The 1,145,442-nt window shown below is 40.2% G+C and overlaps 10 protein-coding genes, 2 long non-coding RNA genes, 2 other non-coding genes and 6 pseudogenes across 72 annotated transcripts; 14 read left to right on the top strand and 6 right to left on the bottom strand.

Annotated features, from left to right (window-relative positions):
• The first annotated feature begins 64,093 nt into the window (after positions 1-64,093).
• MKX (mohawk homeobox) lies at positions 64,094-137,470 on the top strand. 6 transcript variants are annotated; one of them, XM_009245206.3, is made up of 7 exons: positions 64,094-65,038; positions 66,938-67,207; positions 68,927-69,086; positions 75,067-75,220; positions 75,636-75,971; positions 134,790-134,823; positions 134,929-137,470. In XM_009245206.3, exons 2-7 carry the CDS (start codon positions 67,020-67,022, stop codon positions 135,113-135,115), a joined length of 1,059 nt encoding a protein of 352 aa, XP_009243481.1. In that variant the 5' UTR covers positions 64,094-65,038; positions 66,938-67,019; the 3' UTR covers positions 135,116-137,470.
• Positions 137,471-216,181: 78,711 nt separating this feature from the next.
• LOC129048423 (uncharacterized) lies at positions 216,182-284,999 on the bottom strand. Of its 4 annotated transcripts, none has more exons than XR_010141393.1 (7): positions 270,372-281,057; positions 258,720-258,866; positions 252,576-252,691; positions 243,141-243,280; positions 231,671-232,013; positions 226,409-226,512; positions 216,182-216,423 (listed from the first exon to the last, which is right to left on the bottom strand). It is a non-coding gene; the product is annotated as an uncharacterized LOC129048423 (long non-coding RNA). The 4 variants fall into 4 exon arrangements; XR_010141392.1 differs by lacking the exon at positions 216,182-216,423 and adding an exon at positions 284,857-284,999 and having other exon boundaries at positions 226,002-226,512; positions 270,372-270,529; XR_010141394.1 differs by lacking the exon at positions 216,182-216,423 and adding an exon at positions 261,706-261,812 and having other exon boundaries at positions 226,002-226,512.
• Positions 285,000-287,556: 2,557 nt separating this feature from the next.
• RAB18 (RAB18, member RAS oncogene family) lies at positions 287,557-323,543 on the bottom strand (the record flags this gene model as incomplete). The annotated part of the gene is given in 7 exon segments (NM_001134144.1): positions 287,557-289,842; positions 293,715-293,781; positions 293,856-293,974; positions 295,121-295,193; positions 300,808-300,869; positions 317,911-317,966; positions 323,420-323,543. Coding segments are annotated over 7 exon segments (621 nt in total). The 3' UTR covers positions 287,557-289,666.
• Positions 323,544-413,537: 89,994 nt separating this feature from the next.
• On the top strand, positions 413,538-431,868 carry LOC100444629 (patched domain-containing protein 3). Its single transcript, XM_002820618.3, has 4 exons — positions 413,538-414,745; positions 415,983-416,104; positions 425,570-425,715; positions 429,619-431,868. The coding sequence occupies exons 1-4, from the start codon at positions 413,654-413,656 to the stop codon at positions 431,124-431,126; spliced, it is 2,868 nt and encodes a 955-aa protein (XP_002820664.3). The 5' UTR covers positions 413,538-413,653; the 3' UTR covers positions 431,127-431,868.
• On the bottom strand, positions 425,091-581,619 carry LOC112135123 (putative ankyrin repeat domain-containing protein 30B-like; annotated as a pseudogene).
• On the top strand, positions 482,072-482,698 carry LOC100452230 (protein FAM210B, mitochondrial-like; annotated as a pseudogene).
• Positions 496,696-496,796, top strand: LOC112135273 (U6 spliceosomal RNA; annotated as a pseudogene).
• Positions 571,932-572,032, bottom strand: LOC112135272 (U6 spliceosomal RNA; annotated as a pseudogene).
• An 8,095-nt stretch (positions 581,620-589,714) lies between the features above and the next one.
• LOC112135122 (outer dynein arm-docking complex subunit 2) lies at positions 589,715-654,414 on the bottom strand. Its single transcript, XM_054523175.1, has 6 exons — positions 654,013-654,414; positions 640,952-641,212; positions 624,716-624,921; positions 622,593-622,688; positions 615,140-615,287; positions 589,715-589,982 (listed from the first exon to the last, which is right to left on the bottom strand). Exons 3-6 carry the CDS (start codon positions 624,769-624,771, stop codon positions 589,908-589,910), a joined length of 375 nt encoding a protein of 124 aa, XP_054379150.1. The 5' UTR covers positions 624,772-624,921; positions 640,952-641,212; positions 654,013-654,414; the 3' UTR covers positions 589,715-589,907.
• A 198-nt stretch (positions 654,415-654,612) lies between these two features.
• On the top strand, positions 654,613-663,698 carry LOC100442436 (leucine-rich repeat-containing protein 37A3-like; annotated as a pseudogene).
• Positions 663,699-665,322: 1,624 nt separating this feature from the next.
• On the top strand, positions 665,323-725,743 carry ACBD5 (acyl-CoA binding domain containing 5). 28 transcript variants are annotated; one of them, XM_054521743.2, is made up of 14 exons: positions 665,323-665,838; positions 667,438-667,593; positions 672,684-672,804; positions 675,944-676,016; positions 684,269-684,383; positions 684,482-684,514; positions 687,855-687,989; positions 689,543-689,746; positions 692,084-692,190; positions 696,650-696,917; positions 699,279-699,478; positions 702,448-702,498; positions 703,147-703,256; positions 725,357-725,739. In XM_054521743.2, the coding sequence occupies exons 1-14, from the start codon at positions 665,622-665,624 to the stop codon at positions 725,427-725,429; spliced, it is 1,863 nt and encodes a 620-aa protein (XP_054377718.2). In that variant the 5' UTR covers positions 665,323-665,621; the 3' UTR covers positions 725,430-725,739.
• Positions 675,548-675,610, top strand: LOC112135316 (U7 small nuclear RNA). Its single transcript, XR_002916616.1, has one exon. It is a non-coding gene; the product is annotated as a U7 small nuclear RNA (small nuclear RNA).
• LOC112135367 (U2 spliceosomal RNA) lies at positions 714,121-714,260 on the top strand (annotated as a pseudogene).
• MASTL (microtubule associated serine/threonine kinase like) lies at positions 720,771-753,028 on the bottom strand. 6 transcript variants are annotated; one of them, XM_002820615.6, is made up of 12 exons: positions 752,692-753,028; positions 749,625-749,762; positions 748,557-748,696; positions 747,138-747,226; positions 743,148-743,254; positions 742,781-742,931; positions 741,044-741,216; positions 737,325-738,464; positions 735,174-735,315; positions 727,001-727,114; positions 726,486-726,587; positions 720,771-721,227 (listed from the first exon to the last, which is right to left on the bottom strand). In XM_002820615.6, exons 1-12 carry the CDS (start codon positions 752,875-752,877, stop codon positions 721,070-721,072), a joined length of 2,640 nt encoding a protein of 879 aa, XP_002820661.3. In that variant the 5' UTR covers positions 752,878-753,028; the 3' UTR covers positions 720,771-721,069. The 6 variants fall into 6 exon arrangements, with proteins under 6 accessions (XP_002820661.3, XP_009243475.3, XP_009243476.3 ...); XM_009245200.4 differs by having other exon boundaries at positions 735,174-735,312; XM_009245201.4 differs by lacking the exon at positions 727,001-727,114.
• Positions 721,224-724,487, top strand: LOC129048421 (uncharacterized). The gene is made up of 3 exons (XR_008510757.2): positions 721,224-721,638; positions 723,580-723,654; positions 723,756-724,487. It is a non-coding gene; the product is annotated as an uncharacterized LOC129048421 (long non-coding RNA).
• An 895-nt stretch (positions 753,029-753,923) lies between the features above and the next one.
• On the top strand, positions 753,924-798,437 carry YME1L1 (YME1 like 1 ATPase). Of its 2 annotated transcripts, NM_001132958.1 has the most exon segments (19): positions 753,924-754,120; positions 759,240-759,374; positions 762,667-762,829; positions 765,767-765,865; positions 772,136-772,245; positions 773,558-773,708; positions 774,427-774,510; positions 776,600-776,682; positions 781,772-781,862; positions 785,137-785,289; positions 785,859-785,991; positions 787,380-787,442; positions 788,264-788,376; positions 789,417-789,572; positions 791,148-791,299; positions 792,533-792,659; positions 792,745-792,818; positions 794,280-794,366; positions 796,768-798,437. In NM_001132958.1, coding segments are annotated over 19 exon segments (2,151 nt in total). In that variant the 5' UTR covers positions 753,924-754,087; the 3' UTR covers positions 796,912-798,437.
• Positions 798,438-808,139: 9,702 nt separating this feature from the next.
• Positions 808,140-919,104, top strand: ANKRD26 (ankyrin repeat domain containing 26). 14 transcript variants are annotated; one of them, XR_010141390.1, is made up of 37 exons: positions 808,140-808,563; positions 814,842-814,956; positions 815,119-815,292; positions 816,128-816,234; positions 822,013-822,083; positions 825,766-825,796; positions 829,424-829,496; positions 830,887-830,947; positions 831,040-831,239; positions 841,309-841,438; positions 842,077-842,138; positions 844,537-844,630; positions 847,338-847,436; positions 848,040-848,068; positions 848,163-848,235; positions 856,901-856,971; positions 858,135-859,226; positions 861,310-861,497; positions 863,736-863,906; positions 866,089-866,122; positions 866,713-866,854; positions 870,094-870,307; positions 872,215-872,398; positions 872,947-873,084; positions 874,488-875,444; positions 876,855-877,007; positions 880,693-880,763; positions 881,104-881,197; positions 885,448-885,560; positions 887,313-887,442; positions 892,208-892,498; positions 895,286-895,503; positions 896,892-897,120; positions 903,053-903,098; positions 914,836-914,942; positions 917,571-917,840; positions 917,963-919,104. XR_010141390.1 is itself a non-coding variant. In XM_054523163.2 (35 exons), the coding sequence occupies exons 1-35, from the start codon at positions 808,322-808,324 to the stop codon at positions 914,844-914,846; spliced, it is 6,108 nt and encodes a 2,035-aa protein (XP_054379138.1). In that variant the 5' UTR covers positions 808,140-808,321; the 3' UTR covers positions 914,847-919,104. The 14 variants fall into 14 exon arrangements, 11 of the variants coding, with proteins under 11 accessions (XP_054379138.1, XP_054379137.1, XP_054379136.1 ...); XR_010141389.1 differs by having other exon boundaries at positions 917,571-919,104; XR_010141391.1 differs by lacking the exon at positions 858,135-859,226 and having other exon boundaries at positions 863,739-863,906; positions 917,571-919,104.
• On the top strand, positions 820,206-820,312 carry LOC112135389 (U6 spliceosomal RNA). The gene has a single exon (XR_002916670.1). It is a non-coding gene; the product is annotated as a U6 spliceosomal RNA (small nuclear RNA).
• A 93,802-nt stretch (positions 919,105-1,012,906) lies between the features above and the next one.
• LOC103891601 (amyloid beta A4 precursor protein-binding family B member 1-interacting protein-like) lies at positions 1,012,907-1,019,537 on the top strand. 2 transcript variants are annotated; one of them, XM_054523173.2, is made up of 5 exons: positions 1,012,907-1,014,037; positions 1,015,146-1,015,348; positions 1,016,269-1,016,372; positions 1,018,112-1,018,243; positions 1,019,178-1,019,537. In XM_054523173.2, the coding sequence occupies exons 3-5, from the start codon at positions 1,016,296-1,016,298 to the stop codon at positions 1,019,506-1,019,508; spliced, it is 540 nt and encodes a 179-aa protein (XP_054379148.1). In that variant the 5' UTR covers positions 1,012,907-1,014,037; positions 1,015,146-1,015,348; positions 1,016,269-1,016,295; the 3' UTR covers positions 1,019,509-1,019,537. The 2 variants fall into 2 exon arrangements, with proteins under 2 accessions (XP_054379148.1, XP_009243470.2); XM_009245195.3 differs by lacking the exon at positions 1,018,112-1,018,243 and having other exon boundaries at positions 1,013,426-1,014,037.
• A 52,415-nt stretch (positions 1,019,538-1,071,952) lies between these two features.
• Positions 1,071,953-1,078,124, top strand: LOC129048416 (amyloid beta A4 precursor protein-binding family B member 1-interacting protein-like). 4 transcript variants are annotated; one of them, XM_054523156.2, is made up of 4 exons: positions 1,071,953-1,072,865; positions 1,073,534-1,074,170; positions 1,075,132-1,075,235; positions 1,077,735-1,078,124. In XM_054523156.2, the coding sequence occupies exons 2-4, from the start codon at positions 1,074,134-1,074,136 to the stop codon at positions 1,078,098-1,078,100; spliced, it is 507 nt and encodes a 168-aa protein (XP_054379131.1). In that variant the 5' UTR covers positions 1,071,953-1,072,865; positions 1,073,534-1,074,133; the 3' UTR covers positions 1,078,101-1,078,124. The 4 variants fall into 4 exon arrangements, with proteins under 4 accessions (XP_054379131.1, XP_063583330.1, XP_054379130.2 ...); XM_063727260.1 differs by having other exon boundaries at positions 1,071,955-1,072,865; positions 1,073,968-1,074,170; XM_054523155.2 differs by lacking the exon at positions 1,071,953-1,072,865 and having other exon boundaries at positions 1,072,877-1,073,637.
• The last annotated feature ends 67,318 nt before the right edge of the window (positions 1,078,125-1,145,442 follow it).

Genomic DNA, 1,145,442 nt, shown 5'->3' with positions numbered 1-1,145,442 from the left:
TATATTTATTTTGTGCTATTTATGGCTGACAGTCTTAATTCTTTGTAAGTTTTTGGTGACAAGGTTCTTTTTTAGACTTTAGTCTCCCCCAGGACATCGAGGGAATACAGTATGCTCTCTTAGTAACTGATGGCTGTTACAGTTTGAGAGGGGTTTAAGGTGGAAAGAATTTTAAACAGATATTCTTTGATATTCCAGTCTCTCTAGTTTGTAAGGTTTCCTCCTAGAAATCCTTGCTTTGATCCTTCTGCTTTTTGCAGTCAACGTTCTTTTGCTAATATCAAGATGACTTGTACTGAAAATGACTTGTTTCTTACAAAAACTTCTCTAGCTTCTGAAAGTGAATGCGAGGATAGTTTTCATAGGGCCTGGCATTGAGAATCCTTTTATTTTTTACAGAGTTTGATGTTACCATTATACATCCCTAAAGCATTTGCATGGAACTGAGAGACTATAATTAAAAATATTTAGAGAATTTATTGCTACTCAGGAGAATAAGAATCTCAGTTGTTGATAAACAGATGAGACCTAGAGCTGTAAGTAAATCCATCTTTCTTCCTTTACCTAGTGGGACTGGATTAGCAAAAATAAAGAAATTTCTCCAGTCCAGATAATTTAAAGCATTTAATCTTATTCCATGAAGATTTGGGAATGGAATAGTCTATGTCCATTCCTGTAACTCAGTGAAAACAATAAAGACACCCACTTATTTAAGAGCCTCACTGCTTCACATTCATTAAATGGCCCCCAGAAACCAATGGTCCCCATGAACTTAAGCGTAAACAGTGAAACTCTCTCTCTAAATAAGAATGAAGTAGGAAGGAAACCAACTTTTATAAGATGCTACTCTATGCAAGCATTGTGTTAGGTATTTTGTACTCATGATATCATTTAAAATACAAGAAAACTGATAAAACAGACACTCTCATATCTGACTAGGGCCTACCTAAATGGGCACAATCATTTTGCAAGGTGAATTTGGCAATGCATACCTAAAGTGTTATAATTTTGTATGCCTTTGTGCTATGTCCAAAGATTTATCTACAATGATGCTCAACACACCATTGCTTTATTTCAATTATGGTTCAATCGCACAATGAAAACATTATAGAATAATAAAAAAAAATATCGCTTCTCGGCCTTTTGGCTAAGATCAAGTGTAGAATAATAAAATAGCTAATGACATAAAACACTTTTCAGAATATATCGTTAAGTTGAAAATCAGGTTCTGACATAGTATATACAGTGTGAGCACATTTAAAAAATTATATACATAGCTAAACAGTTACAATGAAAGGAAGAGCTGAGTTATCCACACATATTCCTGAATACTGAAATAAGAATGATTTTTGTTTCCTTTTTTGCTCATCTGTGTGTTTTCTGATCTATTTCACAGTGAACACGAATTTCTGTTTTTTAAGGGAAACCATTATCAATTAATTTTACTTTTTTATCATTTGGAAACTTCTAAGCCAGACATTGTTCCTACTTTCTAGCACTAACTTTAAAAGAGAAGTTCTCAGTTTACAAATGGAATACACAACATGCTTTTTGGAAATATAAGAAAAGTAGCTTCAACATCTGAAACACCATAAAAATATTCTTCATCTACAAAATACACATTTGCAATAGCCTTAACCTAAAAATAATAATGCTGCCATATAATTGAAACATGCTGAAGTGGCCCATATGTAAATTCTGACTGTTTCCTTATTTGGTTTTTGTCCATTACAAGCAGCTGAATTCTACCCCAGGAGTACAGAAAACACACAAGTGAAATAACAGTTCCAAAGATCATTAACAGATTGCTTCATACAATGTTGTTTTGAGAAGGAAAGAATGATTTGGGCCCATTGACTTGTTTACTCCATCGTAGATGCCTAAGATGAATAATACTGTGATTTACTAAGTCTCTTTATATATTTTGCCTGAATAAATCTAATAGAAGTACACTCTCAACCAAACTGTGCCAAGCAATAAGTAAATATAGGACAGTTTCCTCGACTTCTGTTCTCCCTTAAAGCATTATATTTTTCTCCTTTGTGCTATTTCTTTATGCTCTGATTGTTACATTAATTTCCCCTCATTCCAACATTTGTTTCCCTTCTTTTTTTCCCTCCACTCTAATCTCCATGTTTCCAGCTTCTACTTCCATTTTCTCTGACAAATGGTTATTACATTTTCTGGCTCTTAAAATATTTTATGCTTCAATTTCTATAAATGCAAGATGTAAAGTTGATATTTCAATATGTTTCTGATGTATAATTGTCATGGCTGACTTGAAATCGTGTAACAGATGGAATCCTTATACTCTCAACCCATTATTTTCAAATTTTCAAGTAAAAGTGACTTATTCTTTATTTGCATCTGTCAAGACAAAAGGAAGTTTTTCTTTTGCCAATTCATGCCACCCTGATTTATTAGTTGATAAAAGACATCTTTTATAAATTACATAATTTCCCCATGATGTTCAGAGTTAAAGATTTGTAGTTACAATTTAGAATTATGTCCTAATTTATTTTCATGATTGAAAGATACATTCGTGCATATCAGTATGGTTCTTATAGACTTGAAGAATCTATAGCGGTTGGCTTTCCCATTGAGGAAGACTATACATATGTCAAAAAGGAAGTTCAGACAAAGGAGTATGGATAGCGCAGTGCAACTCCTTTCTCGCTATTGGGGAGAAAAAAAAAGCTGTTGTTTGTCATTAGATTAGTTACACGAGCAACTTCATACCTGAATGTCCATAAGTACCAGGCAAGTAATCTAAATGAGAGAAAATAGCTAGATTAAAAAACTGATACAATTGCCAATTGACTTTTAGCCTCCATATCTGGGAGACAAAAGGGATGGGTGGAGACCATGGTGAACTGGAGAATACAGACAATTACTACTCACTACTGGACAACCATTGCCAGATCTTACACCTATTCAGTAGAAATACATATTTTTTATAGCCAATCTCCCACATTTTAAATATGGCAGCTGTATTTGTCTGCTAGAGCTGTTGTAAAAGTAAACCAAAGACCGGGTGGCTTCAACCATAGAAATGTATTTTCTCACAGTTCTGGAGGCTGGAAGTCCAAGATCATGGGCCCAGTAGGTTGGTTTCTCGGGAGGCCTCTTTGCTGGCTTGCAGACAGTCATCTCTTCGCTGTGTAAGAACTAGGCATTTGAGGAGGTATAGCCATGAATTTGAAATGCCAGTAAGGTGTTGTAACTGTACCACTTATGAGTGCCAAGATGACCTAAAAAAATGACACTAACTCTCTTAAGTTCTACTGTGTGATGTTTAGATGTTTAGATTGTGCTAAAAGGCAAATGTCAGTTTTCTGCAACTCCTGTGTGCAATGAAGCCCTTTTAGAGAGAAAAAGAGGCAGAAGGCCTCTGAAAAGTTTGTGCTTGAGCTGTGAGAAAGAGTTCTTGGGTGCGATGCTGCCATGAGAATCTGCTCAATTTGCATTGTGGATGTAATTCATACTCACAAACAGGCCCGTGAAGATGGCGAGACTGGTTCTTTGACTGCTTGGAAATGCCGCTGTCTGCTTCTGCACAATCTCCCCCTCTCTGTCTATAACCCCTCCCTTCATTTGCAGAGAAACTGTAGCTCCAACCAAATGTCATCTTGCTTTAAATGTTGCGCACACATGGGGAGAATCTCACGGTTAGCACCAGGTTTTGCTTTGAAGGAGATGTGTTGCTTTCTGAAGCTTTGATGGTCATTCCTAATCTTCAACTGCAAGGCGTAAAACATTAAGGGATCACCTTGATTATTTTGTCCTGCTTGAAGCAATAAACAGCTGCCGATACTGATTTAAAACAGAAGACAAGCTAATGCGTTTTAATCTGTGAGGTCAATTTATTTAGATATTCTCTTAAACTGAACTAATTATGAGCTAAAACAACAAACTTGAAGGTGTAAAGGAAAGGAGTGTCTTTGCTTTTCTGCCTATGAGTGTCATGAATGTGCAAGACAGATGTTGGAGACAGATGTGCTCTAGCCAAGATGTGTGGCTGGTCCGCTTGGAGTTCTAATGCAGAATCTGCTCATGGGCCTATAGGAGCCCGACTTTTCTTGCACTGTGGCTATACGAGGTTTCCCTTTCTTTTCTTTTCTTTTTTTTTCACCAAGGCTGGAGTGTAGTGGTGTGATCATGGCTCACTGCAGCCCTGACCTCCCAGGCTCAAGCAATCCTCCCACCTCAGCCTCTTGAGTAGCTGGGATCACAGGTGCACACCATCATATCCATGTAAATTTGTTTATTTTTATTAGAGATGAGGTCTCGCTATGTTGCCCAGGCTGGTCTCGAACTCCTGGGCTCAAACAATCCACCCTCCTTGGCCTCTCAGTTTTCTGTCTTTTTGGATAATACCGTTAATAATTTCCTCAGAAAAGAGATTATTTTTATTTATATCCTTTCAGCAGAGAACTGAGGCTTCGGAGAAGGAATGAGGAATGCCTTATAAGCACTAGAAAACCTTCAATTTATTCTTAGTTCTTCAGATGTAGTCCTGGCCAATCTATTCAGAGGCAATCAAAGGAAATTGATATGAATGTCTTAGATTTCCCTTTCCTCAATTCAATTCATTCTAATTTCAATCTACCTCCCCGTTCTTACCTCCCACTATTCTCCTTCAAATATATTCTACATGTAGTCTGGTCCAAAAAAAAAAAAAAAAAAAATCACATATGTTGACTCAGATGTGAAAAAATTTACGTAACTTCCTTTAATTTTTACATGTCTTTCCACTGATGGGTGAAAAGCTTGACTTTGCCAATTAGCCTCTTTTGATTAAAAATAGCTCCTCTTGGTTCACTGCTACATCTTTCAAAGTTGTTCCCCCTTCTCAAGTGTTCTCCCCTTCCTTCCCTTCTGCCCTCCTGGGTGCCTGTGAGCTCAGTTCTGGGAAGAAGTGTAGGAATCTCCAGGAAAGTTACATGCCCCTTTTCGTTCCTTTATCCCTAGCCTGCCTCCTTCTTGTCTTGCTATGGGTAGCTTTGAGTGTCCCGGTCACAGGCAGGCTGGCACCTGTGCTGATGCACGGAGTGTCTCATGGATCCTAGTGAAGAAGCCTCCACCTCTGGCACCTCTCTTTAGAACCCCTGGCCCTGTCTGGTGTCTGGGTCGTCTCAGCTCTGCTGGGCTCTCCCAGGAGGCTGGGAGCTGCTGGCTGCTTTCCCTGCACCACAAAATCATGCATGGGCTCTTTCAAGGCTGCCCTAAGCTCACTGGCTTAGAAATCTCCCTTAGCCAGGCCAGACATGGTGCCTTGCAGAAACTGGACCTTCCCTGAGGGGCTTAAACCCCTCCAGGCTGACTTTAATAACTTTTATTTCCTTCAAAGTAAGCCAAGCTCTCCAAGCAACCTCCTTCCCTTCTCTTCTTGCACTTCCAAGCTGTCCTCCCAAAACAGGCGAGTTTTACTCTCCTCTGTGTAGCAGGAGCTTTTTTGGAATCGAATTCTCCATTTTTTTCTAATCCCAATCCTCCAATCCTCCTTTCTTTATATAAAACCTGCTCTAAGAGGTCTGAGAAACCGCCGACTACTGCTTGAAAGCCTAATTTTGGAGATTATTATTTATTTGCAGACTTTATTTTGAAAATCTAGTTCGAAACTCAAAGCTGAGCAAGGACTTTTTTGTTCTGGGTGGCATTTTGTCTCTCTTTCCCTGCAAAAAATTATCTTCAGCATCTTGGCTTAAGTAGAGGGAAGGCTGCAAAGCTTTAAAAACAACCAACTAACCAAACTAACAAACAAAAAAACCCGACCCTGGAAATACTAAAGAGAAAAAAAAATACATCATATGGTATTTCAAAATATTGCCTATTTCAATCAGCCAAACTAAACTGCTTCTCTTCCGTGAATATGCTGGACTCTCCTGGTTCCACATCTTGTCTGTGTTGATCCCGTCACTTCGAATAAGTCCTGGGGTTTAGTTTTAACTTCATACTTGCTTGTCTATTGCGTGGCTTTTTGCCTTAGTTGTTGTGAATGATTTCTCCTTTCATTCCTGATTTATTAAAAGGAAAATTAGCAATGAAAATGGCTTGTTACTGATGTCAGAGCCAAACCAGTGGGCCACACATTTTCTTTGGCATCCACTGAGAAACAGACGAAAAGACAAAACATTATGCATGAAGGTTAGAAGTTCTGGATAACCTGATGTCAGCTCCTTGTCAACGAGCATTCTCTGCATGGTGGGGGTGATCTTGCCCACTAAGATTTCGATAAAATCAGCTTGAACACAGAGAGGGGAAAAACTCAGCTTTCTTCCAGTATTTCCAGGAATTATTGAGTGGGACCTATTTTTCCATGTTACCTCATGATCCTGATCATTGGCTGATCATCTAGATGTTCAGGTCTTTCTAGTCTCACTTCTTGCAAGTATTCCCGTTTCCTTCTTTCTTTCATGCCCTTGTAATCTCAGACATGTAACACAACCCTTTTTCTTTGATTTCTGAAAAATACCACTGGCCTCAGGCAAATAGAAGTAGGAGATGTGGAGTGATGATCCATGGATGAGGGCTGGGACTGAAGAAAGCTTTACTCTTTAAACCCACACCTAGGTTCTGTCTCCCAGCTGTTCTCACAACCGAGAACCTCTCACTGGCATCACTGGCCTTGGGCTCCTTCTTTCTCACCACCTATTTTCCTCTCCCACGACTTGCCCCCATTTCCAGAACTGCCACCCCACCCCCAGATGCTATCCTCAGAAATTTAAATACTTCTGTATCTATTCGCTTTTGCTGCTTAACAAACCATTGCCAACAGCCATTTGTTGAGCATGTGATTCCGCTGGTCAGCAATTTGGACTGGGCTCAGGTGGGCGCCTGCATGCATCTGCTGTCACCTGTAGGTTCTTTGCTGTTTCGGCCTGGCATTCACTTGTCTGGGGCCTCAGCTGGGACAACTGGGCTGACTTGAATGTGCTCTACGCAGTCTCTTGTCTTCCAGGAGGCAAACCCGGGCTTATGGAGGTTGCACTCAGTTTCAAGAGAACACCCAAAAGCGTGTAAGGATCCTTGAAGCCTAGGGACAATTGGTACATCATTTCTTCTGCTGCATTCCATCGGTCAAAGCAAGTCACAAGGTCTCTCCTTTATAGGGGGCTACAAAGTCATCTTGTAAAGAGATGTGTATATGGGGGAGGGATGGGTGGGGGGAAATATATAGGACAAATCCAAGGGCTTGTGTTTCCACAATCAAAATAGTCCTTAAGTTGTTTTTACTTAAAATACATTTTTTTCCTCTTGGAAGAACTTTGCAGCCACCTCTTAAACTTCTAGGGTTTTTCTTCCCAAGATCACAAGAAAATAACATCGGTATGTGAGTGTGTTTTGGGAACAGGGAGAGTTGTAAGAAACGAAAGTAATTGTTTTTGCTCCTGGGTTTTGCTCCTGGGTAATAATTTAATTTTTTATCTTCAAAACTTTTATTATAGGGACTTTAAGATAAGCAAACAATATAAATGTATATTTACTCCTGCTTTATTTTAATATATCCCACCCAAAATTACACGAGGACAAGTATCCTAACACCCCAATGTGGTATGTTTAGACAGGTTTCTAGCTACCCTGAAATTTGCTGAAGAAAATGGGTCAGCCACCAACTGTGAAACTGATTTTTAAGTACACTGGAGATAATTACTTGTTACAAAATACATCATAAGACAAAGATCCTTTCTAACTCCATTTTCAATAACGGCAGAATTAATAGAGAACTAAAAGAGGATTGAACCTTCTGTGAAAGTAATATATTAAGGGAAAAATAAAGGCACAGCATTCCTTTCCTAAGGAAAAGGAAAGAAACTGATGAGGAAAAAATAATTTGTTTGGGGAAAGCAAATTTCAATAAGTTTAGAGCACTGGTAAAATAAATAAATAAATACTTATTTTGGAAAACCTAATGGGAAGAAAGCCATCCAGAAGAGATGGATACTCTTTAAACAAACAATGTTGGCAGGTGAACAAACTGTATGGGAAGTGCAGGACAGGGAAGAGGGTGCCAAACTGGCAAGACAGAACTGTGCAAAGTTCTGAAAGGGAAATTAGAGAACCGTGAAATGATATTCAGCCAGATCACCAAAGAAGAACAAAAAGAAGGGACCAGGAGGTGCAGGGACCACATCAAAAGTGAGAAAGACACTGCAGTGTGGGTAGGCATAAAAGACATCAGGAAGCTGTTAATCAACTGCGTTAATAAAATCCAAGTTATTCCTGACCATGTTACTATTTGGCTAAACAGCGAGCCCTGGATTTCACATACAGTATTTCTCTGCTGGCCTGTTGCCTGGCTCCCTAATCAGCATCGACTAAAATGTTTTTGATTACAAATAGCAAAACCTTAATTCAAATGGCTACTTCTTTTTTTTTTTTTTTTTTTTTTTTTGAGACAGAGTCTTGCTCTGTCGCCTAGGCTGGAGTGCAGTGGCATGATCTCGGCTCACTGCAACCTCTGCCTCCCAAGTTTCAAGTGATTCTCCTGCCACAGCCTCCCGAGTAGCTAGGATTATGGGCATGCACCACCACGCCTGGCTAATTTTGGTATTTTTAGTAGAGACAGCATTTCACCACATTGGCCAGGCTGGTCTAGAACTCCTGACCTCAGGTGATCCACTGGCCTTGGCCTCCCAAAGTGCTGGGATTACAGGTGTGAGCCACCGTGCCCAGCCAAAATGGCTTTTTAAATAATGAGAATTTGTTGGTTCATGTAAACAAAAAGTCTAAAGATAGAGTGATCTTTAGGTAAAGTTTGATCGAGGTTTGAATTCTATTTGTCTGAAATTATCTTGGCTCTGCCCTTTTCTGTACCTTGGCTTCATTCTCAGCTGGCTTCCCTCATGGTTGCAAAATGGCTGCAGCAACACCAAATGTCATATCCTCTCATAGCCCTGTTCAGAGGAGTTTCTTTTCCTCCAACCACAAAGCAAACTGTCTGGGCTTCACACAGATTGAACTGACTCAGGTCATTACCATGTGGACTGGCTGAGTCCTAGATGTGTTCATCCCTGGAGAACCAGGCACTGGTAAGGAGATGGATTCATGCTGACTTGCTTGGGTCATGTGTAGGCTGGAACATGGCGGGCTCCATGTCATCCAACCCACAGGGCTGATACTTAATGGGGTGCCTGTGCAGGAAGCCAGTAAAATGCCTCAGGTAGTCTGAGCAGAAATGGACTCTCTGTTACATTCTCTTCTGGTTTGGGTGACTATATAGGCAAGTAATCAGAAACAAGATTAACATGTAGCAAACCATGGCAGGTTAGACAACATTCCCAGGGCATGAATGTCAGCCTGGCTGTATCCCACATCTGCCCGAAAGAAAAGCACCAGCTCTGTGTATTAAAAGCATGAATAGCTGCTCTGCGGCCATCTTCTCTCTAACTTATTGTAATCTCTAAATTTGTAGGAATGTGAATACCCTTCTCTCACATTGGATCTTTGAAAGGTCAAACATTCTTGTGATTACACCTCATTTCATGATAAAGCTGAAAACATTTCAAAGTAAATTAAATTCTCCCATGTGTAATTATCATCTGCATAAATTTAATTTTAATTTCAATGAAATTTAATTGGTTAGAATAAATGTCCAGACACATTTTTATGCTCTTAAACGAACAAAAAAGATTTTTGCTCTATAAAGGATAATTTCCATTTTTTTATCTATAATTACTACCATTGATGTCTTTGAAATTTCTAGAAAAACATTTTTATCTCTTAGAAGAAATGTCTAGAGTGAACCTCAAAACCTCATCTGCAAAATAAGAATAATTACACCTACTTCATAGGGTGTCATGAGGATAAAAGAAGTTAACATATGAAAAGTAAGAACAACAGTGTCTGATACATCTAATATATCAATATTATATATGTAATATGCAAGATTATTATATAACAACATCATTATTACCTCATTTTACTAGTTTTCACTCAATGCTCAGGCTAGACCTAGGAGGTTAGTATTTATTACCACATTTTACAGAGGAGACACAAAGAGATGATAGATAAGGCATTGGGTTTCCAAGGTATTGAAGTGGTATAACTTTTTCTTCATAAGTTACTAAGATTCACATTAAAAATAATTTCAGACTTGCTAATCTCTTTTACACTTTCCTTGAACTTTCTTCTGGTTACTGAACCGATTCAGTTGAAACTCAGCAAATGCATGCATGAGAGACTATCTCTGCTATTCATTCATGGTCAAAGCTACCCTACTGGGTGTTTATTTTCTAGATACTTCTATCTTCCAGTCTTTTCCTTTTGTTATTTTTAGTTTACAGATTACATAATGTGTAGGCTTAAACATCTATCCTTACAGTTAGATTTAAATATCTGGCACTTAGTAGGTAGTCATTAACATTTATTGAAGGAAGGAAGGAATGAATCACAACGTTGATTTATAAAGAAAAACAAAGGCTTACAGGAAAGATAGAAACTCTAATTCTCATGCCACCACTCAGGCCAATGATATGACAAAGGAATATAAAAATTAGAGAAAGCCTGAACTAGCTGTGGAAAATAGTAAAAGTGGCATTTACATATCAGAAACATAACAGAATTTCTGCTAAATACAATGGGAATGGAAACAGACTAAAGGAAGTCATGAAGGGTCAACTGTAAATACAGTTTTACAAACTGCTTTTATCATCTAGCAGCATGACTTGAAAGTTTTTCCAGGTGAATATCAATATTACCACTTCAATTGCTTATAAATATTTCATTATTTGTATGCATAATAATTTAATTCTTGCCAATATTTAGATTGCATCAATTTTCATTTTTACAAAAATGTCATTGAACATCAAAAATCTTATTTTTAAAGGCAACTGTTGCAGAATGAAGATTATAATTTTCAAAAATTATAAGGAAAAAAGCAAATAAAACCAAATATGTATAACAAAAGGTTGAAAGCAAAAGAAACTGCAAGGAAGTTGAAAATAACAAAATACCAGAATGGAAGAGCAAACATATTATTAAATGAATGCAAATGAATGAATGCACCTCTTAAGAGGTCAAAAAAACAACCCTCTGTATTTAGGTCCAAAGCAACTCAATTTTATTCAGTTTAAGCAAGGCACTAAAAGAAAAGCTACACATAAAAATAAAAAGACTATGCAAAAATCAATTAGGTAGTGGTTGCATGAAAGACTTGAGTTCTTTCCTTCTCTCTCCTCTGACATCCTCTATGTTGGTTTCATTTTTTTGGCTTGTAGCAAGACAGCTGCAGTAATTTCGAGTGTCATAGAAGAAATAGCAATATTCAGGTGGAGATAAGAGACCCTGGCTCTTGCTCAGAAAAAGGAAACTTTCCCAGAGGCTACCTAGCTACCAGCACATTTCCTTTTGGCCAGGATTGAACCTCATGCCCAATAAACACTCAACTGGAAAGCAGAGTGGAGTCATCCTTTGACCAATCAAACCTTCGCCTGAGACACTTAGCTATTTGGGAAAAAAGTGGCTACTGAAACAAATCTGAGGTTTAGAAAGGAAGGGGAATAAATGGATTCTAGCCAGGCAAGCGGTGATGATCACAACACCAGATCAATATTGACAAAAGGAAAGCTGATGTATACTAAACTGACTTAAGGACATAAAAGCATTATTAAGGATCAAGGGCTGCTTTACTTAATGATAGATTCACCAGGAAGACAAATTCTGATGCTGTATTCATCTAAAAATATAGTTTCAAAATACATGAAACAAAAAGCAAGCAGAAATGTAAGGTAATATAAATATAAATATATATATATATATATATATTTTTTTTTTTTGAGACAGAGTCTCTTTCTGTCTCCCAGACTGTGCTCTGGTGTGATCTTGGCTCACTGCAACTTCTGTCTCCCAGGTTCAAGCAATTCTCGTGCCTCAGCCTCCCAAATAGTGCACCACCACACCTAGCTAATTTTTGTATTTTTGGTAGAAATGGGGTTTCACCATATTAGCCAGGCTGGTCTTGAACTCCTGACCTCAGGTGATCCGCCCACCTCAGCTTCCCAAAGTGCTGGAATTACAGGCGTGAGCCACCACACCCAATTGGCAACATAAATAATTTTATATAATTTTAGGTCATAGTGGAATATTTTTAACATACTTTTTCCAAGGACATTGAGCAGAAGAAAACTTAGTAAGAATTTAGAAATTATGAACGGCAGAATAGAATTATTAAGCTTGATGTAATTGATACGTGTGTGTGTATATATACTGTGTATGTATACAGTGCTACAAACAAAAAAATTAAATACATATTTTCAAGCACATGTTGAAAATCTATAAAAGTTGATCACATACTTGACCACAAAGTGCAACTCAATAAAAAAATCACAGCAGTAAAACTAAAAACGAAATCAATAGCTAAAGATAGCCATGAAACGAATACATTTAGAAATTTAAAAACCCACTTCTAAATAATTCATGGATCAAAAAAGAAACCATATTGAAAATTGTAAAACAGAACTGATTGGCAATATAAACCCTACATATTAAAAACGAATGCAGGATTATTTGCAGGGAAAATTCTTTCTGAGACAACTGGGGCTAGTCTTTTTTCTAATAACTTATTTCCATCCAAAACTTTGACATTGACAGAAAATTTAGGAAAACATTATACTTCTTCCATGTATTTTGGGAAGACTGCCCTCTGTTCTTTCTTTCCTTGAGTGTTTTCATGAAGTCTCAGTTAGAGTCCATATGCCATTTATTTTCTCTTTATTAAGCATTTTTGTGGCAATTTTATTCAAATAGCGAGACCAGTAATGGTCAGCCTTTCTACACTACCACTCCACAGGGGAACATTTTCCTTATGCTAGTAAGGTGGCTATCAGAGGAGTTTCTTATTGCCCTCTCCGGCCACTCCACAAAGAAATCTAAATTGCTCCAAATACGGCTAACCTTGCCATCTCCTTGTGGACTCTACCACTAGCTTCACAACTCTGCATATTAGTAACCTCTTATTGCTAAAACATCCGCTTCTGTGAATTTCAAAATCCAAAGCTATGCAAAATTTCTCTTTTACCATTTACTCTAATGAATTGCATGCTCAACTTGATTCAAAGGAGGGAGGAAGAAATGAACATTTCACTGCCTGCCCTGTGTAGAGAGAGTTTGTAGAGAGCTTTTCATTTGATTTGTCTAATAGGGATGATAGTAAATCCAAATAAGAAAGATGAATAGAATGATTTCTGCTTCCAGGTTTATTATACAAATAATACATTATTATTTTATTTCAAGTTGATTTCTTGTCATGAGTAGTTAAAATGCACAAATATTTTTACAGATCATCTGTTACAGTAAAGAATGATTTTGCACATGGTTGCATTAAGGAAAACCCGTTTTAGTTCCTTTTGACTTCATCCTAAGATCACAAATGTTGGCATTCTTAACTGAACAAAGGATAGACTTCCTTAAGCATGTTTCATGATAATAGCTTTCGTTTTATTTTGGTTGGCTAGATGTATATTGCCTCTCCAAGACCTCAATTATATAACCTGGGATTTCCACATTGTTTTTGACAGAAAAGTAGAACAAAAATAAGTTATGCAGACAAAATTTGAAACACATGATATGGAATTGAAAGGACTTAGTAATGAAAAAGTTGTCTGACTTCGCGGTAATCAAATCTTGAAATAGATTTCTCCTTAAACAAGCAAACAGTTCAAAGTATTTAGCCATGCATCACTGTTTTTTCAAGCTCAAACAGATTATAGTGCTCCATCTCTCAACTATAGTATATTTACAGCCGGACTTGGAAACTGATGCAGTAAACATCAAACTCTTACTGCAGTCTTGAATTATACTCTCCGTTAGGCAGCCTTTGCAAGACTCTGGCTTCACAATCACAGAGGGCAGGCAAGACTGTAGAACTGAGGAAAAAATAACAAGGTTTCGAAAACCATGGACTGTTACAACAGATGTTCTCTTTTGGCCTTTCCAATTGGAGTAAGCTGCTTTAATCTTCCAATGCTATATTAACTTCCAATAATAGATACTCTTATTTAGTATCTATTATTCAGTACCTTATAGATGCTTAACCTATTTTGGGGTTATAGATCCTTATGTGCATTTGATGAAAAGTATGGATCTGTACCCAAAAATACAAAACAAAGCATATAACCCTCAAAATTTTGACTATAATTTCAGTTGACTCATGGACCCATAAATTCACTCATGGACCCCAGTTGAGTACCCTGACCCTAAGGAATCTGAGAATGCAAACCCTGGAGAAAAGGTAACTTAAAGAGTATTTTTTCTTTAACTTTTGGAATATAAAATCCTTTTATTGAAACTTCACTATACACAGGGACCACCCATTGTAAGCACATTTTTTTCAAAAAAGGATTTATGAGAATTAGGCCAGCTGCAGTGGCTCATGCCTGTAATCCCAGCACTTTGGGAGGCCAAGGTGGGAGGATCACTTGAGGCCAGGAGTTCGAGATCAGCCTGGGCAACATAGTGAGACTCCATCTCTGTAGTTTAAAGAATGAAAGAAAGAAAGAAAAGGAAGAAAGAAGAAGAGAATAAAAAGGGATCTAGGAAGATTTTTAAAGAAAAAACCAAGTAATTTTTAGAGGAATTTTGACCTTCGCAATCTTTTTACCAAAAATCTACATGCATCTCAAAAATGGATAGCTAAAGCATTAGATCAGTTTCCATATCCAAATGCTTTTATTTTTTCTTCTTTATTCTACTAGATAAGAAAATTCTAACTCACGTTATAAATCATCAGAGCTGGAAGAAAATGTTTTACGGCTCTGACAAATGGTTCTGGGTATTTGGATTGAAGCTAGGAAGAAATTTCCAATTGAAGACTGCTATACACTCTAAAGCTGAATTCTTGTACGCTTTGAGTTGGAAGGTGGGGTAAATGTTTTCCGTTCTTTGGTTGCATTTGACTCCAGAGAGCGTTCTATAATTTCTGTTAACACCATATGCATGTGGTTTTATAATATGCTCAATATGATGTTATTATTATTTTTTCTCTAAAGAAGGAAGAAATTTGAGATTTGGTGTTAAAAAGAGATGACTCTTTTTATACACACAGTGATAGAGCTGTTTCCACACAGTTTGACTGTCTTAAAAAGTCCTCTCCAATGTTGAAATCAAGGGGGTTTTTTTGCTGTTTTTTGTTTTGTTTTGTTTTGCTCTAATGCATTAGAATCAAGCAAGTAACAAAACCAAATATACTTCCAATACATGCTATTTTAGCAAGTCACTTGGAATCTTGGAGATGTTCTTTGCTGGCACTTTTTTAGTGAAACTGAAATATATGATATAACATTTCTCATTAAATTGAGGCCTTTTCTCTCACTTTAAACGTGTGATAGAGCCGATTATTATACATATTGTTCATTTGTTCACTGAGCACACAGAATACAGCTTAGGACCACTGGGTATTACCTGATTATATTCCCATTTTCCAGCATGATTGCAAGTTTAATCAAGAGCAGGAAGTATGTTAATGGTTACTATATCAATTAAGCCATAAGTACTGCTGCAGGTCAAACCAGAATACAGAGCCTGGAACAAGAGAGAAGCTTATCTCTCTCCATTGCATAAACTTCCAAGCTGTTCCATAAAATTATCAGGTGTCCATGCTCCTTCTCTTTTGGTCTAGTGCCATTCTAGCATGTTGCTTGTCTGAAATATTCCACAACAGCTCACAAGACCCGTGATTATGTGGCAAGGAAGAAAACAGAAAGGGAGGGTTTTACATATCTCCTACCCATTAGGGCACATTCATAGGCCGCACTTACCTACAAGAGATGCTGGGAAATGTCGCCTTTATTCTGAGTGGCCATGCACCCAGCTAAAATAGTCTAATACCATAAAAGAAAGGAAGAATGGCTCTTGAGTGCAATCAGCAGTCTCTGCCAGAGCCAGCAACTATTTCCTGTGAATTAAGTATAATGAGTTTGACTTTCAGTTGTCACCTTTTATTCCCAAGTAGCACCTGTCTTATATACAGTGCTTGTGTTCCACCACAACTGTTTCCAATTCAACTTTTTTTCTGATCTTTATCATGGATCACAATAGTTAACAAAAAAAATCCTTTGTCTCTAATAAGGGCAAAGTCCATTCTCGCACTGTTTATAAAGACATAGCCAAGACTGAATAATTTATAAAGGAAAGGAGTTTAATTGACTCACAGTTCCATGGGGCTGGGTAGGCCTCAGGAAACTTACAATCATGGTGGAAGGCGAAGCAAACATGTCCTTCTCCACATGGCAGCAGCAAGGAGAAGTGTAGGGAACAGCCCTTTATAAAACCATCAACTCTCATGAGATTTGTTCACTATCACTAGAACAGCACAGGAAAAACCTACTCCCACGATTTAATTCCCTCCCACCGAGTCTCTCCCACAACACATGGGGATTATGGGAGCTACAATTCAAGATGAGATTTGGGTGGGGACACAGCCAAACAATATCAAAAGGTTATCAGTAACAAACAGAACAAGAAAAAAATCAAAATGATGGAATACTTTCTCCTAATACTTTCACAGTACATATTCCTTGAACAGATTAATAGTAAACATATAATTTAATGCAATTGTAAAGCAGAATATCTGCTAGCATGCATGCATATACAATTAGAGTTTTCTTTAGGTCTAACCAAATGGGAACCTGCCAGTTCTTATACCAAGGACATCTAAGGGGTACTCCTGGCTTCCAGCACCAGTTGTCTAAGAGCCCACATTTGGAAACACAATTAAGGCTATGCATCAGAGTTTTTGTTTATTGCAAACAATAGAAATGGACTCTGGCTAGCTCAAAGGGAAAAAGAAGGGAATTCATCACAATGATATGGGGGTTGCTCATAGAAAAAGTAAGCAAAAGGACCAGGTGTCAGGAAGGACAGAAGCCATGGCAAGGTAGCCCTGGGAAAAGACCCTTAGAACAGCCCTGCCATTGTGACTCAGCCCTTGACATGTTCCGTCCTCATCACTGTGCTCTAAGATCTTCAGCCTCCTAGGAGGAGACTCTGAAGGTTGATGTTATGGGCTAAATTGTGCCCTCCCAAATTTCTCCTTTAATGTCCTAACACCCAGAACCTGAGAATGTGACTATATGTAGAGACTGGGTCTTTAAAGGAGTAATTAAGTTAAAATGAGGTCATTTAGGTGGTCACTAATCCTACTGGCATTCTTATGAGAAGAGAAAATTTGGTCACAGACACACATAGCAGGAGAAGGACAAGTGAACATGAATTCAAATGGCCATCTGCAAGCCAAGGAGAGAGGCCGCAGAAGAAACCAACCTTGCTGACACCTTAATCTCAGACTTCCAGACTCCAGAACTGTGAGAAGACAGATTCCGATTGTTTAAACCACCCAGTCTATGGTACTTTGCTACCCTAGCAAACAAATAAGCTTGGCTTGTCTTTTTACTTAAGACCGCATGCAATGAAGCAGAGGTAATGTACTAAAAGAAAGCAGAAAGAAGGAGAAAATGTGTCCAAAATAAAAAACATGATACATCTCTTGGAATAGTTGAAGCGTCTGCATTTAGAAGAGAGATTACGTTTATTCCATATTATTCCAAAAAAAGAAAATTAGTGACATTGGAAGTTCTGAGAAAATACATAATGGTCTAAATAGAATAAAACGCTGCCCCATAACTAGAATGGAATGAATTACCTTATAATTGTCTTAAAGCAACTACTATCCTTATTACAGCTAGCATTTACTGAGTGCTACTATGTGCCGTGAACTGTGTAGGGTACTTTTCTGCATTATGTTATTTAATATGCCAATGGCCTCATGAATAAGTGAGCATTATTATCCCCATGTAAAAATAATGAAACTAAAATTAGTAAATAGTAAAAGTAATTTCAAAAGCCGCGGTTACTTTTGCACCAACCTATAACAAAAGCCAGATTCTGAACCCAGGACTATTTGAATTTGCAGCTAGAATTCTTATCCTAGTAGCACTCTTCGTTTCAACTGTTGAATTCTAGAGGTATTATACTCTTCTTTGTTTAAGCCCTGGTTGGTAGATTCTTAGGGGAAGCAGAGGCTGGGATTTCTAGAGAGCAGTTGTCAAGAGAAGATTTGGAAGGTTAAGAGATTGTCAAACTATGTGCTGCACCGTATAAGATAATGCTGAGAATGGTCACAAGATATTTAGCTTGAATATATTTCTACCCATGTTGGAAGAAAAGGCCTTGTACCATAGAAGTGACTCAGTGCTATTTTTTTGGTAACAAGCCTGCTTTTTGAGGTCAGATTGAAATGTTTAGAACTATCTCCTATATAATGGAATCGTTCATCTTATAATAGCATCTGCCAGCCCAGACTGTGCATTAGAACACCTGGGAAAGCTGTTAAACAATATATAAGTCTGGGCCTCCTTCCCAGAGGTGGTAATTCAGTTGGTCTGTGATGGGGCGTAGGCATGAATATTTTTAGAACAATCCCCCAGTGCTTCTAATATGCAACTAGGGATAAGAAGCACTTTAAGAACTATACAATCTAACTGCACTTCAAACTAATAATGAGACCCATTTTTCTATAAGAAACCTACCTGATTTGTTTTTCAGCTAGAAAAGCATCAAACTCTCCCTCTGGTTTTTATCCTTCCAGGTCTGATAGTATCAATAAGTCCACCTTGTCAAACAACATGGGCTTGAAACATTTTCCCATTTGGTATCAATGGTGCAGCAGATTCCTGGTATCATTGCAAAGCTTGATGAAATGATGGCTATGTCTTTTTGTTCTAACTGCTGTATGTTCATATTCTGTTTAATTAAAAAAATTATGTACATGAAGGGAAGTTGTCTAGAAATGGGACTTTAGTTAATGTATGCTTATCTATTGCCATAATAATGCTGTGTAACAAACCACAAACCCTCACCGGCAGTGTTTATTGCTCATGTGCCTGGAGTATGTTGAGGATTGGCTTGGTGGCTCTGCTAATCTTGGCTGGACTAGTTTGCTCAATTGGGAGTCAGCTAGCCATTGTCTGATCCAGGTAATGACTGGCAGGACTAAGCATGACTGGGGTGATTTGGCTCTGTCTACATTTCTCACATCCTCCAGCAGGCAAGCCCAGAGATGTTCTCATGTAATGGTGGAGGTGCCAGAGAGCAAGTCACATGCATAAGCCCTTTTCAAGACTTTGCTTATGACGGGTCAGCGAGAATCCCCTTAGCCAAAGCAAATCACCTGGCTGAGCCCAGTGTTAATGAATGGGCAGTCACTCCACCCACTTGCAGTGGGAGGGCAAAAGATGTGAACACTGGGAGGGGGAAAGAACTGGAGCCATCATTTAAATTCAAGAACTGTTGGGAAAACACTATAACATCAAACCCTGAAATAGAGTAGAAGGACTAAAGAAAGATGATAATATGGTGAAATAAAAAGCCGGAAAAACAAAATTTTTAAACAGAAATGCGAGACCAATGGTGAGGCATTGTCAACTTTCAATTGGCTAGATGCCAGAGAATATGAGGGAAGGAACTGGCCTCCTACTTTTTACTATTGCTCTTCTACCTAAAAGGTAACTGTTAAAGCCTATGGAGTGTGGACAAATTATAAGCTGTTCAAAGAAATGGGAATAAAAACATGTGAGTAGATTTCAAACCAAGTCGTTTTGTATCATAATACATCAATGTCACTGAGATTTTTAGGGATTAAATGTGTGTTTGAGTCAACTACTTAGAAATACATTAATTAGGTACAGTTAGCTATATTTTTAAATCTCTTAATGATTTGAAAACAACTTTAAGATACTATTCTATGAATTTCTTATTAATTGTTTACCTGACTTTGCATAATAAAATAGATGTTTGGGCCAACATTATTAAAATAAGAACCCTGGCATCTTCCTGGTAAATCTATACCACCGTTTCCTTGGTCTTCTCGATTTCAGCTAGGTGTTCCTTGAAGTCAATTTTATTTATAGGCAAATCCAAATAAAAGTGATTCTTATACCTTTTCTTATCCCCAAATTTGACCAAGCTCTCGATCTGAGTAACAAGATGTAGTTTTTTAACTTGCAGAAATACTTTGAACCAGCTGCAGGATATTTAGTGAAATGATTGCCTTATTTTGAGGTTTGGGAATACAGAAGATGGGTTTCTGTGTAAATATTAAAATTATTTTTTCTTTGGATCAGATTAATTACAGAAATGAAAGATTTATTACTAACCATTTCCACATATAAGACACAGAAAAATAGAAATCCGTGGTAGAAGTCTAAAATTTGGAGTAGCTGAGATAATAAGAACTTACAAAGTGCATTTTTTTAATGTTTAGATCTCATTTTTTTCCACATTAAAGAGTACTTTTCCATAAATGTGTTTATATATATATATGCACATGTACATACATACCTGTATATACATGTGCACATATATATACATCTGTGTGTATATATATATATGTGGTATTGGAACATCAGCATATTTTTTAGACAAGAACATTTTTGTACTTCAAGGAAACTTAGAGGTTACCTTATTTAGCCCTCAATTTATAGAACTGAGGAAAGAATCCTCAAATAAGTTGAAATGATTTTCCCAAAATCATGCAGCAATTCAACCACCATCATGATAATATCTAGTACTTACATAGTTTACAAAGCATTTTTATATCCATAACGTCCATTAATTTTAACAACTATGTTCAAGTATGTAGTACAGTCTTCACTATTTTTTAGATGAGTAAACCAAGGTATACAGATATTGAGTAACGTATCCACAGGCACTAAGCTGTAAGACACATAACAGTGTCTTACTCTACTTCTACAATGTCAAAGTATCCCAGCTGGAAACTGGCATTAAAACTACAATGAGATGCCACTATGCACCCATCAGAATCAGAATATCTAAACTCAAAAAGACTGACCCTGCCAAGTGTTGGTGAGGATGTGGAGGAGATGGAACTCTTGTACCCTGCTGATAGGGTGGGACGTGGCATAGCTGCTTTGGAAAACAGTCTGGCTGTTTCTTTAAATATCAAGCATACACCACCCCCCACCCCGCCCCATATGACCCAGCCATGTCACTCCTAGGAATTTATCAAAGAGAACAGAAAGTTTATATTCATGAAAAGACTTGTACACAAATGTTCCTAGCGACTTTTTTGCAATGGCCCTAACCTGGAAATGCAGCAATATAGATGACTCTCAATACGGTTACAGTGATTGAGAGAATCCAGATGAAGAAGAGTACATAATTTGTGATTTCATTTATTTAAAATTCTAGAAAATGAAAACTAATCTTTAGTGATAAAAAGCAGATGGAGTTGTGGGAAGGCAGCAAGGGTCTCCAAGGATTACAAAGGACCAAGAAGAAACTTGGGACTGATGAAAATATTCATTATTTTGATTGTAGTGATGTTTTCACATCACACATATTATACATATGTCAAAATTTATCAAAGTGTGCACTTTAAATCATCCAGCATATTATATATTTCAATATGTTTGTGTACCTTAATAAAGCTGTTGAAAACAAAAAGTGGCCCAGCTAAAGTCAAGATTCTGAAAAATCTGCTTAATTATACACAAACTTACTAAGATCACACGAATATAAGTGTCTTTCCGCTTTTTTGATTGAAATAAACCCTAGCAATCAAAATTTACATAAAGTCTCTTAAAAATGGGAATAACATTGTGACACCTCCGGGCCTTGTAAGGCAATTGCAGTGATTTTATGCTTTCTAACCCACCATGCTATTAATTCTAACAATAAGAAGTTATTAATGGTCATATGTTTTGTTAATTTAACAAAAGAAAGTTTCAATCAGAGAGTGACATTTACTCCATGCTGCTGGGTATGCAAATGAATCTTTTGGGGACACAATTTGGCATAGATGTTTCAAGGACTTTAAAAATCATCCTTTTCTTCAGTCCTGTTCTTCAGTCGGGTAATTACACATCTGGCAGTTTAACCTAAGAAAATGATCTCAAAGCAAAAAAAAAAAAAAAAAAAAAAAACCTTTTCGCAAAAATTGTTCCTCCCAGCATTATTTATAATAGCCAAAAATGGAAATAAATTTAATGTCTAAAAATAGGGAAGAGTTCTTAAATAAATCATGTTACATTCTCTTAATGGACTGTTTATAGCAATTAAATAAATAATTTGTAATAGGTTTTAGAGAATCACTGAAGATGCTCCCAGAAAGAGTGAAACCAAATTGTAAAATATCCCTCCCCTTAAGGAGAAAATCACACACCGGGGCCTGTTGTGGGGAGGGATAGCATTAGGAGATATACCTAATGTAAATGATGAGTTAATGAGTGCAGCACACCAACATGGCGCATGTATACATATGTAACAAACATGCACGTTGTGCACATGTACCCTAGAACTTAGAGTATAATAATAAAAAAAAAATCCCTCCCCTTAACAATAAAGAAATGAACAAAAATAGGTAAAAACAGAAGAAACAAAACCCCAGCACCCAGAGAGAAGACCAACTTCTTATAATAGTGTTTGAAAAGAAGCGTCAGGGTGAGAGAAAAACCAAAAAGTCATTTGGATTAGCTCCTAACTCTTCATCCCCAGGCAGTGGAGATGAGATGGAGAAAGGTGAGCAAATGAAATCCTAAGCAGTTTTTTGTTGTTTTGAGATAGTCTCACTCTGTCGCTCAGGCTGGAGTACAGTGGCATGCTCGTAGCTCACTGCAGCCTTGATCTCCCAGGCTCAAATCATCCTTCTGCTTCAGCCTCTGGAGGACTAGCTGGGACTACAATTGCGGTCTACTGCACCCAGCTAATTTTCTTTTCTTTTTTTTTTCTTTTTAATTTTTGTAGAGACAGAATCTCACTATGTTGCCCAGGCTCCTAAGCAGTTTCGATAATCCTGCTCGGTTTGGGGAGAGGCAAATTGGAATAGAGAAGGAGAGATGGAGAAAGAAAAGCAGCAAACTCCTGCAGAAAGAAAGTCTCTTGCACTCAGGTTGGTGCTCACTAGTGAAGAAAGAGCATTGCTGTGGCTCGCCACTCTGGACTAGAAGAAGACATGGAGGGGACTGTGAGCAGTCAATAGTGAGGCACAGAAAACTAGCTCAGCCATAAATAAGACATTGCCAGGACAGAAAGAAAAGAAGAGAGAAAAAGAGGGCAAGACCATTTGCAGGAGTAGAAGGATAGAACGGTGGGGCCAAGAGAAATCTCTGCCACTCTTTGCCCTCCCGCCCCACTCTATTCCCATAAAAGACCACCTGGACCAAAACCTATGGATTTTTTCCCTTTTAAACCCCCGAGTTGAGGCTGGGTGCAGTGGCTCATGCCTGTAATCCCAACAGGCAGAAGGCGGAGGAGAGAGGATGGCTCGAGGTCAAGAATTTGAGACCACTCCACACACAAAATTTTTTTTAAATTTAGCCTGGCATGATGGCATATTCCTGTAGTCCCAGCTACTCAGGAGGCTGAGGCAGGAGGATTGCTTGAGCCTAGGAGTTGGAGGCTGCATTGAGCTATGAACATGCCACTGCATTCCAGCCTGGACAACAGAGTGAGAACTTATATCTAAAAAAAATAAATAAATAAACCCTGAGATATTACAGCATTATTCATAATAGCCAAAATGTGTATGAACAACCCAAATGCCCATTAACTGGTGGGTGAATAAGTAAAATGTGATGTATTCATACAATGGAATATTATTTGGAAATTAAGAGGTGAAATGCTGATACATGCTACACATGGGTGAAACTTGAAAACATCACGCTAAGTGAAAAAAAAAGCCCTTCATAAAAGGTCACATCTTATATGATTCCATTTATATGAAATATCCTGAAGAGACAAATCCTTAGAAAGTAGATTAGTGATTCTTGGGACCTGGAGGAGAGAGGACAATAGGAGGGACTGCTAACGGGGAGAGTTTCTTTTGAGGGTGATGAAAATATTCTAAAATTAGGTAGTGGTGGCCGGGCGCAGTGGCTCATGCTGGTAACCCCAGCACTTTGGGAGGCCAAGGTGGGTGATCACTTGAGGTCAGGAGTTCGAGACTAGCCTGGCCAACATGGTGAAACCCCATCTCTATTAAAAATACAAAAATTAGCTGGGTGTGGTGATGGGTACCTGTAATCCCAGCTCTTAGGCTGGGGCACGAGAATCACCTGAACTCGGGAGGTGGAGGTTGCAGTGAGCCAAGATCACATCACTGTACTCCAGCCTGGGAGACAGAGTGAGACTCCATCTCAAATAATAATAATAATAATAATAATAGGTAGTGGTAATGCTTGCACAATACTGTGAATATAGGGAAAAAAACCCACTGAATTATACACTTTAAAAAGATGACCTAGGTCATATATAAATTATATCTCAATAAAACTATTATTTAAAAAAAAGAAGAGGGAGAAGCATGTGAAGGATTGCTGGGATTGCTGGCACGAGTGACAGGAGTGACTCTTAGCTGATGTGCTATATCCTGAATTGAGGAAAGGATCTGAAGCTTGAGGAAACTACCTAAGGGAATAAGAAAGGCCACTGCTTAGATGGAAGTAACCCCACCACAGGGCTTTACATTAAATTATAGAAGAAAGGTCAGAACTCATTCACCAAATCCGACTAACCTGGTACTTCCTGAGCACTCTCTTGCCGTCCAGAGCCTCAGGCTTCCAAATAGAGCCAGAACGGCAGCCCCAGCCCTCCACATTCTGAGGTCTCGGGTAAGTAAGAAGCGAACCAAGAAGGCACACCAACATTGAGATGAAACAGAAAGCCTTATTAGATCTGCCTGTGGTAAAGAAATAACATAGCAACCATAGAAATACCCTACAGCAAAGAAAATAATAGAAAGGATTATAGAAAGATAACATGTGAGCAATCCTTGGTCATAAAATACACAATAGCAATACAGAAGAAAACTCTGTATAAAATAGGACTATGTGCTATACAGAACATGCAAAGGACATAATCAGGAAAGATACCAATATTTTAGAACCATGGAAATTGTGATTTCAAAAATGACAGTACATGATAAATATGCAACAACACTAAAAAAGGCTCCTAGTGTAGTGCTAACTGGAAAGATATGCAAGCATATATACTATAGGGTTACAGATATATATTTAATAGAATTATAAGGAAATTCCTGAGCCTGATAAAATTGTTTTAGCCATGTGTAGTGGAGTTCACCTGTAATCCCAGCTACTCAGGAAGCTGAGGCTGGGGCATTCCTTGAGCCCAGGAGTTCGGGATCAGCCTGGGTGACATAACAAGACCTCATCTATAAAATAAAATAAAATAAAATAAAATAAAATAAAATAAAATAAAACAAATCAAATTGTAGTGAGGTGATTGGTCAGTGCATCTTTTTTTTCCTTCTTTTTATGTTTGTACATTTTACAAGTTTTCTATAAAATGCATGTATTACTTTTGTAATGAAAACCATAATAAAACATATATTTTTAAAAATAATGGTTTCTAAGTGCCACTGTTGTGGGACATGCTTGTGCATAGGTCAAGTTCTATGTGGTCAGTGTGTAGCAGCAAGCAATTTTCAGTCTAAATGGCAGATTGAATAAAACTACGTGTGGATTTATTACCCTTTCTCCCCAAATCTCATTGAAATTCCAAAACAGATAAACAGTAGAAGGAATGAATACATAACAGTGCTGCAAACCAACAAAGAATAGCATCAACAAACCAAATACTGTGAAGAATTTCTGTAGGACACAAAGCAAACACGACTGGATTTACGGGGAAACTAGAGCCCAGCCTTCCTAACTCCAATCACATATAGCAGAGGGCTACCAGAGAAGCAAGTTACCATCTTCCCATCAAGAACTGTAGGCTAGAGTCAGCAGGGCCATGGATCCAACATAAGCCACACACTATTGAACGGATACCTGATTAAAATGTTGCAGAAGAACTAGGCTAGTATCATACAGAAATGGTGGCATTTTTCACCAGGATAAAGCCTAAAAAACAGTTCTCTAAATAAAGCAGAGGGATGAAAACTGTGAGTTCCTTGTGGAGCCAAAGGCTAAAAATGGTTATTGGGGGAAAAAAAGTAGTGGAAGAAAATTCCATACTTAAGAAAGACAAATTTTTCAGATAAAAAGATACCCACTAGCCAAAAAAAGCTGAGCAAAAATAACAAAAACATAGAGCAAGAGAGACAGTTAGGCATAGCCCGAAAAAGACGAAGAGCTACCCAAAATATCTCGCAAGGCTAATATAGCCTTGAAACCAAAACTGGACAAGTACAATAGAAGACTAAAGAAGAAACTAGTCCCACCCTGGAACATAGATGCAAAATCTAATCAGCAATGTATAAAATACTCATACAGAATGACATTAAAAAGTATGTCCCATTAATAATAAGGTGTTTCAATGTTAGAAAAAAAAAACCTAATTATGTGATCAAACACCTTAAAATATTAAAGTAGAAAAACACTTATTTCTATCATTGAGAAAATTTTGGGGAAAATTCAAATGTGCATAATTAATAATAAATAAACCTAGAAAATTAGGAATGGAAGGTAGAAAAAACAATAAGTGTCTCCTCATCAGTCAGCTTCACTTCTTCCTAAAAGAACCTCACCTTTATTCATTCTCCTCTGATGGCAATTGTGGTGGCTCTGAAATATGTCCACAGATTCTTTACCACTCCTCTATTCAAGAGGTGGATTGCATGCTTGGTCAAAGAGGACGACCTTCCCTGATAGAGGAGGTCCCTTCTTTGGTCAAGGGTGTATGAGTAGCTGCACTCCCCTGCTAGAATCTCCAGACAAGCTCTCAAGAAGCAGAGCCTAACTAGTGACTCAATTCTGATGAATCAAGTGGAAGTGACAGTCATGAAGGGCAGTGCAGCCCCCTCCTGGATTTCTTGTGTAGTTCTTTTTTTAGGGGAAGTTAGTTGCTATGTCATGAGCAGCCCTTTGGAGAGGCTCACATGGCAAGGAACTGAAGACCCCAGCCAACAGTCATCAAGGAACTGTGGCCCCCAGCCAAAAGCCAGCAAAGAACTGAAGACCCCAGCCAACAGCCAGCAAAGAACTGAGGCCCCCCAACCAACAGGCAGCAAAGAACTGAGGCCCCCCAACCAACAGGCAGCAAAGAACTGAGGCCCCCGGCCAATAGGCAGCAAGGAACTGAGGCCCCCAGCCAACAGACAGCAAGGAACTGAGGCCCGTAGCCAACTGTCAGCAAAGAACTGAAGACCCCAGCCAACAGTCAGCAAAGAACTGAGGCACTCAACCAACAGGCAGCAAAGAACTGAGGCAACACTCAATAGACAGCAAGGAACTGAGGCTCCCAGCCAACAGCCAGGAAAGAACTGAGGCCCCCAGCCAATAGGCAGCAAGGAACTGAGGCCCCCAACAAATAGCAAAGAACTGAAGACCCCAACCAACAGTTATCAAGGAACTTAGGCAACCAACCAATAGGCAGCAAAGAACTGAGGCCCCCAGCCAATAGACAGCAAGGAACTGAGGCCCCCAGCCAATAGCCAGCAAAGAATTAAGACCCCAGCCAACAGCAAAGAACTGAAGACCCCAGCCAATGGTCAGCAAAGAGCTGAATCCCCCAGCCAATAAGTAGCAAGAAACTGTGGCTCCCAACCAATAGGCAGCAAAGAACTAAGATACCCAACAAATAGGCAGCAAAGAACTGTGGCCCTCAACCAACAGGCAACAAAGAACTGAGCCCTTTAGCCAATAGCCAGCAATGAACTGAGGTCCCTGGCCAACAGCCATGTTGGTGAACCATTTTGGAAAAAGATCCTCCAGCCCCAGTCGAGCCTTCAGATGACAGCCACCCCATCTGACACCTTTACTGCAACCTCATCAAAGATCCGGAACAACAACTACGCAAATAATCAATTCCCAGATTCCAACTGTCACAAACTGAGTGAAGTAATAAATGTTTGTTGTTCTAAGCTGCTAAATTTGGAGATATGTGAGTAATTTGTTGTGTCACAATAGATAACTAAAACAGTCTTCTGGGAAAGGCTAGACTTCTCAGCCCTGAGGATAAATCCATTATTTATTTAAGTTGAAAAGTAAAAATTGTACATATATATTGGGTACAGCTGTATTTTATTTTATTTTTGGGGGACACAGTTACACTCTGTTTTCCAGACTGGAGTGCAGTGGTGCAGTCTTTGCTCACTGCAACCTCTGCCTTCCTGGTTCAAGCCATTCTTGTGCCTCAGCCTCCCGAGTAGCTGGGAATACAGGCACATGACACCACACTTGGCTAATTTTTTTAATTATTAGTAGAGATTGGGTTTCGCCATGTTGGCCAGACTGGTCTTGAACTACTGTCTCAAGTGATCCACCCAGCTTGGCCTCCCAAAGTGCTGGGATTACAGATGTGAGCCACTCCACCCGACCAACATGTTGTTTTAAAATATGTATTCATTATGGAACAGTTAAATTGAGTTAATTAGCATATGTGTTACCTCATATACTTATCTTTTTTGTGGTGAGAGCACTTAAAATCTACTCTCTTAGCAATTTTCCAGAATACAATACATTGTCATTAACTATAGTCACCAGCACTTTGGTCCCAGCACTTTGGGAGGCCAAGCTAGGTGGATCCCTTGAGGCAGTAGTTCAAGACCAGTCTGGCCAACATGGCAAAACCCCGTCTCTACTAATAATAAAAAAATTAGCTGAGTGTGGCATCATACGCCTGTATTCCCAGCTACTCGGGAGGCTGAGGCACAAGAATGGCTTGAACCTGGAAGGCAGAGGTTCCAGTGAGCCAAGATTGCACATCTGCACTCCAGTCTGGAAAACAGAGTGTAATGTTGTATAATAGATCTCTTGAATTTACTCTTCCTATCTACCCAAGGGAAAATCCTCACTGAAGCATGTTAATTATGGCAATCTCATTGCTTAGACAATTTTGGACAGTGAAACATTAGTGTAAATATGCTTCTGAGGGTTGGAAAGATTTCCTCATTTCGAAAAAGTCACGAATATTCTCATTTCTGCCTCAAAAAGCTGTTGTCTGAACGAGACACTGGCAATGGTGACAGCAATTTCAAAATCATGACAAATGGCAGAAATATCTAAATGGAACTGGAGAGCGAAAAGATGAAGACATCTAAGCCCTTGATGAATCTGCGAGGCACTGAGTTACCTCGCTCTGGAATTCCCTGAAACTCTGACATTCTCAAAAAAGGTTTTTAAAAATGGCTTTAATGTTTACGCTCCTTTTAATTGGGCTTTCTGCAGCTTGCAGGTGAAGGCATTCTCAGGGATTCAAAAAGAAAACTCTTGTATTTGTCTCCTCATGCCGCCATCATAAAATCCCATACACTGGGTGGTTTTGTATTTACCTCTGTGTAGTTTGAAATTTCTCAGAGAGAAAGTTTTACTTTATAATAAAATAAATTTGTTAAAATGATGGATAAAGAACAATTTTCCTGATTTTAAAATAGAAAGATTCTAATATATCTACCCAAAATGAATGACTAACAATAAGGATATGTGCAGTGGTCTATATAAGACATACCTATATCTAATTTTCATGTTAATTTCAGATGGATGTATCAGTAATAGGTCACATTTTGTCAGATATACATAAGTCATTCTAATCACTTCACATCTAAGTTTAGAGAAAACAAAATGTCAAATTCAATGCAAAAGATGTGAGACATGTGCTTTGAAGCTTTTGAGAGTATTTTGACATTTTATTTAATTAATAAACTCAGATATTTCACAACATTGGCAAAATAAGTGTTTATATCCATTCTGTTCATGTCAGTTTGTTTCAGACATCTTAGACACTAAACATGGCTTTTAAAGAAAGTCTGCTGCAAGAACTTCACCAAGACTGATACCCCAACTCCTTCCAAAAATTGTGGCTATTTCCCTTTTCTCTGTCTCTGTCCCATGATGTGGAGGATCAGATTAGTACTCCCAGAAAAGGAGTAGGAGGAATGTAAAACTAGGAAAAGACAAAAATGAACTGGCCTCACCTAGGGTTGTAAAAAGAGTAACCAGTTAATCAATAGCAATAATATTCATATGCATTTCAATTTTGATGAAAAATCTGTGACTTTTATTGATGCTAATTTGATTTAAGTGCTGTTTTCCTCATAATGTTCCAGAACAAAACATGCTCTTGCTAAACAGCTGATCTCTTTGCACACCCCCCCACCCAAGGCCATCAATGACAGAGAAGCCTGGACAAAGGCTCACTCTATTGAGAGAACCTCAAAAACTACAGTGACCCTCCCAGGCGACTGAGACTCAGTCTACAAGGCCCATCCCGGTGGCCTGAACCATCTTGCTTTTATTCTTTAAAGGACCCATGTCTGTGGGGTAACTGTCCTTTTCTGACTCAAAACTTCTTCCACAGCAATGTGTTTAAGTGTGTCCTACAAAAGAGGGGAGTACTTTTACCCACAAAATGGGTCAGTCAATTTAACAAGTGGGCATCTTTTGAGATATTTCAGAAATCAAGCTGGAGTTTTCCAAAGCAAGGAAATTTGGTATCGGTGGCCAAGGGAGAGGATTTAACTTCTTTTTCTTACTAGTTTTTCCTTCTCTTCTTTTTATCGCTATACTTCTTCCACAACATTCCTTGAGGAAGTCGTGCTCATAAAAGACACATTTTGGTTACCTACTGGCCTCTGTGAAAGCAAACTGTGTAGTCACGACAGATCCACCTAGACAGACAGGAAAGGGTCGAAGCTCTGCAACATTTAAGGACCCTGATCACCAAAAGGAGGCAAGGATTTAAGCAATGGAAAGGCTTCATCCTGCCGGGATGGATGACAGGGTTCCGAATGGCAGGCCTTATAGACGGTTTGTGAAAACTATCCCAGGGAGCTTGAGAGTTTCTTCCAGGTTTAAAGGGCCTGTTAACACTGAGCCACATGAAAAAATAATACTCCGGAGGGTTTTTCCCTCCTCTCCATGATGTGATTAACATCTGAAACTACTCAAATTATGCTCCAATGAGGAAAACTGAAACAAGAAAAAGTTCCCTTGAACATTAAAAGAATCCACTTGTTTTGTAATCTGCACTTTTATTCCCAGAAGCCCTTTCATTCCAGGTCTAATTCTGCTGGATCTTCAAGTCCTGCATACTTTGATGTTAGTATCAATCTTATTGGTGGACAGTCACAAGTTTTTGAAGTATTTTGAAAGCAGTTTCCTGCTAATAGCACAGACACATGAGCTTTGCATGTCAATCCTTTGATGGGGAAAATATCTGACTGGATTTGGACACTCAGTTTTGCTTATAGTTACTCTGCCAGGTTTCATCATCGGAATTTGGCAGTTTATCTTCTTTCTATCTTTCCTTTTTTTTTCTTTTATTTTTTAAATTTTTTTCTCTATCTTTTGATCTCTGCATGCTTATATAGAATTTTAATTTAGTAATCACCTAGACAAAAGAGATGCTACTTAAAATTAATTTTCAAAGACAGCCAGGCATATAGTAGAAAAATCTTCATGTTGAAGTCAGGCAAGTCAAGTCAGATCCTATGGCTTAAAGAAGCCACCAACCTCTCAGAGTTGCTTCAGTTTACTCATCCCTAAAATGGGGTTAACCGGGACTATTTAAAGCAGAATTTCTGAAGCTTTATTCTATATGGAAACTTTAAGGAAAAAAAGATGCCTAGAGGGTTGATTCAAAGTGTTTTCTGATTTAATGTTGCTGAGCTATGCATAAACATAAATCTAGGTATAAGTTCTTTATGCTTATTTTAACTTCTTATACCAATTATATTAGTTGACTACTATGGAAATAATGCTACATAACTGACAACCCCATAAATCTTGGTAAATTACAAATACAAATATTTGTGTTTTCTATTCACAGTGGGGTTTGGCTGATCTCAGATGGGCCAGGTGAGGATTAGCACCAGGTTGCAAGTAGATTCAATTCTGCTTCCTCTGTCTTCATTGCAGGATCAGAGGCTATGTGAGGTATGGTTGTTTTGTTTTGTTTTTAATGATGTATCACAAGACCGCAGAGGCCACGTCAAATTATGAATACACATTCAGAGTCTCTTCCTGTGTCATATTTGCTGATATTCCAGCCAAGTCCAGCCTTAATGGGTCAGGGAAGTATACTCTGCTTACTCTGGGAGAGGTACTGCAAAGACCCATGGCAAAGATCACGGAGGTATAAATCCACAACAAGGAGGAAGGGAAGGACTGGCAGCAATAGTTCAATCCACAATTTTTCTTAGATTATCATTATTCATGGCCGGGCATGGTGGCTCATGCCTGTAATCCCAGCACTTTGGGAGGCCAAGCGGGGGTGGATCACCCGAGGTCAGGAGTTTGAGACCAGACTGACCAACAAGGCAAAACCCCGTTTCTACTAAAAATACAAAAATTAGCCAGGCATGGTAGTGTACACCTGTAATCCCAGCTGCTCGAGAGGCTGAGGCAGGAGAATCGCTTGAACCTGGGAGGCGGAGGTTGCAGTGAGCCAAGACTGGGTCACTGCACTCCAGCCTGGGTGACTCTGCCTCAAAAAAAGAAGAAAAAAAGATTATAATTATTCACTTTGCTCCCATATGTGATGTACTTCCCCTGCCCCTCAAGACACACCACAAGCCTTAACCAATCATGGCATGGGGCTCAAAGTTCAGAATATTGTGCTCCTCACTGAGATGTGGCTCTTCTTGATTCAGATATTCATAAACTAAAAAGACAAGGAATCTGTCAGCCTATATTCCCAACATATGATGGTGAAACAGGGTTGAGGAATAGCAGTAAATGCCCTTCTTTTAAAAGGGGAAGACTGAGAAGATATATAGTGATTACCGGGCCATAGGAATGCTGAAATCCTGCTATGAGAGTGTTGACCAGTTTCCCCACTGGGGCAGGGATTGTTCTTTGGAGCAATGCCCCAATCCACTGTTCCCCATGTCCTAGCTCTGTCTCTGGCACAGCCTTCCTTTTCCATTATTTTTCCTGGCCACATCTGAAGAGTACAATCATCCCTCGGTATCCATAGGGGATTGGTTCCAGGACCCCCTCTCTTTGGATGCCAAAATCTGTGGATGCTCAAGCCCCTGATAGAAATGCCCTAGGATTTGCATATAACCTGCACACATCTTCTTACATACTTTAAATCATCTCTAGGTTATGTATAATACCTAACACAATGTAAATGCTGTGTAATAGATGTTACTATGTATAATACCTAATACATAGTAGATGCTATGGAAACAATACTGTGTTTTTTTACTCATTTTTTTATTGTTGCATTATTTTTATTGTTTTCTTTTTCAAATAATTTTGATCCATAGTTGGTTGAATCCACCCATGCAGAACCCGTGGATACAGAGGGCCAACTGTATTGGAGGACGTGAGAGCAGCTCTCTCACCCACTTCCTACCTATAGAAAGTTGGGAGCCTAGAGCTCTTTTTATCATTTCAAAGTCAGTCTCATAATCTAGCAACACTTTTGCAAATACAGCTCTCTCAAAAACCTGTTGGGTTTTGATGCAGTTAATTCCAGATATTTCCATATACCAAAAACCACACTTGTAATTCTTTGTGAGGCACATCTCTTTCTCTCTAAACTTAATTACAAATACTTTGGGTGCATCAGGCATCAGTGATCCCACTTACTGGTCCACTTAAAAGTTGTTACGTCCAGGGAAAAGTACCTACTGTTAGTTTTGTCGTGATGAGTTTGCGCCTGGATTGTGTCATTTTTCTGAGGCTATTTTCGTAAGTCTTTCAAATGCAAGATATTTTTCAATTTTATATTTTACTGATTGAAAATGAGAAACAGCTTTATTCATCAACTCGACAGCTTCTGAAATTTCTAGGCTTGCTACATTCCCTATCAATTTTGCTTGAAAACTGGCCAATTCTTTTCTGAGCTTATCTCTTGTGGCACTCTTTCAACTGCTGAGAATTGCAGCCTGTTCACGTTATCAACATTCTGATTCAGAATCTCCTTGCCCAGTGCCACAAGTTCATTAGATAACACCTTTTGCCTTCTCGGTTATCAAAAATGATTGTCTTGCCCAAATATTTCACTGCCCCATGGTGTTACAGTAGGTAGTCAGGCAGACATAAGTAGGGCAGGAGAGGGCCCCCCACCAGGAATGTCGGGTGACCATCAGGTGATGGTCAGGCCATTGTTAACCATCTCTCTAAAATAATGATTGGTTGCAGATGGTGCCAGGAAAAGGCAGTCTCTCATTAGATAGAAACACCTGAAATACGATCAGCAGCTTCCTGATAAGATCTCAGGAGTCAGGTGAGCGGGCTCAAGCATGCACACTAAGAGGCAAAATGGCAGAGTTTACCAGGTAAATGACTTTCTTGGCTGGTAAGGAAAGAACACCTCAAGTGAGCATGCATACAACTCCAGTATACACACTGCATGCTCACCTCCCAAGTGTTGGCAGGCCACTGTGCATGCAGACATCCCACCCCAAAGGAAGAATCAGGAAAGAAGGGATGCAAGACCCCAGAAGTATGCCAATGTATAAGACCCCAAGTCAAAGGTCCAACCATGTCCTTGAACTCTCAAGTCACCTGCTTGGCCCTCTTCCAAGTATACTTTTCTTCCTTTTGTTCCTATTCTAAAGCTTTTTAATAAACTTTCACTTCTGCTCTGAAACCTGTCTTGGTCTCTCCCTCTGCCTTATGCCCCTCAGTCGCATTCTCCCTTTTGAGGAGGCAAGAATTGAGGTGGCTGAAGATCCGCACCGATTCACCACTGCTAACAATGGTACAGGTTGTCTTGTTTTCCAGCCTCCTGTAACATTCTGCTTTCTCTAAGGTGAAGTATTGCAAAGTCTAGACAAACGGCTTGGTTGTAGAATCCTATAATGGAGACGGAGTAAAAAATGGAGGAGAATAATTTACCACACTGATATAAATCAAAGCAAAAAAATGAAACTCAAAGAAACAGTATTAACTTAATGCGACACTGTTGTCTTATATCAAATCACAACTCAAAATATGAATATGACGCATGTTCTTTGGGATATGACTTTACTACCATGTGCCAGATAATAACTAAAATATCTTAGCACTATTCTGTATTTGAACTCCTGCAAAGCCATCATTGATTTCATACACAATGAGGTTGTCTTGACCAAAATACCTCATACTATATGAAATGAATGTATATGCATGTCATTTACATATTAAGTCTGCCTTTGTGCCTTTCTCATTAGCATACTTCAGTTAAAGTAGCACAATGTACTACTTTGTGTGACACTCCATTATAAGTGTTGATTATAAGGTAATCTTTCTGATGATTCAGAATATGTTCATGTTAATCAGGTTCATATTATTTCTGACATGAAACACAAGCATTTTTCAATCTTACCACTCATGTACTACTGAGAATATGGTCTGTAGATCCCTAAGCTGAGAACATTGATCTGTAAGGTTATTGGGTGTTTTAAATGACATGACATTGTTTAAAGAGCTTAGCACAATACTTGAGTAAGTGCTCAATAACTTTTAGTTTCCTTCCCTTCCCTTTTTACTTTATAGATTAGAGTTTCGTAGTCCACTGTGAGCATTAATTTGTCCAGCTCTGCCTTCAGGTGGAACATCTGTATAAATCCAGCTTTGTGAGTATTTTTAAACTGAGAGATTTTCCATCTGTTTTGGAGTTATAGCAGCCCACATTAGCCTCACTTGAGCTCTTAATGATATATGTGTGATGGAAACAAGACATTTTAATATGTAAGTATTCATAGCCTCCTTCATTCCTGTCTGTGCAGATTCTATCCCTCCCCCTACAGTCTTAGGAATTCTTTCTTTGCCAGTCTAGTTCTTGGTATTTTTGTAATGCAAAATTAGGAGGCAGGGAGAGCAACTGGGCCAGAGATGCATGAAGAAAAGGGAAAGGATTTTTGCTTTCTGGGTCGGCCCTGGGTTCTCTATTGTGCAGAATCCAGGTAATGAGCAAAGCAGAAATGAAACTATAAAAAGAAGCCTAATTCCAAATTGATACAAATAAGAAAGATTTTGAGGTGGAGGCAGGAGGAAGAAGACAGAAAACCCATGCTAGATTGATGTTGGGAGAATTTGGAAAGTTTGGGGAGAGTCTGCAACAAATATGGAGCTTGTGGAAGAGAGATGATATTTCCGAAAGTATTTTTGTGGGTTATAACATAGATCTCCTTTAAAACTGAGAAATACACATAAAATATTAAAATTCCTTCTAAGTTACTGCTATGGTTTGAGTGTTTGCACCCTCCCAAACTCATGTCAAAATTTATTTCCCATTGTAACAGTAAAGGGTTGAGACCTTTAAGAGGTGATTAGGCCATGAGAGCTCTGCCCTCATGAATGGATGGATTAATGGCATTTTCTTAGAAGTGGGCTTTTATAAAAGGATGAATTTGCCTCTTCTGGTTCTAATGCTCTTTAGTTCTCTCTCTGTGTGTCTCTCTCTCCCGTATGATGCCTTCTACCATGGTATGACACAGCAAAAAAGCCCTTGCCAGATGCCACTCCATCTTGGACTTCCCAACCTCTAAAACCATGAGCCAATAAATTTCTGTTCACCATAAATTACCCAGTCTGTGCTATTCGACTTTAGCAGCACAAAACTGACTAAGTTACTTTTGGCTGTTGGAGTCTAGATTTCCTCAGATGGGACACTATACTAAGACCTATTCATATGAACAACCCCTCTACATGCACACACACACACACACACACACTCACTCCACACACACATACTCTTTGTATTTGGATTATATACAGTCCTTCCTAACTAAACAGCATCAGGATTACATATTTATTACTATATAAAGTTTGACAAAATTACCAGGTTCATTTTCTGGAGTGTGTTCTGTGTATTTGGTTTAAGATTTTCATATAAACATTCTTTCCAAGAATGGAAAGTTAATAATATTTATATCATTTGTGTTTCACTGTTTGTCCAACTTCAAAATGCATTTTGAAACTTTTAGGCAAGTTTACACACACACACAGAGTCACATAGTGTGGAAGACAGCTAATTGATCTTCAGTTCCTCCTCCCTCTGGCTCACATAGCTAGAGACTGCATTCTCAGCCTCCCTTGCAGGTCATTGGCCATTGGACTAGGTTTGTGCCAGTGGAAAGTGAGCAGAAGTGACTGTGCAAGTTCCGCCGCAGGTGCTTAAGAGAAAATTGCTTGCTCTCTAGATTCATTTATTATCCCTTTCTGGTAGGCTAAATTATGGATGATAACCTGAGCCAGTTTCAACCATCTGGATGAGAACAATATCATAGGAGCAATAACATAGAAGGAACCCGGGTCCTGACTCAATCTTTTGCCCACCCGAGCTGGTTAACCACTTCTTTCCAGACTGTGTGAGAGAGAAGTACACTTCTATTATGTTTGAACCAGTGATGTACAGAAGTATTTGCTATTGCAGTTTAGCCTACACCATAATCAATACACCTAGAAAATGTTGCTTTCAATGCAACAAAACCAAAAATACTCAAGTGGGACTTAACTAAACTAAAAATGCTTCTGCAAAGCCAAATAAATAATCCACAGAGTAAAGAGAAAACCTGTACAATGGGAGAAAATATTTGCAAATTATGCCTCTGCAAAAAAAGTACTAATATCCAGAATCTACAAGACACTCAAACCACTCAACAACAATAACAAATAACCTCATTAAAAAGGGGGCAAAAAACCATCAACAGACATTTCTCAAAAGAAGATATACAAGCAGCCAACAAACAATTGAAAACTTGATCAACATCCACTAATCATCAGAGAAATGCAAATTAAAACCACAAGATACTATCTTATACCAGTCAGAATGGCTATTATTAAAAAGTCAAAAAACAACAGATGTTGGTGTAGATGCAGAGAAATTGCATTCATAATTTGCAATTAGGAGAAATGTAAACTAGTACAGCCTCTATATAAAATGGCATGGAGATTTCTCAAAGAACTAAAAATAGAACTACCACTCAACCCTGCAATCCCACTACTGGATATCTACCCAAAGGAAAAGAGACGATTATATAAAAAAGACACCTACACTCATGCTTATTACAGCACCATTTGCAATAGCAAAGGCATGAAATCAACCTAAGTGTTCATCAATGGATGACTAGATAAAGAAAATGTATATATACACCATGGAATAGTATACAGCCATAAAAAGAGAATAAAATCATGTCTTTTGCTACAACATGGATGAAGCAGGAGGTCATTATCCTAAATGAAATAACTCAGAAACAGAAAATCAAATAATGCATGTTTTCACTTATAAGTGGGAGCTCAATGATGTGTACACATGTACATAAAAAATGGAAACAATAGACACTAACAATAGTGAGATTTGGGCTCAAACTTCACCATTACTCAATATACACAGGTAACAAACCTGCATGTGTGCCTCCCGAATCTAAAATAATTTTTTTAAAAAAGAAAATGTTGCTTTCAATTTAAGGAGTCTAATGGACAATATAACATATATACTATTCTCTGTGTTGTGCAAAAATAAAATCTTTTACAGTAAAAAAAAATCATTGGAGGTCATGTTTGGAAATTACTGTTCACTGATATGAAAATTAATCTCTTTCTGTACAATTATGTTGTGATTAAAGTTCAGATGTTGAAAACTACTGCAAACAAGAGTTGCTAGAGCAACTAGAGCAAACAAACTGGTAGATGCACTATGTTATAGCAGTCATTCACTTACTTATAAAAAACACTGAAAAATTTCAACTTCTAGTCCAGCATATTCAGAGCTTGGATGTCATCTCTCTTGGGAAAATAAGCTCCACAAACTGAAAACCACAACTCTTCTTGGATCCATCATAGAACTGAGATCACAGGACAAAAACACTGCCCCCAGAATTGGAGAGATAGACAGGTGGATACAGAGAATTCCATCACACAAGGGAGGAAATTCAAGCAGAAACCTCCGTGGGCACCAGAACCAGGGTAGGAAAGCCTAAGTATAATTGACAAATTGCTGGAGGCTCAGTCTGGACAAGTTTGAGAATTAAAAACTCCTGGGGACCTGGTCTTAGAAGGAATGGGGAGCACTTTCAGGAATTTTACCTCTAAGAGCACTCAAGGTCCTCACAGTTAACATCTCAGAAAAAACTCCTCCTGTTTCCAGCAGGGTGTGAGGAAAGTAGCCGTTGTGAAATAACACACAGCAAAGACAACCGCAAAGAGAAACTACTTTGTGAGAGCCTAACCTACTAAGGTTTTTCTAAACCCCAAATGATGTAGAGGAAGGGAAATCTCCAACTCCAACCCCATCTAACCTTCCTGTCTAACCACAGCGTGGTGGTGGTGGGAGACCTGAGAAGCACTTGTGAAGGTCGCAGCCCAGGGGCACAGGCTCATTTCAAGACTGAGACCTCCCCCACAGGACTAGAGGAAGCCTCCCCTCTCGACTCCTTATCTTCACACCAGTTGGGCTCCTGTATCACACAGGGGAATACAACTAAAAGAAGTGAGAGTCTCGGATGATATTTCAAGTAAAAGTCTCAAAGGGAAACCTGGAAAATACTGGGTGCCTACTATATACCAGCCAATAGCTTATCTGCCAAAGATACAGTGGTGTTAAACAAAAGCTGTCCTTTCGTTGAGCTTATGTGGTAGTAGAGAAAAAAAGACCATAAACAACATAATTTCAATTAGAGGTAAGCGGTATGCAGAGACTAAGAGAAGGGAAGGCCTGGCCAGTCACAGTGGTTCACGCCTGTAATTCCAGTGCTTTGGGAGGCTGAGGTGGGAAGATTGCTTGAGGCCTGGAGTTCAAAACCAGCCTGGGCTGCATAGAGAGACTCCATTTCTATAAAAAAAATAAAAATTTTGGGGCATAGTGGTGCATGTCTGTAGTCCCAGCTATTGGGAATGGGGGCTGAGGTGGTAGGATCACTTGAGCCCAGGTTTTGGAAGCTGCAGTGATCTATGATCACACCACTGAATTCCAGCTTGGGCAACAGAGCAAGGTCCTGTAGAAAGAAAGAAAAAGGAAAGAAGGAAAGAAGGAGGGAAGGAAGGAGGGAAGGAACGAAGGAAGGAGGGAAGGAACAAAGGAAGGAAAAAAGGAAGGAAGGAAAAAGGAGAGAGAAAGAAAGAGAGAGAGAGAAAGAGGGAGAAAGAAAGAAGAAAGGAAGAAAGAAAAAAGAAAGAAAGAAGAAAGAAAAAGAAAGAAAGAAGAAAAGGAAGTAGGGGAGGAAGGAAGGAAGGAAGGAAGGAAGGAAGGAAGAAAGAAAGAAAAAAGAAAGAAGAAGGGAGGGAAAGAGGGAGGGAGGGAAGGAAGGAGAAAGGAAGAAGTGAAGGAGGGAAGGAAGGAGAGAGGGAGGGAGGGAAGGAAAGGAGAGACAGAAAGAGAAAGAAAGGAAGGAGGGAGAGAAGAAGGGAGGGAGGGAAGGAGGGAAGAGAGTAAGAGAGAAAGAGAAAATGGAAGGAAGGAAGGAAGGCCGGCCTGGAAAGCAATGGGGGAAGAGGGCACAGCTATTTTAGGTAAGATGGTCAGGGACTATCTCCCTGAGAAGGTGGCCTCTGCCCTGAGGCCTGAATGAATTAGAAGCTCAATTTGCAAAAACAGAATATACATTCAGTTCAGTCATCTGTTTGCTCCTGATCCTTGAGGCATGCATCAACAAGCACAGACCCCAGAGAAATTGACAGAAACATTGTCCAACGCTCAATGTATCAGGAAGATCAAGCCCTTGATATCAGATATCTACAATTATTACAGTGTTCATGTTGGATGAGCCAAAAAAGTCATCAAATCTTGGGGGACCTGTGTCAAAAGTCTGTGGCCAAAATTTCCCCCCGAAAAAGGCTGTTAATCTTTTCTCAAAGAAGTCCTTCTGAACTTCGTGACCTTTGTTGAGATTGCCTTTCATGGACTGATGGGTTTATTACACTGTGTGATGATCATGTTTTTTATAAAATAAAATGTTCTGTGACTAGTTAATACATCTTCCTATTTATTTGAATAATGCGACTTTATTTTATTTATCAAGTAAATAAATAATTTATCAAAATAAATTTTGATATGCTAATCACATATTCTATTTCTAGCTGATTAAGTATAGTGTCTGTAGTCATTTTTATTTCAGAAGTTGGGCTTTTAGTCAACACCCTTAGTCCCTAGATTAACATTTTTTCTTTGGAAAAGTCAGATTCAAATTCTATCAAATTATATCACTTTAGCAAACACTGCTCATTCCAGCAAATTAAACTGGATTCTATATATAATAATTTAAAATTCTGAAAACAATGGTTTTCATGCTTTATCTGAGCAGTGGAGGTTCTCTCTGTGAAACATAAATTCAGTAGTGTTCTCCATGAAGTGTGATGGATGATCAGCACGTTCCTTCACCATCCCAATGACAGAATTAATTTCTGTGCTTCCTGGATGTATTAGTCTGTTCTCACACTGCAAATAAAGACATACCTGAGACTGGATAACTTATAAAGAAAAAGAAGTTGAATTGACTCACAGTTCCACATGGCTGGGGAGACCTCACAATCGTGGTGGAAGGTGAAAGGCACGTCTTACATGGCAGCAGGCAGGAGAGAGAATGAGAGACTTATCCACAACCATGAGAACAGTATGGAGGAAACCACCCCCATGATTCAATTATCTCCCACCAGGTCCCTCCCACAACACGTGGGAATTATGGGAGCTACAATTCAAGATGAGATGTGGGTGGGAAACAGAGCCAAACCATATCACTGGATTTACATGTAACTGGAATATTCATTTTTTATACAGTCTTCTACATTCCAAAACCAGAAGAGAGGGTATTTTAGAAGCCTAACACAATGGTTTACAAACTGTTCCCTAGAAATAGTTGTCCAGAGTTGCCTTAGGAGGTGTGTAGAAAGTAGGGGGAGAAAATCAAAGCAGAGAGGCTGGAGTTTGTGATATGGGAGATGGTGACTGGGCAGGACCTCTAGGCTCATATTAGCAAGAGAAATAGGCTATGTGGGGATCACATATGATCTCAGTGGCTTCACACCACAAATGCTATTTCTTGCTCCACAAACACCAGTGCAGACCAAAAAGCCTTCTCTTTCATCTGGTAAACCCATCTGCCACCACTGTGTGATGCCACTACATATTAAAGACTGCTATTGCTGCAATAAGAAAGGAGAAATGGAGGGTCCATGGAGGATTTTAGGGCCAGCTTGGAGGTGGCAGTCTCCACTGGCCAGAATGCAGTCACATGGCCCCTGTCTAACTTCCAGGGATCCCAGGAAACCTCAGGAAGCACCTGGGATCCACAGCAAGTACAAATTTCTGCCACAAGACCTGACCCCCACTCCAACAAGAGCAGTGATTTGTGTATTTCTTTACTTGTATGTAATATTTCCAAGGGGGATTTTATTTGAAAAGTTTCCTGACTCAAAAGAAAAACATGTGTTAAGGCACCAATCTAATAATAAAAATGACTCTTTCAAATCTAAGATGGCACAATTTAGGTATACTTCGGAGAATATAAAATTGGTGCTTTCATGGTTTGATCAAGTTGAGGGAGATTGGTGGTAACAGAGTGATGTACTGACTTGTCAGAATCAAGAAAAAAGAGGTTGGGCATGGTGGTTCATGCCTGTAGTCCTAGTGCTTTGGGAGGCCGAGGCAGGAGGATTGCTTGAACCCAGGAGTTCAAGACCAGCCTTGGCAACATAGGAAGACCCCATCTCCACCAAAAAAAAAAAAATTGGCTGGACATGGTGGTGTGTGCCTGTAATTCTAGCTACTCAAGAGGCTGAGAGGAGAAAACTGCCTGGGTCCAGGTGTTTGGGGCTACAGTGAGCCATGATCCCACCACTGTGGTACAGCCTGGACAACAAAGCAAGACCTTGTCTCTACAAGAAAATAAAATAAATCTTAAAAAAGAAAGAAGACATCATCACATATATAGAAGTTGAATTTATGTGAATATGAATGCCCATCATCCATTCCAATCTTTTTTAGCCTTCTTGTCTGACAGAGGCTGGAAAACTCAGGTCTGTGTTTCCAAAACTCCTTTGCAGCTTGGATTCTGAATGTGACTGATCTGACAAATCAAATGCATTCCATGTGTGATACAGCATTTGGAAGTACGGTGGAGGCCTCACCTCTGTGGTTTTCTATTTCTTTCAGCAGTCCATCTCATGGAGACATTTCAGGTTTTTTGTTCCAGAATTAGCAGACTTTCTGGTGTCCACATACAAGAGTCCCATGGGTGTCAGAGGTGAGGTGCAGGCCATCAGTGCTGTTGATGGGAATCAGAGTCCTGGCACCAGTAGCAGTGGTGGTTTCTTGATCACAGCACTTCCTGACTGAGGCACAGTGGGGTGGTGCTCTGGAGCTCTGAAAGAGACAGGAGTTCTTTCAGTACTTCTGCTCTGCAATGTACTTAGGAAGTCATTTCTGAAAACCTGGAACTGAGGGGTTAACCTGCTCAGGTCTGCCAGATGTAGCCACCCTCTTGCTTTTGGTCATTTTTATTTCCATGAATCTGAAGGCCGTGAGCTGAATGCTGCAATGTCACCTTCACTGGCCACCTTATCAACAGCACTTATAAGTCACCATGGTAATGGTCACTTCAGTTGTTTTTCAGGAACTTGGGACAGCTCCTATCCAGTTCAAACTGGTCGAGACCACCCTTCAATGTGGCCTGTGCAAATGCCCAAGAGCTGACCTTTTGACATGAGAGGACCCAAAACTCTACCCATAGATCATGCTAATAATGCCATTTTCTGAACATATGTCCCATGAAATGCCAGGCACCCTGACTACGCTTGTGCAGATCACTGATTACTTCACTTTTCCCTACTGCCAATCACCTTTTGCCACGCTTTAGACCACCCTGCTTCTCTAACCCATAAATATCCCTAAGCCTCATCTTCAAGGAGGTGGATTTGAGACCTGCTCTCCCACATCCTCGTTTGGCTGCCTTGTGAATAAACTCTCTTTTGCAAAACGTGTCACAGTGATTGATTTACTGTGTGTGGGCAGAAGGGACCTGGACCAGGTTGATACCAAATCTACTCAGAGTTTACTAATTTAGCACTTCCCTTCTGCCTGCTCTTATGCTCTTAATGATTTTCCACGTCATTTAATGTCCTGTAATCAATCTTTTCCTCATTGAACTAGCTAGAATGGATTCCGTTTGCACCAATTAAGCCCTAACTGCTACAAGACCCACATGTGGGACAATTATAAATCTTACCTTGATAAAAAGAAAAAGAAAATGATAGTAATATGTGGGAACATCTTGGTAACTTGCTTAAATGATCTCCCTCATCCTGTACCAGGCTAAATGCCACTCTTGTGCAGGCCCTGCTTCTTAGCATTTTGTAGAAGCTGCTGGATTTCATAAATTAGCTGAACTTGGCCAAAGATGAGAGATGAGAAGAAAATGGCCCCCAAAATGTGACACAGGTGGCTCTCACCTGTAATCCCAGCACTTTTGGGAGGCCGAGGCGGGTAGGTCACCTGAGGTCAGGCATTCAAGACCAGCTTGGCCAACATGGCGAAACCCCGTCTCTACTAAAAATACAAAAATTAGCGGGATGTGGTGGTGCATGCCTGTAGTCCTGGCTACTCAGGAGGCTGAGGCAGGAGAATCGCTTAAACCCAGGAGGCAGAGGTTGCAGTGAGCCTAGATTGTGCCATTGCACTCCAGCCTCGGTGACAAAAACAAAACTCTGCCTCAAAAAAAAAAAAAAAAAAAAGAAAAAAGAAATATGACAGAGACTTTCCCTCCTTTTTTTCCATTGCAGAGATCAGCAAACACTTTCTGTAAAAAGGCCAGACAGAAAATATTTTAGACTTCATGGGCTGTGTGATCTCTTTAGGGACTACTTAGCTCTACAATTGTAGTATGACAGCAGCCATAGATATTCTATACACAGGTATGGCTATGTCATCCTAATAAAACTTTATTTACAAAAATAGGCAGTAAGCCAGATTGGGCTTGCAGATCATAGTTTGCTGATCCCTCTTCTATAGTAGTGTCCTTTATTTGCAGATAGGAATATGGCCACCTGGAATAAAGACTGCATTTCCCAGCCTTCCTTGCAGCTGGGTGTGGCCAAGTGGTTAACTGTGATCTATAAGATGAGAACAGTATTGTGAGCAACTCCTAGGAAAGGCCATTAAAAAGTGGTGGGAACGCGGAAGCATGCACTTCTATTTCCGGTTCGTTCTCTTTTTCTCCTGGTTGGAATGTGGTCATAATGGCTGAAACCCTGGCAGCCATTTTAGACTAGATAATGATCTCAAGACAGAAAGCCTTGCATTGGGGAAGCAACAAAATAGAAAGCGACTAGATCTTTGACATGTAGGAATGTCAGGTGGATTTCTTGAACGTGAGGAGAAAGTGTGCAACCATCTTGTTTAAACTATTTTGATTTGAAGTTTTTCTGTTGTGGCCAAACAATCTTAACAGATCAGGCAAAAATTCAAAAAGCATAGTAAATGAATGAGGACTGCTAAGTACATAATTTTTGCTGGATTAATAAATGACTGTGAATTGAAGTATGCACTACATGAAATAAGGCTATTGGGACTTGTCTCAAAGATCTAAATGTCAACTTGAAGTACAAAACGCAAAAAGGTATTTGGTTTATATATTTGCAATACCAAATTTCAGCATATGAAGTATCTTTGTAGAAAGTTATTTGGTATTTTCATGATACAAAATAGAGAAAACTAAACTTCATTAAAGAGGATTAAAATAAGTCTAAATCTAGTTATAAAATGTGGATTAAAAATTTATAACCAGGGGCTTGGCACAGTGGCTCATGTTTGTAATTCCTGCCAGGGCCAGAGGATTTCTTGAGGCCAGGACTTGGACACCAGCCTGGGCAACACAGACAGACCCTGTCTCTACAGAGAAAAAATTTAAAATTTGCTGGGGATGATGGGTGCACCTGTACTCCTAGTTACCCAGAAGGCTGAGGCAGGAGGATCCCTTGAGCCCAGGAGTTCAAGGCTGCAGTGAGCTGTGATGGCACCACTGCATTCCAGCCTGGGAGAGAGTGAGACTCTGTCTCTAAAAATAAACAATTAAAAAATTGTAATTAAAACACTCAGCAATTGTACACTAAACTACCAACATAGTGTTCAGATTTATATCCATGGTCTAGTCACTGTGCTACAGAAATAGCTTCCTAACTAGTCATACAAATATTTCTCTATACCAAATAAATCATCCCATAGAGGTAGTTTTTCTAATCCCTGTCCATGCCCTTACCCCTCTCTATAATGAGTGTATCTCTTTGGGTTCTATTTGTTTTTCTAAGTTAAGAAGAGAAAGAGGGAACTAAGCTATAGCTGAGGGTTTTCTAAAGAAACAAATTATGTTGTGTTTATTTAAGGTATACAATATGATGTTATGGGATACATATACAGAGTAAAAAGGTTAATATAGTGAAACAAATTAACAAACGTGTCTATCAACTCACACAGTTATTCACCTTTTTATTTGTTTTTGTGGCAGGAGCAGCTAAAATCTACTCATTTAGCATAAATCTTAAATACAGTAGAATTGTATTACCTATAATCTTCATCTTGTACATTAGATCTCTAGACTTGTTTATGCTACATATCTGCTACTTTATATTCTCCGACCCACATGTCCCCATTTCTTCTCCCCTCCCCAACCCCTGCTAACCATTGCTGTGTGCTCCATCTCTGTATATTTGAAATTTTTTTAGATTCCACATATAAGTAAGATTACGCAATATTTTTCTTTCTGTACCTGGAGAATTTCACTTAACATAATATCCTCCAGGCCCATCCATGTTGTGGCAAATGGCAAGATCTGGTTCTTTTTTAGGGCTGAATAATACTCCATTCTGTATATAAACCATCGTACACCCTTGCTATTCAAAGTGTGGTCCTTGGGCCATCAGCCCTACCTAGGAGTTTGTTAGGAATTCAGAATCTCTGGCCACAAAGTATCAGAATCTGGTTTTAATAAGATCCCAAGGTTAATTGCATGCAAGTTAAAGTTTGAGAATATTTGAGAAAACTGCTTTTCAATTCTTCTGTACTGACATCATGTAACAAATACCCTTTAACTTCTCTCAGCTCTTTCAATCTCAAAAATACTAGTCACCTAAATAAAATATTTCTGTACTTCTAAACTACCCACCAAGCACCAAAACAAAAAAAAGGACTAAAATTAAAACATAGGTCTCATAGCATCACCTATTTTCCCATTGGGGGAAAATGGAATATGTTTTCATTTCTAAGCACTTCTTTTTCCTAGGAAGCATCTAGGATTAGGCTCATCTCTGATCCTCAGCTGAAGATGAAGAAAGAGATTCTATTGATAAATTCTGACACTCAGATGCCATACCCGTAGAATCTCTTAGGGATCCTACAGAGTCTGTTAAATTCTGATAAATAAAACTAATAGTTTTATTTATTGAGATATCAATTTTATTACAGGTCTGCAACAATAGGTTATTATTTAATACTATTTCCACTACATATATGTCAGTTTCATATCATTTCAAGAATATAAAAACTTGTATTACAAAGTAGAAATTGTATTTTTCCCCCAAAGAAAATCTCTACTTGCAGTCCTGCTTTGTTAATATATCCAAATCTATGCTTCAGGTATTTGGAGGAGAGCCGCAAATGTAACTACAAGTTTAAAATGTAAACTTTGAAGAAAAGTTTACAGCTTCTAGAATTAAAATACTGAAAAGAAAAGTAAAAACAATTTCTAACCTTTGTCAAAGAATGATGTCCCCCTTTTGGGGATATTTTTAAATATATTGGGTAGAATTCCATGATGGCTTAACTATGGCCTTGACTAAATGTGGAGAGAGAGATTCTATTGGCTTTTCAAGGTCTCTTTTCAATTAATAGTCTCTGTACAAATAGCATTTGCTATGAATAAAATTTCACAGTGAAAATCAACCCAAGCACATTGTACCTTATACCATTTTATTTTCTAAACTTTGGCTGAAATATTCAGAAATATTGACAACTATATTACTTCTTTGGAAGAAAAACTAGGTAGTGAGGTTCTTGGGCCCTTTTATGCTGGGAGTTTTAAAGAATTTTAGTACATTCCTGATAACTCTTAGAACTCACATCCTATGTATTTAAAAAGTTATTTTCCTGGCATTTTGACATATCAGCTCATATCTGAATTAAAGGCCTGTTTAAATGTCTAGGTCAAGAACAGGAAGATTCATTAGAGATCTGTTGGTTGAATCCTGTATGGTTTTCTATCTGGCAATTTTAGGGACCTAGGGACCATCCATCCCATGTTGCCAAACACTGGAAGGTTTACTGGGACACATGATTTTCAGTGCTAACACTGAGACAGTTGGTCACGCTACAATTTAGCAATATACTTTTCAGAGTGTGTGTGTATCTGCGTGTGTGTTAGTGAGTGGTTATGGGGTGTGTGTGCTTCTGTGTGTGTGTCTGTGTGGAGGTGCATGGTGTGTGTGTGTATGTGTTTATGTCTGTGGATGTGTATGTGTGTATAAGCATGTGTGTTCAGATACATTTATTGATATTATTTTTTTCCATGTGTTTAACATCCTTTTAGAGGATAATGACCAAATATAATACTTTTTCCAATCTATGTGCTATGTGTGCAAGTAAGCCAGTAGTTAGGTATTTATCAACTCATCTTTAAGAAAAGTAAAACCTAAAATTCAGTGTTTGCATTTTAAATAAAAAGAAAAATTCTCAAAATAGAGACATCTTGTCTTGACAATGGTATAGGTAACAGTTTTTGAAATGGTGTTTCCTTTCCAGCCTTAATAAACCCGTATTTCAGGAGTGAATTCATCTTTAATTATGCAAGGCTGATAGACAGAGCCTTATATGCTGCCATTAGATGAGGACATTCTCTGGGCTGAGTGGCTTATCATGTGTAACAAAAGATACTCTCTTGTCAATTCATTTTTTTAAAATGTTCATAAAATTGTGAAGTTGACTGTATCTGCTTCTTTTAAATAACACTTCAGTGTAAAAACAACTGATGCTGAGTTCTTCAACTTATAACTTCTTAGATCCAAAATGTTGTCAGGATGAAGTGGCAGTTTTTACAAAGCCAATAAACTCTGTGATTTTCTTAGATGGTTATGAAAATTCATAACCGAATAATGATATTCAAAAAGGAGAAAGCCCCCTCCCCTACATACATATTTGAGGCAGTTATTAATTAAGCTCCTTATTCTAAAAACGTGTCTAATGGGAAAATTTTAACACTTAGCCTGCCTTTTCAGTAAGACTATATTTCAGGACAACCAAAAAACAACACTTCATCTAGTGGGGTTTTGTAAGAGAATACCATCTATGAAGAGAGATAAAAAACTGAATGCCATGATAATCATTGTCAATCCCTAAAGAAATTATTGACCCAGGCAAGAATTATCAACTAGTGTTGGAAGCAACTGATCTTAAAAAGATGAATGGGCAATCAGACGTTTGCAGAGTACCAAAGTAACGCCAAAGCTTTCTTGCTAGTCACAGGTGAGAAATGTAAGTGTACAATAGAGGGACCAGGTTTTCATCACCGGAATCCAGTGGTCAAGTTTAACCTTACTTATGGTGCAACCATTAAATATCATGTCTCCTGCTGTGACACACAATAAAATGCAAACTACCACCTGTGACATATTCTACAAAAATTCTCAGTGTGAATCCAGCAAACTTTCAAATCTAACTTCTGTTTATGGAAAGCAGAGGGCATGAGGGAAAGTCAAATAACAGCACCAGAAAGCACGCAGACAAATGAAGAAGGTGGAGAATTCTGTGGGGTCATTTGTCCAGCCCATCCAACAAGTCAGTGTGTAATGAAAAAACATTAGGGATGGTGATTGATTAGAAAAAAACTTGGAGGCAATACAACTAGATTCAAGATGTGGGCCTAGATTTGACTCTAGTTTGGACAGACTGGTTCTGAAGGGTGCTTTGCAGACAATGAAGATTTCAAATATGGATAGGTTATAACATAAAAATGTATTGAACTTTAAAGCTAAAGCTCATTAATGTAAAAAACCAGGTTACAAAATAAGTTGCAAAGTATTATCTTGTTTATATTAAAATATAAATATATGTAAATTATCTAAATGAATCATTCTAATAGTTTTAACAGAAATAATCCCTGGGTGGTAGGAATATGGTGCTTTTATTTTCTTAATTTTGCTTATCTTATTTTCTAGCTTTCTTATTGCACAGATATAGCTTTTGTAACAAAAAGTTGTATTTATTCGTTAAGAAACTAAAAGAATTGTGTGCTGAGGGTGAGAGTGCCACAGTTCAATGACATTAGGGTTTTAGATCTTTCTGAGACCTAGTGCTGATCACTGCTATCATTTTTGATGACTTTAAGTAGAGAATTTGGATTAGGAGACCAGAGTTGAGTTATAATCAGCTGGTCCAGAGCCAGGTCAGCACTTTAACTCTTCGTGTCCACAACTGAAGTTGTCAACATAGCACAGATTTGCTGGACTCTTGGCTTTCATATGACCTCGAGCTCAGAATTTCATCTGGAAAGGATTGATAATGAGACTGTGTGCTTACGGTGTTGCATTACATGAAAAGACACACACGAGAGCCCTAGAACAATGCCTAGCATCTAAGAGCTCCATAAATATCAGCTCTTGTTCCTGTGATTGTTCTGTCTCACAGTGAAGGATTCCATTGTCCCCTGAGTCACTTAGGGCTGCAGGCCATCCTGGAGGCTCCCTCACTCCTCCCACAATGACCCAGTGGCATCTGTGGCTGCTCCATTCTTATAGGAAGAAAACCAAAATAATGGACATAAGATACAGGACTTCCATCAACTAGCATTTGCCCATTTATTGTCAGTCTTCTCATTTCACTTTCCGTTATGCATCCTAAGCTTCAGCCTTAAGCCACAATAATTTGTTCACCTTCTTGAGGATGTGACTATCATCCTCAAGGATATCTACTTTATAGTTATATAAAAGCAAAACACATATAAAACACTCTTCATCTGCCCCCTTCAGGTAAAGATGACATTTAACAGTAATTGAGAAAATAACTGCCTTCCAAAAGACACCTAGGATTTAGAAATGTACCTGTCATTGTATGATTTTGTTTCTGAAAATAACTTGTATTATCTATTGAAAAACTCTGATTCTACTTAAAAACTTGGAAAAGGAATTTTAAAATCTACTTTAAAATATCTTTAAAAGTTGCAGGGAATATGATAGTCATTTTTTAAAATAAAAGTGCCACACTTTCTGACTAATTTATAAGAAGAACTGATTGACATCAAGGAAGACTTAAAAGCATAATCTCAAGCAAACCCCTTTGTACAATTTGTGGATGGAGCAGTAAATATAGTCAGAAATCCACTTCTTCTGTATGAATCTATGTCTTGTCCTGAGATATCTGGGATTTTAGGGATGGCAGCAGTATGAAAAATGAAAAAAAAAAGGATGCTAATGAGCAACATGAAAGTTTAGCACTTACTGGTAAAAGTAAGTACATAGTCAAATTCAGAATACTCTAATACTGTAACGGTGGTATGTAAATTACGTATATCTTTAGTATGCAAGTTAAAAGACAAAATTATTAAAAACGACAATAGCTACAACAATTTGTGAAGGGATACATAACATAAAAATATGTAAATTGTGACATCACAAACGTAAAATGGGGGGAGTAAAAGTGTAGAGCTTTTATGAAATCAAAGTTAAGTTGTTTAAAACCAAAAACTGACAAACGGGATCTTATTAAACTAGAGCTTCTGCACAGCAAAAGAAACCATCAACAGAGTAAACAGGCAACCTACAGAATGGGAGAAAACTTTGGCAAACTATGCATCTGACAAAGGTCTAATATCCAGCATCTATAAGGAACTTAAACCAATTTACAAGAAAAAAACAAATAACCTTATTAAAAAGTGGGCAAAAAGCATGAACACTTTTCAAAAGAAGACATATATGCAGCCAAGAAGCATATGAAGAAAGCTCAGCATCACTAATCATTAGAGAAATGCCAATCAAAACCACAATGAGATACCATCTCACACCAGTCAGAATGGCTATTACTAAAAAGTCAAAAAATAACAGAAACTTGTGAGGTCGTGGAGAAAAAGGAACACTTCTACACTGTTGGTGGGAGTGTAAATTAGTTCAACCATTGTGGAAAACAGTGTGACTATTTTTTAAGTATGAAGCAATTCAAATTACATTGCTTTCACTAAAAATAGCCTTGCTGATAATATTAATAATTATTTCTTGACATAACATTTTGGTGGGAACAAAAATATATTTGTAGCATTAATAGAAAAAATTATTTTAAAATATTGTTTATTTCATTATTGCCTCTTTAAAAACCTTTCCATTTTTGCATGTTTTACAATTTACAAAATACATTAGCCCAATTGTACATCTATACCATCCATTACTAGTAAATGACTATATATGTATTAGAGCAGGCTGCCCTAAATATTTTTTACTGATAAGAGTGTACAATCAAAAAAGTTTAAGTGCCATTGCTCCAGACCAATTTTCCTCAATGTATGGTTTGAGAAACATCTGTATCAGCACCATTATAGAGCCTGAAGCCCAGAAAACCTGACTTTGAGCATCTATAGTTGGGATGTGGAACCTGCATTTCTAACAAGTACCCCATGCTTAAGGTGGTTCAACAGCTTGAAAAGCCTAGCATTGAGGGAAATAAAAAGCATTCCATGGAGATCATGAGTGCCTAGGAATAAGGCATTCCACTGACAGCCATAGGCTATATACAGTGTCCATAGTCAGCAGTCTCTTTATTAGTCTTACTGAATTTGCAAGATCAACCTTAAGTGTATTAACTTCTTAGCCTCAGCAAAGAAATTATTTCCTAAAGGAAGATTCTGCAATAATTGCCCCTGTAAAAAATGTATGTTACCCACATGGGGCTTTATAGGGACTGCTGCGGGCTGAATGGGTCCTCTCAAATTCATATATTGAAACTTATTCTCCAATGTGATGAGCTAAATGAGTCCTCTCAAATTCATATATTGAAACTTAATTGCCAGTGTGATAACATTAAGATAAGTGGAGCACTTAGGAGGTGATTAAGTCATGAGGGTGGGGCACTCATGGATGGAATTAGGACATTATTTCCTAATTAAGGCCTTGAGTGAGTGGGTTCATTCCCTTGCCATTCTTCCGCCATGTGAGATGCAGCAAGAAGGCCCTCACTAGACGCCAGATGCTAGCACCCTGATCTTGGACTTTCCAGCCTCCAGAACTGTAAGAAAGAAATTTCTATTCTTTATAAATTATCCAGCCTCAGGTATTTTGTTATAACAGTACAAAAAAACTAAGACAGTGGCCCTGCCATTGCAATTCCAGGGGCTGAATTTTGTGTTAATCATTGTGGGATCATCAGAGGATAAACTCATGAAAGGCTTCAGTTAGTGCAATTTCTTTTTCATTAATCAGAGGGCCAAGTTTAATAATTTTTAAAAAAATGAGTAGATAAATAAACACTTCAAATAACCGTGCCACCCTTAAACCCAGGCAAACGGCTACTGCCCTGAATCCTTCTTTTAAAAGGCCTGCATCACACACACACACACACACACACACACACACAGTCATTTGGGATTGCGTGCTGAACAGGGCATAGTGCAACTCTAAACCTAAATTTCTGCTCTTGTGACAACATCATTCAGGCCCACGGAAATTCTTCTACACATTGTTTGCTTTATGTCCTCAAAGTAAAAGGTGATCGCATCCAAATGTTGTAAAGGTTTGGGTTGCACTGCTGAGAACACTGGAGGTGAACACTGCAGGTGAACACTGCTTCTGAGAGCTGGGAGAAAAGACCAATTAATCAACTCAACAGACCCTTCTTTTCAGAGAGCATGAAAGCAATATATCTTTGCCTTATGCAGTATTGTTTCCCAGTAGTGCCTGGTATCATTTTTTTTGCTCACCCAACACCTGGTTCTGGAGGTATTCAATATTTAGTAAAGCTTTGCAATAGTTGCAACTGGTAGCAAAAGAACGTTTTGCAATATTAAACAATTCATATCACACTTAAATCAGTAATTGTATAAATTTTGACAAATCACTCATGAAATCTGATATCAATACCTTGCATTGAAACCAGCCATGTATTGAACACTAGCAATGCAAATAATTTGTATAAAGATATTTTAAATTAATTTTCCAAAGATTAAATAAAATTTTAGATTTATTTGAAATTTTATATTCATTGTTTCTCTTTTAATTTTATACATAATTATTTTAGAATAAAAATAGCATTTCATAAATGATATATGAAAATGAGTTTAATTTAAAAATCTGCCCTTTTTTTATATACATTCTTTATAAAAACATAATCAGATTTCAAACACTTAATAGAATTGCATTTACTTGTAATCCTTCAGAACACAAATTATGAGAAAATATTGATAATAATATCAGTGATTTTTGCTGAAATAAAGACAAGAAAATTAAATTTAATATAATAAGTATATTTTATATTTATTATATTTTATTACTCATCTAAACACTGCAAGCGTTTTAACAGCAAGATATCCAGACATGTACAATAACAATTAAATCTAATTGTCTTTAACATTTTTCTCACTAAAGTCCTAACTTTCTATGCAGTTTTTGATTTTCCAGCGAGATGGTATGTTTGTCAAGGTAGAAGGACGGGGCATATGTTACTTAAGTGTTTTAGCTTGATTTATAGGGTTTAAATATTTAGACATATGGTACGTGGGCGTCATTCGTACTCTTGCCTTAGGCTCCACAAATGTTAGGGGTAAGCCTGACGACTGTAACAATGAAAACAAGACAAAACAAAACAAAACAGAGACAAAATAACCAAAGAGGATAATGAAGTTGTAGGGCCATTGTCACCTTCTTCCTCAAAGCTACTGGTTTTCACCCCTCTTAGAATAAGCCACTTATAATCATGTCTACTCCCAAAAGAAAACAACACTTCAGGGTCGCTGAGGCTATTCCAAAGCATGTTATTTTTCATTGTCCGGTGGAAAAGATGTTCTCCAGATTTCGAGAACCCTCAGAATATTCAGCAGTAATTGGCTTCTGGGTGTGAGCCCGCACATGAAGATGAGCATGAAGTGGAGCCTTTCTACCATGACAGTAACGCTGTTAAAATCATCCTATTACAGGTGACACTGACCCTCCACTGCTCCCCACCTAGAAAAAATGTCACATACAGAATGAAAAGTGAACATATTGGCATTGAGTTTCTACCTGTGAAGTGAGGAGTCGGAAGGTGTGTAGCTGCATGTTTAGCTGTGCCTACAGTTATGGAGACAAGGGTTTAGAGTTCTTTCTCTCTACCCTTCCTATATACCTTCAAAGAAGGGGCAGAGTTAAGTGATATAGCACACGAGCTCTAGGGTCTGCTTGACTTGGTTCAAATCCCAGCTCCGCTAGTCACCAACTTTGTGACTTATGGTAATCCTATGCCTAGATGTCCTCTTCTACAAAATGGGTACTAAAGGGTGGCTGTGAGAATTACATGAGTTAATTGCTTAGAATAGTGTGTGGATTCATAGGAAGTGCTTTGTATGTATTATGTATTTTTAAAATATCCTTTATTATGCCACCATTTATGAGTCTGGAAGAGTGTATCAGGACATATGTCTTGGGCTGCCTGCTACTGCAGGTCTAAGAAAAAGTTGTGACATTTGGATATTGCAAGACTTCCCCTATCCTAGACTTCGGGCTCTTTAAATTATACAATTTAGGCCTGGCATGGTGGTTCGTGCTTGCAATCCCAGCAACTTGGGAAGCTGAGGCCAGGAGTTTGAGACCAGTCCGGACAACATAGCAAGATCCCACCTCTACAAAAAAGAATTAAAAATTATCTGAGGGTGGTGGTATGTATCTGTAATCCCAGCTACTCGAGAGGCTGAGATGAGAAGATCTCTTGAGTTCAGGAGTTCAAGGATACAGTGAGCTATGATCATGTTACTGTACTACAGCCTGGGCAACAGAGCAAGATCCTATTTCTAACAATTTACATTAATAAATAAGTAGTATATAATTAATTGGCCTAATGCCTTTTTCCTTTTCCCTTTCTACTAGCCCAAACTCCTTTCTCAGCAGGATTTATGGTAGCCTACTCCATCAAAGCACTTTTAACAAAGATCAGTGAAAAGCAGAACAAAAAGATGCTCACACCTGCTGCCTGGCCTGAGGTTCCCTGGCCCAGATACTTGGGCAAGAATTAATCTTTCTTGTGCAGAGAGTGAGTGGAGCCCCAGGAATGACTTCACTGCCACCCATAACAAGTTTATTCACAGAACACCTCTGTTCCAATCCCTCTCTCCCTTTAGCACTTTTCCAAAACAGGGGTTTTATAAAAGTGGGTTGCAGGGAGGTAGGTTAGATAAAGGCATGCACAGGGAAGAAAAGTCACAAGCTAACCTCTGTGTGTCTACCATTACCGCATTTTTTTTTCTCAACGGAAGTCCTAAAAATCTTTCTTGAAACCCAGAAGTTTTTGGCATAACATTCAAAACAGCCTGATGTAAGAGGTGAAAATACTGTTTTTCAATCAGGCTCAAATTTCTGAAATAATGCTCTCTTTTTGCATGTTTTCGGGAAGGATGTTGGTAATATGGTTACAAAATTTTTAGCAGACACATAAAATGGTCATTCTGTCATATTTAAGCTCCCTCATGCATTGCTACAGATGACTTACAGATTTACTGGATTCAAGCAATCTTTATATCAGATACCCTAAAGCTTTTTAGATGAGGTATATTTATTTTCCGGTGCTTTCTTAACAGGTTTGTAAGCTAGGCAAGGATCATGTCTTTTAAATCAGATACGATGCAGTTCTTGGCACAGAACTTTGCATGCAGGTGCTCCATAAATACTTATTGTTGATTATTAAAAAGAAAACAATAAAAAATAGCTCAAATTTTGTGAGGTTTTGGGGTGGTGGTGGTGGGGTGTCAGAAAACAGTAAGCCTTGAAAATTAATCAGCATTTTCCGTGATTACATAAAACATAAGCATCAAAACCCAAGTACCAATACTGTGCCTAAAGGCAGATCATATCAATAACTAAGGCATATCATATCAATCACTAAGGCATATCATATCAATAACTAAGGCATATCATATCATATCATATCATATCATATCAATAACTAAGAAGAGGAAGAAAGAAAGGAAGGGAAGAAGGGAAGGAGGGGGTGAGGGGAAGGATGTAAGCAAGAAGGGAGGGAAAGAGGAAGAAAGAAATGAAGGAAGGGAGGAAGGAAGAGAGGAAGAAAAGATGGAAAGAAGGGAGAGAGAGAGGAAGAAAGGAAGGGAGGGAGGGAAAAGAGAGGGAGAAAGAAAGGAAGGAAAGAAGGAAGGGAGGAGGAGAGAGGAAGGAAGGAGGAAAACGAGGGAGAGAAGGAGAAAGGGAGAAAGAGTAAAGAAAAGAAAGAAAGGAAAGGAAAGGAGAAATGAAAGGAAATGAAAAAGGAAAGGAAATGAAGGAAAAGGAAGGGAAGGGAAGGGAAAGGAAGGAAAGGCAAGGGAGGGGAGGGGAGGGGGTAGGGGAGGGGAGGGGTAGGGAAGGGAAGGGAAGGGAAAGGGGAAAGGAAAGGGGAAAGGAAAGGAAAAATTAAGATTTTAAAAAAGCATAGCGCCAAATAGATGTAAAAATAATTAGGCTGATTCTCTAAACACATGCAACACAGTCTCAGGAGGCAAGGGGAGGAAGCACTTTTTCTTTCCATCTCCTTTCCAGATTGCCCTGGTGTAGCAGCCTCTAGGCATCTAGAAAGCACTTTTCTTAAGCCCACCTGTGGCCACTGGGATCATTTTTTTTACAAGTGTCTATTACTTAGGGTAAAGACTAAGTTCCTTTAGCAAGGAAGCCCCCAAATACAGTGACTTAAATAAGGGGCATTTGTCTCCTCTGCAATGAGAGCTGAGTAGTCCAAGTCATAGGTCAGCAAACACAACCCCTCACCGGCAAAATGCAGCTCATGGCCTTTTCCAATTTCTCAGGTAAGAATAGCTTTTACATCTTTAACTGGTTGGAAATAAAAAATAAAAGGAACAACACTATTGTGTGTGTAAGTCTCTTCTCACCATGCTAATAAAGACATATCTGAGACTGAGTAATTTATAAAGGAAAGAGGTTTAATGAACTCACAGTTCCACATGAATGGGGAGGCCTCACAATTATGGCAGAAGGAGAATGAGGAGCAAAAGGACGTCTTACATGGTGGCAGCCAAGAAAGCTTGTGCAGGGGAGCTCCCCTTTATAAAACCATCAGATCTCATGAGACTTATTCACTATCACCACTATCACAGGAACAGCATGGGAAAGACCTGCCCCCATGATTCAATTACCTCCCACCGGGTCCCTCCCATGACACGTGGGAATTGTGGGAGCTACAATTCCAGATGAGATTTGGGTGAGGACACAGCCAAACCATATCAGTGAGAATGAGAATGACATAAATTCAATCTTCAGTGCCATTCAATCAAGTCTTATCGGAACACATCAACACTCATTCCTTAACTCATTCATAGTCAAGTCTTGTCTACAGTTGCTTCTGCACCACAGTGATGGAGTTCAATCATCATGGGGGAGATCACAGAGCCCAGAAAGCCTTTGCTATCTGGTCCTTTACAGAAAAAGTTTTTGGACCCAGGTTAGGTTAGCCTGATAGCTCTCACTGGAGTGGTTCATTCAAAGCCACAGGTTCCCTTTATCTTGAGATTCTGCTGTTTCTTAGGTTATTATCTGCTCAGCTGACATGGGTCACCGCCTGTTACGGACTGACCTGTGTCCCCTCAAAATTCATATGTGATACCCTAACCCCCAAGGGGACTGAACTTGGAGACAAGTCCTTTAATGAGGTGATTAAAGTTAAATGAGGTCAGCCAGGCACGTTGGCTCACTTTGGGAGGCCGAGGTGTGTGGCTCACTTGAGGTCAGGAGTTCGAGACCAGCCTGGCCAACATGGCAAAACCCCATCTCTACTAAAAATACAAAAATTAGGTGGGTGAGGTGGCAGCCACCTGGAATCCCAGCTGTTCAGGAGGCTGAGGCAGGAGAATTGCTTGATCCTGGGAGGCAGAGGTTGCAGTGAGCCAAGATAGCTCCACTGCACTCCAGCCTGGGTGACAGAATTAGACTCTGTCTCAGGAAAAAAAAAAAAAAGTTAAATGAAGTTACAACAGTGGGATCCTAATTTGCTACAACTGGTATCCTTTTTAAAAAGAGGGAGAGGTAGCAGACCTCTCTCTCTCTCTGTCTCTCTTTCTCTTTCTCCCCCTCTCTCCCTCACCCCAGCATGAGCTCAGAGAAAAGGTCATGTGAGGACGCAGTAAGAAGGTGCTGTCTGGGGTAGAGAATTCACCAGAAACCAACCTGCCATCACCTTGATATTGGACTTTGAGTCTCCAAAACTGTGAGAAAATGCATTTCTGTCGTTTAAGCCACCCAGTCTGTGATATTCTGTGATGGCAGCTGGAGGGAATTAATACCCTGCCACATCCATGCTCCAACCCTTGGACACAGGAAGAGTTAAAGGGGAGAGAAGGGCAGCAATTTCCTTCTAAGCTTGTTGAGCAGAAGTTGCACACATCACTCCTGCTCACAGTCAGTCCTTTGGTGAATTTATTCAGTTATCCTACACATAGATCGAAAATGAAAGCAGAGAAGATGGATTTGGGGAGGGTCAACCAAAAGCATGACACATTTTGGAGCACATATCATGATTAAATATTTAAAATCTACTGATTTCCTGAAGTCCATTAGGTTTCATATGTAGAGCCCTACTGGCCTAGGGACAAAAGTCTTCACTATTTTTATTTAAAGGGACACTTTTTGACATAAAGGCAAATTGATTCTCAAGCTAGAAGAGTCTTCTGAAAGTAATTCTAGTATTTAAGAGTAAATGCATATTTTAAGGATGAAATATTCTGCCAGTTCCCGTCAATACCCCAATGTATAGTATATTTTCTTGTGTGTAATATAGTGGACTCTAATTTGAGGTCACTGAAGATACTTTGATATCAAGAGAAAAGACGAGTTGTTAGGTGTCAGTATCACATCAGGTCCTGTCTCAAGCAAGACCTGGAGTAGAACAGGACGTTAACCCACTTGGATCTCAGTTCTATTGAGATTATTATGTATATTTTCTTATACATATGTATAAGAAATAAAATATACATTATGTATATTTTCTTATAATACACATAATAAGCATATGTATTATGCTTATTATGTATATTTTCTGCACTTGCACATAGTTAATGGTTTTTTAAATTGCGGTGATAAAGTACTTGCATTTCTGGCCAGAATGAATTTGACTCATATATAATCATTATCAAAGGTTGCTATCTTGACTAGCTGCTTTGTGAAGAAAAAAAATTAATTCCCATTCCATGAAAAGTTGAGCAAGGAGAGAAACACATTTTACTTTTTCAAACAATGGGTGCTTTTTCATCACTTTTACAAATAACCTTATATTGTTTGTGATAGGGTATCCCTTCTTTGTTACGTGATGTGTTTGAAAACCTATGTGCAGTCACACTGTACTGTGGAAAATACAGCTGCTGGAAACTGATCTCCTGCTTCTAAGCTGATAAATGACTTCATCTTAGAACACCATTGAATCAACCATCTCAATCTGAACCATAACTTATTAAGAAGCCAAGTGGAAACAATTTTTAAAGTATTAGATGAAAATACAAAAAGAAAAAAAAACCTTCTTAAGCAAGACACAAAAACCAGAATTCAAAAAAGAAGACTGACATACTGATCTATTTACATTTAATCATTCTGTAAGACAAAGACAAAATAGAAAAAAGTCAAGTCACAGACCAGGTAACATATCTACAACATGTAAAAATAAATATCTTGAAAAAATGATTTATAAATAAGAATTATAATCAATAAGGCATCTCGTAAGGATATAAGCAAAGGCAATTCAATTAAGAAATGCAAATAGCTTATAAAGGAAAATGTTTTCAAACAATGAGGCATTATTTTACTCATCATTTAGGCAAGTGTTATGAAGACCGAACATATGCAATGCTATGTAGCTTGTGAGGAAATTGGAGCATGCGTGTGTCAGCGGTGGTGTAGGTTGGAGAAAAATTTGGAAGTATCTATCAAAATTTAAAAACCGTGTTTCCTTCAACCTAGAAATTCTACGTCTGGGTAACTATTCCTAGAGAAACACGTATGCATATACAGAAATAATCATATGCAAGGATGTTTGATGTTTATATAGTGAAAATTGGAAAGACAGACATATTCGTAGAAGAATGGTTAAGTAGATTATGGAGTCTTATGTAACAGTTTAAAAGAAGGAGTTACATGTATGCCTACTAATACATAAGTTCTTTAGGACATCACTGAATGAAAAAGCAATAATTAGTTTAATACTCAGTATGTATATGTACATTTATATATAGCCTCATTTATTTTAAAAATTCATAAAGCAAAACTATAATTCATTAATTTTATTCATGTATGTAAATGCATAGAAAAAACTTGAGCAGATGCATATCCAACCTGCAATTGCCAGCTTTGGGTGGTTCCTCTGCAGAATGTGATTGGGTGGAAGTGGCTGAGAGGGACTTTCGCTTGTATTCTTCTTTGTTTGAGAGTGGATTTATGCAAAAGACCCTCCCTGTAAGAAGGCGTTATTCATTCTATATTATTTATGGAACTAAAATTAACTTATAAGCAAAGCAGAAACACCTTGTGAGACCCTTCGTGGCCACCCATTCTACTGCTTAGCTCACAGTGTTTCTGCAGCCGTATCTCTCACCACTTGTTCTGTTGTTCCCCTTACACACTCCAGTATGTATCTCTGCCATCAAACTGGCCACGTGTGAGCTGAACCTGCTATTTGTTCATTAACTTACTATTTTATACCATTTGAGCAGGAAGTTGTAGTCATTCTCTGGCTTTGTAGTTTGCTTTATTGCTCATAAGTAATAACTGGAAGAAGGAGTTTTAAAACACTCATTATTTTCAAACACTTTGACTAATATTTATTCTGAAATGTCAGGGTAATTTGGTAAAATATCAAAATGCTAAAACTGAAGACTTATTTTTTCTTTACCAGAAAGTAATAATTACATATATTTATAACTGCAGAGTCCAATAAAATGAATTAATATTTCTTCCAAGTGTTCTTACTTAACATCTTTCTAGCTTTAGCAAAGCAGTATCTTACTTTCACATTAAAAAAAAAGAAACCCTTCATAATAGTGTAAGGCAATTTGTGGAAAACTTATTATCGTCATTTTACACTTTAATAAATTCAGGCTAAACCATCATCAAATTAACCAGAATTAAGATTAGGGCTCAAGTCTTCTGACTTCTGGTCTAAGTTGTTGGGTGTTTTGGGGGTTTTTTTCCCCCTGCATAAGGCCATCTTCCACAAACTACATATGCTTTCTTAAATCTTCTAAAACTTTCTGAAACTGGAGGCTTTACTTCCGAGGATTATATATAGCATTTCATATACTGACATTGGATATAGCACAAGAAGCTGAGTAACATTTATTTTAGAAATAGGTGTAATTTAATAATGAATGTATTTGAACTGTGGATTAAAATGAAGACAACACTTCCCTTTTGCATAGAGGATAAAACTTGCAAAAATAAAATAAATGCCCATTTGTATATTACAGAGGGATATTTCACACCATTTCACTTCTAGAATGGATCCTTCACTCTTCTTTCATTTTTAAATGGATTTTAATTATTAAATCATAGTCTAAGGGAATTACCATATGTTAATTTTTCAGTGAGTTGAGGCTTATTCGAATGTATTTTATTCCTATATCAAATGAAAAGTATTTTTGCATTAAGATTTTTGCTGTATATTTCATTTCAGACTTTAAGAAAACAAATATTACGTGTAAGTATATCTTAAATAAAAGCTTTCTAAATGCATTTTTAAATTGAGTAAATATAGTTAAGTACTAAAACAACAAAATTCATTTGTCCTATACTAACATGTACTATAGCATATAGCTCAAAAATTTAGTAGAATACTGGGAAATTGCAAGTAACTGTATGATGCCTATTGCTTTACCTGGGACAGCTGACCAAAAAATGTTTCAGGGGTGTGTTAGAGCTGATTTCATTACAATTCCTGGTGACTAACAACACTGATAGAGACCGTAAAAGAGAAGATGGCTCTTTCGTCCTATGAATTATCAATTAGATCTGTTTCTGTGGTGAAATTTGTTAGCTGAAAATTGATGGCTGAAACCTTAGGATTTACCCCTGTCTTTAAGTTCCTACAGCGAGGTCTGTAGACCAGAAGCCTGTACTGAACTCACACCACAAGGGCAGCGCCAAAGATAAGATGCAAGCGCTGCAACAGTAAGTTATATAACAAAAGAGAACCGAGGACATCAGAACGTGCTCCAATGATACTTTGTATCTTCCTGGTGCGCAAAAATGTAAACCGGCCTTCCTTTATGGTTTACATTGTAACACTGCACAACGGTTTGCTATCGCATAATTTGGGAGGTGACACATATGAAATTTGAGGGTCTGATTAGTCTTTAAAATAATAGCTTTGGTATATATTTTAACCACTTCCAGCGCCCCCCGCAACACACACACAGATACACACACACACGCGCACACACACACACACAAAAGAAGAAGATGCTAAGGTGGGCCACTGCCCCGGCTCTGGCCAGCCGCATTCAGAGGGGAAAAGGACAAATGGTGCTATTTCTTTAAGCTTGGTGGGGGGAAGTCTAAGTTTGTTCTTTAAAAAGGGCGAAAGTTCGCTAGGACCACAGGCCTTCGGCGAGAGCGCAGGCAGCTTCGTGTTGGCACCTTGGGGATCTTCTGGGCTGCCAGAAGCTCTGAGATTGCAGTTGCACCTAAACCGCCGCTTTCGCTACTTATATTTGCGGTAATGCTAGGAAGCAAAGTATCATCAATCAGAGAATCTGGTAGCCATTCTCTCTCTTTGCCCTGTGTCCCAGCTTGTGATTCTTCTAAGTTCCATCTCCTTTGCTGCGTGCAGATCCTTGGCTCTGGGCGCGCCTCCTCTTCTGCACTTGGGTCACCGCGGGTTGGCCACCTGGGCTCAACTCATCCCGTCCTTGCTTTCTCCCATCCCTGTACCCAGCGGCGAGGGCAGCCTCACCAACCCTTGCCCCGGAGGTGAACGTGTGCTTGGCTTTAACTGAGACAACTAGGACTCCAGAAGCCCAGTGACATCAGAAAAGAGGCTCCTGGGTGCTAGCACTTCCCGCAATACCTCCAGGGCTGTAGGTGCAAAACCGAGCTCTGACTTCCCTCCAGCTAATGGAGAGGAAAATACAGGGAGCGTCACAGTGGCCTCTGCCGCCTAGCCACGGGCGGTGAAATTTCCGGCAATCGGGCCAGCTAAGACACGGGATTTGCACCGCAGCCTCTCAGCTTCTGGAGCCGGAGCCGAGCGCTCCCGGCAGCTTCTCCAATTTCTCTCCTAAAGTGCGAAGGGAAAAGCCCCGTCTGCTCCACGACTGCAAGGCCGGCGGATCTGGGAGCCTCGCTCGGCTCCGGAGGACTCGGCGGGCCCGGGGCTCCCCGGCAGCGGCTCCTCTGCTAGGGGTTAACAGCAGCCCCCGCGGCCGGGCGGGCGCGGACGCTTCCTCTCCACCCGCCCGGGAACGTGGATACCGCGCCCGCAGGATGTTCGCCGGCTGGGCCCGGCAGTCAGGAAACATGAGAAGGCCTCGCTATTCCTGTTCCCGGGCGGCGCGCGCCGGGCTGGGTAAATAAAGCCGAGACGACGGCGGTGGCGGTGGTGAGCGCGCTGGAGCCCGCGTGGAGAACATGCGGCGGGGATGGGAGTGCGCCTAGTCTCGAGGCGGGATAGCCAGCCGCCCTGCAGCCGGCCGCCGGCCCCGCAGCCACAAGTACAGCCCCCGCGTGGCCGAGTCCCAGCAGGCTGCCGCGGAACGCCAGGCTCGCTCTGGCCCCTGAGCCCTGGGCGCCGGTGCTCTCCCCGCCCTTCCCCCAACTTCCCTCCAAGGTCTGGTGGAGAGGCGCTCGGGTGTCGGCCAAGGCTGGCCCAAGGGTCTGCGCGGAGCCTGGGAGCCCACCTAGCCGCGCCTCCTTTGCTTTAAAATTATTCGCCGGCGTTGGGGGAGGGGGACACTTCTGCAGGGAGTGACCTCCCCGGCCACAGTCTGGAGTGAATCGGGGTAAGTAATTTGAGAAGAGGTGCGGGTGGCCGCGCGCGGGAGTCCTGGGAGGGTCAGCAAGTGTGGTTCACACGCCCCGGACCCCTTGCGACAGGACAGCGCTCGGACCTTTGTCATCGCTTGCCTCTGAGCCTGCTGCCTGCAGACCTAGAGCGCGCCGGGTGTCTGTGTCTGCTATCTCTGCGTGGGCTTGGGGCTGCCGGGGAAGGGTCCGAGGTGGCTAACCTCGTGGTGACTTCGCTAGGAAAAACACGTCGTCTCATCTAGGAGGACGCGCTGGGGTGGCGCGGAGAAGGCCGGGCCAGGGAAGGGTGTCTTGTACAAATAAAGCAGCATGAACACACATCCCTAAGGGCACTGATTTTAAAAGGAAACACCAACGCGAGTCTTGACTGTAGAACAGGGGCTGCGAGCACGAAAATTCTCTTTGACACTTATCGCCGAGGCTATGTGCACACCCCAGGCACGTACCTGTCTGTGCGGGAGGACGCAGTCCTAGGGAACACGCGACATCCAGCAGAGGTCTGACTTCACTTCCCACGAACACAGACCGTAGCCGTCGTTTGATCGCGGTGGCCACCGTCCTAAATGTCACGCGTGGCCTCTGCTGCGGTGGCCGGAGGGCGGGGCGGGGGCGTTGGCGAGTGTGAGCACTTGGCGAGGCAGAGGGTGTGTGTGTGTGTACGCGCGCGCGCGTGTGTTAGTGGAGTAGCAGCCCATGCCGCGGCTGGACCGGCAAAGGGGGCGCTGGCAGCGAATCTGAGGCCGCTCGAAGGAAACGGGAGCTGTCCCGAGGCGCAAGGCGGGGAGATGGGGAGGGCGACGGCGGCCGCGCGCCTTGGGGCTGTAACTCTGCGGCTCCGCGGCCGCGCGGACTTGCTCCTGACGCCCGTGCGCCGCAGGCAGAGGCTCAGGGCCTCCGCGACCCCAGAGGTGAGCTGCTGGCTCTCCCCGACAGTGGCAGCAGTGGCGCGGGAGGTGCGCCGACCAAGCTGCCTCCTGCCTTGGGCTTCTGACACCTTTACAGCCTCTGAAAGGGTCCCCGGAGACCCCAGAGAGGGGCGGGTGTCGAGGGGCTCCGAGCTCGCGGCTGACACCCGCGCTGCGGAAGAGAATGGCACTGATCGAGGGCTCTGGGGACCTAGGTCCTGGCGCCTTGGACCTTAGGACCATGCACGTCCCGGGGCGCGTTGGGGGATGATAGGAAGATTCGGGGAGAGAAGGGGCAGAAGTGGTGCTTTCGTCCTGACGCCACTTAACTTTTCCCTGTCCTTGAACGCAACCTCACCCCGGGGGACCTTAGCGGACAGAAGATGCGGGGGTTTCAACCAAACCATCCACGATCTGGAAAACACGAAAATCCCCCAAATTCCTGTATGGCCTGGGACTTATGAGCTGGGGGGTCTTGCGGATGCGGTTGGCACATTACCCCAAATCTTCCCTTCCATCCAACCCCTCCTGACGCCCCGAGTTGGGGCTCCCAGAGGCTTTAGTCTTCTGCTGTGATTGAAGAACCACGCGCGGCCTCACGCCGGTCGCGCTCCGCAGTACGGAGTATGCCTCTCCCAGATTCAAATTGAAACCCAGAGGCTCGTTTGGGAATTCGTTTCCTTTGCCTCTGCGGGTGAATGATTCCCGGTTGTAGTTCTGGGGAGTGAAGGGATGGGGGGGATCGATAGCCCAGGTAAGGAAGAGGGCAGGTACCTGTCCGGGGAGCCTGCAGGGGCGGGGGCGTGTAGCCTACTGGGGAGAGCCGCAGGGTCCCTGCCAGTTGCGGCGGCGCCGCTCCTCCCCTCGGCTCCGCAGCCCGGCGACCCCGCCAAGTTCAAGGCCCTGGACCTGCAGGGGGGTCTGAGCACTCTCAGCCAGTAAGTAACGAGATGCACCTTCCTCTCCTAGAAGCCGAGCCCCGCTGCGGAGCTCCCGGCGGCCCAGCCCCGAGGCTCTGCGGCCGCGCCGCGCGTCCCTGCCAACCGACACCATGAACACCATCGTCTTCAACAAGCTCAGCGGTGCGGTGCTGTTTGAGGACGGAGGCGCCTCGGAGCGGGAGCGGGGTGGCCGGCCCTACAGCGGTGTCCTGGACAGTCCTCACGCCCGCCCCGAGGTGGGCATTGCCGACGGTCCGCCCCTCAAGGACAACCTCGGCCTGAGACACCGGAGGACCGGGTATGCGCACTCCCCTGGGGGCCCTGCCCGCCTGCGGCCCGGAGGGGTGGGGGCGGTGAGCTGTGCCGGGATCCCGTGGCAACGCGGGCGAGTGGACTGGAAAGGGCCCGGAGTTCCCTGGGAGTGCAGGTCTGCCCCCTCCAGGGCTCGCGCGTTCTCATGTTAAGGGGCTCCTATCTTAAAACATGAGGGATCAATTCTTCGGGGCAGCTCCAAAGAGCTTGGTGGAGACTAACTAAGGGCGCCAGGAGCTGCCCCTCGGCCCTCCGCTGCCTGGACCTCGGAGTTGGGGGTTATTTGCCCCTCTCGGGACTGCGGGTGCCGGTGCGCGGCTGAGGAAAAAGGACTGAACTTGGTGCAGAGAAACAGGCGAAGCCGAGCAGTCGAGGAATCCAGGCTCAGGCTCCGCGGACTTCTCTTCGGTCACCCCAGCCACTCGCCAGAGCCCCGCGGCTCGCCTGGCCCAAGGAGTCGGGAAGGTAGACTCCCGGCAGGGAGTCCCGGGCGTGCGCGCGGCTCGGCGGGGCCCGCGGCGAACCCGGAGGGGGAGGCCCCAGGCCTGCGGGGCCGGGTTTGAGTTTAGCGGGGTGAGGGGTATGCTGGGGGGCGGTAGCTTGCGGGTGGGCCAGCTGCTCAGACTGCCGGTGAGTGGAGGGCAGGCTCTGCCTGGCCCGATCCCGGCGGCTCCCCGGGTGCCCCGCCGGGGAGGGGCGGCCGTCCTGGCCGCCTCCACCTGAACGATTGCATCAGCTGCTTGTTCTGCGGCGTCGCTGCTTAGTAAAACAGAGATTCGGTTTCGTCAAAATGTTACTACCAGTCGCTTCGGGTGGAATTGCATTTCAAAGTGTTTAAAGAGGCAGAAACCCAGGAGGCTCCGGCGCAGGCGCGCAAGCCTCTGGGAGCGGCTGGGCTCGCTGGCGGCCGCGCGCGACACCTCCCGGACCCGTGAGGGAGCGCAGCGCCCCAGGCCACGCTCCAGGCTCCTGGCTGCCTCTGCCTCCTCCCCCTTTGAATCTGCTTTTCCTGAGGTCCTTTTACCTTACCTGATGGGACAGAGCTTGCCGTACTTTTAACCCTCCCTTAGTCGGGAAACGGCCCGACGGTGTTTTTGGGTTCTGCAGCTTTCCTCCACAAACCACCACCTCCTTTGAAAAGTTTCCCCCTTTTCCTAAAAGATCAAAGGAAATAGCTTAAAGAGAGCCGGAGCGGCAATGCTCCTTTGCTTTATTCCCTATGTCCAGTCGGCGACCTTTCCCTTGACCACAAGCGACGGAAAGCCTCTGGGAGCAGACAAGAGATCCCCGAGGGAAGTTTCGAGAGCCAGCCGCATACCCTGCTAGGCCTGCCAGGCCAGGGCCGCTCGAGGGTGCGGCGCCAGCGGGCGAGGGAAGGGTAGCAGTTAACCCCGCTGCCCAGATCCGCGACTGGAATAGCAGTTTTCTTCAAATCACTTGACCTTCGTCTCCTAAACCTCTAACCTTGGGGTATTGGGTTCAAGGTATCCCCCTATTCAAGATAAACCTATCGAAATGATCTCCCCATCCAGAAACTGTGTGGCTTCCACTTCCTGCCTCTCCCAAACTCTGGGCGCGCGCAGTGCAGGGGCGCAAGGCAGGAATGCGCAGCTTGGATGCGTGGCCCGGGCTTTCCCGGGGCGTGGAGGGGCCGGGCGGGCAAACGCGTCGCTCACAAGGGCCGCCTCCTCTCCCCATGTCCCAGCGCCCGGCAGAATGGCGGGAAGGTGAGGCACAAGCGGCAGGCCCTGCAAGACATGGCGCGGCCCCTCAAGCAGTGGCTTTACAAGCACCGTGACAACCCGTACCCCACCAAGACCGAGAAGATACTCTTGGCCCTCGGCTCGCAGATGACGCTAGTGCAGGTAATCAGGACCCATTAACACCCTGATCCGTTTTCCGGCGAGGGGCTGAAGAGCGGGAACGCTTAGGGTTCGTGTGGCTCTCCACGTGGCGCTTCTACCTGGAGAGGGATGGAGCCGAGCTGTGGGAGTTTCTGAATTACCTCTCACCCTCATCCCTCAGTTCAGTGCAGATGCTCCGTGCAGGAGAGAATGCAGGATGCGCTGTCAGGGAGGGAAGTGAAAAGTAACCTACAGACTTATGAGAAGGTTCAACATTAGTGAGCATCAGAATCGCCTGGAGAGCTTAAAACACAAATCGCTAGGCCCCACCTCCGAGTTTCGGATTCAGCAGGTCTGGGGTGAGACCATCATTTGCATCTCTTACAAGGCCCCAGGTGTTACTGAAGCAGAGGCTAGGGAGGAACCCCACTTTGAGAACCACGCAGTGTGACGCTCCATATTAAGGCCCAGTATTAAAGCTCAGGTACAGAGTAACTTTCAAAATTACCATTACTGACAGCTGGGAGTAGGGGATAGAAAGACAAGAAATGATGTTTGGATCAACAACCCCCCCACACACACACTTTATTATTATTATTTTTTAATAGGAAGCATCCTAAACATTAGCTGCAGTCCACAGCATTTTGCTCCTGATGCTTTTCTGCTGGGCTTAAGGAGAGGAGGCAGATTTCAGATGGTTGGGTTACTTTGCCAAGTGTAGAGAAATGGTGCAAAGTTTGTGTGTTCTCTGGTGAACAGCATTACTTTACATTTGACTAGCTTTTCAAAACTGAATCTTACTGTTCACAAAACCACGATGTTGTAGGCAGTTACTATCAGAATTTTACACTTGACATAATCAAGACTTGGGGCAGTTGTGTCAGTAAAAGACAGAGAGGCCTGGAAATAAATAATTCCAGATCAAATGCTCTTCCCATCATGTCACAATTTTTTAAAATAAATACGGTGGCTTGAACTTTTTTACATGCAAATAGGCAAATTTATTCAGAAAGAAGAGGAGGAGGAGCTACATCAGGTGAGAAGTTTTGCACATTGCAGTAGCATTTACCTGATTGTGAAAATTTGGCCATTCCACTAAATTTACAGTAAGCAGGAACTCCAAAAAGAAAAAAGGAACTAGTGGATAAAATAAAAATTGCTTTCCAGAGTATCTAAAATTTCCCTTTAGGAATTACTGGAAAGTTTGACAAGGCATGAAAGTTGACTTATTGTCAGGCTATCAATACTAGAATACGTAATTTCTGCTTATTTTCAGAATATAATTATATACAAAAACATCTGTTTTCTTTCATATTATCAGGCAATGGTATTAATAGTGATTTGCTGCAGCAGTGGAGGGGAAAATTAATTTAGTGTTCTTGGCTTAATATCTGTTTAACATAAAACTATGAATCTTTTAGCAATTTACCAAAGTAGTTTCGAAATGAATTATTCCAGTCAGAAGAACCTGACTTATGAAAATAAATAACCTATGTTAAAATTTCAGTTTAAATAAATATGCTATTTATTTTTAAAATACACTGATTTATAGAGTTATCTGAATATTTCACAGTGATGTCAGCAATGAAACACTAGGTTATTTTGGCCGATTATAGAGCTTCATATTTAATAGAGGCTATTCCTGCATACAGAAAGCAAAAGAACATTTATGACATATTTTAGGACATTTTAAAATTATGAAGTAGCATTTGTCATTAGGAGAGCCATTTAAACTTTCTTATGTAGTAGTTTTGTTGAGCTGCAATACAAGTAGATATAATTTTAAATTATTTGCCACCTGTAATGATAGTTCAAATACAAATAAAAATGCTTTTTACATTTAGATCTTGGTAAGGCTATTACATTTTTAAAATATGCTTTACATGAAATTTTCATTCAAAACATTTTTTTCTCTTACACTAGTGCTCAGAAAATAAAAATGCACAAAAATATGTAATTTTAAGTGGGGTAAAATAATTTTTATAATAATAAATGACAACTGTATAATGATTTCAAATTTTATTATTAATGAAGCTGGTTTCTGAAACTTTAAAGTGATAAATGGAAAAAATAAAAATGTATAGAATTACCAATGGATCTTATGGCTGATCTTATGGCTGATCATTGTTCAAATGCTATAGAAATACACTCTGTACTCTCAAAATATAAACAGCTTTATTGTGGAATAGTATAAAATTGTATGTGATTGGGGTTTGTATTATGGCAGGATATGGAACTTACCAAGGAATAATGAGTAGATGTTAACGCTTCCTACTCTAATAATGAAAGTCTCATATTCCTGTGATATGTCCACATACGATTTGTTAAAACTGCTATGTTCCAAGATTCTGTCTCCTCTGTTGACATAACTCTGTTTTTGCTTGGTATTGAGTATGCCCGCTGACATATATATGCCATTATCAGCTACAAGGCTTGTAATAACTGTTAAATATTCAACAAAATCTCAAATCAGTCCTTATTCATTATTCCACACCATTATATTACATGGTGTGGAAATGAAGTGCTCAATATTTCAGTTGAATAGCTCAGAGGTTCGTTAATTCAGTGTGTTCAAACATGGACAGATGCCAGTTTATTCCTTTGGGTGTACTATAACAATTGCTCTGTCAACATGATGAATGTAAACACCTTTGTTAAAGTAGGATGAATATTATTTAGTTTTCCCTCCCAGCTTCTAGATGTTTGGCCTTCTAATCTTTCACTATAAAATATGGGAGATAGATAGAGAGATAGATACTGATATAAATTATAATTATACAAATTAGTCATATCTAACTATCTCCCATATTTTATAGTGAAAGCTTACAGGCCCAAACGTCTATACATATATACACATATAGCATTCAGTTTGACATTAAAATTCTGTTCCAGAACCTATCCTTGGTTAAGGAGACCTGTTTCATGTAAAATACAATTTGAAGAGAATATGAACGACAACCCGAAGGAATCCATAGTAGATTAAAAGTGGAAAATTTGAACCGATATTTTTATCTTCAGTGAAACAGATGGAATTTGCATTAATTCATCAAGAAAGAAATGCAAAACAAGTATATGCAAATTTGTTAACTAACTATTTGCTGTTTGCAGGACCTACTGCAAATACACATTAAAGACCTTGGAGTGTATCTAGCTGTTAGGTTGTACTGAAAAAACAAAAAAACAAAAAACCCCAGCAGAATATATATATTACCAGATTTTGGGGTGGTCAATTTATGAAATCAGTTTTGAAACAGTCTATATTAGACATCAGCAAACCTTTCTGGAAAATCACCTAATGTGTAACTATTATAATATGGTTAAAAAAAAGACTATGAGTATATAAAACTTAAAAGAGATATGACTCCTATACACGAAAAGTTAGTTAATCTCCTATGACATTTAAATCATTTAAATGTTCCCCCATTTTTGTCTGTTAGAAGGGTAGTGTATTACTTTTTTTTTAAATTAGAAGGCCATTGCATTTTCATTATAAGAAGAGTTTCATAAGAATTGGATTTTACACTGTACTATGTGTGGTTGCTGTGTGAAGATTTAAGTTTAGTTAAGATTTAAGGTTAGTCTGAATTATATCCTGTTTAGTAAAGAAAGTTACAAAAATGTTTTGGAGTTGGATTCTAGTAAATATGAATGATCTAGGGGAAGTTGCAGGCTGTATTCTGTGTGTGAAAGGAGCAAAGAAGGACAAAAACACTCTTGCTGGAGACAGTACTGGTCAACAGAGGGAGGTTGGTACCTAGTATAAAGGAAATTAACATTGCTGTAGGGGAACTTGGGCTGTATTCACCCATCTTAATTTTTAGAGCTAGCAAGGATATTAGGAACCATCAAATCCATTTTAGAGATGAAGGATTCAAAGTTCAGAAAAGTTGAATAATTTATCCAAATTCACACAGCATGTTTTTGGCAAATTCAGAACAGGAAGCCAGGCCCTCTTCCACTATGTGGTGATTATGGGATAACAGGACATTTATGAGGATTTGAAGAAGTGAAGTGATTAAATCAAAATGGAGCATCAATTCTTGAATTTGATGATACTTGCTAAGATCCATTTAAGAGAACAGAATGGAAGACAGGGAAGTTAGAAAGAGAAATGTTTTCAAATTCCCAGTTAGTAATATGGCTGGATAAAGTAGTTGGATAAAGATTTTGGCAGTGAGTTGAAGAATCCAAGGGAGTTTGAGAAATTTCATGAAGAAAGGGATCAGGCTCCTTGTGCTTCCGCAGCTAATGTTCACCAGTGTATCCCAGTTAATTATGTGTAGTACTTTTCCTGCTAGTCCTTCCGGGAGTGCAGAAGACAAAGCTTATTCATTCCTAGGACTTAACACCATGGCTAAAGTACAATAGTCACTCAATAATTCTGTTGTCTGTCTGTAGAAAATGGGAAGGACTGAGAGTTTGAAGTCAGACTGAATCCTAGTAATAGTAACATAGCTTAGCAGGAAGAAGTATTGGTGAAGACTGACTTCTGAAATGCCACAGTGAGATAATATGTCATTGCATATAAATTTGAAAGGATAACTATCATTGCTTTAAGTACGAAGAAGATAATATTGACTATATTGAATATTAAATACATATGGGAAACCCACCATGTGTTTACCCATGAGGATAGGGAGAAAAAGTATAATTAGAGGTTTTTTTTTAAGTAGAATAATAAGGACTTGAGTAATGCACAAAAAATGTGTATTTATAGTACAAATCTAGAAAAAAAGTAGAAATTTCCAGTGCAAACATTGCCACACAAACCATTATAGTAATCTGGCCTTTCTTCAAAGCCTAGCTTAAATTCCTCAGTTTGGTCATGTTCTGGACCAAACTGGCAGAAAGACTTAATTCTCTTCCCATGTTTCATTCTTTTGAAGGCAAGTATTGCCCTTTTGAGTTTCTAAAAATCTATGCACTGATGATAACTTGGTATTTTATAAGAAATTTCAAGTATCAAATCCAGTAGCATCTAAAAAAAAAAAAAGAATGGAAGTAGCTTTTCTTTGTCTTGAAATATTTCTTTCTTTGCCTTCACCTATTTGTCTAAGAAGCGTTTGACTTTTGGCTTAAAGTGAGGAGTTCTTTGGTTTATTTTCCCCCTCTTCACCCATGGCTCTACCTCTGTTTTGCTAACTCCTCTTTTGGAAGCGAACAGGTCCCACTTTTTTCATCTCTAATGGTTTCCAAAGCTTGGCCCTTGACCCAGCTTTCATTCTCTCTACTCTTGCAACTTTGACTATTACCTCTGTGCCTTTTCCTCTTGAATTTGCTCATCCCCTCCCTTCAATCTCAGATACCACTTTTATTTTCTTACCAGACATGTCACCAGTATTAGCACCTCAAACTAGACATTGCCCAAGCCAAACACATCATTTTATCCTCAGAAAGTTTTATCTCCTTCCCCAAATGCACTACCCTTGTCTTGGTTCCACAGGTTTGATGACTCAAGGTCATCTTTAACTCTTCCCTCTTCCTCAACCCCTACAATTTCTCTGGAATTTCACTTCTATTTGTTCCTGTGTCCTCTTAATTGGGAATGCACTTCCCTTCCCTCTCGACCTGACCTATTCTGGACTTTCTTCAAAGGCTCACTTAAATTCCTCAAAAAGGCTGGAGTCATATATGAAAGTAACCCCTCTTTCCTTTGGACTCCTGTATCATTTTAATGTCTTGTATGCCATTCATCACATTCTTTCTTATACTAGTTATTTGTATACCCTCCTACTTCTCTTACTGGACTTTTGTCTTACTAAAATTTTTTGATGTCAAGGCCTTTTCACTTTTCCTTATTCCACAAATACACTAAATGCTCAGTGTCTGTAGTAAGCAACGTTTGTCAAATGAATGAATGGATGTGAATGTCCAGTATTCTTATGTCCTGAGAATATTTAATGATCAGAGGTGCTGAGAGGCTTAGCTCCTTTATGAGAAAATAATTGCACCATGGATAATGTTTTTAAGTTTTGTTAATTGAAAAATAATACCGTTTTAGGTGTCAAATTGGTTTGCTAATGCAAGACGTCGGCTTAAGAATACCGTTCGACAGCCAGATTTAAGCTGGGCTTTGAGGATAAAGTTATACAACAAGTATGTTCAAGGCAATGCTGAACGGCTTAGCGTAAGCAGTGATGACTCATGTTCTGAAGGTTTGTTAATATTTTTGTTTTGCCTCTATAAGCAAGTTCACCATAATTGCTATTTTTAAGGTTGCTCTCACAAAATAAGATGGTGCCATAACGGTTCTTTTTTATTGCATGAAGTAACTTCATTTTTATAATATTATAAATGACCAAAGGAATGATGGCCATTTCCTCTTGTTTATAGATATACCATGTGTCAGAATAACATATTCAGTGAAATTCATTAAAATTAAAATACCATAAGTGAGAGATGACGTAAATATTTGCTTTCATTGCCTAAAAATTGATCTTGAATATCAAAGATAATTTTATATACTTTAAATATATTTCCTTTATATATTTTTAAGGATTAAGTATAAGAGTTGGGTGGCTGGGGGAAAGTATGCATACCATCCTACTTAGTGATACTGTTCCACTTTAGATGGAGAAAATCCTCCAAGAACCCACATGAACGAAGGGGGCTATAATACCCCAGTTCACCATCCCGTGATTAAAAGTGAGAATTCGGTCATCAAAGCAGGAGTGAGGCCAGAGTCACGGGCCAGTGAGGACTACGTGGCACCCCCCAAATACAAGAGCAGCTTGTTGAACCGTTACCTTAATGACTCTTTGAGACATGTCATGGCCACGAACACTACCATGATGGGAAAAACAAGGCAAAGAAACCACTCGGGATCTTTTAGCTCCAATGAATTTGAGGAAGAATTAGTGTCTCCATCGTCATCAGAAACCGAAGGCAACTTTGTCTATCGCACAGGTAAGCCCGTGCTTTCTGTAGTAATTCCTGTGATACCAGTTTAAAGCATAATTAAAACTGCATCAGAGGGATTTATTTTAACAGGTATAAAGGCATCAGATTATTCACATATTGCTCATAATTCAGTTTTAAAGCTTTTGTTTTGTTTAGAATTGCCAATGGATACATTTGTTAGTAGATTATGGTCTTATTGAGAAATTTTCAATTTTCATATTAAAGACAGGAAGTTTTATTCTTTTTATATTTTTTATTTTAATTTTTAAATATTTTCATTTTGTTTTTATACAAAAATTAACTCAAGATGGAAGAATTTTCATTCTTAATAATAATTTTAATCTTCATAATAACAATGTTTGGGGGGTATATACTGGCTTTTACGAATAATTTATAATAGAGGATAGTGCCGGATTGTGGCCAGTCCTGCGAATACTTTGTATTTCATCTTTTCTGTTAAATGCTTTGATGGCTAAATAGTGATGGTAAATGAAAACTAATTAATAGGGTGTCAAGCTTTTGTGAAAGAAAGGTATAGGTCTGGCTTCCATTGCTCTGGAAATTTTACTCTCGTTCCTGAAAAGCATAAGCAGGGCTGAAAAATAGCTTTTAAAATTTTACTTTCCTTCCAGAAATAAAGGATCGATTCCTACCTGTCCAAAACTTTCAGATGGAGCAGTAGGTTTGGTAAAAATTTCTATCTTGACTTCAGTTCCCAGAGAGGTTTGCTGTTAAGAAGTGTATGAGGTGACTTTGGAACAAGGAATATGCATGACCAACATCTGGTGTAGACAGAGTCTGGGTCCTGAAAATGGCAGCAAATGAGATTTAGAATATTAGAGCTGCAAATAACCTCAGAAAACATCTAGACCAGGCACATTACATCACAGATAAGAAAACCCAGACCAAGAACACATAGTAGGTACTCTCCTCCAGATCTCTGAGTCTGCACAAGAGATAGGAAGAACATCACTACTATAATTACTATTATTATCCCTACTAGTACCAATCATGTATCGAGTAGTTAGGGTATACTAGGCCCTATGATACAAACTATACACATTTTATTACATCTTTTCTTCATAATATCAAGAAGCTTGGTCCATGAACAGTAGGGCTTTATTAAGAAATCTAAAGTTGCTCTGTTAATGTACCCTTCAGATCATTTCACCAGCAATCTGATTTTCAAACGTCTACGAATATGTATGAGACAAATGATCTACAAAGACTCAGAGAAAATAGCAATACATTTCTAAAGACTTGAATCAACCTCATTTTCTCTTTGCATCACCAACTCCAACAATAAAAACAAACTCCAAACACTCAAAAATACAGAAATCGTCTTGTAAATAATAATTGGGTCTAGGAAGAAGAAAAAATAAAAGGAAATTTAGCCAATAATGAAAATGAAGCTGGGCAAGGTGGCTCACACCTGTAATCCCAACACTTTGGGAGGCAGAGGCAAGAGGATTCCTTGAACCCAGGAGTTTGAGACAAGCCTGGGCAACATGGTGAGACCCCCATTGCTACAAATTTTTTTTTTAATTACTCATGCATGGTGGGGCATACCTGCAGTCCCAGCTACTTGGGAGGCTGAGGTGGGAGGACTGCTTGAGCCCAGGAGATCAAGGCTGCAGTGAGCCGTGATCATGCAACTGCACACCAGCCTGAGGAACAGAGGGAGACCCTGTTGCAAAAGAAAATGAAGACACTACATATTAACATCTGACTATTGTGACCAGAGAAGAGCTTGAAAGTAATTCAGAGTTTTATGAATGTTTATTTTTAGAGACAGGAAAAGCAATCACATTGTTCAAACAGATAATTGAAAAATAAAATAAAATAAAAAAAGGTCAAATGGGAAGCTGAAAAATAAATAAGAGTTGACTCTTTTAAAACAATAATAAATTAAACAAGCAAAAATTGACACAAATTAAAATTGGAAATTACAAAGGAAGGAAACAACAATCAATAAACAGTTATTAAACAAAAAGGTTTTAAAAAATTATGATGAAGTACTATGCACAGTTGTTTGGCAATATACTATATGTAAATGCGTATTTAAATAAATTGGCATTCTCCACACAAATTGAAAGTTCATAAACAAGAAAAGTTTTAAATGGCCAATAACTTAGGAAAAATTAAGATTTTTAGTCAATCCAATTCCCAAAACACATGACTTAATACATCCATTTCTTTTCAAACTTTGAAGAAGTAATTAATGCTCGTGTTTTATACATTTTTCTGGAACATACAAAAAATATGAATTTAAAAAAAAAGTAAATGTTATCCTACTCCCAAACCAGATTAAGACTGCATAAAAGTCAAGATCTTTATTTATAATACTGATACTATGAAAATACTTGATATATTTATAATGTAATATTAATTGAAAAACAATTAAAAATTGTGGAAACACTATAATACAGTTATGACAGTACAAATGTGCATAGGCAAATACAAAAAAATGACAAATACATTAATTTTAATGAGACAGAGTAATTGGTAGTTGGTAATCTTTTATTTAAAAATATTTTTCTTATAAAATTTTTAACATTGCCTGGTAAAAATATAGGTTAGATGCCTACGCAATTTTCCTGGTGTGGTGAGTCTTCTGAAAATGCATGCTCTTTTTAAAAGTGACAAAATATAAAGCCAGAATGAATAGCATGCCTGTGTAGTTGATTCTTTTCAAAGTTAAATATCTCGGTGGCTTATTTTTATTAAAGCATTCCAAAGGCACTTGGTCCATAGTATGGACTATTCACTTGCCAAATTCTATTTTTAAATAAAAGCCTATTTTTTTTTTTAGTTATGCAAACAATGAGAAAACAACCTAGACACATAAAGTTCTGGTTTTACATGTGTATGCATCAACTTAAAAAGGGCAGACTAAATGATTTGTTTCTATGGTTGGAGAATTAAGAAAGACTGGTGGCCTAAGACTGATCTGCTAGGTTTCAGGTCAAAACAATCAATGGCTGTCTTCGGTGGGAATTGAGTGACAGTGTTGCTGCAATTGTAGCTGGGTTACCAGGCATGTATAAATAGTAAAACAGGGGACTTCAAGAAATACTTTCTGAGCAACTGCTATGGTTTTCTCTGGCATACAACCTTCTTCTGAATTCTTTCAATTCCATCTGGTTATATCTTTCTTTCCTCACCTAAATAGAAATTTTCTAAGTCTGTATTAACACCCCCTGCCCCAGTGCTACAGTAGTACAAAGATTTTGAACTTTCAAATTTTTTAAAAGAACACTTTACAATTTATTTGTTTTTGTTACAATTTATTGCGAAGGAACTTTTTTTTTTCTTTTTTTTGAGATGGAGTCTTGCTCTGTCGCCCAGGCTGGATGGAGTGCAGTGGCACGATCTCGGTTCACTGCAACCTCCACCTCCCAAATTCAAGCAATTCTCCTGCCTCAGCCTCCTGAGTAGTTGGGATTACAGGCGTGAGCCACCGTGCCCAACAGCTAAGGAACTTTATCCATTTATTCATCCATTTTTGTTAGAGTAGCTGTCTTGTGATGAGTTTTATTAAATATATAGAATTAAATAGCCAACTGAGGCCGGGCACGGTGACTCACACCTGTAATCTCTGCACTTTGGGAGGCCGAGGCAGGCAGATCACCTGAGATCAGGAGTTCGAGACCAGCCTGGCCAATATGGTGAGACATCGTCTCCACTAATAATACAAAAATTAGCTGAGCATGGTGGGAGGCGCCTCTAATCCCAGCTACTCGGGAGGCTGAGGTATGAGAATCGCTCGAACCCAGGAGGCAGAGGTTGCAGTGAGCTGAGATTGTACCACTGCACTCCAGCCTGGGTGACAGAGTGAAATTGTGTCTCAAAAAAAAAAAAAAAAGCCAGTTGAAAGTTGGTGTGAGAAAGGATAATGTATCACTGAATTTTATTTCACTTATTTTTATTAAATTCTAGGGGGCAGAATCTTGTAGATTATAAAGTAGTAATCCTAATTGAAGATATTGCTAGAAACATCAAAGCAAATGCAAACATATTTTTATTGATTTTACATAGACATTATTTCTCTGTAATCCACAGTCTTTGGCTTCATGCCAGGACCATAGCAGGCTCTCACTACAAATGGGTTGAAACATTTTTGACAGCAGTAATTTTACCATTGCAATTGAGCAGAGTTATTAAGGTCATTGCATCTAAATGTAATTAATACTCAAAGGAAATTTAGCCACTCAGTGTCATCCGTTGAATTAAGTCATCTAAATTAAAATTATAATTTGTTTTTATCATGTGAGCTTAGCGAATGGTAATTTTCAGATGTTTGAGTGAATTTCCTTACAAGCTGATGTCCAAGCCTCTAGCCCCCAGGTGGTCTGCTCTCTCTGCTCTCTGAGGTGCCAGGATAAGGACTCCTGGTGTAATATCCACCTCCATTCCTATTGAACCAGGGCTCAGATTCTCCAGATGGAACCGTTTTTGCCGCCTTACAGAGTGGGTTCTCACTGGAACCTTTTCTAACTTGAATTAGACTTTGACTTTACCCTCAGAACCAAGCCTATGAAATTTCTTTCTCTACTGAAGGAGGAAAGAGGTTTCTAAGAAGGAGTAAATCAGGCAAGTCTTGAAATAAAACCTGTGGAGTTCCCCTTTTGTTTTGCTCTACTTGAGGACAAGCCCTTGTTGCATTTTTCCCTTTCACAGATCACAGATGATCAGTTTATAAAGGCCTAGTGCAGGCCAGGAGCGGTGGCTCACGCCTGTAATCCCAGCACTTTGGGAGGCCGAGGCCAGTGGATCATCGGAGGTCAGGAGTTCGAGACCAGTCTGGCCAATATGGCGAAACCCCATCTCTACTAAAAAAAAAAAATAGCTAGGCATTGTGGAGCGTGCCTGTGATCCCAGCTACTAGGGGGAGAGAGGCAAGGGGATCACTTGAACCTGGGAGGTGGAGGTTGCACTGAGCCGAGATCACGAGATCATGCCACTGCACTCCAGCCTGGGCAATAAAATGAGACTCTGTCTCAAAAAAAAAAAAAAAAAAAAAAAAAGGCCTATGAGCCCCATGGCTCTGTCAGTATATACTTTATAAATTTATCCTGCTCCCAAGAGGTTGAATGTTTAAACTTCATCTTGTTAAACTCTCTAAAATCCCTCTTAATTAGACACATCTGGTATAAACCAAAGCATCTAGGCAGATAGGAGTGTTTTCTATGTTAGTATAAATTAATCGGGCTAACTTCCCATCTGCTTGATGGAGGTGAATATCCCTGGGAAGAAATGAAGATTTTGATTGAGAGAAAAAAGAAGTCGTTTATTGGTGCATGGGACACTTTGGGAGGTAGTATCCATTTGGATGTCCTGCTGCGGTTGGAGACATGGAACAAAACGAGAGAACAAGGCATTTTGGTTACTGGGGAAAGAGGAACAAGGACGTAGAAAGTTTGGGAGGATAACAAGTCCAACCGCCATCTCCAAACCTTTTTTCTTGGCTCATAATGACCCTCAGGGGAGAAAATGTTCTTTTTTCTTTTTCTCTCTCTTCCTGCACACTGTGTACCTTAAAATTTAAGCTGGTATCAGTAGTAAAATCTAGATATGCTCATGAGTTCAATAAACCATTGGATCTGCCTGGGCTTCAAGCTTAATTTATGGCATAGTTTCTTTGGAGAAATGTACTCTCTGTTCTAAACAACCAATGTAACAAGGACCCTTCTGGGACACAATCCATTGGTATATGAGCTGCTGCTCCTATGTGCATTCATTCCACATGCAAAAATGATAATTAAGAGCCACTCCATGAAAGCTCTGGCTTAGACTCACTGTAGCCCTGTGTTTGGTGCTGGTCACTCTATCCATGTAACCATATTTAAATGAACAAGAAGAAAGGTTTAAAAAGATGCCTTGGCAGATCTTTTTGAGCAGTGAATATTCCCCCTGACACTATCTGTTTCCTTCATTTCAGCTTTTGTTTTGGGGGGTAACTTAAAAAAATTCTTACGGCAGCATCAAGAGCCATCTGTGTTAAGGGCCCTGCGTGAATGCCTCGGTGCACACGCACGGTATCTCTTTCGGGCTTTTGTTGACCAGTAAGTCTACCTCGGATACTTATTTTCTTATTTTATTTCCCTTTCTGTGCTGTCACTTTCTTGGTTTTAGTGAAAGAATTAAGCTTTGCCTTTTTTGGATTATTCCAGACATTCTTTTCCTGGCATGCAAATGACTGTTGATGTACTCCAGCAGAGAATAATAAAAGCCTCTATCACCAGTCCAGCGAGTGACATTTAAAGGATATTTGAAAGGTTGTCCAATTCCTTGTCTTGTACCTTACCTAACAAAGGCCATCTGGGAATGAGGTATTTCACATAAGTCCAATTTCCAGATAGCAGAAATTTAAGGACCAATTTAAAAAATAGAGAATTTTCTTCTCTTCTAAACTTACACTATTCAGCACAGCTTTGGAGATGTACTTTAATAATTTTTCTATTCTCTAAATGTCCTCTTCCTTGTATTTCTTATATACAAGGAATATATTCAAATATTCAAATCAGTAACCTTATATTCAAATCAGTACTTATATCAGTACTTATATTCAAATCAGTAACCTCAGGGTTAATCACAATCGGAAACTTGCCCCTCACTCCTTTGGATAAAGAGCCTTGTCTTCCTGACAGCCTTTTTAAAAGGGAACTTTTGTAATTACTTATTTCTAAGCAGAATCTTTTAAAATGAGATTTATACAAATACTGACCCTTTGAATATGCATGGGATTGCTATAGAATTATAAAAACTTAAGCACTATTCGGAATACCATAGATTCATAGTAAACATTTATGAGTGATGATTGTAGCAAAACACATTGACATGGATTCTTTCTGAAGTTCAAATTAATTTGATGTTTGAAAATTACATTTCTTTCTGGCTTCACTTGCAAAAATTCAAATGCAATTGTACCAGGGTTTCACCCATTGTGAAGAACTGAGAGATTAATGGCAGACAAGAAAATAAAAAAAGAAATATTGGCAACATGAGCTGTGTGCTGGCTCCTTCAGGGGTGGCTTTCCATTCACTTTTCTTTGTTATTTGGTATCACGTGAGAGCCCGAAAAATCCTACGTGTAGATAGATGCTGAGACTCGCACTATCATACTATATAGCTTATAAACAAATCGAAAGTATGAGACAGTTTAGCCTAGAAACTGTACAGATATTTTAGGGTTGTGTTTGCTTCTGACATTTTTGTCCTTTTACATTGTGGTACCTAAAAAATGTAGCAACACTGATTTCATATTTGGCTGAATGTGGGCAAATTGTTTTCCGAAATGCAGTCGCATCCTATCTCTTTCCTTTGGTACTGGCTCTCACTGCCTTGTATGTATTAAAAGCTCCTGGAGGCCCTGAAATGGTGTTGTATTAATTTTTATAATTCCCCTAGTGCTTACTACTGTGTCTTTCATGTATTTACTCTATAAATGTTTCTTCAGTGAATGAATTCGTGTTTTGATGATTTAGTGTGTCTGTTCCTTAAATCATAAAAAACATTTACATTTACTTAAGTATATGTTGATCTGTGTCTGTGAACAGAACAAGAGGAAGGGTCCTGAATAAGTTTGAATTGGTTTAAAAAAAAGTTTTAAAAAGAAGAAAAATGTAAAGTAAAAAAAAGAAAATTAAACAATGAAGCTGAAAACAATGAAATGTTTAAGAGAGTCAAAAGAAAAACATAGAGAGAGTAAAATGAAACTAAGTCGATTTTCATGTAAAAGAGTGACTTCCAGAGAGATGCAAGGATGAAAAATGGAAAAATTTAGAGAGTTTAAAAAAAATCCACCAAAGAATAAAAAGCACAGCCGACAGACAACTAAAAACAAATGGAGATTTTACAAATTTGACTTCACTAAGTAATGGGATTTATTGTTTACTTAGTAGCATACATAGCCTTGGAGGTGAGACTTAAGAAATAAAGCACAGATCTAAACCCACTCATTTAAACCCTGCGGCGTGCCACCTTTACTGTCAGGGTTGACAAGAACCCTAAGTCAAAGTTGTGACTTTTTAAGAATGACTATTTTTAGTTGCATATGAGAATAGGAGAAAGTCCATACAGAAATTTTACACTTTCTCTCTCCTCCATGTGCAAGAGCAAAGATCCCATACATTTTTGATATTTTCCTGTTAAGAACAAGTTTACCAACGTGAAATTTTGATCTTACAAAGGCATTCTCTGTATTTTGGCATTACCGTTCTACTGGTATTTATCAGCAAATTGATCAAAATTGACTTTCTGATACTCAATGCATTTCAGACTTGCTTCAGTGGTCAGTCACATCCTGGGGCAGCTTCATAGAAGTGCTTGTTCATGTCACTATATTTAAGACCGTGTCAGTATTTCCATTAAGAGACTTTCTCATTCCCTAGGGCTTCTAAATAAGTCGTAAAAAATCAAGCCAAACTCGAAACTGGCATAAAGGGGTCCTTTTTTTTCTTCTCCTATGTATAAGGAATATAAGTGCATAACTCCCATTAATTCTATATTTAGTTAGGTTTGTAAATGCTTTATACACTGACGAGACCAAATATGATCCATTGATGCTTCTGTGGCCTAAGATTAAAAAGAATTTCAAAAAGTTTTTACTGTCTATGAAAATAACAAGACATTCTAATTAATGAATATAGAAGTGGTTTCTTTTCTCCCTTCTTCTTTTTTTTTTTGTTAGTTGCAGTTAGTTTCTTCCTTTCTGCCTCCCTACTTTGTTTCTAAAATTAAGAAGGTATTTTTCTGTGTTAAAATTTGTCTTGTTGATGTAACAGAATTTTTACACAGGGTAAATATGTGCTTTCTTCCAGTCCAGAGTTTTGGTACTTTTAATTTTGGAAGCCTGGTTTCTTGTTTTCCATTATAAATGATATCATTTATAATTGTGAGTTTTGAGGAAGTGAAAAAATATAATAATAAACGTGTTCACTTTGCCCAATTCCCTTCACAAAATTTGAATATTTTTCTCAGTTTTCTGTTTAAATGAGAGGTGGTGTGTTTAAATAACAGCTGCGTAATGAACTTTTTCTCTCTTTCCTCTTTGACAGCTTCCGTTACCCAACTTCTCTGTTTCATTGTACTAAAGAAGTAAATAGTCAGGGATTTTTGTAAATCCAGCAACCAGCTTTTAAAGGATCTTCCAGATCAATCCTTATTTTTCAGGTTAGGAAATTGCTTTAGCCTCTATACAAGGCCCTGAAAATGTTCACTTTTGGCTATGAGTTGCTCTGTTGCTTGGAGATGTGATCCTGATCCTTTGTACAGTAAGTCTAACGGTTTTTGGCAGCTTCAGGTACTTAAATGACTTTTACTTAAAAAATACTTAAATCATTAGTGTTGAACTTTTGAGAACTTGGAGTAGGTGTGTGTGCATTTCTAAAAGTTTCTCTGTTTTAATAGCTAGAGTGGAAAGGTTTTTACACAAGTTGATATTATAAATTGTGGGTTGTAATAGCCATACAGTACCTAGGGATCATCTTTGCTTATTATGGGAAATAGAAATGGTTTGCAGAAGATCCCACACCGTTAATACTGGTGGCCAAAGGTTTCTGCGGTGTGTGTGTGTGTGTGTGTGTGTGTAGTAGTAGTAGTAGTAGCAGTAATAGAAATCGAACATAGTTGGAAAAACAAGGTCGCTTTTGAAGACGATCGGTGGCATCTCCCCTCTGCCTTGTACAAAACACTGGAGACATTAAAGTTATTACCAGGAAGTGGCCAGAAACAATTTGAGGGATAACAACCCAGTTTGAAAGTGGTTTTGAGGAGATAAATTAGTCTCAGTTTGAAGCAGCAACATCACTCTAATTTCAACAGTTTGGAGTCTTTCCCAAAGTGAGTCAGTAACTGTTTTTCCAAGCCCAGTAGGAGGTGCTACAGGGTGAAATTCACTTTTAGCATTTGCTCAGGTCACACAACCAAAAAAAGCAAAATTGAAGTTCAGACTTCACAGACTCATGGTTTTGGGCAGCACCTTAGCAATGGCCATGATTCTTTTAAGCACTTTTTTCATGTCTTCCAGAATTGCTGGACTGCAGATAGGGGTAAAAACTGCCTCTTGCCCACTGACTTCAGTACTTTTGAGTATCTTTGACACAGTGATGAAGATGTACATCTTTTACACACTGTGTTCACTTTTTGGTCCTATTACACACGCATACACAAAATTTTGTTTTTGTGTGTGTGTGTGTTGTTTTTGTTTTAAATGAAAATTTTGATCGGTTTTCATTTAAATAAAGAGAACATTTTTTATAATGTGATTTAGAGAGGAGTATTTTAGTAATACAAAATTAAAATGGAAAAACAGAACTCAAATGAAAATGAAACCTTTTAAAATGCTGAAAGGTGGTCAGAGACAACCATTCATAAAGTGATATTTCCAAGAAACAGCTTGCTCCTTAAGTTTTCACATAGTTGCCTGTGTATTAAGAACTGATAGTCCCTTCAGCCAAGCCAGTCTCAGGTGATGGTGAACAAATCTCCCAGTATGGCAGAGACATTTCAAGTAAGAATGCCCTGTTCTGCCAAGACTGTCATGATACTAAAATGTACCCTTTTGCTAAGGGCCAAAATTCAGAGTCTCTCCTCCCAGTTTCTACACTGATGTAGACAACAGATGCACAAAAAGGCAAAGTGATATGTCACATGGCTTCAGAGCAAGAGGATGGCTATCTGGCAAGGGAGAGAATTCCTTAAATGTTACTGGGGCTTACATTTCTAAACATAAAATTCCTAGCCAGAAGCTATTTGGTGCCAAGTGTCTTTGCTGTGATGCCTGAGCCTAGCAGGAAGCTGGATGGTTGCAATACTGTGGCTGGCTGTTGGAATCCACACAGCCTTTGCTAATTTGCAACCAAGATTGAGTGATATGATTGTTTTCCATTTTTTTCTTATTGTTGTTTTGGTTGCATCTAATCTTGCTATATTTTCTTCTCCTAGAATTCTCTTCTGAGCTGCTAAATCTATCCAGATGGGTCAAGGAGTTTCTCCATAACCTTGTCACTAGTGCAACTGGTCTTGTTTTAGTTTTGATGGTGTCTCCTGGGTTCACTTATTTTAGACCTTTTTAGAAATATGGCACTAATTCGTATTTATGCAGCAACCCATGGGGACTCTAGCTTATCTAACTGTGCACTTTTTTTCTTTCAACTGTGTACTTTTTTCTTTCAGAAGATTTTGTATGTATTTTTTTTCTTAAAATGTGCTTGGAAAAGTATAAGCATAAATCATCTGGAATAGTAATTCTCAACTATCTTGAAAGGTGTGCGAGGACTATTTCATGGTTACTATGATTGAAGTAGTAAAATTTAGTTTATAGTTACAATAACTTTCCTCTCATTAGGAAAATATAAAAAAGCTCAACTTTATGATTTCACGACATATTACCAACCCTTAAATTCCATTCTAATCCCCACCCCCTAACACACACAGACTCGGTGAAATGCTCATAGGAAGCTCAGAGAAGAACTGTAGAGGCATATGACCTGTCTGTGCTATGTTTGACTTCACCTTGTCTCTCAGATGCTTTCATTAAAATGACAGCATAAAGGTCTGGGTAGAGGCTGGGTTGAAGGAATACACATCAAATGTATATTTTGATTATAGTAAAGTTCCCACTGCTTCAACTGTGATTTGGAAAATGACTTTGTAGGGCCCGAGTTTTCTCTCCAACCAGCCTCCTTACCTACATGAAATTATCCACTTGTAGATGAGACCACAGGAAGCTATAATGTGGACAGAGCAGAGAGCAATGCCTTAGAAATCAGCAGCTCTGTGTGTTGGCCAGATCTGTTAGCAACTGGGTATGTGTTTTAAGGCAAGTCCCTTTATTAATCATGGCTTTCATTTCTTTAGCTGTAAAATGAAGATGTATGACAAGATAATCCATAAGTACCTTACACCTCTGACAGCATGCAATTCTGTGCAATGCATAGGGAGACAAGGAAGCCCACAGTTATAGAAAGTCATAGCTAAATGCATATCGCAATGTCTCTATTAGAACAGAACTTGGGCTCTGAGCCACAAGACAGGGACATTGCAAAGGAGCATTGGGGAGCATGGCACCAGTAAACCTCCCTGGTTGCAGGTAAAGGACTCTGCCCAGTGGGGGTGTTGGGCTGTGAGCATGGGGTAGGAGGCCAAGAGGGTAGATGTCACGTGTTTAAATCTGGCAATGCTTGCCTTATGTCATGTGTCATTTTTAGGAGATCTCTCCCAAGATTATAGAAATACGCTATATTTTAATTTTTCTGATAATTTTTATCAGAAGTATATTTTCTGACATTTTTATTATTTTAAGTACATATTGTATACTTATAATCTACCTACAATTTATTTTTGTAAATTATATGAGATCATGATCAGACTACTTTTTTCTCCACCAAATGAACAGCCAATTGTCCCAACACATTTTACTGAATACTTCTACCTTTCCTTATTGATTTGAAATGCTACCCCCATTATATACTGACTTCCTTTATATGTATGCCTATTTCTGGACTCTATTGTATTCTATCAAACTTAATCATATATTAATAGCATAACATTTGATTTCCTTTTTATTTTATTTTAAGTTCTGGGATACATGTGCAGGATGTGAAGATTTGTTACATAGGTAAATGTGTGCCGTGGTGATTTGCTGCACCTGTCAACCCCTCACCTACGTATTAAGCCCAACATGCTTTAGCTATTTTTCCTGATGCTCTCCCTCCCCCTGAACCCCCCATGACAGGCCCTAGTGTGTGTTGTTACCCTCCCTATGTCCACATGTTCTCATTATTCAGCTCCCATTTATAAGAGAGAACATTCTGTGTTTGGTTTTCTGTTCCTGCATTAGTTTGCCAAGGCTAATGGCTTCCAGCTCCATGCATGTCCCTGCAAAGGACATGATCGCATTCCTTTTTATGGGTGCGTAGTATTCCATGGTGTATATGTACCACATTTCCTTTATCCAGTCTATCATTGATGGGCATTTGGGTTGGTTCCATGTGTTTGCTATTGTGAATAGAATAGCATGCCATTTTCATGACTGTAGTTTTATTGTCCATTTTGATGTATGACAAGGTATGTCTACTTCCATTTTTTTTTCAAAATATTCTCATCTAGGTCCTTGAATGTATTTTTCTAGTAGAACTTTAAGTTTGATAATTCTATTTTAAAAACTCTTGTTAGAAGTTAATTTGGGATTTCACTGACTTTAAATGTTAGTTTGGGGAATATTTTTGTCCATGATACTTATATCAAGTCTTCCCACTGAGGGCATGGTAGATCTCTCCATTTATTCTGGTCATCTTTTTAGTTTTTATAGTTTTCTTTATATAGGGTTGGGATATTTCTCATTAGGTTAATTTCTGGATTTTTATTTGTTGTTCTTATTGTTTCTATTGCAGATGAGTTCTTTTCAATAATAGCTATAATGGATATACGGGAAAGCTGTTGCATTTTATATATTTTTCTTATATCTAGTTCCATTGTTCAAGTACACAAGTATCTCATCTTCAGATAGTAAGTTTTGTGTATTTACTCTCCTTCTCTTTCCCTTCCTTCCACCCTCCATTTATTACTCATGTTGGCCAGGTCCTACAAAACATCATTGACTCACAGCAGTAATAACACACATTAATGAGAATTTGTCTCATATTTTACCATTGAGTATAATGTTTGCAGAAGGTTTCTGGCGTAATCACTTTATTGAGTTAAGGCATTCTCTTTCCATTCCTAGATTATTTAATAAGATATCTCCCCAACCACACACTTAACTGAATAGGTCATTGCATTTACAACAAACTGCTGTATCTATAGTTTTTAAGATTGTCATCCAGTTGTCCTCTTTTAATCTATTTAAGTTATTTACAGTAGTACATTTCCTAATGCTTAATCATCCTTGAATTCTTGGGAAAATTTTTATTCCATATCAATATAATATTCTTTTAATGTATTTCTGGATTCAATTTATTAACATTATTTAATAATTTTGCATCGAAATTCTTAAGTGAGATTTGTCTTTAACTTTCTTTTTTTTTTTTTTTTCTAATGGTCTCCTTGCACAGTTTTAGTATTAGAGTTATGTTAGGCTTATGGAATGAGCTGGAATGTATTTTATCTTTTTCTATGCTAGGAAATTTTAAATAAAGTAAGCATTAGCTCTTCCTGATGCCTTGAAAGTTTAAAAGAATTCACTTGTGAAAGGATCTTAGCCCGAGATTCCTTGGTTCTCTACTTTTCCTCTTACATTTTTCATCTTTCTCCTCCATTTTCTGAACAGTTTCAGCTTTATCTTCTAGATTATTATTAATAATTTGGTCTTTAACTTTTCCCCCATTCATACTTTAATCAACTTTCTCTCTCTCTCTCTCTTTTTTTTTTTTTTTTTTTTTTTTTGAGACAGGATCTCCCTCTGTTGCCCAGGCTGGAGTGCAGTGGCACAATCACAGCTCATATCAGCCTCAAACTCCTGGGCTCAAACAACCCTCCTACCTTGGGCTTTGAGAGTAGCTGGGATTACAGGCATGTGCCACCATACCCAGCTAATTTTTAAATTTTTTTGTTGAGATGGGAGTCTTACTATGTTGCCCAGGCTGCTCTCAAACTCATGGCCTCAAGCAGTGCTGCTACCTTGGCCTTCCAAAGTTCTGAGATTGACAGATGGGAGCCAGTATGCCTGGCCCTATAAATCAATTTTTCTACTGCAGTTTTTCTTTTAAGTTTGGTATCTTATTTTTATCCTCCAAGAACATCTTTTTTTTTCATATCACTCCTTTGTCATAGCAGCTATGATCCCTGTAGAGATCAGAAGTTACTAGAATCTCTACTCTGTACCTCTTAATGGCCTTAAAGCCTTTTCTAGGACCCCCCTTAGACAGGTCCCTTAACCTATTTAAAGAGCATTTGTAGCAGCTTTATCCTGGGGTTAGATGACCCGGAAAGCTCTCTGTGGACACAGAGAGGAAGAAGAGGTATGCCCTAGCTCTTCTGACAGCTGTCTCGTAACTGATAACCTTCTTGATTCCCCTGGTAGGCCACTTATTCTTTGTGAACTGTGCACTTGGAACATCTGTGCCCTGTTGGGAGAAGCAGCTCACACTCTCCACGGTCTTGCCTTCCACCTGTTTTGAGTTGTGGTTCCCTGTTTGGATTTCCCCACCAACTTGATGCCATATGTATTTTCCTTTCCATGAATTTCCCAACTTTTCTGACTTGGCAATGGTACCTTTTATTGTTTTTGAGCCCCATTAAGCATGTATTTGTTTTCAAATTTACATTTTGCAATTTAATGAGATTTCGAGAGAGAAATTAATAAAGCTTATTCCGTACCCCCTCTTAAAGGGTAATTCTATAACATAGACTTTTAGCAAATGATTTTATGGTAAAAGATGTTTTCCTTACTTCTGAGAGTTTTTATGGAGAATTTGCACAAATTCAAAGTTAAGCATAGATTCTGAATATCAATGAATAATAAATACAGAGTAACTGTGCACACAGTGGAGCAGTGGGAATTGTTGCAACATTCCTGGTAGGTTTCATGTAAAAAACATGATGCATTGTGATAGGTAAGACTTCCTCAACTACGGTGCTTGAATAAAGAGATAAATATAATTTAGTTAAATAAAAAAGGCCATAATTATAATAATATGATATATTATTACTTGGCAGTTGTGCACCTAATCTGTACTGTACTTTTGAAACGTGACTGGAGTCCAAGTGGATACTGTTTTACTGTGTCGTTAAGCGTGTAGCACGCTAGACCTAACTTTTCTTTTTGTTTTTCCAGTGGAAAACTTAGGTTCTTTGAGTGAGGACTGCTGGGATTTTTAAAAGTAAAAACAAGGAGCTAAGAATTCCACTCCTTCTTGCCAATATTTCCTTCAAGCAAAATTATCGATTAATGGAGCATTAAATATCGTATGCTTCATATTGCTTTTTTACCCTTTTGTACTTGGGTTATTTTAATAATTTTCAGCTAGTGCTACAAATGTAATTGACTAAAATTATACATCAAAATAAAACAAAACCATGGGAGGGAAAAGATTATCATACTTTGAAAACATATCAATAAAGTACATATTTAAATTTGCATATTTGGCTTATTGTGAAAATGTCAAAATAGTTTTGCTTTCCCCTAATACCTTCATTATTATTTCTTCTTTTTCTTCTTCTTCTTAATAATAATACAGTGTATTGTCTTTGCTCAGCGCTTTAGATTCTTCGTTGGTTTGTTTGACTGTGAATGAGCTGACTATTTCACCATACTTCTATGTCCCTGAGCAGTGGTGAACTGACCACAGAATATTTTTCTATGAGTTTTCTTTCTTCCTTCAGGAATAAGTTTGATTGTTCATTTGTCAGCAGGAGGAAACTATGATGCTTACACAGTAGCTAATTTAAAATAAGCCACTGTTCCCAAGATCTTTCCAAGAGCAGCAAGCTTTCAGTGGAGTAACTAACATTTCTAGAGTCCTTTGCTTGCAGGGCACTTATCGTCATTGTGTTAGGCAGTCCCTGTTATGCTGCATGGGTCTTTCCCTGAATTATAGAGCTAGTTCTCTGGTTCATCCTTTAAGGTGCTAAAATCACTCTCATGAGGTCGAGTTTTACATGTTATCACTAGTTGATCTCGCCACTGGGCAAAAATCATAAACAGCAAATATCCAGACCTAATTTCTAGCTAACAATTGCAGCATACTCCTCCACCAGGCTTTCCCTGGGAATATGGGAATTTGAAGGGTTTTCTTTTCCAATGTTTCTGTATATCCTGTTGGAGATGCTGATGGGCAGCGTCATCTCCACACACATATTCTACGAACATATTAAGTGAAACCTCTGCAACTAAAAAGGGCAAGAGAAATGCCAGACGTCCAGCCTGAGATCATGGTTCCTACATGGCCAGGAACAGACAGCTTGCATGCAGCAGTCAGGAATGTAGTATGTGGTTTCTGAACTCATTAACAATGTCAGGTTGAAAACTGATGACTACAGTTATAAATCAGAGAACAGTTTTTATGCATATGTATTAGTTTTCTCTTGCTGCATAACAAATCATCACAAATTTTGTAGCTTTAAACAGCACCCATTTATGAGCCCAAAGTTCTGGAAGTCGGAAGTCTGGCATGGCATAGCTGGGTTCTTTGCTCAGGGTCTCACCAGGATGACATCAAGATGTCATTCTGGGCTCTAAGAGAGAACCCATGTACAAGCGTATCCAGGCCAATGGCATAGCTCATTTCCTTGTGGCTATAGGACTGAGATCCACATTTCCTTGCCTCTCAATTTCTAGAGGCTGCCCAACTCCCTTCCCTGTGGCCTCCTGGCACTTTCAAACCAACACCCGCATGTTGAGTCTTTCTCAGGCTTGAACCTCTCTGACTTCTCCCCCTGCCTTCCCCCAGGAAAAAGCTCTGCATTTAAGGGTTCATATAATTGCATCAAGCCCATCCAGATAATCTTCCTATTCAAGGTCAACTGATTGATCATCTTAATTACATCTGTATAGTTCCTTTTTACATGGAACGTAACATATTCACAGATATAATACCAGGTTGAAAAGTCATGAGGGCAAAATTCTTCCTACCCCGGCATAGATCATGTGGCAGCGGGATTTGGGTAAAGTTTTGCCTGTACAACCACAAATGTTTAGACAATTAACATTATGATGAGTGTGAGCTTATAATTATAAAGTATAAAAAATGTACCGCTTTAAATGCTTTTGGTATGGCTAATCTATAAATGGAGTAATCAAATCCTGTCTGTCTGAATCAGTTAGTTGAAATTTACATAATTATTTACATATGAGCACAGAAAACACGTGTTCTCTTTATCCATTCAGTCAATCTTGCTTTCCTTAAGGTTACTTGTATTTTATCTCATAACATAAAGTAGGCATTTTCACATGCAGGCCAGCATCAGGCAATTGACAACGTGCTTTTTTTTTTTTTTTTTTTTTTTTTGAGACAGAGTCTCACTCTGTCACCCAGGCTGAAGTGCAGTGGCACAATCATGACTGACTGCAGCCTCAACCTCCCGGGCTTAGGTCATCCTCCCACCTCAGCCTCCCTAGCAGCCTGACAATGTGCTTCTAAGGTAGCTTGCTAGATTATTCCCCATGGCATGATGAATGTTTATCACACATAATAATGGCTGCTATTTATCAAGCACTTCCTATGTGCCTGGCATTGTGCTATGTGCTACACTTGCAGGTATTATTTTAGTTAGTCCTTACAATAACTCTGTGATGTACATATTACTATCCTTATTTTAAGGATGAGGGAACAGACTTAAATAGCAGAATGTGCCCATATAAGCTGAGATGTTGCAGAACCGTGATTCGAATTCATATCTGTTAGACTCTAAAACCTTCTTCAGCACTATCTTTTACTTTATCCCAATCCTGGGAAAAGATGGCAGTTTATTTTTGAGAGATCCTTAGACCTGCTTTTATAAGTTTTCCTCTACCTTTTTTTCCCACTATGCCCAGAGCAACCTATGTCTTTACGCTATGCCCAGCCCCCAACCCATCCCATAGGTCCTCTGTCTGCCCTTCAGTCTTCTGGAGTAAGTGGTTTTCCATCTGTCAATCGAGAACGGCAGGCCCTCATCTCAGGCAGCTGACGTCAGTGAAGTATGAAAGCAGCACCATCAAAATAGCTTATACCAGGGCATAATAATGACAAAAATAGCTAGGGATCCCTGTGCCAGGCACTGCACTAAGTGCCCTACATGTATTTTCTTACTCAATCCTCATAATACCCCATGAAGTAGGTACCTTATTATCCTCATTTCCCACAGGGTATTTTGAAGGCAGAATTTCTAAATCTCTGAGTGAATTAATCATGTGAGAGAGTTTGCAGAGAGAGTCCTTGGCTTCTCCAGGCCACCCTAATCCTTTCCTCATTCTAGAAGATTAGGATTAGCCACGTAGTACTCTCATCTTCAGTAACAACCTTCAGTCTAGAATTTATTTCATCCCTCTTTCGTCTTACTTCAGTTCCTTTCTCCCGGAGTGCCACTGTGAGCATTTGAGGCTGGAGAGAATGCCATTAGGACCGAGCCTTCTCTGTAGCACAGGCCAGTGGCATTTTGGTCTTAGAATCCCAGGAGAGAACACTGAACATCTCTGTAGAGAAGAGAGGGACTCCAGCAACATAACAGAGTGTCCAGGGCAAAGCAAGCGTCTGCCTATAGCAATTCTCCTGAGAGCCATAGAGGCCAAAACTGTGATAAAGGAAAGTATAGCAATTGCATGGAACAAGGGTTACAGGCTCCTTATTAGTGGGGAGAGCTGCTCCTTTGAAAGGGACAGCAAGTCTGTTAAGAAAACAAGACTGCAGTCAAGTTCCTTCCTATGGCCTAAAGATCTAAGTGGCCTCAGAATGCCAAAGGCAAGAAAGCAAGAGAGACCCTGCCTGGGGTCTGGGGTCCAGGTCCTCAGTCACTGCCCCTGCCTGTAGATTTGACTTACACCCTTTACTTCACATCACTCTGTAAATCCACAGAAAATAAAGTTGCACCTTGATTTTCAGAATAGATACATTCCAAAAACAAAAGGTTTACATCTAATCAAGGTTTAAGGACAGCACAGACACTTGGTGTTTTAAACTAATCTTGCCATAAATCGTTTTGTTATATGTACAGCGTAAGTCAACTTCTGTTTCATAAGTTTAGGTTCTAAGATACTGAGTTTTTCTTACATTTCATGTTAACCAGCAATATCAACTTCCTTTGGTTGAGTCTGTCATTGTGTCGGCAGTAACGGCTATTAAATTATTGCATCCTGGTTGTAAAATATAACTGAAATCACTGGAAAATATAATACTAAGTGGGCAAACTATGACTACCATAGTTTGAAAACCACAAAAATGTTGTCTTGATGAGGGAGTACATACTCTGTTTTTGATCATCCTATATTAATGAAGATTGTTACTTTAAGAGAATAATTAATTTAAAAAAATGTCAAGCGCTTTCTCCAACAGTGGGACTCAATGACATTCCTTTAAAACAACTTTCACTTTTAATCTATCATTAAAGCCAAAGGTTTTTTTAAATTTTAAAAGCTTGTCCTTGAACTAAAATAACATGGAACATTTTAAAACATGGCTCCAAGCTGCTCTACATACATTTTATTTAAACCACAGAGACTGCAGTTAGACTTCTCAGTGCCAGACAGACTACAAATTATAACTGTAGCAGAAGCGACTGTGAATTTCTGGATGTTGTAGTACCAGCAAGCCTGGTTGTTTTTTTGGAGCTGTTCCTCCCTTTGGGCTCTACTCATGAATGACTTAATCCCTGTGTCAGATCAAATGTCATGCCTGTTGCCATGCAGAGAAAAAGCAAGCAAAGCCTCTTTTTTTTTTTTTTTTTTTTTTTTTGTCTTTGCACAAATTTGCTGTACTCGCCTACAGAGGAGCAGGCGAGAAGTAAGAAAAGTCACAAAATAGAAGTTGTAAAGTGAGGCTAGAACACAGTGAAACTCCAAATGTTGGATGTATGATGAAAATATCATCTAAAGCAGAACGCCATTGTTTATCGTGGCAAGAAGAGGGGAATAATATTCACGGTATCCACGGTTGAATTGTAAAAATATTTTTACTAAGGTCATTTTTGTACTTACTATTCTGGTATTAGATTAGCAAATCTAATGCCAGATTAGATCTAATAATATCTTATATTGTGTTGCACTGTGTACTGTAGAAAGTACCTGAACATCTGTTATTTTATTTGATCCTTATAACTCTGAGGTAAAAATAAGGATAATTATTCCTGCTTTCATGCAGGGTGGGAAGGAGTGATCAACTCTTGCACAGCTACTTAATGGCAGAGCCAGAAAGAAAATTTAAGTCTCTAAGCTCCTGGTTCAGGCTCTTTCCACTCGATTTTACTGTGTTTTCCATCCTGGTTAAGTCAACTCAAAATAAAAAAATCATTTACAGAATAGAACTCTCTAAAGCAGTCACTCTTAACTTCCTTTTGTACACGGACTGCTTTAAAAATTGGGTAAAAAGCCTTGCATCCTTCTTCAGAAAAATGCACATCCACCCCCTTAAACCCACACAAACACATAGACCCTGTTGTGTAGCCCAGATGGCAACAAGGGTATCTCTGATCCTTTCGATCTAAATAGCAATCCCTTAAATACTTGATTGCACACTATGGAAGGTCAGACACTTCTGAAGATTTCTAGAGATGCCCAAGGGCTCCATCTTCTAAGCATATGGTACATTTGGTGCTTGGGTCGTGTTGCCATTCCACTTATGTGCTCCCTGTTCCGCATCACGTGGATTCAGATTTGAAACGTACTCCCTTCCTCAAACGCCAGAAGATCCCCACTCTCGGAAAGCCTGTGCATATGGTACACTTGAAGGAAGATTCAGAGGGAGTGAAGGAGGACCTTCCATCACAGCAATTCATATGACTTTATTATTGCTGTTTTTTTTTAGAGACAGGGCCTTGCTCTGTCACCCAGGCTGCAGTGCAATGGCATGATCACGGCTCACTGCCACCTCGAGCTCTTGGGCTCAAGCCATCCTCCCACCTCAGCTTCTCTAGTAGCTAGGACCACAGGCACTCACCACTGCGCCTTGCTAACATTTTATTTGTAGAGACGGGGTCGTGCTGTGTTTTGTCTCAAACTCCTGGCCTCAAGCAATTCTCCCACCTCAGCATCCCAAAGCGTTGGGATGACAGGCCTGAGCCACTGTGCCTGGGCACAGCAGTTTATATGATTTCCTACACAGCACTACTTGTCTTCATTCTTTAGTGCCCTTTGGCCACCCCCACATGGGACTCTTCCTTGCCTGCTTCACCTCCCAGGGTCTCCAGCCTCACAGCACCTCATTGGTTCTACTCTTCCCCCTCCCACCCTTTCCTTTTACCTTCTAATCCCCAGTTGCCTCAAAATCCCATGCTCTTTACCTGTAGTGTAACCCAGGTCTCTCCAGCTTCAACTCCCAAACTCCGTTCCATGCTCAGACCACTTACTGAGATGCTAAGTGAACTTAAGGGGCTTTCTAGGTCCCCTTCACCTTCCTTATAAGGTGTTTGGGACATTAAATGGTAGTGTATTTTCTTCATGCACACCTGTTTATAATTGTAGGAGTTTCAAGGATTCCCTAAAACATCAACCCCCTGGCTTTAGAATCCCATTCGAAGGCAGCAATGGGACTGTCTGGTCTTCTTGGATCTGTGACTTTAGAGCTTTATTCAGGTTCCTTTTTGGAGCAGAGTTGATGATTAGGGACAGAGGGCTCTTTTGACCACTCTAGAGCTGTATCCAAGCCAGGACAGCTGGTGTGGGGCACCACGGGATCCGATGCTTATGGCCCTGCCCGTCTCCTTCACCTGGACAATCTAGAAGCAGGGGTTGGTATGGAAACTTCTAGGAAAAAAGAAAACAGGTCAGTTGATCCAACAAAAATCTACCTTGGTTCATGCTTATCAGTCTACATGCTTCTTGTCCTTTATGGGAAATGATACCTGTTTTATAAGAAAAAGTGAACGATGAGCACATTTGTTCATGCCTGTAATCCCAGCACCCAAGAGCAGGAGGACTGCTTGAGGCTAGGAGTTCAAGACCAGTCTGGGCAACATACTGAGACCCCATCTCTATAAAAAAAAAAGTTTTAAAAATTAGCTGAGCACGGTGGTGGGCGCCTGTAGTTTTGGCTGCTGGGGAGGGATTGAGGCAGCAGGGTCATTGAGAACAGGAGTTCGAGGCTGCAGTGAGCTATGACTGTGCCACTGCGCTGCACCCTGGACAATAAAGCAAGACCCAGGAAAAAAAAAGAAAAAAAGAAAGAAAGAAAAGAGAAGAAAAGAAAGAAAGAAAGAAAGACAAGGAAAGAAGAAAAGGAAGAAAGAAAATAAAAAAGAAAAAAGTGACAATTATGAAATAAGAATAGATAATGACATAAAATAGCATTTTAAAAGTAGATAGTGCTTTTAGGAAAGAAGTGTTTTAAAATATTAATATATTTTTAATTTGATTCAAATATGAAGCATGTTATTCTGCGAGATGCATTCTTTTCCCAGTGATGAAGCTTCTCTTCTTGTTGATGGTCTGTGACTTTAAAGCACGGTTGCCTGGGATTTATCTCTGTTTCCAGGGTATTCTAGCACATCTAGTTTTGTTCATACCTGTGATTGGATAGTACAAAAAAATTATTATCATCTTACTTGAAAAGTAATGATATGATTGGGCTAAGATTGAACACATTTCTAAAGGAAACTCTTGCCAGTCCAATAATATGACTTATAAATATAATTGGTAAGCATAAATGTTTACAAACAAAAACTGGCTGAGCATAGTGGCTTACGGCTGTAACCCCAGCACTTTGGGAGGCCGAGGCAGGCAGATCACTTGAGGTCAGGAGTTTGAGACCAGCCTGGCCAACATGGTGAAACCCCATCTCTACTAAAAATACAAAAATTAGCCATATGTAGTGACTCATGCCTCTAATCCCAGCTACTTGGAGGCTGAGGCACAAGAACCACTTCAACCTAGGAGGTGGAAGTTGCAGTGAGCCAAGATCGTACCACTGCACTCCAGATTGGGTGACACAGCAAGACTTTATCTCAATCAATCAATCAGTCAATAAAAATAAAAAATAAAAAACTAGCCAAAATATGGAGTTAGAGATAGACCAGAAATGGAATTAGACCCATTGCCAATTCTGCAGTTGTGTGGAAAAGGTAGAAATTCTCAAACTGGGAATTGGCCCTGCCCATGCTGCCCCCAGAGGAGGAGTCCCTTCTGTGGGCCTTAGGCTTTAGCTTACTCTCTGATTGATCTATTGGAGGACATTGGGGAGTGTGTCCTTCTCATGCTAATGCAGAAACTAAAGATGAGCTGGTGAGAGGGGGAATCCAGTCCTTGTGACCAGTCAGTAGTGAATCCAGAATAAGAAGTTCCTTTAAACCAGGGATCAAGAATAGGAAGCAAAGTACATGGCCACAAATCAAGCCCTAGCTCATCCTCAACTTTTTCATCGCAGGACAGTTCTAGGAATCTCTGCTTCCACAGGAATGCTATAGGAAACTATTGTATCTCTGAACTACTGAGGCATCCTCAGAATTCACTATGTCACTATGAGATTTAAGGAACAGCTCACAGAGTGGTTCACTTGTTCATTCTGCCTAGAGAGCCCTTAGAATTGTGCTGTCTGATATGGTAGCCAATAGCCACATGAGGCAACCCAGCACGTGAAATATGACTAGTCCAAATTGAGATATGTTTAAATATATGAGAAAAGAAAGCATGGAAAATATCTCATTGATAATTCTTATACTAATTACACGTTAAAATGATACTATTTTGTATATATTGGGTTAAATAAAATATTTTATCAAAAATACTTTCACTTTTTCTTTCTACTGTAAGTGCATCTACTAGAACATGTTAAATTATTTACGTGGTTTGCATGTAGCTCACATTATAATTCTATTGACAGCACTGCCTTAGAGTCATGGGGCTTCCCAAATGGTGGTGGTGGTGGGAGGAAATTTATGGAAAGGGCTTTTATTATAACTCATATTAAAGAAGAGGCATCGAGAGGGAAGTCAGAGTTTAATTTGGCTTAAAACTGGCTGGTATCCCTTTAATCCCACTCCAGAGGGACACAGAATCTTCATCTTCAGGAAGCCCTGCTCTCTTCATGGCCACTCACACATGTAGAACAGAGTCACATCCTCAGATGAGCTCACCCTTGTGTTGCTATTGTTACCAGTCCTACCAGAAATCAGCGCGAAGAACTGGTGTGTTCCCCTCATTAAATGTTGACTACCCTACAGTACAGTCGTCCCTCCGTATCTTGGGAGGCTTGGTTCCAGGAACTTACCCTGCTTCTGCCACCAATACCAAAATCCACAGATACTCAAGTCTCTTATGTAAAATGGCATAGTATTTGCATGTGACCTGCACGCATCCCCCTGTATCCTTTAAATCATCTCTAGATCACTTATAGTACCTAATACAATGTAAACGCTACATAAATAGTTGCTATTTTTCATTTGTTTTTCTGTATTATAAACTGTATTTTTTATCTGTATTTTTTGTTGTATTGTTGTTTATTTATTTACTTACTTTTTTCTTTTGAGACAGAGTCTCGCTTTGTCACCTAGGCTGGAGTGCAGTGGCACGATCTCGGCTCACTGCAACCTCTGCCTCCTGGGTTCAAGTGATTCTCCTGACTCAGCCTCCCAGGTAGCTGGGATTACAGGCACCCACCACCATGCCTGGCTAATTTTTTTTTATCTTTAGTAGACATGGGGTTTCACCATGCTGGCCAGGCTGGTCTCGAACTCCTGACCTCAGGTGATTCACCTGCCTCAGCCTCCCAAAGTGCTAGGATTACAGGCATGAGCCACTGCACCCAACCGGTATTGTTTTTTTTATTGTTTATTTTTTTCCAAATATTTTTTGATTCACTGTTGGTTGGATCTGCAGATGCAGACATGGAGTTCCAACTGTATAGATTTGTCTCATTCATCCCTGGTACCCAACATATTATCTGGCATATAGTCAATTTTTTTTTTTTAATTTTTCGAGAAGAAGTCTCGCTGTCACCCAGGCTGGAGTGCAGTGGCGTCATCCTGGCTCACTGCAACCTCTGCCTCCCGAGCTCAAGTGATTCTCTTGCCTCAGCCTCCTAAGTAGCTGGGACTAGAGGTGCACGCCACCACGCCCAGCTAATTTTTTTTATTTTAAAAGAGATGGGGTTTCACCATGTTGGTCAGAATGGTCTCGATCTCCTGACCTCGTGATCTGCCCACCTCGGCCTCCCAAAGTGCTGGGATTACAGCTGTGAGCAACCGTGCCCGGCCTATAGTCAATTTTTTGATGCATTAAAGAAATAGAAAATGTATAGATGAATACATGAACAAATAAATTAATGGTGCACAATAAACCATTATTAATTTCTGTGGGCTTAGGTATACGGGAGAAGGCCTTGTGATGGCCAGTGAGCTAAACCAGGGAAAAAAAAGTGTGAAGTGAGAAGTAAAGCACTTTTTACAAGGGGTGAGATACTTGCCAGGATGCACCAGTGGTCGCTCTGAGTTCTCTACAGCCAGCATCTCTTGTGATTGTTTGGTGCGAATGCCATACTGGCTGTTAAGTATTTCAATATTCTCTGGTTGGAAGGATTTCTTAGTTTTTTTTTTTTTTTAATTAAATCAACTAAGAGAAGTAACAGTTTCCTTCTTTAAGAACAAAATGTAGAAGAACGTTATTTAGGAAACATATAAAGGTTACCATCTCCCACTCTCCCACTATTTAAGGATACAAAGTTGGCTTTGGTTTAACCTGTTCACTTCTGATAGAATAATGCAGATACCTGTTTAATTTCATCTACACTTGTATGACATAAGTCACTGTACTTTCAAACAGAAGCATTTTTATTTAGAGGATATAAGCTTCCATTTAGAAAAATATGCTTTTTAAAAAATAAAATTCCCTTAAAAACACAAATGGATTAGCTAGAGGAACATTCCAGTTTGGGTGGAAGGAAAGTTCTCTTTTATTTTCATTTTTCTTTGAAATTCAAAACTTATTAAGTTAGCTTTGCAGAATTAACCCATACTTAGTGCCAATAGATGCTAAGTGTTGCTGCCAGTAACTCAGAGAGGATGCAGCAGTGTGGACGCAGGGCAGCAAGCCTGGAAGCGGCTGAATTTTTATGTTGCTTTTATTAATACCTCTCTTTTCCACAGCAATGCTGGGTTCCCTCATCCTCATGTTGCCTCCTAATTACCCAGGACCACGACCTTGGGCATTACAGACCTGATGTCTTTAAGAGATACCCACATCCATTTTTTTCCTGGGTTACCTTATCCGAGGCCAACTTCCCAAGTTAGGCACAGTAGCATGGTGCCTAGGACCCATGAAAATATTTCAATTTCATTTTTTTAATCAAAAGAAAAATGAATACAATAATAATGAATACATCATAAGCCTGGATTATATGCACCTATAGACCAATGCATTTGTAAAATATCATTTTTAATTTTTTTATGTAGGAAAGGGCGCACCAAAGCACAAGTACCTAGAGCTGATGAAAGTCATAATGCAGTCCTGATCCCACTTTTTTAATCCCTTGGGGCACATCTTTTTGCTTTCCAAAGGGACTGCTATTTTGTCATCTGATAGTTTAGCATCCTAATAACATGCTGTATGCTAAAGTATTAAATTAATCTCTCCCCATCAGTTTGTCAATCTGTTAACAAATAATCATTGAGAATCCTTTCTGCTGTGAGTAGGGGCTGACGCAGTGACCATGACAAACAGTACTTTGCGGTAGATGAGCATAGAACAAGGAAGTGTGCAAAATGCTACACAGAAATACAGGGTGCATACAGCGCGGGACAGACAGATCTCGTCTAAATACATCTTTAAAATATTTTAACTTTCATTGTATTCTTACAGAGATTCTTTATGGATTTAAAAGCAAGTATAAATATAGATTCTTCTTTTCCCCTCTCTTATATCAAAGGTAGGCTATTCAACTCAACAACAAAAAAACCAAACACCTCAATTAAAACGAGCAAAGGGCTTGAATAGACATTTTTCCAAAGAAGATATACAAATAGTTAATAAGCACATGAAAAGATGCTCAGCATTACCAGTCATTAGAGAAATGCAAATGAAAACTACAATGATATACCACCTCACACCCACTAGGATGGCTATTATTAAACACACACACACACACACACATAAAGACAGAGAAATTAACAAGGGTTGGCAAGGATGGGGAAAAATCAGGACCCTTGAGCACTGCTGGGATTGTAAACGGTACAGCTATGGAAAACAGTATTGTGTTTCTTCAAAAAATTAAAAATAGAGTTGTGATATGATCCAGCAATGCACCTTCTGGGTACACACCAGCAAGAGTTAAAGGCAGGGACTGAAACAAATGTTTATATACCCATGTTTGTAGCAGCATTATTTATAACAATCAAAACGTGGAAGCAGCCCAGTTGTCCATTGACAGAAGAATGGACAAACAAAATATTATTCAGCCTTAAAGAGGAAGGAAATTCTGACACATGCTACAACATAGATATACTTTCAAGACATTGTGCTAAGTGAAATAAGTCAGTCACAGAATGACAAATATTGTATGGTTCCACTTTTATGAGGTACCTAGAATAGTCAAATTCATAGAGACAGAAAAAAAATGGTGGTCACCCAGGGCTGGGGGAGGGAGGAATGAGGAGTGATAGTTTAATGAATATCAAGTTTCAGTCTGGAAGGTGAAAACATTTCTGGAGATGGATAGTGGTAATGATTGCACAACCATGTGAATGTACTTAATGCCACAGAGCTGCACGGTTAAAAATGGTTAAAATGATACATTTTATGTTATGTATATTTTACCACCATTTTTTAAAGAAAGTCTTCATCAAAACGATTTCAGATCATACAGGCTGCTAATAGGCTAGAATTATTTGTCTTTGATTTGGTCTATGATGACTAGTGTATTTATCTCATAGCCAGAAAAAACAATAGTGATAGCCACAGTTGGTACTGTGTCCAGATACTAAAAATAAAAAAAATTACTTTGTTTTACATTTTTTAAATAGGTAGCATATGGCTGGACATGGTGGCTTACACTTGTATTCTCAGCACTCTGGGAGGCCGAAGTGATAGGATTGCTTGGGGCCATGAGTTCAAGACCAGCCTGGGCACCATAGTGAGACTTTGTCTCTACAAAAAATTTAAAAATAAGCCAGGCATGGTGGTGCACACCTGTAGTCCCAGCTACTCAGGAGGCTGAGGCAGTAGGATCACTTGAGCCCAGAAGTTTGAGTCTGCAATGAGGTATGACCGTGCCACTGCACTCCAGGTTGGGTGACAGAGTAAGACTCACTCTGTACAAAACAAACAAACAAACAAAAAAACAGGTATATATCCCTTTACTTTGAGATTTTAAATTTAATAATGTATGTTAGAGATGTTTCCATAATAGCACATGGAGAGTATTCACATTCTTTTTTTTTACAGCTGCGTAGCATTCAATCCCAATTCCAAATAGCTCTCTGTAGGCTCGGAATCAGTTTGCACTCACTAAGGATGAGAATCCTTGTTTCCTTACAGCCTCTAGATGCAGTGTCATTAAACTCATTAATTATTTTACCCATCTGATTGGTGAAGAATGAGTCTGAGCACTCTATATGTTTAAGGGCCATTCATAATTCCATTTTCCTATGTGCACATATTCATATTTCTTTTGATACGGACTCTCATGGATAATGTTTTGTTAATTTGAACAGCTCTTTATGGAGGGAGATGAGCCTGTAATATTCATTAACAAATATTTGGCCCAAATTAGTTATATATCATTGTATATACTTATTTTAATAAAGATTTTTTCCTTATGTAGCCATTTTGAAATGTAATTACACAGATTATTTTTTATAGCTTCTAGAATTTAAGTGATAGCGAGAACTTCCTCATTTTAAAACTTTAAAGGGAGTATTGTAAGTTTTCTTCAAGGATTTCTATGGTCTCAATTTTCACTTCACATCTTTCATCAATTTGGAATATCTTAGTTTGAGGTATAGTATAATATGGTATAATATGGACAAAAACGTCCAACTTTATTTTTTTCCACAGTTACCCAGTTATTCTAACACCATTTATTGTCCAGTCTTTCTTGTCCTCCCTAATTGGAAATATCATATTTTAAATTGAGTTGGTCTTGTCTTTCTATTCTCTTCTATTAATTTTTCTTTGGTCTTGTCTTTCTATTCTCTTCTATTAATTTTTCTTTTTACTCATGTTTCTGTCCTATGCTGTTTTAATTATGGAGGTTTTAGAATATGTTTAATGTCTGGTTGTGCTTATTCTTCCTCATTGTTCTTTTTTCATAGTTTTTCTAGCCAGTCTTGCTTATTTTTGCATATTAACTTTAGGGACAACTTGTCCTTTTAAAAAATCCTTTTGTTATTTTTAATGAAATTGTGTTACATTTACAAAGTAATTATAGAAAAATCAATATTTCTAGGATGTAGAATCCTCTTATCCAAACACTTGGTATGTCTGTTCATGTCTTCTTATGTCACTTTTAATGGTGTTTTAAGATGTTCTAAATTGGCCTTGAACACTTCTTATAAAATTATCCCTATGCATTTTATCTGTTTGTTTTATTGTTATAAGCAGGTCCTTTCTTCCATCGCATTTTCTAACTTCTTTTTATATAAGAAAGCCATACATTCCTATATATTAATATTGTGTTCTGCTACCATCGTAAATTTGCTTATCATTTTGGTAGTCTTTTAGTTTATTTTTCTGTGTTTTCTTGTATTTTGCTACCATCATAAATTTGCTTATCATTTTGGTAGTCTTTTTTTGGATACAGAGTCTCGTTCTGTCGCCCAGGCTGGAGTGCAATGGTGCAATCTCGGCTCACTGAAACCTCCATCTCCTGGGTTCAAGTGATTCTCCTGCCTCAGCCTCCCGAGTAGTTGGGATTATAGGTGCACGCCGCCGTGCCTGGATAATTTTTGTATTTTTTAGTAGAGATGGGGTTTCACCATGTTGGCCAGGCTGGTCATGAACTCCTGACCTCGAGTGATCCGCCCGCTATGGCCTCCCAAAGTGTTGGGCTTACAGGTATGAGCCACCAAGCCCTGCCAACTTGGAAGTCTTTTAGTTGATTTTTCTGTGTTTTCTAGCAATACAATCATATTTGCAAAGAGTGATGATTTTACTGCCTTTCTGATTTTTTTTTTTTTTTTTTTTTTTGCCATAGATGTCTTTCTCTAGTTTGTTGCATTGAATTATACTTCCATTGACCTTAGTGGTGTTATGTAAGTGACTGGCCTTCGGGTTTCAATCAATGCCTGCTCATATTATGGTTTTAGACTTTGAGGACCTGGGTTCCAATTTTTCTCTCTGCCAATCACTGAAAAACATTAGGCGAAACATTTAATTTCTCTGATTTACATTCATCTCTATAAAATGAAGGCAATACAAATACCTACCTCCCAGGGCTGTTTCAAGGTTCCAATATGATAACGATGGAGAAAGCACTTGGTAAACTGTGCTATATAAGAGTTCCTTGTTATTCCTATTTCCTCCTATAGAGAATGCTCTTCTATGGCAGTCTTTTAGGAATTATAAAACTGGACTTCCCTTTGTAGTCCTGTGCCTTTTTGTAATTCCATTTTCTACATATACTCCAAGGCTGGAAAGAAAAAGTGTTTTTTGAACGATGAGCAAATTCCTTTGCTGACATTTAACCAAAATGTATTCCAAACCTGAAGCTTTTTGGAAGCCTAAGAAAATGTTGGTCACCTTCTTGTAAAAAAGTGAAATAAAAAATGTTTATGTACCTCAGCACTTCCTGACTGAGCTGGAAGTGAGTGCACTGGCATGTTGTTATTTTGTGGTGTTTCAGTTCTGGGAAAAATGAAACCAGAAAATATAGGAGATTTTTCAAGATTTTTGGTCGTGAAAATCTTTCCTTTCCCTCTCCCACCCTCCACTTTGGTTAACATTGAGAAAGCCATATAAGTTTGATTCAGCTTTAAGTCTTCTGCAGACTAACTCTGATCTGCGATCCCGCATTAAATTTCCTTCTCTTTCCTTCTCTTGCGTTAAATTTAGTAGATAATGAACTGCATGTCTAGAGATAGGACAGTGGTTCTTCTTTCACCCGTAGACACAACACTGCCGCCTGATAGCCTTGACTGAATGTATAATAACTTCGGTATGTAGGATGTTTGTATTCCTTTTGAAAAATGAGCTTCCATAACTAGTTTCTGTGCAGAGTTTTGTGTCCTGGTCCAATCTGATAAAATTGGCAAATTTGCTTTTCCTTTGTAAGAAACCACCCAGCAAGTGGCTTCACTCCTTCAAGGGTTTTAGTTACATATCAACTGCCCCTGCCCTGCACCTCCCATGCAGGCATCTAGCTTGAAAAGTAATATGTGTGGTCATTGGTACGTCCCTGTGTTTCCTAATACCACTAACCTTCCTATTTAGACAGCTCTCTCTCTTAGAACCTCGTATCCAGCTGGGAAATTTGTTTTTCCAGCAGCAGCCTTTTCCCTTGGCTTCCTGGCCTATCAGTGGCTTTGGGAGATGCTTTTGGCTTTGTCCGTGCCTGGCTTCAGAAGAGAGTTTCGTACTCCCTCATTTTCCTGGATTCAGTTCTACAGCTAACTTTGAATAGGAGGAATTTGCCCTTTGTGGAAGGACTGGAGATCAGTTTTGCATTGAAAGCTAATGAGGTCTTAATGTATTCTCTCCTGGAGATTGGTAGGAGGAGGACATTCTAGTCTCCAGACAGGCTGTGGATTAGCTTACTGACCTTAAAGGAAAGCATATTTGAAAACATATTCCTTCTTTTTGTGTGTGTGTGTTTGTGTGTGTATATATATATATATATACATGTACATTTGAAAACATATTCCTTCTTTGTGTGTGTGTATGTGTGTGTATATATATATACATGTACATTCAAAAACATTCCTTTTTTGTGTATATATATATACACACACAAAATAACTCTGTAAACTTCTTTTTATATTATGTATATTTATATTATAATTTATATATAATATATAATTCTCTATATAATATAATATAAATATGTTACATATAATATAATATAAATATAAATTAATATAATATTTATGTAATATAAAATAAAATGTTAATATATTAGTATATAATATATAAATATATTATTTTAATGTTAATTACTTTTAATATTAAAAACTATAATTTTATATTATCTTATATACATTTATACATTATTTTATATCTGTATATCTAAATAAACATACAAAGGTATTAAATATAATATATCTTTCATATATTATATATTATATATTTATACATCTTTTATATATAATAATTTTAATCTTTTATATACTTATGTATTTTATATATATTATCTATAGTAAAATCTGTTATATTTTATAATCTTTTACATATATATATATAAAATCATCTTTTGTGACTCTCAAAGCTCAAACATAATGAGATAAAATCACGTGAGAATGCACTGTGTGCCGTGATGTGCACCGCTTCAGTTCTTTAGAGGGAAAGTCCTTTGAAAACCCTCGTTTATTAAAATGTTAAGTAGCAATTGTTCCAACAGTAGCAGTGTCATCACTTATGTTAGCTAACTTCACAGAGTGATTATCAAAGCAGATTTAGTAAATTAGAATAAAAGTCAAAATAGAAACAATTAAGTGAATCCATTAAAAACTTAACCCCTTTGTAGACACAGCCTGAACTGCTAGAGGCATCCAGCCTAGGAAATTATTTGTAGCTACTTTAACAGACCACCACTCCAAATGAAGGGCTTCATCCCTAAGTTTATTCAATAGTAAAATAGGTATATACACCTACTATGTACCCACAAAAATTAAAATTTTTTTAAAAAAATTACAGAACAGGAGTCAGGGAAGACAACATGTTAATTCTGGTAGGGGAAAACATTTTATTATTGTATAAATTAAAATGAACAACCTAGAAAATGAGAGTATGTGTTTAATGGATGATTTTTCTCGCTAAGTAAACTTCAGAGGACACAAACCACCTTCCTCTTGTTCACTACTGTATTACTAGCTGTTAACAAAATGCAGTGAAAATCTGTTGATTGATCAGTTTATTGATTGATCACTAGGGAATATAATAAGTACTTCCACCTTCGAAACACTCTTAGTTTAAAGAGGAAAGTATGTCTATCTTTTGTTATGTAGATATAACAGCAAGCAAAGAAAGCATGAAGGGCCAGAATCGATTCTTGGGTAATGAGGAACAGGCTCTATTCAGTGGAAATGGTTTACATTATTCCAAAAGCACAATTTTGCATTTAGTGTAAGATACAGTGGTAAAACATTGAGCTTTTGCTTTTTACCGATAGTGTAAACATTACTCCAAGATGTAGTCTCTGGAAATAATTTAGTTAACTCTTATTTTTATAGGCATGTTCTGTTCTGGAGACTTGTTGCAAAAATTGATGGAAAGTTATTTTCTTTAAGTGACAGTTTGTTTACAGAAATTCCTTGAAATCTTGATGGTTATTGAAAAGACTGAAATAAATGTTGCCTGAAACTGCCTGTTTTAGGGCCACTCCACACCTTCCAAAGTAATACCATACTTTGTTAGTAAATCATCTAAAATCCAGAAAGGTCATGGAGACTGCTCCCTTTGTAAAATGAAATATTTATGTTTCAACCCCAAAAACATATTGTGAATCATTTTGTTGTTTTAAGTTGAGGGTACATAGTAAATTATTCCAGAATTATGGAGGCCAAATGTCATTCCCTCCAAAAGTTTGTGTAATATCTATTTATCTGCAGGCAGATGACTGCTCTGTCTAATCAGAGGCAGACTTTGTCAAGTTAAGTCTAAGTAAACACAGCTGAACATAAGCAAGTTGGACTACAAGGTTTTTCTGAGCTTTGCCAATAGCATATGACCTTGGAGAATGCTGAATTCTTACTACAATCTGCTTTCAATGGAAAGAAGAATTTTTTTGTTTCAAATTAACAAGTGATGATTAGAAGCTTGTTACGTTCTAATTTTTAGATGCAAGACAAATGAACATCACGCATGCACCCCAAAGACCATCTTTCTGAGGGAGTTATTCCCATGTTAGGGAGCTGAATTGAAACTGGGAAGGCGCATGTGGAAGCCAATTAAATGGAGTCTTTATCTATAAGAAAGCCTTTTTTGTTGTTGTTTATTTGTATTTTGTGGGTTTTTCAAAAAAATTTTTTGTCTTTGTGCCATTTCAACAGATTACAACTGTGGTTCCATATGCCAATAGCAAGTGAACTTCATCGACGTATTCATTCTTCATGAAGCATCTGTCCTCAATAGGAAAGGAGCTCTGTGTTGTCATTAAGTTTTGGTTTTCAATAGAAATTCTCATTAACTTCTTTGCACTTTCTACAAGTCCCTTTCTTCTTCTCCTTTTCTTTTTAACATACATGTTTCTTTTCAGGCACTGAATAACTCCTTCTTTTAGTCTAGTATGAAGTCCAATATTAAATTTTTAAGGGCACTTTGTGGCTAAAATAAAACTCCTATTAAATATTTCATGTCAAAAGGTGGGACTTTAAGTGAGAGCTTTGGTAAAAGATGGATTAGTAGAGATTTGCCTTGAGACTTCTAGCTTTTCAATATTCTCTGACTGGCCGCTCGCCAGACAGATCCTCTGTTCTTTCTGTTTCTTCACTTAAGGAAACTATTACTTTCTGCTTCACCCTTTGGGTACACATTTCTTTCTGAGGGTAAATAGAGTATGGATTAAGGATGTGTGACTAATAAATATTTTTAAATAATTCATCTTTCAAGACTTTGGTATTTTACACTTTTTTAAAATCACATGTTGAATAATATTAGCTGAGCATATGGAAAAATATTTAGATCTATGTGGTAAGATATTATACTGTGGTTAGATTTATATAAAACTCTTATTGATTGATTGATTTACATACCTCTTTTTTTTCTATATGCAACTGACTTTCCACATTAAAAGGAATGCATTGAGGAGAAAATATCAAAACACCCTGTCTTTCCAAATATGTTGCTAAGTAATTTCGCATCGTGGTTTTCTTTTTGCAAAGAGCTGCATCAGACATCTCTGAGTACATCAACAGCTACACAGGAAGGTCCTGAAAACACCAAATACTCTCAACACGTCCAAATCAAACACTTTATGTCCTGCATCCTTCAAAGTGAAGCTTGGCCTTCTTCCTTGCTTCCCTTCCTCAGACAATGCCATTGCCAACCACCCAGTCACCCAAGGCAGAAATCTGAGAAACATTTCAGACTCCCAGCTCCCACTCCCCCAGCTCCATGTGGTCATTCCACAAGTCTCTCCTGTAAATATCTCTCGAATTTTGCCTTTCCATCCCCCCTGCTACTCCCTTAATCCCCAGGACTCCTCGCGTCTCCCTTGGGCTCCTGCCATGATCCCGCCTGGCTCCTTCAATCTGGTCTTCCACCAGGGCAAGAGGAATCTTTCCAACATCCAAATCTGATCCTATTATTTAAATATTAGTGAGTGACTCCCCATGCCTGTCAGGATAGAGTTCACTTTCCTTATCTTGGCACACAGAACCACAAACCCCTCAATGCCTGGTCTCTGCTGATCTCTCTCGGTTCATTTTCCAGCTGCCCTTTCATATTCTCCATTCATTTCAGCTCAAACAAAAACTCAAACACTTTCCCAGAGGAGTCAAGACATTGCACTTTCATACAGCTCGTCCCTCTCCTTGGGCTGCTTCTCTCCATCTGTTCATCTCAGTTACTCCTGTTCACCTTGACTTCAGGCTGAGGCATTCCCATCTTTTCCGTGTCTGGCACTCAGATAATGATAACCTTGGTTGGGCACACTGGCAAGACCAGGACAGGCTGCCTGCTGCTGGAAGCAATTGCGTGGGGTCTCTTCCCTGTTGCCCCACTGGTATCATCTTCTTTAAAGCAATTTTCATGACCACTGCCTCCTTATCCCTGCCATTGCTCCAACCCCCCTCTGTTCCCACTATATTTACTACAATGAGCTATTACCATTCATTCACCACAAAGTGAGCTTCTTTGTAATGAGATCCATTTGCAATTTGTATTTTGAGGGCCTGTCACAGTGCCTGGTGTACAGCACACATTCAGTAAATGTTTGCTGAATAAACCAATGAAACTGTGAATAAGTAAACAAAGACAACATGGAGAAGAGCAAATTCTGTTACACTTGAAATGAGAAGATCTGACTTCTAGTGCTAGCCCTATTGTTGACTAACATTATGGCCTTGGACCTGTCAGTGGGCTTTTCTGAGGCTCAATTTCCACATTATAAATTGGGGATTGTTTTGAAAATAATGGAAGTGTGCACAAAAAAGAAATGAGGCAAATTGCAGGTTTATGACTTGCAAAATGCTCACTAAACACTGTTATTATCATCACGGGTTGTATTAAGGTGTCCTGGCCCTTTATTATATCAAAAAGGGGGAGAAAGAGGCAACATTCTGCATGCAAAGTATAGTTTTCCATACAACACTCACAAAAAGATAATTTTGTTTTCATTTGAATAACTTCAGATACATTGCACTGTGATTACACGTTCCCTATCTAAGTGCCAGGCATCCAAGGATGGCAACAATAATTCCAAGGAAAATTGAATATTCTTCCCATTCAGCAAGGCACGGGGAAGAAGTTTTGGGATTGTCAGCCTATTTGTAAAATACCAGGATTATTTGAAAACATATATACATTCTTGCACCAGTAAATCTGAGAATTTGAGAATACCAAGTATACTGGTTAAGAATGAAGCAGTGATACAATTTAAGTCTTTTAGGTAACACGTGGTTACTTTGTGAAAAGTTGTGAAAAGGATGGGTATAACAGTTAGATCCTCACAGAAAATTCTTACCAACAGATTAGAGAAGTAGCTTTTAAAAATTGGGAATTTCCAAAGGTGTCACCTACATTCAAATGCCATACTCTTCTTGAGTAAGAACCTTTACATTTAAAACTTGTCTCCAAGCCATTAAGAGTAAAACACTGTCATATACCTATACGACTGACTGGGTGATATACGTAGGATGCTAGTTCATGCACCAGCTCTAAAAGAGAACAGCAGAAGACTAGCTGCTGACATAATTTTGGAATTAGCCTTGGTGTGCACGTTCTCACTCTCGGTGAAGATTCCATCCTAATGTTTTTCATATTATGGCTACTAACCAATTTAAGTGACCTTCTCCAAGGAGTCTCTAAAACTGGAAACTTTATAATATGCAGCTTGTGCTCTTTTGAGAATTTTCCACACTCGCGCATCAATCATAGACATAACATAACTGCCCTTGACTCAGCTTAGGCAATTCAAATACAAAAACTATTCTGGATTGTTGCGTTACTTGTTTTCTGATCCATTTCAAGGTGAATCTTAAAAGTTTGCTTTCACTACAAAAACAATATTTGCAATTGTGGAGTAATTATTGCTGCAGCTCATTGAATGTTATTGGGTCCCCATGTCTGACAGTGACTATTTCTAATTTTCACAAGAGTACCAATTGTTTGCTACTCTTGTATCTATTTTACAGATGAGCAGAAAAAATAAGACTCAGAGAGATTAAGTAACTTGCCCCAAACCTTTTCGAATAAAATCCCAGCAGAACTGGGATTCAAACCTTAGTCTCTGAGGTCCCAAATCTATTATCTTTCCAGTGTAACTTACCGTTCAAGGAATAGAGTGTGGTTAAGTTTGTACTGATTAGCAGTAAACAAGTGTGTTTAATTCAAGATAAGCAACAACAACAAAAAAGGCATGAATCCTGCGAGAAAGCCGCTTTAGGAATTCAAATAGCTAACAGGTTATTCTTTTTCTCTGTGCCTTTATAACCACTAAAGTTAGCATGGAATTTCCATTTGAATACTTCTCCAATTAATCATAAACTCCCAGTTCTAAAGTAACCTTTTGATACATGCTTCCAGTCCTTGTCCCACACAGCTCTCATTACCCTTTTCTTCTTCAGTATAAAAATAATCATCTTTTTCCAACTCTGGCCCACTTTCTGCTTTTTCTATTTTCTTTATTATCATTATGATTAGTCATGTGAATAATTAATTAGATGCATTTTTACCTTTAGTAGGGCCCTTCCTCATCCCTCATCTCTCCTGTCTTTATTCTTCTCCATGAGCTCCTAAAAGTCAACACAAATACAGATTCCTTGCTCCTTTCACATTGGAAGTATTTTTCATTTTATGTGCATCTTCCTGTCCAAATAAGAGTCTATATATTAAGTTGCCTAACAAACCATCTATCCTGTAAGATGATTTTTATAAACCTCCTCAATTAAGCTGAAAATTGGCTGGATAATAGAACTAGTTACTGAGTGCATGGAAAATATGAGATTTTTTTTTTTTCTGTTAAGCCTTACTGAGCATCTCTCCTTTCCTGTCTTCTATTCTTGTCTTATGCTGTGGGCGGTGTAATTAACATTGCCCAGAGGCCTGCGACAGTGGCTCACTTCTTCGTGTGTGTTGTGTCATGCCTTGTTTTCAGCTCCTACTGTGGGTGGCCTGGGAAGGAGTGTTTCTCCTTCTACGTTCAGTAGATGTCTTCAGCCCCCTTGGGTTCGGACTCATGTACAAACCACATGCAATGCAGACAGTGGCACGCTACTGCTGGCCATTAACTGGGAGGGGTCTAACTGGGTAGACATTGAAAATAATAGAGGATGTCAGGAGCAATGGTGCTGGGACACATTTTGAGGCTCAGAGGTCCTCACAGTTCCTGGTTTCTTGTGAGAAACCATTCTGTCCTTGAATGCAAGGCTGGGCTGTAACAACCCCTCTTGCTTCCACCTTCTGAGTGGTGGAAAAGTAACTAGAACTACCACACACCTGCAGGATCTTGGGACTCTTGCAAGGAGTGGAGGGTTTTCCTGGCTGCTGTTAAAAAAGAAAAAAATGTGTTTGTGCTTCTATGATGAAAATATGTAGTCTGTTTACTCTTGTGTACGAGTGCCAGGCATTTTTGTATGATACTTTGATTCAAGGCAGTAACTACTATCTGTTTCTCATTGCTCATTCACCATCTAGCTCTGGATGCCTGGAGAGAATTTAGAATTGGGAGATTAAATTTTTTTTTTTTTTTTTTTTGAGACAGAGTCTCGCTCTGTCGCCCAGGCTGGAGTGCAGTGGCATGATCTCGGCTCACTGCAAGCTCCGCCTCCCGGGTTCACGCCATTCTCCTGCCTCAGCCTCCTGAGTAGCTGGGACTACAGGCGCCTGCCACACACTCGGCTAATTTATATATATATATATACATATATATATATATTTTTTTTTAGGAGAGACGGGGTTTCACTGTGTTAGCCAGGATGGTCTCGATCTCCTGACCTCATGATCTGCCTGCCTCGGCCTCCCAAAGTGCTGGGATTACAAGTGTGAGCCACTGTACCCGGCCTGGGGATTTAATTTTTAAAGCACTTTGGAGTATGTGTAGTATATTCCAAAACCAAACCCAAAAAGTATAGATAAATGGATCTGGTTTGTTCTGGAAATGTTGTGTTTGCTTCCTTTTCTCTTTTGCACAGTTTTCTGCCTTTCCCTCTATTTCCGTTGTTTATTTTAAAATTGGTAAGAGTGTGTTAGTGGTTGTTAAAATATTACATTTCTCTCTATAATCATTGTATTAGTTCATTTTTATGCTGCTGATAAAGACATACCCAAGACTGGGTGATTTATCAAGAAAAAGAGGTTTAATGGACTCCCAGTTCCACGTGGCTGGAGAGGCCTCACAATCATGGCAAAAGGCAAAAGGCACATTTTCATGGCAGCAGGCAAAAGAAGACGAGAGCCAAGCAAAAGGGGAAACCCCTTGTGAAATCATCAGATCTCCTGAGACTTATTCACTACCATGAGAACAGTATGGAAAAGACGGGCCCCCATGATTCAATCACTTCCCACCAAGGTCCCTCTCACTGCACATGGGAATTGTGGGAGCTATAATTCAAGATGAGATTTGGGTGGGGACACAGCCAAACCATAACAGTCATGAAAAGATATAACAAAGAGTAGAAAAGATAAGAAAAAGCAGAAAATTGCTTTTAATCCCCCAGAAGTATTAGAGTCATTGGCCATTTCTCTAAATCAGTAAATTTAGTGACTAAAACACATATGTTTTCTTTTTTATTTATAGGTGTCTTATTTACTTATAACCATATGTGACATCTGTAACACAGTATGTACGGTTGTTTGGCATTTAAATACATTTAAATCATATGAATATGCCATTCTTTTGTACTTAAATTTCCATGAAATGGCCTCGCAAAAACTTTTCTGTGTATTATACTTGTTCTTGCCTTTTCCTGGTAGTCATTCAGTTCTTGTTTGGGGGTATTTTTAAACCTAAGATCATCATGGTGTTTGTTCTCTCTCTCTTTCCCTTTCTTTCTTTATAATTTATTTGATTCATGCTTAAGCACTGTAGTTTGAATGTCTGGTGATGCCTACAGAAATACCTCTCCTGCATATTACACTTCTTAACTCTGTAGTATAGATCCTTATTGTTTTAGACCTGCTATGTTTAATTTTTGACCATTGGGAGGAGTGGTCTCAGCACAGAATGACCCCACAGGCTCTGGGAGAGGCACAAGCCCAGCTCATCTCTCAGCACACACACAGCCAAGAGTTGTTCTCAGATCTCAAGCTCTGTCCCTAGACATATAGGTGGCTTTCAGATGGCCGCCGTTAGCAGTTTAGTGCTCTTCAGCCCTATGGTTCCAGAAGCTGATGCTATGACATGTTGTGGCTGTTCAAAAGCAAAGCCATCAGAAGGCCTAGATAGGACCCTCTCTATCCTCCATCACAATTCAATCCAGGATCCTAACCTCTGTGCTCTGCCTCAGTCATTTTGGTTGAGCAGTTGCCAAGCCGTTTGCCTGGTGGATCTCTACCCCAGTCCCTGTTCCTCTTTAGAGACCATGTAGCTCCAGCTTCCTCGCAGGGCTGCCCTAGAAATAACAGACTAAAAATAACCAAATACTCTGTTTGTAAAACCTCATCACTATGTCAGTGTATAATAAAACAATGCTTTGTTCTTTTTGAAGCAGGCCTGAATAAAATATTCCAAGAGCAGCAGAAACTAAGTTCACTTTAGTTTATAAAAGTTTATTATCCTACCCTAGAAAGAAATTCTATGTTAGGTTGAATAATTAGTTTTTGATGACCCCATGTGGAATACTATTTGTCACCTTATTTTCCCAAAGGAAAGATTAAGAAAAAAGTCAAAGACTTATAAAAATAAAAGGCCCTACCAGCACAGCAATTTTGCACTGGGCCAACATGTTTATTTTCAAAACAGAAAACACAGATCTCATGACAGTATATCATTACCATGGCTATTTCAGTTAGAAGAAGGAGGGTGATTTGCATATTCTGAAGTATCTTGTAATATATTACAGTGAAAATCTTGGATTCCTTTGTTCTCAAGTGTGTATTAGTAATAATTCTCCCAGATTTATATGTCATAGCATAGTAAAAATTGTAAGAACCGGGCAAAAAAAATGCAGGTAAAGTGAGATGTTTTACCACCTTACCTGACAAAAAGAATTTTTAGAGGTATTATATGCATATTTAAGCAAAGATAGACAATAAATAGTATTTTTGAAGTTGGAGTTACCAATTTCTGGGCGACATTTTCTTATAAAAGTGTTATAGCTGCTATTCATATTTAATGAGAATCAAGAACTTGGTTTATTAAAACAGAATTACCATTCAACCCAGCAATCCCATTAGTGGGTATATAGCCAAAGGAAAATAAATCATTCGACCGAAAAGACACATGCATTTGTATATTCATCGCAGCACTATTCACAATAGCAAACACATTAAATCAACCAAGATGTCCATCAGGAGTGGATTGGATAAAGAAAGTGAGGTACATATACACCATGGAACACTACACAGTCATAAAAAAGAATTAAGTTATAACCTTTGCAGCCACTTGGATGCAGCTGGAGGCCATCATCCTAAGCAAATTAACACAGGAACAAAAAATCAAATACCACATGTTCTCATTTATAAATGAGAGCTAAGCATTGAGTACACATAGACACAAAGAAGGAAACCAGAAGCACTGGAGACTCCAAAAGGGTGGAGAGAGGGAGAGCAAAGGCTAAAAAGCTGCCTATTGGGTACTGTGCTCACTACTGAATGATGGGATCCTTCATACCCCAAACCTCAGCATCACACAATATACCTGTGTAAAAAACCTGCATATGTACCTCCTGAATTTAAAATAGTAGTTGAAATTATTACAAAAAAAATCTTGGTTCATTGGACACAGGATTAAGATGGCTAGTTGACCCTTACTGGAATATTAGAAATCCAATTATATATATATATATATATATATATTTTTTTTTTTACTATGACAAGGTAATAGTGCCTTGTGCTGCTATACTTGAGTGAACACCAGGAATTCCAGCATGGTTCTTTACTAAAACAGTCCATTTTGAATGGCCCACACCATAGTTCTCATAGGGTAGCCCCTTCACCGTCAACATCAGAACACCTGAGGAGCTTGTTCAAGTGCCATAGCTATGACCAACCTGAACACAATCGCAGAGATGGGATCCAGGAACCTTCCCCTTTGAAGATTTCCCCAGAGAATTTCATTCTCTTCTCTAGAGCATCCCAAGAAAATGAGTAAGAGGCCTATATTAGTCCATTCTCACACTGCTATAAAGATACGACCTGAGACTGGGTCATTTATAAACAGAGGTTTGATTGACTCACAGTTCTGTGTAGCTGGGGAGGCCTCAGGAAATGTACAATCATGGCGGAAGGAGAAGCAGGCACCTTCTTCACAAGGCAGCAGGAGAAAGAAGAATGAGCAAGAGCAGGGAAAATTGCCTTATAAAACCATCAGATCTCATGACAGTTTCCTCACATGATGAGAACAGCGTGGGGGAAACCACCTCCATGATCTGATCACCTCTCACTGGGTCCCTCTCTCGACATGTGGGGATTACAATTCAAGATGAGATTTGAGGACACAGGCAAACCATATCAAGGCCTAAGGTATGATAGGAGAGACCCAGTAGGGGGCTTAGTACCTTTATGGAGCTTGGAGTGGCCCCTTGGCTAACAGAGGATGATTTACACCCTGACTTCTTCAAGTCAGGAAGCAGAGTGCCACAGCCCTTCTTATGTGCTGGGCACTGTTTCAAGAGCTTTCCATTTAATACCTCATTTTATCCCCACAGCAACTGTGCGAAGTAGGTGTTACAATGATCCCCATTTTTTAGGTGAAGAAACCTAGATACAGTGTGTATAAATAACTTGCCCAAGGTCACGTACTTAGTGAGTCCACTATGTTCCCACGGCCCTAGGACAAATCCAGTGCCTCAGACAAATACTGTATAAGCAGGTGGTTTTGGATCTATGAAATGTTTTTTATTTTCCTCCCAAAAGATGAACTTGTTAGGTTTTTGTTTTGTTTTGTTTTGTTTTGTTTTTTGCGATGGAGTCTCACTCTGTTGCCCAGGCTGGAGTGCAGTGGTGTGATCTCGGCTCACTGCAACCTCTGCCTCCCGGGTTCAAACGAATCTCTGGCCTCAGCCTCCTGAGTAGCTGGGATTTACAGGTGCATGCCACCATGCCCAGCTAATTTTTGTATTTTTAGTAGAGACAGGGTTTCACCATGTCGGTGAGTCTGATCTTGAACTCCTGACCTTGTGATCTGCTGGCCTCGGCCTCCCAAAGTGCTGGGATTACAAGTGTGAGCGACCACACCCAGCTGACTTCTTAGGTTTAAGCAATTTATCCCTTAATTTTTCTAGCAATATCTTGTATTCTAAGTTTAGGTGGTAATCATGGAAAAAGGATCCGTATGCCACTGGAACTTAATAAGTGTATATTTAATAGATTAATAGGAAAGGAACACAATCAGATGCTTCCAGTTAGCAAGAGCTGTCCCCACTCACCCACGTGTGGCTTCCTTCAGCCAGAACCGGTTCTCCTAGGCAGGGAATCTTTCTCTAGGAGCAGAGTGGTTCTCATTTAAAAGTAGAGGTGACTGATCTCTTCCTTTTTTTGGAGGCTACATTTCTTCTTGGTTTGGGATGTACATCCCTGGGCAAAATTTAGAGTAGAACTCTTGGCAAGATTTAAAGTGGAGACGAGTTATTTAGTGTTCTTTTGGTCAAAAGGGGTCATGGGAGGACCGCTAGACTAGGAGTGCTCTGTGACCTCTAGCTCCAGCCACCTTCCCACGGGCAAGGAGTTTTACCCCGCCTTTATGCATAGTTCTTTTTTAATTTATACCCTTCGGTACCATTAGCAGAAATCTTCCCAATTTTCATTTCAAAGTATACCTTCACCCCAGTTTAGGCTTTAAATACTGTTCCTAAATTAAAAGCAGAAAATTGCAGAACCTTTAAACATAGAAATGTGTGAACCCAGAACACCGACATGCCAAGTAGAGTTTTAAGGTTTAAGTTTATTAAGAACATTGCAGCATATTTAAAATGTAGAAGAAAGACTTGGTAGTGGTATTCATCTTATGTCTAAAATGTGGGGCTTTTTTTCTAGTAGTAAATACAGCAGATGAACAGTGAGTAGAGAAACTGCCATTTGCCGCTCTTGTGAAAGAGCCAAGAAATTTGTGAGCGTCACCTCTCTCGTTGTGTCATTTCTGGTGTTAATCAGTCAGACAGGTTTAACACGGAGATCTCCTAGTCTTAAGTGTCATTTCTGGAGATGGTAATTTGAGGAATTTGAAAAGCATGGTAATAATGTGAGCCAATTCAAAGATACACTACAGTTCATGTATCAAAGGAAAAATACTTTTTGATGGTTTTTCAAAGATACTGAGGAGTTTGAAAATAGATGGAGGAGACAGACTTTCCAGCCAACTTCTACATCATGAATGCACATTTTTTTCCATTTAAAAAGTCTTTTTTTGCTGAAGTTATATTAGTCTTTTGTAGCCTAACACCATTCAGCTGTATATTTATTAAACAAGTCAACCCTTCTAAAACTGTAGTGTGGTAACTATAAAATGAATCTTGGGAGAAATAACCCTTGGGCTATATAGAACTGAAAGGATGAATATCAATATTAAGATGTGGGGACAAAATTAAGGTTTAGCTAAGATGCACTATAAATGCATTTAGGTTTCAGAACTAGTAGCCCAATCTGCATGTAAAAAGGAGTGCTTTTATAAACAATTAATGCTCTTTGCAACATACAAGCACACACAGAAGTTATTCGTGCATAGTTAGGAAGTCATTTTCTGAGACTTTGGCTGGAAATCTAGGTTTCATGGATGAAACACTTTGGGTAACATCTCCAATATTTCCCTTGAGAAAATGAAGTAACAAAATCCATTAGACACTTAAAACTAATAGATATTCTTTAATGTGGCTCCAGGTCTCTTTGTCTTGGCATGTTGTGGTGTTTTGGCACAAAGGACCATCAGAAAAACCATTTTTGTCTTTGAAGATGATAGATTCTGCACACTTAATCCATTAATCTGAGCTGATGGGCTTTTGCCCAGAGTTAAAATATTTTCTCCTTACATAATGGTTTTCATATTAAATCATCGAATAACACTAATTTTTCTGATGACTGCATTTAATTCCATTTTCTAGATGTAGAAAATTAAAGTGAGAGAGGAGGTTAACTTTTTCTATTTTTTTTTTTTTTTTTTTTAACGAGGACTTCCATAGTGCTTGGTATATGTGTTCAAGCTCTCTTCTAAGTGTTTTATAAAATATGAACTCGTGTGGTCCACATAACTACCCTATGACTCCGATACTATTATCTTCATTTAATAGGTGATAAAGATGAAACGCAGAGAAGTCAAGCAGCTGGCCAGCTTGGCACGCGGATGCTAAGTGAGAGAGCAGAGGTGCAGCTCATGCTGTCTAGGTCTAGAGTCTGGGCTCTGACCATTACACTACACGGCCTCTAAGGCTCCCTCCAGACCACCCTCGTGGTGAATACCAAGAGCCAAGAATAGAAACGAGAATACTTAACATTTCCAGACCCCCTTTCTCATCCCCCGCTGACACTAGCCTCCCCATAGACTGCATTCAAATCTTCAAAGTGAAATTTCAGGCTGAACGTTTTAAACTTGGGGAAGATGGAGCCTTTGAGATCACAGAGGAGCAATCTTGGAAGGTGGGACTATGCTGAATGACTTAGCATCAAGAATATTTAATGTGCTTAGTGAAAACGATCACTGGGTGGTGGTCTGTTTATTCGGAAAAGCTACTTTTAAGTTGCAGGTCCCGCTTCCTGCACCTCCACTGGCCCAGACTGATGAGGCCAGAAGAGCTGTACATTTTACTAGAAAAAAAGAAACATCAGGAAATGACTAAAGAGCCACCAGCCAGGGCTGTACCTCCCTCACATAAGGAGCCAAGCAGCACTTTCCCAGGTTGACCCGAGGCATTGGTACTCTTGTAGAAAGAAAGATGTCCTATCATTGTTATTAATGGAATTATAACCTAGCCTGAGAGCTTCGAGATATGAAAATATCCCCATCTTAACCAGGGAGCTCTTCACTGTTGGTTCAAAATAGAGAGGTGTGGGCCGGGCACAATGGCTCACGCCTGTAATCCCAGCATTTTGGGAGGCTGAGGCGGGTGGATCATGAGGTCACGTGTTCCAGGCCAGCCTGACCAACATAGTGAAACCCGTCTCTACTAAAAATACAAAAATTAGCCGGGCGTTGTGGTGCGTGCCTGTAATCCCAGCTACTCAGGAGGCTGAGGCAGGAGAATCACTTGAACCCAGGAGGCGGAGGTTGCAGTGAACCGAGATCGTGCCACTGCACTCCAGCCTGGACGACAGAGCGAGACTCCGTTTCAAAAAAAAAAAAAGACAGAGGTGTGGCTTTTAATTTTTATTCTCTAGCAGGAGCTAATTGGGGGGACTATGCATTGACAGAAAGGCAGTTGAAGGTGAGGACCCTGTGGAGCCAGGACATCTGGGTGTCATTAGCCATCATGAGGGGCCAGCACACATGAGGGGTGGCAGAAAGGAAAAGAATCTCTGGCCAGAATATGGAAGTCATGGCTGGAAGCAACACTGGCTTTATTTTTGGAAAAGAGTTGGCCGGGCACGGTGGCTCATGCTGGTAATCCCAACACTTTGGGAGGCGAAGGCGGGCGGATCACCTGAGGATGAGAGTTTGAGACCAGCCTGGCCAACATGATGAAACCCCACCTCTACTAAAAATACAAAAATTAGCTGGGCATGGTGGCGGGCACCTGTAATCCCAGCTACTCAGGAAGTTGAGGCAGGAGAATCTCTTGAACCCAGGAGGTGGAGGTTGCAGTGAGCCGAGATCACACCACTGCACTCCAGCCTGGGTGACAGAACAAGCCTGTCTCAAAAGAAAGGAAAGACTTTTCTCTTCTCTTCTCTTCTCTTCCCCTTCCTTTCCTTTCCTTTCCTTTTTTCTTTTTTCTTTTCTTTTCTTTTCTTTTTTTTCTTTCCTTCCTTCCTTCCTTCCTTCCTTCCTTCCTTCCTTCTTCAAATTCTGAAATAATTCTGGATGCCTCTCATTCTTTATACCCCCAGGATAAATAATTTAGCTAGTCTATTGCAAGAAGAAAAAAAATACTAGGTCCATCCATGAAGATGGGGTGGGTTTCATTTTATTCATTTATTATTTATTATTCATTTCTCACCATTTAGAAAGCTTCCAAAGCTCTCCCATCATCAGATCCACAAAATCCAGGCTTCTAATAACTCTTTTTATCTTCAGTAGCCTTGATCTTCACCAGGCTTTAGTTGCAGTCTCTTCCTGTCATGCCAAAGTTTTAAAGTAAAACTCACTTTGGTCAGTGGGACTGGTAGAAGCAGTTTGGTCATCAACAAATAACTGTTATGGGTTGTTGGGTGGTTTTTCTTTTCTTCCTATTTTTTGGCAAATATCACTTAGAATGATTTATGTTTACTCATTCAAAAGCTCTAACTGTCCCAAAGAGAAGATAACCACAAAAATTTCCTCTGAAAGTGATGCAGCAGCAGCTGCCTAGGAACTGTTTAGCAGTCATTCACTCAGGGCTATGGAGGAGCGGTTATAGGGATATCACACATCGATTAGAAATCACTCTACTGGGCCGGGCACGGTGGCTCACGCCTGTAATCCCAGCACTTTGAGAGGCCGAGGTGGGTGGATTACGAGGGCAGGAGATCAAGACCATCCCGGCTAACACAGTGAAACCCCGTCTCTACTAAAAATACAAAAAAAATTAGCTGGGCGTGGTGGCGGGTGCCTGTAGTCAGTCCCAGCTACTCAGGAGGCTGAGGCAGGAGAATGGCGTGAATCCGGGAGGCAGAGCTTGCAGTGAGCCGAGATCATGCCACTGCACTCCAGCCTGGGCGACAGAGCGAGACTCCGTCTCAAAAAAAAAAAAAAAAAAACAAAAAAACCACTCTACTGAAAGTATAAAGAAGATTTCAAGACAACTTACTTGAATTCCCTATTCTACAATTTGAACAGATTCCTTGATATTGCATATTAAATCATAAGGAGAAAAAAATCTGATTTTGGTCTCTTTGTGGTCTAAAATCCTAGCAAAAAGTACAGAGAAAAGTTTAATCCATTTTAAATAGGTTCTGTTGCCATAGGCTTTCTATATACACAATGCATTAAGCCTTGCCATGGTCTTTGCAGGTGGCTTTATTGACAGAGGTTACTTGGATAATGCCATGCAGGGGTTAAAAACATGACCTTCAGGGCCAGGGGACCTGGCACTGAGTCTCACAGCTTGCAAAGGTGCAAGTTCCTGGACCCCTCTAAGCTACAGTGTCATTTGTAAATAAGGGTGCTGGTGCTGTCACACAGGGTCATTGCAGGCATTTAACCAAATAACATTTGTATAGTTTCTCGCATAGTGTCTGGCATAGAATAAGCATTCAATAAATATTAACAGCAGCATTAGATTCTCATAGGAGCATGAACCCTATTGTGAACTGTGCATACAAGAGATCTAGGTTGCGTACTTCTTATAAAAATCTAACTAATATCTGATGATTTGAGGTGGAATCGTTTCATCTCAAACCCCCGCTCCCTGGTCTGTGGAAAAATTGTCTTCCACAAAACCAGTCCCTGGTTATTTTAAAGACAACTCCTTCTTGCAACATTTGCACTGCTTAATATTCAAGTTTAAGTTGGATGGAGCTGGATTTTGAATTCTTTCAGGCTGTTTCTATTTCACAGGCAAAATTCACTGCCACACTTGGAAAGGCCAAGGGGTAAGTTGTTGTCTTATTCATTAACAAAAGGTAAGGTGAACACAGAAGTTCAGTAGAAAATGCAGGTTATAACACATGTCCAGAATGATGCCATTTTTAAAAATGTGTATAGTACTTGTTTGGAAGCCCATATATCCAAATGTTAATATTAGTTATCCCTGATTGCCCCTTATTTTCTATTTTACACTTTTTCTTAGATTTTCTGCAGGGAAGCTGTATTACTTTCTTATTAAAGAAAAACAACAAATGCTATATTTATATATGTGTGTGTGTGTATATATATATACAATTTTTTTTCTTTTTTGAGACAGGGTCTCACTCTGTCACCTAGGCCCGAGTGCTGTGGCATGATCTCAGCTCACTGCAGCCTTGACCTCCTAGGCTCAAGTGATCCTCCCACCTCGGCCTTCTGAGTAGCTGGGACTACAGGCACACACCACCATGCCTGGCTAATTTCAAAATTTTTAACAGACATGAAGTCTCAATATGTTGCCCAGGCTGGTCTCAAACTCATGGGCTCAAGCAATCCTCCCGCCTCGGTCTCCCAAAGTGCTAGGATTACAGGCATAAGCTGCTGTATCCAGCCAACAAATGCTATTTATAAAAAGAAAGAACTGTATAGTCACTGTAGAACCAATTTGTAGATGGGTATGGAAGCCCAGCTTCAGTCTCCAGGTATGGAGAAGTAGAGATGGAGACTGTAGCAATGTGAGCAGGGAGCCCTGGGGATTGCTTGTGAGCCCTGAGGGTCATTTGGTAAGGCACTGCAACTTCATAGCAATTGGTATTTCAGAATCTTCAGTGAGGTTTTATACCTGCCCTACTCACCAGAGTCTTGTTCTTATCCTCAGTTGTTCCAAGTATGTGAATAACTCTAGAAACTGATCTGGTATCCCCAAAGGCTCTCTGGACTTCTGAGATCAGTAACACACTAGATACAGGCTCTGCGCACCTGCTATCAAAGTAATGGCCCCCAAACTTAACAAGTGTGCAGAAGCACAGTTTTCAAGCGTCTGGAGCTCTGACTTGCTTTGGATCATTATCATAGGCCCTGGATTTTTAATTGCTCTGCAAGGGCACTAGGCCAGGCCTCATGAGCAAGGTGAATATAGTCACGTGTTGCTTAACAACAGGGATGTGCTCTAAGAAATGTAAATGTATCATCAGGCAGTTTCATCATGTGCGAATCTTGTAGTGTGTACTAACACAAACCTAGACGGCATAGCCTTCTGCATACCGAGGCTGCATGGTGCAGCCTATTGCTCCTAGGCTACAAACCTGTACAGTAGATTGCTGTACTGACTACTGTAGGCAATTGGAACCAATGGTAAGCATTAAAAGTATGTATCTAAACATACCTTCACATAGAAAAGACACAGTAAAATATGGTATAAAACAGGGGCCCCCCACCCCCGGGCCACGGACCGGTAGTGATCCAGGCTGCATAGCAGGAGATAAGCAGCTTCATCTGTATTTACAGCTGCTCCCCCATTGCTCACATTATCGTCTGAGCTCCACCTCCTGGAGGATCAGCGGTGGCATTAGATTCTCCCAGGAGCGCAAACCCTATTGTGAACTGCGCATGTAGTTGTGCGCTTCTTTTCCTTTTCTTTTCTTTTTTTTTTTTTTTTGAGACCGAGTCTAGCTCCATTGCCCAGGCTGGAGTGCAGTGGCACGATGAGATCTCAGCTCACTGCCACCTCCGCCTCCCGGGTTCAAGCGATTCTCTTGCCTCAGCCTCCCAAGTAGTTGGGATTACAGGTGCCTGCCACCGTGCCTGGCTAATTTTTGTATTTTTAGTAGAGATGGGGTTTCACTGTATTGGCCAGGCTGATCTCGAACTCCTGACCTTGTGATTCACCCGCCTCGGCCTCCCAAAGTGCTGTGATTACAAGCACGAGCCACTGCGCCCTGTCAGTTGTGCGCTTCTTATGAGAATCTAACTAATGCCTGATGATCCAAGGTAGAACAGTTTTATCCTGAAACGCCCCCCAATCCCTGGTCCGTGGGAAAATGGTCTTCCACAAAACCAGGCCCTGGTGCCAAAAAGGTTGAGGACCGCTGGTAAAAAATAAAAAATGATACATTTGTATAAGGCACTTACCATGAACAGAGCTTACGAGGCTGGAAGTTGCTTTGGGTGGGTGAGTGAGTAAGTGAGTGGTGAGTGAATGTGAAGGCCGAGGACATTACTCTACATTACTGTAGACTTTATAAACACTGGACACTTAGGCCACCCTACATTTATTTTAAAATTTTTTTATTCTATAATAAATTAATCTTAGCTTACTGTTACTTTTGTACTTTATACGCTTTTTAAAAAAGCGTTTTGACTCTTTTGTAATAACACTTAGCTTAAAACACTAACACATTGGACAGCTGTATGAAAATATTTTCTTTACATCCTATTCTATAAACTTTTTCCTGTTATTAAAATTTTTCATTTTTTATTTTTACTTTCTAAACATTTTTGTTAAAAACTAAGCCACAGACACACACATTAGCCTGCACAGGGTAAGGCTCATCAATATCACTGTCTTCCACCTCCATGTCTTGTCCCACTGGAAGGTCTTCAGGGGTAATAACACGCATGGAGCTGTCATCTCTGATAATAGCAATGCCTTCTTCTGGAATTCCTCCTGAAGGGCCTGTCTGAGGCTGTTTTACAGTTAACTTTTTTTTTTTTTTTTTGAGACGTAGTCTTGCTCTGTCGTCCAGGCTGGAGTGCAATGGCATGATCTCGGCTCACTGCAACCTCTGCCTCTCAGGTTCAAGCAATTCTCCTGCCTCAACCTCCCAAGTAGCTGGAATTACAGGTCCAGCCAATTTTTTTGTATTTTAGTAGAGACAGGGTTTCACCATGTTGGCCAGATTGGTTTCGAACTCCTGGCCTCAAGTGATTTGCCTACCTCGGCCTCCCAAAGTGCTAGGATTACAGGCGTGAGCCACCATGCCCGGCTACAGTTAACTTTTTAAATCTAAGTTGAAGGAGCACACTCTCAAATAACAATAAAAAATATAGTAAATACATAAACCCAGTAACGTAGTCATTTATTATTATCAAGTATTATGTACTGTACATAATTTATGTGCTATACTTCATACATTTAGCAGCTCAGTAGGCGTGTTTGTTTGTTTGTTTGTTTTGTGATGGAATCCTGCTCTGTCACCAGGCTGGAGTGCAATGGCGAGATCTTGGCTCACTGCAACCTCCACCTGCCGGGTTCCAGCGATTCTCCCACCTCAGCCTCCTGAGTAGCTGGGATTACAGGCATGTACCACCACGCCTGGCTAATTTTTTGTATTTTTTAGTAGAGACGGGATTTCACCATTTTGGCCAGGCTGGTCTCGAACTCCTGAACTCAAGTGATTCGCCCGCCTTGGCCTCCCAAAGTGCTGAGATTACAGTCGTGAGCCACAGCGCCCAGCCTCAGTAGGTTTCTTTACACCAACATCACCACAAACACATGAGCAATGTGTGGCACGACCACATTATGATGTCACTAGGTGATAGGAATTTTTCAGCTCCATTATAATCTTATGGGCCACTTGTTGTATGTATGGTTTGCCACTGACTGAATTATCATTAGGTGGTGCACAACTGTACCTTCTTTTACTGTTTTAAAATATGAGTGGCTTCCTCTTCCCACTCAAATAATCCTAGTGGTCTGTCTTTGTTTTCCCCCTTGGCCGAGCTATTTCAGTAATGATTTCTCTTTGACTCATTTACTTCCGTTTCCATGATCTCAAAAGTTTTTTTTCTTCTACTCCCTCCATTTTAATTTAGGGAAACATATATAATTTTTAGATTATTTGATTTAAAAACCTGAATTCTAAATCTCACCTCATTTTATTTACGTTTCAGTGGCATATGTGAAACAAAAACATTTTTCCCTTTAGGGCTTATTTATTAAATTTTTTAAAAACCTCAGAGAAAAAGATTTGGCCACGTTTTTGTCTCTTTTTATGGCTACAAATATAACATCAGGAATATATATCAGAATTAATGTGCTTCGGAGTTGCATTTTTCACAGTTGGCCACAAGAGCTTTTTGCTTAGCTATCTCGAGTTGCATTGGAACTGAGTTTTCTGTATAATTTTTTTCTCTACTTAACTGTAGAAGGAAACACATGTCCAAACTGAGGATAGCCCCACTTTAAGTTTCAACATGGTTTGGGTTTTGCAGCATCCAAGATTTTCCTAACTACACACCTCTTTTTTTTTTTCTTTTCTTTTCTTTTTTGGTCTTAAAACACACTCTTTTGGCTGATTCAATAAGCAGTTCCTGCCAACCAGTTGCTTTTATGGTAATTGACAGCGTAGCTGATTTTTGGAACCTTGGAATCTAAAAAGGCATTTTAGCTCAGACTTTGGAGAGGCTGAGCCAAGCTACTTGCAGAGTAAGAGATACAGCCGAGCCAAATGTGGGGCAGTCAGACCCTGAGTCTGTGCATGCTAATGAACTACTCTCAAGAGTCTACATACCAGCAGCTAGCTCCAACTTGCATTTTCCCTCTTTCACAACATGCACAATCCTTCCCTCTCCTGTCTGATTGTTTCTGGAGCTACTAGGTGCCACTTCTCGAGTGGAGCCGGTGAGACCACCTGTCAGCAGTGGACAGACATGTCAGGACCCCTGTGACCACCAGTGGTTGGTACACAGACCCACTGCTCCTCAAATACTGACCATGAGCTGAAAAGACACAACACACAGCACACTTGAGCCAGAGAAGAGCTGATAAGTTTTTACTTCAAAGGGAAAGAGCATAAGAAAAAAAAATTACAACACTTAATACAACCAGTTAGTATAATGAGAAGATTGTAAATTTTCTGAATTCCCGTCAAATGATATCAGTTCTCTAAAAGCTGCGACATTTCTGCAGATTTCATCTTAGCACAACAAATAGAAAAAAAAACAAAAAACAAACTCCCCAGACTCCCAGATCTTTAGAGTCCTTGCTTTCCTAAAAAAGCACAAATGTTTCAGAGTCAAAGGGCTCTGTTTGCTATCTTCCTTTTGCCGGTTTGGCTCTTCTGGGAACCAAAACACGTTACTCCACAGGAGGTGGCTCTTGGACTCAAAATACCCAAGTGACACTGGGCAGCCCACCAGTAACAGCCTCAGGAAAAGTGTGCCCTTCTAACATCAATTCATTTTTTTGAACTAAAATCACTTTGAACACAGAGACTGCCCACCCCCCGCACTTCCCAAGTGGTAGTAAGCAGCTTTTCCTTGTTGATTTCAGTCTTTGAGACTGAGCTTTGTTGTATGCAGTTTTCACACTGACTATTGATAGAGAAGCAACATGTCTCTATTCTTCATTACTTTTTTTAACAGAAATTCTTTTTTTCATTGTATTATTCTTTATGTTCTAGGGTACATGTGCACAACGTGCAGGTTTGTTACATAGGTATACATGTGCCATGTTGGTTTGCTACACTCATCAACTTGTCATTTACATTAGGTATTTCTCCTAATGCTTTCCCTCCCCCAGCCCCCCACCTCCCGACAGGCCCCGATGTGTGATGTAAGACGATTTTCTTCTGTTATTGGAGAGGAACCCAATCTATACCTAGTGACATTGAATGTGCCCATCTGCCTGAAGAATAAAATACAGAATTCAGTCTATTGAATCCTGTGTAGTACATTGCTGAGATTTGTAAAACCCAATTAAGAATATCTGAATGGGGATTTGAGTCTACGTTTTTGCACTTCAAAGGTATTTTCATAGGCACCAAAGTGTCAAATACATACACCCGAAGAGTAAGCAGAATTTTATAATTTCACAGTTGGCTGCAGTAAACGTGTTTCTCAGTGGAACAAGTTCAAGGAGTCAGCCACAGGGAGTGCTAGCTACAGCCAGGAGCTCATGAGGCTGCAAGACATACAAGTTGACTCCTCATCTTAAATAGAAGCTCTCCGTGGACCTGAGCCGTGAATTACATCTTCTCCTTCCACGTGCAGGCTCCATGCATTGATGGTATTGATGCATTGACGGGTTCTGCAACCCATAACATATTTGATAGCCACAGGCTTTCTTCTTGTCTGTGCAGTAACCACTCTGAGATTGACAGTTCAGGTAGGGAACCGGGTTCTGGTCTCCTTCGCCTATGTGAGATGGCTTCATCTGGGAGCCAGAGTGTCAGTTACATAGTCTTCTCTAAATTATGTTTTGTTATTTCCCTAACGTTATTTAAGCCTCATGGAACTTATTCTGCTTTTGCCAAGTCTTTCCATTGAATAAATATCTCCATAACCTATTGCTTCACTTTGGCAACAGAATTGTTGCAATTTGTGGGCAAAATGGAGCAAAGGCCTAACTCATTTTTTTTTCCTCTGTAAAATGTCCAATTTGCTGGCTTTCCTTCTCCCAAACGAAAGCCTTGACTTGTTCTCTGTTCTGGTAGCACCTTGCCTCTGTCCTTACTGAGTGAAGATTTACAGATAGGAGAATAGAACTCAATAAAAAATGACTTCGCAGATACCATGGAGACATGCTATCCATACACATAGTCAGTAGTAGTAAATAAATTAGGACATAAGGTGCTCAGAATTGTGCCTGGCACGTAGTAAATGATCTGTAAATCAGTGTATCAGAGTTCTGTAAATTACAAATGATCATTCTTTTCCTGCATTTACATGAGTTACTTTATATTGCAAAATTGTGGAAAGTAGCAGAGGTATAGCTAAGCATCCAGGCTGACCCTGTAAGAGCCAGAAGCTGGCAGAGCTGCAGAAGGTAACGATCTAACTGTTCACAGATCCAATTATTTCCCCCAAAGGATCCCTAAAACCTTATAAAATGCTGCCTGAGTAGTCAGTGAAAGGAGACCAAAGGAACTAACACTTGTTGTTCCATTCTGGGCCAGACACACATGATCTCTTGTGTTCTTCACAACAACCTTGCCATTTGTTCACTAAATGCTTTTGTTTTGTTTGTTCGCCTTGTTTATTTAAGTTCCTTAGGTGAAGGGTTGTGAAAAGAGCTCAGAGTGACCCATGGTTGTCTCATGGTCTACACCTTAAGGCTTAACTCAGGATATGTCAGCAGGCTTTCCCCATTCTTTTCCTCCAGAGAGGGCATCGAAGCTTGGCTGCCTCATGGGCATATAATTTATTTTCTCTTGACTATCTCTTCCTGGGAAATTTTGCCCTGGTTAGACTATATGACGATCATGTTGACGTTATTCTTCTCAAAACTCTTCTAGTTCTGTGACTCTCTTAGAGCTCAGAATGGAAATTAGGTTGCATTTCCTAACTAGCCTTGAGCAGTGCAGAGAAAAAGAAATTGTGAGAAATATTGGGTTGGCAGGGGCGGGGGGGGTAAAAGGAAGGGAGAGGACTAAGGGCAGGAAAAGACAGTTTTGCAAAGGCCGTAGAACTAGCAGAGGGCCTTGCATTTTCCAGATTTCCTATGTGCAGCACAGTGCCAAGTGCAGTAGCTCCCCAGTAATATTGATTATTGTTGTGGATGATGATGACGATGATGATGAAGAGGGGCTTACCCACTGTCTGGTTTTGGAGTCTCAACCCCACTCCTTTGCTCGGATGCCATGCCAGTAGCCTCTCTACTACCACCCTACAACTTTCCCTTCAGTAGGTAAATTTTTGTGTTACTCATACCAGATTATTTTAGCCTAAGGAGCTTGAGAACCCACTTTCGTGGGTTCTTTATATTTATGTGGTGTTGGGAGACATTTGTGTTCTGAGTGAAGCAGCAAATCTAAACCAAAGATGTGAGTGCAGAAGCAAAAGCTAGCATCCTAACTTTCATTTCCTGCAGCAGCAGGAGGAGGCGTTGTTTTGGAAATTGCGTTGTTTGGAAGTGCCTGCTTCTTCTAATAAATATGCCAGGAAATCCTGTATTGCTATCACCACTGGGTCTGTTACTCATTTGCTAACTAGCAGAGGGAACTATTTGCCCATCCTTTGTCTGAAATAAATGTTTGATAACTGGCCAGGCACGGTGGCTCACGCCTGTAATCCCAGCACTTTAGGAGGCCGAGGCAGGCGGATCACGAGGTCAGGAGTTCGAGATCAGCCTGATCAACATGGTGAAACCCTGTCTCTACTAAAAATACAAAAATTAGCCAGGTGTGGTGGCGGGTGCCTGTAATCCCAGCTACTTAGGAGCCTGAGGCAGAAGAATTGCTTGAACCTGGGAGGTGGAGGTTGCAGTGAGCCGAGATCGTACCACTGCACTCCAGCCTGGGCAACAGAGCAAGCCTTCATCTCAAAAAAAAAAAAACAAAAAAGAAAAAAGAAAATTTGATAACCATGAAATTATAGAATCATTGAGCCAGAAGCACTCCCAAGGTTTTCTAGAACCCCCCCTTTTTTATTTTAACTTTCTTAGAGACAGGGTCTTGCTCTGTTGCCCAGGCTGCAATGCAGTGGCACAATCACTGCTTACTGCACCGTCACCCCCCTGGGCTCAAGCAATCCTCCCACCTCAGCCTCCTGAGTAACTGGGAATACAGGTGAACACCCACTACACCCAGCTATTTTTATTTTTATTTTTAGTGGAGATGAGGTCTCACTATGTAGCGCAGGCTGGTCTTGAATTCCTAGGCTCAAGCAATCCCCCTGCCTTGGCCCTCCCAAAGTGCTGGGATTACAGATATGAGCCACTGTGCCCAGCCAAAACTCCCTGATTTTATAGTTAGAGAACTGAATCCCTGACATTGTGGGAGGTCATAATCTGCCCCCAGGTTACACCACAGGTGGGTAGTAGGGCAAGGCCGGAACCTGGCCCCAGGTACAGTCAGCACTCTTTTCCTTATGCTGTTTGTCTTCTGATCCAAAAGGCCCAATTTCTCAGAGTAAATAACTTCAGATTTTTGTATATCTATGAGAGCTACCTTTTATTCTTTACTACCCACTGTCATCTTATTTCTGCCCCTTTGCAATTTTTTTTGCATCTTAATATAAACTGCTTTATCGTTACTAAAAGCAAACTAATTTTCAACCATATTTCCTGAAGAACTTTTACTTCTGGTCATTAGTGATGAAACTCCTGAGATGAGAAAAGCAAGGAAAAAAATAAAAATAATTGAATTTTTGCTTTTCTTTACAGACACTCTGGAAAACGGATTCAATAAGGGTGACAGGTGAGCAAAATGTTCCCATTGGCCGTTCCTGCTTTTCAGCGATGGCATTTTCAATGCAAACTGCAGTGAGTTTGATCGTTTACTTTCTGTTTTGCTTAACTCCAGCGCAGCTAACAGAAAAGGACCAAGCAAGGATGACACGTATTGGAAGGAGATCAACGCAGCTATGGCCTTAACAAACCTTGCACAGGGAAAGGACAAACTGCAGGGAACTACCAGCTGCATCATCCAGAAGTCATCCCATATAGCAGAAGTAAAGACTGTCAAAGTGCCACTGGTGCAGCACTTTTAAGAGCTTGTTGCTTTTCAGATCCAATGGATGTTCTTTCCGGTGTTTTCATCAACCCTCATCCTAAGAGCCAAAGCAGGGATGAAAATGACTCTCTCCCAAAGCTCTTCTTATTTTTAATTATCCCAAATATATCACTTAGTTGCTTCTATAAAAGACATATAAATTATAAAAAACTCATTTTAATCAAAAATATTAACTTATTTTATGTTACTCAAACTATGCATAAAACGTCTGCATTACCATTACAGTAAGTGCCTTGCTTCCCGAAAATAAGCTCCAACGTGGGCATAGTTGAACAGCTATGCCTCAAAATGCCAACGCCATATGCTTATTAGCCTGTGTGCATCATTCCAGACGGGCCTAATCATTCCAGGACTGAAACCAGAATCGCTGAAAGCCCTTGAAATACATTCAATAATTCATATGTTAAAACTTGGATATCTGTTCAGCCCATATGAAATCTTCCTTTTAAAAAAAGTCTACAGTATTGAAAATTGTTCAATGTGCTTTTCAGAGTGATGGTGAGAATTTTATGCATGTATCTTGCCTGCATATTTGATATGTTACAAACTTCCAAAATTCAAGGTGCAGCGATCCACATAACGTTGTACATTTAAGAAGTGATTCCTTCAAGCTAATTTAAAATTTCATTGAACACATGGTGACCAGGAAAACTTTTTTTCAAGCACTGTTGGAAAGCACCACAAAGCCCTTTAGAATTAATCTGGATTTGTTTCTCAAGTTCTGCTGAAGTTTAAAAAAAAGAACTTTATTATACAAATAACTCAAAATTTTCCTGTGTAAAACTAAACCTGTAGTTTTAAGACATAATCCTGTTTGCATTAGAGCTCACTGTCTTTTTGTGATGGAAACTGTGTTCATATGGAATAACTAAAAATCTTTTATTTGGTTCGTTTCAAATTACAATTGCTGATGGACAATTTGTATTGCAGCGAGAACAACAGAATGAAAGAAATGTATCTCTGTGCGGCTATACATATACATACATAAAATTGATTTTTAAATTTAAAACATATGGAAAACAAAACCTTGAACAGTTTGAATTTTGCCAAGTTGGACATTAAAGTAAAAATGAAGTGAAATCATGCGTTGAAAGAAAACATTTTGTTTCTAAATTAGACTACCATTGAGTGAGAACAATCAATATCAAGAAAGAAGACTGTCTTTCTCATCTAAACAATAATATTCTAATCAGCTTGGGAAGACCTGAAACTTGAATAAACAGTGGAAATGCCAAATATAACAGAGGGTATGTGCTACAGAGAAGTGAAAAGGGTTCGACTCTTTTATGATGGGATTTTTTTTTCTGGGTATGTAATCTATTTTTTTTTTAAACTGGAAAGCATTTTTGTCAGTGTGAATGAGGGTCAATAGTGCAGCCAAGTGATGACATTTTTCTTTATTTTGCAAAATGCTTTTAAAACCGAAGGCTGCTCTAGTTGACGGACAGTATCAGTCTTGATCTAAATTGTAGGACACTTTTTCATGTAACATAACATTTGGGGATTGGGTTTATTTAGTGTAATGAAGATAATTTGATATAAAAATATTTTGTGTATATATATATTTTTACTTTGTTTTCTAAATTGCTGTTTGCAGTAACAGTAAGCGCAAAGCAAAATATATAAGTTATGACTGTATGATCAGATGAAGTATGAGTTCTTTTGGTTTGCATCCTTAAATAGTTAGAGATCTCTGATAAAAACTTTGGAATCTTTGCAAAACAATACAAAAATGCCAAAATGTGAGCATGTCAATGAAAACTAAAGACAAATACTTCACTCTTTTTCATACTATTATAAGTTATTCTGGTATTAAATATGTTAATAAAAGTGTTTTTGTTTTGACATATTTCAGTTAAATGAATGAATGCTGGTTGTATTTTATTTGAATGAGTCATGATTCATGTTTGCCATCTTTTTAAAAAAAATCAGCAAATTTCTTCTATGTTATAAATTATAGATGACAAGGCAATATAGGACAACTATTCACATGATTTTTTTAATACCAAAGGTTGGAAGATTTTATAATTAACATGTCAAGAAGACTTTATAATAAGCACATCCTTGGCAATATCTCCAATTGCAATGACTTTTTAATTTATTTTTTTCTTTTGCTGCTTTAGTATTTTCTGGATATTAAAATCCCCCAGTCCTTTCAAAGAATCTTGAACAATGCTGAGCCGGCAGCTGAAAATCTAACTCATAATTTATGTTGTAGAGAAATAGAATTACCTCTATTCTTTGTTTTGCCATATGTAATCACTTTAATAAAATTAATAACTGCCAGGAGTTCTTGACAGATTTAAAATAAAAGTTAATTTCTAGACCTCGATGATCGTATGGATTTTGTTTTCCTTTGAGAGCTGACCAGGTAGATGAAGCAGTAGAACAGACGGGCCCATTATATTCAGCAATTCTCCTTAGACTGTTAAGGGATATGATACGGGAGTGCTGCATTTGTATTAGGTTTGAATTTCATCACCTTAGGCCACCAATCCAGCTTTTAAAGACTGAGGAAAAGGGAGTGTGATGCTGACTATTAAAATACGTAACTTTAAAATGAACATTTTCACGTAATACCTTCTTTCCCTCACTAATACAATTAGCATTATTTGTTGTGTGCTCTGCACTGGAGAGAAAACCTTGGCTTTGAAGCTAGACAGAACTACCTTTGAATCTCAGCTCTGTCCCTTACTACTTAGTCATTCTTATCTAGTTTCTTCATCTGCAAAGTGGGAGTAAGGAGCTATACCTTGTAGGTACTTGTTTGCACTAAGATTGAGATAAAATGCAATACATAAAGTGCCTACCTCAGTGTCTATCAGATAACTGACAGCTGGTAACTGGAACATATTATTGCATAGTTACAATTCCTCTATCCAGGCTTTATGCACAAGAAAGTAGAAATATTTAAAATAAATGGAACATAAGACATGGGTAGTTTAATGGACAGCTATAGAGAGGGAGAGATGCCTGACGAGAAAAGCTGTTGTGCAATGGTGAAAGTTGGTATCAGAGTTAGGAAGGCCTTCAAGGAAGATCATTTTAGCATCATCACTTTGAACTTCCAGGCAAAAAGCATAAAGTGTTGCAAAGCCAAGGCAGAACAGACATTCCAACATAAAACACGATATGTGCTGTCGCTTCCTTCTTTGGGATAAACAAGAATTGCTTTCCCTCTATTTGTCCTGCTTGATACTGTTCAAGATGGCTAAGAAAAACTCAAGCTGCTGCCTGTGTTCTCCGTCTGCTCCAAGTAGCAATGTTTAACACACAGTGGCAACAGCCATAGCCTGCTTTTAAACTTATCCAGCTCAATGGTGTCACAGCATGCAAATAAACACACAGAAGAAGAGCAAGCCCCCCATGCTGTCCTGGCAGGGATGGCATAGGCAAGTCATGCCTTGGAAGGCAGTGTGTTGTGGTGGTAAGAACCTGGGCTGGCATGCTCTGGCTTTGCTACTTCACTTCTTAGTACCTTTGGGGAATAAGCATAAGCCTTCTTTCTATACCCATTGTTTGCACCTATAAAATTAGACCTGTGAAATTTACCTACTCCAACAATCTGTTGTGGGGAGTCAATGAGGCAGTCGATATAAAAGCACTTTGCAAACTGCATGGCACTGTACAAATGTTAGCTATTATGACCGTATTCCACACAGCCCTAAAAGGCCTCATGTCTCACACTTTTTGGCACTATAAACTGTAGTTTCCATGAGGCTTATAGGACCCCTAGATTCTATCAGATATGTGTTAGGGTCACCATCATTGGGTCCTTGTGAGCACTAAGAACTTCTTGATCCTGTTCTTTTTTTTTTTTCTTCTTGAGATGGAGTCTTACTCTGTCGCCCAGGCTGGAGTGCAGTGGTGCGACCTCGGCTCACTGCAACCTCTGCCCACCCCGGGTTCAAGCGATTCTCCTGCCTCAGCCTCCCGAGTAGCTGGGACTACAGGCATGTGCCACCATACCTGGCTAATTTTTTAGTTTTAGTAGAGACAGGGTTTCACCATGTTGGCCAGGCTGGTCTCGAACTCCTGACCTCAGGTGATCCACCTGCCTCGGCCTCTCAAAGTGCTGAGATTACAGGTGTAAGCCACCGTGCCCAGTGAGTCCTGTTCTTCTTTGTAACCATTATGATTAGAATTAGAAGATAGATTGCCACACTGCAGGAATAGAATCCTGACTTCACCACTCCGAGCTTTGAGACCCATCTTAGAGATGGACTAAAACTTTGGTTTGGGAGAAGGGCGAATTGGCCACAATAAACTTTTTCTCTCAAGGCAAGGAAAAACAGATTTCTGAGTTTGGAAACAAAAAAAAAGCTGAGGTGTTTTTACATTTTGCACAAATGACTCCATGCGAATTCACCCCATGTAAGATGGTCTCACTAGGTCTTCTACAACAAATTTTAGCCCAAAGCCAGTTTCTGGAAATTTGACCTACAATGAGTCTAATCTGACAGATATTTTTGACTTTTAAACAAAATGTAAATTTTTAATTACAAGTGTTTTAAAAAATTATAGATGTAATTTATGCTAATTGTAGAAAATTGTAAACAGTATAGAAGGGTACAAGATAAAAAGCACCTACGTGGGGATCTATTATTTTTGGATCTATTATAATTTATTTAGCAGATATCCCACTGATGAACTTTTGGGTTATTTCCAATTTTTAATTATTATAAACTAGTGCTACTCAAAGTGCTATTTCACATTGGGATAAGGAGCTTGCAACAAAATGGACTTCTTTCTTCATTCAAGAAACTCTTTTTATAAGAAAAAAAAGTCAGCTGAATGTACAATGCTCTTAGCAATGTAGTTGATTTACATTAAGCAGCACTGATAAACAATGACTCACGTCGGGCACAGTGGCTCACACCTGTAATCCCAGCATTTTGGGAGGCCAAGGTGGGTGGATCATTTAAGGTCAGGCGTTCAAGACCAGCCTGGCAAACATAGTGAAACCCCATCTCTACGAAAAATACAAAAAAAAAAAATACCCAGGTGTGGTGGTGCATGCCTGTAGTCTCAGCTACTCGGGAGGCTGAGACAGGAGAATCGCCTGAACCTGGAGGTGGAGGTTGCAGTGAGCTGAGATCACGCCACTGCACTCCAGCCTGGGCGATAGAGTGAGACTCTGTCTCAAAAAACAAAACAAAACAAAACAAAACAAACAAACAAAAAACAATGATTCAATGAACATTCTTATGCCTATGTGTCTTCAGACACTTATACATCTACGGAATAGATAGCTAGAAGTGGAATTAACGGGTCAAATGATAAGCACATTAAGTTTTTTGATGAATGTTACCAAATTAGTATTTTAAAATTCTACCAATTTACACTTCCAACGATAAGCCTGTTTTCCCTCAACCTGGTCAAAACATTGAGTAGTAGTAAACTTTTCAATAGTTGACAATGTGGTTGATAAAAATTGTGTCTCAACATGGTTTTCACTTGTGCTTGTTTAAGATGAGTGGCACTGCGCATAAGCTTATTAGTATTTCTTTTCGGTAAACTGCTTGTTCATGTTTTTCTTTTTCTTTCTTTTTTCCCTTTACTTGTCCATTTGTAAGTGATTTGTATGAGTTCTTCCTATATTAAAGAAAATTTAGTACCTTGTCCATAATATATGCTATGTTTTCCCACTTTGTTAGGGTTTTTTTAACTTCACTTATGATATTTTGAAATTCAGAAGGCTAAGCTTCATCTGTGTGTATATTTAGGGTACATAGAATGCTACTGCATCTATCTGGTCATCATAGGAGCAGTGTCACGTGGTAGTTCAGAACATACACTCTGGAACCAGACTGCTTAGGTTCAAGTCACTTCTCTTGTGCTTACTGGCTCTATTAACTTGCACAATACACTTAACCAATCTATGTCTCAGTTTCCTCACCTGTAAAAGATGGTTGATAATAATATCTACTTCTTAGTGCTGTGAGGATTAAATTAGTTATTATATATAAAGTACTTACAATGCTACCTGGCATATAGTTATTACCAAGATTGTAAAAAGATTCATCCATGTTTTCTACTATCAGTTTTATGATTTATTTTTGTATATTTAAATCTTGTATCCATTGGTGATTTATTTTGGCTAAGAAGTAAGCTAGGTATCTGGCTCTCTCCCTGATCCTCCCAGCAAAAGAAAATCTAGCTGGCTGTCTCAAAACTGGTTACTAGATAATCCACTGATCTCAGTATTTGCTTCTGAGCTCTCTTCAGGCCCTTACTATAGTAGTGAATATAAATTCTTCAATATCATTCTTCCTCAGAATTTTCCTGGCTCTGTTTACATCTTAACTTTTAAGGATATACATGATACATTACATTATCAAATCTCTACTGCCCCCAAAATAACATTGGCATTTGTGGAGTTCATGAATATATAGATCAGTTTATACTTTGTAATACTGAGTTCTATTATTCAGTTTTCTTCTTTCATTTGATCTCAGTAGAGTTTTAGTTTTGTTTCCTATTTCTCATTAATTTCATTCATTGGTGTTTATTTTTGTCTTGCATCTGTCAGTGTAATTTTTCCATTTTTGTGTAATCTTAATTATCATTTGTTTGCAGACAAACTATTGGGTTTTCAATATTACTTTTGTTAGCCAGACACTTAATTAGGACTCTTTTTTAAAAATTAATATTCCAAATATTTCACTTAGACTTTGAGGTATACCATCATGTTATTTCCAAATAATGAAAATTTACTGATCCTTTTCTAATATTTATACCATATTCCTTTCCTTTCCTTGTGGTATTGACTGATATTTCCAGAACAATTTTTAATGACAGAGATGGTAAGCTCTCTTGTGTTTTTCCCTACTTTAATGGAATCACTTCTAGTGTTTAAATATTTAAGCTGTAATGGATATTGATTTGAGAATTATTCTTTTTCATATTTTAAGACAATATTGTTTCATTCTGGATTGACTAAAATATTTTATTATAAATGGATGTTGAATATCTTCCTAAACATTTTTTATTAAATTATAATGTAAAAAATTTGCAAGCCATAAATGTACAGCTCAACAAATTTTAACCTAGAGAATATAATTGTGAAAGCAAAACCAAGATCAAGATTAGGACCATTATAAGTATTCCCGAAGCTCCTACCCCAGATGTAACTATTTTTCTGACTTTTACCTAGTTGTGAAATTTAAGTAAATTGAATCACAGAGTTACATTCATATTTCTATCTCTTTATTATTATTATTATTATACTTTAAGCTTTAGGATACATGGGCACAACGTGCAGGTTTGTTACATATATATACATGTGCCATGTTGGTGTGCTGCACCCATTAACTCATCATTTAGCATTAGGTATATCTCCTAATGCTATCCTTCCCCACCCCCCAACCCCACAACAGTCCCCGGTGTGTGATGTTGCCCTTCCTGTGTCCATGTGTTCTCATTGTTCAATTCTGACCTATGAGTCAGAACATGCGGTGTTTGGTTTTTTGTCCTTGAGATAGTTTGCTGAGAATGATGGTTTCCAGCTTCATCTATGTCCCTACAAAGGACATGAACTCATCATTTTTTATGGCTGCATAGTATTCCATGGTGTATATGTGCCACATTTTCTTAATCCAGTCTATCATTGTTGGGCATTTGGGTTGGTTCCAAGTCTTTGCTATTGTGAATAGTGCCGCAATAAACATACGTGTGCATGTGTCTTTATAGCAGCATGATTTATAATCCTTTGGGTATATACCCAGTAATGAGATGGCTGGGTCAAATGGTATTTCTAGTTCTAGATCCCTGAGGAATCGCCACACTGACTTCCACAATGGTTGAACTAGTTTACAGTCCCACTGACAGTGTAAAAGTGTGTTTACAGCCCCACCAACAGTGTAAAAGTGTTCCTATTTCTCCACATCCTCTCCAGCACCTGTTGTTTCCTGACTTTTTAACGATCACCATTCTAACTGGTGTGAGATGGTATTTCATTGTGGTTTTGATTTGCATTTCTTTGATGGCCAATGATGATGAGCATTTTTTCATGTGTTTTTGGCTGCATAAATGTCTTCTTTTGAGAAGTGTCTGTTCATATCCTTTGCCCACTTTTTGATGGGGTTGCTTGTTTTTTTCTTGTAAATTTGTTGGAGTTCATTGTAGATTCTGGATATTAGCCCTTTGTCAGATGAGTAGGTCTTTTTGATCAATATTATATTTGTGAAATTCCACCATCTCGTTGCATGAATTCATTCTTGTAGCATCCATTCATTCTTCTTTATTGCTATATATAATTGTATCATTAATTGAATATAAAACAGATTATTTATACATCCTCCTGTTGATGGACATGTGAGTTTTCCATTTTGGGGGCTATGATGAATAACACTTCTGTAAACATTGTCGTATGTTTCTTTTGGTAAATTTATGTACGCATTTCTGGTAGACAGGAGCTAGACTTTTTGAGTTATGTTCAGCTGTAGTGGATATTATCAAACACTTTTCCATGCTGGTAACACCAGTTTACATCTCCAAAGCAGTTTACATGAGAGACCTAGTTGCTCCATAGACTTGCTAATTTTGGTATTTTCAGATGTTAATGTTTTAGCTTTTATAGTAGATTTGTAGAGGCATCTTATGATTTAACATTAAGAACAAACTGATATTGTTTAATATCAACAGGTAATTGATATTTAATTGGTGATTTTAATATGTCGTATTTGGCTATTGTGGCAGTACCTGTTCAAGTTTTTTTTTCTTTGAGACAGGGTCTTACTGTGTCACCCATGCTGGAGTGCAGTGGCACAGTCACAGCTCACTGACTCAACCTCCCTAGCTCAGGTGATCCTCCCCAATCACCCTCTTAAATAGCTGTGGCTACATTTTTTTTATTTTTTGTAGAGACAGGTTTTTGCCATGTTACCCAGGCTGGTCTTGAACTTGTAGTCTCAAGCAATCCACCTGCCTTGGCCTCTCAAAGTGACTGGATTATAGGTGTGAGCCACTGTGTCCAGCCTCAAGTATTTTTTTTTAAATTGAGACATTATAATTGTACATATTTATAGGGTACAACTTGATGTTTCAATGTATATATATTGTAGAATGACCTAATCAGGGTAGTGTATCCATCACTTCATGCATTTATCATTTCTCTGTGGTGAGAACATTCAAAAGCCTCTCTTCTAGCTATTTTGTAACATACAATACCTTACTGTTAAGCAGGTTACCCTCCTGTGCAATCAAATACCAGAACTTATTCCTCCTAATTGTCACTTTGTACCCAGTGACCAACCTCTGCCCAGCCTCTTCTTTCCCCCTTCCCTCTCCAGTCTCTGGTAACTACTGTTCCACTCTCTGCTTCTATGATACCAACATTTTTTTAAACAGACTTCATATATCAGTGAAATCATGTCTTTCTGTGCCTGCCTTATTTCACTTAATATGGTGTCTTCCAGGTTCATCTATGTTGCAGCAAATGGCAGGATTTCATTCTTTTTTATGGCTGAATTGTATATACATATATTACATTTTCTTTCTCCATCCACTCATTGTTGGACACAGTTTGATTCCATATCTTGGCTATTATAACTAGTGTTCAATAAACATGGAAGTGCAGCTATCTTTTTGATATACTGATTTTATTTCCCTTGGGTATATACTCAGTAGTGGGATTGCTGGATCACACGGTAGTTCTGTTTTTAATTTTCTGAGGAAGCTTCATCCTGTTTTCCATAATGGCTGTACTAGTTTATAATTTCACCAACAATGCGTAAGTGTCCCTTGTCTCTACATCCTCACCAACACTTGTTTTCTTTTGTGTTTTTGACAATAGCCATTCTAACTGGAGTTAAGTGGCATCTCATTGTGGTTTTGATTTGCATTTCCTTGATAATTAGTGATGTTGGGCATTTTTCTATATACCTGTTGGCCATGTTTAGGTTTTCTTTTGAAAAATGTCTTTTAAAGTATTTTGTCCCCTTTGAAATCAGGCTATTTTATTTTATTTCATTTTTTTTTGGCTGTTGAGTTGCTTGAGTTACTTATATATTCTGGATAACTATCTTTTCCCCAATGTGTGTTCTTTGATAAGTACTGACTATTTGGATGTTATAGCAGTGACTGTTCAAGATTTTTGTTTGTTCTTTACTTACTAATTTTTAAGTGTTCTTTAATATATTCTGGATATGAATCCTTTGTCAGATGTGTGTGTGTGTGTGTGTGTGTGTGTGTGTGTGTGTGTGAGAGAGAGAGAGAGAGAGAGGGAGATAGCAAATGTCTTCCAGAAAAATATCTTGCTACAACTGATTCTCCTTAAATGCATTTGTTTGATTAATTATTTATTGTCAGGTTGTAATAGAACCTCCAAAGTTTCCATTTCAGTAGAAACTGCCTATCTGGGATATTGCGTTTCATTTCTCTCTTTGGCTGCTCAATCACCATTTTTCATTGCATGCACAAGACTTTCTTCAATTTGAAACCCAAGTCCACCTTAAGCAGTGGAAATCCTATGAGTTAAGGGATGGGCAGACACTTTCAGCCCTTGTGATCAGGAAATAGACCAGCTGACAAGCTGTACTCCCTTGTTAAGGCACCAAGACGTATCCCTTCTGCTCTCTAGGCTGCATAACTGCAAGTAGAGGAAGAACTCAGCCAGTTGCTCAGCAATCCCACAGCACCTTGAGGGTCAAGACTTCACACGGTCTAGTGCTGCCTTCTTCTCAGAGGCCTCTGTATTTTCACAAGCCATGCTTTTTCTAAGAACTTACAACTTGATGCCCATTTGGGGATTCTCCTCTATAGCAATCCAGGTTCTAGTCTTGATAGAGGGAAACTAACAAATGATCTCTGTCCCTCCCTCCCTCTTCTCCTCTTCTCCTCTCTCCTACATCTTTATTTGCAGAGCCAAGTCCTTAGTTCAACTCTGCAGGCTCTGCCTAACAACTTCAAGAGCAGCTTCCCTGAGGTAGTTGAATTGGAGTTTGGTTGGAGAGGCAAGGCAGTCGAGGCACACAAAGGTGGCCATTTTTCCAATCTCAATTTCTTAAGCTACAAACCTTGAATTCTCAATATGAAAGGTGAAGTAACTAGAACTTTGATACTTCCTCTCATTCTCACATGTCATTTTTAACACTTTCTTGTTAATTTTACATTGTCATTGTTTATGCTACTTAAATTATTCTCTGAAACTATAACTCTTACAGTTACTGAAATAGGTTTGATGCTTACTAGGAATACTTCCATATGCTACTTCCCCTTCTTGAGATCTCTATTTTGATTTTTCTTTTGATTAGATGGATGTTATCATTAATTTTGTTTTTAAAGTTTATCATGAGGATGTTGTATTCCCTCAGGTTGAAGCTGTCTTCTTTTCCCTTATATACTCCTGATAAGTTAACTAGGTATAGAAGTCTGAGCTCTTATTTTTGCTTTCAGAACTCTTGTCATTGCTCCACAACTAATTGAATATTGCTGTGGCAAATTCTGACGTCAGCCTGATACATTTTCTACTGGATTGTTTTGGCTTTGGTTTTGTTTTTGTCTTTGCTTTGCCTGAGGGCACATACAATTCCTTATTTATACCTAAAGTTCACTCACTTAACCAGGATATGTAGTGGATTTACAGACTGAAATCTGGAAAAAGAAATTGTTATATCTAAATTTCAGGAAAAAATTGTTAGATCTAAATTATTTCCTAAGTTCCTTTTTTCTGTTATTTTTCTCAAAATTGCTGATTTGCTGTATTCGTTTATTCAACTGTTACTTATTGCATACCTACATTTGCCAGGCACTTTGCTAAAAGTGCTGGGTATTCAGTAATGTGAATAAAAAAGTGCAGTACAATTCTCGATCAATCTCCTGCCTCGGTCTCTCATACTTACTTTTAGCAGTATCAAGTTTTCATGGTATTATTTTCATGTCTCTTGATTTTGCTTTGGCTTTCTTTATTATCTTCCATTTCTTCCTTGTCCTCAGGAAACTCACTGTTGTTATTCTCCCCTCCGTGCTTGTTTTCTCTTTCATCCCCTCTTTGAGCTTGCTTTTCAAAATCTCTTTCCTCTTTAACTTTTTGGAGTATATAGAGTAATATTTGTCAGAAATTTTCTTCTTTCCTTGGAGAATTGCTCTTCATGCAGGTTCTTCATTTGCTTTTTCCTTGTTATGTTTGCTTTTCTCCTCTTTGAGAATAACATTCAAGTCTCACTTTTCATCCTTTATACTTACTAACACTCTTTGCTTAAAAATAGTTGCGGGGGTGGGGAGGGCACAGTGTCCATGGCAGGTCTTAGAACAACACCATGCTCATATTTCTTAGCAAATCTTCTCTGTCTCTACATGAGGATAGACCTCCTCTCTCCAGGGTGGGCAGATCTCCCAGGCAGGAATTAAAGTGGCTTACAGTGAAGTGTGGTAGTTCTCATAGATTATTTCTTTGTTCATGTGACTCAGTTCAGCAATTGCAAATCCGATTATTGTTTTTTCTGTTGTTTCAAACCTGCCTCGCTTCTAGGCAATTTTGGGGATAGAAAAAAATAAGCCTTTCCGCCCCAATTTTCCTTCCAATTCTATGTTATGAAACTAAACTCCCACTAGGATTTATCCCTTTTCCTATGGTCTAACCATGACTCAAGTCCTTGTCTTTCTAAGTCACGGATTATTAGTTGAATATTTTAGGATTTTGTTTAACTTACTTTTAGAGCAACCTATACTCTTCTTGAGATGTAGAAAGGCATGTGTCAGCTCTTACGTTCTCTCTCAAGTTAGTCAAAGTTTCACCACATGGTGCAGATACTCTTCATATGCTGTAGTTGGGTCTAAACCAAGTTTCATCAAAGATGGAAGTTTGCCCTCTGTTTTTCTTCTTCTTGTGCTTGTGGAAGGCTCTAGCAAAGGGCATAAGGTAAGTATAACTTCACGCTATCATCTTCTACCAGAAGTCTTGGGGCAAATTATATTCTTACTATTTTTCTTTATTGTGGTCTTAAAAATGCCTGTTCTGATTTTTTTTTTACTTTGTTTGCTAGATTTGTACAATTCTTAACACCTTTTTTTTTTTTTTTTTTTTTTTTGCCTGAAACTATCATGTTACCTACAAATGATTTCTTTCTTCAAACAGCCTCAGTCTTGACTTTCCTAGTATGTCACAATACCCGCCGAGGTCAATAATGAATGGAGTAGCTATGAAGAAGTGATAACCTCTATTTCCGGTTCACTTTCTCACAGGTGTTCAGCTTAAATGTGTGCTATAAAATCTCTTCAACCAACAAGCCCAACCATTTATCACTATAGTCTTAACTACCTCTGCTTTTTGGATATCTTAATTCCCCAAAGGACTGTCAATTTAACCATAACTACCTAACAACTGCCAAGCCTCACTTTATGAGCTGCTGTTGAGAGTTTAGCTATTTAAGGATGATTTTTAAAAAATTTTTATTGGCACTTCATGGCATTTGCTTGATTTACACTGCTGTAAATAACCACAATTAGGAAAATTTGTTTTCCTTTAAGGTATGATAGGCAAGGATGAAAATGGATCCTGAGTCATCTTTCTCCATATAGTTAACTCCCTGCCAGCGCATTCTTCCAAGTTTGCCCAAGCCCAAAAGGTCAAATGTGGTCAGTTGTTGAGTGGGCAGAGACCTCCTTGGAAACCAAGAATGGATCTATTAAGGCAGCAGCTTTTTTCTACCCCAGCCTGAGCTGCTGAGGGAGCTGCTCCTTCACCAACCCTTTGGTCTTAAAACAAATGCTTCAATTACATTCATAGTTTCATGCATCTTATCAGGTATTCTGAGTTTTTGCAAAGGTATCCAAAGTAGGGGTAATCCAGTGGTTTAAAAAAAGATGTCGGCTGGGTGCAGTGGCTCACACCTATAAACCCAGCACTTTGGGAGGCGGAGGCGGGAGAATCACTTGAGGTCAGAAGTTCAAGACCACCCTAGGCAACATGGCGAAACCCCATCTCTACTAAAAATACAAAACTTAGCTGGGCATGGTGACACATGCCTGTAGTCCCAGCTTCTTGGGAGGCTGAGGCAGGAGGATTTCTTGAATCCGGGAGGTGGAGGTTGCAGTGAGCCGAGATCATGCCACTGCACTCCAGCCTGGGTGACAGAGCAAGACTCTGTCTCAAAAAAATAGAATAAAATAAAAGTAAAGTCAAGTCAACTATTACTCAGATATAAAAAGGAATGGAATTCTGATACATGTTACCACATGGATGAACCTTGAAGATATTGTGCTAAGTGACATAAGCCAAACAAAATGACAGACGTCTTATAATTCCACTTAGACAAAGTAGCTAGAATAGGCAAATTCACAGAGACAGGAAGTAGATTCGAGTATACCAGGGGCTGGGGGAGGAGGAATGGGGAGTGATTGCTTCATGGTTGCTGAGTTTCTGTTTGGGATAATAAAAAGTTTTAGAAATAGATAGTGCTGATGGCTGCACAACATTATGAATGCAATTAATGCCAGTAAATTGCACACTTAAAATTAGTTTAAATGGCTTATTTTAGAAAAGTAATGTATTACTTTGAAAAAAATTGTTAAGAAGTAACTTTAGGACTTTTGATTCCCCCAGACTTACCTTCTGGGATACAGTGAGTAAATGCACATCCTGGGGCCCTGCCGTGGGATCCCATTCGTTCAGAATGCTGAGGCCCTTGACTCTCCCTCAGGGGATCACAGTCCAGCTCATTATCTTCTTCACCCTCTTAAGTTGCTCCATTCCTCTCTCCTCCCTCTCTCCCTCCTTGAACAGTCTCACCCCAAGTTCCTCTGACTTGTTCCTCCATTGTTCTCAGATCCTCCTCCCCTGTCTCGCTGCTTTTTTTTTTTTTTTTTCTTTAGAGACAGAGTCTCACTCTGTCGCCCCAGCTGGAGTGCGGTGGTGCCGTCACAGCTCGCTGCAGCCTCGACCTCTCAGGCTCAAGTGATCCTCTCATGTCAGCTTCCCAAGTAGCTAGGACTACATTCATGCACCACCATCCTTGGCTAACTTTTCGATATTTTTTTGTAGAGATAGAGTCTTGTTGTGTTGCCCAGGCTGGTCTCGAACTCCTGGGATCAAGTGATCCTCCTGTCTCAGCTTCCCAAAGTGCCAGGATTACAGGTGTGAGCCACTGCGCCTGGCTCCTGTCTCACTTCTGAGTCTGAATGGTGCCAAGCAGAGTGTGGCAATTCCAACTAACACCTGCTGAGATTTAACAAAGCACACTCACCACTTCTGTGCTGCCACAAAGTCCTTCTGGACAGAGCCCACAGCTCCTCCCACTCTGCAGCCCTTCCTGAGAAACAAAACAGCACTTGGACTACGTGGTCAGCCACAGCCTGGGCCCTACTGCCTGTGCGGGAAACAGGCCAAATCTCTGGAACCAGCATGCCAAACCACCAGTTGGGCTGGTGACCACTTTGACCCCTGGCCCAGCCCTAAAGCCCTCAAACCAGGTAGAACGGTTTGCTTTAGCTTCACCACCAGAAGTAGGGGGCAGGTATAGGACCCTGGTGAAGGCAGGGACAGGCAGGAGTAGCTCATGGCACCAATCTGCAAAAATGGAGAAGTCTTAAGTAGTGTTTAAAGGATTACTGGCACGCCCATGCCTGTAATCCCAGCACTTTGGGAGGCCGAGGCGGGCGGATCACTTGAGATCAGGAGTTTGAGACCAGGCTGGCCAACATGGTGAAACCCCATCTCTACCAAAAATACAAAAATTTGCTGGAGGTTGTGGCAGGCGCCTGCAGTCCCAGCTACTCAGGAGGCTGAGGCAGGAGAATAGTTTGAACCTGGGAGGCGGAAGTTGCAGTGAGCCAAGATCGCACCATTGCACTCCAGTCTGGGCGACAGAATGAGACTCTGTCTCAAAAAATAAAAAATAAATAAATAAAGGAAAGGTTAGTACTTTCCCTAAATGCTGCAGAGGTGGGGCAAAGCAAACGCCCGGGTGAAAGCAAACACTGGGGCAAGGGCAACAGCCAGAGTAGAAAAGACATTAGGCTGTGTTGTGCAGTTAAAGCAAAGTCACCCATTTGTATACTAAATGGCAGTCCAGGATAGAGGTGGGCAGAGTTCAAGACAACATCAAAAACTTTGGGGGAATTCCACATTAATTCTGGAATTTGGTCATTAAGCAAATTGATTTTTAGTGAATTTGCTTTCAGGAAATTGATTTTCAGCAACAGCGTCTGTTACACTAGTATAGCAAGAGAAAACTCCCATGCCAATATAGTTACTAAATATGAGTGATATTACCTAGTCATGACGAACCATTCCAGGCTCCAGTGCTGAGCTCCAGGAACTCTGGAGAAGTGGAATGTAATTGCATGCATCTGCTCAAATTCGCTAAGAATTATCAGAGGAGGCCGGGCGTGGTGGCTCACACCTGTAATCCCAACACTATGGGAGGCCAAAGTGGCTGGATCACCTGATGTCAGGAGTTCAAGACCAGCCTAGCCAACATGGTAAAACCCCATCTCTACTAAAAATACAAAAAATTAACGGAGCATGGTGGTGAACGCATATAATCCCAGCTACTCAGGAGGCTGAGGCAGGAGAATCACCTGAACCTGGAAGGCAGAGGTTGCAGTGAGCTGAAATCGCACTGCTGCACTCCAGCCTGGGCGACAGAGCGAAACTCCTTCTCAAACAAACACACAAAAAAAGAATTATCAGAGGAACTTTCGCACGAGCAGGTAGGTGAAGGTGAGAGAAACAAAGTAGCCGAGCTTAGGAAGCAGAGTGGGCTGAGCAGCCAGGGCCAGGCAGGAGCATAGAGGGGTACTGCTTATTAGCCTAAGAAAAACATCATTAGGAAGGAAATTTGCTACCGAAAATCCGGCCATCGTATATCATGCAATCCAAAGCCGAATACATTGGGAGGTTTTTGTTTATCCACTGTCTGGAATTTTCCATACTTTTGCCATTGACCAATGGAGAAACAACCTCGGCTTTAAGCTGGCTCATTAAGGCCTTTCAGAAAAGAGCCAGTGGATTTAGCATCTCCTGATCACATTAAAACCAGAAAGGAGCTGGCTGGCTGTTTCCTGCACTGCGCTGTTAGATGAAAGTGTCCAGCACTAAAGTCTCTGGAATTACATTTCACTTTCTTTTCTGCCATTGTTATTCCCAGAAATAAGCTACACAGGCACATTTCATCTCCACCCCGGCCCCCATGCCTGTTTTACTTTCTTACTACCTTTTAAATCTTTTCTCCCCACCCTGTATTTTCCCTTTCCTCTCTTTCCCTTTTCCTCTTTATGTAGCTTCTTGATCATTTGTCTCCAAGTTGAAGTCACAGCTCTTGTACTAAAAACAAACAAAAAGCTCAAAAAAGCAAAACCAGGAGCCCAGGTATAAAAACGTTCTTATGGAAACTCCTCTCTACTGTATTTGGGTAACCTGCAGAATGAAAACAGCATTGTGTCGTGTTTCAATATGGTTTCACTGTTGAAGCTACAAGGGTCAGATTGCATCTCCCAATGGTAGGCAGTCTCTCTGCAAAGACCGTGATTGATTCCTGGACCAACTTCTTCAGGAGAGAAGTTCAAAGCTCAAAAAGGAGATTGGAACCCAGAGTGGAGACCCAGGTAGGCATGAAGGAGTTCTCTGCTTTTCTTGGTCAGACATCACAGAGTCTAATACCTGGGGGATCACCCTTGAACAGCGGATGTGAAATATGGCATTTTCAAACCGACACCTAGAAAACGAAGTTGCAAAACAAGGCCGGATTTGCTACCTGAGTCCCACCTGGAGCTGTGACCTTTGTACTGCAAGCTTTACCTTGCAAGACAGACCACCTATATTTTCAATATTTTCAGAATTTATTCCCCTCTGGTTACGTCCATCCATGATTAAATAATTTTCTTCACCGAGTCAACAAAATTTCTTTGCCGGGGTTTAGGTCTGAATGTCTTAGGATGAATGTGTCCTTGAGGCCACCAGCATGACCCCACAGAGGAGACACTGTGGTAAGAACAGACTTGGAGTTTCTCTCAAAAAGAAGAATCCCCCTCCCCTCATTTTTAACTTTTTATTTCCATAGGTTATTGAGGAACAGGTGGTGTTTGGTGACATGATTAAGTTCTTCCGTGGTGATTTGTGCAGTGACCTGGATGAGATTGGAGACTATTATTCTAAGTGAAGTAACTCAGGAATGAAAAAGGAGAATCTCCTTCTAATGCTAACTTTAGTGTCTTGGTCTTATTTCGTGATGGAAGTTGGTATTTCTTTGGCCTTTTCCTGCTCAATTCACTTAATGGTCTCCATCTTCCTTTCCAAAACATTTGCAGTCAGTTATTAATTTTTGCTCAAGAGAATTAACTCAGTTAAAAGAAATCATGTACTGTTGTAGCCAGTAAACCCACCCGTCTCTCTCTCCTCTCTCTCTCTCTCTCTCTCTCTCTCACACACACACACACACACAGACACGCACGCACACACCCCCACACAATCTGCAAGTCGGGTATGCTGCCACCAGGTGGCGTAGTACTTTAACTTTGCTGTTAAAAACCAGAAGTTCTAAAACCCTGGTCTCGATCACCTTTGTCAAAATGAACTGAGATAATTGTTTAAAACATAAATTCTCATTTCCTGTCCCAGACCTACTCAATAAAATCTCTGAGGATAAGACTGAGGAAGTGTTTTCTTTGTTTGTTTGTTTGTTGAACACCTCTCAGGTGAATCTGAGTCACAACGGGTTTTCAGAATTTCTGATACAAACTATGAGACATATTTATACTTTTTTGCTTAAAATTCAACTGATTTTTCCTTAAAGTTCCCTCGGCTTCATAATAAAATCTTCCATATTTCATTTATCAAAATATAGAACTGTTTTCTAAGTTTACAAAGATGACCTCCAAAATGATCTTCCCTTAGACTATTTTTTCCCTTTTCTCTTCATTCTGGAAAATCTTCTTAAGCTGTGTCTTCCATATTACTAATGTAGTTTTCTTTCTTTTTCTTTCTTTCTTTCTTTTTTTTTTGAGATGGAGTCTCACTCCCAGGCTGGAGTGCTGTAGTGCAATCCCAGCTCACTGCAACCTCTGCCTCCCAGGTTCAAGCGATTCTCCTACCTCAGGTTCCTGAGTAGCTGGGATTACAGTCACACACCACCATGCCCAGCTAATTTTTGTTTTTTTTTTTTTGTTTTTTTTTGAGATGGAGTCTTGCTCTGTCACCCAGGCTAGAGTGCAGTGGCACGATCTCGGCTCACTGCAACTTCTGACTTCTGGGTTCACGCCATTCTCCTGCCTCAGCCTCCCGAGTAGCTGGGACTACAGGTGCCCTCCACCATGCCCAGCTAATTTTTTATGTTTTTGGTAGAGACGGGGTTTCATCGTGTTAGCCAGGATGGTCTTGATCTCCTGACCTCGTGATCTGCCCGCCTCGGCCTCCCAAAGTGCTGGGATTACAGGCGTGAGCCACTGCACCAGGCCCCATATTACTAACGTGGTTTTCTGAGATATTAATTGAAATATTTTATTTCATCTTGTATTTTGTAGTATTCCTTCCTTGTCCCATTTAATATATTTTTTGAAATCTCAGTTTGGTGACTTATTTCAATCCTATTTCATAGAGCACATGTTTTCTTAAATGTTAGTAAGAGTCCATAGCAGATGCTGTCTAAAATTGACTTCTTTTTTATGCAACAAATCTTTTACAAAAGTGTGTTCTCATTGCCTTTTGAATATTATATTTTCCTTCTTACATTAGGGAGTTTATTCCTAGGCCCCGTATGAGTCAGAGTACAATCAGGAAAACAAAACACCCTAGATAGTTGAAACTGGGAAGCTACATACAGAGAATTGGTCACAGAAGTGATGGAGGAGATGAGAGGTCAAACATGGATGCTGAGGACTAGAGAGGTGAGAGGAGCCTAGGAGCCAGGACACCGGAAAGAAGCTGGGACCTCCATGGCCGGCCTGGGGGAAATGAGACCACAGAAGGAGAGACAACACTCAGGGGGCTGGAGCCAAGAAGGAGAAAAGGCCACTGCCCGGGGGGCCTTCTGATGCAGAGGGAATGTCCTGGCTTCTCCCTCCCTCCCACCCTCAGCCTCCAATGGGCCAGGGAGCCTGGGACACAGAGAAGGGAAAGAGCAGAGGAGGGGAAGCAGACAGAAGCCACCTCCATCGTGCTGGCTTGCTGGACTCACTTCCTCTCCACTCTTCTGTGAACAGTTTTCTCTACTGGCCTAGTATTTGGGCTGAAAGTGAAACAGCCCAATTTTCCAACAAGCTGAATGCCTATAGAACGGAAGCTTGAGAAACTTATGTTTGTACAATGAGATGCAACTGCTGCTGCTTATTGGCCATTCCTCTTCCTTACCGGTCTGACATGGTTTGGCTGTGTCCCCACCCAAATCTCATCTTGAATTCCCATGTGTTATGGGAGGGACCCAGTAGGAGGTAATTGAATCATGGGGGCAGGTCTTTCCCATGCTGTTCTCATGAGAGTGAATAAGTCTCACAAGATCTGATGGTTTTATAAGCACGAGTTTCCCTGCACAAGCTCTCTCTCTTTGCCTGCCACTATCCATGTGAGACATGACTTGCTCCTCCTTGCCTTCCAGCGTGATTGTGAGGCCTCCTCAGCCACGTGGAACTGAGTCCATTAAACCTCTTTTTCTGTATAAATTACCCAGTCTCGGATATGTCTTTATCAGCAGCGTGAGAACAGACACCATCCCTAATGCCTGTTTTCCCGCATGTGGTTATGATGAGACCCCTCACTTGACCACCTGCTGCCTGATGAACACCTCCTCTTCCTAACCCTTCTTGTTGTCCTTCCCAGCTATATAAACCCTTAACGTCTATCTGCAGGGAGGGAGGGATTTGAGGTTTGGCTCCCGTCTCTCTGGCTGTTGTCACCCGAAAAAGCCTTCATCCGTGGCAGTACTCATTGTCTCCACGATTGGTTTTCTGTGCAGCAAGCAATGGGACCTAGACTGAACCCCTGGTATTAGTAACAACCGAATGCCTCTCCGATACCCGTAAGAAGGTGCCTGCCATTCTTAAGCAGGTGCAGTCCATTAACTAGAGGAATGAGGTGGGAAGTTGGGGGTTCCCTGGCAGCACATCTCCTCTCTGCTTTAGGGGAAGCTGCCCTTCCAGTGCCAGCTGCTCTCACTGATCCTCTTCCTGGGCCTGTGGCTGCATCATCGTGGCCCCCCTGCCTCTGTCTCTCCAGGGGCAGCTCCCCCCACATTCAGCTTCCCTCTGAACCTCCCTACCCAGCCTCCCTCAACATAACCTCCCCCCCAGCCTCTCCATCCAGCCTGCCCCCAGCCAGTCTTTCTTTGCTTGGCCTCCTTCCTGATGCTGCTGCCGAGAAACTTCCAAAAGCCCAGCACTGACCACTGCCTGGTAGGGCTCCTGGAGCCCCGCACTTCACCCTGACTTATCCTCCTAAAAGATGATGTGTTGAAAGAAGTTCCTTACTCCTGCTGAAGAGGCCTCACCCCCCAGCACTGCTAGGGAGTGTCTTCGTCTGGACCTGTGGGTTGAGCCTCCCTTACAATGGCTGAAAGTCCTCTAAGAAGGTGTCCCCTCTCTGTCTCATAATCTGTCCTCACACTAGGACCCAGCAGACATTCATGGAGTTTGAGACCCTCTCTATTTCTTTCCTGCAAGGCCACCACAACCAGGGACTCTGCAAGGCTCTAAAGACACAAATGAACAGGACAAAGCTCCTGCCCCAAGGAGCTCATGGCCCCACTAAGACAACAGGCAAATAAAGAGGCACTCCCAGGACAGAGGAAGGGCCAGACAGGGTGGGCAGAGCATGCAGGGTGTGCAGGGAGGAGGGGCACCTCGTCCCACCTAGGGGTGACGGTGGTCTGAGGAGGTTTCCTGTGTGGGTACATCTAAGAGGGGACCTGAGCTCAGGAGGTGACAAGAGTGAGTAGGGCTAATGTCAGACAAGGGAGGTGCAGGGAAGGGCCTCTAAGGTAGAGGAAAGAGCACGACCAGAGGTCTGGAAGTGGAAGAAAGCCAGGTGCCTGCACAGCCTCCATGGCAGGGAGTGGTTGGAGAGTTGAGAACAAGGTTGGGCGTGTTTTGAGAGATCTGGGAGCTGTGGCACCAGATTACAGAGGGCCTTGCATGCCAACTCAATCATACTCTAGTCTGAGGAAAGGGGCACCCAGCGAACACATGTCAAAACATCCCATTTGTCTTTTAGCAAGAAATTACCCTGGCTACAGTAAGTAAAAGGATCTAGAGGGAAGCAAGTCCAAATACTGGAAAGCTATGGCAATAGTTAAGGCTAGAGATGAAGACATCTCAGACCAGGGGATGGCAGAGGGGATGGAGAGAAGAGGATGAATGGCTTAGGAGAAATAACAGCACTTGGTGGCTGACTGGGTATGGGTGTCAGGGAGAGAAAGAGGGTAACACTAAGGCCTTTCTGACTTGGGTGATTGGAAGAATGAGAGGAGAACTGAAGTAATGAACACTGATTCCAAACCAGTAGGGTAAGGGTGATTTCCTTTTTGAACTTGATGAGTTTGAGACATCTGTGAAAAATCTGCTTGATCTACCTGGCTCTGGAGTGCAGCAGCTACCTACGAAATGTAAGGATGCTGGCTGAGCTAGACATGCCAATGTTCAAACTAGCAATCTTTCATTACTTTATAAACTCTGCAGTATATAATACAAGTGGCAAAGAATACTGAAAACACTCTGCAGTTGACTGTTGAACACCACAGGCTTGAACCGTGAAGGTCCACTTCCAGTTGGATTTTCTTCAGCCTCTGCCGCACCATGAGCAAGCAAGACCAGCTCCTCCTCTTCCTCCTCCTACTCAGCCTACTTAACACGAAGACGATGAGGATGAAGACCTTCATGATGGTCCACTTCCACTTAGTGAATATTTTCTCTTCCTTTATAATTTTCTTAAGGACATTTTCTTTTCTGCAGCTTACTTTATTGTAAGAACACAATGTGTAATGCATGCAACCTAGCTACAAAATATATACGGTTTTCTTTCTTTCTTTCTTTCTTTTTTTTTTGAGACAGAGTCTCACTCTGTCACCCAGGCTGGAGTGCAGTGGGACGATCTTGGCTCACTGCAACCTCTGGCTCCCGGGTTCAAGCGATTCTCCTGCCTCAGCCTCCCAAGTAGCTGGGATTACAGGCATGTGCCACAATGCCTGGCTAATTTTTTGTGTTTTTAGTAGAGACGGGATTTCCCATGTTGGTCAGGCTGGTCTCAGACTCCTGACCTACAGTGATCTGCCTGCCTCAGCCTCAAAAGTGCGGAGATTACAGGCGTGAGCCACAGCATGTGGCCAGCCTACAAAATATGTGTTAATCGACTTTATGCTATTGGTAAGGCTGCTAGTCAATAGTACACTATTAGTTAAACTCGGGGGGAGTCAAAAGTTGTATGCATGTGCGTTGGCGTCCCAATCCCCACATTGTTCAAGGATCAGCTATATTTGGAAATGCCCCGCAATGTTGTTTCCAAGATCGTGACAGAGACACAGGTTACTTTTAAAGACAAGGACTTTGAGTAGAGTGTCTTGTAGGAACACGGGTCAGCAGGTCACCTGGAGCCAGAAGACAGATTCAAAACACATTGTGAGGGTAGCAGACATGGCAGCCTACACATAAACCCTTCGTGGACCTGGCTGGTGTCTCAGGAAGCTCTGCCTCACAATTACTGCGCAGGACAAACAAGACAGTCTCCCCAAGCAAATGTGGCCAAGTCAGGAACTGTGACATTTGGTCTCTATCAAAAAAGTCTCCAGACAGCCCAAAACTCATTTTGAGCTGTTTCATAGAGAACCCATTCGAGGACCATGACTGGCCTCATACAGCACCTTTAAAATAATAGCTTTTCATTAAGCTGTAAACACTAAGGAAAACAGTGCTCACAAATATTTTTTAACCAGCTTCCAACAGAGCACGGCCTTATGCAGGTACCTGAGCTGAAACACTGCTCTCTCCTTCTGTGAGGAGCTATGGGGCCTCCTGCAGACATGAACGTGTGCTCAGGGCATGGTTCTTTGAAGGTTTTTCCAGGAGCAAAACAGAACAGGAATACTCCACAACACTGTTCATGTGAAATATTCTTTGGCTCTGTGTATCAGTCCGTTCTCACCTTGCTATAAAGAAATACCGAAGACTGGGTAGTTTATAAAGAAGAGGTTTAATTGGCCCATGGTTCTGCAGGCTGTACAGGAGGCATGATGCTGACATCTGCTCAGCTTCTGGGGAGGCCTCAGGAAACTTACAGTCGTGGTGGAAGGTGAATGGGAAGCTGGCAAGTCTTACATGGCTGGAGCAGGAGGAAGAGAGCAAGGGAAGAGGTGCCACAAACCTTTAAACAACCAAATCTTGAGAGCACTCACTCACTATCACAAGAGCAGCACTGAGGGGGAAATCCACCCCCTTGATCCAATCACCTCCCACCAGGCCCCACCTCCAACATTGGGAATTACAATTTGACATGAGATTTGAACAGGGACACAGACCCAAGCCACATCACTCTGTTTCATGGAAACATACTAGAATGAAAGTCATGGTAAGGTGAATATGGATTGACCACTGAAATACCATTCTTTCTTTTAAAAAGTAATTATTGACAATTTACTAGATCCCAGGTACTATGACAGATACTGGAGAAAAGAAGCTAAATGATAAGATTTCTGTTCTTCTGAGGCTCACTTTCTAATGCACAGAAAAAGAGAGTAAACAAAGAAACAAATGAACAAAACCATTCCAACTGGTGCTGAATGGTATAAAGTACTATAAACGGGGCCAGGCACAGCAGCTCACGTCTGTAATCCCAGCACTTTGGGAGGCCAACACAGAAGAATCACTTAAGCCCAGGAGTTCGAGACCAGCCTGGGCAATAAAATGAGACCCCAGCTCTATTCTTTTTTAAAGTAAAAAATTTAGCTGGGTGTGGTGGCATGCACCTGTAGTCCCAGCTACTACAGAGGCTGAGGTAGGAGGACCGCTGGAGCTTGGGAGATCAAGGCTGCAGTGAGCTATGCTCACACCACTCTACTCCAGCCTGGGTGGCAGAGTGAAACTGTCTCAAAAACCAGACTACAAACGAGGGGCAGGGGGCATAGGGAAGAATGTAATATGAGCTGGGGTGGGGTGTGCAATTATAATAGTCAGGAATATTTAGTCCAAACATTTCACTGAGGAAATGTTTGAATTAAACCCAAATGACGCTGGACACAGTGGTTCATGCCTATAATCCTTTCAGAGGCTGAGGCAGGAGGATTGCTTAAGGCCAGGAGTTCAAGACCAGCCCAGGCAACATAGGAAGACCCCCATCTCTACCAAAAAAAAAAAAAAAAAGATTAGCCGGGCATGGTAGAGTGTGCCTGTAGTCCTGACAACTCAGGAGGCTGAGGTGAGAGGATGGCTTGAGTCCAAGAGTTTGAGGCACTCCACTGTAATCCAGCCTGGGTGACAGAGGGAGATCCTGTCTTAAAACAAAACAAAGAAAAAAACCAACCCAAATGACACATAGGAGCCAGGGGAAGAGTGGGGTTTGAGTATCACAGGCAGGAAGACCTGGAAGTGCTCAAGCTCAGTGTGTGTGCATTCTAGAAACCAAAAGAAAATCCAGTTAAGAGGAGCTCAGTGAGCAAGAGGAGACTGGTAAGACAGGAAGTCACAGAGGTGGGCAAGACCAGATCCTGTATATCTTTATAGCCACAGTGGTGAAAATTGGATACAGAACTAGGAGATTTTATTTGGTGATGACTACTGGACCAGCCAGAGCCCCACAGGAAACGAGAGGCCCCTTAGATGAGCTTCTGAAAAGAATGCAATGAAGGGATTATTTTAAAAGCAAGGTTAAGGGAATTAACAGGGGTTGTTGAGGATTCAGAGCCTGGGAAGGACAAGAACACCTTTAGAAAGTGTCGGGTGCCGTGGCTCATGCCTGTAATCCTAGCACTTTGGGAGGCTGAGGTGGGCAGATCACTTGAGGTCAGGAGTTCGAGACCAGCTTGGCCAACATATTGAAACCCTGTCTCTATAAAAATACAAAAATTAGCCAGATAATCCAGCTCCTCAGGAGGCTGAGGCACAAGGATCACTTGAACCCAGATGGCGGAGGTTGCAGTGAGCCAAGATGGTGCCATTGCACTCCAGCCTGAGCAAAAGAGCGAGACTCGGTCTCAAAAAAAAAAAAAAAAAAAAGCGACGGGTGGTGGTGTTGGTGGTAGTGCAGAGGTAGTGTAGTAGGAGCAAAGCCATAGAGGAAGGCTCACTCAGCAGAAGATGTCATCATAGAAGGGTGCAGCCATGGTTGCAGGGGGTTGCAAAACAGTGAGGGAGGAGGTGATGGGGAGAGAATATCCCACCTCTCTCTGTTCCCACCCTCCCATCTCCTGCTAGTGCCTTCCATTGGCTGAACCCAACCAAAGCCAGAGCAAAAGGGTGGCCAGATTATGGAATCCCCATGGTCATTATCCCAGGGCCAGGATTTGGCAGAAAGGGGGGGGGTTTGAGGTTGGGGAAAAAGGGAAAATGACCTGGCCCAATGTTAGCTATTTATAACAGCTTTTTGAAAAATAGATTTAGGGGATACAAGTGCAGTTTTGTTACATGGATGTATTGCAGAGTGGTGAAGTCTGAGCTTTTAGTGCATCCATCACCCAAATAGTGTATCTCGTACCCATTAAGTAATTTCTCATCCTCATCCCGCCTCCCATCTTCCCATCCTTCCTAGTCTCCAATATCTATTATTCCACAATGTATGCCCATGTGTACATATTATTTAGCTCCCGCTTATCAGTGAGAACATGCAGTTTGACTTTGTGTTTCTGAGTTATTTCACTTAAGATAATGGCTGCAAGTTCTGTTTTTGTTATGTTTTGTTTGTCGTGTTGTGTTTTTTGTTTTGTTTTTGAGATAGAGTCTCGCTCTGTCGCTGGGCTGGAGTGCAGTGGCACGATCTCGGCTCACTGCAACCTCCACCTCCTGGATTCAAGCAATTCTCCTGCCTGAGCCTCCCAAGTAGCTAGGACTACAGGCTCCCACCACCAAGCCCAGCTAATTTTTGTATTTTTAGTAGAGACGGGATTTCACCATGTTGGCTAGAATGGTTTCAATCTCTTGACCTCATGATCTGCCTGCCTCAGCCTCCAAAGTGCTGGGATTACAGGCGTGAGCCATTGCACCCGGCCAGTGGCTTCAAGTTCTATTCATGTTGCTGCAAAAGACATGATTCTATTCTTTTTATGGCCAAGTAGTATTCCATGGTCTATATGAAATTTTTTATTATTCAGTCATCCATTGGTGGACACTTAGATTGATTCCATAGCTTTGCAATTGTGAATAGTGCCACAACAAACAGGCAAGTACAGGAAACTTGATATAATAATTTCTTATCCTTTGGGTAGATACCCAGTAGTGGGATTGCTGGATTGAATGGTGGTTCTGTTTGTAGTTCTTGGAGAACACTCCATACTCTTTTCCACAGAGATTGTACTCATTTACATTCCCATCAACACTGTATAAATGGCCCGGTGCAGTGGTTCATGCCTGTAATCTCAGCACTTTGGGAGGCCGAGGCAGACAGATCACCTGAGGTCAGGAGTTCGAGACCAGCCTGGCCAACATGGCGAAACCCTGTTTCTACTAAAAATACAAAAATTAGCCAGGTGTGGTGGCACATGCCTGTAATCCCAGCTACACTGGAGGCTGAGGCAGGAGAATCACTTGAACCTGGGAGGTGGAGGTTGCAGTGAGCTAAGATCATGCCATTGCACCCCAACCTGGCAACAGAGCAAGACTCCATCTCAAAAAAAAAAAAGTGTATAAGCATTCCCTTTTTCTCCACATCCTCGCCAATATCTGCTATTTTTTTGACTTTGTAACAGCTTTTCCAAAACAACAATATAAACACAGCAAGAAAACATCTGCCAATATTCTAACTTAGTCTACTTCTCAGTAGAATAAAGAACTAAACTCACTATGCAAGGAAACCCACCTAAAATGGAAGTGCAGTCCACAACCTCCTGTTTGTATTACAAAGAGAATGAGGTTTTCTCTTTGAAAAACACTTTTAGTCTTCTAAGACATTTAATGATCTCTAAAATCAATCTGCAGGTATTTATTACATCCAAAGAATGTCATAAAAATAGGTCAGAAAAAAATGTTCTAATTTAGTAGGATTTTTCCAATGCAGCCCTGCCATAGTGTTGGGGGCGATCCTTTCATGACTTAAGAGAGGTCCTTCTTTGTTCAACTTTCCCTATAAATTCTTTCCAGATGACTCCAGGTTTTGTCAGTCTTCACACACCCCAATTCATCTGTATGATATTCTTTGCCTATTCCCTGTAGCAGGGTGAGTAAGAGTGAGAATTCCCACTGCCACCAAACTGCCTGGCACACACAAGCAAACACAGAGAAACAACACAGCACAATGTTAAAGTGTGTGTGCTTGGCTGTCAGCCTGCCCGTGTCCCTGGCTGGGCCACCTGCTTAACCAAGTAACCCTGGGCAAGTTGCATAACCTCTTTGTACCCTAGTATCATCATCTATAAAATGAGCGATAATAATAGTACATGTTGCATACTATCGTTATGAGGATTGAATAAATGACAATTTCTAGAGGTTTCAAGCAGCATCTGGCCTGGAGTGTGCACTAAAATGCTTTCCCCTGTGCACAGAAGGCTTCCTGTAGGACACACTCTAGTATACCTCCTACCTCGCTGCTGTACGTATGTCTGGAAGTCCATTTCCCCCATATGGGATGGAGGACTCCCCCACAGGGTACAAACTGAGTTCTGGTCATTTCTGAATCCTCAGCACTCACCTCACTGCCCCATCTCTTCATTCCACAAATAATTACAGAAGGCTTACTATGTGCATGACATTTCTGGAATCTGCTTCTAGTTTGGTGAATAGATGAATTGCATCATTGCATTTTTCTGTAATTGTCTCATGGGTATAACATGTCTTGTCTCTCCAAATAGATGTATAATGTTCTGGAGAAAAGAGGTAATATCTTAAATTTATTTCAATTATATTTAAAGATATCTGTAACTTTTAGTTTTTCTATGAATCACCCTATTTTGCCAAAGCCAGTGAAAGGAGTGCCAAAGTTAACAATATTGTATTTATACGTCGATAACTTTTTCTACCTTTTTCTCTTCAATAGAGGAGATAAAACGTACATATAAACAACTGTCATACAATATAGAAAAGACTGAGTGCTGGGTAAAATGCAGAGGGGATTCAGAAAACAGTAGAATTACTTTTGGTTCTTAACTCATTAACTCATTAAAGTTAAGTACAAGTAATAGAAAGCATTATGTTAGCTTAAACATAAAAAAAAGGATATGCGTTCAAAAATATACTCATAGAATTCAAGGACAATTGGGCATTACAGGACACCTGAAGCAGGAACTGGTAAACTGAAGAAGTCCTTCCATTTTGGTACAACTGAAAACCGTCATTCTTCACGTGCATCTCTTTCATTCCTTTCTTTTTCTTCAGGTTACCTTTCTTGTCTCTCTGCCCTAATGGCACTGGGGTTTATGTCGTATCATTCTAACCACAGCTGACAATAACTGGCCATCTCTTAGTTTGAATTCCAAATCGTGTAGAATTTAATAGACCTGATTTAGGGCCAGAGAAGGGATGCCAGTGAGCTGATCAGAGCTCAGAAACATGTCTCTTCAAGGGCTCAGGGATTTGATAAGGTTCTGGAGCCTCAGGGAGGATGACTGTGCCCTAGAAATAAGAGCATCCATGTGCAAGACTCTCCTCTACTAGCTGAGGTCATTTGAGAGTCCCCAGAATAAGAGTCTGCTAGGGGTGGCTTCATACGGGCTTCCAAGAACCAATTGTTAAATTTTCAGGAATTTTCTCATCCAGTTGTTAAACATAGCCCTGTTAAAAATTAAACTATATAAGTTCATAATTAGAAACAATATTAAAAATGAAAGTAAAGCAAGGCACCCATCCAGTAATCCCAGCACTTTGGAAGGCTGAGACAGGAAGATCACTTGAAGCCAGGAGTTCGAGACCAGCTTGGACAACAAAGTGAGACCCTGTCTCTAAAAAACATTAAAAAAAATTACCTGGGGGATATAGTGGTAATGTTCCTGTAGTCCCAGTTACTCAGGAAGCCAAAGTGGGAGAATCGCTTGAGCCCAGCAGTTCAAGGCTGTAGTGAGCTATGATTACGTCACTGTACTCCAGCCTGGGCAACAGACCAAGACTCAATTTAAAAATGAAAAAGAAAAAGAAAAAAAAAAAGACAATACATACTCAAAACTCATTACTTTCTAATTATTTTTAATACGTTACTATTAGTTATGTCTTAAGTTTCTTTTTTCTCTGTTGTATCTGCATGGTGGAAAAACTCAATGGCTGTATAATGCTACTGGGTGCAACTTCACATTCTGTGACGTTACATTAGTAGCTTGAAATGAGCCAGGTAGGAGTACTTAGAACATGGAATTGACAAATACTGTAAATCAGACCTTGATTTGTTTTTTTGTTTTGTTTTGTTTTTACTATTGCTATTTCTTAATTGTCTAAATGAGAGATTAGCAAACTATGGTCTAACAGAGCTTGCCACTTATTTTTGTAGAATCCACAAGCTAACATTAATTTTTAGTTTTTAATGGTTAGGGGAGAAAAAGAATGATATTTAATGACATATGAAAGTTATGTTAATGGTAAATTTTAGTATTTATAGATGAGGTTTTATTGGTACACAGCCATGTTTACTACTGTCTATTGCTAATCTGTGCTATAACGGCAAAGTTAAGTAATTGCAACAGAGACTACGTGGCCTGCAAAGATAAAATATAGTATGGTTCTTTACAAAAATTGTTTTTCTGATCTGGCCTAAACTGAAGAAAATCAGAAGAAAATGTGAAGAATGCAGATTCTTAAATATTAAAATTAACAGTGTTGTGTCTCTTAGTGTTACATTATGATTAGCACAAAAAAATTAAGAAAATATCCTTTTGGAATTTAAAAACTATTATACAACTCCACAAAGATATCCCTCCAATCACTGATAAACAAGTGAAGTTCTCACATATTTCTTGATTGCTTCACTTTCTTTTAAATGAAAATATTAACCAACATTCATGAAGTGAGTGATTTCTTTGCTGAATCAGACAATAATCAAACATTTATTCATAACTTGATATTGTGATATGATTGCTGGCAATAGTATTAAAAAAACTAGTAGTGAAGAAATGACATTAGGGAAGATGGCAGAGTAGGCAGTGGCAGGAGTTCATCTCTTCACCGAAACAACAATTGTGTTGGCAGGATTTCTCTGATGTAAGTATTTCAAAAAACTGTAGTCTGTTTGAAGGCTTGCAGCTTCCAAGGGAAGTCTTTTCCTATAAATCATGGTTAATTTCAGCCAATTTCAGCAGTTAGCATGGTAGCAGCTACCCAGCCACAGCTGCCAACCCTGAGCCCTGCGCCAGTCAGCTGTTCCAACATTCCTAGAGCAACTTATAGCAACTAGGATAGCTAGAAAAGACATTGTCTTTTGAAAAACCCTGGGATCAGTTTTAACCACTGGTGGCTGCTTCTGATTTTGGAGGTATAGACACAGAGTAAGCTGCCATTGTTGCAAGTCCCATCCAGCAGCTGAAGTGGCTTCCAGGGAATGTAAAGAAACAAAGTTTGTTTTCACCCTTCATTTCCGCTCCCCCCCCCAACTTTTTTTTCTTTTGCGGTGCTAGATATTTAAGGATTAGGACATTGTAAAGCAACTGCACATGTGGAGGAATTTAGAAAGTCACTGCCCATGCCCAGGGAAAGACACCAGCTCAGAATACTACCCTAAGTTTACACCTCAAGCTGATCCTAGCACAGAGACACCCTGTAACAGTTAAAAAAACAAACCAAACAAAAACAGAAAAACAGCAAACCCCGGGGAAGGGGTTGAATCTGATTTCCATAGTTGCCACACTATAAGATTCAAATGTCCAGTTTTAAACAACCACCAAAAGAATTACAAGTCATATAAAGAAATAGGAAAGTATGGTTTACTCAAAGGAAAAAAATAAATCAGAAGAAAATATCTATAAGAAAGATTAGATGGTGTCTTTACTAGACAAAGACATGAAAACAACTGTCTTAAAGACTCTCAAAGGACTAAAGTAAGACATGGATAAACTCAAGAAAATAAGATATGAACAAAATATAAATATCATTAAAGAGATAACATAAAAAACGAAACATAAAATTCTGGAGTTTGGAATTACAATAACTGAAATTTTAAAAATTCACCAGAAAAATTCAAAAGCAGATTTGAGCAGGCAGAAGAATCAATCAACTTAAAGATAGATAACTGAAATTTTGAGTCTAAGAAACACACACACACACACAAATTGAAGAAAAGTAAACAGAGCCCAAGGACAGTGGAACATCATCAAGTATACCAACATATTCGTTGTGGGAATCTTAAAAAATATATAAAGGATTGGGGTAGAGAGATTATTTGAAGAAATGATGTGCAAAAACTTTCCAAACAAGATGAGAGTTATGAATCTAGAAGCCCAAGAAGCTCAACAAATTCCAGATATAATAAAGAGACCACACCAAGACACATTATAATAAACTTATCAAAAGACAAAGAGAGAATCTTGAAAGCAGGAAGAGATAAGAGACTTATCACACGCACAGGACCTTTAACAATATTATTAGCAGATTTCTCATCAGAAACCTTGAAGATTTCAAAGTGCAGAAAGTGTGGAAAGTTATTCACAAGTATATTCAAATTGCTGAAAGAAAAAAACTGTCAACTGGGAATTCTATATCTAGAAAAACTATCCTACAAAAATAAGGGAGAAATTGAAACATTCCTAGATAAACAAAAACTGAGGGCGTTTATTACTACTAGATCTCAAAAGATCTTCAGATTGAAATAAAGGGACATTAAATAGTAAATCAAGGTCATAATGAAGAATAAAGATCTCCAGTAAAGGTAAATACACGGACAATTACAAAAACTAGTTTTATTGTAACTTTGATTTGTAACATGATGTAAAAAACAAATGTGTTTTAAAAACCAATCATTAGTCTATGTTTTGAGGCTCACAATATATAAAGATATAATTTATTATATTAATAACTGAAAGGGGATGGGGACAGAGCTCTATTGAGGCAGAGTTTTTGTATGCTATTGAAGTTAAGCTACTGTAAATTCAAATTAGTGTTATAACTTTAGGATGTTCAGTGTAATACCCATATTAGCAATAAAGAAAATAACTACAGAATGTACACTAAGGAAAATGAGAAAGGAATTAAAACATTTTCCTACAAAAATCAATAAAACACAAAAAAAGAGAAATGCAGGAAATAAGGAACAAAAAAACTATAAGGAATATAGAAAATAAATACAAAATGAAGAAGTAAACACTTCTTATTAGCAATTACTTTAAATATAAGTGAATTAAAATCTCCAGTCAAAAGACAGAGATTAGAAGAATGAATTTAAAAAAAAAAAGTGATCCAACCATTTGCTGTCTACAAGATACTCACTTTAGCTCCAACACCACAGATAGGTTGAAAGTGAAAGGATGAGAAAAGATATTCCACACAAATAGTAACCAAAAGAACTCTGGGGTGGCAATGCTAACATCAGACAAAATACACTTTAAATTTAAGAAGGTTGCAAAAGACAAAGAAGACATTAAGTTTACAAAAGGTGAAGAAGACTTTACAAGAGACATTAATATGTAATGTTTGCTTTGTCTCTTGTAACCTTTTTAAATTTAAAGTGTATTAATTTTACTATTACTTATTAATAAAAATTTCAATATAGCAAAAAGACGGAAATACTCTTACACCTAATAACAGACTCCCAAAATATATGAAGGAAAAATTGACAAAATTGCTCTTCTTTGGCTTCAGAATACTCTCATGATAAAAATCTTGACCCTAGTTAAATCTAACTCTGTATCTATTTGGCAACTTCACTGGTACAGTTATCTAGGGGCGGATTTTTAAAAAGCATAACTATGTTCATTGGTTTTGTTTTAATTCATTATCACGAACTGTGGGAACTTAATGCTCTCGGTTGGTTATACTACATTTTTTTTCAGTCTGATCACTTTTCCATGCTTCTGGAAAACCATTTCATATTTTCTTCCCCATTCTTTCTCTCCTTCCCTCCCAGCTTGTGACCTTGCTTCTTATTTCACCAAGAAAATGAAAGCAACCAGAAATGTCTTCCACTAGTTCCAACCACCACATCCATCTATAAACTGTCTTTTGTTCCCATATTCTCTGCTTTCTCTCCTGTTGTAATAATACACCTACCCTTTTTACTAGAGTGTTAGATATCACCTTCTCTTGCCTATTAAAAGATATTGCTCCAGCAATTCTTTCCCCTTTGTATTAATTTTCCTCTCTGTTGAATCATTTCTATGTAGCACTTCAATAAGTTTTTCACCCTTATACCACTTCACTGAAATTGTTTTTGTCCACACCACTGATGAACTCCACTTTGCTAAATCCAATGGTCAACTTCGTCTTCATTTTACTTGGTTCATTGGCAAGATTTAACATCAATCATATCATCCTTCCTGAAGCACCTTCTTCACTGTGCTTCCAGGACAACCTCTCTCTGTCCACATTTTTCAGTCTGCTTTTCTGGTTCTTTCTCATCTCCCTTACTTCTAAACATTGATGTACCCCAGTTCCTTGAGTCTCTTATCCTATCTATAAACACTCCTTTGGTGATCATAAACTGTCTAATGACTTTAAATATTATCCATGTAATGGTAACTCACTGATCTACTTTGATGGCTCAAACTACTGCCTGAGTTCATTTATACAAGTGCCTACCCAATATCTCCATTTAGAAGTCTTATTAAACTTAATATGTCCAAAACTGAGTTTCTGATATTTCCATCCAAGCCTGCTCCAACCACAGTCTTCCCTTTCTTAGTTGATAGCAACTTTATCCTACCAAAAACCTAGAACCATCCTTGATTCCTCTATTTCTTTCACATCCTCTATCCAGCTGGTTAGCAAATCACATCAGCTCTTCCTTAAAAATAAGCTAGAATCTATTTTCTCACCACAACCACAGCTACTGCCCAGGTGCAAGCTTCCATCCTCCCTCATCTAGATTACTATAAAGCTTCATAACTTGTCTCCTTGTGTCTCTCCTTGCTTTCAGTCTATTCTCAAAACAGAAGTCAAAGTGATCCTATTAAAATTTAAGTCACATTATGTACCTTCTCTGTGCAAATCCTTCCAATGGCTTCCCATCTCACATAAAGTATCATAAAAACCCAAGTGCTCATCTTAACTTACAAGGCTCTGCATGATCTTCCCCATTCTGCCCACAACCTCTCTGAAATCATCTCACTAACTCAGTCTTCTCCAATCACTCTGGAAGACATCTTCCTGCTCACCACCTTCCTTAGCTCTTCCCATTATTAAAAACTATATGTATATAACTCCACTAGATTGTAAACACAATGACAGCAGGATTTTTTTTGGTCTGTTTTGCTATATCCACAGCACTGGAATAGTTTTGGAGGCAAGGGAAGGATATATGAGATAGCTAGGACCTGGTATTGAACATTTTCACTGTAGATATGGTGATATGGTTTGGCTATGTCCCCACCCACATTTTATCTTGAATTGTAGCTCCCATAATTCCCACACGTTGTGGGAGGAACCTGGTGGGAGATAATTGAATCGTGGGGGCGGTTTCCCCCATACTGTTCTCATGGTAGTGAGTAAGTCTCACGAAGTTTGATGGTTTTATAAGAGGAAACCCCTTTCACTTGGTTCTCATTCTCTTTTTTCCTGCTGCCATGTAAGATGTGCCTTTTGCCTTTTGCCATGATTGTGAGGCCTCCCCAGCTACAGCCACGTGGAACTGAGTCCATTACACCTCTTTTTCTTTATAAATTATCCAGTCTCGGGTATGTCTTTATTAGCTGCATGAGAATCAACTAATACATATGGATTTTGTCATTCAAAGGGATATCATTATGGCTGTAAATAGCCAATTGATAGGGGGATCCTGCAGTCATTTTGAAAGGAATAATCATTTCCAAACTCATGATTTTTTCCAGAGACTACAAATGAGGACAAAGATGAGGTGACTTTGGTGGTATTTTAAATTGATATTTTAAAAGATGCACCTGTACCTTATTAGCATTTGAGGAATCAGTGACAGGCAATGTGCTGCAGAGAGACAGCCAGTGGACAAGAAATAAGAGATCCTTCCTGTGAGGCAAAAAATGGGGCAAGGCCAGGAGCAAAGTGAGAGGAAAAGGCCAAGAGTGATACAAGCTTTGGCTCTTATGATGTAACCAAAATACAACTAGGACCCCCTGCCCCCACTCCTGGCCTAGCCTCAGCACATACATTTTAATTCAAAGAACTGCTCTCTAAAGAAAAATATGCATTAAATCAGTTCCAACTTTTACTTAGGGAGAAAATCGCCAAGAAATGATGAGGGAACTACACTTTTAGTGCACAGCAAATCATGCCACATCCTCTCTATTGGTCTCCTCCACTCTCAAAACTCACCACAGAAATTGCTACTGACCCCAGAAACCTCTTTTTCCCTCCTCTCCTCTCCTAATCTAAACCTCTCCATGGCCAAGTCCTGCTACTTCCCATTATCCCTCCATTCATCCTCCCTTTCCTCTCCAGCTTGCTTTCTCATGAATAATCTCGTTCTTTCCAATGTAATCCCTATGTCCCATTTGTCCAGTTGTGTCTCTGGCTCACCATTAACTCAATTCTGCATTATAAAACCCTGAGCTCTGAGCTGACAAAGCTATAATTATCTCTAGAGAGGCAGAGGGAGGTACAGGAAAGGCTGAGACCACAAAACATTAATAATTTTCTTCCCCATCACAGTAGAATAAAGTCTCTTTTCCCTCCCTGGATTTCAAGTGTCTGAAAATATCTAATTTCAAAAGGAGGAGGAAGAACCCCTTGGAAAGACAGAAATACTGGTGAAAAGAGAAATCCCTCTCTTTGACTAGGGATTTCAGCCAAGTGAGCTAAAAGGCCAGGATTCTTTCTAACCGTCCACGCCACAAGATGTAAACGAATCTATTTACTCAGCAAAATATTTCCTTATTACATTTTGAGTAATTTCCCATTGAAAACAAACAGTGCATGTCAAAAAGCTCCAGGAGTCCCTCAGGCCTTCAGGGCTTAGAATGGGCCCATCTTAGTCATCTTTCCTCTGCTTTCAAGAGAGGAAGCCAGACAAGTTTATTTTTACTTTTGTCTTGCTATTTTGATTTACCAAATGCCACTGCTTAATTGAGTTTTGAAAAAGACAAACAAAAGCAGCAACCATCTCAGTTTAGACTGACTACAGAACATTCGAGCTGATCTTATCAGACAACGAATTCAACCATATTTTATTTACCAGTAGAGATACTGGGAATAGTCAAGATTACCAACCTTGATGTAGGATGCCCAGCTGTCATTAACTCTTCATCAGTTAACCATTGACAAAGAAAAAAAATCATTTCACTTTCTTTTTTTTTTTTTTTTTTTTTTGCTGATTGTCAACACAATTCATTGGCCAATCTACTCTTTCCCTACTGACATGAAAAGCCACTTTTGTCATTTACTGAAGTATATTTAGTTCTATGCTGTTATAACTGTTATAATAACTTCTATGTTCTGGCAGTAAAGCCCCAGATTTTTAATTTCTGTGACTGTATGATTAATTTTAACATCTTATATGATATTAGATTGGTGCGAAAGTAATTGCAGTTTTTGCCATTAAAAGTAATGAAAGTAACACATCTACTTTCATATCTACCAGAATGGCTAAAAATAAAGAATAAACATTACCAAGTGGTGGTATGGATTTGGAGCAACTAGAGCTCTCAAATACTGCTGGTGGGAATGTAAATTAGAACAGATGTTTCTAAACTGTTTGTCAGTGTCTATTAAAGCTAAACATATGTACTGTATACTCTATGACCCAATATTAACCCTCCTGGCTTTCCCTCTAGTAACAATGAGTATTTACTTTCACCAAAAGACATGTGCATGAATATGATAGCTAAAAATCAGAAAACAACCCGAATGTTTATCACTAGTGAAGAATTTATTTTTTAAAATATTGGTATATTCATGAAATGGAGCACTATACAGCAATGAAAATAATAAACTACTGCTACATGCTGAAATATCAATGAATCTTAGAGGCATAATGTTGAATAAAAGCCACACACAAAAGATTAAAAGATTAATCTTATTAATTTTATTAATTGTATTAATTGATTACATTAATAAGAAATTCAAAATAAACAAAACTAATCTATGGTAATAGAGGTCAGGAGATAGTTGCCTTTTGTTGGATTTACTGACTGAGAGGGGTGCAAGGAAGCCTTCTGGAATATTGGAAATGTTCTATAACTGGATCTGGATTGTGGTTGTATAGGTGTATACATATAAAAATACTTAACTGAGCCGTACACCCAAGATTTGTGCATTTCACTACATTAAGTTATACCTCAATAATTTCTTTAAATATTGCCTTTTCTTTTATTTTTATTATTTGGGGTAAAATTTATGACCATTTGACTGATTTTGATAAAAAAAATCTCTATTAGGATTTACATATAAAATCAGAGTGCATTTAACATCATTGTAATTTTATTTATTTTCAAAATATTCCTCTTTTAAAATGTTGCTGTTTTCTTCATGTAAGTATAACCCAGATGTCAATTGCACTCAGCAAATATTTTGACATTCTAATTAAATTGTCTTGAACACTCTCCCAAATGCAGTGAGAAACCCAGAGGAGGTGAACCCACGAGGAGAGGTTGAGGTATTGTTTATAAGCTCCCCAGGCAATGTGCAGAATGTCAAGAACCAATAGCCTGGTTGACTTGACTCACTTGGGTCCTGCTGAAAGCCAATAGCTTGAGTGCGAAAAACACAGCACTATGTTGCAGTCAGAAGGAAAGAATGAGACCTTTTAATGTGGGATGCTCAGTTTCCTTAAAAAGAAATCAATGAATCTTCTGCTAGAGAATAATGCTGACTGTTAGTATTCTGAGACCCAAGTGAAGGGACAGGACCAGAGGTCTCACTATTGAAGATGTCAGCTTTCATTTGATCTGCCTATTTTCAATATGGCACTATATTAGGCTATTTTTTTTCATTACTATAAATAAATACCTGAGACTGGGTAACTTGTAAGAAAACAGGTTTAATTGGCTTGCAGTTGGGCAGGCTATACAGGAAAAATTGTGCCAGCCTCTGCTCATCTTCTGGAGAGGCTTCAAGAAGCTTACAAGGAAGGACAAAGGTGAAGCAGGAGAAGACAGGTCACATGGCAAATGCAGGAGCAAGGGATGGGGGAGGTGCCACACTTGATAACAACCAGACCTCATGAGAACTTACTCACTATTGCAAGGACAGCACCAAGCCATGAGGGATCTGTCCTATGACCCAAACAGCTTCTATCAGGCACCCCCCCCCCCCCAAAATCTCATATCCTTCTTATATTGCAAAATGCAATCATACCTTCCCGGTAGTCTCCCAAAGTCTTAACTCGTTCTAGCATTAACTCAAAAGTCCAAAGTCTCATCTGAGATAAGGCAAGTTCCTTCTATCTATGAGCATGTAAAATAAAAAACAAGTTACTTACTTCCAAGATACAATGTGGGTATAGCCTTTGGGTAAACATTCCTGTTCCAAAAGGGAGAAATCGGCCAAAAGAAAGGGGCTGTAGGCCCCACTCAAGTCCAAAACCCAGCAGGGCAGTCATTAAATCTTAAAACTCCAAAATAGTCTCCTTTGACCCCATGTCCCACATCCAGGGCATACTGGTGTAAGAGATCGGTTCCCAAGGGCTTGGGCAGGCACCTCACACTCACTTTTCTGCTTCTGCTGTGGCCAAGTTCAGGCTGCTAAAAATGGGGAGAAGTGGTGACACAGCAGTATGGGGTCAAGGAAGGATCCAGGAGACTAACTGCTTGGTGTAAGGCCTTTCAGCCAACCTTTCCAACTCCCACCACATTCTACACTCTTGTCTTCATAACCTGACATCTAGGATCTTGAGCTATTCTGGGGCTGTGTGTAGAAACTGTCTTACTTCTTATTGGTTTCTTTGCTCATAGGCTTAGATTTCAACTTTCTCTCTAAAGTTAGTCACCATTTACCTGCTTGCAAAATGTTGGTAATATATCTTGTTTGCTAAGTCTTCTAGGTGTGTCTTTTTTAAAAAGACCATATAGCCTATTTGAAATCTCAATTTGAGTCTTTGCCATTTTTTTCTTTTTTCTTTAGTACAATTCACATAAGGTGAACAAATCTTAAATGTATAATTAAATGAAGTTTTACATATTCATACACTGTGTATCCAACTCTCAAGTCAAATTATAGAACATTTCCAGCACCCTAGCAGGCTCCCATCTAACACCATATTGTAGATCGGGTTCTCTTGGAAGCAGATTCTGAGACTGTTTTGTGTCCAGGATATTTATTATTGAGTAATCATGATCAATACCTATTGATCATGAGGGAAGGAAGCAGGCCTGGGTAGAAGATGTCAAGGTGTCATGCAGGACCCTCAGCCTCAGCCAAACCCACAGAAAGCTCTGGAGCTGAAAGCGTCCTCTGAATTGTCCTGTCCAATGGTCAGGTGACTGTCCAAAACAGCCAGTCCTTTGTCTTTATACTCCCACCTGGATCCATTATTAGCTGTAAACTGCTTCTGGAAGAGTGTGTGACCCTTGTCGAGGCACCTCTCTGTTGCTGATGTAATCCCTAAATCAATGACAGCTGATGGCTGTTGGCTGACAACACTCCTTGCAGCTGAAGGAGGAACCTGGCCTCTTCATGTGTACCACAGCTCCTTGTCAAAAACCCTCTAAGAAAAACATCATTATAACTCCTGTTACCTTAGATTAGTTTTGATTACTTTAAATGTCTTTTAAATGGAATGACACAGTATGGAATAATTTCATTCTAGTTTATTTTGTTCAGCATTACATATGTGAATTTCATCATGTTGTTGCATGTAGCAGAAATCATTCTTTTTCATTGCTATATAATATTTCATGATAAGAACAAACCACAGTTTATATATCCTTTCTTCCATTGATCAACCTTTGAATTGTTTCCATTTGGGGCTACTAGGAATAATCTTTGCTTTCTCTTTCATTGGTTTCTGCCTTAGCTTTATTTTTCCTTCCTCCTATTTGGATTTAATTTGCTCTTCACTTTCTAGTTTCTCAGAAAGGAGGCTGAAATCATTGATTTTCGACTTTTCTTTTTCTACCCTATTCACTCAAAAGTATAAATTTCCCTTTGGTCAGAAACTGCATTCCATAAGTTTTGAAAATATTTCATAACTACTGTTATGACTTCTTTTCTGATACATGTATTATTGAAGTTGGGGATTTTCTACTTATTTTTCTATTATTGATTTCCAGTTTAATTCTACTGTAGTCAAATAACATTTTCTGTATGTTCTGAGTCTTTGAAATGTTGGGAGACTTACCCTCTGATCTAGTATAGGCTCTATTTTGGTAAACGTTCCATGTAGGCCAGGCGCGGTGGCTCACGCCTGTAATCCCAGCACTTTGGGAAGCTGAAGTGGGTGGATCACAAGGTCAGGAGATGGAGACCATCCTGGCTAACACAGTGAAACCCCATCTCTACTAAAAACACAAAAAATTAGCCGGGCATGGTGGTGGGCACTTGTATTCCCAGTTACTTGGGAGGTTGAGGCAGGAGAATGGCATGAACCCAGGAGGCGGAGCTTGCAGTGAGCTGAGACCACGCCACTGCACTCCAGCCTGGGTGACAGAGCAAGACTCTGTCTCAAAAACAAAAAAAAAGTTCTGTGTAAACTTGAAAATAATGTGTGTTCTGCAGTTATTGAGTGTGATGTTCTATACTTGTGAATCAGGTTCAGATCTTCCATGTTTTTATTAATATTTTTTCTTTATTTATGATTATCAATTGCTGAGAATGGTGTATTAAAATCTCTGACTATAATTGTGGATGACCAATTTCTACTTCTGGATCTATGAACTTTTGCTGTACATATTTTAACTACGTTAGGTGTATACAAATTTAAAATTATCATGTTTCCTTGATGAACTGGCTCTCTTATTATGAAAACTCTGTCTCTATTAACATTTCTTTCCATAAGTCCCATCATGTGATATTAATATAGCTATATCAGCTAGCTTTTGTTTAGTGTTTGCATGACATATCTTTTCTCATTCATTTTTCCATTTTCCTGTGTCCTTATCAATAAGTCTCTTATAAACAGTGTTGTATTTAACGTACGTCTCTTGCAAACAGCATATAGTAGTTTCTTGTTTTAACCAAATTGGCCCATTGATCCAGCAAAGGAAAGAGCTGGTAATTGCAAGTTCGCTTCACAATTAGAATTTCAACTCATCTAGTCTCTTTGTTACCAAAATTCTCCTTGTCTTTAAATATATAATTTTGGAAAATCTTGGTATTCTTCTTTAGTTATTGCAGCCAGAGCATTGGGCTATTATGACCTATTACATCCTTCCATGAAGCGCAAGTCTCTGTCTTGTCATTTAATAGCAAGGGTTTTTGTTTGTTTTGTTTGTTGTTGTTGGTTTTTGTTTTTAGCTACAGGGTCTCATTCTATCATTCAGGCTGGAGTACAGTGGAGCAATTATAGCTCAGTGTAACCTCAAGCTCCTGGCCAGAAGCAATCCTCTGCCTCAGCCCCCAAGTAGCTAGGATTATAGGAACATGCCACCATGCCCAGATTTTTATTTATTTATTTTAGAGACAGGGTCTTGCAATTTTGCCCAGGCTGGTCTGGAACTCCTGGCCTCAAGTAACCCTCCTTCTTTGGCCTCCCAAAGCACTGAGATTATAGATGTGAGCCATTTTGCCCGACCTAATAGCAAGTTTAACTGTACACATTCAATGTGATAACTGTTTTATTTGATCTAAATTCTATTATCTTATTTAATGGTTTGTGGCTATTTTTCATTTTACTTTTTGATAGATTTATCTTTTTAACTCTAATAATACAGATATTCTATTCTATACCCCCAGAAGTCACATGGCCCCGTGATACCCAAACACAAAACAAACAAAACTGTTGACTCTCTCAACTGCATTCAAAAAGAAATCAAACGCCCTCTCTGAGATTATAGTGGCTTACATTTTCATGGAGAATTTTGCTTCTGAATTTTTGTGCCTTCTATTCTCAACATCTCTAGCAGTGATTCCCATAGCTGCATGACCCTTGCAGCTTCATTCTGGCCCAGATGTGTTCCCTATTCCCTTTTCTCTTACCCCCCTCAAGCTCCTAATCACTCTAAACCTGCTTTTTTATTAGCTTATTCTTTTTTTTTAAGACAGAGTCTCACTCTGTCTCCCAGGAGTGCAGTGGCACCATCATAGCTCACTGCAACCTCTAACTCCTGGGCTCAACTGATCCTCCCACCTCAGCCTCCCTAGTAGCTTGAAATACAGACACACACCACCAGGCCTGGCTAATCTTTTTTTTTTTTTTTTTTCAATTTTTTTTGTAGAGATGGGATCTTGCTATATTGCCCAGGCCAGTCTTGAACTCCTGGCTTCAAGCAATCTTCCTGCCTCAGCTTCCCAAAGCACTAGGATTATAGGCATGAGCTACCATGCCTAACCTCAAACCTTATACTAAGCTTTTCTTACCTCCAAACCTTTTGTAAAGTCTTGTCTGAAGATTTGAGGTAATGAAGGGAGTGTGAATTATAGCCAAGCAATCAATGTATTATCAAATGAGGTGAATCTCCTCCTAAAAGTTCCTTGATCATCCTGGCCTTACAGATCACTCAGAAGTCACCTTTTTCCACAGGGAACTGTTCTCTGAACTTGCTAAGTTGACCTCTTTCTCTCAGCAGACCTCAAATTTTGTGTAGGCAGCCTTTTAGCTCTTCACTTCCATTCAATTCTACCTACCTCTGTAGATGCAAAAACTGATTGGCACATTAAGTGCTAGAAAAGGGACATGTGTCTCTGTGTTGTATGCTTACCAGCATCAAAGTATTTGCTTGTGATTTTCAGTTTCAGTCTTTCCTCCCAAATTATCTCTGATAGTTAATAGAAACAATCAATAGAAAGACTGCTTTTTCCCACTGACTTGATTTATGCTATAATTCTTTTCTCTCTATTCCTTTGTTTGTTCTATAAGAAGTTGCCTTTCAATAAGTCAAGCCTAAATTCTTGATCATAATTAAGCAAGAAATTATATCTATTCACTGTTCTCCCCTCCCATTATGTAAAACAAGACATTTAACAGTCTTTTATCTCGTATCTCCCAACTCCCAATTACTGTTAACATAATCTAAGCTTTTAGATCCAAATTACAAGTATTAATTATTTTACTTTATTTATGTTATCTTTCAAGTACACTTGTCAGTCTTCTCAGGAGTACCAGCCTGAAGCCATCAGGGTCAACTCTCTCTCCACTCTTTGCTCTTTTCTAATTGACATACTTGCTTTTGTAGAAACCAGGTAAATATTGATGCAGACTTCTGTGTGGCATATTCATTTGTTTGTTTCAGTGGGAATTAGGAAGGAGAAAGGAAATTACCTGCCAGCTTAAATGCAAGGAACATTAACAGCATCTTGACCTAGAAATCTTTTTTTTTTTTCTTTTGAGACAGAGTCTTGCTCTGTTACCTAGGCTGGAATGCAATGGTGTGATCTCAGCTCACTGCAACCTCCGCCTCCCAGGTTCAAGTGATTCTCCTGCCCCAGCCTCCTGAATAGCTGGGATTACAGACACCCACCACCTTGCCTGGTTAATTTTTGATATTTTTGTATTTTTGATAGAGATAGGGTTTCATCATGTTTGCCAGGCTGGTCTTGAACACCTGACCTCAGGTGATCTGCCCGCCTCAGCCTCCCAAAGCGCTGGGAGTATAGGCGTGAACCACCACACCTGGCCTAGAAATCTTTAAACTTACTTTTACTGAAGCAAGGTTTCTTATTAAAATTCATTCCTTAGATTATATTATATCCAATTTTTAAGTATAAGTTGGTGCCCTTACCCCAGTCCTGCCTAATTTACTCCTTCAAGTTTCTCCCCTTACACTGAACCTCCCATCACAGTTTTAGGCCCCCATCCTTGCACTTGCCTAAGAAAATCTATTAACAAAATGCAAATTTACTTGAATATTCACCTCAGTCTGTTTTTATTTTTAAATGCCTGCAATCTTTCCACTGCTTAAGACAGACTTTATTCCTAAAACTCTGTTTAAAATTGATTTCTTTGGTAAATTAAATGCACCAGCAGAGCTATTATTTAAGGGAAGCTTTCAGTGAATCATTTTGCAAAGTAAAAGATTTTTTTGCAATATGTATTAACTCCTATCCCAACAATTTCCACCTCCTCTTCCCACTAACAGCAATAACAAAAACAATCTGTTTTATAAATTTGGATTTTTGAATAGTAAATGGAGCTTACCATATTTCATTTTAAAACCAAATATAAACATTTACAGACTCTGCACTGTGACTCTCTCATATCCATATAAATAATTATGCCTTCTCTGTACTTGAGAACTATTTCTTTTCACGGATTTCACTTTCTTTTTTCTTTTCTTTTTTTCCAGATTGTGTAGATGCTTAAAGGGAGCTGAAACAAGAGATGAGAAAGATTAAGATAAATAATTGTTTCTCTTTGTAAATGCTACAAATCTTTTAATTTTTCCTCCCAGGCTCAAAGCTCCTTTAACTTTGTTCTGTCATTATTATTGGCCTCTCAGAGATAAAGCACATATGCTAAATAGTATGTCCACACTGGCAGATTTTTATACTTGGTGCACTTACAGGCAATGAAATCAGCAGCCTGGAAAACTCAATTCATTGCTAGGGTTCAATTTCTGGCAAAAACCGCTACTCCAACGTGGATGTCCATTCCCATTTCAGGTATTTCTTGGCATGGTACTTTTTCCAGCACTGAACCCTTGATGTAGTTAGTAATGATGACTATTACGGGGACAAAGGATCCAAAAATGAGAAAAACTTTCAGTGAAAGATAAGCTTTTGCAGTTGTCCAAGAAACACAATGAAGTGGTGTTATCGAGCCATGGTGCTCACTAATAGGACCTCTTCTGATGATTAAGGGAGAGTGTTCAGTAGGCTTCATGCTGAAGTAATTAGCGGAACTTTTTATTATATTCTGACAAGTTCAATACAGAGTTGTTTGGTTACTCTCTACAGTCGGAACGCACATGGAAAACACATGTGGCATTGACTGGAGTTTGTTCCACTCTAGAAGTGTTGATAAAATATTTTTTAAAATGTAACTCACAAGCCTGAACATTCCTCGGCACTACAGGATGTAAACCCACCTCCTAGTCAAAGGATGAGATCTTTGCGGAGAACGCCATTGCTACCATGCTGCCTCTAACACTCCAAACCAGTACTGCCCCGCCCCAGCCATGACCTTCGCCTCAGCCGGAACCATTTTCTGGACGTCTACTCAGCACAGGAAAGCTCTATGTTCCAGACAGGGAAGATACCACACTGGAGCTTGCTCTCATTCCCTTCTTCTTCCAGCTCTTGCAAGGGTTCTGTGTTCCTAGAACCCAAGCACCAGGCTACCAGCAAAATCTAGATCTAAATCTTAGAAGGCAGTAACATATATAAACAGCTAATGAACACAGAGTAAGTAAAATCACCAAGTCTTTGTGATTCCTCTCTCTCAATAGTTATCATCTGTCTTGAATCTATCCATTATCACTGTCAGTATTTTAATCCTGACTACCTTCATCTCTACCTTGGATGAATACAATAATCTCCTAAAACATCTCTTGCCTCCAGCATTATTTTCTTCTACTGTGGCCAAAATAATCTTCCTAAAATGCAAATGTTGATCATGTTTCTTTCCTTCTGGAAACATTTCACTGGCTCCTTGGACCTATCTTCAGGATTAAGTTTAAATTCCCTGGCATGGATTAACTGGGGTGACAGATCATTAGTTGTCTAAACCAATCACTGTTTTTTTAAGAGATGGGTCTTGTTCTGTCACTCAGGTTGGAGTGCAGTGGTGTGATCATAGCTCACTGCAGCCTCAAATTCCTGAGCTCAATCAATCCTCCTGCCTCAGCCTCCTAAAATGCTGGGATTACAGGCGTGAGCCACTGCACCCAGCCAAACCAATCTTTACTGAATGTGAAGGAGGGAAGATGATAATAGTTATGCTGAGACCACAGGTGTAAATAGAGTCTCTTCTAGGGCAAACTGATATGTATAGTCACCCAGAGCATAAACGGACATATCTTCATGATCTAATCCCAGCTAATCTCTCCAACTTCACCTCCCAGTCTTTTCCTCTTCTTGCATATGTTATTCACACTGCCTTGAATTCTGTTCTCCTTATCACTGACCCCTTCACCTGGACAGCTCTCAGTTAGTGCCTCACAACCTGCTGAGGCTCCTCTTGTTTTCAGAAGCAGCCCTAATGTCTTTTTCTTTCTTTTCTTTTTTCTTTTTTTTTTTTTTTTGAGACAGAATCTCACTCTATTGCCCAGGCTGGAGTGCAGTGGCATGATCTCGGCTCACTGCAACCTCCACCTCCTGGGTTCAAGCGATTTTTGTGCCTCAGCCTCCTGAGTAGCTGGGATTACAGGGGCCCGCCACCAGGCCGGCTAATGTTTGTATTTTTAGTAGGGATGGGGTTTCACCATGTTGGCCAGACTGATCTCAAGCCCTAACCTCTTGAGACCAAGAGAAGTGCTCCCCTTTGGATGCCCTCTCACTTTCTGTACTTTCCAGCCCCGGCAGTGACGATAGCATGTTATTTGTCTTTTTCCCCAGTGCATCATCACCATTTGTGTATCTCCCCCTAGATGGTGCTAAATTCTTTGAGAGTAAACATCCTGGAATTGGTTGATTCTCAATACATATGAGTGAATTAATGAACTCCAAGTGCCACTGCAATTGGGAGGTGAGAGATCTGGAGAGCTTGCAGGGAGATGCTATTTGAGCTTGTCCCTGAAGACTGGGTAACATCAGGGAGCCTTGGGAGGCTGGAGGCACAGCCAGGGAAGTGAAGCCGTCACTGCTGCTGAGGATGGCATGGGCCTGGCACATCACGGCACTGGAGTTGGCTTTGCCCTGAAGTTCTGGCACAAGATAAATCACCCTATTTTTAGTAGCTAACCTAGAAAAACTACATACCCACCAAAACTAAAAATAAATAAATAAATAAATAATAAAATGTAATGAATAAGAAGGAGAAGGTGACACCTGCAAGAGAAATTGAGTGAGATTTCTGGGCGCTACTAACGTTCCTTTCCATGGCCCAGAAGTTGGTCACACTGATGTGTTCAACTTGAGAAACAAAAAGTTTAAAATTAAAATGAGTCAATTCTCTCTAAATCGCTTTTCCAAACTGGATAACTGGAGACTCATGGGGTGTTAAATATAAAAGGTTGGGCCCAGCATCCTTTGCCGTACTCGTAGGTAGCGTGACTCTGGAAAGCCTGCCTTAGGGCTAAAGGTGTCCCAAAGCCTTTTCAACTTGCACGGCCACCACCACATCAAGAGGGTGCTGTAATGCTCCCCGACAGAGCAAATTGAAATAAGCCAGCTTTCCCAGTGCTTAGGTGCAGGTTTAATTTTTCTAAGATATGCCTTCATTTTTGTTAATTGCACATATGTTTCCAATGAAAATTCCAAATGTGTGTTTGAGCTCCCCCACCCTTTCTGGGATAGTCATAAACATGCTACAATATACCCTGTGTATGAGCGTTAGAATTCAATTTGCAATGCGCATCGCCAGATATGCATATTTATGACTGTACATCTCTGTTCAGTGGACTCCTGCCCCTCTCCTCCCCAGCCCCGTGCCCCTCATTTCCATTTTTTGTTTTCCTGGAAGCCAACTTGCCCCCGGAGGCCTGGGATTTTCCCTGGCCCATCCCCATGGTTTTAAAATGACACCAGCTGCTGACATGCAGTGGCAGCTCGGCTTCATTACAGATGTAGATTCTGTCTAGTGATGCTGGCCCCTGTCCCTGTTTGAAGGGAGCCCTGCCCAGCCAGAGCTGCATAAGAACAGACAGGGGACAACTGCTGTTCCTTTGTTGAACGTAGATTCTGCAGTGCCTTGATTGTCCCACGCTGTCAGACAAGGTGATCCCAGCTCAGTCAGGAAGGGCTCAACGCAAGCCAGCCTGGCTCCAGGGCAGAGGACAGAGCACAGCGTGTAAAGGGGGCCTTCTCTGCCCCTCCATCCCCCTCCCTGTCCTCTCCTCCTCACCACCCCTTCCTCCGCCTTGAAGGCCTAATGGGGAATCATTTCCCAACAGAAAAGTCAACTGGAATTGTGAAACAGAAGCCATTTTAAAAGAACCCGGCTCCGCATTTTATTATTTTTCCAGGGAAAACAGGTTTTGCCTTGGCCAGGCCTCGGTGCCACGGTAGGATATGGCTTGTGACAGCTCTGAAAAGCATTCAGAACAGTAAACACGGGCCTGGCCGCAGCACCCTAATTTAAACCGAGGGCATTCTAGGCAGGCGGTGTTTACCACTGCACTCCCAGCACAAGCGGCTTTATTTCAGAGGAAATCATTTCTTTCCAATCAGAGACAGAGAGAGACAGAGAGACCATATAAGAAGGAAAAAGTTTGGTTTCAATCTGTGAAATTGGTTCCCTTGGGGGAAACTTTAATTCTTGTCAAATGTTTAGGGAGAGTGCAAAAGAAATTTTCCACGTTTGCAGACGCGTTCTGTGACTGCAGCTCCGGGTTTCTGTGCAAAGCTTCTCACTCCTGTTTTGGGTGTTTCTGGAGGGAACGGGCCCTGGGATGGTCTGAGAAAGAGGAATTCAAGGATGTCTGGTGAGACGATAGAGTGGCCATCCAGCCACAGTCGGCCCAAGTAACCTTGTCTGGTTAAGGGGAGGGGTCTGGGGCAGGGACGAGACCCAGGGGAGTGGAAGACTGTGCTTAGGATCCGAGCAGCCCCTGACCAAGCAGATCAAGAGCAAAGACAGACAAATCTGAGAAAAGTCCTCAGTAAAATTCCTTTTTGCCTTTCTTTTTCTGCCCTGGGCATCTGCTTGCCAGCCCAGGAGACCTTGATGCCCCCAGCGAAGGGGTTAGAAGCACAGTGCACTCCATTGAGGCTGCCAGGCCATATAAATGGAGCCTTGGTTATGGCCGTCAAAAACACATTTCCCAGCCCTCGTTTCTTAAATCCACTGCCCTGGGGATAGAAGTCAGAAAGTCTAATTATAAAAGGTGACTTCAGGGCACTTCTGGGCATCACTGGTGTTTTGAAGAGGAAGGGGAGTCTAGGTGGGGAGATCTGGCAACGGCAGCAAGGAAATGGAAGAGCTACAGACGCTTTCCTCCAAAAACTAAATAAGCCCACAGTTAGGTAAATATTCTGTAGATAAACAAAGGCTGTGAAGCCCCGGAGTTTAAATTGAGGTGGGCTATGAAATGAGAGCGTATTAGATTCCCTCTAAGATGCAGACAAACCTTCAATCCTGGGAGCATTCAGAAGAGTTTGGGGGGGACATCATTCTGGGCATGGTCCCAGGGGCAGTTGGCTTCACTTAGGCTCTGAAGCACACTCAGGTGACCACCTTCCTGGGTTACCTTCTGCTTACTGCCCCAACCTCTCAGCTGAACCATGCCCCCCCATCTTTCCCATCACCTCCATCCCACACTGTTGTTTTTAATGTGTGTAACTTCTGTCTTCCTAGCTGGACTGGTAACACCCTGAGGGCAGGGGTTGTCTGCATTGCTCACCTCTGCATCTTGTGTGCCTATTGGGGACTGGCATATAGTAGGTATGTCATGACTCTGCTGAATGAATGAATGAACGAATGAGCCTTCCTGCTTGCTGCTCATGAAGAAGGCTCTTGGAAAAGGCAATGAGAAAAAGAAGAGGTAGAGGTTTTGAAAAATCACAACTGCTGGGCATGGGGTGTGTCTGTAGACCCAGCTACTCAAGAGGCTAAGGTGGAAGGATCACTTAAGCCCAGGAGTTGGAGGCTGCAGTGAGCTGATTGCACCAGTATACTCCAGCCTTGGCAACAGAGTGAGATCCTGTCTCTTAAAACAAAACAAACAAGCAAATAAAAACACCTTAACTTGTCTAACTTAGGTTAGTATCATCTAGAAACTATCTTTGAAGGCAAAAAATCCTTTGAGACCATTTCAATTCTAGCTAAAAGAAGCCTGGCCTGGGGAACACTGATGATTCCCAATCGTGCCACAGGCGTGCCCATGTTGCCCATGTTAGAGTGTAGGGTTTAGGGAGGTAGTTGTGGGAGGAGAGTACAGAGGCACAAACAATGTTTAATGTGAAGAGAAGAGTCAACTCCACAAAATAGGAGCCTCCCAGGCAATGTGATGACACCAAGAACCGGAGTTACCACAAATTCCCTTTACTCATTCTTTTGGGGTAAGGCACAGAGAGCTACCATTAAATGGAGGTGTCATACTGGAAAGGAATTAGGTAAATTCTTTGATGGTCAGTAAAAGGCATCATTGGTACTCTGAAGTTTAGACGGAGTTCCAGGCTGGGCACAGTGGTTCACACCTCTAATCTCAGTGCTTTGGGAGGCCAAGGCAGGAGGATTGCTTGAGTACAGGAGTTCAAGATCAGCCTGGGCAACATAGTGAGACCCTATCTCTACAAAAAACTTAAAAATTAGCCAGGCGTGGTGGTGCAGACCTGTAGTCCTAGCTCCTCAGGAGGCTGAGTGGGAGGATGGCTTGAGCCAAGGAGTTTGAGGCTCCAGTGAGCTATGGTCACGCCTCCGCACTCCAACCTGGGTGACAAAGCAAGACCTAGCCTGGAAAAAAAAGCAAGGTGTGGGGGCCAAAGGGAAGCCAAGGAAGATGCCAGCAACAAAGGCAGCTAACTAAATGGGTTCACTTCTACTGGCACAGCCACCATAGCTTCCTATAGGGAAGTCTCTCTATGCTAGATTTAGTCCCATTTTTGATAGCATCTCCAAGTTGATGAGAAAATTGTGGTGCACATGCTCGGCAATGATTTCAGCAAAACCTGTGATTAAATATTTAACAATCTTTTTATAGAAAGTATGGTGAAATAGGGGCTGGATTTGAAATTGATGAACAATTGAATCTGAAGACTGATTCGTGGCCTGATACCATCCAGGGAATAGTTTCTAAAACTTCAACTTTTTCATCAGTGACTTTTATGAAGACACAAAATACATTTTATAAAGACAACAAATAACCACAAGGGACTGGTTCCAGGACCCCTCCATACCCAAATCTGAGGATGCTCAAGTCCCTGATAAAAAATGACATAGTATTTGCACATAACCTATGCACACCCTTCCGTATACTTTAAACCATCTGTAGATTACTTATGAAACCTAATACAATGGAAACGCTATGTAAATAGTTATCATGCTGTATTTTTTTTTGTTTGTATTATTTTTATTGTTGAATGGTTATTTTTTACTGCTTTTTTTTCAAATATTTTCCATCCACGGTTGGTTGAATATAAGGATGTAAAATCTGCAGAGGGGAGGGCCAACTGTATCAACAATGCAAGTAAAAAAATTCAAGACAGATAGCCAGGACTATAGAATACAGAGTCAGGATTCAAAATGCTGTCAACATTCTCACACACCGGCTAAAACTGATGGAATGAATCTCAACAGAGAAGAGATGTAAAGTCTTACATTTGCTCTCCAAAAATAAATCACAGAAAAACAGAATGGAGGATACTCAGGTTGGTATAGATTCCTATGAAAAAGATAGGAGGATTCAGAATAACTAGAATGAATGCACAGGAACAGGACTGAACAGGATATATTCTGAAAAATATGAGAAATTACTGAAAAAATGGATGAGCAGCTTGGGATAATTGTTTGACGATATGGGAGTGTTCTCTACAAATATTTAAAGGGCTGTCTTATCAAGGGGAAGACGTTGTTGCAGAAGAATTCTTCCTTCTTCAGGAGATGCAGGGAGACAGACTCGTTCAACGAGAGAATGGCCTTCCTTGCAGTTACAGCTGTCTAGCAATAAATGATATGGGCTGCCTTGCAAAGCGTGAGCTCTCTGTGGTGGCAAAATCAAAGTCATCTGCAGACAGATACATTGCAGACAGAAATTATAGCACTTAATTATCTATAGAACAGAAAGCTACAACAGACAAGCTTGATGAGAATGCACATTCCTGGGAAATAATGACTAGTGAATAAAACACGAAAACAAAGTCCAAGCAGACAAGATGTTTTGTGCATGGAATGTTGAGGTGGGTGTTTCACTCTGGACAAGGAAAACTGAGTAATGGGTTTGAAGTAGTGGGCAGCGGTTGAGGAAGGTCCACTGCTGGGAGTTCTCAAGGGGCAAGGTGGCCTGGCATCTTAAGTGACTTCCAAAGTTCGTCTCAGCCTTTTGATTCTGGGTAATTTTTTTTAAATCCCTTTCCCTCCCTTGGCTTTGGCAAGAACATACATCATTAGGTCGCTGAGTTTTCTTTGTGAATCACTCATAGAACAAGAAATTGCTCTGCCATGTCATAAAATATTTTTCCACTTAAAGACACAAAAGAATTTGTTATGAACACAGAGAAACCTGACATGCCCTCCTCTCGTCAGCAGTCCCAGAAATTGTCTGAAAGAAAAAGAGTGGGAGGAGGGAGGAGAGAAAGGGGTGTTTCCATGCTCTTAAGGCACAGCGCTGTTCTGGGCAGGTCTGATTCAATCCGTCTGGCTGGTCTCATGAAACATTCTATTTTGTACCTTCTGGGGCTGTTGAAGAAGGCAGGAGCGGAGATTTATAACAACAGTTGTTCATTCCAGCCCAACTGGTTTGGCACGGGGAGCAGCTATATTTTTCAGAACAGCTTTTCAACATTCCTGCATGAGTTGAAATGCATGAAAATTTCAGTTTTGAAACAACCAGATGTTTTTGTCAGGGAAGAAAGAGATGACCCAAAGGAGACTGGGACGACAAACTTGGGACTTGGGGGAGGAAAACAGTTCTGCCCAGAGCTCATGTCTTTCTCAGAGCTCCAACCAGTCATTTGCCGTGATTAGCCTACTTGTACCGAAGCCAGACTCCACTTAGCATTTTCCTTCCCAAGGATCCCACTTGGGCTGCAATGCTACTGATGGTTTGGGAGTAAAAGAAGCAGCCTACTGTCTTCCACTGGAAACTCAAGGAGAGGGAAGGGTTGATGGCCAGTAACCCCTCATGGCAGAATTGGTCCAGGTGAAGCAGATAGACAACAGGCTGCAGAATGTAGTGGAACTAACACTGTACTTGGCAGTGGGGCCCTGGGTTTCCCAGCTGCAGATTTTGTCATTTCTTTGAGGCCATTATTTTCTCTGACAACGGGCTGGGAACAGATGAACTTTAGCACTGTTTCTAGCCTCCTGCTTCAGTAAGCACCACTCCCTAACTCCTATCTTCCTTACAAATAGATAATACATTGAAATTGAACATGAGGAAATCACTTTTTTAATGATCAGTTAGCAGATAAAAAATATAATTTTTTCAATAAAGGTGGCATTTCCTAACTTGAAAATTATAATTACTTCAGTAGATTCAGTGAATTAAACCTATATTATTACAGTGACTATAGTCACAGGGGATTTTTCAAAATAGTCCTGATTTTGAATATTCTGACTGGCTCTCAAATGGTGAGTTCTAACTTTCAGTTAAGAAAATATGGCCAATTACTTATAAATGCTGGTTGGAAATGGAGAGAGGTAGGAGAGTATAGAGTTTTCACTTCCCATGACTGTTTTTGTCTTGAGTATAAGGTATTTTTGTCAGTTTTTTTGGGGGGGTGACATGATTTGCATTTGTGTCCCCACCCAAATTTCAGGTTGAATTGTAATCCCCAGTGTTGGAGGAGGGGCCAGGTGAGAGGTGATTGGATCATGGGGGCAGACTTCCTCCTTGCAGTTCTCGTGATAATGAGTGAGTTCTCACCAGATCTGTTTGTTTAAACATGTGTAGCATGCCCACCCACCCCGTCTCTCTCTCCTGCTCCAGCCATGTAGGACGTGTGGGCTTCCCCTTAGCCTCCAGCCATGATTGTAAGTTTCCTGAGGCCTCCCCACCTATGCTTCCTGTGTAGCCCATGGAACTGTGAACCCATTAAACCTCTTCTCTTTATAAATTGCCCAGTATCAGATAGTTCTTTATAGCAATGTGACAATGGACTCATATGGGAGGTTCTTGAGCAAGAAAAGCCCAGGAGTCATGCATCTCCTCTCTCCTGGTCTCCAGGCTTCCTGAGTCCTGGTCGGCATGTCCAAGACATTGGGCTACACTAGGTATCTATCTGCTGCAACAGCCGAGAGCCAAGAACGTCAGGCATCCTGACTGATGCTTCTTGGTGGTCTGGCACCTGCCACCATTTCCGTGCTTGCTACTTCTTTCTTCTGTTTTCAAAATCCTGCTTTGTTATAAGATGAAAAAGGACTGGAAAGCAGATGCAACTGAGAATATTTTGGATGGGAGAGCTTTGAAGCTGCCTGTCTTCATTTGTTCCAGCCATAGGCCACACGGGTTTGACTTCTAGAGCCACACATCAGACTCTGGTGCTGCGTTTTGCCTGACAATCCATGGTTTCCCAGGCCGCTCCCCCATTGCTTTTCAAGGGCGACCGGCACTGGGTGATTCGTTTAACATTACTCTTGTAAAGTTGCTGCCTCTCCGAGAGCCGCGTCAGCATGCCTCCCTCTTCTTCAGAGGGAGCCAAGAGAAACTATTAAAAATGTGTTTGAAATTACGCATTCCCCACTCTCCTTGACAGAGGAACTTTGCAAAGCTCGTTAAGAGAGCTGGAGAACATTCCACAGCACATTTCTGGGTTCATGGTTATTGTTTTGCATGTGCTGCTGAGCTAATAGAATATGACTTTGGACATCCATGATCCAAGGGAAAATGGCCGCCTAAGTCTAGCGGCTTTAAAACCAGAACAGCAGAGATGGCTACCATTTTGGCCATTCACCCCCTCTTGCTCTACTTGCAGACTTAGTGAAAGAGATGAGAGCCAAGGGAACAAAGACAAAGAGGAAAGGAATAAATTAAGCAGATTTTGGAACCACTCCTCCTTCTCCCGCCTCCCCTTTTCTCCCTGCCTGCCACCTTTTCTTTTTTGCCCTTTCAAATTCTGGATGGGCTGATTTAAGCTTGTTTTACAGCTTTTCTCCAACTCCGTAAAACTGAGCTCAACCAGAACTGGACTCTGAGACTTGTAAATCATCTCCTAGAGGAGCCTCGCTAAGTGGAAGCAGCCTGTTCAGTTCCATTTTCTCCTCTGGTTACCATCAATGACCCCTAGACATCCCAATTTCTTACATAATCCTCAAGCAAGCAACGCCACTGCTCCATTGCCTCTTTTGGAAAGAATGCTACTCCTGACCTTCTTCTCCCTTGCTGGTGTGCTAGCATGACAGTGTGAGAACCAGCCCGGCTCTGATCAGGAACCACCACATCGAACCCCCAGACTACAGAGCTCATGGTTTTATAGTTTCTCCAGGAGATTTGCATGTCTGGTGAATGTATTGCTGAACAGACACATTAGAAGTGAAGTTCTCTACCACCTCATTGAAACTGATCCTTTCCTATAAAAACAAAGGAGTCTCGTGACATTTCCGTTAAGCAAAATGTGAAACAATACCATTTGACCTTAAGCCATGTAAATAACTTTAACAAGCAAAAGCTAAAACATACTGGGTACATCTAACAAGAAACATATATTGAGAAATCTAGTATGTGGGAGAACTTCAGTGGAATTTTTTAAATCCATTAGAAATGGAAACTGAACAGCTAAAAAATACCTGATTTCTAGGGTGTTATAGATTTCTGAAACAAAGGGTGGAGGATTTATCCCTGGTCCTATGACTATAACTTCATCTTGATTTGAGATACCATTGCTAAACAAGCTGGCTGCCCCCTTGAAGGATGAACATCATAGTTTGCTTTTCATATTGAATTCAGATTCTCTCAGTTCGAAGAAACATAAAAAGAAAATTAATGTTTTTATTCTATTAGATCAACTATTATATCTCTTGATAAGACAAATGCTGAATTCTTAACAGGACGCTATGCAGCCGACACCAAAAAGATTCTTTATTCTGCAAAATTTTAAGCACAAGTTCAGATCAAAGAGTTAAAAGACAATTTCCAAAAAACAATTCCAAAACTGCGTTAGTCTAAAAAGACCTTTTTCCAAAACTCTGTTGTAAGCTTTTTGTCTCCCTGAATACGTTTTTCTTTCCATTTCAATTTTTACGTAAAGCAAGGACCAATCTTTACTTGCAAGAATATCTCAGAAAACATTTTCATCCAGAATGTGTTTTCTTCTTAGCTTCTAAGCACACTTACACACAAAAAGTGGGATCTTTGTTATAAATGCTTCCTCTCGGATCTGATCCTTTGACCTGAAACTTTGTGTTTTTCAAATCCGCATCAACATTTTATTTAGGTAATCGTTCAAGATTCACAAGCTGTACACATCTCTGTCTTGGCAGAGTTAGCACTTAGCATGCATCCCCACGGTTCCAAAGAGGGATATACGAGGGACGTTTGCTCTTTTTAAGAATCCCTGCCAGGCGTGGTGGTTCACGCCTGTAATCTCAACACTTTGGGAGGCCGAGGTGGGCAGATCATGAGGTTAGGAGATCGAGACCATCCTGCCTAACACGGTGAAACTCCATCTCTACTAAAAATAACAAAAAATTAGCTGGGCGTGGTGGCCGGCGCCTGTAGTCCCAGCTACTCGGGAGGCTGAGACAGGAGAATGGCATGAACCCAGGAGGCAGAGCTTGCAGTGAGCTGAGATCACACCACTGCACTCCAGCCTGGGCAACAGAGCAAGACTCCGTCTCAAAAAAAAAAAAAAAAAGAAGAAGCCCATGGGACACTCGATGACCTGAGAGCTTGGGACGCCTGGCCTATGGCACACAGAGGTTGCCTCATATGCAGCGCTCCAGTGCTCACACCTCTGCCCAACTATAGGGTGGCAATTGGTAAATCAGAGCTGTGAGAAACAAATGAACAACTTATGTATCCAGTGTGGCAGCTGGACCTTGAGCTATTTTGGTCCACAGAACTGGCATCTTCTAACTGGCCATATGGAAGTCTGTCTATGATTCCAGACAAGAAATCCTTTCCTTGAAATGTACAGGTAATCCAGGCATGGAGGGAAGGAATAGTCACCTGGGTGCTTCATTCACTTTGATGTAAAGACAGCTGAAAAGAACCTCTTCCCCTGCAATCACCGAGACCTACGAGGGAGGTAACAATGGATTTTCCCAGGTGGGAGCATGGGAAACCTGAAGCAGCTCTTAAATCTCCAGGCTCCACTTAATGTTACTGGTTTCCACCAACTCCGCTTCGAGAAAGGTAAAAAGGTACCTAGGAACTTGCGAAGCTTCAAATGGCTCTTGCAGCCACCTTTCTCAGGGGCTGATTTAAATAAAGAGATTTCCTTTGTAGTGCACCCAGAATTTAAGGAAAAACAAAAATGTACCTGGCAGAGCCTGGCTTGGCTCTGATTATCGCCGTTTGACAAATAGAAAAGATTAATACATGTAGGAAAAGATAATGTTTAAAGTATCAGTGTTGGAAACAAACCAATTCAGGAGGAAAAAAAAGCAAATGTAGGTTAAAAGAAAACTGTTTGGTGAGGAGAATTCCTTAATGCTTTGCAGAAAAACAAAAAGGAGAGAAACAAGGAAATAAAAGGGGGAAAGTAGAAAGTCAGTGAATTTTTTTTTCTTTTTTTTTTTTTTTTTTTGAGACAGAATCTCACTCTGTCTCCCAGGCTGGAGTGCAGTGGCACAATCTTGGCTCACTGCAGCCTCCAACTCATGGGTTCAAGCGATTCTCATGCCTCAGCCTCCTGAGTAGCTGGGGTTACAGGCGCGTGCTGCCACACCTGGCTAATTTTTGTGTATTTAGTACAAACGGAGTTTTACCATGTTGGCCAGGCTGGTCTCGAACTCCCGACCTCATGTGATCTGCCCGCTTCAGCCTCCGAAAGTGCTGGGATTACAGGCGTGAGCCACTGCGCCCGGCAAGTCAGTGAATTTAAGTGTAAAAAGACGTGAAACTGAAGTCTACTGCGCTGGGAGAGACTCAGCAGGTTTTCTAAGGTGTAACTAACTCCCGTTTTATTTCCTTCTCTCAGTATGATATCTTCTTCAAGCTGAGCTAATAACCAAGTTAATACCAAATTACCATTTGGAAAAATTATCTCTCGTATGCCTCAGATATCTGCAAACTTCACTTCCCCAGGGAGCAGCCTGGATACTTCCAACTAGACCAGAGTCTCCTGTTAAAAGCTCTCTTGCTCGCCCTGAGATTTTCCTTCGCAGCAGTCACTGTAGAGCGTGAACATTAGATCTTCTGCTTCCTCCACTGGCTTGCAAGTCACAGCAAGGTGGGTGTGTGACAGTTTCTGTTCACTGTTGCTTCTCAGTCACCAGCTCAGTGTCTGGCTCATGCATTCATTTGTTCATTTGTTCATTCAGCAAGTGTTCACTATGCTCCTGTGTAACAGGAGTTATCCCAGGCATTACAGAGATTGTACAGGACGAGGCAGAAATGGCTTTCTTTGCTCTCACGGTGTTTAAATTCTGGAGTTAGAAAAGGAGAAGAGGAGGGGCAATATATATAAGTACATACTAAATGAACAAAACTTCAGATACTGTTAAGTTCCATGAAGAAAGTAAAAGACAGTGATCCATTTCTGAATGCAGCCCTGGGGGATGGCGGGGGGATAAGTGGGAGCCCCTCACCCCATGGAGTTGTCAGAGAAGCATAATTGAGAGGAGGCATTTGCATAGAGACAGAGGTGACAGGAAGTGCCCAGCTATGCAGAGATGGAGGCCACAGAACATTCCACACAGTGCACATTCCTTAAGCTAAAAGTGAGCACATTTAGGTGACAGAAAGAACAACTGTGGTTGTCATTTAGTGGGATATGGGAGAGAGACAGGAGATGGGATTGGAAGGAAGAGTGGAGCAGGTCATGTCGGTTATGCAGGCCATGGCAAGGAATCTGGGTTTTGTTTCCAGCTCATGGGACATCATCAGAGAGGTGCAAGCGAGCAGGACAGTGGCGTGATTTAATTGGCATTTGAAAGACTTATGGGGACAGGGACTTATGGGACCATGTAATGAAAACTAGGGATATTCTAGTTCATGGTTTGAAAAGTCACAACAGCAAGCTTTCTGGTATGGTTAGCGGGGGTCTTCAAAAGGGCTCTTCATGGCAACTATTTCATTTGGGGGATTTTTGGAACAAGTTATGCAAAATTCTTGGTTAGAGAAATCCTTCAGGAACCTGGAGACCAGGCTTAGGGGCCCTGGCCCAGGCATTTGAGGGTATCCCCACTGCAACTTGAGCATCACTTAGGACAGCAAATGTTGGGGGTGAAGGAGGAAGAAGGTGACTTCTTTAGTTGGAGTTGTTTGACTTGCTGTCTTCTCACAAGGATGAATTTACCAAAGAAATTGTGTCATTTTCTCCAGCAAGGAAATTTATTTCAACCCTGTTCAGCTAGCAGGTGGGGGTTGGGGGGACAGCCATAGAAAGTGCTACAGACCATTGCTTCTCAAAGTTATCCACCAAAGTATTCTAACACCTGGAGGTGAGTGACAGTGACCTCTGGGAAGGTAGCCTGTTCACTGCAGGCTTAGACTCTATGATAAATGTTATTTGTTTTTTGTTGTTTTGTTTTATTTTTTAGAGACAGGGTCTTGCTCTGTTGCCTAGGCTAGAGTGCGTGACACAATCATAGCTCACTGCAGCCTCGAACTCCTGGGGTCAAGGGATCCTCCCACCTCAGCCTCCTGAGTAGCTGGAACTACAGGCACACATCACTATGACCAACTAACTTTTTCATTTTTTGTAGAGATGGGGTCTTGCCATGTTGCACAGGCTCGTCTTGAACTCCTGATCCAAGTAATTCTCCTGCCTTGGCCTCCCAAAGTGCTGGAATTACAGGCATGAGCCACCATACCTTGCCCTTAAATGTTATGTCTATTAAACCTCCTATTCCATAATATACATAGGTTTGGTTTAAAATTTAGAATTCTGTTTAATTCTTAATTTTATAATTCAATTTATAATTATGTTTAATTCTAAATTTTATAATTAAATTTACATTTAAATTATTTATTTTCTCTTTCAATTTTTCTGGCAAAAAAATATTAAAAATATTCCACCTGCTCTCCAGCGAAAAAGGCCAGGTTCTAGGTCCATCACTACCACCACCATCCTGAGCCCCAAGAATCTGGTCCATGCACCAAAAACGCAGTAAATGGAGACTGGCCTGAGAAAGGGAGGCAGAAATGGAGGAGTCAAGAATCCTGCCCATGTTCCAGTATATGCCTGGATTTCTAGATGATGCTCAAGTTCCTCATGTCACCACTCTCTTCAGGGTGAACTCCTATGCTACCTGCAGGACACTCAGGGCCTAGGCCAATGCCAAGTTCTACCACTACTGTTCCCATCAGACTGACTTATCTTCTTGCTTAATTATGAAGACACTATCAAGTGAGGGGCCTATCTCATCATAACCGCATGTGGGAAAATAGGCCTTAGGGACAGTATGTTAGTCTTTTCTCATGCTGCTGATAAAGACATACCCAAGACTGGGTAATTTATACAGAAAAAGAGATTTATTGGACTCACAGTTCCACATGGTGGGGGAGGCCTTACAATCATGGTGGAAGGCAAGGAGGAGCAAGTCACGTCTTACATGATTGGCAGCAGGCAAAGAGAGAGAGCTTGTGCAGAGCAACTCCCACTTGTAAAACCATCAGATCCTGTGAGACTTATTCACTATCATGACAACAGCACAGGAAAGACCTGCCACCATGATTCAATTACCTCCTACTGGGTCCCTCCCATAACACATGGGAATTCAAGATGAGATTTGGGTGGGGACACAGCCAAACCAAATCAGACGGGTAAGGAAGAGGAGTGGCCAAGAAGCAGCAGCAGTGTGTTAGCGGAAGAATACACAAGGGTCTCATATGTTCCCATGTCTGTTTGGATGAGTTGTTTGTGAAAGTCACGTCAGTTTTTCTGTTTTGCAAAATCAATGCAATTTCACACTTGCTGAGCCAATACCACGATCCCAGCCAGATCAGCCATCAACTGTTATCTTTTTAAACTCCAAATAATGAAGTGCTCTTGTTTTCCTGAAATGTCTTGAAAAGGTTATTTCCAGGCTGACACTCTGCTTGCCAGCTTTTATTTAGAAACACATTTTTATATATTCACTTGAATTCTCTGGACAGGACCAAGAAGGAGTAAATAAAGCCGTGGCCAAGGTTACTATCCATCCATCAATCCCCAGGCCCTGATGAAGCCTGAGCCTTGCAAACACAGCCTTTGTAGGCGGTGGCTCTGGCCAGACCCTCTGTAAAAAGGGACCCTTGTTGCCCTTGAGGGTTTCAAGTTGAAAAGGAAAGCTTTTCAAAGCCATCAGAAAGTGAAAAACCAATCTAAGCGCATCCATGTAGCACAAGAGTGTCAGAATTCATAATTAAGGGTCATAAATCTTTTTGCAATGGACCAAAAATAAATAAGTTCGTTCGAGTACAAACATAAAGGCAGCAGGCATACACACACTCCAAGTGTCAGCTTTAATTTATTTCTTCACTTGGAAAGGGGAGACTGAAAGCTGGCTGCCAGGCTGGAGGGAGCCTCCTCAACTCTTCTTCTGGCCTAGACAAAGGTTTGAATGTTATAGGGAGAAATCCAAAGAATAACACAGGAAGCTTGTTGACTTCTTACATTGAAAAGAGTTATCTGGAAGAGAAGGGGAAACAGCAGAGAGAACAAACCCCTTCTATAGTAATCTCCTTTGTATAATCCAAAATGCTTGGCACGTTAAAACCAAATACCAGCAGACCAAAGGAAAAAGAAAAAAATGAAAAGTCTGATTTACAGTATGCTATTTGACACATCTGGAGGGGATTTAGAAAAGACATTCACAAACCATTTCAAGTGCATTGAGAACTCCACTAGGACAACAAAGATATGTATATAAATATGTACACAATTATTCACACAATTCAAAGTATAGCAGTCACAGCACATAATCATTTCCCTTGTGTGTGGGAACAACATCATTATAGCATTAAAATTGGAGGGGATCAATAGCAATGGAATTTTCTGAGAGCTCCATACGGAAAAAGGTCAATAAATACAGTACCTGTGGAACCAATTACTTGTCATTAAATTCAGCAGCATTAAAATAAACTTTTCCCCTCTCTTCTCTTGTCACTTACTCTAAGGCATCCAAACAAAAATCCTCAAATTAGCAAAGTAAAAGAACCGCTCTAGGAAAATTCCGGTGCTCTGAGAAAATGTGTTCTGCAGCAATCTTTCAACATTAAAGCAATGTTATGATGTTTATGAGCTGAGTCAACATTACACATGCAATGTTGGTCTTTGGGTCACACAATCCTCAGGCTACGGGTTAGTCACCAGGCTCTTGCAGTCACCTTTGAGCTTTTGTATGTCCGTTGCCATTGTTGATAAAATAACCTTTCAAATCATTTTTATATTTAAGATAAGATATTGAAAGCACTTTTAGGACAGGCATGGTGGCTCATGCCTATAATTCCAACACTTTGGGAGGCTGAGACAGGAGGACTGTTTGAACCCAAGAGTTTGAAACCGGCCTGGGCAACACAGCAAGACCCCCAAAAATATATTTTTTAAATCAGCCAGACAGGGTGGCATGTGCCTGTGGTCCCACCTACTTAACTGGCTGAGGTGGGAGGATTGCTTGAGTCTGGGAGGTCGAAGCTGCAGTGAGCTATGAACACACCACTGCACTCCAGCCTGGGTGACAGACTGAGACCCTTATCTCTTTTTATTTATATATTTATTTTTTGAAACAGAGTCTTACTCTGTCGCCCAGGCTGGAGTGCAATGGCATGATCTTGGCTCACTGCAACCTCTGTTGCCCAGGTTCAAGCGATTCTCTTGCCTCAACCTCCCGAGTAGCTGGGACTACAGATGTCCACCACTACCCCTGGCTAATTTTTATATGTTTAGTGGAGATGGGTTCTCACCATGTTGACCAGGCTTGAGACCCTTATCTCTTCAAACAGAAGAAGGAGAAGAAGAAGAGGAGGAGGAAGGAGGAGGAGGAGAAGGGGAAGAAGGAGAAGAAAGAAGGAGGAGGAAGAGGAAGAAAGAGGAGGAGGAAGAAAAAAAAGAAAAGATAAAATAAGAAAAGAACAGAAAGCACCTTTGAAGCATGAAGTGCCTTAAATTATAAGGAATGTGTTGCCAAATTACTCTAGGCAACCCATGCAGAGAGTAGAGGACACAGAGCAGTAATTAACCTGAAGTAAGATATAGCAGCTTTTCTAGTGTCTCTTGAAGGCCAGTATGGGATGGAAGGTGGTATGTGGAGAAAGGAATAGGGGACTCTGTTCTGGATTTGCATGCAGCCAGCTGAACTGGAAGGACTGGAGCTCGGAGGCATCTGCAGCCTTGCCTGATAGTTCCCTGCCATGTAGTTTTCCATGTGGGAAATTCAGAGGAAGCCTGACTTGTGAGAATTGCAACCGTTTCAGACCTATCTGTCTTCCACTGCTGAGAAGAGCTAGAGAAGTTGACTGGCTTTTGGAATTATTCTTCATGGAGGAAACTAGATGAACCATTTAGTAGACTTCCCCTCATTTCAGAAGACAAATTCTTCAACTTATCCAAGGCCTACCTAGAATGCCAGCGCCTTTAAAGAATCAAGCACTCATCACACACCCTGACCATGCTGAGTTGTGGCCTCCATGAAACAGTCTCCCAAGAGCCAAGAAGAGTCAGTTGAAAGAACTCTTTTGAACTCTGTGAACACATCTCGAGGTGGAACAGGGCATCTATAATACATGAAACAACTATCTGCCCCAGCAGACCAGCAGATACATGATCCAGAATAAAAGTTTATTTTTTTATGCCACTGAGTTTTGGGGTGGCATGTTTTGCAGCATTTTGTGGCAATAGTTGACAGATACAAATCTCTGGAAAATAGAACAGGTTGTAAATTACAAGTGGAACCTGATGTTTGGTGTGTCACACAGGATTTTTTTTACAGCCTCAAAATTTGGAAATTACGTCTTTTCCATGTGACTTGATTGGCCCTCTTTGATATTCAAAGATTTGGCATAGGTTCAGTAGGTTTTAGCCAATCTGCCCTGTGGTTCCACCACATCTCCACATTCAGTCTGCCCCTCCATTCAGCACTTTAGCACCCGGAGGAAGGAGAAGAAAAAACTCTTAAACCCATCAGTTTAAGAGTTTAATTTCATCTAAAAATCCAGATACATTATAATATTTGTAAAATACTGTGGCACAAATGATCTGCTATTACAACAACATATCATTATTAACCATCCAGGGCACCTTAAAATTAGCTAATTTGTTTTCTTTGTATTGATGTCCTCCCCCTTAAGCTGGTCCCCACTGTCATTTAATCCCACCAGGAAGATGAGATCATTCTGTCTGTTCAGCAGGTTCATTTTGTTATTGAGTTCCCTTACTCCTCCCATGTTCCTTGTTTATTAGCACAAAATTTCAGTAGCATAGAACAATAAATCTTTATTTTTGCTCACTCACAAGTTCTATAGGTCAACTGGACAGTTGTGCTGATCTGGGCAGGCCTGGCTTATTTCAGCTAGGCTCACGTGGTCAGCTGGGGCCTGGCTGGGACAAACTGTCTCTGCTCCACGTGGTCCCTCATCCTCCAGCAGATTGACCTGGGCTTGATTGCATGGCTGCGGGGCAGGGTTCTAAACAAGAGTAGAAGTGCGCAAAGCCTATTCAAATTTAGACTTAGAACATTCTTTTAGAGCATTCATTCTGTTGGACCAAACAAGTCACAAAGTTGGCCCAGATTCAAGAAATGGGGAAACAGACTCTATCTCTTGGTGGGAGGAAGTTGCCTCCAAGTCACACTGCAAAGGGTGAGGATCCCGGAAGAGGTAGAGAAGTGGGGCCATTTTTATAATCCAGCCACCAAACCTTTTCCCTAAATGGATGGCACAAATAAGCCTTGTGCTTCCTCATTAGAATAAAACAGTAACTATTTCTATACTTTACCCAAATGTTTGTCCTATATACACTCAAAGGTAATACATTTTCAGCGATGGAAGCCTGTAACAGCAAGTCCCAAAAGGAAAATTGTTATATGTATTTTTCTAAAGGGGATTTGGCATATGCCTCCTAGTGACCACAAAAAAATATATATATACACATATATACATATATATGTGTATACATATGTGTGTGTATATATGTGTATACATATGTGTGTGTATATATGTGTATACATATATGTGTATATATTTGTGTATACATATATGTGTATATATATGTGTATATATATGTGTATATATGTGTACACACACGTGTATATGTATGTGTACACACACGTGTGTATGTATGTGTACACACACGTGTGTATGTATGTGTACACACACGTGTGTATGTATGTGTACACACACGTGTGTATGTATGTGTACACACACGTGTGTATGTATGTGTACACACACGTGTGTATGTATGTGTACACACACGTGTGTATGTATGTGTACACACACGTGTGTATGTATGTGTACACACACGTGTGTATGTATGTGTACACACATGTGTGTATGTATGTGTGTGTACACATGTGTGTATGTATGTGTGTGTACACATGTGTGTATGTATGTGTGTGTACACATGTGTGTATGTATGTGTGTGTACACATGTGTGTGTATATGTGTGTATACACATGTGTGTGTATATGTGTGTATACATATGTGTGTATACATATGTGTGTATACATATATACACACATATATATATATATATTCTCATTAATCAGGGCAGGTTGTTGAAGAAAAAGAAAAGATACTAACCTTTCACCTGAATTTCAGGTTTAAAGAGTTGGGTGTTTTCCTATCTGGCCTTAAAGAAAAGCAGCTTTATCAGGGGAAAGAATGGACCTGCCACAATCTGCATTCACAACAGGAAGTAAGCTTGCCAACTTTCGGTGGTGTAAGCTGGTACATTCAGACTTCTTACAGCTTCCTGAAATCACAGACCGGTGGGTTTTAATATCTATTATACACTCATCCTATTTGTGTGCCTATTTATCTCTTACATGTCTGCATCCAATTTGACAGCCTTTTGGATTTTATATGTTATAACCACCTAATCACTGACATAATAATTTTAGGAGATTTGAGAACCAGGATTGGAAATGATCCTGCCAAACCCCAAAGGAACCAAAGGGAGGAGAAATCTAGATTGGGGAAAGAGGTCCATCATGGGTTCCTCTACCTGAAACTGAGGCCTGGATAGCTTCCAATACCCATGGGAGGTCACTATGTTTTATTGGAAATGAAAAACAAATGCACTAGCCCTATAGTTAATAGATTACTGGTTATTTTGTATCCAGTCTCTTTGCCACGTGACTTTATACTTCTTCCTTCTAGAGGTCGAATGTTCTTCTCCTCCCCTTGACTTTGGGCTTTGTCATGTGACTTGCTTTGTTCGACAGCATGTTGGCAACATAATGCAAGCAGACGCTTGCTCTCTGGAGCCTCTGTCATGAGAAGACCTGCCGTGGGTAGCTCAACAACTCCAAGAAAATGAGAAATGTCTGGAACACACTTGACCTGCTGAAATCATCACAGCTGTCCCAATTTGCCTGAAGTTTGAAGCCAACCTATCCCAGCTGACCAGCAGATACATGATCCCGAATACAAGTTTATTTTTGTATGCCACTGAGTTTGGGGATGGCATAGTAAGCAGAATTTTGTGGCAACAGTTGACTGATATAAATCCCTGGAAAATAGAACAGGTTGTAAATTACAAGTGGAATCTGATGTTTGGTGTGCAATGCAGGATTTTTTTACAGCTGCAAAATTTGGAAATTGCATCTTATCCACGTGACTTGATCAGTCTTCTTTGACATTCATTTGGCATCCCAGATTCCCTCAACAACTAAGACACAAAATGTAAATTTGGTAGAAGATTTTTTTAAAAATATTTGTTACTTTTCTACTTCCATACCCCAAAGAAAGTAGATTAATGATCCCTCATACAAACATCACCCAGCTTCAACGTTTATCAATATTTTACATTTGTTGCTGTCTACCCCACCCACTGTTTTCTCAAAAACTAGGTAATTTTAATTCCAGCTCCATTAGAATATACCTTCCATGAGCACCAAAGTTAAAAAAAAAAAGAAGTCATTTCTCTAGCAAGGGACCTTAAACTTGAGTTCAGGAAGGTCTATGAATCTTCAGAAATTTATGCAAAAGTTTGTGTATGGAAATGTGTCTGTGGAAGAGGCCCACGGTTTCCATCAGATTCAGAAGATAAAATCCTCCTCTCTGCAAAAACATCAGCCATTCTTGCCTGTTCTCGCCCAGCCTTGCCAGATGCCAGCATCTTGCACCCTCTGCAGGTGGAAGAAAGTCCATGAGTACAAAGAACCAACCCTCCTCAGCCAAACGAGAACCCGTGACTCCAGACGGCCAGAATCACCAATTTGCTTATGTAGACACTGAAATAAGACAAAGTGTCGACTTTAATTTTAGCCATACGGGAAGTCGCAGTCCTTCAAACAATCAGGAAGAACAGCTTTGCCTTTCAGTGAAAATGTCTTGGATGGCTTAGAAGCTCAAGGTCCAAATCTCAGCTGTCTAACAATTTTGGATGTGCCTGCCTGCTTGCCTGTCTCATTGGCACTGAGAAGACGTTTCTGGGGTAGATTGAGTCTAGTGGTTCCTACGTTTAAGAGAATGTACACATCACCTGGAAGCCTTTAAAACCCAGATTTCTGGATCCCATTCCAGACCTACTGAATTGGAGCCTTTGCAAAGTCTGCATTTTTAACATCTTCTGATTGCAACGTGGTGCAACTCATCCACAGACCACACTCTGAGAAGCACTGGCTGATGGGCAGCCAGTCCTATAGCAACTGTCAGAAGCTTAAAGTAAGTCTTTCTTGAATTCATATTTCCTTTCAGTCTATGGGTTGGGGGGGGTGGAACTTTTTCAAAAGGAAAAAAATAAAATGGAAAAAAAAAATCTCCTCTAAAGTCTTAACCAGCCTAGAAATCTGCTATTTCTAAGATTTCTGATTTCCTCTGGGCTCTGTGCACCTCCACCCATTTATAGGACTGCTGTTCCATTGGGCTGGTTTTAACAGTTCAGGCTCAGCGGGAAATTCTCACCAACCCAAACCAGGGAGAGCGAAGCCAGAGCCAGGGTCACCCTAAGTTATTCGGGCTACCCAGGTGGCAGTGGCAGGCATGGGACATACAGTCAAACATTCTTTGAATTTCTCATCCAGTTCTTCCCAAGATAAATGTCCCATAAGCAATGGGGGCTTCAGAAGGTATCTTCAAATACAAAAAGGAACAAGCACTTCATGAGGAGCGCAGAGGCAAGGGACAGTAAATACAGCTGCCCCTGCCCCTACACCTCCCCTTCCCTGCCCTGCACACTCAACATCAAGGCCACTGGTGCAATGTGGGTTTCATTACTGGCTCAAAGACAGTATTTCACTGAGTTATAATTTCAAGATGTTATTGAAAAACCCATACTGTGTTTGTTTTTATCTCTACCTACCCCACTCCAAGTGTTTTCTTAAATCATTAAAAAAAAAAAAAAAAAAAAACTCTTTAATGTGGCTCCACCCAAGTAGTCATATTTCTAAGGGTCTGGAGCAATGCACACAGGGGCTGGTGAAACCCAAAACGGTTTGGGGAAGGATGATGCTATTTCCTCTGCCTCTCAGGGGAAGAGGAGAAAAAGCTGTGAATCCATTAAGTACATAAGCAGGATCATGTGGGTGGCCCCAGAGAGGGACACCTGTTTTGCTACTAAATGCAAGATCACAAACACAGTTTTTTCCATCATAACTATCCTATCTGAAGCTCAGCCAGCAGAAATTCAGAGCAAGCTCTCACAAGGTCTTAAGGGCATAATCTTGGAAAATAGCCACTGCACTAAAAGATAAAGTCTACAGACATTCTTTTTCATAGATGCGGACTATTCTGTGGTATGGCTGTACTATATATTGGTGGACCTTCGGGTTGTTTCCATCTTTTCCTATTGCAAACAGTGCAGTAACATAAATAAATTTAAACACATATGTATATATGTATACGTGTATATCTGGAGGATAGATTCCTACAATTGTTGATGGGTTAAGAGTACGAATATGCATATTTTAAATTTTAATAAATATTCTCATATTATTTTAAAAATATATTCACAAAGTTTATTTCCACCAGCAGCAGATGCAAGTGCCTGTTTTCCTATGCTTGTTTCTTTTTTTTTTGAGACAGAGTCTCACTCTGTCTTCCAGGCTGGAGTGCAGTGGTGCAATCTTGGCTCACTGCAACCTCCAACTCCTGGGTTCCAGCAATTCTCTGCCTCAACCTCTGGAGTAGCTGGGATTACAGGTGCATGCCACCACACCAGGCTAATTTTTGTATCTTTAGTAGAGGCAGAGTTTCACTATTTTGGCCAGGCTGGTCTTGAACTCCTGACCTCATGAGTCACCTGCCTAAGCCTCCCAAAGTGCTGGGATTACAGGCCTCCCACGCTTCTAAAAGCACTGGTTGCTGCTGCTTCTTTCCTTTCCTTCTTTCTTTTTTTATTGTTGTTTTACTACTCAGGTGTGCATAAAGTGATCTTACTGTCATTTTTATTTGCATTTCTGTGTTTAGGTTGAGCATACTTGTATAATTATTGGTCATTTCATACGCATTTTCTCTTCTGTGAATTCCTATTCACATCCTTTGTCATAGCAGGGTGTCTTCTTATGAATTTGTAGAAGCTGAATAACATTAGCACTTGTTCTTTCACACATGTTAAAAAGTATTTTTTCCCAGACTTGTCTTTTGACATTTTCCATTATTTCATCCTTTGACGTACAGATGTTTTTAACTTTTAGATAATCAACTCTTTGTGGATTCTGGGTTTCCTAAGGGCTTATACCACCTCAGGTCACAAAATATATCTCAAATTTTCTTTTAAAATATTTACAGGGAAAAATATCAAGAACTTTAACCCATTTATCTTAAATTCACTTTCATGTATGTTGTGTGAGGTTCGGGACAATGTCATATATAAAACAGATACCCCATCCTCTGGTGAATTGAAATGCCATTGTGATAGTATGTCTCCATGGATCTGTTTCTAAACTCTCTATTTTTTAATTCCTGTACCTGTGCCACACTGTTTTATTTAAAATACTTTAATAATAAGTTTTAATATTCTCTTTTTCTTTTCTAAAAATCTTGAGCAATTATAGCATATCTATTTTTATATAAGAACTTTAAAATAATTTGTCTATTAAAAAATTACCCATTGAAATTTTTATTGACATTGCATCTTATGTGGTCTTCTTGTTTCAGAAACATAGTAGGTTTCTGCTTATTCACATCTTGTTTAAATGCCTTTAAAAAATATCTTATAAGTGCCTTCATTTGGGTTCTTACCCCACAATTAGGGTTATGTGGATAATATAAACAAATTGTGCCAGACAGTCAATCCTTATTACTCAAAGATTCTGTATTTGCAAATTCACCTGCTTGCTAAAATATATCTGTAACCTCAAATCAATACTCACTGCATTTTGCAGTCAATCAAGGACACGTGTAGAGTGGCAAAACATGTGAATCACCTGTTGGGCACATTCTCAGATGAGGCTGAACAAAGTGATGCTCTACCTTCTTGTTTCAGCTTTCATAACGTAAGCAAGTGTCCTTCTTGTGGTAGATTTAGTGCCATGTTTTTTGTACCTTTGTGCTTTTTGTTACTGATTTTGCTGTTAGATCAGCTTTGATCAGGCATAAGTTATAGGTATGAGTTAGCATGAATTCAATGTTAATGAATCAAAAATACGTATTAAATAAGGCGTCTCCAAACAGAAACCCACAGGAAATAAGGTTAGATATTTATCAGTTGACAAAAATATCCTTACAAGAAGCTTGCAGGGACCCCCTGGGAGCAATTGTTCAATAATTGCTAATTCAGCATTTGTAATGACTTATTAAAAAAGAGCTACTGCAAATAATGATAACCAGCTATATCTCCTTATCTGTTATCTTTATATCCGATTTTGATATTAAGAGTATGCTAGCTTCATAAAACTAATTAGTAAGCTTTGTGTCCTTTACTATGGTCTGGAATAGTTTAAATACATCAGTTTCTTTCTTTGGGCCAATCTATACTCATGGCTGAAAATTTCATTCCCTGTTCTATTTCCTACTCAATTATATTGAGCCATATTATCAGAGCTTCTTCAACAATAGTAAGATACTCCCATAACATGATTATATCAAATCTTTTATTATTTAAATTCAATAGAAAAAATTCCAATAATATAAAGTTGCTTCAAATTTGAACAAAGGCCAGGCGCAGTGGCTCATGCTTGTAATCCCAATACTTCGGGAGGCCATGGCGGGTGGATCACCTGAGGTCAGGAGTTCAAGACCTGCCTGGCCAACATGGTGAAACCCCATCTCTACTAAAAATACAAAAATTAGCCGGGCATGGTGGCGCACGCCTGTAATCCCAGCTACTCAGGAGACTGAGGCACTCAGTTGCCTGAACCCAGGAGTTGGATGCTGCAGTGAGCCGAGATTGTGCCACTGCACTCCAGCCTGGGTGACAAAGTGGGAGACCATTTCAAAAAACAAAATTGAACATAAAACCCTTCCTATTATACATTTCCTCCTGAGAAATTAAAATTTGAAGATTAAATCCCAGGGATTAGAATCCAAAATTCTTAAGTCCAAAAGCTTTTGCCCGTGTGAGTTAAAATCCAAAGAAATTAAAGTTTGATATTTATCCCCATCCCTAATATCTGACTGTTCAGTATCACTAGAAGGTCCTCAGTGCTTGGGTAACGTGAGGGTTGCTCAGCAGCTGTGGACGAGGCTGTCCTCTGGAAGGCTGTAGTCCATTCTGGGCCATAGGAATTGAATTAGTTTCTCATATGCCCTGCCTTTAAAAAGTCCGATATGTTCCTAGAAAAGCAAGAATATCAAAACATTGGCTCTCCCCGCTCTGCCTTTGGTAAGTAAGCCAATTTGCAGACCCTAAGTGCAATTATCCCAGATAAAATTATGTTCCCAGAACCCAGTGTTTACTGTTGCCAAAGTCCAAAGCAAAAACTCACTGGGGTCTGAAGGAAGGACAGAATGGTAGGACAGTTCACCAGGACACTGATTAGTCTATGTCAGCTGTCCTGAATCCACTTCCTGGGAATTTAAACTCCCTTGGAAGAAATCATCCATCAGGAAGTTAACTTTGGCCCATACGTGAACTTACCTAGGGGATAAAGCTACATATACATACTGTACTTCCTATCAGAAAGTAGCATTTTGAAAATGCTATGTTCTTACTAATATTTCTGCAATGGTGCAGCCTCAGGCACTGAGTCTTATTTGAGGAATCTTCATTTCCCATCCAGAATAGGAAATCATTTTAATTTCTCATTTTCCTTTCGGGCCTTGTGTTTCTGGCAACCAATGTTTCACTGAATGTGGCTCCATCCAGAACCCACTTAGCATTCTCGTGTGAACAAACACTCTGGTGCTGTGCTACAGTGGCCGTCCTATGGAAGCCTGTGAGACTTGCCAAGGGTGATTTCTCTTTCAATCCCCATGTTTATTTCAGCTGGAAGATCAAAGCTCCTCTTAATGATTATGAAGTTTGGGCTCCTAGAGCCATTGCAAAGGCCAATTCTTCTACCATGGACTGCTCCTCAATCCAATATGCTATGCAATTTGTGTCCTGGGTATCTAAAGCTATGTTACAATGATTGTGTGTGTAAAATGATCAGTCTAGTATAGAGCAGCCAGAAAAGACTCAGCCCACTCAGTTAAATCTAAGTTTCAGGTAAACAACCAATACTTTTTAGCATATTCCAAATATTGCATGAGATAGACTTGCCCTAAAAACTTGTTTTGTTTATCTGAAATTCAAATTTAATTGGACAGCTTGTATTTTTATTTGCTCAGTATGCCAACCCTAATCTAGAGCTAACTGGAAACTACATGGTGGGAATGACTCTTCAGCCTGAGAGCAAGCACTTCAGTTCAAAGCTGAGCCCTCTACACTTCCCTCCTTGGCCCTGGAAAGAGACATTTAGAGCAGCTGCTCTGGTCCTGCCTATCAGGGCCTGGCAGCCACATTAACCTAGAAACTCCCTAGTGCTCTGTAGAGTAGGCAGAGCTCAGATTCCTTGCAGCTTAAGAACCGTCAATATTGTTACACCTACCAGTGCCTGAGAAGGTCTAATCCCACCATTAAGTCTTTCCTGCTGGCTCCTGTTGTAGTGAGAATCAAAGTCATGCTCCAACAGCCTTTATTGTTGCCCTTCTTCTCACTGCAGCCTGTACACTTGCTGTACAGCTCAGGCACATCTGACCCACACACCCCATTTTACTAGGTAATCTCAGCCCTGAAAGACATTGTGCAGCTGCTTGTCTGGGTAAAAGTTGTTCCATCTGCGGATAAAACCAGTTTAAGCACAGTAACCTGCCACAGGGTAATGTTGGCTCTTGAAAACCGGAGCTTTAAACATCCCACCCTGTCTGTATTAACATTGACCTAACGGGACTTCCAGAGACGGCACTGAAAGGTGGGAGAGGAAAAAGTATCAATTCACAATAAAGGAAATAAAAGTGAAATAAGTTCAATACACATATGTAAAAGCGCTCAATTTCACTTATGTATTTTTTTCAAACTAAAAGGAGATGCAGTTTGGGGCCTGTATATTTGGTAAAAATTAAAAAGATTTCTAGCATCTGGTATTATCAAGGGCATAAAAAATTGGGTATTGTCATATAGTCTTGGTGAGTGTAAATTGGCCTGGCCTTGTTGAACAGTACAAAATTGCACAAAAGCGTTATGCTTATGATAAAGGAAAATGGAAACAACCTAGATGTCAATTAATAGAGATAAATAGGCAGAGCATGGTGGCTCACACCTGTAATCCCAGTCGAGACCAGGAGGATCACCTGAGGTCAAGAGTTCAAAACCAACCTAGCCAATGTGATGAAACCCCGTCTCTACTAAAAATACAAAAATTAGCTGGGCATGGTGGTGGGTGTCTGTAATCCCAGCTACTCGGGAGGCTGAGGCACGAGAATTGCTTGAACCTGGAAGGCAGAGATTTCAGTGAGCCAAGATCATGCCACTGCACTCTAACCTGGGCGATAGAGTGAGACTCTGTCTCAAAAAAAAAAAAAGACAAATAGAGGAGTGATGGCAGCAAGCAAGATGGCAGGATAGTTGGGCCCGCCATTGGGAACCCCCGACAGTAACAATATTTTGGCTGCTATCCATGGACAAAAGTGCCCTTGTGGGGGTTTTTGGATCCAGGTAGGAGGTTACAAAAGCTCAGTGAAGCCTGAGACTGAGGAGAGCCATTTTGAGAAGGCAGGCCAGCACCCAGGTGGCAGGATCACTGACCGTGGTCCTAGCATCTCTGTCCTCCTGTAGACTCAGGTACACCTCCAATTGGTCCTGCCACTGGCACCATCTGCCAAAGGACCCAGGACGGGCCATGCCTGCTCATGCCTGGAGTAATAGGCCCACTGACCTCAGTCCTGATTATAAGCCTTGAAGAGGCCCAAGACCAGGCTCCAGACCCTTTCAGCCACAGTTTGGAAGTTTCCCAATGCCTGCCTATTGGGAAACACACCTGTCCATACCCTAGGAGGTGGGCCCACACACCTTGGTCCAACTATAGATCCTAGAATAGTCTTGTAACTTGGCTTCAGCCTCTCTCAGCTATAGTCCAGGAACAGAATTCAGCCCCTCTCAGCCATAGTCCAGGAATACTCCTACCCACCAAAAGACCCAGTGGGAGATCCACACATCTGTGCCCCTAGAGGCAGGCCTGAAGAGCTCAGTCTCAGCTGTGACCCTGAAGCAGCCCTGTGACTTGGTCCCTCCAAGCTGTGGTCCAAGGTCAGTTCTGCCCACCCAGAGACCTACACAATGATCTAGGAGGAGCCACACTCACCTATGTACTTAGTAACAAGCCTACTATCAACCAACTACAGATCCTGAGGCAGACCCTTGTCCCAGTGCCAGCCCTACTGACCAAGGTCTTGGAAGTAGATCTATTCACCCAGATACCAGGCAGGATCCACATCTGCTTGAGCCACTGGTAACAAGCCTGACAACTGCAGAGCCCAGTAGTAGCTACATGACCTGGCTACAACCCCACTTGACTTCTTTTGTCAGATCCCAGGGGTGATGGCATCACTTGACTGTGCTCCTAGAGGAAATGCCATCAGCCCTGGGAGCCAACAAAAGAAGATCTTTACCTGTCAAAACCAGTCTATAAAGACTGAAAAATGTACTTGCTTCTTAAATGCACAGACACTAATGCAGAGCTACACAGATCATGAAGAATCAGGCTACCAAACCTGTTACTACCATAACACCACCAAAGGAAATTAATAAAGCTCCAATATCTCACACCAAAGAAAGGAGATCTACAAATTATCTGACAAAGAATTCAAAATAATCATCTTAGAGAAGCCCAATAATGCAAGAGAACACAGACAGACAACTAAACAAAATCAGAAAAACAAGGTATAAACAAAATGAGAAGTTCTCTAGAGAAATAGAAACCATTAAAAAATGAACCAAATAGATATCCTGGAGCTGAAGAATTCAATGACAGGACTGAAAATTTCAATAGCCTCAACAGGAAGCTTGATCATGCAGAAGAGAGAATCTAAGAACTCAAACACACGTCAGTTGAAATTAGAAAGCTGAGGGAACAAAAGAAAAGAAAAGACAAGAAAAAGAAAAATAGTGAGAAAAGCATATGAGACCTATGAGACACTATCAAATTGGTGAATATGCACATAATTAGAGTCCAAGAAGAGAGAGACAGAAATGGGCAGAAAGTTTATTTAAAGAAATAATGTCTGAAAATTTCCCAAATCTTGAGAGGGATATAGACATCCAGATTCCTGAAGTGCAAAAGTCCCAAAGCAAGATCAACTTGAATAAGATTATATTCAACACATTGTAAACAAATTGTCAAAAGTCAAAGATGAAGAAAAAATGTTTAAAGCGGCAAGAGAAAAGTGATTTGTCACATAGAAGGGAATGTCTATCAGGCTATAAGAAGGTTTCTTAGTAGAAACCTTGTAAGCCAGGGTGATATATTCAAAGTGCTGAAAGCACTTTGCGTTCATTATTATTCCAACCAAAAATAATATACCTGGCAAAGCTATTCTTCAGAAATGGAGAGATAAAGTCATTCCCAGACAAACAGAAGCTGAGAGAGTTCGTTGTCCAAGAACTGCCTTACAAGAAGTGCTAAAAAGAGCTCTTTAAGTTGAAAGAAAAGGACACTAAGTAACAATATGAAAACATATGAAAATGTAAAACTAACTGACAAAAGTAAATATATAGTCAAATTCAGAATACTCTAAAACTGTAATGGTGGCACATAAATCAGATTTAATTCTTGCATAAAAGTTAAAAGACAAAAGTACTAAAAATAGCTACAATGATTTGTTAATGGATACACAATACTTAAAAATGAAAAGTTTGACATCGATAGCCTATAATGTAGGAAGAGAGAGATATAAAAATGTAAAGCTTTTGTATGTGATTGAAGTTGTTTCATGCTTAAAATAGAATTTTATAACTATAAGATTTTATGTATGCCTTATAGTAACCACAAAGAAAAAAAACCTCTAGTAGATAAAAGAAAAAGAGAAAGGAAAGTATACCACTATAAAAAAATCAATAAATCACAAAGAAAGATAGCAAAAAAGTAAGAAAGAAACAAGAAAACTACAAAACAGTTAAAAAAAAACTAGCAAAATAGTAACAGTGTCTTTAGTTATTAATAATTAATTTAAATGTAAATGTATGAAATTCTCCAATCAAACAAAGAATAGCTAAATAAATTGTTTTCAATCCAACAATATGCCATCTGCAAGATATTCACTTTAGCTTTAAAGACATACATAGCCTGAAAGTGAAGGTATGAAAAAGAATATTCCATGCACATGCTAACCAAAAGAAAGCAAAATGACTATACTTACATCAGACAAAATAGAATTTCAGTCAAAATTTGTCACAGAAGTCCAAGAAGGCAACTATGTAATCACAAAGGGATCAATTCATCAAGAGGATATAACAATTATAAATATATACGGACCCAACATTAGAGCACCTAAATATAAAAAGCCAATATTTATAGAACTGAAGGGAGAAATAGACAGCAATACAAGGGGACTTTGACACATCACTTTCAAAGGGGAATTTGATATATCACTTTCAACAATGGATAGATCATCCAGACAGGAAATCAATAAGTGGGCTTGAATAACACTGTAGACCAAATGGACCAAACAGAAAAGTCTATCCAATAGCACCATAATACACACTCTCCTTGAGAACATTCTCAGGGCAGATTATATGTTAGGCTACAAAACCAGTCCTAATAAATTTAAGAAGATTGAAATCATATGAAATATCTTTTCCAACCACAGTGGTATGAAACAGAAGGAAAATTGGAAAATTAACAAGTATGTGGAAATTAAACAACATACTGCTGAACAAAGAATGGATCAAAGAAGAAATTCACAGAGATATCAAAAAAGTATCTTGAGACCAATGAAAATGGAAGCACAACATGCCAAAACTTATGGGATGCAGCAAAAACAGCTCTAAAAGGGAATTTTATTGTGATAAATGTCTGTATTAAGAAAAATGAAAGATCTCAAATAAAACTAACCAAAGAAAAAAGAGAGAGGAAACTTAAAATTAGAAATGAAAGGGGAGTCATGAAATACAGAAATACGATCATAAGAGATTATGATGAACAATCATATACCAACGAACTGAATAACGTAAATGAAATAGATGAATTCCTAGAAACATACAACCCACCAAGACTGAATGACAAAGAATAGAAAATTTAAACTGACTGATAATGAGAGAGGAGATTGAAGCAATAATCCAAAGCCTCCCAAAAAGTAAAGCCCTGAACCTGATAGCTTCACAGCTGAATTCCACCAAACATTTAAAGTAAAATCAATGTCAGTGCTTCTCAAATTTTTCCAAAAAATTGAAAAGGAGAGAATATTTCCAAATTTATTTTACAAAGCCAGCATTACCCTCATACCAAATCTAAATAAAGACACAACAAGAAAGCAAAATCACAGGCCAATATCCCCGATGAAGATAGATGCAAAAATCCTCAACAAAATACAGGTTGAGTATTCCTAATCCAAAATCTGAAATGCTCCAAAATCTGAAACATTTGGAGCACTGATGTCATGCTCAAAGGAAATGCTCATTGGAGAATTTCAAATTTGGAATATTTGGGTTAGGGATGCTCAACTGGTAATATAATGTAAATGTTCCAAAATCCTAAATCCAAAACACTTCTGGTCACAAGCATTTTGAATAAGGGGTAATCACCTTATACTAGCAAACCAAATACAACAGTACATTAATAGAATCATTCACCATAATCAAGTAGAATTTATCCCTGGTATGCAAGGATGGCTCAACATAGAGAAATCAATAAACATGATACATCAAATTAACATACATCAGACTTACATCAGACAAAATAGATCTTATGATCATCAATATAGATGCAGATAAAGTATTTGACAAAATTCAACTTTTCATAATAAAAATTCTCAATAAATTAGCTATAAGAAGGAATGTACCTGAACATAATGTAAGCTATATAGGACAAGCCTATAGCTAACACCATACGGTTCAACAGTGAAACTTTGAAAGCTTTTTTTCTACAATCAGGAGAAAGACTTCTAGACAGAAATCACTTCTGTTAACATAGTGTTGGAAGTCCTAGCCAGAGGAATTAGGCAAGAAAAAGAAATAAAAGGCATCCAAATTGGAAAGGAAAAAATTAAATTGTCTCTATTTGCAAATAACATAATCTTATATGTTAAAAGCTCTTTAAATCTTTAAGTGATTAAGATGCTTAAAGTCTTTAAGATTCCACCAGAGAACTGTTAGAACCAATAAATTCTATAAAGTTGCAGGGTACAAAATCAACATTAAAAAAATCAGTTGTTTTCCTATATGCTAATAATGAGCTATCCTAAAAAAGAAATTAAGTAAAGAATCCCACATATAAAAGCATCAAAAAATAAAATACTTAGGAATAAATTTAACCAATTTATTGTGTTAGAAAGATCTGTAACTGAACACTATAAAACATTAATGAGGGAAATTGAAGAAGACACAAATAAATAGAAAGATGTCCTATTTTACGGATTGAAATAGTTAATATTGCTGAAATACCCATACAGCCTAAAGAAATCAATGAAATCCCTATGAAAATTCCACTATCATTTTTCATAGAAATAGAAAAAACAATCCTAAAATGCTTATGGGACAACAAAAGGCCCAAACTCAACTTCCATGCTCCTCTATAGGGAGAGGTTGCTCCCCAACCCCAAGTCAGGTGAGGGTAGCTCTATGATGAAACACTGAAAGAGATCGGGCTGGCTGCTTCCCAGCTAAAAATTCTGAAGGCAGAAGGTGCCCTGGAGCTGTGTCCGTGGCATGTTGGGAACAGAGGCTGCAAGGTAGCAGTAGTCTAGTAGACTGCATTTATAGTCTGGGAAAGAAAGTATGAGTTCCATGAGCCAATGGATGCTACAGCAGGCAACTGAGCATTACACTAATTTTTTTATTTGTTTGTTTGTTTTTGTTTTTGTTTTTAGACAGGGTCTTGCTCTGTCTCCCAGGCTGGAGTTGAGTGACACAGTCAAGGCTCACTGCTGCCTCAACTTCCCAGAACCAAGCAATCCTCCCATCTCAGCCTCTCAAGTAGCTTGAGACTACAAGTGCACACCACTGTGCCCCGCTAATTTTTTGTTTGTTTGTTTGTTTGTAAGTGACAAGGTCTCACTGTGTTTCCCAGGCAGGTCTTGCACTCTTGGCCTCAAGTGATCATTCCACCTCAGCCTCCCAAAAAGCTAGGATAACAGGTGTAAGCCACCATGCCCAGACTGCTATGTTGAAAGGACTCCACCAAAGGGGCTTCCAATCTGGGTGAGGAGTATGCCCCCACCAAATGCCTCCAAGAGAGCTCACACTTGGAGGTCTACGGGACAGAGTAATTTGACACTGTGGCAAGAACTATCAACAGTACCCTGTAGGTGAAGAAATCTTTCCTGTTGTCCTTCCTCCCACCTCCTTGCCTCATCTCCACTTGGTAGAACATTGTGTGAGGTCAAAGTGGAGCATTAGTTAAAGCAGAGACCGTACCTCATTGATCCCGCTGCAGATTCCAGAACTGTGTCTTAGGCACTGAAAAGGAAGGAGGACAGAAGCCGTGAATTGGAGATGAGGCTGAAGTTTGCCTTATACTGAACTGGACTTTTATAACTTAATATTACTTCAGTCTGAAGATATAATTTTATATTGTTTTGTTTATTTTATTTTGTAATAATTTCAACTTTTATTTTAAATTCAGGGAGTGCATGTGCAGGTTTGTTATAGGGAGATATGGTGTGATGCTGAGGTTTGGGGTACTAATGTTCCCATCACCCAAGTAGTAAGCTTATAGGTAATTTTTCAACCTTTGACCCCATTTCTTCCTCCTCAATTTGGAGTTCCCAGTGTCTATTGTTGCCCTCTTTACATCCATTAGTACCCAATGTTCAGCTCCCATTTATAAGTGAGAATGTGCAGTATTTGGTTTTCTGTTCCTGCATTAATTCGCTTAGGATAATGACCTCCAACTGCATACATGTTGCTGCAAAGAACATGATTTTATTCTTTTTTATGGTTGCATAGTATTCCATAGTGTATATGTACCACATTTTCATTTTTTATATATATACTTTAAGTTCTGGGATACATGTGCAAAACGTGCAGGTTTGTTACATAGGTATACACATGCCATGGTAGTTTGCTGCACCCATCAACCTGTCATCTACCTTAGGTATTTCTCCTAATGCTATCCCTCCCCTAGTCTCCCACCCCCCAACCGCCCCTGGTGTGTGATATTCCCCTCCCTGTGTCCATGTGTTCTCATTGTTCAACTCCGACTTGTAAGTGAGAACGTACAGTGTTTGGTTTTCTATTCCTGTGTTAGTTTGCTGAGAATGATGGTTTCCAGCTTCATCCATCTCCCTGCAAAGGACATGAACTCATCCTTTCTTATGGCTGCGTAGTATTCCATGGTATATATGTGTCACATTTTCTTTATTCAGTCTATCATTGATGGGCATTTGTGTTGTTTCCAAGTCTTTGCTATTGTGAATAGTGCCGCAGTAAACATACGTGTGCACGTCTCTTTAAAGTAGAATGATTTATAATACTTTGGGTATATACCCAGTAATGGGATTGCTGGATCAAATGGTATTTCTGGTTCTAGATCCCTGAGGAATCGACACATTGTCTTCCACAATGGTTGAATTAATTTACACTCCCACCAACAGGGTAAAAGCATTCCTATTTCTCCACATCCTCTCCAGCATCTGTTGTTCCCTGACTTTTTAATGATCACCATTCTAACTGGTGTGAGATGGTATCTCATTGTGGTTTTGATTTGCATGTCTCTAATGACCAGTGATGATGAGCTTTTTTTCATGTTTGTTGGCCACGTAAATGTCTTCTTTTGAGAAGTGTCTGTTCATATCCTTGGCCCACTTTTTGATGGGGTTGTTTTTTCATGTAAATTTGTTTAAGTTCCTTGTAGATTCTGGATATTAGCCCTTTGTCAGATGGACAGATTGCAAAAATTTTCTCCCATTCTGTAGGCTGCCTGTTCACTCTGATGATAGTTCTTGTGCTGTGCAGAAGCTCTTTAGTTTAATTAGATCTCATTGGTCAATTTTGGCTTTTGTTGCCATTGCTTTTGGTGTTTTAGTTATGAAGTCTTTGCCCATGCCTATGTCCTGAATGGTATTGCCTAGGTTTTCTTCTGGGGTTTTTATGGTTTTAGGTCTTACATTTAAGTCTTTAATCAATCTTGAGTTAATTTTTGTATAAGGTGTAATGAAGGGATCCAGTTTCAGTTTTCTGCATATGACTAGCCAGTTTTCCCAACACCATTTATTAAATAGGGAATCGTTTCCCCATTTCTTGTTTTTGTCAGGTTAGTCAAAGATCAGATGATTGTAGATGTGTGGCATTATTTCTGAGGCCTCTGATCTGTTCCGTTGGTCTATATATCTGTTTTGATACCAGTACCGTGCTGTTTTGGTTACTGTAGCCTTGTCGTATTGTTTGAAGTCAGGTAGTGTGATGCCTCCAGCTTTGTTCTTTTTGCTTAAGATTGTCTTGGCTATACAGGCTCTTTTTTGGTTCCATATGAAATTTAAAGTAGTTTTTTCTAATTCTGTGAAGAAAATCAATGGTAGCTTGATTGGGATAGCATTGAATCTATAAATTACTTTGAGCAGTATGGCCATTTTTATGATATTGATTCTTCCTATCCATGAGTGTGGAATGTTTTTCCATTTGTGTGTGTCCTCTCTTGTTTCCTTGAACAGTGGTTCATAGATCTCCTTGAAGAGGCCCTTTACATCCATTTTAAGTTGTATTCCTAGGTATTTTATTCTCTTCATAGCAATTGTGCATGGGAGTTGACTCATGATTTGGCTCTCTGTTTATCTGTTTTTGGTGTATATGAATGCTTGTGATTTTTGCACATTAATTTTATATCCTGAGACTTTGCTGAAGTTGCTTATCAGCTTAAGGAGATTTTGGGCTGAGATGATGGGGTTTTCTAAATATACAATCATGTCATCTGCAAACAGAGACAATTTAACTTCCCGTCTTCCTGTTTGAATACGCTTTATTTCTTTCTCTTGCCTGATTTCCCTGGCCAGAACTTCCAATGGTCTGTTGAATAGGAGTGGTGAGAGAGGACATTCTTGTCTTGTGCTGGTTTTCAAAGGGAACGCTTTCAGCTTTTGCCCATACAGTATGATATTGGCTGTGGGTTTGTCATAAATAGCTCTTATTATTTTAAGATACATTCCATCAATACCTAGTTTATGGAGAGTTTTTAGCATGAAGGGGTGTTGCATTTTATCAAAGACTTTTTCTGCATCTATTGAGATAATCATGTGGTTTTTGTCATTGGTTCTGTTTATGTGATGGATTACGTTTATAGATTTGTGTATGTTGAACCAGACTTGCATCCCAGGTATGAAGCCAACTTGATCGTGGTGGATAAGCTTTTTGATGTGTTGCAGGATTTGATTTGCCAGTATTTTATTGAGGATTTTCACATCAATGTTCATCAGGGATATTGGCCTGAAATTTTTTTTTATTGTGTCTCTGCCAGGTTTTAGTATCAGGATGATGCTGGCCTCATAAAATGAGTTAGGAAGGATTCCCTCTTTTTCTATTGTTTGGAATAGTTTCAGAAGGAATGGTACCAGCTCCTCCTCTTACCTCTGGTAAAATCAGTCTGGTCCTGGGCTTTTTTTGGTTGGTAGGCTATTAATTACTGCTTCAATTTCAGAACTTGTTATGCATCTATTCATGGATGCAACTTCTTCCTGGTTTAGTCTTGGGAGGGTGTATGTGTCCAGGAATTTATCCATTTCTTCTAGATTTTCTAGTTTATTTGCATAGAGGTGTTTACAGTATTCTCTGATGGTAGCTTGTATTTCTGTGGGATCAGTAGTGATATCCCCTTATCATTTTTTATTACGTCTATTTGATTCTTCTCTCTTTTCTTCTTTATTAGTCTGGCAGTCTATCTATTTTGTTAATCTTTTCAAAAAAACCAGCTCCTGGATTCATTGATTTTTTTGAAGGGTTTTTCGTGTCTCTATCTCCTTCAGTTCTGCTCTGATCTTAGCTATTTCTTGTTTTCTGCTAGCTTTTGAATTTGTTTGCTCTTGCTTCTCTAGTTCTTTTAATTGTGATGTTAAGGTGTCAATTTTAGATCTCTCCTGCTTTCACCTGTGGGCATTTAGTGCTATAAATTTCCCTCTAAACACTGCTTTAGCTGTGTCCCAGAGATTCTGGTACATTGTGTCTGTTCTCATTGGTTTCAAAGAACTTATTTATTTATGCCTAAATTTTGTTACTTAACCAGTAGTCATTCAGGAGCAGGTTGTTCAGTTTCCATGTAGTTGTGCGGTTTTGAGTGAGTTTCTTAATCCTGAGTTCTAATTTGATTGCACTATGGTCTGAGAGACTGTTTGTTATGATTTCCATTATTTTACATTTGCTGAGGAGTGTTTTACTTCCAATTATGTGGTAAATTTTAGAATAATTTGTGATGTGGTGCTGAGAACAATGTATATTCTGTTGATCTGGGGTGGAGAGTTCTGTAGATATCTATTAGGTCCACTTGGTCCAGAGCTGAGTTCAAGTCCTGAATATCTTTATTAATTTTCTGTCTCATTGATCTGTCTAATACTGACAGTGGGGTGTTAAAGTCTCCAGCTATTATTGTGTGGGAGTCTAAGTCTCTTTGTAGGTCTCTCAGGACTTGCTTTATGAATCTGGCTGCTCCTGTCTTGGGTGCATATATATTTAGGAGAGTTAGTTCTTCTTGTTGCATTGATCCCTTTACCATTATGTAATGCCCTTCTTGGTCTCTTTTGTCTTTGTTCGTTTAAAGTCTGTTTTATCAGAGACTAGGATTGCAAACCCTGCTTTTTTTTCCATTTGTTTGGTAAATATTCCTCCATCACTTTATTTTGAGCCTATGTGTGTCTTTGCACATGAGAAGGGTCTCCTGAATACAGCACACTGATGGGGTTTTGACTCTTTATCCAATTTGCCAGTCTGTGTCTTTTAATTGGGGCATTTAGCCCATTTACATTTAAGGTTAGTATTGTTATGTGTGAATTTGATCCTGTCATTGTGATGCTAGCTGGTTATTTTGCCTGTTAGGTGATGTAGTTTCTTCACAGTGTTGATGGTCTTTACAATTTGTTATGTTTTTACAGTGGCTGGTACTGGTTTTTCCTTTCCATGTTTAGTGCTTCCTTCAGGAGCTCTTTTAGGGCAGGCCTTTTGGTGACAAAATCTCTCAGAATTTGCTTGTCTGTAAAGGATTTTATTTCTCCTTCACTTATGAAGCTTAGTTTGGCTGGATATGAAATTCTGGGTTGAAAGTTCTTTTCTTTAAGAATGTTGAATATTGACCCCCCACTCTCTTCTGGCTTGTAGGATTTCTGCAGAGAGATGTGCTGTTAGTCTGATGGTCTTCACTTTGTGGGTAACCCGACCTTTCTCTCTGGCTCCCCTTAACAATTTTTCCTTAATTTCAACCTTGGTGAATCTGGCAATTATGTGTCTTGGGATTGCTCTTCTCGATGAGTACCTTTGTGGTGTTCTCTGTATTTCCTGAATTTGAATGTTGGCCTGTCTTGCTAGGTTGGGGAAGTTCTCCTGGATAATATCCTGAAGAGTGTTTTCCAACTTGGTTCCATTCTCCCCATCGCTTTCAGGTACACCAATAAAATATAGGTTTGGTCTTTTCACATAGTCCCATATTTCTTGGAGGTTTTGTTCATTCCTTTTCATTTTTTTATCTAATCTTGTCTTCCCACTTTATTTCATTAAGTTGATCTTCAATCTCTGATCTCCTTTCTTCTGCTTGATTGATTTGGCTATTGATACTTGTGTATGCTTCACGAAGTTCTCGTGCTGTATTTTTCAGCTCCATCAGGTCATTTGTGCTCTTCTCTAAACTGGTTATTCTAGTTAGCAATTCCTCTAACCTTTTTTCAAGGTTCTTAGCTTCCTTGCATTGGGTTAGAACATGCTCCTTTAGCTCAGAGGAGTTTGTTATTACCCACCTTCTGAAGCAGTTTGTCAAACTCATTCTCCATCCAGTTTTGTTCCCTTGCTAGTGAGGAGATGTGATCCTTTGGAGGAGAAGAGACATTCTAGTTTTTGGAATTTTCATCCTTTTTGTGCTGGTTTTTCCTCATCATCTTGGATTTATCTACCTTTGTTCTTTCATGTTGGTGATCTTCAGATGGGGTTTTTGTGTGGACGTCCTTTTTGTTGATGTTGATGCTACTCCTTTCTGTTTGTTAGTTTTCCTAACAGTCAGGGACCTCTGCTGTAGGTCTGCTGGAATTTGCTGGAGGTCCACTCCAGACACTGTTTGCCTGGGTATCACCAGCCGAGGCTTCAGAACAGCAAAGACTGCTGCCTGTTCCTCCCTCTGGAAGCTTTGTCCCAGAGGGGCACGTGCCAGAAGCCAGCTCTCCTGTATGAGGTGTCTGTTGACCCCTGCTGGAGGGTGTCTCCCAGTCAGGAGGCATGGAGGTCAGGGCCTCACTTAAGGAGGCAGTCTGTCCCTTAGCAGAGCTTAAGCACTGTGCTAGGAGATCCACTGCTCTCATCAGAGCTGGAAGGCAGGAATGTTTAAGTCTGCTGAAGCTGCACCCACAGCCCCTCCCTCCCCCAGGTGCTCTGCCCCAGGGAGATGAAAGTTTTATCTATAAGGCCCTGACAAGGGCTGCTGCCTTTCTTTCAGAGATGCCCTGCCCAGAGAGGAGGAATCTAGAGAGGCAGTCTTGCTACAGTGACTTTGCTGACCTGCAGTGGGCTCTGCCCATTTCAAACTTCCTGGTGCCTTTGTTTATACTGTGAGGTGAAAAACCACCTACTCAAGCCTCAGTAATGGTGGATGCTCTTACCCCATCAAGCTCAAGCATCCCAGGTCAACTTCAGACTGCTGTGCTGGCAGTGAGAATTTCAAGCCAGTGGACCTTAGCTTGCTGGGCTCCATGGGGGTGAGATCCACTAAGCTAGACCACTTGGCTCCCTGGCTTCAGCCCTCTTTCCAGGGGAGTGAACAGTTCTGTCTCACTGGCATTCCGGCATCACTGGGGTATAAAAAAAAAAACTCCTGCAGCTAGCTCGGTGTCTGCCCAAACAGCCGCCCAGTTTTGTGCTTTAAACCCAGGGCCCTGGTGGTATAGGCACCCAAGGGAATCTCCTGGTCTGTGGGTTGCAAAGACCATGGGAAAAGTGTAGTATCTGGGCTGGAATGCATTGTTCCTCACAGCACAGTCCCTCACGGCTTCCCTTGGCTAGGAGAGGGAGTTCCCCAACGCCTTGTGCTTTCCAGATGAAGTGATGCCCCACCCTCCTTTGGCTCACCCTCCATGGACTGCCCCCACTGTCTAACCAGTCCCAATGAGATGAGCTGGGTACCTCAGTTGGAAATGCAGACATCACCTTCTGCATTGATCTTGCTGGTAGCTGCAGACTGGAGCTGTTCCTATTCGGCCATCTTTGTACCACATTTTCTTTATCCAATCCACCACTGAAGGGCACCTAGGTTGATTGTGACTAGTGCTGCAATGAACATTTGAGTGCCAGTGTCTTTTTGGTAGATTTCTTTTCCTTTGGGTGTGTATCCAGTAACGGCATTGTAAGAGCAAATGGTAGTTCTGTTTTGAGTTCTTTGAGAAATCTCCAAACTGCTCTTCACAGTGGCTGGACTAATTTACATTTATTAATTTACATTTCTGCCCACAGGGACTGGACTTTTAAAATCTGAAAATGTGACCCTTCTCATGGCCAAAAGCGAGCCAAAGATTGTGGAATCTGCCAGGGATGTCATCAATGAGCAGGGAGAGAGGGACTAGAAAGAGCTTGCTTAAAGGCACTGGTCAACAAAAAAAAATTATGCTGTTTCCTGATTTACCCAACTCTGTTTAACCCATTAAATAAGTCAGTTACACGGGATATATTTCTCATTAGTTTTTTGTTTTGTTTTGTTTTACTTTGTAAGACTGCTTACAATAGAGAACCCAACTATTTATCATAGTAACACTATGAACTAAGATGTGGTGATTTGCAATAAAACTTGCAGCTCACAAACATGACACATGATACCCTTGCCTCACATTCATAGCCCCAACAACCATTAATACATGTTAAAAGTTTGCTTTCATTCTATTCCTTAATTTCTATACCTTTCGTTTTCCTGATAGAGGCATCCAGAATTTGTAACCACAATTGACACTGATTTATTTATGGCTTGCTTTGAGCTGGATGATTTGGGGAGGCCTGAAGATCTTTAGGGCAACAGAAATGCATGATTGCAAACTTCAGTGCTAGCCAAAGCTTTAAGAGTCTCAAAATTTTTTATCAACATATATCATTGTCAAAAATATATAAAAACAGTATTTAAAACTCATGAATAGATTATCCCCTCTGAGTTTACATTAACTTCCCCTTCTAGTATAGAGTTATACCTTAGCTCTCTTAAAAATTTTCTTCAAGTTTACTTTTTATGTTCAATACATGATATTACTTCACCATTCACCCAAGTAGATGCCATTTGCTCAAGGTGACATATTTGTCCTCTTTGGTGCCACACTCAGATCATCTAAAAGCATCACTGCTTCCCCAGAGAGATGCTTTTATTCACCAAGTAATTCTTTGCAGTTATTAAGAGCAAGTCTGAACATTGGGAATAAATAGCAGACAAGACAGTCTCTACCTTTATGGAACATTCATTATAGTGGGGATAGTTAGTCAGTATAAAACTTGACAAATAAATTGGGACATTTATTAGTAAAGGTTCTCCAGAGGAAAGAGAACCAATTGTGTGGGGCAGGGCAGCAGGGCAGGTAAAGATATTTATTATAAGGAATTGGCTCATGCAATTATGGAGGCTGACAAAATCCAAAATCTGCAGAATTGACATCCCAGTTTGAGTGCAAAGGCCAGCAGGCTGTTGCAGAACCAGTCAGAAGGCCACCAGGCAGAAGAATTATCTCTTGCCCAGGGAGGTTAGCTTTTTGTTGTATTCAGGCCTTCAACTGATTGAATAAGGCCCACTCACATTATGGAGGGCCATCTGCTTTACTCAGTCTACCAATTTAAGTGTTCATCTCAGCCAGGCACCATGGCTCATGCCTGTAATCCCGGCACTTTGGGAGGCCAAGGCAGGTGGATCACTTGAGGCCAGGATGTTGAGACCAGCCTGGCCAACATGGCGAAACCCTGTCTCTACTAAAAATGCAAAAAATTAGCTGACGCATGGTGGCATATGTCTGTAGTCACAGCTACTCGGGAGGCTGAAGCAGGAGAATTGCTTGAACCCAGGAGGCGGGGATTGCAGTGACCCGAGATCATGCTACTGCACTCCAGCCCGGGTGACAGAGCAAGATCCTGTCTTGAAAATAATAAAAATAAAAATAAATGTTAATCTCATCTAAAAACACTCTCACAGCAACAGCCAAAATAGTGTTTGACCAAATATCTGGTCACCCCATGGCCCAGTCAAGTTAAAACACAAGATTAACCATCACAGGAGATCAAAAACAAGCAAGTTGAAAATAAAGAAGATGTTTTATGACTGTTAGGCTCAGAGGAAATAAACTCAACGATTTTAATCTCATGGTGGTATGAGAGAAAATGAATGGGAAGGGAAGTGGCCAATTTTAGGCATGTATTTAAGTTACAGTAGTGTCCCAAACTTTAAATACCTCAGTATTCAAATGTCATATTGTGGCTGATTACTTACATCAGGTCTTATTTATTTGGTGCCATGCATATAACATCTGTTAAAATGTTTTTTTGGAGTCAGTGGAGTTGCCTTCTTAAGGCCCCAGGGTTTTATGTCCTTATTTCACTCATATTACTCGTAGCAATTCCGTGCCTGATGGATTCAGGATGCTAGCGGCCATGCCAGCCTCACTCCAGGTTCAGATGCCTTCTTTGATTGTAATGGATTTAATTCAAGCCCACCATAAAATAAAATGTTCACGGTCAGTGTACATAAGGATGCCATAAGAGAAATATTTACACATTTAAACTAACATACAGAATCACTTTACAACCCTCATGTTTAATACAAAAATAACATCATTACATAGAATAAACAGGACTGAATCATTTTCCAAATTCTGGGCCTCCATAAATAGTAGTATGCATTCTTGGCTCAATGTTATAATCTTTGTTGGTAACTTTATGCCATCTAATAAAAGGCGTATTATTAAAAGGCTTTGGGCATGACCCATAACTCATGATATGTCTTGAATACATATCATCATTATTGAGCATGGCAAATCTTTACATTCTTTTCACACTCCCTCCCTTCCCCCTTTTTACACCTGCACTGTTCAGAAGGCCCACTGAAGTCAAGAGACTTATTTTCTGGCTTTCTCTTTTTTTAAGAAAAAGTTTATTAGATAATAAAATCACACTAAAGAATATTTACAGCGTATGTAAAAGATATAGCTACAATAATATAAATGACCATGTATGTTAGTTTTCTATTGCTGTGTAACACATTACCACAAACTTAGCTACTTAAAACAACATCCATTTATTAGCTCACAGTTTTGTAGATCAAAATTTCAGCATGGTGGGGCAGGGATCCTTCTCCAGGTATCACAAGGTGGACATCAAGGTGTCAGCTGGGCTGAATTCCCATCAGAGGCTCTGGGGAAGAATCAGCTTTCAGATTCACTTTTGTTGACAGAATTCAGTTCTTTGCAGTTTAGGAGTTAAGTCCTCATTTCCTTGATGTGTGGTCCCCTCCAACTTCAAGCTAGCAACCGTACATCAAGTCCATCTTATGCTTTACATCTCTGACTTCCTAGTCTGCAACTAGTTGGAGAAAATGCTCTGCTTTTAAAGACTTCAGATAATCAGGTTTGGCCCACCCAGATAACCTCATTTTTTATTAACTCACAATCAACTGATTAGTAGCCTTAATTACATTTGCAAAATCCCTTCAGCAATATTCCATGATATAATCACAGACATAGCGCCAGGGAGCAGAAATCATTGGGGCCATCTTAGAATTCTTCTTACCACACTTTGAATCCAACATCCAAGGAAAAAGATGGAAACATAATTAAAACTATAAAACCTTTAGAAGAAAGCATAGGGGAAAATGTATGTGGCCTTAAGTTAGACAAAGTTGTCTTCAATAAGATACCAAAAAGCACAATCCATATTAGTATAAATTGATAAATTGGGCTTTATCAAAATTTAAAACTTCTGCTCTTCAAAATACACTATTGAGAGCATAAAGATGGGTGTTAACATGTGACATGAAATAAGAAAAAAGAGTATAAAAAGGCTACAGACTTGCAAATCATATCTGATAAAGGACTTGTACCTAAAATACACAAAGACCTGTCAAACTTCAAAAATAAAATATCTCCATGGAAAAAAACTCATAAAATTTCAACAGACATTTCACCAAAGAAGATAAGCTGATGGCAAATAGCCACGTGAAAAGATGCTTACTGTCATTGGTTATTAGGGAAACGCAAATTAAAACTACAATGGGATACCATTACTCATCTACTAAAATGGCTAAATTAAAAGGGTGAATGGGTAAAGAAACTTTGCTATGTTCACACAATGGAATACCACCCACCAATAAAAAGGAATGGCCTATTGATACATGCAAAAATAATTATTTTGTTAAATCTCAAAATAACTATTCTGAGTTAAAGAAGCCAGACCAAAAAAAGTATGTATTATTTCATTTATATAAAATTCTAGACAATGCAAACTAATCTATGTGAACAAGAAACATGGCAGTGGTTGCCTGGGGTGATAGGGAGGATCAGAAGGGAGGGATTAGAATGGAGCAGGAAAAACCTTTTGGGGATTATGGCTATGTTCTTTATCTTGATGGTAATTATGGTTTCATGAGTGTATAAATATGTTAAAACTGATGAAATTGTTCACTTTACATATGTGCACAATTATACCTGAATAAATCCATTGAAAATACAATAAAAAACAATATACTCTGAATTTTATGAATTAAAAAATAAATGGAACAAATTATTCACCACTTCTCTGAGCACATGCAAATAGATAACATGTCACAGAGGACATCTGTGTTTGTTTTTCTAATGAATCTCAGGTGAACACAACTGAATAAATTAAAACCTTTGGTTTATGGTACACTGTCTTCATTGGTTCATGCATAATTCTTTTCAATTTATGTTATTTGCTTGCATATATATGTATTATAATATTATAAATAGTCATGAGTGCCTGGCCAATTGGAGAGCCATAACTCTGATCATCACATCTCTTCATTTCATTCCCCAGCCTTCAAGCCCTGCTCCCAAATGACCAATCACCCTGAATTTTCTATTTAGCATTCTGTTAATTTCTTAGGATATTTTTATCTGATGACTAAAATAAATAGTTTTGTATGTTCTTTGAACTTAAAAAATATATATTTCATTCTCATAACAATATTGTTCATGATAACCAAGAGGTGAAGGCAACACAAATGTCCATCAACAGATGGAATAGATTTTAAAAATGTGGTACCTACATACAATATAATACTATTCAGTCTTAAAAAAGAATGAGGCCAGGCGCAGTGGCTCACACCTGTAATCCTAGCACTTTGGGAGGCTGATCGCTTGAGCTCAGGAGTTCAAGACCAGCATCGGTAACACGGCAAAACCCCATCTCTACTAAAAATAAAAATAATTAAAATAAAAGAAGGGTACTCTAACACGTTACAGCATGAATAAACCTTGAGAACATTATGCTAAGTGAAATAAGCCACTCCAAAAAGACAAAAACTATATGATTCTATTTATATAAGGTATTTAAAATCAAATTCAGTGAAACAGAATGAAACAGAATAATACAGTTACCAGGGACTAAAGGGTAAAGGAAAAGTGGAGGTTGTTGTTTAACAGGTATAGAGTTTCAGACTGGCAACATGAGAAAGTTCTCAAGAGCTGTTTCACAACAACGGACTATACTTACTACTGAAATGGACACTTATAATGGTCGAGATAGAATACATAAGCAGAACATGCATGAAGAAAAAAAAAGATTAAGATAGTAAATTTTTTGTAAAATGATTTTAACATAATAAAAAACAAATAAGCAAGCAAAGCAAAAAAAAGTGTAATGCTAAATATAGTCGTTTTTCACTGAACATGACCAAATTATTATTCACATTATTGTATGTGGCTGTAGTTAATTTATTTTCACAGCTGTAAAATACTAATTTTCCCTTTTCCACTTTCTTTGATTTATTTTGATGGTTTATTTGGCCTGACTCATTAACTTTCAGCATTTTTTTAAAAATGTATGCATTCAGCATGGCACAGTGGCTCACACTTGTAATCCTATAATCAGTACTTAGGGAAACAAAGTCTATCAAACACCTTTTTCCTTTTGTCTCTTGTTTGGTACATTAGGAGTCTTTACAATCTGAAGTCTTTCCTATTTCTTTAATTCTGGAGAAAGTTCCTCATTGTGTCTTTAAATATTTTCTTTTCTCCATCATTATTTTTCTCTCCTTCTGGAATCATTTTTCTGTAAAAGTTAGCACCTCTACTTCTATTCTCCACATCTCTTAACTTTTCTTTTGTATTTTCTATTTCTTTGTCTTCTATTTTCTTCTTGGGATGGTTTTCCCATCTGTTCTAGCTCATCAGTTGGGTCTTCACCTGTATCCATTCTACTATTTATACCATCTTCTATGTTTCTTATTTTAATTATCTAATTTTTCATACCTAATATTTGTACTAGGTTCCTTTGTTTTTGTGTTTCTGTTTCATATTGAAAATTTTTCTTTCCCCTCTGATGTAGTTTAGATATTTGTCCTCTCCAAATCTTAAGTTGAAATGTGATTCCAAATATTGTCCAGTATGTCCATGTTTTGTCCATTATGTCTTTTAATCTATATAATAAGTTTATTTAAATATTTCCATCCATGTGTCCTAATACTTCCAGGGATCTTTGGTTTGTTGTTTTTCTCTCAAGATAATTAAGTCCCATAAATATTTCATTATTTTGGCTAATGAAATAATTCTCTCCCAGGGATATCTTATAGTGTATGCTGAGAAAGGGCTCAAACGCCTGCAGAAGCCCACACTTGGATCTCTCATTCGAAGTGAGTGCAAGGAGTGAACAGGCATGAGCCTTAGGGTAGAAAGTCTCAGGCATCATAAAACCAAAATTAATCACCCTCCTTTGTCACTAAGCAACACCTTCAGATCAAGACTTGCTTGTTAGAATCACTTGGCAAGCTCTGAAAACGATGATGCTGAGGGCATCAGCCTAGGTCAGTTACATCAGAATCTCTGCCGGTGCGACCCAGGTAAGAATGATGGCAGTATAATAGTGGGAAGTGGGAGAGTGTGGCTCCCAGGGCTACACAGTCTCCAGATTTTTTCCCAACTCCTCACCTGATAGGTGTGTGTACCACCTTTGGGTCTTTGTCACTGGTTTCTGCAGGAAGCAGTTATCAATAATAATTGCACAGCAAAGAACGATCGGCAAGAACTGAATTTTACAAACTTTTCTTTAAACTTCTCATAGCCCAGATACCCTCTGCCTCAGACCCTAGCCACTGGGCACCCATCCACAAACTATAACCACCACCTCATTTCAAAACTTTCTTCCATTTCCATAGGAGTTTCTCCTTTGTGGGTGTTTTTTGTATTCTCTAGCATCTACATTTTTTCTCTATAATATGATTTATCCAGTTAATTTTAGAGAAAGGAGACTGCCAAAATCAGGAGGAACTATCTCTCATCAATTTTAAGGCCACAAGTTTACATTCCCAATAAACAAATATTTTTGAAACCTCCAAGCATTTCTATTTAAATAATTAGCTCCCGATGAGTCCACATCTATGCACATGTAATTAACAATTTCCCTTTCAGAAGGCATGCTTCCATTTTGGAAAAGGAAAAGGTTAGCTTCATAGTCAAAATACCTGTAGTTAAAATTTAAACTGACACATCTCTCTCATTCTTGACATCTCTATGAAATATTTTACTCTCATCAAGTATATTTCTATCCTACTCTGGGTACAATATCTCTCATCATTATCCTTTTTGATAAAAGTGAAAAGAGGATGTCTTTGTTATTGATATGCTTCATTCTTCACTGTTGTCCCAAATCCCACCAGGTTTTAAAAATAGCATAGGTCTCAGAAATTTACTCTATATACGTCCTTATCTTTCTCTAGTCAACTTAGAATGTTTAGCATGTGGGAAAATTTCCCTTTCCTCTCTAATAGAATTCAGATATTAATAATGTTAATATTTTTCCCCTCCAAATCTTATGTTGAAATGTGATCCCAAGTGTTGGAGGTGGGGCTTAGTGGGAGGTCATGGGGGCAGATCCCTCATGAATGGCTTGGCGCCCTCCCCACAGTCATAAGTTCACATAAGATCTGGTGGTTAAAGATTCTGGAACCTCTTGCACCCTCTGTCTTGCCTCCTCTCTTATGGTGTGCCACATCCGGCTCCTCTTGCCTTCCACTATGACTGTACATGTCCTGAGGCCCACATTAGAAACTGATGCTGGCACCATGCTTCTTGAGCAGCCTGCAGAACCATGAGTCAAATAAGCCTATTTTCCTCATAAAATTACCCAGTCTCCGCTATTTCTTCATAGCAGTGCAAAATGGACTCATATATCCTTTATAAGACTAATTGCCTCTAAAATCTCCTGCTCCCTTGAAATCATGCACAGCTTGGCTAAAAAGCCACATGCTATTCTTTTCCAGACATTTGTAGTCTATGTTTCTATGCTGCATAAGAAATTACTACAAACATGGGAGCTTGAATCAGCACACAACTATTACCTCAGAGTTTCTGCAGGTCACACATCTGGACACGGCATAGCTTGGTCCTCCTCAGAAGGTCTTACAAGGCTACATTCAAGGTGTTGGCCAGGACTGGCTCTCAACTGGAGGCTCAGCTAGGGAAGGATTTGCTTCCCAATTCCTTTTGGCAGCAATGAGTTCCATGTGGCTTTAGGAGTTCTGGCAGCTTGCTTCTTCACAGCCAGCAAGGGAGAGAGAACGTCTGTGGAGCCAGCCAGCTAGCAAGACACAGTCATATAACATCACATAATCATGGGAATGATGTGCCATTCCATTTGCCATATTCTGTTGTTTAGGAGCAAGTTATGGGTCTGGTCTACACCTGAGAAGAAAACAATTACACAAAGGCTTGAATACCAAGAGGAAGTGGTCGTGGGACCACCTTAAAGTTTATCTGCCACACCACTACTACGTCAATCCCATAAAATTTCATCTCCCCCAAGCCAATGGACCTGCCTCCCAGACCTCCTGATGTTTGATAGAAGATAACTCTCAGCAGGCTAGAAACATCTGGGGATTTTCATTCAGTAACTGACAAGGAGTGACTGCTTTCTACTTTGATTTAATTATAATATGTCGGAGCCAAGATGGCCGAATAGGAACAGCTCCGGTCTACAGCTCCCAGTGCCAGCGACGCAGAAGACGGGTGATTTCTGCATTTCCATCTGAGGTACCGTGTTCATCTCACTAGGGAGTGCCAGACAGTGGGCGCAGGTCAGTGGGTGAGCGCACCGTGCGCCAGCCGAAGCAGGGGCGAGGCATTGCCTCACTCGGGAAGCGCAAGGGGTCAGGGAGTTCCCTTTCCAGGGGTGACAGACGGCACCTGGAAAGTCGGGCCACTCCCACCCGAATACTGTGTTTTTCCGACGGGCTTAGGAAACGGTGCCCCAGGAGAGTATAGCCCGCACCTGGCTCAGAGGGTCCTACGCCCACGGAGTCTCACTGATTGCTAGCACAGCAGTCAGAGACCAAACAGCAAGTCGGCAGCGAGGCTGGGGGAGGAGCGCCCGCCATTGCCCAGGCTTGCTTAGGTAAACAAAGCAGCCTGGAAGCTTGAACTGGGTGGAGCCCACCACAGCTCAAGGAGGCCTGCCTGCCTCTGTAGGCTCCACCTCTGGGGGCAGGGCACAGACAAACAAAAAGACAGCAGTAACCTCTGCAGACTTGAATGTCCCTGTCTGACAGCTTTGAGGAGAGCAGTGGTTCTCCCAGCACGCAGCTGGAGATCTGAGAACGGGCAGACTGCCTCCTCAAGTGGGTCCCTGACCCCTGACCCCCAAGCAGCCTAACCGGGAGGCACCCCCCAGCAGGGGCAGACTGACACCTCACACGGCCGGCCAGGTACTCCAACAGACCTGCAGCTGAGGGTCCTGTCTGTTAGAAGGAAAACTAGCAGAAAGGACATCCACACCAAAAACCCATCTGTACATCACCATCATCAAAGACCAAAAGTAGATAAAACCACAAAGATGGGGAAAAAACAGAGCAGAAAAACTGGAAACTCTAAAATGCAGAGCACCTCTCCTCCTCCAAAGGAACGCAGTTCCTCACCAGCAACGGAACAAAGCTGGACGGAGAATGACTTTGATGAGCTGAGAGAAGAAGGCTTCAGACGATCAAATTACTCCGAGCTACGGGAGGATATTCAAACCAAAGGCAAAGAAGTTGAAAACTTTGAAAAAAATTTAGAAGAATGTATAACTAGAATAACCAATACAGAGAAGTGCTTAAAGGAGCTGATGGAGCTGAAAACCAAGGCTCGAGAACTACGTGAAGAATGCAGAAGCCTCAGGAGCCGATGCGATCAAATGGAAGAAAGGGTATCAGCCCTGGAAGATGAAATGAATGAAATGAAGCGAGAAGGGAAGTTTAGAGAAAAAAGAATAAAAAGAAATGAGCAAAGCCTCCAAGAAATGTGGGACTATGTGAAAAGACCAAATCTACGTCTGATTGGTGTACCTGAAAGTGACGGGGAGAATGGAAACAAGTTGGAAAACACTCTGCAGGATATTATCCAGGAGAACTTCCCCAATCTAGCAAGACAGGGCAACATTCAGATTCAGGAAATACAGAGAACGCCACAGAGATACTCCTCGAGAAGAGCAACTCCAAGACACATAATTGTCAGATTCACCAAAGTTGAAATGAAGGAAAAAATGTTAAGGGCAGCCAGAGAGAAAGGTCGGGTTACCATCAAAGGGAAGCCCATCAGACTAACAGCGGATCTCTCGGCAGAAACCCTACAAGCCAGAAGAGAGTGGGGGCCAATATTCAACATTCTTAAAGAAAAGAATTTTCAACCCAGAATTTCATATCCTGCCAAACTAAGCTTCATAAGTGAAGGAGAAATAAAATACTTTACAGACAAGCAAATGCTAAGAGATTTTGTCACCACCAGGCCTGCCCTAAAAGAGCTCCTGAAGGAAGCACTAAACATGGAAAGGCACAACCGGTACCAGCCACTGCAAAATCATACCGAATTGTAAAGACCATCGAGACTAGGAAGGGACTGCATCAACTAATGAGCAAAATAACCAGCTAATATCATAATGACAGGATCAGATACACACATAACAATATTAACTTTAAATGTAAATGGACTAAATGCTCCAATTAAAAGACACAGACTGGCAAATTGGATAAAGACTCAAGACCCATCAGTGTGCTGTATTCAGGAAACCCATCTCACGTGCAGAGACACACATAGGCTCAAAATAAAAGGATGGAGGAAGATCTACCAAGCAAATGGAAAACAAAAAAAGGCAGGGGTTGCAATCCTAGTCTCTGATAAAACAGACTTTAAACCAACAAAGATCAAAAGAGACAAAGAAGGCCATTACATAATGGTAAAGGGATTAATTCAACAAGAAGAGCTAACTAACCTAAATATATATGCACCCAATACAGGAGCACCCAGATTCATAAAGCAAGTCCTGAGTGACCTACAAAGAGACTTAGACTCCCAAACATTAATAATGGGAGACTTTAACACCCCACTGTCAACATTAGACAGATCAACGAGACAGAAAATCAACAAGGATACCCAGGAATTGAACTCAGCTCTGCACCAAGCAGACCTAATAGACATCTACAGAACTCTCCACCCCAAATCAACAGAATATACATTTTTTTCAGCACCACACCACACCTATTCCAAAATTGACCATATACTTGGAAGTAAAGCTCTCCTCAATAAATGTAAAAGAACAGAAATTATAACAAACTATCTCTCAGATCACAGTGCAATCAAGCTAGAACTCGGGATTAAGAATCTCACTCAAAACCGCTCAACTACGTGGAAACTGAACAACCTGCTCCTGAATGACTACTGGGTACATAACGAAATGAAGGCAGAAATAAAGATGTTCTTTGAAACCAACGAGAACCAAGATACAACATACCAGAATCTCTGGGATGCATTCAAAGCAGTGTGTAGAGGGAAATTTATAGCACTAAATGCCCACAAGAGAAAGCAGGAAAGATCCAAAATTGACACCCTAACATCACAATTAAAAGAACTAGAAAAGCAAGAGCAAACACATTCAAAAGCTAGCAGAAGGCAAGAAATAACTAAAATCAGAGCAGAACTGAAGGAAATAGAGACACAAAAAACCCTTCAAAAAATAAATGAATCCAGGAGCTGGTTTTTTGAGAGGATCAACAAAATTGATAGACCGCTAGCAAGGTTAATAAAGAAAAAAAGAGAGAAGAATCAAATAGATGCAATAAAAAATGATAAAGGGGATATCACCACTGATCCCACAGAAATACAAACTACCATCAGAGAATATTACAAACACCTCTATGCAAATAAACTAGAAAATCTAGAAGAAATGGATAAATTCCTCAACACATACACCCTCCCAAGACTAAACCAGGAAGAAGTTGAATCTCTGAATAGACCAATAACAGGAGCTGAAATTGTGGCAATAATCAATAGCTTACCAACCAAAAAAAGTCCAGGACCAGATGGGTTCACAGCCGAATTCTACCAGAGGTACAAGGAGGAGCTGGTACCATTCCTTCTGAAACTATTCCAATCAATAGAAAAAGAGGGAATCCTCCCTAACTCATTTTATGAGGCCAGCATCATCCTGATACCAAAGCCTGGCAGAGACACAACCAAAAAAGAGAATTTTAGACCAATATCCTTGATGAACATTGATGCAAAAATCCTCAATAAAATACTGGCAAACAGAATCCAGCAGCACATCAAAAAGCTTATCCACCATGATCAAGTGGGCTTCATCCCTGGGATGCAAGGCTGGTTCAATATACGCAAATCAATAAATGTAATCCAGCATATAAACAGAACCAAAGTCAAAAACCACATGATTATCTCAATAGATGCAGAAAAGGCCTTTGACAAAATTCAACAACCCTTCATGCTAAAAACTCTCAATAAATTAGGTATTGATGGGACGTATCTCAAAATTATAAGAGCTATTTATGACAAACCCACAGCCAATATCATACTGAATGGGCAAAAACTGGAAGCATTCCCTTTGAAAACTGGCACAAGACAGGGATGCCCTCTCTCACCACTTCTATTCAACATAGTGTTGGAAGTTCTGGCCAGGGCAATTAGGCAAGAGAAGGAAATCAAGGGTATTCAATTAGGAAAAGAGGAAGTCAAATTGTCCCTGTTTGCAGATGACATGATAGTATATCTAGAAAACCCCATTGTCTCAGCCCAAAATCTCCTTAAGCTGATAAGCAACTTCAGCAAAGTCTCAGGATACAAAATCAATGTACAAAAATCACAAGCATTCTTATACACCAATAACAGACAAACAGAGAGCCAAATCATGAGTGAACTCCCATTCACAATTGCTTCAAAGAGAATAAAATACCTAGGAATCCAACTTACAAGGGATGTGAAGGACCTCTTCAAGGAGAACTACAAACCACTGCTCAAGGAAATAAAAGAGGATACAAACAAATGGAAGAACATTCCATGCTCATGGGTAGGAAGAATCAATATCATGAAAATGGCCATCCTTCCCAAGGTAATTTACAGATTCAATGCCATCCCCATCAAGTTACCAATGACTTTCTTCACAGAATTGGAAAAAACTACTTTAAAGTTCATATGGAATCAAAAAAGAGCCCGCATAGCCAAGTCAATCCTAAGCCAAAAGAACAAAGCTGGAGGCATCACGCTACCTGACTTCAAACTATACTACAAGGCTACAGTAACCAAAACAGCATGGTACTGGTACCAAAACAGAGATATAGATCAATGGAACAGAACAGAGCCCTCAGAAATAATGCCACATATCTACAACTATCTGATCTTTGACAAACCTGACAAAAACAAGAAATGGGGAAAGGATTCCCTATTTAATAAATGGTGCTGGGAAAACTGGCTAGCCATATGTAGAAAGCTGAAACTGGATCCCTTCCTTACACCTTATACAAAAATTAATTCAAGATGGATTAAAGACTTAAATGTTAGACCTAAAACCATAAAAACCCTAGAAGAAAACCTAGGCAATACCATTCAGGACATAGGCATGGGCAAGGACTTCATGTCTAAAACTCCAAAAGCAATGGCAACAAAAGCCAAAATTGACAAATGGGATCTAATTAAACTAAAGAGCTTCTGCACAGCAAAGGAAACTACCATCAGAGTGAACAGGCAACCTACAAAATGGGAGAAAATTTTCGCAACCTACTCATCTGACAAAGGGCTAATATCCAGAATCTACAATGAACTCCAACAAATTTACAAGAAAAAAACAAACAACCCCATCAAAAAGTGGGCGAAGGACATGAACAGACACTTCTCAAAAGAAGACATTTATGCAGCCAAAAAACACATGAAAAAATGCTCACCATCACTGGCCATCAGAGAAATGCAAATCAAAACTACAATGAGATACCATCTCACACCAGTTAGAATGACAATCATTAAAAAGTCAGGAAACAACAGGTGCTGGAGAGGATGTGGAGAAATAGGAACACTTTTACACTGTTGGTGGGATTGTAAACTAGTTCAACCCTTGTGGAAGTCAGTGTGGCGATTCCTCAGGGATCTAGAACTAGAAATTCCATTTGACCCAGCCATCTCATTACTGGGTATATACCCAAAGGACTATAAATCATGCTGCTATAAAGACACATGCACACGTATGTTTATTGCGGCATTATTCACAATAGCAAAGACTTGGAACCAACCCAAATGTCCAACAATGATAGACTGGATTAAGAAAATGTGGCACATATACACCATGGAATACTATGCAGCCATAAAAAATGATGAGTTCACGTCCTTTGTAGGGACATGGATGAAATTGGAAATCATCATTCTCAGTAAACTATCGCAAGAACAAAAAACCAAACACCGCATATTCTCACTCATAGGTGGGAATTGAACAATGAGAACACATGGACACAGGAAGGGGAACATCACACTTTGGGGACTGTTTTGGGGTGGGGGGAGGGGGGAGGGATAGCATTGGGAGATATACCTAATGCTAAATGATGAGTTGGTGGGTGCAGCGCACCAGCATGGCACATGAATACATATGTAACTTACCTGCACATTGCGTACATGTACCATAGAGCCTAAAGTATAATAATAATAATAATAATAATAATAATAATAAAATAAAAAAATTAAAAATATATATATATATGGTATATATAATTATATATTATACTATATGTTATAAATAGTATATATATAATTATACTATTTATAATACTATTATAGTACTATTATACTGTTATAGTACTATTATAATATATAGTACAATATATAATATGCTATTATATATTATTATATATAATATGCTACTATATATTATTATATATAATATGCTACTATATATTATTATATATAATATATTATAAAAAAAAAAATAATAATTATAATATGTCAAAAATTAAATGTCCAGGGATTATTAGGATTTAAGTGTGGATGCATGCAATGGAGACATGAAATAAAGTGACTTAAACCAAACTGAGTTTTATTCCTTTCTTGCAGAAGAGTCCAGAATTAAGCCGCTCAAGGGGCTCTATTCCTCGCAGTTACCAGGGACCATGGCTGTTTCTATCTTGTTGTTCTGCTATCCATAGAGCATTGTCCTCATGACGTGGTCCAAGATGGTTTGCTGTCAGGTTTATATTTTAGTAGGATACAGGAAGGGAGGAAGGCACATACTGGAAATTTTGTGCACTACTTCCTCTTGAATCTTTTTGACAAAAATCACTTATGTAGAAGTACCTACCAAGGGAGACTAAACCACATAGACTTTATTCTGAGTAGTCATGTCTTTGGCCAAAAGATCAGAGATTCTCTCACCAAAGGAAAATAAATCAGGAGAAATAGAAACCAGAAGACAACCAGGATTAGTGAACTCCACGAAAGTAATTATTTTTTATTTTATTTTATTTTATTTATTTATTTATTTTGTACAGATGGGGTCTCACTGTTTCCAGGCCGGTCTTGAACTCCTGGCCTCAAGTAATCATCATGCCTTGGCCTCCCAAAGTGCTGGGATTCCAGGCAGGAGCCACCACAATCTGCTTAATGTGAATCTTTTTTTTTTTTTTTTTTTTTTGAGACGGCGTTTTGCTCTTGTTGCCCAGGCTGGCATGCAATGGCATGATCTCGGCTCACTGCAACCTCTGCCACCCAGGTTCAAACGATTCTCCTACTTCAAACTCCCAAGTAGCTGAGATTACAGGCATGTGCCACCATGCCCAGCTAATTTTGTATTTTCAGTAGAGATGGAGTTTCACCATGTTGGCCAGGCTGGTCTCGAACTCCTGACGTCACGTGATCTGCAGGTCTCACCTCCCAAAGTGCTGGGATTATAGAAGTGAGCCATCATGCCCGGCCCTAATGTGAATGTTAACTCCACTTAGGAATCATTTTTCCCCCAGTTTTCCCCTCAGTTAGGTAAAAGAAATCCTTTTATTGAAATATCCCCAGACCTACTACATGGCCCAATCAAATTCTGCTCCCTAAAATGCAATATTTTAAGAACAAAATAAAATATTTTATTTTAAAATAAAAATTTTAAAGGCATTCATTTATTGGACAACAGGGTCAAAGGAAAACGCAAAATGTGTGCCACGGTGCTGATCGCAGTTTAATATTTTGGGTTTTCCCACATCCTTTTGGCTTCAGAATTAGGACCTGCCCTTCCCACGTCTCTCCCCTCCATTGTGCTTTCGTTGGAAACAGGGATTTACTTCTCTTTGGTTATTCTGAGACCTACAGAGAATAGGACTGGGACCTATTTTGAGAAGTAAAATAAAATAATATTATGAATTGAAATGCTTTTGTGGTCCACTTAGCAGTGATTGGGCAAGAATTTCATCTTAATTTTTTTGTAGTACTTATAATTTGAGTGCATTTTGGACACATGTTACATTTGCATAGCTCTCCAGGTGACATAATTACAAATTCCTGAACGCTTGATTCTTGGTTGCGCTATGCACCTGCAGAGGAGCCCTGAAGTCATGTGGGAATATAGATGTGTAACATAACAAAGGTATTGAAATACAACCCTAAAAGTTGATAGTGGTTTGCTCTGAGTAGAGAGATGGGGCAGAATTGGAATAAGTGGAGGAGGTCTCATGTGGAAGGCTAAACAATACCCCCACAAGAATGTCCACATTCGAATCCCCAGAACCTGTGAATATATTATCTTACGTGGCAAAAGTGACTTTATAGATATGATTAAGTTAAGGATCTTGAGCTGGGGAGACTCTTTGGGTGGACTCTAAATGTAATCACAAGGATCCTTATAAGAGGTAGGCAGAGGGAGATTTTACAAGGAAGAGAAAGTGAGGTGACACTGAGATCAGAGGTGGGAGGGGTGATGTGATGTGATGTGACCACAAGCCAAGGAATGAGGATATCCCCCAAAAGATGAAAAAGCCAAGGAAATGGATTCTCCCCAAAGCCCCCAGTGAGTGCTGCCTGATTGACTTTTTGAATTTGGCCCAGGGAACTCCATTAAAGACTAACGGCCTTCAGAACTGTAAAAGAATGAATCCAAGTTGCTTTAAGCCACCAAGATTATGGTAATTTATATGGTGACTAAAGAAGTCACCAGATAATAGAAAAATGGTAGAAAAGAAGCATTTGTTTTTCCTTCTATCACTGCCTCTTATAGACTTTAGCTTCTTCATGATCTCCATCAATAGGGAACTAACATGGTTTAACTTTTTACCTTGATCCTTCCTAAATGTTTGAGTTTTTTATAACAAGTATATATTATCTTCATAATTACAAAGTAATAAAGAGGAAAAATGATAACTTCTCATCATTAAAATGATTATTTTACTTTGTGAATTTTTTAAACATGTGTATTACATGTCCAAAACCAATTTTAAAATGACCTGAAAGATGCAGATTTACATTGTTGTCTCTTCATCATTCCATGGTCTGATTTGTACAGGTGGCTGTGAGTATCATGGGGGCCAACCAGCGTTGGAATTTTGCCTTTGGCAACTTTATTTTTGTTTTTGATGTTATTGTATGTTTTTTTTTTTTTTTTTTTTTTGAGGCGGAGTCTCGCTGTCGCCCAGGCTGGAGTGCAGTGGCGCGATCTCGGCTCACTGCAGGCTCCGCCCCCCAGGGTTCACGCCATTCTCCTGCCTCAGCCTCCCGAGTAGCTGGGACTACAGGCACCTGCCACCTCGCCCAGCTAATTTTTTGTATTTTTAGTAGAGACGGGGTTTTGCTGTGTTAGCCAGGATGGTCTCGATCTCCTGACCTCGTGATCCGCCCGCCTCGGCCTCCCAAAGTGCTGGGATTACAGGCGTGAGCCACCGCGCCCGGCCTATTGTATGTTTTTTGCTTGTTTGGTTTCCTGTAATGATGTTCCTGGTGCTATTATAGCATGGTGGTGGTGTATGATGGTCTACCAAGAAGAGAGGACTATGATTTCAATTGTTTCTCTGCATGAACCAGCCACCAAGAATTTCAACAACTTTTTAAAATCAGGGCCAGGCATGGTGGCTCATGCTTGTAATTCCAGCACTTTGGGAGGCTGAGGCAGGAGGATCACTTGAGGCCAGGAGTTTAAGACCAGCCTGGGCAACACAACAAGACCTCGTCTCTTTAAAAATGTTTTAAATTAGCTGGGCCTGGGGGTGCATGCCTGTAGTCCTAGATACTCAGGAGGCTGAGGTGGGAAGATTGCTTGAGCCCAGGAGTTCCAGGCTGCAGTAAGCTATGATTGTACCACTACACTCCAGCCTAAGCAATAGAACAAGACCTTGTTCATAAAATATAAAAATAATGAAAAGTTTCAGATTAAAAAAAATTGTAGTGAACATAGGCTTTCATTTGATAAGGGTATTCATAGCTTTCCTCCTAGCTTTTCCCTTTGCTACTGCTAGTTCAAAGGTCCAGAAATAGCCCCAAGTAAATCTCATCTAGTTTCTTTCCTGATCTATTTCTTATAGTAACACTCAGCCCCTGAAGATTGGGGACATCCCCTAGTACTAAAGAGCCCCATGCTTCAAAGAAGTCACCAGATAATAGAAAAATGGTAGAAAAGAAGCATTTGTTTTTCCTTCCATCACTGCCTCTTATACACTTTAGCTTCTCCATGATCTCCAGCAGGAAGATGGGACCACAGTAGGTGAGACTCCCCAGTGATCCATGGATGCTTCCAGATGCATCCTTTGCAGTGTTGTTCCCCTCCCTCATCACCAGAATGTCTTTTTCTTAATTCCAAAAATACTGCACCGCTTTCTTAGAAAAGGAAAAGACCCGTGACTCTCCCATCTTCCTTCACTTGATCCAAACTGTAATGTATGCAGCAGGAATTCTGTGACATTTGTACAGTGCATTGTTCCTACTTTAAAGACTTGTCTAATTTTGTCCCCCAGATAGTATTTATTTGATCTTTCTTTTGAAGGCATTTTGGGGTAACAAACCGGGAATCAGTAATATGTAAGCTTACTCTTATACTTTCATATTCCTTGGTTATCTAAACTTTCTAACTTTTCTTAAGTGAATCTATATTATTTGTATAATTTTAAAATACATTTTACTTAAATTTACTTAAAAATAAATATTATTAAATTTCATTAAATAAGACTTTCCAATCAATTAATTCCTACAGTAAATATTTGAACTTATAAAATATTCCAGATGATATTAGCTAAGTTCTAATTATCAGTTTAAATAGAGCCTCCTTTGTTCCTTTTACTGTTATTATGATGATTATATCAACCAAGCAGAATGCACCTCTGCTCAGGAAAATTTAGGTGAAAATGATAAAATTAATAGGTTTTTATTCTACCCTGAGGTATTCTTCTTGAGTCTTTTCAATCCAGACTATTATAAACAGGAAAAACATCAGCATTTAGATTAACAGCTGGATTTTGTTTAAAATATTTTCTTAATTATAATCTATTTAATTTTTTGCAGTCTAAGGGAGTTTTGATGTTATTGTTATTGGAGAAAATCTCTTACTTGTGTTTCTTATATGACAATCTTGTGTTTCTGGAATACAGAGCTGAAAAATATGGTGGCAATTGCTCTGGAAAGCTTGTCTTCTTACTTGGCTCTTTCAAATTTTGCACCCAAGCAATAATTCTCTTCAGGGGTCAGTCCTGAAAAATATATCAAATCTCACCAAATCATGTAGAAACAGAAGTTCCCCAAACTGGAAGAAGCCTAAAAAATCTTGGGGAAGTGTCACAAAAAGCAAGTAGATATGCTTGGGTGTTTACTTCCTCCTGAAACTTAGAAAGATTTTTAGCAGCATAAAAGTTACATGAACTCAGGATTCTGGTTTTTCTCACTTTTCTGCATTTTGGGAGACTGGAGACAAAGTGCAGTTAGACCCAGCATAGCAATAACTCTCCGGGAGCTTTACCATTTCAACAGAGACCAATTTTGATTTTAGCACAATGCTATACATTTAGCATTGGATTGCTCCTGAAGGACCTGAGAGACACCCCAAATACTGAGTGGCCAAACTGCAGAAGTGGGAAAGGGAGACCCTCCACTCCCAAACACACACCCCCAGTGGGGAAAATGAAGGTCTAGTTTGTGGGAGAAGTTTCCAACCTTACTTGGAGCTGAGTCTATTTAGAGAGCCGAGCAAAATACAGGTGTAGAGGAAGCAGCAGGAAAGGCCCTGGGAGCTCACTGGGTCCCCAAGCAGGCCATTCCTGCCTGGCACCACAGGGACCCTTCTGGAGGGTGGCCAGAGGTACAGGCGAAAATGCCACAGCAAGAAAGAAGTCTCCAGCTGAACTTTGTAACAATTTGAACTAGACAAGAAGCCTCCTGGCCAGAACTTGGGGGAGGGCGCGAATCCAGTGTGCAGACTCCACAGGTGGGAGAAGAACCAAAGCCCTGTTCTTTTGCAGCTTGGAGGTGGGTAGCTGGGGGCAAGTTCTCAAGCCTGGCTCACCCACTGCCTGAAGACAGACTTGGGGCTGTTGGGGGTACACAGTGGGAGTGAGACTGGCCTTTCAGATTGCACAGAAGCTGGGTGAGGCCTGTGACTGCTGGCTTTCCCCACTTCCCTGACAACCTCCATGACTCAGCAGAGGCAGCCATAATCCTCCTAGGTACGCAACTCCATTGACCTGGAAACTTCACTCCCATTCCCCACAGCAGCCACAGCAACACCTGCCCAAGAAGAGTCTGAACTCAGACACGCCTGACCCTGCCCCCACCTGATGGGCCTTCTCTATCCACCCTGGTAGCTGAAGACAATGGGCATATGCTCTTGGGAGTTCTAGGGCCCCACCCACTGCTGGTTCCTCTCCACACTATTATAGCTGATGCTCTCTGGAAAGCATCACCTCCTGGCAGGAGGCCAACCAACACAAAAATAGAACATTAAACCACCAAAGCTAAGAATCCTCACAGAGTCTATTTCACCCCCCGCCCCCCGCCACCTCCACTGGAACAGGTGGTGGTATCCACGACTAAGAGACCCGTAGACAGTTCACATCACAGGACTCTGTGCAGACAACCTCCAGTACCAGCCTGGAGCTGGATAGACTTGCTGGGTGGCTGGACCCAGAAGAGAGGTAACAATCACTGCAGCTTGGCTCACAGGAAGCCACAACCATAAGAAAAGGGGAAGAGTACTACATCGAGGGAACACCCTGTGGGACAAAAGAATCTGAACAACAGCTTTCAGCCCTAGACCTTCCCTCTGACAGAACCTATCCAAATGAGAAGGTACCAGAAAACCAACTCTGGTAATATGACAAAACAAGGCTCTTTAACAGCTCCCCAAAAAAATCACACTAGCTCACCAGCAATGGATCCAAACCAAGAAGAAATCCCTGATTTACCTGAAAAAGAATTCAGGAGGTTAGTTATTAAGCTAATCAGGGAGGCACCAGAGAAAGGCGAAGCCCAATGCAAGGAAATCCAAAAAATGATACAAGAAGTGAAGGGAGAAATATTCAAGGAAATAGATAGCGTGAAGAAAAAAACAATCAAAACTTCAGGAAACTCTGGGCACACTTATAGAAATGCAAAATGCCCTGGAAAGCCTCAGCAATAGAATTGAACAAGTAGAAGAAGAAATTCAGAGCTCGAAGACAAGGTCTTAGAATTGAACCAATCCAGTCCAACAAAGATAAAGAAAAAAGAATAAGAAAATATGAACGGAGCCTCCAGGAAGTCTGGGATCATGTTAAACGACCAAACCTAAGAATAATCAGTGTTCCTGAGGAAGAAGAGAAATCAACAAGTTTGGAAAACATATTTGGGGGAATAATTGAGGAAAACTTCCCTGGCCTCGCTAGAGACCTAGACATCCAAATACGAGAAGCACAAAGAACACCTGGGAGATTCGTAGCGAAAAGATCATCACCTAGACACATTGTCATCAGGTTATCTTAGTTAAGACAAAGGAAAGAATCTTAAGAGCTGTGAGACAAAAGCACCATGTAACCTATAAAGGAAAACTTATCAGATTAACAGCAGATTTCTCAGCAGAAATCCTACAAGCTAGAAGGGATTGGGGCCCTATCTTCAATCTCCTCAAACAAAACAATTATCAGCCAAGAATTAACTAAGCATCATATATGAAGGAAAGATTCAGTCTTTTTCAGACATCCAAATGCTGAGAAAATTCGCCACTACCAAGCCACCACTACAAGAACTGCTGAAAGCAGCTCTAAATCTTGAAACAAATCCTTGAAACACATCAAAACAGAAACTCTTTAAAGCATAAATCACACAGGACCAATAAAACAAAAATATCATTTAAAAAGCAAAAACAAAAAAACAAAAAACCAAGGTATACAGGCAACAAATAGCATGATGAATGCACACATCTCAATATTAACACTGAATGTAAATAGCCTAAATGCCCCCACTTGAAAGATACAGAACTGCAGAATGGATAAGAACTCACCAATCAACTATCTGCTGCAGCCTTTAGGAGACTCACCTACACATCCGGCTCACATAAACTTAAAGTAAAGGGGTGGAAGAAGGCATTTCATACAAACAGACCCCAAAAGCAAGAGGGGTAGCTATTCTTATATCAGACAAAACAAACTTTAAAGCAACAGCAGTTAAAAGAGACAAAGAGAGACATTTTATAATGGTAAAAGGCCTTGTCCAATAGGAAAATATCACAATCCTAAACATACATGCACCTAACACTGGAGCTCCCAAATTTATAAAACAATTACTAATAGACCTAAGAAATGAGATAGCAACAGAATAATGGTGAGAGACTTCAATACTCCATTGACAGCACTAGTCAGGTCATCAAGACAGAAAGTCAACAAAGAAACAATGGATTTAAACTATACCTTGGAACAAATGGACTTAACAGATATATACAGAACATTTCATCCAACAACTGCAGAATACACATTCTATTCAACAGAGCATGGAACTTTCTCCAAGATAGACCATACGATAGGCCATAAAACAAGCCTCAATAAATTTAAGAAAAATGAAATTATATCAAGCACTCTTTCAACCCACAGTGGAATAAAACTGGAAATCAATTCCAAAAGAAAGCTTTAAAACCATGCAAATACATGGAAATTAAATAACCTGCTCCTGAATGAGCACTGGGTCAAAAATGAAATCAAGATAGAAATTAAAAAATTATTTGAATTGAACGACAATAATGACATAACCTATCAAAACCTCCGAGATACAGCAAAGGCAATGCTAACAGGAAAGTTCATAGCCCCAAACGCCTACATCAAAAAGACTGAAAGGGGTGGTGGGCACCTGTAATCCCAGCTACTCAGGAGGCTGAGGCAGGAGAATCACTTGAACCTGGGATGCAGAGGTTGCAGTGAGCCGAGATTGTGCCACTGCACTCCAATCTGGGTGACAGTGAGACTCTGTCTCAAAAAAAACAAAACAAAAAAAAAAAAAGCAAACAAAAAAGACTGAAAGATCACAAACTGACATTCTGAGGTCACGTCTCAAGGAACTAGAGAAACAAGAACAAACCAAACCCAAACCCAGCAGAAGAAAGGAAATAACCAAGATCAGAGCAGAACTAAATGAAATTGAAACGAAAAAAATACAAAAGATAAATGAAACAAAACACTGCTTCTTTGAAAAGATAAATAAAACGGATAGACCATTAATGAGATTAACCAAGAAGAGAGAAAATCCAAATAACCTCATTAAGAAACAAAATGGGAGATATTACAACTGACACCACTGAATCAAAAGATCATTCAAAACTACTATGAACACCTTTACACACATAAACTAGAAAACCTAGGAGAGATTGAAAAATTCCTGGAAAAAATACAACCCTCCTAGCTCAAATCAGGAAGAATTAGACACCCTGAACAGACCAATAACAACCAGTGTGATTGAAATGGTAACTTTAAAATTACCAACAAAAAAGAGTCCAGGACCAGATGGATTCACAGCAGAATTCTACCAGACATTCAAAGAAGAATTGGTACCAATCTTTTTGACACTATTCCACAAGATAGAGAAAGAGGGAACCCTCCCTAATTCATTCCATGAAGCCAGCATCACCCTAATACCAAAACCAGGAAAGGATATAACTAAAAAAGAAAACTACAGACTGATATCCCTGATGAACATAGACACTAAAATCTTTAACAAAATATTAGCTAACAGAATCCAACAACATATCAAAAAGATAATCCACCATGATCAAGTGGATTTCATACCAGGGATGCAGGGATGGTTTAACATATGCAAGTCAATAAATGTGATACACCACATAAACAGAATTAAAAACAAAAATCACATGATCATCTCAATAGGTTCAGAAAAAGCATTCAACAAAATCCAGCATCCCTTTATGATAAAACTCTCAGCAAAATCAGCATACAAAGGACAGACCTCAATGTAATAAAAGCCATCTATGACAAACCCACAGACAACATAATACTGAATGGGGAAATGTTGAAAGCATTCCCTCTGAGAATGGGAATAAGACAAGGATGCCCACTGTCACCACTGCTTTTCAACATAGTACTGGAAGTCCTAGCCAGAGCAATCAGACAAGACAAAGAAATAAAGGGCATCCAAATTGGTAAAGAGGAAATCAAGCTGTCACTGTTTGCTGATGATATGATCATTTACCTCAAAAACCCTAAAGACTCCTCTAGAAAACTCCTAGAACTGATAAAAGAATTCAGCAAAGTTTCCAGATACATGATTAATGTACACAAATCAGTAGCTCTTCTATATACCAACAGTGACCAAGTGGAGAATCAAATCAAGAATTCAACCCCTTTTACAATAGCTGTAAAAAAAAAAAATACTTAGGAAGACACCTAACCAAGGAGGCGAAAGACCTCTACAAGGAAAACTACAAAACACTGCTGAAAGAAATCATAGATGACACAAACAAATGGAAACACATCCCATGCTCATGGATGGACAGAATCAATATTGTGAAAATGACCATACTGCCAAAAGCAATCTACAAATTCAATGCAATCCCCATCAAAATATCATCAGCATTCTTTACAGAGCTAGAAAAAACAATTCTAAAATTCATATACAACCAAAAAAGAGCCTGCATAGCCAAAGCAAGACTAAGCAAAAAGAACAAATCTGGAGGCATCACACTACCTGATTTCAAACTATGCTATAAGTCCATAGTCACCAAAACAACATGGTCCTGGTATAAAAATAGGCACATAGACTAAGGGAACAGAATAGAGAACCCAGAAATAAACCCAAATACTTACAGCCAACTGATCTTCAACAAAGCAAGCAAAAACATAAAGTGAGTAAAGGACACCCTTTTCAACTAATGGTGCTGGGATAATTGGCTAGCCACATGTAGGAGAATGAAACTGGATCCTCATCTGTCAAGTTATACAAAAATCAACTCAAGCTGGATTAAGGACTTAAATCTAAGACATAAAACTATAAAAATTCTAGAAGATAATATTGGAAAAACCCTTCTAGACATTGGCTTAGGGAAGGATTTCATGACCAAGAACCCAAAAGCAAATGCAATAAAAACAAAGATAAATAGTTGGGACTTAATTAAACTAAAGAGCTTTTGCACAGCAAAGGGAACAGTCAGCAGAGTAAACAGACAACCCACAGACTGGGAGAAAAATCTTCACAAGCTATACATCTGGCAAAGGACTGATATCCAGAATCTACAACGAACTCAAAAAAATCAGTAAGAAAAAACAAATAATCCTATCAAAAAGTGGGCTAAGGACATTAATTGACAATTCTCAAAAGAAGATAGATAAATGGCCAACAAACATATGAACAAAGGAAACTTATGAAAAAATGCTCAACATCACTAATGATCAGGGAAATGCAAATCAAAACCACAATGCGATACCACCTTACTCCTGCAAGAATGGCCATAATCAAAAAATCAAAAAACAGTAGATGTTGGCATGGATGCAGCGATGAAAGAACACTTCTACACTGCTGGTGGGAATGTAAACTAGAACAACCACTATAGAAAACAGTGTAGAGATTCCTTAAAGAACTAAAAGTAGAACTACCATTTGATCCAGCAATCCCACTACTGAGTATCTAACCAGAGGAAAATAAGTCATTATATGAAAAAGATACTTGCACACGCATGTTTATAGCAGCACAATTCACAACTGCAAAATCATGGAACCACCTCAAATACCCATCAATCAATGAGCAGATAAAGCAACTGTGGTATATATATGTGTGTGTGTGTGTATGTATATATATACACACATACACATACACACACACAATGGAATACTGCTTAGCCATAAAAAGGAATGAATTAACGACATTTGCAGTGACCTGGATGAGACTGGAGACTATTATTCTGAGTGAAGTAACTCAGGAATAGAAAACCAAACATCGTATGTTCTCACTGATATGTGGGAGCTAAACTATGAGGATGCAAAGGCATGAGAATGATGCAATAGACTTTGGGGACTTGTGGGCATGGGTGGGAGGGGGGCAAGGGATAAAAGTCTACAAATAGGGTGCAGTGTACACTGCTCTGGTGATGGGTACACCAAATCACCACTAAAGAACTTATTCATGTAATCAAATACCACTTGTACCCCAATAACCTATGAAAAAATAAAATAGCCACCCACTTCCAAAAAAAAAAAGAAATTTTAACCCCAAACTTATTATCTAGTTATTTAATTGATGAAAAAATAGTAAGTATACAGAAGATATCTGAATGACACTATTAATCATCTTTACCTAAATTGATATTTACAGAACACAACCTCTAGTACATGGATGTTCACTAAAATGGATTATACATGCTGGGACATAAAACAAAGTTCAATACATTTCAAAATATTGAAATCTTACACAACATACTCTCCTACTAAAATAGAATTAAATTAGAAATTAATAAAAATATATCTAAAATTTCTCCAGGTACTTGGGAATTAATATACATCTGCATAATTTGTATTCAGATGGGTCAAAGATGAATGGCTCCCTTCTTCCTCTGTCTTGCAGTCATAAAGAGTTTTCTTTTAATGAGACAATCACTGTTGGCCAATTTCTCATATGCATTTTGAAATATACATATATGTATATATACTCTGTTATACAAATGCCAGCAGATAGTATATTGCAGCCCACTTCCTTCAGTGAACAAATCACTTGAAAGTCTTTTTATAATTAATATATTTAGAGGTGCCTCATTTGTTATAATGTATAGCTGAACCATATTTTATACACCCAATTATCTATTGATGGTCATTTAGGTCATTTTCAATGTTTTGCTACTATCTACTGGTAGAATGGTTGGGACGAAAAGATGTATTTATTTCAAAATCTGATTGAAAATTCTAAATCATCTTCTCCAAAATTGCACCAATTTGTACTACAAGCAACACATGCAAGCATGTAGAGCTCTCTTTAACAATATGTATACTCCTGGAAGAGCATCACAGTAAGGAGTCTTAAAATCTTATTAGGAGCAGGGTGATGCACTGGGTGGACATGAGCAATCAGTCCATAAATTAGACTTTCTAGCATCGGACACCACTACCCACTTAGCCTGTGCAAAAGGACCCAAATGCAGTTCTCTAGCGTGGGATAACACAGATATTTGGGAACACATGCGCCTCTCAGCTCGAGATTCTTCTCTCCATTTGCAGCACAAACCATGTTTCTGCCATTGAGTTTGGGAATAAACTCTGCAGCTCTTCCTGCAAACCCAGGATAATCAGCCCCTTAGCACGGTAATTATATGTACGTATCTACTTTTATTAATGTACCCCTTTAGCTTGTGCAGAAACTCCTTAATTCAAGTCAGCCTTCATCACAGACGGGGTGAAAAGTCTAAAGCCAAATGCCAGGACCTGTTGTCTTGCTCTTGTTTTTGAAATACTATAGTCCTCTCTACAAGAATATTCTGTCAACAAAAGTGAGATATTAATATATAAAATTATAATCCTTATATATATAAATCCTTGGTATAAAAACACTGCTCAGTTTGATTCCAAAGGAGATGTGCACATGTGTGTGTGCATGTATGTAATTGTCTCATTAAAATCTCCTCTATCATGAATAAATTTTTGTCTCCTTGACATATTAGTTTAAGATGGAAGGCTGTCCTTTACTATTGAACTCAATACTACTGTACTCTGTGGTCAGTTGTTTTTGAAAGGTACATTAGGATACCCTGTAATTGCCTTTCAAGCCTCCAATAATCTTGAAAGTAAATGTGTTTTTGAAAAACAAGAAACTGGCATTTCTTTGCAGTTAAATCACTGATATTACTGATTTCCTATGCTTTATCCCTAATAATGTATAATGCATTCATGTTTTTTATATATATATATAAAACCTACCTAATGACCCAAAAAATTCTCTCTCTATTTATATATAAAATACATATTTTATATATATATATATATATATATATACACCTAGCTATATATGCTAGGTAACATGAATGCATATATATATGTGAATGTGTGTGTGTGTGTGTGTGTATATATAGAGAGATATATATATATCTGAAATACTCTCAGGTAAGGAATTCATGAGCAATCTAAATTTTCCTGACATGTGCAAATACAAAAAAAATGTTGAAGATACAATATGGACTATAAAGTTCTAATAAAAAGAGTAAGGCTGCATGTGATGGCTCATGCCTGTAATCCCAGCAGTTTGGGAGGCTGAGGGAGGTGGATTGCCTGAGGTCAGGAGTTCGAGAACAGCCTGAGCAATATGGTGAAACCTGATCTCTACATAAAAAAATACAAAATTAGCCAGGCATGTAGCCAGGCATGTAGCGCATGCCTGTAATCCCAGCTACCTGGGAGGCTGAGGCAGGAGAATCACCTGCACCTGGTAGGCGGAGGTTGCAGTGAGCCGAGATCACGCCATTGCACTCCAGCCTAGGCAACAAGAGCGAAACTCCATCTTACAAAAAAAGAGAATAAAATAAAAGAAAGGAGTATGTACCTTCAAGAACATCTTATAATTATCCACAGGCATTTCTTGATTAAAAATTATGTTTTTCGTAGTTGCTTATTTAGTTAAATCCATATAGAACTCTGGAAAGGAAAATAATTCAGTTCCTGCAAAAAAAATTAAAAAGTTATCCTGAAGGCATCTGAAAGCAATAACCTAACATCTTTGCTCTAATGGCCATATAGTGATCAGGGGAAAAGAGACTAAACTTAGGGTCTCCTCGTGATGGGGATTCTAAACGACATTTCCAGAGTTGGACCCCTACATAAAAGGATGAGTTAGGAGAAATCCCACACTGTAGAGGCAGACAGCAAGGAAACTTTCCTGTCTTAAATTTGACACTAAGCAGAGAATGAAAACAGTCTTTGAAAGTTAACCACTAGCTGGGGAGCGGGCACGGTGGCTCACCCCTGTAATCCCAGCACTTTGGGAGGCCGAGGGGGGTGGATTACTTGAGGCCAGGAGTTCACACCCAGTCTAGGCAACATGGTGAAACCTTGTCTCTATTAAAAATACAAAAATTGGCCAGGTGTGCAGGCACACGCCTGTAATCCCAGCTACTCGGGAGGCTGAGGCAGGAGAATCGCTTGAACCTGGGAGATGGAGGTTGCAGTGAGCCGAGATCGCACCACTGCACTCCAGCCTGGGAGACAAAAGCAAGACTCTGTATAAAAAAAAAAAAAAAGAAAAAGTAAAAGAAAAGAAAATTAACCACTAGCTGGTAGTCATGTCAGTTATGACTAAATACAAGCTGCCTAAATGACCCAAAAAATCTAGAACCAACAACTAATATTAAGGTGTAATCCTGGTAGTGTTCTATAATAAACTTCAAGTGGAATAAATACAAATTCATACTTAGAAGCATTATAACGAGTCTGCAGAAGACAAAGAGAAGATGTTAAATGCAGCCAGAAAGAAAACAACATCAAAGGGACAATTGGACTGAAAGTTGCCTTCTCAGCAGTAACAATTAGATGCCAGAATACCGTGGAATCATATCTTCATATATCATTCCATACAATAGAAATTATGTGTCATACCCTAAAAAACCTATTAAGAATAAATGTGAAATCAAGACTTTTTCTGGACAAAAACCAAGAGTTACCCTCAACAGAAAGATCTTCTAAAGAAATAATTTAGACTAATTCCAAAGGAAAAGTTTGACACACGAGAAAGAATGTAGAACAAAGAAATTGTTTACATGGGTATCTAACATTGACTCTATAAAGCAATAATAACGTCTGTTTCAGGGGCCAACCCTCCTCAACACACACACACACACACACACACACACACATATACACACACGACAAATATAAAAATAGTGGACTAAAATAGCATGGAATTTGAGAAGGCTATGATGTAAGAGACAAGTAAATTCTTTTGGATTTTTGCTGTCATAGTTCATTGTATACCCTAAATAGTAGAGGTATGGAAATGATTTTGTATTTTATTATAAACATGATAGAAGGTCATTGAGAATTTTGACTTAGAGTTAAAAAATTTTCTTCTTAAGAGATAGGGCCTCACTCTGTTGCCCAGGCTGGAGTGCAGTGGTGCAATAATAGTGCACTGCAGCCTTAAACTCCTGAGCTCAAACGATCTTCCCACCTTGGCCTCAGGGCTAGAATTGCAGGTATGAGCTACCTTGTCTGGACTTAGAGTAAAATTATCACAGACTGCATTATCACTAAAAAATTATCACTATCTGCATTATCAAAGAATAGTGAATACATGGTAGGGATTAGGGCAAAAGAGGAGACAGCAAGCAAGTCAGAAGGTTATTCTGGCAAAGTAAGGGTGATTTGGAATAGAGTGGCTGTAAAAATTTGGGTTATCATCTTCAGAACGCTTTTGTTTGTTATATATATATACACACACACACACACACATATATACACACACACACATATATACATATATATATTCTTTTGAGATGAAGTCTCACTCTGTTTCTCAGGCTGGAGTGCAAAGGCGCGATCTCGGCTGACTGCAAGCTCCACCTCCTGGGTTCAAGTGATTCTCCTGTCTCAGCCTCCCAAGTAAGCGGGATTACAGGCATGTGCCACCACGCCTGGCTAAGTTTTTGTATTTGTAGTAGATGCAGGGTTTCCCCATGTTGCCTAGGCTGGTCTCAAACTCTTGACTTCAAGTGATCCACCCGCCTCAGCCTCCCAAAGTGCTGGCATGACAGGTGTGAGCCACCACAATTGGCCTTATTTTCTATTTTATTTATATAATTTTATTTTTTATTGATACATAATGGATGCATATATTTTTGGGTACATGTGATCATCTAATACATTCCTATAATTTGTAAGATCAAATCAGTGTAATTGAGATATCTGTCACCTTAAACATTTTTCTTTAAGCTAGAAACATTTGAATTATTCTTTTCTAGCTATTTTGAAATATACAATTGATTGTTGTAAACTAGTCACTGTACGGATCTATCAAACACGGGGTCTTATTTCTTCTATCAAACTGTATATTTGTATCCATTAATCAACCTCTCTTAAAACCCCCAACCCCCAAAGATGTGTTTGTTGATTTGATGAACAAATCAAGAGAAAGACAAGATGGTTAGAAGATTTGGGGCCTGAATGACTCGACAAAAGAAGGTGTTACTTCCTGAGAGGTGGATCCCTGACCAAAGAGCTATTTGCAAGAAAAATCAAGATTTCTGTTTGCATATGTTACATTTTAGATTTATCAGACAGGCCCTTGAAGGTGTGACACAGAGGTACAAGAGGGTACCAGAAGGGTACAAGAGTCTGTAGTTCAGGTAAGAGGGCAAGACTGGAGATATGAAAATGAATTAAAATCAGAGTGGGAGATTTTAACACACTTCCATCTTAAACTGATAGGTCAAATAGACAAAAAGTTATTCTTGATAGAGATTTTAATGAGACAATGACATGCACACAGACACACACACATGCACACAAACCATAACCATATAATATGTTGTGCACAACTGGGACACATTTGAGGTAAAAGGGGACATAATAATTATGATTAGGCAGCAGGTATAAACTGGGACAGAGTTGCAATGCACACATCCCACGTCTTATACCAGATTCCTACAACAATGTTAGAAATTAATAATAAAAAGAAATAGAATCTTCCTCTCCAAAAAAATTAACAGCACAAGTTTGAAAACTAAAAGTCAAAGTGACAAACAACTGATAATTGTAAGATAAACTCACGATGGAAATTTTGAAATTTTGGAATTAAATGGCAGGGAATATATAGCACATTAAAACCTATGAAAATGTACTAAAGTTTTATTTCTGATAAAACTTTTTGCTGGAAGAATTAGCCATTTAATTCAAAGGGCTAGGAGGCTGGGCACAGTGGCTCATGCCTATAATCTAAGCACTTTGGGAGACCAGAGCAGGAGGATAGTTTGAGGCCAGAAGTTCAAGATCAGCCTGGGAAATATAGGGAGACTCCATCTTTACAAAAAAAAATAGGCCGGGCGCGGTGGCTCATGCCTGTAATCTCAGCACTTTGGGAGGCCAAGGCGGGCGGATCATGAGGTCAGGAGACTGTTGAGACCATCCTGGCTAACACGGTGAAACCCTGTCTCTACTAAAAAATACAAGAAATTAGCTGGGCGTGGTGACAGGCGCCTGTAGTCCCAGCTACTCGGGAGGCTGAGGCAGGAGAATGGCATGAACCCAGGAGGCAGAGCTTGCAGTGAGCCAAGATCACCCCACTGTGCTCCAGCCTGGGCAACAGAACAAGACTCCGTCTCAAAAAAAAAAAAAAAACTAACTAAAAATCAGCTGGGAATGGTGATGCACACCTGTGGTACTAGCTACTTGGGAGGCTGGAGCTGAAGGATCAATTGAGCCCAAGAGTTCCAGGCTGCAGTGAGCTATAATTGCACCACTGCACTCCAGCCTAGAACAACACCCTGTCTCTAGAAAAGGGGGAGAGGGGATTAGAAAAAGATTAACGGAGTGAATCTTTTTTAAAAAGTTGAAAGTGAAAACCTTTGCAGAAATTAACAAACTAGAAAGCAAATACACACACAAACAAAACAAGAAAAGCAATAACTAGATTCTTTGCAGCTTTTTTAAAAAAATAGCGAAACACTGGAAACAATTTCAGTACCTATCAGTAAGAGAACAGGTAAATAAAATATGGCATGTTACTACAGTGAAACGGAATGACGCCATTTAAATGAATAAACTGAAGTTTCATGTATCCTTATGAATAAATCTCAAAAGCAATGTTGAGTAACAAAATCAAGTTGCAAAATGATAGGTGCAGTATAATACCATTTATGTAAAGTTTCAAACACACCAAACAATAATGTTTACTTTTTCTTTTTTTTTTTCCTAGATGGATTCTCAATCTCTTACGCAGGCTGGAGTGCAGTGGCACAATCTTGGCTCACTGCAACCTCCTCTTCCAGGGTTCAAGTGATTCTCCTGCCTCAGCCACCCGAGGAGCTGGGATTACAGGCACCCATCACCATGCCTGGCTAGCTTTTCCTGCCTCAGTCTCCCTAGTAGCTGGGACTACAGGCACCCGCCACCACGCCCGGCTAATTTTTTGCATTTTTAGTAGAGACGGGGTTTCACCATGTTGGCCAGGCTGGTCTCGAACTCCTGACCTCAAGGGATCCACCCACCTCGGCCTCCCAAAGTGCTGGGATTACAGGTGTGAGCCACCGCACCTGGCTAATAATGTTTACTTTTATGACTGCACAGAAACTTCCTAAGAGGCAAAAGTGTAGATGAGAAAGATGTCAACTTGAGAAGAATGGCCAGACTCACAGAATGGGAAGAGGATGTTCCTGTCACAGAAAGACACAAAGGAGACTTTAACTATATTTGCCTTATTTTTAGTAATATCTGAAGTAAACAAGGCAAGTGTTAAGATGTGTTAAATCTGGATCTTAAGCACGTAAGTGTTTTGCTATTTTCTATATGTCTGAATTATTTCATAATTTTTAAAAAATTTATAAAAGAAAAATTGTGTTGCAATCAGGAGCATACAGGAAATAACATTTATTCTGTGAAATTATTTATCATATACTGTCTCCTCCTCCTCCTCCTTCTTCTTCTTCCTCTTTCTTCCTCTGAGTCAGGGTCTCACTCCATCGCCCAGGCTAGAGTGCAGTGGCACAATCACAACTCTCTATCACCTCAACCTCCCAGGCCCAAGTGATCCTCCCACCTCAGCCTCCCAAGTAGCTGGGACTACAGGCACACTCCACCGCAGCTGGGTAACTTTTGTATTTTTTGTAGAGATGGGTTCTTGCCATGTTACTCAGGCTGGTCTTGAACCCTTGGGCTCAAGTGATCTTCCTGCCTCAGCCTCTCAAATAGCTGGGACTACAGGTGCATGCCACCACACTGGCTAATTTTTGATTTTTGTAGAGATGGGGTCTCCCTATGTTGTTCAGACTGATCTCGAACTCCTGGGCTCAAGAGATCCTCCCTCCTCAGCCTCCCAGAGTGCTGGGATTACAGGCATGAGCCACCACACCCAGCCCTTCTGTGTTGTTAAGTATTACAAAATGAAATGTCAGCTGGCCTCCCTCCACAATGGAATGACCTTGCTAGGACTTGACACCAATTCCCACTGCTCCTCTATCTGCTCTTTTGCTTCTCTGCCCTTTCTTCAGAGCACAACGTTTTGGAGAGTATATTGGCCAGATCAACAAAAACAACATTAAAAAGTACTCTGTTTCTGATGTTGAGTAAACATGACATATTTGGCTGATAAGTTTTTAATTCTATCAACAGCTCAGGTTGAATATATTAAATTTGGGCTCTATCATCAGATTTTACAGCTTGAGAAGGAGGCATCTGATAATATACACAGAAAAGCAGGCCATCTGTCAAACATGAAAGCTACACAGGATGCATTGTGCAGCAGCGGGGCTGCCCCGCTCTACAGCTAAGCAGCAAAGCTCTGCCATGTGGTTCCCATTAAAGACCTCAAATGGGCATTTCACATCATAATCTAAAGAGACGACCCTCGATTAAATGCAGGCCCAACACATATACATGTCAGGATTTGGTAGAGGTATTTCTATTGCATAACATATGTAGTCATTTCTGGTACATAAATTAGATTTTTACAGGCCTGTACAGACTCCTCAAAGAACCTTACCTTTTTTTCACACTCTTTCTGACAATACTTTGTATAGATGTTGACATTTATCCTTTGAGTTGTGGTAATTGGGTAGTGTGGCTTCTACATTCCTGTAAGGTGGCTTTGAGATACTAGCAGGGAGGAGCAGGAATGAGCCAAGACCAGCTGGAAAAGAGAACGTACAGGCTCAGTAAGGATGCTTATCATTGTGAGAGTATGGAGATAGGGGAAAATAGGAAGACCAACAGGGAAAGGGTAGAGGAACAATTAGAGACTCTACCCCAAACCTAAGATGCGTCATCCTCAGTGCTCCTGAGACCACCCACTGCTGTGCCCCACCAGCCCAAAAAGAGACACACACCTCAGAATAATGGTCTCCCCCAAATGATCACATCCGTATCCCCAGAACCAGTGAATCTCACATGGCAAAAGGGATTTTGCAAAATCGATTTAGTTAAGGATATGGTTTGGCTGTGTCCCCACCCAAATCTCATCTTGAACTATAGCTTCCATAATTCCCATGTGTTGTAGGAGGGAACCCGTGGGAGATAATTGAATCATGGGGGCGGTTTCCCCCATACTGTTCTCGTGGTACTGAGTAAGTCTCACGAGATCTGATGATTTTATAAGGGGTTTCCCTTTTCACTTGGCTCTCTCTCATTCTCTTGTCTGCTGCCGTGTAAGACATGCCTTTCACCTTCTGCCATGATTGTGAGGCCTCCCCAGCCATGTGGAACTGTGAGTCCATTAAACCTCTTTTTCTTTATAAATTACCCAGGTATGTCTTTATAAATTACTTTATAAATTACCCAGGTATTTCTTTATAAATTACTCAGGTATGTCTTTATCAGCAGAGTGAGAATAGACTAATACAGTTAAGGACCTCGAAATGGAGATATTACCCTGGATTATCTGGATAGGGCCAATGTATTCACAAGGGTCCTTGCAAGAGAGGGGCAGGAGGATCTTACTCAGAGAAGGGGATGTGATGACAGAAGCAGAGATTAGAGGAAGAGAGAGATCTGAAGACAGTGCTGCTGGTTTTGAAGCTGGAGGAAGAGGCCCTAGCCAAGGAATGTGGGCGGCCTCTAGAAGCCCAAAACAGCAAGGAAGTAGACCTTCCCCTTGAGATTCCAGAAAAATGCAGCCCTGTCAACACCTTGATTTTAGAACTTCTAACTTCCTGAACTATAAGACAATACATCTGTGTTGTTTCAAGCCACTAAGTCTGTGGTTACTTGTTTGGTAACAATAGGAAACTAACACACGTCTCCATCCCTGGTGAAAAGTTACTGACTTATGACTCCATTCCCTCAAATCTTGATAGCCCTTCCAGTTCTCAAAGTTCATGTTTCTGTGATTACTAACTAGGGGACCATGTGGAAACATTGTTCTTTTTTCTTTCAATATGTTGACAGTACATTCCTCTAAACAAATTATGAGTCCTGATTTGAAAGATTCAGAGACAAAAACGCTGGGGCCACAGAAATGAGGTAAGTTCACACATGAATTGCAGCTGATAAAAAAAATAGCAGACCTGCACCCACAAGACAAGGTACCACTTCCCTAGAGGGAAGCTCAGCTTCATGCACATCCTCTGAGTCCCTCCCTGTATAACCTTGGAATCCACATTCACTTCCAGGAATCCAAGCACTTTCAACCTACGGAGGGAATACCTTTCACTTAAAAATACTGAAATGGTAATCTCTCCTTATCAATATAAACACACATCTAAGAATCACCAGACAGCTGAGAAAATAACAATGTGAAAAAGAATTAACACAAGAGGAAACAGAATTTACAAAGGAAACAAGACTGCAAAATAATTATTAGTATCCTCACAGAAAGGAGAAGCTATCACAACAAGAAAAAGTTTCTTAAAAAAAGTGATCAGAATGGTTGGAAAATAGAAATGATTGTCATCCCCCAACTCCACAGATAAATCTCCATCTGTGGGCTAAGATACAGAAAGGAAATATGTGAAGATTAAAGTGGCGATCTGGAAATGCAAGCTGAGGGATCCTCCAGGATACAGTGCAAAATAAGAAGTAATAAAGTGATGGGGAAAAGGTTAAGAGACAAAGAAAATAGATACACAAGTCCACTGAAACCCTAGCAGAAGTTGTGTGGAGAAACTCATAGCAGATACATCTTACTGAAATTTTTGATGAGAATAAAGAAGTTTTCACTACATGTTCTCACTTATAAGTGGGAGCTGAACAATGAGAGCACATGGACACAGGGAGGGGGACAACACACACTGGGGCCTGCTGGGGGTTGCAGGGCCAGAGAGAGCACCAGGAAAAATAGTTAATGCATGCTGGGCTTAATACCTAGATGATGGGTTGACAGGTGCAGCAAACCACCATAGCACACATTTACCTATTAACAAACTTGCATGTCCTGCACATGTATCCCAGAACTTAAAATAAAATAAAAAGAATAAAGAAGTTTTCTTGTTACTGATTTCTATTTTGATTCTGTTAAATTCTGAAAAAATACTCTGTAAGATTTTATTACTAGAAATGTATTCAGACTTGTTTCATGGCTCAGGATATGGTACATTTTGGTGAACATTCCATATGCTTTTAAGAAGAATGTGGGCAACATGGTGAGACCTCATCTCTACAAAAAATAAAAATTGCCTGGCATGGTGGTACGCACCTGTAGTTCTAGCTACTTGGGAGGCTGAGGCAGGAGGATTGCTTGAGCCCAGGAGTTTGAGACTGCAGTGAGCGATCATCATGCCACTGCAATCTAGCCTAGGCAACAGAGCAAGACCCTGTCTTTAAAAAAAAACAAAAAGAAGAACACATATTTTGCAGCTGTTGAGATAATGTTCTATAAAAGAGGTTTATTGTGAGAATTAAGTGGATTAATGTGTGTGAAATGACATAATAACATTGAAATATCTCAATAAGCACTAGCTGTTATTTTGCTATTGAAAAACAGTTTTCTTTTTTTAAAGTAAGATAAAAATAGATATCTGATATTCCATATTTACCCACATATTTTACCACTTGGGTGTTCTTCATTGCTTTCTGTAATGAAGTTTCCATCTGTCATTACCATACCCTGAACTTTCAACTTTAGATTTGTAGTGTTGATGGGCTGGCAAAAAAAAAAAAAAAAACCAAACAAAAAAAACTCTCAGCTTTCATTGATCACAAAATTTCTTCATTCTGTTTTGAATGATATTCTAGATGGATATGATATTCTGGGCAAGCAAATTTTTTTCATCTCAACACATTTAATATGTTGTTCCATTATCTCTGGGCTCCACTGCTCAGATGAGATATAAGACACCATCTGTATCCTTGTTCCTTTGGCTATTTTCAAAATTTTCTCTCTAGCTTTTGATTTTACCTTCAGTTCACTCATCTTCAGTTCATGCTAGTTTCTTTTGCCATCTCTAGTCTACTGGCTAAACCCACCCAGAAAACATTTCATTTCAGATACGGTACTTTTCATTTCTGGAATTTCCATTTGATTTCTTTTATCCATTTCTCCAATAAAATTATAAGTTTGTTTAGTCATTGTGGTCATTTCCCTTTAAGTCTTTGAAGATGACCATAATAGCTCCTTCCAAGATTTTCTCTGCTAATTCAAATATCTCAGCGTTTGTTTGTCTTGACTGTGGATTCCATGTTCTTGCTTGTTCACCTTTCTAGTGAATTTCAATTGTGTAAAAGATTAACCTATGCCATGGTTTGAATGTGTCCCCTAAAGTTCATGTATTGGAAACTTGATCCCCAATGTGGAGGTGGTGGGAGATGGGACCTTTAAGAGGTGTTTAGTTTGTAAAAGCTCTGCCCTCATAAATGGATTAATGTCATTATTGTGAGAGTAGGTTTATTATCACAGGAGTGGGTTTCTTTTCTTTTTTCTTTCTTTCTTTTTTTTTTTTTTAGATGGAGTCTCACTCTGTTGCCTGCATTCTCAGGCTGGAATGCAGTGGCATGACCTCAGCTCACTGCAACCTCCGCCTCCTGGGTTCAAGCAATTCTCCTGCCTCATCCTCCTGAGTAGCTGGAATTACAGGTGCATGCCACCATGCCTGGCTAATTTTTGTATTTTTAGTAGAGATGGGGTTTCACCATGTTGGCCAGTCTGGTCTTGAACTCCTGACCTCAGGTGATCTGCCTGCCTCAGCCTCCCAAAGTGCTGGGATTACAGGCGTGAGCCACTGTGCCCAGCCTAGGAGTGGGTTTCTTATAAAAGGATGAGTTTTGTCCCCTCTTGCTGTCTCTCTCGTCCATATGGTGTATTCCACCACGTTATGATGCATAAGAAGGCCATCACCAGATACTAGTACTTTATATTGGACTTCTCGGCCTCCAGAACTATAAGCCAATAAATGTCTGTTCATTATAAATTACCCAGTCTGTGGTATTCTGTTTTAGCAGCACAAAATGGACTAAGCCTATTATGAGCTACTCGTCTATTACCAAGGATTATTATTTTTGCCTTTTAGAAAAATACTCTACTAACAATGTAACAGTTAGACTGAATGATGGAAGGTCAGATTCAGAGAGATCCATTAGAGAATGTTAATGTTACAGATTACAGTGGTAATGGAGAAGTTCAGGTTTTAACGAAGACCTGAACTAAGGATAAGGAACTCTATTTATGTATGCCAAGATGTGGAAAATAATCTAAATGGCCATTGACAGATGAATGGATAAGGAAAATATGTGCAAACAATGAAGTATTATTCAGCCTTAGAAAAGAAAGAAATCCTACAGTATGAGACAACATGGACGAACGTGGAGGACATTACACTATGTGAAATAAGGCAGTCACAGGACAACAAATACTTATAAGTAACAAATAGTTTTTTAGATGCTTCATATAAGTGGTTCCACTTATATGAAGTATCTAAAAATAGCCAAAGCCAAACCTGTACAGAGAGTAAAAAGAGTGGTTGCCAGAGGCTGGTTGGGGGGAGGGGGAAATGGGGAGTTGATATTCATTGGGTATAAAGATTTAGTTATACAAGATGAGTAAATTCCAGACATCTGCCATACAATTAAATGTCTATATCTAATACTTAAAAGTTTTAGAATAGAATAGAATAGAATACTTAAAAGTTGAAAGAATAGGTCTCATGTTAAATGCTATTACTACAATTTTTAAAAAGAGAAATGCTAGAAATCAAAAACACTGTAAGAGAAATGAAGAGCCTTTGATGACCTCATTGGTAGACTGAACATGACTGAGGATAGAATCACTAAGTTTGAGGAAATGTCAATAGAAATATTCATATTGGAAAAACAGAAAACGAAGAAGTGAGAAAGGAACAGAAGAGATTAACTGAAGCAATAATCATTGAGAATTTTGCTCAAATAAATGTCAGACACCAAACCACAAATCTAGGAAGCTCAGAGAGCACCAAGCAGGATAAATCTCTCTCTCTCTCTCTTTCTCTTTCTCTCTGTCTCTGTCTCTCTCTCACACACACACAGACACACACACACACACACACATCCTACATGTAGGCATATCATATTCAAACTGAAGAAAAATCAAAGATAAAGAAAAAGTGTTTCAAAAAGACAAAAGAAAGAAAAAACACTTTACCTCTAGAGGACCAAAGATAAGAATTACATGTGATGTCTCCTCAGCAAGTAGGCAAGCAAGAATAGAGTGAAGTGAAGTGTTTAAAGTGTTGAGATAAAAGGCCACCAACCTAGAATACTGTACCCTGAGAAATTACTCAAAAGTGAAGGAGAAATGGACTTTCTCAAACAAACAAAAATCGAATTTGTTGCCAGTAGACCTGCCTTGCAAGAAATGTTGAAGCACGTTCTTCAAAGAGGAGGAAACTGATACAGGTCAGAAACTCAGATCTACATAAAGAAAAGATTAGCACTGGAAAATGAATAAGATATGGTTTAACAAAAACTTTTACTTTTCTTATTACTCATTTTTCTAACCAATAAATGTTCAAAATAATAATAGAGGCTGGGTGCAGGGGCTCACACCTGTAATTCAGCACTTTGGAAGGCTGAGGTGGGAGGATATCTTGAATCCAGGAGTTTGGGACCAGTCTGGGCAACACAATGAGACCCTGTCTCTACAACAACAACAAAATTAGCCTAGCATGGTGGTATGCACCTGTAGTGCTACTCAGGAGGTTGAGGCAGGAGGACTGTTTGAGCCCTAGAGGTCAAAGCTGCAGTGAGCCATTATTACAATATTGCACTCCAGCTGGGCAACAGAGCAAGACCCTGCCTCAAAATAATAATAATAATAATTGAAGGGTATGGTGGTATATGTCTGTGGCCTCAGCTACTTGGGAGGCTAAGAGTGTCACTTAAGCCCAGCAGCTTGAGGCTGCAGTAAGCCATGATCACACCACTGCACTTCAGCCTAGGCAACAGAGTGAGACTCTGTCTCAAAATAAGAATAATAGTAATAGAAACAATGTCTTTTATTATCTATGCTTATATATACATATCTGTATGTTTATGTAAGTTTATGTATAAGTGATAACTTTAAAAAATGGGCCCATTTCTTTGAAATTTCACAATCTAACAAAACTCACAAAAGAAGAAATACTTTGACTAGGCCTATATCTATTAAAGAAAGTAAATCAATAATTAATAACCTTCCAAAACAGGAAGCACCAGACCCAGATGGGTTCACTGGTGAATCTACCAAATATTGAGGAAGAAATTATGGCAATTTTCTACAATCTCTTCCAAAAGACAGAAGCAGATGGAATATTTCCTAACTCATTCTATGAGGCCAACATTACCTTCATATGAAAACTAGACAAAGACATTATTAAGAAAGAAGACTACAGATCAATATCCCTCATGAACAAAAATCCCCAATAAAATATTAACAAAAAGAATGCAACAATGTATAAAAAGATTACACACTATGACCAAGTAAGATTTATCTAATGTGTGCAAGGTAGTTTCAACATTCAAAAATTAATTAGTGTAATTCCATCACATCAATAGGCTGAAGAAAAATTACATGATCACACAAATAGATGCAGAAAAAGCATTTAATAAAATCCTACATGCATTCATGATAAACCATTCAGAAAACTAGTAGTAGAAGGAAACTTCTCAACTTGATAAGAAGAAATCTCCAAAAACCTACAGCTAACATCATAGTTAATAGCAAGAAACTTTATAAATTCAACACCTAAGGCATGATCCATGTAAGAAATAATTGATAAGCTGGACTTCATTAAAATTAAATTTTCTTCTCTGCAAAAGACAAGTCAATAGAATAAAAAGAAAAGCTACAGATTGGGAAATAATATTTGCAAAAAATATTATCAGATAAAGAACTGTTATTCAGAATACACCAAGAACTCTTAAAACTCAACAATAAGAAGGCAATAACCCAACTAAAAAAGACTTTAACAGACGACTTACCAAAGAAGACACAAGAATGGTAAATAAGCATATAAAAAGATGCTCAACAACATATGTCATTAAAGAATTGCAAATTAAAACAACAACAAGCAAACACGACACATCTATTCGAATTGCCAAAACCCAAAACGCTGACAACATCATATGCTGGTGAAGATGTGAAGCAACTGGAATTAGCATTCATTGCTAGTGGGCATACAAAAAGCCACTTTGTAAAAGCTTGGCAGTCTCAGGGATTCTCCCAAATGAATTGAGAACTTACATCCATGCAAAAACCTGTATGCACAAGTTCATGACAGCTTTATTTATGATTGTCAAAACTTGGAAGCAAACAAGATGTTCTTCAGTAGGTGAGCAGAAATATAAATGGGTATAGACAAAGAATAAAATGTTCTTCAGTGCTAAAATAGAAACGAATGATTTAAGTCACTAAAAGACATGGGGGAAACTTAGTGCATATTACTAAGTGAAATAAGCCAATCTGAAAATCCTACATATTGTAATGATTTCAATCATACAACATTCAGGAAAAGGCAAAACTATGGATATGATAATGATATGGATATGATAATGATAAAACTATGGCCAATATCAGTGATTGGCCAGGCATGGTGGTTCATGCCTATAATCCCAGCACTTTGGGAGGCCAAGGTGGGTGGATCATGAGGTCAGGAGATCGAAGGCATCCTGGCCAACATGGTGAAACCCTGTCTCTACTAAAAAAAAATACAAAAATTAGCCAGGTGTGGTGGGGTATGCCTGTAGTCCCAGCTACTCAGGAGACTGAGGTAGGAGAATGGCTTGAACCTGGGAGGCAGAGGTTGTAGTGAGCCGAGATCTTGCCACTGCACTTCAGCCTGGTGACAGAGCAAGACTCCGTCTCAAATATATATATATATATAAAATCAGTGATTGCCAGGTCTCAAAGGAGAGGGTGGGATGAATAGACACAGATAATTTTTTTTTTTGAGATGGAGTTTCATTCTTGTTGCCCTGGCTGGAATGCAATGGCACGATCTCAGCTCACTGCAACCTCTGCCTCCTGGGTTCAAGTGATTCTCCTGCCTCAGCCTCCTGAGTAGCTGGGATTACAGGCCCCCACCACCATGCCTGGCTAATTTTGTATCTTTAGTAGAGACAGGGTTTCACCTTGTTCGTCAGGCTGGTTTCGAACTCCTGACCTCAGGTGATCTGCCTGCCTCAGCCTCCCAAAGTTCTGGGATTACAGGCGTGAGCCACCACGCTCAGCCCACAGAGAATTTTAGGGCAGTAAAACTACTCTGTATGATACCACAATGGTAGATACAGGTCATTGAACACTTGTCAAAACTCACAGAATGTACAACACCGAGAGTGAACTCTAATGTAAACTATGGACTTTGGTGATAATCACGCATCTCTATAGGTTCATTGATGGAAACAAAGGCACTTCTCTGGTATAGGTTGTTGATAATGGAGAGGCTGTGCATGTGTGATGGCAGAGGATATATGGGAATTCTGTTCTTCCTGATCAATTTTGCTGTAAACAAGAAACTACTCTAAAAACAGTCTATTTGTGAAAAAGTACAGAATGGAATTAATCACTCTAGGAGAAAAATTAAGAAAATAGAAACAACAACCATAAAAATGTAGACTATCACTAGAACCAAGATTTTTGAAGTGGTGAGTGTGATCAGTAATGTTAGCAGAGGCCAGGCACGGTGGCTCATGCCTGTAATCCCAGCACTTTGGGAGGCGAGGCAGGCGGATCAGTAGGTCAAGAGATTGAGACCATCCTGGCCAACATGGTGAAACCCTGTCTCGACTAAAAATACAAAAATTAGCTGGGCGTGGTGGCACACGCCTGTAGTCCCAGCTGCTCGGGAGGCTGAGGCAGGAGAACTACTTGAACCCAGGAGGCAGAGGTGGCAGTGAGCTGAGATCGTGCCACTGCACTGCAGCCTGGCGAAAGAGCAAGACTCCGTCTCAAAAAAAAAAAAAAAAAAGAGTGTTATCAGAAAAAGGCTTCTGAACGTTCTAAAAATGATTTTTAACATTACAGACATATACTTAGATCAAGCATGTCTATCATTACTCATCCAGAATAGCGTAATTTAAGCAAAGAAAGGCAGAGAAAGAGGGACAATGCCAGGTTCTGATGAAGAATACAATGAAAGGATTGTCTTATAATTTGAAACATTTGGAGAAAGAAGCCTATTAGAATTAAATGTATTCAATATACTAGAGTCAAAATCATCAAACAATTTAGTTTTAAAAGTTTGGTGGAAAATGAAGCGCAATTTAAAATTCTTTATTTTAACTGAGTGTTTCCAGAAAACAGTTTTCTCTCTCACAAAAAGAAGCACAGTATAATCTCAAAAAGGTTTTAAAGGAAAAACATAAAAATATATAAATAAGTAATTTTAAAGCCCTAAATTGGCTCAGTTTTATAAAATACTGGTAGCATCCTCATTTTATCTGTAACACCTCTATTCAACCCCCTAAAACTTCTCTATAAAAAGATAAATGTATGCAATAGAAAGGAAGCAATTCTCTCCTCCAAAATTGCAAGATCGGTTATGCTTCCATTTCCTCCACCTCCAGCTAAGTCAATCTCTGTGGCTGCTGAACTATAATTTGACCCCAGGACTGCTGTGAAATCTGTCTGTTGACCAGTATAAGCAGTCCATCTTACAACAGGAAGGCCCAGACATAATAAAAAGGTGATTTGTTGCTGAATTTTCTCAAAAAGAAAATAAAAGAAACAAAGTCACAGAGGAAACCTGGCCAAAGAAAGTACAGCCTGTGAAAATTGTCAGCTGGACAGTGCCTAAGGCGTCTTTGAACTTGACCTTCAGCACAGGGTCTCTCATGTTACTGAGGAGCTGCTGCCACCTCATGGAGAACTGAGAGATCTCATTTTCCAAGCGCATGGGTTTCTAATAGCCAAATGATCTTTGACAAAATAAAGGCAATGCAATGAAGCAAAGAAAGTCTTTTCAAGAAATGTTGTTGGAACAATTGGAAATCCACACGCAAAAGAAAACCAATCTAGATAGAAATAACAATCATTTTCTAGATGCATGGATTCCGCAATCACTCATTTATATCTTGCCTTTTCTCTTTTGTTGGACTATTAAAAAGAAAGCATAACAACCACATGAATCTCACATAGAAAAGCCCATTCTCGTTGGGTGCAATTCTCCTAATGCAATTTTTGATAACCATAGTATTATATAGCACATGCATATGAAATAAATATCATCTCATTTTGAGTGATTACTGTGTGGATTTAGATCTATCATCAGTCAAATTATGTTCCCCAAACTGACTGCAGAGAAATAGCCTAACACCGACAGGCTACAATTCTGCCCTGAATATACACTTTACAAAGCTAATAGCTAAATTGCAAAATTTAGAGAATAACAAAATTTAAAGGGTCTTGATGCTCCTTTTCCACCTTCCCTGCAACATCCTCACTGAAAATCAAAAGATCTTTCCTTCTTGTTTTTTGTATTATTGTCTCTCAACTTTTTTTTTGTTTTGTTTGTTTGTTTGTTTGTTTGAGACGGTGTCTCGCTCTGTCTCCCAGGTGGGAGTGCAGTGGCGCGATCTCGGGTCACCGCAACCTCCGCTGCCCGAGTTCAGGCGATTCTCCTTCCTCAGCCTCCGGAGTAGGTGGGACTACAGGCGCGCGCCACTACCCCCGGCTAATTTTTGTATTTTTAGTAGAGACGGGGTTTCGCCATGTTGGCCAGGCTGGTCTCAAACTCCTGACCTCAAGTGATCCGCTGGCGTCGGCCTCCCAAAGTGCTGGGATTACAGGGGTGAGCCACCACGCTCGGCCGTCTCTCAACTTTCAAGTTCTGTTTTAAGCCACGTGATCCGAGCAATAGAAATGGGCAAGTATTTCTAGCTTGGTGCAGTGTTTCATGCCTGTAATCCCAACACTCGAGAAGTCCAAGGTGGGAGAATCCCTTAAGGCTGGGAGTTCAAGATCATTCTGGGCAACATAGCAAGACCTGGGCTCTACAAAAAAAAAAAAAAAAAAAATTCAGGAGGTCAAGGCTGCAGTGAGCTATGATTGTGTCATTGCACTCCAGCCTGGGCGACAAAGTGAGACCTTGTCTCAATTCTTCAAAAAAATGAAGATAAGAAATGGGCAAGCCCAAGAACTAAAATAAAATTATAAATTCATTTCCAAGGAGCTTTTATATCTTACTCGCAGAGAAAAACAGTGTTGGGTGTTTTTGTAGAAGTGCCATTGTGTGGATTTTGATCTAGAAAAAATTACCTCAAAGCGTAAAATGTAATTTTTATGAATGATATTCTTCACTGGAGACAGAATGGGATTTCTAATAATTGCATCTTCATCATTTGAAACTCGGTGAGTTTTGGCATTTCCATGGTTTTTGTTTGTTGGTTTTTAATGCTTTAAGCAGGTACTGTCCCCTAGGAAATTTGTAGATAAAAGCAAGTTACTTACAAATTTGTTCACCTAATTTTGATCCCACCCCAGCTCTGTACTCTGGGCTCACACTTCAACAAATCTTAGCAAAGTTTAAAAACAAATCTGAATTTCCATATTTGTATTTCACATGTCCTTCAAATATTTAGAAAGTTGGAAGAGAAAATCTGAAAGTAAAATGTCTGTTTTCAATTTCTTCACCACGGTGAGTTTGCATAGAAACTTAAGGAACCTCCCAAAATAAGTTATAAAATAATAGGTTATACCACAAAAATGTGTATAGATGCACACATACACACACACACACACACACACAGACACTCACACAGTAGGACTTCAGTGGGTGTTTATCATATTACTGTTTACAAAGACACATGATGGTAAGATTATCGGATTAGACAAAATTCAAGGCTGAAGCTAATTAAACAAGAAAAAGAGGGAATATTATGTAATGGCAAAAGATGCAACAATAAAGAATATACACATTGTATTTCTTCGTGAACTAAATAACATAAAGCTAAAAATTCCAAAACTATAAGAATGTGATAAAATCATCTGTCATGATAATAACCTTAATACAACTCTTTCAGAATTTGACAAAGTACACAAAGTTACAATGTTATAGAAGATGTGAATAATATGTGTTTTACTTAATACGCATGTCTGTATAAAACGTTGTATTCCACAAATCCTATAAATTAAACTTCTTATATGTATGAAGTAGCTTTAAAAATCAGTCAAGGCCAGGCACGGTGGCTCACACCTGTAATCCCAGCACTTTGGGAGGCCAAGGCGGGTGGATCACCTGAGGTCAGGAGTTCGAGACCAGCCTGGCCAACATGGCAAAACCCCATCTCTACTAAAAATACAAAAATTAGCTGGGCGTGGTGGTGGGCACCTGTAGTCCCAGCTACTCAGAAGGCTGAGGCAGAAGAATCGTGTGAACCTGGGAGGTGGAGGTTATAGTGAGCTGAGATTGCACCAGTGCACTCCAGCCTGGGTGACAGAGTAAGACTCCATCTCAAAAAAAAAAAAGTCAGTCAAAATTCCAACTCTATTTGTTAGCTTTGTGACCTTGGAAAAGTTCTTTAATCTTTCTAAATTCCTGTTTCTGTCTCTGTAAAATAAAAACTGTCACACTTACTCACTTGACTGTTGCGAAGGTTTAAATGATTAATAGGAGTAAAAGCCAAGCATGGGACCTAGCACTTACAAAACAGTAAATAACAGTGTTTTTTCTTTCTGTTATCATATTTCTTCCTGGTCGTCATCTTCTCCAACTTGAATGCTAAGTACTTTTCACTCCATCTTCATATCACACCTCTCTATTACTTGGAAAAATTTTAGATGCCACAAACTGGGCTACCCAACATACTCCAACATCATTGCAGCTTCGAATCAGAGTCAGGCAGTTTTATAGACCAGCATGTCCAATGAACTGGTCTTGCCCTTAGCCGCGCTGTACTATCCAACTGTAAGTCTAAAATAAGTAATCACAAAATATTAACAAACCAGTCAGAAAAAAAAAAAAGCACTGAATTCTTGGCCACAAAGAAAACCTTAACGAATTTCAAAAAATAGAGAGATTTTATGTCTCATGTTCTCTAACCATAACTGAATTATAAACTAGAAGTTTACAACAAGAAGGAAAATAATAGCCTAAAGGCAGAACAATATGAAATTAAGGCATACTCTTCAAAATAGTTCCTATCCAAAGAGGTACTTAAAACTGATATTACAGTCTGGGCAAGATGGCTCACGTTTGGAATCCCAGCACTTTGGGAGGTCAAGGCAGGAGGATTGCTTAGGACCAGGAGTTTGAAACCAGCCTGGACAACATGGTGAAACCTCATCTCTACAAAAAATTAAAAATTAGCCAGGTGTGGTGGCACAAGACTGTAAGCCCAGCTATTTGGGAAGCTGAGGTGGGAGATCACTTGAGCCTGGAACGTAGAGGCTGTAGTGAGCCATGATTGTGCCATTGCATTCAGCCTAAACAACAGAGTGAGACCCTGTCTCAAAAAAAAAAAAAAACCACAAAAAAAAAAAAACCACTGATACTATGAATAAAAAGAATACTTGATATAAAAATATCTAGGCATAGCTAAACTCTATACTACAGTAGGAAATATCTTAAATGCTTCTATTACTAAAAAGAAAAACTAACAATAAATAAACTAAGTAAGCCAACTAACTAACTTTCTAAAAATTATGATAAATCAAAAGAAAGTCAAAGAGAATGAAAAATCAAGGATATTGACCAACCAACCACACTTCTGGCCACACAGTATCTGTACACAATTGTTCATAGCAGCTTTATTTGTAATAGCCAAGAACAGAAAACAATCAAAATGTCCTACGACAGGTGAATGATTAAATCTATCTGTGGAACATACATGCCTTGAAATACTACTTAGCAATAAAAACAAGTTGTTGATATGCCTGACAACTTGCATTAATATCATGAGCATTATGCCAAGTGGTAAAAGCTAATCTTAAAAGATCACATGCTGGCTGGGCACACTGGCTCACATCTGTAATCCTAACACTTTGAGAGGCCAATCACTTAAGGCCAGGAGTTCGAGACCAGCCTAGGCAAAATAGCAAGACCCTGCCTCTAAAAAAAAAAATTTTAATTAGTTGGGCATGGTGGCATGCACCTGTAGTCATAGCTACTCAGGAGGCTGAGGAGGGAGGATCACTTGAGCCCAGAAATTCAAGGCTGCAGTGAGTTATGATCACACCACTGCACGCCAGCCTGGGTGACAGACAAGATCCTGTCTCTAAAAAGAAAAAAGTAATTTTAAAAATCACATACGATATGATTCCATTTATATGATACTTTTGAAATGACAAAATTATCTATATGGAGAACAAATTAGTAGTTTCCAAAGGTTAGGGAAAGTAAGAGAAGGAGGAAGCATGATTGTAAAGGGACAGAACAAAAGAGACCTTTGCGGGAATGAGCCTGTTCCATATCTTGATTGTGGTAGTGACTACACTAATCCACACATGTGATCAAATGGCCCAGAAGTACATACGTGCCTTGTACTAAGGTTGATCTCCTAGTTTTGATATGTAAGCCATAACCATCGGGAAAACTGGATCAAGGGTACATGGGAATGCTCTGTATTATCTTTATAACTTCTCATGGATCTATAATTAGCTCAAAAAAGATTTTTTTTAAAAAAGATGAAATTTTAAAATAAAAAGTATTCAAAATGTATTTTAAAGTTTTTAAATAAAATCTTGGTTTTTGAAAACATGAATGAAACAGATTAAACCTCCAACAAGGCTGAACAAGGGGGAAAAAGAGAGATTATGGAAAATATACAAGTAGGAAGAAGAAATAAGATATTATCGCAACTACAGGTGATACTAAAAGTAAGAGACATGATATACACAATTCAGTGACAATACATTTGGAAACTTAGGGTAAACTGATCTACTATGGGCCAGACACGTTTTTAGGTAAGGTCTCCCTGGATAATCACATAATTTTTGCTCACGGAATCCCCAGGAGGCACCATTCCCATAGAACACAATGGAACCCCCTAGAAATCTACAGGGGGAGTACAACTGTCTATGAACTGAGGCAGTCTATGAACTGCCTCATTATAGGAGCTTAATGTAGATCAATTTACAAGACCCCATCTATGCCTTTCTGCAGCATATAGATGCAAAAGCTATAAATACACATATGAGTAAGTCGAATCCAGCAGTGCATTGAAAAAAATACAACATGGACAAGATACATTCCAAGAATGTAAAGATGGTTTTGAAATAGAAAATCTTCAACATAATTCATTATATAAACTAGCAACAAAACCATCTGATTACATCAATAGTTGGCAAAAAAAAAAAAAGAACCTGAAAAAATTTAGCTGCTATTCCAAAAAAGATTAAAGTAAAATATTAAAATAATACAGTTAACTCAATATTCTAAAATAGTAAAGACTATTTCTTGAAATAAAAGAAAAAAAAAAGCAAATGGTACCTTAAAAGACAAAGTACTAAAACTATTGTTATAAAACAGGAACAGACAAAATTATCTTTACTCACACATATTGTGATAAACCTAAAAAACAAGAAACACTAAAAAGAGATTAGCATTAGTAGCAAATTTGGTAAGACGCTGTTATAAGAAATACATAAACAGTAATTTTTTTCTTTTTATGGAGAAAAATAAATGAGAAATGGAAATGGAAAAAAACCTGGACACACGATAGTAACAACATATGATAAAATACCTAGAAATACATTAACAAATGTAGCTAGACAGTCTATATGAAGGAAACTCTAAAATTTTATTAACAGACATAAAACAAGAACTGAATCAATGGAAAGGTATGTCATGTTTCTGGATAGGAAGACTTTTTAAAATGTCACTTTTATAAATTAATACATAAATTTAATGCAGCTCCTGTCAGGATTCCAAAGGACTTTATTTTGTAACTGGGTAAAATGCTTGCCAAAATAGTAGTTACTAAAAAAAAAAAAAAAATAGAGGAGAACTTAATTTATAAATATACTGTAAATCAAAATGGTTGTGATTTTGGCATAGGACTATGTCAGTGAACAGAACAGAATCTAGAAACAGACTCGACTGTATATGGGAACTTACTCTTTGAAGAAACAGAAACTATCATTCTCAGCAAACTATCGCAAGGACAAAAAACCAAACACCGCATGTTCTCACTCATAGGTGGGAATTGAACAATGAGAACACATGGACACAGGAAGGGGAACATCACACACAGGGGCCTGTCATGGGGTGGGGGGAGGGGGGAGGGGTAGCATTAGGAGACATACCTAATGTTATATGAGGAGTTAATGGATGCAGCACACCAACATGGCACATGTATACATATGTAACAAACCTGCACGTTGTGCACACGTACCCTAAAACTTAAAGTATAATTAAAAAAAAAATGATTCATCCAGCACCGGGGCCTCCTCCCTTTCAACTTTATCCCAGGTTATAACCTGGACCTACCCTCAATGTCTGAATGTCAAACATCTCTCTGACATTTCTTTCCAGGTCCCTTGCCTGAGTATATCTAGGCTGAAATATTTGGCCACGTTAGGAACACCCGCCCTTTGGTTCTATCTACTTTTTTCGCCCTCCATCATCAACTTCTCACTGACCTCACTTCTCTCTTTAACCAGTTGAGATTCCATAATGCATCATTATAATTTGTCCCTTGTGTTTACTTTTAGATAACTTGTGGGGATGGACCTATCCCCATTTCGCTCCCTTAGGAAAATCCCAGCCCTGCTTAAATTCAACTTTTTACCCACTCTGTGTCCCTAGATGAACATGCCTAGAAAAACACACAGAATTAAACTGACTGGCCTCTATTTTTGACCACACATTTTAAAAAATCACTTTGCACTACTGATGTTATATTACCCTAATAGAGTTTCTTTCCTATTGTCTTAGATAATTATTTCCCATTTTCTCTTTTCTCAAATCCTCTCTTCCATTTACATTAGTGATGATCTTGCTTTTTACATGAATAACACAGAAGCAATCAGAAGACAACTCTCACATCCTCCTACCCCAAACCTACAAGTCTGTCCATATGTGTGCTCCCCTGCGGTCTTGCCATCTGATAAGAGGGCTGCACTATCTCTGCTCCTGTCTGAGGTCACTGTCTCCACTCAAGAAGTAGATCCCATTCCTTCTTACCTACTAAAGAGCTTTGTTCCTACCAGTTTCCCTTTTCATGACTGTTATTTTCTTTCTAGTAGATCATTTCTGATGCAGGGCAGGTGAGCCCCCAAACTGGGGGTTAGCCCAGGGGACCTCTTGACTTCGCCCAGAAAAGAATTTAACAGCAAGTCAGTGATGTTGGACAGTAATTTTACTGAAGCAGCAGTACATGGCAGCAGCAGAGGGACTGCTCCTTGTGGAATGGGGCTACCCATCGGCAGTGCACCCGGAGCAGCAGCCCAGGGGCAGTACTGCAGTCATATTTATACCAACTTTAAATCATATGCAAATTAATGGACAGGTTATTTAGAAATTTCTAGAAAAAGGGTGGTAACTTCTGAGTGTTGCCATGGCAGTGGTGAACTGACATGGCACTGGTGGACGCGTCTTATGGAGAGGTGCTTTCACCTGTTCCATACAGCCAGTCTTCAATCTGGTCCAGAGTAAATTCCTGCCACGTATCTCACTGTCTCATTCCCATCAACACAAAAGCATTCTGTAACATCTCCCTTTTTCTCTCTTCCTAGGCCCACTTACCCTCTCCTCACTTCCAGCTAGGACTCTATTCCAACAAGACGTCTATTCTCTCTGCCTCCACTTGCTTCTTTCCCTATCTTCCTTTAACCCACTCTCTCTAGGCTTTCATTCCACCCACCTCTGAAATCTGTCAGTCACCAGTGACCTCCACATTACCAAATCCAAATGTGAATTCCCTGTTCCTATATGTCTCAGCTCTCAGCAGCAGGGGATAGTGTCTAAAAGCACTTTACACCAGAGGACAAGAATCTGGTCTTGAATCAACTGTAAAAATATGGGCAAGTTACTTACCTCCCTGTGCCAAGGTTTCCTCATTTGTAAAAGGATGATGATCATACTACCCTAACACTATATTATAGGGTCGTGGAAGGATTCTGTGATTTAATATGTATAAAGCACATAGACCATGTCTGGCACAACATAACAATTCAATAAATGTTGGCTATTATTAGTATTGATTGTTCGCTTCTTCTTGAAACCTTTTTTTAGACTGACTTCTAGGATACCACACACCCCGGATTTTTCTGGCAACTTCCCAGTCTCCTTTGCTGACTCTTTCTTCTCCTGTCTAAACAGCAAAGCGTTCTAGGATTACTTAGCACTTTCTTATTATCTATCTATTTTATAGATATATTCTCCCCTTGGTGATCTCCTATATATCTCATGTGTCTATGGCTTTAAATTTCATCTATGTGCTAATAATCCTCAAATATATATTTCCAGATCTCTATTCTCTCCTGAGCCCCAGACTCTTATACGCTTATATTCAAATATCTATTCAAGGCCGGGTGCGGTGGCTCTCGCCTGTAATCCCAGCACTTTGGGAGGCCAAGGTAGGTGGATCACCTGAGGTCGGGAGTTGGAGACCAGCCCAACCAACATAGAGAAACCCTGTCTCTACTAAAAATACAAAAGTTAGCCAGGCGTGGTGGCACATGCCTGTAATCCCAGCCACTCAGCTACTTGGGAGGCTGAGGCAGGAGAATCGCTTGAACCTGGGAGGCAGAGGTTGCGGTAAGCCAAGATTGCACCATTGCACTCCAGCCTGAGCAACAAGAGCAAAAACTCCATCTCAAAAAATAAATAAATAAATAAATAAATAAATAAATGCAAAACAAAACAAAACAAAACAAAAAACCTCTATTCAAAATTTCCACTAGGATATCTAACAGGCAACTCAAATTTAGTAAGTGCAAAATAATTTTTCCCCAAGTCTGTTTCTCCCTCCATATTTCCCATCTTATAATGGAGCACCGTTACCCAGTTGCTAATGCTAAACACCCAGGAATCATCCTTTGATTCCTCTCTTTTCCTCATCCAGTCTCTTAGCAGGTCTTATTGTATTTACCTTCAGAATACATCTTGGATCTGACCACTTCTCACTACCACCCTTAGTCCAATCCACCATCATCCCTTCGTTAGACTTAAGCAACACCCTCCTCATAGATCTTTCACTCTTGCTCCCAAATACCAGTTTAGCAAATATTTTGAAACAAGTATCATCACATTACTTCTATGGCAAAGTTGGTTAATTATCTTCCCAATAACCACCTAACACTTCTTCCTTACTGCCACTGGAGACAGCAATGTGCCTAACCTAGATTATATTTTCTAGCTTTTTTTGTTAGGTGTGGCCAGATTACATTCCAGCCAGTGAAATAAATGGGAACAGTATACATATATCTTCAGGAAGTTCCCCCAAAAGACAACTGACTCAGTAGAGAGTGTGCCCTTTTGTCTTCCTCTCTTTTCTGCTGCCTGGAATATGGATGTGATAAACAGAGCTCTCCCACCCTGCAGCCACTTTGGACCATGAGGTAGTCTTGAGGATGGATAGAAATGGCCAGTAGAGTCACTCTCAACAGTCCTGAATGATCATTTTTGGACTTCTCTGGTATGAGAAAACAAACCCTTGCACATTTAAACAATTATTATTCTGAATTTTCAGTTAATATACATCCAAACCTAATCCTAAATAATACAACTCCTCTGTTTTTTCTTAGTCACGCTAGTTAACATATCCACCACTTCATGTACTTATTTTTCTGTGGTGAGAACTTTTTTATTGGTACATAATTTTTGTATGTATTTATGGAAAACAAATGATATTTTCATACATGTATAAAATGTGCAATAATCAAGTTATTTGATTATTCAGGCTACCCATCACCTCAAGCATTTATCATTTCTTTGTGGTGAGAACATTCAAAATCCCCTCTTCTAGCTATCTTGAAATATACAATATAGTGTTAACTATAGTCACCCTACTGTGCTATTGAACATTGGAAATTATTTCTTCTATCTGTATTTTTGTAACCCTTAACCAACTTCTCTTCATCCTCCTGCCCATCTTCCCTTTCCAGCCTCTGGTAACTATCATTCTACTCTCTACCTCTGTTAGATCAACTTTTTTAGCTCCCACATATGAGTGAGAACATTCAATATTTGTCTTTCTGTGCCTGGTTTATTTCACTTAACATAATAACCTCCAGTTCCAACCATGTTGCTGCAAATGATTTCATTCTTTTTTATGGTCTAACAGTATTCCTCTTTCTTTATCCATTCATCCACTGATAGACACTTAGGTTGATTCCATATTTTGGCTATTGTGAATAGTGCTGCAATAAACACTGGAATGCAGATATTCCTTTCATAGACTGATTTCTTTTCCTTTGAATAAATACCCAGTGGTGGAATTGCTGGATCAAATGGTAGTTCTATTTTTAGTTTTTTTGAGAAATCTCCATTCCATGGTCGCTGTGCTAATTTACATTTCCACCAACAGTGTAGAAGAGTTCCCTTTTCTCTGCATCTTCACCAGCATTTATTTTTGTCTTTTTGATAATTGCCATTCTAAAAGGTGTGAAATAATGTCTCATTATGGTTTTGATTTGCATTTCCCTGATTAGTGTTGTTGAGCATTTCTTTTTCATATACCTATTGGCCATTTGTATGTCTTCTTTTGAGAAGAGTTTACTCAGATCCTTTGCCTACTTTTTAATGGGATCATTTGTTTTGCGTTTGTAACTTCTGTATTTAAAGCTCTTCAGTGGTTTCCCATCACACTCAGCATAAGATCCAAACTCCACAAAGGATCTACATGGTCTGACTCCTGCTTCCTTCTTCCAACACCTTCCTGCTCACTTTCTGTGCTACATAAACACCGGCCTTGTTATTCCCTGAACTCACCAAGCAGGATCTGCTCAGGCCCTTTCACATTTGCCAGTCCTTCTCCAGTAAACTCTCTTCTCCCACATGTAGGCATATGCGTAGCAATATCTTTTCTTGTTGACTAGAGTCTCTGCTCAAATGTCACTTGCCCAGAGGGGACTTGCTTGAGACTGATACACTTTTTATCCAGTTAGTGTGGTCTATTTTCTTCCCACTCTTATTTCAAAATCATGTAATTAATCTTTTTACTCTCTTTTCCACCCTACTGCATACACTAACATGAGGACATTGACTCCGCTTTATTCACCACTCTATCCCTAGGACTTAGAACCGTGCCTGGCAAATAGGAGGTCTGAAATAAATCTTTGCTGAATAAATCAACAAGTTATGGAATTTCTATTCAGGGAGAAAAGATTAAATTGTGTTGGCACAGTTTGCTATCTGCCTGGAAGAAAATAAACATCATAAAAACACCATAAACACAAATAAATTCCAGATGGATTACATAATAAAATGTGAAGACAAATAAGCAAACAACAAAACTATGAACATAGTAGGAAAAACATGTTTGAGAATGGCTGTATAACCTTGGGATGGGGTTGCCTTCTTAACTAAAAGGGAAACAGGAAAGCCATAAAGGATTAATAATGTCGTCCACACAAAAGTGAAATAATTAAATTTAAGAGCTAAAAAACAAATGATTGACCAGGTGCAGCAGCTCACACCTGTAATCCTAGCACTTTGGGAGGCCAAGGCAGTGGATCACTTGAGCTCAGGAGTTCAAGACCAACCTAGGCAACACAGTGAAACCCTCATCTCCAAAATGAAAACAAAAAACCCAAATGACTGCTCTGAACCATTGCACCCTGCCAAGAACAAATGCTCTGTCTCTGACAAGGACATGAGTTGGTTCTTATGCCCTCTCTGAGAACATGTTTAAAATATATTTTAAACATTAAAGAACTTTGGGAGGCCGAGGCGGGCAGACCACGAGGTCAGGAGATCGAGACCATCCTGGCTAACACGGTGAAACCCCATCTCTACTAAAAATACAAAAAATTAGCCAGGCGTGGTGGCGGGCGCCTGTAGTCCCAGCTACTCGGGAGGCTGAGGCAGGAGAATGGTGTGAACCCAGGAGGTGGAGGTTGCAGTGAGCAGAGATCAGGCCACTGCACTCCACCCTGGGCAACAGAGCGAGCCTCCATCTCAAAAAAAAAAAAAAAAAAAAAATTAAAGAAAAGAACAAATCTTTGTTGTTGTTGTTGTTGTTTTTGTGAGGGAGTCTTGCTCTGTCACCCAGGCTGGAGTGCAGTGGCGCAATCTCGGCTCACTGCAACCTCTGCCTCCTGGGTTCAACTGATTCTCCTGCCTCCCACGTAGCTGGGACTACAGGCAACCACCACTGTGCTTGGCTAATTTTTGCATTTTTAGTAGAGATGGAGTTCCACCAGGTTGGTCAGAACGCTTTCAGACTCCTGACCTCAAGTGAACTGCCCACCTTGGCCTCCCAAAGTGCTGGGATTACAGGTGTGAACCATTGCGCCCAGCCAAGAACAAATCTTAATAGTAAAGGGCTGAGGCAGAAGGATCACCTGAGCCCAGGAGGTCAAGACCAGCCTGGGCAACATAGAGACCCTATCTCTCCAAAAAGTAGAAAAATTTGCAGGGCATGGTAGTGCCTACCTGTAGTCCCCACTACTTGGGAGGCTGAGATGGGATGATTGCATGAGCCCAGGAAGCTGCAGTGAGCTATGATAGCAGCATTGCACTCCTGCCTGGGCAACAGGGCGAGATCCTAAGTAAAAATAAAATAGTGAAGGCAGCAAAGAATATCATCCTATGAGATATTTCTACAGATTTATGCAAGATAGAGGCCTCTAATAGATAAAGGAAGAGAAAAAGGAAGTCTAGAACACGTAGGTAGACACTGCAGAGTGATGAGAGCCAACCTGCCTCGGGGTGGCCAGGAAAGCCCTGATCAGTGTCAGGTATAGTACAGCTGGGAGGAAGGAGACCAAACATAATCACAAGGAAACTTTCTGGTAATACGAATATTCTGTATCTTAATTGACAGTGGTTCTTTAGGGAGTGGGGAGGACAGGGTCTCACTCTTGCCAGGCTGGAGTGTAGTGGCACAATCACAACTCACTGCCGCCTTGAACTGGGTTGCTCAGACAATCCTCTCACCTCAGCCTCTGGAGTAGTGGAAACCACAGCTGCACCACAATATGCCTGGCTATTTTTTTTTTTATATAGTTTTTTGTAGAGACGAGATCCCACTATGTTGCCCAAGCTTGTCTGGAACTCTTGGGCTCAAGCAATCTTCCTGCCTCAGCCTCCCAAAGTGCTGGGATTACAGCCGTGAGCCACCACACCCGGCCTTGATTGTGATAGTATTTATACAAGTGCATATATTTATTAAAACTCATCAAGATGTAGCCTTATGTAATCAAAGTAGATTACAGTACTTATGGGAATTTCATCTAAGGCAATAAACATAAACACTGAAAAATTACAAATTGCATTTTTGCTATTTTGCCTAGAAAATCAAAGAAACCCTAGTTAAACCAAAGCACCAAATGAAAGAAATTAATTAGGTGTCTCAATAAACTTAGAAAAGTCTATAGCTTTTCTTTATTAGTGACAACTACATAGAATTCTGAAATGAAGAAAACCTATGTTCTATTCACACTGACAAAACAAAATTCATAGGGATAATTTTAATAAAGAAGGTATAGGTCCTATGTGAAGAAAACCATAAACTACTAAAAACATAGAATCTGAATACAGAAAGATACCCCATGTATCCTCATGGCAAGTCTTGTAACTAAATTATCAGTTTTCTCACAATTAATGCAGGAATATCATGTAATCCTAATTAGAATCCTGATTTTAAAAAAACTAACCAAAAATTAAATTTTTGCTTTTTAAAACTTTTAAGGATGCAAAACTTCAAACAAATTCAAAAGACAAGTCACTGGGTGAAGATGTCAGCAATACATATTAATGACAAAAGATTAGTAACCATATTCCATTAAAAGAAATAAACCTCCTTCATATGAATATTTTTTTAAAGGACCCACCAAAAGGAAAAATGGGTGAGGGATCATTTTGAAGATTCATATGTGAAGAAAAAAAAAAAATAAAGCACATAAAAGGATTTGCCTTATAAGCCATATACTATGTTTTCTGTTATCTAAATCCATGATCAAGACTTTTGCTTTACCAAACCCCTGTGGCAGTCTGATGAAACCCGCAGAGCTATTTTAAGAATGCTTTTTAAAACATAAAATACACAGGATTAAAGAAAAACCAATTATACTAAAATACATTACTTTCCAAGGTTAAGAGCCCCTAAAATAGAAGGTCAAAGTAGATTACAGTACTTATGGGAATTTCATCTAGGGCAATAGCAGTACTTCAGCTCAGTAGGAAAAGGCAGGCTTATTTCATGTTTTGTGCAGAACAACAAGCTACATGTATGAAGAAGAATGAGATGGCTCCTTATCCTGTGCCATAAACAAGTGAATTCCAAGGGATTCAAGATTTTAAAAGAAAAAATAAAATAAAAATCTCAGAAGAGGTTAAGGAAACTATGTCAAATTTAAGAGTTGAGGAACTCAGAAGCAATAAAACATTTTTTTCAATTGTAAGGAAAATATAGTATAAACAAAATTTAAAAAGGCTTAGGTTAGAAAAAATGCTTATAACATACACATTTAGAGTAATATCTGCAGTATACAAAGAATTCATATAATAAAACAACAAAAAACTGAACAGAGAAACTGGCAAAGGATATAAATAATCATTTCAAAAAAGAGTCCACAAATATGAAAACGACTGCAGAAAATGCAAACTAAGTTACACTCAAAAGTTACACCTGGCCAGGCACGATGGCTTGTGCCTATAATCCCAGCACTTTGGGAGGCTGAGGGGGGCAGATCACCCGAGGTCAGGAGTTCGAGACCAGCCTGGCCAACATGGTGAAACCCCGTCTCTACTAAAAATATAAAAATTCATCAGGCATGGTGGCACATGCCTATAATCCCAGCTACTTGGGAGGCTGAGGCAGGAGAATCACTTGAACCCGGGATGCAGAGGTTGCAGTAAGCTGAGATCATGCCACTGTACTCCAGCCTGGGCGACAGAGTCAGACTCTGTCTCGAAAAAAAAATATATATATACTCACTATCTGGGAAAGATTCATTTGTATTCCAAACCTCAGCATCACACAATATACCTTTGTAACAAACATGCACGTGTACTCCCGACTCTAAAATAAAAGTTGAAAAAAAAATTACATCTTATAGGTATCAAAGTAACTAAAATGTGGTAACACCTCAGGGCTGATGGGGAATGCAGGGGAAGTGATATGTCCATAGTTATTACACTAGTGGAAATGTAAAAGGTTACAGACTTTGAGAAGCTATTGACAAAATATATCAAAACTTAAACAATGCATTGTCTGATCTATGGATCCAACACATAGATATCTAACAAAAGGAAATGTGTACAAGGATATTTATAGTGGTACTACCTACAGTAGCAAAAAAATAGAAACAAGATAATTGCCCATTACTAGAGGAATAGTTGAATAAATTGTGGTATCCGACACATTAGAATTTTAATATTGCACCATCACGGAAATGGATCTTAGATGTACAGAAATTGGTTTGGAGGGATTTTCACAATCTACTGTTAGGAAAGAAAAGCAGCCAGGTGCGGTGACTCATGCCTGTAATCCCAGCACTTTAGGAGGCCAAGGCAGGATAGCTTAAGCCCAGGAGCTCGAGACCAGCCTGGGAAACACAGGGAGACCCTGTCTATACAAAAAGATGTTTAAAAAATTATCCAGGCATGGTGGTGCACACCTGTTAGTCCACCTACTTGGGAAGCTGAGGTGAGAAGATCACTTGGGACTGGAAGGTCAAGGCTGCAGTGAGCTGTGATCACGCCACTGCACTCCTGCCTGGGCGACAGAGTGAACATCTGTCTCTAAAAAAAAAAAAAAAAACAACATGCAGAGGTGAATATACAGATGGTTCCAATTTATAATATATATTTAAAGAAAACTGTAACTATATATAAATATATATGTATCTGTATGTATTTGCATATGATTATAAACATCGAGAAATGCAGAAAGAGCACATGTGCTAAGACGCAACAGATTCCTCAGGGAGGAGAGGAACGAGAGGGCATGCTCGGGTGACAGAGGAAATGAAAAGAAACCACATCATGTATGTATGAAGTTAACTCATTTACAGTTTTCTATGTATATATCCATAAAGAAATACGTAAAAGTAATCTCACTAAAATGTTAATAGTTATCTAAGAATAGTGGCTTTTCAAGTGGTTTACTTTTTTTCTTCCTTAAGCAAATAATCAATCTATTATTGATGTAACTAACTTGATGTACAAGCACCTCTGTAAATAAGAAAAACACACACATTCTCACACAACATATATTTGGTTGCAAGAAAAAAGAAAATCCAAGTCAAACTGCCTTCAACAAAAAAGGAATTTATTGGCTCACATAAGTGAAAGCTGAGAAATAGATCTCAATTCAGGTCCAATTTGATCCAGAAGTTCCCAAGGGCTCCAATAGACTCCCTCTCACCCTGGTACTGCCTCAGGCTGGTTCCTTTATATTAGAAAAATGAGCTGCAGCAAGTTCAGAATGTGACTCCTCCCAGCACACTACCTCCAAGAAGATGTCTTCAATAGCTCCTGAAAAAGCCTAGGCAAACATCTTTATCTCAGTAGTCTGGTCTGGGTCAGGTGCCTACCCCTGAACCATTGCTACTGGGGAAGTGGGGCACTGCTAAAAGGTAACTGGGTTAATCTAGAAAGCCGAGGGTGTGACAATGCCACCCAAATCACTGCATGATTGTTTGCAGGGGTGGGGGTGGGGGCAGTATGGTGAGAGAAGGAAGTAGGTGCTGGATTGGGCAGCCACAGCACACACAAACAAGAAATTAAAGTCAGTCACAAACACATCCAATAAAATATTAAAAGTACTCAAGCTCACTAGTAATCAAAGAAACACAAATAAAACTACGTAATTTGTTGCTTGTCCGGTTAAAATAGAGGAAAACAAAAACAAAAACAAGAAATAACCTGCATGAGAAATGGTAAAGGGGGCAAGACTGAGAACAGGCATGAACACACGACTATTCAACATATGTGTGTATCTGTGTGTGTGCTTGCATTCATGGTACAGCTTTAACTAAGGGGCACTTAAGCAAATTTTATACCACAATCAGAAACATGACTGATTCCTAAATATGAAACAATAAGCTAGCAACAAAACAGTAAAATGTAAAGCCCCCATCACAGTAGTTCTCCAGCATGATAGATGTTCCCATCTGGGGAGAGAAAAATTAAAAAAAAAAAAAAAAAAAAAGACCTGGGTGATTCTATATTCCTTAGCCCCTAGTCTTGACTTAGCTAGCCTGTCTATGTCTATTTATTCTTGTCTTTCAACAGTTTAGGCAAAACCCAGGGTGAAGTCTATATAGTTGAGTATACACAGCAGGGTCGGAGTCAGAACAATGTCTTCTGAAAGCTGAATAACGTGTTTACCCCTATACTTAACTAGGGAAATACAGGAAAGACAAAATAACTTCCTAAGTATTACTGGTGAAATGTACCCCCAAGAAATAGAAGCATAATGCTTGAATATGGAGAGGATCTCTGATCTATAATACCTGAAGAATTGTGGAGTTCATTTGAAAAAAATACACAGAAAAAATATGTATTAAGTTGTACTTAAAGATACTATGGATATTAGGTAAGTCTGTGCCAACTCACAGGCAGAACAAGTACTGTTGTAAGAAGGATTCTTTTATGAGCTATGGTGCTAGCCCCACCCTTAGTAGAGAATCACGTCTCTTGACCATGCAAGCTACGATGAATCAAAATCAAGTCTATTTCCACAACACTCAACTATAATGTCAACACCAAGTATGAGTTTATGGATGGCAACCAAATACATGAAATGAAAACATCACCCCAGATTTCAGTTTTGAGCAAATTACTGTTTCCATAATTTCTATTCTCACATAAAAAGTGAAGGTACCATAAGTCCCCTAACTTAGTACCTTTTCTAAGTCAGGATTTTCAGTCCACTCTGAGCAGGTGAAAGAAATAAGACCAATTACTCCACTACCTTAACTTTTATGTCACATGACTTATGAGGCAGGTTTACATCATGGGATTTACTCTATAACCAAAAAGTCTGAAATACTTCTATTACATATAACAAAAGAGTAATAAAGAAATAGTGGAACTGCCTTAACTCGGTTGTGTTACAAAAAGCTGGTAACTACCCATTGTAAAAGGAGCGATGGTGAACAGCATGGGCTCAGAAGTAAAAATGCCATGACTGGAATCCAGCTCAATGACTGAGTAGCTATGTGATCTTTGGGGGTTACCTAACATACCTACATTGTGTTGTCCTCACCTTTAAAATGGGCATAATAGGAGTACTAATCTCTTAAGGTTGCTGTGAGGTTTAATGAGATAATTCAGCACTTAGAATGGCATTTGGCACCAAGGAAGCTTTCAATAAATATTAACTATTACTCAGAAATTGAATAGTTTTTTATTTGTTTGGGTCAATCTCAGTACTCCTAGAACTCAAAATACTATATTGTAATTGTTCTAATTTGTACCATCTGCAAAAGACCCTTTAAGACTGCTTCAATGATTCTGAAAAGAATTAACAAAACCCTGTTACTAGATCCTGACCTTAGATATTACAACTGTTTCATTTACAAAACCTCCACTACAAAACACTAAGCTTGCAACAAATAAAATGAAAGCCACATAATATAATTAGAGTAACACAATAGTACATATTCCTCAGCTGATGAGAGTAATAGGGAAATGTATATACTTCCTACACAAATGCATCTAGGGAAAGCAGGCTATATTTATTCAAGAACTAGAAAAAGATTACAATATAAATCTATCAAACAAAATTCATTTTTGTTATATTCAAATAACTCATATATATTCAAATTTAGACCAAATCAAGACAACAATCCAATACACAGATTATTATATAGCTCAAGGAGCAAAAAACAACAGTCTTGTCAATACAGACTCTACATAAATACACAAATCTCAAGTTTTAATATAACATGAACAAATCACAAGTACATGTGTTAGTGTTCTTTCTCCAAATTTCTAGTAGTAACTCTTGTATATTTAGTAAAAGCATATAGAATGTATAAAACCTTCAACCACATGTAATGTAGACTAGGAAGTGTAAATCAAATAGAATGTGAGGTTTTTATATGTAAAGATGTACATTTCAGAAAGAACCCAACATGAAGTAAATTAACAAACATATTGCCAAGGTGGCCATTCACAAAAATGCTTATCATTTGCAATTGTATACAGAGAACAAACTGCCCAGAAATTAATATTGGAATCTTACTGAGGGGTATTATAGTAACCAATCTTAAAGGACAAATAACTTATTTGGGGGGTTAAAATAGCAGAGATCAGTGTAAATTAAATAACACATGAATGAAAAAAATCTACAATATACAATAGCAAGAGGTGAGAAAACTGAATACTGTGAAAAAGGTTTATTAGTCTGTACAAGTTGGTTTTGATGAACTATTGGTTACTTGTTAAGTAAATTGTCAAGATTTTCATTGTGACAGTATTTTCCCTCACACATCAGAATCTGGAAGCAATATGCCTTTTTCAAATTATCACTTAGTGTTTTTTTTCCCCACCCCTCAAAACACAGAAATAGGTTTTTGAATATCAACTAGCCATTATGGAAGCCATAAGATACAGATATTCATCAACATTACACAAGCTACAATTAAGGTACCTGGACAAACACTACCAACATTTATGAAAAAAGATGTTGGTTTTAAAAGTGTATGAGGAGTTACAATAAACACACTATTCATGTCCTCCTGAAACCAAAATGGGGGAAAACCTTATTGTCATTCTGCCAAACACCACATAACTAAAAATGCTGCACAGAGTCATGAATCCAATGTACATATCACAGGATTAAAACTCCAGTTAAGCAACTGAGCTAATCATTGAAGTAAATTAAAAATACCAAGCTTCTTTAACCTATCAATGCTGTTTTAGAAGCATCATCCGAACAAATAGAGATTTAGTTATAAATTGGCCTGGGCTACATTCTGTGATGAGAATTTTGCTTAGTACTAAAAAAGAATCTCAAACATCCTAGAAAAGCTGTGGAATCATGCTCTTTATTATTCCTGAAAGAAAATTTGCCACGTTTGATGATACCTCTATTCTTCCCTGTGGTTCTAGGAGTTCTAAATACCAAGTAATTCAGAAAATGATAGGAGTATTTAAGCAAAAAGAATAGCAAAAGCAGACTTTGTATCAAGATATCCTAGATAGATGGATTTTTTAAAAAATTACATGATAAATGTAAATCATAAAATTGAATGTACTTATAAAGGTACACCTATTTTGTGCTACATAAAAAAACTGTAGACTGCAAACTGTGCATGCTTACCATAACATTTTACCCGGGGTCGATGAGTGGGATTTCTTGCAAATATTTACTGCTATGATATAAAACAATTATGTGCAAACTGCAAGGTCCCTAAAATAGCAGTTAAAGAGTTTATATACAGAAAGATGTCACTATCTGATCAAATATGCAAGAGATGGAATTTCCCAGAGTTTATAACACAGAACAATAACCACCACAGGCTCCTCCTCCTTGGCCTTCTTCCCTGTGTGACAGTTTGACTCCTTTATTCTGGTTCTCACTTTCCCACAGTCCAGGGGTCTGAATGATCTTTTCAACAAGTTCTTCAAAGGCACATTGTACACCATCACAGGTTTTTGCACTTGCCTCTGAAATTCAAGGAAAAAGGTCATTCATAGTATATTCCTTTCTGGCCATATTCTCATGTTTTTCTGGGAAACTATCAGGGCATAAATATCAGCCTACAATATATTAAGATCCAAATCAGCAATTTTTCCCCACAGGTCAATAACCAGTGAATTTCCAAATCTCAAAATTGAGCTAATTAAATTCTACCCATAAGAATACTAGTATATCATTTTATACCAAAAAAATACTGGTTTATAACCTTAAAACTGTGATAGAATTATAACTTGTAAAGCCCTACTTAAATAGCAAGTGAAAGTTCTTTCCTTAAGCTTTCAGTTAACTCTTACAACTCGCTCCCAAGGCAGATATTATTCCTATTTTAAAATAAGGAAATTCATACAAGTTAAACAATTAACCTGATTATTCTGTGCCTTCAACCAAGCAGCTGGACAAAATGACAAACCACCATGAAAACTGGTCCCACAGCAAACGTTTGCTCATGAAACTCAGGTGGACACTCAGCACTGCTTCCAACCCTACGTTTCCTTAGTGATGATCTTTCTCACCGTCTGAGATGAGTACTTTATTCCTTCCTCTCAAAACTCTATCGCAGGTAATAATCTAGCTGCATTATGCTGAGAAAATCAGAAGCAATCTGGCAAGAACTGCCTGATCATCCCACTAATAAATTTACCAAGCTACCTGCATATGTATCCTCATGCTCTGCTTTCCCTCCTGTGAGAATGGATAAACTGTCCCTGCTGCTATCCAAGCCATCGCCTTCTTTTGTTCCTGGAGTCCCATCCCTTCTCATTCACTGAAGGACCAAATGCTCTCTCTATTGGATCATACCAATCAGCCTAAAAGTCTGCCAAATTATTTTCCACCCTATTAAAAAACAAACTTGCTCTCTAGGCCACGTGCCCTTCTTGTAGCCACCCATTTCTCTACTCTCTTTGAAACCTCTTCTAAAGAGTTATCCACATAAGCTGTTTCTACCTTCTTATCTCACATTCTTTCTTCAAACTACTCTAATTAGGCTTTCATTCCCACCACTCCACTGAAATCATTCTTTTCCAAGACCACCAACAACCTTTATCTTGTCAAATCCAATATCCTAATTTTATTTGACATCTTTGGTATTTGACACTGCTAATCACTTCCTCTTCTTTTAAACAAGTTGTTCCCTTGACTTCCAGGACACTGAACATGCCTGAAAATCCTCTGATCCCACCGGCATGTCATGTGCAGCCTTATTTGCTGGCACTTCCTCTTTCTGCTGACCTCTAATTGCTGGAATCCCCCAGGGTTCAATCTTCTGCCATTTTCTTTGTTTTGTTTTTGAGACAGGGTCTCACTCTGTCACCTAGGCTGGAGTGCAGTGGGAGCTCCACTGCAGCCCTGGCCTCCCAGGCTCAAGTGATCCTCCCACCTCAGCCTCCAGAGCAGCTGGAATCACAGGCACATGCCACCACACACAGCTGATTTTATTTGGAGATGAGGTCTCACTATGTTGCCCAGGCTTCTTCAGCCCTTTTCTATCCACATTCTTTCCTGAAGTCACCACTCTAATCACATGAACTTAAATGCCACCTAAATGCCAATGACCACCATGTCCACCGGTTATCGGAAAAATGTCTCATTCTTATGTCAAAGTGAAATTCCTGATTCCTCACTTCCCTACCCTAAACCTGCTCTTATCTCAATCTTTCACATCCTAATTATTGGCAGCACAATCTACCTCACTGCTCATGCCTAAAACACAGAGTTATCTCTGATTGCTCTTTTTTTTTTTTTGAGACAGAGTCTCACTCTGTCGCCCAGGCTGGAATGCAGTGGCGCGATCTCGCTCACTGCAAGCTCCACCTCCCAGGTTCAAGCAATTCTCCTGCCTCAGCGTCCCAAGTAGCTGAGACTACAGGCACCCGCCACCATGCCTGGTGAATTTTTTGCATTTTTAGTAGAGACGGGGTTTCACCGTGTTAGCCATGGTCTCGATCTCCTGACCTCGTAATCTGCCTGCCTCGGCCTCCCAAAGTGCTGGGATTACAGCCGTGAGCCACTGCGCCTGCCAGATTGCTCTTTTTTCTTATCCTCCATACCCAATCCACCCACAAATCCTGTCAGCTGTACCTTCACTGTGTCTCCCAGAACTGCTAATTTTCCACCACCCTCTACGGCTACACAGTCAAACCGCTTCTTCTTTCATCTGGACCACTGCAAGAGAAGAACTAGTCTCTTGCTTCTGTTTCCCCTAGTCCATTTTCTACACAACAGGATCCTTTTAGAGTATCAGGTCACACTGCTGCTTCCCTGCTTTCCACCACAATTGGAATACAATCCATCTCTTTACCATTTTAATGGCATCTCTCACCATCTGCCTTCTGCTTAACACACACTATGCTCCAGTACACACGCTTTCTTCCTGTTCCTTTAACACAGTAGCCTAGTTCCCACCTCAGGAAATATTCGCTCTTCTCTCAGTCTGAGATGATCTCCCTCTAGACTAGGGGTGTCCAGTGTTTTGGTTTCCCTGGGCCACATTAGAAGAAGAAGAATAGTCTTGGGCCACACATAACATACAGTAACACTAATGATAGTTGGAACTTAAAAAAAAGCACAAAATCTCATAATGTTTTAAGAAAGTTTACAAATTTGTGTTGGGCCACATTCAAAGCCATCCTGGGCCACATGCAGCCCATGAGTTGGACAAGCTTGCTCTAGATCCTCACCTGAGGGATTTCTGCTCAAATGGGACAGCCTCTAAGAACTTTCCCTAATCAGTCCCCACTCCAGTCATTCTCTCTCCCCTTATAATGTTTTATTTCCTTCATAGCACTACTTACTTATTTAAGTCTGTCTCCCTTACTAGAATGTAAGCTCCATGTGGGCAGAAAGTTTGTCAGTTTTGTCCACTGTTACATCTTGAGTGTTCAATAAATATTGGGTAAACTAATGTATGGAAATGAGGGACATACAGCAAGTAAAAGTACTCAATTCCTTTCTGAAAATCTCAATACTTTCCACTAATTCCACTCTGCTTCTATCTATTCTATCTATATATGAAGTCCTCTCAACTTCATTTGCAGATTCCTAGTAGCTTCTAACGCCATGGAATGGTTAAATCCGTAATTCCTAAAGCTGGCTTCACATCAGAATCAACTAGAGTGCTTTCAATAAACCGCCTTTCAAACCTGTAATAAGGCAGAGGGCCCAGGTGATTGACATAGCTCATCCAATTTTCTAGATGAGGGGTTGGCAAACTCTTTCTGTAAAGGGCCAGATAGTAAATATTTAGGCTTCGTGGGCCATATGGCCTCTGTTGTAACTACTAAACTCTGCCATATGGCACAAAAGCAGCCACAGACAACATGTAAACACATGGACATGGCTGTGTACCAATACAAATGGTGGGGCTAGATTTGGACCAGGCTGTAGTTTGGCAACCCTTACTGGACCATGTTTCTCAAAAATTAATGTGCATTACAAACCATATGAAGAGCTTGTTAAAATGCAGATTCTAATTCAGAAAATCTGGGGTAGGGCCTGAGCTGAAGCATTGCTAACAAGCTCCCAGGTGGTGCTGATGGTATCAGCATATGGACCAGCAAGGCATAACTTTAGCACTGGGTGCCAAACTTTACTGAATGCCATTATATCCTGTGAGGAATGATTTGACTGTTTTTTAATATGATTTCACATAATATGATCATACATTTTACAGGAAGAAGAATAAAGAACCTTGTTATATAGTTAGATTCTGTAACACAAGGCAACTAGGAACAATACTCTAAATACATTTTATGGTTCATAAAGAAATAAACTTAGCAAAAACTCCATTCAAAAATTCCTCATTAATAATGAAAGGACAGATATTCATTCACACACCTACCTATAAACAGCATGGAATGCTTTCGTGCAAATTTCAGGCCTTCATTTCTATCGACTTCACGATTTTCCTAAAATATAAATGCAATGATTAAAAAGGGCTACCAAAATATAGAACCAAAATGCCAAGTGTCTGCCTTCTTACCTTATCGATTTTATTTCCAACTAGCATGTTTACTATGTCATTTCTTGTACAGTATGTTTCCAATTCATTTAACCAATTATCCAGTTTAACAAATGTATCTCTTCTTGTAACATCATAAACTGAAATAAAAGGAGTCATTTGTTAAATAAGCATTAAAGAAAGAAGCAATGGTATATTTCTGATATGTAGCCAGGAGTTAGCATTACTAAGCAATATAGACAAGTCTGTTTTTTATTGTCTTCAACGATTAATATTGAGTGTCTACTGATCCAAATGGAAGAAACAAGTGTTTTTAAAGTATACACATTTCAATCCTATTAACATATACTGTCACAGAAATGAAATTATATCCTGTGTAATAAGTGAAAACACATTTAATACCCATTAAAGCAAAACAACAGCTATTCCCATTCATAATGATGAATGAGGTCTATCCAAAAACCAGAGTGTTTAGATTCGAATCTGTGGCAAAATATAAAAAAAAAAATACATGAATGTAAACATCTATGACCCCATTAATTTGTTTATTACAAGAACCAAAATTTACAGCTTTGAAAAAAATTGTAGTACAGTTAGTAGATGGGTTCCTGGTGGTCTTCCTGTTATCACTTTCATCTTATGTCATTCTGCATTATAACAAAAAGCTTATTAAAGTGTTTTATAAACTCAAGAGATGCTGAACCAAAAGGCTGTCACTACCAAGCCATAATATTTAAAAAAGGAGAATTCTACTTATTAATACAATTGATCAATATTCATTTTAAACAGTTTCCCAGGAATATCAAGAACAAGCACTTTTCAACAAATTACACTGAGAATCCACATCTGGTTTCTAAATTTTGTTTGATTATAAATCAATAGTGTTAAGTGCTTTGTGATATTTTTAGGACTAATAAAGCAGATTCTACTAATCAACAAATACTTTTCATCCTTTATAAACTGCAGCAAATATTAATATGCTGATAACTGAAGCCCAGTTTCTGTAATACTCCAAGACAGTCCAACATATGCTGATTAATCCTCAATTATGTTATTGACATGTGTTTTCAAACCAAATAAATTAGCCTTGTCTTTATTTTTTAAGTGCTAGACAAGACTAAAATCAAAAGTTTTAATATTAATATTACATGAAGTTAATACAACTACAAGTTACATAAAGGTAGCTCTAACGAGAAGTAAAACAAAAACATATTAACTTTCACAGACTAGACCAATCAGAAACTCCAATAAATATTTTTAAATAGTACATTAAAGTAAACACTTACCTAATATAACACCCTGTGCACCTCTATAATAGCTGGGAGTTAATGTTCTAAACCTCTCTTGACCAGCAGTATCCTGAAAATGATCATTATTATTAAACAAAGTATAAATAGACCTTCAATATACTAGTTTAAGAGTAGAAAGTCAAACAGCATTACTAAAAATAGTATTAATGCATGAGCTCACTAAAAAACTGGAACTTAAATAAGATGTGTTCACTTACTGACAAGTGTTACAAAATAAAATTATTTATAAATACCGATCTCTAGAAAAATGAAACAATGTAAAGGTTTTCTGCTGTTTTGAATTTAAGATTTTTATCATACATGAAATGAAACCCATGGTTCTAAACTCCAGCTGCACAATGAAATTTTCTGGGAATCTTGAGTCTAACCTCCAAAAAATTTCTGCTTAATTGGTCTAAGGTAATGACAGGAATTTTTTTTTAAATCTTACCAGGTGCTTTTAATGTAGAATCAAGGCTGAGAACCACTGATTTGAAGAAAATTATGGGGATGTCTTACTTTAGGTAACAGATTTTTAGGTTGGGGTCTTTTAAGTGTTTTCTATATAACTCCTTTTGAGAAAATGCATATAACCAAGCCATTCTTTATTACATGTTGTTTCTGACTCAGGGTTAGTGAACAATGTACACTAGGTAGAAAATGTAAATTTCATAAAGCAGGGACTCATCTGTTTAATCACCAGTTTAACCACTGTGCTGAGACCAATTCTTGAAAAAAGACAGTTGCTCAGAATTTGTTGAGGAAAAAAAAAAAAAAAGAATGAACCTATTTAACAAGGCTTTACTTCTGGGCCCAGTTCCTTCCCTCTGTTGTCTTTCTACCATCCTTGGACTATGGATTCAAGGTACCTAAGATTATACAAAGCAGCTCAGCCCACCACCTGTTTTATTAAATAAAGTTTTATTGAAACACAGCAGGCCTATTTGCTTACGTATTGCCACATGGCCCACTTCAGGACTGGACTATTTCCTATCTGGCTCTTTAAGAAAAAATTTGCAGTCTGCCGATGCAAAGTAACCTAAAGAAAAGTAAAAGTAAAAACATGTATCAAACCTCAACTTAGCTACCAGTCCCACTGCTGTAAATGAGGGTTTGCTATGGGACAAGCAGAAGCTCCTCTAGATATAAAAATGTTAGAATAACCTGTAGGAGGTTTATAAGATTGGAGAAGAATTCAAACCAGGGCCGTGAGGGGCTTCAGCAAGACAGTAGGGAGGATCTGCAGTCATTTATAACCCCAGAAGAGCAACTTAAGAGGAAATTAACGTTTCAATGTAAACCACTTTGAACATTCACCACTCTTCCACAGATATACTTAAATAAATTTGAAAGCCTTTCCTTCCAGATCCTTACCACCACAGAAACTAATCCCCACCCTGCCATGCTTAAGTGAACAAGTAACAGATTTAAAGTAAATGTTCTAAACAGATAAATTTATAAAATAAATGACTTTTCTCTTTACAAAAATTCTCTCTGCCTCTAAGTTTCTTACAAAACCTGCCTTGGATTTTAAAATTATTCAATTTGCATATTTACTCACCTTTTAAAGAACAATGATATAAATTAAAAGCTGTTTAAAGCAAAGTGAACTTGCTATCTAAAGCAGATTATAACTTTGATAACATGAGACAAGTCAATATTGTAGTCCATTAATCATTAATGAAACGGTATATGGATGCCCAGTGATCTTTTTTGATCACTATGCTCAAGTAATCAAAACCCAAATTTGCAGGGAAAAAAAGTAATCAACTAGAAGCCAAAAGATATAACTACTATGCATATCATAGTAAAATGATTACTATGTATATCAGTAAAAGTGTCACCACTTTTAGGAAGCAATTGGTAATATATATAATAAGAAACTAGAAATGCTCTTCATAGCCTTGTACTAGTACCTATTTCAGACAATTTGATTCACAAAAACTCAATAAAAAATGTATATTTTAAAATGACAAATCATTATGAGAACGTATCCTAGCTATTTGCTTACATGCAAAAAATGACAAATTAGTAATATTCAAATTATTCAGTATCCAGATACATTATAACTTTGAGAACTGCACCATGTTAAGCATTTAACTTTTAGTAGTACAGATTATCTTTTTTAGAGAGAAAGAAAAAAAAAAAAAGAAGGAAAAGCCATTATTGAAAAGACAAGCCTTGGATTTGGAACAGCGAATTACTGAATTAGTGAATTTGGAAATTTAAGAAGCAGCTATTTTTCTATACAGTGAATTAGTGAATTTGGAAATTTAAGAAGCAGCTATTTTTCCATACATGGAACACTGTTCTATATTCATAACAAATAGTTTGGGGCAAGGACCAAGTAAGAAATATTTTAGCCCCAAGACTTTGTGATAACAGGAAGAAAGTTTATTCTATTTGCATAAGGAAACTGTATCCATAAGTTCCAGAGCTGGCAGAAAAACAAGTGAACATGAACTTTGTTCTCTCTGGTCTTCATTCAGATCAACTTCAAAAACTGCCTTAATGAAACACAACATAAAAATCAGAACTGCAATTCCAGTTAAAATATCCATAAATCCTGATGTTTTAAAAGTAAAAACCATAGCAAGAAAGTTTTAATGTTGAAATATTACACTTGACTTTGAAACGTTGCTTGTGAATATTTATTAATAATTATGCCAGATGTTTAGAGCCTTGCCATTTTTGGATTCACTTATAAAAATGTTTAAATAGGTGTTATAATTTAGGGGGTGGAGGGAACCATGTGCAATAGCATTGCATCAGGATTTATCGTAACTATAAAGTGTATATGCTTAAATAGAAGTTAGATTGTTGCTTGTGTTTGTTTTCAAAACAGGAATATGTGGTAGGTATAATAACATCTTTGTAAGATAAATGAAGCACAGCTTTTTGTCTCTATCCTGTAGTTTTATTTTCTGAAGGGGGAAGGAGAGAAGAAATTACTGAAAGATATATAGATAAATTCAGGGCTAGGAAAGATCTAGAAAGGCTTAATAATAGATGTAGGGAGTAAAAGTGAAGCAAGGACACAGAAAAAGGCAGTAGAAGAAAACAAGGTCATGATGAGTATGCACTTTCAGGAGGTAGGAGGGGCAGGGCTATGCTTAATCTATTTCATCCTAGAAGAAGCTTCCAAGTAGGAGAGAAACTCATTTTATAAATAAAACTATAGAAGAATTAGGCAACTATGGATTCATATATTTCTAATACAGAGGAAAGGCCTTCCTAAATACGTTACACCCAAATGCCATGATGAAAATAGCTCATCCAACCATATAAATATTAAAACCTTGGAATGACAAGAACACCCTTTACCTCCTCTTCACCTCCCCATCCCCATATTCATCCTTAACAATATTGGAAGGTAAATGACAAACTGGAAAAAAAATCTGTAGCATATGGCAGTTAGTATTACACACACACAAGAACACAAACATATATTCAACTGATACACGATTTTAAAGGCAAATGATAGCTTAGAAAATTGTACCACATGACAAAGAGCTAATAATTTTATTATACAAAGACTTTAATGAAGAAAAAGATGAATGCTAACATATAAAATGGGTAAAATATGTAAAAAGAAAACATTTTTTAAAATGATCAATAAACAGGCAAAAATCTCTTATCAAAAGAAATGCAAATATAAGTAAAACAGCAACACTCAGAGGCAAAAACAGAAAGAATGATAACAGTACAGATAAGGATGTGGCAGAATGAATATGAATACAATTGGTGGGAGTATAAACTGAAAAAAAAAAGGCTTTTGTGTACATTAATGTTAAGACTTCATATTCATTTCTACTTCCAGCTACACATTCTAAAGTAACTGGACAAGTACACACAGACATATAAATCAGGGTGCTCAAAGAGCTCTAATCTTTGTGAAAAGCTGGCAAAAATGTAAGTATCTCTCACTGAAGGCTGACTAAATTAAAGTACAGCTATGAAATGGAATACTAGCTGGCCATCTAAATGGGCACAGCACATACTATGAGTGGGGGAGAGGTGGTAGGAAAGGAGGACAAACAGGTTTAAAAATGTAAGATATAATCCCTTTGTTTTGGAAAACTCACATACTCATATGTATAGTGGTATGTATACATATCCCTAGATATTTTAAAGAATGCTCACTAAAATATATTCAGTGGTATACTTTTATGGATGTTCTTCTCTGCTACTGTCTTATTGTCTCAATTATCCCTTCTAGAATGACTCTGTATTAATTCTTACAGCCAGGGGGAAAACCTCTCTTCTTTAAAAAATGTTTATAGGCCTATGGTAAAAATGTCTCTTCAATAATACCTGCCAGCCTTTTTATTAGGCAAGAACTAGAAAATAAATTTAAAACAAAACCAAACTATGAGAGAAAAATCTCACTGCAACCAGCAAGTCTCAGATACTACTCTAATCTATGTATTTCACAAAGCAGCAGCAAGGCCGGAAAGGGATAATAAATTAACCATGAAAAGCATATGGAAATCAGGCCCCCACTTTAGTATGGAAAAAGCCAGCATTCTTATATCGTTCAACACATTTTACCACAGTCTAGTCCAACATTTTCCAAATTGTTTTCTGTTAGACATTACTGTTCTGATTGATATTAAACATATTTGGGGGAAACGAGCAAACAGGTTAACAAATTTAAAGTACTGTATGTTAGGAAAAACTGACATAAAAACATTAAACACACACAGTTATTTGTTATTTGGGGATAAATGTGTATTAGAAACAGTGTGCCATTCAGAGAATGCCAAGAAATATGACATCATACAATGCATGAACACTTGCTGTTTTCAATCTGTGACTGATGTACAAACAGCATGTACCATTTAACCACCATGTGGAAATATGTCTCAATTTGATGACTGATCAGTTCTAATATGATTTCTTATGTTACAAACATATATGTATAATTATCACAGTCTATGTGAAAATTAGATATATAAAACAGCATATATTTAGAATTAATATAAGTATATATATAACCGATCATATTTAGATAGACAGATATAGATAGATCGGTATGTAGGTGGGTAAATAGACTGCTGAAAGGGAGACACACAGAGAGACAAACATAGACACTAAGCATCTTGGATATTTTTGACAGTTAATGCTACCTTATTTGACACTAGCATGAGGAGGTCTAGCTAGTACAGCAATGGAGATCAGAATGGTTGGATTGACAGGAAAATGAAAAGAAGCCAGTAAGGAAAAACGAGGCATTAAAACTAAGCCCAAAGTTTGAAACCTCAAATTTTATAAATATCTATACTAACAAACAAGAAAAATAAAATTTTTTTCTAAATATCACGTCATTCCTCCTCCCCTTAAAAATTGTCTTTAGTGTTAGTTCAGTCTAGATGGTCTCTTTAAAACTTCAAAGAAACATATCCAATTATGATTCTCTTTGGCAGATGAGATGATTTTTAAATATTCTGTTCTGTTTTGAAATATTCATAAAGAATTATGCATTGTAAAAATTTAAACAAAACATAGCTGCCTAATTACCCAATTATAAGATATTACTGTTTATCCTCTAATCAATCAAATCTCCCAAAAGTTATTTAATACAAATTGTTCATTCACCACCTCTAGAACACTACACAAATCAATTTCTGCATCCTTAAAAAGTAAAGTTTAATATTTTAAAAATACATTTTAAAAACTCTTACCCATATTGCAAGTTTAGCCTTATTTCCATCCACTGAAATTGTTTTCACCTTAAAGTCAACACCTTAAAGAAATGAAAATTTTGATAAGTCTCCCAGTAAAACAGACTTTTAAAATCCATTACCAAGAAAACCAGAAAACAGAAAAGTCACTATTATCAAATGCCCAATTCACACCCCAAATTCTTAGAATTCTGGATGTGGAGATAAAAAGTGTCATTAAAATCCAGGATCTTAGAATTTAATCAGGATAAATAAAAATCAAATGCTTGTAGAATTCACTCACTCACCTACCTTCCATTCTTCCAAAAAGGAAAAACAAAATTCAATTTAAGGTGATAACTCACTATGCGTGTTAAAAGTCAAGAGCTACAATTACAATGCTCACATAAAGAAGACTATTCACGGCTGACTGTTGATCATGGCAGCTTCCAAGGGCTCCCTAAGCATCCACATGCTACTGTTAAGAGTGCTGTCCACTGCCAGCCAACCACTAACTCAGATCTTGACTATAAGCAGCTTGGGGAACCGGTAAAAATATTAAAGGGCCACTCACTCCTTGTCATATAATCTCTTTATTTTGTTTTTATCCTAAAAAAATACTATTTTTATGTAATAACCTAATCAATAACTTGCTACAGCACAATTTCAATAAAACAATTTATACATGAAAACATTTATATACAACCATCTAAGAATCTTCATAAGTGAAAGAGGAGTGCCCAAAGTTCTATGAAAAGCTTCTATAAGTACTAATTTATGTAAAGGAAAGAGTTTCATAAGAAGTCACACAAGGCTTTATTATAGCAGCCAAAAAAGAAACCTCTCCCTTTCCAGGAAAAGGAGTTGACACATGCCATCTGGCTTAAATGAACAGCAACTGCCCACATGTCTTTAAAGAGTTCAGTCTACCCCACTGGCCAGAGGGAAAACATTAGCTCAAGAAGCTTGGAAAGAAACTTTCAAAAGATCTTATTAGCTTGTCACAATTAATTCAGAACAGCCCCAACTAAGATGAACAGCACCCTCACATACTAAATGCTTAACAGAACACCTGTCACCAATATGGAAATATATTCCTAATTCTTGGAAGACTTGTGGTGATCCATTGCATATACAAATTCGGTAATAAAAATGCACATTCAAAATGTGCATTATGCCAGGTCTTTCTGTATACCAAATATATGTATTTTTAAGTTTGGTGTTTTGAGCTGGTGTGATAAAGGAGTTGATAAAGCCTAGAATGATGGGCAACCATTAGTAAAAGGACAGTGCTGATTACATAGCCCAAGAAAAACCTAAATATAAAATTTCTTCACAGCCAAACAAACAAAAAATCCCACATGCTAAATAATCTTGTATTTACCAGGTCTAAATAAAGAAGTTACTGTGCCATTTTAAAAGTGGAACCATCTACATAAACAACGTGAAATTATCTACATTTTCTTCCTATTGCTTAAAAAAAAAAAAAAAAGCAAAGCACAAACCCTGAGAAAATTCAGAGGAGGAAAATGGTTCTGACTTGGTGCAGGTACTAAATGACAGCCACTGGCAGACATTACACAGAGATACCCTCTGTCATGCACACTCTACAGTTAAATTCTCAAGGTTTTTCAGGGAGTATATAAAGAACTAATTTTTTTTTCTTAATAATCCCAGATACATGTTCAAGAGCAGACAAGCATCTTTCCTAACTATCAGCTAATTTGTTTACCCAAGAAAAGAAACCCGCTGCTTCCAGAATGTATGTGTTTTCTTCCCATACGCCATCTCCGCTTTCTCTTTTATTATTTCCTGTTTTTGCATGTTTGTTGTCAACAGTCTGATGACTGTCTCTGACATAAGAATAATTTGCATGTGGATAACTAACAATGTCTCTAAGTTATGCTTTTGACATATTATATCTGAAACTTACGAATACCATCCACAGGAGACACTGCCCACTGTCACCCTGCCATCAAAGCCAACAGACACAGGTAGCCTGAAGGGGCACCTAATCTAAATCCAGACCCCTAAAGTCCCCAGTCATCTTCCCTAGGTTCCTCTGGCGAATCTCACATGCAGCAATTGAGCTCTTCAGATCTCAAATGCTAAAACTGCTTCTTCATCATGCTTCTCCTTTGTAAGTGGCTGATAATTTGTCTTAATTGGTAGCAGCAGTGGGAGTCTTTTTGAGAGATTTGATTTTGCCAGTTTCTTACCCAATTTGATTAAACTGTGTCTTCAATCTCTTGATGTGGATAACATGGAGCTCACAACAGAAACAGAAGAACTGTCATCTCAGCTTTTCCTTGTTCATTTGTGTTTGCATTTTTAATATGATCTTTAATTCGGTTTCTTTGCAAGAATCTTTTTTTAGGCACACTGGTAAATTTTCATATTGCACTTACTGCTTATTTCAAAGGCTCCATTAATTATATTATCTAGTTTTAACTAAAATAACCTTCATGAAAAAGGCCAAAGAAAATATGAACTCAACAGTAGATATATGTGAATGGGAGACCAGAAGATATTAATGGAAGCAGAAGCATACATCTTGTCGAAGAGGAGAAAAATCAATCAATAGAAACTGACTCAGAACTGACACAGATGTTAAAACTGTACACCACATGTTCAAAAAGTAGACATGAGTGACATAAAAAAGGATCAAACAGAACTTTCTAAAGATGAAAATGGGCTGGGCACAGTGGCTCACGCCTGTAATTCCAACACTTTGAGAGGCTAAGGTGGGAGGATCGCTTGAGGCCAGGAGGTTAAGACCCCCCCTGGCAAAACAGCGAGACTTCGTCTTGACAAAAATAAATTTTTTTTTTTTTGAGACGGAGTCTTGCTCTGTTGCCCAGGCTGGAGTGCAGTGGCAGCGATCCTGGCTCACTGCAAGCTCTGTCTCCCGGGTTCATGCCATTCTGCTGCCTCAGCCTCCCGAGCTGCTGGGACTACAGGCACCTGCCACCACGCCCGGCTAATTTTTTGTATTTTTAGTAGAGACGAGGTTTCACCGTGTTAGCCAGGATGGTCTCAATCTCCTGACCTCGTGATCCGCCCACCTCAGCCTCCCAAAGTGCTGCGATTACAGGCGTGAGCCACCGCACCCAGCCAAAAATAAACTTTTAAAATTAGCCAGGCATGGTGGCTTGTGCCTGTAGTCCCAGCTTCTCGGGAGGCTGAGGTACGAGGATGGCTTGAGCCTGAGAGGTCGAGGCTGAAATGTGCCATGGTTGTGCTACTGCAGTCCAGCCTGGGTAACAGAGAAGACCCTGTCTCAAAAAAAAAAAAAGAAGGTAAAAATGGCAATGTCTAAGATGAAAAATACACTGGATGGGATTGACAACAAATTAGACGCTGCAGAAGAAAACATCAGTGAATGTGATGACACAGCAACAGAAACTACCCAAAAGGAAGTAGAAAGAAAAGGTTCAAAGAAAATGAGAGACCATCAATCATCTGTGGGACAACTTCAAGCAGCCTAATATGCAAACAATGGAGTTGATGAAAAAGAAGAGAGAAGGGGGGAAAATATATCTGAAGAAATAATGGCTGAAAAATTTCAAATTTGATGAAAAATATAAATCCACAGATCAAAAAGCTCAAAAAGCCCCTAGCAAAAAAAAAAAAAAAGAAGAAAAACTCAGAGACATCATAATGAAATTATTCTAAGTATTTTAAATTAAATATTTTAAACAAAAAGAAAAACAACATCAAAATTTGTATGATGCCACTAAAGCAATACTTATAGGAACATTTATAACACTAAACACCCATATTAGAAAAGTGATCTAAAATCAATGACCTAGGCTTCTAAACTAAGACAATAGAAAAAGCAGCAAATTAAATCCAAAGAAGTAGAAGAAAGAAAATAAAGTTCAAACCAGAAATTAAAATCAGAAAAACAACAACAAAAATCAATGAATCCAAAAGTTGGTTCTATAAGAAAACCAATAAAACTGATAAACTTCCAGTCAAATTGATCAGGAAAAAGAAGACAAAAAATATCATTATAAAGGATGAAAAAAATCACACCATTTATAGATTGTACAGAGGTTAAAGGAATGACAGAATGTTATGAACAAGTTTATGCCAATAAATTTGATATTCAGATAAAAATGGACAATTTCCTTGAAAGATTAAAAGCTACCAGAATTTACTGAAATAGATCACAAAGAAAATATATATAGAATATAGATAAAAAAGGAAACGTGAATAGAGTCGAAGCATATTATTATGAAAAATCCCTAAACATATAAGAAGGCAGTAATGGTAAGAATTCAGGAACAAAAACTCTTTAAGGAAATAAATAGCAAAATGGCAGAAGTCCTTCCTTATTGGTATATTAAATGCAAATAGAATAAACTCTCCTATCAAAAGATTGGCAGAATACTTTTTAAAAATTCAACTACATGCTTTCTATCGGAGATTCACTTTTGGTCTAGAAACAAATATAGGTTGAGAGTGAAAGGACAGGAAAAGATATTCCATACAAATAGTAACCAAAAGATAACAAAGGTAATTATACTAAAATCAGACAAAATAGACTTTAAGTCAAAAACTGTTAGGAGACTAAAGACAAAATATTTTGATAAAAAGGCCAATTCTCAAGAAGATACAACAATTATAAACATATACACCATAGAACAGAAGTCCAATATATATATGAAGCAAACACTTGATAGAATTAAATGGAAAAATAGTGTTACAACAGTTGGAGATTCTATTTATTTATTTATGTATTTATTTATTTTCCTAAACACAAGCCCTCCACTGAAAATACTGATTATTTTTATTGCCTGACTGAATTCCAAAACGTCTTTTTTTTTTTTTTTTTTTTTTTTTTACAAATTACATTTTATTTAGATTTTTGCAATCACAGTTTCATTACAAAGGATACAATATCAGGACCAACCAAAAAGAGAAACACATAAGAATGAGGTCTGGGAGGATCCCAAACATGGAGCTTCCATGCGTCTCCCCTTCCTCTCCCCGCAGAACCAGAGCACATCACCCTCTTGTTTTTTGTTTTTTTTTTAAATCCTCCCATATACTTTATCCTATTTTTTTTTATTTCAATAGGTTTTTAGGAACAGGTGGTATGTGGTTACATGGATAAGTTCTTTAGGGTAATTTCCGAGATTTTGGTGCACCCATCACCCGGGCGGTGTGCCCTGTACCCAATGTGTAGTTTTTTTATCCCTCATCCCTCTCCCACCCTTCCCCCTGAATCCCCAAGTTCCACTGTATCATTCTTATGCCTTTGTGTCTTCATAGCTTAGCTATCACTTATAAATGAGGACACACAATGTTTGGTTTTCCATTCCTGAGTTACTTCACTTAGAATAATGATCTCTAGTTCCAGCCAGTTTGCTGCAAATGTCATTATTTTGTTCCTTTTTATGGCTGAGTGGTATTCCATGGTATACATATGCCACATTTTATCTACTCGTTGATTGATGGGCATTTGGGCTGGTTCCATATTTTTGCAATTGTGAATTGTGCTGCTATAAACATGCATGTGCAAGTGTCTTTTTCATATGATAAACAGTCGGAGATTTTAATACACCACTTCCAATTATGAATAGTGTACTGAGATATATTATCAACAGAAAACAAAGGGTTTGAAGGCCAATTAGAGCCAACAGAATACTCCATATAACAACAAATTTTTTTCAAGTATACATGAAACATTCTCCAGGATAGGCCATATGTTGGCTACAAAACAAGTCTTAATACATATTAAAAAACTGAAATCATGCAAACCATTTTTCTGATTACAATGGAATAAACCTAGAAATTAATAACAGAAGGAATACTGGCAAATTCACAAATATGTGAAAATGAAACAATACCCTTTTAAACAACCAATAAAATCACAGAAAAAAATTAGAGAATGCCTTGAGACAAATAAAAATACAATATATTAAAATTTAGGGAATGCCGTGAAATATTTTAAATGTTAAGAGAAAAAAAATTTTCTTTTTTTTTTTTTTTTTTTTCTGAGATGGAGTCTTGCTCTGTCACCCAGGCTGGAGTGCAGTGGCACGATACCAGCTCACTGCACCTTCTGCCTCCTGGGTTCAAGTGGTTTACCCATCCCAGCCTCCCTAGTAGCTGGGATTACAGGTGCCTGCCACTATGCCTGGCTAATTTTTGTATTTTTAGTAGAGACGGGGTTTCACCATGTTGGCCAGGCAGATCTCGACCTCCTGACCTCAGGTAATCTGTCTGCCTCGGACTCCCAAAGTGCTGGGATTACAGGCATGAGCCACCATGCCCGGCACAGAAATTTATAGCTGTAAATGAATATATTATAAAGGAAATAAAACTTCAAATCAATAACCTAACTTTATACCTTAAGGAACTAAAAGAGAAGAGTAAACTCTGTGCAAAGCTAGCAGGGCAGAAGTAATAAATAATATGAGCAAAGATAATTAGAGAATAAAACACAATAAGGAAAACTGATAACCAAAGTTGTTTTTTCTTAAAGATTAACAAAATAGACAAACTTTTAAACTAGATTAACTTTAAAAAAAAAAGAGAGTGAGAGAAAAGATTCAAATTACAAAACTCAGATATGAAAATAGGGTCATTACTACCAATTTTACAGGAAAAAAAAGGATCATAAGAGAATACTATGAACAACCGTATGTCAACGAATTGGATAACATAATTAAATGGGCAAATTCTAACAAATACACAATCTGCCAAAATTTACTCATGAATAGAAAACTTGAATAGACCCATAACTAGTAAGAAGACTGAATCAGTAATCAATCAAGTTTATTCCCAGAATGCAAGAACAGTTGAACTTTAAGAAAAATGAATCAAAGTAATATATCGCATTAAGAGAATGAAGGTTTTTAAACACATGATGATCATCCTGATGCAGAAAATGCATTTGACAAAATTCAATTCCCTTTCATGATAAAACACTCAACAAACTAGGAATAGAAGGGAATTTCCTCAACATGATATACACCATATATGAAAAACCCATGGCTAACGTCATACTCAATGGTGATAAAGCTTTGGTTTTTTTTCAAGTTGTTTCGGCTAGTCTACTTCCTTTGCATTTCCTAGTGAATTTTAGAATCAGCTTGTTGATTTAAAAATAAAAGCCTGCTGGGATTTTGATAGGGATTATGTTGAATCTATAGATCACTTTGGGGAGAACTGACCTCTTAGCAATATTAAATCTTATGGCTGCTGAAAAAGTTATATCTTTCCATTCATTTAGGTCTTTAAAAATTAATCTGAAAGTATTTTGTAATTTTCAGTATTACAGGTCTTTGACAAATTTCGGTAAATTTAGCCCTGGGTATTCTGTAGATTTTTATTTAAAATTGTATTTAAATTTTTCATCTTCCTTTTATTCATTACCAATAAATAGAAATACAATGGATACTTTAAATATGGATTTTGTATTCCTGTGGATTTTTACATTCTTCTTTTCCAATCTGGATGCATTTCTTGTCTTACTGCCCTGGCTAAAAATTTCTAGTACAACAGAAGTGGTGAGAGCTTATATTCTTATTTTGTTCCTCATATTAAGGGGAAAACATTCTTTATTTTATCATTAAGTATGATGTTAGTTGTATGATTTTTATAGATATCCTTTATCAGGTTTCTATTCAGAGTTTACTGAAAGATGTTATCAAGAATACATGTTGGATTTTTTTCAAATGCATTTTCTGCATCCATTGAGATGATTACATGATATTTCTTTTTTAGTTTAAAGTAGTGAAGTATGCATTGATTTTTTTTTTTTTAATGTTAAACCAACTTTTCCTTTGTGGGATAAACCCCACTTCGTTTTGTTGGTTTATTATGTGTTGTTCTTCATATGTTTCATATCAACTGATAATTTTTCAAAAGTGCAAAAGCTATTCAGCGTAGAAAGGACAGTCTTTTCAACTAATAGTGTTAGAACAACTGGATATCCATATGCAAAAGGAAAAAAAAGAACTTCATACCTCACACTGTATTCAAAAATTAATTCAAAAAATTATACTTAATGTAACACTTTATAAACTATAAAACTTCTGGTAGAAAATATAGGGGAAAATCACTGCAACCTTCTATCAGGCAAAAGATACAACACTGAAATCATCATCCATAAATGGAAAAATTAAGAAGTTAGATTTCATCAAAATAAAAAACATATGCTGTTAGAAATATACTTTTACACGAATGAAAAAACAAGCCAGAGACTGGGAGGAAAACATTTTCAAAGTATATATCATCTAATAAGAGACTTAAATGCAGAATATATTTTAAAAACTCTCAAAGTCCAACAAAAAGCAAAAAAACCCACTTAAAAATTAATGAAAGACTTGAACAGACACTGCAAAAAAATACATATATACAGTCTATATAAATGTGTGTATAGATGTTAAAAAGATACTCAACCTCATTAGTCATTAGTGAAATTCAAATTAAACCACAATGAGATCTGAACACATACCTACTTACTCATTTGAAAATATAGTTAAAATTTAAAGAAGGCTGCTCGTAGATATATAATAGGTGAGGGGTATAGAAGAATAAGAATTCTCATATGAAGCTAGTGGGAATGTAAAAATGATACAACCACTTTATAAAAATATGGCCAAACTGTTTTCCAAAGTTAAATATGCATTTATCATATGACCCACCAATTCCATTACTGGGTATGTATTCTAAAGAAATAAAAACTAGTATTCATACAAAATCCTATACCTGAATGTTTACAACAGGACTATTCATAATCACTAAAAACTGGAAACAACACAAATGTCTTACAATTGATGAACAGATAAACCAACTAAAACTGTGGTACATCCAAACAATGGAATATAGCTCAGCAATAAAAAGGAACAAACAATTCACAGGAACTTGGATGAAGCTCAAAGGCATTAAGCTAAGTGAAAGCAGTTTCAGAGGTGCACATGTACCCTAAAACTTAAAGTATAATTAAAAAAAAAAAAAGGTAACATACCATATGATTCCACTTATATGACATTCTCAAAAAAGATAAAACTAGAGACCAGGTAAGTGGCTGCTGAGGTTAGAGGCAGGAGGACCAGACTAGAATAGAACAGAAAGGGATAGCACCAGGTAGTTTTAGGGATGATGGAACTATTTGGTATGCTGACTGTGGTGGTGGCAATTATATGACCATAAACATTTGTTTTAATACATATGTTAAAAATCAAACTGTATACCAAAAAAATCAACTTTAGTGTATAATTTTTTAAAAAATACTGCTATAAACTCATATGTAAGAAACACAATAGGTCAAACATATTTTCTGAAAGAATAAATTATCAAGAATGTGTATTGTAAAACCTCTACTTCTTTTCAATTTAGGATTTACTTTGTTGTTGTCAAGTCTGAGATTGATTCTGTATAATTGTTCCATGGGCTTTTAAAGTAGTGAGGTCTTTATTCAAAAGATTTGCTGATTTTGTTAGTCCAATTCCCTATGCCTTTATCTGTATCTTTTGGGTGTATCTACCTACAAAAGAAATGCAGCAAATCTAATATAACTGTATTTTCATCAAATTCTTTTTTTTTTCTTTGAGACAGAGTCTCGCTCTGTCGCCCAGGCTGCAGTGCAGTGGCACAATCTTGGCTCACTGCAACCTCTGCCTCCTGGATTCAAGTGATTCTCCTGCCTCAGCCTCCTGAGTGGCTGGGACTACAGGTGTGAGCCACCATGCCTGGCTAATTTTTGTATTTTTAGTAGAGACGGAGTTTCACCATGTTGGACAGGCTGTTCTCGAACTCCTGAAATCAGGTGATCCGCCCTCCTCAGCATCCCAAAGTGCTGGGATTACAGGCGTGAGTCACTGCACCTGGCCCTCATCGAATTCTTTTCTTGTGTTTTGAAGCTTTTATAGAGAGCTTCTATGTTTGGTGCCTACTTGTTTATGACTGTTATAGCTGCTTAGTTAATTTACTGGGCCAACATTACATACTATCCACTTTATTCTGTCCAGTGCATTAACCTTAAATTCTACCTAACTTAGGCTATATTTTACCATACCACTTTTGCATTTTTGCATTTGCCTGGTTCATCTATTTTCAACCTTTTCTTACTTCTTTTTCAACTCTAGCTGATAATTTGAATTATTAAGAGAAGTGGACCCAGGCACATTTAATTAATTAACATATTTAATTTTACTGCTTCCCTCTTAATTATATTTAGCATTCTTTGACATTCAGGTCAAATCTGTGGTTGATATACTGTGAAATAATTAAAAGAATTCCAAATTAGAAGTTGGGAGGCTGGATTTAGCCCCAGCCTTCTGACTAAGGTATAGCCTAAGGATTATAGACTAAGGTACAGAAATCAAAGATTTCTTTCTTTTTGTTTTTTTTTCTTTTTGAGATGGAGTCTCTCTCTGTCACCCAGGCTGGAATGCAGTGGTGCAATCTTGGCTCACTGCAACCTCCATCTCCTGAGTTTAAGCGATTCTCCAGCCTCAGCCTCCCAGGTACCTGGGATTACATACACTTGCCACCACGCCTGGCTAATTTTTGTATTTTTAGGGGAGATGGAGGTTTCACCATGTTGACCAGGCTGGTCTCGAACTCCTGACCTTCAGTGATCCACCTGCCTCGGCCTCCCAAAGTGCTGAGATTACAGGTGTGAGCCACTGCGCCTGGCCCAAAGATTTCAAATGTTCAAAGGGGAAAACAAAACTGAAAATTCAGAGTATCCAGAGCAATGACAAAGAAACACTCCATACCAAAACCTATGGAACACAGAATTGGTTCTTAGAGAACATCTTTAACAAAGAATAAGCATTAAAAATAAGGGGACTTAATATTTATCTTAACAAACCAAAAAAATAACGCCAAAAGAAAAGCAGGAACAACAACGAGGGAAAAAAATTAAAGCAATCCTCAAAACAATAAAATAGACACATTCCTTAGGAAAAGACAACAAAAATAGACAATTTTAGAAATGAAGAGCCACGATCACAGATAATGAAAAGTTTAAAATAATACTATGTGCAACTATCTTAAGAGAAAATGAATACTTTCCAAGTTACACTCCCAAGACTATTCTAAGAATAGAAAACTTGAAGAAGTTGGAATGGTAAAGAAGGAAGAAGGATCAGATTGATTCAACAGGTAAAATGTAACCTTTAAAGAATAGATAATTTCAATATTATTTAAGCTTGTCATGAAAATTTTTTTTTTTTTTTTTTTTTTTTGAGACAGATCTTGCTCTGTCACCCAGGCTAGAATACAGTGGTACGATCACAGCTCACTGCAGCCTTGACCTCCCAGGGTCAAGTGATCCTCCTGCCTTGGCCTCACAAAGTGCTGGGATTATAGGCATGAGCCACTGTGCCCAGCAGAAGTCATAGGTATTTTTGAAAGCTCACTAAGGAAATAACATCAACCCATAACAACCACAATTTGTCTAAGTGTAGTTGAAATATACCAACCCTCAAAAGACATTTTCACATATTTTAACAATTATAAGTCTTAAAATAGATTCAGAAATATGTTGTGACCCAGTCTGAAGTAGAAAAATGGTTTTACATTCATTTTCTAGGTTTTTATTTGAAAATAGTTTTTAAAGCACCCTTTTTATAGTCAAAAGGTACATAAAACGGGGTAAATAAAAAAATAAAAAAAAATAAAGCGAATTGTGCCTATTTAATCAGATTATATAAAATTAGTATAACTAATTTCTACAGGATCTAATTTCCATGCTTACCAATTCCATCTATGCTACTAATTACTTAGATAAGTACCTGATTAAGGACCACCATGTGATCCTGTCATAGCAGAAAAAGAAACCTAATACTATCTTTTATCAAACACTCCTATGTAATAAGCAAACAAACAAACAAAAACACTGGTCGAGACATTTTTGCAGGCTGAGAGCAGTGACTCACACCTGCAATCCCAGCACTTTGGGAGGCCAAGGTAGGAGGACTGTTTGAACCCAGGAGTTCAAGACCAGCCTGGGCAACAGTTTGGTGAGACCCCATCTCCAAAAAAATACAAAAATCACCCGGGCATGGTGGCACGTGCCTGTAGTTCCAGTTGAGGAGGCTCAAGCAGATCACTGGAGCCCAGGTGGTCGAGGCTGGAGTGAGCTGTGTTTGTGCCACTGCATTCCAGCCTGGCGACAGAACAAGACCCTGCCTCAAAAAAATAAAAAAAATAAAACTTGCAATTTTGTGTGTATGAGTGTTTATTTTTATGTCAGAAATGTTAACTTGTACTACATTTTAAAATATTTGTGTTTCATTATGTTTCCTTCTTAGTCTCAAATATGCATATGTTGGATTTCCTTTTCTGATTTCCATATCTATCATTTTCTAATTCGTTTTAACATTTTCATTAATTTTGGTAAATTCTACCTGCTTTTTCCATTTCTAGACTCTGTCTCTTATTGTATTTTCTACAGTTCTCTATTATCTATGTGATCCTTTCAATTTCATCTTCATTTCAGTAATAGTTTTATTTTCTAATTTCATTTATTTTTCTTTCCACTCAATCAGCTTACCTTGCATTTTCTCATGCAATCACTCTATTTCTTCCCCGGCCTCTTTTATCAACTGCGTTGTGCTCTCAGCAGTAAATACTTCATTAAGCTTTCTAAACTCATGGCAAAATGTTTGATCACAATATTCATCTTCTTTATGGCAATATTTTAGGTTACTGTTCTTCATCTGTCCTTTGTTTTTCTGTTTCTTTCTTCCTTTTTTATTTCCAAACATTTGTGGCAGTCAAGCTTAATGAATTCCTTTTGATTATTCATCTCTGAAGAAGTGCTGGTTGTCCAGAACCTGATATTTGTAGGAGGTTCATGCAGAAGGCCAGAGCGCCTCCAGTTCTGGACTGACAACTTTTTTGTGATTCAGAGATTTACCTAAGAGACAGTTTAGCATTTTACTTCTCAACAGCCAATGCAGACAGGCAGTCTGGAGGTTTTTCACAATGCAGTCATCTCCTCCCCAACTGCTATAGAGACAGACACATATTACTTCCAGCAAAAATGGCTTGTTTATGTGACTCCTTGTTTGGCTTCATTTCCCCGACTTCTTAGAATCAAATCAGGTGCAGGAAAGCTCCTGCCTTGAGCTGAAGAAACCCATTTCACTTTTGTAAACAAGGGGTTTAGGTTTTATACCTCAGGGGAGCCTTGCAGTTTCATGGGTGTTTCTTGCTGTCTCTGAGCTCCACAGCCATGGCATCCTACCTACTTCTTCTCACATGCAGCCAGCCCGATGGCCACTGCTCCTGGCAACAATTCCACCTATTTTGTGGCTTGGGGTTTTTAACTGTCTTCTAGTTTAGTGGAATGCTGGGTTTGTGTGTCAGTTTTTCCCTCTCTTTGTTGTTTTTACTAATTGCCAACAAAGAAAAATGCTAACTTTATAGTACCATCTGCAAATCCCAAATCCAACAATTATCTTAAAAGAGTATTTTATGCAAGACAGAAACTTAAGTGTCTCACTAAGTTACTAAAAGGTAACAATACACTTTCCTTACTACTATTTTACTGTGGGGTAAAATACCAATTTTCATAAAACACTAATTTTCACAAGGCCGTTAAGTAATTGTTTTTATTTTTAAAACTCATTTGTGGGCTGGGCATGGTGGCTCACACCTGTAATCCTAGCACTTTGGGAGGCTGAGGCGGGTGGATCACTTGAGGTCAGGAGTTCAAGACCAGCCTGGCCAATATAGCAAAACCCCATCTCTACTAAAAACATAACAATTAGCAAGGCATGGTGGCATACACCTGCAATCCCAGCTTCTTGGGAGGCTGAGGCAGAAGAATCACTTGAACCTGGGAGGCGGAGATTGCAGTGAGCTGAGATCATGCACCACTGCACTCCGGCCTGGGCAACACAGCAAGACACTTGTCTCAAAAAAAAAAATATAAATATATATATATATATATATGTTATTACCTAAGGCAGAAAGTAATCTGATGCTTCAATGTAAAAGATATTTTGTTCAACATATTCAAGATCCAGGGCCTATTTGGGGAACAAATTATATATATTTTCACCAGCATACTATAATCTTAGTATTTGTCTTTGGAGAAGACAAAGCCTTTTTAGTAATAAAGACAACCCACGATTTGTTATGCTACAAGTCTCCAAATTCCATTTGGATTTGTAATGAAGACAGTTAATATTATATGTATGTTCATTCCTTCAGTAAAATTTTAACTTTAGGCAAGTTTATTTTCCTGCCAGTTGCTACTGCTCTCCTCCTGGCTAGCCATTACCAATATGTACTCAGGCAGGTTCTGACCAAAATAAGGTTTTACTACTAAGTAATTTTTATAGGAGTAAATAATACACCAGTCTGGGCACAGTGGCTCACACCTATAATCTCAACACTTTGGGAGGCCCAAGGCAGGTGGATCACTTGAGGCCAGGAGTTCAAGACCAGCCTGGCCAACATAGCAAAACTTATCTCCACTAAAAATACAAAAATTAGCCAGGTGTGGTGGTGCATGCCTGTAGTCCCAGCTACACAGTAGGCTGAGGCACCAGAATCACCTGAATGGGGAGGTGGAGGCTGCAGTGAGCGAAGGTTGTGCCACTTCACTCCAGCCTGGGCAACAGAGCAAGACTGTGTTTAAAAATAAATAAATAAAATTAAATAATAATAATTATTATTATAATACAACAAAGCCAAATTACAACTGATTTTGAATTCGTGTTTTAAATGATTCCCTTTCCTATGACACAAATAAGAGTAAATCTGTAAATCTTAATATCATGCAAAAGCTAAGTAATGCCTAATTTATTGAAAATTTAGAGGCACCATGAGTTCATATGAAGAAAAAGAAACAAACATGAGCTCCTCCTGAGCTGGGCATGGTGGTACATGGCTATAGTTCCAGCTACTTGGGAGGCTGAGGCAGGAGGATCACTTGAGCCCAGGAGGGTGAGGCCAGCCTGGGCAACACAATGAGACACTGCCTCACAAAAAAAGAAAAAAAAAAGAGCTCTTACTTACAGAATTCCAAACAAGATACATAGATAGAGTGATGGCATTTTAAAAAAATCACCATTTGATAACCATCACAGTTGGAATGACAAGATCATATACTGTCTTTATCACTTATCACAGGCAAGAATTATCAATGGATGCTACAACAGGAGGGCAAAAAGTATAAGGAGGAGGATACCTATATAGTCTCAATGTATCTCTCTACGAGAAATATATTAGTTATGAAGGGAAAAATAATACCTTCACAGAGGAGTAAGTTGGCATATATCACCTTAAGTAACCAAAGTCCCACCACCAGTAAATGGGATAAACAGACACAGTGTACCTCCTGACACTATGTTCTGAAAAACACTTCTGTGGAATTGCTGCCAAAACTGCATAACCTGAATCTAACCGTTAAGGACACACTGGACATACACAAATTGAGAGATATTCTACAAAATAATTATTTACTCTTCAAAAATGTCAAGGCCCTGAAAAGGCAAACAAAGACTGAAGAATTGCTGATTAAAAGAGGCTGAAGAGGCTCGACGCGTGGCTCACACCTGTAATCCCAGTACTTTGGGAGGCCGAGGTGGGTAGATCACTTGAGGTCAGGAGCTCGAGACCAGCCTGGTCAACATGGCAAACCCCACCTCTATCAAAAATACAAAAAAAATTAGCCAGGCATAGTGGCATGTGCCTGTAGTCCCAGCTACTTGGGTGGCTGAGGCAGGAGGATCACTTGAACCTGGAAAGTGGAGGTTGCACTGAGCTGAGATGGTGCCACTACACTCCAGCCTGAGTGACAGAGCTAGACTCTGTCTCGAAAATAAATTGATTCATTAATTAAATGAAATAAAAGAGGCTAAAGAGAAGTAACTAAATTCAATGTATGATCCTGGACCCGAAACAATTATTTGTCTTTTGCTATATGGGACATTAATGGGACAACTGATAAAATCTGTGTATAGACAATAAAATGTATCTATGTTCATTTAAGAAATACACATTAAAGTATGCAGACATTGAAGACATCATGTCTATAATCTACTCTCATTTTTTTAAAAAAGAATACTGTGTGTATGTAGAGAGAGAATGATAAAGCAAATGTGACAAACATTAACATTTGGAGTAATTTAATAGGATACACAAGAATTATTTGTGCTATTTTTACAAATCTGTGAGTCTGAAATTGTTTCACAATAAAATTTTAGAAACAGACATACAATCAATGAAAACAAATAAAGGCAGTTAAGAGAAACTCTTTATTTTCCCTAACAATAACGCTAGGATCATCTTTACTATATTCTCCTCATCAGATCATGAAATTTTAAAGCTGAAAAAAAAAAGTATTCTCTCTGCCCAAAACCTCCCAATTTACAGATGAAGTTAGTAAGTCAAGTGACTTCATCAAGATTACATGTAATTCAAGGCAAAGCCAACCAAGACTATTATCCAGCTCTGACTCAGCTCAGCTACCTTTCAACTATTCCAAGTGGTCTCTTCATCCCTTTACATTGTCTACGTCTAAACACATGATACCAAAATACTTACCTCTATCTTCTCATATATTCTCATAAGTTAGGGTGACTAACCATTTTCAGGTGATCTAAATTTTATCCTTAAAAGGCATTTAAGTATCATTGCTCCTAACAATCCTTAATAACTAGTATCAATACATATGTGAAGATAAGAATACATGTCAAACACTGTAGCAAATGCTGAACACACAAAATTAACACACTCTGTTAGGTCTATGATGACGGAGACCAAGTTTGTTATTCAATATTATAACCCCTCCTCTTAGTAGCAGTCCCTGGCATACAATAAGTATTCAAATAACTGTTGTATATTACAAAATAAAAGATAATCCATAGTACAGGAAAGAAAAGTGTATACAGATAATCACATTAGCAGTTTTAATAAAGTACCATGAGACAACACATAAGGAAGTTATTTTCTCTTGGTAAGATCTAGAAAGGCTTCAAAGATTTAATGATACCAAAATTAAGTCTTGAAGAACAAATAAGATTTCAACAGACATGGAGGCAGTGGGGTGGTGAGAGGAAGGTAGAAGGATTTAGATTAAAAAGGCCAAAGGCAAGAAAATACTGGCCATTTCTACAGAATTTTTAAACACAGGCTTACCTATTGTTGCTGCAAGTTCTGGATCAAACGTATCATCTGTGAACCTCAAGAGCAGGCTGAAAGAGATATTAAAAAGACAGGTTGGGAACTTGAATTTTCTAATCATATGATAAATGTGTTCATAATTATTTGGTCACAAATTATTAGATGCAGATAAAAATAACTGATGTAGGCCTGTTCCTAGGAATACTGCCTCAGAGCAGGTATACACAGAAAAATTAAATTACTAGAAAGGCAATTTAAAAATCCCAAGAGCAAAGTAGTTTACTATTAAATATATTCCCCATGCTCTCCTACACAATCGCCCAAGTACAAAAGGTGGGGGTTTTTGTTGTTGTTGTTTTTTAACTGTTCTGGTATGTCCTTCTGAGAAAATGATATTAGCAGCATGTCATGCTTTAACTGACATAGATGAAAAGGGAAAAAATAAAGTCTCTTAGAATGCAACAAACTAGCTTTAAAAAATCTGATTGTGTAATCCACTCTGAATTCAAGCAAAACCAGAAATATATCAAAGCCGAGCATTCTGTAACACGCAGTATGGCTACTACCTAAGAGAGGATACAGTAAAAAGAGAGGTTAAAAGAAAGATTACAGGACAGAGTAGGTAGACTCGGGCAAACACTAGGTAGAGTGTGTAAAACCAAGTAGGCAACTGGAGGCTACTGGAGGCTGTTAAAGAAAGTTAAGACAAGTACTGCTCTTTGTTTTTAAAAGTTAATACTAACAAAAAATGGAAGAAAATCAATGGAAGACAACTGCCATGATTATGGCAAGAGAGAACAAAGGACTAAACCTAGGAAATGGTAAGAAACTAGAAAGAAAGGATAAAAGCAAAAGACACCAGATTAGAAGGGTACTCTAAGATTTTACATCTTCCAGAATTATTTTACTTACTATGAAGCAGAAGTGTCAGTTATTAGAAACTCTTCAAAAATAAAATCTAAGCTTTTGTTAAAGCCCTTGATTTTAACATCATTCAATCTTCCCTCATGTTAACTTCTGAAGTATAAGACTCTCCTAATTGACCTGTTTGCATGAATAAAATCAAAGAAACAGCCATCAGATATCTAAATTATAGAAAAATCTTATGACTCTTTCTATAGGTTGTGATTATTGCTGGTAGAGGTATGTTTTGTCCGTAGAGTTTTTGCAAAACATAATGGCCTCCTGGTAGTTTCCAAACCCAGTGTCATTAATTATATTTGAACGATTAACTCTCCCTTACTTGGTTTTGTTTTCTTGTATTTACCATAAAACCAGCATCATAAAATCAAAGTAAAAAAGAAGAGTCAAATTCTAGATTTATCTACTTAACATCTTGACTATATTTACTTACTTGGAACATAGGTAACAATACTAGTAAGACTCTTAAAGACTACCTATAAAATTTTTCTTCTCTCCCAACATACTCAGTTACCCATAATTTAAGAAAAGATACATAATTAATATCTACACGTGGTCACCACAGAAAATATTACTACAAAAACATAAGTTAAGATTACCTTGTAGACTAGTTGTAATAATATCATAATAATAATACAATAATGATGATATTGGGTATTATTTATTGAACATATGGCAATGTGCAGACACAAAGCCAGAGGTTTTTCTCTCACAATTGCTAATCCTTAAATGGCCTTTGTTATTAACAGTACTTTGTAATGAGAGGCAGGGAATTGGTGGCATGGCGTGAAGCAACAAATTTTAATACAGGCTCTGGATATACATCAGATCTTAGACAGAGGTACCCTGGTAACCCAAAAAGTATTCTAAATTCTATGTATGCCTTTTTCTAGGCAGAGAGTCCATTTCTCTATTAGACTTTGAAAGGGACAGAGAGTCCATTTCTCTATTAGATTTTGAAAGGAACTGACAATCTCAAAATAATTAAGAAGCACACTTTTTTTTTTTTTTTTTTAAGAGACAGGGTCTCACTCTGTTACCCAGGCTGGAATGCAGTGGCACAATCACAGCTCACTAATCCTCCCACCTTAGGCCCCCAAGTAACTGGCATGACAGGTGTGCATCACCACGGCCAGCTGATTTTTTTATTTTTATTTTTTTAGAGGCATGGTCTCGTTATGTTGCCCAAGCTGGTCTCGAACTCCTGGCCTCAAGAGATCCTCCTGTCTCAGCCTCCCGAGTAGCTAGGATTACAGGATGAGCCACTGCACCTGGCAGAAGCACCATTCTTATAATATTGTATATTTACACCCTCATATTTTCAAAGTTGAAGGAGGAAAATGTTTTCCATGCAGAAGTAGAGATGGAAGGAGTAACTACCACCATGGCACTTAGATGTGACCAAATTTATAATAAACAGAGTGTGATTATGACTAATCTGCATTTTTTAAATTTACAAATGAAATTTACCAAAAAAAAAAAAAAAAGGGAAGGCAAGGGGCATAGGAGGGACAGCAATTTAGATAATAGGTCTCTCTAATCCCTTCCAGTTCTTGACACATTCTGCTACTCTTTACCTTACCAGGCCTAGCCACAGAATCGGAGTCTTACACATTTAGGGTCTGAGAGGTTTCTATTCCAACCCCCTCGCTTTTGAAATGAAGGCCTACAGCATTCAAGTATCACACACAAGGTCACATAAGTGGCAGCCCCAGTTTCATAATCCTGATCTCCTGACTACTATCACATACCCTTTAGACTCTAACACTATGAAATACACTAGAAAGTAATCCACTAATTCGGATTAAACATATCCTTTGTTTTCCCCAACAACACAAGTGCTATCTCACTTCCACTAGCTCCAGCTCTGTAATGAAATAGAAACAAACTTGGTTAAAACAATCCTTTAAGATAATATCCACAACAAATGTTTTTGTACTAACTCACTTTAAAAGGCATAGACTTCTATTTCAGTGGAGTCATTTATGCTCATCTTATCCAGAAACGTAAGTGTTTAAGATTGTTTTCCATAGCATATCACATAAGCCAATAATGTATATCTAGCTAGACAAATAAGACAACTTTCTCACTATATGTAATCCTTTCACAAAAGAAATAAAGTGACAAAATCCTGCATCGAGCAGTTGATAATCCATTGCTACGTATTGAGGAAAAAGTTTAAAACAGATTAGGCCCACGGTAAATTTGTTTCTTTGTTTTGGTGGCATGAACTAGGGAGACTGATAAATCCACTTAACAGGCCTTACTCTACAAGGAGAACCTCGGTTGGGTGTCATGCCTTGTGTCTACAATCCCAGCACTTTAGGAGTATGAGGCAGGAGGTTGGCTTGAGCCCGTGTGTTGGAGACCACCTGGGCAACACAGGAAAATCCCATCTATGAAAAAAATTTTAGAAGTAGGGCCGGTTGTGGTGGCTCATGCTTATGTTCCTAGCACTTTGGGAGGTCAAGACAGGAGGATCTGTTGAGCTCAGGAGTTCGAGACAGCCTGGGCAACACAGTGAGTCCTCCTCTCTATAAAAAATAAAAAAACACTAGTCAGACATGGTGACTCGTGCCTATAGTCCAGCTACTCAAAAGGCTGAGGTGGGAGGATCACTTGAGCCCAGGAGATTGAGACTGCAGTGAGCTATGATCATGCCACTGCACTCCAGTCTGGGTGACAGAATAAGACCCTGTCTCAAAAAAACAGCGGGTAGAGCAGACGGATTTTGTTTATATACTCCAGTTAACCTTCCAGAAAATTTTAACACACCCTAACTTGTCATCCATGCAATACATTTAGAAAAAGTGCTAACCGACCATGTATTGGGTTGAACTACATGAAATGACAACCAACCATTCCTGACTTCAAAAACACTAATTTCATATGCCTGAACTTAAATGAGAACGATATCTCAAGGAAAAAAGGAGAAAAGAAAAAGAAAGATCACAAGGCTGTGAAATTCCTATTAAGACAATGTTTACATTAACTTTTTAACACTCAAATATATATGTGCAATAATAGATGATCATGTAAATAATTTTACTCATGCCTTTTACACACACACAGACAAATCATGCTGGTTTGCTAACTCATAGTATTTCATTATTCTGTTCCTTGGTATGTGCAAATCCTTCATTCCAGGAGACACAGAGGACATTACATGAGGAACACTATGAAAATGTGTTGTCAAACTGGTGGCTCACGTCTGTAATCCGAGCACTTTGGGAGGCCGAGGTGGGCGGGTCACGAGGTCAAGAGATTGAGACCATCCTGGCCAACATGGTGAAACCCCATCTCTACTAAAAGTACAAAAGTTAGCTGGGCATGATGGTGCGCGCCTGTAGTCCCAGCTACTCGGGAGGCTGAAGCAGGAGAATCGCTTGAGCCCGGGAGGCGGAGGTTGCAGTGACCCGAGATCGCGCCACTGCACTCCAGCCTGGCAAAAGAGCGAGACTCCGTCTCAAAAAAAAATAAATAAGTAAATAATATCAGAATATATTACATAAGCTTTCAAATTCTTAAGAAGCTTTTAAAAAGTAAGACTTTATGAAGTGACTTTTACAAGTTATTTGAGGAGAGCTTTCATTCTAGTTTGTAGAATTAAGGCTACTTCAATTTATGAAATACAAAAAATTATTTGAAAGATATGTGTATCAGAAGGTATAGCTAAAATATGAAACTGATTACAGCCCCTGGACTGTAAATGTGGTTTAAGGATCAGGACGGCCTTGAACATAACCTACTCATAATCAGATGGCAAGAATGACATCAGCTGGAGAACTCTGTTCCAAGACCTGGATGAAATCACAGCCCTCTAGCAACATCCACCTAGATCCATGTCTTACCTTATACTCAACTCCACTGTCAATATTATTTTCCCCAAGGAAAAAGTCAAAAATGAAAGGACAACACTAATCTTCTGTCTCCACAGGATGTGGCAAAATGAGAAATCACAATTACATTTTATTTTCAAAGGTGGCCCACGGCTGAAGCACTCGAACCTTACACTAAAGCGAAATTTTCCAGCAGTCACAAGATCCAGTTCTTTCACAGCCGACTAATAAAAAAGTAAAAGAATCGACATTAAGCTGCGCCCAAACAGGCCAGGAATGGGAACTAAGGCGTCACGAAACTTCCCGAGGACATTATGCATTTAGAAAAGGCCCCAGAGAAACCCTCAAGTGGGAAAGTTATGTCTCCCGGGTCTCGGGTGACAGGCAACCTGAACCCCGAGAGGCTCGAGGCAAGGCGCCCCCGGCCGGATTCGGGCCCAAACCAGCCCGCCACGCCCTGAGCTCCGCGCAGCAAACCGGCCGGCCGAGCCGCGGCCCTCGGAATGGTGTTTTCTCAGCGCTACAGGAAGGACAGCGACCCAGAGAACTTGGGCCTGGCAGAGGCCGGGAACCAGGCAGGCGCGGGTGGGGAGAGAGAAGCAGAAGTCGCGGGAGAGCGCGGCCCAGATGTCGAGGAGGGCGCGAACGCAGCCGGCCCGACCCCGCCGCTGCAGTTTACAGTTCCCGTCGCGGCCCAGGAGACAGCAGCCACCGGGGCAGAAAGAGCCCAGCCATCCTCGTCACGACCCGCACCTCCGCCTCACCTGGACTTGCCCACCCCACTCTCGCCGATGATGAGGATCTTCAGTGTGGTTAGCACGTCCTCGTCCATCCTGACCCCGCTCCGCTCCGAGCCCAGCTGGCCGCCCCGGTGCGCCTCTCAGCCCTTCAGCAGAGTGAGCTGCTGCGCATGCGCGCCGCTCCACGTCTGCCACCTTCCTTTCACACCGGGTGTTCAGGCTGCCGAAGCCCTGTACTCCCCAGTTCCGCCTTGAGGTAGCTCCACGGCTGCGCAACCCAGAATCCCGGGCGTTTTTCCGGACTGAGTGTTCCTCCCCTGCGCAAGCGCAGGTGGGCAGCGCTGTGTATGACTTTGTTGGCTTCTTCTTGAGGTCTAGCTCCACCCCAACCTCAACCTAACCCTCCTTTTGAGTCAGTGGGAGGACTCAGGAGAATATCAAGCTGTTTTATTTCAGCAGCTGCTCATAACAGCTGCACTGCGGTGGGAAAAGCACTGTGCTTGAAGCAGATTATCTTAAATTTAGGTCCAACTCTACCTTATAACTGCCTTGTCATACTACCCAGCTTTCTTAGCCTTTCTCCATCTCTGAGAGACATAGTAACACTTCTTAGAACGTCTGCTTCTTATTGTTATGAAGGTTAAATGAGTTAATTTGTGAAGACATGTTGTTAACCAAAGTGCTCTATAAAAGATGTGATCAGGTATTAACTTGCTGGCTTCCCCTCTGTTATAGTGGAGAGCATCCTCTGCACCCTAATTCATCTTGAAAGGGAGGCATAGACTTCAGGTAGGTCAGGTGCATGACTTCTGGCCGTGCAACTTCAAGCCAACTCTCCCTCCTCATAAGAACTGCTACACCCAGACTGCAGGAAGTGTATGTCTACACCTTGCCTCCTGCATTAAGTTGTAAATCTTAGTGAAGGTACCAAACCTCATTCATAATACTTAGCACAGTGCCTGGTACATGGCAGGCACTCAATAAACCTCAGTTCTCTTGTCTTATTTCCTTATACCTGCAGCTAATGTCAGATACAATGGATATTTGATTAAAGACTACATATAAATAAAATTTCAAATGTTTAGAAATTAATTTGTTAAATAGCTGGAAAAGCCCTTTCAAAAGATATCCAAATGGCTTCTCCTCCTTCAGGTCTTCGCTCAAATGTTGCATTCTTAAAGAGGACTTCCCTGTCCATTCTACTGAAATATGCAAATCCCTCCAGCATTCTCTAGACCTCTTTACATTGTTTTCCTGCATAGGACTTAACCATTCTCTGATACACAATATATTTTACCACTTTATTAGAAGTCTCATGAAGGCAAGGATTTTTTGTTTTGTCTACTGGTATGTCTTCAGTATCTAGAGTACTTCATGGCACATAATATGTGCTAAATAAATGTATGCTGAATGAATTAATTGAATGAATGTTGTAGAGTCCATTCCCAACCTTAGAGAATGTCAATGAAACAACCTCCACTTCTCATCAGATAGCCCTTGAAACTTCAGTTAAGTCTATCTAGCTTACTTTTCATTATGACAAAAAGATCTTATTTATGAGGTTCACAGTATTGTCAAGCTCTCCTGCCCTGGGGTCCCCAGATCCCTAGAAATCCCTGAAAACCTTTCAGGGGGGTTGCAAGATCAAACTATTTTCATAGTTAATATGTTACTTTTTCATGCACATTCTCTGATGATAATATAATGGAGTTTTCCAGAGGCTATATATTAATAACATGTAATAGCAAAACAGATTGAAGGCAGAACAAGATATGTGAACTTATTGGTTTTCTGTGATATTAAGCCAGATATTAAAGGGATTTCCTAAAATGTAAAACATTGCCACTGTTCTCAATTTTGTTTTGTTTTAAAGTAGTTATTTTCATAAACATTTCTATTAACTGGTAATAGGTTTATTATTGTTTTTAAGTAAATTAACATGTTTAAAATTTTCTCAGTTTTAATTTCTATTAGGATAAATAAGAGATGTAATCTCTTTGGGGTTCTTATAATCAAAAGTTCTTTCAGGTCCTCAATGATTTTTAAGAGTATACAATAATTTGTACAACCAAAAAGTGTGAGAACCATTGCACTGTGCTATTCACACCAAGATAAATACAAAAACAAAAACTTCATCAATAAATCCAGGGCTATCTCTTGCAACCTGTAATACTGTTGACAGACATTGGCAATATCATTTTCTCTTGGATTTCCTCCATCTCTTGGCCATTTCCTCTCTTTCTTTTTCTTTTCTTTTCTTTTCTTTTCTTTTTTTTTTTAAGAGATGGGATATTGCTGTGCTGCCCAGGGTGGTCTCTAACTTCTGGGCTCAAGAAGTAATCCTCCTACCTCAGCCTTTGAGTAGCTGGAACTGCAGGCATGCATCACCACACCTAACTAATTTAAAAAAAATTTTTTTAGAGATGGGGTCTTGCTATGTTGCTGGTCTCAAACTGCTGGGCTCAAGAAATCCCCCTGCCTCGGCCTCCTGAATTGCTGGAATTAGAGGCATGCACCATGGCGAACAGCTCCTCTTGGCTATTTCTCAGTTATTTTTCTGTGATCCTCTTGCTCATTTTTTAAACAATTTTGTCTTTAGGATTTTAGCATGGTTTTATCTTCTTGCTCTGCTTACACTGTCCCCGGTTGTCTTCTTGGCTTCTTCATCCCCAAATTTATGTCTCTGGCTGAGATTTTTCTCCTGAGGTTCAGGCCAACATACACAACTGCCAAGACATCCCCACATGGGGGCTGGCAATAAAGAGATGTATGTAAAAGACACAATGAATAACTGTCCCGTGCTTAGTGAAGGAGAGGGGAAAGAAAAGGGAAAGAAAAACATCAAACATTTCTCCAATGTTTCAAGCCTCAGCACTACCAATCCGAGAGAAAACCCAAGACAGAAACAAGAAGGAATATGAGTTTCGTTTCAGCCATAGTGAATTTTATGTAAAGGTGAGCCTTGAAGACAAAATTTTTCAGAACTCTTTTAGAGCAGTGGTTCCAAGATTCAGGACAGATAGCAAGACACTAAAAAAACGAACCAAGGAGATAGCATTCCTAACCAACAATTTGGCCTAGATGTTCTGTTCTGTATACTATTATCCTTACATCCCTGGAAAACACAGCCAAATCCTTTCTTAGGTTTCAGACATACCTGACTGCCCTTTTCCCTGTGGATCCATCTTCTAGTATTAATTATTTTTACCATACTCGAAATATATGATCACCTCATAAAGGAATGTCTATGGCAATATTCTTAAGACCTGAAGTTTGGGATGAGCAATGAGCAAGCCCAGTATGTAGGAAGAAATTGAAATGGTGAAACCACTTGGAGATGTGATGGAGAAGGCCCATCACATGTTGCTGTCAGTAACATGCCTACAGCGGGCAGCCCCAGAGATAGACAACAGATGAGAGAAAAAAACAGATTCAGGCCTTTGACGTTTCTCCATCCTTCAGTATCAGCAATGAAGAGAAGAGAAATGCTGCTTGCAGAACTCACATTCTGTGAACAGGTACCAACATGAGCACTGTGACTCATGGCTTATGTAGGACTGCTTGGGTCCAAGTGTAACACGCGTCTGTGGCTGGAGTTTATGAGTTGGTAGTGAGAGAAGTCATACAGCATTGCCACCTCCACCCCCAGCTCCATTGCCCCTGGCTGAGCTGAGGTTCCGAAACAACCCTCACCCTCTCCAGGTACTGCTTCTCCTTGCCTCGGTTGATATGCACAGGAGCTTTGGTATGCAGTCAAGGAAGAGTTTACTTGTTGTTGTTGTTGTTGTTGTTAGAGATAGGGTTTCACTATGTTTCCCAGGCTGGACTCAAACTCCTGGGCTCAAAAGATCCTCTTTCGTTAGCCTCCCAAGTGGCTGGGACTACAGGCACATTCCACCATGCCTGGTTTAAAGAGGAGTTCATTTTGTTTTTTAATTATTTGGGTGAAGGCTTGGGGATTTGAGAGAGAAGGGGTAGAAGTAAAGTCTGTGGAAAAGGTAGCTGAAATGTCATTTTGACCACTTGGGTGGGGTTTTAGCCCTATGATTAGAGGGGTCAGGGTCAAGAGCTGGAGTAGCTACTTTAGGCTTGCAGTCCAACACAAGCAACGCTGTCTGAGGTCCCATGGGACAGGATAGCCAGGGCTGAGAAGAAGGTCATTGCACTATTTTTTCCATTTGACCCAAGACCCTTTTCCAACCTTCTCTGTTACAATCTGTATAATATCACTTTCTACCAAGGAACTTATTTTACAGCAGAAGTGTGGCTGTGGGTTCAGGCATGCCCTTGGACTTCACTGGTGTTATCACCAGACCCCACTTCAGGAAGCAGCTAGTATGATAGATAACGAGATGGCCCAATGCCCACTCAGTTAAGGTGGCAGCAGGGAGATAATATTTTGTAAGGTTGCACTGCTGCTCTATAGGATGTAGTAAAAACTTCAAACCTGCAACCTACAAATGATGCTGTTTTCCTAATAAAATTCACAGTCAATGAGGAGCATCTGACCTCCTGGATCATTACATGTTTCTCTTATGTGACTCCCAGCCTGCCCCCAGCACTCAGTGGGCTGTGGTAACATTATTTTCTGCCTTTGCTTCCTCAGATCTAGGGTGGAAAAGGCTGCCTACTGAAGTTAATTTCTGGGTTCCTCACTTTTTGGTGGCCCTAACCTGACCATGCTGCTGTAAATAGTCTTTTGGTTATACTCTCTTGAGACATCTGAGTTAGATTTTGTTTCTTGCTGGGACCCTGACTAACCATTCTATTCATTTATTCATTGACCTGAGCACCTAAAGCTCACTTCCTTGGAAGAATTGAGAGACAGCATCTTTGGCACAAATATCAGTGTTTTCAGGAAAGTTACCATCAGCAATGATGATGAAACTTTTTTTTTTTTTTTTTTTTTTTGAGACAGTCTCGCTCTGTCACCCAGGCTGGAGTTCAGTGGTGCCATCTTGGCTCACTGCAAGCTCCACCTCCCAGGTTCTCGCCATTCTCCTGCCTCAGCCTCCCGGGTAGCTAGGACTACAGGCGTCCGCCACCACACCCAGCTAATTTTTTGTATTTTTAGTAGAGACGGGGTTTCACCATGTTAGCCAGGATGGTCTTGATCTCCTGACCTCATGATCCGCCTGTCTTGGCCTCCCAAAATGCTGGGATTACAGGCGTGAGCCACTGCGCCCAGCCAGTGAAACTTTTTTAAGACACAGTTTCTTGCTATATTCCCAGGCTGGAGTGCAGTGGCTCTTCACAGGTATGATCATAAAGCACTGCAGCCTCTAATTCCTGGGCTCAAAGGATCCTCCCACCTTAGCCTCCCCAGGAGCTGGGACTGTAGGTGCATGCCACCATGCCCAGCTCTGATTACACAACTTTAAGAGGCTTTGTGGGCAAGAGACATCAATCCATGATAGCATGAGCAGGAGGAAAAGATGGCAGAGTCAATATGATAAAAGCCTGGAACCCACATAAATAGTCAACTGATCTTTGACAAGGGGCAAAGGCAATACAATGGATAAAAAATAATCTTCTCAACAAATGGTGCTGGAAAAACTGGAGAGCCACATATGAAAAAAATGCATCTAGAAACAGACCTTACGCTTTTCACAAAAATTAACTCAAAATGGATTACAGACCTAATGTGTGACACAAAACTATAAAGCTCCTAGAAGATATCATAGGAGAAAATCTAGATAACCTTGAATATGGCAATGACATTTTAGACACAACACTGAAGATGTTTCACAATCCGTGAAAGAAACTGATAAGCTGGACATAATTAAAACTTTAAAAATTTTCTCTGAGAAAGACAATGTTAAAAGAATGAGAAGACAAGCTACAGACTGGGAGAAAATATTTGCAAAAGACACCTCTGCCGAAAGACTGCTATCCAAAATGTACAAAGAAACCTTAAAACTCAATAATATGAAAACTAACAATCCAACCAAAAACTAGACCAAAGACCTTACGAGATGCCTTACCAAAAAAGATATACAGATGGCAAAAAAGCATATGAAAAGATGCTCCAAATCATATGTCATTGGGGAAATAAAAAGAAAACAATGAGATACCACTATATATCTATTAGGATGGCCAACATCCAGAACACTGACAACACCAAATGCTGAGTAGCATATGGAGCAACAGGAACTCTGATTCATTGCTGGTGGAAATGCAAAATGGTACAGCAACTTTGGAAGTCAATTTGATGGTTCATTATACTACTACATATACAGACTTTTACCATGCATTTCAGCATGCAATTCAGTGCTCCTTGGTATTTGCCCAAAGAAGTTTAAAATTTATGTCCACACAAAAACCTGCCCTCATATGTTCATAGCAGTTTTATTCACAATTGCCAAAACTTGGAGGTAACCAAGATATCCTTCAGTAGGAAAATGGATACATGAACTGTGTTCAAGCCAGAGAATGGAATATTATTCAGCATGGAAAAGAAATGATCTAACAAGTCATGAAAAGACATGGAGGAAACTTAAATGCCTATTACTCAGTGAAAGAAGCTAATCTGAAAAGTCTGCTTATTCTATAATCCCAACTGTATTACATTCTGGAAAAGGTACAACTATAGACACAGTAAAAAGATCAGTGGTTGCTAGAAGTTAGTAGGGAGGAAGGGATGAATAGGCATAGAATACAGGATTTTTTAGGTCAGTGAAACTACTTTCCATGATACTATAATAGTGGATACATACCATATACATTTATTCAAACCCATAAAATGTACAACAGCAAGAGTAAGCCCTAATATATACTATGGTCTTTGGTGATAATGATGTGTCAGTGTAGCTCCATAAATTGTAACAAATATAACACTCTGAGGGGGAAGGATTATTATTATTATTATTATTTTGTTGTTGTTGTTGTTGTTTTTTGAGACGGAGTCTCGCTCTGTCACCCAGGCTGGAGTGCAGTGGCGCGATCTTGGCTCACTGCAAGCTCCGCCTCCCGGGTTCATGCCATTCTCCCACCTTGGCCTCCGGAGTAGCTGGGACTACAGGCACCTGCCACCATGCCTGGCTAATTTTTTTTTTTGTATTTTTAGTAGAGGCGGGGTTTCACTGTGTTAGCCAGGATGGTCTCGATCTCCTGACCTCGTGGTCCACCCGCCTCAGCCTCCCAAAGTGCTGGGATTACAGGGGTGAGTCACAGCGCCTGGCCTACTGTCTATAGTCTTTGTCTAATTTTGGTATTTTATGCTGACCTCATAAAATTAGTTGGGAAGTCTTTTCTTTACTATTTTCTAAAAGAGATTTTGGAAAATTGACCTAAATTCAAACTTAACTCTTCCTTAAGTGTTTGTAAAATTTACCAGTGAAAGCACCTGGGCCTGGTGCTTTATTTTTTGAAAGGTTATTTGTTATTGATTTAATTTCTTTAGAAGTTGAATGGAATTTGTTTTATTCCTTCTTTATATGTTTGGTAGAATTTACCGGCAAAACTATTTGAGCCTGGAGATTTCTTTTTCAGAAAATTTTCAACAGAGAATTAATTATTTACAATAGTCACAGGACTATTGAATTATCTATGTTATCTTGGTCAGTTTGGGTAGTTTGTGTGTTTTAGAAATTATTCTTGTTCAACTAAACTGTCAAATTTATGTGAGTGAAGCTGTTTATTATCTTTATAAAGTATGCAGGGTATGTAGTGATTTCCCCTATTTCTTTCCTGATATTGGTAATCTGGACTTCACACTTTTTTTGTGTGTCACTCTTGCTAGATAGAGATTTATCCAATTTATTGATCTTCTCAAAGAACCAACTTTTAGTTTTATTGATTTTTCTCATTTTTCATTTTCAATTTCATTGATATCTATTCTTATCTTTCTTATTTCCTTCTTACTGCTTGCTTTTTGTTCTTGTTCTTCCAGTTTTACATAAGGAAGTTTGGTTATTGATTTGAGATCTTCCTTCTAATAAAGTATCTAATGGCAGAAAATTTCCACTAAGCACTGATATACCTGCATCCTACAAATTTAAATATGATATATTTTCATTTATTTCATAGATTCCTGTAACTTTCCCCTCTTCTGTTATGGCTGTCTTGTACATTACATCTACATTCGTTGAAATCCTCACCAGACATTGTAACCACCCAGTGGGTTCACCTTGCCTGCTGCCTAGACAGAGCTAGTTTATCAAGACAGGGGAATTGCAAGAGAGAAAGAGTAATTCACGCAGAGCCAGCTGTGCAGGAGAGCGGAGTTTCATTATTACTCAAATCAGTCTCCCCAAGCAGCACTCAGGGGTCAGAGTTTTTAAGGACAACTTAGTGGGTCAGGGGAAGCCAGTGAGCTAGGAGTGCTGATTGGTCAGGTCAGAGATGAAATCACAGGGAGTCAAAGCTGTCTCCTTGCCCTGAGTCCGTTCCTGGGTGGGGGCCACAAGATCATCAAGTGTATCAATCTGGGTGGTGCCAGCTGATCCAACAAGTGCAGGGTCTGCAAAATATCTCAAGCACTGATCTTAGGAGCAGTTTAAGGAGGGTCAGAGTCTTGCAGCCTCCAGCTGCATGACTCCTAAACCATAATTTCTAATCTTGTGGTTAATTTGTTTGTCCTACCAAGGCGGTCTAGTCCCCAGGCAAGAAGAAGGTTTGTTTTTGGAAAGGGCTGTTATCGATTTTGTTTTAAACTATAAACTGTAAACTAAGTTCCTCCCAAAGTTAGTTCAGCCTATGCCCAGAAAGGAACAAGGACCGTTTAAAGGTTAGAACCAAGATAGAGTAGGTTAGATTAGCTCTCTTTCACTGTCTCAGTCATAATTTTGCAAAGGCAGTTTCAACATTGTTAAAATTTTTGCTTTCAGACATATTTAAAGGACTAAAGAAAAAATAATAGCCCATTATATATGCCCATAACCTATCATTTCTGTTGGTTGTCCTTAATTAATAGTTTTCCAAGTATACTTAATCTAAGAATGTCTTTTACTTTTATTCCTGAAGCATTTTTTTTTTTACCAGATATACAATTATGAATTAACAGTTATTTTCTTTCATCACTTGAAAACTGTCTCACTTTTTTCTGGCCCCTGTGGTTTCTGAGGAGAACTCCACAGTCATTTGCTTCATTCTCTCCCTGTTAAGTAATGAGCCATTTGTCTCTGATGGCTTTCAAGATTTTTTGTTTGTCTTCAGTTCATGTGTTATATATATACTAGTTATAATGTGTCTTGGAATGGGTTTCCTTGGTTTTATCCTGTTCAAGGTTTGCTGATTTTCTTAAATCTGTAGGTTTATGTTGTCTGCCAAATTTCAGGATTTTTAGCCAGTTTTTTTAAATAGTTTTTTTGGCACCACGTTTTCTTCTCTCTTTTTGGGACTCTGGTGACATAAAGGTTAGGTCTTTTGCTATTGTCCCATAGGTCCCTGAGTCCATGTGGGTGTTTTTATATCTTTTTCTCTGTTACTCAGATTAGATCATTTCTATTGAACTTTGTTTACATACTCTGGGTCTTTCCTCTGACATCTCTATTTTGCCATTAAGCCCATACAGTGAGTTGTTTTCATTTTTGTTTTTTTTTTAGTTTCAATTACTGTGTTTTTCAGTTCTCAATTTCTATTCAGTTTTTATGGCTAGAGTACAATAGCTGTTCACAGGCATGATTATCGCACACTACAGCCTCAAACTCCTGGGTCCAAGCAATCCTCCCGCCTCAGCCTCCAGGGTAGCTGAGACTACAGGCGTCTGCCACCATACCTAGCAATAATTTCTGTTAAACAAAAATTATAGAAGGTCACTTTTTTGAACTAAGCTCTTGCTCTAGGCCCCAAAAGACCAGACTAAAAATCAAAATGGAGACATCCATGCTACAGTTTCATGTCACCAAACCCAAACTAAGTTGTTATCTGAACTTCAGAGAAATCGCAAGAGACATAACAGCAATCTTCAATCCAACCTTCAATCCATATGATAATGAGGTTTCCTCTACTTAAATCCTTACACAAAAGAAGCAGCCTAAGAAATCTTGATAGTGTTTTTGCAGACAATATCTGTGTCCACAAAGTGGCTGTGCTAATTTATGTTCCCACCAACAATAAGAGTTCCCTTTTCTTCATCACATCCTTGCCAGTTTCCCTTTTCTCCACATCCTCGCCAGTATCTGGGTTTTGTTGTTGCTGGGTTTGTGTGTGTGTGTGTGTGTGTGTGTGTGTGTGTGTCTTAATAATAGCCATTTAATTGGGGTAAGATAATATCTCATTGTGGTTTTGATTTACATTTCCCTAATGATTGGTAATGTTGAGCATTTTTTCATGTACCTGTTGGTCATTTGTATGCCTTCTTTAGAGAAATACCATTCATGTCTTTTTCCCACTTCTTAAGGTGATTATTTGGTTTTTTACTATTGAGTTGTTTGAGTTCTTTGTACATTCTGGATGTTAGTCCCTCATGGGATGAGTAGTCTGTAAATATTTTCTTCCATTCAACAGGTTGTCTCTTCACTCCGTTGATTGTTTCCTTTGCTATGCAGAAACTTTTTAGTTTAATATTATCCTATTTGTTTATTTTTGTTTTTTTGCCTGTGCTTTTGAGGTCTTAGCCATAATATCTTTCCCTACACCAGTGTCCTGCAATATTTCTCCCATGTTTTCTTCTAGTAGTTTTATAGTTTTGGGTCTTGCATTAGTCTTTAATTCATCTTGAGTTGATTTATGTGTATGGTGAGAGATGGGTCCAGTTTCATTCCTGTGCATGTGGATATACAATTTTCTTAGCACCATTTATTGAAGAGGGTGTCTTTTCCATAATGTATATTCTTGGCACTTATGTTAAAATTCAGTTTGGCTGTAAATACATGGATTTATTTCTGGGTTCTCTATTTTGTTCCATTGGTCTAAGTGTCTGTTTTTATACCAATACCATGCTGTTTTGGTTACTATAACCTTATAATATATTTTGAAATCAGGTAGTGTGCTTCTAGCTTTGTTCTTTTTGCTCAAGAAAGCTTTGGCTATTCAGGCTGTTTTTTGGCTTCACATGAACTTTAAGATTTTTTTTATTTCTGTGAAAAATGATATTGGTATTTTGATAGGGAATGCATTGAATCTGTAGATGGCTACAGAATAAAATAAAACAAACATACATTATGGAAAAGACACCCTCTTCAATAAATGGTGCTGGGAAAATTGTATATCCATATGCAGAGTAATGAAACTGGACCCTTCTCTCACCATATACAAAAATCAACTCAAGGTGGATCCCATGAGCATGGGATGTCTTGTTTGTGTCCTCTTCAATTTCTTTCATCAGTGTTTTGCAGTTTGTCTCTAGAGCTCTTTCACTTCCTTGGTTAAATTTATTCCTAGGTATTTTATTTTATTTTGTTTTATTTTATTCTGTAGCTATTAGAAATGAGATTGTTTTCTTGATTGCTTTCTTAGCTAGTTCATAATTGGTGTGTAGAAATGCTACTGATTTGTATATGTTGATTTTTTAACCTGTAACTTTAGTGAATTTTTTTAAATCTGATCTCAGAGTTTTTGAGTGGAAAAACTAAAAATTGAACTTCTTTATGCTCCTGCAATCCCACTACTGGCTATTTATTCAGAGGAAAAGAAATCAGTATATCAAAGTGATGCCCTCACTCTTGTATTTATTGCAGCACTATTCACAATAGCAAAGATACAGAATCAACCTGTGTCCATCAACAGATAAATGAATAAAGAAGCATGGTACATGTACACAATAGAATATTACAAGCCATAAAAAAGAATGAAATCCTGTCATTTTCAGCAAGGTGGATGGAACTGGACATCATTATGTTAAGTGAAATACACCAGGCACAGAAAGACAAATATCAAATGTTCTCACCCATATGTGGGAGCTAAAAAAGTTGATCCCAAGGAGGCAGTGTAGAATGATAGATACCAGAAGCATGGAAGGCTATGTGCTGGGAGTAAGGGAATGAACACAGATTGGTTAATGGAACAAACATACATTTAGATAGAAGGAATAAGGTCTAATGATCAATAGTGGAGTAAGGTGAGTATAGTTAACAACAGTGTATCATATATTTCAAAATAGCTAGAAGAGACAATTTGAAATGTTCTCAAAATACAGAAATGATAATTACTCAAAATGATGGACACCTGAAATACCCTAATTCAATTATTACACATTCTATGCATGTAACAAAATATTATGTATACCCAATAAATACATATGAATATTATATATCAATAAAAAAATTTAAAACACACACAAAGTAGCCTGAAGCAACCTGATATTAACTAATCAGTTTTTTTCTATTGTTCTTTCTCCCTATCCCAGCCTTACAAGAAAAAAAATAGCTTTGAAATGACTAATATGCTCTTTGTTCTTTGCTTCTGCTTTCTGCAGCTCTTCTCTGTCTACAAAGCCAAACTCTTCTGCTCAGCTCATCAGAACATTTATTCTGTTTTATGGAATGAAGTTTTGCCCTATTCTGTAATTGCAATGAAGCTAACTGAAATCTTTAAATTTGTCCTACTTTTGTTCTTTGATAATTCAAAATCTGCATCATCTCAGCACTGGAATCTGCTTATTGTCTTTTTGAGTTGTCCCTGATTCTTTGTAAACTGAATAATTTTGGATTATATTCTGAACAGTTTACCTATTATGTTATGAGACTTTGAATCTTATCTAAATCCTATGTAGACTGTTTACATTTTGTTTAAGCAAGGAATCAGGAAACAAATTTCAACCTACCTTCTTCAATTTTCAACAATTTTGCAGGGCTATTGGATCTATCCAATGTATGCACTACCCAATGGCCAATCTGGCAATAGAGCAGTCATCTTTGGTATGCTGAATAGGATCAGACCCAATTGTGTGAGCTTGGTAATTAGTCCAGGATAGTTACCCCTGCTATGCCATGAATGTTCATAACTGAGTCCATGTCCATGGTCATGATAGAGGCAGGAGGCAGACAAATCTATGGCAGACAGGGGCGGGTCCCAGTGAAACCCAACCTTCAAGCCAAAGACAGTCCTGGGTAAATCCTTGGACTGGATTGAGAACCTCTTTTCCCATTTGGCATGCTTTCCTCTGATTGATTCCCACCCTTCACCTATTTTACATATACCTACCCTTTCCTAATTGGTTTTCTGAACTGTTGTGCCCACCTTTGAGTGGTGCCTTTGTTTTAGCCTTTTTTTTTTTTTTTTTGCACACTCACAAACCAATCAGTATGCACTCCCCATTCTGAGCCCATAAAAGCCCCAGACCCAGCCACACTAAGAGACAGACCGCCAAACTTCAGGTGAAGGATCACCCTCACATCCCCCATCTGCTGAGAGCTGTTTCATTGCTCAATAAAATTCTTCTCCACCCTCCTCACCCTTCGATTGTCAAAGTAGCCTTGTTCTTCTTGGACGTGGGAGAAGAACTTGGGACCCAACAAACACAGGTACAAAGAAGGCTGTAATACTGTGGCCCTCTGCCCTCTGCCATCAACCCAATTATATTGCCAAAGGAGTATCTATTTAGGAATAGGCTGCCTCTCCCTCCACCAAAACAACAATGAGCCAGTCCAGCACCATATCAAAATCTCTTGCCCTGCTGTTCTCATGTAAGGGTACTCATGGCAACTATGCCTATAGCTCCAGGGCACCAGTAGGCACTGGCAAATACACACCATGGAAAGTCTAGGCCCCTACCTAACTCTCCTACCTACAGCACTTGGAGAGTCAGAGCTTCTCTACTCACAGTGCCAGCTGGCTGGAATCTGCTCTATGAATCAGGCCAGCTGGCTGGATTCTGCTTCCGGCCTCATTCCTGCCAGTCCCATTGCCTGGGGGCTGTGTCCTGTTCTTTTTCTCTAGTTTTGGGATAATTCTTGGAACAACATGGCTCTGTGTCTAATACTCCCACTGCTCCTGTTCCAAAGCATGCTTGTGTCCTTGTCTTTTAGATTAGGCTCTCCTTGATGATAAACTGAACTGAATCTGTCCATGTCTGTTAGTTTTGATCTTTTGTTGATAGGACAATTCTCCCACTTTCTATTTACTATACTTTTTGTATCTGCCTTTTATTTTAATGCATTGACTACCATTTTAGAAAAAATAAAATAATAGTGACAATAACATTCATCACTTTTTTCTTATTCCTAATTTTAATGGGAATATCTGTAGAGCTTCACCTATGGTTTGTCATTTCTCACAGCTTATTAATGCAATGTATTATGTTGGATTTTGTAATAGATTGTTATATTATTTTGTCCTAAGATTCATCTTGATTCATCTTGGTAAGTTATTCCTTTATATACTGTTCAATTATATTTTCTGACATTTCATTTATGAGTTTGCATATGTAGACATATTCCCAAGTGAAACCAATTCATATTTCCCTTTAACTCACTGTCACTTAGATATGGGAAAGCACAGCAGGCACTGTTCTAAGATAATCATTGATATAGTGTACACGCGATTCTTTATGTAAGACTAGATGTCTGTTGTTTCTTATTACCCCAAATCTATTTCTCCTGGTTCAGTTAACACACTCCTTTTTCCTTGGGAAACCTCTCACTTAATGTCTTTTGAAAGAAGCTGATCTCCTATCTCACCAATTCCAGAGGGTGCCCATTAAAAAGGTCCAGCCTATCAGCTCACTCCCCATGTGAAAATGATGTAATTCAAGGATGGGTACATTACTCAATGGGGTGAAATTCTAGGACCCTTGCAAAAACTTTGAGAAAAGAGAAGTCCATTTTTCAAGAGATGCCAACAGGTTAAAATAGGGCCCTGGAGGTATTAGGAGCCCTCTAGCTGCTGAAAATGAAGAACCTAAATAAGAATAGGACCTAGAGAAAAGAAAGTAACTCCAAAAGCTGGAGACAGCTCCTGACACCACCACTGGATCCTCTGGATTGAGTCAGACTCACAGCCAGATACCCATAGATCTTTCTGTGACACGAGCCAGTGGATTCCCTTTTAAAAGAAAATTATGAAATATTTTAAACATATACATCTATAGAGAATAATATGAATAACCAGTTTTATCAAATGTATTAAGCATCAAACATTATGGTATTAATGTGAAGCACTAAATATTAAAGACAAGTTCAAGACACCCCTGTGTGCTCCTCCCTGATCCAATCTATTATTTTCCTCTCACCCAGAGGAAAATGATATGATATGAAAATTGATATGGTTTGGCTGTGTCCCCATTCAAATCTCAACTTGAATTGTATCTCCCAGAATTCCAATGTGTTATGGGAGGGACCCTGGGGGAGGTAATTGAATCATGGGGGCAAGTCTTTCCCATGTTATTTTCATGACAGTGAATAAGTCTCACAAGATCTGATGGGTTTACCCGGGGTTTCTGCTTTTGCTTCTCCCTCATTTTCTCTTGCTGCCATGATGGCAGCCTCTCACCGTGATTCTGAGTTCTCCCCAGCTATGTGGAACTGTAAGTCCAATTAAACCTCTTTTTCTTCTCAGTTTTGGGTATGTCTTTATCAGCAGTGTGAAAACAGACTAATATAATAATTATTGTCATAAATTCAGTGTTTGTCATGCCCATACATTATGCTGTATTTTTACCTACCTATTTATGCATCCTCAAACTTACAGAATTTTATATATTATTATTTTATCAAATTATACAAATACTTCTGCAACTTGCCTTTTTCATCCAGGGGGTTTACCTATGTTTTGGGGGTTTAACTATGTTAAGAGATGTAGCTGTAATTCATTTAAAGTGCTGTATTCTATGGTCATAATAAAAAAAATCAAAAAGTAGTAGATGTTGGCGTGGATGCAGTAAACAGAGAACACTTCTACACTGCTGGTGGGAATGTAAACTAGTACAACCACTATGGAAATCAGTGTGGAGGTTCCTTAAAGAACTAAAAGTAGAACTACCATTTGATCCAGCAATCCCACTACTGGGTATCCACCCAGAGGAAAAGAAATCATTATACGAAAAAGATACTTACACACACGTTTATAGCAGGACAATTTGCAATTGCAAAAATGTGGAACCACCTGGAGTGCCCATCAATCAACTAGTGGATAAGGAAACTGTGGCATATATATATATGATAGAATACTATCCAGCCATAAAAAGGAATGAATTAATGGCATTCACAGCGACCTGGATGAGATTGGAAACTACTATTCCAAGTGAAGTAACTCAGGAATGGAAAATCAAATATTGTGTGTTCTCACTCATAAGTGACAGCTAAGCTATGAGGATGTAAAGCCATAAGAATGACTTTGGGGACTCAGGGGGAAAGAGGGGAAGGGGGTGAGGAATAAAATACTACACATAGGGTGCAATGTATACTGCTCAGGTGATGGGTGCACCGAAATCTCACAAATCACCACTAAAGAACTTGCTCATGTAACCAAACACCACTTGTTCCCCAATAACCTATGGAAATAAAAAAATAAAAATAATAAAAATAAAGTGCTATATTCTATATTCCATAAAGCTGTGTGTTCATCAGTTCTTTCACTCTCTGGTGTTTCTGTAGGGGATCAAAATATGCAACCCCAAAATATACCACTTTGGCATATGGATTATTTTGAGCTGAAAGCATTTGAGACCCAAGAGATGCAGAAAGAATCCTTCCCAGAGCTAAAAGCAGAAGCTTTTCAGAAATGAAGATTGCCGTTAAGTCCCTTTTCCAGGAGAAGCTTTATGGCCATGAAGAAGATCGAAAGTGGGTGTCAAGACAGACCTTCACAAACAAATCCTGTTCCATTTGCTTCTCCCATATATTTACCTTCCCACAATTTTCAGACCTTGAAAGCCTAAAGCCTCTTCCTTTGTTTTCTCCATAAATTTATTGTCCTTTGTTAAGATGTTATATAACCCCAGATTCTAACCACCCCTTTGAGTTACTTATCACTGGGTTTCTCTTGCGTGTTTGCACGCTGCACATGGTAATAAACTATATTTTCCTCTTGGTCATCTGTCTTTTATCAGTCTAATTCACAGGTCCCCGGTTAGAGAACGTAGGAAGATAGAGAAAATTAAGGTTTTCTTACTCCCCTACATTTCCAGTGTTTTGCCAGTATACTCTCTTTTCCTTTAAGCCAGATTAAATTTGGGTTCCCCTTACTTGCCAACCAAAGAGTGCTGACTGGCCCATTCAGAAAATCTCTAAAAGCTCCCAATATTACTCTCCCTTCAAGGACCCTAAAATCCCTGACATTAGAGTCAATCCTGGCTGAGGCACTGTATTTGGAAAACTCTCATAAAGTGAAGGTACTATCCAGGAAGAACCAAAGATGAACTCACCAGATTTTGCACAGAGCATAGAACTGTTGCTATTTAGGAGATAGGCAGCTATCTCCTAAAAGAAACCCTGAGTGGAGAACAATAGATAACTACGTTTTTTTTTTTTTTTTTTTTTTTTGAGATGGAATCTCACTCTGTCACCCAGGCTGTAGTGCAGTGGCATGATCTCGGCTCACTGCAAACTCCACCTCCCAGGTTCAAGAGATTCTCCTGCCTCAGCCTCCTGAGTAGTTAGGATTACAGGTGCCTGCCACCACATCCGGCTAATTTTTGTATTTTTAGTAGAGATGGGGTTTCACCATGCTGGTCAGGCTGGTCTCAAACTCCTGACCTCATGATCCACCCGCCGCCTCAGCCTCCCAAAGTGGTGGGATTACAGATGTGAGCCACCACTACTTTCATACAAGATTTTGAAGGAGGAGGACAGCCCTGAGCTGCGTTGTAACTGGGGAAGACTTGGGGAATCTAGGGTTGGGATAAGAGCACCAAACATTTAAGAAGAGTTAATGACTTTGCCTTAGAGGGGAAACATGAAATATCAGCTTTGTTTATTAAAGGTAGCAGCATCTAATCGGACAGACTTAATTTCAAAGCTTCATTCAGTCATTTGCTGTCTGTATGCTCTTGAGGCAAGTCATTCTGGTTTTTGAGCCTCGATTTCTTCACTTGTAAAATGGAATGAATTATACCTACCTTTAAGGGTCGATTGCATTATTTAACACAATGAATACATAATGTCTAGAAATAGCACATCTTCAATAGATAATGGTTATTATCATTATCATTAATTTAGCCAGTCCCATAGATAATAGTTACGTCAATGACAGTGATTCCCCCAGGGGTTATACTATGAAGGGCTGACTTGAGAACCTGGGTTCAAAGCCAGGGCTTAAAGGTAAGAGGTTTATCAGAAAGTATATTTTTTCTTCTAGCAAAGGTGACCCAAAGAAGGCACAATTTAGTGCTAGAGAAGACTGGGCTTATCCTGGGAGTGGATTCGAATGATCAGATCTCCATCCAAGGTGATCTGATCATTCCTGCCCAGTGTTCAACAGAAGTAAATTGGGATATAATAGAAGGGTTCCGCCAGTTTCTAACAACTTAAAGATAGTCTCTTAAAGTGAAAAAAAAAATGGTGCCCTATCCAATGTTTAAGAGGTAGAGAATCAAGCTTGAGCTAAATTTGATCATCTTGATAATGTAGTTCTCTCAGAGTTGCTGATATGTCTAACACTGAAATGGAAGGGAGCTTCACGGAGAGGGTGAGAAGTTGCACTGCTTTTCAACCTGAGTCACACTTTAGAAACACCTGGAACTTAAAGCTATCGATGTTGGATGCCATCCCTCAAGAAAGTCCCATGCCTTAGGTTAGGGTGGGGCATGGGCTTTAAAAAAATTATTCAGATAATTCTAACATGCTGCCAGAGATGAGATCCATTAGGTAGAGAATTCCACGACTTTGGGTCCCATATGTACAGGAACAACCACAGTATAAAATGGTGATGTTGGTGATTCTGGGAGCAATAAGTATCGCATGCAGTTAGTGTGAGCTCTGCTGGCAGAGCTGTCATCACTTACTAGAATAAATCATATCCATGGAACCCAAGGAAAATCAGCAGTTCTCAGGTGATAAGGAGAGAGCCCTACCTAAGAATGACTGATGGACTCTGAAGAATCCCAGGACAAGGACCTATGAAGTTGCTCTCTTTCCCTTGTGAACCCTTAAACCACAAGATTAACACAATCACTGCATTTTCAATGACTTGTATACAAACTAATATAAGCAATTGTGCCTCATGTAGGCACTTCTGATTGGATACAACGCAGTAATAAAACCAGACACTCATTGAAAACTGTTGGTTAGAGAGCAAAGGCTGGCATATACAAACTCTTTGTCATTAGAAAATATTGCATTGATGGGTAGAGGGAACAGAGGGTTCTGCAATGCTTGTACTGTTCTGTTTCTTGTTCCAGATGCTGGAGACATGGGTATGTTCAGTTTATAAAAATAGGTATGTATACTTATGAATTGTGTACTTTTCAAGATGTATTTTATACTTCAGTACAGTATATGACAAATATTAAAAACTGACTAACCACTGCTTCCTTTCAGCATATGTATGGAGGATGGCTAGATAATTTTTATCAATGGGAAAATAAATGTCCATATTGAATTCTTCCACTTACAGAGCTTGGGAGGAGTTACACAGGGAAAGGGTTACAGAAGAAAGATGGAAATTGCAAAGTGTTTGCTGGTTCTTCAGTGCTACCCAGGGGTGAACAGGTGGTCTTTTGTTTAGCAAAGTGATGAATGTGTTTTCAAACATGCAGAAGGTGAACAGACCTCAACATGAGGAAGAAGCAGAGAGCTCATTGCTCTGTCCTGTAATTAAATAGATTCTAATTTAGGAGAAAGCTAAAGGTGAAGGGACCTGGGGAATCAGGGAATAAGAGGGGATACCTGAGAGAGAGGATTGCTTAGGCTATGTGATGGCAGATTGCAGCTTGGGAAAAGATGCCCATACAGACTGGGAATGCATTCTGAAGATGCGATGGTTAAAGGACTCTTAAGAAAAGAGAAATCTATTATTTAATTTCAAATTTGTTTATGTGGCTGCAGTGAAAACCGCATCCATTGATTCAGACCCTTGGTAACATCTGCTACCTTAGCTACCCTGCTACCCACCTGTTTTGTTGTATTTATTTATTTACTTACTTAGAGACAGGGTCTCACTCTGTCTCCTAGGCTGGAGTGCAGTGGTGTGATCTCGGCTCACTGCAGCCTCTGCCTCCTGGGTTCAAGCGATACTCCTGCCTCAGACCCCACCAAGTAGCTGGGATTATAGGAGGGCATCACCATGCCTGGCTAATTTTTGCATTTTTAGTAGAGACGGGGTTTCACTGTGTTGCTCAGGATGGTCTCAAACTCCTGACCTCAGGTGATCCACTCACCGCAGCCTCCCAAAGTGCTGGGATTATAGGCATGAGCCACCATGCCCAGTCCCCACCTGCTTTATAATATTTTTAGGTACAAACCAGATAGATGGAAGGATACTGTAGCTTAGTGAGCCAAAGAGACTGAGCTAATTTGGTTATTTTAGCTCAATTTTCTTTTAATGATGATACATGCCTGCAACTTGCTGATTTGGGGCCAGACCCTTAAACTGTAAAATGAAAAAATGTGACACCCCCATAAAAAATGACCTCAGCCCTTCTGATATAGCTAATTCTGACACATAGATCATAATTGCTACTTGCCCCAGCTGTGATGTGGGTTAAGGAGTAGTAAAACTTGAAGTCAGATGATAAGTTGTATTCTTCGAGGAAGCTACTTAACATTTCTTTATTTTATTATTATTATTATTTTTTTTTTTTTGAGATGGAGTCTCACTCTGTTGCCCAGACTGGAGTGCAGTGGCTCGATCTCGGCTCACTGAAACCTCTACCTCCCAGGTCAAAGTGATTCTCCTGCCTCAGCCTCCCAAGTAGCGGGGATTACAGGTGTCCACCACCATATCTGGCTAATTTTAAAAATATTTTTAGTAGAGACAGGGTTTCACCATTTGACCAGGCTGGTCTTGAACTCCTGACCTCAAGTGATCAGCCCACCTCGGCCTCCCAATGTGTTGGGATGACAGGTGTGAGCCACCATGCTCAGCCAGCTACTTAACATTTCTAAGCTTGTTTTCTTTTGTATAAAATGGGGGAAAATAACTCTCATGCAGAGATTCTGTGAGACCTAAATGAAAGGATGTATTTGAAGCAAGTCCCTTACCAGATAGCATATAGTAAATACTCAATAAATATTAACTCCTTTCCTTTTTGCTCATCCATAATATGGTATATAGAAATATTTTATAAATTACAAAGTGTCATACAAATAATTGTTAAAAAAATTAGTGATAACTAAAATTTGTTGACTGATTATTTGCAAAGCATATTCCTTCCTAACAATTAATTTCAAGAAGTAGAAAGAGTACTTTAATGAATTCAATGAATGATTTTAATGCAATGATTTTCACCTGGGAGCATTTTGGCCTCCCAAGGGTCATTTGGCAATGTCTGGGGACATTTTCGATCATCACAGCTTGGGGAATGCTACTGGCATCTAATGAGGGCAGGCCAGAGATGCTGTTAAATATCTTACAATGCATAGGACAGGCTCCCACAACAAAGAATTATCCAGCTCAAAATGTGAATGGCTCCACTGTTGAAAAACAGTTTTGGTGGCAAAGCAAGTTAGTCCGGTTTGTCTTCCTATGAATTTTATTAAGTGCCCATGCACACATCAACATCTTTTAACCTTAAAGTATCCCCTCCTTATCCTGTGAACCCTCAAAAGGAATGAGAAAATTCACGTCTAAGGTGACCCTGTTCTTAGACGTTCAGGCATATAAACCGTGAGCCTGTAATATCAATGTAAAGCTTGTGTTCTGCCCCAGAAAAGTCTAGAGAACTCTCTCACTAGACACTCTCCTCCACACCCCATTAAAAGGTGCGTTATATTTTGTACAGTGTTACCACTTTAAATGACCTGTACAGTCCTGCCTGTCTCAAGCAATACTTAGCAAATCAAATTCCATGGTACTCAGCTCATTTCATGATTCAACAATGTGGATGGAGCTCTTTCCGGTAGTGAAGATGATTGCTTCAGAGTTAAGAACCTGCCTTCATAGCAATCCTGAGTCTTAATTTTAGAAATCAGAATGAGATAATTCACAGCTAGTGAAAAGATTGTTCAGAAACATTTCTGTTATTGCTAAGTAAATGTTCTTCCCGGCTATGAATCTAACAGTGGGTGGAGCTAGTAACCTGGGGCAACGGAGCTGTTGATATTGTGCTGTTCAGCTTCTTCATCTCCCACCATCCCTGCTACTTTCTTAATCCCTGGCTCCATGAGAGCATCCAGAGGTCCTACAACAAAGTCAGAGCTGGGTCGGGGCAAAGGATGCTGGGAAAGCTGTGTGCAACATGCAGTGGAGTTGTTCTAGAATGCAGTAATAATTATTCTATAATTTACTTCATATTTTCACAACACATTACTTTTTTTGTTTGTTTTTGTTTTTGTTTTTGAGACAGAGTCTTACTCTGTGGCACAGGCTGGAGTGCAGTGGCATGATCTAGGCTCAGTGCAACCTCTGCCTCCCGGGTTCAAGCAATTCTCCTGCCTCAGCCTCCCTAGTAGCTGGGACTACAGGCATGTGCCACCACACTGGCTAATTTTTCTATTTTTAGTAGAGGCAGGGTTTCACCACGTTGCCCAGGCTGGTCGGTCTTGAACTCCTGACCTCAGGTGATCCGCCTGCCTCAGCCTCCCAAAGTGCTGGGATTACAGACATGAGCCAACGCACCCAGCCCAAGACATAACTTATTTGATCTTTCCAACAACCCAATGATGTAAATAAAATAAATATCTTTAAGCCTACTTTACAGATTAAAAGAAAAAAAATCCTATAAAGGTTAAATGTCTTACTTTAAATCCTGCAACTATTAAGTATCTAGAGAGCCAGGTACAGCGGCTCATACCTGTAATCCCAGCTCTTTGGGAGGCTGAGGTGGGAGGACCACTTGAGCCCAGGAGTTCAAGACCAGCCTGAGCAACATAGCAAGACCCTGTCTTTACAAAAAAAAATAAATAAATAATTAATTAGCTGGTTCCAGCTACTCAGGAGGTCAAGAGGCTGAAATGGAAATATAGCTTGAGCCCTAGAGTTCGAGGCTGCCATGAGCTATACGATTGCACCACTGCTCTCCAGCTTGGGCAATAGAACAAGACTCTGTCTAAAAAAAAAAAAAAAAAAGCATCTAGGATCCAAGCCTTCTGTGATGGTTAATACTGAGTGTCAACTTGTTTGGATTGAAGGATACAAAGTATTGTTCCTCAGTATATCTGTGAGGGTGTTGCCAAAGGAGACTAACATTTGAGTCAGTGGACTGGGAGAGGCAAACCTACTACCCTCAATCTGGGTGGGCACCATCTAATCAGCTGCTAGCATGGCTAGAATAAAGTAGGCAGGAGAAGATGGAAGAGCAGACTTGCTGAGTCTTCTGGCCTTCATCTTTCTCCTATGCTGGATGCTTCCTACCCTCAAACAGCAGACTCCAAATTCTTCACCTTTTGGACTGTTGGACTTACACCAGTGGTTTGCCAGGGCTGTTGGGGTTTTGACCATAGACTGAAGGCTGCGCTGTTGGCTTCTCTACTTTTGAGGCTTTGGGACGTGGACTGATCCACCACTGGCTTCCTTGCTCTTCAACTTGCAGACAGCCTATTGTGGAATTTTACCTTGTCATCACATGAGTCAACTCTCCTGAATAAGCTCCCTTTCATACATACATATATCCTATTAGTTCTGTCCCTCTAGGGAACCCTGACTAATACACCTTCCAACTCCTAAGAGTTCTTTACACTTAGAGTACACAAAAATATAGTTTGTGCTCCTTTTCTTCCAGTTCTCTGCATTTGCTTCCCTTTTCTCTGTTGCAGGAGTGCAAAAGAAAACTGGAGATACTGACCTGTTGTAACCCAGCCTGCAGACTCCAGAAAAGGTGCAGAAATCCTTGACTTAGCCTGCTGGTATTCTCCAGATCAGAAAGTATCTGCCCTGCAAAAATGCCTATGGGAAATCATTCATTTCCTAAAAACTCATTTTCATAATGTAATTAATCATCCTGGACAGATTTTTCAAAATTAGTCGTTATTTGTTCTTGCCTAATTTCACCTATTACTGTAATTTAAATCATATTACTGTGATTTAATGTGCTTTTCTTCAGGATTATTACTTTAAACATTTGAAGACGGCTTGTTCCAAATTAGCAATGTTATGACCTGAATGAATGTACTTATTCCCTTCGTTAACTCTTAGCTATTCATTCTTCCTTGAAAGGATCTTTCAGTTCCCTTAACTTCCTCTTATTTGAATACTCACTGTAATTGTGTTCATACAGAACATAAGGATCTTTTTTTCCTTTCTGAGAAGGTAGAGCCACCCTTGTTCCAGTTATAGGAAGTTTTAATGAGGGTTTTTGGTGTGTGTATGTAGGGAGATAATTTTATTATTATTTTTTATTCTTGGAGGGGTTAAAAATTTGACAACCAGCTCTTAATATTATTAAAACTTAGAAATTTATTATATATAGCTACAAAATTGTAGCTTGTCTCTAGAACTGTGAAGGACAAAACCAAGAATGTGGTACTCCTGTAGTAGTGTATGGGCCCTGAATTCAGAATACATACCTTCTAACTTCTGTAAACATAACCCAAAATTATACTGTTATTCCTTTTTGCTACTGTATTTTGAAAATTCGTAACTTCAAAGGCATAGTAAAACTCTGAGTGAGCAGATGTGATTCATTAACTTCTCCATAATGAGGGAGGCTTCAGCTGGGAAAACAGAAATATTCTGTTCTGGTGTCTTCTACCTCTAGGAGAAAACTTTATAATTACTTTGAAGTCACTATGAACATAGGAAACTTCAGCACAGATAAAGAAGGGCGAGGATGTCACTGGAGGAGACAGACAGTGCTTGAGCTCACCAGCCCTTTGCTATGTCAATCCTTGTCTACCTTTGAACTATACCATCATGACTTCTCTTCTTGTAACTGAATGTTGAGTTTCTCATCTTCAATTCCTCTTCTTTTCTTTTCTTTTTTTTTTTTTTTTAGACAGAGTCTCCCTCTGTCCCCTCTGTCACCCAGGCTGGAGTGCAGTGGCATGATCTTGGCTCACTGCAAACTTCGTCTCCTAGGTTCAAGCGATTCTTCTGCCTCAGCCTCCCGAGCTGTAATCCCAGCACTTTGGAAGGCCGAGGCGGGTGGATCATGAGGTCAAGAGATCAAGACCATCCTGGCCAACATGGTGAAACCCCATCTCTACTAAAAATACAAAAATTAGCTGGTCATGGTGGTGCACGCCTGTAGTCCTACTTCCTTTTTAAGCAGTAAAAACTTTATTGTTGTTAGCAATTCTTGCTTCAGTGAACAAGTTTACTGGGACCACATATGCCAAACCAAAAATCAGTCTCTCTCGATCACATACAAACATACATTTTTTATTGTGAAATATTATTCACATATAAAATGTACGTGTATAGTTTAACAACTAGTTGAAGAAACATACACTGGTGCAACCATCATATAGGTCACAAGATGGAAATTTTCTAGCACTGCAGCAACTGATCAGTGCAGTCCTTCCTACTCCCAACCCATCTACCCATTCAAGATCACTGCTATACCAACTTACACTAATCATTTCCTGCTTTTTTAAAAATATATAGTTTTACCATATGTACTTTGTTTTCTAAATTTTTTTTTTTTTGAGATGGGGTATCACTCTGTTGCCACACTGGAGTACAGTGGCACGATCTCGGCTCACTGCAACCTCCGCCTCCCAGGTTCAAGCGACTCTCCTGCCTCAGCCTCCCGAGTAGCTGGGACTACAGGTGTGTACCACCACACCCAGCTAATTTTTGTATTTTTAGTAGAGATGGGGTTTCACCATGTTGGTCAAGCTGGTCTCGATCTCCTGACCTTGTGATCTGCCCGCCTTGGCCTCCCAAAGTGCTGGGATTACAGGCGTGAGCCACCGTGCCTGGCTGTTTTCTAAAATTTTTAATAAGATGCATACATATTGTATGCAAATTTAATGCATCCAAGTTCGTTGCTGTATTAGATTCTACTTTATAAAAATACCACAATTTGTCCTTTCTGCTGATAATAACCATCTGGGTTGTTTCCTGTTTGGGGCAATTTTATCAGCACTACTGTGAACACGCTTGTACATGTATCTAGGGTATACCTCGGAGTGAAGCTTCCGAGTCACAGGGTAGGCATATCTTGAACATTACCATATAGTGTTAAACCACCTCACAAAGTAGTTGTACAAATTTAAACTCTTATCCCTTGTACATGTGAGTTCTTGCAGTTCAACATTCTGGCCAACTCTCGGTATGGTAAGATCTTAAATTTTTGCAATCAAATGGTTTAAAGAAAGGTATGATTCTTGCAACTTTTCTGTCAATTCAAAATTATTTACCAAAATCTCTTTGATGGTCAATCTCTCCTACCATTTTTAACAAGTGGAGCTCCACATACCGAATGTCTAGATATTTAAAAGATGCCAAGCTAATAAGCAGTGAAATTCAAAAGTCACCTATATGATGATGTTGTAGGAGTATCTCATTGTGATTTTAATTTGCATTTCTCTGATCACCGATAAGATTACTAATAAGCCCCTTTTATGCCTAGTTTCCATTTAGATTCCCCTTTTGTGAAGCGCCTGTTCAGGGTCTTTTGCCCATTTTTAGCATTCTCTATGTTTTTTTCATCATAGATGTTCTCTAAATGTTCTGAATACCACTCCTCTGTCAGTTATACAGTTGAAGATGTCTTCTGCAACACTTAGTCTATAGTTTCACTTATTATATGATGTATTTAGAAATTCTTAATTTCAATGTAAAAAGTAATGAAATGTGGCCTATGGTTGAACAAAGAAACAGTCTATAAAAGCAAACCTAGAGATGGCTCAGATACTGAGTTTATCAGACAGGGACTTTAAAATAACTATAATAAATATGTTAAAGGATCTAGTTGGTAAAAATGGGCAACAGGCATAAAACAGGTAGGTAATATCCAAAGAGAGCTGGAAATGATAAAAAAAATTAAAATGTAGAAATAATAAGTACAATAACAGACATGAGAATCATTCAGTGGTCTTAGCAGACTGGACATAAGAGAAGAAAAAAAAGTCGGTGAGCTTGTAGACAAGTCAATTGAAATTATCCAAATTAACCTAAACAGGAGTGGAGGTGGGGAAAGAAGGTTAAAAAAAAACAGTCTGAGTTCCATGGGACAATAACAATAGTGGCCTAACATTGTACATGTCATTAGAGCTCCAGGAGGAAAAGAGAGAGTGGAACATGGAAAAAATTGGAAGAAATAATGGTTGAGAAATTTCTTTTCTTTTCTTTTTTTTTTTTTTTTTTGAGATAGAGTCTCACTCCATCACCCAGGCTGGAGTGCAGTGGTGTGATCTCAGCTCACTGCAACCTCTGCCTCCTGGTTTCAAGCAATTCTCCTACCTCAGTCTCCCAAGTAGCTGAGATTATAGGCATGTGCCATGACGCCCAGCTAATTTTTGTATTTTTAGTAGAGATGGGGTTTCACATATGGCCAGGCTGGTCTTGAACTCCTGACCTCAGGTGATCTGCCCCCCTCAGCCTCCCGAAGTGCTGGGATTACAGGCGTGAGCCACTGCACCTAGGCATATCAGGAGTTTTAGAAGTGGAATCGACACAGAGAAGAGCAGTTATGGAGAGGCCAGGGTTGGATCAGTGGAGAGGGGGCATGACTCTGGCCAGCTTATAACGGAGCCATATATGGCAAGGAGATAGTTGAATGCCTCTTTGAGGCTGTAGGTCAAGAGAGCTCCTTGTTCTATGCAGCCAGCTGAGGTGAGTCAAAGCCTTTTTCTTTCTTTATCCCTGTTATTCCTGCTGCTCTACTTTACAGTTCACAGCACATATAGTCCCAGAACATGTCCCTTTTCCCTGTTCCAATGATAGCATAGTGGAAAATGTGGGAACTGTCTTCAATTTTGCAGACTTTTCTCCCCCTTAGTTTCCAGTTTTGTTTCCAGTTTTTGTCCTTTTGTGTATCTTCTTGGGTAATCTAATGGGAAAGTTGGAGAGGTCCCATCAGGCACATCTAGCCTGGTTTTCTTCACAATTTTTTATTATTTAAATTTTCATATAGACAGGGAAGTGGGAAGAATTTTACAGGAAGCATCCATATACCCACCAAATAATTCTACCTAAAGTATTATTTTAACTTATTAACAGTAAATTTTAACTTATATACATGCTTTATAATAAATTTTAGTTTAATTCAAGCAGATTCTTATCATGCACATTCTCAAGACCTATAAGCCTTAGATAGACTTTAAAATATTAATTATAAAAAAATTAACTAGAGAAACAAGAACTGGAGTATATGTCATTGGGCTACAAATGGTATGTCTGCATTATATTAATAAGTAGAGAGTTGAAGCAATCATTTTAATAACTTCTGTTTTAAAAAATTTTGTGATGGTTGGTTTAATAATTTTTTACAACTGTCCACCTCATTCTATAGATAAAAACTGGTCATAAGAGTTGAAAAAAGAAATAAAGTGATCCTGATACCAATTTGGGCCCATACTGTTTCATGTAAAAATTTACCTAAAAATCAACCAGCTGTAGTGGCTCACATCTGTAATCCCAGCACTCTGGGAGGCTGAGGCAAAAGGACTGCTTGAGCTCAAGAGTTTGAGACCAGCCCAGCCTGGGCAACATGGCGAAACCTTGTATCTACAAAAAATACAAAAATTAGTCGGGCATGGTGGCATGCACCTGTGATCCCAGCTTCTCAGCAGGCTGAGGTGGAAGGATTGATCAATCCCAGGAGGTCGAGTCTGCAGTGTGCTGTGATCATGCCACTGCACTCCAGCCTGGGTGACAGAGCAAGACCCTGTCTCAAAAAAAAAAAAAAAAGGTAAAATATAAATCAATCTTGAAATTCATGGAATCTCCTTTTGTAGATTTTTTTTTTTTTTTTTCAGACAGAGTCTCACTCTGTCACCCAGGCTGGAGTGCAATGGTGCAATCTTGGCTCACTGCAACCTCTGCCTCCCAGGTTCAAGTGATTCTCCTATCTCAGCCTCCCAAGTAGCTGGGATTACAGATGCACGCCACCATGCCCTGCTTTTTTTTTTTTTTTTTTTTTTTTTTTTTTTTTTGTATTTTAGTAGATACAGGGTTTCGCTGTGTTGCCCAGGCTGGTCTCAAACTCCTGAGCTCAAGCAATCCACCCGCCTTGGCCTCCCAAAGTGCTAGGATTACAGGCATGAACCACCACGCCTGGCCGATAATTTTTAAGGATACTATATAGTCACATAGTCTCATGGCAGATGATGAAGACAACAATCAGAAGATTCTTCTTGGTTTGTGATTCATCATTTTCCAGTCCTTTCATGACTTGAGAGAAAACAACAGTAGCAGCAGCAAGTGGACTTACTTCTTGCGAAGCCCAAGGATGGCCTCAAAGTTCTTTAAAAGGAGTGCTTAAATCCCAGTCTTCTTAAGAAGGGTATGTGTTTTTTTTCATGTGTTTTTTGGCTGCATAAATGTCTTCTTTAGAGAAGTGTCTGTTCATGTCCTTCACCCACTTTTTGATGGGGTTGTTTTTTTTTTCTTGTAAATTTGTTGGAGTTCATTGTAGATTCTGGATATTAGCCCTTTGTCAGATGAGTAGGTTGCAAAAATTTTCTCCCATTTTGTAGGTTGCCTGTTCACTCTGATGGTAGTTTCCTTTGCTGTGCAGAAGCTCTTTAGTTTAATTAGATTCCATTTGTCAATTTTGGCTTTTGTTGCCATTGCTTTTGGTGTTTTCGACATGAAGTCCTTGCCCATGCCTATGTCCTGAATGGTAATGCCTAGGTTTTCTTCTAGGGTTTTTATGGTTTTAGGTCTAACATTTAAGTCTTTAATCCATCTTGAATTGATTTTTGTATAAGGTGTAAGGAAGGGATCCAGTTTCAGCTTTCTACATATGGCTAGCCAGTTTTCCCAGCACCATTTATTAAATAGGGAATCCTTTCCCCATTTCTTGTTTTTGTCAGGTTTGTCAAAGATCAGATAGTTGTAGATACGTGGCATTATTTCTGACGGCTCTGTTCTGTTCCATTGATCTATATCTCTGTTTTGGTACCAGTACCATGCTGTTTTGGTTACTGTAGCATCACTGGCCATCAGAGAAATGCAAATCAAAACCACAATGAGATACCATCTCACACCAGTTAGAATGGCAATCATTAAAAAGTCAGGAAACAACAGGTGCTGGAGAGGATGTGAAGAAATAGGAACACTTTTACACTGTTGGTGGGACTGTAAACTAGTTCAACCCTTGTGGAAGTCAGTGTGGCGATTCCTCAGGGATCTAGAACTAGAAATTCCATTTGACCCAGCCATCCCATTACTGGGTATATACCCAAAGGACTATAAATCATGCTGCTATAAAGACACATGCACACGTATGTTTATTGCGGCATTATTCACAATAGCAAAGACTTGGAACCAACCCAAATGTCCAACAATGATAGACTGGATTAAGAAAATGTGGCACATATACACCATGGAATACTATGCAGCCATAAAAAATGATGAGTTCATGTCCTTTGTAGGGACATGGATGAAATTGGAAATCATCATTCTCAGTAAACTATCGCAAGAACAAAAAACCAAACACCGCGTATTCTCACTCATAGGTGGGAATTGAACAATGAGAACACATGGACACAGGAAGGGGAACATCACACTCCGGGGACTGTTGTGGGGTGGGGGGAGGGGGGAGGGATAGCATTGGGAGATATACCTAATGCTAGATGACGAGTTGGTGGGTGCAGCGCACCAGCATGGCACATGTATACATATGTAACTTACCTGCACGTTGCGCACATGTACCATAGAGCCTAAAGTATAATAATAATAGTAATAATAATAATAAGAAGAAAAAAATAATAATAATTTGACAAATCCAAAAAAAAAAAAAAAGTAAAAGTTTTAGAATTAAAAAAAAAAAAAGAAGGGTGTGTGTTAACAAAACCTTGGATGTAATGTTCCTAAACTTTACATTATTTCCCTTGTAATAGCATTTGAAACATCCCAGCCAAAGGACTACAAAGCAATCTTACTTCTATATGACAATTCGCTGCATATTGTTATTATTATTTTTTTTAATTGCATTTCCCTGGCACACATTACAAAGTTTTCCTACAAGTCAAAACCAAAAGCTTGGCCGAAGCCAAAGTGAGTTTCAACTTGAATCACCACCCACCTGGGCCTGCCTCAGGCTGGCAGTCCAAAGGGAAAATACTGCCTAAGTATATTACCAGCCTCTGGATCGGTCCCCTTCTCAGGTGTACAGAACTGAGATTAATTGGGAGAGGTGACAAGGCAAATTTGACTGGAGATGAATTCTCGGAGGCAGCAGCGTTTAGAGTAGCCTGGCCATTTGGCAAGGAGTAGAAGAAATGACTTTTGATTGGAACAGTTTGAGAAAGAACAAGGTTGTTCATGATTCCAAACTGTTGCCAGAGCTTGCTGAAGCCTTTTAGCTAGAAATGCTTTCAAGACAACACTTTTCCTACTGGAGAAGCTTAAGACCTGAAAGCAAGCCAAATTTTGCTATGATGAAACTTGACAATATGTAAAATGTTAAAACATAGACTCGGGTTCAAGAATTTACTTAAAACAAAAAGAAACCAGAATTGATCTGTTGTTGATTGTAGAGATCCCTTTCAAATCTAGGTTTTTTATATACTAAAAGTTCAATCCTTTTTCAAATTAATTTTCAGTAAAAGGAAGAGTAGTTTTATTAGACAATTATTGTTCTTTCCTTTTTCCCATCGACCAGATTTTGCCAGGTAAGTAAATGGTGTTAGTTGGCTGAGTCTTTCTAGCTTTAATTATCTTTAACCCTCAAGCCTCTGGGATACTGCTCATTAAGAACAGATATTAATTATTCTCTACCCAAGAGCCTAGCAATGTCGTGGGTCTCCTAAAGTTGGTGAAGAGGAGGTGTTGGTGTTGTACACCTTTCTGGGTTGACTCATGAACCCAGAAGCCTGGGAGTGTATGTTGGCTGCGCTTGGGAGGTTTTATAGATGTGCCTGTTTAGAGAACTATGACAGAGTTTCCACCTGCCCCACTTAGTGGCTGGATAGATTGGGACAAGTTACTTAATCTCTAAGGCCCATTTCCTCATCTGTAAAATGGGGCTAATAGTAATGCCTGTATCATAGAGCCATTTTTAGGATTAAATGCTAAAAACAAAGAGAGCAAAGGAAATGCTAAACATATGTTAGCCATTTTTATCAGACGTGCGTGCACACGTCTGTGTGTCTGTATATGACTCATGTAACTCCATTAAGACCTATTTTTCTTTTGCCAGCAGGATTTCATTGTCAGCTTGAGTCAGGAATATTGTGTTTTTAAACTTCTCTCAAGATTGTGAAAAGATCACAGAAAAGAAGCTGCGAACTGGCCAGGCGCAGTGGCTCACGTTTGTAATCCCAGCATTGTGGGAGGCCAAGGCAGGCAGATCAGGAGTTGAGGTCAGGAGTTGGAGACCAGCCTGGGCAACATGGTGAAACCCTGTCTCTACTAAAAATACAAAAATTAGCCAGGCATGGTTGTGGGCACCTGTAGTACCAGCTACTCAGGAGGCTGAGGCAGGAGAATTGCTTGAACCCAGGAGGCAGAGGTTGCAGTGAGCCAAGATCATATCACTGCACTCCAGCCTGGGTGACAAAGCAAGACTTCGTTTCAATAAAAAAAAAAAAGGCAGCAAACTGAAAACTAAGGCAGAGGAAGAACAGAAATCCCTGGGAATTGTCATTCCCAATATCTTTTTCAGGTACTTTTGGGAGGCCTCTATGGAGCAGGCTTTGTGTGTTTTTCTAACATTCCTCAACAAATATACAGAGCTTTGCTTTGGATACACATGTCATAAATCCGTAAAAAGAAATCCATCAAAAACCATATTATGGATGTAAAAAATATTGTAGGGACTTCACTAATGCATGGCTACTTACACAGTATTTATATTTATGAAGAGACCCTTGAAATAACCCAAAATGTTGACTCAAATAGGCACAACTTGAGCATGGTTTTAATCTCACTGGTGTCCATATGACAACGAGCTACAATTTCATTTCAAATAAATTAGCGATAAATGAAATTACAAAATGTGGTTTCTGTCCCCAAGTGGTGGTTTTTGTTGCTTTTACAATTTTGCCAAGTACATTTTCAAGATAGAGACCTGTATACCCAGTGAGAGTAAACAAGATAATTGGATATTAAGAAATTAGCTTCAGTGAAGGATATCCAGATTCTTGGAAATTTTAATTTTCACTTTTCTGCTTTCTTTTTTTCTGTAAGAAGAATGTAATTAGTTTCTTGCCTCTATCTCTAGAGAAACATGAAAAGAGTCTTCATTTCACTGCCATTTGGAAGATGATGTAATGCACACTTTGGATTCTGATACTTGTGCAGACATTCTGAGCCACAGGGGAACCCAGCTCAGAAACTTTCAAATTCACAATATGCCCGCTGACATCATAGGCAATTATTTTATTGTTCCTTTGGCCAAATATTAGGAGAAATTTCAGACATTCAATATGACTTTACTAAATATTAACAACATCTCTGAGTATTTATAACATCTCTGAGTATTTATAACACATTATATTCTGGTATCACTCATGGTGCTGAAAGAGAAGGGTTTTTTTTTCTAGTTTACATAAATTCTTGATTTTCATCTTCCGAGACCTTATATTGGACATAGAAGTCTCATAATGTCATAGTTATCTTAATTTTACACACAGACAGTGGCATGAAACTAAAAGGATTTGCTCCAGCCACTCTAATGAATTTATTTCTATGTAAATTCCCCAAATCTAATATTAATGTTTTGATTCTGCTGTAATGTAGATACTTCAGGGAAATAATAAAACCAAGAACACTTGACTTCAATCGTGTAGTCAAAGAAAGATCATTAATTTCTTAAAGCTGGAAATGCTCCAATGTATTTTAGACAAGTTTTACCAGGAGATTTCTATAAACATGAATACATTTCCTAATTATGCACTACAGCACAAAGTTACTGTCTTAAAATATTTGCAGAATACTAAAACTTTTAAAATTAAGAGACCAACCTTACCAAATGTTTGCTAATTGAGGATATTTCAAACAACAACAAAAATCTACCATTTACTACCCAGCATCATTTCACCTCAAACATCAACATGTAAAACTAAATCCTTGATCCCTTCCTGCCAACACAAACCTTTTCACTGATGTCATCTAACTTAATAAATGGCACCCACCATTTACCAAAAAAGATTTGCTCAAGACAAAGCCTTAGAAGTCAGCCCTACTCCTTTATTTCTCCCATATCCAACATCCAATTTAAGAGCAAATTCCTTTGGCTCTGCCTCCTCCAATTCTCTCTAGTCCAACCACTTCACACCTTCATCTGCTAACACTTGTAGTCTAAACCACTGATCTTTCTAGCCTGATTTACAGCAGTAGGTTCCTAACTGATCCCCTACTTCTGCTCTTGCACCTGATATTTAGTCTGTATTCCATACATCTGTCAGAGTAATTCGTCAAAATATAGATTAGATTATTTCACCGCCCAACTCAAATCCCCCCATGGCTTCTTATCACATTAGAATAAACCTGAGTTCTTTCCATGCCTTACAGGTTTCTAAATGACCTGGCCCTTGTCTACCTCTCCAATCTAATGCTACATCATTCTTTCCCTCACTCATTCTGCACCACCCAAATTTGCCTCCCTCCTCTTCCCAGGGCAAGCCAAGCATCCACTCACTCCAGGACTTGTCTGTGCGGTCCACCTAGCTGAATGCACTTGAGATATGCTGTTAGCTCATTCTCTCTCTTCATTCATACCTCTCCTCATGTTACCCAGTCTACCTTCCCACCTAAAATAGTATGTTTTGTCATTCTCCAACCTAGTGTTTCTCAATGCTGGCTGTACATTAGAACCACCCAAAGTTCTTAAAAATCCATATTCCCAAGCTGTTCTCCAAACCAACTGGAATAGAATCTCTCCAAGTAGAACCAAGGTGACAGGATGTTTTAAAGCTCTCAGGGGTTTACAGCGTTGGCCCCAGGTTGAGTCCCACTGCTTGAGCTCCTGGTTCTGCTTCATGTCTGTTCAAGCACTTACTGCTATTGGCATGGCGTTATATATCTGCCTTTTTCTGTATTCTAGAATTTGCTCTTGTGCTTTGAGCTAAGTCATATGCTGGGAACATAGGCAGCCTCCCTCCAGCCTCAGCCCCACCAACCCCTCGCCCAGGGCCTGGGCTCCCCCATCCAGCACTAGAAGGATCCCTGGACTATATGCCTAAGCGCTATTGTATTTTGGCTTGGTGTGTATGCTTTTCATTGAGTAAAATTTCTGTTCTTTTTACAATTCAACTAACTATTTCATTTACTGTAGCTTTGAAGACAAAAATTGTAAGAAAAAAATTCCAATGACTGTGCTCTGGTTGAAGACTTCATTACCAAGGTGTTAATATCTGCCTTTTCCCTGCCATTTTGAGGAGGTATTTGACTCCTCTTCCTCCTCCTCCTCCCCTAATGGCTTGTAGTTTTTCCCATGTAATAATAAAGCTACATTTTATTTTGGAGGGAAAAAAAAAAGAATTTGCTCTACATGCTTAGAGATGTTCTGTGTTTTGTTCACTGTCAACTCCTTAGGACTTAAACAGTTCTTGCAAATTTCATGTTTCTTATGTCCTTCCTCTTATGAAATTAATTTCATACATTAGTTATGATTAATTTCATAAGAGGAAGGACATTCCTCCCCACAAAAGAGAAAGAATATGATCTAAAGAAAATGACAGCTTTTTCTAAGAAAGAAAAATTGGCAGCTTTATACTGATTTTATTTTAACTGTGATTGCTGGAAAAAAAAAATTCTATGCTATTCCATTGCAGGTTGTGTGATCATTTGTCCCCTAGATCTATGTTTCTAAATTAGGAGTCTTCAACATTGCAAGAGAAGTGGAACTCAAATGTCCAGCTTGTTCAAGTACTTAATTTATAATTCTCTACCAAAAATGGAAGGAACACTCACTGCTCTTTCACTCAGCTTGAGGGAGTCCTCCAAGGTACCAAGCAGATTCCTAGCACAGCCCAGGAGGATGAGCCCTCGCCATCCCTCTAGAGCTGAGGGCTGGGAGCTGCCCTCGTGCATGAGTGATGGCTGAGTATGAATGGGCCCTGCCATCCCTTTCCAGCCTTCAGTAGCCAAATCCCTGGGATTGTTCTTCGTCTCAGTCACTTGCGGGGAAGACAAGAGAAAATGGATATAATCCTTCTGAGTTTCATGCACGTCCGTGTGAAGAGACCACCAAACAGGCTATGTGCGAGCAACAGGGCTGTTTATTTCACCTGGGTGCAGGTGGGCTGAGTCGGAAAAGAGAGTCAGCAAAGGGAGATGGGGTGGGGCCATTTTATAGGATTTGGGTAGGTAAAGGAAAATTACAGTCAAAGGGGGTTGTTCTCTGGTGGGCAGGGGTGGGGGTCCCAAGGTGCTCAGTGGGGGAGTTTTTGAGCCAGGATGAGCCAGAAAAAGGAATTTTACAAGGTAATGTCATCAGTTAAGGCAAGGACTGGCCATTTTCACTTCTTTTGTGGTGGAATGTCATCAGTTAAGGCAGAAACAGGCCATTTTCACTTCTTTTGTTACTTCAGGCCATCTGGGTGTATAAGTGCAGGTCACCAGGGGATGAGATGGCTTCGCTTGGGCTCAGAGGCCTGACATTCCTGTCTTCTTATATTAATAAGAAAAGTAAAATGAAATAGTGGTAAAGTGTTGGGATGGCAAAAATTTTTGGGGGTGGTATGGAGAGATAACGGGCGATGTTTCTCAGGGCTGCTTCGAGCGGGATTAGAGGCGGCATGGGAACCTAGAGTGGGAGAGATTAAGCTGAAGGCAGATTTTGTGGTAAGGGGTGATATTGAGGGGTTGTTAGAAGAAACATTTGTCATATAGAATGATTGGTGATGGCCTGGATACGGTTTTGGATGAATTGAGAAACTAAACGGAAGATACAAGGTCCGAATAAAAGAAGGAGAAAAATAGGTTTTAAAGGACTAAGAATTGGGAGGACCCAGGACATCCAATTAGAGAGTGCCCAAGGGGGTTCAGCATAATTACTTGCTTGGTTGGCAAGTTTTTGGGCTCTATCCTTGAGTTTTTTTTATGTTGTCATACACCAGGCCAGATTGATTTAGGTAAAAACAACACTCTTCATTTAAGAATATAAAGAGTCCTCCTTTTTCAGCAGTGAGTAAGTCAAGGCCTCGGTGGTTTTGGAGGACAACTGCAGCTAAAGAGTCAACTTGGGCCTGGAGGACTGATAAAGTTTGTGATATATCTGTGATGCTAACAGAGAAGTCATTACAGAGGCTACAGAAGGTCGTGACAGAGGTTGAAATGCCTGCTATTCCAGTACTGAGAGCAATAGTGGAGGCAGAAAGTCCTAAACTGACCAGCAAGGGAATTAGTGGAATAACTCTTCTTTGTCATGTCGGTGTCCTGAGGGGAACAGGGAGCTCTTCGGTCCTATTTGCAAATTGAATTTTGAGAATAAGGAAAACTAGTGTGCATGTGCCTGTCTAATTAGCAGGTAGACACATGTAGGTAGAGGATCCACAGAGGAAGAAGAGACCTTGTGCAAGGCAAAACTGGAGATGTAAAGTAAGAAGATGAGAAGGAGTGCTGAAAGGGGTGTCTTGTACCCAGACTCCTAAGGATCCAGCTAGGGTGGCAGCTGTCAGAGGTTGTAATGGGGACTGATGAGGTAACTGCATAGAGGGGGAGGTTCGATTTTCATGGTGTATGAGAAAATATTGAGTGTCTATGAGCAACCTTTCACTGTTATTTTCGGGGCTGGGTATAAATAAACAAGAAGAGGGCCTGGGAGGAGAGTCTGACAAGCAAGTGGAAGGTAGCCAAGGATGGAGTGAGATACAGGGTGTCTTCCTAAGCAATAATTACTGCTAATGTTTTTAAGTTTGCCAGTATTGATAGAGGGCTTGTCTGTAATATGGAGCTGAAGGCTCCAATTGTTTCAGTGATGTGTGTAGTTGGGCTTTGGAGATGAAGAGTAAAGGAACATCGAGAAGGTGAAAGGTTACTTAGGGGAATTCTAGTGGGTCTTAGCCGAGAGATACATAAAGGAGCAGCCACAGGAATAGTAGTTTGTGTTGTGAGAGGTCCAAATATGGGGGGAGTAGAGTTGATATAAGGAGAAAGGTTTTTTAAATAAGTGCAGAGGAGGGCAGCAGCTTGCTGATGTGAGATGTCTGGGGAGGTCTTGCTGGACCTGTCTAGAAAGTAAATGAGTTCTTCAGGAGGGTAAAGGTGAGGGCTGTTAAAGGAAGTTCGGAGGTGTAAGGAGACAGGAGATGTTGCCTAGTCTGCATGTAAGGCGGGGACAGCTGTGTAGGCGCTGGAAGAAAGGGAAATGCAAAGCCAGCAGTTGTTCGCTAAGGAGGGATTAGAAACGGCTAGGACAGAATGGGTAAGGTTGATAGTATGGTGGAGATAGCTGGGGAGAGGAAGAGGGTGGCATAAGAATGGGAATGAGAATAAGAGTGAGTATAAAAGTAAAGAATAAAAGTAAAGAATAGAACTTCATCAGGGTGAAAGTATTGGAGGGTATCCTGCCAGCAAAGATCATCTATCCACTCTAAGAGGGAATTAAGAGTGGTGGTTTGGGGATAGCACCAAGAGATATCAGCTGTGATGGCTTGAAGAAACAGTGTAAACAAGAGTAGGGCATTTATAAGTAGTTGAGAATGGAGAATAGGAGTATGACTAGACAGACGATAGTAGGGATGACTAGTTTTTGGGGCCCCGTCTAAGTAGTGGGGGTGACTGCGTAAAGCCCTGTTGCAAAAGTAGGGTAAGGATGAACAGACCTAACAGAATGAAGGGATGTATTAGGCTTATAAGGGTTATTACTGTTCCTCAGAAATATGAGTGAGTTTAAGGGAAGTAGGGGAGAGTACCTGAGACTTCCAGGAGGTAGAGGAGGGATTAGGCTGGCTGTCCAATGGACATAGCTTTATTTTGGAATGGTGAACCCAGTGGGGAGGATCCTGCAGGCGGACTGCAGTCAGAGTACTATAGATGACTAAGTAGGGTCTGGTCCATCGAGGTTGTAGAGTTTGAGGGGTCAGATTCTTAACAAGAACTGATCGTCCAGCTAGGGTGTCTTCATATGGCTGAGAATCCTCCACTCTAAGAGTTACCCGAAGCTCGGTGTCCGTGATGGTCCAAGGGGCTTCCAAGGCGATCAGGCAGCATCAGTCTTCAGCTGCTAAGCCAAGGAGATCTGGGAAGGAGTCAGCCAAGGAACATTGGATTTGGGCTCCAGGGGCTTTAGGAGCAGTGGCAATGTGAGTTGGACAGTCCGACCTCCAGTAGAGGCCTGCACAGACATGGCATGGCCTAGGAGGAATCCCAGGCTGTGGGCATTCCTTGGCCCAGTGGCCAGGCTTTTGGCATTTGAAGCAAGGCCCACGAGGATGTTTTGAAGGAGCCCCTGGGAGCTGTGGCTTGGATGTTCTGAAGTTCTTGTATGCTGGAGACGTGGTTGTGGGCTGTCTTACAGCAGAGGCAAGTAGCTGTAACTCAGAAATGCGTTGCTGTCTGGTTACCTCCTCTCTATTATTGTACACCTTGAAGGTGAGGTTGATTAATTCCTGTTGTGGGGTTTGAGGGCCAGATTCTAATTTTTGAAGTTTTTTCCTAATGTCAGGAGTGGATTGGGTGATAAAATGCATATTGAGAATAAGGTGGCCTTCTAGCCTTTCTGGGTCTAGGGCAGTAAAGCGTCTAAGGGTTGCTGCTAAGCAGGCCATGAACTGGGCTGGGTTTTCGTCTTTACCTTGGGTAGTTTCTTTAAGCTTGTCATAATTAACAGCTTTGTAAGCTGCCTTTTTAAGCCCTTCAACTAGGCAGGAAATCATGTAATCTTGCCTAGCTATACCTGGGGAATCTGCCTGATAGTTCCATTGGGGATCCTCTTGGGGAACTGCTCTAATGCCTTCCTGGAGGTCTGGCTCATGAAGCTGGTGGTTATCAGCATGAGACTGGGCTGGAGAAAAACTCTTTCCCATTCATCTGGGGAGAGGGTAGAAGTCAAGATGGCATTTAAGTCACTCCAGGTTAAATTGCAGGACAGAGTTAGATATTGGAATTATTGTATATATTTAGTGGGGTTTGATGAGAAAGAGCCTAAATGCTGACTGATCTGAGAGAGGTCTGATAGAGAAAAAGGTACATGTACCCTGACTATGCCTTCAGCTCCAGCCACTTCTCTAAGAGGAAACTGTTGGGCAGGTGGGGAAGAGCCAGTTGTGGAACTAAACTGTAAGCCAGACCAGGTGTGAGGAGGGGAGGTGATAGAAGGATTATAGGGTGGAGGAGCGGAGGCTGAGGAAGAATTGGGACTTAGCTCAGCCTGGCGACAAGCAGCCTGGGGAGGAGGCTCCGGAGAGGTCAGATAGGTCTGTAGAAAAGGAAGACTGGAAAGACTCAGTGATGCTTGGGGTTGGGACTGAGGGGACAGGTGGGAGGGAAAGAAGGAGGATTTGGGAGGAATCGCATTGGGAACAGAGACTAGGGAGGGAACGAAGTATGAAAAATGCCTGGATGTAAGGCACCTCAGATCATTTGCCCATTTTTCGACAAAAATTATTTAGGTCTTGTAGGATGGAGAAATCAAAAGTGCCATTTTCTGGCCATTTAGAGCCATTGTCAAGTTTGTATTGGGGCCAAGCAGTGTTGCAGAAGAAAATAAGATGCTTAGATTTTAGGTCAGGTGAGAGTTGAAGAGGTTTTAAGTTCTTAAGAACACAGGCTAAGGGAGAAGAAGGAGGAATGGAGGGTGGAAGTTTGCCCATAGTGAAGGAGGCAAGTTTAAAGAGAAGGGTAGAGACACGGAGAAGGGGGTGGGGAGCAGCCCTGGGATGCAATGTGGGTGAGCAGGCATCCCTGCAATTGACTTGCCACCAAGGGAACATGGGTGAATGATCAAGGCAGGCGTCCCCACGGAGATCAGACACCAACGGAACGTGGGTGAATAATCAGAGAGGCATCCCCGCAATGATTAAACACCAAGGGAAGGCTGCCTTCCCAAGTTCGTGAGAGGCACCAGAGTTTTGGGTCCATGGATAAAATGTGTCTCCTTTGTCTCTACCAGAAAATGAAAGGAATTGAAATCAAGAGAATGGAGAGGTTGAAGTGTGGCGCCAAGATTGAAAGGAGAAAGAGGTTGAGGGACAGTGAGGGAGGTTGGAGAAGAGAGTAAAAAGAGGCGGCTTACCCGATTTGAAATTGGTGAGATGTTCCTTGGGCTGGTCAGTCTGAGGACCCGAGGTTGTAGGTGGATCTTTCTCATGGAGCAAAGAACAGGAGGACAGGGGATTGATCTCCCAAGGGAGGTCCCCCGATCTGAGTCACGGCACCAAATCTCATGCGTGTCCGTGTGAAGAGACCACCAAACAGGCTATGTGTGAGCAACAAGGCTGTTTATTTCACCTGGGTGCAGGCAGGCTGAATCGGAAAAGAGAGTCAGTGAAGGGAGATAGGGGTGGGGCTGTTTTATAGGATTTGGGTAGGTAAAGGAAAATTACAGTCAAAGGGGGTTGTTCTCTGGCTGGCAGGGGTGGGGGTCACAAGGTGCTCAGTGGGGGAGTATTTGAGCCAGGATGAGCCAGGAAAAGGAATTTTACAAGGTAATGTCATCAGTTAAGGCAAGGACTGGCCATTTTCACTTCTTTTGTGGTGGAATGTCATCAGTTAAGGCAGGAACAGGCCATTTTCACTTCTTTTTTGATTCTTCAGTTACTTCAGGCCATCTGGGTATATAAGTGCAGGTCACAGGAGATGCTATGGCTTAGCTTAGGCTCAGAGGACTGACACTGAGGGCATGAAGATGTCAGGATAGCACATCTTTCCCCATCTCAAAAGGGAAACAGTGGTTTCCTTAATCTTTTGAACAAAGAAGAAACTTCCTATTTCACCTCTAAGAGCAGAAAGTGGAACAGATGACAAACTGTTTGTAAAGGATGCGAATATCTTCATGTCAACAGGAAACCCAGGGCCTCTGTGTAACTCTGAAAAGAAGAAAGGTGCCTTCTACTCCTGATTAATTCAGGTTCACCCGAAATAGAGGAACTGGGCATTTCTTGGTGGCTGGATAATCTTCTGTTTCTGTAGGTGCCATCCTGGTGAAATGGATTATTAAATAATCTATCTACCACTTCTCAATACCTAAGACACTTGAAGGAGAGTTAAGTCAATTTACCTCACAGAAGGGAAAACCAGGCCAGAGAGTTCTTTTCACCATATTATGCGGGTTTCTGAAAATAGCATTACAAAGACTACAACCTCACTTAAAATTTCAAACAGCATAGAATTAAAGTGTAGACATCTCCTGATTCTACATTATCCATTTCATTCCTCAAGGTCAAATACTGTTTGCAGTTTGGGGTGAAACCTTCTAGACATTTTCTATGCACACACACACACACAATGATTTCCTGCATTCTGTGATGCCATCGAATGTAAAGCCCAGGAGTGAACTGGTGCCACTCCTCAAGGCTACTGTCCCCTCCCATTGCGTCCTCTCCCATTGCACCCCAAGTGTAGGCACAGCCCAATCCCTTTCTCCACAGCAAGATTGATCAAGTAAGTGATGGTTTGCATAGCGATATTGGTATTTTTGAGGGATAACTGGCAGGAATTACATCACAGAAAGTGAAACTAGATTATTGCTCTGGAATTGGACAGCCTAGGTTCGTATCCCAGCTTTTCTACTCACTAATGGTCTGACTTTGAGACAACTACTGAGGTGTCTCAATTTTCTCATTTGTGAAATGAAGATAACAATAGTACCTGCCATATAGGGTTGTCCACAGAATTCTATTACATACATGAGAAGAGCTTATAGCCCTGCTGGGCAAGAATGAGTGCTTGGCAAATGTTACATTTGTTTTACTCTTCCAAAAATCCATGCATTATACCATAAGGCTGGGGTCAGCAAACATTTTCAGTAAAGGGTCACATAGTTAATATTTTAGGCTTCGGGAGCCATATGGTCTCTGTCAAACTCTTCAATTCTGCACAGGGGAAAACAGCCCTAGACAATACATAAGTGCAAGGGTCTGGCACTTTCCAATAAAGCTTTATTTATGGACACTAACATTTGAATTTCATATAATGTTCCCAAGTCATGAAATATTCGTTTTCAAAAATTTCTAAACCATTTTATGTATAAACCATTCTTCACTCCTAGGCCGTGCAAAATCAGGCAGTGGGCTGGATTTGGCCTGCAAGCTGTAGTTTGCCAACAAATCCTCCAACTACCATCACAGGTGTCCCCACTTGGCCACTTCTGCACCCTCTCTTCTCCAGGCTCCCATCTCCCTGTTTTTGCTCATCTTTCCTCTACAGGAGAAAGCAAAACTCAGTAACCACCTTTCTACTCAAGAAAAGCCCTTTCCCATTAGGACACATGTAGCATGGTCCCTCTGTCTCAGACTCTACATGCCAGGTTGAGCTCTGCCCTCACCTTTGCAAACTAGAGGGACCAGGGAAAATGGTCACATGTGTTGTAGGAAGAAGCTCACCTTCTGTTGGGAACACATATTTTGGCTGTATAGCAGTCAACTTCTTGAGTCCACCAACTTCTTTAACTTGTCCCTTGGTAATTAAACCCCTTGTTGAACTGTAATCCCCAGTATTGGAGGTGCGGGCTGGTGGGAGATGATGGGATCATCGGGGGTGAATTTCTCATGAATGGCTTAGCATCATCCTCTTGGTGCTGTCCTTGCCACAGTGAGTGACTTCTTGCAAGATCTGACTGTTTAAAAGGATGGCATCTCTCTCTGTCTCTCTCTCTCGCATGTGAGATGCCTGCTCCCCCTTCACCTTCTACCACAATTGTAAGCTTCATGAGGACTCCCCGGAAGCACATGCTGTGTTATGCTTCCTGTACAGCCTGTGGAACCATAGGCCAATTAAATCTCTTTTCTTTATAAATTATCCAGTCTCAGGTATTTCTTTATAGCAATGCACAAACCAGCCTAATACAGTAATGAATGTGTATATTACATTGTTTTCAGGTTTCAGGTTTGCACTATTACGAAGTATGATGAAAGAACTCTATGAGAGGGGAATAATTCAATCCCATTTTACAGATAAAAGAATGGAGGCACAGAAACTTTGAAGTAATTTGGCTCATCTCACACATGGTTATGATAGAAACTGCTATGACCCCACTTCCTGGATACAACTGACTGACCTCCAAGAGTGGTCCCCTGAGCCAAGATGTTGTTACTGTAGTAATTCATTTCCTTGCATCAGTTGACTGGTCTTTAAGCAGGCAAATGGCCCATGCTAAGCCAATCAGTGTCCTTTTCCTAGAATTTTACAACTGGACTTGTGAAACTCTTAATGATTCAAACTCGGGTCTCCTAGCAGACTTTTGGAGAAAAATTCACCTGTTTTCAAAAAGAAGGAAGCCAAGACAGGCAGAAAACAAAACAAAACAAAACAGATAAACGGTGAGAATCTTGTCGGCAAACAAGGCTTGGTTCCAGGTGTCCTTGAGGCCCAGCTATCCCCCACATCTTTCAGAAGCTAAGTTGTTTTATAAGAGTCCATAGTGTATATTTAATAAATCACTGATATGGTTTGGCTCTGTGTCCCCACCCAAATCTCATCTTGAATTGTAATCTCCATAATCCCCACGTGTCAAGGGCAGGACCAGGTGGAGGTAATTGGATCATGGGGATGGTTCTCCTGATAATGAGTGAGTCTCACGAGATCTGACGGTTTTATAATCTTTTAGCATTTCCCCTGCTTGCACTCACTCAGTCCTGCCACCCTGCAAAGGTGGTGCCTGCTTCTCCTTTGCCTTCGGCCATGATTGTAAGTTTCCTGAGGCCTCCCCAGCAATGCGGAACTGTGAGTCAACTAAACTGCTTTCCTTTATAAATTACCCAGTCTTAGGCAGTTCTTTACAGCTGCATGAGAACGGACTAATAGAATTACTTTTTTTTTTTTTTTTTTTTGAGACAGAGTCTTGCTCTGTCGCCCAGGCTGGAGTGCAGAGCTGTGATCTCGGCTCACTGCAAGCTCCACCTCCTGGGTTCACGCCATTCTCCTGCCTCAGCCTCCCAAGTAGCTGGGACTACCGGTGCCCGCCACCACGCCCAGCTAATTTTTTGTATTTTTTGGTAGAGACCGGGTTTCACTGTGTTAGCCAGGATGGTCTCGATCTCCTGACCTCGTGATCCGCCAGCCTCGGCCTCGCAGAATTACTTTTTAAAGTGATTTTATTTAAAAAAGATTTTCCTTCACTTTACCCAAGAGAGTTCTAATTACTTTAAGTAAATTAATCAGCTGGTGGTACTGTAAACATAAGAAGACAGCCATCAGGATAAGGACTATTTCTCTGAAGGCCACTGAAAATTTCATAGATTTGTAAACAAAATAAATTCCTAAGCCCCCCAGCTAACTAAATGGACTCCCTCTTAGCCAAGGGGACCCCAGAGAAATCTGAAAAACTGAATTAATGACATTGAAGGAGGTTGGACACACTTAATTATACCCCTTCCCTTTTGGAGTTTAGACACAACTGACCAACATTACAATAAATTTTAAAATAAATTAAATTAATAAAATAAAAGTAATAACTTTTATTAAAAATAATAAAATTAAATTAATAAAATAAAATTTAATTAATTAAAATAAATTTAAATAAAATTAAGATAGAGACCACGAGACTGAAAAAACAGACTGTTTGTGGCAATAAGCTACCAAATTCCAACCTGACTCTGGTATAGGATTGCATGACACATAGCAGACCCTGAGAGAAATAAAAATATTTTAACCCAAAATATATTTATTTGACATATTATGAAATTGCCCCACAAAGCTGTCTTTGTGGGGGAAATTTGCATCTGTAGAGAATCTCCATTAATGCAGACAGGCCTTCCCTTTGCAGGCCCTTCCTGGGCCTAGGAGAGATTAACCAAGCATCTGATACCTTTAAAGATACAAAAAGAGACATTACTGTCTATTCTCTCTGAAGCCTGCTACCTGTGAGACTTCATCTACTTAATAAGAACTTTGGTTTCCATAAGCCCCCGTATCTTAACTCGAGCATTTTTTTCCTACTGACTTCAAGTCTTTAGACAAAGCTTAACTCTGTCAACCAATTGCCAACCGGAAAAATCTCTGAATCCACCTATGACCTGTAATCCTCCCCACCCCCACCCCTCATCTCACTGCCCGCTTCAAGATATCCCACCTCTTTGGGCTGAGCAAATGTTTACCCTCCATGTATTAATTTAGTATTTTACCTGCAATTCCCATCTCCCTAAAATGTATAAAACCAAATTGTAACCCAATTGCCTAGGGCACTCTTTCTCAGAAATTCTCAAGACTGTTCCCTGGGCTATGGCCACTCATATTGGCTTAGAATAAACCTCTTTTAAATACTTTACTGAGTTTGAGGTTTCTTTCCATCAACAAGTTATAGACTCAAGACAAGTATTTCTGCTGAATAGCCAAAAGAAAGTACATTTAGCAAACAAAGAGGCATACTCTATTAGCTACGGCATAAAAATAGACAAAAATAAAGCCACCGGTGTTGCAGAACTTCCTTTGCTAAAAATAAAGAGGGAAAAATATAGAGAAGTGAAGTAGGAATAACAGATCCCAATCACCAGGAATAAACCATTTAAGCTCTTCTCTGTAACCTCCAAAGTTTTATGTAAAATAAAAGAGGTAGCCCAGATAACTGCCTAGCTCCCTACTATCTGTAAAATTCTTTAGCTCTAATATTAAACAATGTCAACAGTTATTCACAAAATTTTTAAAGTCCTGAAAGTATGACAAAGATTATTTTCATACTAAACACAACTGCCAAAAATGGAGGTCTTATACAACTGACTTAGCTGCAACAATATAATTAGACTAAACACTTCAGAATACTTTTATTGGTTAATTAGTTTGTGTTGATGACAAATTATTACCAGCTCTTAGAAGTGAACTGTGAAGTCTAAGATATAGCTTATGCTTTTTAGATACTAAAAATATATAAAACTGTTGTGTGACGATTCAAGAAAGCAAAATCAAATTGCTGTCATTTATTTCTGTATGGCTTTTAATTTAAAATTGCTACTCAGCTCAAGATCCAACTCATATTTTTGTTTTAAAATGCAGTTCATTTCACACCAATAATTCACTTTATTATGAATGTTTTATTTACTGTGATTCAGTACTATATATATACACACACACACACGCACACACACATGCACACACACATATATATAATTAGGGAAATGATTACAAAACATTTTTGACAAGTACAGAAAATAGTAATGTTTTCCAGCTGCGACATGGTATGTCACCAAAAGAACAACTGGCCCCACAGAATAAGGCAACACTTATGCAGTACATGACAGAAATCTAAATGTCTAATGAATTAATTTTGATCATTGACTTATAGATTTTTGTAAATGTTCCCATATGTTGTTTAAATTGCCCATTATCAAAGTTAGTGCCTGAATGTTGTCACTTTCAGAGCTTCACTCTGGAAAGTTTTAAAAATTGTAATTATTTAAATGTATTTGTGTGCAGTGTACTGTCATTGGGGAAAAAAAAAAACTACTGCCTTGCCTAATAGACTATTTCTAGATATCTAATTTTTGAAATTAAATTTAAAGTTCTGAAGTCTCTTTCTTTTATTAGCTTTAGTGGTGCCATGGCAAGATATTTTGTTCCTTTGGTAGACTTGTGTACTAAAGAGTCAAAACGGAGAAATATATGTAAAGACCTCAAATTCAGACTACACACTGCTGAAAGAAAATGCAGAATGCGTCACAACTTGAATCTTCAAGTTCAGAAACCACTGCAGATTGTCCATATTCTAGGAGGCTGCCATAGCATAAGCCATCTGTCCCTACCCCATCCCAACCTTCCCAGGGATTGTGCTGGGAGGAGAGAGCTCAGCCAGGGCAAAGCACAAAAACCTCAGAAACTCTTTCTAGATGAGTCAATTTCACTGCTCTGGCATAAAAGTAAAGATCAGAAAGCCTTCCAATAACAAAAACAATTGTTCTAAACATTATAAATACTAATATAGTTATTTTGCTGTTTAGAAAACAATACTTATAATTTATTGACTTCTTACAAAGTACCAGCACTACCTAAGCTCCTCAGAGGCAGGTACTCTACTACCCAATTTAAATTGTCCAAGGTTACACACCTAAGGCACTGTCGACCTGGGATGTGAACACAGGTGCCTGATATAGAGCCTGTGCCCTAGACAGTGCACAATGCTGCTCCTGAAATGACCGAATGTAAAGGGCTTGATTTATTGGTACAAATGACACAAACACTTCCTGTGTTCTTGTCCTAGGCTAAATTATCAGGATGTAACTAAGCAGCCTTTTTGTCCTGAGATTCTTTTAGTTCTATTAAAGTTTACACACCCTCTAATTTTTATTGTACATGTAAATACCACACAATGAAAATTTTAAGAAAAAAATAGGGCTTATGTCATGTAGCGCTCCCTTTTACAGTACCAGCAAAATAGGCACCAAAGAATCTGCTCCACTCTCCCCTGACCAAATCCTCAAGTCAAGGATGGGAAACAGGGGCTCAAGGGCCATGAGTTTTGTACGCCCATGTTTATAACAGCGTTAGTCACAACAGCTAAAACATGGAAGCAACTCAAGTGTCTGTCAGTGTTTGAGGGGTATGCAAAATGTGGTATATACACACAATAGAATATCATTCAGCCTTTATAGGAAGAAAATTCTCACATAGGCTAACACACGGATGAAACTTGAGGATATCATGCTAACTGAAATAAGCCAATCACAGAAAGACAAATACTGTATGATTACACTTGTCTGAGGTATTTATTTAGAATAGTCAAAATCATAGAGATAGACAGGAGAATGATGGTTAGATGGGGGCTGGGGACAGGAAGGAATAGGGAGTGGCTTAAGAGATACAGAGTTTCCGTTTTGCAAGATGAGTGGTCTGGAGATGGATGGTGGTGATGGTTGCACAACCTTATGCCACTGGACAGTACATTTAGAAATGATTAAGGTTGTAAATTTTATGTTATGTGTATTTTACCATTTTTTAATTGGGAAAAAAATTAAAATTAAAAAGAAAAGAGGAGCCCTGGGACAAAATTGTTATCTATAATGACTAGCTAGATGGATTGATCCCCTTCCTCCTGCCCTCCAGACCTCCCCATTTTGTCAGTAGCAGGTAGCTGAGGCATCTGCTTCAGGTTGGAGAAAAGTGGGTTTTTAAAGTGGAGAGGCAGGACAGGGCCTTTGTGAATGGCATTGTCGAAGCAGTCCAAAGAGCGCCCCCTAAGGATGCAGACCTGGCATTCCTCATCCAGTAACACATCTGGTTCCTCCTCCACATCCTTGGAGACAGACCTCACACAAATACAAGACCCAAGCCAACAATTACCACACAGATGAGGAAAACCAATCTCATAAAAGAGACATACTTTACTTAACCAACAGAAGTAACTCCCTAGGGAAAAAGGTTAATAGAGCAAACAAAATGAGCCTTTAATAAAAGTAAAATTAATATCCTCAGGAGGATATCATAACTATAAAAATACAACTATGAAAACAATTTGAGATCTTAGAAATATAAAAATACCACTCACTATTAAAATGAAACTCAGTACCAGGGCTGAATGATAGAATGGACATGACTGAAAAGCATGTTCACAAAGCTGCCTTGCCCTAAATGCAGTGCAATCGAATGAATGGGTGGTAAATACAAAATAAAAACTAAGGCTTGAGGGAGAATTCCAGAAGGTCTTGCAACCATCTAACTAGAGTTCCAGGAGAGAACATAAAGTATTGAAAAAATAATGATAAAAGTAATGATGGAAGAATATTTCCAAGAATATCAAAAGACATGAGTCTTCAGATTGAAAGGGACTACTGAAATGTTTTCATTTTTTTCAACCCTGCTCCTTCTGTAAAGACTACTAAAAATTGATGCAGATGAAAACAACCATAGATATGTTCTTGTGAAATATTAAAGGGTAAGAACAATATCTTCAAAGCCTTCAAAGAAGGAAAATAATTACTGCAAAAGAGGACGAATCAAATTGATATTAGATTTTATCATTACAATGCTGGATGCAAAAATACATTAGAGCAAATTTTCAAAGTGGCAAATGAAAATAAATTTAAATCTAATTTAAATTTTAATGTGAACAACTCAAATATCTACCGCAACAGAATGATTAGATGAGCTACGCTATATCCTTATTGTGGGACATTTTTTGTGACATTACGCAGCAGTTAAATATGCCATCTCTGAAATACATTGCTAGTGAAAAAGCAAGCTGCAGAAATATAATATGCCAGACATGGTTCAAACCATCTCTAAGATACATTGTTAGTGAAAAAAACAAGCTATAGAAATATTTATATATATCAGTCATGGTTCAACTAAAGAAACAAAATCAGTAGGAAATACATGTTAGGAGATTTATTGCAAGGAATATGTGTATGCAACTGTCAGGCTGGCTAGGCGGTCTGAGAACCACAGGGCAGGCCATCAGGGAGAGAAGTCTGGAACTGTTAGGCATGAACCGATGCTGCTATCCACAGGCAGAATTCCGTTTTCTTCAGGGAAGACTCAGCTCTGCTCTTAAGAACTTTCAAATGACCGAATCAGGCCCATCCAGATTATCTAGGATAATCTCCTTTACTCAAAATCAACAGAATATGGATTTTAATCACATCTACAAAAATGCCTTTACAGCAACACACCCAGGTTAGTGTTGATTGCATTAGTGGAAACTGTACCTTAGCCAAGTTGACACATAAAACTGACAATCACAATCATATATATATGCATCATGATCCAGATGCAGTGTGTGTGTGTGTGTGTGTGTGTGTGTGTGTTTGTGTAGATAGAGTTTGGGAAAAATTCACATGAAATAGCTAACAATGGTTACTATTCAGGAACAGAGTGAAAGCTGGAAAGGAAAGCTCAGGAACACTGTGAAAATTGAAAAGAGAAGTGGTCTAGGGCAAAGAGGAGACTCATTTTCTGCTCTTTATAGTTACAATTTTTAAAGCTTTTTTACCACTAGATCACATAATGAATTACGTGTGTTTATAGTTCCAATTTTTAAGCCTTTTTACCACTAGATCATATAATGAATTGCATGTGTTTGTGTGTGTGTGTGTGTCTGTGTGTGTGTATGTGTATTTTTTTAAGAGACAGGATCTCACCCAGGCTGGAGTACAGTGGCAAAATCATAGCTCACTGCAGCCTCTAACTCGTGGGCTCAGGCTATCTTCCAGCCCCAGTCTCCCAAGTACCTAGGACTACAGACACACACCACCATACCCAGCTAAACATTTTAATTTTTTAAGTAGAGACAGGGTCATGCTATGTTGCCCAGGCTGGTCTGTAACTGCTGGCCTCAAGTGATCCTCCAGCCTCGACTTCCCAAAATACTTGGATTACAGGCATAAGCCACTATGCCCATCACTACATTTTTAGCATGTATAAAAATGTATGTCTATCTCTTGCCAACAAGTGGTTTATAATGAGATTAAAAACATTAGTAACATGCCTGTAAGTCATCTACAATGAGATAAAAACATTAGTAATATGTCTGTAGGTAAAGAATGAGTATAATCCACCAATTTCAATGCCAACTGATTTTTTTTTACAGAGCTGTCATTTTATTTATATGGATATTCTTTTCAGTGTTAATAAAGACACCTAAAGTTCAGTTTAAAAATTAAATAAAAATATATAAATAATAAGAATCTTTTTTTTTCCAGTAAGCCAGAAACGTAGTTGTACCTCTAATGAGTGAGATATATTATCTCTCTTAGGTCACAGAGGACCTGTTTTTTAGCATTCCAATCTAACAGACTTTGAGTGGCCTCCCTAAGCACCCAGCTATAGACAAAGTGGATTAGACAATATGGAAAATCCAGCTCATTAGGACCCAACTACTCAGAACTACGGAGTCTCACCTCATCAGACTCAAGAATTCACCATAACACAGATGCAAAACAAAGGTCATTGTTTCGCAACTGAAGATGGCTCTTTCTTTTGCATTCTGAATGTACACAGTATAATCTCCTTCTTTGATGTTTCTGGTTAATTCACAAGGTCAGGGTTTTCCAAAGGTTACATTCTAGATTTACATGGGTGTCCTGGGGTTGGGCTGCTCGATGTACTTCAACTGGTTTCTTACCAGGTTTCATCCAAATGCTTCTCCAAGTGTACCCTCTGTGCTTAGACTGTAAAACAAAAGCAAGGCAGGAGGGGGCTAAAAAAACAGTAGAAATGAATCAAGGCATAGATAGAAACATCAAATTAGAGCCCATTCAGAGCTCCATTTATTTCTCTTTCATATTTATTAATTATTATTATTTTTTTGAGACAGTCTCGCTCTGTCACCCAGGCTGGAGTGCAATGGCACGATCTCAGCTCACTGCAATCTCTGCCTCCTTCTCCTTTCTGAAAGAAAATTTAAAAGTAATCCTATTTATAATAGATAAAATAAATGCCTAAGAATTAACCAAAAAGTGAAAGATCTCTACAATGAAAACAATAAAACATTAATGAGAAAAATTGAAGAGGACACAAAAAATGGAAAGATAGTCCATGTTCATTGATTGAAAGAATGAATATTGTTAAAATGTCCATATTACCCAAAGCAATCTACAGATACAAGGTAATCCCTATCAAAATATCAACGACATTCTTCACAGAAATAGTAAAAACAATCCTAAAACTTATATGGAACCACAAAAGACTCACAATAGCCAAAGCTATTCTGAGGGAAAAAAACAAAATGAAACTGGCGGAATCATATTACCTGACGTCAAATTGTATTACAGAGCTATAGTAGCTGAAACGGCATAGTACTGGCATAAAAACAAACACAAAAACCAATGGAACAGAATAGAGAATCCAGAAACAAATCCATGCATCTACACTGAACTCATTTTTGACAGAGGTGCCAAGAATATACATTAGAGAAGGGACAGTCTCTTTAATAAATGGTGCTGGGAAAACTGGATATCCATATGCAGAAGAATGAAACTAGAACACTATCTCTTGCCATATACAAAAATCAAATCAAAATGGATTAAACACATAAAACTAAGACCTCAAACTATAAAACCACTAAAAAGAAACTTGGAGGAAACTCTCCAGGACACTGGACTCAGCAAAGATTTCTTGAGTAATATCCCCCAGTCACAAGCAACCAAAGAAAAAATTTGACAAATGGGATTACATCAAGTTAAAAAGCTTCTGCACAGCAAAGGAAACAATCAATGATGTGAAGAGACAACCCAAAAAATGGGAGAAAATATTTGCAAACTATCCATCTGACCACGGATTAATAACAAGAATATATAGGAATATACATAAGAATATATATATCAAGAATGTATTGGTCAACTCAATAGGAAAAAAATCTAATAATCCGATTAGAAAATGGGCAAAAGATCTCAATAGACATTTCTTAAAAGAAGACATTCAAATGGAAAAGATGCTCAGTATCATCGATCATCAGAGAAATGCAAATTAAAACTACAATGAGATATCATCCCACCTCAGTTAAAATGGCTCATATCCAAGGCCAGATGTGGTGGCTCATGCCTGTAATCCCAACACTTTGGGAGACTGAGGTGGTCAGATCACTTGAAGTTGGGAGTTCAAGACCAGCCTGGCCAACATGGCGAAACCCCATCTCTACTAAAAATACAAAAAAATTAGCTGGGCACGGCGGTGTGTGCCTGTAGTCCCAGCTACTCAGGGGACCGAGACAGGAGAATTGCTAGAATCTGGGAGGCAGAGGTTGCAGTGAGCCAAGATCACGCCACTACACTCCAGCCTGGGCAACACTGCAAGACTTCATCTCAAAATAAAAATAAAAATAAAAATAAAATAAAATGGCTTATATCCAAAGACAGGCAACAACAAATGCTGGAAGGATGTGAAGAAAGGGGAACTCACGTACACTGTCGGTAGGAATGTAAATTAGTGCAACCACAATGCAAAACAGTTGGAGGTTCCTCAAAAAACTAAAAATAGAGGTACCATATGATTAAGTAATCCCACTGCTGTGTATATACCCAAAAGAAAGGAAACCAGTATATCAAAGAGATATCTGCACTCTGATGTTTATTGAAGCACTATTCACAATAGCCAAGATTTGGAATTAGCCTGTGTCCATCAACCGATGAATTAATAAAGAAAACATGGTACATATACAAAATGAAGTACTATTCAGCCATAAAAAAGAATGAGATCCTGTCATTTACAACAACATGGATGGAACTGGAGGATATGATATTAAGTGAAATAAGCCAGGCACAGAAAGACAAACTTCACATATTCTCACCTATTTGTGAGAGCTCAAAGTTAAAACAATTGAACTCATGGAGATAGAGGGTAAAATGATAATTACCTGAGGCTAGAAAGGGTGGTGAGGCAGGGTGAGAGTGGGGATGGCTAGTGGGTACAAAAATATAGTTAGGTAGAATAAATAAAATCTAGTATTTGGCAGCAAAGCAGGGTGCCTACAGTCAACGATAATTTATTGTACATTTAAAAATAACTAAAAGAGTATAATTGGATTGTTTGTAACACAAAGAAAGGATAAATGCTTGAGGTGATGGATACCCCATTTACCCTAATATGACTATTGCACATTGTATGCCTATATAAAAATATCTCATGTACTCCATAAATATGTACACCTACTATGTATCCACAAAAATTAAAAATTAAAATATTAAGGCCGAGTGCAGTGGCTCACACCTGTAATTTCAGCACTTCGGGAGGTCAAGGTGGGCGGATCACCTGAAGTCAGGGGTTCAGCACCAGGCTGGCCAATGTGAAGAAACCCCATCTCTACTAAAAATACAAAAATTAGCCAGGCATGGTGGCATATGGGGCCTGTAAGCCCAGCTACTCGGGAAGCTGAGGCAAGAGAATTGCTTGAACCCTAGAGGCAGAGGTTGCAGTAAGCTGAGATCATGCCACTGCACTCCAGCCTGGATGGCAGAGACTCTATCTCAAAAAAAAAATTAAAATATTAAAATGGCAAATTAACTATAAAGAAATGGACATCACATCGGTAGCAAAGCACATACAAAAATAAGCAAAAATGAATGCTAAAAGATCATAGAGAAATAGCTTCAATGTACCTAAAGTAAAGAACTCTGAAAGTAAACTTCTACATATAATAAACTATCACTGAAGGAGGAAGATCATTAAACAAATATACAGATATTAAAAAAACAAAAGTTTATGCCTCAATGACATTTGCAAAGAAACTACTGAAGAATGGGCACCAGCCACAAAACTGATTCAAGGAGGAGGGAGGGAAATGCAATGGTGAGCAAATCAATTTGAAAACATATTGCTGAACTAAAGTATTAACTGTGAAAAAAATAACCGCAATAGTGTTCACATATGTGTTTAAAAATCAAAATGGAATTAAAATTCTAAACAATAGTAACCAAAAGTTGAGTGTTTCAGCAAGTAATAAAATACTATAAATATTTTTGTTCTTTTTAGAAGATAACAGAATTACCCAACAAAAGGAGCAAAGAATAATATCTAACAAAAGGAGCAAAGAATAAAAATTTTAAAAGTAGGTGGGGATAAAAGCATGGTAGACAATACAAAACTGGATAACAGAAATAAACCCAAAAATAAATTATAGGCTGGGTGTGGTGGCTCATGCCTATAATCCCAGCACTTTGGGAGCTGAGACGGGGGGAATCACTGGAGCCCAAGAGTTCAACACAAACCAAGGCAACATAGTGAGACCATGTCTCTACAAAAAATAGAAAAAACTTAAAAAAGAATTAGCCTGGTGTGGTGGCAGAAACCTGTAGTTCCAGCTACTCAAGAGGCTCACATGGGAGGATAAGTTGAGCCTGGGAGATCGAGGCTACAGCAAGCTACGATAGCACCACTGCACTCCAGCCTGAGTGACAGAGCAAAATCCTGTCTCAAAAAGTTCAAATGGGTTTAAAACATCTATTAGGAGACAAACTTTAAGATAAGGTTTCTTTCTTTTTTAAAATCCTGCTATATGTTGTTTTTAACAGTCATACCCAAAATAAAACAATATTAAAAGCTTAAAAATAAAGCCATGGAAAAAGATACACCAGAAAGTAATAAATGATGCTAACATAGTGATATTTTAAAGTATCAAACATTTAATGAGGTAAAGAAAGACATGTGATATTGATAAAAGGAGAAATTTCCAAGAAGATCATAAACAAAATAACCTGGAATATAAAGGAAACAAATAGTATTACAAGGATAAATTAACAAATTCACAGTTGTAGTGTAGGACTTTGCATCTCTTTCGCTCAGAAGTTGGTAGGAAAAGCAGATAAAAGAGATAGAAATGTGTAGCATATTTATGGAAAAAAATGAATCTTATATAAAAAGGAATCATTATTATTTTCAAGTACATATAGAGATTTACATTTATAGACCAGAAAAGACATCTCAATAAATTCTAAAGAACTGACATTATATAAGCCATTTTTGACAATAATATAATAAAATTATAAATAAAATATAACCAAGAAAATTCAATAGTTTTAGAAATCATTCTACTTTAAAATAACTCATGGGTTAAAGAAGAAACATCTAATAAAATTATTAAATTTTTGAAACATCATTAGGACACTATACATCAAAACATGTAGAATGAAGTTAGTCTGGTACGTAAGTGAAAATTTATAGTTTTAAATGTGTTTATTATAAAACAAAAAGTAGATAATATGAGAAGTTAGAAAAAGAACACAGAAAATTGGAAAAAGAAAACAAAGGCAAAGTAGATACAGAAAGATCAAAGAATTTTAAAACAGAGTGAAACTCTAAAATTAAAACCTGTTTCTCCTAAAAAAGTAGTAAGTATAAAAAGCTTCAAAAGCTTTAGTAGAGAAAGAAGACAGTAGACACAAATTCATACTAAGAATAGAAAAAGGGTCTCAAAGTACACATAAAGAACATATGTTTAATCTTAATAAAACATGACAATTAAGTTGAAAACAAATGACATAAATGCATTTTTAGAAAAATATAAATTACCAAAGTTGGCTGAAGAAGAAATAAAAAACCTGACTCACCCTATACTATCAAAGAAATTGAACGGGTTGTTAAAATTTCCCATTCCTTACAGTGACAGGTTTTAGAGCATTAAAAAAAAAAAAAAAAAAAAAAAAGTTCCATTCCTTAAAGGCACTAGACCCTGATAATTTCACAGAAGAGATTAAGCAATCTTTCAAGTAACAGGTTATCCTTATCTTATAAAAACTCTTGTGGAAAATAAAAAGGAGAAGTGAGCCAACTTTTTAATAACATTGTTACTTACCCACATTAAATAATAAAATAAAACTGTAGGCCAATCTCACCTAAAAACATGGATGCAGAAATGCTATATAAACTATTAGTAAATTGAATCCACATTGTATTTTCACATATAGGGTTTTCTAGCATCCTTCGAGGTTAGAAAACATAGTAACACCATTTACCAAATACATAGATTGAAGGAGGAAATCATATGATCTTCCCAATGTATCACACAGATGATCTGATAAAATTTAACTCATTCATGATTAAAAGAAAAAAATTGTAGAAAATTTTCCTTACCTTGATAAATGTATAAAACAAACAAACAAAAAACCCACCTTAATCTTAATGTTGAAAATATTTCAAATAATAACAGCTAACAAACACATAGCCCTTATTTAATTTTACATGTTTGAAATAATGTCACATTTTAAATAACCTGGTCTTGGCAACAACCTCATGAGCTACGTATTCTCTTCTTCATTTGATAGCTGGAGAAATTGCAACAGAGTAAGATTCCGTAACTTGCCTCAAGTCATAGAAATAGCAAGAGGTACATCTGAGATTTGAACACCTTGGCCCAAGTCCATGTTTTTAACCAGGATGTCATAAAACCTTGGAGCACATCCCAAACCTCTGAATTCCCATTGCCCATGGGAATGAACTCAAGTATCTCCTAGATTTGGGCTTCCTCTGGGAACATCACTCTGCTTTCCTCTCTGAGATTTCTTCAGATTCTAGTCACTCTCTGTGATTTCCCTTTTATATAGTTCAATCTCAAAGAGCAGTTGAGTCTAATTTATCTTATTTTCCTTTTTGTATGTTGAGTGTGGCTTTCAAGATCTCATTTTTCCTTTTCTGCCTAGTTTGAGCTTCAAAATTGTAACACTTCTATTAAAGAAATCTCTGTTTTTCATTACCTTAAGCAGTCCCCAGTTTGTCTTCTGCTGATTCCTGGGGCATCTTTTTTTTTTTTTTTTTTTGGCATCACTATACTACAGGAAATTAAAGATTCATTTCATTGTATAAAAAGGAATGTAATGGAAGTCAAAAACAATGTAAATGCTTCTAAGAGTTTTACAATCAGCATTGTGAACCTCACCACCAAGTCAATAGGAGCCTGCACTCTCTTGCTTCCAAGCAAGCAGACCCCAAATGCATGTGTCATACTTGCTAATGCCCTACTAGACCAAGCGTCACATGGCCAAGCCCAGAGCCAATGTGGGAGGGAATCACAACAGGTCATATATGTTGGGAGTCATGATTCAGTGGAGGCCATCAATGAGGCTACCACCTGCCCATAACATTATATGCATTTTAACAATATGCTTCCCCTATATTCATAGACTATATTCATGGTCATTTCCTGCTGCTGTAGACTTTAGTTCCTCCTTCAGTTTCTTTCGTAATTGTTCACATATCAGTTTTAGAGCCTCTCCTCAATATCTGATACAACTTATTGAATCTTTAGATTTTTAACCTATAAAAAGAAAACTGAGTGATTTTATAATGTTCTGTGGCAGACTATTATAAAAGTTAAAAGAAACTTTTATAGGAAATTTTACACCATTTAAATTCCCAACAAGAAAGGAAGGAAGGAAAAACTGAAGATGAGGCAAACGAGAAGATGCAAAGACAACTTGTATTTCCGTTAGAACAGAGGCATCTGAACAGATCCTAGAAGACCTATTTATCTACAGAATCCATTTCAGCCATTATACGTGCCATATTTTATTTGTTTGTTTGTTTTTATAAATAGAAATGGGGTTTCACCATGTTGCCCAGGGTAGTCTCAAATTCCTGAGCTCAAGCGATCCACCCACCTTGGCCTCCCAAAGTGCTGGGATTACAGGTATGAACCACCATGACTGGCCTATACCTGCCTATTTTAATTATATAATTTCAGGAGCTATGGGAAAGCAAGCAGCAACAGCTAATTAGTGAGAATAGGGGATACTGACATACGAAAACATTCTTATCTTTTCAACTGATGCCTTTACCCTCACCCCATCTTGGCTAACAGTGGAGTGTCCTCTAAGTACTGAATGCTGGGATGAGTAAGACACAGCCCGTGTCTCTGAGTTGCTCATAATCAAGTGTAGTGTAAGAGACAGCTAATCCATAACTAAAGTATAATTTTAAAAGAGACGTAGTTACTAGTGGGCAATTTTGCTTTATTTATGTCAAGTTTGGTTTAGCTGACCTGAGGGAATGGAACTTAGAGAAAGCAGGGAACAGAAAATTATAGAACACAAGGGCTGCTTGGGAAGAAATGGAGGGAAATGGAATCTGCATATGGCAGGAGGTGAAGGAGAGATAACTTAGCACCAAGTGATGCTTTGCTTGATTAACTTTATCTGAACTGAATATGGGTAACTAAGAGAATAAACAAGTTTTTCATTTCCAAGCTATGTTCTTGAATTACCCAATACTCTTACCCTTCTCATACAGAAAATATTTTCTGGCCTATAGAGAACCCCATCCTGAAAACTGGACATCATTCCCAGATTAGAGGCCAGAAGGGTTGGCTGAAGTTGAGAGAAAGAACCTGAACAGACATGTTCACCAGAAGCCATGTTGCTTCTAGGCCATGTTACAGCTGCACCCGCAGCAGAGCCTAGAGCTTTGAAACCAACAGGAAAGGGCTGCACAACTCAAACACAGCAGAGGGGCTCATAGAACATTTGGCCTGATTTTATTTTCTACACATTTTAAGAAAGCCAAATTCCTTCTATAGAATGATACAAAAAAACCGATAAGAAAGTAAAAAATGGTGGTCTTTTTCAACTGACCTACTAAACCCACACAAGCATAAGTAATCTGGATATCCGGATTACTAAAATAAAATAATCAGAATAGATCATCTAAAGTCAGGAGAGTAGATTGAACCAGATCCTGAAACATACATGTTTTACTATAGAATTTAGTACTTTGTAGTGACTGATTTGTTGAGTAATTGTAGACGTTTAGTTGCTGTGTTTTGAAGGGGTAGAAAAATCTGCTGTTGTGTAATAAAGAAATACCATAAGACCTGGCACGGTGGCTGGGGCCTGTAATAGCAGCACCTTAGGAGGCCAAGGCAGCAGGATTGTTTGAGTCCAGAAGTTTGAGACCAGCCTGAGCTACATGGCATGACAACATCTCTAAAAAAGTTTTTTTATTTATTTTTTTTAAGATAGCCAGGTGTGGTAGCATGCGCCTGTAGTTCCATCTACTCTGAAGGCTGAGGCAGGAGGATCACTTGAGCCCAGGAGTTGGAGGCTGTAATGAGCTATGATCATGCCACTGTGCTCCAGCCTGTGTGACAGAAAGACCCTATTTCAAAAAAGAAAGAGAGAGAGAGAGAGAAAGGAGGAAAAGAGAAAGAGAGAGAGAGAAAGGAGGAAAAGAAAAAAAGAAAGAGGAAAGGAAGGAAGGAAGGAGAAAGAAAGAGAAAGAAAGAAAGAAAGAGAGAGAGAGAGAGGGAGGGAGGGAGGGAGGGAGGGAGGGAGGGAGGGAAGGAAAGAAAGAAAGAAAGAAAGAAAGAAAGAAGGAAGGAAGGAGAGGAAAGAAAGAAAGAGAGAGAAAGAAAGGAAAGGGAGAGAGAGAGAAAGAAAGAAAGAGAGAAGGAAGGGAGGAAGGAAGGAAAGGGAAGAGAAGGAAGGGGAGGAGGAGGAGGAGAAGGAGCAGGAGGAGGAAGGAAAGTGGAAGGGAGGAAGGGAAGAAGGAAGGAAGGAAGGAAGGACCATAAATACCCAGTAAGCCTGGGTTTAGACTTGCTCCATTGCATATTACTGGTGAATTCCTGCACTCTGACATTTCATCTGAAATGCTTAGGAGAGCAGCTGAGCCACTCTCTCCTTAACATGGATGTGGTCCAAGAAATGGAATTCACAAACTGGTTACTCTATCTACCAACTTTAAATGTGATCCAGCTGCTACTAGGTTTATAGCTCATGAATGATAAACTCAAGAGGCAGCTATAACTAGGACTTGGAACATGCAAAGATGAAAGACAAAAGGGATTCTCAGTCTGATGCACCATATTTATTTTAAAATAGAAAACTGATGCCATCTTGTGGTTAGTTTAATAAGGTCACTCAACTAAAATTCTGGAAAGCCAACAAACAAAAGCTCCTCTTCCTTTCTCCTTTAAAATATTGTTAAAGATATTTCCCCTGGACTTTTAGACACATTTCTCTTACAATCTGGAGATTTCGTTAAAATGCTGCATCTACCCACATAAAAACACAATTAGTATTAAACTATTAATGCTAATTAAGTGATTGCTAACCACGGGAAAAGCACCAAGCAATTTTCATAATTCTAGAAAGTGCACATGACCTGCCCTTCAATAACTGAGTTCACTGCATGTTAAAAGGTAGGATTTTCATTAAAATGGTGACATGGGAACTGCAGAATACACCAAAGAAATTGAACAAAAAGGGATAAGCTTACAAAAATGCTGGAGATGGGAGATGGTACCATTCATATCTCACAAATTTTGGAGAGTTTCTTTCAGATAGAATTCAGAGGAAATCAGACTTAAAAAATGATCCCATGGACTACTCAACTACTCATAATTAATTTCTGGGATAAATGGTGCAGGCAAGTCCTCTAAACATGACTAGATAGATGCATTTGTTTTATTCACAGATTCCTAATACCATTAAAAGAATGTATCTATCAGTCTTCAAAAGTATGCTCTCTTAGCCAAAATTACCAGCATTAAGTATGGTAACTTACATATCTGAATACAAAATACATTAAGATGAAAAAGGAAATACCGTTAACCAATATATTCCTCTGAAATGAGAAAGAAAATGACAGAATGTATCCTTGTGACACCTGTAGACGTATGCATGGCTTGCATGTGGGAGCTGTGGATGAGGATAGAGAATGACTTGGGTATAAGATTTTTCAAACACAATTTGACTAAATCAAACAGACCCCAGGTCTCAAAAAAAAAAAAAAAAAAAAAACAGAAAGAGGGAGGGAATATATATACATATTCCATATGTATATATATTCCATATGTATATATATTCCATATGTATATATATATTCCATGTATATATATTCCATGTATATATTCCATGTATGTATATTCCATGTATGTATATTCCATATATATTCCATATATGTATATTCCATGTATATATTCCATATATGTATATTCCATGTATATATTCCATATATATATTCCATACGTATATGTATTCCATATCTATATATTCCATACGTGTATGTATTCCATATCTATATATTCCATACGTATATGTATTCCATATGTATATATTCCATACGTGTATGTATTCCATATGTATATATTCCATACGTGTATGTATTCCATATGTATATTCCATACGTGTTCCATATATACAATACAATACATATATTGTATTCCATATATATTCCATATATATGTATACGTATTCCATATATATTCCATATATATGTATACGTATTCCATATATATTCCATATATATGTATACGTATTCCATATATATTCCATATATATGTATACGTATTCCATATATATTCCATATATATGTATGGAATTACATATATATGTATGTGTATATATATGTGTGTGTATATATGTGTGTGTGTGTGTGTGTGTATATATATATATATATATGGAATTAGAATGAGATTCATATCAGGCTTCCTATCAGCAATGCTGGAAGAAAACAATGCAAGAAGATGGTAGAGTAATATCTCTAAAGTTTTGATAGACAAAAATATTGACCCCCAAATGTGATAACAGACAAATAATCATTCAAATGAGCTACAAAATGCTACAGTGAGCTAAGTGATTAGGATATATTTTATTGCTTAAAGTTAAATAGGTTTGGGTTTTTTTTTTCATGGAAAAAACATAATTTATAATTTTAAGGAATAATCCCAATTTTCTCTTTTTCCCATGTTTTTTTTTTATTGATGTATAATAGAAGTCCATAGTTTTGGGGTACATGTGAAAATTTAATACATTCATATAATTTGTAAAGATCAAATAAATGTACTTGGGATCTAAAATATTGGTCATTTCTTTATGCTGGAACTATTCAAACTCTTCTCTTCCAGCTATGTTGAAATATGCAATAGATTACTATAAACTATAGTAACCCTACTGATCTATCTAACACTAGGTTTTATTTCTTCTTCTCTTTTTTCTTTATTTCAGATGGAGTCTCACTCTGTCATCCAGGCTGGAGTGCAGTGGCGCAATCTCGGCTCATTGCAACCTTGGCCTCCCAGGTTCAAGCGATTTGTATTTCTAGCAGCTAATTTTTGTATTTCTAGCAGAGACAGGGTTTCACCATGTTGGCCAGGCTGATCTCGAACTTCTGACCTCAAGTGATCCACCCGCCTCGGCCTCCCAAAGTGCTGGGATTACAGCCACCACGCCTGACCTAGGTTTTATTTCTTCTATCAAACCATATATTTGTACTCATCAAGCAACTTCTCTTCATCACCTCTCCTGCTACCCTTCCCGGCTTCTGGTAACTAACTACCAATCTACTAGGTTTTTTTGTTTTTTTGTTTTTGTTTTTTGTTGTTGTTTTTTTTTTAATAGCAAAACCAGGAACACAAATCCCAGATATGATCAATATGGGCGGTAGCTGTAAAGAAAAAGGATGCTGGGGAAATGCAGAGGAGGAGGAAAGAGGTTTTTTGAATGTATTAGATTTCTTATATCAACTAGAGCACATATATATATTCCTGATATTGTTTCAAAAAGATAACCTTAAGAATGTTTGTAAAATCTAAGAGTCATAAACAGGCTGGGTGCAATGGTTGACACCTGTAATCCCAACACTTTGGGAGGCCGAGGCAGGAGGATGGCTTGAGCCCAGGAGTTAGAGACCAGCCTGGTCAACCCCCAAATCCTGACTAAAAATTAAAATAATAATAATAATAATAACAAAGTAATAGAAAGAGTTATAAGTAGACTAACAAAAATAGAATTATAATTTACAAACCATTAAAAGAAAAAATTGAACAAAGAAAACTGGCAATCCCATCCCCGTGCCTTCACCTGGGTCTGGTGCTCCTGAGCCCAGGCATATTTAGCTTGTCTGCTTCAAGGGAAGATACTGTTTCCTACCGGGATAGAGGAGGAGCAGTCATCTGACTACAGAGGCTGTGGATGAGTAACCTGATGGTCTAATCTTTACACAGACTTTCAACCCATTCTACATTTAGCTTTCTACCTGGCACTGTTTTTCAGAGGTACCTGGTGCTTTCATTCCTGAGCCTTACCAGTTTCTGGCAGGATCATCGTTCACTGCAGCCTTGTGGCACAATCATAGCTCACTGCAGCTTTGAATTCCTGGGTTCAAGTGATCCTCTGTCCTCAGCCTCCCAAGTAGCTAGGACTAAAGACACATGCCACCATGTTTGGCTAATTAAAAACCTTTTTTTTTTTTGTAGAGACCAGTCTCACTATGTTGTCCAGGTTCGTCTGGAACTCCTGGCCTCAAGCTATCCTCCTGCCTTTGCCTCCCAAAGCGCTCGGATTATAGGCAATATTTCTTATCTTTATCTGCTCTTCTAGGTCAGCTGCTACTGCTGATAGCTCTCATTTTCTGTTGTCTTCTCTCTCATTTCCTTATTCTTATGGGTTTACACTTACATAGTTCCCGAAGGGAGCTCATAGAGGCATGTATATATCTAACAGCCTTCTCTGCAGCTAGAGAATACTTGCAGCCAATAATTCCCTGGGCTTATGTTTATCATTCCTAACCTCACTTTTGCTGAGTGAACCCATGCCAAAACGAACCCATGCCAAAAATGTCAACATTCCTAGTGAACTTAGAGAAACTTAAAAGTCAGCCTTAAGGAAATATTAAATATAAACTGGAGAAAAGAAAAGATATAAAAGTAATTAAAAAGATGATAATAGATACAGAAGATAATGTATGTAATTCAGCATTTCTATAACTGGGGTTGCTAAAGAAAAGAATCTAATAAACATTTCTTTATCCAAGCCCTCAGAAAACCCTCAGGAAAGAATTCAAAAACAAAATTGGAAAAGAAAAGTTTATTAAATAAATGAAGACTTGAATATTCACATTGAAAAGGAGAAATTGATAAATGCAACATATACTAATGAAGGTACTGATTTTCAAACATAAATAAAGACTACGGTGGACAACCAGCCAGTAAAAGGGTAGCGGGGAGGCACCTACAAAGGGAGAGATAGGGGAATGATGTCATACAAAAACATTGAAGGCCAGGAGACAGTGAAGCAATGTCTACAAAAGTCTCTTAGAAAGTAAAAGAAGACTAGACACATATCTTCAAAGATACAAGATGCAAAGAGATGTAAGTCCTTATTTTTAAAAAACTAAAACTTCTTGGCAATTACATCAGTTCAGCTAATAAATAAATCAAAATTAAGACCTCAGAAATAAGGAAGTCATGGTAAAGGAGCTTACAGAAAATATTGAATCCATTAAAAATAGAGCTACAGATGTAAGCAGCTGCAAGAATTTTGGCTACAGAATAGAATGTAAGGTGAATAAATTATAACAATGTAAAAAACAATGGCATATTTCACCAAACTCAGTGGTTGGTGGGGAAAGGGACAGAAAAGAAGAAACTTCTCTACTTTCAGGTTAGAAAGTCCAAAGTTGAAAAATCATGAAGTACATGTTTAAGAATATCATTTAAAATTTACTAATTTTTCAACAAATATTTATTGAGTACCTGATATGTCCAGGTTTTTCTCTAGGTACTGAAGATACAAAATATAAACCACAATTAGAGACTTAAAACCAAACATAACTGAAATGTCAGTAAATATAGACAGAGTAAATTATTAAAAGATAATCATTCTTAGATTGAGTAAAAAGTGAATCATCTTCTATTAGTCGGGATAGGCTAGGTAATGGTAATGCTACAGGAAGAATAAAAAAACAATATTTCAGCAACCTAACAAAAGTTCAATTCTTGCTCCATATAAGGTTTAGGCTGACTTCTATGCAATGGCTAAGAATTCCAGGCTGCCTCTATCTTATAGCACCTCCACCTCAACATAAAGCATTAGATTAGGACACAGAGAATTAGAACAGTGGCTCTGAAGTGTGTTGGACTGAAAGTAACACACAAAACTTTTCATTATAACTCATTAGTCAGAGCTAGTCACATGACACTAGAGACTGGGAAATAATATTTTCCTTGTGTTTAAAAGGGAAAAGACAAGTAGAAATGCTAGTAAGCACTAGTAATATTTATCCTACTCCTGTATGATGTATACAAAAATCACATCAGGAACAAACATACAAAAAAAGTTTGAAGAAAATGTGGTCAAAAATAAACAAGGCAAATGAAAACCTAAAGACGTATGTATGTCTGTGTTTAAATACTGAGTTAATTTCCTTTAGAGTTATAGAACTATCAAAGTTTCTCATTCCTATTTGTATTTGTTTTGTTAGGTTTTATATTTCCAGATTTCTATAAATTTCCCCAAAGTTTTGGCTTTTTAATTTAAGTCTTTAACTGATTAGGAATTTATCTGTATATGAAATATTATGTAAACTATTGTTTACCTATGTTAAATTGTTATAATTAATGTTATTAATTAGTTGTTATAATTAATGTATAATAATTGTTATGTGAACAATTTAACATAAACAATAGTTTAACATTAGGAAAATCCATACCTATAATGTTAACTATTGTCTAACATTACGTGCATTCTCGAATTGTTGGTGAAGAGTACTAGAAATGTCTAATAAGTCAAGTTTGTTAACTACATTGTTCAAATCTTTTACGCCAGCAAGTATTTCCTGGCAGATATTAGAATTTTCCTATAAGTTGAACTATTTGTCATTATGTAGTCATCTCTTTATCTCTAATAATTACTTTTTATTGCATTATATATATATTTTTCCTGAGAATAATCTACATACTTCAACTTTCTCTTAGTATTTATTCACTAGATATTTTTCTATTTCTCTTCATTTTTTGATTGTTGATTGATAAAGTATAGAAACAAAATTGATTTTTTTTTAATATTGATCTTGAATCCTGCAACACTGTTGAATTCATTTATTGGTTCTAATTGTGTGTGTGTGTGTGTGTGTGTGTGTGTGTGTTCAAAATTCTTAGGATTTTCTACATATAAGATCATGTCATCTGCAAATAGAGATGCTTTTACTTTTTCTGTTCCAATCTGGATGCCTTTTGTTTCTTTTGAAATTTCTCTTCTTAATTCTGTCCACTTTTGCATTATGTATTTTTAGTCTATTTGGTTAGTTACATAGAAGTTCAAAATTGTTATAACTTTTTGCTATATGAATTTTGCAATATAAATTTTTAAATACTTTTATTATCATACTTCTTAAATTATTAACATCTTTTATCATTATCTTTTAGCATATAATTTACTAATGTGATATCTTGATTGGTCATAAGATTTTTCTAGCTTTCTTTTTTTACAAATTCATTAGGTCATCAAAATATATACCTTTAGTAACTTCATTATCAAATAACGTAATTGAAAGCTAACATTTGTCAACATCTTAACAAATGCAATATCATAAACAATTTTAATGATTTTTAATCTTGAGAAAGTTCTTAATGATAAGTGTTGCTGGAGTTGCTAGGAGTATTTTATAGGTCATGACAACATTTGGATACATTTGTCATAAATTGTTTTGAAATACAAGTTTTAGTACAACCAGAACTAATGACGCTTGTAATTTTTCTTAAAGTATTTACCTTTTAATACAAATCAGTTCCATGTACATCTGAGTTTAATTTTAAATTTATACAATAGAATGTTAATGTTTCCTCTGAAATTTCCTGTAACTTATGGAGGTTGTGTAAAATATTAAAAGTGTCTTTTTGACTTGTATATATTTCAAAATATCTATGTACTCATTCTATCACTGTATCTTCAATTATAAGAAAAAATTAATTTCAATATTGTCCTAATTAATAATTGGTTTATCCAAAACTTCATTCGAAAATAGTGTTATTTCCTGTTGAATGCAAAAATCTTTCAAGTCTAATTTTTGTTTCTAAGCCTGTAGAGATTTGCCTTGTAATATTGCAGCAGTATCAAAACCAGAGGTCCTAACTTATTTGAAGAATTCTAACCCCTTGATATGCTTTATTGAAATGTCCACGTGAGGACTTTTTTTTTGAGACAGAGTCTGGCTCTGACACCCAGGCTGGATTGCAGTGGTGCGATCTCAGCTCACTGCATCCTCTGCCTCCCGGGTTCAAGTGATTCTCCTGCCTCAGCCTCCTGAGTAGCTGGAATTAGAAGCGCGCACCACTAGGCCTGGGGTGTTTTTGGTAGAGGTGAGGTTTCGCCATGTTTGTCAGGCTGGTCTGGAACTCTTGACCTCAAATTATCTGCCCGCCTTGGCCTCCCAAAGTGTTGGGATTACAGGCGTGAGCCACCGCGCCCAGCCTGAATGCTTTTATTTGGTAATAATTTACTGACAAAGGTTACTGCCTGAGCACCAGCAGTTTCTGCCTCCACACAGATTTGCAAGTAAATATATGCAGCTGTCACAGGAATAAGCTCCAGGGACACACCAGCAAGTCAGCTTCCTCCACAGTTGCTACTACTTCTACTGCTGTTGCTGCTGCCACCACGAATCTGGCCCAGATCCTGGTCCTAGCTGCTCCCTTGGGACCCTGTGGCACCCCTGACTCCCCTTGGCATGCATGTGTGCACCAGGCACCCAAGTCTACAGTTTAGTACACACACTGTTTCATACCAGCCATGCCCATGAAACTCAGCAGCACACGCACACACTGTCGTTGGATACATGTCTTGTGCTTCATTCACTATTAGACTTCACTTTGAATACATAAGTTCAAAGATAAAAATATTCAGAATTTCAAGTCAGCAACAGCAGAGCATTAAGTAAAGGGTGGGGCCTGTCTGAGAATGGGCCACCAAGCCCGCCCAGACCCCCAGAGTTGTCCCACATCATTGTTTCTATTTGGTATTGCCAGTCTTTTTCATTTTAGCAGTCTACTGAAGGTGGACTGGTAACTCACTGTGCTCTTAATTATTTCCCCGATGACTTTTTTTGTGCTTTTTGATCATTCATTTATGTTCTTTTTGTGAAGAGCTTTGTCAAAGTCCTTTGCTCATTTTTACTGGGTTGCTGGTAACTTTTTTTTTTTTTTTTTTTTGAGAGAGGATCTTGCTCTGTTGCTAATGCAATGACACAATCATAGCTCACTGTAACCTGGAACTCCTGGGCTCCAGACCCTCCTGCCTCAGCCTCCAAGTACCAAGGACTACAGGCATGCACCACCATAAAAGGACTACAGGCATGCACCACCATACCAGCTAATTTTTAATAATTTTTATAGAGATAGAATCTTGCTATGTTGCCCAGACTAGTCACAAACTCCTAGCCTCAAGCAATCCTCCCGCCTGGGCCTCACAATGCCTAGTTGTTTGTAATTTTCAAGTTCTTTATATAACCTGAATACAAGGCCTTTTCCAAATATACATATTAAAAATTATTTCTCCACTTTGGGAGGCCAAGGCGGGCAGATCACAGGGTCAGGAGATCGAGACCATCCTGGCTAACACGGTGAAACGCCATCTCTACTAAAAATACAAAAAATTAGCCGGGCGTGGTGGTGGGCACCTGTAGTCTCAGCTACTCAGGAGGCTGAGGCAGGAGAATGGCGTGAACCCGGGAGGCAGAGCTTGCAGTGAGTGGAGATCGCGCCACTGCACTCCAGCCTGGGTGACAGAGCAAGACTCCGTCTCAAAAAAAGAAAAACAAAAAGCAAAAATTATTTCTCCCACTCAGGGGCTTTCCTATGCATTTTCTTAATGGTGCTTTTTGATGAGCAGAAATTTTTAGTTTATAGAGTCCAATTCATTAATTTTTCCTTTTATGGTTAATGGTTTGTGTGTTCTACCTAAGAAACTGCTGCCTACTCCAAAGTGACCAAAAAACGAATCTTTATTTTCCTCTCAAAGCTTAAGAGTTTTAATTTTTACATTTGTGTCTATGATCCACCATGAATACATTTTTACATCTCCTGGAAAGTATGGATACAGGTTTATTTTCCTCCCAAAATAGTTACTCAGTTGTTCCAGCATCATTTGTGGAAAGTCTATCCTTTCGCCATAGGATTAAGTTGGCAACTTTGTCAAAAAATTCCGTTGATCATTTATGTGTGCTTCTACTTCTATGCCATTAATTTGCTCGCCCATTCTAAGGCCAATATCACACTGCCTTGATTACTGAAATGTTATATTAGTTTTCTTAAATTCAGTTGTGTAGATTGGACAAAAATTACATTTTTTTTCTTTTCCAAATTGTCTTGGTTATTCCAGGTCCTTTGCATTTACTTGCTAATTTTAGAATCACTTGTCAATACCTCCAAAGCCAGCTGGGATCTTGAATATGTTGTGATAAATCTACAGATCAATTTGGGGAAAATGGATATCTTAGCAATATTGAGTTTTCTAAACCATTAGCATCATTTATCTCTCCATTTACTTAGGTGTTCTTTAGTTTCTATGAGATATTTTGTGCTCTTCAGTAGACTTATTCTTGAATATTTTATTTTTGTACCATTAAAAATAACATTAATCTTAAATCCCTTTCCAATATTTTTCTAGTACAAAAAAATATAATTGATTTTGGTATAATTACCTTACGTTGTGTAACCTCAGTATTATCATTTATTAGCTATTACAAATTTTTATGATTTCTTTAGTACTTTACACAATTATAATCTTTATCTCTTGTCTTAATGCACTGACTAAAACATTCAATAGATTATTTAAAAACAAAGAGCAAACATCATTGCCTTGTTCCCAGCTTCAGAGGGAACATGTTCAATATTTCATCAGTAAGTATAATGATCATTTAGAAGTTTTTTATAGAGGTCTTCTATGAGACTGAGGAAGCTCCTTTCTAGTCCTAGTTTGCTCAAATGTTGTATCATGAATGAGTACTGAATTTTGTCAATGATTTCTATTCATCTATTAGGATTGTTGTGTCATTTTTCTCTTTTAGTTAATGTGGTAATTCAACCCGAATGGTCTTTCAATATTACACCAAACTGAAATTCCTTGAATAATCCACATTGGTAATGGGATATTATTTTCATATACTGCTATGTTTCATTTGTTAATATTTTTTCAATTATATTTATTCCTATGATTGTGATGGATATTGGTCTGCAATTCCCTGTTCTTATAATGTCTTTCTCAGATTTTGAGATCAAGGTTATGCTACCCTCAGGAAATGAGCTGGTGTTACTCATCCTGTCTTCTGAAATAGATGATTTATGGTTTCTATAATTTCTTCATTGTTTCTTCCTTAAACGCTTGGTAGAATTTAGCAATGAATCAATTTGGACCTGGAGTTTTCTTTCCGGAATGATTTTTTTTTTCAAATTCATTTTCTTTCACAAATATAAGGCTATTCAGATATTATGTTTCTTCCTGGTTCAGTTTTAGTATGTCTTCTCTCATAAGGAATTTACCCATTTCAGCTACAAGGTGAATTGATTAGTTTCTTATTATAATTTTAATGTCTCTAGATTCTCTAGTGGCATGCCCTCTTTAATTCTTGATGTTACTAATTTGTATCATGTCTCTTTTATTTTTATCAGTGCAGCCATGGGTTTACAAAGTTTATTAAATTTTTCAAGGGATTAACTATTGGTTTTATCAATTTTCTCTATTATTTTTCTATTTGCTAATTCACTGATTTCTCCTCTTATATTTATTTCTTCTCATTTTGTACTTAATTTGGGTTTAATTTTCACTTTTTTTTTACACTTTTAGGGTGGTAGCTTAAGTAATTGATTTTACATCTTTTTATTTTTCTAACATAATTTTCAAAGCTATGAATTTCCTTCTAAACACTGCTTTAGCTTCGTCCATAAATTTTGATATAGCCAGCATTCATTATCATTTATTACAAAATATGTACTTTCCTTTGTTATATCTTTTTTGGCCTACAAGTCAAACAATGCTTATATTCTCTTCATTTTTTAATGATAAATTTACTAGACATATAATTCTAGGTGGAAAGGTATTTTTTTCTTTCTTTCAGCATTTTAAGATTTCATTGCAATTGTCTTCTTACTACAGTATTTGAATGTAAGTCAGCCTTCATTCTTAGTTTGTTTTATCCAATGTAAAAATGTCTTTTTTTTTTCTCTCTCTCTAGCTGACTTAAGACTTTATCTTTTGTTTTCAGTCATTTGACTATGATGTGCCTGAGCGTGGTCCCCTTTGTATTTAAAATGCTTGGGTTTCTTGCAGCTTCTAGGATCTGTGGCTTGATTTTTTCCCATCATATTTGGAAATTTTTCTGCCTTTGTTTCTTAAAATGTTTTTATGTCACTTTTCTCTCTTCTCTCCTTCTGGGACTCAACTACAAATATGACCTTGCTTTTTTTTTAGTTGGTTCATAAAATTATCTGCAATTTTATTTAAATTTGTATCTTATGGTAGTTAATTTGAATCTGTTGACACCTTCAAGGGAATCTTCTTTATGCAGCCTATTTTATTGAGAAAATACTCTCTCCAGAGACATTGAGATTCCTGGTGAACTCAAGAAAAATCTGCTATGTGAATTTTGCTCTTTTTTTTTTTTTACTGAAATCTTAAAATACTTAAGTCTAATTATTTTCATTGTTTATTATTATCATTATTTCAGGGTTCACCAGAGAAATAGAACCAGGGTTTACCAGAGGAACAGAACAGTGTGTTTACACACACACACACATACACACACACACACACTCACACGGAGAGGGAGGGAGAAAAGGAGGAAGGGAAAGAAAGAGAGAGACTTGAAGGTACTGGCTTACACATTTGTGGGGGCTGTAAATCCAAAATGTATGTCAGATTGGCAGGCTGAAAACTCCTGGGCAGGAGCTGATGTTATTTACATGCAGTCTTGAGACAGTATTTTTTTCTTTTTCTGGGAAACATCAGTTTTGTTCTTAAGGCCCTTCAACTGATTTGATGAGGTCCACTTTCATGATAGAGGGTAACTCCTTTACTTAAAGTCAACTGATTGTAGGTGTTAATAACACTGACAAAATATCTTCAAAAATAAAATAAATATATAGAATATCTTCATAGCAACACCTAGATAATTCTTTGATTAAATTACCGGGCACTATAGCCTAGCCAAATTGACACAACAAACCATAAGTTATCATAGTCCACTCCCTCATCAACTTGGCACCCATACACATTTCTTTAAACCATACATAATCTCCATATAAAGATAATTTAAAAGTCTTAATTCCATCTAACCTGACACAACTATCCTGGATGCAACTGAAAATGCACTCGCATTTTCCCCAGCAAAGTATACAAAGTCCTTCGGTGATGTTCATGTTAATTCCTCTCTTTAAAGACTGTGATGTAAAATTAACTATTATTAATATATCTTATCTTATGGGGGATAAGAGAGGAAAAATATAAAAACTCCTAATAATTGCAGTCTTGGTTTCTGCAACTGGTCGTATATTTGTAGGTAGTATTTATAACTACCTTCTTCCACTACCCATTCCATAGTTCCTGTGCCCTAAGCAAGCACCTCAGCTTGCTTGTGGTTCTTTGCATAGCAGAAAAACTCAAACCTTTATTGCTGAAGTGTCTAGGCCAGCTGTGTCCAACCCTTTGAACACGAGGACTTTTTTGCTTATCTGTGGTGGTGGATATCATGAAAATTATGCAGAGACTATTTTTTTAATAGCTCATCAGCTATTGTTAGTGTATGGCCCAAGACAATTCTTCTTCTTCCAACGTGGCCCAGGGAAGCCAAAAGGCTGGAGACCCATGGTTTAGGCCATTAGTAGTTCTGCCTGAATTGGGTTGTTGTAGTTTTCCAATGACTTTAATCACAGGTATTATAATACTAATAGACATGCTATAGGATCTTCTGCATTCCGTACATACTCTTCCTTACCTCCATTATGTAGCAGCACTCCAATTTCTCCTTGGTAATCAGGATCAGTCCTTCCAGGCAGTACAGTAACTTCCTTGGCTGCCTGTTAATTCAGAGGCCTCAGGAGTCTAAAGTGGCCAAGTGGAAGTCTGAACTCCCATCTCAATGAAATCATTGTTGTGTCTCCAGGTGGAAGCATACCTTTATAATTGAGACTCTAGACCAGCAGAACATAAAGTTGTGCAGATAAGAAAAAATATAGTGTGCATCAGTAAGGGTAATAGTAATGGCAAGTGACACTGCTATTTCCACTCCTTGATTCCTGGACCTATGAATCCTGGATATAAGAGAAAAAGTACCAATGTTGGATGCTGATTTAGAGTATATGTGGCATCCTGGAGGACATTTCCCCAGATCTGCAATGTAGTGTCATCTAGCTGAAACCGAGACTTCATAAGTCATTCCACTGTTCTATCAATCTACCTGCCTCAAAATGATGGGAAACAGTTATTATAATTTGATGAGCATGGGCCCATTTCCACTCTTCATTTGCTCTGGAGTTCCTTGAGCAGAATCAATGCTATGTGTAATGTCATGATAGTGAAAAAGGCATTTTGCAAATCCACAGATGGTAGTTTTGCCAGAAGTATGGTGTGTAGGGAAGACAAATCCGTATCTACAGTGTCTATTCCAGTAAGAATAAAAGTCCACCCCTTCCATGATAAACGCAGTCCAATGTAATCAAACTGACACCAAGTAGATAGTTGATCATCCCAGGGAATGGCTCCATATCAGGGACTCAGTGTTGGTCTCTGCTACAGGCCAAGTGGGCACTGAGAAATAGCTGTGGCCATATCAACCTTGGTGAGTGAAAGTTGATGTTGCTGAGCACATGCATAACCTCCATCTCTGCTACATAGCCACTTTGTTCATGAGCCCATTGGGGGATGATAGGGTAGGCTGAGGAGGAAAGTAAGCCGACTGCTATCCCCAGAATAGGCCATCTTATCCACTTGATTTTAAAAATCCTCTTCTGTGCAGTTTACCCTTCAGTGAGCATTCACATGGAACACAAATACCTTCATTTTTTCCCCACTCAGAAAGGCCTATCTTTCCACAAGACATACGTATTTCCCAGATGTCCTGGTCACCAATTTTTTCACTTCTGTTCCTTACAAGTACCTGACCATCCAGCCAAACCACTGGCCACAGTCCATGAATCAATATATACTCATACCTCTAACCATCTCTCCTTCAAGCAAAATTAACAGCCAAATGCACTCTGGGAGGACCTCCCTTCACTGCTGTCCCTCAGGGATGTCCTAGAAAGGGACTGTAGTGCTGTAGCTATCCACTTGTGGGTAATGCTTGCACATAGTGCAGAACCACCTATAAACCAAGCCCTAGCTTTCTCTTCCTCAGTCAACTATCATAGGGAATTTCCCATGAAATCATAAGGGTGGACTAGGGCAGAGAAGGTAATGTAGCAGGAGCAAGGATGATGGGCATTTGGGCCACTTCATGTAATTTACTGTGCCTTCAGAGCCTCCTCAAGCCAGATCCTGTATATATCACTATTGTATGATGATGGAGTATTGCTCTGCACACCCAAGTTTATGGTTTGTTGGCTCAGACAACACTCAGGTTGTAAGAGTCAGTTCAGATCACATAGTAGCCCATGGTTAAGCATTCAGTTTCTAAGGCCCAGTAGATAGACAAAAGCTGTTTCTCAAAAGGTGGGTAGTTATCCACTGAGGATGGCAGGGCTTACCTCCAAAATTGTAAGGTTCTGCACTGTGATTCACCTATAGAAGCCTTACAAAGGCTACAGATAGCATCTCTATATGCCAATGGTGCTCAGATCTCCTAGATCATACAGCTCAAGTGGCAGAGCAGCTTGTATGTCTGGACCTGTTGCAGAACCCTTCTCTTAACCAGGTCCCACTCAAAACCAGTAGTCAGGCTGGGCGCAGTGGCTTACGCCTGTAATCCCAGCAATTTGGGAGGCCAAGGCAGGTGGATCACCTGAGGTCAGGAGTTCGAGACCAGCTTGACCAACATAGCGAAACCCCATCACTACTAAAAATACAAAATTAGCCAGGCGTGGTAGTGCATGCCTGTAACCCAAGCTACTAGGGAGGCTGAGACAGGAGAATCATTTGAACCCCGGAGGCAGAGGTTGCAATGAGCAGAGATCATGCCATTGCCCTCCAGCCTGGGCAACAAGAGCGAAAGTTCATCTCAACAACAACAACAACAACAAAAAAAAAACTAGCAGTTTTTCAGGTCACTTGGCAAATGTGCCAGAGTAGCATATCCAAATGAAGAATATGTTGCCTTCATCAGAGACGGCCACTAGGCATTGTACCTCATTTTTAGCTATAGGAAGAGACAGGTGCAATCATTTATCCACAGAAATTTCACAGCTGTGGAAGGCCCCTGTATTTTTGTGGGATCTATTTTCCATCCTCTTTGTTGTTATTGTTTTGAGATGGAGTCTCACTGTTGTCATCCTGGGCTGGAGAGCAATGGCACAATCTCGGCTCACTGCAACATGAACCTCCCAGGTTCCAGTAATTCTCCTGCCTCAGCCTCCCAAGTAGCTGAGATTACAGGCACCCGTCAGCACGCCCAGCTAGAGACAGGTTTCACCATGTTGGCCAGGCTGGTCTTGAATTCCTGACCTCAGGTGATCCACCTGCCTCGCTTCCCAAAGTGCTGGGATTATAGGTGTGAGTCACTGCGCCCAGCCCTCTTTGTTTTTAGGTAGATGGGGTCTCACTATGTTGATCAGGCTGGTCTTAAACTCCTGGCCATAAGCAATCCTCCCACCTCGACCTCCGAAATTGTTGGGATCACAGGCATGAGCCACCCCGCCCAGCCTATTTGCCACATTCTGACATAAAAATGTCTTACCAATAAGCTAAGATTAGTTATCACTTCTTGCTCCTTAAGGCCAGTCAGCATAATATCATCAATATAATGAAAAAGTGTGATGTCTTGTGGAATGGAAAGGCAAACAAAGTCCATACAGACTCAATAATGATACAAGGCAGGAAAGTTATATACCTCTGAGGTAGGACAGTAAAGGTATACTGCTGGCATTGTCAGCTGAAGCAAAGCAACTTCTGGTGATATTTACTATAAAGTACGGAGGGGGAAAAAAAGCTCTTGTTCAAGCAATAAAATCACATCTGAAACAACAGCTGCAATTGGAATCACCACTGGCTAAGTTTACATCCTAAGTACATGCAGTGCTGGTGGCTTCCACTTGGCCTTTCCCACCATAATAGCCCTCACTCCACAGGTCAGGGAACCAATGTGGGAATTCTGCCAGTTTCTGAGTATCTCTTCTAATTATGCCTTCTGGAACTGGGGAAATAACAACAATATTGATCCAGAGACACGCTGGACACACTGTGAGATGTCTAAAACTCTATTGATCACCTGACCTCCATAAGACAAAACTCTGACTGGTGGACCACAGTGAAATTTTGGGTCCTGTCAGTTCAGAAATAGTGTCCATTAATCCCCACAAAATACAATTTTTTCCTTTTCCCAAATGCACAGTCACCTAGTAAATGGCTTTAGTCTCCTGTGGGAAAGATAGGAGAAAGATTAACAGCACAAATTTTTGGCAGTTAAATCCTTTATCAAGGAGACCCAGCCTCCCCTTCATCTAAAGGGCTCTGGGTCTACAAACTGGATCAAGCCTGGAAATTGATTGAGTGGCTGCAGCTCTCTATTTTGATGATTCAAGTTAAACTTCTGTATACTTGACCTAAAATTCTTCCACATGTACAGTATAATTTAGTAAAATTTCATAGTCTGCACATGTATTTCTCTTGTAGAGACACCATAATCAAGTAGCCAATGCTAGATGGTTGGGTCTCTGCAATGGGTTTCTGCAAGTTGGAATATTCTTATTACTGCTTTGATTCTGGTAACCACACCCACCTTGTCTTTGGCAATTAAGTGTCATCACTTGACTCCTGTCACCCTAGGACTCAATTATCCCCATTTCAGTGGCAGAAGTTCCCACTGTAATTTCCAGCTTACAAAGAAAAGTGAACACAGAATTCTTCAAGGATGCTGGGCCTTTTTCACAAATTCAATCCTCACAAATTTGGTGAAAGATGTGTCCTCTAGTCCTCTTGCTCTTGGTGGATATGCAAGTTTGACATAATGAACCCACCCTAACATTCTCATCCAGTATATATAACCTCATCTGCAATATATCAAGGCAGTTCTAGCATTTCAATTTCATTTAGTGTGGGCCAATTTTTGGTCCATGTTTCAGCCAACCAGCCAATCAAACTATTAAAGCCCTTTCTAACACTTTGAGTTGCAACATTGAATCCAGAATCTCTGTTTACTAAATTCATATCAGTAAATTCAGCCTGACCCAACTGTATCTTCTTTCCACCATTATCTCACAGCTTTAATATCCATTGCCACACATATTCCCCAAATTTCTATCGGTATAAATTGGAAAAACCATGTGGTTCTTTTGGTGTGTAACGTTACTCTTCATGGTTTACAGTTTGTACCCAACCCACTGGGAACAACTAGGACTTAATTAAGTCTATGTATATGCCTAAAATCAAAAAGGGGTATCTGGGATAAGCTTTGAGAATAATCAACAGTATCTTGCAAGGAAACTACCGCCAGGAAAACCATTACAGATTCCTTAGGAAAATCAGCTTAACTTATTCAGACAGGGGTAGGAGGGCTGCTTCTATTGGTAAAAAAGATTCAGCAGAATATAGGAGTTTGAAGACCCCAGTCAACTTCATCAGCACCTTTGTATATAACCCCATTTGAATTTTCAGGATCCCATTCCTAACCAATCAATGCCTGCACTTTAACAGAAGACACCTTGCAAAGCTGGAAATTCAATTTGCATTGTAATTTAGCCACTTGCAGAATGAAACTCTGGGTTTGGTTTTCAGAAATCTCAGCCCTACAGATACTGGAGATAAGGGTTTCCTTAAGGACAGACATCAAAACTTTCAGTTCCTTTAGGAAGGGCTTGAGCTGAGAATGTGAAGCTCTGAGATCATCCTTTTCTTTCCCCACTTTCTCCAGTGCAGTTAGGAACAACTAGTCAACTGTATTATACTAGTTAAACTAATATGTTTTAAGGTATCAAATACATGGTCATGCAGGACATTGCCTTTCATAAGCATGTGTTTAACAGTAACCAATGATAATATTTTGCATATCTACTGCCACCTCACAGCATGGTCTATTAATACCCTCTTTACCACTGGAAATACAGTCATCTGTGCCTTTAAATATAATCAGATTAGAGAACCATTCCAGAAAACTCAAACTCAATTAATAAAACTCAACCTTAAGACTCTATTTCTCTGGAATAACTCTTGCTACCAATATATATATATGTATGTGTGTGTGTGTGTATATATATATATATATATACATATATATATATGTCAGAGTCCTGCGAGAAACAGAACCAGTAGGATTCTCTCTAACATCTAACTATCTATCCGGCATATTTCAAGGAATTGGCTGTTAGAATTGTCGGGGCTGACAAGACCAACACCTGTATGGCAGGCCAGTAAGCTAGAAACTCCTGGGCAGGAGCTGATGTCAGTCTTGAGTTAGAACTTTTTCTTTTTTGGGGAAATCTTGTGTTTGCTGTTAAGGCAATTCAATTGATTGGATGAGACTCATCCACATTATAAAGGATAACTACTTTATTTAAAGTGAACTGATTGCAAATGTTAATAATCTTCACAAGTTATCTTCACAGCAACATCTACATGATTGGGTATTGTATTGATTAATTAAATGATTGGATATTGTAGTCCAGACAAATGGACATGACAAATTAACCATCACACATAGGTACTGTCTTCTTTTATTTTATTATTACTATACTTTAAGTTTTAGGGTACATGTGCACAACATGCAGGTTTGTTACATATGTATACATGTGCCATGTTGGTGTGCTGCATCCATTAACTCGTCATTTACATTAGGTATATCTCCTAATGCTATCCCTCCCCCCACCCCACAACAGGCCCCAATGTGTGATGGTCCCCTTCCTGTGTCCATGCGTTCTCATTGTTCCATTCCCACCTGTGAGTAAGAACATGCGGTGTTTGGATTTTGTCCTTGCAATAGTTTGCTGAGAATGATGGTTTCCAGCTTCATCCATGTCCCTACAAAAGACATGAACTCATCATTTTTTATGGCTGCATAGTATTCCATGGGGTATATGTGCCACATTTTCTTAATCCAGTCTATCATTGTTGGACATTTGGGTTGGTTCCAAGTCTTTGCTATTGTGAATAGTGCCGCAATAAACATATGTGTGCATGTGTCTTTATAGCAGCATGATTTATAATCCTTTTGGTATATACCCAGTAATGGGATTGCTGGGTCAAATGGTATTTCTAGTTCTAGACCCCTGAGGAATCACCACACTGACTTCCACAAGGGTTGAACTAGTTTACAGTCCCACCAACAGTGTAAAAGTGTTCCTATTTCTCCACATCCTCTCCAGCACCTGTTGTTTCCTGACTTTTTAATGATCACCATTCTAACTGGTGTGAGACAGTATCTCATTGTGGTTTTGCTTTGCATTTCTCTGATGGCCAGTGATGATGAGCATTTTTTCATGTGTCTGTTGGCTGCATAAATGTCTTCTTTTGAGAAGTGTCTGTTCATATCTTTCACCCACTTGTTGATGGAGCTGCTTGTTTTTTTCTTGTAAATTTGTTTGAGTTCTTTGTAGATTCTGGATATTAGCCCTTTGTCAGATGAGTAGATTGCAAAAATTTTCTCTCATTCTGTAGGTTGCCTGTTCACTCTGATGGTAGTTTCTTTTGCTGTGCAGAAGCTCTTGAGTTTAATTAGATCCCATTTGTCAATTTTGGCTTTTGTTGCCATTGCTTTTGGTGTTTTAGACATGAAGTCCTTGCCCATGCCTATGTCCTGAATGGTAATGCCTAGGTTTCCTTCTAGGGTTTTTTATGGTTTTAGGTCTAACATGTAAGTCTATAATCCATCTTGAATTAATTTTTGTATAAGGTATAAGGAAGGGATCCAGTTTTAGCTTTCTACATATGGCTAGCCAGTTTTCCCAGCACCATTTATTAAATAGGGAATCCTTTCCTCATTTCTTGTTTTTGTCAGGTTTGTCAAACATCAGATAGTTGTAGATATGTGGCATTATTTCCGAGAGCTCTGTTCTGTTCCATTAGTCTATATATCTGTTTTGGTACCATTACCATGGTGTTTTGGTTATTATAGCCTTGTAGTATAGTTTGAACTCAGGTAGCATGATGCCTCCAGCTTTGTTCTTTCGGCTTAGGATTGACTTGGCAATGTGGGCTCTGTTTGGTTCCATATGAACTTCAAAGTAGTTTTTTCCAATTCTGTGAAGAAAGTCATTGGTAGCTTGATGGGGATGGCATTGAATCTGTAAATTACCTTGGGCAGTATGGCCATTTTCATGATATTGATTCTTCCTATCCATAAGCATGGAATGTTCTTCAATTTGTTTGTATCCTCTTTTGTTTCGTTGAGCAGTGGTTTGTAGTTCTCCTTGAAGAGGTGCTTCACATCCCTTGTAAGTTGGATTCCTAGGTATTTTATTCTCTTTGAAGTAATTGTGAATGGGAGTTCACTCATGATTTGGCTCTCTGTCTGTCTGTTATTGGTGTGTAAGAATGCTTGTGATTTTTGCACATTGATTTTGTATCCTGAGACTTTGCTGAAGTTGCTTATCAGCTTAAGGAGATTTTGGGCTGAGATGATGGGGTTTTCTAGATATACAATCATGTCATCTGCAAACAGGGACAATTTGACTTCCTCTTTTCCTAATTTAATACCCTTTATTTCCTTCTCCTGCCTGATTGCCCTGGCCAGAACTTCCAACACTATGTTGAATAGGAGTGGTGAGAGAGGGCATCCCTGTCTTGTGCCAGTTTTCAAAGGGAATGCTTCCAGTTTTTGCCCATTCAGCATGATATTGGCTGTGGGTTTGTCATAGATAACTCTTATTATTTTGAGATATTTCCCATCAATACCAATTTATTGAGAGTTTTTAGCATGAAGCGTTGTTGAATTTTGTCAAAGGCCTTTTCTGCATCTATTGAGATGATCGTATGGTTTTTGTCTTTGGTTCTGTTTATATGCTGGATTACGTTTATTGATTTGCGTATGTTGAACCAGCCTTGCATCCCAGGAATGAAGCCCACTTGATCATGGTGGATAGGCTTTTTGAGGTGCTGCTGGATTCGGTTTGCCAGTATTTTATGGAGGATTTTTGCATCGATGTTCATCAGGGATATTGGTCTAAAATTCTCTTTTTTTGTTGTGTCTCTGCCAGGCTTTGGTATCAGGATGATGCTGGCCTCATAAAATGACTTAGGGAGGATTCCCTCTTTTTCTATTGATTGGAATAGTTTCAGAAGGAATGGTACCAGCTCCTCCTTGTACCTCTGGTAGAATTCAGCTGTGAATCCATCTGGTCCCGGACTTTTTTTGGTTGGTAAGCTCTTAATTATTGCCTCAATTTCAGATCCTGTTTTTGGTCTATTCAGAGATTCAGCTTCTTCCTGGTTTAGTCTCGGGTGGGTGTATATGTCAAGGAATTTATCCATTTCTTCTAGATTTTCAAGTTTATTTGCATAGAGATGTTTATAGCATTCTCTGATGGTAGTTTGTATTTGTGTGGGATCAGTGGTGATATCCCCTTTATCATTTTTTATTGCATCTATTTGATTCTTCTCTCTTTTCTTCTTTATTAGTCTTGCTAGTGGTCTATCAATTTTGTTGATCTTTTCAAAAAACCAGCTCCTGGATTCATTGATTTTTTGAAGGGTTTTTTGTGTCTCTATCTCCTTCACTTCTGCTCTGATCTTAGTTATTTCTTGCCTTTTGCTAGCTTTTGAATGTGATTGCTCTTGCTTCTCTAGTTCTTTTAATTGTGATGTTAGAGTGTCAATTTTAGATCTTTCCTGCTTTCTCTTGTGGGCATTTAGTGCTGTAAATTTCCCTCTACACACTGCTTTAAATGTTTCCCAGAGATTCTGGTATGTTGTGTCTTTGTTCTCATTGGTTTCAAAGAACATCTTTATTTCTGCCTTCATTTTGTTATGTACCCAGTAGTCATTCAGGAGCAGGTTGTTCAGTTTCCATGTAGTTGAGCAGTTTTGAGTGAGTTTCTTAACCCTGAGTTCTAGTTTGATTGCACTGTGGTCTGAGAGACAGTTTGTTATAATTTCTGTTCCTTTACATTTGCTGAGGAGTGCTTTACTTCCAACTATGTGGTCAATTTTGGTGTGGTGCTGAGAAGAATGTATATTCTCTTGATTTGGGGTAGAGAGTTCTGTAGATGTCTATTAGGTCCACTTGGTGCAGAGCTGAGTTCAATTCCTGGATATTCTTGTTAACTTTCTGTCTCGTTGATCCATCTAATGTTGACAGTAGGGTGTTAAAGTCTCCCATTATTATTGTGTGGGAGTCTAAGTCTCTTTGTAGGTCTCTAAGGACTGGCTTTATGAATCTGGGTGCACCTGTATTGGGTGCATATATATTTAGGATAGTTAGCTCTTCTTGTTGAATTGATCCCTTTACCATTATGTAATGGCCTTCTTTGTCTCTTTTGATCTTTGTTGGTTTAAAGTCTGTTTTATCAGAGACTAGGATTGCAACCCCTGCCTTTTTTTGTTTTCCATTTGCTTGGTAGATCTTCCTCCATCCCTTTATTTTGAGCCTATGTGTGTCTCTGCATGTGAGATGGGCTTCCTGAAAACAGCACACTGATGGGTCTTGACTCTTTATCCAATTTGCCAGTCTGTGTCTTTTAAATGGAGCATTTAGCCCATTTACATTTAAGGTTAGTATTGTTATGTGTGAATTTGATCCTGTCATTATGATGTTAGCTGGTTATTTTGCTCGTTAGTTGCAGTTTCTTCCTAGCCTCGATGGTCTTTACAATTTGGCATGTTTTTGCAGTGGCTGCTACCGGTTGTTCCTTTCCATGTTTAGTGCTTCCTTTAGGAGCTGTTTTAGGGCAGGCCTGGTGGTGACAAAATCTCTCAGCATTTGCTTGTCTGTAAAGGATTTTATTTCTCCTTCACTTATGAAGCTTAGTTTGGCTGGATATGAAATTCTGGGTTGAAATTTCTTTTCTTTAAGAATGTTGAATATTCGCCCCCACTCTCTTCTGGCTTGTAGAGTTTCTGCCGAGAGATCAGCTGTTAGTCTGATGGGCTTCCCTTTGTGGGTAACCCGACCTTTCTCTCTGGCTGCCCTTAACATTTTTTCCTTCATTTCAACTTTGGTGAATCTGACAATTATGTGTCTTGGAGTTGCTCTTCTCCAGGAGTATCTTTGTGGCGTTCTCTGTATTTCCTGAATTCGAATGTTGGCCTGCCTTGCTAGATTGGGGAAGTTCTCCTGGATGATATCCTGCAGAGTGTTTTCCAGCTTGGTTCCATTCTCCCCGTCACTTGCAGGTACACCAATCAGACGTAGATTTGGTCTTTTCACATAGTCCCATATTTCTTGGAGGCTTTGTTCGTTTCTTTTTATTCTTTTTTCTCTAAACTTCTCTTCTCACTTCATTTCATTCATTTGATCTTCCATCACTGATAACCTTTCTTCCAGTTGATCGAATCGGCTGCTGAAGCTTGTGCATTCATCACGTAGTTCTTGTGCCATGGTTTTCAGCTCCATCACGTCCTTTAAGGACTTCTCTGCATTGGTTATTCTAGTTAGCCATTTGTCTAATCTTTTTTCAAGGTTTTTAACTTCTTTGCGATGGTTCGAACTTCCTCCTTTAGCTCAGAGAAGTTTCATCGTCTGAAGCCTTCTTCTCTCAACTTGTCAAAGTCATTCTCCGTCCAGCTTTGTGCTGTTGCTGGTGAGGAGCTGCATTCCTTTGGAAGAGGAGAGGTGCTCTGATTTTTAGAATTTTCAGTTTTTCTGCTCTGTTTTTTCCCCATCTTTGTGGTTTTATCTACCTTTGGTCTTTGATGATGGTGACGTACAGATGGGATTTTAGTGTGGATGTCCTTTCTGTTTGTTAGTTTTCTTTCTAATAGTCGGGACCCTCAGCTGCAGGTCTGTTGGAGTTTGCTGGAGGTCCACTCCAGATCCTGTTTGCCTGGGTATCAGCAGTGGAGGCTACAGAACAGTGAATATTGGTGAACAGCAAATGTTGCTGCCTGATCGTTCCTCTGGAAGTCTTGTCTCAGAGGAGTACCCCGCTGTGTGAGGTGTCAGTCTGCCCCTACTGGGGCGTACCTCCCAGTTAGGCTACTCGGGGGTCAGGGACCCACTTGAGGAAGCAGTCTGTCCGTTCTCAGAGCTCAAGCTGCATGCTGGGAGAAACACTACTCTTTTCAAAGCTGTCAGACAGGGACATTTAAGTCTGCAGAGGTGTCTGCTGCCTTTTGTTTGGCTATGCCCTGCTCCCAGAGGTGCAGTCTATAGAGGCAAGCAGGCCTCCTTGAGCTGCGGTGGGCTCCACCCAGTTCGAGCTTCCTGGCTGCTTTGTTTACCTACTCAAGCCTCAGCAATGGTGGGCTCCCCTCCCCCAGCCTCACTGCCACCTTGCAGTTTGATCTTAGACTGCTGTGGTAGCAATGAGCGAGGCTCCATGGGCGTAGGACCCTCCGAGCCAGGCGCGGGATATAATCTCCTGGTGTGCCGTTTGCTAAGACGGTCGGAAAAGCGCAGTATTAGGGTGGGAGTGACCCAATTTTCCAGGTGCCATCTGTCATCCCTTTCCTTGGCTAGGAAAGGGAATTCCCTGACCCCTTGCACTTCCCGGATGAGGCAATGCCTCGCCCTGCTTCAGCTCACGCTTGGTGTGCTGCACCCACTGTCCTGCACTCACTGTCTGACAGTCCCCAGTGAGATGAACCCGGTACCTCAGTTGGAAATGCAGAAATCATTCATCTTCTGCGTCGCTCATGCTGGGAGCTGTACACTGGAGCTGTTCCTATTCAGCCATCTTGGAACCGCCCCGGTACTGTCTTCTTTACTTCATTCAGAGTATCATTCTTAAGAAACACTTGATAAAGCAAAACTAATAAAATAAGTAATCTCTAGTTCTAATTATCTTGAATGTTTTGCCAAACCAAATGAGATGCTGCAAAATAGGCATTTTCAATATTCCTTTCATTACAGAATATAAATTTGTCCAAATAAAAATAGAAGCTTCAGACAGTTTCACTCTTGTTGCCCAGGCTGGAGTATAGTGGCATGATCTCAGCTAGCTGCAACCTCTGCCTCCCAGATTCAAGCAATTCTCTTGCTTCAGCCTCCCAGGTAGCTGGGGTTACAGGTGTGTGCCTCCATGCCCAGCTAATTTTGTATTTTTAATAGAGACCAGGTTTCACCATGTTGTTCAGGCTGGTCTCAAACTCCTGACCTGAAGTGATCCACCTACCTCGGCCTCCCAAGGTGCTGGGATTACAGGCGTGAACCACCATGCCCAGCCCAAAAATAATTCTTTTTACAAGTTCACATCCAAAAACACAATTATAAAATTTCTAATTTAAATCTTGTACAGTGTTTTATTCTCATAGTATATATTCACTTTCTTCCTCACTTTTGTAGTGACAATTTCAATGGCTTCTAATACAAATTTTGTTTTTAATAATTGAAATCTGTTAAAAGTTTCAAAACTTTAAGTTTGGTTGAAATTCTATCCAATAAACACTTTGATTAAAGATCCACAACTGATTTTGAACAAATTGCAACAAAAATGAATAGAGGACTCATTTACAAACTAGCTCAATACATTGGAAGGCACTAGATTGATTTTCAAAGTCTTTCTTCAAAGACAAGCACTTGTAAAATGTGACTGACTTTGGACAACAAACTAAAGTGCATACTTTCATGCTTCTTTTTTTTTTGAGACGAAGTCTCACTCTGTCACCCAGGCTGCCATGCAGTGGCACGATCTTGGCTCACTGCAACCTCTGCCTCCTGGGTTCAAGCAATTTTCCTGTCTCAGCCTCCAGAGTAGCTAGGACTACAGGCACGCACCACTATGTCCAGCTAATTTTTTGTATTTTTAGTAGAGACAGGGTTTCACCATGATAGCCAGGATGCTCTCAAACTCCTGACCTCAAGTGATCCACCTGCCTTGGCCTCCCAAAGTGCTGGGATTACAGGTGTGAGCCACCGGGCCTGGCCATGCTTCATCATTTTTTAATTCAACTTTGATTTAATCACCAAATATTTGTCCTTCAATTACTTTAGATGTTTTATTAGCTCATCTTCCTCCTTCTTCATGTTATTCCTCAGACATAAACTTTGATTATTCACTTATATTTACAAAAAAGGGGTATTTTGCTTAATATAGGTTATTGTCCTGGCAAACCATCTAATTTGAATTTGTTTTGGATGCCTTATTTTAAATGAAGTATTATTATTGATAGTTGAATTAAAATAAGCAGGGACTGGTTTGATATACTTCCGTTTTTTGCTTTCAGATACTGTCATAGTCAGATCTACTGATGTGGATGACACAAGCACACTGAATAGAATTCTCATTTTAACATCTGGTTAACCCTGAAGTACACCCACTGATAAATCACCTTTCTTCCAGATCCTTTTCAAATGCTATGTAATTAACACCTCTCTTTCAATGTCAACAGGTAGAGTGCTGACTAAGTAAACTAAAGTGTGCTCAGATATGAGTGTTAGGGACAGCTATATCTTCATGGATTATCTAGTAGTAAAGCCAAATTAATCATTTTAATAAATACACCACAACATTTTAGTGGCTTATCACAATACAAATATATCTCTCACTCATGTAACAGTCACTACAGATGTTCCTGGTCAGTGACTAGGTATCTTGCCCATGATGCTTCAGGAACCCAGGTTCCTGCCAGCTTATGTACCACAGTTCAAGTAGGTTCCTCTGTCACCTGTGTCTAGATGATGGGATGGGATAGAGCAATTCTTAAAGGTCTTGGTCTGGAAGTAACACCCATCACTTCCACTTATGTTCTGTAGCTGATTACTGGTCACAAGGCCACACAAAGGAACAAAGGGGATTTGAAAATGTAATCCTTGATTGGACAGCCATATTTCAATTACAATTCTATATTATGATGGAAAGGGTAGCACAGTTTTTAGTTAACAACAATCACTTAATGTCATTGATTCTTAACTGCCTACATTAAAATAAATTCCAGATGGATTAATATTTAAATTTTTAAAAAGTAGATAATTATTGTATTAGTCCATTAGTGCTGTTATAACAAAATATCTGAGATCCTGTTTACAAACAACAGGAACTTATTTCTCACAGTTCTGGATGGGGGAAGTCCAAAATCAAGATGTTGGCAGGTTTGGTGTCTGCAGGGCCCAGTCTTTGCTCCCAAGTTGGTGCCTTGTTGCTGCACCTTCTGGAGGGAAGGAAGGCTATATCCTCACCTGGCGAAAGAGTGGAAGGGCAAAAGGGCCTAGCTAGTTATCTCCAGCCCTTTTATAAGGTTACTAATCCCATTCACAAGAGGTCTACCATCATGACTTAATCACCCCTAAAGACTATCACACTGGGGTTTGAGTTCCAACCTTTGAATTTTGGAGGGACACATTCATTTAAATCGCAGCAATTATAATCACAAAAAAAGAAAAATTTATTATGACAAAAAATGGAATTCATGAAAGAAAAGTATTCATTAATTGAATTGCAAAAATAAGCCATGGCAATGAGAAAAATGAGGGGAGAGGGGAGGCTTGTAACTCAGACCGCAAGAAAAGTGGTCATTTCTTTAACACATAAATCAAGAAGAAAATCCCAAAATCCAATAGGAAAACTATTGAGTGGAATAGGCACGCAAAAGATATGATAGTTCACTCAAAAAGGAAAGATAAGGATACTAAGCAGTACATTCAAAATTAAACCAAAGTAAGATGCCAGTGGCACAAACCACTTTGCTGACATTGTAGGATAGGCTGTGGCAAATTCATATATTGCTTATGAGGATATAAATCAATACAACTTCTTTGGATTTTAATTTCTCAATAGCTCTAAAAATTTAAAAGAACCTATCCTTTGGCCTAGTGAATCCACTCTAAAAAATTATCTCTCACAGATATGGTTGCTGTGTACAGGTTAAAAAATGATATTTATTTACTGAGCACTGTTTATAAAAGCAAATGACTAAACAATGTATGGATCCATCAATAAAATTCTGGCTAAATTATGTTTCATCCATACGTTGGAAAAGTATAGAGCAGTTCAAAAAAATAAGATAAACCCATATGCACTGACATATTCAAATCTTCTGCCACTGTAGATGAAAAATGTAATCTACATAACATGAATAGTGAAGTAGTATTTATGAAAAAGGTATATTTGCTATATCTTTGATATGCATGTATATGCATAGAAAGGGTTTGTAAGGATGTAGACCCACTTTTTAACACTTCTTTTAAGAGGAATGGGAGTGAAAGATTTTGATTATTTTTCCCCACTTTTCATTCTATGCATTTACTTCTTTTTACTAGGAGAATGTATGTACATGTTACACTTGTGGACAGAAAATAAAAATAATAACTAAGTCAAGTGTGTCAGGTTCATAAAAGTCTTACTTGAAACTGCTACTGGGTGAATGCCAAGAAAGGTAAAATCTGTCACTCAGGACACGTGGAATTTCTGTACCATTTATGTGAGTGGAAGAAACACCCACATTCTCCCAATAAATTGCGAGTCCATAGGATAGGCACGCATTTGATGACCTTGAAGAAGCGTTCCTTGTATGTGCGGAACCCCTGAGAAACCAGGCACGCCACAAACACATTTCGGATTAGTTGGGCGACAGGGCAAACCACGTGCTCCCAACGCAGCCTCCGCTTCCGGCGCGCGGCTGGAGGGCAAACTCCCCTAGAATTTCTCCAGGAAACCGTTGGGTGGGGCCAGGAAAGCGTTGGGTGGGGCCAGGAAACCGTCTGGTGGGATCTCCGCAGCTGCTTTTCACCTGCTGTTCCTACTGCGCTTCCTAAGAGGAAGAATCAATGCCGTGGGTGGAGCCCGAGCCTGGGCCGGGGCCAGAGCAGAAGCCCAAGCTCACCAAACGGGACTCTGCCACCGGGCCAGAGTGGTACCAGGAATCTCAGGAATCGGAGTCGGAAGGCAAGCAGCCACCCCCGGGACCCCTGGCACCCCCGAAACCCCCTGAACCCTCAGGACCCCCGGCGTCGGAGCGGGACGATGCCCCCCTGTCAGAGGGGGACGATGCACCCCCCCGGCCGTCGATGCTGGACGATGCACCCCGCCTGCCGCTGGAGCTGGACGATGCACCCCTGCCGGAGGAGGAAACCCCCGAACCCACGGCCATCTGCAGGCACCGGCACCGCTGTCACACTGACTGCCTAGAGGGGCCGCTGTCCCGCGCCTTCCAGTGGCTGGGGTGGCAGGTGGGCGCGCACCCCTGGATCTTCCTGCTGGCGCCCTTGATGCTGACAGCCGCGCTGGGCACCGGCTTCCTGTACCTACCCAAGGACGAAGAGGAAGACCTAGAGGAGTATTACACCCCTGTGGGGAGCCCGGCCAAGGCGGAGCGGCGCTTCGTGCAGGGCCATTTCACCACCAACGACTCCTACCGCTTCTCCGCCTCCAGGAGGAGCACCGAATCCAATTTCGTCTCGCTTCTGATGGTCTCCTACAGCGACTCACTGCTGGACCCGGCCACCTTTGCAGAAGTCAGCAAACTGGACGGCGCGGTGCAGGATCTGCGTGTGGCGCGGGGAAACGGAAGCCAGATCCAGTACCAGCAGGTGTGCGCGAGGTACAGGGCGCTCTGCGTGCCCCCCAACCCGCTCCTGTACGCCTGGCAGGTGGACAAAACGCTCAACCTGAGCAACATCTCCTTCCCCATCTACAACCACGGCGGGCATCCCCTCTACCTGACCGGCTTCTTTGGAGGACACATCTTAGGGGGCAGCCTAGGAATGGGCCAGTTACTCCTGCGGGCCAAAGCCATGCGGCTGCTGTACTACCTGAAGACCGAGGACCCTGAGGACGACGTGCAGAGCAAGCAGTGGCTCACCCATTTGCTCGACCAATTTACCAACATTAAGAACACCTTGGCCTTGAAGAAAATTGAGGTACCTGGTGGTTTGGGTTTACAGGGAGGCCAGGAGAAGGTGAGAGGGACGAGGAAGACTTGCTCCCCAGAATCGTAATAAAAGCACTTCCTGACTACTTTATGGGGCCCTTGCCTCTAGGCTGGGTGTGCTCTACTGTATTTGGTACTCAACCCAATTTTCTTAACACTGACAGATGCCAGAAATCGTGAATCCTTGGTAACATTCTAGTGGATAACACAAATCCTGTGTCCACCAGATGGGCCTGTTCAGTACAGACATTGATCTTCATGTTTAATTTTGGGGTTTGGTTTCTAATCAAATTACAGTATTCTGAAATTCTACTTTTAGTTAAAGTCTTCACTGGTTTGGGGGAGCCCCTAAAACTTGCTTGGAGCTCATTGGGATTAAAAAACAAACCGTCTTTTAAGTAAAAGTTCCATAGTGTTAAGAAGATAACTAGCTTAGCATTTTTCAAGTTAGATATATACGAAGCAGCACCTGGCTTAGTGTGAGGTATATATTAGCTGTTCAGTTATTGGTGGATCTGCAACACTATTCAGATGTATAAATAAGCCTAGTGAAAGAGACATCTGCTGGAAAGAGCTTTCAAAGACCAGGCCCTCCTGAAATATTTATGCAATTGAAATAGTAAAAGACACTAACCTAATACAAATTTAGAAAAAGTTACAATTTCTGCAGCTATTAATGAGAACAAGATTAAACAGTTTTAGGCTGGGCGTGGTGGCTCACGCCTGTAATCCCAGTATTTTGGGACACCAAGGCAGGTAGACTGCTTGAGTCCAGGGGTTCAAGACCAGCCTGGGCAACCTGGCAAAACCCCATCTCTACAAAAATTACAAAAGTTAGCCAGTCGTGGTGGTGCACACCTGTAGTCCCAGCTATTCGTAAGGCCAAGGCAGGAGGATCACTTAAGCCCAGGAGGTTGAGGGCCCTGTCTCGAAAAAAAAAGAAAAAAGATTTCAAAGTTTTATGTAAAATTCAGACTTTGTTTATTCAGGAGTTTTATTTAAACTTTGAATTTGAAAGAAACTTGGGGAAACCATAGATGTGTGGAAAGAAGCAAATCTACATTATTTTCTCTATTCTGAAGTCATAATCCATGTATTTTTATCTGTTGCTGAATTTTAACATACGTATTGTTTCATCACTAAGATAAAGTGTTTCAATAGTTTTTGTAACTCACACACAAATATTGTAATTAAAAGTTATTTATCTGAGTATATTTTTGTGGCAGGTGGTCCACTTTACATCGCTTTCCAGACAACTGGAATTTGAGGCAACTTCTGTGACTGTGATCCCTATGTTTCACCTGGCATATGTTCTCATCATTCTGTTTGCAGTCACATCATGCTTTAGGTAAAAAGCTTTGATTAGTTTTAAATCTCTTACTTTATGAAAAATAGTTTATTGTGGTAAAATATAATAATGTATATGACATATGATGTTATAGCCACTCTTAAGTGTACAATTCGGTGGCATTAATTACATCCACACTGACGTGCAACCATCACAACGATCTGTTTTCAAATATTTTGCATCATCCCAAACAAGAACTCTGTTACCACTTTGCAATAAATTCCCCATCACCACCACCACCCCCAACCCGCTGCCAGTTAACTTTAATCTACTTTGTCTCTGTGAATTTTCCTAAAGATTTCATATAGTGGAATCATATATTTATCTCTTTGTGACTGGCTCATTTCACTAGGCATAATATTTTCAAGGTTCATCCTTGTAGCATGTATCAGAACTCCATTGCTTTTTATGGCTGAATAATACTGATTCCTTCAACTTTGTTCTTCTTCTTCCTCAAGATTATATAGATCATCCTAGACTCCTTTCAATTTCATATGAATTTTAGAATCAGCTTCTCTATTTCTGGGGGGGAAATGGTTGTTGGAATTTTGATGGGGATTGTGTTGAATCTGCAGATTGTTTTGAGTAGGACTGGCATTTTAAAAATATTGAGTCTGCCAATCCAGGAACTAAGGATCTTTCCATTTATCCGGGTCTTTTTAAGTTTCTTTTACCAATGTTTGCTGGTTTTCAGTGTGCAGATCCTTCACCTCCTTGGTTAAAATTATTCTTAGGTGTTTCATTCATTTAGAGCTATTTAAACGGAATTGCTTTCTTAATTTCCTTTTTGGATTGTTCATTGCACATGTATAGAAACACAACTAATTTTTTGATGTTGCTCTTGTATCCTGAAGCTGCGCTGAATTTGTTAACTCTAGTAGTTTTCTTCTGGATTCTTTGGTATTTTTCATATGTACAATCATGTGATCTCTGAGGAGGGAGAGTTATATTTCTTCCCTCCCAATTTAGATGCTTTTTATTTATATTTTTTAATCTAATTGCTCTGGCTAGAACTTCCAGTACAACATTGCATATCAATGGGGAAAGTGGGAGTCTTTTCTGTCTTGTTTCTGATCTGATCTGATCTTAGAGGAAAGCTTTCATTCTTTCACCCTTGAGTATGATGTTAGTTTTACTATTTTTATAAATGCCTTTATTATTTTGAGGAATTTTCCTTCATATTCCTAGTTTTTTAGTGTTTTTATTATGAAAGGGTATTGGATTTTGTCAAGTGCCTTTTAAACATCTAGTGAGATGATCATGTGGTTATTGTCCTTTATTCTATAAATATGGTATATTACATTGATTGACTTTCTCCCGATGACCTTTCTGGGATAAATCCCAGCTGGCTATGATGTATAATCCTTTTAATATGCTTTGGATTGGACTTACTAGTATTTGCTTATGACTTTTGCACCTATATTCATGAGAGCTATTGGTTTGTAGTTTTCTTTTCTTATGATGTCATTGTCTGGTATTGTATCAGTGTGACGATGGTCTCCCAGAGTGAGTTAGGAAATATTCCCTCCTCTTCAATTTTTTGGAAGAGTTTGAGAAGGATTCCTGTTACCTCCACTTTAGAAGTTTAGTAGGATTCATCAGTGAAATCTGGTCCTGGACTTTTCTTTGTTGGGAGTTTTTTGATTACTGGTTTAATCTTTTGTTATAGGCCTTGAGATTTTCTATTTCACCTTAAGTCAGTTTAGGTCATTTGTGTTTTTGTAGGAATTCATGCATTTCATCTGGGTTATCCAGTTTGTTGACATACAGTTTTTGATAATATTCTCTTATAAATTTTTCTATTGCTATAAGGTCAGTAGTAACGTCTCCGCTTTCTTGTCAGCTTAAGTTATTTGTGTCTTCTCTTTTTCTTTGTGACACTAGGTAAAATTTAGTCAATTTTGTTGATCTTTTCAAGTAACCAACTTTTGGATTGATTCATTCTATTGTTTTTCTATTCTGTATTCACCTCTGTTCTAATCTTTATTCTTTCCTTCCTTCTTCCTGTGGCCTGAATGTTTGTGTCCTCCCAAAATTCCTATGTGGAAACCTAATTCCTGGTGTGATAGTAATATGAGGTGGGGCCTTTGAGAGGTGATTAAAATGGGATTGATACTCTTAAAAATAATTCCGAGGGAGCTTATTACCCCTTCCACCATGTAAGCACATAGCAAGAAGGCAACATCTGTGGAGCAAAGAGCAAATCCTCACTAGACACCAAATCTTTGGACTTGACCTTGGATTTCTCAGCCTTTAGTACTGTAAGGAGCAATTTTCTGTTGTTTATAAGTTTCTCAGTCTAAGATATTTTGTTACAGTGGGCAGAACAGACTAAGACACCTCTGTTAGCTTTGGGTTTGGTTTTCCCTCCTTTCCCCAGATCCACAAGTTGTTAAGTTATTGATTTGAAATCCTTTTTCTTTTTAATGTAGGTATTTACAGCTATAAATTTCCCTCTGAGCACTATTATCACTGTATCCCATAAGTCATGGTATGTTGTGTGTTCATTTTCATTCTTAACTAAGTATTTTCTAATGTCTCTTGATTGTTTAATAGTGTATTGTTACATTTTTGTAGATTCGTTAATATTCCAGTTTTCCTTCTATTATTGATTTTTAGCTTTATTCTATTGTTGGTTAGAAAAACATACACTGTATAACTTCAATCATTTAAAATTTATTCAGACTTGTTTTACAGCCGAATGTATGATCCATCCTGGAGAATGTTCCATGGGCACTAGAGAAGAATGTATATTCTGCTGTCATTGGGTTGAGTCTTCTGTATAATTCTGTAGGGTCTAATTGGTTTGTAGTGTTGTTCATTTCTCTGTGTCCTTATTGATATTCTGCTCAGATGTTTTATGCACTGATGAAAGTGGTATATTGCATTCTCCAGCTTTTTTCTTTTTTCTTTTTTTTTGAGACAGAGTCTCACTCTGTCACACAGGCAGAAGTGTAATGACACAATCTTGCCTCACTGTAACCTGCACCTCCCAGGTTCAAGCAATTCTTCTGCTTCAGCCTGCTAAGTAGCTAGGATTACAGGTGTGTATCACCATGCTCACCTGATTTTTGTATTTTTAGTAGAGATGGGGTTTCACCATGTTGATCAGGCTTGTCTCAAACTCCTGACCTCAAGTGATCCACCCACCTCAGCCTCCCAAAGTGCTGAAATTATAGGTGTAAGTCACCACGCCTAGTCCTCTCCAGCTATTATTGTAGAGCCCCTTATCTCCCCCTTCACTTCTGTCAATATTTACTTCATATATTTTGGGTCTCTGTTATGCAATGCACATATGTTTACAGTTGTTATAGCTTCTTGGGGAATTAGCCCTTTTATCAATATGTAATGTACTCCTTTGTCTCTAAGTCTGTTTTGCCTGATGTTAGTGTAGCCATTCCTGCTCTATTTTGGTTACTGTTTGCGTAGAGTATCCTTTTATGTACTTTCAATCTACTTATATTTTTGGCAATAAAGTAAGTCTATAAACCGCATATAGTTAGATCATGTTGTTTTATCCATTCTGCCAACCTGTCTTTTGATTGGAGAGTTTAATCTATTTACATTTAAGGTAATTGCTGACAAGAAAGAACTTGTAACATTTTTAAATTTATGTTCTGTCTTATAACTTTTCTGTCCTTCATTTCCTCTATTATGCTTTCTTTTCTTCACATTTCTTTCTTCTTTTCAGACAGGGTCTTTCCCTGTTGCCCAGGCTGCTGTGGAGAGGCACAATCATAACTTACTGCAGCCTTGAACTCCTAAACTCAAGCAGTCCTCCCACCTCAGCCTCCTGAGTAGCTGGAACTACAGGCACATGCCACCACATCTGGCTAATTTTTATTATTTTTTGTAGAGACAGGATCTTGCTGTGTTGCCTAGGCTGGTCTTGAACTCCTAGCCTCAAGTGATCCTCTCACCTCAACCTCCCTAAGTGGTGGGATTACATTGTGAGCCACCCCCACTGGTGGGTGCAGCATGAGCTACTATGCCTAGCCACATTTCAATTTTTTTTTTGAGACTGAATCTCGCTCTGTAGCCCAGGCTGGAGTGCAGTGGCACGATCTCGGCTCACTGCAGGCTCCGCCTCCCGGGTTCACGCCATTCTCCTGCCTCAGCCTCCTGAGTAGCTAGGACTACACCACGCCCACCACCACACCCAGCTAATTTTTTGTATTTTTAGTAGAGACGGGGTTTCACCGTGTTAGCCAGGATGGTCTCGATCTCCTGATCTCGTGATCTGCCCGCCTCTGCCTCCCAAAATGCTGGGATTACAGGCTTGAGCAACCACTCCTGGCTGCCACAGTTCATTTTTTTTTTAATAGTTTTTTTTGTTTTTCCTGGTATACAGTACACTTAGAAATTATACTGCACCAGGTAAGATTTCTATCACAGTGACATTCCATTATGCTTTCTTTTATGTTTAGTTTATATTTTTCTAGTGAGCTGTTTTTATTCCCTTTTCATCCCCTTTTGTGATATTTTTTAGAGATTTTCTTTGTGATTACCATGGGGATTTTATATAACATCCTAAATTTAAAATAGTCTGTACTGAATTGATACCAATTTAATCCAAAACCATACAAGAACCTCTTCTCCTCTTTGTCACAAATTACATCTTGATACATTGTATGCCATATAGCATAGATTTACAGTTATTTTTTATGCATTTGTCTTTTAACTTCTATAGAAAATAAAATGTGGAGTTACAACCAAAAATACAATAATACTTGCTTTTATAGTTGTCCATGTATTTCCTTTTACTGGATATTTTTATTTCTTCATACAAGTTAGTTACTGTTTATTGTAACTTTCTAAATTCCCCAGTATACACAGTTGCTTTTCAATATCCTAAATTCTCAGAGAAATGCTCCCCATCTTTTGTCTTAGTGTTTTGTACATTTGTGGTGTAATCTCTTGTCCCAACCATCTGAGGGTTGTTAATTCAGGTTGCGATGTTTGCCAACATTTTCAACCTGAGTTTTGAGTTAAGCAAAACAGAAAGGAGCACCTTGCATCAGTCCTTTCTGTAGCCATATTATTTATATATATATATATATATATATATATATATATATATATATTTTTTTTTTTTTTTGAGATGGAGTCTCGTTCTGTCACCCAGGCTGGAGTGCAGTGGCGTGATCTCAGCTCACTGCAACCTCTGCCTCCCGGGTTCAAGCCATTCTCCTGCCTCAGCCTCCTAAGTAGCTGCAATTACGGGCGTGCGCTACCATGCCCAGCTAATTTTCATACACAATATTTTTTGAGTAAAATCTGCTCTGCCCCATCCAGATCCAGTGAAACACTCTCACACTGGGAACTCAGGCTGCGATCACTTTAATACTGCTGCTTCTTTGAGACTGTGGCCGCTTTAAGAGTGTGACCACTTTAACACCCCTGCCACTTTAAGACTTACTGCTTTAAGATTGCCACCATGCCAGAAGAGGGGGGCTTTTTTTTGTTTGTTTGGATTCACCATTTGCTTGGTTGCTGTGTAACTTTTCGACTGTTTTCCAGGGTTCATAAAATTGGTTCTGACAGTTTCTGCTTGTTTTTTTGATAATTCTTTGAGAGGGCAAGAGCTTCTTATTCTGCCGTTTTTCCTAACATCCAATGCTAAACTCTTATTTTTTAAACCTGGTTACTTTTAAAAACATTTATTCCCATCAGCAATAGTGTCTAATCAAATGGAATAGTAAAAGAAATTGTGGCCGGTTTTGTTTGATTTGGCATATCTTTTTTACCTTACATATTGCATCAATTATGATTAATTGTTCCATTTGGAAGGCAGATAAGTTGGTAGAACCAAGAAGCATGTCCTATTTCTACTAATTTGAAATAGTACTTTTCACTATATAAAAAATTAAGTTCTAATTTAATTGACTTAAGTGTCTCCATTGTTCTGATGTGCAGTTTACCTTGTTAAGCACTTAAAAATTGTTCTCTAGGCATTAGGGGTAGTTTGTGTTCTTGAGTTCAAACTAAATATGAAAGATATCGTCAAACAACAGAATTTAGATGTAGGAGGAACCCCATAGATTATATTCTAATTATATTAAAATAAATAGATTATTTTACATCAGAGTCACCCAGAGAGCCATAAACCAGATATTCTCAGGCCTTGCCCTACCAAATTAAAATATCTTGGGGTTAAATCTGGAAATCTATATTTCAAAAATTTCTCTAGCTGATTCTTATGTGTAGGTAGGTTTAGGAACAAATAATGTAATTTAACTATTTAGATGTAAGGAAAAGAAAGATGAAGTCTCAGTAGGTAAAGGGATGTGAAGACACTGGGGACCTCTTTAGGGTCAATAAACTACCTCATAATTTTGTTACTCTGGAAAGGAGACCACATCACTTAGAAAACAAAGAAACTTTAAAAAGAAACAAAAAACCCCCACAAAATTCAGTCTATTAAAATTAGTTGGATAAAGCATTTTAAAACTTCAGTCTACATGTTACCAATAATTGGTTTAACAAAACTTTTCTACTAGATAGATAGTTGGTTTTGAAAATACAAACTCTAGTCAGTTCTTACATATCTTTACAAATGATTTTGGACAATAATGCACAAAAATATTTTATTTAAGGGAATTGGAAAATGATTTATAGTTGTCTCTAAAGATTCTTCTATGCTTATGTAACCACCATGTTGAACACAAGACTCATAAGGTATAAACATAAAGCAGTTGTATTTTTGTCTCCCTTTGTTTCCTGTAAGTTTGTAAGTTTACTGGGTAGAGCCAAGTTCTTCCTCTGCCTCATGAAAATTCAGGCAATCCCTATGTTACGGTAATTCTTAGGCAAGAGAAAAAGTCCTCCAGTCAGAATTAAAATGTCCATGTTCATGTTCATGTTCATGTCATAAACAAAAGTGGTAACTTGATTCGAAGCTAAGGTTTTTCCTCCTCTCCTAACTGGAGCATGCTACATGGAATAGCCTTTAATGGGGAAAAGGGGATATTCCAGGCCTCTCCTATCACTTCTCTTACTATCGACTAGAGCATGCTCAAACAGTAGGAGAAATGGAATTGAAAAATTCTTAAGACATGAATGCTGCCATGACAGTCTAATGTATGTCTTCTCTGGCTTTGAATATGAAACTGATCCTTCTGCAAGTGTTTGTTTGGTGTTTTTTCTTTTTTGAGATGGAGTGTCACTCTGTCACCCAGCCTGGAGTGCAATGGTGCAATCTCGGCTCACTGAAACCTCTGCCTCCCAGGTTCAAGCAATTCTCCTGCCTCAGCCTCCTGAGTAGCTGGGATTACAGGCATGCGCCACCACACCCGGCTTATTTTTGTATTTTTAGTAGAGACGGGGTTTCACCATGTTGGACAGGCTGGTGTCGAACTCCCGACCTCAGATGATCCGCCCACCTCAGCCTTCCAAAGTGCTGGGATTACAGGCGTGAGCCACAGCACCCGGCTGCCTGCAAGTGCTTTTGTAAGTTCCCTGGACACCTCTCGCTCCCCCTCTTTCCTTATCACAGAGGGTCTCTTATGTCTGTTCTAGGTGGAGCTTCCTAGACAGTTCTAGGACATATCTCCATTTTGCCTGTCTCACACACTCTCATATATGAAGGTTATACCTTGCATACATGCCTTTAGCTCATTTAAGACACTAACTGAAACATATTTCAGGGTTCTATATTTATTGTCTTGCAATGAAGTCATTTAAATAAGACTTTTTCAAAAGTCTGTGCTCTAAATTGAACTTAATTATAGCTCATGCTATTTCATGTATAGGAATCCCCTGCTTTTCCACAGGAATACTATCCAAGACATACAATGGATGCCTGAAACCACAGATAGTCCTGAACTTTATTTATATCTAGCCAAAGTCTCTATAATCAATACTATACTTCACTCCCCTATCCTCTGAAAAATTCACACCTAAGAAATCCAGAAACTCAAAAGGAGGAATGGGCATAACCTTGTTATATATACCTTTTATCCAAAATCTTTCTGATTTTGAAATTCATCTCTTTTACTTTCTTATCTTAAACTCCTATAAACCAATATTGTTGTTTTAAGAACGTATTATAATAGGCCGGGCGCAGTGGCTCATTCCTGTAATCCCAGCACTTTGGGAGGCCAAGGCAGGCGGATCACCTGAGGTCAGGAGTTCAAGACCAGTCTGGCCAACATGATGAAACCCCGTCTCTACTAAAAATACAAAATTAGCGAGGTGTGGTGGCACATGCCTGTAATTCCAGCTACTCAGGTGGCTGAGACAGGAGAATCACTTGAACCTGGGAGGCAGAGGTGGCAGTGAGCTAAGATTGTGCCATTGCACTCCAGTCTGGGCAAAAAAAGCAAAAGTCTGTCTCAAAAAAAAAAAAAAGAAAGAAAGAATTATAGTAAGAGATTTTATTATAACAAAGCAATTTACTTTTGCCCTGGAATTTATATGTGTATATGTGTTGACTTGGGGCCCTGACCTTAATTCATAGTACCAGGTTGAGAAAAAGTGAAATACAATAACAGTATAGACATTTTATTAATAAGAAGAATTTTATCTATTTAAATGTGATCTCCCCTGCAGGTCTTTAGTCATGTTCCTGCTGTTTTGAAACCAGTGACTCCAGTTCTTCAGCTCCTAGACTAAAATTCCAAACTTAGTTTCTCTCCCCTACTAAAATATCTGAATGCAGGTCAGTCATTTGTTTTGAAGCAATTTCTAACAAGCAAAATCTAAAACCAGAGGTTGTTGCCAATATTTTAAAAGGTAATGTTATGGTTGCTGAGAAGGTAAAGCACTGAATTACACTTTAAAATATTTTGTATATAGTCCTGTTTCTGTTGGTTTGCCAAGGAAACAGGCACAGGTTGGGTCATTTAAAATATAGCACATTTTAATTTTTTCCATATTCTTAGCAACTTTTCCACAGAACCCACTTCACCAGTAGAGAAGAATCTTGAAAGTAACTTAAAAGAAGACTTTCCTACTTTATGTTAACAACAATACACATTGTACTAACTTTGAAATACAGGAGGGATTTAATGTTGTGTTATTGCTAGTTAGAGACCAGGGATGGATAAAAAGATAATTGGATGTATGTTCTTTCTCTAGTACAGCTTGCTCTTCATTACCTGTTATATTCCATTCACACCCTTCTGAAGATCAGAGTGGAATTAGCCATTAGCAGTGTTTTAGTAATTCTTTGTGGTTCCAAAATGCTAGTCAGTGACTTAGTGCTTGGCTGGCTGCAAAGAATCACATATAGGAGAGTTGGTAGAAGTACAGATTTACAGATTTCTAACTTTTCTGCTCCCTTTCTTTCCTTTTTTTTTTTTTTTCGGTTGTTCTGAGATACTCCCTGGGAATTAAAGGTCTCCAGCAGATATGTGTGGAAATTACTGTCTTAGAGATTTCTGACTAGGCGTCCAAGTCAAGAATGTTATCCATTGATGAAAGCTACCGCCACAAATTCCATGATTTTTCCTTCCAAATTTACAGGTTTGACTGCATACGAAACAAAATGTGTGTTGCAGCCTTTGGAGTGATTTCTGCTTTCTTGGCAGTGGTGAGCGGCTTTGGCCTGCTGTTGCACATTGGGGTGCCATTTGTCATCATAGTTGCCAATTCGCCATTTCTTATTCTAGGTGAGTAAAACAAAACGGGAGGCTGCACATCGTGTATGTGGTGGGGTAGGGGATATAAGGGAAAGAATTGTATTGAGGTGGCTCTACAATTCAAAAATGAGGTGCCAGGAAACAGGGAAATGAAATTGAACTGGATATCTCTACAGGTGGAAAGATCGAGTATCCTAATGGGAAAACAGACCATGTACGTGAACAGCAGTTCACATGTAAAAAACAAAATACGCATCACTAAAAATATAGTCATGTATCACTTAACATTGAGGGTCTGAGAGATGCATCCATAGGCAATTTTAACATTGTGTAAACTTCCTAGAGTATACTTACACCAACCTAGATTGTATTTCCTACAACGCACCTAGGCTATGTTGGCCTCTTGCTCCTAGGCTACAATCCTGTACAGCATGTTACTACGCTGAATACTATAGGTAACTGTCACACAATGGTAAGTATTTGTATATCTAAATATATCTAAACATAGAAAAGGTACAGTAAAAATATGATAGAAAATATGAAAAATGGTCCACCTGTATAGGGCACTTACCACAAATGGAGCTTGCAAGACTGGAAGTTGCTCTGGGTAAGTCAGTGAATGAATGTTGAGTGTAGGTATAGGACATTCCTGTACACTACTTCAGACTTTATACTGGACACTTAAGCTATGCTACATTTATTTAAAAATGTATTTTTCTTTCTTCAATAACAAATTAACCTTAGCTTACTGTAACTTCATTATTTTATAAACTTTAAAGTTTCTTTTAAACTTTTTGACTTTTTGTGATAACACAGCTTAAAACACAAACACATTGGACAGCTGTACAATAATATTTTCTTTCCTTATATCCTGGTGTAAACAAACGTATTGCTCTGCCAGTCTTATGAAAGTATAGCACATACAATTACGTACACAACATAATAATAAACAATTGTTACTGCTTTATGTATTCACTATGCTAAATTTTATGTCATTATTTTAGTGTACTCTAACATAAAAAAATAGTTAACTGTAAAACAGCTTCATGTAGGTTATTCAGGAGATATTTCAGAAGAAGGCATTGTTATCATAGGAGACAATTCCATGTGTCCTGAAGACCTTCCAGTGGGACAGGATGTGGAGATGGAAGACAGTGATAGTGATGATTCTGACCCTATGTAGACCTAGACTAATGTGTGTGGTTTTTGGTTTGTTTGTTTGTTTTTTGAGACGGAGTCTCACTCTCTCACCCAGGCTGAAGTGCAGTGGCTCAATCTTGGCTCACTGCAACCTCTGCCTCCCCGGGTTCAAGCTGTTCTCCTGCCTACAGGCAGGCACTACTATGCTCATATGTGTTTTTGTATCTTAGTTTTTAATAAAAAGTTTAGAAAGTAAAAAAATAATAATAATAAAGATTTTTTATTTTATTTATTTATTTATTTATTTTTGAGATAGAGTCTCGCTCTGTCGCCCAGACTGGAGTGCAGTGGCGTGATCTTGGCGCACTGTAAGCTCCGCCTCACGGGTTCACGCCATTCTCCTCCCTCAGCCTCCCAAGTAGCTGGGACTACAGGCACCCACCACCACGCCCGGCTAATTTCTTTTTGTATTTTTAGTAGAGATGGGGTTTCACCATGTTAGCCAGGATGGTCTCGATCTCCTGACCTCATGATCCGCCCACCTTGGCCTCCCAAAGTGCTGGGATTACAGGTGTGAGCCACCGTGCCCAGCCATAAATAAAGATTTTTAATAATAGAAAAAGGTTTATAGATTAAAGATATAAGTAAAGAAAATATTTTGTACAGCTGTCCAATGTTTTTGTATTTTAAGCTGTGTTATCATAAAAAGCCAAAAACTTTTTTAAAAACTTAAAAGTTTATAAAATAATAGTTACAGTAAGCTAAGGTTAATTTATTATTGAAGAAAGAAAAATATATTTTAAAATAATTTTAAATTTTAAATTTAATAATTTTAAATTATTAAATTTTAAAAATAACCTAAGTATCTGGTGTTTATAAAGTCTACAGTAATATACAGGAATGTCCTAGGCCTCCATGCAAACTCTACAAAATGGCTTACATTAAATCAATTATATACATCTTAACTGTAGTTATTTATGGCTGTGGGGTACACTGGATGATTAGGTGTGAGTGCATACGAGGAAGGTATGCCTTGAAAAGCTAGAATAAATAAGTTAATATCCAGTACACAACTCACTATCTCCCCCAGAAAACCAAATATTAGTTTTTCCCAGATGCTTACTTTCCAAAATATAAACACCTTTATTTTCTAATGCTTACTGTAAAATAAATTCTGAGCTTACCAAAAATACAAAGAAAAATGGAAAACAACTGTAATTCCACCCTTCAGGGAAAATGCCTGCTAATATCTTTATGTATATCCATCCAGAATTTGGTCTATGCAAATACACATATAGCTGTCTCTCCATTTCAAACATCTTATTTTATAACAAGAAATGTTCATTTAACATTAAATATCTACCTCTTTTTAAAAAAACTGAATATGAATCTAATCTAATGCTATGTTTGATTTGGCCAACCTCATATTGTTATGGGATTATGTTGTTTTCTATATTTTCCTATAATAAATTACACCAAACACTTGTCCTACTTTTGAGCATTTGTCCAATTAGGACAAATTCCTAGAAGTAGATTTGATAGTCAAAGGTATTCCCTTTTTAAGTCTTTTGCTTTGTTGCAAACTTGGACTGAAAAATTGTGTGCCAATTTCCATTTCTCCCTAGCAGACTATGAGTGTCTTCATTTGCAGAAAAACTTCCAAAAATCCTCAGTCTTGCTGATATTGATTAATAAGAAAACCAAGTGTCTCACTTGTGGTTTAATTTGCATCCCTTGATTAATTGAAAGGTCAAATATTTTTTCTTATACTGTTATGCACTACATAACAATGTTTTGGTCAAAGATAGACTGCATATACAAAGCAGACCACATATACACGGTAGTCCCAGAAGGTTATAATGGAGCTGAAAAATTCCCATCACCTATTGTTATCATAGCCATCCTATTGTCATAATGCAATTCATTACTCACATGTCTGGTAGCAAGTTGGAGGGAGGTGAAATTTATCTGCAACATGCTCATGCTGCACTTTCCAATTCCCTTTTTTTGTAATCCTCCTTTCCCAGGCTTCAGTCATGACTTGAAAATCCTCAGATGTTCTCTTCCAACCAATCTGAAACATCACTGAGGAAAGGAACTAATTATCTACTAGGCATTAATATGTAAAGAATTCTTAAGATTTACCTTGACACATATTTCTGACCTCATTATAATGAACTGGGCAAGTGAAATTTGAATACCAACATTCTAGGTATCAGAAACAAACTAGCAGAAAAACCACATCTGTGCATGTGCCTATGTGTGTCTATAAACTATGTGGTGCCTCTCAAATCATACCACAGAGATAGCCAGATGCTAACTGTAGAACACATTAAGTCCAGCTTATATTTCAAGCAACAGAATGTTGGCTGGATGTGTCTGTATGTGAGCATGAAATATCTTAAGAGAAAATGATCTCTCAAGCAATCTATTGGAATCGAAGATACACATTGCCAATGCTGCTTTGACCAATACCCATGAAGCCAGGTTTCCTGACCTCATCATGGAAACACCCTAAGTGAAGAGTAGAGTATACTGCACTATGTGCAATAATAGGAGTATGTACAAAGCAAAGACTTATTACAAAGGAAGGAGTGATGAGTTCTGTTGTAGATTCAGAGGCAACCAGAGAAAGCATCACAGAGAAGGTAGTATTTAATCAGAGGTTGGACAAGATAAATAAAACCTTAAGAGACAGAAAAAGAAAATGGTTTGAATCAGCCTGTTTAATTTTTAATGGATAGTAATATGTATGAAGATGAAGATTCTGTTTCTTTTTTCTTTTTTTTACAGGTGTTGGGGTCGATGACATGTTTATCATGATTTCTGCCTGGCATAAGACCAGCCTTGCAGATGACATACGAGAGCGGATGTCCAATGTCTATTCAAAAGTGGCAGTGTCTATTACAATCACCACCATCACTAACATCCTGGCCTTCTATACAGGGGTTATGAGCTCTTTTAGGTCCGTACAATGTTTTTGCATCTATGCAGGAACGACCCTGTTATTTTGCTATTTTTATAACATCACGTGTTTTGGAGCATTTATGGCCTTGGATGGTAAAAGAGAAGTAGTCTGCCTACGCTGGTTGAAAAAGGCTGACCCAAAATGGTCCTCATTTAAAAAGTTCTGCTGTTTCCCATTTGGTTCTGTCCCAGATGAACATGGAACTGATATCCATCCAATGAGTTTGTTTTTTAGAGACTATTTTGGCCCCTTTCTCACAAACAGTGAGTCCAAGTATTTTGTAGTCTTTATATATGTTTTGTACATCATAAGCAGTATATATGGGTGTTTCCATGTGCAGGAAGGTTTAGACCTTCGAAATCTGGCAAGTGACGATTCCTACATCATACCATATATTAATGTAGAGGAGGATTATTTTTCAGATTATGGTCCCAGGGTTATGGTTATTGTTACTAAAACAGTTGACTACTGGGATAAAGATGTTAGGCAAAAACTGGAAAACTGTATTAAAATTTTTGAAAAAAATGTCTATGTAGATAAAAATCTTACAGAGTTTTGGTTAGCTGCATATGTGCAATATTTAAAAGGTAACAGCCAAGATCCTAATGATAAGAATACTTTTATGAACAATATTCCTGATTTTTTAAGCAATTTTCCAAATTTTCAGCATGATATTAATATTTCATCATCAAATGAAATCATTTCTTCCCGGGGCTTCATTCAGACAACAGATATTTCCTCCTCAGCCAAAAAGAAAATAATGTTATTCCAATTACGACGCATAGCTGAAGACTGTCAAATTCCCCTAATGGTGTATAACCAGGCATTTATATATTTTGATCAGTATGCTGCAATATTAGAAAACACTGTTAGAAATGTATTGGTTGCATCAGCAGCTATGTTCATTGTTTCCTTCTTGTTAATCCCTTATCCATTGTGTTCCTTGTGGGTGACTTTTGCTATTGGTTCTGTGATTGTAGGGGTAACGGGTTTCATGGCATTCTGGAAAGTCAATCTTGATTCCATATCCATGATTAATCTTGTCATTTGTATAGGGTTTTCTTTCGATTTTTCTGCACACATTTCCTATGCATTTGTTTCTAGTTCTCAGCCCTCAGTAAACCAAAAATCAATTGAGGCATTATATCTTCTAGGCTACCCAGTGTTACAAAGTGCAATTTCAACAATAATAGGGGTGTCTGTTTTAGCTGCAGCGAAAGCATACATCTTCAGAACATTTTTTAAGATTATGTTTCTTGTTATGATATTTGGGGCAGCTCATGGCCTAATTTTTATTCCAGTATTCTTAACCTTTTTTGGAAGGTTTATTTGAATATCCACTAACAAGTCAAAGACCAATTCTAGAATTCCTGATTGTCCCAATCCAATCTGATTTTTTCAAATGCACTCTTAAGAACAGTCAACAAACTACTGGGAGGCCAAGGTGGGTGGATCACCTGAGGTCAAGAGTTCGAGACCAGCCTGGCCAACATGGTGAGACCTCGTCACTACTGAAAATACAAAAATTATCCAGGCATGGTGGCGTGCACCTATAATCCCAGCTACCTGGGAGGCTGAGGCAGGAGAATTGCTTGAACCTGGGAGATGGAGATTGCAGTGAGCTGGAGTGTGCCAGGCACTCCAGTCTGGGTGACAAGAATGAGACTCCATCTCAGAAAAAAAAAAAGTCAACAAACCAAAAACAAGGGCATGTTTCCTTGACTTGGAAATCCCATTTTAAATTATTATTTAAAATATACTGATAAAAATTAATTAGTCTTATGTTAAAATATCTTCACTAAATTAGGAAGTGTTATCTTTCTTACAGTCTTTACAATCAAGTACAAGGTACGACTTTTCTGTTATTTTTTCCCTTTATATTTATGCCTGAAATTCAACTATTGTATGTATTGTTCATACTATAAATGGAATATTTTCATTGCACTTGCTACATGCATTCATATGTGAAAATGCATCTTATCATTTATTTTCCCATTCAGGGGCTTTTCTATGCATTTTGTTAATGGTATATTTTGATAAGAAGTTTTCAAAGTTTATAAATCCAATTTATCATATTTTTTCATGGTTAGTGCTTTCTTATCCTAAGAAATATTTTGACTACTCCGAGGTTACAATTAAAGTCATCTATGTTTTCTCCTCTAAGCTAACAGTTTTGATCTTACATTTAGGCCTGTGATCCATACGCGTGTATTTGTTGGGCAGTATGGATAGAGGACCATTCCCTTCTTATAAAAGCTGCCCATTTGTCTCAGCATCATTTGTGAAAAGACTGTCATTCAGGATAGGATTAACTTGGCATCTATATAGAAAAAGATCAGTTGACAATTTATGTGTGGTTCTAATTCTGTGCCATTGATCTGTTTGTCTGCTCTAAGGCCAATACCACCACACAGCCTTCATTACTGAAGCTTTATATTAATTACTGAAATTAGGTTGTGTATGTTGTCCACTTTTATTTTTATTAATCTTTCTGATTTCAAAGCTTATCTTTGTTACGTTCTTTTTTTTTTTTTTTTTTTTTTGAGACAGATTCTCGCCCTGTCACTAAGGCTGGAGTGCAGTGGTGCGATCATAGCTCACTGCACCTAAAACTCCTGGGCTCATGTGATCCTCCTGCCTCAGCCTCCGAGTAGCTGGGACTACAGTCATGCCATTATATCTGACTAATTTTTTTTTTAAGAGACAGGGTCTTTCTGTGTTGTCCAGGCTGGTCTTGAACTCTTGGCCTCAAGTAATTCTTGCGCCTCAGCCTCCCAAACTGCTGGGATTACAGGTGTGAGCCACCATACCAACACTTGGTTACTTTTTTATCTTAAACTCTATAAACCAATATTGTTTTTTTAAAGAAGGTATTCATCATCATAAAACTATACTGTAACAAAGCAATTCACTTTTACCCTGGAACTTTTGGTTTTGGGCCTTGAATTTAACTCATCACACCAACCAACGGGTTGGGAAAAGTGACAAACAGCAACAGTGTAGAAGTTGTATTAATGATTAGAAATGTTGGCTATTTAAATGTGATCTTGCCTAAAGGCTTTAGCCATGTTTTTGCTGTTTTGCAATCAGTGGCTCCAGTTTCTTAGTTATGTCTCCTAGACGTCAATTCCAAATTAGTTTCTTTTCGTCACCAAAAATATTTGGGGTGATGTCAGCATAAATGGGGTAGAATGTAGCTCCAAGAGCCCATTTCGTCACAAAAATAAAAAAATTGAAAAAAGCAAAAACTGTTAGAAAAGACTCTAAATGAACTCTGAAAACTGTCCAAGGTTTACACCAACCAAGTGGACACCAAATCAGAAAAAAAGCAACTTAAAAATGGTAGGAAAATTTTGTGGCATTCTTATTTGCCCTTGTCTCACACCCCCCTCCCTGGCTTGATAGTGATGGTGGTCCTAAGAAGGTAGCCTAGGCCAGGCAGAGTGGCTTAGGCCTGTAATCCCAACACTTTGGGAGGTCGAAGAGGGGTGGATCACCTGAGGTCAGGAGTTTGAGACCAGCTTGGCCAACATGGTGAAACTCCATCTCTACTAAAAATACAAAAATTAGCCAGGTGTGGTGGCACGCGCACCTGTAATTCCGGCTACTCGGAGGCTGAAGCAGGAGAATTGCTTGAGACCCGGGAGGCAGAGGTTGCAGAGAGCTGAGATAGCGCTACTGCACTCCAGCCTGGGTGACAGAGCAAGACTCGGTCTCAAAAAAAAAAAAAAGGTAGCCTACATTCATTCCTACCACATGTGGGACCCAGGTTCCTAGTTCCAGAGGGAGAAAAGAGCTCATTCACAAAGAGTTTTTCTGTTTAAACATGTCTACGAGCTATCGGAAGACTGACACAAAGCACTTATCCTTGTTTCACCTTCCCCAGAACTCACTCATGGTGACAAGGGAGCAAGAATTTCCTTAAAACATTGTAAGCCAAATGAACAGCCCACAAGCATCAGGGGCAAAACGTTACTGTTGAGGTATTCAATACTGCCCTATAAGCCAGGGGAGGAAAGGCTGGGCAAAGAGTTTCTTTGTCAAATTAAGGCATTCAAAAGCACATTTATGTACTGGGAATTTTTTTTTTTTTTTTTGTCTTTGAGACAGAGTCTTACTCTGTCACCCAGGCTGGAGTGCGATGGTGTGATCTTGGCTCTCTGCAACCTTTGCCTCCTGGGTTCAAACAATTCTCCTGCCTCAGCCTCCTGAGTAGCTGGGACTATAGATGGGTGCCACCACGCCCAGCTAAGTTTTATATTTTTAGCAGAGATGGGGTTTTGCTATGTTGGCCAGGCTGGTCTTGAACTACCGACCTCAGGTGATCTGTATACTGGACATTTTAAAGCCATGCACATGCTCAGGGCAGGACACATACTCAGAAAAGAACTGTAAAAACTCAAAGCTTTAACCTCTGGCTAATCACTCCAGTCCAGCAGGAAGTGAAGGGGATGCTGTGGCTCCCTTGGGGTGTGCCCACCAAGGCGATGCTTCCGTGGGGTACTTCTACTCTATGGGATTGCACAAGGGTAGGGGACAGGACCAAGGAATACCAGGGTGCTGGGTCTCTCTAGTGGCACTAGTAGTCTCCATGAACAAATGGCTGTATTCCCAGAAGAGACCAAGCTACTCATAGGGGATACTGTAGCTCTTCCTGCGGCTACCTAGGGCCCAAGATTCAAACATATGCCTTCCAAAAACATGGCATCATTTAGTGATGGCTCTGTGAAACTAAAAGCAGATGGGGTTCATTGGGCTGCAAAGGTGGATGGCCATCTTTTGACTCAGACTGAATACAGATGTTCCAACCAACCGGCCAAACTACCTGCAGTGGTGATGGCCAAGCAGGGCCACCCCTACCACCATATTGCTACATTTTCACTGACTCATGGGCCATTGCCAGCAGCCTAGCTAAAATGTCAGGAGAATAGTGGCTGAGTGACTAGGCTATTAAAGGATCCCCTGTGTGAGGACGAGGACTATGCCAACAGCTTCCTGTCTTAAAGGGACAAATACATATCACTCATAGGAATATCATAGCCACCCTTGAGATAACTTATGTCATGTTTTTTGGATGCTCTGTGAGATGTCCCATTAACCAAACAGCATACTTCACTGCCCAAGCAACATGACGCAGGCTATACTCTCAGAGGATATGATCAGAGGATATGATGGGTTTTCCATACACTCTATTATGCACAGGCCAGTGAAACCATTAAATGATGGAACAGCTGATTCACACAGCAACTGAAGAGAGAACATCAAGACAACCTGCTGGTGGAGTGGTACCCCCACCTGACTAGGGCCATATGGGCACTAAACACAAGGAAAACACAGCATTGCAACACGTGTTGAGAAACACTGAACTTGGTAAAGGTGGTGGTGGACCAGGCAGCTGCCTGATTGGCCTGAGTCTGTGAAATCCTCATGTTTCCAACAATTCTTTTTTCGCTTTAGAGAACATATCCTGCGGGTGGTTTGCAGTTCAGGCTGCCACAGTACCCCCAGACAGGGGGCCCTCTGACTCTAACCTGGAGGCAATGCTTCCCTTTGGTGCCTCCCTTCCCCTCTATGTGATCCCACAAGTGTGGGTGACAAAACCAAGGAATAAAAGGGTGCTAGGGTCCCTCTAGGGGCAGTAGGGACATCTGATCCTTCCAGTCAAGTGGGCAATGTTATCAGGCATGTTAAGTTTGTACAGGACGTGATCTCTCTTCCTACACTGGACAACTGAGGCCAAAAGGTCTGGGTTAAGCAGCAAGGGCAAGGGGTGTCCTCAGAAGTGGCAGCCTCAGGAGAGGGACAGACAGGCTAGGTCACTACACCACCTCAGCCCAATTCATATCTGATGGGTAGGAAACACCTGGGCCACCTGAAAGGGGTAGGGGTGGGGCACGAACCTGTCAGTCTGCTTTTCCACAAGGATGTGGCAGCAGAAGCCTGGAATTGTAATGCTTTGGTGGGCTCTTTCAAGCTGTGGCCATGGCAGGCAACCTGACAAAGTATTGGATCTGCCACCCTGGACCTCCTCCTGTCACAGACCACAGCAACCTTCTCCTTCTGCCAGCGGTAAACTAAACCATTAGTCTGTTCTCAAGCTGCTAATAAAGACATATCCAAGACTGGGTAATTTACAAAGAAAAAGTGGTTTAATGAATTCACAGTTCCATGGCTGGGGAAGCCTCACAATGATGACAGAAGGTGAAAGAGAAGAAAGGCACGTCTTACATGGTGGCAGGCAAGAGAGAGAACATGTGCAGGGGAACTCCCCTTTATAAGACCATCATATCTCATGAGACTAATCCACTATCATGAAAACAGCACAGGAAAAAACCCGCCCTCATGATTCAATTACCTCCCACCGGGTCTTCCATGACACATGGGAATTATGGGAGCTACAGTTCAAGACTTGGGTGGGGACACAACCAAACTATATCAACCATTATTCCCTGAGTAGTGTCAGAGTGTAAGGCAATAACACCTGAGCGTGGCTTACTAAGCAAGGATCTGGCACCTGCCACATGACGGGGAACTGAAGGTGCCCTATTAACTGACTCTGTGGCAAAATGCCACAACCACAACTAACAAAACCTTGGTGGGCAGGTACTTTCATGGACACACTCCTTTGATTACATGGACTAGAAGTGTCCCAGTAGTGATAATGAAAACAAAGACCAGACTACCCCTAGTCCTCTGTGTAGGATTCATGAATATTGTATGGGAGAAACTGAGCTCATGCAACTATGCCATCAATCAGACTCGGCTGGTGAAAGCCAATGCATCTATCCCCTTGTATGGGCCATTGAACAATAAAATGAGGAAAGGTATGTTACATGCAGCCGAGGGCTACATCTTTCTCTGCAGATGGTCTGGCAGTAACCCAAATACAGGATGGGCATTGTCATGCCTGAAACTTTCTCTGCAGATGGTCTGGCAGTAACCCAAATACAGGTTGGGCTTTGTCATGCCTGAAAATCTGTAAGATAGAGGGATCCTGCATGTTGCATGTACTGGGGGTGCCCCAAGATACCACCCCTGGGAATAATGAGATGCCCCCATTTGGGCCTGCAGCAGGCCCAAAGCCATACACCAGACTTACTAGGAAGCTTCCAGGAGGTAGAACTGACTCTGGGCTTATGTCCTTTATGAGATCTTTGAGACCATGCATCAGAGTCAGTGCTCAGGAAAAACTGATAAGAAATCTATCCCTGACCATGGCAGATATTGCTTCCTCCACTGTCACTGCCTTGACAGCCCAGCAGACATCCCTCAGCTCCCTCAGGAAGGCTGTTTCAGATGATATAAGTTACCTAGACTTTCTTTTAACCCAACTGGGAGGAGTGCATGCAATTGGCAATACTGCCTGCCATACCTGGATTAATACCACAGGTATGATGGAAACACAAGTGAAGGAGATTCAAAAGCAGGTTCACTGGCCACAGACAGTGGAACCACCTGAAGAATTCCTCTTTCACCTCTTTGGCAATTTCTTACCTAGATTGTTTGGATTCTGGGCTAGGTCACTACTCCAGGCAGGCTTGGTCATGCTTGTGGTCGTAGTCCCCCTGAGCCTAGTGAAATGTATTCTGGCTATGGCCCAAAGGTGTTGCACTGAATGAAGATGTGTCGGTCAAGATGTTACACGAATCTGATGAGACAAACCTCCACCTCCAGATTTGGGCATATGGTTGGTGAGCATATGATATGGACTGGCTTTGCTAAGGGTAATATCTTGCGGAAGTGAGGTGGGGTGCACTGCAAGACAGTTCTCTAGGTGTCCTTGGACCAACCCCATTCTTCATCTTCCCTTACTCCCTCATAGTTCTCAAGAAGAACTGTAGAATGTGCTGGGAATGCAACACCTTGAGATGAGGGGGAGTTTGCCAGAATAGCTCAGGCTCATTCCAGCCCCATTCTAAAAACAGAATGTCCATCAATGCTTTGGCCCAATGTGGAACAATAAAATGAGGAAAGGGATATTATATGCAGCCAAGGGCTACAGGTTTTATACCCCAATGTTGCCCCTGGGATATAAAACCCAGGGTGGGTTGCTTTCTGGAGTCCCTCAGCTGCAGTACAGGTAGGGCATGGACAGTCAAGGCTTCATCCATCCCAGAAAGCTTTCTGAGCCTTGGGAGGACTGACTCACAATGAATCCCAGGCATCTGCTGTCCGTTATTGCCTATCCATAAGTAATAAATCCACTTAATGTAGCTTGTTGCGTATGAGTACGTTCTGTCTCACTGGACTCAGATGACTTGATAAACCAGTACACAGTAAATTTGTTTCACAAAAACATGCAAGAATAAAAGAGTAATGTAAACAGACATGGAATTCTAAGAAATAATCCAAAAGAAATGGAATTGTAACAGAAACGAAGAATGCCCTCAGTAGGCGTATTGGTAGACCGGACACAGCTGAGGAAAGAATTTCTAAGCTTAAGGATATATCCATAAAACTTCTCAAACTGAAAAGCAAAGAGAAAAAAGACTGGAGGAAAAAAAAGAACAGGCTGTCAAAGAACTGTGGGACAACTACAAAAGTTGTAACACATGCATAATGAGTATACCAGAAGGAGAAGAAAGAGAGAAGGGAACGAAGAAATTGTTGAAGCAATAATGACTTAAAATCTCCCCAAATTGATGTCAGACACCAAACCACAGACCCAGGAAACTCAGAGAATACCAAACAGGATAAATATCAGTAATTATAATAATAATACTACACCAAGCATCTCATATTCAAACATCAGAAAAACAAAGAGAAAAACAAGAAAGAATCTAAAGGAGAAAACTACTTTACCTATTGAGAAGTAAAGATAAGAATTACATTCAACTCATCCTCAGAAATTATCCAAGCAAGAAGAGAGTGGAGTGAAATATTTACAGTGTTGGGAGTTCAGAACACCAACCTAGAATTTTGTATCCTGCAAAATTATCCTTCAAAAGTGAAAGAGACAAAAATTGAGGGGATTTATTGGCAGCAGACCTGCCTTGCAAGAAATCTTAATGTTCTTTGGAGAGGAGGAAAATGATATAGGTTGGAAACTCATATCTACATAAAGAAAGGAAGAGCACTGTAGAAAGAATAAGTAAAGGTAAAATGAAAATTTTTATTTTTTATTCTTATCTGATCTAACAGATAACAGTTTGTTCAAAATAAAAATAACAACAATATATTTGGCAATTATAGCTTACACATAAGTGAAACAAATAGCAGAAATTATTAAAGGAATGAAGGACAGAATTAGGAATACATTATTCTTATAAGATATTTACACTACCACTGAAGCAGAATAATGTTATCTGAAAGTAGACTTGTATTCATTGTAAATGTGTATTACAAACTCTAGGGCAACCATTTAAAAGTGTTTTAAAAGAAGTATAATTGGACATTATTAAGATGGTGGAATAGAAGGTAATGTGCTCCTATCCCCCTAATAAGGATTCTATACCTATTCACAGTCAAAAGTCTCTCTGCAGGAGCCTCATTATTCGGATTGGAGTTTGTGAAAACCCAGGTGAGCCCAAGACCTGTGAGGGTCATTTTGAGATTGCAGACCGACAGCCAGGTAGCTAATCCACTGAGTGTACTCCCAAGTTCAAGCGCAGAAATGGCCCAGTCCCACAAGGGCTTTGACTACAGCCCTGTTTGGCCTTGAGCCTGCAACCAAAACCATCTTCCAAAGGTCCAGGAGGAATTGTACATACTAGGATCTTGGTGGAAAGGCTCACCTGCCTGCTGACATCAGTTCTGGCAGTGAACCTGAAAGTTGCTCTGTGGCTCAGCCTAAGCCCCCCTCAGCTGAGGCCCAGCTCAGAACTGCTCACCCAAGGACCCACAGGGGCACTTGCCCATATCTCACAGCCCAAGAGCCTGAGCTTCCCTGATAGTTTTGCCAACTTCTGTCTCACAGCAGATTCCAAGGAGGCCTGGTCTCAGCTCCTGCTGCCATCATGTAACTGTCCCATCTGTGCTGAAACCTGTTGGGAGACAAAGTGCCCCTCTGATTCTTCAATATGGGCTCTCCAGCCTCCATCCTACAGCAGATCCCAAGAGGGCCCAATCCCAGCTCTGGCCTCTCTTGTTGCACAAGATCCTTGTGCAATCTCATTCCTTGGTATTTGGCCAGATGTGCTGAAAACTTATGTCCACACAAAAACCTGAACACAGATGTTTATAGCAGCTTTATTCATAATTTCAAGAACTTGGAAGCAACCAAGACATCCTTCAACAGGCAAATGGGTAAACCGTGGTACATCAGTGTTATATTATTCCATGCTAAAAAGAAACAAGCCCTCAAGCCATGAAAGACATGAAGGAACTTTAAATATATCTTATTAAGTGAAAGAAGCCAATCTGAAAAGCCTACATATTGTATAATTCCTACCGTAGGACATTCTGGAAAAGGCAAAACTTTGGAGACAGTGAAAAGATCCATTGTTGCCAGGGGTTTGGGAAAGGGAGGGATAAATAGGCTGAGCACAGAGGAGTTTTAGGACAGTGAAACTGTTCTGTACAATATTATAATGGTAGATACATGTCATTTTGCATTTGTCAAAACCCATAGAATGTACAACACCAAGAGTAAACCCTAATGTAAACTATGGGATTCAGGTGATAATAATGTGTTAATGTAAATTCATCCGCTGTAACGAAAGTACCACTCTAGTGTGAGAGCCTGCAGGTGGGAAGGTCAGGGGGCAGGGGCTATATGGGAACTCACTGTACTTTCTGCTCAACTTCACCACAAACCTAAAATTGCCCTAAACAAAATATAAAGTATATTTTAAAAATTTCTCAAGTCATATATTTTAAATACCTTTGATAAGAATCAAAATACCTTTGTTTGATAAGAATCAAAACAAAGTCCATAGTTAATGTATCTATTAAGACTCTTAGTCTACAAATTCTCCCTCCTCTTTTTATTTCCCCCTCTTGTAGTTTATTTGTTAAAGAAACCAGGTCATTTGTCCTGGAGAGTTAGAACCCTACATTTTGGCTTTTGTTGACGGCATTATATTTTAGCACATTCCTCTGACCCCTTGACATGGGTAAGACAGGTTTGATCAGAGATGTGCTTGGTTTTGTTTGCTGTTTGTTTTTGCAAGGTGGCATTGTGGGCTTTCAATCCATTATGTTAGGAGGTGCTTAATGACTGGCTCTCTCTGTTTAAGATGGTAAAATTCACTAATGTGTTTAGGTATTGTCAGCCTGGTCCAATCATTACAAAATACTTCATCAGTTTTTTCACTTAATTATTTTAACAGCTTTGAGAGGCAGAATAGTACAATAATACCCTCCAAATATGTCCAATTTTTTTTTTTTTAATGGAATGACACTCTGTCTCCCAGGCTGGAGTGCAGTGGCGCAATCTCGGCTCACTGCTGCAAACTCTGCCTCCTGGGTTCAAGCGATTCTCCTGCCTCAGGCTCTCAGTCTCCCAAGTAGCTGGGATTACAGGCACGTCCCACCATGCCTGGCTAATTTTGGTATTTTCAGTAGAGACAGAGTTTCACCACATTGGCCAGACTGGTCTCAAACTCCTGATCTCAGGTGATCAGCCTGCCTTGGCCTCCCAAAGAGCTGGGATTACAGACACACACACCACCATGCCCAGCTAATTTTTGTATTTTTAGTAGAGACGGGGTTTCACCATGTTGGCCAGGCTGTTCTTGAACTCCTGACCTCAAGTGATCCACCACCTCGGCCTCCCAAAGTGCTGGGATTACAGACGTGAGCTACCATGCCCAGCCTTAATGGGTTTTTACTATCTTGAAGTTTCTCATGAGATTTAGTCAGATGTCAGCTGAGAATGCACACATATGAAGGTTTGACTGGGGCTGGAATCAGATCCATTTTCAAGATGGCTAACTCACATGACTGTCAAGTTGAGCTGGCTATTTGTGGGAGACCCCGGTTCCTCTCCATATGGGCCCCATCACAGGGCTGTTCCTGACGCTGCTGGATTCCCCTGGACCAAGTGATCCAAGAGAATGGAAGCCAAAATGTCCTTTATGCTCTAGCTTAGGATGCCACACGGAATCATATCTGCTACTCCACTGGTCACACAGACCAGTTCTAATTCAATGTGCAAAGAAACAAAGTAATGAATACCAGGAGGTGATAAAAACTGGGGACCATCATAGAGGCTGGCTGTGAGTTTGTATGGATTAATTTTATCCCAGTTATGGTCACATTTTCCTTCTTCACATGTCTGGTACATTTTTATTGGATGCTCCTTATGGAATATATGTTTTTGAGTACTAGATTTTGTTGCTTTCTCTAAATACTATTGGATCTGACAAAGTTATCTGTGTGTCACGTTGGTCTTTTCAAAGCTCATTTTTAGGACTTCTTAGGATGAATCTAGAATAGTCTTTAGTTCTAGGCTAGCTTTGCCCTACTATTAGGCACAACCCTCTGGGGTTTCTACTGAATCTCCCAGGTTTTCAATGAGGAATCTACATTCTGCCTGATCAAAAGTTAAACATCTCCCAGCTCTGTGAGAATGCTGGAGATTTAGTGTATACCTCTCTGGTTATGCTTTGCCTTGTCTCATAGAACTTCATCCTCTGCATGTGCCATATGTGGCTAAGTATTTAGTAATAGATTCTCTGGTCAAGCTTTGCAAAGCCTGACTTCATGGACATTTATCTTCCACAGAGGTGACTAGGTATTTAGATACAAGCTAAAAGGGGCCCTGTGCAGATTTAGGAAGTGCTTTATCCCCGTGGTACCTTCTACTCTGGCACTTTGACTTACATATTTTAGCCTGCCCAGACCCCCTAAACTCTTCCCTGTAAAGAAAATGCCATGTTCTGCCTGGATTTACCTTCATATTCTGTGGTTTGGAAAATGTCTCCATGAAGAAAATGAGGATGATTATAGGACTCTCTTCATTTGTTTTCTGTCTTTCAGGGATCATAATTCTTCACTGTCTCTTGTCCAGTGCCTCAAAATCATTGTTTGACACATTTTGTCCAGTTCTTTCTTTTTCTTTTTTTTTTTTGTTTGTTTGTTTTTTGTTTTATTGTTATTATTATTATATTATTATTATACTTTAAGTTTTAGGGTACATGTGCACAATGTGCAGGTTAGTTACATATGTATACATGTGCCATGCTGGTGTGCTGCACCCATTAACTCGCCATTTAGCATTAGGTATATCTCCTAATGCTATCCCTCCCCCCTCCCCCCACCCTACAACAGTCTCCAGAGTGTGATGTTCCCCTTCCTGTGTCCATGTGTTCTCATTGTTCAATTCCCATCTATGAGTGAGAACATGCAGTGTTTGGTTTTTTGTCCTTGCGATAGTTTACTGAGACAAGGTCTCACTCTGTTGCCCAGGCTTAAGTGCAGTAGCACAATCACGACTCACTGCAGCCTCAACCTCTCAGGCTCGAGCAATCCTCCCGCCTCAGCCCCCAGAGTAGCTGGGACTCCAGGTGCATGCCACCACACTTGGCTAATTTTTGTAGAGATGGGGTTTCTTCATTTTGCCCAGGCTGGTCTTGAACTCCTGGGCTCAAGTGATCCACCCACCTCGGTTTCCCAAAGTGGTGGGATTACAGACATGAGCCACCGCGCCCAGTCTTTCCCAGTTATTAACAATAACAGGACAAGCTCTCTTCCAATTATCTCATCATGGCTGGAAACAGATGTCCTCTATCTTTTTGTTTTCATGTTTATATCATTCATTTTGTTGTCTAACTTTACAGTCTGATTTTCTCTAGTCCATCTCCTTGAAGCAAACTTTGAAGTAAATATGAAACTTCAAATATCTGGAAATTCCTTTTTTTCTCTTAATAAATTAATAGAAATATGATACTATAAATATTTTTGTGGTTTCCTAGATAAGCTCTTAAGTCTCCTTAAATTTTTTTTAAAAACTTCCTGAACAAAGTAAGTAGGCTTTCAACACCACTGCAAAAGAGACTGATATATACTATACCAATTGCCCAGAAAATTCAAAGGGAATCTTCCAAGGAACACTTTTGCCCCAAAATTTCAGAATAATTCACCGCTGAAAATATTATCCTTTATGCTGCAAGTGTGCAAGAAAGCGTGACTTTCCTCCTCCATTCCCTGTATATACACATTCTTCCCTTCTCTGAAGGAAGATCTTTGATGTGGATGAGCAATTTAAGTATAAATTTGTTGGTTAATGTCTGTCAAAATATGTAGTTATGCTTTCTAAAGTTAAAGGATTTGCTGGCCATATAAGAATCAAATTGTAACACAGTCATAAACAACACACACATTTATAATTATCATTTTGCTTTGATATTAAGTCCATTTATTAGTCCGTTTTCACATTGCTGATAAAGACATGCCTGAGACTGGGCAATTTTCAAAAGAAAGAGGTTTATTGGATTCACAGTTCCATGTGCCTGAGGAAGCCTCATAATCATGATGGAAGGTGAAAGTCACGTCTCACATGGCAGCAGGCAAGAGAAGGGAGAACTCATGCAGGAGAACCCCTCTTTATAAAACGATCAGATCTCGTGAGACTTATTCACTATCATAAGAACAGAACGGGAAGGACTTCCCCCCATGATTCAATTATCTCCCACTGGGTCCCTCCCACATCACATGGGAATTCAAGATGAGATTTGGCTGGGGACACAGCCAAATCATATCAGTCTGTAAATGATATATTTTTTTTTACATATATTGTGGTTAAATATGAAAATAAAACACTTATCATCTAATGCTGTGCAGAAGGGAGCTGATGTTCCTGGCAACTGTCAATGTAAAATAGCTTACTTTTTATTTTTCTAATATCAATAAAGAATTATGGAGTTCATTTTCTCTTTTCATATAGATAATTGAAAAGAAGATATTCCTTTCTTTTAAAAGACAAAGGTTTTGAGAGTTCTAAAGTTCAGAATATTCTCGAAGGGGATCTGGCCCGAACCCTTGTCATAGACTGGGAGCTACTGCAGGTCTCATCACCCTCACTCTGCATGGATGATGCCCTGAGATGCCATCCTTCTGCCTAGACTTTCTTCAGGTCAAGAGGCAGGGCAGGGACTGGCAGATGAAGTTGCCAACCAGGAATGGCTAACATTTCTTGTTAGCTATCTCTGTCCTGCCAGGAAGAATAAATTTAAAGAATCCCCTACATTAGAAAAGGGAGGTCAGAAGCTGAGTGTTTGGTAACACTTCCTTCTTTTTAACCACAGTAGTGGTGGACTTCCTTCCTAGTGCTAAACGCCTACTGTTAGACACCTAGTGTTAAAAGTGTATGATTCATTCATGCCTTTTACAAATATTTCTCAAGTGTTTGCATTGTGACTAATACTCTTCCAGGCACTGATTACAAAGCAATGAACAAATAAACAGAAGTCTTCCCCCACCTCATCCCCACAAAGGAAATTACATTCTAGTGCTTAAGGAAGAAAGCACACAAGATACATAAGTAAATAGGTAGTATGTTAGGAGGTGGCAACTATCACGGAGAAACGTACAATTAGCATGAAAGCCAGCAAGCTAACATAAAGTCTTTATCACTAAACAGGCAAGTGTGTGCAAGTACACATGCGTTAGTGTCCATGCATGTGCACAATACGTGCTGATGGAAGGGCAGGTCATTGCCACTACATCATAGGACCAAACTGGGAAGAAATGAAAACTTATTCTTATAAGCCTATTAACACATATAAACCTGGAAAATAAATTAGGGAAAAGGAAGTACAGTACTCCTACATATTATCAATCATGGTTATTGTTGTATTCTCTTTTCTAAAATGGCTTGGGCTCAGCATCAACCTTCCGGGTATTAACAAGGACATTGATTTTGAATTATAAAGTATAAACAATTATTTTAACAGAATTCATTATATTTAAGGGTTCACTGTAAGGACTTTAGTTTTGAGTAAGTAGAAAAACAATAATGAGAATTGATATTCCAGGGGGGATTTTATAATAAAAAGCACACACCTCATTATTTTGCCATAACAAAAGTCTTCACTCACTGGACACCCCAGCCAAGCCCTCTAGGTGTTAGGTCCACTGTGTGCTGGAAGATATTATTGTATGTGCAGGAATCATTAAACTGGCTTTATGGAGAACTATGTTTTTGAAAGGAGACAGCAGAGAAAACTAAAGGAATTCCATAACGTGACACCAAAATCCAATCAAAGGGATAGTTTTCCCAATTCCATGTAATATCTGCCCCCTACGCCACTGCAAAGAATCAGTGTATCAGATGCCACAAAGCATATAAAAGTAGACTGACTTTGGGGATATGCAAAATCTAATATCTAGCAGCCGAGAAATACAGTGAAAAGCCTGGGAATATGCTTCAAGGGAAAAATAGGTTCGTGACCAGCCTGGCCAACACGGTGAAACCCTGCCTCTACTAAAAATACAAAAATTATCCAGGCATGGTGGTGGGCATCTGTAATCCCAGCTACTCCGGAGACTGAGGCAGGAGAATAGCTTGAACCCAGGAGGCAGAGGTTGCAGTGAGCTGAGATTGCACCACTGCACTCCACCCTGGGCAACACATCAAGATGCCATCTCAAAAAAAAAAAAAAAAAAGAAAGAAAGAAAGAAAGAAAGAAAAGAAAAGGAAAGAAAAGAAAAAGAAAAATAGGTGTTTATGTTTTGTCCAGGTATACTAAATGTCCAGAGGCTTCCTTAAGGGATTCAGAATGGTGCAATTTATTTCTTCCTCTGTTGTAACGTTGGTTCAACAAAATGAAACACACTTAAAGCTTGGGTTGAGTAAATTGAGTAAATCCATGTGTTTATCAAGTCATTCAAATAATAACTATCATCAATAACACAATGAGGAAAATCACCAAGGTCATGATTTTAAAAGATCTTGAAAAAAAATCAATAAAATGAAATAAATAAGTCTTTTTCCTCCAAAACATAAACTACATTCCAGGTGTTAAACTGCTATGGAAATCATAAAAGAAATGTTAATAGGAAAAACATACAACTCGTCAATAAAAACCTAAAGCCAACTAAAGCTTGAGCCAAGAATCAATTGTGGGCCATGATGAAGCTGTTGAGGATTTTTAAAGAACCATTTATGGAAGAAACAGACATTTGGAACAAAGCAGGTTGAGCCTAAGACACTCTTAGGAGGTTGCATAATTTTTTGTAGATGTTACTAGTAAAGGTAGCAGCCATTACTCACACACACACAAACATACGTGCATGTGCGCACACATGCAAACACATACCCCCACACACACACACAGATGATTGCAATGGCAAACTACATCCCCCAAATTTATTAATACTTTGAAGTTTTATTTTCCATTTTTCTCTTTATACTGAATTATTTGTCTCATAATGGTCTTCTCTATAAATGCTTTATTTCTCTGAACTGGGCAACAAATGAAATTATACAAATATATACCCACGTAAACACAAGGTTTTGTGCTCTCAGCTTCTGTCTTCTACCTACACTGATTACATCTCGAGAGCAGTCTTTTATAATGTTATTCAAATAACAGGCCACCAGATATTGTTCCCTCTGAAAGTGCACCTGTATCTTTCATCAACTTTAATGGAAATTATGTGCAAGCAAACTCCTACTGCTAGTTCAAGAGTCAAAGAGGGGACAAGGCATTATGAATTTTTCAGATTGCTAACCAAGAAATATCATTCATTTCCTCCATTATCAATATTGTTTAAAATGAAAGTCACAGTATTTCTGAGGCAGAAATATGGGAACTTAAAAAAAATAGCTTATTTTTATTTCACAGCATTTTTGGGGGCTGGTATTTAAAAGGAAACACTTTACTGAGGCCCACTGCCAACAATTTTTCAGTAATAAAATAAATAAAACTAGGACATTACAGAATTTCTTCACCTGTGAGTAGTAAATAAGTATTATCTATGATTTTAATACCCTTTTCAGTAATATTTACAGACTTTCCACCCAATTGATGGCTTATTTTATCCTCACACAAATATTTTCAACATGAGCCCTAGCCCAACTGTCCTTTCTTATTTTCTTGCTGAAATGTAATGAAATGCTAACTTTCAGGAACGTTGAGAAATACTGTTTTGTCTGTCCTCTAAGAAATAGCTTCATTGTTTCCTTCCTATGTACTCTGCTCCCAATTAATTGACTTTTGTAATCATGTTTTGAGACCAGATACTGTTCAGCAGATTGTTTTTTACTAGGGCAAAGCTCTATTTATCACATGTTGTGTTTTTCTTGCTCTGTCCCCTTTGTCACTGGTTAGAAGGAAAGAGTGAATTTTGAAAGTTACTAATCAACAGTGGCTATTTGCCTTAGTTTAGCCAAGTCATCCTCAACTGACCAAAGAAAGAAATCATCAGATCACTGATGACTGGCAGCACAAAGGGGTGCATATGTAAGATCCAAGATCAACATAGGATACGTCGTACTGCATATTGCTTTACCACATTTCTTCTGGGTTTAGCTAGGCTGGGAGCAGTTGGGTACATACTCTTACAAATGAAGCTTGGAGCTGCCTGTATTTACATCTATGTGTTCAGAAGAGCAGAGCCGATAACTCTATCTGTGTCTTTAAAGAAGATCCGAGAGAGTCAACCTATGTAAGGATGTTCATATGGACTTTCCTCACTTTTGGTCACCTCTCCTGGCTATCTCCAGCCACAGATCTGCACAGACCAATGCCACTTTATACAGAGACAGTGTCCACAGATAAAGGAAGAAATGACTGTATCTACTGCTACAGTAACCCCATTTTATTTCCTAAAGATCAGGGAACAACCCACATTTAGGATAGTGCAACAAATCCCAAGGACAAAATGGCAAAATACATACATTGCTTATTCACAGTTAAGAGACATGGACTTCGACCTTTTGTTTTGTTTTTTTTGGCATGTGGTACTTATTCTGACAGGTAGGAGTCTCCTCTTCTAAAGCCAGAGTTTATTTTTTTAAACTATAAATGTGACATATTAAGGGTTTTAAGAGTTGCATTATATTTTTTCCCTCCAATTTACTCTTCCATTCCTCCTTTCTTCATCCTGTGGCCAGCTCCTCCAGAGGTTATGGCAGAGGTAGAAGGGGCACAGTTGGAAATTCCTGCTGTTACTGTAACATGGCTGTTCAGTTCACTATGTGAAGGCAGGCTTTCTCTGTGAATCCCATCTGTGGTTGTTTGGGTTTTTGTTTTTTTTTTTTTTTTACATTCCCCAATGCAGATACTCTCCAAATGATTTGTTTTCTCCTCTCAGCTTTATTGAGATATAATTGGCTTTTAAAAAACTGCACATAGGTACATATATACCATGGAATACTATGCAGCCATAAAAAAGAATGAAATAATTTTCTTTGCAGCAACATGGATGGAATTGGAGGCCATAATTCTAAGCTAATTAACACAGGAACAGAAAACCAAATACCACATGTTCTCATATGGTATTTATTCATATTCACATATAAGTGGGGGCTAAGCATTGAGCACACACAGACATAAACACAGTAACAATAGACACTGGACTACTAGATGGTGGAGGGAGGTAGGCAGGTGGGTGGAAAAACTACCTATCAGGTACTGTGCTCACTACTTCGGTGACAGGATCCATACCCTAAACCTGGGAAACACACAATATTCCTAGGTAACAAACCTGCACACATACCCCTTGTATCAAAAATAAAAGTTGAAAATTAACAAGCAAAGAACAACCCCATTACAATGTAGGAAAGGACATGAACAGACACTTTTCAAGAGAAGATATATTTGTGGCCAAAAGTCACATAAAAAATGTTCAACATCACTAATCGTTAGAGAAATGCAAATCAAAACCACAATGAGATACCATCTCACACCAGTCAGAATGGTTATTATTTAAAAAAAAAAAAATGGATGCTGGCAAGACTGCAGAGAAAATCTAATGCTGACGGGAGTGTAAATTAATTCAGCCACTGCAGAAAGTAGTTTGGTGATTTCTTAAAGAACTCAGAACTACCATTTGACCCAGAAATCCCATTATTGGGTATTCCCAAAGGAATACAGATTGTTCTACCATAAAGACACAGGCACACATATGTTCATCAGAGCACTATTCACAATAGCAAAGACACGGAATCAACCTAAATGCTCATCAACAGTAGATTGGATAAAGAAAATGTGGTACATACACACCATGGAATTCTATGCAGCCATAAGAAAAGAACAAGGTCATGTCTTTTGCAGCAATGTGATGGAGCCAGAGGCCATTATTCTAAGGGAACTAATGCAGGAACAAAAAACCAAACACCTCATCTTCTCACTTGTAAGTCACATCTAAACACCGAGTACACATGGACACAAAGAAAGGAATAGTAGACACCGGGGCCTACTTGAGGGTGGAGGTGGGAGGAGGGTGAAAATTGAAAAGCTACTTACTGAGTTTCATTTATGCTGTGTTTATTACCTGGGTGATGAAATAATCTGTATACCAAACCCCCAGAACATGCAGTTTATCTGTAGGACAAACCTGCATGTGTCCCCCTGAAACAAAAATAAAAGTTAAAAATAAATAAAAGTTGAGGCTGGGTGCAGTGGCTCACTCCTGCAATCTCAGCAATTGAGAGGCCGAGGTGGGCAGATCATTTGAGGTCAGGAGTTTGAAACCAGCCTGGCCAACATGATGAAACCCCGTCTCCACTAAAAATACAAAAATTAGCTGGGCGTGGTGGCAGGCGCCTATAATCCCAGCTACTCGGGAGGCTGAGGCAGGAGAATTGCTTGAGCCCGGGAAGCAGAGGTTACAGTGAGCAGAGACTGCACCATTGCACTCCAGCCTGGGTGACAGAGCAAGACTCCATCTCAATAAATAAATAAATAAAAGTTGAAGTTAAATAAATTAAAAACTGCACATAATTAATGTATACAATATGGTGAGCTTGGACATATGTATACACTCATGTGACCGTCACCACAATCAAAGTAATAAGTATATCCATCATCTCCAAAAGTTTCTTTGTGTCACTTTGTTGTTTCAGTATTGCTGTTTTCATGGTAAGAACACCTAACATGAGAGATTATGCCGCCATTGCCACCACCACCACCATTGCCATGAACAATGTCATACAGACTCACACACACACGGAGCTTCAATTGTATGACCAATGTGGAGAAGCTTCTCAAGGGCGACAGCTCTGGGGAGCCATGCTCCAACCTCTTCAGGCATTACCTGCAGTGTGTTCAGAAAGCAATAACAGAATCTCTATTGAAGGACTGAGTTCATGGGCCATGGTGAAGAAAAGCATGAAGAGTCTTCTTGACCTTGATGGTCACCTTGAAAATGGATTCCTCAAATCAAGAAATTGAGGACTCTGGATTTTGTCAACTAAGTCTGTGAAGACAGCCATCAGATTTGATGAGGAATTTAGGCAAGGGGAGTTTTGTTTCCTTCTTCTCGATGTTTTCCTCTCACTTGTAAAAGATGATGATTTCGGCCCGGGCATGGTGGCTCACGCCTGTAATCCCAGCACTTTGAGCGGCCAAGGTGGGCAGATCACGAGGTCAAGAGATCGAGACCATCCTGGCCAACATGATGAGACCTCATCTCTACTAAAAATACAAAAATTAGCTGGGCATGGTGGTGCATGCCTATAGTCCCAGCTACTCAGGAGGCTGAGGCAGGAGAACCCTTGAACCAGGGAGGCCGAAGTTGCAGTGAGCCGAGGTAGTGCCACTGCACACTCCAGACTGGCAACAGAGCGAGACTCCATCTCAACAACAACAAAAAAAGATGATGATTTCTCACTTGCTCTGGTATCTTCTAGGAACCCAGGGTGCTAAAACTGAACAATTTCTTGGGATTATGATTGCAATGCTTAGTCTGGGATCAGCTGTAAATATACCTTGTATGAAAATAATGATAAACTAGTCAGGATGATCAAGGTTGCCTGACCTCTTGATTTTTGCTACAAATGACATTATGTACACTTGTACTGGGGTCATTATTCATGAAAGCAATTGGTTAGGACCTCCTTTTTCTCTCAGGGAACTAATGCTCTGAAAGGAATCTGGGCACAACAGTTTCAGTCAGTGCTTCGGAGCAGAATTTTATTTTTACATGGTAACTTACAGTTAAGATTGCTGGCAGCCTGGATAAGCAAAGAAGAAGGCAGCTTTTAAAACAATCCCCTGCCTTAACAAGAAGTTAAGATGTGAAAGCTTCAAGAATGTTGCAGTGAACACCATTTCAGAGCTCACAGTGTAGTTAAGGAATAAAGATACTCAGAGTGGCTATGGAGGAAAAGTCTAAATTGCACAGTTTGCGGCTGGCAGCTTTCAACTCAAGAATTAAGTCAACCTGCAGATCATAAAAAATGCCAAACTGCTGCATATGGTTAAATGGGGGAAAAGGTGTTTGCTTTATTTGCCTTGTTTACTCACCCTGTCCTATAATGGCTGAAATCATGGAGACGGAATAAAGTGTAACATTTCATTTCTATCATTATTTGCCCTTGGAATTCAGTACAGAACAACTATTACCCTGTTACTCTGCATATCTCATATAGGCACTAAGGAGAGTTTTATCTTTTACAATTTAAAGGTGAAGAAAGAGTAATTTGTCTCAGCTAAGTGGTATGGCATGGCAGTTAGAAACCTCACTGATTTCTAATATTTATTTCCAGAACAGGCTACACAAATACCTTAAAATAAATTTACATTATGGTACCAAAAATGTCAAGATCAAGAGAATATTTGTACATTGATTTTGTATCCTGAGACTTTGCTGAAGTTGCTTATCAGCTTAAGGAGATTTTGGGCTGAGACAATGGGGTTTTCTAGATATACTATCATGTCATCTGCAAACAGGGACAATTTGACTTCCTCTTTTCCTACTTGAATACCCTTGATTTCCTTCTCCTGCCTAATTGCCCTGGCCAGAACTTCCAACACTATGTTGAATAGAAGTGGTGAGAGAGGGCATCCCTGTCTTGTACCAGTTTTTAAAAGGAATGCTTCCAGTTTTTGCCCATTCAGTATGATATTGGCTGTGGGTTTGTCATAAATAGCTCTTATTATTTTGAGATACGTCCCATCAATACCTAATTTATTGAGAGTTTTTAGCATGAAGGGTTGTTGAATTTTGTCAAAGGCCTTTTCTGCATCTATTGAGATAATCATGTGGTTTTTGTCTTTGGTTCTGTTTATATGCTGGATTACATTTATTGATTTGCGTATATTGAACCAGCCTTGCATCCCAGGGATGAAGCCCACTTGATCATGGTGGATAAGCTTTTTGATGTGCTGCTGGATTCTGTTTGCCAGTATTTTATTGAGGATTTTTGCATCAATGTTCATCAAGGATATTGGTCTAAAATTCTCTTTTTTTGTTGTGTCTCTGCCAGGCTTTGGTATCAGGATGATGCTGGCCTCATAAAATGAGTTAGGGAGGATTCCCTCTTTTTCTATTGATTGGAATAGTTTCAGAAGGAATGGTACCAGCTCCTCCTTGTACCTCTGGTAGAATTCGGCTGTGAACCCATCTGGTCCTGGACTTTTTTTGGTTGGTAAGCTATTGATTATTGCCACAATTTCAGCTCCTGTTATTGGTCTATTCAGAGATTCAACTTCTTCTTGGTTTAGTCTTGGGAGGGTGTATGTGTTGAGGAATTTATCCATTTCTTCTAGATTTTCTAGTTTATTTGCGTAGAGGTGTTTGTAGTATTCTCTGATGGTAGTTTGTATTTCTGTGGGATCGGTGGTGATATCCCCTTTATCATTTTTTATTGCATCTATTTGATTCTTCTCTCTTTTTTTCTTTATTAATCTTGCTAGCGGTCTATCAATTTTGTTGATCCTTTCAAAAAACCAGCTCCTGGATTCATTAATTTTTTGAAGGGTTTTTTGTGTCTCTATTTCCTTCAGTTCTGCTCTGATTTTAGTTATTTCTTGCCTTCTGCTAGCTTTTGAATGTGTTTGCCCTTGCTTTTCTAGTTCTTTTAATTGTGATGTTAGGGTGTCAATTTTGGATCTTTCCTGCTTTCTCTTGTGGGCATTTAGTGCTATAAATTTCCCTCTACACACTGCTTTGAGTGCATCCCAGAGATTCTGGTATGTTGTGTCTTGGTTCTCGTTGGTTTCAAAGAACATCAATAACAGACAAACAGAGAGCCAAATCATGAGTGAACTCCCATTCACAATTGCTTCAAAGAGAATAAAATACCTAGGAATCCAACTTACAAGGGATGTGAAGGACCTCTTCAAGGAGAACTACAAACCACTGCTCAAGGAAATAAAAGAGGATACAAACAAATGGAAGAACATTCCATGCTCATGGGTAGGAAGAATCAATATCATGAAAATGGCCATCCTTCCCAAGGTAATTTACAGATTCAATGCCATCCCCATCAAGTTACCAATGACTTTCTTCACAGAATTGGAAAAAACTACTTTAAAGTTCATATGGAACCAAAAAAGAGCCCGCATCGCCAAGTCAATCCTAAGCCAAAAGAACAAAGCTGGAGGCATCACACTACCTGACTTCAAACTATACTACAAGGCTACAGTAACCAAAACAGCATGGTACTGGTACCAAAACAGAGATATAGATCAATGGAACAGAACAGAGCCGTCAGAAATAATGCCACATATCTACAACTATCTGATCTTTGACAAACCTGACAAAAACAAGAAATGGGGAAAGGATTCCCTATTTAATAAATGGTGCTGGGAAAACTGGCTAGCCATATGTAGAAAGCTGAAACTGGATCCCTTCCTTACACCTTATACAAAAATCAATTCAAGATGGATTAAAGACTTAAATGTTAGACCTAAAACCATAAAAACCCTAGAAGAAAACCTAGGCATTACCATTCAGGACATAGGCATGGGCAAGGACTTCATGTCTAAAACACCAAAAGCAATGGCAACAAAAGCCATAATTGACAAATGGGATCTAATTAAACTAAAGAGCTTCTGCACAGCAAAAGAAACTACCATCAGAGTGAACAGGCAACCTACAAAATGGGAGAAAATTTTTGCAACCTACTCATCTGACAAAGGGCTAATATCCAGAATCTACAATGAACTCCAACAAATTTACAAGAAAAAAACAAACAACCCCATCAAAAAGTGGGCGAAGGACATGAACAGACACTTCTCAAAAGAAGACATTTATGCAGCCAAAAAACACATGAAAAAATGCTCACCATCACTGTCCATCAGAGAAATGCAAATCAAAACCACAATGAGATACCATCTCACACCAGTTAGAATGGCAATCATTAAAAAGTCAGGAAACAACAGGTGCTGGAGAGGATGTGGAGAAATAGGAACACTTTTATACTGTTGGTGGGACTGTAAACTAGTTCAACCCTTGTGGAAGTCGGTGTGGCGATTCCTCAGAGATCTAGAACTAGAAATTCCATTTGACCCAGCCATCCCATTACTGGGTATATACCCAAAGGACTATAAATCATGCTGCTATAAAGACACATGCACACGTATATTTATTGCGGCATTATTCACAATAGCAAAGACTTGGAACCAACCCAAATGTCCAACAATGATAGACTGGATTAAGAAAATGTGGCACATATACACCATGGAATACTATGCAGCCATAAAAAATGATGAGTTCATGTCCTTTGTAGGGACATGGATGAAATTGGAAATCATCATTCTCAGTAAACTATTGCAAGAACAAAAAACCAAACACCGCATATTCTCACTCATAGGTGGGAATTGAACAATGAGAACACATGGTCACAGGAAGGGGAACAGCACACTTCGGGGACTGTTGTGGGGTGGGGGGAGGGGAGAGGGATAGCATTGGGAGATATACTTAATGCTAGATGACGAGTTGGTGGGTGCAGCGCACCAGCATGGCACATGTATACATATGTAACTTACCTGCACGTTGCACACATGTACCATAGAGCCTAAAGTATAATAAAAATAATAATAATAATAATAAAAAGAAAAAAAAAGTAAAAAAAAAAAAAAAAAAAGATCAAGAGAATATTTACATGCTTTAGAGTGTCATGTAATCCCCAAAATTGCATCTCTTGAGTAACTTGGTTTAATTTATTAGATGCCAAAGAATAGTACAAAACTTGATTTACTGGCCAGGCATGCTGGCTCATGCCTGTAGTCACGGCTACTCGGGAAGCTGAGTTGGGAGAATTGCTTGAGCTCAAAGAGGTTGAGGCTACAGTGAGCCAAGATTACACCACTGCACTCCAGCCTGGGTGACAGAGTAAAGACCCTGTCTCAAAACACACACGCAACAAACAAACAAACAAACAAAAAACCACCCTTGATTTACTGAAAACCTAAATTCTATTATCTTGTCTCTACTTTACCAGTTACAATTACTACTTCATATTTAATGTTACCAGTTCTTAATGTCATTTCAAAACATTCTTCATGGATATTTTCTGACTGGTTGGGGTTCATTATTCAAGGATTATAACAGATACATGGAACCCAGCCGAAGGAGGCAGGCAGCAAGCTAAAGGACATCTGTCCTAAACTCAGACTGGCCACAAGCAAAATAGCTGTACAGAGATCAGAAGTGCAGGCTGTTATATCACACAATGGCAAAGATAACAGGATTCTTTATTCCTTACTGTAAATGGCTGTCCGTGTGCCTTACCTTTGCATTACCAGTTGAATGTAATTACTACAAAATACCCTGTAGCCTCTTGAACCTTGCCACAAACTGTCCCATGGAGTCTTCAAAATAAACCAGCTCCAAGCCAACAATGTTCTTTAAATAAGTCGTATTGAGAGGTCTATGTGTGGAAGCTGCATATGCCAGCCCAGAAATTCACTTCTGAACCTGACTTTTGGGGAAAATTGCAGGAAATATCTTGAACGAACCTTCTCAGTTTCAACTGACGGGGTGAGAAGGATGTTCTAATTCATTAATTGCCAGGACAGATTTTAGATTCCTGAAGTACAACTAAAAAGCTCAAGCAGTGGGTATCTAACCCTATCCATACTACAGTTAAGTCTTAAAGGCTAGATATTAGTGACTACCTTGCTTTATGAATACATCCTACTGAAAGGAAAAACATCTTACCTTGCCGAGAATAATTCTTTCTGAATGCTCCTTACCCTATCTTGACTTCATCCTCTCCATAAAGTGACTCCAAGTACCTCAGCTACTTTAAAGGTTTTTAATTTTGATGAGGAATTAATTGCCCTTTCAGAGGGATTTTGTAACTTCTACTACTGTTTCTTCTTCCTAATTCTTAATAGTTACAAGATGGTTTTAATTCCAAAAACCAGTAAAGCCAATACTATAAGAAAAAAAGGAAAACTCGTCATGAGATCTACTGTCCTAACAAATGTTTAAGTGCACAATGCCTTATTGCCAACTGTAGATACTAAGTTGCACAGCAGATCTCTGGAATTTACTCATCTTGTATAACTGTAACTTTATATGTATTGAACAACAACTTCCTGTATCTCCCTAACTCCGTTCCTTGGTAACCACCATTCTATTGTCTACTTCTATATGTTTTTCTATTTTATTTTATTGAGATGGAGTTCTGCTCTGTCGCCTAGGCTGGAGTACAGTGGCGCGATCCCAGCTCACTGCAACCTCCACCTCCTGGGTTCAAGCTATTCTCCTGCCTCAACCTCTTGAGTAGCTGGGATTACAGGCACCTGCCACCACACCCGGCTAATTTTTGTATTTTTAGTAGAGATGGGGTTATACCACGTTGGCCTGGTTGGTCTTGAACTTCTGACCTCAGGTGATCCTCCTGCCTCAGCCTCCCAAAGTGCTGGGATTACAGGCGTGAGCCACTGTGCCCAGCTACTTATCCTAATATTCTTTTCCTATCAAGTAATGTTTTTTAAAAACTGATATTTAGGTATCCCTTATAAGCACCCAGAAAAATATATGAACAATGTTTCTTAACCAGCTTTTGCCCAATAATAACTAAGTCTTAGTGAATGTAAAAATCATCCAGGGTTAGGAAAAATCATGTAAAAATAGCTTTTGTTTGCAAATTCAAGAAGTGTGCCCGCTTCTTGAGGAAACCAGATGATAAAGAGAATGTATGGCATACAGAGGAGGTTCTCATGACTGTAGCTAGAAAATTAGCACTTATAGGCAAGGTGTGGTAACTCACACCTGTAATCCCAGCACTTTGGTGGATCACGTGAGGTCGGGAGTTCAAGACCAGCCTGGCCAACATGGTGAAACCCCGTCTCCACTAAAAATATAACAATTAGCCGAGCATGGTGGCACATGCCTGTAATCCCAGCTACTCAGGAGGCTGAGGCAGGAGAATCACTTGAATCTGGGAGGTGGATGTTGCAGTGAGCTGAAATTGTGCCACTGCACTCCAGCCTGGGTGACAAAGCGAGACTCTGTCTCAAAAAAAAAAAAAAATTAACATTTATGACAAGAAGTTAGGTGGTTCCTCATTGGTTCCCTTCATTCACTTTTTGAAGGCCTAAGGACAGTTTGCCAAGCCAGAATATGTTAGAGTCAGACCACAGCTGAGAAGTAGGTGGAGTTGTCTTGTATATTTTTGTTTCTCCCTTGGGCATGATTCTCCTCCCCTATCCTCTTCTTTCTTCCTCCTCAAACTCCCACAGTACTCCCATCACTTTAAAATACTGTTTCCAGGAGGTCCTAACCCTGAGTACAGCTCTTTGACTTCTTCTTTTCTGAGACAGGATCTCACTCTGGTTGCCCAGGCTGGAGTGCAGTGGGGCAATCATGGCTCACTGCAGCCTCAACCTCTCGGACTCAGGTGTTTCTCCTTCAGCCTCCTGAGTAGCTGGTACTACAGGTGCACGGCCATGCCTGGCTAAGTTTTTTGTATTTTTAGTAGAGACAGGGTTTCTCTATGTTGCCCAGGCTTGTCTCAAACTCCTGGACTCAGGCAATCCACCTGCCTCAGCCTCCAAAAGTGCTGAGATTACAGGCATGAGCCACTGCACCCTTCTCACCCTGGCTATAGGCTCAGCCAACTCATACCCTTGGACTTAGCCAGGGAACCCCTGGCCAAAACCACTTTATATTTGGCTTCTCTTTGCATAAACCCATTTAAATTGCCTACTTGCCTATTTGCCTGCAAAACCCCAAGAGATACTCCTTTCTCTTCCATTGAGATTCCAAGTATTTTAATCCCACCCTTGTAACAAAGCACACTTCTACATGCTATGCCACTTGCCTTTAGAATATACTCCTTCTACATGAACTCAAGTAGTTCAAGCACTTTGGGAGGCAGAGGCGGCCGGATCACTTGAGGTCAGGAGTTTGAGACCAATCTGGTCAACATGGTGAAACCCCGTCTCTACTAAAAATACAAAAATAAGCCTGCAATCGCTTGAACCCAGGAGGCAGAGGTTGCGGTGAGCTGAGATCATGCCACTGCACTCCAGCCTGGGTGACAGAGTGAGACTCCTTCTAAAAAAAAAAAAAAAAAAAGCCAGTTGCAGTGGCTCACACCTATAATCCCAGCACTGTGGGAGGCCGAGATGGGCAGATCACGAGGTCAGGAGATCGAGACCATCCTGGCCAACATGGTGAAACCCTGTCTCTACTAAAAATACAAAAATTAGTTGGACATGGACATGGTGGTGCACACCTGTAGTCCCAGCTACTCGGGAAGCTGAGGCAAGAGAATCGCTTGAACCTGGGAGGCGGAGGTTGCAGTGAGCCAAGATTGCGCCACTGCACTCCAGCCTGGAGACAGAGTGAGACTCCATCTCAAAAAAAAAAAAAAAATTGTATTCTAAGGTAAAGAAAAGGACAATTATGACCTTTGTCCACATTTGGGCAACACATCTTCTACTAAACCCTTTGCGTGAATTATAGATAATATTTGATATTATTTATTATCCTTAATCAGACATGTTCTAAATTAATCCAGACATCTCCTCATTAATTCAATCATACTCACTTTGGAACCAATCATCCTTCACTTGAATAGCCCTCTGATCTCTTTACCAGGCATGGACCATAAAGTGCCTGCGTTTAATAGTAATCCCAGGTTACCACATTTCACCTGTGCAATCCCTGCTATTTACCTGGCACAAGCTATTTATTTTACTCTAATCCAGAGAAAAGAAAACTCATAAATTATCACATACTGTTTCGTGCCAGCTTATTTTTGAAAGTATTGTGAACAGCTAAGATGGTTCCCTGTTACCTCTAAAAATGAATGAAAGAATACAAAAGGATTAATATGAATCAGAAAAGAAGACACCATTTGATAAGCCCCAAAACAACACTTTCAGTAGTAGCTTTCCCGTAGATCCTACAGTATTGGCCTTAACCACCATGTGCAAAAATATTTTAAGAGCTATCATTAGGCACGCAGGTTAGGAGTTCTTTGTCAGCATAAGCAATGTTTACAAGCTCTGAGAAGAACAGACTCCAGTAACATCTGTCTTAAATTTGAGATCTTTTTGTTCATTTTTACCAATGTCTATTGAGAGCTAAGCATGAGTCACAGAGATGAATAAAACATATTCCATGCACTTCAATAAGTTCATAGCATAATGAGTCATATGGACATGCATAGGATTAATCGATATTATTGGTCAGTCTTTGAATTAAAGCATTGAAAGTCCAGTAGGTAATATCAAGCCCCTAAATTACAACAAACACAGAATGATATTCAGGAAAGATGAGTTTCCAGGATAGGGTGTAAGAAAGTTCTGGAATGTACACAGATGCTGGAGAAGAACTAGAGAACTGGTATCTCAACTGAGAGATACCAGTGAGGATAAATAAAGAAAAGATATGTGAGATGCCACCAGAGAAAATTCTGTCTACATAATTTTACCAGCGTTTGCCCTAAGTAAGAATGCAAGTGATGACCCAGTCACCAATCTGTTAGCTTTGTCATTTTCCAAAGATTTTAAAATTGTCACTCAAAGAATAATATTTTCAAAGTACGAAGAACCTCTCTGTATTAGTCTGTTTTCACACTGCTGATAAAGACATGCCCCAGACTGGGTAATTTATAAAGAAAAAGAGGTTTAATGGACTCACAGTTCCATGTGGCTGGGGAGGCCTCACAATCATAGCAGAAGGTGGAAGGCACATCCTACATGGCAGCGGACAAAGAGCAAATGAGAACCAAGCAAAAGGGGATTCCCCTTATAAAGCCATCAGATCTCGTGAGACTTACTCACTTCCACGAGAAGAGTATGAGTGAAACCACCCCCTTAATTAAATTATCTCCCACCAGGCCCCTCCCACAACATACAGGAATTATGGGAGCTACAATTCAAGATGAAATTTGGATGGAGAGACAGCCAAACCATATCAACCTCTGAACTCAGTATATTTTATGCTTAGGCTCAGGGCTATATAAAACCTTTCCAGAATTAGATTTTGCCGCATCCATTCTGATAACAGCCCTCCTAGCTTAACTTGCAGATTATTCCTTCTTCAATCTAGTTCAGGTGCGCCAGGTGGACTCTATTGCTGCCTCAGGCGTGGAGCACATGTCTCAGGCCCAAGCCAGTAAGCACATCACATTCCCCTGGTCTTGGTGCTTGCAGACACAAGAATAATTCCTAGCCTTGTAAGCAAAAGAGCGCCCTGTTTCCTACTGGGCTTAAATCTTGGACTCACCTGAGCCTAGGACTGCTGCAGTCATCTTGTGATCAAGCACAGAGAGCCTAGAAGTTCCAGAAGTGATGACGAGGAGGTTGCACATGAATTCAATCCAGCAGGAGGCAGAGAGGAGAAACACAGAAAAACAAAAAACAAAAAACAAAAAAAACCCAAGCCCTAATGATATTGTTTGAGCCCAGAATCCAACTACACTGGCAGCCAGGTTACCTGTGGACTTTTTCAGTTGACTGAGAAAATAAATTCCATCTTTGCCTCAAGTCTTTTGGAGCAGATGTTCTAACCCTTGTAAATTAATACAGAAATAAGTATATAACAGACACTTTTAATCTGATGCCATCTCATTTCCAGGCCCCCTCCCAAACTCACCAGAGGCTAGAGTCTCAGAGCAATAAAACTGACACAGAAGGATTTCACAATTTCAAGTCACTTTAAAACCAACATCACAGAAAATGTGATCATAGAATGTTTGGCCAAATTCTATTTTGTAGGCATTTTCAGAAATGCAAATCCCATTTATGGGATAATCAAGAAAAACTACCAAGAGAGTAATTACATGCAGTCTGCTTTGATTATTCGTCTTGGCCATCAAAACTCATAAATGCATTAGAAATCATATAACAAAGAAAAGACCTATAGCCTGATCCTGAAGCATGCAAATAGATATCCAAAGTGCTTCCTGCTTTTTATTGGCTGGGTGGTGAATAGATGTGGTCATACAGTTTTTTCCTTTTCAAGAACAAAGATCTGAGGACTTTGCATGAGAGAAGCCTCATAAAATTGCCAATATGTGGCTTTGGGTTTGAAACTTACTCTGGAATTTAACATTTGTGAAGAAATGCACTAAGCATTCCCCCTTATTCATTAGAGTCACTCCCTCCACACTGAAGTCGTGATACAGAGAATGCAAATTACAAACCTAATTGCACGTATGGATTCTTATTTAATGCAATGACCCTAGTTTTATAGTCTAGGAGTCCATATCTGAGGGAAGGTGGTAACCAAACCTCACCCAACAGCTTGTAATCTTGGAAAAATATGTAAAAAATGAAAAACACCCATATGCCAAGCTTTTAAAATGGGAAATTGGTGCCATCTTGTGGTTACAAATATGTAAAAATAAAAGATTTTACCTTTTCTCTTTTTTTAGAGATGGTTTCGCTCTGTCACCTAGGCTTATGTGCAGTGGCTTGATTATAGCTGTCACTGCAATTCAAACTCCTGGGCTCAAGTGATCCTCCTGCCTCAGCCTCCCAAGCAGCTAGAAATAAAGCTGCACACCACCGTGCCCGGCTAATGTATTTATTTATTTTTCAAGACAGTCTCACTATGTTGCCCAAGTTGGTCTCGAACTCCTAGCCTCAAGTGATTCTCCTGCCTCAGCCTACCACATAGCTGGGACTACAGGTGCACACCACCATGCCTAGCTGAATTATTTTAAAAATTTGTATAAAAGTGGGGTCTCACTATGCTGCCTAGGTTGGTCTCCAACTCCTGGGCTCAAACAATCCTCCTGCCTTAGCCTCCCAAAGCACTGGGTTTACAGGCATGAGCCACCACACCTGGCCTCACTTTTTTCATATATTCAAGAATCATTGCCAAAATCAGGCCCATTTTAAGTAATCATTTCCCTCAGTGTTCTGATACACCCCAATAAAGGTTCTTTGTTTCTTCTTTAGAATGTGGTTAAAAGTGTGGACACCTTTCCTTGACAGTCAATTTCACGCTTTTTCAGTCAGGAAACTCCAATTTCCTGTAAAAATCATGTCCATGATTACACTTTTAATTTTTGGATCAGAGGCAGGCTTTAATTCTGAAAGCTAAGATGATGCATTCATGGAAGAAAAGAAAAGAAAAGAAAAAGCTCAAACCAATTTTTAGACATTAACACAGTAATCAGCGAATGTCTTGAGAGATGGCCTGGGACATTAGAAACAGCATGTAACTTGACTTTCAAGAGTCCCTGAAAATGCAGTTTGACTTTCAGAAGACATAGTGCTCTGAGAAGAGAAGAGTCAAACACCTTCTCAGAAATTGTTGGATTGATAAAAAAAAAAAAAAAAAAAAGCCAAGATAGGCATGAGCCAAGATGTCATCCAAAATACCTCATATTTTGTGGAACTTTTCCTACACAAATGCAAGTGGGGCTAGACTGGAGGAAGTGCCAAGGGCCGACTCACTATGAATGTCAAGTGGTGCCACGAAAAAGCCGGCCGGGCACAGTGGCTCACGCCTGTCATCCCATCACTTGGGAGGCTGAGGTGGGCGGATCACTTCAGATCAGGAGTTCGAGATCAGCCTGGCCAACATGGTGAAACCCCGTTTCTACTAATAATACAAAAATTAGCCGGGCATGGTGGCGCTCACCTGTAATTCCAGTACTCAATAGGCTGAGGCACAAGAATCGCTTGAACTTGGGAGGTGGAGAATGCAGTGAGATGAGATCGAGCCATTGCACTCCAGCCTGGGTGACAGAGTGAGACTCTATCTGGGGGAAAAAAAAAAAAATTAAAATAAAAAAATAAAATTACAAACAAAATATATTTTTAAAAAAGAAAGAAAAGCAGAGAAGGCTTTCCTCTGCATTACAGAGACAGTCTGGTAAACCCATGGGCAGATCAGGTCATGAAAATTAAAGGAATTTCCCCAAAAGCAATAATATTTGGGTGGCTTGTATTTATACTAGGAGATAGGACATCAGTCTAAATTGATATCATAATTTAAATAATTTATTTTTAAGTTTAATAACATACCTCAATATTTAATAGAAAATTCTTTCTTTATAAGAATAAAACATAAATATAGAAATTAACTGCCTGGTAGAGTTATTGATAGAAAAGATGGGAATCAAAATAGAACACAATTTAGAGCATGATTGAGGAGCTGGCCACAGCAAAGAGAAAGAGAGAGAAGTGAGGAATGAGAAAGTGGGGTTTGGGGAGAACAAGTGGAAGAGAAAAACAGAAAGTGAGAAGGTCTTATGTAAGCGTAGGGTAAAAGCATGTGCCTTAGATTACATATGGCTGAGCAGAATAAGAGAAATAATAAGGCTGGGTGCAGTGGCTCACACCTGTAATCCCAGCACTTTGGGAGGCTGAGGTAGGAGGATTGCTTGAGGCCAAGATGGTGAAACTCTGTCTCTACTAACAATACAGGTGGCGGGAACCTGTAATCCCAGTTGCTTAGGAGGCTGAGGCAGAGAATTGCTTCAACCTGGGAGGCGGAGGTTGCAGTGAGCCAAAATCTCACCACTGCACTCCAGCCTGGGCAACAGAGCGAGACTCTGTCTCAAAAAAAAAATGTTTTAAAAATCAGCCAGGCATGGTGGTATGCACCTGCAGTCCCAGCTACTTGGGAGGTTGAGGCAGGAGAATCACTTGAAAAAAAGAATCGTTACCCAAAAAAAGTTTTCTAAAAAATTAGCCTGGTGTGGTGATGCATACCTGTAGTCCTAGCTACTCAGGAGACTGAGGCAGGAGGATGGCTTGAGCCCCAGAGTTGGAGGATACAGTGAGCTATGATGGTGCCACTGCCCTCCGTCCTGAACAGCAAAGTGAGACTCTCAAAAAAAAAAAAAAAAAAAAAGGAGTAATAGTAACAAAAGGCAACATTTTTTGGACACTCACCCCATGCCAGGTGGAATAGTAAACTCTAGTTATGCAACATTTCATTTAATCCTGTTTGAAAAAAAAAAAATGTGATTTTTCCCAACACTACTAGACTTTGGTAGCTAGATGAGACTTTTCATAGAATTTTTTTCCAACTTGAAAAAATCTACAGATCACTTTAAATATGTATGGCATTCTTCATCAGCACCTACCATAATGCACATTCATTGATCAAATGAATATGCCGGATATTTTTCAAAAAGTCTGAAACATTTTTAGAAGTAGAATACTATTGGATACAATGGCCATGTAATCACAGATTCTTGAAATGTCTCTTCCCTCCAAAGTGAGTTAAGTGAATCTAAAAAGTAAAAACATTGAGCAGTGTGTAATTCCATACTGAAGCTAGAAACAGGTCCAAACTTACACCACAAACCTAGCACCAAACTTGGATAAAATAACTGAACTGGAAAAGTGACTCATTTTCAAGAAAGAAGTATGCAAAGAAGCAGCAAATAAAAGAAATGTGGGTAAACCCCACTTAGTACGGGCAGTTCAGGAGGCAGAAAGAACATAGTTGGTTTCCAGCCTATTTAGCAGGGCCCACACAGAAGAGCTGGCAAATGTATCCTCCACTTTGGTCCAAGGTGAAAACACTGATCACCACTTTTATACACCGGGTAATGGAGGGTGCAAACAAAGATTGTGCTACGAGAGGAAAGTTCTTAGGTTTTTTTTTTTTTCACACTTTAATATTCCTAAGCTCAAGCTGCTTTAAAAATCCACAGCAAAACAAACTTTCCATCTTACAGATGGAAGAGTAAGTGATAATATAATCATCATTTCCTGTGCTTTTTCTTACCTTTGAATAGAAGACTTATCTTGTGTTATATCTTTTAAATTTTTACTCTAAATGTGGGTCTCTAATTATTTCTTTGGATGCCCTCAAAAGATTACCCCAGTGAGGCATTCTTAGCAGAGAACTATCATGTATACATTAACCATAATAAAGAAAATATTTGTTCTAATAAAATAGTTGCCCTTCCATGCTCTTTTGTGGATTTTTCGGGGACTTCTTGGGATCTTTCTTTGTGCTGAAAGAATTAGACTTTGCTCCAGGCTCTGATACGGAACAGGATTGTATATTAATTGAAGTCATTAAGGTCATTGATGGCCATTCTGAATTTAAAGCTGAAACTTCATTTCTGTTCTATTTCATATTCAAATTGTGTCCAGCTATATATTGCCCAACATAGCCCTGAAAGTTTATGCAATGAAATTAAATAACATTAAAATATTCCAACAATCATATGTTATTACATACTGATGCTCCAAAGTTAAATATAATCTCCCTCCCATTAATAATTTCCAATGATGTGATTAAATTCAAATATGAAAACCTTTAAAAAATTAAAATCCCAAATATCTAATTTAAAGTCTAAAAGGGTGAAAATCTGAAAGAAAATAAAAAACCTGCTGTCTTTGTTGTGTGGTGTGAATCCAAATAAATGAAAGTCCCAAATCCCAACCTTAAATGCAAAATCATTCTCCCCAACTTCTCATTGTGTTCAATTTCAATTCTATGAATTCTCCACCTGCGTTTTTTCAGGGACTGCAGCCTGACTGTCTTTCTGTGGAGTGGGAGCAGTTCCTTCAGGACCTCAGAAATTGTGTCTGTTTGCTGCTAAGTCCCTCAGGAGCCTCCCTTTTTAAGGATCCAAAGCATTCATAGAGCATACAAAATTAGACCTCACTGTGTTCCACATCTACAGATTTTAGAAAATAGAGCAATCTCCAATTCCTAGAACATAATCATGTTGCAGAACCCAGCACTCCCTGTTGTCAAGATCATAACAGAAACTGAAAAGTACCTAAAAATAAAATACTGGTTTCAGCTTTACTCGATTGCTGATCAACCCATGGTGGTTGCCTGGGATCCATAATCGTCGCCCTAAAAATCAATAAGGACTGTGCAAGAATGTTTGGAGCAGCATTACGCAAAATAGACAAAAAAAAAAAAGAAGCAATTCAATGCCTATCAGCTGATGAATGGATAAACAAAAATGTGGTCCATCCAAAAACTATTCAGCTATAAAAATTAATTTATGTTGCTACATGCTACAATATAGATGAGCATTGAAAACATTGTGCTAAGTGAGAGAAGCCAGGCACAAAAGACCATATATTTTATGATTCCATTTATGTGAAATGTCCACAATAGGTGTATTCACAGAGACAAAAAGTAGATTCATGGTTGCCAGGAGATGGGAGGAAGGGAGAATTGGGACTGACTGCTAATAGGTACAGAGTTTCTTTTGGGGATGATGGAAATACTCTGGAGTTAGACAATAGTGACGGTTGTGCAACATAGTTAATATACTAAAAATCACTGATGTGTACACTTTTAAACAGTGAATTTTATGTTCTTCTAAATTTACAGTAGCATCTAAAATAATGTCAGGAGTTTCACCTTTGACAGGATGAAAAGCTATACTTTGATTCCATAAAAAGGATTAAAAGTAACCTATTATTAGAATTAACTGCTCTTTAATTTGAAGCATCTCGTGACATCAATATGGTAGTGACATTATTTCACAGTGTGAACAATTCTCTTTGGGGTATTCCAGACAACCTCTTACAGCTATCACTTAATTTTTTTATATGCGAAGAATTTACAATCTAAAGTGAACAAAATTAATTTGGAGAAACAGTCAATCTAAATAAATATGAAACATTTTTTGCAGTGTAATAGGTAAATGTACTTTACATATCTTCATGTTTTACATTCTTTATAGGCCTAGGTTCCTTAAAATAACTGTCACATGTACAAGTTTATGATAACACTTTTTTAGGAGACATGAGTCTTCTATATTTATGTGGTCAGTGATATCACTATAGACCCTTAGTAGATGAGGCTATAAACATTTTACATAGGTTATATATTTATCATCTGCTTTCTTGAGAATGGAAGTCCAGTTATGTGTGTATTTTTAAACCAAAATGTACTTTTTTAGATCATTTGTACTGCAAGGATTATTGCAAAAAAAGTCACAAACAATAAAATAAATAATTACAGATTTTTTCTACACAGAGTCACTATAGCGAGGTCTTCTTTGCCTGCATTTGTTTTCTTGCACTTAACCTGTAGTTTCCCGGGTGTCCCTCTGACCGTTCCACCTGGCCTTGTGCATCTCCCAGGCCGTAGCAAGGACCGTGGCACAAGCAGCCACGAGGCGAGCTGAGGTCGAGCTGTCGGAGCGCCAGAGATGGCAGCTGACTCTCCCACCTCCACCCAAGCGTGGAAGGATTCTGCTATCCCAGGCATCGGTGTCAGCACACAACCTCATTACAGCCACAGGCACCCTGCATGAGGCCAGTGACACTGAGATGCTAGGTCGGTTTGGAAAGAGGGGCAGAAGCCAGAAGTGAAAAGGGAACAGTATTAAAATCCATCCTAGAGTATTTTTGAGGCAGCAGTTAAATATTATATTTTATTTTAAATGAGAAAACATCACTATTCATGCCACATGGAGAGGGACTGGTTCAAGAGCCATAAACCCATACTGTGCAGGACAGGCAAGTTATGACGTTTCTAGGACTTAGACAAAAGGAGGTTGTTATCTTGCGTTATTTCAAGGTACTGATGGGGCAAATGACATTTCTGTTGTTATTGGCAACAACAAAGACTGCCTTTTTTGGTATTTGTCCCACAGCCTCTTTTGAGAGAGCCTCTTCCACCCTTTAAGTATGCTCTTTAGGAATGAATCTAGCCTTGACTGTCAGGGTTTAAAGCTCATGGGGTTTTCTCCTAATCCATGCCCCTGTAGGACATTTCATCAGGAGCCTCCACTTACCTAGTTACATGGCTTGAAAGATGATCTCAATTCTGAAATGAGATGCCACCCTGAGCAGAGGGCCCAGCCAACCTGTGCCCAGATTCCTGACCCACGGAACTGTGAGATAATTAATTTGTGTTGTTTTAAGCTGGTAAATTGTGGTACTCAAAAATCAGTGCAACTTTAAATAAATATATCAACTTGAATAAACTAATTTTATTTTTATATGTGTATTTATTTGTGTATCTGTGTATGTATACAAACAACGACAAAGAGGCTGTCCCTAACAAAACTCTAGACAGGCTTCTCTGAGCTCTTTTTTGACTAGGCCTCATCCTTAGAGTATTCTCCAGAGCCCAGTTTTAGCAAGACTCCTGCCAAGTTGGTTTTGCCAGAATCTCCCACCCTTGATATCTGATCCAAGTCCTTATTCCCCACCATCCCCCCAGTGATTATCTTATCACCCCAGCTTGCATTCAGCAAGAATCCTGTCAAGTCCGTTTAGCCAGAAATCCTTCACCTGAAGTAGCTTCATGTGGTTTGTGTGCATTTTCAAATATTTAAAAGTGATCCACACTTTATACGTGGTTCTAAATGCTTCTGTAAGATCTCAGATTTCTTTTAGTTTGAACCTTTAATGTATTGCTTAAGCAAGTGGGCGAGGGAACTGTGAACCCTGCCTGCCTTCTCTCAGCTCTCCCTCACTGAAGATGGGAACACAGCCCTCCTTGGTGGCACCTGGGACCCCCGGCTGCCATGCCCAGGTGACATTCCTGTGGAGAAAAGCACTTTAGGACCAGCCTGCAGACACCCTCTCATGAATCTTCTGCTTTACCATGAAGCCTGGGAGAAAACAAAGGGGAAAAATGTGAGAAGAACTACGCTGCCCTTCCCGAATAGAAACCTGTTGTGCAGAGGCACATGCAGCTGAGGACAGAGCTGTGCCATCTTACTGCACCTGCCTTTCTCTGCTCCCAGCGCATCCTGAGAGCTCAGATCCTTCTCTCTCTCCATGGAAAGCCTCTTCTCTCCTCACCAAACTAATTGTATTAAATTTGCACATAGTTTCTGTGACCTCATTTGACAGACCGTTTTTGAGCTCCCTGTTGCCAATCTGTCTATTTTCCTGTTCACTTAAACCTAAGGGAATACATCAGCTGCAAGAGGTGACTCTGTTGCACTGTTGCTCCTGTATCCTCTTACGGCTGTCACAATGACACTGATATCACACAGTGACATGAACCTGGGCGTAGGGTACATGCAGAAAAAGAATGTGCCATGGTTAGCCCAGCAGTCATTAAATGAGCTAAAATTGTGATAAGGGAAAAAGAAACACGTGTCAAACACCACATTCAAGGTACCCAGAAGTGAAAACGGAATAATCTTGACCGATTCATGATGGCAAAGCCACATTACCTGTGTCACTCACGATCCTTCTCTATGATCTGTGTTTATGGAGTAGATCTACGTATAGCCTCTCTTACATAGAATAAGGTTCAATTGAAGGTGATAGAGAATCCCCAAAATAACAGTCTCTTAGAGAAGTTAGCATACTTCTTGCTCATGTAAAATCAGGCAGAGGCTTGGCCATCCAGATTTGGTGTGGCAGCTCCGCTTCATGAGCCATCAGAATTCCGCACTCTCCAGCTGTGCCCAGGGCACAGCTCACTTCCTCATAGTCACATACAGCTGCTGGAGCTCCAGGAAACACAAGTGCATCCCAAGCTGCAGTCATGAAAAAGGAGTAGAAAAAACAAAAGACCTCCTCCCATAAGGAAAGTCCCTGGAAGTCACAGACAAACAATTCCGCCTCTACCTCACTTTCCCGACTTTAGTTCCATGGCCACACTGACCAGCAAGGGAGGCTAAGAAGTGTAGTATCTACATGGATGATGATGTTATCAACTGAATATGTGGGGCTGTAGTTACTAAGAAAAAATGGGAGAAAAAATATCGGGAAGAAACTAGGATTCTTAGACACACAAAACACTTCATTCCATAATTGTAATGATTCCTTTTTAAGAAACTATTTTACATTAACAAGAAAAGACTTGGGAAATCCAACAGAACACTGAGAAGCATGTGAATAGGTAATTCAAAGTAGGAAAAACTTTAACAGATTAAAAATATGTAAAGGGAAACTCAGAAAAATTAGTCATGAGATAAATGACACAAAAGAGCACTTTATATCAATTTATTAATTTTAGAAATTTGGATTATGCCAAAATTAGTGGAAATGTATGTGGACATGTTCATTCTTTATCTCAAGGATTCAGACACACTTGGAGATTTTCTTTGTACTTAGTGAAAATAATTATGCTTATACTTTATGTCCCAACCATCACATCCTGGGAATATTCCCCAGAGAATAAGCCACGGAGGACATTTTCAAAGATATTATTTGCAACATTTATTGAATGGCAAAGTTTACTAAATTTATATGCCGTTTATTTGGAGATTTTTTGCATAAGACAGGGTTGTATTTATTGTATACATTTATATTTATATATGTATATATATTTCTATCTGTATATCATAGCTTTTACAAACAATTTCATATAAATATATTTGCAGGTGGCAAGAGGGCCCAATGATCCCTAGTATAAATGTATTTGCATCTGTTTTTTGTTTGTGTATGTTTATTTTCTGGCTGTGTTTGTTTTATACATTTATATTTATAGATGTATATATTTTTCTCTCTATATTATAGAGATTACACACAATTTCATCATGATGTAATATAGCTATATTAACTGTATATTCTATATGAAATATATATATGTGCACATATATACATATATACATACATACAAACAAAGCACTATCGGTAGGCCTCAAAAGCAGTAGGTGTTTACCATCTGCAAAGGGGTCATGTAATGTGGCTTTTTGGCTCCCTGCCAGTAGGTGGCAGCATTGCCCAACAGCCAGGAGTGTAAAAGTACGTGCATCTGTGTGTGGGAGGGTGTGTGTCTTTGTGTGAGATTTTTGGGTTCTGTTTAGTTTATGTGTGTGTGTGTATACCCACATGCTTGGGGGGTGTATAATTTATATATGAATATACATACATCCATATATTTATATATGAATATATGTACATACATACATCCATATTTATATATAAATCTATGTGGTTATATATGTTTACTAAGTAATACATGTTTTTATGTATTAATTTACATATGTAGGCTTTCTTGTTCCTGCCTGGAGGCACACCACCACAAAGGGAAACAGCTCTAAAAAGTTCCATGCATAAATATCTATGTTTTAATTTGTATTTATGTATATGTTGATGCATATATTTACATATGTTATCTATTTCTTCGTATATTAAAAATATAGACATGGATTTGTGTATGTGTTTGTTTGAGTTATGCCTTAGTTGGTGTCCTGTATGTGTGAAGCACTCCAGACCGGCAGACTGCACTGCTTCATTCTCCAGAGCAGCAGTTTGCACACACTGAGCCCCACCGATTGTTTATCCCCTGGGAGAGTGGAAGGCACAGCTGTTGCATCTGGTTGCTACCTCCCTGAGCTTCAAAAAACAGAAGAGACAGGGCTTTCTTTTGGGTGTAAGGCAATACATTTTTCAGCCTACACTTGGCGACCCGAAGTCTGTGCAGAAAGCTAGCACTGCTGCTGTCCCAAGGCCAGATGACAGGCCCGGAACCTCAGGGCTCCCCGGGGACTCCCCACTTGTGCGCGTGCAGTTCAGCCTCCTGGGATGGACCTGCCTCACCCATAACCTGGACCCGAGTTCTTCGAAAGGCGTCATCCATCCCTGGTGGATGGCCATAACCAGCATCTGCCTCTGACCTGGTTTTCCTCGTTTGCCACCTACACTATGGACCAGAAAGTTTTGTCAAGCCAGACCCGTTTCCATGATTCTCTAAGTTTTGGACGAAGCCTCGAGCCTGTGGGTTCCCAGGTGTCTTTTTTTTTTTAATTATTATTTTAGATGGAGTCTTGCTCTGTCGCTCAGGCTGGATGTAGTGGTGCGATCTTGGCCCATTGCAACCTCTGCCTTCCGGGTTCAAGCGATTCTCTTGCCTCAGCCTCCTGAGTAGCTGGGATTACAGGCACCCGCCACCATGCCCAGCTAATTTTTTTGTAGTTTTAGCAGAGACGGGTTTTCCTCATGTTGGCCAGGCTGGTCTCGAACTCCTGACCTCAAGTGATCAGCCCGCCTTGGCCTTCCTCTCAGGTGTCTTTAATCCAAGTGTTCTCCGGGTCTGCCCTGGTTTCTTGAGATGCAGCTGGGGCCTGTGGTAACAGGCTCACACAGGTCTGTGCAGTCTTCAGAATAAATTGGGGGTCACTTTCCTGGTCCCCAAATGCTCTCAGGAACATTCAGAACCATCCTGTCCTGGCCTCGCTGTCCCTCTGGCCCGAGACCCCCTTACCCCACCCAGACTGACGCTGCACCCAGTGCCTCCTGTGTGTTCAGACCTAGCCTGTTTCCATCCTCCTGGAAAGCCTCCCCTCCCTCCACCCAAACCGGGACGCCTCTCTATGTCCCCACCTCAACTATCAAAAGAGGAGCCCCTGTCCTGACTGACAGCTTCTGGATAAGTGGGCAGCTTTCCCACTGGAAGACGATGACCCTTGGCTGGATCTGGTCAAAGGGCCATGTTCAGGTGTTTGTCATTTGTAGAGGCTCATATGGAACTGGCAGAAAGGAGCCTTCGGGCCTTTTGTTTCACTCCACTGCCAGTCTGTGGTAAGGGGGCCCAACGGCTTCTAGTATAAGTGCAAGTGCATCTGTGTGGACTTGGGGTAACATGTTTGGGTTATGTTTATTTTATACATAGAGACTTGTACATATATACCTATATGTATATATTTGTTCACATATATTTTTCTATATATAAAATAGATAATTACACAGAATATTTACATTCACTTATGTATATAAATATGTCTGTATTTATCTGTGTGGATGGATAGATAGATAGATAGATACATAGGGAGATAGGTTTTCTTCTTGCCTGAATGGAGAAACACCACCATGGACAGGCAGAAAGCGCTACATAGTTTCCTGTATAAATATATATATATGTATATATATGAATCTTTATTTATATGCTGATACATATATTCACATGTCACATATGCCCTTCTATCTTTAACAAACATATTTCTGTGTGTGGATATATCTATTTCTCGCTATGTCTTATCTGGGGCCCTGCATGTGTAGAACACTCCAGACCGAGAGCCTGGGGCTCCCTATTCCTCCAGATCAGTGATTCCCAAAGCTCAGGCCCCATCCAGTGTTGATTCTCTGGCCCAGTGGGAAGGTGCATCTCTGCATTTGACTTTGGGCTTCAGGGCCGTTGCTTCCCTCAGTGTTTGGGGGGAAGTCATGCTGCTGCTCTTGGTCCCCAAGGCACTTGCTCTCAAAGGCACTCAGTGCAGTTTCACTGTGGCCTGCTTGTCCCTCCACCCTGTGCCATCTTATTGCACCTGCCTTTCTCTGCTCCCAGTGCATCCCGAGAGCTCAGACCCTTTTTTCTCTCCATGGGAAGCGTCTTCTCTCCTCACCAAACTAATCATATTGCCCCCACCTGAAGTGTTCCAAAGAAGCCCAGCTAACCTGATGCACAAGCTGGGAAACTGGCCATTTTTCCCAGTGGAGGGTGATGGCCCTTGGATTGGCTCTTGTTAAAGGGCGGTGGCCAAGTGTTTCCCATCCATGACCAGTGACATGGACCTGGCAGGAAAGGACTCCTGCTGGCTTTAGGGTTACCTAGGCTGCTAGTAGGTGGCATGAAGGCCACAGGGGACCAATGGCCCCTAATATTCATGCAGGTGCATCTGTTTGTAGTACATGTGGGTTTTTCAGTGAGTTTTGGATAATGTTTATTTTATACATATGTTTGTATTTATATGTTTATTTTAAATATATTGTTTGTATTTATATGTTTATTTTAAATATATGTATTTATATATAAATCTATATAATTATACCAAATATTCAAATTTATTCCTTCATAAGAATACGTATATTTTATGTTTTCTAATCACCTGCATGGAGAAACACCAAGGTAGACTGGCGGAGAGTACAGCAAAGATCTACGTCGACACAAGCATATTTCAATTTATATGTGGATACAGGTGTTTACATGCTACATACTTCCTTATACCTTTACATGTAAACACATTTATGTGTGTGAGCATATTTATTTCTAGTTATATCTTAAGTGATGCCCTGTATGTATGAAACACTTCAGACTAGCAGACTGGGCTGCACCGTTTCTGCAGATCGTGATTTTAAAACACTGAGACCCACTGAGTGTTGATTGTCTGGTCACATGAGAAGACGCAGCTTCACGTTGGATGTCCAGATCAGAGACATTATTTCCCTTGGTGTTTGGGCCAGCTTGCACTCACAGTTTTGGAGATCAACAGAGAGTGCTGACCAGCTGTCTTGGCATGAATGGGAGCGTCCAAAGCCTACGATAGCTGATCACATTAGGTGTTCTTCCATTCAAGTTCCACCTGGTCACCGTCTCCCTGAGGGTCTAATAACAGAAGAGATCATCCATTTTTTCAGCTTGTGCAGCCGTGCATTTTCCAGCCTTGTTTTGGCAAGCGCAAGCCAGCCAGGAAGCTAACAGTATTCGTGGCCCAAGGCCTGAGGGTTGTCAGTAGCATCCCCACTTGAGCAAGCGCACTAGAATCCATCACAATGGACAGCCTCAAAAACAAGTTGGGCACTGGCTTGGGGACAGGCATTATTCATCCAGCTGGGAAGGCAGTGCCCAGCACTCTGCCATTCAACTTTGTCAACCACCTACATTGCAGTTCAGGGGGTTTTGTTAAGCCAGACCCCTGTTTCCCTGCTGCTCACACTAGTGTGAGGTCTCAGGCTCATGGCTCTCCTGCTGCCTTTCATCCAGGTATTCCTCAGGCCCATCAGACACTGTCCTAACAGGCTCTCTCAGTCTGCATAGGCTTAGGCATCCAGAAGATCTCAGGGGCACCCTGTGCGGTCTTCCTCTGCCCCTCTGGCCATGTACCACCGTAACCCCCCACAACTGCCCTGCCCCCAGCGCATTCTGCAAGCTCAGACCCAGCATTTTCTCTTCTCCCAGGAAAGCCTCTTCTTCACCTACTGGATGTGGGGCACCATTGGATGCACCCACCTTACTCAAAACATGGGCGCCTAGTCTTATTGAAAGGTTCTGGAGGTGTGGGCAGCTTCTCCAACAGAGGGCAACGGCCACTGGGCTTGCTCTGGTTAAAGGCCAATGGCCAGGTATTTGCCAACTATAAAATGTCTTGTAAAACTGGCAGAAAAAGACTCCTGTGGACTTTTTGGCTCCCTGTGCTGCCACAAGGTGGCAGAAAAGCACAGTATCTCACAGGAAACATGGAAGTACATCTGTGTGTGTGTGTGTGTGCATGTGTGTGCACGCACGCATGTGTGTGTGTTATGTGAGATCCTCCAGGGAACTTGGGAGTGCATCTGTGTGTGTGTATGTGTGTGTGCATGTGTGTGTGTGAGAGTGTGTTTATGTGAGATCCTCCAGTGAACACGGAAGTGTGTGTGTGTGTGTGTGTGTGTTTATGTGAGATCCTCCAGGGAATGCGGAATTGCATCTGCAGTGGGGGGGGGTGGGGACGTGTGATTTTGTGAGATTTGGGGATTATGTTTTTTTAATAAATATTTATCTTTATATATACAGAGAAAAACATGTTCATACATGTAATTACATGTAGTATCTCTAGTTATATATACATAAGTTGCCTCTCACCTACATGAAGAAATACCACCTTAGACTATAAGACAGCATCACATACTTTATGTGTAAATATCTCTATTTTAATTCTTATTTACTTATATGTTTACCATATATTTACATGTGGCATATATTTCTTTATATATTTTAAAATATACACATTAACATGTGTGTGTATTGGTTTATTTCTAGTTATATTTTGGCTGGCGCCTTCTATGTGTAAAACACTCTGATTGACAGACTGAGCCACACTGTTTCTCCAGATCAGTGATTTTAAAACCCTGGGACCCCACCCAGTGTTGATCTTCTGGTCCAGCGGGAAGATGCAGCTGCACACTGGACTTCGAGCAGCAGGACCATTTCCTCCCTTCGTGGTTGGGAGAAGTCAGTCTCCCACCAAAGGAAAGGTCAGAGAGTGTTGCCTGGCTGTTTTAGGGAAAACAGAGATTTCAAAAGACTGCAGGACCCAGTACAATTCATTGGTATTTCATTCCAGTCCTATCTAGCTGCTACCTACCTGAGCTTCTAAGAAGAGATGAGGATACTATTGGCTAGCACAGTGAAGTAAATACAAATATTTCACCCCACTTTTAAAGGAACCTCTACCATCTACCCTCTCTAAGGGCTGTTGGCTGTAAAGTATCATCTATATAATAAGACCTCATTTGCAAGCCGGGCCTTCTCTTCTCCCTTATAGCCTGCCTTGCCACTATAACCTGATCTTGCCATCACTTGTTTCTGGCCATGCTCTGAGCCCCCATTGTTTCCGTGGCCTCTAGGTGGTGGCTGTGCTGCTAAGCGCTATTGGAGGTTGGGGTCATCACTTTGTGGTTCTCCCTTGTGCACATCAATAATCCTGCATGCCATTTCTTCTATTAATCTGCACTTGGCCAGTCGATTTTTCAGTGAAACTTTAGAGCGCAAAGGGGAAGTGTTCCCCTGTGCTCTATCATTTTGTGGCTGTGAGCAGAATACCGAAGCCCTGCTCTTCCGGAAGGTGCAGCCAAAGGAACCCGGGACCAGAGCAGCTGGCAGAAGAGTAAGAAATCCTTATCAGCCAGGCTGCCGGCCTCTGTGTGGAATCTGAGCAGATGGTGAAAACTGTTGTCTTTTCTTTCTCCATAAAATCTTGATTAGTGGAAGAAAAAGATTTGTGTGACTAGTCATACGTGTAGTGACTCTTGTGTAGTCTTTGGCATGAATAATCATGTTGTTTGATCCCTTTTCCTCCTAGAAATAGTCTCTCACTCTCTGTCTCTCTGGGTTGTACTGTCATAAAGAAGGGCACCTCAGAATAGAACACGGGTCCAGAACCCCTAGAAACACGATTTCGAGCCACCTCTGAAGACTGGTCAGATTTATGGCTCTGATCAGACTGGTGTCTATTCAGGCAAACTTTACTACTTGCTCCCCAAATAAAACCACATGAAGTTCCCATCCGATCTTGTTTCATGTCCTTGAGAGCTTGGCTTATAACCAAGTGGGAGCACAGTTGGTCTCCATCATCTGAGAAGTGTGATTTTTGGGTCACATCCAGTGGCCAGTCTAAAATGGACTGGGGACCTAAGACACATAAGTTTTTAGGCAGCACACTTTTCGTTCCAAATGTGTCAAGCTCTCAGGAGAGTTTTTCTTAAGAAGTCCTATCAATACGGGACTTTTCTCATATGAACCCTTGTTGCCTGGTTAGTCCCGGGAAAGTACACTTTCAGGAGGGGCTCCCTGGTATCACAGATTAAGGCATCCGTGATTGGCAGTCCCCCAGTAATTTGTGGGTTACTGGAGGTACTATATGCACAAACACCATCCTTAACCATCTGTGGCAACAAGAGCTCTTGCCATCTTAAGCCTATTTCTGAGAGTAAATTTTTTGAGGATCATTAGCCTCATCTATGCTGTCTCAAGGAATACCTTTTGCTTATATGGTAAAAGTTATTTTAAACCTGTATAATTGCCTTCTGGACTTTTCATGAACAGGCTTGTTGGACTGAGTCACTATTGAAATAAGTTCACCATTGGAAATTCTAATCATTACTGGTTAGAAAACTGATCCTTCATGTCAGAAAGACTCCTAAATTTAGAAAAAGAGATCTCTTATTCTAAACAGTTGCCTCATCTGTATTTATGGAAAAATTAATTTAAAATAAAGACTCATGGTGGTTTCATGTCTAGCCTTAGAAATTCTTTTGACAAAATTAAAGAATGAAAATCTGGCCCAAAGCAAAGTTTAAAGTTTTCATATGCTCAAAGTGCCCGCTGTGAATCTCCTGCAGAATTTGCAGTGCTGGCCACTGAACCTTGCGGCCTGGTTAAATTTCCATCCTTTCACTGCCGTAGCCTGGGTTTGAGTCCTGGTGGGGAATTAGTCACTTTGGTTGGGTATTTGTGTGATTTTTATCTTTTGGGGGACCATTTGTTATCCATCCTTTTCCCTCCAATGGACAAATATATTTTTTTACTTTGATTTCAGGTTCAGTGTGTACATGTGCTGTTTTGCTACATGGGTGAATTGTATGTCACTGGGGTTTGGTGTACAAATGATTTCATCACCCAGGTAGTGAGCATAGAATCTAAGAGGTAGGCTTTTTAACCCTCACCATTCTCCTCCCTTCCCTTTTCAAGTGGGCCCCAGTGTCTATTGTTTCCATCTTTTTATTTCTCGTCTTTTTCTGTCTGTGGGGGCACACAGGGATTTAGGGCCTTTGTGTGTAGATGGTCAGCTGAGAAGTTGACCCCCTAGAGAATATGGCTGAACAGATGTGAGTTGTATCCTATTTGCAGGTAGCAAAACTTTCCTTTCCTTGAGCTGTCTTTGGGGTGGTTCTGGATCTTGTGAGGACTGGTCTACACCTCTTTGGAGATTCCACGTGCAACCTTGATTAAGCCATAACCTTGGTTAAGGCTTACTGAATTTGGTGAGTCACTTGAAGGAGTACCATTGGTTTAAAAAGGTTCAAAGCCAGCCAGGCGCGGTGGCTCACGCCTGTAATCCCAACACTTTCGGAAGCTAAGGTGGGTAGATCATGAAGTCAGGAGTTCATGACCAGCCTGGCCAAGATGGTGAAATCCTGTCTCTACTAAAAATACAAAAAATTAGCTAGGTGCAGTGGCAGGCACTTGTAATCGCAGCTACTTGGGAGGCTGAGGCAGGAGAATTGCTTGAACTTGGAGGGACAGGTTGCAGTGAGCCGAAATCAAGCCACTGCACTCCAGCCTGGGCGACAGAGTGAGACTCTGTTTTTTTAAAAAAAAAAAAAAGTTCAAAGCCAGGAATATTAGCTGCTTGCCCTGGCTAAAAAGACAGGCAGTAACAAATGCTGGTAAGGATGTGGAGGACAGGGAACCCTTGGACACTGTTGTTGGGAAGTTAGTAGTGGTGCAGCCACTATGGAGAACAGTTTGAAGGTTCTTCAGAAAAACAAAAATTGAGCTACCATATGAATCGGCAATCCCACTGCTGGGTATACATCCAAAAGAAAGGAAACCAGTATATCAAAAAGATATCTGCACTCCTGTGTTTGTTGTAGGACTGTTTACAATAGCTAAGATTTAAAAACAACCTAAGTGTCCCTCAGCAGATGAATGGATAAAAAAATGTGGTACTTATGCAAAACAGAGTACTATTCAGTCTTAAAAAGAATGAGATCCTGTCATCTGCAGCAATATAGTTGGACCTGGAAATAATTAAGTGAAATAAGCCAGGCACAGAAAGACAAACATCACATGTTCTCACTTAATTGTGGGATCTAAAACTCAAAACAACTGAACTCATGAACAGAGAGCATAGAAGGGTGGTTACCAGAGACTGGGAACGGCAGTGGACAGCTTGGGAGGTGGGCATGGTTAGTGGGTAAAAAATAAAGTTCAGAAAAATAAATAAGACTTAACTATTTGATAGCACATCAAGGGTGACTATAGTCAATAATAACTTTGTTGTACATTTTTAAAAGACTTCGAAAGTGTGACTGAATTGCTTGTAACACAAAGGATAAATGCTTGAGGGAATGGATACCCCATTCTCCATGATGTGCTTATTTCACATTGCACATCATCAAAACATCTCATGAATCTTATAAATATAGACATCTACTGTGCACCCACAAAAGTTAAAAACGAAAAATAATAAAAGAAAAATAGTCTAATCATAATTTGCAGGTACCAGTTGTTTTCTGTCACCACTAAATCAGTCTCCATTAAATACAAAATATACACAAAGTACGTATAAAGCTTATATATATTTGCTATTTCTGAATAAAATAAAATCAATCGGCTACATCTTATACATTATTACAGGGATGGAGGTATTTTAGAACTACCTCTACTAATCCTAGAAATGTGTCAACTCCTGTAGAAAAGATAGAACAGCTATCAGATTAATTTTCAAATTATACTAGAGAACCTCCAGAAAACAAATTTTGTGGCATCATACATCAAAATCCAACAATGACATCAGTGAGAATTACATACAATTAATTTAGGAACAGTTATGAATTGGTTTATGATCCTGGACATCCGTTATTTCCACACAAGTTAACTCACGACTCTGTAATTATTTCCTCTTTCCTGAATGGATTTGGCCCTGGTCAGTTTGTGACCCAGAATTTTTTTTCCAGAAAAGAGCACGTATTCTGTCTATTGATCCACAGACAATAGACTCTGCCCACAGATTGAAATATAAACTACTCGCCTGATTTCCTTCTGCTGCTGGGACAATGGGCTCAGGTTTATGTTCACAATAGCCAATGAGTGCATAGAGGTCTGAGATATGGGCTTGTGATCCTATAACTTTACTTCCCCAGAGAACTACAATTGTCATCTCACCTGTAGATACAAGGACAGTACATATTTGATGACTTAAAATTATTTTGGAAAAATTGTCTTCTTTTCCAATTACCAAAAAAACGACAACTTTCTACCAAGCATCTTCAAGCACATGAAAATGGGAGAGGCTCTGTTTTGCCATGATCCCTGGAGGCAGACAGGGGCTCACATGGAGAGAACGGGACATGCCGAGTCTGAGACACCAGATACTGACAGCAAAGCACATGTGTCTTACTGGAATCCGTGCTTCCCTGAGATCTGCCTCTGCTGAAAATCTGACTTGCAGTTAACCCCCAAATTCCTGAGCCAAACTATTAGTGAATTGTAAATAGATGGGACCACACAAAGAGCTTGAGAAGGAGGTGTCAACAGGTTACAGTGCAGAGAAGAACTTAAAGACAAATATTAAAATGAAAAATAGGGACAAAATTGTGTGATTCGATGCAAATTAACATTAAAATGTGGCTCATATATAGTCTAGGAATATGTATTTTAAGATATTTACCCCATAGAGATACAGATGCTAAATTAAATAATATTCATAGAAGAAACGGAACATTTATTAAATATTTGTTTTCCATACAAGACAGCACCAAATTTATATTGTCCAAAAGAAAATTTTACTCATGAACTAATTAATATACCAATGCTGCTTAAACTATGTAAAAGTTATAAAGTAATCAATCTTCCCAATAGTTTTTAAGAAGGACATATAAAAGTGATATGGGCAGCGCTTAGCTGCGCGCCATGGCCCTGTTGCTGGCGGGGCTGGGCCCGGCAGGCAGGGTGGGCGCCTGGGTCCGGCCTTGAGCCACCTGGCTCCTGGGCGCGGCCACCCCCTGCGCCCCGCCGCCCCTGGCCCTGGCCCTGGCCCTGCTCCTGCCCAGGCCAGATGCCCGGCTGCTACGCACGGCTGTGGGGACTGCCGAGGCCGCCAGGACCTCAGCCAGGCCACGGAGGCAACAGGCAGCAGCGTCAGCTGCACAGAGAAGAAAAAGCAAAGCAAGTCACAGCAATTGAAAAAGATTTTTCAAGAATATGGCACTGTTGGCGTGTCGTTGTACACTGGAATCTCATTAATCTCCTTGGGCATATTTTACATGGTTGTGTCAAGTGGTGTGGACATGTCTGCAGTCCCGCTGAAACTCGGATTTAAAGAGTGCCTGGTACAGTCAAAAATGGCAGCAGGCACAAGTACCTTTGTGGTGGCCTATGCAATCCACAAGCCGTTTGCGCCAGTGAGACTCAGCATTACGTTAGTCTCTGTGCCCTTGATTGTCAGATAGTTTCGAAAAGTGGGATTTTTTTTAAACCTCCAGCTGCAAAACCTTAATGAACTCTTCAGTCGTAGGCACTGAAAACCTATTTCTTCTAAATTACACAATTTGGATTGGTTTTAGGGTTGTAGGGTTTCTTTTGGAGGGGTAGGGGGCTAATTGCTATGTTCTCATGGATAAACTTTGCCAGCAAAAATCAGGCTTTTGAACAATTTTAATTTTTTTGCTTCATAAATTTTGTGAATGCTATTCATTATAGGACTTGTATATATAATCTAAAATGTCAGCAAGACATCACAGATGGGTTTACATCTCAAAACAAAATAGCCTACAGATGTTCCTTCTGGGACATTTTTGGCGAGGGTCTGTCTGTAAAAGCTCCAGGGGGTTAATTGTGGCTCAGGTTCCTAAAAAACAACGATTAATTTAACTGGCTTTTAAATATCCCCTTCTGCTGATATTTGTTATCAGCTGCCTACAGTTTAATATGCAGTGTTCTGCAAAACAGCTGAAAGTGCTACAATCAATGAAGCAAAACTTAATATGTATTCACAATCTAAATTAGTATCAATACTTTGACATTCATTACATTTGTTTTGGGGGAAGAAAAGTATTTCTGGTATGTTTCATTGATCCCCAAACACCTTCCAATCTGGACATGATGGGGCTTGATTCTAGATGGTTTTCCTGAAATTTTATTAAAGTAGGTCAGCATCATTTGTTTAGGTAAAATATGAAAACTCTTCCCAGTAGCAGTGGCATCACTTGGTTCTTGATGCCCATGTTCCAGATACCACACATAAACAGTTAAGACAATCTTAGCTTTTCTTAGACAATCTTTATCTCAAACTTCAGACATTCCAGAATTGTCATGATGCTTACACTATCTCATTATTTTGAATTAAAAATCTTGTTCAAGAAAAAAAATTGTGTATCACTTCCTAAAAAGGAAAATTCATAGCACTTGTCACAAATGGAAGGCAACTATGAGATAATACAAGCCAGGGAGGGGCTTGTATTACAAGGGAAGGTGTAATTAGTTGCCTAGCCAGTTTTACCCAATGAAAGGCATGTGTGTTAGAGAGATTAGCTAAGAGTAGAAATTCAAGCATAGAGGCTGGGTGCGGTGGCTTACATCTGTAATCCAAGCACTTTGGGAGGTTGAGGCAGGTGGATTACTTGAGTTCAGGAGTTTGAGACCAGCCTGGCCAACATGAGGAAGCCCCGTCTCTACTATAAGTACAAAAATTAGGCATGGTGGCACACGCCTATAGTCCCAGCTACTGGGGAGGCTAAGGCAGGAGAATTGCTTGAACCCGGGAGGTGGAGGTTGCAGTGAGCCAAGATCACACCACTGCACTCGAGCCTGGGTGACAGAGCGAGACTTCATCTCTGAAAAAAAAGAAAGAAAGGAATGAAAGAGAGAGAAGAAAGAAAGAGAAAGAAGGAAAAGAAAAAGAAAGAAGGAAAGAAAGAAAGAGAGAGAGAAAGAAAGAAGAAAGAAAGAAAGAAAAAGAAAGAAAGAAAGAAAGAAAGAAAGAAAGAAAAAGAAAAGAAAAGAAAGAGAAAAGACAAGCAAATCTGAGTGTAGATCCAAACTGAGACACTGAGACTTCTTCCTTATAGTAGTCAGGAGCAGGCGATTGAAGTAATTCTGTCCTGTGGGGTTCAGCATCATGCAAGTTCCCCCTGGGCCGTTCTCTAATGCAGGGCACTTGTTCCACACTCTGGGAACCCAGATTAATCAGTCTGCCGTGTCACATAGTTGAAGGAGTTGTATTTATCTTTCTGGCTCCCAATTCCTTTAAAATTACATTTGTTGAAGAACCTCCACAAGGCTAAATAAAATAAAATTACATTTGTGACCATCAGAGAACCGAAGGAACTATTAACTGGCTGTCCTTGTTTTGCTGAGATCGGGCTGTTGACAGTTCCTGGTTGGCCCCCAGTTACCCATGTCAGTTATCTCTGTTAACATTTCCAAGAATCTTTGTAGGACAATTCTCCACTTGCAAGGTCTTTAAAGTAGAACTCTTTTTTTTCCCCCCAAGGCAATTGGCCCATTGCCAAAAGGTTTTACTGTCTTAAAGCCAGAACTGTCTTTCTGAGATCTAATTCCAAGGACTCCTCCACAGCTAAGTGAGATGCCTCACACCAGTATTAGGTGATTCTTTGTGTGGATGGAACAGAGCATTTTCATCTTGTGTTTAAAGCAATTTGTTGGCTTCGGTTCCTCAGCACTTTCTACACCAGTCTCCCGTTCACATCCCTAGTAATGCCTATGCGAAAAGAAAAAAAAGAAAAAGAAAAAAGAAAAAAGAGAGAGAGAAATAGAGAGAGAGAAAGAGAGAGAGAGAAAGAAAGAAAGAAAGAAAGAAAGAAAGAAAGAAAGACAGAAAGAAAGAAAGAAAGAAAGAAAGAAAAAAGAAAAAGCGGATGGTGAAACTTACAGGTTTAAGGACTTAAACCTCAAGCTTTGTGTTAGGAGTAACAGGAGTGTGCTGAGAGGGCAAACGAGTCATACCAAAAAGCCACATTGCTCTCTCCTAAGCCCCAAACCCACTCCACTCCTGAGGCCAGTGGTCCAAACAGAAAATAACTGGAGAAGACGAGGAGGTCAAAGGATCAGGGAACTAAGCATTATGTGAATTCACCAGAAAGATGTACAAAATGCTTGTGTTTACATTGTTTTTATGGAACTAGCAGAATAAAACTGATCTATTTTAAAAATGAAAAAAAGTGATATGATAACTTTACTTGTCTGATGCCATATAGAGTATTATATATAATTAGAACATATTAATATGAAAGTAAAATTTTTGAATGTTAAAAACCATTGTGCCAACCCATTAAAATATTAGATCATTAGGAAGTCCATTTATTCCAGAAATGCAAGTGAGACTCGTCGCATTAGGAAATTCATTAACACAATAACTTATGTTAATTGAATTAATGGGAGTGTCTTGTGTTCATAGATGAAAAAGAGATAATGCCAAAGTTTTAAAGAAAATTATTTAAAATAATTTAATTAGTATGGAATTGGTGCAAAATGTTTCTTAAAAACATAAAAATAGATTTGTATAAATGAAAAATTATGACATTACATGATTAGGCAGGATCAACATTATTAAGACATCAAAAGTACTTTAATTAATAAGTTGATTTTATGGTTGTATGGTATTCCATGGCATATATGTACCTTTGCAAGGGCATGGATGGAGGTGGAGACCATTATCCTGCAAAGGAATTCAGGAACAGAAAACCAAATATGGCATGTTCTCACTTGTAAGTGGGAGCTAAATGATGAGAACACATGGACACATAGAGGGAAACAACACACACTGGGGCCTATCGGAGGGTGGAAGGTGGAAGGAGAGAGAGGATCGGGAAAAAAAACTAATGGACACTAGGCTTAACACCTGGGTGTTGAAATAATCTGTACAGCAACCCTCATCCTCGACAGACATTTCAAGACAAACCTGAATATTCTGCACATGTACCCCTGAGATTAAAATAAAAGTCAAAAAAATAAAGAAAATAAAATAAGTTGATTTTAACTCCAATATAGATACCATCTGTGTTCTGGATATAGCGAATTTTATTGTAAAGAAGAGCAAACAGATTAAAATATCCATGAAAAGTCTGAGAATTAAAAGAGAGTGACTTCCCCTTTAAAATATTGTAGAGACTTGGAAATTAAAATTGTGTTGTGCTGTTTCATCATTAGTCTGAAAGACCAATGGAATACAACATTCAAAAATGGAATACAACATATATGAAAATGTACTGTGCAATAAAAGCAGCAGTGTAGAAAGAAGAGGTGAAAGCTTGCTGCGTCTCATTGGGCACTGAAGCTCACAGACAGGCAGCAGGCTTTGTCTCTCACCACGTGTGCTTTCTGCAAGTCTGGTATTGCCACATGTGCAGGAAGGACATTTACCATTTGAGCAAGAGCATTTTGGGGCTAATATCTGATTAATGTGACTTTTTCTGCCTCAATATTCATTGTAACCTGTTCTCACAGCCCACAGTATGTTTCCTGCTGAGTTGAGATGTTACCGCCATTAATAAAGCTGTATTACCTGCAACTGTCCCCCTTTCTATGTTTGGGAGCTTTGAGAACAGTCACACATGATTGTGGTAATTCTTTAGTTCGTCACTTGCCTGGTGAAAGACTTTCTGGGGACCTCCTGTCCCTGCTGGGCCCACAGGGGGAAAAAGCTTGTGAAGAGTTCTGGGACAGAACACTGCATGGGGACAGTGAGATGGGTCACTTCAAGGTACAGTGCTCTTAACTTATACCCCAAACTGATGCAGACAGAAAGTTCAACACACCTTCAGAAAATGAGAAAAAAAAACAAAAACACGTTTGGAATGTGGAATAATCTTTCAGTGTGAAAAACACTATCTTCTTCAGAGGATGTGCCAAAATCAAAACTAACAGATGATCTATGCCTGGAATAAAAGTGGTTATTTGGTAACAGATGCTGGTGAGGCTGCAGACAACAGGAAACTCCTATTCACTGTCACTGGGAATGTAAATTAGGTCAGCCACTATGGAAAGCAGTTTGGAGATTTCTCAAAAAATGTAAAACACAGCTACTAATTGGCCCAGCAATCTCATTACTGGGAATATACCCAAAAGAAAATACAACGTTCTACCAAAAAGACACGCAAACCTGCACACGCAGCACCTCTATCTAATACAAAAGTTGGCATTATTTTTAAAAGTGTTTATTTGTCAAAATTTTTCACCCATGGTAGGGATGAAGAAGTACATTCTCACTAAGCTCAAGAGGCACACACCCAAAGCAGCCCTGGGGCAGGGCTGGGAAAGCCAGCAGCACCAGCATCCTCAGCACACACCAGCAGGTGTTGGCTGAAGCAACAGGTGCCCTGGGGAAATGGAAAGGAGTTATTTAGACACAGTTGCTGAGTCTTGAATTTCCTATTTTTCCCAGGATGTCTTTATCATTTTCTTACCCTCCTGTCTATGTTTAGACACATGGCCCTCAGAGGTGACTTGTTGGCTGCAGAATGAGGAATTCATCACTGTCCTTTGGTCAAGGTAGAGGGAGATATGTAATTTCATATACTGTCCATATCTGATGATGGAAATAAAAAAAGAACTGAACAGATGGAGAAGATACATCATATTCATGAATAGAATAACTCAATATTGTCAGGATGTCATTTCTTACGAATGTACAGATTCAAAGCACTTTTAATCAAAATGGAAGCAAATTACTTTGTGGATATAGAAAAAGTAATTCTAAAGCTTATATGGGGAAGAAAAAGGCCTTGAATAGCTAACACAATATTGAAGGAGAACAAAGTTGGAGGAAAGACAGGCACTACTCAACTTCAAGACTTACTGTAAAGCTATTTCAATCAAGGCAGTATCATACTGATGAAAGAATAGACAGATTAATGAAACAAGACAGAGAGTTTAGAAATAGAGACACGTCAATATATTTAATTAATCTTTGATGAAAAAGTAAAGGCAACATGATGAAACAAAGATTGGTTTCTTCAGAAAGTGGTGCTGGAACAACTGAATATCCACATGTAAAAAAAATGAATCAGATCTTACCTTCTCACCAAAATTAAGTCAAAATGAATCACAGACCTAAATGTCAAATACAAAACTATAAAACTTCTGGAAAATAATAGAAGAAAATCTAGACTCTCTTGGGTTTGATGATCTCTAGAAAAAAATGCCAACGTTACAGTACATAAAAGAAATAAGTTCCTGATGGAATATAGATTAAAAATTTTTAATATACAAAATGAGAAAAATACCAGAAGAAAACATAAATGCCTATTTACACAGATACATTTTTATGTTGACAAAACCTTTCTAAGACGCTCAGAAATAAGCATTGCGAAGGTTAATTTAGCGAAACAAAAATTACCCTGCATATGAGAAAAAATAAAAGGCAGCATACTTGTAAAATATTTACTACACATGTATGTGCATGTGTGTATACATAGTGATTTTTAAATCTTCATTTTATAGAGAATTCACTCAAATCAACAAAAAATCCTCTAATTTAAAATTGGGCAATTTAAATTAGAGACCTAAATTGCAGATCTAAAAAAAGTAGTTTGCCTCTAATTTAAAACTGGGCAAAGTCCTTTTTCTAGATCTGCAAGTGACTTACGCACACAGGAAACAATATTTAGTGTTCCTGGTTAGAGAAGGCATTTAAGTTAAAAGAGGAATCAAATACTGTTTTCTATCCACAAAGTTTGTGAGGATAAAGAGCAGTGATATTTATACTGCTGCTTAAAGTTTAAGTTGCAGATGACTTTTCAAATAGACAATTTGGTGGTAAGTACAATATTAAAAAAATTGTATATGCCCGTTAGTGATCAATTCTATTACACTAAAATATTTTTAGAAAGTAAGGAAATATACACGCAATTTCTTTTCTGAGCACTGCTTAAAATATCAATATATTAAGAAGAATCCATATAATGACTTTTATAAATAATTTTCAGTGAATTTACAGCATGGGATAATATATGTGACCACTCAAGGTAGAAATATATACAGAAGTATGTTGACATTTGAAAATGTATTTTGGTGTATCAAGTGAGGGTAAAGTTCAATTTAATTATGTGTACACACAGACTATGGTCTTGTGTTAGCTGAAATTATATACAAAATATGATAAAATTTGTTATTTGAGGGCATTTGTTTTAATATAAAATGTTTTTCCTTTTTATTCTCTTTGATTTCTGCATTGAGCATGTACAATGTTATTAGTAAAAGTTTATTATTAATTAAATAATTTTTGGGAAGAGCAGGAATATGAATTTTGCACATATAAAAATAATTTCTCACTTTCTATATTTTAATTTTTATTTGTTTGTGGATTAGTATATTCTGTGAACTTTTAGCATCTTCAGAAGAGAAACTTTTTATCTGTGCTTGTTGATTTGCATATACATTTTGTTAGACAACATATTTTTATTAATCTAGATTTATTACATGTATGTCAATAATTACAGATTAATCATTTTAGTGTAGTTTTATTATTAGGAAAATAAAGTATCAAATATAAGTGCTTTATTTATAGCAGTTTTTTAAGATATTGAACTTCCCAACTATATTTATCCATTCTTTGAATCCATTTATCACATGTAAGCTGAATGCCTATTATGTAGAAGACACATTCTATTAACTCTCAAGACTCTTTCATCCTTAAAAATGTCACATTTACCTGCTCAGCCTGAGCAATGTGAGAGGTTTAAAATTGGAGTAATAGGACTGAATCTCAATTGAAGCTTTTCCTCTCATCTTTCAAACAAAAATACTTCTGAAGTGAGAAACTAGTAAAAGATAACTACCAACCACAATTTTGGAAATTTATAACAGCTTTAAATAGTAATATTAATCATTGGAAATACCTAATTTACATGTATTCCCTCCATAAATCTAAATATGAATTAATATACATTCTGCAAATCTAAATACGAAATAAAATGTGCCATACCTATTAATTTGAATCCCAAGTTTTCTTCGGCTTGAAGTTTTTAAAATATTAAAGGAGTACTTTGTTTCAACAATTTGTTGTTTTTATTTCAACTCTCCTTTTGCATAGTACTCTTAAAAGCTAAAATTTCTTTAATTATTAATCCTGTGACTAGGACTGCCATCATCCTGTTGTATATACCATATTCACCTTCATGGAAGGCACCGTGAATTGTGTGATGCCTCCTTATTTTGTGTACCAATAAAAGATTGTTTAAATTTTTGCCAAATATAGTTGTAATAAATAATGAATTGTAAGTGGCATTTCAATGTCAGAGATGTTAAAATATGAGAAATTGAGCATCTTAGAACCATTAAAATACAGTGTTATCTCTAACCTTTAAAACATATCACAAAGTAGACATAATTGTATTATTTTACTTAAAATGTTGTCTTTGTTAAGTAGAAGTAATAATTATAATATCTAACAATTACTGAGCTGTCACATGTGCTAAAAATTCTTCAAAATACTTTGCATAGATTCTCACTGAGGCATCACAGTGATGTCCTGTGAGATAACTGCTGTATTCATCTTCACTTTATTGATGAGAAAATTGAGGCACAGAGAGGTTAAGTGACAGCTAGTAAGTGAAAGACCTTAAAGTTGTATTCAAGCCCAAGTTGAACTGAGTCCAAAGGCCAAGCTCTTTCTATTCAAACAGGCCACTCTTTCAATAATGTAGTCAGTAATTAGAATGAATGAATGTTGTACTTTCTTCAGGAGAATATTAAATATTTGTTTGAAGGCAGAGAAAGCGCGTGGTATTTAATGTTTACAATTACATAAATCATTGTATGTTTTGAGACAGTGAACTAAACTTTCCTAAAAAGTCCTCTCACTCTCTCGTAGGACTGCCCTACATGGGGCCTGTGCCAACGGCCATGTAGAAATAGTAACACTTCTGGCAGACAGAGAGTGCTGGCTTGACGTCCGTGACAGTGAAAACAGGACACCTCTGATGAAGGTAAACTGCAGCCGGTCCTTTCAGCAGGAGATGGATTTGGTTTAAATACATGGAATAAAAATGAATTTATCTCATTGAAATACAACTAGTTTGTGAAACCTGTGGAATATTTGTTTTGATTTCCTATAATTTATAATTTACTTCTTGCTTTAATACTGACAGGCTCTACAATGCTGGAGGGAAGCTTGTGCAAATATTCTGGTAGATTCAGGTCCCAATCCAAATATTGTAGATGTGTATGGCAACATGGCTCTCCATCATGCTGTTTATAGTGAAAAGATGTCAATTGTGGCAAAACCGCTGTCCCCATCGAAGTGAAAAACAAGGTAGACATTAACCAATGTTATTTTCAAAATATTTGAAATCCATTTGTTTTAACATTAACATTGTAAGTTTTTTTATATTTGTAAGCTTAAACATTCCTTGCATGAAAACAGTTTGAAAGAACTTAACTGTCTAAGATTTTACTTTAATATTAATATTTTTACAAGAACTACTAGAGAGTATGGCTTTTCGGTGCATTTATGATAAATATTTGAATTTGTTAAAGGTAAAACTTTTTCAAATATTCTTTCCCACCCAAGTTTTTTTTTCTTTCCAATTAGTGTAAAACTATAAGAAAGCAAAATTTGCCTGCATAAATTGAGTCATCGTGTAAAATTTAGGAGACATGCAGAAATCTGGATTTCCTCTTAAAGGGTAGAATCTGGTGTCTCTTGAGCCAAAATGACTGCTATGCTCTGAAGAGGTTCTAGCTTTACACAAAGCGTATGTTTCCAGTTTGCTGCTGTGTCCACCTAGGCACATCACTTACTCAACTTACCCCTTTTGCCTCTGTAAATATTTCAGTTATCAATTCCTCTCTCATAGTATATTTTGGTAAAGAGTTCAAGGTATTCAAGACAGTTGATAGGTGTTTATAATATATAGTTTATATTTTACATTAATTCATTAATAATGGGGTTGACTTCTAGAATTCAGATTTTTTAAACAACGATTTTTCTTTACATAAACCATAAATAATCATCTTCTATTAGAATGCCTTTAAGCCTTTTTAGATTAATCATGGTTATATTTGAATAGGTTATACCTATTGCAGAAAATATTATATCTTTCTCCTCAGAATTGTGCCTTAAAATGCAAGTGATTTTGTGGCTTCTATTATGCTAATCCATATAGATGAGTTAGAACTTTCATTAATAAGACATTTTATTCGTATTCCTGATATTTTGCAAAAAAATAAGTAGCAGTTACAATACAAACCAGAATCAAAATGGATTATTGCATTTTAAGAAGTAGATACGCACTAGAGTCCTAGTATTATCATTATAATTGAGAATAAACTTTTATACTGAATTTCTAATAGCTGAGATAAAATTCTATTGTCTTGTAATAGGAGAAACCCCATGGACCACTTATCATAAGCAATCAAAGTTCATTTGAGGCTAATCTCTTTTAATTTAGAGCCTACTTCCTTAGTGACCCATTTAGAGGAGGAGTGCCTGACACTGGCGTCTGGGATCTTGGGATCATTGATAGAAGAGAATCAGTGAGTTTGTATCACCAGAGGAAACCTCCATTTTTCTTGGGAAGCTTTCAAAACCGTATCCCTGAAATTCTGATTTGTCAAATATTAATGTCTGCCACAAAAATATATTGTCAAATAAGGATTAGGCAAAGTTCAAGTCATTTCTTGGATAATGGACATTTAATTCATAGTTTTATAATATTTCTTGAACATAGATAATATGGAATCTGTTGGGGCACAAAGCTTCTGGTAAGGTAATTATTCTCTGGAATATAGTTTAAGAAACACTGCTCTAGATGTAATAATTTAGATTACTAATTTAATAAAAAACAAAGTATTTACTACTGTATCTTAGGGTTTAAGGATATAGAGATAAAAGACACAGCCCCTGTCCTCAAGAAGCTCTTGCTTTAGATGGGAAACAACAAAGTCATTACAATATAAAGATTTTTGGAGATAACCAGAGTTAATGTGGTGATGCAGAGGCTGAATGTTTCCAAGGGAAGGTGCAGTGCATGGGAAAGCACAGAAAAGGGAGAAAGAAGGGGCTGCTATTGATTTACTTTCTATTTTATGTGTTTAAGTTCATAGGATATTATACAAGATACTCAGTTCAGCTGAGAAATATGTAATTTCATGAATTATAAATTGTTTTTGCTGTTTTACAGGCTGGCCTCACACCACTTTTACTGGCCTATGAAAAGAAGCAAGGACATTGTGGAATTTTTAGTGACAAAAAATGCCAATGAAAATGCAGCTGATAAGTTTAAATGGTATAGTAGTTCTTTTTCTGTTGAAAAACACTTGAGTAGTGTTCTAGAGTAATAACACTCAAGTCAGAAATATTAATAACATTTACTTAAAATTATTAGATTATAGTGAAAACTATCAACACAAATTATCAGGAAGAAAAGCAATTATTTGGACTGGTCAACATAAAGAACAGTATATAGTAGGATTTATCTTCTCTTATTATACTGACTGATTCTTATTTGTAATCTGATGTTTTTGGTTGCATTATCTTCTATTAGCTAAAGTGGTTCTGTATTAGTTTTAAGAAGTATGAACTTTTTAAGTTTACTTTATAATTCAATATTGAATGATTAACACATTTATAGTATTTTTCTAACTTCTGTTTTTTATACACTTTTTAAAAAGTGCAATATTTGCTGGGCATGGTAGCTCTCACCTGTTATCCCAGCATTTTGGGAGGCCAAGGTGATTGGAACACTTGAGGCCAGGAGTTCAAGACCAGCCTAGCCAACATGGTGAAACCCCATCTCTACTAAAAATACAAAAATTAGCCAGGCATGGTGGTACATGCCTGTAGTTCCAGCTACTCGGAGGCTGAGGCACGAAAATCGCTTGAACCAGGGAGGCAGAGGTTGAAGTGAGCTAAGATTGTGTCACCGCACTCCAGCCTGGGTAACAGAGCAAGACTCTGTCTCAAAAAAATAATAATAATAATAATAATAATAATAATAATCTGAAATAGGAGTTTAAAATCATTTTGTCTTTAGGATGACTGGTTGCTTTAAGTTGTTTTCTTTGAAGAATATTAATTTTACGTTATCCCTACGTGACTATTAATTGCTATCATCAGACACTGTGAATTTATCATTTTTTTCCTTTTTTATTCACAGTGTATTATTATTTCTAATTTGTATAGGTAGAGGGAAGAAAGACATCTTTAATTGGATTAACATTTTAGTTAATTAAGATAATCTAGCTGGGCACCATGGCTCATGCCTGTAATCCCAGCATTTTGGGAAGCCGAGGCAGGTGGATCGCCTGAGGTAAGGTGTTCAAGATCAGCCTAGCTAATATGGTGAAACCCTGTTTCTATTAAAAATACTAAAAATTAGCCGGGTGTGGTGGCGGGTGGCTGTCATCCCAGCTACTCGGGAGGCTGAGGCAGGAGAATCACTTGAACCCGGGAGGCAGAGGTTGCAGTGAGCTGAGATAGTGCCAGTGCACTCCAGCTTGTGCAATAAGAGTGAAAATCTGTCTCAAACAAAAAAGACAAGCCATAGGCAAGTGATAAAAACAGATAGGCTTTTGATTCACATAAGAATGGGTTCATGTCTAGCTTCTTCACTTGATATGTTTGATTTCACAAAAATTACTTAATACCAAGTATGATTTTCTATATGAAAAGGAAAATAATAATATGTCCTTTAAGGACAGTTGTGTGGAAGTAACATTATGAAGATCAGCAGCATTTAATTCAATGTCCCACACGTTCTTATCAGCATCATTAACTGAACTTACTACGACTACTACTCATATCATTACTCCTCATACTGTTTTAAGCCTTCAGATTGCTCTCATTTGTCTGACTTCTAGCTGATTTTGAAGAACAAAATATTATGTCAGACTAAGGAAGAAATAGAGAATTCTTCACTTAAATCTTTGTCTCTTTAAGATTTGTGAACAGAGCATATTTTCTTGCCCTTCAAAGGACTTTATGTTAGCCACTTCTAGTATGCCATATCCCAGTGGGACATGAGTCTTTTTGCCCCTTCCTTTCAGCTTTGGTGGTGATTTACAAGGATAAACACTTGAGCACTCAACATACTTATGTTTGTTAGTACATGTAAATGGTTAATTCTACACTGACAGGGACATATTAAATTGCTTCTGTTCCTAATAATGAAGTTATCTCTTTCTTATTTTAGCACAGCCCTCATGCTTGCTGTATGTCATGGATCAACAGAGAGAGTCAGCATTCTTCTTCAGCAAAATATTGACATCTGTGCTGAAGATATGTGTGGAATGACTGCAGGAGGTTATGCTGTTGCTGGTAGATTTAATTCGTTAAGTGTTTACATTTAAAGGCTAGGTGAGATTTCATAGTTTGTTTCAGGTAATTTTTGAATGACAGCGAGTTAGTTCACTTCATCAGCCAGAAACTAGGCAAAAAGCTACACTAGTTCGAAGGAGTAATGGGTCCAGGATTCTTTATTTTAGGACTTTCAACAACTTTATCCCTAGGGGTCCTAATGTTGTCTACTTGATTTGCAGTATATCCCCTATGCATGGGATAAATATAGTGTCACAATTTTGATTTTTCTAATTAGTTATGTGGGTCCCGAAATGTCCACTTTCGCAGAAAACCTGATAGTGTCCCCGGGGCTGTCTTCCATACCTTCATCCTTGAATTTTTAAAAGAATCTAAGGGGTTCCCTAAGTCCAAGGAAGACATTCCTTTTGTTTAAGTCAGAAGGATTGGGGGGGGTGGGAAATGCCCATTCTCTTCATTTTGTTGTTTCCATTGATGCTGTTGCTGCATTGTTGCCATTGAAACTACTCCTGCAGTCTGGTAATGATTGACCTTTGCCACCAGGATGCCCTTACTAATACAGATCCCTCAGTCTTCATGGTGATCCACATGTAGACTTCAAGGTTATTACATTTTTTTAGAGTTCACATACATATTCTCAGCCACTGTTTCCAAAGTACCAGCACCCTGCCCTGGCAGCTAGGACATTTAGCTTTAGCCACACACATAGTGAGGAAATTGACCCTTCTCCTCCCACTCAAAACCTGATGTGAAACCCACATCTTAGCCTGGACGTGGCCTAGACCTTCATGGTAAGTTATCCTTTGAGTGGCTTTTTTCCGTTTTCTCTAGCAAATATTAGTTGTGATAGTTGGAAACTGTGAATCAGGTTGAAATAATGTTACAGGAAGAAATTAGAGATCCCTTTTTATTTTGTTACCACAACTATGTCCCTGGACCTTTATAATCGGTGTAGCACCATTTTGTAGGTAGTGGAAGGTCTCATCTTATTCTGGAAGATCCCACATCATCTTCCTCAAGTTACAGTGGGTTCCAACTTGTGCTTGTCCCCTCAAGTGATTCTTTTTTCCTAAAAGTAAAAATCTCCCAGGCTACCTGCATCTCTATCTCAAGTTTTTAAAATATTTTCAAATTCTGCATCACCATGAAGCCATTCAATAGACTTCACAAAATCCCAAGTAAGTTGGTTACATTTAACAGAGCTAAGCCGCATCCATGACTGATCAGTCTTCAGGTATAAAAGTAGGGATTTGCGCTGGCATCAGCGGTACATATAGTAAAACTGAAACAACGTCGAGAAGATCAGCATGGCCCCTGCACAAGGATGACACACAGATCTGTGAAGTGTTGCATATTTCTTGCAGTTTCCAAAAGGACATGTGACTACTTTCTAACTAGCTCCAAGGAAATGGCGTGAGTCAAAGCAAAATGGATGTCACCCAGTATTGCAGTTGTGATTTTCGTACAAGAAATATTGATGCAAGGTGATGTATGAAATGAGATGTGGTGAGTAACACGTAGGATCTTGTTTGCAATATGCTGTTAGTGCATCTCAGAAATGAGAAAATACCAACTTGCATCTTCTTTGTGGAACTTACAAAAAATAAAGGTAGGGTTTGGTCTTCCGCAGCAGCTGGAAATGAGCATAGTGACTAAGCATCATTCTAACAAAGATTTGTTGATTCAGAGTTTCAGGAGGTAGATAAGAGTAGTAGTAGTCCAAGCCAGATGCTGACATCTATTAGTTTTCTGCCCTTGGTGTGATTGATGAGCTCAGTAATAGAGGCTAACCAGGTTATCCAATTTAATGAATTAATATATTTATAAATAAATTTCATTACAAATTATAAAATAGCTTAGATGCCTTGAATTACAAGCCACAAAGACTAGAACATCTAATAACCAAAAGTAGGAATTAATAACAGAAAAGTGCAACATTTGAACATTATAACCTATGAAGAAACACCTTTCTTTTGTTTTGTTTTGTTTTGTAATTTATTTATATTTTGCAGAGACAGGGTCTCCCTATGTTGCCCAGGCTGGTCTTGAACTTCAGGGCTCAAGCAGTCCTCCTGTCTCAGCATCCCAAAGTGCTTATGTCACAGGCATGAGCCACTGCACCAGACTAACACATTGGATTTTATTGGGAATTTAAAAATAGCTTCAGCAATAAGATTCAAGAACAAATTATTTCATTGCTTCACTATTTATTTGAGCATTAAAAAATGTTATCTTGTTAAATCTTTATAATAACCTAGCGAAATAAGGCTCTAAAATTCTCATTTTTAGAAGACGTTGAGCCTAAGAGAAGCAACTTGTTCCAGAAAAAATACCTGTTGGTTACTGCGCTAGAACTTATTCTGAGTTAAGGACATTTTCCATTATGCCAAGCTAACTCTAGTGAATTTACTGAGTTACCCTGCCCTGAATTCATGTGTATTTCATGTACTTTCTTTCTTCTTTAATTAGCAGATTAATAAGTTCATAGAGCTTACAAACTTAAAGTAATGGAATAAGTAATATTCTGATGTTAGCTCTGATATTGTCTGAAATACTACTCTAGAACTTAATAAATTTGGTAAATGTTTTTATATCAGTGTTAAAATAGTAGTTTTATTTATTACATTTTTATACATAGCATTCATCAACACCTTTTGGAATATAAACAAAAGATATCTAAAAATCCTCAAAATAGCAATCTGGGTAAGACTTCTGATAGTAAACTACTCTTGGTGGTGCTACCATAAGGTTATGGAAATGTTGATCATACAACGGCAATTAAAAAAGCAATGTGGAAATAGGATGTGTTTATATATATACATATGCGTGTGTGTGTGTGTACATATATATAGCTTTGATTTAATTTTTTAGTTTATTATTCAGAATTAGTTAAGAATTTAGTTGTAGGTAGTTTATAATCTCAGAAAATATTATCCGAAAAAAATGTTTTTAATTATGTTCCCTAAAATTTTATACAATACTTTTGTATAAATAAGTAAAACAATTTTTAAGTTTGTATATTGTACGTTTCCTCAATTGTCATAACAACTTAGGTTTGTTATAAAATGTATAACCCTTGGTGTGATTGATGAGCTTGGTAATAGGGGATAATCAGGTTATCCAATTTAATAAATTAATATTTATAAATAAATTTTATTACAAATTATAAAGTAGCTTAGATGCCCTGAATTACAAGCCACAAAGAATGGAACATCTAATAATGAAAAGTAGGAATTAATAACAAAAACTGCAACATTTCAGTGTTATAACCTATGAAGAAACAATTATTTATGTATGTATGTATGTATTTATTTATTTATTTATTTATTTAATTGTAGAGACAGGGTCTCCTTATGTTGCCCAGGCTGGTCTTGAACTTCTGGGCTCTATTTAATTTTTACAATAAATGGTTTGCATTTAGTAAATGAGAATTAATTACAGTTGAGTCTTGAGTAACATGAGAGTTAGGGTGCTGATCCCCCAAGCAGCTGAAAATCTGCTTTATATGAAAATCTGTTTCTTTTGACTCCTCCAAAACTCTACTAATAGTCTACTGTTGACCTGAAGCCTTATTGAAAGCATAAACAGTGAATTAACACATAGTTTCTATGTCATATGTACTATATACTGTATTCTCACAATAAAGTGAACTGGAGAAAAGAAAGTGTTTTAAGGAGGAAAAAATATATTCACTATTTATTAAGTGGAAGTGAATTATTATTCATAAAGGTCTTCATTCTCATTGCCTTCACGTTGAGTAGGCTGATAAGGAGGAGGGAGAGGAGAGATTTGTCTTGCTATCTTGCAGTGGCAAAGGAAAAGAAAAATCTGTCTATTAGTGGGTTCCTACAGTGAAAACCCTTATTGAAGGATCAACTGTGTGACATAGTGACTGTGTCACAAAAAAGTAAGTATCTTTAGAATTTAGAACTCAATGCAGCCATAAAAAATGATGAGCTCATGTCCTTTGTAGGGACATGGATGAAACTGGAAATCATCATTCTCAGTAAACTATCGCAAGGACAAAAAACCAAACACCGCATGTTCTCACTCATAGATGGGAACTGAACAACGAGAACACATGGACACAGGAAGGAGAACATCATACTCTGGGGACTGTTGTGGGGTGGGGGGAGGGGGGAGGGATAGCATTAGGAGATATACCTAATGCTAAATGACGAGTTAATGGGTGCAGCACACCAGCATGGCACATGTATACATATGTAACTAACCTGCACATTGTGCACATGTATCCTAAAACTTAAAGTATAATAATAATAAAAAAAAAAGAAAAAAAAAGAAATCAATGCTGCTGACACCTTGAAAAAAAAAAAAGAATTTAGAACTCAATAATACTTTTCTGGCACTATAAACAAATGTCAACAAGAATTATAAACCTTAGCCAGGGTGCATCAGTACCAATAGGAGATTATTTTTCAAAGATATCTACTGAGTGCAGAAGTCAGAAAAGCAAATCTTTGTTAAGAAGCACAGGTTATGTTACATAGTCTTATACCAAAAGATCTCACTATTTTCAACTTCGTTCCCTCTAAGTTGAAACCAAATAAGATATATTTACTTCATTAGAACAAGATGTGTTGTGCTCTCTGTTGGATAATTAGTGTGTTAATAGTAATTTTGTTACAAAAAGATACTCTGTTCCTACTGGCCAAAATATTAACATTATAAGTATTCAAATAGCTTAACTCTAGGCTCAACAAATTATAATAAAAATACAAAAATTTTTCACAATAGCAAAAGTGTTACTGTGATACCTAAATGTAACACAATGCATTGTACAATATGAATGGTATGAGCACATCTTTATTATACATTTATCAAAGAACTTATGTAAGTTAGGTTTTGCAAGTTGCAGGAGACAAATATGGAATACACATAGTCTGGGTCTTTAAGGTGCTCATAATACAGTAGAGCTGTCTCTGTTGAATTTCTGCATTTTTCCAACAGAATTTTCTAAAAAAATGTTTTTTATTCATTTATCCACTTGTCCACTTAACAAATAAATGCCAAGCATCTTTAAGGTATTGTCCTTTTTATTATCATTGTCATTTTTTATTATTTACTACTTATTAAGGTACTAAGCATTTTTCTTGTTATTATCACTTTTTTCTAATATTTACTAATTTATTTAGTGTTTACTCTGTGCCAGAACCCCTTTGGGAGCTTATAATTATCACTTATTATGTCGTTACCATATTCAGTATGTGTCAGACATTTTATATCCAAGGTGACAATTAAAGCCTTAACAAGTTTGGTGGTGTCCAGGAGTGGTGGCTCACTCCTGTAACCCTAGCATTTTGGGAGGCCAAGGTGGACAGACTGCTTGAGCTCAGGAGTTTGGGACCAGCATGACTAACATGGTGAAACCCGTTTCTACTACATACAAAAAATTAGCCGGGCATGAAGTGCATGCCTGTGATCCCAGCTACTTGGGAGGCTGAGGTAGGAGAATCGCTTGAACCCGGGAGGTGGAGGTTGCAGTGAGCTGAGATCGCGCCATTGCACTCTAGCATGGGAGACAGAGTAAGACTCCATCTAAAATAAATAAATAAATAAATAAATAAATAAAAATAAAAAAGAAGGAGAAAAGTTTGGTAGTATTTAAGGAAAGCATGCAGAACGAGTAGAAGTTTGCCAGGTAAAGAGTCAGAAGGATGATATTTAGCAGAAGGAAAATTTAACCACGTTGTGTGTTTGGCAGAAGGAACATCTGAAGGAATGCCTGATGAGTCTGAACCCTTGGCAGAAAGAAGCCTGAGTAGGCTGAACACTTGGTGGAGGGAGCGCCTGATGAGGCTGCACGCTTGGCGAAGGGAACACCCAAACGAGGCTGCACCCTTTGTAGAGGGAACATCTGAGATTATCGCATATCCAGGAAAAGAAACATCTACAAAAGCAAGTATAAATGGTAAGACGTGTGAGTGAATTTTGTAGGGTTTATTGGCACTTTGGGTTTCCAAGCGGAAATAGAGTAATATGGGAGTAGTTGGGAATGACTTGAACACCTAGATAAGGCAAGCTTAGGCAACACTTTTTAATAGTATAGGAACGAGTAGATCTTACTCTGTAGGCCCCGGAAAAATTCTCACAATAATTCTGGCTGTCAATACTAGATGAATAAACAAGCTAAAAACATAGGAACAAAATTTGTTTTGGTGGTCCAAGGGATATCATAGGATTCTGCTATTTTTTTTTTTTTTTTTTTTTTTGAGATGGAGTCTCTCACTGTCACCTGGGCTGGAGTGCAATGGCGCAATCTCAGCTCACTGCAATCTCTGTCTCCCGGGTTCACACAATTCTCCTGCTTCAGTTTCCCGAGGAGCTAGGATTACAGGCGCCCACCACCACCCCCGGCTAATATTTTATATTTTTACAGGGTTTCACTATGTTGGCCAGAGTCGAACTCCTGACCTTGTGATCCACCCACCTCGGCCTCCAAAAGTGGTGGGATTATAGGCGTGAGTCACTGTGCCTGGCCAGGATTCCACTTTTGGTTGAATAATTAGCAACAGCTCCAATCATCATGCTCTCTCAAGACAATATTTGAAGGCTGGAAGAGCTGCTTTTGTTCACCTGTTTCTTTTAAATAGGGAGAAAACTTGGAAGCTTGCAGTAATCTTTCTGTAACATTTTATTGGCTGGATTATACCACATGCTCCTTTCAAAACCAGTCACTAGGAAACCAAATGTAATTACTGTGATTAGCTTAGAATAATTAGAGATGGGGTGGGTGCAATGGAATAATAAATATCTAAATAAACTTGTGTTTCTGCAGCAAGAAAGAATAAATAATGGCTATGCATAGGAAGTCAACAATGTTTTCTGCAGGGATTCATTGGAGAAGTTTGAGAAGGGGAGTCGCAAGATTAGATTTGAGTATCAGGGCATTCTGGTCATGGTATAAAGCAGAGATGGGCAAACTTTTGCTGTAAAGCACCAGATAGGAAATATGGTAGGCCATGTGGTCTCTATCACAGCTATTCAACCCTGCATTGTAGGGTGAAAGCAGTCATAGACAACGTGTGAGCAAAGACGCATGATTGCACTGCAATAAAGGTTTGTATAAAAAAATTACATAAGCTGAATTTGGCTTGTGGCCTATGGTTTGCTGGCCCGTCATATAGAAGATAGCTGGAGAGCATCACATAAAAAGATTTAAAGACAGTCCTGGAGTGGTGGCTCACCCCTGAAATCCCAGCAATTTGGGGGCCGAGGCAGGCGGATCATGAGGTCAGGAGATCGAGAACATCCTGGCTAACATGGTGAAACCCCGTCTCTACTAAAAATACAAAAACATTAGCTGGGCATGGTGGTGGGCATCTGTAGTCCCAGCTACTTGGGAGGCTGAGGCAGGAGAACGGCATGAAGCCGGGAGGCAGAGCTTGCAGTGAGTTGAGATCGTGCCACTGCACTCCAGCCTGGGACACAGAGTGAGGCTCTGTCTCAAAAAAAAAAAAAAAGATGTAAAGACAAAGGAAGCTTTTGTAGTAGTTCATGCTATAGTCTTTTTTTTTTTTTTTGGTCACCAATCTGTGGCCTAGTATCAATCTATTATGAAAGTTTGACCTATCTAAGGTAAAAGGAATCAAGTTCAGAAGTTCAATTTACACATTTAAACATGTAGGTCTTTCTTTGCCATTATTTTATTTTGATTTGTTTTTCTGAATTTCTTTAACTTAAAAAATAACAATAGTATTTGGTAGGGTTTCCTTTTCCCTATAAAAGCCATCAGTTAAGGGGCCGTGTTTAACCAGGAAATAAAAATATAAAATAAATAAGTTTGTATTCCAGTGGCAATGGAAATATAAAGCAAAGGCAGAAAAGAGGTACAGTTAATATGGCTTAGTGATTATTGAATTTAAAAAGCTAGGGGACAGAGAAAATCTCAGGTCATTCATACGTTTCCAGATTGTGCATGAACATATACAATGCTCATGGGGAAGGAGTGGGAAATTCTCAGGTCAGCAGCGAAGTGCAAACAGTCATGGGACAGACCAGCAGCTTTCTTTACATGTTGAGTTCAGTGAAACATACATGTGGGATATTTTCAGTAGGTAATTGGATTATAGGCATTTCTAGCTGGAGATAGAAATCTGGCTGGAGATGCAGGCTTAGAATAATTTTATTATAATTATTAGGCAAAGTCATAGATCTCAATGAGCTTATCCATGATGCAGAAGATGCCTAATTTCTGGAAGAAAAACAATAAATTAAGAAAAATCTATCCAGTATTTTAACTTTTCATTTTAATCAGTAACAGACCACCAGTAATTAATTTTATCCATGGAATAAGTGCAAGAACACAAGACTGAGAGTTGCTCTGGAAAGTTCTAAAGTCCACAATACCTTAAGTATATTCCACAATGTGAAAAGGAAGTAGAAAGAATGATACTAGCAGAGCTAGGAGTGAAATCAGGGGAATCAGAAAGCTAGTTTTCCACCAATAAAAGAGAAACCATTTTCTGCACTGTTCATTCAAAATGGCAAAGTCATCCTTACAAATAAATATTTATAACACCATTTCAGATCAAGAAGAAGCACAAACGTGAAACTGATTAAGAGCTTTTACACAATGTACTAAAAAAAAAAAAAACATGCCTACAAAAAAAGAATAGCTTAACAAAACTCTGCAGGGCTTAAGGCTTGTATTTGTGCTTCAACAGTGCATGTGAGTACCAGCATAAGATGCTTTCAAATACATTTAATCCAGATGGGAGATGGCTTTTTGAACCGTGGAATCCCCGCATTTGGGCACTAGAAAAGACAAAAAGGGTCATTTAGTTCAGAAATTTCTAAACAGAGAAACAGTTCAGCAAAATGTTAATAGTAATGACTTAAACAAAACAACAAAACCGTGCAGGCAAATGTTTGGAAATTGGTGCGTTAAATAAAATTAAGCAGATGTCTTCACCATAGCACTTCTCACAACTGGAATGACCTGCATCAGCCCTCTCACATTACAGATCAAGAAACTGAGGTTCACCTAGAAGAAAATGTAGGCAATACCATTCAGGACATAGTCATGGGCAAAGATTTCATGACAAAAACTCCAAAAGCAATTGCAACAAAAGCAAAAATTGACAAATGGGATCTAATTAAACTAAAGAGCTTCTGTGCAGGAAAAGAAATGATCATCAGAGTGAAGAAACAACCTACAGAATGAGAGAAAATTTTTGCAATCTTTCCATCTGACAAAGGTCTAATATCCAGAATCTATAAGAAACTTAACAAATTTACAAGAAAAAAAAAAACAAACAATCCCGTTAAAAAGTGGGCAAAGGATATGAACAAACACTCCTCAAAAGAAGACATACATGCAGCCAACAAATATACGAAAAAGAGCTCAACATCACTGATCATTAGAGAAATGCAAATCAAAACCACAAGGAGATACCATCTCATGACAATCAGAATGCCTATTATACAGTCAAAAAAACAACAGATGCTGGCAAGGTTGTGGAGAAAAAGGAACATTTTTACACTGGTGGTGAAAGTGTCAATTAGTTCAACCATTGTGGAAGGCAGTGTGTCGATTCCTCAAAGATCCAGAGGTAGAAATACCATTTGATCCAGGAATTCCATTACTGGGTATATACCCAGGGTGATATAAATCATTCCATTGTAAAGATAAATAGATGAGTGTGTTCACCGCAGCACTATTTACAATAGAAAGTCATGGATTCAACCTAAATACCTATCAATGATAGACTGAGTAAAGAAAATGTGGTATATATACACCATGCAATACTGTGCAGCCATAAAAAGGAATAAGATCATGTCCTTTACAGAGACATGGATGGAGCTGGAAGCCACTACCTTCGGCAAACTAACACAGGAACAGAAAACCAAACACTGCATCTTCTCAGTTATAAGTTGGAGCTGACTGAGAACACATGGACATGTCGGGGGGAACAACACACACCGGGCACCTGTAGGGGGTTAAGGGGTGGGAGAGCATCAGCAAGAATAGCTAATGGATACTGAGCTTAATAACTGGGTAATGGGCATGATGGCTCACGCCTGTAATCCTAGAACTTTGGGAGGCCGAGGCGGGCAGATCACTTGAGATCAGGAGTTCGATACCAGCCTGGCCAACATGGTGAAACCCCATCTGTACTAAAAATACAAAGAAAAAAAAAGGCAGGCATGGTGGCACACGCCTATAATCCCAGCTACTTGAGAGGCTGAGGCAGGAGAATTGCTTGAACCCAAGAGACGGAGGTTGCAGTGAGCCGAGATCGTGCCACTGCACTCCAGCTTGGGTAACAGAGCAAGGCTCCATCCCATAAATAAATAAATAAATAAATAAATAAATAAATAAATAAATAACTGGGTGATGGGATGATCTGTGCAGTAAACCACCACCTCAAAAATAAATAAATAAATAAATAAATAAATAACTGGGTGATGGGATGATCTGTGCAGTAAACCACCATGGCACATGTTTACCTATGTAACAAACCTGCACATACTGCACATGTACCCCTGAACTTATAAGTTGAAAAGAAAAAGAAATTGTTGTTCAAGTTTGTCACAGGTGACCCTTAAAGTCCTCCTAATGGCTTGATTACTTTGCCTCTTAGCCTATAGGACCTTGAAGAAGAAAGGAAATAACTAACCCAGCAAACCAGAACCTGATGTTATAATAATTGTAATAGTTAACATGTTAAGCACTTTTCATATATTTCCTAATTTAATCCTACATACCCTATGATACTTTACTATTTATCTTAGAAATAGTTCCTGAGCAAACCAGCATTACCAAAAAAACCCCCAAACGACCAGAGAGTGTTAGTCTTATCTAGCTTACAGGAAAGTCACAGAAATTCAACAATTGGTCCTATGTTCCTGTTTCTTTTTTCAATTATTCAGATACCATACCCTGAACTTGTTTCAACATCTTGCTTTTCCAGAATGTGCCTTAATTGCTTCTTGATTTCTGTAGCACAAATAACACCCCCAAGGAATCTTGATTTACTCCCATTCTAGTAGTTGTACAACTTTGTTCTATGGCTACCTTGATATAATTATAATCTATTTATAGATTATATTATATTATATACATTATATATTTGTCCTTCTTTTTATCCCTTTTGTTTATTTGTTTATTTTTTGAGACAGGGTCTCACTCTGTCACCCAGGCTGCAGTGCGGTGTCACAACTTCGGCTCACTGCAACCTCTGCCTCCCAGGCTCAAGCGATCCTCCCACTTTAGCCACCCAAATAGCTGGGACCACAGGCACGCATCACCACGCTTGGCTAATTTTTGTAGAGCCAGGGTTTCGTCATGTTACACAGGCTGGTCTTGAACTCCTGGGCTCAAGCCATCTGCCTGCCTCGGCCTCCCAAAGTGCTGGGATTATAGGCATGAGCCACTACACCCGGCTTATTTGTCCTTTTATATTGACACGTTGTACTGCTTCATTTTGCCAAAATGTCTTGCCAAAAGTGCACTGAATGAGTTCTCTAGTAACAATCCACAGAAAATTTATATTTATGCTGCCCCAGTATTCTCAATTTCATTCAAAGAATTAGGCTCTAGCTTTAGCACAGCAAGAAATCACATCAGCTAATCTATAAACATCCTCTGATGACATATTCCTTTAGGTAGATCTTGTTGAACTCCCAATGCACTATTTTAAAAATTAATGCACAATAATTTCCTTGGTAGGACAGCATTTCCATCAAATAATCCTATCTGCATAAGGGAAGTGGTGCTGTTGCTACTCTTACCTGGTTGCCTCCATATCGGTGAGCCAGTGGAAAGAATCCAAACACTGTCTTTTCGCCACTTACAAGCTGGATAAAATCGTCTGTTTCTGAGACAGATAAATCAAGGTCCAAAATATCTTCTAGAACTTCCTGAGGCAGGGAAAACAAATTTACAAACCTAAGTCATCTTTCGGTGGTTGTTGTTGTTGTTGTTTCTTTTCTGAGACACAGGCTCACTCTGTCACTCAGATTGGAGCGCAGAGGCACAATCATGGCTCACTGCAGCCTTAAACTGCTGGGCTCAAGTGATACTCCCGCTTCAGCCTCCCAAAATGCTATGATTACAGGAGTGAGCTACTGCGCTCAGCCTAATATTTTTTAAGAATACAGACTTAATGGCCGGGCGCGGTGGCTCACGCCTTTAATCCTAGTACTTTGAGAGGCCTAGGCGGGCGCATCACGAGGTCAGAAGATTGAGACCGTCCTGGCTAACACGGTGAAATCCCGTCTCTACTAAAAATACAAAAAAAATTAGCCGGGTTTGTTGGCGGGCGCCTGTAGTCCCAGCTACTCTGGAGGCTGAGGCAGCAGAATGGCGTGAACCCTCGAGGCGGAGCTTGCAGTAAGTGGAGATCGTGCCACTGCACTCCAGCCTGGGCAACACAGCGAGACTCCGTCTCAAACAAACAAACAAACAAAAGAATAGAGACTTAATGGAAGAAAATTCAAAAAATAAACCTCTTCTGAAAATACTAATATTTTTTCATAAGAGATGTACCATACTTTCCATGATTATTTATGCTATTTAGGAAAAATTAGTGGTTCTAAAATTTTTATTGGTTTCTTATGATGCACGGTAAAACAATATTTTTCCCAGGACAAATTCATTTAAGGAACTAGAAAAAAGTAAACATCCTATTTTTAACCCAAATTCATTTATATCATGAGAGAACAATGAAGAATTTATTAGAGACCATTAGATAAAGGATATCTAAGATAACAATTTAATTCATTTTCCTCTTTTTCACAGAAGTATATTTTCCTTGTAAGACAATGTTAAGATGAAACTAAGTAAGTATCAGAGTGTGATTTCTAAGAATGACATCTCCAAGTATTTGAATTTTAAACACAGATAGTCATTTATAGTTAGACTAATAATATTAACTCTAAAAATTATTTTAAACAAATGTTTTAGTGAGTTTAGTATTTGTGTTGTGAAAAAATAATGGCTAACCTTTGAAACTGCTACAAGAGATACTCTTGATTTGAAAGGAGTTGGAAAGGCAATTGAAAAAACAATTTTCCCTTTGAGAACATAAAATTTTCTTTCACAGGATCAACAGGCACATAGCTGATAAAATAGAACACCATTCTTAATGTTCTCATTTGTTGCATATACAGCACTAACATCCCTTAGAAAGGCTATGGTTCTTCCGGAAACTCAAGTCACTATTTTCTTCATGCTTTGTTATTTAAAGGCTACTTTGCCATTTCAACACGATCTAGCCAACATTCATTTAGGACAGTACATGGAACTGTTCAAGAGGTTAGGAAATGGAAAAAGCTTAAAACAGGAAGACACATACCCTGTCTTCAAAGATCTTCACTCATGGAAGGCAAATTGAATTGCAACATATTTATAAATAAAAATACATATTTTTAAATGGAGGTGAGCTGCATTATAGAATTACAAGTATTGTACTAGTTAATTCAATGGAACCAAAATCCATTAGGCACATAATCACATGCATTCTGCCCTTTGGAAACACAATTAGCTAAAGGAAACAGATAGGAAACAGATAGACAAGAAACATAAATAACTTTAAGACCAGGCAATACATGGCTTACTAGATGCACAAAACTGCTGTAGATCCCACATATGATAGATGCCCTCCCACAAAGCTAAAAGTTTAGAAATGGCCTCAGCAGAGACAAACTATGTTTCGTAACATCCATACACTAAAACACCTGTACCGTATTTTAAAAGCTGTAGAGGAAAAGAAAGCTTTGACCACGCTTTAGATTCTCAGAACATATTTAGTCTTATTTTATATACAATACCTAAACTCTTAATCTGTTTTTCCAATCCAAAGCAATTAAAACAATAACCAAATAGAAGAGAGTAGGTGTATTAATAAAACTATAAGACTAAGGGACAAAAGACCCTGTTTCTGGATAGAGATTTATTGTCAAAATGTGTCACCAAATTATTTAATAAACATAATAGGCATCAAATTAACATGCTAACAGGATTTTTTTGAAGAAATAGACAATCTTAATGTGCAAATCTGCAAAAATGAACACATAAGATTTTTTTAAGTAAGAGAAACAAGTTTGCTTATATTAAAAATTATAAGAATACAATAACTAAAAATATTGCTATCCTAAAAAGAGAAGCAATAGATGCAAAGATCAATGGAACTCAGTAAAAAGCACAGAAACAATCCAAAGCTATGAAGAATTTCCTATATAGTGAAAATGACATTTCAAATCACTGGAGAAAGGTAGCATTATGACAATTTGCTCCACTGTTCGAGTAACGCCAATTTATTCCATCCAGGGTTAAGTGAACTAAATATCAGTTACAACAGCAATTTTCTATCTTTCTCAAATGAGTAATAAAAACAGGCTAATATGGGCCATATGGCCACATATAGCCCTTTATATCTTCCCTTAAGACCATGATGTATTATAAGGTAGCATCCTGGGGGAATAAATGTGTAGTCAATCAAAAAGTGGCAGATTTTAGCATTCACACCAGAAAACCAGACAATATGATTATAAGTGGAAGATCAATAGTATGTTTTCTTCTTTTGTAGGAGAGCCTCTGTATGGAATTAACTAGATTATATAATTAACGCAATATCCTTTATGATGCTCTAACATTGGTAAGGCAGGGGCAGCATATCACCTTCCATTAGTAGTTATCATTTTGTACCGTTTGATGCACATTCTGGCAAGATAGCTGCTTGGGCAATACATGTGTGCACCAGCCATGGAACAAAAAAGGCTATTTCAAGCATATTCAACCCTCACCTATGTGATGCTTTAACAAGCTAAGAAGTCATAGACTAAAAACCCCAGAGAAAATTCCAAAAGCATACTAACCCTTTATCTTACGATCTCAGGAAGATCAGTACTGGCAAAATTAAATTCTTTAGAATTCAGTTTTGTGTAAGACTAAGAAATCCACAAAAACTTCTAAACTTTCACTGCAAATGTTTGAACCTATTCTCTCAATAAATGTTCTTACCAGAGTAAGATAATTCGGATAATTTATTGATCATTTATCTAGTAACGTCAGGATGAGACGTTTTACACAGTACTGTGAACCAAGATGCAGTAATACATAGGATTATTTATTTATTTATTTATTTATTTATTTATTTGGAGACAGTGCCTCACTCTTTCTTCCAGGCTGGAGTGCAGTGGCACGATCACAACTCACTGCAGCCTTGAACTCTCAACCTTCTGGGCTCAAGCAACCTGCCCCGCCTCAGCCTCCTGAGTAGCTAGGGCTACAGGTACACACCACCACACCTGGCTAATTTTATTTTTTGTAGAGACAGCGTCTTGCTTAGGTTGCCTGGGCTGGTCTCGACATCCTGGCCTCAAGCGATCCTCTCACCTCGGTCTCCCAAGGTGCTTGGATAACAGGCATGACCCACTGTGCCTGGCCTGGTATTATATTTACAATTTCTTTGGCTATAAAACCTGGTCCTATTGTAGATATTATGTTTTAAATACTACCGTCAACACGGCAAGAAAATGTCTTCGAGGGTACCTAACACTCCAACATCAAAACAACAACCTTGACCACTTTCAGTTACACATAGGCCATTTTGATCCATCTGTACTGGCTCTTTTCATTTGTCTAAGGGCAGCAAAACAGACTAAAGTTGTTTTCAGACTGCATAAGAGAAGTCTGTTCTTTAGCAGTTACCTGCACAACTCAGATAATGTTTTTAACTTCTTCAACTCATGCTTGGCCTAGTTGTGTCAAAAGAGCTACTTGTGAATTCCGTATGTCCAATTGGTAGGTTACTGTTTTTTCTCAAGAGTTTAGCTATCCAGTAATGTTGAAAGTCTTGAGGAACTTCATCTGCTGACCCTACTTAGCCTTGCAATACTACAGCACCTTTTTATTTATTTATTTTTTAAAGACAGAATCTCGTTTTGTCACCTAGACTGGAGTGCAGTGGCGCAATCTCGGCTCACTGCAATCTCTGCCTCCTGGGTTCAAGCAATTCTCTTGCTTCAGCTTCCCAAATAGCTGGGAATACAGACATGCACCACCACGCCCAGCTAATTTTTGTATTTTTAGTAGAGGTTTAGTAGAGGTTTTGCCATGTTGGCCAGGCTCCTCTGGAACTCCTGACCTAAAGTGATCCACCCCTCTCGGCCTCCCAAAGTGCTGGGATAACAGGCATGAGCCACCCCACCTGGCCTACGGCATCATTTTAAGAGCAACGTTTTCTGTTTCAATGTGGCCAAGAAATCTCTATATGAAAATGGCCTGACAAAATTGTGTAGTGCCATACTTGCCAACTGTGTGAGCTTCAGTGTGATACTTATTTGACAATACAGTATTTCCTCTATATGTTTCCTGATCTTTAAAAAAATAAAAAAAGGGCAAATGATAATGTCTTAGTCATAGGATTGTCAAGTACAATCTGAGTGCTTATTGCTACACTCTACTTGGCAAATTGTACCTGTTGGATGTTTCTTAATATATAAACCTAATCTAAACCAGGTAAGCTACAGGTGCTTATTAACAATCTTTACTTGTAAAGCATTTTGCATATTTTTACATACTGTTCTTCAAGATGCAAAAAACACCATCGAACTGGCTTATTTTCATAGATGTCTTTACATAGTCTATGATGTCTTCATTCCATAAAAAAACCATTAAATATGATTAATGGGTTAAATTAATCATTAAATATAAAATTAAATATGAAATTAATGTACCCAGCTATCAGGCTATCACATTCTTTAATGCAAGAATAAGAAAATACATGAGTCAGAGAACTGCAGTTACGTACTTGCTGGTCTGTTTCCTCATTAGAGTGAATTTTTTGAGGACTAAATTGCATTTCTGTATCTCTAATGCTTACCCATTTTCTCACTGGCTCTGTGTGTTTGAGTGCATGCGCTGAATGCTTAATTATATCACTTATTTTCTGTTAGAAACACGCTGTCTCTTAGCACCAGAACAGCACCAGTAGATCTGGCCTTGGAGCTAAGGAAAGAAGGTCTTTCTAACCCATAAGGGGTACCAATCCTGTACAGACCCCGATATCTCCCTGGCTGGGTACACTCAGGTTCACACCCAGGTGTGAGCAAGATTGTCAAACTATACCTATAAGGCATTCGGAGGAGAGAGTCCAAAAGTCGAGAGAACGGACTAATTTAGCTAATTTCACAATAGCCCTGATCGTGGTCGGACTTGTTCCTAGGAAGATGCGAGAGGCTGGCACTTCCTTCAAGAACAGATTGCAAAAGGCAGCAGACCAAGGCAAGGCAGGTCACTGCCAAGAGAAGCAGAAGCGGAAACCGTCGCCTCTGGCTTAGGCTGCAGAGCAGGAACCCTATTCTCTGAGTCATGTTTCTACCTAAATACGCAGAACAAAAGAGTTAGTGGCTGTAAGGGTGGCGCGCGGTGCTATTTCTTGCTACTGAATGGTCCCCACTGGGACATTTTTGCTATGCTTGCAGGCGTGGCGAGTGCCCCTGCACGGATTCCGGGAAGGGGTGGGGATAGGAGGTTCGCCCCGGGGAAGGTCACGCTCGGGGGACCCCGGGCTGGGCCTCCCCTCGCCCCTGCCCCGCCGCCTCCCCCAAGCGGCCGCTGTCCCCGCTGGCTGCGGACTGGCAGGCGCCCGAGGTCCCCAGTGTTGGCAGCCTGGCCGCACGCGGGGAGGAGCGAACCGCGGCCCAGCGCGTGGCCGAAGCGCCACTACTGTCTCCTCAAACTGTATCTTTTCTTCAAATAAGGAAGAAATTCTTTCACAAGACAAATAATGAGAAAAACACACTCAAAAATCACGTTGAAACAGTGTTTGAAAGGAAGACAGAAAATACTCAGTTTGACTAAACAGTGTATAAAATACCACCTTGTTTAGTTATTTTAGGCAATACCAAACCTTTTTTTTAACCAATTAAAAAAAATCTTGGCCCAGTATGGTGGCTCTCGCCTGTAATCCCAGCACTTTGGGAGGCCAAGGTGGCTGAATCTCTTGAGCTCAGGAGTTTGAGAACAGCCTGGGTAATATGGCAAAACCCTGTTTCTACAAAACAAAATTCAAAACTGAGCCAGGTGTGGTGGCATGCACCTGTAGTCCCAGCTACTCAGGAAGCTGAAGTGGGAGGATCCCTTGAGCCTAGGAGGCCGAGGTTGCAGAGCCGCTGGACTTCAGCCTGGGTGACAGAGCCAGATCTTGTCTCAAAAGAAAAAAATATATATATATTGGCTGGGCACATGGCTCATGCCTGTAATCTCAGTACTTTGGGAGGCAAAGAGGGGAGGATCACTGGATCCCAGGAGTTTGAGACCAGGCTGGGCAGCATAGCAGGGCCTCATCTCTAAAAAAATAATAATAATAATAAAATAGCCAGGCATGGTGGTGCACACCTGTTTTCTTTTCCTCTGTAGCACTTATCTCCTAATATTCGATATAACTTATTTGTTTTGTTAATTTGTCTCTCCTACTAGAAGTAAGCATCATGGGGCCACAATTATTTTTCCTGTTTTTGTTTTGTTTTTTTTTTTCCATTGCTATGCCCTTAGCACTTAGAATAGTGTCTGGCACATAATGAGCACCTAAGTACTCAATAAATATTTGTTGAATGAATGAACTCTGCAGGGAAAAACAGGTACAAACCTGATAGAGACAAGGGTGGGAGCAAGATGGCTTACTGAATATCATTTTATACCACTTTGATTTTGAACTATATAACTGTATTACCAATATGTTTTTAAATTAAGGAAACCATAGATGGAATGTAAAATTTTTATCTTTATTTAAACAATATTTTTGCTACCGGAGTTAATAAAATCACTATATACCTTGACTTCCATCTGGAATCTTGTGCTGAAAACAGGATCAATTTTAGATTGGAGGAGTTGGGGGAGAGGAAGGGTAGGAAGAGAAATATATTTTGTCTTCCAGCAAATACATTAGAGACACAGAAATGTTTAAAATGTTGTCCCTGGCTTCCAGGAGCTCAATGACTAGTAGTTGGATCAATCAATATTTAACGTTCAATATAATACTAATGTACTCAGAATATTATTCATGCTTATTCATATACATACATGATATTTCAATTTAAGCAATTATAAACATTGCAAATTTTTCTATTTATTATTTATTGCTGCATAAAAAAGCAACCATGTTCCTTTTTCTCTTCAGTCGAAATTCAGAATAAGAGACCACGCAGTAGATAGACAGAGATTAAAATATCAGCTTACCACTGATAAAAGCTAGCCTGGAGAATACGGCTCAGGCGCAAGATAAAGAGGCACGATGATATGTTACATGCAAATGAATATCAATCAACCGTTGGAGTAAAATAAAAACTGTACTAACAGTTATGCAAAGATTCAGAGAGTATATCACCTATCCACCCTGTTTGGGCAAAACACTTAAGAAAGTAATCAAGACAAGGACTTTAAGATGGAACCATGAAAAAAGGATGGTGGTGAGCAGAGAAATGGGGGAGCGTCAAAGGCAAAGACACTTTAAACAGAACAGATACACTTCAAGGGAAAAACTAATAATCTAAAGTTCAAAATATTAAACTATCTCAGCAAAATCTAGCAGCTACGTAACTAGATGCAAAACATAACATTCCGAAGGTCTCATCTATTGGGATGAAGGGGAAAGCAATGGACAAATAGAATCTCAGTGAGGAAAAATATCTAAAAACTTGTTTTCTCATGAAAGTGGCAAATAAAGAAGATAACTATGAATGGAATTGTAGAATTGTTTTTCAGTCAAGTTTTCAAATCAACAGCAGGGTGGGGTATCGGGGAAAAGAGTGGATTTCAAATCAGAAAAAGATAAGAAAGTCTGGGGGAGGCCAACAGTAAAATAAAGATGAAGCACAATGTAAGATAGGAGGAATAAATCACATATATCAGTTGTTATAATAAATGTGATCAGTCTGTGTACTTCTATTAGGACAGAAACTATCACATTAATCAGAATCTGTTTATACATTGTTTGTTTTTACAAGAAGAACACTTTAAAACAAATAAAAATGGTAGATAAAGGTAAAAAAAAAGTGAGATTCAAAGCAAACAACAAAAAGAAAGCATGAATGGCAATATTAATGTCAGGTGAATTGAAATCAATAGTTATAAGTATAAATCAGAATAAATAGAATCATTGTTAAGATAAAAGCTATTTTTTGAGAAAATATAAGTAAAAAATCTGTATGTACCAATAATACACAGTAAAATATGTAAATTTTAAACAATTAGAAAAAAACTTGGATAAAAATATAATTAAAGTAGGAGCTTTTAATACACATCTCTTAAGAACCTAACTTATCTCTGTAATCCCAGCATTTTGGGAGGCCAAGGCAGGCAGATCACCTGAGGTCAGGGGTTTGAGACCAGCCTGGCCCACATGGTGAAACCCCGTCTTACCAAAAGTACAAAAAAATTAGCTGGGCATGGTGACAGGTGCCTGTAATCCCAGCTACTGGGGAGGCTGAGGCAGGAGAATAGTTTGAACATGGGAGGCAGAGATTGCAGTGAGTAGAGATTGCACCACTGCACTCCAGGCTGGGTGACAGAGGGAGACTCCGTCTCAAAAAAAAAAAAAAAAACCTAACTCATCTAATAAAGAGGCTCAGAAAGGACTTGAATAATGTAATCAATACATTCAATTTGATATAGTAAAACTTTTCACTACAGAATATATGTTTTTATGTAAAATCACCAAACATGTCCAAAAATGTTTTATGTTGGGCCACAAAGAAACCTTAACACATTTTGAATAGTAGAGTTTTACCAAACACATTCTTTAGTTATAGCGTGAACCCGGGAGGTGGAGCTTGCAGTGAGCCAAGATCACGCCACTGCACTCCAGCCTGGGCAACAGAGCGAGACTCTGTCTCAAAAAAAAAAAAAAAAAAATACAGACAAGAGAATTCCAACTGCATAGAAATTAAGAAATACAGTGATTAGAAAAAGAAATACAGAGTTAAAAACTCTTGGATTAAACAGGAATAAATGGATTTCACAACATCTAAAAAGCAATAAATAAGAAAAAACTATATCCCAATAACCATGGGAAAAAAAAGCCCAAACTGAACTACAGAAAAATATATAGCACTAAATAATAAGATGGTTTTTTTATGTTCCTTAGTTTTCAAAAAAAATCATTATACAATATGTTTTTACACAGATGGGGGTCTCACTGTGTTGCCTAGGCTGGTCTCTAACTCCTGGCCTCAAGCAATTATTTTGTCTTGGACTCCCAAAGCTCTGAGATTACAGACATGAGCAAAAACGCCCAGCCTACTATTTTTTCACTGTGAATGTGATTATATATTTTGTTTTTAACATCTTATTTTGTACTTACTATTACCCTGGATTTTTCTGGGGTTTTTTTCTTCCTTTCTTGTCAACTTCATGTGATGAGGATTTTTCTCTTATTCTCCTTTTTAGGCTTCTTGTTGAAAACTTATATACTGTATCTATTCTTTCAATGGCTACCTATAATGATAATATCCATACTCAATAAAGTCTCAAGTTAAACAACTTTAAACCAGCAAACACATGGACGTTGGAACACTTCGGTTTCAAACACACACACACACACACACACACAAACACACACATTATTGTCTAGCATTTGACATATAGCTGAGTATTTTTTTTCCTAGGGTATCTTTATTTCACCTTCGTTCTTCAAAGATGGTTTCAGTGGATGTAAAATTTTAATTGACAGTAAAAGCTTGGTTTTTTGAGGAAATTATCCCTACTGTCTTCTCCCTTTCACTGTTGCTGTTGAGAAGTCACCTGTCAAATTATTATTTCTATTGGTTCATCTCTTTGTTTCCCCTCTGCATGATTTTAAGACCTTTTCTTTGTCTTTGCTGCACACAGTGGGACTGTGGATTTCTTTTTACTTAACTTGCCTGATAATTCATTGAGGTTTCTGAATCTACAAATATCTGCCTTTCACTATTCCGGAAAATTGTAATTTATTTTGTTTTCAAACATTGCTTCTCGTTATTCACTTCTTCTGAAACTCTGGTGAAATTGTGTGTTAGATCTTCTAACACTAGCTTCCTTATCTCTTAATTGTGTATATTTTCTATTTCTTTATCTATTCTGGGTATATTCATCAGATCTTAATTCCCATTCACCAATTCTTTCTTCAGCACAATCTAATCTATGTTAAAGCCATCCACTTTTGGTTTTTGTTTTTTGAAACAGACTTTATTTTTTAGAGCAGTATTAGATTCACAGCAAATCTGAGCAAAAAGTACAGGGAGTTCCCATTTGTCGCCTGCCTCACACATGCACAATCTCCTCCACTACCACAATTCTACAAAAATAGCACTGTAACAATTGATGAACCTACATGGACACATCATTAGCATCCAAAGTTCATAGTTTACTTAGGGTTTACTCTTCGGATTGCACAATCTGTGGGTTTTCAGAAATGTACAATGACATGTATCCACCATTATAAAATCATACAGATTAGTTTCACTGTCCTAAAAATCCTGTGTTCTGCCTATTAATCTCTCCCTCCCCTTTAAACCCAGGCAACCACTGATCTTTTTTATTGTTTCCATAATTATACCTTTTCCATAATATCATATAGTTGGAAACACACAGTATGTAGCCATTTCAAATTGATTTATTTTCTTTATTAATATGCACTTATGGTTCCCCCATGTTTTAGTCTATTTTCTATTACTATAACAGAATACCTGAGATTGGGTAGTTCATAAAGAAAAGAGATGTATTTTGGATCATGTTTCTGGAGGCAGTAAAGTACAAAGAAAATGGTGCCAGTGTCTGGGGAAGGCCCATTGACTGCATCATAACATGGCAGATAAGCAGGATGAGAAGTGGATGCATGCAAAAGAGGGACCAACCAGGAGAGGCAAGCTTGCTTATGACAACCCACTCTCGTGGTGACTAATCCATTGCCATGAGAACTAACCCTGAAAGAGATTAATCCATTTTAATGATTTAATCACCTCTTAAACTACCTCCCAGCATGGCCATATTGGGAATCAAGACTAAACATGAATTTTCGAAGGGCCAACCCATATTCAAAGCATAGTACTCCAAATCTTTATCTTTTCACAGCTTCATAGCTCATTTCTTTTTTGTTTGTTTTCTTTCCTTTGTTTCTTTTTTTGAGACAGAGTCTTGATCTGTTGCCCAGGCTGGAGTACAGTGGCACAATCTCATCTCACGACAAACTTCACCTCCTGAGTTCAAGCGATTCTCCGGCCTCATCCTCTCCAGTAGCTGGGTTTACACGTGCACCACCATGCCCGGCGAGTTTATGAGTTTTCAGTAGAGATGGGATTTCATCATGTTGTCCAGGCTGGTCTTGAACCCTAGGCACAAGCAATCCACCTATTCCAGGCTCCCAAAGTGATGAGATTGCAGGCATGAGCCACCGTGCCCAGCCCATTTCTTCTTATCACTGAGTAATATTCCAGTGTCTGAGTAAACCACAGTTCATTTATTCATTCACCTATTGAAGGACATGTTGGTTGCCACCAACATTGGCACTTATGGATAAAGCAGCTAGAAATGTGTGCAGACATTTGTGTAAATATCAGTTTTCAGCTCACTTAGGCAAACAGGAGTGCAATTGCAGGATCATATGACAAAAGTGTGTTTAATTTTGTAAGAAGTTGCCAAACCATCTTCTTATGTGGCTACTCGATTTTGCTCTCCCTCCGACAATAAATGAGTGTTCTCATTGCTCTACATTCTTCTCAGCATTTGGTATTGCCAGTGTTTTCAATTTTAGCCATTCTAATAGGTATGTAGTGGTATCATCTTTAACTTGCTATTCCCTAATGACATATGATGTTGAGCATTTTTTTCATATGCTTATTAGCTATCTGTATCTTTTTTGGTGAGGTGTCCATTCAGATCTTTTGTCAATTTTTTAATTGGACTGTTCATTTTCTTATTGTTGAATTTTAAGGGTTTATATATTTTGGATAACAGTATTTTATCAGATATGTCTTTTGCAAGTATTTTTCCTCATCTGTGGCTTGTCCTTTCATTCTCTTGACTGTGCACTTCACAAGAGCTTTTAACTTGAATGAAGTCCAGCTTATCAATTTCAAATAGAGGCTGAACTGGTTTGGAAGCCCAATTCTTAATAAATAAAGTATATTCTGTAAAATACAGACTTGGTAGTCCCAGATGGAGCTGTAGAATTTTCTTGCTCAGGGCCTATAGACATTTTTAATCTCTGCATTCCTTTGGGAAATTCCCTAGATGGATAAAGTTCCCTCTTCAGAATGTTGGTACATTTGTTTACGGTTTTGTCTAGGTGAAACACAATCTTTTATTTCCAATAGAGGCTGAAGGGTTTTGGAAACCCAATCCTTACTAAATAATGTATATTCTGTAAAATACATACTTGGTAGTCCCATATGGAACTGTTGAAGTTACTAGCTTACTGCCTATAGACATTTTAAATCTTTGCATTCTTTTGAGAAATTCCCTTACATGGCTAAAATTTCCTCTTCTGAACGTTGTTCCATTTTTCCACCCTTTTGTCTACGTGAGACAGAATCATTTCCATTACAGGTTGAATGGGTTTATAAACACAATGATTAATAAATAACCTATATTCTCTATAATACAGAGTTGATAGTTCTAGATGGATCTATAAGTGTTACTACCTTTTCGAGAGGATGTTTCTTAGGAGACCCAGAAAGCAAAACAGATCATTAATTAATTGTAGGTAAACAGGACAATCACAAGTGGACATTCATGCATTGTGAGTGTAGAGCTGTATCCACAGGTTGGGTTGAATATGATTACATGAAGTTTCCAAGTGTTTTTGGATGTTGTATATATATCACACTGACAGAAATATACATAACAAAATAGAAAGATGGGTTTCAGTTGATACACACTTAATAGCAACAAATCTACAATGAAATAATACTTCAAGTGACTATATCTAAAACAGAATAGGGTTAATAACAATAAAAGCATGTTGACTTATGAACATTAAAGGTAGCACAAACACACACTGGCACTTGCCCACATGCACTCACACTCAAACACACACACACATACGGAAAAACACACACCATCACACCGAGTCAGCTCAACCAAATAACTAATTTCCTTGAGATTCTCCAAAGAAAAATGCATCACTGTGGTTTACCCCAGTTTTATTCTTTCTGACTTGCCCATTAATTTCTTAATTAGCAGTAATCCAATCTTATTTTTGTGGGGGCATACTGTGAACCCAGAGAAAGTAAGTCTTCTCAATTTGCCTCATCAAAATTCTGAGAATAAACTAGATATTTTTTCATCTTTTTCCTGGTCCAAATCCCCTTATTTAAGAAAATGAGTTCAAATGTCCCTTTTCTTGATTCTTCACCTTCTACATTTTTACAACTATAATCAATTTAGTACAGTCTCAGTCTTAAAACCCGTAAAAGAAAGATGTATTATTAGAATGTAAAAACTGATACATATAACTTGTATAAATTATTTCTTCACAGAAGCAGTGCCATATCCATCTTTTACCAACAAATACATTATGGTTCAGAGTTGACATTTACCCAGATACATTTAATTAACTATCTTTTCTGATGTTTTCTATATTTTTTATATATTTTGTATGATTTGCTTTAATGTTCTTAGAAATATCTGTTATGTATTTCATTGTCTGTAAAAAATGACTGGTAAATAAGATTCTTCAGGGATATAAAATCTCCAAAATGCATAGAATTATTTCTAACCATTTTAAGCTTACTGTTGGCTGACCATATTGTTTGCATGTATTCTACAGAAATGGGCCTAAGATTTTTATGAAATATACCTTAATTAAAACCTGCTATAATTACCGTGAGATTGTCTTACCTCAGTGCATGAATAGCTTCAGAATTAATATGTGATGCCCTGGAGAAACCCCACACATTCTTATGAGAAATGAGAAATGATATCAGAAATTGAAAGTATGTGAAAGTATGATGAGTCTGGCTGGGCGCGGTGGCTCACGCCTGTAATCCCAACACTTTGGGAGGCCGAGGCGGGCAGATCATGAGGTCAGGAGATTGACACCATCCTGGCTAACACGGTGAAACCCCGTCTCTACTAAAAAATACAAAAAATTAGCCGGGCATGGTGGCAGGCGCCTGTAGTCCCAGCTACTCGGGAGGCTGAGGCAAGAGAATGGCGTGAACCCCAGAGGCAGAGCTTGCAGTGAGACGAGATCACGCCACTGGACTCCAGCCTGGGAGACAGAGCAAGACTTCGTCTCAAAAAAAAAAAAAATAGAAAATGAGTACATACTTCTCTTGTCCTGATTCTTCACTTTCTACATTTTTTACAACTATTTCCACCACATCTGTAATCAATTTAGTACAGTCTCAGTCTTAAAACTCAAAAAAGCTAATAAGAATATAACTTTTATAAATTATTTCTTCAGGAAAGCAGTGCCATGTTGGTCTTTTACCAACAAATGCATTATGGTTCAGAGTTGCCATTTACCCAGATACATTTAATTAACTATCTTCTCTGATATTTTCTCTGTATTTTTATATTTTTTAGTATGATTTACTTTAATGTTCGTAGAAATATTTATTACATATTTTGTTTTCTGTGAGAGATGTCTGATCAATAAAAAAATCTTCAGGTATATAAACTTTAAAATGCAAAAAGTAATGTCGGTTAACCATTTTTTATTTTTATTTTTATTTAATTAATTTATTTTTTTGAGACGGAGTCTCACTCTGTCGCCCAGGCTGTAGTGCAGTGACACGATCTCGGCTCACTGCAACCTCCACCTCCCGGTTCAAGCGATTCTCCTGCCTCAGCTTCCCAAGTAGCTGGGACTACAGGCGCATGCCACCACGCCTGGCTAATTTTTTGTATTTTTAGTAGACATGGGGTTTTCTGTGTTAGCCAGGATGGTCTCAATCCCTTGACCTCGTGATCTGTCCGCCTCGGCCTCCAAAGTGCTGGGATTCCTGACATGAGCCACCGCACCTGGCCTTTTTTTTTTTTTTTCTTTTTGTTTGTTTTCTGGAGACAGGATCTCACTGTGTCACCCAGGCTGGAGGCAGTGGCACAAGCTCAACTCACTGCAACCTCTGCCTCAAGGGCTCAGTGATTCTCATGCCTCAGCCTCCTGAGTAGCTGGGATGACAAGCATGTGCCACCATGCCCAGCTAATTTTTGTATTTTTTGTAGAGATGGTTTTTTTGCCATGTTGCCCAGGTTGGTCTCCCAACTCCTGTGTTCAAGTGATCTGCCCATCTCGGCCTCCCAAAGTGCTGGAATTACAGGTGTGAGCCACCTCACCTGGACAGTTTACCTTTACTCAATTGTATGAAAGTTGGCTGGTTCACAGGGTATAAAATGAGCCCCGTAGTCCCTATTATGACCTGTGCCTCAGGTTGTGATGAGATCAAATGAGATACATATGTGAGTTCTGAAAAGAAAAATCACCAGCGTGCTACTGGTAGAAACCAGAACACCAAATTTGGCTGAAGTCTAATAGAGGCATAGCCCTTCCTCTGCCAATGCTGTAATAGATAATAATTTATATTTATATAATGAAAGGTCTCCAGGCAGCTGGATTGAATCCCTCTGTTTTAGTGATAATTATCATCCAATTGACATTTCATCAGGGTTCCGGTTTCTTTCTTTCTCCGCTTAATAGCCTCTTAGCACTGAAGATTAAATTTGGAAGTTTTTTTCCTAACAAAGTGCCTTCTGATTTAGTTTCTATTTTATTTATTTACTTAGCGTGATAAGCTAATTAACTGGTGATGTACTTTTTCCTTTTAAAAAAAATTTCTGAACAGACGGCTTGGGTATTGATGTTCACATATAGTTAAGTGTTTTCTATTCCGGGATTCTTTTATTTCTTTCAGCATTTTTAAATGCTTTCCTTTGATTGGCATTATAGAAATAATGAAAATAATAGCTGAAAGGGCATTGCATGAGAAGTGCAGGATGGAGAAGATAATGAGAACATTAAAGAAATACAACTTTTACAGGCCTGCAGTGGTTGTCAAAATTAAAAGAAGTTCAATAAATACCAAGATTTAATTGTTTTCACCACTGACTGATGGACAAAATGAAGGGGTGAAAGAAGTGAAAAACTGCTAAAGTGAAGCACCCTGCCTGTCCTAGCTGGGTGATATGCTATTGTCACAGTTATTTAAGGTTGTTTTGAATCACACATGAGAAATATTCAACAGAAGTTATACAGTCAACTGAGAGGTTTTGAACTGGATTCGTAACTAAGTCATAATTATTAGCTATGATTTTAAGATAGATTTAACTGAATCCTCACTAATCTATTCAGTTGAAAAATGTTATGGAGGATGTCATACCTATTGGCTATTATTTTACAATGTATTTTCTCCTCTGTCATCGTGAGGATGTTTGTAGGATATTAAAGGGGAAAATAGAAAATGCACATTTTTAGTGTAACCCTTTTTTATCTTTTATCTTTTTTTTAAGACAAGGTCTTTATCTATCACGTAGGCTGCAGTGCAGTGGTGTGATCACAGCTCACTGCAGCATTGAAATCCCAGGCTCAAGCAATTCAAACACTTCAGGCACCCGAGTAGCTAGGACCACAGGTGCACGCCACCACATCTGGCTAAATTTTTGATTTCTAGTAGAGACGAGCTCTTGATCTGTTGCCCAGGCTGGTCTGGAACTCTGGAGCTCAAGCAATTCTCCTTCTTTGGCCTCCCAAAGTGCTGGGATTACAGGCGTTAGCCACTGTACCCAGCCTATTTTCTCTTTTTAAAAGAGCAGTTATTGGAATAATGCGGATGGTTTACAACATGGGCTTTGGGGGATGGCTGGATGGAATGTATGTCAGCTGCTTGCTGGTTTTACCTTTGATGTTTCAGCACGAAGAGAACAACCAAAGTTTAAATAGAAAAGCTGTCAGACATTTCATCTACAGCAATGAAATCTGTAGCATACATTTTGTATTTTGAAACTCAGTTTTCAGCCAGCCTGGGGGAAGAAGAAGAGGAAACAGAACTGAGCATTGGGGTAGGTAGGAGGAAAGTAATAAACCGACTGGACACAGCAGGGAAAGAAGGTGTGAGGACTCGAGGCAGAGTCAGCCCTCCTGCTTGTGGCCTGGGCATAGAAAAGCAAACTCCGGGCAGGAGGAAGGAGCCCCAGACTGTGGATTCCTCTGGGGGGAAACTTGGGTCAGCCTCAGGCAGAAGAGCTCCTAGGGCCAAGCGGTATTCTTCGCCTCCCTACCTTTGGGTGTCTTCTGGTCGCCAATGTGTTGCAAGTCAGGACCCTGGCCCACTCCTTAATCCAACTGGGCAGGCTCCAAAACAGGTCTGGTGCTACTGCCACCTCCACCTCACAGAGCTGCAGGACGGCTCTGCTCACCACACCCTGAGCTGGCCCTGCTTGGGGCTGGCATTGGGGAATAGCATGTTCTGGATGCCTCTGCTCCTCTCTGCTGGGGCCTGTGCCTTTCCTGGCTACTGACTTACAGATCTCAGAGCCCCAGGACCGCTCCACAGAACCCCTGTGCTGGCACTGCCTGAAGCTGACTTTGGTGCACATGCGATATGTTAGCGTGGTCCCCAGGGGGCGCCTCTGCTCTTCTCGGGCAGCTTGGGCCTCTGCTTGCCCCTAAGTCTGCAGAGCTTGGCACCTACCGACTCCTCCTGGCAAGGCACAGCTGGCACGGGCGGCCCCTGGCCATGGGGCTGCACCCCACTTGTAGCCCGCACCCTGCCTCACCCGCCTATCCTGAGCTGACTTATCTGCAACAGTCGGAACCTGCCTGGTTTATTTAGAATGGGCCTGGATGCAACAAACCCGAGAGCTGTGACTGCAGGAGGAGAGCGCACAGATGGAGCGCCTCCTCTTCCTTTGGTGCCCATGAACTGAAGAGCGCCAACTGAGGGTACCAACTGAGGGCACTAACGGAAGGCAACCAATGAGGGCACCCACTGAAGGCCACCAAGTGGAGACTGGTTGCCTTGCCAACCAGACCGCATTCTGGTTACAGGAAACAATCAGGCCCAGAACCATTTGCATGTGTCCCCCTAACTGGGAATTGAGAGGTCAAGCACCAGGCTCACAAGGCCCCGCCCTGCCAGCGGAACCGCCCCACCTTTCATTTATTGCTGGCTGCTAGGAGCTTCCATGTTGCTCACTGTGATGAAGTTCCTAGGGATCATCACCTTACAATGAATGATGCTAAAATTACTGAAACCAAATCTGCCTCATGTACTATCTGGGATTCATAGAATCCCCTTTCCCCCATAACCTCTGAGATTTTTACAAACTAGAAAAATGACAGATTTCTGCAGGTGCTTTCAGAAAAATACACTGCCATGAGCTAAGCCTACACTATAATATCAAATCATATTTCATATATATGTATATACACACATATACATTCAATCCATACATATTCCACTTACATTTTTTAAAATAACACACGTATTCAATCAAATTAACAAGACTAATAGAGGACATTTTCTAAAATTTATATACTAAGTATATCACAGTTTTCTAGTGATCACTTTGATACAGAAACTTAGAATCTATGGCTTCAGCAAACAATGAGGCTTATGTAAGAGAAAAGCATCACATAATACAAGATTTTAAATGTGATCATCTTTTGCTACTTTTTTTTTTTTTTTTTTTTGAGATGGATTCTCGCTCTGTCACCCAGGCTGGAGTGCAGTGGCAGGATCTCGCCTCACTGCAAGCTCCATCTCCTGGGTTCACATCATTCTCCTGCCTCAGCCTCCCGAGTAGCTGGGACTACAGGCGCCCACCACCATGCCCAGCTAATTTTTTTTTGTATTTTTAGTAGAGACGGGGTTTCACCATGTTAGCCAGGATGGTCTCAATCTCCTGACCTCATGATCCTCTGGCCTCGGCCACCCATCATTGCTACTTTTAACTGTCAATCACCCAGGACATGTATTGTGAACTGCTTTGTGACTATGGTGACTCATTTAATCTTTGTGATTCTTGGTTTGATTATCTCAAAAATATGAGTAACATCATTTTATAAACTTGCTCTAAAAATTAAATGAGAGAAAAATAGTCCTTATCTACACATTGAACACTTACAAAATTACAGGCATTGGGTCCAGGTTTTTGCACACTTACCTTATCAAAGCCTCATAGCAACCCTATCTTTTAAATTACAGGCATTTTGCCCACCCAATTTTTTACTCATTTACCTTACGGAAGCCTCATAAGAATCCCCTCATTTATAGATAAGCAAAGTGAGGCTCAGAGGAGTTAAAAACACATTCACAGATCATGTCCTAATGAGTGTTGGAAGTGGGATGCAAATCCAGTTCTCTCTGACACCAAAGGTGGTGCAACTTAATGAAAACCAAGTTATACCCTGCACATGGAGGGATCAAAATATATGTATTCCCATTACCCACTTATTTGTGAATTTCAATGACTTTCACGGCCTCAGAACAATCCTAAACTCCCTCCCAGGTTGCCTTGCAGTCATTCCCTTCTTCTCAGAAATGACTAGGAATCTGCATATTTAGACCACAAGCATCTCCTTAGAAACAGGTTTGTTGATCAAGAAATGAAATTTTTGGCCAGGATGGTGTCTCACACCTGTAATCCCAGTACTTTGGGAAGCCAAGGTGAGCAGATCACCTTAGGTCAGGAGTGTGAGACTAGCCTAACCAACATGGTGAAACCCCGTCTCTACTAAAAAAGACAAAATTAGTCGGGCTTGGTGGTGCATGCCTCTAATCCCAGCTACTCAGGAGGCTAAGGCAGGAGAATCGCTTGAACCCAGGAGGCAGAGGTTACAGTGACCTAAGATCTTGCCATTGCACTCCAGCCTGGGCAACAAGAGTGAAATTTCATCTCAAATAAATAAAATAGAAAATATGAAAATTTCTAGGCCCTAGGTTATTAACTGTGAATTGTTTAGCTTATCTGCAATAAACAAAGAGACTATTACATGTAAAACATCATAGCATCCACTGATTTTGTGCAGAAAGATTTGGAACGATGCTGCAGGAGCAACTTACTGACAGCTGGTCTGGAAGACCAACCAAAACACACAAAGCAGGAGCACCTCCAAAGGCCAGGTGTGGTGGTTCTTGCCTGTCAGCCCAGCAATGTGGGAAGCCACGTCGGGGGGATCACATGAGGCCAGGGGTTTGAGAGCAGCCTAGGCAACATGGTGAGACCCTGTCCCCACAAAAAAATTATTTTTTATGATTAGAATCAAGAAGAGTACCTCTGACACTTCTGACATTGTTTTAAAATAGAGAGCTCCTGTCCAGAACTCAAGATATGAAATTGTAAGTCCCAGTGTGGCTACTTAAGTTTAAATACAAGAGGTGTCAGACGTTTCCTCTACAGCAATGAAATCTGTAGCATCCATTTTGTATTCTGAAAACTTAGTTTTTGGCCAGCCTGGGGGAAGAAGAAGAGGGCCTGGAACTCGGCATTGGGGTAGGAAGGAGGAAAGAAACGTGCCAGACACAGCAGGGAAAGAAGAAGGGGTTGGGAGGCAAGGCAGAGCCAGTGCTCCTGCTTGGGACCTGGGCCTAGGAAAGCTAACTAGGGGCAGGAAGGAGGAGCCCCAGGCTGTGGATGCCTATGGGGGGGAATCTTGGGTCAGCAGCAGCCAGAGGAGCACCTGAGGCCAAGCGATATCTGTTGCCTCCCTACCTTGGGGCATCTTCTGGTCACCAATGTGCTGCCAGTCAGGACCCTTGCTGTCTCCCAAATCCGATTGGGTAGGCTCCAAATCATTGCAGTCTGACGCTACTCCCACCTCCACCTGATGGATCTCAGAGCGTCAGGATGGCTCTGCTCACCACACCCGCTCTGAGCTGGCCCTGCTTGGGGCTGGCATTGGGGTCCAGTGTGTTCCGAGCGCCTCTTCTCCTCTCTGCTGGGGCCTGTGCCTTTGTCGGTGGCCCACTCAAATATGTCAAAGCTGCAGGAGGTTCGGCAGAAACCCTGTGCCCGCCGTGCCTTGGACTGGCTTTGGTGCACATGGAACAGGTCAGTGTGATTCACAAGGAGCAACTCAGCACATCTCAGGTAGTTTGGGCCTTCGCTTGCCCCCAAGTCTGCAGAGCTCAGCACCTGTCACGTCTTCCCAGCAAAGGCACAGCTGGCACAGGCAGCACCAGGCCATGGGGCTGCACCCCACTAGCAGCCGCCACCCTGCCTCACCCGCCTATAATGAGCTGACTTGTCTGCAGCAGCCATCAGCCTGCCTGGTTTATTCAGAATGGGCTTGGTTGCAACAAGCATGAGAGCTGTGACTGTGGGAGGAGAGAAGATAGGTGGAGCTCCTTCTCCTCCTTCCGTGGATGCCCACCAACTGAAGACCACCAACAGAAGACTAGGAGCTGAGGATACCAACTGAGGGCACAAACTGAGGGCAACCAATGAGGGCGCCCACTGAAGGCCACCAGGTGAAGGCCGACTGCCCCGTCAACCAGACCACATCCTGGTTCAGAGGAAACAAACAGGTCCAGAATCCCCTGCATGCTTCCCCACAACATGGAATTGCAGGCACAGGCACATGGCTCACAAGGCCCCGCCATGCCAGCGCCCCCGCCCCACCTTTCATTCATTGCTGATTGCTATGATTTTCAGGTTTCTCACTGTGACAAAGCTCCAAGGGATCATCACCTTACAATGAATGATGCCTGAAACCAAATCTGCCTCATGCACTATCTGGGATTCATAGAACCTGCTTTCCCCCATAACCTCTGAGATTCTTACAAACAAGAAAACAGATTTCTGCAGGTGCTTTCAGAAAAAAAAAAAAAAAAACATTGTCTTGAGCTAAGCCTACTCTATAATGTCAAATCATATTTCATATGTACACATATATATCTAAACACATATTCAATTTACATTTTTTAAAATAATACACATGTTCAACCAAATTAACAAGACTAACAGAAGAAATTTTCTAAAATGTACACACTAAGTACATCACATTTTTCTAATAATCACTTTGATAGAGCAACTTAGAATCTTTGGTTTCAAAACACCAGGAAGATTATGTGAGAGAAAACCACCACATAATACACAATTTGCAATGTGATAATCATTGCTACTTTTAACTAGAAATTACCCAGTGAATGCATTCTGAACTGCTTTGTGACTCTGGTGAGCTGTTTATTCTTTCTGATCATTGGTTTGTCTAATAAATATGAATATCACCAATTTTATAAACTTGCTCTAAAAATTAGATGAGAAAAAATAATCCTCCTTCTCCATATACTGAGCACTTAAAAAATTATAGGTATTGTGTCCAGATTTTTACACCCTTACCTTATAGAAGCCTCATAGAAACCCTCTCTTTTAAATTAGAAGAATTTGCCATGATTTTTGCACTTACCTTATGGAAGCCTCATAACAATCACATCTTTTATAGATGTGAAAACTGAGGCTTTGGATGCATCTAAGGGAACCTTGGGCATGCAGCGGCCAGAGGAGCTCCTGAACTTAAGCGGTATCCTTCGCCTCCCTACATTTGGGCGTCTTCTGGTGGCCAATGTGCTGCAGTCAGGAACCTCGCTGGCTCCCAAACTCGATTGGGCAGGCTCCAAAGCAGTGGGGTCCGGCGCTACTGCCACCTCCACCTCGTGGATCTCAGAGCTGCAAGATGGCTTCACCCAACCCTGAGCTGGCCCCACTAGCGGCTGGCTTTGGGTGACAGCGAGTTCCAGGCACCTCTGCTCCTCTATAGCGTGGCCTGCGCCTTTGCTGTCTGCTCACTGGTAGACGTCAGAGCCATGGACTGTCTCTGCAGAACACTTGTGCCGGCCCTGACTGGGGATGTCTTTGGGTAACAAAGTGTTCTGGGCGCCTCTGCTCCTCTGTGCTAGGGCCTGCCCCTTTCCTGGCTGCCTACTCATAGATGTCAGAGCAGCAGGACGGTTCCACAGAAGCCCTGCACTGGCTGACCCTGCCTGGGGCTGGCTTTGGGGCACATGTGACAGGTCAGTGTGGTCCTCATGGGGCACCTTTGCTCTTCTTGGACAGCTCGGGCCTTTGCTTGCCCTCACACCTGCAGAGCTGAGCACCTGCCACCTCTCCCTGGGAAATTCAGCCAAATGTCACCATCTTAAGGCACCTACTGAAGGCTCTAACTGAAGGCCGGTTGCCCTGACAACCAGATCGCTTCCTGTTTAGGAGGAACCAATCAGGCCCTGAGCTCCCCCCACGCGCAGCCCTTCCATTTGTGATGTGGGAGTCCAGGCACTGGCTCACAAGGCCTCGCCCCCACAGCGGCCCCGCCCCACCTTTCATTTATTAGTAGCTGATAGCAACTTTCAGGTTTTCTTACTGTAAATTATGAATATGAATTATGCTGAAATTACTGTATGCCAATGTACCTCATGCACTATCTGACATTCAAAGACATCCCCTTGCCTCATCGCCTCTGACTTTTTTTGAAACTAGAACAAAGACAAATTTCGGCAGGTGCTTTCAGAAGAAAACATTGCCATGAGCTAAGATTATGATGTCAAGTCATATTTCATATATCAATACATATCCATATTCATAATCCAAAACACACATATTCAATCAAATTAACAAGACTAACAGAGGAGATTTTCTAAAATGTATACATTAAGTACATCACATTTTTCTAATGATCACTTTGATAGAGCAACTTAGATTCTATGGTTTCCACAAATGAAGAGGCTCACGGAAGACAAAACTGACACATAATACAAGATATTCAATGTGATCATCATTGCTACTTTTAAGTAGCAATTACCAAGTAAATATATGGTGAACTGCTTTGTGACTATAATGATTTATTTAAATGTACTGGTCCTTTGATTATCTCAAAAATATGAATAATGCCAATTGTGTAAACTTATTCTAAAAATTAAGGAGAGAAAAATAATCCTCCTTCTCTATATATTGAACAAATACAAAATTAAAGGCATTGTGTCCAGATTTTTACACACTACCTAATTGAAGCCTCATAACAACCACGTCTTTTAAATTACAGGTATTATTCCCAGATTTTTATACACTAAACTTATGCAAGCCTCATAAGAATTCAATCTTTTATAGATGAGCCAACTGAGGCTCAGAGGATTTAAAAACTCACTCACCATCACGTCATAATGAGTGTTGGAACTGGGATTCAACTCCAGTTCTCTCTGACACCAAATGTGGTGCACCTTCAGGAAGACCCAGTTATACCCAGCACATGGAGGGATCAAAACATGTGGATTCCCTTTCTCTGCCCCCTTATGGGTGAATTTCAACGGCTTTCACGGCCTCAGAACAATCCTAAACTCCCTCCCTGGTTGCTTGTAGTGGACATCACTTCTTGGGCATGATTAGGAATCTACATCTTTGGACCACAAGCATCTATAAACAGTTGTTTTGATCAAGAAATAAAATTTTCTAGGCCATAGGTTACTACCTGTGAATTGTCTAGCTTATCTGCAATAAAAAAGGGCTGTTTCATGTAAAATATATCACAGGATCCACTGAATTTGTGCAGAAAGTTTTGGAACTACACTGCAGGAGCATCTTACTGACAGCTGTGCAGGAAGATTAGCTGAACACACAAAGCTAGAGCACCTCCAAAGGCCAGATGCGGTGGTTCCTGCCTATCATGCCAGCAATGTGGGAGGCCAAGGTGAGTGGATCACTTGAGGCCAGGAGTCGAGACCAGCCTGGGCAACACAGTGAGACCCTGTCTCTACAAAAAATCGTTATTATTACAATCAAGAAGAGTACCTCTGACCCTCTGACATTGCTTTAGGAGAGAGGGCTCTGGTCTAGAACTCAAGATATGAAATTGTGAGTCCCAGTGTGGCTCCTTAAGTTTAAATACAAGAGCTGTCAGGCATTTCCTCTACGGCAATGAAATCTGTAGCATACATTTTGTATTCTAAAAATGTAGTTTCCGGCCAGCCTGGGGGAAGAAGAAGAGGGCCCAGAAGTGGGCATTGGGTTAGGTAGAAGGAAAGAAACCAGCTGGAAACAGCAGGGAAAAAAGAAGGGATGGGGAGGCGAGGCAGAGCCAGTGCTCCTGCTTGAGGCCTAGGCCTAGGATAGCGAACTAGGGGCAGGAGGGAGGAGCCCTACGCTGTGGATGCCTCTTCGGGGAACTGCCAAAGGCAACTGCCAAAGGAGCTCCTGAGGCCAAGCGGTATCTGCAGTCTCCCTACCTTTTGGCGTCTTCTGGTCACCAATGTGCTGCAAGTCACAGCTCCCAAATCCGACTAGGGAGGCTCCAGTGCAGTGGAGTCTGGCGCTACTCCCACCGCCACGGTGTGGATCCAGAGCTTCAGGACAGCTCCGAAAAACGCACCCTGAGCCAGCCCAGCTTGGGGCTGGCATTGGGGGACAGCGTGTTCCGGGCGCCTCTGCTCCTCTGTGCTGGGGCCTGCGCCTTTGCTGGCCGCCCACTCATAGATGTCAGAGCCGCAGGACGGCTCCGCAGAAGCCGTGCGCGGGCCCTACCCTGGGCTGGGTTTGGTGCTCATGTGACAGGCCAGCGTGTTCCCCGTGGGGCACCTCTGCTCTTCTTGGGCAGCTTGGGCCTTCGCTTGTCCCCAAGCCTGCAGAGCTGAGCACCCGCCACCTCTCCCCTGGAAAGGCAACCAAATGTCACCAACTTAAGGCACTCACTGAAGGCTCTAACTGAAGGCCGGTTGTCCTGCCAACCAGATCGCGTCCTGCTTAGGAGGAACCAATCAGGCCTTGAGTTCCCTTCACGCGCCGCCTTTCGGTTTGTGAGGTGAGAGTCCAGGCACTGGCTCACAAGGCCCCGCCCCCACAGCAGCCCCGCCCCACCTTTCATTTACTGATAGCTGGGAGCAACTTTCATGTTTCCTCACTGTGAGTTATGAATTTGAATTATGTTAAAATTACTGCAACCCAATGTGCCTCATGAACTGTCTGGCATCTAAAGGATCCTCTTTCCCCCACGGCTTGTGAGGGTTTTCGAAACTGAAAAGAGGACAGATTTCTGCAGGTGCTTCAGAAAAAAAATTGCCATAAGCCTACTCTGTGATGTGAACATATACATATGATATATATATGTGTGTGTATATATATACACATGCATTCAATGATTAAATATTCAATTTGTATGTTTTTGGAAATAATACACATATTCCTTCAAAGTAGCAAGTGTAATAGGGAAATTTCCTGAAATTCGTACACTAAGTATCACATTTTTCTAATGATTTCGTTGATAGAGCAGCTTTCCAGATGCAGCTCTTTTCACATGTTACTGGTATTTACCTTCTTTCATCAATATAATCCTCGATGTTGGAGGTGGCGCCTTGTGGGGGGTGTTTGGGTCATGGGGACAGATCCCTCATAACTTGGTGCTGTCCCACTGATAGTGAGTGAGTTCTCAGGAGATCTGTTGTTTAAAAGTGTGTAGCACCTCCCCCGCTTGCTCTCTTGCTCCCAGTCTCTCCATGTGAGAAGCCTGCTCTCACTTTGCCTTCTGCCATGAATGGAAGCCTCCTGAGGCCTCCCCAAAAGGTGAGCAGTTGCCAGCACCATGCTTCCTGTAAAGCCTGCAGACCTGTGAGCCAATTAAACCTTTTTTCTTTATAAATTACCCAGCCTCAGGTATTATAGCAACAGGAAAACACCGTAACACAACACGTATCTCTGGGCCCTGTATTTCTGTAAATATAGAGCTTCAATCAGATTCAGACTTGATTTATTTGGCAAAAATAATTGAAATATCAAGCAAACATCTGCCTCAGTGAATGGCCACTATTTCTTCTACAATTACATTTATGTTCCACTTGAATTTCACTTTGTGTTATCACTTCTCTTTTCTTTTCTTTCTTTTTTTTTGCAGTTTCATGTTTCTTGACCACTTACCTCTTTTGATTATTCATTTTTGTAAAATGTCACATGAGCGTCTCACTGGGAGACAAGGAGGCAAGACAATAACATGCTTTGCTCTCTTTATAAACTCAGTAACAAATATGCAGTGATTGGCAACCTCATACTTTGAAAGAAATGATGGGTCACTGATCATGATTGCTTCTGTTATTTATGTTGTGATTTGTGGACTGAAGAGCTCACACAAAGTTTGTACTTTATGTAATTACTCAAAGTTAAAATACCATGGCAAATGAATTTGGAACCATGTTGGGGAACTCATGTTATTTAATTAAATCATGGTTATTGGAACTAGGTGGAGCAGTGATGACCTGCACCTCTTTTCTCCTGATGTTTTCTTTTACGTCTTCAATAAACATTTACAGTTTTCCTTACATAGACTTTGAAATTGTCTATCAATTCTGAAAATATTTTAGTTCTTGTTGCTCTTGTGAATCACCCTTTATACTACATTTTATAAATGAGCTTCACTGGTGTATAGTATACTGGACAGTTTTTAGTTTCTATAATTAATAGCTTTTAATGGATTGCTTGAGTTTTAAAAAAAAATTTAAGTAGATACATCATCTGAGAATTTAAAAGTCTGTCTTTTCCATTGAGATATATGTTTATCTTATTGGTTTTGCAGTTGTGTGCATTGGTAGAGACTCCAGGATAATGTTGAATAATATTAATTATAATATTGACTTTAATGATGTATTAGTCATGTCTCTTATTTTCTGAATTTGATGCTTTGACATCTGGGTCTTGTTGACCCTGGAGGGATTGCCCCTCTCAGGATAAGCTAACCGCTAGATGTAATAAACAAGTTGCCTGCATGCATGCCTTTCCTATATAATCCAACCAACCCAGAGTTTATACCCTCTTCGTTATAGTCTCTTCATCACTCTTTATTTTTCTTTGTCTCTGTTTATCTCTTTTGAAGTCTTTAATCTTCTTTATCACTCTCACATTTCTGGCCATGGTTCTGCTTCTCTAATTCCCTCAGGGCCAGATAGCAGCTTCTTCTTTCCAGAAGCCAATGACATTATTCAAACCAGCCAGTGCTAAGCCTGGTTGCCCTGACTTGCTTGTCCTGTCCCGTGGAACTGCAATAAAGATTCTTTCCCATGTTTTCCCTGTTCCTGCTGCCTCCTGACTGACCTTGATGTTTCCCTGTCCTGCCCCTTGTGGTGTGCTGTGCCTACAGCTTCTAGAGGACTGAGTAGTAAAATAAACTACTTCCCTCATGACAGTCATTTCTGTGTTTGTGTGTCTTACCATTACTGATTCAAACAAATCCTGGGTACTATGAATGTAAATGACATTTCTGTTCGTGCTTTATTGTTAAATATGCCCTTTGCTGTAGGTTTTGGACACCTTTTATCAGTATAAAAACATCTTCCTCAGATACTAGCTGCTTATGAAGTTTTAAACTTTCTTTTTTTTTTTTTTCTGAGACAGAGACACACTCTATTGCCCAGGCTAGAGTGCAGTGGCGCGATCTCAGCTCACTGCAAGCTCCGCCTCCCAGGTACCCACCATTCTAATGCCTCAGCCTCCCCAGTAGCTGGGACTACAGGCGTCTGCCACCACGCCTGGCTAATTTTTTATATTTTTAGTAGAGACAGGATTTCACCATGTTAGGCAGGATAGTCTCGATCTTCTGACCTCATGATCCACCTGCCTCAGCCTCCCAAAGTGCTGGGATTACAGGCGTGAGCCATCGCACCTGGCATGAAGTTTTAAATTTTCTTAACAAGGAGTGGTGTTGAATTTCATCAAGAGCCTTTTTGACATTTATTGAAATAATTATTTGTTTTTTCTCCTATGAATTTTACCAATAAAAATGATACTGATGGAACAATAGGTTAAAATTAAAGTTTCATCAAATACTGCCAGGATGTAATAGCTGTGAAAGTCCAAATCATCATATGTAGGTTTTCATAGCAAATATCTGAGAATCTGTGCCACAACTGTTAATTCTCCTCATTTACTTTAACAATATGAAATGATGTAAAGTGGAGGAGACTGCAGGGAGCTCTTGCCTCACACTCTCCCCTACCTTGCCTTTGATAATCCTATGTATAGGGAGGAAAATAATGCACACTCTTAACCCTGGGTCTAGAGGAGGACTCTTCAGAAGGACACCAAGACAACTGACCAAAAACTCCTGGAATTAATAAGCAGTTACAGCAAGGATACAGCATACAGGGTTAATATAGAAAAGTCAATTGCAATTGCTCTTTTACACACCAGCGATGAGCAATTGGAAGTTGAAGTTAAAAATATACCATTATGTTCACATTCCTCCCTGCAAATGGAATACTTAGGGATAAATCTAACAAAATATATAAAAGATGTATAAGGAAACCTAGAAAATTTTGATTAAAGAAATCAAAGAAGGACTAAATAAATAGAGAGATATTCCATGTTCACGGATAGGAAGGCCTAGCATTTGCAAAATGTCAGTTCTTCCCAACTTGCTCTGTAGATTCAATGCAATTCCCATCGAAATCTCACCAATTTATCTTGCGGATGTTGATAAATTGACTCCAAAGTTTACACGGAGAGGCAAAAAAAAAAAAAAAAGGAAACAAGAATAGCCAACACAGTATTAGAATAGAAGAAAGTCAGGGGACTAACACTACCCAATTTCAAGATTTACAAGAAATCTATAGCAATCAAGACAGTGTGGTATTGGCAAAAGAACAGACATTTCTAGATGAAATGGTGAACGAATGTACGAACATTCAGAAGAGGGAACTTTTAGCCACCTATGAGAATATGCCTGGGAAATGTAGAGATTTAAAATGTCTACAGATCCTGGGCTAGTAACTTCTACAGCTCCATCTGGGACTACTAAGTAAGTATTTTAAAGAGTCTACCTTATTTATTAAGCATTGCATTTCAAAACCCATTCAGTCTCTGTTGAAAATGAAAGATTCTGTCTCACCTTGAAGAAGGGGTGGGCAAATGCAGCAAAATTCAAAAGAAAGAACTTTTAGCCACCAAAAGAAATTTTCCAGGGAAAAGCAGAGATTTAAAATGTCTACAGGCCCGGAGCAAGTAACTTCTACAGCTCGATCTGGGACTACTAAGTTTGTATAGTACAGAATATATGTTATTTATTAAGCACTGGATTTTGAAACCAGTTCAGACTCAATTGGAAATGAAAGATTCTGTCTCACCTACATGAAAGGGTGCATGAATGTACCAACATTCAGAAGAGGGAAATTGTAACCATCTAAGAAAATTTGCCAGGGGAATGCATTTAAAATTTAAAATTTAAAAATTTTAGAAATTTAAAATATCTACAGGCCCTGAGCTAGTAACTTCTACAGCTCCATCTGGGACTACTAAGTCTATGTTTGACAGAATATACATTATTTATTAAAAATTCTGTTTCCAAACCTGTTCAGCCTCTATTGGAAATTACAGATTCTGTCTCGCCTAGACAAAACGGTGGACACATGTACCAACACTCAGTAGAGGGAACTTTTAGCCACCTAAGTGATTCCGCCAGAGGAAGGTGAAGATTTAAAATGTCTATGGGCCTTGAGCTAGAGAATTCTACAGCTCCATCTGGGACTACTAAGTCTGCATGGTACAGAATATACGTTATTTATTAAGCGTGGGTTTTCAAAACCCTTTCGGCCTCTATTGAAAGGTACAGATTCCGTGTCACCTAGACAAAAAGACTGACGAATATAACAACATTCAGATGAGAAGTTTTAGCCAAGTTAAAGAAACTGCCAGGGAAATGCAGAGATTTAAAATGTCTATGGGCTTTGAGCTAGTAACTTCTACAGCTCCATCTGGGACTACTAAGTCTGTGTGGTCCAGAATATATGTTATTTATTAAGCACTGGGTTTCCAATGCCAATCAGCCACTAAAGGACATTCTAAATTCAGTGTCACCTAGACAAAAAGATTGACGAATGTAACAACAGTCAGAGGAGAAAACTTTTAGCCACGTAAAGGAATCTGCCAGGGGAATGCGGAGATTTAAAATGTCTACGACCTAGTAACCTCTACAGCTCTATCTGGGACTACTAAGTCTGTATTGTACAAAATTTACATTTTTTGGTAAGAATTGGGTTTCCAAACCAGTACAGCCTCTATTGAAAATGAAAGATTCTGGCTTGCCTAGACGAAAGGGTGCATGCATGTATCAACATTCAGTGGAAAGAATTTTTAGCCACCTAAGTGAATCCGCCAGAGGAATGCAAAAATTTAAAATGTCTATCATTTCTGAGCTAGTAACTTCTACAGCTCCATCTAGGACTACTAAGACTGTGTGGTTCAGAATATATATTATTTATTAAGCACTGATTTCCAAAGCCATGGAGCCTTGAAAGAATATTGCAGATTCAGTGTCACCTAGACAAAAAGATTGATGAATGTAACAACATTCAGAGGAGAAAACTTTCAGCCACATAAACAAATCTGCCGGGGAATGCAGGGTTTGACAATGATTATGGGCTTTGACCTAGTAACCTCTACAACTCTATCTGAAACTACTAAGTCTGTATTGTACAAAATACACGTTATTTATTAAGCATAGGGTTTTCAAACCCGTTCAGCCTCTGTTGGAAATGACAGGTTCTGTCTCCCCTAGACAAAAGGGTGGACACATGCACCAACATTCAGAAGATGGAACTTCCACCCACCTGAGTAAATCTTCCAGGGGAATGAAGAGATTTATAATGTCTATGGATTCTGAGCTATGAAATTTCTACAGCTCCATCTGGGACTACTAAGTCTGTATTGTACAGAATTTACATTTTTCATGAGAATTGGGTTTCCAAACCGGTTTGGCCTCTATTGGAATGGAAAGATTCTTGCTCACCTAGATGAAATGGTGCAGGAATATATCAACATTCAGTAGAGGGAATATTTAGCCACATATGTGAATCCGCCAGAGGAATGTGAAGATTTGAAATGCCTATGGGTCCTGAGCTAGTGACTTCTACAACTCAATCTGTGACTACTAAGTCTATGAGGTCCAGAATATACGTTATTTATTAAGCACTTGGTTTCCAAAGCCATTGGCCCTCGAATATTTATTACAGATTCATTGTCACCACACGGAAAGATTAATGAATGTTACAACATTCAGACGAGCAAATGTTTAGCCAGGTAAAGGAATCTGCCAGGAAAATGCAGAGACAAAAAATGTCTATGGGCTTTGAGCTGGAAACTTCTACAGCTCCTTCTGGGACTACTAAGTCTGTGTGGTACAGCATATACATTATTTATTAAGCACTGAGTTTCCAATGCCAATCAGCCGCTAAAGGAAATTCCAAATTCGGTCTCACCTAGACAAAAAGATTTTCGAATATAACAACATTCAGAGTAGAAAACTTTTAGCCAAGTGAAGGAATCTTCCAGGGGAATGCAGAGATTTCAAACATCTATGGACTTTGACCTAGTAACCTCTACAGCTCTATCTGGGACTACTAAGTCTGTACTGTACAAAATATACATTATTTATTAAGCATTGGGTTTCCATACGCAGTCAGCCTCTATTGGAAATGACAGATTCTGTCTCACCTAGACAAAAGGGAGGACACTGTCATGCACATCCATGTGAAGAGACCACCAAACAGGCTTTGTGTGAGCAATAAGACTTTTTAATCACCTGGGTGCAGCCGGTGATAAAAGAGACTCAGCAAAGGGAGATAGGAGCAGTCTGTGTGGTACAGCATATATGTTATTTATTAAGCAGTGAGTTTCCAATGCCAATCAGCCGCTAAAGGAAGTTATATAGGGGCAGTTTTACAGGATTTGAGTAGGTAATGGAAAATTACAGTCAAAAGAGGTTGTTCTCCCATGGGCAGGTACAGGGGTCACATGGTGCTCAGTGGGGGAGCTTCTGAGCCAGGAGAAGGAATTTCACAAGGTATTGTCATCAGTTAATGCAGAAACTGGACATTTTCACTTCTTTTGGGGTTCTTCAGTTGCCTCTGGCCATCTCCAGGCTTCAGCTCAGAGGCCTGACAGACACATGTACCAAAATTCAGAAGAGGGAAATTCCAGTCACCTAAGTGAATCTTCCATGGAAATGTGGAGATTTAAAATGTCTATGGACACCAAGCTACGAAACTTCTACAGCTCCATCTGCGACTACTAAGTCTGTATTGTACAGAATTTACTTTTTTAATGAGAATTGGGTGTCCAAACCCATTCAGCCTCCATTGGAAAGGAAAGATTCTTGCTCGCCTAGATGAAATGGTGCGTGAATATATCAACATTCAGTACAGGGAAGATTTAGTAACCTAAGTGAATCTGCCAGAGGAATGAGAAGATTTAAAATGTCTATGGGTCCTGAGCTAGTGACTTCTACAGCTCAATCTGGGACTACTAGGTCTGTGCAGTCCAGAAATGAATAATTCTGGCTCACCTAGATGAAAGGTTGAATGAATGTATCAACATTCAGTAGAGGGAACCTAGAGCCACCTAAGCGAATCTGCCAGAGGAATGTGAAGATCTAAAATGTCTTTAGGCCCTGAGCTACTAACTTAGCTGGCTCCATCTGGGACTACCAAGTCTGAGAGGTCCAGAATATATGTTATTTATTAGGCACTGGGTTTCCAAACCATTTCAGCCTCCATTGAAATTTACAAATTCCGTGTCAACTACACCTAAAGGTTGAAAAATGTAATGACATTCAGATGAGATAACTTTTAGCCAGTTAAAGGAATCTGCCAGGGGAATGCAGAAATTTAAAATGTCTATGGGCTTTGACCTAGTAACTTCTACAGCTCTATTTGGGACTACTAAGTCTGCATTGTACACAATTTAGTTATTTATTAAGCATTGGGTTTCCAAACCTGTTCAGCCTCTATTGGAAATGAAAAATTCTGTCTCCCCTAGATGAAAGGGTGGACACAGGAATCAACATTCAGAAGAGGGAACTTCCAGCACTTAAGTGAATCTTAGAGGGAAATATGGAGATTTAAAATGTCTGTGGGCCCTGAGCTACAAAACTTCTACAGCTCCATCAGGGACCACTAAATCTGTATTGTATAGAATTTACGTGTTTTAAATGCACAAATTTAAATTTACTGCCCTGAGCGAGTAAATTCTATAGTTCCATCTGGGACTGCTAAGTATGTATGGTCCAGATATCAAGCACTGGGTTTCCAATGCCAATCAGCTATGAAAGACAATTCCAAATTCAGTGCCACCTAGACATAAAGATTGACGAATATAACAACATTCCTAGGAGAAAACATTAGCCAAATAAAAGAATCTTCCAGGGGAATGCAGAGACTTAAAACATCCATGAACTAGCAACCTCTATGCTCTACCTGGAACTACTATGTGTGTATTGTACAGAATTTACATTTTTTGATAAGAATTGGGTTTACAAACCAGTTCAGCCTCTATTGGAAAATAAAAGATTGTGGCTCACCTAGATGAAAGGGTGCACGCATGTATCAACATTCAGTAGAGAGAACAGTAAGTGAATCCACCAGAGGAATGCGAAGATTTAAAATGTCCGTGGTGCCTGAGCTAGTAACTTCTACAGCTCCATCTGGGAGTACTAAGTCTGTGTGGTCCAGAACATACATTATTTAGTAAACACTGGATTCCAAAGCCATGGAGCCTAGAAAGAATATTGCAGATTCAGTGTCACCTAGACAAAAAGATTGATGAATGTAACAACACTCAGAGGAGAAAACTTCTAGCCACGTAAAGGAATCTGCCAGAGGAATGTGGAGATTTAAAATGTCTATGACCTAGTCACCTCTACAGCTCTACCTGGGACTACTAAGTCTGTATTGTACAGAATTCACATTTTTTGATTAGATTTGTGTTTCTAAACCAGTTCAGCCTCTATTGGAAATGAAAGATGCTGGCTCTCCTAGACAAAGGGTGCACGCATGTATCAACATTCAGTAGAGGGAAGCTTTAGCCACCTAAGTGAATCCGCCAGAGGAATATGAAGATTTAAAATGTCTATGGTCCCTAAGCTAGTAACTTCTACAGCTCCATCTCGGACTACTAAGACTGTGTGTTTCAGAATATACGTCATTTATTAACCACTGGATTTCCAAAGCCTTTGACCCTTGTAAGAATATTGCAGCTTCAGTGTCACCTAGACAAAAATTGTCGAATGTAACAACATTCAGAGCAGAAAACTTTTAGCCACATAAAGGAATCTGCCAGGGGAATGCAGAGTTTTACAGTGTCTCTGGGCTTTGATCTAGTAACCTCTACAGCTCTGTCTGAAACTACTAAGTCTGTATTGTACAAAATACATGTTATTTATTAATCAGAGGGTATTCAAACCCTTTCAGCCTCTATTGGAAATGACAGGTTCTGCCTCACCTAGACAAAAGGGTGGACACATGTACCAACATTCAGAAGATGGAACTTCCAGCCGCCTAAGTAAATGTTGCAGGTGAATGAGGTCGTTTATAATGTATATGGACCCAGAGCTATGAAACTTCTACATCTCCATCCGGGACTACTAAGTCTGTACTGTACAGAATTTATGTTTTTTTAATAAGAACTGGGTTTCCAAACCCATTCAGCCTCTCTTGGAAAGACTCTTCCTCATCTAGATGAAACAGTACATAAATGTATCAAAATTCAGTACAGGGAACCTAGAGCCACGTAAGTGAATCCTCAGAGTATGCGACGATTTGAAAGGTTTAGGCTCTGAGCTAATAACTTCTACAGCTCCATCTGGGACTACTAAGTCTGTGTGGTCCAGAATATAAGTCATTTATTAGGCACCGGGTTTCCAAACCAATTCAGCATCCAATGAAATTTATAAATTCAGTGTCACCTACATGTAAAGGTTGTCCAATGTAACAACTTCAGATGAGAAAACCTTTATTCACATAAAGGAATCTACCAGAGGAATGGGGAGATTTAAAATGCCTATAGGCTTTGACCTAGTAACTTCCAGAGATCTATTTTGGACTACTACATCTGTATTGTATAGAATTTAGGTTATTAAACACTGGGTTTCCATACCCGTTCAGCCTCTATTGGAAATGAAAAATTCTGTCTCTGCTAGACGAAAAGGTGGACACATGAACCAACATTCAGAAGAGGGAAATCCAGCCACCTAAGTGAATCTTAGAGGGAAATGCAGAGATTTAAAATGTCTATGGGCCCTGCACTACGCAACTTCTACAGCTCCATCTGGGACTACTAAGTCTATATTGTTCAGAATTTACATGTTTTAATAAGAATTGGATTTCCAAACCCATTCAGCCCCTATTGGAAATGAAAGATTCTGACTTGCCCAAATAAAGTGGTGCACGAACGTATCAATATTCAGTAGAGGGAGTTTTATTCACCTAGGTGAAATAGCCAGAGGAATGCAAAGATTTAAAATGTCTATGGGCCCTGAGCTAGTAAATTCTACAGCTCCAACTGGGACTGCTAAGTCTGTGTGGACCAAAATATACGTTATTTGGCCCAATCAGCTGCTAAAGAAAATGCCAAATTAAATGTAATCTAGACAAAAAGATTGATGAATGTAACAACATTCAGAGGAGAAAACTTTTAGCCACATAAAGGAATCTGCCAGGGGTATGTGGAGATTTAAAATGTCTATGACCTAGTAACCTCTACAGCTCTATCTGGGACTAGTAAGTTTGTATTGTACATAATTTACTTTTTAAATAAGAATTGGGTTTCCAAACCAGTTCAGCCTCTATTGGAAACGAAAGACTGTGGCTCGCTTAGACAAAAGGGTGCACGCATGTATCAACATTCAGCGAAGAGAACTTTTAGCTACCTAAGGGAATACACCAGAGGAATGCAAAGATTTAAAATGTCTAGTAACTTCTACAGCTCCATCTGGGACTACTAAGTCTGTGTGGTTCAGAATATACGTTATTTATTAAGCACTGGATTTCCAAAGTTGTTGACCCTCGTAAGGATATTGCAGATTCAATGTCACCAGGACAAAAAGATTGACAAATGTAACAACATTCAGAGGAGAAAACATTTGGCCACTGAAAGGAATCTGCCAGGGGAATGTGGAGTTTTACAATGCCTGTGGGCTTTGACCTAGTAACCTCTACAGCTCTATCTGAAACTACTAAAGTCTGTATTGTACAAAATGCATGTTATTTATTAAGCATAGGGTTTTCATACCTGTTCAGCCTCTATTGAAAATGACAGGTTTTGTCTTACCTAGCCGAAAGGGTGGACACATGAGCCAACATTGAGAAGATGGAACTTACAGCCTCCTAAGTGAATCTTCCAGGGGAATGCAGAGATTTATAATGTCTATGGACCCTGATCTATGAAACTTCTAAAGCTCCATCTGGGACTACTAAGTCTGTATTGTACAGAATTTAAGTTATTTGTTAAGCACTGGGTTTCTGAACTGGCTCAGCCTCTATTGGAAATGAAAGATTCTGTCTCATCTAGCCAAAAAAGTGGATACATGGACCAACATTCAGAAGAGGAAACTTTGAGCCAGCTAAGTGAATCTTCCAGGGGAATGCAGAGATTTCAAGTGTCTATGGACCTTGAGCTGCGATACTGCTACAGCTCCATCTGGACTACTAAGTCTGTATTGTACAGAATTTACGTTTTTTAATAAGAATTGGGTTTCCAAACCCATTCAGCCTCTATTGGAATTGAAAGATTCTTGCTCGCCTAGATGAAACGGTGCACAACTGTATCAACATTCCGTTTGAGGGAAGCTCAACATTCAGTAAAGGGAAGCTTTAGCCACCTAAGTGAATCCGCCAGAGGAATCCAAAGATTCAAAATGTCTGTGGACCCTGACTAGTAACTTCTACAGCTCAATCTGGGACAACTAAGTCTGTGGTTCAGAATATACGTTATTTTTTAAGCACTTGATTTGCAAAGCCATTGACCCTCAAAAGAGTATTGCAGATTCCGTGTCACCTAGACCAAAAGATTGACAAATGTTACAACATTCAGACAAGAAACCTTTAAATTAGCCAGGCATGGTGGCGCACACCTGTAATCCCAGCTACTCAGGAGGCTGAGGCAGGAGAATCACTTAAACCAGGGAGGCAGAGGTTGCAGTGGGCCGAAATTGTGCCACTGCACTCCAGCCTGGGTGAAAGAGCAAGACTCTGTCTCAAAAAAGAAAAAACAGGTAAAGGAATCTTCCAGGGAAATGCAGAGATATAAAATGTCTATGGGCTTTGAGCTAGAAGCTTCTACCGCTCCGTCTGGGATTACTAAGTCTGTGTGGAACAGAATATACATTATTTATTAAGCACTGGGTTTCCAATGCCAATCAGCTGCTAAAGGAAATTCCAAATTCAGTGTCACCTAGACAAAAAGATTGATGAATATAACAACATTCAGAGGAGAAAACTTTTAGCCATGTAAAGAATCTACCAGGGGAATGCGGAGATTTAAAATGTCTATGGGCTTTGAGCTAGTAACCGCTACAGCTCTATCTGGGACTACCGAGTCAGTTGTGTACAAAATATATGTTATTTATTAAGCATTGAGTGTTCAAACCTGTTCACCTCTATTGGAAATGACAGATTCTGTCTCACCTAGACGAAAGGGTGGACACATGTAGTAACATCCAGAAGAGGGAACTTCCAGTCACCTAAGTGAATCTTCAAGGGAAATTCGGAGATTTAAAATGTTTATGCACACTGATCTACGAAACTTCTAAAGCTCCATCTGGGACTACTAAGTCTGTATTGTACAGAATTTATATTTTTTAATAAGAATTGGATTTCCAAACCCGTTCAGCCTCTATTAGAAATGACAGATTCTTGGTCGCCCAGATGAAATGGTGCACAAATATATCAACATTCAGTAGAGGGAACATCTAGCCACCTAAGTGAATCTGCCAGAGTAATGCAAAGATTTAAAATGTCTATGGGCCCTGACCTAGTGACTTCTACAGCTCAATCTGGGACTACTAAGTCTGTTGTTCCAGAATATACGTTATTTATTAAGCACTTGGTTTCCAAAGCCATTGACCCTCAAAAGAGTATTGCAGGTTCCGTGTCACCTAGACCAAAAGATTGATGAATGTTACAACTTTCAGACAAGAAAACTTTTAGCCAGGTAAAGGAATCTGCCAGGAGAATGTGGAGATTTAAAATGTCTATGGGCTTTGAGCTAGTAACCTCTACAGCTCTATCTGGGACTACTAAGTCTATATTGCACAAAATACACATTATTTATTAAGCACTGGTTTTCCAATCCTGTTCAGCTTCTATTGGAAATGACAGATTCTGTCTTACCTAGAAGAAAGGGTGGGGACATGTACCAATATTCAGGAGAGGAAAATTCCAGTCACCTAAGTGAATCTTCCAGGGAAATGTTGAGATTTAAAATGTCTATGGACCATGAGTTATGAAACTTCTAAAGCTCCCTCTGGGAGTAATAAGCTTGTAGGATACAGATTTTATGTTTTTTAATAAGAATTGGGTTTCCAAACCCATTCAGCCTCTATTTGACATGAATGGATCTGGCTCACCTAGGTGAAAGGTTGTACGAATGTATGAACATTCAGTAGAGGGAAGCTAGAGCCACCTAAGTGAATCCACCAGAGGAATGTGAGGATTTAAAATGTCTTTAGGCCCTGAGCTAGTAACTTCAACAGCTCCATCAGGGACTACTAAGTCGGTGTGTTCCAGAATATATGTCATTTATTAGGCACTGGGTTTCCAAACCAATTCAGCCTCCATTGAAATTTACAAATTCAGTGTCATCCACACCTAAAAGTTGACAAATGTAACAACACTCAAATAAGAAAATCTTTAGCCACGTAAAGGAATCTGCCAGAGGAATGCAGAGATTTAAATGACTATGGGCTTTGAGCTAGTAACTTCTACACTTTATTTGGGAATAGTAAGTCTGTATTGTACAGAATTTAGTTTATTAATAAAGCATTGGTTTTCCTAACCAGTTCAGCCTCTATTGGAAATGAAAAATTCTGTCTCACCTAGATGAAAGGGTGGACACACGAACCAACATTCAGAAGAGGGAACTTCAGACCACCTAAGTGAATCTTAGAGGGAAATGCAGAGATTTAAAATGTCTGCGGGCCCTGAGCTACAAAACTTTTAGTTCCATCAGGGACTACTAAGTCTGTATTATATACAATTTATGTGTTTTAATAAGAATTGGATCTCCAAACCCATTCAGCCTCTATTGGAAATGAAAGATTTTGACTTGCCTAAACGAAAGGGCGCACAAATATATCAACATTCAGTAGAGGGAAGTTTTAGCCACCCAGGTGAATCACCCAGAGGAATGTGAAGATTTAAAATGTCTATGGGCCCTGTGCTAGTAACTTCTACAGCTCCATCTTCTGTGTGGTCCAGAATATACGTTATTTATCAAGCACTGGGTTTCCAATGCCAATCAGCTACTAAAGAAAAGGCAAAATTCAGTGTCACCTAGACAAAAAGATTGATGAATGTAACAGTCAGAGGAGAAAACTTTTAGCCACGTAAAGGAATCTGCCAGGGGAATGCGGAGATTTAAAATGTCTATGACCTAGTAACCTCTATAGCTCTATCTGGGACTACTAAGTCTGTATTGCACAGAATTTACATTTTCCAATAAGAATTGGGTTTCCAAACCAGTTCAGCCTCCAATGGAAATGAAAGATTCTGGCTCGCCTAGACGCAAGGGTTCATGCATCTATCAACATTCAGTGCAGAGAACTTTTAGCCACATAAGTGAATCCTCCAGAGGAATGCGAAGCTTTAAAATGTCTCTGGTCCCTGAGCTAGTAACAGCTACAGCTCCATCTCGGACTACTAAGTCTGTGTGGTTCAGAATATACGTTATTTATTAACCACTGGATTTCCAATGCCATTCACCCTCATAAGAATATTGCAGATTCAGTGTCACCTAGACAAAAAGATTGGCGAATGTAACAACATTCAGAGGAGAAAACTTTTAGCCATGTAAAGGAATCTGCCAGGGGAATGCGGAGTTTGACAATGATTATGGGCTTTGACCTAGTAACCTCTACAGCTCTATCTGAAAGTACTAAGTCCGTATTGTACAAAATACACATTATTTTTTAAGCATATGGTTTTCAAATCCATTTAGCCTTTATTGGAAATGACAGCTTCTGTCTGACCTAGATGAAAGATGCACACATGTATCAACATTCAGTAGAGGGAAATTGTATCCACCTAAGTGAATCCACCAGAGGACTGCAAAGATTTAAAATGTCTATTGTCCCTGATCTAGTAACTTCTACAGCTCCCTCTGGTACTACTAAGACTGTGTGGTTCAGAATATATGTTATTTCTTAAGCATGGGGTTTCCAAACCCATTCAGCCTCTATTGAAAGTTACAGATTCAGTGTCACCTAAACAAAATGAATGATGAATGTGACAACATTCAGAAGAGAAAACTTTTAGCCATGTAAAGCAATCTGCCAGGGGAATGCACATATTTAAAATTTCTTTGAGCTTGATAAAAAATTTCTTTCAGTTGATAGCACCCAAAGCCCCCACATCTATCACCTTGTGATAGATTTAAAGACCCTGCACCTGGAACTGTTTGTTTTCCTGTAACCATTTATCTTTTTAACCTTTTTTTTTTTTTTTTTTTGCCTGTTTTGCTTCTGTAAGATTGCTTCAGCTAGGCTCCCCCTCCCCTTTCTAAACCAAAGTATAAAAGAAAATCTAGCCCCTTCTTCAGGGCCGAGAGAATTTTGAGTACTAGCCATCTCTCGGTCACTGGCAAATAAAAGACTCCTAGTCTCAAAATGTGGCATTTCTCTATAACTCGCTCGGTTAGAACATTTGAAGGCCCCAGAGAGATTTCGCCACCCGGTGAGTGCCAGACTCGTTCCGAGCTCCCCCGGACAGATGGCGGGCTTATAGGGGAGGTGCCACCTGAAGACATTCCAGGGCCCTGTAGGCCACCATCTTCCGGGGGGGGAACGGATCAACTGCCAGTGTGTGCCCACCAAATTCAACTCCTGAGTCCCCAGTCTCTGGTCCCAGGAAGGTAAGTCAGATCTGACTCTGTTTCTCTGGGAGGGAAACGGCCCTGACAAGGGCCTTCCCTCAGACTCTGTCCACACTCCAGGATGCTGGAGGACAGAGTCCTGGTTTCTGTCAGACTTCTCTGTTAAGATTCTCACTCTCTCTCTCTCACTCTCTCTCTGTCTCTTCTTCTCTCATTCAGGTCTCAAGGAGACCTCTGTTTAAATGGGTACAAAAAAATTGTAATAAACTCTGAATGAGTGAGTGAGTGAATGTGGAGTTCAAGGGCTTGCGCTTGAATTTCCAGTTTGTAGCTTCACGGCGAAAGCTATGGAGTTCGAGTGGGCCCTCACCTGCGGTTCTGTGGAGACCTCATAAGGCTTAGGGCAGCATCAGGCATAGCTTGATCCAAGCCAGGGATTTATACCAGCCTGCCAATGCCAAGAGGAGCCTAAGTCCCTGCAAGGGGAGCAGCCAGGCAGGCATCTGACTGATCCCATCACGGGACCCCCTCCCCTTGTCTGTCTATAAAAACTGTCTATAAAAATTGTTTATATACCCCAATGACTATTGTCCTGTCTGGTGTTTGTCTAAGTTTCATATGTCAGGTCATCAATACTGCCCAAGACGACTGGGCAAAGATTTCTTCAAGGTCGTCAGTACAGATTTTCTATCCCAGGAGGTTGAATCTCTCATTAGTCTTTTGGGCTGGCCCTCCCAGTCCTATCTTTTCTGTCAGAAACAAACCAGGTGTTGTTATGGGGAGGGGTGTGGGAAACATTCGCCCATTTGGGATTTCTGGCACCATAAAGGTTGCTGGCATTTGGATTGCCATTCCCCATGCCCCAATGACTGGACCTCCTCCTCCTTAGACCAGTGGTGGATTCAAAATAGCCACCCTGCAGACCTCCTTGCTCACCTTTTCTGTCATCCTGTAACTTTTCCTGTGCCCTTGGATAAGGCACTGTGCAGAGAAACCTATGCCCATACTGCTTTCCTCCTTCTGGACCCTTATTCTATTCCTCTGTGTCTACTCTCCTACCTTAGGAAAGATCCCAGTGACCCCTTTCCTCCTCATCCCCATCCCTTACCTCGCACATCTCGTTTCCCTGTGTCACAGCAAGTCCAGCGCCTCCAAGACTTGGCTCCGCTCTCCCTCCTAAAATCCTTAAAAGAAAAGGCCAAGTTTGAACTTTTTGCCTTTGAGTCACAGAGACACCAAAAATATTTGGGCTATAAGTCAAAAAGGAGAGGGAGATCACATAGGTCCCACTGGCCTTGGACCTGCCTCTTGTCCTCTCCCTAGATCTCATGTGGCAAGGAGTGTTGGCTATAGTTCTTTTCCTACTTCTGGTTATAATATTTCTGTTCTTCCAATACTACAGCCCCCCAGGTCGTGAATTTCTCTGTCCATGCTGGGTTTAATATTTCTACTCAAACCTTGTTAAATTGCCTCCAGAATGGGAAACTCTTCTTCCCAGCCTCATAAAAATTGGAGCCCTCTCCAATGTATGTTACAAAATTTCTCCCTGGGTTTCTCAGAGGATTATGGAGTCTGCCTTAAAAAAGGCAAACTCTGGACACTCTGTGAAGTAGAATGGCCACAGTTTGGAACTGGGTGGTGCCCTGAAGGGCCACTGAAACTCACAGCTGTTCAGGCTGTGTGGCAGGTCATTGTTGGAACTCCCGGTCACCCTGATCAGTTTCCCTACATTGATCAATGGCTGAGCTTGGTCTGGAGCCCTCCCCCTTGGCTCCGCTCATAATCCTACCTCCTAGATCATTTTGAGCCAGGCCTCACTGTCATCCCAACCCTCAGGCCCCCTGCTCCTCCTGTACTGCCTCCTTCTGAATAAAAGTTTTTCTCACCCATTTCTGCTGCCCTATAACCCTCCTGCTCCCCTAGAATCTTCCCTAGTTTCTTCGACTACATCCCCTGTGGCGTCTCTGCCTATAGCCTCCTGATTACAGCCCCAGCAGGAGGAGGTAGCCCCGCTCCTCCCACTGAGAGAGGGACAAATCCCTCCAGGTGATGAGCTCTCTGCTCCCTTCTTAGTTTATGTCCCCTTCTCTACTTCTGACCTGTACAACTGGAAGGCTCATAATCTCCCCTTCTCTGAAAAGCCCCAGGTCTTGACCTCACTGATGGAGTCCATGCTCCGGACTCACCGGCCCTCCTGGGATGACTGTCAGCAACTCCTTTTAACCCTTTTCATCTCTGAAGAGAGGGATTGTATCTGAAGAGAAGCCAGAAAGTATTTCCTTATATCAGCCGGTAGACCAGAGGAGGAAGCCCAAAACCTCCTAGAGGAGGTTTTTCCCTCTACCTGGCCTAATTGGGATCCAAACTCCTCAGGTGGGAAGAGAGCTTTGAATGGTTTTCACTGCTATCTCCTCACAGGTATCAAGGGACCCACTCAAAAACCCATGAATCTAAGACAACTGAAGTAGTCCAGGGGCCTGATGAGTCACCTGGAATGTTTTTAGAACCCCTCCAGGAGGCCTTTCAGACTTACACCCTTTTTGACCCAGTGGCTCCTGAGAATAGCCATGCTATTAATTTGGCATTTGTGGCTCAGGCAGCCCCTGATATTAAAAGAAAATTACAAAAGCTGGAGGGATTTGCTGGAATTAACATTAGCCAGCTTTTAGAAGTAGCCCAGAGAGTTTTTGACAATCAAGAGTTAGAGAAATAAAAACAGGCAGCTCAGGCAGCTGAAAAGCCTGCTGATAAAGTATCCAAAAGACAAGCAAAAATCTTAGGGGTGGCCATCCAGGAAGCCAAAAAGGAAGGGCTCCCATCGCAGAGCACTAGCCAGGGGACCCAGGACCATGCCAGAAAGGCCAGAAAAGTGAGCGGGTTTCCCTACAAAGAAACCAATGTACTTATTGCAAGCAGATTGGACACTGGAAGAAGGAACGCCCATTAAAGCCAGAAGAAAAACCAGAAAAGAAAAAGGTCCTCACTCTCCCCACAGCGGAGGAGTCTGATGACTGACGGTACCAGGGCTCCCTCTCACTTGGCCCCTGGGAGCCCATGGTGACTGTTACAGTGGGGGGCCAGCCCACACGCTTCCTAATAGATACCGGGATGGAACACTTGGTACTGCAGACACCCTTGGGCAGTGTCTCTAATAAAAGGGTGACTGTACAAGGGGCTACTGGAGCTATTCAGGAATATCCTGTCACACACTCATGAGAAGTGAGTTTGGGACAGAAAAGAGTAACCCACTCGTTTCTTGTAGTCCCAGAGTGCCCCTTTCCCATTCTCGGATGAGACCTGCTCCATAAGCTACAGGTGTCTATCTCTTTCTTGGCCCAACAAGCTCACCTCACGTTAGGGGACACAACACCCCCTACTGCCCAACTCCTGTTAACTACCCCTCTGTTGGAGGAATATCTCTTGGTTTCACCCTCATGACTGCTGGAGAATGAAGCTAATCCTCTCTTATAGGATTTACAGACTCTCTTTCCTCAAGTCTGGGCTGAGTCATAACCCCCAGGACTAGCAAAGCATCATCCGCCGGTAGTTGTAGAACTCCTGGCCACCACCCTGCCAGTCCAGGTAAAACAATATCCTATGAGTCATTGGGCTAGAGAGGGGATCAATCCCCATATTCAGTGACTGTTACAAGCTGGTATACTCACACCATGTCAGTCTGCCTAGAATACTCTGTTTTTGTCCATCCAAAAACCCACAACAACTGATTACCAGCCAGTACAGGACTTGCGGGAAGTTAACAAGTGAACAGTTACCATCCATCCAACTGTCCCTAACCCTTATACTTTACTCAGCCTGCTCCCACCAGAACATACAGTATACACTGTCCTTGACTTAAAGGATGCCTTCTTTGCTATTCCTCTGGCCCCCAAAAGCCAACCTATCTTTGCTTTTCAATTGGCAGATCCTGGCTCTGGAGACACCACCCAATTAACCTGGACTTGGTTACCCCAGGGTTTTAAAAATTCACCCACACTTTTTGGAGAAGCCCTCCAACAAGATCTCATACCGTTCCGAGCCAGTCACCCTAACTGCACTCTTCTCCAGTATATGGACGACCTTTTATTAGCTACTGAAACTACTGACAGCTGCCTGCAACATACTAGGGAGCTGCTTTGCCTTCTCCAGGAACTCGGGTACCGGGTCTCAGCTAAGAAGTACCAGCTTTGTCTCCCCAGGGTTTCCTACCTGGGGTACGAGATAGACAAGGGAAAAAGGGCACTTGCCAGTGCTCAAAAGGAAACCATCCTGCGGATCCCCACTCCCACCACCAAGAGACAGGTATGTGAATTCCTGGGGGCCATGGGATACTGTCATCTATGGATATTGGGGTTCACAGAAATTGCCAAGCCCCTATACTCTGCTACTGGAGGAAATGGCCTTCTAGTTTGGACTGACACAGAGGAGCAGGCTTTTCAAAACCTGAAGAAAGCATTAACTGAGGCCCTTGCTGTAGCCCTCCCAAATATCTCAAAACCATTTCAACTTTTTGTTCATGAAAGCCAGAGAGTCACTAAAGGGGTACTCACTCAAACTTTGGGGCCAAGGAGACGCCCAGTGGCCTATTTGTCTAAGAGACTGGACTCTGTGGCCTCCAGGTGGCCAAGTTGTCTGTGAGCCATAGCAGCCACAGCAAGCCTGGTTCAGGAAGCTGATAAACTGACTCTAGGTCAAAATATAACCCTTACAGCTCCTCATGCTGTAGAGACATTGCTACGAAGTGCTTCTGGCAAATGGATATCGAATGCTCACATTCTGCAGTATCAGAGAACTGTTAGATCAGCCTCATTCAACTTTCTCTCCCACAGGGTGTTTAAATCCAGCTACCTTGCTCCCTGATCCAGACCTTACCACACCTATCCATGACTGCCAGGAACTGTTAGCGATTATGGAAACTGGTCGACCTGATCTCCAAGATGTGCCTTTAAAGGAGGTGGACACCACTGTGTTTACAGACAGTAGTAGCTTCCTCGAACAAGGAGTACGAAAGGCTGGTGCAGCCGTTACTATGGAAACAGATATACTGTGGGCCCAGATGCTGTCAGCAGGCACCTCAGCACAGAGGGCTGAATTAGTTACCCTCACTCAAGCCCTCTAATGGAGTAAGAACAAACGCATTAACATCTACACTGACAGCAGATATGCTTTTGCTACTGTGCATGTACACGGAGCCATCTATCAGGAGCATGAGCTATTCACCTCAGCAGGAAAAACTATCAAAAATAAAGAAGAAATTTTGGCCTTGCTTGAAGCTGTTTGGCTCCCTCAACAGGTGGCTGTAATTCACTGCAAGGGACATAAAAAAAGAAGACACGTCCATTGCTCATGGTAACCAAAGAGCAGACTCTGCAGCTAAAGAGGCAGCTCAGTTCCCAGTCACGCCTTTGACCCTGCTGCCCGCTATATCCTTTCCACAGCCTGACTTGCCGGACCACCCAGAATACTCCCCAGAGGAGGAAAAACAGGCTTTGGATCTTCAGGCCAGTAAAAATCAAGGAGGTTGGTGGATTCTTCCTGATTCCAGTATCTTCATGCCCCAAGTCCTTGGGGAAACTTTAATCAGTCGTCTGCATTCTACCACCCATTTGGGAGGAGTAAAACTGGCTCAGCTTCTAAGGAGCCCTTTCAAGATCCCCCACCTTCAGGACTTAGCTAACCAAGCAGCTCTCCGGTGCACGGCTTCTGCTCAGATAAACACCAAGCAACGTCCTACACCCAGCCCAGGCCACCACCTCTGGGGAGACGCCCCAGGAGAAAGGTGGGAAATTGACTTTACAGAGATAAAGCCACAATGGGCAGGGTATAAATACCTTATGGTGCTAGTAGACACATTTTCCGGATGGACTGAGTCATTTGTCACCAAAAACGAGACTGCCACCATGGTAGTTAAGCTTTTACTCAATGAAATCATCCCTCGGCATGGGCTGCCTGCTGCCATAGGGTCTGATAATGGACCGGCCATCACCTTGTCCTTAGCTCAGTCAGTCAGTAAGGCACTAAACATTCAATGGAAACAACATTGTGCCTATCGACCCCAGAGCTCTCGGCAGGGAGAACGCATTAACTGCACCCTAAAAAGTACTCTTACAAAATTAATCCTAGAAACCAGTAAAAATTGGGTAAAGCTCCTTCCTCTAGCCCTTCTTAAAGTAAGATGCACCCCTTAGCCGGCTGGGTTTTCACCTTTTGAAATCATGTATGGGAGGGCTCCACCTATCTTGCCTATACTAAGGGATACCAATTTGGCAGAAATCTCACAAGCTAATTTGTCACAGTACCTGCAGTCTCTCCAACAGATACAAGACATCATCTGGCTGCTTGTCCAGGAAGCACAACCCAATCCAGTTCCTGACCAGATGGGGCTCTGCCACTCTTTCCAGAAGGAAGGACTCACTTCTGCCTGGAAAGGACCTCATACTGTCATCCTCACCATGCTAACAGCTCTGAAAGTAGACGGCATTCCTGCTTGGATTCATCACTCTCGCATCAAGAAGACGAACAAAGCCCAGCAAGAAACATGGGTCCCCAAGCCTGAGACAGGCCCCTTAAAACTGCACCTAAGTCAAGTGAAGCCATTAGATTAATTCTTTACCTCTTTTGTTTGTTTCCACCTGTCATGCCCTCTGTTCCTTCCTACTCTTTTCTCCTTACTTCTTACATGACAGGACGTGTGTTTGCAAACACCACCTGGAAGGCGGGGACCTCAAAGGAAGTCTCTTTTGTAGTCTATGTATGTGCTCTGTTCCTAGAACCTGCCAGTACCCTAGAAGAGCAACACAATCTGCTGATCATAAGGGCAGGGAAAGTCGACTTTGCTGCAGGGTTTGGACACTCCGGAAGCCAAACTGGATGTGGGAGCTCCAAAGGTGCAGAAAAAGGACTCCAGAATGTTGACTTTTACCTGTGTCCTGGAAATCACCCTGACTCTAGTTGTTGAGATTCTTACCAGTTTTTCTGCCCTGACTGGATATGTGTAACTTTGGCCACCTACTCTGGGGGAGCAACCCAATCTTCAACCCTTTCCATAGCTTGTGCTTCCTGTCCTAAACTGTGTACTAGGGGAAATTGCAATCCTCTTACTATAACCATCCATAACCCTAATTTAGCTCAAGGGTTTTACGGCATGTCATGGGGATTAAGGTTTTATATGCTGGGATTTGATGTTGGAACATCAAATGCTGGGATTTGATGTTGGAACATCAAATGCTGGGATTTGATGTTGGAACATCAAATGCTGGGATTTGATGTTGGAACATAGGTTCACCATCCAGAAGAAAATCCTGGTCTCATGAAGCCCTCCTAAGCCAATCAGGCCTTTAACTGATTTAGGTGACCCTCTGTTCCAAAAACACCCAGACAGGGTTGATTTAACCGTCCTGCTGCCATTCCTGGTTCCTAAACCTCAGCTGCAATGACAACACCTCCAACTCAGCCTGATGTCCATTCTGGGTGGGGTACATCACCTCCTTAATCTCACCCAGCCTAAACTAGCCCGAGATTGTTGGTTGTGCCTAAAGGCCAAACCTCCTTATTATGCTAAATTAAAAATAGAAGCCATGCTTAAAATTGGCCTTCTTTCTTGTTGTATATGCCCCCATGCCCTCACACTAGGAGACATGTCTGGGAACGCTTCTTGTCTAATTAGCACCGGATATAACTTATCTGCTTCTCCCTTTCACGCTACCTGTAATCAGTCTCTACGTACTTCCTTAAGCGCCTCAGTCACCTACCAGGCACCTAACAATACCTGGTTAGCCTGCACTTCAGGTCTCACTCGCTGCATCAATGGGACTGAAACAGGACCTCTCCTGTGTGTGTTGGTTCATGTGCTCCCCCAGGTCTATGTGTACAGTGGGCCAGAAGGACAACTTCTCATCGCTCCCCCTGAATTGCATCCCATGTTTTGCCAAGCCACCCCACTCCTTGTACCCATCCTGGCCAGCCTAAGCATAGCTGGGTTGGCAGCCATCAGCACAGCTGCCCTGGTTCAGGAAGAAACTGGATTAATGTCACTATCTCAACAAGTAGATGCTGATTTAAGCAATCTCCAATCAGCCATAAATATACTACATACCCAAGTAGAGTCTCTAGCTGAAGTACCTCTTCAAAACTGAGATCTGCTATTTCTCTCCCAAAGAGGGTTATGCGCAGCTCTGGGAGAGAGTTGTTGCTTCTATGCCAATTGGTCTGGAGTCATAAAAGATACTCTTCAAAAAGTTCGAGAGAATCTAGATAGATGCCAGCAGGAATGGGAAAATAACACCTCCTGGTACCAAAGCATGTTTAACTGGAATCCATGGCTAACTACTCTAATCACTGGGTTAGCTGGACCCCTTCTCCTCCTATTGTTAGGTTTAGTCTTCAGGCCTTGTATATTAAATTGGTTTCTTAACTTTATAAAGCAACGCATAGCTTCTGTCAAGCTTATGTATCTTAAAGCCCAATATAACCTCCTTGTTATAACTGAGGAATCAATGATGTGATATCCTACCTTGTTTTAACCTGAATTGACTCTCCCTTAGCTGAGAGAGCCAGAGAGACTCCATTTTGGCTCCTTCACTTGCAGCCCCTTACCCACCCCCCTTCCTCAAGGACTTAACTTGTGCAAGCTGACTCCCAGCACATCCAAGAATGCAATTACTGATAACATGCTGTGGCAAGCTATATCCACAGTTCCCAGGAATTCACCCAGTTGATAGTACCCAAAGCCCCCGCGTTTGTATCCAGTTGATAGCACCCAAACCCCTGCGTCTATCACCTTGTGATAGATTTAAAGCCCCTGCACCTGGAACTGTTTGTTTTCCTGTAACCATTTATCTCTTTAACTTTCTTTGCCTGTTTTGCTTCTGTAAGATTGCTTCAGCTAGGCTCCTCCTCCCCTTTCTAAACCAAAGCATAAAACAAAATCTAGCCCCTTCTTTGGGGCTGAGAAAATTTTGAGCACCAGCCGTCTCTCGGTTGCCAGGAAATAAAGGACTCCTGAATTAGTCTCAAACTGTAGCATTTCTCTACAACTCACTCAGTTACAACAAGCTAATAACCTCTACAGCTCCATCTAGGACTACTAAGTTTGTGTGGTACAGAATATATGTTATTTATTAAGCACTGGGTTTCCAAAGCCATTGAAACTTGAAAGAGTATTGCAGATTCAGTGTCACCTATACAAAAAGATTGATGAATGTTACAACATTCGGATGAGAAAACTTTTAGCCACATAAAGGAATCTGTCAGGAAAATGCAGAGATTTAAAATGTCTCTGGGCTTTGAGCTAGTAACCTCTACACCTCCATCTGGGACTACTATGTCTATATTTTACAAAATATATGTTACTTATTTAGCATTGGGTTTCCAACCCCGTTCAGCCTCTATTTGAAATGAAAGATTCTGTCTCACCTAGATGAAAGGTGGACGAATGTACCAACATTCAGAAGAGGGAACTTTTAGCTGCCTAAAGGAATTTGCCAGGGGAATGCAAAGATTTAAATTGTCTATAGGCCTTGAGCTAGTAAATTCTACAGCTCCATCCAGGATTACTAAGTCCATATTTTACAGAATATACATTATTTATGAAGCATTGTGTTTACAAACCCATTCAGCCTCTACTGGAAATGAAAGATTCTGTCTCACCTAGATGAATTGGTGGACGAATGTACCAACATCCAAGAAAGAAAACATTAACCATCTCAGGGAATTTGCCAGGGGACTGCGGAGATTTAAAATGTCTATAGACTCTGAGCTAATAACTTCCACACTTCCATCTGGGACTACTAAGTCTGTATTGTACAGAATACACTTTTTTTTTTTTAATTAAGCAATGGGTTTCCAAACCCATTCAGCCTCTATTGGAAATGAAAGATTCTGTCTCACCTAGATGAAAAGTTGGATGAATGTAGTAACATTCAGAAGAGGGAACTCGTAGCCATTTAAAGGAATTTGTCAGGGGAATACAGAGATTTAAAATGTCTTTAGGCCCTGAGTAGTAACTTCTACAGCTCTATCTGGGACTACTAAGTCTGTATTCTAAAGAATATACATTATTTATTAAGCATTGGGTTTCCAAGCCCATTTAGCCTCTTTTGGAAATGAAATATTCTTTCTCAGCAAGACAAAAGAGTGGAGGAATGTACCAACATTCAGAAGAGGAAACTTTTAGCCACCTCAAGAAATTTGATAGGGAATGCGGTAATTTAAAGTGTCTATTAGCTTTGAGCTACTAACTTCTACAGTTTTATCCAGGACTACTAAGTCTGTATTGTACAGTATACACGCTATTTATTAATCATTGGGTTTCCAAACACGTTCAGCCTCGACTGGAAATGAAGGATTCTGTCTCACTTATATGAAAAGGTGGATGAATGTACCAACATTCAGAAGAGGAAACTTTAGCCACCTAAGGGAATTTGCCAGGGAATGCGGACGTTTAAAATGTCTATAGGCCCTGAGTTCCTAACTTCTACAGCTTTATCTGGGACTATTATATCAGTATTTTACAGAATATACATTATTTATTAAGCATTGAATTTCCAAACCCATTCAGCCTCTATTGGAAATGAAAGATTCTGTCTCAACAACACAAAAGGGTGGATGAATGTACTAATATTCAGAAGAGGGAACTTGTAGCCACCTAAAGGAATTTGCCAGGGGAATGCAGAGATTTAAAATGTCTGTAGGCCCTGAGCTAGTAACTTCTACAGCTCCATCTGGGACTACTAAATCTGTATTTTACTGAATATACATTATTTATTAAGCATTGGGCTTCTGAACCTGTTCAGCCTCTATTGGAAATGAAAGATTCTGTCTCATCTAGATGAAAGGGTGCACGAATGTGCCAACATTTAGAAGAGGGAACTTTTAGCAACCTAAGGAAATTTGCCAGGGGAAAGCAGAGATTTAAAATGTCTATAGGCCCTGAGCTAGTAACTTCTACAGCTCCAACCAGGACTACTAAGACTGTATTTCACAGAATATACATTGTTTATTAAGCATTGGGTTTCCAACCCTGTTCAGCCTCTATTGGATATGAAAGATTCTGTCTCACCTAGATGAAAGGGTTGATGAATGTACCAACACTCAGAAGAGGAAACTTTTACCTGCCTAAGGGAATTTGCCAGGGGAATATGGAGATTTAAAATATCTATAGGCCCTGAGCTAGTAACTTCTACAGCTCCATCCAGGATTACTAAGTCCATATTTTACAGAATATATGTTATTTATTAAGCATTGTGTTTCCAAACCCGTTCAACCTCTTGGAAATGAAAGATTCTGTCTCATCTAGATGAAAGGGTGGATGAATATACCAACATCCAGAAGAGGGAATTTTAAGCATCTCAGGTAATTTGCCAGGGGAATGTGGAGATTTAAAATGTCTATAGGCTCTGAGCTAGTAACTTCTACAGTTCCATCCAGAACTATTAAGTCTGTATTTTACAGAATATATATTATTTATTAATCATTGGGTTTCCAAACTTGTTCAGCCTATAATAAAAATGAGAGGTTTTGTTTCAAGTACACTCAAAGGATTGATGAATGTACCAACCTTCAGAACATGTGAATTTAGCCATCTAATGAAATTTGTCAAAAAGATTCAAATATTTAAAATGTCTATAGTTTTTACATTTTCAGTGATTATTACAAATTTGATGGAAAGATTTTTTTCTAAATAATGATTATGCTGGTATTTAAGTTTGAGAACCCGATATTTACAATAACAACCAACACAGGCATTAAAAAATATTATCTGGCCGGGCGCGGTGGCTCATGCCTGTAATCCCAGCATTTTGGGAGGCCAAGGCAGGCAGATCACGAGGTCAGGAGATTGAGACCATCCTGGCTAACACGGTGAAACCTCGTCTCTAGTAAAAATACAAAAAATTACCTGAGCATGGTGGTGGGCACCTGTAGTCCCAGCTACTTAGGAGGCTGAGGCAGGAGAATGGCATGAACCTGGGAGGTGGAGCTTGCAGTGAGCCAAGATTGTGCCGCTGCACTCCAGCCTGGGTGACAGAGCAAGACTCTGTCTCAAAAAAAAAAAAAAATCATCTGAATTTCAGGTTTCCCTCAGCAGTCTAAATTAGGTTTTCAAATACCATTACGATGCATGTTTAAAACATGGTACAATATATGTGCATGGTCTTAGCTAATACGTAGAATATGATTTCAAGTCCTAAAAGTTGAGAGAAATGGTTGTACACTGTAGTCATCATTCTGCAACTTTTTTTGATTGGAGTTATATATTTCAGATGTATCCATACTCACACTATTCTCTTTGCTTGAATTCATTTTGAGGCCTTATTTTGTGCCATTTGAGTCTGCAGGTCATTTAAGTAGACTCTTCATAGTCACTAAATATCAACATGAAAATGATTGCAGGCATCACTGAGTTTTGTCTCAGTTATTCTATCTGCTTCTTCATTCTATATTTCAAATTAAAATAGAAATAGTTAAAATACAAGCATAAATAACTATACATGCCAGTAACTATGGCAACTTTGTCCTATTAACCATTAGAGCTCTGGCACGGTGACATATTATGGCTGAAAAATTTCAGTGCAACCTTTATGAAAATAAGAGTGAAAAAGGAAAATAACAAAAATATCATTATACCACATGATACCTATGCATGGGACTTCGAACTTCAGGGATTCTCTCATCACACTTTAGAACCACCATTTGCTACCATACATAGGATTGTCAAGTGGCAAGCAGTAAATAGGCCTTTAATGATAACATGGCTTTCGAAGTTGCTCGTGTGTGTGTGTGTGTGTGTGTGTGTGTGTGTGTGTGTGTGTGTTTTAATCTTTTTGGTCTTAAAAGGTTTAAATCCAACCATTTCGTCTGTGAAGGAATACATTTTGGTTACATATTTATATTTTGTCTGGTGGCACTGTGTTCACATTTCATCGAGTGTGGATCTAGACTCATCATACTTTCACATGTGAAATGGTAGCTCGATTTATCATTTCTTATGAGAATGTGTGAGGCTTTTCCAGGGAATCACATGTTAATTCTGAAGCTATTGGTGCACTGAGAAAAGAACATCTCACAGTAATTATAGCAGGTTTTAATTTAAGATATATTTTATGAAAACTTTAAGCTCATTTCTGTAGAATACCTGCACACCATATGGTCAGGCATGTTTAAAGTGACTAAATGTAATTCTTTGTACTTTGGAGAGTTTATATCCCTTAAGAATCTTATTTATCAATCAGTCATCTCTCACAGACAATGAAATATGTAACAGATATTTCTAAGAACATTAAAGTAAATCATACAAAAATATAAAAATATATAGAAAACATCAGAGAAGATAGTTGATGAAATGTATTTGGCTAAATGGCAATTCTGAACATAATGTATTTGTTGGTAAAAGATGAACATCGCACTGCTTCTGTGAAGAAACAATTTATACAAGTTATATTTCTATCAGTTTTTACATTCTAATAAAACATCTTTTTGGGGGGGTTTTAAGACTGAGACTGTACTAAATTGATTATGGTTGTGGTGGAAATAGTTGTAAATATGTAGAAGGTGAAGAATCAAGAAGAGAGGCATTTGTATTCATTTTCTTATATAAGGGCTTTTTGACCGAGGAAAAGATGAAACAATATCTAGTTTATTATGCACGATTTGATGAGACAAATTGAGTGAACTTACTTTGTATGGGTTCACAGCATGCCCCGGGAAAAAATAAGATTGGAGTATTGCTAGTTAAGAAATAATGGGCACACAGGAAAAACCAAAATTTTGGTAAACCACAGTGACTCACTTTTCTTTTGGGAATCTCAAGGAACTCAGCTGTTTTGTTGAGCAGACTCAGTGTGTTTGTGTGTTTGTGTGTATGTGTGTGTGTATGTGTTTGTATGTGTGTGTTTGAGTGTGAATGCACACGAGCAAGTGCCAGTGTATGCTTGTGCTACCTTTCATGTTCATAAGTCAACACGCTACCATTGTTATTGGTCCTGTTCTGTTTCAGTTATAGTCACTTGAAATATTATATACACCAATATTATATGCTAATATTCACCTATTGCAAATAAAACACAGCTCTGCATGCTCAGGTAATTCCATCCCTAATGCCTTCTCAGTAGTGAAAAAGACAGGAAAAGTGAGAAAACTTTAGCTGTGATTTTTTGACAAGTTTTGGTACTGGAAGATTATTGTATATTCTTGCCATCTTTCTAACCATGGTCTATCTTTTTCTAAAAAAAAAAAAAAAAAAAAAAAAGTTTATTTTGCCACCTCCATTATATAAACCTGCTTCTTGTTCCTTCATGTACTCCCTGTACTCTCTCTGTCTTTCTTAGTCTTCATTTTCTCTTTTACTCCTTTTCTGTTCCTTATTCCCTGACTTTCCTCAGGTCTTAGAGTATCTTGGATTCAAACAAATAATTCAGTTCTTTTTTTTCACACTCTACATAACCTGTTGCCAACACCTGAGGAGATACATAACTTATCATCATTTTACTTCTTTCTTTTCAATGTTATGCATTTAGTGGGTAATTTTCTTTTGCAATTAGAGTATATCAGTCCTCATGCATTTAGTCAAACATTTGGTCAAATGACTTCAAATAAAAACTGGTTCTTACCGTCTACTTTTCTATTTATTGTCTTGACTACTTTTTGATATGTAGCCTCAGGTAAACACACAAAATTCTGTGAAGCACTCTCAAAGAGACTCTGTTAAAAGTAATATCAATAAATAATTTCAATTTTAAAATAATAAGCATCAAAATTTCCTAATTAAAATTTTTTAAACTCAATTTATGACTTTAAAGGCAATTTGATTTAAGGACAGGCACATATTGAAAATCACAACATTTTGATCGAAAACCTCACATATGCTCTCTAGATCAAGCTTATCTGTTATCTTCATGCAGCTATTGACTCGGTTACTGAGCATGAAAAATAATATTGACAAAAATATTCACTCATCTGCATATTTCAAAAAGTAGCTCATCTGAAAATATTTTACTTTGTCTTCCTCACCAAAAATCAAGAGGACATTTCAAACAAAATATAGTACACTTGCTACCTGCCATACCACATAATGCATTAAACATTGAAAATATTCATGATTATAGAATTATTTAGTGTTAAAATGATGCATGGCATGAAGAGAATCTTAAGAATAAGTCATATAAAGGATACTCAGAACATTATAGAAGCTGCTTTATTTAGATAAATGGGCTTAAAATAATCAAAATGTTTTTGATAAAATGTCTGTTGATAGAAAAAGTACTTGAACAAAATGAAAAACTAGTAAGAAAAACTTGTATTTATGTTATGTTATCAGACAAATATTAGAGTCTTTTTTTGTCTACGGACAAATTAGATAAAGACTACTTGTCTACTGACTTCTACTCATTTTTGTTACCACCGTGCAGCAGGTGCTTGTATCTAAGAGGTCAGGCACTTCCTGTGTCTTTCCACAGTTGTGACCTGGGACTACATCATTATTATTTGATACTAATGTTGCTGTAAGCATGGCCACCACAAAGGGACTCAAAGTGTTCTATTTGTAAAAATAATTTCTACTTTTTAAAATACTACTCAACCAAATTGTTGTTATTATAGTCCCACTGGCTTCCTATTGCTTATGCATTTTATCTCCTGAAATGTTCCTTCAGATCTATATTGGACAATACAGATATATCAATATTTTCAAGTCCCAAGCATTATCTTTTCAGGTTCCAAGTTGTACAAAACTGCAGCTTAAACTGTTTTTCTGTAAATCCAATTAGAACTTTTGTACATCTAGATATACCACTGAATCATATATTTGCCCATAGGTGGACTCAGAATAATTCCTTAGTTTTTAGCCAAATTTCACCTCAGGACTCATGTGAATTACTGGTGAATTCTAAGCCTAATTTTTTCCACTATACAACACTGTGTCTAAAACTAATTCTGAAAATTAGCAGAATTTCACTATCAAGCAATAATCTACGTAGCCCATAGTATTTTTTTTATTAAGTATGTTTTTTTGGAGACAGAGTCTCACTCTGTTGCCCAGGCTGGAGTGCAATGGCCCAATCTCAGCCCACTGCAACCTCCACCTCCCAGGTTCAAGTGATTCTCCTGCCTTAGCCTTCCAAGTAGCTGGGGTTACAGGCATGCGCCACCATGCCCAGCTAATTTTGTATTTTTAGTACAGATGGGGTTTCACTATGTTAGCCAGGCTGGTCTTGAACTCCTGACCTCAGGTGATCCACCTGCCTCAGCCTCCCAAAGTGCTGGGATTACAGGCGTGAGCCACCACACCCATCCAAGTATGTTTTTAGAAATATCGGAATTTCTTGTGAGCATATGCGGGGTAAGGAAACCAAGTCAAAGCCTCTGATTTTATATTTTCACATCACTCCATATTAATATTTTTAGAGAATAATGACATCAATAATACACAGTACTCCAGAATCCCAACAATATTCTTCATCTTCCTCTTGTTTGGATTCTGATGGGAACATCTGATCTATAAAAGGTTAATCACCAATACATTCATGAGAACATTTATTATTATAGATTTTTAAAACATATACAAATCTATTTTCATTCATGAATTTGTGGACCTTCTTCTGTGGCCTGTATATTCTATTGGTGGATAACAACCACCACTTCTATAGTCAATCTGTTAGAACTGCAATTCAGTAAAACAAATCAAAATAAAATAATGGTAAAGGAAGACCAACATGTTTAAATGTGTAAAATGAACTTGATTCATTTTACCTTGGATGGGTCAAACTCTCAGATTGATACTAGGCCACAGATGGGTGACCAAAAAAAAAAGAAAAAAAGAGACTATAGCATGAACTACTACAAAAGCTTCCTTAGTCTTTAACTTTTTTATGTGATTACTCTCCATCTATCTTCCATATGAAGGGCCAGCAAACTATAAGCCACAGGCCGAATTCAGCTTACCAAATGGATTTTTATACAAAGTTTTATTGGCATACAATCATGCACATTTGCTCACACATTATCTATGACTGCTTTCACCCTACATTGCAGAGTTGAATAGCTGTGATAGAGACCACATAGCCCTAACATATTTCCTATCTGGCGATTTACAGGAAAAGTTTGCCAATCTCTGCTTTATACCATCACCAGAATGCCTTGATACTCAAATCTAATCTTGTGACTCCTCTGCTCAAAGTTTTCCAATGAATCCCCGCAGAAAACATTGCTAGCTTCCTATGCATAGCCATTATTTAATCTTCCTTGCTGCAGAAATACAAGTTTATTTAGATCTTTATTATTCCATTCCCCCATCCCATTTCCAATTATTCTAAGCTAATCACAGTAATTACATTTGCTTTCCTAGTGACTGGTTTTGAAATGAGCATGTGGTACAATCCAGCCAATAAAATGTTACAGGAAGATTACTGCAAACTTCCAAGTTTTCTCCCTATTTAAAAGAAACATGTGAACAAAACCAGCCCTTCCAGCCTTCAAATATTGTCTTGAGAGAGCATGATGACTGGAGCCGTTGCTAATTAGTCAACCAAAAGTGGAATCCTGGACAGGTGCGGTGGCTTACGCCTGTAATCCCAGCACTTTTGGAGGCCGAGGTGGCCGGATTACAAGGTCAGGAGTTCCACTCTGGCCAACATTGTGAAACCCCGTTTCTACTAAAAATATAAAATATAGTCGGGGGTGGTGGCAGGAACCTGTAATCCTAGCTACTCAGGAGACTGAAGCAGGAGAATCTCGTGAAACCGGAAGGCGGAGGTTGCAGGAAGGCGGAGGTTGCAGTAAGCCGAGATCGTGCCACTGCACTTCAGCCCAGGCACAGTGCGAGACTCCGTTTCAAAAAAAAAAAAGTGGGATCCTATGATATCCCTGTACCACCAAAACAACTTTCGTTCCTATGTTTTTAACCATTGTTTGTTCATCCAGTATTTACAGCCAGAAGTATTGTGAGGATTTTTCAGGGCCTGCAGGATAAGGTCTACTCATTTCTATACTATTAAAAAGTGTTGCCTAAGCTTGCCTTGTCTAGATATTCAAGTCATTCCCAACTACTCCCATATCACACTATTTCCACTTGGGAACCCGAAGTGCCAATAAACCCTACAACGTTCACTCAAGCATCTTACCATATGTACTTGCTTTTGTAGATGTTTCTTTTGTAGGACATGTTATCATCTTAGATGTTCCTTCTTCCAAAACTTCAGTTTTGATTTTTTTTTTTTTTTTTTTTTTTTTTTTTTTTTTTTTTGAGACGGAGTCTCGCTCTGTGCCCAGGCTGGAGTGCAGTGGCATGATCTCGGCTCACTGCAACATCCACCTCCCTGGTTCAAGCAATTCCCCTGCCTCAGCCTGCCGAGTAGCTGGGATTACAGGCGCACGCAACCATGGCTGGCTAATTTTTTGTATTTTTAGTAGAGACGGGGTTTCACAATGTTGGCCAGACTGGTCTCAAACTCCTGACCTTAGGCAATCCGCCCGCCTCGGCCTCCCAAAGTGCTGGGATTACAGATGTGAGCCACCGCGCCAGGCCCAAAGCTTCAGTTTTATTAGCTGTTACTCCTGCCACGCATTCAGTCTCTTCAGATGTTTCTTTTTCCTCCCATGAGATCTTCTGGGTCTTTCTTGGGCTATCCATGCAAATTTCTCAGATGTTTCTTCTGCAGGCCTCTTAATTTTCCTAGGTGTTTCTTCTGCTGACTGTTCAGTATTTCCAGATGTCGCTTTCCCCAAACATTGAATTTTGTCAGATGTTCCCTCCACCAAGGGTGCAGCCTGGTTAGGTGTTCCCTCCACCAAGCGTTCAGCCTGCTCAGGCTTCTTTCCGCCAAGGGTTCAGACTCGTCAGGCGTTCCTTCAGATGTTCCTTCTGCCAAACACACAATCTGGTTAAATTTTCCTTCTAAATATCATCCTTCTGACTCTTTACCTGGCAAACTTCTACTCATTCTGCATGCTTTCCTTAAATACTACCAATTTTTTTTTTTTTTTTTTTTTTTTTTTTTTTTTTTTTTTTTTGAGACGGAGTCTTGCTCCCTCTCCCAGGCTGGAGTGCAGTGGCACGATCTCAGCTCACTGCAACCTCCACCTCCAGGGTTCAAGCGATTCTCCTACCTCAGCCTCCCAGGTAGCTGGGATCACAGGCGCACGCCATCACGCCAGGCTAATTTTTCGTACGTAGTAGAGACGGGTTTCACCATGTTAGTCAGGCTTGTCCAAAACTCCCGAGCTCAAGCAATTCATCCACCTTGGCCTCCCAAAATGCTAGGATTACAGGAGTGAGCAACCACTCCTGGACACTACCAAACTTTTTAAAGCTTTAATTGTTCACCTTGGATATAAAATGTCTGACACATACTGAATATGGTAATGACATAATAAGTGATAATTATAAGCTCCCAAAGGGGTTCTGGCACAAACACTAAATAAAGTAGTAAATATTAGAAAAAGATGATAACAAGAAAAATGCTTAGTACCTTAATAAAGTAGTAAATAATAAAAAATGACAATGATAATAACAAGGAAGATGCTTAGTACCTTAAAGGTACTTGACAGTTATTTGTTAAGTGGACAAGTGGATAAATGAATAAAAAACATGTTATAGGAAATTCTCTTGGAAAAATGCAGAAATTCAACAGGGACAGCTCTACTATATTATGAGCACCTGAAAAGACCCAGACTATGTGTATTCCATATTTGTCACCTGCAACTTGCCAAACCTAACTTACAGAAGTCCTTTGATAAATATGTAATAAATTAAAGATGTACTCATACAGTTCATATTTTACAATGCCTTGTCACATTTAGATAACACAGTAGCAATTTTGTCATTGTGAAAAATTTTTGTACTTTTATTATAATTTGTTGAGCCTAGAGTTAAGCTATTTGAATATTTATGTTAATATTTTGGCCAGTAGAAATAGAGCATCTTTTTATAACAAAATTACTATTAACACACTAATTATCCAGCAGATAGAACAACACACCTTGTTCTAATGAAGTAAGTATATTTTATTGGGTTTCAACTTAGAGGGAATGGAGTTGATAATAGTGAGACCTTTTGGTACAAGACTATGTAATATAACCTACGCTTCTCAACAAAGATTTGCTTTTCTGACTTCTGCACTCAGTAGGTATCTTTGAAAATTAATATCCTATTGGTACTGATGCACCCTGGCTAAGTTTTGTAATTCTTGTTGATATTTGTGTATGGTGCCAGAAAGTATTATTGAGTTCCAAATTCAAAAGATTCTTACTTTTTTAGTGGCACAAGTCACTATGTCATACAGTTGATCCTTGAATAAGGGTTTTCAATGTAGGAGCCCACTAAAAAACAGATTTTTCTTTTCCTTTCCCACTGCAAGATAGTAAGACAAATCTCTCCTCTCCGTCCTCCTTATCAGCCTACTCAACATGAAGGCAATGAGAATGAAGACCTTTATGAATAATAATTCACTTCCACTTAATAAATAGTGAATATATTTTTTCCTCCTTAAAACAGTTTTTCTCCAGCTCACTTTATTGTAAGAATACAGTATATAGTACATATGACATAGAAACTATGTGTTAATTCACTGTTTATGCTTTCAGTAAGGCTTCACAGGTCAACAGTAGACTATTAGTAGAGTTTTGGAGGAGTCAAAAGGAACAGATTTTCATATAAAGCAGATTTTCAGCTGCATGGGGGATCGGCACCCTAACTCTCATGTTACTCAAGATTCAACTGTAATTAATTCTCTTTTACTAAATGCAAACCACTTATTGTAAAAATTAAATAGAGCCCAGAAGTTCAAGACCAACCTGGGCAACAAAAGGAGACCCTGTCTCTACAATGAAATAAATAAGTAAATAAAATCATGTTTCTTCATAGGTTATAATATTCAAATGTTGCAGTTTTTGTTATTAATTCCTACTTTTCCTCATTAGATGTTCTATTCTTTGTGGCTTGTAATTCAGGGCATCTAAGCTACTTTATAATTTGTAAAAAAATGTATTTATAAATGTATTAATTCATTGAATTGGATAACCTGATTATCCCCTATTACTGAGCTCATCAATCACACCAAGGGTTATACATTTTATAACAAGCCTAAGTTATTATAACAGTTGAGGAAACATAGAATATACAAACTTAAAAATTGTTTTACTTATTTATACAAAAGTATTATATAAAATTTTACGGACCATAATTAAAAACATGTTTTTTTCGATAATATTTTCTGAGATTATAAACTACCTGTAACTAATTCTGAATTATAACCTAAAAAATTAAATCAAAGCTATATATATGTACACACACACACAGACACATATCTATGTAAACACATCCTATTTCCACATTGCTTTTTTAATTGCTATTGTATAATCAACATTTCCATAACCTTATGGTAGCACCACCAAGAGTAGTTTACTATCAGAAGTCTTACCCAGATTGCTATTTTGAGGATTTTTAGATATTTTTTGTTTATATTCCAAAAGGTGTTGATGAATGCTATGTATAAAAATGTAATAAATAAAATTACTATTTTAACATTTACCGAATTTACCAAATTTATTAAGTTCTTAGACTATTTCAGACAATATCAGAGCTAACATCAGAACATTACTTATTCCAGAGACTTTAAGTTTGTAAGCTCTAGGAACTTATTAAGCTGCTAATAAAAGAAGAAAGAAAGTAAGATGAAATACTCATGAATTCAGGGCAGTATAACTCAGTAAATTCACTACAGCTAGCGTGGCATAATGGAAAATGTCCTTAACTCAGAGTAAGTCCTATCATGGTAAGCAACAGGTATTTTTTCTTGAACAAGTTGCTTGTTAGGCTCAACGTCTTCTAAAAATGAGAATTTTAGAGCCTGATTTCACTAGGTTATTATAAAGATTTAACACAATAATGTTTTTAAAATGCTCAAATAAATAGTGAAGCAATGAAATGCCTTGTTCTTGAATCTTATTGCTGAAACTATTTTAAAATTCCCACTAAAATCCAAAGTTTTGGCCTGGTGCAGTGGCTCATGCCTGTGATGCAAGCACTTTAGGATGCTGAGACAGGAGGACTGCTTGAGTCCAGAAATTCAAGACCAGCCTGGGCAACATAGGGATACCCTGTCTCTACAAAACACAAATAAATTTCAAAAAAAGTGTTTCTTCATAGGTTATAATGTTCAAATGTTGCACTTTTCTGTTATTAATTCCTACTTTTGGTTATTAGATGTTCTATTCTTTGTGGCTTGTAATTCAAGGCATCTAAGCTATTTTATAATTTATAATGAAATTTATTTATAAATATATTAATTCGTTAAATTGAATAACCTGATTAGCCTCTATTACTGAGCTCATCAATCACACCAAGGGCAGAAAACTAATAGATGTCAGCATCTGGCTTGGACTACTACTACTCTTATCTACCTCCTGAAACTCTGAATCAACAAATCTTTGTTAGGATGATGCTTAGTCACTATGCTCATTTCCAGCTGCTGTGGAAGACCAAACCCTACCTTTATTTTTTGTAAGTTCCACAAAGAAGATGCAAGTTGGTATTTTCTCATTTCTGAGATGCACTAACAGCATATTGCACACAAGATCCTATGCGTTACCACATCTCATTTCATACATCACCTTGCATCAATATTTCTTGTACGAAAATCACAACTGCAATACTGGGTAACACCCATTTTGCTTTGACTCACGCCATTTCCTTGGAGCTAGTTAGAAAGTAGTCACATGTCCTTTTGGAAACTGCAAGAAATATGCAACACTTCACAGATCTGTGTGTCATCCTTGTGCAGGGGCCATGCTGATCTTCTCGACGTTGTTTCAATTTTACTATATGTACCGCTGATGCCAGCGCAAATCCCTACTTTTATACCTGAAGACTGATCAGTCATGGATGCGGCTTAGCTCTGTTAAATGTAACCAACTTACTTGGGATTTTGTGAAGACTATTGAATGGCTTCATGGTGATGCAGAATTTGAAAATATTTTAAAAACTCGAGGTACAGTGCAGGTAGCATGGGAGATTTTTACTTTTAGGAAAAAAGAATCACTTGAGGGGACGAGCACAAGCTGGAACCCACTACAACTTGAGGAAGATGATGTGGGATCTTCCAGAATAAGATGAGACCTTCCACTACCTACAAAATGGTGCTACACCGATTATAAAGGTCCAGGGACATAGTTGTGGTAACAAAATAAAAAGGGATCTCTAATTTCTTCCTGTAACATTATTTCAACCTGATTCACAGTTTCCAACTATCACAACTAATATTTGCTAGAGAAAACAGAAAAAAGCCACTCAAAGGATAACTTACCATGAAGGTCTAGGCCACGTCCAGGCTAAGATGTGGGTTTCACATCAGGTTTTGAGTGGGAGGAGAAGGGTCAATTTCCTCACTATGTGTGTGGCTAAAGCTAAATGTCCTAGCTGCCAGGGCAGGGTGCTGGTACTTTGGAAACAATGGCTGAGAATATGTATGTGAACTCTAAAAAAATGTAATAACCTTGAAGTCTGCATGTGGATCACCATGAAGACTGAGGGATCTGTATTAGTAAGGGCATCCTGGTGGCAAAGGTCAATCATTACCAGACTGCAGGAGTAGTTTCAATGGCAACAATGCAGCAACAGCATCAATGGAAACAACAAAATGAAGAGAATGGGCATTTCCCACCCTCCCAATCCTTCTGACTTAAACAAAAGGAATGTCTTCCTTGGACTTAGGGAACCCCTTAGATTCTTTTAAAAATTCAAGGATGAAGGTATGGGAGACAGCCCCGGGGACACTATCAGGTTTTCTGCTAAAGTGGACATTTCAAGAGCCAAATAACTTATTAGAAAAATCAAAATTGTGACACTATGTTTATCCCACGGATAGGGGTTATACTGCAAATCAAGTAGACAACATTAGGACCCCTAGGGATAAAGTTGTTGAAAGTCCTAAAATAAAGAATCCTGGACCCATTACTCCTTCGAACTAGTGTAGCTTTTTGCCTAGTTTCTGGCTGAGGAAGTGAACTAATTCACTGTCATTCAAAAATTACCTGAAACAAACTATGAAATCTCACCTAGCCTTTAAATATAAACACTTATGGATTAAATCTACTAGCAACAGCATAACCTCCTGCAGTCATTCCACACATATCTTCAGCACAGATGTCAATATTTTGCTGAAGAAGAATGCCGACTATCTCTGATGATCCATGACATACAGCAAGCATGAGGGCTGTGCTAAAATAACAAAGATATAACTTCACTATTAGGAAAAGAAGCAATTTAATATGTGCCTGTCAGTGTAGAATTAACCATTTACATGTACTAACAAACATAAGTATGTTGAGTGCTCAAGTGTTTATCCTTGTAAATCACCACCAAGGCTGAAAGGAAGGGGCAAAAAGACTCATGTCCCACTGGGATATGGCATACTAGAAGTGGCTAACATAAAGTCCTTTGAAGGGCAAGAAAATATGCTCTGTTCACAAATCTTAAAGAGACAAAGATTTAAGTGAAGAATTCTCTATTTCTTCCTTAGTCTGACATAATATTTTGTTCTTCAAAATCAGCTAGAAGTCAGACAAATGAGAGCAATCTGAAGGCTTAAAACAGTATGAGGAGTAATGATATGAGTAGTAGTCGTAGTAAGTTCAGTTAATGATGCTGATAAGAACGTGTGGGACATTGAATTAAATGCTGCTGATATTCATAATGTTACTTCCACACAACTGTCCTTAAAGGACATATTATTATTTTCCTTTTCATATAGAAAATCATACTTGGTATTAAGTAATTTTTGTGAAACCAAACATATCAAGTGAGGAAGCTAGACATGAACCCATTCTTATGTGAATCAAAAGCCTATCTGTTTTCTCTTTATCGCTCGCCTATGGCTTATCTTTTTTTTTTTGAGATGGAGTTTCACTCTTATTGCACAAGCTGGAGTGCAGTGGCACAGTCTCGGCTCACTGCAACCTCTGCCTCCCGGGTTCAAGCCTTAGCCTCCTGAGTAGCTGGGATTACAGGCGCCTGCAACCACACCTGGCTAAATTTTTGTATTTTTAGTAGAAATGGGGTTTCACCATGTTAGCCAGGCTGGTCTCTAACTCCTGACCTCAGTCAATCCCCCCGCCTCAGCCTCCCAAAGTGCTGGGATTACAGGCATGAGCCACTTCGCGGGCTGGCTTATCTTAATGAACTAAAATGTTAATCCAATTAAAGATGTCTTTCTTCCCTCTACTTATACAAATTAAAAATAAAAATACACTATTAATTAAAAAAAGATAAATTCACAGTATCTGGTGATAGCAATTAATAATCACGTAGGGATAACCTAAAATTAATATTCTTCAAAGAAAACAAAGCAAACTGTCGTCCTAAAGACAAAATGATTTTAAACTCCTGTTTCTGAGGTTTTTTTTTTTAAGACAGAGCCTTGCTCTGTTACCCAGGCTAGAGTGCAGTGGCACGATCTCAGCTCACTGCAACCTCTGCCTCCTGGGTTCAAGCGATTCTCGTGCCTCAGCCTTTTGAGTAGCTGGAACTACAGGCATGTACCACCATGCCCAGCTAATTTTTGTATTTTTAGTAGAGATGGGGTTTCACCATGTTGGCTAGGCTGGGTGTCGAACTGGCCACAAGTGTTCCAACCACCTTGGCCTCCCAAAGTGCTGGGATAACAGGCGAGAGCTACCATGCCCAGGCAATACTGCACTTTCTAAAAAGTGTATTAAAAACAGAAGTTATAAAAATACTATAAAAGTGTTAATCATTCAATATTGAATTATAAAGTAAACTTAAAAAGTTCATACTTCTTAAAACTAATACAGAACCACTTTAGCTAATTGAAGATAATGCAACCAAAAATATAAGATTATAAATAAGAATCAGTCAGTATAATAAGAGAAGATAAATCCTACTATATACTGTTCTTTATGTTGATCAGTCCAAATAATTGCTTTTCTTCCTGATAATTTGTGTTGATAGTTTTCACTATAATAATTTTAAGTAAATGTTATTAATATTTCTGACATGAGTGTTTATTACTCTAGAACACTACTGAAGTGTTTTTTAATAAAAAAGTACTATGCCATTTAAACTTATTAACTGCATTTGCATTTGCATTTTTTGTCACTAAAAATTCCACAATTTCCTCACTTCTTTTCATTATGGCCAGTAAAAGTGGTGTGAGGCAAGCCTGTAAAACAGCAAAGACAATTTATAATTCATGGAATTACATATTTCTCAGTTGAACTGAATATCTTATATAATATCCTATGAACTTATACACATAAAATAGAAAGTAAATCAATAGCAGTCCTTTCTTTCTCCCTTTTTTTGTGCTTTCCCATGCACTGCACCTTCCCTTGGAAACATTCAGCCTCTGCATCATCACATTAACTCTGGTTATCTCCAAAAATCTTTATATTGTCATGGTTTTATTGTTTCTCATCTAAAGCAAGAGCTTCTTGAGGGGAGGAGCAGTGTCTTTTATCTCTATATCCTTAGACCCTAAGACATAGTAATAAATACTTTGGTTTTTTATTAAATTAGTAATCTAAATTATTACCTCTAGAGCAGTGTTTCTTAAACTATATTCCAGAGAATATTTTACCAGAAGCACTGTACCCCAACACATTCCACCATTATATATGTTCAAGAAATATTGTAAAACTGTGAATTAAATATCCATTATTCAAGGAATGACTTGAACTTTGCCTAATCCTTATTTGACAATAAATTTTTGTGGCAGACATTAATATTTGACAAATTAGAATTTCAGGGATACAGTTTTGAAAACTTCCCAAGAAAAATGGAGGTTTCCTCTGGGTGATACAAACTCACTTGATTCTCTTCTATCAGTGATCCCAAGATCCCAGATGCCAGTGTCAGGCACTCCAGCTCTAAATGGGTCACTAAGGAAGTGGGCTCCAAATAAAAGAGATTGGCCTCAAATGAACTTTGATTGCTTATTATAAGTGGTCCATGGGGTTTCTCCTATTACAAGACAATAGAATTTTATCTCAGCTATTAGAAATTCAGTATAAAATTTATTCTCAATTATAACGATAATGCTAGGATTTTAACGCATATCTACTTCTTAAAATGCAATAATCCATTTTGATTATTTTTCTATTTTAGTTTCTATTGTAATTGCTACTTAATTTTTGGGAAAATATCAGAAATATGAATAAAATGGCTTATTAATGAAAGTTCTAACTCATCTATATAGATTAGCATAATAGAAGCCACAAAATCACTTGAATTTTAAGGGACAATTCTGAGGAGAAAGATATAATATTTTCTGCAATAGGTATAACCTATTCAAATATAACCATGATTAATCTAAAAAGGCTTACAGGCATTCTAATAGAAGATGATTATTTATGGTTTATATAAAGAAAAATCGTTGTTTAAAAAATCTTCTAAATTCTAGAAATCAACCACATTATTAATGAATTAATGTAAAATATAAACTATATATTATAAACACCTATCAACTATCTTGAACACCTTGAAACCTTTATCAAAACATACTATGAGAGAGGAATTGATACCTGAAGTATTTACAGAGGCAAAAGGGGTAAGTTGAGTAAGTGATGTGCCTAAGTGGGCACAGCAGCAAACTGGAAACATATGCTTTGTGTAAAACTAGAACCTCTTCAGAGCATACCAGTCACATGGGCTCAAGAGACACCACATTCTATCCTTTAAGAGGAAATCCAGATTTCTGCATGTCTCCTAAATTTTACACGGTGACTCAATTTATGCAGGCAAATTTTGCTTTCTTGTAGTTTTACACTAATTGGAAAGAAAAAAAAACCTGGGTGGGAAAGAATATTTGAAAAAGTTTTACCTTTAACAAATTCAAATATTTATCATAAATGCACAGAAAAGCCATACTCTCTAGTAGTTCTTGTAAAAATATTAATATTTAAAGTAAAATATTAGATAATCAAGTTCTTTCAAACTATTTTCATTCAAAGAATGTTTGAGCTTCCAAATATAAAAGAACTTACAATGTTAATGTTAAAACAAATAGATTTCAAATATTTTTAAAATAACATTGGTTAAGTCTACCCTGTTTTTCACTTCGATGTCTGCACCACGGGACAGCAGTTTTGCCACCACTGACAAATTCTCACTATCAACAACATGATGGACAGCGGTGTTGCCATACACATCTACAATATTTGTATCGGCAACAGAATCTACTGGAATATGTACACAAGCCTCCCAGCATTGTAGAGCCTGTCAGTATTAAAGCAAGAAGTAAATTATAAATTATAGGAAATCAAAACAAATATTCCACAGGTTTCACAAATTAGTTGTATTTCAATGAGATAAATTCATTTTTATTCCATGTATTTAAACCAAATCCATCTCCTGCTGAAAGAACTGGCTACTATTTACCTTCATTAGAGGTGTCTTATTTTCGCCATCACAAACGTCAAGCTGGCGCCCTCTGTCTGAATACAGCAGTTATCTCACAGGACATCACTGTGATGCCTCAGTGAGAATCTATGCAAAGTATTTCAAAGAGTTCCTAGCACATATAACAGCTCAGTAATTGTTATGTATTATAATTATTACTACTACTTAACAAAGACAACATTTTAAGTAAAACAGTATAATTATGCCTACTTTGTGGTGCGTTTTAAAGGTTACAGATAACACTATTTTAATGATTCTAAGATGCTCAATTTTTCATATTTTAATATCTCTGACATTGAAATGCCACTTGCAATTCATTATTTATTACAACTATATTTGGCAAAAATTTAAACAATCTTTTATTGGTACATAAAATAAGGAGGCATCACACAATTCACGATGCCTCCCGTGAAGGTGAATATGGTATATACAACAGGACGATGGCAGTCCTAGTCACAGGATTAACACTTAAAGAAATTTTAGCTTTTAAGAGTACTACACAAAAGGAGAGTTGAAATAAAAACAATAAATTGTTAAAACAAAGTACTTTTTTAATAGTTTAAAAAATTCAAGCCACAGAAAACTTGGGATTCAAATGAATAGGTATGGCTCACTGTATTCCATATTTAGATTTACAGAATGTATGTTAACTCAGATTTATGGATGGAATACATGTAAATTAGGTATTTCCAATAATTAATATTACTATTTAAAGCTGTTATAAATTTCTAAAATCGTGGTTGGTAGTTATCTTTTACTAGATTCTCACTTCAGAAGTGTTTTTGTTTGAAAGATGAGAGGAAAAGCTTCAATTGAGATTCAGTCCTATTACTCCAATTTTAAGTCTTTCACCTTGCTCAGGCTGAGCAGGTAAATGTGAAATTTTTAAGGATGGAAGAGTCTTGAGAGTTAATAGAATGTGTCTTCTGCATAACAGGGATTCAGCTTACATGTGATAAATGGTTTCAAAGCATGGATAAATACATTGGGGAAGTTCAATATCTTAAAAAACTGCTATAAATAAAGCACTTAAATTTGCTATTTTCCTAATAATGAAACGATACTAAAATGATTAATCTGTAATTATTGACATATATGCAATAAATCTACATATAATAAAAATATGTGTCTAATAAAATGTATATGTAAACTAACAAGCACAGATAAACAGTTTCTCTTCTGAAGATGCTAAAAGTTCACAGAATATACTAATCCACAAAAAATAAAAATAAAAATATAGCAAGTGAGAAATTATTTTTATATGTACAAAATTTATATTCCTGCTCTTCCCAAAAATTATTTCATTAATAATAAACTTTTACTAATAACATTGTACATGCTTAATGCAGAAATCAAAGAGAACAAAAAGGAAAAACATTTTATGTTAAATGCCCTCAGATAACAAATTTTATCGTATTTTGTATATAATTTCATGTAACATGAGACCATAGTCTGTGTGTATGTATAATCAAACTGGACTGTACCCTCACTTGGTACACTAAAATACATTTTCAAATGTCAACATACTTCTGTATATATTTCTACCTTCAGTGGTCACATATTATCCCATGCTGTAAATTCACTGAAATGTATTTATAAAAGTCGTTATATGGATTCTCTTAATACATTGATATTTTAAGCAGTGCTCAGAAAAGAAATTGCGTGCATGTTTCCTTATTTTCTAAAAATATTTTAGTGTAATAGAATTGATCACTAACAAGCATATACAATTTTTTTAATATTGTACTTACCACCAAATTGTCTACTTGAAAAGTCATCTGCAACTTAAACTTTAAGCAGCAGTATAAATATCACTGCTCTTTATCCTCACAAACTTTGTGGATAGAAAACAGTATTTGATTCCTCCTTTAACTTAAATGCCTTCTCTAACCAGGAACACTAAATATTGTTCCCTGTGTGCATAAGTCACTTGCAGATCTGGAAAAAGGACTTTGCCCAGTTTTAAATTAGAGGCAAGGTACTTTTTTTAGATCTGCAATTTAGATCTCTAATTTAAATTGCCCAATTTTAAATTAGAGGGTTTTTTGTTGATTTGAATGAATGCTCTATAAATGAAGATTTTTAAATCTACTATGCATACACACACGCACATACATGTGTAGTATTTTACAAGTATGCTGCCTTTTATTTTTTCTCAAATGTAGGGTGATTTAATTTTTGTTTTGCTAAATTAACCTTCAGAATGCTTGAGTCTGAGCTTCTTAGAAAGGTTTTGTCAACATAAAAATGTATCTGTGTAAACAGGCATTTATGTTTTCTTCTGGTATTTTTCTCATTTTGCATATTAAAATTTTTAATCTATATTCCCTCAGGAACTTATTTTGTGGCATAAAAATCTAGTTTTCTCCCAAAATCAGGCATTTCACTTATGAAACTAATTCTTTTCCTACTAATATAACGTGTGACTATTATCAAGTTCTACATTCTTACATATATTTGGGTGTTTCTAGATTTTCTATTTTTTTGTATTCATGTGCCTGTCTTTTCACCTGTTAGCAAACAATTTGTGGTTTATTTATTATTATTATTATTTTTTTTGAGAGTCTCACTCTGTCACCCAGGCTGGAGTGCAGTGGAGGGATCTCGGCTCACTGCAACCTCTGCCTCCCAGGTTCAAGCGATGCTCTCGCCTCAGCCTCCCGAGTAGCTGCGATTACAGGCACCCGACAACATGCCCGGCTAATTTTTGTATTTTTGTAGGGACGGGGTTTCACCACATTGGCCACGCTGGTTTTGAACTCCTGACCTCAGGTGATCCACCCGCTTCGACTGCCCAAAGTGCTGGCATTACAGGCATGAGCCACCGCGCCCGGCCCATCTTGTGCAAATTAATAGCACATTTTGATATCTAGAAGGGCAAGACTTTTCTACTCCATTACAAAATTCTAAAGATATCATCACAATAGTAAAAGACAGCGTGTGTAATTTAAAAAATGTTAAAACGTCGATAACTTTATTTGGTTTATGGAAAACTGATAAAGAGCTCTCATCTTGAGAAAAATGAGTCTTCTTAAATTCGAGAACAGAAACCATCTTCCCACCTCAAAGTTTCCTTCTCAGGTCCCTCAGCAAAGAATATATTTACATACACATTCATTGATATCAAAATTGATATTGGGCTTTATCCAAAGAATTTGTAGCCAAGAAGTTCATATATTTTGGGAATTACTTCATTATGCACCATTCCATAATGTATCTAACATTATCTTTCAAAACCTGTACATTAAAAGTAAAACCCTGTATGTACTTAATTTTGTGAGTTAAATCACTTTAAAACTCTGTAGACAGTGCTCCGTGAGAGGAAGTGGGAGTGAAGGAGAAAGCAGCTAAGGTTTGGGGTTGATTTTAAGGTGGCCTGGGCCCTCCGCCCTGCAGTGCGCCCCCATTCCAGGCCTGGGGGGCCTGCCCGGGAAGAAGACCCAGGACCTGCGGCCCTGGACAGCCGCCCCGCCGCCCTCTACTCCTCCACCTGCTCCGCTCCTCCCCAGGTCCCCCAGCCCCCCACTCTGAAGGGGCCTTCCCCCCACAGCCGCCACCTCCTCCTGCAGCCCCGGCTCAGGCAGGGCCTGGTACCTCTTCTTCGGATCTCTTATGTTCAGGTCCATTGTCTTCTTCATCCTCCTCCTCTGCAGCTTCAGGTCTTGGCACCGCAAGGCAGCTTTGTGGATCTTCCTGAGACCCCCACAGTGGATCATGTAGGAGTCGTTGGTGTAGAACAGCTGAATGAAGGCTCTTGGGCGCTCCGGGTCCGTCACGCCCTTGACAGCCGCAGCAGAAAGCCTCTCCATGACTGCGCCACCTGCTAGAGAGAGCCCGCGCCTCCCGCTCGCCCTTCCCAGCCCCCGTGGCTGGCCCTCGCCCTTCAGTCTACCCACCTGGCCCAACACCAGTAGAAATCGCGGTCTGGCCAAGCTCTTGGACACTCCGGCCTCTCCCGGGAGAAATTCGTTGAGCGGAGCCGTTAGGCAGCTGAGCAGAGCTGTTAGGGAGCAGCGCATGGGCAGCTCAGCTTGCTGAGGAGACACACGAGCCAGGAAACCCTCCTGGCCGCACTCCGCTGGCCACCGCGTGCAGGTGGCACCGGCCGCTGAGGCGCTGCCAGGCTGGCGGGGCTCCCTGGAGCAGAAGACGGGGGGCGCCCTGCCACAAGGCCCGCTTGACAGAGCCGCCCCTGGCCCCTCCTCTGCCCGCGATCCAGGAGCTGGGCCCTGGCTCTGGGCACTGTGCAGCCTCCGGGGTGGCGCTGAGTGTCGGTTCCCGCCCTCCTCCAGCTGGGGACCCACCCCCTGACTTATGCGCCCTTGAGGCTTCTGACCCCAGGATCGGAGCTGTTGGTGGCGCTGGCGGGGTCGGGGTTGCAGCCCCTGCTGCCTAGTGCCATGTTAAGGTGGCAGCTGCAGCTGAGTCCACGGTGGAGGCAGCAGGGCTGGGCCCAGACCCCAGACCGCTGAGGGTCGCCGAGTGCACCGCCCTTCCAGCCTGGACTCTGCTCTTCCTTGGCCCGCGCTGGCAGCACAGGCTCGAGAACTCTGCGCCCTGTACAGCTGCAGGCGTGAGGCTTTGCAGCAGGTTCCCGCCCTCCTGCAGCTGTGGTCCCACCGCCTGACTTAGGCGCAGTGGCGGCGTCTGACCCCGGGGTCCGATGCTGCTGGTGGCGGACAGGTTCTGGGGTTGCCACCGCTGCTGCCACCTTCAAATGCCAGCTGCAGCTGAGCCCACGGGGGAGGCTGCAGGGCTGGGCCCAGACGGCCTGAGGGTCCCGTGTGGCACACGCCTTCCCACTCTAGACCCTGCTCTTCCTTGGCCCGCGCCCAGAGTGCTGGGTTGCGGTCTCTGGGCACTGTGCAGCCGCCAAGATGGGGCTGAGCGGCCGATTCCTGCCCTGTTGCAGGTATGGGGCGGACCAACTGACTTCAGCGCAGCAGCGGCATCTGTCCCTGGTCCCGGCTGCCTGGGCCCAGAGGGGAAAGGGGGAATTTGGGGCTGCTTGGCCATATTTGCCTGTGCGCCAAGTGCAGGTAGCGGATACAGCTCAGACAGGGACATGGATGGCGGGTCCCCTTTGGATGGTTTCAAGGTCGTTGAGTGCGCTCGCTGCCAGGCTTCAGGGTCCCTTCCTCGTTGACCCTCATCTGAAGTATGGCAGTGGCGTTGGGTAATCTGCAGCCATCCTGAACGGGGCTGAGCTGCGGTTCTCTCCCATGGGCTGAAAGGGAGACTTAGCTGAGTAGAGCAGATGGAGAAACAGTTAAATTGAACTCATCCTATTTAAAGACTTCCAGGCTGGGTGCAGTGCCTCATGCCTATACTTCCAGTGCTTTGGGAGACCGAGATAGGAGGATCACTTCATCCCAGGAGTTTGAGACCAGCTTAGACAACACAGGGAGACTTCATCTCTACAAAAATACAAATCAGCCAGGCATGGTGGTGCATGCCTGTGGCCCCAGCTACTTGGGAGATGGATTGTGGGAGGATCACTTGGGCCGGGGAGTTCGTGGGTACAATGATCTGTGACTGCCACAAACAAGGAATGAGAGGTCCTGTTGCTTCACACCCTTGACAGCATTTGACGTTTTCAGTCTTCTGGATTTGGGTTATTGTTTGGTTATTTGTGCCCCTGCACTCCAAGCCTGGGCCACACTTTCTTTCAAAATAAATAAATAAAAGACATCTAGTCACTATATCATATCTATGTCGAATTCTTTACACACCAAGCTTGCAGAGTTAAAGCCCACGGCAGCCTCTAATTAGGTGACAGGGACCATGTGATTAAAGTGGGTGACCATGTTCTTGCTCTTGGTCATTCCAATAGATGTGCAGTGGCAGCTCATTACTGCATTTCCCTAAGGAAATATTATATGGAGCGTCATTACATATGCTTATTTCTTATTTGTATATTTTATTTGGTGAGATGCCTGTTACAGTGTTTAGTTCACTTTTTAATTGGGTTATTTCTTATTATTCAGTTTTAAGAATATTGGTATATTTTGGATAAAATTCATTATTCAAATATGTTTCTGCAAATATCTTCTTCCAGTCTGTGGCTTGTCTTCTCTTTCAGTGGCTTTAACAGAACAAAAATGTGACATTTTAATCAAGTCCCGCTTATCATATTATTTCTTTTATGTACTGTAACTTTGGTGTTTTTTTTCTAGAGATCATCAAACCTAAGAAAGTCTAGATTTTCTCCTGTTATTTTCTAGAAGTTTTATAGTTTTGTATTTGACATTTAGGTCTGTGATTCATTTTGACTTAATTTTGGTGAGGTGATAAGATCTGATTCATTTTTTTTTACATGTGGATATTCAGTTGTTCCAGCACCACTTTCTGAAGAAACCAACCTTTGTTTTATCATGTTGCCTTTACTTTTTCATCAAAAATTAATTAAATATATTGATGTGTCTCTGTTTCTAAACTCTCTGTCTTGTTTCATTGACCTGTCTATTCTTTCATCAATACGATACTGCCTTGATTACCATAGCTTTATAGTAAGTATTGAAGTTGAGTAGTGCCTGTCTTTCCTCCAGCTTTGTTCTCCTTCAATATTGTGTTAGCTATTCAAGGTCTTTTTCTTTTCCATATAAGCTTTAGAATTACTTTTTCTATATCCATAAAATAATTTGCTTCCATTTCGATTAGAAGTGCATTGAATCTGTACATTTGTAAGAAATGACATCCTGATGATATTGAATTATTCTATTCATGAATATGATGTATCTTCTCCATCTGTTCAGTTCTTTTTTATTTCCATCATCAGATATGGACAGTTTATGAAATTACATAACTCTCACTACCTTGACCAAAGGACAGTGATGAATTCCTCATTCTGCAGCCAACAAGTCACCTCTGAGGGCCATGTGTCTAAACATAGACAGGAGGGTAAGAAAATGATAAAGACATTCTGGGAAAAACAGGAAATTCAAGAATCAGCAACTGTGTCTAAGTAATTCCTTTCTGTTTCCCCAGGACACCTGTTGCTTCAGCCAACACCTGCTGGCGTGTGCCCAGGATGCTGGTGCTGTTGGCTTTCCCAGCCCTGCCCCTGGGGCTGCCTTTGGGTGTGTGCCTCTTGACCTTAGCAAGAATGTTCTTCATCCCTACTATGGGTGAAAATTTTTCGCAAAATAAACACTTTTTTAAAATAATGCCAAATTTTATCTTAGATAAAGGTGCTGTGTGTGCAGGTTTGCATATGTCTTTTTGGTAGAATGCTGTATTTTCTTCTGGGTATATTCTCATGAATGAGATTGCTGGGTCAATTAGTAACTCTGTTTTACATTTTTTGAGAAATCTCCAAACTGCTTTCCATAGTGGTTGACCTAATTTACATTCCCCGTGACAGTGAATAGGTGTTTCCTTTGCAGCCTTGCCAGCATCTGTTAACAAATAACCACTTTTATTCCAGACATAGATCATCTGTTAGTTTTGATTTTAGCACATCCTCTGAAGAAGATAATGTTTTTCACAACCAAATACGATTCCACCTTCCAAATATTTTTTTCTCATTTTCTGAAGGTGTGTGGAACTTTCTGTCTGCATCAGTTTGGGGTATAACTTAAGAGCATTGTACCTTGAAGTGACCCATCTCACTGTCCCCATGCAGTGTTCTGTCCCAGACCTCTTCACTAGCTTTTTCCCCCTTTGGGCCCAGTGTGGAGAGGAGCAGCCCACATAGTCTTTCACCAGGCAAGTGACACAAAGAATTAACACAATCGTGTGTGACTGTTCTCAACTTTCCCATAGAAAGGGGGACAGTTGCAGGTAATACAGCTTTATTAATGGCAGTAACATCTCAGCTCAGCAGGAAACACGCTATGGGCTATGAGAATAGATTACAATGAATATTGAGGCAGAAAAAGTCACATTAATCAGATATTAGCCCCAAAATGCTCTTGCTCAAATGTTAAATGTCCTTCCTGCACATGTGGCAATACCAGACTTGCAGAAAGCACACGTGGTGAGAGACAAAGCCTGCTGCCTGTCTGTGAGCTTCAGTGCCCAATGAGATGCAGCAAGCTTTCGCCTCTTCTTTCTACACCCCTGCTTTTATTGCACAGGAAGACAAAATATATTAATGGTACTTACTTATTTATCAGTATCATAAATTTACACAGTCTGTTTACAAGATGAATTGGCTGTCTGAAATGATGGGCAACTAGAGCTGAAAAACTCAGTCTGTAGTACATATCAAGTAACTACGTTTTCTTGTAATGTCATGGAGTTTTCTCTAACTCTTGGGAACACTTAGAGCAGCAATAGTTGCACTTCCTATGCTCCCATGGGGTTATTCAAGATTCATGGTATTGCACTAAACAATGAAAAATACATGAGAACTACATTAGATAACTTTTTTTTTTTTTTTTTTTGAGACAGAGTCTCACTCTGACGCCCAGGCTGGAGTGCAATGGTGTAACCTAGGCTCACTGCAAACTCTGCCTCCCAAGTTCAAGCGATTCTCCTGGCTCAGTCTCCCGAGTAGCTGGGATTACAGGCACCTGCCACCACACTTGACTAATTTTTATATTTTTAGTAGAGACAGGCTTTCACCGTATTGACCAGGCTGGTCTCGAACTCCCAAGCTCAGGTGATCCGCCCACCTCAGCCTCCCAAAGCTCTAGGATTACAGGCGTGAGCCACGACGCATAGTCAAGAGATCACTTTTTACTGTGCAGATATGCAATTTATTAGAAAGTTGAACCACTCAACGTGAAGGTGATTAGCATCACAAAGCTTTTTATGAAAACATTCACATTTGAACTCACCACAAGAACAGGAGGTTGCTATAAAATTACTACAGTAGTACAGTGAGTACTAAAGTTAATTTTATGCAGCTGTGATTTAATATTGCATCTTTACATTTGTTTTCATTTTTCTTGACTGTGAATGGCACTACATACAGTCTGTGTGCACAAGTTTCAATAAATTTAACTTTTTACAGTAGGTTCGTCTATATTTTATGATAGTAAATAATAAAATAGTCAGATATCTACATATATTTTATCCATTCATGACCTAAGTTTTATTTTTTTTATATATTTCTAGGCTATAGAGTTTGTTTTTTTAAATTTTTTCAAATTGTTGCAAATCTCCAAAAATTTTTCCATTATATTTACTGAAATAAATCTGTACATAAGTGGACCAACGCCCTTCAAATTTGTGTTGTTCAGGGGTCAATTGCATTAGTTTGTTAGGGCTTCTGCAACAAATTTGGTAACTTGAAACAATATGATTTTTTTTTTTCCCAGTTCTGGAGACTAGGAGTCTGAAACTGAGCACCACCAGAGCCATGCTTCCTCTCAAGGCTGGGGGAAGAATCGATCCTTGTCTCCTCCAGCTCCTGGTGGCTCTTGGCTTGCCTTTCTTTTCTGTCGCTTACAAGGACATCTATCTTTGGAATCAGGGATCTCTCTAGTCCAGGTTAATGTCATCTCTAGATTCTCACCCGAATTATATCTACAAAGACCCTTATTTCAAATAAGGTCACATATTGAAGTTCTGGTTGATATATCCTTTGCAGGGGGTGGCGGGGGGTCACTATTCAACACACTATGGAGAGTTACCTTCTTCTCGGAAATTCCTAGAAGAACTAGTAAAAAACAAATCACAAAGACATAAAGGATTTGAACCATCCTCTCCACAATCTTGAATTCATTTACATTTATAGAACACAATACCCAACATTACACATTCTTTTTAAATGTATATAAAATATTTGTTAAAATTGATTATATGGGCCTGGTGCAGTAGCTCATGCCTGTAATCCCAGCATTTTGGAAGGCCTAGGCAGGTGGATCGCCTGAACTTCCAGGAGTTGGAGACCACTGTGTACAACATGGCAAAACCCCATCTCAAATACAAAGAATACAAAAAATTAGCCAGACATCGTGGCACACGCCTGTACTGCCAGCTACTCAGGAGGTTGAAGCAGGATTGCTTGAGCCTGGAAGGTTAAGCCTGCAGTGAGCCAAGGTCACACCACTGCACTCCAGTCTGGGTGACAGAGCAAGACCCTGTCCCCCCAAAAAAGAAAATAATTATATGAATGACCATAAAATTCCATTGATTTAAAAAGATTGAAATCATTTAGAGTATATATACGCTCTGACAGAAATGAAGTTGCATTAAAAATCTACCACAAGGCCGGGCACTGTGGCTTATGCCTGTAATCCCAGGGCACTCTGGGAGGCCGAGGCAGGTGGATCACTTGAGGCCAGGAATTCGAGACCAGCCTGGCCAAAATGGGGAAACCCCGTATCTACTAAAAATACAAAAATTAGGCCAAGCGCAATGGCTCACACCTGTAATTCCAGCACTTTGGGAGGCCGAGGCAGGCGGATCACGAGGTCAGGAGATAGAGGCCATCCTGGCTAACAGAGTGAAACCCCGTCTCTACTAAAAATACAAAAACAAAATTAGCCGGGCTTGGTGGTGGGCGCTTATGTCCCAGCTACTCGAGAGGTGGAGGCAGGAGAATGGCACGAACCCGGGAGGCGGAGGTTGCAGTGAGCCGAGATCGCACCACTGCACTCCAGCCTGGACTACAGAGCAAGACTCCTTCTCAAAAAACAAAAACAAAAACAAGAATTAGCTGGGTGTGGTGGTGCATGCCTGTAATCCCAGCTACTCGGGAGGCTGAGGCAGGAGAATCGCTTGAACCCAGGATGTGGAGGTTGAAGTAGCTGAGATTGCACCACTGCACTCCAGCCTGGGCGACAGAGCTAGACTCTGTCTCAAAAAAAAAAAAAAATCAACCACAATAGGATATCCCAAATATTTCTGCTGTTGTTTTTTTATTTGTTTGTTTTTGAGACAGAGTCTTGCTCTGTCACCCAGGCTGGAGTGCAGTGGTGCGATCTCGGCTCACTGCAACCTCTGCCTCCTGTGCTCAAGAGATCTTCCCGCCTCTGCCTTCTGAGTAGCTGGGACCACAGGTGCACACCACCAAGCCTGGCTAATTTTTGTAAGTTTTGTAGAGACAGGGTTTCACCATGTTTCCCAGTCTGGTCTCAAACTCCTGGGCTCAAGTGATCCTCTGGCTTTGGCCTCCCAAATCCCTGGGGATTACACACGTGAGCCACCTCACCCAGTCAAAGCCTCAAATATTTGAAAATTAAACAAAACAGTTATAAATAGTCCTTAGGTTAAAAAATATTTGAAAAGTAAACAAAACAGTTATAAATAGTCCTTAGGTTAAAAAATATTTGAAAATTAAACAAAACAGTTATAAATAGTCCTTAGGTTAAAGAAAAGAAATCATGGCTGGGCGCGGTGGCTCACGCCTGTAATCCTAGCACTTTGGAAGGTGGATCACAAGGTCAGGAAACCAAGACCATCCTGGCCAACATGGTGAAACCCCGTCTCTACTAAAAATACAAAAATTAGCTGGGCGTGGTGGTGCATGCCTGTAATCCCAGCTACTCGGGAGGCTGAGGAAGGAGAATCTCGCTTGAACCAGGGAGGCGGAGCTTGCAGTGAGCCGAGATTGCGTCACTGCACTCCAGCCTGGCAACAGAGAGAGACTGTCTCAAAAAAAAAAGAAATCACAAGAAAGTTTAAGCATACTTTAAACTGGATAGTAATAGAAAATTATAACAAAATTTCTCAGACACAGGCAAAGTAGTTCTTAGCATGAAATTTATTGTTAAAAATGCAATGCATACATTATAAAAAGGAGAATAAGGTAAAATCAAAGATCTGGATTTGAAATAAGAATTAAACCTAATTAAAGTAGAAAGAATAAAATAATACATAAGATAATGAGAACCAACGAAATTAAAGAAAAAATACTAGAGAAAATCGCCGGAATCAAAGGTCCTTTGATAGGATCAATATAATTGGTAAGTTTCTAGCTTGACTAGTTAAAAAAAATAAAGAAGATACATTTTCCAACTTCAGAAATACCAGACACATCACTATAAATCTTGTAAATATTGAAAAATAATGAGCAAATACTATGAAAAATTCTTGCCGATAATTTTGACAATCTAGATTAAATGGAAAAATTACTTTTAAAAAACTAAATTAGAATTGACTCTAGAAGAAAAACAAAATTGAACTGAAATAGCTCTCTAATTAGTTAAAACAACAAATATATAATCTAATAATTTTTTAATGAAAAACAAGGATGGAAAGAAAACCTGAAAGATGAGATTTGTCTTCACCTGTTGTTTGTCCGCTTTGTCCATTTTGTGCTTCTGTAACCGAATACCAGGGACTGGGTAATTTATAAAAACCAGAAGTTTAATTCTTATAGTTCTGGAAGCTGGGAAGTCCAACATCAAGGTGCCAGCAGGTTTGGTGTCTGGTAAGAGCCGGGTCTCCACTTGTAAGATGGTGCCTTAAGGGCTGCATCCTTCAGAAGGGAGAAATAATCTTCCTTACACGACAGAGGAGTGGAAGGGAAAAGAGAATCCACTCCTGAAAGCCCCTTTTAAAAGGCATTACCCGCCGGGCGCGGTGGCTCACGCCTGTAATCCCAGCACTTTGGGAGGCCGAGGCGGGTGGATCACGAGGTCAGGAGATCGAAATCATCCTGGCTAACACGGTGAAACCCCATCTCTACTAAAAAAAAAAATACAAAAAATTAGCCAGGCGTGGTGGCGGGTGCCTGTAGTCCCAGCTACTCGGGAGGCTGAGGCAGGAGAATGGCGTGAACCCGGGAGGCGGAGCTTGCAGTGAGCCGAGATTGCGCCACTGCACTCCAGCCTGGGCGACAGAGCAAGACTCCATCTCAAAAAAAAAAAAAAAGGCATTACCCTCGCCCATGAAGGTGGAGCACTCATGGCCTAATCACCTCTTAAGGTCCCAGCTCCCAATACCATTACATTAGCAAAGAAATTTTGACACGTGTTTTGGAGGAGACAAAGGTAAGGCGAAGTCTAGTAAAATATTAAAATAAATAATCCCAATCTCACATCAGCTACTTCAAAAACAGAGAATAAGGGAACATTTCTCAACTTATTTTATGAAGCTAGTGTTATCCATTCAAATCCTAAAAGGATTTTGAATTGAAACTGACAAGTTTCAATTTCTTGTGTGAAAATGTATATGGAAAAATAATATAGAACACCCAAAATAATTTTGAAATAGACAAACAGCTGGAGGGTTTGTTATAGCTGAATTCAAAACCTATTTTAAAGTTTTAATAATGAAGATAGTGGGGATAGACATTTAGATAAAGTGCAGTAGAACAATGTAAGCAATAGAGACAGTTTATTTCTATGAGAAATAGACTCATAATTATATGAGCTATTGATTTTCTAAAATGTACCAAGATAATTAAACTGGTGAACATTAAATTAAAAGGTGGAGATTTTTGTGGGAAGATGAAATTTAAAACTTGGTGGTGAGTCGTGTCGAGAGGGTGACAACTGAGCAAAGGCTTGAAGAAGGTGTAACAGTTAACAGTGCAGATGCCTGAGGGAAGAGCATTCTATAAAGAGGGAGTACCCGGGAAGGCATCCCATGCAAGGCATGTACCTGGTGTTCAGAGAACCACGTGGAGTACTGTGAACTTAAGTAGTGTGAGCACGGCAAGATTTTATGCACGAAGTCAGAGATATCAGGCTCCAGATCATGTACATCTTACACACTGGGCTCAAGTGATCCTCCGACCATGATACTGAGAGAAAAGGGGAGTCAGTTCCAGTCTTTAGCTTTGATACCAACAGAAAAGGGAAGTGAGTTCCAGTCTTGATTATGAACTTGAGCTTCATGAATTTGCACAAAATGGGTAATTAAATGCATCGTCATATCTCTGAATATAAAATCAGGAAATTGTACCAGAGAACTTCTAAGATTCCCACAGACTGTGATTCTAAGATATTTAAAATCCAAACAAAGGTAATTTCTTTTGCTGTGCAGAAGCTCTGTAGTTTAACTAGATAACAGTTGTCAATTTTGGCTTTTCTTGCCATTGCTTTTGGTGTTTTAGTCATGAAGTCTTTGTCCATGCCTATGTCCTGAATGGTGTTGCCTAGGTTTTCTTCTAGGATTTTGACGGTTTTGGGTTTTCCTCCTATTTATTTATTTATTTTTGAGACAGAGTCTCGCTCTGTCGCCAGGCTGGAGTGCAGTGGCGCGATCTCAGCTCACTGCAACCTCTGCCTCCTTGGTTCAAGCAATTCTCCTGCCTCAGCCTCCTAAGTAGCTGGGATTACAGGCATGCACCACCACGCCCAGCTAATTTAGTAGAGACAAGGTTTCACCATGTTAGTTAGGCTGGTCTCAAACTCCTGATCTCGTGATCCACCCGCCTTGGCCTCCCAAAGTGCTGGGATTACAGGCGTGAGCCAACGTGCCCAGCTGGGTTTTACATTTAAATTTTTAATCCATCTTGAGTTAATTTTTATATAAGGTGTAAAGAGGGGGTCCATTTTCTGCTTTCTGCATATCATCAGAGTGAACAGGCAACCTACAGAATGGGAGAAAATTTTTGCAATCTATCCATCTGACAAAGGTCTAATATCCAGAATCTGCGAGGAACTTAAACAGATTTACAAGAAAAAAACAAATAACCTCATCAAAAAGTGGGCAAAGGATATGAACAGACACTCTCAAAAGAAGACATTTATGTGGCCAACAAACATATAAAAAAAAGCTTATCATCACTGGTCACTAAAGAAATCCAAATCAAAACCACAATGAGATACCATCCCATGCCAGTTAAAATGGCAATCATTAAAAAGTCAAGAAACAACAGATACTGGTGAGGCTGTGGAGAAATAGGAATGCTTTTACACTATTGGTGGGAGTGTAAATTAGTTCAACCACTGTGGAAGACAGTGTGGCGATTCTTCAAGAATCTAGAACCAGAAATACCATTTGACCCAGCAATCCCATTACTGGATATATACCCAGAGGATTACAAAGTATTCTACTATAAAGACACGTGCACACATATATTTATTGCAGCACTATTTACAACAGCAAAGACTTGGAACCAGCCCAAATGCCCATAAATGATAGACTGCATAAAGAAAATGTGGCACATATACACTATGGAATACTATGCAGCCATAAAAAAGAACGAGTTCATGTCCTTTGCAGGGACATGAATGAAGCTGGAAGCCATCATTCTCAGCAAACTAACACAGGAACAGAAAACCAAACACCGTATGTTCTCACTCATAAGTGGGAGTTGAACAATGAGAACACATGGACACAGGGAGGGGAACATCACACACCAGGGCCTATCAGGGGTTGGGGGGCAAGGGTAAGCAGAGAATTAGGACAAATACCTAATGCATGTGGGGCTTCAAATCTAGGTGACAGGTTGATAAGTGCAGCAAACTGCCATGGCACATGCATACCTATGGCACAAGCCTGCATATTCTGCACATGTATCCCAGAACTTAAAGTAAAATAAAATATACATATATATTTTATATATTTTTATATATATACTTTATATTATATATTTTATATATAATATATATTTTATATTATATATTTTATATATAATATATATTTTATATTATATATTTTATATTTTTATATTATATATTATATATTTATATATTATATACTATATATTTATATATATTTATATATTATATATTTATATATTATATACTATATATTTATATATATTTATATATTATATACTATTTATATATTATATACTATTTATATATTATATATAGATTTTTGAGCACTAAAAAAATAAAATGCAAGCAAAGAAATACAGAACAAACTAACAAAAGCGACTATTAAATTATAAAACTGACATTCCAGTGAGGATATATTCAAAAGAGGATAGATTTTTCTAAGTGTGAAAATCCCAGAGACATAAAGTTGGCAAGTGATGGCACTGGAATTTAAATAGAAAAAAAAAATATAAAGCCTAGTTTCTAAGGAAATAAACAAAAAGCAAATATATATTTGAGATGAATCTCAGAACACTGGGTAATTTTGGTTCGGATCAGTGTTCCTGTTTGGGATAAGACCTTCTTTGTCTAATTAAAGTTACTGATGAGGCTATCAGGACACTTATGCTATTTATTTATTTTTACTATAGGCAGAATATTATGTCTTAATCTTGTGTCTTCAAATAAACTAATAGCTGTGTAATATGGGGGAATTTACAAAATGTATTTAAAGGCGTGTTTATCTATTAAGACTTAACTAGCCTAGGCCGGGCGCAGTGGCTCACGTCTGTAATCTCAGCACTTTGGGAGGCCAAGGCGGGCAGATCATGAGGTCAAGAGATCGAGAACATCCTGGCCAACATGGTGAAACCCCATCTCTACTAAAAATACAAAAAATTAGCTGGGCGTGGTGGCACGTGCCTGTAGTCCCAGCTATGCGGGAGGCTGAGGCAGGGGAATCGCTTGAACCTGGGAGGTGGAGGTTGCAGTGAGCCAAGATTGGGCCACTGCACTCCAGCCTGGTGACAGAGCAAGATTCCGTCTCAAAAAAAGAAAAAAAAAAGACTTAACTAGCCTACAAAATAGTGGATTGTTGGCAAACTATCAAGTTTTTATCAGGGAATTTAGACAAGTCTGTTGGGTCACAGAAGAGGGTCTATAAACTGGAGGATTGAAAGTGGATTTCGAGTTCATGATCGGTCTAGTAACCCATCCTTGCTTTTAGATGCCTTGGCTTAAAGTCCTCAGCTTGTGAGGATATATTATCACACTGGCTTCAGAAAAGGGTTGAGGAGCTCCCCTTTCAAAGAAATGGCCTGCACCATTGCTTTTCTGTTCAGCTTTTCTTGTGATTACTTAAAGATTAAGGGATAAAGGATGTCATTTGGTGTCCTTGCCTCTCCTGGTCCAGTTTCAAAGAATTCTAAAGCCAGAATCCAAGGGTCAGTACTACCTCAAAAGAAAGGGAAGGTTACTCAGTGTCTGGGGTGTCCAGGTACCAGATGCAGTGAAAGAAGTGTGCCTCATGGCCAGGAAACTCAGGTCAGCATCCTGGAAGGGATGGTTCACACTCAGGGCTGGAGTCAAAGCAGAATCCACTGGGCTGTCAATCAAATGCCCAGCACTCTTTTCTGGGCCCATTTAACTCTCACTAGCATGCTTCTGTTTTCATGTGCTTCTAGAAGTGTCATTGGACAGGATGATTTTGGCCCAGATCAGTGCTCCTGTTTGAGACGAGAACTTCTCTGAAAGGTTACAGCTACTCATAGATTCTCACTGATCTCATTGCCTTGAAATAACTAAAGATAAGTTTAATTCAATATATTTTTTATACTGAGTATCCCTTATGTGCCAAATGTTACTCATGGTATTACAGAAGATTCTAAAAATAATAAGGTACATTGTAGAGAAATAAGTTCTAGATCATTTCTGTTCAAACCAGCAGCCAGTTACCTAAGTGTAGCTATTGAACACTTAACATGTGGTTAGTCCAAATTAAAATGTACCTGAACTATATAATGCACAATGGATTTTAAAGACTTCGTATGAAAAATATGTAATATTTCATTAATAATTTTACATTGGTTATATGTTGAAATAATTCTATTTTAGATAAAATTAAAATATTACTAAACTTGATATCCCTACATTTTTTACCTTCTCAAATATGGCTGCTAGAAAATTTTAAATGACATAAGTCACTCACATCATGTTTCTATTGGATACCATTGCTCTAGAGGGAAAAGACTGTCATAAATTTTTAGGTGGGATTACTAACTAGATTATGCAAAATGCTATAACTGAGACCTTTTTTAATGCACTAGAAGAATAGGAAGAAGTTCATAAGTCATGGACAGGAAAAGAAGGGATTTGCTCTGTGCTCTAAAGCATGGGTAAATCTGAATATCACACAAGTATAAAAACTCTGAAAACTTAAATAATTTATCTCAATCTTCCTTACACATAGCACCTGCTTCCCTGCACTAAACTTTTCTCCTGCCAATACATCATACAATTTTCTCTTATGATTTGGAAAATTCTATTGCTGATTAAATTCTGTTGTTATTATTTCAAGGGATCATATGCCTTATGGTTTTATTTTTAAAACTTTTTTCAATAATATTGTCACCAATACCAATATGGTCATCACACTGTTTCATCATCATTAGTTTTATTTTTTTGTTTGTTTGTCTTTTTGAGACAGAGCCTAGCTCTGTCTCCTAGGCTGGAGTGCAGTGTCAGGATCTTGGCTCACTGCAACCTCCATCTCCCAGGTTCAAGCAATTCTCATGTTTCAGCCTCCCTAGTAGCTAAGACTACAGGTGCACCCCACCACATCCAGCTAATATTTATATTTTTTAGGAGAGACGAGGTTTCCCCGTGTTAGCCAGGCTGGTTTCTAACTCCTGGCCTCATGTGATCAACCCCAATCTGCCTCCTGAAGTGCTGGGATTACAGGCATGAGCCATTGCTCCCACTCATCATTGGAATTTAATACATAATCAACTTGTCTTGGATACTCAGTATCAATGGAATATAAGCATTCTCTTGCTAAATTAAAGAGAAACTCCTTTAGTTAACAATCTAAAAATAGAATCTCTGATGCTATTTATAATAGATATTTGTGCTCCCTTCCTCTGTCAAGATCATTGGGATCTAAAATTAACCACAATCTGCAACAGAGACCACTCACTTTTAAATCCTACTCTAGGGGCCAACTTTCTCTATTAATTCTAACCGCTTCACTATTTGCACCAGGTCATATTAGCTTGATTGGTAACCACCTTAAAAATATACCAGGCTGGGCGCGGTGGCTCACGCCTGTAATCCCAGCTCTTTGGGAGGCCAAGGCGGGTGGATCAGGAGGTCAGGAGATCGAGACCATCCTGGCTAACATGGTGAAACTCCGTCTCTACTAAAAATATAAAAAATTAGCCATGCGTGGTGGCAGGCACCTGTAGTCCCAGCTACTCAGGAGACCGAGGCAGGAGAATGGCGTGAACCCAGCAGGTGGAGCTTGCAGTGAGCCAAGATTGCGCCATTACACTCCAGCCTGAGCGACCGACTGAGACTCCGTCTCAAAAAAAAAAAAAAAAAAAAAAAAAAATACACCGTAAACCTTGGAATCCAAAATTTCTAGTCCTCATTTTCATTTTATAAAACATATATTTTGAACCTCATAAATTGAACAATTTGCTGAAAATTGCTACTTTTAACTGAGAAGGAGCTAGAGAGAGTCAAGATCTTCCCTTTTTTGAATCTTCTCCCCATCCGCCCGGACACCTTCACCAGGCCATGAAGCCAATCAAAACCAATACCTGGCAAGTTTATACACGTAAATTTTTTCAAAAAAACTAAAATGGCCGGGCCCGGTGGCTCATGCCTGTAATCCCAGCACTTTGGGAGGCCGAGGCGGGCAGATCACGAGATCAGGAGTTTGAGACCAGCCTGACTAACCTGGCGAAACCCCGTCTCTACCAAAAATACAAAAATTAGCTGGGCATGGTAGTGGGCGCCTGTAATCCCGCTACTCAGGAGGCTGAGGCAGGGGAATTGTTTGAACCCGGGAGATGGAGGTTGCAGTGAGCCGAGTTCGCGCCACTGCGCTCCAGCCTGGGCAACCGAGCGAGACTTCATCTCAAAAAAAAAAAAAAAAAAAACCCTAAAACTTCGTGATATATCAAATGATCTCTAATTTCATTGAAATAGGAAGGGTCTTCCTCTAAACCACATATTTAATACAGGTATACTGATGTGTGCTCTTGTCCAAGACATGGTTCCTCATGTATAAAACTTTTAAGGCTTTCATGGTAGTCCACTTTTGTGGTCAGGACTTCTTTCAGTATGGACCTTCTGATTAATCTCTAGTTGGAGGTGGTAATCCATAATTCCTTTTTTGCTTCAGTCTCATTGGGAGATGGCACCAGACTGCTTTTCAATGTAGAAGCAAGAGGCAGCATAGGAAGGAGAGGAGGAGGCAACACTTTCTGAGAGCTTTGCTTCATGTCAGAAGCTGCCACTGCACAAAGCTCTATTTTATCAATTTGGAAATGAAACATCAGAAAGATCAAGTATGTGTCAGAGAGCAAGTAAGTGGGAATGGGCTTCAAGCATGGTTCCATGTAGCTCTTAACCACCCTCTTCTCTTTTATCATCTGTTAATATATGAAAGTACATATTTGTGTGTTTTTTGAAAGTGTTTTCAGAATCAGTGATAGGAGGAAATTTGTTGAAATGGTAAATAAAGAACCTAGGCATCCCTGGGACTTTGCATCCCCAGGCCTGGTGCTGAGATCCGGAGGTGATTTTCCTCATTTCACAGCAGCCCTTGGAAGTGCAGGTGATGACATCCTGGATGCCGCCCATCTCCAGGCTCTGCTTTGAATTTGTTTCCTCTTGAGGCTAATATTAGGTCAAATTTCCAATCTTCAGACTTTCAATTTTTAGCAATAAAAACCAAGTCTTACAATATCTGTGTTGTTCAAACTCTTCTCTGAGGTGATTCAATACCTAGCACATCTGGAAAACTAAAATTATTTGAACTAGCTGATCAAAGGAAACAAAAAAAAACTCATAATTATTAGGCACCTCCTGTTAATTTATTGGTTTGGATGTCTTAGCATTGTTCTAATAAACGATTTTTTAGGTCTTGGTACATGTCTAAGTTGGAATACAAGTAAGATACCTCCACACCACAGGTCTAAAATAATTCAGCAGATGGGTTCTTGGCTATTTTCCAAAACAACACAGCAGTTTGAACACATCAATAAATGTAACTTTTGAAAACCTTTTGAGCATACATGGCATCCATGTAAATGGCACTTTTGGCACTGTCTAAAGTCATCATGTTGTAATAGTGTGGTACCAGCTGTGCACATACATTTGTATCAGGGGATTACTAATGTCAGATTAGAATTCTTGCTTATTAATAAGATTTAGGGTAGAATAGAATGTGAATTATAGAAAGGGAAGCGCAAATATACAAACTTTTGAGAAAATACCTTCACCGTTTCTAAATTAAATTAAATTTTGTTTCACAGATGAGAAAATCAAAGCCCATATCATCTGCTTCACATCCCGCATTTACTTAACGCTGTAAGCGTAGAACGTTGTTCCCAGGGACTACCCTCCACCCCAGGTTCTGTGATTTCAGAGACAGTCGTGGTGTCCTTGAGTGCAGAGACAATAGTGATATCCTTGAGGGCGGGAATTTTTTTTTTTTTTTTTTTACAATATTTAGCTTATTCCTAGTAGAGAGCAGTCAATGGATATGTTTTCCAAATTGAATTGACTTCATGTAAGTGAATTTTTTAATTACCACATACCAAATTTACACAGTGAATATTACCTTTTCATAATGTCTGTTTTTTTATATTAATATTGATTTATCACCATTATACCTCTCTTAAAAACTCTTTGTAAATGAGGCATTTTGACATTAAAAATAAACTAATACATAGCATAGCACTGAACTTTAAGAAAATTATTGTATGAAGCATTCAGTAAAAGCAAGTCAGTCCAAAATGTAATATTGTGCAATAGCCTTTAAATTGTATTGTTATAAAAATGTTGCTTAACTGGGCCCTTAGGAATTAATAATGGTTCTGAAAATAAACTAAATGGTTTCTTTTCCTTGGCCTCCTTTTTTTTTTTTTTTTTGAGATGGAGTCTCGCTCTGTTGCCCAGGCTGCAGTGCAGTGGCGCCATCTCGGCTCACTGCAAGCTCTGCCTTCTGGGTTCACGCCATTCTCTTGCCTCAGCCTCTGGAGTAGCTGGGACTATGGGTGCCCGCCACCACACCCGGCTAATTTTTTGTATTTTTAGTAGAGATGGGGTTTCACGGTGTTAGTCAGGATGGTCTCGATCTCCTGACGTGGTGATCCGCCCGCCTCGGCCTCCCAAAGTGCTGGGATTACAGGCGTGAGCCACTGCGCCCAGCCTCCTTGGCCTCCATTTTATGTCCTAAATGGCATTTCTGTGTTCAGTCATCTTTTTTATTGTGAAAATTTGTCTAACATCTTGGAATTGCTTTGGGAAAGGACATTCTACCCATAAAGTAGAATTCCTTTTTTTCTCAGAAGAGAGGAAATTGGGTTACCCACACCACCACTATTCTCATTCCAGACCGGGCCTTCTTTTTCTTGAAGTGCTCTTTGAGCCTACGGGGTTCCAACATGAGTCTCCTTGGGGGATATGTTAGGGGATGCTGTCAGAACAACGACTTCTTGAGAAGTCCAACGAACCGGCAAAAAGATGGTCAACTCAGATACTGCTGCAGTGCAAAAGGATAGGCAAGAAGAAAGTGTGAGTTATATACATGGTTCAGGCCAGCCAGCTCAGGGTAATTTGAGTCTACCCATGCAGATACTAGCCACTTGCATTTTCACATAGTCCAAGAGTTGATCTGGGCTAGCAAAATTACTCTTATTTACTACAAGGAAAAATCTACGTTCTTAAAATCCATTTTGAACAAAAGTTTGAGTATATCTAGGTTGGAATGTGCTCAAGAGCAGGTATTAAGTCTTTTTAAGTTTATTAGGCCATAAAGAGGTCAGCACAATGTTTTCACATTAAATTCTACTGAGTTTTCCTAGAATGCTTTTTCTGACATTAAATTTGTAAATCTGTTTTAAAGGTAAAAATATTGTTTGCTATTTCAAAAATAAATTATTTTTAGAAATTTTAAAGATGGTATTTTCATGTTAGTAATTTACAGTTAAATCTCACCTCATTATCCTCATCTGTAAAATGGGATAGTAATAAATTTTGGTTGTAAAAATATGAGGACTAAATGGTTTTTGCCATTAGCACTTAGAACAGTGACTTGCAACGTAAGTTCTTCTTACTCAGCTCCTCACTCCCTGCAGTCACTGGAACTTTAATTTCCCTGGCCTATCGGGGGCCTTCGAGGGTCTCAGGAACACCGCCCCCCCACAAAAAAAAAAAAATACTACCTGAGGCTTCAAATGCAAAAGGCTGATTTGAAACAAACTGGATATTTTATCCACTCAGATGAGCTCTGGAGACATCCTGACAGCTTCTTTTTATTATTATTATTATCATACTTTAAGTTTTAGGGTACATGTGCACAAGGTGCAGGTTTGTTACATATGTATACATGTGTCATGTTAGTGTGCTGCACCCATCAACTCGTCATTTAGCATTAGGTGTATCTCCTAATGCTATCCCTCCCCCCTCCCCCCACCCCACAACCGTCCCCCGTGTGTGATGTTCCCCTTCCTGTGTCCATGTGTTCTCATTGTTCAGTTCCCACCTATGAGTGAGAACATGAGGTGTTTGGTTTTTTGTCCTTGTGATAGTTTGCTGAGAATGATGGTTTCCAGCTTCATCCATGTCCCTCCAAAGGACAAGAACTCATCATTTTTTATGGCTGCATAGTATTCCATGGTGTATATGTGCCACATTTTCTTAATCCAGTCTATCACTGTTGGACTGTGGGGTTGGTTCCAAGTCTTTGCTATTGTGAATAGTGAGTGCCGCAACAAACATACGTGTGCATGTGTCTTTATACCAGCATGATATATAATCCTTTGGGTATATACCCAGTAATGGGATGGCTGGGTCAAATGGTATTTCTAGTTCTAGATCCTTGAGGAATCACCACACCGACTTCCACAGTGGTTGAACTAGTTTACAGTCCCACCAACAGTGTAAAAGTGTTCCTATTTCTCCACGTCCTCTCCAGCACCTGTTGTTTCCTGACTTTTTAATGATCACCATTCTAAGTGGTGTGAGATGGTATCTCATTGTGGTTTTGATTTGCATTTCTCTGATGGCCAGTGATGATGAGCATTTTTTCGTGTGTCTGTTGGCTGGATAAATGTCTTCTTTTGAGAAGTGTCTGTTCATATCCTTCACCCACTTTTAGATGGGGTTGGTTTTTTTTCTTGTAAATTTGTTTGAGTTCATTGTAGATTCTGGATATTAGCCCTTTGTCAGATGAGTAGGTTGCAAAAATTTTCTCCCATTCTGTAGGTTGCCTGTTCACTCTGATGGTGGTTTCTTTTGCTGTGCAGAAGCTCTTGAGTTTAATTAGATCCCATTTGTCAATTTTGGCTTTTGTTGCCATTGCTTTTGGTGTTTTAGACATGAAGTCCTTGCCCATGCCTATGTCCTGAATGGTATTGCTTAGGTTTTCTTCTAGGGTTTTTATGGTTTTAGGTCTAACATTTAAGTCTTTAATCCATCTTGAATTAATTTTTGTATAAGGTGTAAGGAAGGGATCCAGTTTCAGCTTTCTACATATGGCTAACCAGTTTTCCCAGCACCATTTATTAAATAGAGAATCCTTTCCCCATTGCTTGTTTTTGTCAGGTTTGTCAAAGATCAGATAGTTGTAGATATGCGGCATTATTTATGAGGGCTCTGTTTTGTTCCATTGGTGTATATCTCTGTTTTGGCACCAGTACCATGCTGTTTTGGTTACTGTAGCCTTGTAGTACAGTTTGAAGTCAGATAGCATGATGCCTCCAGCTTTGTTCTTTTGGCTTAGGATTGACTTGGTGATGCGGGCTCTTTTTTGGTTCCATATGAACTTTAAAGTAGTTTTTTCCAATTCTGTGAAGAAAGTCATTGGTAGCTTGATGCAGATGGCATTGAATCTACAAATTGCCTTGGGCAGTATGGCCATTTTCACGATATTGATTCTTCTACCCATGAGCATGGAATGTTCTTCCATTTGTTTGTATCCTCTTTTATTTCATTGAGCAGTGGTTTGTTGTTCTCCTTGAAGAGGTGCTTCACAACCCTTGTAAGTTGGATTCCTAGGTATTTTATTCTCTTTGAAGCAATTGTGAATGGGAGTTCACTCATGATTTGGCTATCTGTTTGTCTGTTATTGGTGTAAAAGAATGCTTGTGATTTTCGCACATTGATTTTGTATCCTGAGACTTTGCTGAAGTTGCTTATCAGCTTAAGGAGATTTTGGGCTGAGACAATGGGGTTTTCTAGATATACAATCATGTCATCTGCAAACAGGGACAATTTGACTTCCTCTTTTTCTAATTGAATGCCCTTTATTTCCTTCTCCTGCCTGATTGCCCTGGCCAGAACTTCCAACACTATGTTGAATAGGAGTGGTGAGAGAGGGCATCCCTGTCTTGTGCCAGTTTTCAAAGGGAATGCTTCCAGTTTTTGTCCATTCAGTATGATATTGGCTGTGGGTTTGTCATAGATAGCTCTTATTATTTTGAGATACATCCCATCAATACCTAATTTATTGAGAGTTTTTAGCATGAAGCGTTGTTGAATTTTGTCAAAGGCCTTTTCTGCATCTATTGAGATAATCATGTGGTTTTTGTCTTTGGTTCTGTTTATATGCTGGATTACATTTATTGATTTGCATATATTGAACCAGCCTTGCATCCCAGGGATGAAGCCCACTTGATCATGGTGGATAAGCTTTTTGAGGTGCTGCTGGATTCAGTTTGCCAGTATTTTATTGAGGATTTTTGCATCAATGTTCATCAAGGATATTAGTCTAAAATTCTTTTTTTTGTTGTGTCTCTGCCAGGCTTTGGTATCAGGATGATGCTGGCCTCATAAAATGACTTAGGGAGGATTCCCTCTTTTTCTGTTGATTGGAATAGTTTCAGAAGGAATGGTACCAGCTCCTCCTTGTACCTCTGGTAGAATTCGGCTGTGACTCCATCTGGTCCTGGACTTTTATTGGTTGGTAAGCTCTTAATTATTGCCTCAATTTCAGATCCTGTTATTGGTCTATTCAGAGACTCAACTTCTTCCTGGTTTAGTCTTGGGAAGGCGTATGTGTCGAGGAATTTATCCATTTCTTCTAGATTTTCTAGTTTATTTGCGTAGAGGTGTTTATAGCATTCTCTGATGGTAGTTTGTATTTCTGTGGGATCGGTGGTGATATCCCCTTTATCATTTTTTATTGCATCTATTTGATTCTTCTCTCTTTTCTTCTTTATTAGTCTTGCTAGTGGTCTATCAACTTTGTTGATCTTCTCAAAAAACCAGCTCCTGGATTCACTGATTTTTTGAAGGGTTTTTTGTGTCTCTATTTCCTTCAGTTCTGCTCTGATTTTAGTTATTTCTTGCCTTCTGCTAGCTTTTGAATGTGTTTGCTCTTGCTTCTCTAGTTCTTTTAATTGTGATGTTAGGGTGTCAATTTTAGATCTTTCCTGCTTTCTCTTGTGGGCATTTAGTGCTATAAATTTCCCTCTACACACTGTTTTGAATGTGTCCCAGAGATTCTGGTATGTTGTGTCTTTGTTCTCATTGGTTTCAAAGAACATCTTTTACTTCTGCCTTCATTTCGATATGTACCCAGTAGTCATTCAGGAGCAGGTTGTTCAGTTTCCATGTAGTTGAGCGGTTTTGGGTGAGTTTCTTAATCCTGAGTTCTAGTTTGATTGCACTGTGGTCTGAGAGACAGTTTGTTATAATTTCTGTTCTTTTCCATTTGCTGAGGAGTGCTTTACTTCCAACTATGTGGTCAGTTTTGGAACAGGTGTGGTGTGGTGCTGAAAAGAATGTATATTCTGTTGATTTGGGGTGGAGTTCTGTAGATGTCTATTAGGTCTGCTTAGTGCAGAGCTGAGTTCAATTCCTGGATATCTTATTAACTTTCTGTCTCATTGATCTGTCTAATGTTGACAGTGGGGTCTTAAAGTCTCCCATTATTATTGTGTGGGAGTCTAAGTCTCTTTGTAGGTCACTAAGGACTTGCTTTATGAATCTGGGTGCTCCTGTATTGGGTGCATATATATTTAGGATAGTTAGCTCTTCTTGTTGAATTGATCCCTTTACCATTATGTAATGGCCTTCTTTGTCTCTTTTGATCTTTGTTGGTTTAAAGTCTGTTTTATCCGAGACTAGGATTGCAACCCCTCCCTTTTTTTGTTTTCCATTTGCTTGGTAGATCTTCCTCCATCACTTTATTTTGAGCCTATGTGTGTCTCTGCACATGAGATGGGTTTCCTGAATACAGCACACTGATGGGTTTTGACTCTTTATCCAATTTGCCAGTCTGTGTCTTTTAAATGGAGCATTTAGCCCATTTACATTTAAGGTTAATATTGTTATGTGTGAATTTGATCCTGTCATTATGATGTTAGCTGGTTATTTTGCTCATTACTTGATGCAGTTTCTTCCTAGCATCGATGATCTTTACAATTTGGCATGTTTTTGCAGTGGCTGATACTAGTTGTTCCTTTCCATGTTTAGTGCTTCCTTCAGGAGCTCTTTTAGGGCAGGTCTGGTGGTGACAAAATCTCTCAGCATTTGCTTGTCTGTAAAGTATTTTATTTCTCCTCCACTTATGAAGCTTAGTTTGAAATTCTGGGTTGAAAATTCTTTTCTTTAAGAATGTTGAATATTGGCCCCCACTCTCTCCTGGCTTGTAGAATTTCTGCCGATAGATCCACTGTTAGTCTGATGGGCTTCCCTTTGTGGGTAACCCGACCTTTCTCTCTGGCTGCCCTTAACATATTTTCCTTCATTTCAACTTTGGTGAATCTGACAATTATGTGTCTTGGAGTTCCTCTTCTCGAGGAGTATCTTTGCAGCGTTCTCTGTATTCCCTGAATTTGAATGTTGGCCTGCCTTGCTAGATTGGGGAAGTTCTCCTGGATAATACCCTGTAGAGTGTTTTCCAACTTGGTTCCATTCTCCCCGTCACTTTCAGGTACACCAATCAGACGCAGATTTGGTCTTTTCACATAGTCCCATATTTCTTGGAGGCTTTGTTCATTTCTTTTTATTCTTTTTTCTCTAAACTTCTCTTCTCGCTTCATTTCATTCATTTTGTCTTCCATCACTGATACCTTTTCTTCCAGTTGATCACATCGGCTCCTGAGGCTTCTGCATTCTTCACGTAGTTCTCATGCCATGGTTTTCAGCTCCATCAGGTCCTTTAAGGACTTGTCTGCATTGGTTATTCTAGTTAGCCATTCGTCTAATTGTTTTTCAAGGTTTTTAACTTCTTTGCTTTTGGTTCGAACTTCCTCCTTTAGCTCGGAGTAATTTGATCTTCTGAAGCCTTCTTCTCTCAACTCGTCAAAGTCATTCTCCATCCAGCTTTGTTCCGTTGCTGGTGAGGAGCTGTGTTCCTTTGGAGGAGGAGAGGTGCTCTGATTTTTAGAGTTTCCAGTTTTTCTGCTCTGTTTTTTCCCCATCTTTGTGGTTTTATCTACCTTTGGTCTTTGATGATGGTGACGTACAGATGGGTTTTTGGTCTGGATGTCCTTTCTGTTTGTTAGTTTTCCTTCTAACAGTCAGGACCCTCAGCTGCAGGGCTGTTGGAGTTTGCTGGAGGTCCACTCCAGACCCTGTTTGCCTGGGTATCAGCAGTGGTGGCTGCAGAACAGCAGATATTGGTGAACCGCAAATGCTGCTGCCTGACCATTCCTCTGGAAGTTTTGTCTCAGAGGAGTACCCGGCCATGTGAGGTGTCAGTCTGCCCCTACTGGGGAGTGCCTCCCAGTTAGGCTACTCGGGGGTCAGGTACCCACTTGAGGAGGCAATCTGCCCGTTCTCAGATCTGAAGCTGCGTACTGGGAGAACCACTACTCTCTTCAAAGCTGTCAGGGACATTTAAATCTGCAGAGGTTACTGCTGTCTTTTGTTTGTCTGTGCCCTGCCCCCAGAAGTGGAGCCTACAGAGGCAGGTAGGCCTCCTTGAGCTGCGGTAAGCTCCACCCAGTTCGAGCTTCCCAGTAGCTTTGTTTACCTACTCAAGCCTCGGCAATGGCGGGCGCCCCTCCCCCAGCCTCGCTGCCACCTTGCAGTTTGATTTCAGACTGCTGTGCTAGCAATGAGCGAGGCTCCGTGGGTGTAGGACCCTCCGAGATATAATATAACCCTGCAGGATATAATCTCCTGGTGTGCCGTTTGTTAAGCCCATTGGAAAAGCACAGTATTAGGGTGGGAGTGACCCGATTTTCCAGGTGCCGTCTGTCACCCCTTTGTTTGACTAGGAAAGGGAATTCCCTGACCCCTTGCGCTTCCCAGGTGAGGCAATGCCTCACCCTGCTTCAGCTCACACAGGGTGCACTGCACCCACTGTCCTGCTCCCACTCTCCGGCACTCCCCAGTGAGATGAACCCGGTATCTCAGTTGGAAATGCAGAAATCACCCGTCTTCTGCATCGCTCACGCTGGGAGCTGTAGACTGGAGCTGTTCCTATTCGGCCATCTTGGCTCCACCTCAAAAATCTTATATATATCTTGGCGTGTGTATAGAATTCCCTGTTAGTGCTATCAAAAATGTAAATGTGCATTCTCTTTGACTCAAGCAATTCCATTTCAAAGAATCCATCCTATAGCAATAATGCACATATCCAAAAAAATGTAAAAATATTAGCTGCAGTATTGTTTGTAGTAACAAAAACTGATTTGAGGGACAACTTAAATGTTATCAATAAGGCAATTGCTCAATAAATTAATGATATGTGCCTTTAATGGAATACTATGTAATAATTAAAAGGAGTGAGGCAGCTATGAAAGATCACCAAGACAGAATATTAAATATAGAAAGTAAAATGTAGAATAATAGTAGGATTTCATTTATGTATATAAATGATATATGTATATGTATATAAACAGAAATATCTGGAAGCAGCTTCCACTTTGCATGGCTTGAAGTTTTATATTAAGCATATATGAGTGTGATATTTGTATAATATTTAAAGATTTTAAACACAGAAGGGAGTAAGGGAAACAGGGGAAGAATACCACGTGCTTCTGCTATGCCCTGTGTCAAAGAAACATCAGCAGCCACAACCAGACAGCCACACCCACTCAGGGAGCAAGAGCTGGGAAGAACCACAGCCCTGCGAGAGAAATCTCAAAGGCCAATGGACCAAAAAGGGACATGGAGTTTAATATTTTTCCTGCAAATATGCAATTTTAAATAATGACAATAGATCTATAGAGAGATATAAAATGAAAAATCATTTATACCAAATCTTATGCCTCTTATTCACTCCTTAACTCATATACTAAAAATTCATCAGCATGCAGGCTCTGTAACAGGCCATGAGTGTGTGTTTTTAAAACAGAAGGCAAAGCAGCCTAGCACATTATAGAAACTGGGAATAAGCCAGTACCACTACTCTTCTCCAATCTACTTAGCTTTCTCAAATGAATTTTAGGGGAAAAGCATATTTTAAGGAACAAAAATAAGTGTTGTTGCAAAAACATGGGGCAAGAAATTCCCCGAAAAGATGTACTACATAAAACTGCCTTAGATAACACAGTTCATGCCAACCAAAAATCTTATAAATAACTAGATGGGTATGTGTATCATATCATTATGCTCTAGCTATGCTGGCTCATAGCACACGTTCATGAATAAACACATGAGTGAATGAATGAATGAATGAATGAATGAGTTAAAGCTTAAGGGAACTCCCCTGAGATTTTTAATATCGTCATTTTTCAGTCCTTAAGTTGACGTGGTAGCATAGTGCTAGCTAGTGGTCATATAAACTGTTATGAGTCAGTAGCACTGTGTTATCATACTGATCTAATTGTCTTTACTCTGCTTTTTCTCCACACGTATTTACTTAATGAATGCCAAGAGGCAAGGAAAGCTTAAAGCTCAAATATTTAAATACAGATTCCCCTTTGGGAATGACGGAGATGAGCCTCTCCATTTCTTCCACAATCTCCTTTATAACAAAAATAAAAGATGACGAATTCTTTTGTGGGCAATATAAGCATACAAGTAACACACATTACCAGTAATCCAAACACTTAAAATGCATTCATTTCTTACACTACAATATTTATGAAAACATAAATGCAGATTCTGAGTAGACTTTTTTTAGCTGATGGAATTTAAATATCTTATGATTTCAAACAGGCAATTTTTAAAAAATAGTCACAAAAGTTGTCCTATTCGTTTGTCACTGACTTTTTAAAGAAAGCTCAACCCACATCAATGTAGCAACACATGTACTAACTTAAAGAATGTTTCTCAGGAACATGGTACTCATTTGCCTTTCTAACTACTGGAGTTGATTCGAGTGGACGAACAGTGAGCATTGTTTTCCATTTTCTAAATACTCTTTTTAACAAGAATAACTCTGTGCCATCACATTCTTTTCCATTTTTTTTTAAGTAAAGACAGCAAAAGAGCACAGTCTAATATGGCCTTCCAAACATGAATACTGAGTTCCTTTATGGGAAGGGCTCCCTGTTAACTCTTACTCGAATGAAGAAATTCAAGCAAGAGAAAAGACAGGAAGGTACAACAGCAAGTTCTGCAGGCCTCCTGGGTCCTGAATTTCTTGACAGTGGAACCGAACAACCAGGCAATGTGCAATAAAGATAGAAGCCTGGACTCAGTCTCGGCCCGCAGCTGCCTTCTGTGTGGCCTGGAGCAAAGAATTTCTCAGCTTTTCCACCAATGAAACAAGGATCAAACTACCTGCCACTCCATACCCAAAACTCAAGTAATGGGAAAGGAATTGAATTAACTGTAATTGATTGCAAAGTACAACAAATTCCTACAACAAAAACTCACACAACTTCCAATTACCACTTGAAAGCACTATTTAACCCCAGGGGTGTGTGTGTGTTTGTGTGTGTGTATGTGTTTATGTGTATGTGTGTGTTTAATCAGCTTATGTAAGATCATTAAGGAACTGAGCCCCACAAATGCAGTCTTTAACATAGGTTCTCAAGTCTGAAAAATGTCCTTGCCAGGAATCCACCTCCAGAGAAGAAACCCAAAACCTGCCAGGGAGAGAACTCTGGGAGTCCCTTCTGAAGCTGGCAGCCCAGTGGCATTTCTGATGTGAATGTCTTTTAGATGTCACTCTGGATTGGAGTATTGACCACTGCTAAGCTGGGATTCACCAGGCATCTGGTGGCCTGAAAATTCTCAATTTGTGGTTACAGAGCAGAAGCATGGCAAGCAATCTGGCTCATGTGAAAGGTGAAATCAACGCCAGTGTTTGATGAATTTGATGACATAGGACAAACAAATTAGGCTTAGGCTACCCCTCACCAACCTGTCGTGGGTCAGGGGTGAGGATGAATGTGTTGTAATGGCCATCCTTTCTGCCAGTGTAACCCCATTGTCACTGTATTCTCATCCCTTCCCATCAGATTCACTTGGCATACCACCTGCTGCTGGATTCATCTTTCCAAATCAATGCTTTCATCGTCCCTTTCCCCACTCACCCACCTGGACTCTGATCGAAATCCCAGGTGCAGAAGCTGGCATCCCACAGTGAGGAGGTACACGTGGAGAAATGGCCCTGGGAATGAGCCCTAGAGGCCTCCATCATTGCAGCAAGTACTCAGGGATAAGACCAGCTGGATGAAGTATTTCAGAGTATGGGCAGATATCCAACTGTGCTTGCCAATGTAACCCTTTGTGAGCCTAGAGCTGGTGCCTGGATAATACGGGCATCTTACCCTCTAGTGACAACTCTAGGAAATATCTTCAAGGGAAAGAAAGCATAATTCTAGGCCCAGCTTCTGACATGCCTCTAAACTACCAAAAAGCTGACCAACCAACCATGTTCTTGGCATTATTCTAGTCTTCTCAGTTTCTTCTTGGATTTACTGATCCTATAGTTTTAAATACTATAGCCACTCTACCTTCAATCCACATTGAAATGGATTTCTTTTTTGTTTTTTGTTGGTTTGTTTTTGAGACGGAGTCTTGCTCTGTCGCCCAGGCTGGAGGGACGTGGCACTATCTCGGCTCACTGCAACCTCTGCCTCCTGGTTCAAGAGATTCCCCTTCCTCAGCCTCCCAAGTAGGTGGGACTACAGGTGCATGCCACCATTCCCAGTTAATTTTTTGTATTTTAGTAGAGATGGGGTTTCACCATGTTGGTCTGGATGGTCTCAATCTCCTGACCTCGTGATCTGCCCGCCTTGGCCTCCCAAAGTGCTGGGATTACCTGAAATGGATTTCAACATGTTTTTCACTTTGGGTCCAGAAACTCTTTTTCATTATAATGTGTATAAAATGCAAACCTACTTATAATTATGATCTTTCAACATTTTACCCCACTCTACTGAAGAATACCCATTTGTATGAATTTATAACATAGAGTACTTGTAACTAATATTTATTTCCACATTTCCAAACAAAGAAAATATCCTACATCCCTTCTCCTATTTCACAAAGGGGCTCTCCACATACCTTATTTAGAAATGAGCACGATTTCACTGAAGTTTTAGAGAGACTCACAGATTTAGTATGGAGTATAGAGACATTAACAAACCATCTCCTTTAATCGCTGGAAGCGATCAAAAGCAAGACATTTTCCTTGCAAGATTTTAAAACAATCTTGGCCAAGGGAGAAAATAATATCCATATAAAGTCAGCAAATACAGCAATCAACTAGTATGTCTACAAGAAAGACGGCAGGAAAAAGAAGAGAGAGGGATGCACAAAAAAGTAGGAAAGAAGTCAACAGCAGAAGGAAAGACAGGCTCAGAGGCAGGAAGAACTGCTTTCAGGCGGCTGAGAGTGAAGAACAGCAAAGCCCTGCCACTAAGGAACCTCGCCCTCTCCCCTTTGCACCATCGGGGCAGAGGTGGGGAGGCGAGCTTGTGCACATTAGCAAGATGCCCTGCAAGATACAGCAATAAAATTGATGTGGTCTCTCTACTCAAGAAGTAGGTAGTAAGACAACCTGAACCATCAGGATGGCAGAAGGCAGAACATAAGTGCTTATCAGTAAGGTAGCTGAAAAGGGGGTTCATTGCTTCCTTTAGAATTAGGGTACAGCATCATCAGCTATGGGGGAGAAAAGAAGCTGGAAGGTTGGTGAGTAAAAATGTGATACATTCATTAATTTAAAAATTCAATTGTGTTCACAAAATCCAGATGAAAAGAATATATACATATATAAAACTTGCAGGTTGAAATTAACATATGTCAAACCAAATAATTAAATACAAACTATTTTTATGTGCCAAGATATGAGCTCATAGCTCTGGACGAATAATAAGCTATAGTTCATTGACCTGTTTGGGTATTAATGAGCTCATTAAATCTCTTTTTTTTTTTCCCAACAATCACAGACATTACTTAGAAAATGGTAAATAGAAAGTCAGGTCAACATGAACATTTCTCTGCTAGCTTAAATCTACATTTAAATCATAATTTCATAAATTAAAATGTCAAGTGTATTTATTTTGAGATTGCCTAGAGACATTCAATTTTGCATTTCATAGACTTTTAGTATCATTTCGTGTCTCCATATAAAATATTTATGTGTCGAAAACCTTGAAATCATTTATAGATATACTTTTCCTTTTATTGGCTATGTGAAGAATATTTACCTGTAGGAACTATAAGAATTCCAAGCGATTTACTGTCTGGCCAAGAGTATCACATTTGCACATGATTTATTGATGAATAACTTGTGCAAATTTAAGTAGCACTTCATCAATAAATGTTTTCTTTAGCTGTACTGGGACAGAAATAGTGCATCTCTTTTTGGCCTAAAGCTACATGGACTTATCCTAAATAGTTGAAAAACTCAAGACAGTTATCCAGTAATTAGGCTATTATGAGAAACTCTCTTTGCCATGTTCACTGGGAGGATATTATTGAGGCTGTTCACTCTCTCACTCCGTGCCTGCCCCATTAAATCCTAAGGGAGAAAATTCTCTGTGCTCTTAGCACCAGGATCAGTTATACTCACTGGCAACTGGTTTGTTTTTATTTTAAGACGTTGAGAGACTTTCCCTCCCTGTATTAACTCACTCTATTTCCCTCCTTTTATTGGTTGCTAGAGAACTGAAAGTAAAAGTTGAAGGCCACCTGCACGAGCCAGTTAAGTCTCCATGCCAAACATTTTCTACAATAACAATAAGCAATAGAAATGATTATTATTGCCAACAGTTACTACTTTGTGCTAAGCACTTTACATGTGTTATATTTCATTTAACATTCTTAATAATCCTAATATAAGAGAACTTTTATTTTTCCATCTTCACCAGTGAGGAAACTGAAGCTTAGCGGGGTTAGTCAACTCACCCAAGGCCATTGAGTAAGCGGCAGAATTTCAACTCAACTGGTCTTTCCAAAGTCAAAGATCATGCTTCTAATTGCTCTGGTATTCTGCTTCCTGGTCCATCTTTTGTTTCTGCCATTTTGACTCTTGTTTCCTTTTGCTAATGAAATAAAGATAATGGACCAGGACTCCTGGGAAAAACTCAGGACTCTCTTAATTCATCTTCTGAAAGGCTATGTCTTGGACGGGCGTAGAGGCTCATGCCTGTAATCCCAGCACTTTGGGAGCCAAGGTGGGAAGACTGATTGAGGCCAGGAGTTCAAGATCAGCCTAGGAAAGAGAAAAGGAAAGAAGGAAGGGGAGGAGAGGGGAAGGGAGGGGAGGAGAGGGGAGGAGAGGAAAGGAGAAGAAGAAGGGTGGACCATGTCTAAGCCTCAGTCGCCCTGTCTAGAGCTGCCCGCCTCAGAGAGAGAGTGGTGCTGGCAAAGTTCTCCACTGCCAGTTTTGTTTTTTTTCCCCCAGATGGCATGCTTTTTAAGAGTCCAGGAGAGGTAATCACAGGAGGCCCTGGGGTTCAGTAAAGATGCAGAGGCACTGTTGCAAGGGTGTCCTAAATGTCCCAAGGCTGGACATGGTCGCCGTGCGTGCCAGTCTGGACCACTGTGTTGAACTATGTGGTTTGTGCACAAATCCTCCTGCCAAAGGGGAGTGCAGAAGTGTGTGGCCTGAATCTAGCCTGTGCTCCATGCTAGTGTTTCCAAATTCCCAACAAGTTAATCTTCAAGATTCAGGAATATACAATCAAAATTCCTAGGAATTTTCATGAGTTCCCAAAATTATATTATTCTGTATTTTTCCTAACATTTCATTTACATGTCTTTAAATAATAATGAATGCCTATAATAATAGTGAATCATTTCTATCATAATAAACAGTGAATCATTTTTTGTGGTAGAGTTACACTAAAAATTTCAGAGGTTTTCTGTAAAAAAAACTTATGTAATAAATGCATGATTTATTATTATTATGAGCCAAAATATGTGACATAATTATATTGCAACAACATGTAAAAACAATGCGCACCTGATATAGAAATTTCATAATACGAAACACTAAATGAGGGAAACATTAACACAAAATAAATGCCAAATAAAAACCATTTTAAAAATTGACAGATGCCATACAAATATTTAATATTTATGAAGTATCATGCTTAATATGAAATTTTAAAACTCACAAAATATTAACTGTTCTCTCCAATAGTCTAGAGGTTTGTTTCATGACAAACAGCCCAGACTAAAAAACAATATTTTTCATTTTACATTGATGTTGGTCAAATCATTAGGAGCCTGCCAAAAGGATCTCCAAGTTGAGCATTAGGGCTTGTTTCGTATAAGCTCATGTCCTTTTTGAAATACAAAATTTTTATTTATTTATTTATCTATTTATTTATTTTATTTTTTGAGATGGAGTTTTGCTCTTATCACCCAGGCTGGAGTGCAATGGCACAATCTTGGCTCACTGCAACCTCCGCCTCCTGGGTTCAAGCGATTCTCCTGCCTCAGCCTCCCAAGTAGCTGGGATTACAGGTGTCCACCACCACACCCAGCTAATTTTTTTTGTATTTTTAGTAGAGACAGGGTTTCACCGTGTTAGCCAGGCTAGTCTTGATCTCCTGACCTCAGATGATCCACCCACCTCGGCCTCCCTAAGTGCTGGGATTACAGACGTAAGCCACCATGTCCAGCCAAAATACAAATTATTTTTAATTGACAAAGAATAATTGTATATTTTTGTGGGGTACAATGTAATATTTTGATAAATGTTTACATTGTGCAATGATTAAATCAAGCAAAGCCACTGGCAAATGCCCTTGGCTGATTTGACCAAAGACATGGAAAAGCAGAAAGAAACCATGAGTTAAGTCAAATACTTTTTCACAAATACTTCTGGACGTCGGCTTTACGCAGGCCTAGATAAAATCAATACTTGCTATCTGATGTCAGAAATGAATATTAATCTGGGTTTTGGTGAGCCATTCCCCTTGCCCTCCTGCAAATTCAAATACTTAAATACATTACGTGGGCCAATTATTATGTAAAATATTCTTGTATATGCTATCTGACTTGAGAGAAATGAAAATGAACCAATCCATATTATAAACACCCACAATGTCTCAGAAACCACGCTATATGTTTCAAGTGTATTTTCTTAAACTTTGTAATAGTCCTGTAGTAGAGGTATATTAATTTTATTCCAAGGGTTGAGAAAATTAGGGCTCAAAACTGTAACGTTTCAACAGCTACGTTGCTAGTAAGTGAAACAGCCTGGAGTTTAACCAAAGTCCGCTTTAAAAATCCATGTTATTTCTTCCACACCATACTACAAATCATAAAATGGCAGCAAGTCACAGTGTCAGCTGTTCACCATGCCCACTCCCCACCCAGGAGAGAGGGTTGGTACCAGGCAGCCTGGTTGCTCCATGAGGATGAATCTTGCATCTTCAGGGTAATAAGACCTTCCCCTGTACACACTTAGATAAAACAACAGGAATGCTTACTACTCTTATTTGAAAGAAATGTAAAGTAAACTTGGAAGCAGCATATACATCCTTGGGAAATTATTTTAAATGAACATTGCAAACATACTACCATAGGCCTTTCTTACCTTTAAATATTTCACCAGCTTCTGAATTTGCCAATATTCTGATGGCAAATCTGCACTTGCTTCCTGACGATGGTCAGGTGGTTCTTCATCTTCCTCACTTTCTGAGGAGCTATCACTAACAATTTCCTCAATCTTTTCAGCACTCTTCCTAAGAACAATAACAACACACATACACATGTAAGCTATAGTGTGGAGACAGTTATAATCATATTTTGGCAATATGGGCACAAGCAATGGATCAGATACCAACACCTTCTGAGTTCTAGTAGATCTCTGTTAAGATCTACATGAGGCCAGGTACAGTGGTTCATGCCTATAATCCCAGTGCTTTGGGAGGCTGAGGTGGGAGGATCACTTGAGGCCAAGATTTCAATGCCAGCCTGGACAACATAGCAAGATTCTGTCTCTACAAAAACAAATTTTAATTAGCCAGACATGGTGGTGCATGCCTGTAATCTCAGCTACTCAGGAGGCTTGACGCAGGAGGATCACTTGAGCCCAGGAGTTTGAGCTGCAGTAAACCATTATTACATTATCATACCACTGCCCTCCAGCCTGGAAGACAGAGCAAGACTCTGTCTCAAAAATAAAATAAAATAAAAAGGAACTGCGTGAGGTGAATAAACCTGTCTCTATCGCAGGTGCAATTGCTCTGGGTGCAATAATCATAATAAAGAAAACAGTGAGAAATAAACAAGGGTATTCAGTGAATGTCCTAAGGCTGCGCTTTTCAATAAGACTGTCACTCATTGCATGTGGTCGTCTATATTTACAGATATTTGAACTTATTTATTTAACTAAAATTGAAGAAAATTAAAAATCCAGTTCTCCAATCACACTAGCCACATTTCAAGTGCTCAATGGCCCACGTGCCTCGTGGTTACCACACTGGACAGCTCAGATATTGACTATTTCTATTATTCCAGTAACTTCAACTGGGCAGTGCCACAAGGCCCTAAAGTGAAAGAGTCTCTTTTACCAAAGAGAGTCAATATTCAGCACATCCCTCCATAATGCCTACACTGAAGTACTTGGAAGGGCACAAGGTGCCAAAGAACAGCAATAACATGAACATAATCAGGTTCAGGACCAAAGAGTTAACCTCCAACTCTGAGAGACATTACCATGCAAAGTGTTGAGTTCCACAGAAGTACACCACATTATATGGTTTGATGCATAGACAACAGTATTACAAGAGCCTTCTGAATCCAATATACTCCCTATGTCCCTACAGAGGTCCCTCATGCACATGCACACTCATCACACCAACTTGTCTCCACCTCCCACTGCTGGATGCCAGGTTACTGCCATTGGGTCACCAAACCCACAATGATGTCTCAAGAACTACTCATCCATCACTCACATGTGGAGAGGTGCTAAATCCAGGATATTTATCCTGATATTGTTTCCCACATATTCCTCATCTTACAGGACAGAAGCAAACTTTTAAATCTTCTAGCTATTTTTAATATTAAATAATACCAACAGCAGCCACCAGTTTTGTCTAGGTTGCTCTATTTTGTCCTAGGTCTTTTTTTTTTTTTTTTTTTTTTTTTGTGAGATGGAGTCTCATTCACTCTGTCGCCCAGGCTGGAGTGTACTGGCAAGATCTTGGCTCACTGCAACCTCTGCCACCCGGGTTCAAGTGATTCTCCTGCCTCAGCCTCCTGAGTAGCTGGGCTTACAGGCACGCACCACCACGTCTGGCTAATTTTTGTATTTTTAGTAGAGACGGGGTTTCACCATGTTGGTCAGGCTGGTCTCGAACTGTTGACCTCGTGATCGTCCCGTCTCGGCCTCCCAAAGTGCTGGTATTACAGGCATGAGCCACTGCGCCCAGCCTGTCCCAGGCATTTTATATTTATTATTTCTAAACTTCACAACCACTTTGCAAAGCAGGCTCTATTATCTGCATTCTACAACCTCAGAGAAATTAAGAGGAGAAAAAAAATCATTTGCTTTGAAGGATCCAAAATTACTTAAAATATGACTCTTGCCAATCACATATTAAGGTGTCCTTAAATATCAAAGTCACAAAGTCAATGACCATTATAGATCACACAAGTCCACAATACTTTTCCTCTAATTCTGAAATCGAAAAATCTCTGAAAACTGATTTTTTTCCCCACTGGACTTAACTTGTTGCTAAAGCCTTATATGAATTGATACTAGACTATTTATGGTCTTTATTCCTCTCATTCAGTGTGAATATTCATGTTTCACTACAGAAATGCTCATGTTTTTGATTATAGGGTATTGGCTCACACTCCAATAGAGGTTATCATATATATTATATGAATTTCATTACCCTTTTTTAAAGTGAGTTTTTCAGAACCGCTCGCATTTGGCCGCGAGAGTTCAGGACAACAGACTGTGGGTTAAATGTCTCATTTTAATTCTCTCAACAATCTATGAGGTTGTTATTACTCTCATTAGAGAGACAATGAGTTAAAAATAATTTGGGCCGGGGGTGGTGGCTCACACCTGTAATCCCAGCACTTTGGGAGGCCGAGGTGTGTGGATTGCTTGAGGTTGGGAGTTTGAGACCAGCCTAGCCAACATGGTGAAACCCTGTCTCTACTAAAAATACAAAAATTAGCTGGGTGTGGTGGTGTGTGCCTCTTGTCCCAGTTACTCGGGTGGCTGAGGTAGGAGAATCACTTGAACCTGGGAGGCAGAGGTTGCAGTGTGGCAAAATTGTGCTACCGCACTCCAGCCTGGATGACAGAGCAAGATTCTGTAATAATAATTTGAACAAAACTCCATGGTGAGTAAAGTGGCTGTGTTAAAACAAATACTTGTAATGGGAGCTGTTCATCTTGGTTCCTAGATGAGCTGGGGTAGTCATTTAACTTGTGTGTGCCTCAGTTTCCTCACCTGCAAATTGGGGATGATAACAGCAATTAGTAAGTAAAAAGTTTATAACAGTGCCTGGCATACAAAAAGCATGAAATACGTGTTAGATAGTTCTGTATTATCATGCATATTCATTCACCAAACATGCATGGAGGGCCCGCTGGCTGTCAGGTATCAAGGGAATGCTATTGAAGAATGCTGTATTTCAGTATCTTTGTTAAACTCCAAGGAAAAGCTGTGGTTTTGTTTTTGAAGATCTGATCTGTTTTCATCTTAGGGACCACATAAATTAAGTAACTGGTTAGGTTTTTGTCTTTACCTCGATCTTCAGCAAGAACAGAATCAAATCTGTGGTCTATGAGTAATTATCTAAGTTCCCATTATTTTGTAGCTCAGTACCTTGTCCACTTTGGTCACCATCAGAAAATTTTTATTTCTGTGTTTTCTTGTAGTGTCTTAGTAAGTTCCATGAAGGCAAGGACCATTTCTGTCTTTTGTACTTTTTATACTGTCTCCCCTAGCACAAGGAAGGCAGTCAGTAAATAATTGCTAGAAGAATTAATAAATTAATGCAGGTATGAATAAGTGAATGAACAAAATTCAGTCTAGGTTAAGATTTTGGAAGAAGGGTACTTCTGGTGATAATTCCAGGAAGTGGCAGTAGCAGCAGCTTGATGGAGAGGAGGCAACAGTCAGTGAGACTGAAACCAGGGAGTGCGTAGGCCAAGATTTGGTACTGGTTTTCCTCCTGGGGTTTCAGGTTTTTCAAGATGATGATGGGACATAGGATGAAAGTGATAGTGAGTCAATGTCAAAATCGTCAGTGACAATGGATCCATAGAAAACAGCAACCAGGAAAGACAGAGGGTTACATCAGCCTCATAGTAAAGGAGATCTAATCTGAAGAGTAAGGTAGTTTGAAGCAATAAAGAGGAGATTTCTGCCTACAGTCCCCATGCCCTGTGGTTACACAGAGCCTGGGGAAAAGAAGATCTGAAGGAGAACCGCTGCTGTCATGGAAAAGTTTCAATAAATGCAAGAAAGGAGAGAGTGGAGGCTTTGGTGCATAGGGTGAGGATATAAGAAAATTCATTTCCTTGTATATGAGGTGGGGGCAAGCAAAAAAATGTAGAAGAAAGAGCAAAGTGGAAGAATGATTCATTTGGGATATTGCAGAGCATGATAGGGACGACAGTCCAGGAGGAGAAGGACTCATTCGGGTTTGCATTTAGAGTGGTATCTGTGGGAAAGAGGAACCCAAGGACCCTGCCAGCCACCCCCTGGAGTAGTGTATTCATTCTGGGCTCCCATTAATCTTTAGAAAACATATCTGGGTCCCCAGTAATCCATAAAAGGGTTGTTGACACCCTACACAGGTGTGGGTGGAGTGAAACCTGGAGTGAAATCAACCAGGGCTGAAAACGGGCCATCTGCAGATGTTTAACTTGGATTTACAAAAGTAGAATTAGTGGAATCACAATCATTGTGGTCTAATTATAAAAAGACCTATGAGAAAGTACACTTTATTCCTCATCGCTCTAGAAGTTTCTAACTCAACATTAAGCTCATGGGCAAGGACTAGTCCATTTAAGCCTTCATGCTCATATCTAATTCATTCTCATTTTCTTTGTTTCTCTCCCTCCTCTCCTCTCTCCAACTCCCAGTGGGTTCTCATCCATAAAAGTCTTTTCTAGTCTATTCCATTTCAGAGCATAGAAAGAGGATGGGCAATTTTTAAATTTATTAATTTGTAAGGTTCCATGATTCTCTTAATTTCTTACAGTTTTTTTGGCACAGAGAGCCCCCAATTTCTGCACTTCCAAAAGCCAGTTTGTATGTAAAACACTATGATTATGCTCTCTGGACCCTGGAAGAGGGAAAGCCTGAATTCAAGCATCTGTTCCCATTTAATGAGCCACCTGAGTGAAGTTTGTAGTAAATCAGGTCTATTCAAGAAGTGACTTAAACTTAACTCAAAGATTCCAGATTGAAGCATATAGTAGAATAAGCCTAAATTCTTTGGGGAAAGCCTAAATTTACCTTCCCTTAGCCTAACAAGCTCCTGGAGTTGAGGGCAGAGTGAATTAGGTCTACCCAATCACTCCACAATCCCATTTTAAAAAGCAGCGCCCCAAAGAAAAGCTGTCTTTTTTTTTCCTATTGATGAATCCTTTGATAGCTAACTTTAAAATGCTTTTCCTATTTGATATGATTCTTTCCAATCCTGTCCCATGGCAACTGCATATTCAGGAGTTAAAAAGAAGCAAATGTCAATGTTGAATTGATCTACAAACTCCACCTTAAGAAATGCTTCTCTACCACAGAATTCTATCCACTTAGGCAAGATTAGACACAGAGAAATTTCATTTTTATCATTAAGTAATAGCTGTTGCTTGGATATGTTACAACTTTACCTTATCTACTACCCTGAAGCTCTCTAACTCACTAAAAATTGAAATACTTTTGGCCCAATATCTATTTCAGGAAAGATAAAGTAGATATACTTTTCCCTATTTCTCCCACCAAGCACAACTAAAAATCTGGATATTGTATATAAAACAAACATAAGGTGACTCTGAAAGGTAGAGGAAAAAAAGGGGACTACCTAGGGATCTGAAGACCTATGGTTCAACACAGCGGTGCATTCCCTGGGTTTTCTTTTTGTCTCATTCTTCCTAGACTGGGTACTGGAAAAGCCGGCAAAGCAGAAACTCCAGGGGGTGCAGGCAATAAAAGGACCTAAGAAAGTCCTGCTCTGTCTAATTCAAAGGGCCAGAAAAGGAAAGCCTAATAAGACAGAAAGTGTTTAGACAACAAATGATCTATGTCAATCAAGACCACACAAAACAGCGTGGCCCAAGTCTACCTCTTACAGCAAAGGCCAAGTGAAGAGCCTAGGGCTCTACCTTTATCAGACTGTAAGAAAGCGCTGCAACCCACCTGCTGGGGTGGCCTCAGAGAAGGCCTGACAGAGAGTCAGATGCTCACTACATCGTGGCAAAAATGAAGTCACTCCCCGAACTGTGCTATCAATAGAGCCCACTGACAAAGTAACCAAGTACTCCCCCGTCACACTGTCCGGCTGTTATCAGCAGAGGCATAGGTGGAGCATGAACTCCCACTACCCTCCAGAAATAATGAGGACTCCCTTGCCTGACCCCCCAGGCATCAATGAAGGCCTATGGGAAAACCTGCTATTTCAATTTGTCACCAGCCTGGGGAAGCAACACATACCTAATCCTAAATATGGTGGCAGAGAAGGCCTAAAATATAAGATTTAGGCCAGGTGCAGTGGCCCACATCTGTAATCCCAGCACTTTGGGAGGCTGAGGCAGGCAGATCACTTGAGGTCAGGAGTTCAAGACCAGCCTGGCCAATATGGCAAAATCCTGTATCTACTAAAAATACAAAAATTAGCCAGGTGTGGCAGCGCACACCTGTAATCCCAGCTATTCAGGAGGCTGAGGCAGGAGAATTGCTTGAACCCGGGAGGTGGAGGTTGCAGTGAATCGAGATTGCACCACTGCACTCCAGCCTGATGACAGAGAAAGACTCTGTCTTAAATAAATAAATAAAAGACTTAAATTTAAGATCCAGGGTCTCATAATAACCAAAATGTCTACATTTCAACTGAAAATTATTTGTCATACCAAGAATGGGGAAGATCTCATCTTAAATGAGAAAAGACAATTTTAAAATGCCAATATCAAGGTGATGAAGATGTATGAATTATCTGACAAAGATATGAAAGCCACCAGCATAACAATATTTCAACAAGCATTATGAACATGCTTGAAACAAATGAAAATACTAGAAAGTCTCAGCAAAGAAATCGAAGACAGAAAAGAAAAACCAAATGGAAAATTTTGGAACTAAAAATTATAATAAGTGAAATTAAAAACTCACTGAATGGAATTAGTAGAAGAATAGGACGGAAGAAAAAATAAATGAACTTGAAGATAGAACAACAGACTTGGCTCAATCTGAACAACTTAGAAAAAAAAAACTGAAAAAACAATGAACGCAGCCTCAGGGACCTGTGAGATTGTAACAAAAGTGCTAATATCCACCACTCTGAAGCTAATAAAAGTGGCTGACCCTTATCTTCCAGACATGTCACTTTTTTTGTCAAACTGAAAATCAAGTAAGAAGTTTACTAGTTGGCCTCATATTTAATTTTTAATTGTTTTCATTAGCAGTAACATACACCACTTCAAAATCGGCAGTCATTTGTGATCAGCAAAGGGAGGCTCAGACAGATGACATAACTTTGCCAGGACATGATTGTTCAGAGGCAAGACATCAGTTAGGAGCCCAGTTTTCCTAAACTTAGTTCACTGCTCTTTGCATTAAATACATTTCTTTTCTCACAGTCAACTAATACTAGTAAATCACTGTATTTCGGGTAACTCTGCATTAGAAGAGTTGAAAAAGTATTTAAAGAAATCCAGTGTTACCATTTTTACTAACATTCTTAGTAACCATCAGTGTAAACATCTTGGGACCCTAATAGTAAGAATGCCATTAATTTGCAGGCTCAGTAGCCCACTGTGTGAGGGTGGCTTTAGGGAACTTGTCTTGCTGACCAGAAACATACCCAAGTAATTGTGCTCTTCCGTGTGAAACAGATGGTCTTGGTTTTTCAAGTTTTCCTGTGCGTTTGTCCTCTGGGATTTCTTTTGCTAAGCCTTTGCTTTAAAAAATATATACAAATATATTAGCTTTATTGCTTTATGCTAATTAATAAAAATAAAAGATGGCAATGTAGATATATACTCCATTATTTCCATGTGCTCAAATGATGTGTGTTCCTGACAGAGTTCCAGCCTCATTCTGACACTCGAAGCTGTCTCTCACTCTTTCAGCACAGCCCTATGTTTTACATATTGAAGAAACTTTCTCTCCAGCACCTAGGAAGAGGTCTTCACAGGCTGCCACTGTTGGTGTGAATCCTGCACCCGATGCCTTCTACTCTAGGTACGTATCGCCCCCAATTACAGTTGTCTATTTTCTTATCTTCCCCACCCAACGTTGCAACAGGGCCTGCACCTGGTTTTCCAGGTATTCGCACACTTTGCATAGTCTTTGGCATTCTGTGTTCTCCCTTGAATACCTGCTAAGGAATCTCATGCTTGAAAGAGTAAGGATATGGAAAAAGCAGTATTTTAAAACTCACTTGCCAGTTAACAGAGCTGCCCATGCATTTTTCATTTTCACATTGACTCTTTGAAACAGAGCCACAAAAGTCAAACACCCCAAAATTGATGAGAATCAGAGGAGCCAGTGTCTCCCCTCTCCACAGGACTCCGTTCTTCAAAGAGCTCTCTGGGTTTGCTTCCAAAACACAACCACCCTGTGGTTCTCAGAATCCCCGCAGGAGAAGGTCCCCGTGTGATCAACCAGGAGTCAGTTCTTAACCCAAAAATGGGACAACACAGAACACCACTTATAGGCCACGACTTGTAAACTATTTGTTAAATTTTACAAAGTGGGCTGGGTGCAGTGGCTCACACCTGTAATCCCAGCACTTTGGGAGGCTGAAGTGAGCGGATTACTTGAGCTCAGGAATTCGAGACTAGCCTGGCCAACATGGCAAACCCCATCTCTACTAAAAATACAAAAATTAGCCAGGCGTGGTGTCACACACCTGTAATCCCAGCTACTCGGGAGGCTGAGGCAAGAGAATCGCTTGCACCCGGGAGTCAGAGGTTGCAGTGAGCCAATTCATGTCACTACATTCCAGCCTGGGTGACAGCAAGACTCTGTCTCAATAAATAAATAAATAAATAATGCTCAAGGTGTTTCAGACTGCCCCAGCATTTAAGTAGCATTGGCCCTCAATTTTTGCTTTGATGCCTGTTTATAGAGGGTCCTAAATGGCACTTGTTTTGTATATTTCATACATTCATCAAGCCAGTGTCCACTTTATATAGGTCCATTCATATTTTTGAGACTCTAGCCTTTTCATAGTATTAAAGTTCTGTTAGACATTATCTCTATGACAGTTTCCCTGATTAACTCCATATAATTTTCATCATTCCACATCCTCCTAGTGCTTACTTAATCAGGTCCCTACCATGATTTTTACATTTCTCCTGTGACTTCTCTATGTGTTTTATCATCTTTTCTGCATATTATTGGTCCTGACTCACCAACTATATAAAAGTGAATTGTGTTCTTCCCTTCCCTTCATGGTGCCCCACACACAAACTCTATCAAATATTTCTGCTTGGAATACAAAGAGGAGCAGAAAGGAATCAACCTGTGCCTTGGAGGGACATGTAACTATCTACTCGGTATTTTTCTATTTTAAAATAAAGTTCTAGCCAGAGGCAGTGACTCACACCTGTAATCCCAGCACTTTGGGAGGCCAAGGTGGGCAGATCCCTTGAGGGCAGGAGTTTGAGAGCCGTCTGGCCAACATATTGTAACCCTGTCTCTACTAAAATTACAAAAAAAAAACCAAAAAACAAAAAAAGTTAGCCAAGCGTGGTGGCACATGCCTGTAATCCCAGCTACTCAGGAGGCTGAGGCAGGAGAATCACTTGAACCCGGGAGGCAGAGGTTGCAGTGAGCTAAGATTGCACCAGTGCACTCCAGCCTGGCCAACAGAGCAAGACTCCATCTCAAAAATAAATAAATAAAATAAAGTTATGTGAAACATTAAGTAAATATTGTTACTAAAGATGCATCTGAAAACAAATGTAAATGTCTACATACTCTTTGTAATTAACAGTGGTCTTCCAGTTTAAGCTTGGTTCCCATCTCTTGGTCATTTGATTCCTCCAGAAATTAATTTGGTTCTTCTCCAGTGACCACTTGTCTGAACCAGAAATGTCTTTGCGGAGGGCAGCTGCTTCTTCCTTCTTGGGGGCTTTGCCAAGCTGATCCTTTTCCTTTTGCTGGTCTTCATTGAAGCTAATCCCCTTTATTGAAAAAATGAGGATAATTTTAAATGATATCTGAATTATCTAGTGTTCTCTGTAGATTAATGCCAGTGGTAAATTCAGGAAAGGAAGTCTCAGATGCACCTAACTTGTGGTCCTTAGTAACAGCTAAATAAGGGCAATGTCAAGACTAAGGCTTCTGTTGGAGTTAGGTGGACAGTAACATGATGTTCCTAAACTCACACCTCTGCTGCAGCACAACAGATACAACAGCAGGGCTGGACCTGCTCATTCCTCACCACCACCAAAAAATTCAACTAAAACCCTCTATTGACTAAAACACATCATATTTAAATGGCTTGAACCAAAGATAAAGGGAACATCTTGAAGGGAGACAGGCATGACATATTAAATACAGAGGAATGAACATAAGAATTTTAAGAGACCTCTCATCAGAAACACTGCAAACCAGAAGAAAAGAGAGTAACATCTTTAAAGCACTAAAAATGAAAAAACAAAACCATGTCAACCCAAAATTCTATACTGAGTAAAACAAAAATCTTTCAAAAATGAAAGCAAAATAAAAACCTTCACAGATGAACAAAAACAGAGAATTCACTGCCAGAAGACCTGTGCTAGAAATGTTAAATAAAATTATTTAGTCAGGAGTAATATCATGCCAGACAGAAACATGGATCTATTCAAAAAATTAAAAGCTGCAGAAATGGTGAAAATAAATATACAAGACTTTATGTAGTTTTTTAATCATTCTAAAATATAATTGACTGTCTAAAGCAAAAATAGTAACAACGTTTTGAGGGGTTTATGACATGTAGAAATAAAATGTGTGAAAACAATAACACAAAGTATAGGGAGGGATATTCAAGCAATATTGTTGTAAGTTTCTTAAACTATTTGTGAATTTTAGAATTTTACTTAAAGGAGACATGATACATTTGAGATATATATTATAAGCCAGAGGGCAGCTAAGAAACTTTTAATAAGAAATATAAGTAGTAAATTAATAGCATAAATAAAATGGAATCATTTTAAAAAGCTCAATTCAAAACGGGCAGAGAAAGGAAAAAAACCACAAAGAACAGATGAAACAAATAGAAAACAAGTAGCAAGATAGTAAATTTAAATTTAACTGTATTAGTAGTTACATCAAATGAAAATGGTTTACACACATCAATTAAATGAGAAATCATCAAATTGGATGAAAAAGGAGACCTATTTGTGGCCTAAAGAAACTATTTTATATATAAAGATACAAATACATCAGAAGTAAACGGCCAGAGAAGAATAGTTCATGCAAATAATAATCAAAAGAAAGCAGGAATGGCCATATTAAAATCAGACAATATCGACTCCAAAGCAAATAATATTAACAGGGACAAAGAGGAGCACACATACTAATAAAGGATCAATTAGCACACAATTGTAAATGTATATTCACCAAACAACAGAATTTCATAACACACGAACGAAACACAGAGCTAAAAGGAAAAGTAGATAAATCCATAATTGGTAGACTTCAAAACTCTCTCAGTAATAAAATGAGCAGACAAAAGATCAATAATGATATAGAAGACCTGAGCAACACAATCAGACAACTTGACTTAATTGACATTTAAAAGACACACAACTCAGTAACACCAGAATACACATTCTCTTCAAATGTGCAAGGAAAAAATCACCAAAATAGGCCATATTCTGGGCCATAAAATGAACATTAATAAGTTTAAAGTAACTAAAGTCATAAAAAATATCTTCATACATTGGAATTGAACTAGGAATTAGTAAAAGAAAGATCTACAGAAACTCCTCATATATATTGAATAAAAACATCATATATCAAAATCTGTGGAACAGTTTATACAATGCTCACAAAGAAATTTGCAGCATGAAATCTTATGTTCAAAATAACTAAATAAAGAGGCTGAGACAGGCAGATCACTTGAAGCCAGGAGTTCGAGACCAGCCTGGCCAACATAGTGAAATCTCATCTCTACCAAAAATAAAATAATTTATTTTGAGTTCAGGGGTACATATGCAGCTTTATTACACAGATAAACTCATGTCACAGGGGTTTGTTGTACGGATGATTTCATCATTCAGGTACTAAGCCTAGTACTCAATAGTTATTTTTTCTGATCTTCTCCCTTCTCCCACCCTCCACCCTTAAGGAGGCCCCAGGGTCTATTGTTCCCCTTTGTGTCCATGTGTTCTCATCATTTAGCTCCCATTTTTAAGTGAGAACATGTGGTAATTGGTTTTCTTCCTAAAGAGGACATGATCACATTCTTTTTTTATGGCTTTATAGTATTCCATGACATATATGTACCACATTTTCTTTATCCAGTCTACCATTGATGGGCATTTAGGTTGATTTCATGTCTTTGCTACTGTGAATAGTGCTGCAATGAACTTATGTGTGCATGTGTCTTTATATGATGATTTATATTTCTTTGGGTATATGCCCAGTAATGAATTTGCTGAGTTAAATGGTTTTTCTATTTTTAGCTCCTTGAGGAATTGCCACACTGCTTTCCACAATGATTTACACTCCCACAACAGTGTATAAGCATTCTCTTTTTTCTGCAAGTTCACCAGCATTTGCTATTTTTTGACATTTTCATAATAGCCATTCTGACTGGTGTGAGATGATATTTCATTGTGGTTTTGATTTTCATTGCTCTAATAATCAGTGACATTGAGCTTTTCCCACATGTTTATTGGCCACATGTATGTCTTCTTTTGAAAAATATCTGTTCATGTCCTTTGACCACTTTTTAATGGGGTTGTTTTTTTCTTGTAAATCCATTCCTTATGTATACTGGATATTAAACCTTTGTCAGATGCATAGTTTGCAAATATTTTCTCCCATTCTGTGGTTTGTCTGCTTATTCTGTTGATAGTTTGCTGTGCAGAAGCTCTTATGTTTAATTAGATCTCACTTGTCAATTTTTGCTTTTGTTGTGATTGCTTTTGGCATCTTTGTCATGAAATCTTTGCCAGTTTCTATGTCACAAATGGTATTGCCTAGGTCATCTTCCAGGGTTTTTATAGTTTTTAGTTTTACATTTAAGCCTTTTATCCCTCTTGAGTTGATTTTTGTATATAGTATAAGAAGGGTCCAGTTTCAATCTTCTGCATATGGCTCATCAGTTATCCCAGCACCATTTATTGAACAGGGAGTCCTTTCCCCATTGTTTGTTTTTGTCAGCTTTGTTGTAGATCAGATGGTTGTAGGTGTGTAACTTTGTTTCTGGGTATTCTGTTCCATTGGTCTGTGTGTCTGCTTTTTATGCCAGTACCATGTTGTTTTGGTTACTGTAGCCCTGTGGTATGGTTTGAAGTTGGTTAGTGTGATACCTCCAGCTTTGTGGCTTTTGTTTTGTTTTGTTTTTGTTTCTTTCTGTTTTTTTTGGCTTAGGATTGCCTTGGCTATTCAGGTTCTTTTCTGGTTCCATGTGAATTTTAAAATAGTTTTTTCAAGTTCTGTGAGAATGTTGTTGGTAATTTGACAGGAATAGCATTGAATCTATAAATTGCTTCAGGCAGTATGGCCATTTGAATGATATTTATTCTCTGAATCCATGAGCATAGGATGTTTTTCCATTTGTTTGTGTCATCTCTGATTTCTTTGTAGTGTTTTATAATTCTTATTGTAGAGATCTTTCACCTTTCTGGTTAGCTGTATTCCTAGGTATTTTATTCTTTTTGTGATAATTGTGAATGGGATTGCATTTCTGATTTGGCTCTTGGCTTGGCTGTTGTTGATATACAGGAATTCTGGTGATTTTTGTACATTGATTTTGTATCCGGAAACGTTGCTGAAGTTGTTTATCAGCTAAAGGAGCTTTTGGGCTGAGGACCCCTTAGTTTTATATGCTCCAAGTAAAACATTATTCACAACTGAATTCATCAAAATTTCTTCAAATGCAAATATGACTACATTAAATTAAATGTATCCTGACATTTTTAAAAAACTAGAGAAATAAGTCAATAAAACCCTAAATTAAGATACATAAATATCAAAGTAAAGTAGAAAAGATAAAAATTCAACTTAAAGTTAGTTCCTTGAGAAAATTTAGTAAATCTATAGTCCTATAGCTATAGATGGATCAAAATAAAAAAACCACAAATGACCAATATTAGGAATGAGAGAGGTAACAATGACTACAAATTCTACAGATATTAAAAGGTCAGTAAGAGAATACTATGAACAAGTTTATGCCAATAAATCTGATAACTTACACAAAATGAACAAATTCTTTAAGGACAATCTAATATACCAAAGCTCCCTCAAGAAGAAATACATAACCTGTATAGTGCCATAACTATCAAAGAAATTGAATTTGTTCTTAAAATTTTTCCCATAAAGAATATTCCAGTCCCACATGACTTTCACCAAACATTACTACCAAACATTTAATAAACCTACCAAACATTTAATAAACAAACAATATTAATTCTATACAAACTCTTCCAAAAAATTGAAGAGGAGATGAAACTTTCCAAATCATTCTATAATGTCAGTATTACCTCAGTACCAAAACCAGACAACGATACTAAAGAAAACTACACACTAATAACCTTATGAATATAAGTGCAAAACTTCTTAACAAAATCTTAGCAAATTAAATCTGATAATGTATATAAAAGATACAAGTGGGGTTTGTCTCAGAAATGTAAGGTTGGTTTGTCACTTGAAAAATTAATCAATGTAATTAATCACATTAACAAACTAAAAGACAGGAAAAAAACAGAAGATTCTCTCCATAGTACACAAAGAAACATTTGATAAAATCCAACATTCATTCCTAATAAAAGTTCTCAGTGACTCAGAATAGAAGCCTCAACCTTATAAATGGTTAGCATCAAACTTAACTGAAAGATTTCCCTTTAATATCAGGAAGAAGAGACCATTTCTATTCAATTTTTTACTGGTGGTTCCAGCTAGTGCATTAACGAAAAAAAAGAAATAAAAATAAGTTGAGATTGGGAAGGAAGAGTTGAGATTAGAAAGGAAGAAGTAATAAAATGATCTTTATTCACTGACAATAAGATCATCTACATAGACAACCCTCTAGAATGTACAAACAAGATACCAGAACTAATAAGTGAGCTTAGCAAAATTTCAGGATATAAAATCAGTATGCAAAAATCAAGTGTATTTTTATACAATAGCAACAAATGATTAGAAATGGAAAATTTAAAACTCATTAACAATAGCCCCAAAATATGAAATACAGATAAGTTTCAAAAGAGATGTATAAGACCTGTACATTGAAAACTACAAAACATTAGTGAGAGAAATTAAATAAGACGTAAATAAATTGAGAGACATACTATGTTCATGGATTAGAAAACTCAATATTGTTACGATGTCCATTTTTCCTAAATTCGTCTATAAATTCAAGGCAATATCAATCATAATTCCACCAGGCATTTTTTTAAGAAATTGACATACTGGCTCTAACATTCTTATGGACTTGCAAAAGACCTAGAATAGCCAAAAAACTTTTTAAAAAGAACATCATTGGAGGATTTAAACTACCCAACTTCAAGACTTATCATAAAGCTAGAGTAATCAAAACAGTGTGGTATTGGTGTAAAAATAGAGAAATCAAAGTTACAGTAGGAAGTGTTCAGAAATACATTCACAGACAAATAGACAACTAATTTTTGACAAAGTTATAAAGGTAATTCAGTGGAGAAACAATAGGTTTATTTTTGACAAATGATGCTGGAACAACTAGGTAAACAAAAGAAAAAAATGAACTTTGATCCATACCTCATATACACAAACCAAATTAAAGTGGATCATAGACATAGACTGGAAAGGTAAAATTGAAAAACCTCTAGAAGAAAACATTGGAGAAATTCTTCATTATACTGGGTTTTGGGTTTGGAAAAGCATTATAATATAAAACACTGTAAGGAAAAAATAAGTTGGACTTTATCAAAATTGAAGACACATGTTTTTTGAAAGACACTGGAGAATAAAAATATGAGACCCAGATTGGGACAAAGTATTTATAAATCATATATCTGACAGAATATATAAGCCAAGAACATATATAAGCCAAGAACATATATAAAGATCTGTCGCAACTCAATAAAAAACTGAATAGCCCAATAAAAAAATGGATAAAGAGTCTGAATAGACACTTTACCACATAAGATATGTGAATGGACAATAAACACATGAAAAGATGCATTCAACAACTGCAAATTAAAACCAAATGAGATACCAGTACACACCTATTAGAATGTCTGTAGTTAAAGGACTGACCATATCAGTTAATGATGAGTATGTGGAAGAACTGGGACTCTCATACATTGCCAACATCAATGTAAAATATTGCAACCACTATGGAGAGCAGTTTACCAGTTGCTTAAAAAGTTAAACATACAACTACCATATGACCTTACCATTTCACTCTTAGGTTTTTATCTAGGCATAATGAAACCATATGATCATACAAATCCTTGTACAAAAATGTTCTTGGTAGTTTTATTTGTAATCGCCCAAAACCTGAAATAACCACACACCCATTAACAGGAGAGTGGATAAACAAATTGTGGCATATCCATACAATGGAATAATACACATCCATAAGAGCAATAAATTAATGATAGATGCAAAAGCATAGATGAATCTCAAAAACAAAAATCTACATAAACCATACCACAAAAATTACAGAACACCAAGGAAGATCCTAAAGGTTTCCAAAGAGAGGAAAAAGCTAAAACAAACAGTTCACATGGAAACATAAGCCTTTGAAATGCTAACTAAAAATTAATTTCAAACCATTACTCTAGAAACAACTGAGAGAAAATAATAAAGGTATTCTCTAACATGAGAATCCTCAATTTTTTCCCTCCCATGTGCATCTTTTACTCAGGAGGGTCTACCAAATGATGGGTGCACCAAGAAAAGGAAAACTGGGGCTGGGCATGGTGGCTCACACATGTAACCTCAGCACTTTGGGAGGCCAAGACAGGTGGATCACCTGAGGTCAGGAGTTCCAGACCAGCTTGGCCAACATGGCAAAACCCTGTCTCTACTAAAAATACAAAAATTAGCCTGGTGTGGTGGTGTGCACCTGGAATCCCAGCTACTAGGGAGGCTGAGGCAGAAGAATCGCATGAACTCGGGAGGCAGAGGTTGCAGTGAGCCAAGATCACACCACTGCACTCCAGCCTGGGTGACAGAGCAAGACTCTATCTCAAAAAAAGAAAAGAAAAGGAAAACTGAATAGAAGGCAACTTCCTCAACATGCTAAAGGCCATATAGGAAAATCCCACAGCTAACTTTGGGCTCAATGGTGAAAGACTAAAAGCTTTTCAATTAAGATCAGGAGTCAGGCTAGGCATGGTGGCTCACAACTGTAATCCCAGCACTTTGGGAGGCCAAGGCAGGCAGATTACTTGAGGCCAGGAGTTCAAGACCAGCCTGGCCAACATGGTGAAACCCCATCTCTATTAAAAATCTAAAAATTCACAGAGCATGGTAGCAGGTGCCTGTGATCCCAGCTACTCGAGAGCCTGAGGCACGAGAATCACTTCAACCTGGGAGGGGAGGTGAAGGTTGCAGTGAGCCAAGATCACATCACTGACTCCAGCCAGCCTGGGTGACAGAGTGAGACTCCATCTCAAAAAAAAAAAAAAGATCAGGAATCAGACAAGGATGCCTGCTTTCGACACTCTTATTCAACATAGTCTAGGAAGTCCTAGCCACAGTAACTAGTCAAGAAAAAGAAATTGTAAAAGCATCTAAATGGGAAAGGAAGAAGTAAAACTATCTCTGTATACAGATGGCATTATCTCATATGCAGAAAAACCTAAGAATACACACACACACACACAGAGTTAAATGAAGTCAATGAAGTTGTGAAATTCAATCTTGACTTTAACACTCAAAAATTAGACCTGATTTGAATACTCAAAAGTTGTATTTCTATACACTAGCAGTGAATAATCAAAAATAAAATTTAGAAAACAATTTCATTTACAGTAGCATCAAAAATAATAAAACGTTAACAAGTAAACGTAAGGAAGGAGAAAAAGTTGTACACTGAAAACACTAAGCATTGCTGAAAGCCATTAAATATACAAATAAATGGAAATCTATCTCCTGTTCATAAACTGGAGAACTTAATATGGTTAAGATGGCAATACTATGTAAAGCAATTCATAAATTCAATGAAATTTCTATCAAAATCGTAATGGCATTTTTTGCAGAAATGTAAAACCAACCCTAAAATTCATATAGAGTGTCAAGGAATACCAAATAGTCAAAACAGTATTAAAAAACAAGAACAAAGTTGGAGGACTCACACTTCCTGATGTCAAAACTATTATAACTACAGTAATCAAAACAGTGTGATACTGATGTAAAGAAAGACATATAGACCAATGGAAGAGAATTAAAAGTCCCCAAGTAAACTCTCCCATCTATTATCAGTTGATTTTCAACAAGAATGCTGAGACCGTCCAAAGGAGAAAGAACAATCTCTTCAACAAACGGTGCTGGGAAAACTGAAAATCCACATGCAAAAGAATGAAATTGGAGCCTAAATTTCATTAGGCTCCAAATGGACAAAAATCAACTCAAAAGAGATAAAGGGCCTAAATTTAAGAGCTAAAACTACACAATCCTTAGAGAAAAAACATAGGGGCAAATTTTCATGACCTTGGATTTGACAATGATATGATATCAAAAGCACAGGCAACATTAGAAAAACTAGGTAAATTAGACTTCGTCAAAATTAAAAATGTTTGTGCATCAAAGGACACTATCAAAAAAGTTAAAAGGCAACCCACAGAATAAGAGAAAAAATTTGCAAACCTTCTATCTGATAAGGGGTTAATATTGAGTATATACAAAAACTACAACTCAACAACAAAAAGAATCAATTTAAAATACAGGCTAAGGACTCAAGCAGACATTTCTTCAAAGAAGATATACAAATAACCAACAAATACATAAAAATATGGTCTACATCACTAATCATTATGGAAATGCAAATCAAAGCCGCAATGGGATACCACTTCATACTGACCAAGATGTTTGTAATTAAACAACAACCTAGAAAATAAGAAGTGTTAACAAGGATGTGAAGAAAGTGGAATCTTTGGATAATGCTGATGAGAATGAAAATGGTGTGGCCCCGTGGAAAACAGGTTGGCAGTTCCTCCAAAAGTTAAATACAGAATTACCATATGACCCAGAAATTTCACTTTTAGGAATAGACCCAAAAGAATTGAAAATAGGAACTCAACAGATACCTGTACACCAATATTCATAGCAGCATTATTCACAATACCCAAAAGGTGGCAACAACCCAGTGTCCATCAAGGGATGAATGCATAAACCAAATGTGGTCTATACATAAACAAAATATTATTCTACCATAAAAGAATGAAATTCTGATACATGCTATAGCATGGATGAGCCTTGAAAACACTATGCTAAGCGAAAGAAGCCAGACACAAAAGGACAAATATTATATCATTCCAGTGATATGAAATATCTAAAATAAGCAAACTGATAGAAATGGCAGATCAGAGTTAACCAGGAAGTCGGGGGAGAAGGAATGGGGAATTATTGCTTAATGGGTATAGAGTTCAAGTTGGGGAGATGAAAAAGACTTGGAGATAGACAATAGTGATATTTGTACAACATTGTGAATGTTGTATGTTCCATGCAAAAGGGACTTTGCATAGAAATTAAGTCAAGGATCCTGAGATGGGGAGACTATTCTGGGTATTTGGAGGAAGCCAAACATAATCACCAGGGTTCTTATAAAAGGAAGACAGGAGGGACAGAGGCAGCGACGGGGATATGCTGATGGAAGCAGCAGTCAGAGTGATGTGGAGCCATGAGCCAAGGAGCCATGAGCCATGAGTCATGAGCCAAGGAACATAAGGGCATCTAGAAGCTGGAAACACAAAGAATAAATTCTCCTTGATCCTCCAGAAGGAATGCAACCCTGCCGATGCCTTGATTTTAGCCCTGCAGATTCATTTTAGACTTCTGACCTCTAGAACTGTAAGATAATACATTTGTGTGTGTTAAGCCATTAGGTTTGTGGCAATGTTGTACAGCAGCAAAAGAGGGCTGGGTGCAGATAGGGACTGCCCTATCTCCAGCACTTCAGATAGGAACTGCACATAGAAGACATTTAGTAAATATCTGTGGAATAAATGAATGAATAAAATATTTCTAGACTTGCCAGTGACATGCATTGTGTACAAAATGTATATTTTCTCTAAAATTAAGCTTCTGGAATAATGTCCTTAGAACTGAAGAGATTTCTTGAAGGCCTGTTACCTAAAGGTTACTCACATCAAGGGCTGGCCATCACACCAAGTGGATGGTGAGAGGACTAAGTAACAGGCTGACCAAATGCCAAAGATACCAAGCTACTTAACTAGAGAGAGTGAAACTCCTGGTGAGAAACCAAAGGGCACAGGTGACATTTTTCATTGCTCCCACCAGATGAAGCCTGTAACTTAACAGACAAGTCAGAAATAAAATGCCAGCTACATTAACCAGGCATGGTGGCACCTGCTTGTGGTCCCAGCTACTTGGGAGGCTGAGGTGGGAGGATCACTTGAGCCCGGGAGGCGGAGGATGCAGTGAGCCAACATCACACCACTGCACTCCAACCTGAGTGACAAAGTGAGACCCCATCTCAAAAAATAAAGTAAAAATAGATTTAAAAAATAAAAAACGCCAGCTATGGACAAGATTTTGAAGAGGAAGTTTCAGTTTTCAGGCTCACGGTTTCTAACACCTGAAGAATGAGCTCTTGGAAAGAAAAATGCTGCACTCACTTTGTGAAGGTCAGGAAGAATGAGCTATCAAAAACTCCAATGACCTGATGGAGACACTTTTAAACCAGAATTGTGGAAGGGAGCTAAAAATTCTGCTTTTACTCTAAAAAAAAAAAGCAGAAAAATGTCTTTTTTCTCTAATCCCCAGTATCAAGTTTACTGTCTTTTTTTAAGAGACAGGATCTTGCTCTGTCACCCAGGCTGGAGTGCAGTGGCACAATCATAGCTCTCTGCAGCCTCAAACTCCTGGGCTCAAGGGATCCTTCTCTCTCAGCCTCCCAAGCAGATGGGACTACAGCCCCACGCCACCACACCTGGCTGCTTATTTATTGGTCTGTTTATTTATTATTTATTATTTATTTTTTAGAGGCAGGGTCTTGCTATGTTGCCCAGGCTAGCCTTGAACTCCTGGGTTCGAGTGATCCTCTCATGTCCACCTCCCAAAGTGCTGAGATTACTGGCGTGGGCCACTGTACCTGGCCTCATTTAGTGTCTTATTACTTAATAAATGCATGTGTAAATAGTAATATAGAAAATAAGGCTATAGCTAAGAAACTAGCAGTTTTCAGGGACAAAAAATAAACAGCTCAGTAACAAAACTTATGGCCACTGACCCTACTACTGTGACTTAGAAATTTTACCAAAATGCAATAATTATTGTCTTATAAAACAATATTATTTTACAGTTTGAGTGTAACCTTAGAGATCATGTAAATTCAGCCTTTCATGATATTGATCACAAAACTAAGGTCCAGAGAGGTACGAATTGTGTGTGAATTGCGCATTCTTGCAGGGAAGAGAGCCATCGCTCAGGCGACCTGATTTCCTGTCCCAACTCCTACCAGAATATATTTTTATCTCAACACATATATATCACTAAGATTCAGTGGAGTGAGATTTAAAACTAAAATATGGCAATATTATAGCACATTTGATTCAAAAAACATACTGTAGTTCTACCAGAGAAGGAAAAAAAATCAGGTAATAATATTTTCACAACATGATGCTGAATGCTTATCCAATGTATAAATTTCCCAAGCTACATTAGAAAGAATCAAAGTGCCTGGGTTCTATGTACCACAGATGGTATTGCCATTGAGTGGTGTCATTTGTTCTTAGTTTACAGCAAATTTAAGCTTCATTCTGAGGTGTTTTAGGAAGACTATTAATTTCATCCAGGCTGATAAGAACAAAAGCAATTGCAAATGATAATACAAAGAGACCTATGATTTCCATGAAATGAAAGTAGAGCTATTTGACCCCCAGCCCCCACCCCAAAATTAAATGTGGAAAGATGATGACAAATGTTATAACATGATGAAAACACTGGGAATCATTCTAAGAAAAAGACAAATCATGTAACATGAACAGGGCTATGCCCATCTATTCAATTAATAACAATCTGAACAAAAGGACAGAAGGCGGTTGATGAAACATAAAACCTTTCCAGTGTGTGACTAAAATATCAGTTTCAGTATCAGATGCTCATTAGCCCAATCAGAAAAAGGATGATCAAACTTTTATTGACTGTTGCCCACAGTGCATTTGGAATGTGCAACATCAAATGAGAACTAACAGCCACAAATATAAATATATTGTGATCAATGTCCACAGAGGCCAACAAAAAAGGGGTAGTTTATCTACTTCAGCAGAATTCCAGCGTGATAAAACTTAACTTGTTTTGGAAAAAGAGGCCTGAGAGATCTACCCACAAGGAGAGGCATCCGCCTTTACTTTAAAGTATCCAAGGACATTCTTATTTGGTAGAAACACATCCGGAGACTCCAAGTTCAAATCCTTCAGGATAATCTTGGCCTTACACATAGATGCCCAGACCTGAGTCCTGTCTGGAAGGAAAGTAGCTTCCCCACTTTCAATAAATGTATTAATAGTGTACTAACAGCAGAGAAGCCAAAAGAGTGTGCTTGGTCCAAAGGGCAATGAATGAGGTCATGAGGACTGTTTTGATAATAAATTTTTTGGGCAATTGAGAATATCTCTGGTTGACATCACTTGTTGTTGTAGCAAACACTGAGTGGCTACGGGTTACTGAACTTTCTTTGGTTTGGGGAGTAGACCAAGGGGCACAGTCAAGACCTGGATGTTAAAGCATCTAGTATTTTCCATTATGACCAAAATCTCAGCTGTACCCTTTGCCTTCTTCAATCAGAGCCAGGCAAGCACAGTTTCCTTCAAATACAACAGCAATACCTCTCTCTACCCTTCCAACATCAAAGATATCATCAATAATGGCAGACACAAAAAGAATGGATTGAGAAATTAGACCAAGGAAAAGCTGCATAGTAAACATGACAGAAGTATAAAAATCAAGGGTAATTGTTTCAAAATGTCCTTCTCAGGAGGGAACACTGCATAAAGACTGCATGCAGAGCTGGGCACAGCAGCTCAGGTCTGAAATACCAGCAATTCAGGGGGCCAAGGTGGAAGGATCTCTTGAGGCCAAGAGTAAAAGACCAGTCAGAGCAACATAGTGAGATCCTGTCTCTACAAAAAAAATGGAAAAATTGATGGGGCATGGTAGTACGTTTATATAGTCCTGGCTACTTGGGGGGGCTGAGGTGGGAGGATCCATTGAGCCCATGAGTTTGAGGCTGCAGTGAGCTATGATCACGCCACTGCACTCCAGCCTGGGCAACAGAGCCAGACCCTGTCTCATATAAATAAATAAATAAACAAACAAATAAATAAGTGCTGAGATACAAGAATGGAAATAAAGCAAAAAGAATCTGGACAAGAATAGAAAAGAAACAGTGATAGATTTGAGTGGTGTGTGTCACAGACCACCTAACTAGGGGTCAGATGTGGTCATTTTTGTGCTTGGAGCACAAAATTCATACAGAGGCAAAACAATTACAATCATGATATCCTTTTCTGTCATCTGCTTTATATGCATTTTTGTAAAAACAGTAATTTATATATTTATATATGTATGTATCTATCTATCTATCTCTCTCTATATATATTAAGTAGAGTTTGTCTGTCTGGTGCTTTGTCCCTTAACTAATATGTTTCCTGATCCTTTTTCTTCCCCAGGAAGGATTTGATGCCCTGGATCCCTTTATTCCCATCCTGGTTTCCAACTATAACCCAAAGGAATTTGAAAGTTGTATTCAGTATTATTTGGAAAACAATTGGCTTCAACATGAGAAAGGTCCATCGTTTAGTTTTTTATATATATATACATAGAGAGAGAGAGAGAGATGGAGTTTCGCTCTGTCGCCCAGGCTGGAGTGCAGTGGTGAAATCTCGGCTCACTGCAACCTCCGCCTCCCAGGTTCAAGTGATTCTCTTGCCTCAGCCTCCCAAATAGCTGGGATTACAGGTGCCCGCCACCATGCCCTGCTAATTTTTGTATGTTCAGTAGTGATGGGGTTTCACCATGTTTGCCAGGCTGGTCTTGAACTCCTGATCTCTAGTGATCTGCCCACCTCGGCCTCTCAAAAGTGCTGGAATTACAGGCATGAGCCACTGCGATCAGCCGAATAGTTATTATATTTTTAATTGGTTTTACGTCGGAGATCATATTTCAAAGGTTAGGAAAAAAAGCTGAACAATACAGAAATGACAAGCACTTCCGGCGAAAGTTACCACTTGCATAGTTAGAAATAAAATGCACCATTAAAAAAAATAAGATCTCAGGCCGGGCTCGGTGGCTCACGCTTGTAATCCTAGCACTTTGGGAGGCTGAGGCGGGTGGACTGCCTGAGCCCCGGAGTTTGAGAACAGCCTTGGCAACACGGGGAAACCCCGTCTCTACTAAAATACGAAAAATTAGCCAGGCGTGGTGGCGGGCACCTGTAGCCTCAGCTGCTCGGGAGGCTGAGGCAGGAGAATCGCTTAAACCCGGGAGGCGGAAGTTGCAGTGAGCCGAGATAGCGTTACCGCATTCCAGCCAGGGCGAAAGATCAAGATTCCGTCTCCAGAAAAAAAAAAAAATAATAATAATAATAAAGATTTCAAACAACTCAGAGAGAAGGCCGACCAATATAAAAATTAAAGAGCTCTTGAAATGCAGTTTAAGAATGGTTTTGCTGCAGTTCTAAAAATGAAATTCTGACTTTATTCTCACAAATAATCCCAAAGGGAAAAAAGGGAAAAGGCATCTACAGGAAGCTTTGGCTAGCTAGGGAACTGTTTTTGATATGATCGGACTTTAAAAGTTCATATCCAAACCAAAGAAGAACAAGGTGGTAGAAAATAGAATGCCTAAGGTGCAAAATAAACTGAGGCTGGCAAAAAGAAAAATAATAATAATATATATATACACACACACACACACACACACATAATGTTAGCTTATTTATTGTATAATTATGTGTAATGAAATAATACTCTTATATGACCATAATTATGTTCATATAATTTATGCTTGTGTGTGGTATATATATTTTAGCCATATTTGAATGAGATAGATTGATAGTTCACTGTTTGAGACGGAGTAATTTTTTTCATCTCAGATTTGAAAGGCTAATCTGAGGATAGCACTAATTATTAAGAAGTGTCTCCCTTATATTAAGCAAAATCAAAATTCATCATTCATCACCCCCCAACACCTCCTGCTGCTATCCCAGAAATTCATCAATTTAAATACCAGAAGAGATTTCGTCTTCATCAGAGGTCACGAAACCAATGGCTCCTGGCATCTGGCAGGTAATACGGAAGTACCCCACACATTTATAGAAATAAAATTCAGAAGAATATGGATGACCCGGTGTGGTGGCTCATGCCTGTAATCCTAGCATTTTAGAAGGCTGAGGCAGAGGATCACTTGAGGCCAGGAATTTGAGACATAGCGAGACCCCATCTCTAAAAAATACATATATATATGTATATATACATATACACACACACACATATATATACACATATGGGTGGAAAGACTAGGCATAAGGCAGCAATGGATGTTGGCAGTGCAGTGACCTAGATAATGTATACCCTGTCAAAACAAATTTACCCACAAAAATTAAAAATTAAAATTGTGTTTAAAAACTTTAAATTTAAAATTTAGAAACATACCGTGTTGGCCAAGCCACATATCCTCAGACTTCACCTGTGTGTTTCTGGTTCGCAATCCCTGGTTTAGAGGATTTCTGAGATTCAGAGAGGTTAGGTGACTTGCCCCCAAACCTAGAGCCAATCAATAAAAATATGTACAACGAAGATATCAAATCCTAGAAGCAAGTAACTGGCTTACCTGACAACATAACCTGATTCAAATGCTGAGGGCGCCAAACTTGTGTTCCACTCAAGTGGTTCCACAAAAACAAATTTTGCCTCCTGGGGATGTTTATAGATAAAATTCTCCACAAACAATAATTTCTTTCAATATCACTTCATTTAGAGGGGTGATTTCGAGGATTCCAGTTCCATGTCCGGCAGCCGTCCACTGCGTCAATTTCATCAGAGCCACACCCATGGGATCCACCAGTGCTCAGACCTGAGCTTAGCACACGCACTACATCAGAGTAGAAAGAGAAAGAGACAATAGCATCCACCTTTTCCTTGGAACATTTTTCATTTTCAAGCCTTTAAACTAGTACTCCCCATCCCACATTCTGCTTATTAATCTTGGAAGATTTTTTTTAAATTATCTAATTGCTCTTCAGTTCAATGAAGTAGTAAACCAGCACTAGATAAAACTGACTAGTATTTAAGAACTTTCTGGTATTTGTCTGCTCTGAAATTAATAACTTCTTTCTAATTTCCCTGGGGCCTAAGAGAGAGGATTCAAACAGATAGGCATAAAACCCAAACAGAAAACTCCAAAAGTGGAAAAAAAGAAGTGGAAGAGGTTGGCATTAAGGGCTTTTGTTCACAGTTCTGTTGGGAGCCAGCAGTTTCAGGGACAAACGCTCCTTTGAGCCAGGACTCACATTGTTTAGAATTATACTATTAAACTGAATATTGTTATCCTGACTTTCTTATAGTGACAATATCTGCATCATCACAATGATGACTGAAGAATATGATTCTGATAGCTCTGGCTTCCCCAAGTGCCTTCTGAGTTAAAAAAAAAAAAAAAAAAGAAAAAGAAATAGAATAAGAACAGTATTGTGAAATATAATTTTTTTCTGAAAATTGATGTAGGAAACATTGATCCTATTACCAGACTATCTGGACAATCCAAATACTATATTCTCTGCCCATATGTCCTGCCCAGAATGACATTTTACTGTAATTTGCAACCTTCTTAAGAGTTAATGTGAGAGATGTAGGAATAAGTGAGAGGCTTTCTGTCTTTTTATCTAAATTAGTTACCGGAAGAGTCTAGCAGTAAAATTTAAAACAAATTCAAGGGAAACAAACTTCACATTAGCTAAATAGAAATTAGTCTGTAAAAGATCTTTTCAAAAATAACAGTATCTGTAACATTAAATAAGAGCCAAGTTAGAAAGCAAGTTCTGACTTTAATTTATAATGAACATTTAAGGCTTTTTTTGCAGATAAGCTATACTTGTTTCTTTTCTCATTTGTAATAACACTTATTGATAAAATATTTCTTCCATAATATTAGAAGAATGGTTATACAATTAAAAATAGAATAAAATTAGGTTTTTTCCCATCATTATATTTTTACAAAGGCTCAAAGTACAAAGATTAGACTTGGAGATTTTACATTCTGCACTGTATTAAATCTTAGAACTATCTATTAAATTCAATCACAGGAGATCATTGGATCTCAACAGGGCAGTACTTTCTGCTGATAAAGAGTATAGAAATATTATAGAGATGTCTAGTTACCAACATGATAGGAAACGGGGCATTATCAGCCTTTAGTGATGAGGACCAAGGATATAAAATATCCTTCTGTGCGGGACAGTACCTCAGAAGGAAGAATTCTGCTGTAACCTCCAGGCATCTGGTAAGTGAAAAGCTTCAGATAAGCACTACCTGAGCCTAGAATTTTTCTACACTTTGCAAAAATCGCAAAGTATTTTGTCACAGTTTTATTATACCCTGAATTTTCCAGAATTGTAGCTATCATAAATGAAAGGAAGGTTGTACATAGTTTGTTTTACATGGAATTTTACCAAGACATCATTGATAGCAAGGTTATTTGAGAAATTTAAGTTGCAATGGCACGTCTGTTACCAGTCTGCATTTGGGGCTGCTGTGTTTACAGTAATTCTGTGTAAGGCTGGACATCTGACTACTTCCTTAGATACTCTAGCGTAGTGGTAACTCAAGCATTTACATGCCGATATTAATTATTTTCTTTATAGTTAGCACACTATTGATATTTAAAACTTTATTAAATATGTACGATTATAATCTATGATCTTGATTTCAGGATCGTAAAGCAGCATTACAAAATTTTGTTATAAAAACCAAGTACTGGATCAGATAGGGTCAAGAACAACTGATCCAGACATATATACCAAAGTGTTCATGAAATAAAGCGTAGAAGTTAGTGCACGAATTTGTTCTGGGCGTTTGTTTTAGTATTCCAGCATTTTGTTTCTATTGCTAACCGATGAGAAATGCTTTAGATTTAAACACATAAACATGTTCTGATGCGTATGTGTGAGACTCTTGCATTTCCCAATGTTGCATAAAATAAGCGCAAATAAGTGTAAAATAAGTGCAAACAGCTTTATCTTATACAGAAAGACAGGTGAACAGCTCGTCTTTAATCTTAAGCATAACATTTGTTTCCGTAATCTTATAAAGATTGCTTCTTGCACATTTTTAAAGAAAAAAATGTGAAATTAAATAGATTATGTAATGCTATGGTAGTCAACATACCATATAGTAACTTCTTGAAGGACCTAGCACAGAACTAAGAAATGCAAAATCATTCTTATTTCCGTCAAGATAAATTTCGACAGAAATGTAGCATTTGAATCTATTCAAATTGTATTTCCAAGTCCAGTGAACCGTAGCAATGCACAGTTTTATTCAAGAAGGTTGGTCAGCTTAAGAAAACTTCAGGGTGAGGCCGGGCGCGGTGGCTCACGCCTGTAATCCCAGCACTTTGGGAGGCCAAGGTGGGCGGATCACGAGGTCAGGAGTTCAAGACCAGCCTGACCAACATGGTGAAACCCCGTCCCTACTAAAAATACAAAAATTAGCCGGCTTGGTGGGGCGCGCCTGTAATCCCAGCTACTGAGGAGGCTGAAGCAGGAGAATCACTTGAACCCAGGGAGGTGGAGGTTGCAGTGAGCCGAGATCGCGCCACTGCACTCCAGCCTGGGCGACAGAATGAGACTCCATCTCAAAAAAAAACAAAAAACAAAAAAAACACCTCAGGGTGGCCTATGACAATCCAGAAGGCAAGTTCAATGTTATTAGAAAATAAATAAATGGTGTTCCAAAATGGTCGGTATAACTCAAAACTAAGATTTTAAAATCAAAAGCAGTTGCTCCCCAGTTCCTACCCATTGCCAATCCATTAGCTCTTTTGGCTTAAGAACCATAGTTAAAATGAATCCATGTAAATAGCACATACCTTTGAAGTAAAGAAAATAAGTTTAAAGATTAAAAAGGAAAAAGCTTTGATTACGTGTTTACATAAACTGGGAATCAGTTAACACTCATTTTTCTCTCTATCCAATAGATACCATAGATTGTTTTTCTTTTTAATGGTCAATTTCAAGCTTCCAGCATCATTAGTGAAATGAAACCCATTCGGGAATCACGTCGTTAACACTTCTGCAGAAGCACAACCGAATTCTTTAGGGGGCTATGGAAAGGCAGCCATCAGCTCTGAGATCTATGAACGTGGTTGGTAACATCCACCGGGAGTCCACGCATACACGGCTTTCTGAGAATGCAGAAATTACTCAGTAAGACCTACAGAAAATCGAACTTTTAGAACTCGCATGAACAGGGCCCTAAGTAAAACCAAAGCTAAGCCTAGTGTGGGATGACGGCCCCCACCAGACTCGTTACAAGAAGGGGGCGTCAGAGCTGAGACCCTAAGTTTCCAGGGATGGATTCGGTAAGGGGACGAGGTGGGAAGGGACGGCGAAGACCACGCTGGGAGCGGGAGGCAGAGCTGCAAGGGCGAAGGAGAAAGACGTGCTCGGGGAAGGGGAGGCAGGGAAACAGCGGGAGAAATGGAGAACCGATCCGGGAGGTGATGGGGTCAGGGTAGTGCAGAGAGGGGCGCAGGGACTGAGGAGCAGATGGTCCCCAACCGAGGGCCGAGGCAGGGTCTCGCGGGGCGGAAGGAGCGAGATGCGGCTGGAAGAGAAAAGGGGAGAGGGCGGGTCTCGGCCCCCGGGAGGGAAAGGGGAGCAGGCGAGAGCAGCAGCGGCGGGGCAAGAGAGCAGCCCGGGCTTCCCGATCTACACAGTCGGCTGCAGAGCCCCCATGGGGTGGGCCTGGGGACCCGCGGCCGAACTCACCTGCAGCGCCCTGCCCCGCCGCAGTCGGCGCCCGCCTGTTGCTAGGACGCCACTCAACCTCAGGGGCCCAGGGCCGCATAAGGCTGTGCCGTCCGCTGAGGCCTCCCGGGTTTGTGCCCTCCCCCGGGCGCCGCCCCAGCCCTCCGCTCCCAGTCTCACCGGCCACGATCGCAGCCCCGTCCGTCACCGCTGTCCGGGGACCTCCGCGCATCCAAGATTCCCGCGGACTCGCTGCACCGAAAGCCCACGCCAGAGACGCTCTGCGCCCGCGCTGGGTTCCACCAGCGCCGGCCACCTGCTGCTTTCCACTCGGCCCCTCCCGGGAAACACTTTTACTCAACTCCGCATTTCCCTTTCTCAAACACGCTTATACAACTCCCCAGTATGCATCCCAACTCACTCCACGTGGTGCGAAAGGTTGACCTTCAGGGAGGTCGTGAGCAGTTTTGGGGTCTGGGGCAAGTCAGCAGAAACTTAATTTTGAGCAGAAAGGAAAGAGAAAATATTCCTTAGAAACCCTTTTTACATTTCTCTACAGGCTTCCAGACACGTGCGTTGTATGTACCTGAAATCTTCACTGAGTACCCCCAAATAGCATAGGGCCTCTCCTAGAATATTTGAGGCTAACATGTTTCTCTCCAAAAAACGAATATGGTAGAATACTCTGATACTCACCCAGAAAGCAGAAAGCGCTCTTCAATAGGGCAGAGGATCGGAGTGAAATGAAAACATGTCCCCCACCTCTTTTTTTAAATGTCTTTTACCTTTGTCCATTAAGATGGTTTTGACCCCACCTCTAGACACCCTACCAGCAAGAGTCCCAGCTGGAAAACCAGTGAGGGACAAGGGAGTAGGAATATTGAGGCAGGGGTGGGTGGGGAAGAATGCACTATCTTGGGGTGGAGGGACACGGTGCTTAGGGGCCAGTGCCAGAGCATTTAGAATGATGGGATGTTTCGGAATTAAAACTGGATTCTTTCCTAGATGCCAAAGAGGCAAATGCCGAACGTCTTCAGGATATCACTTGTCATTATACGGATACAGCTCAAATCAGAACCTTCCTGCAAACATGTAGGAATATGAGATCTAGATATTTGTCCTTTGTTTTCAGTTTTTTGGAGGGTCGGATGTGTCCAGAATTGGTGGGTTCTTGGCCTCACTGACTTGAAGAATGAAGCCGCAGACGCTGGTGGTGAGTGTTACAGTTCTTAAAGATGCTGCGTCTGGGGTTTGTTCCTTCAGATGTTCAGATGTGTCCCGAGTTTCTTCCTTCTGGTGGGTTCGCGGTCTTTCTGGCCTCAGGATCGAAGCTGCAGACCTTCATGATGAGTGTCACAGTTCATAAAAGTGGCACATCCGGAGTTGTTTGTTCCTCCTGGTGAGTTAGTGGTCTCACTGGCTTCAGGAGTGAAGCTGCAGACTTTTGCAGTGAGTGTTACAGCTCACAAAGGCAGCACGGGCCCAAAGAGTGGGCAGCAGCAAGATTTATTGCAAAGAGCCAATAGAACAAAGCTCACCACCCATAAAAAGACTGCAATAAGCTGTGGCTGCTAGCGCAGGCAACCTGCTTTTATTCACTTGTCTGGCCCCACCCACATCCTGCAGATTGGTCCATTTTAAAGAAAGCTGATTAGTCCATTTTACAGAGAGCTGATTGGTCCATTTTGACAGGGTGCTGATTGGTGTGTTTACAATCCCTGAGCTAGAAACAGAGTGCTGATTGGTGTGTTTACAATCCCTGAGCTAGACACAGAGTGCTGATTGGTGCATTTACAATCCTCTAGCTAGACATAAAAGTTCTCCAAGTCCCCACTAGATTAGCTAGACACAAAGCACTGATTGGTGCATTTACAAACCTTTAGCTAGACACAGAGTGCTGACTGGTGCATTTACAATTCTCTAGCTAGACATAAAAGTTCTCCAAGTTGCCACCAGATTTGCTAGATACAGAGTGCTGATTGGTGCATCCACAAACCCCTGGAGCTAGACATAGAGTGCTGATTGGTACATATACAATCCTCCAGCTAGACATAAAAGTTCTCCAAGTCGCCAAGCGACTCAGGAGCCCAGCTGACTTTGCATAGGCCTGGTGGATCCTGCGCCAGGGGCTGCGGGTGGAACTGCCCTTCAGTCCCCGGCGGTGTGCGGGCACTCCTTAGCCCTTGAGGGGGGTCAATGGGATCTGTCGCTGCAGAGCAGCCGGCAGTACGCCCATGGAGGGGAGGAGCCAGGGGAGGAGTGGGGGGAGCGGGGAGGGGGGTGGGGGGCCGGGCGGAGGGAGGGGATGGGGCGGGGGGGGGGGGCTGGGGGAGCCGGGGGGGCGGGGGTGGGGGTTTGGGGATGACAGGCTGCAGGTCCTGAGCCTTGCCCCGCAGGGAGGCGGCTGAGGACCAGTGAGAATTCCAGAGTGGCACGGGCGGACCAGCAGTGCTGGGGGACCCGGCACACCCTCCCCAGCTGCTGGCTCAGGTGCTAAGCCCCTCACTGCCCTGAGCACGCCAAGTGCGGGTCCCGCCGACCCCACGCCCACCCGGAACTCACGCTGGCCTGCCAGCGCCTTGTGCAGCCCCAGTTCCCACCCGTGCCTCTCCCTCCAGGCCTCTCCCTCCACACCTTCCGTCAAGCAGAGGGAGCTGGCTCAGGCCTGGGCCAGCCCAGACAGGGGCTCCCACAGTGCAACGGCGGGCTGAAGGGCTTCTCAAGCGCGGCCAGAGTGGACACTGAGGCCAAGATGTGGCGGAAAGCGAGCAAGGGCTGCTAGCGCCTTGTCACCTCTCAGGGGGATGGAGTCCGGCTCTGTCACCTAGGCTGGAGTGCAGTGGCGCTATCTCTGCTCACTGCAACCTCTGCCTCCCAGCTTACTGCAACCTTTGCCTCCCAGGTTCAAGAGATCCTGAGTAGCTGGGATTACAAGCATGCGCCACCATGCCCAGCTAATTTTTGTACTTTTAGTAGAGACGGGTTTCACCAGGTGGGCCAGGCTGGTCTCCAACTCCTGACCTCAAGTGATCCACCCACCTAGGCCTCCCAAAATGCTAGGATTACAGGTGTGAGCCACGGCACCTGGCCTGTTTTAGGTTATTTTCTTCTCTTTTTGAAAGTGCAAAAGTTGTTAGGAATTGAATAGTTTCGCCTAAAGGAGCCTCTACCTGCAGAGAAGCTTAGGCTCGCAACCAGTGAGAAAAGGGTTTATGCTAATATGTATATAGCCTGGGCAACAGCACAAAAACCCTGTCTCAAAAAAAAAAAGTATAGTAAATTATGAAAAAGAATAAGCATCTTCAACAATAAAAAACGAAAAAAAATAAAAACTATACTCCACAATTAGAAAACAATAACTCTTAGGTTGTTAAAATATTTTTTGATATATTGTAAATAAGACACACTCAGTATATGTGCAGAAAAGATTAGTATAGGAAACAGCTGTGATTATAGATATATAAACTAGAGAAATGCTAGTCAGAAATAGGTTTATCAGTTATAAGAGAGAAGAAATTTTTATTTGAGTAAATGTAGAGTCTATAATGTAAAAATATACAATTTTTTTTATTAAATGTTTATTCAAATATAAAAATAAAAGCTTATAAATAGGCCAAAAGAAATATTGTTGGTTTATAATCAGGTTCATAGGAACTAAAACAGAGTAATTAGATGAGAGAGTGTGCAAATGATTGTGTTATTTTAGTAAAAATATCTAACACTGTACCTTTCAAATTAAAAATATACTTCTTTTTTAAAGGTCAACAAAAAATTATTGTGCTTCACATTTTTAAAATTTATCATTCTTGTAGTATAGTTTGAAGTCAGGTAGTGTGATGCCTCCAGCTTTGTTCTTTTTGCTCAGGATTGTCTTGGCTACGGGCTCTTTTTTGGTTCCATAAGAAATTTAAACCCTCTACCTCTACCTCTACCTACCTCTACCTCCCTCTCCTTCTTTTTTCGGTCTCCCTCTGTTGCCAAAGCTGGACTGTACTGCCGTGATCTCGGCTCGCTGCAACCTCCCTGCCTCGGGCTCCTGTGATTCTCCTGCCTCGGCCTGCCGAGTGCCTGGGATTGCAGGCGCGCGCCGCCATGCCTGAATGGTTTTTGTATTTTTGTGGAGACAGGGTTTCGCCGTGTTGACCGGGCTGGTCTCCAGCTCCTGGCCTCGAGTGATCTGCCCGCCTCGGCCTCCCGAGGTGCTGGGATTGCAGACAGAGTCTCGCTCACTCAATGCTCAATGTTGCTCAGGCTGGAGTGCAGCGGCCTGATCTCGGCTCGCTACAACCTCCACCCCCCAGCCGCCTGCCTTGGCCTCCTAAAGTGCTAAGATTACAGCCTCTGCCCCGCCGCCACCCCGTCTAGGAAGTGAGGAGCGTCTCTGCCTGGCCACCCATTGTCTGGGATGTGAGGAGCCCCTCTGCCCGGCCACCCCGTCTGGGAAGTGAGGAGCGCCTCTGCCCGGCCGCCATCCGTATAGGAAGTGAGGAGCATCTCTGCCCGGCCGCCCATCATCTGGGAGGTGAGGAGCGCATCTGCCCGGTCGCCCCGTCTGGGAGGTGAGGAGCACCTCTGCCCGGCCGCCCCGTCTGGGAAGTGAGGAGCGCCTCTGCCCGGCCGCCACCCCGTCTGGGAGGAAGTGAGGAGCGCCTCTGCCCAGCTGCCCCGTCTGGGAAGTGAGGAGCGCCTCTACCTGGCCGCCCCATCTGGGAAGTGAGGAGCGCCTCTGCCCAGCTGCCCCGCCTGGGAAGTGAGGAGCGCCTCTGCCCGGCTGCCCCTTCTGGGAGATGAGGAGCGCCTCTGCCCGGCCACCCTGTCTGGGAGGTGAGGAGTGCCTCTGCCCAGCCGCCACCTCATCTGGGAGGAAGTGAGGAGCGCCTCTGCCTGGCCGCCACATCTGGGAGATGAGGAGCACCTCTGCCTGGCCGCCCCATCTGGGAGGTGAGGAGCACCTCTGCCTGGCTGCCACCCCGTCTGGGAGGAAGTGAGGAGCGCCTCTGCCCGGCCGCCCCATCTGGGAAGTGAGGAGCGCCTCTGCCCGGCCGCCCCGTCTGGGAGGAGAGGAGCGCCTCTGCCCAGCCACCACCCCATCTGGGAAGTGAGGAGCGCCTCTGCCCGGCCACCCCGTCTGGGAGGTGAGGAGCGCCTCTGCCCGGCCACCCCGTCTGGGAGGCGAGGAGCGCCTCTACCTGGCTGCCACCCCGTCTGGGAGGAAGTGAGGAGCGCCTCTGCCCGGCCGCCCCGTCTGGGAGGTGAGGAGCGTCTCTGCCCGGCCGCCCCGTCTGGGAGGTGAGGAGCGCCTCTACCCGGCCGCCCATCGTCTGGGATGTGAGGAGCGCCCCTGCCTGGCTGCCTCATCTGGGAAGTGAGTAGCGCCTCTGCCCGGCCGCCCCATCTGGGAGATGAGGAGCGCCTCTGCCCAGCCGCCCCGTCTTGGAATTGAGGAGCGCCTCTGCTAGGCCGCCCTGTCTGGGAGGTGAGGAGCACCTCTGCCCAGCCGCCCTGTCTGGGAGGTGTACCCAACAGCTCCGAAGAGACAGCGACCATGGGGAGCAGGCCATGAGGACGATGGCGGTTTTGTTGAAAAGAAGGGGGGGAAGTGTGGGGAAAGGAAGGAGAGATCAGATTGTTGCTGTGTCTGTGTAGAAAGAGGTGGGCATAGGAGACTCCATTTTGTTCTGACTAGGAGAAATTCTTCTGCCTTGGGATGCTGTTGATCTATGGCCTTTCCCCCAGCCCCGAGCTCTCTGAAACATGTGCTGTGTCAACTCAGGGTTAAATGGATTAAGGGCGGTGCAAGATGTGCTTTGTTAAACAGATGCTTGAGGGCAGCATGCTCTTTAAGAGTCATCACCACTCCCTAATCTCAAGTACCCAGGGGTACAAACACTGCAGAAGGCCGCAGGGACCTCTGCCTAGGAAAACCAGAGACCTTTGTTCATGTGTTTATCTCCTGACCTTCTCTCTACTATTATCCTATGACCCTGCCATATCCCCCTCTCCGAGAAACACCCAAGAATGATCAATAAATACTTCATAAAAAAAAAAATCATCACCACCATGCCCAATGACTTCAATAAACCTCTTGAGTATAAACAAGCAGGAAAAAAAAAAAGAAATTTAAAGTAGTTTTTTCTAATTCTGTGAAGGAAATCAATGGTAGCTTGATGGGGATAGCATTGAATCTGTAAATTACTTTGGGCAGTATGGCCATTTTCATGATATTGATTCTTCCTATTCATGAGCATGGAATGTTTCCATTTGTTTATGTCCTCTCTTATTTCCTTGAGCAGTGGTTTGTAGTTCTCCTTGAAGAGGTCCTTCACATCCCTTGTAAGTTGGATTCCTAGGTATTTTATTCTCTTTGTAGCAATTGTGAATGGGACTTCACTCATGATTTGGATCTCTATTTTTGGTGTATAGAATGCTTGAGATTTCTGCACATTGCTTTTGTATCCTGAGACTTTGCTGAAGTTGCTTATCAGCTTAAGGAGATTTTGGGCTGAGACGATGGGGTTTTCCAAATATACAATCATGTCATCTGCAAACAGAGACAATTTGAGTTCCTCTCTTCCTATTTGAATACCTTTATTTCTTTCTCTTGCCTGATTGCCTTGGCCAGAACTTCCAATACTATGTTGAATAAGAGTGGTGAGAGAGGGCATCCTTGTCTTGTGTCAGCTTTCAAATGGAATGCTTCCAGCTTTTGCCCATTCAGTATAATATTGGCTGTGGGTTTGTCATAAATAGCTCTTATTATTTTGAGATACATCACTCATAAGTGGGAGTTGAACAATGAGAATACATGGACACAAGGAGTGGAACACCACATACTGGGGCCTGTTGGGGAGTGGGGGAGTACAGGAGGGATAACATTAGGAGAAATACCTAATGTAGATGACGGGTTGATGGATGCAGCAAACCACCATGCCACACGTATACCTATGCAACAAACCTGCACGTTCTGTACATGTATCCCGGAACTTAAAGTATAATAAAAAGAAATAAAATAAAATTTATCCTCCAAGTGAAATTACTATAAGAAGATAAATCTAACCTATAAATAAATAATCTACTATTTGGAAAAGTTAATAAACTTCTCAACACACAATAGAATTAAGGAAGATAGGCTGGGCGCCGCGGCTCATGCCTGTAATCGCAGCACTTTGGGAGGCCGAGGCTGGCAGATCACGAGCTCAAGAGATTGAGACCATCCTGGCCACCGTGGTGAAACCCCGTCCCTACTGAAAATACAAAAATTAGCCGGGTGTGGTAGCCTGTGCCTGTAGTCCCAGCTACTCGGGAAGCTGAGGCAATAGAATCGCTTGAACCCTGGAGGCGGAGGTTGCAGTGAGCCGAAATCCTGCCACTGCACTCCAACAGGAAATTAATAACAAAAAAGAGACAGTACGGGGGTGGAGAGAGTGTGTGTGTGTGTATGTGTGTGTGTGTGTATGAGAGAGACTCTGGGGGTGGGGAGTGTATCTGTGTGTGTGTGTGTGTGTGAGAGAGAGAGATTATCTCTGCTTCTTTTGTGGAAAAGCAGCCCCACCTCCTCCTGCTGATCAGAGTATATGAATCCTGCCCCAGTGGTGATGTATTTCTTGTCTTTTGGTTACTGGATCCAAGGAATCTAAAGCACCCAACCGATAACCTTTAGAGAGCAGGACTTGCCTGCCTTCCAGATCCCAGAGCTGCAGTGATAAGAAGCACAGGAAAACCTTAGAAGATTATTGGGAGCATTTGTAACTGGGGACACTCCTGTTTCTACCTCTTAGTTTCCTGTAGATTCTTCCTATGGAGGAAGAACTACTATATAAAGATCTGTGATTGAATATGTATAAAAGATGATGCCTCCTGCTTTCAGAATGTCTCCTTTGGCTTAGTACCTCCATTGCATCTTGAGAAGATTTCCCCAGGGCTCCATGAGTCCAGCTGCTGGTGTTTTGTTTTGTTTGAGACAGAGTATCACTGTCTCCCCAGGCTGGAGTGCAGTGGCTCAACTGCAACCTCCGCCTCCCGGGTTCAAGTGATCCTTCTGCCTCAGCTTCTAGAGTAGCTGGGACTACAGGCGCCCACCACCATACCCGACTAATTTTTGTATTTTTAATAGAGACGGGGTTTCACCACGTGGGCCAGGATGGTCTTGATCTCTTGACCTCGTGATCCACCCACCTCGGCCTCCCAAAGTACTGGGATTACAGGCGTGAGCCACCGCGCAGGGCTGGAATTAAGGCTATACATATATTGATTTTTTTTTCTTGAAATCTACGTGGATTCAAGACTCATTAGTATATTGAACGGGAAGAAACAAGATGGCGGCTGAAGGTGATCCAGAGTGGCGCCCCAGCAATTCGGACTGAGCTTTCTCCCTCCACCCGCTTCGGCAGGCCGGGCCCCTACCGCCTAGGCGCCCAGCCCCTTGGGCTTCCCCGTCAGGCCCCGGGGCTCCCCACTGCCCCCACTGCGCCCGCCCCTCCCCGTCCGCTTTCCCTTCTCCCCCAGCCTCAGCCGCCGCCGCTGCCCACGTCCGAACCCATCGGGGGCTCGGCTAGCGGCAACGGAGTAGCAGCCAGGGCAGGTGGGCCGCCGCCAGGATGAGGTTGCGCCCAAGATGCGGCTGAGCTCGCCCAGGGTGGGCAGCAGTAGCCGGCGGAAGCCGCCGCTGCCGTCCACACACACACACACACACACCCCACCACACACACACACACACCAGCACCCGGGGCCGTTGGCGGCGGGGGCGAGGGGGCGGGGGCAGCCACCTGGCGTGCACCACCGCGGCCCTCGGGCGGTCATGGAAGTGGTATACGATGACCTCAAGAGCGAGGAGGAGGAGGACGGCGACGCTGAGGAGACCCAGGAGTCTGAGGACAACTAGGAGGATGAGATGGAGGAGGACGACGATGACTCCGATTACCCTTACCCAGAGGAGCTGGAAGACGACGAGGACTCCAGTTACTGCAGGGAAAGCAGCTTCAGGAGCCATAGTACCTACAGCAGCACTTCAGGCTGGAATGCAATGTTGAGATCTCTCCTCACTGCAGCCTCTGACTCCCAGGTTCAAGCGATTCTCCTGCTTCAGCCTCCTGAATAGCTGGGATTACAGGTCAGTTTCTCTCCCTGGAAGGAAGAGTATTCTCAGATTTCACCTTGAAGGAGGAAGAGTTCAGGCTGCCAGAACTGGACTACCACTTCTGAATATCCGGAGGCGATGTGGCGTGACTTCGTTGGGAAGCTCTGCTGTGCCCCCACCCCACCCTACCCCACCCCACCACTGCAGGCCCTGGAGTCCTGGGACCACCCGGGTCTGCGACCAAAATCCTTCCTCACTAAGGGGAGGGGAGGGGATTCCTGCGGGGCGGGATGGGAAGGGGTGCTTGGACGGGATTGTGACATAAGATTGCCATGGTGACATGGAGCAGATCTAGACCCGAGCCTAATAAAAGTGGCATAAATAAAGGTGTCATAAAGACAGGGCGGGGCGCACGCTTATAAGTGGCACGATCGTCTTGGGGCTGCCAGAATGGCTCCCGCTCAGTGCGCGATGCCAGCATGTGTCATGTCTGGGCTGTGTTTCTGGGGCCTATGGCCCCTCCTCACGTGGCAACTATTGTGGCTACTAGTCAAGGAGGCCCAGACTCTGGAGTGGGTCAAAGATCTGCTCCAGCTGACCTCTAACCCCTGGGGCCGCCTGAGCCCTGGTCTTCTGCTCCTCCCATCTCCCATGGGACTCTCCTCATGCACTTATTGCCCCAGCAGACCCTGAGGACTTTGATTACCTGGGGCCCTCTGCTTCCTCGCAGACGTCGGCCCCACCCCAGGAATCAACTGAAAATTTGGTTCCATTCCTGGACACGGATTCAGCTGGAGAGTTGCCCCTAGGGCCAAAGCTGTTCTTGGTTGCACACCAGGATTTCAATGACAAGCTGACTCAGCAAGAAAGGCTCCCAGAGGTGGTTCCAATGCTGGACAGGGATCAGAACCAGACCCTAGTTCAGCCTCCTCACCTCAAAAGTAAGGTTCAAACTGCAGATCTAGATCGGGCTGCAGGTCATCAGGCAGATGAAATACTTGTTCCACTAGACAGTAAGGTTTCAAAACCAACCAAATTTATTGTTTCGCCCAAGAACCTGAAGAAAGATCTAGCTCAGCATTGGAGCATTGCTGAGATTCTTGGAATTCCACAGCAATTATCCAAACATCAGCGTTAGAAACAGACTTTGCAGGATGAATACTCAAGTATGGATACGCTGTATCCTGGCAGCCTGCCTCCAGAACTCTGGGTGAACCAGATGAGCCTCCAGGTTCCCCTGAGCAAGTTGGACTTTCTCAATTCCATCTAGAGCCTGAAACTCAAAATCCAGAGACCCTTGAAGACATCCAGTCCTCTTCACTCCGGGAAGAAGCCCCAGCGCAGCTTCCACAGCTCCTTCTTCAACCCAGCAGGAGGCCCCAGCTCTGCCTCCAGAGTCCTCCATAGAGTCTAGCTCAAACTCTACCAAATCATGAGGTGACAGTTCAACCTCCAGGTGAGGATCAAGCTCATTATAACTTGGCCAACATCAGAGTTAAACCTGCAGATGTGGAGGTTACCATAACTTCGGAGCCTACTAATGAGACAGAATCTTCCCAAGCCCAGCAGGAGGCCCCAGTTCAGTTTTCAGAGGAGGTGGAACCTTCTGCAACCCAACAGGAGGCCCCAACTGAGCCTCCATGTCATCCTATGGAGCGTGAACTTTCCATTAGTGAGCAGGAGCAGCCAGCTCAGCCTTCTGAGTCTTCTGGGGAGGTTGAATCTTCTCAGACCCAGCAGGAGACCCCAGCTCAGCCTCCAGAAGAAATGGAACCTTCTGCAAACCAAGAGGAGGCCCCAGCTGAGCCTCCAGGTCCTCCTGTAGAGCCTGAACTTTCCCCCAGTGAGCAGGAGCAGCTAGCTCAGCCTTCTGAGTCTTCTGGGGAGGTTGAATCTTCTCCAGCCCAGCAGGAGACCCCAGCTCAGCCTCCAGAACATCATGAAGTCACCGTTTCACCTCCAGGTTACCATCAAACTCAGCATTCAGATTTGCTCAATGTCTCTGTTAAGCCTCCAGACATGCAGGCTACAGCCTCCACACCAGGAGGCTACAGCTCAGCTCTCAGGGCCAAGTAATGATGTGGAACCTCCCGCCATCCAGCACGGGGGCCCACCTCTGCCTCCAGAGTCACTGGAAGATGCTGGACCTTTAGCAATTCAACAGGAGACTTCAGTTCAATCTCTGGAACCTATTAATAATGAGAACCCCTCTCCAACCCAGCAGGAGGCTGCAGCTGAGCATCCACAGACTGCTGAGAAGGGTGAGTCTTCTCTAACCCAGCAGGAGGCCCCAGCTCAGACTCCAGAGCTCCCTAATGTAGTTGTAGCTCAACCTCCAGAGCTCCCTAATGTAGTTGTAGCTCAACCTCCAGAGCATTCAAACCTGACTCAAGCCACAGTTTAACCTTCGGACCTGGGGGTTACCATCACTTCAGAATCCACAACAGAAGCTGAACTTTCTTCAACTATGCAAGAGACCGCAACTCAGCCTCCTAAGAAAGTTGTACCCCAACTTCCAGTATATCAAGAGGTAATAATTCCAACACCAGGTCAGGATCAAGCTCAGCATCCAATGTCACCCAGTGGTACAGTTCAACCGTTGGACCTGGGACTTACCATCACTCCAGAACCCACTATGGAGATTGGACATTCTACACCCCTGAAGAAGACTGTAGTTCCTCCAAAGCACCCTAAGGTGACACTTCCACATCCAGACCAGGTTCAGACCCAGCATTCAAACCTGACTCAAGCCACAGTTCAACCTTTGGATATGGGGCTTACCATCACTCCAGAATCCACAACAGAGGTTGAACCTTCTACAGCCCTGACGACTACAGCTCCTCCTCCAGAACACCCTGAGGTGACACTTCCACCTTCAGGAAAGGGTCAGGCTCAGCATTCAAACCTGACTCAAGTCACACTTCCATCTCTGGACCTGGAGCTTACCATAACTACAGAACCTACTACAGAGGTTAAACCGTCTCCAACCACAGAGGAGACCTCAACTCAGCCTCCAGACCTGGGGCCTGCCATAACTCCAGAGCCCACTACAGAGACTGGACATTCTACAGCCCTGGAGAAGACTACAACTCCTCATCCAGACCAGGTTCAGACTCTGCATCAAAAACTGACTGAAGTCACAGGTCCACCTACTGAACTAGAACCTACTCAGGATTCACTGGTGCAGTCTGAAAGTTACACCCAAAATAAGGCTTTAACTGCACCAGAGGAACAGAAGGCCTCCACAAGCACCAACATATGTGAGCTCTGTACCTGTGGAGATGAGACACTGTCGTGTATTGATCTCAGCCCAAAACAGAGGCTCTGCCAAGTGCCTGTGCCAGAGCCCAACACCTACAATGGCACCTTCACCATCTTAAATTTCCAAGGAAACCATATTTCTTACACTGATGGAAATGTATGGAAAGCATACAGTTGGACCGAGAAACTAATTCTCAATGAAAATTATTTGACTGAATTACATAAGGATTCATTTGAAGGCCTGTTATCCCTCCAGTATTTAGATTTATCCTGCAATAAAATACAGTCTATGGAAAGACATACATTTGAACCACTACCATTTCTGCAGTTTATAAATCTTGGTTGCAATTTACTCACAGAACTGAGCTTTGGAACATTGCAGGCCTGGCATGGAATGTAGTTTTTACCCAAGTTAATTCTCAATCACAATCCTCTGACAACTGTTGAAGATCCATATCTCTTTAAATTGTCAGCATTAAAATATCTAGACATGGGAACAACGCAAGTCCCACTTACAACAGTTGAGAACATTCTCGTGATGACTGTTGTACTGGAGAAACTGATCTTACCTAGCCATATGGCCTGCTGCCCCTGCCAATTTAAAAATAGCATTGAGGCTGTCTGCAACACAGTCAAGCTGCATTGCAACAGTGCATGTCTGACAAACACCATACATTGTCTGAAGAAGCATCTGTAGAGAATACAGAAGGAGTGTTCATGAAGGTGTTACAAGCCCGGAAGAAGCACATGAGGAGCTGACTATCGAGCCGGAGGCAGCCTCAGACAGCAATGGCATCAATTTGTCAGGCTTTGGGAGTGGGCAGCTAGACACCAATGATGAGAGGGATGTTATCAGTGCACTAAGTTACATCTTGCCTTATTTCTCAGTGGTAAATCTAGATGTGAAATCAATGTTGTTACTGTTCATTACACTGCTTTCTTCAAATGTGCAAGATGGAGATAGGCCCCTGGGTATTTTGAATAACAATACAAAGAGCCCCTCTCTTCAACCTACATCCAACAACTCAACTTATAAAAATTAATTGAGAAAGCTGTATTTGCTGGAAAATATGTTAGATGCAGAAATACAAGAAAAAAATTGATGAAGTTAAAAGGAAAGAAAAAACTGCCATGCTTATGCAGTCCAGACTTCTAGGTAACAAACTTAAATGCCAAATATTTGAAAAGAAATTAGAAACTATCTAACCACAGGAAAGCAGCCTGGCAAAGATTCAAAGTGTAGGCAAAAACCCGCAGAGAGTAAACAGAGTCTTCATGGGCCCAAGGAGCATCCTGAAAAGGCACTTCAAAGAGGTGGAAAGCAGAGGATCAGGAGGGAACAGGGTGCCCAGCACTTGTGGAGAACGCTGCCAAAGAAAAAAGGCTCAGGAGTCCAGCCCTAAGGGAGCTGAGACAGCCTCACATAGAGCAGGGGCCTGAGAAGTTAGTGGGAAACACCGTCTACACCAAGCCTTTGTTCATCCAAGAGCATAAGGCCACAGTCTCCTCTGTGCTGAAACCCTTCTCCATGGGTGCGCCTTCAGCCTCCACCCCTGCAAAAGCCCTACCTCAGCTCAGAGACAGATCAAAAGACTTAACCTACGCCATTTTCATTTTAGAAAATGCAAAGGCTAGAGTTAAAAATATGAAGACTGCTAAACCAAACGTACATTCCAGAAAAAAATACCGCTTTCATAAAACTTGCTCCCGTGTGGCCCACAGAACACCCAAGGCCAAGAAGAGTCCAAAGTTCAGAAAGAAAAGTTACCTCAATAGACTGATGCTCGCAAAGAGGCCTCCGTTCTCAAAGAGCCTCATAAATTCCCTTTCCCAAGGGGCTTTTTCATCTTTAGGAGACCCAAGTCCTCAGGAAAATCCTTTTCCAGAAGTATTTGCTCCTTCAGAACGTTTTATAGAAAACACTAATGTAAAAAACACAACTGCAAGAAATGCCTTTGAAGAAAACATTTTTATGGAAAACACTACTAGGCCAGAAGGCACCATCTCTGAAAACACAACCCACAGTCATCCTCCTGAGGCAGATTCCGCTGGGACTGCATTCAACTTAGGGCCAACTATTAAGCAAACTGAGACAAAATGGGAATACAACAACGTGGGCACTGACCTTTCCCCCAGCCCAAAAACTTCAATTACCCATTGTTCTCGTCCCCAGGTGATCAGTTTGAAATTCAGCTAACCCAACAGCTAAGTTCTCTCATCCCCAACAACAATGTAAGAAGGCTCATTTCTCAAGTTACGTGGACCTTGAAGATGGACTGCTCTGAGACCCATGTGCAATTGACCTGTGCCAAGCTCATCTCCAGGACAGGCCTCCCTGTGTCCGGAATTGGTGGGTTCTTGGTCTCACTGACTTCAAGAATGAAGCCGCGGACCCTCGCGATGAGTGTTACAGCTCTTAAGGTGGCGCGTCTGGAGTTTGTTCCTTCTGCTGTTCGGATGTGTTCAGAGTTTCTTCCTTCTGGTGGGTTTGTGGTCTCGTTGGCTTCAGGAGTGAAGCTGCAGACCTTCACGGTGAGTGTTACAGCTTATAAAGGCAGTGTGGACCCAAAGAGTGAGCAGTAGCAAGATTTATTGCAAAGAGCGAAAGAACAAAGCTTCCACAGTGTGGAAGGGGACCCGAGCTGGTTGCCACTGCTGGCTCCGGCGGCCTGCTTTTATTCTCTTATCTGGCCCCACCCACATCCTGCTGATTGGTAGAGCCAAGTGGTCTGTTTTGACACGGCGCTGATTGGTGTGTTTACAATCACTGAGCTAGACACAATGGTTCTCCATGTCCTCACCAGATTAGCTAGATACAGAGTGTCAACGCAAAGGTTCTCCAAGGCCCCACCAGAGTAGCTAGATACAGAGTGTCGATTGGTGCATTCACAAACCCTGAGCTAGACACAGGGTGCTGATTGGTGTATTTACAGTCCTGAGCTAGACATAAAGGTTCTCCACGTCCCACCAGGTAGCTAGATACAGAGCGTCAATTGGTGCATTCACAAACCCTGAGCTAGACACAGGGTGCTGATTGGTGTGTTTACAAACCTTGAGATAGATACAGAGTTCCGATTGGTGTATTTACAATCCCTGAGCTAGACATAAAGGTTCTCCATGTCCCCACCAGACTTAGGAGCCCAGCTGGCTTCACCCAGTGGATCCCGCACCGGGGCTGCAGGTGGAGCTGCCTGCCCGTCCTGTGCCCTGCGCCTGCACTCCTCAGCCCTTGGTTGGTCGATGGGACTGGGCGCCGTGGAGCAGGGGGCAGCGCTCATCCCGGAGGCTCAGCGGCACAGGAGCCCACGGAGCGGGTGGGAGGCTCAGGCATGGTGGGCTGCAGGTCCCGAGTCCTGCCCCATGGGAAGGCAGCTAAGGCCTAGTGAGAAATCGAGCACAGCACCGGTGGGCCCGCATTGCTGGGGGACCCAGTACACCCTCCGCAGCTGCTGGCCAGGGTGCTAAGCCCCTCATTGCGGGGGGCCGGCAGGGCCGGCCGGCTGCTCCCAGTGCGGGACCTGCCAAGCGCACGCCCACCCAGAACTCCAGCTGGCCCGCAAGCTCTGCGCGCAGCCCTGGTTCCCGCTCGCGCCTCTCCCTCCACACCTCCCTGTAAGCTGAGGGAGCGGGCTCCGGCCTTGGCCAGCCCAGAAAGGGGCTCCCACAGTGCAGCAGTGGGCTGAAGGGGTCCTCAAGTGCCACCAAAGTGGGAGCCCAGGCAGAGGAGGTGCCAAGAGCAAGCGAGGGCTGTGAGGACTGCCAGCACGCTGTCACCTCTCATCCTGATGAAGCTTCTCAGTGAGCAGCAAGAAGTAAACGTGTCCAAGGCAGAATGGGATACGGACCAGTGGAAAACTGAGAACTCTATCAATGAGAGCACGGAAGTCCAGAATGAACAGAAACAGCAGAAGTTGAGTGAGCTCACAAAAGTTCCAGGATATGGCTATAACAACAAACTCATCTTGGCAATATTTGTGACCGAAATACTAACGACTTTGATTACAATTTTTTGCCTCATTGAGATTTATTCTCACCGAAGGTCATCACAAGAAGATGGAGAAGGATTCTCAAGGGGCATTTTCAGATTTCTGCCACAGAGGAGATGCTGTTTGCAAAGTGAGACTCAGGATGGATCTTTCTCAGACAGCCACTCTGGCTTAAAGATATGTACAAACTTCTCAGTGCCACAAGAGTAAATAACCAGGCATGGAAGCTGTACAAGAAGTCATGTAATGAGGATGAGATCCCCATCTGATGAGGACAGCGAAACCCCAACAGAGAAGGGGGAGGAGAGTGAAGCCCTGCCACTGGAGGAGAACACAGAGTGACCCCAGCCTGCCTCAGGCCTCCTGCAAAAATACTTAGCGTAAACAACAAGGGCCATCAGAAGGAAAAGCAGGACTGAAGCCAGCGGACCACGCATCCACAGAGGCAGCGGGTGGAGGAAGCACAGGGCCTTCGTTCCCTCCCTTGTTTCCCAGTCTAATTAATCACCCAGACCCGAAAACATATCCTCAGGGGGTGGAGATTTTACAATTAAATACCATTGTTCTTGGTGAAAAAAAATCATTAGTATATTATATATTGTGCACTGACAGTGACATAGCATAATTTCTTTATCATCCTGAGAAGTCTACAAGACACTGGAAGAATGACTAATCTAGTTGTTCAGTTATCTTAACTTTCAATGTATCTGTTTTGTCTTTTTGTCTTAATTTTATGCATAGAACTGCAGTGATTCTAACTAAAGTGAATAATAATTCAAGAAGCTTAGGCTCTATTAAAAACACACTCATGAATTCTCTATTTAACATGCCTCAATTTAGCAATTTAGTCAAAAGTAAGTATTTTCCACCTTTACGGTGGTTCTGCCATTTCCAAATTCTTCCCCCCAAGTGCTCTCAATTTTGTTGTGTTGCTTTTTTTGGAAAAAATTATCACCACAGCCCTGTTTAAATTTAGGTAATGGCTCCCTAAAGCCTCCATGATAACATCTGAATTTCTGACAAGGTGCCTCCAAGTTTTATTCCAAATTCTTATTTCACTAATTTTTGTCATACATTCTATGTTCCTTCCAAATCCTCTTTATCTCCCAAAACTCAGTTCCTCCTCTGCCTTTGCATGTGGTCTATGTGGAATGCCCAACTTATTTTTTTGGTAGTGACAGGGCCTTGCTCTACTGGCCAGGCTGGAATGCAGTGGTGTCATCATAACTCACTGTAGCCTCAAACTCCTGGATGCAAGCGATCCTCCTGCCTTGGCCTCCCAAAGTGCTCAGATTACAGATGTGAGTCACTGCGCCCAGCCCACCTCTTTCCCACAGAATGTATCCTCCTTGTTCCTCAAGGTCAGTAAATATGCTTCCTCCTCTCTAGTCTTTTCTGGTCTTCTCCAGAAGCCAGGATCAGGAGTCACTATACCTCCTCTGTTTTCCCCAAGCACTTTGTTAATAAATCTTTCATAGAATTCATTGCAGTATATGATATGCATTGGATTATATTGCATTATAGTGTTACATTTGCATCTTTTTCTCCACATTGTAAATTTCTTGAGGATAGAGAATTTCCTTTATTCATTTTATGTCTAACATTATATTTCTTGTCATGTAATAAGCAATAAAATTTTGATGACTTGAATGATGTGAGAAAACAAGAAGAAAAAAACAGACCTGAGGATTACACAGGTGTATGTCTTATTTTTCATTCTGCATAACTTCTGCCTGTATTTTATTGATAACCTTGGCCTTGAATATACATAAGTGGATAAAATGTCTCATATTTCGGAGTAGGTTGTAGCAAATTAATCATCTAATTGCTTGTTTATACTGTTCAATTTGATCATCACAGTTTAGGTCTCTAGCAAGAAGAAAAAGAGGACTTTCACGTATGTGACAAATAAATAAATAGGATACAAACAGGATTTGTTAATAATCGGAATCTGTTAAAAACAAGATAAATCTTTACTGTTTTGTGATAATAACAAAGTAAAATAAGTTGTGTTCCTAGGGTTTATTTATAAATTAAACACACTATTACCACTTTATTTTCCAATTTCATCTCTTTAAGAAAAAAATGTGTTACTTTAAAATGATCTATGAGTACAATTTTATATGGAAAGGGCAATAACATTACTTTCAATGCAAACAGAAGTTCATCATTGCAAGGGCAACTGTAAAGAAAAACTTTTTATTCACAACAGGGTGTGTGACATAGGCCTTTAACATGGGGCCAATGTCGCTAAGAAGTTGAAAATACAGTATTACAAAATCAGTAGAAAACAAGCAACAAAACAAAAGTGTCTGTCTTCTTTTCTTTGTCCAACATGTTTGGGTATTAGTATTGAAGGAGCTCTATAACAAGTGCAAATGATGGGTGAAATGAATCAGCTCTGCTCAGCATATACACAGAGACGATAAAGTTACTTATGCAAATATAGCTCTGCTGTGTTAATTGCTACAGGACTTAGATCAGGTATGGCAGAAAGATGGCCAGATTTAGATGACCTAGACACTGATGTCACACTAAACTCTTGGAATTGGCTTCTTGGCTTTCCTCCCTGACAAGTGACTGAAATGGGGGTAGGGTTGAATTTTATGAAGATGTGACACTTACCCCACCACACACACGCACAAATTATTGTATTTCCTTCTTCGTGCCTGTGTTATGGCCTGCTAATGGTATACTTTACTTGAATGAACTCATGTGCTCCAAATTTCCTATGGGATAGAGATTGATAATATTCCCCATTTTAAGGAAATTACAGCTTGAATAAACTAAATAATGTGGCAAGAAAGCTAGTAAGTTGCAAAGTCAGGGATGGTCCCAGGATTCTGTCTCTGGAGACTGTCCTTTCCACCCCATCACACATGGCTGCTGATCATCGAGACAGGTTTCCATGATGCATAGGATGGTGGGTGAAGTGGGTGGAGGCAAGACATGTTCACTACACTCACACCTGTCATTTACCAGCAAATCAGCCACGGAAAGCACCACGGTCCTTAAATAAATGACCCCTGCTGGGACTTCCCTTAGATAGCTGACATGTTTGAAGCAGCCCTGGCTCACAGCGAGGCTTGGGGCCTCTGTGGGGATGCGCATCTGCCCATTTGATGTAGGAGAGCCTCCCAGCACATGGAGTAGGCATGCCCTGCAGAGAGCATTTTTCTCATTCCTCAGAGCATCGATTTTAAGACAGATCATCCTGAATTGCCCTTAAAGCTGAGGGCAATCTGTCCTCACACATCACTTAAGAGACAGAAAGAAACTGTGTGTGTGTGTGTGTGTGTGTGTGTGTGTGTGTGTGTGTGTGTGTGTGTGTGTGTGTGTGTGTGTGTGTGTGTGTGTGTGTGTCTGGAGACATTTCCTTTTCCTCTCTCCCCCGCCAAGGCACCTGCTCAGCACACTTTCCTGTTCGCTTTTTCCTCCTGGGCAGTGCCCATCCTCCCTGCCTGATTCAGATTCTTCCCTGGTGCTGCTGTCCAATATTTATTGCTCAGCTAAGTATCAAAAAAGAGGAAATACAAAAACCTTGAAGGCTACTACGTGCTAGGTAATTTCACACACTTTATTGGAGAAAACAAAATTTTTCAGAGCTTGTTTGCTGACGCAGCCACACAGTGAACTAGCGGCAAATCCAAACTGGACTTTGGGCCAAGATAACCCTAAACCCGTTCATTTTCCTTAATCCCACCAGAAATCACCCTGAAGAGGAGGGAGATTTATTTAAAAAAAAAAAAAAAAAACAAAACTGAAACATCTGTAGGTCACATTTACTATTTCCCATTAAAAATGAAAAGGATTCTATTAAATCCAATAGGGAGGAAATGAATATTCCTTCAATTTAGGTTTGTTCCTTTTATGGAATAAAATAACGCGTTAGATAAGTGTCACTGCTTTTTAGCCACTCATACATTACCATTTGGAATTATTTAGTATTTACAACCCAAAGTTGGTTCTCTAATCTATTTCTCATCTTTGTGTGATAATTTTAAAAAATGTCCTCTTCATTTCTGAAGACAAAGAAACGTGAAACGTCCACGATCAAATGATTCCCCCGGTGTTGTATTAGACAAACTCGAAGCAAAGCCTCCGCAGGGCGCTGGAGAAGCCGCAGCTGCAGACACCGCGGCAGTCTCAAGACACCACTGAGTGACTGTCCCTTAAGCTGGAAGCGGATGTGGCATTTCAAAGGGGCACGAAATGCAACCGGCTAGGAAAGACGGATTCCGCCGCACGACTGCTGCGTCCGCGAGACAGAGACGCCTAACCGGAAGAGCTAGCAGGAACGCCGGACGCCGCTGGGAGGCGTCCGGAAGCGCGGCGGAGCGGGGGACTACATTTCCCATAAGCCCGCGGGGCAGGGCGAGGGGCGGGCGTCGGGGACATTACCGGACAGGCCTTGCCCGGCAATACCAAGGTAAATGCCGGCGCCGCGGCTCCGAGGGAAGAGTAACTTACGATCTGCGCCTAGATTTTTACTAGTAACCCTCCTAACCCATCCCCCGAACTGACAAAAACGACTCTTCCATCCGGGAGACTTTGGGATTTCCGGGCCACAGGACTCCACCCCCCACAACCTAGTCAGTCCCCCCACCAACGTTGGGCCTGGGGCACTTCCCAAATGCCTAAGGACGCAGGCGGTTGCGCTAGTAAGTTGAAAGCCCAGGGTACCCCCTTTCTAGGGTTGACGACCCGTAAAGACTCCTCATTGGCCCCGCCCTCCACGCCCAGTATCCTATTTTTAATTTTTTTTTTTTAATTATTGGTTTCTTAAATAGAGCCAGGGTCTCGCCATATTGCCCAGGCTCGTCTTGAACTCCTGCCCTCAAGCGATCCTCCCCACTCGACCTCTCAAAGTATCGAGATTACAGGCGTGAGCCACTGTGCCCGGCCGTCCTCACGCCCAGTCTCCTATTAAATCCCGCTGGAGGTGCCTGGCTCCCTGGGGCTGGGTGGAAAGGGTAGTGTAGGGGAAGTTGCCCTCCGTCCCAGCCCAGTTTAGGAGCCGGCGACCTCCTCTCTCTGGCTGCTCCTCGGACGTTCTTGGCTCAGGGCGGCGAAAACTGTCGAAGACCTGCGGGCCAGGGACTGCTGAGCACCTCCATCCAAGGTCCCTAAATGCTTTTCTCCATCTACCCTTTAGAGTGGTGTCACGATTGCCACTGGAGAGGCTAAGTGACTTGCCCTAGGTCACATAATTTAAATGGCAGAACTGGAGTTTCGCACAGAACCTGTCCCGACTTAAAGCCCTTTGCTTAGGCCTCATTTACCTTCCTCAAACCTTAACTTAGGAGAGTGCAGGCGCTGGGGACCGCAGAGTCATTTTTGTTGCCCAGCGGTGCCGTCGCGTGCAGCTTTGGGCCCAGGTGCAGAACCCAAACGCGCATCCCCAGCGCGCACTTCGTCCACCCGGCTGCCAGAGCGGACACATCGGTCCGGCCTCGGTTTCCCCTTCTGAACAAAAGCGCGCACAGTGTGCTCCCCGCACCGAGCCGGGACTGCGGCTCCCTGGACGGTTCTATCTCCTTTCCCCGCTTCCCAGACCCTCCTCTGGGTACAGACGGACCGCGAGCGTCCTTGCCGCGGCGGCGGGTCGGGTGGGTGGGGTTTGCTGCACTGCCGCTGCGGCGGCGGCGGCGCCAGTGGGTCCTCCGGTGACTCTGGGGCGGGGCTGTGGGGAGGGCACGGACTGACAGACGGACTCCGGCGGAATGGGGGGTGTGGCTGCTTCGCCAGGGTCCCCAGGGTGGGAGAGCGGCTCCGCGGCCACCGAAGCCCGGAGCCCCTCTGTCTTCTGCTAGACATGCTCTTCCTCTCGGTGAGTTGTTTTGCTGTCGTCGCGGGCCGGATTCGTGGCCTTAGTCACGCCCCGGGGAGGAGGAAGGAGCCGGGCCGCTTCGATCTGTGTGGCCTGGATAGGGCAGGGCAAAGGGGAACTGAGCCGCTTCGCTCCCGGGCCTCCTCCTTTTGGGGCATGTTGATCCGCGGCTGCGCTCCATGTTCCAGTTTCATGCAGGCTCTTGGGAAAGCTGGTGCTGCTGCTGCCTGATTCCCGCCGACAGACCTTGGGACCGGGGCCAACACTGGCAGCTGGAGATGGCGGACACGAGATCCGTGCACGAGACTAGGTTTGAGGCGGCCGTGAAGGTGATCCAGAGTTTGCCGAAGAATGGTACGTGTGCTGGGCCCCGGCTGGAGACTCCTCCTGCAGAGAGCCCCAAAGCCCCCTTTCACTTTCTGGTTCTAGTGTTGTTTATTTAGCCTTTTTTTCTGTGTAGGAGCCATGTAGTGGAAGGGGAGCTATTGAATATGAATTAATTACCTTTTGATCTTCCAAACCGGAGAAAAATCTAATATCCAGATTTTAAGTAGTTCATATTGTTGAAAACAAAAGTCTTGTCACTTAATGACTGCGGATTTGGGTGTGTTAAAAAAAAATCCGGGCTGGGCGCGGTGGCTCACGCCTGTAATCCCAACACTTTGGGAGGCCGAGGTGGATGGATCACCTGAGGTCAGGAGTTCAAGACCAGCCTGACCAATATGGTGAAATACCGTCTCTACTAAAAAATACGAAAATTAGCCAGGCTTCGTGGCGTGCGCCTGTAGTCCCAGCTACTCGGGAGGCTGAGACAGGGAAATTGCTTGAACCCGGGAGGCAGAGGTTGCAGTGACCCGATATCGTGCCACTGCACTCCAGCCTGGGCTACAGAGCCAGACTCCATCTCAAACAAACAAACAAACAAACAAAAATCTAGGCTGGGGATGCCTAATGCCACACACTCATAGGGTCTGTACAAGCTTAAGCGTTTTGAAAACTTTTGATATGAAGGGACTAGAAAGAATAACTGTAGTCAATTGTGAAGTAATTTCTCTTTATTTTAATAAATATATATTTTCTGCCTTTTTATTTGCTATTCCATTGTGTGATGTTCTTTTTTATACTCATATTGGACCTTCTTTGCAGCTGGTGAGAAAAAAGTCATTCCAGTGGCTGATCTCCTTCTTGTATTTAATGTGCTATTTCTCTGGCTGCTTTTTAGATTTCTTTTCTATCTTCGGTTTTCAGCAATTTGACTAGTAGGTGTGGTTTTTCTTCATATTAACCCTGTCCACGATTTGCAGAGCTTTTTGAATTTGTAATTTTATGTCATAGACCAATGCGAAGTTTTTGGCCATTAAATATTTTTCTGTGTTCTAAATGCAGAGTCTTAGAGAGGAAGACGTACTTTTCAATTCATATCTTTCTACATTATATGAATTATATTTCACAATAAACATATTTATTTATTTAGAGATGGAGTTTTGCTCTTGTTGCCCAGGCTGGAGTGCAATGGTACAATCTCAGCTCACCTCAACCCCCACCTCCCGGGTTCAAGCGATTCTTCTGCCTCAGCCTACCCAGCAGCTGGGATTACACGCGTGCGTCACCATGCCCGGCTAATTTTGTATTTTCAGTAGAGACGGGGTTTCTCCATGTTGGTCAGGCTGGTCTCGAACTCCCGACCTCAGGTGATCCGCCCTCCTGGGCCACCCAAAGTGCTGGGATTACAGGCATGAGCCACCGCGCCCAGCCCAATAAACATATTTAGAAGGTAATTTTAGGTGCCACTACTGTGCCACAGTTGTAAAACTAACTGAATACAATAATAATACATTACTGTAGTATTTAATATCATGATTTCTGTTTTCATTAATTATCATTTGGCTAGGTAACAAATATTCAACACAAATCATTCAATAAAAATTCATTAAGTGCAGATTCAGAAAGTTTTAACAAATATACACAAAATAGTGTTCCATTTGTAATTTCTTTCCTTCTATGGTGTTGTCTGAACCTTTTGTAATTTCAAACATTCTATTGGAGGAGGGCATATGGGGGACTGAAAGGTAAGAAAGAACAAATAAAATATAAAAAAATAGTGTATGAACTTATTTAGGTATTGATTTTTTAAGTCCCTGATTATTAGAGTTTATAGAAAGGTATGATTCTAAGAGTTTTATGTAAGTAGTTTGTTTATACTTTCTTCTAAAGCACACGTTTTTATAGTTTTTTGAAAATTGGTAAAGCTAGACTGATATCTCTAGGCCACTATGCCTGTTGACATTATGTACCACTTATTAGGAAACCCGTATAAAGTACAGTTTGTATTTACATAACATTTAAGAAAGTATTGCAAAGTTAACATACCCTATCGGCCGGGTGCAGTGGCTCACGCCTGTAATCCCAGCACTGTGGGAAGCCAAGGCTGGCTGATGCTGAGGCGAGCTGATCAGGAGGCAGGCGGATCACAAGGTCAGGAGATTGAGACCATCCTGGCTAGTATGGTGAAACCCGGTCTCTACTAAAAATACAAAAAATTAGCCAGGCGTGGTGGCGGGCGCCTGTAGTCCCAGCTACTCGGGAGGCTGAGACAGGAGAATGGCGTGAACCCGGGAGGCAGAGCTTACAGTGAGCCTAGATCACACCCCAGCCTGGGCGACAGAGCCAGACTCTGTCTCCAAAAAAAAAAAATTAAATTAAATTAAATTAAAAAAAAAAAGATACCCTATCAGGCCAGGCGTGGTGGCTTACACCTGTAATCCCAGCACTTTGGGAGACCGAGGCAGTCCCTGAGATCAGGAATTCAAGACCAGCCTGGTCAACATGGTGAAACCCCACCTCTATAAAAATACAAAAATTAGCTGAGTATAGTGGCGAGTTCCTGTAATCCCAGCTACTCGGGAGGTTGAGGCAGGAAAATCGCTTGAACTCAGGAGGCGGAGGTTGCAGTCAGCTGAGATGGCGCCATTGTACTCCAGCCTGGGTGACAAGAGCCAGACTCCAACTCAAAAAAAAAAAAAAAAAAGATATCCTATCAAATGGTAATTGTGTTGGACAGCATCCAGTATACTGTTATCCGCTGAAACTAAGTTGATATTAATTGAAGCAGAAGTTTGTTATAATGGATTATAAATATTTTTGTAATACTACTTTTAAACCGTTTTATTTTCTCTGAATCATTATGCAAAGAGGAAGATCTTGGAGTTTTTTGTTCCTTGTTTCTCAATCCTTATTTAAGGCCTGAAATAGTAATGAATCCTATGGCATCTATGTTTGGTATGACCTTAACCTTTTAAAATTAAAATTCTTAGCTAATATTTCAAATACATATGAAGTACATCATGTGTGAGCACCTTGAGGACAGAAATCTTACTTGAGTGTCTTACACGCAGACTACACTCAATAAATGTTCTCCGTTTTTGTATTTTTAATATCATTCACCTAAGCCAATAAACTTATTTGGTTGACTTACTGAAGATATTTTGAGATTAGACTTTTGATGTTTTAAATTTAGATTTGTGTTATTTAAATAAGTGACCATTTTAAACTGTGGTTTCTCCATTTTTTTCCCCTCTGCTTTACAAAGGATTGTATCATGAAAACACTGTATCTATTAGTTACTCCTAAATGTCCACATATTATACAGATAATTATTATAGTGATTTGAGAATTAATTATGCACTCTTGGCCAAACCTGAAACACCAGTTCTCAGTTTATCTCTGTGGTAATTTCCACAGCACAGCTTTTTTTTTTTTTTTGAGACCAAGTCTTGCTCAGTTGCCCAGGCTATAGTGCAGTGGTGTGATCTTGGCTCACTGCAACCACCGTCTTCCGGGTTCAAGCAATTCTGTCTCAGCCTCCTGAGTAGCTGGGATTACATGCACCCACCATCATGCCCAGCGAATTTTTGTATTTTAGTAGAGACGGGGTTTCAGCATGTTGGCCAGGCTGGTCTTAAACTCCTGACCTCAGGTGATCCGCCCGCCTCGGCCTCCCAAAGTGCTAGGATTACAGGTGTGAGCCACTGTGCCCGGCCCGCAGCTCTTATAAACGGCTAGCTTATGCAATTTACAAACTTTAAAAAATATCTTGTTACAATTTTTATTTTCAAAATTTTGTTATAAAGGTAATATACACTGATGTTTAAAACTTTTTTAAAAACACATAAGTGAAAAGGAAAATAATCTGTATACCTACTATTCAGAGATAGTCTTTAAACATTTTATGTTTATCTTTCTACTGTACTTTTTATGTATATAAATATTTTGCCAAAATGTATCATATTACATATGTTGTTTTTAAACTTATTTTTCTAAATTTATAGTAGATCATGGAACTTATACCATTATTTATATTTTTCTACAATATAACTTTTTAGGGCTACAGTTATAAATTGTCCTGTTATATTTATATAGCATAATTATTTAAACAGCTATTTATTATAAAACATTAACATTCCAATTTTTCAGTTATTGAGAATACTGCAACTTATAGCACTTGCTTATACAATTTGAATTTTTTTTTTTTTTTTTTTTTTGAGACAGGGTCTTTCTCTGTCACCGAGGCTGTAGTGCAGTGGTGTGATCACAGCTCACTGCATCCTTGACCTCCCCAGGCTCAGGAGATCCTCTCTGCTTAGGTTCCTGAGTAGCCGGGACTACAGGGTGTGCCATCACACCCAGCTAATTTTTGTTTTCATTTGTAGAGACAGGGTTTTGCTATGTTGCCCAGGCTGGCCTTGAACTCCTGGGGTCAGGTGATCTGCCCACCTCAGCCTCACAAAGTGCTGGGATTACAGACGTGAGCCACCACAACTGGCCAATTTAAAAATTTTAAACATGAGAAAAATTATAGATATGCTAGAAACATATATGAAGAATTATCCTCAAATTGATGTCTCCAAAATTACAGAGGTAGGAAGTGAGAAATCTATTTTATCTTAGATTAATTCTTTTTCTACCATAGTGTATACTCTTTGGCTTTAGCCCCAAATTCCTTATCTACTGAGAATTTGAAATTTGGCAGAGTATACATGTGACTTTTTCACTTACGCTAGTCAGTTTTGATTTGTCATAAGCTTTGAATAAAAGTACCTTATTACGATTGCTTAATAATAGTTATTCTATATTTTAGTATGTTTTTAAAGAGACATTTGCAGGTTATTTTGGTTATATCTACAGCATGTCTATTCAGGTATTCTTTTATTTATTGAACAATCTTAGGCATTGCTATTAAAGTTTAAAATCTCAGAGTGTTTTGAAATCAAAGAAGCAAGCAACTAACAGAACCATAACTTTTGTTTCTGTAAGATAGAAATAAATCATTATCTAAAGTATTAATGCAATATAAAATCACTATTAGTATAGCTAAGCTAATTTATAACCTGAGATTATCAGTTGTATTCCCCAGGTGATTTGTATTTAATGTGTGTTTCCAACAGGTTCATTCCAGCCAACAAATGAAATGATGCTTAAATTTTATAGCTTCTATAAGCAGGCAACTGAAGGACCCTGTAAACTTTCAAGGCCTGGATTTTGGGATCCTATTGGAAGATATAAATGGTAATTTTTTGTGTAGAGCTATGCAAGAATTTAAATTTTAATGACATAATTATCATATGGCTATTATTTAAGTGGTTATATATTATTCTGTGCAGAAGTGTCCTAGGTATTGGGTACAATTTTTATCCTCCAGGTTTTCTTTTTTGTTTGTTTGTTTTTGAGATGGAGTCTCACTCTGTTGCCCAGGCTGGAGTGCAGTGGCAGGATCTCGGCTCACTGCAGCCTCTGCCTCCTGGGTTCAAGTGATTCTCCTGCCTCATCTTCCCGAGTAGGTGGGATTACAGGTGTGCGCCACCACGCCCAGCTAATTTTTGTATTTTTAGTACAGACGGGGTTTCACTATGTTGGCCAGGCTGGTCTTGAACTCCTGGCCTCAGGTGGTCCGCCCACCTCGGCCTCCCAAAGTGCTGGGATTAAAGGCGTGAGTCACCATGCCCAGCCTTTCCAGGGGCTCTTAGTACAATTTTAGACAAATAGGAAAATCTTGGGGAGGAGAGGAAAACAGTAAAACCAAAAGGGATAGGTGCATCAAAGATAAAGAAACATTATCAGTTAATCTTTACTTTCATGGAGTTTTTCTCTTTTTTTTTTTTTTTAAGGCAAAAGCAACTCCCGACCTAAGTTAAATAAACAAACTTTAACTGCCTCTTTTGCCTCCAAGAAAAATAATGGCTTTTCCTTGTTTGTATTGAGCCTTGAAGATAATAAATAACTAGGAATACGACTCAAGTACTGCCATGCTAACTTTTTATCTAAGCCGTCACTTCTGACCTACTGTAATTGAATAGAAATTTGATTTGTTATATACTTAAAAGAATTCTAAACTAAAAAGTATACTTAAACGAATTATAAACTATAAATTAAAAGAATTATAGACACAGGTACCTGTACTCATCCGTGCTGTTTTCCCAGTTGACTCTTAGTTGATATTCTTAATACAATTGAAGCCTTCACAAATGTCTGAGAAAAGTCGATTTTAGACTGTACATTATGAACAGAATATGCTAATTGGTGAAGCATGTTTTATTTATTTATTTATTTATTTTTGAGATGGAGTTTCACTCTTGTTGCCCAGGCTGGAGTGCAATGGTGTGACCTCAGCTCACCGCAACCTCTGCCTCCCAGGTTCAAGCGATTCTCCTGCCTCAGCCTCCTGAGTAGCTGGGATTACAGGCATGCGCCACCACGCCTAGCTTATTTTGTGTTTTTAGTAGAGACAGGGTTTCTCCATGTTGGTCAAGGCTGGTCTTGAACTCCCGACATCAGGTGATCTGCCCGCCTCGGCCTCCCAAAGTGGTGGGATTATAGGCGTGAACCACCTCCCCAGTGGTGAAGCATGTTTTAAAACCCACACTTTTTTTTTGGACACCGGGTCTCACTCCCATCACTCAGGCTGGAGTGTAGTGGCACCATCATGGCTCACTGCAACCTCTGCCTCCTGGGCTCAAACAGTTCTCCCACCTCAGCCTCCCTAGTAGCTGGGACCACACGCTTGTGCCACCACACCCAGCTAATTTTTTAAATTTTTTCCTAGACGGGGTTTTCCTGTGTTGCCCAGGCTGGTCTGAAATTCCTGGTCTCAAGTGAGCCACCTGCCTTGGCTAGGATTACAGGTGTGAACCACCATGCCACACCATTTTTTTTTTTTCTTCAGACGGAGTCTCACTCTGTCGCCCAGGCTGGAGTGCAGTGGCGCGATCTTGGCTCACTGCAATCTCCGCCTCCCGGGTTAAAGCAATTCTCCTGCCTCAGCCTCACGAGTAGCTAGGATTACAGGCGCGTGCCACCATGCCTGGCTAATTTTTGTGTCTTTAGTAAAGACAGAGTTTCACCATGTTGGCCAGGCTAGTCTCCAACTCCTGACCTAAAGTGATCTGCCCGCCTTGGCCTCTCATAGTGCTGAGATTACAGGCGTGAGCCACTGCGCCCAGCCCATTTTTGTTTGTTTGTTTGTTTTTTCCCCACACATTGTGATGCTCAGTTTCTTCACCCTGAACTGGAAGTACCATAAGCTTGTTTTAAGATTTCTTAGTACTCTACTTTCCTTTAAGATCTTTATGAATTGTCATAAAATAACAGGTTAAATGAAATAGTAATGTTATTATTTAATATAACTTAATTTTAGTAGTATTAATTATTATTTAATATAATTTGATTTGCCCATTTTAACAAGATTTAATTATTTGCTTCATGTTTTTCCCCTAGAATTGACCTTTGGTGGAGTTAAACTCCTTCGGGGAAAAACATATAAAAAGGGAGGTTTACATGTCGTGCAAAAATTTGAAAGAACTATTATTATTTAGAGGTTTAAAAATTTCCTGTCTCTCACATTTTCAATATCCTGGAAGTGAGAAACCATTTCCATTTTTAGTTCAAATATACAAATTAGGCTCTTATTTAAATTAATAGAACCTTTTAGCCAAAATGTCTGTTCATTTAAAACATGGCTGGCTGGGCGCAGTGGCTCATCCCTGTAATCCCAGCACTTTGGGAGGTCAAGGCAGTGGATCACATGAGGTTAGGAGTTCGAGACCAACCTGGCCAGCATGGTGAAACTCCATCTCTATACAAAAATTATCTGGGTGTGGGGGTGCATGCCTGTAATCCCAGCTACTCAGGAGACTGAGGCAGGAGAATCTCTTGAACCCAGGAAGTGGAGGTTGCAGTGAGCCAAGACCACACCACTGCACTCCAGCCTGGGCGACAGAGCGAGACTCTGTCTCAAAAAAAAAAAACCATGCCTGAGTGTTACAGCTCTTTTAGAATTTTTCTAGCTGGCTTTCTGATCTTTACCTGAGAAGCAATAATTTAGTCTTCTAAAATGTTTATTTCTGTTACTGTTCTTTGTAATAATATAAAAACTTTGAAGGATTCTTATCAAATATTTATGAATGGCCTGTAGTCTCTGGTACATTACTACATAGATGGGTTATATACTTATTGGTTTTAAATACTATTTAATTTGCTAGTTTATTTGCTGTGATAATTTTCTTCATGGTGGCACATTTAAGACAATCCTATTATGGCTTTAAGTAGGGCCTGTTTTAATTAGTAACCCTATAGCATCAACTATAAATTGTATTCTGAGCAATTAAAATCAGACGTCTCTTTGTCATTTTGTGGATATTTTCATTTCTAGGGATGCTTGGAGTTCACTGGGTGATATGACCAAAGAGGAAGCCATGATTGCATATGTTGAAGAAATGAAAAAGGTAAGGAAAATAATTCACAGTTAAAATGAAAATTCAGAGCAGCTCTAATTTAATTTGGTTGTCAGACAAATTAGCTGCTTTGCTTTAAGGAGACTGTCGTATGTTATACAATAGAATCTAGATTATTGGATTTATTAGGACTTTTCTGCTTCATTAAAGTTCATCTTAAGATAAGTGTTTTTTCCCTAAGATATATCACACTGTGATGATGTGATGTTTTATTTTGTTTTTGTTTTGAGACAGAGTCTTTGTAGCCCAGGCTGGAGTGCAGTGGCGTGACCTTGGCTCACTGCAACCTCCGCCTTCCAGATTCAAGCAATTCTCCTGCCACAGCCTCCCGTATAGCTGGGACTACAGGTGCACACCACTACACCCAGCTAATTTTTGTATTTTTAGCAGAGATGTTGTTTTTCCGTGTTGGCCAGGCTGGTCTCGAACTTCTGACCTCAAGTGATCCACCTGCCTCAGCCTCCCAAAGTGCTGGGATTACAGGCATGAGCCACTGCGCCTAGCCTGTTTTTTGGTTTTTAATCTCCCCTACCTTTCTCTATAGTCAGCTTCTGGAGAAAGTGTAGAAATAGTAATCTTTGAAAATATTGAAGTCCCTTACTCAGGAGTCTAGGAAGTAGCTGGACTCTCTTGAAAGTATTTCTGCTTTGGAACTTTTTACTTAGTTCAACAATGTTCTCATGCAAGTTTTCACTCATAAATTGAGGTAGGTATTCTCATCACTGGACTGTTGTAAGAAGTCACATTTTTCTGTGAGTACATAGATCCTTCAGAAGCAGAATAAGATAAGGAAGTTTTCAGGTTCTCTGCTAACTAGTAAGGAGGGGCATTCATTATTAACTAGCTCTTTTAAGTGTGTCAAAGGCATTCTTTTGAGGAGCAAGTATATGAAGAAATCATGAATTTTAAAGATGATCATAGAGACTTTTGTTTTTTTGAGATGGAGTCTCACTCTGTTGCCCGGGCTGGAGTGCAGTGGCATGATCTTGGCTGACTTGCAACCTTCACCTCCTGGGTTCAAGAGATTCTCCTGCCTCAGCCTCCCAAGTAGCTAGGATTACAGGTGCACACCACCACACCCGGCTAATTTTTGTATTTTTAGTACAGACGGGATTTCACTATGTTGGCCAGGCTGGTCTCAAATTCCGGACCTCAGGTGATCCACCTGCCTTGGCCTCCTAAAGTTCTGGGATTATGGGCGTTAGCCACCATGCCCGGCCGAGACTTTTTTATAAAGAACCATTTTGATGTTAGACATGGATCAGAGGTTGTGAAATCTAAGTTTGATAATTTTAAATAAATTATCTTTGAACATAAAGAAAATCTGTAAAAAGGAATAGTTTTTTGCCATATGATTTGATGGTATTAATCTCTGTAGTAATTTTTATTTGTTATTACTAGATTTAGACTAGTTTTTTTTTTCTTTTTAAATTTCTTCTGCATTGCTCAGAGTCATGCCCTTTATTTCATTCTTGCAGTTTTTATTTGGTAGACTTTGTAACAAAGGGCAGAGTTTCGTTCTTTTGGCTATTAACTATGTCAATAACACAATAACAAATAGGCCTTTCAAAAGCAGAGAACGAAAGATAATCTAAAGCCTTTTGGTTTCATAACTATTTCTCTCTTTTTTTTTACTTTAAATTTCTTTATAATTTTTAGGACATACTTCTATAACATAAAGTTGAATTGACACATTAAGTAAAATTTACCCATTTTTCCTATTCAATTGTGTTAATTAATGGTATAGCCACATTTTAAAGTTGGAGGACGATAAGGCAATGTGTATTCTGCCTTTTTCCCTAAGAAAGATTTAAACTATATTGCTGCTAAAATACCTGTAACTCCTTTAATTAAAATAATTTACTCTTTTCATTCATACTTTAAAACTTTCATTGCATATTGTGAATATGACAAAGTTTACAGTGCAATTTTAGAGGTAAACCTAAAAATATCAAGATATCCATAAATTGCAAATTTGATTACTCTTTTGAATTATTTTTAGAGTTTAGCTTTGTGACTATCAGTCGATAAAATTGCATGTTTCTAAATAATGTTGTGGGATAGTACATTATCCCAAAGATTTGATTATTGAATTTGTGACTTATTCTAATTTCAATAATTTACTAATTGAAGCACTTGTTAAATTACCTCCTTAAATATAGTTTTTGTCATTATTCTTTTTTTTTTGAGACAGGGTCTGGTTCTGTTGCCCAGGTTGGAGTGCAGTGGTGCGTGCCTCAGCCTCCCAAGTAGCTGGGATTACAGGGGCATGCTGTCATGCCCAGCTAATTGTTAGTATTTTTAGTAGAGATGGGGGTTTCACCATGTTGGCCAGGCTGGTCTCGAACTCCTGACCTCAGGTGATACACTCACCTCGGCCTCGCAAAGTGCTGGGATTACAGGCATGAACCACTGTGTGCCTGGCCTGTCACTGTCATTATTCTTTACAGTATAAATCTCATTTTGTGTCTTTGCAGTCAGAGGTTTCAGCAATCTTATTAATTTAACTTATATTTTATAATGAATGATGTTTTGTAGAAAGTGACTTTTCATAATTTATAAGTTGTCCTATAAAATATCACTGAGAAAGTTGACTGAATAAAAAATTCTTTTAATGCCGGCTGTGGTGGCTCATGCCTGTAATCCCAGCACTTTGCGAAGCCAAGGCGGGCGGATCACCTGAGGTCAGGAGTTTGAGACCAGCCTGGCCAACATGGCGAAACCCCGTCTACTAAGAATACAAAAAAATTAGCCTGGCGTGGTGGCGTACACCTGTAATCCCAGCTACTCGGGAGGCTGAGGCAGGAGAATCGCTTGAACCCGCGAGGCAGAGGTTGCAGTGAGCCGAGATTGCGCCACTGCACTCCAGCCTGGGTGACAGGGCAATAATCTGTCTCAAAAAAAAACCAAAAACATATATATATATATATATATATATATGTAAACATAATAAGATTATGTTTTGTAGAAGATTGCTTTTCGCAATTGATAAAGTGTCCCATAAAATGTCACTGAAAAACTTAATGGAATAAAACATTATTTTAATATAATGTAATAGGATTTTAGCTTTGAGGGAAAGTAATGTGGTTTGAGGGGTGGGAGAAATGCATGTTTCATTCAATAAGGTTTATTTATAGAAGTACAAAATTCTTTTTTTTTTTTTTTTTTTGAGACAGAGTCTGGCACTGTTGCCTGGGCTAGAGTGTAATGGCGCCATCTTGGCTCACTTCAACGTCCACCTCCTCGGTTCACACCATTCTCCTGCCTCAGCCTCCCGAGTAGCTGGGATTACAGGTGCAAACAACCACATCTGGCTAATTTTTTGTATTTTTAGTAGAGACGGGGTTTCAAATTATATTGGCCAGACTGATCTCAAACTCCTGACCTCGTGATCTTCCCACTTCGGCCTCCCAAAGCCACCACGCCCAGCCAAAATTCTGTGGCTTTTTTTGTACAAATTTAGGCTGTCTTCTGGGGATTTCCAGAATATTCAGCTAACATTTGAATAATGTGCCTTATGTCTGTTGAATTTAAAAAGAGATGGGTGTACTCAACCCTGGCTACATATTAAAATCACTAGGGGATCTTGTGAAAAAATACAAATGCCCCAGGATGACCCCAGACTAATTATTTCAGGATTTCTAAGAGACTGGGATAATCACTGTAATAGAGGGAGGATTAGAGGATGGTCTCATTAAAGATGGAATCTCGGCCAGGCACGGTGGCTCATGCCTGTAATCCCAGCACTTTGGGAGGCTGAGACAGGCGGATCACCTGAGGTCAGGAGTTCGAGACCAGCCTGGCCAACATGGTGAAACTCCGTCTCTACTAAAATACAAAAATTTAGCTGGGCGTGGTGGCGGGCGCTTGTAATCTCAGCTACTAGAGAGGCTGAGACAGAAGAATCACTTGAATTAAGGAGGCGGAGGTGGCAGGGAGCCGAGATCACACCATTGCACTCCAGCCTGAGCAACAGAGCGAGACTCTGTCTCAGAAAATAAATAAATAAATAAATAAATAAATAAATAAATTAATTAATTAATTAAAGATGGAACCTGAAAGTTGCCATGGCGGAGGGTCTAGTCCATAGCTCAACAACTCTAGAATACCAACTTTCTCTGAGTACTGAAGGTTGGCTTTTGTTTTAAGGTTTCACTTGTAGTAAACATCTTTTGCAGGTTGAGGGAAAAAACAAATGCCAGTTTCTTAAGTTAGAGTGAGTGATAGGCTTCTAGTGATCAGCATACTCAGAATTGATATCTAGGTCACTCTTCAAAAGGTTAGAAGCGCTTGGGAGACTGAGTTAGTGATTCCATTGAACAGAGAATAGAGCATTGGGATTTGGATGGCTTTAAGAGATGTGGTCATTTTGGACCAAAAAAGCCTGAGGAATTTAGTCTTCGCTTTCTTAGAGTATATCTACACCTTTCCAGTATATTTTCATCATCTAGAAATGATGTCTCTCACTGAGGAAAAGTGCTGGATAGACATAGAAAAATTATGGGGCTTTGGATGCCTCTTTTCTGGTGCCCATGCAGCTTACCAGATATTTCTGTCAAAACATTATTCATTTGATTGGGTTATAATATATTAAATTAGCTTAGTTAACTTATAACTTTAGACCAGGGGTGTCCAATCTTTTGGCTTCCCTGAGCCACACTGGAAGAAGAATTATTTTAGGCCACACATAAAATACACTGATACTAACGATAGCTGGTGAACTAAAAAAAAAAAAAAAATCGCAAAAAAAGTCAGAATGTTTTAAGAAAGTTTACGAATTTGGGCCAGGCGCAGTGGCTCATGCTAGTAATCCCAGCACTTTGGGAGGCCGAGGTGGGTGGCTCTCTCGAGGTCAGGAGTTCCAGACCAGCCTGGGTGACACGGTGAAACCCTGTCTCTACTAAAAATACAAAAAAATTAGCTGATCATGGTGGTGCATGCCTATAGTCTCAGCTACTCGGGCAGCTGAGATAGGAGGATTGCTTGAACCCCACAGGCAGAGGCTGCAGTGAGCCAAGATCATGCCACTGCACTCCAGCCTGTGCGACAGTGAGACACTGTCTCAAAAAAAGAAAAAAAGAAAAAAAAAAAAAAGAAAGTTTACAAATTTGTGTTGGGTATTTAAAGCCATCTTGGGCCACATGCTGCCCGAGGACTGCAGATTGGACAAGCTTGGTTTAGATAACATCTTCTCTGAGGGTAGGTAGTAGTTACCTAGACTGAGATTTGCCTGTGTCTGCTTGTTTGTGTGTGCGTGTGTAGTCTGTATCTCTGTGTACATGTGCACCATTTCTTGTATTTCAGTATTGGTGTTAGGGAGATAATTTTGCAAATGGCTGAGATCATTCTTGGTTTGTATATGTTTAAAGTTTCTTCCTCAGAGAATAACCTCTTCAAAAGGGTGGAGGCAAGGGCTGAAAAACTTCCTGTTGGGTACTGTTTACTGTATGGGTGACTGGATCAATAGAAGCCCAAACTTCAGCATCACACAGTATACCCTTGTAACAAACCTGCACATGTACCCTCTGAATCTAAAAGAAAAAGAAAAAACAAAGAGAGTAACTTCATCAATTTTGGATGTGTCTTGTTTTGGCTACTGTGTCTTCACTATATTAACTACTAGAATTCTGGTTTGTTGAGAGAATGAATACTCAGTTAATATTTGCTTAGTGCCAATGGACATGCCTTTTATTTCGTTCTGACATTTCAGTGCACAGTTTACTCTTTTACCCTATGGGGCATGAGAAACCCAAATGCTGAATTTAGTAGCCTTAAAAATAAGGACAAAGTTAAGAAAGAGATCTTTTAATAAGCCTTGAGAAGTAGAGATGTTGCTTGGTGGTCAGGATGTGGTATGCGATTGGCTTACTAGATTCTGCTAACTGAAGTCTTTATATTTCGGCAGTGTGGGATAGTGTAAAGGGTGCTGATTTATGTTTGAATTATTTCTCTGCCATTTATTAGTTGTGACTTGGTCACATTAAAGTAAACATTTCTCTTGGTTTGAATCTATCTCAATTATTATTATAATTCAAATATGTTACAACTCAGATATTTATAATAAACAATAAAACATTCCTCCACATGGCCTTAGACTCATAACAAATGTTTCCTTTAGCAAAAAGAAATTTTGTGATTAAAGCATTCCTTTCACAGTACATTCAGAGGAGCAGCAATCAGATAATTTACTACAAGCTGTAAAATTAAATTACAATCACTAGACCCAGTTATTGTTAACATAGTTCATTCTGTGTAATCTCTCTCAACAACCTCCTCCTACACATATAACACAGTGGGGAATGGTGTTGATGAGCATGTAATCCTATCAGAGTTGCTGACTACCATAGACCACCAATGATCCATCTTGTATTTGGTTTAGAAATAAAAGCATGTTGTTTGAACAAGAATTTTAGGGTTTTGGCCAGGCGCAGTGGCTAACACCTATAACCCCAGCACTTTGGGAGGCCGAGGTGGGCGAATCACTTATGAAGGTGTCTGAAATTGCTTGAAGGTGAGAATTGCTTGAACCAGGAAGGTGGAAGTTGCAGTGAGCCGAGATCGTGCCGCTGTGCTACAGCCTGGGTGATGATGGAGCGAGACTCTGTCTCCAAAAAAAAAAAAAAAAAGAAAGAGAGAGAGAGAGGGAGCCAGTTCTGGTATCTTTTTTTTTTTTTTTGGAGACAGAGTCTCACTCTGTTGCCCAGGCTGGAATGCAGTGGTGTGGTGTTGGCTCACTGCAACCTCCACCTCCTGGGTTCAAGCAGTTCTCCTGCCTCAGCCTCCCAAGTAGCTGGGATCACAGGTGCATGCCACCAAGCCCGACTAATATTTGTATTTTTAGTAGAGATGGGGTTTCACCATGTTGGACAGGCTGGTCTCAAACTCCTGACCTCAGGTGATCCTCCCACCTCAGCCTCCCAAAGTGCTGGGATTACAGGTGTGAGCCACCACGCCTGGCCCCTGTTATCATATTAAACATCCTGTGATTAGCACACACAGAGCTGACTTTATTCTTTTTAATATCTGCAAAATATTTCAAATCTAGAAGTACTTTAATTTCTTTGATCAGTCACCAATTGATGGCTGTTTATTTAAATACCTTTTCAGTTAATTTACCTTGCTCTTTAAATTTGATGATTCTAAATTGGCCCATATTTATGAAGGTGTCTGAAAGTGATTACCATTTCCTACTTTACTTTTGTGCCCTGTTAGAAATACTACGCTACCTTATTGTTAAAGAACAGACATCATAATTTTACTCTAACTTCAGTTTTCTGTTTCATTTAATGAAAGCCCCTAGTTTTTTTGTTTGTTTCCTTTATTTTTTTGGAGACAAGATCTCGCTCTGTTGCCTAGGCTGGAGTGCAGTGTGGTGCGATCATGGCTCACTGCAGCCTCAATTTCCTGGGCTCAAGAGATCCTTCCACCTCAGCCTCCCGAGTAGCTGGGACTACAGGCGTGCACCACCATGTCTGGATAATTAGAGAATTTTTTTTGTGGAGATGGGCCCTTACTATGTTGCCCAGGCAAGTCTCAAACTCCTGGGCTCAAGCCATCCTCCTCCTGCTTTGGCCTGCCAAAGTGATGGGATTACAGGTGTGAGCCATTGCACCGCGCCCCCTAGCTTTAACACACAATGTATAGGTTATTATATAAAATTTTACATGAAGCTCCTGTAAAATAGTCTTCAAAATGAGAACACTTTTAGATCTTTAATATACTTGAAGCTTTTCTAGGAGTGTATATACTTTTTTTAAAGGCTTACTTTTATTTTATTTTTTAATTTTTGGAGATGGCATCTCTGTCACCAAGCCTGGAGTGCAGTGGTGCCATAATGGCTCACTGTAGCCTCGACCTCCCAGGCTCATGTAATCCTCCCACCTCAGCCTCTGGAGTAGCTGGGACCACAGGCACACACCACCGTGCCTGGTTAATGTTTTTTAAAAAATTTTTATAGAGACAGGGTCTCGCTATGTTGCCAAGGCTGGTCTCAAACTCCTGGGCTCAAGCCATCCTCCTGCCTTGGCCTCCCAAAGTGCTGGGATTACAGGCATGAGCCACCACCTCACCCGGCCACAGTGTGTATACATTAAGTATGTAATTAATGTAGATCCTTCAGAGAGTCTATTATGAACATCAAATCTTAAAATTATTGACAGATTGGAAATAGGAGATTATTTGATACTGGTAGAGATCAAATTAAGAGTTTGTGATTTCACAATATTTGTTTCTTTTGATTACAGATTATTGAAACTATGCCAATGACTGAGAAAGTTGAAGAATTGCTGCGTGTCATAGGTCCATTTTATGAAATTGTCGAGGACAAAAAGAGTGGCAGGAGTTCTGATATAACCTCAGGTTGGACTATTTTACCTATTTTTAAATTCATCAACTGATATATTATACACATATTAATATTTGTATGTCTGATTTTTTTTCTTACTTTCATGCGCCAGTCCGACTGGAGAAAATCTCTAAATGTTTAGAAGGTAGGAATCATGAAATCATGTAAAAGTTTTGTTTAAAATTTACATATCAAAAGAATTCTGCACAAACTTATAGAACTTACAATCTTGTCACCCAGGAGTTTTCATTCCGAGCAAACACATTGTATGAAGTTCCAAAACATTATAAACCCTTAAAATTTTAACCCTTAAGTGGTAAGCTATTAAAATACACCAGGTAGTTTACTTAGTATATTCGAAATTATAGCAGAATTCATGGTTTTATTTTGATAGATCATGTTTTCTATTTTGCTTTGAAAATTACATTAATAGTACTTAGAATTCAATGATTTACTAGCTAATTTAAAAATGGATATGTTGGCCAGGTGTGGTGGCTCATGCCTGTAATCCCAGCACTTTGGGAGGCGAAAGCGGGCAGATCACCTGAGGTCAAGAGTTCAAGACCAGACTTGCCAACTTGGTGAAACCCCGTCTCTACAAAAAACACAAAAATTAGCCAGGCATGGTGGCACACGCCTGTGATCCCAGCTACTTGGGAGGCTGAGGCACAAGAATCACTTGAACCCAGGAGGCGGAGGTTGCAGTGAGACGAGATCACTCTGCTGCACTCCGGCCTGAGCAACGGAGTGAGATGCTGTCTCAAAAAAAAGAAAAAAAAAAAACAAAAAAAGAAATAAAAAATGGATGTGTTTAGGTTATGGTTTAACTGTAGCATAGTAAGCTAATGCAAGACAGTTAATTCATTTAGCTTGTTTTTTTTTTTTCTTTATTTCGGTTCAAGCATCTCTGCATGGATTACAATTTCTATTTTTTTTTTGTTTTAGAATTTTGTCTTCATGTACACAAAGGATTGAAAGGGTTATGTTTTGCATACTTGTAGGAGTTGAATAAAATCAAGATTTGTTGGTATTAACTAAACATTTGATCTTGAATTTTTTTTTTAGAAAGCAGAGTGAAATGAGACCACAAGAGTCAATTTATGAGAAAATTATATACCCTTTAAATAAAAATCGCCTGGCATCCCCTTTTTTTCCCTTGACATCGCTATTTATAAGACATCTTTTAATAATTGACAATAATGGCAGCATTTCAGAATAGTAATCTTCCTGTGCTGAAATCGGTCCTTGTCACGGTCATAAACCATGTACAAGTAGTACTGACTGCTTGCTGGGCATAACTCTACCACATCATTCTACATCTGATTTGCTTACAGAAGTCAAATATTAACAAGTAGTCCTTCTTACAAGGCATGCTTATTCAATTCAGAGTAAAAACTAAATGTTTTCTTCTTTTCTTTTTTTTTTTTTTTTTTGAGATGGAGTCTTCCTCTGTCACATTGACTGTAGTGCAGTGGTCCCATCTCGGCTCAATGCAACCTCCACCTCCTGGGTTCAAGCAATTCTCCTGACTTAGCCTCCCAGGTAGCTGGGATTATAAGTGTACACCACCATGCCTGGCTAATTTTTGTATTTTTAGTAGAGCTGGGGTTTTGCCATGTTGGCCAGGCTGATCTCAAACTCCTGACCTCAGGTAATCCTCCCAACTCAGCTTCCCAAAGCACTGGAATTAAAGGCATGAGCAACTGTGCCCTGCCAGAAAAAAAATTAAATGTTTTATATATGTCAGTCATGTTGGGATGCAGAGGGAAATAAATCTGGATCTGCTGTAGTGGTGTCCAGCCACTGGCCAGAGGCAGATATTTAAACAGCTAATTATTAAACAAAGAAGAGTAAATAATAGTAATAAAGGTGCAGGCTCACAGCTACCTAGCTATAACTTACAATTTTAAAAATCTTTGAAGACCAGAAGTTTTTTGGTAAACTCATTTGGCAGCAAAACCTGTCTGATATGAACTAAAAATCTGGGGAGTAAAACCTGACCTGAAGTAAAACGAGGGTATTTTGAGTCTCTGTCCTCTTTAATGTAACTATTTATATGTTTTGCTGCAAAAATCATATTCTCTTTTTAGTGAGAGCTGCCTTAGACTCTATTGGATGTGTTATATAATATACCAAATGGCATATATACCATATAACCTTTGCAAAATTAGAAAACTTGAGATTTCAAAGCATATCTGGATCCAAGGGTTGTAAGTAAGGGATTGTGGACCTGCACCATAATTTTTTTAACCTGAGCCATTCTGGTGAACATTTAGGTTATTTGCTCCTTTGATCTTCAGAAAATACTGCTGAGAATAACCACGTACATTTGTCATTTCATATATGTGAAAGCATATCCGTGAGAAATATTAGAAATGGAATTAGAAATGTTTGATGTTTGTAATTTTGTAAGATATTACCAAATTGCAAAACAGTTTGTAGTCTTGCCTTGTTTTTTCTAAACAAAGCATTTTCTTAAAAGTAGCCGTTTAGGTCCAATAGAACAGATGTATCAGTTTTACATGGCCATTTTCAGAATATACATATACAGTAAGTTTTGAAATCAGGAATGATGAGTCCTCCAATTTTGTTATTTTTCAAGACTGTTTTGGCTAATCTTGATCCCTTGCATTTTCATATGAATTTTAGAATCTGCATGTCAATTTTTGCAAAAATGCCAGCTTAGATTTTGATAGAGATTGCAGTGAATTTGCAGATCATTTTGGGGAGTATTGTTACCTCAAAAATATTGTCTTTCAATCCGTGTTCTCAAAACAGTGTCCAGTAACCAACAGCATTGATAACAAATGTGATCTTTATAGAAGTTTGGAATCTTAGATCACCCTAGACGTACTAATTCAGAATCTGCATCTTAAATAGCTCTCAGGAGATTTGTATGCACATTAAAGTTGAGAAGCTCTGATGTACTTACCCTCAGGATATAGCTTTGGCCACTTGGACAATTTGCTTTTGTAAGTGATTGATCACATTAATGGATACTTTAAGAAAAAAACTTAAATATCATAAAGACATGATAATGTGAGTTGTGCACCTGAAGCCCTAAAGGTAATACAGGAATAAAGTTTTTAAAGTGGACCCCAACTGTAATATTGATGAGATTGTTGGTAGAACCAAAAATATATTTTTGTTTTCAGCATGCTAGCATATAGGAAGTATCTCTTCATTTGCCATGTATGAAGATCCATTGATCTCTAACTTTACTTTGATTGATATTGACTTAAAAATAATTTACCCTCTGCCTGATTCAGAAAAGATTTAAGATAGCTTGATCATAAAGTGATAATTGAAGGAATTTGTCTATAATATATGTATGTTTATAGTCAAAGAAAATAATGCTATTATATATAACATTTTAATTCAAAATTATTTTATTAGTTATTTGTAAATTTTATTAGTATTACTTGGAAATTATGGCATTATTGTATATTATCACATTGTGACTAAGTGGTCATTTCATGTTTTAGATCTTGATAATGTTCTCACTTCTACTCCAAACGCCAAAACCGTTAATGGTAAAGCTGAAAGCAGTGACAGTGGAGCCGAGTCTGAGGAAGAAGAGGCCCAAGAAGAAGTGAAAGGAGCAGAACAAAGTGATAGTGGTAATGTTTGGAAAATCAGTTAGTAATTTTACAATAAATAAACTAAGAGGATATGAAGACATTTGGGCTGATTTGGTATTGTAGAAGATTAAAGCAAGTGGTGGGATGTAAGCTGTTGACCTTATAACCAGGTTTGCTGTGGACCAAAAGGCTCTACTACATAGTATAGGAACAGCCAACCTTATGCATAAATGGAATAGGTGTTAATTGAAGGTTGACAAGAATAGGCCACTCCTCCAAATGGATGGCCTGAAATGCTGCATTAGACATGTGCTATTTTAAGGTGTTGTTTCCAACATGAATCTGCATAAGTTACTAAGGATAGAAGACAAGTTAGACTCTCAATATCTTACCAAAAATAGAATGGAATCCAGAGAATAGGATGAAGGTATAGTGTTTTTTGTTTTTGTTTCTGTTTTTGTTTTTTTATGAGATAGAATCTCGCTCTGTTGCCCAGGCTGGAGTGCAGTGGTATGATCGCTGCTCACTGCAGCCTCTGCCACCCTCTGCAGCCTCAAGCCATCTTCCTGCCTCAGCCTCCCAATTATCTGGGATTACAGGCATGCATCACCACACCCCGCCTAATTTTTGTATTTTTAGTAGAGACAGGATTTCACCATGTTGACCAGGCTGGTCTCGAACTCCTGACCTCAAGCGATCTGCCCTCCTCGGCCTCCCAAAGTTCTGGGCTTATAGGCATGAGCCATCGCACCCGGCCTACAGGCATAAGTTTTCATGAAGAAGGAACACTGGAATTATGGCTTAGAGCATTGAGGGCCCTGTTAGAATACCAATAACACACAGGAAGACTGTTTTCAAAAGGGGAGACAGAAAGACACTAAAACAAACTGCGGCCGGGCGCGGTTGCTCACACTCGTAATCCCAGCAGTTTGGGAGGCCGAGGCGGGCAGATCACCTGAGGTTGGGAGGTTGAGACCAGCCTGACCAACATGGTGAAACCCCGTCTCTACTAAAAATACAAAAATTAGCCAGGCATAGTGGCGGGTGCCTGTAATCCCAGCTACTTGGGAGGCTGAGGCAGGAGAATCACTTGAACCCGGGAGGCGGAAGTTGCAGTGAGCCAAGATCATGCCATTGCACTCCAGCCTGGGTGACAGAGCGAGACGCCATCTCAAAAAAAAAAAAAACTGCATAACTTAGTTTTGCCTTCCCTTTCCAGTAAAGTATGACAAATAGCGCCTTCTTTAAGGATCCTTTTTATCAGCTGTGTGGACCCCTTTGCACTGCTAGGTCTCATAGAGCAATTTGCTTATGCCTAAGGGAGTAAAAAGACTTTGAGAGATTAATTTTTAAAGGAAATTCTAGAAGATTGACAGGGAAACTGAAACAGTTTTGAAGCCAACATAGTTTGGGTGAGCTCTCAGCATATAGTAAACCCCATTTCAAGGAGCACGCTTTCTCTTTGATCCAAGTAGGAAACCCTTCAAAGGGATTGTGGTAGGTTAGGGAAATGACAGCTGGATATTAAAACATGGTATGCAGAAGGTGACCTACTGTGAACTTTTATGAATCTCTCCATTTTCTCTTAAAAGATAAGAAAATGATGAAGAAGTCAGCAGACCATAAGAATTTGGAAGTCATTGTCACTAATGGCTATGATAAAGATGGCTTTGTTCAGGATATACAGAATGACATTCACGCCAGTTCTTCCCTGAATGGCAGAAGCACTGAAGAAGTAAAGCCTATTGAAGAAAACTTGGGGCAAACTGGAAAATCTGCTGTTTGCATTCACCAAGGTATTGTCCCCAAATAATTCTGTGTCCAGCCTCTTTCCTATGAATAGTCTTTTAATAATTACAGGATCTTTAGAATCAGTTTTGAATTTAAAAATCTCTTATTTAGTAATATCTTAGGGCTTATTAATATTATAAGCATTTATAGTTTTGAAAAAGAGTGAATTAGGGCAAGGATTATATATGTATCTCTTTCTGTTGCCCAGGCTGGAGTGCAGTGGCATAGTCATGGCTCACTGCAGCCTTGAACTCCTGGGCAATTCTGCCTCAGCCTGCTGAGTAGCTGAGATTACAGGCATGTACCACCATGCCAAGTTAATGTTTAAATTTTTTGTAGAGACAGGGTTTTGCCAAGTTGCCCAGGCTGGTCTGGAACTCCTGGGTTCAAGTGATCTGCCTGCCTTGGCCTCCCAAAGTGCTAGGATTACAGGTTTGAGCCATGCACTGGCTTATTTTTTAATTTTTAGGGATACATAAAGTACATGTGAGAAACATCATTTCTTTTTCTTTTTTTTTTTTTTGAGATGGTGTCTCGCTCTGTCGCCCAGGCTGGAGTGCAGTGGCGCAATCTCGGCTCACTGCAACCTCCGCCCCCTGGGTTCAAACAATTCTCCTCTCTCAGCCTCCCCAGTAGCTGGGATTACAGGCATGTGCCACCACACCCAGCTAATTTTTGTATTTTTAGTAGAGACGGGGTTTCACCATGTTGGCCAGGGTGGTCTCGAACTCCTGACCTTAAGTGATCCTCCCGCCTTGGCCTCCCAAAGTGCTGGAATTACAGGTATGAGGCAACGCGCCTGGCCGAGAAACATAATTTTTTGTTTTTGAGACGGAGTCTCGCTCTGTCACCCAGGCTGGAGTGCAGTGGCGCTATATCGGCTCACTGCAAGCTCCGCCTCCCGGGTTCACGCCATTCTCCTGCTTCAGCCTCCCAAGTAGCTGGGACTACAGGTGCCCGCCACCATGCCCAGCTAATTTTTTGTATTTTTTAGTAGAGACGGGGTTTCACCGTATTAGCCAGGATGGTCTAGATCTCCTGACCTTGTGATCCGCCCTCATCTGCCTCCCAAAGTGCTGGGATTACAGGCGTGAGCCACGGTGCCTGGCCAAGAAATGTCATTTCTTAATATAAGAACCAAACTTGCCTAGTTGGATCTTATATTTAGGCGTCCTGCTTGGTAGGTAGTTTTCTCTTATAGGGTTATTAGATTTTATAAGAAAGATTTCATCTAGGCTGTCTTTATGGAATTCAATGAAAAAATATTTTGTAATCTTTTCAAATAAAAATTATCAACTAAATTTAAAGTTTTGGTAAATTTTAAAAAGTGTGGCTTCATAAATTCGTCTCTCAGTATAAAAATAATATAAGGCTGATGAATTTTGAAAATGGAATAAAGGTCAGGCATGGTGGCTCACACCTGTAATCCCAGCACTTTGGGAGGCCGAGGCGGGTGGATCACCTGAGGTCAGGAGTTCGAGACCAGCCTGACCAACAATGTGAAGCTCTGTCTCTACTAAAAATACAAAAGTTGGCCGGATGCAGTGATTCATGCCTGTAATCCCAGCACTTTGGGAGGCTGAGGCAGGCGGATCACCTGAGGTCAGAAGTTCGAGACCAGCCTGGCCAACATGGCGAAACCCCATCTCAAGTAAAAATACAAAAAATTAGCTGGGCTTGGTGGTGTGCGCCTGTAATCCCAGCTACTTGGAGGCTGAGGCAGGAGAATCACTTGAACCCAGGAGGCAGAGGTTGCAGTGAGCCAAGATCACGCCACTGCACTCCAGCCTGGGCGACAGAACGAGACTCCATCTCAAAAACCAAAAATGAACAGTATTTTGGGAGGCTGAGCTGGGTGGATCATCTGAGCTCAGGAATTTGAGACCAGCCTCACCAATATGGAGAAACATGGAGAAACCCTGTCTCTACTGAAAATGCAAAATTAACCAGGTGTGGTGGCCCATACCTGTAATCTGAGCTACTCGGGAGGCTGAGACGGGAGAATCACTTGAATCCGGGAGGTGGAGGTTGCTGTGAGCTGAGATCGTGCCACTGCACTCCAGCCTGGGCCACAAGAGCAAAACTCCATCTCAAAAACAAAACAAAACGAACAAAAATTAGCTGGGCATGGTGGTGGGCACCTGTAATCCCAGCTACTTGGGAGGCTGAGGCAGGAGAATCACTTGAACCCGAGAGGTAGAAGTTGCAGTGAGCCAAGATCACACCGCTGCACTCCAGCCTGGGTGACAGAGCGAGACTCCATCTCAAAAAAACAAAGGAATAAATTTGTTTTTCTTCTACTATAGTATAATTACCCTATCTGCACTTTTGTTCATATTTAGATATAAATGATGATCATGTTGAAGATGTTGCAGGAATTCAGCATTTGACAAGCGATTCAGACAGTGAAGTTTACTGTGATTCTATGGAACAATTTGGACAAGAAGAGGTAAAAATGACATTTTCTGATTGGTGTATTTTCAAAGTGGTGTATTAGAATTCAATGTATAACTTCCGTTAGTAGCAAATATACATGCTATTTTTCATTTTGAAAATATACCCCTAAAATGTTTAAACATTTGTATTTTAAACTATTTTTTATGAATTCAAAAATAGGTAAAATTCTGGAAAAGTCAAAGAAAAATTAATAATAATTAGCTATTCCATGATAACTAATAATATACATATATTTATAAATATTCTAGGAGACATGGGATGGGAATGCAGAGAAAACACTTTTTATGCTAGTCCCGATGTTTGAAACATTTATTAATGTTCAGGAAAATTGAATGATCTTCTTTGTTGTTGTTTTTGTTTTTTAGAGATGGGGTCTCTGTCTGTCACCCAGGCTGGAGTGCAGTGGCGCAGTCTCGGGTCACTGCAACCTCCGCCTCCTAGGTTCAAGCAGTTCTCCTGCCATAGCCTCCCAAGTAGCTGGGATTACAGGCATGTGCCACCACACCTGGCTAATTTTTGTATTTTTAGTAGAGACAGAGTTTCACCATGTTGGCCAGGTTGGTTTCAAACTCCTGACCTCAAGTGATCTGCCCGCCTCAGCCTCTCAAAGTGCTGGGATTATGGACGTGAGCCATTGCACCCAGCCTAAAAATGGGTTCTTGATATGTTGCCTAGGCTGGTCTCAAACTCTTGGCCTCAATCAGTGCTCCCACCTCGGCCTCCCAGAATGCCGGAATTACAGGTGTGAGCCACCGATCCTGGCCTGAATAATTTTCAAACAAATAAGTCTGTTCTTCACATTGACTGTAATTCACTGGATTGAAATTTTTGGTGGAAATAATTTTTAAATTTCAGTTAATTAAGATCCAGTATTGGAAGAGAAAACTTGAAAAAAAAATTATAGAACATCCATGAATTCTTTTTCTCAACTTTTTCTGATAATGATTGTAGCAGTATTTTAATTTTTAATTTTTTAATTTTTAATTTTAATGGGCACATAGTAGGTGTATATATTCATGGGTTAGACTGGGCTCAGTGGCTCACACCTGTAATCCCAGGAGGCTGAGGCAGGAACTTCGCTTGAAACCAGGAGTTTGAGACCAGCCTGGGCAAGATGGCGAGACTCCCATCCCCACTTTATTTTTGTAAAATATAAAAAATATAATAAATACATATTTATGGGGTACATGAGATATTTTGGTGCAGGCATATGATGTGTAATAATCACATCAGGGTAAATGGAGTATCCATTATTTCAGGCACTCATCATTTCTTTGTGTTCCAAACATTCCAATTGTACTCCCTCAGTTATTCTAAAATGTACAACAAAGTATTGCTGACTATAGCCACTCTGCTGTGCTATCAGTTACTAGATCTTATTCATTGTATCTCTATCTCCATGAGTTTAATTGTTTTAATTTTTAGCTCTCACAAATAAGTGAGACCATTTGAAGTTTTTCTTTCTGTGCCTGGCTTATTTCACTAAACATAATATCTTCCAATTCCATCCATATTGCAAATGACAGGATCTCATTCTTTTTTATGGTAGAATAGTACTCCGTCGTGTATATGTACCACGTTTTCTTTATCCATTCATCTGTTGATGGACACTTAGGTTGCTTCCAAATTTTGGCTATTGTGAATAGTGCTGCAGTAAACATGGGAGTGCTGATATCTCTTCAATATATTGATTTCCTTTCTTTTAGGTATACAGCCAGCAGTGGAATTGCTGGTCATACGGTAACTCTATTTTTAGTACTTTTTTTTTTGAGACGGAGTTTCGTTCTTGTTGCCCAGGCTAGAGTGCAATGGGACGATCTTGGCTCACGGCAACCTCCGCCTCCCGGGTTCAAGTGATTCTCCTGCTTCAGCCTCCCGAGTAGCTGGGATTACAGACATGGGCCACCATACCCAGCTAATTTTGTACTTTTAGTAGAGACGGGGTTTCTCCATGTTGGTCAGGCTGGTCTCGAACTCCCGACCTCAGGTGATCTGCCCACCTTGGCCTCCCAAAGTGCTGGGATTACAGGCGTGAGCCACCATGCCTGGCTTGTTTGTTTGTTTTTTGAGGAACTTCCATACTGTTCTCCATAGTGGCTGTACTAATTTTACATTCTCACCAACAACGTACAGGGGCTTCCTTTTCTTCACATCCTTGCCAGCATTTGTTATTGCTTGTCTTTGGGATAAAAGCCATTTTAACTGGGGCGAGATAATATCTCATTGTAGTTTTGATTTGCATTTCGCTGATGATCAGTGATGTTGAGCACCTTTTCATATACCTGTTGGCCATTTGTAGGTCTTTTGAGAAATGTCTATTCAGATCTTTTGCCCAGTTTTAATCAGGTTATTAGATTTTTTTCCTATTGAGTTGTTTACGCTCCTTATGTATTGTATTTATTAATCTGACAACGGTGGTTTTGACAGCTATATTCTGTTTGGCCTTTTTATATCATCTCCCCATTCTGTCTCCTACCTACTACCTACCCTGTTCTAATACAGTTCAGTGTGTCTTATAGAAAATCATTTATCTTTTGCCTCCCTGAAATGATTTTAACTTTTTGTGTTTTTCTCCGTTTCTCATTTCATAATGCAATTAAATCTACCCCTTTTCTCAAATTTTAAAAACACATGAATAAAATATCTTTTACTTAAGGTCAAACACAAATGGAGTGGCGTAGGCCGGTCATGGTGGCTGACACCTATAATCCCAACACTGTGGGAGGCCGAGGCAGGTGGATCACTTCAGCTCATGAGTTTCAGAGCCACGTGAGCAACATGGCAAAACCCCGTCTCTATAAAAAAATAAAAAAATTAGCCAGGCATGGTGGCTACTCGGGGAGGATGGCTTGAGCCTGGGAGGCAGAGGTTGCAGTGAGCCAAGATCGCACCACTGCACTCCAGCCTGGGCTATAAAGCCAGAACTTGTCTCAAAAAAAAAAAAAAAAAAAAAGCAGCATAAATTGGAAGAATAATGATAAAGAGGCCAAACTGAGAATGAGTGAAATTAGTGAAAAATGAAAAGGATGAAAAACTCAGATTCCCTTTTATTTTTTTCTTTTTAAAAAAGAGATGTTTGGGGAAGGTTGATGAAAGGGAAGAGATAGAGATTAATCTCAGTAAATATCCAGCTGCTAAATTCTAGTTTTGTTCCTGTTTTCTCTCTCAATCAGTTAATGGACTAAAGCTCAAGGGGCTATCTGACCTGGCTTCTAGAGTGTAGAGGCACAATCTGGGCTCACTGCAACCTCCACCTCCTGGGTTCAAGTGATTCTTGTGCCTCAGCCTTCCAAGTAGCTGGGACTACAGGCATGTGCCGCCCTGACTGGCTAATTTTTGTATTTTTAGTAAAGACGGGGTCTCATCGTGTTGGCCAGGCTGGTCCTGTTCTCCTGGCCTCAAGTGATCTGCCCACCCTGGCTTCCCAAAGTGCTGGGATTACAGGTGTGAGCCACCATGCTGGCCCCTTGCTGGCCTCTGTTAACACCACTCTCCTATTTGGTCGTTGCTCACCACCCACCCTGGCCTTCTCTCTGTTTCTCTAATGTGTCAAGTCCCTTCCCACCCCCACCCCCACTTATGCATCCTCCCTCTTCACTGAGGACTCTTATATACCCTTTATACCCTAACTCAGATGTCCCTTCCTGAAGGAAACCTTAGATAAGATACAACTCGCCTCATCACCACCTTCACCAAGTCCAGTTAATTATAGGTTGTCATCCATCAATGTCTTAGGTGGGTTCTTCTAAAAACACATTTAGGCTATGCCTACACAGAAGCCATTCTTTATTCCTTTACTTTCTTAATAAACTTGCTTTGACTTAAAAAAAAATTTAGTTAGTAATCTCTAAGAATAAAGTAAGCATAGAAATGTAGATGTTTCTTTAATAACTGACTCACAAAAACAACTCACTGGGCAGGCACGGGGGCTCACTCCTGTAATCCCAGCAGTTTGGGAGGCTGAGGTGGGCGGATCATGAGGTCAGGAGATTGAGACCATCCTGGCCAACATGGTGAAACCCCATCTTTCCTAAAAATACAAAAATTAACCAGGCATGGCGGTGCGTGCCTGTAATCCTAGCTACTCAGGAGGCTGAGGCAGGAGAATTGCTTGAACCTGGGAGGTGGAGGTTGCAGTGAGCCGAGATCGTACCACTGAACTCCAGCCTGGCGACAGAGCGAGACGCCATCTCAAAAACAAACAAACAAACAAAACAATTCACTGCCCAAGGTTCTTGACTCTGTTCATGGACAAATCATTCTTGTCCTATTTCTTCCCTGCAGGTAGGAAGCAGCATATGAATTGAAGACATTTTTTAGAAAAAGAATATTTCCAATAATAACATGAAAGAACATTTTAGGAAAACAATATTTCTCCTATTGCTGTAAAAACTTTGTGGTGTATAATTCACGTTTCTAGCTTTTAACTAAGTGTCATTTCTAATTTGTAGTCTTTAGACAGCTTTACGTCCAACAATGGACCATTTCAGTATTACTTGGGTGGTCATTCCAGTCAACCCGTGGAAAATTCTGGATTTTGTGAAGATGTTCAAGTACCTCCTGGAAATGGCAACATTGGGAATATGCAGGTGGTTGCAGTTGAAGGAAAAGGTGAAGTCAAGCATGGAGGAGAAGATGGCAGGAATAACAGCGGAGCACCACACCGGGAGAAGCGAGGCGGAGAAAGTGACGAATTCTCTAATGTTAGAAGAGGAAGAGGTGTGGATTATCTTTTTTCTTCTCTCACCTTTATTGATTTACTTACTTATTTTTGAGATGGAGTCTCGTGCTCTGTCGCCCAGGCTGGTGTGCAGTGGTGCAATCTCGGCTCACTGCAACCTCTGCCTCCCGGGTTCAAGTGATTCTCCTGCCTCAGCCTCCCGAGTAGCTGGGATTATAGGCACCCACCACCACGCCTGGCTAATTTTTGTATTTTTAGTAGAGATGGGGTTTCACCATGTTGGCCAGGCTGGTCTCGAACTCCTGATCTCAGGTAATCCACCCACCTCGGCCTCCCAAAGTGCTGGGATTACAGGCGTGAGCTGTGCCTGGCTGCCTGACTAATTTAAAAAGTTTTTTTGTAGAGATGGCCATCTTACTATGTTGCCCAGACTGATCTCAAAATTTACCTCCTTTAGATACAACAATAGAAGTCTTGAAAACAGCATCAGGCACCTCAGTGCCCTCTTTGGGGTTTAACTTGGCAAATAGCTCTAATTTGGTTTCCCTTTTAATCCCCAACAATGCTTGATGCAGGTTCAGCTATGGGAATTCTGCTGCAGTGGAGGTCCAGGATGCTAAAGGGCAATGAGCTAGACAATTTCCTATTTATTGTTCAAAACAAAACTTGCCCATTATATTAGCAAATGTAAAATTTTGTAATATTCCATTCCTGCAAGGGTAGGGTAACACAACAGTATCTTTTATACTCTGCAATATAACACTGTTTCAGCCTTTTGAAAAATAGCTTGGGAACCTTGACCCAGTTGTTATCCTTTAATCCAGTAATGATTCTTTTTGGAATGTCTTCAAGAGATCAGGGGAAATTTGGACGAGGATTTACATACAAAACCATTCACTGCAATTTTGTTTGTAACAGAAAAAATTTGAACTCATCCTACCTATCCAAAAGTGGAGAATGGTTGAGTGAATTATTTCATAACCTAACTAGGGAATTTATGTAACCATTTAAGTGTTTTTGGAATAAAATTTAATGAGGCAGATAAGTGTTCATAATATGATTTTAAAACTAGGACATAAAATCATGTATAAGGGGTAATGCCAATTTTGTAAATATGTGCCCAGAGAAAAGAATGGATGGATATATAACAAAATCTTAATAGTAGTGAGATTTCTATAAGGAATACACAATTTAGAATAAGAAGAACACATTTAAAATCTTTTGGATGGCTGGGCGTGGTGGCTCACTTCTGTAATCCCAGCACTTTGGGAGGCCGCGGCAGGCGGATCACTTGAGGTCAGGAGTTCAAGAACAGCCTGGCCAACAAGGTGAAACTTCGTCTCTACTAAAAATACAAAAATTAGCCAGGCATAGTGGCATGCGCCTGTAATCCCAGTTGCTTGGGAGGCTGAGGTAGGAGAATCGGCCGAACCTGGGAGGCAGAGGTTGCAGTGAGCCATTGCACTCCAGCCTGGGCAACAGAGTGAGACTCTGTCTCAGAAACAAACAGACAAATACCTTTGGAGATTTATAATGTAATTAAACAAAAAAAAAATGACCAAAAAGGCAAACGTAGCTCTTTACTGTAACTTTTAATATTCTAAAGAAGTAGTCTTCAGGGCCAGGAGTGGTGGCTCATACCTGTAATCCCAGCAGTTTGGGAGGCCAGGGCAGGTGGATTGCTTGATCCCAAGCATTTGAGACCAGTCTGGGTAATATGGGGAGACCTTGTCTCTATTTAAAAAAAAAAAGTCTTTGAATTTTTCAGTCTGGTTACCTTATTAGTAAAGAATTTTTGAGCATGCACTCCAAATGTGTATATTACTTGTGAATTATTTGCATAATGTATTAGTATATTATGTATATTATAGAACCTTAGCAAAAAATTTTAGAATATGTCAATATGAATAGAAGTTTACAAATCAATTTCTTTGATCTCAGCAGTTTATTTTATGTACTTCCTGACTGCTTCTACTCCATGTTGGAAGTTTATTTTTTATTTTTTTGCGATGGAGTATCGCTCTGTCGCCCAGGCTGGAGTGCAGTGGCGCGATCTCGGCTCACTGCAACCACTGCCTCCAGGGTTCAAACGATTCTCCTGCCTCAGCCTCCTGAGTAGCTGGGATTACAGTTACATGCCACCACACCTGGCTAATTTTTGTATTTTTAGTAGAGACAGGGTTTCGCCATGTTGGCCAGGTTGGTCTTGAACTCCTGACCTCAGGTGATCCGCCCGTCTCAGCCTCCCAAAGTGCTGGGATTACAGGTGTGAGCCACAGCTCCTGGCCACACTTTGGAGATTTAGATCTCAAAGAAGTAACAGAGGAAAATGAATAAAACACAGTTTCTACTTGTATAAGAATTATTTAAAACAAGCTTGTTTTTGACTCTTAAAATAGGACATAGGATGCAATACTTGAGCGAAGGAACCAAGGGCCGGCAGGTGGGAAGTGGAGGTGATGGGGAGCGCTGGGGCTCCGACAGAGGGTCACGAGGCAGCCTCAATGAGCAGATCGCCCTCGTGCTGATGAGACTGCAGGAGGACATGCAGAATGTCCTTCAGAGACTGCAGAAACTGGAAACACTGACTGCTTTGCAGGTAAACTTCCAAATGTATCATACCTTCTTCTGCTTATTGATTCTGGAAAGCAATGTGGAGTCTGCATTGATCATACTGACATAAATTAATGTATTTTACTGAATTTTTTAGAAAATAGAACTTGGTTTTGAAAATATCGTTTAAGAAAAGACTGACCCAGAAACTAATTACTGCTTAAAATAATAGAAAAATGGCTGGGCGCGGTGGCTCATGACTGTAATCCCAACACTTTGGGAGGCCGAGGTGGGTGGATCATCTGAGTTCAGGAGTTCGAGACCAGACTGGCCACCATGGTGAAATTCTGTCTCTACTAAAAATACAAAAGTTAGCCAGGTGTGGTGTTGCATACCTGTAATCCCAGCTACTTAGGAGGCTGAGGCAGGAGAGTCACTTGAACCCGGAAAGCAGAGGTTTCAGTGAGCTGAGATCACACCACTGCACTCCAGCCTGGGTGACAGAGTGAGACTCTGTCTCAAAAAAATAAATAAATTAAATAAATAAAAGAAGGGAAAAGGGTTCATAGGAAGAGATACTGCAGCTTGATTTATAGTTTCAACTGTGGCCTGTGATAATCCCTGGACTCAGTTGCCCCTTCCTGAGTAACATTTGTTGGAGAGAATAAAGAGGTAATTGACATTGACTGTCTGACCTAGCTGCAAACATTATACAACAATGAAGCATCATGCTGTAACAGATGTTAAGAAGTATTTGTAGGGATTAATCAAAGAAGACATACTTCCATTGCAAGATAAATACATTAAATGTGACTCATATAAAGAAACTGATACTGCAGGCTTTCCTAAACAACCACTGTGAATATCTTTCTCTTTACCTGATCAGTAAGTTACTCAAGCTATCACTTTTTTAAAAATTATATGTATCTCCAAGATTCTCAGTTACATGTTATTATTATTATTATTATTATTACTGTGGTTTTTTTTGAGATGGAATCTCGCTCTGTCACCAGGCTGGAGTGCAGTGGCGGGATCTCGGCTCACTACAGCCTCCACCTCCCGGGTTCAAATGAGTCTGCTGCCTCAGCCTCCTGAGTAGCTGAGACTACGGGTGCACGCCACCATGCCCAGCTAATTTTTGTATTTTTAGTAGAGACGGGGCTTCACCATGTTGGCCAGGGTGGTCTCGATCTCTTGACCTCTGATCCACCTGCCTCAGCCTCCCAAAGTGCTGGGATTACAGGCGTGAGCCACTGTGCCCTGCCTCTCAGTTACATATTATTATTAATCAGACTGCAAATTCCTAGAGTTCCAGGAGTCCATGAACACCCTCAAATACTATGCACATTTGTCTTTGATCTTGCATTTTTGATGGGAGAGGACTTGTTGTCTTCATCAGATCCTCAAGAAGGTGTATAAGGAAAAAGAGTTTAAAATAGTGCCTTATGACTGGGCACGGTGACTCACACCTGTAATTTCAGCACTTTGGGAGGCCGAGGCGAGTGGATCACTTGAGGCCAGGAGTTCGATACCAGCCTGGCCAGCATGGTGAAACCCCATCTCTACTAAAAATACAAAAATTAGCTGGGCATGGTGGTGCATGCCTGTAATCCCAGCTACTCAGGAGGCTGAGGCATGAGAATCACCTGAACCCCGCTGGCAGAGGTTGCAGTGAGCCTAGATCACATCACTGCCCTTGGCTCACTGTAACCTCCACCTCCTGGGCTCAAGTCATCCTCCCACCTCAGCCTCCCAAGTAGCTGGAACTACAGGTGCACACCACCACGTCTGGCTAATTTTTGTATTTTTTGTAGAAACAGAGTTTTGCCATGTTGCCCAGGCTGGTCTCAAACTCCTGAGCTCAAGTAATCAGCCCACTTCGGCCTCCCAAAGTGCTTGGGATTATAGGCGTGAGCCACTGAGCCTGGCATGCTCTATGTTTTTTTTTTTTAAGGAATATTTTACATATGTTCAATATCTTTAGTGATATTGAAATTCTGCTAAAATTCTTTTGGTGTATTTTCTTAGACATTTACTTTTTCACTGTTACAGAAAACTTTAGGCTAGGCCCATGACTCACACCTATAATCTCAGCACTTTGGGAGGTCAAGGCAGGAGGATAACCTGAGGCTAGGAGTTCAAGACCAGCCTGGGCAACATGGCAAGACCCTGTGTCTACCAAAAAAATAAAATTAAAATAGCTAGGCTTGGTGGTCGGCCCAGCTACTCAGAAGGCTGAGGCAGGATGATAGCTTGAACCCAGGAGTTCAAGGCTGCAGTGAGCCACGATCTCACCAGCCTGGGCAACAGAGCAAGACCTCATCTCTACAAAAATACAATACAATAATAAAATAAAGTTCAAAAGATTTTGATTTAAGGACTTTTTTTCCTTAAAATTTGCATAATTCACTTGGATGACTCATAGAAGAAATAAATTGGGCCAGGCATGGTGGCTCATGCCTATAATACCAACACTTTGGGAGGCTGAGGTGGGTGGATCACCTGAGGTCTGGAGTTCGAGACCAGTCTGGCCAACATAGTGAAACCCCATCTCTACTACTAAAAATACAAAAATTAGCTGGGTGTGGTGGTGCATGCCTCCCAGCTAATTGTGAGGCAGCAGTTGCAGTGAGCTGAGATCGTGTCTCAAAAAGAAAAGTTAAATAGGTAATGTAATAAGACTGTAAACATAAGAGTTTAGATTGATTTGAGGTTTTATTTGCATAATCTTATATAATTTGAGCTAAAAATATAAAGCATTAAAGTATTGTTTGGCTTGCCTTTTTAGGGAACTTGTCCTTTGGTAAGTATTAGTTTCAGGATAATCAAAGTATAGTTAGCAGAAAAATACTGAATAAACTAATATTTCTACGTTCCAACTGTTCTATACATAAAGAAAACAAAAGCAACCAAAAAAACCTCAATATTTCTGCCTTTTAAAAAAAGATAGGAAATAGAATAATTACTGTGTTTTTCATTTTTTCAAGGCTAAGTCACTTTCATTTGCATTTACAGGCAAAATCATCAACAACAACATTGCAGACTACTCCTCAGCCCACCTCACAGGTAAGACATTTTTTTAAAAATTTAAATGCCAGGGTTTCATATTTTTTTTGTTGTTGTTGTTGTTTTTGTTTGATACGGAGTCTCACTCTGTCGCCCAGGCTGGAGTGCAGTGGTGGGATCTCAGCTCACTGCAAGCTCTACCTCCTGGGTTCACCCGATTCTCCTACCTCAGCCTCCCAAGTAGCTGGGACTGCAGGTGCCCACCACCACGCCTGGCTAATTTTTTGTATTTTTAGTAGAGACAGGGTTTCACCGTGTTAGCCAAGATGGTCTCGATCTCCTGACCTCGTGATCCGCCCGCCTCGGCCTCCCAAAGTGCTGGGATTACAGGTGTGAGCCACCGCGCCCAGCCCATGGTTTCATATGTTACAATACTTTTAGAATATACAAAATCTTTAAATCATTCCAAATGAAATCTACCTTTGCAGTTAAAAAATACTTGTTTTGTGTTTATTTAAGTCTGAACTACTCCTGAAAGCCTGCTTCCTGAATTATACTCTGAGATGCAGAATATCTTCCTCCTTTCAGCGGGAGTGAGATTTGTTACTAATTTTCTTTTTTACTTTCAAAATTATGAATTAGGTATGTTTTTAAGTTTATACATGCAGTATTGAATAGATTGGTGACAAGCTTATTATATTTTCTCAGAGACCATCTTGGTGGCCCTTCGAGATGTCTCCTGGTGTGCTAACGTTTGCCATCATATGGCCTTTTATTGCACAGTGGTTGGTGTATTTATACTATCAAAGAAGGAGAAGGTAAGACCATTTTCATCATTTGAAATGGTGTATAACTCTTATAACCTATAGTAGACAGAGATTTCAGCAGCAATTGAGGGATGCTAGGTCCATTTTCTAGATACATCGTCATAGTGAACATTCTATATTTATCCTGAGACTGAAACTGTCTTGGAAATGATGTCTTGTGAATTCCTAGGTACTTGTTAGACTTAAAAACATTTTCACTTGAGAGCATCTGATGGATTTATACACCTTTGATTTAGGCAACAGCACAAAAATGACTACATGCTTCCTTTTTTTTTTTTTTTTTTTGAGACTGGGTCTCGTTTTGTTGCCCAGGCTGGAGGGCAGTGGCTGTTCACAGGCATGATCATGTGCACTGAAGCCTCAGACTCCTTGGCTCAAGTGATCCTTTCTGCCTCAGCCTCCTGAGTGGCTGGGACTACAGGCATATACCACTAGGTGCGGTTTATATGCATTTTATGGTTTGTGAGGAAACAATGTTCTGAAAGGCATGGTGGCTCACACCTATAATCCCAGCACTTTGGGGAGGGCAAGGCAGGAGGATTACTTGAGCAAAGGAGTTTGAGACCAGCCTGGGCAACACAGGGAGATGCTGTCTCTATTTTAAACAATTAATTAAAAAGGAATTTGGAGGTACTTTTATTTTTTTAATTTATTTTATTTTATTAATTTATTTTTTGAGACAGAGTTTTGCTTTTGTTGCCCAGGCTGGGGTGCAATGGCACGATCTTGGTTCACTGCAACCTCTGCCTCCCAGGTTCAAGTGATTCTCCTGCCTCAGCCTCCCAAGTAGCTGGGATTACAGGCATGTGCCATCATGTCCAGCTAATTTTTGTATTTTTAGTAGAGATGGAGTTTCACCATGTTGGCCAGACTGGTCTCAAACTCCTGACCTCAGATGATTCACCCGCCTTGGCCTCCCAAAGAGCTGGGATTACAGGCACGAGCCACTGTGCCCAGCCGGAGGTTACTTTAATTTAAGGGCCAGAATTCCAGTTTGGGATGACAAGATACCTCAGATAGGTCAGAAAATAATAGATTGGAATCCCTGAAAGTAATTCTGAGTCCGACCATGTTAGGAATAACCTGAGGCCAAATCCTTGGGTTCAAGAAAATCCTTAAATCTAAAAAGTTGCCAGGTGCGGTGGCTCATGTCTATAATCCCAGGACTTTGGGAAGCTGAGATAGGTGGATTGCTTGAGCCCAGGAATTCAAGAACAGCCTGGGCAAGAAAGTGAGACTGTCTCTATAAAAAATTTAAAAAATTAAATTAAAAAATTAGCCGGGTTGGTGGTGCATACCTCTAGTCCCAGATACTCGGGAGGCTGAGGCAGGAGGATCAACTTGAGCCCAGGAGGTTGAGGCTGCCATGAGTCATGATCATGCCACTACACTCCAGCCCGGGTGATGGAGTAAGACTGTCTCAAAAACAAAACAAAAAAAAGATATAGACCTGAATTTAAATCCTTTCTTTTCTTCTTCTACACATTTTCAATTCCTCCTATGATGGTTGGGTTTAGTGCTCTACAGTGTTTTACATTTAAATATCCCTGGTAATAGGAAAGAAGAACCAACCGTTTGTTAGATATGTAGTAATGCTGGATATAAGCAGCAGGGCTCAGTGTCACTATAGGTAGATGTTTACATATTTTTAATGCATCTCAAAGTTCCTTTTCATGTTTCCGTTGTAGAAAGTTGGGAGTTGGAGAGTAGATGAATTTGCTTAAAAAAAAACCTCTAAAGCTTACTTTGGTTAATAATTTATTTTATGCTTAAGATGGAAGCAGCTTATTACTTCATTAAAGATTGAAAAAACAAACTACACTCTGCATCAACAGTCACATAAAATTGGAGTTTTTCTAAAAATGTTTAAAATGTTCTTTACTAATAGAAGCTTTGTAAAAGGTTGTTCACTATTTCTCCTACATATCCCTTTTAGCTGTTCACAGATGTCTCTGAATGGAGAAACGCTTTCCTATTTTTAATTTTCTACTTGGTTATTATTGAACCTTTATAAGTTTTTTACTGTACGTTAACTGTTTGATCCTTCCAAATTGCAAATTCTGTAGCACTGTGCAACTTCATTTTGACGAGGTATAGTGTTTTTACGTATTGTTTGCTTATATATGTAATAGATTAACTGTGGTTGGAAGTAGGGCCATATTTGATATGGTGGAAATAAGTTTTAGCCTTGAGGGGGATTTAGGCATCTTTTACTCTAACATTGTTTAGCAATTTTTAATCTGATAGTTAAAGGAATGAAGACCAGAGAGCAGTTATATGGTTTGGAAGAGATTAGGAGAAAGGTCTAGAAATCTGATTAGGATGGGGAAAGTGTGGGCAAGTAGAGGGTGTGCCCTATTCATAATAGGGATCATCCTATAGCTCATCCCCCAAAACAGTGTCTGGCATGTAGTAGGTGCTCAATAAATGTGTGTTGAGTCTATGACTGAATCCCTCTTTGGGCAAGATGGCAAATGGAAGTACCGTAAGACATGGAAAACCTTTCATTTTATTGAATAAATATGCATGTGGACATAGACATACTAGGATACGTCTGATAGATATAGGATAGTCCTATGTATATATAAAACATATAGGACTGGAGGCTGGAGTGCACTCGCGTGATCTTGGCTCACTGCAACCTCCACGTCCTGGGTTCAAGTGATTTTCCTGCCTCAGCCTCCTGAGTAGCTGGAACTACAGGCATGTGCCACCACGCCCAGCTAATTTTTGTATTTTTAGTAGAGACAGGGTTTCGCCATGTTGACCAGACTGGTCTTGAACTCCTGATCTCAGGTGATCCAGCCACCTCGGCTTCCCAAAGTGCTGGGATTACAGGCGTGAGCCAGCACACTCAAGCTGTGATAAGCTTTTGAAAATAAGTATCTTTTCCTTCAACATTAAAATTAATAAAGTCTACGTTTTTTTTTCTAGCGTAGAATAATATAAATTTAAAAGTAAAAGAGATTTCTTATGCTATCGCTCTGCAACGGATCAGAAGAAAATTCTGTGTGTGATAAGAAGAACAATACCTGCAGACTTCTTATTCAGAAATAGGCCCTGAACAGTCTCCTGTGGTAACACCTGTCCCTGGTTGTCTAGCCTGACAACTCTGCTATTAAAATTATCCTTGAGTTAAATACCGAAAGCAGACCTGTTAAGTCTAAGAAACTACTCTTAAACTATTACTTTATTTATTTATTTATCTATTTGAGACAAGGTCTCACTCTCTTGCCTGGGCTGCAGTGTAGTAGTACAATCAGAGGTCAATGCAGCCTCAAACTCCTGGACTCAAGCAATCCTCCTGCCTCAGCTTCCTGAGAAGCTGGGACTATAGGCAGGTGTCAACTAATTTTCTTATTTTTGTTGAGATGGGGTCTCACTATATTGCCCAGGCTAGTCTTGAACTCCTGCCCTCAAGAGATCCTCCCACTTCAGCCTCTCTTGTACTGGGATTACAGGACTGAGCCACCATGCCCAGCCCAAATTATTATTGTTAAAAGAAAGGGGCCCCAATCCAGACCCCAAGAGGGAGTTCTTGGATCTCGCACAAGAAAAAATTTAGGGCAAGTCCATAAAGTAAAGTGAAAGCAAGTTTAAGAAAGTAGAGGAATAGGCTGGGCGCGGTGGCTCATGCCTGTAATCCCAGCACTTTGGGAGGCCGAGGTGAGCCGGTCACCTGAGGTCAGGAGTTCGAGACCAGCCTGACCAACATGGTGAAACCCTATCTCTACTAAAAATACAGAAATTAGCTGGGTGTGGTCTGGCGCCTGTAATCCCAGCTACTCAGGAGATTGAGGCAGGGGAATCGCTTGAACCCAGGAGGCGGAGGTTGCAGTGAGCTGAGATCGTGCCACTGCAGTCCAGCCTGGGTGACGCAGTGAGACTCCATCTCAAAAAAAAAAAAAGAGAAAAAAGAAAGTAGAGAGATAGAATAACGGCTGCTCGTTGCCCATTTTTGTGGTTATTTCTAAACAAGGTGTGGATTATTCATGCCTCCCCTTTTTAGACCATGTAGGGTAACTTCCTGACGTTGCCGTGGCATTTGTAAACTGTCATGGCGCTGGTGGGAGTGTAGCAGTGAGGACGACCAGAGGTCACTCTCATCACCATCTTGGTTTTGGTGGGTTTTAGCCAGCTTCTTTACTGCAACCTGTTTTATCAGCAAGGTCTTTATGACCTGTATCTTGTGCCGACCTCCTATCTCATCCTGTGACTTAGAATGGCTTAACCTGGGAATGCAGCCCAGTAGGTCTCAGCCTCATTTTACCCAGCTTCTATTCAAAATGGAGTTGCTCTGGTTCACATGCCTCTGACATTACTTTGAAGGAAAGGATGTTTCTAACCAGTTTTCTTTTTTTTTTTTTCTTTGCGACAGAGTCTCACTCTGTCGCCCAGGCTGGATTGCAGTAATCTTGGCTCACTGCAAGCTCTGCCTCCCAGGTTCACGCCATTTTCCCTCAGTCTCCCCAGTAGCTGGGACTACAGGTGCCCGCCACCACGCCCGGCTAATTTTGTTTTTGTATTTTTAGTAGAGACGGCCAGGATGGTCTCGACTAACCAGTTTTCTTAAGCAGCCTGCCCAGATTCCTAAATTGCTATCATGTAATCTTCTTGGGGACATTCAGCCTTCAGTAGAGAGGTAATAAATACAAACTTGTTGGGAGTGGGGAGGGTCTCAGGAGGATTATTCTCCAAATGGAGCCTAGGGCAGAAGGCACTGACACAAAAAGTCAGGCCCGGGCTTCTGAGGAGGGGAAGGAATTGCAGCAGTGCAGCTAGAGCAGCATTCACCTCGGTGAAGGGAACGGCAGAATTTATTCCTGTTCCCTTATCTGTTGTTTCCTGTGACTTTTTTTCTATCACACTATACCCTCCATTTTGCAAGTTGATTTAAAACAAAACAAAACAGAAAGACCTCACAAAGAGCCTGAAAACAATTCTAAAGTTCTGAAGACAGTGATTTATGTTCACTCTATTACCTTAGAAGACTGGGAGTTCAGGCTGGGCACAGTGGCTCACATGAGTAATGCCAGCACTTCAGGGGGCTGAGGCAGCAGAATAGCTTGAACCTGGGAGGTGGAGGTTGCAGTCAGCCGAGATCGCGCGCCACTGCACTCCAGCCTGGGCGATAGAGCGAGACTCTGTCTCAAAAAAAAAGAAAAAAAAGATTGGGGATTCATCGAGACCAAGTTTTCTGCCCTTTTTAATTTTTTTATTTTTATTTATTTATATATTTATTTATTTTGAGACGGAGTCTTGCTGTGTCACCGAGGCTGGAGTGCAGTGGTGCGATCTCGGCTCACTGCAACTTCCGCCTCCCAGGTTCAAGTGATTCTCCTGCCTCAGCCTCCCAAGTAGCTGAGACTATAGGCGCGTGCCACCACGCCAGGCTAATTTTTTGTATTTTTAGTAGAGACGAGGTTTCACCGTGTTAGCAGGATGGTCTTGATCTCCCAACCTCGTGATCCGCCTGCCTCGGCCTCCCAAAGTGCTGGGATTACAGGTGTGAGCTACAGTTCCGGCTTTGTCTGCCCTTTTATAAATCTGCAAAGGATTGTGTGTAGTAATCTGCATCCCGCAGATTCTTGATAAGTGTTGCTAATTGTTCAGGCACCCTGCAGCTAACATTTTTGCTAAAACCTCACTCAGGCAGTTTGTCTTTACAACCCACATCTCTCTTGTCTTTGTCAACCATTTCAATTCTCTTCCTCCAGGGGCCTGTTTTCTTTACACTGCTGGGATCTCCTTCTGTTATGTGAAAGTTGATCTGACTGTTTAAAATGTCACTCCTGCCAAGGAGGTGTACATAAGAGGATTTCTGTAGAGGATAAGGAATGATCTGATTGTTTAAAATATCCCTCCTGCCAAAGGAGTTGCATAAGGGTATTTCTACAGAGAGGAATCAATCTGTTATGAAAGTTTCAGGCATTTTGGCATCTTGAGTGCTGGGGAGGGTTTGTAGATTTTAGAGCAGAACTCAGATCATATGTGATGGTGTGTCTTGTGCTAACAAGCTCAGCCTTTTCTGATAGCTCATTCACTCTTCTGTCTTTGAAACCACCACATTATATATATCCAAGTTTGGGGTTTATATGCCTTTTCCTCCCCCCACCACCTAAACTGAGAGCTGTCTTGAGTCCTGAGAGCCTGCCTCATTTATCTCTGAATGCCCAGGGCTTGGCACAGAGCCTGGAAAGTAATAGAAACATAGTCCGTGTTGATTAAATGAATACTCTAGGTCGTACATCTATTATCCTCTTACAGTTTTGTTACGCATTTGTTTCATAACTTTTCCATTTTGATAAAATTATGAAATCATTTCCACAAATCTTAATTGTGTAATAGCCAATTAGAAAAGGGTAAGAATCTGGAAAGTAAGAGAGGATGAATGTACATTTAAATTATTTATTAAAAACTGGCCAGGATGGCCAGGCGCCATGGCTAACGCCTGTAATCCCAACACTTTGGGAGGCCGAGGTGGGTAGATCACCTGAGGTCAGGAGTTCAAGATGGTGAAACCTGGTCTCTATTAAAAATACAGAAATTACCCAGGTGTGGTGGCACACACCTGTAATGCCAGCTACTTGCAAGGCTGAGGCAGGAGAATCGCTTGTACCCAGGAGGCGGAGGTTGCAGTGAGCCAAGATGGCACGATTGCAGTCCAGCCTGGACGACAGAGCAAGACTTTGCCCCAATAAATAAATAAATAAATAATTTAAAACTGTTTGGTAATTTCAGCACTTGTAATTGGATCTTTCCTATCAGGCTGCAAGTCATATGAAGTAGTTTTATAAAGACTGTTGGTAATATTATGGTTTTATTTTGAATTTGAATGTTATTATTATTATGTTACCATCCAGAAAATTATTTGCATTCATACTCACAGGAAATTGGTTTTTATTTTCTTTTTAAAGAAAACTGAACTGAGGAAAATGGTGTTTTCCTCAAGAAGACTACTGGAACTGGATGACCTCAGAATGAACTGGATTGTGGTGTTCACAAGAAAATCTTAGTTTGTGATGATTACATTGCTTTTTGTTGTCCAGTAGTTTAGTTTGTGTACATATATACACATATATATTTTGCACTATACAAATGATAACATTTTAAGGACTAATATTGCTGATACTTGAATAATCAATCTCTACTAGGTTACAAGTAGTATACACAGATTTACCCTGCCCTTGAACTTGAAGGACATTAAATTATTAATGATCATTTGGTAACATGTTTACCTGATTATCTTCCATAGAGTAACATAAGCTGCTTTTCAAAGGTACCATTGTGATAATGAGATCAAATTTATAAGTTGTTATTTTTAATTTTCTAAATTAAGTAAAAGAAAGAATACAAACCAGGAGTGAATTTCAAATGAGATGTAATCGACTTTATATCTTAGTCACGGACTTGCCATGCCACGTAGTGGAAAACCACAGGAAGAATCGCCATATTTACTTTGTGGGCTGCCCATAGTCTTTCTTGGGCATTCACAACTCTTGAGTTTGGTGTTCAGGCATCATTATTAAAAAGTGGAGTCCTATGTACCAGACTGAGTTTTTACAAATGATTTGCAGACTAGACATAACCCGCTGATGGCAATGGTGAGGAATGAGCTTCATATAGGTTTAAAAGTGTATTCTGAGCCTGTAGATGATTAATAAGGTTTTTATTCAATCATATAAATGTATTCCTTTGTAATCATTTTTGTTTAACTGAGGATATCTAGTGTCTGCTTCATAGGGTGCTTTGAAATATAAAATGAAAACTTATTTATACTGTTTTTACAACAGTCAAAAAGGAAACACATGAAAATCACTTTTCTGCAACTGATGAACTATACAGACTGGACTCTTAACCTCTTAGTGCCTCAGTTTTTCCTTCGGGGTATACTATTTTAGATACACCTACTTCACAGGAGTACTGGAGGGATTTGCAAGCTAACAGGCCAAATGCTTCCATAGGAATAAGGCATGCCCAACTAACAGAAATTTAAGTCCCTCTTCCCCACCTCTCTCATCTAGACCAAAAAGAAGACTATAATTTAGATCCTTGGAGACTTTTCCTGTATGCCTTCCAAAACATCCTGCTTACTTAGATGTACCTTGTGCTTTGAAGATTTCTTTGATGCAGTCTTTGTAGCAAATAATTTTTTTTTTTAAATGGAGTTTCTCTCTTGTTGCCCAGGCTGGAGGGCAATGGCACGATCTTGGCTCACTGCAACCTCCACCTCCTGGGTTCAAGCGATTCTCCTGCCTCAGTCTGTCGAGTAGCTGGGATTACAGGCATGCGCCACCATGCCTGGCTAATTTTGTATTTTTAGTAGAGACGGGGTTTCTCCATGTTGGTGAGGCTGATCTCAAACTCCCAACCTCAGGTGATCTGCCTGCCTCGGCCTCCCAAAGTGCTGGGATTACAGGCGTGAGCCACTGCACCTGGCCTGCAGCAAATAATTTTTAAGCATTCTCAAGATGTATGATGTTGGGTTTAGCATCATATGTTGAGAGTGTTTTAAATAAGAAATAATCTGTCTTTAGTATACAGGATGGTTCTTTGTTTGCCTGAAAAGTATAAGAATACAATTTACTTTTCCCAAACTCTTTTTCCTTATTTTTTCTTTCAAATAACTTCAATTATTTAATCCCATACTGATTAAAATATGTCTGTCTAAAGGGATCTACTACTATTTGCTTTTTAAAAAGTGTTCCCTATTTATTTAGGAAAAAGTGAAGCAAGCAACTGAATTTATATGTAAAAATAACATTTAGACCTGTGGATCAAAGATTATTTTCAAAAATTAGATATCAATTTGGTATCAGTAAAAAGTGTCTTTTCTCTTAGTATATAAATAAATAAAATGCAGATTAAGAGTGTAAGCAGTTGTGAATCATTACAAGCAGTCTGGGATAACTAACTCCTAGGGATAACCATTTCTATCCTGTTCCAAAGTCTTATTTTATAGTTTGAAAAGCGCTTTGCACACAGTTCTTGTATATAAAAGTAAAGATGTAATTATAGGATATAGTGTTCCTGCTTTGTTTAATAAGAACTTCATTTAAACTTGACAGCTATGGTTTTTTTTAATGATAACTTCTTTTCTGTTTATTGTAAAACTAAGTTAAAAATAAAAGGTTAATGAGAAATGATACGGCTTTTATTACTTGTTACTGTTAGCCCATTGATTAGGTAAGAATTCAATGAGAGTAAGTAGTAGTCGCACATAAAGTAATTATGACTCTGAAAATAAAGCCATGCTATTCCGTACAATTTGATAAAAATCAGAAACTGGGATGAAATTTAACTCATTTAGTCATCTGGTTCAGAATATTAGCAATCCAGTCAGATTCTTGGTTTTACTTTTTTTTGAGACAGAGTCTCGCTCTGTTGCCAGGCTAGATTGCAGTGGCGCGATCTCGGCTCACTGCAACCTCCGCCTCTCAGGTTCAAGTGATTCTCCTGCCTCAGCCTCCTGAGTAGCTGGGACTACAGGCACGTGCCACCATGCCCGGCTAATTTTTGTATTTTTAATAGAGACGGGGTTTCACCATGTTGGCCAGGATGGTTTCCATCTCTTGACCTCGTGATCTACCTGCCTTGGCCTCCCAAAGTGCTGGGATTATAGGCGTGAGCCACTGCGCCCAGCCAATTTCAGTTCTTATACCAAATATATAGCTTCCCACAGCCACACAGTGAACCCTAATCAACCATCTTATTATTATTATTATTATTATTATTATTATTATTTGAGATGGAGTCTTGCTCTGCCGCCCAGGCTGGATTGCAGTGGTGTGATCTCAGCTTACTGCAACCTCTGCCTCCCAGGTTCCAGTGATTCTCCTGCCTCAGCTTCCCACATAGCTGGGATTACAGGCACCCACCACCACACCTGGCTAATTTTTTGTATTTTTAGTAGAGACGGGTTTTGCCATGTTGGCTAGGCTGGTCTTGAACTCCTGAACTCCTGCCTCTGCCTCCCAAAGTGCTGGGATTACAGGCGTGAGTCATCACGCCCAGCCCTAATCAACCATCTTGAATACACATCTCTGGTCTTATGTGGAAAATGATGAGAGGGCTTTGTTTTTGTTTTTGTTTTTTTAATTGAGACAGAGTTTCACTCTTATTGCCCAGGCTGGAGTGCAATGGTGCCATCTCGGCTCACTGCAACCTCCACCTCCCAGGTTCGAGTGATTCTCCTGCCTCAGCCTCCCGAGTAGCTGGGATTACAGGTGTACGCCACCACGCCAGGCTAATTTTTTTGTATTCTTAGTAGAGACGGGGTTTCTCCATGTTGGTCAGTCTGGTTTTGAACTCCCAACCTCAGGTGATTCACTTGCCTCAGCCTCCCAAAATGCTGGGATTACAGGTGTGAACCACTGCGCCCGGCCTGGGTTTTGTGTTTTTAATACCCATCTATGACTTGTAACTTCTACAGAGTGATAAAAGTGATGTATCATTTAAGGTATCATTATTCTGCTTCATGTAATAGAAACCCAACTGTGGTGGCTTGACCGAGTAACTGGGTCTTTTCCTTCGATATAAGTCTGGAGATAGAAGTCCAGGGCTGGGAAGGTGCTTCCACAATGCCATTAGGTAGACAGGCTCCTCCTGTCTTTCTTTCTCCCATCTTGAGTGTATGGCTTTTGTCTTCATGCTTGCAAGATAGTGAAGTACATTTAGATCTAATGTCTACATTATAGGCAGGCACAGAATGAAGCACAGAAGGCAATTAACATTTGTATTTTTCCATCTGATCAGGAAACAGTAACTTTCTTGAAAGTCCCACACAGGAGACTCCTCACATCTCATTGGCAAAAACGGGCTCTCATAGTTATATTTTTGTATACAAAATTATTTAATCACTTCTCAGCCTTTTGGCTAAGATCAAGGGTAGTATCAGTTCTTATCAGTTCTTTTTTTTTTTTTTTTCGAGACAGAGTCTCGCTCTGTTGCCCAGGCTGGAGTACAGTGGTGCAATCTCGGCTCACTGCAACCTCCGCCTCCCAGGTTCAAGCGATTCTCTTGCCTCAGCCTCTCAAGTAGCTGGGATTACAGGTGCCAGCCATGTTGCCTGGGTAATTTTTTGTGTTTTTAGTAGAGACAGGGTTTCTCCATGTTGGCCAGGCTGGTCTCGAACTCAGGTGATTAACTTGCCGCTGCACTCCAGCTTGGGAAACAGAGCAAGACACACGCACACACACACACACACAAAAGAAGAAGGAAGGAAAGAGAGAGAGAGGAAGGGAGGGAGGGAGGAAGGAAGGAAGAAAAACATAAAAAAAGAGAAATAGAGAAATTTCCTCCCTTGTTTCAATTCTTTAATATGTGTTGAAGAGAACTTTTTTTTTGAAACAGAGTCTCACTCTGTTACTTAGCAGGCTGGAGTGCAGTGGCGTGATCTCGTCTCACTGCAACCTCCACCTCCCGAGTTCAAGCAATTCTCTGCCTCAGCCTCCTGAGTAGCTGGGATTACAGGCGCCCGCCACCATGCCCAGCTAATTTTTGTATTTTTAGTACAGACAGGGTTTCACCATGTTGGCCAGGCTGGTTTTGAACTCCTGACCTCGTGATCCACCCGCCTTCACCTCCCAAAGTGCTGGGATTACTGCTGTGAGCCACCGCGCCCAGCCTGAAGAGAACTTTTTATACCTACATAAAATCAGGCAAGGGAGTATCAATTATTTTTTAAATTTTACTGGTCACCCTTTCCCCTCTCTTCTGTCCCCTCTCCTCTTCCCTTGGAGCGCTCTTCCTCTTCCAGCAGAATCCAGTGATTCTGGTGAGGCTGCTAAATGGAACACCCAGCTATGCCCATTGCTGCCCCATTGTGACTCACAGTAATGGACATGTGACTCAACCTGGTCAGCTTATATCCCATTCTCCTGACCACAGTGACATCCCAGTGATGGGCATAGAACCAGCAGTCAGTTACTCTCTGGGATTTATTTCATGGAACTAGGAGAGAGAGAGTGTTTAAGCCACCCCAAATCCAGCCCCCAGTAGACTTTTTTTTTCATTATTAATTATTTTTTTCACAATCCTTACTTTGGATGTAGACTTAAAAAAAATGTGTCAAGGAATGTATCCATTTCTTGTGGGTTTTCCAGTTTTTTGGCATATATTTGTTCCCAGTAGTCTCTGATGATTCTTCAGATTTCTGCGGTATCAGTTGTCATGTCTCCTTTTTCATCTTTGATTTTATTTACTTGGGCATTCCTTTTTCTTAGTCTGGCTAAAGGTTTGTTGATTTTGTTTTCAAAGTAAACCAAGTTCATTTTTAAAAATCTTTTGTATTTTGGGTTTCAGTTTCATTTGTTTCTGCTGTTATTTCATTTGTTTAGTTTCAGTTTCATTTGTTTCTGCTGTTATTATTTCTTCTACTAATTTTGGGTTTGTTTTTGCTTTCCTAGTTAAGATGCGTTGTTAGGTTATTTACAGACTTTATTGTTATTTATTTTTTTTGAGACAGTTTCCCTCTCGTCACCCAGGCTGGAGTGCAGAGGTGCAATCTCTGCTCACTGCAACCTCTGCCTCCCGGGTTCAAGTGATTCCCCTTGCCTCAGCCTCCTGAGTAGCTGGGATTATTAGCGCCCACCACCACACACCCAGCTAATTTTTTGTATTTTTGGTAGAGATGGGGTTTCACCATGCTGGCCAGGCTGGTCTTAAACTCCTGACCTCAGGTGATCTGCCTGCCTCGATCTCCCAAAGTGTTAGGATTACAGGTGTGAGCCACCACATCTGGCCATAGACTTTTTTAGAACTGTTTTAGGTTTACAACAAAATCAAGTGGAAAGTAGAGCTCCCATATTCCACCCTCCTCTCCCCCCGCCCCACCTGCACAACCTCTTCCACCGTCAGCATCTGGTGGAGTGGTACATTTGTTTCATCTGATGAACCGACATGGACATATCATTACCATGGGGCTCACTCTTAGTGTACATCCTATGAGTTTTGACAAATTTAAAATATGTATCCACCATTATATCATACAGAGTAGTTTCACTGCCCTAAAAAAATCCTCTGTGCTCCACCTAGTCATCCTTCCCTCCTAACTTCTGGCAACCACAGATCCTTTTACTGTTTCTATAGTTGTGCCTTTTCTAGTGTCGTGTATTTGGAATCATACAGTGTGTCGCCTTGTCAGACTGGCTTCTTCCAGTTAGTAATATGCACTTAAGATTCATCTGTGTCTTTTCATTGTAGTTCATTTCTTCTTAGCGCTGAATAATATCCCATTATATAGATGTGCCTCTGCTTATTCATTCACCTGTTGAAGGAAGAGTGTAAAAGAATTTGCAGACATACCGTTTTTATTTGGAGGTGTCCAACTGATTTCTTGAATTCTTTATTTGGGCGTCTCACAGACATCTCAAACTTAGTATGTCTACCCATCCTGTCCCTCATTCCAGTTCAGGGTGTAGCACCACAATCGACCCAACTGCTCAAGCCAGATGTTAGGTGTCAAATGTGGCTCTTCCATTCTCTCACCTGCCTCATCCCATATATCAGTAAAGTCCTGTTGCTCCTACCTCTAAAATATGTCTTGAATCCAGGTGGGCTGGTGCAGAAGCCTTTTATTCAGTCTCCTTCCTTCAAATGTTTTCCCGTACAATACACTTTCCACACAGTTAAAAGAATGACTCATCCATGGTTGTCTTGGTATTAATTGAAAGACCTGGTGTAAACAGTAAATACTTGTACTATATTCTGGACTCTCAGCATTTTTATAAATGGCTAAAAATAAGACAGTTCTTTGTAGCAAATAGAGCAATTAGACCTGAATGTCCTTCAAGATGTTTTGGAGCATAATAGCAAGGCTTTATATAGTTACCACTTCCCGAACCCAAAATTAAAGTGCATATTCCAGGAAGCAGTAGGGTACTTAGGGTTCAAATAATTATCATTTATTAAACACCTGTTATGTTTGCTATGTACTTCATTTTACTTAATTCTAACATAGGTGGGCCAAGATAAACAGGCCATTCTTCAAACATAATTTCTGGATTTGTTTAACATTTAATGGGGGTGGGACAAAACATTTTTAAATAATTTTTTTGGAGGCAGAGTCTCATTCTGTCACCCAGGCTGGAGTACAATGGTGCCATCTTGGCTCACTGTAACCTCCACCTCCCAGGTTCAAGCAGTTCTCCAGCTTCAGCCTCCCGAGCAGCTGGGATTACTGGCGCGCACCATCATGCCTGGCTAATTTTTATATTTTTAGTAGAGACGGGGTTTTACCATGTTGGCCAGGTTGGTCTTGAACTTCCGACCGCCTGTGATCCACTCGTCTCAGCCTCCCAAAGTGCTGAGATTACAGGCGTAAGCCACCATGCCCAGCCTAAAAAACAATTTTTTTTTTTTTTTTTTTTTAGATAAGTGTTTACTGATATTTTTATTTTGGAGCTCCAAAAAAAAAGTCACATCTATTATTTTGCATTTTTCAGGTAAGAATAAAACATTTTCCTTTAAGAGATACCAACTTATTTTTTCTTTTTACTCTTTTTCTAAATTCGTCCAATAAACATTATGCCATTGTGAAAACAGAAGTTTTTTTTATATATATATATTTTTATCATACTTTAAGTTCTAGGGTACATGTGCACAACGTGCAGGTTTGTTACATATGTATACATTTGCCATGTTGGTGTGCTGCACCCACTAACTCGTCATTTACATTAGGTATATCTCCTAATGCTATCCCTCCCCCTCCCCCCACCCCACAACAGGCCCCAGTATGTGATGTTCCCCTTCCTGTGTCCAAGTGTTCTCATTGTTCCATTCCCACCTATGAGTGAGAACATGGTGGTGTTTGGTTTTTTATCCTTGCGATAGTTTGCTGAGAATGACGGTTTTTTAAAAATTTAGATAGAGACAGGGTCTTGCAATGTTGGGCAGGGTAGTCTCTAACCCCTGGCCTCAAGCAATCATCCCACCTCGGCTGTCCAAAGTGCTGGAAATAAAGGCATGAGCCACTATGCCCAGCCACAAATTATTTTTTATTAATACAAACTGTATGTAGCTGGCCGGGCGGCTCACGCCTGTAATCCCAGCACTTTGGGAGGCCAAGGCGGGTGGATCACGAAGTCTGGAGTTTGAGACCAGCCTGGCCAACAAAGAACAATACATTTGTAGAGAAATGACAGGACAAAGGAAAGTGGTTTTAGGCTTCCAAGGACTGGAACCTTTGGGAAGGCAAACACTGTATGTGGGAGGAAACTAATTGAATAAGGTTTCTTTGCCAATTCCTCTGGTGCTGTCCCTGGTAGGTAAGACTCTAGAATTGTCTCCAGCAAAGGAGAATTTATATCCTGCCTTTGGGCAGAAAGGCAGGGGGATGGGGAGAGCTTTCCTCAGTTTGCTGCTTAACTGCCTTTAGCTCAAAAATATTTTTATGTCAAAGAGGCATTTTAGGATGATATATTCTGATTTCCTTCATAGCAAAAGATGCATGCATTTCTATTGGTGGCCATTGGTGTTTTTTAAAGACGTGCATGCACACATATACGTCAGCTGTCAAAACCATTCCCTTTTTCCCATTGTTCTTTCCTGTTAGGTTTTTCCCTAGCAAGTGTCTGAATCTACATCTTGACAAGTATAAATTTAGATAATAAAAGTCACCTGTTCGAAATAAATACCATTACAGCATGCCTTACCTGTGGCTGAATTTTAAGTGACTATAGCTTCACATGCTAGGTCTGTTAGTAAACAGTGTAACTTTCCACTCAAGGCCATTGTCTTCTGCATTGGGAATATGCTCAGAGAACGTTTCCCCGATTATTCAGTAATGTTTCAAGTCCCTGTTAAGGTTAATATCCTGGGTGGCAACTAAATTGGCTTGTTCCTTAATCTACTCTGTTCATTTCAACTCTCCAAATTAATCACTATTAATCCCCACTATACAGTGAGTCATCAGTAGCTCAGTTTAACTTGCCAGAGGCCTTTTATTGTGGCAGAGCAGTGATTTCAACAATTTGTGTTTGATTCCAAAACTTTTTTTCTTTCTACTACTGGCAAATACCATAAAAGGATAATAGATAATTCTATGCTTTTGCCTAATTTAAGGGAAAGAAGTAATTCACATTAAAGTTTTTAACAACTGTATTTTGAACATTTTACTAGAAGTGACCATTAAATCTAAGTAGTTATTACTAAAACAAGCTCAGTAAAACAATTAACCCATGGATTCAATTATATAGCACTAATTATAATGGTGTATCTTTCACTGTAACCATTTTAAATTTGTACATTTTGTCAACTACATTATAACAGGGCTGTTTATTGGGATGGTCATGGAAAGTAAAAACACTAAACCTGATGCGCAAAAGGAACAAGTTTTTTTTTTTCCCCCAGATATGGGGTCTCGCTTTGTTGAAAAGAATGATGTTGACAGATAATGTACTTGTGATAGTTATATTTATTAAGCAAAAGAAAATTATGTTTTGTTTTTTAAGGATCTGTTTCTGATAATGTTCCATGTTTTAAATAAATGACAATAAGATGTAAAGCATCACATTTTCTATGAAAATTGAACAAGCTATTCAAATTGCTACATTATATCACACCTAATTGTTCCAGTAGTATTTTGTTTTTTGAGACTGAGTCTCATTCTGTTGCCCAGGCTGAAGTGCAGTGATGTGATCTCAGCTCACTGCAATCTCCGCCTCCCGAGTTCAAGCGATTCTCATGCCTCAGCCTCCCAAGTAGCTGTGACTACAGGTGTGTGCCACCATCCCTGGCTAATTTTTGTATTTTTAGTAGAGATGGGGTTTTGCCATGTTGGCCAGGCTGGTCTCAAACTCCAGGCCTCAAGTGACTTGCCTGCCTCAGCCTCCCAAAGTGCTGGGATTACAGGCATGAGCCATAGCACCCGGCCTCCAGTACTATTTTAAACAAATACATATTGTTGACTACGCACCAATAGAAATCAAAGTGGCAAAACTGTATCATTAGTAAAGTAAGCGAAAGTCTTTAGTCTTTTTGTTTATTCCTTATTCCCCAAAGGAGTTACTAAGCGAAGGAATTTTCCAGCTGCCTTTATTTTTTTGAGACGGAGTCTTGTTCTGTTGCCCAGGCTGGAGTGCAGTGGTGCAATCTTGGCTCACCACAACCTCCTCCTGGGTTCAAGTGATTCTCCTGCCTCAGCCTCCAGAGTAGCTGGGACTACAGGTGCCTGCCACCATGCCCGGCTAATTTTTGTATTTTTAGTAGAGATGGGGTTTCATTATGTTGGCCAGGATGGTCTCGAACTCCTGACCTCAAGATCAGCCCGCCTCGGCCTCCCACAGTGCTGGGATTACATGCGTCAGCCACTGTGCCCGGCCTTCCAGCTGCATTTCTGAGTTCACAAGTATGGCCTTAAATGATTGCCCTCAAGAACACAGCTTTTGAAGGTAATCATATGCAAGTAAATTACAATCAAATGGAACTGTATGATTATTTTGTTATTTTAATACTAAACTGAACAGTGAACTGAAATCAGAGGTGAAAGAAAATCAAGCTAGTGGCTCACTCTCAATAGTGTCTTCTAATTTTATTGATGCTTCAGTTTTCATAAAGTGCAATAAACAAAATAAATAGATGAAAAAAGCTTTGAAGCTTTATATACAGTTTTGAGGTTAAGATAAATTACTAACTATATTCCTTTCAGCCTTTTAACTCTGTGAAAGCTGCAACATACATTAAAAGCACATTGAACTAGGTTAAATAATGATCTTTCCCCCTTAGATCAGTCTAGTATTAAGGAGTATATAATTATGCAAGCTCATTCTATAACACAAGGCTAGACTAAAGGGAAAATTTTTGTGCTACAGACTAAATCCAGATACGGTCAGGTGCTGAGCAGTATTCCTGGCTTCAAAATAGGAGGTATCTGTTTCGTCATCTGGCTGGGGGATGAAAGGCATAGTTTGATGCTGCAGATTTTCCCAGTCCACATCACTGAAGAGAGGATGACGTTTTAGCTCTTAGGAAAAATAGAAAACAAAACAGTATGATATCATTACCTAAGTACTGCTTTACAGGAATTATTATAAAAAGAGAATGTCTCACATATAACTTACCTTACTTTATTATGTCAGTTTCACAGACGTTTGTTTAATGTCTGTTAGGCCACATACTTCACAAAGGTCTACATGGGCCATTTTGAGTATCACTTGGCATAGGACAGGTGCCTGGTTTGTATTTGTTTAATGACAGAATGAATGATTTGCCTTAACTTAGAAGCCTATCTTTATCACAGCTTTGTTTTTGAGACGAAGTCTTGCTCCGTTGCCCAGGCTGAAGTGCAGTGGCGTGATCTCTGCTCACTGCAACCTCCGCCTCCCGGGTTCAAGCGATTCTCCTGCCTCAGCCTCCTGAGTAGCTGGGATTACAGGTGCGTGCCACCCATGCCTGTCCTAAAACAATCTTGTTAGTGTCTTGGGTTTTTCAAAGCCTGATAAAGTTAAGGAAATATAGGAAATCTTTTTTTATGAAACCCTCTGTTCTGTAATTTTTTAAAACAATTTATTTTCCCTAATCTTGTGAGAGAGATGTTCTGTAATTTCTTATTGCTTCATTTTTGATCCTATTATTTATTGATAAATGTACTGGATCCCAGGTTGGCTCAAGACAAACTTGGTATGTTATAAACCACTCAATAGTTTTCTCAATGCAGGAGTATATTAAACCCTAATTTGGAAACTAGTAAATCTCATTAGCAGCTGCCTTAAAATTCTTTTGTTGTTGTTGTTGAGACAGAGACTTGCTCTGTCACCAGGCTGCAGTGCATGCAGTGGTGTGATCTCTGCCTCCCAGGTTCAAGTGATTCTCCTGCCTCAGGCCCCCAAGTAGCTGGGACTACAGGCATGCACCACCATGCCCAGCTAATTTTTGTATTTTTAGTAGAGACGGGGTTTTGCCATGTTGTCCAGGTTGGTCTTGAACTCCTGACCTCAGGTGATCTGCCCACCTTGGCCTTCCAAAGTGCTGGGATTACAGGTGTAAGTCACCACGCCCGGCACTCACATCTTTTTTTTTTTTTTTTTTTTTTTTGAAATGGAGTCTCTCTCCGTTGCCCAATCTGGAGTGTAGTGGTGCAATCTTGGCTTGCTGCAACCTCCATCTCCCGGGTTCAGTGATTCTCCTGCCTCAGCCTCCCAAGTAGCTGGGACTACAGGTGAGTGCTACCATGCCTGGCTAATTTTTTTTTTTTTGTCTGTCACCTAGGCCAGAGTGCAATGGCACAATCTCGACTCACTGCAAACTCTGCCTCCTGGGTTCAAGCGATTCTCCCACCTCATCCTCCTGAGTAGCTGGGATTACAGATGTGCACCACCACGCCTGGCTAATTTTTGTATTTTTAGTAGAGATGGGGTTGCACCATGTTGGCCAGGCTGGTCTCAAACTCCCGACGCCAAGGGATCCACCCACCTCAGCCTCCCAAAGTGCTGGGATTATAGGTGTGAGCCACCGCGCCCGCCCTGCCTGCATCTTGTTAAAGAATCCCTGACTCAGGGGAAGAGAGTGTGGCCTACTTTCTGCTCCTTGATAAACCTTCCATGCCATTGATCTTCCATGATGAATGCTCCAGTTTTTACTCTAAGGCCTTGCCACCTGTTTCTATCACCACACTCCTTAGCAGTATTCTATTACCCTAGACAGCTTTAGCATGAAGCTCACCCTCCTCTCCCTTTCTTCCCTGTGCTCCATCCTTATCCTTCATGGTGACTTCAAGATAGATACTGATGACACTTCTGACATGTTCTCTTCATGGTTCTTTGACTTCCTTGATTTCACTGACTTGCATCTCTACAACATATTGACTTCTAGCATATTGCTACATTGGAAGCTCTATATCACTGAGCTGCTCTGCTTACAAGACTTCAAAGCCTTCCTCACCTCTTTACTGACATTTCATTACCTGTCATTGTTCCTATTTCCTTCTACCTAGTAAAATAAAAGTATGCTCTTTTGGGCAGGGAGTAGTGGCTCACGCCTGTAATCCCAGCACTTTGGGAGGCTGAGGTGGGCGGATCACTTGAGGTCAGGAGTTCGAGACCAGCCTGACCAACATGGTGAAACCCCGTCTCTACTAAAAATACGAAAATTAGCCAGGCGTGGTGGGACGCAGCTGCAGTCCCAGCTATTTGGGAGGCTGAGGCAGGAGAATCACTTGAACCTGGGAGGCTGAGGCTGCAGTGAGCCGAGATCATGCCACTGCACTCCAGCCTGGGCAACAGAACAAGATTCTGTCTCAAAAAAATAAAAAAAAAAATCCTTCTTATGAGTGATAGTGTTTTTTATAATGGCAATCTGACCAATATCTTGCTTTCAGACACTCACATCTATTCTGAAATACTACAAGGACCCAGTATGTCCAAATCCAATGTACAGCATCAGAAGTTGAAATGTATGTGGGTTTATATGTTTTAAGTAGCATAATCTAAGTCTGAAGTGCCTTAAAAAAGCTAGAGCTGAGTTTCCAAATGTCTGCTCCCTCATTTCACACAGGTTTCTGCTCAAATGCCCCTCTTCACAGAGGTCCTCCTGACCACACTGTCTAAAAAGAAGTCTCGTGCCATCACTTCATATCCTTTCACCCTGCTTTATTTTTCTTCCTAGTATTTACCACTACATGACATTATGTTGTGTCTGTAACTGTTCACTGTCTCTTTCCACTAGAATGTTAGTTCCACGAGGACAGGGATCTGAGTCTAGATCATCCCTAGGGTATTCCCAGGGCCTGAGGCAATATCACCTAGCTCCTAGAAGGCACTCTATAGGATTGGTTAAATCAGTGAGTAAACAAACTGGGCCAGGCGTGGTGGCTCATGCCTGTAATCCCAGTACTTAGGGAGGCCAAGGTGGGTGGATGGCTTGAGCTCAGGAGTTCGAGACCAGCCTGGGCAACACAGCAAAACCCCATCTCTACTAAAAATACAAAAATTAGCTGGGTGTGGTAGTGTGTACCAGTAGTACCAGCTACTTGGGAGGCTGAGGTGGAAGAATTGCTTGAGCCCAGAAGGTTGCAGTGAGCCAAGATTGTGCTACTGCATTCCAGCCTGGGTGACAGACCCAGAGCCTGTTTCAAAAAAATCCCAAAACCAAAAAAAGAAAGAAATTATTACAGGGAACACCTAGAAGCTGATGCAAATGACACATTTCTGAAGCTCATTTTCCTGAATACATCCTACTTGACATAGAAATGCATTTTGGGACATAATGCTTTTCTCTATATTACCATACCTCGTTACAAAAAGAATTTTAAAATCCCAGCACTTTGGGAGGCCAAGGCAGGAGGATCACAAGGTCAAGAGATTGAGACCATCCTGGCCAACATGGTGAAACCGCGTCTCTACTAAAAAATACAAAAATTAGCTGGGCGTGGTGGTGCATGCCTGTAGTCCCAGCTACTTGGGGGGCTGAGGCAGGAGAATCACTTGAACTTGGGAGGCGGAGGTTGCAGTGAGCCGAGATAGCACCACTGCATGCACTGCAGCATGGGAGCAAGTCTCTGTCTCAACAACAACAACAACAACAACAACAACAACGACAACAACAGAATTTTAAGGCAGCTGCTAATGAGATTTACTAGTTTCCAAATTAGGGTTTAATATACTCCTGCATTGAGAAAACTATTGAGTGGTTTATAATATACCAAGTTTGTCTTGAGCCAACCTGGGATCCAGTACATTTATCAATAAATAATAGTATCAAAAATGAAGCAATAAGAAATTACAGAACATCTCTCTCTCAAGATTAGGGAAAATAAATTTGTTTTAAAAAATTACAGAACAGAGGGTTTCATAAAAAAAGATTTCCTGTATTTCCTTAACCTTATCAGGCTTTGAAAAACCCAAGACACTAACAAGATTGTTTTAGGACAGGCATGGGTGGCTCACACCAGTAATTCAGCATTTTGGGGAGGCTGAGGTGGGAGGATCCTTTGAGCCCAGGAGTTCAAGACCAGCCTAAGCAACATAGTGAGACACTGTCTTTAAATAAATAAATAGCAATAATAATGTATGTTAAAAAAAAAAAAAGAGGTAAGATTGTTTTAGATACTTGAGATTAATAATTTTTTTGAGCCAGAGTCTCACTTTGTTTCCCAGGCTGAAATGCAGTGGCGTGAACATGGCTCACTGTAGCCTCGACCTCCTGGGCTCCAGTAATCTTCCTGCCTAAGCCCCCAAGTAGCTGGAACTACAGGTGCGCACTGCCTTGCTTGGCTATTTTTTGTATTTTTTGTAGAGAAAGAGTTTCACCATGTTGCCCAGGCTGGACACAAACCCCTAAGCTCAAACGATTGCCAGCTGCAGCCTCCCAAAGTGCTAGGACTATAGGCATGAGCTACCACACCCACCGATTAATAAAATTTAATGCATGAATATAGTATTGCCATTTGACCACACTAAATTTTTTTTGCCTCTTCTACCATGTGACACATTGAATTTTCATGTAGAATAAGGACCAATATATCAATGCATACCTAGAGGGGAGAAATAAATCGAATTATCTTTGTATCAATTTAGCATTCAGATTATCTATAGTATTATACTGGAACTTGATTTTTTTTTTTTTTTTTTTTTTTTGAGACAGAGTCTCTGTCACCCAGGCTGGAGTGCAGTGGCACGATCTCTGCTCACTGCAATGTCTGCCTCCCGGGTTGAAGCAATTCTCCTGCCTCAGCCTCCCAAGTAGCTGGGACTACAGGTGCGCGCCACTACGCCGGGCCTATTTTTTTTTTTTTCAGAGGGAGTCTCGCTCTGTTGCCCAGGCTGGATTGCAGTGGCACAATCTTGGCTCACTGCAAGCTCCGCCTCCCAGGTCACGCCATTCTCCTGCCTCAGCCTCCCAAGTAGCTGGGACTACAGGCGCCCACCACTACGCCCGGCTACTTTTTTGTATTTTTAGTAGAGATGGGGTTTCACCATGTTAGCCAGGATGGTCTCGATCTCCTGACCTCGTGATCCGCCTGCCTCGGCCTACCAGAGTGCTCGGATTACAGGCGTGAGCCACCGCACCCGGCCAATTTTTGTATTTTTTAGTAGAGATGGGCTTTCGCCATATCGGACAGGCTGGTCTTGAACTCCTGACCTCGTGATCAGCCCGCCTCAGCCTCCCAAAGTGCTGGGATTACAGGCGTGAGCCACCACGCCCGGCCAGAACTTGCTATTTTTATAAATATTCACCATCTGCAACAAATCAATGGTAAAACAACGTATTACCACAAAACCATACCTTTCATTCCAGCTCTCTTTGTATCATCAAGGGTTAAAAGTATTTCTACTGCACTTTGAGCATTATCAGATAACTTTTCTTCACCTTCTGGCCAAGGGATATCTAAAATTATACATATACAAATAAACTTGTTTATCACTGCTCAAAATAATAGTATCCAGAGATAAATGACTACTTTTTTTGTTTTTTGAGATGGAGTTTCACTCTTGTCACCCAGGCTGGAGTACAATAGCGTGATCTCAGCTCACTGCAACCTCCACCTCCCAGGTTCAAGCGATTCTCCTGCTTCAGCCTCCCAAGTAGCTGGGATTACAGGCGCCCGCCAACACGCCCGGCTAATTTTTTGTTTTTTTTTTTTTAGTAGAGATGGGATTTTACCATGTTGGCCAGGCTAGTCTCGAACTCCTGACCTGAGGCGATCCACCCGCCTTGGCCTCCCAAAGTGCTGGGATTACAGGCATGAGCCACTATGCCCAGCCAGTAAATGACTATCTTAATAGGAGAAAAAGAATCACCTCTTTTCAGAATATTCTGGAATACTTGTTGTGGTGTTTCATCATTGAAAGGGGGAATTCCTGTTAGAAATTCAAACAAGCAAACTCCAAGTGCCCACCAGTCTACCGCAGGACCTGTAATCGAAGAGCAAACAGCTAAAGTTGCAAGCATTCTCTACAAATATTTGATGAACAGAAATATTAATTGTGGAGTCCTAATTAGGGAAAACGAGTTAGGCTGGTAGGACCAGGGGGAAGCAAAAAGAAAAAGCAGATAAGCTGCAAGTCTGCCTTTCCTCATGGTCCAGGATGCACAGCCTTCCTGTACAAATAACTCACAATTGTCCTGTGCCCAGCTATCACCAGACCCTTGACTGATAGAAAAATGCAAGGTAGAGCTGAGCGCGGTGGCTTATGCCTGTAATCCTGGCACTTTGGGTGGCTGGGGAGGGTGGATCACCTGAGGTCAGGAGTTCAAGACCAGCCCAGCAAACATGGTGAAACCCTGTCTGTACTAAAAATACAAAAATTGGCCAGGCATGGTGGCACATGCCTGTAATCCCAGCTACTGGGGAGAATAAGGCAGGAGAATTGCTTGAACCTGGGAGGCAGAGGTTGCAGTGAGCCAAGATCACACCACTGCACTCCAGCCTGGGTGATAGAGCAAGACTCTGTCTTAAAAAAAAGAAAAGAAAAGAAAACAAAAATGCGAGTTAGCTCACTGAAACCTTGGCATTATCAGTACAGCATGTAGTATTCTCCACCATAAGCACCATCCTATAACATCTCTTGCAAGCCTTTTGTCTCCTTGTAATCAGCTCTCCTCTTGGTGACTTGCTCGTTACATCCTTACAATGTATTTTCCTACTTCGTCTAATAAAAGTGCCTTTCTTTACCTACAACTGTCTTAGTCAATTCCTTTATTGCCCACGCCATCAGCCCCAGATAGTCACTATCTGCAACATTAGTATGTGCACATTTCGGCATAATCAAAAGTGCAAAAACCCACATTGTTTTTTTTTTTTTTTTTTTTTTTTTGAGACGGAGTCTCACTGTGTCGCCCAGGCTGGAGTGCAGTGGCACAATCTCAGCTCACTGCAAGCTCTGCCTCCCGGGTTCACACCATTCTCCTGCCTCAGCCTCCCGAGTAGCTGGGATTACAGGCATCCACCACCATGCCCGGCTAATTTTTTTTTTATTTTTAGTAGAGATGGGGTTTCACCGTGGTAGCCAGGATGGTCTCGATCTCCTGACCTTGTGATCCACCCGCCTCGACCTCCCAAAGTGCTGGGATTACAGGCATAAGCCACTCCGCCCGGCCAAACCCACACTGTTTTCACTTGGGCAATGCGATAACTGCTTTCCTCTTTATTTTCCAAGAAGTTTAGATTACTAATTACCACAGCTGGTTAAAGAGAAGATAAAGCCATTTTTTTCATTTATTAATAATTTCTGATATTCTGGATATGTTATGTATCCTAAATCCTAAAATTATTCTCTAAAATAGGCAGACTACTACTCAATTTCATATCAGGAAATGTAAACATTTACATGATTATCCTGTATCCCACACAAGGTATGAGATAAGGCAGCAACACTTATAGTAATTGGAGGAAAGCCTGGTAACTAGGGAAGGCCTTAATTACAGAGTATTTTAATGTGGCTTTATTCCTTTTAGGAACAGAGAGGGACAAATTAGTTTAACAAAGAATATTCACTTAAACTATGGTTTCAAGAGGTAAGTAGGAGATGTCTTAAGATATAGGTAAAACTGATTCTAAATAAAATATTCATTGGATACAAAATTTATATACAAAGTTTTTTTTCTTTGTTTGTTTTGGGAGACGGAGTCTCACTCTGTCACCCAGGCTGGAGTGCAGTGGTGCAATCTCTGCTCACTGCAAGCTCTGCCTCCTGGGTTCACACCATTCTCCTGCCTCAGCCTCCCGAGTAGCTGTAGCTGGGACTACAGGCGCCTGCCACCATGCCCAGATAATTTTCTTCTGTATTTTTAGTAGAGACAGGGTTTCACTGTGTTAGCCAGGATGGTCTCGATCTCCTGACCTCGCGATCCACCCGCCTCAGCCTCCCAAAGTGCTCGGATTACAGGCATGAGCCACTGCACCTGGCCACAAAGATGTTTTTAACAATTATTTTAAATATGATCTTATAAACTATAAACTGGTTTATACTTTAGTTCTATGAACAAAGTGTTTCCTAAGAAAAGGTTAATTTTAGTTCAAAAATGGATAACTTCAATATAAATTAAGAATAGGAATCCTAGTCTAGTGCTAAATTTGCCTGAAAGTTACTCTTTAAAGACAACTTCACAAAATTCTTTATTATGGTTAAACAACTGCCACCATTCCATTTTAAGACAACTAGGAAAGCATTGTGGAATCTGATCTTAGGAAAAGTAGCTGCATGCATTTAGAGTGCCATTTTACCTGCAAGCCATATAATCCCATCTTCCCTTAAAGGAACACAAAATGCAAATATTCTATAGGCTTCTATTTCTATAATACTATAAAAACATACAAACCACCTCAGTTAGTAGGCCTTTCAAGCAGCACTGAGAAAGAATTATCCCAATGGATTAGATAATGTAACCAAATAACAGAAAAGTAGGGGGGAATTAGAAAAAAAAAATTTACTTATTTTACTTAAGTTAGAAATTAGGCCCCTTTTACCAGCGCAGCCAAAATATACTTGTGTTTAAAAAAAAAATACATGATTTATCCATGGATATGCTACATATAACCATACACTTAAGTCAAAGTCTAATAAGATCACATAATGGAATAAAACTTTGCAATTATATGTTATTAGCCACAGAAAAAGAAGATTTGTTTTACATTGCTGGCGTTCTAATTCAAAATTCATTCCTTTAGTTTATAGGGATATGCTGATATTGTTACACTTTTTTATTTTCTAATGATAATAAAATTAAAAGATTTGGAAAATTAGAGCCCTTCTGTAGTTGTTAAATTTTTTTTTTTTTTTTTTTTTTTGAGATGGAGTCTCGCTGTCACCCAGGCTGGAGTGCAGTGGCGTAATCTCAGCTCACTGCAACCTCTGCCACCTGGGTACAAGGGATTCTCCTACCTCAGCCTCCTGAGTAGCTAGGATTACAGGCATGAGCCACCACACCCAGCTAATTTTTATCCTTTTTTTAAGTGGAGATGGGGTTTCGCCATGTTGGGCAGGCTGGTCTCGAACTCCTGACCTCAGGTGACCTGCCTGACTCGGCCTCCCAAAGTGCTGGGATTACAGGCATGAGCCACAGTGCCCAGCCATTTTTAATATTTGTATCAATACTATTTCTTCTGTTATAATAAAAGACTGCGTCTTCACTCTGTGCTACCTTTAAAAGTTGATGAAAAATGCCTCAGGCCTATATTTCTTTTCACAGAGAAGAACCACCTTGCTGGATGTCTTGCTGCTCAGAAAACAGAAGACAGTTCATTTTTGTATTTCACAAGTGAGCTAAAAGGAAAAATAGTTTTTTATGCAATGTGATCTAGTTATACTTTGACTGCTCAGTTTAACGTGCTTTGCCGCATTACTTTATAGAGAAGCTCACTCACCGGAAGTCAGAAATCCTGCATGTAAGAAAACAGTAGTTAGGTACACAGTATTAAAATTATTAGAGTCCTTTCCCTCATCATTCACTGAACTAGGCACCAGGTATTGTGCCAGATATAAAGGATACAAAGAGGATTAAGAAAAATCTCTTTTCCCAAAGAGAAACCAGCCTACTCTGGGAGAGACAATACAGACAATTTTAACACACTAAGCTGAACCAAAAAGGTGCACATAAAATTATGGAAAACTCAGGACAGAGTCCCTGGCTCATCTCGGCTGAGAGGCAAGATGGAGGGGCAACAAGAAGGTCATGGTTGGGCCTCAGCATGTTGTCAGCATGTTGTTTAGCTGAGGGAGCTAGATGTCTCACTAAAATAGTGGCAAGATGCTGTAAAATACATCTTTATGTTTGAAGCTTACTTTCACACTGTGTCCTAAGTTAGAGATGATGCAAATTATAATACAGAAAATGGGCTAGCAAATCTGTGACAGAGCAAAAGAGGCGCTATATAAAAATCAGTGCTCATAGGAATTTATTTGCTTTGGCTAAGCGAGAAAGAGGAACATTAAATGTGTCTATTTCCAATATTGTAGAGATTATTAATATCAGTTACTGAGTGCTTCCAAGGAATTCAGGAGTGCTATGTAGAAGGCAGAAAACTCACTCTTGGCTGGGTGTGGTGGCTCATACCTGTAATCCCAGCACTTTGGGAGGCTGAGGACTTTAGGTGGATCACGAGGTCAGGAGTTCAAGACCAGCCTGGCCATGATGATGAAACCCCGTCTCTACTAAAAATACAAAAATTAGCCGAGCATGGGGGCAGGTGCCTGTAATCCCAGCTACTTGGGAGGCTGAGGCAGACAATTGCTTGAACCCAGGAGGTGGGAGTTGCAGTAAGCCAAGACCGCACCACTGCACTCCAGTCTGGGCAACAGACTGAGACTGTCTCAAAAAAAAACACAAAAAAACAAAAAAACAAAAAAAGAAAAAAGAAAGAAAACTCACAGTCTCCTCAAGAAGTTTTCTAAAGCTTTTGTAGTGGAGATAAATTAACAATTAGTTACAACACAGGAAGAATGGCATAAATTTTAAACAGTTTCTAATAAGGTAACACAGAAGTGAATAATTCCCAGTAGTTGATCAAGGGATGCTTTATGGAAGAGGTAACATTTGAAATGATGAAATGAGAAGGAATTTGACTGGAAGATACTAGGAAACTGGCTTTGCTCAAATAAGGTTCGATACACAAGCAAAATAGGGAAGACCTGAAAATTAAATGTATTTAAGAAATGGAATGGCAACATAAGGCATATAAAGAGACTCTCTGAGAGACATGGCTGGTATGAGAGCTGTAACCTCAAATGTCATGATCGATTTGGATTTTACTTAGCAGCTAAGAGGGAGCCACTGTAGTTTTCTGAGACGGGAAACAGAATAAGCCATGTGATGGTTTTGTAAGAAAAATCTGGTGGCAATGATTATTGATAATAAGATGAAGTTGAAGAGATCAGATACAAGGGCACTAAAATAATAAAAGAGAAAGATGAGTTCTTAAAGAGAACAGTGGCAGAGAAGAAAATGAGAGGTGAAATGCTGCAGAGATCTAATTGGCTGGATTGAAATGCTTGAATGTAGGAACAAAGATTGTGTCACCATGAAGGTGATGAAATTGAGGTAGGGAACAGAGGAAGAGCTAGCTGGATAACAAGCCTAGTTTTTTCTTTTTTTTTTTTTTTTGAGACGAAGTCTTGCTCTGTCACCCAGGCTGGAGTGCAGTGGCACGGTCTTGGCTCACTGCAACCTCCGCCTCCTGGGTTCAAGCGATTCTCCTGTCTCAGCCTCCTGAGTAGCTGGGATTACAGATGCACACCATCACGCCCGGCTAATTTTTGTATTTTTAGTAGAGATGGGGTTTTACCATGTTGGCCAGGCTGGTCTTGAGCTCCTGACCTCAAGTGATCTACCCACCTTGGCCTCCCAGAGTGCTGGGATTACAGCCATGTGCCACAGCACCAGGCCCCACAAGTCCAGTTTTGACACCCAATATTTGAAAGACCAGTAGAATACTGAATAGCCAGATTGGCTGTCTGTCTGCTGCCTAGAGAAAGTCAGGATTAGAGACAGAGATCTGGGAATCATCAACATGGAGGTGACAACTGACGTCATGGGAGTGATGAGATGAACAGGGAGCACGTGTAGGGCAAAAAGGGTAAAGGCAGAATCTCCAAGAACTATATTTAGAAGAGGTAAGGAAGGGACTGAAGAGCAGCAACAGAGGTCAGGGGAATGAGAAGAGACAATTGGATTTGACAATAAAGAAATCACTGGTGCCCATTAAGAAGTTTCAGTTAGGCCGGGCGCCGTGGCTCACGCCTGTAATCCCAGCACTTCGGAAGGCCAAGGCAGGCAGATCACCTGAGGTCGGGAGTTCGAGACCAGCATGACCAACATGGAGAAACCCTATCTCTACTAAAAATACAAAATTAGCCGGGCATGGTGGCGCATGCCTGTAATCCCAGCTACTCAGGAGGCTGAGGCAGGAGAATCACTTGAACCCGGGAGACGGAGGTTGCCGTGAGCTGAGATCATGCCATTGCACTCCAGCCTGGGCAACAAGAGCGAAACTCCATCTCTAAATAAATAAATAAATAATAAATAAAAGAATTTTCAGTTAAATAGTGAGATGATGATCAAGTTGCCAGAGCAAAATAATCAAAGAAAGAGGAAACCTTTGAGAAGTTAGGCAATGATGGGGAGACAAGGGTGGAAACTTATTTTCAGGCTGAGGATAAAAGCCGGCAAGGAAATAGAAACAGAAGAAAGGGTGTGAGAGGTGGGGTGGGGAGGATGAAACAGATGATCATGAAAAGAGCTCAAAGAAAAGGGAAGTAAGTAACATCAACATGTAGAAGAGGTTCATGTTATGGGTTGAACTGTGTCCCTCCCAAAAAAGCTATGTTTCAGTCCTAACCCGTACCTAAGAATGTGACCTTATTTGGAAATGGGTTTTTGCAAATATGATTAATTAGGTTAAGATGAGGTCATACTGGAGTGAGATGGGCTCCTAATGACTGGTGTCCTTCTCAAAAGCCAGCCCTGTGGTGATAGAGACACAGGGAGAACACCATCACAGAAAGAGGGAGAACTGGAATGAGGCATCTTCAAGTCAAGGAACACTGAGGATTGCCAGCAAACCACCAGAAGCCAGGAAGAGGCAAAGAAGGATTTCCCTACAGGTTTCAGGGGGAGTATAGCCCTGTGGACACCTGATTTTGGACCTCTAGCTTCCAGAACTGTGAAACGACGAACTTTTATTGGTTTGAGACACCCAGTTTGTGCTACAGCATCCCTAGGAAAATGAATACAGTTCATTTCAGAATGCAGGAAGGGAACAATTTTCAGAGAGAGAAAGGCAAGAAAAGAAGATGGGTGAAAATGTCATCTTTTTATTTTTTTATTTTATTTTATTTTTTTTGAGACAGTCTTGCTCTGTTGCCCAGGCTCGAGTGTAGTGGCGCGATCTTGGCTCACTGCAACCTCGGCCTCCCGGGTTCAAGCAATTCTCATGCCCCAGCCTCCCGAATAGCTGGGATTACAGGCAGGCACCACCATGCCCAGCTAATTTTTGTGTTTTTAGTAGAGATGAGGTTTCACCATGTTGGCCAGCTTGGTCTCGAACTCCTGGCCTCAAGTGATCCACCTGCCTTGGCCTCCCAAAGCGCTAGGATTACAGGCGTGAGCCACCGTGACCAGCCCTATCTTTCTATACTTATGTTCTGTTTTGAAGGATGATGGTTCATTTCTGGCTTGACTCTTCTGGTAAGAATATAACTGAGAATAAGTTTTAAACAGGAATAGGCTTCTGAAGACTGAACAGAAATTTAGACCCAACATTGTGGTCCCGAGCCCAAACTCCATCCAACCTGAAGAAACATTAAGAGGTAAGACAGGCCGGGTACAGTGGCTCAAGCCTGTAATCCCAGCACTTTGGGAGGCCAAGGTGGGTGGATCACCTGAGGTCAGGAGTTAAAGACCAGTCTGGCCAACATGGCAAAACTGTCTGTACTAAAAATACAAAAATTAGGCAGGCATGCTGGTGGATGTCTGTAATCCCAGCTACTCAGGAGGCTGAGGCCGGAGAATCACTTGAACCTGGGAAGCAGAGATTGCAGTGAGCCGAGATTGCACCATTACACTCCAGCCTGGGTGACAAAAGAGAAACTCTGTCTCAAAAAATAAAAATAAAAAATAAAAAAAATAAAAGAGATAAGATAATATCAAGGGTGGCAGGTGGGGCTTCTCTGGAACATTGAGACTGAACCAGAAGGCAAAGGACAAATGACTACATGTACTCCAGCATCTGGTCTTTTACAACTTTTACATTCAGACGGTGGGACAGCCATGGCCACTGCTAGTTTATTTTCCTATGACAAATGCCATATATATATATATATATATATATATATATATATATATATACATACTAGATGAGTTCATTTTCTTTTACTTTAGGTAATGTAAGTACTGAATAAATTTTTTAAAATTTAACCTTGAAAGATAATGTAGTGATAGATAACACTTCAAAAACTCAAGACATGCATGCCTTACCATGTGCCCTGCCTAGTAACAGCTCGGGTGCAAGGTAGTCTGGGGTTCCTAGAATTCGCCCATCATCAACGGGGGCTGCCCCTCTTCTCACACTCTTCGGAGTTCGGTATGGAGTTCCCGACTTGATCTGATTTGGGGTCTGCTAATTCAAAAAGGGTTTAAGAGATAACAAATATCTTAATTCCTTTTACACTGAATAGAAAATGGTGAAACACACAAGCCAAATAACTAGCTCACAGGCTACTAAGCATAAAAGATGTAGTCAAATTTTTGATAAGTTTTGAAAATGAATGCATAATAGTTATAATTATGAAAAAGTCCTTTTATCTAGTGAAGTTCAAAAGCTTAGACAACATTGATTATTCCAATAAGATCTAGATAAGAAACAATAAAAAAAACTGCAAGAAAAATGTTCAGTGAAAAAATCTGCAAAAAGACTGATAGCATGGACTAATATAAGCTTAAGAGCCACTGAGAAAGGCTATGGCTAACAAATGATTAAGACAACATGTAAGACAGAACTACATATAACCTCTTGTACTAAATAGCATTTAAAAATTTTTAGGATAAATTTGTTATTTCACAACAACTTTTTTTTTTTTGAGATGGAGTTTCACTCTTGTTGCCCAAGCTGGAGTGCAATGGTGCGATCTTGGCTCACCACAACCTCTGCTTCCCAGGTTCAAGGAATTTTCCTGCCTCAGCCTCCCAAATAGCTGGAATTACAGGCATGCACCACCATGCCTGGCTAATTTTGTATTTTTAGTAGAGATGGGGTTTCTCCATGTTGGTCAGGCTGGTCTCGATCTCCTGACCTCAGGTGATCCTCCCACCTTGGCCTCCCAAAGGTGGTGTGAGCCACCACGCCTGGCATTCACAACAACTTTGTAAGACCAGCAGGACAGGTGCCATTATCCCTTACAGACATTTGGAAAAATTGCAGGTCTGAGGTTAAGGGACTTCTAAGTCATTTAATAGTAAGTCTTGGGTAGAAAACTCAAGTTTCGAAACATAAATTCAGGGGTTACACTTTTTATGTTATGATGTTTTCCCAAAGGAAGAAAAAAAGTAAAACTTTGGGTTGGTAAAGGTTTAGAATATACAGAATAAGCTTTGAAATATATATTTTTCGCCGGGCATGGTGGCTCACGCCTGTAATCCCAGCACTTTGGGAGGCCGAGGCAGGCAGATAACAAGGTCAAGAGATCGAGACCATCCTGGCCAACATGGTGAATCCCTGTCTCTACTAAAAATACAAAAATTAGCCAGGCATGGTGGCACACGCTTGTAGTAGTCCTAGCTACTCAGGAGGCTGAGGCAGGAGAATCGCTTGAACCCGGGAGGCAGAGGTTGCAGTGAGCCAAGATCATGCCACTGCACTCCAGCCTGGTGATAGAGCAAGACTTTGTCTCAAAAAAAAAAATAAATAAATATGTGTGTATATATATATATATATATATATATATATATATATACATATTTTTTTTTTTCAACTTTTATCCTGTTAAGAAGAGATCATCTAAATATGTCCTTGGAAGGCAGTAAGGTAGAGTGGACTTAAATTATCTCTGGCCAGGTGCGGTGGCTCACACCTGTAATCCTAGCACTTTGAGAGGCCGAGGTGGGCGGATTGCTTGAGGTCACGAGTTTGAGATCAGCCTGGGAAACATGGTGAAACTCCGACTCTACTAAAATACAAAAATTAGCCAGGTGTGGTGGTGGGCCCCTATAATCCCAGCTACTTGAGAGGCTGAGGCAGGAGAATCGCTTGAACCTGGGGGTGAAGTGTGCAATGAGCCAAGATCACACTACTGCACTCCAGCCTGGGCAAAAGAACGAGACTGTCTCAATAATAATAATAATTTTGTAACTCATAGTACTGTGGGGATCAAGTGAAAATATGTGATTGTATTTTCTTAGAAAAGTACATAAAACTACACAAATGGAAGGAGGCATTACAGCTAAAAATAATAAACATGATTTCTACCAGCTTTATCTTTCTGGGTGAAAACTTCCAACAGCCCATAGATTCTCAACAAGAAGAACAAAACTATATGATTAATACCGCATAGTCTAGCTTAGAGGCAAATGTCTGTCTTCATAGTTTTTCTAAAATCCAAAAAACAAAGTGTTAGAAAGTTATAAATATACCTGGTGTGGCATACAGGATCTTCTTTTTTGAGTAGGGGTTACAGCCATGGGATATGAACCACTGTAGGTACATGAAATATCCATTGCATCTAAAGAAGTCATGTTCATTCTGGATGGTTCTGAGTTATTGGATGCATTAATATGACTGTTAAAACTTCGAAAAGCAACAGCATTTCTTTTAGAGGCTAACGTTTTCAGCACCTCCAAAGGAGGACCTAACATTTTTTGGTTACTCTCTTGTACAGCAGGGTTCTCATCACCTTTTGGTGAGGTCTTTTCTTGGCAATCTGGTGATACAATAAGTGGATCTTCAATATTTGATTCTTCAAAAGAGGATTCTTTGATGCTTCTATCTGAATCTAAGGGCTGACTTTCTAATGGACTTTCCATTATAGAAATTCCAGGAAAAGATGAATCAGAGTTCATAGAAATATTTTTAGAAGCTCTATCATCATCAGAACATAGAAAACTAGAACTTAAGTAGTCCCTCTTACTATTCTTTTCACAGTCTTCATCGAGTTCACGCATAAGGTTTTTGGCTATCATTGGTATAGGTAATTTTTCTGGTGTTTGTTGTTTATCAGTAAAAGAATTGACAATGTTCTCCTTATTAGCACAGTCATTTTGTTGACTTTTGTGCACTGATAGCTTAAGGTCCTGCACTTCAACTGTTAAGCCTGTATTTTGATTCGTATAACAATCTGTCATTTCGTTATGCTTATACTCTACACAAGTTTTTTTATTCTGTATAATTTTTTTACAAGGACTGGAGTCAATCAACTCAAAATTTCTTTTTAAACTTCTTTTCCCAAGATGCTCTTCAGATATCCCACCAGAATCCACTGCCCACTGATTTGACTGATGGAAACCTAATTGACTTGTGTCAGTGTCCATATTTATATTATTTACATCCAGTTCTACTGCTTCCCAAGAAACTTCCCCAGAGAAGCATTTTTTAGCAAGGTTTACACAAGAGCGTCCAGTGGTGGGAAGGGCACTGTTGTTATGAATGGGAGAAAGAGCTAACTCCAGATCCTTTTTATTGAAACCTTTCGTCTCAATGGCATTTGCAGATTTTGTGCATAACTTTTCAACTGCATTCCAACTCATCATTGTTGGGCCCAATACTTCGTCACTTTCCTAAGAGGGAAAAAAATATTTGTTTTAGTTATACAAAGCTGAGATTCTTTGACCTTTTAACTATGGTCCACTAAGGTAGGATAAATGACCCCATAAACTATTATGCTACCTGTTCCCACTTTCAAATGGAAAAAATAAACAACAGAGAATTAAAAAGCAATGTAAGCAATTATAAGCTTATATACATTATTCTGAATGAAATGGTCTAAAATTTAAATAAATTATTCTATAATACTTATTTTGATCATATATCACAGGTTACTTAAACAGGACAAATTAACAGGCAACATATTCAGGCATACTTGGGGGTAAGGCTGCATTATGTACATATCTATTTTGCAATAGGTATATGGATGATTCTGTTTTTTTTTTTTTTTTTTTTTTTTTTTTGAAACGGGGTCTTGCTGTCACCCAGGCTGAAGTGCAGTGGTGCGATCTCAGCTCACTGCAGCCTCCGCCTCCTGGGTTCAAGCAATTCTCCCACCTCAGCCTCCCAAGTAGCTGGGATTACAGGGGCACACCACCACGCCTGGCTAATTTTTGCATTTTTTTTCTTTTAAGTGGAGATGGGGTTTCACTATGTTGGCCAGGCTAGTCTCAAACTCCTGACCTCAGGTGATCTACCTGCCTAGGCCTCCCAAAGTGCTGGGATTACAGGCGTAAGCTACCACACCTGGCCTGGATGATTCTGTTTTGAACTGCAAAATGCACAGGGCTTCAAATTTAGTCAATGAAAAATTACAGACCTAAAATATTGTCAGTGTAAATATATATCACTTCATATAAGTATTAAAAAACCAAGCTGATAAGGATGAAGTGACATTAATGGTAATTAATAATTACAAACCCCAAAGAGCAGAAATTAAAATCCATTGTCGACAAGATGAACTGATAATGCGTTAATAATGATATGTTTTTTTCTGAATTCCAACTATCTGTGGGTATTTGTGGGTACTCAGCTTTGTATATAATATTGCAAATTAGTGCTTGGTGATCAAGATTTTTACAAGATTAGTCAAGTAGAGTGAGTCTTCAGTAAACTCTAATAGTGCTTATTTTTGATGTGTAAATGAATAGTAAACTTTATTAACTATCATTAACTTAGTAATAATAATGAGCATTTAGTCACAAGCAAAAAGGATATATATATATTTTTTTTTTGGAAGATGGAGTTTTGCTCTTGTTGCCCAGTCTGGAGGCATGATGTCCGCTCACTGCAACCTCTGCCTCCCAGGTTCAAGCAATTCTCCTGCCTCAGTCTCCTGAGTAGCTGGGATTACAGGCGCCCACCACCACGCCCAGTTAATTTTTGTATTTTTAGTAGAGATGGGGTTTTGCCATGTTGGCCAGGCTGGTCTCAAACTCCTGACCTCAGGTGATCTACCCGCTTTAGCCTCTCAAAGTGCTGAGATTACAGGCGTGAGCCACCGCACCTGGCCTAAAAAAGGATATTCTTGAATTATATCTCACTGATCTGTAAGCACAGAAAATGATGCATGTGGGGATCAGTGTAAGGTTTTTCAGAGGGTGCCTTATCATTCCTCTGATCATAACTTGAGAAGCACCACTATAATCCCATCGGTGCATCCCTCAGGGATGCAGAAGTGGGAGGATGGTAAAGCTGTGTACAATTTGAAATAGTAAACATATGTTTTCTTCAATAGGAAAGGAGTGCAATAATAGTACTAGGAATGGAAATCTGTTTATCTTGCAGCATATACTACCTTTACTTTATAAAAAGAGAAGGAAAAAAGATTAAGAAACTCTGCCTTAGTTAAACGTTAATTCGATCTTGCTTATAAAATACAAATATTCAATAATAATAAAATTCTATTGCTGAGAATAAGCAGCAAATAGAATCAAAATTATTTTAGCAAATAAAAGGTTTATTCTTTGGATATTAGTGTTATCCTAATCTATCATGATTTTATCAGCATTCTATGAAGGAAACCTTATTATGATTTTAAATTTTAGTTCCTACCACCTTTAATATCTCTTAGCTCTAATAACTGTTTAAAAAGGCAAAAACAATATGTAAGTTAGGTGACTTTAAGTAAGTCCATTCATTTGGCAAGCAATATCCTCAGAAGAGACACTTTAAGGGCACACTCACATTACCTTTCTGGTCTAAAAGTTATTTCTGATCCAGAAGATTTACCATTCCGTTAAACAAGAAACTGACAGGAAACAGTATAGAAGGAAGTAATATGAGTTTTTAAATGATATAGGTTAAAAACAAAATAAAACAAAACCAACAAGCCAATGTCTGTATCATGGGAAGGACTTCTAAAAACAAGTGAGGTCCACCTAGATACACAGAAGCCAAGCATTTATTATGAATTTACTGCAAGAATCTCATTATATAATCAAGCAAGAACAATGTCACAACTGAATGAGAAATGAAATATTTCAAAAGAATTTGACAGAATGTGCAGGAAGATGAATTTCTGATTAATACTATGACTGCCATTCATGTAACAATTTCATTTCTTTATGGAATTTATATGAAAAGGTATAATATTTCTATCATTCATTTGACATACATAATTGATTTTCATTAAGATAAATGTCCCTCAAACCTGGCAATCTTTTTCCCATTTGGGACTGCTGTGGCATTCTGATTCCACACTGGAAATGAAGGTGTGGGACTGACTACTGGCACTGGATGTGGCTAGCCTCTTCCTAGACTGGAGTAGATTAGAAGTTAGACACTTCACAGGCATTCCTGGGTTGGAGGCAACTGTTTCAAGACCTATAGAGAAGAGACAATATTGAATTCTATGTTACAGCTTTCTTAGTTCCTTATTGAACCTGAATCTTTACATATAATGAAGCAAAGTATTAAGAATTACATATTAATATGTATTAAGAATTACATATCAGAACTATTTCTTTGTAAACACTATCTAGTCCACAAGAACAGCTGGCATGCTTCCCATTACATTTAGATACATATACTATTAATATATCTAAACATATCCTACTATATTTAGATACAAGTACTGCTATGAAAGTTAGAACCAAAGAAAATCCCCTTAACGTTCATTCAGTAAAGAATAAGAACAAGGGAATGGTAGATTGATTGACTAATTCATGGCAGGATCTCCCTCTGTCATCCAGGCTAGAGTGCAGTGGTATGATTACTCTCACTGCAGCCTTGACCTCCTGGGCTCAAGCGATACTCTCATCTCAGCCTCCTGAGTGGTGAGGACCACCAAATCTAGCTAATGCTTTTAATTTTTTCTAGAGATGGGGGTCTCACTATATTGCCCAGGCTGGTCTCAAACTCCTGGGTTCAAGTGATCCTCTCGCCTCAGCCTCCCAAAGTGCTGTACTTACAGGTGTGAGCCACCAAATTAATGTATAACTAGGAGCAAATCAATTTGGAGTATCTATCATCCAATTTGATCCCATTCCTGACAAAGGAACATTATTGATGTGGTATATCCAGATGTGCTATAAGGTTAGAATATGACTACATTTACTCAATTCAACTTGTATTTAATTTAACACTTGTATTTAATTCAACTTGTATTTATTGTAACACTGAGGTTTATGCACTTACAAATGTCAATTATACACACTTATAAGGGATTTTTTAAAAATACTACCGGATAAAGCAAATAAATAATGGTAAATTGCTTGTTTGTTTTCAGACAGTCTCACTGTCACCCAGGCTGGAGTACAGTGGCATGATCTCAGCTCACTGCAGCCTCCACCTCCTGTGTTCAAGCGATTCTCCTGCCTCGGCCTCCTGAGTAGCTGGGATTACAGGTGCCCACCACCACGACCAGCTAATTTTTGTATTTTTAGTAAAGACAGGGTTTTACCATGTTGGCCAGGCTGGTCTCGAATTCCTGACCTTAAGGGATCCGCCCGCCTCGGCCTCCCAAAGTGCTGGGTGCCATGTTGGTACTCAAAATGTTTTGAATTTGGGGGCATTTTTTGTTTTTTTGAGGAAGGGTCTCACTCTGTCACCAAGGCTGGAGTGCAATGGCGCTATTAAGGCTCACTACAGTCTCAACCTCCTGGGCTCAAGCGATCCTCCTGCCTCAGCCTCCAATGTAGCTGGGACCACAAGTGTGCACCAACATGCCCAGCTAATTTTTGTAGAGATGAAGTCTCACTTTGTTGCCCAGGCTGGTCTTGAACTCCTGGGTTGCAGTGAGCCGCCAAGATCACGCCACTGCACTCCAGCCTGGATGACAGAGTAAGACTCTGTCTCAAAAAGAAAGAAATCCTGCCTCAGCCTCCCAATGTGGTAGCATTACAGGCATAAGCCTCTGCGCCTGGCCTACCTTTTCTTTTATACTCACATGATTTTAGTAATTTGCTAGAATAAGGAGTAGTGTCCTTTTGATCTACAGACATAGGGCATACGAGTCCTTGAGAAAGCTGTGATGTTTCAGACAGACAGGCTGAAAGGATGTTTGCAGGGTCTTGATTTTTTTCTGCAATTGGTGTGTTCTATTAAAAAGAGAAAAATAAAAACAACAGGTTTACCTTCCCCAAAACACCACCTAAGTACATAGACTGTTATACCACCTAAGTAGATAAACTGTTAAAGTAAATCCAAATGCTTGATATTTAAATCTATTTTGATCTTTTTTTAAAGGTGATTTTAAATTTTAAGTGGTGATCATGAAAGGGTATGTCATGTTAATTTTCTTCTCAAGTACTTACAAATCCCAACGAGCTGATGAGCGATAACACTTGTCCTGGGGTTCTTGAATAATCTTGTCTAGGTTTCGCCATTGATGGTGTTGTAAGGATATCCATCATATTAATATCTATGTATGCAAAGAAACATATATAAATGTATTTAAAAGCTTTACCTTCCATTGACTAAAAATGAATGTTATGTATATGACAACAAAATAATTTTTTGTAAACAAATGTTAAAAAAGGAGACAGTGGCTGGGCATAGTGGCTCACACCTGTAATGCCAGCACCTTGGGAGGCTGAGGCAGATGGGTCACTTGAGGTCAGGAGTTCGAGACCAGCCTGGCCAACATGGTGAAACACTGTCTCTACTAAAAATACAAAAATTAGCTGGCTGTGGTGGTGGGCACCTGTAATCTCAGGTACTCGGGAGGCTGAGGCAGGAGAATCACTTGAACACGTGAGGCAGAGGTTGCAGTGAGCCGAGATTCCACTACTGCACTCTGACCAGGGCGACAGAGCAAAACTCTATCTCAAAAACTAAATAAATAAATAAGGAGATGGTATGGAATCAATATTAATTTTGGGCCCCTCATGTTAGCTAATATGTTTAAGCCTAGGTCAAGATAGAAACTGGCCCAGATTATTAGCATGTTTCAGTGCATAATATTTTAAAATAATTCAACACTGACACATAATACTATACTATTCCACTTAGATACAAAAAATGGTAAGAGAAGTCTAATGTTCTTATCCAGGTGTGGTGGCTCACATCTGTAATCCTAGCACTTTGGGAAGCCAAATGGAGAGGATCCCATGAGCCCAGGAGTTTGAAACCAGCTTAGGCAACATAGTGAGACCTATCTCTACAATTTAAAAACTAGCTGGGCATTGTGGCAAGCACCTGTAGTCCCAGCTACTGGGGAGGCTGAGGTGGGAGAATTGCTTTTCCCAGGAGTTCAAGGCTACAGTGAGCTATGATCACATCACTGCACTCCAGCCTGGGTAATACAGTGAGACCCTGTCTCTTAAACAAACAAAAATAATCCCAGAACTCTAATGTTCTTATATGATATAGGACTTTTTAAAATTAGCTGGGCGTGGTGGCTCATGCCTGTAGTCCCAGCTACTCGGAAGGCTGAGGCACGAGAATCGCTTGAGCCTGGGAGGCAGAGGTTGTAGTGAGCCGAGATCATGCCACTGTACTCTGTACTCCAGCCTGGGTGACAGAGCAAGACTCTCTCTCAAAATAAATAAATAAATCAATGAATAGGCTGGTTGCGGTGGTTCACGCCTATAATCCCAACACTTTGGGAGGCCAGGGCGGGTGGATCACGAGGTCAGGAGATCGAGACCATCCTGGCTAACACGGTGAAACCCCATCTCTACTAAAAATATAAAAAATTAGCCGGGTGTGGTGGTGGGTGCCTGTAGTCCCAGCTACTCAGGAGACTGAGGCAGGAGAATGGCGTGAACCCAGGAGGTGGAGCTTGCAGTGAGCTGAGATTGTGCCCCTGCACTCCAGCACTCCAGCACTCCAGCCCGGGCAACAAAGCGAGACTCCATCTCCAAGAAAATAAATAAATAAATAAATAAATAAATGAATGAAAGTATACTGAAAGTTTTAACAACAAATGTCATTTATGCCTCACACTGATGAAGTGATAAGAATAAGTAATAATAATACACGTATATTTTACAAAAAAAGTTTTATTAAAATTAGACCCTTATGATATACAAAGTGACTTAAATTTATCAACAATTTTATCTTAATGCAAAATTTTTGTCATTTGTGATATTTTCCAATAGCTTATCTGAAATCCTTAGAATCAGATTTCAAAGTCAGATTTCTTTGAAATCACAATTCAAAAATGTTTAGATTTTAGAAAAGTAATGTGGTAAATATACTGCATATTATGAAATATCCCTAGTGGCAAATCATATGAATAATCACATCAACTGGGATCAACAGACTATAAATAGCCCTGGCTGGGCACAGTAGCTCATGCCTGTAATCCTAGCACTTTGGGAGGCCGAGGCCGGTGAACCACCTGAGTTCAGGAGCTCAAGACCAGCCTGGCCAACATGGTGAAACTGCGTCTCTACTAAAAATACAAAAATTAGCTGGGCGTGGTGGCGGGCACCTGTAATCCCAGCTACTCAGAAGGCTGAGGCAGGAGAATTGCTTGAACCCGGGAGGTGGATGTTGTAGTGAGCCGAGATCACGCCATTGCACTCCAGCCTGGGCAACAGAGCAAAAACCCCATCCCAAAACAAACAAACAAAAGACTATAAATACCCCTACATCAGCATAGATCAGATTTTACCAAACTTAGTAAAACGTTTTAGGTATTCATAACTGTTGAACTTTGTACTTCCACATGAAGAATTGTAGATCTGCATATATTTTCAAATATTAATAGCTATAATTCCAGAGTTTTTAAGTCCAATTTCTGATTATTTTCATTATTAATACTTTCCCATCCATCTACCCTTTCTAATAGAGAATATAATATGTTTCTTTTTTTTTTCAAGATGGAGTCTCGCTTTGTCCCCCAGGCTAGAGTGCAGTGTCGTGATCTCGGCTCACTGCAACCTCTGCCTCCCAGGTTTAAGCAATTCTCCTGCCTCAGCTTACTAAGTAGCTGGGACTACAGGCGCGTGCCACCACGCCCAGCTAATTTTTGTATTTTTAGTAGAGATGGGGTTTCATCAGGTTGGCCAGGCTAGTCTAGAACTGACCTCAACCTCAAGTGATCTACCTGCCTCAGTCTCCCAGAGTGCTGGGATTACAGGCATGAGCCACGGCGCCTGGCCAAGAATACAATATGTTTCTAAGTTGATAATCAATCATTTATCCATGTTTCTATGATGAACTTAAGTAATTTCTAGTTTCTCCCTATTAGAAACAATGCTGCTACAAGTGATTTCATTTATGTGTATTTTGTTCATTTGAACAATTTCCTTAGAATAAATTCCAAAGCATAAGCCACTAGATCAAAGAGAATTAAAGCCTTTTATATTTAAAAACATATTGGCAGATTTCCTCCAGAAAGCACTATGCTAATTTACAATGCCCTCAGAAAAATATTAGTGTGCTTTTTTGGTAGTATTATTAACTGGACCATCGGTATTCCTTTCTTTTGCCCGTTTAATAGTGTAAGATGGTTCATTTACTCTTTTTTATATTAGCATTTATTTAATTACTACTAGTGAAAAGAACACAGTCCCATATATACATATATGTGTTAACTGTGTATTCATTTTCTTTGTCCTTTTGTTGATCAAGGTCTTAGTGGTGGCCGTGTATATTTGAATATGTTTTCAGTTATTAACCCTTCATCATGTTATAGTTATTCTAGTCATTTTACTGACGCTTAATTGGTAAGAATCAATTTCACTAGGGATAAAAGTCAGAAGAACAGAAATTGTGAGTTCCTTTGTGAAGATCAAAGGACCTTCAAGGACCTCTGAATAGCCAAGAATAATCACTCCTATTTTTCATCTTCAGTAGAAAAAAGAACCCGTTATACCTTTCTAGCCTATTCTGGGATAAATAACAAATTTTATTTAGTGTAAACTAACAAAGAAAACAGTGGAAGTTAATGAAATGTAGTCTCTATAATTTGTTAGACTTTTCTTTTTTTTATTTTTTATATTTATTTTTAGTTGGACTTTTTTTTTTGAGACGGAGTTTCACTCTGTTTCCCAGTCTGGAGTGCAATGGCAGGATCTCAGCTCACTGCAACCTCCACCTCCTGGGTTCAAGTGATTCTCCCTGCCTCAGCCTCCTTAGTAGCTGGGATTACAGGTGTGTACCACCACGCCCAGCTAATTTTTGTATTTTTAGTAGAGATGGGGTTTTGCCACGTTAGCTAGGCTGGTCTCTAACTCCTGACCTCAGGTGATCTGCCCGCCTTGGCCTCCCAAAGTGCTGGGATTACAGGCATGAGCCACCGCGCCTGGCCTGTTGGATGTTTTAAAAAAGTACTTACTTGATATTTTTCTTACCTCTATTCAAAGTGACTTTTGAAAGGCCAAAATCCGTCAGTTTAATATGACCCTCATTAGAAATAAGCATATTGTCCGGTTTCAAGTCCCTGCACACACAAAAGGCAAATATTAGATAACCAAAAAAGGGCCAGTTTTAATGTTAGAATTTCCAGAAAAAAAGAGTTACAAAGGAGGCAAACCCTATTTATTTCCTCCAAAATAAAGATACTCATTGATGGCTTTGAAAAGTACAGAAAACATCTCTCAAAAGCAAAACATCTTTTGTACTGTTTATCAGAATCTACAAAAAAGATAAATTAATACTAGATTATCTTTGGCATCATTGGTTAGATATTCCATTAAAATAAAGAAACCTTATTAGATAAAATCAACCTCAAGCCAGTTCAAATTTACATTTACCTTCTTTTTTTTCTTTTCTTTTTTTTTTTGAGATGGAGTTTCACTCTTGTCACCCAGGCTGGAGTGCAATGGCACAATCTCAGCTCACTGCAACCTCTGCCTTCCGGGTTCAAGCAATTCTCCTGTCTCAGCCTCCCGAGTAGCTGGGATTACAGGCACCCACCACCACACTCGGCTAATTTTTGTATTTTTAGCAGAGACAGGGTTTCACCATGTTGTCCAGGCTGGTCTCAAACTCCCGACCTCAGGTGATCCGCCCGCCTCAGCCTCCCAAAGTGCTGGGATTATAGGTATGAGCCACTACACCTGGCCTACATTTACCTTCTTAAAGGAAGGTAAGATTGAGATTTAATAAGTCACTTAATCTGACTTTCTTTGCATAGAGAAAAACACTGTAAATCAGTTGGACTACAAAATATACCACTTTTGTATAATGCAGAGGAGCGGAAAGGATTCAATACTCTTCACATAAAATGCCATACTTAGTGGGGCGTGGTAGCTCATGCCTGTAATTGTAGCATTTTGGGAGGCTGAGGTGGGAGGATCCCTTGAGCCCAGGAGTTAAAGAGCAGCCTGGGAACCTTGTCTCTACCAAAAAAAAAAAAAAAAAAAAAAAACCAAGAGTAATGGCACATGCCTCTAGTCCCAGATACTTGGGAGGCTAAGGCAGGGGGATTGCTTGAGCCCCAGAGGTCGAGGCTGCAGTGAGCCAAGATCAAGTCACTGCACTCCACAACCCGGATGACAAAGTGAGACCCTGTCTCAACAAAGAAAAAAATAAATAAATACGTAAATACAAAAATAAATAAATACATGCTATACTCATGTTCAAAGCAATATATTTTAAAAAACACAGGGAGATGAAAGAAGAGTTAATTTCTAAATGAATACAAGTTACTAGTAAACTTTAGATAATCTGGAAATAAGTGCAAGTGGTTACTGTGAATATTTGACACTCAAATATGTAATTTGATTACCTGAATTTTTAAGTAATAATTTGGAGAAGTCAGTCTTTACCTGTGGATGATTCCATGTCTGTGAAGGTAGTCTAGAGCCAGTGCTGCTTCAGAAATATATTTCACAGCCATCTCTTCATCAAAATAACCATATATATGTAGGAGAGACTTGACATCTCCCCCAATAAGATATTCCATTACCTTTCAAAAAAAGAATTTAATATTGTGAAATAAAAACAATATGATTACTTTAAAAATCTAGTATTTGGGCATTACAGGTACAATATTTGGCATGGCTCTGTAACAAAACTACCTTTTCTTGCTATTACTCATAATACATTAATACTAGGTTTATTCATGTTGCCATACAGTTTTTAATTAAAAATTAAACTGTTTAGGCTGGGCACAGTGACTCACGCCTATGATCTTAGCACTTTGGGAGGCCAAGATGGGCAGATCACTTGAGGCCAGGAGTTCAAGTCTAGCCTGGCCAACATAGCGAAACCCTGTCTCTACTAAAAATACAAAAAATTAGCTGGGCCTGGTGACAGCTAATTTATACAAAAAATTAGCTGGGCCTGTAATCTCAGCTACTTGGGAGGTTGAGGCACGAGAATTGCTTGAACCCAGGAGGCGCAGAGTGGCCAAGATTGCGCCACTGCAGTCTAGCCTGGGCAACAGAGGGAGACTCTATCTCAGGCTGGGGTGCAATTATGTGCAAAGGTATCTCTATTAGCTAGCTGCATACCACCATGCCCAGCTAATTTTTATTTTAATTTTTTGGTAGAGATGGAGTCTCATTATGTTCCCCAAGTTGGTCTTGAACTCTTGGCCTCAAGTGATCCTCCTGTCTCAGCCTCTCGAAGTGCTTGAATTACAGGTGTGAGCCACAGCCCCTGGCCTGTCTCTCTATGTACATATACATACACATGCACACGCACCATATGCATATATCTTATTGGTTCTTTTTCTTTGGAGAACTCTAACTAATATAACAGGTAAATTTGCCAAGGTAGTGAGTGCAGCCAGAATTCAAATGCAAGTACTCTGAACCGAGACATGGTTCTCTTAAATCACTAGGTTCAATGACTGCTGAATGGATAAAGAAACACAAAAATTATTTACTCACCAAGTAGACATTGTTTGCAGACTGCAGTGAATAATACAAATGGACAATGAATGGGCTTTTGCTTAGTGCCAGTGCATCTCTCTCAGCTTGGACCTGATGAGTCATATTTTTGTTGATCATGTCTGCTTTTTTAACAACCTGTAATAGATAAAATAAAAGTGCTATCATGTTATTTTGTTTTGAGACAGAGTCTCATTCTCTTGCCCAGGCTGAGTGCAGTGGCATGATCAAGGCTTATTGCAGCCTTGATTTCCCAGGCTCAAGTTATCCTCCCACCTCAGCCTCCCAAGTAGCTGGGACTACTGGCACACATGACTACATCTGGCTACTTTTTTATTTTGTTGTAGAGACAAGGTCTCACTACGTTGCCCAGACTGGCCTAAAATGAGCCTCAAGCAATACCCCTGTCAAAGTGCTGGGATTACACGTGGGAGCCACAGCTCCCTGCCTTTTTTTTAAATTACAGAGTGATCTCAGGTTTAAAGTTGCCATTGTGAAAACGCTAACAGAGAGAACACATATAGATGTCATGTGGACCTCACACTGCTTTCAGGATACCACGTACAAAAAATAGTAAAGACGGTTTAAAAAAAAATCTTCAAGATAGAATTGCTTATCTTGGTATTAAATGGCAGAAGTATCATAATCTTTTTTGAGAAGGAAAAAAAATTAAATATTCCCAGACTGCCCTGCATATTAATAGAAAAAAAATTCTGTTCCACTGTTCTGATAACAAAGTCAAAAGATAGTTACATTCCTCATAAGCCCACAGATAACTACCACCTGGGCGTGGAGTAACTACTTAATTGTTTTTTTTTAACTTCTGATTCTTTGATAGATGGGGATAGAATCAGAAAGAGGAAGAATGTCGGAAGTTTGCCTAGAAAAAAAAAATCTTAAGTTGGAATGATTAGAACTACTGAAATTAACAGTCCCAAATGCTGTTGTACAGAAAACTAATTACTCTTTTCAAGTTTCAAGGTAATCTGTACAGAAACAGAACTATTAAAGTTGGAGCACTAAGAAAAATTTAAAATACATAAATAAATAAATAAAAATAAAGTTGGAGCACTAAACTGAATAGTCAGTAACACAGGGATGAATTCTCAGGACTGCTATAAGAAAAAAAAGGCATATTTCTTTCAAAGATTTATTCGAGTACTTAATAAAATCATTAGTACATGATAAATTCCTGCCTAACTCCTTTCTTTAAGAAAACTGAGGGAAACTGACAAAGCAAGCTGGTAACATGATTTTTCCTATCATTCCACTGGCTATGAGGGCATGTTTGTTTTGTTCCCCATTGTTGTCCAGTTCCTAGACACAAAGAGGGTGGGTGCTAAGCAAATACTGACTGAACACATGGATTGGTGTTTTCATTTCAACTGATCATGACTAAGTACTGTAGAAGGAAAAGTAAAAATCTCCGGAACATATAAAGTAACCAATTCAATGAGATCTTTCAATTCTGAAAGATCAGAGAAGGTTTGAAGGAGAGCTAAGACGAATCTTAATACATGAATAAGACAGGTGGAAAAGAGCAGAAAAGGGTGGAAGAAAAGCACTTAAAAAGGAACCAGCATAAGGCCGGGCACGGTGGCTCACACCTGTAATCCCAGCACTTTGGGAGGCTGAGGCGGGCAGATCACCTGAGGTCAGGAGTTTGAGACCAGCCTGCCCAAAATGGTGAAACCCCGTCTCTACTAAAAATACAAAAACTTAGCCCGGCGTGGTGGCGGGAATCCCAACTACTCGGGAGGCTGAGGCAGGAGAATCGCTTGAACCCAGGAAGTGGAGGTTGCAGTGAGCTGAGATCACGTCACTGTGAAACTCCATCTCAAAAACAAACAAACAAAACAAAAATTCATAACAGGGCCGGGCGCGGTGGCTCACATCTGTAATCCCAGCACTCTGAGAAGCCGATGTGGGCGAATCACCTGAGGTCAGGAGCTCCAGACCAGCCTGGCCAACATAGCCAAAACAACCTGGCGAAACTCAATCTCGGCTAAAAAAAAAAAAATACAAAAATCAACCAGGCATGGTGGCGCACGCCTGTAATCCCAGCTACTCGGGAGGCTGAGACAGGAGAATCGCTTGAACCCAGGAGGCAGAGGTTGCAGGGAGCCGAGATTGCGCTACAGCACTCCAGCCTGGGCGACAGAGAAAGACTGTCTTAAAAAAAAATTATTAAAGACTTCTCAGAAAATAGTACATCTCTCTCCTGGTTAAGAGTTAAACTTAAAAAGTTATCAGTGCCTACAAATTATCACTCTTTTGTGGTAGAAACATGTCGGCGATTCTGCACGTCAAAGCAAACAAAGTAAACAAAACCACTAATTACTAAAAATCTTGTGGATTTAGAAACCTAACTCGCCGGGCGCGGTGGCTCACGCCTGTAATCCCAGCACTTTGGGAGGCCGAGGCGGGCGGATCACGAGGTCAGGGGATCGAGACCATCCTGGCTAACACGGTGAAACCTCTTCTCTACTAAAAATACGAAAAATCAGCCGGGCGTGGTGGCGGGCGCCTGTAGTCCCAGCTACTCGGGAGGCTGAGGCAGGGGAATGCGTGAACCCGGGGGAAGGAGCTTGCAGTGAGTCGAGATTGCGCCACTGCACTCCAGCCTGGGAAACAGAGCAAGACTCCGCCTCAAAAAAAAAAAAAAAAAAAAAAAGAAACCTAACTCAAGCCAGGGTGAGACTACGAATCACGGCGTTGGCTTTAAGTGCCTGTTGTACTAAGGCCGATGTAATCACCTCGGTCAAGTCCCTTTGCCTTTGGCCTCAGTTTCCTCATTTGCTAACGCTGGGCAGGGAGAAGAGAGTCAAACTTTGCTGTTCTCACTGGGCATCCGAGATATGGAGGAAAGGGCGGAACAGAGGCGAGACACCCGACCCGACCGCTGATGTCGCCCCAAAAAGAAGTCAGCTCGCAGGGCTCTGGAGGCTTCAGCAAGCCAGGCCACCTAGACTCCTCCTCCAGCAGCCCCGGGGCCTGCCCAAGCCGGTGGGGCAGGAAGGAGGGCCGAAGGGCCTAACCCCTTCCTTGCTACTCCTTGACTTCCTACCTTTACTGCATACAATTTGCCGCCTTTCTGCCCCAGATACACTTTCCCGAAGGCGCCCCGGCTAATGGGCTTCACTATGCTGAATTCCTCAATGGACGGCGGTTTTGGCACTGGGATCCTATTCACGCCCTCCTTGGTCGCCGCGCCTCCTCCGGCCTCCTTCTTGCTTCCTGCGGTGGGCTCCATCGCTGGACAGTCTACAGCGGTCCCGCGGCCACGGCCCCTCGGCGAGCAGCCACTCCCGCCAACTGGGTTCAAAGTGAGGCTCCGCCCACGCCGCGCGCGGCCGTGACGTCACCGCGCCGCCGCGCCCCACCCTCGTCTCCTCACCTACGCAGACGCGGAGGGAGGGGGCGTCGGGAAAGCCCAGACTTCGCAGGCTTACACTCTTCGTGGGCGGTGACCGCGGCCCCACTGACATCATTCCTCATGAGGGAGGAGGCACAAAGAGTTCTGGGCCGACCAGGAAAAGGACGACTGGGATTTGACTGTGAATCGCAGGATTTGAAGAGATTTCTCCTGGCTTCCCAACGAGGCTGGTGGGAAGCGGTCCTCCTCCCATACACGACCTCTCACCCTCGCGAGGCGTAGAAACCAGTTCTGACTGTACAGTAAAGCGAAGGCCAGGGCTGAGGTCTGGAAGCTAATGAAAGCACAGAAAGTGTCGAAACTGGATGAGCAGGAAGCGAGTGGCCTCCCTCGTCATCTGACGTTTTCCCAGGATGTAATTTGCCTGACTGAAACAGATCAGGACCAACAGGGAGAGTTTTCGATTTAGTGTGAGGAAAAGAGCACTAAATTGTAGCAAAAGACCTTATTTCTCAAGGCTCAGTCAGAAGATTTCATAAGGAAGCTGTAGAAAGTCTTAAGAGGAAATCAGACGGGCGTGGTGGCGGGCACCTGTAATCCCAGCTACTCGGGAGGCTGAGGCAGGAGAATCGCTTGAACCCGGGGCGCAGAGGTTGCAGTGAACCGAGATCGCGCCACTGCACTCCAGCCTGGGCGAAAGAACGAAACTCCGTCTCCAAAAAAAAAAAAGAAAAAGTCCAAAGAGGGTAAACGCTGTTCTCCCCTTAAAAAACAGCAAAAGACCTTTGGGGACGCTCTTCCTTGTAAATGTCAACTGCTTCCACGGGAAAGAACGCGCCGGCATTTGGTCTTGTGGGCGCTCACTTGCCCCGGAAGTACTGTTGAGTTAGCGCCTCGCCTTCCGGGGCGGATTGTCTGTCGTTGCAGTAGCTGTAGGAAGGGGAGGCCATTTTCCGTTTCTGGGAGGAGTGAGGGGCGACGGGTCGTAGAAAAAGGAAAAAAGAAGGGCTCAGCGTCTCCCCGCCGGGCCGTGGACAGAGGGGCACAATTTCGGCAGGCGGGTGAGGTCGCTGAGGGCCCGCAAGAGATGTTTTCCTTGTCGAGCACGGTGCAACCGCAGGTAAGCTCGGCATTCAGCCCATTTTTTTTTTCCTCCCGCACTGCCCGTGGCTGTTTGCAAATTGCGCTCGTGGAAACGATTTCTCAGAAGGGACTCTAGAAAAGAAGTGATGTACTCAATGCGAGTCCCAGGATTGAGGAGTGGATCAGGGGACGACGCTGAGAGTGGGCCCGAGACTTCAGGGCTGACGATGAAGCTGTTGAGGGCAGAGGCGGGATGTGAGCTCAGTGATGGAGAGAGACCCTGGCTTATCGTACTGATTGCGTGGAATTTCTGCTAGAGAATCCGTCCGGCATTGTTCAGTGTCCGGCGTTCTGGGGTGGAGAAATGTCTCTACCATACATTAAAGGGAGCAGGTAATGTTCCCTTTTCTTCCGACTTTCCAGTGGCTTGTGTTCACAGCCCCTATCCCCTGCTCTTTATTTCGTTTTAAATGGAATTTAAATTTAACCCAAACATGGTATAATAATTCGGATGGCCAGCCATGCAAGTTTTTTTTCTCTTTTTGACCAGAAGTAACTAATATGTGTATTTCCGAGTCGTAAACTGTTTGCAGTTAAAATTTTGATTCAGCCTCATCCTCATCGTTTTGTAAAACAAAAGGTAGTGAAGAGAAAAATGATTTCAAGGATTTTCATTACGCTCTTGGGCAATCACTTGTGACAATGTTTTATTGCTTCATTCCAGTCTCTTTTTTTGATGGTAACATTTTAGTAGATTTTTTTGAGGGTTTCTACAGTTTTGCAAAGAAATAGTTTTAAAACATTGAGTTTTTTTAAAACATCATTTTTAAGAAAATCGACACTCTTAAGGTTCTTGGTTTAAGCATATGATTTTGTTCCTTTGTGTAACTTTTACTCCGCCTAATTTTAAGAATTTTTAATTTTTTGTGCTAGTACTGGCTAACAAACTGAAGCAGCTGCTTGTTATTGGGCATCAGTAATGTACCAGGTGAGCAAAGCAAATGTGGAATCTTCTCTTAATATTGATATGAAGTAAATATGAGTAGGACTTAGCAAGGTGAAGAGTGAACAGGTATCACAGGCATACAGAAAAATACCTGGAGGTCCTGAGTTAGGAAAGGGTTTAGCATGTTGGAGGAACAAAAATAAGGCTAGTATGGCTAGAACATAATAATTAAAGGGGGTAGTGACAGAAGAGGTTGGAGAAAAGACTTGAGGCAGATCATACAGGGAGTAAGGATATATTATGGCTGATTTCATTTTAAGTGTATTGGGAACCACTGAAAGTTTTAAAACATGATTAGATTTTCATTTTTAAGAGATGACTGGCTTTTGCTATATGGAGAATAGGAGAGGGCAAGAGTGGAAGATGTTATCAGTTAAAAATACCCTCCCACCCCCCCCCCCCCCAATTAAAGCGGTTGCAGTGGTTATGGAAAGAAGGGAATGAGATATATTTTGAAGAAAGTGGAATTGCATGAGAGATCAGGTAAGAGAGATGATGGGGAGAGGTGTTTCTGGGTTTGATCAGATGAGTGCATTGAAGGTGCTATTTACCAAGATGACAGTGTTTGGAGAAGTCCTAGTAATTGTTTGAAAAAGAAGTCTGACATGGCCTGTTGAATATGGTATTAAAGTTTTTGAAACTCAACTCTTTGCCTTAGTTCACATCGAGAGGCCTGATTTTAGGAGAATTTACCATCAACTGAATGGACAGTTAGTAGTATGTGATGTTGGTAGAGATGATGAAGGGATTTTTATGTACCCTAGGCAGTCTTAACAGGGCTCAAATATAGTGAGGACTCTCAGGCATTTCTTGCTTTGAAAGATGGTAACACATTTGGAATTCCTGGTTGCTTAATTGGTTGAATACACTTGAAATTAAATGGTAAAAAGGAAGACACAGAAGACGAACTTACTCATTGAGAAGAGCTCAATCCTAAATCCTTTTGTGAAAGAAAAGAGATATAACTAATTCAAATAAATATTTTCAAAGAGGTAGAAAATATGTATCTTGAAATGATTTGATTATTTTTAAAGTTTCAAAAGAAGTTACTGTTTATTTTTTTTCTTTTTACTGCCCCCAGGCTGTAAGGAACTTACTGTTTCTTTCTGACTCTAAAAATGATACATTGCTTCACTTGACTAGCCTTAAAACAAATACATGTTCTTTCGCTAAAAATGCTGAAAATATAAATAAGATCACCCATAATCTCATTACTCAGGGATACGTATCCTAGAATAAATTCTTTCACACATTTTTTTCTATAGACAAACATGGGTATGCATACTTTTTATTTTATTTTATTTATTTATTTTTTTAAGATGGAATCTCGCTCTGTCGCCCAGGCTGGAGTGCAGTGGCGCGATCTCCGCTCACTGCAAGCTCCGCCTTCCGGGTTCAAGCCATTCTCCTGCCTCAGCCTCCCAAGTAACTGGGACCACAGGTGCCCGCCACCATGCCCGGCTAATTTTTTGTGTTTTTAGTAGAGATGGGGTTTCACCGTGTTAGCCAGGATGGTCTCCATTTCCTGACCTCATGATCCGCCCGCCTCGGCCTCCCGAAGCGCTGGGATTACAGGCGTGAGCCACCGCACCCAGCCACGGGTATACATACTTAAGGTAGTTTACAGTCAGCTTTATTCCTTAGTATGTCACGAATTTATTTGCGTATCAATATCCATGGGATGAGAAGTCTGGAATTTTGAGTCAGATTCTAAATCTTTGTTGTCTTCATCTATTAAATGGTCTGTACCCCACAGTAATGGCGTTAGTCCATTGATGAGGGCAGAGCCCTCCTGAACTAAATGCCTCTTAAAGGTCCCACCTCTTAACAGGATTACAGTGGCAACTAAGTTTGCCATTCTTCTCAACTCAAACTTGAGTTTTGAAGGAGATAAACACTGGAATTTTTACTGGAAGTGGGCCCTGATCCAGACCCCAAGAGAGGGTTCTTGGATCTCACACAAGAATTCGAGAGAGTCGCCGGACTCGGGGGCTCACGCATGTAATCCCAGCACTTTGGGAGGCAGAGGCGAGCGGATCACGAGGTCAGGAGATCAAGATCCTGGCTAACATGGTGAAACTCCGTCTCTACTAAAAATACAAAAAAAAATAGCTGGATGTGGTGGCCTGCGCCTGTCGTCCCAGCTACTCGGGAGGCTGAGGCAGGAGAATCACTTGAACCCAGGAGGCGGTGGTTGCAGTGAGCCGAGATTGCACCACTGCACTCCAGCCTGGGCGACAAAGCGAGATTCCATCTCAAAAAAAAAAAAAAAAAAAAAGTAGGCGAGAGAGTCTATAAAGTGAAAGCAAGTTTATTAAGAAGCTAAAGGAGTAAAGAATGGGGTACTCCATAGGCAGAGGAGCTGCTTGGGCGTCTCCACGAAGGATACCTACAGTTAGTTATTTCTTGATTTTATGCTAAACAATGTGTGATTATTCATAAGTTTTCAGGGAAAAGGGGACCCCTAAGGTTCCTCCCCTTTTTAGACCACATAGGGTAACTTCTTGACGTTGCCATTGCATTTTTAAATTGTCATGGTCTAGTGGGAGTATCTTTTAGCATGCTAATGCATTATGATTAGCACATAATGAGCAGTGAGGACTAGCAGAGGTCACTCTCCTCTCCATATTGGTTTTGGTGGGATTTGGCTGGCTTCCTTACTACCACCTGTTTTATCATCACAGTCTTTATGACCTGTATCTTGTGTCCACACCCTATCTCATCCTGTGACTTAGAATGCCTAACCTCCTGGGAATGCAACCCAGTAGGTCTCAGCCTCATTTACCCTCATTTTGCCCCTACTCCAGATGGAGTCACTCTGATTCAAAAGTCTCTGACAGAACTGTAACAAGAAGTATAATTGTTACTCATTATTATAGCTGTTTGAGGATTAAATGAGATGATGTAAGTAAAGTCTATAGTATTAAACCTGGTATATAATAAGAACCCATTTAATTTATTCGTTTACTCAACAAATATTTATTAAGTAATTTTTTTTTTTCCTTGAGACAGGGTCTTGCCATGTTACTCAAGCTGGAGTGTGGTGGCATGATAGCTCACTGCAGCCTCAACCTCCTGGGCTCAAGTGTTTTTTTGTTTTCATTTTTATTTATTTATTTATTTTGAGATGGAGTTTTGCTCTTGTCACCCAGGCTGGAATGCAATGGCACGATCTTGGCTCACTGCAACCTCCGCCTCCCAGGTTCGAGTGATTCTCCTGCCTCTGCCTCCCAAGTATCTGGGATTACAGGCGCCCAACACCATTCCTGGACAATTTTTTTCTATTTTTAGTGGAGATGGGATTTTACCACGTTGGCCAGGCTGGTCTCGAACTCCTGACCTCAGGTATCTACCTGTCTTGGCCTCCCAAAGTGCTGGGATTACAGGCGTGAGCCACCGTTCCCGGCCTACTTACTATTTTTTTTTAATGTTGGATGTATTTCATTCTGTGGTAGTTTCTTTTTTTTTTTGAGACAGGTCTCACCCTGTTGCCCTGGCTAGAGTGCAGTGGCATGATCACAGCTCACTGCAACCTCCGCCTCCTGAGATCAAGCAATTCTCCTACCACAGCCTCCCAAGTAGCTGAGACTACAGGCGCACACCATCACACCCATCTAATTGTTGTATTTTTTGGTAGAGATGGGGTTTCACTGTGTTGGTCAGGCTGGTCTTGAACTCCTGACCTCAAGTGATCTGCCCGCCTTGGTCTCCCAGAGTGCTGGGATTACAGGCGTGAGCCACTGCACCCGACTGGTGGTATCATTTATTTTGCCGCTCCTCTAATGCTGGATGTTTCCAGCTTTCTACTATTTTTAAAATGTTTCGATGAGAGTTATTCTCTATGCATGTGCAAGTACTTGTCAGATTATTTCCTTAGAATAAATTCCTAGAAGGTGGATTGCTAGAAACAAAAAATGCATGTATTTTTGATACTTTTGATTTACATATTCAGAATAATATCCTGAAAGAATATACCAATTTTTGTCTCACCAGCAGTAAATCTGAGTACTTACAGTTTTTAGTATTCAGGGTTGATATATAATGTACCTTTAACTGTTAACAAATCCTGACAAGAAAAAGGAGATTGTTCTGTTTATTTAAAAAAAAAAAAAAAAAAACTACCTAATTTTTAACTTTTATCTTTTTCTAGGTTACAGTTCCTCTGAGTCATCTCATCAATGCCTTCCATACACCAAAAAACACTTCTGTTTCTCTCAGTGGAGTGTCAGTTTCTCAAAACCAGCATCGAGATGTAGTTCCTGAGCATGAGGCTCCCAGCAGTGAGGTAAGTCTTCATCCTGGTTGTGTGTGAGAAAGCCTTTTTGATATACAGTTGACCCTTAAACAAATGAAGGATTAAGGATATTGTCCCTCCTCCGTAGTCAGAAATTTGAGTATAATTTTTGACTCCTGAGAAACTTAACTACTAATGTCCTACTATTGACTGGGAAGCCTTGCCGATAAAATAAACGGTGCATTAACATATATTTTGTATATTTTATGTATTATGTACTGTATTCTTACAATAAATTAAGAAGGAGAAAAGAAAATGTTATTAAGAAAATCACAAGGAAGAGAAAATATATTTACCATTCATTAAGTAGAAGTGGACCATCATAAAGATCTTCATTATCTTCAAGTTGAGTGGGCTGAGGAGGAAGAGGAGGGATTGGTCTTGCTGTCTCTGGTGGCAGAGACCAGAGAAAGTCCATGTATCTGTGGATCTGTGCAGCTCTAATCTGTGTTGTTCAAGGATCACCTGAGGTCAGGAGTTCAAGACTAGCCTGACCAATATGGTAAAATCCCATCTCTACTAGAAATACAAAAATTAGCCGGGTGTGGTGGCGTGCGCCTGTAGTCCCAGCTACTCGGGAGGCTGAGACAGGAGAATCACTTGAGCCCAGGAGGCAGAGGTCGCTGTGAGCCGAGATCGCACCACTGCACTCCAGCCTGGGTGACAACAAGACTCTGTCTCATAAATGAATAAATAAATATAAAAATGTAATCTCATTTTTGGTTTAATCTAAAAAAAACCCCTGTTTTTACAGGGAAGTAGAATAGGTAGGGATTTAAGAAGTAAAGAAAACTCTTAAAAAAATAAAAAAGGATCAGCAGATTTAGGGAGCAGCTCATACTTCTAGGGCTGAGATAGAGTCAGGAAGAGTTCTCCACCCCTAGGGCTGAGATCCTGACATTGTTGGCGAACGCATGGCCTTGGCTCACTGAATGGTAGAAAAGTTGCTGTGATGTCATGCCAGGGTAACATGCTAGAAATCTGGGAAGTCTGCCCTCTAGGATACTGGGAAAAGCTCTTCCTGGGGATATGTCCTACTAGAGAAGCTGCTAGGTCCTGCTGGCCATTGTGCACTCCAGGAGCCAGGGTTTGGTGAAACTGCACAATTGACAGGAGCCAGATGCTATAGAAACCATGGTTACAGACAGGAACCTGCTGAATGAGCATACCACCACCAGGAATCAAAACCTCTCTTCCTATGGTGTATGTTCAGTGACTTCCTGACGAAGCTTAACATTGTTTCAATTGGCAAAGGAAAAATATTCGAAGGGTAAAGATCCATGTTCATGGAGCCAGCAAAAAGGATGAAGAAGAGCTTGGACACAACCGATAACTGGCACATCCGTCCAGAACCCTTCTCCCTCTCAATCCCTGTACACTGCGGGTTTCTCCAAATGCCTGTTGTCTATGATTCGTTTTGTCCATCCTTCTTAGTCACGGCTTAGTTCAGGTTCTTGCCGTCTTTCACTTGTTCCATCAGCCTTCTCTCTCATCCAGTCTAGTTTCTTTGTTTGTTTGTTTTATCATTTTTAAATTTTTTGTAAAGACAGGGTCTTGCTTTCTTGACCAGGCTGATCTCGAACTCCTGGCCTGAAGCAGTCCTGCCACCTCAGCCTCTCAAAGTGTTGGGATTACAGGCTTGAGCCACCATGCTAGGCCAGTCTATCTTCCTTAGTTCTCCATTTTCTTCCATAAGACAGAACTAATCATATTACTTAGAGAATTAAATTCAAACATGGCTCTTCACAGTTTGGCCATAACCTATCTCTTTAATTTTTTCTTTCCTTGAATTTTTTGAGATATTCCAGACCCTTGGATGGCTTTTTGTTTGCCCCTGTCCCTAAGCCGCCTTTGTCATTTTTAATAGCTTAAAAAGTACTTTTAAGTATTTTATTTCATCATGCCTTTAACTGTCTTTTACTATGTGCCGTCATGTTGTATGCTAGGATGTGTAGATGAGTAAGGCATGATCTCTGCCTTTGATCCTTACTATTAGGAAATAAAGTATATTTTATAGTTATGTTAGTATTGAGAAAATGAATTCTAAGAATATGAGTTATAGCTAATTTAAAAAGTACCATATTCCCAGACATCAGTCCAGAGCTATATAATCCGTGTCCACGCCTCTTTTAAAAAAAACTTTATTTTTAGAGACAGGGTCTCCCCTTTGTAGCCCAGGCTGAAGTGCAGTGACACTATCATAGCTCACTGCAACCTCCAGCTCCTGGGCTCAAACATTTCTCCTGAGTAGCTGGTGTTGCGGGCGCATACCACCATGCCCAGCTAATTTTTTAATTTTTCATCAAGATGATGTCTTACCATGTTGCCCAGGCTGGTCTCAAACTCCTGGCCTCAAACGATCCTCCCACCTTAGCTGTTTTGGGTTTGAGTAACATGTAATTGTTACTTGCCTTTAAGTGCCTCTCTTTCAGCTCATGTGGACAAGAAAATAACCCCTATCCTGTTGTTTAAAAGTGGGTATATATTCACACATATTTGTGATTTTTAGACTTTTTTGCCTGATTTTCACACAGTTTTGACTTTAATTTTCTTCCTTATTAGAAGATATGGGTAACTTTAGAACCTCTGAGTTCAAGGAAGGATCTAAGCAATGAGGCCAGAGGAGTGAGATGTCCTGTGGTAACCAAGCATACCATTTCTTTGTCAAGTGGGCTTTTGTTTATGGTCGCTTAGGGGCTTAAAAGCTCCATGGACTGGTGAGGATTATCATTTGAATGGAATTTCCCCAATTCAAGAACCTTACTATTATCCTCCAATCAGTTCTACACTGTTGGGGAAAATCACCCGGACTTTATATAACATACTTTGTAACCCTGCAGGTAGTTACTTTTACACTCTTGTCATTATAAATGCTTGATCAATAGTTGATAGACTAGCTCTTCATCAGAGTACCCTTGTATGGAGAGAAGGAAAAAATACCATACATTTCACTTGATTCTGTGAACCATAATGCTTAGGACAGTAGTGGTTTGGGTTTGATTTAAAAAAAAAAAAATGTTTTTCTCATTCATGCTGAAATGTCATCTCTTTATTTAAGGATACCATTAGGAATATAATTTTTTAACCTATGTCAAACCTCATATGACTGATCTCAGTAAAACGAACAGTAAAAATATTTGCACAATTTATTTTTAAATATTAAAAAAAGGAAATATATTTGTTAGACTTTTAAAATCTAATTGTTTTAACTGATAATATGTACTCCTTAGGTTAAATATCTTGATAATATTAATGCATACCTGGTTGACCCAATCTTTTACAGCCTTCACTTAACTTAAGGGACCTTGGATTATCTGAATTAAAAATTGGACAAATTGATCAGCTGGTAGAAAATCTACTTCCTGGATTTTGTAAAGGCAAAAACATTTCTTCCCATTGGCATACGTCCCATGTCTCTGCACAATCCTTCTTTGAAAATAAATACGGTATGTTAATTTATTTTTTGTTCCAATTAAATATTTTAGCACTATTAATAATTATAGATACCATTTATTAGCTTTTACGGTAGCATTTACTGTGGGCTGGGTTCCTTCCTGAGGTGTTGTTTTTTTTTTTTTTTGCAATTTTTCATATTGGAATAATACTAGATTTACAGGAAAGTTGCAAAGATAGTACAGAATTCTGCTTCCACTAATTTTGACATCTTACATAACCATGTTACATTTGTTAAAACTAGGAAATTAACATTGGTACGATAATTTTTTTTTTTTTGAGACGGAGTCTCCTTCTGTCAGCCAGGCTAGAGTGCAGTGGCGCGATCTCCGCTCACTGCAAGCTCTGCCTCCTGGGTTCACGCCATTCTCCTGCCTCAGCCTCCCAAGTAGCTGGGACTACAAGTGCCCGCCACCATGCCCGGCTAATTTTTTGTATTTTTAGTAGAGATGGGGTTTCACCGTGTTAGCCAGGATGATCTTGATTTCCTGACCTGGTGATCCACCTGCCTCAGCCTCCCAAAGTGCTGGGATTATAGGCGTGAGCCACCGTGCCCGGCCTAACATTGGTACGGTATTTTTAACTAAACTACAGACTGTTTGAATTTCACCAAAATTTGTTTTCACCAAATCACTAGTTCTCTGCAAATGTCCTTTTCCTTTTCCAGGATCTGATCCAGCATACCACATTGCATTTAGCAGAATGGGGGGGCGGGTTTTGTTTTAATTTTAGGTGACACACATTTAATTCCAGGAAACATACTTAATCTTTGAGAATACATTGATTAAAAAAACAGTTATTATCCCTTTTGTGCAATGTCTACATTTTTTAAATTTGAATCTTGTAATAGTATGGTAGTGTAATAAGTGGGTTCATACTAGTCTGAAATGGGATGTCAACTTTGAGTTTTTCTTTGGATGGCACTTAAACAGGCCATAAAAGTCCAGGAACAAAATAGCAGGTTTGAATAGTTTATAATGAAGGTTTGATTTGAAGCTGTCCTTTGCATAAACTTAATTCATTAATTAAGTCTTTACCCTTCCTTTGCCTTTATTTCAGTGTAAGGGCATAAAAAACCGCAAGTGTGAGGAAAAAATGAAATGGTTTTGAGCTTAGGGGCTTAGACTAAAAGTTTGCCTCTGCCTAAATTTGCCTTCTTATAAAATATTTGGCCCATACTAAGTGTTCAATAGAATAAAATTGTTTTTGTTATGTTATTATGATTATTCCTACTGCTCTTCTAGTCTGCGTATTTACATTTACTCTTAAGATTGTTCCTCATACCACCAGCTGCTTGCTGGTTTTAGGCAGGCAGAGGTAATAGGAAGGGATTTTTTGACTGGATGCTAAGGGACCTTGAAAAGTCCCTGAATTCTAACTGAGACACACAAATAGATGATAACCACTGTTTGTTTCTGCTGTTGCTGCTGATGATCTTTTTCCTAGGATCTTGGATGTAAAGTAGGATGAGACACACTAGTCAAGAGAAGCAGTTAGGAAGGATCAATGAAGTATTCATGGCTTGACCTTTCTTTTTACCCAATGACTAGGGAAGCTTTATGAGGGAAAGATAATAGTAGCTATGATTTACAGTGTTTTATTATACCATTAGAGCTTTTGAAATAGTCTCTAAGAAACAGCAGTTTTTTATCTCTTTATGTTCTTAACTAAAAGTAATTTTAGCCTAAACACAGTACATCTTTTTTTTTTTTTTTTTAAGAGATGAGTCTCTCTCTGTTGCCCAGGCTGGAGTGCAGTGGGGCAATCTCGGCTCACTGTAAGCTTTGCCTCCCCGGTTCATGCCATTCTCCTGCCTCAGCCTCCCAAGCAGCTGGGACTACAGGCATCCGCCACTACGCCCGGCTAATTTTTGTATTTTTAGTAGAGACAAGGTTTCACCGTGTTAGCCAGGATGGTCTGTATCTCCTGACCTCGTGATCCACCTGCCTCAGCCTCCCAAAGTGCTGGGATTACAGGCGTGAGGCACTGCGTCTGGCCTTAAACACAGTACGTCTTCTATCACTGGTTTGGTTTTGTTAGGTTTTTGAGATGGAGTTTCACTCTTGTTGCCCAGGTGGGAGTGCAGTGGCGCGATCTCAGCTCACCACAACCTCTCCCTCCTGCTTTCAAGTGATTCTCCTGCCTCAGCCTCCCGAGTAGCTGAGATTACAGGCATGTGCCACCACACCTGGCTAATTTCGTATTTTTAGTAGAGATGGGGTTTCTCCATGTTGCTCAGGCTGCTCTCAAACTCCCGACCTCAGGTGATCCACCCACCTCCACCTCCCAAAGTGCTGGAATTACAGGCGTGAGCCACTGCGCGGGCCATCTTTTATCACTGTTAATTTGAATTTAGTTTCATTAGCAGCTACATTTGTATGCCAGATAAAAAAGATAATGTAGGCTGGGTGCGGTGGCTCACACCTGTAATCCCAGCACTTTGGGAGGCCGAGGTGGGTGGATCACGAGGTCAGGAGATCGAGACCACATCCTGGCTAACACAGTGAAACCCCGTCTCTACTAAAAATACAAAAAATTAGCCGGGCATGGTGGCGGACGCCTGTAGTCCCAGCTACTCGGGAGGCCGAGGCAGGAGAATGGCGTGAACCCAGGAGGCGGAGCTTGCGGTGAGCTGAGATCGCACCACTGCACTCCAGCCTGGGCGACAGAGTGAGACTCCCTCTCAAAAAAAATAAATAAATAATGTAACCAACAAGTGATAGCTAGTAAACGGAAGAACTGTGAGATGTAAGGTAGTTAAATTAGCAATGCTTTAGATATTTTCATAAAAGCAGTCATATCATGGATAAATAAAAGTTGAAACTCATATTGTGATTTCCCTAATATTTGATAGAATTATTTATATTTCATAGTATTTTAGTTTTTTGGTTTGGAAATTAGAAAATTTATTTTTTGCACTTTCCCTCCAGGTAACTTAGATATATTTAGTACGTTACGTTCCTCTTGCTTGTATCGACATCATTCAAGAGCTCTTCAAAGCATTTGTTCAGATCTTCAGTACTGGCCAGGTATGAAGCAACAACCATAAATTTTGGAAAAAAAAATATATTTATTTACTATAGTCTGATTTATCTTTCTTAATGGTATTAATGATTCTAAACATTCATTTGCAATTCACAGGACCTAAAGAGTATTTGGAATTGATGAGTTTGGGTACTTCTGTATAATTTTTAATCTGGAAAATATATAGGAGCTAAATTTTGAGCGTGATAGTGCCACAATAAATCAAACTCCAGGGAACTTATCTACACTTGTTTCAAGATAAATGACTAAGCACATTTGCTTACTCATCCTCACTTTCAAAAGCCCATTGAAATTAATTTTATATATATATATGAGAAAAAAAGAGCAACAACAGAAGGGTTTCGTTAACGGACCAGAAATTTGAGGGCTTTCAGTAAGTTGTAAAATAGGTGACATCAAATTGACAGTAAAATCAAACTTGCATTTATTATCTAATTTTTGAATACAAGGCACTAGTGATAGATGTCAGGTGATAGTGATCACTGTAAATGAAAAAGACATGTTTTCTACCTTCATGGGACTAATGGTGTCATGAAAGAGGTAGGTACTTCTGCTTCCAGTAGTAGAACTCAGGAAAAACCCCACTTGCAGAGCCAGTAAAATTGGACTCTGGGATGGGATGGAATAAACAGTTGAAGATTGCCAGAAATGGGCCAATCACAGTACAGATACGGCCTTTAACCTTTAGATAAATTAGCAAAAAACACCTTTCTAATAAGACGTCTGTGTGTGTGTGTGTGTGTGTGTGTGTGTGTGTCGAGGGACGTCTGTCTGTGGAGACTCCTGGTTTGAGCATTGATGCCAAGGAAAGAAATAAGATAGCACCCCAGATTCCTTTGGTTTTGAATTATACATTTACTAAAGGTATTCTGCTCATTCAGCATAGTCCATGTTTTATATTCTGAATATATTTACTTTTGCTAGTGTTGAGGATACCCATTTGTAGTCAATACTGATGACTGTATTTGTTTTGTTTTGTTTTGTTTTTGAGATGGAGTTTTCCTCTTGTGACCCAGGGCAGAGTGCAATGGCACTTCCTGGGTTCAAGCAATTCTCCTGCCTCAGCCTTCCGAGGAGCTGGGATTATAGGTTCCCACCACCAGACCCAGCTAATTTTTGTGTTTTTAGTAGAGACGGGGTTTCACCATGTTGGCCGGGCTGGTCTCAGAACTCCTGACCTTAGGTGATCCGCCTGCCTTGGCCTCCCAAAGTGTTGGGATCACAGCGTGAGCCACGGCACCAGGCCCTGATCACTGTATTCTTATTTATAAATACAAATGGATTACCAAGAATCCACATATTTGAGGAAAACTTAAAGCATAAAAGAGAGGCACCAAGTTCAGCAAAGAGACCAATAACCCTCTGAAGAAATAGTTAATGCAGAAGACAGAAGAAGACAGCTGATAACGTTTTTAGCTATTGTTGGAAGGTTTATAAAAACTGAGCATGTGTTACCTAGGGCATGAAAACTATCTTAATAAATTTTCCTAATGTTGTAACTCTGAGGTCAGATTCTCTCAATGTCAGAAAATAAAGCCAAAAATCCAGTAACAGAAAAGACAGCTTAAAAAATACCTAAATACGGCTGGGCACAGTGGCTCACGCCTGTAATCCCAGCACTTTGGGAGGCTGAGGAGGGTGGATCACAAGGTCAGAAGTTCAAGACCAGCTTGGCCAACATAGTGAAACCCCATCTCTCCTAAAAATACAAAAATTAGCCAGGCATGGTGGTGTGTGCCTGTAATCCCAGCTACTTGGGAGGCTGGGGCAGGAGAATCACTTGAACCCAGTAGGTGGAGGTTGCAGTGAGCCAAGACCACACCACTGCACTCCAGCCTGGCAACAGAGCGAGACTCCGTCTAAAAAAAAAAAAAAAACCTAAATACTTGAAATTTTTAAAACCCTTTTCTAAATGTCTCACGACTGAATGGAAATCAAAACTGAGATTACAGACACTCAGTAATGAACCACAGTGAAAATCTGTGTATCAGACTCTTTTGGTGAGGACAAAATGACGTTGAGGGTGTTATATAATTTACTGAGAAATCAGGCTGGGTGCAGTGGCTTATGCCTGTAATCCCAGCACTTTGGGAGGCTGAGGCAGGCAGATCACCTGAGGTCGGGAGTTCAAGACCGGCATGGCCAACATGGTGAAACCCCGTTCTCTACTAAAAAAAATACAAAATTAGCCAGGCGTGGTGGCGCATGCCTATAATCTCAGCTACTCGGGAGGCTGAGGTAGGAAAATCTCTTGAACCCCGGAGGTGGAGGTTGCGGTAAGCCGAGATTGTGCCATTGCACTCCAGCCTGGGCAACAAGAGTGAAACTCCATCTCAAAAAAAAGAAAAGAAATCAAGATGGGCTGGACATGGTGGCTCGCACCTATAATTCCAACACTTTGGGAGGCTGAGGCGGGCAGATAACTTGAGGTCAGGAGTTTGAGACCAGCCTGGCTGACATGGCAAAACCCCGTCTCTACCAAGATATACAAAAATTAGCTGGGCGTGGTGGCAAATGCCTCTAGTCCTAGCTACTCAGGAGGCTGAGGCAGGATAATCACTTGAACCTGGGAGATGGAAGTTGCAGTGAGCCAAGATGGAGCCTCCATCCTGGGCAACAGAGCAAGACTTTGTCTCAAAAAAAAAAAAAATTAAGGCATAAAGATGGAAAATAAATTGAATTTCTGAAAAATAATAGAAGACATTAATACACACAAAGCAAACATTTTAAAATAATAGGTGGAAATAGTTTTAATTAAACCAAAAACAAATTTAGTGTAAAAAAACAAAATGGAACAACTTAACAATTCTGATTAAGAAACAACAGGAAAATACAAACAGCATTAGAAGTATGAGTGGGAATTGCCATGGATATGTGAAGGTTTTAAAATTGGCAAGGTAGTATGTGTAACTTTATGTCATAAATAAAAATATGTTGAAATGGATAATTATCTAAGCAATAAATTAACAAAGTTAACCCAAGAAGAGACAGGATAATAACCATGAAGTTTAAAAGACAGTATTTTAAAAATATTGTTCCTTTGCCCCAGAGGCACTAGGTTTGGATAGATTTTATGGCTGCGTTCTTCTAGAATCTTGAGTTTCTTGTTAATTTAAAACCTTATTAAAAATAAAAAGATAGAATAGACTTCCCTATTTATTCCATGAGATTGCTGTTAGTAAAACTTGTTAGTATTAGCATAAGGCCAGACACTGTGGATCACACCTGTAATCCCAACACTTTGGGATGATCGCTTGAGGCCAGGAGTTCAAAACAAACCTGGACAACATCTCAACAACAGCAACAAAAATTGGCCCGTCGTGGTATCATGCCCCTGTAGTTCTGGATACTTGGGAGGCTGAGGTGAGAGGTTTGCTTGAGCCCAAAGTTCAAGGTTACAGTGAGCTATGATCATGCCACCATACTTCAGCTTGAGTGACAGCAAGATCCTATCTAAAAAATGTGTATATGTATATATGTCTGTCTGTCTGTATGTATATACACACACAAGCACGACAGAGGAACAAAATAGATGTGTTTCACTTAACAACAGAAATCCTAAATAAAATCTGAAGAAAGCAAATCTAGAAATGTGCTAAAAATATTATATCATGATTAAGGAATACAAAAGTGATTTAAGATTATTAGTAAGTCAATTTACCATATTGATTAGAAAAGAAAAATATCATTATTTCAATGTATGATAAAAAGACATGATATATTTTAATTGCTGTGCTTCCTGAAAACTCTTAGAAAGTTAGAAATGGAAGGAAACTTTTAAAATTTATTAAACATCTATTGTGTTCCTGTTAATTTGAGAAACATGGAGTATCCTGGTTTTTTTCAGCATTAATTTGGAGATTCTGAACAATATGATTTAAAAGAAAACAAAATGAGCCATATATAAGTCAAAAGAAGGAGTAAAATTATAATTAGCAGGTGATACGATTGTTTACCAGAAAATTCAAGAAAATTATCCAAAAGGCTGTTGAAGTAAAGAGTTCACTGCATTGTCCATACCAGATAAATGCATAAAAATCAATAGCTTTCTTATATTCTAGCAGCAGGTTTTATTTACAGGTTCTTTAAAACCCATTAAATGTTTTATCCTGACAAGAAATATACGACATACATATATATACACGTACACACGTGTGTGTATGAAGCTTTACTGAAGGAAATGAAAGGGGAACTGAGTGAAATAAAATAAGAGAAGGCCATAATCCTATTTGGAAGAACTAGGTATTATAACAGTATCAATTTACGCCCAAATTTATAAAGTCAATACAACCCCAATCAAAACTCCAATGACCCACTTGGGAAATTGAGAACTTGATTTTAAACTTAATTTGGAATAACTGAGAACATGTTAAAAGAATACTAATGAAGGGGATTTTACCCTACTTAAGTATATGAAAATACAGATATTTAGACATGGAAATCAGCAGCGTAGTATTACAAATAACTAAAATTAAAAAATTTAACCTAGTGCTGGCATACATCAGTGCAACAAAATTAAGAATTTTAAATCAATAAGCAAATGATGGATTATCAAATGTTATCAGCCTAAGTGGCTGTTTTGGAAAAATCAAGTTCTTTTCTTACATCCTACCAAAAAAAAAGTTCCAAATATGTTAAAGGGCTGAAAACAAAAATATAAAACTGAAAATATTAGAGGTGAGTAGACTACCTTTAAAGTCTTAGTTTGGCAATGAAACTCTAATCAAGTTAAAATGCAGAAAACACAACAAAGGTATGGCTACACTGACCTAATAAATTACTGTATATGATCGAAAGACAAAGACACATTAAAATAAATGTTTACAATATGTATAACTAAAGGTTACTATCTGTAACATCCATATTCTCTAAATAAAAATGGAAAAATGTGCAAAGGACATGCATGGTCAATTTACTAAAAAAAAAAAAATAAAAATAGTCAATAAAAATACAGAGGAAGCTTTTCAAAATTTTCCCACACTTGTAATCTGGGAAATGCAAAGTAAAACAAGGTACTGTTATTTTTGCCCGTCAGACTTGTACAAATTTAAAAGCTTCGTATTATTTAGTGTTGGCAAGGATATGAAGAAAAGGAAACTCATAAGCATTGGTGGGAACATAAATTGATAACAGCCTTTTTTAGAAAGTAATCTCTTAGTGTCAAACAAAATTTAAACCTTAACAGTGTTTCTTTTAGGAATTCAATCTACATCTGCTGACATACATGTACAAGAATGTTCACCACAGTATTGTTTCCAGCAATAAAAACCAGAAAACAAATAATGTTCAGGGAAATGGTTGAATGAATTGCACTCTGATAATTGGAAAAGTATAAACAGCCATTAAACTGAATGCACTGTTCTGTTCTGAAAAATATGCATGAAAAATGAAAATTGCAAAAAATTAGGAACTATTTCTAGAGTAGTTTTTATAGAAAGAGCATGTATGTGCGTGCATACAAGGGTAGTCAGAATTGTTAACAGGTTATACTTCTGGGAAGTGGGATTGGGGCTTGAGAAATTAGAAGACACTAATTTGATACACTTACCTGTTTTTCAAAAACATTATGTAATTATCAAAAACATGTAAAAATCAATTGTGTAGATTCAATCTATTTTAATTACTTGGTTGGGTTTTTTTTTTTAAATCACAGTTTATCAGAGTTGATACTTAGTTTTTAAAATTATATTGTATAACCCTCTGACTTCTCTATTTACTTTTATCCTCTATCAACATAAAAAATAGGCCAGGCGCAGTGGCTCATACCAATAATCCCAGCACTTTGGGAGGCCAAGGCAGGTGGATCACCTGAGGTCAGGAGGCCGAGGCAAGATAGTTGCTTGAACCCAGGAGGCAGAGGTTGCCGTGAGCAGCGATGCCTTGCACTGCAGCCTAGGCAACAAGAGCGAAACTCCGTCTCAAATAAATAAATAAATAAAGTTCCTTTTGAAAAAAGGACGATAGAAAAAAACCATAGGCTGGGCATGGTAGATTTAAACTCTCAGACCTAATCCCAGCACTTTGGGAGGCTGAGGCAAGAGGATTGCTTGAGCCCAGGAGTTCAAGGCCAGCCTGGGTAATAAAAGGAGACCCCGTCTCTACAAAAAAGAAGGAAACAAAGGAAAACATATTGAAGTGTCAGGCAAATTAGATAGACTAGGATATACAGGTAGGGTGTCAGACTTTAGAATCTTAGGCATTTTTCTTTTCCTGTAACAATTTACAGTGACAGTGAATGGTATTGTTTTATTTAGTTTTCATACAGTCTCGGGGTTTTAAAACTTTGAAATCAAGGACACGACGTCTCCAGTCTACCTCCGAGAGATTAGCTGAAACACAGAATATAGCGCCATCATTCGTGAAGGTAATTAGACCTTTTTATGATCCAAAAAAGCAAATATTTTCAAGTTGTTAGAGTGAGGAGCTTCAATATCTGATTTCTTTTGTTGGCTGATAGATAGATATTCTTCCTTCTTTCCACTAATAATAAGGGATTAGTAACCTGTGTAATCATTATACCTCTAACTCTTCTGGGCGCCAGACTTGCCTCTCCACTTACTAGATTTTTTTCCCCACAAACCTACACCTGTTGAGGTGTTCTCTGTATTAATGAGCAGCATCCACCCAAGCTAAAAACCTGGCTATCAACCTACGTTTGTCCATGTTGCCTCAACTCCCACATCCATTAACCACTAAAGTCCTGTTGATCCAACCTCCTAAATATTTCTTACATCTGTTCCACTGCCATAGATAGGCTATAACTATAGGCTGTAACTATTTGTTGCCTAAATTACTCTAATGAATACTTGTTTAGTCTCCTTGCCTCTAGTCTTGCTGCGTTCAGTCCAGCCTCCAGACTGCCACCCATCAATCTTTCTAAAATGATGATCTAGTTATATTACTCTGCTTTATTGCTTACTTCCACCTGATACACTGGGAATTTCGTCAATTTGGTCTCTACCTGCCATGTTTCTCTTCTCACCATTCAATATGCCCCTCTGTTTCCCTGCTCCTCTCTTGGCATTGAAGTCTTATATAAGATTGCTTATAGTTCTTGAGCACTGAAGGCTATTGTTTCACGCCTCCGTCAGATTGTTCGTGGTGTTTATTCCCTTTGTTTTAGATGTCCTGTTCTCTATAAGACCTTTTCTATATTCCTGAGGTAGCATTGATTTACCACCATACGTAATACTTCTGACATAATGTCAAAATGATTTAAGAAACTTAGCTATTTAGATATCTTTTTCCAGTAGACTGAAAACTTTAAGATCAGTGGTTTATTTGTCTTTACATCTTCAGAACTTATATAAGGCCAAGTATACGAACGGTGCTTAGTAGACGTTTAGTAAATTAATGAGATTTTTTCCTCTAGCAAAGATAAAGGGATATGAACATTAAGCCAATCAAACTGTAAGATAATATGTGACCTGTTTTGAGTATAGTGTTCATGCAGAGAATGATGCCACTTTCTTTATATTATTAACTGATTGATGCAGGAATATGATCTAGTGTTAGTTACCTAGTTATTGATTAATTCAATGCTGAGTCTTAATCTGTTTCTTCACATTGGCAGTAAAAATTACAGAATTTTAGTGAATTTTTTTGAGTGGTCACAACATTGTTGGGAAGTATCACTGCATCGTTAACCAGTACTGATGTGTTGTTTGTGTATTCAGGGGTTTCTTTTGCGGGACAGAGGATCAGATGTTGAGAGTTTGGACAAACTCATGAAAACCAAAAACATACCTGAAGCTCACCAAGATGCATTTAAGACTGGTTTTGCGGAAGGTTTTCTGAAAGCTCAAGCACTCACACAAAAAACCAATGGTAAGTTGAATTGACACCGTCCATGTTTGAGAAGAGTAACTGAAAGGAAGTCATAGTCCTACATTTAAGTTTTAAGTAACTTTTCTGAGACCATCTATCTATTGATTAAATTCCACTATGTTTGTAACTTAATCTATGTAGAAATGGAGATACTGCTGATGGTTTCCCTTTCTCGAGAGAAAACAAATTGGAGAACAGGAAATGTGAATGACTTCATAAAGGTTTTTGTTTCTTTGTTTTTTGTTTGTGTTTGTTTTTGAGACACAGAGACACGGTCTTGCTTCATTGCCTAAGCCAGAGTGCAGTGGTGCAATCATGGCTCATTGCAGCCTTAACTTTCTGGGTTCAAGTGATCCTCTCACCTCAGCCTCCTGAGTAGCTAGGATCACAGGCGTGTGCCACCACGCCCAGCTAATTTTTGTAGAGATGGAATCTTGCCATGTTGTCCAGGCTGGTCTTGAACTCCAGGGATCAAGTGATCCTCCTGCCTTGACCTCTTAAAATGCTGGGATTACAGGCATGAGCCACCATGCTTGGCCTTAAGTTTTTGATAATAGGGTACTTACAGGAAATCATAGCAGTTGTGAGAAAGAATGCCAGATTCCAAAATTGGATGTGATGAAATATGATTATCAACAATAACCTAATATTTGCATTTCATTGAGGTGTCATATTTGATTAATGTGATTTCATGTAAAGCTTTTTCTTTCTCTCCTAGATTCCCTAAGGCGAACCCGTCTGATTCTCTTTGTTCTGCTGCTATTCGGCATTTATGGACTTTTAAAAAACCCATTTTTATCTGGTAAAAGCTTTTTTTATTTATCTATCTTATTTCTTATTCCTTTAAATACATGATTCCTTTTAATGCCTAATCTAACCCTTAACGAAAGAGCATATTAATGTTTATAGTTCTAGAATTAGGCTTTCATTCCTAGTAGTGGTTAGTTTCCCAGATTTTTAGAAAATGATACCTGTCCAATTATAAAATTTAAAAATTATCCTGGTCAACAGGGTGAAAGGAAAATTAATTAATTAATTTTAAAATTATGTAGAATTTTATAATAGCAGTACAAGCTGAAATAGTCTTCTATTTCAAAGATAAACAAATTCAGTTTATTCATAAAATCACATTAAATGTTTCCCTTTTTTTAGTTTGCTTATCTGAAATTAAGCAATAGTGTCAGACTTAAGTGGTTCCAATTACCTTTTCCACGACTATGCAGTTTTCACCCTGTGTTCTCTATTCTCTTTAATATTAAGGATATGTACAGATTCTTTAAAAATACTTTGTGGGCCAAAACTATTGGTGTTTGTTCTAGAATTACTATTTTAAATTTGTTTTCCCAGCTTCTGTGTTCCTGATTTATTAAGCATTTCTTCTTAATTCCATATTTTGCCAGCTCATTTTTTAGCCTATCTTAACAGTATTTTGGGCTTCTTCTGAGGAAATCAGAAATTGCACAATTTACTCATTTATAACTGCTCTAGTTTGGAAGTTTCTGAGTGGGAAAGACTTAAGAAATCTTTGTAATAGTTCCCCAAAATTGATCTCAAATATTTTACTGTCCTATCAGACTTTTTCTGTCTTGCTTGTCAGACTTAATGATGTCATAATTGATAGGTCATTTGAGGGCAGGTAATAACAGTTGTCAGAGGAAGAAGACTACATGAGAAGTGTAATAATGTGTTAAGCCTCAATTTTTTATTAATGTGTGTCAGTGTTTTCTGCTAACTTTAAGGCAATGTATTTCAAAGTGTAGACCTGTGACCAATTAGAATAATCGAAGTGTTTGTTAAAAATGCAAATTCTCCTGGGCCCTGTGCTGTGGCCTGAGAATTAACATATTTCTCAAGTGAGTTTTATTCACACCAAAGTTTGAGAAACTTTGATTTAAGATTTCTATCATTAGATACTACAATGAGAAGTAGAAAATAATTTTTGATTTTATTAACTGAAAAGTACAAATAGGTCATTTTATTTTATTTCATTTCATTTCATTTATTTTTTTTGAGACGGAGTCTCGCTCTGTTGCCCAGGCTGGAGTGCAGTGGGGCAATCTCGGCTCGCTGCAGCCTCCGCCTCCCGGGGTTCAAGCAATTCCCCTGCCTCAGCCTCCCGAGTAGCTGGGACTACAGGCTTGCACCACCATGCCCAGCTAATTTTTTGTATTTTTAGTAGAGACTGAGTTTCACCATGTTAGCCAAGATGGTCTCGATCTCCTGACCTTGTGATCTGCCCGCCTCAGCCTCCCAAAGTGCTGGGATTACAGGTGTGAGCCACCACGCCCAGTCTTTATTATTTATTTTTTCAAATTTATTAAGAAAGTAAAGGAATAAAAGAATGGCTACTCCATAGGCAAAGCAGCCGAAATATGTCTTTTTAATGTGAATCACTTAATCTTTGAAGATGATTTAGACATCCAGAAGACCGGCTGGGCGTGGTGGCTCATGCCCGTAATCCCAGCACTTTGGGAGGCTGAGGCGGGTGGATCACCTGGGTCAGGAGTTCAAGACCAGCCTGACCAACATGGCAAAACCCTGTCTCTGCTAAAAATACAAAATTAGCCGGGTTTGGTGGCGCATGCCTGTAATCCCAGCTACTTGGGAGGCTGAGGCAGGAGAATCACTTGAACCTGGGAGGTAGAGGTTGCAGTGAGCCAAGATCATGCCACTGTACTCCAGCCTGGTAACAGAGCAAGACTCCGTCAAGAAAAAAAAAAAAAAAAGAAATTCAGAAGACCTAGTTTCTATTCCTCACTCTGATTTGATATGTGAAGTTAGGTCACTTAGACATTTAATTTTTCTAGGCTTTGCTTTCTTGCATCTAAAAAATAAGGTGATTGGAATGTTATTAATCTATCAAATGTAAACATTTCTTTTCTTCCCTTTAGTCCGCTTCCGGACAACAACAGGGCTTGATTCTGCAGTAGATCCTGTCCAGATGAAAAATGTTACCTTTGAACATGTTAAAGGCGTAAGTTAAGAAGATTGCCTTGCCTTCTTCATACATTCTCTAATTGACACTCTATATAAGGTCGATATTTGATTCTACAGTGTATTCTAGAATAGGTAAAATTGTATCCAAAAGTATTAGAAACATTAGTATTTTGGGATAAATAATAGCAGCCAAGGATCAAATCTTGCTTTATGGCAGGGGATAGTATAATTTATGAAGGAGCAGCCTGGTGTAGTGGAGTGAATGTGGACTTCAGAGTCAAGCTGACTAATGTTTGAAATTCATTTTTATACTTACTAGCTATGAGACCTTGAAGAAATTACTTTAGAGCCTGACAGATAATGTATGTGCTTGACACATAGTAGATATTTAATAAATGGTCCTTCTTTACCTGTACCTCTTACTGATCTTTGTAACTCCACTATCTAAAACGTGTTAGACAATGTATATTTCTTGAATGAATAGAATGGATAAATGCTAGTTTATAGTCGATTAATTTGTTAAATATTTAATAGTATCTATTAAGTGCTAGGCCCTATTTTAGCTGCTGGGATAGAATAAATAATCTCTGTGTTCTTGGAGTTTAAACTCTAAAAGCAGTAATTGGACACTGATATGTCATGTAAGAAAAAGTAGAGTATGTTAAAAGAATAAAAGTGTATGGAGGAAAAAGTAGAGCAGGGTAAAGAGGATTGGGAGTTTTGAGAGAAGGCTTACAGTTTTAAATGGAGTGTTCAAGGTGCGATTGATGGAGAAGGTGACATTTGAGAGAAAATCTGAAGAAGATGGAATAAACCGCATTTATCTGAAAAAGGAACATTTCTGACCAAAGGAACAGTTTGAGCAAAGGCTCTGAAGTAATAGGGTGTCCTACTTGTTCATTTTTGAAAGTAGAACTAATAGGATTTCTTATTGGAACGTAGGGTATAAGAGAAAAGAGGAGTCAAAAAGGACCACAAGATTTTTGGTCTCAACAATTAGAAGGATAGAATTGACATTTACTGAGATTTTTGTTTTGTTTTTGTTTTTGAGACAGAGTTTCGCTATTGTTGCCCAAGGTGGAGTGCAATGGCGTGATCTCGGCTCAGTGCAACCTCCACCTCCCAGGTTCAAGCGATTCTCCTGCCTCAGCCTCCAGACTAGCTGGGATTACAGGCGCGAGCCACCACGCCCAGCTAATTTTTTGTGTTTTTAGTAGAAACAGGGTTTTACCATGTTAGCCAGGCTGGTCTCGAACTCCTGACCTCAGGTGATCCACCTGCCTCGGCCTCCCAAAGTGCTGGGATTACAGGCGTGAGCCACCGTGCCCAGCCTTTAGTGAGGTTTTAAAAGGCTGTGAGTGGAGCAGATCTGGGGGACAAAGGTTAGAAATTTAGTCTTAGGTATGTTAAGTGTGAGAGATAAAAATGAAAGTGTTGAGTAACTTGGATATACCACTTTGGAGGTATGGGATAGGTCTGAGCTAGAATTAAAAATAGGAGATTATATTTATATGTATGTTAAGTCCACATGTTTGGATGAGATCACCCAGGGAGTGAGTGTAACCAGAAGTGAGATGTAAATACTGAGTTATAGAGCACTTGAAGGTTCACAAGACAGAGAAGAGAAGCCAGGAACCAAGGTGAGAAGGAGCTGCCAGTGAGTTAGGTGAGAATGGTATCCTGGAAGAAAATATTTCTATGATGAGGGGAGTGATCAGCGATGTGAAATTCTATTGATGGGCCAAGTGAGAACTAACCATTTGATTTAGCAGTAGGTCATTGGTGTACCTGATAAAGAGCAATTTTAGTGGAGTAGCAGGGGTTAAATTCCGATTGCAGTGGGTTTACAAGAGGTGGAAAGAAATGAGATGGAATAGAGGATTACAAACAATTCTTGGATTTTGTCTGACAGAAGGGCACAGATAATTTATCTCATAATACAAAATAAAGTTGGAATTTTGGTAAACTGTTAGGTGGGGGGTTGTGGAAATTGATAGAATCAAGGTCACCAATAGAGAGAATATGGTTGGGAGAGGGGGAATGAGTGGTTAATGGAGGAAGTAAATTGTGTAGGAATAGGAGAATGAATGGAAATGGGAAATAAAACTGTTGGGCTCACTTGAAATTTTGGATCATGAATTTATATTAAGACAAGTCAAAATGAGTGGTTTTTCTACTGATTTTTTTTTTAATCTTTTCCAAATGTGAATTCTGCAACTTTAGTACCACACTGTGCTCTTCTCTGTGCTTTGCCATTATATCTGCTCTATTATATTTGATTTGTGAGAACTGTAGTGGCTGGGTAATTATCTTTCAGGAGTGTTTTAGAAGAAATTCTTCCGCAGGAGGGATTTGAAGTACGTGATCTGAGGACTCTTCCAACTCTGAAGAGATTGGTTATGTTATTATTTCTGCTTTTCCTCTTTACTTATTCGTGTCTCTGTTTATACATAAGCATGTTTTTTCAACCTCGACTATTGGGGAATAAGGCATTGGGAATCATTATGATAGTTTTACAACCAAGTAGTTCTTTCCTTTCCTTTCCAGTTTAAATGGCTATGAACCCTGTTGGAATTGTATAAAGGGAACAATTGAGGAAGAGGTTGGTGCAGTGATTATTTGAAAACTTCAGTCATCAGTGTGGAGGGCCCTTCTCATTGCGTTTGAGGTCTGCATGCCTTTTCTAAATTGAGCCTGTATTAAGGCTGAGGTCAGACACAGCACTGTTATTCTCTGCCTGTAATGTACTTACGTGCTTACTGAATATACCACACTTCTTTTGGAATGAGAGAATTTTTTTTTTTTTTTTTTTTTTTTTGAGACAGGGTCTCGCTCTCTTGCCCAGGCTGGAGTGCAATGGTATGATCTTGGCTCACTGCAGCTTTGATCTTCTGGGCTCAAGTGATCGTCCTGCCTTAACCTCCCTTGTAGCTGAGACCACAGGCATGCACCACCACACTTGGCTAATTTTTTAATTTAATTTTATTATTATTTCTAGACAGGGTCTGGCTCTGTCACCCAGACTGCAGTGCAGTAGTGTGATCTTAGCTCACAACAACCTCCTCCTCCTGGGCTCAAGCCATCCTCCCTCCTCAGCCTCTCAGGTAGCTAGGACTACAGGCGTGTGTGCCCCTATGCCTGGCTAATTTTTGTATTTTTTTTGTAGAGTCGGGATTTAGCTGTGTTGCCCAGGCTGGTCTTGATCTCCTGAGCTCAAGTGATCCACCCATCTTTGCCTCCCAAAATGCTGGGATTATAGGCATGAGCCACCAAGCCCAGCTGATTTATCTTTCTTTTTCTTCTTTTTTTTGGGGGGTGGGGGAGCGGTGTAGAGACAGAGTTTCACTTTGTTCTCCAGGCTGGTCTCAAACCCCTGAGCTCAGGCAGTCCTCCCATCTCAGCCTCACAAAGTGCTGGGGGTGATAGGCATGAGCCACCACGCCTGTCCTGGAATGTGGGGATTTCTGAGTACTAAACTAAAGCCATGCTGATGACTAAGCATAGTGAAAGTAGACATCACAATTAAGGTAGATCCTTACCAAGTTTTCCATGCTAAAATGAATCAATTTTATAATTGCTGTAAGACCTAAATTCATATAGAGCAAAGTAATTCAGGAGCATTTACCAGAACAGGTTTGCCATTAGGTAGTTCCTGGGACAAATGTTTACCAAATCTCAAAGAGCTTGTATAGGAATGTCATTTCCTTGCTTAGAATTTCTGAATATATGGGCACGCATATATATATAGCCTTAAAAATATTAATAAGGGCTTTTAATAACTTGATTCATTACCTTGATCCCATTAACTATTTTCCTTGATAGATCTTATGTTCCTCAAGTGGGAATTCTCTTGCCACAGAATTTGGAGAGAGAATATAGTTTATTTGAATATTAAATTATGATTAATCTCTTCTTTATTCCTACAACTTAAAATTGGAATTATATCTATTATTTTGACCAAATATATTTTAGTCTTCTTTTAGTACATGGATATTATCTTTCAAGTTCTCTTTTAATAAACCAGCCAAGTCTTTTTTTAACCATAAATTTCATTGAAGTTTAACAAATTCACACAATAGTGCACAAATCCATAAATTTTCACAAAGTGTCTGTGTTATAAGTACCCACCCAGCTCAAGAATCAGAACGTTATCAGAAGCCCAGAACCTCCTTGATGCCTCCTTCTGGTTACTAACCTAGGGACAATTTCCTGTCTCATACCATACGTGAATTTTCCCTATTTTTGAATTTTAGATAAATGTAATCCATATAGAATATCCTCTTTTGTATGAGGCTTCTTTTATTCAACATGTTTGTGAGATCCATCTATGTTATTTGGAGTTGAGGTTTATTTATCCTTATTGCATAATATCCCATTATAAGAATACTACAACACGGTGCAATTATACTACTTTAGGGTGGACATTTGAGTTATTTCTAGTTTTTGGTTCAAATACAGCTGGTGTGACTATTCTTATACAAGTCTCTTGGTGAACATATGCACACGCTTCTCCTGGACCTAGGAGTGAACAAAGCTTTGTTTTCTATTTTTTTAAATACTCTGAAAAGAAAATGCTATGTTTTTAACCATTAACTTGATTAAAACGTTAGTACATTTTTAATTATTTAATCAGAATAACTTTCAAAGATCATTCCAAGTCTAACAAAAAAACATAACTTTGTTCTTTAATAAGTGTAATATTTCCTGGAAATATGTCTGGGAATTTTTCTTGAAATAATAAGTGAATCTTGACATTAATTGGACATTTTCAGAATGCCCTTTGGCATGAAGCTATGTTTCATGTTTTAGTATGCTCCTCTCTAGGTACTTTCTTTTTAACCCTGTCCAATGTACTTGACTTTTGTTTTCTCACTGAGAAAATGAAAGTTCAGAATGATTTCTTTGGGGATAGTAAGGAGACTTTGCATAATTGGAAATAATGGTCAGGGGAAAACCCTTTGTGTGTTTTATAAGGGGCCATTTTTGTATGCTTTTTTTACTGAAACAGAGAAGGCCAGGTTAATTCCATATCCAAATTAAATTTATGGTTTTCAAAAGGGAAGCCTTGATAATCTAACCAAACATGTCCATTATCTAAAGTTATTTGGAAAATTGTGTCACTTTAGGTGGAGGAAGCTAAACAAGAATTACAGGAAGTTGTTGAATTCTTGAAAAATCCACAAAAATTTACTATTCTTGGAGGTAAACTTCCAAAAGGTAAGATATCTTTTCTTTACCATGATTTGATGGAAAAAACAAAAACAATATTACTTATTTAATTTTAACTGATTAAAGTTTAAGTCTTAATTGCTGTTTTACAAAATAGATGTTCATTCTGAACATACAATTCCACAGCCTTTTTTTTTTGGTAACTGCAAGTTTTTATATACTTTCAAATTTAAAGTTACAAGAATAGTACATAGAATGCTCCTCATACCCTTTACCTAGACTCACAAATTTTTAATATTTAGCTTCCTTTTTAGACCCAGGCTTGAGTGCAGTGATGCAGTCATGGCTGGCTGTAGCCACAACCTCCCGAGTTCAGGCGGCCCTCCCAAGTAGCTGAGACCACAGGTACATCACCATGCCGGCTAATTTTTATATTTTTTGTAGAGATGAGGTTATTCCATGTTGCCCAGGCTGCTCTTGAACTCCTGGGCTCAAGTGATCCACTCACTTTGGCCTCCTAAAGTACTAGGACTGCAGGCATGAGCCAGCGCACTCAACCTAGCTCCATTTTAAAAATCATTCACTTTGTCCCTTTATGTATATATAAATATAAAAATTTTTGTAAATAAATAAATTTTTAACTATTTGAGAGTAAATTGTAAACATAATCACCACTAAGTGTGTATTTCCTAAGAATAAGGATATTCTTCTACATAACTCCAGAATAATATTAAAATTAGGACATTAGCTGGGTGTGGTGGCTCACGCCTTTAATCCCAGCATTTTAGGAGGTGGAGGCAGGTGGATTACTTGAGATCAGGAGTTCGAGACCAGTCTGGTCTTGAACCAGGGGCCATTGGAGTTCTAACCAGACTGGCCAACATGGTGAAACCCTGTCTCTACTAAAAAAAAAAAAAAATTAGCTAGGCTTGGTGGCAGGCGCCTGTAATCCCAGCTACTCGGGAGGCTGAGGCAGGAGAATCGTTTGAACCTAGGAGGTGGAGGTTGCAGTGAGCCAAGATTGTTCCCACTGCACTCCAGTCTGGGTGACAAAGCAAGACTCTGTCTCAAAAAAAAAAAAAAAAGGGACGTTTAACATACATACAAAACCATTATCAAATTTAGAGTCTATATTCAAATTTCAGCATTTGTTCCAGTAGTATCCTTTGTAATGTTGCCCTGATCCCTACCCACTTCCCCAGTTCAGGACCTAATCCAGGATCACAGGTAACATTTAGGCTTTTATTGTTTTTTTTTTTTTTTAATGAAACAGTGAAACAATTCCTTAGCCTTTTGTGAGGGAGTGGAGAGAATAGGATCTTTCATGATTTTTACAGTTGCAAAGAGTACTTGCCTAATTATTTATAGAATGTTCTCAGTTTAGCTTTGTCTGATGTTTTCTCCTGGTTAACATGACTTTTAATGACTTCATAGTATCCTTCTAATTTATGGTTATATCACAATTTAACCATTTATATTGAATTTTTATATGGTTTCCAGTTTTTTTGCTATTAAGAATAGTGCTGTGTTTCATCTTAATTCAAGGCTTTGCCTGCATGCTTAATTATTTCCTTAGAGTAAATTTCTAGAAATGAAATTGCTGAGTTAAAGGATGACACTCCTTTTTAATGCTTGTTTTTATGCTGCCAACTATCTCTACTGAAAATACAGCAGTGTATGAAATTATTTGCAGTAACCTTTGCGAATTTAGGGTGCATTTATTAAATCAGTGCTTAATAATGATAACTTTAGCTAATATCACTGGCAAAAGCCTTATCAACATCATGTATTTCCTGATGCTCTAGGAAGGATCCAAGTGATGCCTTATGTGGTGTCCATGCGAAAAGGAATTTAAAAAGCACAATCTCAATACAATCATGAGAAAACACTAGAAAAGCCCATATCAGGAGACATTCCACATACCACCTTTACATTTATTTAAACATCACAGAGTGAATGTTTAAAACCATAGAAGTATTAATAGTTACAGTCTTCCTCTTTCTAATCACAAGGAGTATTTTAAATTTGTAGAAAATTTGAGTAGTATAAATTTGTAGAAAAATCTTCAGATACCAGCCGGGCGCGGTAGCTCACACCTGTAATCCCAGCACTTTGGGAGGCAGAGGCGGGCGGATCATGAGGTCAGGAGATCGAGACCATCCTGGCTAACACAGTGAAACCCCGCCTCTACTAAACATACAAAAAATTAGCTGGGCGTGGTGGCAGGTGCCTGTAGTCCCAGCTACTCGGGAGGCTGAGGCAGGAGAATGGCGTGAATCCGGGAGGCGGAGCTTGCAGTGAGCCGAGATTGCGCTGCTGCACTCCAGCCTGGGCGACAGAGCAAGACTCCGTCTCAAAAAAAAAATCAGATACCAAGATGTAATCCACAGAAATTAATATGATTTAAACCAGTTAAGTATAACTAAAACATGACAATACTAGGATAGTCTTAAAGCTGTTTTTGAGCTTGAGCTTTCTTTAAAATTTTTTTATGTTAAAATGCAGCAAACATGTATGTAAAGAAGTTTTGTTGCTTTTTTAGTGTAATATGTATATTTATAAAAACATATAAATCAGGCAATTCTGTTTTTCTAACGTGAAAATCTTTGATATTATGAAAACTTGCAAACATGGAAAACCTTGAAAGAACAGTACAATTAACATCCATATCCTATCCACTTAGACTCAACAATTGTTAACATTCTGTCATATTTGCTTTCTGTGTTATGTGTGTATTTTTCCCCCTGAACATTTGAAAGAAAACTATAAACATCACCTACTTGACATCTAAAGACTTTGTTGTTCATCACCTAAGAATAAGGACAGTGTCCTAAATAAACATAATAACCTTATCCCACCAAAGAAAATTAACACTATTTCCTTAATATCATGTACTCTCTCCAGTCTTGTTTAAATGTTTTCACCAAATGTCTCTAGAATATTTTGTTCTTTATGAAAAAGCATCAAATCAAGATACACTAATTATATTTGGTTGTTCAGTCTTTTAATCTATTTTTACATGAATTTTTATCTTATTTAGTGATAAATGGGTTTATATTTTTTTGCCTCAAGATTCTCCCTGTCATGTCTGTTGTTGATATGGAAACAATATTTATATAATACAGGAACATTAATCTTGGACAAGATTCTGAAGTGAACCATTAGCAGAGACAAGTACAGTTTGCTGTGTTTCAGAATATTGGTTATTGGTGTGACCTCAGCCTGAAAATTATATAAATGAATAATTATTTATTTTATACGTTCATATCGAGGGATTTTTTTTAAAATACTTTGAATCATTCTTGTGTTCATTTTCTTTTAGGAATTCTTTTAGTTGGACCCCCAGGGACTGGAAAGACACTTCTTGCCCGAGCTGTGGCGGGAGAAGCTGATGTTCCTTTTTATTATGCTTCTGGATCAGAATTTGATGAGATGTTTGTGGGTGTGGGAGCCAGCCGTATCAGAAATCTTTTTAGTACGTTTTGATATATCTTTCAGGCAGTGCTAAATTTTGTTCAGGGAATTGTTTATCTTACCCTTTCTTTGCTAATTACTTCTTTTCTTCCTTTTTTTAATTTCTATTTTTTGGGGCCTCCGGCTTGCATGCTAATTAGTTTTGATTGATAGCTAAAATAGCCACTGTGGGACCTTGGTTTGGGTAACTTACTATATGAATTATCGGAAGAGCTAGTGGAAGTGCAAGATGAAGTTGGAGGCTACCAAAAATCTCTTAGTGTTTTTTCATTTTATTCATCAATTTTATAGTATGGAATTAAGGAGTAATTAGCTTCAAACCTGATTGTGTATGATATTTGTATAGCTAGAAAGAATGAATGCCCAACTGTTTTGTTTTATATCATTTCTTTGGTATAGTTTTTCCCCCTGAAGCTACTATTCTTAAGTCAGTACAAAATGACCTCCTTTTCTTCCAGTGAATATTTTTTGTTGGCTTTTGACAGTTTTATAGGATTTTAATATTTATCTTGTTTTGTTCAAAAGTGTTGACTTTCTTTTAGCTTATTTGAATGTTTTTTGTTTTCTTAGGGGAAGCAAAAGCAAATGCTCCTTGTGTTATATTTATTGATGAATTAGATTCTGTTGGTGGGAAGAGAATTGAGTCTCCAATGCATCCATATTCAAGGCAGACCATAAATCAACTTCTTGCTGAAATGGATGGGTAATTGAGTCTTCTTTTTTCTTAGAATATGGTGATGCCTCCCAGCATTTGATATATGTAGAATTGATCTTATGCAAATTATTTCCATAAGGCATTTCATATCTAGAGATATGAAAAATGTGATGTGTATAGGAAACAGAGTAGTCCCTCATGCAAGAACTCAAGACAAGCTTTTTCTCTCAGTATTGTATTGTTTTCATTATTAATTGGATAGTTGAATATCAACTCATCTTATTTAATTTATGGTATTTATATTCTTTTTCATTTATTGTTACACTTATGACAGAAAAACAATGATTTATGCCGAGACTAGTAGTCTATTTGAAGAAATAGTCGTTTCTATATAATTTATGACTAACTTTGAATGTTGTGGCAGATTTAAAGCTTACATCAATGTTCATAATATAAGAAGCAAGAGGTGATGTTGCTTTGAAAGAAGTATCTTAAAACTCAATATAAGACATTTTGAAACCACATAGGAAGCCCAGGAGCAAATAATTTGAATTGGTATACCTGAAAGTAATTTTTCAAAAATTAACCAGGCACCTAAGCTTTTTATATCAGGTTATCTTTTCCTGCATAGACCAGATAATTGTGAAGGTATGTAGTCACAGATGAACTGGTGGTTTATTATCAGTTTCTTTTCTTCGCTATTATTTGATTAATGAAGCCGGGCATGGTGGCTCACGCCTGTAATCCCAGGACTTTTGGAAGCCAAGGTGGGAGTATTGCTTGAGGCCGAGTTCAAAACCAGCCTGGTCAACATAGGAAGACCCTATCTCTACTAAACATAAAAATAGTCACCGGGCACAGTAGCTCAAGCCTATAATCCTAGCACTTTGGGAGGCTGAGGCAGGTGGATCACTTGAGGTGAGGAGTTCAAGACCAACCTGGCCAACATGGTGAAATCCCGTCTCTACTAAAAATACAAGAATTAGCTGGGCGTGGTGGCAGGCGCCTGTAATCCTGGCTACTCAGGAAGCTGAGACATGAGAATTGCTTGAACCTGGGAGATGGAGGTTGCAGTGAGTGCCATTGCACTCCAGCCTGGGTGACAGTGAGACTCCGTCTCAAAAAAAAAAAAAAATAGTGACTTGTACCTAGAAATTGGGGAGAAAAGATTTAAAAATAAATAAAAAATAAATTAGTCAGATATGTTGGCATGCACCTGTCCTTCCAGCTACTTGAGAGATTGAGGCAGAAGGTTCACTTCAACCCAGGAGTTTGAGGCAGCAGTGAACTATGATCATACAGGTGCGCTCCAGCCTAGGCCACAAAGCAAGTCCTAGTCTCAAAAAAAGAAAACAAACCAGTTTTGTGTAGAGCATTTCTACATGTGTGCTGTGCTTCAGTGTTAGTAAAAGATACTATTTTTTTTTCCTATATAGTTTTAAAACCAATGAAGGAGTTATCATAATAGGAGCCACAAACTTCCCAGAGGCATTAGATAAGTAAGTATTAAAAGAAGATTTTTGTGAAGTACTGTTTCATGCTACAAAATTATGCTAAAAGAAGTCCATTGCAAAAGATCACATCAACATTGTATGATTCCATTTATATGCAATATCCAGAATAAGCAAATTCAGAGACAAATTGGGTTAGCGGTTACCAGAGGTTAGGAAGAATGGGGAATGGCTGTCATTGGATATGGGATTTCTCTGGGGGTATGGGAATATTCTAAAATTAGACTGTGGTGATGGTTGTACAATTCTGAATATATTAAAAACCACTGAAGTATCCACTTTAAATTCTGTTATGTGAATTACATCTCAATAAAACTTAAAATATTTATTTGTTATATGTCACAAAAGTTGTATGTAGAGAGGATTTTAAAAATAAATTCACTGTAGTATTACAACTAGGTTTAAAGTTACTATGAAAAAAATTTATTGTAGAAGTTATTCATATTTTCATTTGATCAGTAGTTTGTCACTGCCTAAGACTCTAGTCTAACATTCTGTACTTAGCAGTTGAGATGGATGTGTGGTTCTCATAATAGTTTGTTGTGGAATTATTTGCTCCTGGACTGAATTACTTGCATGCTTTTGTTTCTGAGGGGTACACATGTGTATCTAAATGAACCTTTGTTCTTTATTGACACTGTTACTTGAGCCATGTTTTAAAAGGAGCTATCTGAGTATTTATGTACAAAACTCCATCTGCGCTCTGGCTGCCATTGGCTTCCCAGTCATGTCATTAGGGTGTCAGTCCTGTTGAATTTGAGCTTAAATAGTTTATTAATTTATATTTTCCTTTTGCATTCTTCCTGTAGTGCTTTAATACGTCCTGGTCGTTTTGACATGCAAGTTACAGTTCCAAGGCCAGATGTAAAAGGTCGAACAGAAATTTTGAAATGGTATCTCAATAAAATAAAGTTTGATCAATGTAAGTCTGATTCTATCAAAACAAACATTTGTCGTTTCTATAAAGTGGTAATATACCACTCACCCTGTTTGTGGTCCTTTCATGATAAATGTATTAATATTAAAAGACCAGTTCATTTTTGTCTTTTTTTTTTCCCATTAGTATGTTCGTTTAAAAGTCCATTCCTTAGTGTATATCCAGGAGATTCTATTGTTTTGAACCCTGATTCTAAAGAAAGGTTTTTTTAGAGTATTCAGACAGATATTTGAGGATATATATATATGTGTGTGTGTGTGTGTGTGTGTGTGTGTGTGTATGTGCATATATATATACACACACACACATTTTTTTAAGATGAATGTAAAATGCAAAATAATAAAAAAAGCTGCAGAAACAGTAACTCATGATATAGTCAGTGTGGGCCCAAAAGAGAAGAAAGCAAATTGTAAAACAAAACACATGGAAATTTATTACCCACTTGAATAATAAATGAAATTATTAAAGCTGCAGTAGTTTCAGAGACAGCTGTATCAATTCATTAAACTATACATGTTTCCTATAATAAGGGCAACTTTTATGTCCAAAGTATTTCCAGATGAAATTCAGGGAAAAAAAGTGACTAAACTATGGCTCAGAATAGCTAGCTATTTTCTTTTTTTCCTCGGAATGTGAGGTTTTTTTTTGTTTTTTTTGTTTTTTTTGAGATGAGAGTTTTGCCCTTTTTGCCCAGGCTGGAGTGGAGTGGCACAATCTTGGCTTACTGCAACCGCCACCTCCCAGGTTCAAGTGATTCTTCTGCCTCAGCCTTCTGAATAGCTAGGATTACAGGTGCATGCCACCATGCCCAGGTAATTTTTGTATTTTTAGTAGAGATGGGGTTTCACCATGTTGGCCAGGATGGTCTCGAACTCCTGTCCTCAGGTGATCTGCCTGCCCCAGCCTCCCAAAGTGCTGGGATTACAGGCATGAGCCAGCGCACCCAGTCGGAATGTGAGTTCTTTGTGAAGAGCTTTCTTTTACCTGTTTTAGACTTTTAACATTGTGTTCTCTTTTTACATTAGCCGTTGATCCAGAAATTATAGCTCGAGGTACTGTTGGCTTTTCTGGAGCAGAGTTGGAGAATCTTGTGAACCAGGCTGCATTAAAAGCAGCTGTTGATGGAAAAGAAATGGTTACCATGAAGGAGCTGGAGTTTTCCAAAGACAAAATTCTAATGGGTAGGTTTCCTTTCTTTTTTTTCTGTCTTTTACTTTTCATTGTGTTAGATAATTCATTTAGGGGCAAATACTCTATTCAAACAGCTAAAGCCATGGCTATGTTGAATCTAATCTTACTCTAAAACTTCAGTGTCTGGGTTTTCAAGATTTGTAATAAATGATTTTATAAAATTCCCAATTTAACAGTCAAACAAATGCCATTAAACTGTAACATTTTCTTGACAATACTCTTGTCAGTGATACAGAACTGATTTTATAGTGTACCATATTTATTAGTTTTGTCTCTTTCTTAGAAAACCTTTTTTTCTGACTGGAAAGCTTTAAAAAGTGATGGGAACATGAAAATATATACTTGACAACACCACAATTTGGCCTCTTATGAAACAAATATATTCTAGTGGCTTATATAATTATATAGTTAAACTGGTAGTGGGGAGAAGAGGCACATATACATTTCCTCTTGTCGGACATTGCTGCTAAAAAGGATAGTTAACTTTATTCTGTGCTTAATTTCGATTTTAAATCTTGGATTGGCTTAAAAGCACATTAGTTGTGATATTCTTGTTAAATTGGAAGTTTATTTTATAGAAATAGAAATGTTTTCCCTTTCGAATTAAGATGATAGTTTTGACAGTTTTGGTTTTCAGATAAATTGTTAAAGTTCGTATGTGTTACAGAATGAATTCTGCCAATTTAAAAAAACTGTTACTCTGTAGACTGGGTGTGGTGGCTCACACCTGTAATCCCAGCACTTTGGGAGGCCAAGGCAGGAGGACCGCTTGAGCCCAGAATCGTTGGAGTTCAAGATCAGCTGGGCAACATAGCGAGACTCCATCTCTACCAAAAATTTTAAAAATTAGCTGGGCGGGGTGGCATGCATCTGTGGTCCCATCTACTCGGGAGTCTGAGGTGGGAGGATTGCTTAAGTCCAAGAAGTTAAAGCTACAGTGAGCCATGATCATGCCACTGTACTCCAGCCTGGGTTACAGACCCTGTTTAAAAAGAAACAAAATTACTAAAAATTACTAAAGCTAGGTGCAGTGGCACATGCCTGTAATCCCAGCACTTTGGGAAGCTGAGGTGGGCGGATTGCTTGAGGCTAAGAGTTCAAGGTTGGAGTGAGCTATAATAAGAATGACTTTAAGGAGAATGAGTTTTTTGTTTTATAATATTAATCCCATATCAGATACATTCACCTCTCAATATCCACTGAGGGGGTGGGGATTGGTTCCAGGACCCATGTGGATACCAAAATTCAAGGATGCTCAAGTGTCTTATAAAATGGTGTACTATTTGCATATACCTACGTAATTCTCCTGTATACTTTAAATCATCTCTAGATTACTAATACAATATAAATGTTCTGTAAATAGTTGTTATAATGTTTTTTTTTCATTTGTATTATTTTTTATTGTTCCTCTTCCCCATACTTTTAATCCTTATTTGGTTGAATCTGTGGATGCAGAATCTGCTGATAGGAAGAGTGGAGTGTATTTGATTTGCAGACAAGAATGTGTTTTGTTGATTTAAATATACCTTTCTAATGGAGTATTTACTCAATTAAATTTATCTTAGGGCCTGAAAGAAGAAGTGTGGAAATTGATAACAAAAACAAAACCATCACAGCATATCATGAATCTGGTCATGCCATTATTGCTTATTACACAAAAGATGCAATGCCTATCAACAAAGCTACAATCATGCCACGGGGGCCAACACTTGGACATGTAAGTTTTTTGTAGTGTCTCGCCCTGTCACCCAGGCTGGAGTGCAATGGTGCGATCTCAGCTCACTGCAACCTCTGCCTTCCAGATTCAAACGATTCTTTTGCCTCAGCCTCCCAAGTAGCTGGGATTACAGGTGCCCACCACCACACCCAGCTAATTTTTGTATTTTTAGTAGAGATGGGGTTTCACCATGTTGGCCAGGCTGCTCTAGAACTCCTGACCTCAGGTGATCCACCTGCCTCAGTCTCCCAAAGTGCTGGGATTACAGGCATGAGCCACCATGGCCTGCCTAATTCTTAAATATCTAATTACTCAGCTGCCCCAAAAGGGAAAACATTGTTTTGTAGTAACTGATTCAGTAGTTTCTCTAAGATTTTTCTCATTCAGTACAAGTTTATCAGATCTTGCAACATTGTAGACATTTAAAAAATTTCTATGCACCTGGGGAGAAAACAGTCCTATTGTAGCATTATCCACCTATTGTTGTGCTTTATAAAGGAATTTTTTATTCTCTGATTGCTGGTTTTTCATCAGTCCCCTGATGACCAGCTTTCAGCAACATGATATAAAGTACTTTAGTGAGAGCTAAATGATAATTCTGGTTTGTATTTTTTTATGTTGCTCAGTCTTATGGTGCTGAAATTCTGGTTTTTGATGTAGCTATATCAGAACTGTATCTGAATTTATTTTTTTTTTAATTTTTATTTTATTTTATATTGATGGGGTCTCGCGATGTTGCCCAGGCTAGTCTCAAACTCCTCGGCTCAAGTGATCCTCCCACCTCAGCCTCCCAAAGTGCTGAGACTACAGGTATGAGCCACTGCACCCAGCCTGTATCTGCATTTCTTTCCTTACATTTTATTTTATTTTAATTTAATTTTGTTTTATTTTATTTATTTTATTTTATTTTTGAGATGGAGTTTCACTCTTGTTGCCCAGGCTAGAGTGCAATGGCGTGATCTCAGCTCACTGCAACCTCCGTCTCCCGGCTTCAAGTGAGTCTTCTGCCTCAGCCTCCCGAGTAGTTGAGATTACAGGCATGCACCACCATGCCTGCCTAATTTTGTATTTTTAGTAGAGACAGGGTTTCTCCTTGTTGGTTAGGCTGGTCTCAAACTCCCAGCCTCAGGTGATCCACCCACCTCAGCCTCCCAAAGTGCTGGGATTCAGGCGTGAGCCACTGCACCCAGCCTCTTTCCTTACTTTTTATCTGACTGATTTTTAATTGTCTAGGTGTCCCTGTTACCTGAGAATGACAGATGGAATGAAACTAGAGCCCAGCTGCTTGCACAAATGGATGTTAGTATGGGAGGAAGAGTGGCAGAGGAGCTTATATTTGGAACTGACCATATTACAACAGGTTAGCTTTAATGAATGGCTTTAGTTCAAATTATATGTGGTCTTAAAAATATTTTTTAAAATGGTATGTTTTTATTTTATTTTAGGTGCTTCCAGTGATTTTGATAATGCTACTAAAATAGCAAAGCGGATGGTTACCAAATTTGGAATGAGTGAAAAGGTAATAGATTTTTTTAATCCTTTTCATGTATCAAATTACGTGTCAAGTGTTGATTTGAGAGATGGTTCTGATTATAAATTGGTAATATTCACTTTTTCTCTCTCTCACTCCAAATGGATTTGAGGCTCTTTATTCTGAACATTGTTATTCTCTGAATAAAGAAAATGGAGCCTTCTCTTAGCTGCTCTGAATGAGCTGCCCAGATAGTAACTATTACTTCATGAGTTAACTAAGTGATAAAGCAAGGTGAATTCCTTAACTTTTCCATGTGGCATGAAAGAGCCTACTTTCTAAGTTTGGTTACTTTACTGTTTCCCTATATTTCATATTTTCATCTTGTCATTGTTCCTTGAAGCACTACTATACTCTGTGAATTATGGATTTCTATATTTGAAGTAGCTGCCAAGGTTTTTCAAGAAAGTACTGAGAACCAGACTTAAAATGATTCTAGGCTGGGCGCTGTGGCTCACACCTATAATCCCAGCACTTTGGGAGGCTGAGGAGACTGGATTGCTTGAGCCCAGGAGTGAGTTCTGGACCAGCCTGGGCAACGTGGCACAACCCCATCTCTAAAAAAATAGAAAAATTAGCCAGGTATGGTGGTGTGTGCCTGTGTAGTCCCAGCTACTTGGGAGTCTGAGGTGGGAGGATTCTCTAAACCCAGGAGGTCGAGGCTACAGTGAGTCCACTGCACTCTACCCTGGGTGACAGAGCAAAGACCCTGTCTCCAAAAAAAAAAAAAAAGATTTTAAATGTTCTCTCTTGCTCATACTTTTACTATTTTGATATTAGTGTTTTTTTTGTTTCTTTGTTTTTGAGACGGAGTCTTGCTCTGTTGCCCAGGCTATAGTGCAGTGGTGTGATGTCGGCTCACTTGCAACTACCGCCTCCCGGGTTCAAGCGATTCTCCTGCCTCAGCCTCCCAAGTAGCTGGGATTACAGTCACCTGCCACCATGCCTGGCTAAATGTTAGTCTTTATACTTTCAGAAGAATGTGGAAATTTCTTTGCCCTCAAATACAGTTTTTATTTTTATTTTTTTGGAGACGGAGTCTCGCTCTGTCACCTAGGCTGGAGTGCAGTGGCGCAATGTCAGCTTACTGCAACCACCGCCTCCTGGGTTCAAGTAATTCTCCTGCCTCAGCCTCCTGAGTAGCTGTGATTACAGGCACGTGCTGCCATGCCCAGCTATTTTTTGTGTTTTTAGAAAAAATGGCATTTCTCCATGTTTCCAGGCTGGTCTCAAACTCCCAACCTCAGGTGATCCACCCGCCTTGGCCTCCCAAAATCCTAGGATTACAGGTGTGAGCCACCGTGCCCAGCTTCAAATGCAGTTTTCTATTGTACTTCTTTCTTGTCCCCTGTATATTTGTTTCCTTATGTACAGGATAGTACTTTCTCTTTCAAATTTGTTGGTGTTTGGGGGTTTTCTGTTCAATTACTTTCTTCCTTTTGGTTTTAGCTTGGAGTTATGACCTACAGTGATACAGGGAAACTAAGTCCAGAAACCCAGTCTGCCATCGAACAAGAAATAAGAATCCTTCTAAGGGTAATAATATTTTTTCGTGCTTATTTATTTTCTTAGGAACAATGTGCTTAAATAGTTAGGTTCTTAAAAAATAACAGCTGAAGGCCCTCTGTTCACTAGAAACATCATTTTATAAAATAAAGATAATAGTCACCATGGTGTCTGGGGAAAAAATTAAAAAGTAAAGATAATAGGTGCAGCATTTCAGCAATGATTTAAATGTTATTAAGGCACCTCTCTGTTCATGAACCTGGACATGGGCTAAGAACAGTTCTATATTGCATGGTTGTAAAAATTCAATTCTCAGGGTGAGGGACAAAATAACTACATATTAGGTATTAGGTACAGTGTACACTACGTAGGTATGGATACACTAAAATCCCAGACTTTACCACCATGTAACCAAAAACCACTTGTACCCCATAAGCTGTTGAAATAAAATATATCTATATATAGAATTTTATATATATATAAAATTCAATTGTACTTCAGCTGCAAAACTGTAAGAGGTAATAGAATGGGAAGAGTATGGTTTATTGAGTCTTTGACATGTATTCAACAAAAAAATTTTTTTTTTTTTTTTTGATATGGAGTCTCGCTTTGTTGCCCAGGCTGGAGTGCAGTGGCATGATCTTGGCTCACTGCAACCTAAGAAATAAGTTTAGTAGGTGTTTTATTGTTGTTTTTTTGTGGGTTTTGTCATTTTTTTTTTTTTAAGGGGATGGGTCTTGCTATATTGCCCAGGCTGGACTTGAACTCCTGGGCTCAAGTCAACCTCCCAAGTAGCTGGGGCTACAGGCACACACCACTATGCCTAGCTCTATGATTTCAGTTTTTTGTTTTTGTTTTTTCTTTTTTTTTTTTTTTTTGAGACAGAGTTCCGCTCTTGTTGCCCAGGCTGCAGTGCAATAGTGCTATCTTGGCTCATTGCAACTTCCGCCTTCTGGGTTCAAGCGATTCTCCTGCCTCAGCCTTCTGAGTAGCTGGGATTACAGGCACATGCCACCATGCCTGGCTAATTTTTTGTATTTTTAGTAGAGACAGGGTTTCACTGTGTTGGCCAGGCTGATCTCGAACTCTTGACCTCAGGCGATCCACCCACCTCGGCCTCCCAAAGTGCTGGGATTACAGGCATGAGCCACTGCGCCCGGCCCAATTTCAGTTTTATGTATGTTGAATTTGAGGCATCTTAGTTGGAAATAGATGTGGGGACTTAGTGGAGAGATTGGTTATGTATTGCATTTGAATGTTGAAGCTACCCATTCATGAAAGCAGGTCTTTTTTTGTTGTTGTTTGTTTTTTGTTTGTTTTGTTTGTTTGTTTGTGAGACAGCATCTTGCCCTGTCACCCAGGCTGGAGTGCAGTGCTGTGATCTTGGCTCATTGCAACCTCTGTCTCCCAAGCTCAAGTGATCCTCCCACCTCAGCCTCCTGAGTAGCTGGGACTATAAGGGCATGCTGCCGTGCCTAGCTAATTTCGTTATTTTTTGTAGAGAGCATTTCACTATGTTACCCAGGCTGGTGTCGAACTCCTGGGCTCAAACGATCCACGTGCCTTGGCCTCCCAAAGGGCTGGGATTACAGGTGTGAGCCACCACACCCAGCCAGGCAGGTTTTAAGGGTAAGACTGACCAGCCTGGGCAACATGGCAAACCCCCATCTCCACAAAACTTAGAAAAATTTGCTCGGCATGGTGGTTCATGCCTGTAGTCCCAGCTACTTGGGCTGAGGTGGGAGGATCACCTGAGCCCAGGGAGGTTGAGGCTGTAGTGAGTTGTGATTGCCTCACTTCACTCCAGCCTGAGCAACAGTGAGACTGAAAAAAAAAAAGAGAGAGATTGAGAGTGACCGAGCTGAGTGCCAAAGTCTTTAGTGAATAAGGACTATGTTTGCACAATGAAGACGGTTGGATAGCTCCATAGTCAAATGGCCTGGACTTCAACAGAATAGGAAGAGTGCATTATATAAGAGGGTAGGTTAGTAATGGTCTGAAAGAGGTGATGGGAACAAAGAGCTCAGCTGTTTACTGTGAAGTATCTAGGGTAAACATGAACAAATAGCACTTGAGAGGGCTTAGGGAATGCAGTCTCCACAGGAGGGACCATGGGTTTGATTATTTCAAGGAAGTAGAGAGAATGCTTTAGAGTAGTTAAGGACACAGAAAGTTTGTATGATGGAAAGGTTTAGAGAGTGTTATAGAAGAGGTGGTCTCTGCCTTCTCAGGTGTTTATTCTCTTTTCCTTACTATTTATGTTATAATGCACAAATTATCTCTACTGTAGAATCAAGATTCTACATGATTTTATAAATATAAACAGATTTCATATTTTTTAGGGTACTTGAAGTTTTTCTTTCTCTTCTCATTGACTGGTTTTAGCATCCCTGCATTTGCTGCTGCTTACATATCTCCTTTTCTATTTCAGGACTCATATGAACGAGCAAAACATATCTTGAAAACTCATGCGAAGGAGCATAAGAATCTCGCAGAAGCTTTATTGACCTATGAGACTTTGGATGCCAAAGAGATTCAAATTGTTCTGGAGGGGAAAAAGTTGGAAGTGAGATGATAACTCTCTTGATATGGATGCTTGCTGGTTTTATTGCAAGAATATAAGTAGCATTGCAGTAGTCTACTTTTACAACGCTTTCCCCTCATTCTTGATGTGGTGTAATTGAAGGGTGTGAAATGCTTTGTCAGTCATTTGTCACATTTATCCAGTTTTGGTTATTCTCATTATGACACCTATTGCAAATTAGCATCCCATGGCAAATATATTTTGAAAAAATAAAGAACTATCAGGATTGAAAACAGCTCGTTTGAGGAATGTCAATTAGTTATTAAGTTGAAAGTAACTAATTTTATGTTTGGTTACTCTACTAGATGTGATAAAAATTGTGCCTTCAGCCTTCTATATACATCAGTGGAAACTTAATTAAGATGCAGTAATTATGTTCCAGATTGACCATGAATAAAATGTTTTTTAATCTAAATGTAGAGAAGTTGGGATCAAAAGCAGTCTCGGAAACACAGAGCCAGGCATATAGCCTTTTGGCATGGTGCCATGGCTCACACCTATAATCCCAGCACTTTGGGAGGCTGAGGCGGGTGGATCGCTTGAGGCCAGGAGTTCGAGACCAGCCTGGCCAACGTGGTGAAACGCTGTCTCTACTAAAATACAAAAAAAAAGGACTGGGCGCGGTTGCTCATGCCTATAATCCCAGCACTTTCAGAGGCCAAGGTGGGCAAATCACCTGAGGTCGAGAGTTTGAGACCAGCCTGGCCAACATGGTGAAACCTCATCTCTACTAAACATGCAAAAATTACCTGGGCATGGTGGCAGGTGCTTATAATCCCAGCCACTCTGGGGGCCAAGGCAGGAGAATTGCTTGAGCCTGGGAGATGGAGGTTGCAGTGAGCCGAGATCATGCCACTGCACTCCAGCCTGGGCAACAGAGCAAGACTCTGCCTCAAAAAAAAACTAAAATAAATTTAAATACAAAAAAAAAAATAGCCAGGTGTGGTGGTGCATGCCTGGAATCCCAGCTACTTGAGAGGCTGAGGCACGAGAATTGCTTGAACCCGGGAGGTGGAGGTTGTAGTGAGCCAAGATCACAAGAGCCACTGCACTCCAGCCTGGGTGACAGAGTGAGACTCCGTCTCAAAAAAAAATTAAATAAATGATTATAACCTTTCAGAAATGCTGTGTGCATTTTCGTGTTCTTTTTTTTAGCATTACTGTCACTCTCCCTAATGAAATGTACTTCAGAGAAGCAGTATTTTGTTAAATAAATATATAACCTCATTCTGAATAATGTCCCTCATTTTGACTATAATTATGCTTGGTTTCAAAAGCAAAATTAAACAAAAATCTCAGTCCCCTCCGAAGTGAACTTTGTGTTACCCTGCATCAGAAATGCCAAGTTGTGTTTACTTTTCATTCAGATTTTGTGAATATGAACATGCTGTTATAGGATTTACAGATGAATATTTAACTGAAAAGAAAAATTATTTTAGAGCACATTGTATTGGTATTACAACCAGATTATATTCTTGACGTTGACTTTATTAAAATTATCTACAATTTCCTAATAACTTAAGCTGTATATGGTCTTCATTGAAAAAAGATAGATATTGTTACAGGAAGCTTGTTACATTATATTCTTGACCTTTTGGTTGATAATCTTAAATCTTAATGTAATTTCAAACTGGCAGAAACGTTGCCAGCATAATACATGGATCTCTCATATACCCGGCATCCAGATTTACCAATTGTTTTCATTCTGCCCGTTTTGTATTGCCCCAAACCTGTTCTGTCTCCCTCTCTGTATGTACATACATACACATATAAAATATTGATAAAGTCTTATCTGTCTTAAATTTTTTTACATATTTGTTGAGGTATAATTTACATATGATAAAATTCATTGTAAATGTAGAATTGAAAGATGTTGTGTGTGTAATCATCACCACAATTAGATTTTAGAACATTTCCATCACCCAAAACATTGTCATGCAAGTGTTTGGATTAATTTTTTTAGAAACTTATGAACTATTTTCAAAGTGACTATAATTTTATGTTCTAACTAGCAATGTAGGAGGGTTATAGTTTCTCCACATCTTTTGCAGTGCTTATAGTCTGCCTTTATAATTACGGCCATTCTAGTGGACCACTCATATCCAAATTAATCTCATCCAAGTTAGATCATTTCTCTAGTTGACATAAGATGCTGAGCATCTTCTGTGCTTATTGGCCATTTGTATATCTTCTTTGGAGAAGTGTCTATTCAGATCTTTTACTTCCTTCTTTTAATTGGGGTGTCTTGTTCTTACAAGTTATAAAAGATATATTCTGAATGCAAGTCCTTTATCAGATGGATCTTGATTTTTTTTTTTTTTTTTTTTTTGAGACGAGTGTGGCTCTGTTTCCCAGGCTGGAGTGCAGTGGCGCGATCTCGGCTCACTGCAAGCTCCGCTCCCGGGTTCACGCCATTCTCCTGCCTCAGCCTCCCGAGTAGCTGGGACTGACTACAGACGCCGGCCACCATGCCGGGCTAATTTTTTGTATTTTTAGTGGAGACGAGGTTTCACTGTGTTAGCCGGGAAGGTCTCGATCTCCTGACCTCGTGATCCACCCACCTCGGCCTCCCAAAGTGCTGGGATTACAGGCTTAAGCCACCGCGCCTGCCCGAGTCTTGCCTTTTGTTTTTTGTTTTGTTTTGTTTTGTTGTTGTTTGAGATGGAGTTTTGCTCTGTCGCCCAGGCTAGAGTGCAGTGGCGTGATCTCCGCTCACTGCAAGCTCCGCCTCCCGGGTTCACGCCATTCTCCTGCCTCAGCCTCCTGAGTAGCTGGGACTACAGGCGCCCGCCACCACGCCCGGCTTATTTTTTGTTTTGTATTTTTAGTAGAGACGGGGTTTCACTGTGTTAGCCACAGTGATCCACCCGCCACGGCCTCCAAAAGTGCTGGGATTACAGGCATGAGCCACCGTGCCCGCCCCAGATCTTGCTTTTTTTATCCCGTTTCACAATCCCTGCCATTTCGGTGGAGTGTTCAGTTCATTTGTACTTAATATTATTGATATATTTGAATTTATACCTGTATTTTGCTATTTTTTTTTTCTCATACCTAAAGAGATTCTGCTGTTCCTCCTTTCCTACCTTCTTTTGCTTTAAATAATTGAAACTACTGGCTGGGCGCAGTGACTCACCTGTAATCCCAGCACTATAGGAGGCTGAGGTAGGCAGATCACTTGAGGCCAGGAGTTTGAAACAAGCCTGGCCAACATGACGAAACCCCGTCTCTACCCAAAATACAAAAATTAGTTGTGCGTGGTGGTGCACGCCTGTAATTGCGTCTATTCGAGTAGCTGAGGCAGGAGAATCGCTTGAACCTGGGAGGCAGAGGTTGCAGTGAGCTGAGATCATGCCAGTATACTCCAGCCTGGGTGACAGCAATACACTGTCTCCAATAATAGTAATAATAATGGTTGGAGCTACTGCTTTATACGATCTTAATGTCCTTAATCTTTATCTGGGAATGTCTGGTTTTGCCTTGATTCTTTTTTTTTTAAGGATCGTTTGCTGGATATAGAATTTGTGTCTGACAATTTTTTCTTTGACTCTCTTTTAATGTCATCCCCAGTGCACCCTGATTTCCATTACTTTTAGTGTGAAGTCAGCTGTTAATTATTTTTGGTCTCCTTTGTGTAATTGTTTTCCTCACTGCTTTTGGGCTTTTTTTTTTCTGGGCCTTGTCTTTTAAACAGTTTGACTAAGACCTTTTTAGGTGTGGATCTCATAGTGTTTATCCTACTTGGGTTTGTTGTTGTTGGTTTTTGTTTTAGCTTCTTGGATATATAATGTTTTTTATAAAATCTGAGAGATTTTTGGACATTATTTCTTAGTTACATTTTTCTGCCCTTTGCTCTTTCTTCTGTGATTCGCCTTATGCATTTGTTGGTACATTTCCTGTTACCCTGGTCTCAGGCTCTGTTCATTTTTTTCAGTCTTTTTCTCCCTCTATTTCTCAGGTTGCGCAACGCTGATTTTTCTTCAAGCTCACCGATGCGTCTGCCATCTCAAATCTACTTGCGTTTTTTTGTTTCGTAAGTTGAATTTTTTCAGCTCCCAGGTTTCCATTTGGTTCTTTCATAACTTTGTACCTCTTTATTGAGATTCTTTGTTCCTTGGATTATTATAAGTTTTCTTTAATAAACAGACTTCCATTTTGAACATGTTTATGAAGTCTGCTAAATCCAATAGCTAAGGATACTCGGGCAGTTTCTCTTGAATACTTTTCTTCCTTAGTGACTTATTTTGGAACCAGACTCCAGATAAAGCAATTTATTGTTAAGAGTGAACCTAAAGAAGACTTAAACTTTTCATAGCTATTCACTCAAAGCTATTAGAATGCCAGAATTTCACCTATCATCTATATCATTATTACTTTTAGTAACTGATATTTTATTGCTAGATACTCTCTAATATTTGTTCATATTCATTTTAAAGGTAATTCTGCATTATTTCAAGCCAGCTAGTTATAAGCATATTTCTTAATGTAAGTGTGTAATATTTTAATAAAATGTGATAGAATATAGACTTGATCTTTGGATTGGAAACATAACAATACTGGACATGAAAATTTGCAGAGCTGATTTTTTTTTTCCTTTTTTATTTTGAGATGGACTCTCACTCTGTCTCCCAGGCTGGAGTGAGTTGGCATGATCTCGGCTCACTGTAACCTTCTCCTCCCAGATTCAAGCAATTCTCGTGCCTCAGCCTCCCAAACAGCTGGGATTCCAGGCACCCGCCACCATGCCTGGCTAATTTTTTTGTATTTTTAGTAGAGACAGGGTTTCACCATGTTGGCCAGGTTGGTCTCGAACTCCTGACCTCAGGTGATCTGCCTGCCTCAGCCTCCCAAAGTGCTGGGATTACAGGCATGAGCCACTGCACCAGGCCAGAGTTGATATCTTTGAAGTGAGGATTTTACTTCTATGCAGATTCTTTTCTGTCAGAGGTGAATCCCTATTTTAGTCAGGAATATGATATTTATTCCCCTTTCACAAGAGGAACTTCATATATATATAAGTGCTGTGTGGTGTTCTAAACTATTTCAGTCTTGCATTAGCATTGTAATACATAATGTAGCTAATCTGCTATGAATTTGGGAATGCATTTTATGACAAATTTACAAAGCTGTCAGGGAGGATGGAAAGGTGCTGATTTCTCATATAAAACTGTCTTCAGAGAGCTCGATGTGAATCTCCTGCACTTCTGGAAGCAGGTATTTAACTCATCCCCAGGAAATCAAGCCTGAGAGAAATTCTGGTGAGCTGCTTGGCTACTGTGTTGAGACTGGTCTGGTCTTTTAGCATTTGTTTTGGCAAAGAATGTTTGAACGTTTATAGAGGACAGATGTTGGTCAAGTATGAGAGCTGTTGGTGGGAGGGAGAATCCATTTGGGATCCCATATGAAAAGTCCTGTTAAGGGTGTGAGCAGGCCTTAGAAGAGGGTAATCCAAAGTGGATCTGTGGATTCCTTAGGAGCTAAGAGGAAAGAAAGGCCAGAGTGGAGTGCATTCATTGAGGTCAAGGCAATTGCAGGTGAAAACACCTGTGGGAACAGAATTGTCCCTGGGAGAGTCAGCGTTCAAAGAAAGGCCACATCAAATATTCAAAATCATCTCACAACAGTATCAGCCAAATAAGAACCACCCTCTTCAGTTTTTGTTTTGTTTTGAGATGGAGTCTCACTCTTTCACCCAGGCTGAAGTACTATGATGCGATCTCAGCTCGCTGCAACCTCTGCCTCCCAAGTAACTGTGATTACAAGTGCGCACCACCATGCCTGGCTAATTTTTTTGTATTTTTAGTAGAGATGGGGTTTCACCATGTTGGCCAGGCTGGTCTCAAACTCCTGACCTCAAGTGGTCTACCCACTTTGGCCTCCCAAAGTGCTGGGATTACAGCATAAGCCTGTAGAGGAGTCCTATGCTGGACAGAAATGACTTGGCTTTGTATCCTCGTTGTGCTCAGTCATTGGCTGGAAGCAGCCTGGCAGAAGCAAGGTCCTGGTGAAAGCACCAGCTGGAGGCTACAGTTCAACTGTGCACTCCACAATAGGGTCTCCTGAAGACAGATCCAAACAGTGCGACTCCACGGCCTTTGTATCAGTCTGGGTCCAATGACAGCATAGAAACCACACAACAATTTAGTGTGGTTTAATATAAAGAATTACTAAGCTATGAGATGAGAGTAATTATAAAGATGGAAAGAGAAGTCTAAAGGGTACCTTAGGGCTGAAGGAGAGTACTCAAGAAGGGGTTAATTTGGGAGGGGGGTTCAAACATTGGTGAAGGAGGTGGGATTACAGCCTGCTAGGTGGCAGAGAAGTTTGACTCCATTTGCATGTGACTTTCCCTTGCATCTGAATACCAACCTCATTTCATCTGCATCCCAGTAGGTTGTTTATGCCTGCCTAGAGACGGAGGGGTGGCCCTGGCCCAGGTTTTGCTGTGCTGCTGGGTTGCTTCTTCGTGTTCCTACACCAATGCCAGTAGTGCTCTGCCCAGGCTGTGCATTCCCAGAGCATGCAGTTCCTTGACTACCCTGAGCTTTGGCCCCAGCCAGTAACCCTTTTAACATGGACACCATGGTCTTTGTGAGCAGGCTTGTAACAACTTCCTACCCCCAAGCCTTGTACTGCTGTGTGGGGAACTGGGCTTCCTGCCTCCTCACACCATCTATGCACCTATCAGATTGGGCCCCTGGCACTCCAGAAGGGTGTTTGCTCTTTGCTCGATGACTGTAGACCAGCTCTGGCCTTGGCAACCATACCTTCTCCAAGGACATCTGAATTCCCAGCCTTGTGAAGCCACTCATTTTAAGTTGTTCATACTTTGTAATCTCACCCCAAGGGATTCTTTAGATTTTTGTTTTCACTTTTATACTACTGTTACAGTTAATAATTCTTTTTCTTTGAGATGGGGGTCTTTTTTTTTTTTTTTGAAATGGAGTCTCACTCTGTTGCCAGGCTGGAGTGCAATGGTGCAATCTCAGCTCACTGCAACCTCTGACTCCCTGGTTCAAGCAATTCTCCTGCCTCAGCCTCCCAAGTAGCTGGGATTACAGGAATGCACCACCACACCCAGCTAATTTTTGTATTTTTAGTAGAGATAGGATTTCATCGTGTTGGCCAGGCTGGTCTCGAACTCCTGACCTCGTGATCCACCCACCTCGGTCTCCCAAAGTGCTGAGATTACAGGCGTGAGCCACCGCGCCCGGCCCAAGATGGGTCTTGCTATATTCCCCAGGCTGGTCTCAAACTCCTGTGCTCAAGTGATCCTCCTGCCTTAGCCTCCCAAGAAGCTGGAACTACAGGTATGTGCCACAGAGCCTGGATAATTTTTTTTTTTTTTTTTTGAGATGGAGTCTTGCTATGTTACCCAGGCTGGAGTGCAGAGGCACGATCTCAGCTCCTTGCAACCTCTGCCTCCTGGGTTCAAGCGATCCTCCCACCTCAGCCTCCTGAATAGCTGGGATTACAGGCATGCAACACCATGCCTGGCTAATTTTTTTGTATTTTTAGTAGCGACAGGGTTTCACCATGTTGGCCAGGCTGGTGTTGAACTCTTAACCTCAAGTGATCCGCCCACCTCAGCCTCCCAAAGTGCTGGGATTACAGGCATGAGCCACCATGTCTGGGCATGGCTAATTTTTTTTTTTTTTTTTTTGAGATGGAGTCTTGCTCTGTCATCCAGGCTGGAGTGCAATGGCACAATATTGGCTCACTGCAACCTCTGCCTCCTGGATTCAAGTTATTCTCCTGCCTCAGCCTCCTGAGTAGCTGGGATTACAGGCGCCTGCCACCACACCTGGCTAATTTTTGTATTTTTAGTAGAGATGGGGTTTCACCATGTCGGCCAGGCTGCTCTTCAAACTTCTGACCCCAAGTGATCCACCCACCTCAGTCTCCCAAGGTATGTAATCTCTGCTGGGATTACAGGTGTGAGACACTACACCCGGCACTGGCCATGGGTAATTTTAAAAAAACTTTTTGGAGACATGTTCTGGCTATGTTGCCTAGGCTGGTCTCAAACCCCTAGCTTCAAGCCATCTTCATGCCTCAGCCTCCCAAGTAATTGGGATTACAGGCACAAGCTACCATGCCAAACTTCTATAGTAAATAATTATTTGTATTAAATTTGTCTTGTTCAGGTTACTAGGTGGTTTCTCTCCTGATTGAAACCTGGCAGACACATTATCTCTTTCTAGAATGTACTTTTTTTTCCTCATCTTCCACCCCTCACAAACTCCTGTTTATTCTTTAAGTTTCAGCTTTTAAAATTTAACTTAATTTAATTTTAGAGACAGGGTCTTGTTATGTTGCCCAGGCTGATCTCGAACTCCTGAGCTCAAGTGATCCACCAGCCTCAGCCTTTCAAAGTGCTGGGATTACAGGCATGCACCACCATGCCCAGCCCTAAATTTCAGCTTTGACATCACTTCTTCATGTGCCTCTCTCCATGACCTACCACCCTTCTCTTGACATGATTCTATAGGCCCTCTGTGCTCCCCCTTAATGTGGCACTAAACATGAAATTTGCCTCCCTCCCTGAAGTGAAGAATGACACATCTGTTGTTTCCTCACTGACTCTCACGATACCTAGAATAAAGAAGGTTCCCAGAACATGTTTCTGTTTAATGTGGTGGCCTCCTTACTGTGATCATCCCGGGTCTTGGATCTCCAGGAGATACAGGCAGATGAGCCTCAACACACTTGAGCCCTCATGTTCTAATCATGGTTTAATTATAGTTTCATTATTCCTCAATAGACACAGCAGAATGCATGGGAAGACACATTTCAAAGAATGAATGAACCAGTTTTGGAAAAGGGTTTGATGAGTTTCTTGGTAACTCTTAAAAGGAGAAAACGTGTGACAGCCTTGAACTGGAATTAAAGAGCTTTATCTGGCCGGGCACAGTGGCTCACGCCTGTAATCCCAGCACTTTGGGAGGCCAAGGCAGGCGGATCACGAGGTCAGGAGATCGAGACCATCCTGGGTAACACAGTGAAACCCCGTCTCTACTAAACAAAATACAAAAATCAGCCGGGTGTGGTGGTGGGCGCCTGTAGTCCCAGCTACTTGGGAGGCTGAGGCAGGAGAATGGTGTGAACCCAGGAGGCAGAGCTTGCAGTGAGCTGAGATATTGTGCCACTGCACTCCAGCCTGCGAGACAGAATGAGACTTCATCTCAAAAAAAAAAAAAAAAAAAAAAAAAAAAAAAAAAAAAAGCTTTATCTAAGGGGTTTGCTAAGGCATTCATATCTCAGTTGATTTTCACTATAAAACAAATATTCCCCTAACACATTAATTTCATTGACATAATTATTAAATGAGGGTATAGGAAAACTGAACCAGGGCATTACTTTAGCCTTAGACAGGCATGGGAGTTCCAAGTGACAACTTTCTAGAGGGTGTCTGCTCTGGATCTGAAATTAATTTCCATATGAATGGGAGATCTTAGGTTTCAATGAACTCCAAGAAACTTTTTGGGGATCCAGCATTTGGCTGATGAATTCAGCACCTCAGAGCTGGCCTAACATATAGTCCTTCGGTATCTCTGGTCTATACAAAAACACTATAGTCAACCAAATCTCTACAACTTACCTGGAGAGTGATGTGTGATTCCTATATCCATCCAGACTGGTAATGTCTTTGGCCTTAATTTCAGGCTGCATTAGGAAATGTCAGAGTCTTCTGTTCAGAGTCAGTGTTCTCCACACTTGAGTATTTTTTGTTTGTTTTTGTTTTTGTTTTTTGAGATAGAGTCTTGGTCTGCATCCAAGAGTCTCCACTCCAGAGTGCAGTGGTGTGATCTTGGCTCACTGTCACCTCTGCCTCCCAGGTTCAAGTGTTTCTCCTGCCTCAGCCTCCCAAGTAGCTGGGACTACAGGCATGCGCCACCACACCCAGCTAATTTTTGTATTTTTAGTAGAGATGGGGTTTCACCACGTTGGCCAGGCTGGTCTCGAACTCCTGATCTCAGGTAATCCACCCACCCCCGCCTCCCAAAGTGCCGGGACTTGACTAGCTTCATAGATCACCTTGGGGAATGTTGAGGAGACAACATAACTTTCTAGCTGGGCTAGTATAGGAGGAAAATTCTTGGTGATGATAGTGGAAACCACTCTCCCACATCTAAACCATTTGATTTAGCTAAGCTGGAGAGGCCTGAGAAGTGTTGTTTTGTTTTTGCTCATTTCTCAGTTGGCAATAAAGACGCCTGTTCTGGGGCCAGCCACCTCCTCCACAAGGGACCCTAGAGCTGTCCAGAGCTATGGAGGTGCATTCCAGCAGCAATTTCTGCTGAGACTCCAGACACTTGGCGTTTGCATTGCTAATTGCAATTTGTTGTCAAATTATTCAATCTAGGCTGGGCGTGGTGGTTCACACCTGTAATCCCAGCACTTTGGGAGGCTGAGATGGGAGCATCATTTGAGCCCTGGAGTCGGAGACCAGCCTGGGCAACATGGCGAGACCCTGTCTCTACAAAAAATGCAAAAATAGCCGGGCGTGGTGGCTTGCGTCTGTAGTCTCAGCTACTCACTCAGGAGGCTGAGGTGGGAGTATCGTTGAGCCCAGGAGGTGGAGGCTGCAGTGAGCCGTGATTGCACCACTGCACTACAGTCTGGGCGACAGAGCGAGACTCTTGGGGATAAAAAAAAGAAGAAAGAGATGTAACCTTGGAAAATTAAAAGCAAAAAATAAAACGTAAGGCTGGGCCAAAGGCAGAGGGGTGGGGGAAGGAGGCATGCAGAAATGGGTTTTCATTTCTTCTGGAGAATGTGCATTGGTTTCTCCTTGTAAGTTTGCACTTGACACATATTGCCACGATCTCCGAAATCCTGTGCCCTCTGTTGTTGCATCTGTTAAGTTCTCATGGAGACCAGCTGGGACCCAAAGGGACATGGAAGAGGAATAAACTGAGAGAGAGGGAGATTCAGAGTTTCTTAGGGGAGTTTTTTCGGAGAAGAGGCCTTCAGCATCTTAAAACTCCACGCTACTCCAGTCCCAGTCATGCGTAAAGGCTGCTTCCCCACAGGCGTGAGGCTTCTTTTCGCAAACGTCCTGAACACTCAGCCAAACTCCCACCGACATTTGTTTGACAGGAACGCAGGGCTCGTCCCAGTCGCCGAGATTTGCGAGGCCTGGGCCTTGCACATGCGCACGGAGCACCCTTGGCCACTGGGCCTTCGTGCGCACGCGCATGGACCTTGCCTTCTGAGGCGTGCATGCGCACTTGTGTCTAGCGGGATCGCTTGCTTGGTAACCCGGAGGGAGAGATTGGAAACCGCGGAGTTTCCTTTGGGAGGCTGCGGCCACCCGGGGCTGACTTGCAATATTGGGCTCCGGAGGCCGTTAAGAGCCGAGAGAGACATGAGGTGTCTCTGAAGCCCGGTCACCTGGGCCATGAAGAAGATTTTTAGTAAGAAGGGAGAGTCGCCCTTGGGCTCCTTCGCGCGGCGGCGGAGGAGCAGCGCGGGCGGCGGGGGCGAGCCCGGGGAGGGCGCCTACTCGCAGCCCGGCTACCACGTCCGAGACCGAGATCTCGGCAAGATCCACAAAGCTGCCAGCGCGGGTAATGTGGCGAAAGTGCAGCAGATCCTTTTGCTCAGGAAGAATGGCTTGAACGATAGAGACAAGATGAACAGGTAATGGGCGTCGCAAGCCCGTACTGAGTGCCACTGGAGTAGGCGGGCAGGAAGAGGGGCCCCTTTTGTGGGAGCCACCCAGGGCCTGGATCAGCCTCCCGCGGGCTCCGCAGCCCCTGGGACGGTGACACCTTGCAGGGCTCCAGTGCCCAGGCCGCCTTTCTGAGCAGAAAAACAAAAACAGAGCTCTAGCTGGTTTCCGATCCCCCCGAAATCCCCTTAGAGAGCACTTAAGTGACAATTTTAAAGTGAATTAACGAACAAAAGCACGTACAGCGTTTTATTTTTAATGTACACATTTAAGACATAATGTCATATACTTTATGGAAAGGTGCATAATGAGATAAGCAGTTTCCATAATATAGCAACTTCTGGGTTAAAAATTATTTCTGTAAAATCTGTTATTCGTCAGGCGCGGTGGCTCGCGCCTGTAATCACAGCACTTTGGGAGGCTGAGGCGGGAGGATTGCTTGAGGCCAGGAGTTCAAGGCCAGCCTGGGCATTATAGCGAGACCCCCCCCCCATCTCTAATAGTCTCAGCTACTTGGAAGGCTGAGGCAGGAGCATCACTTGAGCCCAGGAGTTCTAGGCTGCAGTGAGGTATGTCAGTGACAACAGAGCAAGACCCTATCTTTCAAAAAAGAAAAAGAAATAAAATGCCTTTAGGAAATAGATATACAAGTAATTTGTTTTTCTCAGCATTGCTTAAGCAGTGTATTAAGAAGAACCTATAGAATGGATTTTATGAATAAATGTCAGTGCATGATAATATGTGACCATTGAAAGTGGCAATAGAGGCCAGGCGTGGTGGCTCACGCCTGTAAACCCAACATTTAGGAGACCAAGGCAGGCGGATATCCTGAGGTCAGAAGTTCGAGACCAGCTTGGCCAACATGGTGAAACCCCGTCTCTACTAAAAATACAAAAATCAGCTAGGCATGGTGGCGGGAGCCTGTAATCTCAGCTACTCCGCAGACTGAGGCAGGAGAATCACTTGAACCTGGGAGGCAGAGGTTGCAGTGAGCCAAGATCGTGCCATTGCACTCCAGCCTGGGCAACAAGAGCAAAACTCTGTCTCAAAAAAAAAAAAAAAGAAAGAAAGAAAAGAAAGTGGCAATAGATACAGAAGTGTATTGGCATGTGAGCATATACTTTGGTATCTCAAGTGAGAAAAAAAGTTTGATTATACATACGGACTGTGGTCTTGTGTTAGCTGAAAATATGTACAAAACGTGGTAAAATTTGGCCGGGCGCGGTGGCTCACGCCTGTAATCCCAGCACTTCGGGAGGCCGAGGCGGGCAGATCACGAGGTCAGGAGATCGAGACCATCCTGGTTAACGCAGTGAAGCCCCGTCTCTACTAAAAATACAAAAAAATCAGCCAGGCATGGTGGCGGCCGCCTGTAGTCCCAGCTACTCGGGAGGCTGAGGCAGGAGAATGGCGTGAACCCGGGAGGCGGAGCTTGCAGTGAGCGGAGATTGCGTCACTGCACTCCAGCCTGGGCGACAGAGCAAGATTCCGACTCAAAAAAAAAGAAAGTAAAATTTTTTATTTCTGGGCATTTGTATAATAAGTCAAACTTTTTCCTTTTTCTTTATGATTTCTGCAGAGTATGTATAAAAGTTCTAGTGAAAATTTATTATTAATGAAGTAATCCTTGGGAAGAGAGGAATATGAATCTTGCACAGATAAAAATCATTTCCCACTTTCTTTTTTTTCTTTTTTTGGTGGATTGCTATTGTCTGACAACTTTTATCCTTTTCAGAAGTAAAGGGGATCTTGGCTGGGCACTGGTGGCTCATGACTGTAATCCCAGCACTTTGGGAGGCCCAGGCAGGAGGATTGCTTGACCCAGGAGTTCGAAACTAGCCTGGGCAACATAGCAAGACCCTGTCTCTATTAAAAATGAAAGGTAAAGCAGATCTTTGTTCTCGCCACCAAAAATTAAGAAGATAGAAAAAGAAAAAGAAAAAGTAAAGAGTATCTTTTTATCTGTATTTATAGATTTAATGTATACATTTTATCATATACATGTTTTTATTATAGATTTATTATATATGCAAACAGGTACAATCATTTTATTTTAGCTGTGTCCTTATGACAATAAAAATACCAAATATAAATGATAATTAGGTCGGATGCAATGGCTTAGGCCTGTAATCCCAGCACTTTGGGAGGCTGAGGAGGGTGGATCACTTAAGTCCAGGAATTCGAGACCAGCCTGGCCAACATGGTGAAACCCTTCTGTAGTAAAAATACAAAGATTAGCCAGGTGTGGTGGTACACACCTGTAGTCTCAGGTACTTGGGAGACTGAGGCAGGCAGTAGAATAGCGTGAACCTGGGAGGCGGAGGGTACAGTGACCCGAGATTGCACCACTGCAATCCACCCTGGGCGACGGAGCGAGACTCCATCTCAAAACAAAACAAAATATTATTGCAAAAGAATAAAAGAATTGCTCTACTTTATAAGAATTTTATTTAAAAATATTGAACTCCTTAACGATTTTTCCATTCTTTCAATCCATTTATTCATCAATCATAACCTGAATACCTGTTATGTAGCAGACATAGTCTACTATCTCTTTTTTCTTTTTTTCTTAGACAGAGTCTCCCTCTGTCACCCAGGCTGGAATGCAGTGGCCAGATCTCAGCTTACTGCAACCTCTGCTTCCTGGGTTCAAGCGATTCTTCTGCCTCAGTCTCCTGAGTAGCTGGGACAGCTAATTTTTTTTTTTTTTTTTGTATTTCTAGTAGACACGGGGTTTCACTGTGTTAGCCAGGATGGTCTCGATCTCCTGACCTTGTGATCTGCCTGCCTTGGCCTCCCAAAGTGCTGAGATTACAGGCATGAGCCACCACGCCTGGCCTTTTTTGTTTTTGAGGTGGAGTCTCGCTTCTTCGCCCAGGCTGGAGTGCAATGGTGTGATCTCAGCTCAGTGCAACCTCCATCTCCCGGGTTCAAGCAATTCTCCTGCCGCAGCCTCCCTAGTAGCTGGGATTCCAGGCACATGCAACCATGCCTGGCTAATTTTTGTATTTTTAGTATGGATGGGGTTCTACCCTGTTGGCCAGGCTGGTCTCAAACTCCTAACCTCAAGTGATCTGCCTGCCTTGGCCTCCCATAGTGTTGGGATTACAGGCGTGAACCACCGCTAGTTATAAGCATATTTCTTAATGTAAGTGTGTAGTATTTTAATAAAATGTGGTAGAATATAGACTTGATCTTTGAATTGGAAACATAACAGTACTGGACATGAAAATTTGCAGAGCTGATTTTTTTTTTCTTTCTTTCTTTTTTTTTTTTTTTTTTTTTAATTTTGAGATGGAGTCTCACTCTGTCTCCCATGCTGGAGTGAGTTGGCATGATCTTGGCTCACTGTAACCTTCTCCTCCCAGGTTCAAGCAATTCTCGTGCCTCAGCCTCCCAAACATCTGGGATACCAGGCACCCGCCACTATGCCTGGCTAATTTTTTTGTATTTTTAGTAGAGACAGGGTTTCACCATGTTGGCCAGGTTGGTCTCGAACTCCTGACCTCAGGTGATCTGCCTGCCTTAGCCTCCCAAAGTGCTGGGATTACAGGCATGAGCCACTGCACCAGGCCAGAGTTGATATCTTTGAAGTGAGGATTTTACTTCTATGCAAATTCTTTTCTGTCAGAGGTAAATCCCTGTTTTAGTCAGGAATATGATATTTATTCCCCTTTCACAAGAGGAACTTCATATATATATAAGTGCTGTGTGGTGTTCTAAACTATTTCAGTCTTGCATTAGCATTGTAATACATAATGTAGCTAATCTGCTATGAATTTGGGAATGCATTTTATGACAAATTTACAAAGCTGTCAGGGAGGATGGAAAGGTGCTGATTTCTCATATGAAACTGTCTTCAGAGAGCTTGATGTGAATCTCCTGCACTTCTGGAAGCAGGTATTTAACTCATCCCCAGGAAATCAAGCCTGAGAGAAATTCTGGTGAGCTGCTTGGCTACTGTGTTGAGACTGGTCTGGTCTTTTAGCATTTGTTTTGGCAAAGAATGTTTGAATGTTTATAGAGGACAGATGTTGGTCAAGTATGAGAGCTGTTGGTGGGAGGGAGAATCCATTTGGGATCCCATATGAAAAGTCCTGTTAAGGGTGTGAGCAGGCCTTAGAAGAGGGTAATCCAAAGTGGATCTGTGGATTCCTTGGGAGCTAAGAGGAAAGAAAGGCCAGAGTGGAGTGCATTCATTGAGGTCAAGGCAATTGCAGGTGAAAACATAGTCTACTATCTCTCAGAACCTTTCCATCCTCAAAACCTTTATGTTTACATACCTGCCCAGCCTGAGCAAGTTGAGAGATTTAAAATTAGACTATTAGGGCAATCTCAATTGAAGCTTTTCCTCCCTCCTCTTATTTATTTATTTTTTTTGAGACGAAATCATGCTCTGACACCCAGGCTGGAGTAAAGTGGCGTGATCTCGGCTCACTCCAACCCCACCACCAGGGTTCAAGTGATTCTCCTGCCTCAGCCCCCTCAAGTAGCTGGGATTACAGGCATGTGCCACCATGTCTGGCTAATTTTTGTATTTTTAGCCGAGATGGGGTTTTACCATGTTGGTCAAGCTGATCTTGAACTCCTGACCTCAAGTGATCTGCCTGCCTCAGCCTCCCAAAGTGTTGGGATTACAGGCGTGAGCCACTGCATCCAACCCCTCTTTATAAACAAAAGTGTTTCTGAAGGTAGAAAATTATAAGAGATAACCTTTAACTGCCCTTTTGAAAATTTTTGTCTTAAACACGAATATTAGTCATTGGAAATATCTGCATATATTCTATAAATCTAAATATTGAATAAAATGAGCCAACCTATTCATTTGAATCCTGAGTTTCCTTTGTGTTGAAGTTTCTTGAAAACACAGTAAGAATTACTTTGTTTTAAAAATTTGTTTTTCAATTTTAAAAATGCTTCCAATTATAGTTGTAATAAATCATGAATTACAAGTGGCATTCCAATGTCAGAGATGTTGAAATGCGAGAAAATGAGCATCTTAGAATCACTGAAATACAGTGTTATCTCTAATTTTTTTTTTTTTTTTGTAGACAGGGTCTCTCTCTGTTGCCCAGGCTAGGGTACAGTGGCATGATCACAGCTTACTGCAGTCTCAACCTCCTGGGCTCAAGCAATTCTTTGGCCTTAGCCTCCTGAGTAGCTGGGACCACAGGTGTGCACCACCATGCCTGGCTACTTTTTAAATTTTTGTAGAGATGGGGTCTCACTATGTTGCCCAGGCTGGTCTCAAACTCTTGGATTCAAGCAGTCGTCCTACCTCAGCTTCCCAAAGTTCTGGGATTCAGGCATGAGCCGCCATGTCTGGCCTTATCTCTGATCTTTAAAACATACTGTCAACTAAGTATAATTGTATGATTTCATTTAATTTAAACATCTTTGTTAAACAGTAGTAATGATAATTATATCTAACTATTATTGAGCTGTTATTTGTGCTAGGAACTGTTCTAAACATTTTGCACAGATTTTCATTTAAGCATCCCAGTGGCGTTCTATGAGATAGCTACTATGTCGATCCCCATTTTATTGATGAGGAAACTGAGGCACTTACTAAGTCATAATGAGTAAGTGACAGCTTAAAGTAGGATTCAACCCCAAGTTGAACTGAATCTAAAGGTCAGGCCTTTTCTATTCGAATAGGTTGCTCTTTCATTAATGTGGTGAGTAGTAAGAGCTAATAAATATTGTACTGTTTTCAGAAGAAAATTAAATACTTGTTTTGAAGGCGGAGGATTAACATGTGTATTAGTCTGTTCTCATACTGCTAATAAAGACATACCCTTTATTATATGAGTAATTTATAAAGGAAAGAGGTTTAATTAACTCACAGTTCAGCCTGGTTGGGAAGGCCTCAGGAAACTTACAGTCAGGGCAGAAGGAGAAGCAAACATGTCCTTGACATGGTATCAGCAAGGAAAAGTGCCAGGCAAAAGAGGGAAAAGCCCCTTAAGAAACCATCAGATATTGTGAGAACTCACTATCACAAGAGCAGCAGCACGGGGGAACCACCCTCATGATTCAGTTACCTCCCACTGAGTCTCCCTCACCACACGTAGGGATCATGGGAACTACAATTTGGGATTTGGTTGGGGACACAGCCAAGATGAGATTTGGGTGGGGACACAGCCAAACCCTATCAACATGCTATTTAATGTTTATAATTTTATGAATCATTGTATGTTTTGAGACAGTGCACTACAGTTTATAAAAAGTCCTGTCACTCTCATAGGACGGCTCTACATTTGGCCTGTGCCAATGGTCATCCAGAAGTAGTAACTCTCCTGGTGGACAGAAAATGCCAGCTCAATGTCTGTGACAACGAAAACAGGACAGCTCTGATGAAGGTATATAGTAGCCAGCTCTTTCAGCATGAGATGGATTTGACTTAAATACATAGAATGGAAATGAATTTATCTCATTAAAATATAACTAATTGGTGAAACCTGTGGAGTGTTTATTTTGCATTCCTAGAATTTGTGATCTGTTTCTTGGTCTAATACTCCCAGGCTGTACAATGCCAGGAAGAGAAATGTGCAACTATTCTGCTAGAACATGGTGCTGATCCAAATCTTGCGGATGTCCATGGCAACACTGCTCTTCACTATGCTGTCTATAATGAGGACATATCAGTAGCAACAAAGCTGCTTTTGTATGATGCAAATATTGAAGCAAAAAACAAGGTATAGATCAACCAACTTTATTTTTACAGTATTTGAAATGCATTTGTTTCAACAGTGACATATGTAAGGGTTAGTTTTCCATATTTGGAAGCACAAGCATTCCCTGAATGAAAGTATTTTAAAATAACAATTGTCTAAGATTTTACTTTAAATGTTGATACTTTTAAAGAAGCATCAGGCAGTACACCTTTCTTTTATGCATTTATTGTAAATACTTGTGAAAACACAATTTATTAAAGGCAAATCTTTTTTTTTTTTTGAGACGGAGTCTTGCTCTGTCTCCCAGGCTGAATTGCAGAGGCATGATCTCGGCTCACTGCAACCTCTGCCTCTGCCTCCCGGGTTCAAGCAATTCTCCTGCCTCAGCCTCCCGAGCAGCTGGGATTACAGGTACCCACCACCATGCCCAGCTAATTTTTGTATTTTTAGTAGAGATGGGGTTTTGCCCTGTTGGCCAGGCTGGCCTCGAACTCCTGACCTCAGGTGATCCACCCACCTCAGCCTCCCAAAGTGCTGGTATTACAGGTGGGAGCCACCGTGCCCAGCCTAGAAGCTCTTGGTTTTGATGGGAAACAATATAATAAATACAATATGCCATGCCAAATGGTGTGATAGAAGCAAATATTTTTAGAACCGGTAAAAATTTGAAGTGAGTTTTGGAGATGACTGGAGTTCATGTGGTGAGGCAGAGGAGGGGTGTTTCCAAGGGAAGCAAGTGCTTTTTATTTGTTTTCTATTTTATATGTTTCAGTTCAAAGGATCTGACATAGGGTTTTCAGTTCAGCCGAGAAATATGTAATTTTATGCATTTTAAATTGTTTTTGCCGTCTTACAGGATGACCTCACACCACTTTTACTTGCAGTAAGTGGAAAAAAGCAGCAAATGGTGGAATTTTTAATAAAGAAAAAAGCAAACGTAAATGCAGTGGATAAGTTGGAAAGGTACAGTAGCTGGTTTTGTTTTGGTTTTTTAAACTTGTGTGTTTAAAAGGTTTTTTAGATCTGTGTTTTGCATGTTACAGGTTTTTTAAACCTGCTTGTTGTTCTTGAGGGGCAACAGTGATTCTGTTGGTGTTTCTCACTCAAGTCAGAAATATTAAATTAATAAGAAGGGTAACATAATTATGGGGATATAGTGACAAATAGCAACACAAATCAGTTAGGAAGAAAAGCAGTTGCTTGGATTGGGCAATATAAAAGAAGACTACACAGTAGGATTCATCTTCTCTTATAATATTGACTGATGTTTGTTATTTGTAAACCCATGTTTTTGGCCATGTGATCTGTTAGCTAAAGAGGTTTCTTATCAGTTTTATTAGTTTTATAGAATGTGGACTTTAACTTTTAGTTTACTTTTTTTTTTTGACATGGAGTCTCCCCCGTCACTCAGGCAAGAGTGCAGTGGCGCGATCTCAGCTCACTGCAACCTCCACCTCCCGGGTTCAAGTGATTCTCCTGCCTCAGCCCCCTGAGTAGCTGGGATTACAGGTGCACACCACCACACCTGGACTAATTTTTGTATTTTTAGTAGAGATGGGGTTTCACTATGTTGGTCAGGCTGGTCTTGAACTCCTGACCTCGTGATCTGCCCGCCTTGGCCTCCCAAAGTACTGGGATTACAGGCATTAAGCCACTGCACCCGGCCACTTTTTAACTCAATGTTGAACTTCTTCACCCTTTTATGGTATTGTTCTAACCTCTGCTTATGTACTTTTCCTTCAGAAATGCTGTATTAAACATCAATAGCAGTTTTTGTCTTTTGAGTGCCTCTTTGCTTTATGTTGCTTTCTGTGAAGAATAAGGATGTTAGGTTATCCCTAGGTGATTGTTGATTGCTATTGCCAGATACTATAGTTTCATTATTTTTTTCCTTTTCTATTTCTAGTATATTTTGATGTTTTTGTTTTTAATTTGTATGGGCAAAGGGAAGAAAGACAGCTTTTATTGGACAGACTTTTCCTTTATTGAAGACAAGCCATAGATGGGTGATAAAGAGAAAAGAGGCTTTAAATTCACACAAGACTGGATTTAATTCCTTGCTTTCCCACTTGTTAAGTGTGTAAGCTGGGGGACCTTACTTATCACCAAATATGTTTTCTGATATAAAAAGGGGGATACTAAATATATCTCAAGGTGGTTGTATTTAAGTAAGATTATATAGCATTTGATTCAGTGCCTAGCCCACATTTATCAGCATCATTAGCTGAAACTACTGTGACTCCTATTATTACCTTTATTATTATTATTATTTGAGACAGGGTCTGGCTCTGTCACCCAGGCCGGAGTGCAATGGTGCGATATTGGCTCCCTGCACCCTCTGTCTCTTGGGCTCAAGCAATCCCCCTGCCTCAGCCTCCTGAGTAGCTGGGACTACAGGTATGTGCCACCACATCCAGCTAATTTTTGCATTTTTTGTAGAGATGGGATTTTGCCACATTACCCAGGCTGGCCTCAAACTCCTGGGCTGTAGTGATCCACCCATCTCGGCCTCCCAAAGTGCTTAGATTATAGGCATGAGCCGCTGCACCTGGCCACCATTATTATTAATACTGTTTTAAGCCTGCAAATAGCTCTTATCTGACCCCTAGCTAACTTTCAATTGTAATATATCAGACTAGAGAAGAAATGGAGAATTCTTCATTTAAATCTTTGCCTACTTTAGATAAGTAAACTCAGCATAGGTTTTTGCCATCAAAGGACTTCTACTATGTAATACCCCAGTGAGACAAGAGGCCTCTTTTTTGTCCCTTCCTTTTAGCCTTGGTGGTAATTTACAAAGATGAGCACTTGAGCACCCGAGATGCTTATGTCTATTAGTAGATGTAAATAGTTAATTCTACACAGACAGGCAAGATACTAAATTGGTAAAGTATATCAAATTATCTGTGTACATAACTTTATTAAAGTTCCTGGGGTGAAATAAATTACCTCTCTTATTTTATTTTTATTTATTTATTTTTTGAGATGGAGTCTTGCTCTGTTGCCCAGGCTGGAGTGCAGTGGCACAGTCGGCTCGCTGCAACCTCCACCTCCCGGGTTTAAGCATTTTCTGGCTAATTTTTGTATTTTTAGTAGAGATGGGGTTTCACTGTGTTGGCCAGGCTGGTCTCGAACTCCTGTCTTCAAGTGATCCACCCACTTTGGCCTCCCAAAGTGCTAGGATTACAGGCATGAACCACCATGGCTGGCCATATCTCTCTTATTTTAGAACACCCCTCATGCCCACTATATTTCATGAATCATCAGGCTTTTTGTTCAGCAGAGTTTGATGTTTTTTCTTAATATGTCTAGGGATGGACTACAGAAAAATATGCTGTTGTTAGTGGTTTAGTATGTAAATGTTTACAATAAAAGGCTAGTTAACACTAAATAGAGGTTTAAAATAATTATAATGATTGCATCTTATACATCAGTTGAGATTTCATAGTTTGGGTCAGGTAATTTTAGAATGGCAGTGAATTAGCCTACTTCATGAGTCAGAAATCAAGCAAAAGGCTAGACTAGTTAGAAGCAGCAATGCATGTAGGCTTCTTTTTGTTTTGTTTTGTTTCCGAGACAGGGTCTCACTCTGTCACCTGGGCTGGAGTGCAGGAGCATGATCACAGCTCACCACAGCCTCAACCCGTGGGCTAAGGAGATTCTCCCACCTCAGCCTCCCAAGTAGCTGGGACTACAGGCACATACCACCATGCCTGGCTAATTTTATGTATTTTTTCTAGAGATGAGGTTTTGCCATGTTGCTTAGGGTGGTCTCAAACTCCTAGGCTCAAGCAATCCATCTACCTTGGCTTTCCAAAGTGCTGGAATTACAGGCATGAGCCACTGTGTCCAACCGGGTGTAGAATTTTTTATCTCAGGACTTTTACAAACTTAATCCATAGGGATCCCAATATCATTCATTTCATTCCAATTATAACCCCTATGCGTGGGATAAAAAATACTATCACATGTTTAATTTTTCTAGTTGGTTATTTGGGTCTTGAAATGTCCAGTTTGGCAGAAAAGCTTGAACTGTGCCCTGGGGCCATCTGCTATGCCCTCTGCCTTGAATTTTTCAAGAACCGAAGGGGTTCCTTAAGTCCAAGGAAGACAGTCCTCTTTTATAAATCAGGAGGGGAAAAAGGACATTCTAATCATTCTTTTGTTACCAGTGATCCTGTTGCTGCGTTGTTGCCATTCAGACTGGTCCTGCAGTCTGGAAATGATTGACCTTTGCTACAAGGATGCTCTTACTGATTGAGATCCCTCAGCCTTCATGGTGATCCATATGTAGACTTCAAAGTTAGGACTTTTTTTAAGTTCACATACATGTGTTTATATGCCCAGCCATTGTTCCTAAAGCACCAGCACCCTGCTCTGGCAGCTGGCCTCCTGGAAGCTTTAGCCACACACAGAGTGAGCAAATTGACCCTTCCCCCTACACTCAAAACCTTATATGGAGACCACATCTTAGCCTTGACTTAGCCTTGACCTTCATGGTAAGTTACCCATGGAGGCTTTTGTTTGTCTTTTCTCTAGCAAATATTAGTTGGGATTGTTCTCAACTGTCAGGTTCAAATAATGTTGCAGGAAGAGATCAGAGCTTCTTTTTTTCTTTGCTACCAGGAATGTACTCCAAAGCCCCTTTACATTCTGTGTAGCACCTTTTCTTAGGTAGTGAAAGGTTCCATATTGTCCTTCACTGGAGTAGTGGCCACCAACTTGTGGTTGACCCCTAAAGTGATCTGTTTTTCATAATGAAAATCTCCCAAGCTGCTTGCATCTCTACCTTAAGTTTTTAAAATATTTTCAGATTGTACCTCACAAGGAAGCCATTCAACAGAATTCTCTGAGCGTATAGTAGGTTAGTTGGATTGAACAGAGCTAAGCCTGTTCCATGACTCATCAGTATCCACGTATAAAAGTCGGGCTTTGTGCTTGCTTCAGCAGCGCATATACTAAAATTGGAACAATATAGAGAAGATCAGCATGGCCCCTGTATAAAGATGACACACACATTCTTGAAGCGTTCCATATTTTGCACAGTCCCTGGAAGGCCATTTTACTATTTGCTAACAGTGTGAGTCAAAGCAAAAAGGTGGCACCCAGTATTGAAATTGTGATTTTCATGACAAAAATATTCATGTAAGGTGATCTGTGAAATGAGAATGGAGCTAACACATGGGATGTTATGTGCAAATATGTTGTTAGTAGGTATCGCAGAAATGAGAAAATGTCAATTCACATCTCCTTCATGGAACTTAAAATAAAAGTGAGGCCAGGTGCAGTGGCTCACGTCTGTAATTCCAGCACTTTGGGAGGCACAGGCAGGAGAATTGCTTGAGGCCAGGAGTTCAAGACCAGCCTGGGCAACATAGCAAGACCCCATTGGTACAAAAAATAATGAAGAAAAATTAGCCAGGTGTGATGGTGTGCACCTGTAGTCCTAGTTACTCAGGGGGCTGAGGCAGGAGGATGGCTTGAGCCCAGGAGTTCCAGGCTGCAGCGGATTATGACCATGCCACTGTACTCCATCCTGGGTGGTAGAATGATACCTTGTCTCTAAATAAAAGTAGAGTTTTGTTTTCCACATCAGTTAGAACGATGAACATGAAGATTAAGCGCCATTCTAACAAAGATCTGCTGGTTCAGAGTTTGAGGAGGTGGAGAAGCAATAGGAGAAGGCCTGTCTAAAACAGGCCTTAACATCTGTTAGTTTTCTGCCCTTGCTGTGATCAGTTAGTTCAGTAATAAGGGACAATTATGTTATCTAATTTAATGAGATGCTGTAAGTGAATTCAGTTACAAATTATGAAATTCACTGAGATTGGAAACCACAAAGAAGAGAATAACTAATAACCAAAATTAGGACTTAGTAACATTTTCTGAAAATGGCAACATTTGAATATTAGAACCTTTGGAGAAACATTTAATTGGGTTTTATTTGGGATTCCAAAATAGTTTTAGCAATAAAATTCAGGAATAAATTATTCCATTTCTTTACTATTTCTCTGAGCATTTAAAAAGTGTTATCTTGTTAAATCTTTATAACTCTAGTGAAATAAGGCAGTAAAATCCTTATGTTTTAGAAGATGATGTTGAGCCTAAGAGAAGCCTCTTGTCCAAGAACAAATAGCTGTTGGTTACAGAGCTAGGACTTCTTCTGGGTTCAGGACACTTTCCATCATGTCAAGCCAACTCTAGTTAATTTGCTGAGCTACGCTGCCCTCACTTCATAACTATTTCACTTTACTCTTTTTCTCCTTTAATTTGAAGCTTAATAAGAAGTTTGGTGGGGGGCAGTGCTCACACCTGTAATCCCAGCACTTTGGGAGGCCAAGGTGGGCAAATCACGAGGTCAGGAGTTCAAGACCAGCCTGGCCAACATGGTGAAACCCTGTCTGTACTAAAAATACAAAAAAATTAGCTGAGCATACTGATGGGTACCTGTAATCCCAGCTACTTGGGAGGCTGAGGCAGGAGAGTCACTTGAACCCGGGAGGCAGAGGTTGCAGTGTGCCAATATCATACCACTGTACTCCAGCCCGGGCGACAGAGTAAGACTCTGTCTCAAAAAAACAAAAAAAGTTTGTAGAGCTTACATATTTGAAGTGTATGGGATAATTAAAGTTCTGCTATTAGCTCTGATATTGGCTGAAATACTCTTAAGATTTTGAGATATTTGGTAAATATGTTTTATATAAGTATTAACATAATTTTATTACATTTTTCTATACATAGCAGTCACCAACTAATTTCAGAATATAAAGAAGAAAGGATACCTAAAAATTCTTCTCAAAATAGTAATTCAGGTAAGACTTTCAATAGTGAATTACTCTTGGTAATAGTACCACGGATAAAAAAGTAAAAGTAAGGAAGTGTTGATCACAGAAAAGCAGTTAAAAAAATCAGTGTATAAGATGCATGTGTATTTTTTCTTAATTTCTCTTGGTAATCTAGAATTTAGAATTATTTAAGAAGTTACTTGTAGATATTTATGGTATCAAATGGTACTATCTGAAAAAAATTCATTTACTTAATTATCGTCCCTAAATTCCTATATGAAATTTTTGTATAAATAAGAAAAAAGGTTTTTAAGTTAGTATGTTGTGTGTTTCCTTTATAATTGCATTATAATGAACTAGACTTGTTATAAAAAATGGATCTTCTATTTTTATAACAAATGGTTTGTGTTTATTAGATGAATATTAATTACATTTGTCCCTTGAGCAACGTGCATATTAGGACTGGTGATCCCTGTGCAGCTGAAAATCTGCACTAACTTTCAACTCCCCCAAAACTTAACTACTAATTGCCTACTGTTGACTGCAAGCCTTATGATAATATAGTCAATTAACATGTATTACATATATGTATTGTATAATATAGTAAAGTAAGCTACAAGAAAGAAATTACAATTAAGAAAATCATTAAAGAAGAAGAAATATATTTACTACTCGTTGAGTGGAAGTTGATTATCATAGAGGTCTTCATCCTGGTTGTCGTCATGTTGAGTAGGCTGAGAAATAAGAGGAAGATGAGAGGTTGGTCCTGCTGTCTTGGGGTGGCAGAGATGAAGAAAATCCACATATAGGTGGACTTGTGCAGTTCAAACCTGTATTGTTCAAGGGTCATTACATAGTGATTTGGGCCACTAAAAATTAACTGTCTTTAGAAGTGGGAACTCAACAGTACCTTTCTGGTACCATAAACAAATGGCAATAAGAACTGCAGAACTTAGCCAGTGTGCACCAATACCAATAGGAAATTATTTTTTAAAGATACTGAATACAGAAGTCAGAAAAACAATTCCTTGTTGAGAAGCACAAGTCATGTTACTTATTCTTATACCAACAAAATCTCATTATTACTGACTTTATTTAGCCTAAGTTGAAATAGAATGAGATACATTTACTTCGTTAGAACAAGATGTGTTCTTCTGGCCAGGTGCGGTGGCTCATGCCTGTAATCCCAGCACTTTGGGAGGCCGAGGCGGGCGGATTATGAGGTCAGGAGTTTGAGACCAGCCTGGCCAATATGGTGAAACCCCGTCTCTACTAAAAATACAAAAATTAGCTGGGCATGGTGGCTCACATCTGTAACCCCAGCTACTCAGGAGGCTGAGGCAGGAGAATGGCTTGAACCCGGGAGGCAGAGGTTGCAGTGAGCCGAGATTGCATCACTGCACTCCAGCCTGGGTGACAGAGCAAGACTGCATCTCAAAAAACAAAACAAAACAAAAAAAAACAGGTGTGTTCTTCTGTCTTCTGGATAATTGTCATGATAACAGTAATCTTGTTAGAATGAAACACTCTGTTATTATTAGCTGAAAGATTATCATAATGAATATTCAAATATCTCAACTCTGGGCTCAACAAATTATAGTGAAGTACAAAAATGTCCAATGGGAGACTCTAAAAAAAAAAACAGGGAAAAAAAAGTCAGTACGGAAATGTGTGTTTGTTTTTTTTTTTTTTTGAGATGGAGTTTCACTCTTGTTGCCCAGGCTGGAATCTCGGCTCACTGCAAGGTCCGCCTCCTGGGTTCAAGCAATTCTTTTGCCTCAGCCTCCCAAGTAGCCGAGATTACAGGTGCCCGCCACCATGCCCGGCCAATTTTTGTATTTTTAGTTGAGACAGGGTTTTACCATGTTGGCCAGGCTGGTCTTGGAACTTCTGAACTCAGGTGATCTGCCCGCCTTGGCCTCCCAAAGTATTGGGATTACAGGCTTGAGACACCGCGCCTGGACAGAAATGTTTTGCCATAACAAAAATGCTACTGTGCTACCTGGATGTGACACCAAATGCATTTTATAACCTGAACTGCATGAAGACACATTTAATTTGGTACATATCTATCAAAGAACTTTTATAGGTTAGGTTTTGCAACTTGCAAGAAATATGAATATGGAACAGATATAGTTTTGGTCTTTAAAGTTTTCATAATAGAATAGAGCTGTTCCTATTTCATTTGTGTTTTTTCAATGAAAATATTTAATTGATTTCTATAATTGTTTACTTAGCAAATAACTGTCAAGTATCTTTTAGATACTAAGCATTTTTCTAGTGTTACAGAACGCAAACATTTTATTTCTTTTTTCTTTCTTCTTTTTTTTTTTTTTGAGACGTAGTTTTGCTCTTGTTGCCCAGACTGGAGTGCAGTGGTGTGATCTTGGCTAGGCTCACTGCAACCTCAGCCTTCTGGGTTCAAGCGATTCTCCTGCCTCAGCCTCCTGAGTAGCTGGGATTACAGGTTCGTGCTACCATGCCCGGCTAATTTTTGTATTTTTAGTAGAGATGGGGTTTCTCCATGTTGCTCAGGCTGGTCTTGAACTCCTGGTCTCATGTTCTGCCCACCTCAGCCTCCCAAAGTGCTGGGATAACAGGCGTGGGCCACTGCACCCGGCCTAGGTGCTATGCAACCTAGGTCATAGCTATGCAACCCTGCCATTGTAATGTGAAAGCAGTCATAAATAATATGTAAGTGAATAACGTGACTGCTTCAGTAAACCTTTATTTACAAAACCGTATGGCTGGCTGGATTTGGCTTGTGGCCTCTGGTTTGCTGGCCCCTCATATACAGGATAGATGGAAGGTAACCATGTAAAGTGGAAACAAAGGAAGCTTTGGCAGTATTTAAAGCCATAGTTTCCTTGTCACTAATCCTTGGACTAGTATTCATCCATTATGAGGTTCTCACCATCCATGGTGAAATACATAAAATTAGGAAGCTCAGTTTATTAATTTTATTTTATTTCATTTTATTTATTCTTTTAGAGATGCGGTCTCACTATGTTAGGCCAGGCTGGTCTCAAACTCCTGGCCTGAAGTGATCCTCCTGCCTTGGCCTCCCAAAGTGCTGGGATTATAGGCATGAGGGCACCATACCTGGCCAGTTTATTCATTTTAAAATGTTGGTCTTTTTCTTCATGTTATGACTTTTTTATTTTGCTTAAATTTTTTTTTTCATTTAAGAAATAACATTAAGAATGCATGGGTTTTTTTTCCTTGTGAAAGCCATCGGTTAAGAGTCCATGTTTAACTAGGAAATATAAACATATTAAGTAAATATTATATTAAGTAAATACATTAAGTAAATATGTTTATATTTCCAGGGGTAGTGGAAATGTAAGGCAAAGGCAGAAGAGAGGTACAGTTAATAGGATTTAGTGATTATTGAGTGTAAAAAGTTAGGGGGCAGAGAGAAATCTCAGCTGATTGGTAGGTTTCCAGGTTGTGCACAAGCATTTAAACTGGACATGAGGAGTAGGAAATTGTCAGGTGAGTAGAGAAGAGTGGCAGGTCTGCAGGGAAGATTAACTTTTTTCTATACATGTGAGTTTAATGGAATATTTATATAGGATATTAATTCTATTATAGTCTCCAGATATGGTCCCAGAGGGATACTTTGTAACGAACCATCAGTCTTATGCTTTAAATTTCATATATTTTTCTATTGTTGATTTAACATGTGTTTTACTTTTCTCTTTAACAGTGGATGAAAGCTCTGAAGACTCCTTAAGCAGGTAGTATTTTACAGATTTTTAAAAATATATTTAAAGGAATACAGAGAAAAGAAAACTGTTGAGTGCCCTACTTTGGGTAGACATCATATTATGTGCTTCTCCATATAGTCATCCCAACAGCTTTGCAAAGTATCTGTGCTATATTATAACCCAACTGTGTGGTTCAGAGAGGTTGATTAATTGGCCCATGACCTCACAGTTAGCAAGCAACTGACCCATGATTTGACCATCAGCCTGCTTCGCTCCCAAATCCCTTCTCTTGTCCCTCAACATGGATTGATAGAGACTTGTGCAGCACTGGATCAAGGTACAGGTCCAAATCAGATCAATTCAGAGACCTACATTTAGTTATATGTTAATTCTCAGAGTTTTTCTTAGGAGCCTGGTTGGTCCAACAATTTGTCCTAATATGCTTGATAATTGCAGTGGTAACTAGTACTTTGACTTTATCATCAAAGGTTTTAGGCCAGATCTCACTTAGCTGTGGCCACAGGGCCATACATTTTACGTAAAAGGACCACACAAGTCCTATAAAGGAATTATTTTACTGTAAGTGAAAGCTATTTACCTATAGACCATATTGTATTAATTATATTCAGCATCCAGTTAGAGGATATTTCTGATTTATTTCTCTACCTACTGACTTCCCAGTTTGGTTTTCCCTTTAGGCTAGTACTCTATCTCCATCTGATTTGCTGGAAAGGATATGATTTTGTTTCTCTCTCTTTTTTTTTTTTTCTTTTTTTTAAATAACTGCATAGGGCCGGGTGTGGTGGCTCACAAATGTAATCCCAGCACTTTGGGAGGCCAAGGCGGGCGGATCACAAAGTCAGGAGATCGAGACCAGCCTGGCTAACATGGTGAAACCCTGTCTCTACTAAAAATACAAAATATTAGTCAGGCGTGGTGGCGCGCGCCTGTAGTCCCAGTACTCAGGAGGCTGAGAAAGGAGAATCGCTTGAACCCGGGAGGCGGAGGTTGCAGTGAGCCGAGATTGCACCACTGCACTCCAGCCCGGGCGACAGAGCGGGACTCTGTCTCAAAAAAAAAAAAAAAAAATGCATAGTATTCTATGGAATATTTTTACCACATTTTCTTTATCCAGCCAACTGTGTTCTATTATTTTTTTCCATTTCTGCCAGCTAAGTATTCCTCATTTTCCTATCAACAGAATCAAAAGCACCTAGAATTTCAGGATTTTAAGGAATCAGACTAATCAGAATGCCATCTAGTACTTCAATCTGTGTTTAACATCTTGGTCAAATGGTTCAGATGGAGAACCTGAAACTCAAAGAGATCAAGGGGATTTATTTGGATATGATATTTGAACTCATTTCAGAGCCCAGTACTCTTCCTTCTTTATCATCCTACAGGTTAATATTTTAATAATAGAAAGGGTGAGTGGATCTAGTGAACCCAGTGGAAGAGGAAAGAATGGAATTAGCAGAGGAAGGCCAGGTTTGAAAAGAAACAGCACTGGGTTGGATAGGAACTGGGCTTTTGGAAAAGAGATCAGAATATTGGGGTTTCTGACAAGTTCAATAATGATAAATTACTGGAATGAAGGATACAGGATGTTTGGAATTATCTAGAAAGGCATATTAAAATAGGGGGTTCAGGGGAGTCCTGAACAGGTTGTTGCTTTTTTGTATAATTGGAGGAACTGACAAACTCTCAAGGTTTCTACTGAAAAATGTTAAAATAATTTGAGCCACTGGGAAGAGTCTCTACAGCCAATAGGAATGTGCTATAACTACTTCTGCCTCAACTTATCGGTGGCTTTGAGCCCCTTAAGTACTTTGGAGCTGGAGGCTGCTGAACTACATAGATCTGTGGCCCAGGGCACACCTCTGCCTCTTTTCCCAATTCTCTGATGTCCTTCTCATGGACATGTAGGGTAGGGCAGGGGTAGGATTAGTTGGCAAGTCAGTCATGGAGCAACCCAAATCATGGAGTTGGGTAGTTGTTAACATGCCTGTGCTGCTGGCAGATGACGGAGACTCCATTTAGCTTGTTTTCCAGGAGCAGAGAAATAGAGAGCTCCTACTCTTGGGCATTTGAGACCATCGTTTCAGGAATTTGTGCTTTCATAGGCTGAAGACTTAAAAGTTGGAGATGCTATGCAGCCCTGCAGAAGAGGGATCTGTAAGTGGGAGCTTATAGGAAGGAAGGTGTTTAGATAGTACTTAGGGAAATACAGGTACAACTACCAGGACTCTTTCTCCAGCATTCTTTCTCTTTAGGTATCTGAGTGCCTGTAAAGATTTTTAAGGGCTTGCTAGTTTAAGGCAGGACCTCGATAGGGAAAATAATTGGATTTTATAACTTTTAATGTTTTAATATTTCTGGGGTGAGTAGTCCCAATAACAGCATATACATTTGTGTTTTGACTTTTGCCCATCTAGCTTTCAAACATTTCATACATTTCAGGGGACTCCTTATACTGTTTTAGGGTGAAGGGAAGCAATGAGGCCTTAAGTGGTTTTCATGTTGAAGAACCAAGACTGCCATTTTTGAGTGACACAGATTAGTCTTTGAAACGGAGATAGATAGTAGAGAAGGGACAGTGTATCTTTCTACCTTGTTTTATGTATTATTTATTTTTTTTATTTTTTATTTTTTTTGAGACAAAGTCTTGCACTGTTGCCCAGGCTGGAGTGCTACAGTACAATCTCAGCTCTCTGCAACCTCTGCTTCCTGGGTTCACACAATTCTCCTGCCTCCACCTCCCAAGTAGCTGGGACCACAGGTACACACCACCACACCCAGCTAATTCTTTGTATTTTTAGTAGAGACGGAGTTTCACTATGTTGGTCAGACTGGCCTTGAACTCCTGACCTCGTGATCTGCTCGCCTCGGCCTCCCAAAGTGCTGAGATTACAGGGATGAGCCACCGCGCCCAGCCTATTTATTTATTTTTATTTTTTTGAGACAGTGTCTTGCTGTGTCACCCAGGCTGGAGTGCAGTGGCATGATCTCGGCTCACTGCAATCTCTGCCTCCCAGGTTCAAGCAATTCTCTTGCCCCAGCCTCCTTAGTAGCTGGGATTACAGGCACATGCCACCATGCCTGGTTAATTTTTGTATTTTAGTAGAAACAGGGTTTCGCCATGTTGGCCAGGCTGATCTCAAACTCCTGGGCTCAAGTTATCTGCCTGCCTCTGCCTCCCAAAGTTCTGGGATTACAGGCACGAGCCACTGCATCTGATCTCCACCTTGTTTTAGATTATCAGGTTTGTGCTGGTTCAGGTAACGAAAGTTATATCAGCCATTAATTGGATTTTCAGTTCAGCCTTCGGGACAATTTGTGAAGACAAAGTATTCCCAAGCTCTGCCAATATCTTGGCTGTCACTATTAGTTATAGAACTAAGGTTGAGTCTTTATTGAATATTTTATAGTTTCGGAGAGGTAGAGGCAGCAATTGGTAACTAAAATATTTTTCAAAAACAAGGTCAAATTTTAATTAGATCAAGAAACATCATTTAATATACAGACAGTTGACCATTCACCAGGTTTTTGTTTTTTTTTTGGAGGGGGCATCCAGATCGAAAATTGTAAGCTGGTTTTTGTTTTGTTTTGTTTTTAAAGAAATGAATTCACTCATTTTTAAATATTTTTGTTCTAAAGGCTTTCTGGCAAACCAGGTGTTGATGATTCGTGGCCTACCTCAGATGATGAAGACCTCAATTTTGATACCAAGGTAAAGTGCTCTCTCATGAACTTAATTTTCTTACTCTGAATCTAGTTTTGTATAGTATTGTCTTAAAATTTAGCAGTGGTCTACTTATCATTGTTTTCTGTTTGTAATGGAAACGTGGTCAGGGGAAGCCATTTTATAGAAATATGGCCTGTTGAATTCTTTTTTTTTTTTTTTTTTTACTTTGGTAAATAACAAAGGATTGATAAATACTTTGAGGGAGTGGGGATTGCAAAAAAAGAATATACTGGAAAATACATAGTGACAGGAAAATTATATTGGGAAAAGTTTTCCTACAATAGAGGAAGTATGAAAGTTGGTCAAAGTTTATATGGATAAGCACTCCTACTATGATTTTAAAATCTTTTTCCATTTTTCTCTCTCTGTAGTAAGAATGTTACAGCTTCCAGGAAGTAGTAGATGATCATTTTTAACTAATTGGATGACTTAAAATTAAACTCTTCACTACAGAAGTATTTTTTAAAAAACTGGTTGTAGATACTAATCAGTATTATCAGGGATATCCTATGAACCAAAGTCTGTTACAGGTCTGTGTTTCTCCGTGTGCCTTAGTATACTTAAAGCTTTTCCTTTTCTTCCTTGACTTAAGCTCACACTTGATTGGTTATGCCTCTATTTTTTTTTCTCCCTACACTTTCATCTTTTAAAAATGATTTATCTCAGCCTAAATGTTTCCTTGCAGAATACATTTCTTCAGTTCTGTTATTTCAGTCCATGTCTGTCTCCATTTGCAGCATATTTAGGTGCAGCTTTCTATTTAGTAGTTATGTGTGGCTTTTGTTCAGCAATCATTGCCCCACAAGGATTATTTTTGTTTTTTTCTCTGTTTCTTGTAAGGAGCTGAATTTATACAATCATTTATTTTTAGCTTTTTGACAGAATAGAAGCAGCCTATACTATTTGCAGTGCCAACCCACTTAAATAAAATATACTAAGAACAAAATGCTCACAGTTTTTCTTACAAGAGTTAATTCATGCAAATATAAATCATGCATACACATTTCAGAAAATAATATGTAATTAAATGTTTTAATGTTTGACTTTTATAATACTCTACCTAGGAATAAATTTTCATTTTAGGCTAGTGTGGTTAAGAAAATAATCGAATAGATATCATAGTATTTATATAATAATCAATTAGGGATAAGGGGAGTAACCTTTGGAGGATATCTATATCATCTCTCATAATCCTTACCCCATGAGAAGATGTAGTAAAGGGCAGAACTGAGGTTTAAACCTACATCTGAGTGACTCCAAAATCTGTGTTGTTTGTGTTAGATCATGTAGTAATGGTGACTATCTATTACGATTATTTTATCAAATTTGATACTTGTTATTTTTAAAACTTGTTATTCTTATTTTTGTTTTCTAGAATGTCCCAAAACCAAGCTTAGCAAAGCTAATGACTGCTTCTCAGCAATCCAGGAAAAATTGTAAGCTGTTTGAAAACTACTTATTCTTGTGTTATTCACTGATTCTTAATTACATATGTTTTCATTTACTCTTTATTTTGTTTTTACTGTAGTAGAAGCAACATATGGCATTGTGAGAACAGGAAATAGAACTTTGTTTGAGGATGGAGATTCCGATAGTCAAGATGAAATTGTGGTTGAAAGCCTTCCTACATCAATCAAAGTCCGGGACTTTTCTCATCCTACCAATCAATCACCTGACCTTCTTCCAAAACTTTCCCATAAGTCGTTAGCAAACCCTGGTCTTATAAAGGTAAGTTGTTTTTTAAAAAACTTTTTTCATGTACCCTTCCCCTGCCCCAACAATCCTCATAATGATGCATCTATTGAGATGATCATACGGTGTTTGTTTCTAATTCTGTTTATGTGATGAATCACATTTAAGACTTGCGTATGTTGAACCATCCCTGCATCCTTGAAATGAAACCCACTTGATCATGGTGAATTATTACTTTGTGATGTGCTGTTGGATTCAGTTTGCTAGTATTTTCTTGAGGATTTTTGTATTCATATTCATCAGAGATACTGGTCTGCAGTTTTCTTTTTTTGTTATGTCCTTTTCTGGCTTTGGTATTAGGGTGATACTGGCTTTATAGAATGATTTAGGGAGGATTTCCCCCTTCTCAACCTTCTGGAGTAGTTTCAGTAGAATTGTTACCAGTTCTTTTTTGAATGTCTGGTAGAATTTAGCTGTGAATCCGTGTGGCTCTGGGCTTTTTTCTTGTTGGCAGTTTTAAAATTACTGATTCAGTCTCACTGCTTATTACTGGTCTGCTCAGGATTTCTATTTTTTCCTGATTCAAGCTAGAGGAGTTTTGTGTTTCCAGGAATTTTTCAATTTCCTCTAGATTTTCTAGTTTGTGTGCATAGAGGTGTTTATAGTAGTCTTGAGCGATCTTTTGTATTTCGGTGGTATCAGTTATACTGTCACCATATTCATTCCTACTTGAGCTTATTTGAATCTTCTCTCTTTTCTTAGTTAATGTAGCTAGTGGTCTATCAACTGTGTATCTTTAAAAAAAAACCGCCGGGCATGGTGGCTCACACCTGTAATCCCAGCACTTTGGGAGGCCTAGACGGGGAGATCACCTGAGGTCAGGAGTTTGAGACCAGCCTGGCCAACATGGTGAAACTCTGTCTCTACTAAAAACACAGAAAAATTAGCCAGGCATGGTGATGGGTGCCTGTAATCCCAGCTACTTGGGAGGCTGAGGCAGGAGAATCACTTGAACCCAGGAGGTAGAGGTTGCAGTGAGCCAAGATCACACCATTGCACTCCAGCCTGGGTGACAAGAGTGAAATTACATCTAAAAAAAAAAACCAAACAAACAAAAAACAAACTTTTTGTTTCATTGATCTTTTGTGTTGTGTTTTTGGTTATAAATACATTTAGCTCTGCTCTGATCTTTGTTAGTTCATTTCTTCTGCTAGCTTTGGGTTTGATTTGTCCTTGTTTCTCTAATTTCCTGAGGTGTGATGTTAGTACTGATTTGCTATAAGAGGTTTTGATAATTTGTAGCACTGTTACTTATTTCAAAACATTTTAAAATTTCCTTCTTGATTTTATTATTAACTCCGAAATCAGGAGCAGATCATTAAGTTAAATGGAAATTACCATATGTTTGTATAATTTTGAGGGTTCCTTTTAGAATTGATTTCTATGTATTCTGTGGTCTGAGAAGATACTTCATATGATTTCAGTTTTTTAAAATTTATTAAGACTTGTTTTGTGGCCTATCATATGGTCTATCTTGGAGAATGTTCCATGTGCTTATTAAAAGAATGTATATTCTGCAGTTCTCAGGTAGAATGTTTGGTAAATATCTGTTAGATCCATTTGTTCTTGAGTGCAGTTTAAGTCCAGTGTTTCTTTGTTGGCTTTCTACCTTGATGACCTGTCTAGTGCTGTCAGTGGAGTGTTGAAGTCCTGTACTATTATTGTGCAGCTATCTCTTTTCTTAGGTTTTCTTAGGTCTAGTAGTAATTGTTTTATTAATCTGGGAGCTCTGAAGATAGGTGCGTATATATTTAGGATTTTTAGATCTTCTTGTTGAATCGATCCTTTTATCGTTATATAGTGACCATTTTTATCTACTTTTACTGTCATTGCTTTAAACTCTGTTTTGTCTGATATAGGAATAGCTACTCCTGCTCACTTTTGGTTTCTCTTTGTGTGAAATATCTTTTTCCACCCCTTTATCTTGAGAGTATAGGAATCCTGACATGATAGGTGTGTCTCCTGAAAACAGCAGAGAATTTGGTTTGTGATTTTTAAAAATCCATCTGCCAACCTGCATCTTTTAAGTGGAGCATTTAGACCATTTACTTCAATGGTAATATTGAGATCTGAGGTGCTGTTCCAGTCATTGTGTTGATTGTTACCTAGTGACTTTGTTTCCTCCATTATGTTATTGTTTTATAAGCCTTGTGAATTGTATGCTTTCAGGAGTTTCTGTTGTGTTATGTATCAACCTTTTAATTCAACATTGAGAACTTTTATAAATATTTCTTGTAGGGCTGGTCTAGTATTGACAGATTCCCTCAGCATTTGCTTGTTCAAGAAAGACTTTATTTTTCCTTCATTTATGAAACTTAGTTTTGCTTGATACAAAATTCTTGGCTGACAATTTTTTTCCTATTTAAGGAGACTATAGATAGGACTCCAATCCCTCCTGGCTTGTTAAGGTTTCTGCTGAGAAGTCTGCTGTTAGTCTGATAGGTTTTCCTTTACAGGTTATTTTTTAAAATTCTTTTTATTTAATCTTATTTATTTATTTTATTTTATTCTTTTTATTTTTGTCTGATTGGATTAATTTGAAAGCCTTGTCTTCAAACTCTAAAGTTCTTACTTCTATTTGGCATAGCCTACTGTTAAAACTTCCCACTACTTTTTTTCTTTTCCCCCCTCGAGACAGAGCCTCTCTCTGTCGCCCAGGCTGGAGTAGTGTGATCTCAGCTCACTGCAACCTCCACCCCCTGGGTTCAAGCACTTCTCCTACTTCAGCCTCCCTAGTAGCTAGGATTACAGGTATACGCTACCATGCCTGGCTAATTTTTGTATTTTTAGTAGAGACAGGGTTTCGCCATGTTGGCCAGGGTGGTCTCAAACTCCCGACCTCAAGCGATCCACCCACCTTGGCCTCCCAAAGTGCTGGGATTGCAGGCGTGAGCCACCATGCCCAGCCCCCAACTATATTTTGTAGTTCCCTAAATGTATCTTTCATTTCCAGAAGTTCTGATTGGTTTTTCTTTAAAATATCTTTCTCTTCAGAAAATTTTTCATTAAGATCCTGAATTGTTTTTAAAATTTCTTTATGTTGGTTTTTACCTTGCCCTTGTACATTCTTGAGTAACTTAATAATCAACCTTTTGAATTCTTTATCTGGTATTTCAAAGGTTTCATCTTGTTTTGTATCCATTGCTGGAGAGTTAGTGTGATCTTTTAGGGGGATTATAGAATGCTGTTTTTTCATATTACCAGAATTATTTTTCTGGTTCCTTCTAATTTAGGTGGACTATTTCTTCTAATTATTTTTGAATTTATTTTTGATTTGACTGGGTTTTTTTTTTTTAATTTATTTTTCCCCCCTTGAGGATGTGACTTTAATGTCTGTAGTTTATTGTCACCTAGCTTCAGCTCTGGGTGCTTTCAGTAGTGAAGACCTTGTAGTAGTGAGTTCCTTCGTTACAGAGAATCTTTGTGTGATGATTTTCTCAGATGTTGGTAGTAATAGCAATGTACTGGGTCTGTGAGCAGGTTTACTGTTTCCTGTGGGACTGGAATGACAGAAGTCTCATGAATCTTATCTCATTCTCCAGTGTTGTGCACTTAAAAATTCAGATGCCTACTCTGTTTCCTAAAACATTTTTTCCCCAGTATTTTATTTACTGGATTGGACATTTCAGGCCTCAGGCTGAAGGCGCCCATGGGTAAGAACTGGTTGTAGCTAAAGCAGGTGGATAAATGCAGTACCCCAAGTTTGGCCTTGACAAACGTGGCAGGGGGAGCTCCCAGTGATATGCACTAAAGTGTTTTCAGGGGGAAGGGAGGGAGCCACAGGAAAGCAGTCTGCCTCCCAGTCACACTCCTGACCTGGTGTTCCAGCTAATCAGATCAGACAGGCACCTTTTTTAATCTGCAGGAATACTGATGTTCCATATAGAGAGGGATTGTGGTCCTCATGCAGGCCTGAACGTGGAGGGCAGTCCTGTGGGATGCAGTCACCCTGAGGTGCTTCAGGAAGGCTGTCTACAGATGCACCCACATCATGCTCTCATGGGAAAAGCCCTAGCTGTGTCTGCAGTGGTGGGCAAGAGGGAGAAGTTCTCTTCTCCAAGACCCTTCACATGCCCCAGGGCTACCTGTTAAAGCCCTAGATTTTCTCCACTGAGCCCAGCACTGCACCTGTCCCTCTGCTGAAAGAAACTTTCCACAAGCAGAAGGCCTGCAGTCTGGTTTCTTTTTTTCCCACGGGGTGCCCTCTCAATGTGGTGCATTCCTTCCCCTGGGAGTAGCAGCCCCTGAGAACCTGGCTGCTGTGAATCCTGCTGCTCCTCTGGGTCTAGCCACCCAGTGGGCTGCCATACTCCAGGGTGGTGCTGGGGAATGTCTGCAAGGGATCCAGTGAGATGACCTGTCCTCGAGTCTCCCAGCAGCGGGTACCAGCACCTGCTCTGATAGGGTGGGAAGGGGAATGATGTAGACTCTGTGAGATTTCCTTCATTACAAATAGCCTTTGTGTGTTTTTTCAAATGCCAGCTGTAGTATTAATGTGCTGGGCACATAGACAGACGCAGGACCTCCTGGTTAGCCAGAATGATGCAGGCAGTGATGATAACTGAGGATGCACAGAAGTTTGCTACTTCCTTGGTGCTGTGTCATTGTGCTTGCAGATGTTGTGATGGGCTGTGCTGGTTGAGTTTTAGCCAGGAGGTGGCGCTTGCAAAAGAGCGCCAGTTGTGGTGGTAGTGGTGGGATTTGTTTGCCTTAGGTTACCCAAAGGAAATACTCTGGAGTCTCAGACAATGGTTGGGGCCATGGATCTCCCAAAAGTCCCTGTCCATTGTGTTATGCTACCGTGGTAGGTGGAGGGGCAAAGCCGGGTGGGGGCTGGGTGAGGCCAGTCCACACTCCGGCTCCCCACATGTGGGTGCAAGCAGCGGCCCCATTGGGGATCAGAGGGCAGTTCCCTGGCTGCTAGAGTAATGTTCCAGGGAGAAGCTCAGCTGCCTCTGCTGCACAAAAGAATCCACAGAAGGAGCTGGGGATATCAGGCGACAGTATGTCTCACTCAGCACGGGCTTGGCAAGGCAGGTCTCACACCTATAGGGTTCTGCTAGCAGCAGCTAGCAGGGTTCCAGTCAGCTTGTGCTTGGAACTCAAAATTGTCCGGGGCCATAAGCCTTTCTGAGGGACAGAAACCACACTTTCAAGCCACGCCTCTCCTGATCCGCCTGTGGAACAAGGGGCATCCAGCTCCTGCAGCCTGGGCACACTTCTTGTTCACCTTGTGGTTCTGGCCAACGGGGTCATCCCCACTCAAGATGATATGGCAGCTCTCATTTGGGAGCTTCTCTCCACCTGTGACAGCAGCCTGAGTCAGCTGGCTGACTTCCAGGAGGACGCCTGTGAGGTAGGATCAGGAATGGCTTCCCTCTGTCCCTGCTGGATTCAGGGAATGCACGCAATGTATATGGGGATGCCGCTTCTTCTTGTGTGCTCCCCACTGCTCACTCACTCAGCTCCAGCGCAGGGGGAGTTAGGGCTTCCCCGTGGCCTGGATTGCCGGGCTTCCCAGTGGAAGTGTGTTCCAGGGACCGTCTCTCCCGTTCACACTCTGGAGGCTCACGATTTTCTACCTGGTTCATCGTGTACACTGCTGCCCGCCTGTTCTTTCACAGGGTCTCTGGTTTCTTTAAGTTTCTCTGTTAAGGTCCTGTGTTGCTTCTTGGAAAAAAGTTTGCAGCGCGAATCCGTACACACTATTTTGTCTTTCCAAGTGGGAGAGGCGTGGTCACAGTGCCTCCCATCTGTCATCTTGGGAAAAAAATTAGGGAAAATTAATTTTAGTATAAGCATTCTTAGAGAAATGGATGTAGTCCCGGCTGGGCGCGGTGGCTCACGCCTGTAATCCCAGCACTTTGGGAGGCTGAGGCGGGCGGATCACGAGGTCAGGAGATCAAGACCATCCTGGCCAACACGGTGAAACCCCGTCCCTCCTAAAAAAAAAAAAAAAAAAAAATACAAAAAATTAGCCGGGCTTGGTGCTGGGCGCCTGTTGTTCCAGCTACTCGGGAGGCTGAGGCAGGAGAATGGCGTGAACCTGGGAGGCAGAGCTTGCAGTGAGCCGAGATTGCACCACTGCACTCTAGCCTGGGCAACAAAGCGAGACTCTGTCTTAAAAAAAAAAAAAAGAAATGAATGTAGCAATTGTTTATTTCTGCAGATATTCTGATTTATGCTAATAATTAATATCTGTGTGTACGGACACATATGCATACACCAAATGAAAGCGATCAAAATTTATTATTGTTTTCTAAAATAAACTACCTATTATAGAATCATAAGGAAGGAAAGATCGCCAAGGGAGTTTGCAAAATTATCTTTGGGCTGGGCGTGGTGGCTCACACCTGTAATCCCAGCACTTTGGGCGGGCAAGGCGGGCAGATTACGAGGTCAGGAGTTCGAGACCAGCCTGGCCAACAAGGTGAAACCCTGTCTCTTTTTTTGTATCTTTTGTAAAGATACAAAAAATTAGCCGGGCGTGGTGGCGCATGCCTATAATCCCAGCTACTCAAGGGGCTGAGCCAAGAGAATTGCTTGAACCCAGGAGGTGGAGGTTGCAGTGAGCCAAGATCGCACCATTGCACTCCATTCTGGGTGACAGGGCAAGACTCCATATCAAAAAAAAAAAAAAAAAAAAAAAATCTCTGGAAGATGATTTTTTACTTTTAAAAGTACCTCCAGCAATGAGGACATTTTATATTCTCGTCAGGAAACTTTGTTAACTTTAGTATTCATAGTTGTTAAACCTTGCTCATAAATTCATTCATCTCTAAAACTCAGAATCCTGTTGACTTGATTTTTTAGTCCTTTTCTCTATGTGAATACTTGTCTTGCTTGATAATCATAGATATATTTGAAGACTTTTCAATCTTCAACTTGGATAATCATAGCTTTCTTTTCTTTTGTTTTTTGAGATGGAGTCTTGCTCTGTCACCTAGGCTGGAGTGCAGTGGTGGGATCTCAGCTCACTGCAACCTCTGCTTCCTGAGTTCAAGCAGTTCTTGTGCCTCAGCATTCTGAGTAGCTGGGACTACAAGTGTGTACCACCACACATGGCTAATTTTTATATTTTTAGTAGAGATGGGGTTTTGCTATGTTGGCTGGTCTTGAACACCTGGCCTCAAGTGATCCACCCACCTCAGCCTCCCAAAGTGCTGGGATTACAGGCGTGAGCCACCATGCCTGGCCTTTTTTTTTTTTTTTTTTTTAATACAGAGTCTCTGTTACCTAGGCTGGAGTGCAGTGGCATGATCAAGGCTCACTGAAGCTTAAATCTTCTGGGACTGGCTTTAGCCTCCCAAGTAGCTGGGACCATGGGCATGCACCACCATGCCTAGCTATTTATTTATTTTTTGTAGAGATGGGGTCTCGCTATATTATCCAGGCTGGTTTTGAACCCACTGGGCTTAAGTGATCCTCCCACCTTGCCCTCCCAAAGTGCTAAGATTGCAGGTGGGGCCCACTGCACCCCTCCCCAAATGTTGAAATATGTAATTGAAACCTTAAATCCCATGTTTTTTTCCTTCTTTGTCTTTTCATTTTCAAAATTTCAGAGTTCTGTGTAGGTTCATATTATTTAATTCTACCAGTTTAGTGTATTTTACAAATATTTATCTACTTAAGACCATATGCTTTTCCTGAGGTCATCTACTTCTACTCTAAATGTATTTAGCCAAATCTGTCTTCTAAATCCCCTGGGTAGGCTGGGTCCAGTGGCTCATGCCTGTAATTCCAGCACTTGGGAAGGTGAAGGCTGGAGGATCACTTGAGCTCAGGGGTTGGTGACCAGCCTGGACAACACGGTGAAACCTTGTCTCTGAAAAAAAACCACCAAAAACCTAAGTTCCCTGGGTGCCTCAAATTTTAATTATTATTAATAATTAAATTAATATGTCCCAAACTGAAGACTTTGTTCCTGACCCTTTCCTGACTCTTTGTAATTTACTCTGTCCTCTGGTTTCCCCATCCTAGTAAATAACACCTAGGAAGTAGCACTGAAACATTGAAGCAGGAGAAATCTTGCACTCCAGTTTTCCCTCAAATTACGAATCCGGTCACTAACCAAGTTCTTTATTTTCTACCTGCTTATCATTTCTCATATCTTCTTTTTTTTTTTTTGAGACGACGTCTCACTTTGTTGCCCAGGTTAGAGTGCAATGGCATGACCTCTGCTCACCGCAAGCTCTGCCTCCTGGGTTTCAGCAATTCTCCTGCATCAGTCTCCCGAGTAGCCGGGATTACAGGCATGTGCCACCACGCCCAGCTAATTTTTGTGTTTTTAGTAGAGACAGGGTTTCACCGTATTGGCCAGGCTGGTCTTGAACTACTGACCTCATGATCCGCCCACTTCTCGGCCTCTCAAAGTGCTGGGATTATAGGTGTGAGCCACTGCGCCGTGCCCAGCCACATTTCTCGTATCTTATTATTGCAATTCACTTTTTTTTTTTTTTTTTTTTAGGATGCCCAAAGAAAATGTGACAGTTCACTTTCTGACCTGTAATTTTGGAATATTTTTTATTCCAAAAATTTTTTCCAAAAAAAATTTTCTATTTTTGTCCTGACCACTTCCCCCACCCCCATGTTTATCTGTCTTTACATTGCTGCCAGGGTGACCTTTCTGAAATGTATTTGTGATGCTCTAGCTCACCTGCTTACTGACTGGATCCCCAGTACATGAAAGGGGAAGTTCACATTCTAGCTTAACACAGGTCCTTGGTGGTTTGGCCTGATTTTCCTGTTTTTTCTCTTCATGCTATTCCCTCTGACTGTGTTCCAATTTTACCACATTACTTTGGTACCCTCATTTGTTGTGTTGTTTCATGCCTCATCCTTTTGTTTATGGTGCCCTGTCTAGAAACCTTTTACATTCCCAGTCTGCATGTATTACTCCGTTGTCACACTGCTAAAAAGAAATACCCCAGACTAGGTAATGTATAACAGAAAGAGGTTTAATTGACTCACAGTTCCGCATGGCTGGGGAGGCCTCAGGAAACAATCATGGTGGAAGGCAAAAGGAAAGCAGGCACCTTCTTCACAAGGCCGTAGGAGAGTGAATTAATGCAGGAGGAACTACCAAACCCTTGTAAAACCATCAGATCTCATGAGAACTCACTCACTATCACGAGAACAGCATGGGGGAAACCACTCCATGATCCAGTTATCTCCTCTGGTCTCTCCCTTGTCACATGAGGATTACAGTTCGAGATGAGATTTGGGTGGGGACACAGAGCCAAACCATATCACTGCACTGGGTCTACCTCATAGTATGGCCCTATCTTTGCATCATTTCCTGAGCTTCCCAGGTGGAACTGACTGTTCTCTTTTGTGCCCTTACTGTCCTTTATTCACTTCAGTTGTAGAAGTAATGAATTATACTTTTCTGTTCTTATTTTTTTTATTTATTTCTACCCACACTTGATAAATATAGGATAGAATCTGTCTTCTGTTTATATTTTTAGTTTTACATTTTTAAGACATAAGTGCTTATTGTCTTACTGACTGGTATAGTTTGGATGTGTGTCCTGCCCCGAATCTCATATTGAAATGTAATCCCCAGTGTTGGAGGTGGGACCTGGTGGGAGTTGATTGGATCATAGGGGCAGATTTCTAGTGAATGGTTTAGCACCATCCCCATTGGTCCTGTCCTTGAGATAGCAAGTGAGTTCTCATGGGATCTGCTTCTTTAAAAGTGTGCAGCACCTGCCCACCTTGCTCTCTTGCCCTGGCTCTGCCATGTGAGACACCTGCCCCCTCTTTGCCTTCTGCTGTGATTATAAGCTTCCTGAGGCCTCCCCAGAAGCAGAAGCTGCTATGCCTCCTATATAGCCTGCAGAACCGTGAGCCAGTGAAACCTCTTTTCTTCGTAAATTACCCAGTCAGGTGTTTCTTTAAAAAAAAAAGCTATGCCCCCATCTTGGATGACCAAGTATTTCTTTATGGTAGTGCAAGTATGGACTAATACAGTGTCTGATTGAATGGGTAAGTGAATAAATAGTGTTTTCTGAAGTTTTTTTTTTTTTTTTTTTTTTTTTAATAGGAAGAACCAACAAAGCCAGGCATTGGAAAAAAAGAAAATGGTATTGATATTGTTGAAAGTGCTCCACTAAAGCAAACAGATAATGACAATTTGACTTACGTTGATGAAGTGCACAAAAATAATAGGAGTGGTAAGTTAGTGGATATCTCTGAATATTTTTCCATCCTTAAATTCTATTCTGGGGTCCAGATGTGGCTCACACCTGTAATCCCAGCATTTTGGGAGGCTGAGGCGGGTGGATCACCTGAGGTCAGGAGTTCGAGACCAGCCTAGCCAACATGATGAAACCCCATCTCTACTAAAAATACAAACATTAGCTGGGTGTGGTGGTGCATGCCTATAATCCCAGGTACTCGGGAGGCTGAGGCAGAGAATTGCTTGAACCCGGGAGACAGAAGTTGCAGTGGGCTGAGATTGTGCCACTGTACTCCAGCCTGGGCGTCAGAGCAAGACTCTGTCTCAAAAAAAATAATAATAATTCTATTCTAAGACAACCAATTAACATATGCAGACCCAAATAGTATATTCATTTTAAAAATATTTTTCTTTTGCCGTCTTTCTTCATATTACCAATTTTTTCCTGAGACTGCATCAACCTTGTGAAATTCTTTTTTTGCTATTATTTTTATTTTATTGAAATATTCATGAATGGAGATAGACTTGTATATGTATTTAATTTTTTTATTTTTTTATTTTTGTAGATATATGTATTTAAAATTTACAATAGTGAATGTTCTCATGAATATATCTGTGTATCACATTTGATAGATATGATGTCCGCATTAGGATTAGGACAAGAGGAAGATATAGAATCACCTTGGGATTCTGAGGTACTTTCTATGGTTGTTACTATTATTTTAAAATATAAGCATTGAGTGATGTTAAAACATAAAGAGATGCTTTGACTTGACTTTTTTACCTCTGCATACATCCATAAGGAACTACTTTCTTATATTTTTCAGTTCATAATTAATAAAGTATGTGCTAAGTATATTACTGCTGCATACTATAATTCTGCTAATTTGCAAGATTCATTTAAGAATCCAGTGTAGGATAGTGCAAAAAAAAAAAAAAAGGCTTAGAAGTCACATGGAATCAGTATGGGTTCTGAAGTTAAATTTATCTAAAAACTAAAGAATTATTTCAGGTCGGCCAGGCAAGGTGGCTCATGCCTGTAACCCCAGCACTTTGGGAGGCTGAGGCTGGCAGATCACAAGGTCAGGAGATGGAGACCATCCTGACCAACATGGTGAAATCCTGTCTCTACAAAAATACAAAAAATTAGTTGGATGTGGTGGCGTGTGCCTGTAGTCACTACTCGGGAGGCTGAGGCAGGGGAATCGCTTGAACCCAGGAGGCGAAGGTTGTAGTGAGCTGAGATCGCGCCACTGCACTCCATCCTGGCAACAGAGCGAGACTCCGTCTCAAAAAAAAAAAAAAAAAAAGAAAGAAAGAATTATTTCAGGTTAGCCTATGGCCAAGTGTATGATTCTGTGTTATGTATGGATGAGTAAAGGTTCTAATGAGATTCAGAGAGAAACAGTTTGGAATGTAGTTTTTTTTTGTTTTTTGGTTTTTTTTTTAACAACTTAGAACTTGAAAAGATAATGCCTGGGACTTTAAAGTATTAATATATATTTGTATAGATCTGCAGGGAACATTTCAGGAGAAAGAAGAATATGGAGAATAATAACAACAATTTGGTTGAGTGGTATTGTGATAAGTAGAAATGATTTTCAAAATCATTTCCAGTGACAATAAATATTCAGGGTACTTTTTGTAAACGTGAAGGCAGTAGTGTCAAGAAAAGAATGGGAAAGTTGGAACAGGAATGTGGATTTCTAATTTGGGGTATAAGTTTCAGTAGACAGTTACTGGAGATATCCTATAGGAATATAGTGAGTTGACACTTGAGACCTTCCCAATGAGATTTTAAATGTTTGAGCTTGAATAAATTTCTGTTTATTGAGTACCAACCATGTGCTAGGCTGTTAGACACTGCATATACAAGGTGAGGGCTTATGCTGTAGTAGTAGGAACTGAAAAACAAGTAAACCACAAACACTTACAAGTCACTATAAGTGCTTCATATGAAGAAAACAGAAAGTATTAGGTTAGAGAAAATTGAGGGAGTTTGTAGTCAGGATGGGGATCGGAGTGGGAGTGAAATTCTGTAGTCAGAGAAGATCTTTCTGAGTGTGACCTTAGATTGCCAACTAAAGGAAGAGAAGGAGCAGCCATCTGAAAGGCTAGAAGGAGGGCATTCTGGGCAGAGGGCACAGTCTTCAAATCTGTTTATCATTTTGCTCTTAACATCTTAGAATGACCAAGAAGCAGGAAGCGGGGTAACCATCATCATCATCATTTTTATTATTATAGTGCATAGAAAAGAAAATGTGCAGACGAGTGCCTGGCACATTTCACATGCTTAATACATAAATGTTCTTATTCTTCTATTTTTATGAAGGCTTGCTATACTTCTTTGAAATTATTTCTTAATTGGGAGAGTTTGTATTTTGTATCTTATATTTCCTTACTTTTCTTTAGACATAACATAAAGCAAAATTTTTCTTACTGCTTTCTCATTTTGGTCAACCATTTTCCTATCAGTAAAAGTTGTATCAGAAAGTATTTAGATTTTTCTAAGCCATTGTTTACTTAAATGAAGCAGCTTCTGCAGTGTTCTTTATACTTAACAGGGCATACTCGAGTTTCTTATCGTGCCACATATCTTAACACTAAATATTTCTATAATTAGAAATATTTTAAATGTTTAATGCTGTACTATAGCAAGTGTATTCTATTTTTTAAAATACACTTTTTTTGCCCTCTTAATCAGGCAGCCCCCAAACCGGACTAGGTTCAGAGAAGCTCCCCTCTTATTTTTGGTGGGGAATACAAAGTAGAGTTAGGTCTTTTGATATTCGTTCCTTGTTGAACTGTGCACATAAGTTAATATTTTGTCTGTTAATATGTGTCCTTGGGCCTTCCGTGTTTGGTTTGCAGAGTCAATAGCCATCTGAAGATGAAAAGATAAGCTTAATCTAGTGAGCATATATGAGGTTCTTTATTGAAATGTTTTGGTTTTCAATACATGCTTATCTTATTTTTAAGCCTAATTGCTTTTAAAATAGGAAATTCATATTATATTTGAAAGTGATTAGAAAATCTTTAGCAATTCATTCTTTTTGTAAAACTGAAACTCATTATTGATATTAATTTTAACAGAGTATCTCTGAGAATCTTCCACAGAAGTATGTTGATCCTTTAGCTGGGGCTGCAGACGGAAAAGAAAAAAATATAGGAAATGAACAAGCAGAAGGTAAGAGCTATATTTTATTTTAAAAAAGCCATTGGACAGAGTGTTTATTTAAAAACATGACTGTTGATATATTCTAACAGCCGAAGAAAATCACCTATTAAATGCATAGTAAGAATAAAGAGAGGTAAAATTGTGACAAGTTGTATATCTTAGGTGTCAGCAGCAGATTAAATTGCTAGTGCCACTAAGGGAACTGAATTATTAGATCAAAATACATTAAGACCTGAGGGAGTCAGAAAAAGGAAGAAGAGAGGAGTGAAAGAGGACATGAGAATGAGGAAGGCAGAGAGTACAGGGAGTGAGTGAAGGACAAAGAAGCAAGTGTACGTAATGGAGAGTGGTAAAATAAAATAATTCTAGGGCCAGGCGCGGTGGCTGATGCCTGTAATCCCAGCACTTTGGGAGGCCAAGGCAGGCAGATCACTTGAGGTCAGGAGTTCGAGACCAGCCTGACCAACATGGTGAAACCCTGTCTCTACTAAAAATACAAAAATTAGCTGGGCGTGGTGGCACACACCTATAATTCCAGCTACTTGGGAGGCCGAGGCAAGAGATTTGTTTGAACCTGGGAGGTGGAGGTGGCAGTGAGCTGAGATCACATCATTGCACTCCAGCCTGGGCAACAGAGCAAGACTTCATCTCAAAAAAATAAAAAATAAAATAATCCTTTAGAAAATGGAAAAGCAGGGTATTAGAAAGATAGGAAGAGTTTAAAATGAGCTTCCAGTACCAAAACTTGTCAAAGTAGAGTAAAATTTACCCACTCTTCCTATCCTCCTCACTGTTGGGAAGGCAAGGATGGAGGTACTGGACCATCTATGGCACGTTTCATCTGCCATAGATGAATACAGGCATATGTGGTCAGCCATACATATCTATAATTTAATGTCATAGAAAATGTTACATCAGGCTGGGCACGGTGGCTCACGCCTGTAATCCCAGCACTTTGGAAGGTAGATCACCTGAGGTCAGGAGTTCGAGACCAGCCTGGCCAACATGGTGAAACCCCGTCTCTACTAAAAATACAAACATTAGCCAGGCACGGTGGTATATGCCTGTAATCCTAGCTACTTTGGAGGCTCAGGTAGGAGAATCACTTGAACCCAGGAGACGGAAGTTGCAGTGAGCCGAAATTGCACCACTGCACTCCAGCCTGGGCAACAGAGCAAGATTCTGTCTCAAAAAAAGAAAAAAAGAAAGAAAATGTTACTTCATAGGATAGTATCTCAAAGGCCAGGAGAGAGCAGGGTTGGTTATGGAGAGATCAACGAAGCCATACTCTGATAAAAAGCCCACTAGCAACTTTACGACTTGTAATACAATTTCAGTTTGGGGGACATAGTAGGGAGGAACTTGACGCCAGATTCCAAAAGGGTAATCTAACATAAAAGAATGTGGAAGCAAACTAACTATGGACCAGAGCTTCTTAAAATTTAATAAATCAGCTGGGGATCTTGTTTAAAATGCACATTTTGATTGAGCAGGCCTGGGGTTCTACGTTTCTAGTAAGTTCCCACATAATACTGTTGCTTCTGGTCCTTGGACCACACTCTGAGTAACAAGGGTGTAGACTTCCTTTTTGAGAAATCTGAAAGAAAAGTTGTTGGACAACAATTCAAGGCATAACAGGATCAGGATAAAGCATTATTTTTCTTTTATTTCTGAGCATGTTTCTAGCCAGAGGAGAAGGAACAAAGAGATGGAGAAATAGAAATTGTAGATATAAGATAACTATTGTTAAATGAAGAGGAAAGAAGTGCTGAGAATGTTCCATAAAAAGAATATAGAATGGGAAGAATCAAGACCACAGATTTAGAGATTACTTTTGCAAAAGAAGAGAGATTGTGAGTAGGGAAAGAGAGCAAAGAAAGAAGTTAGCTAAGTCATCTTGGAGTTAACGATGAGGAAACTTGAGAGAACTCATTTCAGATGGATTCAGTGTATTTACACTCAGACAGATGAGTAGATTATTTCTGCTCCAGAGATTATTGCAAGCAAGAGGGCATGCTAGAATTGGGGTAAACTGCAGTGATTCATATCTCCTTTCTATAACTATCAGACATCAAAGATATATGTTGCTTTGGACTGATCGTGGTGGTTCGCCTGTCACTCAGCACTTTGGGAGGCCAAGGTGGGTGGGTTGCTGGAGCCCAGGAGTTTGAGACCAGCCTGGGCAACATGGCAAGACTGCATCTCTACAAAAACATACAAAAATTAGGCATGGTGGTGCATGGGCCTGTAGTTCGGCTTTTCAGGAGGCTAAGGCAGGAGGATTGCTTGAGCCTGGGAGGTTGAGGCTGCAGGGAGCAATGAGTTGTGATTTTGCCACTGCACTACAGTCCGGGTGACAGAGCAAGACTCTGTATCAAAAAAATATATATATATGTTGCATTGATATTAATCAAATAAGTTTAATTTGAATATAGAAGCATTGGCTTTTTTCTTAAAGAAAGTTGCTTTTTGATAACAATAGCTTTTTTTCATAAAATCCTTTAGAGGCTAACATGATATTTTAGAAATGAAAAAATTACAGTTAATAATTCCTTGAATACTAAAATTGTTATTTTCAATAAACACTGCATTGATTTAAAAAACTGCACTAATTTTGAAATATAAAATGTTATTAATATCTAATTCTGTGGCAATTAAATTTTTTCCTTTTGATAAATATTTCAATATTGAAAGCTTATTATGTGTTATTTCTTAGATGTGTTTTATATACCTTCTTGCATGAGTGGATCAAGAAACTTTAAGATGGCTAAACTAGAGGATACAAGAAATGTAGGCATGCCAGTAGCCCACATGGGTATGGAAAAAAAATGAGTATTTTTGTTAACTGTTATTCTACAAGTGTATATCCAAGCTGATCAATTCAGAACACTTTCTCTGATGAGAAATGAGTTCTATATCCAAGTAAAGTGGCATCACAACTGTGTGCTTCCCAAATTACAGGACAAGTTGAAGAACATGATAAATACTTGTAGTATAATGGTATAAATCATTCTGATGTGTTGCATTAAAGATATGCTGTCACATTTTACCATCAGCCTTGACATTTCTCCTCTCAGGGTCATGATTTGCTCCTCTAATTAAAGATTACTTTTCTCCACATCGACCAGCATGCTCACATTGGTATATGTGCACTTTTCTATTTTAGTTATAGTCACTTGGAACATAATCTTACATTTAAATCATAACTGCATGTTTTATTAAACCTATATTCCTGTTTTTTTCTCCAGTATACTTCTGTCATGTTGCTGTCCTAACCAAAATAAAAAACATCCCAACAATTAACATAATCATTTTCAAACCAAGCATGATGATTCAGGTCATACTAACACTGCATGAATTTATGATTGACTTTGTCATATTTATGTATAATTGATTATATGTCCCTTTTGGTTTTTAGAGTCTCCTGAGAGATATCTTCACTTGAAGGTAATAAGTTTTATATTTTTATCTTGAATTATTAAGTGCATATTGTATAAAGTGTACATTATTTATTAATCATTTTGTTTCAAAACCCATTCAGCCTACCATTGAAATGAAAGATTCTGTTCCAAATAAAGCAGGAGGAAAGAAGGATGTACAAACATCCAAAGCAGGTAAATGTTGCAATATATATTTAACCCTGGAAGGAAGTACGTTAAAATTTTTGAAATATTTGAAATGCTCACAGTTTTCTTATTCGTAATTCTTTTTTTCCCCAAATTTGATGGAAGGATTTTTTTAAAAATTTTTTAAATTGAGACCGAGTCTTGCTCTGTCACCCAGACTGGAATGAAGTGGTGTGATCTCGGCTCACTGCAACCTCCGCCTCCCAGGTTCAAGTGATTCTCCTGCCTCAGCCTCCTGAAAAATAGGTGGGATTACAGGTGTGCGTCACCATGCCTGGCAAATTTTTGTATTTTTAGTAGAGATGGAGTTTCACCATGTTGGCCACACTGGTCTCAAACTCCTGACCTCGGGTGATCCACCCGCCTGGGCCTCCCAAAGTTCCTGGGATTACAGGCATGAGCCACCATGCCTAGCTTTTTTTTTTTTTTTTTTGATACAGAGTCTCACTCTGTCACCCAGGCTAGAGTGCATTGGCATGATCTCGGCTCACTGCAGCCTCCGCCTCCTGGGTTCCAGCACTTCTCCTGCCTCAAGCTCCCCCGCACACACCACCATGCCCGGCTAATTTTTGTATTTTTTTAGAGATGGGGTTTCACCATGTTGGCCAGGCTGGTCTCGAACTCCTGATCTCAGGTGATCCGCCCACCTTAGCCTCCCAAAGTGCTAGAATTACAGGCATGAGCCACCATGCCCGGACAGTAACTATTTTTAATTACTATTTTGTAGACATAGTCTTTTAAAACAACAATTCTGAAACTTTTTGGCTTTAGGGTCCTTTTATACTATTAAAAATTATTGCATAGAGGTAACCAACATGCTGAATTAGCTATCATTCCCATTCCCATGCTCTTTTAAAACATTTTCCTGTGTATGTATATGTCTATAAATAATACATAGAATTTGTTTTCATGTCCTAAAATTTTATATAAATGGTTGTACATTGTACATATCATTCATCAATTTTCTTTTGTTTGCCTAGCATTATATTTTTCAGATCTACCCCTATTGACACAAGTACCTCTGGTTTAAGTTCTTTATAGTATTCCATTTTATTACTGTACATTTAATTAAACTCTCTTCATTCAGATAAACAATAATTAAATAAACATAAAAATCAGGCCAGACGTGGTGGCTCACACCTGTTATCCCAGCACTTTGGGAGGCTGAAGCAGGTGGATCACGAGGTCAGGAGATCAAGACCATCCTGGCTAACATGGTGAAACCCCATCTTTACCAAAAATACAAAAAATTAGCCAGGCATGGTGGCAGGCTGCCGTAGTCCCAGCTACTCGGGAGGCTGAGGCAGAAGAATGGCATGAACCCGGGAGGCAGAGTTTGCAGTGAGCCGAGATTGCACCACTGCACCCCAATGTGGGTGACAGAGCGAGACGACGTCTCAAAAAAAAAAAAAAAAAAAAAAACATAAAAATAATTGTGGCCTGGGCGCGGTGCCTCACGCCTATAATCCTTGCACTTTGGGAGGCCGAGGTGGGTGGATCATGAGGTCAGGAGATCGAGACCATCCTGGCCAAGATGGTGAAACCCCGTCTCTACTAAAAAATACAAAAATTAGCTGGGCGTGGTGGCACATGCCTTTAATCCCAGCTACTCAGGAGGCTGAGGCAGGAGAATTGCTTGAACCAGGGAGTCGGAGGTCACAGTGAGCCGAGATGGCGCCACTGGACTCCAGCCTGGTGACAGAGTGAGACTGGTCTGAAGAAAAAAATCATTGTGGAGTTCATTTTTGAAATGAAAATCATGCTTACCAATGAGGAGAAAAGTGATCTTTGTTTAAGTGGTTTGTAGCTGTTGATATGTACTATATTAGAAATTAAAACTGAAAAATAGAAAATACATGCATGTACAGCCATGCATTTGAATAGACTTTAGAGCTATGACCCGTGAACCATTAGCTTATGATGTTACAATACATCCTAGCTTTGAAAAAGTCTACTGTACACTTCTCAGAAAATGAGAGTGAAAATGTCAAATATATTATGCATTATACGACCTCTTGTACCCTTGAACGGATATTGGATTCTAGGGATTCTTAGCAAAATTTAGAACCACAGTTTTAAACCGTATGTATGGTTCATAGATGTCAAATGATAAATGGTCCCTTGATGATAAAATGGCCTTTAAAGTTTCACTTCTATGGTTTTTACTTTTTTCTTTTGCTTGTCTTAAAAAGTTTAAATCCACCAATTTTGTTTATAAAGAAAAAAGGAAAATATTTTTGTTATATATTCATTTCTTGTTTCATGGCACTGTGTACTCTCTGGATTAAGTGTGGACCTAGATTTATTTTCACATGGGAACAATTAGGTCACTTAAGGCCATCATTTTTTCTTTCTTTTTTCTTTTTTGAGACAGAGTCTCGCTCTGTCACCAGGCTGGAGTGCAGTGGCGTGATCTCGGCTCACTACAACCTCTGCCTCCTGGGTTCAGGTGATTCTCCTGCCTCAGCCTCCCGAGTAGCTATGACTACAGGCGCGCACCAACACGCCCAGCTAATTTTTGTATTTTTAGTAGAGATGGGGTTTCACCATGTTGGCCAGGATGATCTCGATCTCTTGACCGTGATCCATCCACCTTGGCCTCCCAAAGTGCTAGGATTACAAGGCGTGAGCCACCGCGCCTGGCCAAGGCCATCGTTTTGTCTATAAATTTCTGATGTTTACCCAAGGCTTAAAAAGTAGATTCTTAACATAGTGGTGCATTGAGGAAAGAGCATTTCATTGTAATAAGTTTTTATTTAAAGTTTATTCATTAAATGTTTTTGTCTTTAGAACACACACACACACACATACACACACAATATTGTCATCCGTATTTAAACCTAAAGTGGTTAGACATAAAGTTTGTTCATAAAAAAATTCATATCCCTGAAGAATCTTAATTATTAATAAACAAATCTCTTTTTTTTTTATTTATTTTTTATTTTTTTTTCTTTTATTGTAATTATTATTATTATTATTATTATTATTATACTTTAGGTTTTATGGTACATGTGCCCAATGTGCAGTAAGTTACATATGTATACATGTGCCATGCTGGTGCACTGCACCCACCAACTCGTCATCTAGCATTAGGTATATCTCCCAATGTTATCCCTCCCCCCTCCCCCCAACCCACAACAGTCCCTGAAGTGTGATGTTCCCCTTCCTGTGTCCATGTGTTCTCATTATGGAAAACAAAATAGATAACAGACATTGCTGAGTGAATCAAAGTAAATAAGTAATACTAAAAAATAAAAATAGAAAAAAATCCGAGAGATGACAGTCAGTTAAACTTCTGTGAGCAAATGGCAAGAAAGGACATGTAAAATACAATTCACCATGGAGGAGTAGTGTGTTTGTAGGACAGTGGTTGACATGGGACTGCTTCTATGAAGAAAGTTAGTCAAATCTATATTACTTACATTCTAATAAGTGAAAACTTTATTTTCAGAGTTTTCAGATTGGGACTCTACTAGTTTGACCCTCAGTAATAAGACTTGCCAAAGACCTGGGACTTTGAAAATCAACGATAAATATCTATCTGTATCACAGTCAGTGACCAAAAATCAGTCAGCATCCACAGAACTGGGACAAATAGCTAAAGGAAAGATTACTATTGGAGCTTAGTTTCTATTAGAGAATAATACTCTCCATGACCTGTGTGAATCACAGCTACCAGAAAACAAAAAGCAAAGAAGGTAACACAGAAGCACAGAGAATTCAGTCCTAGAGGACCTTTGCTTGGCTTCATAATATCATAGTTATGACTTTTATTTTTTATTTTATTTTTTGAGACAGAATTTTGCTCTTGTTGCCCAAGCTGGAGTGCAATGGCATGATCTCAGCTCACTACAACCTCTGCCTCCTGGGTTCAAGCGATTCTCCTTCCTCAGCCTCCCAAGTAGCTGGGATTACAGGCATGCACCATCATGCCTGGCTGATTTTGTATTTTTAGTAGACACAGGGTTTCACCATGTTGGCCAGGCTGGTCTTGAACTCCTGACCTCAGGTAATCCACCCACCTCAGCCCCCCAAATTGTGGGGATTACAGGCATGTAACCTTGCCCGGCCTAGTTATAACTTTAAAAAAAATTATTTTTGGCTGGGTCACGCCTGTAATTCCAGCACTTTGGGAGGCCAAGGCGGGTGGATCATCTGAGGTCAGGAGTTCAGGACCAGCCTGGCCCACATGCTGAAACCCCATCTCTACTGAAAATATGAAAATTAGCTGGGCGTGGTAGCGGGCGCCTGTAATCCCAGCTGCTCAGGAGGCTGAGGCAGGAGAATCACTTGAACCTAGGAGGCGGAGGTTGCAGTGAGCCAAGATCACACCATTGCCCTCCAACCTGGGTGACAGAGCAAGACTTCGTCTCAAAAAAAGAAAAAAGAAAAAGAATCATTTTTAGCAAAAGTACTTTGTGTTTACTCTCCTTATGTAACCTACAACCAAACAAAATACCTTTTAGCAGGGCATTTGTAGTCTTCCTCTAACAAAAACAATCTATGAATCACAAAGAGAATTAGGAGAGAGAGTAATTTTGTTTAGGCTAGTATAGAGCATAAACTTGAGAGTCAGTACCAGGGTTATACTTAGAGTTTTGAGACTGGATGGAAAACTAGGTAGAGATCTAAAGATTGCCTACTCAAGCACAATGTGGTTTTTATGCTATATTTTTACAGCTCTGAATTCACAAGTATTCATTACAACTACATGTAATGTAACAAAAAAGCACCATCCAATCAAATATTATTTCTTATAATTTCTATGGCTTTAGATATTATAGAATGGACTGCCCCAATATTAGTGGGAATCATTGACAATTTGCTCTATAGTGTATCCCCAGCTGTGTACACATAGTCTATCACCTTGTTTTAATGAATAGTTGTTCACTAGGAATATTTGTTTTAAGGAGCGCTCTATCATTTAAAAAAGATATATGAAATTCAATTTTATTAATAATTCTTTTAGGACACCCAGTCTATTGATTAACTGCATCTAATGTGTTTTACTTTATGTACCAGTTTAACTCGGTGCCCTTAATCATGTGATCTGGTCTACAGTAATAAATCATATAATTTTTTTATCCCAATAGTTTTGTTTTCTTTTTCCTCCTTACTTCTAGAATTAATGTTGTATTTTACAGAAGATGATCAGTTATCCCCTAGAGTAGTGACTGCAAGCTATAAATCCAAAGTTACTTACCTATACATATATATGCTTGTTTGCTGTTATTTCTGCATGAGCTTGGTAGATCCAAGAAGCAGAACTTTTAAAACACCTTGTAAATTTGTTTGAGTTCATTGTAGATTCTGGATATTAGCCCTTTGTCAGATGAGTAGGTTGCGAAAATTTTCTCCCATTTTGTAGGTTGCCTGTTCACTCTGATGGTAGTTTCTTTTGCTGTGCAGAAGCTCTTTAGTTTAATTAGATCCCATTTGTCAATTTTGGCTTTTGTTGCCATTGCTTTTGGTGTTTTAGACATGAAGTCCTTGCCCATGCCTATGTCCTGAATAGTAATGCCTAGGTTTCCTTCTAGGGTTTTTATGGTTTTAGGTCTAACGTTTAAGTCTTTAATCCATCTTGAATTAATTTTTCTATAAGGTGTAAGGAAGGGATCCAGTTTCAGCTTTCTACATATGGCTAGCCAGTTTTCCCAGCACCATTTATTAAATAGGGAATCCTTTCCCCATTTCTTGTTTTTCTCAGGTTTGTCAAAGATCAGATAGTTGTAGATATGTGGCATTATTTCTGAGGGCTCTGTTCTGTTCCATTGATCTATATCTCTGTTTTGGTACCAGTACCATGCTGTTTTGGTTACTGTAGCCTTGTAGTGTAGTTTGAAGTCAAGTAGCGTGATGCCTCCAGCTTTGTTCTTTTGGCTTAGGATTGACTTGGTGATGCGGGCTCTTTTTTGGTTCCATATGAACTTTAAAGTAGTTTTTTCCAATTCTGTGAAGAAAGTCATTGGTAGCTTGGTGGGGATGGCATTGAATCTATAAATTACCTTGGGCAGTATGGCCATTTTCACAATATTGATTCTTCCTACCCATGAGCATGGAATGTTCTTCCATTTGTTTGTATCCTCTTTTATTTCATTGAGCAGTGGTTTGCAGTTCTCCTTGAAGAGGTCCTTCACGTCCCTTGTAAGTTGGATTCCTAGGTATTTTATTCTCTTTGAAGCAATTGTGAATGGGAGTTCACTCATGAACTAGAAATACCATTTGAGCCAGCCATCCCATTACTGGGTATATACCCAAAGGACTATAAATCATGCTGCTATAAAGACACATGCACATGTATGTTTATTGCAGCACTATTCACAATAGCAAAGACTTGGAACCAACCCAAATGTCCAACAATGATAGACTGGATTAAGAAAATGTGGCACATATACACCATGGAATACTATGCAGCCATAAAAAATGATGAGTTCATGTCCTTTGTAGGGACATGGATGAAATTGGAAATCATCATTCTCAGTAAACTATCGCAAGGACAAAAAACCAAACACCGCATGTTCTCACTCATAGATGGGAATTGAACAATGAGAACACATGGACATCACACTCTGGGGACTGTTGCGGGGTGGGGGGAGGGGGGAGGGATAGCATTAGGAGATATGCCTAATGCTAAATGATGAGTTAATGGGTGTGGCACACCAGCATGGCACATGTATACATATGTAACTACCCTGCATGTTGTGCACATATACCCTAAAACTTAAAGTATAATAATAAAAAAAAACACCTAAATGAAGTCCCTCAACACAGGAAGACATGAAACAGAAAAAGTATGAAGTAAACAACTTAAACAGTGCCTGTAGATTGTTTCACTTCTCATTTAATACCTTTTATAAAGTAATGAATAGAGTCTAGCTCTCCAGGGACCCCAATATATACATTTATTCATTTAATAAAAGTTCACTCTATATTGGGTACTGATGTTCTATATCCTAAATATTTTTGGAAACATTCCCTCAGTTTAGGCCTGCATTATCCTTGTTTTGCATTATAGTCTTCTAATTCATCTCCCTTTAATTCATATGCCCCTGAAATTCATCCTCCCCACAGTATTTAGGGTGATCTGTCTCCAATGCAAATAGGACCTTGAGTCCCTGTTGAAAGCATAAATGTTCAAACATCTTAAGATTACACATAAGGCTTTCATCATCTGACTTCTGCCTAACTCTCCATCTTTAGCCCTTTCCCCTTTCTGCCCTTTTCTCTGGGATTACTCAACTGCTGGTGATACTCTCCTCTCGGGTGCTTGTATTTTAGACAAATACATAACGCTATTTGACGCTTCTTTCCCTCTCTTGTTGCTGCCTTGCATGCTGTTACCCTTTCCTGCCCTTTACCGGTTTTAGTCTGCCTAACCTCACTTTTTAAGTCCCAACTCAGGCATGATCTCTAGAAAAGCCATCTGTGACACCTTTTATTTACATTCTTTTTTTTTTTTTTTTTTTTTTTTTTTTGTGATGGAGTCTCGCTGGAGTGCAGCAGCACAATCTTGGCTCTCTGCAACCTCTGCTTCCTGGGTTCAAGTGATTTTCCTGACTCAGCCTCCTGAGTAGCTGGGATCACAGGCACCCACCACCACGCCCAGCTCATTTTTGTATTTTTAGTAGACAGGGCATTTCATCATGTTGGCCAGGCTGATCTGGAACTCCTGGCCTCAAAGTGATCCACCCACCTCGGCCTCCCAAAGTGCTGGGATTACAGATGTGAGCCACTGTACCTGGTCTTATTTACATTCTTTAAACCCCAGTGTTTAGAACTTAGCAGGAACTCAGTAAATAATTATCGAGTAAAATAGATAAAGACTGTTTATACAAAGATAACTTGAAAGATTGTCCCCTACCGTCTGGGAGCAAGGGCATAAACATAAATAAATAATTTACAGTTCAGATGGAAAAGATACAGTACAAAGATAAGGTACTAAGGCAGCCCCAAGGAAGGAGACATCTGTTTATCTGGGGGAAGATAGCTCTAATCGAGGAAGACTTCACATAGCTGTCTTAGTCTTAAAAGATGAAAAGAAATTTGTCAAAATAGCAGACAACATTTCAGATGTAAGGAGCATGATGTATAATGATAAAGATGTAAAAAGTAGCAGTAATTTTGGAATTCATTAATAATGAACAACACTCTTTGTGACTTGTTAAAAAGATACTGTTATAGAGAACATTATACAGTGTTACTTTATATATTCCTACTGTATCATACAATTTTGTTTTGTTTCTGACAGTTTAGCTTATTTATGTTGGGTGAATGAATTTGTGAGTGAATATTTGAGATGTTTGTATGGGTTGAACCTGGTGTTGTCTAGTGTTACTAGTTTCCCCAAGTGGTTTGTTGAAGTTTTGGGTAATGGTTGAAGTTTTAATTAGATACCTCATTAAGTTGATACTTAGAAGTATTTCTTACTGAGAAGTAAATATTCCACTAAAGATTAGGCTTCATTGAAACTTTGTGATTGCGCCACTGCACTCCAGCTAGGGTGACAGAGTAAGGCCCTGTCTCATAAATAAATAGAAGAAAACCCTCTCGATTTATAAAATAAAATAAATGTTATTTTCTATTTCTGTAAAGACTATACCTTTTACCTAACTGTTTAAGTAGTTCATTAAACTAAATATTTGGATTTTCTCAGGTGAACATGACTTAGAAGTAGCATCAGAAGAACAGCAAGAAACGGAAGGAAGTGAAAATAACCAGCCACAGGTATTATAGATTTTTTTTAAATTTCTGGTTTAATATTGTTTTCTTTGCTTTAATGATGTAACATAGTCCAAATGAAATTACCTTTTAGACTAGCCTTTTAGAATCAATAGATCATCATTTAATATTTAGTATTAAAAACACTTTGACTAGTTAAAATATTCTTAGAATGTGTAGTAACCTATAGCTAATCTTTTGTTTTTGTTTTTGTTATAGTTAATCTTTACCCTTGGAATTGAAGCCAGAAATTTCCTGAGTATTGTTTCCTCTTCCATTTTTATAACTCCCTTATATGATAAAGATGGTAACATCCAATATTGAATCATATTATTAAGCAGTGGAAATTATGAACATTTTAACACTGATGGCCACTGAGTTGGATTCATCTTAAAGGAGTAATCATTCCCAGTGGTTCAGGATTTACATTCTTGTATTGCTGGTCACTAATTCCAAGGTTAAAGATTTATTCTGCCTTGTGATCTCTGTTGATTTCAGTGTCTACATTCAGGGAAAGAATGAGGTCAGAAAATCAACCCAGTTATTAAGAGAATCATTCCTTTCAGAATGGGATCTTTCCATTGTTAGGATATAAACAATAACTTTCTGATTATTTCAGTCTAGGAAATCAGTAAATATAGAATTTTTAATCCACTATTAATGAACCTTAGGATATATAAGAATTGGACTTAAGCTGATAGTCTATACAGATGCATAACACCATATTATGGTATATAATTTCAATTAAAAGATACGAGTTTCCTTTTCTTTCTGATTGATGTTTATTTTGGCTCCTAATAATTTACACTTTCCCTACTCTCCAGTTAGAAATCTTTAGAAAAAGTACTTAAATGCACTGTAGGGGCTCAGTATTTGAGGTATGGTAAGGTAAAATCTTTTAAAATGAGGATGCCTTTATAATGCTACAAATCATCTGCTAATTTATTTTTGGTAGATTTAACACATAATGAATTAAGTTTAATCCAAAGGAACAGTGATAAACTTAACTTTGCTGGTTCATGTTTTTCTCCTATTTTAGGCTAAGGCAAATTAGTTTTTATTTCTTAGTTACAATCCAGTGATTTGGGAGTAACTAAACATAGATTAAGTTTAACAGTTAAATTTTAATTATTTCCTAATTTTTCTTTGTCCGTACTTGATTACTCAAGGATAAAGTTATTTTAAAAACATGCACCCTGACAGGAAAGACATCTGAAAAACAAAACATGCAAATTAATCGTCCACTTTCATGTCTGCAAAAGATGTCTCAAGAACCAGAACTGAATAACGAGTGTGATAGAGAGGATGTATCTGTATATCCAGGACTTCCTTGTGTGCAAAATGATGAAGAAATGTGGAGCAAACAAGGCAAATTAGAGTGGAAAAATAACTTAAAACTCATCACAAATGAGTTAAAGCAGAGCTGTGGTGAAACTTGTGAAAAATACAAAATTACTGCTTCTCCTGGGGAAGAGCCACTACATGATAACTCTAAAGGAGGCACAAACTTAAAGGAAATACCTTCTTCTTTGACAAGTAATATACTTGATTGCAATGAAAAAGATTCTCCTGTCTCTGTACTATTCCAGGCATTGCCTGAACAAAAAGTACTCAGTCTCGAAAATGGCTTTTCATCTCCTTCATACTCTGGGTCCCCAGAATATGCTTGCCAGTCATCTTCTAAGCTTTATTTAAATGAAAATAAATTAGGCCGTGAAAATGTTAACAAACCAGACACTGAACATGTTTTTAACACAGATGAGAATTTTTATAATGATACAGAAAATAAAAAAGTAAGGAACCTAGAAGTAGTTACAGGTGAAATGAAAGAAGAGTTTGATATGCAAATGACAAAAAATATGAACCAAAATACCACTAATTGGAAATTAGACATCAGACGTGTGCCTCAGTATAGTGATCCAAAAAGACCTTTTGATTTGATCTGCTCCAAAGAAATGAATCATATGATTCAAATAAAAAGGCATACTATTTCTGCTGGTACAGATGCTTACAAGAAAACAAAACCAATACAGAACTTGTTCCAGAAGCCATTATATGATCATTGCAGTGCTAATAACCATAAAAGCATGGAACCTGAATTAGAAAATGTGAGGTCTTCTCCACCACGTGGTGACAGAACATCAAAAGTATCTCTAAAAGAAGAATTACAGCAAGATATGCAAAGGTTTAAAAATGAGATAGGCATGTTAAAAGTAGAGTTCCAGGCTTTGGAGAAAGAAAAAGTCCAACTTCAAAAAGAGGTAGAGGTTTGCTTGCTGCTACTCTTTGTTTTTTTCTCTATCAATTATTTGATCCGTTCTGATTTTCTGCTTATGAAGAGCTCATGTATAAAATGGCGTTACCTAAATATGTAATTGTGTTTAGAAATAGATTATTTCTGCTATCTAAGTAACAAGAGTTAAGGAAAACATTCTCAAAATATTTGTTCCTTAATCAACCTAAGAAGTCTATCAGTCTTCCAAGTGACATATGGACTGGGAAACTAATTTAGCCATATACCATGTGACCTTGTGAACCAGTGTAAGTGTAAAGGAAATTGCCTTATGAAAGGTAATAAGTGCTAGGGTTTTTTTCCCTATTTTCTTAAAGATGAATTTCTTTTATTTAAACAACAACATGGCAATACAGTGGGAAAGAAGCAGTGACTGAGAAGAGTTATAAAAATGTATCTGGCCCTGAGTATTGTTAACAAATATTCCCAGCCAAAGGGATCTTTTTAATGTGCTTTCATGTGTGTAAGCTTATCTGTTTGACTCAAACTGTTAGAACTTATAATTCCATTCTGATCACTTTAAAGATTTTCGACAACAAATACATGTACTTTCACATATTTTTTTAAAACACCAGTCAAATATTTCTGTTGAACCAGACCTTTACATTATGTTGTTTAATAAAGTATGATAAGTTTGGGCATGTATACCATATCAGTAGCATAAATCCTCAGCCAGAAATTTAGTATTTAACTCCAAAGTAGAAAGCTGAGTTCTGTACATTGAGTTTTAAAGATAAACAATAATCTGCAGATATTCTTCTTTTTCTTTCTTTTTTTCTTTTTTTTTTTTTTTGAGACAGATTCTTACTCTGTTGCCCAGGCTGCAGTGCAATGGCGTGATCTTGGCTCACTGCAACCTCCGCGTCCCAGGTTCAAGCAATTATCCTGCCACAGCCTCCTGAGTAGCTGGGATTACAGGCGCACACCACCACACCCGGCTAATTTTTGTATTTTAGTAGAGACGGGGTTTCACCATGTTGGCCAGGCTGGTCTTAAACTCCTGACTTCATGATCCACCCACCTCGGCCTCCCAAAGTGCTGGGATTACAGGTGTGAGCCACTGCGCCCGGCCAATATTCTTCTTTAAAAGTAAAAGTAGATGAGGCTTCCCACACCCTGCTATGGCATTAAATTACTTTGCCAGTGTCACACGTTTAATTCATCTGATTAATTTGATGAATTTATCTGGTAGTTTATCTGATTCAGCATTATGGAGTTATATCTTCTCTTTTGATGCCATAAAGTGCTAGATAATGCCACTTTAGGAGCTCTGGATGGATCATTTAATCTTTCTTGTTTCACTCCCATTATCAGTAGATAATGAGGTTAACTTAGATAATTAATACTTATACTATATATCCTCCAGCTATAAAATTTTATAGTTATTGAATGTGAAATTTGGGAAGCATCTCATTCTCCAGAATTACACACCAGCAACTCAGCAGTTTCACTCTGTTCCTTATGTTGTGGCAAACTTTGGTTTCTGTATTTCAGTGAGCACCTTCACTTTGTTGATATCCCAGGATCCAAATGAAAAAAAGAATTATAAAAGACACTGGGGAAAAGAATATCTTAGTGCAGAAAGGGGAAAGATACCTTTCTCTTCCTGGAGTGATGTCACATCCTCTAAATCTGGCTGCGTAGTGTAAAATCCAGGTGGTAAAGGCAGAAGAAGATGCATCTTGTGTCTTTGTCTTTTTATTTCTCTGTTTCTGCCAGTAAAATGGGGTGAAAATTCATAGTAGATAGTGAAGATTGGATGGGAATAAAAGCACAAAATTAAGAACAGCTCTTGAAATTTTGGAAAATTCTGTTTTGCCCAAACAGAAATGAAGCAGACTTTACAAAAATTTCATTGATAAAATTATAATAATAGCTGATAATTATATAACAATGATATATACAATGATCCCATTAGAGTAAGCAGAAAATGTTTTTATTGGCTAAAGTTACCACAGTTAAACTGAGTCAAATGATAAACTCAATGAAAACAAAGAAATTATTATTGAATAAAGTAATAGCAATTCCTTACTATCAAACTTTCATTAAAGGTTGAAGAAGAAAGGAAAAAACACAGAAATAATGAAATGGAAGTATCAGCAAACATACATGATGGTGCTACTGATGATGCTGAAGATGATGATGATGATGATGATGATGATGGATTAATTCAAAAAAGAAAGAGTGGAGAAACTGATCATCAGCAATTTCCCAGGAAGGAAAATAAAGAGTATGCTAGGTAAGCCGATAGCATATTTAACAGCAGATAATTGTTATTGTGCTATAAAACTAATTCTAATTTGGACTAATATTCATGATTAATGAATTTTTTACTTTTACTATGCAAGGGATGTGCAACCTTGCCTTGAAATTAGAAAAATGCAAATTAACAAACAATGAGATACCAGGTTTTTCAATCATATTGATATTTTATTTCAAAAATAATACCCAGTGATGGCAAATGTGAGAAAAAAGGCATTCTCATACACTGTTGGTAAATGAAATTGGTAAATCCTTTTTGAAGGATAATTTAGTATGTATCAAAATGTCAAATATTTCCTATCTTTAACCTAACAGCTTCACTTCTGGGACTAGATTCTACAGGAAAATATGACTTAAATAAAAATGCACACACACAAATTAAGGACATTTATTATATCTTATGTATAATATACAGTAAGCCTATGTATAATATATGCATAACATGTTAAATAATGTATGTATTTTAAGGATATTTATATAAACACATTACATATATACACATGTTGGTAAGGATATTTATTATAGTATCCCAAATGTTGGGCTCTCAAATTAATTTGAATTTTGCCAAGGGATTGCACAGAGGGATCTGTAGTCCATGTAAACATTTCAGTATATTGGGTATTTTTAGGGGCTCACACTCAACTCTTAACACAGTGGGAAATTTCAGTCTCTGTAAATTATGTAGGTAATGATAGTGATGTTCTTGTGCATGTTTTTAGACCATAAAAAAGTAGTTATGGCCGGGCACAGTGGCTCATGCCTGTAATCCCAGCACTTTGGGAGGCCGAGGCAGGTGGATCACTTGAGGTCAGAATTCCAGACGAGCCTGGAAAACATGGTGAAACCCCATCTGTACTAAAAATACAAAATTAGGCAGACATGGTGGCAGGTGCCTGTAAACCCAGCTACTGGGGAGGCTGAGGCAGGAGAATCGCTTGAACCCAGGAGGCGGAAGTTGCAGTGAGCCGAGATTGTGCCACTGCACTCCAAACTGGGTGACGGGGCGAGACTCCATCTCCAATAATAATGATAATAATAATAATTACACTTTTTCTGGTGGTAAATCCAACTGGGCTAAAAGTCTATAAAAGTTACCAGATTCTTTCATTTTCTTTTTTTGAGATGGAGTTTTGCTTTTGTTGCCCAAGCTGTGGTGCAGTGGTGTGATCTCAGCTCACTGCAACCTCTGTCTCCCGGGCTCAAGCAATTCTCCTGCCTTGACCTCCCAAGTAGCTGGGATTACAGACCCGCGCCACCACACCAGGCTAATTTTTTTGTATTTTTAGTAGAGATGGGGTTTCACCATCTTGCCCAGGCTGATCTTGAACTCCTGACCTCGTGATCCACCCGCCTCAGCCTCCCAAAGTGCTGGGATTACAGGTGTGAGCCTCCGTGCCCAGCCCATTATTTTATTTTCAAACAAAATCATAACTAATCAGAATATTGCTATTTTGGAACTGCATATAATGACATATAGGTATTCTAAAAGGATTTTCCCCCCACCCAGGATATTTTCCTGATTTCTTCCTTCATGTTATATGTGTATCATGCTATTTTGAAAACTTCGTTTAAAAAAAAACTTCATTTAAATGAAACATTATGATGTTTAAAAACAAAACAAAAAATATAGCCCAAATCTAATTGCTACTTCCATGTCTAAAGACCATTGTTTGTAGTAAATGAGCTCCAGCCTTTTACTGTCACATTCAAGTTTAGTGTAGCATTCACCTCTCTCTAGTTTCTTTCTCTTTTTCTTTCAAGTTCCTAGGAAACATCTAGATGCCATGTGCCTAATCTGTGCTCACCTTCTATTCTCTAAATAGAATGGTTTTCTCCCATTTTTAGTCTCGTGAACTCCTCTATTTTGTCTCTTCTGTTTTAAAGCTGTCCTTGTGTTCAGACATATCTTTTCATATATCAACTCTTACATATCACATTTTATCATAATGGTATGATAAAATTGTGGTTTTTGAAGCGGGGAATATACATTTCCTCTTATGTTGTTGGTAATTCGTGTTTTTTGAATTAGTGAATGAATCGAGATGGGGGAAATGTTGGAATTTTATAAAAAAATTTTTTTATTCTTTGTCAGAATTATTAGAAAACATCGGCTTTTTAATGGATTTTTTATTCTTTTCCTTAACTCCCTTTCTGCGTGTTGTTTCTTTTTTTCTTTTTTCTTATATAACTGTCATTTCCCATGGATTTTTTAAAGTAGTGGTCCTGCCTTGCAAATGAAGAAAGTAAAGAGAACTGAAAAAGAAAAACAGACCTCAAAAGAATCTGTGAATTCACCAGTGTTTGAGAAGGCCTGTTTACTAACTGGTGGCCTGCTGCAAGTGGATGATGACAGCAGTTTAAGTGAAATAGATGAGGATGAAGGAAGGTAAAATCTATGATTTCTTTATTTCTCTATGGAGGAAGGTTAGTAGTAATTTTTTTCTGAAAATAGGATGATGTAATCTCCCAAAGCTAGAGAATATTGAGAATATTGACTGTTTCCATGCTGCTGAAAGATTAAGATGAGGACAGGTGACTTTGACAAGCAGCCGTTTCAATAAATGGTCACCATGGATCCCTGACTGTAGTGGATGGGCATAGACAGCGTTTGAGAGAACTTGGACTGAGAGGCAATAGGTAAACGGGTGGTAACTGAAGAAGAATGTGGGATTCAAGGGAGCCTTCTTCTTTTTTTATTTTAAAATGCAAGCTTTTAGAGTATATTTACATGCTTTTGGGAGTGACCCAGTAGAGAAGGAAATGCTTATGAAATTTAGTTTTGTTTGCATGTCTAAGCCTCAGAAAGCTTGATCTGTTATCTTTTAAAGATTTATAATAAACTAATTGTCCTTAGAACTTCTGTTTATGTAGTTTTTTGCTTAGAGGTTGTTCATTTAGAATTGTTTCAGAAATTGAATATTCTAATATAATTGAATGTGTCGATGATGATCTAAAAGTTAAACTATCATATATGGATTTTAAAAAATTATCTAATAATAAACATGCAAACATGTAGGCCATACTGAATTGAATTTAAACATTTCTTGATAATTGAAGATATCAGAGTATTTTTGACAGTAGCATCATGAACAGCTATGATTTTGTAAGGCTAAAAGATCAGGTGTATTAACTTAATAGTTGTTTAGATTCTGGGGAGAAGGGAAGGATTTTGTCTGTGTACAGTAGAAAATTAAACTATTGATAATCTATCACAGACTATTACTTTTAGATTATAAAGTTCTAAAATATTAAAAACCATGTTGCCTTATGCTAATAGTGTCATTGACATGTACTGTATGCTGAATAAGGTTTTTTTTTTTTTTTTTTTTTTTTTTTTTTTTTCAGTCAGAGTCTTGTTCTGTTGCCCAGGCTGGAGTGCAGTGACGTGATCTCAGCTCACTGCAACCTCCGTCTCCTGGGTTCAAGCAATTCTCATGCCTCAGCCTCCCAAGTAGCTGGAACTACAGGTGCACACCACCATGCCTGGCTATTTTTTGTATTTTTAGTAGAGACAGGGTTTCGCCATGTTGGCCAGGCTGGTCTTGAACTCCTGACCTCAAGTGATCTGCCCACCTTGGCCTCCCAAAGTGCTGGGATTACAGGCATGAGCCACCACGCCCAGCTTCAATAAGGATTTTTGAATGCATGAATAAAGAATTGAGTAGATGAATGAATGAACGTTGATGAATTTCTTTAGAAAAAATAAATGTTGAGCTTATTGAAAGTAGGTTTCCAAATTGGCTAGATTTAAGGTCTTTTTATTTTAAGAATATTTGCAAGATTCAGAAATTATTATTTATAACCAGAAATAGAATAAAAATACAGATTCATCTGCTATCATATCACTTAAAAACACTTGAAAATAAATATTACTTTCACAGCACAGCAAAATATGTTTTGGAGCTAGAATTTTTGAGTTTGAATTTTGGGTCTGCTACTGACCAGCTATATGTGCTTGAGCAAGTTACTTGGTTTTTCTGTGCCTACTTTCTTCCTTTATAAAATACCTAATATGTTATCAACCTCACAGAATTATTGTTAGGATTAAAATGAGTTTAATATATGTACAGTGCTTAGGATAATGCATAGTACCTGCATTGTGAGTCCTGAAAAAAGCTAACTAATAGTCATTCAAAAAGGGTTTCCCTCATGTAAGGGTGTTAAGTAATATATTCCAAATAGGTTTTAGTGCCAGTAAAAGCTTGTTTTTATTGAAAAGGTCAATAGCAAACAAAAACCTGGTATATTTCTTACTATTGAATAATGCAAGTAACACTGTTTTCCTTTTGCTTTGACTGTCAGGAAGCTTGATCTAAATTTGTTTGTTACGATATTGTTAGTATATTTTTCTTGTCTCTTACTTTTACTTTTTCTGTATATAGTTTAATACCCCTTGTAGAAAGTTATTATCTTTTACATTACCTGTAAAAAAGATTCCTGTAAACTTTATGAATAGGGTAAATAAATTACAAATGCAGAGCTTTTATTCAAAAAAACAATAGTTTTAGATATTCCTTGCATTTTACGTATTTACTATTTGCCTGAAAGGTCTTTTTTTTTTTTTTTAGGCCTACTAAGAAAACATCTAATGAAAAGAACAAGGTACTGTAAAAAATAAATTATCAAAATTATTGTTTAAAAAAATACATTATAAAAGATAAAGTGGGCTGGGCACAGTGGCTCACACCTGTAATCCCAGCACTTTGGAAGGCTAAAGCGGGAGGATTGCTTGACCCCAGGAATTTGAGACCAGCCTAGGCAACATGATGGGAGCCCTGTCTCTACAAAAATTAAGAAAAAATTAACCAGGCGTGGTAAGCATGCCTGTAGTCCAAGCTACTTGGGAGGCTGAGGTGAGAGGATTGCTTGAGCCCGGGAGTTTGAAGCTTCAGAGAGCTAGGGTCATGATACTGCACTCCAGCCTGGATGATAGAGCGAGACCCGGTGTCAAAAAAAAAAAAAAAAAGATGAAATGAAAAAAAAAAACAGAGAATCTTTTGTTGTAAAGACATTTACTTTGAAAAAGTGATTAAGAAGCACTAGCCATTGATAAATAAATCCTTTTAACAAAAATCAGTTCTTTTTAAGAAATACCTGTGTTTTTGCTCGTATAGAAAGATGGATAATTACCACTTCTGTATGTGCTATAAATATTTTGGGGACATTTTGAAACAGTGTTATTTATTTCATAGGTCAAAAACCAAATACAGTCTATGGATGATGTTGATGACTTAACTCAGTCATCTGAAACAGCCTCAGAGGATTGTGAGCTGCCCCACTCTAGTTACAAGAATTTTATGTTGCTCATTGAACAACTTGGAATGGAGTGTAAAGGTAGGACCATTGCGTAAATGTAAGGCCTTTTTATGTATCCCATTGTAATGTATGTAATGTAATAAAGTGAAATGTATGCACACAGCATACATTATGCTGTGCTTAATTGGTGGCTATGATGCTGCCACTGTGCAAAGCTGAAGAGTTCTTTATATAATATATTCTTGATATTATTCCTTTATTAGCTATGTTTTTTGCAGGGATTTTTTTCTCCCAGTTTGTGGCTTAACTTTTCATTCTCTTTTTTTTTATTTTAATTTTTTATTTTTTTGTTGACTTTTCATTCTCTTAATAGTATGTTTTGAAGAGCAGAAGTTCTTAATTTTGATAAAGTCCAATTTATCTGTTTAATTATGGATTTTGCTTTTTGTATCACATTTAAGAAGTCTTTGCTTAACACAGGGTCACGAAGATTTCCTCTTACGCTTTTTTTCTAGAAATTTTATAGATTTAGGTCTTTTTTTTTTTTTTTTTTTGAGACAAAATTTCACTCTGTCACTCAGGCTGGAGTGCACTGTCACTGCAACCTCCACCTCCCAGGTTCAAGCGATTCTTGTGTCTCAGCCTCCTGAGTAGCTGGTATGATAGGCATGTGCCACCACACCCAGCTTTTTTTTTTTTTTGTATTTTTTTGTTTGCTTTTTGTGTTTGTTTGTTTGTTTTTTGAGATGGAGTCTCGCTCTGTTATCCAGGCTGGAGTGCAGTGGCGTGATCTCCGCTCACTGCAAGCTCTGCCTCCTGGGTTCACGCTATTCTCCTGCCTCAGCCTCCCAAGTAGCTGGAACTACAGGTGCTTGCCACCACGCCCGGGAAATTTTTTGTATTTTTAGTAGACACAGGTTTCACTGTGTTAGCCAGGATGGTCTCAATTTCCTGACATCCTGATCCACCCGCCTCGGCCTCCCAAAGTGCTGGGATTACAGGCGTGAGCCACCACGCCCTGCCAGCTTTTTTGTATTTTTAATAGAGGCGGGGTTTCATCATGTTGGCCAGGCTGGTCTCAAACTCCCGACCTCAAGTGATCCACCCACCTCGGCCTCCCAGAGTGCTGGGATTTCGGGTGTGAGCCACTGTGCCCAGCCAGTTTTGGGTCTTACATTTAGGTCTGTGATCCATTTTGAGTTCATATTTTTGTATGGATTGAAGTATGGATTCAAGTTCATTTTTTTGGATATGGACATCCAATTTGTTCCAGCATCATATATCAGAAAGGCTTGCCTTTTCCCACTGCGTTTGCCATTGTGCCTTTGTCAAAAATACGTTGGCTGCATACATGTGGGTCTACTTCTCGACTCTGTTGTGTTCCATTGATCTACGGATGCTCTTGAGTTTTATGTCAGGTTTTTGGGGTTTTTTTTTTTTGGCTTATAGGCTATGACTCTTTGTTTTGCTATCTTAGTGGTTGCTTTACGATTTATAGCATATGACTTGAACTTATCACCGTCCACCTTCAAATAATATCGTACCATATCATATATGGTATAATTTTGTTATAGTTCTGATATATGGTATAATTATAATAGTATGCTTTCATTTTTTTCTCTCCTAGCCACATCCTTTCTGAATCTGTAGGATTATGGTTTTTATTAAGTTTAGAAAGTTTTGGCCAATTTTTCTTCACATTTTTTTTCTGTCTCTCTTCCTCCCTCTTTGGGGGCTTATATATTAGCTGCTTGGATTTTTTTTCATAGTTCATTGATGTCTCAAAGTTATGAATCTTTTCTTTTGTGACGGTTAATCTGTGTTTATTTTCATCTAATTTAGTTTTCATCTTTTACATTGTAATTTGCATCTCTACAAGTGCAATTTGGTTTTTAAAAAATATCTTCCATGCCTCCACTTATCTTCTTGAGCTTTATTTTGAGGTACAGTTGAGTTACATATAAACAGCTTGACTTTTTCCTATCTTGCTTTTATGATTTGGGCTAATTCCCCACTCCTGAGGCAATACCTTTCTGATTATTCGTTGTCTTGAGAAGTATGAGCTTTTCCAGCCTGACTGTGGGAATGAACACTCTTCCTGATGCTATGGAAGCACCAGGCAGGATTTCCTCTTCTTTTTTTAATGGGGTTTTTTCTTTAGTTTCAGGTAGTTTCCTAGCATACATGCACTGTTTATTACTTTACCTGATACCCAAGAGGGGATCTCTGCAGATCTCCAGGGTTCTTTCTCTGTACCTCTCGCTCCTCTGTAGTGTCCTGTGATCTCTGTCTACTTTGCGTTTACCAGCCTCTCAGCTTCGTCACTTCAACTCAGGGAGTCTGCTGGACTTCATGTCAGTTTTTCCTCCCTGCATCATGGCCTAGAAATGCTGAAAGCGGGGCTCTGGGCATTCATAAGACCATAAGACTTACTTCCTTTGTTTGTTTTCTTTTCTTTTCTTTTTTTTTTTTTTGAGACAGAGTCTCACTCTGTTGCCCAGGCTGGAGTACAGTGGCACAATCTCAGCTCACTGCAACCTCCACCTCCTGGGTTCAAGCGATTCTCCTGCCTCAGCCCCCCAAGTAGCTGTGATTACAGGCACCCGCCACCACGCCCCGCTAATTTTTGTATTTTTAGTAGAGACAGGGTTTCACTATGTTGGCCAGACTGGTCTTGAACTCCTAACCTCAGGTGATCCGCCCACCTCAGCCTCCTAAGGTGCTGGGATTACAGGTGTGACCCACCACGCCCGGCCACTTCCTTTGTTTCTTATCTGTCAGGGATCCTTGTGTTCATTGCCTGCGTCCACTTTCTTGAAACTCATTGTTTCATGTATTTTGTCTGTTTTGTCTTTGGTCGTTTCAGGAAAGAAGGAAAGTTAGTACTTGAAGCAGACTGCAGTAGAGCCTCAGCACATGCTGCAGACTGGCTGGAATGCTTTTCTTCCCCATTTGCTTAACTGTTGCCTTCTTGTCCTTCGTTTCTCAGTGTAGCCACCTCTCTCCCTCAGGGAAATCTTCCCTGGGCCCAGTATAGATCAAATTCTCTTTTGTGGTCATAGAACTCTGTTTCCTTACAGCATCTGTCTGAATTCATAATTGTCACTTTTTTTGTCTTTGTTTCTTCACTATACTTTAAGCTAAGCAAGTGCAGAGGTCTTGCCTGTTTTATCTGCAGAGCTTAGTTTAATGTCATCCACACTGTAGGCCCTCAATATGTAATTGGTCAGTGTCTTAATGAGTAAATGTTACAGTGTACAGTGTGTTATATGGGAAAAGTACTCATATATTTCTATCTTGCTTTCTTCCTTATACAGATTCTGTTAGCCTATTGAAAATCCAGGATGCAGCTCTTTCATGTGAAAGATTATTAGAACTTAAAAAAAATCACTGTGAAGTACTTACAGTAAAAATTAAAAAAATGGAAGATAAGGTTAATGTACTACAAAGGGAGCTATCTGAAACAAAAGAAATAAAATCACAGTTAGAGCATCAAAAAGTTGAATGGGAACGAGAACTGTGCTCTTTGAGGTATGATAGCCTAGTTTTAAAGAAATGTTTAACTATTTGTACTAAAGATATATAGAATTCTTGTAATTGCTGACTTACCTTCTGGGGCTTAGCAGGGAAGAAAACTTCTTAGTCTTGTGGAGTGTGAAATTCTTGGAAATAATATAACTAGTTCTTAACTATGAACTTCTACTAAATATATATTCTTTTAAATCACTTTAATGGCTGTGTAGAAGTTTGTCGTACGGAAGTCTCATTATTTATTTAATACAGTAAGTTTTGGGTTTACAGTTTTTTTGTATTATAGTTAATGCAGGAAGGAATACCTTTTTATAAATCTTTTTCTACACTTCTAATTATTTACTTTGAATAAATTCTTCAATATAGAATTATTTGTTTAAAGTATAGGAATTTTTTTTAAAAAGGCCTTTGGTCCAGATTTTTAAATTGTTCTCAGGAAAGTTTATGTTAATTTACGTTTCAATCAATAGAGAACGAAATGGCCATTTTTTCAAACTAATTTTTTTTTTTTTTTTTGAGATGGAGTCTTGCTCTGTTGCCCAGGCTGGAGTGCAGTGGCACAGTCTTGGCTCACTATAACCTCTGCCTCCCAGGTTCAAGCAATTCTCCCACCTCAGCCTCACAAGAAGCTGGGATTACAGGCACACGTCACTATGCCCAGCTAATTTTTGTATTTTTTTAGTAGAGACGGGGTTTCACCATGTTGGCCAGGCTAGTCTTGAACTCCTGACCTTATGATCCTCCCGCCTTGGCCTCCCAAAGTGCTGAGATTACAGGCATGAGCCACCGTGCCCGGCCAGAACAATTTTATAGCTTTACTCTTACAATGCATGAATTAAAAAATAAAATGGTGAGTGATTACTGAAAGCGATCTCTCTCATACACAGGTAAAATTAATTCAAAGTTCTGTGTTGAAAATGCATATTATTCTTTATGGTTTACTTAAATATTAGATCCTGTTTTGTTCCAAAAGAGATTTTAAAATTGTTTATGCAATATGTAATAATCAAGAAGGTATGTCGAAAGCGTTACCAGAAAAAGAAACATAAAAAGTATGAGGTAACCAATATTAGGCTCGTTAGCCTAATCTTTAATTATGCTATTCTACAGATAAATGTTGTATGAAAGACATCTGAGGGTGTTTTCTTACACTGTAATAATTTTTAGGGATACTTCAATATTTCATAAAAACAAAAATTTATTTCTATTGGATTTATAAACATTTTAATTAACTTCTTTTTAGTAAACTGCAAATGATCTTTCCTAATTGAGGAGTAATTATGACTATTTAAAAAAAGTTTTTTTTTTTTTGAGATGGAATCTCGCTCTGTCGCCCAGGCTGGAGTGCAGTGGCACGATCTCGGCTCACTGCAACATCCGCCTCCCGGGTTCAAGCGGTTCTCTTGCCTCAGTCTCCTGAGTAGCTGGGATTACAGGCGTCTGCCACCACACCTGGCTAATTTTTTGTATTTTTAGTAGAGATGTGGTTTCACCCTGTTGGCCAGGCTGGTCTCGAACTCCTAACTTCAAGTGATCTGCCTGCCTCGGCCTCCCAAAGTGATAGGATTACAGGCATGAAGCACTGGCACCCAGCCAAAAAGATAATTTTCAACTTGCATCTTTACTGAATCATTTCCAATATCTTTTTCCATAATATTTACCAGAGGTACTCATAACAGAAACTTACCAGTTAGCAGAATGTTCTTTCATCCCTACCTTTCAAGTATATATGTCCTTTGGAAAAGACTGAAGTGAGAAATTAAAAATCAGAGAACTAGAAAGGAAAAATATTCAAGAACATAGAAATTGTATTAGGGTAATAAACCAACATACGAAGCGGCAGATCACACAATGAACTTTTTATTTTGTAACAATACAGATTTTAAGATAAGCATATTTAACTGCAGATTTAGCTTAAACCAAGAAGAAGAGAAGAGAAGAAATGCTGATATGTTGTATGAAAAAATTAGGGAACAGTTAAGAAGGAAAGAAGAGCAATATAGGAAAGAAGTTGAAGTGAAACAACAGCTTGAACTGAGTCTCCAAACACTGGAGATGGAATTGAGGACTGTAAAAAGTAATTTGAATCAGGTAAATTAACTTTTGATAAAATTTTATATTTTTAACTTTATTTCATCACTATTATCACATCCTTTTGATTTAATATATATTATCTAGGTTTAAAACAAAAATGTTATCTCATCTTAAGCTGACCTGTGACCTTTATAACTAAAATTATTCATGATAAATCTTGGCATCTAATAGATGCTCAGTCTCTGTTTTCTGAATGGAGGAATAGAGGGTAAGTTGAGTTTAATCACTTACATAAATGTTAATTTAGGCATTTAATGTTAAAATACAGGCTAAATAGCTCTAAAATTATCATGAAACTAGTAAAATGTTTTGACATTTTATTTCACAATTCTATATTTGCCTGTATTTGAGAACCATTTTTGCTTTTTGATTAATTTAGCTGTCATTTAGGTGATTAAAATTTGAGTAATTCATGAGTAATAAAGGTTCTTGCATTTTAATATGCTATTTCCTTTTTATAAGTTTTTTGTTTTAAAATTCTGCTCTTGTTAACCTTTTAGACTTTCACAAAATGCTAATAGACCTAAAACTTAATGTATCTCTAGGTCGTTCAAGAGCGAAATGACGCTCAGAGGCAACTTTCTCGAGAACAGAATGCCAGAATGTTACAAGATGGAATTCTGACCAATCACCTTTCCAAACAAAAGGAGATTGAAATGGCTCAAAAGAAAATGAATTCTGAGGTATTTCTATTTCCTTAGTCATTTTCGAATATGTGTGTATATGTATTTATATGTGTATATATTTTAAAAACCAACTATATATGCATCTTGGAAAGTATCGAGGATTTTTAAACCATATATGTGTATCTTGGGGGTAGTGGTAGTGTTTTTAGTCCACTGGATAAAGTGATGTTCTTAATTCAGCTCCACTTATCTGCAGCAGTCAAGTAATGACATTCAGAATGGCCTCATCCAAAGGAGAAGATTTTAATAATATCTTCCATAGGAATTGATGGTCTTTCCACAATCTCAAAACCCTTGCTACTAACAATAGATGCTTGAGTTTTTGGAAGTGATTTCATCACCTTGATATATTAATGGAGAGGTTAGTTTATTGCTTCTACCCATAGGAAGGGAGGAAAAGTACAGCCAGTTCAGTGACATATTTTGAATGTTATTCTTCTCACTTTTGAGAAGAGTAATAGTTTACTGCAAGTAGTATCTTCTTTTGGTACAAAGAGCTTTTGAAACAATGATATGCCATGATATATAGTTAGTGATAAGTATTTTGTTCCTAGTAAAACAGTTCAGCATATTTCTCCCTGTTTCACATTATTACGTTTTCAAACATTATGAAGAGGAAACAAAAGTTATTATGACAACAAATAATCTCGTGATTTTCTAAGAGGAACTCTACAAATTTTGTCCTATTTACCATTAGTGTTGTAAAATAAAAGGCTTCTTTTGTATTTAAATATTTGTATCACAGAAATAACTGATTTAGTGAAAGAACACTACAAATAGAGTCAGAAGATCTAGGGAAAATCATACAGCTGCTTTTTTTTTTTAACTTTTCCTTTTCAAAATTGTGATACTAAATGAGCTCATTGATATATGTAGAAGTGCTTAGTACAATGCCTAGATTTATTATTCATCAATAAACGTAATTGTTATAACTGACTATAAAGATGTGAGAAAAAATCTATAGAATATTCTCAGAAAAAAGGAATTTGAAAAATTTCGGCAAATTTCGTCTGTCCAAATATGTGCAGAGCCAAGGCTCTTACTATGGGTTGGATATCAGAGTATAAACCAAATTTTTTAATGTGGTCAAATTATTAATCTTTTATCTTTTGAATTTGTTGTACTTCAGTAAAAGGCCTTTCCAATTCTGAGATTCTTAAAAATTTTCTGGTGGTTTCTTTTTTAACTTTCATGGATTAATTGTCTTCAAATAAATTTTTGAACTTTTGGGAGTTTATGCTCTATACGGTTTGAATTTTGATCCAACTTTTTTTTCAACTGGATATACAGTTATTGCAACCCTTTATTGTAAAATGTATAGTTTATTCTTTAATTTCAGCGGAAATCATGATCTGTCATTTTCTTGGGTGCTAGCTCAAAGTTTCCTTTGTTTTACTTAGAATTCTCATAGTCACGAAGAAGAAAAAGACCTATTGCATAAAAATAGCATGTTGCAGGAAGAAATTGCTATGCTAAGACTAGAAATAGACACAATAAAAAATCAAAACCAGGAAAAAGAAAAGAAATGTTTTGAGGACCTTGAAATTGTAAAAGAAAAGAATGAAGACCTTCAGAAGGCTATAAAACAGAATGAGGAAACATTAACACAAACAATATCCCAGTATAATGGACGGCTTAGTGTTCTGACAGCTGAGAATGCAATGCTAAATTCTAAACTGGAGAATGAAAAGCAAAGCAAGGAAAGACTGGAAGCAGAAGTTGAATCATACCGTTCTAGACTGGCTGCTGCTATATATGATCGTGATCAAAGTGAGACATCAAAAAGAGACCTAGAACTTGCTTTCCAGAGAGCAAGAGATGAGTGTTCTCGTTTACAGGACAAAATGAATTTTGATGTGTCTAACCTAAAAGATAACAATGAGATTCTTTCTCAACAACTATTTAAAACTGAAAGTAAACTCAATAGCCTAGAAATTGAGCTCCATCACACGAGAGATGCCCTCAGAGAAAAGACTTTGGGTTTAGAACGGGTACAAAAGGACCTAAGCCAAACACAGTGTCAGATGAAGGAAATGGAACAAAAGTATCAAAATGAACAAGTTAAAGTGAATAAATACATTGGAAAGCAGGAGTCTGTAGAGGAGAGATTGTCGCAACTACAAAGTGAGAATATGTTGCTTCGACAACAACTGGATGATGCCCACAACAAGGCTGACAATAAAGAGAAGACAGTGATTAATATCCAAGACCAGTTTCATGCTATTGTGCAAAAACTTCAAGCTGAGAGCGAAAAGCAAAGTCTTCTGCTAGAAGAAAGAAATAAGGAGTTAATCAGTGAATGTAATCACTTAAAAGAAAGACAGTATCAATATGAAAATGAAAAGGCAGAAAGAGAAGTAAGTATCAAGAAAGATAAATATTTTTCAAACCTCCTGAAAGAAAATTTAAAATAATATATGGTTATGTAGTTAACTATAAAAATAAATAGATACGCTTATTTACTCTGTCAGTTTAGAAACATCCCTTGTTTTCAGCAAATAAAAGAGCTGAGAGATGCTTTACTTTGAGTAAAGACATTGTATCATCTATGAAATTTTGAGTTTTAAGTTATGAATTGTTACAGACTAGTATAAATAGTAAACTAATGTGAATAATGTAGTCTTTTACAGCTGAAGTAATAACTTTAATGTCTTTATGTTGCCACATCTTAAGAACATTTCCATTTATCTGCCACCATGAAACAGATAAATGGAAATGCTCATACCTGAAGTGAGTATTTTGAAGTTAAGGTTCAATTAAGTGTGTTATTTTGACAGTTAATTCCAGATTTCCAGATAAACTGAAGTATATTGCTATATCTCTTAATACTTTTCTGTCAGTAGCTTTTTATATATTTCAGTTGATGTGATTTTATTTTTATTCTTGTCAATTTGACTTGTCTAAAAATATTTCCATCTCAAATTACATATTGTTATGATCTCTCAATTCTTTAAAGCATGTACTTTTTATTAAACCATAATTTGGGACAAATGTGAATTTTAGCAACCATATTTGATTTAATCTCCCCACTGGTATTTATAATTTACTTTGAATATATTATGAGCAAATAATTTGCTCATAATTTTCATTTCAGTGTCCAATGACTATCATTTGGGTATAACTTTGTTCAGTATAAAGATAAGTGTAGCGATTTGTGATTTATTAGTTTGGCATTGGACCACCATTTTCACGCTAATGAGGGGTGGCAGGATGCACAGGCAGCAAGAATGGAGTGAGTAGGGGAGAGTCACAGCAGCTGAGGTCAGGGAAGCAAGTGGAGGCCAGGTTACCTAGGGCCTCTAAGGCCATTGGAATTTACCTGTATTCTGAGATAGGAATCTATTGGAATAATTTGAGCAAGCAATTATGGGAGGAGCTCTGAAGTTGATTTGACGTTCTAATAAAAAAGAGCAAAAATGTTTCATAGGGTACAATTAATCACTACCAGTTCCACTCACATAACTATTTCGAGACTTCAGTAGATTGTTAAGCAGTATAAATTCATGGGGGGATGAATGAATAATGGGCTGAATCTGTTGTCTAAGAAACGTCATACCTAATTGGCAGGAAGATGACACGTGTGTCCTTAACTGAATTCAGTAATAAACAGGAATGTGTACATATGAGGACAAGAAGGTGAATCAATGTATGTGGTAATATTTTTTAAGTTACATATGTCATAGTTAAATATTATTAACATAATTTATTTTTTAACATAAGTTAATAATAAGATGATTTATAAAATCAGTAACAAAATGTCTTATCAGGTTGTTGTGAGACAACTTCAACAAGAACTAGCTGATACCTTAAAAAAACAATCTATGTCAGAGGCTTCACTGGAGGTTACATCACGTTATCGTATTAATTTAGAAGATGAGACGCAGGATTTAAAGAAGAAATTAGGTCAAATCAGAAATCAAGTATGTATGAAATTTAACATGTCAAACAGTTAATCTATAACTGGTTAAATATATAGTGTTTTATCATACTAATTTAGTGGGTAGCCTTCTTTTGTGTTTTCATTATAATTAATTTAAATTTTATTATCTTTTTTTTTTTGAGATGGAGTCTCGCTCTATTGCCCAGGCTGGAGTGCAGTGGCACAGTGGCGCGATCTCGGCTCAATGCAAGCCCCACCTCCCGGGCTCACGCCATTCTCCTGCCTCAGCCTCCTGAGTAGCTGGGACTACAGGCGCTGCGCCTACCACCACGCCTGGCTAATTTTCTGTGTGTTGTTTTTTTTTTTAGTAGAGATGAGGTTTCACTGTGTTAGCCAGGATGGTCTACATTTTATTGTCCTTATAATACACTTGCTTCTTTATTTATTTATTTATTTTGAGACAGAGTCTCACTCTGTAGCCCAGGCTGGAGTGCAGTGGCATGATTTTGGCTCACTGCAACCTCCGCCTCCTGGGTTCAAGCAATTCTTCTGCCTCAGCCTCCCAAGTAGCCGGGATTATAGGCGCCCACCACCATGCCTGGCTAATTTTTGTATTCACAGTAGAGATAGGGTTTTGCCGTGTTGGCCAGGCTGGTCTCAAACTCCTAACCTCAAGTGATCCACCCTCCTCGGCCTTCCAGAGTACTGTGATTACAGGTGTGAGCCACTGCGCCTGGCCTAATTTTTGTATTTTTAATAGAGATGAGGTTTCACCATGTTGGCCAGGCTGGTCTCGAATTCCTGACCTCAGGTGTTCCACCTGCCTGGGCCTCCCAAAGTGCTAGGATTACAGATGTGAGCCACCTTGTTTATTAAACTCTTTCATTCTGCCATTTTTTTCTTATAATTGCACATTTTTTAAAATAATATTTGGCCTTAGGAAAGTTGAGAATTAGACATCATTCCTCATGGAAGTTGAGAGAGTTTTTTCCTGTTAAACAGTATTTTATAGTGATTTTTCTATTGTCATGGCAAGCCAGATTAAGTTAGAGGATAATGTTTAATGGAATGTTCCAGAAAATTGTCTTATTTCTTATTTTCACTTTTGTGAATGGATACAGAATCTGTGTTGATTTATTTTATGGATTTCAAATTAATTTGTACAGAAAGGCCATTAACTTTTCTCCAAAATGCAAATGTTTTAGGTTAATTTATAAACTATTTGAAATAGGCATTTCCTTCATTTTCCTTTCGTTTAAAATATATTATAAAAACATAGAAATATTTAGATTATGTATAGCATGTACATCTAAACTAGAGAATTAAGAAAATTATCTAGATCCCTCCATTGGATTTTTAAAGAACATTATTGAGATATAATTTACATACCATACAGTTCACTCATTTAAGGTGTACAATTCAGTGTCTCTTAGATTGTTTACAGAGTTGTGTAACCATCACCACAGTCAATTTTAGAACGTTGGTATCACCCTGAAAAGAAACCCCACATCCCTTAGCCATCACCACCATCCCTGTCCATGTCCCTCCACCTTCTCCAGTCCTAGGCAACAACCATCTACTTTTTGTCTTCTTAAATTTGCCTGTTCTGAACATTTCGTATAAATAGAGTCATACAATATGCAGTCTTTTATGAGTGGCTTCTTTTACTTAGCATGTTTTTGGGGTTCATCTGTGTTGTAGCACATCAGTACTTCATTTGTTTTTATTGTCTAATAATATTCTATTGTATGGCTATACCAGTTATCCATTCATCAGCGGATGGGCCTCTAGATTGTTTCTACTTTTTGGCTACTGTAAATAATGCTGCGATGAACATTCATTTATAAGACATATGTTTTTATTCTCCTGCCACTGGATTTTACCTTCAGAGTTAATCGGGCTGCTTTCACCATCTCTCTGCTTTACTCCTGCTGTTCTTCCTGCCTTTGCAGTTTCTGTTCATTTAGCCTCATTCATTCAGACCTGGCACACAATTCCCCTCCTTTCGGAAGCTTTCTCTGACTGTTCTGGATCTCATTGACCTCACATTTTTGCACTCTTTGTCTAGTCTGTGTAGAACAATTTGCCCTTAATTTAACTTCACTTTTTTTTTTCATAAGAGAGAAACTTGTCTAATTATAAATTTGCCTACGAGGTGAATAATATCTGATATGCCTGTCACCTCTCCTTGTATAAATTGAAAATATTTTAGCTTAGCAATTGTTAGGTTAAAGTTACTTTATATTATACTAAGAATTTCTTCTTTGAGACATTGATATAATAAAGCTTTTATTCTATTTTTATTATTTTATTTTTTTACAAGCCCACAGCTAACATAGGTGGTTATTCTAAATATATTTTAAGTAATTAAATATAACTAGAAACCACTTAATCTAGTAAAGGAAAGTTATTCAATCAAATGCTCATGTTTTTCACACTATAAAAAAATCTGAATTTACCTTTCTATATTATGTAGCCAGAGCTGAGATTCATAGATTCATACCACTTTACCACCCAAAGAGCTCTGGCTGCAGCTTTTCTGATATGCCTTATGACATAACCTTAGCCTTAAGCTCACCAGAGTACTCGCTAAAGCAGCTCAGCATAAAGAGTTGTTGGAAGTGACTTGATTTGGGAACCTTGTTTCGCAGCAGAGTCCAGTGTTTTTAGTCCAGTGCTCTGATGGCCATGTAAGTTATGTATTACTCATTCCAGGAGGTGCTGTTTGCATTGTGGTCATTGCCCACTGAGTATAGCAGAGAGAAAGTAATCTATAATTGTTTAAAGTACTGTTGGCTTAGTGGAATTGGCAAAAGTTCTGTGAAGTACTAGGGGTGTATTCTGGGCTTCATGCTCCCCATTTGCTTTCACTTTCAGTGGTGTGAAGAATGATTCAGTGCAGCTATAGTAGACCACTTCCATTGGCATGCCATCTGCCTAAAATATACAATTTTATTAGAACATAAAATACAGTAAAAAGAATCACACAAACAGCAAATATTATATATAGCTCACTATATGCCATGTACTCATCTAAGTACTTTATGTGTATATTCCTTGACTGAATCTTCTTACCATCCCAGTGAAGTAGATAGTATTACTGTCTCTGTTTCTATTTTACCAATGAAGAAATTGAGACACTGAATGTTAATTTGCTCAAGGTCACACAGCTGGTAACTGGTGGAGTTGGGATTCCCACCTGGCCATTCCAGCTTCTGTGTGGATACTGCCTCTCAATTTCATGAAATATCTAGTTGTCACCTAACATGTCATCATGTTAATTTTTATAATCACTGGCATTGCCATGGTCATTCACATCTATAAATATTTAAACTTATAGTTTATGTGGTGGTGCTTGGAATGCAAAAATATAAATGCTTACCATAAGGTAATTTCCTGTCTTTCTCCATTTTACCAAGTTTGTAAATTTGAGTATTTATCTGATAAAATATAGTTTGAAAACAAGAGTAATATGTTTTAATTCTAGAACGCAGGTTGATAAACTTTTCTGTAAAGGGCCAGATAGTATTATTTTAGGCTTTGGGAGCCATAGATACCTGCAGCAACAGATCGGCTCTACAGTCACAGCACAAAAGTAGCCATAAACAATGTGCATATTGAAGGGGTATGACTGTGTTCCAATAAGGTTTAGTTACAAAAACAGGTAATGGACAGATTTGTACTAGATTATTGGTAAAGTGGTTTTTTTTTATTCTTTGTTTTAGTTGCAAGAAGCACAGGATCGACATACAGAAGCTGTCAGATGTGCTGAGAAGATGCAAGATCACAAGCAAAAGTAAAATTTAAAGCAGCACACAGAAAAACATGATTATTTATAGAGCAAATAAGTGGTGTAGTATGAGAATTATATCAGCTATGATCATAAGTACATCTGTGTGAAGTCAAGGAAAAATTTCAGCATTAAGCAATTTTGAAATGCATATTTTTTTATATTATCCTAGAATTTTGTGCATTATCCACAAACCACAACTAGAAAAACAATAGAGTTGCCAAATCACCTACTTTTGAAATCTTTAAGAATTTATGTAATTATGCCTTCAGGTGTTTGCTAAGAAATTACACAGTATTTTAAAAATTTATCTGTGAGAATAATTATTTTAAAATATACATTGCAGGCTTGAAAAAGATAATGCCAAGTTAAAAGTTACAATCAAAAAGCAAATGGACAAAATTGAGGAGCTTCAGAAAAACCTGTTAAATGCAAATTTGGTAAGTCAACCGCTTAATTTCTGTCATACTGAAAAGGAATTTTATTGCTTAAAGTAGGACAAGTTGAGTATCCCTTATTTAAAATGCTTGAGACCAGAAGTGTTTCAGATTTTGGATTTTTTTTTATTTTGGAATATTTGTACATACATAATGAGATATCTTGGAGACCTTATATATGTAGCCTGAAGTTACTTTTATGTAATTTTTTTTTTTTTTTTTTGAGATGGAGTCTCGCTCTGTCGCCCAGGCTGGAGTGCAGTGGTGCGATCTCGACTCACTGCAAGCTCTGCCTCCCAGGTTCACGCCATTCTCCTGCCTCAGCCTCCCGAGTAGCTGGGACTACAGGAGCCCGCCAGCACGCCCAGTTAATTTTTTTGTATTTTTCGTAGAGACGGCGTTTCACTGTGTTAGCCAGGATGGTCTCAATCTCCTGACCTCGTGATCCGCCCACCTCGGCCTCCCAAAGTGCTAGGATTACAGGCATGAGCCACCACGCCCGGCCACTTTTATGAATATTTTAAAAATAATTTTATGCACGAAACAGAGTTTTGACTGTATTTTCACTGTGACATGTCACATGAGGTCAGGTGTGGAATTTTCCACTGTGGCATCCTGTCCACACTCAGAGTTTCAGATTTTGGAACATTTTGGATTTCAAATTTTCAGATGTTCCTCAACTTATGATGGGATTACATCCTCATAAATACATTGTAAGTTGAAAATATTATAAGATGAAATTTAATATACCTACTGAACATCATAGCTTAGCCTAGCCTATCTTAAAGCTGCTCTGAACACTTACATTAGCCTACAGTTGGACAAAATCATCTAACACAAAGTCTATCTTTTAATAAGTATTGGATATCTCATATACCACATATTGCTAGCTTGGGAAAAGATAAAATTCAGAATCTGAAGTAATGTTGAAATTGTGATGGTTTCACACCATTATAAAGTCAAAAAATTGTGTTAATAAGTTGACCCATGGTAAGTAAATCCAAATGGTAGTGGTTTCACACACTCTTAAAGTTGAAAAATTGTAAGTTGGACTATTGTAAGTTGAGGACTATCTGTATGTAAGAATATTTTAGATAATATGAAAATCCTTATTGATAAAAATATTTATTGTATTCATGGTAATACTACTTGCTACTAGTAGTGTAAGTCCTCTTGACTTTATAGAAATTGACTGAATTCATAACATTAATGAGTTTGGTAGTAAGATTTTAATAAAAAAGATTATGATAGCCTAAAAACAGTGTTTTTTATATACATTTTGTTTGTTCACTCATCCATTGATGGACGTTTGGATTATTTCTGCCTTTTGCTTATTGTGAATAATGCTGCTATAGATATGGTGTACAATTGTCTGAGTCTCTGCTAATATTTGTAATATCTTTTGAAATTCTAAGAAATTTGAGTAATGATTTGATCTACAATTCTGAATTTCTTTTATAATCTAAACCCTTCAGTGAGAATTTCAGAATGAATTGCTTTTAACATGGTAATTTTTATTCCTCATCAAGAATGGATACTAGGTCATTATACAAGCATTCTTTTCCCCCAGAGTAATGTGTTTTTCTCTTTGGATTTTAAAAAAGAAAAGCCTGTGAAAAAGTAGAAATGGCTGCTCCAGCAGGACATCACAGAATAACACAGTGCTCCTAGCATTGCAGTTTCAGAAACCTTTTTTCCCATTTATCTGTGTTCATCAGTCTTTCAAAACCTTAACAGTTCCTGTCAGGTGCAGTGGCTCATGCTTGTAATTCCAGCACTTTGGGAGGCCGAGGCGGGTGGATCACCTGAGGTTAGGAGTTTGAGACCAGCCTGGCCAGCATGGCAAAACCCTGTCTCTACTGTAAATACAAAAATCAGCCAGGCGTGATGGCAGGCCCCTGTAATCCTACTACTTGGGAGGCTGAGGCAGGAGAATCGCTTGAACTCAGGAGGTGGAGGTTACAGTGAGCCGAGATTGCGCTATTGGGTGACAGAGCGAGACTCCATCTCAAAAAAAAAACTAAAAAAAAACAAAACCTTAACAGTCCAGTCTCAGAAAGGATGGCCATGTAATCCACGATACCAATTTATTGATGTACCAATTTAGTGATTATTTATTGATGTTCTGCTTGATGTTTAACAAGCAGAACAGGATTCTCTGGTCATTCATGCTTTCCTGTGTAGAAATGAAGATCAGAAGGTTGCATTGTAAATACTAAAGTGGAGCAATGAGGTTGATGCTTCTACTAATGAGTTTCTTTAAGTCACAATAGGAAGATTTATGCGACTCTATATACAGATATATCTATCAGAAGAAACATTGACAAGTTTTTTTTCTAGATTTAATGTGTTAGTCCTACTTTATTGGCATCCTTTTCACACAAGTGACATGACAATATATTGATATGAAGTCTCCTGTGAATGAGAGTGTGGGGGACATCCCCTTATATGGATGTCATCCAGGAATATATCAACATCTCAGAAATGGAAAATTTAGTAAAAGTACTCAAAACCTGCCAAGCTTATTCAAAAATAATGGGGGATTTTCTGTAGATTCCCATAGAAATGAGTTAAGAATATGGCATATAATTATTAGTCACTTTGAAGTGTACACTGTGAATCAAATTTAATAGAGACCATTTTCAACCAACTCATCAATAGCCCCTAACTTTTCCAGAAGGTTCTCATGTCTTTATGGAAAAGGGAATTAGTCAAAAGAAAGCAAAGGCAAACAATCAATAATCTGGCCCTTGTGGAAAAGTTTTGCATTATAAAAGAAAAACAAAGACAAAGTATGCTGGTCAACATCCTAAGGGTGAGTGTGCCCACCAAAGATGAGAAAATAACACTACACTCAAAATAACACCAATAAGAATCAACATAAAATGTACAAGATTAGCTATCTACAAAAGGAATCTGCACCAAGTAATGGTTTATGAGTGTGTGGTTGAGAATATGGTTTATGAGAAGTGAAACAGAAGGAAGAGACCTCAGGAAAGAGGTCTGGGCTGGAAATCTAGATTAGGGAATCTGGGATGAAGCCTTGAGATTTAAGGAGCTCTTAGAGAATTTAAAAAGAGGAATGGAAGGGGACAGCATGAAGGGTTGCTGCATTTAGAAATGAAGTGAGGTCAGAGGTGCCTAGGGGAGGGTATGGTCACTGTTAGTAGTTGCTGCTGAGAAGTAAAGCAGATTAAAGACTAAAAAATAGGGCCTTGATGACTTTCAGAATTTTAAAATGAGAATTATAAGACTGAAAATCAGATTTTAGTATAAAAGAAGACAAGTGATGAAAAAGTAGATCTCTAGATGAGGCCATGTATTAAAAAATATTAGAGTCTGACGAGCACAGTGGCTGACACCTGTAATCCCAGTGCTTTAGGAGGCTGAGGCAGGAGAATCGCTTCAGACCGGGAATCGAGACCAGCCTGGGCAGCATAGCAAAACTCTGTCTCTAAAAAATAAAAAATAAATTAGCTGATGTGGTGGTGCATGCCTCTTATCCTAGCTACTGAGGAGGCTGAGGTAGGAGGATTGCTTGAGCCCTGGAGTTCAAGGCTGCAGTGAACTATAATTGCACCATTGCGTCCAGCTTGGTTGACAGAGTGAGACCCTGTCACAAACAAACAAATAAACAAACGAAAAAGAGAGTCCAATGGAAAAACAGGTTGATTAAAAAAGCCACAAGAATCAGGCAAAAGTTATGTTTTTGTTTATTGTGGAGAAGACAAACTTTATTTAAAGAGAGATGGTTAATAGAAAAGGAAAAATTGAAACCCATAGAAGAATGTTTATAGAGAATGAGAGATAGCTCATCTTGAAGTCAGGTGAGTATAAAAAATGTAACGGGAACCAGATGAAAGTTTTCTAAAAATTGTCTTAGTAAGATTTGATTTAACAAAAACTGGAATATCTTGAATTATTGATGACAGTGTTTCTAGAGCAGCTTTAGAAATGAGAACGTACATCTAAAATAACTTTTTAAAAAGGAATTTTCATTAACACTTAGTATTTTATGTGTAAAAACTTCTATTTTTAACAAATTTTGGTAATTTAAATTCCAGAAAAGAAATATGAGCTGTTTTAACAAAAGTCGTTTTTTCAAATCTGTTCTTATTGGCATCAGGTTTATAAACTGCATTTTATAAACCTGCCTAAACGTGTGTTACTCATGAGCTCATAAGAAATAATAGTTTTAAGAAAAAAAGTGTTTCCAGAGTTTTAAAAATAATTGAAAATACTTTGTTTTAAAGTCTGAAGATGAAAAGGAACAATTAAAGAAACTTATGGAATTAAAACAGTCGCTGGAATGTAATTTGGATCAAGAAATGAAGAAAAATGTTGAATTAGAAAGAGAGATAACTGGGTAAGATTTTAATATTTCAGATCATTTTAACCATTCATTAATTGATTTAATAAATTTTACTTTGTTCAAAACTAGATACAAATTCATTTAATCTACTTTTTCTTAATGAAATTATTCTCTTTTAAAATTGTTTTAGAAAGTTGCAGCACAATCTGAAACTTTTGGAATGCCTAAATATTACACTTATTCTTTAATGATTTTGAAAACAGTAACAATGCCTTTGGCATATAATGTCAACTGCACTCTTCATCTTTTACTTTGAACTTTTATTTCTGAAGATATTTTCACTCTCTTTGGTAATCTTTCTCTCTTTGGTAGTGTCCTTCCCTTCAAAGAAGATATTCAAATCTTTTAATATCTAAAAACCTATCTGTGTCATCCTTTGGAAGCATCAAACATTATCTTGATTTAGCTTATGCTTTCTTTCTGCCTCTTTGTGTGTGTGTGTGTGTGTGTGTGTGTAGTAATAAAATATATCATGGAAATGTACTCATTTCCCATGGATATTTCCCATGTATACCTGAGGTATACATGTTATTAAACTTCTGTTTGTTTTAAAACATATATGCCTCATACATATACAAATGTATGTATGATTTAAGAGTGAAATGAGCAATCATGTTTCTACTATCCGGATTTAAAAATGGAATGTTACCCATTGCCTTGGAAGCCCCCAACATGGCTGCTTTTCTATTTATTTGCTGAGTACTTACGTTTGTTCTGATTCTAATTACTATTTTTCTCTCATTGTCTTTCTCTAACATGGTTTTGCATCCCTTTTACTTTGTTAACGTTGTGCTAGTAAAGATTTCTAGATCTCTTCTGAAAGCAGCCTTTGCGTCTTTATACATGCTCTCTCTGCTCATTTCCTTTCTTCTAAAACTCTGCCTGTTTCCTTTTCCCCTTAACTCAGACGTCAAAGATGTTTTCTTTCCTGTCTCTTGTCTGCTTTGAATGATCTTGATGTTTTTTGTGCGTACTTTTTTTTTTGTACTTTTCTTCTTATAAACGGTGGTCAACGGATATCAAATGTATTTTTGTGTCTTTTTCAACCATTCATGTTTAAGTATGTATATGCTTTCTTTTCTTTTTTTTTTTTTTTTTCCTGGAATCACTCTGTTGCCCAAGCTGGAGTGTGGTGGTGCAGTCTCGGCCCACTGCAACCTCCACCTCCTGGGTTCAAGTGATTCTCCTGGCTCTGCCTCCCGACTCAGCCTCCCGAATAGCTGGGATTACAGACATGCACCACCACACCTGGCTAATTTTTGTATTTTCAGTAGAGACAGGGTTTTACCATGTTGGCCAGGCTGGTCTTGAACTCCTGAGCTCAAGTGATCCACCTGGCTCGGCCTCCCAAAGTGCTGGGATTTTAGGCATGAGCCACTGATCCAGCCTAAGTATGATTTTCCTCTTCACCTTGGACTCTGAGCTCTGGTTTAAAGCTAATATTTGATAATAGGTTAATGTTTTATATTAACATACTAAAATGGATAGGAATAATTTATTCATAAAAACTTGATGTGATTATAATATTAACTCTTTATCTGCCATATATGTCATATAATTTTTCTTCACATTATTTACCTAAGATTATAATTTCATTAGAGTGTTTTCAAACTATGTCAGATTGAAATAAATGAGAGAATCATGATTCATTTGTTTTTCTTACATGCTAAAACATAATATGTTTAAATAATTATTAAATGTTTGCCTTTTTAAAACTTGAGTTGCTCATTTTGTACCTTCCTGCAGATTTAAGAACCTCTTAAAAATGACAAGAAAGAAGTTAAATGAATATGAAAATGGAGAATTTAGTTTCCATGGAGATTTAAAAACTAGTCAATTTGAAATGGATATTCAGATTAATAAGCTAAAACATAAGGTAATTTTTAATAAATTTTGGGAACCAAAAAAGTCACTTAATTTTGGGAAATATAGACTTCTCAATGCTTTGAACAGTGAAATAAAGATTTTTTTTTTAACTTTAGGGACTTGATACTAATAAAAAAACTTTTTTTAAACTTTTAAGTTCAGGGGTACATGGGCAGGTTTGTTATGTAGTTAAACTTGTGTTAAACAGATTATTTTGTGACCCAAGTAGTAGTGCTCATTAGTTATTTTTCCTGATACCTCTCCCTTCTCTCACCCTCCCATCCTCTAGGAGGCCCCATTGTCTGTTGTTCCCCTCCGTGTGTCCATGTGTTCTTAACATTTAGCTCCCACTTAGTAGTGAGAACTTGCAGTATTTGGTTTTCTCTTCCTGTGTTAGTTTACTAAGGATAATGGCTTCTAGCTCTGGACATAGGAACAGGCAAAGATTTCATGGCCAAGACACCAAAAGCAATTGCAACAAAAGCAAAAATTGACAGAGAGAATCTAATTAAACTAAAGAGCTTCTACAGAGCAAAGGAAGTATCAACAGAGTAAACAGACAACCTACAGAATGGGAGAAAATTTTTGCAAACTATGCATCTAACAGAGGTCTTATATCCGGCATCTACAAGGAACTTACACAAATTTACAAGGAAAAAACAACCCCATTAAAAAGTGGGCAGAGGATGTGAATAGACATTTCTCAAAAGAAGACATACATGCAACCCAACAAACATGATGAAAAGCTCAACATCATTGATCATTACAGAAATGCAAATCAAAACCGCAACAAGATACCATCTCATACTAGCCAGAATGGCTATTATTAAAAAGTCAAAAAAATAACAAACTATTCATCTGACAAGGGACTAATATCCACAATATACAAGGAACTCAACTCGACAGCAAAAAGAATAATTCAAAAGCAGGCAAAAAATCTGAAACAGACATTTCTCATAAGAAGACACACGAATGGCCAAAAGGTATACGGAAAAAATGCTCAACATCACTAATCATCAGGGAAGTGCACATCAAAAGCACCAAATGATATGATCTTATTCCAGTTAGAATCGCTACTATCAAAAGACAAAAAATAACAAATGCCAGCAAGGCTGCAGAGAACAGGGAACTCTTAGACATTGTTGGTGGGAATGTAAAGTAGTACAGCCATTATAAAAAACAATGTAGAGTTTCTTCAAAAAACTAAAAACAGAACTGCCATATGATGTAGTCGTTCTTCTACCAGGTATTTATCCAGGAGAAAGGAAATCAGCATATCAAAGGGATATCTGCATTCCCGTGTTTATTGCAGTACTATTCACAATAGCTAAGATGTGGACTCAACCTAAATGTCCATAGACAATGGAAAAGAAAATATGGTGTATACAGAAACATAAAGGTGAAAACAACACACTGAGGTTTCTGAGAATGCAGGATCTGTGCCAAGAAATGTGTTCAGAATCTAGGTGACAGGATCAACAGAAGTCCAAACCTCGGCATTTTGCAGTATAGTAACAAGCCTGCATATGTACCCTTTCAATCTAAAATAAAAATGGAAATTTTTTTTTTTTTTTAAAAGAAAAAGATTTGGTGGCTGGGCACGGTGGCTCATGCCTATAATTCCAGCATTTTGGAAGCCAAGGTAGGCGGATCACCTGAAGTCAGGAGTTCCGAGACCAGCCTTGACAAAATGGCGAAACCCCGTCTCCACCAAAAATACAAAAAAATTAGCTGGACGTAGTGGCACACGCCTGTAGTCCCAGCTACTCTGAAGGCTGAGGCAGGAGAATTGCTTGAACCCTGGAGGCGGAGGTTGCAGTGAGCCAAGATTGCACCATTGCACTCCAGCCTAGGTGACAAGAGTGAAACTCTGTCTCAAAAAAAAAAAGAAAGATGTGGTGTATATACAGGATGGAATACTATCCAGCCAAAAGAATGAAATCATGTCAGTAACATTATGTTAAGTGAAATAGGTCAGGCAAAGAAGATAAATATCTAAGGTTCTCACTCGTATGCAAGTGCTAAAAAGAAAACCGAGCTTGTGGAAGTATAGAGTAGAATCATGGGTATTAGAGGCTGGGAAAAGCAGGAGGGAGGACAGGTGGGCAAAGAGGCGGGGAAGGGAGGAGGTGTTGGGTGATGGCTACCAAATTAGAGCTAGCTAGGAGGAATGCATTCTAGTGTTCTATAGCACCACAGGGCAAATACAGTTAAATATAATTTATTGTGTATTTTCAAAAAGCTAAAAAGAAGATTTTGAATGTTCACAAGACAAATGATAAATGTTTGAGATGATGGATATGCTAATTCGCTTATACATTGTATACATCTATTAAAATATCTCTCTAGCCATAAATATGTATAATGTTGTGTGTCAACTAAAAAGGAAAAAATATTCATCCCATGATAAAATAGAACATGGGCCAACCTCAGTGACTCATTTCTAATGAATAGAATGTGGAAAAGGTGACAACATGTGACGTCGGCATTAGATTAGAAGAGGCTTCCTATCTCAGACTCCTTGCCCTTGGAACCCAGCCCCGATCTTGTGAGGATGATCAGGACACAAAGGCAGCCTAGGAGTTCCAGTCCCTCAGGCTTTGAGCTGTGTCCAGGGAACCTGAGGGGAACAGAGACAAGCTGTCCTGGCCGAGATTTTCCCAAACCACAGGTTCCTGAACAGAATAAATGTTGTTGTTTTAAGCCATAAATTTTGAGTACTTTGTTAGGAAGCAATAAGCAGAAAGAATGTATTTTACAAAAAGAGACAATAAGAAACATAACTTACACAGGAAAAATTAGTCTCATTTAAAGTAGAATCTGATAAATGTTGAGATTAATTTATTCCTGGCAAACAGTGTTAAGCAGATAACCAGGAGAAAGATGTAAGAGCTATTGAGGAGAAAGTTTTTTCTCCAGATTTAAAGGTCTGGGATCTGAACTCTCCAAAGTAAAAACTTCTCAAGAAGACTTTAATAAAACTGAACTGGAAAAATGTAAGCAACTCTATCTAGAAGAATTAAAGCTTCTAGATAGAGGGGGACTGGAATCTTCTGGTTTGTGCACTAACGTGTCTGGTTGCTGATGGTGGCCATTGGCTGGAACTTTGGTTGGGGCAGGAACCCCGAGCACCTACTCTGGAATAGTTTGCAAATAGTGTCTCCCATTCTACAGATTGTCTCTTCACTCTGTTAATTATTTCCTTTGCTGTGCAGAAGCTTTTCAGTTTAATATTGTCCCGTTTTTATTTTTTATTACTATTTTTAAAATTTTTATTTATTTTATTAATTTCTTTTTTTTAACCCAGGCTGGAGTGCAGTGGCACGATCTCAGCTCACTGCAAGCTCCGCCTCCTGCGTTCATGCCATTTTCCTGCCTCAGCCTCCTGAGTAGCTGGGACTACAGGCACCCACCATTATGCCTGGCTAATTTTTTGTATTTTTAGTAGAGACGGGGTTTCACCGTGTTGGCTAGGATGGTCTCGATCTCCTGACCTCGTGATCCACCCACGTTGTCCTCCCAAAGTGCTGGGATTTACAGGCGTGAACCACCACGCCCGGCCAGTATTGTCCCATTTTTCTATTTTTGTTTTTTTGCCTACAGTTTTGAAAATAGCCATAAAGTCTTTGCCTAGACCAATGTCCTGAAGCAATTTCCGTGTCTCTTCTAGTAGTTTTATAGTTTCAGGGCCTTACTTTTTTACATCTTTATTCAATTTTGAGTTGATTTTAGTATATGGTGTTCGATAGGGGTCTAGTTTCATTCTTCTGCATGTGGATATCCAGTTTTCCCAGCACTATTTATTCAAGAGGATGTCCTTTCCCCAATGTATGTTCTTAGCATCTGTTTAAAATCAGTTGGCTGTAAATACACGAATTTATTTCTAGGTTCTTTATTCTGTTGCCTTAACACCAATAATTATTACCCCTTGGAATGCAAGTCAAATTAGCATAAAACATTTGCAGCTCAGAAAAAGGCTAATGGCATTAGAATCTATATTACAAGATTCATTAATTAGAGTCTTATTTTAAAAGTCTTATTCTGGGAGCCTTTTTTTTGATGAGGCCTAAATAACTCAATAGGATGTCCCGAAAACTTCTTTAGAAATTATAGGGCATGTTGGGGCCGGGAACGGTGGCTCACACCTGTAATCCCAGCACTTTGGGAGGCCGAGGCGGGCAGATCATGAGGTCAGGAGATCGAGACCATCCTGGCTAACATGGTGAAACCCTGTCTCTACTAAAAATACAAAAAATTAGCTGGGCGTGGTGGTGGGCGCCTGTAGTCCCAGCTACTCAGGAGGCTGAGGCAGGAGAATGGCGTGAACCCGGGAGGCAAAGCTTGCAGTGAGCGGAGATCATGCCACTGCACTCCAGCCTGGGCAACAGAGCAAGACTCTGTCTTTAAAAAAAAAAAAAAAAAAGAAATTATAGGGCATGTTTATGGGGGAAGTAGTAAGAGACTTTCTGCTACCCCTTAGAGCCATTTAAGGAGGAAAGACATGAAACAATCATAGAAAAATAGAAGTCGAAGATCAAGTGCAAATGTTGTGTGGCAGAGATGATAAAAATAAGGAATATATTTTTGTGGCTCCTGGTGGCTTTGACTTTGTTCTTGACTTTCTGGGTAATTTAAGGGTCTACATTTGAAGAATCTTTTATGGTTCAGGTGACATTTTATTGCAACTGAATTTATTTCAAAATCTGTTCTTGGTTTTATGTTAGGCTATTCTCAGGCTACTTCCTTCATTATCACACTGTATTGTCTTCATTCAGATTGATGATCTTACAGCAGAACTGGAGACTGCAGGTTCAAAATGTCTACATCTGGATACAAAGAATCAAGTTCTTCAACAGGAGTTGTTATCTATGAAAACAATACAAAAGAAATGTGAAAAACTGCAGAAGAATAAAAAGAAGTTGGAACAGGAAGTGATCAACCTGAGAAGTCATATAGAAAGGAATATGGTAGAACTTGGTCAAGTCAAACAGTATAAACAGGAGATTGAAGAAAGAGCAAGACAGGAAATAGAAGAAAAATTAAAAGAAGTCAATCTATTTTTACAGGTTAATTTATGTGTACTGTGCCTTCATTCATTTCACTGCAAATTGTATTTTGGATATATACATTATATGTGTTTCCTCTACATCCCTTCTAGCAGTTTGTTCTGTAGATTTCTAGAAGGATGATGGCATCTGTTCTCCCTTTAGATATTTCAGTTTCCATCATTACTATAGCTACATTGATGATTTAGAATAATGATTTTCATCAGAGAATTATTTGACTATTAAGACCAGTTGGCATAAAACAAAACCATCAGGCAAAGAAAGTATTGTGATTTAGAAATTATACCATATTCTTGAATTGTTCTTAAATTACATTGCTCACTTTTTAAAATTTTTAGTTAATTTTATTATTCTTTATCAGAGTTCATGAGTACTAATGAAACAATGATTCAAATGTTTATACCTCAGCCTCCTGGATAGCTGGGACTACAGGTGCACATCACGATGCCTGGCTAAATTTTTAATTCTTATTTTTGGTAGAAACAGAGTCTTGCTTTGTTGCCCAGGCTTGTCTCAAACTCTTGGCTTCAAGTGATCCTCCTGCTTAGGTCTCCCAAAGTGCTGAGATTACAGGCATGAGCCACCAAACCTGGCTGATAAATATTTTAAACTTCAGCTTTTTTTTTCCACATATTTAAAATTACTCTCTGAATCACTAACTCAAAAGTAAAGGAAAAAAATAAACAATAATTACCCAAGTTATATATAAATTAAATTTTATTGAGGGATAATTTACAAATAATTAAACACAACCATTTTAACAGTTTGACCCAAGTATATACTTGCTTAACCACCCTCTCAACAGAGAACATTTCCAGAAAGTTCTCTCTTGCCCTTTTGCAGTTAATTCCCCCTACTTCATCCCAGGAAACCACCGGGACTTTAAGACAACTTGTGTTGTTTTTGCCTTAAAAAAAAAAAAAAAAAACAAAGCTGGGTACGGTGGCTCATGCCTGTAATCCCAGCACTTTGGGAGGCCGAGGCGGGCGGATCACGAGGTCAGCAGTTCAAGACCAGCCTGGCCAACATAGTGAAAATCCATATCTACTAAAAAATTTAAAAAAATAATTAGCCAGGTGTGGTGGCGCATGCCTGTAGTCCCAGTTACTCGGGAGACTGAGGCAGGAGAATTGCTTGAATCTGGGAGGCGGAGGTTGCAGTGAGGCGAGATGGTGAGAGCTAGACTACGTCTCAAATACAAAACAGCACAAACAAATTAGGCTGGGCATGGTAGCTCACACCTGTAATCCTAGCATTTTTTGAGGGCTGAGGCGGGAGGACCACTTGAGCCCAGGAGTTCAAGACCAACCTGGGCAACAAAGTGAGACCCCGTCTCTACAGAAAATTTAAAAAAATAATTAGCCAGGCATGGTGGTGCGTGGCTGTGCAGCTGAGGTGGCTGAGGTGAGAGGATCATTTAAGCCCAGGAGTTTCCAAGGCTGCAGTGAGCTATGATTGTGCCACTCAACTGAAGCATGGGCAACAGACTGAGACCCTGTCTCTAAAATAAACAAAGCCAAAAAAAAGTCTTTCCTCTTTTACCCACATGGGTATATGAGTGTGTGAGTGTGTGTCTGAGTGATAAAAATCTACTTCCTTAATAACATGAGTATGTGTGTCTATGAGTGATTAAAACTCAATAATTTAACAGATTTGTTTTAGTTGGGATAAAGAGCGATTGAGAACTGTGTGGGACCCCTGTGCTTACGAGAGAGGACGGAGGGTGCAAACTGGTAGAAAGGACATGAAGATTAACAGAGAGCAAATCTGGGCCACTTGAAAATATGTAGCCGTTGTGAGAGTAGCAAGTCTTCACTACTCATTCTCAGCTTTTTCCCTTCCCTCAGGCTAGTGAGAGATAGGAGTCTTGGAACACAATCTACAAGGCCGAGGCGGTAACAATCCATGATAACACAGATTTCTTCACATGGTATTTATGATAGTCTTACAAAGCTCTGCATGTTAGCTCTTAGAGACATGGAATGAGAATAGGAAGAAATCTTAGTGATATGCCAGTATAGTTTCCCATTTTACAGATGAAGAGACCTAGGGAAAGGTTAAACAGCAGGGCCCAAGCCATAGAGCTAATCAGGCTCAGGATCACACTCCACATTCCTTTACTTGTAGTCCAGGTGATTCCATAACCTTATGCTCCAACAGGTAGAATTACTGTAAGAGATCCAAGACCTTGGGCTTTTTTCTCAACATATATTGATGTGCACAGCATTTATCCCTAAGAAGCTCTAAGTTCCTGTATCTTACATACAGATGATTGCTTTAATTTACTTTGCCAGCTGTATTCATAAAATGGAATATCACATCAAAATTTTTAAGCATATTCAAGTCTCCCCATGAATATATTTTAACACAAAAATAATTTTTATAAGATTTTCATTCAAAAATATCTCCACATTTGTAGTCATTTTCTTTCTTAGGTTTTCCTTATGTTACCAATCATAATTTTTTATTTTCTATATGACATTTCCCCCCATTGTTAGACATCTGGGTTGCCAGTCAGCCTTTATTGTTTTGATTACTTCATCAAGGATGAAAATGCTTCTCTAGTAGAAACTCACTCTCATTTCTTTGGAAGGTGTATTTGGATTCCCTTTTCAGTTAGAGCCCTGGGGTGTCCTCTTATCTCTTTGACCAAGGCCTGTTGGCACAGAGATCTTTCTCTTTTTGGAGTTTGGGTTAAAAACAAAACAGCCCTTAGACACTGAGTAGGTGGCCATGGTCTTACTCAGGTTATATATTTTTAAAACATATGCTTTTAATTTGTTTTAGGCACAAGCAGCATCTCAAGAAAACTTAGAGCAGTTAAGAGAGAATAATTTTGCTTCAATGAAAAGTCAGATGGAACTCAGAATTAAAGATCTGGAATCTGAACTCTCCAAAATAAAAACTTCTCAAGAAGACTTTAATAAAACCGAACTGGAAAAATATAAGCAACTCTATCTAGAAGAATTAAAAGTTAGAAAATCTTTGTCAAGTAAACTCAACAAGTAAGTCAAAATATAGAATCATAGGAAATAAATTAAGCTCATTAATTTGCCTTGAAAGCATAATTCTTAGGTTCATGAGATTAATGGGAAGTGAAAGCTAACTAGGTAATATAATTTTGGAAAATGTTAGTAAATTAACTTACCTTTAAAATGTGAGTCCAGGACAGTTTATGTCTTTCCTCTGTTTTTTTTTTTTAATTTTATATGGCTTTTCCATTAATATTCTTAGGTAGTTAACTAGATCTATGTCTTTCAGCTATGTGCTTTTGAAACTTTGTAATTTAGACATTGATATTGTCATCAGATTGCTTATCAGCATTGCCATAAATATAATTATTAATGAGTTGGGCTGTTATTTGGAAAATTTCAACTTAAACCAGAAGGGTCAAGTATCACTACTGCTCTGCACATTCTGGCACTCCATAAATGAACTTTCCTTGATTGTGATGTCTGGTATTATAACTGCAGGGTGCCGTGAGACAAACTACCCTGTATAGTTTTTCTACTACTTAAAGGCATGCTAGTGAAATAGGGAATGATTAACGTAGGGATGAAGGGAAGTATAATTTATAAAGTGGTTAAAAATAACACCTTGGTCAGCCTGAGGGAGTGTGTGGAAAACAGGTCAGGCCCCATCTCTGATGCCTTGGGGACAATGTTAGGAGCTAACTGGCTTTGAGGCTCTTTAGTTCTTTTTGATCACCAACTCAGCTGGCTTCTTTTCCCCTAGAATTTTTTGCTCTGAATTATTCCTTGGTGCCAGATGCCTAATATTTTTCCAGATAATGGGTGAAATAAATGTAAAAGGGTGGTGAAAGCAAATGCTTGCACATGTCTTGAGGAATTTTTTTTTTTTAATCTCTAAACTGGTTTACTAAATACAAGTATTTTTAGCTGGGCTTTTTCCTTTGTTCTTAGTTTTGTTAATTGTATGTATCAAAACATGATGTTTTTGATATATTTGTACATAGTGAAATGGTTATTATAGTCAAGCAAATTAACATGTTTATCATGTCACATATTTACCCTTTAAAGACAAGTATTTTTAATGGCATCCTCAGGAATCTTACCAGTGGAGCGTTCCAGAAGGCAGCAGGTGTTACCTGTGAAGCTATACATCATTGGTAGCCATTTTCTTCCCTTCCCTACTTTGCTTGAATTACTTGTTTGTTGGAAACTACCCTAGAAACATATGTACTTCTTTAGAACAGTCTAAAAATTATAATTGCATACAGTAGGCATGCTCTGACACGTTTTTCAGTGTTAAAATACTGGTTGATGGGAAATTTCATTTACTCCTATGGTAACTTTTTAAAAATTTCAAGTCTTTTAGGAATCATTTAGGGAAAAGTAAAATATTAAGCATGTGTCTTCCGCGATCTTCACAGAACTAATGAGAGGCTAGCAGAGGTCAACACCAAACTTCTTGTGGAAAAACAGCAGAGCAGATCTTTGTTCACCACTCTCACTACCAGGCCAGTCATGGAGCCACCTTGTGTTGGAAATCTTAATAATAGTTTAGATCTCAACAGAAAACTTATTCCAAGAGAAAACTTAGTGATCTCTACCTCAAATCCACGGGCTTCAAATAATAGCATGGAGAACTACTTGAGCAAGGTTAGTTATGTTGTCTTTTTTCCTTTGGGTTTCAAATTTCTCATGTAATTCTTTTTTTGTTTGTTTTTTTGAGACAGCGTTATACTCTGTTGTCCAGGCTGGAGTGCAGTGGTGCCTTCTTGGCTCACTGCAACCTCTACCTCCAGGTTCAAGCAATTCTTGTGTCTCAGCTTCTCAGGTAGCTGGGATTACAGGTGTGTGCCACCACACCCAGCTAATTTTTATATTTTTAGTAGAGACTAGGTTTCACATATTGCCAGGCTGTTCTCAAACTTCTGGTTTCAAATGATCTGCCTGCCTCAGCCTCCCGAAGTGCCGGGATTACAGGTGTGAGCCACCGTGCCCAGCCTCAAATTTCTGATATAATTCTTGTTTTTAATTTGGTGAAATACCGAGTTGTTTAATTGACTTATGCTTGATAAGTAAAGGTCATAATTATCTGTGCTAATAAACTGAGGAAACAGAAATTTTAGTTTAGTTTTTTTTTTTTAGTCCCTAGAGCTCTCATTTTCAAGAGGTACCATTTGTTAACTTTATTCAATAAATGTAACTAAACTGTCACATTTTAAATTTCTTTAAAAGCTGAATTTATTAGAAATGGAATATTATTGCCTATTGCCTGATAGCAAAAGGTATATGTTGAGATACTTTGGCTTTCCTTCTAATGAATTTGAGTTTGGCTGTGGTTGATAGCACTTTGATAGTTTCCTGGCACCATCTCAAGTGTTCCACCCTTAGTCATAAGTGAATGAGTGATTGGCATCCAAACACTTAACCACATATGGAAATTTATTATTTAAAGAACTTCAAGATAAATACTTCTTATGAATTAAACAAACTCTAACACTGATTAATTTGTATTTTTAAGTTTTGTCATTTTCTTACATAGGAGTACATTCTTAGTTGCTATTGTTACAGCATTTTTCTTTCAATTTTTGTAAAATGTGTCTATTACTGGGCAATTGCACAGCGGTTTTTAAATAGTTAAAGCAAGCAGATATGTGAATTTAAAAAATGCACTTGTGCCATTACTTGAATGATTGATGTCTAAGATGGTAGTGATATCAAGAGTGTTTAGTAAGTATGATCAAACAGAATTATTTTCTTCCTACCCAGAATTTCATGTAAAGCTTCACAGGGTCCTCATCTCCCCTGGATCCTAGCTTTACAGTTACAAGGTCCTAGCTAGCCAATATTATGTTCATATTGTTAGCTTAGTTTTGTCTTGCTTTTCTACAACAATAGAAAACCCATTGAAGAGGAACCTTGCAATCCAACCTTATGATTTCACTCATAGTACGACTTCATTTCTGGGGATCTCAAAATGAATTCAACAATGACAAGTTTTATCAATTGTAGACTTGGTAGGGAAAAAAATTCAACTATGCTTGATCCAGTTTAAGATACTTGTCTGACTTTTGACCATTTTTGACTGGGGGAACAAATTACAAAAGCTGGTTGCAATGGTGAACACTTGTAGTCCCAGCTACTTGGGAGGCTGGGGCAGGAGTATTGCTTGAGCCCAAGAGTTTAAGGTTGTAGTGTGTTTTTACTGCAACTGTGAATAGCAGCCGCACTCCAGCCTGGGCAGCATAGCAAGACCCTGTCTCTTAAAAAATTAGAGGAAGCATAAAACATTTGTTTGAACAAAAATAAATAAATAGCAGCTAGTTTTTGTTGTGTATCATTATGAAAATATCCATTTTAATCAGTGCACATTAGCTTAAGATTTAATGGTATTTTCATGATTTTAATGCAGAGGAAAAAAGTGTAGACTCATGCTAAATGAGACCTCAACCTTCTTTCTTTACCAGGCCTCATGTCCTAACAAATCATAAAAGACCAAGTCTAAGGTTTCTTAGACAGCACTGCAGCCAAGTGGCTTAACAAGGAACAAATCAAATGATTGTTTTAATACATAAATTACAAGATCTAGCCAGCTAATATTTTTTCATCATTTTGTTAGCTTAGTTTTGTCTTATTTTTCTGACAATGAGATGATCAGGGTCTAAATGCTTCAGAGTCATGAAATTTTCCTACTGGGTACAAAAAGAATGTCAAATACTTCTGTAGGCCGGGTGCAATGGTTCATGCCTATAATCCCAACACTTTGGGAGGCCGAAGCAGGAAGATCACCTGAGCTCAGGAGTTCAAGACCAGCCTGGGAAACATAGTGAGGCATAGTGAGACCTCATTTCTACAAAAAATTAAAAAAATTAGCTGGGCATGGTGGTGCATGCTTGTAGTCCCAGCTTCTTGGGAGGCTGAGGCAGGAGAATCACTTGAGCTCAGGAGCTCAAGGCTGCAGTGAGCTATGATCATGCTTCTGCACTCCAGCCTAGATGACAGAGTGAGACCCTGTCTCAAAAAATCCAAAACAATAACAAAAAACCTTCTGTAACTTACTAAGCATGATGCAAATATAAAATTTTCTCATTAGTTCCTACCAGAAAACTCAGGTAACAACATTTTATAAGATGATGAAAGAATGTATAGATAAGCAATGTAAGAGAAGATTTTTGAGGAAATGTTTTTCCTTAATTGATTTTTTTGGGGAGCAAGGGGGTGTTTATTTTTAGTATTTCTAGATAAGCTGAAAAATATTCCATTGGTATACATGGTTTCTTTGTAGGGCACTGGTTTGCCAAACCATGTTAGACTTAACAAAAGAGATTAAAAAGAACCATTCTGTCAGGTCAAGTGACTTTCATACATTAAAAAAATTTTTTTGAAAGAATAGAACTTTTAAAAATGGCATGAAACTATATTACATAAAACAGATAGAAGTAGAGTTCTCTGGCTAAAGGAGGGGTAGGGGCTCTGAAGCTGTGACTTCCTTATCCCTTAATCCTGCAATATCCTCTGTAGAACCTTAGATTTCTGTGGGACATAGTTTGAAAACTACCAGTTATGAAAGAATCCTTCTAATTAGCCAAAATTTGTTGGTACATTGTTCTTTTATAATTTTCTCCTATTCTTATATTTTAAAATGAAAAAGTATACATGAAGTTGCAGATGTGCTCCCTTTATTAATGTTGGACTTCAAGCTACCTCCGCCACCTGAAGCATAATCCCCACCTGGAAATAAATAGAAAGTCCACAGAGAAAGGACGAGCATTTTTATAAAACATAGTTTATTTATTTTACTCCATAATAGCTTTTGATTTTGTATTATGCATTAAATTATTAGCATAAGAGATTAGTAATTTATTAAGCTTTTTAATTTCCTCTAGCAGTGTTCAGTTTCTCCTAAGCTATTGCTCTATACATTGCAAAAACCATCGGTGGCACCTTGTCTACCTCAATAGGACAGTTATTAATGTCACCAAGACATTTTTCTCTCCTTTTTTCTTCCATAGTCTGTATCAGGCACTGTGTTAAGTTATTTAACTGGAGACAATAATTTTAAATTTGTATTAAGGGAAATATGAGGAAAATGTGTGATTTAATGGGAAATTAGAAATAAAATGAAAGGGACTTTTTCAAAGTCATTTAATATTTGCCAGTTTTCACTTTTAATATAGGTAAAACCATCCCAGTTTCCCACCAACCAGGACAAAACCAGACTTGTCAATACAGAAGACCCTTTTCCTAAGCTTTCAAGTGTCCCTCCCAGAGCAGCTCCCTCCTGTGTTCTGGGTCTGCCCCTTTTCCCTTTGAGCCTTTATGTCTGACCTGGTGTCCTTTTCTCAAAAGTAGTTGCCCTCAGCTGTCATTTATGTGGTAAAATATTCAAGTGTTGGCCACGCATGGTGGCTCATGCCTGTAATCCCAGCACTTTGGGAGGCCCAGGTGGGCGGATCACGAGGTCAGGAGTTTGAGACCAGCCTGTCCAATATGGTGAAACCCCGTCTCTACTAAAAAATACAAAAATAAGCTGGGCGTGGTGTTGCACGCCTGTAGTCCCAGCTACTCAAGAGGCTGAGGCAGGAGAATTGCTTGAACCCAGGAGGCAGAGGTTGTAGTGAGCCAAGATCATGCCACTGCACTCAAGCCTGGGCAACAGAGTGAGACTCCACCTCAAAAGAAAAAAAATAAATTCAAGGGTCATTGAAAAGCTGGAAGAGACTTTATGTAGCGGGAGGCCACTCCAGGGCTGGAATAGAGACAACAACTTTACACCATATACCCTTTAAGTGTTAGGGGAGAAAAATAACCTGTATTTAAATTTGTTATGCAAGATGTTTCTCTGTCTAGACAGTTAAGACTCTTCAATATTAGAGTAAGCAATTTGTTAAGAGTATTTCATTTTTATCTAAGCAAAATGTACATATTATGAAAGTATTTGTAAATAGGGTATAAAGAAATAATAAAATTTATTACACGTAGGAAGTAAATATTTAGAAGTGAGAAACTACATTACATTAGTAGTTCCTTAATACAAGTCATGTAAAAATGTATATTTTACATCATGTTTATTAATGAATAGCAATATAAGATTCGTTCAATAAAGGCTTCTCCTTTTATTTGGTATTGAGTTATTACTTTTACAGGACCTGTCTACTAATGCTATTGTCACATTATTCATTTTATAAGGCCTGTCTATAATGTTATTGTCACAGAAATATATGGAAAACAGTCTTACAAAATATCGGGAAACCTGTTAGTCAAAAAATTTTATCTTCATACCTAACATTTTTAAAGGCATTGGATATCATATCATTATCACCACAAAGTACCTATTATGCGCACTATATGGTGTACTATTTCAGACCATGTTCTGGGTATTTAGTGAGAGAATACCTTTTATAAAAAAGATTTAAATAAGAACACTCTAAATGGGCCATTTGCAATACAGTTTGAAATATTCCCACACATTTCATAATTAAGTATATAAATATAATTAGATATTTAAAAAATTGGTACTAATTTCTGAAATCAAAATTACAATTAAAGAGCTATATATTTTTTGTTTATAATTCTACCAAGTTATGAATCAAAGAAACTAAGCTTGAAAACTAGCTCCAACTTATATTTATCGTTTTTTGAGCAAATTTTCTGAAATCTTTGTGTTTACATGAATAAAGAAATGTTATTTATAATATATAGGTAGGATAATATTTATTTTCACTTACTCTTTTGCCAGTAGAATTTTCATATGACACTATGATAGCATCACTTTCTTCATGTATATATTGATGATTCTGTACCAAAAAATAGCATAGAACATACTTTAAAATTTTAATTCTCTAAAAGTAGACAATGGAAAGTGGTGGTTTTTTTTTTTTTTTTTTTTTTTTGAGTTGGAGTCTCACTCTGTTGTTCAGGCTGGAGTGCAGTGGTGCAATCTCGGCTCACTGCAACCTCCACCTCCTGGGTTAAAGCAATTCTCCTGCCTCAGCCTCCCAAGTAGATGGGACTAGAGGTGCAAGGCACCATACCTGGCTAATTTTTTTTGTATTTTAATAGAGACGGGATTTCACTATGTTGCCCAGGCTGGTCTCAAACTCCTGAGCTCAGGCAATCTGCCTGTCTTGGCTTCCCAAAGTGCTAGGATTATAGGCTTGAGCCACTGTGCCCCACCAGAAAGTTTATTTTAAGGAAAAATCCATTAAAGTGAAAAAACTGATTAAGCTTTATAAAGGTCAGAGTTTTGCTAAGAATTACAAAGTAATGCATTCATTTCAAATTATGACTTCAGTTGTTTAACCTTGTACTAATAAGGGAAAATATCGTTTCTGACATTATGTATATGCAATAGACCAATATTAATTGTGCTTTTTATCAGATTAAACAACATTACACATTTTTGAAATCTAAACTTAAAACAAGTAGGAATTTTACTTATGTGATTATTTTTATATTTAAGCAATCAAGTTAAGTGTAGTCTTTTAAGAGTATTACAGGCCACATTTTGTAAGTGATACATCATTTCTATGTTAATGTCTCTTGTCTAACTTAAATATTATAAATAACATTTGACTTATTTCAGATGCAGCAGGAGTTGGAAAAAAATATAACTAGAGAACTCGAAGAAGGTATGTTGCCAAACTTCATGAATTAAATTTAGATTAATTAATTGATTTCTGAAATAAATTGTAAATCGTGAGTGGGATCCCTTTCCATTGTTTGGCTAATAGATACTACATTAAATGTTCTTTCTTACACACATCTAATGAAAGATGTGAAAACATGAATATTCATAGTGAAGAGTATATTTTGTCTCATTAGTTCATCATGTTCCATAGCTTTAAAAAAAACTCAAGAAATCTTTGCACCTCTTTTTTTTCCGGCTCTACACTTTCTTCACTTCTGCCATCCCCATAGAACTGTAGCCAGCATGCAGAAATTATTCTTAGAAAACAAAGGCATCATCAGCTTCTCAAGGTTATGGTGGTGATTTAAGGCCCAAAGACCCCAGGCTCACTAGTAATATCTAGTCTGGAATTACAGTTCATAAGCAGTCACTTGACAGGTGACATTTGAAATCTCCAGTCATTTACTTTGTCATTGGTTTCCCTTTGCCCTCAGGAGAAGTTCCAAATTCCTTAGCATGGAATAAAAACACCCACATCAATGTGGTCCTTGACACGTTATTCAACCTTATTTCTCACCCCTTGCTGTTCTCCGGGCCCCTTTGCTCTGGCATCCAGCCACCCTAGACCACGTGGAATTCCACAGGGAGCCTCCTCAGCTCCAGCTCTTGGCATTTGCTTCTTCCTTCTGTCTGGCATATGTTTTCCTTGTACTTCAGGTATCAGTCTACATATTGCCTCCATCAAAAAGCCTACGTTATTGACTCAGAACTGGGATAGGTTTCCCTTCTGTGTGTTCCAGTAGTGCCCTGTCTTATACCTGTCATGGTATCTGTGACTCTGTGTGGAAATTGTATGTTTGTCTGTTTTTTTCAGATTATAGCATATGTTTGTTAGAGGTGGATCATATCATCTTCATCTTGTAATTCTAGTGCTTACTTTGCTCATGGTTGTTGAATAAATGAATGAAGAGTGAGAAAGCCAGGAGCTCTGATATTTAACCACAAGGATAATTAATTCAGTGTGCAACCACGGGCAAATTATATTCAATAGTAATCTTGTATAATAGTTGTGCATACATATTTTTCTTTCTTATTAATACTGACAAAATTCTCAACTCTTTTACTGACTTCCACTTAGTTAACTACGAAATCTTTTAGGTAGGGAATATAATTCTTTCTTTTTCATTCTAGCTGCTGCTGAATTGGAATCTGGATCAATAGCTTCCCCTCTAGGATCTACTGATGAGTCAAATCTAAATCAAGATCTAGTTTGGAAAGCATCAAGAGAATATGTACAGGTTTTAAAGAAAAATTATATGATCTGAAAGATAAAATTTTATTACTGGGCTGTTCATGTGACATTTTGTTTCTCATTAAATATTAATATATGACATGTAAAAATCTTTATTAAAGGAACATATTTTTGTATCACATGTGTCAGATCAAAATTTATATAGTATTTTAAACAATGTTACTTGGCTTCTTTAACTTTTAAGTGGATTTTGCCAATGAAAACCAGGAATATTGAGTTTTACGTACTCAAACTGCCCAAATGTCAGCTGTTTAAACAGCCAAACCACTAAGTTGTCATTAATACTTTAGTGCAGTTAATTGATGGTTTATTTGTATTTTGTAATTTTTATCACTATATGTAGTGGTAGACTTGGACTTAGACACATTTTATTGTGCAGGAACTGTGGTCATTGTTCATGTTTGGATGTATTACAATTGTTACAGTGCCATCAAATTTACATAATTTTAATTTTAAGCACTGATTTATATAGCTGTTCTCAGGGAGAAATAAGATTTGCCTGATTCACCTTTTCTGTTTGTTTATTTATTTTTAATTAACCTTTTGGAAATAGCCTTCAGTTTAGAGAAAATTTTGAAGTTTTAGTACAAAGACTTTCCCCTCCGAACCATTTGAGAGTAAATTGCTGACATTATGCCATCACCCCTGATTACTTTAGTGGGCATTCCTAGAAGTCAGGACATTCTACATAACTACAATGCAAACCTTGCAATCAGAAAGTCAACATTAATACATTCTAGTTTGTTACTTCTCTGTAATGTCGTTTATAGCAAAAGGATCCCATTCTAATCCATGGCTTGTATTTAGTTGTTGTATCTATTAGATTCTTTCAGTCTGGAACAGTTCCTCAGTCTTTCCTTGACCTTCATGACCTTGAATATTTTGAAGAGTAAAGTCCGGTAATATAAGAATGTCCCTCAATTGGGTTTCATGGTGATTAGATTTAGATTATATGATTTTTTGGCAGGAATATCACAGAAGTGACCCTGTGATCTTCTCATTGCATCTTACCTGTGACCCTACAGTTTTGATTTGCCCTATTATTGGCAATGTTAGCATTGATCACTAACAATGGTATCTGCTGAATTTCTCCTCTGTAATGTTATTTTCTCACCTTGTGGTTAACTAGTATTTTACGGGGAGGTAATTTGAGACTTATGTACATATCTCTACTCCTCATCGAACCCTCAATTTATTCATTTACTTGTATTAATATGAATTCATGGTTTATTTTATTCAGTGAGTTATAATTCATTAATATTGTTATTAAAAATTTGTTTTTCTTTTAAGAAATGTTCTATTTTGACAACTTCAGACTTACAGAAAGATTATAAGAGGTAGTACAAATAATTTTTGGATATTATTCTCCAAATGTTAACATTTTACTACATTTACTTTATCCTTTCTCCCCCTTCTCCTCCTGTTTTTCTAGATGAATATGAATATAGGTACTTAATACAGATTTTTTTTCTGAACTGTTTGTAGGTTGCAGACACGATGCCTCTTTATTTCTAAATAATGTGTATTTCCTAAATAAAAGGAATTACTTTACATAACTGTAGTATAATGGTCAAAATCAGGATATTAACACTGGTTCAATGTTAATATCTAATCTATAGACCTTATGCAGATTTCGCCAATTGTCTCCAAAATATCCTTGATAGCCGAGGAAGATTCAAGATGGGGGATTTTCACCAGGTGTGACGTGTTGGTCCAATTGTCCCGTTTCTGTAGTCTCCTTTTATCTGGGACAGTTCCTGAGTCTTTCTTTGATTGTCATGACATTTATGTTTTTGGAGAGTATAGGTCAGCTGTTTTGTAGGCTTTATCTCCATTTTAGTTTGTACAGTGTTTCCTCATGATTAGCTTTAGGTTGTGCCATTTGGGCGAGGCTTTCACATAGGCTGAGTTCTCTGCAATGCAGCATCTGGAGGCATCTGCTGTCACTCGCTTCCATTACTGGCCAATGTTGACTTTGATTATTTGATTTGTTCAAATAATCAAAGTCAACATCCTGCCATGTTTGTCCATGGTTAAGCTACTATATACTTTGTATTTCATAAATATCTTGTATAAAGATACTTTGAGGCTTTGTAAATATCTGGCTACTACTCAGAACTTCACCCACGAGATAAAGCATTTCATTGATGATTTGTAATAATTGGTGTATTATTATGATGGTTGCCAAATGATGACTTTCTTATTCCTTCATCCCTTCTGTATTGATAAATAGAACAAAATCAGTGAACAAATAGGGGGAGAAGGGAAAGCTTACTAATTTGGTGTTCAGATGCCCCTGGATTTGGCCAGTAGTAGCCATTTCCAGCTGACTTTGTGTCCTTCTGACCTGTCCCCCTTATTCTTTGAGCACTTCAAGGGTGCTCTTCTTTTTCTGACAGCAACCTGGCTCCCTTCATCCTGAATATATATTAAGTACTCTCTTAATGCCGTCGATAGGCTTTGGAATCTGACTTTAAGTGAAATGACATATAACAGAACCAATTTGGCCATAGGCTAAATGATACAAATAAAACATACATTCCTATGACATATTGTTGGTCACAAAAACATCACTAATCTTCTAAGTAAATACCCCAAAACATGAATATAAACATTGAAATAAATGTGAGCTCTACATATATTTAGGAAAGATTAATTTAAAAAATTAAGATACTACCCAATTTTGGGTGCATCAGTGAGTGATAGTGGTTGTAGTGTTGGTGCTGTGTTAAATCAAGGAATAAATGTTGCAAAGTGAAAAAATTGTCAGGAGCACCTGCTGCCATCATGCAGCTATTTGAACACTATTTTTGTGTTCAAAAATAGTCACAAATATGGCAGGCTCACAGAGCACTTTCATACCACATAATTGTGTACCGCAGCTTTTGTGTTATGACCATAGACCCTACAATATTTTATTTTATAGTAATTTGCATTCATTAATTCCTTTATTAACCTGCTTATCCCAGTTCAGGGTCACACATGGTCAGAGCCTCTCCTGCACTTAAGGGTGCAGGATGGGAACCAGCCCTGGACAGGACATATCCCATTGCAGGGCCACTCACATACACCTGCCCTCACTCTAACTGGGACCATGTCATGACATCAGCACATCAGATAACCTAACATGCCCAGCTTTGGGATGTAGGAGGAAACCAGAATACCTGGAAGAAACCCACACAGACAAGGGGAGAACGTGCAAACTCCACCCAGATGGGGCCCCAGTTGGAAATTCTTTTTCTCCTCAGCATGAAAATGAAATGATGTTGTTCAAGAATCTGCTGTATTTACTGATTTGTTCAATCCCCTTGCGTGTAACCAATCTCTTGTGTCCCGGCCCCTAAGCAGCTGTGCTTCCCACTCCCCCTTGGACTCCAGCACCCTTCATCAGGTTGCCTTCACCACTTTTCCTCCCAAGTTGATGCTGTCTTCACCCCGTCCTTTCCCAGACACCCTGTGCCAGGCCACCCTCTTATGCAGATGCTTCTGCCTCAGGTGCTGAAAACCCATGTGGGACTATCCTTTCCCCCTTATGGTTGCCTCCTGACTGTTCATCTTTGATAACTCATTCTATCCCATCTACTTTTCAGGAGTGCCCTTACTTGACCTCCAACCCTGTAGAGGGTGACACTCCTGATACAGGAGATAGAAAGAAATTATTTAGGCAGATAGCAAGGGTAAAAGAGTCCTTGGCAAAATTTCCCTTTTAACAAAAAGCAGGCCCCAAATAATTTCTTTTCTAACAAGGAGCAGCCTGAAAAATCGAGCTGCTGACATAGATAAGCAAGCTGAAAGCTTGCATGGGTGAATGTCGGCAATTGTGCCAATAGAAAAGGGCTACCTGAGGGCTAGGGATGTTCAACATGGAGGCTTCATCTTCCCTTTTCTTTGTATAGTAAAGGAACAGGCAACATGGCACTGGCCAGGCAGAGAACCCATCTGCATAATAAAAGATTAGGGTGGGGGTGGCCAGATTTTCATGCACTATGCAAATGGCACACCTAGCCCTAACCATTTTTTTGCACCTTATGCAAATAGCATACCTGGTCTGACCAATCTTTTGTGCCCTATGTAAATCAGACACCACCGCCTCAAGTTCATCTATAAAACCCTGTGCATTTCGCCACGGACTGGAAGACCCGCCCAGGACCCTCTCTCTGCAGGGGAGAGCTTTTCTCCTTCTCTCACCTATTAAACCTCTGCTCTTAACCTCACCCCTTGTGTGTCCGCATCCTTGATTTCCTTGGAGTGAAACAGTGAACCTCAGATATTACTCCGTCAGTGATGCCGCTTCACTCCCACACTTAGGCCCTTCTCATTTTATCCAGACTCCAGCCCCTAACTCTGTGCCACCACAACTCTGATTTTGTTTCCAGGCTTAGTCCCCATACTTTTGAACTGAAATGTTCAGGAAGAGAAAGGAGAATAGGACTCCATATACCATTTATAATCAACATGTCGAGCTCTACAAAGCAAGCATTTTTATTGGAATTGCATTGAATCTATAATTTGGGGAGAAAAGACATTTAGAATATTGAGCTATTCTGTCTTCTGTTTGTTTGTTTGTCTTTGAGATGGTGTCTCACTCTGTTGCCCAGGCTATAGTGCAGTGGTGCGATCTTGGCTCACTGCAAGCTCCGCCTCCTGGGTTCACGCCATCCTCCTGCCTCAGCCTCCCCAGTAGCTGGGACTACAGGTGCCACCACCATGCCTGGCTAATTTTGATTTTGCATTTTTAGCAGAAACGAGGTTTCACCACGTTAGCCAGGATGCTCTCGATCTCCTGACCTCGTGATCCACCCTCCTTGGCCTCCCAAAGTGCTGGGATTACAGGTGTGAGCCACCATGCCTGGCCTATTCTGTCTTGTTAACTTATAGAGATCTTGCATATATACATTTTTAGATTTATTCCCAGTTATTTGATACTTTTGATTCTATTATGTTACCTTTCTTATATTTTATTTCCTGTTTCTTATAGAAGTAACATCTGTATTTTATGTATTAAACTTGGATTCAGCTATCTTGCTAAATTCATATTTTTTATTTGAGTATTTTATCTGTAGAGTCTTGGATTTCCCATATACACCCAAAAAATATCTGTAATAGTGACAGTATTGTATCCTTTTCAGTTCCTGGAGTTTTTGTTTTTCTTTCCTACTTCAAGAATGATGTTGAATAAAAGGGGAAACAGTAGGCATCCACATTTTGTTGAAATTACAAAGGGGAAACAATATTTTTCAATAAGTATGTAGATGGCAGGCTTTTGTTTTTATGATGAATATTCTTCATTATTGTATAGGTTTCCTATTGCTGCATAATAGGCCATCACAGACTTAGCATCTTAAAATCACACACACTTACCTCACGGTTTCTGTGGGTCAGGAGTTCAGGCATGGTCTATCTGGGTCCTCTGCCCAGGGTCTCACAAGGCAATTGTAAGATCTGAGGTTTATTTTGCTGTAAAAAACTTTTTTCCTGTGAGTTTCATCTGGTTTCCATCAAGGAAGCTGAGCTTGTCTGCTTCTGTGTGGGCGGAGGGTCCTCTTCAATCTGGGCCCCGTTGCTAGGTAAGGAGCTGAGTTGGGAGTTTGTCTTGCAAATTCTCTATAATGACTAAAAGTTTTAACAACCAGCTGGTCTTAATTTCTACTTACAATTCGAGTTCTCAGAAATTGTCTAATTTGTGTGATCATTGTTTGGCTTAGCTGTTTTTGCTTGTTTCTGTCTTCTTGGGATTTTGTTGGGCTTTTTTTTTTTTGGTATGTTTTGATCTCAAACCTATCAGATTTGATGAATTCTAAACCCCTCTAGCCTATGAGTGTGGAATTTTCACTCCAAAGGAAAACAGAGCACCATGCTTTTCTCAGCCTTCCAGGGCATTCTTATGTGACTGAGAATCATGTGAGGGTGTCTGGGAGGAATGCCTCCTAAGAGCAGCAGTGGCTCCAATGAGGTTTCTCCTTCAGGAGAACATAATTAGGGCCTATTTTCACCTGGCAGGTGCATATAAGGAGCTGACCCCTCCCACATCTTAAGCCCCTGACACATTGTGCCAGGTAGTTGTGATACAGGTGGACCGAACCAGTTCAGAGAGTAATTGCCCTGGAAAGCTAGGTCCGCAAGCAGCACACTTTGGGTCTGATACACTCACTGACTTAATAATATCTGAAGGAGAACTCTAAACTATAGGAAATGAGGCCTCTACGTTGGCTAAAATCTCAGCAGCTGTGCAACAAAAAGTTACAACCTTAGAAACTCTGGCTGGGTATTTGCAAAATGTTTATGGTGAATTGTCATGCAAATATTTAGTCAAATGGACAACTATAACTGAAGCAGACTCTAAGTTACAATGGCCTAGATGGGGATCTTCTGAGATGCCCATATTAGTGCACCTGTGAACTAGAATAGAAAAGGCACGCACACAAACTAAACAGCCAGAATGGGAGAGCTGCTTTCAGTGACATCTGGAGAGGAGCAAAATGGGGGAAGATTGCCTCACCTCCTTACAGGAGGCCAAGAAACAACTTAGAGATGCTAACTGAGAACGCTCTAGTGCTTTATCTCAAAGAAATCTTCAGAATCACTTACTTCCTCTTGGTGCCTCCCCCACCTCCATGTATACCACTACTTTTTCCCGACCTCTTTGAACTTCCTGGACCAGATCTGTTCCCTCCTACTGCGTGCTCCATTCTAATATCTTCCCCTCCTCGACTGCTGCTCACTCAACAGAAGGCAGCTGGGGGTCTAACTTCCAAGACTCTACCTCCTGCTGATTCTCTGACAGCCCCAATGGCACCCTCTCATCTGGAAGATGGGAAAAGGGGGACCCTATAGGGACATCTCTCATGATTGCCCTGGTTTGAAAACAACCAATAATGGATAGAGGAACCCCAGCATTTGTCTATCAGTTCTGGTCAAAGGCTGAGCTGTGAAGCACAGTTATAGAATTTCCTGACTTCCATAAAGATCCAATTGGGTTTGCCCACGAATTTGAGCTCATTATCAGAACCTACGACCCAGGTCATTCAGACCTTTACCAGCTGGTACACATACTTGTTTCAGAGGCTAAAGCTAAGGGATGGCTAGAAAAATCACAGAGGTCAGACCCGTTAGCAGACTTAATCCTCAAAGGCCCAATAGAATGACAACAATCAGCCCCCAAAAGTCCAGAAGACAGGCTCAAAGATGCCTGGGAGTGAGCACCTGCTCTGCTAAATGTCATTCCCTCAGTGTTCCAAAGGGTTGTGAATTGAATAAAATCTAGCTGTGCCACCAGAACCCAAAAGAATCAGATCATTTTACATGTTTTAATAAAACTTTGCAACAGTATTGCAAGATGTCAGCTGATTGCTTTGAAAACACTAAAAATGATACATTATTAAATGCAAACTTTTAAAACAGACCAGATGACGATTTAGCCACCCTAGTAAATTGGGTCATGGCCAGGACTAATAAACTAGTTACCTTAGCGACCAGTTATCCTGCGCTATGATAAAAAAGAAAAAACAAGACTGCCCAAGTTATGCATCTACAGTTAAAGCAATTTGTTGGGGTGATCAGACCCAACACCAGGCCATGGGGGCTATGAAGTCCGGCGGAGTCAAAGGAATGAGAAAAGACGAGAGAAAGTGGGACCAGGGGGCCGACGCTAGTATGGATGCTGCGAAGGCCCCAAGCTCTGGGAGCCCATGCTATTTATCGGTGATCAAATAAACAGGTGGTGAGGATGTGGGGGTTGAAAGGAAGCAGTGCATCAAGCAAACAAGCCACAGCTGTGGCAGTTTAGCATTTTCTCCGAAACATATGGCTACCTGAGACAATGGGAATGCCAGAAGCAAGGAGCCAGCAAGTCCAGACACATTCCAAAGGCCACGAGGGATTTCAGACCCTGGACCCCAGACATGTTCCAAGCCCTGCCTCAGCTTCTCTCCCAACACTCAGCTTTTCTCCCAACACAATTAATTTCTCAAACCTCTCAGTATCAGAAAAATGTTAAACCGCCTCAGAGGACTCTTCCCTTAGCCTGTTACTACTGTAAAAGACTGGGACACTTGAAACGGGACTGCTTTAGGCTGAAACGGAAGCCACAGCAGAAGGATACAACTCAGGAAGACCAGGGGTGCTCTGAGGAAGTTAAAGTGTTTCACCTCTCCTAGTATTCTACCTTGACAAAACAAATTGGGAGAGATTAATATAATCATTAACCATCCTTACTTGACACAGGAGCAGCCATATCTGTTATAAATCCCACCTTGTTTAGAAAGCCATTTCTCAGAGTAATGAAAGGATTAGCATCATGGGTGTATCTAGAAAAACTATCTCAGGTTTTAAATCAAAACCTATACCTTACAGTTTTGTCAGGTTTGGTGCCCTACCAACCAAGGGCCCTAAACGTGACCCACTCAGTCTGTCCCACACGTTCCTGATATGCCCTGAGATCCCTTTCAATCTTTTGGGCCACAATCTCCTCAACATCCATAATGACCATATTTTTTTTATCAAAAGGTGGATTTTTTGGGGAATATGAGCCAGGAGACAAAACAAAAACAACCCAAAACAAACAAAACAACAAATTAGAGAAACATCCTGACAATGTACCATAATTTAGTACTAGTAATGTTAAAACATCATCTTATGTCTGGGAAATAAACTAAAGACAGAAAAGGAAACATTAGCGGGGAAGAGAGAAAGGTGAAATAAAAGGCAGGGAACTGTAAAACTCCTTTTAGCCTCCCCAGTTTTCCTGTAATCCCAGAAGTGGAGCATTTGGTTAAGGCCATCCTCTCCCACTTATGGTCCCAGTCAAATACAGACACAGGAAAAATATTCCTAAAGATACTGCTCCCCAACATTGTATAGTATCCTTTTTGACAGTAAGACATAGATGGAATTGTCCCTATCATACAAGATTATCTCATTATTCCCTATACCAACCCCTACAACACCCCTGTATTCCCTGTAGAAAAACCAAATGGTAGAGAATGAAGACTTTTTTCTTGAGATGGAGTCTTGCTGTGTTGCCAGGCTGGAGTGCAGTGGCGCAATCTCAGCTCACTGCAACCTCTGACTCCCTGGTTCAAGTGATTCTCCTTCCTCAGCCTCCCGAGTAGCTGTGATTACAGGCATGAGCCACCACGCCCAGCTAATTTTTGTATTTTTAGTAGAGATGGATTTTCACCATGTTGGCCAAGATGGTCTTGATCTCCTGACCGTGTGATCCACCTGCCTTGGCCTCCCAAAGTGCTGGGATTACAGACATGAGTCACTGCGCCTGGCCTTTTTTTTTTCTCACTATATTTCCCAGGCTGGTTTCAAGCTCCTGGTCTCAAGATATTCTCTCTTCTTGATCTCCCAAAGTGCTGGGATTAGTCATGAGCCACCATGCCTGGGCTGAGGGTGGAGATTTGTACAGAATTTGAGAGCAGTAAACAATATCATAATATTTAGACACTCACATACCCTTCTATCAGCTGTACCCACTCCCAGTCAGTATTTCTCAGTTGTGCATCTGCGGTGCCTTCTCTAGAATTCCTGTAGATCCACACAGCCAATAGTTGTTTGCCTTCACCTGGAGAGAATGGCAATATACATGATATACGTGGACTGTAATGCCTCAAGGGTGCACAGAAAGTCCCACTTATTTTTCCCAAATATTAAAGGCTGATTTAGAGGACCCAATTTTTCCCCAGGGTTCAATGCTCATCCAATACATGGATGACATTCTCCTTGGGTTAGACACACTCTCTTCCCCTCAGGAAGATATTTCATATTTACTCACACAATTAGCCAATAAGGGACAAGGTGTCTCAAGATGAACGTCAGCTATGTTCACCCCAAATCAAATATCTGGGGGCATATTACCTGAGTCCACGGACTGAACGTTAACCCTGATAGGGTGAGCGTAGTTTAACTTTCCCCATGATCATCACTAAAAATCAACGTTTAAAGGGTTTTCAGGGCTGGCTGGCTATTGCAGGAACTGGATACCATATTTTTCCCTTGTGCCCCAACTTCTGTGCATACCTATGAAGTGAATGGTCTGATCTCTTTTCTCTGCCTTTCTTTTTTTAGCATATGAAAGTGGAAGAATTGCATCTGGGGTAATGACCCAGTAACATCATGACCATCAGAGAACTATAGGCTATTATGGCAACAGTTAGTCCCTGTAGCTCAAGGGCTGCCTCACTGTATGAGAGCAACATCAGCCACTTCCCTTCTGTACAAGTCTGTTGAAGAAATAATCATGGGTTCCCTTCCTACTGTTGGTGTACCGCATTCTAAACTCTCATCATACTCATTGAGACCCTTCTAAACTCTCATCATACTCAACACCTGTCAATAGGTTAACCTCCGTGAAGTTTTGCTTTTATCTCCAAATATTATCATATCCCAGTGTAATTACCTTAATCCTGCCACTCTATTCCAGGGACCTTCTGATGAAACCCCTCGTGACTATGTTCTGATGACTGACCAACGGCTCACTTCCAGGACAGACTTGCAATAGACGCCACTGGATAATGCTGAGATAGACTGGTATGGAGATGGGTCTGATTTAAGAGGGGAGCATGGAAATGTTAGAGCAGGATATGCTGTGATTTCCTTATTAGAGGTCATTGAAGCCAGTCCTCTTCCCCAAGGCAGATCAGCTCAAGTAGCCAAGTTGATTTCACTGACCCGAGCTTTTCAGTTGGCGAGATCTGTGTTCACAAGGTTGTGAACATAGGCCCTGACAGCTTCTCTGCATTTGGGTTTGCTCATGACTTTGGGATGCTACAGAAGGAGAGAAGATATTTAACCTTCTCAGGGCAACCCACAAAAAATGACCAACAAGTATCAGAGCTGTTAGAAACCATTCTAAAACCAGAACTTCTGGCAATTATAAAAATCCCAGGTCACTCTAAATTGGACACCACTGAAAGCTGAAAGGGTAACCAATTTGCTGATGCTACAGCTAAAAGAGCAGTACTTGAGCCACCAGCCTCCATCTGGGGAATGGCCATAAAACCTGAAACACTTACAAACATGTTGAAGAAAACCCAGAGCATAACCCCAACAAGAGAGAAATCTACTTGGAAACAGAAAGGGGGATACCTGTTTCTGCAAACTGAAATATGATGTGAACCTAATAATAAACCCATTATTCCAATGGGATGTCAGATGCCCCTTATGGAATATGTTCATCATCAGGCCCATTGGAATCCAGAGAAAATGATATCCTGGTGTAAACAATATTATTGGAAACTGTCATTCCTGGTGGCACAAAAGGTTTACTCCTCATCTGTTTTTTGTTGCCAAAATAAGCCAGGGAAGCCCTTCCATGGGGCCAAGGGTCATTTTCCCCTTCTAGCTGGACCTTTTGAGGTTTGGCACCTTGATTTTAGCCATAACATTTTATCCACAACTTTAGAGGATCTTCACACAGGACTGGAAGCAGATGACAGCTGCTGTGGAGAGCTTTAACCCAAGACACCAGCCCAGACCTGTATACAAAAGAATGCCTATATTTATTGTATGATAGCCATTACAATGATTGTCCTAGAGATACTGGCAATTGCTGTGTTATGCAGAACCAGGCACCAGCCTTGTATGATTTAATATCCTTTTAGTAGTTAAAATGAATTTCACAACCTTATTTCTATTTAAGCTCTGTCCCTATGCCTTGCCACCGCCACCCACTGTGGCCCATGAAACAAACCTGTTTCTACAATGGGCTCAGGATTATGTGGACAGATTGCCTCCTGGATATGCAAACTCATGCTTCTTTCCAGTGGCTCCAGCCTTCCATGTTGGGTATCTCCTTTCTATGGTCAGGACTGGATAGAATACCAAAAATGTATTACATCACAGAAATGGTCTGGTATCCTCAGTGCTGGTATAAGAAAATACAATATATATAATTAGCCCATTGAAAATACACTTAAGAGCAAGGCACATGGGAAAAGGTTTTCAGAGGAAAGGTCCAGCTCAGCAACCCTCACCTTAGTCCCCTCTCTGCAACTAATAGAGAAGTTGGTAACTACACCCCAAGTAACTGCTGAATTTCAAGATGAGATACTGCAAATTTGTGATTAGTTTAACTGAATCACTCCTTTAGTAGGTCAACTCAGCCAGAATGCTCCTTTATGCTGTAAAGAAAGAAACCACGCAAAGGGCCAATGGTGAAACAGTCCAGGAGATATGGGGTCGATACCTGGAAAGCACTGTGACCACATTATTATGTTACAAGGCACTGACATGACACCTATGGGGTACAGTGACCAGATATTAATTGGCTAGCATTAAACGGGACATACTGGCTATGTCACTTTAACTTATGGCCTGGATTACCCCCAGGATGGTTAAGATGATGTTCCCTAGATTACGCTTGGGCACAAGGATGAGTAATTCAGACCCTGCCAAGCCAGCAACGCTTTTTCACTTACGGTTTTGCTGGACACATTCTGTATTCCGATGGTGTGATCGCTTAGCTTCTGTCTTTGTACCACAAATAGCTATTGAACATGTTGTATGGCATACAGAGGCCTTAACAAATTATACCCAAAAGGCCCTAAATGATAGACACATGAGTATCTCTTTGCTAAACAATGAAGTCTTACTAATGAGGAAAGCTGTGCTGCAAAACCGTATGGCCTTAGATATACTCACAGCAGCCCAAGGTGGAACCCGTGCCATCATAAAAACTCAATGTTGTATTTATGTTCCAGATACATCAAATAACATAACTTAACTTATGGCTGATATGAAAACCCAGATAACCAACCTGTCAGACCTAAAACCCTTGGTAATTGACTGGTTGAGTGGTTGGTTTGGATCCTGGGGAACTTGTGGCAGAAGATATTGCTCATAATAGGAATAATAATAATAATTAGTGTTCTGCCATGCTTTTGCTTACAATGTTGTATATTCTTGCAAGTAAGTCAACATGCAGCCAAAAACGCTAGAGTAATAGTTGTCCAAAGAACTGCTCTAATTGAGGAGGCAGTAGCATTGCCTGAACCAGCTTCCAGGTTTGCTTTCCATTTTGCTATAAATCTGGGAAAGTCTCTCTCTCTTTCTCTCTCTCTCTCTGTGTGTGTGTGTGTGTGTGTGTGTGTGTGTGTGTGTGTATTTTATCTTTCTTTTTTACTTATCATATTTTATCTCCACGAAACATGACCTTAGGAATAAGCCTTTCAAGTAATGTGGGACCTGAACATCCTGGCGACAAGGGACAAGCTGAAAAAAGAAAAAACCTGAAACCAGAGACTCATTTCCCTCTAAAATTCTTTCTCCATAAGATTTGAAAGAAAAAATGGGAGGAAAATGTAAGAGGAAAAGAAATCTTGGGACCTCAAACTCATAAAGCCAAAAGAAAAATAAAGCGAAGAATTGGGTCAGGCAATCCTGCCTCCCATTTGCTTCCTAAATGAGATGGCTGCAAAGATAAAAAAGGTACATACCTCCCTCACAATTTGTCCGCAAGGAGATTCTTTTGTGGGCCCCAAGATCTTTACCCTAAAACAGTTATGTGGAATTTCACTCTGGCAATGTAAATTGATAGCTTATCTTCGCAGGTGCAGGACAAAGGACAGAACTCAAAGTCATCCCTCTGCTGACCTGAGACAAATGCGTATCTGAGTGCTTCCTCCGCCCTATTGTCTATGTCATTTTATGTTAAAATGCATAAAGTACTGATGCCTTCAGCAAGCCAGATGAAGTCATGAGTGTCTATTTCCTCTACCTCCCTCACACATGAAAATTGTGTATTCAGTGAAAGGCTGATCAAAGGCTCAAAAGGATGCAACCATTTTGTCTTTTTATCTACTGAGACACGTTTTAACAATATTTCTTTGGCTCACACCCGTAATCCCAGCACTTTGGGAGGGCGAGGCAGGTGGATCACTTGAGGTCGGGAGTTTGAGACCAGCCTGACCAAAAAGGAGACCGTCGTCTTTACTAAAAATACAAAATTAGCTGGGCATGGTGGCACATGCCTGTAATCTCAGCTACTCGGGAGGCTAAGGCAGGAGAATCACTTGAACCTGGGAGGCAGAGCTTGCAGTTGCAGTGAGCCGAGATTGTGCCATTGCACTCCAGCCTGGGCAACAAGAGTGAAACTCCCTCTCAAAAAAAAAAAAAAAAATTCCCTTCCTTCAATATCCACCCTTTCCCTTTTAAATATTGAAGCCCTCAAAATCATCTTTGGAGAAAAGCATAGACCTGTCTCCTGGGCACGCATCCTTAATTTTGGCAAATAAACCTACAATGACCGAGAGTTGCCGTAGTCATTTTCTTTTATTTACATCTAGCAACTACGAAGGGATTCCTGAATGAAGGTGGCCCAGGCCTGCAGCACCTCTCCTATTGGTGCTTGGTACTGGCTTGGGCTGTGTTTATCACCCTAACCTATGGGATGATTTGCTGAGGTCTGGGACCTCCTTCCTCCAGGGATCCCTGACCTCCCCAATTTTGTTGTTTAGTTTCGGGAGAGGGTCTGAGGTTTATTTTGCTATAAACCAACTCCTTTCCCTGGGAGTTCCAGCTGCTTCCATCAAGGAAGTCGAGCTTGTCTGCTTCTGCGCGGGCAGAGAGTGGTCTTTAGCCTGGTCCCCATTATTAGGTAAGAGTTGGGATTTTGTCTGCTAATTCTCTTTAATGACTGAATGTTAGTTTATTCTTCATTTCTCCTTACAATTAAAGTGCTCAGAAAGCATAATTGGTGTGATCAGTGTTTATTTCGCTGATCTGTTTTTGCTTGTTTTGTTAAGGTTTTTAATTTGGTATGTTTTTATCTTTCTTCTATCATATTTGACCAAGTCTAAATCTCTCTAGCCTATGAGTGTAAAATTTCCACTCTGGAGACAAGAAGAGCATCTTGCTCCTCTCAGTCTTTCTGGACATTCTCATGTGTCTGAGATCATGTGAGGGTGTCTGGGAGGAATACTCTGTAGACATGGCTCAGATTAGGTTTCCCCCTTATAAGAACATACTTAGGGTCTATTCTCAGCTTGTAGGTGCATATAAGGAACTGACCTCTCCTGCACCTTAAGCCCTTGACACACTCTGCCAGGTAGCAGTGATATGGGTGGACCAAACTGGTTCAAGAACTAATGGCCCTGAAAATCTAGGTCAACAAGCAGCACACTTTGGGTGTGATACACTCCCCAACTTGGTTAAATTTAGTTTTCCTTTTTTTCTACACTTGGTTAAATCTTAAAGAGAACTCTAAGTTATGAGGAATGAGGCCTCTAAGTTCGCCAAAGCCCCCACACAGCTGTGGAATATAAGTTTCATCCTTAGAAACTCTGGCTGGGTATTTGCAAAATACTTAAAGTGAATTGCCATGCAAATATTTAGTCAAGTGGACAACTGTAACCAAAGCAGACTCTAAGTTACAATGGCCTAGAAGGGAATCTTCTGAGATGCCCATATTAGTGCACCTGGGAACTAGGATGGAAAATGCATGCACAAAAACTCAACAGCCAGAATGGGAGAGCTACTTTCAATGGTACCTAGAGAGTAGCAAAATGGGGGAAGACTACCTCACTTCCTTACAGGAGGCCAACAAACAACTTAGATATGCTAACCGAGAACTCTCTAGCACTTGATCACTCTTAAAGAAATCTTCAGAATTGCTTACTTCCTCCTTGGTGCTTCCTTCACCTCCATTTACACCCCCACTTTACCCCGCCTCCTCTGAACTTCCTGGACAAGATCTGTTCCTTCCTTCTCTTGCATGCTCCAGGCTACCATCTTCCCCTCCTCCTCATCTGCTGCTCACTCAACAGAAGGCAGCAGGGGGTCTCACCTCCAAGACCCTACCTCCTGATGATTCCATGACAGCCCCCGTGGCAGCCTCTCATCAGGAAGATGGGAAAAGGGGGACCCTGCAAGGACACGCCTCATGATTGCCCATTTAGGGAACAATCAATAACAGGGGAACCCCAGCAATTGTCTATCAACCCTGGTCAAAGGTTGAGAAGCATAAAGAATTTACTGTTCCCAGGGCTCTAAATGTGACCCACTTGGTAGGTCTCACATGTTCCTAATATGTCCTGGGACCCCTGTCAGTCTTTTGGGCTGCAATCTTCTCAACATCCTTAATGCCCATAAGTCTTTTTCATCAAAGGTGAATCTTTTTGGAATTGGAGCCAGGAGACCAAAAATAACAAATTTTAAAAAGTCTTGACAGTGTACCATGATTTAGTAATGTTAAAACATCATCTTGTGACTGAGAAAATGAACTAGAGACAGCCAAGAAAATGTTAGAGGAGAAAAGAGAAAAATGGATTAAAAGGCAGGGAACTGTATGATTCCCTTTAGTCCCCCCAAAATTCATATTAACCCCAAAATGGGAACATTTGCTTAAGGCCATCCTCACCCACTTACGGTCCAAGTCAAAGACAGACTTAGAAAAAATATTCTCAGCCACTCCAGTAGATGTTGAGATAAACAGAAAAAAAAAATCTCTTGCCCAATATTAATATCCTTTCAGAAAGGAAGCCATAGATGGAATTGTCCCTATCATACAAGATTATCTCAAAAGGGGCTGTATCCTCATTATTTCCTGTACCATCCCCTGCAACACTCCCCTTCCCCACCCCCATATTCTTTGTAGAAAAAACAAACAGGAGAAGATAAAAACGAACAGGAGAAGATACATTTTTTTTTTTTTTTGAGACGAGGTATCACTATATTGCCCAGGCTGGTCTTGAACTCCTGAGCTCAAGTGATCTTCCTACCTTGGCTTTCCCAAATGCTGGGACTATAGGTGTGAGCCATCATGCCCGGCTTGAGTATGGAGATTTATACAAGATTTGAGAGCAGTAAACAACAGCATAATATTTAGACACTCACATACCCTTCTATCAGCTGTACCCACTCCCAGCCAGTATTTCTCAGTTGTGCATCTGCAGTGCCTTCTTTAGTATTCCTGTAGATCCACGCAGCCAATATTTGTTTGCCTTCACCTGAAGAGAATGGCAATCTACACGATGTACGTGGACTGTAATGCCTCAAGGGTGCGTGGAAAGTCCCACTTATTTTTCTCAAATATTAAAGTGTGATTTAGAGGACTCAATTTTTCCCTGAGGCTCAATGCTTATCCAATAAGTGGATGGCATTCTCTTTGGGTCAGACACACTCTCTTCCTCTCAGGAATATATTTCATATTTACTCAAACTATAAGCCAGTAAGAGACAAAGTGTCCCAAGATAAACTTCAGCTGTGCTCACCCCAAGTTAAGAATTTGGAGGTATATTATCTCCATCAAAGGACTGAGTATTAACCCTAGTAGAGTGAGATAAATTTTAGCTTTCCCAATGTCCATCACTAAGAAACAACCTAGAGGGTTTGTGGGGCCGGCCGGCTATTATAGGAACTGCACACCAGATTTCACCCTTATGGCTCAACCTCTGTATGCATACCTAAAAAATGAACAGTCTGATCCCATCATGTTTACTCCAGAGGGACAATCAGCCGTGCAACAAATAAAGGAAAGTTTCAAAATGTCACAGGCTTAGGGCACCCTAACTACAAATTGCCTTTCTCCCTATTCATACACAAAAGTGGAGAAACGGCACCTGGGCTACTGACCAGAAACCTAGTGATCACCAGAGAGCTATAGGGTATTATAGGCAACAGCTAGACCTTGTGGCTTTACCTCACTGTGTGAGAGCTGTATCAGGCATTTCCATTCTGTAGAAGTCTGTTGAAGATATTATTACGTGTTCCTCCCTTACCATTTATGTACCGCATTCTCTTGAGACCCTTCTAAACTCTCATCATACTTAATATGTGTCTGTCAATAGATTAATTTTCTATGAAGATTTGCTGTTATCATCTCCACATATTACCTCATCCCACTGTAATAGTCTAAATCCTGCTACTCTGTTCCTGGGCCCTTCTGACAAAACCCCTCATGACTGTGTTCTGATGACTGACTAACTTCTCACCCCTAGGACAGGCCTACGGGAGATGCCACTGGATAATGCTGAGATAGACTGGTATATAGATGGGTCTGATTTAAAAGGAGAGGTTGGAAATGTTAGAACAGTCTATGCTGTGGTTTCCTTATTAGAGGTAATTGAAGCTGGTCCTCTTCCCCAACTCAGATCAACTCAAGTGGCCAAATTGATTTCCCTGACCCTAGCTTTTCAACTAGCAAAAAACAAGGCTGTGAAAGCTGCTGTCAATCACTGACAGCTGCTCTGCATTTGGTGTTGCTCATGACTTTGGGATGCTACAGAAGGAGAGAGGATATTTAACCTCCTTGGGGTGACCCATAAAAAATGGACAAGAAGTATCAGAGCTGTTAGAAGTCATTCGAAAACAGAAACTTTCGGCAATTATAAAAATCCCAGGTCACTCTAAGTTGGACACCACTGAAAGCAGGGTAACCAATCTGCTGATGCTACAGCTAAAAGAGCAGTATTTGAGCCACCAGCCCCCATCTGGGGAATGGCCATAAAACCTGAAACACTTACAAACATGTTGAAGAAAACCCAGAGCATAACCCCAACAAGAGAGAAATCTACTTGGAAACAGAAAGGGGGATACCTGTCTCTGCAAACTGAAATATGATGTGAACCTAATAATAAACCCATTATTCCAATGGGATGTCAGATGCCTCTTATGGAATATATTAATAATCTGACCCATTGGAATCCAGAGAAAATGGTATCCTGGCGTAAACAATATTACTGGAAACTATCATTCATGGTGCCGCAAGAGATTTACTCTCCATGTGTTCTCTGTCCCAAAGAAAACCCAGGAAAGCCCCTCCTGGGGGCCCAGGATCATTTTCCCCTTCTGGCTGGACCTTCTGAGGTATGGCAGCTTGATTGTATTCAGCTGCCATTATCTCCAGTTTAAAAGTGTGTTTTAGTAACGATCTACAAGTCTTCCCACTGGGTTGAAGCTTTTCCCTGCAGGCAACAAACAGCGATGGCAGTTGGAAAAAGTCCTATGTGAAAAAATGATTCCACTCTGTGAAGTCCCCTCTGAACTTCACAGTGATAGGGGAACTCATTTTACCGGCCAGGTTTTTCAAACTATTTGCAAAATTTTCCTCATACTTCAACATTTCCATTGTGCCTACCACCCTCAGTCTTCAGGGCTGGTGGAAAGGACCAATGGTATAATTAAAACACAATTGGCTAAGTTCATAAGGGCTTTTCACCTCTCCTGGCCTAGAACTCCTCCTGGCACTCCTTACACTCTGATCCAACATTTTGTGAAACATCAACTATACCCTTATACAATTATAATGGGAAGGCCCATGTGTAAGGAACCCAAATAAACAACCCAACTTTTCTCCAGAGAGATATATTGCAATATATTGTAAGGGACTCATTCATCACCTTATGAAAAGCCGAGTTTTGGTAAAGGATTCTTTTTACAGTGCCCTCCCTGAAGATGAGGTTTCTGGTCATAATCTGTAGCCTACAGACTTTGTCTCTTACAAAAGAGAAAGTCTTTGGTAAAGGACTCCCTTAATCCCCGATGGAAGGGTCCATACCAGGTAGTATTGACTAATTCATGTGCTGCACAATTAGGGGGTATAGACTCATGGATTTACATGTCTCATCTTAAAAAGGTACATCCTCCTGAGTGAACAGTGATTCCAGCCAAGGATCTTTGCCTCCAGTTCACTAAACAATATCAACCTTTGACTTGGGACTAGAAGCAGATAACAGCTGTTGTTGACAGCTTTAACCCAAGACACTGGCCCATCCATGCCTGTGTACAAAAGAGTACCTGTGTTTATTGTGTAATAGCCATTATGATGATTGTCCTAGGGATACTGGCAATTGCTATCTTATGAAGAACCCAGCACCTGGTTTATCTGATTTAGTGTCTTTGCAGTAGTTAAAATGAATCTCACAACCCTGCATCTATTTATGCTCTTTCCCTACGCCTTCTTGCCTTCTTGCCACTGCCGTCTGCTGTAGCCCATGAAATAAACATGTTTCTACAGTAGCTCAGGATTATACACACAGATTCCAAAAAGATGACTGCTGAATATGCCAACTCATGCCTATTTCCAGTGGCTCCAGCCTGTCATGATGGGTATCTCCCTTCCGAGGTCAGGACTGGCTGTAACACCAAAAATGTATTATATTACAGAAATGGTCTGGTGTCCTTAGTGCTGGCATAAGAAAGGACAATACATATAGTTAGCCCATTGAAAAGACTCTTAGGAGAAAGGCACATGGGAAAAGCTTTTCAGAGGAAAGGACCAGCTCACTACCACTTACCTAAGTATCCCCCCCATCCAGTGAAAAGAGTGAGTGATAACCACACCCAAAGTATCTGCCCATTTTCAAAATGGGATAATGCAAATTTGGGATGGGTTTATCTGTCTTACCATTTCATTTGGCCAACTCAGCTAAAAATGACCCTTTATGCTGGGAACCAAGAAACCACATTAAGGACCCAGACCAAACAGTGCAGGAGACATGTGGTGGATACTTGGAGAACATTGTGACCATATTATTACTACAAGATGCTAGCTAGCATACCACGAATTGGGTACAGCAACATGGTATTTATTAGTTAGCTCAAAATAGGACATATTGGCTACGTAGCACTAATTTATGGCCTCAGTTACCCCCAGGATGATTAGGACAATGTTCCCTAGGTTATGCTTGGGCACAAGGATGAATAATTCAGACTCTGCCAAACCAGCAGACCTTTTTCATTTACAGTCTCATTGGACACATTCTGTATTCCAATGGTATGATGACTCAGCTTCTATCTTTATACCACAAATAGATATTAAAGATGTTCTATGGCATATAGAGGCCTTAACAAATAATATCCAAAAGGCCCTAAATGATAGCTGCATGGCTATCTCTTTGCTAAACAATAAGGACTCATGTATAAGGAAAACCAAGATGCAAAATTGTATGGCGTTAGATATGCTCACTGCAGCCCAAGGTGGAACCTTTGCCACAATAAAAACTGAATGTTGGATTTATATCTTAGAGGAATCAAATGACATAACCTGACTTATGACTGACATAAAAACCCAGATAACCAACCTGTCAGATCCAAAGCCCTTACGAATCGCCTAGTTGAGTGGTTTGTTTGGATCCTGGGGAACTTGGTGGCAGAAGCTATTGCTCATGATAGGAATCATAATAATAATTTGTGTTCTGTCCTGTTTTTTACTTAGGTTGTTGTAATGGTATGTGCTTGCAACTAAGTCAATGTGCAACTGAGAAGTCTAGAGTAATGGTTGCCCAAAGAAGTGCTCTAACTGAGGAGGCAGTAGCATAGCCTGAACCAACTTCCAGGTTTACTTTCCCTTTTGTTGCTATAAATCTGGCCTAGCTCCACATACATATTGTTTTTCTTTTTTTCTTCTTTCCTTCTCCTGTTTTTTTTTTAAATCTCCATGAGACAAGACCACCTAAGAATGAGCCTTTCTAGCACCATGGAACCTTAACTTCTAGGAATAAAACATCCTAGGTACAAGGGACCAGCTCATAAAAGAAAAATCCTGAGACTAGAGACTCATTTCTTTTTAAAATGCTTTCTCCAAATGATTTTAAATATGAAAAGGAAGCTGGGGGAATACGAAAGGAAAATAAATTTGGAACCCCAAACTCACCAAGCAAAAAGGAAAAGTCAAGCAGAGAACTGGGTCACACCAACCCGCCTCCTATTTGGTTCGTAAATAAGATGGCTTCAAAGATAAAAGGCTACTTAGCTCCCTCACAATTTGCCCAGAAGAAAATTACTTGTGGGGCCCAAGATCTTTACCCTAAAACAGTTCTCTTGAATTCACTCTGGCAATGTAAATTGATCACTTATATTCACAGGTGGAGAACAGAGGACAGAAATCAAAGTCATCCCTCTGCTCACCTGAGACAAACACTTATCTGACTGCTTCTTCTGCCATATTGTCTATGTTGTCTTATGTCAAAATAAAGATTCACTGAGCCAGACAAAAACATGGGTGACTATTTCCTGAGAATTACGTGAGGATGTCTGGGAGGACTGATTCCTAAGAGATCCAGTCGCTCTGATTAGGTTTTTTCTTCAGAGGAACATAATTAGGGTCTAATCTCACCCAACAGGTCAGCCCCTCCTGTGCCTTGAGCCCCTGCCACACTGATTCAGGTAGCCGCAACATGAGTGGACCAAATTAGTTCAGGGATTAATTGCGCTGGAAAGCTAGGTCCACAAGCAGCACCCATTGGGTCTGACACACTCCTTGAATTGGTTAAATTCGAAGGAAAACTCTAAATTCTGGGGAACAAGGCCTCTAAGTTGGCTTAAGCCTCTGCAGCTGCAGAACATGAAGTTCCACCCTTAGAAACTCCCGCTGGATATATGCAAAATACTTATGGTAAATCATTCAAATATTTAATCAAGTGGATGTCCTAATTAAGGATTAGTTGAGTCCTAATTAGGGATAAGAAGTCAGGTTTGTGGGAGCAGGAGAAAGCAAGAACAAAAACCAAATAAGCCATAAATCTGCCTTTTTTTCATGGTCCAGGACACACAGCCCTACTGCACAAATAAGTCACAATCTTCCTGCATCCAGCTATCACCAGACATCTTGACTAATCAAAAAAAAACATGTAAGTTAGCTCACTGCAACCTTGCTGTTATCAGTATTGCACACAGCCCTCTTCAGCACACAGCACAAAGACCATCCTATAAAATCCTCAGGAAGCCTTTGTCTCCTTGCAGTTAGCTCCTCTTTCGCTGACTTGCCTGTTGCTTTTTTGAAACACATTTCCCTACTTTGTCTAATAAATCTGCCTTTTAAAAATCTGCAACCATTTTGGTAAATATTTTTTCCACCCATGCAACATCGGTCCTAGATAGTCAATACCTGTGACAGTGGCCCATTATAACCACAGAGGTTCTAAGTTACAGTGGCCTAGATGGGGATCTTCTGAGATGCCCAAATTAGTGTACCTGGGAACTAGGATGGAAAATGCATGCACAAAAACTCAACAGCCAGAATGGGAGAGCTACTTTCAGTGGTACCTAGAGAGGTAGCAAAAACGGGGAAGACTGCCTCACCTCCTCACAGGAGGCCAACAAACAACTTAGAGATACTAATAACTCTCTAGTGCTTTATATCTCTTAAAGAAATCTTCAGAATTGCTTATATCCCCCTTGGTTCTTCCCCCACCTCCACGTACATCCCCAGCTTACTCCGACCTCTCTGAACTTCCTAGACCAGATCTGTTTCCTCTGCCTGCAGGCTCTAGCCTGCCATCTTCCTCTCCTTGTCTGCTACTTACTCAACAGAAGGCAACAGGGGGGTCTACTTCTACAACTCCGTCTCCTGATGATTTCACGACAGTCTCCCTGGCAGCCTCTCGTCTGGAAGAAGTGGAAAAGGGGGACCCTGTAGGAACATCTCTCATGATCACACCATATAGGGAATGACCAGTAACAGGTAGGGAAACCCCAGTGATGGTCTTTCAACCCTGGTCAAAGGCTGAGCTAGGAGGCAAAGTTAAAGAATTTCCTGACTCCCATAAAGATGTGCCCAAGAATTTGAGCTCATTGTCAGGTCACTGGTCATATGGCCCATGTCATTCAGACCCTTACCAGCTGCTCCACTTGTTGGTTTTGGATGCTAAAGCTAAGGAATGGCTGGAAAAAGCACAGTGGTCAGACCATTTAGCAGAATCAATTTCCAAAGGTCCAATAGGATGACAACAAGTCCTCAAAAGTTCAGAAGACAGGCTCAAAGATGCCAAGGCATGAGCGACTGCTCTGTTAATTATCATTCCTTCAGCATTCCAAAGGTTTGTGGATTGGAATAAAATCCAGCAATGCTACCAGAACCCAAAGGAATTAGTTTGAGATTATTTTTCATGTTTTGGTAAAACTTTGAGACAATATTGTGGGATGTCAGCTGATTGCCTTGAAAACAATACAAATGGCACATTATTAAATGCAAACTTTTAAAACAGACCAGATGATGATTTAGCCACTCTTGTGAAACACCACATAACAAATCGGGCCATGGTCAGAACTACGGAACTAGTTAACTTAGCTAACCAATTATCCTGTGCTATGATAAAGGAGAAAAACAAAGACTGCCAGAGTTATGCATTTATAGTTAAAGCAATTAACTTCTCAAACCTGTCAGCCTCAGAATAATTAAAAGCCCTCTCGGTCTGAGGACTCTTCCCTCAGCCTGTTACTATTGTAAAAGACCAGGACACCTTAAACAGGACTGCTTTAGGTGGAAGTGGAACCCACAGCAGGAGGATACAACTCAGGAAGACTAGGGGTGCTCTGAGGAAGTTAAAGGGTTTCACCTCTCCCAGTATTCAACCTTGACAAATTGGGAGAGATTAATATAATCATAACGTGAGCTCTCCATTGCCTTACTTGACACAGGAGCAACTATATCTGTCGTAAATCCCACCTTCTTTAGAAACCATGTTCCTCAGAGTAATAAAAGGAGTAGCATGATGGGTGTGTCCAAGAAAACCATCTAATGTTTTAAATCCAAACCTATACCTTACCGTTTGGACAGGTTTAGCACCCCCTCAATCAAGGGTCCTAAATACAACAGTCAGTCAGTCCCATGTGTTCCTAATATACTGGGTAAGTGTCTGTTCTGTGGACCAGCCTTCTCTTTGTTCAGTTTTCAGAGTCAAGACTAGGAGAAAATACTAGAAAAATCTTTTTTGGCCAGGGCGTCAAGTCACATTTGGCTTGATATCCTTTACCAGGAATAGCATCTTTGGATATTGACCTGACTTTTGGTTTTATTTATTTATTTATTTATTTTATTTATTTATTTTTTTTTGAGACGGAGTCTCCGTCACCTGGCTAGAGTGCAGTGGCACGATCTTGGCTCACTTGTAAGCTCCACCTCCCGGGTTCACACCATTCTCCTGCCTCAGCCTCCAGAGTAGCTGGGACTACAGGGGCCGCCACCACGCTGGCTAATTTTTTGTATTTTTAGTAGAGATGGGGTTTCACTGTGTTAGCCAAGATGGTCTCAATCTCCTGACCTCGTGATCCGCCCGCCTCAGCCTCCCAAAGTACTGAGATTACAGGCGTGAGCCACCGTGCCCGGCCCTTTTGGTTTTATTTCTAAGTTGGTGTAGGACTGAAACAGGAGGGTGTGTTATCAGTTTATATCCCTAAGGCCTCAACACTTATGAATTCACTTAAATGGAATCTAGAACTCTGAGAAGCAGATATAAAATGTTTATCTCTGTCCAATGGTGATTATTGTGTTGCAACTGCATTGTAACTGTGTTGCTGTTCATAAGTAGAGTCTTTGTGCGCGTGGCTTGCGCATACATGCCCAGGGGGCCAGAGCATTACATTTCCATCAGGGCGTGGATCCCAGGGATACCAGAGAGGACCAGGCAGAGGATGAAACAGGCCATGATTTTCAGATTCTGCAAGTAGAAGGGAGGATGCACCTCTTGGCTGGGGCTTGTAATTTGGAGATACCAGAAAGTGACGACCAGGTTGAATAATGACCAGCAACTCAAAACATGGGCCACAGCAAATTTCTATAAGCCAAACATTTTCTTTTATTTTATTATTTTTTTTTTGGGATAGGGTCTCACTCTGTCACCTAGGCTGCAGTGCAGTGGCATGATCTAGGCTCACTGCAGCCTCTGCCTCCCGGGTTCAAACGATTCTCCTAGCTCAGCCTCCCTAGTAGCTGGGACTACAGGCATGTGCCACCATGCTTGACTAATTTTTGTATTTTTTACTAGAGACAGGGTTTCACCATGTTGGCCAGGCAGGTGGGTGGATCACTCCTGACGTCAGGTGATCCACCCACCTCGACCTCCCAAAGTGCTGGGATTACAGACATGAGCCACTGCACCCTGCCTCCAAACATTTTAGATGCTTGTTTACCTTTGCAAAATTATTCTAGGTTTAATTGCTCAGAATGGTTTGTGATCATGACAAGGCAGCAGTGTAGAGAAAGGATGGTTGCTAAAATAATTACAGGTCTTATTCAGGCATACATAGAACTGTAGAGACAGCTTTGCGAAGTCAAAAGAAGCATTCAAAGCTTTATTCCTGGGGAATTTGGGGGCCTGTTTTTGTTGTTGATGTTTGTTTTGTTTTGTTTTTGGTCTCCTCTCAAGTAGCCGTAATATCTGATTATGCAACATGAGATTAGTGTTAGGGCATTCAGAAGTAGGGCAGGGCACATTCTGCAGGGCAGTAGGAGGTTTTCTCCTTTGCCCTGAAGGTATAGTTTGTCAGGGCCTTCTGCAGGCAGCTGGAAAAAGTAACACACCTGCCTTGGCTGAAGTGAATCCTGTATTAAATCAGGTGCTTAATGAGAGGACCAAAATGGACTTGTGTCTCTATCTCAATTTAGCCTACCATTGTATACAAGGCTTATCCTTTGTAAACAAATCCTTAGTTTACGTCCCTGAGTTGTAAGAGATGCATTATAAATGTGCATTAGTACAGTGCCTTTTGCCCGTGCAAAATGCATATTTTTATCTGTATTTTATCCCTTTGCGTGTGTATGCTACAAAATGTAACAAAATATCATTATGCTCTGAAGAGAAAATATTATATCTTCCGAGTCTGTGGCCCACAAATCCCTGAGAAGCCGATATAAAAAGATTTATCCCTAGCTCCATGACTTGAACTCATTTCGATTCAAATAGATGAAAGTTATAATCCACCAGTTGGCTCCGAGCACTTTTTTGAGACTTTAATACAATTTTAGACGTGTAGCTAAAGATATAAATTCATCTGACCTTTTCTCCTTTTGACTCACCTTACTCCTAGGGAATACATGGGTAGTAAAGAAATGGGATCTGTTTTCTTTGAGTTGCACAAAAAGCTCTGGTCTTGGGTAAGCAAGCAATGGCTATTTATAAATAATTTGAAGTACACCTTAAAATTGGAAGTACTATTAACTCAGGTTATAATATCAGAATAGGTATTAAGCAAATTTCTAAATCTATAGCTTGAAGCATCGAAGTTTCTGGGGGTAGGGAGGGTTCGATAAATGCCAAACTGCCAAACACTGTGAAGGAACTGAGCTTTCCCTACTCATCATCTAAAGGTGAGCCTGCCACATTATCACGGATGCCATGACGGGCAGGTGTGTTAGTGGCCCTCTGAAAATAGTGGATTTCTTACGTGCAGGGTTCCTTGGCTGTGACCAACACATGGCAGGTGCACCTTCCAGTTGGCTGCTCTGTTTTGTGCAGTGAGACTTGGAAGGAGTGTGGGGGACCAAGGAGAATGAACGTGCACATGAAGCCCATGTTAACTGCTGTGCCATGAGAAAGTCCTTTGCACACGCAGTGAGCTTGTGTGATGGCTAAGAAGACTTAAACTTAAAAAACCTCAATAAAAAAAAATATTGAAGTGCTAAAAAATATGAAGTGCTACAAAAAAACTCTCCTCCCTTCCAGAAAGTCATTATCATTGTACAGCAAACAAATCTATCCTCTGACCTAGAGGAAGACATTATTCCTATGTTTGTTATGCAAACATCCTTGGAAACATACAAGATATGGTTGGATGCGGTGGCTCAGGCCTGTAATCCCAGCACTTTGGGAGGCTGAGGCGGGCAGATCACCTGAGGTCAGGAGTTCGAGACCAGCCTGGCCAATATGGCAAAACCCCATCTCTACTAAAAATACAAAAATTAGCCAGGTGTGGTGGTGGGCACCTGTAATCCCAGCTACTCTGGAGGCTGAGGCAGGAGAATCGCTTGAACCTGGGAGGTGGAGGTTGCAGTGAGCCGAGATCACTCCACTGCACTCTAGCGTGGGTGACAAAATGAGACTCTGTCTCAAAAAAAAAAGAAAAAAAAATACAATATGTGCTGATACAAGAGGTGCAAAGAATGCAAGATGAGGAATTGTTAGTTCTAACAAGAATGTAGTATATAAGTTGAATAATTGAACCAAGCCCCCATTGGTTTCTTAATCTGGGAAAGAGATTTTATTTTCCTGATCTTTCGTTCTTTTATTTATTTTTTTTAGCTGCCAATCAGATTAATCAAACATGGAAAAAAAAGATGAGGTTGCAATTGTGGGAATAGGATGCAATTTTCCAGGAGGTAAGAGTGATAAAGCAACAATAATCTTTTCCTACATAATGCCTACATTACTAAAACAACCCTTGTGGTAAGTTGTCATTTATTTATTTATTCATTTATTTATTTATTTTAAGGTGGATACTCGCTCTGTCGCCCCTGCTGGAGTGCAGTGGGGCAATCTGGGCTCACTGCAACCTCTGCCTCCTGGGTTCAAGCAATTCTCCTGCTTCAGCCTCCTGAGTAGCTGCAATTACAGGTGTCTGCCACATGCCTGACTATTTTTTGTATATTTTTTAGAGATGGGGTTTCACCATGTTGGCCAGGCTGGTCTCGAACTCCTGACCTCAGGTGATCCACTTGCCTTGGCCTCCCGAAGTGCTGGGATTACAGGCATGAGCCATGATGCCAGGCCTGTAGAGCTCCTCTTTAGAAACTGTGTGCAGAGGGCCGGGCATCGTGGCTCATGCCTGTTATCCCAGCACTTTGGGGGGCTGAGATGAGAGGATTGCTTGAGGCCAGCCTGGGCAACATAGAGAGACCTCAACTATACCAAAAAAAAAAAAAAAAAAAGCAAAAATTAGCTGGGTGAGGTGGCTTATGCCTGTAGTCCCAGCTACTCAGGAGGCTGAGGTGGGAGGACTGCTTGAGCCCAGGAGTTCAAGGCTTCAGTGAGCTATGATCACACCACTGTACTTCAGTCTGAGTGACAGAGAGACTCTCTATCTCTAAAACGTAATAAAAAAAGAAGCTGTGTGTAGACATAAATTCAATTCATCAGAAACTTATGAAATTTCTGTCATTGTATTAGCGAAGTCATTCTGGTTAAAGAGTCAAACAATTCCCCTAATTTAACATACAATTTTAGTTAAAACCATGTCCTAGCTAAGGAGCCATAACTCAAGACAAGTCTCCTGTAATACAACCCCCTGGTTTATTTCAATTAGAATCTAGTGATACAAGAGGCCCTATAAAACAGGATAAATAGGAAATTCAAATCTAGACATATTGTAATAAAACTGCAGATACCAAAGAAAAAGAGATTCTAATAATAGTGAGAGAGAAAAGACTGATCACCCACAAAGAACAATAACAATGAACTGATAGCACTTTTCTAAATGCAACAATAGAAGCCAGAAGGAAGTGGAACGATATCTTCAGAATGCTGAGAGCAAAGAATTCTCAACCTAGAAGTATTCCAGAGAATGTACCTTCTATGAATGCAAATAAAATAAAGACAATTTGTAGATAAACAAAAACTGCAGCATTTACTACCAAGGGACTAAAGTAATGTCTAAAGGATCTATTTCAGGAAGGAGGATAAACATGCGGAAGTAGGCCGGGCACGGTGGCTCCCGCCTGTAATCGCAGCACTTTGGGAGGCTGAGGCAGGCAGATCACGATGCCAGAAGATCAAGACCATCCTGGCTAACACAGTGAAACCCAATCTCTACTAAAAATACAAAAAATTAGCCGGGTGTGGTGGCGGATGCCTGTAGTCCCAGCTACTCTGGAGGCTGAGGCAGGAGAATGGTGTGAACCCGGGAGGCAGAGCTTGCAGCGAGCTGAGATCGTACCACTGCATTCCAGCCTGGGCGACAGAGTGAGACTCCATCTCAAAAAAAAAAAAAAAAAAAAATGCAGAGGTAATGTCTAGAATGTGCAAAGGAATGATGACCCAGACCATTGGTAATTATGTAGGTAAATCTAAATGAACATTGTAAAAAATAATAATGTGATGTCTAATTTGTGGTGTTAAAAAAGGAACATGTAAAATATTGAGCAACAATAGCATGTAAGTATAGAGGGGTGGTGAGTATTTTTCAGGAAACGGGTTAACATATTCAATTTAGGTCTTATTAACTCAGGTATTCAGGGTATCATTTTAGGATAATCACTAAAAGAGTAGAATAGAGTATGTAACATTCATACTAATAGAAATATAAAAATGGTTTGAGAAAATATTAAGGAAGCATCAATGAGTCCTAGAAGCAGGTGAGAAAATGGAAAAGAAAAAAGAACAAAGCCAGGCACAGTGGCTCACACCTGTAATCCCAGCACTTTGGGAGGCCAAGGAGGGTGGATCACCTGAGGTCAAGAGTTCGAGACCAGCCTGGCCAACATGGTGAAACCCCGTCTCTACTAAAAAAAATACAAAAATTAGCCAGTTGTGGTAGTGCGTGCCTCTAGTCCCAACTACTCAGGAGGCTAAGGCATCAGAATCGCTTGAACCCAGGAGGCAGAGGCTGCACTGAGCCAGAATTGTACCACTGCACTCCAGCCTGGTTGACAGAAGAGACTCTGCCTCAAAAAAAAAAAAAAAAAAAAAAGGACAAAATAAAAAACAAAAGTAAAATACTGGAAACATCTCAATATATTAATTGCTACAATAAATTGAATGGGCTACAGTTGCCATTTTAAAAAGAGATTATCAGGTTAAATTATAAAACAAAATCAGTCTCTATGCCATAAGGAGATACACCTGAATCAGAAAAACAAAGATTAAAAGTAAAAAAAAAAAAAAAAAAAAAAAAAAGGAAAGATATATATGGCAAATAGCAAATATTAACCAAAATAACAATTATATTAAAATCAGACAACCTTTAAGAAATAAAGAAAGCATCATTAGGGAAAAAGTAGGTAACTACAATGATTGCAAAGAATTTGATTTATTAGGTAGGTAACAATCTAAACTTATATATACCTAATGAAATAGACTCAAAATGGGTAAAGCAAGCATTTATAGAGTTTTGTAAAGAAATTGACAAATTAATTCATAGAATTTTTAATATACTTTTCTCAATTATTAATAACTCAAGGAAATTTTTTAAAATGCAAAAAAAAGTAGATATAGACAATTTGAACAACATAATGAACACATTTGTTTTAATAGGTATATATCGAGGCCAGGACTCAACAATGAAAGGCTACACGTTCTTGACAAGCACAAAGGCAACATTTTAAAAAAACAAGGTCAGGAATCTGGATATGAGTATGGTATGGCAAGTGGTAGTTAAGAGCATGGTGTCAGAAGCTAGACTTTTTGTTTGAATTCCAACTCTACTACCTACCAGTGTTAAGATAGCTTGAAAAAATATTTAACCTCAGCCGGGTATGGTAGTTCAGGCCTATAATCCCAGAACTTTGGGAGGCTGAGGAGGGCAGATCACGAGGTCAGGCGATCGAGACCATCCTGGCTAACACGGTGAAACCCCGTCTCTACTAAAAATACAAAAAATTAGCTGCGCGCGGTGGCGGGCGCCTGTAGTCCCAGCTACCTGGGAGGCTGAGGCAGGAGAATGGCGTCAACCTGGGAGGCGGAGCTTGCAGTGAGCCAAGATCACACCACTGCACTCCAAGCCTGGGCAACAGAGTGAGACCCTGTCTCCAAAAAAAAAAAAAAAAAAAAAAAAAATTGCTTTGTCAAGTTAAAAAAAGAACGAATGGTTATACTTGTTTTACTATGTAAGAATCAGTATTTTGAACGAGTCTAGCAAGAAGCAGTTATATCTCTTCATTTCTTCAAGGCTTGTTTCATGCCCACTTTTAGCTTTAGTTTTTTTTCTTCACATAAATCTTGCACATTTCTTAGTACATTTATTCCTCGGTTTTTCATTTTAGAATTTTGAGAGTATACTTCTGAATTATAATTCCTAACTTGTTACTGACAGTAATTAGGAAAAGTTTTGATTTCTTTGTATTTATTTTATGACCAGAGTGAATAATTTTTTGGACTATGATTTTCTAATAGGAGAGGGAATTGACGACTTCTGGCAAGTGCTTATGGAAGGCAGAAACTACACGGTAGAGATTTTACCAGAAAGGCTTAATTTTGAAGGATGGTTTGATGCAGATGACACCAAGCCAGGTAAAAGCCGGGCAGGAAGAGCTGCTTCTATTGAAAGGTAAGATTATTGCTGGAATTTCCAAAAATAGTTCATCTAGTTAGTTTATTTCAAATCCTGCTAATGAAATTCTTTTTTTTTTTTTTTGAGACATGGTCACACTCTGTCACCTAGGCTGGGGTGGAGTGGTGTGGTCTCAGCTCACTGCAACCTCCACCTCCTGAGTTCAAGCAATTCTCCTGCCTCAGCCTGCCTGAGTAGCTGGGATTACAGGCATGTGCCACCACACCTGGCTAATTTTTGTATTTTTAGTTGAGATGGGGTTTTACCATTTTGGCCAGGCTGGTCTCGAACTCCTGACCTCAGGTGATCTGCCAACCTCAGCCTCCCAAAGTGCTGGGATTACAGGTGTGAGCCACCATGACTGGCTCTCTTTTTTTGAGATGAGGTTTCACTTTGTCGCCAAGGCTGGAGTGCAATGAAGCAATCTCGGCTCACTAACCTCTGCCTCCTGGGTTCAAGTGATTCTCCTGCCTTAGCCTCCTGAGTAGCTGAGACGACAGGTGCACGCCACCAAGCCCGGCTAATTTTGTATTTTTAGTAGAGACAGGGTTTGGTCATGTTGACCAGGCTGGTCTCAAACTCCTGAGCTCAAGTGATGTACCCACCTTGGCCTCCCAAAGTGCTGGGATTACAGGTGTGAGCACTGCACCCAGCCAGTGAAATTCTTTAGTGATTTACTGGTAGGGCCCTTTAACTTTTTAATTTCATCTCAACATGCTATTTCTTTTCGTTTTCCACCCAAGTCTGTTCCCCACTCCTGTATCTATCCTGGGTAGATCTAAAATTGCCCTATTACAAAATCTCTCTTGCCTTCATTTGTCTTATATTTTTTGTAGTCATCCAAACTAGAAACCTAAATAATCATTTCCCCTTACTTCCTCTTTCCTCAACCTGCAACTCCTGTTTTTACTGTCTTTATTATATTTCTTAGTAAGCAAATGTGCTGGCTCCGTATTTGATTGAAACTGATAGAAACGGGCGAGGGTGTATAAGGAAATTCCTTGAACCTTTTAATCTAATACTTGATCCAGTAATTCCATTTGAACTATACCCAGTATTGTTGGTAAGACAGAAGAGAGCAGGAGTGGGCCTATATTAGTTCATTCTTGCACTGCTATAAGGAAATACCTGAGACTGGGTAATTCGTAAAAGAGGTTTAATTGGCTCATGGTTCTGCAGGCTGTATGGGAAGTATGGTAGTATTGGCTTCTGGTGGGCCTCAGGAAGCTTCCAATCATAGCGGAAGGCAAAGGGGGAGCAGGCACCTCACATGGGGAAAGCAGTATTGAGAGACAGCATGAGGTGCCACACATTTTCAAACAGCTAGATCTCACGAGAAGTCACTCACTAGCTAGATCTCACGAGAAGTCACTCACTATCCAGATCTCAGGAGAAGACACTCACTATCTAGATCTCACGAGAAAACACTCACTATAGTGAAGACAGCATCAAGAGGGTGATGCTAAACCACTCATGAGAATTCCACCCCCCATGATCCAATCACCTTTCGCCAGGCCCCACCTCCAGTACTGAAGATTATAATTCAAGATGTGATTTGGGTGGGACACATATCCAAACTCTATCAGGGCCCCAAAGAAATCGCCTAGTTTATGATGTACTTTACAATTATCTAGTATTAAACAAAATAACAGCTAACAGAAACGAGGACCGGGCAAGGTGGCTCACACCTGTAATCCCAGCACTTTAGGAGGCTGAGGCAGGAGGATCACTTGAGGTCAGGAGTTTGAGACCAGCCTGGTCAACATGACAAAACTGTGTCTCTACCAAAAATACAGAATTAGCTGGGCATGGTGGCACGTACCTGTAATCCCAGCTACTCAGGAGGCTGAGGCAGGAAGATCGCTTGAACCTGGGAGGCAGAAGTTGCAGGGAGCCGAGATCGCATCACTGCACACCAGCCTGGTCCCACCTAGGCAACAGAGCGAGACTCCATCTCAAAAAAATAAAAATAAAAATAAAAATAACAAAGTAAAAGGTAAAAGAAACTAATGATTACATGAGATGAGCCAACATAATCTGAAAGTTTGGCAACCACATTTTACAGAAGGAAAAAAATGCATAAGTACTAATATAAGTAGGTATTCTTCAGAGGCCATTTAATGTCATTTTGTTCTTTGTAGATTGAATGAATTTGACAATAACTTGTTTGGAATTAGTGACTTGGAAGCTGAATGTCTGGACCCTCAGCAGAAATTGCTTCTGGAATGCACCTATAGAGCCCTGGAGAGTGCTGGGGTCCCTGCCAAGGAGGTGGCTGGTTCCAGGACAGGAGTCTTCATTGGTGAGACAGCAATGAACAGAAACCAAAAACCATCAAACAACAATTCTCAGGCCAGCTTTGCTATAGCAAATGGTTTTGGTGTGTGTGGCTGGTTTCAATTATGATCACCGAGTATTTGCCTCCTCTTGCCACAAAAACATTTCTCTTTCTAAAACTGTGTAGTTATCACTCATATTTCTCTTCTCAGTATTCCCCAGGGTGTCCAGGAAGACCAGTAAAACCTTTATACACAGAGACATTTCCCGACAGCCTGGAATGAGTGTAAAGGACTATAGGTCCATAGGAGCCACACATCAGACAACTTGATAGATTGCAGAGATCCAGGCACTTCATTGACCCTAGTGGGTCAGTGTAGACCGCAATGACTCAAGGAGTATATATTAGGAAAATATATTGACTCGAGGAATATATATTAGGCTAACTTTGAGCTTCTGAATTCCAGAGTCTAAACGGGATCTGGATCCCCAAGGAACTTCTTGGAGCCAATTGAAATCTGAGATTTCCTACTCCCAGATGTCTTTTGAAATTAACTTCAGATCCAGGGCAGGTACCCTCTAGGTACTGGGCACTTAAATTCGCAGACCTATCTTGTTCTCAACCTTTATTCTAAGCCTCAAATAATGCACTGGTGAAATTTAATTTTTGTTAATAAAAGTAATAATGTATTACGGCAATAGTTGTTTTATAATAAAAAGCAACTTAGAGTGGAATGCCACTAGCTAAATTCTACTAACTAAAGCTTACCAAGCTTCTCAATTTAAGGCTGCCGTAAGTATTTTCTCCTTATCAAGTTACCAAGAAACTCATCAAAGTCAGCCTCCATGTTTCCTCAACTGAGTCTTTCTTTCTTCATATTTTCCACTGTGTCTAGACAATTCAGTTGAAACTGTCTTGGTATTAAACCATGATTAGAATATGAAGGCTTATGTGGTTCATGTGTGTTGGGGCTAATCTGTCCATACCTACTGAAGATTTATACCTGGGAGAATCACAGCGAGTTTACCGTGAAGTTACATGGAGGGAGATGATTTTTATATGAGTGACAAGTAGCACATTCAGGGTGAGCACAGGGGCTGTGGAATCCACAGGGAAGACAGTGCCAACCTCAGTCTTGGTGAGTGAGGGCAGGCTGCACAGGAAGAAGTAACATCAAAGCTGAAACCTAAAGGATGCCCAGAAGTGACCTAACAAGTGGGGAGAGAATGAAAGGAAGAGCATCCAGAAATAGGGAATTTTAAGAATAGTCTTTCCAGAGGTGAGGAGGTAAAAAAGCCCAGGTTGAGTTCCTGGAATGGAAAGTTTGGTATGGCCAGTCCTAGAGTACAATAGAGCACAGTCTGCAAGTCTGGTGAGGTTGGTGGTGGAAAACTTGGAGACCTATAAAGGAGTTGGACTTTCTTGAGGACCGTGGGGAGACTCTGAAGTGTTGGAAAGCAGGAGAAAAGCGTGACCCAGAGGAGATCATGATTGGATTTCCATTCTTCAAAGATCACACTGGCCACAGAGTCGAATGCAGATTGAGGGGTTGCAGGGAGGGGGCAAGGCTGGAGGCAGAAACATCAAGTTGGAGACTAACGTAGTAATTCAGGGAAGAGAGGATGTTGTCCTGAAGTAAGGTAGAAGAGTCTGTAGATTTAAGAGAAATTTATAAAGGCCCAATGGACGGTACATGGTAAATGATTAGATGTAGGGTATAAAGAGTAGAAAGGAGTCCAGGATTCCACTGAGGTTTGTGGCTTGGTGGAAGCACTCACAATATAGGTAGGATGTACAAGTTTGGGTTTGAGGAAGTGGATAGAAGTCAAATTCTGTTTTGAATCCGTTGAGTCTGAGATTCTTGTGGATCAACCTTGGTAAGGTGGTTGAATCTTAGGTGTCTGTAGACCATCGAAGGAGAGATGTGGAGTATGATTTAGAAACATGTTTTTGGAATGTAGGAGAGATTGGGCTAGAGAGAGACGATTGAGTGTCATCAGAACTAGATGGTAACTGAAGCCATGGGAATGAATGAGATTGCCCAGGTAGAGGCAGAAAGGAAGAAAAAAAGATTGTGGTCTGAAGTGATGTGACAGCTCAGCCTTTAAGGGAAGTGAATATATTTCAGTGTGCTGAATCTGAAGCATTTAACTAGCATCCTGGCTCATCTCTTTTATAAAACTAAATGATCTTAAATGACTTTCTTTAGCTTTTCTGGGCTTCAATTTACATGGGTTCTAAGATTATGCTAAAAATATCTATCTATCTGTCCTTCAGCTATGGGAGGATGTGAACTCGGATGGTGAAATGTCTATGAAAGCAATTTGCAAAACTGACAAGTACTATTAGAGATGGCAAATGTTATTTTGTTGTAAGAAGAATGTCTATGTTATATCACTTGTCATAAAAATATGAAATTTAATAAAAACTTACTTAGTCCCAGAAGTAAAGGATACTCACACATCATCGGGTTTTACATCCTTTTATTATGATTAGTGGTCGTGGCCAATGTAAACGAAAGAGACGAGATGGATATCTTAATATGTTTTTAAATCTACATGGCAAGTAAAAAAGCAAGAAAGCTTTTTTTTCCTTTTAGTAAGAGACTCACTGAAAATCTTTTTGATTTTTTATAGATATTATGAATCAAGACTATGAATTTATGTCTCGTAGAACTCCAAGAACGCAAACCACTATAATGCCTCTGGATCTGCAACGAGCATAGCTGCTAACAGGATTTCTTATGTGTTTAACCTAACTGGCCCCTCTTTTGCTATGGATTCTGCATGCTCATCATCTTTTGTTGCACTGTACTATGCCTTCCTTGCAATTAAACAAGGTATGCTGAAGTTAGGTAACCAAGACATGAGGCATGATTACCAAAAAATTGAACAAATTTTTTCTTTATTTCTTCTTAAAAAAAATGGGATACATGTGCAGAACGTGCAAGTTTGTTACATAGGTATACGTGTGCCATGGTGGTTTGCTGCACCTATTGACCCATCCTCTAAGTTCCCTCCCCTCACCCCCTACCCGTCAACAGGCCCTGGTGTGTGTTGTTTCCCTCCCTGTATCCATGTGTTCTCAATGTTCAACTCCCACTTATGAGTGAGAACATGCAGTGTTTGGTTTTCTGTTCCTGTGTTAGTTTGCTGAAAATAATGGCTTCCAGCTTCATCCATGTCCCTGCAAAGGACATGATCTCATTCCTTTTTATGGCTGCATAGTATTCCATGGTGTATATGTACCACATTTTCTTTATCCTTTGTATCATTGAGGGCATTTGGGTTGGTTCCATGTCTTTGCTATTGTAAATAGTGCTGCGGTAAACATACGTGTGCATGTGTCTTTATAGTAGAATGACTTATAGCCCTTTGGATATATACCCAGTAATGGGATTGCTGGGTCAAATGGTATTTCTGGTTCTATGTCCTTGAGGAATCGCCATACTGTTTTCCACAATGGTTGAACTAATTTACATTCCCACCAACAGTGTAAAAGTTTTCCTATTTCTCCACAGCCTCACCAGCATCTATTGTTTCCTGACTTTTAATAATCACCATTCTGACTGGCATGAGATGGTATCTCATTGTGATTTGGATTTGTATTTCTCTGATGGTCAGTGATGTTGAGTTTTTTTTATATGTTTCTTGGCTGCATAAATATCTTCTTTTAAGAATTGTCTGTTCATATCCTTTGCCCACTTTTTGATGAGGTTGTTTGTCTTTTTCTTGTAAATATGTTTAAGTTCCTTGTAAATTCTGGATATTACACCTTTGTCAGATGGGTAGATTGCAAAAATTTTCTCCCATTCTGTAGGTTGCCTGTTCACTCTGATGATAGTTTCTTTTGCTGTGCAGAAGCTCTTTAGTTTAGTTAGGTCCCATTTGTCAATTTTGGCTTTTGTCGCCATTGCTTTGAGCATTTTTGTCATGAAGTTTTTGCCCATGCCTATGTCCTGAATGGTATTCCCTAGGTTTTCTTCTAGGGTTTCTACGGTTTTGGGTTTTACATTTAAGTCTTTAATCCATCTTGAGTTAATTTTTGTATAAGGTGTAAGGAAGGGGTCCAGTTTCTGTTTTCTGCATATGGCTAGCCAGTTTTCCCAGAACCATTTACTGAATATGTGATCCTTCCCCCATTGCTTGTTTTTGTCAGGATTGTTGAAGATCAGATAGTTGTAGATGTGTGGTGATGTGATTTCTGAGGTCTCTGTTCTGTTCCATTGGTCTATATATCTGTTTTAGTACCAGTGCCGTGCTGTTTTGGTTACTGTAGCCTTGTAGCATAGTTTGAAGTCAGGTAACATGATGCCTCCAGCTTTGTTCTTTTTGCTTAGGATTGTCTTGGCTGTACGAGGTCTTCTTTGATTCCATATGAAATTTAAAATAGCATTTTCTAATTCTGTGAAGAATGTCAATGTAGTTTGATGGGGATAGCATTGCATCTATAAATTACTTTGGGCAGTATGACCACTTTCATGATATTGATTCTTCCTATCCATAAGGATGGGATATTTTTCCATTTGTTTGTGTCCTCTCATTTCCTTGAACAGTGGTTTGTAGTTATCCTTGAAGAGGTCCTTCATATCCCTTGTTAGCTGTATTCCTAGGTATTTTATTCTGTTTGTAGCAATTGTGAATGGGAGTGCATTCATGATTTGGCTCTCTGCTTGCCTATTGTTGGTGTAAAGGAATGCTTGTGATTTTTGCACATTGATTTTTTATCCTGAGACTTTGCTGAAGTTGCTTTCAGTTCAAGAAGTTTTTGGGCCAAGATAATAGGGTTTTCTACATATAAAATTATGTCATCTGCAAACAGAGGCAACTTGACTTCCTCTCTTCCTATTTGAATACCTTTATTTCTTTCTCTTGCCTGATTGCCCTGGCCAGAACTTCCAATACTACATTGAATAGGAGTGGTAAGAGAGGGCATCCTTGTCTTGTATCAGTTTTCAAAGGAATGCTTCCAGGTTTGCCCATTCAATATGATATTGGCTGTGGGTTTGTCATAAATAGTTGTTAGTATTTTGAGATATGTTCCACCAATACCTAGTTTATTGGGAGTTTTTTAGGATGAAAGGAAGTTGAGTTTTATCAAAGGCCTTTTCTGCATCTATTGAGATAATCAGGTGATTTTTGTCTTTGGTTCTGTTTATGTGATGGATTATGTTTATTGATTTGTGTATGTTGAACCAGCCTTGCATTAGGGGTGAAGCCAACTTGATGGTGGTGATATATTTTTCGATGTGCTGCTGGATTCAGTTTGCCAGTATATTATTGAAGATTTTTGCATCGATGTTCATCAGGGATATTGGCCTGAAGTTTTCTTTTTTGGTTGTGTCTCTTCCTGGTTTTGGTATCAGGGTGATGCTGGCTTCATACAATGAGTTAGGAAGGAGTCCCTTCTTTTAAATTGCTTGGAATAGTTTCAGAAGGAATGGTACCAGCTCCTCTTTGTATTTCTGGTAGAATTCAGCTGTGAATCTGTCTGGTCCTGGGGTTTTTCTGGCTGGTAAGCTATTAATTATTGCCTCAATTTCAGAACTTGTTATTTGTCTATTCAGGGATTCAACTTCTTCCTGGTTTGGTCTTGACAGAGTGTATCTCTCCAGGAATTTATCCATTTCTTTTAGATTTTCTAGTTTATTTGCATAGTGGTGTTTATAGTATTCTCTGATGGTAGCTTCTATTTCTGTGGGGTCAGTGGCAATATCCCCTTTATCACTTTTTATTGTTTCTATTTGATTCTTCTTTCTCTTCTTCTTTATTAGTCTAGCTAGTGGTCTATCTATTTTGTTAATTTTTTCAAAAAAACTCCTCCTGGATTCATTGATTTTCTGGAGGGTTTTTCGTGTCTCTATCTCCTCCAGTTCTTCCCCGATCTTAGTTATTTCTTGTCTTCTGCTAGCTTTTGGATTAGTTTGCTTTTGCCTCTCTAGCTCTTTTAATTGTGATGTTGGAGTCTGATTTGAGATCTTTCTAGGTTTCTGATGTGGGCATTTAGTGCTATAAATTTTCCTTTTAACACTGCTTTAGCTGAGTCCCAGAGATTCTGGCACATTGTCTCTTTGTTCTCATTGGTTTCAAAGAACTTCTTGATTTCTGTCTTAATTTCATTATATGCCCAGGAGTCACTCAGGAGCAGGTTGTTCAATTTCCATGAAATAGTGTGGTTTTGAGTGAATTTCCTAATCCTGAGTTCTAATTTGATTGCACTGTGGTCTGAGAAATTTTGTTATGACTTCCGTTGTTTTGCATTTGCTGAGGGGAGTTTTTACTTCCAATTATGTGGTCGATTTTTTTTAGAATAAGTGCCATGTGGCACTGAGAAGAATATATATTCTGTTGATTTAGAATAGAGAGTTCTGTAGACATCTACTAGGTCTACTTGATACAGACTGAGTTCAAGTACTGAACATCCTTGTTAATTTTCTGTCTTGTTGATCTCTCTAATACTGACAGTGGGGTGTTAAAGTCTCCCACTATTACTGTGTGGGAGTCTAGGTCTCTTTGTATGTCTCTAAGAACTTGTTTTATGAATCTGGGTGCTCCTGTATTGGGTACATGTATATTCAGAATAGTTAGCTCTTCTTGTTGAATTATTCCCTTTACCATTATGTAATGCCCTTGTTTGTCTTTTTTGATCTTTGTTGGTTTAAAGTGTGTTTTGTCAGAGACTAGGATTGCAAGCCCTCCTTTTTTTTTTTTTTTTTTTTTTTTTGCTTTCTGTTTGCTTGGTAAATTTTCCTCCATCTCTTTATTTTGAGTCTATGTGTGTCTTTGCAGATGAGATGGGTCTCCTGAATACACCAATGGGTCTTGACTCCTTATCCAATTTGCCAGTTTGTGTCTTTTAGTTAGGGCATTTAGCATATTTACATTTAAGGTTAGTATTGTTATGTGTGAATTTGATCCTGTCATCATGATGCTATTTGGTTATTTTGCATACTACTAGTTGACACAGTTTCTTCGTAGTGTCATTGGTCTTTATATTTTGGTGTGTTTTTGCAGTGGCTGGTACCAGTTTTTCTTTTTTCTTTTTTTTTTTTTTTTTTTTGAGTGGAGTCTTGCTCTGTCACCCAGGCTGGATGGAGTGCAGTGGCACTATCTCAGCTCACTGCAAGCTCCACTTCCCGGGTTCACGCCATTCTCCCGCCTCAGCCTCCCAAGTAGCTGGGACTACAGGTGCCCGCCACCACACCCAGCTAGTTTTTTTCTATTTTTAGCAGAGACAGGGTTTCACTGTATCAGCCAGGATGGTCTCGATCTTCTGACCTCGTGATCTGCCTGCCTCGGCCTCCCATTACAGGCATGAGCCACCGCACCAGGACACCAGTTTTTCTTTTTCATACTTAGTGCTTCTTTCAGGAGCTCTTGCAGGGAAGGCCTGGTGGTAATGAAATCCCTCAGTATTTGCTTGTCTGGAAAAGATTTTATTTCTCCTTCACTTATGAAGCTTAGTTTGGCTGGATATGAAATTCCAGGTTGAAAATTCTTTAAGAATGTTGAATAGTGGCCCTCAATTTCTTCTGGCCTGTAGAGTTTCTACTGAGAGGTCTGCTGTTAGTCTGATGGGCTTCCCTTTTTAGGTGACCTGGCCTTTCTCTCTGGCTGTCCTTAACGTTGTTTTCTTCATTTCAACCTTGGAGAATCTGAAGATTATGTATCTTGGGGTTGATCTTCTTGTGAAGTATCTTAATGGTGTTCTCTGTATTTCCTGAATTTGCATGTTGGCCTGTCTTGCTAGCTTGGGGAAGCTCTTCCAGATAATACCCTGAAGTGTGTTTTCCAGCTTGTTTCCATTCTCTCGGTCTCCTTCTGGCACTCCAATCAATCATAGGTTTGGTCTTTTTATGAAGTTCCATATTTCTTGGAGGCTTTTTTCATTCTTTTTTCTCTATTATTGTCTGCATGTCTTATTTCAGTAAGGTGGTCTTCAAACTCTAATATCCTTTTTCCACTTCACGAGGTTCTCGTGCTGTGTTTTTCATCTCCATCTCCATCAGGTCATTTATGTTCCTCTCTAAACTGGTTATTCTAGTTAGCAATTCCTCTAACCTTTTATCAAGATTCTCTTTTCTTCGGGGTTAGAACATGCTCCTTTAGCTCATCGTAGTTTTTTTTTTTGTTTTTGTTTTTTTTGAATTGGAGTCTCGCTCTGTCACCCAGGCAGGAGTGCAGTGGCATCATCTTGGCTCGCTACAACCTCTGCCTCACAGGTTCAAGTGATTCTCCTGCCTCAACCTCCTGAGTAGCTGGGACTACAGGTGTGTACCACCATGCCCAGCTAATTTTTGTATTTTTAGCAGAGACAGGGTTTCACCATGTTGGCCAGGATGATCCCCATCTCTTGACCTTGTGATCTGCCCACCTCAGCCTCCAAAAGTGCTGGGATTACAGGCGTGAGCCACCGCGCCCGGCCAGCCCATCGTAGTTTTTTATTACCCATCTTCTGAAGCCTACTTCTGTCAACTCATCCATCTGATCCTCTGTCCAGTTCTGCACCCTTGATGGAGAGACACTGCCATCATTTGGAGGAGAGGAGGCACTCTGACCTTTTGGATTTTCAGCATTTTTTCATTGATTCTTTCTCATCTTCATGAGTTTGTCTAGTTTTGGTTTTTGAGGCTGCAGACCCTTGGATGGGGTTTTTGTGGGGGCCTTTTTTGATGTTGTTGTTGTTGTAGCCTTCTGCATGTTTGTTTTTCTTTCAATAGTCAGGTCCCTCTTCTGTAGGGCTGCTGCAGTTTGCTGGGGGTTCACTTCAGACCTTATTAGTCTGATTTGCTCCTGTGCCTGACATCACTCAAGGAGGCTGGACAGCAGCAAAGATGAGTGCCTGCTCCTTCTTCTGGGACCTCTGGCATCGAGAGGCACCAACTTGAATGCCAGTAGGATCACTCCTGTGTGGGGAGGTCTGACAACCCCTGTTGGAGGGTCTCACCCAGTTGGGTGGCACGGGTAGCAGGACCAATTTAAAGAAGTACTTTGTCCCCTGATTGAGAGAGTGTTTCACTGGGGGAAAACACACTCATCTGGGCTACCCAGATTCCTCAGAACTACCAGGAGGAGAGGCTAAGTCTGCTGGTCCACAGAGACTGCAGCCACACCTCTTCCTAGGGACTCAGGCGCAGGGACATTCAAATTCTGTCCCTGAGCCTCTGGCTGGAGTTATTGGAGATCCTGCAGGGAAGCAGCACCCACTGAGGAAGAATAGGTCAGGGTTAGAACTGAAGAGGCACTCTGGCTGCAGACTGCCATAGCTGGTGTGTTGGGCTGTGGGGACAAGTCTTGGGACCAAGTTATCCAGCCTCCTGGCTCCAGCAGGGGAGATGCACAGCCTGGAGCTATAGAAATGGGTGCTGCCTTTCCCCTGCCCAGGGAGCTTTAGCATGTTAGGCAGTTGCGAGTCCCAGTGCTGGTTGCTGCCCCTCCCCCAAGGAGCTCAAATGGCTTAGATAGTAGGCAGTGTGGCAGCAGCAGCCGGTGCTGGTCACTCCTCCCTGGGTGTTTGGTAGGCTTAAGCATGTTCCAGCTGAGAGGCTGTAAGAATCTGCATGTTCCGGGGTTGGGACGCTAGGCCCCTGTGGTGTAGGTTTGTGAGTGGGATCTTCTGATCCATGGGTTGCACAGTCCCACGGAAAAAGCATAGTTTCCCTGGCTGGGTAGCACCTTCACTCACCGCCTCCCTTGGCTGGGAGAAGGGGGTTCCCCTTCCCCGTGTGGCTCTCAGGTGGGCTGCTGCACCACACTGCTCTTCCTTCCCTCCGTGGGTCATGCCAGCCTTCTAGTCAATTTTGATGAAAGAACCTCGATACCTTGGTTGCTGGTGAAGGATTCACATGCTTATTATGTTTCTTTTTTTTTTTTTTTTTCTGATGGGAGCCTTCTTCTAGTCGGCTACCTTGGCCTGTCAAAAGTCAAAAGTGAAGATTTTTTTTCTTTTGAGAAGGAATTTTGCTCTTATTCCCAGGTTGGAGTGCAATGGCACAATCTTGGCTCACCGCGACCTCCGCCTCACGGGTTCGAGCGATTCTCCTGCCTCAGCCTCCCGAGTAGCTGGGATTACAGGCATGTGCCACCACACCTGGCTAATTTTGTATTTCCGGTAGAGACAGGGGTTTCTCCATGTTGGTCAGGCTGGTCTCGAACTCCCGACATCAGGTGATCCACCTGCCTTGGTCTCCCAAAGTGCTGGGAATACAGGGGTAAGCCACCATGCCAGGCCAAAAGTGAACATTTTTTATACTGAACGTAGTGAGCATTTACTATCATGAATTATACAATTGGCTCACCTAATGGCAATTCAAAACATTCTTGGAAATTCACATTAACAAAATCATAGGAGAGTGGAAACTGAAATCAGATCTCCTAATGACTTTTGCATGATTCTTTTTTTTTGAGACAGAGTCTTGGTCTGTTGCCTGAACTGGAGAGCAGTGGCGTGATCTCGGCTCACTGCAACCTCCGCCTCCTGGGTTCAAGTGATTCTCCTGCCTCAGCCTCCCAAGTAGCTGGGATCACAGGCATGCACCACCACACCTAGCTAATTTTTGTATTTTTAGTAGAGATGCGGTTTTGCTGTGTTGGCCAGGCTGGTCTCGAACTCCTGACCTCAGGTGATCTGCCCATCTCAGCCTCCCAAAGTGCTGGGATTACAGGTGTGAGCCACCACGCCCGGCCCTTTTGCAAGATTCTTTAAACTAAATGAAGAAAGCCCACTGTCAAAGTTTATCTCAAATTTGTATATTTGAGCTAGAGATATTAATAATATTAGAGATCTCTGGTTTAACCCATCTGTGTTATGGTGCCAAGAAATGAGTCCAGTAAGATTAAATGACTTGATTAATATCCATCCTTAAATGTCACCCCTAAATGGTGACAGAGCCAAGACCAGACTCCAAATCTCTAAATTCTCAGTTCTGTTATTTTTCCAGTCCTGTATCTCTACACTATACAACCTCAGGGGACCCCATTCACATTATATTCCATAAGAAGAGGACCCTTAGTGTTTACCTCCCAAGAGAGGTAATCTGTGATGAGATGGGAAGCCACTGTGTATATGAATCAAACACTGTTTCTTCTCACTGGGTTTGCTATTTGTTGCTTGGTTGCAGGAGACTGTGAAACAGCTCTCTGTGGTGGAGTGAGCTGCATGTTAGACCCTTCGTTTAATGTCATGTTGAGCAAAGCCAAAATGATATCCCCAGATGGGATGAGTAAACCTTCCTCTAAAAGGGTAGATGGCTATGGATGCGGAGAAGGGTGTGGTGTTTTCCTGCTGAAACCTCTAAGGAAGGTCAGTCAACTTAAAAATCAGTCTGGAGTGGTTCTCTGAGCAGCTACAGGCAGCTTTCTGTACCCATGGCTTCTTCATCCATGGATTCAACCAACCTTGATGGAAAATATTTTTTACAAAATACAATAGGCCAGGCATGGTACCTCATGCCTGTAATCCCAGCCCTTTGGGAGGTTGAGGCAGGTGGATCATTTGATGTTAGGAGTTTGAGACCAGCCTGGCCAACATTGTGAAACCTGTCTCTACTAAAATACAAAAATTAGCCAGGTGTGGTGGCGCGCCTGTAATCCCACCTACACTTGGGAGGCTGAGGCAAGAGAATCTCTTGAGCCTGCAAGACAGAGGTTGCAGTAAGCCAAGATCGCGTAACTACACTCCAGCCTGGGTGAGAGTAAGATCCTGTCTCAAAACAAACAAACAAACAAACAAAAACCCAAAACAAAAAACCAACCAACCATCCAAACAAACAAACAAAAACCAATAAAAATAACACAAACAAAACCAATAGAGTTTAACAACTACTAAACTACAATGTAACTACATTGTATTAGGTATTATGCCCTCTCCCCTCTCCCCTCTCCCCTCTCCCCTCTCCCCTCTTTCCTTTTTTCGGTCTCCGTCTGTTGCCAAAGCTGGACTGTGCTGCCGTGATCTCGGCTCGCTGCAACCTCCCTGCCCCGGGCTCCTGTGACTCTGCTGCCTCGGCCTGCCGAGTGCCTGGGATTGCAGGCGCGCGCCGCCACGCCTGAATGGTTTTTGTATTTTTGGTGGAGACGGGGTTTCGCCGTGTTGACCGGGCTGGTCTCCAGCTCCTGGCGGCCCCGTCTGGGAAGTGAGGAGCGCCTCTGCCCGGCCGCCCTGTCTGGGAGGTGTACCCAACAGCTCCGAAGAGACAGCGACCATGGGGAGCGGGCCATGAGGACGATGGCGGTTTTGTTGAAAAGAAGGGGGGGAAGTGTGGGGAAAGGAAGGAGAGATCAGATTGTTACTGTGTCTGTGTAGAAAGAAGTGGGCATAGGAGACTCCATTTTGTTCTGACTAGGAGAAATTCTTCTGCCTTGGGATGCTGTTGATCTATGGCCTTGCCCCCACCCCCGAGCTCTCTGAAACATGTGCTGTGTCAACTCAGGGTTAAATGGATTAAGGGTGGTGCAAGATGTGCTTTGTTAAACACATGCTTGAAGGCAGCATGCTCTTTAAGAGTCATCACCACTCCCTAATCTCAAATACCCAGGGGCACAAACACTGCAGAAGGCCGCAGGGACCTCTGCCTAGGAAAACCAGAGACCTTTGTTCATGTGTTTATCTCCTGACCTTGTCTCCACTATTATCCTATCCCCCTCTCCGAGAAACACCCAAGAATGATCAATAAATACTTCATAAAAAAAAAAACTACATTGTATTAGGTATTATAAGTAATATAGAGATGATTGAAAGTATTTGAAAGGGTGTGTGTAGGTTGTATGCAAACACTATGCCCTGTTATATTAGGGACTTGAACTGAGACTGCTATACCCTGTTATATCAGGGACTGTGGATTTTGGTGTCCTGGGATTTCTGGAACCAATCCCCTGTGGATCCTGGGGGATGGCTGGACCAGTTGCAGGGCAGTGCACTAACTTAATCAAGATCCTGTCCTTACTCTGCACAGCCTTGCTACTCAATGTGCTATCCAGGGATGGGCAACGTGGCAGCATCATCAGCTTCACTAGGTGTTCGTGAGAGTGCAGAATCTCAGGTGCTCCCCCAGACGGTGCCAGAGCAGATTCATATTTACAGTCTGGTAGGGGGAGCATTCAAGGAAATTTGTGGTTCTAGTACAGTGTGGCAAATTCAAGGTTAGACATGGAGTGTTGCCTAGGTCAGTTTGCAGGAATTGAGTTTTTCAGGTTAAGTAAAATTTGGAGAAGCAATAGATTGTGGGTGATGTGAAAAGAATAAAGGCTTATTAGGAAATGGAACAACATGCACAAAGACAGGCATCCTGAGACAGAATGAGGCAAAGTGGGGAGGAGAAGTGGCTGTTGGAGTAAAGAAGTATCTGGAAATGAGCTGATTATAATCTGAACTCTGTCACCTCCTGCCTTTGTAATCTTGGACAAACAACTTAACTTTTCTATGCCTCAGTTTTGTGCTCAGTAAAATGGGGATGACAATAATAGTGTATACCGAGTAGGGTTGTAGCAAGAGTTAAATAAGTTAATACTGAAAGGTGCCTAGAAAAGTGCCCAGAATGTAGTAAGCATGATATATGAGATGTTGTTGCTGTTATTATTGCTATTAAAGACCGAGTGCATGGAACACAGATGCAAACCTCCTCCCTAACTTCTCCCATATCTTCCTCATGTAAACTGCTCCAGCCAAGCGATTTATCTGTTGTTGTTGTTCCATACATAGCTTTTTTGTTTGTTTTGTTTTTTTAGAGACAGGATTTTGCTCTGTCATTCAGGCTGGAGTGCAGTGGCATGATCACAGCTCACTGCAACCTTGAACTCCTGGCCTCAAGCAATGCTCCTGCCTCAGCCTCCTAACTACCTGGGACTAAGGTTGTGTGCCACCATGCCTGGCTAATATTTATTTATTAATTGATTGATTTAAGATAGTTTCACTCTTGTTGCCCAGGCTGGAGTGCAATGGCGTGATCTCGGCTCACTGCAACCTCTGCCTTCCGTGTTCAAGTGATTCTCCTGCCTCAGCCTACCAAGTAGCTGGGATTACAGGCACCCGCCATCACGCCTGGCTAATTTTTGTATTTTTAGTAGAGACGGGGTTTCACCATGTTGGCCATGCTGGTCTTGAACTCCTGACCTCAGGTGATCTGCCCGCCTCAGCCTCCCAACATGCTGGAATTATAGGCGTGGGCTGTGCCTGGCCACGTGGCTAGTTAAAAAAATTTTTTTTGTAGAGATGGGCATCTCACTGTGTTGCCCAGACTGATCTCAAGCTCCTGGGCTCAAGAGATCCTCCCGTCTCAGCCTCCCAAAGTGCGAGGATTACAGATATGAGCCACCACACCTGGCCCAAACATGTCTTTTAATTCCAGGGTCTGAGTCTATCCTCCATATCACAAGTGCCCAAATCTTCTGTTGGGATCCAAGTTAGTCCTCAAAACTCTTCAATGAAGCCTTTCCCACTTTCCCCCTCAGAATGTGTTTTCCTTCCTCTAAAATCCCGTGGTACTTGTTATACACATATATTTTATTGTGACTTTAATATATATTGGCAATTCTTCACCAGCATGTATTTGAACATAGGCCTTCCAGTTCCAGAGACTGTGTGCTTAATTGCTGGGTCCTGCTGCACACCTAGAGATAACAATGGTTATGGAGTTGTTTCCACCTACCAGGTGCTGTTTGAAGCATTTTGCATGGAGTAACTAATTTAATCCCTAGACCCTCTGAGATAGCTATGTTAATAGTCCCCATTTTATTATTATTATTTTTGTTGTAGAGACAAGGTTTCACTATATTGCCCAGGCTGTTCTTGAACTCCTGGGCTCAAACAATCCTCCTGCTTTGGCATCCCAAAGTTTTGGGATTACAGCATGTGCCGCCACACCTGGCCAATAATCCCCAGTTTATACACGAAGAAGGTAAAACACAGAGCAATTAAGTAACTCACCCAGGATGGTCGCATTGAGCAAGTGGCTGAGCTGGGATTCAAGCCCAGCGAGTCCTGTCACATAGGATCCCATGCTCATATCTCACTTTGCTCTATGGAAGCCATGCTTACTTTTGGGAAAATTGCCTTTAATTCCAAGTTGGGGACAGAATTTTATTTCATTCTATTTTAAGTTTTTATTTTTATGTGTAGAATAGTTGGGACAAAAAAACTGAATTTTAAGTATTTTAACTGAAAATCTCGCATGTTGAAAGTCTTCTTAGGATTTTTTTTTTTTTTTTGACGGATTCTCGCTTTGTCGCTAGCCTGGAGTGCAGTGGCATGATCTCGGCTCACTGCAACCTCCACCTCCCAGGTTCAAGCGATTCTCCTGCCTCAGCCTCCCGAGTAGGTGGGATTACAGGTGTGCGCCACCACACCCAGCTAATTTTTGTATTTTTAGTAGAGACAGGGTTTCACCATGTTGGCCAGGATGGTCTAGATCTCCTGACCTTGTGATCCGCCTGTCTCGGCCTCCCAAAGTGCTGAGATTACAGGCATGAGCCACTGTGCCTAGCCAGAAATTTTATCCTTAATTTAAAGCCCTAGCAAGGAGGATGAAAGTCATAGGATTGAGGTTACCCCCCACCTTTTTTTCCTGTCTGCAGGAACTGTAACTTCAGAATTCCTTTCCATATGGAATCAATCCCACAAGCCTTGTATTCACAGAATCTTCCAAGTGTTACTCAAGTGAATGTTATCTCTACATATTTGAGATTTCAAGTAAACATAAGATAGTATTTGTAAGATGGAAAGAGAAAAATAGAAAACATTTCTCTCCTTTAAAAGATTATTATCAAAAGAGTAACAAAGCATGTTTCAGTTATCAACATGTAACAAACAGCCCCAAGTCTAGTAGTTTAAAACTGACTATTTTATCATATGTCAGGATTTAGTGAGCTAGAAATTTGGGCAGGGCCTGAATGGGTGAGTCTTCTGTTCTGTGGTCATATGGTCTGGGTGTCGGGTGGTGTTCAGCTGGCAGCTAGGCTGGTCTGGAGGAGCCAAGATGCTTCTTATGAGCCTGGTGCCTTCACAGAACACCTGGAAGGCTGTGCTCAGCTGGGGCCATCTATTTTTCATGGAGTCTCAGGGCCTCTCCACGTGGCCTTTCGGCAGGGTAGGCTAATACTTCACTCAGGGCCCCAAGAAGCCAAGGCAAAAGCTGCCGATTCTCTTAAAAGCTAGGCTCCCAGAACTGGCACAGGGTCATTTCTGCCACCTTCTTTTGCTTCAGGCAATCACAGGCTAGCCTAGATTCAATGGAAGGGAAAATAGACACTACCCCCTTTTTATTTTTTTTTGGAGACAAGGTCTTGCTCTGTCCCCCAGGCTAGAGTGCAATGGTGCTGTCGCCTCCAACTCCTGGGCTCAAGTGATTCTCATGCCTCAGCTTCTTGAGTAGCTGAAACCACAGGCGTGTGCTTCCACTTCCAGCTAACTCTTTTTTTTCATTTTGTAGAGACGTGGTCTCACTACACTGCACAGGCTGACACCACCTCTTGATGGGAGAGGTGTCGAATAATTTGTGGTCATCTTTAATGTGCCATAAAACATATACACGTCGATTAAGTCTTTACTAAGTTATAAGTTAACTATTAAATTGGAAGCATAGGACTGCAGCTTCCTTTGTCCACAAACATTTGTCAGGAGGAACCTCAACAGTGCATTCCAGGTTAGGCCCGGTGGCTCATGCCTATAATCCTAGCACTTTGGGAGGCTGAGGAGGACAGATTACTTGAGGTCAGGAATTCAAGACTAGCCTGACCAGCATGGTGAAACCCCATCTCTACTAAAAAAAAAAAAAAGAAAAAAAGAAAAAAGTGCATTCAAATTATGTGGTTACTACTGTTCCATAAAACGGAAGCTTTCCTAAACAAATAATTTATATTGCTTTCTCTCTTCATAGTTATAGCCCAATTAGCTTACTTTCTCTACCAGCTGATGTTCTACTTATGTAGAAAGTCAAATCACAAAGTTTTCTCATAATCAAGGACTTCTAATTCTGCCATTTACCCATCCTAAGATGAGCTCTCCTGAATCTGGGTTCACATGGCTTCTCTTGTACAAATAATTCCTTTTGATATTGTCATTTTGTGAGTATATAACCTCCACTTTCACTATGTGCATTCTGCCTCTCCAAGTAGTTTTTCTTTCTTTCTTTCTTTTTTTTTTTTTCTGGGACACAATCTCACTCTGTCACCTAGGCTGGAGTGCAGTGGCGTGACCTCGGCTCACTGCAAACTCCGCCTCAAGGTTCAAGTGATTCTCATGCCTCAGCCTCCCAAGTAGCTGGGACTATAGGCGCCTGCCACCACACCTGGCTAATTTTTGTATTTTTAGTAGAAATGGGTTTCACTATGTTGGCCAGGCTGGTCTCAAACTCCTGACCTCAGGTGATCCATCTGCCTCGACCTCCCAAATTGCTGGAATTACAGGCCTGAGCCACTGCACCTGGCTGAATCAGGATTTCTCTATGTGGAGTCAGGAATACAGAGAGCTAGCAAGTTTTCCAGATTTTTAATCACACTCCAAAAATTTTAAATTATTGTGCTAGATACAAGGAAGGAGAGGACATGGAACTATTTTTCTGACTTTGAACTAACACAGTTCCCACTATGGATAGTCATTAAATACTGTTACATTGTTTTCTTATCATGCTCTCATGAAGCATTTTTTTTTAAGATTAAAGCTGAAATAAATTAAAACTGGAAATGTTTTTATTATCTTTATCAGGCACTAGAAGACTATAACAAAATCTGGGGAGTCATTGATGGCATTGCTGTCAATCAAGATGGACGATCAATTACTCCCATCACCAGACCATCTGAGAAACAGCAGGAGAAGCTCCAACAGAGCATCTATTCGACTCACATTGACCCATTAAGTGTGCAATACATCGAGGCTCATGGCACAGGCACACCTGCCAGAGATGCTACTGAAGCAGAGACCACTGTTGGAAGAAGCAGGCAAGGGAGGGCCCCTGCTCTGAAGATTGGGTCAGTGAAAGGCAACACTAGCCACACGGAATCTGCAGTGGGAATAGCAGGCCTCATTAAAGTGCTTCTGATGATGCATCATGAGAAGATTGTTCCATTTTTGCACTACTCAGACAGCGTAAGCAGCATAGACATGGAAAGATTGAATCTGTCCATTCCAACAGGTATAGAGAGCCTTGGGAGAAATCTCAAGAATTTGACCGAAGAGCTAGGGTTAGTGGTTTTGGATTTGGGGGCACTAATGCTCATGCTGTCATTAGACATTTGAAGCAGCAATTCCAGCATCTTCCTTCTAGGAGGCCACTTGAAATATTTTTATTGTCTACAGCCTCTAGGAAATCACTCCAGCTCACAATGGAAGATACGGCTCGTCACCTGGGTCAAGGTTTCCAAGGATCCCTGCAAAACGTGACCTATACAACAGCCTGTAGGAGGAGCCACAGGGACGTCCTGTACAGAAAAGAATTTGTCATTACTTCTTTAGAGCAGCTAAGGCAACAGCTAGAATCAGCAGCCAAGGAGCAAGCAATTCAAGCTCAAGGATGCCCCCAGCTGATATTCGTGTTCTGTGAAAACGGACTTTACTACCTAGAGATGGGCAAGATCCTGCTCAAACGGGAACCAGTGATCAGAGCAAAATGGCACGACATTTCTCGTTTGTTTCTCCAATATGAACCCACTCATCTCCTCGAGTTAGTAGAAAATGACTATGATAATTTTTCAAATCCTGAGATAGCCCAGCCTCTGCTTTTTATATTTCAGGTAGCTTTGGTGACACTCCTGAAGTTCTGGGGCATTGAGCCTGATGCCGTATTGGGTTCCTCAGTGGCAGAGGTTGCTGCTGCCCACTGTGCTGGGGTCATTTCCTTTGAAGATGCTGTGAAGGTGATTCACTGTCGGAGCAAGCTACAGGCAAAGGTGGTTGGAGGGAAAATGCTGGTGGTGGGAAACCTTTCCATGGAGGAGATCTCGAAGGCCCTGGTGTCTTTTTCTGGAAGGGTAAGCACTGCAGCCTTTAACAGTCCTTGCTCCTGTACTCTGTCTAGAGAGGCAGAAGCGATAGCCAACTGTCATGAAGAGCTGGCTCGGCAGTTTGAGAAAAGGAACATATGTTTGCACATCCTATTGGTTCCAGCTGCTTTTCACAGTTATATGATGGATCCAGTACTCAAAGACATGGAAGAGAGCATTGGGAATTTGGTGAGGAAGGAGCCAGAAATAGAACTGATTTCAATGGTGACAGGAAAAGCTGCTTCTGCAGAAGATTTTACTACTGGCAAATATTGGTCCAGGAATGTTTCAGAGCCAGTTGCTTTCATCCAGGCTGTCACCACTGTGGCCCAAGGAAAGAAAAATGCTGTGCTTGTTGAAATAGGCCCTAAGAGAGCCCTCCAAAGAAACATCAGGGAAATTGTAGGTGAAGAAACCATAATTTTCCCTTCTCTACAACCAAATAAAGAGTATGAGATGCTTTTTGATTTGGTAAAAACTCTATTTGAATTTGGACACGACGTTAACTGGCCATGCTTTTAAGAAGGTTTGAAAACAACTCCAACAGATTACCTGAGGTATCAATTTGATCACAAGAACCTAAAGACTTATTTGAAGAGTCTTCAGTTACAGAACAAAATAGCTTACTCCCATCACCCTCTTATTAGTAGTGCACGTAACAACTTTGATTTCACCTGCTTCGTAACTCAGGTTAGAGTGCCCTATGTTTTTGAGCACAAAAACAATGGGATTCATTTGGTTCCTGGTTCCTGTTTTGTGGAACTTGGTTTTGCTTGCGTGATGGACAGTTTAAAACCCAGGGTACCTCTGAGTGCATGTCAGGTAAGAGTAGAGTTTTTAGCTCCCTGTGTGATAAACCAAAACTCCTTAGATATAAAGGTGCAGTTGGAATTAGGAGAAAGAGAAACACAATTTAAAATAGTCTCTTCCTCATCTGTAGCTTATGCTATAGGAAACATTACAAAAACAGAAAACAGTTTGAGTGAAAAAAAGCATATTTCTCTTGGGAGCATCTTTCAGAAGTGTAAATTGAGCTTAATCATTGATGAAATTTATGAATGACTCTTTCATATTGGTTTTCAATATAGTACAATTTTCAAACAGTTAAAAGCCATTTCATTTTGTGATGAGCTAAAGGAGGGCATCACGACAATCAGAGTTAATGAAGATCTCCGGAAGGACACGTATGAATATAATATACATCCAGTGCTGTTGGACTGTTTCTTCCAAATGGCATTTGTCATCACAAGAGACGGAAGGATGGGAGTAAAAGCTAGTTTTCCATCAAAGATAGGCAAATTGACAGTTTTCAAAAATCTGGAAGGAGAAATGAATATTTACATAAAGGCCATCAAATGTACAGAAAACTACTTTGAAGAAGTGTGTGGGTTCTTTACAGACAAATATGGTTCCATTTTAGCAAGACTAGAAGAGATTGCATTTGTGTACAGTAAACAAACACAATCTAATGATAACTTACTTCTAGAAAACATGTGGAAACAAATATCACAGATTCCGATGCTTGGGGAGCCTGAAGAAGTACCTCCATTACTAATTCTGGCTGACACATCTGGAATCGCTCAGCAGCTTAAAAAATATTTGCCTTATGACTCCAAGTATATTGGGTTTCAGGAATGGGAAACAAGTCAAGATTCTGAGATGACAGTAGGTGATATGATAAAAACTGAAACCAAGGACTTTCATCATGTTTTATTCATGTGGGGAATTCAAAAACTTAATGAGGAGCCCCCAAGAACACTTCTTCGATACCTAACAAAGTGCTGTGAGGCATTTCATCAACTTATTTTGGCCTCAAAAGACCAAAATGCTGATTATTCTGTGACAGTAGTCACTTTCAAAATAATAAGAAACGTGGATCACATCAATCCAGGATTAGTTCTCTCTGTCATGACAAGAGCCTCTGTGATGGAAGTTCCACGCGTCACATTTCAGATGATAGACGTCAGTGATACAAGCCCACAGAACACCACAAGCTTGGCAGAAGCTATGATTAAATGTAAAGGGAAGGATTATCCAGAACTCTGTATTGACCAGGGGACAAGATTCCTTTTTGAAATCAGGTGTACCTCCTTTGAAAGAGTTCGTGATAAAGGCCAGGTGCGGTGGCTCACACAGATAATCCTAGCACTGTGGGAGGCTCAGGCAGGCAGATCACTTAAGGTCAGGAGTTCAAAACCAGCCTGGCCAACATGGTGAAACCCTGTCTCTACTACAAATACAAAAAAAAAAAAACTTAGCTGGGCATGGTGGCGGGTGCCTGTCATCCCAGTTACTTGGGAGGCTGAGGCAGGAGAATGGTGTGAACCTGGGAGGCGGAGCTTGCAGTGAGCCGAGATCGCGCCACTGCACCCCAGCCTGGGCGACAGAGCGAGACTCCTTCTCAAAAAAAAAAAAAAGGGTTCGTGATTGCAAACCTCATAAGGGCGACCAGAACTCTGAGCTGTTCACTCTGTATACCTCAGATCCCTACAACGTAGTAGAGATGACAGCTGAGATAGAAACACACGGACTCACACCATTTGATGACTAATGTGTGGAAGTTGAGACAGATAAAATTTGCATCCACTCAGAAGATTATTTTCCTGTCAGCACCTCCAGCTATAATTTTGGCGATACTTTGTACTGGGCTGATGGCACCATGGGGGAACATAAATTGTTAGTGCTGGACTTCAGCCTCCAGGAGCTCAATGACTAGTAGTTGCATCAATCAATATTTAACATTTGATATAATACTAATGTACTCAGAATATCATTCATGCTTATTCATATACATACATACGATATTTTAATTTGAGCAATTATAAACATTGCAAATTTTTCTATTTATTATTTATTGCTGCATAAAAAAGGGGCAACCATGTTCCTTTTTCTCTTCAGTCGAAATTTAGAATAAGAGACCACGCAGTAGATAGACAGAGATTAAAATATCAGCTTACTACTGATAAAAGCTAGCCTGGAGAATATGGCTCAGGCGGTAGATAAAGAGGCACGATGATATGTTACATGCAAATAAATATCAATCATCTGTTGGAGTAAAATAAAAACTGTACTAACAGTTATGCAAAGATTCAGAGAATATATCGCCTATCCACCCTGTTTGGGGAAAACACTTAAGAAAGTAATCAAGACAGAGGCTTGAAGATGGAACCATGAAAAGAGTATGGTGGCAAGCAGAGAAATGACTCCAAGTGGGAGATGGGGGAGTGTCAAAGGCAAAGACACTTTAAACAGAAGAGATGCACTTCAAGGGAAAACCAAATAATCTAAAGTTCAAAATATTAAACTATCTTAGCAAAATCTAGCAGCTACGTAACTAGATGCAAAACATAAAAACATTCTAAAGGTCTCATCTTATTGGGATGAAGGGGAAAGCAATGGACAAATAGAATCTTAGTGAGGAAAAATATCTAAAAACTTGTTTTCCCATGAAAGTGACAAAAAAAGAAGATGACTATGAATGGAATTGCAGAATTTTCAGTCAAGTTTCCAAATCAACAGGGGGTGGGGTGTCAGGGAGAAGAATGAATTTCAAATCAGAAAAAGATAAGAAAGTCTGGGGGAGGCCAACAGTAAAATAAAGATGAAGCACAATGTAAGACAGAAGGAATAAATCACATATATCAATTGTTATAATAAATGTGATCAGCCTACATACTTCTATTAAGACAGAAACTATCACATTGAATCAAAATCTGGCTATACATTGTTTGTTTTTACAAGAAGAACACTTTAAAACAAATAAAGATAGGTAGATAAAGGTAAAAATGAAGTGAGATTCAAGGAAAACTCACCAAAAAGAAAGCATGAATGGCAATATTAACGTCAGGTGAATTGAAATCAATAGTTATAAGTATATATCAAAATAAATGGAATCATTGTTAAGATAAAAGCTATTTTTGAAGAAAATATAAGTAAAAATCTGTATGTACCAATAATACATAGCAAAATATGTAAATTTCAAACAATTAGAAAAAACTTAGATAAAAATATAATTAAAGTAGGAGCTTTCAATATACATCTCTTAAGAATCTAAATTCTCTCTAAAATCCCAGCACTTTGTGAGGCCAAGACAGGTGGATCACCTGAGGTCAGGAGTTCGAGACCCACCTGGCCAATATGGTGAAAACTTGTCTCTACCAAAAGTACAAAAGAATTAATCAGGGATGGTAGTGGGCACCTGTAATCCCAGCTACTCGGGAGACTGAGGCAGGAGAATTGCTTGAACTTGGGAGGTGGAAGTTGCAGTGAGCCAAGATTGCGCCACTGCACTCTAGCCTGGGTGACAAAGCGAGACTCTGTCTCAAAAAAGAAAAAAAAAAAAAAAAGAGAATCTAACTTATCTAACAGATAGAAAATAGAGAGGCTCATAAAGGACTTGAATAATGTAATCAATACACTCAATTTGATATATTAAAACTTCTCACTACACAATACATGTTTTTACATATAATCACCAAACACATCCAAAAATGTTTTGTGTTGGGCCACAAAGACACCTAACACATTTTGAATAGTAAAGTTTTATCAGACACACTCTTTAGTCATAAAAATACAGACAAAATAATTCCAACTACTTAGAAATTAAGAAATACAGTGATTAAAAAAAGAAATACAGTGATAAATAACTCAGATTAAACAAGAAATAAACAGATTTCACAGCATCTAAAAAGCAGTAAGCAAGAAAAAAACTATACCCCAGTAGCCATGGACAAAAAAGCCCAAACTGAACTAGAAAAAATATATAGCACTAAATAATAAGATAGTTTTTTTAGGTGTTAGTTTCTTAGTTTTCAAGAAAAATAATCATTATACAAATATGTTTTCACACAGATTTTATCAGTAGATTAAGGATTTACTTACAGCTGCTTTTGCCTAGGGTCCAGCAATGGGTTTTGTAACAACTTGTTAAAATTAAACATCCCAATATTGGCCTGATTTCCTATTTTATATCTTCTTTCATCCTCAGATACATTTGGTAAAAAAAAAAAAAAAAAATCTCTATTTAAAATAAAACATTATAGCTTTATGTTGGAAATTATTATTTTTATTTATTTATTTATTTATTTATTTATTTATTTTGAGACAAGGTCTTGCTCTGCCACCCAGGCTAGAATGCAGTGTCATGATCCCAGCTCACTGTAACTGCCACCTCCCAGGCTCAAGTGATCTTCCTGCCTCAGCCTCCCAAGTAGCTGGGAGACCACAGGCATGTACCACCATGCCCAGCTAATTTTTTTAACCATCTATAGAGACAGGGTTTCCCTAGGTTGCCCAGGCTGGTCTTGAACTCCTGACCTCAAGGGATCCTCCTGCCTCAGCCTCCAAATGTGCTGGAATTACAGGCATGAGCCACTGCCCCTAGCAACAGCAGGGATAATCATAATAAATAGCTTCTTTCTTTGTTTTTAAGCTTATATTTAAACATATGAATCTGTATTTATTAGATAAAAATCTTTCTGACATTAAGTGGAAGGTGATAGAATACACTAAAAGCTTTTACAACATGAACATTTGTCTAATAGAGAAATGTATTCTAAAGTATAAGAATTTCCAGTCTATCACATACATACTTCAATTTCTACTCAAGTAGCATGTCCTCCGCAACACCTCTGATCTCTCTAGTGCCAATACTGGATTTCTGTTACCTCCATTTCATATATTAGTGGAGTGACAGGTTAAGTAACTTTTCCAAAGGCACAGAGCTATTAAGGGTCAGATACTAGAACTCAAAATCTCATCTGTTTGACAACACATTTCCTGGTATACCTTATGCCATCTTCTCTAATATGTATTGGATTTTGATTTGAATTTTTTTTTTTAAAGACAGGGTCTCGCTCGGTCACCCAGGCTGGAATGCAATGGCACCGCTGTAACTCACTGCAGCCTCGAACTCCTAATCTAAAGAGGTCCTCCTGCCTTGGCCTCCCAAAGTGCTGGGATTACAGGCACTCACCAGCATGCCCGGTCATTATAATATGTATTCTCTGAGGACAGAAACCATGAAAGGTTCATCTTTGTATCACTTAATGGCACCCAGAAGATCTGGTAGGCACATAGAAATGACCATTTTATAAATGAACCCAATTCTTTCTACTACCCCATCACTATTATCTATAACAGTTTACCTGAGATAACTTGTGATGATATTTTAGTGAAATAAGGTGTGTATGTATGCACACATACACAAATTGTACATTCCGGGATTACAGGCTTCCAAAAAGCCAAACGGACTGTAGTCAATTGTAATGGATAACAAACTGAGGTTATCAGTATTACAAACACCTAAAACAACAAAAAAATTCCAAAACATGATGACAAAATATTTTTCTTTTACCTTTATTAAATTATCCAGAACAGAAAAGTTTATGGAAATGCCATTTGTTTTAGAGATTAAACAAAATGACATTATCAATAGAAAGTTGAATTGGTAACATCAAATAGCTTAAAATGTTAAAACTATATTTTAAAATTACATTTAGCCTTTTCTTTCATAATCCCCTCCCCAAAATTTCAAATACTATAGTAATATACCAAGAAATAGAACTTCCTCTTTTATTTATCTTCAATTCCTAGCAGTTGCTTAAAAATATATATGATTTAAAATGGACTTGAGATTAGTGGAGGAATAAGAGTAATTTTTGCAGGTTGTGAAAAGAGGAAAAAATAAAAATATGAGTCCTTTTTAGGACAGTATTTTTTTGCTGGAGACATTTGTACATCATAGAAAAAAGTCCAGAAAAATTAATAATAAAATTGCTAACAGTGATTACCTTGGAGAATGAAAAAAATCCCTCCTCCATCTTCCCCACAGAAACCTTCAGCAAGATGCTCTCTGTTCTTAAAGACTTGTGCACATCTGGTTTGCTGGTTGTGTTCATCCTTTTGATGGGGCTGAGTTTCACATCTGGGTCAGCCCAGTGTGAAATAGGTACTATCACACATATCAAAGCTGGAGTCCAGGTAGAGAGGAGACACAAGACAGAGGATACACCCGGGGAATCCCAGGAATTGGGAAGAGAGCTTTGGATTTCCAGAAGCTGCAGAATTGAGCAATTTGAGTCACCTCCCCCACCTCCCCAGTGTGTGAGTGGTATGGAGGCCCTCATCTGTAACTGGGGTGCATCCTACATTATAAGTTTTTTGAGAAACGGAACTATTGGTTCTTATACTTCTTTTATAATCTCCTAAAAAACCTACATGGTGTTAAGCACAATAGCAAATGTTACAAATATTTATTTGAAATATTGCATTTTATTTATAAGAAAACAGAAAATACTTAACTATACAGCAGATAAATAAGCATTTTTTCCAACTGTCTTGTACCATCTTTTAAAATGTAATTTCTTATTCAGACTTAAAAGGAAGAAAATCTTGCCACTTGCAACAACATGGATGAAGCTCAAGGACATTATGTTAAAGTGAAATAAGCCAGACACAGAAAGATAAATACTCTATAATTTCACTTATATGGGTAATCTAAAAAAGTTGAAGTTATAGAAATAGAGAGTGTAATGGTGGTGATCAGGGTCAATGAGGTAGGGGAAATGGGGAGATGTTGTTCAAAGAACACGAAGTTGCAGTTATAAGATGAATAAGTCCTGAGGACCAAATGGATAGACTATAGTGGATAATAACACCTTGTACCTTTGAAATTTGCTAAGAGAGCAGATCTTAAGTAATCTCACCACAAAGAAGTAACAATGTGAGGTAATCCATATGTTAATTTGCTTCATTGTGGTAATCATTTCACAATGTAAACATATCAAAATATCACATTGTATACCATAAATGTGCACAATTTTTATTTTTCAATTATACTTGAGTAAAGCTGAGGAAAAATAGTCACTTTCATAGCTTAAAAAATGTAATTTTATTAAATTCTTGGTCATCAATCATAGACTTATAAGATAAAACAAGCAAACAAACAAAAATGTAATTTTCGAACCTCAGTAAATCTAGTTAACCATAATGAGCCGAAATTTCTAATGATCCAGTCCTGAACCATGATTCTGCAGCACGCAGCACTACTGCACCTTAAAAAGAAACATATATTGGCCGGGCATGGTGGCTCATGCCTGTAATCCCAGCACTTTGGGACGCTGAGGCAGGGGGACCAGAAGATCAGGAGTTTGAGACCAGCCTGGCCAACATGGTTTAATCCCGTCACTACCAAAAATACAAAAATACAAAAAAAAAAAAAAAAAATTACCTGGGTGTGATGGCAGTCACCTGTAATCCCAGCTACTCAGGAGGCTGAGGCAGGAGAATAACCTGAGCCTGGGAAGGCTGAGGTTGCAGTAAGCCGAGATCATGCCACTACACTCCAACCTGGGCAACAAGAGTGAGACTCCATCTCAAAAGAAAGAAAAAGAAAAAAAAGAAACATTTATTTTAGCATAAAACTCTTTTAGGCTATGGGAATACAGCAAAATATCTTTTCTTAAAAATATTTTAATAAAAAATGATATAGTCTCTGAATTTATCACAAAAATAGCTAATTTACATCCATAAAGGATCAGGGGCATTTCTTTATTCCTTAAAGAATGAATCAGAATGTCCAGAATCACACTTTTATAGCCAGTAAGCCTCTAATCTAGCTAAAGGCTGAGAGAGAGCTGTGGGGCTCCAAACTCTTGCTTCCCCACTTGTCTCATCAATGGTGACCTTTTCTCTGTACTTGATCCTGAATAAGGGAATGAATTATTTATTTTGCATAGGTCCTTAACATAAATACAATCAGTAAATAGAGCTCACGTTTCTTTCTCTTAAGGAATGCTGTACTTACAGGTGTTTAGATGTCAAGATGAATTCCACGCCAGGGTGACGAGAGCCCCTGCCCTGTGGCTGCTGTCCTTCAATAGACTCCCACACTCACTACCTCTCAGCCTTTGTTGATGCTATTCTCCCCTCTGCCACACAACCCACTCCCTGTCCTCCCACTGCTGAAATCCTACCTAACCTTCTACTCAAGATCGATTTCCTCTTCCTCCGTAAAGCTAACCTGATCCATCTCTCTTTAACTGACCTCTGATTTTTTATAGTTTATTTGTTCCATGTGTTTAAGTCTTTTCTCTTCAAAGATTGTGATTTTCTTAGGACCAGGGACTATGACATACTTATTACTCCCAGGCTGGGCATGGTGGTTCATACCTGTAATCCCAGCACTGTGGGAGACCAAGGCGGGAAGACTGCTTGAGCCCGGAGTTCAAGACCAGCCTGAGCAATATAGCAAGACCTCATCTCTACATTAATTAATTAACTACTTAAAGAAATACTTATTACTCCTGGACCCCTTAAAGTGTAGTCCAATGGCAGGCACAGAAAAGGGCCAATAAGTAGTTTTGGGGTTGACTGGACTATTCGTATAGTCAGAACTCAACCACAATACTAATCTGGATATTTATTTTCATGCGTCTTTTTTTGAGCAATAAAATGTAGTCACTTTGAAAAAACATATGAGCTTAATCTATTATTCTAAATGTTTACTTCATGCACAGCCACTGAATCACATTCCTCAATATTAACACTGAAAGACACAGGGGGTTCTAGTCTAACCTCATTTTATTGTATTTTATTTATTTATTTGTTTGTTTTTGAGACAGAGTCTCACTCTGTCGCCCAGGTTGGAGTGCAAGGGCATGATCATAGCCTACTGCAGCCTTGATCTCCAGGCTCAAGCGATCCTCCCACATCAGCCTCCAGAGTAGCTGAGACTACAGGTGTCCACCACCACGTCTAGCTAATTATTTTTTGATTTTTTTTTTTTTTTTTTTTTGGTAGAGACAGGGTCTCCCTATGTTGCCTAGCCTGGTCTCAAACTCCTGGCTCAAGTAATACTCCCACTTCAGCATCTCAAAGTGCTAGGTTTACAGGCATGAGCCACCGTGCCCAGCCTAACCTCATTTTAGATGGCAAAAATGAGGGTCGGATTGTTTAATTGACTTGCCCGAGTCACAAAGTGAGTTCCTGCAGCACCAGCTCTTTTCCTATCTAGCACTATTCTCACTGTACCGCAGTGGTTCCTGGGCAAATGTTAGGATAAAAGCACAATGGAAATATCTCTGCAGATGTGAAGATCTAGAGATGAAAATTCTACTATTGTCCTAATAGAAGTAATACTGGAGACCATTTAAACCATGAAGATTGCGGCTTGGAATTCAGATAAACTGAATATACATGTCACAGCCACAAAAGTTCATAGTGTTATTTATACCAGTCATACCAATAGTCTGTGACTGGAATGTCATATCCAGTCACCAAAAGCAAAAAGATCTACACAGTTATAGGCCCACATGTAATAGTATCATTTCATCCAGATGAAATTAGGGAGAAAGAGATGCTGTAAAAATAAATAACCCATAATTCCTTTAAGCATGAATATTTTGGGGGAATTTTTAAAATGAAAATCTTATAAAAACATATTGCTATGGTCTAACAGTTTTCATCCCCCCAAAATTCCTGTGTTGAAACCCAATCACCAAAGTGATGGTATTAGAAAAGAGGGTCTCCAGGAGGTGATTAGGTCATGAGGGCTCCGTCCTCATGAATGGGGTTCGTGTCCTTATAAAAGAGGCCCCAGAGAGCTGCCTTCCTCTTCCGCCATGTGAGGACGAAGTAAGAAGGCGTCATCTATGAAGCAGAGAACCCTCAAAAGATACCACATCTGTGGGTGCTTTGATCTTGGACTTCCTGAACTCCAGAGCTGGCAGCAGTAAACTTCTGTTGTTTATAAATTACCCAGTCCAAGACATTTTGTTACAGCAGCCCGAACGGAGTAGGATACATATTATGCATAAAGTATAATAAACATGAAATGTGCGCTTGGTGAACCACCGAACATTGGCAAGAGTCTGACCCATGACACAGTGATGCCCACAGGACCCACTAAAGCACATAGGGCTGTCAAAAGTTCTCAACAGCTCCACTTTTTAGGCTCTTAAATGTGTTTATTACTGATTTTCAGCCTCCTCCCCCCTCCCCAGAGATTCAGAGTCAGGTCCCCCTCACTTTCTCTCTTTTTGCTGCTCTAAGTGTGCCTCTCCAGCACACTTTCTCATCCCCTTTCTAATACTTTACTTCCAAACTACTAAATGCTAAGGAAAAAGTTAACTGAGCCTATTGGAAGTAAACATAAAGTAAGAGCAGTCAAGCTCTGAGGAAAGGACTGAGGGGATCTCCTGGGAGGAAACTGTGTGAACTTTCCTGTATTGGCTCTGCAACATTTTGCCAGCTGTTCATAAATATTTTCTGTTCACTTCCAAGATGTTTGCTGTTTGAAATGGATGGATCAGTGATGAAAGCATGTGGGTAAAGAAATCCTATTATAATACTGTAATGCTGAAATTACATCTTGAAGGACCATAAGATATTTTTTAAGAAGACAGAAAAAATGTCCAATATATGTTATTATTCTTTTTTTTTTTTTGAGAGGGAGTCTCGCTCTGTCGCCCAGGCTGGAGTGCAGTGGCGCGATCTCGGCTCACTGCAAGCTCCGCCTCCCGGGTTCACGCCATTCTCCTGCCTCAGCCTCCCGAGTAGCTGGGACTACAAGCGCCCGCCACCACGCCCGGCTAATTTTTTTGTATTTTTATTAGAGACGGGGTTTCACCGTGTTAGCTAAGATGATCTCGATCTCCTGACCTCGTGATCTGCCCGCCTCGGCCTCCCAAAGTGCTGGGATTACAGGCGTGACCCACCGAAGCCGGCTGTATGTTATTCTTTAAGAACTTAATCCAAATTTATGAAATATTCTAAAAACTGCTGTTACCTTGTTCTTTCGTGATGTTTCCAATGTAAAACTGTTATCGCCATACTTCATCATCACTTACAACCAGGCTGAAACATAAGGGAATCAAAGTTACATTTTATCTGCTATCACGCTATCAAAAAGTACCTGAGGCCGGGCGCGGTGGCTCACGCCTGTAATCCCAACACTTTGGGAGGCCGAGGCGGGTGGATCACCTGAAGTCAGGAGTTCGGGACCAGCCTGACCAACATGGTGGAACCCCGTCTCTACTAAAAATACAAAATATTAGCAGGTCATGGTGGAGGCCTCCTGTAATCCCATCTACTTGGGAGGCTGAGGCAGGAGAATTCGTTTGAACCCGGGAGGCAGAGCTTGCAGTGAGCCGAAATCACGCCATTGCACTCCAGCCTGGGTGAAAGAGAGAGACTCCGTCCAAAAAAAAAAAAAAAAAAAAAAAAAAAAGAAAAAAAAGAAAAAGTACCTGAAACAATAAGAAATTGTAAGAAATCTTGCTATCAGAGGTTTATCTGCTCAATTTACTTTCACTGAGGAACACAGTACTGCTCTACCATCACCATTTCTATAGCAGACAAAATTGAAAAGATTTTCATTCGTGATTAAGACAACATCGACTGTTATTTAGATAACTAAAAAAATTGTCAAACTGTACTGGGAGTATGGAGTCCTTCCTGAACCTTTTAATTGGAGTTCCCACTTTTCACCCCTCTTTCGAAAAAAAAATCCACATATTAGAAGATTCATGTTAATATTTAGCAGAAAAGCTATTATACAAGAAAGCATGTGGTACCTGTTCCTATAAATTCCAATAAGGTGGGCTCTTCCATTTCCAAGCTGATATGCGCATATCCCAAACTAAAGAGGAAAAAGGAAAATTGTTGTTTATTAATCTTTATAGCATTTACACTAATTTTTATAGCCAACGCCATTTGATCAACATCGAGACAGAGGCATTGCATTTTTTGAATTATAATACTCAATAACTGGAATAAAGGTGAAAAATTCAATCAATAAAACATAAGCAAAATTCACTTAATAAAATATAAATGTAAAACATAATTCGTTCCTTCATCATTTTATAGGTAAACTCAAATTTGTTAGGTGTAGAACTTCTAGAATTGATCTATTGAATTAAAGAATATGAACTAGGAACAATTAGCAGAAAATCTGCCTGTACTTATGCAATACAAAATCAAGAATATATTTGTACCTAAAAACATTGCTTTTTTTTTTTGAGACAAATATGATCATGCCATTGCCCACGCTAAAGTGCAATGGCATGATCACCGCTCACTGCAAACTCAAACTCCTGGGCTCAAGCAATCCTCCCACCTCAGCCTCCCAAGTAGCTGGGACTACAGGCGTGTGCTGTGACCTCGGGTAATTTTTAATATTTTGCAGACAGAGTCTTGCTATGTTACCCAGCTAGACTCATCCTGACACCAAGGGATGTTCCCACTTTGGCTTCCCAAGGTACTGGTATTATAGCTGTGAGCTGAGATATTCTACCTAGCCAGAAACATTGCTTTTGAACCTGCATGGTTAACCGTTTCCAAATTTTCTGTTAAAATATATTTACGGTTGTTCAACTTTTAGCAATGCAACTTACTAGCTGTGGAAATTTGGTTGAGTTACTTAATCTCATTGATACTGGCCTTTCATTTCTGTAAAATGAGATAACTCTTGCCAGGTTGCTGTAAGAAGGAATGGTAAAGTGTGCAAAGTGCCTTGTACTATGTCCAACATAATCCAAGTTCCCAAAAGACAGTCATTAGTATTACAATACTGGATTGCCAACAATCATTTGCTAACTTAGACATCACTCCATTCTCAACATAGATATTATTTCCACCAGAAAGTCTTCTTTGACTCTTCAGGACTAGGAGGATGGTGCTGTGTGATGGTTAATACTGAGAGTGCCAACTTGATTGGATTGAATGATGCAAAGTATTGTTCCTGGGTGTGTCTGTGAAAGTGTTGCCAAAGGGGATTAACATTTGAGTCAGTGAACTGGGAAAGGCAGTGAACTGGGAAGGCACCCTTAATCTAGGTGGGCACAATCTAATCAGCTGCCAGAATGGTCAGAATAAAAGCAGGCAGAAGAACGTGGAGAGACTAGACTGGCTTAGCCTCCCAGCCTACGTCTTTCTCCTGTGCTGGGTGCTTCCTGCCCTCAAACATCAGATTCCAAGTTCTCCAGGTTTGGAACTCTGATTGGCTTTCTTGCTCCTCAGCTTGCAGATCGCCTATTGTGGGACCTTGTGATTGTGCTAGTTGATACTCCTTAATAAAATCCCACATATATATCTCCTATATATATATATATATATATATATATATATATATCCTATTAGTTATACATATACATCCTATGTATATATCCTATATATATATATATCTTATTACTTCTGTCCTTCTAGAGAACCCTGACTAATACATGCTGTAACTTCCCATGACTCCTATACTTATCCTTATCACAACCTTGATGTTATTGGAATTCATTTATTCATCTATCACCTCTCTTAGAATATTAGCAATCAGAGGGAAGAATGCAGGTCTCATTCACTATTATAGCTCCTAGAATATATAAGGAGTTCTATAAACAGCTGTGAAATAGTTAAATGATGCTTAATTTCTGGAAGAAAAACATTAAATTAAGAAAACTCTATCTAATATTTTAACTTTTCATTTTAACCAGGAACAGACCACCAGTAATTAATTTTATCCAAGGAATAAATGTAAAAACACAAGACTGAGAGTTGCTCTGGAGAGCTCTAAAGCCCACAGTACCTTCAGTATATTCCACACCATGAAAAAGAATTAGAAAGAATGATATTTGACAAGTAGGAGTGAAATCAAGGGAATCAGAATGCTAGTTTTCCACCAATAAAAGAGAAACTGTTTTCTGCACTGGTCATTCAAAACGGCAGTCATCCTTACAAATAAATATTTATAACACAATTTGTGATCAAGAAGAAGCACAAACGTGGAACTGATTAAAAACTTTAATATAATGTACCAAAAAAAAAAAAAACCTACAAAAAAGAATAGCTTAACAAAACTCTGCAGGGCTTAAGGCTTGTATTGGTTCTTCAACAGTGCATGTGAGTATCAGCATAAGATGCTTTCAAATACATTTAACTCAGATGGGAGATGGTTTTCTGAACCGTGGAATCCCTGCATTTGGGCACTAGAAAAGACCAAAAGGGTCATTTAGTTCAGAAGTTTCTAAACTGAGAAACAGTTCAGCAAAATGTTAATAGTAATGACTTAAACAAAACAACAAAACCGTGCAGGCAAATGTTTGGAAATTGGTGCGTTAAATAAAATTGAGCATATGTCTTCGCCATAGCACTTCTCACAACTGGAATGATGTGGGTCAGCCCTCTCACATTACAGATCAAGAAAGTGAGGTTCACCTAGAAGAAAATGTAGGCAATACCATTCAGGACATAGTCATGGGCAAAGATTTCATGACAAAAACACCAAAAGCAATTGCAACAAAAGCAAAAATTGACAAATGGGATCTAATTAAACTAAAGAGCTTCTGTGCAGGAAAAGAAATGATCATTAGAGTGAAGAGACAACCTACAGAATGAGAGGAAATTTTTGCAATCTTTCCATCTCACAAAGGTCTAATATCCAGAATCTATAAGGAACTTAACAAATTTACAAAAAAAAATCCCATTAAAAAGTGGGCAAAGGATATGAACAAACACTCCTCAAAAGAAGACATACGTGCAGCCAACAAACATATGAAAAAGAGCTCAACATCACTGATCATTAGAGAAATGCAAATCAAAACCACAAGGAGATACCATCTCATGCCAATCAGAATGCCTATTATTAAACAGTCAAAAAACGACAGATGCTGGAGAAAAAGGAACACTTTTACACTGCTGGTGAAAGTGTCAATACTTCAACTATTTGGAAGGCAGCGTGGCGATTCCTCAAAGAACCAGAGGTAGAAATACCTTTTGATCCAGCAATCCCATTACTGGGTATATACCCAGAAGGATATAAATCATTCTGTTGTAAAGAGACATAGACGTGTATGTTCATTGCAGCACTATTTACAATAGAGTGTCATGGAATCAGCCGAAATACCCATCAATGATAGACTGAATAAAGAAAATGTGGTATACACATGCAATACTGTGCAGCCATAAAAAGGAATAAGATCATGTCCTTTGCAGGGACATGGATGGAGTTGGAAGCCATTATCTTCAGCAAACTAACACAGGAACAGAAAACCAAACACCGCACCTTCTCAGTTATAAGGTGGAGCTTGTCTGAGAACATACGGACATGCCGGGGGGAACACATGGACACACTGAGGGGGAACAACACACACTGGGCATCTGTAGGGGGTTAAGGGGCGGGAGAGCATCAGCAAGAATAGCTAATGGATGCTGGGCTTAATAACTGGGTGATAGGGGCTGAACGCGGTGGCTCACGCCTGTAAACCTAGCAGTTTGGGAAGCCGAGGCAGGCAGATCACTTGAGGTCAGGAGTTCGAAACCAGGCTAGCCAACATGGTGAAACCCTGTCTCTACTAAAAATACAAAAAGAATTAGCTGGGTATGGTGGCATGCGTCTGTAATCCCAGCTACTTGAGAGGCTGAGACAGGAGAATCACTTGAACCCAGGAGGCGGAGGTTGCAGTGAGCTGAGATGGTGCCACTGGACTCCAGCCTGGGCGACAGAGCAACACTGTGTCTCAAAAACAAATAAATAAATAAATATGTATATATACATATAACTGGGTGATGGGATGATCTGTGCAGTAAACCACCATGGCACACGTTTACCTATGTAACAAACCTACACGTCCTGCACATGTACCCCTGAACTTAAAAGATGAAAAGAAAAAGAAATTGGTGTTCAAGTTTGTCACAGGTGACCCTTAAAAGTCCTCCTAATGGCTTGTATTACTTTGCCTCTTAGCCTACAGGACTTTGAAGAAGAAAGGATATAACTAACCCAGCAAACCAGAACCTGATGTTACAATAATTGTAATAGTTCACATGTTAAGCACTTTTCATATATTTCCTAATCTAATCCTATACCAACCCTATGATACTTTACTATTTATCTTAAAAAATGTTCCTGAGCAAAGCAGCCCCAACCAAAAAGCCCCCAAACGACCAGAGACTGTTAATCTTATCTAGCTTACAGGAAAGTCACAGAAATTTCAACGATTGGTCCAATGTTCCATTTCTTTTTTTAATTAGTCAGATACCATACCCTGAACTTGTTTCAACATCTTACTTTATTTCCAGAATGTGCCTTAATTGCTTCCTGATTTCTGCAGCACATATAACACCTACAAGGAATCTTGATTTACTCCCACTGCAGTAATTGTACAACTTTGTTCTATGGCTATCTTGCTATAATTATAATCTATTCGTCTTTCTTTTTGTCTGTTTTATTTATTTATTTATTTATTTATTGAGACAGGGTCTCACTCTGTCACCCAGGCTGCAGTGTGGTGGCACAACTTCGGCTCACTGCAACCTCTGCCTCCCAGGTTCAAGTGATCCTCCTGCTTTAGCCACCCAAATGGCTGGGACCACAGGCACACGTCACTATGCCTGGCTAATTTTTGTAGAGCCATGTTGCCCAGGCTGGTCTTGAACTCCTAGGCTCAAGCAGTCTGCCTGCCTCTGCCTCACAAAATGCTGGGATTATAGGCGTGAGCCACTGCACCTGGCTTATTTGTCCTTTTATATTGACACGTTGTACTGCTTCATTTTGCCAAAATCTCTTGCCAAAAGTGCACTGAATGAGTTCTCTAGCAATAATCCACAGAAATTTTCTGTTTTTGCTGCTCCAGTATTCTCAATTCCATTCAAAGTATTAGGTTCTAGCTTTAGCACAGCAAGAAATCACATCAGCTAATCTATAAACATCTTCTGATGACATATTCCTTTAGACACATCTTGTTGAACTCCCAATGCACTATTTTAAAAACTAATGCAAAATAATTTCTTTAGTGGGACAGCATTTCCATCAAATAATCCTATTTGCATAAGGGAAGTGGTGCTGTTGCTACTCTTACCTGGTAGCCTCCATATCGGTGAGCCAGTGGAATGGATCTTGGTAAATGGACCTTGATAAATCAAGGTCCAAAATATCTTCTTGAACTTCCTGAGGCAGGAAAAACAAATTTACAAACCTAAGTCTTCTTTCAGTACTTTTTTTTTTTTTTTTTTTTTTTTTGAGACACAGGCTCACTCAGTCACCCAGGCTGGAGTGCAGAGGCACAATCATGGCTCACTGCAGCCTTAACCTGCTGGGCTCAAGTGATCCTCCTACTTCGGCCTCCCAAAGTGCTACGATTACAGAAGTGAGCTACTGTGCCCGACCTAATAATTTTTAAAAATAGAGACTTAATGGAAGAAAATTAAGAGAATAAACCTCTTCTGAAAATATATTATTAGTATTTTTTCATAAGAGATGTACCATACTGTCTATGTTTACGCTATTTGGGAAAAATTAGTTCTTATTAGATGGTTCTAAAATTTTTATTGGTTTCTTATGATGCATGGTAAAACAATGTTTTTCCTAGGACAAATTCATTTAAGGAACTACAAAAAAATAAATATCCTATTTTTAGCCCAAATTCATTTATATCATGAGAGAACAATTTAGAATTTATTAGAGACCATTAGATAAAGGATATCTAAGATACCAATTTAACTCATTTTCCTCTTTTTCACAAAAGCATATTTTCCTTGTAAGACCACTTTAAGACGAAACTGAGTAAGTATCAAAGTGTGATTTCTAAGAACGACATTTCTAAATATTTGAATTTTAAACACAGATAGTCATTTATAATTAGACTAATAATATTAACTTTAAAAAATTATTTTAAACAAATATTTTAGTGAGTTAAGTATTTGTGTTGTGAAAAAATAATGCCTAACCTTTGAAACTGCTACAAGAGGTACTCTTGATTTGAAAGGAGCTGGGAAGGAGATTGAAAAAAATACAATTTCCACTTTATGAACATAATTTTCTTCCACAGGATCAACAGGCACCACAGCTGATAAAATAAAACAGCCTTCTTAATGTTCTCATTTGTTGCATATACAGGACTAATATCCCTTAGAAAGTGTATGGTTCTTCAAGAAACTCAAGTCACTATTTTCTTTATGCTTTGTTATTTAAAGGCTGCTTTGCCATTTCAACACGATCTAGCCAACATTCATTTAGGACACTACATGGAACTGTTCAAGAGGCTAGGAAATGGAAAAAGTTTAAAACAGGAAGACACATACCCTGTCTTCAAAGATCTTCTCACTCATGGAAGGCAAATCGGCTTGGAACATATTTATACATATATATATATACACACATATATACACACACATATATATATTTTTTGAGATGGAGTTTCTCTCTTGTTGCACGGGCTAGAGTGCAATGGTGCGATCTCGGCTCACTGCAACCTCCGCCTCCTAGGTTCAAGCCATTCTCCTGCCTCAGCCTCCCAAGTAGCTGGGATTACAGGCATGTGCCACCACGACCGGCTACTTTTGTATTTTTAGTAGAGATGGGGTTTCACCATGTTGGTCAGGCTGGTCTCAAACTCCTGACCTCAGGTGATCCGCCCACCTCGGCCTCCCAAAGTGCTGGGATTACAGGCATGAGCCACTGCGCCCAACCCAAAAATATATATTTTTAAATGGAGGTGAGCTGCATTCCAGAATTACAACTATGGTACTAGTTAATTCAATGGAACCAAAATCCATTAGGCACATAATCACATGCATTCTGCCCTTTGGAAACACAATTAGTTAAAGGAAACAGATAGACAAGATATATAAATAACTTTAAGACCAGGCAATACATGGCTTACTAGAAGCACAAAACTGCTGTAGATCCCGCATTTGATAGATGCCCTCCCACAAAGCTAAAAGTTTAGAAATTGCCTCTGCAGAGACAAACTATGTTTCATAAAGTCCATACACTAAAACACATGTACCGTATTTTAAAAGCTGTAGAGGAAAAGAAAGCTTTGAACATGCTTTAGACTCTCAGAACATATCTACTCTTATTTTATAAACAACACCTAAACTCGTAATCTGTTCTTCCAATCCAAAGCAATTAAAACAAAAAACAAATAGAAGAGAGTAGGTGTATTAATACAACTATAAGACTAAGGGACAAGAAAACCTGTTTCTGGATAGAGATTTATTGTCAAAATGTGTCATCAAATTATTTAATAAACATAATAGAAATCCAATTAATACCCTAGCAGGATTTTTTTTGAAGAAATAGACAATCTTAGTGTACAAATCTGAAAAAATAAACAGGTAAGTTTTTTTAAGCAAGAGAAACAAGTTTGCTTACGTTAAAAGAATACAATAACTAAAAATATTACTGTCCTAAAAATAGATGCAAAGATCAATGGATCTCAATAAAAAGCACAGAAATAACCCAAAACTATAAAAGAATTTCCTATATAGTGAAAACGACATTTCAAATCACTGGAGAAAGGTAGCATTAGGACAATTTGCTCCACTGTCTGGAGTAACGCCTATTTATTCCACCCAGGCTTAAGTGAATTAAATATCAGTTACAACAGCAATTTTCTAACTTCCTCAAATGAATAATAAAAACTGGCTAATAAGGGCCGCATTTCACCCTTTATATGTCCACTTAAGACCATGATGTATTATAAGATAGCATCCTGGGGGAATAACTGTGTAGTCAATCAAAAAGTGGCAGATTTTAGCATCATACCAGAAAACCAGACAATATGATTATAAGTGGAAGAACCAACAGTGTATTTTCTTCTTTTGTAGGAGAGCCTCTGAGTGGAATTAACTAGATTATATAATTAACTCAATCTCCTTTATGATGCTCTCACATTGGTAGGGCAAGGGCAGCATATCACGTTCCATTAGTAGTTATAATTTTGTATCGCTTGATGCACATCTCGGCAAGATAGCTGCTGGTCAATACATGTGATCACCAGCCATGGAACAAAAAAGCCTATTTCAGGCATAGTCAATCCTCACCCATGTGATGCTTTAATAAGCTGATAAGTCATAGACTAAAAACCCCAGAGAAAATTCCAAAAGCATACTAACCCCTTCTCTTAAGATCTCAGGAAAATCAGTACTGGCAAAATTAAATTCTTTAGAATTCAGTGTTGCGTAAGACTATGAAATTCACAAAAACTAACAACAAAAATAAAGGTTAGTGAAACTAACCTTTCCCTGCAAATGTTTGAACCTTTTCTCTCAATAAATGTGCTTACCAGAGTAAGATAATTTGGATAATTCATTGATCATTTATCTAGTAACATCAGGATGAGATGTTTCACACAGTACTGTAAACCAAGACACAGTAACACATAGGATTATTTATTTATTTATTTGGAGACAGTGTCCCACTCTTTCATCCAGGCTGGAGTGCAGTGGCACGATCGCAGCTCACTGCAGCCTCGAACTCTCAAACTTCTGGGCTCAAGCAAACATCCCTGCCTCAGCCTCCTGAGTAGCTAGGGTTACAGGCACACACCACCACGCCTGGCTACTTTTATTTTTTGTAGAGACAAGGTCTTGCTTATGTTGCCTAGGCTGGTCTCGATATCCCAGCCTCAAACGATCCTCCCACCTCAGCCTCCCAAATTGCTGGGATTACAGGTGTAACCCACTCTGTCTGGCCTGGTATTATATTTACAATCTCTTTGGCTATAAAACCTGGTCTTATTGTAGATATTATGTTTTAAACAGTATAATCAATATTATGTTTTAAACAATATAATCAATATGGGAAGAAAATGTCTTCAAGGGTAGCTAACACTCTGACATCAATACAACAGCCTTGGTCGCTTTCAGTTACACATAGGCCATTTTGATCCACCTGTACTGGCTCTTTTTGTTTGTCTAAGGGCAGCAAAATAGACCAAAGATGTCTTCAGACTGCACAAGAGAAGTCTGTTCTTTAGCAGTTACCTGCACAACTCAGATAATGTTTTTAACTTCCTCAACTCATGCTTGGCTTAGTTGGGTCAAAAGAACTATTTGTGAATTCCACATGTCCAATTGGTAGGTTACTGTTTTTTCCCAAGAGTTTAGCTATGCAATAATGTTGGAAGTCTTGAGGAACTTCATCTGCTGTGCCTACTTAGCCTTGCAATGCTACAGCATCTTTTTGTTTTATTTTATTATTATTTTTTAAGATAGAGTCTCGCTTTGTTTCCTATGCTGGTGTGCAGTGGAGCTAGCTTGGCTATTGTTCAATCAGTATCAGTTTTATTGGAAAATCTCATAGAAGAAAAAAACAAATAATTATTTCAATAAATGTCAAAAAGGCTCTTGATGAAATTCAACACCACTCCTTGTTAACAAAATTTAAAACTTCATAAGAAGGTAGCATCTGAGGAAAATGTTTTTATACTGATAAAAGGTGCCCAAAACCTACAGCAAAGGGCATATTTAACAATAAAGCATGAACAGAAATGTCATTTACATTCATAAAACCCAGGATTTGTTTGAATCAGTAATGGTAAGACACACAAACACAGAAATGACTGTCAGGAGGGAAGTGGTTTATTTTAGTACTCACAGTTCCCTAGAAGCTGTAGGCACAGCACACCACAAGCAGGAGGACAGGGAAACATCAAGGTCAGTCAGGAGGCAGAGGGAACACGGAAAACGTGGGAAAGAGTCTTTATTGCAGTACCATGGGACGGAACAAGCAAGTCAGGGCAATCGGGCTTAGCATTGGCTGGTTTGAATAATTTCATTGGCTTCTGGAAAGAAGAGGCTGCTATCTGGCCCTGAGGAAATTAGGGAAGCAGAATAGTGGCCAGAAATCTGAGAGTGGTAAAGAACATTAAAGACTGCGAAAGAGATAAACAGAGATAAAGAAGAATAAAGAGTGAGGAAGAGACGAGAAAGAAGGGGGTATAAACTCTGGGTTGGTTGGATTATATAGGAAAGTCATGCATGCAGGCAAGTCGTTTATTACATCCAGCAATTAGCTTATCCTGAGGGGGCAGTCCCTCCAGGGTCAACAAGGCCCAGATGTCAAAGCATCAAATTCAGGAAATAAGAGACATGACTAATACACCGTTAAAGTCAGTATTATAATTAATATTATTTAACATTATCCAACATTATCCTGGAGTCTCTAGCCAATGCATACGACAGCAAAACCACTAAGATAAACAAATATATGAATGGAAAAGACAGACTTTTAAATTCTCAGGTGATGTATCTACTTAAAATTTTAAAACAAAGTCAAGCAATCCATTAAAAGCTATTAAATATAGACACTAAAAATGGTCCTGTATACTATATGCCAGTGAAGCTTATTTATAAAATGTAGTATAAAGGGTGAGTCACAAAAGCAACAAGAACTAAAATATTTTTAGAATTGATAGACAATTTCAAATCTATATGAGGAAAATTGTAAATGTTTATTGCAGGTATAAAAGAAAACATCAGAAAAAAAGAAGTACAGGTCATCACTGTTCCACCTAGTTTCAATAACCGTGATTTCATTAAATAACGGGAGTTCCCCAACATGGTTCCAAATTCAGTTTAACTGTGAGTGATTACACAAAGTACACTTTGTGTGAGCTCTTCAGTCCACGAATCACAACGTAAATAACAGATGCAATCATGATCAGTGACCCATCATTTCTTTCAAAGTATGAGGTTGCCAGTCACTGCATATTTGTTACTGAGTTTATACAGAGAACAGAGCATGTCACTGTCTTGCCTCCTTGTCTCCCAGTGAGAAGCCCACATGACATTTTACAAAAATGAATAATCAAAAGAGGGAAGTGGTCAACAAACATGAAACTGCAAAAAAAAAAAAAAAAAGAAAAAAGAAAAGGGATAATACAAAGTGAAATTCAAATGGAACATAAATGTAGTTATAGAAGAAATAGTGGCCATTCACTGAGGCAGATGTTTTCTTGGTATTTCAATTATTTGTGACAAATAAATCAATTCTGAATCAGACTGAAGCTCTATATTTACAGAAATACAGGGGGCACAGACACGTGTTGTGTTAGGTTGCTTTTCTGTTGCTATAAAGAAATACCTGAGGCTGGGTCATTTATAAAGAAAAAAGGTTTAATTGGCTCACAGGTCTGCAGGCTTTACTGGAAGCATGGTGCTGGCATCTGCTCAGCTTTTGGGGAGGCCTCAGGAGGCTTCCATTCATGGCAGAAGGCAAAGTGGGAGCAGGCTTCTCACATGGAGAGACTGGGAGCAAGAGAGCAAGCGGGGGAGGTGCCACACACTTTTAAACAACAGATCTCCTGAGAACTCACTCACTATCAGTGGGACAGCACCAAGTTATGAGGGATCTGTCCCCATGACCCAAACACCCCCCACAAGACCCCACCTCCAACATTGGGGATTATATCTCAACATGAGTATATTAGTATGTTTTCACACTGCTATAAAGAAACTACCTGAGACTGGATAATTTATAAAGAAAGTTTTAATTGACTCACAGTTATGCATAGCTGGGGAGGCCTCAGGAAACTTACAATCATCACAGAGGGTGAAGGAGAAGCAAGGCACATCTTAACATGGCAGCAGGAGAGAGAGAGAGCAAAGAGGAAATGCCAGACAATTATTAAACTACCGTATGTCATGAGAACTCTCTCACTATCACAAGAACAGCATGGGGGAACACCTCCCATGGTCCAATCACCTCCCACCAAGTCCCTGCATTCACACATGGGGGTCATAATTCAAGACGAGATCTGGGTGGGGACATGGAGCCAAACCATATCAATGAGATTTGGAGGGGACATCCAAACTATATCTCAGGTTCAATAAATAATACCACAGAATGCAATCAGAAAAATGCAGAATGCTGAAATACCACAGGATAAATAATCTGGTTTCTTCAATCATAACTAAAGGAACCAATAGAGTGTAAGTGAAAAAAGATGTAGGTGACACACGTAGGTGATAAACTCAAAGATATCAAAGGAAACTTAAGACATATTATCATTTAATTTTAATGTATACTCCTTATTCAGATCCCAATTAAAATAACTATAAGAGGCTGGGCACGGTGGCTCACACCTGTAATCCCAGCACTTTGGGAGGTCGAGGCGGGTGGATCACGAGGTCAGGAGTTCAAGACCAGCCTGGCCAAGATGGTGAAAGCCCATCTCTACTAAAAATACAAAAATTAGCCAGGTGTGGTGGCAGGCACCTGTAATCCCAGCTACTTGGGAGGCTGAGGCAGAGAATTGCTTGAACTCAGAAGGTGGAAATTGCATTAAGCCAAAATCTCAACACTGCACTCCAGCCTGGGCAACAGAGTGAGACACTGGTCAAAAATAAATAAATAAATAAATAAATAAATAAATAAATAAATAAAACTATAAGATAATGATGATAATAATTTATAAGAAAATAGGAAAACCTTGAAAACTGACTGAATATTTAATGTGATACATTAGGAGTTACTACTAATTTGTCTCAAGGTCATATGATGTCATGGACTGTTTGTATTTTAAGTCATTAATATTTAGAGATGCATATGGAAATATTTGTAGAGGAAATGATACAATGTCTCTATTTTCCAAAAAAATGAGGACATGTATATCATACTTCAATTAAGGCAATAATGAGGAATATGGGGGAAGCGTGTGGAGGTGTAGGTGAAGCAAAATTGGCAATGTATTAATCATTAGTAAGCTGATTAAATGGTAAATTAGGTTCATTAAACCATTAAAATTTTCTCTACCTTAGTAAATGTTTGAAAATTCTATAATAGAATAAAAAACTCTAGGAGCATAATAAAACTAAATACCCACTGATGTGCCCCAAAGTGCTGAGTTTACAGTAAATACTAGATCAATATTTAATAATCCATTTTTTTTAGATGGCGTTTCACTCTTGTTGCCCAGGCTGGAGTGCAATGGTGAGATTTCGACTCACTGCAACCTCCGCCTCCTGGGTTCAAGCAATTCTCCTGCCTTAGCCTCCCAAGTAGCTGGGATTACAGGCACCCACCATCACGCCCAGCTAATTTTTGGGGGGTCTCTTTAGTAGAGAAAGGGTTTCACCATGTTGGCCAGGCTAGTCTTGAACTTCTGACCTCAGATGACCTGCCCACCTCGTCCTCCCAAAGTGCTGGGATTACGGGCGTGAGCCAGCACACTTTTGATTACAACTGTCGTAAGATCTTGTAATCATTGAGAATAACTCATGTGGTTTATCAAAAACACCTTATTATTCCATTAAACCTACTGAATAGAACAAAAATGATCATAAAGATGTTTCAAAGAATATCTTCCAATTTAATTGGCTAAAAATATTTTCGTATATAATCATTATTACCAAATGAGGGATTGGCATCAAAAGGTGGATGATCAAAAATAATTTCTTAAATAGATTATTCTATGTTGTGTATAATGATAGAATAATTCTTTAATTATTTTTCCCGAATGAAGTCTGAGATCTTTAGCCTGAGAAGGAGTAGGTGAGACGTAGCCTGCTTTCTTGGCTATTGAATATTTCTCGAAAGGATGCCGAAGAACTTGCTGGAGAAGATGTACCTGGTAAACAACGTGGGCTGATAAATATAGATTATAATTACCCAGGACCCTGATGAATTTCTACATTTCTAAAAGGCAAGGTCAATTTAAAAATGTTTCTACTTTGGGAAGCAGAGGCAGGCAGATCACTGGAGGTCAGGAGTTGAAGACCAGCCTGGCAAACATTGTGAAACCTTGTCTGTATTAAAAACGCAAAAATTAGCCGGGCATGGAGGCGTCTGCCTGTACTCCCAGCTACTTGGGAGGTTGATGCAGGAGAACGGCTTGAAACTGAATGTGGAGGATGCAGTGAGCCGAGATCACGACACTCCACTCCAGCCTGGGCAACAAAGCTAGGTTGTCTCAAATCGAACAAACAGCAATAAAAGTTCATACATTTTGTTTTATGAAAAATCTCAACTCTACTTCTTACTTAGAATTGTTATTATTGCACAGAAGTTCCTTAAGTACTATTTTTATACTAAACTAAGAGAAGGAATATGTACACTGTCATGGAGAGTACACATATATCCCACCATTTTAAGATCCCTTTACAGCATTAAGAGAATTTTAATTTTCTAACATATTTAGCAAAAAAAAGGTCAATGATTTGCAATCTTTCCAAATGAAGGGCATGAATTCCAGCTCATGCTGCTTCCTCACTGAGAATTTGGCTCTATGATAATAAACTGAGACACCAACGACACACTTCTTTCAGCAATAAATCAAAGATTGAAATGTTTGTTTTCCGTGGTTTTGCTATTTCTTGGGGATTATGAAGGAAATACTTGGTTAGAATAGAGAAGGTGGATGACAATACCATGAAATTAAAGGTGAGAGGTGAAGTAGAACATTTTATTGTATCACTAGTATTTTAAATATAAAGATTGCATCATCATAAATACGGGACTTTTGAAGCACTTCTTAGTACTTCTCCCCAGGTACATTCAATACATATCTTTTTATTGAAGTTTCTTGTATGCCTATCAGTCTCACCTACTAGTTAAATGGCTCCTCTAATTGATTCTTACATTTTTCTATCGCATCTTGCCTTGAGTTGATTCTAAAGACATGTTTGATGAAAGAAGTTAAATACCAGTAACATGTGAACAGGGCTGCATCTAGAAAGCTGCCCTATCTACGAAATCATTTTAAAAAATGAGGAACTTAGTGTAAAAGTTTTAGGAAATTTCCCTATTATACTCACTAGTTTGAATGAATATGTGTGTTATTTTCAAAAACATAAATTGAATATATAATTATTGAGTGCATGTGTGTGTGTGTGCATATATATATATATATAAATATGTGATACATTTATGTTAACATCACAGAGTAGACTTAACTCATGGCAGTTTTTTTTTTAAGCAACTGCAGAAATCAGTCTTCTTTCCAGTTTCGAAAATCCTCACAAGCCATGGGCGAAAGAGGATCCTTTGGATGCCAGAGAGTGCATGAAGCACGTTGGGTTACAGTAATTGTAAAATAATTCATAGTCATAATTCACAATGAGGAAACCTGAAAGTTGCTGGAAGCTATCAATGAATGAAAGGTGGGGCGGGGGAGCTTTGGGGGCGGAGCCTTGTGAGCCAGTGCCTGGACTCGCACATTACAAACGGAAAGGCGGCGCGTGGAGGGAACTCAAGGCCTGATTGGTTCGTCCTAAGCAGGACGCGTTAAGGTTGGCAGGGCAACCGGCCTTCGGTTAGTGCCTTCAGTGGGTGCCTTCAGTTGGTGACATTCGGTTGCCTTTCCTGGGGAGAGGTGGCAGGTGCTCTACTCTGCAGTCGTGGGGGCAAGCGAAGGCCCAAGATGCCCGAGAAGAGCGGAGTTGCCCCATGGGGACCACGATGAGTTGTCACATGTGCACCAAAGCCAGCCCCAGGCAGGGCCTGCGCAGGGCTTCTTCAGAGCCCTCCTGCGGCTCTGACATCTATGAGTGGGCAGCCAGCAAAGGCGAAGGCCCCAGCACAGAGGAGCAGAGGCACCCGGAACACGCTGTCCCGCAATGCTAGCCCCAAGCTGGGCCAACTCTGGGTGCAGTGTTGGGAGCAGTCCTGCAGCTCTGAGATCCACTAGTTGGAGGTGGGAGAAGTGCCAGATTCCACTGATTTGGAACCTGCCCAGTCTGATTCCGGAGCCGTGACTTGCAGCACATTGGCTACCAGAAGACGCCCAAAGGTAGGGAGGAGACAGTTCGTTTTCCTATCCCCAGCCCCAAGCAGGAGGACTTGCTCTGACTCGACTCCCCACCCCTTCTTCTTTCCCTGTTGCATGCAGCCGGTTACTTTCCATTGCCCTGCCCAAATGCCCACTTCGAGGACCTCTTCTTCTTTTCCCAGGCTGGCCGAAAACTAAGTTTTCAAAATACAAAATGAAAGTAAGATTTGATTGCTGTAGAGGAAATGTCTGACAGCTCTTGTATTTAAACTTAAGTAGCCACATTGGGACTCCCAATTTCATATCTTGAGTTCTAGAGCAGAGAGAGCTCTGTCTCCTAATGTAATGGCTGAGGGTCAGAGGTACTCTTCTTCATTCTAATAATAAACTATGATTTTTTTGTAGAGACAGGGTCTCACTGTGTTGCCCAGGCTGGTCTCAAATCCCTGGCCTCAAGTGATTCACCCACGTTGGCCTCCCACTTTATTGGGATGACAGGCAAGAACCACCACACCTGGCCTTGGGAGGTGCTCCTGCTTTGTGTGTTTTGGCTGGTCTTCCTGCGCAGCTGTCAGTAAGATGTTCCTGCAGCATAGTTCCAAATCTTTCTGCACAAATTCAGTGGATGCTGTGATTTTTTACATGGAATAGCCCCTTTATTTATTGCAGAAAAGCTGGACAATTCACACTTAGTAACATATGACCTAGCAAATTTCGTTTCTTGATCAACACACCTGTTAAAAAGTGATGCTTATGGTTTAAATAGGCAGATTCCTCATCATCCCCAAGAAAAAGGGAGCCACTGCAAGGCAACCTGGCAGGGAGTTTAGGATTGTTCTGAGACAGTGCAAACCATTGAAATTCACACACGAGGGGGGAGAAAAGAGAATCCACATGTTTTGATCCCTCCATGTTTTGGGTGTAACTTGGTCCTCCTTAAATTGCACCATTTTTGGTATCAGAGAAAACTGGATTTTTGAATCCCACTTCCATCACTCTTTATGATGTGATGGTGAATGTGTTTTTAACTTGTCTGAGCCTCAGTTTGCTCATCTTATGTGATTATTATGAGGCTTCCATAAGGTAAGTGTGAAAAACCATGGCAAAATTCTTATAATTTAAAAGAGAGTGTTGTTATGATGCTTCTATGAGTTAAGTGTGTAAAAATCTGGACACAATGTCTACAATTTTGTAAATGATCAATATGTGGACAAGGAGGATTCTCTTTCTCTCATTTAATTTTAAGAGCAAGTTTACAAAATTGGCGATACTTGTATTTTTGAGATAATCAAACCAAGGATAAGAAAGACTAAATAAATCAGCATAGTCACAAAGCAGTTCACAATACATTTACTGGGTAATTTCTAGTTAAAAGTAGCAATGATTATCACAGTGAAAATCTCATATTATGTGGTAGTTTTCTCTTATATAAGCCTCTTGGTTTGTTGAAACCATAGATCCTAATGTGCTCTATCAAAGTGATCATTAGAAAAATGTGATGTACTTAGTGTATAAATTGTAGAAAATTTCTTCTGTTAGTCTTGTTAATTTGATTGAACATGTATGCTATTTTTAACAATGTAAACCAAATATATGTGCATTGAATATATATATATTTATGAAATATGACTTGACATTATAGAGTAGGCTTAGCCCATGGCAATGTTTTTTTCTGAAAGCACTTGCAGAAATCTCTCTTATTTCTAGTTTGTTAATGTTTCAGAGATTATGGGGAAAGGGGGTTCTAGGAATCCCAGACACTGCGTGAGGCACATTTGGTTTCAGTAATTTTAGCATCATTCATTGTAAGGTGATGATCCCTAGGAACTTCTTCACAGTGAGAAGCCTGAAAAGTCCTAGCAGCCAGCAATGAATGAAAGGAGGGGCGGGGCCACTGGCAGGGCGGGGCCTTGTGAGCCCTGTGCCTGTGCTTTCAAGTTCCAAGTTTGTGGGGATGCATGCAGGGGATTCTGGACCTGATTGTTTCCTCTGAACCAGGATGTGGTCTGGTTGGCAGGACAACTGGCCTTCACTTGGTGGCCTTCAGTGGGTGCCCGCATTGGTTGCCTTCATTTAGTGCCCTCAGTTGGTACCCTTAGTTGGTGCTTTTCAGTTGGTGGTCCTCAGTTGTTTTCTGTTGGTGGTCTTCAGTTGTTGGGCAGTGGTGGAAGGAGGATGAGTCCATTTGTGCCCCCTCCTCCCACAGTCACAGCTCTCAGGCTTGTTGCATCCAGGCCCTTCTAAAATAAACCAGACAGCTTGGCAAGTTTTTTTTTAGCAGACAAGTCAGCTCAGGGTATGGGGGTGACGCAGGGTGCAGGCTGCTAGTGCAGTGCCACCCCATGGCCCATGGTTGCCCGTGCCAGCCATGCCTTTGCCAGGAAGAGGCGATAGGTGTTGAGCTCTGCAGACTTGGGGGCAAGCGAAGGCTCAAGCTGCCTGAGAAGAGCAGGGGTGCCCCATGGGGACCATACTGAACAGTCACATACACATCCAAGCTAGCCCCTGTCACAGGACCGGCACAAGGATTTTGCAGAGCCAGCCTGTGGCTCTGACGTCTATGAGTGAGCAGACAGCCAAGGCATAGGCCACGCTATAGAAGAGCAGAGGCACCCGGAACACGCTGTCCCCCAATGCCAGCTGCAAGCGGGGTCAGCTCAGGGTGCGGTGGGTGAAGCCTTCTGGCATGTCTGAGATCCACGAGGTAGAGGTAGCAGCAGCGCTGGACCCCACTGCTTCGGAGCCTGCCCAGTCAGATTTGGGAGCCAGCGAGGGTCCTGACTGCAGTACTTTGGCCACCAGAAGATGCCGAAAGGTAGGGAGGCGACAGATACTGCTTAAGTTCAGGAGCTTCTCTGGACTTGCTGGCCCAAGTTTCCCCCCAGAAGCAGCCAAAGCCTGAGGCTCCTGCCTCCTGCCCCTTGTTCGCTATCCTAGGCCCAGGTCTCAAGCAGGAGGACTGGTTCTGCCTTGCCTCCTCACCCCTTCTTTTTTCCCTGCTGTGTCCAGACGGTTTCTTTCCTCCAACCTACCCCAATGCCCAGTTCTGGGCCCTCTTCTTCATCTCCCAGGCTGGCTGAAAATTACGTTTTTAGAATACAAAATGTATGCTACAGATTTCATTGCTGTAGAGGAAATGCCTGACAGCTCTTGTATTTAAACTTAAGTAGCCACATTGGGACTCACAATTTCGTATCTTGAGTTCTAGGCCAGAGCCCTGTCTCCTAAGGCAATGTCAGAGGGTCAGAGATACTCTTCTGGATTCTAACAATAACAAAAGACTTTTTTGTAGAGACAGGGTCTCACTGCATTGCCCAGGCTGGTCTTGAACTCCTGGCCTCAAGTGATCCACCCACCTTGGCCTCCTACGTTGCTGGCATGATAGGCAAGAACCACCACACCCGGCCTTTGGAGGTTCTCTAGCTTTGTGTGTTTCAGCTAATCTTCCTGCGCAGCTGTCAGTAAGGTGCTCCTGCAGTATAGTTCTGAAACTTTCTGCACAAATTGAGTGGATCCTGTGTTGTTGTTTTTTTTTTTACATGGAATAGCCCATTTTTTTTTAACTGCAGAGAAGCTAGAAAAGTCCCGGTTAGCAACCTATGGCCTAGAAAATTTTATTTCTTGATCAAAACAACTATTTATAGATGCTTGTGGTCCAAAGATGCAGATTTCTAATCATGCCCAGAAAGAAGGGATGTCCACTACAGGCAACCAGGGAGGGAGTTTAGGATTGTTTCTCAACCCATAAGAGGGTAGAGAAAGGGAATCCACATGTTTTGATCCCTCCATGTGCGGGGTATAACTGGGTCTTTGTGAATGTGCACCAACTTTGCTGTCAGAGAGAACTGGATTTGAATCCCAGTTCCTTCACTCATTATGAAGTGATGGTGAATGAGTTTTTAAATCCTCTGAGCCTCAGTTTGCTCATCTCTAAAAGATGGGATTCTTATGAAGCTTGCTTAAGATTAGTATGTAAAAATCTGGGAATAATGCCTGTAATTTAAAAGACGGGGTTATTATGAGGCTTCAATAAGGTGAGTGTGTAAAAACCTGGACACAATGCCTTTAATTTGGTAATTGCTCAATATATGGAGAAGAAGGATGATTTTTCTCTCCTTTAATTTTTAGAACAAGCCCATACAATTGGCATTATTCATATTTTTAAGATAAACAAAGGATCAGTAAGTTTAAATAAATCATCATACTCACAAAGCAGTTCACAATACATTTACTGTGTAATTGCTACTTAAATGTAGCAATGATGATCACATTGAAAATCTTGTATTATGTGGTGGTTTTCTCTTCCATGAGCCTCTTCATTTGTGGAAACCATAGAGTCTAAGTTGCTCTATCAAAGTGATCATTAGAAAAATGTAATGTCCGTAGTGTATAAATTTTAGAAAATTTCCTCTGTTAGTCTTCTTAATTTGAATGAATATGTGTATTTTGGATTATGAATATGAATATATATTGATATATGAAATAAGACTTGACATCATGGAGTAATCTTAGCTCATAGCAATGTTTTCTTCTGAAAACAGCTGCCGAACCTTGTCTTTTTTTCTAGTTTCCAAAAAAATCAGAGGAGATGGGTCAAGGTGGGTCTTTGAATGTCAGATAGTGCGTGAGGTACATTGGTACAGTAATTTCCGCATAATTCATATTCATAATTCACAGTGAGGACACCTGAAAGTTGCTACCAGCTACTAATAAATGAAAGGTGGGCGGGGCTGATGTGGGGGCGGGGCCTTGTGAGCCACTGCCTGGACTCGCACAGCACGTCACAAATGGAAGGGCGGCGCGTGGGGGGAACTCAAGGCCTGATTGGTTCCTCCTAAGCAGGACGCGATCTGGTTGGCAGGGTAATCGGCCTTCAGTTAGTGCCTTCAGTGGGTGCCTTCAGTTGGTGGCATTTGGTTGTCTTTCCTGGGGAGAGGTGGCAGGTGCTCAGCTCTGCAGGGTGGGGGCAATTGAAAGCCCAAGCTGCCCGAGAAGAGCGGAGTTGCCCCATGGGGACCACGCTGGCCTGTCGCATGTGCACCAAAGCCAGCCCCAGGCAGGGTCCCCACAGGGCTTCCACGGAGCAATCCTGAGGCTTTGACATTTATGAATGGGAGGCCAGCAAAGGCGCAGGCCCCAGCACAGAGGAGCAGAGGCGGCTGGAACACCCTGTCCCTTAATACCAGCCCCAAGCACGGCCACCTCAGGATAAGGTGTTTGGAGCTGTCCTGCAGCTCTGAGATCCACGAGGTGGCGGTGGGAGTAGCGCCAGACTCCACTGATTTGGAGCCTGCCCAGTCTGATTCAGGAGGCATGACCAGCAGCACATTGGCACCAGAAGACACCAGAAGGTAGGGAGACTACAGATACAGCTCGGCCTTAGGAGCTCCTCTGGCCATTGGTGACCCAAGGATCCACAGCCTAGGGCTCCTCCCTCCTGCCCTAGTTCGCTTTCCTAGGCCCAGGCCCCAAGCAGGAGGACTTTCTCTGACTCGACTCCCCACCCCTTCTTCTTTCCCTGTTGCATCCAGCCGGTTACTTTCCATTGCCCGGCCCAAATGCCCACTTCTGGGCCCTCTTCTTCTTTTCTTAGGCTGGTCAAAACTAAGTTTTCAAAATACAAAAAGGATGCCACAGATTTCATTACGGTAGAGGAAATGTCTGACAGCTCTTGTATTTAAACTTAACTAGCCACATTGGGACTCCCAATTTCATATCTTGAGTTGTAGAGCAGAGCTCTCTCTCCTAAAGTAATGGCTGAGGGTTAGAGGTACTCTTCTTGATTCTAATAATAAAAATGATTTCTTGTAGAGACAGGGTCTCACTGTGTTGCCCAGGCTGGTCTCAAACCCCCAGCCTCAAGTGATTCACTCACGTTGGCCTCCCGCTTTGTTGGGATGACAGACAAGAACCACCACACCTGGCCTTGGGAGGTGCTCCTGCTTTGTGTGTTTTGGCTGGTCTTCCTGCGCAGCTGTCAGTAAGATGTTCCTGCAGCATAGTTCCAAATCTTTCTGCACAAATTCAGTGGATGCTGTGATTTTTTACGTGGAATAGCCCCTTTATTTATTGCAGAGAAGCTGGACAATTCACACTTGTAACATATGGCCTAGAAAATTTCGTTTCTTGATCACCACACCTGTTAAAAGGTGATGCTTGTGGTCTAAATAGGCAGATTCCTCATCATCCCCAAGAAAAAGGGAACCACTGCAAGGCAACCTGGGAAGGAGTTTAGGATTGTTCTGAGGCAGTGCAAGCCATTGAAATTCACACAGGAGGGGGTAGAAAAGAGAATCCACATGTTTTGATCCCTCCATGTTCTGAGTATAACTTGGTCCTCCTTAACACGCACCATTTGTGGCATCAGAGAAAACTGGATTTGAATCCCAGTTCCATCACTCTTTATGATGTGATGGTGAATGTGTTTTTAACTCATCTGAGCCTCAGTTTGCTCATCTATAGAAGATGTGACTGTTATGAGGCTTCTATAAGGTAAGTGTGTAAAAACCATGGCAAAATGCTTGTAATTTAAAAGAGAGGGTTATTATGAGGCTTCTATGAGGTAAGTGTGTAAAAGTCTGGACACAATGTCTACAATTTTGTAAGTGATCAATAGGTGGATGAGGAAGATTATCTTTCTCTCAATTTTTAGACCAAGTTTATAAAATTGGGGATATTCCTATTTCTTAGACAATCAAACCAATGATCAGAAAGAATAAATAAATCACCATAGTCACAAAGCAGTTCACAATACATTTACTGGGTAATTTCTAGTTAACAGTAGCAATGATGATCACATTGAAAATCTCGTGTTTTGTGGTGGTTTTCTCTTACGTAAGCCTCTTGCTTTGTTGAAAGCATAGATTCTAAGCTGCTCTGTCAAAATGATTATTAGAAAAATGTGATGTACTTTCTGTGTAAATTTTGTAAAATTTCTTCTGTTAATCTTGTTAATTTGATTGAACATGTGTGTCATTTTCAAAAATGTAAATCGAATACATGTGGATGGGATATATATGTGTACATATGAAATATAACTTGATATTACAGAGTAGGCTTAGCTCATGCCAATGTTGTTTTGTGAAAGCAGCTGCAGAAATCTCTCTTATTTCTAGTTTGTTAATATTTCAGAGATTGCGTGAGGCAGATTTGGTTTCAGTAATTTTAGCATCATTCATTGTAAGGTGATGATCCCTAGGAACTGCTTCACAGTGAGAAACCTGAAAGTTCCCAGCAGTGAGCAATGAATGAAAGGTGGGGTGGGGCTGCTGGCAGGGCAGGGCCTTGTGAACCATGTGCCTTTGATCTCAAGTTCCAAGTCTGTGGGGATGCATGCAGGGGATTCTGGACCTGATTGTTTCCTCTGAACCAGGTTACAGTCTGGTTGGCAGGGCAACTGGCCTTCACTTGGTGGCCTTCAGTGGGTGTCCTCATTGGTTGCCTTCGGTTAGTGCCCTCAGTTGGTACCATCAGTTGGCACTCTTCAGGTGGTGGTCCTCAGTAGGTGGTCCTCAGTTGTAGGGCAGTGGTGGAAGGAGGATGAAACTGTGCTTTCTCCTCCCCTAGTCACAGCTCTCAGGCTTGTTGCCTCCAGGCCCTTCTAAAATAAACCAGACAGGTTGGAAGGTTTTTCTTAGCAGACAAGTCAGCTCAGGGTACAGGGGTGACACAGGGTGCAGGCTGCTAGCGCAGTGCCACCCCACGGACCAGGACTGCCCGTGCCAGCCATGCCTTTGCCAGGAAGAGGCGATAGGTGTTGAGCTCTGCAGACTTGGGGACAAGCGAAGGCCCAAGCTGCCCGAGAAGAGCAGGGGTGCCCCATGGGGACCACACTGAACTGTCGCATGTCCACCAAAGCCAGCCCCAGTCAGGGCCAACACAAGGGTTCTGCAGAGCCAGCTTGTGGCTCTGATGTCTACAAGTGTGCATACAGTGAAGGCTCAGGCTGCGATACACAGGAGCAGAGGCACCCGGAACACGCTGCCCCCGCTGCCAGCTGCAAGTGGGGTCTGCTCAGAATGCGGAGAGTGAAGCTGTCCTGCAGCTTTGAGATCCATGAGGTGGTGGTGGCCCTAGTGCCAGACTCCACTGCTATGGAGCCTGCCCAATCGAGTTTGGGAGCCAGCGAGGGACCTGACAGCAGCACGTTGGCCACCAGGAGACGCCCAAAGGTAGGGAGGTGACAGATACTGCTGAAGTTTAGGAACTCCTCTAGCCATTGCTGGCCCAAGATTCCTGCAGAGGCTTCCAAAGTCTCAGTTTTCTCATCTATAAAAGGTGTGATTGTTATGAGGCTTCCAAAAGGTAAGTGTGTAAAAACCATAGCAAAATGCTTGTAACTTGAAAGAGAGGGTTTCTATGAGGCTTCTATAAAGTAAGTGTGTAAAACTCTGGACACAATACCTATGATTTTTTCAGTGTTCAGTATATGGAGAAGGGGATTATTTTCTCTCATCTAATTTTCAGAGCCAGTTTATAAAATTGGTGATACTCATATTTCTTAGACAATGAAACCAATGATCAGAAAAAATAAATAGATCACCAAAGTCACACAGCAGTTCACAATGCATTCACTGTGTAATTTCTAGTTAAAAGTAGCAATGATGATCACATTAAAAATTTTGTATTATGTGGTAGTTTTCACTTACATAATCCTTTTGGTGTTTTGAAACCATATATTCTAAGTTGCTCTATCAAAGCGATCATTAGAAAAATGTGATGTACTTAGTGTGTAAATTTTAGAAAATTTCTTCTGTTAGTCTTGTTAATTTGATTGAACATATGTGTTATTTTCAAAAATGTAAATTGAATATATGTGGATTGGATATATATGTGCAGGTATGAAATATGACTTGACATTATAGAGTAGGCTTAGCTCATGGCAATATTTTTTTCTGAAAGCACCTGAAGAAATCACTCTTATCTCCAGTTTGTTAATGTTTCAGAGACTATGGGGGAAAGGGGATTCTATGAATGTCAGACACTGCGTGAGGCAGATTTGGTTTCAGTAATTTTAGCATCGTTCATTGTAAGGTGATGATCCCTAGGAACGTCTTCACAGTGAGAAACCTGAAAGTTCCTAGCAGGCAGCAATGAATGAAAGGTGGGGCGGGGCTGCTGAAGGGGCGGGGCCTTGTGAGCCATGTGCCTGTGCTCTCAAGTTCCAAGTTTGTGTGGGTGCCTCCAACGGATTCTGGACCTGATTGTTTCCTCTGAACCAGGATGCGGTCTGGTTGGCAGGACAACTGGCCTTCACTTGGTGGCCTTCAGTGGGTTCCCTCATTGGTTGCCTTCATTTAGTGCCCTCAGTTGGTACCCTCAGTTGTTTCTCTTCAGTTGGTGGTCCTCAATTGGTGGACTTCAGTTGTTGGGTAGTGGTGGAAGGAGGATGAAACTGTGCTTTCTCCTCCCACAGTCACAGCTCTCAGTCTTGTTGCATCCAGGCCCTTCTAAAATAAACCAGACAGGTTGGCAGGTTTTTTTTTTTTCAGACAACTCAGCTCAGGGTATGGTGGTGATGCACTGTCCAGGATGCTAGTGCAGTGCCACCCCATGGCCCAGGGCTGCCCATGCCAGCCATGCCTTTGTCAGGAAGAGGCGATAGGTGTTGAGCTCTGCAGACTTGGGGGAAGTGAAGGCCCAAGCTGCCGGAGAAGAGCAGGGGTGCCCCACGTGGACCACACTGACCTGTCACATGTGCACCAAAGCCAGCCCCAGTCAGGGCCGGCACAAGTGTTCTGTAGGGCCAGCCTGTGGCTCTGACATCTACGAGTGTGCAGACAGCGAAGACGCAGGCTGTGATATACAGGAGCAGAAGCACCCAGAATATGCTGTCCCCCAGTGCCAGCCACAAGTGGGGCCAGCTCAGGGTGTGGTGAGTGAAGCCGTCCTGCACCTCTGGGGTCCACGTAGTGGAGGTGGCAGTAGTGCCAGACTCCACTTCTTTGGAGCCTGCCCAGTCAAATTTGAGAGGAAGCGAGGGACCTGACAGCAGCACATTGGCCACCAGAAGACACCGAAAGGTAGGGAGGCAACAGATACTGCTTAAATTCAGAAGATTCTCTGGCTGTGGCTGGCCCAAGCTTCCGCCACAGGCATCCAAAGCCTCAGTTTTCTCATCTGTAAAAGATGTGATTATTATGAGGTTTCCATAAGGTAAGTGTATAAAAACCATGGCAAAATGCTTGTAACTTAAAAGAGAGGGTTTCTATGAGGCTTCTGTAAGGCAAGTGTTTAAAAATCTGGACACAATACCTGTAATTTTTTAAGTGTTCAGTGTATGGAGAAGGAGGATTACTTTTTCTCATTTAATTTTTAGCACGAGTTTATAAGATTGGTGATACTCATATATCTTAGACAATCAAACCAATAATCAGAAAGAATAAATAGATCACCAAAGTCAAAAAGCAGTTCACAATGCATTCACTGGGTAATTTCTAGTTAAAAGTAGCAACGATTATCACATTGACAATTTTGTATTATGTTGTGGTTTTCTCTTCTACAATCCTCTTGGTGTTATGTAACCACAGATTCTAAGTTGCTCCATCAAAGTGATCATTAGAAAAATGTGATGTACTTAGTGTGTAAATTTTAGAAAATTTCTTGTGTTAGCTTTGTTAATTTGATTGAACATATGTGTTATTTTCAAAAACATAAATGTGGATTGGATATCTATGTGTACATATGAAATATGATTTGACTTTATTATAGAGTAGGCTTAGCTCATGGCAATGTTTTTTTCTGAAAGCACCTGCAGAAATCACTCTTATTTCTAGTTTGTTAATGTTTCAGAGATTATGGGGGAAAGGGAGTTCTAGGAATCCCAGACACTGCGTGAGGCAGATTTGGTTTCAGCAATTTTAGTATCATTCTTTGTAAGGCGCGATGATCCCTAGGAACTTCTTCACAGTGAGAAAACTGAAAGGTCCCAGCAGCCAGCAATGAATGAAAGGTGGGGCAGGGCTGCTGGCAGGGCGGGGCCTTGTGAGCCATGTGCCTGTGCTCTCAAGTTCCAGGATTGTGGGGATGCATGCAGGGAATTCTGGACCTGATTGTTTCCTCTGAACCAGGATGTGTTCTTGTTGGCAGGACAACTGGCCTTCGCTTGGTGGCCTTCATTGCCTGCCTTCATTTATGGCCTTCACTTAGCGCCCTCAGTTGGTCCTCTTCAGTTGGTGGTCCTCAGTTGGTGGTCTTCAGTTGTTGGCAGTGTTGGAAGGAGGATGAATCTGTTTGTGCTCTCTCCTTCCCCAGTCACAGCTCTCAGGCTTGTTGCAGCCAGGCCCTTCTAACATAAACTGGACATGTTGGCAGGTTTTTTTTTTAGCAGACAAGTCAGCTCAGGATATGGGGGTGACATGGGGTGAGGGCTGCTAGCACAATGCTGCCCCATGCCCCAGTGCTGCCCGTGCCAACAATGCTTTTGCCAGGAAGAGTCAAGAGGTGTTCAGCTCTGCAGACTTAAGGGCAAGCGAAGGCCCATGCTGCCGGAGAAGACCAGGGGTATCCCATGGGGTCCACACTGAACTGTCACATATGCACCAAAGCCAGTCCCAATCAGGGCTTGCACAAGGTTTCTGCAGAGCTAGCCTGTGGCTCTGATGTCTATGAGTGTGCAGACAGCGAAGACGCAGGCCGCCATATACAGGAGCAGAAATGCCCGGAACACGCCATCCCCTCATGCCAGCCAGAAGTGGAGCCTGCTCAGGGTGTGGTGGGTGAAGCTGTCCTGCAGCTCTGAGATCCACAAGGTGGAGGTGGTAGTAGCACAGGACCCCACTGCTTTGGAGGCTGCACCATTGAATTTGGGAGCCAGCGAGTATCCTGACAACAGCACATTGGCAACCAGAAGATGCCAAAAGGTAGGGAGGCGACAGATACCACTTAAGTTCAGGAGCTCCTCTGGTCACTGATGGCCCAAGGTCCCCCCAGAGGCATCCAAAGCCTCAGTTTTCTCATCTGTAAAAGATGTGATTGTTATGAGGCTTCCATAAGGTAAATGTGTGAAAACCATGGCAAAAATGTTTGTAATTTAAAAGGGTACATTTCTTTGACACTTCTGTAAGGTAAGTGTGTAAAATCTGGACACAATACCTTTAATTTAGGTCACTGTAACTTCTGCCTCCTGGGTTCGAGTGATTCTCCTGCCTTAGCCTCCCGAGTAGCTGGGATTAGAGGCGTGGGCCATCAGGCCCGACTAATTTTGTCCTTTTTAGGAGAGACGGGGTTTCACCATGTTGGTCAGGCTGGTCTCAAACTCCTGACCTCAGGTGATCTGCTCACCTTCGCTTCCCTAAGTACTGAGATTACAGGCTTGAGCCACCATCCCCGGCCAAAAATTTCATTTCTTGATCAACAAACCTGTTTCTAAGGAGGTGCTTGTGGTCTAAATATGCAGATTCCCCGTCATTACCAAGAAGAAGGGAATGACTGCAAGGCAACCTGGGAAGGAGTTTAGGATTGTTCTGAGGCATAAAAGCCATTGAAATTCACACGTAAGAGGATAGAGAAAGGGAATCCACATGTTTGATCCCTCCATGTACTGGGTATAACTTGGTCTTCATTAAGTTGCACCACCTTTGGCATCAGAGAGAACTGGATTTGAATCCAAGTTCCAACACTCATTAGGACACAATCGTGAATGTGTTTTTAACTCCTCAGAGCCTCACTTTGCTTATCTATAAAAGAGGGGATTGTTATGAGGCTTCCGTAAGGTAAATGAAAAAATTTGGGTGGACAAAAATGCCTGTAATTTAAAAGATAGGGTTGTTATGAGGCTTCGATAAGGTAAGTGTGCAAAAATCTGGACATAATGTCTATAATTTTGTAAGAGTTCAATATAAAGAGAGGGATTATTTTTCTCTCATTCAATTTTTAGAACAAGTTTATAAAATGGTGTTACTCATATTTTTGAGATAATCAAACCAAGGATCACAAAGATTAAATGAGTCACCATAGTCACAAAGCAGTTCACAATACATGTCCTGGGTATTTGCCAGTTAAAAGTAGCAATGATGATCACATTTAAAATCTTGTATTATGTGGTGCTCTTCTCTTACATAAGCCTCTTTGTTTGTTGAAGCCATAGATTCTAAGTTGCTGTATCAAAATGATCACTAGAAAACAGTGACATATTTAGTGTATAAATTTTAGAAAATGTCTTCTATTACTCTTGTTAATTTGATTAAATACATGTGTTATTTTCAAAAATGTAAATGGAATATGTATGGATTGAATATATATGTGTATATATATATGAAATATGATTTGACATTATAGTGTAGGCGTAGCTCATGGCAATGTGTTTTTCTGAAAGCAACGGCAGAAATTTGTCATTTTTCTAGTTTGTAAAAATCTCAGAGGTTATGGCGGAAAGGGTGTTCTATGAATCCCAGATAGTACATGAGGCAGATTTGGTTTCAGTAATTTTAGCATCATTCATTGTAAGGTGATGATCCCTAGGAACTTCATCACAGTGAGCAACATGAAAGCTCCTAGCAGCCAGCAATGGATGAAAGGTGGGGCAGGTCCACTGGCAAGGTGGGGCCTTGTGAGCCTGGTACTCGAGCTCTCAATTCCAAGTTAGGGGGACACATGCAAAGGATTCTGGGCCTGATTGTTTCCTGTAACCAGGATGCGGTCTGGTTGGCAGGGCAACTGGCCTTCACTTGGTGTCCTGTAGTGGGCACCCTCATTGATTGCCTTCGGTTAGTGCTCTCATTTGGTACCCTCAGTTGTTTCTCTTCAGTTGGTGGTCTTCAGTTGCTGGGCGGTGGGGGAAGGAGGATGAATCCATTTGTGCTGTCTTCTCCCCTAGTCACAGCTCTCAGGCTTGTTGCATCCAGGCCCTTCTAAAATAATCCAGGGATGTTGGCAGGATATTTTAGCAGACAAGTCAGCTCAGGGTATGTGGGTGGCAAGAGGTGCAGGCTGGTAGCACAGTGCCACCCCATGGCCCAGGGCTGCCCTTGCCAGCCATGCCTTTGCCAGGAAAAGGTGATAGTTGTTGAGCTCTGCAGACTTGGGGGGAAGCAAAGGCCCAAGCTTCCAGAGAAGAGCAGGGGTGGCCCATGGGGACCACAATGAACTGTCGCATGTGCACAAAAGCCAGCCCCAGTCAGGGCTAGTCCAAGGGTTTTGCACAGGCAGCCTGTGTCTCTGAGGTCTACGAGTATGCAGACAGTGAAGGTACAGGCCTAGATAAACAGGAGCAGAGGCGCCCTGAACACACTGTCCCCCAATGCCATCCGCAAGTGGGGCCAGCTCAGGGTGCAGTGGGTGAAGCTGTCCTGCACCTCTGGGATCCACAAAGTGGAGGTGGCAATAGCACCGGACCCCACTGCTTAGGAGCCTGTCCAATCGAATTTGGGAGCCAGCGAGTGTCCTGACTGCAGTACTTTCGCCACCAGAAGACGCCTAAAGGTAAGGAGGCTTCAGATACAACTTAAGTTTAGGAGCTCCTCCAGCTGCCACTGGCCCAAAGTTCCTCCAGATGCATCCAAAGCCTGGGGCTCCTCCCTCCTGCCCCTAGTTTGCTATGCTAAGCCCAGGCTCAAGCAGGAGGATTGGCTCTGCCTCACCTCCCCACCCCTTCTTTTTTCCCTGCTGTGTCCAGCCAGTTTCTTTCCTCCTACCTACCCCAATGCCCAGTTCTGGGCATTCTTCTTCTTCCCCTAGGCTGTCTGAAAAACCACGTTTTTAGAATACAAAATTTATGCTTCAGATTTCATTGCTGTAGAGGAAATGTCTGACAGCTCTTGTATTTAAACTTAGGTAGCTACATTGGGACTCACAATTTCATATCTTGAGTTCTAGGCTAGAGCCCTCTCTCCTAAGGCAATGTCAGAGGGTCAGAGGTACTCTTCTAGATTTTAATAATAAAAAAGGATTTTTTTTTTGTAGAGACAGGATCTCACTGTGTTGCCCAGGCTGGTCTTGAACTCCTGGCTTCAAGTGATCCACCCACCTTGGCGTCCCACTTTGCTGGCATGATAAGCAAGAACCACCAGCTAGAGCTGGCCTTTGGAAGTGCTCTAGCTTTGTGTGTTTTGGGCTAATCTTCCTGCACAGCTGTCAGTAAGATGTTCCTGCAGTATAGTTCCAAAGCTTTCTACACAAATTCAGTGGATCCTGTGATTTTTTTTACATGGAATAGCCTTTTTTTTTTTTTTTTTTTTTTGCAGAGAAACTAGACAATTCACAATTAGTAACCTAAGGCCTAGAAAATTGTGTTTCTTGATCAAAACAACTGTTTATAGATGCTTGTGGTCCAAAGATGTAGATTCCTAATCATGAAAAATAAGAAGTGATGTCCAGTACAGGCAACCAGGGATGGAGTTTAGGATTGTTCTGAGGCCATGAAAGCCGTTGAAATTCATCCATAGGAGGGCAGAAAAAGGGAATCCACATGTTTTGATCCCTCCATGTGCTGGGTATAACTGGGTCTTTGTAAAGGTGCCCCACCCTTGGTATCAGAGAGAACTGGATTTGAATCCCAGTTCCAACAATCATTACGAAGTGATGCTGAATGAGTTTTTAAATCATCTGAGCCTCAGTTTGCTCATCTCTAAAAGATGGGATTCTTACGAGGCTTGCATAAGTTTAGTGTGTAAAAATCTGGGATTAATGCCTGTAATTTAAAAGACAGGGTTGTTATGAGGCTTCAATAAGGTAAGTGTGTAAAAATCTGGACACTATGCCTTTAATTTTGTAATTGTGCAATATATGAAGGAGGATTATTTTTCTCTCCTTTAATTTTTAGAACAAGTTTATACAATTAGCATTATTCATATATTTAAGATAATCAAAGGACCAATAAGTTCAAATAAATCACCATACTCACAAAGCAGTTCACAATATATTTACTGGGTAATTGCTACTTAAAAGCAGCAATGATGATCACATTGAAAATCTTGTATTATGTGGCGGTTTTCTCTTCCATGAGCCTCTTCATTTGTGGAAACCATGGAGTCTAAGTTGCTCTATCAAAGTGTTCATTAGAAAATGTGATGTACTTAGTGCATAAATTTTAGAAAATTTCCACCGTTAGTCTTGTAAATTTAATTGAATATGTGTGTTTTGGATTATGAATATGAGTATGTATTGATATATGAATTAAGACTTGACATCATAGCTCATGGCAATGTTTTCTTCTGAAAACACCTGCCGAAATTTGTATTTTTTCTAGTTTCCAAAAAATCAGAGGAGATGGGTCAAGGTGGGTCTTTGAATGTCAGATAGTGCTTATGGGGTACATTGGCATAGAGTAGTTTCCGCATAATTTATATTCATAATTCACAGAGAGGAAACCTGAAAGTTGCTACCAGCTACTAATAAATGAAAGATGGGACAGGCAGCTGTGGGGGCAGAGCCTTGTGAGCCAGTGCCTGGACTCGCACAGCACGTCACAAATGGAAGGGCGGCGCGTGGGGGGAACTCAAGGCCTGATTGGTTCCTCCTAAGCAGGACGCGATCTGGTTGGCAGGGCAACCGGCCTTCAGTTAGTGCCTTCAGTGGGTGCCTTCAGTTGGTGGCATTTCATTGCTTTTCCTGGGGAGAAATGGCAGGTGCTCAGGTCTGCAGTCGTGGGGACAAGCGAAGGCCCAAGCTGCCTGAGAAGAGCAGAGTTGTCCAATGCGGACCAAGTTAACCTGTCGCACGTGCCCCAAAGCCAGCCCCAGACAGGGCCGGCACAGGGCTTCTGCGGAGCCGTCCTGAGGCTCTGACATCTATGAGTGGGTGGCCAGCAAAGGCCCAGGCCCCAGCACAGAGGAGCAGAGGTGCCCGGAACACGCTGTCCCTTAATGCCAGCCCCAAGCGGGGTCAGCTCAGGATGCGGTGTTTGGAGCTGTCCTGCAGCTCTGAGATCCACGAGGTGGCTGTGGGAGTAGCGCCAGACTCCACTAATTTGGAGCCTGCCCAGTCTGATTCGGCAGCCTTGACTAGCAGCACATTGGCACCAGAAGACGCCAAAAGGTAAGGAGGCGACAGATACCGCTTGGCCTTAGGAGCTCCTCTGGCCTTGCTCACCCAAGGTTCCCTGCAAAGGCATCCACAGCCTGGGGTTCCTCCCTCCTGCCCCTAGTTCGCTTTCCTAGGCCCAGGCCCTAAGCAGGAAGACTTGCTCTGACTGGACTCCCCACCCCTTCTTCTTTCCCTGTTGCATCCAGCCGGTTACTTTCCCTTGCCCTGCCCAAATGTCCACTTCTGGGTCCTCTTCTTCTTTTCCTCGGCTGGCCAAAAACTAAGTTTTCAAAATACAAATTGGATGCCACAGATTTCATTACGGTAGAGGAAATGTCTGACAGCTCTTGTATTTAAACTTAAGTAGCCGCATTGGGACTCCCAATTTCATATCTTGAGTTCTAGAGCAGAGCTCTCTCTCCTAAAGTAATGGCTGAGGGTTAGAGGTACTCTTCTTGATTCTAATAAGAAGAAATGATGTTTTGTAGAGACAGTGTCTCACTGTGTTGCCCAGGCTGGTCTCAAACCTTGGCCTCAAGTGATTCACCCATGTTGGCCTCCCACTTTGTTGGGATGACAGGCAAGAACCACCACACCTGGCCTTGGGAGGTGCTCCTGCTTTGTGTGCTTTGGCTGGTCTTCCTGCGCAGCTGTCAGTAAGATGTTCCTGCAGCATAGTTCCAAATCTTTCTGCACAAATTCAGTGGATGCTGTGATTTTTTTTTACATGGAATAGCCCCTTTATTTATTGCAGAGAAGCTGGACAATTCACACTTAGTAACATACGGCCTAGCAAATTTCATTTCTTGATCACCACACCTGTTAAAAGGTGATGCTTGTGGTCTAAATATGCAGATTCCTCACCATCCTCAAGGAAAAGGGAACCACTGCAAGGCAACCTGGGAAGGAGTTTAGGATTGTTCTGAGGCAGTGCAAGCCATTGAAATTCACACACGAGGGGGGAGAAAAGAGAATCCACATGTTTTGATCCCTCCATGTTCTGAGTATAACTTGGTCCTCCTTAACATGCACCATTTTTGGCATCAGAGAAAACTGGATTTGAATCCCAGTTCCATCACTCTTTGTGATGTGATGGTGAATGTGTTTTTAACTCATCTGAGCCTCAGTTTGCTCGTCTATAGAAGATGTGATTTTTATGAGGCTTCCATAAGGTAAGTGTGTAAAAACCATGGCAAAATGCTTGTAATTTAAAAGAGAAGGTTATTCTGAGGCTTCCATAAGGTAAGTGTGTAAAAACCATGGCAAAATGCGTGTAATTTGAAAGAGAAGGTTAGTATGAGGCTTCTATAAGGTAAGTGTGTAAAAGTCTGGACACAATGTCTACAATTTTTTAAGTGTTCAATAGGTGGAGAAGGATGATTATCTTTCTTTTTTTAAACCACTAATTTTTAGACCAAGTTTATAAAATTGGGGACACATATTTCTTAGACATCAGAAAGAGTAAATAAATCAGCGTAGTCACAAAGCAGTTCACAATACATTTACTGGGTAATTTCTAATTAACAGTAGCGATGATGGTCACGTTGAAAATCTCATATTTTTTGGTGGTCTTCTCTTATGTAAGCCTCTTGCTTTGTTGAAAGCATAGACTCTAAGCTGCTCTATCAAGTGAGTCTTAGAAAAATGTGATGTACTTAGTGTGTAAAGTTTAGAAAATTTCTTCTGTTAGTCTAGTTAATTTGAACATTTGTGTCATTTTCAAAAATATAAATCAAATATATGTGGATGGGATCTATATGTGTACATATGAAATATGACTTGATATTATAGGGTAGGCTCAGCTCATGGCAATATTTTTTTCTGAAAGCACCTGCAGAAATCACTCTTATTTCTAGTTTGTTAATGTTTCAGAAATTATGGGCGAAAGGGAGTTCTAGGAATCCCAGACGCTGCATGAGGTAGATTTGTTTCAGTAATTTTAGCATCATTCATTGTAAGGCGGTGATCCCTAGGAATTTCTTCTCAGTGAGAAACCTGAAAGGTCCTAGCAGCCAGCAATGAATGAAAGGTGGGGCGGGGCTGCTGGCAGAGTGGGGCCTTGTGAGCCATGTGCCTATGCTCTCAAGTTCCAAGTTGGTGGGGATGCATGCAGGGGATTCTGGACCTGATTGTTTCCTCTGAACCAGGATGTGGTCTGGTTGGTAGGGTAACTGGCCTTCACTTGGTGGCCTTCAGTGGGTGCCCTCATTGGTTGCCTTCATTTAGTGCCCTCAGTTGGTACTCTTCAGTTGGTGGTCCTCAATTGGTGGTCTTCAGTTGTTGGGTAGTGGTGGAAGGAGAATGAAACTGTGCTTTCTCCTCCCACAGTCACAGCTCTCAGGCTTGTTGCATCCAGGCCCTTCTAAAATAAACCAGACAGGTTGGCAGGTTTTTCTCAGCACACAAGTCAGCTCAGGGTATGGGGTTGATGGGGGTGTGGGCTGCTAGCACAGTGCTGCCCCATGCCCAGGGCTGCCCATGCCAGCCATGCCTTTGCCAGGAAGAGGTGATAGTTGTTGAGCTCTGCAGACTTGGGGACAAGCAAAGGCCCAAGCTGCCCGAGAAGAGCAGGGGTGCCCCATGGGGACCACACCGAACTGTCGCATGTGCACCAAAGCCAGCCTCAGTCAGGGCCGGCACAAGCATTCTGCAGCGCCAGCCTGTGGCTCTGACGTCTACAAATGTGCAGACAGTGAAGATGCAGGCTGCGATATATAGGAGCAGAGGCGCCTGGAACACACTGTCTGCCAATGCCAGCCTCAAGTGGGGCCAGCTCAGGGTGTGGTGGGTGAAGCCGTCCTGCAGCCCTGAGATCCATAAGATAGAGGTGGCAGTAGTGATGCACTTCACTGTATGAGCCTGCCCAATCGAATTTGGGAACCAGCGAGGGTCCTGACAACACGACATTGGCCGCCAGAGGATGCCAAAAGGTAGGGAGGCGACTGATACTTCTAAAGTTTAGGAGCTCCTCTGGCTGTTCCTGGCCCAAGGGTCCCCAGGAGGCATCCAAAGCCTCAGTTTTCTCATCTGTAAACGATGTGATTGTTATGAGGCTTCCATAAGGTAAGTGTGTAAGAACCATGGAAAAATGCTTGTAACTTAAAAGAGAGGGTTTCTATGAGGCTTCCATAAGGTAAGTGTGTAAAAATCTGGACACAATACGTATAATTTTTAAGTGCTCAGTATATGGAGAAGGGGGATTATTTTTTCTCATCTAATTTTTACAATGAATTTATAAGATTGGTGACACTCATATTTCTTAGACAATGTAACCAGTGATCAGAAAGAATACATAGATAAAGTCACAAAGCGGTTCACAATACATTTACTGGGTAATTTCTAGTTAACAGTAGCAATGATGATCACATTGAAAACTTTCTATTATGTGGTGGTTTTCACTTACATAATCCTCTTGGTGTTTTTGAAACCATAGATTCTAAGTTGCTCTACCAAAGTGATTATTAGAAAACTGTGATGTACTTAGTGTCTAAATTTTAGAAAACTTCTTCTGTTATTCTTGTTAATTTGATTGAGCATGTGTGTTATTTTCAAAAATGTAAATGGAATATATATTGATCGGATTTATATGTGTATATATGAGATATGACTTGACGTTATAGAATAGGCTTAGCTGATGGCAATGTTTTTTTCTGAAAGCACCTGCAGAAATCTCTCGTATTTCTAGTTTGTTAATGTTTCAGAGATTATGTGGGAAAGGGGGTTCTAGGAATCCCAGACACTGCGTGAGGCACATTTGGTTTCAGTAATTTTAGCATCATTCATTGTAAGGTGATGATCCCTAGCAACTTCTTCACAATGAGAAACCTGAAAGGTCCTAGCAGCCAGCAATGAATGAAAGGTGGGGCGGGGCCGCTGGCAGGGCGGGGCCTTGTGAGCCATGTGCCTGTGCTCTCAAGTCCGAAGTTTGTGGGGATGCATGCAGGGGATTCTGGCCCTGATTGTTTCCCCAGAACCAGGATGCGTTCTGGTTGGCAGGACAACTGGCCTTCACTTGGTGGCCTTCAGTGGGTGCCCTCATTGGTTGCCTTCGTTTAGTGCCCTCAGTTGGTACCCTCAGTTGTTTCTCTTCAGTTGGTGGTCCTCAGTTGTTGGGCAGTGTTGGAAGGAGGATGAATCCATTTGTGCTCTCTCCTCTCCCAGTCACAGCTCTCAGTTCTTGTTGCATCCAGGCCCTTCTAAAATAAAGCAGACAGGTGGCAGGATTTTTTTAGCAGACAAGTCAGCTCAGGGTACAGGGCTGAAGCAGGGTGCGGGATGCTAGTGCAGTGTCGCCTCATGGCCCAGGGCTGCCCGTGCCAGCCATGCTTTTGGAAGGAAGAAGTGATAGGTGCTGAGCTCTGCAGACTTGGGACAAACGAAGGCTCAAGCTGCCCGAGAAGAGCAGGGTTGCCCCATGGGTCCCACACTGAACTGTCGCATGTACACCAAAGCCAGTCCCAGTAAGGGCTGGCACAAGTGTTCTGCAGAGCCAGCCTGTGGCTCTGACATCTACGAGTGTGCATACAGTGAAGGTGCAGGCTGCGATATACAGGACCACAGGCACCCGGAACATGCTGCCCCCAGTGCCATCCACAAGCGGGGACAGCTCAGGGTGCGGTGAGTGAAGCCGTCCTGCACCTCTGGGATCCATGAGGTGGAGGTGGCAGTATCGCCCGACTCCACTGCTTTGGAGCCTGCCCAGTCGAATTTAGGATCCAGTGAGGGACCTGACAGCAGCAGATTGGCAACCAGAAGACGCCCAAAGGTAGGGAGGCAATGGATACTACTTAAGTTCAGAAGATCCTCTTGCTGTTGCTGGCCCAAGATTCCCCCAGAGGCATCCAAAGCCTCAGTTTTCTCATCTGTAAAAGACATGATTCTTTTGAGGTTTCCATAAGTTAAGTGTAAAAAGCATGGCAAAATGCTTGTAATTTAAAAGAGAGGGTTTCTATGAAGCTTCTATATGGTAAGTGTGTAAAAACCTGGACACAATACCTATAATTTTTTAACTGTTCAGTATGTGGAGAAGGAGGATTATTTTTTCTCATCTAATTTTTAGAGTAAGTTTATAAAATTGTTGATACTCATATTTCTTAGACAATCTAACCAATCATCAGAAAGAATAAATAGATAACCAAGGTCACAAAGCTATTCACAATGCATTCACTGGGTAATTTCTAGTTCAAAATGGCAATGATTTTCACATTGAAAATTTTGTATTATGTGGTGATTTTTCTCTTACATAATCCTCTTGGTGTTTTGAAACCACAGATTCTTAGTTGCTCTATCAAAGTGATCATTAGAAAAATGTGATTTACTTACTGTATAAACGTTAGAAAATGTCTTCTGTTAGTCTTGTTAATTTGATTGAACATATGTGTTATTTTCAAAAATGTAAATCGAATATATGTGGATTGGATATATATGTGCAGGTATGAAATATGACTTGACATTTTAGAGTAGGCTTAGCTCATCGCAATGTTTTTCTCTGAATGCATGTACAGAAATCTCTCTTATTTCCAGTTTGTTAATGTTTTAGAGATTATGGGGGAAAGGGGATTCTATGAGTGCAAGACACTGCATGAGGCAGATTTGGTTTCAGTAATTTTAGCATCATTCATTGTAAGGTGATGATCCCTAGGAATTTCTTCTCATTGAGAAACCTGAAATGTCTTAGCAGCCAGCAATGAATGAAATGTGGGGCGGGGCCTCTGGCAGGGTGTGACCTTGTGAGCCATATGCCTGTGCTCTCAAGTCCCAAGTTTGTGGGGATGCATGCAGGGGATTCTGGACCTGATTGTTTCCTCTGAACCAGGAAGCGGTCTGGGTGGCAGGACAACTGGCCTTCACTTGGTGGCCTTCAGTGGGTGTCCTCATTTGTTGCCTTCGGTTAGTGCCCTCAGTTGGTACCCTCAGTTGTTTCTCTTCAGTTGGTGGTCCTCAATTGGTTGTCTTCAGTTGTTGGGCAGTGGTGGAAGGAGGATGAAACTGTGCTTTCTCCTCCCCCAGTCACAGCTCTCAGGCTTGTTGCATCCAGGCCCTTCTAAAATAAACCAGACAGGTTGGCAGGTTTTTCTCAGCACACAAGTCAGCTCAGGGTACGGGGTTGATGTGGGGTGTGGGCTGCTAGCGTAGTGCTGCCCCATGGCCCAGGGCTGCCCGTGTCAGCCATGCTTTTGGAAGGAAGAAGTGATAGGTGTTGAGCTCCGCAGACTTGGGACAAGCGAAGGCTCAAGCTGCTCGAGAAGAGCGGGGGTGCCTCATGGGGACCACACTGAACTGTCACATGTGCACCAAAGCCAGCCTCAGTCAGGGCCAGCACAAGCATTCTGCAGAGCCAGCCTGTGGCTCTGACGTCTACAAACGTGCACACAGCAAAGATGCAGGCTGCGATATATAGGAGCAGAGGCTCCCGGAACACTCTGTCCCCCAATGCCAGCCTCAAGTGGAGCCAGCTCAGGGTGTGGTGGGTGAAGCCGTCCTGCAGCTCTGCGATCTATAAGATAGAGGTGGCAGTAGTGATGCACTTCACTGTATGGAGCCTGCCCAATTGAATTTGGGAACCAGCGAGGGTCCTGACAACACTACATTGGCCGCCAGAAGATGCTAAAAGGTAGGGAGGCGACTGATGCTGCTAAAGTTTAGGATCTCCTCTGGCCGTTCCTGGCCCAAGGTTCCCCCAGAGGCATCCAAAGCCTCAGTTTTCTCATCTGTAAACGATGTGATTGTTATGAGGCTTCCATAAGGTAAGTGTGTAAGAACCATGGCAAAATGCTTGTAACTTAAAAGAGAGGGCTTCTCTGAGGCTTCCATAAGGTAAGTGTGTAAAAATGTGGACACAATACCTATAATTTTTTAAGTGTTCAGTATATGGAGAAGGGGGATTATTTTTTCTCACCTAATTTTTACAATGAATTTATAAGATTGGTGACACTCATATTTCTTAGACAATGTAACCAATGATCAGAAAGAATAAATAGATAATTAAAGTCACAAAGCAATTCACAATGCATTCATTGGGTAATTTCTGGTTAAAACAAGCTAATTTCCGGTTAAAACTAGCAATGATGATCACATTGAAAACTTTCTATTATGTGGTGGTTTTCACTTACATAATCCTCTTGGTGTTTTTGAAACCATAGATTCTAAGTTGCTCTACCAAAGTGATCATTAGAAAACTGTGATGTACTTAGTGTCTAAATTTTAGAAAACTTCTTCTGTTATTCTTGTTAATTTGATTGAGCATGTGTGTTATTTTCAAAAATGTAAATGGAATATATATTGATCGGATTTATATGTGTATATATGAGATATGACTTGACGTTATAGAATAGGCTTAGCTGATGGCAGTGTTTTTTTCTGAAAGCACCTGCAGAAATCACTCTTATTTCTAGTTTGTTAATGTTTCAGAGATTATGGGGGAGAGGGCGTTCTAGGAATCCCGGACACTGCGTGAGGCATATTTGGTTTCAGTAATTTTAGCATCATTCACTGTAAGGTGATGATCCCTAGGAACTTCTTCACAATGAGAAACCTGAAAGGTCCTAGCAGCCAGCAATGAATGAAAAGTGGGGTGAGGCCGCTGGCAGGGCGGGGCCTTGTGAGCCATGTGCCTGTGCTCTCAAGTTCCAAGTTTGTGGGGATGCATGCAGGGGATTCTGGCCCTGATTGTTTCCCCTGAACCAGTATGCGTTCTGGTTGGCAGGGCAACTGGCCTTCACTTGGTGGCCTTCAGTGGGTGCCCTCTTTGGTTGCCTTCGTTTTGTGCCCTCGGTTGGTACCCTCAGTTGGTTCTCTTCAGTTGGTGGTCTTCAGTTGTTGGGCAGTGTTGGAAGGAGGATGAATCCATTTGTGCTCTCTCCTCTCCCAGTCACAGCTCTCAGGCTTGTTGCATCCAGGCCCTTCTAAAATAAAGCAGACAGGTGGCAGGATTTTTTTAGCAGCCAAGTCAGCTCAGGGTACAGGGCTGAAGCAGGGTGCGGGATGCTAGTGCAGTGTCGCCTCATGGCCCAGGGCTGCCCGTGCCAGCCATGGCTTTGCCAGGAAGAGGCGATAGGTGTTGAGCTCTGCAGACTTGGGGGCAAGCAAAGGCTCAAGCTGTCCAAGAAGAGCAGGGGTGCCCCATGGGGCCCACACTGAACTGTTGCATGTGCACCAAAGCCAGCCCCAGTCAGGGCTGGCACAAGCATTCTTCAGGCCAGCCTGTGGCTCTGACATCTACGAGTGTGCATACAGCGAAGGCACAGGCTGCGATATACAGGACCACAGGCACCCCGAACACGCTGTCCCCCACTGCCAGCCGCAATCGGACTATCTCAGGGTGCGGTGGGTGAAGTTGTCCTGTAGCTCTGAGATCCATGATATGGATGTGCAGGACCCCACTGCTTTGGAGGCTGCCCAATCGACTATGGGAGCCAGCGAGTGTCCTGACAGCAGCACATTGGCCACCAGAAGACACCAAAAGGTAGGGAGGTGACGGATACCATTTATATACAGGAGCTCCTCTGGCTGCTGATGGCCCACATTTCCCCCAGAGGCATCCAAAGCCTCAGTTTTCTCATCTATAAAAATGTGATTGTTATGAGGCTTCCATAAGGTGTGTAAAAACCATGGCAAAAATGTTTGTAATTTAAAAGAGGGGTTTCTATGAGGCTTCTATAAGGTAAGTGTGTAAAATCTGGACACAATACCTATAATTTAGGTCACTGTAACCTCTGCCTCCTGGGTTCAAGCGATTCTCCTGCCTTATCCTCCCGATTAGAGGCATGCGCCATCATGCCTGACTAATGTTGTTCTTTTTAGGAGAGACGGGGTTTTACCATGTTAGTCAGGCTGGTCTCGAACTCCAGACCTCAGGTGATCTGCTCACCTTTGCTTCCCTAAGTACTGGGATTACAGGTGTGAGCCACCATCCCCAGCCAAAAATTTCATTCCTTGATCAACAAACCTGTTTCTAAGGAGACGCTTGTGGTCTAAATATGCAGATTCCCAGTCATTACCAAGAAGAAGGGAATAACTGCAAGGCAACCTCGGAGGGAGTTTAGGATTGTTCTGAGGCTGTGAAAGCCATTGAAATTCACACATAAGAGGATAGAGAAAGGGAATCCACATGTTTTGATCCCTCCATGTACTGGGTATAACTTGGTCTTCGTTAAGTTTGCACCACCTTTGGCGTCAGAGAGAACTGGATTTGAATCCCAGTTCCAACACTCATTACGATGTGATCATGAATGTGTTTCTAACTCCTCAGAACCTCCCTTTGCTTATCTATAAAAGAGGGGATTCTTATGAGGCTTCCGTAAGGTAAATGAGTAAAAATTTGGGTGGACAAAATGCCTGTAATTTAAAAGATAGGGTTGTTATGAGGCTTCGATAAGGTAAGTGTGTAAAAATCTGGACACAGTGCCTATAATTTTGTTAGTGTTCAATATATAGAGATGGATTATTTTTCTCTCATTTAAGTTCTAGAGTAAGTTTATAAAATGGTGTTACTCATATTTTTGAAAAAATCAAACCAAGGATCACAAAGATTAAATGAGTCACCATAGTCACAAAGCAGTTCACAATACATGTCCTGGGTAATTGACAGTTAAAAGTAGCAATGATGATCACATTTAAAATAGTGAATTATGTGGTGCTTTTCTCTTATGTAAGCCTCTGTTTGTTGAAGCCATAGATTCTAAGTTGCTGTATCAAAATGATCACTAGAAAACTGTGATATACTTAGTGTATACATTTTAGAAAATGTCTTCTATTACTCTTGTTAATTTGATTGAATAATGTGTTATTTTCAAAATTGTAAATGGAATATGTGTGGATTGAATATATATGTATATATATATATGAAATATGATTTGTCATTATAGTGTAGGCGTAGTTCATGGCAATGTGTTTTTCTGAAAGCAGCTGCAGAAATCTTTTTTTAGTTTGTAAAAATCTCAGAGGTTATGGGGGAAAGCGGGGTTCTATGAATCCCAGATAATACATGAGGCGGATTTGGTTTCAGTAATTTTAGCATCATTTATTGTAAGGTGATGATCCCTAGGAACTTCATCACAGTGAGCAACCTGAAAGCTCCCAGCAGCCAGCAATAAATGAGATGTGGGACAAGTCCACTGGCAGGGCGGGGACCTTAAGAACCTGGTGCTTGAGCTCCCAATTCCAAGTTGGGGGGACACATGCAAAGGATTCTGGGCCTGATTGTTTCCTCTAACCAGGATACAGTCTGGTTGGCAGGGCAACTGGCCTTCACTTGGTGGCCTTCAGTGGGTGTCCTCATTGTTTGCCTTTGGTTAGTGCCCTCAGTTGGTACCCTCAGTTGTTTCTCTTCAGCTGGTGGTCCTCAGTTGGTGGTCTTCAGTTGTTGGGCGGTGGGGGAAGGGGGATGAATCCGTTTGTAGTCTCTCCTCCCCAAGCCACTGCTCTCAGGCTTGTTGCATCCAGGCCCTTCTAAAATAAACCAGACAGGTTGGCAGGTTTTTTTTTTAGCAGACAAGTCAGCTCAGAATACGGGGGTGACAGGGGGTGTGGGCTGCTAGTGCAGTGCCACCCCATGGCCCAGGGCTGCCCGTGCCAGCCATGCTTTTGCCAGAAAGAGGTGATACGTGTTGAGCCCTGCAGACTTGGGGGCAAGCGAAGGCCCAAGCTGCCTGAGAAGAGTAGGGGTGACCCATGGGGCCCACACTGAACTGTTGCATATGCACCAAAGCCAGCCCCAATTGACAAAAGGGTTCGCAGAGCCAACCTGTGGCTCTGACATCTACCAGCATGCAGACTGTGAAGACGCAGGCCGCGATATACAGGAGCAGAGGCGCCCAGAACACGCTGTCCCCCAATGCCAGCCACAAGCAGGGCTATCTTAGGGTGTGATGGGTGAAGCTGTCTTGCAGCTCTGAGATCCACAAGGCAGAGGCAGCAGTAGCGTTGGACTCCACTGCTTTGGAGGCTGCCCAGTCAAATTTGGGAACCAGCAAGAGTCCTGACAGCAGCACACTGGCCACCAGAAGACATCCAAAGGTAGGGAGGCGGCAGATACTGCTTAAGTTCAGGAGCTCCTCTGGCCATTGCTGACCCAAGTTTCCCCCAGAGACATCCACAGCCTGGGGCTCCTTCCTCCTGCCCGGAGTTTGCTTTCCTATGCCCAGGCCCCAAGCAGGAGGGCTGGCTCTGCCTCAAGTCCTGATCCCTTCTTCTTTCCCTGCTGTTTCCAGCCGGTTTCTTACTTTCCTCCTACCTACCCCAATGCCCAGTTCTGTTTCTTCCTCTTCTTCCCCCAGGCTGGCTGAAAACTAAGTTTCAAAATACAAAATGCATGCTACAGATTTCATTGCTGTAGATGAAATGCTGACAGCTTTTCTATTTAACTCTGGTTGTTCTCTTCATTTCTTTAAACGTTAGAATAATTAAGCCTCATGATAGATGTGCCTTTGTAACTTGAAAGTACAACACTCAATTTTCACAATTAAAAAAAATTTTAAATTTTTCTTTTCATAAATTTTTGGCAAACAGGTAGTATTTAGTTATTGAATAACTCCTTTAGTGGAGATTTGTGAGATTTTGGTAACCAATCACCCAAGCAGTACACACGGAATCCAATTTGTAGTCTCTTATCTTTCTCCCCCTTCCCACCATTTTCCCCTGAGTATGATTCTTTTTTTTGAGCCTGAGTCTCATTCTGTCACCCAGGCTGGAATGCTATGTCACGATGTCAGCTTGCTGCAACCCTTGCTTCCCGAATTCATGTGGTCCTCCTGCTTCAGCCTCCCAAGTAGCTGGGATTAGAGGCACGGGTCATGACGCCCGACTACATTTTTTGTATTTTTAGTAATGACTGGGTTTCACCAAATTGGCCAGTCTGTCCTTGAACTCCTGACCTCAAGTGATGCGCCTGCCTTGGCCTCCGCTAGGGCTGCGATTACAGAAATGAGCCACCAGAACCCAGCCAAATATTCCCCACTGTCTTTTTTTTCTTTTTTTCCTAATCTCCTAAAGTCATTCTTTGAGTTGTCATGTAGATTAATAGGTTTCTCAAATTACTGGAAAACTAGTTGAAGAAATAAACAGGCAGTTTGTGATTATTAGAACAGTGGTGCTGAGCATGGCTAAAGCATCTCTGCATTCACAGCGAGAGGAGCGGAAGACCTTCTGGTGTGGGCTGGGCGGCAATTAACTTGCAGGACAAACAGCCCAGGTGTGGAGAGGCGGCCACCCTTGGCGGGATCCTTTCTAAGCAGCTGAGAAATCAATGTAGAGCTTCTTCTGTCTGATTCTGTAACAACTGCAAACCTTCCATGAGTCAAGCTTTCTGTCAAAAGGACAAATTAAAAGGCAAGAAAATAAAATCGTAATACCAGGACTTTTGGGGAAAACAAAAAAACTCACATCTAATTCCAGATTATTTCCATTGTTTCTGTGTCCAATGTACTCTTTTGTTGTTGTTGTTGTTGTTGTTGCTGCTGCTGTTGTTGAGACTGAGTCTCACCCTGTCACCAGGCTGGAGAGCAGTGGTGTGATCTCGGCTCACTACAACCTCCGCCTCCCAGGTTCAAGCGATACTTGTGCCTCAGCCTACTGAGTAGCTGGGACTACAGGCATGCGCCACCACGCCCAGCTAATTTTTGTATTTTTAGTAGAGACGGGGTTTCACCATGTTGGCCAGGATGGTCTTGAGCTCCTGACCTCGTGATCTGCCTGCTTCCTCCTCCCAAAGTGCGGGGATTAGAGGCGTGAGCCACCGCACTCAGTCCAATATACTCTTTGTTGAGGACAATGTTCAAAAGTTGTTCCTGTACTCAGCACGGTATGAAACTAGATAAATACATTTTAGGGAAATCAATAATACAATTTTTTTAAAAGAAAATTGGTTTTCAAGGTTTATTCTTCAATTATTGAAACGTTTTCAAAAGTAAAACATACGATTCCTCTCCACGATCCCAATTAATCCAGACCCTCGTCAGTGGGCTTTATCAAATACCGTACTCACCTTCCTGAATCTTTTGCTGAATCTCATATAAAGTTTTGTCACAGAACCTCAGATTTTTCATACGGTTTTGTGTACCATGTCATACCTGTGAATTGCTTCCTTTGCTCTGTTTTTATTTCCTTTTTTTTTTTTTTTTTGGTAAGAAGTAGCCAGGAAGTATCTTTCTTTGCTTTATAGATGTAAACTGCTTTGTACTTTCAGATTAACTTTCAAGAATGTTGAAAATTCTTTTCTCACTCATCTTTTCTCACTTCCTCCCTCTCAGGACCTATAAAAGGCATCACCCAGCCCAATGGACAGATGCCCCGGGCTGCACATTCTGTCAGTGCTGTTCTGGAAAAGGCCCAAACACATGCTGAAACATCGAAGGTAAAACCAGCAAGTAGCTGACATACATTCCATCCAGCCGTCCCCCAAAGCCCATGTTCTCAACCATTCGCATTGTTCCAATAACTGCTCTTTTAAAAATAGAAAACACGCGGTGGCTCACGCCTGTAATCCCAGCACTTTGGGAGGCTGATGCGGGCGGATCACGAGGTCAGGAGATGGAGACCACGGTGTAACCTCGTCCCTACTAAAAATACGAAAAAAAAAAAAAAATTAGCCGGGCTTGGTGGTGAGAGCCTGTAGTCTTAGCTGCTTGGGAGGCTGAGGCCGGGGAATGGCATAAACCCGGGAGGCGGAGCTTGCAGTGAGCCGAGATCGCGCTACTGCGCTCCAGCCTGGGGCGACAGAGCGAGACTTCATCTCACAAAGAAAAAAAAAAAAAAAAAAAAAAAAGAGAAAACAGGCTGGGTACGGTGGCTCACGCCTGTAATTCCAGTACTTTGGGAGGCCAAAACAGGAAAATTGCTTGAGCTCCAGAGTTCCAGACCAGCCTGGGCAACAGAACAAGGGCTCATCTCTACTAGAAATTAAAAGATTAGCCAGGCTTGGTGGTGTGCACTTGTGGTCCTAGCTACTTGGGTAACTGAGGTGTTTGAATTGCTTGAGCCCAGGATTTCAAGGCTGCAGTGCTGTGATCACACCACTGCACTCCAGCCTACGTGATAGATAAAGACCTTGTCTTAAAAAAGATAAAAAAGGGTTACATTAAAAATGTGCATTTTCTATTTTCCCCATTAATGTCCTACATACATCCCCAGAGTGATGGAGGAGAAAATACATTGTAAAATAATAGCCAATAGGTATGACATCCTCCATAACATTTTTTCAACCGAATAGATCAATGAGGATTCACTTAAATCTATCTTAAAATCATAGCTAATAATTATGATTTAGTTACTTATCTAGTTCAAAACCTCTTGGTTGATTGTATAAATTCTGTTGAGTATTTCTCATGTGTGATTCAAAACAACCTTAAATAACTGTGACAATAGCATATCACCCAGCTAGGACAGGCAGGGTGCTTCACTTTAGCAGTTTTTCACTTCTTTCCCCCCTTCATTTTGTCCATCAGTCAGTGGTGAAAACAATTACATCTTAGTATTTATTGAACTTCTTATAATTTTGACAACCACTGCAGGCCTGTAAAAGTTGTATTTCTTTAATGTTCTCATTATCTTCTCAAGCCTGTGCTTCTCATGCAATGTGCTTTCAGCTATTGCTATTTTCATTATTTCTACAATGCCAATCGAAGGAAAGCACTTAAAAATGCTGAAAGAAATAAAAGAATCCGAGAATAGAAATCACTTAACTATATGTGAACATCAATACCCAAGCTACCTGCTCAGAAATTTTTTAAAAAGGAAAAAGTACATCGCCAGTTAATTAGCTTATCATGCTAAGTAAATAAACTAAATAAAATAGAAACTAAATCACAAGGCACTTTGTTAGAAAGAAAATTTCCAGATTTAATCTTCAGTGGTAAGAAGCTGTTAAGCAGAGGAAGAAATAAACTGGAACCCTGATGAAATGTAAATTCGAATGATAATTACCACTAAAACAGAGGGATTCAATCCAGCTGCCTGGGGATGTTTCATTATATAAATACAAGTTATTATAATGTATTTCAGTATTGGCAGGGGAAGGGCTATGCCTCTAATAGACTTTAGCCAAATTTGGCATTCTGGTTTCTACCAAAACACGCTGATGATTTTTCTTTTCAGAACTCATATATATACATCTCATTTGGTCTCATCACAATCTGAGACACAGGTCATAATAGGGACTACGGGGCTCATTTTATACCCGGTGAACCAGCCAACTTTCATGCAGTTGAGAAAAGGTAAACTGTCCAGGTGAGATGGCTCCACCTGTAATTTGGGAGGCCGAGGTGGGCAGATCACTTGAGCCCGGGAGTTGGAGACCAGCCTGAGCAACATGGCAAAAAACCATCTCTACAAAAAATACAAAAATTAGCTGGGCATGGTGGCACATGCTTGTCATCCCAGTAACTCAGGAGGCTGAGGCATGAGGATCACTGAGCCCTCGAGGCAGAGGTTGCAGTGAGTCGAGCTTGCACCACTGAACTCCAGCCTGGGTGACACAGCGAGATCCTGTCACAAAAAAAAAAAAAAAAAGCCAGGTGTGGTGACTCGTGCTTGTAATTCCAGCACTTTGGGAGGCGGAGGCAGAGGCAGGCAGATCATGAGGTCAGGAGTTCGAGACCAGCCTGACCAACATGGTGAAACCCCATCTCCACTAAAAATACAAAAATTAGCTGGACGTGGTGGCCAGCACCTGTAGTTCCAGCTACTCAGGAGGCTGAGGCAGGAGAATCACTTGAACCCAGGAGGCAGAGGTTGCAGTGAGCTGAGATGGCGCCACTGCACTCCAGCCTGGGTGACAGAGCAAGACTCCGTCTCAATAATAATAATGTTAAAGGCCATTTAGAGTCATTTCCCTATGCGAGAGCGAAGATGAGCTCATGAACAACCAGGGGTCTCAGTGACTGAGGGACGGAGGCTCCCCAGGGGGCAGACAGAGACCTCGCCTATCTATGGCATGGTCCTGTCCACTGGGGCTGTTCTGTCAAGAATAAAGAATGCTACTCACGAGACTGAGGTGGGAGGATCGCTTGAGCTCAGTAGATGGAGGCTGCAGTGAGCCCAGATCGCGCCATTGCACTCAGGCTGGGCGACAGAGTGAGACCCTGTCTCCATTAATTAATGACAATAAATTTAAAATTTCAAAAATTTTAAAATAATGAATGCTGCTGTCGCTTGGTTACAGGATAAGAAGCCAGCCCTCGGGAACCGCCAGGAGCGCCCCGGGTCCCGCAAGGCCCCAAGTCCAGCCTGCCCCGCCTCCTCTGGTGCAGAGGTCCTGGGACACCAGAAGCAGCCCCGCCACGCTCCCCAAGGCCAAGAACACAGGTGGCAGGGGCTTCTCCGCCCTGCCAGACGACTTCCTGCCGCCACCTCCACCGCTGCCACCCCTGGACGACCCAGAGCTCCCGCCGCCCCTGGACTTCGTGCTCCCTCCCCCCGCGGTCGCCAAGAGGCCTCCTATGCCCCACCCCCGCAAGAGACACGAAGAATCAATGTTCAGAAGCAGCAAATGAATAAAATAAATGAATAAAAGTTAAACGTTCTACGTATGGTATTTCTATAAGGATTATTGGGTCAGTCGATCTTGAGGTCAATACTATAATTAAAAATAGCTTTCACCATCCCATGCCTTCTTAAGTCTTGGTGATCTTAGATTTTCATCTCTACCTCTGCGACCTTCAGAATTTTCAGGAAAATCGAGAGAGGAAAACGAGAAAATATGACCAGTAGAGCCTGTTCCCTTGCTCTGAGATTCACGTTGCTTGATTGATTGGAGCCCTGGACACAGGCTGTTTTGGTTTTGCTTTTTTTAATGCTTGAATAACAGTAGTTAAAAAAAAAGTTCTTTAGATAGTTTTTGAATTCTCTATTATTACAATGCTGTTAGTATCCTGTAAAAAAGAATGTAGGGCCAGGTAAAAGCAATCTTACTGATGTGTATTTCAATCTGGAAGGTTTTCCCTCAGAGATACATTCCCTGCCCAGTTTATCCTAGCCTCTTGTTACCTATATCTCTTGTCTTTCAAACTGGCTTCTGATGGACTAAAAGGCTATTTTCTTAAAATTAAGGAAGGTAATTAATGATATGTTTTAATATTTGGAGAAGAGTAAGCTGTAGATCATGCTGTCTCAACCCATGGGCTCCCGCGGCCCAGGACAACTTTGAATGCTGCCCAACAAATATTAAAACATTATAAGCTCTTTGCAGGGCGCGGTGACTCATACTTGTAATCCCAGTACTTTTGGGAGGCCAAGGCTGGCGGATCATTTAAGGTCAGGAGTTCGAGACCAGCCTGGCCAACATGGCAAAACCCTATCTGTACTAAAAATACAAAAATGAGCCAGACACAGTGACACATGCCTGTAATCCCAGCAACTCCAGAGGCTGAGGTGGGAGAATCCTTTGAACCCAGGAGGTGGAGCCTGCAGTGAGCTGAGATCTTGCTACTGCACTCAATCCTGGATGACAGGGCAAGACTCTCTCTTAAAAAAATTATGAGATCTTTTTGCAATTTTTTTTTTTTAGCTGATCAGCTATCACGAGCGTTAGTAGGTCTTATGTGTGTCCCAGGGAAGCCAAAAGATTGGACACCCCTGCAGGCTAAATGGAAATTTAAAATGAAACAAATTTAGTTTTAAAACCAAAATATTTAGTAATTAAAACTGGCAAGGTGTTCTTAATTTTTTTGAGCATATGCTTGAAATAGGATAGAAGGTAAATTTGCTTTACATTAAATTTTATCTCGGGAACAGTAACTCCAGTTTTAGTATATTATGTTCTTTTGATGTCAGATACAGTAATAATACGGCTTTTCTTTTTAAATTTTTTAAAAAATTTTATTTTACTTTAAGTTCCAGGATACATGTGCAGAACGTGCAGGTTTATTACATAGGTAAACATGTGCCATGGTGGTTTGCTGCATCTATCAACCCATCACCTAAATATTAAGCCCAGCATGCATTAGCTATTTGTCCTGATGCTCTCCCTCCCCTCAATCCCCCACAGCAGGTCCCAGTGTGTGTTGTTCCCCGCCTTGTTCCATGTGAAAAACACAGCTTTTCTGATACCTGACTACATAATGGTCATTATGCAGATCTCTGGGACAATACAGGAAAGGTTCAGCAAAGAGAGCTGTGAAAGTTGTCAGAGTCAAAATGGAGTCACTCATGTTAAGAAAACGCTGACAAATAGAACCAGGCAAGTCCATGAATAGAGGGTTCTCATGAGGATCGTCAACTCTGTGATTTTCACTCAAGTGGAACACAATCTTTGGTGTCTGGCTGAGAGGTCTTTACAAGAACTACCTATACCTGAGTGGGGTTATTTAGATTGACCCTGAAAATGCAGCAAACTTTGTTCCTTTATGAATATTTTAGTGAGATACTGGAGGTGGGGGGGGAGTGCAAAAAGTGGGGTGAAATTGGACATTAGAGAGGAAGTGCAAGGATAATAATATATTATGAACAGTGTATAATTAATAATATAGGGCAGTAATACGATATCACAGCTTATGAAAACTCCATAATTTCTTTTATAATGCTGCCACTGGGGCAAAGACCCATGTAATAGGCCAACTGCAGCAAAACCCACAGGGTTTGGTAGAGTTTACAGAAAACATGACTTAATCTGTCACATGATAGAATATGAACTAAGATTTTACAGTAGGTCCTCAAAGAGGAGAATGAACATTTAAGCCTCATATTTTCTTTGATCATAGGAATCTTGGCTGGTATGATACTGAAAAGACCCAATTCCATGATAATTGAGCCTTTGAAGTGTGTTTGAGACTTATGGCTTGATGTGTGATCCATTTTTACACATGGTTTATGTGTGCTTGGGTACAATGTACTATACATGTTCCTTAAAACAAGCTTGTTAAGCATGTTGCACAAACCTTCCGCCTGCAGCTTGTTATCTGGTCTGCTGCATCCATCAATTACTAAGAAGGATATTTTAAAATCTTCTGAGGGCAGATTTGTCAATATCTTTTCATTGTTCTGGTGAATTGTGCCTTATATATTCTGACATGGTTAATTATTAAGTGTAAACAAAAATTATGTATGTGACTTCCTGGTGAGTTGAACCATCCATCACCATGCAATGTTTTCTGCTTTTTGTCTTGTACTCATGCAGCTGTGTCATCTTTTTTCAGGTATTTGCCTGACACATCTATTCATGCACTTTCAAACTCTCTATGCCTTTATGTTCTATGTTTACCACTTTTAATGACAGAGAGCAGATTTAGTTGTGTTTATGTCTAGTTCAGGAATTATCTTTTAACTGCAAGTTTATTCTTTTTACTTTTCTCATTTTCTTTTTTTTTTAGAGTCAGGGTCTCATTCTGTCACCCAGGCTGGAGTGCAGTGGTGTGATCATAGCTCACTGCAGCCTCAACATTCTGGGCTCAAGTCATCCTCTTGCCTCAGGCTCCCAAGTAGCTGGTACTGCAGGCTTATGCCACCGTGCCTGGCTAATTTTTATTTTTTGTAAAGATAGGAGTCTCATCATATTGTCTAGGCTGCTGCCTAACTCCTGGCCTCAAGCAGTCCTTCTGCCCTGGCCTCCCAAAGTGTTGGGATTACAGGCATGAGCCACCACGTCCGGCCTCTTCTTACTACTCTTACTGTGATTATATATTTGTATTTGTTTTTAACATCTTATTTTGTACTTCCTATTACCCTGGATTTTTCTGGGGTTTTTATCTTCCTTTCTTGTCTACTTCATGTGATTAGGATTTTTCTCTTACTCCCCTTTTTAAGCTTCTTGTTGAAAAGTTATATACTGTGTCCATTCTTTTAACGGCCAGTTATAATGCTAATATCCATACTCAATAAAGTCCCAAGTTAAACAACTTTAACCTAGGAAACACATGGACTTTGGAACACTTTGGTTTCAAACACACACACACACACACACACACACATTATTGCCTAGTAGTTGAGTTATAGCTGACTTCTTCTTTTCCTAGATTATCATTATTTCACCCTCATTCTTCAAAGACAGTTTCAGTGGATGTAAAATTTCAACTGACAGTAAAAACTCTCAGCTTTTTGAGGAAATTGTCCCCACTGCCTTCTCCCTTTCACTGTTGCTGTTGAGAAGTCAGCTATCAAATTATTATTTCTATTAGGTCATCTCTTTGTTTCCCCCTCTGCATGATTTTAAGACCTTTTCTTTGTCTTTGGTGCACACAGTGGGTATAACTGTGAGTTTCTTTTTATTTAAGTTGCCAGATATTTTACTGAGGTTTCTGAATCTAGAAATATCTGTCTTTCTTTTTTTTTTTGTCTTAGTCTATTTTCTGTTCCTACAGCAGAATACATGGGTAGTTTATTTTAAAAAGAGATGTATTTTGGATCATGCTTCTGGAGCCTGGGAAGTCCAAAGAGCATGGTGCCAGTGTCTGGGGAAGGCCCACTGACTGTATCATATCGTGGCAGATAAGTGGAAGGAGAAGTGGCTGCATGAAAAAGGGGGACAAACCAGGAGAGGCAACCTTGCTTATAACAACCCAATCTTGTGGGAACCAATGCATTCCCATGAGAACTAACCCCATAGAACCTGAAAGAGATTAATCCATCTTAATGATTCTTAAAGCACCTCCCACCACCGCCACTTTGGGGACCAAGCCTAAACATGAGTTTTGGAAGGGCCAATCCATAGTCAAACCATAGCACTCCATTATCATTTCATGGCTTGATAATTCATTTCTCCTTTATGTAACTTTTTTTTTTTTGAGATGGGGTCTCATTCTATCATCCAGGTTGGAATGCAGTGGTGTGATCTTGGCTTCATTTCTTCTTATCACTGAATAATATTCCATTGTCTGGATGGACCATAGTTCATTTATTAATTCCCCTATTGCTGGACATCTTGGTTGCCACCAAATTTTAGCAATTATGGATAAAGCTGCTAGAAAGTTCTGTGCAGACACGTGTGAATATCAGTTTTCAACTCACTTAAGCAAATAGGAGTGCAATTGCAGGATCATATGGAAAAAGTGTGTTTAGTTGTGTAAGAAACTGCCAACCTGTCTTCTAAAGTGGCTGTTTCATTTTGCTTTCCCTCCAAGAATAAATGAGAATTCTTATTGCTCCCCATCCTTGTCACTGTTTGGTATTGTCAGTGTTTTCCATTTAAGCATTTCAATAGGTAGGTAGTGGTATCAATTTTAATTTGCTATTTGCTAATGACATATGATGTGGAGCAAATTTTTCATATGCCTATTAGCCATCTGTACATCTTCTTTGGTGAGGTGTGTGTTCAGATCTTTTGTCAATGTTTTAACTGGCTTATTCCTTTTCTTATTCTGTTTTTAGATTAGTTTTTTTTGTTTTTGTTTTTGTTTTTTTTCCTTTTTTTATTATTATTATACTTTAAGTTTTAGGCTACATGTGCACAATGTGCAGGTTAGTTACATATGTATACATGTGCCATGCTGGTGTGCTGCACCCATCAACTCGTCATTTAGCATTAGGTATATCTCCTAATGTTATCCCTCCCCCCTCCCCCCACCCCACAACAGTCCCCAGAGTGTGATGACCCCCTTCCTGTGTCCATGTGTTCTCATTGTTCAATTCCCACCTATGAGTGAGAACATGCGGTGTTTGGTTTTTTGTCCTTGCAATAGTTTACTGACAATGATGATTTCCAATTTCATCCACGTCCCTACAAAGGACATGAACTCATCATTTTTCATGGCTGCATAGTATTCCATGGTGTATATGTGCCACATTTTCTTAATCCAGTCTATCATTGATGGACATTTGGGTTGGTTCAAGTCTTTGCTATTGTGAATAGTGCCACAATAAACATACGTGTGCTTGTGTCTTTATAGCAGCATGATTTATAGTCCTTTGGGTATATACCCAGTAATGGGATGGCTGGATCAAATGGTATTTCTAGTTGGAGATCCCTGAGGAATCGCCACACTGACTTCCACAATGGTTGAACTAGTTTACAGTCCCACCAACAGTGTAAAAGTGTTCCTATTTCTCCACATCCTCTCCAGCACCTGTTGTTTCCTGACTTTTTAATGATCGCCATTCTAACCGGTGTGAGATGGTATCTCATTGTGGTTTTGATTTGCATTTCTCTGATGGCCAGTGATGGTGAGCCATGTGTTTTTTGGCTGCATAAATGTCTTCTTTTGAGAAGTGTCTGTTCATGTCCTTTGCCCACTTTTTGATGGGGTTGTTTGTTTTTTTCTCATAAATTTGTTTGAGTTCATTGTAGATTCTGGATATTAGCCCTTTGTCAGACGAGTAGGTTGCGAAAATTTTCTCCCATTTTGTAGGTTGCCTGTTCACTCTGATGGTAGTTTCTTTTGCTGTGCAGAAGCTCTTTAGTTTAATTAGATCCCATTTGTCAAGTTTGGCTTTTGTCGCCATTGCTTTTGGTGTTTTAGACATGAAGCCCTTGCCCATGCCTATGTCCTGAATGGTAATGCCTAGGTATTCTTCTAGGGTTTTTATGGTTTTAGGTCTAACGTTTAAGTCTTTAATCCATCTTGAATTAATTTTTGTATAAGGTGTAAGGAAGGGATCCAGTTTCAGCTTTCTACATATGGCTGGCCAGTTTTCCCAGCTTATTGTTGTTTTAAGAGTTCTTCGCATATTTTGATAACAGTACTTTATCAGATATGTCTTTCACAAATGTTTTTTCCTAGTCTGTGGCTTGTCTTCTAATTCTCTTGACTGTGCATTACACAGAAGTTTTTAATTTGAATGAGGTCCAGCTTATCAATTACTTTTTTCATGGATCATGACATTGGTGGTGTTGTATTTAAAAAGTCATTGCCATGCCCAAGGTCATCTAGGTTTTCTCCTATATTCCAGAAATTTTATAATTTTGTGTATTACATTTAGGTCTATGATCCATTTTCAGCTAAATTTGGGGGAGGATGTAAGATCTGTGTCTAGATTTTTGATTTTGCATATGGATATTAAGTTGTTCCAGCGCCATTTGTTGAAAAGACTATCTTTTCCTCATTGTATTGCCTTTGCCGCTTTGTCAAATATTTGTATAGCTCTATTTTGGGGCTTTCTATACTGTTCCATTGATCTATTCATCTATTCTTTTGCCACTACCACACTGTCTTCATTGCTGTAGCTTTCTCGTAAATCTTGAAATTGGGTAGTGTTACTCCCGTTTTTCTCCTTTTCTAATACTGTGTTGTCTATTCTTGTTTTTTTTTTTTTTGGTTTTCGTTTATGTTTTTGTTTTTGTTTTAGCCTCTCCATATAAACTTTGGAATCAATTTGTCAATATCCAAGTGATATATTTCTGGGATTTTGATGGGGATTGCATTGAATCTAGAGAGCAAGTTGGGAAGAACTGACATTTTGTTAATGCTAGGCCTTCCTATCCATGGACATGGAATATCTCTCTATTTATTTAGTCCTTCTTTGATTTCTTTAATCAAAATTTCATAGTTTTCCTCATAGATCTTTTATATATTTTGTTAGATTTAGACCTAATTATTTCATTGTGGTGGGAATGTTAACATAAATGGCATTGTGTTTTTAATTTCAAATTCCAATTGCTCATTGTTGGTGTGCAGGAGAGCAATTGCAATGGGTTTTTCTATACTAATCCTGTATGCATCCTTGCTATAACTGCTTATTAGTTCCAGGAGTTTGTTGGTCAGTTGTCTCGGTGGCCTCCTGAAGAGTCCTCCTCTAGACCCAGGGTTAAGAGTGTGCATTATTTTCCTCTCCATACATATGACTATCAAAGGCAAGGTAGGGGAGAGTGCAAGGCAATAGCTCCCTGCAGTCTTCTCCACTCCACATCCTTTCATATTGTTAAAGCAGGTGAGGGGAATTAATACTTGTGGAGCAGGTTCTCAGATATTTGCTATGAAAACCTACATATGGTGATTTAGACTTTCACAGCTATTATATCTTGGGAGTCTTTGATGAAACTTTAATTTTAGCCTATTGTTCAATCAGTATAGTTTTTATTAGAAAAATTCATAGGAGAAAAAACAATTATTTCAATAAATGTAAAAAGGCTCTTGATAAAATTCAACACCACTCCTTGTTAAAAAAATTAAAACTTCTTAAGAAGCTAGCAATTGAAGAAGATTTTTTATATTGATAAAAGTTATCAGAAACCTACAGCAAAAGGCATATTTAATAATAAAGCATGAATAGAAATGTCATTTATTTTCATGGTACCCAGGATTTGTTTTAATCAGTATGGTAAGACACATGAACACAGAAATGAGTGTCATGAGGGAAGGAGTTTATTTTGCTACTCAGGTTTCCCTAGAAGCTGTAGGCACTTCACACCACAAGAGGCAAAACAGGAAAACATCAAGGTCAGTCAGGAGGCAGAGGGGACGGGGGAAAGCACAAGTAAGAATCTTTACTGCACTTTCCACAGGAAGGAACAAGCAAGGCAGGGCAACCAGTCTTAGGATTGGCTAGTTTGAATAATTTCATGGGGTCCTGGGGAGGAGAGACTGTCCCTAGTTGTCTGCTACCTGGCCCTGAGGCAATTAGGGCAGGCGGATAGTGGCCCGGGACATGAGAGTGATAAAGAAGGATAAAGACAGATAAAGAAGAATAGAGGGTGATAAAGAAAGGATAAAGAAGGGGGTATGAGCTCTGGATTGGTTGGTTTATATATGAAGACATACATGCAGGCAAATTGCTTACGTCCAGGAATTAGCTTATCCTGAGAGGGGCAGTCCCTCCAGGGGCAACAAGGCCCTGGATGTCAAAGCATCAAATTCAGAAAATAAGAGACATGACTAATACACCATTAAAGTCAATATTATCATTAATATTATTCGACTTTATCCTGAAGTCTCTAGCCAATGCATACAACAACAAAAACAATAGGATGAAAAACTATTTGAATGAAAAAGACAGACTTTTCAATTCTCAGATAATGTATCTACTTAAAACTGTAATAAAGTCAACCTGTTAATTATAGAAACCAAAAACTGTCCTATATGCTATACACCAGTGATGCTCAATTATAAAATGTAGTATAAAAAGTGATTCACAATAGCAACAAGAACTACATGTCTAGAATTGATAGACAATTTCAAAGTCTACATAAGGAAAAATGTAAATGTTTATTGAAGATAAAAAAGAAAATATCAGGAAGGTAGGAGTTATAGGCCATCACCACTCTACCTAGTTCCAATTACCATGATTTAGTTAAATGACGTGAGTTCCCCAACATGGTTCTAATTTCAGTTATCATGGTATTTTACCTGTATTTACATAAAGTACAAACTTCTTATTAGTTCTTCAGTCCACAAATCACAGCCTAAATAACAGATGAATCATGATCAGTGACCCATTACTTCTTTCAAAGTATGTTGTTGCCAATCACTGCATATTTGTTACTGAGTTCATACAGAGAGCAAAGCATGTCATTGTCTTGCCTCCTTGTCTCCCAGTGAGAAGCCTAAGTGACAGTTTACAAAAAGGAATAATTAAAAGTGGAAATTAATCAACAAGGCTAAAACTGCAACAGAAAAAAAAAGTGGTAACACAAAGTGAAATTCAAATAGAACATAAATGTAGTTATAGAAGAAATAGTGGCATTTCACCAAGGCAGACGTTTGCTCTGTATTTCAAGTATTTTTGCCAAATAAATCAGTTCTGAAACTGACTGAAGCTCTATATTTACAGAAATACAGGGGCAGAGAAACGTGTTGTGCTTGGCTGTTATTCTGTTCCTATATAGAAATATGGGAGGCTGGGTAATTCATAAAGAAAAGAGGCTTAATTGGCTGAGTTCTGCAGGCTTTACAGAAAGCATGGTGCTGGCATCAGCTCAGCTTTTGAGGAAGCCTCAGGAGGCTTCCAGACATGGCAGAAGGCATAGCAGGAGCAGACTTCTCACATGGAGAGGGTGGGAGCAAGATAGCAAGCGAGGGGAGGTGCCACACACTTTCAAACAACAGATCTCCTAAGAACCCACTCTATCAGGAGGACAGCACCAAGTTATGAGGAATCTGTCCCCATGACCCGAACACCTCCCACCAGGCCCCACCTCCATCACTGGGGATTACATCTCAACATGAGTACATTAGTCCAGTTTCACACTGCTATACAGAAACTACCTGAGACTGGGTAATTTAGAAAGGAAGGTTTAATTGACTCACAGTTATGCATGGCTGGAGAGGCCTCAGGAAACTTTCAATCATGGCAGAAGGCAAAGGAGAAGCAAGGCACATCTTACATGGCAGCAGGAGAGACAGAGAGCAAAGGGGAAATGCCAGGCCCTTATCAAACAACCAGATCTTGTGAGAACTCTCTCACTATCACAAGAACAGCATGGGGGAATGGCCCCCATGATCCAGTCACCTCCCACCAAGTCCCTCCATCCACACATAGAGGTCAGAATTCAAGATGAGATTTGGGTGGGGACATGGAGCCAAACCATATCAATGAGATTTGGAGCATACATTCAAATTATATCACAGGTTTAATAAATACCACAAAATGCAATCCGAAAAATGCAGAGTGTCAAAATACTACAGGATAAATAATCTGGTTTCTTCAATCAAAACAAAATAAACCAAAAGAGTGCAGGTGAAAAAAGATGTAGGTGACACACATAGGTGATATGCTCGAAGATATCAAAGGAAACTTAAGACATATTTTCATCTAATTTTAATGCATAGTCCTTATTTGGATCCCAATTAAAATAACTATAAAATAAAGATGATGATAATAATTTACAAGACAATAGGGAAACCTTGAAAACTGACTGGATATTTAATTTTATACATTAGGAAGTTATTGCTAATTTGTCCTAAGGTCATATGATGTCAGGGTCTGTTTGTGTTTTAAGTCATTAACATTTAGAGAGGCATACAGAAATATTTGTAGAGGAAATGAAACAATGTCTCCATTTTCCAAAACATAATTGAGGACATGTAAATTATATCTCAATTAAGGTAATAACAAGGAATATGAGGGAAGTGTGTGGAGGTGTAAATAAAGCAAAATTGGCCGTGTATTGATTATTAATAAGCTAATTAAATGGTAAACCAGGTTCATTAAATTATTAAAATTTTATCTACCTTAGTAAATGTTTGAAAATTCTATAATAGGGAAAAAAACTCTAGTAGCATAATAAAGCTGAATACTTACTGATGTATTCCAAACTGCTGAGTTTACAGCAAATACTAGATTAATATGTAATAATCCATTTTCATAAAAACCACCATAAGATAATCAGTGAGAATAGCTCATGTAGTTTATCAACAACACCTTATTATTCCATTAAAGTTACAGATTAGAACAAAAATGATCATGAAGATGTTTCAAAGAATAAGTTCCAATTTAATTGGCTAAAAATATTTGCATATATAATCATTATTTTCAAATGTAGGATTGGCATCAAAATGTGGATGATCAGAAAGAATTTATTAAATAGATTATTTTATGTTGTGCTTAATGATAGAAGAATTCCTTAATTTATTTTTCCCAAATTAAGATGAGCAACTAAGTCTGAGATCTTTACCCCAAGAAGGAGTAGGTGAGATGTAGCCTGCTTTCTTGGCTGTCAAATGCTTCTGGAAAGGATGCTGAAGAACTTGCTGGAGAAGAGGCACCTAGTGAACAATGTGAGCAGGTAAATGCAGATTAGAATTACTCAGGACCCTGATGAATTTCTCCATTTCTAAATGGCAAGTTCAACTTAAAATGTTTAAAAATGTTTATACTTTGGGAGGCTGAGGCAGGTAGATCAGTGGAGGTCAGGAGTTGGAGACCAGCCTGGCCAACATGGAGAAACCCTGTCTCAACGAAAATTACACAAATTTGCCAGGCGTTGTGGCACGCATCTGTGCTCCCACCTACTTGGGAGGCTGAAGCAGGAGAAACGCTTGAACCTGGGAGGCAGAAGTTTCAGTGAGCCGAGATTGTGCCACTGCACTCCAGCCTGGGTGACAGAGCTAGACTCCTTCTCACAGAAAACAACAACAACATCAACAACAAAAAAAGTTTATACATTTTAAGCTTTATGGAAAAACTCAACTCTAGTTGTTACTTGGAGTTTCTAGGATTCCACAGAAAGATCTTTAAGAGTACTTTCTTTTTGTACTAAACTAAGTGAATGAAAATGTATATTTTAATTTTAATATCCCTTTACAGCATTTAGGCAATTGTAATTTTCTAAAATATTTACATAAATAAAAGGATGTCAATGATTTGCAATCTTTCCAAATGAAGGCCATGAATTCCAGCTCATGCTGCTTCCTACTGGGAATTTGGCCCCATGGAAATAAACTGAGGCACGGAAGAACACACCTCTTTCCACAATCAATCTGAGATCAAAATGCATATTTTCAGTGCTTTTGCTATTTCTTGGGTATGACAAAGGAAATGCTTAGCTGTGATAGAAAAGGTGGATGATCATCTATACTAAGAAATTAAAGGTGAGAGATCAGGTAGAACATATTATTGTGTCACTAGTATTTTAAATATGAAGATTGCATCATGAGAAATACAGGGCTTTTGGAGCCGATCTTAGCACTTCTGCCTGGCTAATTTCTATACACCTCTTTTTATTAAAGTTGGCTGTATACCTATTGGTCTCACCTACCTACTAGTTTAAGAGCTCCTCTAATTAATTTTTACATTTCTCCACAGCATCTTGCATTGAATGGATTCTCAAGAAATTTTGAGGAAAGAAGGTAAATACCAGTTCCATGTGTAAAGGACTGCATGTAGAAAGGTTTGACAAAATGTTGTTCTTCTCCTGCATGAGAAGTTGACATTTAGTTACCTTTCTGGTTCTGTTTCCCTGGTATCCTGATAAGGTGGTAGGTCAACTCTATCACTATACAGCACTGACTACAAAGGACAAGTAACTTCTGGACTGGGAGAACTGCAAATACCTGATAGGATGCGTTGGACTTTCCTAAGCACGGTGACTCCTACTATGAGGCAGGTCTCTTGTGAGGATCTGGAAATTATGCCTATGGAGTTGTTACAAGAGACACTGCTTTCTGCAGAGCCTGAAGCTTCTAAGGCAGGGCTGCCCCGCACGGTCACGGTGGGGCTCTCAGATCCTTGCACGTGAGTGGAGCTGCCGTGCCTTCCTGCTGGTGTGGACTGCTCCAAGGACCCCCGCACACAGAGAACCTGGTGGTGCCCTGTTGGGAAGCTTTGTTCCTGTGCTCTCTCTCTCTCAGCTGGCCAGGGCCAGAATGTTTACTTGACCCTAAGAAAACACCTCTTCCCACCCTGCCCCAGGGGCACTGCCTCAATACTCAAATATAATTTTGAGGAAGAGATGGAAAGAAGCGGGGGAATAAAAGATATGGAAGAAAGGAGACACAGGCCAACAAAACAGCTTACTGAACACTGTGTAGTTTCCCTTGTGGAGACAAATTTATCTCATGATAAATGCTGAGGTGTCTCCATTCTCTTTGTTTCTCCTTCATATCACAAAAAGATTATATTTAAAAATATTATATTTTCTGAAATGAAAACCTGGAATTGTCAGGCTAATTAAACTACTGAGATAAAAAGCTAATACAAGTTCCAAATTAGAAAGAGCAAAATGGTTTCTCTCTCACGCCAACTGTGATCAGTGGCTGATGATGTCAGGACTGCTGTGATGAGAATGGTTCTGAGGCTACGATTGGTTTGAGAGAGAAAGAGGGTCATGACTATCAATAATGTACCCTCTGGGCATGAGACAGGAGAGTGGCAGCATGAGAGCCAGGGACATTCCTGTTGTAAAAAATACATAACGTGCAATGCATTTTTAAACAGCTAATGATGAAATATTTGAGGCAGAAAACATATACAGAATAACATCATGGACACCTGTGTATCCTCCATTCAACTTCACCAATAAAATACCTTCAATACGGTTGAAGCCATATTGTATGATATTGATAGGATTCTGCTTATTTTTACACTATATTCAAGTAATAACACATTGTGTGAATTCCTTTGCCATTTGCTTGTTTTGCTTAACATTATAAGTGAGATTTGGCTGGGCACAGTAGCTTCGCCTGTAATCCCAGCACTTTGGGAGGCCAAGGCAGGAGGATCGCTTGAGCCTGGGAGGTGGAGGCTGCAGTGAGCTATGATCATGCCACTGTACTCCACCCTGGGTGACGGAGTGAGACCCCATGTCTAAAAATTTTTATTTTAATTGTGAGAGTCATTCATGCTAATATATGTAGCTCTAGTTTATTCATCTTCATTGCTGTCAGGATTAAAGTGGACCCAGGTTGGTAGTACCATGGATCCATGCCTGAAAGGAGCAAATGCTACTGCTGTCTGGAGACATATACCCTTAAATTCCATTTCACTAGATTTCAAACAGAGACTAAAACCCAAAATTCCAAAACACAAACAATAAACAGCAGAATCAGACCCTTGAAGGGTTAAATAAAGTATATATGTGTGTTTTAAAATAAATATTTAAAAATTTTTATAAAGCATAAATAGAAAATATGAGAAAATAATTCAAAGGATAAATCAAAGAGAGACCAAGCACGGAGAAATCTAGGAAGCTGGTGTTGGCAATGGTATAATTTAGCAGGTCTGCAAACAAGTGTCTTCAAAATATAATAGATTTTTAATTAATAAAAATGAACTGAGAAAAATCAACCATCTTACCTCTGAGAAATCATGCCTTTCTGCTTTCTGCACTGCAGATTCTGCCGTCCAGTTCCTCAGCATATACCTAGGGTGAACAGCTTAAACAACGGGTGGGAGAGAGCACATCCGGAAACAGCAAATTAATAAATTACAAAAAACAACTATAAATTAAGTCAACACAGGCCATACAAAATCACCACTATATTTGATAACCTTTAAGAAGTTTGCTGGAAGGGTCAAAAGAGAAGACATTATCACAATCAGTCCATTTTAATTATTTATAAACAATGTACAGCATTTATTAACTTTTGATGCAGAAAAAACCTTTTGTGAGCATTTTCATGAATGTTATGTTTTATTTTTCTTTTCAGTGTTTCATCACTAATTTGTTTTTTCTTTCATCATTTTCAGTTCAGTAAGCATTTTATAAAGCCAATGAAGTAGTTAATTCATCTGAATTAGGCCCTGCAGCCTAAGTGAAGAGGAGAAAAAAAAAAAAGTTGCTGTTTTAAGGTACGGAATTAAGGTCTGTCGCGGTAGAACTGCTTAATGCTGATGCTGCCTGAGAGCAAACAGGAAAGGTCTCGTGCAATTAAAAACCTTTATAAATTTGTATTTTTGACAATAACCATGTATTTTTTTCCTATTAAAAAGTCTTATAAAAAGGACACATTTTTAAAAATTCCAGGAACTACGTCTTCATTTGAGATGAGCCTTTTGCAAGACGATTTATCAACTGGTCAGGGAGGGCATCGGAGATGCTGTCCTCAATGGTACAACGGAAATTCTGAGAGGACTGCAGACCCCAGTTACGTGACTCTCAACTGAAGTTCCTGTTACTTGAATGGACCACATATTCCATTTCACCTTGGTATTGAAGGTCTGCCACCATGATACATAATCTAAAAATGAAGTGTCCTGTGATCCAGTAATTCTACTTCTTCTGGAACATAGTCTAAGGAAACAAATGTAAACATTAAAATGCATTATTTAAATTAAGGTAAAACTAGAAACAACTGGATACTTAATAAGTAAAACATATACTTTCAAATAAATATTATGCAGCCATTAAAAATGTTACATTATAAAGAATGAAGAGGCCTGGGGCGCGGTGGCTCAGGCCTGTAATCCCAGCACTTTGGGAGGCCGAGGCAGGTGGATAACCTGAGGTCAAGAGTTCAAGAACAGCCTGGCCAACATGGAGAAACCCTGCCTCTACTAAAAATACAAAAATTAGGGCCAGGCACGGTGGCTCACGCCTGTAATCCCAGCACTTTGGGAGGCCGAGGTGGGTGGATCACGAGGTCAGGAGATCGTGACCATCCTGGCTAACACGGTGAAACCCCGTCTCTGCTAAAAATACAAAAAAAAATTAATCAGGTGTGGTGGCGGGCACCTGTAGTCCCAGCTACACAGGAGGCTGAGGCAGGAGAATAGTGTGAACCCGGGAGGCGGAGGTTGCAGCGAGCAGAGATCGTGCCACTGCACTCCAGCCTGGGCAACAGAGCTAGACTCCGTCTCAAAAAAAAAAAAAATACAAAAATACAAAAATTAGCTGGGCATGGTTGCACGTGCCTGTAATCCCAGCTCTTCAGGAGGAGACAGGAGAATTGCTTGAGCCCAGGAGGCAGAGGTTGCAGTGAGCCAAGATCATACCACTGCACTCCAGCCTGGGCAACAGTGCATGACTCTGTCTCAAAAAAAAAAAAAAAAATTCATACAAAATGCCTTTAAAATAAAAATGTATACACAAAAAAATATATAAACAGTCTTCATACAAAAGGGTCACAAACATGCAAAGGAAACTGCAGATGGACTCAACTTAGCAGAGAAGGAGAACAGAGTCATCCAGCTAAAAACTGTGGCAAATTTGACAAACAGTATATAAAAACTTGGCAATAAAATACTTTTGAAATATATTAGGAATTGCAGGTGTAAGTCTAAGTACTTTGAATCAAATTATAAAAATATAAACTACTTGGAAATCAGCACATTCTAGGTCTGTATATAAGATTCTTTGAGGCATTATCTAATTCTGTACATTTTTATCCAGTTTGAAATTTTCTGTTTGTATGTCTTTTGGCAATAAAATTTTAAGCAGTGGTTAAGGAAGATTATGTCCAAACAAAAGTTCAACCAAAGTTCCACATAATATGTTAATCACTGATGCACTAGGTCATAGGCTTTATTAATTTAAAAAAAAATTTTTTGAGACAGAGTCTCACTCCCTCAGTCAGATTGAATTGCAATGGCATGACCTCAGCAGTGGAACCTCCACCCCCTGGGTTCAAGCTATTCTCCTGCCTCAGCCTCCCTAGTAGCTGGGATTACAGGTGTGTGCCACCATGCCCAGCTAAGTTTTTTTATATTTTTAGTAGAGATGGAATTTCGTCATGTTGGTCAGGCTGGTCTCAAACTCCTGGCCTCATGTGATCCGCCTGCCTCAGCCTCCCAAAGTGCTGAAATTACAGGCATGAGCCACCTCACCCAGCTGATCATAGGCTCTTTTTTTTTTTTTTTTCTTGAGACAAAGTCTCTCTTACCCAGGCTGGAGTGCAGTGGCGTAATCTTGGCTCACTGCAACCTCCGCCTTCCGGGTTCAAGTGATTCTTCTGCCTCAGCCTCCTAAGTAGCTGGGACTACAGGTGCGTGCTCCATGCTCAGCTAAGTTTTGTATTTTCAGTTGGTGTGGGGTTTCTCCATGTTGGTAAGGCTGGTCTACAACTCCTGACCTCAGGTGATCCTCTCGCCTTGGCCTCCCAAAGTGCTGGGATTACAGGCATGAGCCACTGCACCTGGCCTGATCACAGGCTTTTTAATGGTGGGAATCAAATCCATCTTTGTGGCTTTAGCTTTAACAGTTTGACTATGCAAAGATACACATAATAGGGACTTGGTATGTGTTTGCTAAATAACTCAATTTAGTGCTGGGAAAAGAATTACAGCCAACTTAATTTTATTGCAGATACAGATATTTCAGGGCTTAAAAAAATCTCCTTTGCAATATGAACCCAATCACACAATGCTAGAGCTATCTAGGGTAACGTACTTAAATACATGGAAATATTTCATTCTGGAACATCAGCTGTTTTCTCATAGGAGCCTGATGATCTTATTCTTTCCAAAGAAACTATAGAAATGTAGGCCGGGCACAGTGGCTCATGCCTGTAATCCCAGCACTTTGGGAAGCCAAGGTGGGCAGATCACGAGATCAGGAGTTCCAGACCAGCCTGGCCAACATGGAGAAACCCCATCTCTAGTAAAAATACAAAAAATAGCTGGGCATGTGGTGGGTGCCTGTAATCCCAGCTACTTGGGAGGCTGAGGCAGGAGAATCATTTGAACCCACCAGATGGAGGTTGCAGTGAGCCAAGATCCCACCATTGCACTCCAACCTGGGCAACAGGGAGAGACTCCATCTCAAAAAAAAAAAAAAAAAAGAAAAGAAAAGGAAACGATAGAAATGACTACTTCCCTATCAATCTTTATAGTTACAGAGCTAAACACCACACAAAACTTCATCTTCTTGAAATATAAAATCAACAATGCCTGTCCTGAGTAGTATCATAGTAAATCAAATGCATTACTTCTTCTTCTTCTTTTTTTTTTTTTTTTGAGATGGAGTTTCACTCTTGTGGCCCAGGCTGGAGTGCAATGACGTGATCTCGGCTTACTGAAACCTCCACCTCCCGGGTTCAAGCAATTCTCCTGCCTCAGCCTCCCGAGTAGCCAAGATTACAGATGCCCGCCACCAAGCCCAGCTAATTTTTTTATTTTTAGTAGAGACGGGGTTTCACCATGTTGGCCAGGCTGGTCTCAAACTCCTGACCTCAGTTGATCCGCCCACCTCAGCCTCCCAAAGTGCTGGGATTACAGGTGTGAGCCACGGCGCCCAGCCATGATGCATTTCTTAAACGTAGTTTTAACTATTCTGGGATGGGCACTGTGTAGCATGAAAAAGAAATGACCAATGCCTGCTGGTGGTTTATGATCTTCCTTAGAGTTATTTGGAGGTGTAAGAATAATAAATATTGAGCATTTAAAAAATATATCTAAGACCTGTAAAACTCTCATCTTTGATGTTCCCATTGCTTGCAACTAGAGCATTTCTAAAAATTTTTAATAGCAAATCTTCCCCAATCTACTCCTGAGTTTTTAAAACATGTTTTGGAACGATGTAAAACATATATATAGTTTTATGTAAATAAATATAAATATGTTATATATATGTATGTTGTATGTATATAAATATATATATTTTTTAATCTTCTGGTTTCTAAAAAACATTACATTCATCCCAGTGTTTGCAATATTACAAGGATATTTAATGCACTCCATAATAATACAATAGCTGGTATTTATAGAGTACTTATTATGTGCCAACCACTATCTTTTTTTATTTTTTTATTTTTTTGAGATGGAGTCTCACTCTGTTGCCCAGGCTGGAGTGCAGTGGCACAGTCTCAGCTCACTGCAACCTCCACCTCCCGGGTTCAAGCGATTCTCCTGCCTCAACCTCCTGAGTAGCTGGGATTACAGGCACGTGCCACCACGCCCAGCTAATTTTTCTATTTTTAGTAGAGACAGGGTTTCACCACATTGGTCAGGCTTGTCTCGAACTCCTGACCTGGTGATCCACTTGCCTCAGCCTCCCAAAGTGCTGGGATTACAGTTGCAAGCCAGCCAACCACTATCTTATTGAGTCTGTGCAACAACCCATTATATATATGCACTGTATAGTATTAATGAGGGCACAAAAGTTAGGACTGGTTAAGTGAATAAAAATGTTTTAAAATTGGACTGCTGTGATTGCACAATTTCTTAAGTTTAGCAAAAAAAAAAATCTATTCTTGAATGAACTTTATGGTATGTAAATTATATGTCAATAAAGCTGTTAAAAATTACACACCAGAGAGAAAGAAGGAAGTGGGGCATCAAGTGACAGGCTTACTGTCATCTAGGAAATGTTCGGTCAACCAGAACTCAAGCATAGCTGGTCTAACTCTGGACCCATGCACAGCTGTTGCTCCAGAGAAAGGAGCTACACGGAAATAAAAAGATTCCGTGAGGGAAACAAGGATCAGACTTTACTCAGCTGTCTCCTGCTTAGATGTTTATTTCTTCATGTCTGTATAATTCTTCAACTCCACATCCCTGCTATACATTGTTACATAAACATGTGCAACCAATATTTTATATATTTCCATTTACAGATCAATTAAATATATAAGAATATATGGAAGTGTACATTTAAAAAATAAAAGAACTATCATTATAAACTCTTATTATACCATTGTTCTTCATGGAAACTGATTTCTTCCGTTCTTTGAGAGCACACAGTTTAGCATTTACTATTTCTCTAAAATCACAGAAGCAAAGCTGCAGCCATGAACCCACTTCATTTCTTTCATTTTGCCTTTCATCCAGTCTATCCGAACCAAATACTAAGGATGGCCACCGCATGGCATTTAAAAATATTTTAGACTTCTTCCTCTCAACTGCCGGGACTGCGCACATTCTGAGCTGGCCTGGAAGTTCTGTATGATTGCCCAAACGGGCATAAATGGGTGGCAATGAAATGAACCCCAAAGAGCTCACCCACTTCACTGTAAGAACTAAACTTGCTTTTATGTCTACAATAATGTCCCAAGTTCAAGAAGCAATTTCATTCCATAACCTAACATGGAATGTTAGTGTCATCATTCTTTCATGGACAGGAACCAGCCACCCTGATACACACATATGCTCTCTATACAAGTCCTAAGGCAGAAGCACTCAAAGGCTCAGATCCTTCTGCCTTAACTTCTTTCATCTTGCTAGAACCTGAACTGCAAAAAGAATTACCTTCCTTTTTTGTTGTTTTTTGTTTGTTTGTTTCTTTGTTTGGAGACAGGGTCTCGTTCTGTCACCCACACTGGAGTGCACTGGCACAATCATGGCTCACTGCAGCCTCGACCTCCCAGGCCCAAGTGATCTTCCCACCTCAGCCTCCCAAGTAGCTGGAACTACAGGCACGTGACATGACTCCCAACTAATTTTTAAATTTTTCATAGAGAGGGGCATCCCCCTGTGTTGCCCAGGCTAGTCCTGAACTCCTGCACTCAAGCAATCCTCCCATCTCAGGCTCCAAATTGCTGGGATTGTAGACATGAGCCACCAGGCCCAGCCCTGCTTTCTCCCTTCTCCAAGCCAAGTGTGAAGTCAACACAGTAAACTGAAAATTAAAGCCAGGTATGGTGGCTCACACTTGCAATTCCAACATTTTGGAGATGGAAGTAGAAGAATGGCTTGAGCTTAGGAATTCAAGGCCAGCCTGGGCAACATAGTGAGACCTCATCTCTACTAAAAGTACAAAAACATTAGCCAGGCATAGTGGCACATGCCTCTAGTCCCAGCTACTCAAGAGGCTGAGATGGGAGGATCACTTGGGCCTGGGAGGTCGAGGCTGTAGTGAGCAGTGATTGCACCACTGCACTCCAGCCTGGAAAACAGAGTGAAACTCTGGCTCAAAAAAAAAAAAAAAAAAAGGAAAAGAAAATCAATACATAGAAGTGATTGATTTTTACAGCTTTAATTTACTGTATGACTATTACAGCCCAGTGATTGACTTCTACAGCTCTAATTTACTGTATGAGTATCATGGCCCAGGCTATAACAAGATGCTTTATACATATATTGCTCACATTATAAGATCCTTGCAAGGCTGGGTGTAGTGGCTCATGTCTGTAATCCCAGCACTTTGGGAGGCCAAGGCAGGCAGATCACCTGAGGTCAGGAGTTTGAGACCAGCCTTGCCAACATGGTGAAACCCCATCTCTAATAATAATACAAAAATTAGACAGGCTTGGTGGCAGTCGCCTGTAATCCCATCTACTCAGGAAGCTGAGGCAGGAGAATCGATTGAACCCAGGAGGCGAAGTTTGCAGTAAGCCAACATCCCACCATTGCACTCCAGGCTGGGTGACAAGGGTGAAACTCTGTCTCAAAAAAATGTATAAATAAATAAGATTCTTGCAAAACATTCCCATTTTACTACAGCTAAGCACTTGAAGATTCAGAGAGTTAAATAACTTTCAGATCATACAGCTAAAAACTGGCAGAGGTGAGATTTTTCTGCCAGATTCCAAAACTCATGTTCTTTCCACCATATGCCACACCACCTTCCTTCTCGCTCCACCATCTTTTAAGATAATAGTATTTTAACATTACTATGCAAACTTACTGAAAGCAGAGTGATCATACTCCACGCTAAAAGCCATTGGCTAAAATTAGAAACTTTAACTCAACTAAAATATAATCACCTAGAAAATCCTAGTTAAGGCCAGGCGTGGTGGCGGGCATCTGTAGTCACAGCTACTCCGAAGGCTGAAGCAGGAGAATGGTGTGAACCTGGGAGGCAGAGCTTGCAGTGGGCCGAGATCATGCCACTGCACTCCAGGCTGGGTGACAGACTGAGACTCTACCTCAAAAAAGAAAGAGAGAGAGAGAGAGAGAAAGAAAGAAAGAAGGAAGGAAGGAAGGAAAGAAGGAAGGAAGGAAGGAAGGAAAGAAGGAAGGAAGGAGAAAGAAAGAAAGAAGGAAGGAAGGAAGGAAAGAAAGAAAAGAAAGAAAGAGAAAGAAAGAGAGAAAGAAGGGAAGAAGGGAGGGAAGGAAGGAAGGAAGGAAGGAAGGAAGGAAGGAAAATCCTAGTTAAAAACAAAGCAACTCAGCCTCAAAGCCATAAGTCGTCACTTTTGGTTTTCAAAAACCATTGCTTTTATGTGATAATCCTTAAAGTTGAGAAAATCAAAAGGATTACTTACTTGTCATTCTTTTTCTTCCTTCAGAATCTGAGTCATTCATGTTACTAACAATGAATAAAACAAAAGACAAAATTAACTACTTGTCTCCTCCAACTATATCTTTTCTTCAAATAGGAGGGAATTCTTTCACAAGACAAATAATGAGAAAAACCCGTTAAAAAATCACATTGGTTTGAAAGGAAGACAGAAAATACTCAGTTTGACTAAACAGTGTATAAAATACCTCTTTCTTTAGTTATTTTAGGCAATACCAAACCTTCTTTTTTATTAACCAATTAAAAAAAATCTTGGGCCAGTGTGGTGGCTCTCACCTGTCATCCCAGCACGTTAGCAGGCCAAGGTGGCTGGATCTCTTGAGCCCAGGATTTGAGACCAGCCTGGGTAATGTGGCAAAACCCTGTTTCTACAAAAAAAATTCAAAACTAAGCCAGGTGTGGTGGCATGCACCTGTAGTCCCAGCTACTCAGGAGGCTGAAGTGGGAGGATCCCTTGAGCCTCGGAGGCAGAGGTTGCAGTGAGCTGCTGCACTCCAGTCTGGGCAACTGAGCCAGACCTTGTCTCAAAAGGAAAAAAAAAAAAAATCTTGGCTGGGCACATGGCTCACGCCTGTAATCTCAGTACTTTGGAGGCAAAGCAGGGAGGATCGCTGGATCACAGGAGTTTGAGGCTAGGTTGGGCAGCATAGCAAGACCTCATCTCTACAAAAAATAAAAAAAAATTAGCCAGGCATGGAGGTGCACACTTGTTTTCTTTCCCTCTGTAGCACTTATCTCCTAATACTCGCTATAACTTATTTGTTTTGTTAATTTGTCTCTCCTACCAGAAGTAAGAATCATGCGGGCACAATTATTTTTCTTGTTTTTTTTTTTTTTTTTTTTCATCACTGTGCCCTTAGCACTTAGAACAGTGTCTGGCACACACTAAGCACCTAAATACTCAATAAATATTTGTTGAATGAATTAACTCTCAGGGAAAAGCAGGTACAAAACTGATGGAGACAAGGGTGGGAGCAAGATGGCTTAATGAATATCATCTTATATCATTTCGATTTTGAACTATGTGACTGTAGTACCAATATATTTTTAAATTAAGAAAATCACAGATGGAATGTAAAATTTTTATCTTTATTGAAACAATATTTTTGCTACCAGGGTTAATAAAATCACTATACGCCTTGACTTCCATCTGGAATCTTGTTGTACTGTTGTACTGAAAACAGGCTCAATTTTAGATTGGAGGAGTTGGGGGAGAGGAAGGGTAGGAAGAGAAATACATTTTGTCTTCTAGCAAATACGTTAGAGACACAGAAATGACTAAAATGTGGTCCCTGGCCTCCAGGAGCTCAATGTCTAGTAGTAGAATCAATCAATATTTAACATTTGATATAATACTAATATACTCAATATCTTTCACACTTATTTATATACATACATATGATATTTCCATTTGAGCAATTATAAACATTGCAAATTTTTCTATTTATTATTTATTGCTGCATAATAAAGGCAACCATGTCCTTTTTCTCTTCAATCTAAATTCAGAATAAGAGACCACACAGTAGATAGATGGAGATTAAAATATCTGCTTACTACTGATAAAAGCTAGCCTGGAGAATATGGCTCAGGCAGAAGATAAAGAGGCACGATGATATGTTACATGCAAATGAATATCAATCATCTGTTGGAGTTAAATAAAAACTGTACTAACAGTTATGCAAAGATTCAGAGAATATATCACCTATCCACCCTGTTTGGGGAAAACACTTAAGAAAGTAAACAAGACAGACTTTAAGATGGAACCAATGAAAAAGTATGGTGGTGAGCAGAGAAGTGACTCCAAGTGGGGGATGGGGGAGTCTCAAAGGCAAAGACACTTTAAACAGAACAAAGACACCAAAAGGTAGGGAGGCTTCAGATACCACTTAACTTTAGGAGCTCCTCTGTCTGCTGCTGACCCAAAGTTCCCCCAGAGGCATTCAAAGCCTGGGGCTCCTGCCTCCTGCCCCTAGTTTGCTATCCTAAGCCCAGGCCTCAAGAAGGAGGACTGGCTCTGCCTCACCTCCCTACCCCTTCTTTTTTCCCTGCTGTGTCCAGCCAGTTTCTTTCCTCCTACCTTCCCCAATGCCCAGTTCTGGGCACTTTCCTTCTTCCCCTAGGCTGTCTGAAAACAACATTTTTAGGATACAAAATGTATGCTATAGATTTCATTGCTGTAGAGGAAATGTCTGACAGCTCTTGTATTTAAACTTAAGTAGCCACATTGGGACTCACAATTTCATATCGTGAGTTCTAGACCAGAGCCCTCTCTCCTAAAGCAAAGTCAGAGGGTCAGAGGTATTCTTCTTGATTCTAATAATAAAAAATGATTTTTTGTAGAGACAGGATCTCACTGTGTTGCCCAGGCTGGTCTCGAACTCCTGGCCTCAACTGATCCACCCACCTTGGCCTCCCACTTTGCTGGCATGATAAGCAAGAACCACCACACCTGGCCTTTGGAGGTGCTCTAGCTTTGTGTGTTTTGGGCTAATCTTCCTACATAGCTGTCAGTAAGATGCTCCTGCAGTATGGTTCCCAACCTTTCTGCACAAATGCAGTGGATCCTCTGATATTTTTACATGGAAGAGCCCTTTTGTTTATTGCAGAGAAGCTAGACAATTCACAGTTAGTAACCTAAGGCCTAGAAAATTGTGTTTCTTGATCAAAACAACTGTTTATAGATGCTTGTGGTCCAAAGATGCAGATTCCTAATCATGAAAAAGAGGAAGTGATGTCCACTGCAGGCAACCAGGGAGGGAGTTTAGGATTGTTCTGAGGCCATGAAAGCCATTGAAATTCACCCATAAGAGGGCGGAAAAAGGGAATCCACATGTTTTGATCCCTCCATGTGGAGGATATAATTGGATCTTCATGAAGGTGCACCACCTTTGGGGTCAGAGAGAATTGGATTTGAATCCCAGTTCCAACACTCACTACGAAGTGATGGTGAATGAGTTTTTAAATCTTCTGAGCCTCAGTTTGCTCATCTCTAAAAGAAGGGACTCTTATGAGGCTTGTATTAGCTTAGTGTGTAAAAATCTGGGAATAATGCCTGTAATTTAAAAGACGGGGTTGTTATGAGGCTTCAATAAGGTAAGTGTGTAAAAATCTGAACACAATGCCTTTAATTTTGTAATTGTACAATATATGAAGAAGGAGGATTATTTTTCTCTCCTTTTATTTTTAGAACAAATTTATACAATTGGCATTATTCATATTTTTAAGATAATTAAAGGACTAACAAGTTTAAATAAATCACCATACTCACAAAGCAGTTCACAATATATTTACTGGGTAATTGCTACTTAAAAGTAGCAATGATGATCACATTGAAAATCTTGTATTATGTGGCGGTTTTCTCTTCCATGAGCCTCTTCATTTGTGGAAACCATAGAGTCTAAGTTGCTCTATCAAAGTGTTCATTAGAAAACTGTGATGTACTCAGTGTATAAATTTTAGAAAATTTCCACTGTAGTCTTGTTAATTTGATTGAATATGTGCGTTTTGGATTATGAATATGAATATGTATTGATATATGAAATAAGACGACATCATAGAGTAATCTTAGCTCATGGCAATGCTTTCTTCTGAAAATACCTGCCGAAATTTGTATTTTTTCTAGTTTCCAAAAAAATCAGTCGCGACGGGGCAAAGGGAGTGTTTGAATGTCAGTTACTGCATGAGGCACATTAGTGTACAGTATTTTCCGCATAATTCATATTCATACTTCACAGTGAGGAAACCTGAAAGTTGCTACCAGCTACTAATAAATGAAAGGTGGGGCGGGGCCGCTGTGGGGCAGAGCCTTGTGAGCCAGAGCCTGGACTCCCACATCACAAATGGAAGGGCTGCGCATGAGGGGAACTCAAGGTCTGATTGGTTCCTCCTAAGCAGGACGCGATCTGGTTGGCAGGGCAACCGGCCTTCAGTTAGTGCCTTCAGTGGGTGCCTTCAGTTGGTGGCATTTGGTTGCCTTTCCTGGGGAGAGGTGGCAGGTGCTCAACTCTGCAGGCGTGGGGGCAAGCGAAGGTCCAAGCTTTCCGAGAAGAGCAGACGTGCCCCATGGGGACCACAAGTCGTGCACCAAAGCCAGCCCCAGGCAGGGCCCCCACAGGGCTTCTGCGGAGCCGTCTTGCGGCTCTGACATCTATAAGTGGGCAGCCAGGAAAGGCGCAGGCCCCAGCACAGAGGAGCAGAGGCACCCGGAACAAGTTGTCCCTTAACGCCAGCCCCAAGCAGGGCCAGCTCAGGATGCGGTGTTTGGAGCCATCCTCCAGCTCTGAGATCCATGAGGTGGCGGTGGGAAAAGCGCCAGACTCCACTGATTTGGAGCCTGCCCAGTCTGATTCAGGAGCCTTGACTAGCAGCACATTCGCGACCCGAAGACGCCAAAAGGTAGGGAGACTACAGATACCGCTTGGCCTTAGGAGCTCCTTTGGCAGTCGCTCACCCATGGTTCCCCCAGAGGCATCCACAGCCTAGGGCTCCTCCCTCCTGCCCCTAGTTCACTTTCCTAGGCCCAGGCCCCAAGCAGGAGGACTTGCTCTGATTCCACTCCCCACCCCTTCTTCTTTCCCTGTTGCGTCCAGCCGGTTACTTTCCATTGCTCTGCCCAAATGCTCACTTCTGGGCCCTCTTCTTCTTTTCTTAGGCTGGTCAAAACTAAGTTTTCAAAATACAAAATGGATGCTACAGATTTCATTACGGTAGAGGAAATGTCTGACAGCTCTTGTATTTAAGCTTAAGTAGCCACACTGGGACTCCCAATTTCATATCTTGAGTGCTAGAGCAGAGCTCTCTCTCCTAAAGTAATGGCTGAGGGTTAGAGGTACTCTTCTTGATTCCAATAATAAAAATGATTTCTTGTAGAGACAGGGTCTCACTGTGTTGCCCAGGCTGGTCTCAAACCACCGGTCTCAAGTGATTCACCCACGGTGGCCTCCCACTTTGTTGGGATGACAGGCAAGAACCACCACACCTGGCCTTTGAAGGTGTTCCTGCTTTGTATATTTTGGCTGGTTTTCCTGCACAACTGTGAGTAAGACGCTCCTGCAGCATAGTTCCAAAGCTTTCTGCACAAATTCAGTGGATATTATGATTTTTCACATGGAATAGCCCCTTTATTTATTGCAGAGAAGCTGGACAATTCACCCTTAGTAACATTGGGCTTAGCAAATTTCATTTATTGATCAACACACCTGTTAAAAGGTGATGCTTGTGGTCTAAATATGCAGATTCCTCATTATCCTCAAGGAAAAGGGAACCACTGCAAGGCAACCTGGGAGGGAGTTTAGGATTGTTCTGAGGCAGTGCAAGCCATTGAAATTCACACAGGAGGGGACAGAAAAGAGAATCCACATGTTCTGATCCCTCCATGTTTTGGGTATAACTTGGTCCTCCTTGATTTGCACCATTTTTGGCATCAGAGGAGACTGGATTTGAATCCCATTTCTATCACTCTTTATGATGTGATGGTGAATGTGTTTTTAACTTGTCTGAGCCTCAGTTTGCTCATCTATAGAAGATGTGATTGTTATAAGGCTTCGATAAGGTAAGTGTGTAGAAACCACAGCAAAATCCTTGTAATTTAAAAGACAGGGTTGCTAGGAGGCTTCTATAAGGTAAGTGTGTAAAAGACTGGACACAATGTCTACCACTTTGTAAATGTTCAACATGTGGAGGAGGAGGATTATGTGATGTACTTCATGTGTAAATTTTAGAAAATTTCTTCTCTTAGTCTTGTTAATTTGATTGAATATGTGTGTTATTTTCAAAAATGTAAATGGAATATATATTGATTGGATTTATATGCATATATATAAAATATAACTTGACATTATAGAGTAGGCTTAGCTCATGGCAATGCTTTTCTCTGAAAGCACCTGCAGAAATCACTTTTATTTCTAGTCTGTTAATGTTTCAGAGATTATGGGGGAAAGAGGGTTCTATGAATGTCAGACACTGCGTGAGGTAGATTTGGTTTCAGTAATTTTAGTGTCATTCATTGTAAGGCAATGATCCCTCGGAACTTCTTCACAGTGAGAAACCTGTAAGGTCCTAGCAGCCAGCAATGAATGAAAGGTGCGGGCGGGGGGGCTGCTGAAAGGGTGGGGCCTTGTGAGCCCTGTGCCTGTGCTCTCAAGTTCCAAGTTTGTGGGGATGCATACAGGGGATTCTGGACCTGATTGTTTCCTCTGGACCAGGATGTGGTCTGGTTGGCAGGGCAACTGACCTTCACTTGGTGGCCTTCAGTGGGTGCCCTCATTGGTTGCCTTCGGTTAGTGCCCTCGGTTGGTACCCTCAATTGTTTCTCTTCAGTTGGTGGTTTTCAGTTGTTGAGCAGTGGTGGAACGAGGATGAATCCGTTTGTGCTCTCTCCTCCCCCAGTCACAGCTCTCAGGCTTGTTGCCGCCAGGCCCTTCTAAAATAAACCAGACAGGTTGGCAGGTTTTTCTTAGTAGACAAGTCAGCTCAGGGTATGGGGGTTATGTGGGGTGTGGGCTGCTAGTTCAGTGCCGCCCCATGGCCCAGGGCTGCCCATGCCAGCCATGCTTTTGGAAGGAAGAGGCGATAGGTGTTGAGGTCTGCAGACTTGGGGGCAAGTGAAGGCCCAACTGCCGGAGAAGAGCAGGGGTGCCCCACGGGGACCACACAGACCTGTTGCATGTGCACCAAAACCAGCCCCAGTCAGGGCTGGCACAAGTGTTCTGCAGAGCCAACCCATGGCTCTGACGTCTACAAGTGTGCAGACAGTGAAGGCACAGGCTGCGATATACAGGAGCAGAGACACCCTGAACACACTGTCCCCCAATGCCAGCTGCAAGCGGGGCCAGCTCAGGGTGCTGTGGATGAAGCCGTCCTGAAGCTCTGAGATCCACGAGGTGGTGATGGCAGTAGCGCCGGACTCCACTGCAGTGGAGCCTGCCCATCGAATTTGCGAGCCAACGAGGGACCTGACAGCAGCACACTGGCCACCAGAAGACGCCCAAAGGTAGGGAGGTGAGAGATACTGCTTAAATTCAGGACCTCCTCTGTCCGTTGCTGGCCCAAGTTTCCCCCAAAGGCATCCAAAGACTCAGTTATCTCATCTATAAAAGATGTGATTGTTTTGAGATTTCCATAAGGTAAGTGTGTAAAAACCACGGCAAAATGCTTGTAATTTGAAAGAGAACATTTCTATGAGTCTTCTATATGGTAAGTGTATAAAAATCTGGATGCAATAACTATAATTTTTTAAATGTTCAGTATATGGGGAAGGAGGATTATTTTTTCTCATCTAATTTTCAGAGCAACTTTATAAAATTGATGATACTCATATTTCTTAGACAATCCAACCAATGTTCGGAAAGAATAAATAGATAATCAAGGTCACACAGCAATTCACAATGCATTCACTGGGTAATTTCTAGTTAAAGGTAGCAATGATTTTCACATTGAAAATGTTGTATTATGTTGTGGTTTTCTCTTACGTAATTCTTTTGGTGTTTTGAAACCATATATTCTAAGTTGCTCTGTCAAAGTGATCATCAGAAAAATGTGATGTACTTAGTGTGTAAATGTTAGAAAATTTTTTGTGTTACTCTTGTTAATTTGATTGAACATATGTGTTATTCTCAAAAATGTAAATCGAATATACGTGGATTGGATATATATATGCATATGTGAAATACGACTTGTCATTATAGAGTAGGCCTATCTCATGGCAATGGTTTTTTCTGAAAGCACCTGCAGAAATCTCTCTTATTTTTAGTTTGTTAATGTTTTAGAGATTATGGGGGAAAAGGGATTCTATGAATCACTGACACTGCGTGAGACAGATTTGGTTTCAGTAATTTTAGCATCATTCATTGTAAGGTGATGATCCCTAGGAACTTCTTCTCAGTGGGAAACCTGAAAGTTCCTAGCAGCCAGCAATGAATGAAAGGTGGGGTGGGGCCCCTTCAGGGCAGGGCCTTGTGAACCATGTGCCTGTGCTCTCAAGTTCCAAGTTTGTGGGGATGCATGCAGGGGATTCTGAACCTGATTGTTTCCTCTGAACCAGGATGCGGTCTGGGTGGCAGGACAACTGGCCTTCACTTGGTGGCCTTCAGTGGGTGCCCTCATTGGTTGCCTTCATTTAGTGCCCTCAGTTGGTACCCTCAGTTGTTTCTCTTCAGTTAGTGGTCCTCAGTTGGTGGTCTTCAGTTGTAGGGCAGTGGTGGAAAGAGGATGAAACTGTGCTTTCTCCTCCCCCAGTCACAGCTCTCAGGCTTGTTGCATCCAGGTCCTTCTAAAATAAGCCAGACAGGTTGGCAGGTTTTTCTTAGCAGACAAGTCAGCTCAGGGTACAGGGGTGACATGGGGTGAGGGATGCTAGTGCAATGCAACCGCATGGTCCAGGGCTGCACATGCCAGCCATGCTTTTGGAAGGAAGAGGCGACAGGTCTTTGGATCTGCAGACTTAGGGGCAAGTGAAGGCCCACGCTGACCAAGAAGACCAAGGGTGCCCCATGGGGACCACACTGAACTGTTGCATGTGCACCAAAACCTGCCCCAGTCAGGGCCAGCACAAGGGTTCTCCAGAGACAGGCTGTGGCTCAGACATCTACGAGTGTGCAGACAGTGAAGGCGCAGACTGCAATATACTGGAGCAGAGGCACCCTGAACATGCTGTCCCCCAATGCCAGCCACAAGTGGGGCTATCTCAGGGTGCAGAGGGTGAAGCCGTTCTGCACCTCTGGGATCCAAAAGGTGGAGGTGGCAGTAGCACCGGACTCCACTGCTTTGGAGCCTGCCCAGTCGAATTTGGGATCCAGCGAGGGACCTGACAGCAGCAGGTTGGCCACCAGAAGACGCCCAAAGGTAGGGAGGAAACACATACTGTTTAAGTTCAGAAGATCCTCTCATTGTTGCTGGCCAAATGTTCCCCCTGAGGCATCCAAAGCCTCAGTTTTCTCATCTATAAAAGATGTGACTGTTTTGAGGTTTCCATAAGGTAAGTGTGTAAAAACCATGGCAAAATGCTTGTAACTTCAAAGAGAGGGTTCCTATGAGGCTTCTTTAAGGTAAGTGTGTAAAAATCTGGACATAATACCTAAAATTTTTTAAGTGTTCAGTATATGGTGAAGGAGGATTATTTTTTCTCATCTAATTTTCAGAGCAACTTTATAAAATTGGTGATACTCATATTTCTTAGACAATCTAACCAATGATCAGAAAGAATAAATAGATAACCAAGGTCACAGAGCAATTCACAATGCATTCACTGGGTAATTTCTAGTTAAAAGTAGCAATGATTTTCACATTGAAAATTTTGTGTTGTGTGGTGGTTTTCTCTTACATAATCCTCTTGGTGTTTTGAAACCACAGGTTCTAAGTTGCTCTATTAAAGCGATCATTAGCAAAATGTGATGTACTTAGTGTGTAAATGTTAGAAAATTTCTTGTGTTACTCTTGTTAGTTCAATTGAACATATGTGTTATTTTGAAAAATGTAAATCGAATATATGTGGTTTGGATATATATATGCATATATGAAATATGACTTGACATTATGGAGTAGGCTTAGCTCATGGCAATGTTTTTTTCTGAAAGCATCTGCAGAAATCTCTCTTACTTTTAGTTTGTTAATGTTTCAGAGATTATGGGGGAAGGGCGATTCTATGAATCCCAGACACTGTGTGAGACAGATTTGGTTTCAGTAATTTTAGCATAATTCATTGTAATGTGATGATCCCTAGGAACTTCTTCACAGTGAGAAACTTGAAAGGTTCTAGCAGGCAGCAATGAATGAAAGGTGGGGCAGGGCCTCTGAAAGGGCGGGGCCTTGTGAGCCAGGTGCTTGTGCTCTCAAATTCCAAGTTTGTGGGGATGCATGCAGGGGATTCTGAACCTGATTGTTTCCTCTGAACCAGGATGCGGTCTGGTTGGCATGGCAACTGGCCTTCTCTTGGTGGCCTTCAGTGGGTGCCTCATTGGTTACCTTTGGTTAGTGCCCTCAGTTGGTACCCTCAGTTGGTGCTCTTCCATTGGTGGTCCTCAGTTGGTGGTCCTCAGTTGGTGGTCTTCAGTTGTTGGGCAGTTGTGGAGGGAGGATGAATCTGTGCTCTCTCTGTCCCAGTCACAGCTCTCAGGCTTGTTGCCTCCAGGCCCTTCTAAAATAAGCCAGAGAGGTTGGCAAGGTTTTTTTAGCAGACAATTCAGCTCATGGTACGGGGGTGACACAGGGTGAGGGCTGCTAGTGCAGTGCCACCCCATGGCCCAGGGCTGCCCATGCCAGCAATGCTTTTGCCAGGAGGAGGCGAAAGGTATTCAGCTCTGCAGACTTGGGGGCAAGCGAAGGCCCAATCTGCCCGAGAAGAGCAGGGGTGCCCCATGGGGTCCACACTGAACTGTCACATGTGCACCAAAGCCATCCTGAATCAGCGCTGGCACAAGGGTTCTGCAGAGCCAGCCCGTGGCTCTGACGTCTACCAGTGTATAGACAGCGAAGACGCAGGACGCGATATACAGGAGCAGAGGCACCTGGAACATGCTGTCCCCCAATGACAGCCACAAGCCGGGCGAGCTCAGGGTGTGGTGGCTGAAGTTGTCCTGCAGCTCTGAGATCCACGAGGTGGAGGTGGCTGTAGCGCAGGACTCCACTGCTTTCGAGGCTGCCCAATTGAATTTGGGAGCCGGCAAGGGTCCTGACAGCAGCACATTGGACACCAGAAGACGCCAAAAGGTAGGGAGGCAATGGATACCACTTAAGTTCAGGAGCTCCTCTGGCTGCTGATGGCCTAAGGTTCCCCAAGAGGCATCCAAAGCCTCAGTTTTCTCATCTATAAAAGATGTGATTGTTATGCGGTTTCCATAAGGTAAGTGCATAAACCATGGCAAAATGTTTGTAATGTAAAAGAGAGGGTTTCTATGAGGCTTTTATAAGGTAAATGTGTAAAAATCTGGACACAATACCTGTAATTTAGGTCACTGTAACCTCTGTCTCCTGGGTTCAAGCCGTTCTCCTGCCTTAGCCTCCTGAGTAGCTGGGATTACAGGCATGCGCCATCAGGCTGGACTAATTTTATCATTTTCAAGAGCGATGGGGATTCACCATGTTGGTCAAGCTGATCTCGAAGTCCTGACCTCACGTGATCCACTCACCTTGGCTTCCCTAAGTAGTGGGATTACAGGCATGAGCCACCATCCCTGGCTAAAAATTTCATTTATTGATCAACAACCCTTTTTCTAAGGAGATGCTTGTGGTCTAAATACGCAGATTCCCAGTCATTTCCAAGAAGAAGGGAATGACGGCAAGGCAAACTGGGAGGGAGTTTAGGATTGTTCTGAGGTTGTGAAAGCCATTGAAATTCACATATAAGAGGATAGAGAAAGGGAATCCACATGTTTGATCCCTCCATGTACCGGGTATAACTTGTTCTTCATTAAGTTGCACCACCTTTGGCATCAGAGAGAACTGGATTTGAATTCAAGTTCCAACACTCATTAGGATGTGATGGTGAATGTGTTTTTAACTCCTCTGAGCCTCATTTTGCTTATCTATAAAAGAGGGGATTCTTACGAGGCTTCTGTAAGGTAAATAAGTAAAAATTTGGGTGGACAAAATGCCTTTAATTTAAAAGATAGGGTTGTTATGAGGCTTCGATAAGGTAAGTGTGTAAAAATCTGGACCCAAGTCCTGTAATGTTGTTAGTGTTCAATATACAGAGAAGGATTATTTTTCTCTCCTTTAATTTTTAGAGCAAGTTTATAAAATGGTGTTACTCATGTTTTTGAGAAAATCAAATGAAGAATCACAAAGATTAAATGAGTCGCCATAGTCACAAAGCAGTTCACAATACATGTCCTGGGTGATTGCCAGTTAAAAGCAGCAATGATGATCACATTTAAAATCTTGTATTATGTGGTGCTTTTCTCTTACGTAAGCCTCTTTGTGTGTTGAAGCCATAGATTCTAAGTTGTTGTATCAAAGTGATCACTAGAAAACTGTGATATACTTAGTGTATACATTTCAGAAAATGTCCTCTATTACTCTTGTTAATTTGATTGAATATGTGTCTTATTTTAAAATATGTAAAGGGAGTATATGTGGATTGAATATATATGTGTATATATATATGAAGTATGATTTGACATTATAGTGTAGGCGTCGCTCATGGCAATGTGTTTTTCTGAAAGCAGCTGCAGAACTCTGTCATTTTTCAGGTTGAAAAATGAGTCTCAGAGGTTATGGGGGAAAGAGGCTCTATGAATATATGAGGCAGACTTGGGTTCAGTAATTTTAGCATCATTCATTGTAAGGTGATGATCCCTAGGAACTTCATCACAGTGAGCAACTTGAAATCTCCCAGCAGCCAACAATGGATGAAAGGTGGGGCGGGTCCACTGGCAGGGTGGGGCCCTGTGAACCTGGTGCTTAAGCTCTGAATTCCAAGTTGGGGGGACACATGCAAAGGATTCTGGGCCTGATTGTTTCCTCTAACCAGGATGCGTTCCGGTTGGCAGGGCAACTGGCCTTCACTTGGTGGCCTTCAGTGGGTGTCCTCATTGGTTGCCTTCGCTTAGTGCCGTCAGTTGGTACCCTCAGTTGTTTCTCTTCAGTTGTTCAGCAGTGGTGGAAGGAGGATGAATCCGTTTGTGCTCTCTCCTCCCCAGGCCACGCTCTCAGGCTTGTTGCATCCAGTCCCTTCTAAAATAAACCAGACAGGTTGGTAGTTTTTTTTTTTAGCAGACAAGTCAGCTCAGAGTATGGGGGCAACACAGGGTACAGGCTGTACAGGCTGCTAGCGCAGTGCTACCCCATGGCCCAGGGCTGCCCATGCCAGACATGCATTTGCCAGGAAGAGGCGATAGGTGTTGAACTCTGCAGACTTGGGTGAAAGCGAAGGCCCAAGCTGTCTGCGAACAGCAGGGGTGCCCCATGGGGACCACACTGAACTGTCGCATGTGCACCAAAGCCAGCCCCAATCAGAGCCAGCACAAGGGTTCTGCAGAGCCAGCCTGTGGCTCTGACGTCTATGAGTATGCAGACAGCGAAGGCACAGGCCGCGATATACAGGAGCAGAGGCGCTGTCCCCCAATACCAGCCTCAAGCGGGGCCAGCTCACGGTGGGGTGGGTGAAGCCGTCCTGCAGCTCTGAGATCCACAAGGTGGAGGTGGCAGTAGCGCCAGACCCCACTGCTTTGGAGCCTGCTCAGTTGAATTTGGGAGCCAGCAAGGGTCCTGACTGCAGCACATTGGCAAACAGAAGACGCCCAAAGGTAAGGAGGCTTCAGATACCACCTAAGTTTAGAAGCTCCTCAGGGGGCTGCTGGCCCAAAGTTTCCCCAGAGGCATCCAAAGCCTGGGGGTCCTCCCTCCTGCCCCTAGTTTGCTATCCTAAGCCCAGACCTCAAGCAGGAGAACTGGCTCTGCCTCGCCTCCCCACCACTTCTTTTTTCCCTGCTGTGTCCAGCCGGTTTCTTTCCTCCTACCTACCTACCCCAATGCCCAGTTCTGGGCATTCTTCTTCTCCTAGGCTGACCGAAAACTACATTTTTAGAACACAAAATTTATGCCACAGATTTCATTGCTGTAGAGAAAATGTCTGACAGCTCTTGTATTTAAACTTAAGTAGCCTCATTGGGACTCACAACTTCATATCTTGAGTTCTAGGCCAGAGCCCTCCCTCCTAAGGCAATGTCAGAGGGTCAGAGGTACTCTTCTTGATTCTAATAATAAAAAAGGATTTTTTGTAGAGACAGGGTCTCACTGTGTTGCCCAGGCTTGTCTCAAACTCCTGGCCTCAATGATCCACCCACCTTGGCTTCCCACTTTGCTGGCATGATAAGCAAGAACCACCATACCTGGCCTTTGGAAGTGCTCTAGCTTTGTGTGTTTTGGCTAATCTTCCTGCAAAGCTGTCAGTAAGATACTACTGCAGTATGGTTCCAAACCTTTTTGCACAAATTCAGTGGATCCTGTGATATTTTTACATGGAAGAGCCCTTTTGTTTATTGCAGAGAAGCTAGACAATTCACAGTTAGTAACCTAAGGCCTAGAAAATTTTGTTTCTTGAACAAAACAACTGTTTATAGATGCTTGTGGTCCAAAGATGCAGATTCCTAATCATGAAAAGGAAGAAGTGATGGCCACTACAGGCAACCAGAGAGGGAGTTTAGGATTGTTCTGAGGCCCTGAAAGCCATTGAAATTCACCCATAAGAAGGCAGAGAAAGGGAATCCACATGTTTTGGTCCCTCCATGTGTGGGGTATAAGATGGTCTTCATGAAGGTGCGCCACCTTTGGGGTCAGAGAGAACTGGATTTGTATCCCAGTTCCATCTCTCATTACAACGTGATGGTGAATGAGTTTTTAAATCCTCTGAGCCTCAGTTTTCTCATCTATAAAAGTAGGGATTCTTACGAGGCTTGCATAATATTAGTGTGCAAAAATCAGGGAATAATGCCTGGAATTTAAAAGACGGGGTTGTTATGAGGCTTCAATAAGGTAAGTGTGTAAAAATCTGGACACAATGCCTTTGATTTTGTAATTGTACAATATATGAAGCAGGAGAGTTTTCTCTCCTTTTATTTTTAGAACAAGTTTATACAATTGGCATTATTCATATTTTTAAGGTAATCAAAGGACCAATAAGTTTAAATAAATCACCACACTCACAAAGCAGTTCACAATATATTTACTGGGTAATTGCTACTTAAAAGTAGCAATGATTGAAAATCTTGTATTATGTGGCGGTTTTCTCTTCCATGAGCCTCTTCATTTGTGGAAACCATAGAGTCTAAGTTGCTCTATCAAAGTGTTCATTAGAAAAATGTGATGTACTCAGTGTATAAATTTTAGAACATTTCCACTGTAGTCTTGTTAATTTGATTGAATATGTGCATTTTGGATTATGAATATGAATATGTATTGGTATATGAAATAAGACTTGACATCATAGAGTAATCTTAGCTCACGGCAATGTTTTCTTCTGAAAATACCTGCCGAAATTTGTATTTTTTCCAGTTTCCAAAAAAAATGAGTCGCGACGGGGCAAAGGGGATGTTTGAATGTCAGATACGGTATGAGGCACATTAGTATACAGTAATCTCCTCATAATTCATATTCATACTTCACAGTGAGGAAACCTGAAAGTTGCTACCAGCTACTAATAAATGAAAGGTGGGGTGGGGCCGCTGTGGGGCAGGGCCTTGTGAGCCAGAGCCTGGACTCCCACATCACAAATGGAAGGGCTGCGCATGAGGGGAACTCAAGGCCTGATTGGTTCCTCCTAAGCAGGACGCGATCTGGTTGGCAGGGCAACCGGCCTTCAGTTAGTGCCTTCAGTTGGTGGCATTTGGTTGCCTTTCCTGGGGAGAGGTGGCAGGTGCTCAGCTCTGCAGGTGTGGGGGCAAGCGAAGGCCCAAGCTTTCCGAGAAGAGCAGAGGTGCCCCATGGGGACCACACTGACTTGTCGCATGTGCACCAAAGCCAGCCCCAGGCAGGGCCCCCACAGGGCTTCTGCGGAGCCGTCTTGCGGCTCTGACATCTATGAATGGGCAGCCAGGAAAGGCGCAGGCCCCAGCACAGAGGAGCAGAGGCAACCAGAACAAGCTGTCCCTTAATGCCAGCCCCAAGCGGGGCCAGCTCAGGATGTGGTGTTTGGAGCAGTCCTGCAGTTCTGAGATCCACGAGGTGGCGGTGGGAAAAGCGCCAGACTCCACTGATTTGGAGCCTGCCCAGTCTGATTCAGGAGTCATGATGACCAGAAGACGCCAAAAGGTAGGGAGACTACAGATACCGCTTGGCCTTAGGAGCTCCTTTGGCAGTTGCTCACCCATGGTTCCCCCTAGAGGCACCCACAGCCTAGGGCTCCACCCTCCTGCCCCTAGTTTGCTTTCCTAGGCCCAGGCCCCAAGCAGGAGGACTTGCTCTGATTCCACTCCCCACCCCTTCTTCTTTCCCTGTTGCATCCAGCCGGTTACTTTCCCTTGCCCTGTCCAAATGCCCACTTCTGGGCCCTCTTCTTCTTTTCTTAGGCTGGTCAAAACTAAGATTTCAGATTACAAAATGTATGCTACAGATTTCATTACGGTAGAGGAAATATGCGACAGCTCTTGTATTTAAACTTAAGTAGCCATATTGGGACCCCCAATTTCATATTTTTCGTTGTAGAGCAGAGCTCTCTCTCCTAAAGTAATGGCTGAGGGTTAGAGGTACTCTTCTTGATTGTAATAATAAAAAATGATTTCTTGTAGAGACAGGGTCTCACTGTGTTGCCCAGGCTGGTCTCAAACCCCTGGCCTCAAGTGATTCACCCATGTTGGCCTCCCACTTTGTTGGGATGACAAGCAAGAACCACCACACCTGGCCTTGGGAGGTGCTCCTGCTTTGTGTGTTTTGGCTGGTCTTCCTGCACAACTCTCAGTAAGATGCTCCTGCAGCATAGTTCCAAAGCTTTCTGCAAAAATTCAGTGGATGCTGTGATTTTTTACGTGGAATAGCCCCTGTATTTATTGCAGAGAAGCTGGGCAATTCACACTTAGTAACATAAGACCCAGTAAATTTCATTTCTTGATGAACACACCTGTTAAAAGGTGATGCTTGTGGTCCAAATATGTAGCTTCCTCATCATCCTCAAGGAAAAGGCAACCACTGCAAGGCAACCTGGGAGGGAGTTTAGGATTGTTCTGAGGCAGTGCAAGCCATTGAAATTCACACAGGAGGGGGTAGAAAAGAGAATCCACATGTTCTGATCTCTCCATGTTCTTGGTATAATTTAGTCCTCCTTAAATTGCACCATTTTTGGCATCAGGGAAAAGTGGATTTTAATACCACTTCCATCACTCTTTATGATGTGATGCTGAATGTGTTTTTAACTCGTCTGAGCCTCAGTTTGCTCATCTATAGAAGATGTGATTGTTGTAAGGCTTTCATAAGGTTAGTGTGTAAAAACCATGGCAAAATGCTTGTAATTTAAAAGAGAGGGTTGTTATGAGGCTTCTATAAGGTAAGTGTGTAAAAGTCTGGACAAAATGTCTACTATTTTGTAAGTGTTCAATATGTGGATAAGGAGGATTATCTTTCTCTCCTTTTTAGACCATAAATTTTTAGACCAAGTTTATAAAAGTGGGGATACTCTTATTTTTTAGACAATCAAACCAATGATCAGACAGACTAAATAAATCACCATAGTCACAAAACAGTTCACAATACATTTACTGGGTAATTTCTAGTTAACAGTAGCAATGATGATCACATTGAAAATCTTGTATTTTGTGGCGGTTTTCTGTCACCTAAGCTTCTTTCTTTGCTGAAACCATAGATTCTAAGCTGCTCTATCAAATTGATCATTAGAAAAATGTGTAGTGTGTAAATGTTAGAAAATTTCTCCTGTTAGTCTTGTTAATTTGATTGAACATGTGTGTCATTTTCAAAAATGTAAATCGAATATATGTGGATGGGACATATATGTGTACATATGAAATATAACTTGAATTAGAGAGTAGGCTTAGCTCATGGCAATGTTTTTTTCTGAAAGCACCTGCAGAAATCTCTCTTATTTCTAGTTTGTTAATGTTTCAGAGATTATGGAGAAATGGCGGTTCTATGAATCTCAGACACAGCATCAGGCAGATTTGGTTTCAATAATTTTAGCATCATTCATTGTAAGGCAGTGATCCCTAGGAACTTCTTCACAGTGAGAAAGCTGAAAGGTCCTAGCAGCCAGCAATGAATGAAAGGTGGGGTGGGGCTGCTGGCAGGCTGGGGCTTTGTGAGCCATGTGCCTGTGCTCTCAAGTTCCAAGTTTCTGGGGATGCATGCAGGGGATTCTGGACCTGATTGTTTCCTCTAACCATGATGCGGTCTGGTTGGCAGGGCAACTGGCCTTCACTTGGTGGCCTTCAGTGGATGCCCACATTGGTTGCGTTCGGTTAGTACCCTTAGTTGGTACCCTCAGTTGTTTCTCTTCAGTTGGTGGTCTTCAGTTGTTGGGCAGTGTTGGAAGGAGGATGAATCCGTTTGTGCTCTCTCCTCCCCAAGTCACAGCTCTCAGGCTTGTTGCCTCCAGGCCCTCCTAAAATAAACCAGAGATGTTGGCAGGTTTTTCTTAGCAGACAAGTCAGCTCAGGGTACGGGGGTTATGCGGGATGTAGGCTGCTAGCGCAGTGCTGCCCCATGGCCCAGGGCTGCCCGTGCCAGCCATGCTTTTGCCAGGAAGAGGCGATACGTGTTGAGCTCTGCAGACTTGGGGGCAAGCGAAGGCCCAAGCTGCCCAAGAAGAGCAGCGGTGTCCCATGGGGACCACACTGACCTGTCACATGTGCACCAAAGCCTGCCCCAGTCAGGGCCAGCACAAGCGTTCTGCAGAGCCAACCTGTGGCTCTGACATCTATGAAGGTGCAGACAGCGAAGGCGCAGGCTGCGATATAGAGGAGCAGAGGCACCCGAAACACGCTGTTCCCCAGTGCCAGCTGCAAACGGGGCCAGCTCAGGGCGCAGTGGGTGAAGCCATCCTGAAGCTCTGAGATCCATGAGGTGGTGGTGGCCCTAGCGCCAGATTCCACTGTTATGGAGCCTGCCCAATCAAATTTGGGAGCCAGCGAGGGACTTGACAGCAGCACACTGGACACCAGGAGACCCCAGAAGGTAGGGCGGTGACTGATACTGCTTAAGTTCAGGAGCTCCTCTGGCCGTTGTTGGCCCAAGGTTCCCCCAGAGGCATCCAAAGCCTCAGTTTTCTCATCTATAAACGATATGATTGTTATGAGGCTTCCATAAGGTAAGTGTGTAAAAACCATAGCAAAATGCTCGTAACTTAAAAGAGAGGGCTTCTATGAGGCTTCTATAAGGTAAGTGTGTAAAAATCTGGACACAATATCTATAATTTTTTAAGTGTTCAATGTATGGAGAAGGAGGATTATTTATTTTCATATAATTTTCAGAGCAAGTTTATAAAATTGGTGATACTCATATTTCTTAGACAATCTAACCAATGATAAGAAAAAATAAATAGATCACCAAAGTCACAAAGCGGTTCACAATGCATTCACTGGGTAATTTCTAGTTAACAGTAGCAAAGATGATCACATTGAAAATTTTCTATTATGTGGTGGTTTTCACTTATATAATCCTCTTGGTCTTTTGAAACAACAGATTCTAAGTTGTTCTATCAAAGTGATCATTAGCAAAATGTGATGTACTTAGTGTGTAAATTTTAGAAAATTTCTTCTGTTAGTCTTGTTAATTTGATTGAACATGTGTGTTATTTTCAAAAATGTAAATGGAATATATATTGATTGGACATATACACGTATATATGAAATATAACTTGACATTATAGAGTAGGCTTAGCTCATGGCAATGTTTTTTTCTGAAAGCACCTGCAGAAATCACTCTTATTTCTAGTTTGTTAATGTTTCAGAGGTTATGGGGGAAAGGGGATTCTATGAATCCCAGACATTGTGTGAGGCAGATTTGGTTTCAGCAATTTTAGCATCATTCATTGAAAGGTGATGATCCCTAGGAACTTCTTCTCAGTGGGAAACCTGAAAGGTCCTAACAGCCAGCAATGAATGAAAGGTAGGGTGGCCCTGCTGGCAGGACGGGGCCTTGTGAGCCATGTGCCTGTGCTCTCAAGTTCCAGGTTTGTGGGGATGCATGCAGGGGATTCTGGACCTGATTGTTTCCTCTGAACCAGGATGCGGTCTGGGTGGCAGGACAACTAGCCTTCACTTGGTGGCCTTCAGTGGGTGCCCTCATCGGTTGCCTTCGGTTAGCGCCCCCAGTTGGTACCCCCAGTTGGTACCCTCAGTTGGTGCTCTTCAATTGGTGGTCCTCAATTGTTTCTCTTCAGTTGTTCGGCAGTGGTGGAAGGAGGAGGAATCCATTTTTCCCTCTCCTCCCCCAGTCACAGCTCTCAGGCTTATTGCATCTAGGACCTTCTAAAATAAACTGGACAGGTTGGCAGGTTTTTTTTTTTTTTGGCAGACAAGTCAGCTCAGAGTACAGGGGTTATGCAGGGTGTGGGATGCTACTGCAGTGCCACCCCATGGCCCAGGGCTGCCCATGCCAGCCATGCTTTTGGAAGGAAGAGGTGATAAGTGTTGAGCCCTGCAGACTTGGGGGCAAACGAAGGCCCAAGCTGCTGGAGAAGAGCAGGGGTGCCCCATGGGGACCACACTGACCTGTTGCATGTGCACCAAAGCTACCCCAGTGAGGGCCGGCACAAGGATTCTGCAGAGGCAGCCTGTGCCTCTTACATCTAAGAGTGTGCAGACAGTGAAGGTGCAGGCCAGGATATACAGTAGCAGAGGCGCCTGGAATGTGCTGTCCCCCAATGCCAGCCACAAGTGGGGCCACCTCAGGGTGTGGTGGGTGAAGCCATCCTGCAGCTCTGGGATCCACGAGGTGGAGGTGGCAGTAGCGCTGAACTCCACTGCTTTGGAGCCTGCCCAATCAAATCTGGGAGCCAGCGAGGGACCTGACAGCAGCACACTGGCCACCAGAAGACACCAAAAGGTAGGGAGGTGACAGATACTGCTTAAATTCAGGAGCTCTTCTGTCCGTTGCTGGCCCAAGATTCCCCCAGAAGCATCCAAACCTCAGTTTTCTCATCTATAAAAGACGTGATTGTTTTGAGATTTCCATAAGGTAAGTGTGTAAAAACCATAGCAAAATGCTTGTAATTTGAAAGACAGGGTTTCTATGAGGCTTCTATATGGTAAGTATGTAAAAGTCTGGACACAATACCTATAATTTTTTAAGCGTTCAGTATATGGAGGAGGATTATTTTTTCTCATCTAATTTTCAGAGCAAGTTTATAAAATTGGTGATACTCATATTTCTTAGACAATCTAACCAACGATCGGAAAGAATAAATAGATAACCAAGGTCACAAAGCAATTCACAATGCATTCGCTGGGTAATTTCTAGTTAAAAGCACCAATGATTTTCACATTGAAAATGTTGTATTCTGTTGTGGTTTTCTCTTACATAATCCTCTTGGTGTTTTGAAACCATAGATTCTAAGTTGCTCTATCAAAGCGATCATTAGAAAAATGTGATGTGCTTAGTGTGTAAATGTTAGAAAATTTCTTGTATTACTCTTGTTAATTTGATTGAACATATGTGTTATTTTCAAAAATGTAAATCGAATATATGTGGATTGGATATATATGTACATATATGAAATATGACTTGACATTATAGAGTAGACTTAGCTCATGGCAATGTTTTTTTCTGAAAGCACCTTCAGAAATATTTCTTATTTCTAGTTTTTTAATGTTTTAGAGATTATGGAGAAAAGGGGGTTCTATGAATCCCAGATAGTACATGAGGCAGATTTGGTTTCAGTAATTTTAGCATCATTCATTGTAAGGCAGTGATCCCTAGGAACTTCTTCATGTTGAGAAACCTGAAAAGTCCTAGCAGCCGACATGAATGAAAGGTGGGTCGGGGCCACTGGCAGGGCAGGGCATTGTGAGCCATGTGCCTGTGCTCTCAAGTTCCAAGTTTGTGGGGATGCATGCAGGGGATTCTGGACCTGATTGTTTCCTCTAACCAGGATGTGGTCTGGTTGGCAGGGCAACTGGCCTTCACTTGGTGGCCTTCAGTGGGTGCCCTCATTGCTTGCCTTCGGTTGGTGCCTTCAGTTGGTGCTCTTCAGTTGGTAGTCCTCAGTTGGTGGTCTTCAGTTGTTGGGCAGTGTTGGAAGGAGGATGAATCCGTTTGTGCGCTCTCCTCCCCCAGTCACAGCTCTCAAGCTTATTGCCTCCAGACCCTTCTAAAATAAGCCAGAGATGTTGGCAGGTTTTTCTTAGCAGACAAGTCAGCTCAGGGTACAGGGGTTATGCGAGGTGTGGGCCGCTAGCGCAGTGCCACCCCATGGCCCAGGGCTGCCCGTGCCAGCCGTGGCTTTGCAAGGAAGAGGTGATAGGTGTTGAGCTCTGCAGACCTGGGGGCAAGCGAAGGCCGAAGCTCCCCGAGAAGAGCAGGGGTGCCCCATGGGGACCACACTGACCTGTCACATGTGCACCAAAGGCAGCCCCAGTCAGGGCCAGCACAAGGGATCTGCAGAGCCAGCCTGTGGCTCTGAGGTCTATGAGTGAGCAGACAGCAAAGGTGCAGGCTGTGATGTACAGGAGCAGAGGCACCCTAAACATGCTGTCCCCCAATGCCAGCCGCAAGTGGGGCCAGCTCAGGGCATGGTGAGTGAAGCCTTCCTGCAGCTCTGGGATCCACGAGGTGGAGGTGGCAGTAGCGCTGGACTCCACTGCTTTGGAGCCTGCCCAATCGAATTTGGGAGCCAGCGAGGGACCTGACAGCAGTATATTGGCCACCAGAAGACACCGAAAGATAGGGAGGCAATGGATACTGCTATAGTTCAGCAGATCCTCTGGTCATTGCTGGCCCAAGGTTCCCCCAGAGGTATCCAAAGCCTCAGTTTTCTCACCTATAAAAGGTGTGATTGTTATGAGGCTTCCATAAGGTAAGTGTGTACAAACCATGGCAAAATGATGGTAACTTAAAAGAGACCATTTCTATGAGGCTTTTATAAGGTAAGTGTGTAAAAATCTGGACACAATACCTATAATTTTTAAAGGGTTCAATATACGCAGAAGGAGGATTATTTTTTCTCATCTAATTTTTAGAATGAGTTTATAAGATTGGTGATACTCATATATCTTAGACAATTAAACCAATGATCAGAATAAATAGATCACCAAAGTCACAAAGCAGTTCACAATGCATTCATTGGGTAATTTTTAGTTAAAAGTAGCAATGATGATCACATTGAAAATTTTGTATTATGTTGTGGTTTTCTCTTCCATAATCCTCTTGGTGTTATGAAACCACAGATTCTAAGTTGCTCAATCAAAGCGATCATTAGAAAAATGTGATGTACTTGGCCGGGCGCGGTGGCTCACGCCTGTGATCCCAGCACTTTGGGAGGCCAAGACAGGTGGATCACAAGGTCAGGAGATCGAGACCATCGTGGTTAACACTGTGAAACCCCGTCTCTATTACAAATACAAAAAATTAGCTGGGCGGGGTGGTGGGCGCCTGTAGTCCCAGCTACTCAGGAGGCTGAGGTAGGAGAATGGTGTGAACCTGGGAGGCGGAGCTTGCAGTGAGCCGAGATTGTGCCACTGCACTCCAGCCTGGGCGACAGAGCAAGACTTCATCTCAAAAAAAAAAAAAAAAAAAAAAGAAAAGAAAAGAAAAGAAAAGAAAAATGTGATGTACTTAGTGTGTAAATCTTAGAACATTTCTTTTGTTAGTCTTGTTAATTTGAACATGTGTGTTATTTTCAAAAATGTAAATGGAACATACGTGGATTGGATATATATGTGTATATATGAAATATGACTTGATATTATAGACTAGGCTTAGCTTATGGCAATGGTTTTTTCTGAAAGCACCCACAGAAATGTCTCTTATTTCTAGTTTGTTAATCTTTCAGAGATTATGGGGGAAAGGGGTTTTTATGAATCTCAGACAGTGCATCAGGCAGATTTAGTTTCAGTAATTTTAGCATCATTCATTGTAAGGTGATGATCCCTAGGAACTTCTTCACAGTGAGAAACCTGAAAGGTCCTAGCAGCCAGCAATGAACTAAAGGTGGGGCGGGGCCGCTGGCAGGGCGGGGCTTTGTGAGCCATGTGCCTGTGCTCTCAAGTTCCAGGATTGTGGGGATGCATGCAGGGGATTCTGGACCTGATTGTTTCCTCTGAACCAGGATGTGGTCTGGTTGGCAGGACAACTGGCCTTCACTTGGTGGCCTTCAGTGGATGCCCACATTGGTTGCGTTCGGTTAGTGCCCTTAGTTGCTACCCTCAGTTGTTTCTCTTCAGTTGGTGGTCCTCAGTTGGTGGTCTTTAGTTGTTGGGCAGTGGTGGAAGGAGGATGAATCCGTTTGTGCTCTCTCCTCCCCCAGTCACAGCTCTCAGGCTTCTTGCCTCCAGGCCCTCCTAAAATAAACCAGAGATGTTGGCAGGTTTTTCTTAGCAGACAAGTCAGCTCAGGGTACGGGGGTTATGCGGGATGTAGGCTGCTAGCGCAGTGCCACCCCATGGCCCAGGGCTGCCCGTGCCAGCCATGCTTTTACCAGGAAGAGGCGATACGTGTTCAGCTCTGCAGACTTGGGGGCAAGCGAAGGCCCAAGCTGCCGGAGAAGAACAGGGGTGCCCCATGAGGACCGCACTGACCTGTTGCATGTGCACCAAAGCCACCCCCAATAAGGACCAGCACAAGGGTTCTGCAGAGCCAACCTGCGGCTCTGACATCTACGAATGTGCAGACAGCGAAGGCGCAGGCTGCGATATAGAGGAGCAGAGGCGCCCGAAACACGCTGTCCCCCAGTGCCAGCTGCAAACGGGGCCAGCTCAGGGCACAGTGGGTGAAGCCGTCCTGAAGCTCTGAGATCCATGAGGTGGCTGTGGCCCTAGCGCCAGACTCCACTGTTATGGAGCCTGCCCAATCGAATTTGGGAGCCAGCGAGGGATCTGACAGCAGCTCACTGGACACCAGGAGGCACCAGAAGGTATGGAGGTGACTGATACTGCTTAAGTTCAGGAGCTCCTCTGACCATTGCTGGCCCAAGTTTTCCCCAGAGGCATCCAAAGCCTCAGTTTTCTCATCTATAAAAGGTGTGATTGCTATGAGGCTTCCATAAGGTAAGTGTGGGAAAACCATGGCAAAAATGTTTGTAATTTAAAAGTGGGGTTTTCTATGAGGCTTCTATAAGGTAAGTGTGTAAAAATCTGGACACAATACCTATAATTTAGGTCACTGTAACCTCTGCCTCCTGATTCAAGTGATTCTCCTGCCTTAGCCTCCCAGATAGCTGGGATTAGAGACATGCATCATCACGCCTAATTTTTTCCTTTTTAGGAGAGACGGGGTTTTACCATGTTGGTCAGGCTGGTCTCGAACTCCTGACCACAAGTGATCTGCTCACCTTCGCTTCCCTAAGTACTGGGATTACAGGCATGAGCCACCATCCACGACCAAAAATTTCATTTCTTAATTAAGAAACCTGTTTCTAAGGAGACGCTTGTGGTCTAAATATGCAGATTCCCAGTCATTTCCAAGAAGAAGGGAATGACTGCAAGGCAACCTGGGAGGGAGTTTAGGATTGTTCTGAGGCTGTGAAAGCCATTGAAATTCACACATAAGAGGGTCGAGAAAGAGAATCCACATGTTTTGATCCCTCCATGTACGGGGTATAACTTGTTCTTCATTAAGTTGCACCACCTTTGGCATCAGAGAGAACTGGATTTGAATCCCACTTCCAATACTCATTAGGACGTAATTCTAAATGTGTTTTTAAGTCCTCAGAGCCTCACTTTGCTTATCTATAAAAGAGGGGATTCTTATGAGGCTTCCATAAGGTAAATGAGTAAAAATTTGGGTGGACAAAATGCCTGTAATTTAAAAGATAAGGTTGTTATGAGGCTTCGATAAGGTAAGTGTGTAAAAATCTGGACACAACGCCTATAATTTTGTAAGTGTTCAATATGTAGAGAAGGGTTATTTTTCTCTCATTTAATTTTTAGAGCAAGTTTATAAAATGGTGTTACTCATATTTTTGAGATAATCAAACCAAGAATCACAAAGATTAAATGAGTCACCATAATCACAAAGCAGTTCACAATACATTTACTGGGTAATTGCCAGTTAAAAGTAGCAATGATGATCACATTTAAAATCTTGTATTATGTGGTGCTCTTCTCTTACATAAGCCTCTTTGTTTGTTGAAGCCATAGATTCTCAGTTGCCGTATCAAAGCGATCACTAGAAAATTGTGATATACTTAGTGTATAAATTTTAGAAAAAGTCTTCTATTACTCTTATTAATTTGATGGAATACATGTATTATTTTCAAAAATGTAAATGGAATGTGTATGTGTACATCTATATGAAATATGATTTGACATTGTAGTGTAGGCTTAGCTCATGGCAGTGTATTTTTCTGAAAGCAGCTGCAGAAACGTTATTTTTCTGGTTTGTAAAAATCTCAGATGTTATGGGGGAAAGGGAGTTCTATGAATCCCAGGTAGTACATGAGGCAGATTTGGTTTCAGTAATTTTAGCATCATTCATTGTAAGGTGATGATCCCCAGGAACTTCATCACAGTGAGCAACATGAAAGGTCCTGGCAGCCAGCAATGAATGAAAGGTGGGGTGGGGCCACTGGCAGGGCAGGGCCTTGTGAGCCATGTGCCTGTGCTCTCAAGTTCCAAGTTTGTGGGGATGCATGCAGGGGATTCTGGACCTGATTGTTTCCTCTGAACCAGGATGTGGTCTGGTTGGCAGGGCAACTGGCCTTCACTTGGTGGCCTTCAGTGGGTGCCCTCATTGGTTGCCTTCGATTAGTGCCCTCAGTTGGTGCCCTCAGTTGGTACCCTCAGTTGTTTCTGTTCAGTTGGTAGTCCTCAGTTGGTGGTCTTCAGTTGTTGGGCAGTGTTGGAAGGAGGATGAATCCATTTGTGCTCTCTCCTCCCCCAATCACAGTTCTCAGGCTTGCTCCCTCCAGTCCCTTCTAAAATAAACCAGACAGATTGGCAGGTTTTTCTTAGCAGACAAATCAGCTCAGGATATGGGGGTGACACGGGGTGTAGGGTGCAGGTTGCCAGCACAGTGCCACCCCATGGCCCATGGCTGCCTGTGCCAGACATGCCTTTGCAAGGAAGAGGCAATAGATGTTGAGCTCTGCAGACTTGGGGGCAAGCCTGAGAAGAGCAGGGGTGCCCCATGTGGACCACACTGAACTGTCACAAGTGCACCAAAGCCAGCCCCAGTCAGGGCTGGCACAAGGGTTCTGCAGAGCCAGCCTGTGGCTCTGATGTCTACCAGTGTGCCGACAGAGAAGGCACAGGCTGCGATATACAGGAGCAGCGAAGCCCTGAACATGCTGTCCCCCAATGCCAGCCATAAGCGGGGCTATCTCAGGGTGCGGCGGGTGAAGCCATCCTGCAGCTCTGGGATCCACGAGGTGGAGGTGGCAGTAGCGCCAGACTCCACTGCTTTGGAGCCTGCCCAGTCGAATTTGGGATCCAGCGAGGGACCTGACAGCAGCACATTGGCAACCAGAAGACACTCCAGGTAGGGAGGCAACAGATACTGCTTAAGTTGAGAAAAGCCTCAGTTTTCTCATCTATAAAAGATGTGATTGCTATGAAGCTTCCATAAGGTAAGTGTGTAAAAAACCATGGCAAAATGCTTCTAACTTAAAAGAGAGGGTTCCTATGAGGCTTCTATGAGGTGAGTATGTAAAAATCCGGACACAATACCTATAATTGTTTAAGTGTTCAGTATATGGAGAAGGAGGATTATTTTTTCTCATCTAATTTTTAGAGCGAGTTTATAAGATTGGTGATACTCATATATCTTAGACAATCAAACCAATAATCAGAAAGAATAAATAGATCACCAGAGTCTCAAAGCAGTTCACAATGCATTCACTGGGTAATTTTTAGTTAAAAGTAGCAATGATGATCACATTGAAAATTTTGTATTACATTGTGGTTTTCTCTTACATAATCCTCTTGGTGTTATGAAACCACAGATTCTAAATTGCTCTGTCAAAGTGATCATTAGAAAAATGTGATGTACTTAGTGTGTAAATGTTAGAAAATTTCTTGCTAGTCATCTTAATTTGATTGAACATGTGTGTTATTTTCAAAAATGTAAATGGAACATATGTGGATTGGATATATATGTGTACATATGAAACATTACTTGATATTATAGAGTAGGCTTAGCTCATGGCAATGTTTTTTTCTGAAAGTACCTGCAGAAATCTCTCTTATTTCTAGTTTGTTAATATTTCAGAGATTATGGGGAAAAGGAGGTTCTATGAATCCCAGACACTGCATGAGGCAGATTTGGTTTCAGTAATTTTAGCATCATTCATTGTAAGGTGATGATCCCTAGGAACTTCTTCACAGTGAGAAGCCTGAAAGTTCCTAGCAGCCAGCATGAATGAAAGGTGGGTCGGGGCCACTGGCAGGGCAGGGCCTTGTGAGCCATGTGCCTGTGCTCTCAAGTTCCAAGTTTGTGGGGATGCATGCAGGGGATCCTGGGCCTGATTGTTTCCTCTGAACGAGGATGCGTTCTGGTTGGCAGGGCAACTGGCCTTCACTTGGTGGCTTTCAGTGGGTGCCCTCATTTGTTGCCTTCATTTAGTGCCCTCAGTTGGTACCCTCAGTTGTTTCTCTTCAGTCAGTGGTCTTCAGTTGTTGGGCAGTGGTGGAAGGAGGATGAATCTGTTTGTGCTCTCTCCTCCTCCAGTCACAGCTCTCAGGCTTGTTGCCTCCAGGCCCTTCTAAAATAAACCAGACAGGTTGGCAGGTTTTTCTTAGCAGACAAATCAGCTCAGGGTACTGGGATGACACAGGGTGAGGGCTGCTAGCTCAATGCCACCCCACGGCCCAGTGCTACCTGTGCCAGCAATGCTTTTGCCAGGAAGAGCTCAGAAGTGTTCAGCTCTGCAGACTTGAGGGCAAGTGAAGGTCCAAGCTGCCTGAGAAGAGCAGGGTGCCCCATGGGGTCCACACTGAACTGTTGCATATGCACAAGGGTTCTGCTGAGCTGTCCTGTGGCTCTGACATCTACCAGCGTGCGGACAGTGAAGACACAGGCCGCAATATACAGGAGCAGAGGCACCTGGAACACGCTGTCCCCAATGCCAGCCACAAGCCGGGCTATCTCAGGGTGTGGTGGGTGAAGCCGTCCTGCAGCTCTGAGATCCACAAGGTGGAGGTGGTAGTAGCGCAGGACTCTACTGCTTTGGAGGCTGCCCAATCAAATTGGGGAGCCAGTGAGGGTCCTGACAGCAGCACACTGGCCACCAGAAGAAGCAGAAAGGTAGGGAGATAATGGATACTGCTTAAGTTCAGGAGCTCCTCTGGCCACTGATGGTCCAAGGTTCCCCCAGAGGCATCCAAAGCTTCAGTTTTCTCATCTATAAAAGGTGTGATTGTTATGAGGCTTCCATAAGGTAAGTGTGTGAAAACCATGGCAAAAGTGTTTGTAATTTAACAGGGAGGGTTTCTGTGAGGCTTCTATAAGGTAAGTGTGTAAAAATCTGGATACAATACTTATAATTTAGGTCACTGTAACCTCTGTCTCCTGGGTTCAAGCCATTCTCCTGCCTTAGCCTCCCAAGTAGAGGCATGCGCCATCACGCCTGACTAATTTTGTCCTTTTTAGGAGAGACAGGGTTTCACCATGTTGGTCAGGCTGGTCTCAAACTCCTGACCGCAGGTGATCCGCTCACCTTGGCTTCCGTAAGTACTGGGATTACAGGCATGAGCCACCATCCATGACCAAAAATTTCATTTCTTAATTAAGAAACCTGTTTCTAAGGAGATGCTTGCGGTCTAAATATGCAGATTCCTAGTCATTTCCAAGAAGAAGGGAATGACTGCAAGTCAACCTGGGAGGGAATTTGGGATTGTTCTGAGGCTGTGAAAGCCATTGAAATTCACACATAGGAGGGTCAAAAAAGGGAATCCACATATTTCGATCCCTCAATGTACTGGGTATAACTTGGTCTTCATTAAGTTGCACCACCTTTGGCATCAGAGAGAACTGGATTTCAATCCAAGCTCCAACACTCATTAGGACACAATCGTGAACGTGTCTTTAACTCCTCAGAGCCTCACTTTGCTTATCTATAAAAGAGGGGATTCTTATGAGGCTTCCGTAAGGTAAATGAGTAAAAATTTGGGTGGGCAAAAGGCCTGTAATTTAAAAGATAGGGTTGTTATGAGGCTTCGATAAGGTAAGTGTGTAAAAATCTGACACAATGTCTATAATTTTGAAAGTGTTCAATATATAGAGAAGGATTATTTTTCTGTCATTTAATTTTTAGAGCAAGTTTATAAAATGATGTTACTCATATTTTTGAGATAATCAAACCAAGAATCACAAAGATTAAATGAGTCACCATAATCACAAAGCAGTTCACAATACATTTACTGGGTAATTGCCAGTTAAAAGTAGCAATGATGATCACATTTAAAATCTTGTATTGTGTGGTGCTTTTCTCTTACGTAAGCCTCTTTGTTTGTTGAAGCCATAGATTCTCAGTTGCTGTATCAAGGTGATCACTAGAAAACTGTGATATACTTAGTGTATAAATTTTAGGAAATGTCCTCTATTACTCTTATTAATTTGATTGAATACATGTGTTATTTTCAAAAATGTAAATGAAATATATGTGGATTGAATATATATGTGTATGTATATATATGAAATATGATTTGACATTATAGTGTAGGCATAGCTCATGGCAATGTGATTTTCTGAAAGCAGCTGCAGAAATCTGTCATTTTTCTAGTTTGTAGAAATCTCAGAGGTTATGGGGGAAAGGGAGTTCTATGAATCTCAGACACTGTGTGAGGCAGACTTGGTTTCAGTAATTTTAGCATCATTCATTGTAAGGTGATGATCCCTAGGAACTTCATCACAGTGAGAAACCTGAAAGGTCCTAGCAGCCAGCAATGAATGAAAGGTGGGGTGGGGCTGCTGGCAGGGCGGGGCCTTGTGAGCCATGTGCCTGTGCTCTCAAGTTCCAAGTTTGTGGGGATGCATGCAGGGGATCCTGGGCCTGATTGTTTCCTCTGAACCAGGATACGGTCTGGTTGGCAGGACAACTGGCCTTCACTTGGTGGCCTTCAGTGGGTGTCCTCATTGGTTGCCTTCAGTTAGTGCCCTCAGTTGGTACCCTCAGTTGTTTCTCTTCAGTTGGTGGTCCTCAGTTGTTTCTCTTCAGTTGGTGGTCCTCAATTGGTGGTCTTCAATTGTTGGGCAGTGGTGGAAGGAGGATGAATCCGTTTGTGCTCTCTCCTCCCCCAGTCACAGCTCTCAGGCTTTTGCATCCAGGCCCTTCTAAAATAAACTGGACAGGTTGGCAGGATTTTTTAGCAGACAAGTCAGCTCAGAGTACGGGGGTGATATGGGGTGCATGCTGCTAGCGCAGTGCCACCCCATGGCCCAGGACTGCTCGTGCCAGCAATGCTTTTGCCAGCAAGAGGCGATAGGTGTTGAGCTCTGCACACTTGGGGGCAAGCAAAGGCCCAAGCTGCCCGAGAAGAGCAGGAGTGCCCCATGTGGACCACACTGAACTGTCGCATGTGCACCAAAGCCAGCCCCAATCAGGGCCAGCACGAGGGTTCTGCAGAGCCAGCCTGTGGCTCTGATGTCTATGAGTGTGCAGACAGCAAAGATGCAGCCCGCAAGATACAGGAGCAGAGGTGCCTGGAACATGCTGTCCCACAATGCCAGCCACAAATGGGGCCAGCTAAGGGTGCGGTGGGAGAAGCCGTCCTGCAGCTCTGAGATCCACAAAGTGGAGGTAGCAGTAGCACCAACTCCACTGCTTTGGAGGCTGCCAAGTCGAATTTGGGAGCCAGTGAGGGTCCTGACAGCAGCACATTGGACACCAGAAGACACCCAAAGGTAGGGAGGTGGCAGATACTGCTTAAGTTCAGGAACTCCTCTGGCCGTTGCTGACCCAAAATTCCCCCAGAGTCATCCACAGCCTGGGGCTCCTTCCTCCTGCCTGGAGTTTGCTTTCCTATGCGCAGGCCCCAAGCAGGAGGACTGGCTCTGCCTCGAGTCTTCATCCCTTCTTCTTTCCCTGCTGTGTCCAGCCAGTTTCTTACTTTCCTCCTACCTACCCCAATGCCCAGTTCTGTTTCCTCCTCTTCCTCCCCCAGGCTGGCTGAAAACTAAGTTGCAAAACACAAAATGCATACTACAGATTTCATTGCTGTAGACGAAATGTCTGACAGCTTTTCTATTTAAACTCTGGTTGTTCTCTTCATTTCTTTAAACATTAGAATAATTAAGCCTCATAATAGACGTGCCTTTGTAACTTGAAAGTACGACACTCAATTTTCACAATGAAAAAAAATTTAATTTTTCTTTTCATAAATTTTTGGCACAGGTAGCATTTAGTTATTGAGTAACTCCTTTAGTGGAGATTTGTGAGATTTTGGTGCACCCACCACCCAAGCAGTGCACACGGAATCCAATTTGTAGTCTCTTATCTTTCTCCCCCTTCCCACGGTTTTGCCCTGAGTGTCATTCTTTTCTTTGAGACTGAGTCTCATTCTGTCACCCAGGCTGGAATGCTATGTCACGACGTCAGCTCGCTGCAACCCTTGCTTCCTGAGTTCATGTGATCCTCCTGCTTCAGCCTCCCGAGTAGCTGGGATTAGAGGCGCAGGTCACGATGCCCGACTAAATTTTTTGTATTTTTAGTAGTGACTGGCTTTCACCAAATTGGCCAGTCTGTTCTCGAACTCCTGACTTCAAGAGGTCTGCCTGTCTTGGCATCCCCTCAGGCAGGGATTACAGGAATCAGCCACCAGAACCCAGCCAAACTTTCCCCTTTTTTGTCGTTTTTTTTCTAATTTCCTGAAGTCATTCTTTGAGTTGTCATGTAGATTAATGGGTTTCTCAAACTACTAGAAAACTAGTTGAAGAAATAAACAGGCAGTTTGTGAATATTAGAACAGTGGTGCTGAGCATGGCTAAAACATCTCTGCATTCACAGGGAGAGGAGCAGAAGACCTTCTGGTGTGGGCGGGGCAGCAATTCACTTGCAGGAGAAACAGCCCGGGTGTGGAGAGGTGGCCATCCTTGGCGGGATCCTTTCTAAGGAGCCGAGAAATCAATGTAGAGCTTCCTCTATCTGATTCTCTAACAACTGTAAACCTTCCATGAGTCAAGCTTTCTGTCAAAAGGACAAATTAAAAGGCAAGAAAATAAAATCGTAATACCAGGACTTTTGGGGGAAAAAAAAACCACACATCTAATTCCAGATTATTTCTGGGACCCGCACATTTTGCCCAAATCTCTGTCTGTTGTTTCTGTGTCCAATGTACTCTTGGTTGTTGGTGGTGGTGTTTATCTGTTTTTTGTTTTTTGTTGTTGTTGTTGTTTTTGTTGAGACTAAGTCTCGCTCTGTCGCCAGGCTGGAGAGCAGTGGCGTGATCTCAGCTCACTACAACCTCTACCTCCCGGGTTCAAGCAATACTCCTGCCTCAGCCTCCCGAGTAGCTGGGACTACAGGCATGCACCATCACGCCCAGCTAATTTTTGTATTTTTAGTAGAGACAGGGTTTCACCATGTTTGCCAGGATGGTCTTAATCTCTTGACCTCATAATCTGCCCACCTTGGCCTTCCAAATTGTGGGGTTTACAGGCAGGGGCCACCCCGCCCAGCCCAATATACTCTTTGTTGAGGACAATGTTCAAAATTTGTTCCTGTACTCAGCACGGTATGAAACTAGATAAATACATTTTAGGGAAATCAACAATAGAATTTTTTTGAAAGAAAATTGGTTTTCAAGGTTTATTCTTCAATTATCAAAGGTTTTCAAAAGTAAAACATACTATTCCTCTCCACAATCCCAGTTAATCCAGACCCTCCTTGGTGGGCTTTATCAAATACCGTACTCACCTTCCTGAATCTTTTGCTGAATCTCATATGAAATTTTGTCACAGAGCCTCAGATTTTTCATAAGGTTTTGTGTACCATGTCATGCCTGTGAATTGTTTTCTTTGCTTTGTTTTTATTTTTATTTTTTTGTAAGAAGTAGCCAGGAAGTATCTTTTTTTGCTTTATAGATGTAAACTGCTTTGTATTTTCAGATTAACTTTCAAGAATGTTGAAAATTCTTTGTTCACTCATCTTTTCTCGCTTCCTCCCTCTCAGGACCTATAAATGGCACCACCCAGCCCAATGGACAGATGCCCCAGGCTGCGCATTCTGTCAGTGCTGTTCTTGAAGAGGCCCAGGCACATGCTGAAACATGTAAGGTAAAATCAGCAAGCAGCTGACATACATTCTATCCAGCCGTCCCCCAAAGCCCATGTTCTCAACCATTTGCATTGTTCCAATAACTGCTCTTTTAAAAACAGAAAACACGCGGTGGCTCACGCCTGTAATTGCAGTACTTTGGGAGGCTGAAACAGGAGAAGTGCTTGAGCTTCAGAGTTCCAGACCAGCCTGGGCAACAGAACAAGGGCTCATCTCTACTAGAAATCAAAAAATTAGCCAGGCATGGTGGCGTGCACCTGTGGTCCTAGCTACTTGGGTGGCTGAGGTGTTTGAATTGCTTGAGCCCAGGATTTCAAGGCTGCGGTGAGCTGTGATCATACCACTGCACTCCAGCCTACGTGATAGATAAATACCTTGTCATAAAAAAAGAAAAAAAGATAAAAATGGGTTGCATTTTCTATTTTCCCCATTAATGTCCTACATACATCCCCAGGGTGATGGAGGAGAAAATACATTGTAAAATAATAGCCAATAGGTATGACATCCTCCATAACATTTTTTCAACCAAATAGATCAGTGAGGATTCACTTAAATCTATCTTAAAATCATAGCTAATAATCATGATTTAGTTACTAATCTAGTTCAAAACCTCTCAGTTGACTGTATAAATTCTGCTGAATATTTCTCATATGTGATTCAAAACAATCTTAAATAACTGTGACAATAGCATATCACCCAGCTAGGACAGGCAGGGTGCTTCACTTTAGCAATTTTTCACTTCTTTCACCTCTTCATGTTGTCCATCAGTCAGTGGTGAAAACAACTAAATCTTGGTATTTATTGAACTTCATATAATTCTGACAACCACTGCAGGCCTGTAAAAGTTGTATTTCTTTAATGTTCTCATTATCTTCTCAAGCCTGTGCTTCTCATGCAATGTACTTTCAGCTGTTATTATTTTCATTATTTCTATAATGCCAATCGAAGGAAAGCATTTAAAAATGCTGAAAGAAATAAAAGAATCCCAGAATAGAAATCACTTAACTATATGTGAACATCAATACCCAAGCTGCCTGTTCAGAAATTTTTTAAAAAGGAAAAAGTACATTGCCAGTTAATTAGCTTATCATCCTAAGTAAATAAACTAAATAAAATAGAAACTAAATCAGAAGGCACTTCATTAGAAAAAAAAACTTCCAAATTTAATCTTCAGTGGTAACAGGCTATTAAGCAGAGGAAGAAATAAACTGGAACCCTGATGAAATGTAAATTGGAATGATAATTATCACTAAAACAGAGGGATGCAATCCAGCTGCCTGGGGACATTTCATTATATAAATACAAATTATTATTATCTATGCCAGTATTGGCAGGGGAAGGGCTATGCCTCTAATAGACTTTAGCCAGATTTGGCATTCTGGTTTCTACCAGTAGCACGCTGGTGATTTTTCTTTTCAGAACTCATATATGTATCTCATTTGATCTCATCACGATCTGAGACACAGGTCATAATAGGGACTAGAGGGCACATTTTATACCCGGTGAACCAGCCAACTTTCATGCAGTTGAGAAAAAGTAAACTGTCCAGGTGAGGCGGCTCACACCTGTAATTCCAGCATTTTGGGAGGCCAAGGTGGACAGATCACTTGAGCCCGGGAGTTGGAGACCAGCCTGGGCAACATGGCAAAAAGCCAGCTCTACAAAAAATACAAAAATTAGCTGGGCATGGCGGCACATGCTTGTCATCCCAGCCACTTGGGAGGCTGAGGCATGAGGATCACTGAGCCCTAGAGGCAGAGGTTGCAGTGAGTCGAGCTTGCACCACTGCACTCCAGCCTAGGTGACACAGCAAGATCCTGTCACAAAAAAAAAAAAAAAAAAAAGACCAGGTGCGGCGGCTCATGCCTGTAATCCCAGCACTTTGGGAGGCAGAGGCAGGGCAGATCATGAGGTCAGGAGTTCAAGACCAGCCTGACCAACATGGTGAAACCCCATCTCCACTAAAAATACAAACTTAGCTGGAGGTGGTAGCCAGCGCCTGTAGTCCCAGCTACTCGGGAGGCTGAGGCAGGAGAATCGCTTAAACCCAGGAGGCGGAGGTTGCAGTGAGCCAAGATGGCGCCACTGCACTCCAGCCCGGGCGACAGAGCAAAACTCTTTCTCAATAATAATAATAATAATAATAATAATAATAAAGGCCAATTAGAGTCATTTCCCTATTCCAGAGCAAAGATGAGCTCATGAACAACTAGGGTTCTCAGTGACTGAGGGACGGGGGCCCCCCAGGCGGCAGACAGAGACCTCACATATCTATGCCATGGTCTTGTCCACTGGGGCTGTTTTGTCAAGAATAAAGAATGCTACTCAGGAGACTGAGGCGGGAGGATCGCTCAGGAGGTCGAGGTTGTGGTGAGCCCAGATCGCGCCGTGCACTCAGCCTGGGTGACAGAGTGAGACCCTGTCCCCATTAATTAATAACAATAAATTAAAATTTCAAAAATTTTAAAATAATAAATGCTGCTGTCGCTTGGTTGCAGGATCAGAAGCCAGCCCTCGGGAACCGCCAGGAGCCAGGAGCACCCCGGGCCCCGCAAGGCCCCAAGTCCAGCCTGCCCCACCCGCTCCGGTGCAGAGGTCCTGGGACACCCGTGGCAGCCCCGCCACACCCCCCAAGGCCAAGGGCACAGGCAGCAGGGGCTTCCCCGCCCCGCCCGACTGCTTCCTGCCGCCACAGCCACCAATGCCGCCCCTGGAGTACCCAGAGCTCTCGCCGCCTCCCCCGGACTTCATGGAGACGCCCCTGGACTTCGTGTTCCCTCCCCTCGCTGTCGCCAAGAGGCCTCCTATGCCCCACCCCCCCAACAGGCAGGAAGCATCAAGGTTCACAAGCAGCAAATGAATAAAAGTTAAACGTTCTTCCTACTGTATTTCTATAAGGATTATTGGGTCAGTCGATCTTGAGGTCAACACTATAATTAAAACTAGCTTTCACCATCCCATGCCTTCTTAAGTCTTGGTGACCTTAGATTTTCATCTCTACCTCTGCGACCTTCAGAATTTTCAGGAAAATAGAGGAAAACGAGAAAACATGACAATCTCTTTCTCTGAGATTCCCGTTGCTTGGGGCCCACTTTTTTGTTTTTTTTTGGTTTTTTTTTTTGTTTTGTTTTTTTTGAGATGGAGTCTTGCTCTGTTGCCCAAGCTGGAGTGCAGTGGCGCGATCTCGGCTCACTGCAAGCTCCGCCTCCCGGGTTCACGCCATTCTCCTGCCTCAGCCTCCCCAGTAGCTGGGACTACAGGCGCCCGCCACAGCGCCCGGCTAATTTTTTGTATTTTTAGTAGAGACGGGGTTTCACCGTGTTAGCCAGGATGTGGTCTTGATCTCCTGACCTCGTGATCCGCCCGCCTCGGCCTCCCAAAGTGCTGGGATTACAGGCGTGAGCCACCGCGCCCGGCCTGGTTTTGCTTTTTTAATGCTTGAATAACAGTAATTTAAAAAATAGTTATTCAGATAGTTTTTGAATTCTCTATTATTACAATGCTGTAAGTATCCTGTAAATAAGAATGTAGGGGCAGGTAAAAGCAATCTTACCGATGTATATTTCAGTCTGGAATGCTTTCCCTCAGGGATACATTTAATGCCCAATTTATCCTAGGCTCTTGTTACCTATATCTCTTCTCTTTCAAATTGGCTTCTGATGGGCTAAAAGGCTATTTTCTTAAAATTAAGGAAGGTAGTTAATGGTATGTTTTAATATTTGGAGAAGAGTAAGCTGTAGATCATGCTGTCTCAACCCATGGGCTTCCACGGCCCAGGACAACTTTGAATGCTGCCCAACAAATATTAAAACATTATAAGCTCTTTGCAGGGCACGGTGACTCACACCTGTAATCCCAGCACTATTGGGAGGCCAAGGCTGGCAGATCACTTGAGGTCAGGAGTTCGAGACCAGCTTGGCCAACATGGCAAAACCTTATCCGTACTAAAAATACAAAAATTAGCCAGGTGCGGTGACACATGCCTGTAATCCCAGCAACTCCAGAGGCTGAGGTGGGAGAATCCTTTGAACCCAGGAGGTGGAGGCTGCAGTGAGCTGAGATCTTGCTACTGCACTCAATCCTGGACGACAGGGCAAGACTTTCTCTTTAAAAAATTATGAGCTCTTTTTGCAATTTTTTTTTTTCAGCTGATCAGCTATTGCTAGTGTTAGTGCATCATATGTGTGTCCCAGGGAAGCTAAAAGATTGGACACCCCTGCAGGCTAAATGGAAATTTAAAATGAAGCGAATTTAGTTTTAAAACCAAAATATTTATGAATTAGAACTGGCAAGGTGTTCTTAAGTTTTCTGAGTATATGCTTGAAATAGGATAGAAGGTAAATTTGCTTTACATTAAATTTTATCTCAGGAACAGTAACTCTCCAGTTGTAGTATATTATGATCTTTTGATGTCAGATATAGTAATAATATGGCTTTTCTTTTTAAAAATTTTTTTTAAAATTTTGTTTTACTTTAAGTTCCAGGATACATATGCAGAATGTGCAGATTTGTTACATAGGTAAACGTGTGTCATGGTGGTTTGCTGAACCTATCAACCCATCACCTAAATATTAAGCCCAGCATGCGTTAGCTATCTGTCCTGATGCTCTCCTTCCCCTCAATCCCCCACAACAGGCCCCAGTGTATGTTGTTCCCCTCTTTGTGCCCATGTGAAAAACACAGCTTTTCTGATACCTGACTACATAATGGTCATTATGCAGATCTCTGGGACAATACAGGAAAGGTTCAGCAAAGAGAGCTGTGAAAGTTGTCAGAATCAAAATGGAGTCACTCATGTTAAGAAAACGCTGACAAATAGAACCAGGCAAGTCCATGAATAGAGGGTTCTCATGAGGATCGTCAACTCTGTGATTTTCACTCAAGTGGAACACCATCTTTGGTGTCTGACTGAGAGGTCTTTACAAGTACCAGCTATACCTGAGTGGGGTTATTTAGATTGATCCCGAAAATGCAGCAAACTTTGTTCCTTTATGAAAATTTTAGTGAGATACTGGAGGCGGGGGGAGTGCAAAAGCTGGGGTGAAATTGGACATTAGAGAGGAAGTGCAAGGATAATAATATATTATGAACAATATATAATTAATAGTATAGGGCAGTAATGCTACATTACAGCTTATGAAAACTCCATAATTTCTTTGATAGTGCTGCCACTGGGGAAAGACCCATGTAATAGGCCAACTGCAACAAAAACCACAGGGTTTGGAAGAGTTTACAGAAAATATGATTTAACCTGTCACATGATGGAATATGAGCTTACATTTTACAGTGGGTCCTCAAAGAGGAGAATGAACATTTAAGCCACATTGTTTTTTGATCATAGAAATCTTGGCTGGTATGATACTGAAATGACCCAAGTCCATGATAATTGAGCCTTTGAAGTGTGCTTGAGACTTATGGCTTGATGTCTGATCCATTTTTACCAACAGTTTATGTGTGCTTGGGTACAATGTAGTATACCTGTTCCTTAGAACAAGCTTGTTTAGCATGTTCCACAAATCTTCTGCCTGCAGCCTGTTATCTGGTCTGTTGCATCCACCAATTACTAAGAAGGATGTTTTAAAATCTTCTGAGGGCAGATTTGTCAATATCTTTTCATTGTTCTGGCGAATTGTGCCTTATATATTCTGACACTGTTTATTATTAAGTGTAAACAAAAATTATGTATATGACTTCCTGGTGAATTGAACCATCTATCACCATGCAATGTTTTCTGCTTTTTATCTTGTACTCATGCAGCTGTATCATCTTTTTTCAGGGTTTTGCCTGACACATCTATTCATGCACTTTCAAACTCTCTATGTTCTATGTTTGCCACTTTTAATGACATACGGCGGATTTTGTTGTGTTTATATCTAGTTCAGGAATTATTATCTTTTAACTGCAATTTTATTCTTTTTACTTTTTAAATTTTCTTTCTTTCCTTTTTTTTTTTTTTTTTAAGAGACAGTGTCTCATTCTGTCACCCAGGCTGGAGTGCAGTGGTGCGATCACAGCTCACTGCAGCCTCAACATTCTGGGCTCAAGCCATCCTCTTGCCTCAGGCTCCCGAGTAGCTGGTACTACAGGCTTATGCCATCATGCCTGGCTAATTCTTATTTTTTGTAGAGATAGGAGTCTCACCATGTCATCTAGGCTGGTCCCTAACTCCTGGCCTCAAGCAATCCTTCTGCCCTGGCCTCCCAAAGTGTTGGAATTACAGGTATGAGCCACCACGAATGGCCTCTTCGTATGACTCATACTGTGATTATATATTTGTATTTGTTTTTAACATCTTATTTTGTACTTCCTATTACCCTGGATTTTTCTGGGGTTTTTATCTTCCTTTTTTGTCTACTTCACGTGATTAGGATTTTTCTCTTACTCCCCTTTTTAAGCTTCTTGTTGAAAAGTTATATACTGTGTCTATTCTTTTGATGGCTAGTTATAATGATAATATCCACACTCAATAATGTCCCAAGTTAAACAACTTTAACCTAGGAAACACACGGAGTTTGGAACACTTTGGTTTCAAACACACACACACACACACACACACACACACACATTATTGCCTAGTAGTTGAGTTATGGCTGACTTCTTTTTTCCTAAAGTATATTTATTTCTTTTAATGGCTAGTTATAATGATAATATCCATACTCAATAAAGTCCCAAGTTAAACAACTTTAACCTAGGAAATACACAGACTTTGGAACACTTTGGTTTCAAACACACACACACACACACACACACAATTATTGCCTAGTAGTTGAGTTATAGCTGACTTCTTTTTTTCCTAGAGTATCTTTATTTTACCTCATTCTTCAAAGATGGTTTCAGTGGGTGTAAAATTCCAATTGGCAGTAAAAACTCAGCTTTTTGAGGGAATTGTCCCCACTGTCTTCTCCCTTTCACTCTTGCTGTTGAGAAGTCAGCTGTCAAATTATTGTTTCTATTAGGTCATCTCTTTGTTTCCCCTCTGCATGATTTTAAGACCTTTTCTTCGTCTTTGATGCATACAGTAGGTATAACTGTGGGTTTCTTTTTACTTAAGTTGCCTGATATTTTACTGAGGTTTCTGAATCTAGAAATATCTGTCTTTCACTATTCCAGAAAAATGTAATTTATATTGTTTTCAAACATTGCCTGTCCTTATTCGCTTCTTCTAAAACTCTAATGAAATATATGTTAGATCTTCTAACACTAGCCTCCCTATCTCTTAATTGTGTATATTTTCCATTTCTTTATCAATTCTGGGTATATTAATCAGACATTAACTTCTATTCACTAATTCTTTTCTTCAGCACAATGTAATCTACCTTAAAGCCATCCATTTCTGGTTTCTGTTTTTTGAAATAGACTTTACGTTTTAGAGCAGTATTAGATTCACAGCAAAATTGAGCAAAAAGTATTGGGAGTTCCCATTTGTCCCCTGTCCCCACACATGCACAGCCTCCTCCACTATCAAAATGCTACAAAAATCGTACTGAAACAATTGAGGAACCTACATTGACACATCAGTAGTACCCAAAGTCCACAGTTTACTTCAGGTTTACTCTTGATGTTGCACAATCTATGGGTTTTCAGAAATGTACAATGACATGTATCCACCATTATAGAATCATATAGATTAGTTTCCCTGTCCTAAAAATCCTATGTTCTGCCTATTAATCTCTCCCTCCCCTTTAAACCCTGGAAACCACTGGTCTTTTTTACTGTCTCCGTAATTATACCATTTCCAAAATATATAGTTAGAATCACAGTATGTAGCCATTTCTAATTGATTTCTTTTCCTTAATAATATGCATTTATGGTTCCTCCATGTCTTAGTCTATTTTCTGTTCCTACAGCAGAATACATGGGTAGTTTATTTTAAAAAGAGATGTATTTTGGATCATGCTTCTGGAGCCTGGGAACTCCAAAGAGCATGGTGCCAGTGTCTGGGGAAGGCCCACTGACTGTATCATATCGTGGCAGATAAGTGGAAGGAGAAGTGGCTGCATGAAAAAGGGGGACAAACCAGGAGAGGCAACCTTGCTCATAACAACCCAATCTCGTGGGAACTAATGCATTCCCATGAGAACTAACCCCATAGAACCTGAAAGAGATTAATCCATCTTAATGACTCTTAAAGCACCTCCCACCACTGCCACTTTGGGGACCAAGCCTAAACATGAGTTTTGGAAGGGCCAATCCATAGTCAAACCATAGCACTCCATTATCTTTTCATGCCTTGATAATTCATTTCTCCTTTATTTAACTTTTTTTTTTTTTGAGATGGGGTCTCATTCTATCATCCAGGTTGGAATGCAGTGGCGTGATCTTGGCTTCATTTCTTCTTATCACTGAATAATATTCCATTGTCTGGATGGACCATAGTTCATTTATTAATTCCCCTATTGCTGGACATCTTGGTTGCCACCAAATTTTAGCAATTATGGATAAAGCTGCTAGAAACTTGTGTGCAGACACTTGTGTGAATATCAGTTTTCAACTCACTTAAGCAAATAGGAGTGCAATTGCAGGCTCATATGGAAAAAGCTGTGTTTAGTTGTGTAAGAAACTGCCAACCTGTCTTCTAAAGTGGCTGTTTCATTTTGCTTTCCCTCCAAGAATAAATGAGATTTCTTATTGCTCCCCATCCTTGTCACTGTTTGGTATTGTCAGTGTTTTGTATTTAAGCATTTCAATAGGTAGGTAGTGGTATCAATTTTAATTTGCTATTTCCTAATGACATATGATGTTGAGCAATTTTTTCATATGCCTATTAGCCAACTGTACATCTTCTTTGGTGAGGTGTGTGTTCAGATCTTTTGTCAACTTTTTAACTGGGTTATTCCTTTTCTTATTTTTTTTTTAGATTAGTTTTTTTTGTTTTTGGTTTTGGTTTTTTTTCCTTTTTTATTATTATTATACTTTAAGTTTTAGGGTACATGTGCACAATGTGCAGGTTAGTTACATATGTATACATGTGCCATGCTGGTGTGCTGCACCCATTAACTCATCATTTAGCATTAGGTATATCTCCTAATGCTATCCCTCCCCCCTCCCCCCACCCCACAACAGTCCCCAGAGTGTGATGTCCCCCTTCCTGTGTCCATGTGTTCTCACTGTTCAATTCCCGCCTATGAGTGAGAACATGCAGTGTTTGGTTTTTTGTCCTTGCGATAGTTTACTGACAATGATGATTTCCAATTTCATCCACATCCCTACAAAGGACATGAACTCATCCTTTTTCATGGCTGCATAGTATTCCATGGTGTGTATGTGCCACATTTTCTTAATCCAGTCTATCATTGATGGACATTTGGGTTGGTTCCAAGTCTTTGCTATTGTGAATAGTGCCACAATAAACATACGTGTGCTTGTGTCTTTATAGCAGCATGATTTATAGTCCTTTGGGTATGTACCCAGTAATGGGATGGCTGGGTCAAATGGTATTTCTAGTTGGAGATCCCTGAGGAATCGCCACACTGACTTCCACAATGGTTGAACTAGTTTACAGTCCCACCAACAGTGTAAAAGTGTTCCTATTTCTCCACATCCTCTCCAGCACCTGTTGTTTCCTGACTTTTTAATGATTGCCATTCTAACTGGTGTGAGATGGTATCTCATTGTGGTTTTGATTTGCATTTCTCTGATGGCCAGTGATGGTGAGCCATGTGTTTGTTGGCTGCATAAATGTCTTCTTTTAAGAAGTGTCTGTTCATGTCCTTTGCCCACTTTTTGATGGGGTTGTTTGTTTTTTTCTCGTAAATTTGTTTGAATTCATTGTAGATTCTGGATATTAGCCCTTTGTCAGATGAGTAGGTTGCGAAAATTTTCTCCCATTTTGTAGGTTGCCTGTTCACTCTGATGGTAGTTTCTTTTGCTGTGCAGAAGCTCTTTAGTTTAATTAGATCCCATTTGTCAATTTTGGCTTTTGTTGCCATTGCTTTTGGTGTTTTAGACATGAAGTCCTTGCCCATGCCTATGTCCTGAATGGTAATGCCTAGGTTTTCTTCTAGGGTTTTTATGGTTTTAGGTCTAACGTTTAAGTCTTTAATCCATCTTGAATTAATTTTTGTATAAGGTGTAAGGAAGGGATCCAGTTTCAGCTTTCTACATATGGCTGGCCAGTTTTCCCAGCTTATTGTTGTTTTAAGAGTTCTTCGCATATTTTGATAACAGTACTTTATCAGCTATGTCTTTCACAAATGTTTTTTCCCAGTCTGTGGCTTGTCTTCTAATTCTCTTGACTGTGCATTACACAGAAGTTTTTAATTTGAATGAGGTCCAGCTTATCAATTACTTTTTTCATGGATCATGCCATTGGTGGTGTTGTATTTAAAAAGTCATTGCCATGCCCAAGGTCATCTAGGTTTTCTCCTATATTCCAGAAATTTTATAATTTTGTGTATTACATTTAGGTCTATGATCCATTTTCAGCTAAATTTGGGGGAAGATGTAAGATCTGTGTCTAGATTTTTGATTTTGCATATGGATATTAAGTTGTTCCAGCGCCATTTGTTGAAAAGACTATCTTTTCCTCATTGTATTGCCTTTGCCCCTTTGTCAAATATTTGTATAGCTCCATTTTGAGACTTTCTATACTGTTCCATTGATCTATTCATCTGTTCTTTTGCCACTACCACACTGTCTTCATTGCTGTAGCTTTCTTGTAAATCTTGAAATTGGGTAGTGTTACTCCCGTTTTTCTCCTTTTCTAATACTGTGTTGTCTATTCTTGTTTTTCTTTTTTTGGTTTTTGTTTATGTTTTTGTTTTTGTTTTAGCCTCTCCATATCAACTTTGGAATCAATTTGTCAATATCCAAGTGATATATTTCTGGGATTTTGATGGGGATTGCATTGAATCTAGAGAGCAAGTTGGGAAGAACTGACATTTTGTTAATGCTAGGCCTTCCTATCCATGGACATGGAATATCTCTCTATTTATTTAGTCCTTCTTTGATTTCTTTAATCAAAATTTCATAGTTTTCCTCATAGATCTTTTATATATTTTGTTAGATTTATATCTAATTATTTCATTGTGGTGGGAATGTTAACATAAATGGCATTGTGTTTTTAATTTCAAATTCCAATTGCTCATTGTTGGTGGGCAGGAGAGCAATTGCAGTGGGTTTTCCTATACTAATCCTGTATGCATCCTTGCTATAACTGCTTATTAGTTCCAGGAGTTTGTTGGTCAGTTGTCTTGGTGGCCTCCTGAAGAGTCCTCCTCTAGACCCAGGGTTAAGAGTGTGCATTATGTTCCTCTCCATACATATGACTATCAAAGGCAAGGTAGGGGAGAGTGCAAGGCAATAGCTCCCTGCAGTCTTCTCCACTCCACATCCTTTCATATTGTTAAAGCAGGTGAGGGGAATTAATACTTGTGGAGCAGGTTCTCAGATATTTGCTATGAAAACCTACATATGGTGATTTAGACTTTCACAGCTATTATATCTTGGGAGTCTTTGATGAAACTTTAATTTTAGCCTATTGTTCAATCAGTATAGTTTTTATTAGAAAAATTCATAGGAGAAAAAACAATTATTTCAATAAATGTAAAAAGGCTCTTGATAAAATTCAACACCACTCCTTGTTAAAAAAATTAAAACTTCTTAAGAAGCTAGCAATTGAAGAAGATTTTTTATATTGATAAAAGTTATCAGAAACCTACAGCAAAAGGCATATTTAATAATAAAGCATGAATAGAAATGTCATTTATTTTCATGGTACCCAGGATTTGTTTTACTCAGTATGGTAAGACACATGAACACAGAAATGAGTGTCATGAGGGAAGGAGTTTATTTTGCAACTCAGGGTTCCCTAGAAGCTGTAGGCACTTCACACCACAAGAGGCAAAACAGGAAAACATCAAGGTCAGTCAGGAGGCAGAGGGGATGGGGGAAAGCACAAGTAAGAATCTTTACTGCACTTTCCACAGGAAGGAACAAGCAAGGCAGGGCAACCAGTCTTAGGATTGGCTAGTTTGGATAATTTCATGGGGTCCTGGGGAGGAGAGGCTGTCCCTAGTTGTCTGCTACCTGGCCCTGAGGCAATTAGGGCAGGCAGATAGTGGCCCGGGACATGAGAGTGATAAAGAAGGATAAAGACAGATAAAGAAGAATAGAGGGTGATAAAGAAAGGATAAAGAAGGGGGTATGAGCTCTGGATTGGTTGGTTTATATATGAAGACATACATGCAGGCAAGTTGCTTACGTCCAGGAATTAGCTTATCCTGAGAGGGGCAGTCCCTCCAGGGGCAACAAGGCCCTGGATGTCAAAGCATCGAATTCAGAAAATAAGAGACATGACTAATACACCATTAAAGTCAATATTATCATTAATATTATTCAACATTATCCTGAAGCCTCTAGGATACAAACAACAACAAAAAAAATAGAATGAACAACTATTTGAATGAAAAAGACAGACTTTTAAATTCTCAGATGATGTATCTACTTAATACTGTAATAAAGTCAACCTATTAATTATAGAAACCAAAAACTGTCCTATATGCTGTACACCAGTGATGCTCAATTATAAAATGTAGTATAAAAAGTGATTCACAATAGCAACAAGAACTACATGTCTAGAATTGATAGACAATTTCAAAGTCTACATAAGGAAAAATGTAAATGTTTATTGAAGATAAAAAAGAAAACATCAGGAAGGTAGGAGTTATAGGCCATCACCACTCTACCTAGTTCCAATAACCATGATTTAGTTAAATGACATGAGTTCCCCAACATGGTTCTAATTTCAGTTATCATGGTATTTTACCTGTAATTACATAAAGTATAAACTTCTTATTAGTTCTTCAGTCCACAAATCACAGCCTAAATAACAGATGAATCATGATCAGTGACCCATCACTTCTTTCAAAGTATGTTGTTGCCAATCACTGCATATTTGTTACTGAGTTCATACAGAGAGCAAAGCATGTCATTGTCTTGCCTCCTTGTCTCCCAGTGAGAAGCCTAGGTGACATTTTACAAAAAGGAATAATTAAAAGTGGAAATTAATCAACAAGGCTAAAACTGCAACAGAAAAAAAAAGTGGTAACACAAAGTGAAATTCAAATAGAACATAAATGTAGTTACAGAAGAAATAGTGGCATTTCACCAAGGCAGACGTTTGCTCTGTATTTCAAGTATTTTTGCCAAATAAATCGGTTCTGAAACTGACTGAAGCTCTATATTTACAGAAATACAGGGGCAGAGAAACGTGTTGTGCTAGGCTGTTATTCTGTTCCTATATAGAAATATGGGAGGCTGGGTAATTCATAAAGAAAAGAGGCTTAATTGGCTGAGTTCTGCAGGCTTTACAGGAAGCATGGTGCTGGCATCAGCTCAGCTTTTGAGGAGGCCTCAGGAGGCTTCCAGACATGGCAGAAGGCATAGCAGGAGCAGACTTCTCACATGGAGAGGGTGGGAGCAAGATAGCAAGCAAGGGGAGGTGCCACACACTTTCAAACAACAGATCTCCTAAGAACCCACTCTATCAAGAGGACAGCACCAAGTTATGAGGAATCTGTCCCCATGACCCAAACACCTCCCACCAGGCCCCACCTCCAACACTGGGGATTACATCTCAACATGAGTACATTAGTCCAGTTTCACACTGCTATACAGAAACTACCTGAGACTGGGTAATTTAGAAAGGAAGGTTTAATTGACTCACAGTTATGCATGGCTGGAGAGGCCTCAGGAAACTTTCAATCATTGCAGAAGGCAAAGGAGAAACAAGGCACATCTTACATGGCAGCAGGAGAGACAGAGAGCAAAGGGGAAATGCCAGGCCCTTATCAAACAACCAGATCTTGTGAGAACTCTCTCACTATCACAAGAACAGCATGGGGGAATGGCCCCCATGATCCAGTCACCTCCCACCAAGTCCCTCCATCCACACATAGGGGTCAAAATTCTAGATGAGATTTGGGTGGGGACATGGAGCCAAACCATATCAATGAGATTTGGAGCATACATTCAAATTATATCACAGGTTTAATAAATACCACAAAATGCAATCCGAAAAATACAGAGTGTCAAAATACTACAGGATAAATAATCTGGTTTCTTCAATCAAAACAAAATAAACCAAAAGAGTGCAAGTGAAAAAAGATGTAGGTGACACACGTAGGTGATATGCTCGAAGATATCAAAGGAAACTTAAGACATATTTTCATCTAATTTTAATGCATAGTCCTTATTTGGATCCCAATTAAAATAACTATAAAATAAAGATGATGATAATAATTTACAAGACAATAGGGAAACCTTGAAAACTGACTGGATATTTAATTTTATACATTAGGAAGTTATTGCTAATTTGTCCTAAGGTCATATGATGTCAGGGTCTGTTTGTGTTTTAAGTCATTAACATTTAGAGAGGCATACAGAAATATTTGTAGAGGAAATGAAACAATGTCTCCATTTTCCAAAACATAATTGAGGACATGTAAATTATATCTCAATTAAGGCAATAACAAGGAATATGAGGGAAGTGTGTGGAGGTGTAAATAAAGCAAAATTGGCTGTGTATTGATTATTAATAAGCTGATTAACTGGTAAACCAGGTTCATTAAACTATTAAAATTTTATCCACCTTAGTAAATGTTTGAAAATTCTATAATAGGGAAAAAAACTCTAGTAGCATAATAAAGCTAAATACTTACTGATGTATTCCAAACTGCTGAGTTTACAGCAAATACTAGATTAATATGTAATAATCCATTTTCATAAAAACCACCATAAGATAATCAATGAGAATAGCTCATGTGGTTTATCAACAACACCTTATTATTCCATTAAAGTTACAGATTAGAACAAAAATGATCATGAAGATGTTTCAAAGAATAAGTTCCAATTTAATTGGCTAAAAATATTTGCATATATAATCATTATTTTCAAATGTAGGATTGGCATCAAAATGTGGATGATCAGAAAGAATTTATTAAATAGATTATTTTAGGTTGTGCTTAATGATAGAAGAATTCCTTAATTTATTTTTCCCAAATTAAGATGAGCAACTAAGTCTGAGATCTTTACCCCAAGAAGGAGTAGGTGAGATGTAGCCTGCTTTCTTGGCTGTCAAATGCTTCTGGAAAGGATGCTGAAGAACTTGCTGGAGAAGAGGCACCTAGTGAACAATGTGAGCAGGTAAATGCAGATTAGAATTACTCAGGACCCTGATGAATTTCTCCATTTCTAAATGGCAAGTTCAACTTAAAATGTTTAAAAATGTTTATACTTTGGGAGGCTGAGGCAGGTAGATCAGTGGAGGTCAGGAGTTGGAGACCAGCCTGGCCAACATGGAGAAACCCTGTCTCAACGAAAATTACACAAATTTGCCAGGCATTGTGGCACGCATCTGTGCTCCCACCTACTTGGGAGGCTGAAGCAGGAGAAACGCTTGAACCTGGGAGGCAGAAGTTTCAGTGAGCCGAGATTGTGCCACTGCACTCCAGCCTGGGTGACAGAGCTAGACTCCTTCTCAAAGAAAACAACAACAACATCAACAACAAAAAAAGTTCATACATTTTAAGCTTTATGGAAAAACTCAACTCTAGTTGTTACTTGGAGTTTCTAGGATTCCACAGAAAGATCTTTAAGAGTACTTTCTTTTTGTACTAAACTAAGTGAATGAAAATGTATATTTTAATTTTAATATCCCTTTACAGCATTTAGGCAATTGTAATTTTCTAAAATATTTACATAAATAAAAGGATGTCAATGATTTGCAATCTTTCCAAATGAAGGCCATGAATTCCAGCTCATGCTGCTTCCTACTGGGAATTTGGCCCCATGGAAATAAACTGAGGCACGGAAGAACACATCTCTTTCCACAATCAATCTGAGATCAAAATGCATATTTTCAGTGCTTTTGCTATTTCTTGGGTATTACAAAGGAAATGCTTAGCTGTGATAGAAAAGGTGGATGATCATCTATACTAAGAAATTAAAGGTGAGAGATCAGGTAGAACATATTATTGTGTCACTAGTATTTTAAATATGAAGATTGCATCATGATAAATACAGAGCTTTTGGAGCCGATCTTAGCACTTCTGCCTGGCTACTTTCTATACACCTCTTTTTATTAAAGTTGGCTGTATACCTATTGGTCTCACCTACCTACTAGTTTAAGAGCCCCTCTAATTAATTTTTACATTTCTCCACAGCATCTTGCATTGAATGGATTCTCAAGAAATTTTGAGGAAAGAAGGTAAATACCAGTTCCATGTGTAAAGGACTGCATGTAGAAAGGATTGACAAAATGTTGTTCTTCTCCTGCATGAGAAGTTGACATTTAGTTACCTTTCTGGTTCTGTTTCCCCGGTATCCTGATAAGGTGGTAGGTCAACTCTATCACTATACAGCACTGACTACAAAGGACAAGTAACTTCTGGACTGGGAGAACTGCAAATACCTGATAGGATGCGTTGGACTTTCCTAAGCACAGTGACTCCTACTATGAGGCAGGTCTCTTGTGAGGATCTGGAAATTATGCCTATGGAGTTGTTACAAGAGACACTGTTTTCTGCAGAGCCTGAAGCTTCTAAGGCAGGGCTGCCCCGCACGGTCACGGTGGGGCTCTCAGATCCTTGCACGTGAGTGGAGCTGCCGTGCCTTCCTGCTGGTGTGGACTGCTCCAAGGACCCCCGCACACGGAGAACCTGGTGGTGCCCTGTTGGGAAGCTTTGTTCCTGTGCTCTCTCTCTCTCAGCTGGCCAGGGCCAGAATGTTTACTTGACCCTAAGAAAACACCTCTTCCCACCCTGCCCCAGGGGCACTGCCTCAATACTCAAATATAATTTTGAGGAAGAGATGGAAAGAAGGGGGGGAATAAAAGATATGGAAGAAAGGAGACACAGGCCAACAAAACAGCTTACTGAACACTGTAGTTTCCCTTGTGGAGACAAATTTATCTCATGATAAATGCTGAGTTGTCTCCGTTCTCTTTGTTTCTCCTTCATATCATAAAAAGATTATATTTAAAAATATTATATTTTCTGAAATGAAAACCTAGAATTGTCAGGCTAATTAAACTACTGAGATAAAAAGCTAATACAAGTTCCAAATTAGAAAGAGCAAAATGGTTTCTCTCTCACGCCAACTGTGATCAGTGGCTGATGATGTCAGGACACGCTGTGATGAGAATGGTTCTGAGGCTACGATTGGTTTGAGAGAGAAAGAGGGTCATGACTATCAATAATGTACCCTCTGGGCATGGGACAGGAGAGTGGCAGCATGAGAGCCAGGGACATTCCTGTTGTAAAAAATACATAACGTGCAATGCATTTTTAAACAGCTAATGATGAAATATTTGAGGCAGAAAACATATGCAGAATAACATCATGGACACCTGTGTATCCTCCATTCAACTTCAGCAATAAAATACCTTCAATACGGTTGAAGCCATATTGTATGATACTGATAGGATTCTGCTTATTTTTACACTATATTCAAGTAATAACACATTGTGTGAATTCCTTTGCCATTTGCTTGTTTTGCTTAACATTATAAGTGAGATTTGGCTGGGCACAGTAGCTTCGCCTGCAATCCCAGCACTTTGGGAGGCCAAGGCAGGAGGATCGCTTGAGCCTGGGAGGTGGAGGCTGCAGTGAGCTATGATCATGCCACTGTACTCCACCCTGGGTGATGGAGTGAGACCCCATGTCTAAAAATTTTTATTTTAATTGTGAGAGTCATTCATGCTAATACATGTAGCTCTAGTTTATTCGTCTTCATTGCTGTCAGGATTAAAGTGGACCCAGGTTGGTAGTACCATGGATCCATGCCTGAAAGGAGCAAATGCTACTGCCGTCTGGAGACATATACCCTTAAATTCCATTTCACTAGATTTCAAACAGAGACTAAAATCCACAATTCCAAAACACAAACAATAAACAGCAGAATCAGACCCTTGAAGGGTTAAATAAAGTACATATGTGTGTTTTAAAATAAATATTTAAAAATTTTTATAAAGCATAAATAGAAAATATGAGAAAATAATTCAAAGGATAAATCAAAGAGAGACCAAGCAGGGAGAAATCCAGGAAGCTGGTGTTGGCAATGGTATAATTTAGCAGGTCTGCAAACAAGTGTCTTCAAAATATAATAGATTTTTAATTAATAAAAATGAACTGAGAAAAATCAACCATCTTACCTCTGAGAAATCATGCCTTTCTGCTTTCTGCACTGCAGATTCTGCCATCCAGTTCCTCAGCATATACCTAGGGTGAACAGCTTAAACAACGGGTGGGAGAGAGCACATCTGGAAACAGCAAATTAATAAATTACAAAAAACAACTATAAATTAAGTCAACACAGGCCATACAAAATCACCACTATATTTGATAACCTTTAAGAAGTTTGCTGGAAGGGTCAAAAGAGAAGACATTATCACAATCAGTCCATTTTAATTATTTATAAACCATGTACAGCATTTATTAACTTTTGATGCAGAAAAAACCTTTTGTGAGCATTTTCATGAATGTTATGTTTTATTTTTCTTTTCAGTGTTTCATCACTAATTTGTTTTTTCTTTCATCATTTTCAGTTCAGTAAGCATTTTATAAAGCCAATGAAGTAGTTAATTCATCTGAATTAGGCCCTGCAGCCTAAGTGAAGAGGAGAAAAAAAAAAAAGTTGCTGCTTTTAAGGTACGGAAATAAGGTCTGTCGCGGTAGAACTGCTTAATGCTGATGCTGCCTGAGAGCAAACAGGAAAGGTCTCGTGCAATTAAAAACCTTTATAAATTTGTATTTTTGACAATAACCATGTATTTTTTTCCTATTAAAAAGTCTTATAAAAAGGACACATTTTTAAAAATTCCAGGAACTACGTCTTCATTTGAGATGAGCCTTTTGCAAGACAATTTATCAACTGGTCAGGGAGGGCATCGGAGATGCTCTCCTCAACGGTACAACGGAAATTCTGAGAGGACTGCAGACCCCAGTTACGTGACTCTCAGCTGAAGTTCCCGTTACTTGAATGGACCACATATTCCATTTCACCTTGGTATTGAAGGTCTGCCACCATGATACATAATCTAAAAATGAAGTGTCCTGTGATCCAGTAATTCTACTTCTTCTGGAACATAGTCTAAGGAAACAAATGTAAACATTAAAATGCGTTATTTAAATTAAGGTAAAACTAGAAACAACTGGATACTTAATAAGTAAAACATATACTTTCAAATAAATATCATGCAGCCATTAAAAATGTTACATTATAAAGAATGAAGAGGCCTGGGGCGCGGTGGCTCAGGCCTGTAATCCCAGCACTTTGGGAGGCCGAGGCAGGTGGATAACCTGAGGTCAAGAGTTCAAGAACAGCCTGGCCAACATGGAGAAACCCTGCCTCTACTAAAAATACAAAAATTAGGGCCAGGCACGGTGGCTCACGCCTGTAATCCCAGCACTTTGGGAGGCCGAGGCAGGTGGATAACCTGAGGTCAAGAGTTCAAGAACAGCCTGGCCAACATGGAGAAACCCTGCCTCTACTAAAAATACAAAAATTAGGGCCAGGCACGGTGGCTCACGCCTGTAATCCCAGCACTTTGGGAGGCCGAGGTGGGTGGATCACGAGGTCAGGAGATCGAGACCATCCTGGCTAACACGGTGAAACCCCGTCTCTGCTAAAAATACAAAAAAAAATTAACCAGGTGTGGTGGCGGGCACCTGTAGTCCCAGCTACGCGGGAGGCTGAGGCAGGAGAATAGCGTGAACCCGGGAGGCAGAGGTTGCAGCGAGCAGAGATCGTGCCCCTGCACTCCAGCCTGGGCAACAGAGCAAGACTCCATCTCAAAAAAAAAAAAAAATACAAAAATACAAAAATTAGCTGGGCATGGTTGCACGTGCCTGTAATCCCAGCTCTTCAGGAGGAGACAGGAGAATTGCTTGAGCCCAGGAGGCAGAGGTTGCAGTGAGCCAAGATCACACCACTGCACTCCAGCCTGGGCAACAGTGCATGACTCTGTCTCAAAAAAAAAAAAAAAAATTCATACAAAACGCCTTTAAAATAAAAATGTATACACAAAAGAATATATAAACAGTCTTCATACAAAAGGGTCACAAACATGCAAAGGAAACTGCAGATGGACTCAACTTAGCAGAGAAGGAGAACAGAGTCATCCAGCTAAAAACTGTGGCAAATTTGACAAACAGTATATAAAAACTTGGCAATAAAATACTTTTGAAATATATTAGGAATTGTAGGTGTAAGTCTAAGTACTTTGAATCAAATTATAAAAATATAAACTACTTGGAAATCAGCACATTCTAGGTCTGTATATAAGATTCTTTGAGGCATTATCTAATTCTGTACATTTTTATCCAGTTTGAAATTTTCTGTTTGTATGTCTTTTGGCAATAAAATTTTAAGCAGTGGTTAAGGAAGATTATGTCCAAACCAAAGTTCAACCAAAGTTCCACATAATATGTTAATCACTGATGCACTAGGTCATAGGCTTTATTAATTTAAAAAAAAATTTTTTGAGACAGAGTCTCACTCCCTCAGTCAGATTGAATTGCAATGGCATGACCTCAGCAGTGGAACCTCCACCCCCTGGGTTCAAGCTATTCTCCTGCCTCAGCCTCCCTAGTAGCTGGGATTACAGGTGTGTGCCACCATGCCCAGCTAATTTTTTTGTATTTTTAGTAGAGATGGAATTTCGTCATGTTGGTCAGGCTGGTCTCAAACTCCTGGCCTCATGTGATCCGCCTGCCTCAGCCTCCCAAAGTGCTGAAATTACAGGCATGAGCCACCTTACCCAGCTGATCATAGGCTCTTTTTTTTTTTGAGACGAAGTCTCTCTTACCCAGTCTAGAGTGCAGTGGCGTAATCTTGGCTCACTGCAGCCTCTGCCTTCCGGGTTCAAGTGATTCTTCTGCCTCAGCCTCCTAAGTAGCTGGGACTACAGGTGCGTGCTCCATGCTCAGCTAATTTTTGTATTTTCAGTAGATGTGGGGTTTCTCCATGTTGGTAAGGCTGGTCTCCAACTCCTGACCTCAGGTGATCCTCTCACCTTGGCCTCCCAAAGTGCTGGGATTACAGGCATGAGCCACTGCACCTGGCCTGATCACAGGCTTTTTAATGGTGGGAATCAAATCCATCTTTGTGGCTTTAGCTTTAACAGTTTGACTATGCAAAGATACACATAATAGGGACTTGGTATGTGTTTGCTAAATAACTCAATTTAGTGCTGGGAAAAGAATTACAGCCAACTTAATTTTATTGCAGATACAGATATTTCAGGGCTTAAAAAAATCTCCTTTGCAATATGAACCCAATCACACAATGCTAGAGCTATCTAGGGTAACGTACTTAAATACATGGAAATATTTCATTCTGGAACATCAGCTGTTTTCTCATAGGAGCCTGATGATCTTATTCTTTCCAAAGAAACTATAGAAATGTAGGCCGGGCACAGTGGCTCACGCCTGTAATCCCAGCACTTTGGGAGGCCAAGGCGGGCAGATCACGAGATCAGGAGTTCCAGACCAGCCTGGCCAACATGGAGAAACCCCATCTCTAGTAAAAATACAAAAAATAGCTGGGCATGTGGTGGGTGCCTGTAATCCCAGCTACTTGGGAGGCTGAGGCAGGAGAATCATTTGAACCCACCAGATGGAGGTTGCAGTGAGCCAAGATCCCACCATTGCACTCCAACCTGGGCAACAGGGAGAGACTCCATCTCAAAAAAAAAAAAAAAAAAAAAAGAAAAGGAAACGATAGAAATGACTACTTCCCTATCAATCTTTATAGTTACAGAGCTAAACACCACACAAAACTTCATCTTCTTGAAATATAAAATTAACAATGCCTGTCCTGAGTAGTATCATAGCAAATCAAATGCATTACTTCTTCTTCTTCTTTTTTTTTTTTTTTTTTTTGAGATGGAGTTTCACTCTTGTGGCCCAGGCTGGAGTGCAATGACGTGATCTCGGCTTACTGAAACCTCCACCTCCCGGGTTCAAGTAATTCTCCTGCCTCAGCCTCCCGAGTAGCCAAGATTACAGACGCCCGCCACCAAGCCCAGCTAATTTTTTTATTTTTAGTAGAGACGGGGTTTCACCATGTTGGCCAGGCTGGTCTCAAACTCCTGACCTCAGTTGATCCGCCCACCTCAGCCTCCCAAAGTGCTGGGATTACAGGTGTGAGCCACGACGACCAGCCATGATGCATTTCTTAAACGTAGTTTTAACTATTCTGGGATGGCCACTGTGTAGCATGAAAAAGAAATGACCAATGCCTGCTGGTGGTTTATGATCTTCCTTAGAGTTATTTGGAGGTGTAAGAATAATAAATATTGAGCATTTAAAAAATATTTCTAAGACCTGTAAAACTCTCATCTTTGATGTTCCCATTGCTTGCAACTAGAGCATTTCTAAAAATTTTTAATAGCAAATCTTCCCCAATCTACTCCTGAGTTTTTAAAACATGTTTTGGAACTATGCAAAACATATATATAGTTTTATGTAAATAAATATAAATATGTTATATATATGTATGTTGTATGTATATAAATATATATATATATTTTAATCTTCTGGTTTCTAAAAAACATTACATTCATCCCAGTGTTTGCAATATGACAAGGATATTTAATGCACTCCATAATAATACAATAGCTGGTATTTATAGAGTACTTATTATGTGCCAACCACTATCTTTTTTTATTTTTTTATTTTTTTGAGATGGAGTCTCACTCTGTTGCCCAGGCTGGAGTGCAGTGGCACAGTCTCAGCTCACTGCAACCTCCACCTCCCGGGTTCAAGCGATTCTCCTGCCTCAACCTCCTGAGTAGCTGGGATTACAGGCACGTGCCACCACGCCCAGCTAATTTTTCTATTTTTAGTAGAGACAGGGTTTCACCACATTGGTCAGGCTTGTCTCAAACTCCTGACCTGGTGATCCACTTGCCTCGGCCTCCCAAAGTGCTGGGATTACAGGCGCGAGCCAGCCAACCACTATCTTATTGAGTCTGTGCAACAACCCATTATATATATGCACTGTATAGTATTAATGAGGGCACAAAAGTTAGGACTGGTTAAGTGAATAAAAATGTTTTAAAATTGGACTGCTGTGATTGCACAATTTCTTAAGTTTAGCAAAAAAAAAAAATCTATTCTTGAATGAACTTTATGGTAAGTAAATTGTATGTCAATAAAGCTGTTAAAAATTACACATCAGAGAGAAAGAAGGAAGTGGGGCATCAAGTGACAGGCTTACTGTCATCTAGGAAATGTTCGGTCAACCAGAACTCAAGCATAGCTGGTCTAACTCTGGACCCATGCACAGCTGTTGCTCCAGAGAAAGGAGCTACACGGAAATAAAAAGATTCCGTGAGGGAAACAAGGATCAGACTTTACTCAGCTGTCTCCTGCTTAGATGTTTATTTCTTCATGTCTGTGTAATTCTTCAACTCCACATCCCTGCTATACATTGTTACATAAACATGTGCAACCAATATTTTATATATTTCCATTTACAGATCAATTAAATATATAAGAATATATGGAAGTGTACATTTAAAAAATAAAAGAACTATCATTATAAACTCTTATTATACCATTGTTCTTCATGGAAATTGATTTCTTCCCTTCTTTGAGAGCACACAGTTTAGCATTTACTATTTCTCTAAAATCACAGAAGCAAAGCTGCAGCCATGAACCCACTTCATTTCTTTCATTTTGCCTTTCATCCAGTCTATCCGAACCAGGTAATCCAAATACTAAGGATGGCCACCACACGGCATTTAAAAATATTTTAGACTTCTTCCTCTCAACTGCCGGGACTGCGCACATTCTGAGCTGGCCTGCAAGTTCTGTATGATTGCCCAAACGGGCATAAATGGGTGGCAATGAAATGAACCCCAAAGAGCTCACCCACTTCACTGTAAGAACTAAACTTGCTTTTATGTCTACAATAATGTCCCAAGTTCAAGAAGCAATTTCATTCCATAACCTAACATGGAATGTTGGTGTCATCATTCTTTCATGGACAGGAACCAGCCACCCTGATACACACATATGCTCTCTATACAAGTCCTAAGGCGGAAGCACTCAAAGGCTCAGATCCTTCTGCCTTAACTTCTTTCATCTTGCTAGAACCTGAACTGCAAAAAGAATTACCTTCCTTTTTTGTTGTTTTTTGTTTGTTTGTTTCTTTGTTTGGAGACAGGGTCTCGTTCTGTCACCCACACTGGAGTGCACTGGCACAATCATGGCTCACTGCAGCCTCGACCTCCCAGGCCTAAGTGATCTTCCCACCTCAGCCTCCCAAGTAGCTGGAACTACAGGCACGTGACATGACTCCCAACTAATTTTTAAATTTTTCATAGAGAGGGGCATCCCCCTATGTTGCCCAGGCTAGTCCTGAACCCCTGCACTCAAGCAATCCTCCCGCCTCAGGCTCCAAATTGCTGGGATTATAGGCATGAGCCACCAGGCCCAGCCCTGCTTTCTCCCTTCTCCAAGCCAAGTGTGAAGTCAACACAGTAAACTGAAAATTAAAGCCAGGTATGGTGGCTCACACTTGCAATTCCAACATTTTGGAGATGGAAGTAGAGGAATGGCTTGAGCTTAGGAATTCGAGGCCAGCCTGGGCACCATAGTGAGACGTCATCTCTACTAAAAGTACAAAAACATTAGCCAGGCATAGTGGCACATGCCTCTAGTCCCAGCTACTCAAGAGGCTGAGATGGGAGGATCACTTGGGCCTGGTAGGTGGAGGCTGTAGTGAGCAGTGATTGCACCACTGCACTCCAGCCTGGAAGACAGAGTGAAACTCTGGCTCAAAAAAAAAAAAAAAAAAGGAAAAGAAAATCAATACATAGAAGTGATTGATTTTTACAGCTTTAATTTACTGTATGACTATTACAGCCCAGTGATTGACTTCTACAGCTCTAATTTACTGTATGAGTATCATGGCCCAGGCTATAACAAGATGCTTTATACATATATTGCTCACATTATAAGATCCTTGCAAGGCTGGGTGTAGTGGCTCATGTCTGTAATCCCAGCACTTTGGGAGGCCAAGGCAGGCAGATCACCTGAGGTCAGGAGTTTGAGACCAGCCTTGCCAACATGGTGAAACCCCATCTCTAATAATAATACAAAAATTAGATAGGCTTGGTGGCAGTCGCCTGTAATCCCATCTACTCAGGAAGCTGAGGCAGGAGAATCGATTGAACCCAGGAGGTGAAGTTTGCAGTAAGCCAACATCCCACCATTGCACTCCAGGCTGGGTGACAAGGGTGAAACTCTGTCTCAAACAAATGTATAAATAAATAAGATTCTTGCAAAACATTCCCATTTTACTACAGCTAAGCACTTGAAGATTCAGAGAGTTAAATAACTTTCAGATCATACAGCTAAAAACTGGCAGAGGTGAGATTTTTCTGCCAGATTCCAAAACCCATGTTCTTTCCACCATATGCCACACCACCTTCCTTCTCGCTCCACCATCTTTTAAGATAATAGTATTTTAACATTACTATGCAAACTTACTGAAAGCAGAGTGATCATACTCCACGCTAAAAGCCATTGGCTAAAATTAGAAACTTTAACTCAACTAAAATATAATCACCTAGAAAATCCTAGTTAAGGCCAGGCGTGGTGGCGGGCACCTGTAGTCACAGCTACTCCGTAGGCTGAAGCAGGAGAATGGTGTGAACCTGGGAGGCAGAGCTTGCAGTGGGCCGAGATCATGCCACTGCACTCCAGGCTGGGTGACAGACTGAGACTCTATCTCAAAAAAGAAAGAGAGAGAGAGAGAGAGAGAGAAAGAAAGAAAGAAGGAAGGAAGGAAGGAAGGAAAGAAGGAAGGAAGGAAGGAAAGAAGGAAGGAAGGAGAAAGAAAGAAAGAAAGAAGGAAGGAAGGAAGGAAAGAAAGAAAAGAAAGAGAAAGAAAGAGAGAAAGAAGGGAGGAAGGGAGGGAAGGAAGGAAGGAAGGAAGGAAAGAAGAAAGGAAAATCCTAGTTAAAAACAAAGCAGCTCAGCCTCAAAGCCATAAGTCGTCACTTTTGGTTTTCAAAAACCATTGCTTTTATGTGATAATCCTTAAAGTTGAGAAAATCAAAAGGATTACGTACTTGTCATTCTTTTTCTTCCTTCAGAATCTGAGTCATTCATGTTACTAACAGTGAATAAAACAAAAGACAAAATTAACTACTTGTCTCCTCCAACTATATCTTTTCTTCAAATAGGAGGGAATTCTCTCACAAGACAAATAATGAGAAAAACCCGTTAAAAAATCACATTGATTTGAAAGGAAGACAGAAAATACTCAGTTTGACTAAACAGTGTATAAAATACCTCTTTCTTTAGTTATTTTAGGCAATACCAAACCTTCTTTTTTATTAACCAATTAAAAAAAATCTTGGGCCAGTGTGGTGGCTCTCACCTGTAATCCCAGCACGTTAGCAGGCCAAGGTGGCTGGATCTCTTGAGCCCAGGATTTGAGACCAGCCTGGGTAATGTGGCAAAACCCTGTTTCTACAAAAAAAATTCAAAACTAAGCCAGGTGTGGTGGCATGCACCTGTAGTCCCAGCTACTCAGGAGGCTGAAGTGGGAGGATCCCTTGAGCCTCGGAGGCAGAGGTTGCAGTGAGCTGCTGCACTCCAGTCTGGGCGACTGAGCCAGACCTTGTCTCAAAAGGAAAAAAAAAAAAAAATCTTGGCTGGGCACATGGCTCACGCCTGTAATCTCAGTACTTTGGAGGCAAAGCGGGGAGGATCGCTGGATCACAGGAGTTTGAGGCTAGGTTGGGCAGCATACAAAAAATAAAAAAAAATTAGCCAGGCATGGAGGTGCACACTTGTTTTCTTTCCCTCTGTAGCACTTATCTCCTAATACTCGCTATAACTTATTTGTTTTGTTAATTTGTCTCTCCTACCAGAAGTAAGAATCATGCGGGCACAATTATTTTTCTTGTTTTTTTTTTTTTTTTCATCACTGTGCCCTTAGCACTTAGAACAGTGTCTGGCACACACTAAGCACCTAAATACTCAATAAATATTTGTTGAATGAATTAACTCTCAGGGAAAAGCAGGTACAAAACTGATGGAGACAAGGGTGGGAGCAAGATGGCTTAATGAATATCATCTTATATCATTTCGATTTTGAACTATGTGACTGTAGTACCAATATATTTTTAAATTAAGAAAATCACAGATGGAATGTAAAATTTTTATCTTTATTGAAACAATATTTTTGCTACCAGGGTTAATAAAATCACTATACGCCTTGACTTCCATCTGGAATCTTGTTGTACTGTTGTACTGAAAACAGGCTCAATTTTAGATTGGAGGAGTTGGGGGAGAGGAAGGGTAGGAAGAGAAATACATTTTGTCTTCTAGCAAATACGTTAGAGACACAGAAATGATTAAAATGTGGTCCCTGGCCTCCAGGAGCTCAATGTCTAGTAGTAGAATCAATCAATATTTAACATTTGATATAATACTAATATACTCAATATCTTTCACACTTATTTATATACATACATATGATATTTCAATTTGAGCAATTATAAACATTGCAAATTTTTCTATTTATTATTTATTGCTGCATAATAAAGGCAACCATGTCCTTTTTCTCTTCAATCTAAATTCAGAATAAGAGACCACACAGTAGATAGTTGGAGATTAAAATATCTGCTTACTACTGATAAAAGCTAGCCTGGAGAATATGGCTCAGGCAGAAGATAAAGTGGCACGATGATATGTTACATGCAAATGAATATCAATCATCTGTTGGAGTTAAATAAAAACTGTATTAACAGTTATGCAAAGATTCAGAGAATATATCACCTATCCACCCTGTTTGGGGAAAACACTTAAGAAAGTAAACAAGACAGACTTTAAGATGGAACCAATGAAAAAGTATGGTGGTGAGCAGAGAAGTGACTCCAAGTGGGGGATGGGGGAGTCTCAAAGGCAAAGACACTTTAAACAGAACAAAGACACCCAAAGGTAGGGAGGCTTCAGATACCACTTAACTTTAGGAGCTCCTCTGTCTGCTGCTGACCCAAAGTTCCCCCAGAGGCATTCAAAGCCTGGGGCTCCTGCCTCCTGCCCCTAGTTTGCTATCCTAAGCCCAGTCCTCAAGAAGGAGGACTGGCTCTGCCTCACCTCCCTACCCCTTCTTTTTTCCCTGCTGTGTCCAGCCAGTTTCTTTCCTCCTACCTTCCCCAATGCCCAGTTCTGGGCACTTTCCTTCTTCCCCTAGACTGTCTGAAAACAACATTTTTAGGATACAAAATGTATGCTACAGATTTCATTGCTGTAGAGGAAATGTCTGACAGCTCTTGTATTTAAACTTAAGTAGCCACATTGGGACTCACAATTTCAAATCGTGAGTTCTAGACCAGAGCCCTCTCTCCTAAAGCAAAGTCAGAGGGTCAGAGGTATTCTTCTTGATTCTAATAATAAAAAATGATTTTTTGTAGAGACAGGATCTCACTGTGTTGCCCAGGCTGGTCTCAAACTCCTGGCCTCAACTGATCCACCCACCTTGGCCTCCCACTTTGCTGGCATGATAAGCAAGAACCACCACACCTGGCCTTTGGAGGTGCTCTAGCTTTGTGTGTTTTGGGCTAATCTTCCTACATAGCTGTCAGTAAGATGCTCCTGCAGTGTGGTTCCAAGCCTTTCTGCACAAATGCAGTGGATCCTCTGATATTTTTACATGGAAGAGCCCTTTTGTTTATTGCAGAGAAGCTAGACAATTCACAGTTAGTAACCTAAGGCCTAGAAAATTTTGTTTCTTGATCAAAACAACTGTTTATAGATGCTTGTGGTCCAAAGATGCAGATTCCTAATCATGAAAAAGAGGAAGTGATGTCCATTGCAGGCAACCAGGGAGGGAGTTTAGGATTGTTCTGAGGCCGTGAAAGCCATTGAAATTCACCCATAAGAGGGCAGAAAAAGGGAATCCACATGTTTTGATCCCTCCATGTGGAGGATATAATTGGATCTTCATGAAGGTGCACCACCTTTGGGGTCAGAGAGAATTGGATTTGGATTTGAATCCCAGTTCCAACACTCACTACGAAGTGATGGTGAATGAGTTTTTAAATCTTCTGAGCCTCAGTTTGCTCATCTCTAAAAGAAGGGACTCTTATGAGGCTTGTATTAGCTTAGTGTGTAAAAATCTGGGAATAATGCCTGTAATTTAAAAGACGGGGTTGTTATGAGGCTTCAATAAGGTAAGTGTGTAAAAATCTGAACACAATGCCTTTAATTTTGTAATTGTACAATATATGAAGAAGGAGGATTATTTTTCTCTCCTTTTATTTTTAGGACAAATTTATACAATTGGCATTATTCATATTTTTAAGATAATCAAAGGACTAACAAGTTTAAATAAATCACCATACTCACAAAGCAGTTCACAATATATTTACTGGGTAATTGCTACTTAAAAGTAGCAATGATGATCACATTGAAAATCTTGTATTATGTGGTGGTTTTCTCTTCCATGAGCCTCTTCATTTGTGGAAACCATAGAGTCTAAGTTGCTCTATCAAAGTGTTCATTAGAAAAATGTGATGTACTCAGTGTACAAATTTTAGAAAATTTCCACTGTAGTCTTGTTAATTTGATTGAATATGTGCGTTTTGGATTGTGAATATGAATATGTATTGATATATGAAATAAGACTTGACATCATAGAGTAATCTTAGCTCATGGCAATGCTTTCTTCTGAAAATACCTGCCGAAATTTGTATTTTTTCTAGTTTCCAAAAAAATCAGTCGCGACGGGGCAAAGGGAGTGTTTGAATGTCAGTTACTGCATGAGGCACATTAGTGTACAGTATTTTCCGCATAATTCATATTCATACTTCACAGTGAGGAAACCTGAAAGTTGCTACCAGCTACTAATAAATGAAAGGTGGGGCGGGGCCGCTGTGGGGCAGGGCCTTGTGAGCCAGTGCCTGGACTCCCACATCACAAATGGAAGGGCTGCGCGTGAGGGGAACTCAAGGCCTGATTGGTTCCTCCTAAGCAGGACGCGATCTGGTTGGCAGGGCAACCGGCCTTCAGTTAGTGCCTTCAGTGGGTGCCTTCAGTTGGTGGCATTTGGTTGCCTTTCCTGGGGAGAGGTGGCAGGTGCTCAGCTCTGCAGGCGTGGGGGCAAGCGAAGGCCCAAGCTTTCCGAGAACAGCAGAGGTGCCCCATGGGGACCACACTGACTTGTCGCGTGTGCACCAAAGCCAGCCCCAGGCAGGGCCCCCACAGGGCTTCTGCGGAGCCGTCTTGCGGCTCTGACATCTATAAGTGGGCAGCCAGGAAAGGCGCAGGCCCCAGCACAGAGGAGCAGAGGCACCCGGAACAAGCTGTCCCTTAATGCCAGCCCCAAGCGGGGCCAGCTCAGGGTGCGGTGTTTGGAGCCATCCTCCAGCTCTGAGATCCATGAGGTGGCGGTGGGAAAAGCGCCAGACTCCACTGATTTGGAGCCTGCCCAGTCTGATTCAGGAGCCTTGACTAGCAGCACATTCGCGACCCGAAGACGCCAAAAGGTAGGGAGACTGCAGATACCGCTTGGCCTTAGGAGCTCCTTTGGCAGTTGCTCACCCATGGTTCCCCCAGAGGCATCCACAGCCTAGGGCTCCTCCCTCCTGCCCCTAGTTCGCTTTCCTAGGCCCAGGCCCCAAGCAGGAGGACTTGCTCTGATTCCACTCCCCACCCCTTCTTCTTTCCCTGTTGCGTCCAGCCGGTTACTTTTCATTGCTCTGCCCAAATGCTCACTTCTGGGCCCTCTTCTTCTTTTCTTAGGCTGGTCAAAACTCAGTTTTCAAAATACAAAATGGATGCTACAGATTTCATTACGGTAGAGGAAATGTCTGACAGCTCTTGTATTTAAGCTTAAGTAGCCACACTGGGACTCCCAATTTCATATCTTGAGTGCTAGAGCAGAAGTCTCTCTCCTAAAGTAATGGCTGAGGGTTAGAGGTACTCTTCTTGATTCTAATAATAAAAATGATTTCTTGTAGAGACAGGGTCTCACTGTGTTCCCCAGGCTGGTCTCAAACCCCTGGTCTCAAGTGATTCACCCACATTGGCCTCCCACTTTGTTGGGATGACAGGCAAGAACCACCACCTGGCCTTTGAAGGTGTTCCTGCTTTGTATATTTTGGCTGGTTTTCCTGCACAACTGTAAGACGCTCCTGCAGCATAGTTCCAAAGCTTTCTGCACAAATTCAGTGGATATTATGATTTTTTACATGGAATAGCCCCTTTATTTATTGCAGAGAAGCTGGACAATTCACCCTTACTAACACTGGGCTTAGCAAATTTCATTTATTGATCAACACACCTGTTAAAAGGTGATGCTTGTGGTCTAAATATGCAGATTCCTCATCATCTTCAAGGAAAAGGGAACCACTGCAAGGCAACCTGGGAGGGAGTTTAGGATTGTTCTGAGGCAGTGCAAGCCATTGAAATTCACACAGGAGGGGACAGAAAAGAGAATCCACATGTTCTGATCCCTCCATGTTTTGGGTATAACTTGGTCCTCCTTGATTTGCACCATTTTTGGCATCAGAGAAAACTGGATTTGAATCCCATTTCTATCACTCTTTATGATGTGATGGTGAATGTGTTTTTAACTTGTCTGAGCCCCAGTTTGCTCATCTATAGAAGATGTGATTGTTATAAGGCTTCGATAAGGTAAGTGTGTAGGAACCACGGCAAAATCCTTGTAATTTAAAAGACAGGGTTGCTAGGAGGCTTCTATAAGGTAAGTGTGTAAAAGACTGGACACAATGTCTACCACTTTGTAAATGTTCAACATGTGGAGGAGGAGGATTATGTGATGTACTTCATGTGTAAATTTTAGAAAATTTCTTCTCTTAGTCTTGTTAATTTGATTGAATATGTGTGTTATTTTCAAAAATGTAAATGGAATATATATTGATTGGATTTATATGCATATATATAAAATATAACGACATTATAGAGTAGGCTTAGCTCATGGCAATGCTTTTCTCTGAAAGCACCTGCAGAAATCACTTTTATTTCTAGTTTGTTAATGTTTCAGAGATTATGGGGGAAAGAGGGTTCTATGAATGTCAGACACTGCGTGAGGTAGATTTGGTTTCAGTAATTTTAGCGTCATTCATTGTAAGGCAATGATCCCTCGGAACTTCTTCACAGTGAGAAACCTGTAAGGTCCTAGCAGCCAGCAATGAATGAAAGGTGGGGGGGGGGGGCCGCTGAAAGGGTGGGGCCTTGTGAGCCCTGTGCCTGTGCTCTCAAGTTCCAAGTTTGTGGGGATGCATGCAGGGGATTCTGGACCTGATTGTTTCCTCTGGACCAGGATGTGGTCTGGTTGGCAGGGCAACTGACCTTCACTTGGTGGCCTTCAGTGGGTGCCCTCATTGGTTGCCTTCGGTTAGTGCCCTCGGTTGGTGCCCTCAATTGTTTCTCTTCAGTTGGTGGTCTTCAGTTGTTGGGCAGTGGTGGAAGGAGGATGAATCCGTTTGTGCTCTCTCCTCCCCCAGTCACAGCTCTCAGGCTTGTTGCCTCCAGGCCCTTCTAAAATAAACCAGACAGGTTGGCAGGTTTTTCTTAGTAGACAAGTCAGTTCAGGGTATGGGGGTTATGCGGGGTGTGGGCTGCTAGTTCAGTGCCGCCCCATGGCCCAGGGCTGCCCGTGCCAGCCATGCTTTTGGAAGGAAGAGGCGATAGGTGTTGAGGTCTGCAGACTTGGGGGCAAGTGAAGGCCCAACTGCCGGTGAAGAGCAGGGGTGCCCCACGGGGACCACACAGACCTGTAGCATGCGCACCAAAACCAGCCCCAGTCAGGGCTGGCACAAGTGTTCTGCAGAGCCAACCTGTGGCTCTGACGTCTACAAGTGTGCAGACAGTGAAGGCACAGGCTGCGATATACAGGAGCAGAGACGCCCTGAACACACTGTCCCCCAATGCCAGCTGCAAGCGGGGCCAGCTCAGGGTGCTGTGGATGAAGCCGTCCTGAAGCTCTGAGATCCACGAGGTGGTGATGGCAGTAGCGCCAGACTCCACTGCTATGGAGCCTGCCCATCGAATTTGCGAGCCAACGAGGGACCTGACAGCAGCACACTGGCCACCAGAAGATGCCCAAAGGTAGGGAGGTGACAGATACTGCTTAAATTCAGGACCTCCTCTGTCCGTTGCTGGCCCAAGTTTCCCCCAAAGGCATCCAAAGACTCAGTTATCTCATCTATAAAAGATGTGATTGTTTTGAGGTTTCCATAAGGTAAGTGTGTAAAAACCATGGCAAAATGCTTGTAATTTGAAAGAGAACATTTCTATGAGGCTTCTATATGGTAAGTGTATAAAAATCTGGATGCAATACCTATAATTTTTTAAATGTTCAGTATATGGGGAAGGAGGATTATTTTTTCTCATCTAATTTTCAGAGCAACTTTATAAAATTGATGATACTCATATTTCTTAGACAATCCAACCAATGTTCAGAAAGAATAAATAGATAATCAAGGTCACACAGCAATTCACAATGCATTCACTGGGTAATTTCTAGTTAAAGGTAGCAATGATTTTCACATTGAAAATGTTGTATTATGTTGTGGTTTTCTCTTACGTAATTCTCTTGGTGTTTTGAAACCATATATTCTAAGTTGCTCTGTCAAAGTGATCATCAGAAAAATGTGATGTACTTAGTGTGTAAATGTTAGAAAATTTTTTGTGTTACTCTTGTTAATTTGATTGAACATATGTGTTATTCTCAAAAATGTAAATCAGATATACGTGGATTGGATATATATATGCATATGTGAAATATGACTTGTCATTATAGAGTAGGCCTATCTCATGGCAATGGTTTTTTCTGAAAGCACCTGCAGAAATCTCTCTTATTTTTAGTTTGTTAATGTTTTAGAGATTATGGGGGAAAAGGGATTCTATGAATCACTGACACTGCGTGAGACAGATTTGGTTTCAGTAATTTTAGCATCATTCATTGTAAGGTGATGATCCCTAGGAACTTCTTCTCAGTGGGAAACCTGAAAGTTCCTAGCAGCCAGCAATGAATGAAAGGTTGGGTGGGGCCCCTTCAGGGCAGGGCCTTGTGAACCATGTGCCTGTGCTCTCAAGTTCCATGTTTGTGGGGATGCATGCAGGGGATTCTGAACCTGATTGTTTCCTCTGAACCAGGATGCGGTCTGGGTGGCAGGACAACTGGCCTTCACTTGGTGGCCTTCAGTGGGTGCCCTCATTGGTTGCCTTCATTTAATGCCCTCAGTTGGTACCCTCAGTTGTTTCTCTTCAGTTAGTGGTCCTCAGTTGGTGGTCTTCAGTTGTAGGGCAGTGGTGGAAAGAGGATGAAACTGTGCTTTCTCCTCCCCCAGTCACAGCTCTCAGGCTTGTTGCATCCAGGTCCTTCTAAAATAAGCCAGACAGGTTGGCAGGTTTTTCTTAGCAGACAAGTGAGCTCAGGGTACAGGGGTGACACGGGGTGAGGGATGCTAGTGCAATGCAACCGCATGGTCCAGGGCTGCACATGCCAGCCATGCTTTTGGAAGGAAGAGGCGATAGGTCTTTGGATCTGCAGACTTAGGGGCAAGTGAAGGCCCACGCTGACCAAGAAGAGCAAGGGTGCCCCATGGGGAGCACACTGAACTGTTGCATGTGCACCAAAACCTGCCCCAGTTAGGGCCAGCACAAGGGTTCTCCAGAGACAGGCTGTGGCTCAGACATCTACGAGTGTGCAGACGGTGAAGGCGCAGACTGCAATATACTGGAGCAGAGGCGCCCTGAACATGCTGTCCCCCAATGCCAGCCACAAGTGGGGCTATCTCAGGGTGCAGAGGGTGAAGCCGTTCTGCACCTCTGGGATCCAAAAGGTGGAGGTGGCAGTAGCACCGGACTCCACTGCTTTGGAGCCTGCCCAGTCGAATTTGGGATCCAGCGAGGGACCTGACAGCAGCAGGTTGGCCACCAGAAGACGCCCAAAGGTAGGGAGGAAACACATACTGTTTAAGTTCAGAAGATCCTCTCATTGTTGCTGGCCAAATGTTCCCCCTGAGGCATCCAAAGCCTCAGTTTTCTCATCTATAAAAGATGTGATTGTTTCGAGGTTTCCACAAGGTAAGTGTGTAAAAACCATGGCAAAATGCTTGTAACTTAAAAGAGAGGGTTCCTATGAGGCTTCTTTAAGGTAAGTGTGTAAAAATCTGGACACAATACCTAAAATTTTTTAAGTGTTCAGTATATGGTGAAGGAGGATTATTTTTTCTCATCTAATTTTCAGAGCAACTTTATAAAATTGGTGATACTCATATTTCTTAGACAATCTAACCAATGATCAGAAAGAATAAATAGATAACCAAGGTCACAGAGCAATTCACAATGCATTCACTGGGTAATTTCTAGTTAAAAGTAGCAATGATTTTCACATTGAAAATTTTGTGTTATGTGGTGGTTTTCTCTTACATAATCCTCTTGGTATTTTGAAACCACAGGTTCTAAGTTGCTCTATTAAAGCGATCATTAGAAAAATGTGATGTACTTAGTGTGTAAATGTTAGAAAATTTCTTGTGTTACTCTTGTTAGTTCAATTGAACATATGTGTTATTTTGAAAAATGTAAATCGAATATATGTGGTTTGGATATATATATGCATATATGAAATATGACTTGACATTATGGAGTAGGCTTAGCTCATGGCAATGTTTTTTTCTGAAAGCATCTGCAGAAATCTCTCTTACTTTTAGTTTGTTAATGTTTCAGAGATTATGGGGGAAGGGCGATTCTATGAATCCTAGACACTGTGTGAGACAGATTTGGTTTCAGTAATTTTAGCATAATTCATTGTAATGTGATGATCCCTAGGAACTTCTTCACAGTGAGAAACTTGAAAGGTTCTAGCAGGCAGCAATGAATGAAAGGTGGGGCAGGGCCTCTGAAAGGGCGGGGCCTTGTGAGCCAGGTGCTTGTGCTCTCAAATTCCAAGTTTGTGGGGATGCATGCAGGGGATTCTGAACCTGATTGTTTCCTCTGAACCAGGATGCGGTCTGGTTGGCAGGGCAACTGGCCTTCTCTTGGTGGCCTTCAGTGGGTGCCTCATTGGTTGCCTTCAGTTGGTACCCTCACTTGGTTCTCTTCAGTTGGTACCCTCAGTTGGAGCTCTTCAGTTGGTGGTCCTCAGTTGTTTCTCTTCAGTTGGTGGTCCTCAGTTGGTGGTCTTCAGTTGTTGGGCAGTGGTGGAAGGAGGATGAATCCGTTTGTGCTCCCTCCTTCCCGAGTCACAGCTCTCAGGCTTGTTGTATCCAGGCCCTTTTAAAATAAACCAGACAGATTGGCAGGGTTTTCTTAGCAGACAGGTCAGCTCAGGGTATGGGGGTGATGCGGGGTGTCAGCTACAAGCGCATTGCTGCCCCATGGCTCAGGGCTGCCTGTGGCAGCCATGCCTTTGCTAGGAAGAGGTGATAGGTGGCAAGTGAAGGCCCAGCTGCCTGAGAAGAGCAGGAGTGCCCCACGTGGACCACACTAAACTGTCGCATGTGCACCAAAGGCAGCCCCAATCAGGGCCAGCACAAGGGTTCGACAGAGCCAGCCTGTAGCTCTCACATCAATGAGTGTGCAGACAGCAAAGGCACATGCTGTGATATACAGGACAAGAGGCACCCTGAACATGCTGTCCCCCAATGCCAGCTGCAAGCGGGGCTAGCTCAGGGTGCAGTGGGTGAAGCCGTCCTGCAGCTCTGGGATCCATGAGGCGCAGGTGGCAGTAGCGCTGGACTCCACTGCTTTGGAGCCTGCCCAGTTGAATTTGGGAGCCAGCGAGGGACCTGACCACAGTACACTGGCAACCAGAAGATGCCCAAAGGTACGGAGACAATGGATACTGCTTAAGTTTGGAAGATCCTCTGGCCGTTGCTGGCCCCAGTTTCCCCCAGAGACATCCAAAGCCTCAGTATTCTCATCTATAAAAGATGTGATTGTTATGAAGCTTCCATAAGGTAAGTGCCTAAAAACCATGGCAAGATGCTTGTAACTTAAAAGAGAGGGTTCCTATGAGGCTTCTATAAGGTAAGTGTCTAAAGATCTGGACACAATACCTATAATTTTTTAAGTGTTCAGTGTATGGAGAAGGAGGATTATTTTTTTCATCTAATTTTTAGAATGAGTTTATAAGATTGGTGATACTCATGTATCTTTGACAATGAAACCAATGATCAGAAAAAATAAATAGATCACCAAAGTCACAAAGCGGTTCACAATGCATTCACTGGGTAATTTCTAGTTAAAAGTAGCAATGAGGATCACATTGAAAATTGTGTATTATCTGGTAGTTTTCTCTTACATAGTCCTCTTGGTGTTATGAAACCACAGATTCTAAGTTGCCCCATCAAAGTGATCATTAGGAAAATGTGATGTATTTCATGTGTACATTTTAGAAAATTTCTTCTGTTAGTCTTGTTAATTTGATTGAACATGTGTGTTATTTTCAAAAATGTAAATGGAACATATGTGGATTGGGGATATATGTGTATATACGAAATATGACTTGGCATTATAGAGTAGGCTTAGCTCATGGAAATGTTTTTTTCCAAAGGCACCTGCAGAAATCACTCTTATTCCTAATTTCTCAATGTTTCAGAGATTATGGGGGAAAAGGGGGTTCTATGAATCTCAGACTCTGTGTGAGGTAGATTTTGTTTCAGTAATTTTAGCATCATTCTTTGTAAGGTGATGATCCCTAGGAACTTCTTCACGGTGAGAAACCTGAAAGGTCCTAGCAGCCAGCAATGAATGAAAGGCAGGGTGGGGCTGCTGGCAGGGCGGGTCTTATGAGCCATGTGCCTGTGCTCTCGAGTTCCAAGTTTGTGGGGATGCATGCAGGGGATTCTGGACCTGATTGTTTCCCCTGAACCAGGATGTGGTCTGGTTGGCATGATAACTGGCCTTCACTCGGTGGCCTTCAGTGGGTGCCCTCATTGGTTACCTTTGGTTAGTACCCTCAGTTGATACCCTCAGTGGGTGCTCTTCCATTGGTGGTCCTCAGTTGGTGGTCTTCAGTTGTTGGGCAGTTGTGGAGGGAGGATGAATCTGTGCTCTCTCTGTCCCAGTCACAGCTCTCAGGCTTGTTGCCTCCAGGCCCTTCTAAAATAAGTCAGAGAGGTTGGCAAGGTTTTTTTAGCAGACAATTCAGCTCATGGTATGGGGATGACACAGGGTGAGAGCTGCTAGTGCAGTGCCGCCCCATGGCCCAGGGCTGCCCATGCCAGCAATGCTTTTGCCAGGAGGAGGCGAAAGGTATTCAGCTCTGCAGACTTGGGGGCAAGCGAAGGCCCAATCTGCCCGAGAAGAGCAGGGGTGCCCCATGGGGTACACACTGAACTGTCGCATGTGCACCAAAGCCAGCCCGAATCAGCGCTGGCACAAGGGTTCTGCAGAGCCAGCCCGTGGCTCTGACGTCTACCAGTGTACAGGCAGCGAAGACGCAGGACGCGATATACAGGAGCAGAGGCACCCGGAACATGCTGTCCCCCAATGACAGCCACAAGCCGGGCGAGCTCAGGGTGTGGTGGCTGAAGCTGTCCTGCAGCTCTGAGATCCATGAGGTGGAGGTGGCTGTAGCACAGGACTCCACTGCTTTCGAGGCTGCCCAATTGAATTTGGGAGCCAGCGAGGGTCCTGACAGCAGCACATTGGACACCAGAAGACGCCAAAAGGTAGGGAGGCAACGGATACCACTTAAGTTCAGGAGCTCCTCTGGCTGCTGATGGCCTAAGGTTCCCCAAGAGGCATCCAAAGCCTCAGTTTTCTCATCTATAAAAGATGTGATTGTTATGCGGTTTCCATAAAGTAAGTGCATAAACCGTGGCAAAATGTTTGTAATGTAAAAGAGAGGGTTTCTATGAGGCTTTTATAAGGTAAATGTGTAAAAATCTGGACACAATACCTGTAATTTAGGTCACTGTAACCTCTGTCTCCTGGGTTCAAGCCATTCTCCTGCCTTGGCCTCCTGAGTAGCTGGGATTACAGGCATGCGCCATCAGGCCGGACTAATTTTATCATTTTCAAGAGCGATGGGGATTCACCATGTTGGTCAAGCTGATCTTGAAGTCCTGACCTCACGTGATCCACTCACCTTGGCTTCCCTAAGTAGTGGGATTACAGGCATGAGCCACCATCCCTGGCTAAAAATTTCATTTATTGATCAACAACCCTTTTTCTAAGGAGATGCTTGTGGTCTAAATATGCAGATTCCCAGTCATTTCCAAGAAGAAGGGAATGACGGCAAGGCAAACTGGGAGGGAGTTTAGGATTGTTCTGAGGTTGTGAAAGCCATTGAAATTCACATATAAGAGGATAGAGAAAGGGAATCCACATGTCTGATCCCTCCATGTACCGGGTATAACTTGTTCTTGATTAAGTTGCACCACCTTTGGCATCAGAGAGAACTGGATTTGAATTCAAGTTCCAACACTCATTAGGATGTGATGGTGAATGTGTTTTTAACTCCTCTGAGCCTCATTTTGCTTATCTATAAAAGAGGGGATTCTTACAAGGCTTCTGTAAGGTAAATAAGTAAAAATTTGGGTGGACAAAATGCCTTTAATTTAAAAGATAGGGTTGTTATGAGGCTTCGATAAGGTAAGTGTGTAAAAATCTGGACACAAGTCCTGTAATTTTGTTAGTGTTCAATATACAGAGGATGATTTTTCTCTCATTTAATTTTTAGAGCAAGTTTATAAAATGGTGTTACTCATATTTTTGAGATAATCAAACCAAAGAATCACAAAGATTAAATGAGTCACCATAGTCACAAAGCAGTTCACAATACATGTCCTGGGTGATTGCCAGTTAAAAGTAGCAATGATGATCACATTTAAAATCTTGTATTACGTGGTGCTTTTCTCTTACGTAAGCCTCTTTGTTTGTTGAAGCCATAGATTCTAAGTTGCTGTATCAAAATGATCACTAGAAAACAGTGACATACTTAGTGTATAAATTTTAGAAAATGTCTTCTATTACTCTTGTTAATTTGATTGAATACATGTGTTATTTTCAAAAATGTAAATGGAATATGTATGGATTGAATATATATGTGTATATATATATGAAATATGATTTGACATTATAGTGTAGGCGTAGCTCATGGCAATGTGTTTTTCTGAAAGCAATGGCAGAAATTTGTCATTTTTCTAGTTTGTAAAAATCTCAGAGGTTATGGCGGAAAGGGTGTTCTATGAATCCCAGATAGTACATGAGGCAGATTTGGTTTCAGTAATTTTAGCATCATTCATTGTAAGGTGATGATCCCTAGGAACTTCATCACAGTGAGCAACATGAAAGCTCCTAGCAGCCAGCAACAGATGAAAGGTGGGGCAGGTCCACTGGCAAGGTGGGGCCTTGTGAGCCTGGTACTCGAGCTCTCAATTCCAAGTTAGGGGGACACATGCAAAGGATTCTGGGCCTGATTGTTTCCTGTAACCAGGATGCGGTCTGGTTGGCGGGGCAACTGGCCTTCACTTGGTGTCCTGTAGTGGGCACCCTCATTGGTTGCCTTCGGTTAGTGCTCTCATTTGGTACCCTCAGTTGTTTCTCTTCAGTTGGTGGTCTTCAGTTGCTGGGCGGTGGGGGAAGGAGGATGAATCCATTTGTGCTGTCTTCTCCCCTAGTCACAGCTCTCAGGCTTGTTGCATCCAGGCCCTTCTAAAATAATCCAGGGATGTTGGCAGGATATTTTAGCAGACAAGTCAGCTCAGGGTATGTGGGTGGCAAGAGGTGCAGGCTGGTAGCACAGTGCCACCCCATGGCCCAGGGCTGCCCTTGCCAGCCATGCCTTTGCCAGGAAAAGGTGATAGTTGTTGAGCTCTGCAGACTTGGGGGGAAGCAAAGGCCCAAGCTTCCAGAGAAGAGCAGGGGTGGCCCATGGGGACCACAATGAACTGTCGCATGTGCACAAAAGCCAGCCCCAGTCAGGGCCAGTCCAAGGGTTTTGCAGAGGCAGCCTGTGTCTCTGAGGTCTACGAGTATGCAGACAGTGAAGGTACAGGCCTAGATAAACAGGAGCAGAGGCGCCCTGAACACACCGTCCCCCAATGCCATCCGCAAGTGGGGCCAGCTCAGGGTGCAGTGGGTGAAGCTGTCCTGCACCTCTGGGATCCACAAAGTGGAGGTGGCAATAGCACCGGACCCCACTGCTTAGGAGCCTGTCCAATCGAATTTGGGAGCCAGCGAGTGTCCTGACTGCAGTACTTTCGCCACCAGAAGACGCCTAAAGGTAAGGAGGCTTCAGATACAACTTAAGTTTAGGAGCTCCTCCAGCTGCCACTGGCCCAAAGTTCCTCCAGATGCATCCAAAGCCTGGGGCTCCTCCCTCCTGCCCCTAGTTTGCTATGCTAAGCCCAGGCTCAAGCAGGAGGATTGGCTCTGCCTCACCTCCCCACCCCTTCTTTTTTCCCTGCTGTGTCCAGCCAGTTTCTTTCCTCCTACCTACCCCAATGCCCAGTTCTGGGCATTCTTCTTCTTCCCCTAGGCTGTCTGAAAAACCACGTTTTTAGAATACAAAATTTATGCTTCAGATTTCATTGCTGTAGAGGAAATGTCTGACAGCTCTTGTATTTAAACTTAGGTAGCTACATTGGGACTCACAATTTCATATCTTGAGTTCTAGGCTAGAGCCCTCTCTCCTAAGGCAATGTCAGAGGGTCAGAGGTACTCTTCTGGATTTTAATAATAAAAAAGGATTTTTTTTTTTTGTAGAGACAGGATCTCACTGTGTTGCCCAGGCTGGTCTTGAACTCCTGGCTTCAAGTGATCCACCCACCTTGGCGTCCCACTTTGCTGGCATGATAAGCAAGAACCACCAGCTAGAGCTGGCCTTTGGAAGTGCTCTAGCTTTGTGTGTTTTGGGCTAATCTTCCTGCACAGCTGTCAGTAAGATGTTCCTGCAGTATAGTTCCAAAGCTTTCTACACAAATTCAGTGGATCCTGTGATTTTTTTTACATGGAATAGCCTTTTTTTTTTTTTTTTTTTTTTTGCAGAGAAACTAGACAATTCACAATTAGTAACCTAAGGCCTAGAAAATTGTGTTTCTTGATCAAAACAACTGTTTATAGATGCTTGTGGTCCAAAGATGTAGATTCCTAATCATGAAAAATAAGAAGTGATGTCCAGTACAGGCAACCAGGGATGGAGTTTAGGATTGTTCTGAGGCCATGAAAGCCGTTGAAATTCATCCATAGGAGGGCAGAAAAAGGGAATCCACATGTTTTGATCCCTCCATGTGCCGGGTATAACTGGGTCTTTGTAAAGGTGCCCCACCCTTGGTATCAGAGAGAACTGGATTTGAATCCCAGTTCCAACAATCATTACGAAGTGATGCTGAATGAGTTTTTAAATCATCTGAGCCTCAGTTTGCTCATCTCTAAAAGATGGGATTCTTACGAGGCTTGCATAAGATTAGTGTGTAAAAATCTGGGAATAATGCCTGTAATTTAAAAGACAGGGTTGTTATGAGGCTTCAATAAGGTAAGTGTGTAAAAATCTGGACACTATGCCTTTAATTTTGTAATTGTGCAATATATGAAGGAGGATTATTTTTCTCTCCTTTAATTTTTAGAACAAGTTTATACAATTAGCATTATTCATATATTTAAGATAATCAAAGGACCAATAAGTTCAAATAAATCACCATACTCACAAAGCAGTTCGCAATATATTTACTGGGTAATTGCTACCTAAAAGCAGCAATGATGATCACATTGAAAATCTTGTATTATGTGGCGGTTTTCTCTTCCATGAGCCTCTTCATTTGTGGAAACCATAGAGTCTAAGTTGCTCTATCAAAGTGTTCGTTAGAAAAATGTGATGTACTTAGTGCATAAATTTTAGAAAATTTCCACCGTTAGTCTTGTTAATTTAATTGAAAATGTGTGTTTTGGATTATGAATATGAGTATGTATTGATATATGAATTAAGACTTGACATCATAGCTCATGGCAATGTTTTCTTCTGAAAACACCTGCCGAAATTTGTATTTTTTCTAGTTTCCAAAAAAATCAGAGGAGATGGGTCAAGGTGGGTCTTTGAATGTCAGATAGTGCTTATGGGGTACATTGGCATAGAGTAATTTCCGCATAATTTATATTCATAATTCACAGAGAGGAAACCTGAAAGTTGCTACCAGCTACTAATACATGAAAGATGGGACAGGCAGCTGTGGGGGCGGAGCCTTGTGAGCCAGTGCCTGGACTCGCACAGCACGTCACAAATGGAAGGGCGGCGCGTGGGGGGAACTCAAGGCCTGATTGGTTCCTCCTAAGCAGGACGCAATCTGGTTGGCAGGGTAATCGGCCTTCAGTTAGTGCCTTCAGTGGGTGCCTTCAGTTGGTGGCATTTGGTTGCCTTTCCTGGGGAGAGGTGGCAGGTGCTCAGCTCTGCAGGGTGGGGGCAATTGAAAGCCCAAGCTGCCCGAGAAGAGCGGAGTTGCCCCATGGGGACCATGCTGGCCTGTCGCATGTGCACCAAAGCCAGCCCCAGGCAGGGTCCCCACAGGGCTTCCACGGAGCAATCCTGAGGCTTTGACATTTATGAATGGGAGGCCAGCAAAGGCGCAGGCCCCAGCACAGAGGAGCAGAGGCGGCCGGAACACCCTGTCCCTTAATACCAGCCCCAAGCACGGCCACCTCAGGATAAGGTGTTTGGAGCTGTCCTGCAGCTCTGAGATCCACGAGTGGCGGTGGGAGTAGCGCCAGACTCCACTGATTTGGAGCCTGCCCAGTCTGATTCAGGAGGCATGACCAGCAGCACATTGGCACCAGAAGACACCAGAAGGTAGGGAGACTACAGATACCGCTCGGCCTTAGGAGCTCCTCTGGCCATTGGTGACCCAAGGATCCACAGCCTAGGGCTCCTCCCTCCTGCCCTAGTTCGCTTTCCTAGGCCCAGGCCCCAAGCAGGAGGACTTGCTCTGACTCGACTCCCCACCCCTTCTTCTTTCCCTGTTGCATCCAGCCGGTTACTTTCCATTGCCCGGCCCAAATGCCCACTTCTGGGCCCTCTTCTTCTTTTCTTAGGCTGCTCAAAACTAAGTTTTCAAAATACAAAAAGGATGCCACAGATTTCATTACGGTAGAGGAAATGTCTGACAGCTCTTGTATTTAAACTTAACTAGCCACATTGGGACTCCCAATTTCATATCTTGAGTTGTAGAGCAGAGCTCTCTCTCCTAAAGTAATGGCTGAGGGTTAGAGGTACTCTTCTTGATTCTAATAATAAAAATGATTTCTTGTAGAGACAGGGTCTCACTGTGTTGCCCAGGCTGGTCTCAAACCCCCAGCCTCAAGTGATTCACTCACGTTGGCCTCCCGCTTTGTTGGGATGACAGGCAAGAACCACCACACCTGGCCTTGGGAGGTGCTCCTGCTTTGTGTGTTTTGGCTGGTCTTCCTGCGCAGCTGTCAGTAAGATGTTCCTGCAGCATAGTTCCAAATCTTTCTGCACAAATTCAGTGGATGCTGTGATTTTTTACGTGGAATAGCCCCTTTATTTATTGCAGAGAAGCTGGACAATTCACACTTGTAACATATGGCCTAGAAAATTTCGTTTCTTGATCACCACACCTGTTAAAAGGTGATGCTTGTGGTCTAAATAGGCAGATTCCTCATCATCCCCAAGAAAAAGGGAACCACTGCAAGGCAACCTGGGAAGGAGTTTAGGATTGTTCTGAGGCAGTGCAAGCCATTGAAATTCACACAGGAGGGGGTAAAAAAGAGAATCCACATGTTTTGATCCCTCCATGTTCTGAGTATAACTTGGTCCTCCTTAACACGCACCATTTGTGGCATCAGAGAAAACTGGATTTGAATCCCAGTTCCATCACTCTTTATGATATGATGGTGAATGTGTTTTTAACTCATCTGAGCCTCAGTTTGCTCATCTATAGAAGATGTGACTGTTATGAGGCTTCTATAAGGTAAGTGTGTAAAAACCATGGCAAAATGCTTGTAATTTAAAAGAGAGGGTTATTATGAGGCTTCTATGAGGTAAGTGTGTAAAAGTCTGGACACAATGTCTACAATTTTGTAAGTGATCAATAGGTGGATGAGGAAGATTATCTTTCTCTCAATTTTTAGACCAAGTTTATAAAATTGGGGATATTCCTATTTCTTAGACAATCAAACCAATGATCAGAAAGAATAAATAAATCACCATAGTCACAAAGCAGTTCACAATACATTTACTGGGTAATTTCTAGTTAACAGTAGCAATGATGATCACATTGAAAATCTCGTGTTTTGCGGTGGTTTTCTCTTACGTAAGCCTCTTGCTTTGTTGAAAGCATAGATTCTAAGCTGCTCTGTCAAAATGATTATTAGAAAAATGTGATGTACTTTCTGTGTAAATTTTGTAAAATTTCTTCTGTTAATCTTGTTAATTTGATTGAACATGTGTGTCATTTTCAAAAATGTAAATCGAATACATGTGGATGGGATATATATGTGTACATATGAAATATAACTTGATATTACAGAGTAGGCTTAGCTCATGCCAATGTTGTTTTGTGAAAGCAGCTGCAGAAATCTCTCTTATTTCTAGTTTGTTAATATTTCAGAGATTGCGTGAGGCAGATTTGGTTTCAGTAATTTTAGCATCATTCATTGTAAGGTGATGATCCCTAGGAACTGCTTCACAGTGAGAAACCTGAAAGTTCCCAGCAGTGAGCAATGAATGAAAGGTGGGGTGGGGCTGCTGGCAGGGCAGGGCCTTGTGAACCATGTGCCTTTGATCTCAAGTTCCAAGTCTGTGGGGATGCATGCAGGGGATTCTGGACCTGATTGTTTCCTCTGAACCAGGTTACAGTCTGGTTGGCAGGGCAACTGGCCTTCACTTGGTGGCCTTCAGTGGGTGTCCTCATTGGTTGCCTTCGGTTAGTGCCCTCAGTTGGTACCATCAGTTGGCACTCTTCAGGTGGTGGTCCTCAGTAGGTGGTCCTCAGTTGTAGGGCAGTGGTGGAAGGAGGATGAAACTGTGCTTTCTCCTCCCCTAGTCACAGCTCTCAGGCTTGTTGCCTCCAGGCCCTTCTAAAATAAACCAGACAGGTTGGAAGGTTTTTCTTAGCAGACAAGTCAGCTCAGGGTACAGGGGTGACACAGGGTGCAGGCTGCTAGCGCAGTGCCACCCCACGGACCAGGACTGCCCGTGCCAGCCATGCCTTTGCCAGGAAGAGGCGATAGGTGTTGAGCTCTGCAGACTTGGGGACAAGCGAAGGCCCAAGCTGCCCGAGAAGAGCAGGGGTGCCCCATGGGGACCACACTGAACTGTCGCATGTCCACCAAAGCCAGCCCCAGTCAGGGCCAACACAAGGGTTCTGCAGAGCCAGCTTGTGGCTCTGATGTCTACAAGTGTGCATACAGTGAAGGCTCAGGCTGCGATACACAGGAGCAGAGGCACCCGGAACACGCTGCCCCCGCTGCCAGCTGCAAGTGGGGTCTGCTCAGAATGCGGAGAGTGAAGCTGTCCTGCAGCTTTGAGATCCACGAGGTGGTGGTGGCCCTAGTGCCAGACTCCACTGCTATGGAGCCTGCCCAATCGAGTTTGGGAGCCAGCGAGGGACCTGACAGCAGCACGTTGGCCACCAGGAGACGCCCAAAGGTAGGGAGGTGACAGATACTGCTGAAGTTTAGGAACTCCTCTAGCCATTGCTGGCCCAAGATTCCTGCAGAGGCTTCCAAAGTCTCAGTTTTCTCATCTATAAAAGGTGTGATTGTTATGAGGCTTCCAAAAGGTAAGTGTGTAAAAACCATAGCAAAATGCTTGTAACTTGAAAGAGAGGGTTTCTATGAGGCTTCTATAAAGTAAGTGTGTAAAACTCTGGACACAATACCTATGATTTTTTCAGTGTTCAGTATATGGAGAAGGGGATTATTTTCTCTCATCTAATTTTCAGAGCCAGTTTATAAAATTGGTGATACTCATATTTCTTAGACAATGAAACCAATGATCAGAAAAAATAAATAGATCACCAAAGTCACACAGCAGTTCACAATGCATTCACTGTGTAATTTCTAGTTAAAAGTAGCAATGATGATCACATTAAAAATTTTGTATTATGTGGTAGTTTTCACTTACATAATCCTTTTGGTGTTTTGAAACCATATATTCTAAGTTGCTCTATCAAAGCGATCATTAGAAAAATGTGATGTACTTAGTGTGTAAATTTTAGAAAATTTCTTCTGTTAGTCTTGTTAATTTGATTGAACATATGTGTTATTTTCAAAAATGTAAATTGAATATATGTGGATTGGATATATATGTGCAGGTATGAAATATGACTTGACATTATAGAGTAGGCTTAGCTCATGGCAATATTTTTTTCTGAAAGCACCTGAAGAAATCACTCTTATCTCCAGTTTGTTAATGTTTCAGAGACTATGGGGGAAAGGGGATTCTATGAATGTCAGACACTGCGTGAGGCAGATTTGGTTTCAGTAATTTTAGCATCGTTCATTGTAAGGTGATGATCCCTAGGAACGTCTTCACAGTGAGAAACCTGAAAGTTCCTAGCAGGCAGCAATGAATGAAAGGTGGGGCGGGGCTGCTGAAGGGGCGGGGCCTTGTGAGCCATGTGCCTGTGCTCTCAAGTTCCAAGTTTGTGGGGGTGCCTCCAGCGGATTCTGGACCTGATTGTTTCCTCTGAACCAGGATGCGGTCTGGTTGGCAGGACAACTGGCCTTCACTTGGTGGCCTTCAGTGGGTTCCCTCATTGGTTGCCTTCATTTAGTGCCCTCAGTTGGTACCCTCAGTTGTTTCTCTTCAGTTGGTGGTCCTCAATTGGTGGACTTCAGTTGTTGGGTAGTGGTGGAAGGAGGATGAAACTGTGCTTTCTCCTCCCACAGTCACAGCTCTCAGTCTTGTTGCATCCAGGCCCTTCTAAAATAAACCAGACAGGTTGGCAGGTTTTTTTTTTTTCAGACAACTCAGCTCAGGGTATGGTGGTGATGCACTGTCCAGGATGCTAGTGCAGTGCCACCCCATGGCCCAGGGCTGCCCATGCCAGCCATGCCTTTGTCAGGAAGAGGCGATAGGTGTTGAGCTCTGCAGACTTGGGGGAAGTGAAGGCCCAAGCTGCCGGAGAAGAGCAGGGGTGCCCCACGTGGTCCACACTGACCTGTCACATGTGCACCAAAGCCAGCCCCAGTCAGGGCCGGCACAAGTGTTCTGTAGGGCCAGCCTGTGGCTCTGACATCTACGAGTGTGCAGACAGCGAAGACGCAGGCTGTGATATACAGGAGCAGAAGCACCCAGAATATGCTGTCCCCCAGTGCCAGCCACAAGTGGGGCCAGCTCAGGGTGTGGTGAGTGAAGCCGTCCTGCACCTCTGGGGTCCACGTAGTGGAGGTGGCAGTAGTGCCAGACTCCACTTCTTTGGAGCCTGCCCAGTCAAATTTGAGAGGAAGCGAGGGACCTGACAGCAGCACATTGGCCACCAGAAGACACCGAAAGGTAGGGAGGCAACAGATACTGCTTAAATTCAGAAGATTCTCTGGCTGTGGCTGGCCCAAGCTTCTGCCACAGGCATCCAAAGCCTCAGTTTTCTCATCTGTAAAAGATGTGATTATTATGAGGCTTCCATAAGGTAAGTGTATAAAAACCATGGCAAAATGCTTGTAACTTAAAAGAGAGGGTTTCTATGAGGCTTCTGTAAGGCAAGTGTTTAAAAATCTGGACACAATACCTGTAATTTTTTAAGTGTTCAGTGTATGGAGAAGGAGGATTACTTTTTCTCATTTAATTTTTAGCACGAGTTTATAAGATTGGTGATACTCATATATCTTAGACAATCAAACCAATAATCAGAAAGAATAAATAGATCACCAAAGTCAAAAAGCAGTTCACAATGCATTCACTGGGTAATTTCTAGTTAAAAGTAGCAACGATTATCACATTGACAATTTTGTATTATGTTGTGGTTTTCTCTTCTACAATCCTCTTGGTGTTATGTAACCACAGATTCTAAGTTGCTCCATCAAAGTGATCATTAGAAAAATGTGATGTACTTAGTGTGTAAATTTTAGAAAATTTCTTGTGTTAGCTTTGTTAATTTGATTGAACATATGTTATTTTCAAAAACATAAATGTGGATTGGATATCTATGTGTACATATGAAATATGATTTGACTTTATTATAGAGTAGGCTTAGCTCATGGCAATGTTTTTTTCTGAAAGCACCTGCAGAAATCACTCTTATTTCTAGTTTGTTAATGTTTCAGAGATTATGGGGGAAAGGGAGTTCTAGGAATCCCAGACACTGCGTGAGGCAGATTTGGTTTCAGCAATTTTAGTATCATTCTTTGTAAGGCGCGATGATCCCTAGGAACTTCTTCACAGTGAGAAAACCGAAAGGTCCCAGCAGCCAGCAATGAATGAAAGGTGGGGCAGGGCCGCTGGCAGGGCGGGGCCTTGTGAGCCATGTGCCTGTGCTCTCAAGTTCCAGGATTGTGGTGATGCGTGCAGGGGATTCTGGACCTGATTGTTTCCTCTGAACCAGGATGTGTTCTTGTTGGCAGGACAACTGGCCTTCACTTGGTGGCCTTCATTGCCTGCCTTCATTTATGGCCTTCACTTAGTGCCCTCAGTTGGTCCTCTTCAGTTGGTGGTCCTCAGTTGGTGGTCTTCAGTCGTTGGCAGTGTTGGAAGGAGGATGAATCTGTTTGTGCTCTCTCCTCCCCCAGTCACAGCTCTCAGGCTTGTTGCAGCCAGGCCCTTCTAACATAAACCGGACATGTTGGCAGGTTTTTTTTTTAGCAGACAAGTCAGCTCAGGATATGGGGGTGACATGGGGTGAGGGCTGCTAGCACAATGCTGCCCCATGCCCCAGTGTTGCCCGTGCCAACAATGCTTTTGCCAGGAAGAGTCAAGAGGTGTTCAGCTCTGCAGACTTAAGGGCAAGCGAAGGCCCATGCTGCCGGAGAAGAGCAGGGGTATCCCATGGGGTCCACACTGAACTGTCACATATGCACCAAAGCCAGTCCCAATCAGGGCTTGCACAAGGTTTCTGCAGAGCTAGCCTGTGGCTCTGATGTCTATGAGTGTGCAGACAGCGAAGACGCAGGCCACCATATACAGGAGCAGAAATGCCCGGAACACGCCATCCCCTCATGCCAGCCAGAAGTGGAGCCTGCTCAGGGTGTGGTGGGTGAAGCTGTCCTGCAGCTCTGAGATCCACAAGGTGGAGGTGGTAGTAGCACAGGACCCCACTGCTTTGGAGGCTGCACCATTGAATTTGGGAGCCAGCGAGTATCCTCACAACAGCACATTGGCCACCAGAAGATGCCGAAAGGTAGGGAGGCGACAGGTACCACTTAAGTTCAGGAGCTCCTCTGGCCACTGATGGCCCAAGGTCCCCCCAGAGGCATCCAAAGCCTCAGTTTTCTCATCTGTAAAAGATGTGATTGTTATGAGGCTTCCATAAGGTAAATGTGTGAAAACCATGGCAAAAATGTTTGTAATTTAAAAGGGTACATTTCTTTGACACTTCTGTAAGGTAAGTGTGTAAAATCTGGACACAATACCTTTAATTTAGGTCACTGTAACTTCTGCCTCCTGGGTTCAAGTGATTCTCCTGCCTTAGCCTCCCGAGTAGCTGGGATTAGAGGCGTGTGCCATCAGGCCCGACTAATTTTGTCCTTTTTAGGAGAGACGGAGTTTCACCATGTTGGTCAGACTGGTCTCAAACTCCTGACCTCAGGTGATCTGCTCACCTTGGCTTCCCTAAGTACTGAGATTACAGGCTTGAGCCACCATCCACGACCAAAAATTTCATTTCTTGATCAACAAACCTGTTTCTAAGGAGATGCTTGTGGTCTAAATATGCAGATTCCCCGTCATTACCAAGAAGAAGGGAATGACTGCAAGGCAACCTGGGAGGGAGTTTAGGATTGTTCTGAGGCTGTGAAAGCCATTGAAATTCACATATAAGAGGGTAGAGAAAGGGAATCCACATGTTCGATCCCTCCATGTACTGGGTATAACTTGGTCTTCATTAAGTTGCACCACCTTTGGCATCAGAGAGAACTGGATTTGAATCCAAGTTCCAACACTCATTAGGACACAATCGTGAACATGTCTTTAACTCCTCAGAGCCTCACTTTGCTTATCTATAAAAGAGGGGATTGTTATGAGGCTTCCGTAAGGTAAATGAAAAAATTTGGGTGGACAAAAATGCCTGTAATTTAAAAGATAGGGTTGTTATGAGGCTTCGATAAGGTAAGTGTGCAAAAATCTGGACATAATGTCTATAATTTTGTAAGAGTTCAATATAAAGAGAGGGATTATTTTTCTCTCATTCCATTTTTAGAGCAAGTTTATAAAATGGTGTTACTCATATTTTTGAGATAATCAAACCAAGAATCACAAAGATAAATGAGTCACCATAATCACAAAGCAGTTCACAATACATGTCCTGGGTAATTGCCAGTTAAAAGTAGCAATGATGATCACATTTAAAATCTTGTATTATGTGGTGCTTTTCTCTTACGTAAGCCTCTTTGTTTGTTGAAGCCATAGATTCTAAGTTGCTGTATCAAAATGATCACTAGAAAACAGTGACCTACTTAGTGTATAAATTTTAGAAAATGTCTTCTATTACTCTTGTTAATTTGATTGAATACATGTGTTATTTTCAAAAATGTAAATGGAATATGTATGGATTGAATATATATGTGTATATATATGAAATATGATTTGACATTATAGTGTAGGCGTAGCTCATGGCAATGTGTTTTTCTGAAAGCAACGGCAGAAATTTGTCATTTTTCTAGTTTGTAAAAATCTCAGAGGTTATGGCGGAAAGGGTGTTCTATGAATCCCAGATAGTACATGAGGCAGATTTGGTTTCAGTAATTTTAGCATCATTCATTGTAAGGTGATGATCCCTAGGAACTTCATCACAGTGAGCAACATGAAAGCTCCTAGCAGCCAGCAACGGATGAAAGGTGGGGCAGGTCCACTGGCAAGGTGGGGCCTTGTGAGCCTGGTGCTCGAGCTCTCAATTCCAAGTTGGGGGGAGACATGCAAAGGATTCTGGGACTGATTGTTTCCTGTAACCAGGATGCGGTCTGGTTGGCAGGGCAACTGGCCTTCACTTGGTGTCCTGTAGTGGGCACCCTCATTGGTTGCCTTCGGTTAGTGCTCTCATTTGGTACCCTCAGTTGTTTCTCTTCGGTTGGTGGTCCTCAGTTGGTGGTCTTCAGTTGCTGGGCGGTGGGGGAAGGAGGATGAATCCGTTTGTGCTGTCTTCTCCCCTAGTCACAGCTCTCAGGCTTGTTGCATCCAGGCCCTTCTAAAATAATCCAGGGATGTTGGCAGGATATTTTAGCAGACAAGTCAGCTCAGGCTATGTGGGTGGCAAAAGGTGCAGGCTGCTAGCACAGTGCCACCCCATGGCCCAGGGATGCCCTTGCCAGCCATGCCTTTGCCAGGAAAAGGTGATAGTTGTTGAGCTCTGCAGACTTGGGGGAAGCAAAGGCCCAAGCTTCCAGAGAAGAGCAGGGGTGGCCCATGGGGACCACAATGAACTGTCACATGTGCACAAAAGCCAGCCCCAGTCAGGGCCAGTCCAAGGGTTTTGCAGAGGCAGCCTGTGTCTCTGAGGTCTACGAGTATGCAGACAGTGAAGGTACAGGCCTAGATAAACAGGAGCAGAGGCGCCCTGGACACACTGTCCCCCAATGCCATCCGCAAGTGGGGCCAGCTCAGGGTGCAGTGGGTGAAGCTGTCCTGCACCTCTGGGATCCACAAAGTGGAGGTGGCAATAGCACCAGACCCCACTGCTTTGGAGCCTGTCCAATCGAATTTGGGAGCCAGCGAGTGTCCTGACTGCAGTACTTTCGCCACCAGAAGACGCCTAAAGGTAAGGAGGCTTCAGATACAACTTAAGTTTAGGAGCTCCTCCAGCTGCCACTGGCCCAAAGTTCCCCCAGATGCATCCAAAGCCTGGGGCTCCTCCCTCCTGCCCCTAGTTTGCTATGCTAAGCCTAGGCTCAAGCAGGAGGACTGGCTCTGCCTCACCTCCCCACCCCTTCTTTTTTCCCTGCTGTGTCCAGCCAGTTTCTTTCCTCCTACCTACCCCAATGCCCAGTTCTGGGCATTCTTCTTCTTCCCCTAGGCTGTCTGAAAACCACGTTTTTAGAATACACAATTTATGCTTCAGATTTCATTGCTGTAGAGGAAATTTCTGACAGCTCTTGTATTTAAACTTAAGTAGCTACATTGGGACTCACAATTTCATATCTTGAGTTCTAGGCTAGAGCCCTCTCTCCTAAGGCAATGTCAGAGGGTCAGAGGTACTCTTCTCGATTTTAATAATAAAAAAGGATTTTTTTTTTTTTTTTTTGGTAGAGACAGGATCTCACTGTGTTTCCCAGGCTGGTCTTGAACTCCTGGCTTCAAGTGATCCACCCACCTTGGCCTCCCACTTTGCTGGCATGATAAGCAAGAACCACCAGCTAGAGCTGGCCTTTGGAAGTGCTCCAGCTTTGTGTGTTTTGGGCTAATCTTCCTGCACAGCTGTCAGTAAGATGTTCCTGCAGTATAGTTCCAAAGCTTTCTACACAAATTCAGTGGATCCTGTGATTTTTTTTACATGGAATAGCCTTTTTTTTTTTTTTTTTTTTTTTTTTTTTTTTTTTTTGCAGAGAAACTAGACAATTCACAGTTAGTAACCTAAGGCCTAGAAAATTGTGTTTCTTGATCAAAACAACTGTTTATAGATGCTTGTGGTCCAAAGATGTAGATTCCTAATCATGAAAAAGAAGAAGTGATGTCCAGTACAGGCAACCAGGGAGGGAGTTTAGGATTGTTCTGAGGCCATGAAAGCCATTGAAATTCATCCATAAGAGGGCAGAAAAAGGGAATCCACATGTTTTGATCCCTCCATGTGCCGGGTATAACTGGGTCTTTGTGAAGGTGCACCACCTTTGGTATCAGAGAGAACTGGATTTGAATTCCAGTTCCAACAATCATTACGAAGTGATGCTGAATGAGTTTTTAAATGATCTGAGCCTCAGTTTGCTCATCTCTAAAAGATGGGATTCTTACGAGGCTTGCATAAGATTAGTGTGTAAAAATCTGGGAATAATGCCTGTAATTTAAAAGACAGGGTTGTTATGAGGCTTCAATAAGGTAAGTGTGTAAAAATCTGGACACTATGCCTTTAATTTTGTAATTGTGCAATATATGAAGGAGGATTATTTTTCTCTCCTTTAATTTTTAGAACAAGTTTATACAATTAGCATTATTCATATATTTAAGATAATCAAAGGACCAATAAGTTCAAATAAATCACCATACTCACAAAGCAGTTCGCAATATATTTACTGGGTAATTGCTACTTAAAAGCAGCAATGATGATCACATTGAAAATCTTGTATTATGTGGCGGTTTTCTCTTCCATGAGCCTCTTCATTTGTGGAAACCATAGAGTCTAAGTTGCTCTATCAAAGTGTTCATTAGAAAAATGTGATGTACTTAGTGCATAAATTTTAGAAAATTTCCACCGTTAGTCTTGTAAATTTAATTGAATATGTGTGTTTTGGATTATGAATATGAGTATGTATTGATATATGAATTAAGACTTGACATCATAGCTCATGGCAATGTTTTCTTCTGAAAACACCTGCCGAAATTTGTATTTTTTCTAGTTTCCAAAAAAATCAGAGGAGATGGGTCAAGGTGGGTCTTTGAATGTCAGATAGTGCTTATGGGGTACATTGGCATAGAGTAATTTCCGCATAATTTATATTCATAATTCACAGAGAGGAAACCTGAAAGTTGCTACCAGCTACTAATACATGAAAGATGGGACAGGCAGCTGTGGGGGCGGAGCCTTGTGAGCCAGTGCCTGGACTCGCACAGCACGTCACAAATGGAAGGGCGGCGCTTGGGGGGAACTCAAGGCCTGATTGGTTCCTCCTAAGCAGGACGCGATGTGGTTGGCAGGGCAACCGGCCTTCAGTTAGTGCCTTCAGTGGGTGCCTTCAGTTGGTGGCATTTCATTGCTTTTCCTGGGGAGAGGTGGCAGGTGCTCAGGTCTGCAGTCGTGGGGACAAGCGAAGGCCCAAGCTGCCTGAGAAGAGCAGAGTTGTCCAATGCGGACCAAGTTAACCTGTCGCACGTGCCCCAAAGCCAGCCCCAGACAGGGCCGGCGCAGGGCTTCTGCGGAGCCATCCTGAGGCTCTGACATCTATGAGTGGGTGGCCAGCAAAGGCGCAGGCCCCAGCACAGAGGAGCAGAGGTGCCCGGAACACGCTGTCCCTTAATGCCAGCCCCAAGCGGGGTCAGCTCAGGGTGCGGTGTTTGGAGCTGTCCTGCAGCTCTGAGATCCACGAGGGGGCGGTGGGAGTAGCGCCAGACTCCACTAATTTGGAGCCTGCCCAGTCTGATTCCGCAGCCTTGACTAGCAGCACATTGGCACCAGAAGACGCCAAAAGGTAAGGAGACGACAGATACCGCTTGGCCTTAGGAGCTCCTCTGGCCTTGCTCACCCAAGGTTCCCTGCAAAGGCATCCACAGCCTGGGGTTCCTCCCTCCTGCCCCTAGTTCGCTTTCCTAGGCCCAGGCCCTAAGCAGGAGGACTTGCTCTGGCTCGACTCCCCACCCCTTCTTCTTTCCCTGTTGCATCCAGCCGGTTACTTTCCCTTGCCCTGCCCAAATGTCCACTTCTGGGTCCTCTTCTTCTTTTCCTAGGCTGGCCAAAAACTAAGTTTTCAAAATACAAATTGGATGCCACAGATTTCATTATGGTAGAGGAAATGTCTGACAGCTCTTGTATTTAAACTTAAGTAGCCACATTGGGACTCCCAATTTCATATCTTGAGTTGTAGAGCAGAGCTCTCTCTCCTAAAGTAATGGCTGAGGGTTAGAGGTACTCTTCTTGATTCTAATAAGAAGAAATGATGTTTTGTAGAGACAGTGTCTCACTGTGTTGCCCAGGCTGGTCTCAAACCCCTGGTCTCAAGTGATTCACCCACGTTGGCCTCCCACTTTGTTGGGATGACAGGCAAGAACCACCACACCTGGCCTTGGGAGGTGCTCCTGCTTTGTGTGTTTTGGCTGGTCTTCCTGCACAGCTGTCAGTAAGATGTTCCTGCAGCATAGTTCCAAATCTTTCTGCACAAATTCAGTAGATGCTGTGATTTTTTACGTGGAATAGCCCCTTTATTTATTGCAGAGAACCTGGACAATTCACACTTAGTAACATACGGCCTAGCAAATTTCATTTCTTGATCACCACACCTGTTAAAAGGTGATGCTTGTGGTCTAAATATGCAGATTCCTCATCATCCCCAAGAAAAAGGGAACCACTGCAAGGCAACCTGGGAGGGAGTTTAGGATTGTTCTGAGGCAGTGCAAGCCATTGAAATTCACACAGGAGGGGGTAGAAAAGAGAATCCACATGTTTTGATCCCTCCATGTTCTGGGTATAACTTGGTGCTCCTTAACATGCACCGTTTTTGGCATCAGAGAAAACTGGATTTGAATCCCAGTTCCATCACTCTTTGTGATGTGATGGTGAATGTGTTTTTAACTCATCTGAGCCTCAGTTTGCTCGTCTATAGAAGATGTGATTTTTATGAGGCTTCCATAAGGTAAGTGTGTAAAAACCATGGCAAAATGCATGTAATTTGAAAGAGAAGGTTAGTATCAGGCTTCTATAAGGTAAGTGTGTAAAAGTCTGGACACAATGTCTACAATTTTTTAAGTGTTCAATAGGTGGAGAAGGATGATTATCTTTCTTTTTTTTACACCACTAATTTTTAGACCAAGTTTATAAAATTAGGGACACATATTTCTTAGACATCAGAAAGAGTAAATAAATCAGCGTAGTCACAAAGCAGTTCACAATACATTTACTGGGTAATTTCTAGTTAACAGTAGCGATGATGGTCACGTTGAAAATCTCATATTTTGTGGTGGTTTTCTCTTACGTAAGCCTCTTGCTTTGTTGAAAGCATAGATTCTAAGCTGCTGTATCAAGTGATTCTTAGAAAAATGTGATGTACTTAGTGTGTAAAGTTTAGAAAATTTCTTCTGTTAGTCTAGTTAATTTGAACATTTGTGTCATTTTCAAAAATATAAATCAAATATATGTGGATGGGATCTATATGTGTACATATGAAATATGACTTGATATTATAGGGTAGGCTCAGCTCATGGCAATATTTTTTTCTGAAAGCACCTGCAGAAATCACTCTTATTTCTAGTTTGTTAATGTTTCAGAAATTATGGGGGAAAGGGAGTTCTAGGAATCCCAGACACTGCATGAGGTAGATTTGTTTCAGTAATTTTAGCATCATTCATTGTAAGGCGATGATCCCTAGGAACTTCTTCACAGTGAGAAACCTGAAAGGTCCTAGCAGCCAGCAATGAATGAAAGGTGGGGCGGGGCTGCTGGCAGAGTGGGGCCTTGTGAGCCTTGTGCCTGTGCTCTCAAGTTCCAAGTTGGTGGGGATGCCTCCAGGGGATTCTGGACCTGATTGTTTCCTCTGAACCAGGATGTGGTCTGGTTGGTAGGGTAACTGGCCTTCACTTGGTGACCTTCAGTGGGCATCTTCATTGGTTGCCTTCGGTTAGTGCCCTCAGTTGGTACCCTCAGTTGGTTCTCTTCAGTTGGTGGTCCTCAGCTGGTGGTCTTCAGTTGTTGGGTAGTGGTGGAAGGAGAATGAAACTGTGCTTTCTCCTCCCACAGTCACAGCTCTCAGGCTTGTTGCATCCAGGCCCTTCTAAAATAAACCAGACAGGTTGGCAGGTTTTTCTCAGCACACAAGACAGCTCAGGGTATGGGGTTGATGGGGGTGTGGGCTGCTAGCACAGTGCTGCCCCATGCCCAGGGCTGCCCATGCCAGCCATGCCTTTGCCAGGAAGAGGTGATAGTTGTTGAGCTCTGCAGACTTGGGGACAAGCAAAGGCCCAAGCTGCCCGAGAAGAGGAGGGGTGCCCCATGGGGATCACACTGAACTGTCGCATGTGCACCAAAGCCAGCCTCAGTCAGGGCCGGCACAAGCATTCTGCAGTGCCAGCCTGTGGCTCTGACGTCTACAAATGTGCAGACAGTGAAGATGCAGACTGCGATATACAGGAGCAGAGGCGCCCGGAACACACTGTCCGCCAATGCCAGCCTCAAGTGAGGTCAGCTCAGGGTGTGGTGGGTGAAGCCGTCCTGCAGCCCTGAGATCCATAAGATAGAGGTGGCAGTAGTGATGCACTTCACTGTATGGAGCCTGCCCAATCGAATTTGGGAACCAGCGAGGGTCCTGACAACACTACATTGGCCGCCAGAAGATGCCAAAAGGTAGGGAGGCGACTGATACTGCTAAAGTTTAGGAGCTCCTCTGGCTGTTCCTGGCCCAAGGGTCCCCAGGAGGCATCCAAAGCCTCAGTTTTCTCATCTGTAAACGATATGATTGTTATGAGGCTTCCATAAGGTAAGTGTGTAAGAACCATGGCAAAGTGCTTGTAACTTAAAAGAGAGGGTTTCTATGAGGCTTCCATAAGGTAAGTGTGTAAAAATGTGGACACAATACCTATAATTTTTTAAGTGCTCAGTATATGGAGAAGGGGGATTATTTTTTCTCATCTGATTTTTACAATGAATTTATAAGATTAGTGACACTCATATCTCTTAGACAATGTAACCAGTGATCAGAAAGAATAAATAGATAATTAAAGTCACAAAGCAGTTCACAATGCATTCATTGGGTAATTTCTGGTTAAAACTAGCAATGATGATCACATTGAAAACTTTCTATTATATGGTGGTTTTCACTTACATAATCCTCTTGATGTTTTTGAAACCATAGATTCTAAGTTGCTCTACCAAAGTGATCATTAGAAAAATGTGATTCACTTACTGTGTAAATGTTAGAAAATCTCTTTTGTTAGTCTAGTTAATTTGATTGAACATATGTGTTATTTTCAAAAATGTAAATCGAATATATGTGGATTGAATATATATGTGCAGGTATGACATATGACTTGACGTTATAGAGTAGGCTTAGCTCATGGCAATGTTTTTTTCTGAAAGCACCTGCAGAAATCTCTCTTATTTCTAGTTTGTTAATGTTTTAGAGATTATGGGGGAAATGGGATTCTATGAATGTAAGACACTGCTTGAGGCAGATTTGATTTCAGTAATTTTAGCATCATTCATTGTAATGCGATGATCCCTAGGAACTTCTTCACAGTGAGAAACCTGAAAGCTCCTAGCAGGCAGCAATGAATGAAAGGTGGGGTGGGGCCGCTGGCAGGACAGGGCCTTTTGAGCCATGTGCCTGTGCTCTCAAGTCCCAAGTTTGTGGGGATGCATGCAGGGGATTCTGGACCTGATTGTTTCCTATGAACCAGGATGCGTTCTGGTTGGCAGGACAACTGGCCTTCACTTGGTGGCCTTCAGTGGGTGCCCTCATTGGTTGCCTTCGTTTAGTGCCCTCTGTTGGTACCCTCAGTTGTTTCTCTTCAGTTGGTTGTCTTCAGTTGGTGGTCTTCAGTTGTTGGGCAGTGGTGGAGGGAGGATGAATCCGTTTGTTCTCTCTCCTCCCCCAGTCACAGCTCTCAGGCTTGTTGCCTCCAGGCCCTTCTAAAATAAACCAGACAGGTGGCAGGATTTTTTTTAGCAGACAATTCAGCTCACGGTACAGGGGTGAAGTGGGGTGTGGGATGCTAGTGCAGTGTCGCCTCATGGCCCAGGGCTGCCCGTGCCAGCCATGCTTTTGGAAGGAAGAAGTGATAGGTGTTGAGCTCTGCAGACTTGGGGGCCAGCGAAGGCCCAAGCTGCCCGAGAAGAGCAAGATTGCCCCACGGGGCCCACACTGAACTGTCGCATGTGCACCAAAGCCAGCCCCAATCAGGGCTGGCACAAGGTTCTGCAAAGTCAACCTGTGGTTCTGACATCTACGAATGTGCATACAGCGAAGGTGCAGGCTGCGATATACAGGACCACAGGCACCCTGAACATACTGTCCCCCAGTGCCATCCGCAAGTGGGGACAGCTCAGGGTGCGGTGGGTGAAGCTGTCCTGCACCTCTGGGATCCATGAGGTGGAGGTGGCAGTATCACCGGACTCCACTGCTTTGGAGCCTGCCCAATCGAATTTGGGAGCCAGTGAGGGACCTGACAGCAGCAGACTGGCAACCAGAAGACGCCCAAAGGTAGGGAGGCAATGGATACTGCTTAAGTTCAGAAGATCCTCTCGCTGTTGTTGGCCCAAGTTTCCTCCAGAGGCATCCAAAGCCTCAGTTTTCTCATCTATAAAAGACATGATTCTTTTGAGGTTTCCATAAGGTAAGTGTAAAAAGCATGGAAAAATGCTTGTAATTTAAAAGAGAGGGTTTCTATGAAGCTTCTATATGGTAAGTGTGTAAAAACCTGGACACAATACCTATAATTTTTTAACTGTTCTGTATATGGAGAAGGAGGATTATTTTTTCTCATCTAATTTTTAGAGTAAGTTTATAAAATTGTTGATACTCATAATTCTTAGACAATCTAACCAATCATCAGAAAGAATAAATAGATAACCAATGTCACAAAGCCGGTAATTTCTAGTTCAAAGTGGCACTGATTTTCACATTGAAAATTTTGTATTATGTGGTGATTTTTCTCTTACATAATCCTCTTGGTGTTCTGAAACCACAGATTCTTAGTTGCTCTATCAAAGTGATCATTAGAAAAATGTGATTTACTTACTGTGTAAACGTTAGAAAATGTCTTCTGTTAGTCTTGTTAATTTGATTGAACATATGTGTTATTTTCAAAAATGTAAATCGAATATATGTGGATTGGATATATATGTGCAGGTATGAAATATGACTTGACATTATAGAGTAGGCTTAGCTCATGGCAATGTTTTTTTCTGAAAGCACCTGCAGAAATCTCTCTTATTTCTAGTTTGTTAATGTTTTAGAGATTATGGGGGAAAGGGGATTCTATGAATGCAAGACACTGCGTGAGGCAGATTTGATTTAAGTAATTTTAGCATCATTCATTGTAAGGCAATGATCTCTAGGAACTTCTTCTCGTTGAGAAACCTGAAATGTCCTAGCAGCCAGCAATGAATGAAATGTGGGGCGGGGCCGCTGGCAGGGCGGGGCCTTGTGAGCCCTGTGCCTGTGCTCTCAGGTTCCAAGTTTGTGGGGATGCATGCAGGGGATTCTGGACCTGACTGTTTCCTCTGAACCAGGAAGCGGTATGGGTGGCAGGACAACTGGCCTTCACTTGGTGGCCTTCGGTGGGTGTCCTCATTTGTTGCCTTCGGTTAGTGCCCTCAGTTGGTACCCTCAGTTGTTTCTCTTCAGTTGGTGGTCCTCAATTGGTGGTCTTCAGTTGTTGGGTAGTGGTGGAAGGAGGATGAAACTGTGCTTTCTCCTCCCCCAGTCACAGCTCTCAGGCTTGTTGCATCCAGGCCCTTCTAAAATAAACCAGACAGGTTGACAGGTTTTTCTCAGCACACAAGTCCCCTCAGGGTACGCGGCTGATGGGGGTGTGGGCTGCTAGTGTAGTGCTGCCCCATGGCCCAGGGCTGCCCGTGCCAGCCATGCCTTTGCCAGGAAGAGGTGATAGTTGTTGAGCTCTGCAGACTTGGGGACAAGCAAAGGCCCAAGCTGCCCGAGAAGAGCAGGGGTGCCCCATGGGGATCACACTGAACTGTCGCATGTGCACCAAAGCCAGCCTCAGTCAGGGCCGGCACAAGCATTCTGCAGCGCCAGCCTGTGGCTCTGACATCTACAAATGTGCAGACAGTGAAGATGCAGACTGCGATATACAGGAGCAGAGGTGCCTGGAACACACTGTCCGCCAATTCCAGCCTCAAGTGGGGTCAGCTCAGGGTGTGGTGGGTGAAGCCGTCCTGCTGCTCTGAGATTCATAAGATAGAGGTGGCAGTAGTGATGCACTTCACCGCATGGAGCCTGCCCAATCGAATTGGGGAACCAGCGAGGGTCCTGACAACACTACATTGGCCGCCAGAAGATGCCAAAAGGTAGGGAGGCGACTGATACTGCTTAAGTTTAGGAGCTCCTCTGGCCGTTCCTGGCCCAAGGTTCCCCCAGAGGCATCCAAAGCCTCAGTTTTCTCATCTATAAACGATGTGATTGTTATGAGGCTTCCATAAGGTAAGTGTGTAAAAATGTGGACACAATACCTATAATTTTTTAAGTGTTCAGTATATGGAGAAGGGGGATTATTTTTTCTCACCTAATTTTTACAATGAATTTATAAGATTGGTGACACTCATATTTCTTAGACAATGTAACCAATGATCAGAAAGAATAAATAGATAATTAAAGTCACAAAGCAGTTCGCAATGCATTCACTGGGTAATTTCTGGTTAAAACAAGCAATGATGATCACATTGAAAACTTTCTATTATATGGTGGTTTTCACTTACATAATCCTCTTGGTGTTTTTGAAACCATAGATTCTAAGTTGCTCTACCAAAGTGATCATTAGAAAACTGTGATGTACTTAGTGTCTAAATTTTAGAAAACTTCTTCTGTTATTCTTGTTAATTTGATTGAGCATGTGTGTTATTTTCAAAAATGTAAATGGAATATATATTGATCGGATTTATATGTGTATATATGAGATATGACTTGACGTTATAGAATAGGCTTAGCTGATGGCAGTGTTTTTTTCTGAAAGCACCTGCAGAAATCTCTCGTATTTCTAGTTTGTTAATGTTTCAGAGATTATGTGGGAAAGGGCGTTCTAGGAATCCCAGACACTGCGTGAGGCACATTTGGTTTCAGTAATTTTAGCATCATTCATTGTAAGGTGATGATCCCTAGGAACTTCTTCACAATGAGAAACCTGAAAGGTCCTAGCAGCCAGCAATGAATGAAAGGTGGGGTGGGGCCGCTGGCAGGGCGGGGCCTTGTGAGCCATGTGCCCGTGCTCTCAAGTCCGAAGTTTGTGGGGATGCATGCAGGGGATTCTGGCCCTGATTGTTTCCCCAGAACCAGGATGCGTTCTGGTTGGCAGGACAACTGGCCTTCACTTGGTGGCCTTCAGTGGGTGCCCTCATTGGTTGCCTTCGTTTAGTGCCCTCAGTTGGTACCCTCAGTTGGTTCTCTTCAGTGGGTGGTCCTCAGTTGTTGGGCAGTGTTGGAAGGAGGATGAATCCATTTGTGCTCTCTCCTCTCCCAGTCACAGCTCTCAGTTTTTGTTGCATCCAGGCCCTTCTAAAATAAAGCAGACAGGTGGCAGGATTTTTTTAGCAGACAAGTCAGCTCAGGGTACAGGGCTGAAGCAGGGTGCGGGATGCTAGTGCAGTGTCGCCTCATGGCCCAGGGCTGCCCGTGCCAACCATGCTTTTGGAAGGAAGAAGTGATAGGTGTTGAGCTCTGCAGACTTGGGACAAACGAAGGCTCAAGCTGCCCGAGAAGAGCAGGGTTGCCCCATGGGGCCCACACTGAACTGTCGCATGTGCACCAAAGCCAGTCCCAGTAAGGGCTGGCACAAGCGTTCTGCAGAGCCAGCCTGTGGCTCTGACATCTACGAGTGTGCATACAGTGAAGGTGCAGGCTGCGATATACAGGACCACAGGCAACCGGAACATGCTGCCCCCAGTGCCATCCACAAGCGGGGACAGCTCAGGGTGCGGTGAGTGAAGCCGTCCTGCACCTCTGGGATCCATGAGGTGGAGGTGGCAGTATCGCCGGACTCCACTGCTTTGGAGCCTGCCCAATCGAATTTGGGAGCCAGTGAGGGACCTGACAGCAGCAGATTGGCAACCAGAAGACGCCCAAAGGTAGGGAGGCAATGGATACTGCTTAAGTTCAGAAGATCCTCTTGCTGTTGCTGGCCCAAGGTTCCCCCAGGGGCATCTAAAGCCTCAGTTTTCTCATCTATAAAAGACATGATTCTTTTGAGGTTTCCATAAGGTAAGTGTAAAAAGCATGGCAAAATGCTTGTAATTTAAAAGAGAGGGTTTCTGTGAAGCTTCTATGTGGTAAGTGTGTAAAAACCTGGACACAATACCTATAATTTTTTAACTGTTCGGTATGTGGAGAAGGAGGATTATTTTTTCTCATCTAATTTTTAGAGTAAGTTTATAAAATTGTTGATACTCATATTTCTTAGACAATCTAACCAATCATCAGAAAGAATAAATAGATAACCAAGGTCACAAAGCTATTCACAATGCATTCACTGGGTAATTTCTAGTTCAAAATGGCAATGATTTTCACATTGAAAATTTTGTATTATGTGGTGATTTTTCTCTTACATAATCCTCTTGGTGTTTTGAAACCACAGGTTCTTAGTTGCTCTATCAAAGTGATCATTAGAAAAATGTGATTTACTTACTGTATAAACGTTAGAAAATGTCTTCTGTTAGTCTTGTTAATTTGATTGAGCATATGTGTTATTTTCAAAAATGTAAATCGAATATATGTGGATTGGATATATATGTGCAGGTATGAAATATGACTTGACATTTTAGAGTAGGCTTAGCTCATGGCAATGTTTTTTTCTGAAAGCACCTGCAGAAATCTCTCTTATTTCCAGTTTGTTAATGTTTTAGAGATTATGGGGGAAAGGGGATTCTATGAGTGCAAGACACTGCATGAGGCAGATTTGGTTTCAGTAATTTTAGCATCATTCATTGTAAGGTGATGATCCCTAGGAATTTCTTCTCATTGAGAAACCTGAAATGTCCTAGCAGCCAGCAATGAATGAAATGTGGGGCGGGGCCTCTGGCAGGGTGTGACCTTGTGAGCCATATGCCTGTGCTCTCAAGTCCCAAGTTTGTGGGGATGCATGCAGGGGATTCTGGACCTGATTGTTTCCTCTGAACCAGGAAGCGGTCTGGTTGGCAGGACAACTGGCCTTCACTTGGTGGCTTTCAGTGGGTGTCCTCACTGGTTGCCTTCATTTAGCGCCTTCAGTTGGTACCCTCAATTGGTTCTCTTCAGTTGGTGGTCCTCAATTGGTGGTCTTCAGTTGTTGGGTAGTGGTGGAAGGAGGATGAAACTGTGCTTTCTCCTCCCACAGTCACAGCTCTCAGGCTTGTTGCATCCAGGCCCTTCTAAAATAAACCAGACAGATTGGCAGGTTTTTCTCAGCACACAAGTCAGCTCAGGGTACGGGGTTGATGTGGGGTGTGGGCTGCTAGTGTAGTGCTGCCCGATGGCCCAGGGCTGCCAGTGCCAGCCATGCTTTTGGAAGGAAGAAGTGATAGGTGTTGAGCTCTGCAGACTTGGGACAAGCGAAGGCTCAAGCTGCTCGAGAAGAGCAGGGTTGCACCATGGGGATCACACTGAACTGTCACATGTGCACCAAAGCCAGCCTCAGTCATGGCCAGCACAAGCATTCTGCAAAGCCAGCCTGTGGCTCTGACGTCTACAAACGTTCGCACAGCAAAGATGCAGGCTGCGATATATAGGAGCAGAGGCTCCCGGAACACTCTGTCCCTCAATGCCAGCCTCAAGTGGAGCCAGCTCAGGGTGTGGTGGGTGAAGCCGTCCTGCAGCTCTGCGATCCATAAGATAGAGGTGGCAGTAGTGATGCACTTCACTGTATGGAGCCTGCCCAATCGAATTTGGGAACCAGCGAGGGTCCTGACAACACTACATTGGCCGCCAGAAGATGCCAAAAGGTAGGGAGGCGACTGATGCTGCTAAAGTTTAGGATCTCCTCTGGCCGTTCCTGGCCCAAGGTTCCCCCAGAGGCATCCAAAGCCTCAGTTTTCTCATCTATAAACGATGTGATTTTTATGAGGCTTCCATAAGGTAAGTGCGTAAGAACCATGGCAAAATGCTTGTAACTTAAAAGAGAGGGTTCCTATGAGGCTTCCATAAGGTAAGTGTGTAAAAATGTGGACACAATACCTATAATTTTTTAAGTGTTCAGTATATGGAGAAGGGGGATTATTTTTTCTCACCTAATTTTTACAATGAATTTATAAGATTGGTGACACTCATATTTCTTAGACAATGTAACCAATGATCAGAAAGAATAAATAGATAATTAAAGTCACAAAGCAGTTCGCAATGCATTCACTGGGTAATTTCTGGTTAAAACTAGCAATGATGATCACATTGAAAACTTTCTATTATGTGGTGGTTTTCACTTACATAATCCTCTTGGTGTTTTTGAAACCATAGATTCTAAGTTGCTCTACCAAAGTGATTATTAGAAAACTGTGATGTACTTAGTGTCTAAATTTTAGAAAACTTCTTCTGTTATTCTTGTTAATTTGATTGAGCATGTGTGTTATTTTCAAAAATGTAAATGGAATATATATTGATCGGATTTATATGTGTATATATGAGATATGACTTGACTTTATAGAGTAGGCTTAGCTGATGGCAGTGTTTTTTTCTGAAAGCACTTGCAGAAATCACTCTTATTTCTAGTTTGTTAATGTTTCAGAGATTATGGGGGAGAGGGCGTTCTAGGAATCCCAGACACTGCGTGAGGCACATTTGGTTTCAGTAATTTTAGCATCATTCACTGTAAGGTGATGATCCCTAGGAACTTCTTCACAATGAGAAACCTGAAAGGTCCTAGCAGCCAGCAATGAATGAAAAGTGGGGTGAGGCCGCTGGCAGGGCGGGGCCTTGTGAGCCATGTGCCTGTGCTCTCAAGTTCCAAGTTTGTGGGGATGCATGCAGGGGATTCTGGCCCTGATTGTTTCCCCTGAACCAGGATGCGTTCTGGTTGGCAGGGCAACTGGCCTTCACTTGGTGGCCTTCAGTGGGTGCCCTCATTGGTTGCCTTCGTTTAGTGCCCTCAGTTGGTACCCTCAGTTGTTTATCTTCAGTTGGTGGTCTTCAGTTGTTGGGCAGTGTTGGAAGGAGGATGAATCCATTTGTGCTCTCTCCTCTCCCAGTCACAGCTCTCAGTTCTTGTTGCATCCAGGCCCTTCTAAAATAAAGCAGACAGGTGGCAGGATTTTTTTAGCAGACAAGTCAGCTCAGGGTACAGGGCTGAAGCAGGGTGCGGGATGCTAGTGCAGTGTCGCCTCATGGCCCAGGGCTGCCCGTGCCAGCCATGCCTTTCCCAGGAAGAGGCGATAGGTGTTGAGCTCTGCAGAGTTGGGGGCAAGCGAAGGCTCAAGCTGCCCCAGAAGAGCAGGGGTGCCCCATGGGGCCCACACTGAACTGTCGCATGTGCACCAAAGCCAGCCCCAGTCAGGGCTGGCACAAGCATTCTTCAGGCCATCCTGTGGCTCTGACATCTACGAGTGTGCATACAGCGAAGGCACAGGCTGCGATATACAGGACCACAGGCACCCGGAACACGCTGTCCCCCACTGCCAGCCGCAATCGGACTATCTCAGGGTGCGGTGGGTGAAGTTGTCCTGTAGCTCTGAGATCCATGATATGGATGTGCAGGACCCCACTGCTTTGGAGGCTGCCCAATCGACTATGGGAGCCAGCGAGTGTCCTGACAGCAGCACATTGGCCACCAGAAGACACCAAAAGGTAGGGAGGTGATGGATACCATTTAGATACAGGAGCTCCTCTGGCTGCTGATGGCCCACATTTGCCCCAGAGGCATCCAAAGCCTCAGTTTTCTCATCTATAAAAATGTGATTGTTATGAGGCTTCCATAAGGTGTGTAAAAACCATGGCAAAAATGTTTGTAATTTAAAAGAGGGGTTTCTATGAGGCTTCTATAAGGTAAGTGTGTAAAATCTGGACACAATACCTATAATTTAGGTCACTGTAACCTCTGCCTCCTGGGTTCAAGCGATTCTCCTGCCTTATCCTCCCGATTAGAGGCATGCGCCATCATGCCTGACTAATGTTGTTCTTTTTAGGAGAGACGGGGTTTTACCATGTTAGTCAGGCTGGTCTCGAACTCCAGACCTCAGGTGATCTGCTCACCTTGCCTTCCCTAAGTACTGGGATTACAGGCATGAGCCACCATCCCCAGCCAAAAATTTCATTCCTTGATCAACAAACCTGTTTCCAAGGAGATGCTTGTGGTCTAAATATGCAGATTCCCAGTCATTACCAAGAAGAAGGGAATAACTGCAAGGCAACCTCGGAGGGAGTTTAGGATTGTTCTGAGGCTGTGAAAGCCATTAAAATTCACACGTAAGAGGATAGAGAAAGGGAATCCACATGTTTGATCCCTCCATGTACTGGGTATAACTTGGTCTTCGTTAAGTTTGCACCACCTTTGGCATCAGAGAGAACTGGATTTGAATCCCAGTTCCAACACTCATTACGATGTGATCATGAATGTGTTTCTAACTCCTCAGAACCTCCCTTTGCTTATCTATAAAAGAGGGGATTCTTATGAGGCTTCTGTAAGGTAAATGAGTAAAAATTTGGGTGGACAAAATGCCTGTAATTTAAAAGATAGGGTTGTTATGAGGCTTCGATAAGGTAAGTGTGTAAAAATCTGGACACAGTGCCTATAATTTTGTTAGTGTTCCATATATAGAGATGGATTATTTTTCTCTCATTTAAGTTCTAGAGTAAGTTTATAAAATGGTGTTACTCATATTTTTGAAAAAATCAAACCAAGGATCACAAAGATTAAATGAGTCACCATAATCACAAAGCAGTTCACAATACATGTCCTGGGTGATTGCCAGTTAAAAGTAGCAATGATGATCACATTTAAAATAGTGAATTATGTGGTGCTTTTCTCTTATGTAAGCCTCTGTTTGTTGAAGCCATAGATTCTAAGTTGCTGTATCAAAATGATCACTAGAAAACTGTGATATACTTAGTGTATACATTTCAGAAAATGTCTTCTATTACTCTTGTTAATTTGATTGAATAATGTGTTATTTTCAAAATTGTAAATGGAATACGTGTGGATTGAATATATATGTATATATATATATGAAACATGATTTGTCATTATAGTGTAGGCGTAGCTCATGGCAATGTGTTTTTCTGAAAGCAGCTGCAGAAATCTTTTTTTAGTTTGTAAAAATCTCAGAGGTTATGGGGGAAAGCGGGGTTCTATGAATCCCAGATAATACATGAGGCGGATTTGGTTTCAGTAATTTTAGCATCATTTATTGTAAGGTGATGATCCCTAGGAACTTCATCACAGTGAGCAACCTGAAAGCTCCCAGCAGCCAGCAATAAATGAGATGTGGGACAAGTCCACTGGCAGGGCGGGGACCTTAAGAACCTGGTGCTTGAGCTCCCAATTCCAAGTTGGGGGGACACATGCAAAGGATTCTGGGCCTGATTGTTTCCTCTAACCAGGATACAGTCTGGTTGGCAGGGCAACTGGCCTTCACTTGGTGGCCTTCAGTGGGTGTCCTCATTGTTTGCCTTTGGTTAGTGCCCTCAGTTGGTACCCTCAGTTGTTTCTCTTCAGCTGGTGGTCCTCAGTTGGTGGTCTTCAGTTGTTGGGCGGTGGGGGAAGGGGGATGAATCCGTTTGTGGTCTCTCCTCCCCAAGCCACTGCTCTCAGGCTTGTTGCATCCAGGCCCTTCTAAAATAAACCAGACAGGTTGGCAGGTTTTTTTTTTAGCAGACAAGTCAGCTCAGAATACGGGGGTGACAGGGGGTGTGGGCTGCTAGTGCAGTGCCACCCCATGGCCCAGGGCTGCCCATGCCAGCCATGCTTTTGCCAGAAAGAGGTGATACGTGTTGAGCCCTGCAGACTTGGGGGCAAGCGAAGGCCCAAGCTGCCTGAGAAGAGTAGGGGTGACCCATGGGGCCCACACTGAACTGTTGCATATGCACCAAAGCCAGCCCCAATTGACAAAAGGGTTCGCAGAGCCAACCTGTGGCTCTGACATCTACCAGCATGCAGACTGTGAAGACGCAGGCCGCGATATACAGGAGCAGAGGCGCCCAGAACACGCTGTCCCCCAATGCCAGCCACAAGCAGGGCTATCTTAGGGTGTGATGGGTGAAGCTGTCTTGCAGCTCTGAGATCCACAAGGCAGAGGCAGCAGTAGCGTTGGACTCCACTGCTTTGGAGGCTGCCCAGTCAAATTTGGGAACCAGCAAGAGTCCTGACAGCAGCACACTGGCCACCAGAAGACATCCAAAGGTAGGGAGGCGGCAGATACTGCTTAAGTTCAGGAGCTCCTCTGGCCATTGCTGACCCAAGTTTCCCCCAGAGACATCCACAGCCTGGGGCTCCTTCCTCCTGCCCGGAGTTTGCTTTCCTATGCCCAGGCCCCAAGCAGGAGGGCTGGCTCTGCCTCAAGTCCTGATCCCTTCTTCTTTCCCTGCTGTTTCCAGCCGGTTTCTTACTTTCCTCCTACCT

This window comes from Pongo abelii, chromosome 8 (genome assembly GCF_028885655.2).
Source record: "Pongo abelii isolate AG06213 chromosome 8, NHGRI_mPonAbe1-v2.0_pri, whole genome shotgun sequence".
In the NCBI taxonomy this organism is placed as follows: Eukaryota; Metazoa; Chordata; class Mammalia; order Primates; family Hominidae; genus Pongo; species Pongo abelii.
The sequence above is the reverse complement of the archived record's forward strand: the minus strand, read 5'-3'. Positions and strand labels throughout refer to the sequence as shown.

Excerpts from the sequence above, each read along its gene's own strand:
- MKX (XM_009245206.3), top strand. The coding sequence starts at position 67,020 with ATGAACACCATCGTCTTCAACAAGCTCAGCGGTGCGGTGCTGTTTGAG. Across the intron at positions 67,208-68,926 it reads CTGAGACACCGGAGGACCGG|CGCCCGGCAGAATGGCGGGA; the intron begins GTATGCGCACTC and ends CCCATGTCCCAG. Across the intron at positions 75,221-75,635 it reads TGATGACTCATGTTCTGAAG|ATGGAGAAAATCCTCCAAGA; the intron begins GTTTGTTAATAT and ends GTTCCACTTTAG.
- LOC100444629 (XM_002820618.3), top strand. The coding sequence starts at position 413,654 with ATGCCGTGGGTGGAGCCCGAGCCTGGGCCGGGGCCAGAGCAGAAGCCC. Across the intron at positions 414,746-415,982 it reads TGGCCTTGAAGAAAATTGAG|GTGGTCCACTTTACATCGCT; the intron begins GTACCTGGTGGT and ends TTTTTGTGGCAG. Across the intron at positions 425,716-429,618 it reads TTCGCCATTTCTTATTCTAG|GTGTTGGGGTCGATGACATG; the intron begins GTGAGTAAAACA and ends TTTTTTTTACAG.
- LOC112135122 (XM_054523175.1), bottom strand. The coding sequence starts at position 624,771 with ATGACCAAGAGATGGGAACCAAGCTTAAACTGGAAGACCACTGTTAAT. Across the intron at positions 622,689-624,715 it reads ACCACTGTTAATTACAAAGA|CAAAGGCTTAGCAAAAGAAA; the intron begins GTATGTAGACAT and ends TATTTTTTAAAG. Across the intron at positions 615,288-622,592 it reads GGAAGAGCACAATTACTTGG|GAAGAGTGCTGAAAAGATTG; the intron begins GTATGTTTCTGG and ends TATTGTTCTTAG.
- ACBD5 (XM_054521743.2), top strand. The coding sequence starts at position 665,622 with ATGCAACCGGCTAGGAAAGACGGATTCCGCCGCACGACTGCTGCGTCC. Across the intron at positions 665,839-667,437 it reads CCTTGCCCGGCAATACCAAG|GCTCTTGGGAAAGCTGGTGC; the intron begins GTAAATGCCGGC and ends AGTTTCATGCAG. Across the intron at positions 699,479-702,447 it reads AAACACTGACTGCTTTGCAG|GCAAAATCATCAACAACAAC; the intron begins GTAAACTTCCAA and ends TTGCATTTACAG.
- MASTL (XM_002820615.6), bottom strand. The coding sequence starts at position 752,877 with ATGGAGCCCACCGCAGGAAGCAAGAAGGAGGCCGGAGGAGGCGCGGCG. Across the intron at positions 727,115-735,173 it reads GTTACTAGGCAGGGCACATG|GTCCTGCGGTAGACTGGTGG; the intron begins GTAAGGCATGCA and ends CTTCGATTACAG. Across the intron at positions 721,228-726,485 it reads AAAGAGAGCTGGAATGAAAG|AGCTAAAACGTCATCCTCTC; the intron begins GTATGGTTTTGT and ends ATTTTTCCTAAG.
- YME1L1 (XM_063727224.1), top strand. The coding sequence starts at position 754,088 with ATGTTTTCCTTGTCGAGCACGGTGCAACCGCAG. Across the intron at positions 762,830-772,135 it reads CTTCTTTGAAAATAAATACG|TTTTCATACAGTCTCGGGGT; the intron begins GTATGTTAATTT and ends TGTTTTATTTAG. Across the intron at positions 792,819-794,279 it reads AATTTGGAATGAGTGAAAAG|CTTGGAGTTATGACCTACAG; the intron begins GTAATAGATTTT and ends TTTTGGTTTTAG.
- ANKRD26 (XM_054523161.2), top strand. The coding sequence starts at position 808,322 with ATGAAGAAGATTTTTAGTAAGAAGGGAGAGTCGCCCTTGGGCTCCTTC. Across the intron at positions 814,957-815,118 it reads ACAGGACAGCTCTGATGAAG|GCTGTACAATGCCAGGAAGA; the intron begins GTATATAGTAGC and ends TAATACTCCCAG. Across the intron at positions 830,948-831,039 it reads TCAGCAATCCAGGAAAAATT|TAGAAGCAACATATGGCATT; the intron begins GTAAGCTGTTTG and ends TTTTTACTGTAG.
- LOC103891601 (XM_054523173.2), top strand. The coding sequence starts at position 1,016,296 with ATGGACAGATGCCCCGGGCTGCACATTCTGTCAGTGCTGTTCTGGAAA. Across the intron at positions 1,016,373-1,018,111 it reads CACATGCTGAAACATCGAAG|AACTCATATATATACATCTC; the intron begins GTAAAACCAGCA and ends TTTTCTTTTCAG. Across the intron at positions 1,018,244-1,019,177 it reads AGAAAAGGTAAACTGTCCAG|GATAAGAAGCCAGCCCTCGG; the intron begins GTGAGATGGCTC and ends GCTTGGTTACAG.
- LOC129048416 (XM_054523156.2), top strand. The coding sequence starts at position 1,074,134 with ATGAGTCAAGCTTTCTGTCAAAAGGACAAATTAAAAG. Across the intron at positions 1,074,171-1,075,131 it reads TCAAAAGGACAAATTAAAAG|GACCTATAAATGGCACCACC; the intron begins GCAAGAAAATAA and ends CCTCCCTCTCAG. Across the intron at positions 1,075,236-1,077,734 it reads CACATGCTGAAACATGTAAG|GATCAGAAGCCAGCCCTCGG; the intron begins GTAAAATCAGCA and ends GCTTGGTTGCAG.